Genomic DNA, 1153433 nt, shown 5'->3' with positions numbered 1-1153433 from the left:
ACACAACTATATCTACAACAACATACTACTACTATCAAAGTATAGTTAGTCTTGCTACATTACACTACAAGCAAAACGCACACTACCACTAAACAACCTTATCAAATAAAAGTAACACAATAACCCATACTAACTAGACCTACCCACATCCCTCCTATTCCCAAAACCTTAAATAAAAACTTTAAAAAAGGTTTTATTTTGTCCATTGAACAGCAACAGGTGACCACAAACAAAATCCACCTTAAAATGACACTTAAAATGACTCTAATAGATACAAGGCTAATAGAGTACAAAATGCAGGTTGCTGTAAACAAATGACTGCTAAATGACAATCAAAAATATTATTTTTCTATAGAAATCAATAGAAATGTTGGAGACGTTATTAAAAAGTGTAGGTAAATGTATGTTAATAATTGTTTAGATGTTGAAAAAATGTTAATGCATTGAATTAATACAAATGTATATGTAAAGTATACTTTAAATAGCATTATAAAAATATAGCACTGTATGAAATAATACTAATTATTTGTAACTCATTAAACAAATGAACAATACAAATTACTATGTTTAAAATATACATGTATGAAAAATAAATATGTAACATTTGTGTATAAATAATACAAATATACATGTATTTAAAGTGTGTTAAAAATACAGTATTTGTGATACTATATCTAAAAAAACAGTTGAACCAGGTGAACAAGTGAAAATGTTTTGTTTTTAAATATTAAAAATGTATATTAACTGAAATAAATCCCCAAATAGTAGGGAAAAAAATCTCCCAGGTTTCCAAGACTCTTGGTAGGCCTGGTGATGTTAGAATTCTACCTCTCGGCTTTTTCTTTTTCTGTAAACATTCTCAACAGCATATAGTTCAATCTTCGGCCCTTAAGCACTGTATATCTCAGGTGCCTCCATTGTTGTGTGTAAAACTGTTTCGAACCATTATCAGATCTAAATGGGCTGGATTGACAGTATATGGGTCCACAGAAGCTAGATTTAAGTGATAGGGAACTGAATGGGGGTCCCCTTACTAGTTCTGTTGCCCATTTTGCCACTACTTTTTACTCTCCTGTGCCCGTCTCTGATCCCGGCACCCTTAGCATCTCTCTGATGCGGCCAGGTATCTTTTCTAGTGGTAGGGCACAAAAAAGTGGGGAGCATATTAATAATCCTGGCGAGGATAGGCAGTTTTCTTTGTTAAGTTGGAATGTGGCTGGACTCAGAACTGAATTTTCAAATCCAGAATGGCTTTCCTTTATTGATAATTATGACTTTATCGGATTTCAGGAAGCCTGGGATGTCACATCAGTAGCCTGTAATGGTTTTGTTTGCTACTCCTGCCTAGCTGTTGCCTCCCTGTAAGGGAGAGCCAAGCGGAGGTCTTGCCACTTGGGTTAAGCTTAATCTTAGAATAACTGTTTCAGTTATAGACACGGGCAACCCCGCTTATCAGACCCTATTTATTCTGCATTGTAAGCGTTCTTTTAGTTTATATTTAGTAAATTTTAAAAATAATTATTATTCTAATACTTGCAGTAATCTTTTTGAGCAGTTATTCAGTGTTATTGCAGATCTAAAGACTCAAGGAAAGAGTACTACCTTACAACCAAGAATTTTAATTTGTGGATATTTAAATGCTAAAATGGGTATTGACAACATTGAATTCGGGTCAAGGAGTATGGCCACGGACGTAGTCCCCTGGGATCTTAAAGGAGTGCATTTGAAGGACCTAGTGGCACAGCTGGACTTGGTAGATGTAGTTAATGTTTTCTAGGGTTCCTGCCCAGATAAGCCAAAGTATAGAGGAGGGGGCAATAGTTCAATTATTGACTAATTATTTGCTCAAAAAACAGTCTGCAGTGGTGTACAAATAATGCAGTGATTGAAACCCAAAAGAGAGATCATAATGCCATCCGCCTCAAAGCTGCTCTCCCTCTGGATAGGGATAATAGACCAACAACGTGTGATAGCATTAGTAAACACACCAACACTGGTTTAAGGATAGTGTGGCCTCTAAAAATCCTATAGCAACCTTAAATGGCCTTCTTAAAGAAAATCTTTCGATTTTTTTGGACTGCCTCGAGGAAGGATCTGGAGATGAGTTGTTTTTGTGCTATCAGCGACTGTGTGAAGTTGTCAAGAATATTCTATTGAAACCCCTTAAACCCAAGTCAAATTGCGCACGCTGATTTGATGCAAAGTGCTCTGGTGCAAATCACTGCCTGAGAAAGGCATTAGTGGGGCCACCCAGGAATATAAAAGCAGTTCAGGAGGCCAGAAACCTGTGTAAAGCTGCCATCAAAGAAAGAAAGCACTCTTTGTTTTGCAAATACTGGAAAACGCTCGAATTAGCTGCTGCACAAAATAGTAGTAAGGTACTTTGGGGGACAGTTAATAGGCTACATCAGAGAGATGCCCCCCCCAATAAACCTACTAAGCAGTAGCATCTCAGATCAGGAATGGACAATACACTTTAAAGGTGTTTATCAGCAAAAACGGATAGAGAGTGCGACATCGCTTTGCAACAGGCACTTGACCGTGCAAGCTCACTGCAAGTTACTGTTCAGGAGGTCGAGGCGGCTATTATGGCTAGTGCTGGCAGGAAGGCGCCAGGCCCTGATGTGATCCCAATGGATCTATTTAGATGTTATCCGGATCAATGGGGACACCTTCTTACACATTTATTTAACAATTCCCTTTGTGACAGAATGCCTGAGTATTGGTCCCTAAGGAGACAGGGGGTCACCAAAATGTTACAGGCCAATATCCTTGGTTGATAGTTCAGTCAAAATAATAGGGAAGGTTATTTTTAACCATTTGCAATTATGGACTATAGAGAACAAAATATTATCCCCCTGCCAGTATGGCTTTCGTCCGGGGCTAGGTACAGTGGAGCAGTGCTTGAATTTACATCTTACTGTAAGCAAATATACAGTTGCTAAGTGCTGCCCACAGTACCTGGCCTTTATGGTCTACTGCTTTTGATAGTGTGAACAGAAGTAAGTTATGGCTGATGTTAATTAATTTAGGAGTGGATGTTGCCTTAGTTAATTTTTTGCATGGGCTCCATGAAAATGTGGGTGCGAGGGTACAATATGGTCAATATGGCGAATTGTCTGACACCTTGCTCTTAGCAAGTAGCATTCAGCAGGTGTGTGTTTTAGCACCCCTTCTCTTTGTTCTTTATATAAATGAGTTAAATGCCAGTCTTTCCAGCTCTACACGGGGTGTACTGATAATTGCTAATTCCCCCATTCCGTTTTTACTGTATGCTGATGATGCGGTTCTGCTGGCCAGAACCCCTCGCATCTTAAGGAACCTGATCGACGCCTTTGTTATCTTCATGCGTAAATTAGATATGAACACCAGTTTTGGTAAATCACATATTATGGCCTTCGGACGTGGTAGGAGAACAGTATCAGTCCTGAGAGTGAGCGAAAACTCACTTAGCGCTGTCAGAAATTTGTGTTACTTGGGTTTGGTTCTTTCCTTAAGTAACTCCTGGGTGACTCAGGTAACTATAGCCTGGCGGAAACTTGGCTGATCCGCAGGCTGCCTTTTAAACTTAGCAAGAAATTATGGCAGGTTCACAATCACCCCTTTTATAAAAGTATATAAAATATAATGTATTCCTACAGTGGCATATGGGGGTACCAAAATGCCTCAGCTGTACAGGCAGAAGAAAACAGAATTTGCCGATGGATGCTGACTCTTCCACCCATGAGCACTAATTTTATTTTACACTCTGAATTGAACCTAGAGTACATCTCAGATACGATAAGGCTGGCGCCATTCTTGCTCTGGGTGAGCGTGTGTTTTGCAATGAAGAGGCAAATCTTAACAGGGTCATAATTAGGGATTGTCTGAAATTAGACAAAGGGCCTACTATTCCTTGTTTGAAGTATATAGGTAATTCTTTGTCTAGTATTGGTCTCTCCGATTTGTTTAGCAACCCTGGTTCAATCACTGAATCTGATAAAAGGGCGGTGCGGCAGAGATTTGGTGAGTATACTGCTCTATGGAGGGTCTAGGACACCATCTGCAAACCAAATATCTGTTATTTCTATTCTACCCTGGCAGTTGGCATTACATCCCTGTATCTAACCCTCGAGCTAACAAGCTGGGAGAGATTGCTGCTCTTCAGATGTAGATCAGGGAGTCTATGGCGTCTTGCATGTTTTAATGATGGGAACAACCTGTGGCTTAGCACGTTGCCACTTTGTCCTTGTGATGGAAGGGCAGAACAATCTTTGTTGCATTTTATGTTTTTTGTGTTTTTTCTAGCAGGTTTTTTAAGACCTGTCTCAAGCCATCGAAAATGAGCCTCTTCTCTCAGTGCCAACCCACTGTCTTCTTTCTCTGAAAGCTGAAAACTCCAGAAGATAACTTTCCTACTATGACGAACCTGGCTCTTATAAATGGCCCACACTCCATCGTAGACAGCCTGAAAACTTACCTTAGTCCCCATCTAGTGTAAACACTTTCTCCCGGTTGCCAGTTTGTGCTTTTGGCACTATCTTTATTTAAAACTTTACAAATTCATATCTCCAAGTCCCCTTATTAGATTGTTGTCATTTTGATGTCATTCTGGTCATTAAAATATTCTCTATTGTTATAAATTGGAGAGGGATTTTATTGTGTTGTATTTTTGGCTTTTTAGCTGTCTTGGTACTTCTAAATGCTTTCCACATTTTCTTACATTAAGCCTGTCCGTTGAGCTCAGGTTTAAATCACTGACACCTTTCCTGGACCTAGCAAGAACAGTCCCCTCATTATATTTGTGATGGACTTCCATCCACCAAAACCAATTTTTAAATTAATGAAAGTTGGTTTAAAAAATATGAACTAGGTTCTGCATTGACCCAATGAATAAACTTGCAGTTCGGAGACCCGCTTATAAAGTTTAGTATTGTTCAAAATGTCTTGCCAATGGAGTTCGGGCAAATGACAACAACATAAAGAATGTCCACATTAAAAATACCTCATGTATCCCTTTCCAGTCAAAAAATGTTCACACATTCCTGAGAACTGTTCCATATTAGGTGTCAACCTTTAGCACATTTTTCTTACCCTGTCACAGATGATTTTAATTGCAGTAATGAGACGTTTACTGCCCAGAGTGTTTTCATTGTGTCTAACTGGTAACAATGCTTTAAGTCTTTCTGAATAAAATGTTTACTTGGGTTAATTGGATACTTTTTACCACTTAGGTGTGTTTAACACTCTAATCGCTTGACTTTTTCTGCAGAAGAAAATAACTCAGATACTGGCAGGTAAGACTTCAAACACACTTTACAATGCTAACATTTAACTGATTCTCATCTCATTGAGTGGGTGAGGATACTTGAGTAGGGCGTAAGCTGAGAACAATATGGAGGCCTGGGTGCAGGATCTGTGAGAGCGGACCTACAATAAGACAAAAATCAAAGGACAAGGGAAGACAACCTTTGCATGTAGTAAGTTTATGGATTCTTGTGATCAATTATTTGGTGAGAGATGTGAGATACAGAAGAGATATTTATCCCATGGCAGCTTGATCACTGGAGAAAATGAAGTATGAATTTAAGGCTTGGGTTTCTCATTTTCAAAACTTTGCTGCAATTTAGGGTTCCACGTAAGTCTCCCTGACTGCAGCCAGCAATGTGGTAGTCACTTCTTGGCTCTTAGTGGGCGATGTTGACTATTGAGATTGTTCCAATTGCTTGGATAAACACCTAGCAAAATGTTCTTTTAGCCCCTCCACAATTGCTTTACAGAAGTGCTCCACAGGGTTTATATCTGATGACATTTGACAGAAGAATTATACTGACTTCTCACCCATCCTATATTAAAACTAGCATTCCTCATCCGTAACAGTTGGGATTTGATTCTATTAGTTCACTATTGAATCACCTGGCGTGCATGCCCTATAGCTTGTTTGGAATGGAAAGGTTATTGCAATCAAAAAGCTGTTCTGCTTGCTAACTGGAGCTTTGTCATGTTCTGTAAGTTGCACCAAAATGTCAGTATGTTTTCTTTCACAGAAATACATTCTTGCAGCTAAAGTCGTAGATATAAAACATGATTTTTGGCTGTTGCATGGTTGTGGCTGTGGTTTTTTACGTGGCCCACCTTGTTCTGCTCCATTCTTTGGCAGCATCTGCAAGAAGATGGGCTTCGTATGAAGAAAACATGGTGGAAATTCTCTCTTCACAAGCTGAGACTGTGATGCACTCCGCTAACTGGAGAAACAGACTATGTTAGTGCTTGAACGTTTTCTCCAAGATTAAATTCCTTCAGGCTGAGCAGGTATACTTTGTGCAGTGCCCGATCTAACAATAAGGAAACATTTTACTATAAAAAAATAAGTTGGCGATCCAGTCCAAGTTTCTAGATTTGAAGATAACTTCAGACTATTATCCTTAATAAAACTCTAACCCCTTACCATATTCAATTCCCAACTTGGAATGATTTTTGTCCACATCACCTGGAAAGCATCAATTTTGACTGATGCACCTCACAAGCCATACGAGACCAACAGGAGCCTGAACTTCATGTACCAGCACCACATGCACCTGGAGGTGCTTTCTGCTTTTGCTGCCCACCCTGACAGCGTTTATTAGCGTGCTCTCCTACCGCAGCATGAGATGCACCTTACACTCCGTGCAGGACCAGCATGAGCCTAAACTTCATGTACCAGCATTACATGCACCTGGAGGTGCTTTCTTCCGTTGCTGCCCACCTTGCCAGCACATATTACCGTGCTCACCACCTGCAGAGCGGGACGCAGCTCACAAGGCTTGTGGGACCAGCAGGACCCTGAACTTTATGTACCAGCATCCCATCCGCCCGGAGGTGCTTTCTGCTTTTGGTGCCTGCCAGTACTCATTAGCGTGCTCACCTCCAGCAGCGCTGGACACATCTCACAAGCCGTGAGGGACCAGCAGAAGCCTGAACTTCATGTACCAGCATCACATGTGCCTGGAGGTGCTTTCTGCTTTTGATGCCTGCCTTGCCATCACTCATTAGCATTCTCACCTCCAGTAGTGCGGGATGCACCTCACGAGCCTTGCGGAACTGGTGGGTCCCTGAATTTCTTGTGCCAGTATCACATGCACCTGGAAGCATTTTCTGCTTTTGCCGCCCACCCTGCAGGTGCTTATTAGCATGCTCACCTCCTGCAGCTTGGGACACACCTCACAAGGTTTGCGGGACCAGCTGGAAACTGAACTTCATGTATCAGCATAACATAGGTCTGGAGGTGCTTTCTGCTTTTGCTGCCCTCCCTGCCAGCGCTTAATAGCGTGCTCACCTCTCGCAGTGCAGGACGCAACTGGGCATGTGCCCGGGCAAAGACCAGGCTAAGATGGGCCGGTCATTGTCAGTCATAGCCAGCAAGAGGCTGGGCTGGGCCACCCCTCTTGTTTCCATGGATTAAAGGTACAGTTGATTTTCCTCAAGCTCTAATTGGGAGTTTGCAGCATCCCTTGAGTGTCTGTTTGCTGTTGCTTCACACTAAATCCAAGTTGACTCTACTCCCAGCTCCACTACAAGAGGGGTAAAGGGTAACCTGGAGGTAGCATCTCTGTTCTGGCCCTCCCGTTAAGTGTACCTCCATAGACCTATGCTGGAGAGAGCTATGGGGGGTATTAACACTGAGAATGAGCTAACTAAGAGAAAGCTTTCATTAAATCGGAGTACCCCCTCACCTGATATGTTGCCACTGTTGAGTGAACAAGTATCTGCAGCATTAACGTCACACACTCATACACCCCCTTTTGAATCTACTGCCTCTACAAAGGTATAATCCTGCACCATTGCCAGTAGTCCCAGGGGTGATACTGTTAACATCAACCTTACAACGGCCAGGGTGATTTTGAGGGGAAACTGCAGTAAGCAAACTGGGAACATTTCCAAGCTAGTCAACGATACCCTATTGTTGGTGGCAGGGGTGCAGTCTCAAGAGCAACATAGGGCTGTTCTCAGTCGACGTGGGGAATTGGGGCCTCTTTTTCCAAATGTTCAAAGTCTGGATCGTTATATGAAGTGTTACCTTGAGAGGATGAGGAAGCTGTTGAAAGTTGAGCTCTCCCCCTATACTCTCATCTTGACACCACTGAAGTCCAACTTATGGCATCTATAAGGGCTGTTTTGCCCAATACTGCTGCTCACGTTGTTCAGACTGGAGAGAGTTTACAGAAGCCCGTCTTGCAACACTCCCAAATGTTAAATACGTCCTAAGAGGTTACTGATTGGCATGCCGACTCCAGCTCATGTCAGTCAGCTCACTTAGCTGAGAGGGCTCAACAAACAAGTAAGAGTAAAGAAATATATGTTGGCAATAGCAGACTCTCTTTTCCTGGAAGGTCCAGTACACTCTACCCCCAATTGCTACCAGAATGCATACCCTATATAATCATTCTAAAGGACGTTCCAGTGTTATCACCATATAAAGAGGAAGATCATGCAACTCTGAAAAATGAGTCTCTTTTCTGGCTGAAAACAAACTCAGGATGGTCACAGGACCTAGCGAAGGAGGTGCTCTTGGTGAGAAGGACTACTTGGCTGGGCATTCATCCCAAAGATTCCCCTGGGGACTGTGTCCCTAAAAACCCTCAAACTGTTGACATGCAACTTCAGTGCCTCTCTCAGAGTTTATTATCACAAAGTAATATCAAGGCGCTGCCTTCTGGGTATTTTTACAGATCTTGAAAGACAATAGAGGGCATCGGCACTGTGGCGGGGCTTGCTGTGTATCTGAGCCAGCAATGCTTTAATGTTCCTATTAAAAATTATTTTGCAGCTTTGTCATCATTTGATGATCGGGATTGACTGCCCTCAGTCCTTGTGGGTAAATATTGGGGGGTGGATGGGACATGTACTCAAGAATCTTGCTCAGGAGGTTTTGCCCACCCTTCCCCTAGATCATGCTCTGTAGTGGGGTACAAGAGAACAGATAATATTCCAAATATGGACTCTCAAGGGATATCTAGGGCCTCATTTACAAGGGCATTGTGCCACCGTTGCATCATTTTCTTTAATGCAGTGGTGGAGCAAACAGTGCACCAAGTATAATGTATGCAAGGAAGGTGTTCCCACAGGAAAAGCCATGCAGAACTGCAATTTAACTGCATCAGAAATTTACCGCCTGCTCAGAGCAGGCATAAAACTGACTCAGGGTTGTTCTCAATCAGGGCCTCCTGGTACTGCGGGAACAGGGTCATTTAATGACGCTAGTCCAGCAAAACATACGCCATGGAGCTTTGTATTGTTATATAGATCACGCTCCCTTCAATTTCAAAGATCAAAGGAAAAAACACATTACCCTTCTCGCATCCAACATAAGGAAAGCAGTGTCCATCTCTGAAGGACAAAGCATAGGAAGATCAATGCATTGATTAAAATGAAATGTTGACAACTTAATTGAAATAAAAACAGAGATTTGATATCTCAAAAAATTCCCTTGCACAAAAGAGCCCAGACACCTGGCCAAAGTGACAGCAATTATAAAGACTTGGCCCGAAACCATGTTTTGAGTGTTTTGAATAAATTAATACAGTGAAATCTCATATATTTGACGAAAAACAACTACTTCCCTAATTACATTTTGGACAATTGTGGCAAACAATATAGAAAACTATTTTTGCATTTTGTTTTTCATTAGTGCTTATTGGATGGCTCCCAATTTGATTGGACTCATTTGAACAAGCATATTCAGTTTGAAGACAGTGTCTTGAAATTAACCTGCTCCAAGAATGCAGTGGAAGGTGGATTCTGTGCCTTCAGACCAGAGCTATATCCAAAACAGATATGGAAGATTTAGGAGGTTATGGAAGCTCAAAATTATGAAGGAAGTTATCAGAATGTATCTATATCGGAAACCCATATATTAGATATTAGGTTAGAAACACTTATAGAGAGCATATACACTCTAGGGTTATTTTGGTGCTGTGACAGCCAAGATGGAAAGAAGAGAGGGCTCAGACTAATCAAAAGCTTGCTTAGGCAGCCAGGCCTTCAAAACCTTCCTGAACCTCATGGAGTTATGTTTCAGCCTGGCTGAAAAGGAAAGAGAGTTCCATAAGATGGCGCTAAGGACAGCAAAGCTCATGCCCCCTGCTCCCTGTTGATTGAACTGAGAGATCCTGAACTGGTTGGCAACAAAGGATCTGAGAGCGTGAGTAGGAACTTATCTATTAATTCTGCTTGCTTCAATGGCTGGACCCTGAACATGAATAGATTTGTAAATAAAACAAGCTTTTTAGAAAAAAGCTCTCTGTTTGATGGGGAGCCAGTGAAGGTTCATTAAGGCACTAACCTATTTTTCCTGTGATGTCCTAAGTCAGAGCCAATTAAGCAAATTCATTTTAGATTCATAAGTCAAACTAGATTGTCCCTCACAGGAAGCTCAAAATCTGTAGTGGATTATAATGAGGTACGGGAGGGGGTTTAAGGCCTTGTTTAAAACCAGAACTCCAAGCATAGTTGGGAAGAAATTACTAGTCAAATAAAGGTAGAAGATAACACAAGAACTCACATTTCCATTCCAATTTTTTACAACACTCAATCTCAGCTGTTTGTAAATGAACATTGGAATAACGCTCTCTAAATTTCCCTAGACTCTTTACAAAGGTTAAGGCTTATGACTGAATGAGAGGCTGTGATAAGAGTTAAGAATTTCAGCTCTCTCAGTAGATCTCTCTTGGTATCTAGACTCATTGAGAAAGCTTATGGGTTTGTAGAGCAGAAAAACCAGACGGGGGTCTCCTTGACAAACCCCTGGATTATTAGACAGGATGAGTAAGTCTGGGGACTGGACTGGGGGCTGCACATACCTGCCAGAGACCCCAGCAGTGTAATTTTAGGTTAGGCCACCAACTTCTGCTCTGAGAAGTGCCAGAGCATTTTAGGCGTGCTCTAAATGAGGTCAATTAATCTTTTTCTTCTAGCATAAGGGGTAAAAACGGTTAAGAATCAATAAACAGCAATTTAGAATTATAGTATGACTCATTTGGCCACACAAAGAAAACTCCAGTCTGGAATAAAGTTAAAGGTTTTATTACAGACTAATGGTCAGATTTATGCAAATGATTCTCAAAACAAGACTATAAGATATAGAAGCAGCATGGGTTGACCATGGGTTGAAAGAAGTTTTAGGCGAAATAACATCAAAAGGAATAAACACTCTATGATACCAATACAAAACAGCAACAAAATTATTTAGTGCTCAGTGAACAACCGCTGTCCAATTATTTTAAGCATGGAAACAATTTAACAATCATTTGAATTCTCTAACTAAGTGAAGGGACATAACTACAAATTGACAAGTCAAAAGTTTGCATGTGCCGGCCTAACACATGAGGGCAAAAAGGAGCAAGAGGACAAAAATAATTTGGAAAAATAACATCTGGGGGAAAAGGTGACTAACCAAGAATGGTAACAAGGTAAGGTGTCAGCATTTCAGAAGTTTGGTCAAGAGTCTTCTTCTTGGGTCAGTGGAAAAATGTCTAAGTCTCAGCAAAACATTGCAAGAGTGGCTACTAATCCAACTGGGAATGGTAAATCAAAGTTCACAATGATTGATGATTCATCCATCAGCAGTGTGACATAATTTAAAAGACTTCACTGTCCAATCAAACCCATCATGTGACAGAGATCTGCAACATAGGGACATATATCCAAGTCCATCTTGAGAAAGACATCTATATTAGCTCATTCATAGGAATTGAAACTAAATTGTAAGCTCAGGCAATTTTCACATCCTGTGGTCCTTTTATGTACTGTTCTCAAGAGTACTTCTCCGGCTCACTATAGATTAAACAATAGCACATTTATTTCAAAGCTAACATTTCAAGGGAACAAAGTCTGAAAAAAATGACAAGTTAACAAGAATGACTAAACAATTTATTTCCACACATTTTCGAAAACAGGGCTTTGCAGGCCTCACTTAGGCTAACTAAGATGAATTAAATGGCACAATCATTTATAGTAATGCCCATATAACATTTAAAAATATGAATTCACCATTAATAAATCTTTTCAGTGTTTATGTTACAGTATATTTAAAATGAAATAACTAATTCATTATGTTTTTAGTGAAAACTGTTATTTAACATGATGGGGGAAACAAATAAAATCAAAATAAATGATTAGAATTAAAGTTTTAGGGCTATACAGCATCATATTAAATTACTAGTCTACAGTGAATGCATCTCTATATAAGCTTTCAGTGCAACACTTTACAGTTTACTCGTTAGAGTTTCACGCATTACAATGCAAAGTTTGTCACGTATAAATCATCACTGTGATGTCAGAGGTAGCAATAACATTTATGCTACATCAGTTCTCCCTTTGATTGCGAATCAAGCCATCACATCAGATTGCAATGTCTCACTCCAATGAAACAGATCAAAATCTTTGAGGTGGATCCAGGAAAGGTCTTCTGGACTCCTCTAACTGCTTAAGGTCATTGTAATAGGTACTTTGGGCCTCATTACGAGTCTGTCGGTCAGACCGCCAGACCACCATGTTGGCAATCCAAAAAAGACTGACATGTTGGCGTTTTTTCAGACTGCCCTATTATGAATTATACAGGCAGGACCACAGACTGCCAACTTAAAAAAGCAGACTAGCAGCAGCGCAGAGGCCTGGAAATAGGCGGTCTGAACATCAACCCCATCAGCACCGTGACCAACCACTGACCATATTACAAGCACAGAGTCGCCACTGGCGGACCCCCATGGTGGTCAGCCAATAGGAGCCAGAATCACAGCAGTCCACAGACAGCAAAGTAATACACAACTGCACATTGGATGAACTTGAAAACAACAAAGCTACCACAAATTGCCACACTGGACAAACCTACAAAGGACACTATAAAACACATCCGCTCACAGACCACAATCCTCTGCATTTACACTGCAACACAAAGAAGACAAGGTGACATTTTTCCACACAGTACAGATACTAGGCCGTATTTCTTTCACCATCTCATTCCAACAACCTGCAGACACTTTTGTCCAGTCACACCCTTTTCAACTTCCCCTGTTGAGTAAGTCACTGTCATCAATTTTTTTTGTTTCACCATTGCACGTTTGAAAAAATCCCCATTTTTCAAATGATGAGTTATGAGTCATAGTGGATGAAATCTTAAGAGAAGAGCCACAATTGTTTGGAGCACAATTCCAGCATACTCCTCTCAGTAGGAAAATGAAAATGTGGGACAGGATCATCGACAGAGTCAATGCTATAGGCACCCCCAGCTCACAAGGAAGGGCATTAGGAAGAGGTGAAATGACCTCAGGGGCATGGTCCGTTCTCTGGTCTCCAGGCACCAGCTGCAGGCCAGGAAAACTGGTGGTGGCCCACTCAGTGCCCCATTACATCTCTTTCCCAGGGAGGAGAAGGTCTTGACCATCCTGCATCCTGAGTTCTTCATAGGAATATTTGGGGGAGTGGAGTCTGGTAAGTTACCACACAAAAACTGTCACCAAAATGCCATATCATGCATGCTCACAGCTCACCAATACCCACTTTTACTGTCACTCCACTCACCAGCCCAGTGTTTACCTGGCTAAAGACCTCTATTTGGCATCTCACAATTGAAGTGTACTCACTTAGGGAGATGACATTTGTATAGTGTGTGTAGTACAGGGACTGACTTCTAGCAGGCACTGTTCTATAACTCCAAACACCAGACCAGTGGTCACTTCTCCAAATACCCCTGTTTGGTACCTGTGGAGATAACATTTGTCAAGTGTGTGTAGTACAGACACTTACATGACTACAACTCCCAGCAGACACTATTCCTGTAGCTACAAACACTAGCACAGGGGTCACTGCTACAATACATCTGTTACTGAACTAGCAATTGAAATGTATTCCCCTGGGAAGGAGAACATTGGTCAAGCGTGTGTACTAGAGAGAGTGACCTGACTGCAACTCACAGGAGGCACTGTTTCAGCCACTCCAAACACCAGAATGGTGCTTACTTGTCTAAAGACCCCTGTCTGGCAACTCACAATTGAAGTTTATTCAGCTGGGAGGATAACATTTTTCAAATGTGGTAAGTAGAGGGAGTGACATGACTACTAAGGCCACGACGGCCCAGTGTCTGTAAAACCAACCACCAGCCCAGTGTTCTTTTGTCCAAGTACCATTGTATGTGATCTCTCAATTGAAGTGGAATCACCTGGGAGGATAACATTTGTATAGTGTGTGTAGTACGGGGAGTTACATGACTGCAACTCCCAGCAGCCCGTGTGTCTGTAACTCCAAACACCAGCACAGGGTTCACTTGCCCAAATACACCTGTTTGTAATCTCACTAATGCTCTTCACTAACCTAAGACTATACTGTGGCCGGGTGTTCCAGGCACAGAGGGCTACAAGTGACGTATCGGACGGTGCTGATACGTCTCTTCCGCGTCTCCCCAATGTCGGGGAAACGCGACGAGAGCGAGGCTGGCGGAATGCCGTTGCCAGGGAAACCAATATGGTTTCCCGGCACGGCAGAAGTGAAAAGGAAAACGCACCGCAACCGGAGGAGAGACCCGTGAGGAGAGAGGAGCGTAGGAGACCGGAGGAGACACCCAGAGAGGAGGAACACCTGGAAGAAAGACCGACGAGGACGGGAGGACAAGAGAATCCTGAAGACAACGAGGAACCCGAACTGGACAGCCCTGGACGGAGAGAGCAACAGGAGGACCGCCACAACGCCAGCCACGACCCTGGAGGGTCGTGGCTAACCAAGGTACGGTCCTTGTGGACTCAGAAAAGGGGCACAAATAAAAAAAGGGACAGGGGAGGGGATATAGAGGAGGGGTGAAAAGGGAGGAATAATAAGGGGCACCGCGACCAGCACATGTGAGGCACTTTTTCCCCACCAATCTTAGATTATGGTCACGTCATTCCCCAACTCCTCACTGGCACCAACCCCATCCTTGTGTTCTTACCTTTTCCCCAGTCAGTGATAGAGAGAGAGTGAAAACACTGTTATAGACCCCATACTTACCCTAGCGTTCTTTGTCCTTCTGTTTCCGGTGTCGTCCTGGATTCACCTGAGAGGGCAAGCCAGTATTCAACCTGAAAGAGACAACAAGAAAAATAGAAGAAATCACCAATCCAGGGAAGAAGACGAACAAGGCCACAAGACCGGGAAATCCAACCCCACCTTTGTTATAAACTCTTTTGTTTTCACCAATTAATTAGAATAAACCACTTACCTAATCAATACCACACCTCTCCGTTGCCTTTATACTGTTTGATCTGTCACAGTGGTGTCAGAAGTGGGATCTTTGTTTGGACCCCTCCCAGACAACCGAACAGTATACATAATGAGTCACACCCCCTCGTTGGAGGATATGATAAAACAATTGGCCGAAGGCCAGCGACACCTGCAGTTGGTGTGGGAGGCTCACCAGCGAGAAGCAAAGGAGGACAGGGAAGCCTTACAGTCGGCTTTGAAAAGTCAGGCAACAATCCTCGCAAATAATCAACTGGTCCACGAGACGGCCATGAAGAAATTAACCGAGACTATTGCTGTCAGTAAGGTTCACCCCAATGTCCCAAGTTCTGTGTTGCAGAAATATCAAGAAGGTGAAGACCCCGAATCCTTTTTTACTAATTTTGAGAGAGTGGCTTCATCAGCCCAATGGCCTGAGGATAGATGGGGTCAGTATGTCGCACCCCTACTTACGGGGATATTACAGGCAGCGTATCAAGCCGCAAACCCGGGGGGAACCACGCCATACCAAGAAATAAAGACTAGTATCTTAGAACGTGTGGGACATGACACGGAATACTATAGGGTCAAATTCCGGAGAATTAAATGGGGACCGAATGAGGACCCCCGAACTTTTTATTATCGTGTAAAGGATTTGGCTTTGAAATGGTTGGGTCCTTCCGGAAATAGTAGGGAGGAAGTGATCCAAACGATCGTTCTCGAACAATATCTAGATGCCTTGCCTACGGCTACAAAACACTGGATCCGTCAACACCCAAAGGTGAATACTGACATGGCGATCGATTTAGCATGTGCCTATCATCGCTCGGTGGATATAAGAAGTGTACCACCCCGACCCATTATAAAACCAGGGGTATCCAACCCTAAAAGCACTCCCAGAGCCCTTCCCGACGAACCCGTTCCCCGCAGACTAATCGACCATCCGCCAGTACCAGGACCCCAATGTTACAACTGTGGGGAATGGGGACACATCGCCCGCATGTGTCCGAGGAAACAGGATAGTAGTGAGCCAATGGAGATCGGAGTAACTCGGCGACGGGTACTGTGTACAGGCAGAGGTAACCTGAAGTTTAAACAGACCCTGAACATCAATGGACGAGCGGTATGGGCTCTTATTGATTCCGGGTGTAGCCAATCCATAGTAAGGAAAGATATAGTAAACGTAGCAGACAAGGAAGTAGAGCGATGGGTGAATATTTGCTGTATTCACGGAGACAAAGAGCAATACCCCTTACATAAACTAACAGTAGAGTGGGGAAATTACCGGGATGTCCTACCTATGGGAATAATGACAGAACTGATCGAGGAGTGTATCATCGGGACGGATTATGAACATTTCCAAGAGATCCTGGATCATGTTAGAAAACCCAAACTGACACCGGACTGGTGGGGGGAAGCTCCCTTTTCTGACAGTGATATTGAATGCCCCATAACTCGTAGGAAATTGTCACGTAGAGAGAAACGGGCAGAAAGAGCGAATCACCGGGGGAAAGAGGTACCAGGACAAAACCCAGGTCTTATTGCCGAAACACATGAGGTACCTGTCAGTTTTCCCCAGCGACAGAGAGAAGATCCTTCTCTCGCCCAAGCTTGGAAGTCAGCAAAATCAGAAGAAACCGAGGAGGTGGGTCCCTACTTCCTAATTAAGAAAAACCTCTTATACAGGATAACTACTACTCGTACAGGGGAACATAAACAACAATTATTGGTACCCGAGCATTATAGAGATCATGTCCTAACTTTGGCTCATTGTCAACCAGGTGGGGGTCATTATGGGAGGGAAAAAAACGAAGAGTACCTCCTTAGGCGGTTTTATTGGCCGGGGGTTTTCGCCCATATACGCAAATATTGTTCCCAATGTCCCAGGTGCCAACTTACTGAACCGGGTAGACCTAAGAAAGCCCCTCTAGTGCCCCTACCCATCATAGACATCCCTTTTAGTAGGATGGGGATGGACCTGATTGGTCCTGTAGTACCCTCAACGAAAGGTCACATGTATATCCTAGTTATGGTTGATTATGCCACCCGATACCCCGAGGCTGTTCCTCTAAAAAGTATGACAACCAAAACGGTGGCCCAAGCAATGATAAACGTCTTCTCTCGAGTTGGGTTTCCGCATGAAATACTCACCGACCAGGGAACCCCCTTTATGTCTACGCTCATGAAGCAGGTGTGTAAGACATTAGGTATTTCCCAAATTCGAACTTCGGTGTACCATCCACAGACGGATGGACTGGTGGAACGGTACAACCGAACAATAAAAACCCTACTGAGGAAAGTAGTAGAGGACTCAGGGAGAGACTGGGATCAGAAATTACCATTAGTGTTATACGCTATACGAACCCATGAACAGGCCTCAACAGGCCACAGCCCTTTTGAGCTCGTGTTCGGAAGACAGCCTCGTTCCCTTTTAGACATGGCCATTGAAACATGGGAAGAAGAGGCGGAAGAAGGGGGAAGACCCTTATTAGAATACGCCCACAACTTACGGTCTCAAATACAAGGTTTATGGGAAACAGTCAGAGTAAATATGGAACGAGCTCAACAAAACCAAAAACAGTATTATGACCGAGGGAGTAAGTTAAGGGTTTTACAACCAGGAGATCAGGTTCTAATAATGCGGCCCACGTCTGAACAAAAACTGGTTGCAAAATGGCAGGGTCCCTATAAGGTACTACGAGCCGTTTCTCCTTTCACCTACCTAGTTGAGATCTCGAACACTCCTCAGAAAACCCAGATTTATCATATAAATCTCTTTAAAAAATGGGAAGAACCAGACAACTCCGACACTTCCGGAGCAATGGGCCGATTCCTATGTCCTAGCAAAAACTTGCATATCGAGTTTTGTCCAACCGAACACAACGATGGGGAGAGGCTACCCGCAGTAAACGAAACATTAACGAGATCAGAGAAGGAACAGGTATATAGCTTACTAGAGCACTTCCGAAAGTTCTTTTCAGTAGTGCCAGGTAAAACCACCTTGATAACCCATAAAATAAGGACTACACCGGGTAAAATTGTTAGGTTACGGCCGTATCGTATCCCCGAGGCAAGGAAACAGATTATGGAGGACGAAATCCAGAAAATGCTAGAACTAGGAGTGATAGAGCCTTCGACTAGTCCCTGGTGCTCCCCAGTTGTCCTGGTGCCAAAACCTGACGGTACTATTAGATTCTGTATTGACTTCCGGAAGCTTAACGAAAATTCAATGTTTGACACATATCCAATACCTAGAGTGGATGACGTACTAGAAAAACTGGGAAAGGCAAAATATATGTCCACATTAGATTTGACTAAAGGGTATTGGCAGATTCCCTTAGCCCCAGAGGATAAAGAGAAAACGGCTTTTGCCACTCAGTCCGGTCTTTATCATTTCACCGTGCTACCGTTCGGACTTCATGGAGCACCAGCTACGTTCCAGCGGTTAATGGATAGACTCTTAAACCCATTTCAAACTTTTGCAGCAGCTTACCTAGATGACGTAGTTATCTTTAGTGAAACCTGGGATGATCATCTAATACATTTACAACAGATATTCCACACTCTCGCAAACGCTGGGTTAACTGCCAACCCAAAAAAGTGCGTTATAGGAAAACCCGATATATCATACTTAGGATACAAAATCAGTCAAGGGAGCCTACAACCTCAAACTAAGAAAGTAGACGCCATTCTAAATGCACCTAATCCTACCACCAAAAAAGATTTGCGCTCGTTCCTGGCGTTAGTAGGCTACTATCGAAGGTTCATACCCGAATATTCCACCCTTACCGCCCCCCTCACAGATCTTTTGTCTAAATCCCATCCTAATCGGTTAGCCCCTTTTTCGGATCAGCAGAAGGCTAGCTTTGAGCAACTGAAGTCCTATCTGACCAGAGACCCAATACTTCGGTGCCCGGATTTCTCGAAACCCTTCCATCTATACACAGATGCCTCTGATGTAGGTTTGGGGGGAGTACTGGCCCAACCCGACGGGGAAGGTAGGGATCACCCGGTAGTATATGTCAGTAGAAAGCTGTTTCCTCGGGAACGCCACTATCCTACCATCGAAAAGGAATGTTTGGCCATTAAATGGGCCGTGGACACTTTACAGTATTACCTTTTAGGTCGACCTTTTATACTTTTTACGGATCATGCTCCCCTCACTTGGTTATCCGCTCATAAGGATACAAATTCCCGGATTTTGAGATGGTTCCTTGAACTGCAACCATTTTCCTTTCAGGTCCGTCACATACCTGGACCCCAACATGCCCGGCGGATTTTCTGTCTCGGTTCCCGGACTCTGCTACGGTCCTCGAACAGGACCGTTCATGGGAAGAGGTGTGTGGCTGGGTGTTCCCGGCACAGAGGGCTACAAGTGACGTATCGGACGGTGCCGATACGTCACTTCCGCGTCTCCCCGTTGTCGGGGAAACGCGACGAGAGCGAGGCTGGCGGAATGCCGTTGCCAGGGAAACCAATATGGTTTCCCGGCACGGCAGAAGTGAAAAGGAAAACGCACCGCAACCGGAGGAGAGACCCGTGAGGAGAGAGGAGCGTAGGAGACCGGAGGAGACACCCAGAGAGGAGGAACACCTGGAAGAAAGACCGACGAGGACGGGAGGACGAGAGAATCCTGAAGACAACGAGGAACCCGAACTGGACAGCCCTGGACGGAGAGAGCAACAGGAGGACCGCCACAACGCCAGCCACGACCCTGGAGGGTCGTGGCTAACCAAGGTACGGTCCTTGTGGACTCAGAAAAGGGGCACAAATAAAAAAGGGACTGGGGAGGGGATATAGAGGAGGGGTGAAAAGGGAGGAATGATAAGGGGCACCGCGACCAGCACATGTGAGGCACTTTTTCCCCACCAATCTTAGATTATGGTCACGTCATTCCCCAACTCCTCACTGGCACCAACCCCATCCTTGTGTTCTTACCTTTTCCCCAGTCAGTGATAGAGAGAGAGTGAAAACACTGTTATAGACCCCATACTTACCCTAGCGTTCTTTGTCCTTCTGTTTCCGGTGTCGTCCTGGATTCACCTGAGAGGGCAAGCCAGTATTCAACCTGAAAGAGACAACAAGAAAAATAGAAGAAATCACCAATCCAGGGAAGAAGACGAACAAGGCCACAAGACCGGGAAATCCAACCCCACCTTTGTTATAAACTCTTTTGTTTTCACCAATTAATTAGAATAAACCACTTACCTAATCAATACCACACCTCTCCGTTGCCTTTATACTGTTTGATACATATACCATTTGTCAAGTTTTGAAAACTAAAGAGACTGAAATGCCTGTAACTCCCAGCAGGCCCTGTATCTGTAACTCCAAACACCAGACCAGTGTTCTCTTGTCCAAAGACACCTGTGTCTCATCCTGGGAGGATGATAGTTGTATTGTGTGTGTAGTACAGAGAGTTACATTACTGAAACTCATAGGAGGCTCTGTTAATGTCACTCCAAACACCAGTCCAGTGTGTTCTCCTCCATAGACTTCTGTTTGGTGACTCACACATGAGATGTACTTACCTTGGAAGATAACATTTGTATAGTGTATGCAGTACAGGGACTGACATGACTGCCAAGGCTAGGAGGCCCTGTTTCTCCAAAGACCCTTGTGTCTTAAGCCTCAATTGAAGTGTACTCACCTGGGGGATAACATTTGTATAGTGTGTGCATTAGAGAGAGGGACATGTCTGCAACTCCCAGCAGGCCTTCTTTCTGTAACTCCAAACACCAGTCCAGATTTATCTTGCCCATAGACCCCTGTTTGGCAACTCATTCCCAAATTAAGTTTACTCACCTAGGGGGATACCAATTGTCAAGGATTGGGGAGTAATGAGAGTGACCTGACCGCAACTTCTAGGAGGCACTGTTTCTGTAACTCCAACCACTAGCAAAGTGGTCACCTGCCCCAATACATATGTTGGTGAACTCTCAAATTATGTTTACTGACCTTGGGGGAGAATATTGGTCAAGTTTGTGTACTAGAGAGAGTGACACGACTGCAACTCCCAGCAGGCACTGTTTCTGTAACCCCAACCACCAGCCCAGTGTACTCTTGTCCAAAAGCCCCTGTGTCTTAACTGTCAATTGAAGTGTACTCACCTGTGAGGATGATATCTGTATAGTGTGTGTAGTTCAGGGAGTTACATGACTGCTAAGGCCAGGAGGCACTGTTTCACTAACTCAAAACACAGTCTAGTGTTCAGTTCTCCAAAAACCCTTCTTTCAAAACTCACAAATAAAGTCTACTCACCTGTAGGTATGACACTTATCTAGTGTATAAAGTAGAGGGAGTGATATGACTGCTAAGGCCAGGAGGCCCTGTCTCTCTGTCTCTCTAACTCCAAATACAAGCCCAGTATTATCATGCCCAAATACCCCTGTGTCTCAACACTCAAATTAAGTTTACTCATTTGGGAGGATAACATTTGTATGGTGGTAGGAAGTAGAGGGAGTGACCGGAATGCTAAGCCTAATAGGTCCTATGTCTCTAACTCCAACCACAAAAACAATGTTCACTTGCCCAAATATATCTATTTTTGAACTTTCAATTTAAGTTTACTCACCTGGGAGGATACCATTTATCAAGTGTGTGTAGTATAGAGAGTGACCTGACTGCAACTCTCAGGAGGCGCTGATTCAGTGACTCCAAAAACCAACCCAGAGGTCACTTGTCCAAACACCCTTGCCTGCTAACTCTCAATTGAAGTTTATTCAATTAGGAGTGACCAAGATACAGATCATGCTCAGCTCTGAGATCTATCAAGATACAGATCATGCTCAGCTCTGAGATGTATCTGGCCACCTAGCTCTATCTTGACCAGCTAAACCAAGATGAAACTATTGAGGACAGGAAGGACAGCTTACCCAATGTGCAAAACAATGATCCAAAAGGATTCAAGATGCATCACCAGAATGGTATTGGCAGCAGACACATTCACAATGCACTGACCACACGATGACTCCAGTCACATATAAAACAAGGTCCTGGGTCTGCCTTCATAAAAATCAACTAGGCCTCAAAATGGCCAAAGAAGTATCTTGCCGAGCCACTGTTTTCCCTGCACACTAGGCTGGATGGCATTCTTAGGCCATCCTTCCAAGTGCTAATGATCTGAACATTTTAGCAGCTGCTTGGCTTAGAGGGAATCGGCATGCTTCTCAAATGTCAGGTCAATACAACCATTATCATGGCTATATGCCACAATAAGATTAACTGCAAAATAACTTTGTACAATATCTATGCTTAATGCAACATGAAATTGTTGAAAGAAGATGTCACAATACAACCAGTAACATTATGGTGGTCATTACAACCCTGGCGGTCGGTGTTAAAGCGGTGGTAAGACCGCCAACAGGCCGGCAGAAAAAAAATGGAATCACAACACCATGGCGGAAACCGCCAACATAGACAGCCACTTTAACACTCCGACTGCCACGGCGGTACAAACAAACAGCATGGCGGTCACCGCCAACAGACAGACGGAGGACAATGTACCGCCCACAGTATCACAACCTACCAATCCGCCACCTTTTCCGGGGCAGATCCACCGTGAACAAAAACACAGCGGAAACAGGACTTCGAAGGGAAAACGCTCACCTCTACACATCGCACGAGTAATCCGGACATCATGGAACCCGAGCTCCAGATCCTGCCAGTCCTTATCTTCTTGCTCCTCTACCAGGAGCACGAACGCCGGCGGCGAAGACCACGGTGAGTACTGCACCTATGACACAGGGGAGGGGGAGAGAAAAAGCAGGGACACACACACGCAACACCCCTACCCCCACCCTCACCCACTACAACACACACACTAATACAGCATGATACATTACAGTTACACCCCCCAAAACCCCCAGAAGAATGCAAAGACAAAAGGAAATGAATGTAACCATTGTAATATATTAAAATCCAGTACGCAAAAATATATATACACTATAAACAAATATATACACCAAGAATAGTAGTCCAGGTAGTGCTCCATTGAAGTTCGTGGAACACTGGGCCCACACGGCATGGGCGAGGCTCACACTCAATCCCTGAAGATGACGGAGAGAACACTGCAGGGGCATGAGATAGCAATAAAACAGGCACCTCAGGGGGAAGGGAAAGGCGGGCACCTCAGCCGGTTGAGTGCACAACACCAAATCCACGAGAGGGCCACATGCCCACTGTTCAATCCTGGGGAGTGCAAAGCCACAGTCTCTCAAGTCTCTACAGTGGGTGGGTTGCCCACTGTTCCGTCCTGGGGAGTGTAAAGCCACAGTCTCTCAAGTCTCTACAGTGGGTGGGTTGCCCACTGTTCCGTCCTGGGGAGTGCAAAGCCACAGTCTCTCAAGTCTCTACAGTGGGTGGGTTGCCCACTGTTCAATCCTGGGGAGTGCAAAGCCACAGTCTCTCAAGTCTCTACAGTGGGTGGGTTGCCCACTGTTCCGTCCTGGGGAGTGTAAAGCCACAGTCTCTCAAGTCTCTACAGTGGGTGGGTTGCCCACTGTTCCGTCCTGGGGAGTGCAAAGCCACAGTCTCTCAAGTCTCTACAGTGGGTGGGTTGCCCACTGTTCCGTCCTGGGGAGTGCAAAGCCACAGTCTCTCAAGTCTCTACAGTGGGTGGGTTGCCCACTGTTCCCTCCTGGGGAGTGCAAAGCCACAGTCTCTCAAGTCTCTACAGTGGGTGGGTTGCCCACTGTTCCATCCTGGGGAGTGCAAAGCCACAGTCTCTCAAGTCTCTACAGTGGGTGGGTTGCCCACTGTTCCATCCTGGGGAGTGCAAAGCCACAGTCTCTCAAGTGGATAACAGTCTCCACTGGTTCTGGAGGGGGCCTTGTGCCCAGAGTGCCTCATCCTGCCAAGGACTGATGTAGTGGATGTGAATCTCCACTGGTTCTGGAGGGGGTCCTGTGTCCAGAGTGCTTCATCCTGCCAAGGACTGAGGTAGTGGATGCCTTACTCCACTGGTTCTGGAGGGGGCCTTGTGCCCAGAGTGCTTCATCCTGCCAAGGACTAAGGTAGTGGATGTGAATCTCCACTGGTTCTGAAGGGGGCCTTGTGCCTAAAGTGCTTCATCCTGTCAAGGACTGAGGTAGTGGATGCCTTACTCCACTGGTTCTGGAGGGGGCCTTGTGCCCAGAGTGCTTCATCCTGCCAAAGACTGAGGTAGTGGATGCCTTACTCCACTGGTTCTGGAGGGGGCCTTGTGTCCAGAGTGTTTCATCCTGCCAAGGACTGAGGTAGTGGATGTGAATCTCCACTGGTTCTGGAGGGGGCCTTGTGCCCAGAGTGCTTCATCCTGCCAAGGACTGAGGTAGTGGATGTATCTCTCCAATGGTTCTGGAGGGGGACTTGTGCCCAGAGTGCTTCATCCTGCCAAGGACTGAGGTAGTGGATGTGAATCTCCACTGGTTCTGGAGGGGGCCTTGTGCCCAGAGTGCTTCATCCTGCTCGTGACGGACTCAGTAGTGTCAGTGCCCTTGGCCCTCATGGGCCAGCGGTGCTTGTTGGGCCGGTGTCCTTGGCAGCGGTGCTTGTGGCGGCGATGTCCTTAGCAGCGGTGCTTGTGGCGGAGGTGTCCTGTTCGGCGGTGCTAGTGGCGGCGGTGTCCTTAGCAGTGGTGCTTGTGGTGACAGTGTCCTGTTCAGCGGTGCTTGTGGCTGCGGTGTCCTGTTCAGCGGTGCCTGTGGTGGCAGTGTCCTGTTCAGCGGTGGTTGTGACGGCAGTGTCCTGTTCAGCGGTGCTTGTGGCGGCGGGGTCCTTGGCAGTGACTCAGCTGCTGGCGGTCCTGTCTGGCCCAGCCGGGCTGGTGCTGGCGGTCCCTTATGGCCCAGCGGGGCTGGTGCTGGCGGTCCTGTCCTGGGCAGCTGGGCTGGTGCTGGCGGTCCTGTCCTGGGCAGCTGGGCTGGTGCTGGTGCTCCTGTCCTGGGCAGCTGGAATGGTGCTGGCGGTCCTGTCCTGGGCAGCAGAGCTGGTGCTGGCGGTGGCCTCCTGGGCAGCGGGGATGATGGTGGTGGTCTCCTGTGCAGCAGAGCTGGTGCTGGTGGTGGCCTCCTGGGCAGCAGGGCTGGTGCTGGCCTCCTGGGCAGCGGGGATGATGGCGGTGGCCTCCTGGGCAGCAGGGATGATGGCGGTCTTCTCCGCCGTGCTGCTCTTCCCAGACTTGCTGAGTTTCTTGTGCCCCTTCCCCACCTTGGAAGGTGTCGCAGCTGACTCCACACTCCCACCTGTACCCCTGGGAGCGGCTTTGATGGCTGGAGTCTTCCCCCTCTCCCGCCGGGCACTGGCCAACTTTTGATGCTTGACAGGTGGGGGACTGTCTGTGCTGTGGCTCCGTGACAGACTGGGTGCCCTACTGCCCGGTGCACTCCAGATTCCGGTGACTACAGGCACCACTGGTCCCGGAGATGTTGTGGCTAAGGTGCTAGGTTGGGACCTGGAGAGTTGGGCCCTAGGAGACTGACGGGGTGGGGGAGGTGAGGGAAAGAGGTCAAGGGTGGACAGGAAAAGTTTCTTGGGAACACTGGGACGGGTAGCTGGAGGGGGTTTGGGAGTGGAGGAAGAGGTTGTGGTTGTAGGAGGTGTTCGTTTGATGATTTTGAGTGAAGGTGCATGTGTAGGCTGTCGTGAGGTGGATGGCTGTTGGGTGGGTGTGTGGCTGCGTTTGTGTATCTTGGGAGGGGGCGTCACAGACACACTGGGAGAGGACACAGGGGACGTGTGAATGGTAGTGGGGGTGGTGACTGCACGTGAGCGGGGTGTGGTGGTGTGTGTGCTGGTGATGGAAGTAGTGGCTGTAGATGTAGTGCATGCAGGATTGAGTGGAGGCGAGACTGGGAGGGAGGAGGGAGACGAGGAGGAGGAGGACACAGTGGAGGCAGTGGATGTTGGTGTGTCTGCATGTGTGTGATTCTTGCGTGAGTGCCTGTGGGATGTGTGGTGCTTATGTTTGCCTGAGCTTCCCTTGTGTGTTGACGTGTGTGCATGCTGGTCTGAAGGTGTGCTTGGGATAGGCTGAGGTAGAGGGGATTGGGTCTGGGTGGAGGAGGTTGGAGGGGGGAGGCTAGAGACAGGGACAATAGCTGCCATCAGTGCTGAGGCCAGAGTCTGAAAAGCTCGCTGAAGGGCCGCCTGACCAGAAGGAATGCCCTCCAGGAATGCATTTGTTTGTTGCAACTGCCTTTCTACACCCTAGATGGCATTCAAAATGGTAGACTGCCCAACAGTGAGGGACCTGAGGAGGTCAATGGCCTCCTCACTGAGGGCAGCAGGGGTGACTGGGGCAGGGCCTGAGATGCCTGGGGCGAAGGTGAAGCCCACCCTCCTGGGTGAGCGGGCACGGGGCAAAGGCTGAGGGGCTGCTGGGAGGGCGGTGCTGGTAGGGGGGTGGCAGCTGTACCTGTAGATGAGGGGGTCACAGCTGTGGCCGCCACCACAAGGGAGCTCCCATCAGAGGACGAGTCTGTATCACTGGTGTCAGCTCCTGTCCCCGCCGTGGAGCTCCCTTCGCCCTCCGTCCCACTGGTGAATTCCAAGTCTGTAGTGTCACCCTCCAGGGCCATGTGGGATGCAGCTCCCTCTTGCTCCGGTGCCACTGCTCCTCCGCCTGATGATGCTAATGTACACAAGAAAAGGGAGACCACAAAAAGGGGGGGGGACAGAAGAAAGACATGTTGAGTGCATGCATTACCGCTACCGTTGGGAGACACCACAGACACAGAAGCCCCCTGCACTACACCGCGCACTTGGGGTCCACTGTTCAGTCCGTGGGACATGGCCTACAAGGCTATGGCCGACATCTGCACACATGGATGTCACAGGAGCCTGACTAGGTGTGCATGGCACTGTACACAGGTGGGGTGGGGTGCCACAGGGTCTGCCAGAACAAGGGGACCTAACTAGCACACTCGCCCTGGCCTAGGGAAACCCACAGCCCACCTCCCCCACCCAGACACCTCCACTGCACGCAAAACCAGCAGAATGAGAGTGTACTCACCCCCTTGTGGCTGCTGTAAAGCCCTCATGCCCCCATCCAACTCCGGGTCCGCCACCGCCAGGATCCTGAACATCAGGGGGGTCATGGTGCGACGGGCACCCTTCCCACGTTGGGAGGCCATCCTCAGCAGGGCCTCCGCCGTCTTCTTGCTCCAGCGGCGAATGTCCTCCCATCTCTTACGGCAGTGGGTGCTACGTCTGTGGTAGACCCCCAGGGTGCAGACATCCTTGGCGATAGCACGCCAAATATCCTTCTTCTAGTGGGTGCTGACCTACATAAATTGTACAGGGGAAAAACAAAAAATTATTATCAACTGCACCATCAACGTCATTGGCCCGCATCCCTACCCTTGCCATGTGGCATATGCACTCACTGTCGTTTCATGCACGCCTCAATCTCCCCCCCATCTTTCATCCACACCACTCCACACAGGCATAGCCCATACAGCATGCTCCCAGTGTACTTACCTGTTTGTTTGGAGCACCGTAGAGTAGCGTGTACTGGGGGAGGACCCCATCCACGAGTTTCTCCAACTCCTCCGATGTGAAGGCAGGGGCCCTTTCCCCAGACGCACAACCACTGTCTCTTCCAGACCGAGGTCACAGCAGCACTTGCAGTGTAGGTCCTCTCCTGTCGAAGATCAGGTATCGAGTGATTGAACAGATAGAAAATGGCGGTCACGTCCGCGACAGTGCGTACCGTCACCGCCGGCGTACATCGTCATTGGCCCCTGGGACCCATAGGGTCCAATGTTATTCAATGCAGAATTGCGCTGCTGTCTTCGACCGCCTACCGCGACGGTGTACAACGCCAGCGCAGTTACCTCACATCCCATTGTCCCACTTTACAGGTCAGGCAGCTGCCATTTCAGGGGCCCACATGGCTTAATTTTTAACTGTGTCACACATACCTAGGCCTTGCTTCAACACTCATACAGGCCAGATTTTGGATTATGATTTGTGTTCTGTGTAAGCTGTGGGTACGTACCTCTGAGTTGGTTGACTCTGTGCTCGCTGTTGTCCTTCATAGGCACCGTCCACTAGGACATGTGAGGAGATGGCAGTATCCTCCGGTGTACAGACCACTGGTGGACCTGCCAACAATGGAGGAAAGACATGTGATCATCACCTACAGGCTTGATCATGCCACAATCCTGGAAATGTGTGCCCAGCTGGAGCCAGACCTGATGTCAGCTATCCGCCATCCCACAGGAATCCCCCCTCTAGTGCAGGTCCTGTCAGTACTACAACAGTGGCCATAGCATCAGGGATGTCCCAGCCTATGTTTTCCAACGTGTTGTCCAGAGTGTTGTCTGCCCTGCTGAAACACATGCGGAGCTACATCGTTTTCCCTCAGGTGAAGGATTTGCCTACAGTGAAAGGTGACTTCTATGCCCTGGGACATATCCCCAACATCATAGGTGGTATTGATGGGACACATGTGGCTTTGGTACCCCACGCAGGAGTGAACAGGTGTACAGAAACCGGAAGAGTTATCATTCCATGAATGTGCAGATGGTGTATTTGGCAGACCAGTACATCTCCCATGTGAATGCCAAATTCCCTGGCTCAGTGCATGACGCTTACATCCTGTGGAACAGCAGCATCCCTTATGTGATGGGTCAACTCCAGAGGTACAGTGTGTAGCTATTAGGTGAGCACCTGGAAGCAAGTCAGTGGGAATGGTTGTCTGGGTATATCCCTACAGGTTAGTGTGTGTCTAACAGTTGCCCTCGCCATTTGCAGGTGACTCTGGTTACCCCAACCTGTCATGGCTACTGACCCCAGTGAGGAATCCCAGGACAAGGGCAGAGCAACGCTACAATGAGGCCCATAGGCAGACTCGGAGGATTATAGAGCGGACCTTCGGCCTCCTGAAGGCGAGGTTCAGGTGCCTCCATATGACAGGTGGATCCCTATTCTACTCACCAAAGAAGGTGTGCCAGATCATCGTGGCCTGCTGTATGCTTCACAACTTAGCTTTGCGACAACAGGTGCCTTTTCTGCAGGAGGATGGTCAAGATGGCGGTGTTGTGGCAGCTGTGGATCCTGTGGACAGTGAAGACGAGGAAGCAGAAGAAGAGGACATCGACAACAGGAACTCGGTTATCCTGCAATACTTCCAGTGAGACACAGGTAAGAATACAAACATGCTTACTACATGTACTTTAACACTACTGCCTCTCTACTGTCTGTTGTTTTCACCCAGTGTATGGTCACGTAGTTGTCACTTTCCCTTACGATTTCACAGATGTGGGTCCCACTGTGTGACATCTGCTTTGTTTCCTCATGGACTAGAGCTGTGTGACATAGGTATGTTGACATTACAATTGAAAGAGCATTTTGTCACTGTAATTGCTAATACACTATTTCGAAATCACAGACAGACTCCAGATTGTTTTGTGCATTGAGGGTGTTTATTTCAGTGCTCAATATTGGAGGGGGTTGTAAAATGGTGAGGGGTGATGGTGGAGGAATGTCCATGGCAGAGTCCAATCTATTAGTCTCACAGGTGCATTGCCCAAATGGGCATAGGAAGTGGAGCTGGGGCAGTTTGAGGATGGACAGGGTGACAAGGTGGGACAAAAGGATGACAATCAGAGTGGTCTTATTTTTTGGCGGGGGTCTTGGCATTGTTCTCTGTCTTTGTCCTGGATCACAGGGACTGTTTGCGGGGTGGTTCTCCCTCTGCAGGGGGTGCTGGTGTGGTGGTCCTATGGCGGTGCCTCCTGTCCACTAGCGCCGGCGGAGGTGGTGGGCAGTTCATCGTCCAGGCTAGTGTCAGGGGCCCCTTGTTGTGCCACAGTGTCCCTCCTGGTGTTGAGGACTTCCTTCAGCACCCCTACGATGGTGCCCAGGGTGGAATTGATGGATCTGAGTTCCTCCCTGAAGCCCAAATACTGTTCCTCCTGCAGCTGCTGGATCTCCTGAAACTTGGCCAGTACCGTTGCCATCGTCTCCTGGGAATGGTGGTAGGCTCCCATGATGTTGGAGAGGGCCTCCTGGAGAGTGGGTTCCCTGGGCCTGTCCTCCCCCTGTCGCACAGCAGCCCTCCCAGTTCCCCTGTGTTTCTGTGCCTCCGTCCCATGGACTGTGTGCCCACTGCCACTGCCCCCAGGTGCCTGTTGTTGTTGGGGTGGTGGGTTAGCCTGGGTTCCCTGTAGTCTTGGACACACTGCTGCTTGACGTGTCCTGGGGACAGAGGTATGGGCCCGCTGGGTGGGTGCTTTGCTGGTGTTTTTCAGAGGGGGGAAGCTCTGTGGTGGCCTGTGACTGTGTCAGGGGAACCGACTTTCCAGAGGTCCCAGATGGGCCAGTCTGATCATCTAGATCCAGTTGGACAGAGCTGCTGTCATCACTGTGGGCATCTTCTGTTGGTGGTGTGGACATGTGTTGACCCTCCTGTCCGGTGATGTTGGGTAGGGGTCCTGCAGGGGTATAAAAGGATGTTTATTACATCTGTGTGTGGCATGGTGTGCAATGGGTGGGTGACCCTGTACCCCAGTGCTTGCATTCCTGTGTCGGTCCAAGTGTGATGGTGGTTTAGGGGGGTGTATGGGTATGTGCAGTGGCCATGCTTTGGTGATGGGTGTCCATGCTTTGTTGTTGCATGCAGGGCTTGGTGTTAGGATGTGTGATTTGTGATGTTGGGACATTTGTGAGGTGTTGGAGTGATGGGGATGAGGGTGGGGGTATGTGATAGCATGCAAGTAGGGTGGGGGATGTAATAGTTAAGATTTGACTTACCAGAGTCCATTCCTCCATCTACTCCTGCGAGGCCCTCAGGATGCAGAATCGCCAAGACTTGCTCCTCCCATGTTGTTAGTTGTGGGGGAGGAGGTGGGTGTCCGCCGCCAGTCCTCTGTACCGCGATGTGGTGTCTTGAGACCATGGAACGCACCTTCCCCCGTAGGTCATTCCACCTCTTCCTGATGTCATCCCTATTTCCTGGGTGCTGTCCCACTGCGTTGACCCTGTCCACTATTCTGCGCCATAGCTCCATCTTCCTAGCTATGGAAGTGTGCTGCACCTGTGATCCGAATAGCTGTGGCTCTGCCCGGACGTTTTCCTCCACCATGACCCTGAGCTCCTCCTCAGAGAACCTGGGGTGTCTTTGCCGTGCCATGGGGTGGTGTGGGTGATGTGTGGGATGGTGTGTGCAGTGATAAGTGGGGTGATATTTAGTGGTGTGTTGTGTGAGGTGCGTGGAAGTTATGTGGGTGATGGTATTGTGTGCCTGTGGATGCTTGGTAGTTGTTGTAGTGTTTCTCTCTGGCCTTCTCTCAGTAATTTTGTCGTAGGGGTTTTAGGGTGATGTGGGTGTGTGTTTTATATTGTAATGGGTGTGTGGGAGTGGTGTGTGTATGTGTCTCTGGTGTGTGTATTTAGAATTGTCCAATGTGGTAGCGTTTTGTAAATGTGTGTGTATTTTGAGTGCTGCGGTGTGTACCGCCAATGGAATACCGCAGTTGAATGACTGCCGCGTGGATTCGTGTGTCGTGATAGTGTGGGAGTATTTCTGTTGGTGGAGGTTTTGTTTTCACCAGTTTATCACTGACCTTTGGTGTGGCGGACTTGTGTGGGTACCTGAATTTTGGTGGATTCCGAGCAGTGGGTCATAATGACCGTGGCGGAATTCCGCTGCTGCGGCGGTGTGTTGACGGTCTTCTGCACGGCGGTAAACGGCTTTTGCCACCAATGTTGTAATGAGGGCCTATATCTTTCACATCAACAGGTCATGTTCACTGGGCAAAAAGAGGCCACAGAAGAGACTGTCACTACCCCCTGGATGAAGCCCTCAGTGAAGAAGACACTCCTGGAGGTCTGGGCGTGGAGGACAGTTTTGGCCCATCTGGACAACCTGGTCAGACACCAACAGTGAGTCTCACTGTGGCCACATAAACAACTCCCAGCCCTGTTGCCTCAATATCACAGGGAACCATTCGTCCCCAAGCCTGTGTCTCTAGCACAGTGTCTTCCATTTGTGCCCCCCAGTCCTGGATCCCGAGTTGCAGGGCAACACTTCAGACAATGAGGGTCCAGGACTCAGTGGGAGAGGGCACCTGTGGCAAGGAAACAGGCCTGTGGAAGTAAGGTGCGTGTGAGGGATGCTGTGGACCAGTGGGGTGAGGCTACTGGGGCTGCTCCTGGCCAGGACACCATCAACCACGTCTTGGGGGTCTATCAGGAGTCCCAAGGCGTGATGGGCCAGGTCTCGATCAAACTCCAGGAAATCAAGCAGTTACAAACAGACATGCATAGGGATATGCGTGAACAGTGGGAAGCTCACAATACCAAAGTGACCTCCCTAACAGTGGTGATAAGGAACATTAACACCACCCTAAGCAGGACTCTACACCACTCTACCCCTTCCTTTGGCACATCAACATAAGGTCTATCTTCATCAGTATCAGCCACTGAAAGGGAGCTCCTGCCAGAGGAACAAACCCCAGACACCCCTGACTCTGTAGCAGCAGATCCCCCTCCCACCATGCAAGTGGGAACACCCAATGAATCATCCAGGAGGTGCTGATGGCAAGACACCCACCACTGCCAGCAAGAGGCCTCTTCCTAAAGGAACTCCTTTGTGTGCCACATATTCACTCTGTTGACTGGTCCTGAACTACCTACCAGTTCCAATGGGATGAGTACTCTGGACTTTAGACTTCCAATGTCGTGGCATCAACTCCAATGTTTTCATTCACCTTGATTGACACTTTCACTTTATTGTTTTTCTTCTTTTCTGTCAAAGCTTTTTTTTTACTGCACCAGCACTGTAATAAATACACCCATCAGAAACACATTGTCTACTTGCTTAATTTCAACATTTTGCTATGTAGAGATGAAAGACCATGTGAACCATATGATGAAGACTTAACTTATTTGTGCAAGGAGGGATATGTTACAGGTACACAGTGTCTTGCTCTGGATTACAACCATTATACACAAACACATACGTACAAGTGTCTGGTCACACCAAACATTTTACTCCAGTGTGCAGAACATAGGCTGTTCATATGTCTGGACCTTTTTGACATCAGAATGTGTGTCTCGTACTGAGCCTAGGTACATATTCCAGAGTACAGCCCCCCAGACCAAGGAAGGGAGGGATTTGTTAGACATTGTCCTGTAGAATAGACAAACATTAAAGTGGATGATGTCAGCAGCTTGAGCCTTATCACATCCAACATCACATCCTCCAAGGTACAGACAGATGGCAGTACAACAGTCCCTGATCACAGGCCCATCATAATCCAATAACCATGCATCTGGTAGTATGACACAAACAGATGTCAGTGTTGTGGCACTGTGGCCAACAATGATGAAACACATCTACAAGTACATAAAGTTCATACAAGATGAGTGTTTAGCCAATGTGATCGGTGAATGACTTGCTCAGAATCGATAATCTACATATTTCATGCCCACATGATGACACACATGATGCAATCGGCCCGACACAGCACACAAAACAAGTCCAATGTGCACTTCTGACCTTTCACCCAAACACTGTGCAAGTTGCCTTGGCACAGGTCTCATACACCCCAAATCTGTGACCTACATTACCTTGATTAAAATCATGTCCACTTTGTAAGTCAGAACAGCATCAGATACCTGCCAATGTCACAGCTCTGGAATGCCCACATGAGGATGTTATGGTGAAGGTACCTGTACAAATACAAAACAAGGAGCATAGGCTTGCAAACATACCTACTGCACAAAACACACAGCAAGTAACTGGAAATGCAACATCATTAAGGTGGGAATATGTCAAAGGGTAACTCTTCAAGCAGCATTTGGCTGAACATTGCAGATTATATATTAATATTATCAGCTGCTTAGTTGTTGCTAAAACACTCAACTCTCCACATTCTTATAACTACAGTTCATTGTACAGTCACAATAATTATATCACACGACATACACTCATAAAAAGTAGCTGTTGATGACATCTTCCCACAAGTCAGCTTCCTCTTCACCACTGCCATCCTCACTTGGCATTTCAGGATTCTCACCAGGTGGCACTGCAGGCTCCCCCTCCTCTTCCAGTGTGACATGAGTATTTTCATGTCACCTTCTCCAGGCTATTGTACTTTTGTCAGCAACATGGCAGGAGTTTGGAGCATCAATTCTTATTGTTGGGTCATCATGTATGTGACAAATAGATGTGTGCATGACATTGTGTGGGACCGGTGGGAATGCAGTTGGCATTGGCCTACTGTTGTATGACAACAGGTAACTGAGGTCTGCTCCATGGGGCAAAGCTTTGAGGGTGATGAGGTGTCCTACTAGTTCAATGGTTACTGTGATTGCACAACTTCAGCCATGCAATTTCAGTTGTCTAAGATCCTGATTTTCCTGTGGGCAACTGTTGACAGTTCAGATGGCAAGTATGCATACGGCAGCATGGCACATGTATGGGCCACTTACATTGAGTTTGTTGCTGGGGTCTGACATCATGGTAATGTTTGCTAATCAGAGCTGTTGTTCAAGTGTGATCATAGACATGTGATGACCCTATGTATCTTTGTATTTGCAGCATCAGCCCATGGAAGCAAAGGAGACAGGGCACAGCTGAGTGGGGAGGATGCATCTGGCCCCGAGACTTCGGGTCATGAGACCACGGACACAGAGGGACCCAGTGGCCCAGAGGGTGAGGGGAGTGGCATGGGGGAGACCATAACATCATCTTCATCATCATCAGCATCTTCCTCCAGTGGACACTCCCTAGTGGTGGAGGACCCATCAAGGCATACCCCTGTACTATCTTTGTCAGCCACCTCCATTCTATCACCATCCTCCTAGTTGCTCCCCACCAAGTTGGCTGTGCTCGGTCACCCAAGAGGGTGGGCATCTCCTTTGCCACAGGCACCTCAGACCCAGTCCCTGTTACCTGTGCTGCCCTCAGTGAGGAGGCTGTTGACCTCCAGAGGAGTATCTCTGTGGGTCCAACAGCCATTGCAAATGCCAACCAGGGATTGGCAGCCCAACTTCAGCAGACTAATGCTTTTCTGAAAGGCATCCATGGTGCAATGTTTGACCTACAGAGATCTTTTCAGGCTCTGGCCTCCACACTTACAGCAGCCAGTCGCCCCCACCTTCCGTTCCCCCTTCACCTCACTCTTCCAAATCCAAATCCCCCACTCCCCTACCTACGCCAAGCTCACAGACCAATCCGTACGCACCCACCTCAACACACAAAAGCAACACACACAGACACAAACACCATAAAAGACACTGGTGCACAAGCAAACAACAGACACCCACACACAGTACATCAGTCATCACTTCCACAGACACCACCTCCACAGGCCCACACACAACTTCAAGCACACCCACAGGCATCACCACAACAGTCAATGACACACCCACCACACCCAGCATACCCGCAGACACCACCCCAACAGACACACAGACATCCACTACAACTACCATACCTACAGACACAACCCAAACAGACATACACATATGCACCACTACAAGCATACCAGCAGACACCACCCCAACAGACACACACACATCCACCAATCCATCTCCCAACACCTCCACCTCCCCCGCCCCAAGCCAAACAAATGCACACACTCACCCACACAACAGACACCACCCAAACACAAGCATGCCTCCCACATGTACACACCCACATCATCCACACCGACACAGCAGGCAATCACCCCCTCCATCTCTAAATCCCCACCCCCTTCTGCTGACTGTCCCCATGTTCCTAAGAAAGTTTTTTTGTTTGACCTTGACCTTTCTCCTGTTCCCTCACCCCATCCCAAACCCAAGAGGCCCCAACCCATCCCTTCCACCTCTAAGTCCTCCCCTGTCACACCTGCCCCCTGCAAGCACCCATACCCCTCCCCCAAGAAGAAGCCTACCCCTCCTAAGAAGTAGTCCACTCCACCCAAACCCAAACCCACCCCTCCCAAATCTGCCCCCCACATCGATGATACCTGAGGTGCCTGCCTGCCCTCTTGATGTCCCTTCCTGTGGAGGTTCCCTGGAAGTTAGGAATCAAGGTGCAGCACGGTGATGTGCTTGTGTAGGGAAAAAAAGGACTGGTCAATGGCGTTTGACTTGTCAAGTTTGACTTTAAGAAACCCAAACAGTTGTTTTTGGGGGGTATACATTTGTCCTGCAATTCCTTTTCTACCTTTATGTTTTTTTCCAAATGACTTGTGTTTTCTGCCTACATTTGTGTGTGTTTCAGCCTGCTTGCTGATCCATTTGCTGTTGCTTGCAGTGTCTGACTTTGTGGGCAGTGCTGGTGTCCCCCAAGACAAGGGTATATGTTGACTGTATGCATATGTGGGTGTAAATGCAATGATGGTGTCTTGGCATTGTGTGCTATTTGGCATGGTAAGCATTTCATTGTGTGTTGTCCAATGTGATCACATATGGTGTTAAATTGTTCCCCTGATATGGAGTATGGATTCTTCTAATTTGTGGCAGCTTGAGTTTTGCTTGTACAGACATGGAGTGTGTTCCATTGTGCTAGTTTCCTTTACATTTGACTGTGCATGTGTCAATTTAGCTGTGTGTACCTTGCAGCTACTTCATGTAGAGGTATATCCCATGCAGTTAGAGTTGTATGTGCTTTGCTGACTTGCATTTCCACATTGTGCAGATAGGCTTGTCATTTGGGTCTAGTATTGTTTGTCCCTGAGATACATGTAGGGCCAGTTCCTGTGCAAATGTTGTTTAAGGGGCATGTGCAAAGTGATATGTGTCCCAGTGCAGCATTCTTCCCTGAGTGCTCCTGATGGCCAGATCCCTATTGTGCAGGTCTTGTTTACATAGTGATTTTGATTATCTGTCTCTCTGTCTATTGTGCATCCATTGTTCTTCCATTGTGTTGAAATGTGGGTGATGTGTATGTCCATTGCAGGGCTGTTTACTGGGAGTGGTGTTTGTGTTCCATGCCATATCCATACATATGTGTGTTGAATGTGGCGAACGTCCATGGCATGTGAGAAATGTGAGTGTGTGAGTTGTATTTGTAGATGTGATGTTGGTTTTGTGTGAGACAATGTTGTGTACACTTCACTGTCCCTGTGCCTGAGATGAGCAGATGCGTGTTTTTGTGTAGTGTTGCGGTGCAGTGTGAGTGACCTGCCCAAAGGGGACGTATTGTGACTATGAATGTACTCTTTTTTGTGTCTGATTCCAACGTGGGACACTATGACAAGTGTACTTGGTGTCCATAGTGTGCTCCCCATATGATGTGGCTGATGGCGCATGGATCTATTGTTGAGCATAATGACACAGGTAGGGGGTGTGTACTTATGGTCAGTTGCACCCACAGCGGCATGGATTTTGTGCTCCATCGATGATCATCATCAGCAGCAAGACGTGTGTGATAGGCTCCATGGCGGCACCGAACGTGTAAGGCTGCCTGCAAGTGAATAGCTCCCTTATACTCCCTGTATCCACCTGCTGAGACGTGGCGGTTAAACCGCCACAATCACATTGGCGTTGTGCAAAATCATAATGTGTCCAGCAGCAACACAGGTTCTGCCAGCCTGTTTGTGCTGCCTGGCGGTGCCGGAGGGAACATGGCGGTCTTTGCTCAGTATGTCCAACCGCCAACCTGATGGAGGTCAGACCATCAAACTCGTAATGAGGCCCTCTGTTTAGTCTCAAGCTCAAACTCCTCTTTTTTTCTCCCTTTCTCTACTCTCTTCAATGTCATCTTTGTGTATAATCTGTAGAGATTAAATGGAACTAAGCCACACAAAGCTATTAACAGTATAGGTCTGAGGATACTGCCAACAATTCCTTTCCCTAGACTTCCAAGCCACTTTCCAACCGCAGAGAGGACACTCCCTATTAATAATGCAAGTTGATTTTGCAAAACCATTGATCTTACAGCAACCATTTTGATGCTTACTTACAAGAAGGCACCTGCTGTGTCTGTGGATGGCTTATGTACAATTGTTGACAATATCCTTATCTTGTGATCAATCAGGATCACTCCCACAGATGAAATTATGGCACCAAAAATGTCTCCTACTATCTCTGAAGTAGTGGCACCTCTCTTACATAAGGAGTTCGTATTCTTATCCCACATAGGATCACTGAAATGCTCAACATGATAAATCTTTGGAAAGTCTACTCCTAGAAAACAAGTATCATACCATCTTTTAGGTAACCTATAATAAGCATTCCTTCCACAGAAGAAATAGACTGCTGGTACAGCAGGGTCTTATCCAGCTAACATGAATATCCAAACACTCTTAAACAAAAACACATCTACATTCACTAGTCCCTACCATTTTGTGTCAGTTTTTGATTTAGGTCTATATACACAAAATTCCCCACATGTTGCCAAACTAAGGCAAGGAATCCTTAATTCTCTGCTAGTGAATGGGCTTCTTCTTGTTTACCCCTATTATGTAGCACTACTCCTTTCTCTACCCTTGCTTTCATTGCTCTTCTTCTGTCTTCAACTTGTCCTACAAACTCATTTTCTACTAGGGGAAGAATAAAGGTCAGATTGTTTCTATGGGTATATGCTGTACCAAAAGTCAATGTAGGTTCAAAGAAACCTCACACTGAGTCAATGTTTTAGCTTTGGCAATGGTGTTCAAATGTTTCATGATAGGGACAATTGAGAAAACCAAATCATAGCTTGAATGATAATACTAGAATATTCTTGCTGATACAAAAGAGTTAGCTATAAACTACAGGAAATTCCAAAAGTCAAGGGAATACTGTAATACACTTGCTAACTGATGAAGGCAATTGGGTGTAGACATAGCAATTTTTAACGTCCATGGTTTCAACGTATTCATACAATAATTTATAATACATATTTGTAGATAGATCACCTCTGGAACCATCTGCATGTAAATCTTTCTTATTGAACAAGGATGCTTTATTTGCTAAAGGTCTTATAGAACTCGGGGCACTTGTGGACTTAACCTTTTCTGATTTCATAGGTGTAGGTAAACTCAATCCAATAAGCAAACAAATTATCATTACAACTGTCACAACTAACACTCCTACATATATGTATCTAAGATTACTACTCTTGTTTTTATTTGGCTCCAATTTCAGACCAAAAATCTAAAATAAAAAACTAAAATAAAAAATTCAAAAATGCAAATTGTGGCAGCAAAAATATCAACTGTCTCTTTCAATCCTTTTTATTTGTGAGCAAAGCAAATATCAGGAAAAATAAAACTTTTCAGGCATTAGATCTCACATAAGACTTCTTTATATTACTATAAGGTCCATCAAATGCCTCTAATAAAAGCTCAATTGTCTCTAATAAATGCACAGTTCGAAATCACTAATAATCACATCAAAGGTATAATGTCTTAGCCTATCAAGTGGCAATGAAATTTTAAAGTTCAGCTCCGCCACAAAAATGAATTCAAGGAGGTTACAAAAGTTTATAGTGTAGGGTTAAGAATTTTAGATTATATAAAGGACACTGAGGCGAGGATTATGCTTCTCAATTCTGTACTACTTCAAAACAGCAGCCAATAAAAACAGTAAACATTAAAGAGGCTTTGAACCCTGCCTCCCATGACCACCAATAGCAGACCAACATAGTCTATAAACAAGGGAGGCACCAACTGACATCCTCTTTCTTTGAGAAAATCAGAAAACCAAAAAGTGCTCAAATCCAACCAAAGTCTCTGGGATGAAGAACAATCCACCAAAATCCAGATCGCCAAGAACGACCAAACGACGGCTCCTCACAGATTCAACCTTGTTTGCCACCCGTGTCTGAAAGAAAAATCCATGTTAATACTCGAGAATAATACAATCAAAATTTCCAGGGCGGGAAACAAAAGCCTATAACACAATCATTGAAGAATATCATTCAATTCGAAATACATACTGGGTGGGATAATCCTCACCTCTGTGTCCTTAATAGAATCTAAAATTCTTAACGCTACATTAGAAAATGTTGCATTCTATGTCAGGACCGGAGGCTCCAAATATGCTGGTTCAAAGCTGATCCATCACCAAATTAGACACATGCACTATAGGTTTATAATAAAACATTTTAAAAATAGAATCACTAGACCAATCGGCCGCTCTAAGAACATCTTCTAATCTGGACCCCAAATAAAAGCTTTCGATGCCATGGCTCCCCTGGTAGAATGGGCCCCATATATAGACATATCAATACCTGCTTCAGACATCACCCAATGAACCCAGCATGCTAAAGTAGCCGCTGAAACAGGTTTGAAGGGTTTCTGGGTGGAAATAAGAAGAGAACCCAAAGGATCCACTCTGTAACTTGCAGTGCGTTCTTCATATACCTTTCAACATTTGACAACAAACAGATTGGCATTTTGTGGAAAAGCTGGATACTCAACAGAAGAAGACATACACTTGGGCCCATATTTATACTTTTTGATGCAAACCAGTGCTGCCGCTGGTTTGTGTAAAAAAAATGTTAACGCCGGCTAACGCCATTCCTACACGCCATGCGGGTGCCATATTTAAGGATAGACGTTAGCCGGCACTGCGGCCTGGTCCGAGTAAAAATAAAAAAGACTCAAAACAGGCAGCGCCGGCGTAGGGGAAAATGGAGGTTGTGAGTCAAAAAATGGTGCAAGTCAGGTTTGAGTCAAAAATCATGGCTCAAACCGGACTTGCGCCATTTTTTGATGCACAACCCCCATTGAAATGACTCCTTCTTCGCAAGGACAGGAGCAAAAACAACAGATGATGGACGGAATGCAGAACAAATCAAACATTCACCCCCAGTCACAGATCTGGGTTTAATCCATCAGTTTTTTTGCTTGCCATGCTGTTCCAGTTTGGACCCAGCCATATGCAAATCAGTCTTGACCCTATTCCCCATGGGAACAGTCCAGCCCGAACTGCCAGGCCAGGTCTTCCCTGGACCAGAAACAAGCATCCTGGGACCGGTTTCAGGGTATCACCCTTCATCAGCCAGGCTAGCTTGATTCTGGTGGCATAGCAAGCACGGGACCCAGTAGGGACTACTGTCCCCTGGGCATGGCCATTGGGCACAGTGTCATGTATGGGGGCCCAAATTAGGACCCCCTATGCAATAAAAAATAATAATAATAATACTTACCTGAACTTACCTGTACTTACCTGGGATGGGGTCCCCCCCATCCATGGGTGTCCTTCAGGGGTGGGCGAGGGTGGCAGGGGGTGTCCCTGGGGGCAGGGAAGGGCACCTTTGGACTGCTTCTATGGTCAGAGACCATGGAAGTGGGCCCACATGTCCCTTAACGCCTGCCCTCACCCAGGCATTAAAAAACGGCGCACATCAGGCTGTGCGCCGTTTTTTAAGGCCCGCCCCCTTCTGTGCATCAAAATGACGCAGGAGTATAAATAAGGCGCACAGGCCTTAAAGTCATTTTTTGAGTGGGAACGTCTACCGTGCATGTCATTAACGCAAGGCAGTTTCCTGCATCCCAAAAATTACGCACACAGAGGAATTTTGACGTCCGCGGGGCCGGGCCTCATAGTATAAATATGGTGCACGGTTTGCGCCAAAAGTATGAATATGCCCCTTAATATGCTTAGAAATTATAAAGAAAACCCCAGAAGGAGAAAACAACCTCCCTCCTAAATCAAGGGCTTTCACATCTGACACCCTACGACAAGAAATTAAACAGAGTAACATAGTTAAATTTGTGGATAATTGTTTCATAGAAAACAAATGATTCTCTGACCAATTAGACAAAAAAGATAAAACAACATTCACATCCCAATGCTGAGAATAGCGCGGGCTAGGTGGATTGGCCACTCTGATACCTTTTAGCAATTTACAAACGAAAGGGTGTTGTCCCGCTGGTTTTTTATTGATCCAAGAATGTCCGGCTGAAATAGCTGACCTAAAATTATTTACCGACATGTAACATAAACCAGAGTCTGCACACTAAGACAGGAAATTTATAATGTCCTTGACTTCGGATCTCATGGGATCCACATCTCCTCGCATGCACCAACCCACCCACTTCTTCCAAACCAGGGAATAACGTTTGTGGGTGGAAGGAGCCCAAGCTTGACGTATAAACGAGGAAGCTGAAGCCGAAAGGCTCTGTACTTGTGAATGTCTTCCGATATCTTCCAGGCCATGAGACACAGCTGACCTGATAGGAAAAGAGGATGCGGGTAACCCACTGGATCCAGAAGGGGGTGCGGAAACACCGGGAGCTGAAGAGGAAGGGCAATCGAGAGTTCAAGAAGGGATGGAAACCAAGGTTGTCTCTTCCAAAAGGGGGTAATGAGGACCACAGACGCTGCTTGCCATCGCAAGTACGTTGCTACTCAAGGAATCATGGCAAACGGAGGAAATGCATAATTCATCAGAGATGACCAATCCTGCAGAAACACATCCGTCGCCATGGCCAGGGGATCTGGCCTCCAACTGAAGAATTTTGGGACCTGAAAATTGAGGCAGGACGCAAACAGATCCACCTGGCAAGGACCCAATAACCCCATGACCCTCTGAAAAACAGAAGGTAAAAGTTTTCAGTCTCTGGCATCCCTCAGGAATCGAGAGTTCCAATCTGCCACTAGGTTGTCTATGCCTGGAAGGAATTCCACTATCACCATGATTTTTCGATCCAGACAAAGATGCCAGAATTCCCTGGCAATATTCACCTGGAGACGAGACCTCGTTCCCCCCAGACGGTTGATATACCGGACTGTGGACACATTGTCCATTTTCAGAAGAATACAACAATTGCTCCTGAGGGAGGACAGAGATCTGATGGCAAAAGAACCCGCTAGGAGTTTCAGACAATTGATGTGAAGATGCAATTCCTCTGAGGACCACCTCCCCCCTGTTGAGAAAGGAGCGCATCTCGCTTCCCAGCCCCTACGACTGGCATCTGATTCTATCACTACCTCTGGGATGTCCCCAAATATGGCCCTGCCGTTCCACGCCTCCATGTGAGAGAGCCACCACTGAAGCTCTTCCTGGTCTTCTAGAGATTTAGGAACCAGGTGTTCGTAAGAGAAACCCTGTTGAAGGCAATGGATCTTCAATCTCTGCAAGGCTCTGTAATGGAGAGGACCCGGAAAAACCGCTTGAATTGAAGAGGTCAAAATGCCCACAATCCGAGCTAGGGACCTCAAAGAAACCATCTGTTTCAATAACGCCAGCCTCAACTCTCTCTTGATCGATTTCATTTTCTGAGGAGGAAGAAGCAACTAGGCTTGCACAGAATCCACCTGAAACCCCAGGAACTTCAACCGCTGGGATGGAATCATGCAGGATTTCTTGTGATTGATCACAAACCCCAGATCCTGAAGAAGAGAACTCACCCAGAGCAGGTGTGTCATTAACAGAGATTGCTCTTGAGCCATGATAATCATGTCGTCTAGATAGATTATCAATTGAATGCCTCGCTCATGAAGGTTTTCCACTATTGGTTTCAAGAGTTTGGTGAACACCCACGGAGCTGAAGACAGCACAAAAGGGAGAGTCAGGTATTCGTACCAACTGTCTCTCCACCGACATTGAAGGAACAGTTGGTGAGAAGGCGCTTCTGGGGACTGATAAGTAAGCTTCCTTCAGATCTAGACGAACCATCCAATCTCCTTGCTGTAGAAGATCTCTTAACAGATGGATGCCTTCCATCTTGAAATGACGATATACCACAAAGGGGTTGAAATGCCTTAAATTGAGCACTAGTCTCTGACCACCTCCCTTCTTTTGCACCAGAAAAACATTGCTGCAGAAACCCTGTGGATGCCGGGAGGTTAAAGAAATGGCTTTCTTTGTTAACAATTCCTGAATTTCGCCATCTATAAAGGATTTGTCTAGTTGGGAAAAAAGGATAGGATGAGGTAATGCCTGTTGTTGAGGGACTGAAATCAGCTCTATGGAATACCCTTGAACAGCATCTAGAACCCATGCGTCTGAGGAGATGGAAGCCCTTTTTTTAAAGAAACATTTTAGTCTGCCTCCTAAGGAGACAGAAGGAAGAGGAAGATTCATTACCTGTGGGGGTGTTATCAATGGCTCTGTAACCTCTGTTCGCGCCTCGATTGCTGCGGTTGCACGCTCCTCTATAGCTGGAGGGATAGAAACCTGCTTGAGAAGGGTCTTGGGTGTAACCCCTGCATCTTAGATAATTACCTCTGGCAGGACCTTGTTGGAAGCCCCGGCCAGTCGAGCGTCCTCGAAATCGACCAGTACGTCCAAAAAGTGGGTTGAACATTCTTTTAAGGGAAGACTGTGATTTATCCAACGAGGTAAAAGTGTTAATGAATTTTGCAATGTCTTTAACAAACTTGTCCCTAAAAAGTTGTCCCTCAGCTAGAGGGCCTGCTTCTGCCGAAGCCAAATCTGCTGAGGGTCAAAATGTAGTAAGACGAATTTTCTTCATTCTGACGCTAAAGGGCAATTTGCATTGAACAGGAAACATATTGCACGTTGCGTCCACCCCGCCAGCACCTCCGGATGGATGGCCGCCCCGGTCTCCTGAGCCTGAAGAGCCAATTCGAGAATTTTTGCAAGGGGGCCAGATACGTCCAGCAATTTATCTTGACAAGCCTTGAGGGCCCTGTCAATTCCCTTCTTTGGATCCTTGTTATACTTTTTAAGGAATGTCACCATAGTGTTATCAATCTCAGGAGTGAGCGCTGTTTTATGAGGTAGATCTGGGCGCGGACACTCTGATCTCAATCTGGATCTGACTTCCTTCTCAAACCCTTTACGAATATGCAGATGCATATAATCCGCTACAGCCAGGGCAGGAGCCCAATCTGATGATTTGGGATGAATAATATCAGATGGCTCAAAGGAAAAAGGAGACGGGGAGAAAGAAGAGGAAAGTTTACGCTTCTTCGTGCGTTTCTTAGGCTGAGCGGAATCCTGGGAGGAAGCAGAATCAGAGTCAGAGGTGTAGTAGTAGGCAGAGTAAGAGGCGTGGAAGGATCTGAAGCGTAAGTATGTTCAGAGGTAGGCGGGAAAGGGAATATTGCCCAATTTACTCTTATGAGGCCACAGTTGCTCAGAAGAAGGAACAGACAGAGATGAGGTATCTCCAGAAGGAAGAGAAGGAGAAGGGCCGGCAAGGTCATCAAACATTTTGGATAAGGGTACAAGGGCCGTTGAAATTGCTTTATCCAGAGATTTTTTAATGGAAGAGTCAATAACCTGTTCAAAACAGGGATCAAAATATTAATCTTCATCTTCATAAGGGCCATACATCTCCAGGCCCTGCCCATAATATTCTTCATCAGACATGGTTATGTCACAGCGAAACTTCAAAGATTAAAGTGCTCAAAATTTCTGAAAAAGAAAGTTTTAAATTGTTACAACCCCAGCCAGCACAGGTCAAGGGCGTCAGGGCCCCACAATCAAGTGAGAAAATAATTATTATTATTAATATTTTGCACCAGGAGACGAGTGCCTGCACAAAAAAACAATAGCATACACTATTGACGAAACGAAGTTGAAAACGAGGCCCAGTAGAGAAAATGCTACATGAAAAGTCACTGCCCCTGTTGAAATCAGCCCGGGCCGGCGTCCGTGATCCAACGAGAGAGGGAAGTTGACACACGTAACTTCCCTCCCTCGTGGGGTGTATGCATGCGTAAATAGTCCAATTGGGCTATAAACGTGCACGTCTCATGGTGGGGAAAAAGGAACCCAGAAGTCAGGCAAGCCGTGCCTGACCTTCTGGTCGTAGCCTAAGTAATGTGGGGCTCCCACGCCAAGCACAAACAAAGCACAGCACAGTTTGCCTACTTGTCATTCTGTCTCAGGGTACAACTTTTTTGCAACAGCACTAGGTTCTTCGTCAGCCTCTGAGCTTTTGAAGCCAACTGTTTCTGTCTTGACCCTTCTGTACTAACCCTGCTGTTGATTCACTCAGACCCCCCTCAAACCGCAATTGTACCTTATCAGTTACTTGCGCATTCCCAACAGCTTGACTAACTTGTTACCTCCAATTCACTGTAACCAACTCTTTAGAGTCAGGTGCTGTATCAAGGGTACCTGGAACATTGCAGGAGACCAGAGCACTTCACAGCTGTCATTGTGACCAGTACCTCCTGGTGTGACCCCTTCCAACGTGGCTCTAAGGAGGACTTCCAGACATGTTTTTTCACCATGACATAGTCATCTGGATATAAGTCAGGCACAACTCCTACTGCAGTTGGACTGTAAGTTCTCTAACCTGGTGGGGCACAGAACGAACCATGTCTGTCAATTAGTCCTTTGCAATAATCCAGCACCACTACAATGTTCACAAGCTTATTTGCCGGTACAGCTGGCAATCTCATAGCGTGCCCCAAGATGATTTCATGTGAGGATAATCCTGTTTTCCTGCCTGGGATACTGTGCAAACTCATCAAAACAAGAGGCAATATGTAAGGTCATGTCATTTCAGTGAGATGGAAGCACAAACCTTTGTCAATCTGGACTTCAAAGTTCAGAGAACTTCCTTGACCAATTCAAAAGCTTCATGCCTGTAACTGTAATGGAGCCTTTGCTCAACTTGTAATGTTACACAGAATAATCTCAGGACTTCACTGTTGAAGTGTGTCCTTCGGTCTGATTCTAGAGAAGTCAGGAAACCAAACCTTAGAATTAACTCCCTACGTAACAGTTTTGCTACTGTAAGACTGTCATTTCTCCTAGTCGGATAAGCCTCAACCCAACCCTAGAAAACAAACACAATGACCAAGATGTACTTCAGTCCAAACCATGTGGGGAGCTCAATAAAATCGTGCTGCATTCTGTTGAAAGGTCCTCCTGATCTACCTTTGTGACTCAGTGTAACTGCTGTACGTTAGACTACATTCATCTGTTGACAGATGACACACCTGTGACAAAGAGCTTCTGCCATCAATCTAAATCTGATGTTGAACCAAGTCTGCTTAAACATCCTAACCATAGCATAACGACCAACATGAGCTGATCCGTGGCAATGCTTAGCCATGGGTGGTAACAAACTATTAGGCATCAAAATTTGTTCGTAACTTGAAACCCAAACATCACCTTCACCTCTTTTGACACAACCTGTTCTAACCCAACTCTGCTGTTCTTCCCCTGACAATTCTTCCTGCAATCTTTTAACTTCCTCCCATGTATCTGCAACAGGTAATAGAGTATTGTGAAATGTCTCATCATTTCCCTCATTACAGCACTCCCCATTAGTGTAATTGTTGCAGAGAGTTACATAATCAGTGGCTTGGTGGTGTGCAGAGAACTTCACAACCTCAGTTTGAGCAGGCAACTGTAATGCATCTAATAGATTGTACACTATTCGTGTCCATTTCGGATAGGCAATCCAAAAGAGGCCATAAAGCCTCTCTTGGACCACAACTGTCTGAAGTCATGAACGACACCAACGTCATACTGACTATCAGTGAAAATTGTCACCTTCAGCTGTCCAGAAACACAGTATGCTCTTGTACGAGCAACTAATTCTGAGATTTGGGCATAAAAGACTCCTTGAAGCCAGGAGGCTTCGACCACACCCGAGATTGTACAGTCTGCATAACCAGCTCTCAGGTTTCTATCATGGTCTCTCAAATGGGATCCATCAACCAACATCACATAATCAGATTTGGGAAGTGGAACATCTTGAATGTCAGGTCTTGGTTTGGTGCGGAGTTCAGTGACATCTAGGCAATCATGCTCAATTTCATCAGTACAATCATTTACATTTTTCTCATTTACAGGGAAGGGCAACAGATTTGCTGGGTTCAAAGCAGTAGAGCGCTTAAGAGTGACATTCTGTGCCACCAATATGACCCACTCAAGGTTTGTTAAATGAGCAGTAGTCATATCCTGTGTTTTGGTACAGGTTAACATAGAATGGGGCAGAAAAACATTCAAAGGATTCAGTACCACTTAAATGTTTAAAAACTTGTAAAAATCTCTCAAAAATCTCTCAAAATCTCTCAAAATAGGAATGTAGTGACTCCTGAGTCATTCTGTCAATCGTCAGACAATGAATGTCTTTAGGGGACACCTTGTCTTTCAAAAAGCCAATTAATTTATGATATTTTTTTATCTCCTCTTAAAACCGCACATTTGTCACAGGATCCCTTGGAGGTTCACTGTCAGGCCAAACCAATAACAACCTTACACTCAGTCCACAAATCACTCTGAACCACAGTCTCAAACTATGTATTCAACCCTTCCCACAGGCATTTTGAAAGTTTCACAAACCACTCCGTCTGCTTAAACCACTCCACTAGTTTCTCTCTCAATTTCAGGTAATCAATTGGAATGACAAAATATCGCTCCTACTCCAAGGTACATGAATACATCCTCGACTAGGAATTTCTCTCATAGGAAGCATCTTCACATTACAGTCAGCTTCACCGCAGTTCATCATTAGTGGAAACATATAATTGAACCTTGTGTAGAGTTCTCAATATTATCTCATTTAATTCTAATATTTTAATCTGTATAATTCTAATGTTGTCTCCCTCTCTGGGGTGTGTTCTCGCTTCCACTACAATTTGTTCCTCTTGTTGCACCTGCACGACTCAAATTAATCAGCCAATTATTTAATTTCTGGATAGTAAAGCCTTGCAAACTTATTGGCATATTCGGCAATGCTTCTGCTCCTGAAGGACCTCCAATTACTTGATTGGAGGTATTCACAATGGACATGTCTTCTGAAGTGTAAAAGGGTAATCTCCTATTTGGAGTACTGCAAACAATGTTCGGTGTCTGTTCTGGTCTGGGTAACAAAATATGGTGAGGATCTCTGAAGAAACCTTGTATCAGGAGTAAATCCTGTCTGACTTGACACTGAGGTTGGATCTGTGTAGAAGTCAATGTCTTGGAAAATAATTAATTCTTTCTATCTCTAAACCACTTGGGCTCACAAATCTCTGTGCACCTGCTGATGCAAAACCATTTGGAACAACTGGGTTTTTGGGACATTCGGAACATTCAGGACATTTATTGCAAGAGCATTATTCCCAGTCATAACTGGAGCATACAAAGGGTCAACTGGACCTATTGTCAGTGGAGCGGTCAGTGCATCTGGAATGTGGAACTGTCATTCATAAACCCTGTCCTGACAATTGCGTTTTGAAACCTTTTACTGTCTGATTTGTATTTAAATTCTGCATGGGCTGATTTGGACTGAAATTATGCACAGACTGATTCGAATTAAAACTCTGTGCTGGATGATTCATATATGAGCTCTGTACTGACTGATTTGTGTTAAAACTCTGGATTGGGTCATTTGTATAGGTGTGTGTCCTACTGAATTCATATTCGGATCTAGCACTATCTGATTAGGGTTCTGTTCAACAGGTGCAGTATGTACATCTAAGTCACGTTTCTTGGTGTCTCACTTGACACTCTTAACTGCTCAGAATTGTAAGGAGGTGGAAGACTTAACAATAACTCATTTATAAAATCATCTTCTGAGTTACTCTCATAAGTTTCAACTTTCTTCTCTGTTTCTGCTGTCTGTTCTGCTTTGTCTTTTTCTTAGTCTTCGGTTTAGTGCTTATTCCTTCCCCCTTTGTTATAACAGGATCAAATGTAGTTTGCTCCATAATACCTATGATATTTGCCACCCAAGCTCCTTGCTGATTATCCCATCTTGCCTCAGCAACTGTTCTTATTACCTTCTTTAGTCTGCCCTCATACTATCTCTCTGCTTCTGATGAGCCAGATGTTCCCAAGTATTCAATGCTTCAAATTGTGTAGATCTTGGAGGTGGTTTCATCTCATAAAGTACACACCTCAAATTCTCAATGATTCTTAAATTAAATGTTAAACAGCAGGGAATTACTAATGCACCTTCATTCTCCATAATGTTGTGCCATTGATCAAGCCACAAACATGCATAAAGACCTAGTTTGGACAATGCATAGTGACTTGGAGTACCTTTGATTGGGGTCTCTATTCACTTTCTAACTGGGATAAACTCATCTCTTTTCATCAGGCTTTAGTTCACAATTTACTTTTTGTTCACAACCAGAAAGTAACTCTGTACCCACAATTCTCTCTTTGATGTTCTCAACCAATAGCAGTGCGACACTCTGTGACGAAGTCCACCAATAGCAGTGTGGTTTCGCACTAACCCACCAATACCAGCATGACACAGTATGACACCAGTCTCACTCCTCGTATCAGTTTGCCCTTCCCTTAAAATTTCTCTCACAATCAATCCTCAAGCAAACCTAATGCAAAATATTACAAGAGAAAACCAACAACTGTCTGCTCACTACAGGATAGGGTAACTAAACACTTCAAAAGCAGTATGGAGGTCGACTTTCCATCTATGCTTTTACAATCGCACAACAAATGAAACTCGACCGGCGGATCACACTCTGGTTGATACAGTTCCTCCATGTGCACTCAAGTTTCACTAATACCAACCACCCACACACGAATCACTTTGACACTAACGACTACATCTCTCGAGAAGCACCTTACATTGCAAACAATAAATTAACCAAGGGCCTTCTACACTTATGTGTTATCCTGGTATGTATGACCATGAGGGACCCGATAACCAACACAACTTATTAGCAGAAAGCACCACATTCACACAACTTCGGAAACTCCGCAGCACACTTCACAACATTACATTTTACCTCAATCTTTAGCCAAAGAAAAGCAAGCGCAAACCCTATTAATACTCAATCATCCACTGCCAAGGAATGATGCTGGAACTCCTTTAATCTTCCAAACAAATCATGGGACCAGAAATTTCAGACTGGGCAAATCCCATGACAAACAATTCTAACTCCCTAACATTACGTGTAATTATTTCTCCCCACTCATAGGACAAACAGTCCTCTGCTACCAGGTTTGCTTAAGCATTTTAGGCACGCTCTTAACAAGGTCAATGAATCTTTCCTCCTAGCATAAGGGGTAGGAAGGTTAGGCACCAATACTCAAACAACAATTTAGGACTATAGGATGACCCATTTGGCCACACAAGGAAAAGTTCAGCCGGAAATAATCTTAAAGGGTTTTATTACAGACTAATGCTCAAATTTATGTAAATGATTCTCAAAACAAGACTATAAAGATGCAGAATCACCATGGGTTGACAGAGGCATCAAAAGAAGGAGACTAACATCAAATGAACTAAACACTCCATGATACCAATACAAAAGAACAACAAAACTATTTGATGCTAGGTGAACTATCGCAGTCCGATTCTTTTAAGCATGAAAACAATTTAAGAATCATCTATGCTCTCTAACTAAGGCAAGGGAAATCCCTACAAATTGGCAAGTCACAAATTTGCATGTGCTGGGCTAAGACACATAAGAGCAAAAAAGGAGAAAGGGCAAAAAGAATTTGGAAAAACAAAATCTTGGGTGAAAGGTGACTAATGAATGTTGGCAAAACTAAGTAAAAAGAAAGGCATCAGCGTTTTCAGAAGCTCAGTAAAGAGTCTTCTTCTTGGGTCAGTGGAAAAATATCTAAGTCTCAGCAAAGCATTGGAAATGTGTGGTAATGGCAAAGAGGCTTGTACCTATCCAAGTTCAAGCAAGAGCCAAGTGCTAGCATTACAAGTCGCAAGAAGAATGCAAGGAAAAAGAGTGACTACTGCTAATTCAACTGAGAATGGTAAATTAAAGTCCAAATGATTGATTATTCATCCATCAGCAGTGTGACATAAATTAAAAGACTCCACTGTCCAATCAAAGTCCATCATGAACCATAGGGACATATTCCCAAGTCATCCATCTTAGCTCATCTGTACGATTTGAAACAAAATTGTAAGTTCTGTCAGTTTTCACATTCTCTGGTTCCTGTATGTACCATCCTCAAGGTTACCTTATTAGGCTCACAACGGGTAAAACAAAAGGACATTGTTATGGCTCTCTAACATCAGTGCCATTTGTAGCACCATTCCTCTATCACCTGTTTGCGAGCAATAGATGACCCCCCCCACCCGTGATAATGCCGTAATGCAGTAATGTTCATTAATTATATTTACTCCCTGGTGGCATTGGTAGGATTTCATGTGTTAGCATACTCTGTACAGATCCATTATGCAAAATAGTCAAATACTATGTTTACACCACTTACTATGCACAAAACATGTGTAATTGTTCTTTACCTGTCAAATGCAACATGTGCTAACTCGTAACTGCTACATGCGGCGCGAGCAACAGCTGCTTACTTACCTATGTGCTCCGTACATGAGCCAACCACCGCTACACGTGCCAATGCACAACTGCTGCTAACAGTAGGTATAAAACCCCTCCTGCAAGAGCAGTCAGTGCTTAGCATCGTTTCCTGAAGCAACCATTCACATGTTTCCAGCAATTCCTCCTGGCTAGGCCTGTTCCCCCTCCCAGCTTGGCCTCTGCTCCCGAATAGGATTTCCTGGTTCCTGCGCTTCTGATGCATCCTGAAAGAAGAAGGAAACAACAGTGAAGAAGGACTGAACAAGTTCAGGTATTGGTCTCTGTGGAGTCCTTTAAACATTCCAGCAACCAAGGTAATTTCATGAATGCTTTAACAGACATAATTTTCGTTTTTCAAATATTTTGGGGCAGGAATTCAAGCATAAAGGCAAGAGGAAGAGATACTGAGTTCTTCTTATACTAACGATACAAAAGATAAGAATGGAAAAAATGTAATTGCTTGTTCTTGGTCTCTGAACCTTTGATCTTTGTGGGAACTTTCCTGCCTTTAATTTATATTTGAGAGCGATACTGATTTTAAAGACTTGGCTCTTCAGCTGTGATACCAATGCATGTTGGCAACATTCAATAATTGGACAGATTTATTGCTTTTTCAACCTTATGTGTAAAGAGCAACATTGATAGAAAAGGGTTTTATAATATGTGATTAAAGTCTTGCGCCCACAATCCATTAAGAGAGAAAGGCTTATTTACAAGATTCTGACTCATCACCATTGATGCATCAGATTTCTTGCATTGCCCTGCGCCCTCCTAACGACTTCATAGTTGCACTGCATTTACTGTACAGAGCTCTGCGGCGCACAGTGTCCACAGATGCGTCAGAAATTCTGATGCATCTGTGGTTCTAAAATAACGTATTGCTGGACTAGCGTTAAAAAATGAGGCTACTACAGCAATGCAGAAGGCCCCCATTCAACAAAGCCCTGCGTCTGTTTAACGCCTGCTTTGAGCAGGCATTAAAAAAGTGATGCTGTGAAGGCACAGAATGATACAGTCAAATCTTGCAGACTTCATTACATCAGTTCTGCGTGACTTCTAAAGGGGGAATGCCTACCTTGCATACATTATCCCTGGCACAAGTATGACGCAAGGGGCTTGTAAATAAGCCAAAAACTGTTCATCAATGCTAACTGTGACATGCCAAAAGGATGTTAAAGTGTATCAACGAGTGTTGTAAAGTAGTAACGTTCATATGTTTTCACTCTAACAGATTTAATATTATGTAGGGAGATAAAGCACAAGCAGTGGCGTAGCGGAGCAGAAGCCAAGTCAAATCCAGTACTCAGCCAGTCACGCAGTATAAGCAAGACATCAGTAAACCTAAGATGCAGTCCAGCACCTTGAAGCAACCAGTATTCTCTCTCTTTCTCTCTCGATTCCAAAACACCCCTCCCCTTTGGGGTCTTCTGTTATGGCTGTTAGTTAACTCAGATACTGTTACCCACAGCATACCTCAGAGGGAGCTGGGGACTTGTTGTCGCTCCAGAGGAACCACCTGGAAATCAAGTGAGTGGCTTGCACAGACATCTATTTCCAAGCTAACATTTCACAGGAACAAAGTCTGAAAGAAATGACAGGTTAGCAAGAATGACTGAACATTATTTTCCACACATTAGAGAAAACATGGCTTTATAGTACTCACCTGAGCTAAATAAAGTGAATTAAAATGGCACATTCATTTATGCTAAGTAATGCACATATTTAAAAATACTAATTCACCATTAATAGATATCATCAGTGTTCATGTTACAGTACATTTAAAATAAAATAACTCTGTTAATACATTTCAGTAAGCACAATACAAAACTACATTTTGGACAATAACATGACATTTAAAACATTCACTTTTAATAATCCATTATCCTTTTAGTGAAAACTATTAATCAACATTGTGGGGAAACACACTGAATGCACCTCAATATAGGCTTTCAGTTCACCAATTTACAGTCAACTTTTTATAGTTTCAGGCACTACAATGCAAGGTTTGTCACGTATAGATCATACACATTATTGTTGTGACGTCAAAGGTAGCAATAACATTTCTGCTACATCAGCAGTGAAGAACCTGACAATATGGTATCGCTAAATCTTTATTACACATCCTTCAAGTGCGGAAAATTGCAATAAGTTATTGCACTGATATGGCGAGGATACTGCAAGTGAATACCAAAAACAGAGAATACAAAGAAAAACAATAGGAAAATTCGGTAACAAGATCCCATCTTGTTTTCTCTTTGTGTGGAAATATAACCCCACTCCACATAGATTTTCCAATACCACATTTTGTAAGTGCAGCACTCATATTTGTTCCGAGTGCATGGCCAACAATTCTTGTTTTTTACAAAGCCAACCCAGCACGACGATACTCCTTTCAAACTAGAATCTAAAACGTGCTTTTGGACTGTACTTCGCTAAGAAAACGTGTTAAAAACAGAACAACCAAAAACGTGGATATCCTATGATGTTCATAAAAACACATTATAAGAATTATACAAGACTAAGACACAATGATAATAATTAAATTTTTTCTCATCCAGCCTATGTATACATTATTTTTAAACAAAACGTCAATAATGATATAAAAACTCTACAAATATAACAAAAACATCTTGAATCTTTACGCCTTCACATTACAAAGAAATGATCCTACAAAGTCATATGTCACAAACTCCTTATCTAAAATCGCAGTCTACATTGTATGATGAAATATGTACATGGAAATAAAATAGTGTTAAACCTTAGTACATATAATTAATCAATGTCCCACCATCCATCACGGTCTAGCGATGAACAACGGATGTAATGAAATAATGTAATGCATCTCAGTATGATATGCTTTCACAAGATAAGTAGTGGAACGCGATTATAGCCAATGAGACAAATCAAGAAGATAGGCAAATATCAATGGGCTCTGAAATAACATAAAACAATCTTTGGAGAGTATGCAAAAAAACAAAAGATGAATCTGCTGCACTGAAATAAGAATGCAAAATGGAAGGGAACGAAGACAGAAGAAACGGCTGAGATGAAGTTGTAGCATAGACCGCTTCCTAGGCATTTCAGCAGTAATGAGTCTTGATATTTGTAGGCTGACGTCCAGTTGCTTCCGGAAATAAGAAAGAGCAACCGGAGCACAGAGGCTCATAGTTTCGGAGATTGTGATAGACGCTCCAGAGGGGTGTCCTTAAAGGAAGACGCAGTTGCAACGCTGTCCACTGTCAGTGAGAGCAACATACTTCGAGAAGTGACAATCTCATACTGTTCCATGACACCACCAGACGGCTGAAAGAACCCACACACCATGGTGTATGACGAGTGATGCCACCAAGAGATGCTAGTGGACAGTCAATGTCACTCAGAGGAACATAAAGCAGAATTTGCAGCCATGGGTGGTGACAGATGAAGATGGGTGTGGTGCACTGACGCAATGGAGTGTGTGTAAGGTGTTTGAGGATGTATGTTAACAAATCCACTCCAGTGTAGTGGCCAGACATCAGCCGGTAGTGCCTCAGTGTTGGATATGAGGAACTATTTTTTGAGCAAAGAGAGCAAGAACCACACAAACAGAATTTTAATGCACGGGCAAGTCAAGTGCCAATTGATTTAAAAGGCAAAGCAAGACCTGTCGTATTTGATGCTCAAATAACAGTCAATAATATACTGGTAAAACTAGCCAGGTAGGCAGTGTTGAGAAGATCTGTCATTTTAGTCATTGTTTTTGCACCTTGCATAGAGAAAACAAATCTGCAGATAAAGTGAGCACATCTCATTTATGTAATAAAAATATTGTCAGTGTCTAAAAATATATAGGCACGAAACAAAAGGGAGGCCAACTGAGAAGAGAAAATACATTTTTGGTGGTGGTAAGTTAAACCCACAGGGGTAGGGTTGAAGAAACACATATAATGTATAATACTAAGTCTACATTAAAACTGGTTTACATGGAGAAGATCGCATCCGCTAGGCAAAAGAAAAGAGAATTGTTGAATCAAGACAGATGAAGTGGTCGTGAGCGGTTGTTGCACACCATGCTTGTGAAATTCGCAGTTAGAATGAACAGTGATTTCTTTACATATTAATGTCGGATTTTACAAATTGCTGTACTAATGACAATATGTTATGAAGAAAGCTCCAATCCTACATGGTCGAGCTCTGGGCGATAACTTCCCAGCCCACAGGAAGACTCTCCAACTCGAAATTCACTTGGCAACAAAAGTGGTGATAGAAACATGGAGGCTTGAACTAATCAGATATGATGGAAGGGGGAAACAATGAGCCAGACCCCATTGTAGATCGCTCCATCTTGTCATAAGGGGCAACCCTAGAGGGATTTGATGGTCATGACCGACTGGGGATCATGCTGTTGGGCGAAGTAGTCCATGATGGAAATCTGAAGTCTTTTTCATTAGAGAAGAGTTTGGTCTCCTCCATACACAAGTTCATGAATACCTTCTACTTAGATATGCCTTGACCCCATAGCTGGATAAACTTGAGGACCTATAACAGAACAACATATCCCACTTGACCTGTATTTCTCCTATTACAAATTTGATTCACTACAGTCTGACCCCAAAAAAATTCTGTTGATTGAATCAATTATTATCGCATACGTTTTACTTACTAATTATTAATCATTGAGTTATATATATGTTTCATTGGTTTTTCTCTCTCATTCTCAAAACACATCTTCATACATTCACACTAACACCACTCCCTCCATCCCCTCCCACAACCTACATACAAAAGAAATACAACGGGAAAAGATCGTATTTTTCCTCAGCCGTAGTAGTGTTGCGGGCTGGGGTCACACGTTAAAATAGTCAACACATGTTTCAGTTGGTAAAAAACACTCTGAATCCACCTTCTTCCGGACCAAACTTTGGTTAGAGTCATCTCTGGTCAACCAATGGGGGTTTATCTAAAAAATTATACATGAGTAATCAATACTAGTGGTCTTGACCAAATGTTCAATTCATACCTTTTAAAAAATGAATTCTTTGTAAGAGCCCTTGTACTTAAATAAAACATCCCTTTTTACCCAGCAGAAAGAAAATACATGCACAGCGTGTTCTAAAAAACGAGAATCACTCAAAACACCTTCATGCTACAAACCTTTCACTTTCTACTGTGTGCTTATATACCCTAAAATACCAGCAAAACGTACACCTGTGAAATGCATTCCTGTCCTTTCCTTGGGCTGGCACACGTTTGGCTTCCTAGCACCAATGCAGGCACCCTTTTACTGTGGTATAATTGTGTCTGTGTTGTAAGCAAGATTGTTTTTGTGCAGGAAGGGGTACCTTCCCGCACAAAGACTATCCTCAGAGGCATTCCCTCTGTCTATGTGCGCTGCAGAATGCAGCACACGTAGGAGGAGGAAAAAAACAAGAAGAAAATATATTTGTCCTTGTTATGCCCCTCTTGGTGATGGGTAGGATTTTGACGCATTCCTAGGTCTACCAGTAATGGGTCATCTGGGAATGCATGGGAATACACATGCTTCATCTATGTATTCCCTCCATGGGGAACAGTAACGCAATGCACTGCCTTGTGTTATTCCAGATTTATCAAGCCATGCAGGCTCATGCAAGGTGGCCTTACGTGACTTGATAAACCTTACTTAGGTTTTGTGTGGCAAACCTTAATAAAACTGGCCCCTGGCTTTTTTTTTACTGTAGCGCAGTCGTTAAATTCTCCGTGAAAATTCCATGGGGAAATTATATTTTTGTCCCTCACCTTTTTCTCTAGCCCTGCTTGACAGATCACCCCAACACTTTCCAGGAAGAGGCCGAGGTGGATGAACTGGGGTTTTTGGAAGGTTTCAAGAAATATTCATCAAACAGTGCCAATGTTATTTGCAAAACTAAAGCACATTTCCTCTGGTCTGACCTAATGACACCTACACAGTGGCAATCACCTGGGCCTACAGTTACAGAGTAGTTCAGCAGTAGTGCACCCTCAAGACTGGCAATCACCAATCAACACACAGAGTCTGAAAAACAGACTTAAAATTAAGATTTAGATGATGCAGCGGTGAGGTCAGGAGCATACACCATTGACCCTCATGTACACCAAGTCATGATGTACTGTGTAGGGTGATGCATGGTAGAACAAGCTTGGAGATCAGTCCTTGAGATGTGTGGGCAGCAAAACGAATACCAGGCAGGGAAAGTAGTGGATGATGAGCTGGCATTATTAGCCCAAAAATGTAGATGTCCGGGGCGCCGGGGTGGCAAACAGGGAACCCAAAGCAGCCGTGGCAGTTTTGTCAGACCACACCCCGGGTCGGGAGGAGAGGGAGGACGAAACACTGCTGCTTTTGTTCGTTAATGGGGGCCAATATTGCAGCACTGCTGCAAAATCGTCCCCCACCCTTCCAGCCCACTGGGAAAACTCGATTCCCTCTGCTGCGGCCAGTTCGGCACTGCTAGTGTGCATACCAGTGACACAAGGTGGAAACACACTAATTTCACACATTAAAAAATGCAAAACTTAGAGACACAATGGGAAAACGTTTTTTGAAATTGTTAACTTCCCATATTTCTGTCAGAAAACACTGTAATCAGTAATCAAGTTAACAGTGAGCTGAAATATAACCTGCAAATATGCATGTTGGAGCCGTGGATGTCCTTGAGCCTTTAAGAGGTGACAGTACACTTTTAACTATGTGGCACTGCGTACTGGTGAAAGCTTCATTTAATTGATTTTCTTTTATCAAGGAGACTAGAACGTCTTTGAGCACCCACGCTTCTCTGCATTCTTAAACTCACTTTGATATTCTAGTGGGTATTTCGATGCTGGTGTTTAATGTTATTGAAAGATTAATATACGTATTTTTTTATTTTTTTTAGCATTTGAGAGGTCTATTTCGCTCTGCAAAAAAAATAAATGTTCCGAGATCGCTTGCATAAACGAATTAACGAAGATTCTTAGACTGAACTATGTAAGACAGATAAGTGATCCGCTGGGGAAAATGTATGAGATGGAAAAGTCATCTGTAAGGTAATGGACATGTACCCTTGGACCTGAGTGCCCAACTGTCAGGGGCATGGCTTCAGGGAAGTGGTATTTGGGTGTTACACTCTCCTAATAAATGCATTTTCTGATAAATAGTGGGGTACAGCTGCTTTTGGTTGGGTATGGTGAGGTGTCTGTTGGAATTCACCAGGATTTTTACACACAGATAAAAACACACACACACTCCCTCTTTGTTTTTAATGAAGTCTTCAAAAATATTAGTTATTTTACAAAATATTGGGGGCCTCATTTACAAGCTTTTGGCGGAGGGCAGCGCCCCAAATCTTCTTGCAGCGCTGCCCTGTGTCAAAAGAAAAGGGCAGGAGTGCAGGTGCGTTCCTGTCCTCGTCCTCTGTGCTGGCACACAAATTGCTGCCGTGTGCCAACGCATGCACCCTTGCACCATGGTGCAAGGATGCCTGCGTTGCAGGGATGATTGTTTTTTTGCAGGAAGGGACACCTTCCGGAGAGGCATTTTTCTCCTTCTATAGAAAGAGAAAAAAACGGGGAGAATTAACGTTATTTCTCCCCGTTGTGGCACCCATACGCATCTCCTTGGGAGGTGTAGGCTTTTGACGCATTCCCAGGTTTACAAAACCTTGTAAATTTGGGAATGCGTCAGAATCCAGGGGTGTTTGCTTGGGAACACCCACTGCAACAGCTATGGAATGCCTCCTTGATGCTAAGTAAGGCAACGCAGTGACCTGCGCTACGTGGCCTTATTCCATATCAACAAGGCCATGTAAAGCCATGCATGGTAGCTTTGCATGGCCTTGTAGATATGGGTCAGCAGCCTGCGCCACTGGTGCGTGACAAAATGTGATGTATTGGCGGCGCAAAGGGCCTGTATGTAAGCCCCACAGTTATCTCTCACTTAGTAGCCCTGTCAATCTGTGTTCCTCTCCCTTTCTACTGCCCTTAAGCCCCCCCTCATGCGCTCTGTTTGTCATGTATTGTACTTTAAAATGTCAATGTAACTGTTTGAAATATAACACCCAACTCTTACTGACAAAGCTATGCCCCTGCCAATTGTATTGCTGTCTGAATCCCTAATGCTGCTTTTTTTGTCATAGGAAAACATGGATCATGCGTGGGTGCCAAGACATAAGCCTGTCTCTCAGATGGCAGTCTCATTGGATGGGGAGAGGCGCCCAAAACGCTACTCTCATTGTGATGGAAGGTTACTGCCTTCACCAGGAGTTAAGCAGCATGAGAGCAATGTAATAATCAGTACAAGTGAACAGGGCCTTTCTAACGTGTCACTGGAGTGACGCCAACAAGCTCACTCGCATTTTAAAGTTCAGCTGCTGTATGCTTAATTCGCTACGCAGTGCAGGACTGTTTGTGTGTGTGCATGGGAAGGTTTCAATACAGGTTAAAGCAGTACTGTGCAGTGCATGTACTGGGTACATTTGTAAGGGTGTAGTATTGTGCAGCCTGTTCATGGTGAATGTGAGTGCTGGCTGTATGAGTCCCTGAAAGTGGCACAATACATGGAGGTAACAGTGCTGGGTGGTGAGCTTGCTGTGTACATACACAGAGTGCAAGTGTGCCTGTAAATGGTTCATGACTTGGAGGACCCTGTGTTCCATTTTGGGAAGCCCAGGCCTTACTGGTTAAGCCAGAAGGAGGTACAGAAATCCACTCTGACAGATTTGTGTATTGTTTCATTCCTGTGAGCGAGATGGGACACACTGGAGAAGGGAGAGAGACTCCCCCCACCCACCCCCACACACTACAAAGAGTGCTCTTTGATTCATTTAGAGACCACAAGGAAGGGGCCTGGATATATTTTATGATGGAGATGGGCCTTATTAGGGTATCATAAAGATTAGTGCTGAGAGCCCGGGAAGAACCTTTTGATCCACATTTCACTGTTGCTGGGATCCAGGTGTGAACCCTAGTCACTCCCCGTTTTATTGGACTATCTAGTCACTCCCATGGCCTGTGTTGTGGTACAATCGGCTTCACAGTCTTTCCTGCTGCGGCAGACTACCTTTCAAGAGGAAGAGGGAAAAGAGAAGTATGTACTTTAAAAAAATTCAAAACCCAACACTAAACGTCAAAATCCCAGAACCCAAATCACATTTCGTGTCTGGAAATGAACTAAAGAAGGGGAGTTTAAGACCACCAAAATTATCATCTGCCAAGCAGGCACACAGACTATGGAGGAGGGACAGCTTTGCAAGTCTTCTGCCTGTGATCAGGACTGATGGCCAGTGCCTACTGTTCTCCCTGCTGGGTGAGGGGGCATCACCCAGGATATCCATGACCACCTGCTTTGGAGCTTGGAACACCAGTGCCTGCCTGCCTGCCAACGAGACCAGTGTTCTCTGTGAGGAATAGGAGAGTATTGGTGGGAGCGAAGTCCAGTGGGAAACCCTGTTGAGTGGACTCCCAGTGAGAGGTGTGAGGAGACAGCTGCGACATCGAGTCATTGCCCTTGTGTAGATTCAAGTCGGTGACCTTCGTGTGCTAGGAGAGGGCCGCCGTGAACATTACTGATACAAGTCTTGCGCTGAAAGGGTAAAGCCTGCATGGCACGTTTGCGGCATCCCGTAATCTGAGAGGGGCCACAGTGGAAGATCCTACCTGCTAAAGAAAGCCAAAGGTTGTGGGGGACTAGCAGTGACCGCACATGCCAAGAGGGGCTGCTGTGGTGCAGATTGTCATGCAGTAAGGGCCTGCACCTTGGATGACAGTGGTTTGGAAACCCCATATGCCAGGAGGGACTTCTGGAAACAATTGTGCCTTGCAAATCAGGTCAAACCTAGAGAATTTTGAACTATGGTGACCCTTGGATCAACAAGGGCTGCAACTGCCTGACCCCGTGGACAGACTGTGGACACATTGCTAGGATCGAGACCAGTAACATCAGAATCACCCCCTCCCTCCCACACTTCTGGGGAACACAGAAGCTTACCTTGCTGGAGGAGCATGGTAACACCTCAGAACCCTGCCAGAGTAGACTCTGGAAATTCAGAGGATAGTCTGTGCCTGCCGAGTGCTGCCGCATCTCCCATGTGCAGCTGACTTGCCAAGCAGTACTACAGCATTAAGACTGCCCTTGGATGAGGGTCCCTCAAAGACGTTCTACACTTCCTCTCTGCCAGGGCAGGTAAGACTGACCCGTGGTCTGGGTCCCAGGGGACTCGCTGCTAAGAGCGCTGCAGCACCAAGTTACTTTTGACTATTTGCTTAGATCAAAGTGGACTCTTGAGTTAAGGCCTGCTAGTGAGCATTGCCTGGATGTGGCCACCAGTAAATGGGGAATAACCCAGATCACATTATAAAGAGGAGGTGGAACAATAATTTGACATTGAAACACTAGAGCCCTCACCTCAAGAGGGAATATATTGTTGTCTATAAATGTAGTAACTGTCCTTTGCATGAGTAGAGTTAAAAATAAAATTCTTATTTTTCTTATAAAAATAAGTATCTGATTGGACACTGATGTATTGCTACCGCTGCGTGCTCTTTGAGTTACAAGTCATATTCACTAATCTGCTATTACTCACCTTAGCGTCATCTCTACCACTGAAAATCAAGTACAAAAGAGATACTTGGCCCGGTTGCTCAGAATCCGTAGTAAGCCATGCCCCAGAACATTAGGAGCAAAGGCCTCAACCTCCTTGATTGGGACCAGTAGCCCTTGTGTGCCAAGTGGCCGTCTAAAAGGGGGTTCTGAAGACTTGTCATTTATTCATTTCTAGATTGGCACACTGAACAAAGGGAAAGGCGATTCTTGTACTCCTAATGTGTGTAGCCCCCCTACCTAACTGAATGAGAAAGACCTGGACCAGAAAAAGGTTTTCTAAAAACAATGTTGTCACTTTAGGACCTACAGTCCTAAGTGAGGCACCCCCTTCCTTTCTCAGAAACCCTATTCAAGTACCTCTGACAGCCACATCCCTTTCCTAAATGTTTTTCAGCATTCTACATGAGGAGTAAGCTGAGTGAGTACTGTGGAGAGGGAATAGCATGAAATAATAGTGCTGAAATCGCCCTGCAGATTATGTTTCCCTAATTCTGTTGTATTTCTTTCCTACCTCCCAGAATGTTGGGAACTGGATTTCGCATCTTCAAATGCTCCACGGAAAAAATACGTGGAACCGAGCTTCAAATAAATTTGATTTTGAGAATGTTGTAGCTGTACACCATGTACTTAATAGTTGCAAAAAAACATCCAGAGTGGTTTAAGTGGCTGCCCTACAAATGTCTGCACGGAGAACATGTCTTCGGAATGCCAGTCACGCTGCGCTAGTCAAGCGGCCTTTGCTCTAGTGGAATGACCTTGACGTTTCTAATGAGCGTCACTTTAATGCATGTGATTTTGAAATACACATGGCTATCCACCAAGCATTATTGTCAAACCTTAAGCGTTCTAGCAAAATCTCGATTTGATTTGTTATGTTTCTTCTGCGAATTTGAGCTTGGGGTCTGGAGTGAGAAAGGTAAGCACAACCTTTTGATTTAAGATTAACTCTGTTAGGCATTTACCAAAGGGTATGAGTGTATGCTGAACCCAACGTATCCTGGAACACATTCTTCGTGAGCAATCATGCTCAACAAGCCAGACAACACTGCTATATATTGTTGGAGTGTAGTTATTATAATCAAAATTAACCTGAAATGTTTGCAAACTAATGCCTAATGATGTCGCATAGAAAATTGTATTAATGTGCTTTTAACATAGGCGCTTGAAAATGTGCCTTGACTAATAATGAATTATTGATGTACCAATGTGTGGTTTTATGTTAGCATTGAGAATGGCTTTGCTAAATTAATCCCTAGGCCTTAGTTAGCATGAGTCGGGGTCTAGCTGCTGGTCTCATTTTAAGTGTGTTTTTCGAACGTGCAATGTGCTGACTTGCTGAAGGACATGTAGCCATATTTTTCCAGAAACTAGAAGATGCGTGTAACCGTAGTAAATTCTTTCTCATGAGATTCGACTTGCTCAAGGAGACATTCTTGCTTAATGCAACAGTGTAAACTTGCAACAGGTACAAGGTTGCCTGAACTGGTAAAGACAATGGAACTACTGACTGAGCCTGAGAGAATAAAAATGTATACCTGACATTCTACCCTTTGGAGACGTCAATTACAGGAGCCAATAAAGTATGTGAGAACTTTTCTAAAGTGACAATTCTAATGAGGTGATTACCTGATTATTGGATGGAGATAACGATGCACCAAATTTTGCCCAATTGGAAATTAGGGGACTGTACAACAAGATTGATATAATCCTTTGACACAAGGGGAAATCAGCCATTACGTGCCTTTTGCTATTACCTAGACACTTTGTCACTCTGTCTTAAAGACTTTGCTGTTTAATTCTTCGAACCATCCTTATCTTTGTCCTGCCCGATTCATACTTTTCCTCCTTAAGAGGGAAGTGTCCTGTATTGCCTGTCTTTCTGAACTTTGCTGTGTTTCCTGGCTGATGGCGAATCGACTGGCTCTGCATGCTGACCCATTACGGAGGGTAACTATATGATAATGAAATTGTAATTGTCTGTTTGCCTTTCCTTTCTAGGTACCAACTGCTACCTTTTGATAGAGACCATAGTTAGATGTTTTCTAAATTTGTGTTGCTAAATTGTTTTGCATGAAGCCCAACATGCGAATGCTAATTCGAGGTTAGTTAAGGGATTCACTAAACGGACGCAAATAGACAAATGACTGAATCGATGCTTTGTTGAATAATGCGCTAATGATACTCTGCTAAAATTAATCCATGTTGACGTCGTGCTTTGTTCTGATGTTTATGATCTTTGCGTTAATGAAATCTTATTCTAGTTGCCATATTGTGACATTGCTGATGTGTTTTCTGGTTTTGAGACTAATAAACTTGCTAGTAGAGTGCAACCAATAGGGAATAAAATAACTTAAATCTTGATAGTTTTTGTGTGGTTATTCATGGTTGAAGGGTCAAGGTGTGATCAAACTTTATTAATGCATTTATCTAGATTGGTTTACTTTGACATATTGGATATTGAGAAAATTATTGACCTAGTGATTTATATGTTGATTAGTTGTCTCGTCCTAAAGTGTCTTCAATCAGGGTCAAAAGATTCATTGGCCTAAAACGAGTCCCAGAAAAGTAAATTATCTAAGACGGGACGCATTATCAATATAGAGCTGTGCCGTAGGGATTAGTCCTCAAGTGGATTATTTTTAATCATCTGCACGTTCCTCGCATCCTGTATCTTGCAAGTCCACATATTGGCAAACACTTGTACACACTCTACCCAAAAACTTACCTCAAAATAGATGAAGATGAATACAGAGTGGAAAAATGCTTGAATGGCATTTAACTGTGGATTGCGCTCAATTCACATTGCCCTAATAGCCTTAAGACAGAGATCCTGCAGCTGGTGTGACTCATTTAATAAAATTTCATTTAGATCAGTTGATTTTAGTCTTGATTCATGGTTCTTCGCTGATGAAGATGTTTCCTGATAGAATGCTGCATGTCCAAGAATGCTTAAAAACCTGGTGAGAACAATGTCTTTGATGTATTATGGTGACAATTCTCGATCACTTATCACAAAAGACATCACTCTCACGTTTTTATCATACCTCATCTGTTGACATCGAGGTTGTGCGATCCTAGAAAAAATCCTTGATATCAAAGGGCAAACCCATTACATTGCCCTGGATACCATTATGAAGTTAACAGGTATGCAACCATTTATGCCTTCACATGCAGACAAACCCATTCATAGATCCAGGTGTTCTGCAATTTTTACAACTCCACCTCCTTTCTCTCCGGCAGCCAGAAGAGATATTCTTCTACAGTAACCAATGGGAAAATCTGCAAACTTTTCTACCCTCACTAACATTTGCCACCAACTTTTCCACCCTCACTAATATTTTTAATAAGTATTAAATATAATGTAATGTTTTATTTAGTTCATTTAAATTATGTTTAATGTTTCTTTAAGAGCTTCTATTTTTACCTGTTATTTAATAATTATATATAATTTTCTAATGCTAAGGTAAATATAAACATACATTTTAAATATAGAAATACATTTAATATTTTAACATTAGTTACCAGTGCTATTTTATTTCTCTGCCTCCATTATTTTCTAAGGAAGTATGTTGTGGTAAAAGAGTGGTCATTTGACGTTCTGGGTAACAGTCCATTTATACCTGTTTTGATATCTTTATGTCTAGAGCAACTTTAAGAACTGCAGCTTGTGAGTAACAATGGTATTACTACTTTGTAGGTGGGTGTTTCTCTTAGCCTGCCCCCTCTAAAACACCCCTTCCAGTTCCATGAACCTCTCACATTTAGTAGTAAATATTATCAATTTTCCATGTTCAGTCATTCCCCCTTGTCCTTCATACATTCACAACTAAAAGGTATGATTACGTTTCCGAGGAGGTCCACTCAGAAAAGATAGGAGAGGTGGCTGTTTTCTCCCTAAGGTTGATGAACAGCATTTTGCACTACATGAGAAGTGCTGCTGTAGTCCCACAAAATGCAGATAAAAGAAGTGCCAGGACAGCAGCTACTGCTTTGTTGCCAGATTATCCATGCAATTAAAATGCACTTCTTCCTCCAATGACATTTGGAAAGCAGCAGCGCCTCTTCCTGTTGATCCTTAGCCGCCATTTTGCAGGTATTTTCACGTTTGCTAACTCCCATTACACTGATGGCAACCTCTTCTTCTTGACGGAGTAATCCAGCGCAAACTTGTATTCTATGTACTATTTCTGATCGGTTCCCTGCAGCATTTGCGAGCTATTTTGAGCTGTGAACTCACTTCTCAATGTGTCTTTTCCATGTATTGATTTCTATAGTTCTGGATTCCAACGTGACAGTATAATTCACTAAACTATTTCCATTGCTTACTTCACGGTACAACCTTTATTTTATGCACTGTACTGATATTCATTTCAATTTTATACTTCCTTTTGTTTCTGAAACTAACTTCAGCTTCAAGTTAACCTCTACCATCTATTAACTTTGCTTTCCAAATAGCAACGTACTCAAACTGTACTATTTTTAGCCTACCATCTCGACCACCAACCAATTTCTAATCTAGCAATACCAATCTTCTGCACAAATCTCTACAACGTGTGCCTAGAACCTGAGCAGCTCTCCCATCCCAATAATCCTTCATAATTCGTGTAACAAGAGCTTTCCCACCTAGACCCCGATTAAGGGTTCCATGGGTGTCGCAATCACCCGTTCTGGAACCACCAGTTACAGTATGTTATTACACCCTTGCCTTGTGCAATTCTGAGATTTTATCCCCAGACCGCAAATAACATGCAGACGCAGAACTACTTGTGTCCTTTTCCACAAGCAAATTCCCCATTCCACGGCCAATTCTGCTCCCATTTAACGCCTGTGCTGAGACTATGGTAAATGACAGGCACAGAGGAGACTTCCATGATCCCCTTTCTCCCAAAAAAAAAAAGAGGGGTAAGGGTGGTGACCATGCTACACTTGTGCTCCCTGTCCCGGCCCGACATTGGCTCAATTTTACAAGCTGGGTTTTAGGGCTTGTAAACATTGGACCTGATGATCCCACATCTGGTAAATCCCATAGCAGAAACACTGGGGGGGGCTTTAACCAGGCAAGGAAGTATCTCCTCGCTCATCCTGCATCCTAAGAATGCCTTAGACCAATGTTACTCATGTTCAGTACACAAATATTTCCCCATCGAACTAATGACGCTTTCTAGCATCGACTGCATGGATGCTGGGACACGTAAGGATCCATGCTGACATGGACTATCTCTTCACATGCATATCCTGGACCTGCTCAGCATCACTGATTGTTGGCAAAATGACATTCTTAATCAGTCATTGATGCCCTGGCTCCACGTGGTTTTGACATCCTACATGCTGATAGACTGATGGGTGGAGGAGCGGGCGTTGCCATCACTGAGTCTGAGTTTCATTTGTAAATTTTAAAAGTAAGTCATAGCAATAATACATCACAAACGCATACAATAGAGCAGGCTCAAACAGCTGAGGGCGGACATAAGACTTCTAATTACAAACTCTATTAACAGATCATATAGTACTGATCCTTAGTATACAAACAAAGGAACTCTGAAACCCTAAAATGACACACAATAAACAACCAATTGAAGGGAGAAAAGGGACATGGAACGCTACAGTGGAGGTTTCTAAAAACAGAGTCTGCACTAAAAGGGGTACTACCGATCATTGAGAGGTCTCTCACTGCAGTACAATACCGTAAATATAAAAAGGGGGTCTGCAGGATGAAACTGTTAAAAACAACTTAAAGAGCAACGAAGCGTAAGTGTTGCACAAACAAATATACATTACTATTCATATACAGGAGACTACGCCTTTGGGATGAAGGGCGATTTAAAGTGCTTTGAGTGCAGACCCTGTGCAAAGGAGGCAACTTACTGACAAAGTACAAAAATAAATGAACTTCAGTAGGAGGGGTCTGGTCCTGAAACTGGGACTCCCTGGATGGGAGCCAGATGTTTAAAGTGCCAACGAATGGTGTCATCTACTTTCAATCGTTCTCGCCCCGCTAGCAGCCCCTTGGAGTCTAATGTCAAATAAATATTGCCCTCAGCAGGAAGCCTCTGCCAGAGTGCTCCAGGGCCCTTATCTTTCTCCATATGCCCTGAAGTGCCCAGCTCTTCCACCCTATGACAGTCCTACACGGAGAATATCTAATCCAAACAAAATTACAAGGCTTCTCATGGACTCGGGTCCTCTGGGGCAGCCAAATGAGCTACTATAGCCATGTTTACACATTTCAGGAAACAGGCTGCTAGCTGGGTAGTTTATTCCCCCTCTCCCCCGCACCGCAAAGCAGCATTCGAGCCCCTCATTACAGGTGCGTATAGTCAGGAACCTGGAAATTCTGTGCAGACAAACTTTGCTTGGGTCACAAATAAAAAACACACAAATAAGCGATTATCTATGACAAAGACTGAACATGACAATGTCTGAACATATTGCCCAGGTCACTGCTGACTATAGGTTAACCGCCCAGCTTCCACAGAATGTCTCCCTCAGGACCTTCCTGTCGAGATCTACTGAGATGATTTTTGCTTGCTTTGATAGAAGTTTTGAGGTATGTTTAAACGGTAGACTAACTGATCATATAATGTTTAAAGGATCAGGCCGGACTCCTTTTCAATTTTGAAAAAAAGGTACTGGGGCACTCCAAAAAATAGTCCAAACAAATTGATCAAAAGGAAGAAGTCCGAAGTTCAATCTAGGTTGTTGTCCAGAGTAAGCTTTAATTCTTTGTGGGTAAACATTCCACAAGAAGTCATAAGTGTGTACAGTCCACAAACAGCCAACACATGTTTCATCCAAAGGACTTTTTCAAGGCTGCAAGATAGAAATCAAAACATTGCATATAGTGGTAAACAATGGAACTAAGTGATGAAGAGTAAGAGATACTCTACAAGTAGAAGATTAAAGCAGTGAGTATTAAGAGCAAATAGTGAGAGAAGGGAGTGATATGGGAAAGATAATTGAAAACAAGTGTGTGATGACCAGGGGCAGGTAGAAAAACATAATCTTAGAGTCCATCAGAGTAGCAGAATGTCAAATATTGTGGAAAAGGTAGAAAAGTGATAAGAGAACCCCGTACGTTAGAAAGTGCTCAGAGAAAATTACCTATATTTAACAAAATATCCAAGTAAAAACACAACCTTAATAAGGAGACTAAAAGAGTTGTGAATACTTAAAATTAAAAAGTTGTATAGACGGTAAGTAGTGCATGTCAGTATATCAAAGAACAGGATTATGGGTCTATTGTAATGATTTTAGGTGAAGAATAAACACATACCAAGTACGTGATGTAAGGATTTTACATGGAAAATGTAGAAAAAAGTTGATTAATCCAAAGGTATCCTGCAGTGGTCCAACATGGGGTGATCACATTGTTAGTGCAAAGCAGGGCCGTACTGAAGTAAGTATCCTTGAATCAGATAATGCAGCAAATGGCCATGATAAGCCCGTCAAACTAGAAAAATAGAAATTGAAAAATAAAGTAGAAATTGTAGGTTGACTGTGACTAAAGTATAAACATGAATGTTGAAATACGATGGAAGGAGGAAAAAGGGTCAAAATAACACTGTAAAAACGTGGGCAGAACAGAGTTAAAAATAATGAAGATCCATTGTTGTTATAATTATTGAAACATTTATAAGGCCGTAGTTCGTTTGGTAGATAACCGTTAAGATGCTCCACGGACGAGAAGTGTTGGTTTAAAGAATAAAATAGGACAATTTTAAGTAATGCTCGTAATCGAGCAAAAGCAGGGATATGGGTTATTAGTATTGTTTGTAAATGTAGATGAGAACCGTAAGGAGGTGTTTATGTGGGAACAAAATAAACATCAGAGAAATAAGGGTTCTAGGAACGCGGAAACAGCAATCCTCAAAGGAAAATAAAAACTAAAAGCCGAGCGGCTTGAGGATTGCGCGGTAAGCAGTTTGAAAACGAACGGGTGCTTGAGTATACAAGCGTACTATCGATCGTGTTATCGATCTTGTGGTGACCCCCTCTAGAAGCGACCTTACTTGAACATTCCAACATGCTGATGGACTTCATTTGTACAGTTTTGGATTACAACATTTTTCTCCATAATGGTAGTTGGTATTGCCAAATACAAGGAGTAGCCATGGGCGCCAAATTTTCTCCATCTTTTGCCAATCCATATATGGGGTACCTTGAGAAAACACATCTTTGGAAATACTGTCCACCTGAACTAACACAGTACATTTTGTATTGGGGAAGATATATCGATGACATCCTACTTTTCTGGTCTGGGGATAAACACTCTTTGGAACTTTTTTTCCAATATCTCAACTCCAACTCTTTCAACATTAATTTTACTTACGAGTCGAGTACATCAACCATTAACTTTCTTGACTTAACACTATATATCGAACACAACAAGATTTGTACCAAGCTCTTTAGAAAACCCACTGCTTGCAATGCAATTCTACATGCTACCAGCTCACATCCTAACTCACAGATTAAAGCGATTCCCTTTGGGGAAAGCACCAGGATTAGACAGAATTGCAGTGTAGATGCAGTGTTCTTAGAAGAACTTCAGGATATGGAACAACGCTTCATACAGAGAGGGTACCATCCCAACACCATCCAACAGGCAAAAAATAGGATCAAGAAAACCAAACGTGCGGACCTTCTCATTAGCCAAAAAAAAGAGAGGACCCATAACAAAATGTCTCTGATCATGACACACATTGCTCTGAGTACCCAGATTTTCAAAATCATACAGAGACACAGGCCTTTCCTTCTGGCTGACAATACCTTGCAGAGGGGTTTGACGGACAAACCTAGTATTACATTCAGGAGAGGACGAACACTACGTGACCATCTTTGTCACAGCTTCTGACCCCCTATAAACAATGACATGTGGTTACCCAAACCACCACACGGCTCATACAAGTGTGGACATTGCAATATCTGCTGTTACATTAAGGACAAACTACTTTGTTTCCAATACAATACACACATCACATACAAGATGTACCACTTCATTAACTGCAACACAAATGTTGTTGTATACTGCATAACATGCAACTGTGGTCTTATATTTGTGGGGAGTACGATCAGGCCTCTGAAAGAAAGGATACAAGAACATATCAGAGCCATTTGTTCATTTAACACGAACTACCCCTTTGCCACACATTACAATAATACTCACGGTCAAAGAGAAATCTTGGGCATCACAGTACATGGCGTTGACACAATAAGCAGGCCACCTAGGGGTGGCAATAGGACCGCGTCTCTCAGACGTCTTGAAAGTAGATGGATCATTAAGCTTAGGGCTGTGGAGAAGGGCCTTAACATTCAGAAGGACCTACATGTATTCTCATAAACCTTCACCTTATACTGACTCAACACAATACATTCTTTATGTCGAAAAGTTCCTTGACCACACATTTACGAAATCCTTGCTCATTTATTTGTTTGTATATGTGCACAAAATGTAACTTACTGAAGTCTGTGATGGTCATTTTTTTGTTTTTTTTTGTGTTTTTTTGTTTTTCCAGCTCAATTTGTCCTTTCCAGTGTCCCTTAAGTATATGTTTAAAATGTTTATTATTTACCATAACCTAATGTTCACATAAAGTTTACTGTTTCATCTCAACTTTTCCTTTCTTGTTCTATATACATGTTTCTTTTTTCGTTTTTCCTGCTTTCTCTGTGTTTTCAATTCTATTCTTTACACATATTTGTGCAATTTTATGCATCATAATAGCTTTTTCTGGTATATTGCCATTGACCATCCCAACATGGCCCCCGTTTTCCTTTCTTGACATTTGACTATTTTCAGTTTCATTCTTGTCCGTTTTTTATTTTTTTAGATTTACCTTTGTATGCATATCAACATTATCTTCTATCACTACCAGTGACCATTCCAACATGGCCCACGTTTCGCCTTTTTTGCATTTGTTCATCTTTCGTTTCAGTCTTGTCCATTTTCTATTTCTATTAAACTATTTATTAAGATGGCGGCTTTTACTTTAACTTACTCACATCTCCTGAAACGTCGCTACACGATACCGGTGCTGCTCACTTGGGTAAGCCCCGTCTATTTCTCAACAAAATTTTCTTTTACTTGTTTATAGCTCACGTAAGGATACAGTACGCTTGTATCCTCACGTACCCGTTCGTTTTCAAACTGCTTACCGTGTAATCCTCGTGCCGCTCGGCTTTTAGATTTTATTTTCCTTTGAGGATTGCCATTTCCGCGTTCCTAGAACCCTTATTTCTCAGACGTTTATTTTGTTCCCACATAAACACCTCCTTACGATTCTCAGCTACATTTACAAACAATACTAATAACCCATATCCCTGCTTTTGTTCGATTAAGAGCATTACATACAATTGTTCCATTTTATTCTTTAAACCGACACTTCTAGTCCGTGTAGCGTCTTAACGGTTATCTACCAAACAAACTATGGCCTTATAAATGTTTCAATAATTATAACAACAATGGATCTTCATTATTTCAACTCTGTTCTGCCCACGTTTTTACAGTGTTATTTTGACCCTTTTTTCCTCCTTCCACCGTATTTCAACATTCATGTTTATACTTTAGTCACAGTCAACCTACAATTTCTACTTTATATTTCAATTTCTATTTTTCTAGTTTGACGGGCTTATCATGGCCATTTGCTGCATTTTCTGATTCAAGGATACTTACTTCAGTGCGGCCCTGCTTTGCACTAACAATGTGAACACCCCATGTTGGACCACTGCAGGATACTTTAGGATTAATCAACTTTTTTCTACATTTTCCATGTAAAATCCTTACATCACGTACTTGGTATGTGTTTATTCTTCACCTAAAATTATTACAATAGACCCATAATCCTGTTCTTTGATATACTGACATGCATTACTTACCGTCTATACAACTTTTTAATTTTAAGTATTCACAACTCTTTTAGTCTACTTATTAAGGTTGTGTTTTTACTTGGATATTTTGTTAAATATAGGTAATTTTCTCTGAGCACTTTCTAACATACGGGGTTCTCTTATCACTTTTCTACCTTTTCCACAATATTTGACATTCTGCTACTCTGATGGACTCTAAGGGGCATATTTATACTCTGTCTGCGCCGGAATTGCGTCGTTTTTTTTGACGCAATTCCGACGCAAAACTAACTCCATATTTATACTTTGGCGTTAGACGCGTCTAGCGCCAAAGTCCATGGAGTTTGCGTCATTTTTTAGCGTGGACACCTACTTTGCGTTAATGATATGCAAGGTAGGCGTTCCCGTCTAAAAAATTGACTCCGAGGCATGTGCGCCGTATTTACACTCCCGGGCAAAATTCACGCCCGGGAGTGGGCGGGTCAAAAAAAATGACGTTCAGCCGCTTTTGCGCCGTTTTTTAGCGCCTGGTCAGGGCAGGCGTTAAGGGACCTGTGGGCTCGGAAGGAGCCCAGAGGTGCCCTCCCATGCCCCCAGGGACACCCCCTGCCACCCTTGCCCACCCCAGGAGGACACCCAAGGCTGGAGGGACCCATCCCAGGGACATTAAGGTAAGTTCAGGTAAGGATTTTTAATTTTTTTTGTGTGGTATAGGGGGGCCTGATTTGTGCCCCCCTACATGCCACTATGCCCAATGACCATGCCCAGGGGACAGAAGTCACCTGGGCATGGCCATTGGGCAAGGGGGCATGACTCCTGTCTTTGCTAAGACAGGAGTCATTTCAATGGGGGTTGGGAGTTGAAAAAAATGGCGCAAATCGGGTTGAGGCGAAAAATTTGCCTCAGCCTGACTTGCCCCATTTTTTGGCGCCCAAGCTCCATATTCCCCTACGCCGGCGCTGCCTGGTGTACGTCATTTTTTTTCACGCACACCAGGCAGCGCCGGCGGCTAACGCCGGCTAACGTCATTGAATAAATACGGTGCCCGCATGGTGCTTCAGAATGGCGTTAGCCGGCGCTAATTTTTTTGATGCAAAACTGCGTTACCTAAGATTATATTTTTCCACCTGCCCCTGGTCATCACACACTTTTTTTCAATTATCCTTCCCATATCTCTCCCTTCTTTTACTATTTTCTCTTTAATACTCACTGCTTTATTCTTCTACTTGTAGAGTACCTCTTACTCTTCATCACTTAATTCCATTGTTTACCACTATATGCAATGTTTTGATTTCTATCTTGCAGCCTTAAAAAAGTCCTTTGGACGAAACACGTGTTGGCTGTTTGTGGGCTGTACACACTTATGACTGCTTGTGGAATGTTTACCCACAAAGAATTAAAGCTTACTCTGTTTGGACAACAACCTTGATTGAACTTCGGACTTCTTCCTTTTGATCAATTTGTTTGGACTATTTTTTGGAGTGCCCCAGTACCTTTTTTCCTAAATACTTTCTAGCACAGTTAAAAAAACAATACCTTTTTTGATCAGTGCACTGAGTACCCGTGGTGGTTGGGTATTATTACCGGGTTCTGCACCCACGATAACTTCAACGTGTGTTTTGGACTTACTAATCACCTATCTCATGTACGGATGTGCGAATATTAGGCATTAACCACTGTTCTTGTTTCTTTACAATCCTTTTCAATTTTAGACAATAAGACAGAAACCTGATGTTAAGTAGTAAGTATTTCATTGTCAGATTAAATTCTAGCTTGGATTGGGCTTGGATGGAGCAGTCTGGTAAGAGAAAGGTTTTCTGAAACAAGTGAATTTGGGCTTTATCCAGCCAAGTGTCCAGCCTATTTTAAAAGTTGTCACACCATAGTCCAATGGAGGTATTAGCTTGCTGTTGATCACCTTAATTCGAGCTCTTAAGTCTAGGCAGATCAAGTTCTTACACAATTTGCAAAAAGCCCATCTCAAGAAGTTTTGTGGAGCTCTTTAGGGAGATAGTGCGTGATGTTATCCGGCCTCTCCCGTCAATCCATATTCCTAATTATTTATAAGTTGGCACTTTCTCAATCTTTCCATTATGCAAGGACCAAGAGCCACTTAATTTGTGGCAGAAGATTGTGACCTTGGTCTTGGATTGAAGGTGATACTTTTTAACTCACAGTAACGGTTTAGTGCATTGAGCAATCCTTACAGGCCAATAGGGGTGCAGTCAGTTATTACTGCATTATCTGTATATATTGCAGAATTTGAATTTCATATGCATATTTTGTAAAGTTGGGAATGTGTCAAAAGCCCAAAATTCCTTTCTTGTTGAGCTTGGATGAAGGTAGATGCATGCAATAATCAGAGTCTGAGGGGGTATCATTATTGCTTATGTTCATTGATGTAATTTTAACTAAGATGACATCTCCCTATCTTGAGGTAATTGTAGAGCCCAAAGCAAGCTTATTTTTAACACAGATTGATACACCCCCTTCTGATGTGTGAACCCCCCGGAACCATTGATTAGCAAGCGACTCAAAGACCTCAACTCCGGCCAAGGGATTGAGGCCAGCGCTTATGTTTCCTGAAAGAAAATTATCTCCATTTTGAGTAGATTTTAAATTCTCTATTTGTTTTTTTTACAACCAACAGTATCAGTCCCCTTATGCTCCATGAACATATTGTTATATAGTCAGTCCAATTCATAGGACGTACATTAAGACTCCCGGTAACCACGCCCAATCTGTTGTTTTTGCCTGGCTTTAAGTGCACCTTCTTTCAATCACTGGCAGGAGAGCCTTAGTTATCAATTTATCTGTGGCTGAAGGAGGCTTTTTAAAGGCACTTTGTGAGTTGAAAAGTACTACAGGACTCCTCTTTTCATTTTTATCCATGGAAAAGATGTCCAAGATGGGGATCCAGCACACTAGAGGCCAATCTTGAAGAATAATTGCTGGATATTTTGTTTCGATGGGTGACACCAATGTTATGCCTCACTGTACTAGTTGCATCTTATTTTCCTTCAAGAGTTGCACTATTTTCAGGTTAGTGAAATCACCTTCTGATAACTTCATTTACCACACACTGGCCCATGGATTAGATCCTCCCCTTGAGGAACTGGTGTCCTTGCCTGAAGAATTACTGGCATGAAATGTGCCTGTTGGAGACATATTTTGTGACAATGCATGAAAACCCTTTAGGCTGGCTTCATTCAACTTTGGGGAGATAGAAACAGCTGTGGGCTGATGCCATGGATAGATAAATCCTCTTGTGTTGTTACATCGTGGTAATCCTATAGACCCGACTCTTAACACTAAGTTACAAGTGGCACAGCTGGGTAGTTTGTGCCTCGTGAAAAAACCTGGACATCTGACTTGGTCTGCCCGAACTTTAGCTGCTTCACCTTTCTGGTCTTCAACCATCGTTGATAATATGTTGAAGAGAGAGAGATGCTAATTTTGCCAACATCTTCAAAACCACATTGAAATGTAACTTTATACACACCACCATCTCCACGTGTGAATGTATCAAACTTGCCATCTGTCAGCCTCCAACAAATGCCATCTACCTACATATCATATACCACCAAATCTTAAACCAAACTAAATAACTTACATTAAACCCAAATATGAGAAATTGGGTCGTTGGTTAATCCTGCTCAAGCAACAGCCATAATTCCTGCCATGATGAACACAAAAGTCAATAAATCAACATGTGTTTAACCCTTTGGTAGTTTGGCACAAAAGCAGTCAAGCTTCACATAGAGGCAATGTGTAAAGTATTTATGCAGCACACAATATAATAAAGTGAAATGCAAACAAGAAATATAGTACATTTTATTAAATTATTTGACACCAAAGTGACAAAAATACAAGCTGTAGAACCAGAGGTATGAATTTTTAAAGTTGGAGGTTAAAAATTAGCACCTAAAAGCTCAAACTGGCAATCGCAGATGTCTAGTCTCGCAAGACCAGGTCAAAGTAAAAAAAAAAATGGCCGACTGTCATGGAGCACAACTCGGATCCAAAACGTGGATTTGGCACTGCCAGCACTTACCTTTTGACTCTGAAGAAATTTGAAGAAAAAGTTTCTAAGAAGGTAGAGGTTTAGAGGGGTAAGGCTGCAAGCAGTGTCAGAGAAGGAGGTGTTGTCATCAGGGGGTCACTGGTAAAGTCACAGTGAATATTTCTAAGTTCGGACTTCTCATTTTTTCATGCAGTGCACCATAGAAGACCATGTTGCTGCGCTGTGTGAAAGGGCAGGAATGTACTGTATTAACCGTTATACAAAGCATTCCCTACAGCTGGCATATTTTTGGCTACCTAGCACTAATCCAGGCAACCTTGTGTCATGGTGCAAGAATACCCAAGTTGTAGGTAGGATTACTTTTTATGCAGGAAGGGACACCTTCCTACACAAAAACAATCTTGGGAGACATTTCCTCTTTATACGTGTGCTGCGAAATTCAGCAAACGTAGAAAGAGGAAAAAATTAAGACAAATAAAGTTACACCTCACTTGGGGTAGCATAGCTTTCTGATGCATTCCCAGATCCACCAACAATGGTAAATCTGGGAATGTGCCAAAATCCATTGGTGGATGCGTGGAAGCACCCAAGCTCCATGCATGGAATGCAAACCAGCTGCAGAGTAACGCAAGGCAGTGATATGACCTGACTTGCATTACACTAGATTTATATCAAGCCAAGCAGGGTCATCCAAGATGGCCTTGCGTGACTTGATAAATCTCACTTAGGTTAGACATCGTCCATGCACCCTGTTGTGTGCTGCAAGGGCAACGCAAAACCTTGATAAATCTTGCCTATAGTCTCTTTCTCAGAAGTGGAAAATCTCCAGCGGGACAAAGTTGGAGTCTTTAGCAGATGATAGTGCCACAAGGCTAGAACCCCCTTTGACTAAGGACCACTGAACAGGATTTGCTGCTGTGGAGAAGAACGTAGTGGTAGTTGCCACAAAGTGAGGCTGACCTGCGATGTTTCTTGGGTGGATAGAAGAGCAGTTTGGTCCCAGTCTCCTCTCAGTTCTCAGAGCACTTTTTAGCCAAAACATTAGTAAGTCCCAAGTTTTGATTTTGGCTTTCTTCTCACCCATATCATCACCAAGAGGCCAGGACTAGTGGAGCACTACTTGGGGGATTAAGACTCACCCAGAATTGGTCCTGGTGTGGGTTCAAGATGGTTGGAGACTTTTCTCTCCCTGGGCTCTGATCAAAATGTCAGCCAACTAGCCCTTGGAATCTTTCTGGTAGTCTTGGGTTCAAGAAGTGGAACAGGCTTAAACAGCAGGGATGGCCTCTCACGGTTCAAGTCAGGCTTCTGGCAGCAGAGTAGCCCTTCCAAGTACAGCAAACCAGTCCTCTTAAGCACACAGCAAGCCATAGCAGCAGGCCGTTCTCTGAAAGTCTTTCCACCAGTCCAGAAAGTGAACTGAAAACTGGGTCTAGAGGGTTCGATTGTTATACCTGATGACTTCTTTGAAGTAGGAGAAGTTTCTAGAGAATTCCCTTTGAAGTGCTTCAAGTTTCCTGCCTCCTCTGCCCTGGCTTTAAGCTGGCTGCATGAAAAATGCAGTAGTGACAAGTCCTTTGTGTGAAGGCAGGGCACAGCCTATTCAGTTGAAAATGAGGTTGTGCCCAGGTCCAACCCACCATACTGCCAAGGATGGGCCTTTCAGGCATACCTACTCCCTCCATTGTGTGGCTGTTTGGGAGGAAGAAAAATTGTGCTTGCCCACAATTGAAGTAAATTGTCCAACTACTTGCCCTATAGTTAAAAATGCCAACTACACAGCCATTCTTTTCCCATAACAACCACACAACAAAACTTGGATTAGCGCTTTGAGACATTTGATGTTGTTTGATCTTCAATCCCATGTTCCTGGTAGACCAAACCAACGTGACCCATTGTCCAATACTGACACTATTTCCCTACTATACCAAAAATGAAAATGGGTGAAAACAAGCCAGTATGGTTACATTAATCTCTCAAAAACACAAAAGAATTTCTGGAATCAATATTTCTAGAACTCTGTACCAAGCTAAAGGGCCTGATGAATAGATATAGCCAAGCCAATCTGTGTACCATAGTAAACTTTATTGAAGTCGAAATCACTGACTTTTCTATTCCACTTTATCCAAGCCAGTGGTAATACACTGCTGATACATCCAACAAAAATATAATGAATTTCTCTGTCAAAGACAAAAACTCTGTATTTGACCACCTATGAAACACTGCACCATCAACCAGGAAGGCCTATTGCTGCAGCTGCCACCCAAGGTGCACACCTGAAAAAAGCTGCCACATTGGTATGGAAGCTGCTATTCCTGTAGACAAGTGCCCGCCTGCATGGACTTGGAGACTGCAACTGCCAGGAGATGAGCACCCACCTACATCAGCACAGGGGCGACAGCTGTTAGAGATCAGAGTCCGCCTGCATAGGAATCAAGGGCTGTCAGCATGAACAGCCTGCTAAGCACCCTGCTTAGGGCTTGTGATCCTGAAAGGGCCAAGACTGCTGCCCAAGTCTCCCATCCTGGCACTACTGAGAAGGTAATAGAGCATGATGTCTCCACAAACTGAGAGACTGCCTAATACGAGCAGAGTGAAACTGTAGCTGATAACACTAAACTCTTTGAGCGCAACCTTGTTGAGCTAAAAGACTATTGAACAGGTGTAACAGGCGAGCCTTTTGAGTGATCACTAGCAATATGCAGCTGCGCCTGCTCCATGCCTGTTCACAATATCTGAATCACATGAAAGGGAGAAAGGGAAGGTAGTGGGCACCACAGAAACCATCTTAACCATCACATTTGGGGCCCAGTAGTCCCTGTCTGCCCTGAGTACCATTCCCCTACAACGTAACAAATGGTGTGCTATGACAATGACCTCTCACAACCAGGGAGGTTTTCCTGATTCACTAATAAAGTTGTGTCTAGAATTAACTGATTTGCTATATTTAAAAAGAACATCTCCACAATTCTTACCTGGGGGTTACATTCTGGTTGCAGCATGGAAACAGCCACTCAAAGTCCTAAATGTTCTTCACCACATATTTGATGACAGAGGCTTTTATCTTCTCATGAAACTCAGACTCTTGAGGCATTTGATATAGTTATCAATCCTAGAAAATCAGCTGGTCTAATCATGTCAGCGCCGGTCACCGCAAATCTCAAGGGGAGGGACGGGGAAATAAAAAATTAAGAATAAAAATAACACACCTTTTCCCATCGCTGCTGCCTCGCTCCTTTTCTTCTGTTGTCCCAGCATTCACTGTGACATCAGCACAGGCTCCCCAGCAATCATGGTGCTGCCTTCATGCTAAACCTAGCATAAAAGCACCTTCAGGATGGGTCCAAGCAGCTTGGACTGCCGCTCAGACACTGCCCTGGGGTCTGTGAAGTTTCTCCAGCCTGGTTGTTCAACACAGCCGGGTTGGAGAAACGTAACTGAGCATGTGTGTTTGGCCGTCTTAGGACACACATGCGCACTTAGGTGCGCTCTCTCCTCCTCCCCCCTCAAACCTCCCTTGGCCCAGCCAGCCACTCCCTTCAAATGCTGTTGGCTGAACCACCAGTTGAACGATAAAATGATAAAGAAATATTGTTTTATTTTTCAGTTCCTGGCTTAGCGAGGGGGGGGGGCGACGCTTCTTCGCCATTGTGAAGGAGCTGTCCCTGAATCATGTGCTAGTTCTCTTGGTTTGTGTCTAAACAATAGCAAGGGGTGAAAATAGAAGAACATTCCATTGGAAAATCACAATGTATTACAGAGTTTCACAAGGATAAATCTCAACTCCTACTTTATATCAATTGCATCTGGAATCACTGAATTTGTGTAAGGGATCAGAAATTTACATTAGCAAATACTCAGAAGACACATGGGCCCAGATTTACTAAAGACTTGTGTTGTCCTTGTGTCACGCAAGGTGTGGCAAGGACAACTCAAACCCTTATGTGAGATGAGCTGTGCAATGCACAGCCACCTAGTATAGCTCTGTGTGGTATAATAAATCTTGAGTAACACAAGGCAGTGCCCATGGATGGGGCATGGGTGTTCCCACGCATGGTTGTTGCCAGATTTACTAACAATAGTAATCCTGGAAATGCGTCAAAATTCTACACTTTTCCAGGGTAGGCGTAACAAGGAGAATTTTTTTTTTTCCTAGTTTATGTCTATTTACATGTTTGCTGCATTCTGCAGCACATATGGAAAGAGGCAAAAGGCTGAGAGGTTTGTTTTTGGGCAGGACGGTGTCCCTCCCTGCACAAAACAATACTGGTTGTAATGCAGGCACCCTTGCCCCATGGTGCAAGGGAACCCGCGTTGCCACTAGGCTGCACTCAGTGCACCAGTGCAGGCAGAGGGCCTGTCATGCAGCACAGCAAAACAACTTGCGTTGTGTGACTTTTTAGTAAATCTGCCCCCTAATTTTACCTAGTCATCATTCACTCACACAATTCAGACCTTGTGATCAATGTCTTATCAAACTCTATCAGTGGAGGCTAGATATTTTGTTTATACTGAACCCTCTGAGACTAAAGTTTCTCTTTGATACTCCCAAACACAAGAAATAATCTGGCCTGTTTGTTCTTAATGAGCTATAGGTGGAAGGTTACTCCCAGTCATTTTCATCCATAATTAAAACCTTAGTTTTACATTAGATTCTATCCTATCTCTCTTCACATACACCAACAAATTCATGCTTCAAAATGTTTCCTCCATTTCCTATATACACATTGGAAAAGCCATAGTTCTCAACTTTACAAGGAGATTGCTGAGCTATTGACTTTACCAATTGTTGTTCGCGTTGGGAAAAGCAAAACAAAAAGAATAAAATAAACATCATATTGGTTACTGGCGCATGATGACACATAGGCAGATTTAATGAGGTGAATATTCTTTATGATTGAAACCTTTTCAAGATGGCAGCTGATAAGCCACCGCTTACACATGGTTGGAATAGGTTATTCTCAAAGAAAACAAAGATGCCTGTTCATAGGTGAACATGTATCATGACACCTTAGCGGCCATTTCAGAATATTTTTTAAATTTAAAATTACAGCTATAAGTACTTTAAAAAAAATGATGTATTCACACAATGTAACACAAGGCAAAAGAAGAGAGTGGGCCAGTAACAGTAAAAGGTATTAAGTGGGGGAGGGGCAAGAGAGCTACAGACAAGCATGGGTGGTTTAGAGCAGAGCTGATGTGGTAGAGAGAATGAGGAAAGTCATGCACTCATGAGAAGAAGCAAAAGAAAAAAAATAAGGCCCATATTTATACTTTTTGACGCTAAACTGCGCTAACGCAGTTTAGCGTCAAAATATTTTGCGCCGTCTAACGCCATTCTGAAGCGCCATGCGGGCGCCGTATTTATGGAATGGCGTTAGACGGCGCAATCAGACCGGCGCTGCCTGGTGTGCGTGGAAAAAAACCACGTAGACCAGGCAGCGCCGGCGTTGGGAAAAAATGACGTTAGGGCGTCTTAAAATGGCGCAAGTCCGGTTGACGCTAAAAAATCGTCTTAACCCGACTTGCGCCATTTTTTTTCGACGCCCATCCCCCATCAACATGACTCCTATCATTGTAAAGATAGGAGTCATGCCCCCTTGCCCAATGGCCATGCCCAGGGGACTTATGTCCCCTGGGCATGGTCATTGGGCATAGTGGCATGTAGGGGGGCACAAATCAGGCCCCCCTATGCCACAAAAATAGAAAAAAAAAATACTTACCTGAACTTACCTTAATGTCCATGGGATGGGTCCCTCCGTCCTTGGGTGTCCTCCTGGGGTGGGCAAGGGTGGCAGGGGGGGTCCCTGGGGGCAGGGGAGGGCACTCTGGGCTCATTTTGAGCCCACTTGTCCCTTAACGCCATCCCTGACCCAGGCGTTAAAAAGCGGCGCAAATGCGCCGTTTTTGGCCACGCCCACTCCCGGGCGTCTCTTTTGCCCGGGAGTATAAATACCACGTAAAGGCCTGGGAGTCATTTTTTAAGACGGGAACGCCTCCCTTGCATATCATTAACGCAAGGAAGGGGTTCACGCTAAAAAATGACGCACACTCCGGGCACTTTGGCGCCCGAAGCGTCTAACGCCAGAGTATAAATATGGCGTTAGTTGGCGTTAGTTTAGCGTCGAATTTGCGTCGAAAAAAACGACGCAAATTCGGCGCAACCAGAGTATAAATACGGCCCTAAGTACTTCCCCATGTCATAGAATTTGTCCAATAAAAGGATGGTAAAGAAGCCAAGTTTCAAAGACGGGACAACAACAATAATAAGGAATTAAGAGCAGGGAAACAAAATGGACAAGAACGTTTTCCAAACACGAGCTAGAGGGTGGCCCAACACTCACTCTAAGTATTGTAATGCTCACGACAGGTTTACGACAACTGATGGCTAAAGGGGTATGTAGGGAATACTTCTTACAACTTGACTGAAAACTACAGTTCATGCTCTAGTAATCCTTACCTCTTCTTTAGCAATGCCTTACTCGCTCTCACTCCATTAAGGATTGTTTTTCATTGTACTGTCAGACTCATCTCCTCAACAGAAATGTAATTATTACTGTCCCAGCTGTAATGTTAGCTGTATTTAACCACTGGCTCCATCTTGCCCACTGTCTCCATTTTTTGCTTAGCTTAGCTGCAAATGTCATCACATTAGTGGCACAGGCATTTTTCCATGCACAGTTTGTGCAATATGTTTTTGCTCTTTCTCACCAAGGACGGGCACATAACATGGGGGAGTAGTAAAGATGAGATGTACTAGGCTGAGAATGTTTATGGTAAATCAAGGAACAGCTCAGTCTTGAAAGTGCACCTTGGAATTTGGCCAGTCTCTAAGCGTGCTCTCTCAACACTGACCTGGTACGGCCAGCATTTGAACAACAACTTACCTGATGGGAGGGTTATTCTAGAATCTTCCTCTTAAGGTTGTTTAAAGTATATAAGGTAGTTAACAACTGGGAAGAAGGAACTCATCTGATAGGGGGCACCTTGCTCAGAAAATAATCCCATTGCAGGTAGTCTTCCTTTGTCCGGGTTCCACGACCTGGAGTTGGCAGACAAAGGGATGATGTCCGTGTCGAGCACCATTGTGATGCATTTTAATTCTTATTTTTAGCTTTGCGTTGTGCATGCATAAATACGTAGTATATATATATATATATATATATATATATATATATATATATATATATATAATCTATTGTTGAAATATTGCCTCCTATCTGTTTCTGTGATCATTACTATTCTACTGCTGTAATAATTTTTAGAATTGCACGTGTGTTGCTGCATTTGAAATAAAAGCTCATGTTATTCTTTCTGTGTATAAACCTGGGAGTGCTGCATTCTTTGCATTCAATTCACTTCGTTCTCCTAACAGTGTGAAGTAGAGCAGAACAATTTGGCATAGTTGAGCAATACAAGGGGGGAAAGGTTGAAAAGTGTAAGATTTAAAAGTGAAATATGTTTGGCAAGAAGTAAAAAGCAGCTTCAGAAACCATTTCCCAGATTTCACGTGAGAGTTCAGGATGGATCAAAGAACCTTATAATGTCCTCGCGAACTAGTGTTCTTGAGGTTCGGGGTTTGAGAGTCCTGGGATGAAGGTCTTAGTGAAGCTGAGTTGAAAGATGTGCTCATATGTTTACAAAAAGTACTTCTTGAACAGGGTTGTAAGTTATCTATTTTAGGTCAGAGGGGATGGATTTTGCTTTCTGCTTATAGAAAAATGCATGAAAAATGTAAGCAGTTGGAACATGAAAACTGGCAATTAAAGAAGCAGCTAGTTGAAACTAGAAATACTGTAAACATGCTGTTTTGTCAGAATAAGCTATTGCAAGTGAAGGCCGATACCTATCAGTCTCTCACTGAAAAGGCAGCTGTCAAAGTTGCTCAAAACAGGTTTCAGAAATGCAGGGGTAAAATAAATCAAAAAGAAAGTTCATTTAGCATTTGCTAAAGCCGGGTTGGACTGGACTCCCAAAGAATGGGATATGAACATTTGGGAAAGTACTGATTTTTCAAATTCCAGTGATGAAGAGGTTAAAAAAAGGTGGGGGCCAGTTTGAAATGGACGACCCGAAAGTGGTTCACGCACAGCCAATATTTAGACGAAAAATACAGGGCGCTCCACAGAACCAGGGTGGAGTTGAAATGCATTCACTAGAAGATTGACAGGAGTGACATTAGATGCAGGAAATTGAAGGACGTTTTGTATTCTTAGCATTGACCCTATAGTGCAAGAACAATTTAGAAGTTATAGGAATAAAAGAGCGACTAATTTGTTCCAATTGACAGTTATGGGGTGGAATCAAAAATATCATACTGAATCAGTTTGGCCGCCAAATGATAAGCCTTGGTACATGTTGAGAGATGCTATGCAAAGAATTAAAGAAGAAAGTATGAAAAACTGCTATTCTATGAGATGAAGCTCAAAATTTGCTGAGGCTCCACTGACCATTTCAGTACAGAATAAAATAATTTGTCTTGCCCCTCCAGCTTACAAGCAAGTAATAATGACTCTCCTAATTAATCAGACAGGGCAGAGAATAAAAGAGGTGCTGGAGGCAGTTCGCGAGCTAGGAGAGCTTGGAGACTGGAGTAAGCCAGAGAGAGATTCGAGATCTGAGGGTCACACAGATAACAAGAGTATCTAGGAGAGATATGTTTATGGCATTACTGAAGGATGGTGTCAGCAAGGCGCAGATTGATGGGATAAATACTAAAAGCTTGTGGGAAATGTTCCATAAAAGAGGGTTGGACTGAAAGGAAGGTAGCAGAGAGGTTAACAAACATGATAGTAAATGTTTGAATCAGGGCCAGCCACAGATGCAGGAGGACGGAAAGAAAAGGGAGAAAAATGTTTCATCACGAGAGCAAGAGGAGAAAGATCTGGACAGTGAGTGGTTAACTGATAAGAGCAAGGAAGGAAGAGAACCTGCTTGCAGATATGAAAGCAAACATCCAGACCTGACTTGGGCAAAAGTTGACAGGTTTAAATTAGATTAGGAAACAGGCCAAACTCCAGTAAGGATGAGCTCATAAAGATAACAGACCCCATGTTGATTTAGAAATACACTGTAAACACAAAAATGTTCTGAAGGTCTGGGCATTATTTGACACCGGAGCGGAGGCCTCTTTAATTTGTGGAAATTCAAAAAAGTTTACCAGTCAGCATTACACCATCTCCGGGTTGGGTTGAAAACAAACCCCTGCTGTGCAGACTACTATTCAGATGAAAACAGCAAGAACACCAAAAAGAGAATATACTGCTTTGATTGTGCCCATTCTAGAATATATACTGGGAATTGTCATTCTAAAGAGGATGACTTTAAAGTGATACATTTTAGTGGCAGCCATGAGGGTAGGCCATCTGAAGATAACCCCAGGAAAGTGTCCCCGGCACCCAAGGTAATTTGCTTGAAGTAATACCGTATTCCAGGAGGGCATGAGGAAATACTTAAAACTATATAGGAATTGATTGAGGCTGGTGTGATAGCTCCAATCATCATTGAATGGAATAATCCTCTGTGGCCCATTCGTCGACCTTACGGGTGCTATAGAATGACACTTGATTACCGCAAGCTGAATAATTATAAACCCCTTTTGACAGCCGTGGTCCCTAACACCATCACTTTGATTGAAAGAATACAAAAACATAAAGGGGCATGGCATTCAACCATTGATATTGCTAATGCTTTCTTTTCAATTCCATTGACCCCTGAGTGTTAGGAACAATTTGCTTTCTCACATTCTGGCAGACAATTTAAGATGCAATCTTTGCCTATGGGGTATATACATAGCACCACCATCTGTTACCGGCTGGTGGCAGAGCACCTAGATAAAGTATCTGTCAGTCCAGGGGTGCAAAAGACCCATTACATTGATGTGATGATTCAAGGAGAGACACAAGAACAGGTGCAGACTCACAGGGTTGTGAAATTCTTGCTGAATAAAGGGTGGATGATTAATCCAGACAAGACAAAGGGACCCTCTCAGAACGTGAAGTTCCTAGGAATTAAGTGGAATCAGGGGCATAGTGAGGTTTTGCCACAGGCAAAACAAAAGATTTTAGAGTTTGCCACTCCCCGCACTAAGCAGGAGACACAGCGATTCATTGGGCTGTTTAGTTTTTGGAGACCGCATATTCTTCACTTGAGTCCGATTTTGGTCCCAATGTACAAAGTGACAAGAAAGAAGCATGAGTTTGAATCAGGAGAACAGCAGCAGTGTACATTTGATTTGGCAAAAGAGGCAATTCAACAGGCATTAGACTTATGGCCAGTACAGGAAGAAGACATTGAGTTGCATGTAACCGTTCAGGGGCAATATGCAAATTGGAGCATGTGGCAACAACAGGGAAGAACGAGGGTGCCCCTGCATTTCCAGACTAAGAAAGCTACCTGATGCTAGAGTACGATACACTCCTTTTGAGAAACAATACTTGCTTGTTACTGGGCTCTAATGGATACTGAGTAAATGGCTCTAGGTCATAATGTGATTCTGAAACCTGAGATTCCAATATTGCAGTGGGCGATGAGTTTTCCTAAAATTCACTGTATAGGACATGCACAAGAAGCTAGTATCATATTTTGGAAATGGTACCTGAGTGGAACCAGCAGGAACAGCCATTCTACATGAAAAGATGTCACAAGCCCCAGTGCAGGATGAGGAGAGGGTCCAGGAGGTACCACAAATAAAAGAGTCACCAGTGAGGTGGGGTGAGCCATTTGAATCCTTTTCCCCTGGGGATAGGAAGCATGTATGGTTTACCAATGGTACTGCCAAGTATGTGGATGCTAAAAGGCATTGAAAAGCAGTGTCATATAACTCAATCACCAAAAATTTGTTAACTACTACAGGAGAAGGGAAGAGTAGTCAGTATGCAGAATTGCACACTGTGTATCTAGCACTGAAACAAGAATTACCAGGGACTTGTTACATTTACACTGATTCTTGCTCTCCCGCCAATGGGTTAGCCACCTGGCTTCCTACATAGCATGCACATAACTGGCAAATACATTCTAAGGAGGTTTGGGGCAAAGAGTTGTGCAAGAAATTTGGGAAATGCTAGAGCAAAGTACTGTTACTGTGTATCATGTAGATGCCCACTGACCCACTGATTCACTAGAACGATGTTTCAATTTTCTTGCAGGCGACAAAACCAAAATCGCAGAGGTAGCAAAACCAGATTCTGACTTGGTGGGGATGGCTAAGTGGGTGCACCAGAAATGTGGACACCTGGGAAAGAAAGCCACTTACAGGCAGAAAGAGATTAGAGGGATGCACATTCCCCCAGACTTGACAAAAACTGTGCAATGTCCTATTTGTCAACATACACACCAGAGAACTGTCCCGCAAACAGTCAAAGGACAGTTGGGGAGAGTTAAATTACCAGGACAGATGTGGCAAATTAATTACACGGGGCCACTACCGATTAGTCACGGGTGTCAATACGCTTGCACAGTAGTGGACACTTATTCTGGTTACCTGATTGCTGTCCCTTGCAAAAGTGCCACTCAGTATAACACTGTCAAGACTCTGGACTTGTTAATGTTACATTATGGAGCCCCACTCCAAGTCCAGAGTGACAATGGGTCACATTTCAAAGGGAAATTGGTACAAGACTATTGTTTACAACACAATATTGAGTGGATTTATCACATTCCTTGCTATCCACAAGCTGCAGGACAGATTGAGAGAATGAACGGCTTGCTGAAAGCCCAATTACGAAAACTATCAGGTGGAACTTTGAAAAGAGAGAGCATTTAAATGAAGCCCTCACAATTTTGCACTACAGGCCACTGACAAATGCAGAGACTCCATTGATGAGAATGTTAACCCCAGAATTACAGATACTACCCCATGTGGTGACCAACACTATAATGTATTGGGAAATAAGACCTGGAGCCCTAGCTCCTTACTGAAATACACTTGATTCTGCAGGTCTTGATCTACAAGCTTTAAAAGCTTATACATTGAAACCAAGAGACATGGCACTCTGTGAAACAGGTGTCGGAATACAAATTCTCCTGGAGCATTTGGGATTGATAGCGCCCAGATGTGGGTTGGCACTCAAAGGTATTCAGGTCTTGGGAGGAGTAATCGATGCAGACTACCAAGGAGAAATTAAAAGTATTCTCCTCAATAGTGGAGACACTGACTTGATGAAACAATCTGGAGACAGAATTGCTCAGATTGTAATTATTCCAGTATATGGAGGAATAGTGAAAAAGGGGACTGCCCCGGCCCTTCTCACAGTATGCAGGGGGAGAGCTTTTGGTTCAACAGACAAAAACCCTGTTGCTAAGGTATGGGTAGAATCCCCAAATCATCCTCCAGAACCAGCAGAAATCATTGCCAAGGGCAAGGTAAGATCCTCTCAGTTATGAAGCCCGGAAAAGAGAAGTGGGAACATGTACTAGCTGACAAATGTTATTTATGAGAATTATCATATTTGTCTCTTTTACAGATCATACTACGAGGTGTCTGTGTGCCAGCTGTGCTACGTGGTCTCCTTACGGACATATACATGTCGTGTCAGGAGGGATCGAAAGCCCCCAGCTCTGAAATGATTAATCGACCACGTCAATTAACACCTTTACTACACTTATAAACTGAAAATGTTTGGATACATCTGGCACGAGTAGTACGCAACAGGTCGGACTTTTGCATGGGAGCTATGCAAAGTATGGTAGACGTCATATCCACTTGTCTGGGTACAATACCTACACCTGCGAAAATGTTGTTGAATATTTTTAATGAAACTAACAAGGATGGAGATGTCTAGGAGAGCGATGTGGTATCCCATTTTAGTCCCTACGAATACTGTAAGTTTTGCCAAGAAACAACTATGAAAAATGGGACAATTTGACCCAAGTGATTACTTGCAACATTACCCCCAGTGATGTATGTTTTGAGTTCACTTGTGATTCACATCAAATTGGAAAATGCACTCAAATGCACCTAGAGGCAACAACGGAGTCTTCTCAAGAGATACCGTGGGAACAACAAACTCTATGTCATTACAGAACCGATAAACATTGCAAAAGGATGACAAATTATGGGGGTGATTCTAACATTGGCGGGCGGCGGAGGCCGCCCGCCAATGTTCCCCCGATAAAATACCGCTCTGCGGTCACAAGACCGCTGAGGGTATTTTGAGATTTGCCCTGGGCTGGCGGGCGGCCGCCAAAAGGCCGCCCGCCAGCCCAGGGCAAATCTACCTTCCCACGAGGACGCATTCGGAGCCGGCGTAGTGGGAAGGTGCGACGGGTGCAGTTGCACCCATCGCGTATTTCAGTGTCTGCTTTGCAGACACTGAAATACTTTGTGGGGCCCTCTTACGGGGGCCCCTGCAGTGCCCATGCCATTGGCATGGGCACTGCAGGGGCCCCCAGGGGCCCCGCGGCACCCCCTACCGCCATCCTGTTCCTGGCGGGAGACCCGCCAGGAACAGGATGGCGGTAGGGGGTGTCAGAATCCCCATGGCGGCGGAGCGTGCTCCGCCGCCATGGAGGATTCTCCCGAGCAGCGGAAAGTCGGCGGGAGACCGCCGACTTTCCGTTTCTGACCGCGGCTGAACCGCCGCGGTCAGAATGCTCGACGGAGCACCGCCAGCCTGTTGGCGGTGCTCCCATGGTCGGTGACCCTGGCGGTCACCGACCGCCAGGGTCAGAATGACCCCCTATATGTTTTGTCTTCACATTGTGACTGTTGCTAAATCAAGCATGTCAAACTACCAGTACGATGGTTATTCTCTTGTGGAAATACCACCTTTATGTAGATTCCTGCTAATATAGCTAGTGGACTGTGTACCTTTACAAGATTAGGACTCATGATGTTTCCATTTCATTCGGTACATACTCGCTATCCAAGGGACACAGTTCAATTAAGTGAAGACTGTGACTCTGAAATTCAATTATTATCTAAATCAGAACATATAAGCTTTGGTTTCTCTATTGTAGGAGTCCCAGGATTAGCCATTTATAATACTCAACTTATTAACAAGTTAGCATGTTTAATGGCTAAGAACATCAATCATATGTCTATCGCGTAAGCTGAATTATTGCTAGACATACGAGGTACTAGAAAAGCTGCTTGCAAAACAGGGCTGCCATTGACTACTTATTGTTATAGCATGATCATGGTTGCTCAGAATTTGACGGTCTTTGTTGCTTCAGTATGTCAGACCACTCTAAATCGATCCAGTCCCATATTGACACTTTACATGAATTGGTGAAAGGAGTAAAACAAGATGTAGACAAAGGGTAGTGGGACTGGTTGCTCCAGTGGGTGCCCGATTTTGGGCAATTACACCATGCTTTAAGCAGCATACATGTAGTTATTTCCATCATAATAATGCTATGTTGCTGTGTACAATGCATACCTAACCTGCTTACAATGTTTAAACCTAAAAGAGTTAGGCCCATATTTATACTTTTTGACGCTAAACTGCGCTAACGCAGTTTAGCGTAAAAAATTTTTGCGCCGTCTAACGCCATTCTGAAGCGCCATGCGGGCGCCGTATTTATGGAATGGCGTTAGACGGCGCAATCAGACCGGCGCTGCCTGGTGTGCGTGGAAAAAAACCACGTACACCAGACAGCGCCGGCGTAGGGGGAAAATGGCGTATGGGCGTCTTAAAATGGGGCAAGTCAGGTTACGTCGAAAAAATCGTCGTAACCCGACTTGCGCCATTTTTTTTCGACGCCCATCCCCCATCAACATGACTCCTATCATTGTAAAGATAGGAGTCATGCCCCCTTGCCCAATGGCCATGCCCAGGGGACTTCTGTCCCCTGGGCATGGTCATTGGGCATAGTGGCATGTAGGGGGGCACAAATCAGGCCCCCCTATGCCACAAAAAAAAAAAAAAAAATACTTACCTGGACTTACCTTAATGTCCATGGGATGGGTCCCTCCGTCCTTGGGTGTCCTCCTGGGGTGGGCAAGGGTGGCAGGGGGGGTCCCTGGGGGCAGGGGAGGGCACCTCTGGGCTCATTTTGAGCCCACTTGTCCCTTAACGCCATGCCTGACCCAGGCGTTAAAAAGCGGCGCAAAAGCGCAGTTTTTGGCCACGCCCACTCCCGGGCGTCATTTTTGCCCGGGAGTATAAATACCACGTAAAGGCCTGGGAGTCATTTTTTAAGACGGGAACGCCTCCCTTGCATATCATTAACGCAAGGAAGGGGTTCACGCTAAAAAATGACGCCCACTCCGGGCACTTTGGCGCCCGAAGCGTCTAACGCCATAGTATAAATATGGCGTTAGTTGGCGTTAGTTTAGCGTCGAATTTGCGTCGAAAAAAACGACGCAAATTCGGCGCAACCAGAGTATAAATACGGCCCTTAATTTTAGACCAGTATGTTATGAGAGTCAGTGGTCGAAGGGGGAGTGTAATGCTATCTTTATTTAACCACCAGCTCCATCTTGACCACTGACTCCATTTTGTGCTTAGCTGCCAACGCCGTCACATTAGTGGTGCAGGTATTGTTTTTGCGCACAGGTTGTGCAACGTGTTTTTGCTCTTTCTCACCAAGGACAGGCACACAACATGGGGGAGTAGTAATGATAAGATGTACTAGGCTGAGTTGTTTATGGTAAAGCAGAGAACAGCTTAGGGGGTTATTCCAACTTTGGAGGAGGTGTTAATCCGTCCTAAAAGGGACGGTAAAGTGACGGATATACCACTAGCCGTATTACGAGTCCATTATATCCTATGGAACTCGTAATACGGCTGGTGGTATATCCGTCACTTTTAGGACGGATTAACACCTCCTCCAAAGTTGGAATAACCCCCTTAGTCTTGAAAGTGCACCTTGGGATTTGGCCAGTCTCTAAAAGTGCTCTTTCAACACTGACCTGATACGGCCAGCGTTTAAACAACAACAATTTACCAGATGGGAGGGTGGTTTCTAGAATCTTCCTCTTAAGGTTGTTTAAAGTACATAAGGTAGTGGAGGCTTGACAACTGGGAATAAGGAACTCGTCTGAGAGGGGACGCCTTGTTCAGAAAATAATCACATAGCGGGTAGTCTTCTTTGTTCTGGTTGTCCGGATTCCACGACCTGAACTTGGCAGACAAAGGGATGATGTGAGTGTCAAGCTCCATGGTGATGCATTTTAAATTCTTATTTTCAGCTTTGCATTGTGCATGCATAAATACATAGGGGGTCATTCCGACCCTGGCGGTTGCCTACCGCCAGGGCCGGGGACCGCGGATGCACCGCCAACAGGCTGGCGGTGCATCCATGGGCATTCTGACCGCGGCGGTACAGCCGCGGTCAGAAACGGGAAACCGGCGGTGTCCCGCCGGTTTCCCGCTGCCCAAGGGAATCCTCCATGGCGGCGCTGCAGGCAGCGCCGCCATGGGGATTCCGACCCCCTTACCGCCAGCCTGGTTCTGGCGATTTGACCGCTGGCGGTAACGGGTGTCGTGGGGCCCCTGGGGGCCCCTGCAGTGCCCATGCCAATGGCATGGGCACTGCAGGGGCCCCCTAACAGGCCCCCACCAAGATTTTCAGTGTCTGCCAAGCAGACACTGAAAATCGTGACGGGTGCAACTGCATCCGTCGCACCCCTTCCACTCCGCCGGCTCCATTCGGAGCCGGCATCCTCATGGAAGGGTGTTTCCCGCTGGGCTGGCGGGCGGCCTTCTGGCGGTCGCCCGCCAGCCCAGCGGGAAACTCAGAATTACCGCAGCGGTATTCTGACGGCGGGACTTTGGCGGGCGGCCTCCGCCGCCCGCCAAAATCAGAATGACCGCCATAGTCTCTCTCTCTCTCTCTCTCTCTATATATATATATATATATATATATATATATATATATATATATATATATATAATACCCATTGTTGAACTATTGCTTTGTTTCTGTGATCAGTATTACTCTACTGCTGTGATCATTTTTAGAATTGCACGTGTTGCTGCATTTGAAATAAAAGCTCACGTTATTCTTTCCGTGTATAAAACTTGGGAAGTGCTATAATAAAGTAATTACTCAGTCTAAGAGTGCCTCATTCTTTGCATTTCATTCACTTCGTTTTCCTCTCAGTCTGAAGTAGAGCAAAACACCAGCCTAAGAGGCCTTGACTGGTTGCCTTTGAAGTGAGGTAAGATTATTAATTTGGTGCTCAGCTAACAATATCCTTCACATTTGTGTCTAGCCAATTCACTCATCATATAAGGCGTATAAGATGGATTTGGGAGTAAGAAGTCCTTCTTACTGGAATCTCCGAAATTTACAACAGACCAGCTGCTTCTTTAGTCTTTAACGGCTCTGCAGCTGGCCTGTTGAATGCTACCAACTGACATAAGAACCCAATCCTTTCCTCTTTCTTTCAGGGAGCTCTTCAAGACGTACTTCTTCATTCTCTATTTGAACTAAGTCCGAAGACATTTGAAAGACTAAACATTTCTAATTAATATCTAATACTATGGGGGTCATTCTAACCCTGGCGGTCGGTGATAAAGCGGCGGCCAACCCGCCAACAGGCAGGCGGTCCAAAAAATGGAATTCTGACCCTGGCGGGAACCGCCAACACAGCCCACCACATTAACACTCCGACCGCCACAGCGGGACCGACAAACAGCGCGGCGGTCACCGCCAACAGGCAGGCGGCAGACAATGTACCGCCCACCCTATCACAACTCACCAATCCGCCACCTTTTCCGGGGCGGGAGCCCCCCGATAAAAACACGGCGGAAACAGACTACAAACGGGAAAACGCTCACCTATACACACTCCACGAGGAAGGAGGACAGCATAGAGCCCGAATTACACATCCTACCGGCTATTGACTACCTGCTCATCTACCAGGAGTACGAATGCCGGCGCAGACGATAACGGTGAGTACTGCACCTACGACACAGGGGAGGGGGGAGGAGGAAAGCTTACGGGCACACACATACGCAATACACCCACCCCCCCTCAACCCACCCCCCCAATACCTACACACCAATGCAGAGCAACAAGTCAGAGTGACACCCCCAAACCCCCAGGAAGAATGCAAAGACATAATTCAAATGAAGTTTAAAATTTATGTATAAAATAGGTTCATTTAAGTCATGGTAAATATGCCATATGAAATATACAAAAGAAATAATGAACATAGTGCAAAGTATAAACATAGTCAATAAGTCCTGCACAGTCTGTTCAATATCCATAGTCCGTGGGCCAATGTGTACAAACACATGGGCAAAGCCCACACAGGAGACCGGAAACCATTGGAGAGAACACTGCTGGGGCATCAGATGAGAAAACAACAGGCACCTCAGGGGGAAGGGAAAGGGGGGCACCTCAGCCACATGAGTCCACGACGCCAGATCCACGAGGGGCCTCCATGCCCACTGTACCATCCTGGGGAGTGCAAAGCCACAGTCCATCAGATGGATAACCGACTCCACTGGTATTGGAGGAGGCATGGTGCCCAGAGTGCTTCGTGAACACCTGCTCGACACAGAACCGGCACTGTCAATGGACCAGCGGTGCTTGAGACGGCGGTGCCCAGCGGAGCGGTGCTTGAGAGGAAGGCCCCAGCGGAGCGGTGCTTGAGACGGCGGTGCCCAGCGGAGCGGTGCTTGAGATGAAGGGCCCAGCGGAGCGGTGCTTGAGAGGAAGGCCCCAGCGGAGCGGTGCCTGAGACGGCGGTGCCCAGCGGAGCGGTGCTTGACAGGAAGGGCCCAGCGGAGCGGTGCTTGAGACGGCGGGGCCCAGCGGAGCGGTGCTTGACAGGAAGGGCCCAGCGGAGCGGTGCTTGAGACGGCGGTGCCCAGCGGAGCGGTTCTTGACAGGAAGGGCCCAGCGGAGCGGTGCTTGAGATGAAGGGCCCAGCGGAGCGGTGCTTGAGATGAAGGCCCCAGCGGAGCGGTGCTTGACAGGAAGGGCCCAGCGGAGCGGTGCTTGACAGGAAGGGCCCAGCGGAGCAGTGCTTGACAGGAAGGGCCCAGCGGAGCGGTGCTTGACAGGAAGGGCCCAGCGGAGCGGTGCTTGACAGGAAGGGCCCAGCGGAGCGGTGCTTGACAGGAAGGGCCCAGCGGAGCGGTGCCTGAGACGGCGGGGCCCAGCGGAGCGGTGCTTGACAGGAAGGGCCCAGAGGAGCGGTGCTTGACAGGAAGGGCCCAGCGGAGCGGTGCTTGACAGGAAGGGCCCAGCGGAGCGGTGCTTGACAGGAAGGGCCCAGCGGAGCGGTGCTTGACAGGAAGGGCCCAGCGGAGCGGTGCTTGAGAGGAAGGGCCCAGCGGAGCGGTGCTTGAGAGGAAGGGCCCAGCGGAGCGGTGCTCTTCACGGCGGGGCCCTGTTCAGCGGTGCTCTTCACGGCGGGGCCCTGTTCAGCGGTGCCTGTCTTGGCGGGCCCTCTTCAGCGGTGCTCCTCACGGCGGGGCCCTGTTCAGCGGTGCCTTTCTTGGCGGGGCCCTCTTCAGCGGTGCTCCTCACGGCGGGGCCCTGTTCAGCGGTGCCTGTCTTGGCGGGGCCCTCTTCAGCGGTGCTCCTCACGGCGGGGCCCTGTTCAGCGGTGCCTGTCTTGGCGGGGCCCTCTTCAGCGGTGCTTGTCCTGTCTTTCAAGGGAGCCAGACCTGGCCAAGACTCCCTGCTTAGTCGCCCTCCGACCTTGCGGTAGCGGGGCCCTTCTGTGATGGAGTCTTGTGCCCGTGGGTGTCGTCCGTCACACCCGGTATGGGGCTGGTGGGGCCCTCCTGGTGCGCTCGGCTGCTGCATGTCTTCTCCGCCCTGCTGCCCTTGCCCTCCTTCGCTGCAGCTCTCGGGCCCTTGCCTCCCTTAGATGATGTGGCAGGTGACGTGGCAAGGCCACTCTCCGTGGTGGCAGCCGTCTCAGGATTTTCGCGCCGGCCCTTAAGTTTTCTTGTCCTCTTCCCAGGGGGTGGGCTGGCTGTCCCCTTGCTGCTGGCCAATGTTCCTTCCCTAGGAGCTGGTGGACTCCAATAGCCCTGCACTATGGTGATACTAGATGTAGGGCTGGTGGTGGCTGAGGTGCTCTTTGGACTCTTACCAGATGGAGGGGGTGGGTCAGGTGATGCAAAGAGGTTAATTTTGGAGAGGAAAAGTTTTTTAGGAGCAATGGGAACGGTAGGTGCAGTGGGTATGGGAGTGGAGGAAGAGGATGTGGTTGTAGGAGAGTCAAGTGTGCTGTCTTTGGGTGCAGGTGCTTGGGCTGGAGGCTGTCGTGAGGTGGATGGCTGTTGGGTGGGTGGCTGCCTGCGTTTGTGTGGTTTGGAAGAGGGGGTGACAGACACAGTGGGAGAGGACACAGGGGACGTGTAAATGGCAGTGGGGGTGGTGACTGCACGTGTGCTGACTAATGGAGGGTGTGCTGGTGATGGAAGTACTGGCTGATGGTGGTGTGCATGCAGGTGTGAGTGGAGACGTCACAGGGAGGGAGGAGGGAGACGAGGAGGAGGGGGACACAGAGGTGGTAGTGACTATTGGCATGTCTGCATCTGGATGTTGTTTGTGTGAATGCTTGTGGGATCTGTGGTGCTTATGTCTGGCTGAGCTGCCCTTGGGTGTTGAGGTGTGTGCAGGCTGGTCTGATGGTGTGGATGGGATAGGCTGAGGAACAGGAGACTGGGACTGGGTGGAGGGAGTTAGAAGAGGGAGGCTGGAGACAGGGACAATGGCTGCCGTCAGTGCTGAGGCCAGAGCGTCGAACGATCGCTGATGGGCAGCCTGACCCCAATGAATGCCCTCCAGGTATGCATTGCTCAGATGCACCTCCCTTTCCACCCCCTGGATGGCATTCAAAAGGGTAGACTGCCCAACAATGATCGTCCGGAGGAGGTCAATGACCTCCTCACTGAGGGCAGCAGGGGTAACTGGGACAGGGCCTGAGGTGCCTGGGGCGAAGGAGATGCCCGCCTTGGTGTGCGAGCGGGCACGGGGCGAACACTGAGGGGCTGCTTGGACGGCGGAGCTGGTGCGCTGGGTGGCGGCTGTACCTGTACTTGCGGTGGGCACGGATGTTGCCGCCACCGCAAGGGAGCTCCCTTCCGAGGACGTGTCGGTGTCGCTGACGTCTCCACGGGTCCCCATTGTGGAGCTCCCCTCGCCCTCCGTCTCACTGCTGAACTCGGAGTCCGTTGCATGGCCCTCTGGGGCCATGTGAGATGCAGCTCCCTCGTGCCCCGATGCCACTTCTCCTCCGCCTGATGATGCTAATGCACACATGCATAGGAAGAAAAAGAAAATGGGTGGGGGGGAAAAATGAAGACAGGTTGAGTGCATGCATTGGCAACACCGTTGGCGGAGAGGACAGACACAGAAGCCCCCTGAACTACGCTGCGCAATCGGGGTACACTACTCAGTTCTTGTGACTAGGCCTACAGGTCTATGGACGACAAATGCACACATGGGTGATGCAGGACCATGGATAGCTGTACTTGGCACCCTACAGAGGTGGGGGGCGGGGGCACAGGGCCATGGCTAACGGAGGGGACTAGCCTACAGAAAGCGCCCTGGCCTTGAGTTACCCACAGCCCTCCTCCCCCACCCAGACACCTCCACTGCGTGCAAAGATAGCAGAATGTGCTGATACTCACCCCCTTGTGTCTGCTGTGATGTCCTCACGCGACCATCCAAATCGGGGTAGGCCACCGCCAGGATCCGGGACATCAGGGGGGTCAATTGGCGGCTGGCACCCCTCCTACGTTGGGAGGCCATCCCCAGCAGAGACTCGGCGGTCTTTCTGGTCCCGCGGCGGATGTCCTCCCACCTCTTTCGGCAGTGGGTGCCCCATCTGTTGTGGACCCCCAGGGCCCGGACGTCCTTGGCGATGGCACGCCAAATGGCGAGCTTCTGATGGGCGCTGACCTATTTGACATGTACAGGGTGGGAAAGGAAATATCATCACTTTTCAGCATGGTAGATGTGAGTGGCCCCCCCTCCCCAACCTTGCCATGTGGCACATGTTCCCATCTGTCGTGCGTTGCACTCCTCATTCGCTCCCCTCCTCACCATCTTACATACACCCCACTCAACACAGGCATAGCCCATTCAGCGTGCACCCTGTGTACTAACCTGTTGGTCTGGAGGACCGTAGAGTAGCGCATACTGGGGGAGGACCCCATCAACAAGTTTCTCCAATTCTTCGGAAGTGAAGGCAGGGGCCCTTTCCCCAGTCGCAGCAGCCATTGTATCTCCCAGACTGAGGTCACAGCAGCACTTGCAGTATAGGTTCTCTCCTGTGGATGATCAGGTCTCGAGTGGTTAATCAGATAGAAAATGGCGGTCATGCTCGCGCCAGTATGTACCGCGACCGCCGGCGCACATCGTCATTGGCTCCTGAGACCCATAGGGTTCAATGTTAACCAATGCTGCTTTGCGCCGCGGTCTTCGACCGCCTACCGCCACGGTGTGCCACGCCAGCGCAGTGACCTCACATCCCACTGTCACACTTCACAGGTCAGGCAGCCGCCATTTCAAGGGCCCACATGGCATGATTTCTACTGCGTCACACAGGCCTAGGCTTTGTATTGCCACTCATACAAGCCGTTCCATGCATTACGATTCGTGTACTGTGCAAGCTGTGTGAACGAACCTGTGGGTTGCTTGACTCTGTGCTCCATGTTGTCCTTCCTAGGCACCGTCCGCTGGGACTTGCGAGGAGAAGGATGAATCCTCCTGTGTACCGACAGCTGGTGGACCTGTCGACAATGGAAGAACGACATATCATACTTACATACCGGCTTGACAGAGCAACTATACATGAACTATGTGCCCAGCTGGAGCCAGACCTGATGTCCCCCATCCGCCAACCCACAGGGATTCCCCCTCTGGTGCAGGTTCTGTCAGTACTCCATTTTTTGGCAAGTGGCTCGTTTCAGACAACAGTGGCCATATAATCTGGGATGTCTCAGCCTATGTTTTCAAAGGTTTTGTCCAGAGTGTTGTCTGCCCTGATGAAATACATGCCGAGCTACATTATTTTCCCTGAGGTGGGCGAATTGGCTACAGTGAAGGGTGATTTCTATGCCCTTGGACATATCCCCAACATCATTGGGGCCATTGATGGGACCCATGTGGCTTTGGTTCCCCCCAAAGACAGTGAGCAGGTGTACCGAAACAGAAAAAGTTATCATTCGATGAATGTCCAGGTGGTCTGTTTGGCTGACCAGTACATCTCCCATGTAAATGCCAAGTTCCCTGGGTCAGTGCATGACGCGTATGTCATGCGAAATAGCAGCATCCCTTATGTGATGGAACAGCTACAGAGACACCGTGTGTGGCTAATTGGTGACTCTGGTTACCCCAACCTGTCGTGGCTACTGACCCCAGTGAGGAATCCCAGGACAAGGGCAGAGGAACGCTACAATGAGGCCCATGGGCGAACTAGGAGGATCATGGAAAGGACCTTCGGGGTCCTGAAGGCCAGGTTTAGGTGCCTGCATATGACAGGGGGATCCCTCATGTACTCACCAAAGAAGGTGTGCCAGATCATCGTGGCCTGCTGTATGCTTCACAATCTTGCATTGCGACGCCAGGTGCCTTTTCTGCAGGAGGATGGTCCAGATGGTGGTGTTGTTGCAGCTGTGGAGCCTGTGGAGAGTGAAGAAGAGGAAGACGACGGGGACGACACGGACAACAGGGATACAGTCATACAACAATACTTTCAGTAGCACACAGGTAAGAAACAGCCACCCCAATTTACATTTACTTGAGGCCTCATGCGTCTCCACTGTCTGTGTTTCCCCCCAGTTCCTATTAACTGATTTGTGACTTTCCCTTCCCTTTTCAGAGCTGTATGACCCACTGCCTGACTTCAGCTTTGTTTGCCCATGGACTAAAGCTTATTGAAATTGGTATGTTGTCATCACAAAGTAACTGGACATTATTGAACCGTTATGTGTAATACATTTGTTAAGAATACAAGCAGACTCCTGTTTATTTAAGTGGAATAAGTGATTTATTTAAAGTGCTAGATATAGGTAAATGATTGGGAAGCGGGGATGGGTGGGGGTGGAGTAATGTCCATGGCAGAGTCCAGTTCTCAGTCGCACAGGTGCAGTGTCCATATGCCTGTGGAAGGATGGAGCAGGGGCAGTTAAAGGTTGGGCAGGGTGACAATGTGGGACAGTGGGATGACATCAGGGGGTATCTTAGGCTGGCGGGGGTCTTGCAATCCTACTCTGTCTTCTTGTGAGATCTCAGGTTCCGCTTGCGGGGTGGTTCTTCTTCTGCAGGAGGTGGGGTTCTGGTGGCCTGTCGTTGTGTGGGGGCCTCCTGTCCACTGGTGCCGGCGGAGGTGGTAGGCTGTTCCTGGCCTGGGCTAGTGACAGGGGCCCTTTGGGGTGCCACATGGTCCCTCAATGTGGTGACGATCTGGGTAAGGGCCAGGACGATGGTCCCCATTGCGGAACCGATGTTCCTCAGTTCCTCCCTGAACTCCATGTACCGTTCCTCCTGCAGTTCCTGGATCTCCTGGAACCAGGCCAGTACCGTCGCCATCGTCTCCTGGGAGCGGTGGTATGCTCCCATGATGGTGGAGAGGGCCTCTTGGAGAGTGGGTTCCCCGGGCCTGTCCCCCCCCCTGTCGCACAGCAGCCCTCCCAGTTCCCCTGTGTTCCTGGGCCTCTGTCCCCTGGCCGGTGTGCCCACTACCACTGCCCCCAGGTCCCTGTTGTTGTTGGGGTGGTGGGTCAACCTGGGTGCCCTGTAGTGGTGGACACACTGCTGATTTACGTGCCCTGGAGACAGAGGCATGGGCCCGCTGGGTGGGAGCTCTGCTGGTGTTCCCAGAGGGGGTTGGGTCTGGTGTAGCCTGTGGCTGTCTGTGGGGAACCGACTGTCCAGAGGTCCCCGATGGGCCGGGCTGGTCGTCTGGCTCCAAGGAGACAGAGCTGCTGTCATCGCTAGGGGCCTCTTCTGGGGGTGGGATGGACATCTCTGGACCCTCCGTGGCGGTGTGGTGGCGTTCGGGTCCTGCAGGGGTATAAAGCAGTGGTTCCCAAACATTTTCGACCCACGGCTCCCTTGATCTATTGGCCACTGGCTGCGGCTCCCCATTATGTTACTTTTTGTTGGCGGGTGGGGGATGTAAGCCTGGCCTAGGGAGTAGATCCATTTTTCTCCCTGAAAAGAATTGGGATGACGCCAATGAAGGTATTGCAATTCTATATATAACTGTAAAAAATAAAAATGTAACAGTTGTTTAATTACAGCATGCATAGGGTTTTTTAGTAAGGGGAAAATATTGGTTGACGGTAACCCTAGTAAAATGGGCAGGTCTCATTTTTATGTAGTTATAACATAACTGTTTAAATATTGTGAAATGTAGAATCCCTTTAGTTGTGTTTAACCACCAGAGGGCGCTCAAGGACAAAAGTAAAAAAGAGCTGCTACAACTGAGTAGTTTTATTTTGTACGAACTGGCCCAAGGGCTATAAATAGCTCAGTGGTTCCCAAACTGTGTGCGGCGCCCCTGGCTAGTTTTGATGGCGCACCAGCGAGCCGCGGCGCACAGATTGGGAACCACTGGTATAAAGGTATGGTTATTGCTTCTGTGTGTGGCATTTCGTGTGATGGGTGGGTGTCCGTGTACCCATGTGCAGGCATTTCCTTGTGGGGGCTTTTGTGAGGGTGGCTTGTGGGGGTGATGTGTGTGTGCAGTGGGCATGCTTTGGTGATGGGTGATGGATGGCCATGTGCTTTGGGGTCGCATGCAGGGCTTGGTGTTGGGATGGGTGGGTTGTGATGGTGAGGCTTTTGCTAGGGGTTGCTGTGATGGGGGAGGGGGTGAGGGTGGGGGTATGATTTGGCATTCAGGTGGGGGGGTGGGAAGCAGTAGGGAAGATTTGCCTTACCAGAGTCCATTCCTCCGCCTACTCCAGCGAGGCCCTCAGGATGCAGGTCTTGCAAGACTTCCTCCTCCCACGCGGCAAATTCTGGGGGAGTAGGTGGGGGTCCGCCGCCAGTCTTCTGCACCGCTATGTTGTGCCTTGATACCATGGAACGCACCTTCCCCCGTAGGTCGTTCCATCTCTTCCTGATGTCCTCCCTGTCCACTATCCTTTGCCATAGCTCCATCTTCCTGGCAATTGTGGTGTGCTGCACCTGTGCCCCGAAGAGCTGGGGCTCTACACGGACTATTTCCTCCACCATGACCCTGAGTTCGGCGTCACTGAACCTGGGGTGTCTTTGGGGCGCCATGGGGTGGTGTGGTTGAGGTGTGGGGTGGCGTTTGTGGTGATGAGTGTGGTGGTGTGTGGTGTTTGGTGCGTGGATTCTGTGTGGGTGATGGTGTTGTGTGCCTCTGTGTTGTGGGATTCTCTATTCTGTGCTCTGTCTCTAGCCTTCGTCAATGATTTCGGGTGGTAGGGGCTTGTGGGTGATGTGGGTGTGTGTTTTATATTGTGTTGGGTGTGTGGGAGTGGTGTTAGTATGTGTATCAGGTGTGTGTATTTCAAACTGACCAATGTGGCTGAGTTTTCTATGGGTGTGTGTATTTTGACCGCGGCGATGTGTACCGCCAATGGAATACCGCGTTTGAAAGACCGCCGCGTGGATTTGTGGGTCGGAATGGTATGGGCGTATTTCTGTTGGCGTGACGGTGGAGGTTTGGTCAGCGCCATTTTTTCGCTGACCTTTGGTGTGGCGGATTATTGAGGATGTCGGGTTTTCGGCGGTTTGGCAGTTGCGGGTCAGAATGACCGTGGCGGTTTACCGCGGCCGCGGCGGTGTTATGGCGGTCTTCTGACCGGCGGTAAGCGCCTTTTACCGCCGAGGTCAGAATGACCCCCTATATGTTTTCCATATTAAATGGTACAAAATGCATATTTTACTGTTCTTTGTGAAGCACTCTCATACTGTTTGGTGCAGTTGCACTCTAGTAAATCTTTAAAAAAATATATATATAAGGTATGAAAGCTTTCATTAAAAATAAAATTCAATGTTCAACTAACCCAACTGAGTGAAGCTAAGCCTAATCAAAAATAGCAGCTTTTTCGAAATTGTGCATTTGTTTTAAACTCTGCATGACGTATGTTGCCTGACTTGCTAAACTGCTAACACTAACACATTCTTCAAAACTTAATAAATGTTTCTGTTCTAACCTTTGTATGGCCTATGCATGATGTAAAGCCTCTTCTTTTTATAACAAAGGAGGCTGTATTATATTTAACTTTATGCCTTACTGACCTACTTTGAAACACACCAATTTGCACAATTCATCTTTTAAATTATATCTTTCATGAATGGGTCTATAGTGAGAAAAATGTATGAAAGGGATATGATGATCGAAAGCTTACACATGTATCTTATTTTACAAAAGCAAGGAATGCATGAGAAAATTGGGTCATGTCGCTGCTTCCTTTTCTGAGATCAAGCTGATCTTTGTTTGAGACGTTCTGTTCTCAAGAGAATGTGCTACATTTTATGCAACAATGAATTGTACAATAAAAGTGTCTGAGGGAATGAGAGAGGGGGGAGAGATTAATCAATATAATGAGGGAGCCGTGCAGCAGCAGTCTATAGCCTTAGTAGTGTTAAAGAGGGAGAAAGAGCGTTAGTGGGTCTGACTGGGCTGAACTTAGTACCTGTGTTAGCAGGAAGTTTATTAGCTGATAGTTTGTGAGGCTGTGGGAGAGGAGAATAGCATAAAGAATTACTTTTGTGATTTGTTGGAGCAACAGCACTTATCAGACTTTCTTTAGCTGGCTAGACTAATTCTTACAAGATTGTTACTGTATTTCATATGAGTACAGAAATCCTTTGCTGACTAGACTGAAGCGATTAAAGACAGATTTTCAGAACACGCTTTATGCAAGGTTCTGTAAACTCATTGACTAATAAATCAGTATGATTATTTTTAATGAACAAGTTAAACTACTTTAAATTCTCATCATTGACTCTTACAGAATTAATGTATGTCTAAAAAATTTGTATTGCAGTCTTAGTTTTTCCTATTGACGACTCCCCAAAATTAATTCAACTAAAGGGCCCAAGGCAGCGTGAAGTATTTATGAATTTAATATTGTGGCGCTGCCTAAAATAAGTTGGTAGCAGAGTTAAGGTTACAGTGTTAAGAAAAATGAGCTGCAATAATTAAAAAGAGAATAGGGAGTTAGAAATAAAAAGGATTGAGTGCCCAAATACTCAGAACCTGTTTGCAAAGGCTGATGAGGTGTGGTTTCTGAAGTGAGTCATGGATTGCAGTTAGAGAGTTGGTGAAAAATACGAAGGGTGTGTGTATCAATAGGGTTGATGCGTCCAAAATACATATGGTGATATGTGATGCATTTTCAAATGGTTTATGTTGAATTGGATTGGAATTGTCATTTTATGTTATATGTATTGTGTGAACAGATAAAGAGATTATCAGACTGAGTAGTCTAAGATCCCAGGATGGATTAATAAGGACAAGATAGAGAAATACACACACACATATATATATATGTATATATATATATATATCAAACCAAGGCCCTTTCAGGGTTAGAGTGACACATAAAGATTTTGCTGTACAAATGGCAAAAGACCTTGGGGGTGATTCTAATTCTGGCGGGCGGCGGAGGCCGCCCGCCAGAATTCCGCCCCCATAATACCGCTCCGCGGTCAGAAGACCGCGGAGGGTATTATGAGTTTTTCCCTGGGCTGGCGGGCGGTCTCCAAAAGACCGCCCGCCAGCCCAGGGAAAAACTCCCTTCCCACGAGGATGCCGGCTCGTAATCGAGCCGGCGGAGTGGGAAGGTGCGACGGGTGCAGTAGCACCCGTCGCGTATTTCAGTGTCTGCAAGGCAGACACTGAAATACCTTGCGGGGCCCTCTTACAGGGGCCCCTGCCGTGCCCATGCCATTGGCATGGGCACGGCAGGGGCCCCCAGGGGCCCCGCGACCCCCCCTACCGCCATCCTGTTCATGGCGGCTTTCCCGCCATGAACAGGATGGCGGTAGGGGGGGTCAGAATCCCCCATGGCGGCGCAGCAAGCTGCGCCGCCATGGGGGATTCTGAGGGCAGCGGTAAACCGGCGGGAGACCGCCGGTTTACCCTTTCTGACCGCGGCCAAAGCGCTGCGGTCAGAATGCCCTGCGGGGCACCGCCGGCCTGTCGGCGGTGCTCCCGCCGACCCTCGCCCCGGCGGTCAAAGACCGCCGGGGTTAGAATCAGGGCCTTTGTCACTATCCAGCTCTGCGAGGATAGCACTGCTAATCCTATGCTTAAAAACTTTGCTAGATAAGCAGACATTTGAGGTGAGCAAATTTAGAGTGTCGCTGGTGTTGCAGGGTGCTCCTTACTAGAGCAGCTCTCCACCTAAAATTGGGAACTCCCAGAGTTCTCCTTTGTTTTTTGCATATATATATATATATATATATATATATATATATATATATATATATAAAGAGATTGTGGGGGTCATTACAACATTGGCGGTAAAAGTCGCTTGCCGCCGTGCAGAAGACCGCCAATATACCGCCACGGCCGCGGAATTCCGCCACAGCTATTATGACACACATCTCGGAATCCGCCGAAACTCAGACACCCACACAAGTCCGCCACACCAAAGGTCAGTGTTAAACTGTCGAAAACAAAACCTCCACCTCCACGCCAACAGAAACACGCCCATGCTATTACGACACACGAAACCATGCGGCGGTCTTTCAACCGCGGTATTCCATTGGCGGTACACACGGCCGCGCTCAAAATACACACACATCTCCAAAACACCGCCACATTGGACATTTCGAAATACACACAACTGATACACATACAAACAACACTCCCACACACCCAACACAATATAAAACACACACCCACATCACCCACAAACCCCTACGACCAAAAATACAGAAAGAAGGCCAGAGAGAGAGCACAGAATAGACAATACCACCACACAGAGGCACACAACACCATCACCCACACAACATCCACGCACAAAACACCACACACCACTACACATCACTACACTCATCACCACATACACCACCTCACACATCACACACACCACCACATGTCACGCCAAAGACACCCCCGCTTTTCCGAGGAGGAGCTCAGGGTCATGGTGGAGGAAATCCTACGGGTAGAGCCACAGCTATTTGGCTCACAGGTGCAGCACACCTCCATAGCCAGGAAGATGGAGCTATGGCGCAGAATAGTCGACAGGGTCAATGCAGTGGGACAACACCCAAGAAATCGGGAGGACATCAGGAAGAGGTGGAACGACCTACGGGGGAAGGTGCATTCAGCGGTCTCCAGGCACAACATCGCGGTACAGCGGACTGGCGGCGGACCACCACTGCCTCCCCCACAACTAACAACATGGGAGGAGCAAGTCTTGACCATCATGCATCCAGAGGGCCTCGGAGGAGGAATGGACACTGGTAAGTCAAATCTTAACTATCAGATCCCCCACCCTACCTGCATGCTATCACACACCCCCACCCTCACACCCTCCCCTATCACTCCAACTCCGCACTAATGTACTAAGAACACAAACCACACATCCCAACAACAAGCCCTGCATGACACAACTAAGCATGGTCACCCCTCACCAAAGCATGCTCACTGCACATACCCAGAACAACCCCCTAACCATCATCACTCAAGCCCCCACACAGGAATGCTAGCACTGGGGTACACGCTCACACACCCATTGCACACCATGACACACACACATGCAATAATCATGACATCTCCACTCCACCCACAGAAGAGGCCCACAGTGACGATAGCAGCTCTGCCCTACTGGAGCCTGATGACCAGCCTGGACCATCGTGGGCCTCAGGACAGTCAGTTCCCCTTGCACAGGCACAGCCCAACACTGACCTTCCACCCTCTGGTAACACCAGCACAGCACCCACCCAGCGGGCCCAAACCTCTGTACCCAGAACAGGTCAATCAGCTGTGTGTCCACCACTACAGGGAACCCAGGATAACCCACCACCCCAACAACAACAGGGACCTGGGGGCAGTGGTAGTGGGCACACAGTCCAGGGGACGGAGGCACAGGAACACAGGGGAACTGGGAGGGCTGCCGTGCGACAGGGGGCAGACAGGCCAAGGGAACCCACTCTCCACGAGGCCCTATCCTCCGTCATGGGAGCATACCACCACTCCCAGGAGACGATGGCGACGGTCCTGTTCAAGTTTCAGGAGACCCAGCGCCTGCAGGAGGAACAGTATTTGGGGTTCAGGGAGGAGCTCAGGACCATCAGCTCCGCCTTGGGCACCATCGTAGGGGTGCTGAAGGACATACAGCAGACCTTGAGGGACACCGTGGCACTCCAAGGGGCCCCTGACACTAGCATGGACGATGAACTGCCCACCACCTCCGCCGGCGCTAGTGGACAGGACGACCCGCCACAGGACCACCACACCAGCACCCCACCCCCTGCAGACGGACAACCACCACGCAAGCGGTCCCTGAGATCCAGGAACAGGACTGAGCAAGATGGCAAGACACCCGCCAGCAAATGAGACCACCCTGATTGTCCCCCCACCGTCCCACTTTGTTACCCTGTCCATACCTTAACTGCCTCAGCTCCACTTCCTATGCCCAGATGGGCAGTGCACCTGTGAGACTAATAGACTGGACTCTGCCATGGACATTCCTCCACCATCACCCATCACCATTTTACAACCCCCCTCCATTTTTGAGCACTTAAATAAACACCCTTGAACCACAAAACATTCTGGAGTCAGTCCATGATTTTGTAAAATGTATGATCAATGACAGTGTCAAAATGCTTTTTTAGTTGTTAAGGCAACATACCAATGTCACACATCACAAGTCCTTGAAGGATGCATGCAGATGACACACGTTGGTAACCACACCTGTGAAACCGTAATGGAAAGGAACAACTCAGTTACCAAATAATCCCATTCAATTACACACTGGATAGAGTAAGACGTGTGACAGTGAATGTAATGTTAAAAAAGAAAATGTTCTCACCTGTGTGTCACTGGAAATATTGCTGTATGACTGACTCCCTGTTGTCGTCGTCTTCTTCCTCAGCTTCCTCCTCATCACTGTCCACAGGCTCCACAGGCTCCACAGCTGGCACAACACCGTCATCTGGACCATCCGCCTGCAGAAAAGGCACCTGGCGTCGCAAAGCAAGATTGTGAAGCATCGAGCAGGCGATGATGATCTGGCACACCTTCTTCGGTGAGTAGAATAGGGAACCACCTGTCATATGGAGGCACCTGAACCTGGCCTTCAGGAGGCCGAAGGTGCGTTCGATCACCCTCCTAGCCCGCCCATGGGCCTCATTGTAGCGTTCCTCTGCCCTGGTCCTGGGATTCCTCACTGGGGTCAATAGCCAGGAAAGGTTGGGGTAACCAGAGTCCCCTAATAGCCACACACGGTGCCTCTGGAGTTGACCCATCACATCAGGGGTGCTGCTATTCCGCAGGATGTATGCATCATGCACTGAGCCAGGGAACATTGCATTTACCTGCGAGATGTACTGGTCTGCCAAACAGACCATCTGTACATTCATGGAATGATAACTCTTCCGGTTCCTGTACACCTGTTCACATTCTGTGGGGGGGGACCAAAGCCACATGGGTCCCATCAATAGCACCTATGACGTTGGGGATATGTCCAAGGGCATAGAAGTCACCTTTCACTGTAGCCAAATCTTCCACCTCAGGGAATATGATGTATCTCCTTACGTGTTTCAGCAGGGCAGACAACACTCTGGACAGCACGTTGGAAAACAGAGGCTGGGACATCCCTGATGCCATGGCCACTGTTGTCTGAAAAGACCCACTTGCAAGGAAATGGAGCACTGACAGCACCTGCACGTCAGGGGGGATTCCAGTGGGATGGCGGATTGGTGACATCAGGTCTGGCTCCAACTGGGTACATAGTTCCTGGATAGTGGCACGGTCAAACCTGTAGGTGACTATTAAATGTCGCTCCTCCATTGTCAACAGGTCCACCAGCGGTCGGTACACCGCAGGATTCCGCCATCTTCTCAATTGTCCCAGCTGACGGCGCCTAGGAAGGACAACAGCGAGGATCGAGTCAACTTTTTTCCAGGTATGTACCCACAGTTACACAGAACACGACACCAAACACAAAACCCTTCCTGTATGTGTGAGTGTAGGCCTAGCTATGTGTGACGCAGAAGTAAATGGAGCCATGTGGGCCCCTGAAATGGCGGCTGCCTGACCTCTAAACTGGGATAATGGGATTGTGGGGTAACAGCGTTGGCGTTGCACACCGTCGCGGTAGGCGTTGCACACCGTCGCGGTAGGCGTTCGTAGACGGCGGCGCAATGCTGCATTGGTTAACATTAGACCCTATGGGTCCCAGGAGTCAATGAGGAAGTGCGCCGGAGGTGATGATACGCACCGCCGCGGAAGTCACCGCCGCGGACGTCACCGCCATTTTCTATCTGTTCAATCACTAGATACCTGATCTTCAACAGGAGAGGACCTGCACTGCAAGTGCTGCTGTGACCTCGGTCTGGAAGCGACGATGGCTGCTGCGTCTGGGGAAAGGGCCCCTGCCTTCACTGCTCAGGAGTTGGAGAAACTGGTAGACGGGGTCCTCCCCCAGTACACGCTACTCTACGGTCCTCCAGACCAACAGGTAAGTACACTGGGAGCACGTTGTACGGGCTAGGCCTGGGTGGAGAGGGCTGGTTGGAAGAGGGAAGGGGGCAGAGTTCAGGGAACATTAATGCATGTGAATGAATGTGCCACATGGCTAGGGTAGGGAGGGGGGCCACGCACATTGACGGTGCGGTTGTTAATGACTTCTCTTCTTCCCTTGTGCATGCCATGTAGGTCAGCGCCCACCAGAAGAAGGACATCTGGCGTGCCATCGCCAAGGACGTCCGGACCCTGGGGGTCCACCAGAGATGGGGCACCTACTGCCGTAAACGATGGGAGGACATTCGCCGCTGGAGCAAGAAGACCGCGGAGGCTCAGCTGGGGATGGCCTCCCAACGTGGGAGGGGTGCCCGTCGCCCCATGACCCCCCTGATGTTCCGGATCCTGGCGGTGGCCTACCCTGAGTTGGATGGGCGCTTGAGGGCATCACAGCAGACACAAGGGGGTGAATACAACATCATTCTGCAGACTTTGCGCACAGTGGAGGGGTCTGGGTGGGGGAGGAGTCCTGTGGGTGTACCTAGGCCACGCAGACATAGGTAGACTAGGCCCCTCCGTAATGCAGGCCATGTGTCTCCCTACCTGTGGTACTGAAAATTCTGGACCTGTGTTATAAACATCGTCGTATCACAACGATTTTGGTATCAGCAGACCGAGAATGATTAGAATAGTATGCACAAGCATTGTATTCATATTCGGGTAACAAAATCACCCGAATATTAGAGTTTCCGTCCTGAACCCTCGTGTTCCATTTAAACTACAGCCATATTGTGATTGCCCTCACATAGGCCAATGACTAAATGCCGAAAACGAGTCTGAATGACACGTACATCTTTGCTGACTCCTCTGTGACCTGGGCAAGCTGACTCCACTGCCTGAAGCCAAACCTGTTCGGCCAGTTTCTTTCCCAGTGGCCGAATGAGATTAGTATCAAGGCACAACACATCATAAAACCTTTCATCACACACAAACCATGCCCAATCTTACACACACCTGTCCCTGTTTCTTTCTTTATGACTTGCTTTACAAGGAGGAGGTGCCTGTTTATATTGGGGGTCCGTTGATATCTGATGAAAGTACTGAGCCTTGCCGGGTAATTGATTGAGGGCTGGACAAACTGAAATATGGGCTTGTCATCATAACCCTGCTATTTCTTTGTAGTGAAAATATGTGAATGGTCAAGTGTAAAATAAGGAATGTTTGCCCAAAGCATAATATTTTGTATAAAAGAGAAGGTTAGCTTTGCAAGAGGAGCAGTCTCCTGAGAATATACACCGTGTTGTACTTCTAGGATACCTGTTACTGGCTGCAGCCAATAAACAAGATCTTTGACTTCACCAAGAAGACTCTGTGTTTCTGTAGTCTGAAACAGGAAGGACTCGAAGTCTTAGGGTGTGTTCCCTGGCACCGCTGGGTTCTGAAAAACCCAGTACTTCATACCCCGCCGCAGTAGAGTGCCAAGTACAGGTATAGATGCCCCTGTGGCATCCATGTGTGCAGAGGTCCACCATAGCCATGTAGGCCAGATCCCAGGAATTTAATCTGTAGAGCCCAGGAGCACGGCGTAGTGCAGGGGGCTGCTGTGTCTGTAGTGTCCGCCAGCGGTCGCGGTATGCCATGCACTCAACCTGTCTTTCTTCTGTCTCCCCCCCCCCCTTTTTGTGCTCTCCATGTTCTTATGTGCATCAGCATCATCAGGCGGAGGTACAGTGGCACCGGAGCACGAGGGAGCTGCATCCCACATGGCCTTGGAGGGCCAGACCACGGACTCTGAATGTACCAGTGGGACAGAGGGAGAGGGGAGCTTCACGTCGGCCACCGGATCACCAACCAGCGACACGGACTCGTCCGACGATGGGAGCTCCCTTGTGGTGGCGGCACCATCTGTGCGCCCCACTTCTACAGGTACAGCTGCCACCTCCCCTACCAGCACCGCACTCCCAGCAGCCCCTCAGCGTTCGCCCCGTGCCCGCTCACCCAGGAGGGTGGGCATCACCTTCGCCCCAGGCACCTCAGGCCCTGCCTCAGTCACCCCTGCTGCCCTCAGTGAGGAGGCCATTGACCTCCTCAGGTCACTCACTGTTGGGCAGTCTACCATTGTGAATGCCATCCAGGGTGTAGAAAGGGAGTTGCAACACGGTAATGCATTCCTGGAGGGCATTCATTCTGGTCAGGCTGCCCTTCAGCGAACCCTGCAATCTCTGGCCTCAGCACTGATGGCAGCCATTGTCCCTGTGTCTAGCCTGCCCCCTCCAACCTCTTCCACCCAGACTCAATCCCCTGTACCCCAGCCTATCCCAAGCACACCATCAGACCAGCATGCACACACCCCTACACACAAAAGTAGCTCAGGCAAACATAGGCACCACACAACCCACAGGCACACACGCAAGCATCACCCACGTGCAGACACAGCAACATCCACTGCCTCCACTGTGTCCCCCTCCTCGTCGTCTCCCTCCTACCTCCCAGTCTCGTCTACACTCAACACCTGCATGCACTACATCTAAAGGCACCAGGACTCGCACCAGAACACCCAGCACCCCACCACACCCCGCTCACCTGCACTCACCACCTCCACTCCCATTTACACGTCCCCTGTGTCCTCTCCCAGTGTGTCTGTGACGCCCCCTCCCAAAGTACACAAACGCGGGCACCCACACACCCAACATCCATCCACCTCACGACAGCCTCCAGTACCTGCACCTGCACCCAAAACACCTAAAGTGACACCTCCTACAACCACCTCCTCTTCCTCCACTCCCAGACCCCCTCCAACTACCCATCCCAGTGTTCGTCAGAAACTGTCCCTGTGTAAAGTTGACCTTTTTGCCCCCCCCCTCCAATTCATCAGTCCCATCGTAGCGCCTCAGCCAAAAAGCCTCCAATACCAGTGGTGCCTGTTCAAGGTGTGTGGAGTGCACCGGCCACCAGGACTGGCAGTGTGACCCGGAGCCAAGGCACTGGCAGCCCACCCCCTGTAAAGGCTCTGAAATTGGAAAGTGGCCGACAGGACCCTGTGAAGACTCCTGGTGGCAAAACAACTCACAGGGATTCCAGGGGGATGGCAGAGTCAGCTGTGACTCCTCCAAAGGTGGGGAAGGGCCAGAGGAAGTCTGCACAGCCTAGTGTGAGCAGCACGGCGGAGAAGGGCGGCATCCTTCATGGCGGTCGGGACGCCACCGCCAGCACCGTCGTCACTGGTCAGGAGACCACCGCCAGAGTCAGTACCCAAGAGGCCCCAAGTATCGTCACTGGTCAGGAGACCACCGCCAGAGTCATTGCCCAGGAGGGCCCAAGTATCGTCACTGATCAGGAGACCATCGCCACCGCCAGAGTCAGTGCCCAGGAGGGCCCAAGTATCGTCACTGGTCAGGAGACCACCGCCGGAGTCAGTGCCCAGAAGGGCCCAAGTATCGTCACTGGTCAGGAGACCACCGCCAGAGTCAGTGCCCAGGAGGACCCAAGTATCGTCACTGGTCAGGAGACCACCACCACTGCCGGAGTCAGTGCCCAGGAGGGCCCAAGTATCGTCACTGGTCAGGAGACCACCGCCAGAGTCAGTGCCCAGGAGGGCCCAAGTATTGTCACTGGTCAGGAGACCACCGCCATGGCATAGCACCGCTGAACAGTCCAGAACCGGCATGTTAAAACACCGCTGAACAGTCCAGAACCGCTATGGCAAAGCACCGCTGAACAGGGAATGCACCGCCATGTTAAAGCACCGCTGAACAGTCCAGAACCGGCATGTTAAAGCACCGCTGAACAGTCCAGAACCACCATGGCAAAGCACCGCTGAACAGGGCATGCACCGCCATGGCAAAGCACCGCTGAACAGTCCAGAACCGCCATGGCAAAGCACCGCTGAACAGGGCATGCACCGGGGAAGAATGAAATGTCCGCCACATCAAGCATCATTATCCCATATGCGAGTGGGACAGGGACGGTACAGGAACTTCCACGGGGAGACTAATCCAGTCTGGGCACCAGTCCCCCTCCAGAACCAGTGGAGGCTGTTATCTACTTTGGAAACTGTGGCTTTGCACTCCCCAGGATGGTACAGTGGGCAAGCCACCCACTGTAGAGACTTGAGAGACTGTGGCTTTGCACTCCCCAGGATGGTACAGTGGGCAAGCCACCCACTGTAGAGACTTGAGAGACTGTGGCTTTGCACTCCCCAGGATGTTACAGTGGGCAAGCCACCCACTGTAGAGACTTGAGAGACTGTGGCTTTGCACTCCCCAGGATGGAACAGTGGGCATGGAGCCCCATCGTGGATCTGGCATTGCACTCCTCCGGCTCAGGTGCCCCCCTTCCCTTCCCCCTGAGGTGCCTGTAGTATTTCTATCTGATGCCCCGGCAGTGTTCTCTCCGTGTGTGGACAGGTATCTTTTGTGGGCCTCGCCCATGCATTTTTGGACTAGTGGTGCACGGACATTTATATGTGCATATCTGCACTACTTCTCGGAATGTATACACTTTTGTATGGTTAGCTAATATATCTGTATATTTTTGAGACATGTATATTGATACATTACAAGGTTTTGACTGATTTCGTTTTGTCTTTGCTTTCTTCCGGGGGGGTTGTGGGTTGTTGATGTGATTTTTGTGAATGCTTTGGTGTGTGTGTTGTAATATGCGAGGGTGGGGTGGGGGTGGGGGTGTTCCCCTAACTTTTGCCTCCCCTATGTCATAGGTGCAGTACTCACCGTTGTCATCGCCGGCGCTGGCGTTGGTCTTCGTAGATGAGTAGGAATACAAGGGCCGGTAGGATTTGGAGTTCAGGCTCCATGGAGTCCTCCTTCCTCGTGGGATGTGTCCAGGTGAGCGTTTTCCCATTGCAGAAACTGTTTCCGCCGTGTTTTTATCCACGGAGAATCCACCCCGGAAAAGGTGGCGGATTGGCGGGTTGTGATACTATGGGCGGTACATTGTCTTCCGCCTGTCTGTTGGCGGTGACCGCCGCGCTGCTTGTCTGTACCGCCGTGGCGGTACGGAGTGTTAAAGTGGCTGTCTTTGTTGGCGGTTTCCACCACGGTCATAATTCCAAAATGTTTACCGCTGGACTGTTTGCGGTCTTACCGCCGATTTAACACCGTCCGCCAGGGTTGTAATGACCCCCTTTGTCTTCTAGGAGAAGTGTAATTCGTGAGACGTCGTCGACTTTGCACAAAAGATAGGGACATAATAAATAGTGTTGGGGATCCTGATGTGCAAAGGTGACAACACTGATTAGGTGATTTCCCACTGGTAGAGAACTCATCATTGTGAAAAGTGATTTCCTTATGGTTGAGAACAGGAAGAGAGTTAAAAAACCTAGTTCAAATTACTAAGATTGTAATTTTATTTCTTTGGAAGAAGCAGACAAAGATTTTATGTATTTTTGTGTTGTTTAATTGGTGAGATTTCAAAAGTTAATTTGTACAGGAGTGTGAACTGCTGCACGGACCGTGTTGTGACGTAATAGTGTGCCGGGCTGGTATTGGTTAGTGTGAGGTTGCCTTGTGATAGGCTGAACATCTGCAAAGCACTCACGGTTACTGGTTCACTGTGTTTCCAAGCTGCATTGTGATTTGACAAAAGGGCGTTTGAGCCCTGATGTGTACGAAACAGATTCCAAACACTTAGACAATGTTATTTTGACATTAGATTTGAGACATTCTAATTTACAACTATAACGTTTTTAAAGGTGGTAAGGCGCTTAATGAGAGGTGATGTAGTGATTCTGGTTAGAGAAGGTGAAGGGACATCTCCGGAGGGTACACAAGCATATCATATGATGGTTGAAAAAGGATTACATACATGTCCATGGCTTTGTCAATGGTGTACGATCACTGAAAAGGAAGAGACATTAAGGCCCATATTTATACTTTTTTTAGCGCAGCATTTGCGTCGTTTTTTGACGCAAAATCGGCGCAAACTTACAAAATATAATGGTATTTTGTCAGTTTGCGCTGATGTTGTGTCAAAAAACAACGCAAATGCGGCGCTAAAAAGGTATAAATATGGGCCTAAGCTTCCTAGATGAGGGACATTTCATTTAGGAATTCTTGGAAAACTGAGGGATGTTTTACATTAAATGAAGTCACCTCCTAGACCTACACAGTTTGAGGCACTAAGTGAATGGGAAAGGAATGGCATTGAAACAAGATAAAGAAAGATTTGAAAGAAGGACTAGAAGAGCAGTGAGAAATTATGTGGATACAATTTGGGATAGTAGGGCACAGGTATTGAGGAAAGGCATTGCTGAAGGTACTAGAGTATACCCTTTACATACAGGAGAATACACCATTAGATCTAAAGATTCGGAAATGCCCATACGGAAGAAATTTAAAAGTAAAAAGGAAACAAAGTTTGAATTAAAAATTGACTCAGAATCTGGAGGTGATATATTGGAGGACATGTTATTAAAATGTCCTCTACCATATATGGAACCCACGACAGCTGATGGAAATCCGTCAATAAGTTATATTGTCACTGCTATAGTTCCGATAGACTGATATTTCTCACAATACTAGCCAGATGCAAACAGTAATGCCAGTAAAAGTTTAAACGATGTTGGCTCAGCTGATTTCACCACAGCCAGTTGTAGCTCAACCAATTGCTGCACAGCCTTTAACACAGAGAGTAATTGCTAGTGCACAAACAAATATAGCCCAGACAATAACTCAAGCAAATGTTCCAGTTAATATGGTCACAACTGCACAGGTGACTGGATTGGTTACTCAGCAGACAGTACCTGCACCGGTTACTCCAACTACAGTTGTTCAACCACCAACTGGGGGTACTGCAGTAAATAGATTCATCCTGACTTCACAAAGCTCACAAATTGTTGTGCGGACTCCACCTCAGACCATTCAGGCATTAGAGGAAGGAAGGCAATTTGTCTTTACGACACAAACAGTATCAGGCAAAGGAAATATAGACTGATGTTTACTTCTTCCATGGTTTGAAGATGTTGTCCAAAACTGTACAAAAGTTGAGGATCCAGAAAAACTAAGCACTAGTACAAGTGCAGAGATTAACCCAGTTTCTCAGGGTGAAATACCAATAAATGTGCATTGAATCGGAAGAAATTGTAAGAGTATATTTAAACCTTGAGTACATAGAACAATACCAGGAAAAACAATTATTTACTTGTGTAAAGAGATTACAAGAAAGGGTGCCACAGTACACAACAAATTAAATGAATTGGCAAATAAATATGATGGGGATATTTCTAAAAGTGTGCCACTGCAGAGAAGCTTCAAGGTGCATTTAGATAAAAAATCTATTGAGAACATGCGTTCTCTCAGATTATTAATTCATCTCACAGAATTAATAAAATGTGTATCTAAACGGAGTGAGATCGATAAATATAAAACGAAATGGGCACTAAAACAAGACAAGAAAAAGAAACAAGCTGAGGAGAAAGGAAAGCAGAAAGAACATGCAGTTTCTTCATGTCCTTTAAGGGAAACACCAGGTGGCGGGTATGTACATGCCCCTTGGAGTAGGAGAGATCTTACATAATTTTCGAACAACTTTCCAAAGTTTAAAGAAAACCCGATGCAGTGGTATACACAGGTTGAGAGATCTGTAAAGTTGTCAAAGGTGGTGTGGATTGATTTGAATGTTTTTTTGATTTTGGGGTTCAGAGTATAAATCACAATTCAGATACAGAACGACCAAGAGATCCTGTTAGCAATCCACCTTCGCCTGTGGTAATGACTACTTATAATGATGCGATAATGTTCCCCAAAGGCAGAATTCCACTGAAAAACTGACTATTTGAAGTTAATTCACTGTGTATTAATGTTATGGAAAGTTTATGAAAACTTTTCAACAGCATACAGGACTAACACATTTGGACCCATCAGACATGTGATTTTTCATTACACAGTTTGTGCTTGGTTTGATGCCTGCAATTTGGCAGACTATACACCAGAATGTGATTTGTTGGCAAAGTTAACAGATGAGATTTAGAAGTATGCACAATAATATAGTGATGAGCAAGAGTAGAAACAGCAGAAAATCAAATGAAAATGTATGTTAGCTCACACCATATTTGCGCCACGAGGACTGCAGAATCAGTCGAGTGTTGAGAACTGTGGTGTAGCACAAGGTGTAAGGGGCATGCAAACAAATAGATTTCAAGCAGGTATGCAGGGAGTGCACAAATTAATGATGTTGCTCCTGGAAGAGGATGGGGTCCCTGTGTAGATCCAAGTACAGGTGTTGATGTTGCAATGCTGAAGATGACAACTAGTCACATGTATACAAAGGTGGGGCACTGAAAGTGACACTGTAGATTTAATCCAGATAGAAACGCAAATAACCAGATGCAGGGAGTGAATCAAGTGACAATGTCAAATGTTCCAATGTTACAAGTGCAAGTACCTGCACACAATCAAAGTCAAGTCTTACCCATGCCACAAGCCTCTATGGTTCAACCTACTATGAATAGTGTAAAGTTTAATCAAAATCAGTTACCTAAAATGAATGGAAATATGATGCAGTTTCAATTTCAAACTAAGATTCAACAATTCCCATTCAATAACAGTGAAATTCTAGACTCTGGCATGTCACAATGACGGTGCCTGAGAAGGGAGGCAGATAGCATGTTTGGTGCAGTCATAGAGGTAGACCAGAGTGGACCATATTTAGATGGAAAAGTGAATGACCACCAAGTGTCATTTCTGATTGATACAGTGTGAACAGTGGAACAGTGTGAACAGTGGAACAGTGGAAGTACCAGACCTACCCCTCTCAGGAAGGGAAATCCAAGTTTTGGGAGTTACCAATCAACAAGTAACCCGATTGCAAAAGAAATACCTGTAAAAATAGGTTCATTTAAGGAAAATCATCAACTTGAAGTGTATGATTCGAGTCCTGTTTTGTTAGTAAGAGATTTACTGTGCAAATTAAATTGCACTATTAGTTGCAAACCAACTGGGAATTAATTTCAAAAACATGATGAGGATGCTGAGTTTAAGTTTATTCAGCAGGAAACAGCAGAATTTTATTCTATGTTAGTGATAAATAAATTACCTACAGAATCAATTGAGAAAGTTAAAACAGAAGTGTGGACTTTCAAAGGAACATATGCTGGATAAATGAAGGTAGTTGAGCCAGTCAGAATAACCATAACATCTAATATAGTTTCTCCAAGAACATCATCATATCAATTGGCTCCAGAAGTAATTGAAGGAATTATGCCTTTGATCAACGACATGTTGAAAAAAAGGCAATTTAAAAGAAATAATTGGGTGTCCAGGGGGCGTGGCAAAGATGGCGGCGTAGGAGGATGCGTTTTGCCAGAGCTCCGTCGCCCAGGCCTATAATGGCGGCACAGCGGTCCCGGGCCCCCTTCCATTGAGTAGCCCCTGGAGATTCTGGGTCTGGGGGGCTCTGTGGCCGGGCGGGGTGCTCTGGGGCCAGCCGCAGGTGGCCCTGTGGCCGGGCTGCAGTGGCGCCAGGGCCGCGTGGGGCTGGCGTTGCGAGCCGGGCCACGCCTCCGGCCCTGAGGGCCCCAGATGACGCAGGCGGCTCGGCCTGAGCCTGCCGGAAGAGGCGGCGGCTGCGCTCAATGGCAGAGTGGGCGGCGAGGACGGAGCCGCGCAGGTAACGGGTCAGGGGGCGGTGGGAGGAGCGCGTGGCACCGGTGAGTGCTCTGAGCCCCGCGGCCCACAGAGAGAGCCTAGAGATTGCTGACGGCGGCCCTGCGAGGCCCGGGGTGGCCCCACGAGACCTGGGGTGGCCACTTCTGAGTGTCAGGCCTCCCTGGGGTCTACTGGAGCGGTGGGTTTGAGGGCTCTGGAGCTCTTCCGGAGCAGGGGCAAGGAGGGACACGGCGGGACTGATCGTCCCGCAGTGCTACTGTGTGCTGGCGGGAGGCGGCGCAGAATGGCTGGGGCTCGCCGAGCCTGGGGGCCTACGAGTCCAGACTTGGCTGATATGTCCCAAGGAGCTGGGACGTGGTGATTGTTCTCCCTGGTAGTGTCTATGTCGGTGAGAGGCGGCCCCGGGGCTGGAGTGAGGGGCTCGGCTGGACTAGTCGGCCCGCGGCGGGGGTCAGGAGCACTCGTGGAGTGTGGTCAGCTGTGGTGGACGGAGCGTAGGTTTTATAGCGGTTTGAGAGCAACGATGACATCCACCAAACCTAAAAGGGAACAGTCCGTAAGGGAGATGCTGAAGAGATCGCACCCGTCGCAGAGCAAGCAGGCTGAGGCCACAGCCCCGGCTTGTGGGGCCGAGGGCCAGGGAGAGGCAGAGGCCGATGGAGAGTTTCCGGTGACAAAAGGCTTTCTTACCTCCTTGTTCAATTCGCTGAGGGTGGATCTGCAGGAACTTCGTAGAGACATCTCTCAGGAGATGCGGGAGTTGTGGACTGATATTACCTCCTTGGGGGAATGGGTGTCCAGCATGGAGAACAATGAGATTGCCAAAGGTGAGGAGGTCGAGCAGCTTCAACAGGAACTTCTCTGATTGTGTGAACAGCAGGAGCAGCTGCAGATTGCGACCGAGGACTTGGGGAACCGGTCAGGGCGCCATAATATACGCATTAGAGGGGTGCAACATGGGGCAGAAGGAGAGGGTATTAGAGAGTTTGTCACAGCCTTGTTTCGCTCCCTCTTGGGCTCTGAGGACACGCACGAGAATACATTGCATCGGGTCCACAAGGTGGGCCGGGCGGGGGGAGCGGGAGCGTGCCCACCGGATATTTTAGCGTGCGTACACAACTTCATGGCTAAAGAAGCTATTCTCCAGCGTGACCGGAATCTTCCTCAGATCCATTTCCAGGGGCACAGTCTGCAGCTCTATCAAGACCTCTCCGTGCTGAGGCTGCAGAGGCACAGACAGCTCAAGCCCATCACGGATCACCTCCAAGCCAACTCCACGTATTACACATGGGGCCATCTTTTTAGACTTGTCTTCCGATGGGGAGATCAGATGAGGTGAAGTCTTTGCAAGAGGCCCGCCGGGTTCTGGGTCTGGGGGAGTCGGAACAGTGGGCGGGGTCCCCCGGAGGGGGCCCTGTTGCCCGTCAGTCGGGATGGCGGAGGAAAGAAAGGAGGCGGAGGACGTCCGGCCCCTCGTCGAGGGAGCAGGCTCGGGAGAGCCAGGCCGTCCTGACTAGTGTCACTGCCGGCACCTGCCCATAGATATTGCTCCTGGCTGGTAGCCAGTGGGAGAGCCCGTGGACCGTCCTGCAGAACTGATGTGCACAGGACTTAAACTGGGCCTGGGGGGCGGGGCTTCTGGATACTAGGAGTGGGCCACATGAATGTTTCGGACCTTAGTCGGGAGCAATACTTCGCAATGGACCTTCTGTAAAGGACTTGAATGTTTATTAATATGCACCTGTTATGCCTTCTTGTTTAGTTCTACTTTACTCCCCCTGCTAGCACCTCGCTCCCCCCTGAAGCCCGCAATGGTACCCTGCGCTTGCCCTACCCAGGATGGTTCCCAAATCCGACACCACCGAGGAGGTCAGCTGTCATGGCTGTTTGCTTTTTTCTTCGCACCTGAATTTTAAGTGTAAACGGCTCAATGTCAGGGGTCTGAATAATCCTTTGAATAGGCTAGCAGTCCTGTCCTTCTTAGAGCGCTCGGGGTGCCAAGTTTATCTGTTACAAGAAACTCATTTGCTGGCTACTGATGTGTATCGCATGCGCTCTAGATGGTTCCCCCTGCAGTACTGGTCCTCTGCTCCCACTAAGCATGGTGGGGTGGTGATTCTGTTTTCGAGGTCCTTCCCTGGGGAAGTCATTGCTAAGATTCATGAGGTTAAGGGCAGGTTCCTGGCTCTGAGAGTCTGTATTGACTCTTTCCATTTCACAATTGCAACCATATACGCGCCAAACACTCAACAAGAAAGTTTTATGAAACAGGCCTTGTCTCCGACACTCACGACCCCGGACAGGGCGCTGCTTGTGGGAGGGGTTTTTAATATTGTCATGGACAATGATTTGGACAGATCTGGGCAGCGTTATGCCTAGTCTGGGGCCCTGACACCGGCTGGGTTGCAGTGGCTGGCGGACTGTGATCTGGAAGATATTTGGCGGACAGCTCACCCGGGCTTCCGCGATTATTCATTTTATCCAGCTGCCGCGAAAATTTACGCACGCTTAGATTATTTTTTTAGCTTCCTCAGAGTTCCGTTCTAGGGTGCAGGGGACTTCAATAGAGCCAAGGGCTCTGGCGGATTACGCTCCTGTTTCTGTGACGGTTCACCTGGGTCTTGACCGTGCACGGGGACCGGGTTGGCGCTTCCGAGATTCGATTTTACAATCCCCCGATATGGTAGATGCTGTGAGACGAGCGATTAGAGACTATCTTGCGCGGAATGACAATGGACTAACGAGCTTAGAGACCCTCTGGGAGGCGCTTAAAGTGGTTATACTGGGGGAGGTGATATCCTTTTCGGCTAAAGAAAATAAGGCTCGCAGGGACCGGAGGGAGGTTCTGGAGAGGCGAGTGGCCACCCTGGAGTGCTCTCATAAGCACACGGGAGCTCCCAGAGTCTGGTAAGAGTTAGAGAAGGAGCGCATGCAGTTGAAGAGGTTGGACTGGGACAGAGCGGAATATGCGCTAGCGCGACTTAAATACAAATATTACATGGGGGGGCGATAGATGTGGGAAACGCCTGGCTCAGAAGCTAAGGGCTCAGAGGCATGCCTCTGCTATAAAGATGTTGCATTCCCCCTCTCAGGGAAAGTCGCACACTGATGCGCATATCACGGAAGCCTTTTCCGGGTTTTACAGGGTGTTGTATGCGGAGGACACGACCATTGCTCTCGACCCCTCCTCCTACCTGTCTGACTGCGAAGTTAGGCCACTCAGGGAGCAGGATGCAGATCTCCTTGGCCAGCCTAAATCCAGCCACCTTATTTTACCAAATTCCACGTACAGCAGAATGATTAACTGTGATTGATCTTTGCAGGCTTTCTTTTCATCTTCTTCTTCATGTTCTGAGAGAAAGTATTAACATGGTACCGTGTCCCACAGGTGCACACAGAGAGCCCATAAATTTTTAATCAGATACTGAAAAAGAATCTGGAAACTTTGAAATTGCCCAGAGGTTCAGTTCTGATCCAGTACACTGATGACCTATTGGTTGCATCAAGTACTAGAGAATCTTGCTAGATTGATTCAATAGCATTGCTAAATTATTTAGCAGAGAATGGACAAAAGGTGTCCCTAGACATTATACAAAATAGTCAATTCTGTTCTGCAGTGAGAGGGATGGTTGAGCTCTCTCAATGCTAACCCAAATTAACGGAGATTCGAAAAAGCCCATTGCATATTTCTCGGTGACTCTTGATCCTGTAGCCGCAGCTTAGCTGGTATGTCTAAGAGAGCTGCAGAGAGCATGAGTCTGGAGAAATGTGAAAACATTGTAAAGGGATTTTGTTTGACAATCATGGTCCCTCATTCTGTTGAGGTGTAACTAACAGACTAAAACACAGCACCTCACAAATTGGAGACTGGATATGAACAGAACATTTTGACAGGAAGTAATGTTGTGTTGTGTTGTGTTGAAAAGATGTCAAGTACTTAATCCTAGCACACTGTTACCCATACCCGAAGAAACTGAATCTGATCACTTTGAACACGGTTGCCTTGATGTCAACCATACCTAGACCAGACATAAAAGATGAGCCTTTAAATAAGGCCAGATTATGGTCTATTTGTGGATGGCACATGTTTAAGAACAAATCAAGGATGTTTAAGAGCAGAATATGCAGTATGCACAATCCACAAAATAGTCAAAGCTTCATGGCTTCAAGGTATTTCCTCAGCACAAGTTGCAGTGCTTGCACATTGACAACCAAAATGAAAGTGACTATTTACAGACAGCCAATATGGGTTCGGTGTTGTCCATAACTATGGGCAATTGTGGTCACAACAAAGTTTTGTGACCTCCGCAGGTACACCCATTAGAAATGGGCAACATGTTACAAATTTATTGGAAGCTTTGGAACTACCCAATGAAATTACAATTGTAAAATGTGTGGCGCATAGGAGTGACAATGGCTATGTCATAATTGGAAACAGGTACACCGATGAATTGGCACCCTGTTGCGCAACTATGTCATGCACTTACAATGGGTCATTTATGAATGGGAATCAAGAGAGAACCATTCTTGCCCTGGTAATGAGAACAGCTGACAACCAGGATGAGTTGAGACAAATGCAAGAATGTACCTGAGAAAGAAAAATATGGTGTACTCAGAGCCGGTTGTGGGATTGATGAGAACAATGTTTTGGTACTGATGGATGGAGGACCAATATTGCCAGCCTGTTTAGTTATTCCCATGACTATCATGACAAGACACTTTCATGGACAGGCTCATCTAGGTAGAGATGTGATGATCAGGACTTTTAGACAGTTTATGTTTAGTCCCAAGTTCAGAGCTCAAATAGAAGAGTTAAGTCACTGATGCGTGACATGTTAACAAATTAATATAGGCAAAAGAACACACGTCACATTGAGTTATGTAGGAAGATAAGAAAGACCTGTCAACAGGATGCAAATGGATTTAATTTAAATGCACATTTGCAGTAGTTTGAAGTATGTTTTCATAATTGTTTGCCTATTCTCCCAATGGGTGGAAGTCTATCCAACAAGAAGAAGTGATAGTCTCACTGTACCAAAGTTATTGCTAAGGGAGTTAGTACCTAAGTACGGTATACCTGTCTCTCTAGCGTCAGATCGAGGTACTCACTTTAACTTTGTATGGCCTATGCATGATACAAAACAACTTCTTTGTATAACAAAGAAGGTTGTATTATATTATACTTTTTGCCTTGCTCACCAGCTTTGAACGCACCAATTTCCACAACTTATCTTTTAAGTTTTTATCTTTCATAAATGTGTTTACAGTGAGAAAGATGTAAGAAAGGTATGTGACGATAGAAAGCTTAAACATGTATTTCATTTTACAGAAGCAAGACATGCATGAGTAAATTGGGTCATGTTGCTGCTTCCTTTTCTGAGTTCGATCTGTTCTTTGTTTGAGACGTTCTGTTCTCAAGAGAATGTGCTACAGTTTATGCAACAATTAATTGTATTATAAAAGTGTCTGAGGGAAAGAGAGATTAATCAATAGAACGAGGGATCAGTGATGTAGCTGTCTTTAGCCTTAGTGGAGTTAGATAGGGGAGAAGGAGCATTAGTGGGTCTGACTGGACTGAACTTAGCAGCTGTGATAGTCGGAGGTGTATGAGATAATAGTGTATGAGGCTGTGGGAGAGGAAGATAGCATAATGAATTATTTTTGTGATTTGTTTGAGCAACAGCACTTCTTAGACTTTCTTTAGCTGGCTAGAATAATTCTTGATTAATAAATAAATGATTAGAGTAGGGACATATTTTCAATACACGCTTTATGTAATGGTCTGTAAACACATTGACTAATAAATCCTTGCAATTATTTTGAATAAACAATTTAAACTACTTCAAATGTTCATCATTGACTCTTATAGAACAAATGTATGTCAAATAAAGTTTGTATTGCAGTCTTAGTTTTTCCTATTGACCGGTCCCAAGATTCAATCGTCTAAAAGGCCCAAGGCAGAGTACATTTATGAATTTAATATTGTTGTGCTGCACATAGGCAAAACGGATGCTTAAGATACAACAATAACTGTGTTGTGTTACACAGTATATGTCAGGCCTGATGCGTGAACATTTGCTAAAACACAGGTGAACCTTAAATAAAGTTGGTGGAAGTGAAAGGTGAAGTACCTGGCCCACATCTAGAGAAGGGTCCAAATCAATATGTGCTTAGCAGTTATTCCAGTCACATAGAAGATAAGCAGAATTGATCAAAATCATCTTTGGAGTCTGAACTACTTATGGACATCGATTCAGCCTCTACCAAATGTTAAAAAATAATGTCCAGCACTGGTGAAACTTCAGATTGCATGTACAGTGCACTGTGAGATTATAATATCTGGAAGGATTTTTTTCTTACCCGTACTTATATTTCTGCACAATTGTATCTTCATCTTTCTATGGCTACTAAAATATCAAGCAGTATCTCAGCAAGGTAGAAGGGATAAAGAAAGGTACAAAGGGATTTAGGAAATTGGTAGTGGCCACCTTGCCTACCTAAGAATCATTTTGAGCATTAGAGTCAATACACTACTATTCAGTGAAAGTAGGAACTATGCTCAATGTAACACCATAGGACATCTTGGTAATGGCAATGCTGTCTAATAAAGCTGTTGTTATAGCCATTGTGAAAGAAAATGAGCCCTAGGCTCCCCGGGTATTGTTTCCTTACATCGTGATAACACAAAAGTATGCACTAGCTTATCATTGATTGTAAAGCATGAACCCACACAACACGAATAGCATAAGAAACAAAAAGCCAATTATAACTGCTTATACCTTTAGATTGATCTGTTGAACCTCACAGCCAGTGTATCATCTGATGTATGAAAAGGTTCAACTGGAGCAATAAGAAGATCAACAAATAAAGGTTAATTTAAATGAAGTAAGACTCTTCACTACCCTATCCCTCCTCTGTGTTATTCATCCAACTCACAAGTCTACCACTCACAGCAACACTTCACATTTCACCCTAATAAGTAATCTTCAGGTTTTGGAATAGTGTGCTTTTCACCATCATAGAAAAGGGCTTCAAGGCCTCATCAGGTGTAGTAAGCACTATATAATTACAAAACAACTAGATCCACCCCTAAGAAAGACTTGAGACCGATCACCTTGGGTCTGAGTGCTCTGATATACAAAGAGAATCCTCAGACCTGAAAAACCCATTCACTGTGGACAACACCCTTGAAGTCAGTGTCGAAACAGGCACTAAAAGATGCAAAGGCATCAAACATGTACACAGTTTTGTCCTGGATATGGCAAAAAAAGGCATGTCGTCGTCATCTTGTTGGCCAAAGTGAAGAATCTGAGGGGGTGCTAACCGAAAGGAAGCAGAACTAAGAGACATCTCTCATTTTCTTTGCCTCTGGCTATTCTTTAGGCCTACTTCTTCCTCTCTCCTTTTTGCAGACAGGACTGCAGACCTTGTAGAAGTGACAGGCAATGTCAGTGCTGTCGCTCAGAGTTTTCAATATAATTGCCTCACAATGCATGGAACGGCAAATATCATTGTGGTTAGTTTACCAAAAAAAAGAAACCTGGTAAAACCCTCTTCCTTGCTTGTCTAACGCCCATTTTTGATAGACTTTTCAAAGAATGCTGGCATCAAAAACATTTTTTAAGCAAAATAAACAAAGGGGAAAATTAACAGAACTAATAAACAGTTGTGGAGTAATCTGGGATTACTGGACTCAGTTTGAATGAATCAAGCTGTTTGCCACTGGAGTTCCAGGGCTTGGCATATTATTGGGCCCACAACTGTTCACCAAGTACAGCCCTTTAGTTCTTGATTCACAGGTTAGCGAAGTTGAGTAGTCTATGACTTTCTCTAGGAGGTGGGGTGGGGTTAAACAAAACCCTCAGCACTCAATAAGCATCACACAGAAGTCAATAAACTGCTGTCCAGCCAGTACCATGAAAGAAAGTACTGTATTACAATGCACACAACTAGAAATACTGAGCATTGTCAAGAGAGGGCATTTGTTATAAGCATTAATGAGAGTAGTACTCAAAGTATTCTTTGGTACAGTCTATGATAGTAAAATTAATTGGCCTGTAGCTCAATTTGCTCACATCCACTCAATAGTTCCAGTCCATCACTCATGCCACTATGTTCAAGGACAAAGTACCTGTCTGTCCAGTGAGGTTAGTGTCGTTATTTGTGAGCAGGACATGCAGCTCCCACATCCCCGGTAACCTATTTTTTTTATATAATGAGTGGTAGTGGGTGTAGTCCAACAGACTGAGACATGGCTCCATGAGATGGAAAAGAGAAAGGCCTTCACAGAATAAAGAACTGCGGGCAGCTGAAGCACATTAGTGTACAGATGCTCTTCCAAAACAGACGAAAGGCCCTGTCTCATCATGTCACGCAGATGAGCAGCTCAATGAGGAGAACCCTTGAAGCTCAGACACCACTTTGAGCAGGGGTCTCTATGAGAAGGCCACTGTCAAGTATGAGTTGTACAGTAGCGGTTCCAAGATGTTGTGGCTGCCATGCGAGGACTTGCATCAGGTGATGTGTGTTGCAACGGTGGTTCTTATGCAGCTATGAGAAGGTGCAAATTCCTGTGTTAGTTCTGCTCACAGGACCACAGCTGGACTAGTAAAGCACCTTCAGGCACTCCAACTAGCCCTTGGAGGCACTCTATCAGTACTGCGTTCAAGATTCAGGTCCAGTCCTTTTCACACAGGCAGCAGAGTAGCAGTACTTCTTGCAGAGCAACACATCAGTCCTTCTGAGTCTTCCACAGGTCCAGAGGTATACTGAAGAGTTGGCTTTGATAGTCCATTATTTATACCTAGTGCCCACTTTGAAGTAGGAGAAGGTTCTGGAGGGTTCCACCCCCAGAGGTGTTTGGAGTTTTCTTCCTCGCTGCTCTGGCCCTACTTGTTTGTAAACACAAGACTAGTGTCAAACCCTTTGTGAGGTGCAAATGCTACTCCTCTCATCAAGTCAGAGATGGTTCATCTTGCAAACACCTATTTCCCCCTTTGTCGCTCTAAGGGCAATACATGAAGACCAACTGCCAGCTACACCTAGTCATAAGACCAAGGACACAGGCTGCAAGCACCAAATGGTTAGGACAAGAAAATGCCACTTTTAGAAGGTTGGCATTTTCAGAATTGTGACTTAAGATCTGACTTTATAATTAAATAGATTGTTAAATTGAAAAATAACTTTCAATTGGGCTTAGATCCAAATTCAGTTTATCAGTTATTAAATGTAATAAGGTAACCCAATGTTATCCTATGGGATAGGTAGGCCTTCCAGTAGTGAAAAACAAATTTAAGAGTTTTTCACTACCAGGATATGTAAAATTTAAAACTACATATCCAACTTTTTAAAATACACTGCACTCTGCCCTATGGGTTGTTTTGGGGCCTACCCTAGGGGTGACATGCGTATTACAAAATAAAGGTTTAGGCATTGCAAAAGGGTTAAAACTGCACACATGCTGCAACTGCAAGCCTGAGACATGTTTAAAGACTACCTAAGTGGGTGGTACAAGCAGTGCTACAGTACCAATATTAGCATTTGATTTACAGGCCAACTATACATGTAGTACCACTTTCCTTTACTAGGAACTTACAATTGGGTGTAAGCCAATATTACCATGTTTAGAATGGAAAGCACAAGCACTTTAGTACTGGTTAGCAGTGGTAAAGTGTACAGACTCCTAAAAGGCAACAAAAGTGGGTTCAGAAAACAGGACAGTGAAGGCAAAACGTGTGGGGATGACATTGCAGAAAGGGTCTAGTCCAACAAGTTAATGAGGCCTATCAGGCACAAGGCTTAGGATCTGGCTTGAGTCAGAAATCACCAGCTGAATATCTACTATAGGAAGCTGGCTCTGTATATACTATACCAAAATGAGGTATAGTGTGCACAGAGTCCAGGGGTTCCCCAGAGGCTTAACAGAGGCTAAAGTAGATAATACTAATGCTCACTTTTGTGGTTTTGTAATCAAGCAGTTAGGCTTATCAGAGGGCAGTGCAAAGCATTTGTTGTACACACACAGTCAAAATATGAGGCACACACTCAATGACTAACTCTAATCCTCAATGACATACTCTAGGCCAATTGTCTTTGTATAGCAAAATATATTTTGTTACTTTATTACTAGATCCAAAAGATCTTTGTTGCAGGTAAGTACAACTGTAAGTAGGTATCAAGCATATGTATCAAATGTACGTTGGTTTTTGCAGATAAAGCAGTTTACAAGTAAGTAACACTTTTCAATTTCAAAAGTTGACACTGCAGTTTTTCATAGTAGTCAATAGAGTCTTGGGGGCGAGGAGGACCCTAAAAGAGCACCACCAGCAACACAGGGCCTGCTGGGTGCAGAAGTCAAAGTTGGCGTCAGGTTTACAATTGAATCCTATAAGGACTGTGGGTGATTCCGGAGAAAGCAGATTGCAGGTAAATACCTGCGGTCCCAGGACACGGGCCTGGGGTGTTTAGGTCAGCACCAGGGGCCACAGGATGAAACCAAACATGTCTCAGAGGCACAGGTATGGCCGGGTGCAGGGTGCTAACACAGAGCTGGGCACCCAATGCTTTTCAATGGGTGAACCCCAGGAGTCACAAAAGATCCAGGGGGTCTGTTCTGGGAAACCAAAGGCTGGACAGGCAGAAGAGGTGCCTGTTGTACGTTGCTGGACTGTCAGTCAGATTCCCCAAGACCAGGGAACTGCAGGTGCAGGGGTCTCTGAGCATCAGGAATCTTTGTCGGATACGGTCGTGGTCGGGGGGGGGGGGTCCTCCGGATTCAGGTTGCAGGCATTGTGTTGGCCAGGAAAGGTCCACCCAGGGTGGACTCGAGGTCAGAATCGCCTGGGAACCTTCACTGGACCGGCGGCGTCAGGTGAAGAGTGGACAGGGCTCGTGGATTTGGGGTGGCTCGGGAGTATTTTGGGGAGGTTTCTTCCTCTGGCCGCTATACTCGTGAGTTCTTGGTCCTCAGCTGAGCAGGCAGTCATCTGGGGGTTTGTAGAGGGTGCTTGTCCTGCAGGATGCATCGCCTTCTTGGAGCAGGGATCTTTGAAGCTGCAGACAGGCCGGTCGGGCTGGGCCCAAGTCCATTGTCGTCTGGATTCTTTACTGCCGGGGTTGGCTTAGCAGTCCTTCTTTCTTCATCTTCTTCTTGAGGTCGCCAGGAATCTGGTAAGGTTAAGGGATGCCCCTAAAGAACAAGTTACTTACCTTTGGTAACAAACTATCTGGTAGAGACTCTATCTAACTGCAGATTCCTCACCTTAGAATTCCCTGGCATCCGCTTCGAAACCAAAAAAATTCTGCTGTGCAGTACCTTGAGTGTGCCATCGGGTAGTGTCATTCGGATGGACATGCATCGCCTGGCTCCGCGTAGCTTCATCAGAATCATTGGAGCCGTCTGTGACGTCACGGTCTTCTATATAGGCACCACCCCGGCGTGCGTATGTCAGTTATTTTCCACAACTTCGCACGCCAGAAGCACAAACATTTTCGTTTTATGCTTGATTGTTTGAAGAAAAAAACATGCCCTTAAGAAAGGCAAAAATACAAAAACATGTTGCATATATATATATATATATATATATATATAGGCAAAGCGTGGAGGCCTGGGTGGGTGTAAGCTAGTTAGAGTCTTTACCAGATAATTGGTACCTAAGGTAAGTAACTTGTTCATCTGATAGAAGAACCAACAAACATTTTCGTTTTATACTTGATTGTTTGAAGAAAAAGACATGCCCTTAAGAAAGGAAAAAATACAAAAACATGTTGCATACGGCAAAACGTGGAGGCCTTGGTGGGTGTAAGGAATCCGCAGCTAGATAGAGTCTCTACCAGATAATTGGTACCTAAGGTAAGTAACTTGTTCATCTGATAGAGACTTCTAGCTGCAGATTCCTTACCTTAGAATAGATACCCAAGCAATAACTCCTGGTGGTGGATCGCAAGGATATATCTCACACCAGGAAGTCCTGCAGGACCGAGCGGGCAAATGCCCCTCTCTCCTCACCTGGCTGTCCAGGCAGTAGTGCCTTGCAAACGTGTGCAAGGAAGCCCATGTTGCCGCTTGGCAGATGTCAAGTACCGGCACACCAAGAGCTAACACAGTGGTAGCAGCTTTTTCTCTGGTAGAGTGAGCCCTCAAGCCCTCTGGAGGCTGCTTCTTGGCCATAGCATAGCAAATCTTTACACAGAGAATGACTCAGCGTGAAATGGACTGTTTCTGTACTGTCCGATCCTTCTTTGCACCAAAGTATCCCACAAAGAGTTGGTCGTCCACCCAGAACTCTTTTGTGCGGCCAAGGTAGAATAATGCTCTTTTTGGGTCCAGCCGATGGAGACGCTCCTCTTCCTTAGAGGGATGCGGTGGCGCAAAGAAGGTGGGCAGGGTGATATTTCGACCCAGATGGAAAGGGTTCACCACCTTAGGGAGAAAAGAGGCACGAGTTCTGAGGACTACTTTATCAGGATATATTGTGAGATATGGCAGTTTCGATGAAAAAGCCTGCAGCTCATTCTCCTGGCAGATGTAATTGCCACCAAAAAGTCTTGATAGTGAGCAGCTGGAGAGGACAGTTATGTAAAGGCTCAAAAGGAGCACATATTAGAAAAGGAAGTATTAAATTAAGATCCCACTGGGGCATGACAAAAGGCACAGGTGGAAACATATGTCCGAGCCCTTTTAAGAATCTCTGTACAACGGGAGACTTGAACAAATATCGTTGGTCGGGCAAGCGTAGAAAAGACGATAAGGCAGCAAGATAGCCCTTAAGAATCCCTAAGGAGCAACCCTGTTGGGCGAGTGAAAGAATAACAAAATGACATTAGACAGAGAAAAAGAAAGAGGATCACTAGACCTCTCTGTACAATATAAAACAAAACTTTTCCACTGGCAGGCATAAATCAACTTAGTAGAGGGACGCTTGGCTGCCAGAATGAAATCACAGACTTCGGGAGGGAGGTCATAAACCATCAACTGTCGCCACTCAACCTCCACGCATGAAGCCACAAAGTTGACAGGTTCGGGTGGAGAACCTTCCCCTGCTGCTACAACAGAAGATCCTACCGAAGAGGCAACCTGATTGGAGGACTCATGCTCAAATTGAGAAGCTCTGGATACCAGACTCTCCATGCCCAATCCGGAGTCACTAGGATTACTTGGGCCCGGTCGTTCTTGATTTTCTTGAGAACTCTGGGCAGAAGTGGTATGGGCGGAAAGGCGTACAGGAGGCCTGAACTCCACTTGCGACGAAAAGCGTCACCTAGCGATAGCCCCCTTGGAAACTCCAACACGCAAAACTGCTGGCATTGCTCGTTCTCTACTGAGGCAAACAGATCTAGCCAAGGCTCTCCCCACTGCTGAAAAAGTCCTTGCTCCACCTCCGGATGGAGATACCATTTATGATCCGCTAAGCATCGCCGGCTGAGTTTGTCCGCCCTGTCATTCAGAGAACCTGCCAGGTGTTGAACCACCAGGGATATGCCCTGCTGTTCCAGCCATGTCCAGAGACGCAAGGCCTCTTGACAAGGGGTTCACGACCCCACACCGCCAAGCTTGTTGCAGTACCACATTGCGGTAGTGTTGTCCGTGAACACCTGCACTACCTTCCATATCACAACAGGAAGAAATGCTTTTAATGCTAGCTGGATCGCCCGAAGCTCCAACAAGTTGATATGGAGCCCGATTCCACCGGAGACCAGCGACTACTGAGCTCCACCTCTCTCAGATGGCCGCCCCATCCCAGAAATGACGCATCTGTCATTACTGAGAGATCTGGTTGGGGAAGGGAGAGGAGTCTGCCTTTGACCCAATCGCAGTTCACTAACCACCATTGCAGATCCTTTTGGAGTTCCCTCTGAGATCTGAACCACGTCGGTAAGAGTCCCCTGATGCTGTGCCCATTGGAACTTCAGGTCCCACTGAAGAGCCCTCATATGTCATCTGGCATGCTTGACCAATGGGATGCAGGAAGCCATGAGTCCCAACAGCTTCAGAGTCTGTCTCACCGAAATCCAGGATAGAGGGCGAAACATCGGTATCATAACATGAATATCCTGGACTCGGTGCTCGGGAGGATAGGCCTGATACTGCAGTGTCCAGAACAGCTCCAATGAAAGTGAGCTTCTGACAGGTGTGACTTCAGCACATTTATAGTGAACCCCATCGAATGCAGGAGGTCTGACGTCGTCTGGAGATGGGTGACGAGAGCCTGGGGCATCGGACCATTCAACAGCCAATCGTCTATGTAGGGAAAGACTGAAATCCCTAACCTGCGCCGATGAGCTGCCACCACCGCCATCACTTTGGTGAACACCAGAGGGGCACTGGTGAGACCAAAGGGGAGCACAGTAAACTGTAAGTGCTCGTGGCCCACCTTGAACCGTAAGTAACACCTGTGGGGAGGCAGGATGGGGATGTGAAAATACGCATCCTGCAAGTCCAACACTACCATCCAGTCTCCTTGGTCTAGGGCAGACAAGTCCTGAGCAAGAGTGAGTATCTTGAATTTCTCCTTCTTGAGGAAGGAAGGGACTGATGTCCCTTAAATCCAGTATAGGGCGAAGGCCCTTGTTCTTTTTGGGAATCAGAAAGTAGCGGGAATATCAACCACTGCCTACTTCTGACATCAAGACCCTTTCTATAGCTCCCTTGGCCAAGAGAGCCATAATTTCCTCGCAGAGCAAAACCAGATGGTCCTCCATCGGCCGTTCTTTTGTCAGAGGGATAGAAGGAGGGAAAGACTGGAAGGGGAGGGAATAGTCCTTCCGTATGATCTGCAAGACCCATTAGTCTGTTGTGATGGAATGCCAGGGAGGCAGATGAATCTAAATCCTCCCTCCAACTGGATGGACATGGTCCTGCAGAACCACACTAGGAGGGCTTGGGCGCAGTGGAGGGGGCTGTCTGGTGGCCGACCGCTGGCCAGACCCTCTGGGTCTGACGGTACCACGACCACGTCCTCTCCTGGGATGGTGTGAAGCCTGAGGATGGTGGCTGAGTTGTGGCTGGTGTGGTACCGTGCTCCTTCCGAAGTCTCAAAAGGGATGGAAGACAGACTGCTGACGAGCTGGTGCAGAGAGGCCCAAAGCTGGCCATAGCTCGAGAATCCCTGAACCGCTCAAGCACAGTCTGCCTTCTCACCAAAAAGGCGAGAGCCATCAAAGGGCATGTCCATCAAACTAGACTGGACATCCCCTGAAAAGCCAGTCGAACGTAGCCAGGCATGGTGACGTAGGGCTACTGTTGACGCAATAGCTCTACCCAGCGAGTTGGTCCTGTCCAATCCACACCTGATTGTAAACGTGGCTGCATCTCTCCCATCCTTGACAGCCTGGGTGAGTCTGTCCCGTACACCCTCCGGGACCTGAGGTAGCACCTGTGCCACCGTATCCCATAAAGTATGAGAAAAACAGCCCAATAGGCAAGAGGTGTTTACTGACCTCAATGCCAGGCTGGAGGAAGAAAACATTTTCTTTCCAAGCTGATCCAGCCTCTTGGATTCCCTCTCCGGGGGACCGGAAGGGAAGGCACTTCGGAAAGGGGAGGCTTGGACCACTAAGCTCTCCGGGGTGGGGTATTGGGTAAGGAAACTAGGGTCGTTTGGAGCAGGTCTATGGCAGCGGCCTATCGTCCTATTCACAGGACCCCCTGTGCTGGGTTTGGACCATGTTCCCAGAAGGACGTCAGTTAGGGCCTCATTGGAGGGCAACATCGGCTCTGATGTTGTCACCCCGGCTGAAGCACCTCTGTCAGAAGATTCGTCCTGACTGGCACCGTGGGCAAGTCTAGGTCCAAGACCTCAGCTGCCCTAGGCACCACCATAGCATAAGAAGCTCCCTCCTCCGTAGCCACATTAGGAGGAGAGAGCATGCCAATATCTGGAGACGTGTCCAGTCCACTGGCTTCCCCAGATCCTCATACCAGTCCTGCTCTTGCTCCAATTCACACTCCAAAGGCTCCTCAGACCCCTCCCACTCCTCTCCTGTGGCTGGCTGTTCAAAATAAGGCTCAGGCAACGATCTGGGCCTAACCGGCGCCATTGAAGTCGGAGTCGGCGTCGTACGACATCACTTCGGCTCCGGATCATCCGGAATGAGGATGGAGCTACCACCAGTGGCCGCTGGTGGTGGAGGAAGTGTTGACGTTGGACCCGGCGCCGGAGAAGGTCAACTGTGTGGGACAGGAGCCGGTCTGGATCCGCTATCAGATCCTGGGTGCCCCAACGGCACTGAGGCTGAAGCCGCCCACGTCGAACCCTATGGGGCCCGTGATGACCCCACGGGGCCCAAAGACCCACCCGAGGGTGCAGCCCGCTCATAAATAAGACGCATGGCCTCATAAAAATCCTTTATTTGAGAGGGGGTTGCTCCGGTCCCTGGAAAAGGGGGAAGACGCGAAGTCGGCCCTGGCAACGGCTCCGCAGAACCGTGCTCGGAACGTCAAGGTTTCCTAGACACCTCAACGGGCGTGAAGAAGTTGAAGCCTGCTTGGACTTCTCCTTTTTCTTGTGCCTCTAACCTGAATGATCAGATGACCTTGAATGCGAGGAAGAGGACTTGGGGATCCGGGAGTGGTGCCACGACCTCCTCCTACTGCAGGACTGCGACCTCCTCGGAGTCGCGCCAACCGAAGACGGCTGTCGGGCCGCATGAAGTTTGAGGGATCTCTCCATCAAGGCCTTCGGAGCGATGGCCCGACAGTTGGAACATGAAGTTGAGTCGTGATCCTTTTCCAAACACCAGAGACACACTCTTTGTGGATCCGTGACCGATATGGTGCGATGACATGCACCACACGGTTTGAACCCATTTTTTCAAGAAGACATGTTCAAACAATCAAGCTGAAAAACGTTGACGAACGTCGAAGAAAAAGGTTAGCTCTTTCCGGATCTGTGCTTAACCGGCACAGAAGGAAAATAACTGACATATGCGCGCTGGGGTGGTGCCTATTTAGAAGACTGTGACGTAACAGACGGCTGCAACGACGCTGACGATGCCACGCGGAGCTGGGCAACGCATGGGGATCCGAATGACACCACCCGACGGTGCACGCGGGTACTGCTCAGCAGAAAATTCCAGATTCGAAGTGGACACCAGGGAATTCTAAGGTAAGCAATCTGCAGCTAGAAGTCTCTATAAGATTGCTAGATAGAGGGGCATTACAGGTGTCAGAGGGTAGTAGCCAATGGCTACTGTCCCTGAGGGTGGCTACATTCTTTCTGTGTCCACTCCCTTTATGGAGGGGGGCACATTCCTAACCCCTATTGGTCCCTAGCCTCCAAAACAAGATGGAGGATTCTGAAAGGAGGGGGTCACTTCAGCCCCTGACACCTTAGGGGTGGTCCTAGCTGAAGTGATCACTCCTCCCTGACAAAAGTGGTGCTTGGTCCGGGGCAGGCATCTCCACTAGCTGGAGTGCCCTGGGGCACTGTAACAGGAGGTCTGAGCCTTTGAGGCTCACTGCCAAGAGTTACAGTTCCTGCAGGGGGGGAGGTGTGAAGCACCTCCCCTCGGAGCAGACTTTGTTTATGACCCCAAAGAGCAGAAAGGCTCTCATGCCATGGGGTCAGAAACGTATCTGTTAGTGGCAGGCTGGCACAGACTGGTCAGTCCTGCACTAAAGGGTTGGATAAAATATAGGGGACATCTCTAAGGTGCCCTCTGTGTGCAGTTTTGCAGTAAATCAAATACTGGCATCAGTGTGGGTTTATTGTGCTGAGAAGTTTGATACCAAACATCCTAGTCTTCAGTGAAGCCAGCATGGAGCTGGGGAGTTCATAATGGCAACTCCCTGTCCATGTACTTAATATGGCCACACTGCACTTATAATGTCTAAGAATGGTCTTAGACGCTGTAGGGTATATTGTTCATGCAGCTATTCCCCCACCTATGGTATAGTGCACCCTGCCTTAGGGCTGTAAGGCCTGCTAGAGGGGTGACTTACCTATGCCACAGGCAGTAGTTTATGGGGATGGCACCCAAAGGGGGATTTCATGTTGACTTTACCCTTTTCTCTCCACCAACATATATACTCTGCAATTGTAGTGTGCATGTGTTTGGGGAGGGCCCCTTAGGATGGCACAATACATGCTGCAGCCCTTAGGAACCCTCCCTGGTCACAGAACCGTTGGTACTAATGGTAACTTTTACGAGGGACTTAGCTGTGTGCCAGGGGTGTGCCAATTGTCAAAACAATGGTACAGTTTAAGGAACTAACACTGGTGCTGGGGCCTGGTTAGCAGGATCCCAGCACACACTCAGTCAAGTTAGCATCGGGTAGCAGGCAAAAAGCAGGAGAATACTGCAAACAAGGGGCCAGTTTCCTACATCCACAATCTGAAGAGGAGGGAAAGCCCTCATAAGTCTTGTTTGGAGCTCTGCTCCTATATATGATAGCCTTTGTGAGTGCGAGAAGTGTAATTTTTAAATTCTGATGGTGAAGCCCTGGTCATGGAGGAAAGTCATTGTCCGCTAGAACTAGTATCAGGGAATCCACCTTTACTAAGCAGACACTGAAGTATGGAAATACATGGACTCACAACCTCTACAGCAAAGCTACTACAACTGCTGAAAAGTTGCAAGTGGCTATCATCAGCCTAAACTGGAGGATCACAAACTGGAAATGTTGAGATTCCTCATAAAACCTCGATTAATGCCTTTTGGGTGGTGAGGACTTGAATATTAAAATAAGTGACCTGAACATCTAGGGACACCAACCAATCATTTGTGTTCAAGGTGACGAGGATCTAGCTCCCCTTAGCACACTGAATATGAATATTTTGAGAAGGTGGGAACTCCAGAATAGGACCTCCATTCTAATTGGGGACCAGGAAGCTAAAGGAATAAAATTCAATGTGCCACTTCTATGGCCCTTTCTTCCAGTACGGCAAGGCCTTCTACCTCCAAGAAAGAGGCACGAGTCAGCAAACATGCATTGAAGGAAGTGAGGTGGCCTAGCATGGAAGGGTGCACCCCAGCATATCAGCTGATTGACCCAGATTTCAATTATGATCGCTTTCGGATTTCTGACAAAATGGGAGACCCTTCTCCGACTGGATGATGGTGTTATGAGGGAGAGAAATCAGAGGGCTTTTGAGGCAGTAAAACCTGCAAAGGACAGTGGGGACTGGATCTAGTGTTGATGCCCTCTAGATCCATCGTTCTTCAAAAAATTGATGCATTTGCTGAGGAGCCTGATTAGGCTGAGACTGTTGTTGACAGGACTGTACGACCCTAATGTAACCACAGAACCACAGATATTGATAGTCTAATTGCTGTGCACACACACAAGGCAATGGTGTCCTCTGAGTCAAAGGCACATTTCAGGATCTATTTTGACACATCCAGGCCATCACTCACCAGATCACAGAATGGCCTCTTCATATGCCCGGCAAGCTGACAGTTGTCAATTTTGCTAGTTATGGTAGACATATCACCATAAAAGGCGGTGGCACTAGCTCAGACTACAGCCAAGCTGTCAGAGACAAAATATGTGTGACCGATCACTTCAAGTTTCTTTGACTCTCGGTCCTGTGGGGCCATGGGAAGGCTTTTGGGTTCTGTTTTGAAGACTGCATCTAAACCACCAGACTTCATTGACAAGTGAAAGGACAAATAGTGCGGGTCACTTCGAGCCGACCTATGGCGTATGGCAATCTGCCTAAAGAATGCTTGGCCCAAAAAAAGGATTTCCCCCTTGGAGTCATAATAGAGCCCAAGACAGCCTCTTTAAATGAGAACAAGTGCTGCACAGAAAGTGTGGAAGGTTGAAATGTTTCCGTCAGAATGTTAGACTTCACTTTCACAGATGGAAAAGTAAATTCCAATGTCCCTGTCACTTTCCAGACAACAGTGTGAAGGACAAGACTTCCTCCATAGCAGGACCAAAGGGAAAGGAAAGGTTCCCTTTTATTGTAGTAGATAGGTCACTGGCATTTTGTAAGACTAAATAAATGCAGGCATCAGCAGTATAAGGAGATAAAAGTGTAGGAGGCTGGCCTGGCTTATAGTGGGTACCTTATGGTACTTACACCTTGAGCCAGGTCCTTGGGCCTGGCTTATAGTGGGTACCTTGTGGTACTTACACCTTGTGCCATGTCCAGTTATCCCTTATTAGTAGATTAGTAGTGTTCTAGCAGCTTAGGCTGATAGAGGTAGCTATGGCAGAGCAGCTTAGGCTGAACTAGGAGACATGCAAAGCTCCTACTATACCACTTATATCATTTAGCACTATATCATAAGAAAACACAATACTCAGAGTTACTAAAAATAAAGGTACTTTATTTTAGTAACAATATGCCAAAAGTATCTCAGAGGATATACTCCCTTAGGAGGTAAGTAAAATACACAAAATATACACACAAACCAAAATCAGATAAGTAGACAGTTAGAAAAGTAGTGCAAACGCTGTAGAACACAATAGGAGACAACAGGCCTAGGGGCAACACAAACCATATACCCAAAAGTGGAGTGCGAACCACGAATGGACCCCAGGCCTAGTGTACTGTGTAGAGGGACGCTGGGAGTGTAAGAAAACACTAAGGGTGTCCAAGATACCCCTCCCCAAGACCCTGAAAAGTAGGAGTAAAGTTACCCCACTACCCCAGAAAGACAGTAAAGTTGAGATAGGGGATTCTGCAAAGGCAACAACTGACTGCAAAGCACTGAAGACGGATTCCTGGACCTGAGGACCTGCAAAGAAAGAGGACCAAGTCCAAGAGTCACGCAAGTGTCCGGGGGGGCAGGAGCCCACTAAACCCCGGATGAAGGTGCAAAAGGGCTGCCTGCAGTTGGAAGAAGCTGAAGATTCTGCAACAACGGAAGGTGCCAGGATATTCTCCTTTGGTCGGAAGATGTCCCACAGAGTGCTGGAGGATGCAAAGTTGTTTCCACACAGAAAGACTGCAAACAAACCTTGCTTGCTGCAAGAGTCTCAGTTGAAGATAATGGGTGCTGCCCGAGCCCAGGAAGGACCAGGAGGTCGCCCCTTGGAGGAGAAGACAGAGGTGGTGCTCAGCAACAGAGAGAGCCCAAGCAAAAGCAGACAGCACCCGCAGAAGCACTTGAGCAGGCATTCAAGAAATCTGAGCACGGCGGTCGTCTCAACACAACAAAAGAGGGTCCCACGAAGCCGGTGGTCAACTCAGCGAGTTGAGTAATGCAGTACAGAGTGCTAGGGACCTGGGCTGTGCTGTGCACGAAGGAATCCTTCCAAAAGGGCACAGAAGCCCTAGCAGCTTCAGATGACGCAGCACACATGATTACTGTCTGGTGTGGAGAGGCAAGGACTTACCTCCACCAAATTTGGACAGAAGGACCACTGGACTGTAGGGGTCACTTGGATCCAGCTCCTGTGTTCCAGGGACCACGCTTGTCAAGATGAGAGGGGACCCAGGGGACCAGTGATGCAGAAGTGTGGTGCCTGCGTTAGCAGGGGGAAGATTCTGTCGACCCACAGGAGATTTCTTCTTGGATTCCAGTGCAGGGGGAAGGCACACAGCCCTCAGAGCATGCACCACCACATGGAGAAAGGCGGCAGGATTAGGAGCTACAATATTGCTGGTAGTTGTCTTGCTACTTTGTTGCGGTTTTGCAGGCGTCCTGGAGCAGTCAGCGGTCGATCCTTGGCAGAAGTCGAAGAGGGAGATGCAGAGGATATCTAGTGAGCTCTTGCATTCATTATCTCAAGAGAAACCCACAGGAGAAACCCTAAATAGCCCTCAGAGGAGGATTGGCCACCTAACTAGGTAAGCACCTATCAGGAGGGGTCTCTGACGTCACCTGCTGGCACTGGCCACTCAGAGGCCTCCACTGTGCCCTCACACCTCTGCATTCAAGATGGCAGGGGTCTGGGACACACTGTAGGAGCTCTGGGCACCACCCCTGGGGTGGTGATGGACAGGGGAGTGGTCACTCCCCTTTCCTTTGTCCAGTTTCCCACCAGAGCAGGGGCTTGGGGATCCCTAAACCGGTGTAGACTGGCTTTTGCAAGGAGGGCACCATCTGTGCCCTTCAAAGCATTTCCAGAGGCTGGGGGAGGCTACTCCTCCCCAGCCCTTAACACCTATTTCCAAAGGGAGAGGGTGTAACACACTCTCTCAGAGGAAATCCTTTGTTCTGCCTTCCTGGGACTGGGCTGGGATCTAGTTTGGCAGTACCCAGGGTCCATGCTGGAGCCCCAGGGATGCATAGGATTGGCACCCCAATACCAGATTTGGCATGGGGGGACAATTCCATGATCTTAGACTTGTTACATGGCCATATTCAGAGTTACCATTGTGAAGCTCCATATAGGTATTGACCTAAATGTAGTTTACGCGTGTAATGGTGTCCCCGCACTCACAAAGTCCGGGGAAATTGCCCTGAACAATGTGGGGGCACCTTGGCTAGTACCAGGTCACCCTCACACTTGGTAACTTTGCACCTAACCTTCACTAAGTGAGGTTTAGACATATAGGTGACTTATAAGTAACTTAAGTGCAGTGTAAAATGGCGGTGAGATAACCTGGACGTTATTTCACTCAGGCTGCAGTAGCAGTCCTGTGTAATATTGCTCTGAGCTCCCTATGGCAAAGGAAATGCTGCAGTCCATAGGGATCTCCTGGAACCCCAATACCCTGGGTACCTAGGTACCATATACTAGGGAATTATGAGGGTGTTCCACTGTGCCAATCAGAATTGGTAAAAATGGTCACTAGCCTGCAGTGACAATTTTAAAAGCAGAGAGAGCATAAACACTGAGGTTCTGGTTAGCAGAGCCTCAGTGATAGTTAGGCACCACACAGGGAACACACATAGGCCACAAACTATGAGCACTGGGGTCCTGGCGAGTAGGGCCCCAGTGACACATATCAAATACACTGACATATAGGGTTTCCACTATGACCACTGGGGCCCTGGCTAGCAGGATCCCAATGAGACAGTAAAAACACCCTAACATATACTCACAAACAGTCCAAAAGTGGGGGTAACAAGGCTAGAAAGAGGCTACCTTTCTACAAGAAGGATTTAAGCTTCTGAGTCCTGTTTGTTGATGTCCCCAGTTTGGACCTGGGAAGGTACTCACATTACGGTTTATTGTTAAAATGAACCCAAACTTTCTCCTTTGCCACTAGGATTATATGTTCTCCTATCCTGTGGAGGCACAATGTTGGAGCCACCAAAACAGCAGAAAAGGAACCCCTCTACCACCACTTCGGGAAGTGACCCAAAGCAGGGCCAGCCCTGACCCTGAGATTTAACAGCCCTTTTTGGAAAGATCTAGCATTGCCAGCCTGAAGGCCTGCACAGAGTGACCTGAAGGTCTGGTAAACTTTGGTCTCAACTTTTTGGGTACTGGGGGTTTGCCAGATGTCGAGGAAGAGTCCAGCACTGCAACCAGTGTCACAACTCGAATGGTCCCAGAACACTTCCTTGAGGTAGAAGAAGATATGATCCTGTGACACTGTTTTTGTGGGGAGATTTCTTAGGACAACGTTCCACTGCATGAGAGTACCTTTGGCAGAGAGAGTCCACTTGGAGATTATCCTGAGAATCTTAGTAAAAAATAACTTGGACTAATGCTATCTGAAGGCCTTCTGGTGTATGGAAGTGCAAGAGTTGCACGCCACAGTTTTGCATCCAGACACCATACACAGTTGTTGTGGGCATCCAAAGAGGCACCTTGTGCACCATCTGAAAAGCTTGCGCATGAGAGCATTTGAGGAGATGCATAACTGAGCTGCTGCCAAAAGTGAAGAACTTTGTCAGTGAGACACCAAGAAAGTGCACAGAGACTGTTGATGAGGTGTAGAAAAACAGGACAGGCATCCAGATGTCTGCATGCCAGTTGGCACATGATGTGCTCCACTAACCATGTCAAGTAGTCGAGTCAAGTCTGTTTTGTGTCACAAAATGGCAGCACTGGGGAAGTCAGATGTGGGACCAGTTTGAAGTGTAGAAGGAGTATTCATGAGGTGAAATGTCTAAGGCAGGATATATCCATCAGAATGCCATCACTTGTGTATTCTTTCCATTTATGCTCCCTTTATTGTCACACTTATGTTTTGTTTTCATCAGCAGATAAAGAGCTGCTTAGCTGGAGAACACGAATAGCTGGACTTAGGTTTGAGTATCGAAAAGGACAAAAATTAGGATCTGGGCAACTTCTTCTCAGGATGTGGTTTTGAAAATGTGTGTGTAGAATCTCCATTCCAGGAATCTCTGGTACAAATAATCAGGTACCGGGACGCTGAAAGAGAGATTCACCAAAGAGAGGGATTCGGCCAAAGGTCTGTTGACCTATTTGGCTTGAGAACTCTGATCTACCCCGAATGCTCCCATGCTGTAAGGTACCTTTCCAACAGGACACAGTGTGAAGAGTTGTCCATTTGCACTGATTCAGTCTTTTGACTGGGTGCATTCACCCAGTCAGCAAATTGCAAATAGGTGTGTTTAGAGGTTCTCTCTTCTAAAAGATAGTAGAAGGCCCCCAGGGCGGTGATACTATACTCTTTCAGTACCAAAAGCAGTGGCAAACAGGTTGACCATGGCCAAATCCTCTTACTCAGAAATTACAAAATCTATGTTACTACGAAATCCAGGGTCTATTTCAGAAATGATACTTCCTAGACTTCCATAAAAGATGACTGTTAAACCAGCCTTGGATGAAACAGAGTACATGAAACACAGGAATTAATGATGCAGGTTCCCTGAACAGATTTTGCACGGATCAACCACCTTGTAATTGTTACCATAACCTATGCACTACTTGTAGCCACTGGTGAATGGCAAGAGTAGCAGAGGAGGCACATACTTTTTTTCTTTTTACCCAATGTGTTTTTTATATACAATTCTTCTATGCTTTAAAGATTTTAGATGAGCTTTCTTTGGTACTAATGAAATCACATGTAAAAGAGCGACAGTAGTATGACAAACTACATAGAAGACACCATAGAGCACACAATATTCTGGAACCAAGTGTATGTCTTGGAACATGCTGTAAAGTAGAAACTTGCCTCAAGGCCAGTACAGTCTCAAGAGGAGTGAAGGCCATGCCCATGAGGTATTCAAGAACAGCTCAAATATTTTCTAACATTTTAAAAACAACTAGTTTGGACTTGATCTGAATATATATATCTGAATTCATAACTGAAAAGAGGAATTGTAAACTTCGTATCTCCAAGATGCCCTGATGAACAAGTTACTTACCTTCGGTAATGCCTTGTCTGGCAGTGACCCTATTAAACTGAAGATTCTTTACCTTAGAATATCCCAAGGCGTTAGACAGGATCCAGAAGATTTTCAAACAGTACCCCTGTGCGTCCAAAGGAGGCATCATCCGGCTCTGCATTGGCTGCGCTGGAAGTGACACGCACAGTACCTATTTAGGCACCACCTAGGCATGCTGATGTCAGTTACTTTCGTGACTTTCCACTCCAGGAACACACATCCATAATGAGAATTGACCACTGGTGTGGAAAAGCTAAGGCCCTAAAAAGGGTGTCCATTACAACTTAACTGGTTCACAGTGTGGTTAGAATGGGAATGTTAAGGAATATGTGGTTAGCTAAAGTCTCTACCAGATAAGGTGTTACCAAAGGTAAGTAACTTGTTCATTGCAGGAAGCTGTCCTGGTGTGTGGTGGGTACTTATGGTACTTACACCTTATACCAGGTCCAGGTATCCCCTCTCAGTGAAGTATAGTCAGTGTCTAGAAGACAGGCCCTCTAGAGGTAGCTGTGCATGAGTAGCCAAGGCTTACCTAGGAGACATGCAAAGCTCGTGCAATACCACTACAGTCACACAGTACTTAGACACAAGAAAGGAAACACTTGGTTGTACAAAAATAAAGGTACTTTATTTTTGGAACACAGCATCAGAAAATACGGCAGCCCTCCAATAGGAGGTATATATACTCTAATAAACAGTAAGAGGCATAAACAAATTAGAAAACTGTAAAATAGCAATAAGCAATAGCAGCCCTAGGGTGAGCCCAAATCAGATAGTAAGAAAGTGGAATGCGAACACAGGGCCCCCACCTAGGTAAGTAAATTGTGTAGAGGGGAGCTGGGAGTACTAGGAAACCACATAGGTAAGTAATGTAGTACCCCCCAGCGACCAGGAGTGCAGGAGTAAAACACAAGATTTCCCCAAAACCACCCCAAAGGATGAAAAGAGGAAAAAGAAGACACAGAATAGCCTGCAAGGAACCAGCAGCGGAATACCGAAGATGGACACCTGTGGAGAGAGGGGCCAAGTCCAGAATTGTCTGTAGAGTCCAGGGAGAGTATGAGATCCTACCCACCCAGAGGTACCTTTTGGAGTTGGTCGACGAAAAAGGAAGACAGGTCAGCACTGCAGCACAAAAGCTGGATGCAAAAGGTATCCCCTGCTGGAAGCTGGATTGCAGATGGGTGTCGGTGAAGGATTCCACCAACAATCCTTGGCAAAGGCAAACTCGCAATTGAAGAAAAAGGGGTTCTGCCGGGGACCAGCAAGGTCCAGGAGGACTCTACCGAGGAGGACGACTCAAAGGAGCAGAGGTACTACAGGTGTCCCACAGGACAGGGACACAGAAGTCGCTGAAGCAGCCCAAGGAGCACCACAGAAGTTGACCTCATGTCAATGGAGGACCACGCAGAGGCCCAGGAGTTGCAGGAGGGAGTGCTGGGGGCTGAAGCTACATGTCTCCTGAAGTTCCCCTTGGAGGTGAAGCAAACAAGCCTTGGCAGCTGCAAAGGACGAGGTGCACGGGGGATACTGCCTTGCATGGAGTGGAAAGGACTTACTACCACCAAAGTGCAACTGCTGGTAGAGAGGACCAAGGCAGACTCTCCGGACCACCACCCCTGATGCAGGACCCACACCACTCAGGATGAGGGGAGATCCACGCAGCCAGTCGTCGCTGCACCCCAAGGGAGATTCCTTCTTCTTCTTGGTGTGCAGGTTGAAGAGTTACAATCTTCTGAGGTTGCATGGCTGGGGAAATGTTGTAAAGCTGGCATGAATTCTGGATACAATGTTGCAGATGAGTCTTCCTCATGGATCTGCAGCTTGTAGGTTCCTGGAGGGTCCAGTCGCAGTTCTGGAGATCAGAAGTCAAAGCAGAGGTTGCAGAGGAGTCCTTCTGGAATCTTGCAAGCCGAATCTGAGGACCACCCAAGGAAGACCCTCTATAGCCCAAAGGTGGGGCTTGGTCACCTAACCAGGTAACTACCTATCAGAGGGTGCCTCTGACGTCACCTGCCTCGCCACTCAGATGCTCCCAGTGTTCCCTGCCAACCTTGGAATCAATATGGCAGAACCTAGGGATCCTCTGGAGGAGATCTGGGTACCACCCCTGGGGTGGTGATGGACAGGGGAATCACTCCCCTTTCCATTGTCCAGTTTCACGCCAGAGCAGGGACTGGGGGTCCCTCAACCGGTGTGGACAGGTTTATGCAGATAGGGTACCAAATGTGCCCTTCAAAGCAAAACCAGTGGCTTGGGGAGGGTACCCCCTCCCAAAGCAGTCACACCTATTTTAAAATGGAGAGGGTGTTATCTCCCTCTCCCAAAGGAAATCCTTTGTTCTGTCTTCCTTGGCATGATCAGAAAAGCAGCAGGAGGGCAGAAACTTGTGTGAGGGGTGGCAGCAGCTGGGCTGCCCAGAAAACCCTGAAAGACTGGTGGTAGCAATTCTAGGGGTCCTCTAAGGAGCCTCTAGAGTGCATGAAATCATATTTAAAATACTTGCAACAGTATTGGGGTATGGTTTTGACATGTTTGATACCAAACATGCCCAGGTTGGGAGTTACCACTATGTAGCTGGACATATATAGTGACCTATGTCTGCTGCGCATATAAAATGGCATCCCCGCACTCACGAAGTACAGTAAAATGGGGCTGGAGTTTGTGGGGGCACCTCACACACAGGTTCCTACACCATGCCCTCTCTGCTGAGAGGATCTACCATAGGGGTGACTTACAGTGACTTGGTGCAGTGACCTGTAGAGAACAGGGGTTTGTGCACCCGGTTCATGCAGACTGCAATGGCAGGTCTGCAGAACCCTTTGCATGGGCTCTCTATGGGTGACAGAATAACTGCTGCAGCTCATAGGGATCCCCTGGAACTCCAATGCCCTGGGTACCTATGTACCATATACTAGGGACTTACATGGGGGCTCCAGAATGCCAATGGTGGGGAGAAAAGGTTAGTAGCAACCAAATTTAGAGGAGAGAGCATTATCACTGGGGTCCTGGTTAACAGGATCCCAGTGAACACACTCAAACACACTGGCAACAGGCAGAAAATGGGGGTAACCATACCAAAAAAGAGGGCACTTTCATACACACACCTAATACAGACTTTTAGCTGCAGACTCCTTACCTTAGGATGGATACTCAAGCAATTCCTCCCTGGAGGAGGGTCTGCAAGCTCAATTTGATCATAAAATTCTGTAGGACCGAACAGGCGAAGTGCCCGTCATGACAGACCTGACTCTCCAAGTGTTAAGGTTTTGTGAACCTGTGCAGAGATGCCCCTGTTGCTGCCTGAAAGATGTCCAGGAGAGGAATGTCGCACGCTAATGCAGTGGTCTCATCTTGGGCTCTGGTGAAGTAAGCCCACAAGCCCTCAGGGGGCTGTTTCTTGGCCAATGCATACCAGACCTTAATGCACAGGGTGATCTATTGCGAGACGGTCCTCGTCTGCACAGCCTTGCAGCCTAACCATTTTTGGCTCCAACATAGCCCACAAACAGTTGATCACTCACCTCGAAGTCTTTAGTGTGATTAACATAGAACACCAAGGCTCTTTTTGTTTAGAGACGGTAGGCTCTCCTACTCTTTGAAGAAATGAGGAGGAGCAAAGAAGGTAGGCAGGGTAATGCTACGGCCTACATGGAAGGGAGAGACAGTCGTCAGAAGGAAGGAGGCAAGTGTTTGGAGGACCAGTTTGTCTGAGTTAAAGGAGGTGTAGGACAGATGCACAGAGAGGGCCTGCAATTCACTGACTCGCCTGGCTGATGTAATGGCCACTAAAAAGGCAGTTTTAATGGTCAACAGACAAAGAGGGCAGTTTTGCAAAGGCTCAAATGGCACACATCAGGAAAGTGAGAACAAGATTGAGGTCCCATTGAGGAATGATGAATGGCGTAGGGAGGAAAGATGTGCTGCAGACTTTTAAGGAATCTGGCTACAACAGGGGATTTGAAAAGAGAAGGTTGATCCGGCAACCGCAGGAATGGAGAGGTTACAGAAAGATACTCATTTACAGAACCAATAGCAGAGGTCTGCTAGGCCAAAGACAGGGCAACAAAAGAACACTGGAAAAAGGTGCAGAAAGGGGTTTGCAGTTGTGGGAAGCACATCATTCAGAAAAGTATCCCAATGGCAGGCATAAACCGGCTTGGTGGAGGAATGCCTGGCTGCCAGAGTAACATCCAAGTTTTAGGGTGGAAGGTTGAAAGCTGTCAACTGTCGCTGATCAATCTTGACAAATGCAGGTGGAGGGTGTGTAGGTTCGGGAGGACAACCCTCCCCTGTTGCTACAACAGAAGATCCTCCTAAAGGGGCAGCCTCACTGGAGGACTGATGATCATGCTCAACAGCTCGGGATACCAGACTCTCCGTGCCCAATTCGGAGTCACAAGAATGGCTGATCTTTTTGAGAACTATGGGCAGGACTGGTATCAGTGCAATGGCATACAGGAGGCCGGAGCTCCTCTCGAGACAAAAAGTGTCTCCAATCAAGAATCCCCCTGGAAACTCCAGAGCCCAAAACTGCTGACACTGCATGTTCTCTGAGGTGGCGAACAGATCTAACCAAGGGTCTACTCACTGCTGAAAGACTTTGCAACACCTCTGGATGGAGCCGCAAGGCATCTTCAGCTGAGTTTGTCCACCAGGGAAATGCTTTGATGTTCTAAGCATGTCCAGAGGTGCAGACCTCTTGACACAAAGGGCCTACAACTCCACCCTACCCTGTTTGGTGCAGTACCACATGGTGGTGGTACTGTCTGAACATCTGCACCAGCCTCCCCTTGATTGAAGGAAGAAAGGCTTTTAATGTCAATCAAATTCCCTGAAGCTCCAAGTGGTGTATGGGGAGCTTGGACTTCGCCAGATACCAGAGTCCCCTGATCTCCACCTCTCCCAGGTGGCTGCCCCAGCTCAGGAGTGACAAATCTGTCACTACTGTTAGAGCTGATTGGGGAGTTGAGAGGGGTCCGCCCCTGACCCAATCGTGGTTCGTTAGCTACCACTGAAAGTCTTTTGCAGTTCCCTCTGAGATCTGGATCATGTCCGAGATTCCCCTTATGCTGCATCCACTAGGCCTTCAGGTTCCACTGCAGAGCCCGCATATACCAACGGGCATGTGTCACCAGCAGGCTGCAGGACATGAGCCCCAACAGCTTCAGAGTCAGTCTCACCGAAATCCTCGATAGAGGCTAAAACATCAGCATGACAGCCAGAATATCTTGGACTCGCCACTTGGGAAGATAGTTTCGAAACTGCACCATGTCGAGAACAGCATTGAAAGGTAGCATCTAAGAGGGAGTCAGGTACGACTTCAGCATATCGATAGAGAACCCAAGCGAGTGCAGGAGGTTCACTGTAGTCTGAAGGTGTGTGACAACTGCCTGGGGTGAGGTCACCTTCAACAACCAGTCGTCGAGGTAGGGTGAAGACTAAAATCCCTGACCTCCGCTGATGAGCTGCAAACTCCTCCATCACCTTGGTGAACACCCAATAGGCTCTGGTACAGCCGAAAAGTAGCACAGTAAACTAAAAATTCACTTGGCCCATTGTGAATCGCAGATAGCGTATGTGGGCTGGCAGGATGGGGATGTGAAAATATGCGTCATGCAAGTCTAACACTACTATCCAGTCTCCCAGGTCTGTGGCAGACAAAACTTGGGCGAACATGAGCATTTTGAACTTCTCCTTTTTCAAGAAGAGGTTAAGAAGGAGCAGATGTAGGATAGGACAGTCTTGCGTCACTATTTGGGACCAGAAAGTAGCCTGAACAACAACGACAACCTACTTCTAATGCAGGCACCCTATCAATGGCGTGCTTGGCCAAGAGATAGTACATTTCTTGATGGATCAAGGAGAGGTCATCTCCTGTCAGCCAATCGTAAGTGGGTGTCATGGGTGATTAGGTTGTTACAAAGGGGAGGAAGTAGCCCCCTTTGGACTACCTGGAGTACACAACAGTCTGATGTTACTGACCACTGGTGGGAGAAGGTAATGGCATATTCTGCCTCTCAATGGATGCCCATAATGGTCTGAGGGCAGACTAAAAAGGCTTGGAGGCAGTGGCTGCTGAGGGGGGGTGGACTGACCCAGCTGCTGGCCATCTGTCCCACATGGTCTATGAGGCCCGTGTTCTCCACCACGAAAAAGATGGAAAGCCTGCTGGCTGTAGTAGCTGAGAGGTTATGGGCACAGTTGGAGAAGATGGATTGGGGTTGATGAGGAGCCACTGACAAGCCCAAGGACCTAGCCATAGCCTTGCTGTCCTTGAATCGCTCCAGTCTCCAAAAAATGTGAGAGCCATCAAAGGGCATGTCCATGAGGGAAGCTTAGACATCCCCTGAAAAGCCAGATGTTCCAAGTCAGCTGTGATGCCGCAAGGCCACAGACGACAAAATTGCTCTGCCCAGCGAGTCAGTTGTGTCAGTTGTGTCAAGTTCACATTGGATAGTGAACTCAGCTGCATCCCTCTCAACCGCAACAGCCTTAGAGAATATGGCCGGGCCTCCTCTGGGACCAGAGGCAGCACTTGTGCAACTGAATCCCATATTATATGGGAATAACAACCCAATAGGCATGCAGTGTTCACTGACTGCAGTGCCCGGCTGGTAGAATAGAACATTTGCTTACTGAAGGTGTCCAGCCTTTTTGATTCCCTATCCGCTGGAGTGGTAGGGAACGTGTCAGGGTGGATACGGGACCACCAAGCTCTCTGGGGTGGGGTGCTGGGTAAGTAAACTGGGATCCCCAGGAGCAAGGCAATGGTAGCAGGCAATCATTCAGGCAATCGAAAAAAGTTACTTACCTTCGGTAACAAATTATCTGGTAGAGACATATTCTAGTTGCAGATTCCTTACCTTAGAATTTCTCCCAGGCATCAGACTGGATCTGGAGGCTTTTCTTCAAACAGTACTCTTGTGCACCGTTAGGTGGCGTTGGTCGACTCAGCGCCTGTCGTTGGCGTCACCGTGATGACATGGGGGTCAAATATAAGTGCCACCTCGGCGATGTCAGTTTCTTTTCACGACTTAACATGCCAAAGCGCGAGCCATGAAGAACACTGAAGTGGTGCGCCCGAGCTAAGGCCCTAAAAGGGGAATCCCTGTCCCTAGAAATAAGTTCCCAAGTGGGGAGGATGGGTGGGTCACTTAGGAATCTGCAACTAGAATATGTCTCTACCAGATAATCAGTTACCAAAGGTAAGTAACTTGTTCATCTGATAGACTTCTAGTTGCAGATTCCTTAGCTTACAATAGATACCCAAGCGATACCATCCTTGGAGGAGGGCTGCAAATCAAATCAGACTAAAAAGTCCTGCAGGACTGAATGACCAAGGTAGCCATTCCTGTGGGCCTGACTGTCCAGGCAGTAATGTTTAGTAAACATGTGCAAGGACGTCCACGTTGCTGCCTGAGATGTCCAGGACAGGAGCTCTGTGTGCTAATGTTGTAGTAGCAGCGGTTGCTCTGGTTGAGTGAGCATGTAAACCCTCTGGAGGTTGCTTCTTTGCCAAAGCGTAGCACATTTTGATGCAGTGAAGCACCCATCATGAGATGGTACACTTCTGCACCGCCTTCCTTTCTTCGCACCCACATACCCAACGAAGAGTTGATCGTCTACTCGGAAATCTTTAGTGCAATTAAGATAGAATGCCAACGCTCTTTCTGGATATGGGGATGCGTAAAACGTAGGCAAAGTGATGGGTTCACTCATATTAAAAGGTGCGACAACCTTGGGAAGGAAGGAGGCCCTCGCGCACAGCACTACTTTGTCAGGATGTACAGACAAAAATGGAGGCTATGAAGAAAGAACCTGGAGCTTGCTCACTCACTCAGCGAGCAGAGGTGATAGCCACCAGCAAGACAGTCCTGAGGGTAAGGAGCTGCAAAGGACAATTGTGTAACGGCTCAAATGTAGCACACATCAAGTAAGTGAGGACAAGATTAAGGTCCCACTGAGGCATAATAAATGGAGTGGGAAGATACAAATGGGTGAGACCTTTGAGGAATCTCCCCACAATAGGGTACTGGAAAAGAGAAGGTTGATCTGGCAATCTAAGAATAGCAGAGATAGCCAAAAAGTAGCCTTTTTAGAACCCTGACGGGCTAAGGAAAGAATGAACAAAAGAACCTCAGAAAGAGGGGCAGAGCGAGGATCAACTGACTTGTCCATGCACCATGCCACAAATGTATGCCTATGACAGGTGTATAATGTTTTGGTGGAGGGATGCCTGGCTGCCAAGATAACATTGCAATCTTCGGGCAGAAAATCAAAAGCCGTCAACACTTGCGGCTCAATCTCTACGCCAGAAGGTGGAGACTGGACAGGTTCGGGTGAAGAACTGCACCCTGCTGCTGCGACAGAAGATCCTCCCGAAGGGGCAGTCTGATCGGAGGTTCCGTGGCCATGCTCAGTAGCTCTGGATACCATACTCTTCATGCCCAGTACGGAGCCACAACAATGACTTGGGCCCAGCCATTCTTGATCTTCTTTAGAACTCTGGGAAGAAGTGGTATTGGTGGAAAGACATAAAGGAGGCCTGAGCTCCACTCGAGACAAAAAGCGACGCCGAGCGAGAATCACCCTGGAAACTCAAACACGCAAAACTGCAGACATTGCACGTGCTCTGCGGAGGCAAACAGATCTAACCAAGGCTCTCCCCACCGCTGAAAGAGGCCTTGCGCCACATCCGGATGGAGATGTGGTACATTTGTAGTGAAAGAACACTGGTGCTGGGGCTCGGTTAGCAGGGTCCCAGCACACTTCTCATTCAAGTCAGCATCAATATCAGGCAAAAAGTGGGGGGGGGGTAACTGCAACTCAGAGTGACATGCCCACCTCACACTGCCTGTGGCATAGGTAAGTCACCCCTCTAGCAGGCCTTACAGCCCTAAGGCGGGTGCACTATACCACAGGTGAGGGCGTATGTGCATGAGCACTATGCCCCTACAGTGTCTAAGCAAAATCTTAGACATTGTAAGTGCAGGGCAGCCAAAAAGAGTATATGGTCTGGGGGTTTGTCAAACACGAACTCCACAGTTCCATAATGGCTACACTGAAATCTGGGAGACACCCACCAGTCAGGACAGCCCCTAAGGTGCCCTGAGCTGAGGTGACCCCTGCCTTTAGAAATCCTCCATCTTGGTTTTGGAGGATTCCCCCAATAGGATTAGGAATGTGCCCCTCTCCCCTCAGGGAGGAGGCACAAATAGAGTGTAGCCACCCTCCAGGACAGTAGCCATTGGCTGCTGCTCTCCTGACCTAAACACACCCCGAGATCTAGTATTTAGGGGCGACCCAGAACCCAGGAAATCGGATTCCTGCAACCTACAACAAGAAGAAGGACTGCTCACCTGAAAGCCCTGCAGAGACGACAGAGATAACAACTGACTTGGCCCCAGCCTTACCGGCCTGTCTCCAGACTCAAAGAACCTGCACTCCGACACATCCAAAAGGGACCAGCGACCTCTGAAGCCTCAGAGGACTGCCCTGAACCGTAGGACCAAGAAACTCCCAAGAACAGCGGCACTGTTCAAAAACAGCAACAACTTTGCAACTTTCTTGCAATTTTTAAAGACTTCTCTCTTCCCGTTGGAAGCGTGAGACTTCACATTCTGCACCCGACGCCCCCGCCTCTAGCTCCAGAGAACCAACCCAGGCAACTACGACCTCGTGAGTAACCTGAGACGACCCCCTGGACCCACACAGCGACACATGCAGAGAGGATCCAGAGCCTCCCCCTGACCGTGACTGCATGGAACAAAGAACCTGATGCCTGGACCAAGCACTGCACCCGCAGCCCCCAGGACCAGAAGGAACCAAACTCCAGTGCAGGAGTGACCATCAGGTGACCCTCTGCCTAGCCCAGTCGGTGGCTGGCCTGAGAAGCCCCCTGGTGCCCTGCCTGCCCCACTAGAGTGATCCTCGGGTCCCTCCATTGATTTCTATTGAAAACCCGACGCCTGTTAAGCACACTGCACCCAGCCGCCCCTGTGCCGCTGAAGGTGTGTTTTATGTGCCTACTTGTCCCCCCCGTGCTCTACAAAACCCCCTGATCTACCCTCCGAAGACGCAGGTACTTACCTGTTGGCAGACTGGAACCGGAGCACCCCTGTTCTCCATAGGCGCCTATGTTGGTTGGGCCCTCCTTTGACCTCTGCACCTGACCGGCCCTGTGTTGCTGGTGCAGTGACTTTGGGGTTGCCTTGAACCCCTAACGGTGGGCTGCCTATGCCCAGGAGACTGAACTTGTAAGTGTTTTACTTACCTGAGAAACTAACCAATACTAACCAGGAACTGTTGATTTTTGCACTTTTAAAATAACTTATTGCCATTTTAACCAAAACTGTGTGTACTACTGTTTTAAATCAAAGTTCTATACTTAATAGTGTGAAGTACCTTACAATTTATGTACTTACCTAAAATTTGAATCTTGTGGTTCTAAAATAAATTAAGAAAAGAATATCTTTGTATATAAAAACCTATTGGCCTGGAGTTAAGTCTGAGTATGTGTTCTCATTTATTGCCTGTGTGTGTACAACAAATGCTTAACACTACCCTCTGATAAGCCTACTGCTCGACCACACTACCACAAAATTGAGCATTAGTATTATCTAATGTTGCCACTATCAAACTGTAAGGGGAACCCTTGGACTCTGTGCACACCAACTCTCACTTTGAGAGAGTATACAGAGCCAACTTCCTACATCCAATCTTCATGATTCCCTATCAGGAGGAGCGGAAGGGAATGTGCCAGATGACCAAGATGCCTGAATGATCAAGTTTTCAGGTGTGAGGTGCTCGGTAAGGAAATTAGGGTCATTCGGGGCAGGCAGATGGCGGCGAGTGATTGCCTTATTCACAGGAGCCCCTGTGCTGGGTTTGGACCAGATACCCAGAAGGAAATCGGTAAAGGCTTCATTGATTGGAAGGAGAGGCTCTGAAGCAGACACTCCGGGCTGAAGCACCTCAGTCAGGAGATTAGTCCTGAATGCAACAGTAGGCATTTCAAGGCAAAGGACCTCTGCTGCCCTACTGACCCCCATGGAGTAGGAAGCTCCCTCCACCATAGCCACGGTAGGAAGAGACAGCATGCAGTGTTTGGGGAGGTATCAAGACCATTGGCCTTGCCCAATTGCTGAACCCAGTCCATGTTTGGGTCTTCTTGCTGGTATTCATGAGTACAGTGACCCCTTCAACCCTTTCTCACATTCATATCCTTAGTAAAAAGGGTCTGAATCTACCCTGGGGCGGCTAAGCCCCATCGAAGTCGGAAGCGGTGTCGGCCAATGTCGTTCTGGCCCTGGGTGGTCGAGGATCGGGTCGACATCGATTGTGGGCCCAAACAATGTCGGAATCATTGCAGGCACCGGAGAAGGTACAGTGGTGCCTCTGACCTCCTAAGCGCCAAAGACGCTGCAGGGGGATAGGACTGCCCAAAAATGAGGTGCATGGCCTCATAAAATTCCTTTAGTTGGGCAGGGGACGCTCCGGCTTCCCGGAAAGTCGCTGAGGCGAGGAACGGACCCAGTAGGAGGCTCAACAGACGGAGGCCTGGAGCATCGACGCTCTTCCCACGTCACATCGTCCGAGCGACGGGGTGAAGTCAAAGAATGCCTGGTCTTTTCGACAACCTTTTTTTCTTACCCGAATGTCCAGATGACTTTGAGGATGACAAGTGGTAGTGACTCCGCGGCCGGCCTTGACACCTTGCTCTCGAATGAGACTAGGAGCGATGCAGAGCTGAGTGCCATGTGGCCATTAGCTTTAAGGACCGCTCCTTGAAATACTGTGAGTGAATGGCCTGGCACAGCACCTAGAGCACGACTTCGGGTCGTGATCACACTCCAGACACCACAAACAGACCCACTGCAGATACGTCACCGACATCATTTGGTGAAGATCCTCGTAAAGCTTAGACCCGGTCTTTGGGGACATCCTTAGATGCACCAACAGTCACCATAAAATTTGACAAAAGTGTCAAGGCTGGTCAAAAAGTGACCAGGGTAGCTCTATCCGTATCAGCATATGGTGCGGAAAGAAAAGAACTGACGTCACCACGATGAAGCGGCACCTATATTTGACCCCCATGTCATCACAGTAACCATGACGCCAACGACAGAAGCGGAGTCGACCGATGCCACTAACAGTGCGCAAAGGTACTGCTCAAAGAAAAGTCTCCATATCCAGTCTGACTCTTGGGGAAATTCTAAGGTAAGGAATCTGTAACTATAAGTCTCTATCAGATATCCTAATCATAGAAGCCCCTGTGCAGAGCTTGGACCAGGCCCAAAAGGAAGATGTCCGTAAGGGCTCCACAGAATGGGAGGAAAGGTTCTGATGGGGTGAGTGCCCAGCTGAAGCACCTCCGTCAAGATATTAGTGTTGACTACCACTGAGAGTAGGTTAAGATCCAGGTCCTCAGCCACCCTGCACACCACCACCGCAAATGAAGGTCCTTCCTCTGTAGCCACAGTAGGAAGGGAAACCAGGCTAGTGTCAGGTGAGGTGTTCAGCCTACTGGTCTTACCATGTTCCTCATATCAGTTGTCCTGTTCCTCAGCTGGGTCATCTCCATCATGACTCATAGACCCCTCCCAAAAGTCTCTCTCATCAGGCCTATCCATCAAATAAGGCACTGGGGCTCCACTCCAGAAAGAATGTCCTTGGTCGGTGCCGGACTCAGTGTCAGGATGATCCCTATCTAGCTCCACGTACGAGTTAGGATTGATGGGGTGGTGCCACCCAGGGGCATCAGCGGCGCCAGACATGGAGCAGGCACCGAGGTATGTCTCAGTCTTGCAGGTGGCTCAGTTCTGGATCCAGCAAAGGATCCCGGAGGCCCAAAATGGCACTAAGGGAGAACCCACTAGCGTGGTAACAGCAGGGGCCAAAGGTGCTCTAGAACGGCCGGGGATGCCCAAAGATGAGGTGCATGTCCTAAAAGTTCTTTTAGTTGGATAGGAGTCACTCTGACAAAATCGGGGAAGCATGGAGCAGATCCATGATCAGGCCCCTCCAACTCGTGGGGGCCTGGAGTACCGACATTCCCTCATTTCGTCGGATGTATTTGACAGGAGTGGTGAAGCTGTGTTTGGACTTCTTCAACTTCTTGTGTTTTGGGACTTACCAGCCATCTCCAAAGCCTTTGAAAGCAATGATTAACGTTGAAAGGGGCTCTGCAAATGGTCCTGGGACCTCCCATGTGAATTGGACCAAGCGTCATGGAATCAACGACGATCACTCCCTCAGCGCCTTGCGGGGTAAATGTGCGGCAGTCCTCACACACCTTGGAGTTGAATCCTGGATCCAGGCACCACAAACATAACGAGTGAGGGTCTTTCACCGATACTCACCTAAGACAGGCCCACCATGAATTGAAACCGGCTGGTTTCTTTGATGACATCCTCACACCAGGAGATTAAAACCTTGAAAAGAGTTGATCAAAAGACAAAAAAGACAAGTAAAAAAAACAACTCTGGTAGTTCAGACTAGATCAGCACTATCGGGCGTGGAAGGGAAAGAACTAATTAGATCCTGTGCGTGTCCCTTCCGGTGGGTCAATGCCGACGTGGAGCTGAAGGATGCCACCTACAGACACATAGAGGTACTGCTCAAAAATCTTCCAGATCCAGTCTGACACCTGGGAATATTCAAAGACAAGGAATCTGAGGCTTCAAGTCTCTATCAGATAAGCCAATTATTAAGTTACGGGAATAAATTAAAAACTAGTACTGAGTACCTTCGTGCAAATATGAGCAATGATTTTACGCTGTATAGGAAACAGATGTAATACTATTCCACACTAACAAACTAGAGAATCTATGTGGTCCTAGTTAGAGAGAATGTAGAAAGAAATTTCAAACAAATTTCACTGCCTCTTCCCACAAAGCTTAGGCTCTGCCATTCAATATGGTTACAGGATTTAAAAAATGTTCAACTCATAAGACTTGATATTTTTATCATGTCAGCCTTCTTTTGAGAGGGAAATAGCATGAGCAAAACGACAGTAGCCACTGATATTACAAAATAAGATAGCTGCATATTTCGATATTGTCAGATGTAACTTTCTTGAAAGGAGATGACAAACACAATGTCAAAAGGTTGAAGAATGAAGGAACGCTTCACTTTACTAATTAATGTTCAACGCCCAGTGGTACGTGATAAGTGCTTACTATTTCTTTATTATTAACGATCAAGCTTTCTACAGCTCTTACAAAAACACTTTGATAGCTGGAGTTTAGTCCAACTTCAACAATTGCCCTTACATTGGCGTCCAATAAAAAGTTTGAAAGGTTTCAGATTGGTCTACTCCTTTTTCATGGTTATGGCTGTTGGAATTTTAAAAAATGGTAATGATCCCAAGCTTTTTAACACCATTTCGCCAAACTTAGAACTCCTTAGAAAATGTTGGGGAAATGCTTGACAAACTGATAGGTGACGGTATCTGTTTTGCCATTGGGGGCCCCCCTATAATTTGCAACTTCCCCCAGATCAGGGTGGCCTCGGTGGCCCTGACTTTGAATATTACTATTGAGCCTCACAGCTATAGTGGCTGTCCCGCTGGCTAGTGGCGCTCTCACTTAAGAAAACCAGCGTTCTCCAAACTCCTCTGGAGCAAGAAGCGATCCTGACCCTTAAAGCCCCAGGCTCTCGCCCTGCCGGCGCTGTTCCTTATCTACGAGAAGCCTTAATTTACTTCAACAAGGGCATAGATGCCACTAAGAACGTACCCGCTTATGCTCAGTCTACCCCACTCTAGGGTGTCCCCAGACACATTTCCAGCCATAAATTGCGAGTCAAGGACTAGGTCAGCATTTCTATCCTCGGTGATCTCTCCAAGACTTTCTAACCCTACATGCGCAGTTTGCCCTCCATGCATGGCGGTTCCTCACTTATGTAGCTCTCCGTTGCACCTTTAGAGTCAGGAGTGTGGGGTTTTCCAAACCTATCATTCACTAAATATTCACATCTTTCATACAATGAAAGGAGGCGCAAACATATAACCTGGTTTTCCAGGTTCTTGGTCACTCAGAGACCTCCGAGAAAGATTTCAATAGGCTGCTGTGGGGGAAGGCTATGGAATATCCCTGAAAGATTTCCTGGGATGCCTGATTTGAATGAATCCAATTTTTTGACCTGTATAGAGAGCATAACCCACCCCTCCCCCAAAAACGTTTACACAAAACATTTTCTGTGGCTTCATCCGAGATCCGTCTCATAGGCAGCTGAACTCAAAAAAATGGTGTGGAACTGTTCCTATTTGGGGTCGTGCTGGGCAGAAGTGCCACAGATGACCGTGCCAGTCACTAACTTGCCAAAATCAAATCAAATCAAATCATTAGCATTTATAAAGCGCGCTACTTACCCGTGCGGGTCTCAAGGCGCTAGGGACAAAGGGGGTGGTTATCGCTGCTCGAACAGCCAGGTCTTTAGGAGTCTCCGGAAAGCGGAGTGGTCCTGGGTGGTCCTGAGGCTGGTGGGGAGGGAGTTCCAGGTCTTGGCCGCCAGGAAGGAGAAAGATCTCCCACCCGCCGTGGAGCGTCGGATGCGAGGGACGGCGGCGAGTGCGAGGCCAGAGGAGCGGAGGGGGCGGGTGGGGACGTAGAAGTTGAGCCGTCTGTTGAGGTATTCCGGTCCCTTGTCGTGGAGGGCTTTGTGTGCCAAGGGTGATACATGGGAAATATGGTGCTGGCTATTTCTAAATGATCTAAAAAGCTGAAGGTGTCACTCGACTTTATGATCTAGCCCTTATCATTGTAAAGTGCAGTAGCAGAATGAATTGGAAAAGTCCCCAACCTCCTTCCCGCATTGCCTGGCATCACTCCCTGAATGCCTGGGCCAAAGCAGAATCTGTGACGCTCCACAGGGAAGCAGCTAGGAGTGTGCAGTGGCATCCGATTGCTCATGCATGGGATGGCCTCGCCAAATTCATGGCAGCTCAGCCGGACAGTGACATGCCCCATGAATATGCTCTACAACAGGGGATGTTCTTCTGTCAATGATCAAGAGTTACCCTTCTCCACTCCACCTATGCCCTGCATTGTCCATTTTGACACTGGCTCCTGCTGGATAGATCTCTCATTACCCCTAACTTCTTCTGTACGACTAAGGGACATATTCACTCTATTCTTCTGGGTTTTTCACCACAAATATTCCTTACCCAGCCTCACCACCAGTTCCATACTTCTAGCTCTCTGGAAACTCATACACTAATATAAGCATCTCACTAGGCTCCCTTACCCTTCATCATCTCGACCTACCCCACCTAGTTTGCCATGTTCAAGGTTTTTACCTGTCCACTAGCTTGGTACAAGGCTTTTGCTCATGTTTTCTTTTCCTACTAATTGAATTCTGTAAGATCTCGTCGTTGCCATTTCAAAGTTTTGTATACATGTTTTCTTGCATAAAACCAATCAGAATATTTGCAAAAAACATGGGTGTTGGCACTAAAAATAAGAGGATAACTATGGGGTAGGGTAGAAGGCCACGTGACTGCTGAACAAGTTACTTACCTTTGGTAACGCCTTATCTATATAGGGAAGGCATTTGAGCCGGAGGGCACCACTAGTGCTGCACCGATGCCATCCGGCATCTGTGCATTGCTGTCTCGGCATCGGAGAGGGTGATGGGCGTCAACCAGCACCACCGTCGGCTGACTGAACTCCACTGTTGCAGGTGGGAGCCCCGAAGGGCTGTGCATGAGGGCCAGTACATATCCGAGTATTGATCCAAAGGGCCCATCTGATGCCGATTGCGAACCTGCCAGCATGGACTCAGGTAGGATACCTAACCTCTTTGGGGCTCGAAAGCGCACCAGAGGGAGGTAGGGGCCCAAAGAAGACATGGAGAGAATATTAGTCCCGCATCTGGGCCAAAGTCATCCCGGCTCCAGGGAAATGCAGGGTAGACTCATGCGCCGACTCCTCAGCTGTAGACTGGGAGAGGGCATCCGGAACGCAGTACTTACTTGACGTTGGTTGATGCTGTGACTTAGACAACCTGCATTTTGAAGTCTTCTCCTTTGATGTTGAGTGTGATATACGCTTGCAGGAGAGGCGCGTGGGACAGACTCACAATCGCTCCTGGGACCTAGAATAAGACTGCTGATGATGCAGGGCCTACGCCAGACACACCACCAGGATCTTCATACGCTGTTCCAGCAGTGCCTTGAGGCAAAGGCACAAGCTGCACTCCTCAGCGATATGGTGTTCCCCAAGGCACCACATACAGACAGTAGGCGAGTCTGTGGCCGACATCTGCCTGTCACAGGACCCACAGTGTTTGAACCTCGAGGACATGAGAATAAAGGGCTCACACTGTTCCTTTGACAAGAAATTGTCATGGAAGACCAAAACAACCTAAGAAAAGAAGGAACTGAATCAGCACGTGGCAGAGGGATTATTTGGACTCAGTCGATGTCACATCCGGTGGACGATGTCGCTACGGAGTTGCACGACGATCTTTTCCGACGTGCAGAGGTACTGCTAGGAAGAATTTCCTGGGCCAGTCTGGAGCCTGCTGGAGAATTCTAAAGTAAGGGATCTGTGGCTAGAAGTCTCAATCAGATATTGTCGATCACATTGTCTAATCTAAAAGTGAGCTGCATCTTGTTCAGTGAAAGCTGCAGTATGCCATGATGCTGTGTGCACGGTTTCAACCCAGAAGTGTTTTATTTTTATCTTACCTATCTCATGTTTTGTTGGCAGATGAGTTCTGAAGCTTAATTGAAAACCACTTTGTTGTGTACAGCCTCCATTTGATTTATTTGTGAGATTGAGACACAGAACTCCTAATGGGTCTGACCTTGTGATAATAGCATTTGAAATTTGGTTAAAGGAAGGAATGGACGTTTGTTGTCCTGAAAGATTTTGCCAGTTGAAACTGATGATCTTTCTATACAAAATGGTAACGAGGCATAAATACTGTAAGCACATGGCACAGAAAAGTTTGGCTCCCCCAGGCCAAAAGGTGCATTGTGCAGACACATGTTCTAAAGAAAGGTTTTAAAGAACCTTAGGCTTTTATATATAAAAAAAAAAGATGAATCCTAGTATTTTCTCAAATTGTATAACACATCACCCTTTACTTTTATCTTCCTCTTAATTTCATTTTTCACTCTGCCTGTTCAGTGCATATTATCTGTTAAATACTATGATTGAGGCAGTCAGTTACATTAACGGTTGTTTAGTTAATCCTAATGCACAGTCTACATCATAACATTGTAGGTATAACTTTCACTTAATGGTAGGACTGGATACTGCTTCTGTAGCAATTTCACTTCAGAGCTTTGTACTCCAGTACAGCTCATGTATGTCTATGAGGACCCCACGTTCCACCTTCTGCATAAGAATGTACTCTCCTGGTATTTTCATTTTCAAAAATGGAAAAATGTTGCAAGTTGTCCACAGAGCCACCTGAATCATAGTCTGATAAGCAAATGCCTGGATAACACCACAGACGCTGTCTTAATTGTGGTCAAATGCATCCGGACACCAAATGAAGGCTGAACTCGTACATTTGGAGAAGGAGCCCCAAGGTAGGCACCCCCATTTTGTATCCTCAGCTTCTGTGAGCCCCAAACAGCCGAGGGAGTAATGGAAATGTGTTAATAGCAGACACTTTATGCTGTGTAATTACACTTGAAATCTGCTGTTTTTCTCTAAATATATGTTTATTTTTTTTTCTTGTTTTCCTTAAAGTGTAGTAAGGTTACTAGAGGCCAAGCCCTCCCAAAATACAATAAAAAAGCCAATAAATACCCCTAACCTGAGTGCGTACAGACTGCTTAATCAGTTTTTTGTGGTTTAAATTGAGTTTGGAAGCGTGCGTTGCACTTGCTTTTTGGCTGGTAAAACAAGGTTTTTCAAGTGTGCAAAAAGCGTTATTTACGACCTTACCTGGAGGGTTGAACAGGAACTGCAAAGTGTGTATTGGGCCAGTCTGTATCCAAGGAGTTTGTGAGCTGAAGCACATTTTCCTCTTGTTCTGTACATACATTTCTGGCTAAACCATTGGGCCACAGTAACCTGAGTAGACCTTCCCTTCGCCTCACACCTTGCACAGCCCCGTAAGTTTAAGGTCACATGCTTTTAGAATACCAGCGTTCTGTGTGGTTCCTTGGGTTGGGATTTCTGTTGCACCTAAGGCCTAGAGTTTGAGTTCTGATTGATTGATAAGACTAGGGTTCAGATTGGTGGATAGGGCTCCCATTGGCTGTAGAGATGTGGGCTAGGGATCGGATTGGCCCAAGGTCACAATATCAATAGGGCTATTTAACCAAGGGCACAGGGTGTCCAAGTAAAGGGTGACAGGCTAAGGGTGTTGCCTGTTAGGGCTAGATATGCTGTACGTTTCACAATCTACAACCACTCACCAAGACACAAACACAGACATGCACACTAGCTAACAAACACACCATTCTCTACCATACCAAAAAATAAGTCTTTGTCCACCATTCACAACCCACTAAATACTCAGATGTGTAACACACTGCTACATACCCTTGTACTCCTACACCACACACTTCGACACAAGCCACAACTACAAAACAACCAAACACACATTTTGCTTCCATATCAATAAAACACAACACACACAATTAATCTGAAAAAGTCCCACCCTCTTTAAACAATCCCTTTCAATACCCTCTACCTTTGCCCTTGCCACCCCTCTCTTATCCCTTTCTGCAACCATCTATCATACCACACCACCACACAACCAGCCTCTTCACGCACACACCAAATTACACTCTTTCAACATGCTCACCCATTAATAAGTCACATTCATCCCACTAACCAATCCCCAAAATGCAATTACCTCTCAAAACAATTTCCCACTCTCCCACAACACAGACTCTACTCAAATACAATCCCACTCCTTCGACATACATAACTCACCAAATAATGACACTCAAATCCTTCATCTCAAGTCACTACCAAAATACCAGATAGTACTACCCCCACAAAAACAAAAAAACACATTCCAAAGCTCCCCAACATACCTACACATATCCACTCTTCTCTGAATAGCAGCACAAATACCATGTTTAAATCCATCTTTACCTCACACTCTTTACAACTAAACACCAATCGATCAACAACCACACTAAAACTCACTCACACATCCATCATCCATTGCTCAAGCCATACCACATGACCCTTATACCCCACCACCACCCCTCACCCATACATATTCCACAAGCACAAAAGAATGAACTCCATAACCCTATTCATAACAGTGCTTCCCCTTGCCTTTGAAAAAACAAACCTACCTTACACACACAACTCTCCAGCTCAACTCCTCGGCTTCAAGTAGACTCACTCACTACCACCCACACAACTAGACCCAAGAAATGTCTAAGTCTTCTGGAGCAAGTTAATGATAAACAACGCTATCTCTGCCCTCCAACAGTTAACATCACCAACAAGAGTATACCACCTACAACTTCAAAGGACAATACTCACCCTCCAGCAGCACCAACTCCAACAAATATTTTAGACTACCTACAAATAAATGCTAATTCCATTAAAAAAACACAAGTATAACATATCTGGCCTAGTGATAGATACAGAACAAGACTTAATTTTTATAACTGAATCATGACCGAGGAATAATATGGCTCCAGAAGTGCATGAAGCTGTCCCACCAGGATATCAAACTAACAAAAAATTGCATAGGCAGAAAAGGTGACGGCTTAGTCATCATATTTCAAGGGATGACAAATACCACCAAAGTAGAGGATGTTTCTTTACAAGGTTGTGAGGCCCTCCTTGTCAGATGTAACTCTACCCAAACCTTTTGATACTTTGTCCTCCTCTAGAGACCACAAGCTAGCAATGCAGCATTCCCAGACAAGTTGCTAGATCAATCGCTAACCTTTTTACAATATATACAAACATATGCATCCTTGGTGACCTCAGCATATGGTTTGACAAACCTAATATGCCACACCCCAGAACCAACCTAACTGGCCTAAGCACACAACCTACAGAAGCTCATTCCTAATCCCACATGCCTCACTGAAAAAACAATAGATGTCAGCTTCGCCAACCCAGACCTAGTCATGTTCTAAAGAATTACACTAGTCATACTGTCTGGCAACCATCTTGTGGCTTTCCAACACAAGACATCAAAACTCACTTCAAACAAAATCATCTTGCCCTCAACCACTTATTGACCTTGGAACAAGCTGAAATTGGAGGAACTAAAAAAACGTTCTTACATGATATGGTCTCAAATTCTGTACAAACCCTGTGTGGATGGCTCCAGAAAGTTTTGATCCTCAAATTCCGCTGAAAACATTGACGCAAAACAAAAGAAAACACAGACAAATATATGTCTACCCAGACACACTAGCGTATACAAGTCAACAATCAAAAAAATTGTACTATTCCAACCAAATCCACAATGCAAAGTGGGCTAACTAAATGTTATTAAATATTCAAAGAATTTTGTAAGCCAAAATGCACAGATATACCTACCCCATTTCTCAAGAACTTTGTAACAAACTGGCAAACGATTACACAACTAAATCAAACATGTTGGGTTCCTATTCCTATAGGTTATACTCCTTCAAAGAAGTGTCATCAATCTAATTTCTGGATGTTGTCAAAGCAAGCAAGCTAGAAGCTGCCCCTTTGAACCTTCTCCACCTCAAAGCATTAAAAACATTCTACAATCAACTTTTGCAGCCATCCCTGTCAGAACTCAACAACTCATGAACAGGGGTTTTCCTCAGAAGATTAAAAACTGGCATACATACACCAGTTAGCAAACAAAATAAAACCTAACTTGGATGTTCAAGACCCCGGGGCAAACTTCTAGAAAGATCAGCTTTCGCCCTGATGTCACAATTCATTGAAGACAATGCAACACTTTACAACTTCCAAACTGGATTCCTTCTGGGAAGAGACATAGAATTAGCACTAATCTCTATCTGTGATGACTTTAAAACACAGTATACCAGAATGGGGTTTCTGCTCTTTTTCTCTTGGCCCTTTAGAGGCCTTTGCCTCAGTAGAACATGACATACGAATTCAAAGACTTGAGGAAGCTGCTATAGAGGACACAGCTCTCTTTTGGATCACATTGTACCTAAAAAATAAAACAAATATGTTAAAACTACACAGATACTTCTGAAATTGGAAAATCCAAAAGATATTGGAACATCTAAAACCTTCAGTTTCCTCTGGGCTGCTGACCAATGGATGACATGGACCCACTTCAAAATGAATGTCTTCAAAACCAACAAATACTCACCTGTGGTGACTGGAAAACCAATAAGCCTCTCTGCACCTGGCCCGTGGAGCTAGAACTACCGCCAAAATACGTAAAGCAGTAAGAATCCTCAGAAATATCATCGACGCCAAACTGTCAATGAACGCATATGTGGACAAGAGAGCCAAATAAAACGTTCTCACAATGAAAACACGGCAATGCATCTTCCCTCACAAGGTTCAAGTTATCACCTGTCTTGTCCTAGATAAACTAGATTATGCATATAGTCTGGATTACTGATTCCCTTTGTCAACTATGAGATGATTACAGAGAATTCAGAATGCTGCAGCTAAATGACCCCATGTAAAGCCACAAGCACACATCTCCCCTGGCTTGATGGCACAACACTGGGTACCAGTTGCCATAAGATCCACCTTTAAGCTCCTTTGTATCACATACAAAGCAATACATGGCAAAGGACCACTTCCATCGGAAAGCAAATCAACAAATACAAAGGAATCTACACTTGAGAATGATTCCTCACCTAAACACTCCTACGTACGCAAATAAAACTAGGAGTGGAACATCTTTCCCTGTTCAAGCAGCCACAAGATCAATCCACTGGCAACCATCTTAACTTTAGAAGATTAGTAAAGTGCTGACTCTACGCCACATGATAACTGAACTCAGCACAACAGTGTACCACAATAGTTTTCACAGACATGACAGACTATGCTTCTCATTTTATAGAGGTAATGTTGTTATACATCTGCATTATACATTGAACTATTTCTGTAGTAAGCATTTATATAAGGTAAAATGTGTACTACAACACAAGATACATGAGTACATAAGGCAATGTCACATTTGCTGCCTCTGTGTACATATAGGTGCACATATAGAGGAGTTTATGCCTGCTACCAAAACTTTAAGAAATGCAATGAAAAAAAAAGCATACTTTACCAAAAGATAAATGTGCTCATAAGACTAAGTAAATATTGCTGTGTCTATGCACACAAGGACATTTAAATACAGGGGGGTTTCTCCAGGCCATACCCTACCAAGTGTCATATTCTCTGCAATAAAAAAAATCCCCTATTAGCCTTTGTCCCATCCCTCCTCCTACTCATCCTAAACATTCCTGACTTCTATAAACCCCCAATTTACTTCTCAAATCTGCACCTGTTTTTAGCGATGTCACTCACAAAACACACACAACGACTACTTACAAAAACAACTTACAACCTTTCCTTTCAAATCCATTCCCATCATCCAATCCATGCTCCAAATTCTACTAAACACACAAGAAATCAAGAGCACAAAGCTAACTCAACTAATGTAAAAAAATATATATATATTTCTAATCTACTATTAACTTCTAATCTACTAACTATTAACCTCTAATCTTGGTTCCGGAGTAGCACGCTACTCATCACAAAGTACTTCACCGCCTCAATGGGAGGGGTAGTAAGCACTATGTAAATACCATTTACAATTATAAAAGGATTTCAATGGGTAATGCACAATGCGGTCTACCAATAGTGCCCATAGCAGGCGCCTGACCACCATCATTGCACTGAGTCACAATAAAGTGATTTGACAAATGCACATTCCTGCTTCATTAAAGATAAAAGTGCATGGCGTGACTCTAGTACAAGTTATGCAGGAATTCCTTTGCATATGGGGCCAGGTCAAGTGAGAAGAAGGTCGATATATGGAAAATGTCACTTACCCAGTGTACATCTGTTTGTGGCATGTTCCGCTGCAGATTCACATGCTATGCACAGATCCTGCCATCTAGTGTTGGGCTCGGAGCGTTACAAGTTGTTTTTCTTTGAATAAGTCTTTTCGAGTCACGGGATTGAGTGACTCCTCCTTTTCGGCTCCATTGCGCATGGGCATCAACTCCATCTTAGATTGTTTTCCCGCAGAGGGTAAGGTAGGAGTGATAGAGTGAGAATAGAAAGACGTCCATGCAATGGAATAGAGATGTACGTGCAACGTTTAAATAAAGGAATGTTTATATACATATGTAAAAAGAATTATTATAACGTAAATGGCTACAGGCTCCCGGGGAGGAGGGAGGGCGCATGTGGATCTGCAGCGGAACATGCCACGAACAGATGCACACTGGGTAAGTGACATTTTCCGTTCGGTGGCATGTGTAGCTGCTGATACACATGCTATGCATAGACTACAAAGCAGTAATCCTCCCCAAAGCGGTGGTCAGCCTGTAGGAGTTGAAGTTGTCTGAAATAATGTTCTTAGTACAGCCTGTCCTACTGTGGCTTGTTGTGTTGCTAACACATCTACACAGTAATGCTTGGTAAAAGTATGAGGTGTGGACCAAGTGGCTGCCTTACAGATCTCTGTCATTGGTATGTTTCCCAGAAAGGCCATTGTTGCTCCTTTCTTTCTAGTGGAGTGTGCATTTGGTGTAATGAGTAGTTGTCTTATAGCATTCAGGTAACAAGTTTGTATATATTTCACTATCAATCTGGCTATGCCTCGTTTGGATATAGGGTTACCAGTAAGGGGTTTTTGGAATGCGACGAACAACTGTTTAGTTTTACGAAATGCTTTTGTTCTGTCGATGTAATACATTCAAGCTCTTTTTATATGTAATGTATGCAGTACTCTATCTGCCGCTGAGTCTGGCTGTGGGAAGAAGACTGGGAGTTCCACTGTTTGGTTTAAATGCAACGGTGAGATGACTTTTGGTAGAAAGTTTGGATTTGTGCGTAGTACAACTTTATGTTTGTGTACTTGTATAAAGGGTTCTTGAATAGTGAAAGCTTGTATTTCACTAACTCTTCATAATGAAGTGATTGCCACTAGAAATGCTACTTTCCAAGTTAAGAATTGGATCTGACAAGAGTGCATGGGTTTAAATGGTGGGCCCATGAGTCGTGTAAGTACAATATTAAGATTCCACGAGGGTACTGGTGGAGTTCTTGGAGGTATGATTCGTTTTAGGCCTTCCATGAATGCTTTAATGACTGGTATCCTAAATAGGGATTTTGTCTGTTTATTTTGCAAATAAGCAGAAATTGCAGAGAGATGTATTTTGATGGATGAAAAAGCTAGATTTGCTTTTTGTAGGTGGAGTGAATAACCTAATATGTCTTGTATGGACGCATCCAAAGGTGTTATGTGTTTTGCTTGGTAATAGAAAACAAATCTTTTCCATTTGTTAGCATAACACTGCCTGGTGGTAGGTTTTCCTGCTTGTTTAATGACTTCCATACACTCATTTGGAAGATTCAGATAGCCAAACTCTAGGATTTCAGGAGCCAGAATGCTAGATTGAGCATCGCTGGATTGGGGTGTCTGATCTGCTGTTTGTGTTAACAGATCTGGCCTGTTTGGGAGCTTGACGTGTGGTACTATTGAGAGGTCCAACAGTGTGGTGTACCATGGTTGGCGTGCCCATGTTGGTGCTATAAGTATTAGTTTGAGTTTGTTGACTAGAAATGGAATGAGTGGGAGAGGGGGAAAAGTGTAAGAAAATATCCCTGACCAGTTGATCAACAGAGCATTGCCCTTGGACTGAGGGTGTGGGTACCTGGACGCGAAGTTTTGGCATTTTGCGTTTTGGTTTGTGGCGAACAGATCTATGTCGTGTGTCTCCCACTGACGAAAGTATTTGTGTAGTACTTGGGTATGTATTTCCCACTCGTGAGTTTGCTGGTGATCTCGACTAAGGTTGTCTGCTAATTGATTGTGAATGTATTGAGCTATCAGGTGAATGTTGTTGTGAACTGCCCAATGCCAAATCTTTTGTGCTAGGAGGCAAAGTTGCGATGAGTGTGTTCCCCCCTGTTTAAGTAGTACATTGTTGTCATATTGTCTGTTCTGACAAGAATGTGTTTGTGAGCCAGAAGAGGTTGAAAGGCTCTTAGTGCTAGAGAGACTGCTAGCAGCTCTAAGTGATTTATGTGTAGCTGCTTTTTCTTGCTGCCCCACTGTCCCGGAATACTGTGATTGTTGAGGTGTGCTCCCCACCCAATCATTGATGCATCTGTTGTGAGAATGGTGTGAGGCACAGGGTCTTGAAAAGGCTGTCCTTTGTTTAAATTTGTGGGATTCCACCACTGAAGCGAATAGTGTGTTTGGCGGTCTATCAACACTAGATCTTGGAGATGACCCTGTGCCTGCGACCATTGTTTTACAAGGTACTGTTGAAAGGGCTGCACGTGTAATGGTGCATTTGGGACAATTGCGATGCATGATGCCATCATGCCTAGCAGTTTCATCACAAAACGGACTGTGTAGTGATGATTTGGCTGTATTTTTGGCAACATGGTGTGGAATGATTGCACCATTTGTGGGCTTGGACTTGCAAGCGCCTTTTGAGTGTAGCTCCCAAGTACTGCTGAATTTGGGATGGTTGCAGGTGTGATTTCTGATAATTTATCGAAAACCCTAGTGTGTGTAGGGTATCTATTACATAACGTGTGTGATGTTGACACTGTTTTTGAGTGTTGGCTTTTATTAGCCAATCGTCGAGATATGGGAATACATGCATATGTTGTCTCATTATGTATGCTGCTACTACGGCAAGGCATTTTGTAAAGACTCTGGGGGCTGTTGTTATCCCGAAGGGTAATACCTTGAATTGGTAATGTTTTCCTTGTATAACAAACCTGAAGTATTTTCTGTGAGCTGGATGGATTGGTATGTGAAAATATGCATCTTTTAAATCCAGTGTTGATATGTATTCTCCCTGTTGCAGTATTGGGACTACATCTTGTACTGTCACCATGTGGAAGTTTTCTGATCGAATGTAGAGGTTGAGAGTCCTGAGATCTAACATTGGCCTTAGAGTTTGTCTTTTTGGGGAATGAGGAAGTACAGGGAATAGACCCCTGTTCCTTTTTGATGATGAGGCACTAGTTCTATGGCTTGTTTGATTAACAGTGCCTGCACCTGTTTGTAACATTGCAAGATGTTGCGATGAAAGTTTGTGCGCTTTTGGGGGAATGTCTGGAGGAAAATGTGTGAATTCTATGCAGTAACCATGCTGGATAATTGATAGTACCCATGTGTCTGTTGTGACGTTTAACCTTTGGTCGTGGAACATTTTCAGTCTTCCTCCCACACGGGATGTGTGTTGGGGGAAGGTGATGACAAAGTCACTGTTTGTTGTTAGTGGCTTTCTTCGTGGATTGGAGTTTTCCCCTGGATTTGGGAAATTGCCCTCTGTAAGACCCTCAAAATCCCCCTCTTTGATATTGTGTTTGGTATGAGGGCTTTGTTTGTGAGGCAGATGGCTCGGAGGGCTGTGGCCTGAAGCCTCCCCTATACTGAGGCTTCCGAAATGTCCCTCTGTATTGGGATCAATAAAGCGCTCCCATCGCTTTAGCAGTGTCGGCATCTTTTTTAATTTTATCTATGGCTGTGCCCACTTGTGTGCCGAATAATTGCTGTTGGTTGAAGGGCATGTTGAGGACAGCCTGTTGGATTTCAGGTTTAAAACCTGATGATCTGAGCCATGCATGGCACCTAATGGTAACTGCCGTATTTATGGTTCTTGTGGCTGTATCAGCTGAGTCTAGCGCTGATCTTATCTGGTTATTTGTTATTGCCTGTCCCTCCTCTACTACCTGCTGAGCTTTCTTTTGGTGTTCCTTGGGGAGATGTTGAATAATGTCCTTCATCTCATCCCAATGAGCCCTGTCATATCTAGCGAGGAGGGCCTGTGCGTTTGCTATGCGCCACTGATTGGCTGCTTGTGACGCTACCCTTTTTCCTGCCGCATCAAACTTTATAATTTCCTTATCTGGAGGGGGTGCATCTCCAGAGAACTGCGAGTTAGCTCTTTTCCTCGCCGCGCTGACCACTACCGAATCTGGGGGCAGCTGTTGCGTGATATACACTTGGTCTGAAGGTGGTGGTTTATACTTGTTTTCTACCCTTGGGGTTATAGCCCTTCCCTTAACCGACTCCTGGAATATCTGTTGGGCATGTTTGAGCATACCCAGGAGCATGGGTAGACTTTGGTATGTTGCGCGTGTTGAGGACAATGTATTGAATAGAAAGTCGTTCTCGAGTGGTTCCGTGTGCATGCTTACATTGTGGAAAGCTGCTGCCCTAGCCAAAACATGTGTGTAGGAGGTGCTATCTTCAGGTGGAGAGGGCTTAGATGGATAGCACTCTGGGCTGTTGTCTGACACAGGGTCATCATAAAGATCCCATGGATCTGTGTCTAGATGTGACTGCATAGTGTGTGTAGGAGACTATGCAGTGGGTGTAGCAGGTGGAGAGACAGTTCGTTGAGGAGAATGAGGAGGAGACTGGGCAGGAGAAAACTGGCGAGGCGGAGATTTCTCTCTTGGCACTTTAGCCTTTGGCTGATCAGTGTCCATACGTCCATGGAATGTCAGCTTTCTTTTAATTTTGAGGGGAGGTGCTGTGAGGATCTTGACAGTATCCTTGTGGATCTGTATCCTGGCTTGTCTGTCATCAAAATCCTCCATTTGTTGTAGCTCTTCCTCAAATCTATGGCTTTCTTTAAGCTGTTTTGAAAGTCCATGTTCCTCTGTGTACGACTGTCTTTTCAGTTCCGAAGCCGGTTTCTTCGGCACCGAAATGCCCGGGGTGGTAGTAGGCCTCAGTTCTGAAAGGGACTTTCGGGGTCTCGACTCGATAGGTCGGTGCCGTATGTTTTCGGAGCCCGTGTCTCGACTCGAGTCCGAAGACTTTGATGCGGTGTGGCCCTTTTCAGTGCCGAAGGTGTTACTTGGTCACTGCTTCACTTTTTTCCGGGTGGAGCCATGGCCTTCCGGCAGTGGCGTCCCCGAGGCCTTATGTTTGGTCTTAGTCTGGGTCAGGGCAAGCGTACTCACATGCTGGCCCGCTGTCGGTGGTTGGTCGACGTCGGATTCGGATCCTTTAACGGAGATGGCAGTGTGGATCATCTCTTCTTCTTCCGCGTCGAGGCGTTCGGTGCTCTTGGACGCCATCTGTAGCCTTCTCGCCCTTCCGTCTCTCAAGGTCTTTTTGGAACGGAAGGATCTGCAGTCCTCACAAATATCCTCTCGGTGATCTGGTGACAAACACAGATTACAGACCCGATGTTGATCTGTGCAGGGATACTTGGCGTGGCACCGAGGGCAGAATCGGAACGGGGTCCGGTCCATGAGGCTTCGATGCTTCTTGCGGTCGGGCCGACCAGGCCCAAGTTGGGCGTGGGTGTCCTGAAGGGCAACCTAAGGTGTGTCCCTGCCGCCACCGAGGTGCCGATGCAAGATGGGGCACGAACGAGAACAATACAGAGTTGTTTTTCTTCGAAGAAGTCTTTTCGAGTCACGAGACCGAGTGACTCCTCCCTTTCGGCTCCATTGCGCATGGGCGTCGACTCCATCTTAGATTATTTTCCCCGCAGAGGGTGAGGTAGGAGTTGTGAGTATACTAGAGGTGCCCATGCAATGGAGTAGGTTTGTATGTGCTTGATGTGTATCAAAAGATTATTTACAAATTTACAATTTTCATTCAACTAAGAACGGCTACCGGGGAGGTGGGAGGGCGCATGTGAATCTGCAGCGTCTCATGCCACGAACAGATGTACACTGGGTAAGTGACATTTTCCGTTCGGTGGCATGTGTAGCTGCAGATACACATGCTGTGCATAGACTAACAAGCAGTAATCTCCCCAAAAAGCAGTGGTTTAGCCTGTAGGAGTTGAAGTTGTCTGAAATAATGTTCTTAATAGAGCCTGTCCTACTCTGGCTTGTTGCGTTGCTAACACATCTACACAGTAATGCTTAGTGAATGTATGAGGCGTAGACCAGGTGGCTGCCTTACACATTTCTGTCAAAGGTATATTCCCAAGAAAAGCCATAGTGGCGCCTTTTTTCCTAGTGGAATGTGCTCTTGGTGCAATAGGTAATTCTCTTTTTGCTTTAATATTGCAAGTTTGAATACATTTAACTATCCATCTGGCGATGCCTTGTTTGGATATAGGATTACCTGCATGAGGTTTTCGGAAGGCTACAAACAATTGTTTTGTTTTAGGAAATTGTTTTGTTCTGTCAATGTAATACATTAGTGCTCTTTCGGCCACTGAGTCTGGTTGCGGAAAGAAGACTACAGTTTGTTCCACAGTTTGGTTTAAATGGAATGGTGATATGACCTTTGGTAAGAATTTTGGATTTGTTCGGAGAACCAATTCATGTTTATGTATTTGTATAAAGGGTTCTTGAATAGTAAATGCTTGTATCTCACTTACTCTTCTAAGTGATGTGATAACTATTAGGAAGGCTACTTTCCAAGTCAGATATTGCATTTCACAAGAATGCATGGGTTCGAATGGTGGGCCCATGAGTTGTGTTAATACAATATTAAGGTTCCACGAAGGTACTGGTGGTGTCCTTGGGGGTATGATTCTTTTTAGTCCCTCCATAAATGCTCTAATGACTGGGATTCTAAAAAGCGATGTTGTATGTGTAATCTGCAGATAGGCAGATATTGCAGTGAGATGTATTTTAATGGAAGAGAATGCTAGCTTAGACTTTTGTAAGTGTAATAAGTAGCTTACGATGTCCTTTGTGGAGGAATGTAGTGGTTGAATCTGATTAGTGTGGCAGTAGCAAACACATCTTTTCCATTTGTTTGCGTAACAATGTCTTGTTGTTGCTTTTCTCGCTTGTTTAATGACCTCCATACACTCTTGTGTAAGATTTAAATGTCAGAATTCTAAGACTTCAGGAGCCAGATTGCTAGATTGAGCGATGCTGGATTCAGGTGTCTGATCTGTTGTTTGTGTTGTGTTAACAGATCTGGTATGTTTGGTAATTTGATGTAGGGTACTACTGATAAGTCCAACAGTGTTGTGTACCACGGTTGGAGAGCCCAGATTGGTGCTATGAGTATTAGTTTGAGTTTGTTTTGACTTAGTTTGTTGACCAGATAAGGAATGAGTTGAGTAGGAGAGGGGTAAAAGCGTAAGCAAATATCCCTGACCAACTGATCCATAGTGCATTGCCTTGGATTGAGGGTGCGGGTACCTGGACGCAAAGTTTTGGCATTTTGCGTTTTCTTTTGTTGCAAATAGGTCTATGTTTGGTGTTCCCCAGTGGAGGAAGTGATCCTGTAGGATCTGGGGATGAATTTCCCATTCGTGAGTTTGCTGGTGATCTCGACTGAGATTGTCGGCTAACTGATTCTGAATGCCTGGTGTGTATTGTGCTATCAGGCGAATGTGAATTGCCCAATGCCAAATCCTTTGTGCTAAGAGACCCAGTTGTGACGAGTGTGTCCCCCCTTGTTTGTTGAGATAATACATTGTTGTCATGTTGTCAGTTTTGACAAGGATGTGTTTGGGGGCTACCAGTGGTTGAAATGCTTTTAATGCTAGAAACACCGCTAGCAGTTCCAAATGATTTATGTGAAGTTGTTTTTGCTGATTGTCCCATTGACCCTGTATGCTGTGCTTGTTGAGGTGTGCTCCCCACCCCATCATGGAAGCATCTGTTGTGAGAACAGCTTGAGGCACTGGGTCATGGAATGGCCGCCCTCTGTTTAAATTTATAGGGTTCCACCATTGAAGCGAGAAGTGTGTTTGGCGGTCTATCAACACTAGATCTTGAAGTTGACCCTGTGCTTGTGTCCATTGTTTTGCTAGGCACTGTTGTAAGGGCCTCATGTGTAATCTTGCATTTGGGACAATGGCTATGCATGAAGACGACATGCCTAGAAGTTTCATTACAAACCTTACTGGGTAGTGTTGGTTTGACTGTATGCTTGATGTTATATTTTGGAACGCTTGGACCCTTTGTGGACTATGAGTGGCAATTGCTCTTTGTGTGTTGAGTGTTGCTCCCAAGTATTGTTGTATTTGGGATGGTTGCAGATTTGATTTCTGGTAATTTATAGAGAACCCTAGTTTGTGTAGTTTCTATGACGTATTGCGTGTGAAGAAGACACTGTTGTTGAGTGTTGGTTTTTATTTGCCAGTCGTCTAAATATGGGAATACGTGCATGTGCTGTCTTCTTTTGCGAGCGGCTACTACTGCTAGGCATTTTGTGAATACCCTTGCGGCCGTTGTTATCCCGAACGGTAGCACTTTGAATTCATAGTGTACGCCGTGCATTACAAACCTTAAGTATTTTCTGTGAGAAGGATGGATGGGTATGTGGAAATACGCATCCTTGAGATCTAATGTTGACATGTATTCCTCCTTTTTTAGTAAGGGAACCACGTCTTGAAGTGTTACCATGTGGAAGTGGTCTGATTTGATGAAGAGATTCAGTGTTCTGAGATCTAAGATAGGTCTTAACGTTTTGTCCTTTTTTGGAATTAGGAAATGTAGTGAGTAGACGCCTGTTCCTTTCTGATGACTGGGTACTAGCTCTATTGCTTGTTTTTGTAATAGTGCTTGGACCTCTATTTGTAATAGGTCTAAGTGTTGTTTGGACTGATTGTCTGTTCTTGGTGGCACATCTGGTGGGAATTTTGTGAATTCTATGCAATAACCATGTTGGATAATTGATAGGACCCATGCGTCTGTGGTAATGTGTGTCCAGTTTTGATAATATGCGGTTAGCCTCCCCCCCCCACTGGTGATAAGTGTTGGGGTTTTGTTACATTGAAGTCACTGTTTGGTCTGGCTTGGTTTGGTTGCCTGGAACTTTCCCCTTCCTCTTGGGAATTGTCCTCTATAGGAACCATGAAACCCTCCCCTTTGATATTGTGCCTGATAGGTGGGTCTAGTTTGAGAGGTGGAAGGCTCTGGTGTTTGCTGTCGAAAACCTCCTCTGAATTGTGGTTTCCTAAAGGTGCCTCTGACTTGTGGGGAATAGAGCGCGACCATGGCTTTGGCCGTGTCCGTGTCTTTTTTTAACTTTTCAATTGCTGTGTCAACTTCCGGCCCAAACAACTTTTCCTGATTAAATGGCATGTTCAACACCGCTTGTTGGATCTCAGGCTTGAATCCAGAACTTCTTAACCATGCATGCCTGCGAATGGTTACCGCCGTGTTGACCGTTCGTGCTGCCGTGTCTGCCGAGTCTAGTGCGCACCTTATCTGGTTGTTAGATATGGCCTGTCCTTCTTTCACAACCTGTTGAGCACGTTTCTGATGTTCCTTGGGCAAGGGCTGTATGATGTGTTGCATCTCGTCCCAGTGTGCTCTGTCGTAGCGAGCAAGTAGGGCTTGCGAATTAGCAATCTGCCATTGATTGGCTGCTTGTGCTGCCACTCGTTTGCCTGCTGCGTCAAACTTTCTGCTCTCTTTGTCAGGCGGTGGAGCGTCTCCTGACCATTGAGAGTTTGCTCTCTGTCTTGCTGCTCCTACAACCACTGAGTCCGGTGTAAGTTGTTGTGTTATGAACACAGGATCTGTTGGGGGAGGTTTGTACTTCTTCTCAACCCTAGGCGTGATAGCCCTTCCTTTAACTGGCTCCTGGAAGACTTGTTTTGCGTGTTTGAGCATACCCGGGAGCATTGGCAGACTCTGATTGGAAGCGTGGGTGGATGCCAAGGTGTTAAACAGGAAATCATCCTCTATTGGCTCTGGGTGCATTGCTACGTTGTGGAACGTAGCTGCCCTGGATAGTACCTGCGTATATGCAGTTCTGTCTTCTGGAGGTGACGGCTTTGTTGGATAACAATCCGGACTGTTATCCGATACTGGTGCATCATATAAGTCCCATGCATCAGCATCATCCTGTGTCATCCCTGTATGTGTGGGTGACTGCATTGGAGGTGTTCCCACTGGTGACAGTTATGATGAGTGCGGTGGGGACGGTTGTGGTGATACCCTTGGTGGTGGGGATTTGTCTCTAACCACCTTTGCCTTAGGCTGCATTTCTGTCTCCTGAAATGCAAGTTTCCTTTTAGATTTGATTGGCGGTAAAGTTTGTATTTTTCCAGTTTCTTTTTGGATATGTAACCTCCTTTGTGTATGGTCCGGTTCTTCCATACTTAATTCCTGCTCAAATCTATGTCTTTTCTTCATTTGGCTGGAAAGTCCTTGCTCTTCTCTATAAGAGCTTCTTTTTGGCTCCGAAGCCGCTTTTTTCGGTACCGAGGTTTCAGATATAGTCTTTTTCGGTTCCGAAGATATTTTTCTCACTTTGGGTGAGTCGAACTCTCGGTGTCGAGATCGTTTGGTGCCGGAATCTCGATCGGAGTCGGAAGTCTTCGGCAAATCCCTGGCCTTTTTCGGTGCAGATGTTTGGTCACCTTCCTTTCGGTGTGTTAAGCCATGGCCTGTTGGCGGTGGCGTCCCCATGGTCTTAAATATCTTTGTGTGAGTTTTGGACGGGGCAGGTTTACTCACTGTTCGCTGCACCGTCTAGGTTCGGTCACTTTCGGATTTGTCAGAGTCCATCCCCTGGATGGAAATGCTTTCCTCCTCTCCGACGTTGAGTTGCTCTTTCGGTGTCGACGCCATTTGCAGTCTTCTTGCTCGTCGATCTCTTAGGGTCTTTTTCGATCAAAATGCTCGACAAGCCTCGCAAGTATCCTCCCTGTGTTCAGGTGATAAACACAGATTACAGACCTGGTGCTGGTCTGTATAAGGATACTTCGAATGACACTTAGGACAGAAGCGGAAGGGGGTCCGGTCAATTAGTCTGGGACGACGGGTGTAGTCGGGCCGACCAGGCCTCGGTGAAGAACAGAAGCCCCGAAGGGCCGCCGGAGCGCTCTTGATGTTGGTGCCGATACACTAACACTAACCCGGTAACAAACGATAACAATACGTCAAATTTTCGATAATTTCGCTAACTTTCCCGGTTCGAAATACAGAGCGAAGAGGAACACGCCCGAACCCGATGGCGGAAAGTAAACAATCTAAGATGGAGTAGACGCCCATGCGCAATGGAGCCGAAAGGGAGGAGTCACTGTCTCGTGACTCGAAAAGACTTCTTCGAAGAAAAACAACTTGTAACACTCCGAGCCCAACACTAGATGGCAGGATAATGCACAGCATGTGTATCTGCAGCTACACATGCCACCGAACATATATATATATATATATATATATATATATATATGGAAAATGTCACTTAACCAGCGTACATCTGTTCGTGGCATTAGTCGCTGCAGATTCACATGCTGTGCACATCCCGCCATCTGGTGTTGGGCTCGGAGTGTTACAAGTTGTTTTTCTTCGAAGAAGTCTTTTCGAGTCACGAGACCGAGGGACTCCTCCCATTTCGACTCCATTGCGCATGGGCGTCGACTCCATCTTAGATTGTTTTCCCGCAGAGGGTGAGGTAGGAGTTGTGTATGCTAGTAATAGTGCCCATGCAATGGAGAGAATGCGTCTGTACATAATGAAGTTTAAAGTAATATATTTACAAATGTACAAATGTTTAAGATCTACTTCTGAACAGCTACAGGCTCCCGGGGAGGCGGGTGGGCGCATGTGAATCTGCAGCGACTAATGCCACGAACAGATGTACACTGGATAAGTGACATTTTCCGTTCGATGGCATGTGTAGCTGCAGATACACATGCTGTGCATAGACTAATAAGCAGTTATCTCCCCAAAAGCGGTGGTTCAGCCTGTAGGAGTTGAAGTAGTTTGAAATAATGTTCTTAGTACAGCTTGACCTACTGTTGCTTGTTGTGCAGTTAACACATCTACACAGTAGTGCTTGGTAAATGTATGAGGCGTAGACCATGTTGCTGCCTTACATATTTCGTTCATTGGAATATTTCCTAGAAAGGCCATGGTAGCACCTTTCTTTCTGGTTGAGTGTGCCTTTGGTGTAATAGGCAGTTCTCTTTTAGCTTTAAGATAGCATGTTTGAATGCACTTAACTATCCATCTAGCAATGCCTTGTTTAGAAATTGGATTTCCTGTATGAGGTTTTTGAAAGGCGATAAATAGTTGTTTTGTCTTTCGAATTAGTTTTGTTCTGTCAATGTAGTACATTAGTGCTCTTTTGATGTCTAATGTATGTAGTGCTCTTTCAGCTACAGAATCTGGCTGTGGGAAGAACACTGGTAATTCTACCGTTTGATTCAAGTGGAACGGTGAGATTACTTTTGGTAAAAATTTAGGATTGGTCCGTAGAACAACTTTATTTTTGTGTATTTGAATAAATGGTTCTTGAATGGTAAATGCTTGAATTTCACTCACTCTTCTTAGAGATATGATGGCAATTAAAAATGCAACTTTCCACGTTAAGTATTGCATTTCACAAGAGTGCATGGGCTCAAAAGGTAGACCCATGAGTCGTGTTAAGACAATGTTGAGGTTCCATGAAGGAACCGGTGGTGTTCTTGGTGGTATAATTCTCTTTAGGCCTTCCATAAACGCTTTTATGACTGGTATCCTAAATAATGAAGTTGAGTGCGTAATTTGCAGGTAAGCTGAAATTGCCGTAAGATGTATTTTAATGGAAGAGAAAGCTAGTTTAGATTTCTGCAAATGTAGTAAGTATCCTACTATCTCTTTTGCAGATGCGTGTAAAGGTTGAATTTGATTATTATGGCAGTAATAAACAAATCTTTTCCACTTATTTGCATAACAGTGTCTAGTGGTAGGTTTTCTAGCCTGTTTTATGACCTCCATACATTCCTGTGTGAGGTCGAAGTGCCCGAATTCTAGGATTTCAGGAGCCAAATTGCTAGATTCAGCGATGCTGGATTTGGATGTCTGATCTGTTGTTTGTGTTGTGTTAACAGATCTGGTCTGTTTGGCAGTTTGATATGAGGTACTACTGAAAGGTCTAGTAGTGTTGTGTACCAAGGTTGCCTTGCCCATGTTGGTGCTATTAGTATGAGTTTGTTTTGACTCAACTTGTTTACTAGATATGGAAGAAGTGGGAGAGGGGGAAAAGCGTACGCAAATATCCCTGACCAGTTCATCCATAGTGCATTGCCCTGAGACTGATGTTGTGGGTACCTGGATGCGAAGTTTTGGCATTTTGAGTTTTCTTTTGTTGCAAATAGATCTATTTGTGGCGTTCCCCACATTCTGAAGTAAGTGTTCAGTATTTGGGGGTGAATTTCCCATTCGTGGATCTGTTGGTGATCCCGAGAGAGATTGTCTGCTAACTGCTTCTGAATCCCTGGAATAAATTGTGCTATTAGGCAAATGTGGTTGTGAATCGCCCAATGCCATATTTTTTGTGTTAGGAGACACAACTGGGTCGAGTGTGTTCCCCCCTGTTTGTTTAGGTAATACATTGTTGTCATGTTGTCTGTTTTGACAAGAGTGTATTTGTGGGTTATTATGGGTTGAAATGCTTTCAGAGCTAGAAATACCGCTAACAGTTCTAAGTGGTTTATATGAAACTGTTTTTACTGAATGTCCCATTGTCCTTGGATGCTGTGCTGATTGAGGTGTGCTCCCCACCGTGTCACGGATGCATCTGTCGTTATTACGTATTGTGGCACTGGGTCTTGAAAAGGCCGCCCTTGGTTTAAATTTATACTGTTCCACCATTGAAGCGAGATGTATGTTTGGCGGTCTATCAACACCAGATCTAGAAGTTGACCTTGTGCTTGTGACCACTGTGATGCTAGGCACTGTTGTAAGGGCCGCATGTGCAACCTTGCGTTTGGGACAATGGCTATGCATGAGGACATCATGCCTAGGAGTTTCATTACTAATTTGACCTGTATCTTTTGGTTTGGATACATGGCTTGTATGACATTTTGGAATGTTTGGACTCTTTGTGGACTTGGAGTGGCAATTCCTTTTACTGTGTTGATTGTTGCTCCTAGGTATTGCTGTGTTTGACACGGCAGAAGGTGTGACTTTGAGTAATTGATTGAGAAACCTAGTTTGTTTAGGGTTTCTATGACGTAATTTGTGTGTTGTGAACACTGTTTTTGCATGTTGGTTTTGATTAACCAATCGTCTAGGTACGGGAACACATGTACTTGCTGCCTTCTGATATGTGCAGCTACTACTGCTAGTCATTTTGTAAAAACTCTTGCCGCAGTTGTTATTCCGAATGGCAACACTTTGAATTGGTAATGTATCCCTTGGAATACAAACCTTAGGTACTTCCTGTGTGAAGGATGTATTGGTATATGGAAATATGCATCCTTTAGATCCAGTGTTGTCATGTAGTCTTGTTGTTTGAGCAGTGGGATTACTTCTTGTAATGTAACCATGTGAAACTGGTCTGATTTGATGTATGTATTTAATATTCTGAGATCTAGTATAGGTCTTAGAGTTTTGTCTTTTTTGGGTATCAGAAAGTACAGTGAGTAAACTCCTGTGTTTAGTTCTTGTTTTGGTACTAATTCTATTGCTTCTTTTTGGAGCAATGCTTGAACTTCTAATCCTAGAAGATTTATATGTTGTTTCGACATACTGTGTGTTTTCGGTGGGACTGTTCGCGAAATTCTATGCAATAACCATGCTGGATAATTGCTAGTACCCAAGTATCTGTTATCTCCTCCCAATGTTTGTAAAATTGGCTTAATCTTCCCCCCACAGGTGTTATGTGATGGGGATGTGTGACTTGTGAGTCACTGCTTATTTTGAGGACTTTTGGGGCTTTGGAATTTTCCTCTACTTCTTTGGAATTGTCCCCCTCTATATTGCCCCCGAAAACTTCCCCGCTGATATTGGCTTTGGTAAGTGGGCCTTGTTTGTGATGTTGTGGTTTCTGTAGGTTGTCCTCGAAACCCTCCCCTAAAAGGTGTTTTGCGAAAGGTGCCTCTGCTCTGCGGGGGGTAGAGTGCGCCCATGGCTTTTGCCGTATCAGTGTCTTTCTTGAGTTTCTCAATAGCAGTGTCGACTTCCGGCCCAAACAACTGCTGTTCATTAAATGGCATATTTAGCACGGCTTGTTGAATTTCCGGCTTGAAACCTGACGTGCGGAGCCATGCGTGCCTTCTTATTGTTAATGCAGTATTTACTGTCCTTGCAGCCGTATCTGCTGCATCCATTGAAGACCGTATCTGATTATTAGAGATACTTTGTCCTTCTTCCACCACTTGTTGTGCTTTTTTTTGGAACTCCTTGGGTAAGTGTTGTATCAAATGTTGCATCTCATCCCAGTGAGCTCTGTCATATCTTGCCAAAAGCGCTTGTGAATTGGCAATGCGCCATTGGTTTGCTGCTTGTGCTGCAACCCTTTTGCCCGCAGCATCAAATTTGCGACTCTTTTTGTCTGGAGGTGGTGCGTCTCCTGAGGTATGAGAGTTTGCTCTCTTACGAGCTGCCTCGACAACTACTGAGTCTGGAGTTAACTGCGTTGTAATATAACCAGGATCTGTTGGCGGTGGCTTGTACTTTTTCTCCACCCTTGGAGTTATGGCTCGGCCTTTAACAGGATCCTGAAAGATTTGTTTTGAATGTTTTAGCATTCCTGGGAGCATAGGTAGTCTTTGGTACTGGCTATGAGTGGAGGTTAGCGTGTTAAACAAGTCATCATCTTCAATTGGTTCTGAATGCAAGGTGACGTTATGGAAAGCAGCTGCCCTTGCGATCACCTGTGTGTAAGATGTACTGTCCTCAGGAGGGGACGGCCTGGTAGGGTACGAGTCTGGGCTGTTGTCCGATACTGGAGCATCGTAAAGGTCCCATGCATCGGGATCATCTTGACTCATGGCAGTATGAGTCGGGGAGTGCATCAGTGGAGGAGTTGCTACTGGTGATGTGTGCACTGATGGTGGTGGAGAAGGTGGTGGAGTTGTTTTCTTTGCCACCTTTGCCTGTGGCTCCTTGTCCTTTTCGTGAAAGGCAAGTTTTCTTTTTGTTTTAATTGGAGGAAGAGTGGTTATCTTCCCTGTGTCTTGATGAATGTGGAGCCTCCTTTGAGTATAGTCTGGCTCTACAGCTTGAAGTTCCTCTCCAAATCTATGTTTTTTCATTTGTGAGGCTAATCCTTGTTCCTCTGTATAGGAACCTGTTCTCGGCTCCGAGGCTGGATGTTTCGGAACCAAAACTTTTTCGGAGGTCTTTTTAGGCTCCGAAGAAACCTTTGTAATTTTCGGCGTGGTGGTGTCTCGGTGCCGAATTTATTCTGTGCCGCTGTCACGGTGCCGAAATTTCTCAGAGCCGATGTCTCGGGTCCGAGATTGCTGTGTGGCGGTATCTCGATCGGAGTCGGATGACTTCGACACCAGCGTGCCCTTTTTCGGTGCCTTGGCTCGGTCACCGCTTTTTTGGGTTAAGCCATGGCCTGTTGGCGGTGGCGTCCCCTGGGCTCTTGTTGACTTCTCGTGAGTCTTATGTTTCGACGTCTTACTCACGGTTTCGGAGTTTCTTCGGCCTCGAGCTCTTCCGAGTCCGATTCTTGGATAGAGAAAGCTTCCTCTTCTTCCTCGAAACGCTCTTGTTCTATCGGCGTCGACGCCATCTGCAGTCTTCTGGCTCTTCGGTCTCTTAACGTCTTTCTGGACCGAAACGCTCGACAGGCCTCACAAGTATCTTCCTTGTGCTCTGGGGACAAGCACAAGTTACAGACCAGATGCTGATCCGTATACGGATACTTGTTATGGCATTTTGGACAGAAGCGGAATGGGGTCCGTTCCATCAGCCTTGAATTCACACGTGGCCGGGCCGACAAGTCCCCGACGGGGGATCGAAAAAATCCCGAAGGGCTACCGGAACTCTTCTAAATTCAGTGTTGATCTGTTGTAACTAACCCAATACCGAACGCAAACAATACCGACGTTTTTTCCGAGATTCTAACTAACTTTCCGACCCGAAACACGGAGCGAAAAGGAACACGTCCGAACCCGATGGCGGAAAAAAAAAAACAATCTAAGATGGAGTCGACGCCCATGCGCAATGGAGTCGAAATGGGAGGAGTCCCTCGGTCTCGTGACGCGAAAAGACTTCTTCGAAGAAAAACAACTTGTAACACTCCGAGCCCAACACCAGATGGCGGGATGTGCACAGCATGTGTATCTGCAGCTCCACATGCCATCGAACATATATATATATATATATATATATATATATATACACACATACATATATCCTTGTTTATTTGGAAACAAGATGGAAAACCCTTTCTATAATTTGAATGGTTTCCCAGATGGGGAAAATGGAATCAGTTATGGGGGTATGTGGTTCAGTCGTAGCACATTTCAAACATTTTTGGTCGTCTACACTTTTACAGTTTCATTGATCATGGAGGATTCTCCAGACCTGAACCTGTAGGCTTGCATGCAGTCACTAAAATCCCCGTCTCAACATGTGGAGGTGAAAAAGGAAACTTCATCAATTGAACATGAGTTCACATTGATGCTTTTTTCGTAGGCCTAGGAGCATAATGATGGCCATTTTCTCAGTACTGGGTCTCAACAGGTTTTTTCTGGCAGGCAACAGTAGATTTAGGTTCTCCAATGAGAGGCCTGGGGTTTGAAAGCAAACAGCAAAATTACTGAAAGAATGCCTGAATTAATTTTAGCCACTAGCAACTGCTGGTGAGCCACATTCCAATTAATCGTTTTTCAACACCTACGCCACTCCAGCCACGGACCAACCATATGCAGATCAGTCTTGATCATGCTCCAATTGGTGCAGCAAGGCCAATCCTCGGAATCCAGGAGGTCAATCTAAGTGATGTTGGTAAACAGTGACGCACCCTCTTTTCTTTCCTGAATGGACAGGAGGTGCTACCTCTGGGTAAGGCAAACATGCACACTGCAGACGTAGCAGCTCTGGGAGCCAAATCTGGCAAGGCCAGGCTAGAAATCCAAGATCACTGTGTACAACATGTTATCCATCTTCAAGAATCTTGTACACAGAAGAGCTGGAGGAGGGGTGGGAAAGCAAAGAGAAACAACACAATCCAGTCCATCACCAGGACAGTTCACAGGCAACCGTTTCCTACCAATTCATGGAGTATTCTTTTTGTACTTGTAATTATGAGAGGTCAATGATGAGCCTATAAAAGGTCGACTTGGAGGATCTCGCTCTTGGAGGGCATACTTAAGCTGTTCCCTTCAGTGATGCTGATTCTTACAGTAGGAGGAATTTTCCCTATGGAAGTGCCTACTCTGACATTCAGATAAGGAGGCAAAGTGACAGAATGGGGCCCAATTGCTTCCTGATGTTAAAGAGGGTGATGATGTGCTCTCTCTGGACCATCACCATCCTGGACCTCAATAACGGTATGAAAGCCCCCAGCACCAGAAAGTCTGCCTTCAGCTCTCACTTTCATATACAGGGACATCTTATTCTTGTCTACCTAGGCACTGATTGAGTTCACCACAGTGTGGCCAACCATACTCCCAAAGAGGAGTTGACTACAGGCTAAGGTTGGGGCAGGCAACAGGTTGCGAGAATGTTCACACCTTTCCTTGGTTAGAATTAAGAATGGTTCACCAGGATGTTTGACTGTTGTTCTCAAACCTAGTGCCAGTGCTCAATTGGGTGGCATTTCAAGGGGTGCAAGAATGCCTGAAGTCCCAGACTGACACAATCTTGTGGTCCAAGAAATGACCAACAGTCTGAATGATGGCTTTTATCTTCTCTAGAGTAGGGAATGCATTTGTCAGGATGGAGACCAGAACTGCCCCAGTGAAGTAAGAACAAGTAAGCATTTGGGCATTTCCCAACCCAGGTTTGCAGAGGGTCCAAGCTGAATCAAAAGTTTTAAATTACCACCTTGTAATTTTCTTGAAAAATACATTTTGTCTTCAGAACATCTTTTCATTTTTAGGAAGCTCATTTTCCCCAAGCAGCTACCTATTAATTTCTGAAAATACACTAATAGTTTTCACAAATAGCAACTTTGTCCGTAAATCACATTCAGTTATATCTAAACACGACATGCTGGTCAATGCCACTACACCCCAATCATTCACCCTATCATATGCTTATTCGTACAATCATGTGCCCAGATTAATAAGACTGAGTGTGATAGAAAGCCTATGCCCACCAAAAGTAGCCTAAAATTGTAGACCAGGCTGTACAGCAAAGACAATACACTCTAGGTTGCAGGTCTATACACCAAACAGTATATCTACTTTTAGATCACATATATTTAAATTAGTTTTACAAAATGCTATGGGTCGACTTTTTGCCTACTAGCAAGTGCTGTGAAGTAACAAAGTCTGCGTGTGACAGATGTGGAAGGCAGACTCCAGTTAAGAGCTAGAAGTACCCTATGATTGAAATACTTCACTCCTGCTCTTTGTGGAAATTAGGGAAAAAACAGTTTATACACTCTGTTTTTCATAACATTTCTTGTAGGGCATATAATTGTGCTGTGCTCAATGTGCAGAGTTCAAGAAGTTAAAGAGTTTTAAGTGCTTGACCTGCAGGTACCTGCCTCTACTTTAGGCTTTTGTCAGTCACCTGGTTCATCATGTGTGCAGTTATTGATGGCATATTACTAGATGATACAGTGGATTGCATGTTCTTGTCCTTCTCCTCAAATCTTACTCAAGTATGGTTTGTGCTAGTGCGGTCCTCTTTAATTTTGATCCAGTCATCCACTCGGAGTTAGAAGTGAGTTTTTTGGGCTATTTTTATTTCTTCATGCTTTTGAAGCTCAATGCTTCATTCTAGCCACACGAGTTTGTACTCTTTGCAGCCTATTGATTAGTTTCTTCTTTAGGACTGAGTGGGCAAAAAGTCCTTACCGGCGAACCTGACCGTTCAGATAATAGTGCTTTGTGACTGTATAGAGGGATGCCCACATAGCCACCTGTCAGGTGTCTAGAAAAGGGACTCCGCAAGCTAAGGCAGTGATAGCTGCTTTTACCATGGTAGAATGAGCATGCATCTCTTCTGGAGGCTCCTTTTTGGCCAGTGTGTAGATCTTAAAGCAGAGCACGATCCAGCAGAGAACGGTTCTCTTTTGTACTGCCTTGCATTTTTTCAGTCCAGCAAACACAAAGAGCTAATCCTCCATCCAGTGATCCTTGGTATGATCAATGTAGAAGCTCAGTGCTCTTACGGTCCAAGTAATTAAGTCTCTCCTTCTTCTTAAAGGGGTGCGGCAGAGCGGAGAAAACCACAAGGAGATATTTTGACTGACATGGAATGGTGTTACAACCCGAGGCAAAAAAAGATGCATGTTCGCAAAACCAGATGGAAGTGGTGTATGATGGGGTAACGTAGAGCTTAAAGTTCACTCACTTACTGAAATGATGTTATGGTGATGAGGAACAGTCTTGAGGGTGAGGAGGTGTAAACAACAGCTATGAAGCAGCTCAAATGAAGTGCACATCAGGAAAGTGAAAAACAAGTTAAAGGTCCAACTGTAGCATGACCAAGGGGAAAGGAGGAAGCAAATACTGCAATCCTTTAAAAAAATGGTTCACAACTAGAGGCTTAAACAAAATAGGCTTAATCAAGCCACTGCAAAAAAAGCCAAAAGAGCTAAAAGATACTCTGTGCCCAGATTAAGGAAAGCGTCAATGTGGCATGTGCCACACCAAATAAATTTGCCCCGATGACAAGCATATACAGGTTTTGTTGAAAGACCCCTGGCTGCCAAAATGACATCAACCACCTCCAGAGAAAGGTCAAAGGTGCTCAGTTGTCACCACTCAGTTTCCATGCATGAAGATGGCAAAGGCCTGGGTGCAGAACCCAGCACAGGTGCAGTGAAAGCAGATCCTCCCGGAGGGGCAGCCCGATCAGAGAACAGATGCTCAGGCCTAGGAGTTCTGGGTACCATACTCTGAGCTTAACTGGGTGCTACTAGGATGACTTGGGCTCATCGATGTAGATCTTCTGGGGAACTTGGGAAAGGAGCAGTATCGGCAGAAAGGCATACAGGAGTCGAGAGTGCCACTGGAGGCAGAACACATCTCCGAACGAGATACGCCTTAGAAACTGCAACACTGAGAAGTGCTGCCATTGCATGTTCTTTGTGGTGACAAACAGATTGAGACAAGGTTCTTCTCATTCACGGAAGTAACCTTGCTCCACCTCCTGGTGTAATTGCCACTCATGATACACAAACCACTGAAGGCAGAGTTCAGCCCCTCCCCGGGATTCAACATTCCTGCCAGATGACTAACCACCAGATAGATTCCTTGGAGGACCAGCCACTTTATTAGGTGCAAGACCTGCTGGAACTGGGTTCATGACACCAAAGCCCTGTTGGTTGCACTATCACATGACGGTGGTGTTGCGCGTGAGCACCTGTACCAACCTCGCTTTGATAGACGAAAGGAAGGCTTTCAGCGCCAAGCAGACTGATATGGAGCTGGGACTCTGACCTCCACCTCGCCAAGGTGGCCACTCAAACCCAGAAGTAATGTTTCAGTCACCACTGTCAGGGAGATCTGCCGCTGACCCAATCGTGCTCTAGTAACCACAACTGCAAGTCTTTTGCAGTCTCTTCTGAAATCTGGATGTAGTCAGAGAGGACTCCATGTTGGGCTCACTCAGATTTTGGGGCTTACTGCAGAGCCAACGTATGCCACCTCATGTGCTCGACCAGCAGGATGCCATCAATCCCAGCAGCCTCATAGTCGGCCACACTGAGATCTAGGTCCGAGGCTGAAAGATCAGAGCCTGAACTCTCTCCCGGGGAATGGTATGAAACCGATCCAGGTCAAGAATGGCTCTAGTGAAGGGGAGAGTCTAAGAAGGAGTCAGGTGCGACTTCGTCATTTTGATAGTGAATGCGAAAAATGAGGAGGTTTGCTGTAGTTTGGAGGTGGCTGACGACTAACTAGGGAAAGCCTGCCTTCAACAGCCAGTCATCGAGGTAGGAGAAGGGTAACAGGCCTTAAAATGTGCAACATGTAACAGCACGGCACTACAGAACCAGATGAACTGAACTCAGTTCATGCCAGTAGCTTAGTTCCTTCCACTTAGAGAGATGCTTTACATATGTGGAGAGACTGGGGATGCATTCCGCAGCAGCCATTCTCTGGCTGCACAGTGTTCTTGTAAAAGCAATAGGAAGGGCTGGGACGGAGATGTACATGGTACTGAAGACCCCTTGCCATAAGCAGGAGGAGGAGAAGGAGCTGGGTGGGCAGTCACGACCACAATTGACCTTACCTGCCTTTGCCGCCTCTTTCCCCCGTCCCTTGCCCTGCTGCATCTCTTACTCGAGGGCCCCAGTAGTCCATGTTAATCATCTGAAGAGTGAAAGATGCTAGTAGCAAGAGAGGAAAGCTGTGGGGAGTGGAAGAAGAGTAATGGTGTTCATCGTGGTACTGGTTGCAATACAGAAAAATAACAGGCACATTCTGGAAATGATTGACAATGGAGAGATCTGGTCATGTCAAGGCATGGACTTGCATGTGGAGATAAGGGCATCATGGCATTGATAGGCAGAGGCATACTGACTGGCAAGTTGGGAACAAGGGGCCATATGTACGAACACATTTTCCCATAGACACAGAATGGGCAAAACGGATTGCTACATCTGGCCCAAAGAGCTTATAATTGCATTGCCCGACAAAGGGCTACGTCATGGCACTGACTGGCATATTTAGGTGCAGTGTGCCATATACTATCATATGTGATAACCTGGATACATACTGTACATCGTAGTCACTGGCATGTGGCAAACAACCGGGGCACATCATGGTACTGACGTGTTTAGCAAAGGGAGGCACATCATGGATTTGTCAGGTGTATTTGGATAACTGCGGCAAAGTAAAGACTGACGTGATGGCAATGAGTTTTAGGAATCACAGAAACATTCCAAGTATAAACAGACTGTATCCACATAGTTTATTTGTCACAGTTCTCCTGACGTTTTAACATTATTTAGGAACATACTGTATACACAGATTAGAAGAAACCAAAAACATACAAAATGTTTTAAATGATCCACAACAAAATCCAGCAGTATAAAAGAATGCATGTGAATCATTGCTCACTGCACAGACTAAATGTAATCACTTGTTTAAATATTAATAAAAATACAATCTTCCGTGGATCTTGTGCAGACTACAAAAGGGGGAAATTATCACCATATGTATGAATCATATTACGCATATTTCTTTGATGAGCTGCTCTGACAACTGAAACGCAGAGGTAAACGGCTGTGTATTTTATTTTGTGGGCATTAAATGTCGAGTATTTGAGACTTTACACAGTTACTACCACTGGCACTTTACCGTATTTTGTACACATCACATGATCATTTTTTATTTAACATTACGATTAAAAAATATATCGGAGTGACAATTTCTGAACATTCATACAGCAAAAGCTGGTAAAGAAGCAATACCGGGGTTGCCACCTGTAGTGCTTCACTGTTTAGGAACAATTTCTGATGGTAAAAGGATAAAAAATAATGGCATCTAAGCAGCTCAAACTTTAGGACAGCCGGCAATGAACCATTCCGGAATCGGAACGTTCTTTTATACAGTATATCCTATAAGCAAACAGTGTCATCCTTTTAAAACCTTGTCTAAATAAATCAGTTTCTGTGCAAAAAAACTATTTCACAACAAACTGCAAGCTACTAAACTGGTTTATTATAAATATTCTGTTTATCTCTATCATATGACTTAAATTGAAAGCCTTTGGAATTGACTGTGCTCATTGTCGGTCTCCCCGCTGCTCGTCATTCATCACCTGCCAGTGCTGCGGAGAAAGCTGAACCTCCCAGCGAAGCCTTCTGCACACTCGGAATGTTCAGCTGCTTTTCTGGGACCTAGAACTAGGGCAGCACAGTGCTGGAGGTTGAGAAGTGTACCCAGGAACCTGGCATGCTGCGAGCGACGACTCTGGAAAAGACTAAACTCTCGTCGGACTGTACGGGGGATTAGCAACGATGCCAATGTTTTCAAGAGGATGTCATCCAAGCTGTCCACTCGAGTCCCACGTCATCTGTTTGCTGGGAAGTAGTTTGGGTCAAGGTAATTGTAACTCGTGCCTTGGGACATGCAATAGTCTCTGTCTAAGAAGGTCTCTGCTCTGTAAACGGGTTCCAAGTGGTGATCTTCCTTGTGAGTTCCTGTTTCGTACAGGCTGAAAAGGAATCAAAGATACAAATATAATTTTACAAATATATTAACATATTTGAAGTAATCAGAACACACATTCTTACAATGCTTCTTACGCACAGCCTCCGAGTTCTGAAATGCAAAGCGTTCAACTTTTTTGCAGTCCAAACATTTAAGAGCATGCGACCAAGGTTTTTTTTTTTTTTATTTGCTACATTGGTTTAAAGAATTTAGGCAGAACGGTCTTCCTTGTAGGCCAGGTGAGTTCAACTATCGCTTTTCAAAAACTATTAGGAAATCAGAATAACTTTCAGTCATTTCAACATTAGCAAATCATTTTTGTATGCTTGAGGAATGCCAACTAAGTGCCCCTTAACCCAAACAGCCGTGTCAGCCGAAGCAGAATCTATGCATATTTACCAATATGCCCATATATCCAAGCAATTCTAAATGTCTCACTTCATTTGATCTCCAAGTTTCTTTTGTCTGACACGTAACTGTTGCTTACTCTGATAAATTACACTTCTATAACTCGCTAAACATATTCTGCTTTAGAGGCCATCATTTCACGTTCCGACAGGCATGCTCGATACAGTGTATGATGTTTTTTAATCATCTTCAAACCCAGGCTTGCATACTCGTTGCTGCTCGTTTAACAACAAAGTCCTGAAAATTAAGTAGAAAGAAACCTGTTGTTCGAGCAAATTTGTCACTTCAAAGCCATCAAGAGAATAGTCCTCCAGTGTAATACCCCCGTTTAAGGGTCAGGTAGAACAATGGAAGATGAGCTCGAAATACCTCCAATGTTCGTTTGAACCTGCAAGTCGTTTCCATCATATGAGGGTACAATACGTGTAAACTGTTCTGTCGATCTCTCTACTGTAACACATTAAAATCTACAGCACAAGCAAAAATTACTTACTTGCAATCTTACTTCTGCATTTCAGGAATCTTCATTTAGATATTAAATATGGCAGCGAGTGCACGGATTCTAGAAAACTTTGTACCATACATGAACAAATTCCCACTGGACAAATTGAAGGATTCTTTAAAGGGCTGATGGTGCATATGTGTTTGAATAATCCAAAATTCCAAGGTTTTCATATCCAAGAAAAGACAATAAGTTACGTGAAAACCCTATATTGCTGCATAAGACGATGCTGCATAAGACGACAAATAAAACATGCAGCAGTGAAGGAAAATGCAGCCAGATGTACAGCAGCCATAAGAAAGTAAAAGCATACACCACTCGTTAAAAGAAGGCAGCAACTTCTATATCCTACTAAGTCTTTTAATTGCAGTTTCTACACAGCCTGAATTTTTTTTAAGGGATTTCAATGTATAACATTTTACCATATCAACGCTGATGTGCAAGTGGGGGCTGGAGTCTTTAGGACTTCAATGAAGATTGAAGATTCTTACGATAAAAAATAAAACATTTCCTAGCTATCGTGAAAGCAAATTTAAATTCTATTAAGGACTCGGAGGTGAGGACTATGCTCTACGCTTTGTTCACTTTATTAAAGCAGCAATTAAATGTATCTCCAACAAACGACATTTCCCATGATACACTGGGAATTGGTAAAACCAAACAACGGACAACGCAGTCCCATAAGTGGACAACTGGCCAATCCTGAGGCAGTATCCTCCCCATAGTCCTTCCTCTGTCCTTAATACCTCTTTTGTTGAACATGTCACGCCACAGCCCTTTTCTCATGAATACTGTTTCCATCTCATCCAGGCCGACCAGTATTGCTTGATGGCGCCCACTGACCAGTCCTTAGACAGGAGGTCCTCAGTCTGTGTCGAAAGGTGGAGGGAACCCACGAGAACCATCTGTGCGGAATCTGACCCGGATTGCAAAGGATAGAGGGAAATAGGGAGAGAGAGGGATTGGAAAATCCCAAGAAATTTCTAGAACTACTTCTGCCCTCTGGCGTCTGACTTGGACAGACACCCGACTAATCATTGAGAAAAGGGGAAAAGCATACGCTGTCTCCTGTTCCCAATCCTGCAGGAATGCATTAGTGGCTGCCGCCAGGGGATCCGGCCTCCAATTTAAGAATTTGGAAGCTGGTGATCCAATCTGACCCCAATTAGTTTGCAGGCTGGCAGAGACGTCCGGGCTCAGTTTCCAAAGGCTGGAGTCACAGAAGTGGAGATTGCCAATCCGTTACCTGTTTTTCCTGACCGGGAAGGCATTCTGCTGTGACCGATATCTGATGGGCTGGTCAGAAATGCCAAATATTGGTTGCTAGGTCAGAGAGAACATTGGAACAGGTGTCCCCTACGTGATTTACATATCTGACGGCCGAAATGTTGTCCATCAGCAGAAGGACGCACAGTTGAATCTTGTCCCTGGTCCAGCAGTGGACCGCAAAGGACCTGGTCAGAAGTCTCAAACAGTTGTTGTGTAATCTCTATTCCTGAGGAGACCACAACCCACCTGTGGAAAACTTGCACCAACGAGCTCCCCAGCCTAACCTGCAGGCGCCTGACTCTATAAGGAGGTCTGTAGCTGACCCAAAATCGCTCTCCAGTTCCATGCTTCCATGTGTGAAAACCACCAACGGATCTCCTCCTGCGCATCTTCAGAAAGTGTGACCAGTAGGGAATAAGAGAGACCTTTTTGCAGATGTGCTGCTTTTAATTGCTGAATGGCCCTGTAGTGAAGGGGTCCTGGAAAAATGGCCTGGATGGATAACGATAATAGACCTACCAGGCAGGCAAGCTATTCCAAGGACACCCTTTGCCGAGCTAACGTCCTCCGAAGCTCGTGTCGAATCTTGGTCCCCTTCCTGGAGGGGGTACTCTGTGTAGCCTCCATTGAGTCTATGACAAAGCCCAGAAAAAACACTTTTTGTGCAGGAATCAACAGTGACTTCTTTTAGTTTATGATAAAGCCGAGGCTCTGGAGTAGATTAACAGCTAGTTGTAGCTGGTCCGACAACTGTTGAGGATTCTGGGCCAGAAGAAGCATGTCGTTGAGATAAACCAGTAGGCAGATCCCCTGTTCCTGTAAGTGTTCCACCACTGGTTTGAGAACTTTCGTGAAGCATCAATGGGCGAAGGAGAGTCAGAAGGATAGGTCTGAAACCTGAAACGCCTGATGCCACCAGATGAACTGGAGGAAAAACTGAGGCGGAAAGACGGAAATGGTCAAATATGCATCCTTCAGGTCCAGTTGGACTATTCAGGCTGCTGGTCATAAAACACTTAAAAGGAGCTGGATCCCTATCATTTTGAAGTGGCAGTACACCAGCCACTTGTTGAACTTGCGTACGTTTATTACCGGTCTCCACCCCTCCCATCGGCCTTGTCCACAAGGAAAAGATTGCTTATGGAGGCCTGCAGGTTTGGGGTAGCAGGACAGATGGCCCATTTCTCGAGCAGAGCAGTAACTTCTGCATCCACCAAATTTGCCTCGTGCAGTGAGATCTGAAGTGGTCTGGGGCATGCCACTTGCGACTGGGGCGGGTAGAATTCTCTGTAGAAACCTTGAACTGTCTGAAGGTCTCACATATCACTTGGGATCGGTTGTCCGCACTTGGAAAAAGTCTGTCAGACGGGCCCCTACTTTTGCAAGGGAAGAAGGGTGAACACTCACCGGAAGTGGAGGTATCTTTGAAACTTTTATGTTCTCTTCCTCTGAAGCACCGGCTGCGGGTAGAAGTTTCCAAAATGGGTTCGAACCTGTTATTGGCCTCACCTGGAACCTTGCCCTCTAGGGTGTTAGTAGTATTACAGGCCAGCCAAGCATTCCCTGCCTCGGCCGGCCCCACGGACGCCCCAGTAGGGGAAAACCCTTTTTAAAGAGGAGCGGGCCTTGTCTAGCAATGTGAAGGTATTAACAAATTTTCCCAGCTCCTTTGGAAAGGGCTCACCAAAAAGTTCCCCTTGCGCCACTGCTCTTGTTTTGGAGTCTGCCAGGTCTCCCAGATTAGAGTCCACCTTTATAAGAAAGGACAGTCTCTGCTCTGTGGAGATTGCACAATTTGCGTTGCCCATGAAGGAAATTGTGCGCTGTGCCCACGATAGAACCTCCGGGACAATGAGAGACCTTGACACTTTGGCATCTTCAGCCACATCTAGGATCTTGGTCAATGGTCCAAGGACGTCCAGGAGTATATACCCTATTGGGGTCTTTCACGAATTTGGCTGGGATCCAATTCAGGTGTCAAGGCTACCTTGACCTCCAATGATGGGCGAGGGCACTCGGCCTTGAGGCAATGTCAACATCTTTCCACACTGGAGCTCTAATTCTGCCAGCCACTTAATTTGACACCTTTGTAGAGGGAGCCCACTCGTACGGACGAGGATGGAGGAGCTTCTCTGGGTCAAGCATGTCCAACCCGTCGTCAGGGGCACTTGGGTTCGTGGTGAGGAGAGAGAAGCCATGGCTGGGAAGGGCCTGCTTCATCACCCACGTCCCTTTAGGCATCATCATCTGGAGGAGGGAGGGAGACGGTCAGGTCAGTAGGCCCATCGGCCGGGATTAGGATTCCCCAGTCATAGGAGAAGGTTGGGCTTGAACTAGAAATGCGTGTCTAAGGAGTGCAAAGGTGTCATGATCAACCCCTGACTCACAAGGCCATTTAACTGGGACTGGGTCAGCCTCTGCAGGTTGGGCATCAGGGGTAGTGTGGCCCTGAAGTTTGGACATCTTTGCACATTTGCGTGCAATCTGCTGCGACAGGTGTAGCTCCATAGGGGTCATGACCTCCTCCACGATCCGGTATATGGACGCATCCACTGTGTCATAAAATTCCTCATCCCACTGGAGGAAAGGAAGGGGGCCCTTCATATTGGACATCACTGTCCTCTTCCATGGCCTGTGGTAGAAGCACCACCAATCCCAGACAAAGGGGTGTTAAATGCTTGTTTGCCAATTTGCAGTGCCGCTTGGGACAGTGCTTGAAATATGGTCAGTGCAGATCGTTGCAGTCTTTTTTCACGCTCCGGGTCCAGAAATCAATAATGTGTCAAGCCACTAGTCAGTAGGGGTCCCAGCTCCAGAGACACCACCTAGTGGTGTCAAATTTAGCAATTATGGGGTGAAAACTAGACTCCTGGAAGCATATCCCCCTCTAGGCTGGTGCAGTACCAGCAATACTACAGACTCTGTGGGCGTTATTTTGAAGCACTCACTACCGACCCTTCAGGGCGTCACAGAATAATTCTTTCAGGCTGATATGCCTGTACAAACCCCTATAGAAGAGGCGTCTCTCTCCAGGGGCAGCAGAGGCATCTCTCTCCAGAGGCAGCAGAGGCTCGGGCAGGGGACGAACAATTCCGGCTCCTGTTTTCTGACAGTAATTCTACAATTGTGCGAAGCCAACCATAGAAAAACTGCGCCACCTAGTATAGGGAGGACCCCTCTGCACTTGGCAGTCACCAGGCTATTGTATATGGTCACGTAGGAGGGCAAAAGCAGACCCGCGACCCACACTAAACACTCACACAGTATGAAAAAACACTGAGTATCACACAAAAATAGCAGAAGAAGAATAATGTGACTTATCTGCTGTGAGCAGCGAAGAAGGATAAGTTACTTACCTGTAAATCCTAGTTCTCTTCCAGGGGTATCCTCATCAAAGTCATAAACATTGAATATTCCCGCCCTTGTGCGGGGACCCCGGAGCATATATAAAATACACACATATTATACATGTGTAAAAACAGCAATGCAGGCTATAATGTTAAAACAGGCTAAAATGCTTTATTTCTATGAAGTTTTTTTTTGTTTTTTTTGTTTATATATTATAAAACTACAATAGAGAATAAATATCTACCTAAGCCCCCAAAACTGGGCTTAGGGAAGTAAGCAGCAGTAAACTCTAGAGAAAAAGAGAAAAAACTACATTGAAAAACGATGGAGCATTCTTAGCAAATAGGCTGCATGCAGGTTAACACAGGAGAACCATAAAAACTTTGGCACCGTGCCTTTAAGACCCTGAGCACCTCCAGTATCCCACCATGCCTCAGGGGTGAAGGAAAGGTGACAGTTGGTTCACAGTTAGGTCAGTACTTTTTTACGGTGACAATCTGTGTAACTGATTCGAAAAACAGTCTGTCCTGCACTTCTAGGAGACGTGAGTCCGGGGAGGAGGGTGGGTTGTTTATGACTTTGATGAGGATACCCCTGGAAGAGAACTAGGATTTACAGGTAAGTAACTTATCCTTCTCTTCCAGGGGATCCTCATCAATAGTCATAAACATTGAATAGATTAGCAAGCCCATCCCTAAACTCTGCGGACTGTCTAATAGAAGTGCAGGAATAGATACATGTTATGCAAATAAATTTCTCAGAGAGGCCTGCCCCACTTGGGCATCCGCTCTTGCATCTGAGTCCAAACAGTAATGTCTAGTAAACGTATGTACAGACTTCCATGTAGCAGCCTTACAAATCTCAGATATTGGAACATTGTTAAGGAGGGCAGCAGTAGCCGCTTTTCCCCTTGTGGAATGCCCTTTAGGTCTAGATAGTAATTGTTTATTAGCCAGCTGGTAAGTATTAACAATACAAGAAACTATCCATCTTGATATAGTTCGTTTAGATGCTGCCTCTCCTGTCCTCAAATGACCATAATTTACAAACAATCGGTTGGAATGTCTAATCGGTTTTGTTTTATCCAAATAAAATTTTAGCACTCTCTTCAAGTCTAATGAGTGCAATGCTTTCTCTGCCGGAGTCTCCGGATTGGGAAAGAAAGTTGGTAAAGATATAGTCTGATTGATATGGAATTCTGACACCACTTTCGGAAGGAAAGATGGGTGAGTTCGCAGACAAAGCCTGAATTTCGCTGACCCTCCTCGCCGAAGTAATGGCCACAAAAAAGCTGTCTTCCACGTAAGGTGTTGTAAAGAGGCCTTGTGTATAGGCTCAAAAGGAGGGCCCATAAGTTTTGACAAAACTATGTTCAGTTCCCATGGAGGAGATGGTCTCCGAATGGGCGGAAAAACTTTTTTCAAACCTTCTAAGAAATCCTTGACTACAGGTTTCGTAAAGAAGGATTCATGAGAAGGTGACTTACGATAGGCTGTAATAGCAGACAAATGTACCTTAATGGATGATACCTGCAGACCGGACTTTGCCAGATGAAGTAAATAGGACAGTATGACATCCTCCTGAGCCCGTATGGGGTTCTGGCCTTGTTGACAGCACCATATGTAGAATCTTTTCCACTTAAAAGCGTAAGAACGCCGCGTGGAAGGTCGTTTGGACTCTTTCAAGATGTTCAAACACTCCTGTGAGAGCCCTAGGTGCCCATACTGCAGGAATTCAGGAGCCATTCTGTTAAGCTCAGAGAGGGTAGGTTGGGATGCAGAATCCTGCCCTCCATTCTGCTCAGAAGATCCGGTCTGCACGGCAGCCTCCTGTGAGGTTTTTCGGATAGGTTGAGGAGATCTGTGTACCAGAATTGACGGGGCCATTGTGGCGCTATGAGAATCATTCTGGTTCTGGATCTGTAAAGTTTGTTGATCACTGCCGGTATGAGGGGAATCGGTGGAAAGGCGTAGAGAAATATCCCTGACCAGTCTATCAACAGGGCATTCCCTCGAGATCCCGGACGGTAGAACCTGGATGCGAAGTCTGGGCATTTCTTGTTTACTTCGTCTGCGAAGAGATCCAATTGAGGTCGACCCCATTGAGCGAAGATGTATTCGACGACTTCGCCGTGTAGGACCCAATCGTGTGCGTCCTCTAGGTGTCTGCTGAAGAAATCTGCTTCCACGTTTTGTTGTCCTGGCAGGTGAACCGCTGTAAGTGACACTCCTCTGACCAGGAGCCAATGCCATATCGTTTGGGACTCTCGAGATAGGGGTAGGGATCTCGTTCCCCCCTGTTTGTTCAAATAATACATCGTGGTTGTATTGTCCGTTTGTATTAGGAGAGTTTTCCCCTGAATCAATGGTGTGAAAGACTTGAAAGCCAGATGGACCGCTCTGAGTTCCAGCAGATTGATGTGGTACTGCTTTTCCTTGTCTGACCACAGGCCTTGAGCTTGAAGGGGACCCAGATGAGCCCCCCATCCCTGAAGAGACGCATCCGTTACAAGAGTGTCGGATGGAACTACCTGGTGAAACGGAGCACCTATTGACAGATGAGGTCTGTGCATCCACCATTTCAATGACTGAAGTGCCGCTGCCGGTAGTCGCACTCTGTCCTCCCAGCGACCTGTCCTTTGGCTCCAGTTGCTCTCCAATGCCTCTTGGAGAGGCCTCATGTGCAGTCTGGCATTTGGGACAATGAAGATGCATGATGCCATGGAGCCCAGCAGCGATGTCACCTGACGTGCCGTAGGTGCGTTGGCTTTCAACAGGTCCTGACACTTCCTGTCTATTGAGGATAGACGTTCCTCCGAAGGATACACTCTTTGGAGTTCTGTGTTTATTATAGCTCCCAGGTAGTGAAGGTTCTGTGTTGGAATCAATGTTGACTTTTGGGAATTGACCTGAAGACCTAGAGACTCGCAAACCCTGAGCACAATGTCCCGATGGCTTCTCGCCTGCTCCGGAGAAGAAGCCTTCAGTAACCAGTCGTCTAGGTATGGGTAGATGAATATCTTTTGTTTTCGAAGATGTGCCGCTACCACCGCCATACATTTCGAGAAGTCACGTGGGGCAGATTTCAGGCCAAATGGTAGAACTCTGAACTGGTAATGCTGTGACGCTACTTGGAATCTCAAGAATTTCCGATGCTTGGGAGCTATTGGGATGTGAAAATATGCATCCTGCAGGTCGATGGAGCACATCCAGTCTCCCTGATGTAGTTGAGGGAAAATCTGGTGAAGCGCTAGCATCCTGAACTTCTGTTTTCTTATGTATTTGTTCAGCAGCCGTAAGTCCAGAATTGGTCTGAAGATGCCCTCTCGGCCCTTTTTCGCCACCAGAAAATAACGGGAGTAAACCCCCTTTCCTCTGTGCGCAGGTGGAACCCTTTCTATGGCATTCTTTAGTAAGAGGGCGAGAGCCTCTTTGCGCAGTAGGCTGAGATGAGATGGATTGTATTTGGCTGGTGGCAAGTGTGGTGGAGGCTGTTTGAAAAGAAGAGTAGCCATTTTCGACAATATTGAGCACCTATTTGTCTCTTGTGATAGAGTGCCACTCGTGAAGATAACCTGCAATACTTCCCCCCCACCGGAGTGGTGTACAGTGTCGAGGGAAGCGAGATCTCATTGTTTGGCCGGCGCTTTTGGTGTGGACTGCTGAGGTCTACTTGACCCTCGCTCCCTTGTGTTCCTTCGCTGAAAAAGAGGGCGTCCCTGCCGCTGTTGTGGCCTCTGGGACCAGTGAGGGGATTGAACCCTCTGCTGGAAAGGGCGCCTGTCATAAGGCCTATACCTTCTCCTGAAATCTTTCTTCCTTTCCAGGCCTACGGCCCTCATGGTGTCCACCTCGGTCTTCATGCGGGCCATTTCCTCATCTGCATGGGTACCGAACAGCGAGTTCCCGGCGAATGGGAGATTCAGGATGCGCAGTTGTGCTTCTTGTTTTAACCCAGTCAGCCTCAACCAGGAAGACCTTCTTGCACAGATTCCATGTGCATACCCATGTGCAGCTAGATCTGCCCCATCTGCCGCCGCGCTGATAACCTGGTTGGATACCAGGCATCCCTCCTGCAAGATCTCTTGAAAATCTTGTCTGTCTTCTCTGGGCAATTTCTCTGTGAATCTATTGAGGGAGTCCCACAGAGAACAGTCATACCTGCCCAGGAGTGCAGAAGCACTGGAGACTTTCATTGCCGAAGCTGCCGTACCGCACATCTTTCTCCCCAGAGAGTCTAGATGCCTGCTCTCTTTATCCGGGGGGACCGTGGAGGATGATGCCACCGAGTGGGTTTTTCGGGCTGCGGCCAATATCACAGAGTCCGGTGGCGGATCCTTTCTTAGGAACAGAGGGTCCTGTTCGGGAGCCTTATATTTTTTCAGAATCCTAGCCGGGGCAGATTTGAGCGTAGCTGGGGCCAGAAAAGTGTCCATGGTTGGCTGCAACAAACCAGGCACTAGAGGGAGTAGCTTTTTTGACGCAGATCTATGCTGCAGAGTCTCGAAGATGACTGACGAGGAGGTAGATGGCTCTGGAAAATCTATGTTTAATTTCTGAGCTCCCCTTAACAGCACCTCGTTAAACGTCGTAATGTCATCCACCGGTGAGACCCTAGCAGGTGGAGAATCTGTTAGGGTGGGGGAGTATTGCCCGACAGATGATCCTGAAGACGACCAAGAGGGTGATCATCTTCGTGAACGAGACCTGGATCGCCGTTGAGAACGAGACCTGTTGAGAGACGCTGTAGCAGTGCGCCCAGGTCTCACGGTCGGTTGACGAGGAACAGAACGAGCCCATCCTGCCCTTGCTGTCGGTGATGGCGTTCTTGGAAGGGAGGCAGTAGGCGAGTACATTCGCGAATACTGCGAATCCGGGGAGGCCGCTGGTCTGTTAAGGCTCTCTGCCATCTTGGAGATAGGTTGATGGGCGAAACATGCCCAGATGATGCCGCTCTTGACCGAGATGAGTCGCTCGGTATGGCGACCACAGGAGATGGTGCGGCCTTGTCTGTTGGCGAAGGGCGATGTTCTACTCCCGGCGGGACAGGTAAAACCTGTGTCGACGTCGACGGCTGTGTCGACGTCGAAGGGCGCCCCATCGGATGCTCTTGCCTCGACGTTGAGTGCCTCAACGTTGAGTGCCTCGACGTCGAACGGCGATCTTTGGACCTCGACCTACTCGCCGTCGTGTGCCTCGACGTGGAGCGGTGGGAGGTCGACGGCGGATGTCTCTCATGCCGTCGTGGCGATTTCGACGTCGCGTCTCTTGACGTCGGGGGCGTACGTCCTTTGGCGGGCTGCCGTCGACGGAGATCTGCCCCCTTGATGATGTTCCTTCAACGCCGTATCCTTCGACGTCGGGTCTTTCGCCGTCGACGGCGATCTATGCCGGTGAGTCGGTGGCAGCGTCGACGTCGACGGGAAACAAACAGGTACTTTCCTACCTGCTGACGTCGACCTAGCCATTCTCTCCTGAGAATGGCCTGCTGGTTGCCTGGGAAGAGAGGAGGACGATGTTTTCTGCCTCTCATGAAGCCCATGTAGCCTGATCTTCTCTCTGTCCTTCAGAGTCCTCTTTGACATATTCTTGCAGTGTTTGCAAGTGTCAGGGCAGTGACTCTGAGGCAGGCACACAATACAAAGAGAGTGTGGGTCTGACTGGGCCTTCTTCTTCCCACAAGAAGGGCATTTGACAAAAAGTGAAGGCATTTTTCTGTCAGGAAAAAACTGCCAAACACAGACAAAAATGTTATCTGTCGAATGAAAAAGGAAAAAACGCTTTTTAAAGGATTTTTCGGAGAAAAAACTCAGAAAAACTGAGAGCTCAATGCTCCAGGATCCTCTCAGAAGAAGCCGGAAAAAAGAACTGACCTAACTGTGAACCAACTGTCACCTTTCCTTCACCCCTGAGGCATGGTGGGATACTGGAGGTGCTCAGGGTCTTAAAGGCACAGTGCCAAAGTTTTTATGGTTCTCCTGTGTAAACATGCATGCAGCCTATTGGCTAAGAATGTTCCATTGTTTTTCAATGTAGTTTTTTCTCTTTTTCTCTAGAGTTTACTGCTGCTTACTTCCCCAAGCCCAGTTTTGGGGGCTTAGGTAGATATTTATTCTCTATTGTAGTTTTATAATATATAAAAAAAAAAAAAAAACAAAAAAAAAACACTTCATAGAAATAAAGCATTTTAGCCTGTTTTAACATTATAGCCTGCATTGCAGTTTTTACACATGTATAATATGTGTGTATCTTATCTATGCTCTGGGGTCCCCGCACAAGGGCGGGAATATTCAATGTTTATGACTATTGATGAGGATCCCCTGGAAGAGAAGTAGGCATTAAGGACAGAGAAGTAGGACTATGGAGAGGATGCTGCATCAGGATTGGCCTTTTGTCCACTGATGGAACCGCATTGTCCATTGTTTGTTTTTACCAGTTCCCAGTGTTTAATGGGAAATGTGGCTTGTTGGAGATTCATTTAATGGCTGCTGTAATAAAGTGAAGAAAGCGTGAAGCATAATCCTCGCCTCTGGTTCTGCACATAGAATTAGGATTACAAGTAAGTAACTTTTCTTTCATCATCGTTAAGATCTTCCTTGATACTCTTAAGGTGAAGGAAAGAATAGCAAGCAAATCTCTGTCACACCGCAGACTCATCACAGAGGTGTAATGAAAGCGGAACGGAGAGAAGATCAATAACCAAACAAATTCTTAAGGGCTGGTTTGAACAACAATTATTTTTGCTTTAGCATCAGTCTATACAGTAGTCCTTTGTGTTAGCGACAATACAGGAAACAATCCATTTGGATACATTCTCTGGGGGTAGGAATACTGTTCAGATCTGGTCACATTTAAAGAATTAGTTAGACATCCTAAAAACTAACCATATCCAAGTCAAACCACTGAACCTTCCTCACATCTAATGTGTGGAGCGATCTCTCTGTTTATGTATTTGTTTGCTAAAGAATATTAGTAAAGAAATAGTCTGATTTTCATGAAAATGAATCTACATCAAGTAGAAAAGAGGGATGACTTCTCATAACTCTCTCTTCATGGAAAACTGAGCAGATCTCGTTGTTAAGGACACTGGAAGTGTAACTTTACATGCTGATGTAATGACCACTAATAATGCTGTTTTGTCTCAAGAAATGCTGCCAAAAAAAGGATTTTCCACATTTTTTTAGCAGCGACTGTCAACCGCACTAGAAAGACTTGATCCAGAAGATTCAAAGCAACTACCCAATAAACCGGTAGGTGGTGTTGTGTGGCTCCGCCTCTGGGTCATCCCACCCTGGACATAATGTTGAGACCAATACATCCGTTCCACCTCCGCACAATGACCTTGTCAGGCACAGAGCCCATAGAAATAGAATCAGTGATGAGTCTGCAGAACGTGGCCCTCATTATAACCCTGGCGGTAAATGCCGCCTACCGCCATGCTGACGGCCGCCAACATACCGTGACGGTATTCCGCTACGGGTATTAACAACCCACACTGATAATCCACCTCTATACAGACACCCACACAAGTCCGCCACACTAAAGGTCAGTGATAAACTGGCGATGGCAAAACCCACACCGTTATGCCAACAGGAATACGCCCAATGTATCACGGTCCACTAATCAACTGCGGTAAACCATTGGCGGTACACACCGCCGCGCTCACAATACACATACAAAACTACACCACACTGGAAAATTCAAACTACACACACCTGACACACATACACACCACACCCACAACACTATAAAAAAAAAACCCACATTACCCACAACCCCTTACAGCAAAAAAAAAAAAAAAAAAAAAAAAGATAGCCAACAGAGAGAGACAAGCCAGGAGCACCCAATCAATCAGAGGCACAATACATCTTCACCTATACACCATCCACGAACCTCACAACACAACACCCCACACATCCCACTCACACCACATCCATGGCACCTCAAAGACACCCCAGGTTTGCAGAGGAGGAGCTAAGGGTCACGGTGGATGAAATCACTCTGGTAGAGCCACATCTATTCGGATCACAGGTGCAGCAGACCTCCATTGCTAGGACGATGGAGCTATGGCGGAGAATCGTCGACAGGGTCAATGCCGTGGGACAGCACCCCAGAACAAGGGATGACATCAGGAAGAGGTGGAACGACCTAAGGGGGAAGGTGCATTCCGTGGTTGTAAGACACCAGGTAGCCGTACAGAAGACTGGCGGTGGACCCCCTCACCTCCTCCACCACGACTAACAACAACATGGGAGGAGCAAGTCTTGGCAATAATGCATCCTAAGGGCCTTGCAGGAGTAGCAGTAGGACTGGACTCTGGCAAGTCAAATCATTATATCCCCCACCCTATCTGCATGCCATCAGCCTTCATCACTCCACCACCTCACATGTACCCCACTATCACAACCCACCCATCCCAAAACCAAGTCCTGCATGTAACACCAATCCATGGACCCCCATCACAGACTTGCATGGACACCCATCACCACAGCATGCCCATTAGAGAGAATCACCTAGCCCACAAAATCACCACGCACACAAGGCAAAGCTGACAAGGCAATCACAACCATGCAAGGAACACTCCCATGCACAAGATGGCACACGCACATACAATAACACTGCATTTGATCCCCACAGGACCCCTACTCAACGTCACGGGAGAGGAAGTGCCAGCAACATCCAGTCCCCCTCTCCGCCCCCGAAGAGGACCACAGTGATGAAAGCAGCTCTGCACGCCTGGATCACGATGACCAACCTGGCCCATCAGGGACCTCTGGACAGTCGATTACCTTGCCACACCCCCATACCACCACAGAGCCTCCCCCCTCAGGAAACACCAGCACAGCACCGACCCAGCGGGCCCATGCCATTGTCCCCAGGACACATCAATCAGCAGTGTGTCCACCACTACAGGGACCCCAGGCAAACCCACAAACACAGGACAATCAGGGACCTGGGGTCAGTGGTAGTGGGCATACGGTTCAGGGGACAGAGGCACAGGACAACAGGGAAACTGGGAGGACTGCTGTGTGACAAGGGGAGGACAGGCCCGGGGAACCAACTCTCCACGAGGCACTCAACAACATCCTGGGAGCATACCACCATTCCCAGGAGACCATGGGCCACATACTGTACAAGTTGTAGGAAACCCAGCGGCTGCAGGAGGGACAGTACCTGGGGATCAGGGAGGACCTCAAAAACATCTACACCATCCTGGTCACCACTGCAGGGGTGCTGGCTGACATGGGCAAGACCATGAGGGAGGCAGTGGCACACCAACGGGCCCCTGACACTAGCCACACTGAAGAACAGACCTCCACCTCCGCTAGTGGACAGGAGGCCCCGCCACAGAAACAGGCCACCAGCACCCCACCCCCTGCAGAAGGAGAACCACCCCGCAAACGGTCCCTGCGATCCAGGCAGAAGCCAGAGAACATTGCCAAGACCCGTGCCATGAAATAGGACTCTCCTGATTGTCACCCTTCTGTCCCACTCTGTCACCCTGTCCACCTTGAACTGCCATTACTCCCCTTCCTATGCCCCATTAGACAATGCACCTGTGATACCAAGAGACTCTACCCTGGACTTTCCTCCACCATCACCCCAGCCCAATGCACATTCCCCTCTATTTATGAGCACTTAAATAAATACCCTTAGTTCAACATTATCAAAGCATTGCAAGTCATATGTACAGTTAAATACACTTTGTAATGACCTTTGGTGGGCAGCAGTACACATAGCAGGAAGCAGAATGGGACACAGATATCTGAAAATAGAGATGCCAAAGGGCACAGTAAGTGGCCGTAGACATAGGGAAATCAGGCTGCCATGTACAATGTCCAACAGCACACTGAAATGTTAAGTGAAGTTACAGTGTCTTCCCTGTGTGTCACTGGAAGTACTGCTGAACTATATTACTTCTGTTGTCAACATCTTCTTTCTCTGCCTCACTGTCCACAGGCTCCACCGCTGCCACAAGACCATCTCCAGGCTCATCTTCCTGCAGAAAAGGCACCTGGCGTCTCAAGGCCAGGTTGTGCAACATGCAACGATGATCTGGCACACATTCTTGGGTGAGTAGTACAGGGATCCACATGTCAGATGGAGGCACCAGAACCTGGCCTTCAGGAGGCCGAAGGTCCTTTCAATAATCCTCCTTGTACGCCCATGTGCCTTATTGTAATGTTCCTCTACCCTTGCCTGGCATTCCTCATTGGGGTCAGTAGCCATGAGAGGTTGGGGTAACCTGAGTCACCTGCAAATATTCGAGGGACAACTGTTAGACACACACTAACCCTTAGGGACAACCCCATACCCAGACACTTACTTATACTGTGTGGGGACCTTGGGCTCACCTATTAGCCACACCCGGTGCCTCTGGAGTTAGTCCATCACATATGGGATGCTGCTATTCCTCAAGATAAAGGTGTCATGCACAGAGCCACGATATTTGGCATTCACATGGGAGATGTACTGGTCCGCCAAAAACACCATCTGCACATTCATAGAGTGATAGCTTTTTCTTTTCCAGAACACTTGTTCATTTCTCTTGGGGGGGGGAGGGGGGGCGGGGGCAAATGCCACATGTGTACCATCAATGGCACCAATGATGTTGGGGATATGTCCCAGGGCATAAAAGTCACCTTTCACTGTGGCCAAATCCTCCACCTGGGGGTATACGATGTAGCTGCGCATGTGTTTCAGCAGGGCAGACAACACTCTGGTCAACACGTTGGAGAACATTGGCTGAGACATCCCTGATGCCATGGCCACTGTTGTTTGGAAGGAACCACTTGCCAGGAATTGGAGCACTGACAGGACCTGCACAGGGCTGGCAGATAGCGGACATCAGGTGTGGCTCCAATTCGGCACACAGTTCTAGGATTGTGGCATGATCAAGTCTGTATGTAATCGTAATGTGTCTGTCCTCCATTGTCGCAAGGTCCACCAGGGGTCAGTACACCGGAGGATGTCGCCATCTCATATTTCAGCCTCAGCGGTTGAAGCCTACGGAAGAAAACGGTGAGCAGAGGGTCATATTCACACATCTATTGCACTAATGACGATTTTTGTTCCTTAACAGAACCAGTATGTGAATCAGATAGTCATTCGCTGCGCGAGTGTCTGCTGTGACGCAGTTAGGTGCCATGCCTTGTGCCCCCCTGAAATAGCGGCTGCCTGACCTGTGAGGAGGGACAAGTGGAAATGAGGTACTTTCGCTGGCATTGTGCGCCATCGCAGTAGGCGGTCGAAGAAGACTGCCGCGCAACTTCGCATTGGTTATCATTGGGCCCTATGATTTCCAGGAGCCAATGGCGATGTACGCCAGCGGGAACGGTACACACTGCCGCGGACGTGACCGCCATTTTCTATCTGTTCACTTACTTGCTACCTGACCTTCAACAGGAGAGGACCTACACTGCAAGTGCTGCTGTGACCTGTGCCTGGAAGCGACAATGGCTCATGTGTCTGGGGGAATGGGCCCCTGCCTTCACTGCGGAGGAGTTGGAGAAACTAGTGGATGGGGTCCTACCCCAGTACATGTTGCTCTACCGTCCTCCAGACAAACTGATGAGTACACTGTGAGCATGATGTGTGGGCCATGAATGTATGGAGTGCTGTGTGTGTTAGCCACATGTGTTGGGGGGGGGGGGGGGGGGAGAAGAGGAGTGCTGCATGTATGGTGCTCAATGTATGTGCGTAAGGGGATAGGAGGGATATGGTGGGCTATGAGTATGACAGTCCGGACGGCATGACTAATCCTTTTTCTGCTGTCTTTTCCCTGCAGGTCAGCGCTCACCAGAAAAAGGGTATTTGGCGTGCCATCGGCAAGGAGGTGCAGATCTTGGGAGTCTTTGACAGGCAGAGCACCCACTGCTGCAAAAGGTGGGAGGACCTGCACCACTGGGCAAAGAAGACAGCGGAGGCTGGCCTCCCAACAAGGAAGGGGTGCCAGTTGCACCATGACCTCCCTGATGTTCGGCATCCTGGCGGTGGCCTATCCGGAGTTGGATGGGCGCATCAGCACTAAAAACAATAAGTGCATTAATGCTTGCATACATATGAATTAAGCTGGGTCATTCTGTATGCATGGGTGGTGACGTGCATGCCTGCGTCAACACATCTGTGAGTGCCTAAGGAGTCAAACAGGTCCCATTTTATTTATTTATTTTACTATGCCAAGATAGAAGCCTCTTGAAAAAGTAAAAAAAAAAAAAAAAAAAGTTACTTTGGAAAAACCTGAAAAAACAAGCATTAGTAAAGCCAAGAGGTCTTGCCTATGCAAGAGTTATTGTCTTTGACAGTGTGTTTCAGCCATGCTTTTCACCAGCGCGGCTAGTGTTCAGCTTGCCTACAAGTTAGTGACATTGAGGAGAGTGGTGTCGAGTATCGTAGAGTGGAATGGCAAAGAGTGGAGTAGAGTTTCAAAGAATTGCGTATTGAAGTGATATAGTGTGGAGTCGCATACACTGGAGTGGCACAGAGTAGAGTGGATTACTGTATACTGCATTTGCGTAGAATGTTGCAGAGTATAGTGATGTAGAGTTCAGTGACATGGAATGCAGTGGCACTGAATTCAGTATGGTAGAATACAGTGTCATAGATTAAAGTGGTGAATAGTGGAGAGAAGTGGAGTGGTGCAAAGTATAGTCAAATATACAGAGTTCAGGGGTGTGAAGTAGAGCATAGTGCCAAGAGTGCAGTGGCACAGAGTGGAGTGGTGCATAGTAGAATTTGGTGTCTGAGAGAGCAGTGTTGTGGAGTAGCGGCGCAGACAGCAGTTGTGCTGATTCCAGTGATGCAGAGTACATTGCAGTGGCATAAAGTGCAATGGTGTAGAGAGCAGTGGTGCATAGTAGATTAGAGTGACGTACAGTGGATTGGCGTTGAGTGCAAGAGCATAGAGTTGAGAGTTACAGAGTAAAGAGTGTATTGGCATAGAATGCAGTGGCATAAAGTGCAGTGGTGCAGAGTGATGTAGAGTACAGTGGCGTCGAGAGGAGTTGTACAGAGTAAATTGGTGTGGCCTAGACTGGAGTGGTGTAGAGTGGTATAGGGTAGAGTAGAAAAGCCAGTGGTAATCAACGAGCGTGATGCATTCCAAGGTCAACTTTCTGACAGTCACGAAGATGTCTAGCAAACCAGACAGATTCGCTGTCTGGTAGGCTGCAACCTAAAATAGGAGTGGCACAGTATCAAATCACAATTTAAGGTCTGCAAGATTTGGGGAGAGAAATAGGCGGAAAGAGGACAGTGGCTGAGCAACAGAGGAAGGGGGCGGGTGGGTGACGGAAGAGTGACAGAGGAAGGGGGCGGGTGGGTGACGGAAGAGCGACAGAGGAAGGGGGCGGGTGGGTGACAGAAGAGCGACAGAGGAAGGGGGCGGGTGGGTGACAGAAGAGCGACAGAGGAAGGGGGCGGGTGGGTGACAGAAGAGCGACAGAGGAAGGGGGCGGGTGGGTGACGGAAGAGCGACAGAGGAAGGGGGCGGGTGGGTGACGGAAGAGCGACAGAGGAAGGGGGCGGGTGGGTGACGGAAGAGGGACAGAGGAAGGGGGCGGGTGGGTGACGGAAGAGGGACAGAGGAAGGGGGCGGGTGGGTGACGGAAGAGCGACAGAGGAAGGGGGCGGGTGGGTGACGGAAGAGCGACAGAGGAAGGGGGCGGGTGGGTGACGGAAGAGCGACAGAGGAAGGGGGCGGGTGGGTGACAGAAGAGCGACAGAGGAAGGGGGGGGGGTGGGTGACAGAAGAGCGACAGAGGAAGGGAGCGGGAGGGTGACGGAAGAGCGACAGAGGAAGGGAGCGGGAGGGTGACGGGAGACCGACAGAGGAGGGGGCGGGAGGGTGGGGGGAGACCGACAGAGGAGGGGGCGGGAGGGTGGGGAGGAACAACAGAGGAAGGGGCGGGAGGAACAACAGAGGAAGGGGCGGGAGGGTGGGGAGGAACAACAGAGGGTGGGGAGGAACAACAGAGGAAGGGGCGGGAGGGTGGGGAGGAACAACAGAGGAAGGGGCGGGAGGGTGGGGAGGAACAACAGAGGAAGGGGCGGGAGGGTGGGGAGGAACAACAGAGGAAGGGGCGGGAGGGTGGGGAGGAACAACACAGGAAGGGGCGGGAGGGTGGGGAGGAACAACACAGGAAGGGGCGGGAGGGTGGGGAGGAACAACAGAGGAAGGGGCGGGAGGGTGGGGAGGAACAACAGAGGAAGGGGCGGGAGGAACAACAGAGGAAGCGGCGGGAGGGTGGGGAGGAACAACAGAGGAAGCGGCGGGAGGGTGGGGAGGAACAACAGAGGACTGGGGGGCGGGAGGCTGTATAGGAGGGGTGGGGAGGCACAACAGAGGGATGAGGGGTGGGAGGCACAACAGAGGGATGAGGAGCAGGAGGGTGGGGGAGGAACAACAGAGGAATGAGGGGCGGGAGCGTGGGGCAGGAACAACAGAGGAATGAGGGGCGGGAGGGTGGGGCAGGAACAACAGAGGAATGAGGGGCGGGAGGGTGGGGGAGGAACAACAGAGGAATGAGGGGCGGGAGGGTGGGGGAGGAACAACAGAGGAATGAGGGGCGGGAGGGTGGGGGAGGAACAACAGAGGAATGAGGGGCGGGAGGGTGGGGGAAGAACAACAGAGGAATGAGGGGCGGGAGGGTGGGGGAGGAACAACAGAGGAATGAGGGGCGGGAGGAACAATAGAGGAATGAGGGGCGGGAGGGAGGTCAGAGGAACAACAGAGGAATGAGGGGCGGGAGGGTGGGGAAGAACAACAGAGGAATGAGGGGCGGGAGGGTGGGGAGGAACAACAGAGGAATGAGGGGCGGGAGGGTGGGGAGGAACAACAGAGGAATGAGGGGCGGGAGGAACAACAGAGGAATGAGGGGCGGGAGGAACAACAGAGGAATGAGGGGCGGGAGGAACAACAGAGGAATGAGGGGCGGGAGGGAGGTCAGAGGAACAACAGAGGAATGAGGGGCGGGAGAATGGTCAGAGGAACAACAGAGGAATGAGGGGCGGGAGGGTGGTCAGAGGAACAACAGAGGAATGAGGGGCGGGAGGGTGGTCAGAGGAACAACAGAGGAATGAGGGGCGGAGGAGGAACAACAGAGGAATGAGGGGTGGAGGAGGAACAACAGAGGAATGAGGGGCGGGAGGGTGGTCAGATGAACAACAGAGGAATGAGGGGCGGGAGGGTGGTCAGATGAACAACAGAGGAATGAGGGGCGGAGGAGGAACAACAGAGGAATGAGGGGCGGGAGGGTGGTCAGAGGAACAACCGAGGAATGGGGGCGGGAGGGTGGGAGAGGAACAACCGAGAAATGGGGGCGGGAGGGTGGAGGAGGAACAACCGAGGAATGGGGGCGGGAGGGTGGGGGAGGAACAACCGAGGAATGGGGGCGGGAGGGTGGGGGAGGAACAACCGAGGAATGGGGGCGGGAGGGTGGGGGAGGAACAACCGAGGAATGGGGGCGGGAGGGTGGGAGAGGAACAACCGAGGAATGGGGGCGGGAGGGTGGGGGAGGAACAACCGAGGAATGGGGGCGGGAGGGTGGGGGAGGAACAACCGAGGAATGGGGGCGGGAGGGTGGGGGAGGAACAACCGAGGAATGGGGGCGGGAGGGTGTGGGAGGAACAACCGAGGAATGGGGGCGGGAGGGTGGGGGAGCAACAACCGAGGAATGGGGGCGGGAGGGTGGTTGAGCAACAACCGAGGAATGAGTGGCGGGAGGGTGGGGAGGAACGAGTGGCGGGAGAGGCGGGAGGGTGGGGAGGAACGAGTAGCGAGAGGGTGGGGAGAAACGAGTGGCGGGCCGGGAGGGGCGGGAAGGAACGAGGGGCAGGAGGGGCGGGGAGGAACGAGGGGCGGGAGGGTGGGGAGGAACACAAGGGGCGGGAGGGTGGGGAGGAACACAAGGGGCGGGAGGGTGGGGAGGAACGAGTGGCGGGAGGGTGAGGAGGAACGAGTGACGGAGGGGCGGGAGAGTGAGGAGGAACGAGTGACGGAGGGGCAGGAGAGTGAGGAGGAACGAGTGGCGGGCGGGAGGAAGAACAGAGGAAGGGGCGGGAGGGTGGGGAGGAAGAACAGAGGAAGGGGCGGGAGGGTGGGGAGGAAGAACAGAGGAAGGGGCGGGAGGGTGGGGAGGAAGAACAGAGGAAGGGGCGGGAGGGTGGGGAGGAAGAACAGAGGAAGGGGCGGGAGGGTGGGGGGGAAGAACAGAGGAAGGGGCGGGAGGGTGGGGGGGAACGAGTGGCGGGAGGGGCGGGAGGGTGGGGAGGAACGAGTGGCGGGAGGGGCGGGAGGAACGAGTGGCGGGAGGAACGAGTGGCGGGAGGATGGGGAGGAACGAGTGGCGGGAGGAACGAGTGGCGGGAGGGTGGGGAGGAACAAGTGGCGGGAGGGGCGGGAGGGTGGGGAGGAACAAGTGGCGGGAGGGGCGGGAGGGTGGGGAGGAACAAGTGGCGGGAGGGTGGGGAGGAACAAGTGGCGGGAGGGGCGGGAGGGTGGGGAGGAACAAGTGGCGGGAGGGGCGGGAGGGTGGGGAGGAACAAGTGGCGGGAGGGTGGGGAAGAACAAGTGGCGGGAGGGGCGGGAGGAACGAGTGGCGGGAGAGGCTGGAGGGTGGGGAGGAACGAGTAGCGAGAGGGTGGGGAGAAACGAGTGGCGGGCGGGGAGGCGGGAGGGGCGGGAAGGAACGAGTGGCGGGAGGGTGGGAAGGAACGAGTGTCGGGAGGGGCGGGAAGGAACGAGGGACGGGAGGGTGGGGAGGAACGAGTGGCGGGAGGGTGAGGAGGAACGAGTGACGGAGGGGCGGGAGGGTGAGGAGGAACGAGTGACGGAGGGGCGGGAGGGTGGGGAGGAACGAGTGGCGGGAGGGTGGGGGAGGAACAACAGAGGAAGGGGCGGGAGGGTGGGGGAGGAACAACAGAGGAAGGGGCGGGAGGGTGGGGGAGGAACAACAGAGGAAGGGGCGGGAGGGTGGGGGAGGAACAACAGAGGAAGGGGCGGGAGAGTGGGGGAGGAACAACAGAGGAAGGGGCGGGAGGGTGGGGGAGGAACAACAGAGGAAGGGGCGTGGAGGAACAACAGAGGAAGGGGCGGGAGGGTGGGGAGGAACGAGTGGCGGGAGGGTGGGGAGGAACGAGTGACAGGAGGGGCGGGAGGGTGGGGAGGAACGAGTGACAGGAGGGGCGGGAGGGTGGGGAGGAACGAGTGACAGGAGGGGCGGGAGGGTGGGGGAGGAACGAGTGACAGGAGGGGCGGGAGGGTGGGGGAGGAACGAGTGACAGGAGGGTGGGAGAGGAAAAACCGAGGAATGGGGGCGGGAGGGTGGGGGAGGAACAACCGAGGAATGGGGGCGGGAGGGTGGGGGAGGAACAACCGAGGAATGGGGGCGGGAGGGTGGGGGAGGAACAACCGAGGAATGGGGGGGCGGGAGGGTGGGGGTGGAAAAACAGAGGAATGGGGGGCGGGAGGGTGGGGGTGGAACAACAGAGGAATGGGGGGCGGGAGGGTGGGGAGGAACAACAGAGGAATGGGGGCCGGGAGGGTGGGGAGGAACAACAGAGGAATGGGGGGCGGGAGGGTGGGGAGGAACAACAGAGGAATGGGGGGCGGGAGGGTGGGGAGAAACAACAGAGGAATGGGGGGCGGGAGGAACAACAGAGGAATGGGGGGCGGGAGGAACGAGTGGCGGGCGGGAGGAACGAGTGGCGGGCGGAAGGAACGAGTGGCGGGCAGGCGGGAGGGTGGGGGAGGAACGAGTGGCGGGCGGGAGGGTGGGGAGGAACGAGTGGCGGGAGGGGAGGGAGGAACGAGTGGAGGGTGGGGAGGAACGAGTGGCGGGAGGGGCGGGAGGGTGGGGAGGAACGAGTGGCGGGAGGGGCGGGAGGGTGGGGAGGAACGAGTAGCGAGAGGGTGGGGAGGAACGAGTGGCGGGCGGGGAGGCGGGAGGGGCGGGAAGGAACGAGGGGCGGAAGGGTGGGAAGGAACGAGGGGCGGGAGGGTGGGAAGGAACGAGTGGCGGGAGGGTGAGGAGGAACGAGGGGCGGGAGGGTGAGGAGGAACGAGTGACGGAGGGGCGGGAGGGTGAGGAGGAACGAGTGCCGGAGGGGCGGGAGGGTGAGGAGGAACGAGTGGCGGGCGGGGTGGGAAGGAAGAACAGAGGAAGGGGCGGGAGGGTGGGGAGGAACGAGTGGCGGGAGGGAACAACAGAGGGAGGGGTGGGAGGGTGGGGAGGAACAACAGAGGGAGGGGTGGGAGGGTGGGGAGGAACAACAGAGGGAGGGGTGGGAGGGTGGGGAGGAACAACAGAGGGAGGGGCGGGAGGGTGGGGAGGAACAACAGAGGGAGGGGCGGGAGGAACAACAGAGGGAGGGGAGGGAGGGGCGGGAGGAACAACAGAGGGAGGGGCGGGAGGAACAACAGAGAGAGGGGCGGGAGGGTGGGGAGGAACAACAGAGAGAGGGGCGGGAGGGTGGGGAGGAACAACAGAGGGAGGGGCGGGAGGGTGGGGAGGAACAACAGAGGGAGGGGCGGGAGGAACAACAGAGGGAGGGGCGGGAGGGTGGGGAGGAACAACAGAGGGAGGGGCGGGAGGGTGGGGAGGAACAACAGAGGGAGGGGTGGAACAACAGAGTAAGGGGCGGGAGGGTGGGGGAGGAACAACAGAGGAAGGGGAGGAACAACAGAGGAAGGGGAGGAACAACAGAGGAAGGGGCGGGAGGGTGGGGAGGAACAACAGAGGAAGGGGCGGGAGGGTGGGGAGGAACAACAGAGGAAGGGGCGTGAGGGTGGGGAGGAACGAGTGGCGGGCAGGAGGAACGAGTGGCGGGCGGGATGGGTGGGGAGGAACGAGTGGCGGGCGGGATGGGTGGGGAGGAACGAGTGGCGGGAGGAACGAGTGGCGGGATGGGCGGGATGGTGGGGAGGAAGGAGTGGCGGGATGGGCGGGAGGGTGGGGAGGAAGGAGTGGCGGGATGGGCGGGAGGGTGGGGAGGAACGAGTGGCGGGATGGGCGGGAGGAACGAGTGGCGGGAGGAACAGGAGGGTGGGGAGGAACGAGTGGCGGCGGGAGGGTGGGGAGGAACGAGTAGCAGGAGGGTGGGAAGGAACAAGTGGCAGGAGGGGCAGGAGGATCGAGGGGCGGGAGGGTGGGGAGGAACGAGTGGCAGGAGGGGCGGGAGGAACGGGTGGCAGGAGGGGCGGGAGGAACGGGTGGCAGGAGGGGCGGGAGGAACGGGTGGCAGGAGGGGCGGGAGGGTGGGGAGGAACGAGAGGCGGGAGGGGCGGGAGTGTGGGGAGGAACGAGAGGCGGGAGGGTGGGGAGGAACGAAAGGCGGGAGGGTGGGGAAGAACGAGAGGCGGGAGGGTGGGGAGGAACGAGGGGCGGGAGGAACGAGAGGCGGGAGGAACGAGAGGGTGGGGAGGAACGAGAGGGTGGGGAGGAACGAGAGGCGGGAGGGGTGGGAGGAACGAGAGGCGGGAGGGGCGGGAGGGTGGAGAGGAACGAGAGGCGGGAGGGTGGGGAGGCGGGAGGGTGGGGAGGAACGAGAGGCGGGAGGGGCGGGAGGGTGGTGAGGAACGAGAGGCGGGAGGGTGGTGAGGGTGGGGAGGTACGAGAGGCGGGAGGTACGAGAGGCGGGAGGTACGAGAGGCGGGAGGTACGAGGGGCGGGAGGGAGGGTGGGGAGGAACGAGAGGCGGGCGGGAGGGTGGGGAGGAACGAGAGGCGGGAGGGGCGGGAGGGTGGGGAGGAACGAGAGGCGGGAGGGGCGGGAGGGTGGGGAGGAACGAGAGGCGGGAGGGGCGGGAGGAACGAGAGGCGGGAGGGTGGGGAGGAACGAGATGCGGGAGGGTGGGGAGGAACGAGAGGGTGGGGAGGAACGAGAGGCGGGAGGAACGAGAGGCGGGAGGGTGGAGAGGAACGAGAGGCGGGAGGGTGTGGAGGCGGGAGGGGCGGGAGGGTGGGGAGGAACGAGAGGCGGGAGGGTGGTGAGGGTGGGGAGGTACGAGAGGCGGGAGGTACGAGAGGCGGGAGGTACGAGGGGCGGGAGGGTGGGGAGGAACGAGAGGCGGGCGGGAGGGTGGGGAGGAACGAGAGGCGGGCGGGAGGGTGGGGAGGAACGAGAGGCAGGAGGGGCGGGAGGAACGAGAGGCGGGAGGGTGGGGAGGAACGAGAGGCGGGAAGGAACGAGAGGCGGGAGGGGCGGGAGGGGCGGGAGGGTGGGGAGGAACGAGGGGCGGGAGGGTGGTGAGGAACGAGAGGCGGGAGGGTGGTGAGGAACGAGAGGCGGGAGGGTGGGAGAGGAACAACCGAGGAATGGGGGCGGGAGGGTGGGGAGGAACAACAGAGGAAGGGGCGGGAGGGTGGGGAGGAACAACAGAGGAAGGGGCGGGAGGGTGGGGAGGAACAACAGAGGATGGGGCGGGAGGGTGGGGAGGAACAACAGAGGATGGGGAGGAACAACAGAGGATGGGGCGGGAGGGTGGGGAGGAACAACAGAGGATGGGGCGGGAGGGAGGGGAGGAACAACAGAGGAAGGGGCGGGACAACAGAGGAAGGGGTGGGAGGGTGGGGGAGGAACAACAGAGGAAGGGGAGGAACAACAGAGGAAGGGGCGGGATGAACAACAGAGGAAGGGGCGGGAGGGTAGGGATGAACAACAGAGGAAGGGGCGGGAGGGTGGGGATGAACAACAGAGGAAGGGGCGGGAGGGTGGGGATGAACAACAGAGGAAGGGGCGGGAGGGTGGGGATGAACAACAGAGGAAGGGGCGGGAGGGTGGGAGGAACAACAGAGGAAGGGGCGGGAGGGTGGGGAGAAACGAGTGGCGGGCGGGAGGGGTGGGGAGGAACGAGTGGCAGGAGGGGCGGGAGGGTGGGGAGGAACGAGTGGCGGGAGGGGCGGGAGGGTGGGGAGGTACGAGAGGCGGGAGGGGCGGGAGGGTGGGGAGGTACGAGAGGCGGGAGGGGTGGGAGGGTGGGGAGGTACGAGAGGCGGGAGGGGTGGGAGGATGGGGAGGGAGGGGTGGTACGAGAGGCGGGAGGGGTGGGAGGGTGGGGAGGTACGAGAGGCGGGAGGGGTGGGAGGGTGGGGAGGTACGAGAGGCGGGAGGGGTGGGAGGGTGGGGAGGTACGGGAGGTGGGAGGGTGGGGAGGTACGGGAGGCGGGAGGGGTGGGGAGGAACGAGAGGCGGGAGAAGCGGGAGGGTGGGGAGGAACGAGTGGCGGGAGGGTGGGGAGGAACGAGTGGCGGGAGGGTGGGGAGGAACGAGGGACGGGAGGAACGAGTGGCGGGATGGACGGGAGGAACGAGTGGCGGGATGGACGGGAGGAACGAGTGGCGGGAGGGTGGGGAGGAACGAGTGGCGGGAGAGGCGGGAGGGTGGGGAGGAACGAGTGGCGGGAGAGGCGGGAGGGTGGGGAGGAACGAGTGGCGGGAGGGTGGTGAGGAACGAGTGGCGGGAGGGGCGGGAGGGTGGGGAGGAACGAGTGGCGGGAGGGGCGGGAGGGTGGGGAGGAACGAGTGGCGGGAGGGTGGGGAGGAACAAGTGGCGGGAAGGGCGGGAGGGTGGGGAGGAACAAGTGGAGGGAGGGGAGGAACGAGTGGAGGGAGGAACGAGTGGAGGGAGGGGCAGGAGGGTGGGGAGGAACGAGTGGAGGGAGGGGCAGGAGGGTGGGGAGGAACGAGGGGCGGGAGGGTGGGGAGGAACGAGGGGCGGGAGGGTGGGGAGGAACGAGTGGAGGGAGGGGCGGGAGGGTGGGGAGGAACGAGTGGAGGGAGGGGCGGGAGGGACGAGTGGCGGGAGGGGGAGAGGAACGAGTGGCGGGAGGGGGGAGAGGGACGAGTGGCGGGAGGGTGGTCAGAGGAACGAGTGGCGGGAGGGTGGTCAGAGGAACGAGTGGCGGGAGGGTGGTCAGAGGAACGAGTGGCGGGAGGGTGGTCAGAGGAACGAGTGGCGGGAGGGTGGTCAGAGGAACAACAGAGGAACAAGAGGCGGGAGGGTTGGGGCGGAATGAGGGGAGGGAGGGTTGGGGAGGAATGAGGGGAGGGAGGAGTGGGGATGAACGAGGGGAGGGAGGAGTGGGGATGAACGAGGGGAGGGAGGAGTGGGGATGAACGAGGGGAGGGAGGAGTGGGGATGAACGAGGGGAGGGAGGGATGGGGAAGAACAAGTGGCGGGAGGGTGGGGAGGAACGAGTGGCGGGAGGAACGAGTGGCGGGAGGGTGGGGAGGAACGAGTGGCGGGAGGGGCAGGAGGGTGGGGAGGAACGAGGGGCGGGAGGGGTGGAGAGGAACGAGTGGCGGGAGGGTGGAGAGGAACAAGGGGCGGGAGGGTGGAGAGGAACGAGGGGCGGGAGGGGCGGGGAGGAACGAGTGGCGGGAGGAACGAGTGGCGGGAGGGTGGGGAGGAACGAGTGGAGGGAGGGGCGGGAGGGTGGAGAGGAACGAGTGGAGGGAGGGGCAGGAGGGTGGGGAGGAACGAGTGGAGGGAGGGGCGGGAGGAACGAGTGGAGGGAGGGTGGGGAGGAACGAGTGGAGGGAGGGTGGGGAGGAACGAGTGGAGGGAGGGTGGGGAGGAACGAGTGGCGGGAGGGTGGGGAGGAACGAGTGGCGGGAGGGGCGGGAGGGTGGGGAGGAACGAGTGGCGGGTGGGGAGGAACGAGTGGCGGGAGGGGCGGGAGGGTGGGGAGGAACGAGTGGCGTGAGGGTGGGGAGGAACAACACAGGAAGGGGCGGGAGGGTGGGGAGGAACAACACAGGAAGGGGCGGGAGGGTGGGGAGGAACAACAGAGGAAGGGGCGGGAGGGTGGGGAGAAACGAGTGGCGGGAGGGGTGGGGAGGAACGAGTGGCGGGAGGGGCGGGAGGGTGGGGAGGTACGAGAGGCGGGAGGGGCGGGAGGGTGGGGAGGTACGAGAGGCGGGAGGGGCGGGAGGGTGGGGAGGTACGAGAGGCGGGAGGGGCGGGAGGGTGGGGAGGTACGAGAGGCGGGAGGGTGGGGAGGTACGAGAGGCGGGAGGGGTGGGGAGGAACGAGAGGCGGGAGAAGCGGGAGGGTGGGGAGGAACGAGTGGCGGAAGGGTGGGGAGGAACGAGTGGCGGGAGGAACGAGTGGTGGGAGGGTGGGGAGGAACGAGGGGCGGGAGGGTGGGGAGGAACGAGTGGAGGGAGGGGCGGGAGGGTGGGGAGGAACGAGTGGAGGGAGGGGCGGGAGGGTGGGGAGGGACGAGTGGAGGGAGGGGCGGGAGGGACGAGTGGCGGGAGGGGGGAGAGGAACGAGTGGCGGGAGGGGGGAGAGGAACGAGTGGCGGGAGGGGGAGAGGAACGAGTGGCGGGAGGGGGGAGAGGAACGAGTGGTGGGAGGGTGGTCAGAGGAACGAGTGGCGGGAGGGTGGTCAGAGGAACGAGTGGCGGGAGGGTGGTCAGAGGAACGAGTGGCGGGAGGGTGGTCAGAGGAACGAGTGGCGGGAGGGTGGTCAGAGGAACAACAGAGGAACAAGAGGCGGGAGGGTTGGGGAGGAACGAGGGGCGGGAGGAACGAGGGGCGGGAGGGTGGGGAGGAACGAGTGGAGGGAGGGGCGGGAGGGTGGGGAGGAACGAGTGGAGGGAGGGGCGGGAGGGACGAGTGGCGGGAGGGGGAGAGGAACGAGTGGCGGGAGGGGGGAGAGGAACGAGTGGCGCGAGGGGGGAGAGGAACGAGTGGCGGGAGGGTGGTCAGAGGAACGAGTGGCGGGAGGGTGGTCAGAGGAACAACAGAGGAACAAGAGGCGGGAGGGTTGGGGCGGAATGAGGGGAGGGAGGGTTGGGGAGGAATGAGGGGAGGGAGGAGTGGGGATGAACGAGGGGAGGGAGGAGTGGGGATGAACGAGGGGAGGGAGGAGTGGGGATGAACGAGGGGAGGGAGGGATGGGGAAGAACAAGGGGCGGGAGGGTGGGGAGGAACGAGTGGCGGGAGGAACGAGTGGCGGGAGGGTGGGGAGGAACGAGTGGCGGGAGGGGCAGGAGGGTGGGGAGGAACGAGGGGCGGGAGGGGTGGAGAGGAACGAGTGGCGGGAGGGTGGAGAGGAACAAGGGGCGGGAGGGTGGAGAGGAACGAGGGGCGGGGAGGAACGAGTGGCGGGAGGAACGAGTGGCGGGAGGGTGGGGAGGAACGAGTGGAGGGAGGGGCGGGAGGGTGGAGAGGAACGAGTGGAGGGAGGGGCAGGAGGGTGGGGAGGAACGAGTGGAGGGAGGGGCGGGAGGAACGAGTGGAGGGAGGGTGGAGAGGAACGAGTGGAGGAGGGTGGGGAGGAACGATTGGCGGGAGGGTGGGGAGGAACGAGTGGCGGGAGGGTGGGGAGGAACGAGTGGCGGGAGGGTGGGGAGGAACGAGTGGCGGGAGGGGCGGGAGGGTGGGGAGGAACGAGTGGCGGGAGGGGCGGGAGGGTGGGGAGGGTGGGGAGGAACGAGTGGCGGGAGGGGCGGGAGGGTGGGGAGGAACGAGTGGCGGGAGGGGTGGGAGGGTGGGGAGGAACGAGTGGCGGGAGGGGCGGGAGGGTGGGGAGGAACGAGTGGCGGGAGGGGCGGGAGGGTGGGGAGGAACGAGTGGCGGGAGGGGCGGGAGGGTGGGGAGGAACGAGTGGCGTGAGGGTGGGGAGGAACAACACAGGAAGGGGCGGGAGGGTGGGGAGGAACAACAGAGGAAGGGGCGGGAGGGTGGGGAGGAACGAGTGGCGGGCGGGAGGGGTGGGGAGGAACGAGTGGCGGGAGGGGCGGAGGTACGAGAGGCGGGAGGGGTGGGAGGGTGGGGAGGTACGAGAGGCGGGAGGGGTGGGAGGGTGGGGAGGTACGAGAGGCGAGAGGGTGGGGAGGTACGAGAGGCGGGAGGGGTGGGGAGGAACGAGAGGCGGGAGAAGCGGGAGGGTGGGGAGGAACGAGTGGCGGGAGGGTGGGGAGGAACGAGGGACAGGAGGAACGAGTGGCGGGAGGGACGGGAGGAACGAGTGGCAGGAGGGTGGGGAGGAACGAGGGGCGGGAGGGTGGGGAGGAACGTGGGGCGGGAGGGTGGGGAGGAACGTGGGGCGGGAGGGTGGGGAGGAACGAGTGGCGGGAGGGGCGGGAGGGTGGGGAGGAACAAGTGGCGGGAGGGGCGGGAGGGAGGGGAGGAACAAGTGGCGGGAGGGGCGGGAGGGAGGGGAGGAACGAGTGGCGGGAGGGGCGGGAGGGTGGGGAGGAACGAGTGGAGGGAGGGGCGGGATGGTGGGGAGGAACGAGGGGCGGGAGGGTGGGGAGGAATAAGTGGAGGGAGGGGCGGGAGGAACGAGGGGCGGGAGGGTGGGGAGGAACGAGTGGAACGAGGGGCGGGAGGGTGGGGAGGAACGAGTGGAGGGAGGGGCGGGAGGGTGGGGAGGGACGAGTGGAGGGAGGGGCGGGAGGGACGAGTGGCGGGAGGGGGGAGAGGAACGAGTGGCGGGAGGGGGGAGAGGAACGAGTGGCGGGAGGGGGGAGAGGAACGAGTGGCGGGAGGGGGGAGAGGAACGAGTGGCGGGAGGGGGGAGAGGAACGAGTGGCGGGAGGGGGGAGAGGAACGAGTGGCGGGAGGGTGGTCAGAGGAACGAGTGGCGGGAGGGTGGTCAGAGGAACAACAGAGGAACAAGAGGCGGGAGGGTTGGGGCGGAATGAGGGGAGGGAGGGTTGGGGAGGAATGAGGGGAGGGAGGAGTGGGGATGAACGAGGGGAGGGAGGAGTGGGGATGAACGAGGGGAGGGATGGGGAAGAACAAGGGGCGGGAGGGTGGGGAGGAACGAGTGGCGGGAGGGTGGGGAGGAACGAGTGGCGGGAGGGGCAGGAGGGTGGGGAGGAACGAGGGGCGGGAGGGGTGGAGAGGAACGAGTGCCGGGAGGGAGGAGAGGAACAAGGGGCGGGAGGGTGGAGAGGAACAAGGGGCGGGAGGGTGGAGAGGAACAAGGGGCGGGAGGGGCGGGGAGGAACGAGTGGCGGGAGGGGCGGGAGGAACGAGAGGCGGGAGGGGTGGGAGGAACGAGAGGCGGGAGGGTGTGGAGGCGGGAGGGGCGGGAGGGTGGGGAGGAACGAGAGGCGGGAGGGTGGTGAGGAACGAGAGGCGGGAGGGTGGTGAGGGTGGGGAGGTACGAGAGGCGGGAGGTACGAGAGGCGGGAGGTACGAGGGGCGGGAGGGTGGGGAGGAACGAGAGGCGGGCGGGAGGGTGGGGAGGAACGAGAGGCGGGCGGGAGGGTGGGGAGGAACGAGAGGCGGGAGGGGCGGGAGGAACGAGAGGCGGGAGGGTGGGGAGGAACGAGAGGCGGGAGGGTGGGGAGGAACGAGAGGCGGGAGGGTGGGGAGGAACGAGAGGCGGGAGGGGCGGGAGGGTGGGGAGGAACGAGGGGCGGGAGGGTGGGGAGGAACGAGAGGCGGGAGGGTGGGAGAGGAACAACCGAGGAATGGGGGCGGGAGGGTGGGGAGGAACAACCGAGGAAGGGGTGGGAGGGTGGGGAGGAACAACAGAGGAAGGGGTGGGAGGGTGGGGAGGAACAACAGAGGAAGGGGCGGGAGGGTGGGGAGGAACAACAGAGGAAGGGGCGGGAGGGTGGGGAGGAACAACAGAGGAAGGGGCGGGAGGGTGGGGAGGAACAACAGAGGAAGGGGCGGGAGGGTGGGGAGGAACAACAGAGGAAGGGGCGGGAGGGTGGGGAGGAACAACAGAGGAAGGGGCGGGAGGGTGGGGAGGAACAACAGGATGGGGCGGGAGGGTGGGGAGGAACAACAGAGGATGGGGAGGAACAACAGAGGATGGGGCGGGAGGGTGGGGAGGAACAACAGAGGATGGGGCGGGAGGGTGGGGAGGAACAACAGAGGATGGGGCGGAACAACAGAGTAAGGGGCGGGAGGGTGGGGAGGAACAACAGAGGAAGGGGCGGGAGGGTGGGGATGAACAACAGAGGAAGGGGCGGGAGGGTGGGGATGAACAACAGAGGAAGGGGCGGGAGGGTGGGGATGAACAACAGAGGAAGGGGCGGGAGGGTGGGGAGGAACAACAGAGGAAGGGGCGGGAGGGTGGGGAGGAACAACAGAGGAAGGGGCGGGAGGGTGGGGAGGAACAACAGAGGAAGGGGCGGGAGGGTGGGGAGAAACGAGTGGCGGGCGGGAGGGGTGGGGAGGAACGAGTGGCAGGAGGGTGGGGAGGAACGAGTGGCAGGAGGGGCGGGAGGGTGGGGAGGAACGAGTGGCAGGAGGGGCGGGAGGGTGGGGAGGAACGAGTGGCAGGAGGGGCGGGAGGGTGGGGAGGTACGAGAGGCGGGAGGGGCGGGAGGGTGGGGAGGTACGAGAGGCGGGAGGGGTGGGAGGGTGGGGAGGTACGAGAGGCGGGAGGGGTGGGAGGGTGGGGAGGTACGAGAGGCGGGAGGGGTGGGAGGGTGGGGAGGGAGGGGTGGTACGAGAGGCGGGAGGGGTGGGAGGGTGGGGAGGTACGAGAGGCGGGAGGGGTGGGAGGGTGGGGAGGTACGGGAGGTGGGAGGGTGGGGAGGTACGAGAGGCGGGAGGGGTGGGGAGGAACGAGAGGCGGGAGAAGCGGGAGGGTGGGGAGGAACGAGTGGCGGGAGGGTGGGGAGGAACGAGGGACGGGAGGAACGAGTGGCGGGAGGAACGAGTGGCGGGATGGACGGGAGGAACGAGTGGCGGGATGGACGGGAGGAACGAGTGGCGGGAGGGTGGGGAGGAACGAGTGGCGGGAGAGGCGGGAGGGTGGGGAGGAACGAGTGGCGGGAGGGTGGTGAGGAACGAGTGGCGGGAGGGGCGGGAGGGTGGGGAGGAACGAGTGGCGGGAGGGGCGGGAGGGTGGGGAGGAACAAGTGGCGGGAGGGGCGGGAGGAACAAGTGGCGGGAAGGGCGGGAGGGTGGGGAGGAACAAGTGGAGGGAGGGGAGGAACGAGTGGAGGGAGGAACGAGTGGAGGGAGGGGCAGGAGGGTGGGGAGGAACGAGTGGAGGGAGGGGCAGGAGGGTGGGGAGGAACGAGGGGCGGGAGGGTGGGGAGGAACGAGGGGCGGGAGGAACGAGGGGCGGGAGGGTGGGGAGGAACGAGTGGAGGGAGGGGCGGGAGGGTGGGGAGGAACGAGTGGAGGGAGGGGCGGGAGGGACGAGTGGCGGGAGGGGGAGAGGAACGAGTGGCGGGAGGGGGGAGAGGAACGAATGGCGCGAGGGGGGAGAGGGACGAGTGGCGGGAGGGTGGTCAGAGGAACGAGTGGCGGGAGGGTGGTCAGAGGAACAACAGAGGAACAAGAGGCGGGAGGGTTGGGGCGGAATGAGGGAAGGGAGGGTTGGGGAGGAATGAGGGGAGGGAGGAGTGGGGATGAACGAGGGGAGGGAGGAGTGGGGATGAACGAGGGGAGGGAGGGATGGGGAAGAACAAGGGGCGGGAGGGTGGGGAGGAACGAGTGGCGGGAGGAACGAGTGGCGGGAGGGTGGGGAGGAATGAGTGGCGGGAGGGGCAGGAGGGTGGGGAGGAACGAGGGGCGGGAGGGGTGGAGAGGAACGAGTGGCGGGAGGGTGGAGAGGAACAAGGGGCGGGAGGGTGGAGAGGAACGAGGGGCGGGAGGGGCGGGGAGGAACGAGTGGCGGGAGGAACGAGTGGCGGGAGGAACGAGTGGTGGGAGGAACGAGTGGTGGGAGGGTGGGGAGGAACGAGTGGAGGGAGGGGCGGGAGGGTGGAGAGGAACGAGTGGAGGGAGGGGCAGGAGGGTGGGGAGGAACGAGTGGAGGGAGGGGCAGGAGGAACGAGTGGAGGGAGGGTGGGGAGGAACGAGTGGCGGGAGGGTGGGGAGGAACGAGTGGCGGGAGGGTGGGGAGGAACGAGTGGCGGGAGGGTGGGGAGGAACGAGGGGCGGGAGGGTGGGGAGGAACGAGTGGAGGGAGGGGCGGGAGGGTGGGGAGGAACGAGTGGCGGGAGGGGCGGGAGGGTGGGGAGGAACGAGTGGCGGGAGGGTGGGGAGGAACGAGTGGCGGGAGGGGCAGGAGGGTGGGGAGGAACGAGGGGCGGGAGGGTGGGGAGGAACGAGGGGCGGGAGGAACGAGGGGCGGGAGGGTGGGGAGGAACGAGTGGAGGGAGGGGCGGGAGGGTGGGGAGGAACGAGTGGAGGGAGGGGCGGGAGGGACGAGTGGCGGGAGGGGGAGAGGAACGAGTGGCGGGAGGGGGGAGAGGAACGAATGGCGCGAGGGGGGAGAGGGACGAGTGGCGGGAGGGTGGTCAGAGGAACGAGTGGCGGGAGGGTGGTCAGAGGAACAACAGAGGAACAAGAGGCGGGAGGGTTGGGGCGGAATGAGGGAAGGGAGGGTTGGGGAGGAATGAGGGGAGGGAGGAGTGGGGATGAACGAGGGGAGGGAGGAGTGGGGATGAACGAGGGGAGGGAGGGATGGGGAAGAACAAGGGGCGGGAGGGTGGGGAGGAACGAGTGGCGGGAGGAACGAGTGGCGGGAGGGTGGGGAGGAATGAGTGGCGGGAGGGGCAGGAGGGTGGAGAGGAACGAGTGGCGGGAGGGTGGAGAGGAACAAGGGGCGGGAGGGTGGAGAGGAACGAGGGGCGGGAGGGGCGGGGAGGAACGAGTGGCGGGAGGAACGAGTGGCGGGAGGAACGAGTGGCGGGAGGGTGGGGAGGAACGAGTGGAGGGAGGGGCGGGAGGGTGGAGAGGAACGAGTGGAGGGAGGGGCAGGAGGGTGGGGAGGAACGAGTGGAGGGAGGGGCAGGAGGAACGAGTGGAGGGAGGGTGGGGAGGAACGAGTGGAGGGAGGGTGGGGAGGAACGAGTGGAGGGAGGGTGGGGAGGAACGAGTGGCGGGAGGGTGGGGAGGAACGAGTGGCGGGAGGGTGGGGAGGAACGAGTGGCGGGAGGGGCGGGAGGGTGGGGAGGAACGAGTGGCGAGAGGGGCGGGAGGGTGGGGAGGAACGAGTGGCGGAAGGGGCGGGAGGGTGGGGAGGAACGAGTGGCGGAAGGGGCGGGAGGGTGGGGAGGAACGAGTGGCGGGAGGGTGGGGAGGAACGAGTGGCGGGAGGGGCGGGAGGGTGGGGAGGAACGAGTGGCGGGAGGGTGGGGAGGAACGAGTGGCGGGTGGGGAGGAACAACACAGGAAGGGGCGGGAGGGTGGGGAGGAACAACACAGGAAGGGGCGGGAGGGTGGGGAGGAACAACAGAGGAAGGGGCGGGAGGGTGGGGAGAAACGAGTGGCGGGCGGGAGGGGTGGGGAGGAACGAGTGGCGGGAGGGGCGGGAGGGTGGTCAGAGGAACAACAGAGGAACAAGAGGCGGGAGGGTTGAGGCGGGAGGGTTGGGGCGGAATGAGGGGAGGGAGGGTTGGGGAGGGAGGAGTGGGGATGAACGAGGGGAGGGAGGGATGGGGAAGAACAAGGGGCGGGAGGGTGGGGAGGAACGAGTGGCGGGAGGGGCAGGAGGGTGGGGAGGAACGAGGGGCGGGAGGGGTGGAGAGGAACGAGTGGCGGGAGGGAGGAGAGGAACAAGGGGCGGGAGGGTGGAGAGGAACAAGGGGCGGGAGGGTGGAGAGGAACAAGGGGCGGGAGGGGCGGGGAGGAACGAGTGGCGGGAGGGGCGGGGAGGAACGAGTGGCGGGAGGGTGGGGAGGAACGAGTGGCGGGAGGGTGGGGAGGAACGAGTGGCGGGAGGGGCGGGAGGGTGGGGAGGAACGAGTGGCGGGAGGGGCGGGAGGGTGGGGAGGAACGTGTGGCGGGAGGGGCGGGAGGGTGGGGAGGAACGTGTGGCGGGAGGGGCGGGAGGGTGGGGAGGAACGAGTGGCGGGAGGGGCGGGAGGGTGGGGAGGAACGAGTGGCGGGAGGGGCGGGAGGGTGGGGAGGAACGAGTGGCGGGAGGGGCGGGAGGGTGGGGAGGAACGAGTGGCGGGAGGGGTGGGAGGGTGGGGAGGAAGGAACGAGTGGCGGGAGGGGCGGTGAGGAACGAGTGGCGGGAGGGTGGGGAGGTACGAGAGGCGGGAGGGGCGAGAGGGTGGGGAGGTACGAGAGGCGGGAGGGTGGGGAGGAACGAGAGGCGGGAGGGTAGGGAGGTACGAGAGGCGGGAGGGGCGGGAGGAACGAGTGGCGGGAGAGGCGGGGAGGAACGAGGGGCGGGAGAGGCGGGGAGGAACGAGGGGCGGGAGGGGCGGGAGGGTGGGGAGGAACGAGGGGCGGGAGGGTGGGGAGGTACGAGAGGCGGGAGGGTAGGGAGGTACGAGAGGCGGGAGGGTAGGGAGGAACGAGTGGCGGGAGAGGCGGGAGGGTGGGGAGGAACGAGGGGCGGGAGGGTGGGGAGGAACGAGGGGCGGGAGGGTGGGGAGGAACGAGGGGCGGGAGGGTGCGGAGGAACGAGTGGCGGGAGGGGCGGGAGGAACGAGTGGCAGGAGGGTGGGGAGGAACGAGAGGCGGGAAGGGCGGGAAGGAACGAGAGGCGGGAAGGGCGGGAGGGTGGGGAGGAACGAGAGGCGGGAAAGGCGGGAGGGTGGGGAGGAACGAGAGACGGGAGGAACGAGAGGCGGGCGGGAGGGTGGGGAGGAACGAGAGGCGGGAGGGTGGGGAGGAACGAGTGGCGGGAGGGGCGGGAGGGTGGGGAGGAACGAGTGGCGGGAGGGTGGGGAGGGTGGGGAGGAACGAGTGGCGGGAGGGGCGGGAGGGTGGGGAGGAACGAGTGGCGTGAGGGTGGGGAGGAACAACACAGGAAGGGGCGGGAGGGTGGGGAGGAACAACAGAGGAAGGGGCGGGAGGGTGGGGAGGAACGAGTGGCGGGAGGGGCGGGAGGGTGGGGAGGAACGAGTGGCGGGAGGGGCGGGAGGGTGGGGAGGAACGAGTGGCGGGAGGGGCGGGAGGGTGGGGAGGAACGAGTGGCGTGAGGGTGGGGAGGAACAACACAGGAAGGGGCGGGAGGGTGGGGAGGAACAACAGAGGAAGGGGCGGGAGGGTGGGGAGGAACGAGTGGCGGGCGGGAGGGGTGGGGAGGAACGAGTGGCGGGAGGGGCGGAGGTACGAGAGGCGGGAGGGGTGGGAGGGTGGGGAGGTACGAGAGGCGGGAGGGGTGGGAGGGTGGGGAGGTACGAGAGGCGAGAGGGTGGGGAGGTACGAGAGGCGGGAGGGGTGGGGAGGAACGAGAGGCGGGAGAAGCGGGAGGGTGGGGAGGAACGAGTGGCGGGAGGGTGGGGAGGAACGAGGGACAGGAGGAACGAGTGGCGGGAGGGACGGGAGGAACGAGTGGCAGGAGGGTGGGGAGGAACGAGGGGCGGGAGGGTGGGGAGGAACGTGGGGCGGGAGGGTGGGGAGGAACGAGTGGCGGGAGGGGCGGGAGGGTGGGGAGGAACAAGTGGCGGGAGGGGCGGGAGGGAGGGGAGGAACAAGTGGCGGGAGGGGCGGGAGGGAGGGGAGGAACGAGTGGCGGGAGGGGCGGGAGGGTGGGGAGGAACGAGTGGAGGGAGGGGCGGGATGGTGGGGAGGAACGAGGGGCGGGAGGGTGGGGAGGAATAAGTGGAGGGAGGGGCGGGAGGAACGAGGGGCGGGAGGGTGGGGAGGAACGAGTGGAACGAGGGGCGGGAGGGTGGGGAGGAACGAGTGGAGGGAGGGGCGGGAGGGTGGGGAGGGACGAGTGGAGGGAGGGGCGGGAGGGGGGAGAGGAACGAGTGGCGGGAGGGGGGAGAGGAACGAGTGGCGGGAGGGGGGAGAGGAACGAGTGGCGGGAGGGGGGAGAGGAACGAGTGGCGGGAGGGGGGAGAGGAACGAGTGGCGGGAGGGGGGAGAGGAACGAGTGGCGGGAGGGTGGTCAGAGGAACGAGTGGCGGGAGGGTGGTCAGAGGAACAACAGAGGAACAAGAGGCGGGAGGGTTGGGGCGGAATGAGGGGAGGGAGGGTTGGGGAGGAATGAGGGGAGGGAGGAGTGGGGATGAACGAGGGGAGGGAGGAGTGGGGATGAACGAGGGGAGGGATGGGGAAGAACAAGGGGCGGGAGGGTGGGGAGGAACGAGTGGCGGGAGGGTGGGGAGGAACGAGTGGCGGGAGGGGCAGGAGGGTGGGGAGGAACGAGGGGCGGGAGGGGTGGAGAGGAACGAGTGCCGGGAGGGAGGAGAGGAACAAGGGGCGGGAGGGTGGAGAGGAACAAGGGGCGGGAGGGTGGAGAGGAACAAGGGGCGGGAGGGGCGGGGAGGAACGAGTGGCGGGAGGGGCGGGAGGAACGAGAGGCGGGAGGGGTGGGAGGAACGAGAGGCGGGAGGGTGTGGAGGCGGGAGGGGCGGGAGGGTGGGGAGGAACGAGAGGCGGGAGGGTGGTGAGGAACGAGAGGCGGGAGGGTGGTGAGGGTGGGGAGGTACGAGAGGCGGGAGGTACGAGAGGCGGGAGGTACGAGGGGCGGGAGGGTGGGGAGGAACGAGAGGCGGGCGGGAGGGTGGGGAGGAACGAGAGGCGGGCGGGAGGGTGGGGAGGAACGAGAGGCGGGAGGGGCGGGAGGAACGAGAGGCGGGAGGGTGGGGAGGAACGAGAGGCGGGAGGGTGGGGAGGAACGAGAGGCGGGAGGGTGGGGAGGAACGAGAGGCGGGAGGGGCGGGAGGGTGGGGAGGAACGAGGGGCGGGAGGGTGGGGAGGAACGAGAGGCGGGAGGGTGGGAGAGGAACAACCGAGGAATGGGGGCGGGAGGGTGGGGAGGAACAACCGAGGAAGGGGTGGGAGGGTGGGGAGGAACAACAGAGGAAGGGGTGGGAGGGTGGGGAGGAACAACAGAGGAAGGGGCGGGAGGGTGGGGAGGAACAACAGAGGAAGGGGCGGGAGGGTGGGGAGGAACAACAGAGGAAGGGGCGGGAGGGTGGGGAGGAACAACAGAGGAAGGGGCGGGAGGGTGGGGAGGAACAACAGAGGAAGGGGCGGGAGGGTGGGGAGGAACAACAGAGGAAGGGGCGGGAGGGTGGGGAGGAACAACAGGATGGGGCGGGAGGGTGGGGAGGAACAACAGAGGATGGGGAGGAACAACAGAGGATGGGGCGGGAGGGTGGGGAGGAACAACAGAGGATGGGGCGGGAGGGTGGGGAGGAACAACAGAGGATGGGGCGGGAGGGTGGGGAGGAACAACAGAGGATGGGGCGGAACAACAGAGTAAGGGGCGGGAGGGTGGGGAGGAACAACAGAGGAAGGGGCGGGAGGGTGGGGATGAACAACAGAGGAAGGGGCGGGAGGGTGGGGATGAACAACAGAGGAAGGGGCGGGAGGGTGGGGATGAACAACAGAGGAAGGGGCGGGAGGGTGGGGAGGAACAACAGAGGAAGGGGCGGGAGGGTGGGGAGGAACAACAGAGGAAGGGGCGGGAGGGTGGGGAGGAACAACAGAGGAAGGGGCGGGAGGGTGGGGAGAAACGAGTGGCGGGCGGGAGGGGTGGGGAGGAACGAGTGGCAGGAGGGTGGGGAGGAACGAGTGGCAGGAGGGGCGGGAGGGTGGGGAGGAACGAGTGGCAGGAGGGGCGGGAGGGTGGGGAGGAACGAGTGGCAGGAGGGGCGGGAGGGTGGGGAGGTACGAGAGGCGGGAGGGGCGGGAGGGTGGGGAGGTACGAGAGGCGGGAGGGGTGGGAGGGTGGGGAGGTACGAGAGGCGGGAGGGGTGGGAGGGTGGGGAGGTACGAGAGGCGGGAGGGGTGGGAGGGTGGGGAGGGAGGGGTGGTACGAGAGGCGGGAGGGGTGGGAGGGTGGGGAGGTACGAGAGGCGGGAGGGGTGGGAGGGTGGGGAGGTACGGGAGGTGGGAGGGTGGGGAGGTACGAGAGGCGGGAGGGGTGGGGAGGAACGAGAGGCGGGAGAAGCGGGAGGGTGGGGAGGAACGAGTGGCGGGAGGGTGGGGAGGAACGAGGGACGGGAGGAACGAGTGGCGGGAGGAACGAGTGGCGGGATGGACGGGAGGAACGAGTGGCGGGATGGACGGGAGGAACGAGTGGCGGGAGGGTGGGGAGGAACGAGTGGCGGGAGAGGCGGGAGGGTGGGGAGGAACGAGTGGCGGGAGGGTGGTGAGGAACGAGTGGCGGGAGGGGCGGGAGGGTGGGGAGGAACGAGTGGCGGGAGGGGCGGGAGGGTGGGGAGGAACGAGTGGCGGGAGGGGCGGGAGGGTGGGGAGGAACAAGTGGCGGGAGGGGCGGGAGGAACAAGTGGCGGGAAGGGCGGGAGGGTGGGGAGGAACAAGTGGAGGGAGGGGAGGAACGAGTGGAGGGAGGAACGAGTGGAGGGAGGGGCAGGAGGGTGGGGAGGAACGAGTGGAGGGAGGGGCAGGAGGGTGGGGAGGAACGAGGGGCGGGAGGGTGGGGAGGAACGAGGGGCGGGAGGAACGAGGGGCGGGAGGGTGGGGAGGAACGAGTGGAGGGAGGGGCGGGAGGGTGGGGAGGAACGAGTGGAGGGAGGGGCGGGAGGGACGAGTGGCGGGAGGGGGAGAGGAACGAGTGGCGGGAGGGGGGAGAGGAACGAATGGCGCGAGGGGGGAGAGGGACGAGTGGCGGGAGGGTGGTCAGAGGAACGAGTGGCGGGAGGGTGGTCAGAGGAACAACAGAGGAACAAGAGGCGGGAGGGTTGGGGCGGAATGAGGGAAGGGAGGGTTGGGGAGGAATGAGGGGAGGGAGGAGTGGGGATGAACGAGGGGAGGGAGGAGTGGGGATGAACGAGGGGAGGGAGGGATGGGGAAGAACAAGGGGCGGGAGGGTGGGGAGGAACGAGTGGCGGGAGGAACGAGTGGCGGGAGGGTGGGGAGGAATGAGTGGCGGGAGGGGCAGGAGGGTGGGGAGGAACGAGGGGCGGGAGGGGTGGAGAGGAACGAGTGGCGGGAGGGTGGAGAGGAACAAGGGGCGGGAGGGTGGAGAGGAACGAGGGGCGGGAGGGGCGGGGAGGAACGAGTGGCGGGAGGAACGAGTGGCGGGAGGAACGAGTGGTGGGAGGAACGAGTGGTGGGAGGGTGGGGAGGAACGAGTGGAGGGAGGGGCGGGAGGGTGGAGAGGAACGAGTGGAGGGAGGGGCAGGAGGGTGGGGAGGAACGAGTGGAGGGAGGGGCAGGAGGAACGAGTGGAGGGAGGGTGGGGAGGAACGAGTGGCGGGAGGGTGGGGAGGAACGAGTGGCGGGAGGGTGGGGAGGAACGAGTGGCGGGAGGGTGGGGAGGAACGAGGGGCGGGAGGGTGGGGAGGAACGAGTGGAGGGAGGGGCGGGAGGGTGGGGAGGAACGAGTGGCGGGAGGGGCGGGAGGGTGGGGAGGAACGAGTGGCGGGAGGGTGGGGAGGAACGAGTGGCGGGAGGGGCAGGAGGGTGGGGAGGAACGAGGGGCGGGAGGGTGGGGAGGAACGAGGGGCGGGAGGAACGAGGGGCGGGAGGGTGGGGAGGAACGAGTGGAGGGAGGGGCGGGAGGGTGGGGAGGAACGAGTGGAGGGAGGGGCGGGAGGGACGAGTGGCGGGAGGGGGAGAGGAACGAGTGGCGGGAGGGGGGAGAGGAACGAATGGCGCGAGGGGGGAGAGGGACGAGTGGCGGGAGGGTGGTCAGAGGAACGAGTGGCGGGAGGGTGGTCAGAGGAACAACAGAGGAACAAGAGGCGGGAGGGTTGGGGCGGAATGAGGGAAGGGAGGGTTGGGGAGGAATGAGGGGAGGGAGGAGTGGGGATGAACGAGGGGAGGGAGGAGTGGGGATGAACGAGGGGAGGGAGGGATGGGGAAGAACAAGGGGCGGGAGGGTGGGGAGGAACGAGTGGCGGGAGGAACGAGTGGCGGGAGGGTGGGGAGGAATGAGTGGCGGGAGGGGCAGGAGGGTGGAGAGGAACGAGTGGCGGGAGGGTGGAGAGGAACAAGGGGCGGGAGGGTGGAGAGGAACGAGGGGCGGGAGGGGCGGGGAGGAACGAGTGGCGGGAGGAACGAGTGGCGGGAGGAACGAGTGGCGGGAGGGTGGGGAGGAACGAGTGGAGGGAGGGGCGGGAGGGTGGAGAGGAACGAGTGGAGGGAGGGGCAGGAGGGTGGGGAGGAACGAGTGGAGGGAGGGGCAGGAGGAACGAGTGGAGGGAGGGTGGGGAGGAACGAGTGGAGGGAGGGTGGGGAGGAACGAGTGGAGGGAGGGTGGGGAGGAACGAGTGGCGGGAGGGTGGGGAGGAACGAGTGGCGGGAGGGTGGGGAGGAACGAGTGGCGGGAGGGGCGGGAGGGTGGGGAGGAACGAGTGGCGAGAGGGGCGGGAGGGTGGGGAGGAACGAGTGGCGGAAGGGGCGGGAGGGTGGGGAGGAACGAGTGGCGGAAGGGGCGGGAGGGTGGGGAGGAACGAGTGGCGGGAGGGTGGGGAGGAACGAGTGGCGGGAGGGGCGGGAGGGTGGGGAGGAACGAGTGGCGGGAGGGTGGGGAGGAACGAGTGGCGGGTGGGGAGGAACAACACAGGAAGGGGCGGGAGGGTGGGGAGGAACAACACAGGAAGGGGCGGGAGGGTGGGGAGGAACAACAGAGGAAGGGGCGGGAGGGTGGGGAGAAACGAGTGGCGGGCGGGAGGGGTGGGGAGGAACGAGTGGCGGGAGGGGCGGGAGGGTGGTCAGAGGAACAACAGAGGAACAAGAGGCGGGAGGGTTGAGGCGGGAGGGTTGGGGCGGAATGAGGGGAGGGAGGGTTGGGGAGGGAGGAGTGGGGATGAACGAGGGGAGGGAGGGATGGGGAAGAACAAGGGGCGGGAGGGTGGGGAGGAACGAGTGGCGGGAGGGGCAGGAGGGTGGGGAGGAACGAGGGGCGGGAGGGGTGGAGAGGAACGAGTGGCGGGAGGGAGGAGAGGAACAAGGGGCGGGAGGGTGGAGAGGAACAAGGGGCGGGAGGGTGGAGAGGAACAAGGGGCGGGAGGGGCGGGGAGGAACGAGTGGCGGGAGGGGCGGGGAGGAACGAGTGGCGGGAGGGTGGGGAGGAACGAGTGGCGGGAGGGTGGGGAGGAACGAGTGGCGGGAGGGGCGGGAGGGTGGGGAGGAACGAGTGGCGGGAGGGGCGGGAGGGTGGGGAGGAACGTGTGGCGGGAGGGGCGGGAGGGTGGGGAGGAACGTGTGGCGGGAGGGGCGGGAGGGTGGGGAGGAACGAGTGGCGGGAGGGGCGGGAGGGTGGGGAGGAACGAGTGGCGGGAGGGGCGGGAGGGTGGGGAGGAACGAGTGGCGGGAGGGGCGGGAGGGTGGGGAGGAACGAGTGGCGGGAGGGGTGGGAGGGTGGGGAGGAAGGAACGAGTGGCGGGAGGGGCGGTGAGGAACGAGTGGCGGGAGGGTGGGGAGGTACGAGAGGCGGGAGGGGCGAGAGGGTGGGGAGGTACGAGAGGCGGGAGGGTGGGGAGGAACGAGAGGCGGGAGGGTAGGGAGGTACGAGAGGCGGGAGGGGCGGGAGGAACGAGTGGCGGGAGAGGCGGGGAGGAACGAGGGGCGGGAGAGGCGGGGAGGAACGAGGGGCGGGAGGGGCGGGAGGGTGGGGAGGAACGAGGGGCGGGAGGGTGGGGAGGTACGAGAGGCGGGAGGGTAGGGAGGTACGAGAGGCGGGAGGGTAGGGAGGAACGAGTGGCGGGAGAGGCGGGAGGGTGGGGAGGAACGAGGGGCGGGAGGGTGGGGAGGAACGAGGGGCGGGAGGGTGGGGAGGAACGAGGGGCGGGAGGGTGCGGAGGAACGAGTGGCGGGAGGGGCGGGAGGAACGAGTGGCAGGAGGGTGGGGAGGAACGAGAGGCGGGAAGGGCGGGAAGGAACGAGAGGCGGGAAGGGCGGGAGGGTGGGGAGGAACGAGAGGCGGGAAAGGCGGGAGGGTGGGGAGGAACGAGAGACGGGAGGAACGAGAGGCGGGCGGGAGGGTGGGGAGGAACGAGAGGCGGGAGGGTGGGGAGGAACGAGTGGCGGGAGGGGCGGGAGGGTGGGGAGGAACGAGTGGCGGGAGGGTGGGGAGGTACGAGAGGCGGGAGGGGCGAGAGGGTGGGGAGGTACGAGAGGCGGGAGGGGCGAGAGGGTGGGGAGGAACAAGAGGCGGGAGGGTGGGGAGGTACGAGAGGCGGGAGGGGCGGGAGGGTGGGGAGGAAAGAGTGGCAGGAGGGTGGGGAGGAAAGAGTGGCGGGAGGGGCGGGAGGGTGGGGAGGAAAGAGTGGCGGGAGGGGCGGGAGGAACGAGTGGCGGGAGGGGCGGGAGGGGGGGAGGAACGAGTGGCGGGAGGGGCGGGAGGAACGAGGGGCAGGAGGGTGTGGAGGAACGAGGGGCGGGAGGGTGTGGAGGAACGAGGGGCGGGAGGGTGTGGAGGAACGAGGGGCGGGAGGGTGTGGAGGAACGAGGGGCGGGAGGGTGTGGAGGAACGAGGGGCGGGAGGGTGTGGAGGAACGAGGGGCGGGAGGGTGGGGAGGAACGAGGGGCGGGAGGGTGGGGAGGAACGAGGGGAGGGTGGGGAGGAACGAGTGGCGGGAGGGGCGGGAGGGTGGGGAGGAACGAGTGGCGGGAGGGGCGGGAGGGTGGGGAGGAACGAGTGGCGGGAGGGGCGGGAGGGTGGGGAGGAACGAGTGGCGGGAGGGTGGGGAGGAACGAGGGGCGGGAGGGTGGGGAGGAACGAGAGGCGGGAGGGGCGGGGAGGAACGAGAGGAAGGAGGGGCGGGGAAGAACGAGGGGAAGGAGGGGCGGGGAAGAACGAGGGGAAGGAGGGGTGGGGAAGAACGAGGGGAAGGAGGGGTGGGGAGGAATGAGGGGTGGGAAGGTGGGGAGGAATGAGGGGTGGGAAGGTGGGGAGGAATGAGGGGCGGGAAGGTGGGGAGGAACAACAGAGGAATGAGGGGCGGGAGGGTGGGGAGGAACAGAGGAATGAGGGGCGGGAGGGTGGGGAGGAACAACAGAGGAATGGGGCGGGAGGGTGGGGGAGGAACAACAGAGGAATGGGGCGGGAGGGTGGGGGAGGAACAACAGAGGAATGGGGCGGGAGGGTGGGGGAGGAACAACAGAGGAATGGGGCGGGAGGGTGGGGGAGGAACAACAGAGGAATGGGGCGGGAGGGTGGGGGAGGAACAACAGAGGAATGGGGCGGGAGGGTGGGGGAAGAACAACAGAGGAATGGGGCGGGAGGGTGGGGGAAGAACAACAGAGGAATGGGGCGGGAGGGTGGGGGAAGAACAACAGAGGAATGGGGCGGGAGGGTGGGGGAAGAACAACAGAGGAATGGGGCGGGAGGGTGGGGGAAGAACAACAGAGGAATGGGGCGGGAGGGTGGGGGAAGAACAACAGAGGAATGGGGCGGGAGGGTGGGGGAAGAACAACAGAGGAATGGGGCGGGAGGGTGGGGGATGAACAACAGAGGAATGGGGCGGGAGGGTGGGGGATGAACAACAGAGGAATGGGGCGGGAGGGTGGGGGATGAACAACAGAGGAATGGGGCGGGAGGGTGGGGGATGAACAACAGAGGAATGGGGCGGGAGGGTGGGGGATGAACAACAGAGGAATGGGGCGGGAGGGTGGGGGATGAACAACAGAGGAATGGGGCGGGAGGGTGGGGGATGAACAACAGAGGAATGGGGCGGGAGGGTGGGGGATGAACAACAGAGGAATGGGGCGGGAGGGTGGGGGATGAACAACAGAGGAATGGGGCGGGAGGGTGGGGGAAGAACAACAGAGGAATGGGGCGGGAGGGTGGGGGAAGAACAACAGAGGAATGGGGCGGGAGGGTGGGGGAAGAACAACAGAGGAATGGGGCGGGAGGGTGGGGGAAGAACAACAGAGGAATGGGGCGGGAGGGTGGGGGAAGAACAACAGAGGAATGGGGCGGGAGGGTGGGGGAAGAACAACAGAGGAATGGGGGCGGGAGGGTGGGGGAAGAACAACAGAGGAATGGGGGCGGGAGGGTGGGGGAAGAACAACAGAGGAATGGGGGCGGGAGGGTGGTTGAAGAACAACAGAGGAATGGGGGCGGGAGGGTGGGGGAAGAACAACAGAGGAATGGGGGCGGGAGGGTGGGGGAAGAACAACAGAGGTATGAGGAGCAACAGAGGATGGGCAGGATGGTGGGGAGGTGCAACAGAGGAAAGGCAGGAGGAGCAACAGGAGCAGGTGGCAGCAAGGGAAGAGCAGGTTGGAAGGTAAAGGGGAGCAACAGAGGAGCAGGTGGGAAGACAAGGGAAACAAAAGAGGATAGGGCGGGAGGGTAGTGTAGGGGGACACAATAGAGGAGAGGTGAGAGAACAGAAGGGAGGAACAACTGAGGAGAGAGAAAGAGAAAACATATCGATCAAGTATGAGGCCAGGCATGGGAATAAATAAAAATTGCAAAAATAGTTGACATGGTAGCAACATGGAGTGCATGTGATGAGGGAAGCAGCTCAAGAGGGGAGAGTCGGGGGGGATGCAGTGGATGAGCTGTGGTTGGGTATAAGGGAGTGGAAGCAATAGAAGAACCTAGGTCATTCAATCAGAACAATGGTAAATAAGCTATGCTACAGGGGCAGGTCAAACACTAAAGGTAGAGAAGCTATGAAACAAGAAGCAATCAAAGAAGAGTGACAATAGAGCCATACAATGGGCTGGCCCAGAGTATGTTTTTTGAATTGTCTCCTAGAGTGAAAATATATCAGTCAGACGGGGCACTTGAGCCTTAACAGAACCATTTATTCTTCCAGAAGTCTCAAGCCAAAAATGTATATGGATTCTTGCTTCTAATGCAATTTAAATCCAGAGTACTAAAAGTGGCAGGAAAGCTTCTAGGAAATATAGTTTTAGAAATGTTCTTAATCAATCTTCTTGATAGCGAGAAACTGCATGTGGTATCCTGTCAGTGACTGGCAAAGTTTTACCCTTACAGATAAGACTGCCAGAAGGATACTTGTTATAATGAAACTGAAAATCCAGGTGTTCATTTCTAGAATGCGAATGATAGAAAAACCGGTCGTCTCTCCAGTATTAAACCTTAGTGAGACCATCATACGTGTAGAAATCTGGCTATTTATGTAGTGTACCAAATGTATGGGTACACTAAGCAAATACTACAAACAACCCTTACTGGTTTACAGGGGCAAAAGTGACAATCCCAAATTCTCTCTTTTGTTTTAGCGCGAGCAAGCAGTTAAGCTTATCAGAGGGTTGTAGTAAGCATATGTGGAACACACACAATCAATAAACGAGTCACAAACTCAAGAAGGAAATCAAGACCAATGTTTAGAAAAATTGTTACTTCGTTTTTATTATGTTTCAACACCAGAATACTTTCAAGAAGATAAATACTGTTGCAATTTGAATCAACTTAGAAAGTAAGTAACACTTTTACTCAAATGCGCTTTTATGCGGTGAATGATTCAAAGTACTTTTACTGCAAAGGGGTCCTTTCAGACATGTCTCAGGGCCCCCTATGGATTGTACGATGCTAGGTGTGTAAGATTCGGCCACAGTGGCGCTAGTCGAGTGTCTTGCGCACCACACAGTTGGTGACGAGGGGGCCCACCTAGAAAGACTGCTTGGGGGCAAGTCCAGGAGCTCCCAATGGGGGGCTCAGTCAGTGGGGACTGTGGGAGCAAGATAACACCCTAGGATGTCATGAACAGGGAGCTTGGTGCAGCAGGTCTTTGTCATTGTTGCTCCTGCATCAAGGCGAACACTGTTCTTTGGGGGACCTGCAAAAAGAGGGACAAAACAGTGTAGCTGTATGGCTCTGGAAGATGTCCTCTGCAATGCTGACGTCCCTTGATGGCTGGACTTCAGATGAGACGTTGGAATCTGGGTTGCAAGCCTTAGTAGTTGCAAGGGGTCTGGTACCCCAGGTATTGCTGCAGCTCGGCTCTGACTGATCCTGATGCCGTCTCACTTGGAGGGGAGACAGGTCTGGCTGGCCTCTTAGAGCACAGTGACCTCATCGAAGGCAGGTGCTGCGTTTGTGATCCCGGTTGTCAGCAGGGTGGTGAGTGCCTTCGGGAAGCAGGGAAGTGGCACCTCCACTCCAAGTGAGATGCTGATGGGCTGGAGAACCTCCAAGGCTTTTGAAGTCCCCACAGCTGCAGGACGCGTTGGGATGTCACAATTGTTGGGACAGGAGCAGGTAAGGCAGGCAGGGTTTTGTGCCAAAAGTCCACCAGTCGTCCACAGTTCTCGCTCCTTCGACTCTTCTTTGTCCTCCTCTTCTTGGGTCAGACGAATCTGTTCTTCTGGTGTCAGGGAGTCACCTAAATACTAAATTTAGGGACGTTTTAGGGGAGTGTAGAGTAGTAGCCAAAAGATACTTACACTTGGGGTGACTACACACTCTTTATGAACACTTCCTTTGGGAAGTGGGCATAACAGTGTCCCAGAATTCCTTGTTCTACCAAAAACAAATGGTGGAATCCTTCCTCGAGTGTCAACTTAAGGTTGCCCACCATAGGTGTGTGGCTAACCCAAAGGTGGAACATGCCTATTGCCTAACTAATTTTAGCAGCTGCCTGGTGCCAAGTGGGCCTCATCGGGGGGAGGGGGGCACTACTCCCATGTCTGGGGAAACCAGGGTCGCATACCAAAGGCTGCAGGGTGATTGAAGTCCACAGCCTTGGTATGCAGATTTGCTAGCCATCCTGCTGGAATAGGTAATAACACCTTCCTCTGGAGCAGGCTTTGTTTCTAACCTCAGAGAGTGGGCTCTCACCTCCAAGGGGCCTGAAAAATGTCTGTGGTGGCAGGCTGTTATGGTTTCAGGGAGAACCTGTAAGGTGCCCTCTCAGTGGATGTCATAATAAATCCAAGGCTGCCATCAGCCTGGATTCATTAAGACGAGGTGTTTGATACCAAATACCATAGCTTTCAGTGAAGCCGTTATGTAGCTGGGGAACTCACAATGACATGTGACTAGTACATACCTTAAGATGACTTCCCTGTTCACTTGCAGTATCCAGCAATTGAACTAGACATCACAGAGGTATACCTGTGTATGCATATAGGTCCTCACATCAAATATAATGTAGCCTGCCTCAAGCTTTTAAGGTCTGCTCTAGGGGTGACTTACATATATTTAGATGTAGGGAGTGGGGCATGGCACAGAATGGGTGTGCCACATTGTGTTTTCGCGAGGCTTGCACCAAGACACGCAGTCTGCAATGGCAGCTGTGTGCAACTTGCAGGGGGGGGGGGGGGGGGGTGCAGGGCCAGAAAGAGAGACGTTCTGAAATTAGACAGCTGACTGTTTGCTTTAGGTTTCCTCGTGCCTTACTAGAGTACATTGACATAATATGAGGCAGTTCAGTCAAGTTAGGCAACAGCTGTTTTAGATTTGTAGAAAACATAGGATTTTAAGCTTACCAATCTGAGCATGAATCGCAGAAATCCACTGCCCTGTCTGGAGGGCAATCCTGGCAATGCCACCGGATTCCTTGAATTGGCTCTGTGCCACAGTTATCACACTAGGGAAAATATTAAAAGTGAATTAATAGTGGACAATACACTTTGATCTGTAATAAAATACAATGTGCAAACATCGGTTTACCCCCAGTGCTGGCAACTAGTACTGATTTCTATTTGTAAAATAACACATGCACCCTTGCTGACCACATTGTTCCTGTTCTGTGTAAAAATGCAGTTTCTACATAACCCCCTCATTAGGTTCTAAAACATTGCAGTATCACTTGGTTTGTTGAGGTATACTGCATTAGAACGAGAAATCAGGCATTTCCTCAGAACCTATTTCCTACAAGCAGTGTTAAACATAACCTAATTCAGCTGGAATTCGGACAGTCAAATAAGGTGCTCTTTCCCAGTGAAACGGCCTTGGGCAAAAAAAACATGTCTTGAAAAAATGACAACATGCCTGACCACAACAAAGAATACCGGAAATCGAATACACAAGTTTCCTAAGTGGGAAACCTTTCAGACTAGGTTCTCTCACAATCAAAATAATCTTACATTGATGTGTCTCATATTGACGATGTACCCTTCATGTGCATGGTGCAGAAATGGCAAAACCTGTGCCCGACGTTGGGCTCCTGCTCAGGGGCGGCTCCTTCGCTGTGGCAAAAGAGCTTAACCCCCCCCCCCCTACTAGCCAGCAGTGCAGGGAAGGGCGGGGCTGGGCCACCAGAAGGAGGAGAGTGCATTTAATTGGGCATGTGTTTGGCCAGTCGTCTGAGGACGGCCAAACCCACATGCGCACTTAGGTTTCTCAAGCTTGGCTGTATTGAGTGGCAGTCACAGCCACTGAGACCAATCCTGGTGCTGCTTTCATGCTAAATTTTGCATGAAAGCAGCACCAGGATTTCTGGGAAGCCTGTGCTGGTGTCCCAGCAGTGAATACTGGGACACCAGAAGAAGAGGAGCGCGAGGCGGCAGGGACGGAGGCAAGGTAAGTGCTTTTTATTTATTTATTTTTACTTTGTCAAACTACCCAATCTCCCCTCCCCACGCTCCTCCTATTGAGTTATGCGGCAGCCACCGACACTCCTGCTTGGGCTCTTTGAAAAATTCAACGGAAGGCAAAGAAGTCACACTGCTTTCTCTGAAGGAGGAAGCAATTGTGAAGCCCTAAAACAAAAGACTTCTTCAAGCTTAAAGCCAGCACATACAGTGAATGGCACTATGGCAAGATCGCACAATGATGTGGGCGGTCCCTCTACATCCCCTAGCTCCTCCTAGCGTCTAAGTGAATTTACCCCAGTAGGTTCCGTATGAACTGCATCAGAATCTTCCGTGGCTGTTGAGTCCCAGTCATCCGTTCCCTCACTTGCAGTCCTTCCTGGACGCAGACACCTTTCTAGGATCACTCCCCATTGTCCTGCCACTGTGTCTACATAAACCACGGGCATCTTCTCTAATTAGAGCCCTTTCCTCCACCCGTGCCCACACAGTGGCTTCCCACCTGCGGGGGGAGCAGTCCCAGACATCCATAGGAGGGGTGCACACGTCTTTGCTGAAACCCACCAAACGGACTCCCGACCCCCCATGCTTTGTAAACATGTTATGCTTAGCTCCAGCAACTGCAAGCCAGTTGCGACTGTCCAGTGACTATACTAACAGTACGACCTGCCAATATAGTAATGAATTCCTTTTAAGCTATCAGTTTTCAGGTAGTCAGCAATGAAAGCCTGGCAGCTCTTGTTGCAATCCCCATTTCTCTGTAAATAAAAGGTTACCTCACTATTAATTTGGATATAGAGTAAGGTAATTAAACCACAGGACATTGTGTGTATAATCCAATTGTAGTGACTTAACGAAGTGCATACTTGAGCTCAGGGATTTTTATTTTTTTTTCCACTTCAAAAGGGTGCGCCGTTTAATAACACTCCCAATCAATGACAGGCACCCTGAAAGACATCTGTGCAACGCCTCTAAGGCAACATGTAATCGCAGGAAGGAGGAGAACGGACACTAGAGCTTAAAAAAAACAGTCCCCAGATGTGGAATTTGGACCAGTGATTGCAGGGAAACACTGCCTGGTGGAAGAAGCCTGCTACTCCGAAGCTGCAAAGGTTCCTGACTCAGACACAGATGCTGACCACCAAAAGTCTGAACGTGGGTGATAAAATGTGTGTCCTAAAAACCTGTAAGTTTGCGCTGAAGGGCCCACGGATGTAAGCGTGATGCTATTCTGGAAAACAAATCCTGTTCAGAAGGAAAGGTGCTGGGAAGGACAGAGCAGACTAGTTTGGCTGCTTAAGTCGTATTCTCCCCCCAAAATGCTACACACGGTGCATCATATCCATGTAAATGCAAGACAAACACAATAACACCCCCAAACCGATTTAGACAAAAACAAGAACATTTGACAGCCAAAATAACACTAAAATGATTTAAAAGAGCTTTACACTTAAATAGTAGAATGTGCAAACCTAAATCAATATTAAAGGTAGACTGAGAAAATGGTGACATTTCAGAAGGGTAAACTAAGATGCAGACGTTGGTAGAGTTCCTTCAAAGTCAGGTACATCAATGTTGGGGTACCAGTGAAGCCTTCTGTTTTGGCACCAAAACCTTTACAGGACACAAAGCTATTTTTGCAGTTGCAGAGGTCATTTTTTTCCTGCTGGAATAAATACTTCGCCTTGCCTGGTGTCATGTGTAGGAGTGCCGCTTTTTGCATGGTTATCTCACCCCCGTCTTTTTACCTGATATCTGATGCTAACTTTACAGTGTGCGCGGACCTTGCTAACCAGGCCCCAGCCTGTTGTTCTTTCCCTAAAACTGTACGATTGCTGCCACAATTGGCACACCCTTGGCACCCAGCTAAGTCTCTTGTAAAAGGTACCAGTGGTACCCAGGGCTCTGTGACCAGGAAAGGTCCCTATGGGATGGAGCATGTATTGTGCCACCCTAAGGGACCTCTCACCAAGCACATGCACACTACCATTGCAGCCTGTGTGCAGGTAGGGAGAAAAAGGTAAAGCCGACATTCCGCCCACCTCTGGGTGCCATGCCCACACACAACTGCCTGTGGCATAGGTAAGTCACTCCTCTAGCAGGCCTTAAAGCCCTAAGGCGGGGTGCACTACACCACAGGTGAGGGCATAGCTGCATGAGCAATATGCCCCTACAGTGACTAAGTCCATTCTTAGACCCTGTAAGTGCAGTGCAGCCATACCGAGTACATGGGCTGGGAGTTTGTCATGGCTTCCCTGAAGCCTGGGAAGTTTGATAGCAAACTTCTCAGCTCAATAAACCCACACTGATGCCAGTGTTGGATTAACTAAAGAAAATGCACACAGAGGGCATCTTAGAGATACCCCCTGCATTTTATCCAACCCTTTAGTGTCAGGCTGGCCAGTCTGCCACTAATAGACAAGTTTCTGACCCCATGGGGTGAGAGCCTTTGTGCTCTCTGAGGTCAGGGACAAAGTCTGCTCTGGGTGGTGGTGCTTCACACCTACCCCCTGCAGGAACTGAAACACTTGGCGGTGAGCCTCAAAGGCTCAGACTTCCTGTTACACAGCCCCAGGACACTCCAGCTAGTGGAGATGCTCGTCCCCCCGGACCAAGCCCCACTTTTGGCGGCAAGACCAGCGAGATAATTACAACAAGGAGGAGTGACCACTTCAGCTAGGACACCCCTAGGGTGCTCAGGGCTGAAGTGACCCCCTCCTTGCAGAATCCTCAATGTTGCTTCAGATGAGAGTAGCCGATAGGAAGTGCCCCCCTCCCCAAAGGGAGTGGGCACAAGAAGGGTGTAGCTACCCTGCGGGACAGCAGCCATTGGCTACTGCCCTCTGACCCCTGTAACACGCCTAAATCTAGTATTTAGGGGAACCTCTGAACCTTGCTCCTCAGATTCCTGACGATCTCAAGAAGAAGGACTGGAGAGCCGCTCCAGAGTAAAAACTCTAGAGGACAACTGACTTGGCCCCCACCACTACCGGCCTCTCTGCAGCTTCAAGACTTCTGCTACAAAAAGAAAACGCATTCTGCAGGATCAGTGACCTCTACAAACCCCCAGAGAACTGCATGCCTACCAGAAGATCAAGAACTCGGAGGACAGCTGCCCTGCCCACAAGAAAGCTCCAACAAGGACTCCAGAGCCTCCCTGGATCTGCGAGTCCTGCCCACTCTGCACCAGACGCCTACAGCCGGTGTCCAGGTGGCCCACTGGTCCTTGAGAAGATCCCCACGCGCTCCCGCCTGCAAGTCCACCATGGGTTGACCCCTCCTGGCAAACACGATGATGCCAGCAGCCAAATCCGGAGGACACCCTTGGCTTCTACCGGATCCAAAGATTCCAGACACCTAAAGATACCCCTGCACCTGCAGGTCCCTGGCCCTGAGGAGGCTGACTGACGGTCCAGCAACATCCAGCAGGCTCCTGTCCAGCCTTTGGTTTTCTGCCACCGACTCCCTGGGCCCAACCTGCAGCATCTTTGTGACTCCCAGGGCTCACGCATTGAAAAGCATTGGGCGCCCGACGCTGGGACTGCACCCTGCACCCGGCTGCCCCTGTACCACTGAAGGTGTGTGTTTGGTGCTGACCTGTGGCCCCTCCGGTGCTCATCTAAACCCCTTCGGGTCTGCGCCCTGAAGTTGCAGGTACTTACTTGCAACCTGTTTGAGTGTCCCCAGTCTCCATAGGATTCCATTAAGAACCAGACACCAACTTCGACATCTGCACCCGGCCGACCCTGTGTTGCTACGCTTTTGGGTTCCACTTGAACACTGACCTGTGGACATCCTGACCCCTGAAGACTGGGCTCGTAAGTCAAGTACTCACCTGTAAACTGAATTAACACTTTTACTCCCCTAGGACTACATTACTTCCTATGAGAAATTGCACTATTTTCTTAAATTGAAAAGTACTTACATGTAAACTTATCTAGAAAACCTAAAGGAAGTACATTTGACATAGAATATTGATACAAACTTACAACTGTACTTACCTGCAACAAAGACCCTTATGGTTCTAGAAATAAAGTAACAAGGTATATTTTTGTTATATAAAAAAAATGTGGTCTGGAGTTAGTCATTGGGAGTGTGCCTCATTTCTTGACTGTGTGTGTACAACAAATGCTTTGCACTACCCTGTGATAAGCCTAACTGCTCAACCACACTATCACAAAAGAAAGCATTAGTATTATCTACTTCAGCCTCTGTTAAGCCTCTGGACTGTGCACACTATACCTCATTTTGGTATAATGAGGTATACACCAGTGTATACAGAGCCAACTTCCGACAGTGCTTGTGCAGTCTTGGCCAAGGTTTCAACCAGAAAGTCTTGGTACTGATTGACCCTCTGAATTACTGTAGGGTATGCAAAGAGTAATCTGTCAGGATGGCTTGACAAGGTATGGGTCTAGGTCTGGGTCATCCTGTAAGTCTACGGCACAAGCTCCCCATAGATCACCGAGGATCTCGATCTCCGCCTCAAGTTTGAAGCCCTAATCTGACAAGCCTAACTGCTCGACCACACTACCACAAAAGAGAGCATTAATATTATCTACTTTAGCCTCTGGAAAAGCTCTGGAGATCCACTGGACTCTGTGCACACTATATCTTACTTTGGTATAGTATATACAGAGCCAGCTTCCTAGATCACGTACTAACTTTGAATTTGGTCACTTGCTTGTTTTTTGTTTTCCTTTTGTTTGGCAAGGTAAGTCTAACTGTAGAGGACACTACAGGGTCTGTAACTGTTCTGTGGCTGTCCAGTAGTAGTCTTGAATGAGGGATAAAAAGCTCTAAGTGAGACATACGTACAATATGTAGCCTATGACGGTGCACACTTCTTGGGGAGCTTTGGGGCCTTGTCTCAGTCCACCACATGTCAAATAATAAAGACTAAGCCTAATATTTATATTAGCTGGGAAAGTTGCTCCTGGTCTATTCTACGGCCCAAAGCTTTCATGGTAGGCTTTGAGGCTCTAGTTTTTTTCATGTAACAATGTAACAACAGTTAAACAGTTCTGATGACAAAATAAACCTTCACAGGACAACAGCAGTAAAATACAGTACTCAATATCCGTGACCGACCTGTGATCTCAATGATGTTTGTTTTGTTTGAGGGGGGAATCATGGGATCCCTCCGTGCATACTGAGGACCCACATTTCTCAAATCAATATTTCCCATGGTACTAATGTTCAGATAATCTTTTCCATATCCTGCTTCCGCTCCCCCCATAGCCATACAGTCAGCGTGGGTCCACACATTCAGTTCCCAACTCACTTAAAGTCCCCAATATAGTGGCTCAACAGGGATGTTTATAAGGGTCTCAGATATTCCTGGAGCGTCGAGTCGGGGATTTGATGGAATAATAGCGCTCAAGCTGCTACAAATTGACATATCCTGCAGTCAATCTCATATCCCAAGGCCAGTGGACAACTCCCTATACACAGGATAGATGCAGTTTAGCGCTGGACAGGACGTGGCACCTCTCTCAGGTATCCAAAGAGTGAAACCCCTGGGGTCAGTTCTAGTTCTTCTGCGGTCATGTTTGACAATACTCGGCCAACTCTGCTCCAGTATCTAGCCACCATTGGGCACTGACATGCTAGAAGCATGAAATCCTCTAACGTCATGCCATAGCAGGAGCAACAGGAGTGTTCCCACAACCCTCATAAGGAGTGTTTCACGTGGGTGTGGTAAGCTTGATGAATATTTTTCAAATGTATGAGCCGCACTCGCACATTGGGGGATAGCTCCCCTATTTGGCCACAGCAGTAGAACCATTCCTTGTCTGTTAAGGTGTCTGAGGTCTGTATCCCTTTGTGTTTTAGCGCTAAGAGGCAATGAAGGAGTATTGGATTGTATAGAAGAGTAGAGATTGGTCACCAGGCATATGTTCACAGGAGTCGTCAGAAGCAGTGTCAATGCGTGCACTTGAGGGAAGGGAGAATAGTTTTATTTGCATATCTTTTAAAATTAATAAGTGAATATGTTTAATGGAGAGGTTGTGTTACCATCCACATCAATTAGGCAAGTCAGGAATCCGTCTGAGAGGGAACAGCTTGCCTAAGGTGTGTACCCTCCCTTTGGTCATACTTTTTAAAAGAGACATATTGCAGGTGAGCACTGTTAAGGGGAAATGAGTCCGAGATTGTTTGGGAGAATAAAGTATTAGACAGCTGCTGCGCTTACGTATCATGACCAACACCATTTGTGTACTGGGTATTGTATCTAGGTCTGCGCTGTTGCAGAGAGGGTGTGCTTCAACGTGGTCTCCATAACAGTTAGGTATGGTCGTATTCTATCACTAGGTGTGCCATGAAAGGGGGTGGGTGTCTAAGTATGCAAAATGTGCCTGAGCACACTGGAAGCAGAGCTCAAAATCTGGGCCCACCAGGCCACCTTGCTCATATGGCACTGTTAATGTTTCCCACTTTGCCCAAGACTGTCCACCTACCTGGACTAGTGTGATCAGGGCTGGGTCAGACAGGAACATGTAACACAAGGCCTTATTACGACCTTGATGGAGGAGTTTCCTCCATCACAAACGTGACGGATATCCCTTCAGTTGTATTACCACCCTCACTGAATATAATGGGCTCATAATACGGCGGACAAGATATCTGCCACATTTATGATGGAGGAAACCCCTCCGTCAAGGTCGTAATAAGGCCCATAGTCTGCATATAAAGACACTATCAAATTTCGTGGAGAAACCACACGACCTCTTCTCCCATCTAACTAGTGAACTGCACACACCAGTGGTTGCATGATGAGAGCGCATAGTACTGGGGACAAGGGGCATCCCTTTCTGGTACCCTGCCCTGCCCAGAACGGCTCAGACAGGAGACTTCCCATTCTTACCCAGGATGTGGGAGAAGTGCATAGAAGTTGCAACCAGCTGACAATGTTCTTTGTTATTCCAAAGGGCATCGGGACTGCAACACGTAGTTCCATTCAATAGAACTGAAGGTTTTAGCAGCATCTAGGAATACAACCATCACCTCTTACCCAGGGGTCCATTTGGTGGACAAGGGCAAATCTCAAATTTTAATTATGTTGAGACACATATTGATTTATTCAAACTTGTCAAAAAAACGAAGTAAAAGAAGTGGCACAGTTTGAAAGAAAGGAGGAACGTCCTAGGAAACAGGACCAGAACACCCAACAATAAAGACACTTCTAATCTAACGATTGGGGATATAGACAGGCCTGCATAAAATAGAGAGAAAGAATGTGCGTGTGAGATGGAGGTAGAAGCCCTGTTAGATACATTCGGTATTATTTACAATTGTTCATGTCCTAGCAATTTCCAACCTCGATCCACTTTTCTTCCACAGATGCCCCAGTATGCTATTGATACCTTCCATGTTAAACTGATCAGAGATATAAAAGGAATGAGAACAAAAATATATTGATATATTGAAAATATATTGAGAAATGGAACCTAACTTAGGAACAAAGAGCAGCTATTGACTCTCTAGCTAAGGACCCTGCGGATAAACGAAGAACACTGTGATAATATTGTGATATTACCTAGGGAGATGTATATACAGGATGCAATGAGGCAACTCAATGATGTGCCATATTATGAAAATCATTGACAAGGAAAAATAACAATAATGTGAAAGAATTATGGGATAGATTAAAGACATGGAAGGACAAATGACTCTTGGGATGGGAGGAATATTGTTTCCTTAAGAAAAAGTTCCCATGTTCACCTGTGTTTATTTGTTTCTTAAGGTACACAAAAATAGATATGACCCACAGGATAGGGCTAATATATCCCCAACAGGTAGTGCGCATTGGAGAATTTTTGACCAGTGTCCCATTGTAGGTTTGAGATACTAACGATTTCCTTTGAAGATTAGAGGGTCTTCCGTGAGAGGATGACATTACTTTTGAGACTGGATGTATGCTCTTTGCATATGATCATTGAGCATGCAAGCAGGCATTGAGGCCTGTAAGCATTTCTTGAGAGACAGGCCCATACGACACTTAGTCCACACAGAATCAGGTATGCCTTAAAAACATATTCCTTTTTAATGGCACCTTTTACAAGCAGCTCCTCAGGACTGCAATGGACACCTGCTTCGGTCCCAACTTTGCAAATATCTTCCTGGGGTGTTGGGAGGAGCAGATGCCCATGTACACATAGGAGGCTGGCTAGGTTTATGATGTACGTCTATGGTGTGGCACCCTATACGGAGTCCAGGTAACCCTTAGTGATAGTGTTTTGGTGCCTAGATCGCCAAAGCTCTCTAGGGGTAGCTGGGGAGAGCAGCTCAGGCTTATCTGGGAGAAGTGTAAAACACTTACAATACCACAATAGTCATTCAGTGATGTTCACCCAAGAAAGAACCACAACAAGTGTTACAAAAATAAAGTATTCTTTATTTGAACACTCGTACTATCTTAACGTTGGTATATCTCCACTTGGAGATATCTACACACAGAAAATATACATAGAAATGGACAGGAAAAGCACAGAAATACATGGAACCCTATGGGAGGGGATGTGCGCAAACCATATATTAAGAAAGTGGTACAAGAATGGAGGTGCCCAAACAAGGTAAGTGTGTTAGGGTCCTATGGGCTGGGGAAGTACAAAATCACCCAAGGTAAGTGACAGAAATCCCCCAGGCGCCTGTGTGCAGAGGTATTATCTAGCCCGGCATCCTTTAAGCTAACACAGGACCAACGTGGTTGGAATTTTCAGGATCCTTCCCAGAGGAAACAAGCTGGAACAAGGAAGGTTCGATAGTGCCTCCACCCGTGGATACCCAGAAGAGTGGAGTACCTACACCAGGGAGCCCAGGTGCATAGGGGTGAAGTGAAGTCGGAAACCTTTTTTGGAGTCAACGGGAGCCTTGTTTGTCCAGCTGCTGTCGCGACCTGTGGACAAGGTCAGTCGAACCCAGACAAGAAGAACCTGAAAAAGAAGGGGAAAGAGTCCAGACCACTCGATGTCCAGGTGGTGAAGGTAGGCAATGCACCCTTCTTGGGGCGAGTTCCTGCAGGTTGGTGAAGGAACAAATCCATCTGCGGAGTCCAGATGATTCAGGAAGATCCTTGGAGTCACCCATGAGCTGTCCCATAGCGGTCACCAGATTGCAGAGGGGTCAGTGGTCAGCAGGACCACCAATAAGGACTGGCAAATACAAGAAGAAGTTGCACAGAAGTTTGCAGGATTTGGAGGACCTGCAAGGTCCTAGAACTCAATCCTTGGAGGGGAATCAGGGTTGGCCCTCAGCAAGCAAGAGAGCCAGCAGGAATCATTGGAGCCCCTATGAGGGCCCACTGGCAGCAGGCACAGAGTCGCAGGGAGGCCTCAGCAGCACAGCAAAGGAGTCGTCCCACATCACAGGATGGATGCTGTTCTTGGCGGCTGAGGCTGGGGCTTCTGGGAGCTTGAAGATCTTCTGGATTCAACAAGCCTTGGTAAAAGCAACAGACACAGTGTCCAGGGGTTCCGAACCAGTGGCCACAGCAAAGGCTCACTCTCTCCGAATTTGAATAGAAGACTAGTTAGTCCTGGAGGGCACCTCAGAACCACCACATGTGTTGGACATCCTTCTTATAGTCTGTTGGACAACAGGATCCACTAGTCAGTTTTTGAGGTGCCTGTGGATGCAGGGGATTGACTCCTTCACTCCAAGCCAAGGTAGATTCCATCTTGCTTCCTGATGCTCACCGAGTCCTAGTGACCCTGGAGGATGCACAGCCACGGTTGTTGCAGAATTCTTGCAGGAGCCGTCAAAACAATGCTGCAATGGAAACCCTTCCAACTGGGTACAGTCTTTCAGTTCCTAAGGCAGACCAGCAGCGGTTCCGGACTAGGCCAGGTTGTGGAAGTGACTTGCAGAGGGTTCCTTGAAGAGACTTGCATGAGGAATCGGAGGTCCCACCCTCAGGGGAGCCCTTAAGTAACTGTCTGTTACTATGTGTTAATATAGCCCTTAAGGACACTATCTGCAGTGACCCACCTATCAGAGGGGGTCAGGAACATCACCCACCTGGCCTAACCAGTCAGATGCTCCCATGGGCCTCTGCACATCTAGTTTCCAAGATGGCAGAATCAAGTGGCCACCTTGCAGAGCTCTGTGAACCTCCCTAGGAGGTGGTCACTCCCCTGTGTGGTTTTGTGCCAGATTGGGAACCAGGGGTTCCTGCACTGGTGCAAACTGTTTTATGCAAGTAGGGCACCAAATCTGCCCTTCAACTCAGTTCAGTGGCGCTCAGAGGCCACCCCAGCCCAGAGAAGCCAATCTCAAAGGGAAAGCGGGGGATGTCACACCTCTTCCCTACAGGAAATTCTTTGTTCTGTCTTCCCCTGCTTAAGTTAGGCTCATCAGCAGGAGAGCAGAACAGTGTCTGGGGTCAGCAGCATCGCGGGCTGGCATGCAGACCCTGCAAGGCTGTACAGGCAGATCTGGGGATCCTCTAAGGAACCCCCAGAGTACATGGTATCATACAACTAACACTGGAATCAGTGTAGTTGCCCGATTCCACTTGTTTGATACCAAACATGCCTAGGTACGATGAAGCCATTTTGTAGTTGGACTACTTGTGTTGACCAGTGTCCACTACATACCTTAAAATGGCTTACCACACTTACAAAGCCCATGGAATGGAGTCTGGGGAAGTCTGAGGTTTGTAGGGGCACCTCTGCTCATGCAGGGGTGCCCTCACACTCGAGACCATGCACCCTGCCCTTGGGTTGAAGGGCCTACCATCGGGGTGACTCACAGAGTCCAAGTGCAGTAACAGCAATATTAGGCAAGCCTTATATCTAAAGTGAAAGGTGCATGCACCATTTCACGCAGGCTGCAATGGCAGGCCTGCAGACACAGTTTGCATGTGCTTCCATGGGTAGCATAATACATGCTGCAGTTCGTGGGAGACCATGGGTGTATCAATGTCCTGGGTACCTGACTACTATATATTAAGGACTTACATAAGTGCACCAGTATGCCAATTGTGGGGTGTAAAGGTACCATGTAACCAAATTTAGAGGGGAGAGCACCAACACTATGGTCCTGGTTAGCAGGACCTCAGTGTACTGCAGTCTAAAGACACTGACAGCAGGCAAAAAGTGGGGGGTAACTATGCTGGAAAGATAATACTTTCCTACATACATAACCACTGCTGAGGCTATGAAGAAGGCTGTCCTCGGGCTAAGGTATACTGATGACTTGTTTATAATCTGGAAAGAGTCAGAGAAAATTTGCTGTGAGGGATGTGGAAAAATTAAGGCCTGATTTAGATATTGGCAGGTGGTTTACGCCGTCACGTGACGGATATCCCATCTGCCATGTAATTTAATGAGATTTAGATTTCGGCAGAAGAGATATCCGTCACTGTTGTGACAGAGTAACCCCTCTGCCAATATCTAAATCAGGCCCTTGGTCTTTACATACACCATGAGCAAAGAGAAGATTGAGTGTCTAGATGTGCAGGTAAAAATAAGGGACAATAAGATCCAGACTAGCCTATTTAGAAAACCCTCAGCAGGGGACAGCCTCCCACATGTCCTCAGCGGTTATACAGATAATCTCAAATGAAGCATTCTGTTGGGGAGATACTGAGGGTGAAGAGGAAATGCAATACAGTTGAGGCGTACTTGAAGGAAGAAAAGCTGATGGTGTCCACATTGAGGGTATGGGGCTATCCACAATGGGTCCTGAATTTTAGAGGATCATGGAGATGGATCGTAATTATAAAATCTTATTTGACAACAAAAGAAATGGAAGCCACTAGCATGATTACAACATACATCAGTGGTTCTAAAGCAGTCCATATTGTGATTTGAAAAATTGGTACATTCTGAAATGTGACCCCACCATAGATAATCTGATCAGAGACAAGATTCGTGGGCAGCACCATTCATGCAGTAAAAAATGTATTTGAACACATGAGGGCAACTGATAATCGTGACCCCACCAATACCCTGTGGTAAGACATTTTAAAGAAATACATTTTGGAGAAAGATCCAAATTGACATTTTGCTACAGAACAGATGATATATAATATGAGAGGAGGTAATAGAATACTAAAGCTTAGAAGGAAAGAATTTAGACATAATAGATCTTGAGACTAAAAGTATCAGAGGTTTAACTACAGTGGATGAATTAAAAGTACACTTAGAGAAGGATTAATTGCCCAGTTTTCTAAAAAAAAAATATTTCCCCTCTGATATATGCTGTGAGTTTATTCCTGTTATTTTCTTTTTCAACTGGTACATGTGTTTATTTTATTTTAGGAAAAAAGGAAGGGGATCCCAACATGCTGCAGTGAGTCTTTAGACCAGGAATCCACTATCCTTTTCTTCCAGGACATACGTGGGTGTTTCACACAAGTCACAGATAAGATATTTTGGGGTGTTATGATTTTGCTTAGTTGGTTAAAAACTTGTCCTAGATACAGGTGACAACACATTCTTCATTTATAAAATGTGACAAATTCTGGTGGAGATTTTTTTTCTATAATATTGCCACTTGGGCTGAAGCCTTTTCTTTTTGTATATTCATTCGGTTAGTTGAGATATATTATAAGAGTTATTGCTGAACATCCCTCCGCCCTACATACTGATGAACAGTTCAATAGATTTTTAGAGGCCACCATGTCAGGACTTTTGATTTATGTACTTATGAGATTACAGCATTTATGATGTGTTTAGTTCATATGTCTCCACATTGCTATAATGATCATTTTTTTGAATTTTTATGTAGTTTTATTTTGTACACATGAAGACACAATTCTAAGATGAAAATGGCACCTGTTCATCATGTAATAAACCTTCAACAAGTCCGATTTTTATAGTTTGATGTGTTATGGGTTTGTGTAATTCTGTCATATGATCAAGGCAGATTGACTGCCGAAACAAGTGCGAGTTGCTTGCTCATTACACTTTTACTCTGCAAGATTCCAGCCCTGAGTGAGTATGTTTTTCTGTTTGGGTTTGTACTGCCGGTGTGCTCCGCAGGCTTTACACTCCCCCTACCTTTTCACTAGTTCACCTGGAGCAACGTGTGAGATAGATATACATATACAGACAGATATACACATTTATATTTACTAAGTCCCTCCACCATGATACACAGAAGGGAGCCGCACCACCAGGATATCAGTTCAACAAATTTTATTCTGTGGTACCTCTTGACACGTTTTGTCTGTTTCAGTAAATATATATATGTATGTATAAATAACACACACACAAAATATATATATATATATATATATATATATATATATATATATATATGGAAAATGTCACTTACCCAGTGTACATCTGTTCGTGGCATTAGTCGCTGCAGATTCACATGCTGTGCACATCCCGCCATCTAGTGTTGGTCTCGGAGTGTTACAAGTTGTTTTTCTTCGAAGAAGTCTTTTCGAGTCACGTGATCGAGGGACTCCTCCCATTTCGGCTCCATTGCGCATGGTCGTCGACTCCATCTTAGATTGTTTTCCCCGCAGAGGGTGAGGTAGGAGTTGTGTATGCTAGTAATAGTGCCCATGCAATGGAGTGAATACGTATGTACATAATGTAGTTTAAAGTAATATATTTACAAATTTACAAATGTTCAAGATCAACTTCTAAACGGCTACAGGCTCCCGGGGAGGCGGGTGGGCGCATGTGAATCTGCAGCGACTAATGCCACGAACAGATGTACACTGGGTAAGTGACATTTTCCGTTCGATGGCATGTGTAGCTGCAGATACACATGCTGTGCATAGACTAGTAAGCAGTTATCTCCCCAAAAGCGGTGGTTCAGCCTGTAGGAGTTGAAGTTGTTTGAAACAATGTTCGTAGTACTGCTTGACCTACTGTGGCTTGTTGTGCCGTTAACACATCTACACAGTAGTGTTTGGTAAATGTATGAGGCGTAGACCATGTAGCTGCCTTACATATTTCGGTCATTGGAATATTTCCTAGAAAGGCCATGGTAGCACCTTTCTTTCTAGTTGAGTGTGCCTTTGGTGTAATAGGCAGTTCTCTTTTTGCTTTAAGATAACAGGTTTGAATGCACTTAACTATCCATCTAGCAATGCCTTGTTTAGAAATTGGATTTCCTGTATGAGGTTTTTGGAAAGCAAATAAATAATTGTTTTATTTTTCGAATTAGTTTTGTTCTGTCAATGTAGTACATTAACGCTCTTTTGATGTCTAATGTATGTAGTGCTCTTTCAGCTACAGAATCTGGCTGTGGAAAGAACACTGGTAGTTCTACTGTTTGGTTCAAGTGGAACGGTGATATGACTTTTGGTAAGAATTTAGGATTTGTTCGTAAGACTACTTTATGCCTGTGTATCTGAATAAATGGTTCTTGTATGGTAAATGCTTGTATCTCACTTACTCTTCTTAGAGATGTGATAGCAATTAGGAATGCAACCTTCCATGTTAAGTATTGCATTTCACCTGAGTGCATAGGTTCGAAGGGTGGACCCATGAGGCGAGTTAAGACAATGTTGAGGTTCCACAAAGGAACTGGTGGTGTTCTTGGTGGTATAATTCTCTTTAGGCCTTCCATAAATGCTTTAATGACTGGTATCCTAAATAATGAAGTTGAGTGTGTAATTTGCAGATAAGCTGAAATTGCGGTAAGATGTATTTTAATGGATGAAAAAGCTAGCTTTGACTTTTGCAAATGTAGTAAGTAGCTTACAATGTCTTTAGCAGATGCGTGTAATGGCTGGATTTGATTATTGTGGCAATAATAAACAAATCTTTTCCACTTATTTGCATAGCAATGTCTAGTGGTTGGTTTCCTAGCTTGTTTTATGATCGCCATACATTCCTGTGTAATGTCTAAGTGTCCGAATTCTAAGATTTCAGGAGCCAAATTGCTAGATTCAGCGATGCTGGATTTGGGTGTCTGATCTGTTTGTGTTGAGTTAACAGATCTGGTTTGTTTGGTAGTTTGACATGAGGCACTACTGAGAGGTCTAGTAGTGTTGTGTACCAAGGTTGTCTTGCCCTAGTTGGTGCTATTAGTATGAGTTTGAGTTTGTTTTGACTCAATTTGTTTACTAGATATGGAAGGAGTGGGAGAGGGGGAAAAGCGTATGCAAATATCCCTGACCAACTCATCCATAACGCATTGCCCTGAGACTGATCTTGTGGGTATCTGGATGCGAAGTTTTGGCATTTAGCATTTTCTTTTGTTGCAAATAGGTCTATTTGTGGTGTTCCCCATCTTTGGAAGTAAGTGTTTAGTATTTCGGGGTGAATCTCCCATTCGTGGATCTGTTGATGATCCCGAGAAAGATGGTCTGCTAACTGATTCTGAATCCCTGGAATAAACTGTGCTATTAGGCGAATGTGGTTGTGAATCGCCCAATACCATATTTTTTGTGCTAGAAGACACAACTGAGTTGAGTGTGTTCCTCCTTGTTTGTTTAGATAATACATCGTTGTCCTGTTGTCTGTTTTGACAAGGATGTGTTTTTGGCTTATTATGGGTTGAAATGCTTTTAGCGCTAGAAATACTGCCAGTAGTTCTAAATGATTTATGTGAAGTTGTCTTTGCTGAGTGTCCCATTGTCCCTGGATGCTGTGTTGATTGAGATGAGCTCCCCATCCTATCATGGAGTCATCCGTAGTTATTACGTATTGAGGCACTGGGTCTTGGAAAGGCCGCCCTTGGTTTAAGTTTATGTTGCTCCACCATAGAAGCGAGGTGTATGTTTGGCGGTCTATCAACACTAGATCTAGAAGTTGACCCTGTGCCTGTGACCATTGTGCTGCTAGGCACTGTTGTAAGGGCCGCATGTACAATCTGGCGTTTGGGACAATGGCTATGCATGAGGACATCATGCCTAGTAGTTTCATTACCATCTTGACCTGTATTTTTTGTTCTGGATACATGACCTGTATTACCTTGTGAAAAGCTTGTACCCTTTGTGGACTTGGAGTAGCAACCCCTTTTGTTGTGTCGATTGTCGCCCCTAAGTATTGCTGTGTTTGGCACGGCTGAATGTGCGACTTTGTGTAGTTGATTGAGAAACCTAGTTTGTGGAGTGTGTCGATAACATACTTTGTGTGTTGTGAACACCTTTTTTGCGTGTTGGTTTTGATTAGCCAATCGTCTAGGTATGGGAACACGTGTATTTGCTGTCTTCTGATATGCGCAGCTACCACTGCCAGGGATTTTGTAAAAACTCTTGGCGCAGTTGTTATCCCAAATGGCAACACCTTGAATTGGTAATGTACCCCTTGGAATACAAACCTTAGGTACTTTCTGTGTGAAGGATGTATCGGTATATGGAAGTATGCATCCTTTAGGTCTAGTGTTGTCATGTAGTCTTGCTGTTTGAGCAATGGGATTACGTCCTGTAATGTCACCATGTGAAAGTGATCTGATTTGATGTAGGTGTTTAACGTTCTGAGATCTAATAAAGGTCTTAGAGTTTTGTCCTTTTTGGGTATGAGAAAATACAGAGAGTAAACTCCTGTTCCTTTCTGATGAACTGGTACTAATTCTATTGCTTCTTTTTCTAACAACGCTTGTACTTCCAATTGTAGAAGGTCCATGTGTTGTTTTGACATATTGTGTGTTTTCGGTGGGACATTTGGAGGGAAATTGAGAAATTCTATGCAATAACAATGCTGGATAATTGCTAATACCCAAGTATCTGTTGTTATTTCCTCCCACTGTTTGTAAAACTTGGTTAGTCTCCCCCCACAGGTGTTACGTGTTGGGGATTTGTGACGTGTAAGTCACTGTTTGTTTTGTGGAGTTTTGGGACTTTGGAACTTCCCTCTACTTTTTTGGAACTGTCCCCCTCTATATTGTCCCCGAAAACTTCCCCGCAGATATTGGCGTTGATAAGTGGGCCTTGTTTGTGAGGTTGTGGGTTCTGTGCTTTGCCCTCGAAACCGTGTTTTTCGAAATGTGCCTCTGCTCTGTGGGGAGTAGAGTGCGCCCATGGCTTTGGCCGTATCAGTGTCTTTCTTAAGTTTTTCGATAGCAGTGTCCACCTCCGGCCCAAACAACTGCTGTCCGTTAAATGGCATATTCAGCACAGCTTGCTGTATTTCTGGTTTAAATCCTGATGTACGCAGCCATGCATGTCTCCTTATTGTCACTGCTGTGTTGACAGTTCTAGCAGCTGTGCCTGCTGCATCCATTGCTGACCGTATCTAATTGTTGGAGATACTCTGTCCTTCTTCTACTACTTGCTGTGCTCTCTTCTGGAACTCCTTGGGCAAATGTTCTATAAAGTGTTGCATTTCGTCCCAATGAGCCCTATCGTATCTGGCCAACAAAGCCTGTGAGTTTGCAATACGCCACTGGTTTGCTGCCTGTGCCGCCACCCTTTTCCCTGCTGCGTAGAATTTTCGACTTTCTTTATCTGGAGGTGGTGCATCTCCTGAAGTATGTGAGTTCGCTCTCTTGCGAGCTGCCCCTACTACAACTGAGTCCGGTGTTAGCTGTTGTGTGATGTACACGGGGTCTGTTGGGGGCGGTTTATATTTTTTCTCCACTCTTGAAGTAATGGCCCTTCCTTTTACAGGCTCCTCAAACACTTGTTTGGAGTGTTTTAGCATTCCAGGTAGCATGGGGAGACTCTGGTACTGGCTGTGTGTGGACAACAGTGTATTAAATAGAAAGTCGTCTTCAATGGGCTCTGCATGCAGGCTGACATTATGAAATGCCGCTGCCCTCGACACCACCTGTGCGTAGGCTGTACTATCTTCTGGTGGCGACAGTCTAGCTGGATAACAGTCAGGACTATTATCTGACACTGGCGCATCATAAAGATCCCACGCGTCAGGGTCATCTTGACTCATCCCTGTATGAGTCGGGGATTGCATCATATGTGGAGTGGCTACCAGTGATGGTTGCGGCGAGCGTTGTGGAGACGGTGGCGGGCTTACTTGTTTAGCCACCTTTGCCTGTGGCTGCTGGTCTTTCTCCTGGAAGGCAAGTTTGCGTTTCATTCTAATAGGAGGGAGAGTGCTGATCTTCCCCGTTTCATTTGGATGTGGAGCCTTCTTTGGGTGTAGTCTGGCTCCATTGTCTCCAATTCCTGTCCAAATCTATGTATTTTCATTTGTGAGGACAGTCCTTGTTCCTCTGTGTAGGAACTTGATTTCGGTTCCGAGGCCGGGTGTTTCGGTATCGAAACCTTTTCTGCTACTTTTTTCGGTTCCGACGAAACCTTTTTTATTTTCGGCGTCGTTGTCTCTCGGTTCCGACTCATTTCGGTGCCGAACTTGCTCGGAGCCGATATCTCGGGCCCGAGATTGCTGTGTGGCGGTATCTCGACCGGAGTCGGATGACTTCGACACCAGCGTCCCCTTTTTAGGTGCCGATGTTCGATCACCTATTTTTCGGGTTAAGCCATGGCCTGTTGGCGGTGGCGTCCCCTGGGCTTTTGTGGTCTTCTCGTGAGTTTTATGTTTCAACGTCTTACGCACGGTTTTCGGCATTTCTTCGGGCTCGAGCTCGTCCGAGTCCGATTCCTGGATGGAGAAGGTTTCTTCTTCCTCCTCGAAACACCCTTGTCCGGTCGGCGCCGACGCCATCTGCAGTCTTCTTGCTCTTCGGTCTCTTAGTGTCTTCCTGGACCGAAACGTTCGACAGGCTTCACAAGTATCTTCCTTGTGTTCTGGCGACAAACACAAGTTACAGACCAGATGCTGATCTGTATATGGATACTTGTTATGGCATTTTGGGCAGAAGCGGATGGGGTCCGTTCCATCAGCCTTGAAGAGACACGTGGCCGGGCCGACCAGGCCCCGACGGGGGATCGAAAAAACCCCGAAGGGCCACCGGAGCTCTTCAAAAGTCGGTGTCGATCTGTTATAACTAACCCGATACCGAACACAAACAATACCGACGATTTTTCCGAGATTCTAACTAACTTTCCGACCCGAAACCCGGAGCGAAAAGGAACACGTCCGAACCCGATGGCGGAAAAAAAACAATCTAAGATGGAGTCGACGCCCATGCGCAATGGAGCCGAAATGGGAGGAGTCCCTCGATCTCGTGACTCGAAAAGACTTCTTCGAAGAAAAACAACTTGTAACACTCCGAGCCCAACACTAGATGGCGGGATGTGCACAGCATGTGTATCTGCAGCAAAAGAAAAGCAGAAAGTTCAGCTAACAAAGGATAGTTTTTCAGGCCTCATACCCCTTTCCAGAAGTACGTCTGACTGCAAGGATGACATTAACCACCTCTGTTGGCAAGTCAAAAGCATTCACCTGCCACAGCTCAATTCCTGCGCATGGAGTTGTAGGTTGTGAAGACTCACAGGAAGGCCTCGGCCCTGATGCCGTGACAGGAGGTACTCCTGAAGTGGCAGCCTCAGGGTTAATGCTCATTAGCTCTGGATATCACACCCTCCTTGCCAAGTCTGGGGTGATTAAGATGACGAGTGTCAAGTCTGTCCAAATCTTTCTCTGAACTTGAGGAAAGATGAGTATAGTGGAGGAAACATGTACTAGGCAAACAGATTTAGAAAGGGAGAATCCCACTTGACAAAGAGGACCTGCACCACTTTGGATGGAAATGCCACTTGTGAGCCACCAGACAACATCTGCTCAGTTCATCTGTTCTGGCACTGAGGAACCTCATTAGGTGACTGGCTATCAGGAAGATGTTTAGCTAGTTCACTCCCTTCCAGAGGTATGCAGAATCCTGACAAAGGACCCAGGATCCCACTCTGCTCCTGCATGTTTCAGGACTGCAGGGCAGACGTTTTGTCTGTGATAATCTGCACCAGTCTCCCTTTGATGAACAGCAGGAAGGTTCTTAAGGCCAGGCTGGTCACCCAAAGCTCCAGAAGACTGATATGAGCTGGCCCTCTGCTGACCTCCATCTCTGCCAAGTACCCCTCCTCCCCCTAGCTGTGACATCTGTCACCCCATGAAATCTAGCAGAAGAAGGGACAGTGGTCTGCTACGAGTCAGACTGTTGGTGGTCTGCCACCGCAGAATACAAGGCACATCCTATGCGATGTGTATTTTTAGAAAGACAGCCCTGACCATGGGTTCTGTGAAGCCAGAGATTCCAGTGCAGGGACCACAGATGGCATTCAGTTTTCAGACTGAGAAGGGTGCACAAGGCTAGGAAACCACAGAACCATCCTCACTAACGCCAGTGTCCATGACCACAACAATGAAGTGTATCAACTGTGTAGGGCACTGGTGGGGCTTCAGCTTACCGATGTAAACCCCAATATCAGCAATTCTTGTGTTGTTGGGAAGTGGCCCACAACTAGCTACAAAAAGATTGCCTTTAGAAGACAGTCATTGAGATCTGGAAATGTTCTCGACTTGGAAAGATGGGTAGCATCACTCCCTTCAGTTTAGTAAATACCAGAGATGTAATGCAGAAAGGGAACACATTTCATAAAAACATTCCTGGCCCACTTTAAACTGCAGATAATGGCAGTGGGACAGCAGGATGAATGTAAGAAAATTAATTATTAATTGGGGTGAATGGTAGCCCATCATGAGTAATAAAATCAATAGCCTCTTAGGTCCAGGCAAAGGTTTCAATAATGTAGGCCAGAGCACAGCCCTTGGAAGCTATGACACATGGGGTTTCAGGTGGTTCATGTGGATTTGTTGGGATCTGCCAAGGCCCACCAAGTAGGTAACCTCACTCATCTTCTCCAGCACTGTGTCGACCCCAGCCGCACACTCTGGAGGGCAGTGGGAGCCACTGGCTCGACATCCCACATCTTCTGGTCAAGCTGGTATTCCACCAGCATTAACCTTTAATCTTAATAGTGCCCAATCAGCTCCTGGGCGGCCTTCAATTTTTTTGTTAGCGCTCTTCATATACTCAGCCATTCAGGATCGCAGGTATGCACAGAGTCCACTATGTCCTGTCTGGGGTCCTTGAGAGGTTTCTCCCACACGTATTGGACCAGACTTTAGGGATCTCTGACAGGGTGTCTCTGAGGGGCTGAAGTACACTCCTGTCTGCGACAGCTCTCTAAAGGCAAGTAAAAGACAGGATAGCATGACATCCCACTTCTGTTACAAGTTTTTTTCACAGCCTCATAATCATGCCGTTCAGGGTCTTGTTGAATTGCTCCACAAGTCAATTGCTTTGAGAGTGTTAAAAATGTGGTTAACTTGTAAGTCACCTCACACTCGCTCATACCACATAGTAGAAATGAAGTCTGTTCCCCTAACAGAGATTACTAGAGTATGCTTCCCCAAAGAGATAAAGATACCAAGCTGGTCCCTGGCAAACACGAGTGCAATCACAATCCTCAGAATTACTGCTTCAGGGTACCTACTGGCATGGTCCACCACCAAAAAAGCCAGAGGCAGGGTTTGGGACTATGGACCCAAAAATACATCCCCATGGCTGATAGTTGGATCAGGGGAGCCTTGGACTGTCCTCTGTCTTGCCACTAGCTTGATAGGTTGCGCAGGAGTAACAGAACCTCCTCACATTCTCAAACATAAGGGACCAGTAACAGTGGTTGACACCAACCTGTGCCAGGTTTGGTACACTCAAAATTTCCAGCTAAGAGGATGTCATCAGCTAGGTCCAGCAGGAATGCCATGTAATGTTGAGGAACTATGAATCTCTTGCATCCCCCAGGTTTTGAGTCCCTAGCTTTGATGTACAGGAGACCCTCTTTCTATAAGACCCTGCATTTTCCACAGGAATAATTTTCCCTGGACGTAGTGGTGATTCTGCAAAGGACATCTGAGATAATTTTCTCTGGTGAAACCAGTGACTACAGCTCAGTGGATATTACATATTTTTATGAAGCATTAATTGTGTATGTTTTTAGTAATTAATCAATGCTGTTTTGTGTTCTTAGTAACAAAAGGAAGGCATCAGTGCAAAACTTATATCTGTGAAACTTTATAATGGAACTAAGTTATGTACTTCTATAGGATGTTGTTGTGCAAATAAAGTATTTAATCATCAATAATAACTATAGCACAGTGGTAGTGCTAGACCATGCGTCTCTCAGAGCCTCTACTTTGGTTCTGTTGATTGTTGGCCACTGAATGTATTCCACCTTGCTGGAAGGCTGGCTAGGCCATCATGATTTGAACATTCACCACACTGAAAGAGACTACAGTAGCTTCAGTCACACCTTTGGTTAATCCTGTCCACCACAATGCCTACACTATCACCACTCTTGGGAGTTCCCACATGTGGAGGGCTCTTTAGATAGAGTCTCCCTTCTTGTGCCCATGCTTGTGGCAGTTCAGGCAAACTCAAGCTTTATTGGTAAAGGGTTTCTTCCCCTTGTACATACAACACGTGGATTTAGAAGAGGTAGGACACTCACCCACTGGTACACTTGTGAGAACTCAACCTTGATGCTCCCCTCTTCCCGTGCTCTGGACCCCCTATCATAGGATCACCAAAGTGGGACATTTTTGACACCAGAGTCCACACCCACACTTCAGCTCCCTTTCATCAAGCTGTCTGGGGTCAGTCAGCTTGAAATTCTCTAGATGCTGGCCCAAGTCGGAAGGAAAATCCTGCAGGATGTGATTTCACATTATCAAATTATACAGCCCATATAGGTACCCACTTCAATGCCCTTCATCCAACTCTCCAGTGCTTTTAATGGAGTATCTACAAAATCTAACCATGTTGGATGTGCCTGTCTATATCCCAGACTTTTTTCCAGTACTTTTCAAGTGTAAACCCACACTTCTGCACTATGGCATCCTTCATGTGTGAGTCACCTACCTCATTCTCTACAATAAGGAGTGTATCTCCCCCCCCAGTGTAGGTACCAACCCCCACATCAATGTTCCCCAGTGCTGCTTATCCACCCTATGCATCATCAATGCCCTCTCAAAGGAGATGAACCATTTACCTACATTATCCACCAAAACAAAGCAAGGCACTACATCTTTTGGAAACGAGTGGTGTATAGTCCCCTTCATGTAGACATCTCCCCACCGCTGGCACCATCATCAAGGGACTGGACAGGTCCTGGTCCCGGCTCGCTTCCCTAGCGCTAGCCTTTTCTACTACAGTGCACAAGTGGATTGTTTCTCTTCCAGGTCCAGGGTAGCAAGCTGCAGCTTCAGCTCACTTCAATCTCAGCCTTCCCATCTGCAAACTTCAGCTTGTGAGCTTCCAGTTTTGATGGAAACATGGTGCAAGAGGACACTGCTCCCAGACCTGTTGTAAGCTGTAGTTGACCTACCTGAGAGTCTTCTCATCTGCCATCCTGACATTCAAGCCCATCTTCATCTTATTTGCCTTGCAAGACTACCCAGGGTAGCCCAATCCATATACATGTTCCCAAAAAGACAAAGTGCCAAAATGTAACTCTAATAGAATAAAAAATAAATAAAAAAAGTGCCAAAACTGAACTCAAATAGAAAAAAAAAAAAAAAGAGTCAAATATGACCCAAAGACGTTATGTCAGTTTAAACTCCATAATCATTGTTTGCTTTCAATTAAATTTAAGGATTTATAATTTCCAGCTCTAAAAACTAAGTACCAGTGCTAAACACAAGCTTTGAACCCCACTGCTGAACAGCAATTTAAGAAAGTGAGTTATTGGGGGGATAGTAGTCCACCACAAATAATAACATCAATTAATCTTTAGGTTCAGGCAAAGGTTTCAATACTTTAAACCAGACGTGAGCCACTTGTAGCTATGGCACACAGCAGACAGGCTTAACCCAGAGAAATATTAGAAAACATTTAGGAGAAGCAAAACAGTTACAAAGTCGAGAAACACAATACAATTTCCACTCCAATTCATAAAAACAGAGAATATTTTCTGTTAAACAAAAGGACACCAAAATGTCAAAAATAAGGGGAACCGGAGGTAGGAATTTTAAAATAATGCAAAACAAAAAGCACCCAGAAAAAGTAAAGTGCCAATCAGCAGTCACTGTTCATAGCGAATGGGATCAATGGGAGATTTCAAGGCCAACTGTGAAGGAGCATGGGTAGGATATGCCAAGCTGGTTTGTCCCAGTCAAAGAAATTTCCTCAGGACATATGTTGCAGAGGATATCAAAGGAAATCATCTCAAAATGGGATAGCTGTTGGATGAGGTCTGCTTTAGCAGTTTGTTTTGACGGGAAAAGCTCTATGAAGAAAACTCAAATTTCACACCCAGGTAAGTCTTCTCATTATCCAGATACTTTTTACGCCTTCACATGGTCAAGATGTCTACATTCGGACTTGGTGGTTTATTTTTTGGTGCTCTGAATACCCCTGCAATACCCCTGCAAGGATGGAGGCTATATCCTATAATGAGCTCAATGAGGCCAGATACCTTCTCGTTGAGGGCATTTGGAAGTCAAAATGTTTCCAATTCCCACATCAGAGATTGTAGGAGAAGTCCAGTTAGACACATCCAAGGGCTCCAAGATACCTAGGACATCACTCAGGGTCTGGGATCTACTCCAGCAGAATCCACAAGCAACGGGTCAAGTGGACACTTTAGGTACATTTTTTCTTGCTGCTTGTTGTGCCCCTGTAGCAATACAGAAGATCAGCTAACTGACTAAAATTGACTCTTGGATTTCACTTCTTTGTCCTAGATAAAGGTTCAGCTCTCCTTACAAGTCTCAAACAGCAGGCGTAATCCTGCTTCTGTTCTTCTACAGGTCCAGAGAGTGCTCTGAAGAGGAAGCCTTAGGATGCCATGGTTACAGCTGGTACTGGCCAAGTGGGTGGGTGTGACCCCTGGTTCCGCCATAACAGATGGGGTGAACGTTCCCAGGGAAGACCCACCAACTTTTTCAGCAAGTCCTGTCTGCCCTACTGCAAACAATCTGACAGTGCACTTTACTCCTAATCCAAGATGGCGTGACAATTGCTGGACTGGCAAACACAGCCCCAAAGACGTACCTGTGGTACACCATTCTTTAAATAGTTTAAAAATCAAATCAGCCTTTTCACTGAATAGCCTCAAGCCATCCAAGGGCATGTCCATTAAAGATGCTTTGACGTCCACTGAAAACCCAGCTGATCTCATTCAGGCATGCTGCCTTAGCATAAAACTGGTGCCAATAGCTCTGCCCATGCAATCAGCAGTGTCCAGGCTAATTGTAAGCACATACCTCGCAGCATCATGACCCACATGTACCATTAGAGCTAAAGAAGCAAGATTTTGCTGGGCAAATCCCACAGTGCATGGGTGCTCCCTCCCAAGAGACAAACTGTGCTAATGGATCTGAAAGCTGAACTAGTTGAAGTAAACATTCTCTGTCTGAGAGGTATCAATTCTTTTTGATTCTATGCCCTAAGGATTAGATGGAAAAAAATCAGATTGGCCCTACTTTTCAACATATGAACAATCCAGCAGTTCGGTCACTGGCAGCTATTCTGTGTTGCTTAGCCACAAGCTCCCTGACTGGACAGCATGAGCAGGGCTTGGCCCAAGTCATCATAAGGGTATCAAAGGCTTCACTGAAAGGCAGCTATGGCGCACAAGAAGTTGGCCCTTGTTGAAGAACCTCAATCAGCACATTTGTCACTGTTTCAAAAGCAAGCAAGCGCAAACTCAGAGCTCCTGCTGCCCTCCAAATCACCTCTGCAAATTGAGGACTTTCTTTCCTTGGAAAGTCTAGCACTGTTTCAAAAGACACCTCTAGCCCACTTGCATTTTGGAGGTCTAGATGAAAAAGTTACATTAGGTAACTCTTTATCTGGTAAAGACAATATCTAGCTCCACATTCCCACTGGGTCTTCTTGTGCTTATGTATACACTACTACTTGCCAGAAGATGTTGACAGGATCTTTCATGGAGTGTCTTAAAGACCAGAATTGCAACTAATCCCACCATTCTGAGCAGGAGAGGGATCTATACCAACCATCTCTTCTTATGTTCAGCAGTGTAGAGTTCCTGAATTGCCTTGTGGGAGCGTTAGGGCATACCTGTCGCATGAAGAAGTCATGGCCTGACCCCAAGCACCATAAACATACTTGATGTAGATATGTGTCCAACATCTCTGTCTTGAAGTCTCTGCACTGTTCAAATCCAGTTATTGGTGGTGACTGTGTTCCCTACTAAACTGTCCTAGAAATTTAGGAGTTGTTGGAAGACCGATAAAGTTGGGTGCAGAGCTCTGGATCCACATCAAAGAGCATGGAAAGAAAGAAACTAATGTCAGTGGGCAGGGCTGGTACTTATATGAGGATCCACTCAGTCACTTCCAAGGTGTTGAGAATAACTGCAGAGCCACACAACGCCACCTAGTGGTGAGCAGGAGAGCTGTTACAAAAATCTCTGGATCCAATCAGGTGCCTGGGTATAGTCCAGAGGTATGGAATCTGCAGTTAAAAGTAGTCATCAGAAATATATTTTCTCCATTTCAATAACATTTTTGATAACAAGTAGAAAATAATTTTTAAGGATCATTCTTTCATTATGAAAACAGACTGCTAGTCACAATTAGGCCTGTGCAGCGGAAAATGTAACTTTGCCCACACAGCAACAAACTGTTTCTGGCAAATTTGGACTGTGTGAATATACTTTCACATATGTATTTTGTTATTTTTCTATATTAAGCATCAAGCTCTGTGAGCTAACAAGGAACACTAAAGGTGTGACTTACCTTATGTATAAAAGTTAGATTTCTTAAATTTAAAGCACTTTCCCTAGCATATATTGCTGCAGTAGTTTAAAACTGCAGACAGCCAGGACACAATGGTGCCTTAAAGAACCATATATTTTAGTTATGCATGTGGGTGGTGTACCTACACAGCGGCTCACATCCACGTCACCAGTGCATTTCTTGCACAACCCTACTATGGCCTTACCGAAAAGTTAAATAAGCATATTGGGCGTGAGCAATTTGGATCAGGTCACTAAGGAAAATGCACAATACGAGCAAAACCACCCTGAAAATGAGGAGGGGTGGGGTAGGGTGAGAAACATGATGATTTAGTTCTATCAATGTAATACCTTATGGCTCTTTTAATGTCTAATGTATGCAGCACTCTTTCTGCTACAGAGTCTGGCTGTGGGAAGAAGAGTGGGAGTTCCACTGTTTGATATGAAACGGTGAAATCACCTTAGGTAGAAATTTTGGGTTTGTCCGAAGTACTACTTTATGTTTGTGTACTTGTATGAAGGGTTGCTCAATAGTGAAAGCTTGTATTTAACTAACTCTCCTTAATGAAGTATTTGCAACTAGGAATGCTACTTTCCATGTTAGGTTTTGAATTTGACATGAATGCATAGGCTCAAATGGTGGACCCCATGAGTCGTGTGAGTACAATATTTAGATTCCATGAAGACACTGGGGGTGTTCTTGGTGGTATGATATGTTGAGGGGTATGTTGTATATTTTGCAAATACGCTGAAATAGCAGTGAGCTGTATTTTGATGGACGAAAAGGCTAAATTTGCTTTTGGAGATGAAGCAAGTAACCTACAATGTCTTGTATTGATGCTGAAGGAGGGGAAATCTGTTTGGATTGACAGTAAAACACAAACCTTTTCCATTTGTTTGCATAACACTGCCTGGTAGTGGGTTTTCTAGCTTGTTTAATTACTTCCATACATTCTGTTGGAAGATGTAGATATCCAAACTTTAAGACTTCAGGAGCCAAATCGCTAGATTGAGTATTGCTGGATTTGGATGCCTGATCAGTTGTCTGTTTTGTGTTAACAGATCTGGTCTGTTGGGCAGTTTGATGTGTGGTACTACTGACAGATCTAACAGTGTTGTGTACCATGGTTGACGTGCCCACATGGGTGCTATGAGTTTGAGCTTGTTTTGACACAGTTTGTTGACTAGAAATGGAATGAGCAGGAGAGGGGGAAAAGCGTAAGCAAATATCACTGACCAGTTGATCCATAGGACATTACCCTTGTATAAAGGGTGTGGGAACCTGGATGCGAAGTTTTGGAATTTTGCATTTTCGCTGGTGGCGAACAGGTCTATGTCTGGTGTTCCCCAGTGATGAAAGTATGTTTGAAGCACGTGTGGATGAATTTCCCACTCGTGTGTTTGTTGATGATCTCGGCTGAGAACATCTGCCAATTGGTTGTGTATCCCTGGAATGTACTGTTCTGGAAGGTGAATGTTGTTGTGTATTGCCCAATTCCAAATCTTTTGTGCTAAAAGGGACAATTGCGAAGAGTGGGTCCCTCCTTGTTTGTTTAGGTAATACATTGTAGTCATGTTGTCTGTTTTGATGAGAATGTGTTTGTGAACGAGAAGAGGTTGAAAGGCTTTGAGTGCTAGGAATACGGCTAGCAATTCTAGGTGATTTATGTGAATTTGTTTGTGTTTGTTGTCCCATTGTCCTTGAATGTTGTGATTGTTGAGGTGTGCTCCCCATCCAATCATTGATGCATCTGTTGTAAGTGTGGTTTGAGGCACAGGGTCCTGAAATGGCCGCCCTTTGTTTAAATTTGTGGAATTCCATCACTGAAGCGATATGCGTGTTTGGCGGTCTCTCAACACTAGATATTGAAGTTGACCGTGTGCTTGTGACCATTGTTTTGCAAGGCACTGTTGTAAGGGCTGTATGTTTAATCTTTCATTTGGGACAATGGCGATGCATGATGCCATCGTGCCCAACAGTTTCATGACAAATTTGACTGTGTACTGTTGTTTTGACTGAATTTGTGCCAATACATTGTGGAATGTTTGTATCCTTTGTGGACTTGGGCTTGCAAGTACTGTTTGCGTATTTAGTGTGGCTCCTAAATACTGTTGAATTTGCGCCTGGTGCAAGTGGGATTTTTTGTAGTTTATAGAGAACCCTAGAGTGTGTAGGGTTTGTATTACATAATGCGTATGGTTTTGACAATGTGTATGACTGTTCGATTTTATTAGCCAGTCATCGAGATATGGAAAGACATGGATGTGTTGCCTTCTTAGGTAGGCTGCAACTACCGCAAGGCATTTTGTAAATACTCTGGGAGCTGTTGTTATCCTGAAGGGTAACACTTTGAACTGGTAATGTTTTCCTTGTATTACAAACCTGAGATATTTTCTGTGCGCTGGATGGATGGGTATGTGAAAATACGCATCCTTGAGGTCTAATGTTGCCATGAAATCTTGTTGTTGTTGCAGTGGGACTACATCCTGTAGTGTTACCATGTGAAAGTGTTCTGATAGGATGTAAAGATTGAGAGTTCTGAGATCTAGTATTGGTCTCAAGTTTCCATCTTTTTTTGGGAATAAGTAGGTACAGGGAGTAAACACCTGTTCCTATTTGATGTTGTGGTACAAGCTCTATGGCTTGTTTGAGTAATAGTGACTGTACTTCTTGTAACATGGAGATGTGTTGGGAGGAGAGTTTGTGTGGTTTTCTGGAGGAATTTGTGCTGATTTTATGCAGTAACCTTGCGGATAATGGATAGTACCCAACTGTCTGTTGTAATGGGTAACCAATTTTTGTGGAACGTTTGCAGTCTTCTTCCCACAGGTGAAGTGTGATGAGGGAAGATGTGGAGCGAGTCACTGTTTTGTGTGTGAGGTTCGTTTTGTTGGCTGATATTTTCCCCTACCTCTGGGGAATTGGCCTTTATAAAAGTTCCTCTAAACCCACCTCGTTGGTACTGAGGCTGGTAAGATGGTTTGGATTGTGAGGTGGATGCCTCAGATGTTTGTGCTCTAAAACCACCCCTGTATTGAGGCTTTCAAAATGAACCTCTGTATTGTGTAGTACACAGAGCACCCATGGCTTTAGCGGTGTCTGAGTCTTTCTTAATTTTTTTCAATGGCCGTATCAACTTCAGGGCCAAAAAGCTGTTTTTCATTGAATGGCATGTTAAGGACAGCCTGCTGGATTTCTGGTTTAAACCCCGACGACCGAAGCCATGCGTGTCTCCGAATGGTAACAGCAGTATCGATTGTCTCAGCTGCAGTGTATGCCGAGTGTAGAGCTGGCCTAATCTGGTTGTTATTAATAGCCTGCCCTTCCTCAACTATTTGCTGTGCCCTCTTTTGTTGATCTTTGGGGAGATGCTGGATGATATCTTTCATCTCGTCCCAGTGGCCCTATCATACATAGCCAGTAGTGCTTGGGAGTTGGCTATTCTCCATTGATTAGCTGCTTGTGATGCTACTCTTTTACCATCAGCATTGCATTTCCTGCTCTCCTTGTCTGGTGGTGGTGCATCACCAGATGACTGGGAGTTGGCCCTTTTCCTTGCCGCACTGACAACTACAGAATCAGGATGTAGTTGTTGGGTAATGAATGCCAGGTCAGAGGGAGGTGGTTTATATTTTTTCTCCACTCTGGAAGTGATGATCCTAGCTTTGACTGGCTCTTGAAAAATTTGATGTGCATGTTTAAACATGCCTGGAAGCATGGGAAGGGACTGTTAAGTAGTGTGAGTGGAGGATAATGTATTAAAGAGAAAATCATCCTCAAAAGGCTTGCTGTGCATGGCTACGTTGTGGTATGATGCCGCCCCAGCCAGAACCTGAGTGTATGCAGTGCTATCTTCTGGTGGTGATGGTCTGGAAGGATAGCAGTCTGGGCTATTATCAGAAATGGGATCTGGATCGTAGAGATCCCATGGGTCGACATTGTCGGGTTGTCAATCTGCAGAGTGTACTGGAGACTGTGCAGGTGTAGGAGTAGTAGGTGGAGAGACAGTCAGGTGAGGAGAATGAGGAGGAGACTGATGAGGTGAAAATTGTGGAGGCAGAGTTTTTGCTTAGGCCTTGACACTTTAGCTGGTGGCTGATCAGTGTCCAATTGTCCTTGAAAGGCTAGCTTCCTCTTAATCTTCAGAGGAGATGCAGTTAGAATCTTGCAAGTGTCTTTATGAATATGAATTCTGGCCTGCCTTTCATCATTTTCCTCCATTTGTGTGAGTTCCTCCGAAGATGTATGGCTTTCTTTAAGTTGTTTTGAAAGTCCATGCTCCTCTGTGTAGATGGGTCTTTTCGGCTCCGAAGCCAGTTTTCTTGGGATCGAAAGGCCGGGAGGGGATGTTGGCCTCAGCTCAAAAAGGGATTTTCGAGGCTTCGACTCGATGGGTCAGTGTTTGCCTGTTTCGGAGCCTGTGCTTCGGCTCGAGTCCGAGGCTTCGGTGGCGTGGCCTTTCTTGGTGCCGAAGTTGTTGCTTGGTCACCAGAAGTCTTTTTGCGGGTGGAGCCATGGCCTTCTGGCAGTGGCGTTCCCGAGGCCTTGTGTTAGGGCTTGGATTGGACAGGGGCAGGCATACTCACGTGCTGTCCTGCCGTGACCGGTCTGTCCTCCTCGGACTCCTGCTTGGAATCGGACCCTCGGACGGAGACTGCGGTGTGCATAATCTCCTCTTCTTTCACGTCGAGACGTTCAGTGCTTCTCAATGCCATTTCTAACCTTTGCGCTCTTTTGTCTCGTAGTCTTCTTCGAGCGGAAGGATCTGCAGACCTCACAAGTATCCTCTCGATGGTCTGGAGATAGACAAAGTTTACAGACGAGATGTTGTTCTGTATATGGGAACTTGACGTGGCACTAGGACAAAAGCGAAATGGGGTCCGGTCCATGAGGCTTCCAAGCGGTCGGCCGGACCAGGCTCGAGTTGGGCACGGGTGCCCCGAAGGGCGAGTAAAGAAGTTGGATCCGCCAGTACCGAAGTGTCGATGAGAGATGATACCCGATCGAAACAATACAGACGAATTAGAGAGTTTTTTGGGACTTTTCCGGCTCGAACTACCGGAGCGATAAGAAACACATCCGAACCCGATGGCGGAAAGAAAACAATCTAAGATGGAGTCTCTGCCCATGCGCAATAGAGCCGAAGAGGAGGAGTCACTCGATCCCGGGACTCGAAAAGACTTCTTTGAAGAAAAACAACTTGTAACACTCCGAAGCGAGAGTTTTGACTCAGTCTGTTGACCAGGAAAGGAATGAGCAGGAGAGGGGGAAAAGCGTAAGCAAATATCCCTGACCAGCTGATTTATAGAGCATTGCCCTTGGACTGAGGGTGTGGGTACCTGGATGCGAAGTTTTGGCATTTTGCGTTTTGTTTTGTTGCAAACAGATCTATGTCTGGTGTTCCCCCAGTGGTAGAAGTAATCTTGTAGAATCTGGGGATGTATTTCCCACTCGTGAGTTTGCTGGTGATCTTGACTGAGATTGTCGGCTAACTGATTGTGAATGCCTGTTATATATTATGCTATCAGGCAAATGTTGTGAATTGCCCAATGCCAAACTTTTTGTGCTAGGAGACACAGTTGTGACGAGCGTGACACGTCGGACAGAAACGGAAGGGGGTCCGGTCCATGAGTCTTCGACGACGGGTGTGGTCAGGCCGACTGGGCCTTGGTTAAGTGTGGAAGCCCCGAAGGGCCACTGAAGCGGTCTTGTTGTCGGTGCCGATGTGTTTATACTAAACCGGTCCCGAACGCAAACAATACCGACGGATTTCGATGATTTTGTAAGTTTTCCCGATTCGAATTACGGATCGAAGAGGAACACGTCCGAACCCGATGGCGGAGAGAAAACAATCTAAGATGGAGTCAACGCCAATGCGCAATGGAGCCGAAAGGGAGGAGTCACTCTGTCCCGTGACTCGAAAAGACTTCTTCAAAGAAAAACAACTCGGAGCACAACACTAGATGGCAGGAACAGTGCACAGCATGTGTATCTGCAGCTACAAATGCCATCAAACATATATATATCTTACACAGTGGTGGTCGGGGTTATTGTGCTGTGCAGCCACAGCATTATTATACATGCTGTGGCTGCCATTACAAGGTTTTGGGACATAGACCCCAATGAAATGCATTGTTGTGAATGGCAAGTCTTGAGAGTCACAAAAAGGACCATGTATAAAGGGTGACAACAGATTTTAGTTACAATATAAATCAGTTGCTGGTGGTACCATACTAATTTTAGGAAGTGTGCGTGGTGTGTTCATATGTGATTTTATTTTTGAAAAATGCTGACTGCCTGGCTTGGATTTCATGAATTATTGGACAATGGAGGGCAAGGAGGAGAGGGACATGGGTGCAAGCTTGATGAGGGCAGCACAATGCCAACCCAGACCCTGTGTCCAGACCTCCCCCCCCACATGCAGTGCATTACGGTGGCCATCTTACTTTACGCTGAAAACCCCCTGGAAATTCATTGAGAAAAAAAGTTAAAGTGAAGTTATAGTCAGGAAGTGTATGAATATTTAACTTTACAATAAAAAAAAAACCTTAGACATTGACTCAAAAGGCAAAGGTTAAAGGGATGTTATAATTAGGTGTCAATGTAATGTAAAACATTCCATATGAAAGTAACAAAATTCTCAAGTTATAGCTATCTCAATTAACAATTACTCATACCCTAAAGGAACTATGACTTGCGTCCTCGCCATGGAAACCGTACCTGTAGATTCCTCGTTTTGTGAAATTACCCAGGCACCTGACTGCATCTGGAAAAATTCAAAATATTCCTCCAGCAGTGGTGCAGTGAGACTCTGCATCAATGCTGTTCAGGAAGTAGTGAACGGCGCCCAAACCGTGCATGTCAATTTCTTTCATGAAATTTTCCATACCCTGAAATGGAGTCCACTGTCAAATTAAACAACGCAGTGTGCACATTCCTAGATTGGAATCTTTTTAGATGGAAAATACCATACCACATGAAGGTGAGGGATAAGTGTGGTGAGGAATCTGCGTTGTATACAGTATTCACAGAGAAAGTGTTACCAAAAGTATGTTACTCCTCTGATGGGTACTTCTAACTGCAGAGTCCTCACCTTGTGACTAGATACCAAAGCAGTACCTCCCAAGGTGGTGGGTCTCTGGAATGGCTCAGACTAAAGTCCTGCAGGACAGAATGGACAAAATGCCTATCTTGATGGACTGGACCGTTGCGGCAGCAGTGCTTCGTTAACTTATGTACTGCTGCCTGAAAAATAAAAAGGACAGGCACTCTGCCTGCCAATGCAGTTGCAACAGCCTTGGATCTGGTGGAGTTTGTTTTAGGCCCTGTGGAAACTGCTGCTTAACCAATGCGTAGCAGATCTTTCAGCACTGCCTTGCCCTTGTTCATCCCAGAGCCCGTTTGCCATTGTTTACCCCAGCGACCTCCCACAAAGAGCTGTTCATCTACCTAATATTCTTTGGTTTGATTCATTTACAACAGACTCCATAGTTCAAGTCCCAAAAAAGCACTCTTTTCCTCTTTTGAGCGATGAGGTGGAGCAAAGAAGGTCAGAATCATAATAGCTTGTCTAACATGAAAAGGAGTTACTACCTTTGGTAGGAATGCATCTCTAGTCCTTAACACCCGTTTGTCTTGAAAAAAGGTGGGACAGTGAGGATGGACCAAAAGGACCTCAAGTTCGTCCACCCAGTAGGCAGATGTTAGCACAACCAGGAAGCCTATTTTTAGAGTCAGTAGTCCCCAGTGGACAACTTAGAAACGTGGCAATCAGATTTAAGGCTCGCTGTGGCATCATGAAGGGCTCAGGTAGAAACGTGCTGAAAACCTTCAAACAAACATCACCACTGGTGATTTGAATAAGGATAGTTGGTCTGTTAAACATAAAAAAGGCTGAAAGGTAACCTACTGTGCCCAGAGCAAGACGGTGCTGGTCCAAAAACAAAACAAACATATTTCATAGTTTTGCCTGCAACAGGTCCAATTGGCAGGTACTGCACCACTGTCGGAAGATGCCCTGTGCTACTGCCTGGTGTAACTACCATTCGTGGTCTACTAGGTACCGCCAGCAGAGTTGTTCCGCCCTGACGTTTAAAGGTACAGCCAGATGGTGCATCACCAGGGATATCCCCGGATGATTCCACCATTTCCAGAGTCATAAAACCATAAGACCATGTACCCCACCCCACACTTTTTGTTACAGTACCACATGGCTGTGGGGTTGTCCATTTAAATCTACACTAGCTCTCTCTTAATGGAGGGCAGCAAGCCCTTCAGGACCAAGTGAATCATCCACAACTCCAGCTAACTGATGTGGAGGCAGGTATGTGCTGGAGACCAGAATCCTCTGATCTACACCTCTCCCAGATGACCCTCCCAACCAAGTAGTAAAGCTTCAGTCACCTCCCTCAAATATGGGTTAGGCAGTGAGAGGGGTCTGCCGCTGCTCCGGTTGCAGTTGAGCAGTCACCACTGCAGGTCTTTTGCAGTCTCCTCTGATACTGGGTTTGAATCAGACCGGTTCCCTTGGTGCTGGGTCCACTGTGATTTCAGAACCCACTGCAAAGCTTATGTGCCATCTGGAACTTTCTACAAACCGGATGCAGGAGGTTAGTAGTCCAAGAAGCCTCAGAGCCATTCTCCTTGAGACCCAGACCAAATGCTGAAACATTAGGACATAGCCCAAATGTCAGAGGCTTATTGGTCTGGGGGAAATGCTTGAAAGTGCACCAATCGCTGGGAAGTCTTCAGGTAGCTACGCCCTTTATCAATCCGTATAGTATACTAGTATAGCATATTCAAGATGATGTAGGGCATCTGCAAAGGTGTCAAGCGTGACTTTGGCAGGTTGAATGAGAACCGCAATGAGGACACTATCTTCGCTGTTGTCTTGAGGTGGTCCATGACTAATAATGGCAAGCCAAGTGTCAAAAGTCAATCATCGAGAAAGTCTCGTACCTTGAACTCCAAAGATGGGCAGCGACTACCGCCATCACCTTCCAAACACCATACTGGCACAGGTTAACCTAAAGAAGAGCACAGCAAACTGAAAATGCTTGTGGTCTATCTTGAACACAGCCAGCGTTTGTGGGCCGGCTAGACCACGATATGAAAATAAGCATCCTGCAGGTCAAACATCCAGCCTCTGATATTCAGAGCAGAGAGCACTTCAGCCAGGGTGAACATTCTGAATTTGTCATTACGCAGAAAGGTGTTGAGAGGGTGCAGATGTAAGATAGGATGAAGCACAAGATCATCACTCACTCTTTGGCTCCTTTGGCCAAAAAAGCCTGCATTTCTTGACATAAGACCAACATGAGGTCCTCTGAAAAGTAGTCTGCTGGAGTTGGCAGAAGCAGTGGCTCAAAAAGGAACTGCAGGGTGTAGCCCTGTTGGACAAGCTGCAGGCCTATTTGTTGAATGTAATATGTTGCCAACCCACTGCCCTGATGGCTGTGCGCCTGTAAGTGTGCACTAAAGGAGCCAGGAGATAGATGCCAGAGGTGTGGAAGATTGAGAGGAGTACTGCCCCTGGTAGGCAGGTTGCTGTCTGTTGGGACCATCAGCCCAACCTCAAAAGGGGAAGGCGGCCTCTTGTGAGGATGGAAGAAGCCAGAAGTTGTCAAAAGACCAAGCCCCTGGCATAGCACCAAAAGGGAAGAAATTGTTGGAGGGTATTGCCTGATGGGGAGCTGGATGGGCCAAGGAGCATGTTGTGGCTCTCCTTAGAACGCTCTAGGGCTGATTCTGCCTTCTCACCAAACAGGCAGATGCTACTGAATAGCATGTCCAACAATGACACCTGGATGTTTCTAGAGAAGCCAGTGGACCGCACCCAGGTGTGGCATCGGAGCACCACGTGGGACCACAGCCCTAAGCAGACAATCCATCCAGATGACTAATGTGGCCACATACCAGCTATTTTGAACGGTTCAGGCACAAGAAGTCCATAAGTCTTCTAGGACCGCATGCAAGATCTCACCCAGCATGGCCCTTAAGCGACCTAGTAAACAGCTTGCACTGACGAACTCAAGACGGGGCTGGCTGAGGAAAACATAACACCTGCCAAATGTATCTACTTTTGACTCCCTGTCAGGGAGGGTGTAGTTGGAAAGGTGTTAGGGTTATCTCTACTGGAGTATGCCTGTACCACCTGACCATCTGACTTTCAGAGGTTGGATTCCGTGCTAAGGGTCTCCTGAAGCAGGACTATGGAGGTGTGACCTCAGCTATTGGCTATCACAGCATAGTTTCACCCAAGTGCCCAGAAGTATGTCAGCAAGGGCTTCATTAAAGAGCAAGAGAGGTTTGGTCAATGTCTGCCAGGCTGCAGGAATCAATCAATATATTTGTTTTCACCCCTATAGTGGAGAGGTGGAGGTCAAGGACCTCATAAGCCCTCCTAATCACAGTAGCAAATGAAGTTTTCTCTATTAGTGGTCCAGAGGGTGAAACCAAGGCAGAATCCAGTGATGTGCCCAGCCCCCTGGCATCCTGTAGAGCCATGTACCAGTTACCATGTGGTGAGGCAAAGTCTTCCTCAGCCCCACTTTTGTCATCTCTACAAGGCTGACCACCTTCTCTTAGTCCAATCCAAAAAGTTGATTTAATGTTAGTGCATAACTGAGTTGCAGTGGGATTGTGTCGGAGTCAAATGGTTTGAAGGGGGCCCAGATGGTGCCAAGGATTAACCAGTCAGTGATAACCCGACTGGGAGTCCCTGGCCCGAAGGCATGCCTGAGGAAGCTACTACTGTGTCAAAGATTCCAGCATAACCTGTTGCAACATCCTCAATGAACCCATGAATTCGAGATACATTAGGATCAGGATGATATTGGCTCCTCAGTAGAGGGGTACCAAGACCTGAAGGCACTGTGATGTCCTCTGGAGACTAGTAGGAAGTGGCAGAGTCCACTTGGACTTATGTATCTTCTTCGGCTTAGCAGGGCTGTTATGGAGCTTTCCAGTATTTCACCATGTAGAGATTCGCATCACACTTACGGATGGCTTTAGCATTCATCCGGGTGCAGACGTCACAAGGCTTGGAGTCATGAGATGAACCCAACCACCAGAGGCCCAGCTAATAGGGATCCCTCAGAAATCTATTTGTTAGAGTCCCTATAAAGCTTAAATTCTTCAACTTAAGTGGGAGACATCCCTTGCACACTAGAAAATTGTTTGGAGAAATTTCCTCACAGTGTGAAGGAAGGAAGGAAGGAACGAAGCTCCGTACCCTGTACACCGGATGGGATGTCGACAGAGTCCATATAATCCCCCTTCTGATGTGCTGACCTCATTTTCATCTGTGACTATTTTCTATGCCAAAAATATACAGCCACTTATAGAAACTGCCTATGGGAACAGTGTGCCAAAAAAAGACATCTTTTTGTCAATTATAAACTCCCAATGAAGGTATCTTAATGCCAAGAAAGGATCTTTGACATCAAAAGAGAAAACAGTTCATAGAACGGGGAGGGTCAGTAAGGAATCTTCGGCTAGAACCTGTCTCTACCAGATAAGACTTTACTGAAAGTAAGTAACTTGTTTACCTGATAGAGACATCTAGCTTCAGAATCCTTACCAGTGAATTAGATACCAAAGTAATACCATCCCCGGAGGAGGGTTTGTGAACTGATCCTACTAAAAGTCCCCAACTAGAACAAGCTGGTCTAGAATAAGAGAAGAGACCAAATGCTCTTATGAATTTAGGCGATTAAGAACATATGCTATACAATATGAACTATGGAAAGGACCACAGGCAAGTAAAATCATAAAGGTATTGAAAAGCATGGAAAAAGCAATATCCATGGCTGTGGAAACAAATGTATCGGAAGACAACAGATAGTATGAACATAAAAATTACTTGCTCCCATGGTGGGATCTGAACCCATGTTCTGCTGGTACTTGGGGCGGCCAGAGTCAATAGGCAATGCCACTGAGCTATAGGTCTTTGTCGTAGAAATCCATTATTTTAGCCAAACCTGCTCTGTAAAAGCACAGAGAAAAGGGGGATTCCAAGAACCCATCTTTATGGAGAAAGAATTTAACAATGCTTTAATAAAAATATGTTGAAGACACCAACAGAAACTATTGGTATAGAAATAACTGTTGTCCCAAGAAAAAACTGCCAGAGATGATGTTAACACCTCTGGAATCATCTATAATGTATAACAAACTTAGGAAGAAAAGAAATATAATTGCCTATGTAACGACAAAAGGAAATATACATGTAATCTATATATATATATGGAACATTTCACTTACCCAGTGTACATCTGTTCGTGGCATGAGTCGCTGCAGATTCACATGCTGTGCATTATCCTGCCATCTAGTGTTGGGCTCGGAGTGTTACAAGTTGTTTTTCTTCTAAGAAGTCTTTTCGAGTCACAAGACCGAGGGACTCCTCCCTTTCGGCTCCATTGCGCCTGGGCATCGACTACATCTTAGATTGTTTTCCCCGCAGAGGGTGAGTTGTGTATATAGTAAAAGTGCCCATGCAATGGAGTGAGTATGTATGTACATAATGTGTATAAAAAATATTATATATTTACAAATTTATAAATGTACAAGTATCATCAACTTATAACGGCTACTGGCTTTCAGGGAGGTGGGAGGGCGCATGTGAATCTGCAGCGACTCATGCCACGAACAGATGTACACTGGGTAAGTGATATTTTCCGTTTGATGGCATGTGTAGCTGCAGATACACAGCTGTGCATAGACTAGTAAGCAGTTCTCTCCCCAAAAGTGGTGGTTTAGCCTGTAGGAGTTGAAGTTGTTTGAAATAATGTTCGTAATACAGCCTGTCCTACTGTGGCTTGTTGTGTTGTTAACACATCTACACAGTAATGTTTTGTGAATGTATGAGGCGTAGACCATGTGGCTGCCTTACAGATTTCTGTCATAGGTATATTTCCTAGAAAGGCCATTGTGGAGCATGACTTCCTAGTGGAGTGCGCCTTTGGCGTAATAGGCAAATCTCTTTTTGCTTTAATATAGCAGGTCTGAATACATTTTACTATCCATCTGGCAATGCCTTGTTTGGATATTGGATTTCCTGCATGAGGTTTTTGAAAGGCTACAATTGTTTTGTTTTGCAAAATTGTTTTGTTCTATCAATGTAATACATTAATGCTCTTTTGATGTCTAGCGTATGTAAGGCTCTTTCGGCTACTGAGTCTGGTTGTGGAAAAAAGACTGGGAGTTCCACTGTTTGGTTTAGGTGAAACGGTGATATCACTTTTGGTAAGAACTTTGGATTTGTCCGGAGAACCACTTTATGTTTATGTATTTGTATAAAGGGTTCTTGTATATTGAATGCTTGAATTTCACTTACCCTTCTAAGAGATGTGATAGCTATTAGGAAGGCTACTTTCCAGGTTAAGCATTGCATTTCACAAGAGTGCATGGGTTCAAATGGTGGACCCATGAGTTGTGTTAATACAATATTGGGATTCCACGAGGGAACTGGTGGTGTTCTTGGGGGTATGATTCTCTTTAGACCCTCCATAAATGCATTGATGACTGGGATTCTAAAGAGTGATGTTGAATGTGTAATCTGCAGATAGGCAGATATTGCTGTGAGATGTATTTTGATAGAAGAAAAGGCTAGGTTTGATTTTTGTAAGTGCAACAAATAGCTTACGATGTTTTTTGCAGAAGCGTGTAGTGGTTGGATTTGATTATGATGACAATAATAAACAAATCTTTTCCATTTGTTTGCGTAACAATGTCTTGTAGTAGGTTTTCTAGCTTGCTTAATGACCTCCATACATTCTTGTGTAAGGTCTAAATGTCCAAACTCTAAGACTTCAGGAGCCAGATTGCTAGATTGAGCGATGCTGGATTCGGGTGTCTGATCTGTTGCTTGTGTTGAGTTAACAGATCTGGTCTGTTTGGTAGTTTGATATGAGGTACTACTGACAGGTCTAGTAGTGTTGTGTACCATGGTTGGCGAGCCCAGGTTGGTGCTATCAGTATTAGTTTGAGTCTGTTTTGACTCAATTTGTTTACAAGATAAGGAAGGAGTGGGAGAGGGGGAAAAGCGTAGGCAAATATCCCTGACCAACTCATCCATAACGCATTGCCCTTGGACTGAGGGTGTGGATACCTGGACGTGAAGTTTTGGCATTTTGCGTTTTCTTTTGTTGCGAATAGGTCTATTTCTGGTATTCCCTAGTGTAGAAAGTAAGTTTGTAGTATCTACGATGAATTTCCCATTCGTGTGTTTGTTGGTGATCTCGACTGAGATTGTCGGCTAATTGGTTTTGAATCCCTGGGATGTACTGTGCTATTAGGCGAATGTGATTGTGAATCGCCCAATGCCAAATCTTTTGTGCTAAGAGACACAGTTGTGATGAGTGTGTCCCTCCCTGTTTATTTAGGTAATACATTGTTGTCATGTTGTCTGTCTTGACAAGAATGTGTTTGTGGGCTATTAGCGGTTGAAATGTTTTCAATGCTAGAAACACTGCTAAGAGCTCTAGATGATTTATATGCAGTTGCCTTTGTTGAACATCCCATTGTCCCTGTATACTGTGCTGGTTGAGGTGTGCTCCCCACCCTATCATGGAAGCATCTGTTGTGATCACGTATTGAGGCACTGGGTCTTGGAATGGCCGCCCTTGGTTTAAATTTATAGGATTCCACCATTGAAGCGAGGAGTGTGTTTGGCGGTCTATCAACACTAGATCTTGAAGTTGACCTTGTGCTTGTGTCCATTGTGTTGCTAGACATTGTTGTAAGGGACGCATGTGTAGTCTTGCGTTTGGGACAATGGCTATGCATGAAGACATCATGCATAGGAGTTTCATTACAAACCTCACTTGATAGTGTTGGTTTGGGTGCATGTTTAGTATTACATTTTGGAAGCCTTGTACCCTTTGTGGACTTGGAGTGGCAATCCCTTTTTGTGCGTTGATTGTTGCTCCTAAGTACTGTTGTATTTGACACGGTTGTAGATGTGATTTTTGGTAGTTTATAGAGAACCCTAGTTTGTGAAGGGTTTGTATGAAGTATTTTGTGTGTAGAAGACACTGTTGCTGAGTGCTGGTTTTTATTAACCAATCGTCTAAGTAAGGAAATACGTGCATGTGCTGCCTCCTGATGTGAGCAGTTACTACTCCAAGGCATTTTGTGAATACTCTTGGGGCTGTTGTTATGCCGAACGGTAACACTTTGAATTGGTAATGCACGCCTTGGATTACAAACCTTAAGTATTTCCTGTGGGACGGATGTATGGGTATGTGGAAATAAGCATCCTTGAGATCTAATGTTGACATGTGGTCCTGTTTTTTGAGCAAAGGAATCACGTCTTGAAGTGTCACCATGTGAAAGTGATCTGATTTGATGTAAAGATTTAGTGTTCTGAGGTCTAACATGGGTCTCAGTGTTTTGTCCTTTTTTGGAATTAGGAAATACAGGGAGTAAACACCTGTTCCTTTTTGATGGTTGGGTACTAGTTCTATTGCTTCTTTTTGTAACAATGCTTGGACTTCTAGTTGTAACAGATCTAAGGGGGTTATTACAACTTTGGAGGAAGTGTTAATCCGTCCCAAAAGTGACGGATATACCACCAGCCGTATTACGAGTTCCATAGGATATAATGGACTCGTAATACGGCTGGTGGTATATCTGTCACTTTACCGTCACTTTTGGGACGGATTAACACCTCCTCCAAAGTTGTAATAACCCCCATAGTGTTGTTTGGACATGTGTGCTCTTGGAGGCACATCTGGTGGCAAATGTAGGAATTCTATGCAATAACCATGTTGGATAATGGCTAGGACCCACGCGTCTGTAGTTATGTGTTCCCAGTTGTGGTAATAATCTGTGAGTCTCCCCCCCACTGGTGTTGTGTGGTGGGGGTTTGTGGGCTCTGGAATTTCCCTCTTGTTTTAGGGAACTGTCCACCCCTATATTGTCCTCGAAAACCTCCTCTCTGTTATTGGCCCTGATATGTGGGTCTGACTTGTGAGGTGGAAGGCTCTGTGGTCTGGGCCCGAAACCCCCCTCTAAAGTGTGGCTTCCTAAAAGTGCCACTGCTCTGTGGGGAGTAGAGCATGCCCATGGCTTTGGCCGTGTCAGTGTCTTTCTTCAGTTTGTCTATCGCTGTATCCACCTCCGGCCCAAATAGTTGTTGTTCATTGAATGGCATATTTAGCACTGCTTGCTGAATTTCGGGCTTAAATCCGGAGGTTCGTAGCCATGCGTGTCTCCGAATGGTTACCGCCGTGTTTACTGTTCTGGCCGCCGTGTCTGCTGAGTCCATGGCCGACCTTATTTGGTTGTTGGAGATACTTTTGTCCTCCTCGACAACCTGTTGGGCACGTTTTTGGAACTCTTTGGGAAGGTGGTGAATGAGATGTTGCATTTCATACCAATGTGCCCTGTTGTATCTTGCTAGAAGAGCCTGAGAATTGGCAATTCGCCATTGATTGGCTGCCTGTGCTGCCACCCTTTTGCCTGCTGCATCGAATTTCCGACTTTCTTTGTCAGGCGGTGGTGCGTCTCCAGAAGTTTGCGAGTTCGCCCTTTTTCGGGCTGCTCCTACTACCACTGAATCTGGAGTTAACTGTTGTGTGATGTACACAGGGTCAGTAGGGGGAGGTTTATATTTCTTCTCCACCCTAGGCGTGATGGCTCTGCCTTTGACTGGGTCTTGAAACACCTGTTTAGCGTGTTTTAACATGCCTGGCAGCATTGGCAAGCTTTGGTATTGACTGTGCGTAGATGACACTGTGTTGAACAAGAAGTCATATTCTATGGGCTCTGCATGTAATGCTACATTATGAAATGTAGCTGCCCTGGAAACCACTTGCATGTAAGCAGTACTGTCTTCAGGTGGTGAAGGTCTTGCCGGGTAGCATTCGGGACTATTGTCAGGGACCAGTGCGTCATACAAATCCCATGCGTCCGGGTCATCTTGACTCATCCGTGTGTGCGTTGGTGACTGCATCACTGGGGGTGTTGCTACCGGGGACAGATGTGGCAAATGTATTGGTGATTGTTGTGGCGAAAATTGTGGTGGAATTTTTCTCTTTTGCCACGGCTGCATTGCCACCTCTTGGAATGCGAGCTTCCGCTTCATTTTGATTGGAGGAAGAGTTCTTATTTTCCCCGTGTCCTTTTGGATATGGAGCCTTCTTTGGGTGTGGTCAGGCTCTCCCATGCCCAGCTCTTGTTCAAATCTGTGGCCTTGTAAGTGTGTGTGTGGAAAGGCCTTGTTCCTCTGTATAGGATGTTTGTTTCGGCTCCGAGGAAGAATGTTTCAGTACCAAAATGTTTTCTACAGTTTTTTTTTCGGCTCCGAGGAAACCTTTTTGACTTTCGGTGTGCCGAACTCTTGGTGCCATGTCTGTTTGGAGCCGGAATCTCGGTGCCGAGTCTGTTCGGAGCCGGTATCTCGACCGGAGTCGGATGTCTCCGGCTGCTGGGAGGCCTTTTTCGGTTCCGATGTTTGGTCACCGTGTTTTTGGGTAAAGCCATGGCCTGTTGGCGGTGGCGTCCCCTGGGCCTTCATGTCTTCGAGTGAGTTTTTGCCGGGGCTGGTTTACTCACGGTTTGCTGCGTCTTCGGCTGCTCACTCTCTGACTCGTACGAATCTCTAATGGAGAATGTCTCCTTTTCTTCGACATTGGTGTGTCCGGCAGGTGTCGACGCCATCTGGAGTCTTCGAGCTCTAAGATCCTGCAGTGTCTTTTTGGATCGAAATGCCCGACAGGCCTCGCAAGTATCCTCTTTGTGTTCGGGGACAAACACAGATAACAGACCAAGTGTTGGTCTGTATAAGGATACTTTGCATGGCAGTTGGGGCAGAAGAGGAAAGGGGTCCGGTTCCATGAGCGTTGAAGATGGACGTGGTCGGGCCGACCAGGCCCCGCCGAGTCGTGGGAACCCCGAAGGGCTGCCGGAACTTTTCTCTCTCCGGTGTTGATGTGCTAGCATTAACTCGGTACAGAGCGCAAACAATACCGTAGAATTTTCCGATGGATAACTATCTTTTCCAAACCGAAACACGGAGCATAGAGGAACACGTCCAAACCCGATGCGGAAAGAAAACAATCTAAGATGGAGTCGACACCCATGCGCAATGGAGCCGAAAGGGAGGAGTCCCTCGGTCTCATGACTCGAAAAGACTTCTTTGAAGAAAAACAACTTGTAACACTCCGAGCCCAACACTAGATGGCAGGATAACGCACAGCATGTGTATCTGCAGCTACACATGCCATCGAACATATATATATATAATATTTATTTTTTTCCCTTAAAAAAACAGAGGTTACAGGCAGTGCTTTAAATGGGCCGGTACTCTCCGGTACTGAGTACCGGCACTTTTTTATTTTGAGAGGGAGAGTACCGGCATATCTCAAGAAAAACGAAATACTTTTAATTGGAGAGTACCGGCACTTCTCAAAAACAAGCAGGTACTCTGGTACAGAGTACCTGCACTTCTATTTTTCCATTTCAAGCACTGGTTACAGGGATGTTATAGTTCACCAGTTATAGTTATAGCTATTTCAAGTAACTATAACTTGTACCTCTCAGGTAATTTTACAACAAATGTCAGTGATAGTATCAATGATGTTATAAAGGATGTAGTGAGTTCTGTAATATATAGGGCAATTAGCAGTGCATGGTGAGGGCAAGAGTTACAGTTACTTTGGGGTACAAGTTATATTTACTTGAAAAAATGAACTATAACTGATAATGGTATTTTTATTCCTAACTATAACGTCCTACCAACATGCGCACTCGAAAATAGCATTATGTTTGGGAGTCAGGGGACCACACAACAGCCTGTCTGAACTGTTTTGGAGCACTCTGTTCCCCTACACTAACCAGTCACTGGTTTGCTCTCATGCAGGTTTAAGTATAAAAAGCATGAGAGCAAAGCATGGATTGGTTTGGGAAGAGTAGTCTGTACTTGAGGGCCGACACTTTCAAGGAGGCACACGGACAGGATGACTAAGGGCATAACCAATCACTCTGTGGCTTTTTTTCAGAGTCACACAGTGACTGATCATGTTTTGTTTTTTAATGGTGACGGAATAGCACTGCTTGTGACCATTGCCACCAGTTTACAGCATTCTCCATGATCCAGTGAGGCTTGATAATATTCAGGTAACTTCTTTTAATTTATGTGTCTCTATGGATGTGCTCTGTCACCTCGCAGAACATATCGATTTTGCTGCACCAGTTTTCAATCACACATTGCATTATTCTTTTGCACACTGCCAACTCACAAGGCTTCCGTGGTGCCCTTCTGTCACTGAAGCTTTTGTACTTTTTCCTGTCATCAGTGGTGACCACTATGGCCTGGTATCTGCTTACTGAATTATGGATGCATGTGTGTATGTATGAATGTATGTGTATTTGCTTGTGTTTTCTGTGAATAGAGGTGTACGTGTGTATGTCTGTATGTGCTTGTGAAGGGTGTGTGTGTGTGTGCTTGTGAATGGATGAGTGCGAGTGAGTGTGCATTGGATCGGTGTAAGTGAGTATGTGTGTGCTCTTTTGAGCGGATGAGCGGAAAGGAGTGTGAGCATGTATGCTTGCCCCACTGCTGATCCATATTACGGGCCACCTCTGCCTAGAACAGGTATTTAGCATTAACACCAAACGGTAAGTGATATCAGACAGAAGAGGACCTGGCTGAAGTATGGAGCGAAAGGTAAAATACATAGTCCTCTAGGAAAAAAAAAACACAGAGAGCAAGTCCAGAAATTGAAAACAACATAGTAAAAGCTGAATCAAGGGAAGGAGTTGCAACCTACAGAACAGCAACAGTTGTAGATTATATGAAAGAATGTCCCAACAGAAAATAGGTGGCATTAAAATCACCAGAAGGATTAAGACATAGCACGCCTACTGCCTTCATTATACTAATGTATATGGACATTGTCCCAAGGAAGTGAGGTACACAGCAAGAGGGGGATATTCCCTTATGAAGCAAAGAAGCCTACCAATAATGCAGAACTGTTATAACAACCCCTGGAGGGCTAGAAACATTATGACACCCTGTAGAATAGAGTGAAAGAAACTGACCAGGAAGCCTGTGTCCGAAGGAAGTAACCAATTCCCATTATGAACTAATTCCAAGAAAGACTGAATCATAATGTTCAAGGAACATGGGCAAACAACCTGGTATCCAGCATAAGATGGAAGATAGCCGTCAACACAGACGATGGCTATTTGGCAGTGTCTTTAGACTAAATATGTAGACATCTTGAGGCCTTGGGTGGTGTGTGAACTCTTTCATGAGAGGTACTTGTAGCAGCAAAGGTACAGGAACTTGCCTCTAAGGGATAAGTAAGTAAGACACATCTCCTTGCGGTGAAGTGTCAATGTAATGATAACAAGAACGGTGGCACAAGAGAAGAGTGCCATGAGCACAAATTAGGAATGCAGGCAGGATGCCACAAACAAAGAAGACCAGCAGGGTACAAGAATGAAGGAAAAATCCCATTCTATAGAGAACACAAGAAGAAATTTGAACATGTGTACCACCGGTGCCGGAGAGACTAGCAGCAAGAGCCCCTGCTGCTGAGGTATAGCGAAAGAAGTGAGAGGATGCACAGATGTGGCATGCATTCCCACTTGCCCCACTGCTCTGTATGGGAAATTAAGAGTCTCTCAGGAGAAGAACGACCCTAGAAAGAGAAGCATAAGTAATACTACAACGATTAAAGCAAGGAGAAATGAGTCACCATGAATATGCTCTTGTGCAAAGCGGTGAATCATGTACAAAGACTCCCAGGTAGTGAAAATGTCACTTACCCAGTGTACATCTGTTCGTGGCATTAGTCGCTGCAGATTCACATGTTGTGCATAGCCCGCCATCTGGTGTTGGGTCGGAGTGTTACAAGTTGTTTTTCTTCGAAGAAGTCTTTCGAGTCACGAGACCGAGGGACTCCTCCTCTTTTGCTTCCATTGCGCATGGGCGTCGACTCCATCTTCGATTGTTTTCCCCGCAGAGGGTGAGGTAGGAGTTGTGTGTGTTAGTAATAGTGCCCATGCAATGGAGTGAATAAGTATGTACCAATTAAGGTATAAGTAATATATTTACAAATGTACAAAGTTGAAGATAACTTCCAAACTGCTACATGCTCCCGGGGAGGCGGGTGGGCACATGTGAATCTGCAGCGACTAATGCCACAAACAGATGTACACTGGGTAAGTGACATTTTCAGTTCGATGGCATGTGTAGTTGCAGATACACATGTTGTGCATAGACTAGTAAGCAGTTATCTCCCCAAAAGCGGTGGCTCAGCCTGTAGGAGTGGAAGTAGTCTGAAATAGAGTTCTTAGTACGGCTTGACCTACTGTGGCTTGTTGTGCGGATAGCACGTCTACACAGTAGTGCTTAGTAAATGTGTGAGGCGTAGACCATGTGGCTGCCTTACATATCTCGTGCATTGGAATATTCCCTAGGAAGGCCATGCTAGCGCCTTTCTTTCGGGTTGAGTGTGCCCTTGGTGTAATGGGCAGCTCCCTTTTTGCTTTAAGGTAGCAGATTTGGATGCATTTAACTATCCATCTGGCTATACCCTGTTTTGATATTGGGTTTCCTGTATGAGGTTTTTGGAATGCAATAAACAGTTGTTTTGTTTTTCTGATTTCTTTTGTTCTGTCAATGTAGTACATTAGTGCTCTTCTGATGTCTAATGTATGTAGTGCCCTTTCAGCTACCGAGTCTGGCTGTGGGAAGAACACTGGTAGTTCTACTGTTTGATTTAAGTGGAACGGTGAAAAAACCTTTGGTAGAAATTTAGGATTGGTTCTTAGGACTACCTTATTTTTGTGTATTTGGATATAAGGTTCTTGTATTGTAAACGCCTGAATTTCACTTACTCTTCTTAGAGATGTGATGGCGATGAGAAATGCAACTTTCCAGGTTAGGAATTGTATTTCGCAAGAATGCATGGGTTCAAAAGGTGGACCCATGAGTCTTGTTAAGACGATGTTGAGGTTCCATGAAGGAACGGGTGGTGTCCTTGGTGGTATAAATCTTTTGAGGCCTTCCATAAACGCTTTAATGACAGGTATCCTAAATAGTGAAGTTGAATGGGTAATCTGCAGGTATGCAGATATTGCTGCGAGGTGTATTTTAATGGAAGAGAAGGCCAGGTTCGATTTTTGTAAGTGTAGTAAGTAACCCACTACATCCTTTGGAGATGCGTGTAATGGTTGAATTTGATTATTATGGCAGTAGCAAACAAACTTTTTCCATTTGCTTGCATAGCAGTGTCTAGTGGATGGTCTTCTAGCTTGCTTTATGACTTCCATACATTCTTGGGTGAGGTTTAAGTGTCCGAATTCTAGGATTTCAGGAGCCAGATTGCTAGATTCAGCGGTGCTGGGTTTGGATGCCTTATCTGTTGTTTGTGTTGTGTTAACAGATCTGGCCTGTTGGGTAACTTGACGTGGGGTACTACTGATAGGTCTAGCAGTGTTGTGTACCAAGGTTGCCTTGCCCATGTTGGTGCTATCAGTATGAGTTTGAGTTTGTTTTGACTCAATTTGTTTACTAGATATGGAAGGAGAGGGAGAGGGGGAAAAGCGCACGCAAATATCCCTGACCAGTTCATCCATAGGGCATTGCCTTGGGACTGCCTGTGTGGGTATCTGGATGCAAAGTTTTTGCATTTTGCGTTCTCCTTTGTTGCAAATAAGTCTATTTGAGGTGTTCCCCAAATTTTGAAGTAAGTGTTTAGAATTTGGGGGTGAATTTCCCATTCGTGGACCTGTTGGTGATCTCAAGAGAGATTGTCTGCAAGTTGATTCTGGATCCCTGGAATAAACTGTGCTATTAGGCGAATGTGGTTGTGAATTGCCCATTGCCATATTTTTTGTGCCAGGAGGCACAGCTGTGTCGAGTGTGTCCCCCCCTGTTTGTTTAGATAATACATTGTTGTCATGTTGTCTGTTTTGACAAGAATGTACTTGTCGGTTATGATGGGTTGGAATGCTTTTAACGCTAGGAAAACTGCTAGCAGTTCGAGGTGATTTATATGCAGCTTTGTTTGATGTACGTCCCTTTTGTCCTTGGATGCTGTGTTGATTGAGGTGTGCTCCCCACCCTGTCATGAAAGTATCTGTTGTTATCACGTATTGTGGCACTGGGTCTTGGAAAGGCCGCCCTTTGTTTAAATTTATACTGTTCCACCATAGAAGCGAGATGTATGTTTGGCGGTCTATCAACACCAGATCTAGAAGGTGACCCTGTGCTTGTGACCATTGTGATGCTAGGCACTGTTGTAAGGGCCTCATGTGCAGTCTTGCGTTCGGGACAATGGCTATGCATGAGGACATCATGCCTAGGAGTTGTAATACCATCTTTGCCTGTATTTTTTGTGTTGGATACATGGTTTGTATAACTTTTTGGAAATTTTGAACCCTTTGTGGACTTGGAGTGGCTATTCCCCTTGTTGTGTCTATTGTTGCTCCTAGGTATTGCTGTAATTTGCACGGCAGAATGTGTGATTTTGCATAGTTGACGGAGAAACCGAGTTTGTAGAGGGTTTGTATGACCTGATCTGTGTGGTGTGAACACTTTGTCAGTGAGTTGGTCTTGACTAGCCAATCGTCTAGATACGGGAATACGTGTATTTGCTGCCTTCTGATGTGTGCAGCTACTACTGCTAGGCATTTTGTAAAGACTCTTGGTGCGGTTGTTATACCGAACGGCAATACTTTGAATTGGTAATGTATTCCTTTGAATACGAACCTTAGGTATTTCCTGTGCGAGGGATGTACCGGTATGTGGAAATATGCGTCTTTGAGATCTAAGGTTGTCATGTAGTCTTGTTGCTTTAGCAATGGTAACACTTCTTGTAGCGTGACCATGTGAAAGTGTTCTGATTTGATGTAGGTGTTTAGTGTTCTGAGATCTAGGATTGGTCTCAGTGTTTTGTCCTTTTTTGGTATTAGAAAGTACAGTGAGTAAACTCCTGTGTTTATTTGTGTACCTGGTACCAGTTCTATTGCGTTCTTTTGCAGTAATGCTTGAACTTCTATTTCCAGAAGGTCTGAATGCTGTTTTGATATATTCTGTGTTTTTGGTGGTATATTTGGAGGGATTTGGAGAAATTCTATGCAATAACCATGTTGGATAATTGCTAAGACCCAAGTGTCTGTTGTTATTTCCTCCCAAGATTGGTAATACTGACTTATTCTTCCCCCCACTGGTGTTGTGTGGAGGGGATGAGTGACCTGTGAGTCACTGTTTGGTTGCAGGTGTTTTTGGGCTTTGAAATTTTCCCCCGTTTCTAGGGAATTGTCCTCCTCTGTACTGGCCCCGAAAGCCTCCCCTTTGGTACTGTCCCTGGTAGGTAGACGGTGTTGAATGTGAGGTACTGGCTTGTGTGGCCTTGACCCCGAAACCCCCCTCTGAAGGTTGTTTTGCGGAAGGTGCCGAAAGTGCCTCTGCCCTGCGGGGAATAGAGTGCGCCCATGGCCTTGGCAGTGTCAGTGTCCTTTTTTAGCTTCTCAATTGCCGTGTCCACTTCAGGTCCGAACAATTGTTGCTCATTGAATGGCATATTGAGCACCGCTTGCTGTATGTCCGGTTTAAAGCCAGATGTTCGTAACCACGCGTGCCTTCTTATGGTTACTGCTGTGTTAATTGTTCTTGCAGCTGTGTCAGCTGCATCCATAGAGGAGCGTATTTGGTTATTGGAGATGTTTTGTCCCTCCTCAACCACCTGTTTCGCCCTTTTTTGTAAATCCTTGGGTAGATGCTCGATGAGGTGCTGCATCTCGTCCCAATGGGCTCTATCATATCGCGCTAGGAGCGCTTGAGAGTTAGCGATGCGCCACTGGTTTGCAGCTTGAACTGCGACCCTTTTTCCGGCTGCGTCGAACTTGCGGCTTTCTTTATCTGGAGGTGGTGCATCGCCTGATGTGTGAGAGTTGGCTCTCTTGCGAGCTGCCCCTACTACAACCGAATCTGGTGGGAGTTGTGAGGTGATGAAAGCAGGGTCTGTGGGCGGTGCTTTATATTTCTTTTCCACCCTTGGTGTTATTGCTCTACTCTTGACAGGCTCTTTGAAGATTTGCTTTGCGTGCCTTAGCATTCCTGGGAGCATAGGCAGGCTCTGGTAGGTGCTATGGGTGGAGGAGAGGGTGTTGAAAAGGAAGTCATCCTCGACAGGTTCCGAGTGTAGCGACACGTTATGGAACTCTGCTGCCCTAGCTACCACCTGTGAATACGCTGTGCTGTCCTCTGGTGGTGAGGGCTTGGTAGGATACGCCTCCGGACTGTTGTCGGACACTGGGGCGTCGTATAGGTCCCAAGCGTCCTGGTCATCTTGGCTCATGGTGGTGTGAGCCGGTGAGTGTGACGGAGTCTGTGCCGGTGATATGTAAGTTACAGGTGGAGGAGAGGGTGGCGGAGTTACCTTATTCACCACTTTTGTTTGTGGTGCTTGTTCCTGTATTTGGAACTCAAGTCTCCTTTTTCTCCTAATAGGGGGAAGGGTGCTGATCTTCCCTGTTCCACTCTGTATGAAGATCCGCTTTTGAGTGTGGTCTACTTCAGTGGACTGCAACTCTTCCTCGAATCTATGTTTGCGCAATTGAGAGGACAGTGATTGCTCCTCTGAATATGAGCTGGTAGTTGGCTCGGTTGCCGGTCGTTTCGGCACCGAAACTATGTCCTTACTCGTTTTCGGCTCCGAGGCGACTTTTCTCTTTTTTGGAGTCGAAACTTCTCGGCGTCGATCCTCCTCGGTGCCGCTGTCTCTGCGTCGAGCAGCTTCGGCTCCGACGTCTCGGCGTCGATCTTTGTCGGCAGCACTTTCTCGGTCCCGAGATTGCTGCGTGCCTGTGTCTCGACCAGAGTCGGACGATCTCGGCACTAGTTCGGCCTTTTTCGGTGCCGATGGGCGGTCACCGACTTTATGGGTTGAGCCATGGCCTGTTGGCAGTGGCGTCCCCTGGGCCTTGTCTGTTTTCTTGTGTGCTGGCTTCGACGTCTTACTCACTGTTTCGTGGACGTCGAATTCCTCCGAGTCCGATTCATGGATAGAGAAGGCTTCCTCTTCTTCTCCTTGTTCCTCGAACTCTCGGTGTCCTGTCGGCGTGGACGCCATCTGTAATCTTCTGGCTCGCCGGTCACGGAGCGTTTTTCGGGATCGAAACGCACGACAGGCCTCACAAGTTTCTTTCTTGTGCTCGGGCGACAGGCACAGGTTACAGACCAAATGTTGGTCTGTATATGGGTATTTGTTGTGGCATTTAGGGCAGAATCGGAACGGGGTCCGTTCCTTCAGCCTCGATGTTACACGCGGTCGGGCCGACCAGGCCCCGACGGGGGATCGAAATTACCCTGAAGGGCTACCGGAGCTCTTCACGATTCGATGTCGATTCTATCTAACCCGATCCCGAACGCAACAATACCGACGTAATTTTCTGAATTTCTAACTATCTTTCCGTTCCGAACCCGGACCGAAAAGGAACACGTCCGAACCCGATGGCGGAAAGAAAACAATCGAAGATGGAGTCGACGCCCATGCGCAATGGAAGCAAAAGAGGAGGAGTCCCTCGGTCTCGTGACTCGAAAGACTTCTTCGAAGAAAAACAACTTGTAACACTCCGACCCAACACCAGATGGCGGGCTATGCAAAACATGTGTATCTGCAGCTACACATGCCATCGAACTTATAGTTATAAGCTCCCTGTAAGGGATACTAAAAGTACCACAAATATACCTAGTAATGCCTATAAAACACAGACTCTTCACAGAGCAGGGAACATACCATACAGGTAACTATCGCTTGTGCATGACGCTTGTCTTCAGAGACAAAGAAAAAACCCTGTTCCATTGGGTATTAAACCCACTTAGGGCCACAAAGAAAATACCCTCCCGGATAGCGGGAGAAAAACTGTCATTAACTGGCCTTACAAAATAATAGCAATACCTGCACAACGCAGGAACACCACCCACACACTGGGTGCCACCAGAAGGTGCAATGGTTCAAATGAAGTGAAAAAAAGGGGAGAAGGCTTAATAAGAAATATAGGATTTCACTCGGTTATGGAAGAAGAATCAAAGATGAAGCACTTTTATCAAGGGGTCAGTGGCAACCTTCACAAAGGGAAGCTGCAAGTCTAGGACCGCAGCTGACCTCTTCAGCACCTCAACATGTCTGTAGTAAAGCTCTCTGTCGGTTGGTCAGGACTCAAGGTCGCTAGCCTCACCCAGCTCCGTCAGCCAACTACCCTATAGAGGGAGTTGAACAGTCTTGTCCATGGGGTTCCTAAACACCAGCTCCTGTCCTTCACCTCCAAAAGCCTGTTCCCCCATAGAAAAAACAGCATGGGACGGTTTAGAAGGAGGAGGGAAGGTGTCCGAGCCAGACTGCACCACTGTAGTGAGGTGGCGTCTCAGCGTCAGAGAAGGTGACCGGCTCAGCGTCAATCAACACCCCCTACCTCGCTGTCAGCACTGGCAGATCAATCTCAGGAGTTGCAGGTGGGAACCCGGAAGGGCTGTGCACTGGAGCTGGCACGTAGCCATAGGACATACCTGACGCCAAGGGTAAACCCGCCAGTGTGAATTCAGGTAGGACACCTCTCAACTCCTTAGGGTTCAAAAGCACACCAGAGAGAGGTAGGGGCCCACAGATGACATGGAGGGAATTATAGTAATCCCGCATCTGGGCCAGAGTTGTCCAGCTCCAGTGGAAGCAGGGAGGCACGAGGTGAACTCTTGTGCCGACTCCTCACCCGAAGGCTGCGAGGGGGCGTTGAAAACACAGAACCTACATGGTAATCTGGGGGGTGGTGCTGCAACTTTGACCGCTTGTGTTTCGATATCTTATCCTTCAACACTGAGGGTGATGGATACTCGGGGGAACAGCTCCTGGATCAGTCTCACGATCGCTCCCGGAACCTTGAACAACACCGATGACTATGGAACACCGCGCCAGTCACTCCGCCAGGATCTTCATGCACCGTTCTCACAACACCTTCAGGTGAACGCATGAGCCACAGTCCTCGGAGTCGTGGTGTGCCCGAGGCATCACATACAAATAGTATCAGGGTCTGTGGCCAACCACTGTCTGCCACAGGTCCCATAAGGTTTGAGCCTCAAGGACATGAGAAAAAAGGAGCACACTGTTCCTTCAACAGAAAAATATTGGGAAAAAAAAACGGCCTAAGGAACTGCTCTGGATCCGCATTTGAAGGGCAGAAAAGAAGGAACATTAGTTTATATGGACTCTGTTGATGTCACATCTGGTGGGTGACGTCACTACGAAGTCACACAACACCCTCTTCAGACACACAGAGGTACTGCTGAAAAAAATTCTGCCACCTGGGAGGAAATTCAAACGTAAGAAATCTGCTGCTACATGTCTCTATCAGACGCATGGCACTTTGAACACTCTTGGAGCTCTAGTGACTCCAAAGGGTAACACCTTGAACTGGTAGCATTGTCCACTTACCACGAACAGAAGGTGCATGGATGCATCGGGATAAGCATCTATCTTCTTGGACTCCTTCTCAGACATTGAGACACTCCTGTGACCTGTTGTGAGGCCCTCTTAAGGACAGCATGCACCACCAAGAAGTCTGGATCTCACCAACCCTAATATAAGCCAGGTCATAGGGGGCAAGTAGACAGACAGCTAGACAGAGGTAGAGAAATGGATTTGGTGACTTCTGCATCCCCTTACGCATTAGAAGGTAATTTAGTGAGTGTACGAAAATGCCCCTTTTTCGCATGTTTACCCCCTACTTTTTGCCTGGTATTGATGCCAACTTGACAGAGTGTGTGCTGGAATCCTGCTAACCAGGCCCCAGCACCAGTCTTCTTTCCCTAAACTGTACCATTGTTCCCACAATTGGCACACCACTGACACATTGCTAAGTCCCTTGTAAAAGGTACCAGTGGTACCAAGGCCTCTGTGACCAGGGAATGTCTCTAAGGGCTGCAGCATGTATTGTGTCACCCTAAGGGACCCCTCACCAAGCACATGCACACTGCAGAATGTGTGTGCAGGTGGGGAGAAAAAGGTAAAGTCGACATGGCACGCCTTCCAGGTGGCCATGCCCACAGACCACTGCCTGTGGCATAGGTAAGTCACCCCTTTAGCAGGTCTTACAGCCTAAGGCAGGGTGCTCTATACCACAGGTGACAGCATGGCTGCATGAGCAATATGCCCCTACAGTGTCTAAGTCCATTCTTAGACATTGTAAGTGCAGTGTGGCCAAATTAAGTACATGGGCTGGGAGTTTGTCATTATAAACTCCACATCTCCATGATGGCTTCACTAAAGGCTGGGAAGTTTGGTATCAAACTTCGCAGCACAATAAACCCACACTAATGCCAGTGACAGGGCACCTTGTATTTTTCCCAACCCTTTATTGTAAGGCTGACAGTCTGTCCCACCTGCCACTAACAGATGAGTTTCTGACCCCATGGGGTGAGAGCCTTTGTGCTCTCTGGGATCAGAAACAAAGCCTGCTCTGGGTGGAGGTGCTTCACACCTCACACCTGCAAGAACTATATCCCTTGGAGGTGAGCCTCAAGGGTTCAGGCTTCCTGTTACAGTGCCCCAGAGCACTCCAGCTATTGGAGATGCCCATCCCCAGATCAAGCCCCACTTTTGGAGTCAGGTCCGGTAGGAAAATTAGCGAAAACAAGGAGGAGTGTCCACTTCAGCTGGTACCGCCCCTAGGGTGGCTCAGAGCTGAAGTGACCCCTCCTTGCAGATTCCTCTATCTTGCTTTGGTTGAGAGTAGCCAAAAGGGATATGAATGTGCCCCCCCACCCCAAAGTGAGTGGGCACAAGAAAGATGTAGCCACCCTCAGGGACAGTAGCCATTGGCCACTTCACCTGGGACCACCCGTAAGGTGTCCAGAGCTGAAGTGATCCACTCCTTGCAGAATCCCCCATCTTGGCTTGGAGGAGAGTGACCAACAGGGATAGGAATGTACCCTCTCCCCAAAGGGAGTGGGCACAGGAAGGGTGTAGAAACCCTCAGGGACAGTAGCCATTGGCTACTGCCCACTGACCCCCGAAATGCCTCTAAATCTAGTATTTAGGGGCACCCTTGAACGTTACTCAATAGATTACTGGTGACCTCAAGAAGAAAGAAGTACTGTCAAGCCAACCCCAGCAGTGAAGACTCCAAACAACAACTGACTTAGCCCCAGCCCTACCGGCCTCTCTGTAGCTTCAAGTCTTCTGCTCCAAAAAGGTGACATCCTACAGGACCAGCAACCTCTACAAACCCTCAGAGGACTGCCTGTCCAGCAGAGGACCAAGAACTCCTGAGGACAGCGACCCTGCCCAGAAGAAACCCTCCAAAAGGACTCCAGAACCACCTGGATCCGCGAGTTCTGCCCACTCTGTATCAGACCCCCATGGCCTGTGTCCACGTGGCCCACCGGTCCAGAGAAGGTCCCCAGGTGATTCTGACCTAGAGTTCACCCTGGGTTGACCTCTCCTGGCCAACACAACAATGCCTGCAGTCTGAATCCAGAGGACCCCCTTCACCGCAACTGGACCCAACGAAGATACCCAATGCCCAAGGGGACCCCAGCACCCGCAGCCCCTTGGCTTTGGGGTATCTGACCGACGGTCCAGCAACATCCAGCGGGTGCTTTCTCTACCTGTCCAGCCTTTGGTTTCCTGGAACTGACCACTTGGACCCAGCCTGCAGCATCTTTTGTGACCCCCGGAGTCCCCATATTGAAAGACATTGGGTGCCCAGCTCTGTGTTTGCACCCTGCACCTGGAAGCCCCCAAGTCGCTAAGGGTTTGTGTACCTATGACCCTCCTGGTGCAGACCTAAACTTCCCAGGCCTGTGTCCTAGAACCGAAAGTACTTACCTGCAATCTGCTTTCTACTGAGCACTCCCACTCCTCATAGGATTCCACTGTAAACAAGATGCCAACTTTGACCTTTGCACCCAGCTGGCCCAGTCTTGTTGATGGTGCATTTTTGGGGTCAGCCTAAAGTTTGATCTGTGGACATCCTAACCCCTGAAAGACTGGAATCGTAAGCTGTGTACTTACCAGTTAGCCGTGCTAACCCCCCTCCCCAGGAAACTGCTTTACCTGCAAAAACCAAACAAAGTACATTTGATACATATTCTTGATACCTATTGACAAATGTACTGACCTGAAACAAAGACCTTCTGGTTCTAGAAATAAAGTAACAAAATATATTTTGCTATATAAAACAATTGGGCTGGAGTTAATCATCGAGTGTGTCTCATTTCTTGACCGTGTGTGTACAATAAATGCTTTGCACTACACTCTGATAAGCCCAACTGCTCAACCACACTATCACAAAAGAAAGCATTGGTATTATCTACTTCAGCCTCTGTTAAACCTCTGGACTCTGTGCACACTATACCTCATTTTGGTATAGTCTCCACAGAGCCAGCTTCCTACAGTGCTTGTTCAGTTTTGGCCAAGGTTTCAACCAGAAAGTCTTGGTATTGATTGATCCTCTGAATTACTGTAGGGTATGCAAAGAGTAATCTGTCGGGATGGCTTGACAAGGTATGGCTCTAGGTCTGGGTCATCCTATAAGTCTACAGCACAATCACCCCATAGATCTCCCGAGGATCTCTATCTCCTCCTCAAGGTTGAAGCCCTAACAGTACAGTGTCATTGGATCCCTCAGGATTTTAGCTACTGCAATGTCAGTAAAGGCTGACTTCTTCCTCTTGAGTGCTTAGCATACCTCCGGTGCAAAAAAGGTCAGGTGCCCCGGACAGCACTTGGCTCTGCATCTTGTGTGTGTCCACCTTCTCTCCCTCCAATACCAAAGAGTCTTTTTACAACAGAACTCGAGGCAGGCTTCACAGGATGTCTCAAGGTGTTCTGGGGAAACGGAGGTTGCAGACATCTTGGTAATCAGTCCAGGGGTATTTCATGTTACATTTACTACAGAAGCAGAATAGAAAGTGGTCCGTTATGGTGTCCTAGGTGCATTCTCAACGGTAACTCTGTAGATTCTCGAGCAGACGGTGACTTGAGGGCACAGTGCACTGAGGTGACACGGACTAAGTGTTCTCAAGCACCTCTGTTGGGAACAGAATCTTTCCTAAACAGAAAAGCTGTTTTCAGCATAGGGCTGGAAGAGGGAGCTGCTGGACCCGAAACAGCGCAGAGAAAGAACCGAAGCCAGTGTGTATAAACATGACAACATCAGAGCAATGTTCCTGAAAGTCTAAGCCAGATAGCGGAAGAAAAAATATGAGGTAGAACCAGTGAGATGGTGCATTGAGGTCAAAGGGCTAACAGGAGTCATGACTCTTGTTCAGTTTCAAACAGACAGGGGTGAAGTATGTAGACCATGTGTAGCTACAGCCACATATGCTGTGAACATATATTATTCTCTACATATATGGAGTGTGATTATTTAAATCAGCTGAAATCGATTCATAATCTTTGATAAATGGAGGATGCTTAATGAATCATTTACTGGATCCTCCACTGTGAAGCTTACAATACCTGCCTGTTGTGTTTTTGGGAGTGCTGTTGGGAGATTAATGAAGCTCATGCCTTCAGACATACTTGTAACGCAGTAGGGAGATAGTTTAAGGAAATAAACTGTATAAAATATATGTATATAATACAGATTAAGAGTGAAGCCATGACAATATAAATATTTATTTAAAAAACATCTGCGTTATTAAGGGAAGGGTGGCTACAAATGCTGCGATTAAATGCATTGATATGAAAGGGAACTTTATAAAGATAATAAATTGAAGAGAGTGGGCAAAGTGTAAGCACTACAGTGTGGGGGTGGAACGCAGTTCTGCACCAAATACTCCTCCCGTCAAAAAAGATTGATAAAATCTTCCTTCCATCTCTGCTAACTTGAAAGTGCTAAACGGGAGGGAACAAGACACTTATTCACAAATCCATATACTCTAGTTCGTATGCCATAACAACTCTCTTAATAGTGGTGGATGATGAAGTAAAATTGCATCCTTTTTTTTTTTTTACTCAAGGTAAAATGTCACAAGAACTTGATTAGCTAGTGATTTTAAAATGATGTTCCAATTCATACAGTAAGTATGACATTTCAAAGCTTGCTGCTAACCATTAAAGCCATTTGTTGACATGTTAGATTACTGTTTGAGTCTATTAAGCTTTCCATAGTGCAAGTGAAAACCTGCGGACATCCTCTGCACAGCCTTCATATTGTGGAGCAGGTCAACAAGTCTTCCAGAAAAGGGTGAGGTTTTCAGAGAAACCAACGGACTCGCTCCCAAATAAAACTTACAGGGGCAGAGACTGAACTGCTTCTGTGTCAGCCCCTATACTCCCCCGCTCATCAGTGACGTCAGTACACATGATGGCACATTGACATTGCATCCGTTGACGTTGATTCCCACCAGGAGGGCACGAGGAGCAGCAGGTGAGTTAGATCTGCGCACAACCAGTGAGGATTGCTTCCCTGCTGGCAGCATCCTCAAGTTTGAGTGATGCATCGCTAGAAAGGGGAGAGTCTCCCGTTTTCAACAATGCATCTCTCAAACTGATTCCTGTTTGTGGATTGCGGATGCACCACTCTCCACGAACAGGAATGTTATTAGACGTTAGGGATTTGTCTTTTTATACGTGGTGAAGGGTGTTGTAATTGGTTGGCTTCACCTTTAGGGAATAATTAACCATTTGGAGAATTTTTCTTCCCTGGGGGTGGGGCGTCAAGAGGGACCCCATGATGAGTCGATTGCCATTACAGTACTTCAAGGATGTCTCATCACCTCATTAAACAAGCATTTACAATGCAACGGGTCTCGCGTTTGCTCATGTTAGAGCTGATCGCGTTGTAAACTCGTAACCCGACTTTTCACCTATCGGGCAAAAGTGCATTTGTGTACACAACCCGAAAAAGTTAAATTAACTATGTAAAGCGCTCGACTTCTGCCAAGCGAGATCGCGCTTGTAAATTAGAGAAAAAGAAGTCCACGAGCCTGATGGAAAACAGCGAGCCTCGCATGTTTTCTGTACTTGGTCGCTGCGCTCGAGGAGGGCTAGCCACCGGAAAAGGAATGACTATGCTTGCCTTCGACTAATGAAAGCAAGCAGATTTTATTAGGCAAGCCCACGAACCAATAAAAAACAGTGACGTGAAGTTGACAGGGCTCCGAGCCCTTTTCTAAATACAAAAGCATCTCGCTGCGATACGCACGCGCGAGTGCATGCAACGCAGGCTCGACCCTAAAAAACACATGAAGGGAATTCTTGGGGCTATGTTTATTTTTGCCACTGCTGCCCATGGCCTTAGACCCAACTAAAAATGATGAATGGGGCTCTCCAAATGTCCCATGTTGCGAATGTTGGAAGCAAAATGTGAACAGCACAATAGCCCATCAGTGTTTCAAGTGGGCTGAAACACTGCTGTACATTGTGGTGGGCGGAAGGAGAGTAGCACATGGTGTACCTGGCTAAGGTCATTGAAAGTCAGCCGCATTCTGTTGTTTCACAAGAATTCCATCCTCAAACATGTTCCTTTAAGTGCTAGGAATGACTATGGCAATATGTACTTTTGCCTTATCATAAGTGTAAATAATTTTTTTCTATTTTATTTTAGCTTCTTCAGAGAGCTTGTTTCCATCGCAGCGTGTAGACTTAAGTATTTTTCCTTTACACACACACACTCCCCCTCCCCCCACCATTTCTACATGTAGCTCTGAATACCACATGGAACATCATATAGGAGGAGGAAAGTTTTAGATAGTTAAGAGATGGTGTCTCATTGCAGGACTGTTGCCAAAGTCCTAACTAGGTACTAGGTGGGGGCCCCGTGGAGTTGTCAGATGCACTCAGATCACCACAATTATGTGTCCTTAACTCTCCCCCACGACACAGTGGCAAATCATCGTCATGATATTTAGACAAATGTATTCTTTGATTCGCCCCCCTGACCTCCATCTTACTGAACTTTATAATTGACTCTCCCCCTACCTTAAGTTCTCAATGCAGAGTGAGTTCATGTACATCTATGGAAATCTGGAACTGTTTAGGACAGTGATATTCTATGCATATATTCGTGTATCTGTGCTTTAAAATGGAAAGTACAGTGTTTAAAAAAAATCTGAGGAATGGTCTGATATACTGAAGCAGTATCTTATGGAAAGGGTCATGACAGAATCTTGAAATAATTTTTCAGTCGGAGGAGTTCAATCTGATAAGGACTCGTATTCCAGGTGTTGTGAGAAGCATGCTCTTGGCAGTTTGGAGGTCCCTTTCAGAGTGCAGGCAGGTACCACTCCGAGCACAGGGAGTGTGCTCACTTGGCAGCCCCCCATTTGGTTCACACAAATTCGCCCATTCATTGCAGATGCTAGATGTAAAGTCAATAATGCATTTTCTTGCCTACTGACTACCTCCATCTTTCCCTAGATGAAGACTGCCTGGATGAAGGAATTTGTGCATCCAACAAATTTCAATGTAGAACAGTTTGAGCGAGCATAGAGGAACTCTGGGGACATTCCAGTAAAGAAGAGTAGGCTCCCACTTGAACTGGAAAGATAAAAAACATTTCTGGGCCTTATACTCATTGTAATAGTGAACTAACCAATCACGAAGTCTCACTGGTATTCTCATATAGATTTGGGCAACACACAGCACGACGATGATCATGAGCTGCGACCCATTTCTGATTCAGCAGAGTATGCTGCATTTCAGTAATAATTCTGCAGTACTGCCCCAAGACCATACAGACCATGGCAGGTTGTTTAAAATAAGTACTGCTGTGCAACATTTGTATGCTGAGTTTGCAGAATGTTCTACTCCTTGGAAGTAACAGTCAACGAGTTGTTGTACACAAAGGGCAGCTGTTGTTCAGGTATTAAATACCAAGCAAAAGAGATTGATTTGATATCAATATATATATGCTGCGCAAGAGTGCCACTGGTTATGTATATACCCGAGAGCATACACAAGGAAGACGTCTATAAGTAAATTCTGCAGTCTGCCCTTCTGCATTAGGAATTCGTGAGAAAACTGAGGGAGCTTGTGCAATCACTCCTTCATAATAGTTAGAACTTTTCTGTGGAAAACTCCTCTACAGAAGTTTTGCTGTTAAGCACGCTATATAAAGCTGGCACCGTGGCTTACGGTACAAGTTGTAGGCACCACAAAGGAATCCCTCACAAGCGCATTTCAAGAAGCTCTAAAAAAAAGTCACAACAGTGTGTTCCATAGCAACAAACTACCCGCTGTCAAATTCTCAGACTGGTGGGAAGTATATGTACTCATTACACTTTACGATGAGAGAAGTTCTCCAGTCACAGTCTGGAGTCAGTTGGCATTAATGCACAAGCCTAACTGTACACTTGATTGCAACACATACATAAGTACAGTGGATAAAAATGAATAGGTAAAACAGCCATTTATAATGAAAGTTGTAAAACTTGCACATGGTAGAAATTGGCAACATAAAATGCATTTGATGTGTACTGTCATACTACCATGGGAAGACCTATATCCTTCCCTTACTTTGAGTTATCTGGTACTGGAAGTCTTACAGCAGTGGAAGCAGTAGCCTCTACCTCATCAGTTGTGAAGGATATTGCAAGTTTAAAGCATCGACATTCATCCAGCCACATGCATGCAACAGAGCAAAAGTAAGTCATATCGCGGATGCAGTTTGCGCTCAGCAAAAGAGAGGATAGGGGAGTAGACACTACTGTTCCCAGTGCCCATCTCAGGCTGGCCTGTTTTCCAACTTGCTGCACTTTGGACCTCAAATAAGTGAAATTCTGGAATACTGAATGAGGTGGAGTGCAGATTAAAAGTTCATATTTGCCTTTAAATAGCTGCACATGGATACATACCTTCAATGGCTCATTATCTGATTAGCTGTATAGTCCTTCAAAATGTTCCATCAAATTTGAACAGAAGAACCATAATGCTAGACATTTTCTTCCTAAATCAGGTCTGAGCCATCTTGTCTTTACTGACTCCCGTAAATAGGTACACACTGGTCATCTTCATTGAATGTTTTGACTGAGTACTGTGTGTGCCACATGCTGGTCCATGGTCTTTCAGGAAGTCCTTTTGCCGCAGCCTGTTTACCCCTGTGTAGATATGGTCACACTGGCCGAACAATGGACCACAAGTGCATCATCAGGCATCCACAACTTACTTCCACACTCTGGAAGGAGTTGGATTTAGTGCAGTGAATGCTCAAAAGACAAATGAAAGACCAGGGTTCCTGAGCCAAAGGAGGCTACTACAGGGAGGCGCACCTGCACTATATTACTCAAGAATAAGTGTGATCAGAGACATTAACCGATATTGCCTAAACTAAGCTTGTTTTAATAGCACTCCTGTGTAGGTAGACATCAGATGGCCAAAATAGGAGACACACACAGATGACCACATCAACAACCAAAATTAACTGGCTGTATGTGTGTGTAATAGTGATGTTGCAGCTGCTGGATGGTGGTATGTGTAGTGGTAAGATGAGTACTGGTTGGGTGAGCTTTGTGACTGATGTTTCAGCCCTGTGGGCACATGAATATGATGGGACCTTGAATGGCTGTGGAATATGGTGTTGGGCCTGGAGCTGGCAATGTGAATAGCTTTGTGTGTAGCATAGAAAATGTGTGCTAATGGACAGTAAAGTTGTTGGTTCCTTGGCATAGCTTTACTACTGACAACCAGTATGCCCTGAGTTCAATATTCTGTATCTGTTATTGGTATTTGCTCTTTAAATCTATCATGACTGGTTGTGCCAGACTAAAAAGTATGAGTCTGCACTTCAGCAGGGGATGGGCTTCACAGGAACAATAACAACCTTCAACAATCTTTAAAACTGAGCACCTAGTGGAGTCCAGGATTGTGCGTCTTGCATGGACCGTTCTCTTTTCTTACTCACAATGCCCTGCAAACCTCAAACGTTGGGTAAAAACAAATTTTCCTCACATTTCTGTGGGGGAAAGCGCCAGAATCAGTGGGGAGCCACAAAATAACTTTCTCTCTGCATTCCAGTATATTACTGGATAAAAAAAACGTACCTCACTTGTGTTGTTGAGTCTATCACTTCCACAAGTATAGTTGAAGTCCCATGTAGTCTTTGTGTGGTCCCTGGTTTTGGCTGTTCCTCTAACAGGCGCTAGGCCCAGCCATATATGTGGAGTACTATTTTTACCACAAAAGGTGTGGGAATGCCGGGTGGTAGAAATGTTATGGATCCCCAAAGATTCCAGGACTTTCCCTCACAGGAATTTGAGGAATATTGTGATTTCAGCCAAAGTTTAAGGTTTACAGGGGACTGTCTGTAAGAAAAGAATGTAATCTGAAACAGTCACACCACCCTAGACTCTCCTGGGTGTATAGTTTTCAAAAAGTTTCGAGTTTGGTAGTTTGCTTCGATGTCCGCTAAGCCCAGCTCTAAATTCCACAGCTACCCATACCACCAAAACAGTTGGTTTTTCCATACTAAAAATGTATCTGTACGTTGCATTTTGGGGTCTTCTCTGTTCCGGGTACAAGGTCCAGCAACACAAGTGGGGTACCTTACCTTTTTTTTTTTTTTTTTTACTTTTAATCTGAATTGTGTTGACACAGAATAGTAGAAATTTCTTTATTACCATTAATATTTCTCTAAATTTTTGGCTTTCAAATATAAGCCAGTGTGCAAGAAACACCTTTTGCAAATGTCCCTTGAATCACACAATAGAATGGGTAACCCCAAATTCAGAAGTCCACAAATATCCACTATTCCTGAAATTCGTATTTTGTGCAGAATTCTAAAATACATAGGTTTCTTTTGTGTGCATTTTTAATTCAATAGATTTTAACATGAATTGCAGCATGATTGGTTTGCAATAAAAATCATAAGGCGCAGATCAATTGTTGTGAGTTTTTGGACAATAAACTAACAATATATCTCAGCGACCAGAAGGGTCTACCAGATTTAACAGATCGTTACTTTTGTAAATTAGTTGCTGGGTCGGGGGCAGGAGTGGGAGAGGAAAAAGACAGTTGAAAAATGCCTCCATTAGCTATTTTTTCATATTATTTTCATTATTTTTATTTCTACTTATTTTCATTGTTTTTTATATAAATTATTACTTTAAACCTACCAGCAGTATACATAAATAATCCTTTGTGGAGTCTGTATAGTTTTCTGAAGTGTATAAAACTTTCCTGGTAAATCCATTGGTTTCACATCCGTTTGCACCACTAACTGTACGTAAACAAACTTATAAAAAAAAAAAAACAAGTGGCTTACTTTTAGGAATGTCTTATCTGGTAGAAACTATCTAGCTGGGGTTTACTTACCTTATAATATCCCCAGACTGGCTCTGGAAAATTACTGAGCTGTAACCCTGCGTGCTAGCACGTGGCATAGTTTGGCTTTGTACTGTCTGCGCCGGGAAGTGATGTGCAAGGTACCTATATCAGGGTCACCCTGGAGCACTGATGTCAGTTACTATTTGAACTTTCCAAGCCAGGAGTGTGGAAGCATGATGAGAACCGACCAATGGTGTGGAAAAATGAGGTCCCTGAGAAGGATGTCCCTTATACTACAACTGGCTTGCAGAGCATGAAGGATGGGAGGGCTGGTATGGAATCTTTGACAAGAGAAAATCTACCGAAGGTAAGTAACTTGTTCATCTGATGGAGGTTTCCAGTTGCAAAATCCTTCCCTTAGAATAGGTACCCAAGTAATGCATTCCCCAGAGGTAGGTCGGCATAGCAAATTGGAAATTAAACTAATCCCGTAGGACTGAACAGCTAGGCATCTGTCGCAACAGATCTAAATGTCCAAAGAGTAATGTTTGTTAAACGTGTGCAAGGAGGTCCACGTTGCTACCTGACGGATAGCTACAACAGGAACTCCGCGAGCTAATGGAGTGGGCGCAGCTTTAGCCATGGTCTCCGGAGGAATGCGCACACAAACACTCGGAGTTGCTTCTTGGCCAATGTGTAGGAGATCTTGATACAGAGCACTATCCAACTTGAGTTGGCCAGTTTCTCCACAGTCTTCCCTTTATTAGCTCCTATGTGCTCCATGAAGAGTTGATTGTCCACCTGGAAGTCTTTTGTACTGCTTAGATAGAATTACAATGCTTTATTTGGCATTAGCCAACTCTTCTTTGGAGGGATAAGGCAGAGCAAAGAAGGCAGGCAGAGCAATGTTTTGACCTACATAGGCAGGAGTCACAAACTTTGGAATGAAAGAGGCACATGTCCGGAGAACCAATTTGTCTGGGTAGGTGTTGTAGGGAGAGCGAGGCAAGAGTGTCTAATTTGCTGACCCTCCTAGCACGTTATTGCCACTAGAAGGAAAATGTTACTTACCCAGTACGCATCCGATTGTGGCATGCAGTGCTGCAGATTCACATGCGCTGCATACTCCTGCCATCTAGTGTTGGAAGTTGTTTTCCTTTGAAGAAGCATTTTAAATTCACATGATCGAGTGACTCCTTCTCTGTGATAATGCACATATGCACTGACTCCTTTTTTAGATTGTTTTCCCGCAGGCGGGTGAGAAAAAGAGTGTAGAGGAAGTATAGAGAAAAATGCCCATGCAAATGTAACTACATATGTGCAAGTATATACAAATATAAAGTAACTAGAATGGCCACAGGCTGCTGGGGAAGAGGGAGGGTGCATGTGAATCTACAGCACTACATGCCACAGATGCATACTAGGTAAGTAACATTTTCTGTTCAATGGCATGTGTGGCTGTAGATACACATGATCTGCATAGACTGTAAAGCAGTCCCTCCATAGAAGCAGTGGCTAGCCTGTGGGAGTTGTAGTTGACTGGAAAAGCAGTCGTCGCACAGCTTGATCTACATTGGCTTGCTGACGTGCTAGTGCATCCACACAACAATGCTTTGTAAATGTATGTGGTGTAGACCATGTAGCTGCCTAACAAATGTCAGCAATAGGTATGTTTCCAAGGAAAGCCATAGCCACTCCTTTTTTCCTAGTAGAATGGGCTCTAGGAGTAACAGGTCTCCTTGCTTTAGCACAGCACATCTGTATACACTTTACTACCCATCTAGCTATGCTGATATTGGAATGCCTTTGTGAGGTATTGAACAAGATACAAAGAGCTGTTTAGTGTTCCTAAAGGCATTGGTTATGTCAACATAAAACATAAGTGCTTGTTTAACATCTAGATAGTGGAGAGCTCTTTATGTAACTGAGTCAGGCTGCAGAAAGAAAACTGGTAGCTCAATGGATAGGTTGATATGGAATTGGAAAACCACTTTAGGAAGGAACTTCGGGTTTGTGTAAAGGACCACCTTGTCCCTATGAATTTGGAAGAAAGGTTCTTCCAAGGTTAGGGACTGAAGCTCACTAACATGTCTGAATGATGTGATAGCAACTAAGAACGCTATTTCCCAAGAAAAGTACTGAAGAGGACAAAAACGAAGTGTCTCATGAGCCTGGTAAGCACAAAATTGAGGTTCCAGGATGGTGCAGGAGGCACTCTGTGTGGAATAACCATTTAAAGACCTTCCATGAAAGCTTTGATGACTGGGTTTCTGAATGAGGAAGTGTAAGGAAATGCCTCCTTGGCATGGTTACCCCCTGACTTTTTGCCTTTTGTTGATGCCAGTTATGATTGAAAGTGTGCTGGGATCCTGCTAACCAGGCCCCAGCACCAGTGTTCTTTCCCAAAACTGTACCTTTGTTCCCACAATTGGCACAGCCCGGGCACCCAGATAGGTCCCTTGTAAATGGTACCCCTGGTACCAATGGCCCTGATGCCAGGGAAGGTCTCTAAGGGCTGCAGCATGTACTATGCCACCCTGGGGACCCCTCACTCAGCACATGCACACTGCATCACAGCTTGTGTGTGCTGGAGGGGGTGGCGGGGGGAGGGGAGGGGAGAAAATGACTAAATCGACATGGCACTCCCCTCAGAGTGCCATGCCAACCTCACATTGCCTGTGGCATAGGTAAGTCACCTCTCTAGCAGGCCTTACAGCCCTAAGGCAGGGTGCACTATACCACAGGTGAGGGCATATGTGCATGAGCACTATGCCCCTACAGTGTCTGATGAAACCTTAGACATTGTAAGTGCAGGGTAGCCATAAAGAGTATATGGTCTGAGAGTTTGTCAAACACGAACTCCCCAGTTCCATAATGGCCACACTGAAATCTGGGAAGTTTGATATCAAACTACTCAGCACAATAAATGCACACTGATGCAGTGTGTAATTTATTGTAAAATGCACCCAGAGGGCATCTTAGAGATGTCCCCTGAATACCAGTCCGACTCCTAGTGCTAGGCTGATCAGTTTCTGCCAGCCTGCCACAACCAGATGAGTTGCTGGCCACATGGGGAGAGTGCCTTTGTCACTCTGTGGCCAGGAACAAAGCCTGTACTGGGTGGAGATGCTTCTCACTTCCCCCTGCAGGGAACTGTAACACCTGGCGGTGAGCCTCAAAGGCTCATGCCTTTTGTTACAGCACCCCAGGGCATCCCAGCTATTGGAGAAGCCCGCCCCTCCGGCCACTGCCCCCACTTTTGGCGGCAAGGCTGGAGTAGATAATTAGAAAAACAAGGAGTCACCCACCAGTCAGGACAGCCCCTAGGGTGTCCTGAACTGAGGTGACCAATGCCTTTAGAAATCCTCCATCTTGAGATTGGAGGATTCCCCCAATAGGATTAGGGATGTGCCCCCCTCCCCTCAGGGAGGAGAGACAAAGAGGGTGTAGTCACCCTCCAGGACAGTAGCCATCGGCTACTGCCCTCCTGACCTAAACATACCCCTAAATTTAGTATTTAGGGGCACCCCTGACGCCAGGAATCAGATTCCTGCAACCTACACAAAGAAGGAGGACTGCTGACCTGAAAGCCCTGCAGAGTCGACAACTGCTTTGGCCCCAGCCCTACCGGCCTGTCTCCAGACTCAAAGAAAACTGCACAGCGACGCATCAGACAGGGATTAGCAACCTCCGAAGCCTCAGAGGACTGCAATGAAATCCGAAGGACCAAGAAAATCCCGAGAACAGCGGCACTGTTTACCCACAGCAACATTTTTGCAACTTTGAAGCAACTTTTAAAGAACTCACCCTTCCCGTCGGAAGCGTGATACTTCACCCTCTGCACCAAACGCCCACGGCTGGAGCTCCAGAGAACCAACACTACAGGGAGGACTCCCAGGTGACTGCGACCTCCTGAGTAACCCGAGACGACCCTCCTGGACCCCCACAGCGATGCATGCAGAGAGAATGCAGAGAAAATGCAGAGGCTCCCCCTGACCGCGACTGCCTGTAACAAGGAACCCGATGCCTGGACCAAGCACTGCACCGCAGCCCCCAGGACCAGAAGGAACCGAACTCCAGTGCAGGAATGACCCCCAGGCGACCCTCCGCCTCGCCCAGTTGGTGGCTGGCCGGAGAAGCCCCCCTGTGCCCTGCCTCACCGCTAGTGACCCCCTGGTCCCTCCATTGATTCCTATTAAAAACCCGAAGCCTGCTTTGCACACTGCACCCTGCCGCCCCTGTGCCGCTGAGGGTGTGTTTTGTTTGCCTACTTGTGTCCCCCCGTGCTCTACAAAACCCCGCTGGTCTGCCCTCCGAAGACGCAGGTATTACCTGTTGGCAGACTGGAACCGGAGCACACCTGTTCTCCATAGGTGCCTATGTGTTTTGGGTCGTCCTCTGACCTCTGCACCTGACCGGCCCTGTGTTGCTGGTGCAGTGACTTTGGGGTTGCCTTGAACCCCCAACGGTGGGCTGTCAATGCCCAGGAACTTGAACTTGTAAGTGCCTTACTTACCTGAAAAACTAACCAATACTTACCTCCCGGGAACTGTTGATTTTTGCACTGTGTCCACTTTTAAAGTAGCTTATTGCCATTTTAACTAAAACTGTGTACGTTACTGTCTAATTCAAAGTTCCTTACTTACCTGTGTGGAGTATCTTGCATTTTATGTATTTACTTCAAATCTTGTAGTTTGAAACTAAATTAAGAAAATATTTTTTTCTATATAAAACCTATTGGCCTGGAGTAAGTCTGAGTGTGTGTTCCTCATTTATTGCCTGTGTGTGTACAACAAATGCTTAACACTACCCTCTGATAAGCCTACTGCTCGACCACATCACCGCAAAATAGAGCATTAGAATTATCTAATTTTGCCACTATCTTACCTCCAAGGGGAACCCTTAGACTCTGTGCACACTATCTCTTACTTTGAGATAGTATACACAGAGCCAACTTCCTACAGGAAGTATGATGTCTGTTCTGTAGATATGCAGCTACAGCTGTGAGATGTAAGCGAATGAAAGTTTAAACTAGATTTGCTTTCTGTAAATAGAGAAAATAACAAAAGACGTCTTGGACAGTAGCTTTAATGGGATTAATATGTTTGAGTTGGCAGTAGCATGCAAAACGTTTCCATTTTGCAGCTTAGCATGCGCTGGTTGTGGGTCTACGAGCTTCCCTGAGAAGGTCCATACATTCTGCAGGCAATCCCAAGTAACCAAACTCTAGGACTTCAGGAGCCAGGTTGAGTGACTGTGTCTGGATGTCTGAGCTGTCCTTGATTTTGAGTGAGAAGGTCCGGGCTTTTCGTGGGGAACTACTGAGTGTCCCAGAAGTGTGATGAACCATGGCTGACGCGCCCAAGTGGGAGCTATAAGGATCATGGTGAGGGATGTCTGCCTGATCCTCCGAACCAGAAATAGAATGAGAGGGAGAGGTGGAAACGCTTAAGAAAATATTCCTGACCAGTTCATCCATAGAGTGTTGCCCTTGAAGAGAGGGTGTGGGTACCTGGAGGCAAAGCTTGGTCATTTTGCGCTTTCTGCTGTAGCAAAAAGTTCTATCTGAGGAGTTCTCCACTTTAGGAAGTATTCTTAAAGGATTTGCAGGTGGAGTTCCCATTTGTAGACTTGTTGCTGCATACTGCTGAGCAGGTCTACAAAGTTGTGTCCGTTCCTGGGAGATACTCTGCCACCAGGTAAATGTGGTGGTGAAAAGCCCACTTTCAGATTGTATGACAGAGTTATGATAAGTGGGACGGACGTGTCCCCACCTGGCTTCTGTAGTTAATACATGGCTATCATGTTGTCCGTGCGGACTAAGACAACCTTGTGAGAGAGGTGATGAAGAAATGCTTTCAGGGGTAGAAATACTGCCTGAAGCTTGGGGTGATTAATGTGTAGGGATTGGTGCCTGAGATAAATACTGCCTGAAGCTTGGGGTGATTAATGTGTAGGGACTGGTGCCTGAGATCCCAAAGGCCCTGTACTGTGAGGTCTTGAAGGGGAGCATCCCCACCCGGTCAGTGATGCACCTGTGGTCAGAATAACCTGCGGAATAGGGTCCACAAAATGCCGGACTTTCAACAGGTTGGTGGTGTTATACCACTGCAGAGAGCGGTGAGTATGGCAGTCTAACAACCCTAGATCTTCCAGGTGACCCTGTGACTGAGACCACCGACGAGAAAGACATTGCTGTGGGGGACGCATGTGGAGTCTGGCATGGAGCACGATGGCAATGCAGGAGACCATCATCCCTAACAGGCGCATCATAGTCCTGACTGTGTACGTACGATTCTCCTGGAACTGGGGGAGAAGAGACTGAAAACTGTGCACCTGAGACAGATTGGGGTGCTGCTAGTCCAAACTGTGCATTAAGAATAGCTCCTAGATAGGGCTGTATCTGAAGAGGTTAGAAATTGGATTTGACAAATTGATTGTTAATCCCAGCGTGTGAAGCAGGTCCACTGTCATCGGAGTGTGATATTGGCACTGTGAGCCAGTCGTCTAGGTAAGGGATCATGTGTATGTTTTGTCCTCTGAGGTGTGTGACAACTACTGCTAAGCACTTTTTGAAGACTCCTGGAGCAGTTGCAACTCTGAAATGCAGGACTTCGAACTGATAATGTTTGCCTGGGTATTTTCGGTGCGCAGGGTGGATGGGAATATGGAAGTAGGCGTCCTTTAGATCTAGGGCCATCATAAAGTCGCTTTGTTGTACTAGTGGAATAATGTCTTGAAGAGTAACCATATGAAAGTGTTCTGAGAGAATGTAGTGGTTTAATGGTCTGAGGACCAGAGTAGACCTGAGAGAGTTGTCTTTTTTGGGAATGAAGAAGTAAGGAGGGTTTACCGCCTGATCCCTGGTGATGTAAGGGAAGAGGCTTGATGGCCCCTTTGAGAAGAAATAACTGAACTTCCTGCTTGAGAAGGGCAAGGTGCTTGTGGGATAGTCCGTGTGAGCGAGGGGGAATGTTTGGAAAAAGGGTAATGAGCTCCAGACAACCACGTTGGATAAAAGAAAGGACCCAGTGGTCTGTGGGGATGTTGACCCATTCTGAATGAAAATTATGAAGTTGTCCCCCAACAGTGAGCAGGGGGAAAGGCAGAGGTAGTCACTGGTTTGCAGTGGAGGTAGAGTCTTGTGAGGCAGTGCTCCTACCTCTGCCAATGTTGTTATTGCCTCTGATGGACCCCCCCAAAGAAACCCCTAGAATAGGAGGGTGAAGGCTCTGGGTTGTTGAGGTGGACGCCTCTAAGGATGTGGATCTGTAACCACCTCTGAAGATGGGGTGATGAAAATTGCCCCTTCATGTGAGGGGACTGTAGAGTACCCATAGCTTTAGCTGTGCCCATGTCTTTTTTCAGCTTGTCGAGGGTAGAATCCACTTGAGGGCCAAAAAGATGCTCCTTGCTGGTCCCCTGGTTTGAAATCAGAGCATCAAAGCTGCATGCCTCCTTATCAAGACACTGGTATTAATGCAACGTGCAGCTGTATCTGCAGCGTCTAGGGCACAGCGTATGGAGTTATTGTAGTTTGTCCCTTAGGAATAATTTGCTGCCCTCTTTTGGGGTACTCTTCTGGGAGAAACTGGAGGAACTCCTCCATTTCATCCCAGTGAGCCTGGTCATACCTGGCTAGTAAAGCCTGTGAATTGGTGATACGCCAATGATTAGCTGCCTGTGCAGCCACCCTTTCCAGGGAGCATCTAACTTCTTACTCTCCTTGTCAGGAGAAGGAGAGTCCCCTGTGGCCTGGCTATTGGCAAGTTTTTGTGCAGTGGTGACTAAGGAGTCCAGAGGGAAATGTGACCTAATATATACCAGATCTGAGGGAGCAGGCTTGTATTTTTTATCTACTCTAGGTTTAATCACCCAAGAGCGGACAGGTTCTTCGAAACTTTCATCACTGTGTGAAAAAACAAGCCAGGGAGCACAGCGAGAAAGAAAACAGGTTACTCATACCTAAGGTGCCTTCATCTTTTCACCTAAACAAACCAGTGATATTGAGAACCTTCTTCCCGAATCCATCAACTGTGGCCGAAAGGACTCTCCACACACTGGATATCAAGTGATGCTTGAAGATCTACCTTCAGTGTACTAAACCACTCCGGAACACAGACCAGCTACTAGTCTCATATGGCCAAGGTCATCGTGGTACAGGAGTTACAAAAGCAATGATAGCTCTTTGGATTGCATCCACCATTGCGTTTTGCCATATGAAGGCTGGGAAACCACTAACCAGCCGGCCTAAGGCACACTCTACAAAAGCAATTTCGACATCAGTTGCTCTATTTCAAGGGATCGCCTTGGACAACATATGTCAAGCTGCACCGTGGAAGACTACACATTCTTTCATGCAGCATTACTGTTTGGAATCAAAACAAAGAACTGGACAGGCGGTCCTGCATTATCTTTTTCATTAAGGTGAGCCCTTTTCTTGAATGTGCATGTTTAGTTCGATATGCAATGGCTTCTCACTCCAGCGCAGTTATTGCTTCTTATGTATTAATGGATATTTGAAGAAATGTATATATATATATATAGAAAATGTCACTTACCCAGTGTACATCTGTTCGTGGCATTAGTCGCTGCAGATTCACATGCTGTGCACATCCCGCCATCTGGTGTTGGGCTCGGAGTGTTACAAGTTGTTTTTCTTCGAAGAAGTCTTTTCGAGTCACGAGACCGAGGGACTCCTCCCATTTCGGCTCCATTGCGCATGGGCGTCGACTCCATCTTAGATTGTTTTCCCCCGCAGAGGGTGAGGTAGGAGTTGTGTATGCTAGTAATAGTGCCCATGCAATGGGGTAATGTACATAATGTAGTTTAAAGTAATATATTTTCAAATTTACAAATGTTCAAGATCAACTTCTTAACGGCTACAGGCTTCCGGGGAGGCGGGTGGGCGCATGTGAATCTGCAGCGACTAATGCCACGAACAGATGTACACTGGGTAAGTGACATTTTCCGTTTGATGGCATGTGTAGCTGCAGATACACATGCTGTGCATAGATTAGTAAGCAGTTATCTCCCCAAAAGCGGTGGTTCAGCCTGTAGGAGTTGAAGTTGTTTGAAACAATGTTCGTAGTACTGCTTGACCTATTGTGGCTTGTTGTGCCGTTAACACATCTACACAGTAGTGTTTGGTAAATGTATGAGGCGTAGACCATGTAGCTGCCTTATATATTTCAGTCATTGGAATGTTTCCTAGAAAGGCCATGGTAGCACCTTTCTTTCTGGTTGAGTGTGCCTTTGGTGTAATAGGCAGTTCTCTCTTTGCTTTAAGATAGCAGGTTTGAATACACTTAACTATCCATCTAGCAATGCCTGGTTTAGAAATTGGATTACCTGTATGAGGTTTTTGGAAAGCAAAAAATAATTGTTTTGTTTTTCGAATTAGTTTTGTTCTGTCAATGTAGTACATTAACGCTCTTTTGATGTCTAATGTATGTAGTGCTCTTTCAGCTACAGAATCTGGCTGTGGGAAGAACACTGGTAATTCTACTGTTTGATTCAAGTGGAACGGCGATATGACTTTTGGTAAAAAAATTGGATTTGTCCGTAGAACTACTTTATGCTTGTGTATTTGAATAAATGGTTCTTGTATGGTAAATGCTTGAATTTCACTCACTCTTCTTAGAGATGTGATGGCAATTAAAAATGCAACTTTCCATGTTAAGTATTGCATTTCACAAGAGTGCATGGGCTCAAAAGGTGGACCCATGAGTCGTGTTAAGACAATGTTGAGGTTCCATGAAGGAACTGGTGGTGTTCTTGGTGGTATAATTCTCTTTAGTCCTTCCATAAACGCTTTTATGACTGGTATCCTAAATAGTGAGGTTGAGTGCGTAATTTGCAGGTAAGCTGAAATTGCGGTAAGATGTATCTTTATGGAAGAGAAAGCTAGCTTTGACTTTTGCAAATGTAGTAAGTATCTTACGATGTCTTTGGCAGATGCGTGTAAGGGTTGAATTTGATTATTATGGCCGTAATAAACACATCTTTTCCACTTTTTGAATAGCAATGTCTAGTGGTAGGTTTTCTAGCTTGTTTTATGACCTCCATACATTCCTGTGTAAGGTCTAAGTGTCCGAATTCTAGGACTTCAGGAGCCAAATTGCTAGATTCAGTGATGCTGGATTTGGATGTCTGATCTGTTGTTTGTGTTGTGTTAACAGATCTGGTCTGTTTGGTAGTTTGACATGAGGCACTACAGAGAGGTCTAGTAGTGTTGTGTACCAAGGTTGTCTTGCCCATGTTGGCGCTATTAGTATGAGTTTGAGTTTGTTTTGACTCAATTTGTTTCCTAGATATGGAAGGAGTGGGAGAGGGGGAAAAGCGTAAGCAAATATCCCTGACCAGCTCATCCATAACGCATTGCCCTGAGACTGATCTTGTGGGTACCTGGATGCGAAGTTTCGGCATTTTGCGTTTTCCTTTGTTGCAAATAGATCTATTTGTGGTGTTCCCCAATTCTGGAAGTATTTGTTTAGTATTTGGGGGTGAATCTCCCATTCGTGGATCTGTTGGTGATCCCGAGAGAGATTGTCTGCTAACTGGTTCTGAATTCCTGGAATAAATTGTGCTATTAGGCGAATGTGGTTGTAAATCGCCCAATGCCATATTTTTTGTGCCAGGAGACACAACTGTGTTGAGTGTGTCCCTCCCTGTTTGTTTAGGTAATACATTGTTGTCATGTTGTCTGTTTTGACAAGAATGTGTTTGTGGCTTATTATGGGTTGAAATGCTTTTAGCGCTAGAAATACTGCCAATAGTTCTAAGTGATTTATGTGAAACTGTTTTTGCTGAGTGTCCCATTGTCCTTGTATTCTGTGTTGATTGAGGTGTGCTCCCCACCCTATCATGGAGGCATCTGTTGTTATTACATATTGTGGCACTGGGTCTTGGAAAGGCCGCCCTTGGTTTAAATTTATACTGTTCCACCATTGAAGCGAGGTGTATGTTTGGCGGTCTATCAACACCAGATCTAGAAGTTGACCCTGTGCTTGTGACCATTGTGATGATAGGCACTGTTGTAAGGGCCGCATGTGCAACCTTGAGTTCGGGACAATGGCTATGCATGAGGACATCATGCCTAGTAGTTTCATCACCATTTTGACTTGTATCTTTTGTTTTGGATACATGGTCTTTATTACATTGTGAAATGCTTGAACCCTTTGTGGGCTTGGAGTGGCAATCCCTTTTGCTGTGTTGATTGTCGCCCCTAAGTATTGCTGTGTTTGGCACGGCAGAAGGTGTGACTTTGTGTAGTTGATTGAGAAACCTAGATTGTGGAGGATTTCTATGACGTACTTCGTGTGTTGTGAACACCGTTTTAGCGTGTTGGTTTTGATTAACCAATCGTCTAGGTACGGGAACACATGTATTTGCTGCCTTCTGATATGTGCAGCTACTACTGCTAGGCATTTTGTAAAAACTCTTGGCGCAGTTGTTATTCCGAATGGCAACACCTTGAACTGGTAATGTACCCCTTGGAATACAAACCTTAGGTACTTTCTGTGTGAAGGATGTATCGGTATATGGAAATATGCATCCTTTAGGTCTAGTGTTGTCATGTAGTCTTGTTGTTTGAGCAGTGGGATTACGTCCTGTAATGTCACCATGTGAAAGTGATCTGATTTGATGTATGTATTTAATGTTCTGAGATCTAGTATAGGTCTCAGACTCTTGTCTTTTTTGGGTATGAGAAAGTACAGAGAGTAAACTCATGTCCCTTTCTGTTGGTTTGGTACTAATTCTATTGCTTCTTTTTGTTGCAATGTCTGAACTTCTAGTCCTAGAAGATCTATATGTTGTTTTGACATATTGTGTGTTTTCGGTGGGACGTTTGGAGGGAATTTGAGAAATTCTATGCAATAACCATGCTGGATAATTGCTAGGACCCAAGTGTCTGTTGTTATTTCCTCCCAATGTTTGTAAAACTTGGTTAGTCTCCCCCCCACAGATGTTATGTGTTGGGGATTTGTGACTTGGAAGTCACTGCTTGTTTTGAGGAGTTTTGGGACTTTGGAACTTCCCTCTATTCATTTGGAATTGTCCCCCTTTATATTGTCCCCGAAAACTTCCCCGCTGATACTGGCTCTGGTAAGTGGGTCTTGTTTGTGAGGTTGTGGGTTCTGTGCTTTGTCCTTGAAACCCCCCTCTAAACTGTGTTTTTCGAAATGTGCCTCTGCTCTGTGGGGAGTGGGGAGCCCATGGCTTTGGCCGTGTTAGTGTCTTTCTTAAGTTTTTCGATCGCAGTGTCCACCTCCGGCCCAAACAACTGCTGTCCGTTGAATGGCATATTCAGCACAGCTTGCTGTATTTCTGGATTAAATCCTGATGTACGCAGCCATGCATGTCTCCTTATTGTTACTGCTGGGTTGACAGTTCTAGCAGCTGTGTCTGCAGCATCCATTGCTGACCGTATCTGATTGTTGGAGATACTCTGTCCTACTACCTGCTGCGCTCTCTTTTGGAACTCCTTGGGCAAATGTTCTATAAAGTGTTGCATTTCGTCCCAATGGGCCCTATCGTATCTGGCCAACAAAGCCTGTGAATTGGCAATACGCCACTGGTTTGCTGCCTGTGCCGCCACCCTCTTGCCTGCTGCGTCGAATTTTCGACTTTCTTTATCTGGAGGTGGTGCATTTCCTGAAGTATGTGAGTTTGCTCTTTTGCGCGCTGCCCCTACTACAACTGAGTCCGGTGTTAGCTGTTGTGTGATGTACACGGGGTCTGTTGGTGGCGGTTTATATTTCTTCTTCACTGTTGGAGTAATGGCCCTTCCTTTTACAGGCTCTTCAAACACTTGTTTGGATTGTTTTAGCATTCCGGGTAGCATAGGAAGACTTTGATACTGGCTGTGTGTGGACGACAGTGTGTTAAAAAGAAAGTAGTCTTCAATGGGCTCAGCATGCAGGGTGACATTATGAAATGCCGCTGCTCTCGACACCACCTGTGCGTAGGCTGTACTATCCTCTGGTGGCGACGGTCTAGCTGGATAACATTCAGGACTATTATCTGACACTGGTGCGTCATAAAGGTCCCATGCGTCAGGGTCATCTTGACTCATTCCTGTATGAGTTGGGGATTACATCATTGGTGGAGTGGCTACCGGTGATGGTTGCGGAGAGCATTGTGGAGATGGTGGCGGGGTTACTTGTTTAGCCACCTTTGCCTGTGGCTGCTTGTCTTTTTCTTGGAAGGCAAGTTTGCGTTTCATTTTAATCGGAGGGAGAGTACTGATCTTCCCTGTTTCTTTTTGGATATGGAGCCTTCTTTGTGTATAGCCTGGCTCTATTGTTTCCAATTCCTGTCCAAATCTATGTGTATTCATTTGTGTGGACAGTCCTTGTTCCTCAGTGCAGGAACTTGTTTTCGGTTCCGAGGCCGGATGTTTCGGTATCGAAACCTTTTCGGCTGCTTTTTTCGGTTCCGACGAAACCTTCTTTACTTTCGGCGTCGTGGTCTCTCGGTGCCGACCCATTTCGGTGCCACTATCTCGGTGCCGAACCTGCTCGGAGCCACTATCTCGGGCCCGAGATTGCTGTGTGGCGGTATCTCGACCGGAGTCGGATGACTTCGCCACCAGCGTGTCCTTTTTCGGTGCCGATGATCGGTCACCTATTTTTCGGGTTAAGCCATGGCCTGTTGGCGGTGGCGTCCCCTGGGCTTTAGTGTTTTTTTCGTGAGTTTTGTGTTTTGATGTCTTACTCACGGTTTTCGGCGTTTCTTCGGGATCGATCTCATCCGAGTCCGATTCCTGGATGGAGAATGTTTCTTCCTCCTCCTGGAAATGCTCTTGTCCTGTCGGCGCCGACGCCATTTGCAGTCTCCTTGCTCTTCGTCTCTTAGTGTCTTCCTGGACCGAAACGCTCGACAGGCTTCACAAGTATCTTCCTTGTGTTCCGGCGACAAACACAAGTTACAGACCAGATGCTGATCTGAATATGGATACTTGTTATGGCATTTTGGGCAGAAGCGGAATGGGGTCTGTTCCAACCAGGCCCCGACGGGGGATCGAAAAAACCCCAAAGGGCCACCGGAGCTCTTCAAAAGTCAGTGTTGATCTGTTGTAACTAACCTGATACCGAACGCAAACAATACCGACGATTTTTCCGAGATTCTAACTAACTTTCCGACCCGAAACACAGAGCGAAAAGGAACACGTCCGAACCCGATGGCGGGAAAAAAACAATCTAAGATGGAGTCGACGCCCATGCGCAATGGAGCCAAAATGGGAGGAGTCCCTCAGTCTTGTGACTCGAAAAGACTTCTTCGAAGTAAAACAACTTGTAACACTCCGAGCCCAACACCAGATGGCGGGATGTGCACAGCATGTGTATCTGCAGCTACACATGCCATTGAATATATATATATATATATATATATATATATATATATATATATATATATATATATATATATATATATATATATATATATATATATATATATATATATATATATATATACATACATACATACACACACACACCATAATATTTCATGGACAACCAATCCAGTTCTGAATGAGTTTTCAAATGTTTGGTCATGGCATACGTAGTGTCCTCATTTTACACCGCCCTTATGTGTTCTAAAATACACTTTTTCAAGGAGCATATAGTACTACCTATGTACCTAAGACCACATCGACATTCCAAAACATATACCACAAAAGATGTTTCACATGTGATTCTTTCTCTGATCACAATTTCTCTTCCTCTGAAATCTGTTATAGCATTTTTGTTACATCTAATTTTACATGCTTTGCATTTTCTACAGCAAAAGAAACCCTTATTACCCTCCGATAACCAATTAGGAGTTTTTGGCATCTCTAAGTGACTTTTAACTAATGTATCTTTCAAGGATGGTACTTTTCGATATGTAATTGAGGGGTGAGTGCCCACTCTTTGTCCAATTATCACTATCTTTTTGAATCAGGTGCCAATATTTGTTCAATATTTTCACAATTTGTTGGTTCTCTTTACTATAATCCAAGATTAATCTAATCTCATTCTTTTCCATCATTGACTGCTCAATACCCAGTGTAGCCAGTATACTGAAACACAAATACTGGCTACACTGGGTATTGAGATAGATCAGAAGGTAATAACGAAATTCAAACCCAAATCCAAGTTTTGCCCATATCTCTCCCCAGGAAATAAAATCAACATATTCCACGATCTTGTTGTGAGCGATCTAGAAAAATTACAGCCCTCTCAGAAACAAGAGAAAGAGAATCTGACGAAAGATCAATGGGAAGCATTCAAGGGTTTGATGGTTAACCAGTCAATAGTGCTTAAACCTGCGGACAAAGGAGGTAATATTGTAATTTGGAACAAGGATGACTACATAGAGGAAGTTTATAGACAATTAAATATGAGTGTGAATTACTGCAAACTGACGGTGAACCCTATCAATTACCTAATATGGGACTTAAATGAAAGATTAGAAAAGTGGTATTTAGAAGTATTGATTAGCTGTGATGAAAAACTATTTATGATGAATGACAATCCAATTATGCCAATGATATATTTCTTGCTGAAGATCCACAAAACCTTAGAGAAACCTCCAGGCAGGCAGATAATATCAAGCTGTGGTTCATCATCTGAAGGTGTTTCGAATTATGTAGATCACTATTTGGCCCCAATGGTAAAAGATCTGAATTCATATATACAAGATGCGGGAGATTTTCTAAGATCATTAGATGGTGTAGTGTGGCAGTCTGATTACTTGTTGGTAACGATAGATGTTGTCTCACTATACACCTCAATTTCACATCAAGTGGGGATGAACGCAGTGAAATTCTTTTTGTGGCAAAAAAGCATTAACTTTTTAAAACATTCTGAGATGCTATTGGAGATGATAGAACTGTGTCTCAATAATAATGTTTTTTTGTTTAACCACCAGATATATAAACAAATTTGTGGAACAGCGATGTGAGTATCCTTTTCTCCAAGCTATGCGAATCTCACGATGGGGTGGTGGGAGAGATGCATAGCTTGGAGTCAAGAGAATGACAGACACATGGATAAAGTGATTATGTGGTTACGATACATAGATGACTTGTTCTTGATTTGGCATGGAACTGTGGAAGAATTTGAGGAATTCTTTGATATATTGAGTAAAAATGATGTTGGATCACAATTTACCTATCAGACAAGTAAAAGTTCAATTTAATTTTTAGATGTATTAGTGTATATTGCAGCAGGAGAATTACAGACTACATTACATAGGAAACCAACAGCAACCAATAGTATCCTACATGGAACTAGTTTTCACCCCAGATCACTGATTAAAAGTATTCCTTATGGGGAGTTTATTCGCATCAAAAGAAATTGTTCAAATGAACAAGATATGAATGAGAACTTTGATGAGACCAGACAGAGATTCATGAATAGGGGATACTCATTGAAATCAATAAAACATGGAGAGATGAAGGCAAGGAATAAGACCCGAGAGCATGTGTTGGTGAAGAATAGAAATGTATTAGAGCAGTCAATGATGGAAAAGAATGAGATTAGATTAATCTTGGATTATAGTAAAGAGAACCAACAAATTGTGAAAATATTGAACAAATATTGGCACCTGATTCAAAAAGATAGTGATATTGGCAAAGAGTGGGCACTCACCCCTCAATTACATATCGAAAAGTACCATCCTTGAAGGATATGTTAGTTAAAAGTCACTTAGAGATGCCAAAAACTCCTAATTGGTTATCAGAGGGTAATAAGGGTTTCTTTTGTTGTAGAAAATGCAAAGCATGTCAAATTGGATGTAACAAAAAGGCTATAACAGATTTCAGAGGAAGAGAAATTGTGATCAGAGAAAGAATCACATGTGAAACATCTTTTGTGGTATATGTTTTGGAATGTCGATGTGGTCTTAGGTACGTAGGTAGTACTATATGCCCCTTGAAAAAGCGTACTTTAGAACACATAAGGGCGGTGCAAAATGAGGACACTACATATGCCATGACCAAACATTTCAAAACTAATTCAGAACTGGATTGGTTGTTCATGAAATATTATGGTATTGCAACAATACAAAAAAATGAACGGGTAGGTGATAGGGTTCAGAGAATAAGATGTTTGGAGTCCAGATATATTATTAGATTGAAAGCCAAGATGCCATTTGGGATTAACTATGACGAAGAATTATATTGTCATCTTTAAGCTTGGTTACATAATATGGATTAGATTTCACTGTCAATGTAAAAACCAATGTAGTATATTAATTGAAGTAAATGTAATAGTTATGATTAAGAACAATTGGGATATGTATCCCTACAGACAAATGATGAAATACAAGTTGAAATATTGTTTTAAGAAATTGGAAAAATGGAAATGGATACTTTTGAGGTGGGAATGTAAATAATGAGGACAGTGGAATATGATAACAAACTGTAATGATGAGTAGAGTAACTGTTGTTGTGTTCGTGGGATTTTGTTTTATTATTGTCTGTATGCACAAGGTTTTTCTTTTTTAGTCTCTTTTTTGTGTCAGTAGGATACACTGGGGTTAAGAAGGCTATTGGGGTGATTTGTATAATAGCATATACTATAAAGACTACATTTCCCAGAATGCCACATAAGGGCATGGCTTAGAGGATAAGCATAAATAGTGCATGTAATGGATTGAATAATTACCGTGATCAAGACCGGGAAGGTCGAAACACGTTGGTGTTAGTTTGTTTGGGGTCTTTTCATGAAATAAAAGGAGTTTGATGAAATCCTGTGAGTGCCGCATCCTTGACTTAATTGTCAAACTGGTGTGAAGATTAATGAAGGGAGTAGGTCCTTCCCTGGTGCAGGCACCGACATGAAATGAGCGCGCCTTTTTGGACCTGTTGGAGTTGTTATGATATATATATATATATCTTTTTTAAAGAAAAAAATTACAATGTAAGCACCCACCATCCACTGCGGGCATAACGGTTATTATGAGTACTACTGGCTATTCAGATTGAAGTATGTGAATTTATGAAAGATCCAGTACTGGCTAAGAAAACAAGTTACTTACCTGTAACTACAGTTATCCAGTATTGGTATCTCATAAATTCACATGCAACCCAACCTAATCCCCTTTGAGGCTCACTTTTCCTTTCCATTACATACTCTCCACTCCAGCGCTAGAAAATCTGAGGGAATGAGCCTCTTTGAAGAATAGTCTAGAGGGTGCTGGCGACTGATTGGTCATAAGTAATTTTTTTTTTTTTACAAAAGGACATGGATAGGATATATGTTTGAGTTTGCTAGCATTATAGCCTATGACATTTTTTTAATTACTGCTTTTTAGCATATTGTGGGACTCCCACTTCGACGGCGATGATTCAAGCATGTGAATTTATGAAAGATCCAATACTGGATAATTAAATATCCTAATGGGTAGATGTAAGGGTATCTGTAGGAGGCCGGCTCAGCTTATGATATGCACCAATAGGTGAGGCACCCTGTATTGAGTCCAGGCAATCCTTAGTGACAGTGTAAGTGGTTCTAGATAACCAGAACTCCCCTTTGGGAGAGCAACTAATGCTTATTCAGGAGGGTGCAAAGCAATTGCAAATGCCACATAGATCAGTCAGTGATATACACACACAAAAGAGCCACACCAGTGTTAGAAAAGAATGTGTAATTTATTCAAACACAGGCACTAAACTAACATTGGTATACCTCCTAACCAGGGGTATATACACTCAAAAATATACTTAGAAACAGGTACATAAAAGCATAAAATAACATTGGGCCCTATGGGGGAGGCAAACCATATACTAAAAAATGGTATGTGAAAGTCACTACTAACCAAGAGTACCACCCAAGGGCCCTTAGGACTGGGGAAGCATTAAACACAAAAGGTAAGTAGCTAGGATTCCCCAGGTGCTTGTGTGCAGAATAGTAATTCCAGATCAGTGTCCATAGGGGTAACATGGGGAAGTCGAGGTTAGAGTTTTCGTGTTCTAGGACCCTTCCCTGAGGAAACCTGATGAGACAAGGGAGGTTCAAGAGTGCCCCCACCTGTGGATACTCAAGAGAAGCAGAGTACCTACACCAAGGAGCCCAGGTGCATAGGGCTGAAGTTATGTCAGAACCTCCTGTTGAAGTCAATGGGGATCTTGGTTGTCCAGCTGTTGTTGTGACCTGTGGACCAGGTCGGTGGAAGACAGCCAAGGATTGCTGATGAAGTGGACCAAAGGAAAAAGGGGACAGAGTCCAGACGACCCAGAGATGCCTGGGTTTGCAGGAGGGCAATACCCACCCTTCTTGGAGATGCTCTCATGAAGAACGGTTGTTGTGGAAATCCAGCTGTGGTGTACAGGCGATACAGGAAGATACCAGGAGTTGTCCACACAATGTCCTAGACCAGTCCTCAAACTGTAGAGGGGCACTGGTCAGCAGGACCACCGACACGCCTTGGCAAATGCAAGAAAGCGCTACACAGAGTGTTGCATGATTTGGGGACCAGCAAGCTCCAAGGGACTCAACCTTTGTAGGTAAGTTGGGGCCAGCCCTCAGCAAACAGGAGAGCCAGCTGGAATCACTGGAGACCCCAGGAGGACCCACTGGCAGCAGGTGTAGGAAGTTGGCTCTGTATGTGCTATTTCAAAGTAAGGAATAGCATGCACAGAGTCCAAGGGTTCCCCTTAGAGGTAAAATAGTGGTAAAAATAGATAATACTAATGCTCTATTTTGTGGTAGTGTGGTCGAGCAGTAGGCTTATCCAAGGAGTAGTGTTAAGCATTTGTTGTACATACACATAGACAATAAATGAGGTACTCACACTCAGAGACAAATCCAGCCAATAGGTTTTGTATAGAAAAATATCTTTTCTTAGTTTATTTTAAGAACCACAGGTTCAAATTTAACATGTAATATCTTGTTTGAAAGGTATTGCAGGTAAGTACATTAGGAACTTTGAATCATTTCAATTGCATGTATACTTTTCAAGTTATTCACAAATAGCTATTTTAAAAGTGGACACTTAGTGCAATTTTCACAGTTCCTGGGGGAGGTAAGTTTTTGTTAGTTTTACCAGGTAAGTAAGACACTTGCAGGGTTCAGTTCTTGGTCCAAGGTAGCCCACCGTTGGGGGTTCAGAGCAACCCCCAATGTTACCACACCAGCAGCTCAGGGCCGGTCAGGTGCAGAGTTCAAAGTGGTGCCCAAAACGCATAGGCTATAATGGAGAGAAGGGGGTGCCCCGGTTCCGGTCTGCTTGCAGGTAAGTACCCGCGTCTTCGGAGGGCAGACCAGGGGGGTTTTGTAGGGCACCGGGGGGGACACAAGCCCACACAGAAATTTCACCCTCAGCGGCGCGGGGGCGGCCGGGTGCAGTGTTAGAACAAGCGTCGGGTTCGCAATGTAAGTCAATGAGAGATCAAGGGATCTCTTCAGCGCTGCAGGCAGGCAAGGGGGGGCTTCCTCGGGGAAACCTCCACTTGGGCAAGGGAGAGGGACTCCTGGGGGTCACTTCTGCAGTGAAAGTCCGGTCCTTCAGGTCCTGGGAGCTGCGGGTGCAGGGTCTTTTCCAGGCGTCGGGACTTAGGTTTCAGAGAGTCGCGGTCAGGGGAAGCCTCGGGATTCCCTCTGCAGGCGGCGCTGTGGGGGCTCAGGGGGGACAGGTTTTGGTACTCACAGTCGTAGAGTAGTCCGGGGGTCCTCCCTGAGGTGTTGCTTCTCCACCAGCCGAGTCGGGGTCGCCGGGTGCAGTGTTGCAAGTCTCACGCTTCTTGCGGGGAGTTGCAGGGTTCTTTAAAGCTGCTTCTTGAAACAAAGTTGCAGTCTTTTTGGAGCAGGTCCGCTGTCCTCGGGAGTTTCTTGTCGTCGTCGAAGCAGGGCAGTCCTCAGAGGATTCAGAGGTAGCTGGTCCCTTTGGAAGGCGTCGCTGGAGCAGAGTTCTGTGGAAGGCAGGAGACAGGCCGGTGAGTTTCTGGAGCCAAGGCAGTTGTTGTCTTCTGGTCTTCCTCTGCAGGGGTTTTCAGCTGGGCAGTCCTTCTTCTTGTTGTTGCAGGAATCTAATTTTCTAGGGTTCAGGGTAGCCCTTAAATACTAAATTTAAGGGCGTGTTTAGGTCTGGGGGGTTAGTAGCCAATGGCTACTAGCCCTGAGGGTGGGTACACCCTCTTTGTGCCTCCTCCCAAGGGGAGGGGGTCACAATCCTAACCCTATTGGGGGAATCCTCCATCTGCAAGATGGAGGATTGCTAAAAGTTAGAGTCACCTTAGCTCAGGACACCTTAGGGGCTGTCCTGACTGGCCAGTGACTCCTCCTTGTTGCTTTCTTTGTTCCCTCCAGCCTTGCCGCCAAAAGTGGGGGCCGTGGCCGGAGGGGGCGGGCAACTCCACTAAGCTGGAGTGCCCTGCTGGGCTGTGACAAAGGGGTGAGCCTTTGAGGCTCACTGCCAGGTGTTACAGCTCCTGCCTGGGGGAGGTGTTAGCATCTCCACCCAGTGCAGGCTTTGTTACTGGCCTCAGAGTGACAAAGGCACTCTCCCCATGGGGCCAGCAACATGTCTCTAGTGTGGCAGGCTGCTGGAACTAGTCAGCCTACACAGACAGTCGGTTAAGTTTCAGTGGGCACCTCTAAGGTGCCCTCTGGGGTGTATTTTGCAATAAAATGTACACTGGCATCAGTGTGCATTTATTGTGCTGAGAAGTTTGATACCAAACTTCCCAGTTTTCCGTGTAGCCATTATGGTGCTGTGGAGTTCGTGTTTGACAAACTCCCAGACCATATACTCTTATGGCTACCCTGCACTTACAATGTCTAAGGTTTTGTTTAGACACTGTAGGGGTACCATGCTCATGCACTGGTACCCTCACCTATGGTATAGTGCACCCTGCCTTAGGGCTGTAAGGCCTGCTAGAGGGGTGACTGACCTATACTTGCATAGGCAGTGAGAGGCTGGCATGGCACCCTGAGGGGAGTGCCATGTCGACTTACTCGTTTTGTTCTCACCAGCACACACAAGCTGGCAAGCAGTGTGTCTGTGCTGGGTGAGAGGTCTCCAGGGTGGCATAAGACATGCTGCAGCCCTTAGAGACCTTCCTTGGCATCAGGGCCCTTGGTACTAGAAGTACCAGTTACAAGGGACTTATCTGGATGCCAGGGTCTGCCAATTGTGGATACAAAAGTACAGGTTAGGGAAAGAACACTGGTGCTGGGGCCTGGTTAGCAGGCCTCATCACACTTTCAATTGTAAACATAGCATCAGCAAAGGCAAAAAGTCAGGGGGCAACCATGCCAAGGAGGCATTTCCTTACAGCAGGCACCAGGGAGGCCTTAGCAGAACAAGGATGGATGCCAATGTCGCAGAGGTTGCAGGGAGGATGCCGTTCTTGTAGTGGGGTGATGCTGGGGCTTCTTGGAGCCAGGAAGTCTTTGGACTAGAGAGCCAACAAGTTTTGGCAACGGCAAACTGATGTGGTGCACAGGTGTTCCAGCCAAGCAGCTCCAACGAGGGACTGTAGACTTCTCAGTAAAGAAGAGAGGTCAGACCTCTGGAGAGCCACTGAACCACCACCTGTGTAGAGGAGTCAGTGGGACAGCAAGATCCATAAACCAGACAGTGAGGTGCCTGCAGATGCAGGAAGTGACTCTTTCAATTCGAGGGAGATTCCTTCTTGCTGTCCTAAGGGCAGGCAGAGTCCTTGTTAGTCTGGAGGGTACACAGCCACTGAGGTGGCAGAGTGTTTTCAATGCATGGGAACAAAGTTGCAGTAGGAGCCCTTCTACCAGTCACAGTCTTTGTCTTGGTTTCTGGCAAAGTCCAGAAGTGGTTCCAGTGTCCAGTTGCAGAAGTGTCTTGCAGAAGAGTCTTGTAGACAACTCTTGCAGAGGGATCTAGGGTTCCAGCTTAAGGGGAGCCCTTAAGTAACCCAGGAACAGGGTTGGACAGCTTCTGCAGTGACCCAACTATCAGGTCGGGAGGGTCAGAGACGCTGATATGGTGGACTGACCAGTCAGCATTTACTCATCTTATTTCCAAGACAGCAGAATCAAGTGACCATCTGGTAGAGATCTGGGCACCTCCCTAGGGGATGAGCTGGAAAGGGGGGTGGTCACTCCTCTATCCTTTGTGTGGTTTTGCACCAAAGTGGGAGACTGGAGCTCCTGCTCTGGAGTAAACTGGTTTATGCAAGAAGGACACCAAATGTGCCCTTCAAAGCAGTCTGGTTACACCTCTCCTCTGCAGGAACTTCTTTGTTCTGCCATCCCCTGTCTGAGTTAAGTTCCGCAGCAGGAGGGCAGAACAGTGTCTGAGGTTAGCGTTAGCACTGGCTTGCACGCAGACCCTGTAGGGCTGCACAGGCATATATTGGGTGGGGGGGGGGGGGGAGGAATCTTCTAAGGCACCCCACAGAACATGGTATCTTGCAACTAATACTGGAATCAGTGTAGTTTCATGATTCCAACATGTTTGATACCAAACATGACTTGGTTTGATGAAGCCATTATGTAGTTGGGCATCTTGTGTTGATCAGTGCCCACTACATACCTTGAGATGGCTTTCCCGTACTTGCAGAGCCCAGAAAAAGGGATCAGAGTGTGAACGAGTGCCTCTGCACACTCACATTTAGAACCACGCACCCTGCCTTTGGGCTGTAGGGCCGACTTATAGAGTCAGAATGCAGTGACCACGATTTAAGAACCTTACATCTAGGGTGAATTGTGCATGCACCATTTCACACATGCTGCAATGGCAGGCCTGTAGTGTGTTTGCATGGGCTCTTATGGATGGCATAATACAGGCTTCAACCCATGGGGGACCCCTGGTGTACCAATGCCCTGGGTACCCAAGTATCATATAGCAGGGACACACCAGTATGCCACCAGTGAGGTGTAAAAGCTGTTTACCAACTACATTTAGGGAAAAGAACACCAACACTGGGGTCCTGGTTAGCAGGATCCCAGTGCACTACAGTCAAAATACACTAACATCAGGCAGAAAGTCGGGGTAACTATGTCGGAAAGATCCTACTTTCTTACAGTACTAAACAGGAACTCCTGTTCGCATGCAGCGCTACATTGTGAAAAGTGGCTGTTCTTGCCACTACCAGCGGGTAGGATGTACTATCCTCTGGTGGTGAGGGCCATGTGGGGTACAGATCTGGGTTATTACTCAATATGGGGTTAGGGTCATATGTGTCCATGGATCTGGGTCCTGCTATGTCCCACCCAAATCTTCACCAGCATATAAAAGGGATCCCTGCGGTGTAAAGTCTACTGCAGTAGGTGAGGCAGGTGATTGAGGAGGAAAGGGAGGCACAGGAGAAGAATGAGGTGGAGGAAAAGAATGGGGTGAAGGTGGATCACTAGGAGGTGGAAAAGGCTTGTGAGATGTGCTGGTAACCTTTTCTTTGGTAATCTTCTTTGGTGGTGGAGAAGTGTTCAAAGGCTCTTGGAAAGATAATTTCCTCTTCAAAAATGCAGGGGGAGCCACAATGAAGAACCCTTTACCTTTCTGGGTATGGAGGCAGGGCTGACTAGCATCCACCATCTCCAAAATGGGTCCACAGGCGAAGGTGTAACTGAAAACGGACTGCAGTCCTTATGGCTTCAATATTCTCGCTTCTGTGGTTTTCAGCATCAAATTGTTTGGTTGGTGTGAGTGATTTCGTCAACACTGAAGCGGAAGTGGTAGCTGGTCTGCTCGGAGTCCAAGCCGAAGTTCAGACCGAGAAGGCAACGATGTCTTGGACCGAGGTGCCAGAGGTCGAAGCCAAGGATGTTTTTGACTTGGCTATTTTCCGAGTCGGATGGCGGGGCAGCCAAAACAGTTTTTTGGATCTGGCCATGGCCTGGTGGCAGTGGGGGTCCAGAGACCGCTGCAAGGGACTTTTTAACAGTCTTAGGGTGGGCAGAAGGGGCCACAGTAACCGCAGGTTGTGTGGATGTTATCTCATGGCTTTAGATATCAGACTAGACGTCAGAGCCCTGGATCAAGGAGGCCTCCTCTTGTTGCAAAACCTCTTGGGCGTGTTCCTCCCTAAAGATGTCCGGGATATCGTTTGGAGATGGGTGCGCCATCTCCAAATGGTCCGATGTTACTGACCACCAGTGCTGCAGGTGATGGGTGTATAATGCCTCCCATTATGGTCGGAAGGAAAATTAAAGAGGTTCAGAGGCTGTGGCTGCTAGGGAGGGGGGTGGACTGTGGACTGACCAAACCTTTGGCTAGCTGTCCCACAGGTCAGTCGTGTCAAGTCATCATCATATGGTGAACTTTGCTTTTGGATTCCCTATCTGGTGAAGTGCTAGCAAATGCGCCTGGGCTGATCCTAGAAGTGGTGGCTAACAACACCAAGTGTTTAGGGGTGGGGTGCTGTGTAAGGAACCTAGGGTTCCCTGGGAGCAGCGTGATGGCAGTTGGCAATCGTCCTATGGATTGGACCAGGCCCAGAGAACGTGACTCCTGGCTGAAGCACCTCTGTCAAGACGTTTGTCTTGACTGCCTCAGAGGATAGCTGCAGGTTCAAGACCTCAGTCCTCCTACAAAGCCAGAGTAGGAGGAGAGACCAAACCAGTGTCAGGCAATGTGTCTAGCACACTGGACTACACCAGTTCCCCATACCAGTTGCCCTCCTCATCTAAGGGATGCTGGTAACCATAAGGGTCCACAGACCCATTCCACTCATTTCCCTCTTCAGGTCTATCAAGAGTAAAAGGCACTGGATCTGCTTCAGAGAGCATGGTCCCAGGCAACGCCCACCTGGCTCCGTGTCATAGTCAGGAAGGAGGATGGGGATGGTGCTGCAGGGGGTGTCGGGACTGGAGTAGGCGCCGAGGAAGCTCTCTGTCACGTCAGCAGATCCAGCAAAGGATCCAGGGGGCCCAACTAGCGCCGAGTGTGAAACTGCTGGCAGGGATTCAGTGGAAGCCCCTCCCAAACCTGTGGGGCCTGAAGGTGATCCAGAGGTGCTGGGCCTTATACAATATTTTGTGTTGGGCAGGGGTCGGTCCGGCTCCAGGAAAGCTTGCAGCGGAACATGACTGAAAGGTGCGGAAAAGTCAGAGACCTCTTCAACTTCTTTGTGTTTGTGGGACTTACCCAGTGTCCCAGACAAATTGGAGTGTGACAATGATCCCCAGATGTGGCTCCAAAAACATTCCAGGGACCGGGATCTTAAGCGTCACGGAGTTGTCCGATGTTAGGGCAGCAAGGAGCTTGAAGGATCGCTCTCTCACTGCTTTTGAATGCACGGTGCAACAGTCCTCACAGGTTTAGGCATTGTGGTCACAATCCAAGCACCACAAACATATCAAGTGGCACGGAAGGGAAAGAACTGATGTCCTGAGTGCTGGGGTTGGTTCCTCTATAGGGTCCAGGCATGTCGCTTTCAGGAAGGATGAAGCTGAGCCAAACACTACCAAATGGTGTGCAAAGGTACTGCTCAAAAATCCTGCGGATCCAGGCTGACAATCAGGGATATTCTGAGGTAAGTAATCTGCGGCTAGAAGTGCCTATCAAACATATAAAACAATTGACTACTAACAAATGCAAAACTGTGGTAAAGTGGCTTTCTTTTACAACTTTGCAGGTTTCTGAAAGCTGGAAAAATGATGATCTCAGTACAGCAAACATTTTGTTGATGTCATTGTTAGGGGGAAAAAAGAAGAGAAAAAAATATGTTTTCTTGCATTTTGCGCTTCTAAATAAATAAATAACTAAATAAATTGAATAATTGCTATATTTGGCTTATTTTCTCAGTCCCCCCCCAAGAAACACAATAAATCCTGGGTACATTTTGAATCAACAAGATGGTGGGAACAAAGGAGGCAAATCTGGCCTGGATACCCTTTGTTGAAAACAAATGTTAAGGCTTAACCACAAAGTGCCCAAAATTTGTAAAAAAAAACAGGGCTCAGCATCTAAGGGGCTAAATAATGGCCAGATGTATTTATACAGTGATGTTTTTTATGTGTTTTAATACAAATGCCTCAAAAGAAAAGTCTAAATTTACAGTTTTTGTTATATGCAAGCCAAATAATCAACATTAAATAAGCGATCACCGAAAAAGATATTTACCTTGAACCCAACGTGATGCACAAATCCACCTTCTGCATTGAACTGTAGGAGCTTCTTCTTCCTAAGCCTCTTCAGCTCAAGAAGTTCTTTGTATTCTGCCGATTCTCGACAAGCAAGTGGTATATTTTCTTCATCCTGCTCAAAAAATTCAAATTAGATTTGTCCATCAGGAACAAGTAAATCTAAGAATTTAATATAAATATGGCCAAGGAATATTTTATTCATGACTACAAATTAATAAATGATTATTATTTTGTTTTAAATGCGAATAAAAAATAAAAAAAACTACTTGTTGAAGGTCGGTCTGTACTTAAGACTGCAGATCTCTTCTAACAAAATTAACAGAACATGTCTTTATTGCTACTCAATCGGCAACATTACTCAAACTATAATACAGAGATGATGACATCATAAGAATATCTCGTTTAATAAGCTTGGGTAGGCTCGATTTTGCATTCTTGTTGTTTACATGTGGCATCCTCAATGTTTTGTATCTTATTATGTGCATTTTTTTCCAACTTCACTCTTTTTGGAATTCCTTACTTTACCTCTCCTCGAGGCACATCCTCTGTCCTATAACCTTTACTAAAATACTCATTCATACCTTATCTTTTACTTTTGGCTTTCCACCTCAGGCAGTCCTACCACTGCCCCTTGCATCTGTGGTACTACCCAGCCAGCCTGTGCCTTTCTAGCAGCTTTAAGTAGCCTTTCTCCCTCCTTCACCTAAGAAGCTACAAGCGTGTATCTTGCTAACCTAGCAGCAAGAAATAATGCAGGATGCAGTTTTTTTAAAATACATTTGGTAAGTATGTCGTCAAAGTATAACATTCCTTGTGTTGAGCTGTCAAACGAGAAGGAATAAGGACATATTGCAGAACATTAGCCTTCATGTCATGAAGTAAAATTTCTAACGCTGCCACTGTCCAAGATAGCTCCAAGTACTTTACAAAAAAGTTAATTAGATAACGCCTTCAAACACAGAGACTGGATGCATACGTCCAGGACCAGTCATTTCATGCCACAGTTGAGACCTTATTTCAGAAAAAAGCAGTAGTCCTACATGCAAAACTGTGTTGGAATTTATTTTTTGAATACTACTCACTTTAGGATTTATTGCTGTTTTATTGAGCTGGGATGAAATATGGGTATGGCAAGTGGCGGGTTGCATTTCACAATCTGCTGCTGTTACAGCTAAACTTCCAAAAGCCGTGTGGATATACTGTTACTTCTATTCAGTTAATTCGCTCCTTACGACAGGCAGAGCACTGCAGGTGGCAACGACCTTGACATGTCTCACGAGTTTGCCCTTCACATTGGTTCTGCACGGTTCTTTCCTGCTACTCCTTCTATTTTACCCATGTTAGATGGCTGAACATCTCATGGCATGCTTTACTGTGAATAAGCAACAGGAACGTCATCTTCATAGTTTTACGAGTATCCTAAGTTGTTCTTTTGCTTTGCGGCCTAGACTGTGAATACGGTTCATTGACCCGGGGCTTGGTTCTATGGTGTGAAGGGGTTGAACAAATATGTTTAAGATCAACGGACTACTGTGTCTCCAGACACAATCATTAAGTGGTGGTGGCAGCATTTTGTTTTTCTGATCTGTTGTGCAGGATGGAAAAGTTACTTACCTATAATCCTTGCCTTTAAGGCCTCAGAGACCCTCCAGTATCTCACCATGCCTTAGAGGTCAGAGAAAGGTGACAGTTAGGTCAGTACCTTTATGTGGTGAAGTGAAGAATGAAAAACTACACTAAACATGAACTGCTGTAAGTGAGGTTCGTCCGGAGAGGTGGGAGGGTTCGCTTATAACTTTGATAGGATTCATCGGGAAGAGAACTAGGATTACAGGCAAGTAACTTATTCTTCTCTTCCAGGGGATCCTCATCAATAGTCGCAAGCATTGAATAGAGTAACAAGTAGTGCCTTGTGAAAGTATGTACCGATCTCCACGTCGCTGCTTTGCAAGTTTCAGAGATGGGTACATTTTTCAGAAGAGTTGTTGTTGTTGCCTTGCCTCTGGTAGAATGGGCTTTAGGTCTGGCGGTCAAAAGCTTATTAGCCAACTAGTAAGTAAACATAATGCAGGAAACTATCCATCTAGAGACAGTTTGCTTGGAAGCAGTCATGCCTTTTCTCATTGGACCATAGCTCACAAATAAATGATCTGAGTGTCTAATGTCTTTCGTTGTATCCAAATAGAACTCCAGAACTCTTTTCAGATCTAAAGAGTAGAGCTTTTTCTGCTGGTGTGGATGGTTTGGGGATAAACAAAGGGATAAAATAGTCTGGTTAATATGGAAATCAGAAAACCCAGGTGGCAGGAAACTAGGATGGGTTCTCATAACTAACCTATTGTCATGGAACATTGTGTAAGGCTCTCTTGCACACAGAGCCTGAAGTTAGCTTTTTCTGCGAGATACAAGAAACTCTGTTTTCCATGTCATATGCTGTACAGAGGACTTATGTATGGGCTCAAAGGGTGGATCCATCAGTTTTGAAAGTACCACATTTAGCTCCTAAGGAGTAGAAGGTAAATGTACAGGGGGGGAAATCTTTTCTTAAAACCTCTAAAAAATCTTTAACAGGCATTCGAGAAAAGGATGTCTGAGAAGGCGATTTTCTATAAGCAGTAATAGCTGCATGATGTTCCTTTTTTGATGAAAACCGCAAACCTGATTTTGCCAAACAGAGAAGGGAAGGTAAACTGACATCCTCCTGCCCCAGAACCAAAGGAAAATTATTCTGGGTGCACCACATAAAAAATCTTTTCCATTTAAACGCATATGAAGGTCTTGTTGATGTTCTTTTGGATGCCTTGAGAATGTCCAAGCATTCCTGTGAAATACCTAGATGACCATATTGAAGGAATCCATTAGCAATGCGGTCAAGATGAACGAAGGAAGGCTGGGATGGAGTATCTTCCCCTCGAGTTTGCGAAGGAGATCCGGTCTGCACAGCAATCTCATGTGTGGTTTCTCTGACAGATGTTCCACCACTGGAGAGGCCATGAAGGGGCAATCAGGATCATTCTGGTCCTGGCTCTGTAGAGCTTGCTGATGACCTTCGGAATTAGAGGAATGGGAGGAAATGCATACAGAAAACTTTCTGATCAATTCATCAAAAGGGCATTCCCCTCTGTCCCTGGTCGGTAAAACCTGGATGCAAAGCTTGGGCTTTTTTTGTTTGCTTCGCATGCAAATAGGTCTATTTGCAGTTGCCTCCATTCCCGAAAATAGTTTGAAAAACTTCACCGTTTAGAACCCAGTTGTGATCTTCTGCATACTTGCGGCTCAGAAATTCTGCTCGAGTGTTGAAGGATTCTGGTAGGTGAACCGCCGATATTGTCAAGTTTCTGGCTAGTTTGCCACTTCCAGATAGCTTGTGCTTCCAACGACAGGAGCCGTGATCGGGTCCCTCCTTGCTTGTTCAGATAATGCTTTGTGGTATTGTCCGTTTGAACAAGCAGAGAGTTCGTCTGAATGAAAGGATAGAGGGATTTCAATGCTAGATGGACAGCTCTGAGTTCCAACATGTTGATGTGATAAAGTTGTTCTTTGTCGGACCACAGGCCCTGAAATTGTAAGGGACCCATGTGAGCCCCCTCAACCCTGAGAGGAAGTGTCTGATCAAAGTTTGTGTAGGAAGCTCAGGGTGAAAAGGAACTCCTATCCATAAATTCTGTGCCTGCATCCACCATTGAAGTGGTTTTTTGACTTCCCTTGTGAGAAGTAGTATTTTGTCATCCCTCGTTTCCTTTTCAGATGTGCATCAACTACTGCCATGCATTTCGAGAATGTTTGCGGGCTGATTTTAGGCCGAAGGGTAAGACTTTGTGCTTGGATGCTACTCTAAAGCACAGATACTGTCGTTTTGTTGCGACTGGAATATGGAAGTAGGCATCCTGAAAGTCTATAGAGCAAATCCAGTCCCCCTGATGGAGTTGGGGGTAGATCCGAGGAAGTGCAAGCGTTCTGACTTTTTCTTTTTGGATGAACTTGTTCAGGAGCTGCAGGTCTAAGATCGGTCTGTAGTCTTGAGTCGGGTCTTTTTTTCTGGATGAGGAAATAACACGCGCAAGCTCCTGTACCCCCATTGTGAGAGTGGAACTTCGTCTAAGCCTCTTTCTGAAGTAACATGTCTACTTCCTTTCGCAACAAGCTCTATTGATGGCGGAATGTTGCTTTCGGTGGTACTTCCGGTGGAAGAGATTTGATCTTGAGTAGGTAACCATTTTGAACAATGTTCAAAACCCATATGTCGTTTGTTATATCATGCCACTCTTAAATGCTTGGCAATGCTTCCCCCCCCGGAGCAGGAGACCGAGAACAGGGAAGCTGTGACTCACTGTTTTGACTGTCCTTTGGATGAGGAAGAATGGGGAGCATTTTTTCCTCTTCCTGGGCGTCGAGGATAGTGATGCGACCGACTATGTTGTTGGGGCACCCAGTGAGGGGTTTGAACCCTCTGCTGTATATGACATTGGTCATAAGGCCTGAATCTTTGTCTGAAATCTTTTCATTTCTCAAGCCCCACTGCCTTGAGATTGTCTGCCTCCGCTTTCATGGCCATTTCCTCATGGTGTGTGTCAAAAAAAAAAAAAAAAAGACAATCCAGTGAAAAATGAGATTTAATATTCTCTGCTGTGCTTCAGGCTTTAACCCTGTAAGTCTTAGCCATGACAAATGCCTTGTAGTGATGCCGTGAGAATAACCATGAGTGGAGAGATCGTAGACATCAGCTTCCGCGCTGATGGCCTGGTTTGCCACTAGACCGCCTCTTCAAAGATTTCCTGAAAATCCTGGCTGTCTTCCTTAGGTAGTTTTTCTATAAACCTAGAAAGAGTCCCACAAAGACCTATTGTACCTGTCAAGCAATGCTGTTGCACTGGATACCTTACTGTATGATGCAGAGGTATTACACATTTTCTTCCCCATCAAGTCAAATTACTTACTGTCTTTATCCGGTGGTGCCGGTGTGGATGAAGCAGGGACATGGTTTTTATTTGCAGCTGCCACAATCACCGAATCTGGGAGAGGATCTGATCGGAGGAACAAAGGGTCTTGATCATGTGCCTTATATTTTTTCTCGAGCCTCGATGGTACAGCTCGAACAGATGCTGGAGTAAGAAAAGTGTGCATGGCAGGTTCAAGAAGGTCGGGTACTAAAGGCAGTAGTGGTCTGGAGGAAGACCTGTGATGGAGTGTTTAAACAAATCACTGACATCGTAGACAAAAGTGTTGCAATGTCTATGTTTAGCTTTGTTGCTCCTCTGATGAGGACATAATTGATGTACCAAGTCGTCCACAGGAGAGATTCTAGCTGGAGGGGAGTCAGACAGTGGTGGTGAATAGTCCGTTTTGGAGGAACGAGAAGTCGAAGACCAAGAAGATAATCTATGCCTTCTTCGAGATCTGGAACAGTAATGGTAACATGATCTGGACCGAGATCTGGTATGCGTAGATGTAGACCGAGATCTGGGAGATCGTGGTTCTTTACTTGGTGTTCCCCATCTGAGTGGCCTCCTAGATCTGCCTGACAACCTTGATGGCATAGGTGTATGTCTGGATGGAGAATAGGTTCTTGATTAGTCTGAACCTAGAGTCAGATGTGATTGAGGGAGATGTGGAGATTGTAGTGAGGACTTACCTGGCCCGGGTGCCGTCTCTTCATTAATGAATCTGGAGATCTACTTCTCGACATCGAGAATCTTGGCTGCAAAGTTGATCTGGGCCTGTCTAGCTGTTGTCGTATCTGACGTTGATAGTGCTTGAAGTAGAGTGTCTCCCGACATCAATATTGTACCCTCCCATAGGTGGTGTTGATGTCGCGTGATGGGAGTTAGGCCTTGATGTTGAATCCTGTGCGTCTATATCTCTTGTGGCGTCGGAATAGTAGACGGTAAACATGCCGCCAATGATGCAGCTTGCCTTGATGACAAATGACCATGTCTCAACGGCGACTTCTGACGTCGGTCATGTCGACCGGACTGGAGCTCTTGACGTCGATTGACCATACCTCACCGGTGACTTCTCAGACGTCTGGCGTGTCGACAGCGGTCAGCCTGGCATTCTTGACATCGATCCCTATGAGGGAACAGATAGGTTCTACTTTCCACCTATCTGATGACTATGGTGATGAACGACATTTTTCCATTCACCTTCCTCGATGTCCCAGACAGGAGGGCTCTGTAAAGGTTTTTGACCCCACAAGGCCACTTGAAGGTCTCACCTTTCCTCTTTCTTAAAGTGCATGGTCTGCTCTTCTCTCTGTCTCGGAGAGTCCTTTTTGACAGGGTTTTACAGTGTTAACGTGTCTCCGGATTATGAGAAGCTGGTAAACAAGCAATGCAGACGAGGGTTAGAAATTCCCAGCTTCCTCCTACAGGAGGGACATTTGTTAAAAAGAGATGCCATTTTGACTGATAAAACTACACTTTTCAGTCAGAAAAATGTTTCAAAATACTTAAAAACGTGAAATGAAGTCAAATTCTTTTAAATTTATGAGAGAAATGTAACTTTTTATTCACAAAGACTCAGGAGCAAGTGCTCTGGGATCCTTTCTGAAGGAGCCAGAAAAACAGAACTTGCCTGCCACCTTTCTCTGACCTCAGAGCAATGAAGGTTACTGGAGGTCTCAGAGGCCTTAAAGACACAGTGCCATTTTTTTGATTTACCATGTTGAGCTGAATGCAGCCTATTGGCTAAAAATGTCTGTGCTTTTCATTGCAGTTTTCTCTTCAATAAAACACAGTATTGTTATTATCAATGCCTCCTTTTTTTCTGAGTTTCAGAAATTCTGGATTTTGATATTTATTAAAGAAAAAATTAACAAAAATTAGACATGTTTTTATCTTTATAATATATATATATATATATATATATATATTTCGTAACCAAGTCCCGGAATGCAGGTGCTCCACACAGCGGTCCTGGATGGGTTCCGAGAGACCCTAATATAACCTTAGACACTCCTTCCAATATCAGGAGAACCAGGACACCTCCAATATGAAAATTCAGTTTATTTCAGCACAAAATCCAACGCGTTTCGGCAACAGCCTTACTCATGGACACCACATAAATAAAGTGCTTCACATATATACAGCCCAAGTTGGTCATAGAAATAAAAATAAGAGTGAAAATAAAAATAATAATAAAAATAAAAAACAGACAAATCCTAATACACCCACAGAAGAACACGTATTTGTGGTGGCCATCTTTAAAGTGCACATTCAATCTTAATACACTGTAATAAATGTTAAATAGTTTTAAAATAGTTTTTAAATCACACTGATATCCCTCATAAGGTTTACATTATCAAAAGACTTGTTCAAAGTTACTTCTCATGATGTTACTCTTCAAACAGATGGTAGAAAATATAATAAATAAATATTTGATACACTATTGCAAATTTATAAAATAATTCAATTATTAAATATCTCAAATAAATATTACAATTACATATTTCATTTCCATGACGTTTGAGTAAAAATATCTATATATATTTTATCAAGTTAAAATCCAATATATTTTATAAAATATTTCATATAAGTATTTAATACTCAAACCCATATCTCAATTACTACCATTGTATCTTGTACTGCCCAAGTGGGCATATACATTCGCAAGTAACTGTCCTGGAGGATAACATATCATTTCTGATGTTATACATAAACGACCTCGTTCTACTAGTGCATCATGACTTATTAACCCAAATGGGTGGACATACAAATTTCATTCATAATAAAAAATTAACACCTCTCCATATCTTAATATACATTGAAATAACACCAACACTACAAAATACTATTGTGGTAAAAAATGCTCATTGTACTACAAATCTCCGAATATCCTCAAAATATATTAATTACTCTAGATGGATACTCAGTTCCTCACTCGAATTCAGCCCTACAGGTTCCAATGTCTCAAACTCAATTATGTATTTAGACTCCAAAGTACGTAACGTCCTTACTCTATTACCGCACCTTTTGTTGATCTTGACTTGATCAATGACCACAAATTTCAATAAATTCTCATTACCAAAATGTTGCTTAAAGAAGTGCCTCGCTACCGGATAGTTTTTATCATAATTCTTGATAGCTCGTCTGTGTTCCAGAACTCTTTTCTTTGCACTATGTATCGTGCTCCCCACGTACAATTTGTCACATGGACATATCAGACAATAAACACAATAAGTTGTGTTACAATTAAAGTTCCCCCTAATTGTAAAACTGTCTGACATCCCTGGAACATTTAGTGTTCTACAATTGTTACTAGTTCTGCAAGCTTTGCATTTCATACAACAAGCAAAACCTGCCACTTTAGTATTCTCCATATATCCCTTCAATGTTACATCATTGCGACATAAATTGTCTTTCAAAGATCTATTTCTCCTGAAGGTTATTTGAGGATTGTCACCAATCCAATTGTTTATAGTGGAGTCAGTCTGTAGAATGTGCCAGCTTTTGCTAAGAATAGACTGTATTTTATAAGACTGGTTGTATGTCGTAATGAATCTGATTGGGTCATTGTCCTTCACCTGACTCTCATTAGTCCTATACAAAACATCATCTCTCTTCAAGGACTCTACTTTCCGTCTAGCTTGATTAATAACTTTAACCCCATAGCCTCTACTTCTAAATCTTTCACACATTACTTCACATTCCTGTTGGAAATCTGCTGTCTCACTACAGTTCCTCCGGGCTCTCAGCAATTCCCCATATGGGATGCGCAAGCTGTTACCAGCTGTCGCTTTCCTAAACAATTTGGTCACCAATCTGTTATCTCTTACATAGACTTCCACATCAAGGAACTCAATACAATTTGGATTCAAATGTTCAGTAAATCTCAAATTGTAATCATTATTGTTCAAGTCTTGTACAAATTGTCTAGCTCCTTTCTCATCACCCTTCCAGATTACAAAAATGTCGTCAATAAAACGGCACCATAGGACCACATTGACATCAAATTGAGTGATCACTTCAGACACCTGTTCCTCCCACCAGCCCATGAACAAATTGGCATAGCTGGGGGCGAAGCAGGTGCCCATAGCTGTCCCTTGCAACTGTTTGTACAGATGATCATCAAAAATAAATAAATTATTCTTAAGACAGAACTCAATCATAGTACATAACATTTCTGAGTGAAAAAGGAAAGACAAAGATTTCGCTCTAAGAAAATGTCTAATAGCTCTTACCCCTAAGTCATGATCTATACTTGTATACAAGCTGGTCACATCTAGGGTCAATAATAAAAAGTCATCATCCCATTGAATGTCCTCAATGATTTTTAGAAAGTGTGTAGTGTCTCTCACATAGGAGGGTATTGACTCAACAAAGGGGCGTAGAAAATAATCGATATATTTAGATGTATTTTCCAAAAGAGAATCCATAGCCGAAACTATAGGTCTCCCCGGTGGACTAACCATATCTTTGTGAATCTTCGGAAGGAGATATAGCACTGGGATCTTCGGATGATCACACTTAAGAAACAGGAACTCGTCCCATTCTATCATACCCTGATCTTTCCAATCTATAAGCATGGCATGATATTTCTCATTCATTAATCTCACAACACCCCAGCTCACTTCCTCATAACATTGGACATTACTGAGCTGTCTCACTCCCTCTGCCACATATTTAATGGTATCCTGAATAACCACATTGCCCCCCTTGTCAGATTGTCTAATGACAATAGTGAGATCTTTTTTCAGTTCTTGGAGAGCTTGCCACTGCTCACCCGATAGATTGCTATTTTTCACATTCAATACACCATATTTCAACTTTTTCAGTTGTTTAGTCATTTCTCTTTCAAAAACATCCAGAGCATCACAATGGATGGCAGGAAGAAAGGTCGATTTCGGTTTAAAATTGCTAGGACATGTACTGTCTAAGGCGATATCTAATCCCATCAAATTTAGAATAGGATCCTCATGAGCATCCACCCCCTCACACAAATCCATTGCTGTGTGAAGTACATCAATATCCGAAATGCATAGTTTACTCTCATTATCTCTTACCACCACTTTCTCATCACTTTTAACTTTAGTGTGGTACCACTTTTTTAATTTCAATTTTCTGATGAATTTGAAGGTGTCAATCCTAGTTTGAGTATATTTGAAACCACCAGTTGGGCAAAAGGATAAGCCAAGAGAAAGGAGATCCTCTTCAACAGCAGACAATACTCTGCTGGAGAGATTAACGACATTCATAGTTTTTACTTGCGTGCACGAGTTACCACTCCCAAGGGCCTTGCGTCTTCTCCTGCGCCCCCTCTCCTTGGCTGGTCTGTTCCTCTTCCTCTGACTCCTCGTCCTCTGCCCCTCTGGGGATGAATTCCTTTGTGTTGTTCCAACCTTCCCTGATTCAACAGTCTGAATTGCTTTAAAAAATTCGATCTATCCTTTTCTTTGTCTGATGTCAAAGCCCCAGACAAAACCGTGTCAGGCACATCCGAGAGGTTCCCATCCGAAATGTCACTTTCTTCTTGTTCCTCAACTAGCTGACTTACTCGTTCAGTATTCCTTACCTCAACATCAGTGCTACTCTCATACATATGGTCGTATTTTCGTTGAAAGGTTAAGATTCGACCAGCCTGATAATCTTTAAAGTCTCGTATATATTTTCTTTGCTTCTTGCCAGTGATCTCTTCCTCTAGTTTGTACAATTTCTTCTCTAAACCCTTCATATACTCATAAAACATTTCTTGCGTAGCCAATGACAGTAATTCTAGTCTCACTTTCTCCATCTCCTCCAGAAGTTTACTTCTATCCTTTATTGCATACTTGATCAATATACGCATCATGTTGAGTGAGCTCTGTTTCGAATTTTCAGCCCACTCCTCCAACATTTCTGGGTCGGGATCCTCATACGTTGGTATAGTATAAATTCTCAAACCTCTGGGGACACGCCCTACATCAATATACCTTTGTAATGATTCCACCTCCCACCATTTAGATAATTCCTTTATGTGCAATTTTTCCATTTTGTCATATAGGGTTTGCAACTTCACTTCTACCTTCATATTACAACCACCCAGCTGAGCATTGGATCCATCCTCCATCTGAGCAAAAAATAATTTATCCGATTTCTCCTTTCGTCGTGCTTCCAATCCGGAAGCCATACTTGCTGAGACAAATTGAATAATTTCCTCAAAACAAATAAACGCTTATATCTCTGTTGTTATTCTGGATGTGGACAATACAACTTCAAATCTGATGCATTGGCCACTCTGTTCCTGTAATCTGCTACAATTAGGTACTGATTCACATCAAGGATGTTTAAAAACACCCCCAAACATTCATGATACGGCCGAGAGTAAGCCAATTGTAACTGATGATTAGGTGGTAAAGAGTGTGCCCTCTCCAGAAAAGATTCCCACCTTCATTCACTGCTTACGTCTTTAGACTAACACAGTTAGCTTCTCCAGATTGTATATACCTCACATTAACGGATTAATGGCAATCTTTTTCTGATCATCCAATTTTCCACTGGTATGTCGATAAATATTATTATTGTACATTCACAGCCGCGAAACCACCTTCGTTCACTTACCACAGCAAATGAACACCTCACTATGATTAAGTCCTTCAATCGCTCTTCAAACAGCGAACGCCTTCACTAGTGACGTTTCTCTTGTAACAACGCTCATCTGCAGCATTGGTACAGGGCTGCGCGACTACTTCCAGAGTCCCGAATCAATAATATACTGCTCCACAGTGCCGTTTTGATTTCCTCCTTCCGCAAATGGTGAGTTTTAATTCCAGATACACAGGGGAGAAACACAAACGTTTGCCCATTAACAACCCGCGATATACACTGAAAGCGTAGCACGCGCCCCTCCGATGTTCATGAACGGTGGATGCCGTCGCCCATGGGTTTCCGCTCCTTGGTCTGTTTGCTTTGAAAATACTTCGGGGTGTAGACGTGCTAACGAGCACTTCCACCCCACAGAGCACAGTAGAATGTGCCGCGCAACCACGCCACACCCTCCGGCTCCGAAAGCAAAAGGCAAAACCTCACTTGTAAAATTTCTCCGACACCACACCGGTGCAGTCGTCTCACACCGTCCCGCGTAGCCTCTCAACGATGTCTCTTCTAAAGCATATATAATTCAAATTGGCACTCACTCCGTAATTTACACGACCTCACATGTGCAATCAAATCTCCTGTTGCAGTTCCAATACAGGGGCTCCCGCATTTGCAAAAAATAATTCGTAACCAAGTCCCGGAATGCAGGTGCTCCACACAGCGGTCCTGGATGGGTTCCGAGAGACCCTAATATAACCTTAGACACTCCTTCCAATATCAGGAGAACCAGGACACCTCCAATATGAAAATTCAGTTTATTTCAGCACAAAATCCAACGCGTTTCGGCAACAGCCTTACTCATGGACACCACATAAATAAAGTGCTTCACATATATACAGCCCAAGTTGGTCATAGAAATAAAAATAAGAGTGAAAATAAAAATAATAATAAAAATAAAAAACAGACAAATCCTAATACACCCACAGAAGAACACGTATTTGTGGTGGCCATCTTTAAAGTGCACATTCAATCTTAATACACTGTAATAAATGTTAAATAGTTTTTAAATAGTTTTTAAATCACACTGATATCCCTCATAAGGTTTACATTATCAAAAGACTTGTTCAAAGTTACTTCTCATGATGTTACTCTTCAAACAGATGGTAGAAAATATAATAAATAAATATTTGATACACTATTGCAAATTTATAAAATAATTCAATTATTAAATATCTCAAATAAATATTACAATTACATATTTCATTTCCATGACGTTTGAGTAAAAATATCTATATATATTTTATCAAGTTAAAATCCAATATATTTTATAAAATATTTCATATAAGTATTTAATACTCAAACCCATATCTCAATTACTACCATTGTATCTTGTACTGCCCAAGTGGGCATATACATTCGCAAGTAAATTCGCTATTAACTATAAATATGTATATGTGTTATGTACTCCGGGATGAGGGCGGGAATAATTCAATGTATTATGACTACTGATGAGGATCCCCTGGAAGAGAAAATGGTTTCCTTTTCTTAGTGAGAATCCTATCGGCTTCACTCCAGTAAATTTACACTACCATGATATGTAGGAACCCTGCAATGACCTTTCCAACCGAGTGATGAGTGTACTGAAGTATATACAGTGATTGGTAGCACGACTCCATGTTGAATGTTTGTGTGCCAGTGGGATACATTTTGAAATCAAAATCAAAGCATGACATGATGAAGGCTGAGGGACAGCTTCCATAGTCTGGCAAAATGTATTGCTGGCATTCCTGACCTTTAGATTTGGTATCAAAGAGTGTGTAAGATAATGTGCGTGAGGATGGAACTGGGCTGCTTTATTTATATAGGAGTGACCTTTTAGCAGAGGTCTGCTGATTGTCTCTTTGTTGCCACCACCATTCTGCTTGGTGGAGGGCATCAAGAGGTGGACTTGGATATCTGTTGTGCTGAACAAGTCATCATGGATGGTCTGCTCCTTTGTCTCTCCCATCGGTGGTGCCCCCAAAAGCTGACGGCTGCTGGGTGCAAGGTTTTAATATGTGACTGTGCTAGTTTTCAGTGCTCTAGTGTAAGAAAATGTCTCTTTTTGTATGGTCACCCCCAAGTTTTCTACTGATGCTGCTGGTTTTTCAACTCTAAGTGCAGCAGAACGGTGTCCCAGAGCCCTAACTTTTTTCTGTTTGTTCGCTTTTGTGCAATAAAGTAGTAGGAGGTCCTGAAACCTTAAGGTATAAGTTCACAACATCTGCGGAGATAGTCTACTCTGCAAACATATGTTTTACTTTTAGTTTTGATTTGCTTTGAAACGTAAAAAAATGCTATTGCTCTTGAAGCAACCCAAAATTCCCGATTCAAGCACCAGCTTCAATCGCATTATCAGTTCAAAGACAAAGATCTGAAGAATAGAATTTTGAAAAGGGCATAACATGACGTCTTGACTGACTAAAGAATGTCAAGAGAAGCAGCAACATTGCTAAAAGACTACTTTGGCCTACACCTGCACTAGCAGGTGTAGACTGACTTTCACAGTACCCTTAGCCTGCAGAACTCGTAAACAATAATCAAGTGACTTTAGGTAGGAAAGTCATTATTAGCCACTACCTTATATATATGGAAAATGTCACTTCCCCAGTGGACACCTGTTTGTGGTTTGTAGTGCTGCAGATTCACATGCTATGCATATCTCTTCCGACATCTAGTGTTGGGCTTGGAGTATTACAAGTTGTTTTTCTTCTAAGAAGTCTTTTTGGAGTCACAGGATCAAGTGACTCCTCCTCTCGGTTACAGTGCGCATGGGCATCAACTTCATTGTTAGATTGTTTTCCCACAAAGGGTGAAGGAAAGAGTGATAGAGTATAAGAATATAAGGAGATGTTCATGCAAATGTAAATGTATCTACAAATGATAAACTTAAACGACTATAGGTTTCCGGGGAGGAGGGAGGGTCCGTGTGAATCTGCAGCAGTACATGCCACGAACAGATGTACACTAGGTAAGTGACATTTTCCGTTCAATGGCATGTGTAGCTGCAGATACACATGTTATGCATAAACTACAAAGCAGTTAATCCTCCCAAAAATAAGCAGTGGTTGCCTGTAGAAGTTGAAGTTGTTTGAAATAGTGTTCGTAAGACAGCTTGGCCTACATTGGTCAGTTGCTTTGAAGATACATCTACACAGTAATGTTTTGTAAATGTATGAGAAGCAGACCATGTGGCAGCTTTACATATATCAGCCATTGGTATGTTTCCTAATAATCCCATAGACGCACCTTTCTTGCTTGTAGAATGTGCTCTAGGTGTGATCAAAAGTTGTCTTTTTGCCTTAATGTAACATGTTCTATGCATCTAACAATCCATCTTGCTAACCCTTGTTTAGAGATAGGATTGCCTTTATGTGGATGCTGAAATGCAACGAAAAGTTGTTTTGTTTTCCTCAAATCTATCTATATAGTACATAAGAGCTCTTGAGTATGAAGGGCTCTTTCCGCAACTGAGTCAGGCTGTGGAAAGAAGACTGGCAATTCCACTGTTTGGTTGATGCGAAAAGGAAATACGACTTTTGGGAGAAATTTAAGTACAACTTTACGTTTGCGTACTTGGAAAAAAGGTTCCTCAAGAGTGAATGCTTGTATTTCACTAACTCTTCGTAATGAAGTGATAGCTACGAGGAAGGAAATCTTCCATGTCAAAAATTGAATTTGACAAGAATGCATGGGTTCAAAAGGTGGGCCCATGAGTCTGGTGAGTACGATATTTAGATTCCAAGAAGGGACAGGTGGTGTTCTAGGTGGAATCATGCATTTTAATCTTCCCATGAAGGCTTTTATAACAGGAACTCTGAATAGAGAAGTGTGCTGAATAATCTGTAAGTATGAAGATATTGCAGTAAGGTGAATTTTAATAGATGAAAAAGTCAAATTAGATTTTTGCAAATGTAGTAGGCAGCATACAATATCTTGTATTGATGCTGTAAGTGGATCAGTGTTTTTGGATTGACAGTAGTAAACAAATCTTTTCCTTATGTTAGCATAACACTGTCTAGTAGTAGGTTTACGTGCCTGTTTAAGCACTTCCATACATTCCAATGGAAGTTTTAGGTATCCAAATTCTATGACTTCAGGAGCCAAATCGCTAAATTGAGAGCACTGGGATTTGGGTGCCTGATTTGACCTTTGTTTTGTTTTAACAAATCTGGTCTGTATGGGAGTTTGGAATAAAGTACTACAGGCGAGTCTAGGAGTGTTGTGTACCAATGTTGTCGTGCCCACGTTGGGGCTATCAGTAGCATGGTGAGAGAAGTCTGACGTAGCCTGTTGACCTGAAAGAGAAGGCGTGGGAGAGGGGGAAAAGCGCAAGTCAAATATCCCTGACCAATTGACCCATAGAGTATTGCCCTTGGATAGGGGATGTGGGTGTCTGGATGTGAAGTCTTGGCATTTTGTGTTTTAGCTTGTTGCGAATAGGTCTATTTCTGGTGTTCCCCATTTTCAACGTACTTTTGAGGTACCTGGAAGTGAATCTCCTATTTGTGTGTTTGTTGGTGATTTCCGCTTAGGAGATCCGCCAGCTGATTGTGTATTCCTGGAATGTATTCTGCTAACAGATGAATGTGATTGTGAAATGCCCATTTCCATATTGTCTGGGCTAATAGGGACATTTGAGATGAATGTGTCCCGCCTTGTTTTCTGAGGTAACACATGGTCGTCATTTTCTCTGTTTTTATCAGAACAATCTTGTGTTTGAGAAGGGGTTGAAATGCTTTTAGGGCACGAAACACAGCTAATAATTCTAAATGGTTTATGTGAAATTCCTTCTGATTGGAATCCCATTCCTCTTGAATGGTAGGTTGTCGAGATGGGCTCCCCAACCTGTCATTGGTGCGTCTGTTATTGTGGTCAGAGGCACAGGGTCTTGAAATGACTGTCGCTTCATTAGATTGCTGAGATAACACCACTGAAGGGACGTGTGCGTTTGGTCTATCAACACTAGAGCTTGCAATTGACAGTGTGCTTGAGACCATTGTTGCGAGAGGCATTGTTGTAGAGGCCTCATTTTGAGTCTTGCATGTGGTACTATTGCTATGCAAGATGCCATCATTCCTAGAACCTTCCTGATAAATCTTACAGTGTATTGTTGATTTGGCTGTATGGGTGGTATGAGATTTTGGAAAGCCTGTGTCCTTTGTGTATGTGGATATGCTATGACTTTTTGAGTATTTAGAATAGCACCTAGGTAAGGTTGTACTTATGCTGGTTGAAAATGAGAATTCTGGTAATTTAGAGTGAACCCTAGTGTATGCAAGGTTTCTATTACGTACTGAGTGTGTTGTTGGCATTGTGTAAAATTGCTTGATTTCATTAGCCAATCGTTTAGATATGGAAAGACGTGAATGTGTTGCCTTCTTAAAAAGGCTGCTACTACTGATATACATTTTGTGAACAATCTTGGAGCTGTTATGCCGAATGGCAGAACTTTGAATTGGTAAGGCTTTCCTGCTATGACAAGCCTGAGGTATTTTCTGTCGGCTGGATGGATGGGTATATGGAAGTACGCATCTTTGAGGTTTAAAGCAGTCATGTAATCTTGTTTCTGTAGTAGTGGAATTACATCCTGCAGAGTTACCATGTGAAAATGTTCTGACAGGATGTATAGATTGAGAGGCCTGAGGTCTAGGATAGGCCCTAGAGTGCCATCTTTTTGGGGAATAAGGTAGTATAGTGAATATACTCCTGTTCCTTGTTGAGAATGTGGGATAAATTCTATTGCTTGTTTTAGTAGTAGAGATTGTGCATCCTGTTGCAACAGAACGTTGTGTTCTGGGGACAATTTGTGGTAACGTGGTGGAATGTTTGGAGGGGTGGAGATTAATTCTAGGCAATAGCCAGTGCAGATAATTGATACCACCCAACTGTCTGTGGTGATATTTTGCCAATGAGAGTGGAATTTCTGTAGTCTTTCTCCCACAGGAGATGTGTGGGGTGGAGGGGTAGGAAAGAAGTCCCTGTTTGGATGGTGTAGTGGCTTGTTTTGAGGCTTGGAACTTGCCTATGTTTCTAAAATATTGTCCTCTATAGGACCCTCTAAACCCCCCTCTCTGATTTTGTTGCTGCTGTTGTCCCTGCTTTGCCTGGGAAGAAGAAGCTTCAGAGGATTGTGGTTTGAATCCTCTCCTAAACTGTGGCCTGCGAAAGGAGCTTCTATATGGTGTTGAGCATAATGCTCCCATTGCTTTGGCAGTATCGGAGTCTTTCCTCAGCTTTTCTATGGTCGTATCGACCTCAGGCCCAAATAAGTGTTTCTTATCAAAAGGCATGTCAAGTACTGCCTGTTGGATTTCTGGTTTAAAGCCAGAAGATGGTAACCATGCATGCCTTCTTATTGTAATGGCAGTATTTACACTCCTTGCGGCTGTATCGGCAGCATTGAGGGTAGACCTAATCTGGTTGTTACTTATGGCCTCTCCCTCTTCTACGATCTGTTGTGCTCTCTTTTGGTGCTCTTTTGGGAGGTGCTGTATGAGTTCTTGCATCTCATCCCAGTGGGCTCTATTGTATCTGGCAAGAAGTGCTTGCTAATTTGCAATTCGCCATTGGTTGGCCGCTTGCGTGGCCACTCTTTTGCCAGCGGCATCAAACTTCCTACTCTCCTTATCAGGTGGAGGAACATCCCCCGAGGACTGGCTATTAGTCCTTTTTCTAGCTGCACTCACCACCACTGAATCTGGAGGAACTTGGTGTGTGATGTAGTCTGGGTGTGTAGGAGCAGGTTTGTACTTTTTGTCAATTCACTGAGTAATTACTCTAGCTTTGACAGGCTCACTAAAAATTTGGTCTGCATATATGAACATTCCAGGCAACATGGGAAGGCACTGATATCTAGAGTGAGTGGAAGATAGAGTGTTGAACAAGAACTCCTCCTCTAGGGGCTCAGTATGCATAAGCACCCCATGATAAGCAGCTGCCCTGGAAACAACCTACATGTATGCAGTAGTGTCCTCTGGTGGAGAAGGCTTGGAGGGGTGTAAGTCAGGATCATTATCTGGAATAGGATACGGGTCACATAGATCCCAAATGTAAGGAAATGGCTCCCTGTTGCAGTTACCTCCCACTTTTTGCCTGATACTGATGCTGACTTGACTGAGAAGTGTGCTGGGACCCAGCTAACCAGGCCCCAGCACCAGTGTTCTTTCACCTAAAATGTACCATTGTTTCCACAATTGGCACACCCCTGGCACACAGATAAGTCCCTTGTAAAAGGTACCAGTGGTACCAAGGGCCCTGTGACCAGGGAAGGCCCCTAAGGGCTGCAGCATATGTTGTGCCACCTTAAGGGACCCATTACCTAACACAAGCACACTGCCATTGCAGATTGTGTGTGTTGGTGGGGAGAAAAAGGCAAAGTCGGCATGGCATCCCCCTCAGGATGCCATGCACACAAAATACTGCCTGTGGCATAGGTAAGTCACCCCTCTAGCAGGCTTTACAGCCCTAAGGCAGGGTGCACTATACCACAGGTGAGGGCATATGTGCATGAGCACTATGCCCCTACAGTGTCTAAGCAAAACCTAAGACATTGTAAGTGCAGGGTAGCCATAAAGAGAATATGGTCTGGGAGTTTGTCAGACACAAACTCCACAGTTCCATAATGGCTACACTGAAATCTGGGAAGTTTGTTATCAAACTTCTCAGCACAATAAATGCACACTGATGCCAGTGTGGGATTTATTGTAGAATGCACCAAGAGGGCATCTTAGAAACGCTCCCTGAATACCAGTCCGACTCCTAGTGCTAGGCTGACCAGTTTCTGCCAGCCTGCCACAACCAGGCTACATGGGGAGAGTGCCTTTGTCACTGTGGCCAGGAACAAAGCCTTTACTAGGTGGAGGTGCTTCTCACCTCCCCCTTCAGGAATGTAACACCTGGCGGTGAGCCTCAAAGGCTCATGCCTTTTGTTACAGCACCCCAGGGCATCCCAGCTAATGGAGATGCCCACCCCTCAGGCTACTGCCCCCACTTTTGGCAGCAAGGCAGGAGAGGATAATGAGAAAAACAAGGAGGAGCCACCCACCAGTCAGGACAGCCCCTAAGGTGTCCTGAGCTGAGGTGACCCCTGCCTTTAGAAATCCTCCATCTTGAGATTGGAGGATTCCCCCAATAGGATTAGGGATGTGCCCCCCTCCCCTCAGGGAGGAGGCACAAAGAGGGTGTAGCCACCCTCCAGGACAGTAGCCCTTGGCTACTGCCCTCCTGACCTAAACACACCCCTATATCTAGTATTTAGAAGCGACCCAGAACCCAGGAAATCAGATTCCTGCAACCTACATCAAGAAGGACTGCTGACCTGAAAGCCCTGCAGAGACGACGGAGATGACAACTGACTTGGCCCCAGCCCTACCGGCCTGTCTCCAGACTCAAAGAATCTGTACAACAACGCATCCGACAGGGACCAGCGACCTCTGAAGCCTCAGAGGACTGCCCTGAACCGAAGGACCAAGAAACTCCTGAGAACAGCGGCACCGCTCAAAAACAGCAACAACTTTGCAACTTTTTTGCAACTTTTAAAGAACTCACTCTTCCCGCCGGAAGCGTGAGACTTCACACTCTGCATCGGACGACCCCGGGTCGAACTCCAGAGAACCAACACTGCAGAGAGGGCTCCCAGGCGACTGCGACCTTGTGAGTAACCCGAGACGACTCCCCTGTACCCCACAGGGACGCATGCAGAGAGGATCCAGAGGCTCCCACTGACAGCAAATGCCTGGAACAAAGAACCCGACACCTGGACCAAGCACTGCACCGGCCGCCCCCAGGACCAGAAGGAACCGAACTCCAGTGCAGAAGTGACCATCAGGCAACCCTCTGCCTAGCCCAGTCGGGGGCTGGCCTGAGAAGCCCCCCTGTGCCCTGCCTGCACCGCTAGAGTGACCCCAGGTCCCTCCATTGATTCCTATAGAAAAACCCGATGCCTGCTAAGCACAGTGCACCCGGCCACCCCTGTGTCTCTGAGGGTGAGTTTTGTGTGCCTAATTGTGTCCCCCCCCTAGTGCTCTACAAAACTCCACCTGGTCTGCTCCCTGAAGACGCAGGTACTTACCTGTTGACAGACTGGAAACGGAGCACCCCTGTTCTCCATAGGCACCTGTGTGTTTTGGGCCCTCCTTTGACCTCTGCACCTGACTGGCCCTGTGTTGCTGGTGTAGTGACTTTGGGGTTGTCTTGAACCCCCAACGGTGGGTTACCGATGCCCAGAAAACTGAACTTTTAAGTGCCTTACTTACCTGAAAAAACTAACCAATACCTACCTCCCCCAGGAACTGCTGATTTTTGCACAGTGTCCACTTTTAAAATAGCTTATTGCCATTTTAACTAAAACTGTGTATGTTACTGCTCTAATTCAAAGTTCCTTACTTACCTGTGTGGAGTACCTTGCATTTTAATATTTACTTCAAATCTTGAATTTTGTGGTTCTAAAATAAATTAAGAAACTATATTTTTCTATATAAAAACTATTGGCCTTGAGTTAAGTATTTGAGTGTGTGTTCCTCATTTATTACCTGTGTGTGTACAACAAATGCTTAACACTGCCCTCTGATATGCCTACTGCTCGACCACACTACCACAAAATAGAGCATTGGAATTATCAAATTTTGACACTATCAACCTCTAAGGGGAACCAGTGGACTCTGGGCACACTATCGCTCACTTATTTACTAATATACAGAGCCAACTTCCTACACTAAGGGCGGAAGGTAAAAAGCTGTCAACTGCCGCCACTCAATCGTCACGCAAGAAAGAGACTGGACCGGTTCAGGTTCACCCCTAAATTGAGTATTGAGGGCATCCCTGGACCCCAGAACTCAGATTCCTGACTGTAGGAAGGTGCCATCTTTCTAGTATAGTTATCCCCACTTTTTGCCTGATGTCAGTGTGTTTAGACTGTAGTGCACTTGGATCCTGCTAATCAGGACCCCAGTGACTGAGCTCTCTCCTCTAAATTTGGTTGCTGGTAAACATTTTACACCCACAATTGGCATACTGGTGCACCCATGTAAGTATCTAGTACATGGCACTTAAGTACCCAGGACATCGGTACACCAGGAGTCTTCCATGGGCTGCAGCATATATTGTGCCACCCACGGGAGCCCATGCAAACTGCGTCTGCAGGACTTCCATTGTAACCTGCATGAAATGGTATGTGCACCCTTTTACCACCGAACCTGGTCACTAAACTGAAACATTATAAGTCACCCCTCTGGCAGGCCCTACGGCCCAGGGACAGGATGCATGTCTCCAAGTGTGAGGGTACCCTTGCATTAGCAGGGTGCCCCTACAGACCCCAGGCCCATTCCTGGACTGTAAGTGCAGGTAAGTCATCTTTAGGTATGGCGTGGACACGGGTCAACACGAGTAGTGCATCTACATAATGGCTTCTCCGAACCTAGGTATGTTTGGTATCAAACATGTTGGAATCTTGCAACTACACAGATTCCAGTGTTAGTTGCATGACACCATGTTGTAAGGAAATGCCTCCTTGGCATCGTTACCCCCTGACTTTTTGCATTTGCTGATGCTATGTTTTGAATTGAAAGTGTGCTGAGGCCTGCTAACCAGGCCCCAGCACCAGTGTTCTTTCCCTAACCTGTACTTTTGATTCCACAATTGGCACACCCTGGCATCCAGGTAAGTCCCTTGAAAACTGGTACCCCTGGTACCAAGGGCCCTGATGCCAGGGAATGTCTCTAAGGGCTGCAGCATATCTTATGCCACCCTAGGGACCCCTCACTCAGCACAGACACACTGCTTGCCAGCTTGTGTGTGCTGGTGAGAACAAAACGAGTAAGTCGACATGGCACTCCCCTCAGGGTGCCATGCCAACCTCACACTGCCTATGCAGTATAGATAAGTCACCCCTCTAGTAGGCCTTACAGCCCTAAGGCAGGGTGCACTATACCATAGGTGAGGGCACCAGTGCATGAGCACTGTGCCCCTACAGTGTCTAAGCCAAACCTTAGACATTGTAAGTGCAGGGTAGCCATAAGAGTATATGGTCTGGGAGTCTGTCAAACACGGACTCCACAGCACCATAATGGCTACACTGAAAACTGGGAAGTTTGGTATCAAACTTCTCAGCACAATAAATGCACACTGATGCCAGTGTACACTTTATTGTAAAATACACCCCAGAGGGCACCTTAGAGGTGCCCCCTGAAACCTAATCCAACTACCCGTGTAGGCTGACTGGTTCTAGCAGCCTGCCACACTCGAGACATGTTGCTGGCCACATGGGGAGAGTGCCTTTGTCACTCTGTGGCCTGTAACAAAGCCTGCACTGGGTGGAGATGCTATCACCTCCCCCAGGCAGGAGCTGTAACACCTGGTGGTGAGCCTCAAAGGCTTACCCCCTTTGTTCCAGCCCCACAGGGCACTCCAGCTAGTGGAGTTGCCCGCCCCCTCCGGTCACGGCCCCACTTTTGGCGGCAAGGCCGGAGGAGATAATGAGAATAACAAGGAGGAGTCACTGGCCAGTCAGGACAGCCCCTAAGGTGTCCTGAGCTGAGGTGACTCTGACTTTTAGAAATCCTCCATCTTGTAGAAGGAGGATTCCCCCAATAGGGATAGGAATGTGACCCCGTCGCCTTGGGAGGAGGCACAAAGAGGGTGTACCCACCCTCAGGGCTAGTAGCCACTGGCCACTAACCCCCCAGACCTAAACACGCACTTAAATTTAGTATTTAAGGGCTTCCCTGAACCTAAGAATTTAGATTCCTGCAACTTACCGAAGAAGGAGACTGCTGAGCTGAAAACCCCTGCAGAAGAAGAAAGAAGACACCAACTGCTTTGGCCCCAGTCCTACCGGCCTGTCTCCTGCTGTAGGAAGTTGGCTCTGTATGCACTATTTCAAAGTAAGGAATAGTATGCACAGAGTCCAAGGGTTCCCCTTAGAGGTAAGATAGTGGCAAAAAGAGATAAGTGGGGGTCGTGGCCGGAGGGGGCGGGCAACTCCACTAGCTGGAGTGTCCTGCGGTGCTGGAACAAAGGGGTGAGCCTTTGAGGCTCACCGCCAGGTGTTACAGCTCCTGCCTGGGGGAGGTGTTAGCATCTCCACCCAGTGCAGGCTTTGTTACTGGCCTCAGAGTGACAAAGGCACTCTCCCCATGGGGCCAGCAACATGTCTCGGTTGTGGCAGGCTGCTGGAACCAGTCAGCCTACACAGATAGTCGGTTAAGGTTTCAGGGGGCACCTCTAAGGTGCCCTCTGGGGTGTATTTTACAATAAAATGTACACTGGCATCAGTGTACATTTATTGTGCTGAGAAGTTTGATACCAAACTTCCCAGTTTTCAGTGTAGCCATTATGGTGCTGTGGAGTCCGTGTTTGACAGACTCCCAGACCATATACTCTTAGGGCTACCCTGCACTTACAATGTCTAAGGTTTGGCTTAGACACTGTAGGGGCACAGTACTCATGCACTGGTGCCCTCACCTATGGTATAGTGCACCCTGCCTTAGGGCTGTAAGGCCTACTAGAAGGGTGACTTACCTATACTGCATAGGCAGTGTGAGGTTGGCATGGCACCCTGAGGGGAGTACCATGTCGACTTACTCGTTTTGTTCTCACCAGCACACACAAGCTGGCAAGCAGTGTGTCTGTGCTGAGTGAGGGGTCCCCAGGGTGGCATAAGATATGCTGCAGCCCTTAGAGACCTTCCCTGGCATCAGGGCCCTTGGTACCAGGGGTACCAGTTAAAAGGGACTTACCTGGATGCCAGGGTGTGCCAATTGTGGAATCAAAAGTACAGGTTAGGGAAAGAACACTGGTGCTGGGGCCTGGTTAGCAGGCCTCAGCACACTTTCAATTCAAAACATAGCATCAGCAAAGGCAAAAAGTCAGGGGGTAACCATGCCAAGGAGGCATTTCCTTACACCTGCTGTAGGAAGTTGGCTCTGTATGTGCTATTTCAAAGTAAGGAATAGCATGCACAGAGTCCAAGGGTTCCCCTTAGAGGTAAAATAGTGGTAAAAATAGATAATACTAATGCTCTATTTTGTGGTAGTGTGGTCGAGCAGTAGGCTTATCCAAGGAGTAGTGTTAAGCATTTGTTGTACATACACATAGGCAATAAATGAGGTACACACACTCAGAGACAAATCCAGCCAATAGGTTTTTATATAGAAAAATATCTTTCCTTAGTTTATTTTAAGAACCACAGGTTCAAATTCTACATGTAATATCTCATTCGAAAGGTATTGCAGGTAAGTACTTTAGGAACTTCAAATCATCAAAATTGCATGTATACTTTTCAAGTTATTCACAAATAGCTGTTTTAAAAGTGGACACTTAGTGCAATTTTCACAGTTCCTAGGGGAGGTAAGTATTTGTTAGGTTAACCAGGTAAGTAAGACACTTACAGGGCTTAGTTCTTGGTCCAAGGTAGCCCACCGTTGGGGGTTCAGAGCAACCCCAAAGTCACCACACCAGCAGCTCAGGGCCGGTCAGGTGCAGAGTTCAAAGTGGTGCCCAAAACACATAGGCTAGAATGGAGAGAAGGGGGTGCCCCGGTTCCGGTCTGCTTGCAGGTAAGTACCCGCGTCTTCGGAGGGCAGACCAGGGGGGTTTTGTAGGGCACCGGGGGGGACACAAGCCCACACAGAAATTTCACCCTCAGCAGCGCGGGGGCGGCCGGGTGCAGTGTAGAAACAAGCGTCGGGTTTGTAATGGAAGTCAATGGGAGATCTAGGGATCTCTTCAGCGCTGCAGGCAGGCAAGGGGGGGGTTCCTCGGGGAAACCTCCACTTGGGCAAGGGAGAGGGACTCCTGGGGGTCACTCCTCCAGTGAAAGTCCGGTCCTTCAGGTCCTGGGGGCTGCGGGTGCAGGGTCTCTCCCAGGTGTCGGGACTTAGGATTCAAAGAGTCGCGGTCAGGGGAAGCCTCGGGATTCCCTCTGCAGGCGGCGCTGTGGGGGCTCAGGGGGGACAGGTTTTTGTACTCACAGTCTTAGAGTAGTCCTGGGGTCCCTCCTGAGGTGTTGGATCGCCACCAGCCGAGTCGGGGTCGCCGGGTGCAGTGTTGCAAGTCTCACGCTTCTTGCGGGGAGCTTGCAGGGTTCTTTAAAGCTGCTGGAAACAAAGTTGCAGCTTTTCTTGGAGCAGGTCCGCTGTCCTCGGGAGTTTCTTGTCTTTTTGAAGCAGGGGCAGTCCTCAGAGGATGTCGAGGTCGCTGGTCCCTTTGGAAGGCGTCGCTGGAGCAGGATCTTTGGAAGGCAGGAGACAGGCCGGTGAGTTTCTGGAGCCAAGGCAGTTGTCGTCTTCTGGTCTTCCTCTGCAGGGGTTTTTCAGCTAGGCAGTCCTTCTTCTTGTAGTTGCAGGAATCTAATTTTCTAGGGTTCAGGGTAGCCCTTAAATACTAAATTTAAGGGCGTGTTTAGGTCTAGGGGGTTAGTAGCCAATGGCTACTAGCCCTGAGGGTGGGTACACCCTCTTTGTGCCTCCTCCCAAGGGGAGGGGGTCACAATCCTAACCCTATTGGGGGAATCCTCCATCTGCAAGATGGAGGATTTCTAAAAGTTAGAGTCACTTCAGCTCAGGACACCTTAGGGGCTGTCCTGACTGGCCAGTGACTCCTCCTTGTTTTTCTCATTATTTTCTCCGGCCTTGCCGCCAAAAGTGGGGCCTGGCCGGAGGGGGCGGGCAACTCCACTAGCTGGAGTGTCCTGCTGGGTTGGCACAAAGGAGGTGAGCCTTTGAGGCTCACCGCCAGGTGTGACAATTCCTGCCTGGGGGAGGTGTTAGCATCTCCACCCAGTGCAGGCTTTGTTACTGGCCTCAGAGTGACAAAGGCACTCTCCCCATGGGGCCAGCAACATGTCTCGGTTTGTGGCAGGCTGCTAAAACTAGTCAGCCTACACAGATAGTCGGTTAAGTTTCAGGGGGCACCTCTAAGGTGCCCTCTGGGGTGTATTTTACAATAAAATGTACACTGGCATCAGTGTGCATTTATTGTGCTGAGAAGTTTGATACCAAACTTCCCAGTTTTCAGTGTAGCCATTATGGTGCTGTGGAGTTCGTGTTTGACAAACTCCCAGACCATATACTCTTATGGCTACCCTGCACTTACAATGTCTAAGGTTTTGTTTAGACACTGTAGGGGTACCATGCTCATGCACTGGTACCCTCACCTATGGTATAGTGCACCCTGCCTTAGGGCTGTAAGGCCTGCTAGAGGGGTGTCTTACCTATACCGCATAGGCAGTGAGAGGCTGGCATGGCACCCTGAGGGGAGTGCCATGTCGACTTACTCGTTTTGTCCTCACTAGCACACACAAGCTGGCAAGCAGGGTGTCTGTGCTGAGTGAGAGGTCTCCAGGGTGGCATAAGACATGCTGCTGCCCTTAGAGACCTTCCTTGGCATCAGGGCCCTTGGTACTAGAAGTACCAGTTACAAGGGACTTATCTGGATGCCAGGGTCTGCCAATTGTGGATACAAAAGTACAGGTTAGGGAAAGAACACTGGTGCTGGGGCCTGGTTAGCAGGCCTCAGCACACTTTCAATTGTAAACATAGCATCAGCAAAGGCAAAAAGTCAGGGGGCAACCATGCCAAGGAGGCATTTCCTTACACAACCCCCCCCCAAACGAAAGAGGATGAGACTAACCTTTCCCAAGAGAGTCTTCATTTTCTAAGTGGAAGAACCTGGAAAGGCCATCTGCATTGGCATGGGCAGTCCCAGGTCTGTGTTCCACTATAAAGTCCATTCCCTGTAGGGAGATGGACCACCTCAACAGTTTAGGATTTTCACCTTTCATTTGCATCAGCCATTTGAGAGGTCTGTGGTCAGTTTGAACTAGGAAGTGAGTCCCAAAGAGGTATGGTCTCAGCTTCTTCAGGGACCAAACCACAGCAAAGGCCTCCCTCTCAATGGCACTCCAACGCTGCTCCCTGGGGAGTAACCTCCTGCTAATGAAAGCAACAGGCTGGTCAAGGCCATCATCATTTGTTTGGGACAAAACTGCCCCTATCCCATGTTCAGAGGCATCAGTCTGCACAATGAACTGCTTAGAATAATCTGGAGCTTTTAGAACTGGTGCTGAGCACATTGCTTGTTTCAGGGTGTCAAAGGCCTGTTGGCATTCCACAGTCCAGTTCACTTTCTTGGGCATTTTCTTGGAGGTGAGTTCAGTGAGGGCTGTCACAATGGATCCATATCCCTTCACAAACCTCCTATAGTACCCAGTCAAGCCAAGGAATGCCCTGACTTGAGTCTGGGTTTTTGGAGCTACCCAGTCCAGAATAGTCTGGATCTTGGGTTGGAGTGGCTGAACTTGGCCTCCACCTACAAGGTGGCCCAAGTAAACCACTGTTCCCTGCCCTATCTGGCATTTGGATGCCTTGATAGAGAGGCCTGCAGATTGCAGAGCCTTCAAAACCTTCTTCAGGTGGACCAGGTGATCCTGCCAGGTGGAGCTAAAGACAGCAATATCATCAAGATAAGCTGTGCTAAAGGACTCCAAGCCAGCAAGGACTTGATTCACCAACCTTTGGAAGGTGGCAGGGGCATTCTTTAAACCAAAGGGCATAACAGTAAACTGATAATGCCCATCAGGTGTGGAGAATGCTGTTTTCTCTTTTGCTCCAGGTGCCATTTTTATTTGCCAGTACCCTGCTGTCAAGTCAAAGGTACTTAAGAATTTGGCAGCACCTAGTTTGTCTATGAGCTCATCAGCTCTTGGAATTGGGTGAGCATCTGTCTTGGTGACAGAATTGAGCCCTCTGTAGTCCACACAAAACCTCATCTCTTTCTTTCCATCTTTGGTGTGAGGTTTGGGGACTAAGACCACTGGGCTAGCCCAGGGGCTGTCAGAGCGCTCAATTACTCCCAATTCCAGCATCTTGTGGACTTCTACCTTGATGCTTTCTTTAACATGGTCAGATTGTCTAAAGATTTTGTTCTTGACAGGCATGCTGTCTCCTGTGTCCACATCATGGGTACACAGGTGTGTCTGACCAGGGGTTAAGGAGAAGAGTTCAGAAAACTGTTGTAGGACTCTCCTACAATCAGCTTGCTGTTGGCCAGAGAGGGTGTCTGAGTAGATCACTCCATCGACTGTGCCATCTTTTGGGTCTGATGACAGAAGATCAGGGAGAGGTTCACTCTCTGCCTCCTGATCCTCATCTGTTACCATCAACAGATTCACATCAGCCCTGTCATGGAAGAGCTTAAGGCGGTTCACATGGATCACCCTCTTGGGGCTCCTGCTTGTGCCCAGGTCCACCAGGTAGGTGACCTGACTCTTCCTTTCTAGCACTGGGTAAGGGCCACTCCATTTGTCCTGGAGTGCCCTGGAGCCACAGGCTCCAGAACCCAGACTTTCTGCCCTGGTTGGAACTCAACCAGTGCAGCCTTTTGGTCATACCAAAACTTCTGGAGCTGTTGGCTGGCCTCAAGGTTTTTGGTTGCCTTTTCCATGTACTCTGCCATTCTAGAGCGAAGGCCAAGTACATAGTCCACTATGTCCTGTTTAGGCTCATGGAGAGGTCTCTCCCAGCCTTCTTTAACAAGGGCAAGTGGTCCCCTTACAGGATGACCAAACAGAAGTTCAAAGGGTGAGAATCCTACTCCCTTCTGTGGCACCTCTCTGTAAGCGAAAAGCAGACATGGCAAGAGGACATCCCATCTCCTTTTGAGTTTTTCTGGGAGCCCCATGATCATGCCTTTTAATGTCTTGTTGAATCTCTCAACCAAGCCATTAGTTTGTGGATGGTATGGTGTAGTGAATTTATAAGTCACTCCACACTCATTCCACATGTGCTTTAGGTATGCTGACATGAAGTTGGTACCTCTGTCAGACACCACCTCCTTAGGGAAACCCACTCTGGTAAAGATACCAATGAGGGCCTTGGCTACTGCAGGGGCAGTAGTCGACCTAAGGGGAATAGCTTCAGGATACCTGGTAGCATGATCCACTACTACCAGGATATACATATTTCCTGAGGCTGTGGGAGGTTCCAGTGGACCAACTATGTCCACACCCACTCTTTCAAAGGGGACCCCCACCACTAGAAGTGGAATGAGGGGGGCCTTTGGATGTCCACCTGTCTTACCACTGGCTTGACAGGTGGGGCAGGAGAGGCAAAACTCCTTAACCATGTTGGACATATTGGGCCAGTAGAAGTGGTTGACTAACCTCTCCCACGTCTTGGTTTGTCCCAAATGTCCAGCAAGGGGAATGTCATGGGCCAATGTTAGGATGAACTTCCTGAACAGCTGAGGCACTACCACTCTCCTAGTGGCACCAGGTTTGGGGTCTCTGGCCTCAGTGTACAGGAGTCCATCTTCCCAATAGACCCTATGCGTTCCATTTTTCTTGCCTTTGGACTCTTCAGCAGCTTGCTGCCTAAGGCCTTCAAGAGAGGGACAGGTTTCTTGTCCCTTACACAGCTCCTCCCTTGAGGATCCCCCTGGGCCTAAGAGCTCAACCTGATAAGGTTCAAGCTCCAAAGGCTCAGTTCCCTCAGAGGGCAGAACTTCTTCCTGAGAAGAGAGGTTCCCTTTCTTTTGCTGTGTGGTAGTTGGTTTCCCAGCTGACTTTCCTGTTCTCTTGGTAGGCTGGGCCATTCTTCCAGACTCCAGCTCTACTTGTTCACCCTGTGCCTTGCACTGTGCTCTTGTTTTCACACACACCAGTTCAGGGATACCCAGCATTGCTGCATGGGTTTTTAGTTCTACCTCAGCCCATGCTGAGGACTCCAGGTCATTTCCAAGCAGACAGTCCACTGGGATATTTGAGGAGACCACCACCTGTTTCAGGCCATTGACCCCTCCCCATTCTAAAGTAACCATTGCCATGGGATGTACTTTTCTCTGATTGTCAGCGTTGGTGACTGTGTAAGTTTTTCCAGTCAGGTATTGGCCAGGGGAAACCAGTTTCTCTGTCACCATGGTGACACTGGCACCTGTATCCCTCAGGCCCTCTATTCTAGTCCCATTAATTAAGAGTTGCTGTCTGTATTTTTGCATGTTAGGCAGCCAGACAGCTAGTGTGGCTAAATCCACCCCACCCTCAGAAACTAGAATAGCTTCAGTGTGGACCCTGATTTGCTCTGGGCACACTGTTGATCCCACTTGGAGACTAGCCATACCAGTGTTACCTGGATGGGAGTTTGGAGTGGAACCTTTCTTGGGACAGGCCTTGTCTCCAGTTTGGTGTCCATGCTGTTTACAGCTATGACACCAGGCCTTTTTGGGATCAAAGTTTTTACCCTTGTACCCATTGTTTTGTGAAGAGGCTCTGGGCCCACCCTCCTGTGCAGGTTTTTGGGGGCCTGTAGAAGACTCTTTACTATTTTTAGTTTTGGTTGTCTCATCACCCTTCCCCTGGGGAGTCTTTGTGACCCCTTTCTTTTGGTCACCCCCTGTTGAAGTCTTGGACACCCTTGTCTTGACCCAATGGTCCGCCTTCTTTCCCAATTCTTGGGGAGAAATTGGTCCTAGGTCTACCAGATGCTGATGCAGTTTATCATTGAAACAATTACTTAACAGGTGTTCTTTCACAAATAAATTGTACAGCCCATCATAATTACTTACACCACTGCCTTGAATCCAACCATCTAGTGTTTCACTGAGTAGTCAACAAAGTCAACCCAGGTCTGGCTCGAGGATTTTTGAGCCCCCCTGAACCTAATCCTGTACTCCTCAGTGGAGAATCCAAAGCCCTCAATCAGGGTACCCTTCATGAGGTCATAAGATTCTGCATCTTTTCCAGAGAGTGTGAGGAGTCTATCCCTACACTTTCCAGTGAACATTTCCCAAAGGAGAGCACCCCAGTGAGATCTGTTCACTTTTCTGGTTACACAAGCCCTCTCAAAAGCTGTGAACCACTTGGTGATGTCATCACCATCTTCAAATTTTGTCACAATCCCTTTGGGGATTTTTAACATGTCAGGAGAATCTCTGACCCTATTTATATTGCTGCCACCATTGATGGGTCCTAGGCCCATCTCTTGTCTTTCCCTTTCTATGGCTAGGAGCTGTCTCTCTAAAGCCAATCTTTTGGCCATCCTGGCTAACAGGAGGTCATCTTCACTGAGAGCATCCTCAGTGATTTCAGAAATGTGGGACCCTCCTGTGAGGGACTCACTATTTCTGACTAACACAGTTGGAGACAGGACTTGAGGGGTCCTGTTCTCCCTATTTAGGACTGGAGGAGGGACATTGGCCTCCAAGTCACTAATTTCTTCCTCTGTGATGTCATCATCAGAGGGGTTGGCTTTTTCAAACTCTGCCAACAGCTCCTGGAGCTGAATTTTGGTAGGTCTGGAGCCAATGGTTATTTTCTTTATATTACAGAGAGACCTTAGCTCCCTCATCTTAAGATGGAAGTAAGGTGTGGTGTCGAGTTCCACCACCTGCATCTCTGTATCAGACATTATTCTGCTAAGAGTTGGAATACTTTTTTTAAGAATCTAAAACTGTTTCTAGAGTCTAATTCAAACTTTTAACAAACTTTTTAAACTCTAAAAGACAATGCTAAACAGGGACTTAACACACAAGGCCCTAGCAGGACTTTTAAGAATTTAGAAAACTTTCAAATTGCAAAAAATGAATTTCTAATGACAATTTTGGAATTTGTCGTGTGATCAGGTATTGGCCGAGTAGTCCAGCAAATGCAAAGTCTTGTACCCCACCGCTGATCCACCAATGTAGGAAGTTGGCTCTGTATGTGCTATTTCAAAGTAAGGAATAGCATGCACAGAGTCCAAGGGTTCCCCTTACAGGTAAAATAGTGGTAAAAATAGATAATACTAATGCTCTATTTTGTGGTAGTGTGGTCGAGCAGTAGGCTTATCCAAGGAGTAGTGTTAAGCATTTGTTGTACATACACATAGGCAATAAATGAGGTACACACACTCAGAGACAAATCCAGCCAATAGGTTTTTATATAGAAAAATATCTTTCCTTAGTTTATTTTAAGAACCACAGGTTCAAATTCTACATGTAATATCTCATTCGAAAGGTATTGCAGGTAAGTACTTTAGGAACTTCAAATCATCAAAATTGCATGTATACTTTTCAAGTTATTCACAAATAGCTGTTTTAAAAGTGGACACTTAGTGCAATTTTCACAGTTCCTAGGGGAGGTAAGTATTTGTTAGGTTAACCAGGTAAGTAAGACACTTACAGGGCTTAGTTCTTGGTCCAAGGTAGCCCACCGTTGGGGGTTCAGAGCAACCCCAAAGTCACCACACCAGCAGCTCAGGGCCGGTCAGGTGCAGAGTTCAAAGTGGTGCCCAAAACACATAGGCTAGAATGGAGAGAAGGGGGTGCCCCGGTTCCGGTCTGCTTGCAGGTAAGTACCCGCGTCTTCGGAGGGCAGACCAGGGGGGTTTTGTAGGGCACCGGGGGGGACACAAGCCCACACAGAAATTTCACCCTCAGCAGCGCGGGGGCGGCCGGGTGCAGTGTAGAAACAAGCGTCGGGTTTGTAATGGAAGTCAATGGGAGATCTAGGGATCTCTTCAGCGCTGCAGGCAGGCAAGGGGGGGGTTCCTCGGGGAAACCTCCACTTGGGCAAGGGAGAGGGACTCCTGGGGGTCACTCCTCCAGTGAAAGTCCGGTCCTTCAGGTCCTGGGGGCTGCGGGTGCAGGGTCTCTCCCAGGTGTCGGGACTTAGGATTCAAAGAGTCGCGGTCAGGGGAAGCCTCGGGATTCCCTCTGCAGGCGGCGCTGTGGGGGCTCAGGGGGGACAGGTTTTTGTACTCACAGTCTTAGAGTAGTCCTGGGGTCCCTCCTGAGGTGTTGGATCGCCACCAGCCGAGTCGGGGTCGCCGGGTGCAGTGTTGCAAGTCTCACACTTCTTGCGGGGAGCTTGCAGGGTTCTTTAAAGCTGCTGGAAACAAAGTTGCAGCTTTTCTTGGAGCAGGTCCGCTGTCCTCGGGAGTTTCTTGTCTTTTTGAAGCAGGGGCAGTCCTCAGAGGATGTCGAGGTCGCTGGTCCCTTTGGAAGGCGTCGCTGGAGCAGGATCTTTGGAAGGCAGGAGACAGGCCGGTGAGTTTCTGGAGCCAAGGCAGTTGTCGTCTTCTGGTCTTCCTCTGCAGGGGTTTTTCAGCTAGGCAGTCCTTCTTCTTGTAGTTGCAGGAATCTAATTTTCTAGGGTTCAGGGTAGCCCTTAAATACTAAATTTAAGGGCGTGTTTAGGTCTGGGGGGTTAGTAGCCAATGGCTACTAGCCCTGAGGGTGGGTACACCCTCTTTGTGCCTCCTCCCAAGGGGAGGGGGTCACAATCCTAACCCTATTGGGGGAATCCTCCATCTGCAAGATTGAGGATTTCTAAAAGTTAGAGTCACTTCAGCTCAGGACACCTTAGGGGCTGTCCTGACTGGCCAGTGACTCCTCCTTGTTTTTCTCATTATTTTCTCCGGCCTTGCCGCCAAAAGTGGGGCCTGGCCGGAGGGGGCGGGCAACTCCACTAGCTGGAGTGTCCTGCTGGGTTGGCACAAAGGAGGTGAGCCTTTGAGGCTCACCGCCAGGTGTGACAATTCCTGCCTGGGGGAGGTGTTAGCATCTCCACCCAGTGCAGGCTTTGTTACTGGCCTCAGAGTGACAAAGGCACTCTCCCCATGGGGCCAGCAACATGTCTCGGTTTGTGGCAGGCTGCTAAAACTAGTCAGCCTACACAGATAGTCGGTTAAGTTTCAGGGGGCACCTCTAAGGTGCCCTCTGGGGTGTATTTTACAATAAAATGTACACTGGCATCAGTGTGCATTTATTGTGCTGAGAAGTTTGATACCAAACTTCCCAGTTTTCAGTGTAGCCATTATGGTGCTGTGGAGTTCGTGTTTGACAAACTCCCAGACCATATACTCTTATGGCTACCCTGCACTTACAATGTCTAAGGTTTTGTTTAGACACTGTAGGGGTACCATGCTCATGCACTGGTACCCTCACCTATGGTATAGTGCACCCTGCCTTAGGGCTGTAAGGCCTGCTAGAGGGGTGTCTTACCTATACCGCATAGGCAGTGAGAGGCTGGCATGGCACCCTGAGGGGAGTGCCATGTCGACTTACTCGTTTTGTCCTCACTAGCACACACAAGCTGGCAAGCAGGGTGTCTGTGCTGAGTGAGAGGTCTCCAGGGTGGCATAAGACATGCTGCTGCCCTTAGAGACCTTCCTTGGCATCAGGGCCCTTGGTACTAGAAGTACCAGTTACAAGGGACTTATCTGGATGCCAGGGTCTGCCAATTGTGGATACAAAAGTACAGGTTAGGGAAAGAACACTGGTGCTGGGGCCTGGTTAGCAGGCCTCAGCACACTTTCAATTGTAAACATAGCATCAGCAAAGGCAAAAAGTCAGGGGGCAACCATGCCAAGGAGGCATTTCCTTACACCTGCCTTCTAAAGAAACCTGCTCCAGCGACACTTTCTCCAGGACCAGCGACCTCTGAATCCTCAGAGGACTGCCCTGCTTCAAGAGGAACAAGAAACTCCTGAGGACAGCGGCCCTGTTCCAAAAAGACTGCAACTTTGTTTCAGAGGAGCATATTTAAAGACCCCTGCAATCCCCGCAAGAAGCGTGAGACTTGCAACACTGCACCCGGCGACCCCGACTCGACTGGTGGAGAACCAACACCTCAGGGAGGACCCTCCGGCGACTCCGAGTAACCAAAGTTGTCCCCCCTGAGCCCCCACAGCGACGCCTGCAGAGGGAATCCCCAGGCTCCCCCTGACCGCGACTGCCTGACTAAAATCCCGACGGCTGGAAAAGACCCTGCACCCGCAGCCCCCAGCACCTGAAGGATCGGAACTTCAGTGCAGGAGTGACCCCCAGGAGGGCCTCTCCCTTGCCCAGGTGGTGGCTACCCCGAGGAGCCCCCCCCCCCCCTTGCCTGCCTGCATCGCTGAAGAGACCCCTTGGTCTCCCATTGATTTACATTGGAAACTCGACGCTTGTTTCTACACTGCACCCGGCCGCCCAAGTGCCGCTGAGGGTGTACTTTTTTGTGTGAACTTGTGTCCCCCCCAGTGCCCTACAAAACCCCCCTGGTCTGCCCTCAGAAGACGCGGGTACTTACCTGCTGGCAGACTGGAACCGGGGCACCCCCTTCTCTCCATTGAAGCCTATGTGTTTTGGGCACCACTTTGAACTCTGCACCTGACCGGCCCTGAGCTGCTGGTGTGGTGACTTTGGGGTTGCTCTGAACCCCCAACGGTGGGCTACTTTGGACCCAAATCTGAACCCTGTAGGTGGGTTACTTACCTGCAAAAACTAACAATACTTTACCTCCACCAGGAACTGTGAAAATTGCACTAAGTGTCCACTTTTAAAACAGCTATTGTGTTTTATGTGAAAAGTATATATTCCACTGTAATTATTCAAAGTTCCTAAAGTACTTACCTGCAATACCTTTCAAATGAGATATTACATGTAGAATTTGAAACCGTGGTTCTTAAAATAAACTAGGAAAAGATATTTTTCTATAACAAAACCTATTGGCTGGATTTGTCTCGGAGTGTGTGTTCCTCATTTATTGCCTGTGTGTATGTACAACAAATGCTTAACACTACTCCTTTGATAAGCCTACTGCTCGACCACACTACCACAAAAAAGAGCATTAGTATTATCTCTTTTTTGCCACTATCTTACCTCTAAGGGGAACCCTTGGACTCTGTGCATACTATTCCTTACTTTGAAATAGTGCATACAGAGCCAACTTCCTACACATGTACTCTGGGGGTTCCTTAGAGGATCCCGCCAGATCTGCCTGTACAGCCTTTCAGAGTCTGCCTGCCAGCCTGCACCGCTGGCGACCCCAGACACTGTTCTGCCCTCCCGCTGGTCAGCCAGGCTCAGGCCGGAGAGGCAGAACAAAGGATTTCCTTCAAAGGAAAGCTGTGACCACCTCACCCTGTGTATTAGGTGTCTAAGGGCTGGGGTGGGGTGGCCTCTGAGCGCCACCAGACTGCTTTGAAGGGCACATTTGTTGCCCTCCTTGCATAATCCGGTTTGTACCACTTCAGGAACCCCTGGTTCCCACTCTGATGCAAAAATACACAAAGGACATGAGAGTAACCAACCCGCTGTCCGGCTTCTCCCCTAGGGAGGTGCATAGAGTTCTGCAAAGTGACCACTTGATTCTGCCATCTTGGACACAAGATGGGCAGAGGACCCTGGGAGCATCTGACTGGTTAGGTCAGGTAAATGATGTCTCTGACCTCCTCCGATAGGTGGGTCACTTCAGAGAGTGACTAACCCCCTTTTAGGGCTACTTAAGGGCTCACCCGTGGATGGGTCCTCAGATTTGTCATGCTAGACTCTCCAACGAACTCTTTGCAAGACATCTTCTGATCCTGGCCTCTGGAACCGCTGCTGGTCTGCTTTGGAACTGAATGAAAATGTCACTTACCCAGTGTACATCTGTTCGTGGCATCAGTCGCAGTAGATTCGCATGTTTTGCAATAGCTCGCCATCTGGTGTTGGGCCGGAGTGTTACAAGTTGTTTTTCTTCGAAGAAGTCTTTCGAGTCACGGGACCGAGTGACTCCTCCTTTTGTCTCCATTGCGCATGGGCGTCGACTCCATCTTCAATTGTTTTTCCCCGCAGAGGGTGAGGTAGGAGTTGAATTGTAGTAATAGTGCCCATGCAATGGAGTGACTAAGTATGCACCTATTTAAGGTTGAGATGATACATATACAAATAGTTGAAGGTAACTTCCAAACTGCTACAGGCTCCCGGGGAGGCGGGTGGGCACATGCGAATCTACTGCGACTGATGCCACGAACAGATGTACACTGGGTAAGTGACATTTTTAGTTCGATGGCATCTGTCGCTGTAGATACGCATGTTTTGCATAGACTAGTAAGCAGTTATCTCCCCAAAAGCGGTGGATCAGCCTGTAGGAGTGGAAGTAGTCTGAAATAATGTTCTTAATACGGCTTGACCTACTGTGGCTTGTTGTGCGGATAACACGTCTACACAGTAGTGCTTGGTGAATGTGTGAGGCGTAGACCATGTGGCTGCCTTACATATTTCTTGCATTGGGATGTTTCCTAGAAAGGACATGGTAGCACCTTTCTTTCTGGTTGAGTGTGCCCTTGGTGTAATGGGCAGCTGTCGTTTCGCTTTAAGGTAGCAGATTTGGATGCATTTAACTATCCATCTGGCTATACCTTGTTTTGATATTGGGTTTCCTGCATGAGGTTTTTGAAATGCAATAAATAGTTGTTTAGTCTTTCTGATGTTCTTTGTTCTGTCAATGTAATACATCAATGCTCTTTTGACATCTAATGTATGTAGTGCCCTTTCAGCTACGGTATCTGGCTGTGGAAAGAACACTGGAAGTTCCACTGTTTGATTTAGATGGAATGGTGAAATAACCTTTGGCAAAAATTTAGGATTGGTCCTTAGGACGACCTTATTCTTGTGTAGTTGTATAAAAGGTTCCTGTATTGTAAACGCCTGAATCTCGCTTACTCTTCTTAGGGAAGTAATGGCGATGAGAAATGCCACCTTCCAGGTTAGGAACTGTATTTCGCAGGAGTGCATGGGTTCAAAAGGTGGACCCATAAGTCTAGTTAGGACAACATTTAGGTTCCATGAAGGAACAGGTGGTGTTCTTGGTGGTATAATTCTCCTAAGGCCCTCCATGAATGCTTTAATGACTGGTATCTTATATAGGGAAGTTGAATAGGTAGTCTGCAGGTATGCAGATATTGCTGCAAGGTGTATTTTAATGGAAGAGAAAGCCAGGTTAGATTTTTGTAAGTGAAGCAAGTAACCCACTACATGTTCTGGAGTTGTGTGTAATGGTTGTATTTGATTAATATGGCAGTAGCAAACAAACCTCTTCCATTTACTTGCATAGCAGTGCCTGGTGGATGGCCTTCTGGCTTGTTTTATGACTTCCATACATTCTTGGGTAAGTTGTAAGTGCCCGAATTCTAGGATTTCAGGATTTCAGGAGCCAGATTGCTAGATTCAGCGATGCTGGATCTGGGTGTCTTATCTTTTGGTTGTGTTGTGTCAACAGATCTGGCCTGTTGGGCAATTTGATGCAGAGTACTACTGATAGGTCTAGCAGCGTTGTGTACCAGGGTTGCCTTGCCCAAGTTGGTGCTATTAATATGAGTTTGAGTTTGTTTTGACTGAGTTTGTTTACCAGGTAAGGAAGGAGAGGGAGAGGAGGAAAAGCGTAAGCAAATATCCCTGACCAGTTCATCCATAGGGCATTGCCTTGGGACTGTTTGTGTGGGTATCTGGATGCGAAGTTTTGGCATTTTGCGTTCTCCTTTGTCGCAAACAAGTCTATCTGAGGTGTTCCCCAGAGTTTGAAATAAGTGTTCAGAATTTGGGGGTGAATTTCCCATTCGTGGACCTGTTGGTGATCTCGAGAGAGATTGTCTGCGAGTTGATTTTGGATCCCTGGTATAAATTGTGCTATTAGGCGAATTTGGTTGTGAATTGCCCAACGCCAAATCTTTTGTGCTAGCAGGCTTAACTGCGTGGAGTGCGTCCCCCCTTGCTTGTTTAGATAATACATTGTTGTCATGTTGTCTGTTTTGATGAGAATGTATTTGTGAACTATTATTGGTTGGAAAGCTTTTAGTGCTTGAAAAACTGCTAGAAGTTCTAGGTGATTTATATGCAGTTTTGTTTGATGTACGTTCCATTGTCCTTGTATGCTGTGTTGATCGAGGTGTGCTCCCCACCCTGTCATGGAAGCATCTGTTGTTATTACGTATTGTGGCACTGGGTGTTGGAAAGGCCGCCCTTTGTTTAAATTAATGTTGTTCCACCACAGAAGCGAGAGGTAAGTTTGGCGGTCTATTAACACCAGATCTAGAAGGTGACCCTGTGCTTGTGACCATTGTGATGCTAGGCACTGTTGTAAGGGCCTCATGTGCAGTCTTGCGTTTGGGACAATGGCTATGCATGAAGACATCATGCCTAGGAGTTGTAGTACCATCTTTGCTTGTATCCTTTGTGTTGGATACATGCGTTGTATGATGGTGTTGAAATTTTGAATTCTTTGTGGACTTGGAGTGGCTACTCCTTTTGATGTGTCTATTATGGCTCCTAGGTATTGTTGTACCTTGCGCGGCACAATTTTGGATTTTGTGAAGTTGACGGTGAACCCTAGTTTGAAGAGGGTTTGTATGATATGATTTGTGTGATTTGAGCACTCTATTAACGAATGGGCCTTGATTAGCCAGTCGTCTAGATATGGGAACACATGTATTTGCTGCCTTCTTATGTGTGCAGCGACTACCGCTAGACATTTGGTAAAGACTCTTGGTGCGGTTGTTAATCCGAAAGGCAGTACCTTGAATTGGTAATGTATTCCCTTGAATACAAACCTTAGGTATTTCCTGTGCGATGGGTGTATTGGTATATGGAAATAAGCATCCTTGAGGTCTAAAGTTGCCATGTAGTCGTGTAGTTTTAGCAATGGCAATACTTCTTGTAGTGTGACCATGTGAAAGTGGTCTGATTTGATGAAAGTGTTGACTACTCTGAGGTCTAGGATTGGTCTCAGCGTTTTGTCCTTCTTTGGTATCAGAAAGTACAGTGAGTAAACTCCTGTGTTTATTTGTGTGTTTGGCACTAATTCGATTGCATTCTTTTGCAATAGTGCCTGCACTTCTATCTCCAGGAGATTGGAATGATGTTTTGTCAAATTTTGTGCTTTTGGTGGTATGTTTGGAGGGAATTGTAGAAATTCTATGCAATAACCATGTTGGATAATTGCTAGAACCCAAGTGTCTGTAGTGATTTCCTCCCATGCTTTGTAACAATGACTTATTCTTCCCCCCACTGGTGTTGTGTGGAGGGGGTGAGTGACATGTGAGTCACTGTTTAGTAGTAGGGGTTTTGGGGCTCTGAAATCTTCCTCTATTCCTAGGGAATTGCCCTCTCTATATTGTCCCCGAAAACCTCCTCTATACTGTCCCTGGTAACTGGACGGTGTTGCTTGTGAGGTGCTGGCTTGTGTGCTCTGACCCCGAAACCCCCCTCTAAAGGGTGTTTTACGGAATGTGCTGCAATTCCCTCTGCTCTGCGGGGAGTAGAGTGCGCCCATGGCTTTGGCAGTGTCCGTATCTTTTTTGAGTTTCTCAATCGCTGTGTCCACTTCTGGACCGAACAGTTCTTTTTCGTTAAAAGGCATATTGAGAACTGCTTGTTGAATCTCTGGTTTAAATCCAGACGTTCGGAGCCATGCATGCCTTCTGATAGTTACAGATGTATTAATTGTCCGTGCAGCTGTATCTGCAGCGTCCATGGAGGAGCGGATCTGGTTGTTGGAAATGGTCTGTCCCTCCTCAACCACTTGTTTTGCCCTATTTTGTAAGTCCTTGGGCAGATGTTCAATGAGATGTTGCATCTCGTCCCAATGGGCTCTGTCATAGCGCGCAAGTAGTGCCTGGGAGTTCGCGATGCGCCACTGGTTTGCAGCTTGTGCTGCGACTCTCTTACCAGCTGCATCGAACTTGCGGCTTTCTTTATCTGGGGGTGGTGCATCTCCAGATGTGTGGGAGTTGGCCCTTTTCCTAGCTGCTCCTACAACGACAGAGTCTGGTGGCAGCTGTGTAGTGATGAAAACCGGGTCTGTAGGAGGCGCCTTATACTTTTTTTCCACCCTTGGTGTGATTGCCCTACTTTTGACCGGCTCCTTAAAGATTTCTTTTGCGTGCCGGAGCATACCAGGGAGCATAGGCAGGCTTTGGTATGAGCTGTGGGTGGAGGAGAGTGTGTTGAATAAAAAATCATCCTCGACCTGTTCTGAGTGGAGGCTTACGTTGTGAAATTGTGCTGCTCTAGCCACCACTTGAGAATACGCGGTGCTGTCCTCTGGTGGAGATGGCTTCGTAGGGTAGGCCTCCGGACTGTTATCTGACACTGGGGCGTCGTATAGGTCCCATGCTTCTTGATCTTGGTCACCCTGGCTTATGGTGGTGTGAGCTGGGGAGTGATGGAGTTTGTGCTGGTGAGACGTTAATCACGGGCGGAGGAGAGGGTGGTGGAGTAACTCTTTTCACCACTTTTGGTTGTGGTGTCTGTTCAGTTTGGAACTCCAACCTTCTCTTTCTTCTAATAGGGGGAAGGGTGCTTATTTTTCCTGTCCCCTGCTGTATGAAAATACGCTTTTGCGTATGGTCCACATCAGTTGATTGTAGCTCTTCCTCAAACCTATGCTTTTGCATTTGGGAGGTTAGCGAGTGCTCTTCTGTATAAGAGTCTGAAGCTGGGTCGGTTGCAGTTTGTTTCGGGACCGAAACCCTGTCTGCGTCCTTTTTCGGCTCCGAGGTGACTTTTTTCATTTTCGGGGCCGAAACCTGTCGGCGCCGATCTTCTTCGGGGCCGCTGTCTCTGCGTCGCGCCGTGTCTTCACCGGCATCTCGGTGTCGAGGCTTGTCTCCAGCACTTTCTCGGTCCAGAGAAGGCTGCGTGCCGGTGTCTCGACCGGAGTCGGACGATCTCGGCACTGTTTGGGCCTTTTTCGGTGCCGACGGTCGGTCACCGAATTTATGGGTGGAGCCATGGCCTGGTGGCAGTGGCGTCCCCTGGGCCTTGTAAATCTTCCTCTGAGTGGTTTTCGACGTCTTACTCACGGTTTGTGTATCGTCGAATCCTTCGGAGTCTGAGTCTTGGATCGAGAAGGTACCTTCCTCTTCTTGTTCCTCGAAGTCTCGGTGGGCTGTCGGCGCGGACGCCATCTGAAGTCTTCTGGCTCGACGGTCTCGGAGTGTTTTTCGGGACCGGAACACACGACAGGCCTCGCAGGTGTCTTCACTGTGCTCAGGTGACAGGCACAGGTTACAGACCAAGTGTTGGTCTGTATAGGGGTATTTATTGTGGCATTGGGGCAGAAACGGAACGGGGTCCGTTCCATCGGCGTTCTTCAGCACGCGGTCGGGCCGACCAGGCCCCGACGGGGGATCGAAAAAACTACCCCCGAAGGGCACCGGAGCTCTTTGATCCTTCGACGCGGTGTTGAATCTAACTACGCCGATCCCGAACGCAACAATACCGACAAAAATCTTCCGAAATTAGCTATCTTTCCGTTCCGAAACTCGGAGCGACAGGAACACGTCCGAACCCGATGGCGGAAAAAAAACAATCGAAGATGGAGTCGACGCCCATGCGCAATGGAGACAAAAGGAGGAGTCACTCGGTCCCGTGACTCGAAAGACTTCTTCGAAGAAAAACAACTTGTAACACTCCGGCCCAACACCAGATGGCGAGCTATTGCAAAACATGCGTATCTACAGCGACAGATGCCATCGAACATATGTGTTCTTAAGGTGAGAAGGCTACCATTGCAACATTGTTTCTCCGGTTCCTGCAAGAATGCTGCAAAATCCAAGGCTGTGCATCTTTCAGAGTCACAAGGACTCATTTGTAACTGGGAGCACAAAGGAATTTCCCTTGGAGTCACTCCCGTACATCCGCATGCAGCTCAAGACAACGCTGATTGGCTTGTGGGGCTGGTAGGGTCTGCTGTCCCATGGACATCTGAAGACTCTGCTTCACAGGTGGTATTTCTGTGGCCTCCTCTGGGTCCTGATTGTCTTCTAACCAACTTGGGAGACTGAGGGCTCCTGCTCCTGTCACTAGACTGGAATCCCTTGTGCATTGCGACTGTTGCACTTGCCAAGGCTTGTTGACTATCCATCCAGAAGATCTTCAGGCGCCAAGAAGCACCGACCTCCAGCACTCTGCAACTCAAAGATCAGCCATGTCCTGCAACTCCTTCGACATGGGACCTCTGTTTTGTCGTGCTTGTAAGGCTGTGTGTCCATCGCCTGTGCGCCACTTGTGGCGGCTCCATCGATTTCTGCTGGCCTTTCTGCGTGCTAAGGGTCAGCCTTCACTATCCCCTCAAGGGTAGAGTCTCCTGGACCTTACTAGTCCCCAAAACTTTACAGATACTTCTTCAGCTCCTGCTTGCATTTGCCAGTGCTTGTTGGTGACCTGGCTGATCACTGACCCTCCTGCATCGTCGGCGAATCCTGGGATATTTCCCCACGGCTGGACTACTTTTTTCACTAAGTTGCAGGAGCTTCACCTCCCGGAGTGTGGGCATTGCCACCTGCACCGCTTGGGCACTTCTAAGGGTGTAGGACTCTGTCCCCTTCCTTCGCAGGTCCTCCACATCCGGATTTCGTCCCTGGGTTCCACCGGCCTGGTCCACGGTTATGACAGCAGCTGGACATTCTGAGGCATCCACTGACTTCAGAGACAGTCCCTTCTCTCCTCGGCAACTAGGTCTCTGGTGTAGGTACTCCCGACTTCTGGTTATCTCTTGTCTGCTGGTTTCCTCAGGATCCACTGGAAAGGGTCCTGAATCTCTCAAACTCCAACCACAACTCTCCATGTTAGCTTATGAGATGACTGGGTAGGTAACTGCCTTGCACTAGGTCGCCGGGGACACTTACATCTGGTGTTTCTATTTAACCCCAGCTCCTAGCTAACTACCACACTTACCTTGGTTGGGTTCAAAATTTCACATTCCACTTTTTCAGTACATGGTTTGGCCCCCCACAGGGCCCTGTATATATTTATGTTATATCTGTTGGTTATTTTGTGTGTACATTGTGTGTACATATCTCCAAAAGGAGATACACCAAAGCTGGTTTAGTAGTAGTGCTGTGTAAGGAAATGCCTCCTTGGCATGGTTGCCCCCTGACTTTTTGCCTTTGCTGATGCTATGTTTACAATTGAAAGTGTGCTGGGGCCTGCTAACCAGGCCCCAGCACCAGTGTTCTTTCCCTAACCTGTACTTTTGTATCCACAATTGGCAGACCCTGGCATCCAGGTAAGTCCCTTGTAACTGGTACTTCTAGTACCAAGGGCCCTGATGCCAAGGAAGGTCTCTAAGGGCTGCAGCATGTCTTATGCCACCCTGGAGACCTCTCACTCAGCACCGACACACTGCTTGCCAGCTTGTGTGTGCTAGTGAGGACAAAACGAGTAAGTCGACATGGCACTCCCCTCAGGGTGCCATGCCAGCCTCTCACTGCCTATGCAGTATAGGTAAGACACCCCTCTAGCAGGCCTTACAGCCCTAAGGCAGGGTGCACTATACCATAGGTGAGGGTACCAGTGCATGAGCATGGTACCCCTACAGTGTCTAAACAAAACCTTAGACATTGTAAGTGCAGGGTAGCCATAAGAGTATATGGTCTGGGAGTCTGTCAAACACGAACTCCACAGCACCATAATGGCTACACTGAAAACTGGGAAGTTTGGTATCAAACTTCTCAGCACAATAAATGCACACTGATGCCAGTGTACATTTTATTGCAAAATACACCCCATAGGGCACCTTAGAGGTGCCCCCTGAAACTTAACCGACTGTCTGTGTAGGCTGACTAGTTCCAGCAGCCTGCCACACTAAAGACATGTTGCTGGCCCCATGGGGAGAGTGCCTTTGTCACTCTGAGGCCAGTAACAAAGCCTGCACTGGGTGGAGATGCTAACACCTCCCCCAGGCAGGAGCTGTAACACCTGGCGGTGAGCCTCAAAGGCTCACCCCTTTGTCACAGCCCAGCAGGGCACTCCAGCTTAGTGGAGTTGCCCGCCCCCTCCGGCCACGGCCCCCACTTTTGGCGGCAAGGCTGGAGGGAACAAAGAAAGCAACAAGGAGGAGTCACTGGCCAGTCAGGACAGCCCCTAAGGTGTCCTGAGCTGAGGTGACTCTGACTTTTAGAAATCCTCCATCTTGCAGATGGAGGATTCCCCCAATAGGGTTAGGCTTGTGACCCCCTCCCCTTGGGAGGAGGCACAAAGAGGGTGTACCCACCCTCAGGGCTAGTAGCCATTGGCTACTAACCCCCCAGACCTAAACACGCCCTTAAATTTAGTATTTAAGGGCTACCCTGAACCCTAGAAAATTAGATTCCTGCAACTACAAGAAGAAGGACTGCCTAGCTGAAAACCCCTGCAGAGGAAGACCAGAAGACCAGAAGACGACAACTGCCTTGGCTCCAGAAACTCACCGGCCTGTCTCCTGCCTTCCAAAGATCCTGCTCCAGCGACGCCTTCCAAAGGGACCAGCGACCTCGACATCCTCTGAGGACTGCCCCTGCTTCGAAAAGACAAGAAACTCCCGAGGACAGCGGACCTGCTCCAAGAAAGGCTGCAACTTTGTTTCCTGCAGCTTTGAAAGAACCCTGCAAGCTCCCCGCAAGAAGCGTGAGACTTGCAACACTGCACCCGGCGACCCCGACTCGGCTGGTGGAGATCCAACACCTCAGGAGGGACCCCAGGACTACTCTGATACTGTGAGTACCAAAACCTGTCCCCCCTGAGCCCCCACAGCGCCGCCTGCAGAGGGAATCCCGAGGCTTCCCCTGACCGCGACTCTTTGAATCCTAAGTCCAGACGCCTGGGAGAGACCCTGCACCCGCAGCCCCCAGGACCTGAAGGACCGGACTTTCACTGGAGAAGTGACCCCCAGGAGTCCCTCTCCCTTGCCCAAGTGGAGGTTTCCCCGAGGAACCCCCCCTTGCCTGCCTGCAGCGCTGAAGAGATCCCGAGATCTCCCATAGACTAACACTACAAACCCGACGCTTGTTTCTACACTGCACCCGGCCGCCCCCGCGCTGCTGAGGGTGAAATTTCTGTGTGGGCTTGTGTCCCCCCCGGTGCCCTACAAAACCCCCCTGGTCTGCCCTCCGAGGACGCGGGTACTTACCTGCTGGCAGACTGGAACCGGGGCACCCCCTTCTCCATTGAAGCCTATGTGTTTTGGGCACCACTTTGAACTCTGCACCTGACCGGCCCTGAGCTGCTGGTGTGGTAACTTTGGGGTTGCTCTGAACCCCCAACGGTGGGCTACTTTGGACCAAGAACTAAGCCCTGTAAGTGTCCTACTTACCTGGTTAACCTAACAAATACTTACCTCCCCTAGGAACTGTGAAAATTGCACTAAGTGTCCACTTTTGAAACAGCTATTTGTCAATAACTTGAAAAGTATACATGCAATTTTTATGATTTAAAGTTCCTAAAGTACTTACCTGCAATACCTTTCGAATGAGATATTACATGTAGAATTTGAACCTGTGGTTCTTAAAATAAACTAAGAAAAGATATTTTTCTATAACAAAACCTATTGGCTGGATTTGTCTCTGAGTGTGTGTACCTCATTTATTGTCTATGTGTATGTACAACAAATGCTTAACACTACTCCTTGGATAAGCCTACTGCTCGACCACACTACCACAAAATAGAGCATTAGTATTATCTATTTTTACCACTATTTTACCTCTAAGGGGAACCCTTGGACTCTGTGCATGCTATTCCTTACTTTGAAATAGCACATACAGAGCCAACTTCCTACATGCTGTAATAAAGTATCCTTTAATTTTGCAACACGTGTGTGTTTCTTTCTTGTGAGTGAGTTACTGTCTGACTACTGTGGTATTTCAAGTGCCTTACATTCCTCCTGGATAAGCTTCAGCTGCTCCCCTCAGCTATTACTAAGGGTTGCCTGGACTCAGTACATGGTGCCACACCATAGGTGTACACCATAAACTGAACCATCCTCCTACACTGATAACCTAAGAAGATCCAGACAATACAGAGTCGCACCAGCAGAAAAGACTGCAGACACCAAATGATTTGACCCCAGCCCCACCGACTGGTCTGCAGCCCCCGATGATCCCGTTCCAAAAGGCAACCCGTTCTACTGCCCAACGACCTCCAAAGCCTTGTGAGGACTGCCTACTTTCAATAAAGATCAAGATCTCCCGAGAACAGTGGATCTGTTCAAGAAATAACCAGCTTAAAAGACAAAGAACTCTGCCCTGAAGAACTGCAAAATCACCCCTGGATCCACCTCTGCCCCAGACGCTGATGGCCCGAGTCCAAGTGGCTCACAGGTCCTGTGAAGGTTCCCAGCGATTCTGAGTCAGAGTCAACCATGGGCTGACCCCTGCCGGACTCTGCTTCAAAGCCTGCAGCCTCAAATAAAAGACTACCCCTGATTGCAACCTGTCTGGTAAGCTGTTTCAGATGCCAAAGTACACCCCTGTTCCTAGAGCTTCTGTGTCTCTATGTCCCCAAAAATCTAACTTACCTGGGCAGCTTTGTGTTTTCTTCATTCAGCCTCCTGGTCCAAGCCTGCAGGGTTTTTCCAAAACTGATCTCCCCCTGTTGACTTACATGAGGTGCCAGACGCTGTGTTGGCACTCTGCACCCGACTGCCTCCATGCCGCTGAAGGTGTAAGTTTGGTGCTGCCCTGTGGCCCCCCGTCCTTACCTCAACCCCAGGAGATTTACCCCTGACACTGCTTTACTCACATGTGAGCAGCACATCTTTTGTTACCCCCAGGCTCCATTGGTTAACATTGGGCACCCAACACTGTGCTGGCATTCTGCACTTTGTGGCTTCCCTTGTACTTACCTCAACCACAGGAGATCGACCCCTGACAACCCTTTACTCATCCATGAGCAGTACATCTTCGTGCACCCGCAGTCTTTATTGGTTAACATTGAGCACCCAACTCTAAATTCAACCTCTTCTGCTGGCCGCTCCTGTGGGTGCACTCTTGCTACGGATTTGAACCTTGCCTGGTGTATACCTAAAATCCAGAAGACTAGATTTGAAAGTTGTGTACTTACCTGCAAAACTGCATTCCTGTTTTCTTCCCATAGTGCAATTTGTCTGTTAAGCAATGTTAACCTAAGTGTTGATTTTTGAAACTGCAAAGTATTTATGCTTGAACATCTACTTACCTGATTAAGAAGTTCTTGGGTTTGAAACATATATAAGAAAAAACATTATTTTTCTAAATTGGTCTCGGATTTATTCTTTGAGTGTGTGTCTCATTTATTGCCTCTGTGATTACAAGTGCTTAACAATACCCTCTGATAAGCCTAACTGCTCTCCCACACTACCACAGAGCATTAGTTCTATCTAATTTAGGCTCTGCAATACCAATTGGGATCCACTGCATTCTCTGCACAATGTACTTCATTTTAGTGCACTATATCCTTTACCCTCTTCTCGTAGGCCAATGTATGGGGTGAAGTCAAAGAAGGCTTGTTCTTCTTCAACTTCTATATGGGACTCGACTTACCTGACCGTCGTGAGGACTTTGAGTGGGACGATGATGAATGGGGGCTCCATTTCCTCAAAAATCGTCGACAAACAGTTGAAAAAGACCAGTCAAAGAGTGACTAAGGGGTATCTCTTCTTCAGATCAGCACTGGCTGGCACGGAAGGAAAAGAACTGACGTCTGCGTGCTAGGGTGGCTGCAACATCATATCCGGTGAAATTATAAGGTAGGGAATCTGCAACTAGAAGTCTCTATCAGATAGTATGGTTTGCTCACTGCTTCAAACACACAGACAGGGGTTTGCAAGATACTTACTCTCTGACCACCTCAGGCCGCTTACCACTTGTTTCATTACCCACATGTGGCATAATTCATTGTCTTTAATGTAGTAAGGGATCGCTACACTGCACTGCTATGTTGTACTTGCTGCAATATTCTCCCATATGATGGGGCCATTGTCTGTTTTACTTTGAATACCTTGTTAAAAGGATAACTAAAGTTAAAAAAAAGTTTAAGGGTACAGGCACTGTTTAGTTATCAACATTCTTGCACATTGTCAGAATGGAGTTGGATTGAAAAATCGAAGGAGCTAAGCTCTGCATCAAAAGACATTTAGACATGCAGACAAACAAGCGACTTACCCTCTTGTAATGCTCATTCTGGTGGATACGCCATCTCACCATAGATTCCTCACCATGCGAATATTCCCTCAGGCGTCCGATTACATCTAGAAACATTTAGAGCTGTACTCCAGCGTGCCGTGCCAGTAAGAGACATTGTGTTGATGTTGTTCCGGATTGGAAGTGACAAGCGGAGCTGCATATAAGCCCTGCCCATATACACTGGCGTCACATGCTTTCTTAGGCTGTCTGTGCCCTCAGATGCAGATACCATCAGCAGATTTGCATGACTAGTTAGCAGATCTGTAGACTGGGATTTCTTTTAGATGGAAAATAGTCCAGTTCACAGAACAGAGAGATGGAAGGGTCGGTGAGGAATCTCCGTTTACAGTATCCGCAAAAAAGCGCATTAACAAAGGTAGGTAACTTGTTTTCTAATGTATACTTTTAACCACTAATATTTCACCTTGTGAACAGATACCATAGAGGGACCTCTCCATGTGGTGGGTCTGGGATAAGGAGATGTAATGGACAACTGTGCATTTTCTCAAAGAGATTGGACATTAAATGAAATAAGGACTGCGTTTAGATCCCACTGATGCATCACAAAGCTTAGGTGGCGAAAAATGCTGAAAACGTTTCAGAAATCACATAACGACATGTGACAAACAATGAAGGCTATCCAACAATCTAAAAAAACTGACAAAACCAACAAGTAGCCTTTAACAGTGCCAAAAGCAAATCCTTGCTGTGCCACAGACAGAAACCTCTGATGAACAGGAGCATTTTCAAAGGAGTCAGGGGTGGCTGACATGTTGATAGTGATCCCAGGCAATGTTAGGAGATTCGCAGTCGTCTGGAAATTGCTGACTACTGCCTGGGACGAGCCCACCTTCACTAGCCAGTCATCAAGTTTGGGGTATACTGGTACCCTGACAAGCGAAGGTGTGTTGCGACCAATGCTGTGCTTTCATGGACGCCCAAGGAGCACTGGTGATGCCAAAAGAGAGCACTGCAAACTGAAAATGTTCCTGGCCACTGTGAACTGCAGGTAACACCTGTAGGCTTTCAGGACGAAGATTTGGGAAATAGGCATCCTGCAAGCCAGATACTACCATTCGGGGTCTAGGACAGAAAGAACCTAGGCTAGCATGAGCATTATGAATTTGTCCTTCTGCCAGATGGTGTTGAGAGGGCTAAGATATAAAATGGAAAGAAATCCTCCATCCTTCAGCACAACGAAGTAGCAGGAGTAACACCCGGTTCCTAACTTAGAGCCCGGGACCCTCTCTATGGCTCCTTGGGCCAATAAGGCCAGCACTTTGCTGCAAGATGGACAGGTGCGCCTGAGGCAACCGCTCTAATGGTGGTAGAAGGTGTGGTGGCTAAAGAGAAATGAAGGGTACAGCCCTGATATACAGTGAAGGGTATATCCCTGATATACAATCTTGGTGATCCACTTGTCTGAAGTGACGGCTTGCCACTCTGAGGAAATACTAGAACCTGCCTCCGACAGGGTGGCTGTATACCTGTCATTTTACAGCTGCGGATACAGTAGCAGCAGAGGACTGAGCTGCTCTTTGTCCCTGCGGTTCTGGGCAATGTCATTTAGAACTGCTGCCATAGTGAGTAAGAGGCAGAAAGACATGCTGGGGTGGTGGAGGGACAGAACACTGGTGAAACTGAATATCCATGCAATAGCCACAAAAGCGACAAAATGGTCTGGTGGAGCAGAAAGGCTTAAGAAACGTGCTGTGGCCCTGCTTTCCTTAAACTGTGCCATGGCAGTATCTGCCTTGTTACCAAAAAGGAGTGAGCCATTGAATGGCATGTCCATCTAAGATACCTGGACATCCCAAGAAACGTTTGCAGACCTCATCTAGGTGTGGAGCCAAAGTGCCACCCTCCTACCCATTGCTCGAAACAAAGGAGTCTGTCACGTCCCGACCAAATTAGAAGCTTTGCTGCAGCATGGCCATCCTTGATAGCTTTGGTAGGGGACGTCATGCAGTTGCCCGGAAATGCAGGCAATGCTTGAGTCACTGTTGTACACAACATGGGGTTAACTGCCTAGAAGGCAGGTGGCATTCAGAGAACGCACAGCAAGGCTCATGGAAGAAAAAATACACTTGTCAAACGTTTCTATAGGTTAAGACTCGCAATCAAGTGAGGGTGGTGGGGATTTATCTAAAAGGTGGATGTCTGCACCAAACATTCTGGTGTCGGATGCTGAGTAAGAGAAGTAAGGTTACCTGGATCTCAGGGATGGTGACGAGCGATCTGCCTGTTCACAGGTGGTCTGGAACATGGTTTCACCAAAGTGCTAGAAAGGGTACCTGCAAGGGCTTCATTAAACATCAATAAATGTTCTGTAGGTGCACGACCAGGCTGAAGCAACTATCAAAACAGTGGTCTTCATCTCCATAGTGGTAAGTTGTAGGTCCAGTACTTCTGCTGCTCTTTGCATAATGGCAAAGGAGGCACTTAGCTCAGTGGCAGGGCTTGGAGGCAAAAGAAAGCCAGTGTTTGGAGAAGGATTCAGGCCACTGGCATCTTGGATTTTTTCATTCAAATTTTCTTCATCATATTGTGGGACAAAATCACCCCCTTCATCAAACTTGTCAATGTGTGAATCAATGTTTAAAAGATTATACAGAGCCTGAGCCCTGATGTATGGTCAGGGTCAGAATCAAAGGAATGCCTGGTGGCTGCATCTGGTAGGAATTGGGTGCTGCCTCAGAGGAGGTCATGGTCAACTCTGCATTGACGCCAGAAGAGGATTTAAAGCCCATTGTGCTTTTCAGCTCTGAGCACAGGGGACTGGAGCATTGGGTTGCTCTAGAAGCTGAGTTTAGGCAGAACCTGATGTGGATTCAAGGAGCAAAGACTGTGCCGAGAGGTGACCTGCAGGCAGAAGCACAACTGGAGGCCCCTGCAGATCCTTGGGACCTGAAGGTGCGCCAGAGGAAACTGGTAAAGTACAGAAAATGTGTAGAACTGCCTCCCTAGAGACCCCCACTTGCAGAAACATCGCCAACAGACCTGGAAATAAGAAGCGCATCAGAACTGGATTTGGAATCTGGTCTGATTGAAATCTGGAGCATGACTGAGGCACACCGATGCCCTGGAGCCTTCTCTGGAGTTCGAGAGTTGTGGGAAGGGGGTAGATTGCAGATTCAATTTCTTATGCTTCTTTCTAGACTTAACCAAAGACCGAATGCAACGATGATCTGACACAGTACTTTGGACTTTGACCACTCACAGCATAGAGTCTTCTGACATTTGGCAACATACTTCACCTTGAGGTGCCGTATGACCTTCAGATTCATCTGAGCACAGCTGCTGCAGGCCCTGGAATCATGCTCTGCACACAGGCACTTGTTTGCGACAGTCTCTACAAGGCTTGGACCTACCTTTTTCAGGGGGTGACATTTTCCCCTGCACACACTCTAGAAATGTCGAAAAAAGGGGTCTAAAGCACAATGAAGCAAACTCTGGATCAATGTCCAAGGGCCGCTGACTAAATGGACGAGAGACCAGCATCCACCGGTGGCGCTTATATGAAGCTCCACTGGTTGCTTACAGAGTGGAATGTCATTGGTGTGGTGCTGCACAACACCACCTGCTGGTGTTCAAGAGTACTACTTTCCAGATACAGTCTGATGCTTGGAGGAATACTCACAAGGTGAGGAATCTGCAGTTAAAAGTATATTTCTGAAGTGTATTTGCATATGGGTAGCACACTGATCTGTGGGCATACTATAGATAGATAACGGTGTGTGTATGCCACTGCTATTCCTGATACCATGAGCAATACCATAAGCGTACCAAAACTGTACGCGCTCAAGTAGAAGCTCCCCACGTGCTGCCCAATCGCTCATTATAAGAATTTGTATTCAACTCACGGCTGGGGGTACCTGCCGCCTGTGTTGTCTGACATCTCCGTGCTTGCAGTCATCCAAGACTCACCTGGAGGACAGGCATGAAGGGCAACAGAAGCACTGAATTCAGTTCTGGGTAAAGGATGGAAAACTTGGGCTTCTTCATTTTCCAAGCAAAAGCCTCAATTTCGGGATAGGGGGGCGGACATATCTTGTAAATTGCCTACTGCATGACGGCGGTCTGATCTTCCCAAAACCAGACGAAGTCGTCTCTGTTCTAGAGATGTCAGTTTCTCTTTAATTGACATATGGGTGTAGGAAGCTGACCTGCTGTGTGGTGAGTACCTAATGTATTATGATCTTTATACCAGATCCTAGTATCCCCTATTAGTGAGGGTAGCTGTGGATGAGCAGCCAAGACCTATCTAGCAGACGTGCAAAACCACTGTAGTCACACAGCACTTACACACATGCAAGAACCACAAAGTGTTACCAAAATAAAGGTACTTTACTTTAGAGACAAAAACACACTAAAATACAATTTAGGCAATACCCCAACTGAAGGTAAGTAAAACACACTGTTACATGTACATTAGAAGACAGGAATTAGCATAGAATGCAATAGAAAACAATGAATGCAACAGAAAATACTGAATGTGTGTGTGCGCGTTGGGGGTGAACCAAACCATTTTGTAAGAAAGTGGAATGCAGACGTCAGGATCCCACCCCAGGAATTGGAATCGGTAGAGGGGAGCTGAAGGAACTAGGAAACCCACATGGTAAGTACCAGAGTGCCCCCAGTGACCAGGAGAAGAGAGGTCAGTACCTGGTTGTCCCCAAACCCACCAAGAGGACTTCAGAGAAGGATATTGCAAGACCCAGACAGGACTGGAAGAAAACAAAAGGTGGGTCCTGGAAGAGGGAGACCTGGAAAGAAGGGGACCAAGTCCAGTTCACCTTGGACTGTGGTGGTGGCAGGAGCCACTACCCACCGGTCTGTGGATGCAGGACCAGGTCGACGGTGAACAAAGCCTGTCTGTAATGCAGCACTGGAGCAGCTGAAGAGTGATGCAGTCAGTGTGTGACGTCAGAAGGAGGATTGCAGTCGGTCAGTGGTTTGGAAAAACCACCAACAAGTCTTGGCAAAGACAAATGTTGTGAATGAAGAAAAGCAGAGCTGCCGGGGACAAGCAATGTTCAGGGGGACTCAACGCACGGAGGGGAGTCCCGGGTGACCCTCTGCAGTGAGGAGAGTCACAGGAAGAGGAAGCAGCCCGGCACAGGCAGCAAGCACAGGAGTCAAGGTAAGGCCCACGCAGCACACTTTGGAAGGAGTCCCACGTCGCAGGAGAAGCACACAGAGGGTAGTGCATTGCAGAGAAGAGTGCTGGGGCTACACAAATCCTGAAGATTCTTTGGAGGAGATCCCAACAACCCCTGGTAGCTGCAAGAGAAGCAGTGTACTGGGGTATTGTCCTGCGTGGAGGGGAAAAGGCTTCCTGTCTCCTAAGTTGGACAGCTGGTAGAAGACAAAGGGGACCACTCTAGACCACCACCACCACCACCACCACCACCTGTAATGAGGATCCACAACTCTGGAGGAGGGGAGATCCACACAGTTGGTTGTGATTGTAGTTGGTGCCTGCAGATCGGGTGACTCCTTCACTCTTGCTTCTTGGTGCAGACTGAAGAATTGCCGCCCTCAGAGCATGCACAGCTGGGCAAATGTTACAGTAGCTCAAGGAGCGGAGAAACAATGCTGCAGAGCAGAATTGTCGTTGCAGACTGTAGGTTCCTGTGAAGTCCAGTGCAGACTGGTTTATGCAAGGAGAGCACCAAATGTGCCCTGCAAAACATACCAGTGGACTGGGGAGGCTACCCCTCCCAAGCGATGTAACACCTATTTCCAAAGGAAATACTTTGTTCTGCTTTCCTGGGCTTGAGCTGGTCAAGCAGCAGGAGGGTAGAAGCCTGTGAGGGGTGGCAGCAGTGTGGGCTGCCCGGAAAACCCCAGAAAGTCGGTATGAGCAATGCTGGGGGTTCTCTAAGGAGCCTCCAGAGTACATGGAATCATACAACCAATACTGGCAACAGTATTGGGGTGGGATTCGGACATGTTTGATACCAAACATGCCCAGGTGCGGAGTTACCATTATTTAGCTGGACATAGGTAGTGACATATGTCCAGTACAAGGGTAAAATGGTTTCCCCGCACTCACAAAGTCCAGGAAAACAGAACTGAGTCCAGAGGGGTGGGGAGGGTATGGGGGGGAATGGGGTGGGGTCACCTCTGCTCATGCAGGGGGACCTTCACACACACAGGTACCTGCCCCCTGCCCTTTGGGCTAGGCGGGCCTACCATAGGGGTGACTTAGAGTGACCTGGTGCAATGACCTGAAGTGAAAGGATGTATGCACCTTTTCACACAGGCTTCAATGGCAGGCCTGCAGACACATTTTACATGGGCTCCATGGGTGACATAATACAGGCTGCAGCCCATGGGGAACCCCTGGTGCCCCAATTTCCTGGGTACCATATACTAGGGACTTATAAGGAGGCACCAGTATGTCAAATGTCGGGTGCGTGTGGTCCAAGCAACCAAATTTAAAGGGAGAGAGCATAGTCACTGGGGTCCTAGTTAGTAGGATCCCAGTGCACACAGTCAAAACATACTGACAACAGGCAAAAAGTGGGGGTAACCATGCCAAAATGAGGGTACTTTGCTACAATGGGGAGGGATTTACAAGTAATTTATTAATCCCAAAACATTTGTTCCCTTATATTTTGTTCCATTCTTAGTCCCTTAGCTACTACTTTTGTCCACGTTTTTCCTTTCAAGCAGTTGAAACTTACTAATGGACTGTGTTCTCGATATCACATCTTTTCTTTTCCCTGATGCCAAGGGGTCCCTGGTGCCTGGCTGGTCATTTCAGTATTATCTTTCACTCAACCAATAGCTTCTTTGTTTTTCCCCTCCTACCTTGGACACTCTAAAGATATACTTCACACCGCACACCTGTAATATTATGTGTAGAGTGACACCTGTGCTGTAAGCAACTTCCCGCCAGGCAATCAGCAACAAGACTCAGACCTTTTCAGCATCCTTGAGCCTCATGAGGCCTGTATGGGTAGTATTTTGAGGCCATGCTCCTATCATTTTATCGCTGTGGCAGTACGCAATTTTGAAAAGTGTGACATGGGGGCTAACTATTAGCATGCTAATAAGGGTGCAAAAAGTGTGGCCTATGTATTAAATGTTTTGGTGGGTGCTGTGCATATATGGTACACTGCTCAAAGTGTGTGATAACGCCAATGCATTGTTGAAAGAAGATGTTTGAAAACCAATAAAGCTGCACATGTGAATACCTATCATCTACGGAAGGGTCTGAATTCTAATATTTGAATTACACTGATGTGGGATTAGGGAGATGTCCAGAGGGAAGGGGCGCTACCCTTGGGGCCCAGTCTTGCATCAACCATGGCATACCCTCTTCAGTTCCCAAAGGAGTGGAAAAAGAGCAACCAAACGCAATGGCCATGGATACTGGAACTATACAACCAGGAGTACTATCTTGCTTTGAGGAATCCACCAGTTAGACCTGACACCGCTCGCACATTATCACCCCCACAGACTTTTTGCCATCACTGCCTGATTTTTGCAGAACATATTTTTTTGGGCAATCAGAATCTTTGCACTTTCCTCCTGCTGATCAGTGGCAATGTGCTTGTGCTTGCTCCTCTAAGCATGGTAAAACTGGCATGCACAACTTCATTTAAATCCCTAATAAATGGTACTACTTGTATTTAGGGCCTGTAAACTAAATGTCTGCCATTAACCATCAATTGTGAACTTGTTTTTCAAGAAAATTACGACTTTTTCCTTCATATCATATTCTGAGACCTGTCAACTCGGCCATGGTTTCCCCTGTTGTTTTGGCTTTGGACCTCCTGTTTTGATCCTGTGCTGAATTTAGTTTCTGCTGGCTTTAGGACTCTGGGCACTTTACCACTGCTTACCACTGCTGACCACTGCTAAAGTGAAAGTGCTCCCTATCTAAAACGGTATTGGTCTGTACAAGATTGGTATATTTGATTTATTAGTAAGTCCCTAGTAATGTGTACTACGTGTACCCAGGGCCTGCAAATCAAATGCTACCAGTGGGTGTGCAGCACTGATTGTGCCACCTACAACAGTAGCCCTGTAAACATGTCTCAGACCTGCCACTGCAGTGTCTGTGTGTGCAGTGTTTACTGCCAGTTCAACATGGCAGGTGCACCCACTTGCCAGCCCCAAACCATCCCTTTTCCTACATATAAGGCACCCCGAAGGTAGGCCCAAGGCAGCCCCATGGGCAGGGTGCAGTGCATTTAAAAGGTAGGAGATGTACTGGTGTGTTTAATATATCCTGATAGCGAAATACTGCTAAACCTCTCTGGCACTATTGCAAAGCCTACCTCTCCCATAGGGTAACATGTGGATGGTGAAATATCTTTTAAGTGTAATTCCCCATTGGGAGCAGATAGAGATATGGAGTTTGGGGGTCTCTGAACTCAATTTAAAATGAAAATGTCACTTACCCAGTGTACATCTGTTCGTGGCATCAGTCGCTGAGATTCACATGGTATGCATGAGCTCGCCATCTGGTGTTGGGTCGGAGTGTTACAAGTTGTTTTTCTTCGAAGAAGTGTTTTCGAGTCACGGGACCGAGTGACTCCTCCTTCTGTGCTCATTGCGCATGGGCGTCGACTCCATCTTCGATTGTTTTCCCCGCAGAGGGTGAGGTAGGAGTTGTACTATAGTAATAGTGCCCGCGCAATGAAAAATGTAAGTATGTACCTATTAAAGGATTAAATAATATATATACAAATGTACAAAATTGAAGGTAACTTCTGAACTGCTACAGGCTTCCGGGGAGGTGGGTGGGTCCATGTGAATCTCAGCGACTGATGCCACGAACAGATGTACACTGGGTAAGTGACATTTTCAGTTCGATGGCATCTGTCGCTGTAGATACACATGGTATGCATAGACTAGTAAGCAGTTAGTTCCCCATAAGCGGTGGTTTAGCCTGTAGGAGTAGAAGTTGTCTGAAATAGAGTTCTTAATACAGCTCAACCTACTGTAGCTTGTTGTGCGGATAGCACATCTATACAGTAGTGTTTGGTGAATGTGTGAGGCGTAGACCAAGTGGCTGCCTTACATATTTCCTGCATTGGGATGTTTCCTAAAAAGGCCATTGAAGCACCTTTTTTCCTTGTTGAATGTGCCCTGGGAGTAATGGGCAGTTGTCTTTTTGCTTTAAGGTAGCAGATTTGGATGCATTTAACTATCCATCTGGCTATACCTTGTTTTGATATTGGGTTACCTGCATGAGGTTTTTGGAATGCAATAAATAGCTGTTTAGTTTTTCTGATGTTTTTTGTTCTGTCAATGTAGTACATTAATGCTCTTTTGACATCTAATGTATGTAGTGCTCTTTCAGCCACAGAATCTGGCTGTGGGAAAAAAACTGGTAGTTCTACCGTTTGATTTAGATGGAATGGTGAAATAACTTTGGGTAAAAATTTTGGATTAGGTCGTAGGACGACCTTATTTTTATGTATTTGTATAAAAGGCTCTTGTGTTGTGAACGCTTGAATTTCACTTACTCTTCTTAGAGATGTAATGGCGATGAGAAAGGCAACTTTCCAGGTTAGGAATTGTATTCCGCAAGAGTGCATGGGTTCGAAACGTGGGCCCATGAGTCTTGTTAGAACCACGTTTAGGTTCCATGAAGGAACAGGTGGTGTTCTTGGTGGTATAATTCTTTTAAGCCCTTCTATGAATGCTTTGATAACTGGTATCCTATACAAGGAAGTTGAATATGTAGTTTGCATGTATGCAGATATTGCTGCAAGGTGTATTTTAATAGAAGAGAAGGCTAGCTTTGCTTTTTGTAAATGGAGCAAGTAATTTACTATATGTTTTGGAGTTGCGTCTAGTGGTTGTATCTGATTATGATGGCAGTACCAAACAAATCTTTTCCACTTACTTGCGTAGCAGTGTCTAGTGGATGGCCTTCTGGCCTGCTTTATGACTTCCATACACTCTTGGCTAAGTTGTAAGTGTCCGAATTCTAGGATTTCAGGAGCCAGATTGCTAGATTCAGCGATGCTGGGTCTGGGTGTCTGATCTGTTGGTTGTGTTGCGTTAACAGATCTGGTTTGTTGGGCAGTTTGATGTGTGGTACTACAGACAGATCTAGCAGTGTTGTGTACCAGGGTTGTCTTGCCCACGTTGGTGCTATTAAAATGAGTTTGAGTTTGTTTTGACTCAATTTGTTTACTAGGTAAGGAAGGAGAGGGAGAGGAGGAAAAGCGTAAGCAAATATTCCTGACCAGTTCATCCATAGGGCATTGCCTTGGGATTGCTTGTGTGGGTATCTGGACGCGAAGTTTTAGCATTTTGCGTTCTCTTTTGTTGCAAATAAGTCTATTTGTGGTGTTCCCCAGAGTGTGAAGTAGGTGTTTAGAATCTGTGGGTGGATTTCCCATTCGTGGACTTGCTGGTGATCTCGAGAGAGATTGTCTGCCAGCTGATTCTGGATCCCCGGAATAAACTGTGCTATTAGACCAATTTGATGGTGGATTGCCCACTTCCATATTTTTTGAGCTAACAAGCTTAACTGCGTTGAATGTGTTCCTCCTTGTTTGTTTAGATAATACATCGTTGTCATGTTGTCTGTTTTGACAAGGATGTATTTGTGGGTTATGATTGGTTGGAAAGCTTTTAGTGCTTGAAAAACTGCTAATAATTCTAGATGATTTATATGCAGTTTTGTTTGATGTATGTTCCATTGTCCTCTTATGTTGTGTTGATTGAGATGTGCTCCCCACCCTGTCATGGAAGCATCTGTTGTTATTACGTACTGTGGCACTGGGTCTTGGAAAGGCCGCCCTATGTTTAAATTTATACTGTTCCACCATAGAAGCGAGAGGTAAGTTTGGCGGTCTAGCAACACCAGATCTAGAAGGTGACCCTGTGCTTGAGACCACTGTGAGGCTAGGCACTGTTGTAAGGGCCTCATGTGCAGTCTTGCGTTTGGGACAATGGCTATGCATGAGGACATCATGCCTAGGAGCTGTAGTATTGTTCTTGCTTGTATTGTTTGGTTTGGAGACATGTGTTGAATGACCCTGTTGAAATTGTGGATCCTTTGTGGAGTTGGCGTTGCTACTCCTTTTGTCGTGTCTATTATGGCTCCTAGATATTGCTGTACTTTTCTTGGCAGAATGTTTGATTTTGCAAAGTTGACGGTGAACCCTAGTTTGTAGAGGGTTTGTATGACTTGATTTGTGTGGTTTGAGCATTGTGTGAGCGAACTGGTTTTGATTAGCCAGTCGTCTAGATACGGGAACACATGTATTTGCTGCCTTCTGATGTGTGCAGCGACTACTGCTAGGCATTTTGTGAATACTCTTGGAGCGGTTGTTAAACCAAAAGGCAATACTTTGAATTGGTAATGTATTCCTTTGAATACAAACCTTAGATATTTCCTGTGTGATTGATGTATTGGTATATGGAAATATGCGTCCTTGAGGTCTAGGGTTGTCATGTAGTCGTGTTTTTTGAGCAATGGTAACACTTCTTGTAGTGTGACCATGTGAAAGTGGTCTGATTTGATGAATGTGTTTACTACTCTGAGGTCTAGAATTGGTCTCAGTGTTTCGTCCTTTTTTGGTATCAAGAAGTACAGTGAATAAACTCCTGTGTTTATTTGTGTGCTTGGTACTAATTCTATTGCATTTTTTTGCAGTAGTGCTTGAACTTCTATCTCTAGAAGCTGTGAATGGTATTTTGATAAATTTTGTGATTTTGGTGGTATGTCTGGAGGGAATTGCATGAATTCTATGCAATAACCATGTTGGATAATTGCTAGGACCCATGTGTCTGTAGTTATTTTGTCCCATGCTTCGTAATATTGACGTATCCTCCCCCCCACTGGTGTTGTGTGGGAGGGGTGAGTGACGTGTGAGTCACTGCTTGTTGGTAGTGGTTTTGGGGCTTTGAAATCTTCCTCTATTCCTAGGGAATTGCCCCCCTCTATACTGGCCCCGAAAACCTCCCCTGTACTGTCCCTGGTAGGTGGGCGGTGCGGACTGTGAGGTGCTAGCTTGTGTGGCCTGACCCCGAAACCCTCCTCTAAAAGGTGTTTTGCGGAAGGTGTTATAAGATCCTCTGCTCTGCGGGGAGTAGAGTGCGCCCATGGCCTTGGCAGTGTCAGTGTCCTTCTTGAGCTTTTCTATGGCTGTGTCGACCTCCGGACCGAACAGAAGTTTTTCGTTTACTGGCATGTTAAGCACTGCCTGCTGAATTTCTGGCTTGAATCCAGACGTTCTGAGCCATGCGTGCCTACGGATGGTAACCGACGTATTAATGGTCCTTGCGGCCGTGTCTGCTGCATCCATGGAGGAGCGTATTTGATTGTTGGAAATGTTTTGACCCTCCTCAACAACCTGTTTTGCTCTTTTTTGCAGATCTTTTGGGAGATGTTCAATGAGATGCTGCATCTCATCCCAGTGGGCTCTGTCGTATCGCGCTAGCAGCGCTTGTGAATTTGCGATGCGCCACTGGTTTGCTGCTTGGACAGCAACCCTCTTCCCGGCTGCATCGAACTTCCTGCTTTCTTTATCTGGGGGAGGTGCATCCCCAGAAGTGTGTGAATTTGCCCGTTTTCTGGCAGCCCCTACCACCACAGAATCTGGTGGCAGCTGAGAGGTGATGAATACAGGGTCCGTAGGAGGCGCCTTATACTTTTTGTCCACCCTAGGCGTCACTGCCCTACTTTTAACTGGCTCCTTGAAAATGTCCTTTGCATGGCGTAGCATGCCTGGGAGCATCGGCAGGCTTTGGTAGGAGCTGTGGGTTGAAGAGAGGGTGTTAAATAAAAAATCATCCTCTACTTGTTCCGAGTGTAGTTCCACATTATGGAATAGTGCTGCTCTAGCCACCACTTGTGAGTAGGCTGTGCTGTCTTCCGGTGGTGATGGCCTAGTTGGGTATGTGTCTGGGCTGTTATCAGACACTGGTGCGTCGTACAAGTCCCACGCATCCTGATCTTGGTCATCGTGGCTCATGGCGGTGTGAGCTGGCGAATGTGACGGGGTGTAAGTTGGCGAAGCCGGAGTTACAGTTGGAGGCGAGGGAGGAGGTGTTACCTTTTGTGCTGTTTGTTGCTGAGGAGTAAACTGAAGCGTTCTCTTTCGTTTGACAGGTGGAAGGGTACTGATCTTCCCAGTCCCCTGCTGAATAAAGATACGCTTTTGCGTGTGATCCACGTCAGTGGATTGCAGTTCTTGTTCAAATCTATGTTTCTTCATTTGTGAAGACATAGAATGCTCTTCAGTATAAGAGCCTAAAACAGGGTCTGATGTCGCTTTTTTCGGCTCCGAAAACCCTGTTGATTGTTTTTTCGGCTCCGAGGTAACCTTCCTTTTTTTCTGTGCCGAAAATTCTTGGCCTCTATGGTCTTCGGCGCCACTGTCTCGGCGTCGATCCGTGTCGACACCGATCTCTCGGTGTCGATGCTTCTGTTTAGCACTCTCTCGGTCTCGAGGAGGCTGCGTGCCGGTGTCTCGACCGAAGTCGGACGATCTCGACACTGAATGGGCCTTTTTCGGTGCCGATTGTTGGTCACCGAGAATTTGGGTGGAGCCATGGCCGGCTGGCAGTGGCGTCCCCTGGGCCTTCTTTCTTTTTTAAGTTCTGATCTCGACGTCTTACTCACAGTTTTTGTAGAGTCTAGCTCGTCGGAGTCTGAATCCTGGATGGAAAAGGATTCCTCCTGTTCCTCTTCTGTCTCGAACTGTCGACGCTCCTTTGGCGTGGACGCCATCTGCAGTCTTCTCGCTCGACGGTCGCGCAGAGTTTTTCGGGACCGGAACGCCCGACAGGCCTCACAGGATTCTTCGCTGTGCTCGGGTGACAGGCACAGGTTACAGACCGAGTGTAGGTCCGTATAAGGATATTTGTTGTGGCATTCGGGGCCGAATCGAAACGGGGTCCGTTCCATCGGCGTTGTTCTCCACGCGGTCGGGCCGACTAGGCCCCGACGGGGTGCCGAAATCTACCCCGAAGGGCACCGAAGCGCTTCGATGTTCCACGCATCGTCGTATGTGTCTATCTCGAACCGGATCGCAACGATACCGTCGAAAATCTTCTGGTTTCAGCTATCTTTCCGTTCCGAAACTCGGAGCGACAGGAACACGTCCGAACCAGATGGCGGAAAGAAAACAATCGAAGATGGAGTCGACGCCCATGCGCAATGAGCACAGAAGGAGGAGTCACTCGGTCCCGTGACTCGAAAACACTTCTTCGAAGAAAAACAACTTGTAACACTCCGACCCAACACCAGATGGCGAGCTCATGCATACCATGTGTATCTACAGCGACAGATGCCATCGAACATACATCTTTTGCTTAAGTTGCTTTTTAAAGCGTAAGTTTGAAAAGGTCACTTTTAAAAAGTGGGCATTTTCCTGCTTACCCATTCTGTCTCTTTACTTGGCTGTGGAATACACATCAGGATGACAGTTGGGCTGCTTGTAAATTCACTCTAGACAGTCACACAAAGGGAGTTGAGGTGTGCCCTGCATATCCTGATTATCCTGATTGGTCTTCCTGGGCTAGAGTGTTGGGAGTTGCTGATACCTGCACCTGAATAGGGGTGTGCCTGTCCGTACACAGAGCAGTCTCCATCTCCCAGGAGTGTGCCTGGGGTCAGGGCACGAAAGGTAGGGTCTTGTGCACTACAAAGACTTTCCTTTGAAGTTTGTCTACTTCACAAGCAGAGATGAGTATAAGTATTGGACTTCTGAGATCACAACTTCAGGACACTTCTGGACTGAGGACATTCTCCCAGGAAGAAGAGCTAGATGCTGGCTGAAGGACTGCCAATCTCCACCTGTTGCTTTGCTGTGCAGGCCTGCTGCATGCTGCTTCTGTCCTGCGAGTGAAAGAACTGGACTTTGCTTTCTACATCCACCTTCCAAAGGTTCTCCAAAGGCTTGGACTGAGCTTGCCTCCCATTAGAAGTCTCAGGGACATCAAAGACTTCATCTGCCAGCACCTTAGCTCTCTTGCTGAGAGTCCTGGCTTGCCAAGTGGTGCCATATATAGCTCCTGGGCCCTTGGGAGTGAGTTCTGGTGTTTTCAAGAAGAAACCAAGTACACTGACTCCAGAGTGACTTCGGAATCAACTCCGCTGTCCAACTCAGTGCTGCTGCCTGAACCGGAGCCATGGTCCCCGCTGAGTGCAACGACCGCTACTGACGCCGCAGGTCCATCACTTCAGTGCCTCTAAAATTCCGCCACAGCGCGAGGCTTAAGTGCCATGTCTCTGATGTCCGGGACACCCAACTCTGCCGCAGCACCGGTGGCCCTGATCGAGCCGGTGGTGTGATCGAGACACCACGAAGTTGACATCTTCCGTCTTGACCTGCTGGATTCATCGACCACGCCAGATCATAAGGAACCAATGGCGCATCACCTCCCCTGCCCAGCAGCAAGGAACCAATATTTAGAAAACAAATAAGAAAGCATTACGAGCATAAACACTTGATTGGTGAATTAGCCATGTGAATCATTAAAAGGTTCACGCTGCAAACTGTTGTTTAAGGCCACAAGATGCATAGGCACTCCACTAGGCTTTGAGGGGTTTGTCGCACACTCACATGTCAAGCTCAGGAACATGCCTCTAGGTTTTCTTAATGGCGAAATGAAATCTAACATTTCCATTCGCCAGAAATGACATACATGTTGTGTGTGTGTGAGATGCAAACTGCTTGAGAAACAAGACCAATGGCTTAAACCCAGAGGCCAGAAACAAGAAGGAAAAAAGTTAAGAAAAAAAAAAAAAAAGCTATTATAAATGAGGCAGGGCATACATATACACAATGGGAACGCAGTGACCACATGACAAGCATGTTCCAGTCGAAACAGATTGTGAAAAGGAACTTCAAGTGGACACTTGGTGTCCGCACAAGCATGCATGCAACAAGTTATGCATGACATGACCAACTTTGTGAAGTAATTTCGAGTCTGTAAACTGTGCGGAAGGGCACACACACTGGTTGATAAGAAGGCCGAGCTGGGACACAGGCATTTCTATCAGTTTTCCATAAATTATGTTCCAAAAAAAACTAAAAACTTGCTACACAGCAGATGCACAGTTTGACTAATTAAGCAGAAAAATGTAACATACCGACACATCATCTTCAGCAGCAGCATCCATATCCCTGCTTTGAAAACTTGATTGGCTATCTTCGTCCATGTACACCGGAGGCTCGTGTGAGGTCATAAAAGTGGAAGGTCTGAAGAGGTGTTTGTTAAGGGGGTGCTGTCGTTTGCTGGAGGACTGAATGTTGACAAGACATTTAAAACTCTTGCTCTAAATGGTTTTATATTTAACAATAACTGTATAAGTAACATAATGCAAAAAACGCTATAAAGCAATGCAAATTAAACACAATTTTAAAAAGACCAATGTTTGAGCCAAACCACCACCAGACTTCATATATTAGCTTCGTTAGCGATATTTTTTTCATGTACGTTAAACAACTTTCTTTGGAATATCACTTTTGCATTCAGTAATGGACGAAGAGAAGAACACAAAGTACTTCCAGTTCATCAATCTGCTGCTATGTTTTTGACTGCACACAAATACGAAAACACTACTGAACAGGAAATTACACTTGTGAGCGATCAAGGTTCGCACCCACTGCTACAGATTAACTTGTAAATATCACGAGGACCTAAAAAGCTGTTGCCGTGTACTCCCTGACCTTTAGCCTGAGAAATATTTGGCTATTTATAAACCGTGGTCTCCATCGATTCACTTTCTTGAAAGTTCTGTTCTGCTGTAGTAAGAACCAAGGACCTTCAGAAAAAACTAAAATAAATAAGAAAAGCAGCACAGCTGTTGGCTTTAATTATGATGCTCAGATATTTTCCGCCAGTAAAAATTCAGGTGAAGAACAAATGCTTCAAATCAACGCAGAAATGCTCCGATGTAACATTTTTATTAGATGAAAGTAAACCCCGAACATCTGTTTAGTCTTCCAATAGCTTTAGACAGTGGGACTGTCCAATATGCTGCCGACTATCGAACACAAGTAGTTTTTCAGATGTAAAACAACTTTGAAAATTCTCTTATTTCAGTCATATTTTTCAAAAATCTAACAGGAGTAAGAATATATGCTGAGCTATTCAACTGGTTATGTTCCACAGAATACACCAATGGTAAAAACTCTTTTTTGATCTTTATCTGCGAAGGATCGATTTACAAACAGTCCGATTCGTCTGTATTTCCCTAAAATAATTAAAAAATGTTAGACTGCTGGCTCACAAAATCTGAAAAGTGCTAAGGAGAAATAATGAATCTTTTATTTAAATGCCCTTATAGACAGGGTTCCTCATGATTTTTGACACCGCTGTTCTATATTACCTTGAAGAGTGAATTGGACTCTTGTAACCATCAAACCTATTAACAAGCATTCTAGGGAATCAATGTAAAAAAATGATCAGCAGCCCAAAACGTACAGTAATGAAAAAAATCATCCATTTAACCCAAGAGCTTCTTAGAATTGTAAGTTGATGTTCTAAAATTCCTTCAAACTACTTCTGTGTAATGTAACGTTATAGTTTCTTGTTGCTGCCAAAGGGGCACTGGAATGTGAACTGAGAGTCACATTAGAAGGCATACAACACCTCAGAACCGCTCATGTATTTAAAAACATGATCCACCAACTGTGCTGCCTGACCCTTAACAATGAAACCTTGTTCCTATGAAGCTTCATTTGCTCGAAGGAGAACCTAAAAGCACGTCGGCAAGCAATTCACCACCAGGTCACTAGAGACAAGAATACACAAAATCCTCCAAACTCAGAAGGACAAGGAGTATAAAATTTACATTTCGCCCCCTAACAACCTTCCAAGGAACATAGATGATGAAGATTATTAAAGAACAAGTTACTTGCCTTCATTAATGCCATATCTAGCAGACACTACATCCAGCGTCAGATTCCTTACCTTTGAATTCTCCCCAGGCATCAGACTGGATCCAGAAGACTTTTGTGAGCTGTACCTCTGCGTGCTGGTAGGTGGCATAGATCGGCTCAGAGTCCATCGTCTGTGCCCGAAATGACATCTTGAGTCCTATAAACGCACCACCCAGGTGCGTCGCCAGTTTCTTTTCACAACTTAACATGCCAGAAAGGCAGAGCCATGAAGAACACAGACCACTGGCTGTCAAAACTAGGGCCCTGAAAGGGAAGTCCTTGCCTTTAGAAATCGGTTCGTAGAGTGGGGAGAATGGGTGGGTCAGTAAGGAATCTGCAGGTAGAGATGGTCTCTACCAGATAAGTTGTTACCAAAGTAAGTAACTTGTCCATCTGCTAGAGACTTCAGCTGCAGATTCCTTAGCTTTGATTAGATACCCCAACCAATACACATCCCCTGAGGTGGGTCTAAAGACCAAACTGTCCTGGCCTTAGTATTTGGTAAACATGTGCGGAGATGTCCACGTTGCTGTCCGAGATATGTCCAGGTCCGGAACACCACATGCTAATGCAGTGGTCACAGCTTTAGTTCAGGTATAATGAGCACACAAACCCTGGGGGGGCTGCTTTTTGGCCACTGCATAGCAGATCTTAATGCATTAATGCAGAGGACAACCAATCTGGAGATGGTCTGCTTCTGCACTGCCTGACCTTTCTTCACACCCACATACCCTACAAAGAGTTTGTCATCCACATGGAACTCTCTTGTACCATCAAGGAAGAACACCAACATGCTTTTTGGGTCCAGGCAGGGGAGTCTCTCCTCTTAAATATAAGGATGTGGGGGTGGGTAAAAAGTAAGCAAGATGATGGATTGGCCTACATGAAAAGCCATAACCACTTCTGGCAGAAAAGAGGCCCTAGTGCAAAGCACCACATTTTCAGGATAGATAGAAAGGTAGGGCAACTTAGAGAATAAGGCCTGCAGCTCACTTACTCTGCAGGGAGATTTAATTGCCACAAAGAAGGGTGTTTTCAAAGTGATACGCCCGAGAGGGCAATTGTGAAGAGGCTCGAAAAGAGTGCACATCAAAAAAGTCAGAACCAAATTAAGATCACATTGGGGCATAATGAATGGGGATGGAGGAAAGAGATCATTCAAACCTTTGCTATTATTAAATTAATTTTATATTGCTCAAAAATCACCCCAACCGAGGTATCTCGGCTCATGGTCAACCAGAAGCAAATAAACACAGATTGTAAAACAGTGCAGTTTTTGCAGTTTCCTAAATTTGCTGTAGTCAGGGCAGGTTCAGAGAGAAAGGCAATCTGTTCCAGAAGGTGGGAGCCAAGTAAGAGAAGGTTCTAGCACCAAACTTTCTCTGTATGCATGGAACCAACATTCATTCTTTATTAATAGAGCACAAGTCTCTAGTGGGGAAGTAGTGCATGTTCTTCTGACAAAGGTACTTGAGGACTTTCCCTAGGAGGGTTTTATAAGTTAAACAGCTCATGTATTTAAAATCAAGATCCACCCACTGTGCTGCCAGACCCTTAACAATAAAACCTTCTTCCTATGCAGCTTCCTTTGCTCGAAGGGGAACCTAAAAGCATGTCTGCATCACACACAAGATCCTACAAGTCATCACAAGGTCACTAGAGACAAGCGTACACAAAATTCTCCAAACTCAGAAGCACAATGAATGTAAAATTTACATCTCGTCTCCAAAGAACCTTCCAAGTAACAGATGATGAAGATGCCTAAAGGACAAGTAACATCGTATAGCCAGAGCAATATGGCTAGCCAATAAGACTGCAATCCTAGCTGGACGGGGATCTGTAGGGGAATCAGAGTTCACTCTTTTCAAAACCTATTGTATTAGTTCCAGAGAGAAGGTTTGAAACTTTTCCAGCCTATTACATCTGGAACTAGGGGAGGGGCTGCCAATTTCCTCAAAACAAGATTGGGATGACCGACTAGCAAAGTTTTAATAAATTAGATTAATTGTAGGAAAATGGCTCCCGGTTCCAGTTAACCCACTTTTTGCCTGATATGGATGCTGACTTGACTGAGAAGTGTGCTGGGAACCTGATAACCAGGCCCCAGCACCAGTGTTCTTTCACTAAAAGTGTACCATTGTTTCTACAATTGGCACACCCCTGGCACACTGCTAAGTCCGTTGTAAAAGGTACCAGTGGTACCAAGGGCCCTGTGACCAGGGAAGGTCCCTAAGGGCTGCAGCATGTGTTGTGCCACCCAAAGGGACCCCTCACCTAACACAAGCACACTGCCATTGCAGATTGTGTGTGTTGGTGGGGAGAAAAAGGCAAAGTCGAAATGGCATCCCCCTAAGGATGGCATGCACACAAAATAGTGCCTGTGGCATAGGTAAGTCACCCCTCTAGCAGGCCTTTACAGCCCTAAGGCAGGGTGCACTATACCACAGGACAGGGCACAGCTGTATCAGCAATATGCCCCTACAGTGTCTAAGTCTATTCTTAGGCATTCTAAGCACAGTGTGGCCATATTAAGTATATGGTCTGGGAGTTTGTCAAAACGAACTCCACAGCTCCATAATGGCTAAACTGAATACTGGGAAATTAGGTATCAAACATCTCAGAATAATAAACTCACACTGATGCCAGTGCTGGATTTATTTAAAAGATGCACACAGAGGGCATCAAGATGCCCCCTGTATGTTGCCCAATCCTTCAGTGCAGGACTGATTGGTCTGTGCCAGCTTGCCACTGAGACGTGTTTCTGACCCCCTGGGGTGAGAGCCTTTGTGTTCTCTAGTGTTCTCAAACCAGTACATCCCAGGTGAGACTGCCAAAGCAAGAGTTAGTCCAGACAAGGTCACTGATAGGCCTGTGGCTTTTGTGCCCCTAGAAGTGGGTGGGACTTTTAACAGGAGAAGGGTGGTAGTCAGTACAGACCTCCCCCTTGATTGTCTCCTTGGAAGTGATTACCCAGAGGTTAGTCCGAGCCCAAGAGAGAACTGGTCCAGTGCCAGTCCTCTCCCAAGGATTCTAGAGGTGCTGCCCCGGCAGTAACTGCAAGTAGGCCCCAAAAGAAAAAAAAAGAATACAGTGCAGGAAAGGTGGACAAGCCTTAACCAAGGTTCTAGCAAGTCCAGGAGATTCTGCTGCAGTAGGGGATAACTCCCAAAGTGGCCCCGGTAAAGTCCAACCTGACCCACAAGAAGTCCTGGCTAGTCAGACAACTGTTAAGCCTGAGTGGGTGGCTCCTCAGATAATAGAAGAGTGGAAGAAGGGTGTTTACTACAAGAAGTATTAACCCCCCACTCCAACACAGCAGACAGGCACCCTGAACCCAAAGAAGCCTGTAACGTAGCCCCTCCCCTTGTAGGTGAAGAGCTAAAGGTGTGGTTCTGGGCACTGACAGCTGTCAGTGGCCTCTGTTGGGTGTTAGCCTTTATGACTGCACTATCCTTGGCATGGTGGTCTGACCCCATGAGAAACAGCAAGTTAGGCCCCCTGACCCTGTTGGTCATGGTGGGGTTACTCCAGCTCTGGGTAACCTCTTTGGGTAAGCTAGGGGTGACCCTTGCTAAGATAAGATTAGCAGAGGTGAATACCTCTAACCCCAAAACAGAAAGAAGGGGTGAAGACATTAAAAACACAGACAAGAGGCAAATCAGAATAGGTCCTATCACTGTGGAAATAGGTCAGTTCCCCAGAGGGAATGACCTGAACAGGAGGATGTAAGGCAGAGTAGGCCCTGCAACAAACCAGCCTGTTTTCCCTACTCTTCCTCGCCTGACAGACTAGAAAGAGTCTCCCAGCTTTGGCTGAGTCTCCTGGCCTGTGGGCTTCGGCAGAGAGGGGGGGAACGGACTTGTTTACGAAAATGGCTCCCTGTTGTAGTTACCCCCCACTTTTTGCCTGATATTGATGCTGACTTTACTGAGAAGTGTGCTGGGACCCTGCTAACCAGGACCCAGCACCAGTGTTCTTTCACTAAATAAGTACCATTGTTTCCACAATTGGCACACAGATAAGTCCCTTGTAAAAGGTACCAGTGGTACCAAGGGCCCTGTGACCAGGGAAAGTCCCTAAGGGCTGCAGCATGTGTTGTGCCACCCTAAGGGACCCCTCACCTAACACATGCACACTGCCATTGCAGATTGTGTGTGTTGGTGGGGAGAAAAAGGCAAAGTCGACATGGCATCCCCCTCAGGATGCCATGCACACAAAAAACTGCCTGTGGCACAGGTAAGTCACCCCTCTAGCAGGCCTTACAGCCCTAAGGCAGGGTGCACTATGCCACAGGTGAGGGCATAGCTGCATGAGCAATATGCCCCTATGGTGTCTGTCTATTCTTAGGCATTGTAAGCACAGTGTGGCCATGTTAGAAATGGGGTTTTTGGTTGGCAGTCAGGTTACCCCCTGTCCAAGCAAAAGCCCTCATTGTAGTCAGGGTAAGTCACACACAATCCAAGATTATCATGTGCCCACCCTCTGGTAGCTTGGCACGAGCAGTCAGGCTTAACTTAGAAGGCAATGTGTAAAGTATTTGTGCAATAAATCATACAATACCACCATATAGCGCCACAAAAATACACCACACAGTGTTTAGAAAAATATATAATATTTATCAGGATAATTGTAGGTCAAAACGAATAAAGTTGTAATGTGAATTTGTAGAGATATCACTGAAAAGTGATATGAAGTGTCTTAAGTCTTTAAAAAGCAAACAAAGTCTCTTTCAAGCACAAAGTACCTGGTTTGGAGTGGAAAATCTCAGAGGGCCACAGAAGAAGAGATACGTGGAAAAAGGGTGTGTGCGTCGATTTCTCCCCAGCACACACGGACTCGCGTCGTTATTTTTCACGCGGGGAAGTCGTGCGTCGTTTTCCAGCGCGCGGACAGTCTCTTTCTGTGGATCGCGGGGATTACCAGATGTCCCAGGTCTGTGCGTGGATTTTCCTGCTTGTTTTCTGGCTGCGCGTTGTTCTGCGGGGCTGCGCGACGAAATTTCGATCTCACGGCAGGCGTCGCGCCGATTTCTCCTCTGGAGGTCAGGCGCCGTTGTCCTTGCGAAGCCGTGCATCGACGTTCCGGTCGTCCCGAAGGCGTCGCGTCGATCAGCGTCTGTGTGCGGCATTTTTCTCGCTGCGGAACAAGCTGTGCGTCGAAAGTTTCGGCGCACGGAGCGGCCAAGTGAAAACGAGAAGTCTTTTTGGTCCTGAGACTTCAGGGAACAGGAGGCAAGCTCTATCCAAGCCCTTGGAGAGCACTTTCACAGCCAGACAAGAGTTCAGCAAGGCAGCAGGCCAACAGCAAGGCAGCAGTCCTTTGTAGAAAGCAGACAGGTGAGTCCTTTGAGCAGCCAGGCAGTTCTTCTTGGCAGGATGTAGTTTCTGGTTCAGGTTTCTTCTCCAGCAAGTGTCTGATGAGGTAGGGCAGAGGCCCTGTTTTATACCCAAATGTGCCTTTGAAGTGGGGGAGACTTCAAAGAGTGGCTAAGAAGTGCACCAGGTCCCCTTTCAGTTCAATCCTGTCTGCCAGGGTCCCAGTAGGGGGTGTGGCAGTCCTTTGTGTGAGAGCAGGCCCTCCACCCTCCCAGCCCAGGAAGACCCATTCAAAATGCAGATGTATGCAAGTGAGGCTGAGTACCCTGTGTTTGGGGTGTGTCTGAGTGAATGCACAAGGAGCTGTCAACTAAGCCCAGCCAGACGTGGATTGTAAGGCACAGAAAGATTTAAGTGCAAAGAAATGCTCACTTTCTAAAAGTGGCATTTCTAGAATAGTAATATTAAATCCAACTTCACCAGTCAGCAGGACTTTATATTACCATTCTGGCCATACTAAATATGACCTTCCTACTCCTTTCAGATCAGCAGCTACCACTTCAATACTGTATGAGGGCAGCCCCAATGTTAGCCTATGAAGGGAGCAGGCCTCACAGTAGTGCAAAAACGAATTTAGGAGTTTTACACTACCAGGACATGTAAACTACACAGGTACATGTCCTGCCTTTCACCCACACAGCACCCTGCTCTAGGGATTACCTAGGGCACACATTAGAGGTGACTTACATGTGGAGAAAGGGGAGGTTTAGGCTTGGCAAGTACTTTTAAATGCCAAGTCAAGGTGACAGTGAAACTGCACACACAGGCCTTGCAGTGGCAGGCCTGAGACAAGGAAAAAGGGGCTACTTAAGTGGTTGGCACAACCAGTGCTGCAGGCCCACTAGTAGCATTTAATCTACAGGCCCTAGGCACAGAGAGTGCCCATTACTAGGGACTTATAAGTAAATTAAATAGTCCAATCAGGTATGATTCAAGGTTACCATGTTTTAAGGGAGAGAGCATATGCACTTTAGCACTGGTCAGCAGTGGTAAAGTGCGCAGAGTCTAAAAGCCAGCAAAAACAGTGTCCAAAAACTGGAGGGAGGCAGGCAAAAAGTTAGGGGTGACCACCCTAAGGCTGTCAGGTCTAACAGGCCATATTAAGTATAAGGTCTGGGAGTTTGAAATGAACTCCACTACTCCATAATGGCTACACTAAATACTGGTAAGTTTGGTATCAAACGTCTCAGAATAATAAACCCACATTGATGCCAGTGCTGGATTTATTAAAAAATGTACACAGAGGGCATCAAGATGCCCCCTGTATTTTACCCAATCCTTCAGTGCAGGACTGACTGGTCTGTACCTGACTGCCACTGAGACGAGTTTCTGACCCCCTGGGGTGAGAGTCTTTGTGCTCTCTGAGGCCAGAAACAAAGCCTGCACTGGCTGGAGGTGCTTAACACCTCCCCCCTGCAGGAACTGTAACACCTAGCATTGAACCTCAAAGGCTCAGGCTTCGTGTTACAATGCCCCAGGGCACTCCAGCTAGTGGAGATGCCCGCCCCCTGGACACAGCTCCCACTTTTGGCAGCAAGCCCAAAGGAGATAATGAGAAAAACAAGTCATCATCTACCAGGCAGGACAGTCCCTAAGGTGCCCTGAGCTGAGGTGACCCCCCCTGCCTTTAGAAATTCTCCATCTTGAGTTTGGAGGCTTCCCCCAATAGGAATAGGGATGTGCCCCCCCCCCCCAATCCTCTCTGGGAGGAGGCACAAGTAGAGTGTAGCCACCCTCAAGGACAATACTGCCCCCCTGACCTAAACACACCCCTAAATTTAGTATTTAGGGGTGACCCTGAACCCAGGAAATCAGATTCCTGCAACCTACAAAAAAAAGAAGGACTGCTGACCAGAAAGCCCCGCAGAGACGATGGAGACGACAACTGAGTTGGCCCCAGCCCTACCGGCCTGTCTCCAGATTCAAAGAACCTGCACAGCGACCTCTGAGGACTCAGAGGACTGCCCTGAACCCGAAGGACCAAGAAACTCCAGAGAGCAGCGGCACTGTTAAAAAACTGCTACAACTTTGCAACTTTAAAGCAACTTTTAAAGATCTCTCTTTTCCTGACGGAAACGTGAGACTTCACACTCTGCGCCTGACGCCCCCGGCTCAAGATCCAGAGAACCAACACCGCAGAGAGGACTCCCAGGTGACTATGATGACGTGAGTACCCCGAGCCGACCCCCCTGCACACCTACAGCAACGCCTGCAGAGAGGATCCAGAGGCTCCCCCTGACCGTGACTGTCTGATAACAAGGAACCAAACGCCTGGACCAAGCACTGCACCCGCAGCCCCCAGGACCCAGAGGAACCACCTACCAGTGCAGGAGTGACCAGCAGGTGGCAGTCATCCTAGCCCAGTCGGTGGCTAGCCCGAGAAGCCTCCCTGTGCCCTGCCTGCATCACCTAAGTGACACCCGGGTCCCTCCATTGCTTTCTAAAGCAAACCCGATGCCTACTTTGCACACTGCACCCAGCCGCCCCGTTGCCGCTGAGGGTGTGTTTTGTGTCCCTGTTTGTCTCCCCCCCCAGTGCTCTACACCCCCGTGGTCTGCTTCCCAAGGACGCAGGTACTTACCTGCTAGCAGACTGGAACCGGAGCACCCCTGTTCTTCATAGGCACCTATTTGTTTTGGGTCCTCCTTTGACCTCTGCACCTGACCGCCCTGTATTGCTGGTGCAGTGGTTTTGGGGTTGCCTTAAACCCCAAACGGTGGGTTGCCTATGCAGAGGAGAATGACTGTGTAAGTGCTTTACTTACCTGAGAAACCTAACCAAACTTACCTCCCCCAGAAACTGTTGATTTTTGCTCTGTCTACTTTTAAAATAGCTTATTGCCATTTTTACTAAAACTGTGTACACTACCGTTTTAAATCAAAGTTCTATAGTTACCTGTGTGACGTACCTTGCATTTTATGTATTTACCTCATATCTTGAATCTTGTGGTTCTAAAAAAAGGAAAATATATTTTTCTATATAAAACCTATTGGCCTGGAGTTAAGTCTGAGTGTGTGTTCCTCATTTATTGCCTGTGTGTGTGTGTGTGTACAACAAATGCTTAACACTACCCTCTGATAAGCCTACTGCTCGACCACACTACCACACAACAGAGCATTAGAATTATCTAATTTTGCCACTATCAACCTCTAAGGGGAACCCTTGGACTCTGTGCACACTATCTCTCACTTTGAGATAGAATATAAAGACCCAACTTCCTACATTCATGTTTTCCTCAAAAAACTCAGTGGGGAAATCACATAATTCCGGAGTATCCTGGAGTGGTTGGATGCAGGAGGGAGGATGGATAAAATACTTAAGAGTCTTAAACAGTTCTCTACAGGAATTGCTCGTCTGTTAATTTTCTTACTATTATACCTTTGCATGCCCTTTCGAGATTCTCAAGATTCTTATGATAGACAGAGAGGGTCTTCATGAATGTGACCATCATCAGGAGCATACGACAACAGCCATCACATGGTTCTAACTTCTTAAAGAGCGATTTTTCAACTTTGAGCTCTGTTGTATACCAGGATGCAAAAGGTCTATGTGGAGTATTTGCCTGAATTCCTAAAGAAGCAATACTATCAAAGGCAAGGTTTAAGTCAGACTGGAAATCTGTCAACATAAGATTTAGATCTACATCCTGTCTAGCTGTGAAAAAGTCAGACTGCAGAAAATGAATGTGGAGAAACACGATGCCACTGTTTCGTCACACCTTTGCTGGAGGGTAATCTCAGATTTGGTTATCCCCTCCTGGAAGTGTATCAGAGAATGGTCAGTCAATGTCAAAGGCAAATATAGTTCACAATGCAGAAATTTGGAACATGTAAAAATCATTTCCAAAGTATGGCCAGCCAAACGAGTAGGAATCAGAATTGTTTGGTATAATCCCAAAGCCTCTAAATCAGCTAAAAGCTGAGATGTGTCTGTATCAGAGGGGTCATATCAAAGTGATAATTAAAATCTCCCAGTAATAAAAAAAAATGCGCAGACAGCATGAGTGGCAATGCTCTCAATATCAAGATGGTTAAAGTCTTTTTTTGTCCCCAGGGTGAGGTAGAGCAAAGAGTATGCAAAGATCCCAGACCATCGCATCGAAAGAGCATTTCCCCACGACCCTGGTAATGGGTATCGACTGGCGTAAAATTGGCATTTGGTGTTCTGATCGGTGGCAAATAGATCCAAGGTTGGCCGTCCCCAGCATTGAAAGATCCTGTCCAGTTCCATTTGATTGAGTTCCCATTCGTGGCAGTTGTATCCGTCCTGCTGAGAGAGTCTGCCAGTGCGTTGTTGATACTTGGAAGGGGTTCCACTCTCAGAGAAACCTTGTGAAGAGTGAGCTATTCCCAGAGAGACTGTGCTTCTCTTGAAAGGGAAAGAGATTGTGTTCCTCCCTGCTTGTTGACGTAGAACATGCTTGTTGTATTGTCTGTACGGACCAACACAGATGATCCCGAAATCCACGAGAGGAATGCCTTGAGCGTAGAAAATATCGCCTTTAACCCTAGCAGATTTATGTGCAGTCTCTTCTATGAACTTGACCATTTTCCCGGAATGCACATGTCTTGCAAATGATGTCCCCAGCCGTCCAATGAAGCGTCCGTTGTGATAATGAAATCGGTCATTGGGGTTAGGAAAGTCAGTCCCGGAGGGATATGGCTGGTTTGGGACCTCCACTGCAGGGTCTCCACCATCCTTGGTGTAAAACTGATTAAATCCTCAAAGGATCCTTGAGATTGGGTCCATTGCAGTTGCAATTCCTCCTGCAATGGTCTCATTTAAAACCTTGCAAGGTGGCCTAATGTGATTAATGAGGAAATCATTCCTAGGAGTGACCTGAACATTTGCACTCAAACGGGCTTTCTTTTTGAGACCGTGGCAGCCATGTTGGCTAGCCTCTGTTGCTGTGCCCTTGAAAGATAAGGCTTAATCTTGACGGTGTCGAGTGTCGCACTCAAAAAGAATATCTTGCGTGTCGGAAGAATAAATGATTTTTGAAGTTTACTGTTAAGACTAGGTTGTGAAATAATGCTAGGCAGGCGTTGGTGGCTTTGGATGTCAGCTGCGACGTTGGAGCCTGTATCAGCCAGTCGTCCAAATACGGGAAGACTTGACAATCCTTGTTGCGAAGGGAAGCCGCTATAGAGCGAGACATTTTGTGAAGATTCTTGGCGCTGAATTTAATCCGAATGGGAGAACTCTGAATTGGTAATGGGCACCAGCCATGGTGAAGCGGAGATATTTGCAATGCCTTGCATGTATAGGGATGTGGAAATAGGCATCCTGGAGATCCAACGATGTCATGTAATCTCTTGTGTTGAGAAGGTGCAGGATATGCGACAGTGTGATCATACGAAAGGATTGTTTCCTTAGAAACTTGTTCAATTGTCTGAGGTCAAGTACTGGTTTCCACTCACCTGACTTTTTCTTTCTAAGAAAGAACCGGGAATAGAACACAAGGCCCCTCGGAGGTGCAGGGACCTCTTCTATCACACCCTTGGATAGCATTAGGAGTGCTTCTTGCTGAAGCGAGTGAAGGTGAAGTGGATGCAATTTCCCAGGAGGGTGGTGTGGTGGGTTTTGTACAGTTTCCAGCGTATAATCTTGAGCCACTATATCCAGCACCCATTTGTCCGATGTTATGGTTTCCAAATTCAGTAGATAGTTTGTGATGTTTTCTCTGACTTGATGGAATTGTGGGAAACATGGAAGCGTAGTGGGTGCCCGAAGAGGATTATTGCGTACGAGGTTGATTCCGGGATTGTGAGTTCTGTTTCCGTCTTCCACCCAGTCTGATGTAGGTGGTCATACATGGTCTATAAGAATGTTGATAGGCCCGTCTGTAGTGTGGCTGTTGGTACTGCCTATGGTAGGAACCACTAAACGAAGAGAAACCCCCTACCTCTGGCTCCCCGAAAGGGCTGCTTCTTGTACCTTAGGGTACCTAGGGAACGAGCAGTGTCCGTGTCTGTATTGATGGCCTGTAAGGCGTCATCTATATGCTTGTCGAAGAGAGTTTCGCCACCATAGGGAATATCCTGGACTGGACCTCAGGCCTGAAAGAGGTTGCTTTTAACCATCCTTGGCGGCGCAATACCGCTGCTCTCGCGAGCTTCCAGAAACCCGTGGAGGCTATATCTAATGCACAGTCCATCTCTTCTGACGTACATTCTTCCTCCTGCAGTATTTTACGTGCCTCAGGTTGTTTGTTTTCCGGAATAAGCTCTATGAAGGCATTCATGTCAAACCACATCTGACGGTCATAGCGACCTAAAATCGCCAGAGAGTTGGCTGCACGGACAGTAATAGCTGACATGGACGAGAAACTCTTGCCCACGTTGTCCAGGCGTCTGCCTTCCTTATCTGGTGAAGTAGATATAGGCGTCAACGGATTCTTGGAACGTCTTTTGGCAACCTGTGAAAATACAGAATCTGGTTTTGGGTACCCTGTCAAACATGCTGGAGAGTCCTGTGTAGCCTTGTATTTTTATCCAGCTTCTGTGGGACTGTAGCTGGATTCTCCATAATTTAAATACCTTCACTCCAAATAGAGTCTATGATTATATTTGCCCTCACCAACTTTCTTGCCTGTTCTTTAAAGTCATGGAGGAAGCATTCTGATTATGAGACAGATGTCGGTAAATGAAACAGTGTGGCAGCTCTGTCCATTAAGTTATGAAAACCTTCTATATCCTCCGGTGGAGAATCTGATGGATGAGGAGGTGGTGGCGATGGTGTAGGAGCTAAATATTCATCCAATTCATCGTTAGGATGTTGGGGAGTTGAAATGTCTCCTCTTTCATCCTCTGAAGAGGAAACGTCCTCTCTGGGAGGGGTGGCTATTTGTGACTTCGGTGTAAGCCTGGGAGTTGCTGGAGGCGTAGGTATACTCCTTGGTGTAGCAGGAGAGGAAGGTAAAGGTGGCTGCGTCACAGCTGCAGTTAGAAACCTCCTCTTATAATCCTGTAACATAGATTGCAAGTCTTGAATTAAGGAGGCAGGCATTTGTACAGTGTCTCTCGGCTGATGTAATGGCTCATAATAACGGCTTTGATGTGTATTATAAGACTGATACTAATGCTTGTATTCATCCTCATCATCATCATCATCCTCCTGATATTTGACATACAATTGGGATGGGCTGTGTGCATCACCAAACGGCCCTTCATCCTCCGACTCCTCCCAGTGGAGCAAGTGACTAGGAAGTAAGGTTGTTATCTTACTAGGTGATGTATCTGCAGGGTGAACTGTAGATCTAGACAGTGTTGTAATCTTCACTGTAGCTTGAAAGTCAGGAGATCCCTAAGAAATGTGAATCACGCTGTCTTGACTGACAGGAACTAGTGGTATTGTCAATGATGGTAAGTATTGTCGATGATGATGATGTTATGAATGGAGTCGACGACGATGGCCTCATCGACTGTGTAATCGGCGGTTTTGTCGCCGACGGTCTCACAGACGGTGGTGTTGTTGACGGTGCACTCGGCAACGATGGTGCCAACGACAGTGCCCTTGCCGTCGGCCCTCATCAATTAACCCCTCAACGACGAAGTCTTTTCTGGAGCAGATTTCGTCGGCGGCTCCGATGACAAGGACTGAAGGAATTGGAGCTTTTAAAACAGACATAGTAGCGGGCGGTCTCGTCGACGAGACGGTGCAGACGGTAGCTGTGGTAACCTTCGTCATCAACTTGACTTTGAGTGAAACCTTTCTAGAAGTGGAGGGTTTAGATGATAGAGAACGGTGGCGGGATTCCTTACTGCGATGAGGAGAGGATGGTTCGGAGGAAGTTGAACCTTGCAAGGTCTTGGCACCTTCTTTATGGTACGTATTGTTGTGTTTCCTGCCTTTATCAGCCTGCCCCAGGTCAGCAGATCTGGACCTTTTATGAGGCTTTCCTAGATCACTCTCCTCGCCAGAAGTACAGGATTTAGCCTGTAACCAAATCAACAGTCTTCCTTCTCTGTCTCTAAGAGTCTTAGCAGAGAAGGTGCAGCATATCTTGCAGTCTTTTACCTGATGTACAGGGTGCAGACAAAATACACAGTCTTGATGTGGATCATCCACATGTAGCCTCTTCTTGCCACAGGTCCTACAAGGACATCTGAGGAAATTAGCATCTTTGGGGAATATTCTAGAGGGTGCCGTCGCCTGATAGTTCTGAAGTCAAGTTTGGTTTTTTTTGTGTTTTTTTTAACAAAAAGACATGGATAGGCTATATGTTTGAGTTTGCTAGCATTATAGCCTATGGAAACGTTTTTACTTATTGCTTTTTAGGATACCGTGGGACTCCCACTTAGACGACGGGGATGATTCAAGCATGAGAATTTATGAAAGATCCAATACTGGATAAACAGATCTAACCAAGTTTCTCCCCACTGCTGAAAGAGACCTTGAGCTACCTCCGGATGGAGATGTCATTCATGATCCACTAGGCATTTTCTGCTGAGTTTGTCTGCTCTGGTGTTCAGAGAACCTTGTCCTTTATAGAGACCAGAAAGCAGAGGGAACAGCAACCACAGCCTACTTCAGGCACTGGAACCCTCTCTATGGCTCCCTTGAATAAGAGCCGCAACTTCCTCGCAGAGAAAGGACAAATGAACCTCTGTCATCTGATCATGAGATGGTGGCATGGAGGAAGGGGTAGTCTTGAGGGGAGGGAGTAGCTCCTCCAGACTGTCTGCAAAACCCACCTGTCTGAAGTGATGGATTGCCAGTGGGACAGGTGATGGCGAATCCTGAGGCCAACTGGTCCTTGGTGAGGGGGAGGCAGACTAAGAGTTTGAAGGCTTCTGCAAAGGGGAGGCGGGGAGTGGATTGACGGGACCACTGGCCACCTACCCCACGAGGTCAGTGGGTCCCGCGCCCTCAGCCACACAGAGGCTGGGCAGCATGTGTGGCATGGTGGCTGGACCGGAATTGGCTCTGTTGGCAACACCTTCCGTAGCTACAAACGGTGCAAAATGTCAAGCGGGGGAGGGGAGGAATGGGCTGCTGCAAGGCCAGAGGACCTGGTCGTAGCACAAGAATCCTTGAAGTGCTCAAGCACCGTGTCTGCCCTGTTTCCAAAGAGACGGATGCCATCGAAGGGCATGTCCATCAAAAAAGCCTGGATATCCTCCAAAAAGCCAGACGTTCTCAGCCTGGCATGGCGCCTTAGGGCCACTGCTGTGGAAACTTCTCTTTCTAGTATGTTTGTTACATCCAGTTCGCAACATATTTTCAACTTTGCGGTCTTTCTCCCATCAGCAACAGCCTGAGTACAGCCCGGGCCTCCTCAGTGACCCGTGGAAGCACTTGCACAACCATATCCTACAGCGTGCAGGAGTAATGGCCCAAAAGGCATGCGGTGTTCACTGACCGCAAGGCTGGCGGAACAAAACATCTTCTTTCCAAATGAATCCAACCTTTTGGATTCGCTAGCCACAGGTGCAGCATGGAATGAGTCTTGGGAGACAGAGGCTTTGACCACCAAGCTCTATGGGCAATGGCGGAAGGCAACCGTCCTGTTCACAGGAGCCCCTGTGCTGCGTTTGGACCAAGTAACTGGTAGGCTGCCAATGAGGACATCATTAAATGGGAGCAGGGGTTCAGAGGTGGAATCTCCCAATTGCAGCACCTCTTTCAAGAGATTAGTCGTGACGGCCACTGAGGGCAGTTGAAGGTCCAGGAACCTCAGCCACCCTCCTCACTACCATAGCATAAGAAGCTCCTTCCTCTGTAGCCACAGTAGGGGGAGAAAGAATGCCAGTATCAGGAGAAGTGTCCAGTCCGCTGGCTTCACCAAAGTCCTCACGTCAGCCCATTTTAGATTTGTAACGCTGGTATTTTAAAGGGTCCAGCAACCCCCCACCCCATGCATCACCAAGGCCTAGAAAGCACAATTGGTGGGCATCCAGGACTGGATCTCTTGGAGGCACTAGGCATCGGGTTGGAGCTACCAGTGCAGAACCCGAAGGGGCCCCCTCCAGAGCCCTAAGGCACTCCAAGAGGGTCGGGCTGCACAAAAATGAGGCTCATGGCCTCATAGAACTGCTTGAGTTGGGCATGGGTTGCCCCTGCTCCCGGAAGTTTTGGGGAGATGCAGCACCACCCAGGCACAGGTTCTGCAGAACAAGGACCATAGCGTTGGTGCTCCCTCATGCAGCCATCAGATGAGGAGAAGTCAAAGAGCACTGAGTTATTTTATTTTTTCTCGTGCCAATTGCCCAAAGGATTTCGCATTGGACGACAACTTCAGACTCAGTGTCTGGTCCCCAGACCTTCCTCTCAACAGAGACCTCGTCCTGCGCAGAGTTGTGTGTGGTGACACCATGAGCTTTATGGCCTGCTCCCTCAAAGTCTTTGGATGCATGGCCCGGCACTCTGAGCATGATTTCAGGTCATGGTTGTGCTCAAAACACCACAAAAACATGCGCTGTGGATCAGTCACAGACATCGCCTGATGACTGGATCCTCAGGGCTTGAAAGCTATCTTCCTAGAAGACATCCCTCAAGACACAAGAAAATTCACAAAAAAAAGCATGCCAAAAAGTTAAAAAACGACCAGTCAAAAATGGAAAGAGGTAGCTCTCTTCAAATCAGTGCTGGCTTGCATGGAAATAAAAGAACTGATACTGCCGCGCCTAGTGGCACCTATATACGACTCTCAACATCAATTCTGGCATAGACAATGCCGGACGTGGAGCAGTTCAACAACACCTACTGGCGCGCAGGGGTACTGCTCACAGAAATCTTCAGGATCCAGTCTGAAGCCTGTGGCGAATTTAATGATAAGGAAGCTGCTGCTAGGAGTCTCTACCAGATCATATGTTTTATGGAGTTTGATAAAGGTTTTGCAAGGCACATTTCACTATTCTCTCAAGTGTTCAATTTTGTCCTCTGTGCCAGACTCAAACAATCTTCTCCAAATTATTTTCAAGAAATCTGGGCCTGATGTGCTAATCCATCAAACATTCATGCTGAAAAACACAGAATGCCCAGCATAAAATGTTTAAAAGTATTATGATGGAATGCTCACATAGTAATACATTTCCAAATATGGTCTTTTATAATAGATTACTTTTTTGCCATGGCATAAACATATCATGGTTTTAACAATTAAAGGGCTGTTGGAGAAGGGGGAGGGGCATAAACTGAGCCATTAAGAGAACTTGTAAGGTAAGCCAGTCAATGTGGGAGACCCGTTTGCAAATGTTGTCTGTACCAGAAGCTCTCCATAGAAGTAATCTTAGGTTCGTCAGCAACTAAGTCATCCAGTGTCTGATTTTTTTTTGTCACATGTGAGTCAGTTCCCGGTTTGACTTGAGTGCATATCATGAACACAGTATATGTATAAGCCCAGTCAGAGGCTGGCTGGGTTTGGTAAAAAAAAAAAAAAAAAAAAAAATGTATGCTCTAGAACATATTACTAGCAATAATCCAGGACAATCAAGGTGTACTGTCAATGAACAAAAATGAGATAGTTATTGGGGACACTCATAACTATTGATGTAGAAAAGGCATTGATCATCAAAGATGAGAAGGCGTGGAGGTTAGCAATTTCTTGCAAGTTGAACTTTGCAAACTATTCAATTTGCCATTTAAGAAAAAAAAATATACAGTGTATATAGCGAAAGACCACCTGCACCACATTTAGTCTATAAATAATTTACAAGAGAATAAATATAAAGAAAAAGTGTAGCAACATTCATTTTCATGGAGGAATAGTCATAGAAGATCATGCATGCTCAATTATTGATTTGTGTTCTCACAACATTTTACAAATAACAAAAAACGTAACAAAACTATCAGGAGACTCCAGAATGAATAATACCTAGAGACAACTTTTTCACATTTACAAATGTATTTCACTGAACAAAGACCAGTTTATGCCCAATTCCTAAGTATATTAACATTTCAACAACCAGCAACATATGTTCATCACATGTCCAACAGTAGAACCTCAGATATTAAGATATAAGCCTTCAACTAACAATGAACCCTATGTCAAATGTAATGGTCTGTTTTCTTACCTTTTTGGAATATAAATACAAGTTTGGAGTTCGGCCAGGTACAGGAATTCCCGCTTTCGTCAACTTTATAAAATATTTTTGAACCCTGCTTGCAACCTAGAAATAAAGAGCGACAGTTATGTAAAATTACAAAACCTTTTGCACATTCAACATCGCTAGCTATTGGTTGCTGTCAGTATGCTTTACATATGCCTCAGAGAAAAACACATATGATGTTTTTAAAAAACATTTATACAGGAATAATATTTGTAAAGAACAAGTTACTTACCTTCAGTAATGATGTACAAGTTACTTACCTTCAGTAACAATATATCTGGTAGAGACATATTATAGATGCAGATTCCTTACCTTAGAATTCCCCCCAGGCGCAGACTGGATTGGGAGATTTTTCTTCAAGCAGTACCCCTGTGCACCGTCAGGTGGCATCGGTCGAATCTGCAGGTGTCGTTGGCGTTGTGGTCGCCATGATGGCATTGTGGTCGTATATAGGCGCCACCCCAGCACGCTGACGTCAGATCTTTTCTTTCCGCGCCAGCCTATGCGCAAATCCGTATGAGAGCTACCCAAGTAATTTTTTGGACTTTTGTCTAGTACTTTTGTCAGGTTTTGGATGCGTCGAGAGATGTCCCGGAAGACATGTTTTAAACCCTGTGACTCCTGTCACCAATGATGTCAGTGGTGGATCCATATCTCGTCTGCCTTTGGTGTCTGGAGCGTGACCACGACCATTACCCAAAGTCGTGCTCCGAGAGTCGGGCCATGAACCTGAAGGCTTTGAGGGAGCAGTCTCTGAAGCTCATGGCGGCCCGACACTTGACTCCATGTCGCTCCTGGTCTTGTTCGGGACATACTCCATGGTGGTGAGAAGGGCTGCTGAGGTTTTTGACCTCGAGCTTCCTTCTGTGGAGGTCAGGACTAACCTCCTGATTGAGGTGCTTCAGAATTTCCCCAGGCGGCAGTCTGGATCCAGAGATTTATTTTCTTCGAGCAGTACCCCTGCGCAACATTAGGTGGCGCCGGTCGACTCTGAGTCCGCCATTAGAGTCGTCAGATATGACATCACAGGTCATACATAAGTGCCACCCTGGCGTGCTGACATCAGTTTCTTTTCACGACTTTCCACGCCAGAAGCACTGAGCCATTCAGACTAGAAGTCCTGCAGGACCTAACGGCAAAGTAGTCGTCCCTGTGAACCAGACTGTCCTGACAGTAGTGTTTAGTGAATGTGTGCAAGGAAGCCCACGTTGCTGCCTGGCAGATAGCCAGGACTGGAGCTCTGCATGCTAATACGGTGGTGGGAGTTGTTGCCCTGGTAGAGTGGGCATGCAAACCCTCATGGGGTTGCTTCTTAACCAAAGCGTGCCACATTTTAATGCAGAGAACAACCTATCTCTAGATGGTTCTTTTCTGCACTGCCGGACCTTTCTACGCACCCACATAGTCCACAAAAAGTTAATCATCCTCCAGAAACTCTGGACTACGACTGAGGTAGAACGCTAATGCTCTTTTTGGGTCCAGGCGGTGGAGTTTCTCCTCTTCCTGTAGGTGATGGATTGCTTTACATGAAAGGGTGCGACAACTTTAGAAAAGAACCCCTAGTACGAAGCACCACCTTGTCTGGGGGATGGAAAGGAAATGTGGCTTAATAGATAGAGCCTGCCACTCACTAACTCTGCGGGCAGAGGTGATAGCCACCAGCAAGGGTGTTTTCAGAGTAAGCAGGCAAAGTGGACAATTGTGAAGTTGCTGAAAGGCAGCGCACATCAGTTAAACCAGAACGAAGTTCAGATCCCACTGGGGCATTTTGAATGGGGAAGGAGGAATGAGATGGGTAAGACCCTAAAGAAATCTTCCCACAATGGGAGATTTAAACAAGGACGGTTGGTCAGGCAAGCAGAGGAAAGACGAGATGGCAGACAAATAACCCTTGATGTTGGCCAGAGCAAAGCCCTGCTGGGCCAAATAAGGAACAGAAGAACCTCAGAAAGAGGGGCAGAGAGAGGGTCAACAGACTTGTCCATACACCATGGTACAAATTTGTTCTAACAACAGGCAAATACGGTTTTGATGGAGGGACGCCTGGCTCCTAAGATAACATCAGAGACTTTGGGCGGTAGGTCAAAACCTGTCAACTTCTTCCGCTCAGTCTCCACACAAGAAGGAAAAGACTGGAGAGGTTCACGTGGAGAACCGTCCCCTGCTGCTGAGACAAAAGATCCACGAGAAGGGGCAGTCTGATCGGAGGATTGATGGCTATGCTCAAGAGCTCGGGATACCAGACTCTTATTGCCCATTCTGGGACCACAAGAATGCAGTAGCAGCTGCTACAAGGAGGGGGCAGTGCACAGACCATTTTAAAAAAAAAAAAAAAAAAAAAAAAAGTACCTGCCGCCTTAGTGTTCCACCACTCACACCATCTCGATTCTTCTCGTCTCGATTCTTCTTCTCTTCTTTCTCCCTGCCCTACTCAATGCCGATGCTTCTCTCATGCTGCTAGGTACATGAGAGAAGTGCCGGGATTGGCTTGAGCGGGCAGAAATTGAGCTCAGGGAGGGAGTGGGAGCCTGTGCTTGGTCTCCACCCGGCTGTGCAACACAGCCAGGTGGAGAGTTCTAAGTGCGCTTGTCAGTATGGCCGGCCAAACTGACATGCGCACTTAGATGTGCCCATACCACTCCTCCTCCCTGGTGGCGTGGGGGTGGCTGTCCTGCCCCAGCCTTACCATGAAGAAAAATAAACTGATAATAAAATACCTTTATCATCACTTTATTTTTATACTTTCAGCAACAAGGCAATGTGTCTACGCCATAGAAGAGGGATCGCCTCTGCAAGAATGACTTGGGCCCGGTCGTTCTTGATCTTCTTGAGAACTCTGGGCAGAAGGGGTATTGGCAGAAAGTAGGCCTGAGTTCCACTTGAGACGAAAAGCGTCATGGTGCGAGTGCCGCCTTGGAAACTCCAATGCGCAAAACAGCTGACATTGCGTGTTCTCGGCGGGGACGAACAGATCTAACCAAGGCCCTCCCTATTGACAAAAGAGACAATGCACCACCTCTGGATGGAGATACCATTTGTTATCTGCCAGGCATCGACATCCAAGTTTGTCTGCTCTGGCGTTCAGAAAGTCTGCCAGATGTTGAACCATCAGGGATATTCCCCGCTGTTCCAGCCATGACCAGAGGCTGGCAAAGGGTCCATGACCAGAGGCTGGCAAAGGGTCCATGACCCCACTCCACCATCCTTGTTGAGGTACCACATGGTGGTTGTGTTGTCCGTGAGCACCTGCACCACTTTCCCTTTGAGAGAGGGAAGGAATGCTTTCAGTGCCAGTCGAATCGTCCTGAGTTCCAGAAGGTTGATATGGAACTATGACTCCGCCAGAGACCAGAGACCTCTGATCTCTGCCTCGCTCATGTGGCTGCCCCATTGCAGGAGTGAAGCGTCTGTCACTACTGTCAGATCTGGTTGGGGAAGGGAGAGGGCTCAGCCCTTGACCCAATTGCGATTCAAAAGCCACCACTGCAGATCATGCAGTACCCTCTGAGATCTGGACCATTTCAGGGACATGACCCTGAAGCTGCGCACACTGGAACTTTGGGTCCCACTGCAAAGCCTGCATATTCCATCTGGCATGAACCACAAGCAGGATGCAGGAGGCCACGAGGCCCAACTACCTTAGTCATTCTCACTGAAATCCAGGATAAAGGCTGAAACATCAGTATCACAGCCTGAATATCCCGGACTCTCCGCTCGGGAGGATAGGCCCGAAACTGCACTGTGTCCAGAACAGCTCTGCTGAAGGGAAGTGTCTCAGAGGGAGTCAAGTGTGACTTCTGTAGGAACGTAGCACCTTTCTGACATGGTTACGCCCCACTTTTTTGCCTGGTGTCTGTGTGTTTAGACTGTAGTACAAAGGGATCATGCTAATCAGGACCCCAGGGTCTGTGCTCTCTCCTCTAAATTTGGTTGTTGGTGCACTTTTACACCCAAAAATTGGCATACTGGTGCAACAATATAAGTCCCTAGTAAATAGCACTTGCACCTAGTAAATGGCAATGCCTTATATCGTGGTCACTGCACATGGACACTGTAAGTCAGCCCTCTGGTAGGCCCAAGGGCAGGGTGCATGTTCATAAATATGAGGGTACCCCTGCCTGAGCAGAGGTACCCCTAGAAATCTCAGACTCCAATTCCTGGGCTTTGTAAGTGCGGGAAAGCCATCTTAAGGTATGTTGTGGACAGTGGTCAACATGAGTGATCCAATTACATAATGGCTTCTCTGAACTTAGGCATGTTTGGTATCAAATATGTTGGAATCATGCAACTATATTGAATCCAGTACTAGTCCCATGATACCATGTATTCTGGGGGTTCCTTAGAGGATCCCCCCCCAGTTCGCCTGCACAGCCTTGCAGAGTCTACCTGCCAGCCCAAGCTGCTGCAGACGCAGTTCTGCCCTCCTGCTGCTGAGACTAACAAAGGGTTTCGCGTAGGAGGGATGTGTGACCTCCTTTAGGGCTAGATGTCTCTGGGCTGAGGTGGGGTGACCTCACAGCGCCACCAGCCTGCTTTGAAGGGCACATTCGGTGCACTCCTTGAATAACCCAGTTGGCACTAGTGCTGGAACCCCCAAGCTCCTGGGCACGAAACCACACAAAGAACAAGGGAGTGATCTATCCAGCTCCTCTCCTAAGGAGGTGGCCGGTTGAATCTGCCATTTTGGAAACAAGGTAGGCAGAGGCACCTGGGAGCGTCTGACAGGTCAGGTCAGGTAGATTACGTCCCTGCCCCTCTCTGATAGGTGGGTCACTACAGAGAGTGGCCAGAACCTTTTTAGAGTTACTTAAGGTCTCCTCCGAGGGTGGGCCCCTCAAATTCATCAAGCAAGACTCCACAAGGAACTCTCTGCAAGATATCTTATGCCTCCGGAACCATTGCTGGTCTGCTTTTGGAACTGAAACAAGACTGTATCCATTGGGAGGGCTCTCACTACAACTTCGTTTCTCCAGCTCCTGCAAGAGTTCTGCAACATCCGTGGCTGTGCACCATCCAGGGTACAAGGACTCTTGGATGTTTGCATCTAAGAAGAAAGAAGGAATCTCCATTGGAGTGACGGTGTCACTCCCCTGCATCCGCAGATACCTCAATATGACAACGACTGACTGGTGGATCCTCCTGTCCTACAGACATTGAAAGGCTTTGCAACACAGGTGGTGGTTCTGTGGTCCTCTACGTGTCCCACTTCTCTTCTGACCACCTTGGGAGATGGTGGGCTCTTGCTGCAACCACTGGAATGGAACTCCTGTGTATCGTGACTATTGCCTTGCCAAGGCTTGTTGACTCTTTCTCCAGGAGATCTTCAGGCTCCAAGAAGCCCCAGCCTCCAGTACTCTTCAACTCAAAGTTCAGCTTCCACTCTGCAGCTCCTGCAACATGGGACTGCTGTTTCTTTGGTGCTGCTGAGGCCTCCATGTGACTCCCTGTGCCTGTTGCCAGTGGGTCAGTCGTGAGGGCTCCTCCAGTTCCGGCTAGTTTTCCTTCCTGCTGAAGGCCTGCCCTGACTCCCCTCCAGGGGTCGAGTCACTAGGACCTTGTTGGTCCCCAAAAACCTGCAACCTTCCTCGCAACAGCTACTATCATGTGCCAAGGCTTGTTGATGGCCCTGCTGGCCACTGGCCTTTCTGCAATCCAGCAACCGACGTGGGACAGCTCCTGGGTGACTCAAAGGATCCCCTGCATCCCCAAACTCTGCAACTGGACTTCTTCCTTCACCGTCATGCAGGAACTTCGCCTCCAAGTGTATGGGAATTACCTATCTGCACCACCTGGACATCTCCAAGTGGTCTGGACACTGTCCCCTTCTTCTTCAGGTTCTTCATGTCCGGAATTCACCCTTGGGATACACGACCTGGTCCACGTGTCGTGACAGCAGCTAGACAATTGAGGCTTCTATTGACTCCAAAGAAGGTTTCCAATGTCACTTTAACCCTATGCACCTTGGCTCCCTGGTGTAGGTACTCCAGTCTTCTGGGTATCCATGGGTGGGGGTACTATCCAACCTTCTTTGTGTCAACTGACTTCCTCTGGGTCCACTGGGAAGGGCCCTGAATCCATAAAACTCTAACAGTGATGGTCCTGTGTTAGCCTGTGGGGAACCCGGCTCGATAACAACCCTGAACACAGGCACCTGTGGGATTTCTGGTACTTCCTCTGGTAATTTCTTAATCCCCCAGCCCCTGGGATTCTAACATACCTACCTTGGTTTGGCACCTCCCTTCTCATACCACTTTCGTAGTATATGGTTTTGCTCCTCCCCCCCAAATAGGGATCCATGTATTTCTATGGTTGTCATGCCTGTTACTAAGTGTATATTTTGTATGTAGTTTAGGAGTTTCTAAAGCGCATGGCTACCTGAAGGCCTCCCAGTGCTAGAGTGGAAGCAGAATGACAAGGAGGCAACTTATGCTGTGAACAGAAGGGTCTTCAAATTAGTACGAAAGGAATTTGACTATCCTGGCAGAGCTCCAAGGGAAGGAAATTCCAGAGATTTGAGGCTCTAAATATTAAAGATCGACCTCCCCATCTTGCTTTCTTAATACGTGGAAAGTTAATTAGGGATGCCGTCGAGGATCTAAGAGCCCTTTAAAGGCTAATGGGCTTTGCAAGGAAGCCCTATGTGGAGCTCTGTGCAGAGCGCCTTGAAGTTGATCCGTTGTTCCACAGGCAGCCAGTGAAGGGAAACTAAAGCAGGTTTTGTGGATAGGTGTCTAGGAATCTTCATAATTAGGCGTGCTGTGGCGTTCTGCACCACCTGAAGCCTTTTTAGTACATATCAAGGTGAACTCAGATAGATGATATTTCCATAGTCCAGATGTGAAATTATGAGTGCCTGAGTGATTAGTCTTTTGGCTTGAAAAGGAAGTATCTTAAAGACTTTTCTAAGAAGTTTTAATAGACTAAAACAGGTGGCTGCCAGCTTTTTAGATTGATAGTCCATAGTCAGGTGGGAGTCCAGCCAAAAACCCAAGGACTTTATGTTGTCTCTTGGTGGAGGCAGGCCTTCCAACCCATCAGGGAGCAGAGAAGGGGATCTGAGTGTGCCATAATTATCCACCAGCATGACTTCTGTTTTTTCTTCATTCAGCTTAAGTTAACAGCTGGCCATCCATCTAGCTACTGCTTGAAGACAGGGTGTCAGGTTGGACTGACTGGTCTTAGAGATGGTTGAGAATGGGAAGACCAGCTGTGTATCGTCAGCATAGGAAACGAGCGACAAGCTGTAAGGTTCCACAATCTCATCCAGAGGGGCGTATAGATATTAAACAATGTAGGGCTGAGAGAGGAGCCCTGGGGTATGCCACAGCTGAGGGGAAGGCTGTTGGGAAAAAAGGAATGATCAAGAACTTGAAAGGTTCTATCCCACAAAAAGGAGGAGACCCATTTCAAAGCACGCCCCTTGATACCTGGAAAATTCTACGAAGCAGAATGATATGATCTTTGATGTCAAAAGCAGCACTTAGGTCTAATAGAATGATGGTGGCAGCGCCCCCTAGATCCAGTCGTCGTTGAACATCTTTGACTACTGCCAGAAGGGCAGTCTCTGTACCATGTTGGGGTCTGAAGCCCATTTGACTATGATGAAGGATTCTGTGTTCAAGAAAACCTGACAGATGTCTACTGACATGTTTTTCAATCAGTTTAGCTGCTATAAGCAAGATAGATATTGGTCTATAGTTACTCAATAGGGTTGTATCTAGATTAGTTTATTTTTTTTTTTAAAGTAAAGGTTTAATGATAGCATGTTTCCAATGTGACGGAATAAGGCCTTTTATTAAAGACTTGTTGAGGGCCTTACTCAGAGAAGGGGCACTCATGTCTGAACCTAATGCCAAAATGTGAGAAGGGGCAGGGTCCAGTGGAGATCCTGATTTTATGTTGTGCAACAAGTTTGTTAATGATTTCTCTGTAAGAGACGGAAAATCTAATAGAGGATCACTGGAGTTTAGAACCTAAGCCTGGCCTGCAAGGTCATAATTCTGGGTGGTCATATGTAGTGATATTGGTGTTTTGACCACTGACTTGGCGTCGCACCACTTTGCACGAGCAGCTTCAATGACCACTCCCTTGGTGCCTTCAGGTTCATGGCCTGGCAGTCGGAGCTCAACTTTGGGGTGTGGTCGTGCTCCAAGCACCACAAACAAAGCAAGTGTAGATCCGTCACCAACAATTTGCGGTGGCAGGAGTCGCAGGGCTTGAAGCAGGTTTTCTTGGACACCCACTACCCACCAGGGAAGTCTAAACAAACGTATTCAAAAAGTTGAAAATACAGTCAAAAGGCAAAGGAGTGCAGCTCTTCTCCAGATCTGCGCATGTGCTGGCGCAGAAAGAAAAGAACTGATGTCAGCACGCTGGGGTGGTGCTTATGTAGACCCGCCACATTAAACCCGGCCACCACGATGCCAACAACAGACGTGGAGTCGTCCGACGCCAACTAATGGCACGCAGGGATATTGCTAGAAGAAAATAATCTCCAGATCGAGACTGACACCTGGGGAAATTCTAAGGTAAGGGATCTGCAACTAGAAGTCTCTATTAGATAGATGTACCATGGCTTTTCAATTATTTGAAGATGAAAAAGAAAGCTTTTGAACAAATGCAGAAGTGCTAATTTTAAGATAAATACGGCCATTTTCAACTGAGGTAATCCTCATCACGGCCACGGGAATTGGTGGACAAGCATTCAATGACAAGTGCAAGTGGTAAAGATGGGTACAGAGCTCAGCCCATATTTACATGCCATTAGTTTCATGTGAACTCCCAGTATTCCTTGTGCCTCAACTTTTTCAGTATGTTTTTCGCACTACATTTTGTGGTATATGCAATGCCAGGAAAAAATGTCCAAAGCATTTGGCAATGCATGTTTTTTTTCATGTTTCATAGTCCATCCACAATTTCTATGTGCTGCAAATAACGGCTCTTGGATGTAATGAAATTTAATAGTTCACAAACCACTACAGATTGGGTTTTTAAAATAAAAAAATAAAAAAACATACACAAAAAAAAACACAGTGGAGTCACACAGGCGTATGAGGTACTAGCAATCCGCACTCGCTGGGTTCCCTTCAGCGAATGAAAGGCTGGAGGTCGTCATGGGAAGATTGCACTATTTGGACACAAAATGCCTTGATACAGAGGATGTGCAGCTCAGAAACGTGTTGCCGTAAACTTCCATTCCCAGTAGGATGCAAATTCTTACATCTCAGAAAGACAGTGGCCACTTTCAATTATCAGGGAGAACTCTCTTTATAGCTCACAGCATCCTTTGCTAGGCAGTCAAGCTACAATGCTGCTACAGCTAGGAGCTCGCTACATGGATTCTGAAATTTGTCCTTTTGGATTGTACTGAATGGACAACTGGAGTATTCTCAAGTTGTGTTGTTAATAAAAACACTTTTGAACATTTATCTGAAATGCTAGTTCTAGGGTTGTGTTCTAAGGTTACCCTGTGAAGAAATAGGTTGGGTTACTGCACATATTTACAAATGTCATGTATAAGTTATTTTGCATTTTAGTAGCGTATAGAGGGACTAGTGCTAAGGAAAAGAATGTTCACAGTCCTTTTTTTTTTTTTTTTTTGCAGCTGAACGGAAGTCAGGTTTCTATACTTTATTATATAGTGACACAGCTCAAAGTCATCCAGCACTTAAGGAGAAATACTAGTGCACAACTTTAGTGAAGTAACTTTTTTTGCATGGTTATCCCCATTTTTTGCCTGCTATCAGTCTGCTTTGACTGTTTTCACTGGGACTCTGCTAACCAGGACTCCAGTGATTGTGCACTCCCTCTAAATTTGGTTGCATAGGACTTTGTACACCCCACAACTGGGATACTGGTGCCCCCGTACAAGTCCCTAGTATATGGTGCTTAGGCACCCAGGGCAGTGGGGCACCAGGGGTTCACCATGGGCTGCAGCATGTATTGTGCCACCCATGGGAGCCCAAGCAAAGTGTGTCTGTAGGCCTGCCACTGCAGCCTGCGTGAAAAGGTTCAAGCACCCTTTCACTACAGGTCCCTGTAAGTCACCCCTATGGTACGCCCTCCTAGCCCAGAGGGCAGGGTGAGGGCACCCCTACATGGGCAGACGTGCCCCTACGACTTCCAGCTTCATTACACTGGACTTCGTAAGTGCAGAGAAGCCATTTTACCCCTGTACTAGACACCTACATAATGTTAACTCCGAACCTGGGTATGTTTGGTATCAAACATGTCAGAATCATACCACAATACTGTTACCAGTATTGGTTGTATGATTCCATGCACTCTGGGGGCTCCTTAGAGGACCCCCAGCATTGCTCCTAGCAGTCTTCTAGGGTTTTTCAGACAGCCCACGTTGCTGCCACCCCTCAGGCAGGTTTCTGCCCTCCTGCTGCTTGACCAGCTCAGGCAGAACAAAGGATTTCCTGTGGGAGAGGGAGGTAACATCCTCTCCCTTGGACATAGGTGTTACATGGCTTGGGAGGGGATGCCTCCCTAAGCCACCGCTATGCTTTGGAGGGCACATTTGGTGCCCTTGCATAAACCATTTTGCATCAGTCCAGGGTCCAGAGGTCCCTGCTCTGGCACAAAACTGGACAAAGGAAAGGTGAGTGACCACTCCTGTCCATCACAACCCTAGGGGAGATGGCCAGAGCTCCTCCAGGTGGCCACTGGATTCTGCCATATTGAATCCGAGATGGGCAGAGGCCCCTTGGAGCATCTGAGTGGCCAGGTCAGGTAGGTAACGTCACAGCCCCCTCCTGATATATGGTCACCCTGCTAGGTGTCCAATTCCCCCCCTTCGTGGGCTATTTTGCGTCTCCCTCTTGGGTGGGTCCTCAGATTTGATGTGCAAGATTCCAGCAGGACTCCTGTGCATCGTTTACTTCATCTTCTGACCAGTGGGACTGCAACTGGACCCTCCAGGAACCGACAATCTGCAACTACAGCGATAGTTCCGCTCTGCAACGCTGTTTTGCCAGCTCCTTCCAGCAACTGCAACATTTCCCCAGCTATGCATCCTCTGAGGGTGGCGAGTCTTCAGTCTGCACAAGAAGAAGGAATCTACCTGGCATCTGCAGGCACCAACTGCAACGACGACCGCCTGCACAGATGTGCTCTCCTCCAGAATCGCTTGGATCCTGAATCACAGCTGGTAGTCTGGAGTGGTCCCCTTGGTCCTCTCTATTAGCTATCTATCTTGGGAGATGGTAAGGCCCTTGCCTCTCCTTGCAGCAAAGTACCCCTGTGCACTGTGACTCTTTCAGCTACCAATGCCGGTTTGCTCCTCCTCCAATGGATCTTCAGGCTCAATGTAGCCCTGGCCTCCAGCACTCCTCCCTGCAAAACAGTCTCCTGCCTGCTGTGCCAGCGACGTGAGACCCCTCTTCAGGTGTGCTGAGTGGGCCTCACTAGAACTCCTCTGCCTGCTGCCAGTCGGTTGCCTGTGGGGGCTGCCTCCTCTTCTTGTGACTCTCTTAGCTGCTGATGTCACCCCAGACTCCCCTCTTTGGGTCGAATATCCTGGACCTTGCTGGTCCTCTTCAGCCTTGCAAACCTTCTTCTCCATCTCTATCATTTGCCAAGGCTTGTTGGTGGTTTTCCAGCACCACTAACCGACTGCATCTCAACCACTGACGTGGGACATCACTTGCATCATTTCTGGTTCTTCGCTTCATCTCCTGTGCTGCACTGCTGACTTTCTTCTTCCACCGTTGATCTGGTCCTGCATCCACAGAAGGATGGGTAGTGGCTCCTGCCACAACTGGACACTCCATCAGGAACTGGACTTGGTCCCTTCCTTAGAAGGTCCTCTTCTGTCAGGATAAGCCTTTGGGGTCTTCCAGTCTTGGTTGGGTCTTGCTTCATCCCTTTCCAAAGTCTTCCTGTTGGTTTTGGGAAAAACCAGGTACTCACCACTTGGGGTTCCTAGTTCCTCCAGCTCACTCCCTTCTACTGAGTCCACTTCCTTGGGTAGGGGACTGCCCTTCACATTCCACTTTTTTAGTATATGATTTGGCCCTCCCTATTTGCTATTGCTTTTACCAGTGCTTATTACTTTCAATGCTATTTACTGATTGCAAATGAGTATATAATAGTGTGTTTACTTACCTCCAGTTGGGGGATTGCCTATTCATTATTCCAGTATTTGTGTTACCATAATAAAGTACCTTTATTTTTATGACACTGTAGTTCTTTCGTGTGTGAGAGTGATGTGTGACTATAGTGGTACTGCATAGCGTTGCATGTCTCCTAGGTAAGTCTTGGCTGCTCATCCACAGCTATCTCTAGAGAGCCCTGGCTTCCTAGGCATTGCCTACAATTCACTAATAGGGGATACCTGGAATAAGGTGATAACATCACAGGTGCTCACCACATACCAGGCCAGCTTCCTACAATAAGTATATTTGAGAACGTTTCTCTTAGTAGCGTTACTTTTCTGGAATTACTGATTACATGTATAAGTGCAGAATTGTGGTTACACAGAGATGGGGCTCAGCTATATCCATTCACAATTGCAGTTACATTCAGTTCTTTCAAAATGACAAGATACACAAGACATCTTGTCCTGTAGGGATTCACTACACTCTGCAAATCTCACTGATCCACACGAGTGAGGAGACATAAGTAGTACATGTTTGCTACTTTTACCAGATTCACCTTTACTGCTTCTTCCACGGTATCTCATTCTTGTACACAGGATCACTGGTTGTGATGAGATGGAAAAGAACATTACTCCCATTAGACCCTGTGCGTAATCTGATAGAACAGATACAGAACCTTTTTCTTTCGTTAATGCACATCCCTGGAACATATGGTTCTAATAGATGCAAATGGATTTGGATTACTGTATCCTAAAGACAATTGCACACCGAGAACAATGAATGAAAGAAAAGCATTGACAAAAATCAAGTTTTGGCCCTGATGCCCTAGCACTTAAGATCGTCACTCGCCGCAGAAGTTAGTTAAAAGCTGAAGTGGGCTGACCAGCTGTCCATGCTGTATGCCCTTGTGGGCAGACAAATATGAATAACAGACCAATGGCTATAGAAGACGGGCACAAAACTCCTAAATGCATGTAAATGAGTATGTATTTTTCTTATTACATGGGGGCTGTAGAAACCGCTAAAGCTTTCTTGAGGCCAGTCGCAAAATAATACTTTGAGAATCACCATCATATCCAAAAGCTGGTAAACAGAAGGGTAACACATTAGTTTGCCTGCACCAGGATAAACGTACCATTTATAGGTGAAAGGAGAACGGAGGTGTTTCAACATGATTGTGTGCACTTAGGATTTTACTTTGCTCCTCAGTTTAGAATTCAGTTTCTTTGGTGCTAATGAGGGCAGGTCAGGATGACTGATAAACATTCTATTTTCACCCAAGTAATGTGAAGATTAAATTAAGTGAAATGATAACTTCATCTAGGGATGTTCTGGTCATGGGTCATTCCTGAAAATTGGGCGTCACCAAACAATAAGTTCCCCGATCAGTGGCGTAACGAAACTGGAGGGGCTACCCTCTGGACGCACACAGGCCAGGTGCTGTGCTGAGGCCCCCTCCCCCTCCGGAGCTCTCACCTCCAGCGCAGAGGGGGCCTTTGTTACACTCCTGCCCCTGATTAATTCATGCAATTAATGTATATCAATCGTTGCGCTGCAGACAATGTCTGTGAATAAGACCGAACAAAGTTATGATTCATAATGTGTGTGACACACATACAAAACAAAACAGACTGAGCAAGAACTGGTCATATAAACTACCTGCTTTGCAGTTCGGTTGCCTAAACAGTCAGCAATCTTCTGCCAGCGTCGAGATTCAACTTCTTCCGGAGGGAACTTTAAAAGTAATTGTTCAAGCCTTTTCTAGATTGAGGAAAAAAAAAAAAAGACAAAAATCGGGGAATGTTCGCCTTTAATTAATGAAGAAACCATTTCAAGTGCTACACTGTAAAATACACGCTGCAAATGACTACCTTGAATTTAAATACCAAAAAGTGAAACTTGCTTACAATTAATTATTGAAGGAATGCCCATGACCAGCAGTCTTCAATACCCAGATAGCGGCGCTGATTAGCACACAAGTTGTCTAGTACTAACATTTGCTATACTGTATTTTAATGACCGAAGGCATGGATGCACACTTCATGCTATAGCTACCCCAATTCCTCAACCAAAGCTGACTGCCCATCAAACCAATAACCAGACATATAAACATCTAGGAGACCAGAGTGCTAATAAAATAAGAGCAAGAAGATCGACTACTGTAATTTCTAGAGTATGAATACCTTCATTAACATGTCTTACCACTAGTGGTAGCAGATCAATGAACAAACACTATGGGGTGGTGGGCAGAACAAACACTATGGGGTTGAGTCAGCACCAACACAATCAAGGGAAAGTCAACATTGGCCATTCTGTTAACCTGCTATTGACCACACATTCACAGTGGCAAGATCTCATGCACTATTGTCTTAATAGAAGCATATAAGGCCTGTAAAACCTTTAGCAACAAGCAAAGTAAACCATAAGAGATGTTAACTCAATATCAATGTTTGACTAAAGGAGGACTTTCGCATCTATGTGTTGCCTACGCTCATGCCTATGCAAACAGCTAAGTATTAATATAACAATTGTTCCATGCGACTAATTCAAAAGTGGTACCTTCATATGTGTTTTAACAGGAACTCAGTAACTTGGACCTATTTATCTGACCAAAATTATTTACAAAGACAAAACACAGGCCTGATATAGTTTGCATCTTGTATTGTTTTCACTCCAATCAAGTGTAACAATCAACAAAATAAGTGATCATGGTGCAGACCAAGCAGTGCTTCAACGGTGAGTATATTTACAAGAACACAGATAAAAGACATTGCACAGTTACCAAAGGTTGTATACATTGATTAATAACATTGATAACAGGGTTATCATATGTCAGTGTGGAATCCCATGAAGTTAAATTGCACGCAACAACCAAGAGGGAGGGTCTACAGGTGTCTCAAGCCCATATGACTGTTAGGATCTCTTCAGGACGTTGTCCTCTGACTATTAGAAACAGAAATTTAAAAACAAACATTTTTAAGTCATGTGCTTCTACATACTAAAAACGTCTATTAAGCAATCAACAAGTAACTCACCACCTAACAGTGAGTTCACCTGTGTAACAGAAAGAACTACCAGGTATTCAAGCTATATAAAATAAAAGGCAATGAAAATCATCATCCAAAATCATCACAAATCCTATACATTGATGGTTTATGAGTAAATGAAAAGACTGTGAACCAGCACTGTGTAAACAAGATAACACTCAAAAAGGGTGAGACGATGGGACTGAGTTATGAAGGTGCAGCATTGTGCAACAATACACTGTTAACCTTCTCCTTTTATTTGTGAATACGGTTACTCGTACCATTGGTGAGAGGTCTAACAGCTCATTATACGCTTGTACGTTATAAAGAGCGCAACAACCAGTGGAACATCACCAGTGTGTCTACTGAACGAATCATGCCTAGTATATGAAACAGAGACTTGATAAGATGGTAAGGCATCATATGTTCTAATATAGTGAAAATCACCCTCTTTCTGAAACAACTGTCTGGCAGAAATGGAGTCATAGCCCACCATAATCTGCGACAAGCGAAGTCAATCATGCTCCACACACACAACCATGTTAGAAAAGTGAAGTTAAAACATCATACCTATTCGGGTCAAACGTTTCAGTGCAAGGGCATTTTTCCAAGAACCAACACAAATCCTTCATCATCAAAATGGTCTCAAGATGTATATCGTACCAATGCTGATACCAAATATTTAAGCATGATGAACACGTTACTTGCCTTCGTTAATGCATTATCTGGAAGAGACTATATCTATCTGCAGATTTCTTACCGTTGCACCTATATAGGCGCCATCCAGGCACCCTGACATCAGTTTCTTTTCACGACTTTCCACCCTAGAAGCACAGAGACCTGAACAGCACTGACCACTGGTGTGGATAACTAGGGCCCTGAAAAAGATGCAGTCCTATTCCGAGAAATCCGTTCGCTGAGCAGGGAGGATGGGTGGGTCAGTAAGAAATCTGCAGCTACATATTGTCTATACCAGATAAGACATTACCAAAGATAAGTAACTTGTTCATATGATAGACTTCCAGCTACAGATTCCTTAGCTTAGAATAGATACCCAAGCAATACCATCCCCGGAGATCAAAGTCCTGCAGGACCGAACGGGCAAAATGTCTGTCACGACGGACCTGACTGTTCCGGCAGTAATGTTAAGTAAACTTGTGCAGTGTGGCCCACATTGGTGCCTGGCAGTTATCCAGGACTGGAACTCCGCATGCTAAAGCAGTGATCGCAGTTTCAGCTCTGGTGGAATGAGTGTGCATGTCCTCGAGGGTTTCTTTTTGGCTAAAGCGTGGCAGATTTTAATGCAGCGCACAACCCATCTAGCTCCGAGATACCCCACCAAGAATTGATCATACAGCAGGAATGCCCGTGTGTGGTCACAGTAGAACAGCAACGCTTGTTTGGGGGCCAGCTGATGGAGACGCTCCTCGACCTTGGAAGGGTGAGGTGAAGCGTAGAAAGTAGATAAGGTGATGGACTGACCTACAAGAAAGGCTGTGACCACCTTCAGAAGGAAGTAAGCCCATGTGCGAAGCACCACTTTGTCGGGATGAATAGATAAATTAGGCAGTTAAGATGACAAGGCCTGTAGCTCACTAACCCATCAGGCAGATGTTACAGCCACAAGGAAAGTCGTTTTGATGGTGAGCAACCGTGGGGGGCAATTGTGCAGAGGCTCAAAGGGAGCGCACACCAAGAATGTGAGAACCAGATTCAAGTCCCACTGAGGCATGATAAAAGGAGAAAGAGGGTAAAGATGAACTAAACGTTTCAACAACCGATGTACAAAAGGAGACTTGAGAAGAAAAGGTTGGTCAAGTAACCTGAGAAACGCAGAGAGAGCAGAAAGATAACATTTAATAGTGGCCAGAGCAGAGCCCTGCCGGGCAAGAGATAGGATTAAGGAAGAACTTGAGAAAGGAGGACAGAAAGGGAATCAACATTTATGTCAGAACACCGGGCCACAAAACAGCAGGCATATGTAGTCTTGGAGGAATGCCTGGCTGCCAAGATGACATTATAGACTTCAGGGGAAGGTCAAAGGCTTTCAACTGCCGCAGCTCAATTTGCATCAAAATAGGAGACTGAACAGGTTTAAGTGTAGAACCCTCCCCTGCTGCTGCGATAATTTTCTCCTGAAGTGGCAGCCTGATCAGAAGATCAATTGCCGTGTTCATAGGTTGGGACACCTGTAAAGAAATGGCTCCCTGTTGCAGTTACCCCCCACTTTTTGCCTGATACTGATGCTGACTTGACTGAGAAGTGTGCTGGGACCCTGCTAACCAGGCCCCAGCACCAGTGTTCTTTCACCTAAAATGTACCATTGTTTCCACAATTGGCACAACCCTGGCACCTAGGTAAGTCCCTTGTAACTGGTACCCCTGGTACCAAGGGCCCTGATGCCAGGGAAGGTCTCTAAGGGCTGCAGCATGTCTTATGCCACCCTAGGGACCCCTCACTCAGCACAGACACACTGCTTGCCAGCTTGTGTGTGCTGATGGGGAGAAAATGACTAAGTCGACATGGCACTCCCCTCAGGGTGCCATGCCAACCTCCCCCTGCCTGTGGCATAGGTAAGTCACCCCTCTAGTAGGCCTTACAGCCCTAAGGCAGGGTGCACTATACCACAGGTGAGGGCATATGTGCATGAGCACTATGCCCCTACAGTGTCTAAGCAAAACCTTAGACATTGTAAGTGCAGGGTAGCCATAAGAGTATATGGGCTGGGAGTCTGTCAAAAACGAACTCCACAGCTCCATAATGGCTACACTGAATACTGGGAAGTTTAGTATCAAACTTCTCAGAATAATAAACCCACACTGATGCCAGTGTTGGATTTATTAAAAAATGCACACAGAGGGCATCTTAGAGATACCCCCTGTATTTTACCCAATTGTTCAGTGCAGGACTGACTGGTCTGTGCCAGCCTGCTGCTGAGAGACGAGTGTCTGACCTCATGCGGTGAGAGCCTTTGTGCTCTCTGAGGACAGAAACAAAGCCTGCTCTGGGTGGAGGTGCTTCACACCTCCCCCCTGCAGGAACTGTAACACCTAGCAGTGAGCTTCAAAGGCTCAAGCTTTGTGTTACAATGCCCCAGGGCACTCCAGCTAGTGGAGATGCCCGCCTCCTGGACCCAGCCCCCACTTTTGGCGGCAAGTCCAGGAGAGATAATGAGAAAAACAAGGAGGAGTCACTGGCCAGTCAGGACAGCCCCTAAGGTGTCCTGAGCTGAGGTGCCTCTGACTTTTAGAAATCCTCCATCTTGAAGAAGGAGGATTCCCCCAATAGGATTAGGGATGTGACCCCCTCCCCTTGGGAGGAGGCACAAAGAGGGTGTACTCACCCTCAGGGCTAGTAGCCATTGGCTACTAACCCACCAGACCTAAACACGCCCTTAAATTTAGTATTTAAGGGCTCTCCCTGAACCTAGAAATTAGATTCCTGCAACAACAAGAAGGACTGCCTAGCTGAAAACCCCTGCAGAGGAAGACCAGAAGACAACAACTGCCTTGGCTCCAGAAACTCACCGGCCTGTCTCCTGCCTTCCAAAGAACTCTGCTCCAGCGACGCCTTCCAAAGAGACCAGCGACCTCTGAATCCTCTGAGGACTGCCCTGCTTCGACGACGACAAGAAACTCCCGAGGACAGCGGACCTGCTCCAAAAAGACTGCAACTTTATCCAAAGGAGCAGCTTTAAAGAACCCTGCAATCTCCCCGCAAGAAGCGTGAGACTTGCAACACTGCACCCGGCGACCCCGACTCGGCTGGTGGAGAACCAACACCTCAGGGAGGACCCCTGGACTACTCTACGACTGTGAGTACCAAAACCTGTCCCCCCTGAGTCCCCACAGCGCCGCCTGCAGAGGGAATCCCGAGGCTTCCCCTGACCGCGACTCTCTGAAACCTAAGTCCCGACGCCTGGAAAAGACCCTGCACCCGCAGCCCCCAGGACCTGAAGGACCGGACTTTCACTGCAGAAGTGACCCCCAGGAGTCCCTCTCCCTTGCCCAAGTGGAGGTTTCCCCGAGGAAGCCCCCCCCTGCCTGCCTGCAGCGCTGAAGAGATCCCTTGATCTCATTGACTTCCATTGCGAACCCGACGCTTGTTCTAACACTGCACCCGGCCGCCCCCGCGCCGCTGAGGGTGAAATTTCTGTGTGGGCTTGTGTCCCCCCGGTGCCCTACAAAACCCCCCTGGTCTACCCTCCGAAGACGCGGGTACTTACCTGCTGGCAGACTGGAACCGGGGCACCCCCTTCTCTCCATTGAAGCCTATGCGTTTTGGGCACCACTTTGAACTCTGCACCTGACCGGCCCTGAGCTGCTGGTGTGGTAACTTTGGGGTTGCTCTGAACCCCCAACGGTGGGCTACCTTGGACCAAGAACTGAACCCTGTAAGTGTCGTACTTACCTGGTAAAACTAACAAAAACTTACCTCCCCCAGGAACTGTGAAAATTGCACTAAGTGTCCACTTTTAAAATAGCTATTTGTGAATAACTTGAAAAGTATACATGCAATTGAAATAATTCAAAGTTCCTAATGTACTTACCTGCAATACCTTTCAAACAAGATATTACATGTTAAATTTGAACCTGTGGTTCTTAAAATAAACTAAGAAAAGATATTTTTCTATACAATACCTATTGGCTGGATTTGTCTCTGAGTGTGTGTACCTCATTTATTGTCTAGGTGTATGTACAACAAATGCTTAACACTACTCCTTGGATAAGCCTACTGCTCGACCACACTACCACAAAATAGAGCATTAGTATTATCTCTTTTTACCACTATTTTACCTCTAAGGGGAACCCTTGGACTCTGTGCATGCTATTCCTTACTTTGAAATAGCACATACAGATCCAACTTCCTACATTGGTGGATCAGCGGTGGGGTACAAGACTTTGCATTTGCTGGACTACTCAGCCAATACCTGATCACACGACAAATTCCAAAATTGTCATTAGAAATTGATTTTTGCAATTTGAAAAGTTTTCTAAATTCTTTAAAGTCCTGCTAGGGCCTTGTGTTAGTCCCTGTTAGCATTTCTTTCAGAGTTTAAAAGTTTGTAAAAGTTTGAATTAGATTCTAGAACCAGTTTTAGTTTCTTAAAAAGTATTCCAACATTTAGAAGCATAATGTCTAGCACAGATGTGAATGTGGTGGAACTCGACACCACACCTTACCTCCATCTCCAGATGAGAGAGCTAAGGTCACTCTGTAACATAAGAAAAATAACAATGGGCTCCAGACCTACCAAAGCACAGCTCCAGGAGCTGTTGGCAGAGTATGATAGAGCCAACCCCTCTGTGGATAACACAGAGGAAGATGATAGTGAACTGGAGGAAGAATCCCCTCCACCAGTCCTATCTAGGGAGAACAGGGCTTCTCAAGCCCTGACTCCAAAAATAATAGTCAGAGATGCTGGCTCCCTCACAGGAGGGTCCAACCTCTCTGAAATCACTGAGGATAACTCCAGTGAAGAGGACATCCAGTTAGCCAGGATGGCCAAAAGATTGGCTTTGGAAAAACAGATCCTAGCCATAGAAAGGGAAAGACAAGAGATGGGCCTAGGACCCATCAATGGTGGCAGCAACATAAATAGGGTCAGAGATTCTCCTGACATGTTGAAAATCCCCAAAGGGATTGTAACTAAATATGAAGATGGTGATGACATCACCAAATGGTTCACAGCTTTTGAGAGGGCTTGTGAAACCAGAAAAGTGAACAAATCTCACTGGGGTGCTCTCCTTTGGGAAATGTTCACAGGAAAGTGTAGGGATAGACTCCTCACACTCTCTAAAAAAGATGCAGAATCTTATGACCTCATGAAGGGTACCCTGATTGAGGGCTTTGGATTCTCCACTGAGGAGTATAGAATTAGATTCAGGGGGGCTCAAAAATCCTCGAGCCAGACCTGGGTTGATTATGTTGACTACTCAGTGAAAACACTGGATGGTTGGGTAACTGGAAATGAAGTGTATGACTATGTTGGGCTTTATAATTTGTTTATGAAAGAACACATTTTAAGTAACTGCTTCAATGAAAAGTTGCATCAGTATCTGGTAGACCTAGGTCCAATTTCTCCCCAAGAATTGGGAAAGAAGGCAGACCACTGGGTCAAGACTAGGGTAACCAAAACTTCCACTGGGGGTGACCAAAAGAAAGGGGTTACAAAGCCTCCCCAGGAGAAAGTGGGTGACACTAGAAACAAAGAAAAAGAGTCCCCTGTAGGCCCCCAAAAACCAGACCAGGTGGGTGGGCCCAGAGACACAACCCAAAACAAAGGTGGGTACCAGGGTAAGAGCTGGGATGCCACTAAGGCATGGTGCCATAACTGTAAACAGACAGGGCACCACACCAAGGACACTTCTTGTCCCAAAAACAAACCCCCTAGCAAAATCCCAGGGGTGACCAGTGTAGCCATTGGGGATGACTCCTCAGATGAGGAGGTCTTCATAGCCTTCAACTGGAAAAAGGGCCCAACAGGTGAGTTGGAGATTCCAGAGGGAAGTAGACACTTCCACCACCTACTGGTGAATGGAATCCCAGCCACTGCCCTGAGAGACACTTGTGCCAGTCACACTATTGTGCATGACAGGCTGGTGTTCTCAAACCAGTACATCCCAGGTGAGATGGCCAGAGTAAGAGTTAGCCCAGACAGGGTCACTGATAGGCCTGTGGCTTTTGTGCCCATAGAAGTGGGTGGGACTTTTAGCTGGAGAAGGGTGGTAGTCAGTACAGACCTCCCCCTTGATTGTCTCCTTGGAAATGACTACACAGAGGCTAGTCAGAGCCCAAGAGAGGAACTGGTCCAGTGCCAGTCCTCTCCCAAGGATTCTGGAGTGCCTGCCTCTGCAGTAAATGCAAGTAGGCCCCAGAAGAAAAAGAAAAGGAAACAGAGTAGGAAAGGTGGACAACCTTTAGCCAAGGTTCCAGCAAGCCAAGGAGATTCTGCTCCAGTAGGGGAGAACTCCAAAAGTGGCTCTGATAAAGTCCAACCTGACCCACAAGAAGTCCTGGCTAGTCAGGCAACTGTTAAGCCTGAGTGGGTGGCTCCTCAGCTAACAGAAGAAAGAGTGGAAGAAGGGTGTTTATTACAAGATGTGGTAACCCCCCACTCTAATACAGCAGACAGGCACCCTGAACCCAAAGAAGCCTGTAACTTAGCCCCTTCCCTTGTAGGTGAAGAGCTAAAGGTGTGGTTCTGGGCACTAATAGCTGTCAGTGGCCTCTGCTGGGTGTTAGCCTTTATGGCTGCACTATCCTTGGCATGGTGGTCTGACCCCATGCCAAATAGCAAGTTAGGCCCCCTGACCCTGTTGGTCATGGTGGGGTTACTCCAGCTCTGGGTAACCTCTTTGGGTAAGCTAGGGGTGACCCTGGCTAAGATAAGATTAGCAGAGGTGGATACCTCTAACCCCAAAATAGAGAGAATGGGTGAAGACATAAAAAGCACAGACAAGAGGCAGTTCAGACTAGGTCCTATCACTGTGGAAGTGGGTCAGTTCCCCAGAGGGAATGACCTGAACAGGAGGATGTAAGGCAGAGTAGGCCCTGCAACAAACCAGCCTATTTCCTCTACTCTTCCTCGCCTGACAGACTAGGAAGACTCTCCCAGCTTTGGCTGAGTCTCCTGGCCTGTGGGCTGGGGGGGGCTTGTGTAAAGAAATGGCTCCCTGTTGCAGTTACCCCCCACTTTTTGCCTGATACTGATGCTGACTTGACTGAGAAGTGTGCTGGGACCCTGCTAACCAGGCCCCAGCACCAGTGTTCTTTCACCTAAAATGTACCATTGTTTCCACAATTGGCACAACCCTGGCACCTAGGTAAGTCCCTTGTAACTGGTACCCCTGGTACCAAGGGCCCTGATGCCAGGGAAGGTATCTAAGGGCTGCAGCATGTCTTATGCCACCCTAGGGACCCCTCACTCAGCACAGACACACTGCTTGCCAGCTTGTGTGTGCTGATGGGGAGAAAATGACTAAGTCGACATGGCACTCCCCTCAGGGTGCCATGCCAACCTCCCCCTGCCTGTGGCATAGGTAAATCACCCCTCTAGTAGGCCTTACAGCCCTAAGGCAGGGTGCACTATACCACAGGTGAGGGCAAATGTGCATGAGCACTATGCCCCTACAGTGTCTAAGCAAAACCTTAGACATTGTAAGTGCAGGGTAGCCATAAGAGTATATGGGCTGGGAGTCTGTCAAAAACGAACTCCACAGCTCCATAATGGCTACACTGAATACTGGGAAGTTTAGTATCAAACTTCTCAGAATAATAAACCCACACTGATGCCAGTGTTGGATTTATTAAAAAATGCACACAGAGGGCATCTTAGAGATACCCCCTGTATTTTACCCAATTGTTCAGTGCAGGACTGACTGGTCTGTGCCAGCCTGCTGCTGAGAGACGAGTGTCTGACCTCATGCGGTGAGAGCCTTTGTGCTCTCTGAGGACAGAAACAAAGCCTGCTCTGGGTGGAGGTGCTTCACACCTCCCCCCTGCAGGAACTGTAACACCTAGCAGTGAGCTTCAAAGGCTCAAGCTTTGTGTTACAATGCCCCAGGGCACTCCAGCTAGTGGAGATGCCCGCCTCCTGGACCCAGCCCCCACTTTTGGCGGCAAGTCCAGGAGAGATAATGAGAAAAACAAGGAGGAGTCACTGGCCAGTCAGGACAGCCCCTAAGGTGTCCTGAGCTGAGGTGCCTCTGACTTTTAGAAATCCTCCATCTTGAAGAAGGAGGATTCCCCCAATAGGATTAGGGATGTGACCCCCCTCCCCTTGGGAGGAGGCACAAAGAGGGTGTACTCACCCTCAGGGCTAGTAGCCATTGGCTACTAACCCCCCAGACCTAAACACGCCCTTAAATTTAGTATTTAAGGGCTCTCCCTGAACCTAGAAATTAGATTCCTGCAACAACAAGAAGAAGGACTGCCTAGCTGAAAACCCCTGCAGAGGAAGACCAGAAGACAACAACTGCCTTGGCTCCAGAAACTCACCGGCCTGTCTCCTGCCTTCCAAAGAACTCTGCTCCAGCGACACCTTCCAAAGGGACCAGCGACCTCTGAATCCTCTGAGGACTGCCCTGCTTCGACGACGACAAGAAACTCCCGAGGACAGCGGACCTGCTCCAAAAAGACTGCAACTTTATCCAAAGGAGCAGCTTTAAAGAACCCTGCAATCTCCCCGCAAGAAGCGTGAGACTTGCAACACTGCACCCGGCGACCCCGACTCGGCTGGTGGAGAACCAACACCTCAGGGAGGACCCCCGGACTACTCTACGACTGTGAGTACCAAAACCTGTCCCCCCTGAGTCCCCACAGCGCCGCCTGCAGAGGGAATCCCGAGGCTTCCCCTGACCGCGACTCTCTGAAACCTAAGTCCCGACGCCTGGAAAAGACCCTGCACCCGCAGCCCCCAGGACCTGAAGGACCGGACTTTCACTGCAGAAGTGACCCCCAGGAGTCCCTCTCCCTTGCCCAAGTGGAGGTTTCCCCGAGGAAGCCCCCCCCTGCCTGCCTGCAGCGCTGAAGAGATCCCTTGATCTCTCATTGACTTCCATTGCGAACCCGACGCTTGTTCTAACACTGCACCCGGCCGCCACCGCGCCGCTGAGGGTGAAATTTCTGTGTGGGCTTGTGTCCCCCCCGGTGCCCTACAAAACCCCCCTGGTCTGCCCTCCGAAGACGCGGGTACTTACCTGCTGGCAGACTGGAACCGGGGCACCCCCTTCTCTCCATTGAAGCCTATGCGTTTTGGGCACCACTTTGAACTCTGCACCTGACCGGCCCTGAGCTGCTGGTGTGGTAACTTTGGGGTTGCTCTGAACCCCCAATGGTCGGCTACCTTGGACTAAGAACTGAACCCTGTAAGTGTCGTACTTACCTGGTAAAACTAACAAAAACTTACCTCCCCCAGGAACTGTGAAAATTGCACTAAGTGTCCACTTTTAAAATAGCTATTTGTGAATAACTTGAAAAGTATACATGCAATTGAAATGATTCAAAGTTCCTAATGTACTTACCTGCAATACCTTTCAAACAAGATATTACATGTTAAATTTGAACCTGTGGTTCTTAAAATAAACTAAGAAAAGATATTTTTCTATACAAAACCTATTGGCTGGATTTGTCTCGGAGTGTGTGTACCTCATTTATTGTCTAGGTGTATGTACAACAAATGCTTAACACTACTCCTTGGATAAGCCTACTGCTCGACCACACTACCACAAAATATAGCATTAGTATTATCTCTTTTTACCACTATTTTACCTCTAAGGGGAACCCTTGGACTCTGTGCATGCTATTCCTTACTTTGAAATAGCACATACAGAGCCAACTTCCTACAACACCCGTTTCTCTGTGCCCAGTCTGGAGCCTGGATGACTTGGACCCGGTCGTTCTTGATCTTCTTGAGAACTCTGGGCAGAAATGGAACATTAGGAAATGGAACGTTAGGAAAAGCAAACAGGCCTAAGCTCCACTCGACACGTAAAGAGTATCTGAGCGACAGCCGCATTAGAAACTCCGGCATGCAAAACTGCTAAAATTGCACATTCTCTGTGGTGGCAAACAGATCTAACCAAGGTTCTCCCCACTGCTGAAAGAGACCTTGTTCCACCTCCAGATGGAGATGCCATTTGTGATCCGCTAGGCATCTTTGGCTAAGTTCGTCCGCCCTGGCACTTGTAGAACCTGCCAGGTGTTGAACCACTAGGGATATGCCATCATGTTCCAACAATGTCCAGAGACTCTCAGCCTCTTGACAAAGCGTTGTTGAGCCCACCCCACCTAGTTTGTTCTAATACCACATGGTGGTGGTGTTGCCTGTGAACACCTGAAAAAGCCTTTCCTTGATGGAGGGTAAAAAAGCTTTTAAAGCCAGTCGGATCACTTTGAGCTCCAGCAAGTTGATGTTGAGTCTGGATTCAGCCGTAGACAAGTCCTCTGATCTCCACTTCTTCCAGATGTTCCCCCATCCCGGATGTGACATCTGTCACTACTGTGAGATCTCGGTGGGAAAGGGACAGCAACCTGCCCCTCAGTCATGGTTTGTTAGCTACTACAGCAGATCTTTCACAATTGACTCCAAGATCTGGACCATGTCTGAGAGATTACCTGATGCTGCGACCATTGAAACTTAAGGTCCACTGTAGAGCCCGCATATGCCAACGTGCATTCATCACAAGCAGGATACAGGAGGCCACGAGTCCCAACAGCTTTAGAGATTCTCACCAGAACCCAGGATAGAGGCTGAAATATCGGTATCGTAGCCTGAATATCCTGGACTCGCCACTCAGGACGATAAGCCTGAAAGTGCACTGTGTCCAGGACAACTCAGATGGAATAGAGCATCTGAGAGGGGGTCAGGTGGGACTTCCTCTTGTTTATAGTGCACCCCAGTGTGTGCAGGAGGCCTGTCGTACTCTGGAGGTAGGAGACGACTGCCTGGGACGAGCCTGCCTTCTACAGCCAGTCGCTGAGATAGGTGAAGACTGCCACCCCTGATTTTCACAGATGAGCTGCTACCACCACCATCAACACCCGAAGGGTGCTGGTCCGATAAAAAGAGAGCATGGAAAACTGGAACTGCTCATGGCTGACCGTGAACCACAGGTAAGGCCTGTGAGCAGGCAAGACGGAATATGAAAATATGCATCCTGCAAGTCCAATGCTACCATTCAGTCTCCGGGGTCCAGGGCAGATAGAACCCAAGCGAAGGTAAGCATCTTGAATTTCTCCATCTAGAGAAAATAGTTGAGGGGCCACATGTCTGGGATAGGACAAAGGTCATCATCCTTAGGCACTAGAAAGTAGCAGGAATAGCCACCACAACCAACTTCTAGCGTCAGGACACTCTCTACGGCTCATGTGGCCAACAGAGCCGCAACTCCCTTGCAGAGACGAAAAAGATGATCCTTCATCAGCCTGTCTTGAGATGGTGGCATAAGGGGCGGGGTAGATAGGTAGGGGAGGGAGCAGTCCTTTCGAATTATCTGCAAATGTCACCTGTACAATGTTATGGACTAGCAGTGAGGCAGGTAATGACTTATTCCTCCACCAACTGGATGCCTGTGATAGCAGAAGGGCAGATTAGGAGGGTTTGGATGCTGCAACTCTGGGGGGTGGGAGGGTGTGGACTGACTCAACCTTTGGCTGCCTGATCCATGAGGTTTGTGGATACCACTCCCTCAGCTACGCAAGGGCTGAGAAGCATGCATGGGATGATGACTAGGTGGAAACTGGCGCGGTTGGTAGCCTCTTCTTTAGCCTTGAAAGAGGCTGAAAGCAGACAGGGGATGGCGTGAGGCTGAGGATAAGCCAAAGGACCAGGACGTAGCCCAACTTTCCTTAAATCTCTAAGGTACCAAAGAGCATTTCCATCAAAGAAGACATGACATGACATCCCCCTAAAAGTAAGTAGTTTGTAGGTAGGTGTGGTGCCTAAGGATCAATGTCAACAACACCAATTTGCCTAGCGAGTCGGTCGTATTGAGTCCATAGCAATAGTGAACCTAGGTGCATCTCTTGTGTCTGCTACCACTTGAGAGACATGGTCCGGACCTCCTCTGGGACCGTAGGCAGCAATTGCTCAACCATGACCCACAGAGCATGGGAGTAACAACCAAAAAGTTATGCAGTATTTAAGCCTGCAGTGTCATGCTAGCCAAAGAAAACTTCTTCCTAAGTGTCTCCAGCCTCTTGAATTCCCTGTCCAGGGTTGTGGTATGGAATGCGCCAGGGTTGACATGTGAAGTGGGAGCCTGGACCACCGAACTCTCAGGGGTATGATGCTGTATAAGGAAAGTTGTGTCCCCCGGGGCGAGGCGCTAAAGACAGGCGATTGTCCTATCCACAAGAGCCCCGGTGTTGGGTTTGGACCAGCTATCTAAAAGGTCATCTGTTAGGGCCTCATTAAATGGGAGGAACGGTTCATATGGGGAGACTCCCGGCTGAAGCACCTCTGTCAAGATATTGGTCTTGACCACCACAGAGGGCATCTGACAGTCGAGGATCTCTGCTACACCATCCCAAAAGATGCTCCCTCCTCCATAGCCATGGTAGGGAGAGAAAGCATGCCAGCATCTGGGGAAGTATCCAGGCCACTAGCTTCAGGCAGTGCCTCACACCAGTTCAATTCTTGCGCATGAGGCTGGAGTCTTCGGGATCCAGAGACCCCTGCCATTCCTCCACTGTAGCAAGCCCATAAACATAGGGCTCAGGATCTGAACTAGGAAGAAAGGCTCCCAAATGGCACCAATACGGTATTGAGCAAACCCCTTCAGCTCTGTGTCGGAAAATGTAAGGGGGGGGGGGGGGGTAGCATTATACATTTAATAAGATTATGATCCTGTACTATAACACACTAATGAAAATCCAAATGAGGTGAGGGTTAAGTATTATCGCTCGTTAGGCTTGCAAACATCCTTGAGATTAGATGAAGTCATGTAATATAAAACTATGACCCATTTCATGTTATAAACCACGCTGGCTTTAATTACCAGGATGTGAATATAATATAGATACAGTTGCAGTTGGTTCGCGTCCCAACAGGAAAAGAATGAACTATGTAAATTATAGAAAACTCTGGGACAGTAATGAAAGTTATGTTCATTACACTCCATTCAACAATGGCCACCAATATCGAGGCACCTTACCACTGGATACCGAGTTGATGAATGTAAAATGGGGCGGTTACCATAGTGATCATGTCAGGATTAAAGATCAACACTGCGTCGGCTACATAGAAATTCACATAGACGCCAAGAGTAGCAGCATGACATGAAGTAATGGAGCAACAACGGTGTTTACTGATGAATAGATATGAAAGATAATATGTAACAACTACTCCTCAACCCAATGACGACCATCCACATTCATTTTTGTAACAGCTTAGGAATGGTGACGCCACCCTGAGATGATATATGCAATGTCGAACAAGCAATAGAGTTGGAAATGGCTGCGCAGATAAGTACATACCCCGATCTTCCATAATAGTATCAGGGTTGAACATAACACCACAAATTCGTAAGGTCAGTGCCAGCCAGTATATGAAACACCTAAGGGCAAAAGGGTTTGATTTAACCACACAATTGGTTTAATTTATGTGGTATTAGACTTTAGGGAAGTGACCCCATGGAGTGTATTTGTTATGCAATAGCACCTTAATAGTTTCTTAGAGTGCATGACGGTTTACGTAGAGATAATGTTAAATACAGTGATGATTTCACAGGATGCTGTAACTGAATAAATGTACTTATGCATAATGGTGAACAGGCTGATATGTGACCCTGGTGGGAATGCCACCTATTGACCACAGAAATACACAAGTGTAATTTTATACCTAGGTATCGCATGTCTTCCTATGTCCTGATGAGGTTTTGAAGCAACAAAGGCCGGAACGCATCGCCAAAAATAGTTAAGGAGTATTGAAAATGTATTAATCTAATAGAAGAAATGCCTAGACCACATAATTGTGTCACAATAGTGTAATTGCCAACTGCTGTAGACATTTCATTTTACTATCTCAAATTAGAGGACTGTCTTTTCGAATGTAAAATTACAGCCCGGTTTGAATAATTGGGAAGCATAACATCATGAAACATGTACATATTGTGTTGTTTGTGAATGTAGAATGATGCGTTTTGTTTTGTGATTTTATGCTGCGTCAAGTATAGATGAGGCACTAGGTGTACATAAGAATTTTAATATGATTAATATAGAGATGTTAGAATAAAAGGTTGGAAAACGGGCAATTGAAATAAGAGAAAAATATTATAATAAATACTGTGTAAAGAAATCTGGTTGGTTTCCGGTGAACAATTAAGATGTCACTGTGCAAGTAAGTGATGTATATTTAGTCCCACTACGTACTTGATATGATGATGATTTGATATCCAGTCCGAATATAATGGGGTTATAAGGACTGGACCCTTTAATTTTTCTGTGTAGTGGCACCAGAAGCGTCAGGACCGGGGCCAGGGGAGGTTGAGGTGGCACGTCCAGCGCCGGTCTGGATCTAGAAGTGGATCCCTGGGTCCCCAGTGGTGCCAGGCCTGGGGCTGCCGGTGCGGAAACAGCAGGGGCCCCTTCTGACCCCACATGTCCTGAAGGTGTGCTGGAGGGGTCGCCCCGCCGAAACAGGGCACACATGGGGTCATAGAATCCCTTTAATGGGGCAGGGGTCACTGTGGCTCCTGGAAACTCAAGGGAAACGCAGAGTCGCTTGCAGCACAGGCTCAACCACGGATCAGAGCCTAGAATGCGGATGCTCCTGCTTCTCGTCAACCGGCTTTGACTTTTTCTCTCTTTTGTGTCTAGACTTAACTGAATGTCGCAAAGATTTTGTATGGGACGATGACCTCTGAGTACACAAATGATTCCAGGACCCCCTTCTAGAACGAGACCTTGGCCAGAGGCGAGCACTCCCGCAAAGCCTTGGGGTTCATGGTGCGGCAGTCGGGGAACAATGCTGAGCCACGCTCGAGGCACCACAGGTAAATAAGGTGCAGATCCATCACAGACATCAGTCGGTGACAGGCGATGCAGTGCTTGAAACACGCCTTCTTGGATGACATCTCTCCACAGCAGGAGGTAAAACCTCGAAAAAGTCTTGAAAGAATGTTCCCAGATCTGCACTGCCTGGCACGGAAAGAAAAGCACTGACGTCAGCGCACCTGGGTGGCACCTATATAGGTGCCGCCTCCATCACATCCATCCCAGATGACGTCAATAATGCAAACAATGCACGTGGGGCCGAACAACGCCACCTACCAGTGTGGAAGTACTGCTCACGAAAAATCTTTCGGATCCAGTACGACACCTGGGATTATTTTAAGGTAAGGAATCTGCAGCTATAAGTCTCCATCAGATAGTGAACATAACCAGAATGTTATACACTGTGACTCAACATTATTGCACTCTCGAGGATACAAGCATGAATGTACAACACCCAAAGCATAATGATATATGATATGATATAAGGTGGCCTTAATACAAGAATGTCAATTGATTCAATATTGTCTTACTCCTAATTTCCACATGTCATAGATCTAATTTAGACCACTCAAAGTACTGTCCAGATTGTCCATCCATTTGCATTCCTTCCAATCCAGAAGTGCTGAGATGTTGCCCCCTCTGCTGTCCAGGGTTATGACCTTCACCACCTGTCAGTAGATTTGATCTTCGGTGTGCCCACATTCCTCAAAAAGTCGTACCACAGAAGCTCCTTCTACTTTGCATTTGATCAATCTTCTGTGTTGGGCTATATGAAGTTTCACCATTTGAGTTGACTGTCCCACAGATATTCTCATACAAGGGCATATAAAGACATATATAACATTATGAGTACTGCAGCTTGAACAAGATTGTGCATTAAAAAATCTTTTCTTGATTGAAAGAGTCTTAGTGTCAGAAGTAATTAATAGCAGTCTCAGACATCCAGTAATCTCCATAGTGCTCCAATGTCACTTTTCATGATAGTTATCATTTAGGCCCTTACAACAGTCCCTAACATTTTTATTCCACTAAAAGGCAAAGAAGGTAAGTTCTTTGCCGGCTTCTTTAATTAAAGGCCAAAGTTTCCTAATGATCTTCTGGATTTCATTACTAACGGGATAGAATGTGCTCACCATTGCCACTCTCTTTAGATTCCTCTCTCTGTCTAGGGGTCTAACAAACTTACCCTGGGATAAAACCAAGCCATCTCTTCATGGCTCTGGATATGATTTTCCTCAGATACCCCGTTCTAGAGGTTTTGATCCACATAATTCTACCTCTTTGAAGTAGTCTTCCTTGAGATGACAACTGGACATTTGGTAAATTATCTCTCAAGGCCCAGCCATGATGACTATTATACGGCAACAGGGAACTTGTGACTGTCAGCTTTCTGTATAGAGCAGTGAACAGAACTACAGTTTGTCTTACCATGAGATTCAAAAAGTTCTATAGTGCTGCTCCCTTTCTTTATGAACTAGGTTAAAACTAGGGGTGGGCGAAAAATTATATTGTGCTGACGGAGTTTGCAGAGTTTTACCCACTCTCCGCTCCAGGTTCAGGCAACACTCTGCCAACCAGTGCTTGTAAGAGTTTCTTCCTCACACGCAGTTCACCAAGGTTATGTTTGCAAGCACAAGTGAGAATTTGTGTCCCCTAGCATGATTTTTGGGCGCTACCACGCCTATCGCAGAGATTTTTCAATGCAGGCAGTCGCCCCAGGTCGCAACCGTTGGTGTTGAGACAGCTGCCGCCCGAGTGGAAAACCAGAGGGCCCCTCTCAGCACATCACCTGGCCTGAGTACAAAGGGGGCCCTCGCCATGTTCTTTGCAGTGGGACTCCTTCAGCTTTGTTACGCCACTTTGTGTGGTATCGTTTGTGCTGATTTTCGGAACTAGTTTTTATGTAACTCTGGGGAGTGAAACTCCAAGAGCTCTGCCCACGCCTAGTTGAAACTAGTTGGCTCTGGGTGGCAGACCTACTTCTCCTACATTGTCAGAAGGGCTTGAGGGTGGCAGCTTCATAACTGGCCCCATCTAAGACTACAGTAGGTCACCAAACTCTGCCTTTCTATCACACTGTGATGTCAATAAGATCAAAGTCATTGGTGAATGCTTGCACTTCACAAAAGTACCACAAATGTTAGAGTTATTATGGAAAAAACATATGCAAACTTCCCTGATCAGTCTATTGTTAGGGCATTCTTCTGAGACAAGTGGTGAAGGTACCTTGAGGTGAAGTGTTCGCATTTTGCTTTTTCTTGTGTTGCTAACAGGTCTCTGGTGTACCAAATCTGCGAAAAACTCATTGCAGTATGTGCTATTTCAATTCCATTCGTTCACAACATTTTTTTATGCCTGCTTAGTCCGTCTGCCTTTATGTTTTGTTCACCTGGCAGATGTACAGCTATCAGTGATTTGTGTCTCTGTACAGTCCAAATTCAGGTGTCCCGGAACTATTTGACAGCACATACAATGTTGTCCCTCCCTGCTTGTTGAGGTAGTACATTGTATTTGAGTTGTTTGCCAAGATCTGAATACTTTTAACCTTTACTTGTCATGAAACGATTTTAGTGCCAAGACATCAGTCTTACGTTCCAACAGTTAAGTGATTAGCATCAGGCTCCACAGACCTCCCCACCCCCCGATGCTCATGTTTCTCCACATGTGCTTCCCTCACAGCGTAGCATGCCTCCGTAAAATGCTCACTAATGGAGTTGTCAATTTGAAGGGCCAGACTATGGTAATGTTTTTGGTGTTCCACCAATATTTCACCTTCTGCAGCCCCTGTAGAACAATCACTGGACCCTGCCAACTCCCATTGTCCTGTGACCATTTGTTCTGTAACCTTTCTTGGATCAGGCACATGTGTCATCTAATATGTGAAACAAGCATTATACAGGATGCCATTTCACTCAGCAATTTTATTACTCTTTTCACTGTCCACGATTGTTCCTTCTGGTAAAGGTGAGTTTGCTCTCTCAATTTCAAGGCCTTCTTGGAATTGTCAATGCTTTTGCCTCTTGAGCTTAGTGTTGCTCATAGGAATATTTTCTTGTACTCCAGTACTGCGGATGACCTTTCTAGATTTATGGTGAACCCCCGTTTGTGAAGTAATGCCATCACTTTCTGAATGTTCTTCTGGCACTGGGACGCAGAAAGGCTACTTCTGATCTAACATCCTGCTGTGATCATCAGACTGCACAAACAGATCCAACTTGAACAGAACTGGTGAAGGGATCGAGAGGTCATACATATCTGTGAACCACAACTGTCTGTTCAATGTATGGAGGAGCAAGCATGTTGACAAAGCACTACTGTTTTGACGTGAATGCAGAAGTATTGGTACAGGCAGTCCTCTGAAACCTAGTTCAGTAAAGGGGAGGCTGCTTCCTTAAATGTATTATGATTGCATTGTACTACTTGCTATTATTGTAATTGTAATAGTATTTATATAGCGCTTACTACCCCTGACGAGCCGGCAAATCGCTTTTCGGCGAGTAGCACGCTACTCTGGAACCCAACAGGAATTAGTGATGGATTAGTATTGGGAAATAGGAGTACAGTTTTAATATTATTAGGAGTTCATTTGAGCCCCGGATATGAGAGTTTGTTAGTTAGATTGACTGGAGTAATGAAGGGGTGGAGGAGGAAAGAAATCTAGAAGTGTTAATTGGGAGAATAGCCCTCATTTACTCATCCCAATGGCTTGGGATGAGTAAAGGGGGATGGAGGAGGGAAGAGTCTGTGGAAGGGTTAGGGAGATCATAGTAGCAGGGTGAGATAAATGAGGGCAAATTTAGTAGAGTTGTTTGGGAGGTCATGGTAGTAGAGTGAGGTTTGGTGAGTTAGATGTGGAAGCGGAGGGAAGAGCTTAGGCAGAGTTATTTAGGAGATGAAAGTAGTAGAATGGATTTGGGATGAGTCAAAGTGGGAATGGAGGATAGATTGATAGAGACATGACATATGATGATGGGTAGGTAAGTGTGATAAGATGAGAGCAGGGATTCATAGATATCTAGTATAACAACCCACCCAGGAGCCATGCAATGACCAACGAACATGCCAAGCACAGTACACACACACACACACACACACACACACATATATATACACACACACACACACACACAAATACACATATATGTACATACAATACATAATTAGAACCATGGGTAAATATACTTAGTCAAACAGGTCTAAAGAGTGTGTGCGTATTTTATAGCTATGACATAGTAGTTATACATATTTTCTAAAGAACCATACATAACCAGAAATATACACATAATCAGAAAAAACATCTATCAGCATAGGCATATGCAGGCCATAGTTGTTTGAATATGGTGGTTATGAAGAAAAGAGCCAACTCTTGAGTAGTTTTCTGAAGACAAGAAAAGAAAGTTATCCGTGGCTCCCACAGTTAGGGGCAATGAATTCCATAGCCCGGCTGCCCGAACGGAGAAGGATGCACCACCTATAGTCTTTTTCCTGCATAGTGGTGTTCCAAGGCGGGGTATATATTCACCACCAGTTCTCTTGCAGTTGCCGCTTGTGTCTTGAAACTCATCAGTTGAAGGATGTGCATTGCTTTTAACTGTAGCTTTTAGGCAGCAATAAAAAAGTCAAATAACTCTTGTGATTATGTTTCTGCTACAAAAGCATCTGACATTTGTCTAGTGGCAGTTTTGATGCCATAAATTAGAGCAGAAGGTTTATATGCCTACTGCAAAGATTAAATCTGTATTTTATGTAAACAGATGAGTACATTAGTAAAGTTAGCCATTACCTACGCTGTAATACAAATGAAATATATGTGCAAGGGGGATGCGGAGAGATGAAGGGCACTTTTGCTGGGTGGTAGTGAGGGAATCCGTGGAGGAGGTCATGGGAGCACCAATGATTGTTGGACTGGGTGCCAGAGGCGCTAAAAATTGACGATTGGTATGCGACAATGTGAAGTAATAATGTGTCTTTTTGTTTTTTTGAGTGTCTTGGGTGAACGTGCTGATTGAGGAAAGAAGCAAAGGTAAGGTGACTGACCTTTACTGTTGCACGCATCTCACACACACCCATCAGCAATTTTGTGACTGTCTACATAGGCTAGTGTTTTAGAGCGACAATTTAGCTAGTAGCAGAGATGGCGTCTCCTTGGATGAGTGCTGCTCAAGCCCTAACTCAGGTTATAGAGAGGACAGTACTGACGTAGGATCAGAGACTGAGACAGCATCTGAGGGATAGGACAATGGCGACAATGTTTTTCCGACAACTCCTCTTCCAGTGATTCTGAGGGAGGTGATGAGGACAGTCCTGCTGTCCCTTCGCAAGAACAGTCTGTACAGCAGGACAATAGCAGGTTAGCCCAACCCAGAGAGCAGGTGCATTTGGTGGCAAGCACAGAGTGTGCTCTCTTGGGAGCTCCCCAATTCAGTTCAGCCCCAATTTCCACCGCCCAAATCGTACTGTAGAGACATCAAAATTATCTATCACAAAACAACCTGGTTTTGTAAGGCAGGCACCTGCATTTTTGGTCCTGGGCTCGGCGGTCATATAGGGAAACCTATCCAAACCCAGACACTTCTGGAAACTAGACACCAGGGGTAGTCCGCAGAGGCGTGACCTGTGTGGATTCCACAAAATTTTTCTTATCAGAATACCCTGCAATGGTGAAATGTTAAATAAAAACTATTTTTTCTTGCATTTCTGTCACACAAACTACAGGAATATGCTGGGATCCACACAATTCCTACCACCCAGTGTTTCCCCACCTGTCCTGACAAAAATGTCACCCCACCTGAGTGCCTGTACGTCGTGCCTGCGTCAGGAACGGATCACCCCAGGGCCAACAGTTGTCCTCATGTAAAGATTAACATCGACCACTGTGTGATCCATCCCCGACACGGGCAGTAGGCCTACCCATACAACTGAGGCTCCATTCCTATCTGGAGACTCGGGAGAATGCTGGGTGGAGGGACTTTGCAGCAAAACAAATCTGAGGGAAAGGTGTTTTTTGGCCAGATTTTGAGGTTTCCAAAGGATTCTGGGTAACAGAACCTAGCGAGAGCCCCACAAGTCACCCCATCCTGGACTCCCCCAGTTGTCTAGTCCTCAAAAATGCACAGGTTTGGCAGGTCTCCCCCAGGCGCCACCCACACTAGCGGCCAAAATCCACAGCCAGGCACCCCCCAAAACACACCCCAGATTTCAATGCAAAAACGCGACGCGTCCATGCCGCGCCCCTGCCTCAGGCACCAGGCCCACCCATACAAGTGAGGCACAATTTCCATCTGGAGACTTGGGGGAACACAGCCCCACACCCCCTTCCCTCCAAATGTACGACAGTGTGTAAAAAAGAAGTCTACCTGTGAAATGCCCCACAACTCAGACGCCAGCACGGGGACCCCAGAACACAGAGACGAGCAAACAACCACTGCCTCTCAACACCCCATCCTGAGCCCACCCTGGAAACAGAAAGGTCTCCCTGACACCCACCCTTGACTCTGCATATACTTCACCAAATGAACCGCTGTACACCCAGCAAACAATGAACACCCACTGAAAGGTGCAGCTCATCTACAGGAACTGGGCACCCAGAGCCCCTGACTAACCCACAAAGCCCACACACCCCGCAACCAGAAGAGTCCAGCAGACATAATATACGGATTTTAAAAAGCTGGAACAAGGTCCAGAAGAAAACGTGGATAAAATGGCTGCCCCGCTCACCTCCACCTCAAAACTCTTTTTCCATTTCAGCCGCCACCCTCTGCAGGAAAAGCCTATAGGATCCACACAAATGACCCCCTCCCGAACTCAGAACCCTGTCCACGTCTCAGAAATGCTTAGGCCTCCAGGGTCCAGCATTGGTTCCGCACCCACCTCTGCCACCAACTGGAAGGAGGCCAAAAGAACAAAAAACAGCAAAAATTGAGTATATCCCAGCAAAATGCCAAAACCGTGTTGAAAAATGTGCCCCCCCCCCCCGATTCAAGTCTGCCCGCTCCCGAAAGCCGGGAAGTTGGCAACCCTAGCACCGCAAAGCCTCTGATGATGTAATTTTCAGGGAAAACGAAAAATAAATTTAAAAAACGCTTTCCTCTGCAGCCGTTTTTTCCCAATCTTCTGCAAAAAACTATTTTTTTTGCTGTATTTTGGCTAATCTCCCGGTCTCCTCCAGGGGAACCAACAAACCCTGGGCACCTCGAGAAGGTGACAGTATTGCTTCTGAACCCTACGCTGACAACACTGCAGGTCTGCACCTTAAGGGTGAAGGGACATGCACAGTACGCAGCTATCTTCTGCGACACAGTGGTGTCCACTGTAGGGTCACAGGGCTGTGACCTCGCCAAATTACAGGGAGGTCCATGAGAGTTGAAGGCGGCTCTTTTACATAGTCATTGTCTAGAATAATGTTATATGGATTCAGCTTCTGGATCTATGTTGGACACTGTACCCGTAATGTATATAATATTCATTGAGTAATTGCAGTGAGGCAGGTGCCTGTCACACAACTAGACAAAGAAGGCTTTTTTGTGCATTTAAAGTTGGTTTTGGATGAGTTATATTTGCTCATTTGTTTGGCGCATAATCAATGTGAGTGATATATTTTTTAATGCTTTAGTGTTTTGGGAATTTAATATGTTTTAGTTTAACATAACTATGTTATATGTTATGTCTCTCAAACTTTTTTTGTTCATTATTGCGTATGAAAGCACTTCCAGATATATAAGTTCAGACTACCAGTTGTACAAAATAAAACTCTAATAAGTACTTTTCAATGCAGTGCTATAATGTGTTTATTAGTGTCAAAGTATCTATTTTTAAACAAATAGACATTTTTGAATGTTGAAGAAACTATCATATTTTCATGAAATAGCACGTAAGCCCATCCTTGGGTGTGTGTGGCCGTTCACCATTGGCATGTGAAGTAACAGTAGATGTTGTAGCACCCAGGATAATGTGTTGCATGGCTATCACTCATAAGGTGGTACCAAAAGAGGGACCTACTGGCTATGCCAATGGCTTGTTTACCCTTTCTTAGGCTGCAGTTATGGAGATAGATACATGCACACACACATATATATATATATATATATATATATATATATACACACACACACACTTATGGTATGTACTACGTTCTTTTCTACACATATATTAAATAAAAAGTGCTCCAGGGTCCCCGCACATCGGCAGGACTATTTGGTGCTTATGACTTTGATGAGGATCCCCTGGAACAGAAAGGAATGGCTACACTGTAAGCAATAATGATCTTTGTCACCTCACTGACGAGGAAGAGCCTCCAACTTAAAAAAATACTTGAGAAACCTTGGAGCTATTTAAATAAAGATTCTCAAACATCAAGACTATGGTGTGGTCTATACAGTCAAAAAGGAATTTGGCCTTATGGTTCAAATAAAAGTAAATCTTTAGGCAAAAAGTGCATGTTTTTAGGATTATAATATAAAACTTCATATCTGAAAAAGCCTTTACCTTAGTAACCCTTCAAATAACCACAAAAAAAAACAAATCACAAAAAATAAAGGGAAAAAAGTGCTTGACAGTCAATCCGAAGGGCGGGGTTTTTAGAGATGGGTGCTAGTATACAACGGTACTCTGGCCCCTTCCTCTCTGGCTCCTCTGAGCTGCAAACACTATCCCATTAGCATGAAGAACAGTAAATAAAGCATTTGAAAATGTGGAGAAAACAACCAATAGTCCAATCTGCTGCTGTTAACAAGCAAACTACCTTTCTTCTTCTCTGCGATTCATCAAGTAGCTTCTGAGTAGCTGGATACATTCTGCCCGGTTTATAAAATAGATGAGGTTTTGTCTTGGTCCATATGTATTTAATTATTTTAGAGTTGTGTTCATTCCATTCTTCTTGCAAATGTGCAAGAATGTGAGTATAGGAAAGATCCAATGTTTTATTAGTTACCCTGTTCTCCAGCATTGATATATTTCATATATCCACAGGTGACCGTCCATTATGTACAATTACAACATACGTTTAGCACATACGCAGGATTTTTGGAGGATGTGGAATGCTGCGCCGCCTGACTAGGGTGTTATCACTTCCAGCCCCTCCCACCTCACCCACCAGCAGCAGGCGCAATGGGCAGCACTGCAGATGGGTGAAGCAGGCGTAATCTAAACTGTGCACCATCATGGATCGTCAAGCAGCAGTATTCAATATCCAGGGGCTGAGAGGAGGTCTGCAATATGCTGGCAGCGGATGCCTGCTTCCCCCATCAGAAACGAGGATATAATGCTTCGCCGCGACTCACAAGGTGAACCCATATTGGACTGACTTAGCTGTGTGATTCAAGCTGAACTGTTATTTAGTGTCTGCGATACTGGCCGCGCTGCAGAGGAAGAGGGAAGACTAATGCTGGATATGTGGTGTCTATTAGTGTCTTAAAATCTCTCTGGGGTCTCGAAACGCACAAATCACTATGACATGGATAAACTCACAAGTCAACACTAAACTTCTGTTAAATAAGCACAGTAAGATTTAGTTAAAGCTTTTAGGGCGAGTGAATCTACGAGATCATTACTCAGCTCAGCCACACCCCGCTAGAGGCTCTGGTTTGCTTACGCCACCAAAGAAGCTAAAAAACAAAATAAGAAGCATGAAGAATGGGAAACAGCAGCAGGTGGCTGCCTCCAAGTCCGCCTCAAACTTCATCTCAAGCAAGCTGTTTTTGAGAGGGAACTTTGGGAGAGTCGCTCACCCATTAGATATTTGTTCTTCTGGGCAAGGTTTGGACTTGGCTTCATAGCTACACTGAACGCTGAACAAATGGTCCCTGTGATTACTATAATAAGGAAGAAGGTGACAAATGCATCTCCAGAGCAGAGGTTGATGACGAAGACATTGAGGAGACAGATGTTAACCTGTCCGCTCAGGAGATGGAGGAGTCTGACAGCTTGCAGGTCCCTGGAGAGAATCAGTCTCGGTGCTCCTGCTCCAGCACGGCAGTGCATGGCACCAACAGCAGCAAGAACCACAAGGATCCTTGTATTAGTACTGTGGCTTAATAAGTAAGTGTTGAGAGCAATTCAGCCAGTCTCAAAGTCAGTGCAGAGGGACAATCAACTATAATCTGAGCAGATGCTAACCAGGGCCAGGCTGGAACCACAGAGAGGGGCAAATTGGTTGCTAAATCTACTATGGAATGTGGTGGTTTTGGCGCTGTGCAGGGAGGGGAGGTAGAGGATTAACTCAGACTGATATCCGAGATGTTTGTCTGCAGTGGTTGCAGTTTCTATGTCTATATAAGTTATTGAGATTAGCTGGGCAGGGGGAGAATCCTAAGAGAGGGAGTTGTGTGTGTTTGGGTCACAGTGAGCAACAGACAGTTATGATGTTGGCTGCCTTTAGGCTGGGGAAGGAGAGCCGGGAGGAAGGGAGGGTGGGACTCCCGCTGTGGCTGGAGGGGGTGGGGGGAGGTGAAGGGGTAAAAGGATGGGCATATTGGGGTTGTGGGACTGTAATACGAAAAAGAAGGTTCCGTGTCAAGGCTTTTTCCAGATTTTGCTATAATACATCGAAGAGGATGTATTTGTAGTGATTTGAAGGTAGACAGGAAAATGCTGGCCAGGTGATGGCACCGGGAGGAAAAGAGGTCAGTTAGAGCCTTATAAGCTGGTAAAGGTTGTACACTTTAAGGCACTTGAATGCGGAATTAATAAGGCCATTTAATAAGAGTGTTTTAATTAACTTTCTTGTTAAGATATTACGTGCTTTTTATGTATGCTATAAAGTTGCTGGGGAGTTTTATAGCTTTTTATTTTGAACTTTGCGCTTAGCACGTTTTGTGTATGATAGAAGGTAATCCCGTTGTTTTATGACATGTACCTTGTCAGAAAAACAGCAGGCCGTGTATTTGTGAAGAGCTATGTCAAGTTTTGGATGCCCGTTTTTACTGAGCAGCAATGGTGAAGGTATTTTCACTTAATAATGTGAATGGGTTGACAAGGTTAGGAAAAAATACACTTGATGGCAATTTGGATAAAAAGTCATAAGTGCTTTTTTGTGGGTTTTTTAGGAGATTCTCTTAGCGGAATATTGAATTTTGACATGTCTGACAACGTGGGCTGGCTTTAAATGTTTGTGTTCTGTGGATACTGCCCCCAGAGTGGTAGCTATTTTTAATGGTAAGCAGGTTCAGCTGTGGATCCACAGGAGGCAGACGGAAACAGAAGGACAGTGGTTAATCAAGCACGGGTAACACCGGTTAATACGAATGCTGTGTTTGAGGATGAACCTGTCCCATTTTAGAAACTAATTTTATTATTAGTAAGTGCTGAGGGAGGACTAATTATTGGAGGAGATTTAAATTTTCTACAAAAACCAGACCTCAAGTTCTCCTTCAGTGAAAAGATGCAACCGAAGTCTAACACTGCGAAAATCCTGGGGATATCCCAGAGAACACTGGAGTTGAAGAATCCAAGGAGTGTAGCCAATTCTTTCAAAAGGAAAGAGACATAAAACAGCAGCCTGCTTAGACTACTTTTTAATGTCATTAAATCCGTATTTATTGGAGGCTTTAATTTTATTTTTAAGGTTGGCTTGTCCCCTCCCATCCGTTAAGCTAGGGAATATAGTCAGTTTCCTTAAAAAGGGCAAGGACTCAGCTGATCGCCCAATTACCCTTTTAAACACAGATTATTAATCCTATTTTCCACCAGTTTCAGTACAATTTTATAAGGTTGCTCCTTATTTATTACTTAACGATCAGCATGGTTTTATAGCTGGGCGGCAATTGAGTACTAGCACTAATTATTTAACAGAGGCATGGATATGTTCACGGTTAATAAGACTCCAGCGGCAATCTTGGTTGGACGCAGAAAAGGAGTTCAACTGGTAGTCTGGAAGATGGAAGATGGAACCGATGTCTACTGGGTAAGTAACATTTTTCGTTCGATGGCATGTGTAGCTGCAGATACACATGCTTTGCATAGACTGAAAAGCAGTCCCCTCCCAAAATAAGCGGTGGCTAGCCTGTAGGAGTTAGAGTAGTTTGAAATTGTGTTTTAAGCACTGCTTGACCAACATTGGCTTCGCAGTAGTGTTTAGTAAATGTGTGTGGTGTGGACCATGTAGCTTTCTTTCTAGTAGAATGTTCTTTAGGAGGTACTAATGGCTGTCTTTTAGCTTTAAGATAGCAAGTTTAAATATACTTTACTATCCATCTGGCTAATCCTTGTTTTGAAATAGGATTATCCTTATGAGGTTGTTGGAAAAGCCACAAAACGTTGCTTAGATTTTCTGAAATCTCTGGTTCTATCAATATAATACATGAGCGCTCTTTTAACATCAAGAGTGTGAAGAGCTCTATCAAAAACTGAATCTGGCTGTGGAAAGAAGAGGGTGTGGGTACCTCGATGCGAAGTTTGGGTATTTTGCATTTTCACTTGTTGCAAAGAGGTCTATGTCCGGAGTTCCCCACTTGTGGACGTATTGTTGAATCACTTGTGGGTGAATCTCCCATTAGTGTATTTGTTGCTGCGTCCTGCTTAAGAGGTCCGCTCGTTGGTTGTGTATCCCTGCTAGTAGTTGAATGGGATTGTGAATTGCCCATTTCCAAATTGTCTGTGCTGGAAGGGACAATTGAGAGGAGTGTGTCTCCCCTGTTTTTGCAGATAATACATTGTGGTCATGTTGTCTGTCATCACCACTGTTTTGTGGATAATCTGTGGTTGGGAAGCTTTGAGTGCTAGGAACACTGCTAGCAATTCAAAATGGTTTATGTGATAAGTTTGTTGAACTGAGTCTCATTCCTTTTGTATAGTAAGGTTGTAGAGATGGGCTCTCCAACATATCATTGATGCACCAGTTGAGATTATGGTCTGTAGTACAGGGTCCTGAAATTGCTTCCCTTTTGATAAGCTGGTATGATTCCACCATTGCAGAGAGTTGTAAGTTTGGCAGTCCAACAAGTCTAGATCGTGAAGTTGATTCTGTGTCTGAGACCATTGTTGTGAGAGACACTGTTGAAGGGGTCTCATGTTTAAACATGCATTGGGGTACTATTGCTATGCACAATGCCATCATTCCCAAAACTTTATTGATAAACCTTAGTGCGTAAGTGTGACTGTATTGTAGATGAGATATGAGATTGTGGAACGCTTGAATTCTCAGTGGGTTTGGATAGGCTAATGCTGAATGAGTGTTCAGAATGGCTCCCAGATACAGTTGTATTTGGGTTGGTTATAGATGAGATTTCTGGTAATTGATTGTAAACCCTAGATTGTGTAGAGTATTGACTGTGTACTGCATGTGCTGTTGACAGGTTTGAATGGTGCAGGCTTTTATGAGCCAGTCGTCCAGATAAGGAAAGACATGTATATGTTGCATTCTAAGGTACGCTGCAATGACTGTGAGGCATTTGGTGAATACCCTAGGTGATGTCGTTACTCCAAAGGGTAGTACTTTGAACTGGAAGCGCTTACCTGATATGAGAAATCTTAAACATTTTCGATGTGCTGGATGTATGGGAATGTGGAAGTAAGCATAGTTTAGATTTAATGCCGTCATTTAAACCGGTTTTTGTAGCAGACGAATGATGTCCTGAAGAGTGACCATGTGGAAATGCTCTGACAGGATGTACTGAATGAGGGGCCTGAGATCCAGGATTGGTCTGAGAGTACCATCCTTTTTTGGTATGAGGAAATATAGAGAATGTGCTTCTGTCCCTTGTTGAATATAGGTACCACTTCTATTACACCCTTTAGTAGAAGTAATTGTACCTCCTGTTTTAATAAATGTAGGTGCTCCAGAGAAAGCCTGTGCAAACAAGGGGGAATGTTTGGTGGAGTAGAAATGAGTTCTAGGCAATAACCATTGTGGATAATTGACAGCATCCATTGATCTGTTGTAATGTTGTGCCATCGTTGGTACAAATATGCCAATCTTCCTCCCACAGGAGGTGTATGCTGTGTGGGGCTGTACAGAAAGTCACTGCTTGGGCGAGGTGGAGGAACCTCTTGTGGTGGTGGATTTACTCCTACCTCAAACTCATTTCTTTGTAAGAGCCTCTATTGGAAAATTGTTGTCCTTGTTTGTGTTGTGATTTGGACGGTTCGGAGATTGAGGATTTAAAACCACCTCTGAACCGGGGCCTATGAAAAGTTCCCAGAGTAGAGGAAGTCTAAAGGGCCCCATAGCCTTAGCTGTATTGGACTCTTTCTTTTGTTTCTCTATGGTGGTATCTACTTCTGGGCCAAGTAAGTGTTGCTTATCAAAAGGAATATTGAGTACTGTTCGGTTTGAACCCTGAAGTTCTTAACCATGCGTGCCTTCGAATAACCACACTGGTATCGATACCCCTTGCTGCGGTGTCTGCTGCATCTAAGGCAGATGTAATTTGATTTTTAGAGATAGTTACTGAGGGTCAGGCTATCTACTGTGCCCTTTTCTGGTGTTCTGGTGGAAGGTATCATAAGAACTCCTCCATTTCATCCCAGTGAGTTCTATCTTATCTTGCTAACAGGGCTTAAGAATTTGTGATGCTCCAATGATTAGCACCTTCAGTTGCTACTCTTTTCCTGCTGCATCAAAATTGCAACTCTCCTTATCTTGGGGAGGAGCATCCCCTGTAGATTGGCTATTTGCCCTTTTCCGTGCTGCACTGAAAACTAAAGAGTCAGGTGGCAATTGGTGTGTAATGAAAAGTGGATCTGAAGGTGCAGGTTTGTACTTTTTGTCTACACTCAGTGAGTTAACTCTAGCCTTCACTGGCTCCTTGAGGATGTTGTCTGCATGTTTAAGTATACCTGGGAGCATGGGCAGACATTGATACTCTTTGTGATTGGATGTCAATGTGTTGAATAAAAAAATCATCCTCAATGGGATCTGTATGCAGCTGCACGTTGTGGAATGCATCTGCCCTAGCTATGACCTGATTGTATGCAGTGGTGTCTTCAGGTGGCGATGGCCTAGGCGGGTATGAATCAGGATCATTGGAAGTATGGGATCTGAATCATATACATCCCATGGATCTATGTTGTAATGGGTATTGCCTAAATCATTCCCATGTGTAGTGGTAGGGGATTGAGAGGAAAATTATGTAGGTGAAGGTGGTAGTGGTGGAGTGTCTGGTGGGGAGAAGAAGGAAGTAAAGGTAATGTGGTGGTGAAGGATGTTGTAATGCCTTTGGTTTCTCCCTAATCTTAAATATCTTAGCAGGTGGAGGTTTAGCTTTTAGAGTCTCTTGGAAAGATTGCTTCTCCTCCTCCTACAACAAAGAGAAAGTTATCATTTTTCCAGTGTCTTTATGTATCTAGGTTTTGCGCTGTTTAGCGTCCATTACTCCTAGTATGTGCCTTATTTCCAAAGACTTCTCTGTAATTGGAGCATATTTTCTACCTACAGGTTTGAGCTCCGAACGTTTGGAGGCCAAATGTTTTAGTTGAGCTGAGAATGTCGACTCCAAAATTGGCAGTTTTTTCAGCTCCAAGGTGGAAGGCCCTGTTTTTCGGCTTGATCCCGAAGTAGTTGTGGCACGCTGTTCGGTCATGCTGAATGCACTTTGGTCTTCATTTTCAGAGCCCAACCCGAAGTTTGGTCATCCGCATGTGTTTTTTGGGTCCGACCATGGCCAGCAAGCAGTGGTGGACCCAAGCCTACTGCTGAAGTCTTTTTGGTTGCCTTTGGGTGATGGGAAGGAGCGGATGTACTCACGTACTGCGCCGCTGGAAGCAACTTGCTTGTCTGCATCCGAATCTCTTCCAGAATCCGAGTCTGCGGTGGAAACTGCAGACTGAGCGTGCTCTTCTCTGAAAATGTTGAGCGTTTGTTCCGATGACCTGGACGCCATTGCCAACCGACGTGCTCTTTGATCCCTAAGACTTTTCGTCAAGCGGAAGGATTGGCACACTTCACATCTTTCTTCTCTATGATCCGGAGAAAGAGAGATTGCAGACGGAGTGTTGGTCGGTGTATGGGAACTTGGCGTGACAATGAGGGCAAAAGCGAAACGGAGTCCGTTCCATCAGACTGACATCGTTCGACAACCACAAGTGGAAGTAGGCCCAAGAAGGGCACGGTCGCCCAAAAAGGGAGTTAATCGACCCTGACATTTACAATCGTATAGAATGTAAGATAGAAAACGCAATTGAGAACTATACCGATGTCTTTATAGAAGAGAAGAGAGAAGTTCAGATAGTACCGTAACGAGATCTACAGGAGCGAGAGGAAACCCATCCGAACCCGACGGCGGAAAAATAAATCTAATAAAAGAAATCAATGCCCATGCATCACTATCACTGAGAGGAGGAGCTGCTTGATCTCGAGACTCGGAAAAGCTTCCTCGAGGAAAAACAACTTGTAACACTCCAAGCCCAACACTAGATAGCAGACTTATGCAAAGCATGTGTATCTGCAGCTACACATGCCATTGAACAACATATATATATATATATACATATATATATATATATATATATATATATATATATATATATATATATACACACACACATATATATATATGGAAAATGTCACTTACCCAGTGTACATCTGTTCGTGGCATTAGTCGCTGCAGATTCACATGCTGTGCACAGTCCGCCATCTGGTGTTGGGCTCGGAGTGTTACAAGTTGTTTTTCTTCGAAGAAGTCTTTTCGAATCACAAGACCGAGGGACTCCTCCCATTTCGACTCCATTGCGCATGGGCGTCGACTCCATCTTAGATTGTTTTCCCCGCAGAGGGTGAGGTAGGAGTTGTGTATATAGTAGAAGTCCCCATGCAATGGAGTGAGTATGTATGTACATAATGTGTATAAAAAGTATTATATATTTACAAATGTACAAGTTTCATCAACTTATAACGGCTACAGGCTCCCAGGGAGGCGGGAGGACGCATGTGAATCTGCAGCGTCTCATGCCACGAACAGAAGTACACTGGGTAAGTGACATTTTCCGTTCGATGGCATGTGTAGCTGCAGATACACATGCTGTGCATAGACTAGTAAGCAGTTATCTCCCCAAAAGCGGTGGCTTAGCCTGTAGGAGTCGAAGTTGTTTGAAATAATGTTAGTAATACAGCCTGTCCTACTGTGGCTTGTTGTGTTGTTAACACATCTACACAGTAATGTTTTGTGAATGTATCAGGAGTAGACCATGTGGCTGCCTTACAGATTTCTGTCATAGGTATATTTTCTAGAAAGGCCATTGTGGTGCCTTTTTTCCTAGTGGAGTGCGCCTTTGGCGTAATAGGCAGATCTCTTTTTGCTTTAATATAGCAGGTCTGAATACATTTCACTATCCATCTGGCAATGCCTTGTTTGGATATTGGATTTCCTGCATGAGGTTTTTGAAAGGCTATAAACAATTGTTTTGTTTTGCGAAATTGTTTTGTTCTATCAATGTAATACATTAATGCTCTTTTGATGTCTAACGTATGTAAGGCTCTTTCTGCTACTGAGTCTGGTTGTGGAAAAAAAGACTGGGAGTTCCACTGTTTGGTTTAGGTGGAACGGTGATATAACTTTTGGTAAGAACTTTGGATTTGTACGGAGAACCACTTTATGTTTATGTATTTGTATAAAGGGTTCTTGTATAGTGAATGCTTGAATTTCACTTACTCTTCTAAGAGATGTGATAGCTATTAGGAAGGCTACTTTCCAGGTTAAGTATTGCATCTCACAAGAGTGCATGGGTTCAAATGGTGGACCCATGAGTCGTGTTAATACAATATTGAGGTTCCACGAGGGAACTGGTGGTGTTCTTGGGGGTATGATTCTCTTTAGACCCTCCATAAATGCTTTGATGACTGGGATTCTAAAGAGTGATGTTTAATGTGTAATCTGCAGATAGGCAGATATTGCTGTGAGATGTATTTTGATAGAAAAGGCGAGGTTTGATTTTTGTAAGTGTAATAAATAGCTTACGATGTTTTTTGCAGAATCGTGTACTGGTTGAATTTGATTATTATGGCAGTAATAAACAAATATTTTCCACTTGTTTGCGTAACAATGTCTTGTAGTAGGTTTTCTAGCTTGTTTAATGACCTCCATACATTCTTGTGTAAGGTCTAAATGTCCAAATTCTAAGACTTCAGGAGCCAGATTGCTAGATTGAGCGATGCTGGATTCGGGTGTCTGATCTGTTGTGTTAACAGATCTGGTCTGTTTGGTAGTTTGATATGAGGTACTACCGACAGGTCCAGTAGTGTTGTATACCATGGCTGACGGGCCCAGGTTGGTGCTATTAATATTAGTTTGAGTTTGTTGTGACTCAATTTGTTTATTAGATAAGGAAGGAGTGGGAGAGGGGGAAAAGCGTAAGCAAATATCCCTGACCAATTGATCCATAGAGCATTGCCTTTGGATTGGGGATGAGGGCGTCTGGATGCAAAGTTTTGGCATTTTGCGTTTTCGCTTGTTGTGAATAGATCTATGTCTGGTGTTCCCCATTTTTTAAAATACTTTTGAAGTACTTGTAAATGAACACTCCCATTCGTGCATTTGTTGGTGATTTCTGCTGAGGCGATCTGCCAACTGATTGTCTTTTCCTGGAATGTATTGTGCTAGTAGATGAATTTGATTGGGAATTGGCCATTTCCAAATTGTTTGGGCTAGAAGAGGCAGCTGAGATGAATGTGGCCCCCCTCTGTTTGTTGAGATAATACATGGTTGTCATGTTGTCTGTCTTTATGAGAACACTCTTCTGTTTGAGAAGAGGTTTAAATGCTTTTAGGGCAAGGAACACAGATAACAATTCTAACTGTTTTATGTGTAGCTGTTTGTGTTTGACATCCCATTGACCTTGAATGATGGGATTGTGCAGGTGAGCTCCCCAACCAATCATTGATGCATCTGTTGTAATTATGGTCTGAGGCACAGGAACTTGAAACGACTGCTCTTCATTACATTGCTGCGATTCCATCATTGAAGGGAAATATGTGTTTGGCGGTCCCTCAACACTAGATCTTGAAGTTGACCGTGTGCTTGTGACCATTGTTGTGCTAGGCACTGTTGTAAAGGCCTTATGTTTAATCTTGCACGTGGGACTATTGCTATGCAAGATGCCATCATTCCTAGAATCTTCATGATAAATTTTTGTGTATTGTTGATTTGGCTGTATGAGTGGTATTAAGTTTTGGAAAGCTTGTATTATTTGTATATTTGGGTACGCTAGAGCTAGTTGAGTATTTAGGATAGCACCTAGATACGGTTTTAGTTGAGCTGGTTGAAGGTGTGACTTTCGGTAGTTTATAGAAAACCCTAGTGTGTGCAGAGTTTCTATCACATAACGAGTATGGTTTTTGCATTGTGTAAGATTGCTTGATTTTATAAGCCAATTGCCTAGATATGGAAAGACATGGATGTGCTGTCTTCTTAAGTATGCTGCTACTACTGCTAGACATTTTGTGAACACCCTTGGAGCTGTTGTTATGCCAAATAGTAACACTCTGAACTGGCAGTGTTTACCTGCTATGACAAACCTTAGGTATTTTTTGTGTGCTGGGTGGATGGGTATGTAAAAGTACGCATCTTCATAAAATCTTGTTTTTGCAGTAGTGGAATAACATCTTGCAGAGTTACCATGTGAAAATGCTCTGACAAGATGTATATATTGAGGGCCCTGAGGTCTAATATGGGCCTGAGGGTGCCATTTTTGGGGGGAATTAGGAAGTATAGTGAATATACTCCTGTTCCTTGTTGGGACTGTGGAACTAATTCTAATGCTTGTTTGAGTAGTAGAGATTGAACCTCTTGTTGTAACAGAACTGTATGTTCTGGGAACAAACTTGTGATATCTTGGTGGTATGTTTGGAGGGGTGGTTATCAATTCTAGGCAATAGCCGTTGCGGATAGTTGATAATACCCAGTTGTCTGTGGTGGTATTTTGCCAATGAGAGTACAACTGCTGTAGTCTTTCCCCCACAGGAGATGTGTGGAGTGGGAGGGAAGGAAGTCACTGCTTAGGTTGTGATGTTGTTTGTTTAGAGGTTTGGTATTTACCTCTATTTCTTAAGTATTGACCTCTATATGTTCCTCTAAACCCACCTCGTTGATACTGGGTTTGTTGTGGTTGCTTTGTTTGTGAGGTGGAAGCCTCTGAGGATTGTGCTTTAAAACCTCCTCAAAACTGTGGCCTGCGAAATGAAACTCTATATGGAGTGGTCAATCAATCAGTGTATTTTATAGAGCGCACAACCACCCGTGTGGGTCTCAAGGCGCTGAGAGAGGGATGGGGACTGTTGCTACTGCTCAAATAGCCAGGTTTTGAGCCACTTCCTGAAAGTCATCAGGTCTTCGGTCTGTTGTAGGGGGAAGGGAAGGGTGTTCCAGGTCTTGCCGGCGAGGTGAGAGAAGGAACTGCCTCCGGTAGTCACTCTTCTGATGCGGGGGGGGGGGGGGGCGGAAGGGCTGTGGCGAGGGCGGTTGAGCGGAGTTGGCGGGGGGGCGGGGGGGGTGTAAAAGGTGAGTCGTCTGTTGAGGTAGGCTGGACCGGTGTTGTGGAGCGCCTTGTGTGCGTGTGTGAGGAGCTTGAAGGTTATCCTTTTGTTGACAGGGAGCCAGTGGAGGTCTCTCAGAAGGGGAGTGATGTGGCTGTGAGCATCGAGGATCAGGCGTGCGGAGGCGTTTTGTATGCATTGCAGTCGTTTGATGAGTTTGGCCGGGGCTCCTGTGTAGAGGGCGTTTCCGTGGTCAAGTTTGCTGCGGACAAAGGCTTGGGTGACTGTTCTTCTTGTATATGTGGGGATCCATCTGTAGATCTTGCGGAGCATGCGGAGGGTGTTGAAGCAGGATGAGGAGCCGGCGCTGACTTGCTTGGTCATGGAGAGTGTTGAGTCGAGGATGATGCCCTGGTTGCGTGCATGGTTGGTGACCTCATTGAGTCTTGGTCACCTAAACATACAGCTTGGTGGTGCAGAATAATGCACTTAAATGCTGACTGTACCTCAGGTCAACTTCATCATCAACATGTTCTTTCTGCATCTCTCCACCACCTTTTATTAAGTTGCTCAACAAGTCTATCATACAATTTATTTGGCTTGTTAAAAGGCCCAGAATCTCCACCAAGGTTCTCTCACTGGACAAAGAGAAAGGAGGGGTTGGACTTCCCAACTTAAGCAATCTCCCACTCACTTTTATACTCAATCTATTCATTGGTTTCAACTAAATCAGATATGCTCTCCTCAAGTCTGGACAGATATCGAGAAACAACTCTTCTTCCCCTTCATCCTCATAGCTGCCATCTCCATGAAAAACTTCAAACCCCTACATTTCTCAAATAGAATCAGAGATATGCTAATGGCAGTTAAACACTTAGATAACAAATGTATAGTCAAAATCAAGCACTCTTCCTACACCTCTCTATGGCAAAACCCACTAATAACAAGCATTTGCAATTGAATAGGGTCTCGCATTTCTCGGAGTTACAGCTATTAGCAGTTGTAAACTCCCAACCGGACTTTTCTTGCCACATTAAATAGAAAAAAACAGAGTGATCGCGCTGCTACAGTTCACTCGTAGTGAAACCTATTGGCAAAAGTGCAATTATGTACATAACCGGCAAAAGTGCAAATAACTATGTAACAGGGTCGATGTCATGCAAAGCGCTGGACTTCTGCCAAGCGAGATCACGCTGCGAAAAAATTATAAAAAGTAGTCCATACCTGACGGGAAACAGCGAGCCTCCCATGTTTTCAGTACTTGGTCGCTGTGCTCGAGGAGGGCTAACCACCGGAAAAGGAATGACGTATGCGTGCCTTCCACTAATGAAAGCAAGCAGATTTTGAAAGGCAAGCCCACGAACCAATGAAAGACACTAACTAACATGGACAGGGCTCCGAGCCCTTTTGTATCTACTAAAGCGTCTCGCAAGCGAAAGGCATGTGCAAGCGCATGCGACACAGGCTCGAGCCTAAAAACTGACTGTAGAACTCTCCACTGGCATACCTGGACATCGCATAACATCCTGTACATTAAGGATGCTGTCAACAGGACCAATCCGATCCCTTTTTCTTACTTACAAAAGTGCTCTAACATTCCAGACAACTAGTTTGACAACTTCCTCAAACTCAAATTTGCAATTAGTCTTAACCAAGCTTTCCTGACCCCGCAAACCCCAAACATTCGAGAAGAAGCCACAATCCCATCTCAAGGCTCTAAATCATATAGAATCCTTCTGGCGCACACTCACAATACCATACAAAAATCTCAGCACAAGAGGTCCACACCTACTGCCTCAAAGGATACAACCTCCCAGATGAGAAAAACTTGTCCCTTACATGGAAACATGTAACTAAGCTGAAAATCTCTCCCATCATCTCACAGTGTAAATACTGGCTACTACCCAGATCCTTCAGGACCCCGGACAAACTCGTCAAACTAGGATTAGTAAACCCATCCCAATGCTGGAACTTGCTTATCCGCAACAGGAGACCTTGAACACGTCCTTCCCTTTTTTCTATGCTCCACTCATATTGGAACGAAATTATTAAAATCATCAACAACATTTAAATGGGATTCAAGACCCTGTCCTCATGCTTAGGCCCTTGGATTATTCGCAATTCTCCCTCACTAAACAGAACTCCTGTTACTTACATTATCTGTCAAAACGATTCTTTGCGATTCGAAAGAGTTTAAATCAATTTTCCATGACACTTGCTGGGCTTGAGTATGGTTCCTCACAAGCTCAAACCATAATATTTTCAACCAAAACTATAACCGTACCAGATCCCGACAACTCCTCTAGATGCTTATTTACATAACAATGCACCTCCTGACCCAAACCTAGAGCTGAACACTACCTAACTACCCCCTACTTTCTGCCAGGATCCTGGGCTACCACCTCCCCCAATCTACTTTGCCTTTTGCTATTCCTTCCTCTAGCTTACACTTTCTCCTTTGCTCTTGTTCTCCAACACACTATTGGTACACCACCAAAGGTACAAAAGCTAAACATGGCATCTCTACTGACCAATGAATTTCATGGGTTCAATCATCGATGCCTCCACACGGTTATGTATTTGATCAACAATTGTTTTCATTGGCTTCTCATGTATCATACTGAACACCACTTTGTTTTTACTTCTTGTGCTTATTTCTTACTGCATTTCAGTAATGAGTTCTTATTGAAAATGTTCAAAGAAATGTTAAATAAAAAATCTTATTGCATATTTTGTTGTTTTGGAGTTATTGTTCATTAGGGTATGCACTATTTTTATAAAGAACATCACACAAATAATGACATTCAGGGAAAAAGTTAAAACATAAGAACTTTAAACATTTTCATAAAAAAAAAAAAAAGAAATCACAAAATTCAAGAATGCACCAAAATACCCAAACTGCTGGAACATGGATACAAAAACAGGTCATTTTCAAATACAACATGCACGTTCTAAAGTTAAATTAGAAAAGGATTTAATTAGATTGTGAAAATGAATATTTCAATCATGTATTTACCTGTTCTTCCACTGACCACAGCTGGTTAAATGTTTCTGGTTTGGACTCATCACAAGGTCTTCCTCTTATCAACTATTTAACAGGATGTACAAGACAGAATTTACTTTTCAATAAAGGATAGGTCACCTTGTACTTTCTTCGTCATTAAACATCTAGAAAGCATTGATGCTAGGACTCATTCTCCAATTAGTTCAACCTCCTTAAATTGTAACCTAATATTTTGTCTTGCCTTGAGCAAATTTGAACTGTAACCTAACTCTTACTACTCATCGATCCATTTTCCTCCATTCCACTCCTTTTCAATTTACCAATATTAACAAACATCTCTGCTTATGGAATAACATTTCATTTCATAAATAGAGAAACAGGAAAGTACAAGTCCTCAGTTAATGTGGTTCAAAGCATGTGTTTACTCAAGGAACACTTGCCATCAACAGTTGGATCGGTGAAAATTATGTAAAACTAAATCTTTAAAAACTATGCCAGTGATAGACAACTATATATCCTCGGAACCTGTACACTGGATTAAACTCCTAGCCTGCTAACCTGCTGCAGAACGGGAATACTCCCAGACTCTAATCTCACCATGGCGTTTTAAGAAGTAGTCAAAAAACAAAAGAAGGGCTTATATAGTGGGAGATTTTAAAGAAAGAAAAAGTGGTCCTGTGCATAATACTCCCATATAGATCACAAAACGCAGAATGCACAGTTCCACTGGGGGATGTAAATCCTAATCCCAAACCAAAAAAGGAATAGGAGGTCCCTGTGAGTATCCTGAAACTAGATTTGGATTTCCATATTCGGGGCAACATAACTGCAATACCTGTATGTATCGTGGGTCAGGTACATCTGGATTCGCATTGAATACACTGTCTTGTGCGCAAGTAGATGGCACTGCATTATTAAGTATGAGGCTTAAGACATGACCTGACATGACACTTCTTAATCTATGCTCGTTACATTAACTGACTTCTTTATATTCCTGTTAATTTAAAGGAACTGTCTATTGAGATATCCTGTAATTATTTCTCTGCACTCATGTACATATAGATATCCATATTGGACTGGACCACTGAAGCTCGTAGCTATCCCTATGGGGCCCATCCTTTAATACGAGAGGGTAAGGATGGTATTTTCTTAACTAAGAGGACTGACCATTCACTTATATTCACAACTATTTATGCACATCACAAGGGGGACTACTCACAAGTGTGTTTTGAGCCTCCCTTCTTTTTCACAGTGCACTCAGTATTGTGTTTTGCACTGTGTTTTATGCTCTGCTTCTCTTTCTTTAGGTTCCTGTGAGACACCCGGATTGTAGTCCCCTAGAAGAGTGAGGATTAGGTAGTTTTTTTTGGTCCTGACTAATGTTGTTGACTATAGAAGCGAGAAACATGTTGACCTATTTTGAGGCAGTATAGGGACTTCCAATCCTGCGCTTACCACATCCCCAGACTATAGGGTTTGTGATCAGCAGACATTTTACTTGGTTAGGGCAAAATAAACCTTAATATTTTTTCCCCCCTACATTTTGGTTTTAATCATGCCAGAGGTTTAATTTTTCAATAAACGTTTTCATTGCCATTTCTTCCTCTAGTCATTTTTAACACAATTTTTTGTACCAATACCACATAACGGCATTCACCCACCGGCGAATATTCTTAATAAAAGATCTCCGGAAATAGACCCCCTGCAGGGCACGTCAGGCACGGCAGTGCCGGCCTGACGAGGAACAGAGCCCGATGATGAAGCATGTCACCATATGGTGAGTGAGGGCTCTTGTTTCTGTTTCAGGATACTCACAGGGACCTCCTTTTCCGGTTTGGGATTAGGATTTACATCCCCCAGTGGAACTGTGCATTCTGCGTTTTGTGTTTTAAGAAGTAACCATGGTAAAGAGTGGCACTTTCCATATTAACTCTTTAAGGAATATCACTGCCAACTGTAAGCAGCCTCAGAAAGCTCAGTCCCCAAAATGTACTCATCAGATCTAGGCTAGAATACACAGACATTTACTTTGGACTCTCAGATAATGTGCTTTCGGCTATTGCAGAATTCTGCAGCAAAAGTGGTTTCACGTGCACCCCTACAAGCTCAGTTCACTTAGTGTTAAAAAGGTATGGACTGGCTTTTGTTGACAAAACAAGTGTATCACATGTAAGATCTTAGCTATGTCCCTACATGGCTGTCCTGCCTTTCTAAGGAGAAATGTACATGCTTTCCAATCTTCCAGATTTGTATGTAACTGTGATAGACAATCACAACTCCCTACTGTTACGAGGCTGAAAGGATGAATGAATGAATGAACGTGGCACTTGAAAGCACAGAAACCATCTCAAGAGGCACCTTGGTGCAAAAAACACTGAAAGAAAATAAATAAACTTGTCACTCCAGAAAATAAGCACTTAAGATTGAGTGAACAGCCATTTTTTCAAAAGCTTTTTGAAAGTACGGTTGGCAGCTTTCTTAAGAGTGAGCAGAAGACTTTGCTTTTGTCTATGGGGGAAGTGGTTCTGAAACTTTAATTTTCCCCAGAAAATATAGACATTTATATTGAATAAAAATCATTATGACATGATTATTAGAAAAAGAGGCTCTTTTAATATGCTTTCATCACAGTGTTTTTTTCATTCAGTAATTAAATGCATGCACTTCTATGTATTTAAAATGATCGGAGAAAGAAACAGCCACAGTATAATCAACTTCTTAAGACCTAGAAAAAACAACTTCTCAGCCAATAGTTTATAAAAGTGAGGCTCTCAGAATATACTCCTTTGAAATATGGTGCAACTATTTCAGTCAAATTTGTTTATTTGTCTTGGTTTAAGTGTATCCCTGTATTGCAATTGCATGTTTCGAGTGCTCAAATAGCCATTCTTTTATTTTAGGTATGTTTTAACTTTTCAGTAGGAGCAAACTCAAAAAAACATTACACAACTGTGAGGCACATACAGGGTTAAAAAAAAAACTGCTCAGTACAGTTGCAAGATGGTGCATGATGAAAATTAAAGCAGAAGATTGCAAATTGATTTTCTGATAATTTATTCAACAACCTTATTCATGAAATCCCCAGCACTGGAGAAACAGATCAATACGTAAGTGAGCAAAGGTTGCAAATGATCTGCGTGTTATCATGTGCCACTGTATCTGAACAGAAGGTTAGTGAAAATCAGGTTCTGTGCATTTGTGAAACGGGTGATATGCATGAAACTACTACGTTTCACACAATAGACTTTATTGCCACTCAAAGTCAAACAGTAAAGGTTACAGAACTTTTTCTGGTCTTGCAGGCTATAAAACGCGCTAACGTACACACCGTATGGGAATGTTTTTTCTTAAAGCAGTTCCGTTCAAGGACGTGTTAACTAATGGATGATAACTGCCATCTGAACATCTAAGGTATTTAACATTTGAAATATAGTGTTACTGAAACTTTAACCAAGACAATATGGAAGACAGTGAAGTGCATTGGGCTGTGTCATGCTGCATATCTTGCAGAGTAGAAGATGATCTCCAGGAACTCTATAGCAAGAACTGAAGTCACAATGAATCCATATATGAACTGGTAAATGAACTGCTAATATTTCAAACTCTGCATTTACCTGAGTCTGACTGCTAGTCGAACCTTCTGGACCATCGCTTACAGGCAAAACAGAGTAAGCCGGAGAGTCCCGATCCTTCACTAGTTCCACTGGACTTTTTGGTCTTACAGGTAAGCCTATGACGGTCAAACAATACATGTTACAAAAGGACCTTGAGTCCCACTGAGCTGTTGCGAACATAAATTCATACACTTTCATTTACCTTTGTCAAAGGTCAATTTCACTTTCCTCGTCGGGCGTTTTGGGTTTCGAAATTCTCTTTCAAAGTTTCCAAGACTGGTGGTATACTGGTCCCAAGTTATGTCAGGTAACTGTACAACTCTTTGTGGACAGGGAAGTCCTAGGTCAACCTAGAGAAATACATCAGATGCCACGCACAATAAATCACCAACTTATTTTTACAATATAATTTTGCATTAACATAAACAATTGATTGCAGACAAACCTTCAAAATATCACTGAACCTACAAAAGTGGACTACTACAGTGTCTTTTTCTGAAACCCACAAATAAATGTCCCCACAGCATTACAGCAGCAAGCAAAATCCAGTTCAATAAAGGTACCCACCATAACTGTCTCACTTAACACGACTATTGTCAAAAGGAAATTAGACAACATGGGCAGAAGTTGTGGACATGAGTGTAGTCTCGAATTGGCTAGGCACTGGGAGAACGAGTTGCTAAAGCCTATGAATGTGCAGCTGGAGACTCATACTATCATTTTTCCCAGCAGAGCCTGGGTAAGCTCTGTAGAAAAGGTGGCTTCTGTGCTGTCATCGATAGAGCGAGGTAAATAACAAGTTACAGATCTTCAGTAACGCATTATCTGGCTGCAGATTCCTTACCTTTGAATAGTCCCCAGGCACCAGACTGGATCCAGATTTTGTTTTATGAGCAGTAGCCCTGAATTACGGTAAGTGGCATAGTTATGCTCTGTGTGGCATAGTCCCCGCCAAAAGTGAAGTAAGCAGTGCATATATAGGTGCCTTCCTGGTGCACTGACATCAGTTCATTATTTGCAGCTTTCCACACCAGAAGCGCAGAGCCACAAATAACACTGACCACTGGAGTGTCAAATGAAAGCCCTTGAAAGGGGCAATCCCTTGATTCATAATCTGTTTGCAGAAAGGGGACGATGAGTGGGTTGGTAAGGTATCTGCAGCTAGAGACTCTACAAGATAAGGTCTCACAGAAGGTAAATAACTTGTTCATCATATAGAGACTTCTACTGCAGATTCCTTATCTTAGAATAGTTACCCAAGCAACACCCCCCCCCCCCCAAGAGGTGGGGCTGCGATGCAGATTACACTAGAAGGACCGGTAGGACCAAACACGGAAAACACTTGTCTAGCCAGACCCCACTGATAAGGCAGTATTGCTTCATAAATGTGTGCAGAGAAGACTAAGTTGCTGCCTGACTGATATACAGGACGGGTACTCCAGTAGTTGCAGCTTTGGCTCCAGAAGAATGAGCTTGCAAACCTTCAGGTGTCTTTTAGGCCACTGCGTAGCACATTTAGATGAAGAGCACTACCCATTGTGGTATAATCCATTTCTGCACTGCCTTTCCTTTTTTGGCTCCGGCATGCTCCACTAAAAGTTGATCCTCCACCCAGAACTCTTTTGTACCATAAAGGTAGAACAATGCTCATTTTGTGTCCAGCCGATGGAGCCTCTCCTCTTCTAGTGGGTGAGGTAGAGCGGAAGGGTGATGGACTGACCTACATGAAAGTGGGTGACCACTTTGGTAGTAAGAAGGTGCTTGTTCAAAGAACCATCTTGTCTAGGTAGATGGTAAGGTACAGAGGCTGAGATGACAAAGCCTTTAGCTCCCCGACCCTTCAGGCAGATTTTATTATCACTAGAAAGGCTGTTTTAATAGAAAGTAGCCAAAAATGGCAGTTGTGTAATGGCTCGAAAGGAACCCACATCAGGAACGTTAGGACTAAATTGACGTCCCACTGAGGCATGCTAAAGGGAAAAGATGGGAACATGTGTTGGAAGGCCTTTCAAAAACCTATGAACAATAGGTAACTTGAACAGGGATGGTCGATCTGGCTATCGCAGAAACACTGGGATGGAAGAAAGATGGACTTAAGATCACCAAAGCAGAGTCCTCTTGGGCCAGACTGAGAATAGATAGAAGGACTTGGGGAAAGGGTGCAGATAAGGGATCAGTTTGCTTATTTATACACCATGCAACAAACTTGCTCCAATGTCAGGCGTATATCGTCTTGGAGAGACGCCTGGCTGCCAAGAGAACATTGCAGACTTCAGGCCGAAGGTTGAAAGCTGCCACTGTCGCTGCTCAATCTCCACGCATGAAGATGGAGCATTCTCGGGTTCAGGTGCAGAACCCAGACCTGTTGTTGCAACAGAAGATCCTCCCGAAGAGCCAGCTTGATCGTAGGACCCATGCTCAACAGCTCGGGATACCATAATCTCCGTGCTCAAAGCGGAGCCCCAAGAATGACTTAGGCCCTGGTCATTCCTGATCTTCTTGAGAACTCTGGGCAGGAGTGACATTGGCAAAACCTGAGCCCCACTCGAGACAAAGATTCTCCGGGCGAGAGCCGCCTTGGACATCTCCAACGCGCAAAACTGCTGACACTGTACGTTTGACAGAGACAAACAGATCCAACTATGGATCTGTCTATTTTTTTTTAAAGAGACATTGCGCCATCTCCAGATGGAGACGCCATTCGTGATCTGCTAGGCATTGATGACTGAGTTTGTCAGCCCTGGCTTTCTAAAAGCCCGCCGGGGGCTGAGCAGTAGGGATATGCCCTGAGGTTCCAGCCATGTCCAGAGGTGCAGAGCCTCTTGAAGAACAGTCCATGACCCCACCCCACCATGTTTGTTGCAGTACCACATAGTGTTGTCTGTGAATACCTGAACCAGCCTGCCTACTGACTGAAAGAAAGCCTTTACTCAGAGCAACAATAGGTTACTGTCTTCTGATCTCCACCTCTCCCAGATGGTCGCCCTAACCCAGAAATTATGCATCTATCACCACAGTCAGCTCTGGGTGGGGAAAGAAGAGGGGTCTACCATTAACCCAATTGTAGGTTGTTAGCCACCACTGCAAGTCTTTTGCAGTTCCCTCGAGACCTGGCCCATGTGGGGGAGATTCCACTGATGCTGTACCCACTGGAAATTCAGGTCCCACTTCAGAGCCCTCATATGTCAGCAGGCATGTGTCACATGTAGAATGAAGGACGCCATGAGGCCCAACAGCTTCAGAGTCAGTCTCACTGAAATCCAAGATAGAAGCTGAAACATCATTATCATAGCCTGAATATGTTCAAGTCGATGTTCAGGAGGATAGGCCCGAAACTGTACTGCATCCAGAACAGCTCGGATGAAAGGGAACATCTGGGAAGGAGTCAGTTGTGAATTAGCCACTTTGATAGTGAATCTCAAGGAGTGCAGAAGATTCACAGTAGTCTGGAGGTGGGAGACGATTGTGAGGCGAGCCCGCCTTCAACAGCCAATCATTGAGGTAGGGAAAGACTGGAATACCTGACCTCTGCAGATGAGTTGCAACCACCACCATTATTTTCATAAACACATGAGGGGCACTGGTAAGGCCAAAGTGGAGCACAGCAAACTGAAAGTGCTCTTGTACTACCGTAAGCCACAGGTAGCGCCGGAGGACAGGTAGGATGCAAATGTGAAAATAAGCATCCTGCAAGTCCAGCGATATGATCCAGTCTCCTGGGTCTAGGGCAGATAGGACTTGTGAAAGCGTGAGCATTTCTAATGTACCCTTTTTTATGAAGAGATTGAGAAGACGCAAGTCTAAAATAGGACAAAGTCATCCGCCCTCTTTGGGCTCCAAAAAGTAACAAGAATTACAACCACGACCTACTTCTGATGCCAGCATCTTCTCTACAGCTCTCTTAGCCAATAGAGCTAACACCGCCTGATGAAGCATGGACAGGTGGTCCTCCGTCACCTTGTTGTAAGTATGTGGCATGGGTTTTGGGGAGAGGGGGTGGGGGTAGGGTTGTTCACAAAGGGGACGAAGTAGCCCCTTTGGATAAGCTGCAAAGCCCAACAGTCTGATATTATTGACCAGTGGTGCAGGTGATGGCAAACCCTGCCATCCATTGAATGACCATTATGGACACAGGGCAAACGAAGAGGGTTTGGAGGCTGCTTCTGCCAATGGAGTGAGTAGAGGACTGGCTCGACTTCTGGCTCCCTGACCCACGTGGTCTGTGGGGACCACATCGTCTGCCACAACACGATTGTGGAAATTGCTAGCTGGGTGGCAAGGTGCGTACGATTTGGTTGGAAGCTTTCTCACCAAACAAACAAGAGTCATCAAAGGGCATGTCCATGAGCAAGGCCTGGCCATCCCTCGAAAAGCCAGTGGTTCTTAGGCAGGGGTGGCTCCTAAGAACCACAGACAGTGAAATTGCTTTGCTCAGAGAGTCAGTCGGATCCAGCCCACATCTTATGTTGAACGTGGCTGTGTCCCTCCCATCAGCAATGGTTTGGGAGAATATGGCTTAGGCCTGCTCAAAGACCACAACCAGCACTTGAGCAACCGAGTCTCAGATAAAATGAGATTATTGTCCCAAGAGGCACACGGTGTTCAGCAACCACAATGCCCAGACGGTAGAAGAGAACATTTCCCGAAAGTATCCAGCATTTTGGATTCCCCGTCCAATGGGGTGGAAGGGAATGCATTGGGTGAAATTTGGAGGTGGAGGCCAAGGTCTCCAGGGTGGGATCCTGGGGGAAGAAAATTGAGGTCCCCTGGGGTGGGGCAATGATGGAAGGCAATTGTCCTATGCACAGGCGCTCCTCTGTATGGCTTGGACAAGGATCGGAGTAGGACATCCGTAAGGGTTTCAATAAAAAGGACTATTGTTTCTGCGAGGTCTACGCCTGGTTGAAGCACCTCCATGAAGGCATTCATCATGACTGTCACTGAGGGCAGCGTAAGGTCCAGGCGCTCAGCTGCCCTTCCCAGCACCACGGGGAAAGAGACACCATCCTCAGCTGCCAATGTAAGGAAGAGGAGGGGGAGGGGGGGTGGAAGGAAGGGGGCTAAGAGAATCTGGGTTTGCCGAGGTGTCCAGTCCACTGACATCCACCATATCCTCATACCAGTTGCCCCCTGTCCCCTCTACCTGGTGAACATAAGGGTCCTCTGACTCCTCCTATTTGTCCCCCAATCCAGACCTATCATATGAATAAGGCACTGGCTCCGTCAGGAGGAGTGTGCCCGCCTCTCCACCCCATTTCCCACCGGAACCAGCGATGAACAACACCCGTCTGCCTCTGTGTCGGAGTCAGGGATGACAATGGTAATGGTGCCACTCTGGGCTGTTGCCACTGGAGCAGGTGCCAGGGAAGGGCAACATGGCTCAACCAGCGCCACTCCAAATCCATTAATGGATCCAAGGGCCTGAATGGCACCAGGGTGAACCTGCCAGCAGAAGACTAGTAGGGTTCTTCACCAAGCCCGCAGGGCCTCCAGCAGAGATGGGCCACCCACATGATACTGGGCGAGGTTGCTCTGGCTCCCAGAAACTCAAGGAGGTGCATAGACAGCCAAGGCGCAGGCTCCACCACACAGTGTTAAGCCTCGAGTGCAGATGCCCACTTTTCTTGTCTGATCACTTCGACAGACATGGAAAAGTCGAAGATTTCTTCTTACTCTTGTGTTGGTGGGACTTACCAGAGACCAGGAACATTGCGGTGTTGCACGTCAAGCAGCAAGGAGATTGAGGGACCGCTCCCTCAAGGCCTAGGGATTCATGACACAGCAATCAACAAAGGTTTTGGCATCATGGTCGCTCTACAAGCACCAGAGGCACACCAAATGTGGATCTGTCACAGACATTTCTCTGCAATCAGCACCACAGGGCTTGAAACCAGCTTTCCTAGCAGACATCTCAACTTACCAGGACACAGTCTTGGAAAAGAAAACTTGACAAAATGGCAAAAAAGGTCAGTCAAAAAAGACTAAGGGTAGCTTTCCTCCAGATCTGCGTTAAAAGAACTAACGTCAGCAATGGGGTTGGGCCTATACAGGCACTGCCCACATCACTTCCGGTGCAGATGACGCCACATGGAGCCAAATGACACTAGCTACCGGAGTGCAGTGGTACTGCTCAGGAAAAATTACTGTATCCAGATCAGACCGGGGGAATATTATAGCCTTAGAACCCGCCGTAGCGGGCTCTACCGGCTATTAAAGGCCCGCTCCCCGCGTTAAATGCCCGAGCCGAAGGCGAGGGCATTTAACAAGGGAGAGGGACTTTAATAGCCGGTAGAGCCCGCTACGGCGGGTTCTAAGGCTATTAGAACATTCTGCCACACAGGGCAGAATGTTCTATAAAAAAAAAAAATGTTCACGGAGCCCGAGGGGATTTAAATCCCCTTGGGCTCCATGAGGCTTTGTTCACAGCTGTTGCTGTGAACAAAGCGAACATTGGAATGTTGGCGCTGCGGGCTTTTACCGGCCTGTAAAAGCCCGCAGCAGTCCATTGTCTTCAATGGACATGACAACATTCCAATGTTCTAATCTAAGGTAATGAATCAGTGGCTAGATGTCCTTATCAGATAAGCAGAACACTAACACAGATTTTTTGGGGAGGCTAGATGGTGCAGGCAGTGGCTGAAAGAATGGAAGCTAATGATAAGAAGTCTGAGGTAAGAAGAAATGAGAAAGGCAAATTAAAATCTATGTAGCAGAAATCAATGGATTAAGACAACACAAAAGATCGAAGATAAAAGCATAGAGAAATGTGGAAACAAAGTTAAAAAAAAAAAGGAGGAATAAAAAAAAATTATGGAAACAATGTAAAGATAAATAGAAGAATCATGAATAAACATAAACCCATACCTAAAAAATAAAAAAATAAAATAAAAAAAGGAATTGGGGGGAGGACAAAGATATTGTATAATTTGACTACAAGAAAACAGTAATTTCACTTTTGTCAAAGGGTAAAATACTTAGGAACATTTAAACATTTTTTTCGACTGCCTAAAGAACGAGTTACTTACCTTCGGTAACGACTTTTCTGGTGGATACATTAGCTACCTGTGGATTCCTCACCTAATGAATACTCCCATGGCGCCAGCATTCGACGGAAATCTTCTTACTAGTCTCTGCACGTCGACGAGGACGTCACTCTAGCCCACGCGACGCCGTCTGACGTCATACAGGCAATAAGAGGTCCTCGACGACGTGCGGATGTCAGTACCAATCATTTTTTACGTGCATGAGAAAAACCAGACAATGCAATGAAAGAGCAAGGCAACATCCCATTACATTGTAAAAATACACAACATTGCATGAATAACTGTAAATCTTTTATATATATATAACTCTCTCTTTTTAAAATATATATACACATCAAGTATATACACAAAGATATATACATATATACATATATAAATATAATATATACAACATCTATTGCACCCTCAAAGACCAAGAGGAGCATACTCAAGGATTACTTGGTAAGACCAGAAAGGCAAGGGGGAGGCGGGTGGGACCGTGAGGAATCCACAGGTAGCTAATGTATCCACCAGAAAAGTCGTTACCGAAGGTAAGTAACTCGTTCTTCTGATGGATACAACTACCTGTGGATTCCTCACCTAATGAATAGAGTCCCAAAGCAGTACCACGCCCGGCGGTGGGTGCCTAAATGGTCAAACCAAGAAATCCTGCAGCACTGACCGTGCAAAATGGCCGTCCCTTCTAACCTCAAAATCCAAACAGTAATGTTTTGCAAAAGTGTGAAGGGACGACCAAGTTGCGGCCTTGCAGATGTCGACCACAGGAACACCCCTGGCCAAGGCCGAAGTGGCCGACTTAGCTCTGGTGGAATGAGCTCTAATGCCCTCAGGAGGATCCTTCTTTGCCAAAGAGTAACAGATTTTAATGCAAAGAACAACCCACCTGGATAGTGTTCTCTTGTGGACTGCCTTTCCTCTCCTCTTGCCCACGTATCCAATAAACAGCTGATCCTCCAGCCTGAAATCCTTTGTTCTATCAATAAAGAAGCTCAACGCTCTCTTTGGGTCCAGACGGTGCAGTCTTTCTTCCTCTTTGGAAGGATGAGGCGGAGGATAGAACGTGGACAAAGTAATTGCCTGAGCCAAATGGAAGGGTGAAACAGCCTTCGGGAGGAAAGCAGCCTTGGTCCTCAACACCACCTTATCCCCATAAAAAGTTGTATAAGGGGGCTTTACTGATAAGGCCTGCAACTCACTCACTCTCCTTGCTGATGTTATAGCTATCAGGAAGACTGTTTTTAAAACCAAATACCTTAAGGGGCAAGAATGCATAGGTTCAAAAGGGGACCCCATAAGGAAAGTCAGGACCAAGGACAAATCCCATTGCGGCATAACGAATGGCTTTGGAGGATATTTATTTAGAAGACCTTTCAAGAATCTAATAACAATAGGGGATTTAAATAAAGATGGTTGGTCTGGAAGACATATGAAGGCTGACAAGGCCGATAAATAACCCTTAATGGTAGTCACTGCACAACCTTTCTGCGCTAGAGACAGAGCAAAAGACAAAACGTCCGATAGATGAGCATGCAAAGGATCAATCTGCCTCTCTCCACACCACGCAACAAATTTAGACCATCTATTAGCGTAGATAGATTTAGTGGAGTGTCGCCTGGCCGCTAATATAACATCCACTACCTCAGGCGGGAGAGAGAAGGAACTCAGGTTGCCCCGTTCAATCTCCAGGCATGTAGGTGCAGACTCTGGAGGTTGGGGTGTAGAACCTGCCCCTGCGACTGCGAGAGGAGGTCTGCCCTGAAAGGGAGACGGAGCGGAGGGCACATTGAGAGTTGGAGAAGGTCGGAGTACCATACCCTCCTTGGCCAATCCGGAGCTATTAGGATGACTAGAGCCCGGTCCTGGCGAATCTTCCTCAATACTCGAGGAATCAAGGGTATGGGAGGAAACGTGTAAAGCAACTGGCCGCACCAGGTTATTTGAAACGCGTCCCCCAACGCTCCCTGCATCGGATACTGGAGGCTGCAGAATAACGGACAATGCGCGTTCTCTCGAGTGGCAAACAGATCTATCCGAGGAAACCCCCACCTCTGGAAGATTAAACGGACTTGATCTGGATGGAGACGCCACTCGTGGTCTGCCGAGAAATGGCGACTGAGACTGTCCGCACGCACGTTCAAGACTCCGGCCAGATGGTTTGCTATCAAGCAAATCTGATGGTCCTTTGCCCAGGACCATAGTCGAAGAGCTTCTCTGCAGAGAAGGTACAACCCCACTCCTCCCTGCTTGTTTATGTACCACATCGTGGTAGTATTGTCCGTTAGGACCTGTACCGACTGACCACGAAGGGAAGGGAGGAAGGCCTTGAGAGCCAGACGTACAGCCCGTAACTCTAACAGATTGATGTGAAACATCTGTTCCTCTGGAGACCAAAGACCTTTGATCTCCAGATCCCCCAGATGAGCTCCCCACCCTAGAGTGGAAGCATCCGTTATGACTGTGGCCACTGGTGGCGTCTGCTGGAACGGCTTTCCTTGTGAAAGATTGTTGCTTGCAATCCACCACTTCAAATCCACAGCAGCATCTCTGGAGATCTTGACAGTACCCTCTAGATCCCCTTTGTGTTGAGACCACTGCCTTCGGAGGCACCACTGAAGAGCCCTCATGTGCCAGCGAGCATGCGTGACCAACAGAATGCAGGAGGCAAACAGACCGAGCAGACGAAGGACCTTGAGGACTGGAACTACCGCTCCATTTCGAAACATTGGAACCAAATCCTGAATATCATGAATCCGCTGAGGCGGAGGAAAGGCCCGACCCAATGTTGTATCCAGTACTGCCCCTATGAACAGGAGGCGCTGAGAGGGCTCTAGGTGAGATTTGGGCTCGTTCACCGAAAAACCCAGGTCGAACAACAACTGGGTTGTTGACTGCAGATGATGCGACACAAGCTCCGGGGACTTGGCTTTGATCAACAAGTCGTCCAAGTAAGGGAATACTGCTATCCCCTTCCTTCTGAGTTCTGCCGCAACCACCGACATCACCTTCGTGAAGACTCGAGGTGCTGAAGTAAGACCAAACGGAAGGACCGCAAACTGATAGTGCTGCGATCCCACCACAAACCGGAGATACTTCCTGTGTGACTTGAGAATCGGGATATGAAAGTAAGCATCCTGCAAGTCGACAGACACCATCCAGTCTTCCTTGTTCAACGCCAAAAGCACCTGTGCTAGGGTCAGCATCTTGAACTTTTCCTGCTTGAGGAACCAATTCAAGATCCTCAGGTCCAGAATTGGTCTCAAACGACCATCCTTCTTGGGTATCAGGAAATACCTTGAGTAACATCCTCGACCCCTTTCCTGCTCTGGGACCAACTCCACTCCGCCCTTTGAAAGGAGGACTTGTACCTCCTGTTCTAGCAACAGGAGGTGTTCTTCTGAACAATAAGAAGGGCGGGGCGGGATGAGGGGCGGGAACTCCCGAAAGGGAAGGGTGTAGCCTTTTCCCACAATACTGAGAACCCACGTGTCCGTTGTAACAGTCTTCCATTTTGTGAGAAAATGCTGTAATCTTCCCCCTACAGGAGAGGAGTGAGTGGGAAATGGCAGAAGCCTAAGGCTGCTTCCCCTGCTGCACCCCGCCAGAGGATGAGGAAGAGGCAGAGTGCTGCTGAGAGGCTCCTCTGGTGCGGACCCTACCTCTCCCCCTAAAAGATCTATAGGGATGGGAAGAGGCAGGTTGCTGATATCTTCCCCGAAAGGAAGAGGAGGAAGAGCCACGCCCAAATCCACGAAACCTCCTGAAAAATCTGGAAGAGGCCGTGGCAGAAGGAGCTTGGAGCCCTAACGACTTAGCCGTGGCCCTGCTTTCCTTAAAACGTTCCAAGGCCGAATCAGCCTTGGCCCCAAACAGTTTGTCCCCATCAAACGGGAGATCCAACAATGTGGACTGTACATCCGCAGAAAAGCCCGAGTTACGGAGCCAGGCCTGTCTCCTTGCCACCACAGTTGTGCCCATTGCTCTGGCTACCGAGTCAGTGGTATCCAGTCCCGTCTGGATAATCTGGGTCGCAGCAGCCTGGGCATTTGAAGCAAGATCCAAAAGACCCTGGGGAAGTTCTGTAAACGATGAGGAAATGTCATCCATCAGAGCATGAATATACCTCCCCAGGATACAGGTTGCATTAGTGGCTTTTAACACCAGACTGCAGGACGAAAAAATCTTCTTGGACTGCACCTCTAGTTTCTTAGAATCTCTGTCCCCAGGCACCGTCGGGAAAGAACCAGGCGCTGACTTGGATGAACAGGAGGCCTGCACCACCAAGCTCTCCGGCGTAGGGTGCCTAGATAGAAAACCAGGGTCAGTCGGAGCCGCCCGATACCTCCTGGCCACGGCTCTGTGAACTGCTGGGGAAGATGCCGGCCTCTTCCACACCTCTAACACCGGATCCAGCAGAGCGTCATTAAATGGCAAAAGAGGCTCCGCCGCAGCTGAGGCCGGATGTAACACCTCTGTTAAAAGGTTTTGTTTAGCCTCCACCACCGGCAAAGGCAGGTCCAAAAAACTAGCTGCCTTCCGTACCACTGCATGAAAGGAAGCAGCCTCCTCAGTATATTCTCCCGGGGACGAAAGATCCCACTCAGGGGAAGTGTCCAGCCCACTGGCCGACTCCAGACCACGCAGCCCATCACCCGAGTCCTCTAGCTCTCCTTCCTCCAGGGCTCGTTGGTACTCCTGCTCCTCTAATACACAGAGAGCACGTCTCCTCGAATGAAGTCGTTGTTCAATACGCGGAGTCGACAATGCCTCCGCCGAAGTCGAAGATCGGCGCCGATCTTCAGAAGCCACCGACGCCGCGTCCGGCGCCACAGGTAACTTCGGCGCCGACGAAAGAGCAGCTGAAGCAGATGGACCCACCGGAGTCACAGGCCGAAATCCCGACGTCGACGGGATGGAAATCCCCGGGGCCAATCCTTCTGAAGCCACCGGAGCGGCCACCGGCGCCGACACTGGCGCCGAGCCCACGTTCCCAAAAGGGAGAAAGGGCATAAAGGGTGCCGGCCGAAGAGGCGCAGGATCACCCAAAGAAAAGGCCAAAGGCCCAGCCGGAGCACCCCCTGGAGCCATCTGTTGGAAGATGGCATACATCGCATTTAAGAATGCGGAACTATCGGCTCCAGGGGTGGGAAAAGCCGGATACTGAGGTGCCTGTCTCGGAGGCGACCCCGACCTCGGCGTCTGCGCCGGAGAAAACACCTGAGGCTCCAATACCTCAATCACCGACGCCTGTCCAGGTGAAGTTGGAGACGTCGGAGAGGGCAACGGCGTCGAAGGATGCGGCATAACCGTGGGACTAATCTCCCATGTCCTTCGGCGCCGATCCGAAGACCTGGAACGAGTCTCCTTCGAATGACGCCGAGATTCTCTACGGCGCCGGGAGTCTCGATGACGCCGATGTCTTGGAGAAGAAGACTTCTTGTGATGCTTCTCCTTCGATTTTGCCATAAACAGCTTCGCCTCACGTTCTTTGAGGGCCTTCGGATTCATGTGCTGGCATGAATCACAAGTCGAGACGTCGTGGTCGGAGCTCAAACACCAAAGGCAATCGGAATGAGGATCCGTCACCGACATCTTGCCTCCACACTCACGACAAGGCTTGAATCCAGACTTTCTCTGCGACATTATTACCACAGCGAAAGGCTACGCAGCAAAAATACACTGTAACCACAAAAGTAACAGTTGCTCCATCGAAGATAACCGTTTCGAATGCACGGAAAAAAGGGAACTGACATCCGCACGTCGTCGAGGACCTCTTATTGCCTGTATGACGTCAGACGGCGTCGCGTGGGCTAGAGTGACGTCCTCGTCGACGTGCAGAGACTAGTAAGAAGATTTCCGTCGAATGCTGGCGCCATGGGAGTATTCATTAGGTGAGGAATCCACAGGTAGTTGTATCCATCAGAAAGTAAGCCACTCATTAAGTATTAGTATTGAAATCAAGAAGTACGTTTTCTCTGTTGATCGCTGATAAACATTGAGCTTTTGTAATTCATGTATAATACTGAGGGTCAAAAACTGTAATCTAGCCTCCAGCAAACCCTAGATGTCATCACAAGATATGTCACATTTGAAGAAGTAAACAGTTTAATTTGCCCCAGAGCCGATGGACACAACTCTACTTGAGCTAACTGCCGTTCCTCTCACTAGCTGTGTACAAAGAAATGGGTGACAGTTACTTTTTCTTCTGTGAAATCAGTTTACACAAGGGCTCTTTCATAGTCTTAAGCTCCCAAGTAAATATTCGAATGATTGACTATGAATGGCTACGTGTTGCATTCTTTGCAATATCCTTTACAGAAGAAATTTTAGGATCAATTTTGTTAGCGAAACATGGATGGCGAACGGGCATACCTTCTCCTGTAGTCTTTCAACAAATGCGATGGGATCCTTCAGCGCTTCAATCTGATGTCTGCTCAAACTTTCGAGATCCTGAACAGCTTGAATCCGTTGTGACTCTAGCACAGCAATCGTTTGTAACAGTTTCTGATAACTGAAAATACATTGTAGAAATCAATTGAACCCTTGCTGAGGCAGCAGGAAGTATCCACAAAATAACTATAAACAAGAGCACTGTAAAACGATACACTGCCAACCATCATCAGTAAAATTAGGCTTGTGTGAATTTGTCATGCTGGAATAGTACAACTTAATTCTCAAATTTTGCACTACACTAAATGTGCAATATTTAGTGAGATTTTAGCCCATGGAAGATTGGTTCGACTACCAAATGGTGCACTGAGAGTGAGACATTTTCTGCTCAAAACAGTCTTCTGTTGGCAACTCGTGTGGCTTTCTTGTGAGTGGTACGATTTTACTGGATTTTCACTTAGATTTTCGAGGTTAGACAATAAGGAGTTTAAAGAAACCATCACCTTCAGAAAAGCTTTTTGAGGTACGAACTGTAGAGGAATGAAATTGACAGACTGAGGATGTACCTGCTTGAACTAAATAATGCTGGTGTTTTCAACAACGTGTTCGGTGTTAAACAAAACACCCATATTCCTTACCTAATCCACCAATAAAAGTTACTCTCTCGCATTTTGGAAAGGAAGCGGGCAAGATGGTTATTGTAGTCCATGGCCATTATTAATATTGTTCTCTTACATAGCGGTAAACGACATAGTAAACTCAGGTGCACTTCAATTTCTTTACTAGTTCAAACACAAAACTTAAAGATCCCAGTATTAAAGAATTATGGTTTACGTAATAAAAGGGAAAACAATCTAATAAAGGGGATAATATGTTTCCCCAATTAGTCATGTTACTTTGCTAGAATAAATACACCACATCATCGAACATACAATATGAATAGAGAGCTAGTTTCCTTGATCATAAACTGCAGAGATGTTGTCATACCGACAAAAAGGATAACAATTCAATAATAGGAAATGCAATCAAAGCCTGCCCATTCTGACGGGTCATCAGTTCTTCTTAAATGCTATCAAGGTTGAGGAAGACTTCAACTTCTCATAATCAAATGCCCCTTTCAAATCAGAACTGCCAAGACCGAAATATAGACATCAAAAATACTAAATTCTTCTAACGTTCAATTATCCACAAGTCAAAAAGTACAAATAAGCTATTCTATAGACTCAGTGCAGGTCTGTTTCCATTACAAAGGAGCATGCATGCTATCTGTACCACTCATCATCGTTTCCTCACCCCGCCCGCCCCAATCATAGATAGAGTAGTGGGTTTGTTTGGAGGGTGGATGACAACAGTCTTCAACAGCATACACCATACAAAAGCACAACATTGTAATCGAGTAGTGGGTTTGTTTGGAGGGTGGATGACAACAGTCTTCAACAGCATACACCATACAAAAGCACAACATTGTAATTGCTGAGGACCAAAGTATTTAAAAAACACAAAACGCTAGCAATAAATAGGATACAATCATTGTCACATTACTTGGTAAACAGCCAAGAAGTTATATATACACAGTTAGAGACAAAGCTGGGAAAAAAATTCAAAAAGGAAAAACTCCCAGCAACTCCATTACTACTTGGTTAACAGTTACAATTGTGTTTTCTCTGTAGTTTACCTCTACTACACACTGCTTGCAAATTAGCCTGTGTCAAAAACTACCAGATCTGTAAAAGCAACTAAAACAAAAGTAATTCACAGCACTACTTGAAACCAGCTAAAAATCTCAAAGGAAGCTGTACCTTTTTCTTGAAATCTGAAGATGCTTTACTGGTCTTACAGACCTTCCTAATCTCAAACAAAAAATAACATTGTCCTGAATGGTAACTTACTTAATGCACATTTGAAACCTGGGCAATTCTATTTTGAGAGCGAATGAGAGATGCCCATTCTATTTCACCTTCCTTGGCAAAAAAATTAAAAATCTGTCTTTGTACTGGACTTGCAGAGCCAGACGTGCAAGAGCCACTGGTGAATCATAGGCAAACACACATGACATACTTTCACCTACATTTTTGTATCAAAAATGCATTGTACGTGTGAGGAGAGAGACACACTTGATACTATTCCATCATTTTCTTCACCTTCTTTCCTGCCAACCACTTGGTGGCCTCCGCTTCAGTCCCCTGTATACCCTAACATTTAATTTTCTTCTGTTCTCTTTACATTCTACCCAGTACCAATCCCATGTTCCATAATTACTCAAAACTTTATATACCACCCCTCACTGCACTGTTGCTGTATGCCCTGTCACCCTACTTTGTTGCTGTTGTATGCCCCACTCCTCCTGCCTCCTTCCTGAGTTGCTGATTATGTCCAGTCTATCACGCCCCACACTGCTGTTGACCGCTCAGTGCCCCCTCTGGTATTGTGGTTGCTTCTACTGCACCCCCGTGCTGTGCTGTTGCTTTCCCTGCACCAGTCAGAACAACAGAAGAAAACAAAAAGCACTATGATGTGGCCAGCGCTGGACATGTCAGTGCTTTTTTCCTTAACCTTTAGACATGCTGCACAGCAATGGTGCTGATGTACAACAAGGTTAAAAGGTAATTGACTAAGGCAACTGCTCTTCTACAAGCGAGACCTACTAGCTCTGCTGCTGCTCATTTTTGCTGCAAATATATATATTCCATTTAACAAAGGTGTCCTTTTGTTTGACATTGATACCAGGGATCGGATACTAGGCACAACAGTTTTGTTTTCATATATTTTCTCCCTTTTATTATTTTCTGACAACTATTTGCCATCATAATGGTCTTTTGATGAAAAGCCTTTACAATATGGGGTTTGTCTGACAGGTATTCTAGTTGCATATTTGTCAATACAACATACTTGCAGCTGCTGGGGGAGCACATCTAGAAGACGTTTTCTTAATTACAATGCGACATCCAAGATTTAATTTTATTACCCTTAGAAAGCATCAAACTTTGTAAAAGCTTCCAAAGTGCCAAGAGGAGAGAATGGTGAACAAACAAGTCATAGAAAGTCTCTCAAATTTTTCATTTCCACTCAACAGCCCACTTGCTCCGAAATGTAGAGCCACAGGACAGTTGCGGAGGTGAAGGACCGATTGGCTGACTTCCACATGACAAAAAAAAATCATAATAATACAGAATGTAGATCTGACTGAGCCTTACTTTTCCCCACAAGAAGGCCACTTTACAAAATGTGAAGGCATGTTGAGAAGAAAATATTTTATTTTCTGTAAAAAAAAAAAAAAAAAAAAAAGGTGCAACTACACTCTAAGGGCCTCATTACGAGTCTGGCGGTCCAAGGACGGTTAGACTCGCAGTGACGGTCGGGGCCACGTCACTCCAGGTGGTCCGAACGTCACATTAAGACCCTGGTGTCAGACCGCCAGAGGGCCGCCATCCCCATCAGAAACATGGTTCCCGGCAGCATGACCGCCGCCATGCTCATGGTCAGACATACTGCCACGCTGAACACGAGTCCTGTTTCTGCCAGCCTTTCCATGGCAGGGACCCCTGCATGGAAAGGCTGGTGGAAACAGTGCAGGGGCCCTCTGCTGTGCAGACAGTGCATATTCAGAGGGTGGCTGAGGCCCCTCCTGTGCGACGGCACTGGCCTCGGCTCCATATGGCCAAAGCCGCTGCATAGTTTCCGCAAGCTGACATGCAGAAACCTTGATTTCAGAGGCTTCCGCTAGTCAGGCCAGTGGAAACTTCATAATATATCAAATACTTTTTCAGTGTTCAACCATAAAAGATATGTATTTGGCTTCTTTCTTAAAATGAAAATTACATTTAGCCATTTTTAGCCTTGCTTTTTAGGCTGCAAACACATAGGTACTTTGGTATAAAGTTAGATATACATATATGTATAATAAAGTTTAAAAGTGTTCAGAGATACACACGAGTGGGTGGGGTCATTCAGCGCTTATGACTTTGATCGGGATTCTCCTGGAACAGAACTTTACTAACATTTCAACATAGTTTTCTTTAGGTCTGCATACATTACTTTTAACTAGTCTAAACAAAGAAAATAAATTGGAAAAAAGTAAAACATCTATTGAGCATTCATCCCTACTCTCTCACTGCATGCTAAGTCGGTCTTTATGTTTCCAATCCCACACATCTCATGCCCTCTCTCTACCTTTGCTTAATCCAGTTGTAAACAAGTGCAATACAGAGGTCTTTCAAATGTGGAGCAGTAATCAATGGCTCACAATTCCTCTAGCCCTTTATGTTGTTCACTCTCACCTCTATCCATAGAGGGGCACTAATTGATTTGGGCCTGGAGAATGGTAGAGGTGAGTGCATTATGAGAAGAATCTCTGTTAAATTTTGCAAGGCTGCTGCCTCTCCATCACAAATTCTGCAATATTCAGGTGGTAAATGCAGCTCCTCCTTCTCTCACGTATATCGGTTTAATTTTATGTTTCATGAAAATAGTGTCCAAAGCAAACTGTAATTCCTTCATCTGTGTACATGTAGTGTCTATTAGCCATCCTGTGAAAGTTTCTTAATTTTAAATGAGCAGAAATACAAGCACATGATGTGAATATTTGACATAGTCCATTACATTTATCTTCTGCAAACATTTTACATATGAACACATTTACCTTAGAAGAAAATCTACTCTTGGCAGCGCAAACAGTCCCAGATAAATTGAAGAGAAGGGTGCAGCATTGGTACCTTTCTGGTAATATGCAAGTTGGTAATCCTTTTACAATCTTTATAAAACTTCCCACATTCAATTTTCAGTAGCTTACCCTCAGCATTTTGTGTAGCAGAACGGGATTCTTTGTATCACAAATTCTCTTTCAGGTTCTTAACCACAATATACAGAATTATAGATGGCAAATGAATAACAGGGATGAGGTTCACAAAAGGGTTTTGAATGACCTCAAATAGAAAACAAGAGAAAAGCTTGAATTTCCTAGGTCTTCATTTAGAAATGTCCCAATTACTGACAATTACTTATTTTTAATGTTGTTATATATGACAATCTCCCTTGCAATCCTCCATCAGTTGCACAGGCGTGGAGGAGTCATGGGCAATCGTGCACAACATAGCCTCACCTGTGTTCATCCTGTACCGCATATTAACTCTACAGTCTTGCTACCCCTCTCACCACCCAAACTAATGAAAAGCAATAACCGGAATCCTGCCACCTTTGGCATTACCTTTCCAGCCAAAATGTTTAAAACATCCCTGTCTTCCTACTGCCCACCTCAGCACCATCTGCATTTACTTTCTAGCCTGCCAACCAAACTGAACAAGCAACGGCAAAGCGAATGCCTCTGCATTGGTCTCCGGGCTTTTATTATTTGCCAATGCTTGTTTTATCATGTTTTATGTTGGGGAAGTTGCAGGATTCAATTTAATAATAAAAAAAAAAAAGAAAAAGCAAAAGCATAATAGTCCCAAGCAGTTAAGAAAACCACCTTGTGTATGATTGTTCTGCTATCGAAGGGGCAAAATGCCATCACTCACAGTGAAGTTAGTCAATGGCTAAAGAAGGTCGACAAACTGTTCCGTGCTGTTTGTAGTGGGACGGAAAAAAATATATTATTGACACAACAGACAAATGGGTGAAAAGGGCTAGCTGCAAGCCCCTACAAATGTATTATGTAGTAAAATCATATGGTCTTGGCTAACACCAGATCTAAACACACCATGTATTTTGCCATCACCCTCAAGGCATTCCCTTCACTCCCCAACAAAGTGGGGAATCTCTGCAATCCATGAAATATGGAATATTAAAAATATGTAGCAGGTGTCCTGCTACTAACCCTCACCACCATCTGCATTTGCCACTCACCACCAAAATTTAAGAGAAAACAAAATATGCACAGCTGTCCAGTCATTCAGCTACATCACCCCCCGAAATCTTGAAATACTTGCACTCCAGCCATCCAGCTCTATCACTTTCTTTGCCTACTCTTCCCTGTCCTAACCTGAGCTGTATTCTCTATTGACCTGGAGACCCATGGCCAGACTTGCAGGCTCTTTGAAAGCCACGTCAGCCTCACCCAGATTTTTGTTGTTTCTTAGTGTTGCTAGATCACAGCAGTAAATAACCAGAATTTTAGATTAGTAACTAAATGGTGGGGGGTGTCTTTCACTAGGGGCTTCTGAGTGTCACCAAATAAAGTAGAATGAACTCAATTTTTTTTTTTTACTGAGAAACTAATATGTGAAAAACATCCCTGCTATGCACATTACAGCTATCCATATTTTGTTATGTAAGCCCACATCCTCAAAACATCTGTCCGCTTCCGACAGATCAAGGAGCAGAAGAGTAAAGGGGAGCCATAAAATGCCCTGCCCTCCAAATGTTAACAAAAATGTGAATTTATAGTTGGGACCTCCATACCATAGAAAACCGAGTTTTTGGTTTGCTAATAACATTGGCGCCACTTCATGAATATTCACAAAACTTTCCAACATAGAGCTCATGCACTGCCATGCCTTCTTTGAAGTTTTAAAGTGATTTGTCAAGGAGGGGGAAAAAGGGCAACTTACCTATGCAATTTGCAAAAGGAATTTCAGATAACCCTCGAGCCAAAATGGCTGAAAGGAATTATCCCAAATTAGGCAGAAAGACAGATCTGTACCCAGAAAGTATGCTTTTTGTGATTTGGTGTAAATCCGCTCAGTAGGTTTTAAGAAATGACGGGTCAAAATGTATAGCTATCTGGACTGTTGGGTTTGCAGGATTCTCATGGGAGTGCCACAAGCATGCAACTTCAAATAGAACAATCTGATTGATTGGCCGAGGCGGCTTAAACCCTTGGAGTCAGCTGCCTTTCTCCCACAGGGGCAAAAAAGGTATCACAAGTCCCTCAGGGGCTAGTGCTGTGATTGGCTCAACACTATTACAGGACATGGGGACTCGATGGTTAGACACCCATAGAGGGCAGGTGAAGGACCCAGCCACAGTCCTTAGATGGGCCTAGTTACATATTGTAATAAAAGCGTATGTCAAAAAATAGGAAAAAGAAAAACAAAAAGTCTTTGGTGGAAAAAAAAAAATATCAAGGATTAAACTGATGTTCTAATCAGGTAAAAATGTGAGTGTTAAAGTAACACGTTAAACTAAAACATAAGAAACATATAATACCATGAGATACCAGTGATAGTTAACTGAAGTAACTAACTCGTGCCATTGCAGGCACTACTTATGATGTCACGTTACCTCGATCATTACATGCTTTATGACATATGCAATATCACTAATGACACCTAAAATGACATTCAAAGATGACATTACTTTGAATGGAGGGGGGGGGGGGGCGAGTGTTCTACTTACTTCAGTTAACAAGAACTGGTGAATTTCAGTTTTATTTATTTTCAGTTTAAAAGGTACATTTAACCTGAGATTGTCAAATTAACTATATATATATATATATATATATATATATATATATATATATATATATATCTATCCTGTTGGCAGACGCCAGTTGGTAATTATAGTCAGCATGTTTCCACAGAAAAAGGGTTTTCTGACTTCTCTATATTTTTTGTGCCGTTCGATGAATCTTCATGAGAATTTCCAAATAAACGGTGCCAGTGATTCTTGTTATGCATGGAAAGTTTCAAAGTAATCCACAAAACTGGGGCTGAGAAAAAGGGGGGCACCAAAAAAGAAAGCGTTTCGCATGTTAATTCCCACAGGAGTTTTTAACACAACCATAGCAAAAACCGCCTGATGGAATTACACCAACTTTGGCAGAAAAGTAGCTTTCAGTGCGCAGATTATGCTTTTGGCTATTTAGTGTAAATCCATTCAGTAGTTAATGAGAAATTTAGGAAAATCCAAATTTGAATATCCCTGGACTCAAATAAACGGCGAATATGCAAGCACATATAAGCGCCGAATAGAAAGTTGCGGCTGCCATTTTATGTTATTGGAGAGGGCCTCCAGGACTGAAAAGAGAAATAATAAGTGGTGTAATGGGTCAGGGAGGAGGCAACCTGACCCCAGGGGTGTGATATAGGGGTGTTTGGGGTCAAATATGTTTTAAATGATTTTTCTTCACCATGCACAGTATTCACGACTATTCGAGGATAGTCAAGAATATGCAAAAAATAAAATAAGATTATAATAATAAATAATAATTCTGACTCATTCATAAACAAAATCATTCACTCATACATGCACTCAGACTCATGCGCTCAATTACACACCCGATCATGCACGCACTGAAACACACACCCCCCACTTTCAGACCCACTCACAGATCCACTGACAGAGACAGGCCCTACGACCAACCCACGCTGAGCACACCCAAAGGCTATGCGTGGCAGTGGTTGGATTAATGTAAAGTAATGAAAATGTCACTTACCCAGTGTACATCTGTTCGTGGCATCAGTCGCTGTAGATTCGCATGTTTTGCATAGCTCACCATCTGGTGTTGGGCCGGAGTGTTACAAGTTGTTTTTCTTCGAAGAAGTCTTTCGAGTCACGGGACCGAGTGACTCCTCCTTTTGTCTCCATTGCGCATGGGCGTCGACTCCATCTTCGATTGTTTTTCCCCGCAGAGGGTGAGGTAGGAGTTGAATTGTAGTAATAGTGCCCATGCAATGGAGTGACTAAGTATGTACCTATTTAAGGTTGAGATGATACATATACAAATAGTTGAAGGTAACTTCCAAACTGCTACAGGCTCCCGGGGAGGCGGGTGGGCACATGCGAATCTACAGCGACTGATGCCACGAACAGATGTACACTGGGTAAGTGACATTTTCAGTTCGATGGCATCTGTCGCTGTAGATACGCATGTTTTGCATAGACTAGTAAGCAGTTATCTCCCCAAAAGCGGTGGCTCAGCCTGTAGGAGTGGAAGTAGTTTTAAATAATGTTCTTAATACGGCTTGACCTACTGTGGCTTGTTGTGCGGATAACACGTCTACACAGTAGTGCTTGGTGAATGTGTGAGGCGTAGACCATGTGGCTGCCTTACATATTTCTTGCATTGGGATGTTTCCTAGAAAGGCCATGGTAGCACCTTTCTTTCTGGTTGAGTGTGCCCTTGGTGTAATGGGCAGCTGTCGTTTAGCTTTAAGGTAGCAGATTTGGATGCATTTAACTATCCATCTGGCTATACCTTGTTTTGATATTGGGTTTCCTGCATGAGGTTTTTGAAATGCAATAAATAGTTGTTTAGTCTTTCTGATGTTCTTTGTTCTGTCAATGTAATACATTAATGCTCTTTTGACATCTAATGTATGTAGTGCCCTTTCAGCTATGGTATCTGGCTGTGGAAAGAACACTGGAAGTTCCACTGTTTGATTTAGATGGAACGGTGAAATAACTTTTGGCAAAAATTTAGGATTAGTCCTTAGGACGACCTTATTCTTGTGTAGTTGTATAAAAGGTTCTTGTATTGTAAACGCCTGAATCTCGCTTACTCTTCTTAGGGAAGTAATGGCGATGAGAAATGCAACCTTCCAGGTTAGGAACTGTATTTCGCAGGAGTGCATGGGTTCAAAAGGTGGACCCATAAGTCTAGTTAGGACAACATTTAGGTTCCATGAAGGAACAGGTGGTGTTCTTGGTGGTATAATTCTCCTAAGGCCCTCCATGAATGCTTTAATGACTGGTATCTTATATAGGGAAGTTGAATAGGTAGTCTGCAGGTATGCAGATATTGCTGCAAGGTGTATTTTAATGGAAGAGAAAGCCAGGTTAGATTTTTGTAAGTGAAGCAAGTAACCCACTACATGTTCTGGAGTTGTGTGTAATGGTTGTATTTGATTAATATGGCAGTAGCAAACAAACCTCTTCCATTTACTTGCATAGCAGTGCCTGGTGGATGGCCTTCTGGCTTGCTTTATGACTTCCATACATTCTTGGGTAAGTTGTAAGTGCCCGAATTCTAGGATTTCAGGAGCCAGATTGCTAGATTCAGCGATGCTGGATCTGGGTGTCTGATCTTTTGGTTGTGTTGCGTCAACAGATCTGGCCTGTTGGGCAATTTGATGTAGGGTACTACTGATAGGTCTAGCAGCGTTGTGTACCAGGGTTGCCTTGCCCAAGTTGGTGCTATTAATATGAGTTTGAGTTTGTTTTGACTGAGTTTGTTTACCAGGTAAGGAAGGAGAGGGAGAGGAGGAAAAGCGTAAGCAAATATCCCTGACCAGTTCATCCATAGGGCATTGCCTTGGGACTGTTTGTGTGGGTATCTGGATGCGAAGTTTTGGCATTTTGCGTTCTCCTTCGTCGCAAACAAGTCTATCTGAGGTGTTCCCCAGAGTTTGAAATAGGTGTTCAGAATTTGGGGTGAATTTCCCATTCGTGGACCTGTTGGTGATCTCGAGAGAGATTGTCTGCGAGTTGATTTTGGATCCCTGGTCTAAATTGTGCTATTAGGCGAATTTGGTTGTGAATTGCCCAACGCCAAATTTTTTGTGCTAGCAGGCTTAACTGCGTGGAGTGCGTCCCCCCTTGCTTGTTTAGATAATACATTGTTGTCATGTTGTCTGTCTTGACGAGAATGTATTTGTGAACATTTGTGTATTTGTGTATTGGTTGGAAAGCTTTTAGTGCTTGAAAAACTGCTAGAAGTTCTAGGTGATTTATATGCAGTTTTGTTTGATGTACGTTCCATTGTCCTTGTATGCTGTGTTGATCGAGGTGTGCTCCCCACCCTGTCATGGAAGCATCTGTTGTTATTACGTATTGTGGCACTGGGTCTTGGAAAGGCCGCCCTTTGTTTAAATTTATGTTGTTCCACCACAGAAGCGAGAGGTAAGTTTGGCGGTCTATTAACACCAGATCTAGAAGATGACCCTGTGCTTGAGACCACTGTGATGCTAGGCACTGTTGTAAGGGCCTCATGTGCAGTCTTGCGTTTGGGACAATGGCTATGCATGAAGACATCATGCCTAGGAGTTGTAATATCATCTTTGCTTGTATCTTTTGTGTTGGATACATGCGTTGTATGATGGTGTTGAAATTTTGAATTCTTTGGGGACTTGGAGTGGCTACTCCTTTTGTTGTGTCTATTATGGCTCCTAGGTATTGTTGTACCTTGCACGGCAGAATGTTGGATTTCGTGAAGTTGACGGTGAACCCTAGTTTGAAGAGGGTTTGTATGATCTGTTTTGTGTGATTTGAGCACTCTATTAACGAATGGGCCTTGATTAGCCAGTCGTCTAGATATGGGAACACATGTATTTGCTGCCTTCTGATGTGTGCAGCGACTACCGCTAGACATTTGGTAAAGACTCTTGGTGCGGTTGTTAATCCGAAAGGCAGTACCTTGAATTGGTAATGTATTCCTTTGAATACAAACCTTAGGTATTTCCTGTGCGATGGGTGTATTGGTATATGGAAATACGCGTCCTTGAGGTCTAAAGTTGCCATGTAGTCGTGTAGTTTTAGCAATGGTAATACTTCTTGTAGTGTGACCATGTGAAAGTGGTCTGATTTGATGAATGTGTTCACTATTCTGAGGTCTAGGATTGGTCTCAGCGTTTTGGCCTTCTTTGGTATCAGAAAGTACAGTGAGTAAACTCCTGTGTTTATTTGTGTGTTTGGCACTAATTCGATTGCATTCTTTTGCAATAATGCCTGCACTTCTATCTCCAGGAGATTGGAATGATGTTTTGTCAAATTTTGTGCTTTTGGTGGTATGTTTGGAGGGAATTGTAGAAATTCTATGCAATAACCATGTTGGATAATTGCTAGAACCCAAGTGTCTGTAGTGATTTCCTCCCATGCTTTGTAATAATGACTTATTCTTCCCCCCACTGGTGTTGTGTGGAGGGGGTGAGTGACATGTGAGTCACTGCTTAGTAGTAGGGGTTTTGGGGCTTTTAAATTTTCCTCTATTCCTAGGGAATTGCCCTCCTCTATATTGTCCCCGAAAACCTCCTCTGTACTGTCCCTGGTAACTGGACGGTGTTGCCTGTGAGGTGCTGGCTTGTGTGCTCTGACCCCGAAACCCCCCTCTAAAGGGTGTTTTACGGAATGTGCTGTAATTCCCTCTGCTCTGCGGGGAGTAGAGTGCGCCCATGGCTTTAGCAGTGTCCGTGTCTTTTTTGAGTTTCTCAATCGCTGTGTCCACTTCTGGACCGAACAGTTCTTTTTCGTTAAAAGGCATATTGAGAACTGCTTGCTGAATCTCTGGTTTAAATCCAGACGTTCGGAGCCATGCATGCCTTCTGATAGTTACAGATGTATTAATTGTCCGTGCAGCTGTATCTGCAGCGTCCATGGAGGAGCGGATTTGGTTGCTGGAAATGGTCTGTCCCTCCTCAACCACTTGTTTTGCCCTATTTTGTAGGTCCTTGGGCAGATGGTCAATGAGATGTTGCATCTCATCCCAATGGGCTCTGTCATAGCGCGCAAGTAGTGCCTGGGAGTTAGCGATGCGCCACTGGTTTGCAGCTTGTGCTGCGACTCTCTTACCAGCTGCATCGAACTTGCGGCTTTCTTTATCTGGGGGTGGTGCATCTCCAGATGTGTGGGAGTTGGCCCTTTTCCTAGCTGCTCCTACAACGACAGAGTCTGGTGGCAGCTGTGTAGTGATGAAAGCCGGGTCTGTAGGAGGCGCCTTATACTTTTTTTCCACTCTTGGTGTGATTGCCCTACTTTTGACCGGCTCCTTAAAGATTTCTTTTGCGTGCCGGAGCATACCAGGGAGCATAGGCAGGCTTTGGTAGGAGCTGTGGGTGGAGGAGAGTGTGTTGAATAAAAAGTCATCCTCGACCTGTTCTGAGTGGAGGCTTACATTGTGAAATTGTGCTGCTCTAGCCACCACTTGAGAATACGCAGTGCTGTCCTCTGGTGGAGATGGCTTCGTAGGGTATGCCTCCGGACTGTTATCTGACACTGGGGCGTCGTATAAGTCCCATGCGTCTTGATCTTGGTCACCCTGGCTCATGGTGGTGTGAGCTGGGGAATGTGATGGAGTTTGTGCTGGTGAGACGTTAATCACAGGTGGAGGAGAGGGTGGTGGGGTAACTTTTTTCACCTCTTTTGTTTGTGGTGTTTGTTCAGTTTGGAACTCCAATCTTCTCTTTCTTCTATTAGGGGGAAGGGTGCTTATTTTTCCTGTCCCCTGCTGTATGAAAATACGCTTTTGCGTATGGTCTACATCAGTTGAGTGTAGCTCTTCCTCAAACCTATGCTTTTGCATTTGGGAGGTTAGCGAGTGCTCTTCTGTATAAGAGCCTGAAACTGGGCCGGTTGCAGTTTGTTTTGGCACCGAAACCCTGTCTGCATCTTTTTTCGGCTCCGAGGTGACTTTTTTCTTTTTCGGGGCCGAAACCTCTCGGCGTCGATCTTCTTCGGTGCCGCTGTCTCGGCGTCGAGCCGTGTCTACACCGGTATCGATGCTTGTCTCCAGCACTTTCTCGGTCCCGAGAAGGCTGCGTGCCGGTGTCTCGACCGGAGTCGGACGATCTCGGCACTGTTTGGGCCTTTTTCGGTGCCGACGGTCGGTCACCGAATTTATGGGTCGAGCCATGGCCTGGTGGCAGTGGCGTCCCCTGGGCCTTGTAAATCTTCTTCTGAGTGGTTTTCGACGTCTTACTCACGGCTTGTGTATCGTCAAATCCTTCGGAGTCCGATTCTTGGATCGAAAAGGTTCCCTCCTCTTCTTGTTCCTCGAACTCCCGGTGGGCTGTCGGCGCGGACGCCATCTGAAGTCTTCTGGCTCGACGGTCTCGGAGTGTTTTTCGGGACCGGAACGCACGACAGGCCTCGCAGGTGTCTTCACTGTGCTCAGGTGACAGGCACAGGTTGCAGACCAAGTGTTGGTCTGTATAGGGGTATTTATTGTGGCATTTGGGACAGAAACGAAACGGGGTCCGTTCCATCGGCGTTCTTCTGCACGCGGTCGGGCCGACCAGGCCCCGACGGGGGATCGAAAAAATTACCCCGAAGGGCACCGGAGCTCTTCGATCTTAGACGCGGTGTTGAATCTAACTACGCCGATCCCGAACGCAACAATACAGACGAAAATCTTCCGAAATTAGCTATCTTTCCGTTCCGAAAATCGGAGCGACAGGAACACGTCCGAACCCGATGGCGGAAAAAAAAAACAATCGAAGATGGAGTCGACGCCCATGCGCAATGGAGACAAAAGGAGGAGTCACTCGGTCCCGTGACTCGAAAGACTTCTTCGAAGAAAAACAACTTGTAACACTCCGGCCCAACACCAGATGGCGAGCTATGCAAAACATGCGTATCTACAGCGACAGATGCCATCGAACTTTTAATTACTATACACTAAAAAACATAGAAATTCACTGAAAAAACAAAAGTTACAGGGATGTTATAATTATGTTTTGAAATTAATTATTCTAGTATACTATCTATATGAATACTAGTATATCATTTAACTATATCTCCACATATTATATCAGTGATGACATCTTCTATGGCAACTTTGATATCAGCACTGCAACATTTGCAATAAAATTAGTGATAAGAAAACTGTGCATGGTGAGGGAGCGAGTTATAGCTACCTTAGAGCACGAGTTATAATTACTTGAAATAACTAACTGCTGAACATCTATAGTTGTGTACGAGTAAATTCAGAACCTACCTATAACGTCCCTGCAACCTCTGTTTTTTTTTCAGAGAATTTGTCTCTTATGGATGTTCTAATATTTCACATTCAAGTCATGAATCCTGAGAGCACTATTTATTGAGTGCATGACGGAGACAAAGTTGGCTTCCTTGAACATTACTGTAGGCTACACAAACCTTTAAATGCATTCATAGGTAAGAACAGTGCAGCATAGGCATATTCTAGTGAAGATCCCAAGTGTTGACTACTTTCTCCAAACTACTGATAATGTAAACTGGCGTATAGAACAACTTCTTCCTGCAGTTTTTGACTTTTGTGCGAATTAAAAGAGCAACTGTCGCTTTTGCCAAGTTTAATCTTACTCAGTTTATTAACCTCATACCGGTTTTCTTGGCCTTTCGGGGATATGGACCAGTTACCAATGGGTCACAGACATCTCAGCAGTGTCCACCTGGCTGAGTTAGCCATTTTCTGATAATTTTTGCTTGGTATGTGCTCTCTCTAGTGGCAATGTTATTTCCAAAAACGTTCAAAGCACAGTGTCGTATTTGTGGCAGACTGTTTTTTTTTCTGTTTGGTTTTCAACAAAAGTACTCTTCCCCCTATCCACTACTCCAAGACGGCAATAATTAGGGGGAGTAACTCATGAACACTATCTACATTTTCAGTCACTTGAAAGAAGTATATAACTTAGTGGGTGGAAGCAGAATGTTAACACAACAGACCAACGGGTAAAGAGAGGTGGATGAAGGGCCCTATATGTAAGTGCATCATACATTTCTTTAGTAAGATCAAAAGGTCTTGTCTAACAACAGACTTAAACAAAAATAAATAAATAAATTAAAAAAAAAAAAAAAAAAAACCTCGTCTAAAACCTACTTTATTCTGCTCAGAATTAGGACATTTGGTAGTCTTGATGTCACACATATTTATACACTTGGGACCAACCCCATTTTCAGACGTAGCTGGGAAACTACTCTCTATTGTAAGGACCATCTAAACTGTGGTAATGGACTACACGGAGTACAACCACTAGGCCTACACATTTTAGTCCGATTAGCTAGGCTCCTGTCCTCCTTTAGTGCCTGTCAAAACCGGAACATTCATTGTTCACCAATAAACTGTGATCCTGGTGAAGTCCATGGCAAATTAATCTTTCTTTTAATTGACAGCTTTAAGGGTTTAACTTGTCTAAGTCTCTCTCATAGTTCACTTCGGCCCTGGTCCCGTTCAGTTTGAACAGCCTGTATGTTGTGAAGTTTGCTTTATTCATTCGCAAGCCCATTTAAAAAGCAAAAGTTAAGTAGTGAGTACTAAAAAGTGCAATTACATCTCATCGGTGCTGGCAGAACTAATGGGGCTCTAAGGTAGGCCACGAGCACATTTAGAGAATTTTTTGCTTGCCACAATGAGTTATAAGGGAAGATCTTAACAAGTGGCTACATTCTGCCACTACATTTCTTCGGACTGTTTAGTATGAGTGATAAGCTACTTATTACGTCTCACTTAAGCAAGCATGAATTTTGTATAGAGTTTGCCCAAATGTGGAACTCATCCCTTTTCCATTCCGGCCACTGTAAATAAACCTGCCTTTGGAAAGCCTTTAACCCCTTAGCTGATGCTAGGCAAACTCAGTTTTCCAGAATGACTGTTTATTAGCAATACGAGAATATTACAGAAAAGAGAATTCTGTACGTCAATTATTTAGTAAGGCTACAGATGACTGGAGATCCACAGAAAAACATGAAGGTAATGGAAAGAAACTACTCTGGGAAGCCTGCCAATATTCTTGGTACACACACACACACACATCAAAGCCCATATTGTAGTTCAGAAGATATTTAGCAAAAAAACTACAGCATAACTGTATTTTTCATGACAGACTGAGGATAGACATCTACTTAGCAATATTATAACATAAAACAATGTAATAGCAATGTAGAAATGGTATTCATGCTATAGCTATACTTTTAGGTCATTCATATCAATAACAAAAAGAGGAATTTCAAACTGGCTCGAAAACATAATCGTTTTTTTACACTTTCAACAGTAACTGCCGGAGTGACTGAGCATCCCTGGACCACAGTTTAAAAAACAAGCATTTGAAATGCAATCGCTCTCACATTTGCTTGAGTTAGCATTATAAATTCACAACTGGACTTTTCTTGCCACACGAACTGGTCAATCCTGCTTCCTAATTTTGACTTTTCCAGCCATATAATTCCAGTGGCCCTACATATAAATAAAGCACTTCAATTTACCCTTCTTACTCTATCTGCAGCTAAAAATGCAAATGTTGCCATTTAGCATCGTATTTTAAATCTGCCATGCTAATTCCAATAGAATACCACTTTCACCACCCCACCATCAGAGTTGCTGGCTCTCACACAATAAAAAAAAGAAGAAAAAAAAGGCACAAGACAGGCACAGAGGAGAAATAAACTAGAAGGGTCACCCAAACATATTAAGAGTGTTAAATCAGTCATTGTGTAATAAGGATGTTACATAGGCCTGAATCATGGTCATAATTGTAACATACAACTATTATATAAAGCTTTATCAGAAGCAAACTTTTGATATTAGAGTGTAATGCTCAAAACAGCCACTAGACCATAACCAAAATATCATTTTTAAGAAACATGGTAATGTAACCATTTTGTTAGCCCCCAGAGGGCATACCCCCATGAAAAAACAGGAGAAAGTAATGCAGTGTAACCATATACTTAGCTATTAGAGAGCTTTGTTACGGCTAGTAGGACTAATGCAATGATATTACAAACAAGACCTTTAAAATAAAACTTCTCCTAGCTGTAAAACAAAATTTCTAGCCAGGAGAAAGCTTAAAAGACACTGAATGTTGGGAAGGATTATTATTTTGGGGTCCCCTTTCACGTAGTTTGGGGAACCCGGGAAGATGTGGACAGAAAGAGCATTTTGAAGGTGGTCCAATTGTCCTAGGACCACTACAGACTGAGTCATGAGCAAAAATGTTTTATAAAAGTAATACCCTGCAAAGCATTATGGGGTGAGTTTTTGTGCTGCAAATATTATAGTATGTTGATTCCAATGCTGAGAACAACCCCGAGAGGACACCACAATAAAAATAACACTTGGAAGAAACATGGTCTTGTAACCATACAGTCAAACCTTAGAAAGCATAACCACATGAAAAAAGATTGGGAGAAAGTAATGCAGTTTAACCAAATATGTAGCCCCTAGACAGCATAACATGACACATTGTCAAGGCTAGCAGGTCTATTGCAATGGCATTACAAGCAAGGCCCATAAAACATATCTTCTCTCAACTGTAAAACAAAAGTTCCAGCCATGAGACCGCTTGAAAAGATAATGAATGATTATGGTTATTTTTTTGGGGTCCTCGTTAACATTGTGTGGGGACCCAGGGATGATGTAGGCTGAAAGAGCACATTATGGCCAATGTTGTGAAGAAGGCCCCATTGTCCTAGGACCACCACAAGCTGTTATGAGCAAAATGTTTTGTAAAAGCAATGCCCTGTAAAACATTTTGAGGCAAGTTTCCGTGCCACTAATAATTTAGTATGTTGATATGACAGTAATGCTTAGAACAGGCCCTAAAAGACCACAATGAAAACAGCATCTGTAAGAAACATGGTAATGTAACTATAAAGTTAGCCCATAGAAGGCATATCCACACAAAGAAAATGGCAGAATGTAATGCACTGTAACCATATATTTGGCCCAGAGATAACATAGTGCATTATACCTTTTCAGGGTTGGCAGGCCTACTGCAACAATATTACAAACAAGGTCCTTTAAATATTAACTACTCTCAGCTGTAAAACAAAAGTTCCAGCCATGAGAGCTTAAAAATGCCCTGACTGGTGGGAGGGAACCCTAACCTAGTGTGAGAACCCATATATGACCTAGACAGAGTGTGTTGTGCTGAATGGTTTGGTGGTGGTCCCAATGTCCTAGGACAGCCACAGGCTTTACGGGGTGATTTTCCTGAATGCAGTGAAAATTGTAGTCTGCTGTGTCGGAAGAGCCGCTTTCCCTTTGAAGACTTCTGTTTTATGTAAAGCATTTACCAATTTTAAGTGTTTTAAGAAGAAAGCCACAAGAAATGACTCTGATTAGGTAGCTGTGAACAATGTGACTAGAGCTCTAATACCACAGATCGAGTTCACACTGTTGTGCCTGTTCGGGGAGAGACAGAACAGAGCCTCAAGGCAGGAAAACGAAAAGCTTTTACCAATGACATCAAGTGATTTTTGGAAGGCAAGCCCAGGAACAAATGAAAGTGATGGGTGTGAGATGGGCGTAGTTAAAATCCCACAATACTTACAATAGGTCAAAGTGCTTTAACACGCAACCTAAAAACACACAAATAAATAAGCAAATAAATGGCCATTAGGTTCCTGAACCATAGGTACCTCCTGTAGTCTCTTGGGCCCCGACAGAAACTATGTTTTGTTTGGCACATTCATTCAAGGCAAAGTATTGAAGCAAACCCCACATCAACATCTCAGTGCAGACTGGAAGTGAGCATCAGGCCACATTATTAAAAAGGTTGACACTGCCCAAAAGACATCAGCAAACTTTAAATTAAATTAAGTGGATGATTATCAGATGCTACTCCAGCCTGTTACTTCAAAACATCTACAAAACCAGTTTAGGAACATCATACGTTTTCTCTGTAGCTGGAGGAGACAAATCACCTTAAACTAAATGCAGAACATTTTTAATTATGGTGCTAGGCAAAACTCCTGCGCTGTGGACTAATATCTTCTGGCCTCCTGACATGGAAATGCTTTTGGAAACTAAACCTGTGCAAAGAGCCTTGGGATCAGTATTGACCAAGATTTGTCATTTAGGTCACAGTGACTTCTAAATGTGTTCCTATTAAGAACAATCAGAAAGATTCAAACTTATCTGATTCCGAAAACTGTTAGGTCTGTTAAGGCAGCTATTATTGGAGCCAGGCTAGACTATGCAAATAGCATATATCTTGGCCCCCCTCATAGTGAATTAAAGAGGATACAGAGGATTCACAATGTGGCAACCAGATTGATTTTTAGATTACTCTGCAGAGCACCTATCACCTTCAACCTTAAGACTCTTTATTGGTTGCCTATTAAGCAGTGTGTTACATGTAATGTCTGCTCCTTAGTTTTTAAGTCCCTAACAGGAGTGGCCCCCCATTTTGTCAAAGACAGATTGCTTATGTAGAAATGTTTTGTCATTTATTAATATGAATTAATGTGAATACTAATGCAATTGAAATTAAATGATTATTAGGTTTAAATTTGAATTAAAATTGTTTTATTAAATATAGGCCTACATGAAGATGTCTAAAGCTAATTTTACGTTTAAAGGCCTGTGCAATGTCTCGGTTTCAGCAATTCCTAGAAACTCAGTGTTCATTGTTCATTTGTTTGCGGGCCTTTCATAAAAGTCTCAAATGTGTAAGGCAGATAGATTTTCAATATCCTGTGTAACTTGCCAATTGTGGAAAGTTATGTTCTTCTTTTGTAACATTTGTTTCTCTTCCTGGGATGAGATAAGGTGTACCCAGGAACAACAGTCTTCAGTGCTCATGTATAACCTGCAACATTTGTATTCTTTTGCAGAAACTGGTGACTAGAAGCAAGATAAGATAGTCCTATCATGAATGCAGAAACTGAAGGAAAGATACTTCTGAAATGTAGAGTAAAGCTTATTGGTTATGATCTAAACCTCCCCATAGACTGTCCAATGGCATTCTAGTTAGTTGCTTTCTACGGTTTTAATATAGCAATGTTTAAATGATGTAAGTTCAGTTGTTATTCTGTTGTTTTCTCAGACATTCAGACTATCAGAGATTTTCTTTTTATTCTGCTAGTGAGATCATGTGTTGTGTCCTTAGCTTTCGGTCATTGACGGTTTAGATATAATAAGGCCAAACATTACTGAACTGTGTCCCCTGTTCATGCCCTGTTGAATGAAGACTGAAGATGCTCTACTGATGAAGACTTCACTACTTGCTGATCCAATCCCCTAAAGAGAGGTATAACCAAATGTGAATTTGTTCTTTTTGCAGGCTTTTATGTTTCCTCTCCATTTAGAGATCGAGCCACATTTGGGCTAGCACCCTAACTAGATGATTTCCAAATTAATTTTTGTCATGTTTTTTTTTTTTGCATGTATGTCCCAACATGCACTTTTAATTAGTGTGATAGTCAAGGATGTGATATTCAAACTTCGATCTAATGAAATGAATTGTTATTGATTAATCTGTTATGTAAATGTTTTCTGTTTTCATGTATCATATTCTCTTATTGTTATTTAGTGTTGTTACCCTTGAATGCTTGTTGATATATTTTCTAGATACATTAAGGTTCTTTCGACGTTTTGGTCAGCTTGTGTTGTTTCTGTATTTGTATCACTTGGTTCTTCATATGATTTACAAGACCTTAGAGTTGCTAATTTAGGGAAATAAATGTTCTGAACTTTACTACACTGGTGCGGTGATTCATGGCCACGTAGGACATGGTGCGTTAAATTTAATGTCTCCATAATTAAATGCTTTTGTTTTTAAATTGTATTAAATTGGTGTTTAATGTTGTTCAGGACATCATCACACTCCTGGGTCCAAAGGTCCAGGTCGACCTCTAAGGGTATATGATGGCTACCCTATACGTGACACATTATAAATAATACTATAAAAGAAATATAAGGCTAGTCACGCCCACACATGTGACCCAGGTCATGTGACTGTTGGAATCTAGGAAGCTCCAATACAAATCTAGGGGGCCACTGGGTAACTGTTATAGGTTAAGTGACTTTTCCATCTGACACCAGATCACTAGTACATGATGCATTTATGGGATATGGTGTGTATAAGATGATCATGTTTTCCCCCAGATAAAAGGGTATTTGATGGACTGCAAAACATCCTCTTTATGTAGTGCTATTTGGTGGGAGAAAAGGGAAATTATCAAGTATATGGCAGAATTGAGATAAAATTTAGATACAGCTTTCAGAAGAGAAAGTCGACTTCTTAACATTATCTCATCTCTGTAGAACACAGTAACTGTTTACACTTATGAGGGAGCCACCTTTTTAAATAATTCAATGGCTAAAGCGAAAGCAAAAAAAAAAAAAAAAACGGACAAATTTCATAGTAATCGTTTTGCAGATTCAGTTGTTTGCTTTTAAGCAGATATTACACAGAATTTGCAGCTCAGAACAAAGACTTTATTAAATAATATATATAATACTCTACAAGACATGAGAGCTTGAGTTTATTGTTGGATTAAGAGCACAAACACATTGAGCAATGTACTGGTTCAGTACTGGGCCTGCCTTTTCACTAAGACAGATGGGGGAAGGCAGGGTTATGGGCCAATGTCTTTAATACTAGTGAACTATGAGGGAAAGTCTTAAAATGGACTAGAGAGTCGAACAAACCTGGCAAAATGGGAGGGTGATAGGCAAGTGTAAGAAAATGCACCTTTTTAACATTTCTCCCTGTTTTTTCTTTTTAGCGCTGCACATCTGATGTTTTTTTACCTTGTCATTGGCCTATTCAAATGGTTTATTTGAAAGGGCACCTTTCTTTTTTACATGGTAATACTAGCCACTCTAGAAAGAAAGCTGTCTGTGCACAGAACCCCTGCACCAAGTATGTATCTAGGGAGTGATAAAGATGCATTTGCCCACCTTCTAAACGTATCATATTATATTACATTACATGTTGGTAGCTGCCAGGTATAGGACCTGTTCCTACTCTACAAAAAGGTTTTTTTTTTATTTGAATCTGCAACATCAGGTAGGACGCACTATCAAAACCAATTTCTTAACCTAGGAGTAATGTGAGCCTTAAGACATGTTATACAGTTATATACATATTAGCCATTACTCATATGTCACTTTGGAAATATGAATTATATTGTGAATGCCTGCTGTCAGCTAACATGCATTGGCCTTTAAGAATTGGGTTGCTAGCTGCTACTTAAAATGCTGGCCACAATGCACAGAAGATAAACCCTCATCCATGTTTCAAATCTTCTGTGGCCCTTTCCAGAAGGTTAAGAAGAGTGCCTCGAGATTAAGTGGGAACAGGAATTATAATGTGCCTAGACCCTGCATTAGTTTAAGGGAACCAATGTCTCTTTTTTTCAACAGTCAGGTGAAATTGGTGGATTGGAGCTGGAGTTGGGAGGGAGGGGAGAGCTCCGCTACATAGCTAAAACAAAGAATTGCCATTAGGGATATGGGGCCCAAGGAATTCAGCGACAAGTTTTTAGCACAAAACATTTCCCTACGAACTGAAGTGCTTCACTCAAACACTGGGAGTGGAAAATTTTAGATTTTCTTGTGAATGGCTTGGATATCTTCACGACTGATTGACTGATGTATCCTTTAAAATACTCTGATTGACCCTTGCAATTAAATAATCCACCCGGAGCTAAAGTAAAACACTTCACTTGCTGCAGACTTTCAGACTGCCTAATGAATGCTACGTGCTTGATCACAAACACTTCCCTTCAGCACTCATTTTCAGAACTGCCATGGATCCAAAGGGAGATTTGCATCAATCTTATTAATCTGCTGAGAATGGTCTACTTGTTGGAGGAACATTTTTCAAGATGCTCAAGTGTCACAGGTACTCTGGGGTGTGGATCTTGTGCTTGCTGTACCACAGAACTTGTGTCATAACTCATTGATAATACCAAAGTAGGCCAAAATCAGTTTGCATTTGTTTGACTTCCTATCTGAGGGGCCCTTTCCTAGCATTTACGAATGGACAGATCCTGGAGCTGCAGGATCAAAATAATTTGCATGGAGAAGGTCTGGGTATTCAGTGGAACAGTGGGAAAATAGATGGGACTGCTATGCAGCCCTAAACAATTGCCAGTGGCTGAGATTAAAGCATTCATTCCATTAATTTGTTAGGTGCCTAGAGGAACCAGTCTGCAGGCGGCTGGTACTTTGGGAAGAATTTGCCCTCAATAGTAGAGTGCTGAGTGGGTGGCAATTGAAGAGAAACAAACACATAAATGTGCTTAAAAAGCACAGTTGAAGCCTTCAATGTAAAATGCAGCCACTAAAGATTGTTTGAAGTCTTTTTTTAATAATGTGGCACTTTAAGGGCAATGTGTAAGTGCATAAATTAAGTAAACTGACTTCCCTACTAACCAGGAACAAAAACGTTAAAAGAATTACCTAGATTCACAGTAAATTATACTTGCATATTTCATGGTTTTCAATCAAGTACCAAGACCAAAGATGAACAAACAGCAATAAACACACAAACATATAAAATTGTTTAGTGTGCAACATAATATACAGTAAAATCACATTCCTTGGGAATAAGTCATTGCTACTGAAAAGGTGTAATCCAGACCATGTGTTTTACTCTGCGAACTGCTGATCTTTAAAAATATTTTGATACCAAAAATAGAATATTTCTTTTACAAAAACAAGGAAATGTTATGGAATACAGAGGAAATTATATGAAACAACACTTATCTTAAAATGGTTTAAGTGCAGCCACTTGTATGTTACTCTATAAACATTCATTAACTGCATCATGGGTCATTTTTTCAGAGGCACTATATCCCTGACAAAGTAAGCCTACCATTACATTAATTACCACTACAACAACCCTAGCCTAAATGTATATAACCTTTTTTTTTTTTTTTTCCATTTCACAAAGCTTGATTGTTTTTTTTAAAAGAACGAGATGGAATGAAAATCATAAAAGCCCCAAATAATCATACAGCACAGTTTTAGCGAGAACTACATTCAGCTCGGCGACATGACAAAGTGATAGAGCATAGTTTTATCCATTATAGTTCACTACAGGTGAGAGTCAAAACAACTTATTTGTTATCCAGGAGGTTAAAGTAAAAGAGGACACAGAACGGAAACAATAGTCTGCTAGCTTCTAAAATTGAAGAACGTAGATACGAGAGGTAAATTCTGTGAGGTATATAACAATGTATAACCCAAAAAACCTCAATAGGTGGAGAAGCCTGGCTGAAGGAGGACATAAAAAGATAGTCTTAGTGTACAGCCGACCACTTCAGGGGGTTTAACTTTCTCAAAGTAACTAATTTTCACCAAATTGACCAACCAAAAGTTAATTACACAAACTGCTGTGAAGTTATATTATGTGCACTCCCACTAAAGGTTCGCCATTACCACAAACTGTTGGCTGAAATTGTATTTTTAGATTTCCATTTACAAAAGAAGTACTGTCTGAGAAGCCTAAAGCTTATTTATTTTTAAGACACCCATTCTGAATCTCATTTTTGATTGTGTAATCGTAAGTAGTTATGTTGTAGTTGGCCGGAGTGTTTGGTAGATATTTGAGAATGTGTCAATTTCTACACAGTGTAGAGACGTGGTTGGGATGGGACGGTTCAATTTTCAAGTTTTTTTGTTAGGATAGTTACAATTAGTTTCAGGAAATTATAAATTCAGACTGAATTAATTTGCAAATCTGTTGGAGCTTAGTAAAGGAGCACAGGTCCATTTACATTCCTAGACCTTTAACCCAATGAGTAGCTTTTGCACCAAGAACTCACATAGGACCTAGGTACCTCAACTTAGATTTTTTGTTTGAATTCAGCCAGAGAGATACAAGGTTAGGGTAGGGTAGAATTTCTGAAACGAGAGAAGGAAGATTAGCAGCAAATTTCCTTAAAAAGAGCCCTTTTGACTTTCAACCAATGTGGTTGGTCAGGTTTATTTTAGGAAAACCACAGTGCTCCCTCTATGAAAATGTTGGGCACTTTTAAAAATCTGCTAGATTGGCACCTCGGACCTTTGGCAAGGCTAGTTTCTTCCACGTTAAGAAGTTTAAAAAAATGTCTAACATTGTGGAAGGACTGGTTATTTCTTAATCTCCCACCGTCACAAGAATTTCGGAGACCAGACATTGAGAAGGGCTGGTTTCTTCTAAAGTTTTTTGTTTGTTGTGTTTCACAGACTCCATTAGGTCTTCAGTAATTTCTATGGCCAAACATTTTAGGAATTCTGTTTGCCATTATAATCTGTGTTACCTACTGTAGGACTTCCAGTGAGTACTCCAGTGTCTAACTTCTCAATTGTTTTTCAAGGAGTAGCCATAGACAGCACAATATTGCTCAGTTGTGTCAATTATAGCTGGGGTGGGGTGTTTTAGGATTTTCTGTGAAGATTAGAAAGGAGCCATCTTAAGATACAGCTCTGGATGTTACTTTGTTAAGGGATACCCAGTTATGTTAGAATTGGCTTTAACAGATAAAAAAAAAAAAATCCTATATTTAAAAAGAACCACGCTGCAGACAGTGGATAGCCCTATTTTGCTCTTTGTTCGAGTGATAATGTTTGTGAAATGGCTCTGCCAATTTAGATCTTGCCCACAGGATTAGTATATACAGTCACGGCCATTCTGGAAAAGTTCTTACCCAGGTAGAATTTATGAAGGACGCCTCTGAAAAACAGTTATGAAACCATGTCAGTGGCCTGATCCATATCCAGGGTTATGGCAGCAGTTGCAGTATAGGCTTGTTTTGCTCTCTCTAGGATATGACACAAGAGCTTTATATTGTTGCTTCAGGCAGGAACTATTCTTCAAACAGCCCTTTCCAGCTGAGTCTCAACTATCTGTCTTAGTTTGTTCGTTGTGACGCAGTATATTTTGAAGTCCAGGCTTACAAGGGGAAATAGGTCTGTAGTTTTCTGCTTGGGTTGAATCTTTGCCTTCCTTTGGGATCACAACAATCATAGCTTCTGCTGTGAACCTCTAGCCTTTCTTTTTTATTTCAAATTAGTTTTTATTCCAAATTAGTGGAACAGGACAAGGAGTTCAAAATTTATAGAACTGGGCTACAAGTTGTCAGGTGTGACTTTGCCACTTTGATAGTATATCTCAGCATGTGCAGCAGGTTCGCTGTAGTCTGAGGTGGGAGACGACTGTCTGGGTCGAGTCCGCCTTCAACAGCCAGTCATAGAGGTAGAGGGAAGACTGAAATCCCCAACCTGCGCAGATTTGCTGCAACCACCGCCATCACTTTCATGAACACCCGAGGGGCGCTGGTAAGCCGAAGGGGAGCACGGTAAATTGAAAATGCTTGTGACCTACCACGAATCGTAGGTAACATCTGTGGGTAGGCAGGATGGGAATGTGGAAATAAGCGTCCTGCAAGTCCAACGCAACCATCCAGTCTCCTGGGTCCAAAGTAGAGAGGAACTTAGCCAGGGCAAGCATTTTGAATTTCTCCTTCCTGAGGAAGTAATTGAGGTGCCAAAGGTCTAGGACATGGCGTAAGCACTTGTCCTTTTAAGGCCCCAGAAACTAGTGGGAATAACAACCATGACCTACTTCTGGCACAAGGACCTTCTCTATGGCTCCCTTGGCCAACAAGCGCCAACTTCCTGGTGGAGAAGTGCCAAACCATCCTCCGGAAGATGGCTGACAGAGAGGCATGGTTGGTGAGGCAGAGTCGAAGGGGAAGGAGTAGCCCCTTTGAACAATCTGCAAACCCCACCTCTCCGTAGTACGGGCCTCCTCCTGTATCTGCGTCAGAACTTGGGCGACCGTATCCCACAGAGAGTGGGTAGAACGGGCCAAAAGGCATGCAGTGTTCACAGACCGCAGCATGAGACTGGAGGAAGAGAAAAATCTTCCCAAGTCATTCAAGCCTTTTTGATTCCCTATGTGCGGGTGCGGAAGGGAATGCGCCCGAGGAAGAGGAAGCCTGGATGAGAAGCCTCTCAGGCGTGGGGTGTTGGGACAGGAAGTTCGGGTCGCATTGGGAGGGACGATGGTGGCGTGCGATAGTCCTGTTGACAGGAGCCCCTGTGTTGGGTCTGGACCAAGTACCCAATAGGACATCGGTGAGGGCTTCATTGAATGTTAGAAGGGGCTCAGATGTGGAAGCCCCTGGCTGAAGCACCTCGATCAGGAGATTTGACCTGACCTTAACAGTAGGCAGCTGAAGGCCAAGGACCTCAGTCACCCTAATGACCACCATAGAATAAGTCACTCCCTCCCCCGTAGCCAAGGTCAGAGGGGACAGCATGCCAACGTCTGGAGAAGAGTCTAGGCCACAGGCCTCGCCCAACTCCTGTGCCCAGTCCAAATCAGGGTCATCCTGGTATTCATAAGGGTCCAGGGACCTCTCCAATCCTTCCCCAAATTCATACCCATAACAAAAAGGGTCAGAATCCAACCTGGGCTGAATAAACCCCCTCGAAGACAGGGATGGCGTCGGCCGACGCCATTCTGACTCAGAGTCCTCAGGGATGAGGATTTGGTCGACGTCAATGGTGGGCACCACCGACATCGGGAGTGTTGACAACCGAACTGGCACCAGGGAAGGTCTCAATGGTACAACTGGTGTGGCTCAGCGGGGGGGGGGCCTCGGTGGCCGGAGTCAAAGCCACCAGTGCAGAACCCGAAGGCCCCTCCCCCGACCGAATCCCTTGGGCCCGAAGGCACCGTATAGGGGTCCGCCTGCCCAAAAATGAGGCACATGGCCTCATAAAACGCTTTTGATTGGGCAGGGGTCGCTCTGGTTCCCGGAAACTCTGGTAAGCGTGGAGCGGACCTAGAAGCAGGCTCTGAAGACTGAGGCCTTGCGTATTGACACTCCTCCCACGTCGCATCAGCCGAGCGACAGGGTGAAGTCGAAGGGTGACAGGACCTCTTCAACTTCTTTTTCTGACCATGGCCTGAAGACTTCAAGGAAGAAGAATGGTGGTGGCTCCCCGAGCGATAAAGACCTCCCCCTTGAGCTAGACAGGGACCTATGAGTCGAGCGCCGGGTTGCCATGAGGCTGACAGACCGCTCCCTCAAGGACTTTCGGTGCATAGCCTGTCACTTGGAGCACGCCTTCGGGTCGTGGCTGCGCTCCAGGCACCACAAACAGACCTGATGCGGATCCTCCACCATGCAGTGACAGTCCTCGCACGGCTTGAAACCGGTCTTTGGGGACATGCTCGACGCACCAAAAACTCACGGAAAAAACTCGACAAAAGGGTCGAAATCAGTCAAAAAGAGACTAGGGTAGCTCTCTCCGGATCAGCACGTGATGCAGAAAGAAAATAACTGACGTCACTGCGCTGAGGCAGCGCTTATGTACTGCTCCTGAGGTCATCGCGGCGACTATGACGCCAACTACGCCCACGGATTTGACCGATGCCAACTACTGACCCCCAAGGGTATTGCTTGAAGAAAAAAAATCTTCAGATCCAGTCTGATGCCTGGGGGAATATTCGAAGGTAAGGAATCTGCAACTATAAGTCTCTATCAGATACAACCATATTACAGCAGTGCTGGGAGACCAGAAGAATCGGACGAGGTCCCTGCACTGAACGTGCTGGAAGTGTGTGGGGCAGGGGGCTGCAAGGGCAGCTTGTGAAGAGTGTGACTGGGACAGTCGCTGCCTGAGTTGGGCTCAATGAACTTAGGCAGCAGACAGCTGATAACCTAGGGGGGCTTGGTGTGGCCAGTGCATGTGCAGACAACTGGGCTCTTCTGTAGCAGAGTGCGCCTTGGCCCCCTTACCGACTGGGGGTGAGCGGCTGCCGACTGGAACCTCACTGAGGATGGGCCAATCTGTGGCTTGTACACTTCTAGCAAATAATGAGGCACAGCAGGTCAGCCAGTGTGCCAATGGTGGTGCCCCAGGAGCAAGAACCTCTGCACCAGGACGAATCTGGATACCACTGTCTGGTGAAACTGGGTTGCTGCTCCTGGGTGCATAACCAGCACAGGGAACCCCGCCTGCGATGAACTGTTAGCTGCAATACAAGGCTCTCAAACATAAAATAGAGACTATGTCCATTGATGTTAATCTGCCACGTGCAGACCTGAGGAAGGTTGCAGGTAGAGTCACGACCGCTGAATGCAACATTGAGGAACTGCCAGGGAAGGTCGCTGCTCTTAAGTGTCAGATGGCCCAAATGTATACGGTCACAGGGGAACTGGAGCAGAGTCGATGATGCAGAGGGCTGGTCTTGCTGCATTTAACATATGCGTCCTGGGGTTCCCAGTGAGAGTGGGGGGGGGGCCCTCCACTGATAATTTCCTGTAGGACTGGGTTAAAGCCAGGAGGACTGATTTTTTTTGTGGTGGAGCGGGCACATAGGGCTCCGGTTCCTCCCCTGCCGCCAGGGGTTCTTCCCACAGCAATCACTGCCAAACTCCTACTTTTTTGTGACAAACAGTATACTTCAAGCAGCCTGGGAACGGGGTTTCATCTCTGAGAGCAGCAATATAGCCATTTACCTGGACGACACAAAAGTGCAGGAGCAGCAAAAATCCTTCTCAATTGTAAAGCAAAAACTGAGAGAGCTACAACTCCAATATATGCTTCTGTATCCAGCGAGATTGTAGGTCACTTTGCAAGGGAAGGCCCACTTCTTCGACCACCCGGATGAGATGTGGGAATGTCTAAAACTGTGGGACAAAGTGGCGGTGCTCTGCCCGAGGCTGGAAGTCAGAGGCAAAACCAGGAATTGACGCCCCGCTGGGGTTCCTGGTGCAATTGCCCTGCCAAAGATAATTCCAACGCTCTTCCCTTGGGTTCACCGCAAGTGACAATACAGGAAGACTAAAATATGCAGTTATATGGTTCAGAAATACAGGAGTCTGAGTGGACTAGCGGGACTCAACCCCTTGAGCCCGGAGCAGAGACTGGGGCGACTTTGTCCCGACACTACGATTGTCCTGAGAGGTGGATACAGGGGTTGCCCAAGGTTGATCGCCTGCTCTGGAAATACTGCTGTGGGGCTTGTAAGGCAAATGCCTGGGGAAACTGGATGTTGCTGGAAGTTAAGACTTCACGACACAGATAAGTGACAACTGGCAACAGCGAACCGGGGTTGCAGAGATGTAACAAGAAGGGAACCTTCCTTGGACATTCTTTTTATGGCTAGAAGACTTCACCTGTGTGCTGGATGGCAACTTAGATAGACTACTATCCAGGGTGGGTACAAAACCTTACGTGACTGCCACCCTTACTGGGGTGGTGGACATCTGGCACGCTAGCCATCCCATACAAAAGGCATACACGGATCATTCCCCGACTCACAACCCCTTCAGCAGACTGAATAGGATTCAGGTGACTGGGATTTAACGGACATAAAACAGAGTTGACACACCTCCCTATCTGACTACACCCTGGTCTGCTGCGCATTGCGATGGGGGAGCTCGACATGGAATGAGATGCCATGGAGGATGCTGGTAGATATCCTCAGGGATCCGATAGGGAACGAGGTGCTCTCACAAACACTAACAGAGTATATGAATGCCAACTGGGGTTCCACAGCGAATAGAGCAACAGAATGGGAGGCTCTCGAGGCAGTGCTCTGAGGAACCTGTCTGGGGTGATCTGCAAACTGCAACAACAGCTTCAGGTCGAAACTAGGGAGGGAGTAGGTAAGGTTACAATAAAGGCAGGGCATCAGTTTCTGCCCGACATACGCAGGAGAGAACAGCGGACAACAGCGGGTGTGCAGACAGACAGAAGACATTTGGGCCCATCAAGATAAATTCATACTAAAACTATACGGAAAGTGACTGCACAGGGAGGGTGATAAATCAGGTAGACTCTTGGCCTGGATTCTGTGCATGGAACCCTCACCACCATGGACAACACACTTGATGATGCCGGAGGGAAATAATGTCACCACTAAGGCAGGCATGGTGACTGTGTTTCGGGAATATCTGCAACAACTGTATACATAGACAGACACAGACCCAGATAAGACCTTCTTGGAGAGCCTGAGGCTATCCAGACACTGGGCCGAGGCAGCAGAAGCCTTATACAAACCCAGAGAACTGGAGGAACTGTGGACAGCACTACACATACTGCCATGGCCAAGGCATGCAGTGGGGATGGTTTCCCCGTTGAGTGTTATCAGACATTCTCTCCAATGATCACACATGACCTACTTGAGGAATTCCACGAGGCTCATGAAAAAAAAAAAGGACACTACCCCACCAACTATGAAAGAAGGTGAAATTTATGTGTTCTTGAGGTGACATATCCGACCCTACAGCGTGTACAGGCCGCTTACCAAGATAAACTCAGACATGAAGGTCCTGTATAAGGTGCTGGCCAACAGTTTGAGCCCCCACATGACTAACAATCTGTGAAGATCAATGCAGGATTATACCGGTTTGGACTACCAGGATGAATCTTCAGCACTTCTCGTGTACTGCATGATGTTGAGCATTGCGAGGATGAAATGGTCGTGGTTTCTATTGATCTAGAGAAGGCCTTTACAGGATGGACTGGGGGTATCTACTTGAGGTCCTCAGGGTCATGGATTTCAGACCCAACTTCAAAGAATGAATCCGGTTACTGTACTCTGCACCTTGTGTGAGAGTGCGTGTGTGTGAGAGTGCGTGTGTGTGAGAGTGCGTGTGTGTGAGAGTGCGTGTGTGTGTGAGAGTGCGTGTGTGTGTGAGAGTGCGTGTGTGTGTGAGAGTGCGTGTGTGTGTGAGAGTGCGTGTGTGTGTGAGAGTGCGTGTGTGTGTGAGAGTGCGTGTGTGTGTGAGAGTGCGTGTGTGTGAGAGAGTGCGTCTGTCTGTCTGTCTGTCTGTCTGTCTGGGGAGGTCATTCAGAAAAGTAGGAGTTGGGTCACAGGACGCGTCAGGGCTGTCCCCTCTCTCACCACTCCTGTTTATTCTTGAGATGGAGCCCCTAGCAGTCTGAGTGCACCTGGAGCTGTGGCATTGGGGCATACCCCTGGGGAATGTGCAGCACATCCTCTTGATGTGTGCAAACACCCTATTTTACCTTTCCTTCCCCCATGTCTCACTGGTGATCTAGTTGCGTTTTAGACTACTTGAGGTCCCTCTAGGGCAGTGGTCTTCAAACTTTTTAACGCCGCGCCCCCCCCCAGTTGAAAAAAAAAAATCATTGGGCCACCCTTCAGAATTTTTCACAATTATTTTAGAAAGATGGCAATGTTTAAATATGTCTAAACCTATTTAAACATTGCAGTCAAGTACTGTTACCTTTTTAAAACTGTAATAACATGCTTCTGCTTAAAACAAAGGCATGTTATCTGTATAATATTTCTTTTAGCCAGAGTTTGGCGCCCCCCCTTGGGATTACTTGAGGCCCCACTAGGGGGGCCCGCCCCTCAGTTTGAAGACCTCTGCTTTAGGGGCTCCATCTCAATCGCACTACATCTTTGCTGTTTCCACTTGTGCCGCTGGTGGGCCCACAAGTGGCACACTTTCCGGACATTGAATTGAGATGGGAGTTGGCACACTTAAGATACATTGAATAGCGGTGGTGCATACTAGGTCACAACAGCAGCACCTCGATATGGGCAGGGTCCTAGTCTAGTTTAGTGACATCAGCAGCGTTCTGAAAGACACTCTCTCTGTCATTAATGGGCATATTTGCCATCTCTAAAATGGTACTCCTGCTGCACTGCTTATAAGGCCTTGAAAATTATTTGCCATATGTCAGCGAGGGTATTCAGATAACTGGACTCCATACTCATTTCCCTATTGTGGGCGTGCAGAGGAAGTAGGGTAGCCTTGGCCATGCTGACCAAACAATATGAGGCTGGACTGGAGGTGCCAAGGCTGGGCTTATACTACCACGCTGCACATTTACAGCATGCAGTGAGATGGCTGGAGGATAGTGACAGCTGGGAGAAGCGTTTACTGGCAGGGTCAAGGCAGGCAGGTTACCTGAGCGGGGGTCTCGGGCGGTGTGCCATTTATGGTCCAACAGACCACGAAAATATGGCAACGATTTGTAACAGCAGTGTTGAGATGTGCCCCATTTTACCAGGAGCTAGCAGTATATATACTGGTACCGATTTGGTAAATGGCAGCTAATGTCCTTCCAAGCATGGAATGGGAGGATGGGTCCAACTAGGCGATCTCTGCCTTAGTAAACACATCATCACCTTCGAGGAGGCAGGCACGGAGTTCGCAATGGGCCTGGGGCACATCTTGCACCATGCTGGTCTAGCAGAGATGGCCAGACAGACCTGGTCCTCCTTCCCCAAGGCGCCTGGAGTAACACACGCCATAACGATTTTACTGTCCTGGGGAGCGGGTAGGCATTTGATTTCCCTGTTGTACAAAGCAATGATAGCTGACACACGGCCTGGGATGTCAATTCAGGGATCCCTTTGAAAGATTAAGACGAGGTACAAACTGTGATCTTACCCAGTTAGACTCCAGCAAAGCTTACTTTAAAAATTAAAAATAAACAGTAGATTACAATTTCCTGCACCGCCCCTATCTGAACCCCTAGGGCTCTCCATCGTACGACACTAAATCGGCCGGATGGTTGCCCCCATTGTGATACACAGGGGAAGGAGGGCCAGATTTATTCATCTGGTTTGGGACTGCAGGAGCTACTGGATACGGGTGGTGGATGAATTAGCGTAGGCTAGGCAACTGAGAACGAAGGGGCACCCCACGGTTGCTTGCTGGAAAACATAAAAAGGCCAAGGGATAAAAAAAAATGATATACACATTTTTACATATGGTGTTGGCACAGGCACAGGGTTGCCACAATTTGAATGGGACTGAGGCCCCTGAGATAGAACTCTGGCACAGGGACATACCAGGTTGGTCCCTGACCAAGGAGGTCCATATGAAGCTCAACAGACATGATTAGGTGAGAGAGGAACACCAGGTCTGGTGTGGTCTGTGTGGCTGATTTCTTGATCCTGACACTGCTTCGACAACTGAGGAAAATGAAAGTACTGACAAGGATGAGGAGTCTGGCAATGAACCTATGAAGGGAACAAACTCCCCCTCTCTCCTAGCGAATGGCGGGACTATCAGCTACAGAATGACAATCTTTGTGCACTAATGAAACTGCAAGTGAATGTTGGATGTGATAAAGTGTGTTTTTCCATGTATTACTCACTGTGAACTGTAAGACACGTTTTCACCACTGCTGTTTTGTGTTATATAAAACTGAAAAATAAAGGTTTGTTAAAGAAACAATTGTCATTCTCTTAGATGTTTTCCAATACATTTTCCCCCATGATTGGAGCATACTTGTCAAGGGGTATCCAAAATTATTGGGCATACAAGAATCAGATTTCCTTTAAATGAAAAAGTGTTAACCTTAACGATAGACTAACGGCTCGACCCCTGTAATGTTTTATGCATTAGCAATAGCTCAGTTTCCATAGGAAGAGCAATCTTTGTTTTGCTATTAACTTTGGTGCAGTTCGATGCAAAAAAAATAAAAAAATACATAAAAATCCTTTCACCTCAGCTCCTTCATCGAAAGCTGCAGTGTGACCCATCAAAGTGTCGGGACAAAACATGGATTTGCAATGTTGATTCCTATAGGACGTTTTAATACAGAAATAAACAGCTGAATGAAATTACACCAAATTTTTAAACAGTGATGAACTTTACTCCCAAAGCGTGCTTTCTGTGCAGTGGTGTAAATCCGTTCCATTAGAAAAACTGGCTTTTAAAAAAGGAGCCTTTGGTGATCATGAAGGTATTAAAAATATGAATATCAGGACTTCTGGTGTCCAGATACGATTTGCTTGGCTACTTTAAATGGGGCTAGTCAATCTTGATTCACTGGCCACAACATGAACAATATGACATGGCCCTTGTGTCCTGAAGTTGAATGAAAAGTGCGTTAGGGTGCATCGTGCATACGCCCTGATCCCCCTGGGACATGTGAGGGGTCCCAAAGGAATCCCACCTTGATTGGCTGGCCACGATAAAGACAAGTTGCCACAACCATTACAGGACTCTGGGTCATGCTCTTCACTGAAATGCATTGTGGTGAATGCTATGTTTAGAGGGTCACAAAAAGGGCATATACAAAGGGTGAGAACAGATTTTAGTCATAAAACATTTATGTAAACCAAAGCTTAAAGTGACATTACAATTAGGTGCCAAGACCTTAAGTTAGGTATTTAAATAAGATAAATAAAAAGTTAAAGTGGTAAGCTTGTGTCTCATTCCAACACCTATCACTGAAAAACACTGAAATACGGCAGTTATAGTTTAACAAACTATTTACACCCTCATCATGCACTGCTTATGACTTCACATATTACATCACTCAAGACATGTAACTGACATCACTCATGTCACTCATCACATCTCAGCCTCAGCCTCAGGCCAGATCCAAAACCAAATATTATCAGTACTCGGACTCAGTGCCTAAACTCCAGCCCAGCACCAAACTCTGAGCAAGTACCAAATCTCAACTACACTTGATCTCTAGCCATACATAGGGCGGGTTTGACAAAAGGATTAACCTGTGCCCAGGGTCTGCACCCACCTCTCTCCAAGCAGTCACCCTAGAATAAACACAGACTTTGGACATGCACAGTGGAGTTTGCCTGCAAGGCATGGTGTTACAACAGACCCAGCATCCGACATGCAATAAGGGGCTGGGCGATGTGTTTGCCCTATGAATAGACCCTGCACCCTGTCCTCCGCATGTGGCCAATGCCCGCTGTGCCTGCATTCATCCCTCCATGAACATCTAACACCCTACTTGCTCAGCCTTAAGGTCTTCACAGAAATGGCCGTTTAAAGGTTCTAATGTTCAAAGATGTTCAGCGGCCAGCAATTCACAAATGACCCACGCCACTGAATCCCATCTTTTCGATGAAAAAGTAAAAAGACAATGACATCCATTAAAAGTGCTTTATCGTTGTAAAGTTTACAGACAAGCTTATAAGACTCCAACTATAGATTTAGGTTTTAGTTTGCTCCTTATTCAACAAGTCTACAGCATACGGTCTGAATCATTGGATGATTTCATTTGGGATTTCAACACTATTTAAATATTATCAGTGATGATATCAACAATGTCATTTAACATGTCAACGGTAATGTGAGATCGTGAGGAGTGCGTGGCAGGGGTGAGTATAGTCAGCTCAGTACAATAACTGATGAATTTCAATGGTATTTTTTTTTTTTGTAGACATTAGTTTTCAGCACCTAACTATTAACGTCACTGAAGCATAGAGGGTCCCTGGTGCTCTCCTGACAAATCAGGGAGCATATCAGCACTTGGACAAGGAGGAGAGAAGAGGAGCGGAAGTTGCCAAGTGCACAGATCCCCGGGATGCAGAAGGGAGGTCCCAGGGTGTTCCTGGCCCCTGGGGCACTTCTGAGGCTGTGATCATGGAACAAGGACACTGGACGAAGAGACCGGAGTTGCACTGAGGGCCTAGTCCTGGTAGAGTGAATTGTGCGTAGCGCTCTGGAGTGGGAAGAGTAGATCTGCAGTAGCAGGGCTGGGATTACATTAGACTCACCTGGACCATGCTGGAAGACCCACTGAGCCGACCGGCACCTCCTAAGGTCACGGTGAGTGATTGGTCATAAGCGTGGGTGGGACCTTGAGCGATCATTCTAAGGGGCCTAGGCCACCACCGGGTCGGGGTGGGACAAAGGAAACAGACCGCAGGCCCTACTAAGGTTTGCACAATGCACTGAGACTAATATACCTCTGGAAAGTGTCAGCGTAATAAAAAAAAAAGGAGGTGAGGGGAGAGACATGCCAACCCCAAGGACTTTGTGATCCCTGAAGGGATTGGTGGAAAGCCTGGGAGATATACAGTGGACCGGGAGAGGGGGTGCTCAGACATTGTAGCCTCTGAGTAGATATCCTCCTCCCACCCCCTTTCTGGCAGCAGAAGATAAGGCTGCAAAGGCATAGAGAGACCAGAAGAAGTAGACTGCTAGATCCTTCTCTGGATCCTGGGTGAGAAGAGAGGCCTGGTTTGAGAGGACTGCCTCCCACGAGTGCAGAACCAGAGGATTGTGTAGAGCACCAGAGAAGAAATATATATCACCCGGGGTACCTCAGGGGGTCTGGTAATGCACACACATGCCTCCCATGGGAGTAGGTGGGTGTGTGCGCTGGGACCCTGAAAAGAGCTAAAAGACAGATAGACATCGACCTGGAACAGAGGCGCCCACTAGAGCTGGGTAGCCGTTGCTTGCTAAGGCCTGGGATTGAAGGCGACTCTGGGAGAATTGGGACTGGGATGTCTTTGTAATGAACTATTCAATTATATAAAGGAGCTTTCCCTTGATGACCTATAAAATCATGAGGGCCTGTTGAATTTGTAGACCAGGCTGAGAGAGACAGAGGGGGAAAGAGTCTTCTCTCACTGCTGCACCACAACAGAATAGAAGAGGTCCACTAACAAGATTATAGTTAAGTCCCCCTGAACTGACTACCCTCAGTTGAGAGCTGCAGTGGGCTTGGTCAGGGGAAACAAACACCCCAACATCCACTGGTGTCATGGCTAAAGACAAGGACCCCCAAGCAACCCCGCAAGGGAAAGGTAGATAGGATCAATCATCTCACCTTTGCTTTTCAACATCTACATGATATCATTACCAGAACTGATCAGTGATTTTCACCTCACATGCTACAACTATGCAGATGACACACAAATACTACTTAAATTAGAATGCCCCAAAAACATTGAAAACTCAGAAATCTTCAGTTGCCTCAGAGCCGTTGATCAGTGGATGACCTGGAGCCATCTCAAACTAAATTACTCCAAAACAGAAATACTCATATGTGGTGACTGGAAAAGTTATGACCCACTGTGCGCCTGTCCTGACGATCTCTGACCACCGCCTCAAATATCCAAGGAACTTAAAAACCTTGGAATCACCATGGACTCCAAGTTAACTATGAATGCCAAAGTTGCTTTGTATCACCCACAAAGCTATACATGGAACAGGACCGCTTTTTATCAGAAACAAGATAATCAAATACATTCAACAAAGAAACCTCCGCTCAAGATTGGCACCCCGCTTTAGAACACCACCATACAAGAAAAAGACTATAGGTGGTACATCCTTCTCCGTTCAAACAGCCAAACTATGGAATTCATTACACCCAACTATCAGAGCCATAGATAACTATATTGTCTTCAAAAAACTACTCAAGAGTTGGCTCTTTCCTTCATAACCACCATATTCAAACAGCTATGGACTGCATATGCCTATGTTGAAAAATATTTTTTTCTGATTATGTGTATATTCTAATTATATATAGTTCTTTAGAAAATATGTATCACTACTATGTCATAACAATAAACTACACACACACTTTAAACCTGTTTAACTAATGTACATTTACTCATGATTTAAATATGTATATGCATGTTCACATGTGTGCATATCTGTGTGTATTCATGTGTGTGTGTATATATATATAAATATACATATATATACACACACACACACACACGTGTGTATGTTATTCTATGCTTAACTTGTTCATAGGTCATTGTATAACTCCTAGATAAGTTGTTATACTAGATACTTATGAAACCCTGCTCTCATCTTATATCACACTCATCTACCAATCACCATATGTCATGTCTCAAACAATCTATCCTCCATTCCCACTTTGACTCATCCCAAATCCATTCTACTATTTTCATCTCCTAAATAACTCTCCCTAAGCTCTTCCCTCCTCTTCCACATCTAATTGACCCAAACCTCACTTTACTACCATTATCTCCCAAACAACCCTAATATATTCTCCCTCATTAATCTCACCCTGCTACTATGATCTCCATAACCCTTTCCACAGCCTCTTCCCTCCTCCATCCCCCCTTTGCTCATTCCAAGCCTAAATCCTATTACCATAAACTCCCAATTAACACTTCTGGATACTTCCCTCCTCCACCCCTCCATTACTCCAGTCAATCCAACTAACAAACTCACATATCCGCAGCTCAAATTAACTCATAATCATACTAAAACTGTACTCATATTTCCCTATACTAATCCACTACTAATTCCTTTTGGGTTCCGGAGTAGCGTGCTACTCGCCGAAAAGCGCTTTGGCGCCTCGTCAGGGGTAGTAAGCGCTATATAAATAGCATTACAACACCACAACAGTGGAAACTTCCCAGATGACAGGGGACCTTCACTACCTGACAATGCAGCTCTTTTGGCGGTGATTCAGCAATCTAGGACAGCCCTGAAATCCAAAATTGAGGAGCTAGTCATGGAGTTCTCCCTACTGAGGCAAGACTTTCAGAACATTGCAGACAGGGTGACTGCAACAGAAGATAGACTCTCAGAACTAGAAGATGCGACTCACTCCGAGGGAAAAAAACTGACTATTATAAGATCAATCACTAAAGGCCTACTCTTGAGACTTGATGAAAAAAAAAAAAAAGATACAATAACCTCAGATTTGTGGGATTCCCGAAGGGGCAGAGGAGTCCAGCGAACCAGAATACCTGGAGAACTGGTTGCACACCACCTTGATGGCAAACACGTTTTTCTACCTGTTTTGTGATTTAATGTGTCCACAGGGCACTGGATGCTAAACCACCACAGGCACCCCTCTGAGAGCCCTCATTCCACATTTATTCAATTTCCATAATCACAACGTGATACTTAAAGAGGCATAGCAGCTTGGAATGATCGAATACGACTCCTCTACTATTATACTCTTTCCTTACTACTCCAGTAAGGTGCAGAAACTGGTGTTCATTCGACACAGTTAAGGAAAAACTCTGCATCTCCAGCATATGCTTCTTTTTCCTGGTAGTTAAAGGAGATTTTCCAGGATAAAACCCATTTTTTGAAACAACAGAGGAGGCATGAAGATGACTGTAAGGAAGACCCCCCTCCCCAGACCCATGCAAGACCACCCGCCAGCAAAATCTGGGGGGTGAGAGGACTGGGGTCCAGACCCAAAATCTTGTCCTTAAAACACAAAAACGGAGCCCACACTGATTGGGAGGTTTAGGAGGATATAAGAACATGACAAGTCATTGAAGAGACCGTATAGAGAGAAAGCACCCAGAGAACACACTTCAGAGTCTGAACCCGGACAGTCGCGACCAAGGAAACCTCCCCTGGGGATACCGAAGGGGCAACTCAACCAGCATCTGAAAAGGAGCAAGTGTCTTGTTCAAGAGAGGCTAGCCCAATCTCTGAGATGAGACGGCCTGAACAGACTGGTCTACAGACTATTGATCTAAATAGGGGGACTGCTGGGGATATGTAATTTTAACATTTGGGGGGGGGGGGGTGGGGAGGATTTCTTTCCATAGGGCCCTCAGGTTGCTTGATAGGGGACACGGATGTGGCCTGTGAGAGTGATTGCTACTAATTTTCTTTCTTCCCCTTCCCAATTTAATTACTTTTTCTTTTCTTGGTTCTAAGTGAGTGAATGGTGTGTCAAGAGTGTGTGCGGGTGAATAGAATATCTTAGATGAGGGTGGGACCAGATTATGGTGTGAGTGATCAAGTGTGGATTGGTGGTCTCCCTTTCGCTCCGAGATACAAGTTACGGGTAACTGTGCGAGTGAATTTCTAGTTTCAAAAAAGTATTTAGGGTTACAAGCTGCTAACTTGGGGTAGCATGGGCTACAGATCTTCCAGGCCTGGTCCTGCGACGTAGTTACCTTTGTAACTTATGAGGGTGAATACGTGCAGGGGAAGGAAGAGGGGAGTGGGATTGGAGTTTTTCTGTTATAATAGTTATGTTGTATAATGTTTTCTATTTGTTTGAAAAGTGGGATGGATCATTGTATACAAAGGGTGCCTATCCAATGACTTGAGGGGAATTATATGCAACTGGGTAGACATAATGCACACTACAGATTTAGATCCTGGGGGTCGACCCATTCTTTAATGGAATGTCAATGGGCTTGGTAACAAAATTAAGAGGGGGCTTGTAACAGCCTATATCAGGCACTTGAAACCAGATGTGGTCCTCCTACAAGAGACCTACCTGAAGGGGACCCAATGCTACTTCCATGCTCGAGGAACATAAACTATGCATACATGCATGCTGGATTCACCTTGGGATTCAGGGGAATGGCAATTCTGATTCAGAAGTCACCCCCTTTCAAAATACAGAGATCATGGATAGACCCAAACGGGACTATGTTGAGGTTCAGGGCCTTTGGGGAAGAAAGGCTGTCATTATTATTAGTGTTTATGGCCCCGTGACTTCAACAATCCACCTTAAACAAAGTCACCAAAATCTTGTTGGCACCAGAGTGTTTCCTACACATTATTGGAGGAGACTTGAATGATCTAATCTAGACAGATTTGTTATGGTATCTACTACAGCTAGAAACACTAGTGGCCCATTTCGTGGACACATTGTGGCTAACAAATCTTTGGGCCATCACCCAAGGGTAAAAGGCTACTCCTATTATTCGGGGATGCACAAAGTATTTTACAGATTAGATTATATCTTCACACCGGCAGAAGTAAGGGGGGGGTAATCCAAAGGGCCTACTACCTAGCTAGGGAACAATCTAATCACTCCCCACTCTGGATCTCCATGAGACAGAAGCCTCGTGAGACCAGAAGGGGGTAGAGACTGAACACTTGGGTGCTAAGAGATGAGGCTGTATTGCAGGAACTCCGAGTAGAAATCAAACTTAATTTTCTAGAAAATAAAGACTCTCTAAATTCAGTGGTAGTTTTGTGGGAGCCCTAAAAGACAGTGATGCAGGACAGGGAACAAATCATTATTGTTTTCAAAAAGAAGAAATCTCTCAAGGCGATGGAAGAACTGGAATTGCGACTGACAAGCAGAGGCTGCAAATGTGGCCTCGCCGAACCCTTAGACTGTGAGGAAGATGGAGGTCTTCCGAGCTGAAAATATAATGCTGGCAACCAATGAAGCTCGTAATCAAATCTTGGCCACACAGCACCATCTCTATGACATAGGGGTCAAGGCTGGGAAGCTGTTGGCATGGCCGGGCCAATGTGAAACAGAGACTCAACTGATATGCCAAATAGACGGTATGGAGAGCAAAATTTGCACAACGGACAGAGACAGCAGGCAAACTTGCATAATACTATGAGGACCTTTACAAAGATCGCACCCTAGTTGAACAACGCCAAATCAAGGAATATTTGACCACAGTGGAAGCACCAATCCTCCCCCCACTGAGGACCACACGACTTTGGAAGAGGAGATTTCATTCACCGAAGTACAGGAAGCTGACGATAAGATAAATTCAGGCAAAACTCCAGGACGCAATGGTCTCCCGGCAGAATTTTTTTTTTTTTTAAACAGGTAGATATTTTGGCTCATTATTTGCTTAAATTGTATATGGAAGCCCAAGAAGAGAGAACCCTCCCACGTCACTAGAGCAAAGCCACAATAGCGGGGATAAAAAAAGCAGGAAAACCATGCACCAATTGCAGATCTTAACGTCCCATCTTGTTACTCAATATAGATACTAAGATTCTGGCCACTAGGTTCATAGGTGTTATCTCTCCCCTAGTCTATAAAGACCAGTCCAGTTTTAGGCATAGGCTTTCTACCAGAGGTATGAATGGCAGAGGTCCAGTCTCGTCAAGACCCCATGTATTAGTTTCCCTAGATGCTGAAAAGGTCTTTGATGCGGTTTATCGGCCTTTTATGATACAAACTGAGAAGCAAGAGAAATTAATTTTGGCTCCCTGATATTCAGGGACTAGTTCTCTCCACTAATAAAGAGATTCCACTTCTGTTGATAAACTTTTATAGCAGAAGTGTGGGAATGAGCAGAGACTCAGAAACTTTTGGTATGTTAGACAACTTGTTGGCTGGGTGTGAAAGAGATTACCATGTTCTGATAGCAGGGGATTTTAATACTAACTCTGAACCTTATTCAGCAGCCTGGGAACTTTTCAGGGAGAAGAATCAACTAAGGGGAATCCCACAAATGGCTGTGCTAAATAAGTGCAGGTTGACTCGAGCTGCGTTACAGGTTGTTGACATTACGTTGTCACATGGACTTCTGGCATGTCATGGCTGCTTTCATTCAGACGCCAACCCAGCCCTAACATTTAGACGTGGGATGTAAAGGAGCTGTAATGATTATTTGCTTCTAGACATCAATCTGTGTGGTCATATGGTTGACATGGAGGTGTTGGAACATGAAGACAGTGACCATGATCCACTGATACGATCGGTCAGGAACTTGTTCCCATGTTTAGATGACCTTGTTTGGGGTGTTCTTGGGCAACAACTTAAAGTGACTAACAACAAGTGTAACGTTAAGAGGGAAACACTTAAGACCTTTGATTGCCTCCCTGCATAAAATGCTGCCTAATCACATGGAAACTATGCTCTTACTTGGCCCTGATTAAGGGAAGATACAAGAAGTGCATTTGAACCTTTACAATTCCCTTAAAGGGCTATTTGTTAAAGAACTAGCAGGTAAGGTGGGGTCCAGGCGAAGCAACAGGTGGTATACTAAAACATGCAGAGAAGCCAGAAAAGGGTTACTTAAGCCACTCAAAGGTAAGGCTAGAGATTTAAGCCAAATTGGGGCAAGATATTGGACGGAGTTAATTCAGGCCAGAAGACAATGGGAGGTGAAACATAGGGAAAATCTCTTGTGAGCTGCTAGGAGCAATGATCAAAGATGATTCTGAAAATTGATAGCATATGACAGTGGGGGCCCCCCAAGTCTCCGATGGGGTCGTCAATTTAATCAGACAAATGGGTCTTTAATTTCAGAGCACTCTGCTCTTAAAAATCTAATTAAATGGAAGATTGTGGATATAGGTGGGGGGAAACTATATGTTGCTTTCACTGATCTTTGGGCAGCCTTCGACCTAGTTTCTAGAGGAAAGTTGTAAGGCACATTTCAGAAGATGGGTGTTCCGTATGATCTTTTAAATTTAATTACCCGTACGAAGATACTTTTGCACAAATTAGAAGCTGCAATAAACGAGAATAAACAGACCCAGTTAAGGTTGAGAGGGGGGTGCAGCAGGGCTGTGTTTTGGTAACCACTCTCTTTCTTCTATACATTAAAAATGTTATCAAGTATTTGAACGACTGTGTGAACGACTCCCCCAGTTTGGCAGGTCAGAAATAACTGGGGTTGTTTTCTGCAGATGATATCCTTATACTGGCAAAAACCAAGACCTAGTCAACAATTTGTGTGTGTTCTATAAAGACTTTGGGCTAGAAGTGAATGCAGCAAAAACTAAGCTGATGGTATGCTGTTCTGGGAAAAGGTGAAAGCCAGGGTGACCATGAATTCTCCAAGTTTGGAGAGAGTCTCTGTGTTCTATCTAGGTGTCAGATTAACTGATTCAGGCAACTGGGTGCCCACATAATGAAATGCTCCCACATAGTAAGTTATAGAGTGTAGCCTTAGGGTGGAGGGCTAGAGCTACCCAGAGTACACCAATTAAGCATGCAATGTAAATATATAAAATCCAGGTAAGGGGCGCAGCTCTGTATGGGGCCAAGTTGTGAGGTTTCAGTAATTTCAACACCCTTGCAGTAAGAGAAAATAATTTCATTAGGAATTTTACGGGGATGGGAAAGGGCACCCCACTGGTGCCTCTCAAACTAGACCTTGAGTTGCATTCAATCTTAGACCTGGCGATTTGAAAGCCTTTACTATATTGGACATGCATCTGGAGGACGGAGGAACTGGAGCCTTATAGGGAAGGGTTAAGGTATATATAGTGGGGCAAACCAAGGTTCTGGAAAAAGTAAGATGGTTTAGGAAGCTATCATGGCCAGAACTTGGCTTCCCCATTACTGGGATAATCCTGAAGCGATGCCATCAAATGCTGCCTCCTTAGTCAAACAGAAATATTGTGAGAGAGTATTTGTTCGGTCTATTCAAATGGTGGATCTCGCCGCCTGACCAGTGAATTTTTACAAGTCAAGCAGGATCCAGAAGCGGAGCAGTTCATGGACTTGATTAGACAAGCTTGTGTTAGGTCTTTGTATTTACAGTTCAGATATGATACTTGGGAGCGCTGAAATTAACAATAATAATTAAAGCATATATTTTAACATAGAAAATCTATTAGCATAGAAAAATAACGTGCGGCTCATAATATGCCTACTTGATTGGCCAGCATCATATACGAGGTTATGTATTAAGAGTTTGAAAATGCATTTCTCTGTCATACTGACAGCTAAATATTATGAACTTTACTTGTGATAACTAAAAGGCATCAAGTTAGCAAGGCCACAACTAAAACTATATTTCTGCCAATTTCTGAAAGTTGCAACGTTAGTAGAATTATCTTATGTCGTCTGTGTAACAAATTCTTTGTTTGAATCTCAAACTAGTTCAAAACTTGTATTAATGAAATATATGATTCGAAACGGGTTTGAAATGCAATGAACAATGGACCCACAGAGAACGAATGGAAGGTTCCACAAGTTGATTCTTATTGTATCGACTGGATGTACGCAAATGGAGAGGAACCAAACGTTGACAAGTGAACATCTTTCTAGTATCTCTTTGATGTGTAGTAAACTTATAATTGGACGATCTTTCATTGCAAGATGACTCTCACCAATAACAACGTGGGACAACTAACTTAACCGCACTGCTCTTGGAGTTTTTCAGCATTATTTTGTTACTTTTATTGTTTTTTAGTTTTTTCTTATGCTCCATGCAATGATGCTGGTGCTTACTTTAGCACTTGATGCTTCGAGACTAAAGGGCTTTCCTGCCTGCCTTAGGAATTATTCTGATGGTTCAGAGATCTTAGAGCCCCGAATTCTGAACCGTCTCCCTTTCCCTCTCCTGTCTTGATGCTGATTTCTCCCTGACGAATACTGCACCCCTTGCTGATTCTTAGAGACAGGTATAGCATTGCAATGTTCATTGATGATGTGTCTTTGTTTTCCAGGTATCAACTGCTGCTTTGATAGAGCCCTAGCTAGATGTTTTTTTTCTAAATTCATGTTACTAAACATTTGCGTGAAGCCCAACATGCTAATGCTAATCTGGAGTTAGTGAGATGTTTCCTCTATTCATGTGTCTTTTGAGAATGAACTGATAACATTCAATTGCTGATCAAATGTACGTTATTACCCTTGCTCAATTATTATTACTATTGATTTGTATTGTTGCTATTGAAGGCATAGTTAATGTAGCTTTGATAAAATTAAGATTCTTTAGGCGTTCTGTCAACCTGTGTTTCTGTATTTTTATCATATGGTGTTGAGACTAATTTAAGTGATCCTAGCATTGTTAATATAGGGAAATAAACATTTTAAGTGATACTAAAAGGTGTAGTTATTTGTGGCCAAATGGGTCATGGTGTGTGCAATTACGGACACTAATGAATTTAATTTTTTTTACTTCTGGTGATATTTTTGTGATATGGTGGTGTGATCATCTTAAGAGTCAAAAGGTTCATTGTCTAAGGAGGAGTCTCCTTACTAGTTATTATAACTAAACTATTAAGGCTTGAAGCGCTCACAAGACCATTACTGGGAAAATCCCGAAGCGATACCATAAAATGCTGCCTCCTTAGTCAAACAGAAATATTGGGAGACAGCATTTGTTTGGTCCATTCAAATGGAAGATCTGGCTGCCTGACCAGTGAATTTCTGCAAGTCAAGCAGGATAAAGAATCTTTTATGGACTTGATTAGACAAGCTTGTGTTAAGTCTTTGTTTTTACCGGTCAGATATGATACTCTACCAGCGGCTGCTTTGATCGCCTGGTGGTCTTCCATGGGGCATGGCAACAGTAAGTGCAAACTGTGCTGGGGGGGGGGGGGGGGGGGGGGGTGTGGAGGAGGGGTGATGAAACTGACAAACATTTCCTCTTCTTCTGTCCGAGACATGCAGCCCCGAGGAGAAAATGGATTGTTCTACTATGCAAAATGTTAACACTTTCTAATTGTGCAAACGACTATGGAATATGTAAAAGCGATTTATCACTACTAGTAGTAACAGCGGTTTTTAAATTCATATTTGTGGCTTGATCCATAAGACAAAAAGAACTTATGGCTCCTGGGTAAGTTGCCCAAAGCCTTTTAGATTTAATAGAATTACAATTCTGTGGTAATCAGCTAAAGAATGGAATTCACTGTATTAGTCTATTTAAGCCTCATGTTTGTAAATTGATTTTAATGATCCGAATAGCGGTGCACCATTTCTGATTTTATCTATATGTGTGTGTATATATATATATATATATATATATATATATATATATATATATATATATATATATATCTTGTTCTGCTTTTAATTAGTTTTACGAATTGTTGTTCTTGGCGATGAGAGAAATTATTTCGATATGTCAATAAACAGAGAGAAGGATGGCCTTATGACATCAATTTCTGAGTGGGCAGAAATGTGTCGGTAAGGGTTAATGGAGTATTGTCAGCGGAGTTCCTCATTAAGAGAAGGACCTGTCAGGGCTGCTCCTTAGCCCCCTCCCGTTTTCCCTCATATAGGAGCCACTAATATTTTTAGTTCGTCAACACCCAAACATTAAAGGCTTTAGGGCAGCTGGATCCTGGATTAGCAAGGAAAACAACTCTTGCTATTTGCAGACGATATCCTCTTATATTTTACTTAACCGGAAGAGTCGATTCCCACAGTGTTTCAGGTCTTTGAAAGATATGATGCCCACTGTGGATACATTATAAATTGGGATAAATCCGTTTTCTTCCCTGCTGGTGGTCACCACGAGCTAGTAGATATCCCTGGGAGGATACGAGTTAAAATACTTAGGAAACAATGTCACACTGGATCATGAAAGGTTCATAGATCATTAAGTAAGGAGGGCATTGGGGCGAGCAGCCAGGTTTAAAATGGTCACCCTTTCTTACTTTTTTACGCTCTGCAAAACACCTACTATAGAATCCCCAATGATGTGTTTGTCAAAATTAATGAGGAACTCTGGAAGCTGCCTGTGACGCTCGAAGCATGGTAGAAGACAAACAGTTGTCCAGGGTGTGCACAGAAAATCACTCTGGAAACCCTACTATGGGAGATTAAAAGAACTTGGAAAGTAGAAAGGTTTTGGTACCTGAGCTCGTACTGGTATCTCTAAAGTGGGTGTCCTACTTGAAGGGAGTGCTCTTATATGCTTTTCATCCCTCCAGCGCGAGTACCAACTCCATGACATGTAACACTTCAAATATCTACAGGTTAATCATGCATGGGGAGCAGAAGGTATTGCCACAGATTTCCTAGAGCATGCACTCCTGGATAGTAGGCTCTTGATAGGGGAAATAATGGAGAAGGCGGTTTCCTTCGTGAATAAAACCATTAACAACAATATGTCCGACACCCTAATGAAACTTAGAAACAAATGGGCAAATGAGATGGGGGAAATGGACAATTTGGACTGGGAGGCTGCACTAATGTTCCCAAGACCAGTATCAACTAAATACAGGTAGAAACGAGGGAGTGGCCAAGGTGGCAGCCAAGACGGATGCAACCTACTGAGCTCCAGGCCAGCCTGCCAAATATAGTGCATAATCCAGCCGTGATCACGTAGCCGGCATTCCTGAACAAGTAGCAGGACACTGCCTGGCACGACAGGGGCGCTGTTGATGGCCCCACGCTCGCCGGCATCGCCCCGAGGAATCAAGGACACTGGAGAGCTTCCTGAGGCATGGAACTCAGCAGTGAGTGCTGTGGGAGTGGATCGAGTACTGGCACCGCGTGCTTCCATTACGGCAGATCCATTGATCTCAGTGGTGCGGTGGCGGCCTGCGGAGGCAGTGAAGAGAATTGCACAGCAGCCCGCAGCAGGGCAGGGCCTGGCTGGTGCGAACTGGATGCAGCCCGAATGAAAAAAGGCCGGGCATGCTTTCACTGGCATGCCTGAGGTGGAGGCCCTCCAGTGGCCCCAGAGTTCAGGTGAGAGTGCGGGAGGTCCCGGCAGATAGCAAACCATTGGTCTTCTACAAAAGGTTAATGGCCAGGAGTGAGCGCGCTGGAGGTAAGCGCTAGGACAGCGTGCAGGACGCCCGGTGACTGTACGAGGGGCCTGAGCTGCGGCAAGTGAAGAGACGTGGGAGTGAGGCATAGTGGCTCGGTGACCTGAAACGGGCCTTCTTTAAATATGAAGGACTAGAGGTGGCTGACTTTTGAACGGAGGATGAGGGTGGGAGCCTTTGAATGACTCCATGGACGCAGTCCCATTACTTCCTGGGAGAAACCCTTAACGGCGCTACCACTTTGGTCTTTTTGCTCTCTGGACTCCACTGCCTCCACTGTGAATTAAGGGGAGATCCTTTGCGGAAGAACCCAGTGCACCAGAGATACTGAATTGGGTGAGACAATAGCAGCATCGGGATACACACACCCAGAGATGGCAACACACGCTGGTTCCATGCTGGCAGAGGCATCTCGGGTTGCCTAACAGGCACGGATGCTATGCTAGCGCCCCATCCCGTAGCCGTGAGGTTTACTGTGGGCCCTCTTGCGGAGTCTGAAATGTTGCCCCGTGACGGTTTTAATTGCAGTCTAGTAGCGCACTCCGTAACACGCAAGGTTGTGTGCCCAGGCTCCAGCACTGATCCGACCATCAACACTGAGAACTAACAAACAGAAAGCGCATTGATTAGGAATCACCATACTAACCGTTTGGAACTGCTGGACAGGACATTTGTACCATCAGACCAATCAAGTCCTCCAAACCCACTGGGCAAGTTGTCTTAAGCACCGCAAACCAAGCATCCCATGCAGTTAGGCTCGATGCTCCCCTCCATAGGCATTATGCGCAGTTTGATAAAATCTGGCGGGCAATAGCTGACTCTAAGACCACGTTGGAGGCCAAGATCGACAAAGTCCCAGTAGAAGTCAACTTACTTAGAGCAGATCATTGAAAAGTAACGGAAAGAGTAGATGAAACGAAGTCAATGCTCACTGGCATGAGACCTACCCTCCAGGGCCTGCAGACATGTGTAAGACCTACAGATGAAAGTTCGGCCCTTCATTGGCCAGTGGAGGCTCACTCATGCGCAATAATATTCAGTGCCTTGGTATTCCGGAACGCAGGGAGGGCCCCAACGTCGAACTGTTCTTGGAGAACTTGGAGACCACACCCAGTGATGGCCCACTTTCTTAATTACCAAGACCATGACTTGATCTTACAATTATTTTGCTTGAAAGGTCCCTTGCACTACGGGAATGTCAGTATTATGGCCTTCATCGACTTCATTGCTGAGGTGCAATGGCGGTGAAACTCTTATGCTGCCATGAAACAAAAACTTTGAGAGCTCTCCTTGAAGTACGCCTTACTATTCCGGGCCAAGCGGAACGTCATTTACGAGGGGCTACTAACTTTTTTTCCTTGCAGGGAGACACTGGACTTGGCTTCATGCAAAGGGACTGGCAGAGGCGGCGGACCTGGAACACACCACAGGGGAGTGGTAGACACCTCGCCGCAAGCGCTGTGGGAAGACCACGCAAGGGCCTGATCGTACACAGACAGTAAGGGAACAAGCAAAAGCGCTGTAAGAGGTGGCGCAACTTAGCACAAACTTGTTTGCGATACTAGACCATTGTCACTCATCGAATGCCAACTCAGTGGCTTGCAATTTGGAGGCGCAATTTGGAGGCATTATAGAGGACCATGAATCGCGGACCAGAGATGACACCAAGGCTGGCAGACGACCTACTGTAACAACCAGACGACTTCTTCAGTATTGTTAGGCACCTTTGACTGTGATCCTGGCCTGCTGGACGATAGGGCCCGTCAAAATAGCGACAGAGGTGGTTGAATACACGGCACCAGCACAACTGTCCTGATCAACAGTGGGCGGACAAGCGGAATTGCACTCCCAAGAAAGTGCCACGCCTCCGGAGGAAAAATGTATTGGAAGAGGTTTATGTTAGAGAACGATCAGTTTTATTTTACTGTTGATGTTTGCATGGGTAGATTAGGCTAGAGACTCGTTTTTTTCCGGTGGGGGTTTGAGGGGAGTTAAGTTTATCATGTTTGCCTTCTTTAACCTCTCTTATCTGCACACCATATCTCCCTCAATGCAATATGATATGTGGGGCTGACGACGCACGTTGGGGATAACGATTGGGGGGGTGCAAGACAGTAGCCACAGAACCACGAGGTTTCCAATCTCGAGGTGTGACTGCAGGTCAACAGGCTTCTTATCCTTTGGAAGGGTGGAGGAGAGGGTACAGCACACCCACACAGTAACCGAAGGATGAACGACAGACTACCTCCACCCCTCAATATACGTTACTGACGTGGAACGTCTGAGGTGTGGTCAAAACCCCAAAGTGCTGTAAAATACAAGCATATCTCGAGCACTGCTACAGACGTGGGGATTTTTTAAGAAATGCACATCACTCAATCCACACTTAATGAGATGAGAACTAGATGGAGGGGTCAGGTTTATGGTACCATACGTAGTGGAGTCGCATAAAACGGTCATGGAAGGCCGATATTTGATACTAGAGGGACATCATGATTGCCTCCCACTGGTGATTGTGGGGATATATGCTCCAAATTGCGGTCAACCGCTTTTCTCAATACCCTTAGCCCTGCAAACCTGCATTACCCTCAGTCCCCAGGAATCTGTGGTGGTGGTGATCACTGTGTGCTTGATATACACATAGACAGATCGACCCCTACAATGCAGGGCGCAGCATGCATCTGAGCGGCACACCGCTTGCAGGAGTGGATAAGCAAACATAGCTTGTGCGATATCTGTTGTCCACACAACCCTATAGCAAGGGAAGACTCTTATTACTCACCAGTTCACAATAGGCACATGAGGCTAAACTTATATCTATGCAGCGAATCTCTGGGCGGGTGGGCCGGGGGAATTGAATATCTGGCGTCTACGCTCTCAGACCATTCCCCATTATTATTCACACTAACATGGGGCAGAGTGCGGTCTGTGATACCCATATGGCTGCTCCAACCAACTGGAGAAGGAGATGAGAGCCCTAGAAAAGGAGGTAGCACGCTCCCATGCCAAAGTGGAGCAACTGAGCACCCTTTTTTTTTGGGAGGGGGGTAAATATAGGGGCACGGAAACACGACTAGGGAGACAGTTAGCCACGATACACGCTGAAGGAGACCGATTAGGCAGACTACTAGCATGGCTAGTTAAGGAAGACATATATAGAAAGCCAATAGGAGCTATACACCTGCCTGGCGGCAAGAAAGTGAATACACAGAGGGCCATAAAAACTCTGCTCTCAGGGACTACTACCAATCATTGTATCGGGCTATACCTCTGCCCCCAACAGACTGTGTGCATACCTACCTAAACGGCCTGGCACCACCCACGCTCTTGCCGAAACATAGGGAGGGCTTAGAGGCATCACTACAGTTAACTGAAATCAAATTAGCCATAAACGATTGCTTGGAAAATGACACCAGGCACTGATGGCCTCCCCAGTGAACACTACATACAATATACAGCCACACTAGCACCCAAATTATTGGAGGTATTCAATGAAGCCCCACAAGTGGGTCAACTGCCCCAAACACTTAGAGAGGCACGGATAGTGATATTACTTAAACCGGATTAGGATCCATTAGATGTCCATTCACATCGACCATTGACCCTATTAAACGTGGACTGTAAAGGACTGGGGAAAATACTGGCCATTATTTTACTCCCCGTTATTAATAATCTGGTGCACTCAGATCAATCTGGCTTTATCTCTGGCCGCAATACCTTCATTAATAATTGGCGTTTGCTAAGTCTTATTGATATGGCCCAGATCATGACAAAGGAATCTGTGCAGTATCACTGGATACAGAAAAGGCTTTAGACACTAAGATGGGGATTCCTTGTAGCTACACTCACAAACATGGGCTTTGGCCCTGTTTTTGTGGGCTGGATTAAGATACTATACAGAAGCCCGATGGCGAGGGTGCGCACAGGCATTGCCATCTCAGATGCCTTTGCTATTCACAGAGTTACCAGTCAAGCGTGTCCGCTATCCCCTCTATTATTTGCCCTGGCCAAGGAGGCCTTGGCATGTGAACCCACGACTTCAGGCGAGACAATGCGGCATCCCGGTTTATGAGGAGCATCATGGGATCTTCCTATATGCAGATGAGGCGTTGGAGTTCCTAAGAGACGCCCCTCCACACTCACATTTAATGACCCTGATGGATAACTTTAGTGAGATGTCCAGCTATCGAGTCAACTGGGACAAATTGTGTATATATCCACTGGCACCAGTACCGGTGTTGGAAAGGGGTCTCCTTCCTGACTGCTGATAAAAGTGGTGCCACGATACTTTAAATCATCAGGATTATGATAAATCTGAATTCCTAAGTATTTAAAAGATGTTATGTTATGTTATATGGATTTGTATAGCACATGGCTACCCGTAGGCCTCCCAGCGCTTATGGCTAAAGTAGTAGCGAGAAAAGTGAAAGAGCAGGGGTTACAACTTAAATAGCCAAGTCTTCAGTGCCTTGCGAAAATTACGTTCATGGCTGACTTCTCGTAGTTCATGAGGTAAGGAGTTCCACAGCTTTGCCCCGGATATGCCAAAGATCTTCCTCCCCATCTAGCTTTCCTTACTTTTGGAATCACTGCCAAGTAGGCAGATAAAGATCTAAGAGATCTATAAGATACATAGATGGAGGCTAGAGTCCTCAGCATTACTGGGCCTTTATTATGTAGTGCTCTATGAATATGGCACAATGTCTTAAATTGTATCCACTTCTCCACGGGTAGCCAATGAAGTGAGGCAATTCCTGTTTTTATAGATTAGTGTTTGGGGATTTTCAGCAGCAAATGCGCAAAGGCATTCTGAACGGTCTGTAGTCTTTTAATTACATATTCTGGTGCACCAAGAAACTGTGCATTTCCATAGTCCAGACCTGAACTAATCAGTGCCTGTATAATAATTATTTTCGCTTTTAAAGGGTAGAATTGTGAAGACCCTCCTTAAACGCTTAAGGATACCAAAGGAAGTTGCAGCTATTTTGTTGGCTTGATGAGCCATTGATAATTGGGGATCAAGCCATACACCCAGACTTTTAATCAATCATTTGGGGGAGGGGGCGGGGACTAAGGATCCCAGGCCTTTCCTAATTGATGGATTAGGGATTTGCTTTGTGTGTTGTCCGAGTATCATCACCTCTGTTTTTTCATCATTAAGTTTCAACTTACTTCTGGCCATCCATGCTGCTACGGCTTGGAGACAGGGGACAACTGATGTACTTGAACTACAGGAGTCATCAGATAGAGAAACGAGTAGCTGTGTGTCATCTGCATATGACACTAAGGTTAGTCCAAAAGGTTTATCTATTTCTGCCAGGTATCGCATATAAATGTTCAACAAAATGGGGCTAAGTGAGGAAACCTGTGGGACTCCATAGCTATTATTAGCGCATTCTGAAAAATAGGATCTATCTAGAACTTGAAATGTTCTATTCTTGATAAAAGAAGTGATCCAGTCTAGAAACCGCCCAGAAATTCAAATTTTCTGTAGCCTGTCAATTAAAATATTAAGATAACTGTATCAGGTATGGGAGGATAATAGCTGTTTCCAAACCATGGTCTAGGCGTCTTCTAGCCTCTTCTGTAACCGCAATTAGTGCAGTCTCAGTACCATGTAATGGTCTAAAACTCATTTGAGTGGAGTGTAGAATGTTGTTATCCTCAGTGAAACTGGGCAATTGGGTATTGACATGTTTTTCGAAAATTTTGGACATAACAGGTAATAGTGAGATAGGCCTATAATTGCTAAGCAGTACCGGATCAAGATTAGGTTTCTTTAGGGGTGTTTTAACAATTGCATGTTTCCACTGGTCTGGCACTACTCCAGAGGACAATGAAAGATTAATAAGATCAGTGATGATAGGAACAGTCATTGGCGCACCCAGTGACAGTACTTGAGGAGGGGCTGGATCTAAAGGAGATCCTGATTTAATGATCAACAGATATCTCCTGACATCTTCTTCCAATATCACAGAGAAATCTGATAAAATCACGGGGGTTATATAATCCTGTTCTAGTGTCTCCTGAGTATAGTCAATAACAGGAGGGAAGGTCGAGTAGATATCCAATACGTTTTGTTGGAAATAGGAATCAAGGTTATTAACATGTTCCTGCGATGCTTCCAAAGACCTAGATTCCTCCTGATTCGGAGTAATCTCGTTAAGAACCCAAAAAATCTATTTAGAAGAGTTTGCTGCCCGCTCTATTCTTGAGGAATAATATATTGTTTGGGCTATTTTTATCTCAGTATATGATTCGATTGAATCGCTTTCCTATAATCTTGTTTTATTGCCACATCATATGACTTTCGCCATTTCCTTTCCCACTTTCTACATTCTCGCTTGAGATGTAAAAGATGGGCAGTAAACCAGGGGAGGTCTGCTTATGTCGTCCCTTCCCTTTAGAAGAGAATGGTAAGAGAACATCTAGGCTACCGGTAATCCAATTGTTAAAGGACTCTGATAGGTCCGTAACATTGTTCTGGCTGGGTGGTCTAGACTTTTCTAAAGTGTAGATCCCGTCATCAGCTTTTAAATTATGACGTCTGGAAGGTGGGATGGTGTTGTGGATCAGTTTCCTGTGCCTCAATATGTCTAATTTAAGTGTTATCAGAAAGTGATCCGACCATGCTAATTGGCGTGTTAGCAAAGGTTTTAGTTCTTTAACATTCGAGAAAACTAGATCATATCCGAGAGCAGAAATTTAGTCGCTGCATTGTCCATATCCTCTGCTTGAATATTAAAGTCACCTAATACAGAGAAATTACGTTTAGAGCAAACTAGCTTGGCAATATTCTCTATTAATGACTGCCAAAAAATTCCAGAGGGACCCGGAGGTCAATAGATCAAACCAGCTGTAAAAGTAAATTGGGGATTCAACATGATGGAAAAAAGTATACTTTTGCATCCTATAATCTGTAGTGGGTGTGAATTAACCGTAAGGTTATTCCTATAAATTAAGGCAATGCTTCCTCCTCTAGCAGAGGTTCTATCGAGCCTATTTATTCGATATCCATCAGGTTTTGCTAGGGCGACATCTAGACCCAAGCCCTCATGTAGCCAGGTCTCGGTTAATCAGAGCATCAAAGGATTTGTCTGTTCTATTATTAGTAGATATATGTCCAATTTATGTGCTGCTAATGATCTACAATTACCCAAAAGAGTCAGGTTTTTGTTATCTTCCTGGACTAAGAACTCTTGGTTGTACCAAGCAGGTTGCGGGGACCACTGACATACAGAGAATTGAAGCCCAGAATTCACCAGATTTAAGCTATGTATGCAGTTACTCTGCATATTGGGCCTCAGGGCATGGAGGGCATCCGGGGTATACTTAATTTTTACCTCTTTGCTAGGCATATGGGCAAAGGGACTGGGCCCTGGACCCGTGCTGGTGCAGATGGGTGCAGACAGGCTTGCCATTGGTGCGCCTGCTACACTTCGCTTGCATCTGGGCTAAAAATAGCCCGGATGCCTGAATCAAGAACAAAGACTGCACCGCCAACCCACCCAAGATGGCGGCTTGTACTGGCACTTAAGAAAGAGTAATGGAAATCTAAACAGGGCGTTGGGGGGTCCACGGGTCTATCCCTTTTTGGAGATCTCTCCCAGTGGGACGAGTTGCAATAGCAACGATTCTAATGCTGCCTCGGCTATATTACTTTGCGCTCTTCTGTTATACCTACCTATGTCCTTCTTCAATAAAGTGCACAACTTACTGACAGAACTAATTTAGAGCGAGGGTAGAAGATGGGTGACCTAACAGATGTTACAGCAACCAAAATTTTAAGGTCGACTGGGTGCACCCAGTTATGAATGGTACCATGTGGCGGCCCAATTCCAGTGGCCAATGTGGTTGCTTGGTTCAGGCGATTGCCCGAGAGAATATAGATCCAGTGGCTGCTCAATGGAGTCCCATTATACACATGGTTGGCGTCACCGAGACTCTGGCATATTGCGGAGAGCAGACAGATGAAGGTGGCCCGTCTGTGTTGGGCGAGATACGTACTGGGACACAACGGTTGTTCTACCTACTCTCCCCAATACTGCAAACTCCAGATCTGTCTACTATAGCCACCGAGCTTGGAAAACCGCAGGCCTTCTGACCCTGGGTGATCTACACAGGAAGGGTGTACTTCTGTCAATCTAGGAACTCCTGCAGGGATTCAAACTTCCTGTGGGTCACTTCCTCATGTATTATGGCTACAGCAGCAGGACCACATGGGGGTTGGGGAGGGAGTCTCCCTACTCCCAGATACTACATACTTTGTTTACACATGAGAACACTTGATATGGATGCGAGCTGGAACTGATTACTACTTGAAAATAAAACAGCAAGGTATACCAATTAACGGAGGGGACTCTGGTGAAAGAGGAATAAAAAAAACTATGAACTTCCCCCCCGGACTCAAGATTTTGGGATGTGGAGACTTAATGTTTCAGTGATAGACATAGGTTTCAGCAGAGTTCAGGAAGGCACTGTGGTATGTGGCACAACTACACAATCTGAGAAAAGTGATTAACAATGGAATATCTCATCACACTGCAGCTACAGATATACTTAATGTCATAATTCCCTAACATGTTAGACTAACGTGCGTCACCGATGGCTATGTTAAATGCTATCAATATTGATAGTACAGTTTTATGCAGCATTATGGAGAACGTTCTTTTTCCTCTATCTTCTCCTTTTTTCTCACCCTCTCTCTTTGTTCTTTTTATCTTCTTCATCACTGGGGTCCAACATCCTCGTACTCAATATTAAAAAACGTTACATTAGTCATGCCACATGTTGCCCTCTGAGATGCTCCTACAACCCATAATATGTAAAGTTTATGAAAAATCAATGAACATATATAAAAAATACAGGGTGAGACTCATTCAGTTAGGTGACATAGGACTGATACTAGATTATTCTGTTCACCATGGAATCATGAACCCTTGCATTAATTCCAGGAATGTGTCACTTGAGTACGAGGCCACATTTTTCTTCATTTTACTAACCAAGTAATCTTAACCCAGCTGCCTAATGTCCCCATAAAAGTTTTCAAATGGAGTGGGGGGGATATGGGAAAGTACGACAATGCAGGATTTACGAACAAGAAAGCATTGGAAAAATTCAGTATCAAATTAGTAAAATGAACGTTTATGTTTTAAATCAGGTCAAACAAAATCATAAGTCATGGTTACCATGGTTACACATACTCTTTGTTGTGTTTCAAAGCCACATGGTCGGACTCAAAGTAATACACATCAGGTTCTTCGTCCTCCTCTTCCGCAGATTGCAGGCTTCCACTCTCTATGGCAGTGGGGGCACATCCAGTCACCAGCATTGCCTCCACAGGAGGCTTAGTAAGTCCACTACCTGCACTCTCTGCAGGTTCACAGTTATCCGTTTTGTCTGTCTCAGTGACAGCTGAGTTCACCGAAGAATCGAGGTCACAAATATTTTCCACTACATTAGTTTCCGAGTCTACGGCTTTGCTTTTCTTAAACTCCCCATTTTCCCAACAAGGTGAGGTACCACTTTGTGGGCTTCCTCTCTGCGGAATGGCCCTGCCTGGTGAAGCTCTTCTGGTGTACCCATGTTCTTCATGTTCCACAAAACAGGTTATTTTGGCTGAAACATCCTGACCTGGAGGTGTGATTTCTGTTTCCCCTGAGATAGGAGCCCCACAATGATCTTTATTTAAACTGTTTTTTGCAGTACAACGTTCCTTCGAGGCACTGTTATCACCCACAACATCCACCTCCTCTTCAGAATCCCTTACCAATGGCTGAGTGTCTGAGGTGGGCACGGTTGCTAGCTCGTTTGCCTGAGTGACATGTTCACAAGGCGGGTAGTCATTTGCTAGTTTATGGTCCTCCAATACTACCCGCTCTTGTGAATTTGTGCAAGGCACATTATGATCTGAATCTGGGCCCTCTTTGTCAATGTTGTGCAATGGTGAAGAACGATCACACAAATTTCCATTTTCTGTTAATGTATGTTCATTAGATAAGCAGGGGCCCGTATTAGTGTCCAGAATAGTGTTAAGTTCAGACTGACAATTATCACAACTTGAAGCAAACACCTCCTCCTCAACTATCCCATTTACTGTTTCATAGTGAACAACCTCTTTGCTTTCCACTAAAGCAGAGTCGTCACTCCCTTCTTCACAGGTATTTACCATTTTGATTTCCCTTTCGTCACAGTCATCCAATAAAAGACATCGGCGAGCTTGCTTAGTCTCGGGAGAGTCTGCATCATGGTCAGACACCGAGCTCTTTCTTTCAGATAGTTCGAGGATAGCATTGATCGTTGAATCTTCCTCTGAGATGTTCAAGGGGTCTGACCGTAAACTCCGCTTGACACGCTTCAAAACAGGTGACTCAGTTTCATCGTGCTTTAACTCACAGTTATCCACAGTGTCTTTATCAGCGATGTCCCTTTCTGAAGCAGACAACCCTCTTTTCCGAGGGCTTGCACAAGAATCACAATGACTTTGCTGTTTTAGGTCTGCACTTCTTGCACCGTTTGCTCCCTTTGGTGGCAGCACAGGTTCTGGTCTTTTCTTTGGTGATTTGGACCGCACAAGAGGATGGGCTGGTACTTCTTCTTGATGTACAATGCTTCGATTCCTTAAGGTTCGGCCACAAAAGCTTTCATCCAAGCCATTCAACCCAACTGTTGATCTTGTGACACGACTAGATCGAGAAGCAGCCATACTATGGCAAATTGCTAATGTGGGTTCTGCATGATTCACTCATCAGGAAACCCTGTAAGCAATAAGAATATATATTTTTTAGAAGTTTTAAGAAGAAAAACAAAAAAAACTACTTTGAGATACCCTCTCTATACTTTCAGTGAAGATTGTTCAAGAGTTACATACGTTCACTAAACTATCAACATTTTAAAAGTCTATCACAATATAGATAGAAAAACTGAATTTATAGATATTTGTTAAAATAAAACAATTAAAAGAATTTATCCTAGGTTTACATGGTATTCCATCACAAAATCAACATCCACATCTTATTTCACCCTTATATCATTCTCTTTGACCCACACCAAAAGGGCTATATATCTTTAAAGCACTGAATACAAACCACATACAATTCCAAAAAGTATTATTTAATTCATACAAATCCTCTAAACTCATTTTAGACAAGAAAATAAAATCACATAAACAGTCTGAAATATTAAAATGCAAGCTTTAGTTGCGCTTTTGAAAATGTACATAGCAAACATATGTCACTCTGCAATCATAATCGGATTAAATCATATACCGTTCTTGTAAGGAAATGCCTCCTTGGCATGGTTACCCCCTAACTTTTTGCCTTTGCTGATGCTAAGTTATGATTTTAAAGTGTGCTGGGACCCTGCTAACCAGGCCCCACCACCAGTGTTATTTCCCTAAACTGTACCTTTGTCTCCACAATTGGCACAACCCTGGCACTCAGGTAAGTACCTTGTAACTGGTAGCCTTGGTACCAGGGAAGGTCTCTAATGGCTGCAGCATGTCTTATGCCTCCCTAGGGACCCCTCACTCCGCACATGCACACTGCCTTACAGCTTGTGTGTGATGGTGGGGAGAAAATTACTAAGTCGACATGGCACTCCCCTCAGAGTGCCATGCCAACCTCACACTGCCTGTGGCATAGGTAAGTCACCCCTCTAGCAGGCCTTACAGCCCTAAGGCAGGGTGCACTATACCACAGGTGAGGGCATATGTGCATGAGCACTATGCCCCTACAGCGTCTAAGCAAAACCTTAGACATTGTAAGTGCAGGGTAGCCATAAGAGTATATGGACTGGGAGTTTGTCAAACACGAACTCCACAGTTCCATAATGGTTACACTGAAAACTGGGAAGTTTGGTATCAAACTTCTCAGCACAATAAATGCACACTGATGCCAGTGTGCAATTTATTGTAACATACACCCAGAGGGGATCTTAGAGATGCCCCCTGAATACCTACCCAACTTCTAGTATAGGCTGACCAGTTTCTCCCACCCTGACACACACCAGACATGTTGCTGGCCAAATGGGGAGAGTGCCTTTGTCACTCTGTGGCCAGGAACAAAGCCTGTACTGGGTGGAGGTGCTTCTCACTGCCCCTGCAGGAACTGTAACACCTGTCAGTGAGCCTCAAAGGCTCACGCATTTTGTTACAGCACCCCAGGGCATCCCAGCTAGTGGAGATGCCCATCCCTCCGGCCACTGCCCTCACTTTTGACGGCAAGGCTGGAGGAGATAATGAGAAAAACAAGGAGGACTCACCCACCAGTCAGGACAGCCCGTAAGGTGTCCTGCGCTTATGTGACCCCTGCCTTGAGAAATCCTCCATCTTGAGTTTGGAGGATCCCCCCAATAGAATTAGGGATGTGCCCCCCTCCCCACAGGGAGGAGGCACAAAGAGGGTGTAGCCATTGGCTACTGCCCTCCCACACCTAAACACACCCCTAAATTCAGTATTTAGGGGCTCCCCAGATCCCAGGAAATCAGATTCCTGCAACCTGAAGAAAGAAGAAGGACTTCTGACCTACAAGCCTGCAGAGAAGGAGGAAGACTACAACTGCTTTGGCCCCAGCCCTACCGGCCTGTCTCCAACTTCGAAAACCCGCACCAGTGACGCATCCGACAGGGACCAGCGACATCTGAAGTCTCAGAGGACTGCCCTGGACTAAAGGACCAAGAAACTCCTGTGAACAGTGGCCCTGTTCAAAACCAGCTACTTCTTTGCAAGAAAGAAGCAACTTCCAAAGAATGCACGTTTCCCGCCGGAAGCTTAAAGACTTCTCACTCTGCACCAGACGCCCCTGGCTCGAGATTCAGAGAACCAACACCTCAGAGAGGACTCCCCGGCGACTGCGAGCCCGTGAGTAACCAGAGACGACCCCCCTGAGCCACCCACAGCGATGCCTGCAGAGAGAATCCATAGGCTCCCCCTGACCGCGACTGCCTGTAACAAGGAACCCAACGCCTGGAACCAGCACTGCACCCGCAGCCCCCAGGACCTGAAGGAACCGAACCTCAGCAAAGGAGTGACCCCCCCCAGGAGACCCTCTGCCTTGCCCAGGTGGTGGATGTCCCAAGAAGCCCCCTCTGTGCCTGCACAGCTAGAGTGATCCCCAGGTCCCTCCATTGTTTCCTACCTGAAACCCGATGCCTGCTTTGCACACTACACCGGGCCGCCCCTGTGCCGCTGAGGGTGTACTTTGTGGGCCTACTTTTGTCCCCCCCCCCCAGTGCTCTACAAAACACCCCTGGTCAGCCCCCCCGAGGACGCAGGTACTTACCTGCTGGCAGACTGGAACCGGAGCACCCCTGTCCTCCATAGACGCCTATGTGTTTTGGGCAACTCTTTGACCTCTGCACCTGACCAGCCCTGAGCTGCTGGTGTGGTAACTTTGGGGTTGCCTTGAACCCCCAACTGTGGACTGCCTAAGCCCCAGAACTGAGACGTGTAAGTGTTTTACTTACCTCCTAATCTAACCTTTACTTACCTCCCCCAGGAACTGTTGATTTTTGCACTGTGTCCACTTTGAAAATAGCTTATTGCCATTTTTACAAAAGACTGTACATGATATTGTTTTCATCAAAAGTTCCTAAAGTATCTAAGTGAAGTACCTTACATTTAAAGTGTTTAATGTAAATCTTGAACCTGTGGTTCTTAAAATAAACTAAGAAAATATATTTTTCAAAATAAAAACCTATTGGCCTGGAGTAAATCTTTGAGTGTGTGTTCATTTATTGCCTGTGTGTGTACAGCAAATGCTTAACACTACCCTCTGATAATCCTACTGCTCGACCACACTACCACAAAATAGAGCTTTAAAAATATCTACTTTTGCTACTATCTTACCTCTAAGGGGAACCCTTGGACTCTGTGCACACTATTTCTTACTTTGAAATAGTATATACAGAGCCAACTTCCTACAGTTGTGCAATGCTGATGGTTTGGTTTCTAATTGTCAACGCATTTCAGTGGCCCAAGCTTTATTTTGTTTAAGCAACCTAGTTCAGGACATAACAAATTTATATTTTTCCCTCATCAATATTGTTTAAAAAACATATCATGATCAAAATTGCAAATTCTACAGAAAACACATAAATAAAAAATACGGAGTTAATATTGAGCTTTTTATTAAAAAATACATTCCTATACAACAAAGAAAGTCACAGTTCACAATATCAACTCTATAGTAGATAGAATATATAGCTCTGTCAGTGTGCCAAAAAAAAAAGAGAATTAATATTATGTAAGAGTGAAGTAAGGTACGGATGTTGACTGAATACTATCTAAACCTGGGGAAAGTTGCTTTATTTCTACTTTAAGAAAACCCTGTCCACGTTGGTTTCTTGAGGTTTTATTCTCATTGATTACCTAACAAAACAAGACCGTTTCAGGCAGCACTTAGAAGCCATGGACAAAAGCAAGTGGAATAGAATAAATTAAGGTTATATAAACGTTTCAACGGGTATATAAGCATAACAAGTAGAGGGTTCAGAGGTCATTGCTAAAGAATGCAAAGCACGCTCTAATAAGGTAAATGAGCACAATACTGTAGAAATGGTTCACACCACATAGCAACGAAATCGTCATAATGGTTCAGTGAGATCTCTGTACTATGTTTCTATTTCCCAACCAATTATATTCAGACAAGCATGCATTCTCCTTTAACACAAAGTGAGCTTGAGTTTTTAGAGAAGCACTTGAAAAAAAAGCAGAGCTACTGCTTTCCTAAGGGCTTGGTATCTGGGCCCCATAAAAACCTACAAACGGAGTGGGAATTACATTTTCATAATTAGTGTAAGCTAAAACTGGACAGATGCCACAGAATGTACGCAACATTCAACAAAGCAAAACGGAGTTATGCTATAGAACTAAAATTACAATGGTGACGTGCATGGTAGCATACTGCATGTTGCAGGGCTATCATTCAGACCTTAGGAAGTAGTAGGTGTTGCATGTTACCCCCACAAATCCTATTTATCCGTCACAGGCCTGAGATATCTGCTGGATCCCATCATGGGACAGAACAGAGGTAGTAGGTCTTGCTCTCCATCTGGTAGTGCATCAACTAACCAAGACTGATCGTGACTGAACTATTAAGGCCACTTCACAGTTTTTACTCAGCTGCACCAGACAATCGGAGAAAGAGAGGAGTACCTGGAAGATGAGGTTTTTAAAATACACTTTTCACTGAACTGGACTTCAAGCTAACCGTCTAGGGCGGCGAGCTTTAACCTTTTAACTTCTGTGGACTCCCACTTAATCATTACTGTTCCCGTGAGGGGCCCCAATCGAGTCATTACTGGACTCCGGGGACCCCCACTGAGTCATTACTGGAAGCTGGGGACCCTGGGTTAAACAATTTCAAAGATTTGAACCACAAAATAAAGCGGCATTCATCACAAATTAGTTAATGATTTAATGCAATTCACAAATACTAAAATAATAAAAACAATAATTTAAATAGACAGTTGGAGCTTTTCTAAATTCAATTAAAGGCAACCACTGCCAATACTATATTCTGTTTGTTGCACATGCACTGCTCCCACAAACCAACCTGTGGCTGCCAACTTAATTTCTAGCCTCCAATTTTAAATTCCTTCATATTTACAAAACATTTTACATTTTTAAATTTAGTTTATTTATATACTTTTGAATCTGTTATTATTTAATTTCTAAGTAGTCGCGGACCCCGCACCACACATTAAGAACCGCTGCTCTACTCCCATCTAGTACTGAATTATCTATCATCTTGCTGCTTTCAGTAACCATTCTCACTTAACCAGGAGATTTTCTCTTTTCCTTTTATTTATTTATTTTTTTAAAGACGAAATCCCTGCACTTCAGAAAAAAACGCATTCCCCCGTTAGCCAACATTGAGACGTGATCTCTGCGTTATTTCTAGAGCCAGTCTCAGTAACTGGATACCACATTACTGGCTTGCTCAGCAGAATCCGCGGACCTCAATGCAGCACTTAAAGCTCGGCTCTTGGCTGCGTTCCCTGAACAGTATTCCAGGAATTGTAGTTGCATGTTTCATTTAACAGTGGAAACTAATGGAATGCCACAACCCGCCTCCTGCACCTCCCCCAGTGCTATGTTTTTATTAACATACTTTATCAGATGCGGCCTTTCAAGTTATTTATGGATTTTCGAGAACGTGTTGCACAGAGCGGGCCGCACCCTGAACTAGACATCAACGTTGATAGTTGAGGAATAAAATAATAATGAACACAAAAAATAAAATACAGCAGCCGTGCCAAAGCTAGCAATGACCCCAAAACATAATAATACATAGTAGTCACAAAATGACATTTAAGCATCAGTAAACTCACGGCAACACAGTATACAAGGCACCTGAATGCAGGAAGACCAATATTGAACTTGGGAATACTTCAGAGCGCTCAAGTTTCCAAACTGGATGTATGAGTAGCTCACCCATTCAAGATTTTAGCTTGGAATTCTGGCACTATTAGTACTATATGTAGTTTTCTTCATCTCATTATACTAGACCCAGGGTTAAAAAGAAAAGAACAAGAAAAGAAAAAAAAAAAAAAAAAAAAAAAAAGCCGTATAGGTGCGGAATAGACCGAAAGGGTGACAGTACTTCTTGCACAAGAAGTTTCATAGAAATACTAGACAAGAGATATGATGCATTATTTTAGAAACTCAAGCAGTAAAATTATATAAGATTTATAGCATGACTAAAAGCTAGAGCCCAATAATGTGGACGGAAGCCTTCCGTCGATACAATAAGGACTAATTAGAAAAATTATTTATAGTACACCTTTAGTATTAGACTAAGCTAAATAAAAGAGACAAGGTTCTTTTATGTTTCGTAATGACGTTCAAATATCAACTCTTTTCGGTAATAGGATAAGATTGCTCTAATGTCTGCAGGAATAGAAGTAAGACTTAATGTATTTCCTTTATTAAATCAAGGTGTTTCGAAGACGAGAATACCTTTGTTCTGGGGGGGGGGAGGGCTAGGGTGGATTGGAGAACAGGTGTGTGTGTGATGCAGGTAAGTTTAACAAATGTCCTTGCTTTCTAGAGGACGTTATTTGCTTATTTGGAATTACGAAAATGGAGCACTCTATCCTGTTCATACAAATTACCAATTCGAAAGCACTGTCCAAAACTATAGGTAGTTTTCATCTGAATAACTATTTCAGTGGTTTATATTATATAAACATATATACACACATGTATATAGAGCTATATATGTATCCACATACCGCCACAGCGGTGGTTGTCAATGGGTAGGACAGCATTTACATGGGAAATGCCTTTTTGGTCGGCTAAAAACTTTGGTCCCGTTTGACGAATCTTCCCAAAACTTTCCAGAAAGGTACTACATTTTTTTTAGACTAGTTCGCGGATGGAATTTGTAACGTGATTAGTCAAGCAGGGGCTGTGGTGTGGTGTGTGGGTGTCTGTGTCCGAAATTCCCCATGCACTTTCCATAGAGTACTTTAGGCACCGCTGTCACAAAAACTGAACAGATATACAGCAAAATTGGCAGGAAGCTACATCCTAGTTCGCAGATTGCGCTTCTTCTGACATAGCACCCTCCCAAATCCCATTTTTGGGGCCTTGGACCAGGTATATTATTAAAGTGGGGCACACATTCTCCACCCGATCCATTTTGAGCCCAGAGGAAACCATCCCCTGGGGCCTCATTTTTTTTTAACTTTAAGGCGCAAAGGCTGTGTGCCCCCACCCTCCAGAGATCTGGGATGTACCATCCCCCATGGACCATATTAAAAAATAAAGGGGAGGAGGCACGTGTCCCCCTCTACAATCCTTAAAAGGCCCCAGGGTCGTCACTTAAAAGAAAAATGGAGGGGGACAGCTGTCACCTTCCTGAGCCAGGCCGTCTCACTTACCGTGTCTCAGGGAGCCCACCCCCAGCAAACACTAGTTTCCCTACCCACCCTAGCACAGGCAGAGAAACATGCATTTGCTTCCGTCTGCCGGGAGCATATTTAAAAGTCCTTCCAAACGGGAGCAAACACTAAGTTTGCCCCAGCCAGAGGGAGATTTAAAAACACTCCTGCTGCCTAGGAGCAGTCCTGTGCTCTGTATACTTGCCCTCACTGACGCGGGCAGGGAACCAGAACACATATTGCTCCTGCTTAGAGGGAACATCATAGTTATCTGCTTCACCCCGGCAGGAGCCTACCAGGTTGTGCACCTTGTGGGGAGCCGGTTGCAGGAGTACCCAAGCTTCCCCCGCAGCCCAAACGTGTGCTCGCCTGGTGGATGTCAGATCTATTCATAAAGCAGGCCCTGAGAAACTGGGTACCCCGGGGCCAAAACAGGATTGGGCTGCACAGCCCCCCTCTTTTTTATTTTATTTGGCCACAGGGAATGGGGTCCCTGGGGCCTCTTAAGGCATGAAGAGGGGAGTTGCATACCCACCTCCAGTGCTTAATTTGTAAATAAAAACGTGTGCTCATCTTAAACACACTGCTGCTGCAATTAAATGTGCAAGCATGGAATACTGAGGCAACGTAATCCTGAAGCCATTTTGAGACTCATTAATCCATTCACAGCTATTCCCTGCCCCTTTACTTCAATCTTGCATCTTCCTGCTTTTCCCCTTTGATGCTTTTTCGTTTCTCTCCCTCAGTTGTTCCCATATGTGTCTTTTGTTCGCAGTAAATTCTTGAAGCAGAAAAATAATTGCCGCCACTCAAAAATAAGTGCCATAGCTCTGCACCGGAAACAACAAGCACAAATTAAGCACTGCCCACCTCCCCTTAATATACATCATTTGGTGCAGGGGAATGGGGTCCCCAGGGCCCAGGTGTTAACCGTACACTACAATGCCATAGGCTGTGCACACTCTGGGTTTGGCAGCCTGCTGGGGTTCTGGCCAAAGGGCCTGGCAGCAGGCCAAACCGTGTGGCCAGCCCTGTGAGATTGGCTGACTGTGACCAGCCTCATACCATGCACAACCAAATGCTGTGCATGGTTTGAAGCTGCCAACTATTTGCCAAAGGCTGTACGTAGCATTGGGTTGGCTGCCTGTGGAGGTTTGGCCGCAGGCCAGGCACTGTGACCAACCCCATGCTGTGCATGGCTGAAGACAGTGCACAGCAAGGGTTGGCTTTAACTACTGTAATAAAATATGACTTTGTGTTTTTCCAGTGAATTTTCTAAACACGTGTTATCAGCTGTAGTTAGCAGCGCCCACTATAACTTGCACCATCACTCATGATGTTCTATGACATCACTGATAGCATCATCTAAGCTTCTTTTGCGCACATTGCTCTATAAACAAGTATGGCATATGAAGTCTGAAAGTAAGTACAAAAGAAATCATAACAAAGCATCATTAATGCCATCATACACACTACTCCCTTTGATGAACCAAACTTGTGTTATGTAAAACACTGACCAAACCATGTACTCACTGCATGGGGAGCCAAGTTCATGCTATCAACACAGTACTCAATCTGTATACAACTGTTCAGAGAAAACCAAGTTACTCCAGATATTCAACTTCTGTTACATAACTAATGTCCTACTATGGACAGCCTTGATCTTCACCAAACCTTCATTGAGAGATGAAGTTGATATGACTAGAAAAGCATAAACAGTGTTCAGTCAATGGAGAGAAGTACGCCACTGAGTATTAAAGAGTATCTGCTAAGAACAATGTTCACTCTATGCACAACTTGTCCAAAGAGACTATTCACTTAAAATAACCAAGATCTGAAGGGGCTAAAGATAATACTAACTTCAGCCTTCATATTGTGGGAAAACATTTACAGACAGGCAATCTTCAGAAGCAAATCAAGCACATTTACATAGGTTAGTACCTGGTGCACAGTTGTAATGCTATTTGTATTAAACTACCAGCTCCATCTTGACTACTGACTCCATTTTGTGCTTAGCTTCACACACCGTCACATTGGTGGCGCAGGTATTTGTCCTGCGCACACCTTGTGCAACGTGTTTTCGCTTGTTCTCACTGAAGGATGGACACATAACATGGGGGCGTAAGGATGATACCATCTACCAGGCTGGGAATGTTTATGGTAAAGCAGGGAACAGCTCAGCCTTGGAAAAACACTGAGAGTTAGCCAGTCTCCAGCGTGTTATTTTCAACACTGACCTGGTACAGCCCGCATTTGAACAACTGATGGGAGAGGGGCGTTTCTTCTTTTCTATGCAATGTAAACCAGACATTACATATTATACCAGACTTGTGTTCTAATAGAATTGACTGTGTGCGGTGTTCTAACCTTGCTTATAATACTCAGACAGTTCAACTAGGGCAAAAAGCGTTCAAGCATATCCCTAACGAAATAACAGCTGGGGCAGGAGTTATAGTTACCTTAAGGCAATAGTTAAAGTGATTTGAAACAAATAATTACAACTGCTGAATTTCTATGGTTTTGTGCAAGTAAATTCAGAACATAACTATAACACCCCTGTAACCTTTGTTTTCTTAAGTGATATATACACACAACCACACGCACACAAACACACACACTTTTCCCCTTTCTACCTCAGCGTGGATAGCACTATGCTTTAAAAAAAAGGCATTGAATTGAGCAAATTTAGAGTGTTGCTGGTGTCAAAGGGTGCTCTTTATAGGAGTTGCTCTCAGTCTAATCTTGTGAACTAGCTAGAGCCCTCTGCTTCCTTTTTTCATGATTTATACAGCACTCAAAGCCTGAAAGGGTATTGTTTTGTGTGTGTGTGTGTGTGTGTGTGTGTGTGTATATATATATATATATATATATATATATATATATATATATATATAAATAAATAAATACACACACACACACAATAAATAAATCATTTACGGCTCCCATCACAAGGTTCAGAAATTCCACTTATTAAGGAGTAGCTATTTAAGACCTAAAAATGGCTGTTTCTAATGTATTTTCTATTCTTTGCGCCTTTTAACCCATCATATCCAAAATGTTTTGGTGGGATGTCGAAACCAGCTGGGTAAGGCACATGTATTAGGCGGCGTCTACTTTTTGCAAAACATGGCCACACTGTCTACAAGTTCAAGCATGTAAACAGAGGTTCGCTTTGGGTTATCCCTCTACAGATTTCCATGTTATCTTACAGTAATGTTGCGACTTGAATAAAAGAGGTCAAAATGGTTTAATATCATGCAGAGATCTTTTCCAAGGACAGGATGAAACTAATTGTTTTAAATGCATAACTATAAATAATTCATATAAAAAGAAGCTTCGTGCTCACGCAGTGCAAGATAAGTGACAAGAAATAAACGTATATATAGAACAAGGCAAGGACCATTGTCAGTTAATAATGTTGATAAAACATGTCTTGTATTAAAAAAAAATATATATATATATACACACACATACATACATACACACACAAAGTCTACTTGCCCACAATGTTCATGTTTCAACCCTGTATTAGTGGCAAAGTCATCAGGACAAAGTTGATAAAAGCCCCCAACCCACTCCCACCCCCCCAAAAAAACATAAGGTCCAGGGAAAGTTGTATCCCAAATAAATGCTATTTGACGACAGCCTGCGGTTGTGTTTACATTGTATCCATCGCTAAAGACTGTTGTGGTGAGGTGGGTACAATGACGGAAGTATGTCAAGCACCACAATGTAACCAACTCAAGTAGGTCATTCCATCTCGCCCAATTCTTCAAATGCATAACAGTTTTAACCCCTCCTATGCGGGGGATGAGCTGGTCTCGTCCAGGCACATGGTTGCCGTGTGCCCTTGACAAGACCAGCACGCACTCCCTCCCTGGGCCTCCCACCCACACCCCCCAGTCGAGGATGGAAGGCGATATCTCGGCATTCTGATGACGTCAGCACGTTCACAGCGCGTCAACGTCATCAGAAGCTGCCGAGGACGCGCTGGAAGCCATTTGCTTCCAGCGAGAGTGGAGAGAGGACGCAGCAGAGGTGAGTCCTTCTCCTGGGGGGGCGGTTGGGGGTGGAAAACGGACACAGGGGAAAAGGAAAGAGTTTTTCCTTTCCCCCCTGTGCCTGTTTTCCCGTGGATTCCTGCTCCACGATCGAGGGTGGTGCCCGCGATCGTGGAGCAGGAATCACCGCTAGGCACCAGGGATTTTCTTTTCGTCTTATTTCGGGGAGCCACCCCTTGGGCAAGGGTCCCTCCCCTGGGTGGTAATTTCAAATCCTGTTTCGCCTCCCCTTGGGGGCAGATCGGCCAGTTTTTAGGCCGATCTGCCGTGGGGGGTGGCGAAAACCACTAGACTACCAGGGATTGTATTTTCCTTATGTTTTTGGGCAGCAAACCCTTAGACAAGGGTCGCTGCCCTGGGGGCAATATTTTTTTTTTTATTGTTTTGGCCCTGTTTTTGTCTGATCTCGCCCCGGGGGGGGGGGGGGGGGGGAAAGAGTCAAAACCCACTAGGCACCAGGGATTGTGTGATGTATGTGTTTTGCGCATTTGGGGGCAACCCTCAGGCAAGGCTCGCCCCCCCAAAGAGGAAAATTAATATTGGCCATTTCTACCTCCCTTGGGGGCAGATGGGCCTATTTTCTTTTAGGCCCATCTGCCCCCCAAGGGTAGAAACCACCAATCTGCCAGGGATTCTTTTTCCCCTTTTTTTGTTTTGTGCTGGGGTGCCCCCTTTGGCAAGGGTCGCCCCCTAAAGGGGGCACAGAGCTGTTGGCCATTTTTGCCATCTTGGGGGCAGATCAGCCAATTTTTTTTTTTAGGCCCATCTCCCCCCCCCAGGGGGGGCAGAAACCACCAATACGCTAGGGATTTTTTTTTTGTTCCCCCTTTTTTATTTTTTTTTGTGCTGTGGGTGCCCCCTTTTGTAAGGGTCTCCCCCCCAAAGAGGGCACAGAGCTGTTGGCTGGATTGGGCAATTTTTTTTTTAGGCTCATCTGCCCCCAAGGGTGGCAGTATCAACTTAGGCACCAGGGATCTTGTGTGTGTGTTTTGTGTGGGGGGCGGCCCCTCTGGCAAGCGTCACTCCCCAAATGAGGGCACATTACTGATTGCCATTTCTGCTCCCCTTGGGGGCAGATCGGGCTATTTTTTTTAGGCCTATCTGCCCCCAAGGGAGCAGAAGCCACCAAGACGTGCGGGAATTTATTTATTTTGTTCCCCTTAGGTTTTTTTTTGTGCTTGGGGTGCCCCCTTTTGCCCCCTTTGGCAATGGTCGCCCCCCAAACAGGGTACAGAGCTGTTGGCCATTTCTGCCTCCCTTGGGGGCAGATCGGCCTATTTTTTTTTAGGCCCATCTGCCCCCAAGGCGGGGAGAAGCCACTTAGGCATCAGGGACAATCTCTCCTTTCTTTGTTGCAGGGTTTTTGTCAACGTGCGAAGTATTTGTATTTGTGATTACAACAGTTTATTTCTTCTTTTTGTTCTAGTACAAAGCTTTTGCTTCCTTTGCTGTGGATCCTTGCGGTTTTGGCAGCAGTTCTCCTGCGGTTTGCATAGTTGCATGTTTTAGGTAAGTAAAAGCAATTTACTCCAAAGGAGTATTGTTGATATGCATGAACAACATATTTGTATGAGGTGTACTAAATGCGGGATTGTGTGTGAAATTCTCCTTAGATTTGAGCACAATGATATTTGTGTTCTCATATGTCCAATTTGCTTTTTTCTTTTTAGTGGGATATCATTGGTGATTGCTGTGCCTGTGCAGAGTAGTTGCTGGTGAGTAGCTTTTTCAGGAAAGTGAGTGGTATAGTTTTTTAGTACATAACTCTGTGATAAAGCTACACATTGTTTATTACTTATTTTAGTGCTGGTTGTTGTTGGCAATCCATTTGTTGTTAGAAAGGATCATGGCTAGCCGCAGAGTGACCGCTCAGCAGGTTGTTGGCATGGTTTTTGAGTCGTCTTCAGACCTTAATTATGAGACTGACTCTGCATCTGAGGTAGAGGAGGAAGTGAGAGATTCTGGCAGTGAGTTTTCTGTCCGAGTGAAGGACCTGTTTTAGAGGAGGACATTGATGTGCCAAGAGTGCAGCAGCCTGGGGCTGAAGGGTTTCCCATTAGAAGACCTGACACCTGGATTGCCCCAAACATGGAGTAGCCACAGTTACCTGTATTTACTGGTCTCCCAGGGTGTAGAGTCAATACGGAAAACTTTTTGCCTGTCAATTTCTTTCACTTGTTTATGGACGATGCACTTTTGGAAGAGATTGTGGAGCAGACTAATTTGTATGCGGAGCAATATTTGAGGGACAACGCTACCCGACTTAGGTCTCAGTGTAGAGCTACTCAGTGGGTTCCCACATATTTGGAAGAGATTAAAACGTTTTTAGGTTTTACTTTTTTGATGGGGTTGATAAGGAAGCCGTCACTGACTTCTTATTGGTCTACTAGTTCCTTGATGGCAATGGCTATATTTCCTGCAACTATGACAGGTAATCGCTATTTGCTTCTTCTTCTTATGCTGCATTTTGTAGACAATGCTTTAGCCTTGCTATGAGATTACCCTGATTGTGACCGTCTTTTTAAGATTAGGCCTGTCCTTGATCATTTTGTAGATCGTTTTTTTGAGAGGTCTATGTTCCATGCAAAGAGATAAGTGTGGATGAGTCTTTGGTCCTTTTCAAGGGGCGTTTAGTTTTTAAGCAGTACATTCCTAGTAACAGGGCACGGTATGGAATTAAATTGTATATGCTGTCAGAAAGAAGTACAGGATACGTGTATAATTTCTGGATCTACACTGGTAGGGATTCCAGTATTGACCCTCCTGGTTGTCCGCCCACTTTTGGAGTTAACAAAAAGATTGTGTGGGAACTTGGTAGACAACTGTTTAACTAAGGTCACCATTTGTACGTAGATAATATCTACACTGGACTGCAGTTGTTCAAGGTGGTGTTTAGAGTGGACACTGTTGCTTGTGGCACAGTCCTTTCTAACCGGAAAGGCTATCCAGGGGAGCTTGTCTGTAAAAAACTTGAGGGGAAAGTGCACTGCCTTGCGGAATAATAAGCTGCTAGCTCTGAAATTTTCAGACAGGAGGGATGTGTACATGCGATCTACCATCCATGATGAGAGTACTTCCCCTGTGACTGTTTGGGGTCAGGTTGCCGAAGTGCGCAAACCTGTGTGCATTTTGGACTACAATAGGCACATGGGTGGTGTGGATAGTGTAGATCCGAGTTTGAAACCTTAAAATGCTCTTCGTAAGTTTTACTTGTGGTATAAAAAGTTGTCCCTACATTTATTTCATTTGGCAACTTTTAATGCTTTTATTGTGTTCAAGGATTGTTCACCTGAGTCTAGGATGAAAGTTGTTAAATTTCTTGAGTCAGTGATAGAGAGCCTTATTGTGGTGGAACTGGCAAGAGTTCCTAGAGTAGCAGTGGTGGGAGGATGTGGCTAGACTGAAAGATCGCCACTTTCCAGATCACATTCCTCCCACTCCCAAAAAAGACTTACCCACTAAGAAATGTAGAGTATGTGCCCGAAGAGGTATACAGAGGGAGAGCCGGATGTACTGCCCCGATTGCTCTTCAAAGCCTAGGCTGTGTTCTTTAGTGCCCATATAAAATGCATAAGCTACAAATGCCTTCTCAACACAACCGCCATCTTTTTTTCTTTCTGATTGCTAAGTTACTGAATCCTATTCTTGCTCCTTCTACTAATATTGTAGCTATACTGCTGGATACAGCTTGTTTCCTTCTCCAACGTGCTGTATTTGCACATGACAAAAACCATAAAAACCCAATAAAAATTGTTTAAAAAAAAAAAACAAGAAAGGTTCAGCTTCTCCGAGAATGCCTGCAAAATAACATACCAAGTTGTGCTCTGTTTGGTACTGTATTTTGCCCACTACCTGTTCTGCAAACCATTTAAATTTTGTATTCTCCTCATTTCAGTGAGAGAAGATTCCAGGATCTGGGAAGTCCACAAAGTTTCTCCCACCCAACACTTTCACACTTTTCCCGATAGAAATAGTATCCCCCGCTTGTGAATTTTGGCCTGGCATGTGTGAAGGGAACAGATAAAATCTGAACATATAAAGTAAATATAGTCTTTGCATGGTCGAGGTTTGGTTAGCTCCCGTTGCTGGCCAGCCCACACAAGCCGAGTACCGTTGTTATGGAGAGAAGTGTGGGGCATATTGCGGTGGGATGGGGAGTGGGGGAGGAGAAGGGGTTATAAATTTAAGCAAGTGTGCAAGAAACAACGCGTTTTGCAAGCTGCCCTCAGAATCACAAGCTAGGATGGATAACCCCAAATTCAGAGCTGAATAAATACCGACTATTCCTAAAGTCAGTATCTTACACACATTTTAAAAAAACATAGGTGTCCTTCAAGCCCATTTTCAAGGTGTTAGATTTTACTATACAAGATTACTTAACTGGTTCTGTGCCGCTGACATAATGGTTACATCCTGCGGCACAGTGCTCGTGTGCCCAGGATGTAACCATTACATCCCGGGCACAGAACTCAGAGGGAGCGCTCCCTCTGTGGTCTTCCCTCCCACTCCCCAAAGGCAGGGATGGAAGGGGAAGCCCTTCCCCTTCAACTCCCGACCTCCCCCCGTGACGTCTGATGACATCAGCGCACATTTGCACTCTGACCTCAGAGGCCACTTCCCCATCTGAGCTTCCAGCGCAATCGGAAGAGAAATGCAAAGCATGTGATGGGGGCCTGAGAGGCTTCAGAGAATTTCAAAAGCCGGGTTGTAAAGCAATCCGGCTTTTGAAATGCCCACTAGACACCAGGGATTTATTTTTAGATGAAACTGGCATGAGGGGAGCGACCCCTTGGGCAAGGGTTGCTCCCCAAGTGGGCAATATTTTTCAAGGCCTTTTCTTCCCTCCACTGGGGGCAGGGGCAAGAATCCACTAGGCGCCAGGGATCATTTTTATTTTTTTTAGTTGGGGAGCGACCCCTTAGGCAAGGGTCGCTCCCTAGGGAGAAAATTATATTTAGGCCATTTCTGCCCCCCCGGGGGCAGATCAGCCTATTGTTATTAGGCCGATCTGCCCCCAAGGGGGGGCAGAAGCCTCTAGGCACCAGGGATAAAAAAAAAATTTGTTTTTCTTTTTGTTTTTTAGAGGTGGGAAGCGACCCCTTAGCCAAGGGTCGGTCCCCTGGGGGACACAATGTATTTAGACTATTTCTGCCCCCCTTGGGGGCAGATCGGCTGATTTTTGTTAGGTCAATCAGCCCCCAAGGGGGGCAGAAACCACTAGGGATTTTTTTTTGCACCAATGTCACACAATTGTTTTTAGGCCATTTCTGCCCCCCCCCCCACCCCCGGGGCAGATCGGCCTATTGGTATTAGGCCGATCTGCCCCCAGGTGTGGCAGAAACCTCTAGGCGCCAGGGATAAAAAAAAAGATTTTTTGTTTTTATAGAGGTGGGGAGCGACCTCTAAGTCAAAGGTCGCTCCCCTGGGGGGCAAATTGTATTTAGACCATTTCTGCCCCCCTTGGGGCAGATCGCCCGATTTTTGTTAGGCCAATCTGCCCCCATGGGGGCAGAAGCCACTTAGGCATCAGGGATTGGTGTGGGTGTATGAGTGTGTTTTCTTTAGGGGGCAGCCCCTTGGGTAAGGGTCGCTCCCCGTGGGGGCACGTTACTGTTGGCCATATCTGCCCCCCATTTTTGGCCATACCCCCTCCCCGGGGGGGGGGGTCAGAAAGTCTACTAGATGCCAGGGAATTAAAAAAAAATATTGGGGTGGTGGCTACCAACCAGTAAGGTTCCCCACCTCAACTGAAGGGAGTACCAGTCTTTCAGCTCTCCCCTGCACTCTAAAACATCTTATCCCACAGCAAGCAAGAAGACATTTGATTATTTTGGGTTTTAGTTTTACATTTGGGCCATGAGAGCTTAGCTTACTCTCAACATCGTCCCACTTCGAAAGGTGAGGGCTGTACTTTATGGACGCTGCCATGTAGAAAAATCCACAAGACCTAGGCACATCTGAAAACGAAACATCTGGGTGATTCCAGGGTGGTGTGTTTCACATGCACCCTGCACCATTTTTGTACCCACAATCCCCTGCAAACCTCCAACTTTGCTGGAAATCACTAATTTTTCCCACATTTTTGTGATGGAACCTTCCAGAATCTGCAGGAATCCACAAAATTCCTACCACCCAGCATTGTCTCATCTATACCGATAAAAATTCTGCTGCACTGGTCAGCCTAAACATTTTTTTTTTTTTGCAAACTGCCCTTTTTGGACCCCTTTTAATTCCCCCTCAATATCAACAGGTTTTGGCTCTTCCCTTTCACAAGCACATGGCCCACCTACACAAATGAGGTATTATTTTTACCGGGGGACTGAGGGGAACACTGGGTGGTATGAAATGTGTCCCAGTGCAGTGATCCCACACAGAAATGTGGGAAAATGTGATTTTTTTTGCTAAATTTGAGGTTTGCTGAGGATTCTGGGTAAGAAAACATTGGGGGATCCACGCAAGTCACACCTCACTGGACTCCCTCGGGTGTCTAGTTTTCAGAAATGCCTGGGTTTGGTAGGTTTCCCTAGAAGGCTGCTGAGCACAGGACCAAAAACGCAGGTGCCCCCCGCAAAAACAGGTAGTTTTGTATTTGATAATTTTGATGTGTCCAAATAGTGTTTTGGGGCATTTCCTTTTGCGGGCAGTAGGCCCACCCACAAAAGAGGTACAGTTTTTAATGGGAGACTTGGGGGGAACGCTGGGTGGAAGGAAATTTGTGCTGCTCTCTGATGCCCGAACTTTCTGTCACTGAAATGAGAGGAAAGGGTGTTTTTTCTGCCAAATTTTGAGGTTTGCAAAGGATTCTGGGTAACAGAACCTGGTCGGAGCCCCATAAGTCGCCCCATCTTGGATTCCCCTAGGTGTCTACTTTTCAAAAATGCGCTGGTTTGCTAGTTTTCCCTAGGTGCCAGCTGAGCTAGAGGCCAAAATCCACAGGTAGGCACTTTGCAAAAAACAGCTTTGTTTTCTTTGTGAAAATGTGATGTGTCCACGTTGTGTTTTGGGGCATTTCCTGTTGTGGGTGCTAGACCTATCCACGCAAGTGAGGTATCATTTTTATCGGGAGACGTGTGGGAACACAGAATAGCAAAACAAGAGTTATTGTCCCTTGTCTTTCTCTACATTTTTTCCTTCCAAATGTAAGACCGTGTGTAAACAAAGACGTCTATTTGAGAAATTCCCTGTAATTCACATGCTAATATGGGCACCCCGGAATTCAGAGATGTGCAAATAACCACTGCTTCTCACCACCTTATCTTGTGGGCATTTTGGAAATACAAAGGTTTTCTTGATACCTATTTTTCACTCTTTATATTTCAGCAAATGAATTGCTGTATACCCGGTATAGAATAAAAACCCATTGCAAGGTGCAGCTCATTTATTGGCTCTGGGTACCTAGGGTTCTTGATGAACATACAAGCCCTATATATCCCCGCAACCAGAAGAGTCCAGCTGACGTAACTGTATATTGCTTTCAAAAATCTGACATCGCAGGGAAAAGTTACAGAGTAAAACGTAGAGAAAATGGCTGTTTTCACCTCAATTTCAATATTTTTGTATTTCAGCTGTTATTTTCTGTAGGAAATACTTGTAGGATCTACACAAATGACCCCTTGCTGAACTCTGAATTTTGACTACTTTTCAGAAATGTTTAGCTTTCTGGGATCCAGCATTGGTTTCTCACCCATTTCGGTCACTAACTGGAAGGAGGCTGAAAGCACAATTTTTTTTTTTAAATGGGGTATGTCCCAGTAAAATGTCAAAATTGTATTGAAAAACAGGGTTTTCTCATTCAAGTCTGCCTGTTCCTGAAAGCTGGGAAGACGGTGATCTTGCCACCGCAAACCCTTTGTTGATGCCATTTTCAGGGAAAAAAATAAAATAAAAAATCACGAGCTGCCTTCTGCAGCCCTTTTTTCCCATTTTTTGGGAAAAACTAAATTTTCACTATATTTTGGCTAATTTCTTGCTCTCCTTCAGGGGAACCCACAAAGTCTGGGTACCTCTAGAATCCCTAGGATGTTGGAAAAAAAGGACGCTAATTTAGTGTGGGTAGGTTATGTGAACAAATAGTTACAAGGGCCTAAGCGCGAACTGCCCCAAATAGCCAAAAAAAGGCTCGGCACAGGAGAGGAAAAGGCCTGGCAGCAAATGGGTTAATATTGGTATTCAATGAAAAATAATTATCAGCTGCAGCAAAGTGGCCGGTTCTAGATATTGTTTTTCTTTGACAACAGACACTATATTTTCCTTGGGTTTCGCAAACAGCATGCTGCAACCTTAGTTAATAATCTAGATGACTCAACAGTAGGAGGTAGTGTCCCGTCTTTTGTGAGAAAACACCATCAACCTGTCTGCTTCAAGTCCCTTGTGGAATTGAAAAAAAATGACCTAAAGCTTGCTATTGCTCTGGAGATGGTTATCAACCAAACTGGTGGGCAGCACGGAAATTATTGTGTGGTTATCAAGGAAGAGTGTATGGTTTTTAATCAAACCTTTAATGGGAAATAATGGGCTCAAAGGGGACAATTGTTAAAAATCGCTACTTACTGGATATGGCACAAACTGCACCCATCATATTACCTAGTAGAAATGTTCTCAATGTATTGGAGCTTGAATTCCAAAGCTGTATGGAGACTATGTCTTCCAAAGTATGCTTTGAAAATACTCTATATGGTCTCTCAGAATTACTTTTAGCCATTGTAGATTTCACTTAATTTCCAGTTAACATTTAGAATACCAACACAGCAAACCGACAAGGCCTTTATATTCCATGCTCTTCTAAACACTATGTAAATATCTGGTATCCTTGAAAACACTGGTTAACTCTGCTTTCATTTTGACCACACAACATAGTACATAAAATATATATAAATGTCTAAGCTTGAAGCTTACGTGCCCAGGAAAGTGAAGATGACGTTGTTAAAGGCGGCCATCCTTTTCTCATGGTATTTTGTGAAAAGCTTAGTATTGCGCAATTTTTTATTTCAGGAGTCACTGTGAAAACAGCCAAAAGCAAAGGACACAGTGGTCCACTGTATTGCAATTTTAAAAATGAATATCTTATCAAAGCAGCTTAGTCGATGCTGAATTTGCTCTTTAAAAGGGTATACCACTGCAGTAAATACGGCAGCAGGCGAAAAAAAAAAATGTGTCAGCTTGACCATGCAGTGTGATAGCATGAAGACGTGGACAACACTGAACGCAAAAAGGTTACTAACTAAGCAAATGCAGACTCTGGACTAAGGGAGGTATATGTGAACAATATCTGCATTCGGAAGCAGATTAAAGGAGTACTCTAGCTTGGAAAGCCATCTATAACAAGGATTAACTCTTCCACAGTGAGGAAACACGAACTAGTTAACATTTCAAATTAGATTATTAGTGTAGGAGAATGATCCCAGCCATCCTCCTCGCAGCTGGTCCAGTCCTTCACCAAATTTCTACTTTAGAAGCAGCTCTCCAACACATTCTGAATGCATCACAATATTCTGATTACAGTCTTAGTTACCACACACTTTTTTTATTATGTTATTTTTTTTAAACAACCACAAAGCCACTCTACCCACTAAATATAATAAAGTATTATTAAGAGCACTTTCACAAACAAACACAACGCTGAAAATGACAGGCAGGGAAAATGCAGAATAAATAACAAGAAGAAAACAAGTATGCTATATGTTGGTATGAACAAGGAAACAAACTATAAATATCTTCATGTGACATTAAAAAACGTATCAATACACTCTACTGTACACTTCAAAGTGCTTTGGTGCCTATACAACTCTGATTTTTTTCTCACCTCTCATCGACCTCCTTTTCCATCACTTATCTTCTCATCATCCTCGTCACCCAGGTTTCCATTCTTCCATCACCTCCTACAACCACGAGTCTATTAATGTTCCAAGCATGACAATCTGTTGACTTGACTGCACCGGTAACCAATTTGACCACTCTTAAGGGACTTGAGAAGTTTTCACCTTGACCAATTCCAGGATTCCGGATTCTCACCCAATCTCCCACTCTTACATTGGTCACCTTCACCATTCTATCATCAAACCATGTCTTCCTAGCTTTCATTTTCCTCACACCAATTCTCATCACCACCCTTACTTTCACATTTGGGATTTACCCCACAAGAGAGAAACTAGGCTTCCTTCCCTCGAATAGCGTCTTCAACTAATACAAAACTAGGCGGCTAGACTTTATATCAACGACCTCAGCAATGTCATATTCCTCCCTTAATGCGGGATCTACACTGGCTCCCTATTGAACAACACAGTCTATAAAGTATGTTGTACTGTCTTCAAATCCTTACAGAATCTAAGCCCAGCTTTCATTTACAAATAAATACCGGGTCACAATCTACAATCCTCCCATTTAAATCTCCGTTCTATTCCCCCTTTCAAAAAGAAGAAACAGAGGTTGGGTGGGTGGGTCAGGTTTCTCACACCCTTTATCTGGAACTCTCTGCCTCTTGAGTTTAGGTCCTCGCATTGCAATCTTAAATTTAAGAATCTTCTGAAGACCTCACTTTTAGATTGGCCTATAATTAATTCCAAGAGTATATCCAGAAGTTTTGTTTCAGCAGCTTCTGCAACATGAGACCAACTGGTGAACGTGTGCTTTTTAAGTCCAGATAACCTAACATAACTTGTTACAGAGGCCAACCATTGCTTAGGTTTCGGAATGATTTAGAGCATACTTCTTGTGTTCTATACCAATTTCTCTCAGAAAACTCTCCATTTCGTTGGAGACCAACTGGACTCCATTGTCAATCAGTAAAACATCTGGTATGCCCTTTTTCCCAGTAAGACTCTTAGTAAAAAGAACTTGCTTTGTTTCAATCCCACAGGTGAAGGTTATACAACCACCTCCAAACCTCGTCCATCAGAACCAACACATTTTGCTCCACTCAGACGGTATGAGACCCAATATATCCAAAGCCACCTCCTTTCACAGGCCATTCGGTAACTTCCTAACCACCATGGGTTAAATCTGAGGTTTCAGAACCTTTTCACTCAACACACTGCATGCAACCCTTTAAAAACCTCTCCACATCTATTCCTGGCCACCAGTACACCATCCTCAAGCTTTCCTTAGTTTTTGATATCCCCTAGATGCCCCTCAAGAGCCCTAATTAATAATTCACCTTTCAGAGGCACCAATCTCGTCCCTCTGTGTAATGTTAATCTTCAAAAGGTGCGCCTATCACAGTGTTTTAACACTGCTATTTTTCATCTCTGTTCAAAACTAGTGGATACACTCTTTAAATGCAGCATGACATCCCAACACTTCCACAAAGGCCGAAATCAACCTCTCATTTCTTTCAAAGACGTTCCAGCTCGTTTTAACCACTAAACTGCCCCATAATTAGCCCAATGCTCCAAGGTAGTGGAGGACCAGCGATGCATTTTTTCTTCAGGTAATACCGCTTGTTTGCTCAGCATGATATTGGTGCGGTGAACCAAGCAGCAGTGTACGCAGAATGTGCACACGAGGGAGCACAACATTGAATGATCATCCCCGAACAGCAGAGCGAGGTATGGTGAATAGTAGTACAACCGTGAATAAAAGCTTATTTCTTTCTCTTCCCTCACCCCCCCCCCCCAATCCCATTTGGGCCCCATTGTGCACAGTGCAGCTAGCTAATGCTTAAACTGACACCCAGTATTCCCAACAGCCACCTGACCTTGATGTTGGGGTGAAAATTCTCCAAAGAAATTCTTATTTTCTTTGTGGCCAGCAATACAACAATTAACTCCACAATAAAAAAAAAAGTACAGACTAGTTAACATTTCCAATGAGTTTATTAGGTTAGAAGAACAATCCCAGCCAACCTTCTCACAGCTGCTCCAGTGCTCCCTTTTCAACAACATTTTACATTAGAGCAGCTCTCCTCAACGCACTCTAAAGGCATCACTACATTCCAATTATAACTTAGCTACCACACCAAACAAGAGCCGCTGAGATAGACTGCTCTCTGGAGGAAAAGCACAATTAAGGGGTGGGCATTTCATAGCGAGCAACCCCTATACACAAACTTTAAATACAGACACTAAATTACAAGTGTGCTTAGAAATGGATTATAAAAGTAGTAGCTTGAGATTCTCAGACTGTCAAACTGAAACTGTACATCAGCATGAAGCAGCTCAGCCTGCTGTGACTAGGACTGGGGACTAAGGGTCTGCCATTTTCCCATGTTAGGCGAGGGGACATCACCGATGTGGACCATGAGCACACTCCTGGAGCACCAGCTTCTGCCTGTCTCAAACCAGCAGGCACTGGGAGGTTAAGGAGATTGCTGGAGGAAACAGGGTCGAGTAAGGGTGAGGGGGTGTCCTACCAATAGGATCGCAGAGGTTGAGATTCTGGTGTGTTGAGAACAGCATGCCCGCTGTGCTATGTTAGGATTGGGGGAGAGGGGTGCACAGATGATAGGACCACCACACTGATCAAGCTGGGCCACTAGCCTGTGTGTGTTGCGTAACCCCTTGAAGCAAGGAGGGAGCCAATGCTGAGAGAAAGGGTCACCGCTCAGATGCCGTACAACTAAATGGAGGGCCGATGTCCTTGGTGGTGCTGGGACCAGAAGAAGGTAGTCACATTATCAATGCTGCTAAGAAATCCCTGCATGCCAGAAGATTAAGGGACATCACACTGCGTGCACTGTGAAGAAAACTCCCTGCACGTCCAACAGATATGTGGGTGGGAGCAGGGTGACCCTCTTTGGGGTGGCCGCTGCTTTGCTTGCCTGTGCAGCCTGCTGCAAGCAATAGTGAGTATCTCCTGGAAACCCGCTAGACTAGAACAGACTTATTTGGAGCCTCTTTGTACAGCCGATGGGGACTTGCTTATTTGGACAGGGTGAGTAGCCATTTGCCAGAGAGCAATGTTACTGCAGGCTGTGGTGTAGAGGCCAACCCAGGTGATGTAGAAGACTGCTGGATTTGCAGTGGTCGCCAAGAAGGGTGCTATGGAGAGACACCTACTGTGACACTGTGGACTACTGCAGCAATTTTGGAAATTTACAAAAACGCATGTAGTAGGAAAGTAGTTATGAAATATTGATAACTATTAAATGGACTATCAATGGGTTTAGAACTACGAATGTTCTAAGATGCAACGCAACGTGATTTACTAGTAAATGGTAACTTTCACTAATGACTGCCTAAAGTGTAACCGCACAGCTGAGAAAACCAGCTAATCCTACTGAAAAACTGGAGGGCATATTACCCTAACTGATCAAATCAGCGTGGAAGACTGTCAATACTGTTTAAAAAAAAAAAAGCTACAATTAACTATGGCTTAAAAGAACATACATTATCAGACGTATTGAAATGGATGCCGAATACTCCTAGGAAACAAAAGGCGAAACAGCAGCACAGGCTATAGCTTTGTATCAGACGGTTGATACACCAGCTATCGACCCCATAATGAATCGAATTCAAATCCCTCCAAACCAGCCTTAAGTTCCACCATCCTCAGGCACACAAAACAAGGCAATATTTAAATTAATTTAGCAATAAATGTGTGTATGATTCTAAATCGATACCAACCTATTTGAAAAGCATAGAACAAAAAAATATTTGAAAAGCATAGAACAAAAAAACATGGTTATTACCAGGACTTTGTGGACCAAACGTATGGGAGTCAGAACAGTTAGGGTTTGAGGGGATAGATAAAACCCATAAAGGCACTTTGCATACTCCCCCGGCACATCATAGCAGTTGTCAGTGTCTTTTATTTCTTTTAACTCATTTTATTATTATGAGTCAGATATGATCATAGAAAAAAATGATTCAACAAACCAACGATTACATATAGTAAGCTAGGGAGTGACCAAAGCTAAAACAAAAAAACAAAAAAACACAGTCCTGATCATTACATCACATACACCGAATCGTAGAGGGAAGGTACACACAAATAGTAGCTAATAATAACATGTCAGATCTGCTATAACAATAGCTAAAGCTCAGAAAAGCATATAGGTATGCCAGCATAGCAGATAGACCCAAGCTATTTTGGCCTAAAGATCTTCACAAGTTAATTTCCAACAGTAAATAACATTGGAATATGGATCCCAACTAACCACAGTCCAAATAAGATCCAATCACTTGAGAGAACGACCCCCACCCCCGCTGGATTTAGCCAGTGCCAGTATACAATTGCTGGGTAGCAGCACACCACTCTGCAATCCTTGGGGAGGGGTAATGAAGAAACCCAAGCTCTAGTAATACAAAGTTTGATCGAAACTATTATTATAGATAGCAGCTTTGTCAGACCGCTATCAAAATCTATTCTGTAGCCTAGCATAATCTCCTTGGAATTAAACTGTACATTGTGTATCCAAGACAAGATGATGACACTCGAGTCACACCTGACCAAAATTCCTGCAAGACAAGGCACTTGACAACCATATGCAAAATATTAGCTGGAAATGGCCATATTTAGGACACTTACTCTTCTCTCCCCCAAGATTCCCACCCCACTCTTTTTTATTCTATCAGGCGTACTGCATACAGATAGTCTTAAAATTGCTGCAGTTTGAAATTAGAGTGTGCTGAACCATCAAGGGTCACTAGAGAGTTGGGTATCTCTGAGAGTATGATTTCATATGACAACACCTTACTCCTCTTAGCCGAAAGAGCAGGGCTATTGTCGACCCAGTACTGGTAGATCCTTTGATGAATTGTGCTGATAAGCAATTTCTTTGGTGCACTGTGTAGACAAGAAAGTAGATCTGAACCTACCACGGCGGTAGCGTCCTTCATTTCACGTTAGAAAAACTTCATGGTGGGTTTGGTAGACTGACACACGTGGAATACTAAAGGGAGATGGTCTACAAACGGGTCACAAGAAGAACTACAGGAGAGTTACTTCTGGGTTAGTTAGTAAATGTAGTCCAAGTAAGATAATAGCTTGAAAATTTGACTTTCCCTTGCATCGGTTTGCGGTTTTGCTCTGGCTGCTTGATCCTTGCTCCAGTTTGCACATGGCTTTTCTGAAACCTTGCTGTTATTTTCATCCTGCGCTCAGCTAGAGTGCCTCAACTAATCTATTTCTGCTGCTGATTAGATGCTTATCGCTCTACTACTTGCAGGACTCTTGCTAATTTCAATTCAATTGGTCTTGGCCTTCACTCAGAATGATAGGGCGTAGTAAAGAAGAGTCAAATGAACGCTTTAATTTTTTTATCCACCATCTGCAAGCTACGTGATGCAGTATGCAAATGAAAGTAGAAACTGGATTAGGGATTTTTTCAGTGTAGCTATTGACAAATTAGCGGAACTGCCAGAAGAATAAGAAAACTGATATATAGTAATATCAATACCAGCAGTGCACTAAAACTTCAATTCGATTAAAATTTCCTAGCAAACTTTTCGCTGTATGCACGAAGAGATAATACTGAATTATTATAAGAAGCACTGAAGGTTTAAATTCCCTTCCTCGCCACCTATTCATACCAAAACAAATACTTCTCATCCCTCATCTATGTAAAATACATACTCCACTAAAGAAAAGTAGAATCGGAGTTCAGAGATCAACTTTGAAAAATAAAACCACACATTATAAAGCTGGTCACAGAGATGCGGCACAACCCTCGCGTTCAAACTCCAATTTCGGTTTATTTTTCCTTCGTGAATGATTTAAAATATTTTGTGGTTTATTTGTTTGATGTCTATTTGTTGGCAGATTTTCTCTGTATTGTTTTGAAAGTCAAATCAAAGAAATGTCCTTCCAAAGAGCGATTCAGTGGGGGTCCGCAAAAGTCAAAATATAAAAATCTACTTATATAAAGAGTTTGCGTGTGTGCGCGCGCACACACACACACACGGCAAAACGTTACATATTATTATAGTACATAGACCTGATTTAGTAATATTGCAATATAAATTTGGCTTACAGCTTAACACTCCAGATAAAATCTACAGTTTCGTTTTGTTGCCACAGAAGTTCCAAAAACACTTAACCCTCAACAGAGCTGGAATCATGGATGTTTCGGATTACACTGGACCCCATGCATAACCTACACTTAAGCAGCTTGGAACGGTAGACATTACATTTCCACAAATGCCCAAACATTTCTACAGGGCAAATCTGAACTCTGTTAAGTCCGGGCGGCGTATTGTGGATCCGCATCCAGTAAGTGGGAATGTATGAGGTTCTCCATGGAGTACTTGAAAGCACCAACTTCAGAAGCGTAACTAATGCCCTGCTCCAGCACGATGCTTAACCAAGATACCGCAGAGCCTCCGTTGAACGCGCATGTAAGAGTAACATAAAACTTGCTCTTTAAATTCCGATTTTCAATAAACTGGTTCAGGTGTTCACATGAGTGTTTTGCTCGAATAACAGGTTAAATAACCTGGAAAAAACGGAACACGCCCTCCTCTTTTAGAATCCCGTAGAGAATATGGCTGTGTGCAGGTATGCAGTGTTATGAAAAAGATGCAATAGCTCAGTTTGAAGAATCAAAAAAAAAAATAGCCCAGAAGGATACTGTCGAACCTACGTGGACCAGAGATCTGCTAACAGAAAGAAAACACAAACATTACCTAAGGTGGTAAAGGTGCAGTAACCACAAGTCCGCTACTTATAGGGACCGTCCGTGAATTCCGCCTCATGTCCGTCGTCCGTTGCTGATCTTTTAACGGATGTCATTTGTCCGTAATGTTAGCACTTCCGGGCAACATAACAACGAATCCCACGGCTCAACATATTCTAGGAGAATTTTAGGATTGGGCAGCAGCGCTAATGTATAAGGTGGCCAAAGATTGGAGCAAAAGGGAAAGCACCCCAGCCAATCCTAGTACGCTATACCGAATTTCTAAGTGCTGATTGGCTGTGGTGTCCGCACGTGTCTTTGTCAGAGTCAGATCCGTCGTCTTTGAAGTTTGTAGGCTAGTGCAGCGGCCACAGGTGTAATTTTGTCCGATGCGCTTTAGTTAGGAACTGAGCTGCTGCTTGTTGTTCGGGACAGGAAGGCGGAATCAGCAGAGTAGGACCCCAGTTGATGGGACTGAGCGATAGATAGTACGACTCGCTCGCGGTCTATTTGGGACTAATAGCCACGTGGGTCCTTCTGACCATTAGCAGGCATAACAGCTATACCTAGCACGAGATCGGATTGGGAAGTCGGGCTTGCGGCAGGTGCCGATGTGGGCCTTTTTTCCTGTTCTTTTGCCAGGTTTGGGGTCCCTTTCACGCTGCTTCGCTAACTTAGAAAGGTAGCAGCAGCCCTTGCCCAACAGGCACAGACTGCCAGATGGCCCTCTAGTAGAGAGAGCATGGGATGCGCCTCCTCCAGTCCCACCCAGCCTAAGGGCATCGTCGGAGGGAGGTCTCGCCACCGACGACCCTTCTTTGAGCGGTAGCTGTCATACTTTCCTCACGGTAGAGGCAACTGAGATGGTTCTGCGTTTGTCACGAGACCCATTTATTACTAGCGTAGCCTGTGTAGTTGAACAGTGGCGGAGAGAGCGCAAACCCCATCACCCAAAGACTACTATTACTTTGCAGCCACTGCGTAAACTCTCTTAAACTAGGGTGGCATGATTTTGAGAAGTAAAAACCGGGCCAGGCATAGGAGGATTACAGACTGACTGTATTCAGAGTATATATTCGTCCCAGTGTTTTGTTTTTGTGTGTGTGTGTGTGTGTGTGTGTGTGTGTGTGTATATATATATATATATATTTTTTTTTTTTTAACAGCTTAGGCAGGACCAAACCCTGTGCCAGTCGTGGCTCGCTGCACTGTAAAGGGGCAGGGTGGGGGGGCCAGAGGATAAATATTAAACTATATTAAGAAACAAATAAAACTTACCACCCTCTCTTCTTGCTGCCGCTCCTCCTTCCCCACGGGAGGCACAGGCTTCAAGACTGCCCTGTGGCCAATTCTGACGCTGCTCAGAATAGCTGGAACGACCTCCATGCCCCCAGAGAATATTCTAAGCGTTGACTTCAATTTGAAAGCTAGGAGTCTGTACTTATAATAGGTTTGGCCCACCACAAGTATTAGGAACTTCCCGTTAAGGTTGGTTATTTGGATGCAGAAGTAAACCTCATCTAAATCCACTACTTGCATCTAGTCTCCTTTCACAATTATGAAATATCTGCTGGAGTAACAACATTCAAAATTTCTTATCCTATTATTGACTTGCCTTAGGGCTACTATCTATAGTTATTCTTTGGACATTTTCTTTGTACCACAAAATATCTTGAACATATTTTCCTTTTTTAGTGGCATTAAAGGAGAGGGTGCTTTGTATCAGTATTAACCATGTTGCACAATATTCAACACTGTTGTATAGCTGTCTGTGGTGTTCAGTATTCGTCAAGATAATTGGCAGTAGTGCCTCTACCTCCACCCTAATGGCAAAGGGGGAGGGGGGTGGGGAGGAGGAATCATTAATGAGAGTTGATATAGGACTCCGATTGGTGCTGGTGTTGTGCGCTGCAACACATAGAGGAACAACATGCCCGATTAAGGCCGATTGTTGCCATTAAGGCTGTGTTGATGCTGCTGTTGGTCAAAAGTGGTTTGAATCATCCTCTGTGTTTTTTAGTGGTGGAGCTATCTATCTTTGTAGTGTCTTGAAACATGTATTCTCTTCTAGCCTCAGTGCCTTTAATGTTTTAGCTTCTCACCACATCCTCTGCATACCCCTAAGACTGCAATGGTGGCTTTAGTATTGATACATCTTATAAAAGCCGCCTTCATCCACCTGGACTTGGCATCCACTAAGACTCCTGCATACCTCTCATGTTCAGGGGGGCACATAAGTGGCCCTATAAAATGGAAACATACTTTTCTCCCACAAAATATCCACCTAAATTACATGCTCACCTCCCTTTCTCCCCCAGGCCAATTCCTAACCTCTTTTTAGAATTCTTGCACACATCACATTTTTCAATCCACTGTTTCTAATGTCTATACATCATTGGCCACTAGAATTTCTCAGAGAGAGTGAGTCACCCATGCCCCTTGTGGGCTAACTGTATTAGTTTCTCTCTGAAAGCAGACAGCACAAACGTTTCATTCCTCATCACCAGCCTATTTCCCACCAAGGACAATTCTCCCATCACCTTGTGGAATGGTGGCTTAACTGCATCAGGAACAGTTCTCTCCCTTCTCATCACCCCCCAGCAGTCAGTTCCCTCACGGCTTTAAGGACCAAATTGCTGTCCATGGCACACATACCTGCAATCCTGTGGCATCAATGCGAGCCGCCACCACCTTCTCAGATTCAAAACTACACTCTTCAGCAGTCTTGTCTGGCAGTCTTGACAAACAGTCCACCACTTTGTTCTTCCACCCTAGCACGTACTCCAGATCACGATTCTAGACCTGTAGTTTAACAGCCAGTCCTGCTAAAAGTCCAGAACAATTGTTTGTGGCATTGTGACCCAGTACTTTTAGCAGCTGCTTATGATCAACCCAGAGTGTAAATCTGCAACCCTAAATAAAAACATGGAAATAATGAATTGCCCAAGCAGCAGCTAACACCTCTTGCTCAATGACAGAATAGTTTTTTTCCGTGTCTGACAATGAGCGAGAAACAAAGGCTACAGTTTCCTCCATTTTCCCACATATTTTTGCAAGCACAGCTCCAATTCCATCTACAGTGAGAACTGTTTTCACGCCAAATTGAAACTGAACCAAAATTCCAGCATGCAAAATGTCAAGCTTGAGCTGATCGAAGTTCACTTGTTCAGTGTCTCCCCACTCAAACTTCTTTCATTTTTTCAATAATTACCTCAGTGGATTTACTTGTATGCAAAATCCTTCACAAACTTCGCATAGTACTCCTCAAGGCTGACAAATTATCTCAGCTTGTCGGTGTCATCAGGAACTTGTGCATTCATTATCGCACTGACCAAATTCACTGTGGGCCTATAATGGGAACCCTAGGTACTCAGATTTGTCCACCGGGAGTTTGCATTTTTCTTTGCATACAGTTATCCTAGCTTAAGCAATTCAGGACGGGACTTCTTGCAGTGCAGTGGTATGGTCAGAAACATTTTTCCCGAAGACCAGTATGTCATCCTGAAAGACAACCTAATTCTTAACACCACTTAACTTAGCCATCAGCCTCTGAAATACACTGTCCACTGATGAGAGCCCAAATTGCAATATGTTGAATTGTGAGACACCTCCCACCTCAGTGAATGCCGTTAAATGTTTAGAGTCCTGATGCAATTCCAGCTGGTTATAGGCACTCCTACGATCCAACTTTGAAAAGTATTTACATTCTGACAATTGAAAAAAACAATTTGTCGATGTTCGGCAATTGAAAGAAATCTATAACCAGTCTGATTAAGGTTACATAAGTCTACACAAAATCACAGGGAGCCATCTGATATCTTAGTCACTGCAACTGGGGACAACCATTGCGTCACTTCAACTGGCTAATCGCCTTGTCTTTTATCATTTATCTAGTATGGTTTTAACCTAAGCACGCACCACCAATAGCACCTTTCTCGCTGAATGTCTCACAGGTAAAGCATCTTTCCTTATAAATATTTTGTGCTTATGATACTTTGCTCCCCCTAATCTGTCTTCAAAAACTGTTTTGAAGTCTTTGAGCAAAATGTCCAACTCCTCCTCAACTACCATTACCTGCTTGGTCCCCCAAGGATTCACCACTATGTTTAGATCATATTGGTGCAACCAACCCAATATTGGTGGGCCATCAGCAGCCACATACAGCTTTCCATTCATAGCTCAACCCACAAAGTAATTTTTTTCTGAGAGATACTCCAACATCAGCTCCTAAATACCCTTTCAGGATAACATCTGACGCTTCCTGGGAGGATGTAATAGTCTCTCAAAGTCGCCACCTCCGCTCAAGTGTTTCATCACAGAAGTCCGATCTCACAAAGAACTTCATCCTGCAAGCTTTAACGTGGCTTTTGCAGACGTGCTGGCTGAAATATTAATTGTCTCAGGGGAAAGTTACCCACCTTAATCAGAATGGCCCGTAGATACTGTGCAGCCCTGCCTTTAATTAGTTTAAGGAAGGGAAACCTCTGAGCTCACTAAATCTGGCAATCCATGCCCCAGCCACTAAACTGCTGAATTGCTTGTCTAAATAGATCAACAATGTAGCCTCTGGGGTTGCCCTTCTCATTTTCTTCCGGAATCCTGAAAACCCAGATGTATTTCCTCCACAGACGATTTTCCGAGTCTTCCATCTTGAGTGACAAATCCGGAATTCTCCCATCACGCTGGGGCACCTGATATTAAGTGCTTTAGGCAGATTCAGTGAGGCTGGCAAATTGTAATTCAATACTGTTCAGTTGACCATGCCTGATGTCCATATTGTTTTTGTTTATCAGAATCTGACCTAACCTGGGTCCCATTCTCAAAAAAGACAGACAAGGAAAAAAAGCTTCAAGGGCTTCTTGATTCTCATGTGAGTACACACAGCAGCCCCTTCTCCAGTTCCATCCCAAGCTCCATCCGCACTAGCTGGATCCGTCTGACTTGTTCAGGATCCCACCAGCAGAGCACTTAATTCCAGCACCTGGGGTCCCAGAATCATCCATGAGCACTGCAAGTTCAGCAGGCTTTATGTGCAGATTGGGCTCTTTGGGTTCCTTCTTTGTACCTTGGGACCTAATTGAACCGCTCTCCCTTGAGGCCCCATAGCGTTTTGGTAGCTGAAAGAGTTGGCGTAGCGCAGAGTTCACAGACTTCCAGGGCACGCTATGGCACTGTCCCACCTGCTGTGTGAGTCCTGCAGCCCCCGCCACCACAATCATATCAGCTGGACCTACTAATTGCACAAAACCAAATCCAGCAAGGGGCTGGGTCCAGTCCCCCTTTGTAGCCCCCTCCAAATCCCAAGTGAGGCACAGAAGTAAAAAAAAAACAGACCCCAGGCACCGCAGCATGACTGCTGAGATCCCAACAGCGACCAGCAACAGTTATATGTAGAGCACAGGGCCCGCGAGCCAATGCAGAGAAGAGTAGGAGTTGTGAGGTGCACCCGGGCCACCTTCTACCAGAACTCCTTCCCAAACTGAATGTCGCCATGCAGCCCGAGACTCCAGTGTCAAGGCTGCGTCAGGCAGAAGCACCAGTAGGGGAGACTTTCATCCCCGTGCCGTCATGTCAATTGCCTACTTCCCCACAAGTGTAGAAGTTTAATTTCAAATCATTTTCAAGTGAGACTTTTGGATTGTTGATTAACTTGGTAAAGAAGGTGAAACTCCATAAAAGAAGTCTTTAAGGCCACATAGGTAAATAGCAGGGTAGGAGTGGAAATGGACATTGGAATGACACACAAAACATATAAAGTGAGAGGATTTGGTTATTTTAAAGTTCACAAACTATCTGTAGCTATTAGAATGAATAGAAGCAAGTATTGGCAAAGTCAACAGATCTGTTTTTAACGTGCTAACACATGTAAAGAGAGACTTTCACAAGTGCTGTTTACATCCGTCGTACATACAAATGGTGTTTATCAGATTAAAGCCTGCACTATTGGACTGCCCTATGCTGTGAGGAAAAAGTAGCAAAAACTGATTGCTTTCTAGTATTGAATGCTTATTTGAGATAAGGAACTGAATGCAACCAATAGGATGATGACTCACTACTTTTCAGATGTAAAAGAGTTCCTGGAAGGCAAAATGATACACCAAACAGCCAATTGGATGAGCTGAGAAGGCAATACTCCTCAGGGTGGAATCAAAGCCTAAATAGGTCGTGCAGACAGCTGTGTTGTCACATCAAACCCAAACATTTCCAAATGAACAAGTTACTGCATGGTTCCATGGTGCTTCTGTACCAACCCAGAAGTGATAGAGTGGAGCCTTATACAAGCTCACCCCCTGCATGCTGTCAGTTTCCTTTATCTTTCTCCTTCAAACAAAGAGTAAGAGAAGTATTGATCTCCTACCTTGAACGTTTGAGATGACTCCACTGCAAGGGGAGGTGGGAGGGCAGTGAGGAACCAGTTCTATGGACGATCCCCTTGAAAGAGTGTTACCGAAGGTAAGTAGCATGTTCTTCTATATACTGCTCACTGCAGATTCCACACTTTTACATCAGCTCTCATAGCAGTACTTTCCAAAGGTGAAGGCTCTAGTTAGAGGGCTCAACCCAAAAAGTCTTGTATAACTGTGCAGGCAAAATCCAGATTTGGCTGTCAAGGTGCTTGTCCTTTGTGTACGTATGCACCAATGCCCATGTTACAGTCTAAGAAATGTCTAGAACAAGCACCCCTCACACCAGTGGCACTGTAGCAGCCATGGCACCCTGTAGAATGAGCCTGCAGACCTCCAGGGTGATGCTTCTTGGCTAGTGTGTAATTGATTTTGCTACAGAGGACTATCCACCTTCTGCACCGTTTTGCCTGTCTTTGCCCCAAAGAATCTCATAAAGAGCTGATCATCCATGCAATTGATGTAAAAGCTTAATGCTGCCCTCGGATCAAGAACATGGAGCCTCTTTTCCTCTTTTGAGAGGTGAGGTGGGGCAGAGAATGCTAGCAGAGTGACAGATTGACCAACATGGAAAGGAGACAAACATTGGCAAGAAGGCATTCCAGGTCCTTACCACTAGTTTGTCCTGCAAAGAAAGTGGTGGTAGGGCATTTGCACTGAAAGTGCCTTCAGCTCACTCACATGTCGTGCTGATGTGATTAAATGCATAAGAGAAATGTCAACACCAAGTTTAGGTCCAACTGAGGCATAACACATACTTTGGGAGGAAACATAAGATTTAAACATTTTATAAACCGCATCACATCAAGTGGCTTAAACAAAGACGATTGGTCATGCGAACAGAGTACCCCAAAGGAGCAACAAATACCCTCTCACCGTGCCCTCCAAGACCTTGCTGGGCTAACAAAAGAACAACATGTTTCTGCCCTCTCCTATAGCCGAAAACAGTCTGAGGCATTCATCAGGGTCTAGGATCCCTAATGTATATGGGGCTGGCTGAATATGCTAGGTCGTGAGCATATGCATTAAAGTGCACACAGGACCTACCTGATTGAAGTATCTGAGGGAGGCCCTGTGGAATAGAGGCTATCTGCCTCAAATCTGGGAATGCCGGATGACTTCGAGGCAAGATAGGTAGGGTTTGGAATAGATACAGGAGTCCTTCCTTCCATCCCAGCTGAACATATATCCTAACAAATGCTTTAAAGGAATCTCCAGCTCACTGAATTGCTGATAATGCGTGTTCTCTACGTTGGCAAATAGATCTAGCCAGGGTGTAGACAATTTGCCCAAAGATTCACTGTGCCACTTCGTGATGAAGATGCCCCTGATAGTCTGCCTGAGACAATTGCTCAGTTCATCCGCTCTGGCATTCAGAGACCCCGGCAGATGGTTGGTGACCAGGGAGATGTTCTGCTGGACCAACCAACTCCTGAGGTGTAGCGCCTCCTGGAACAGGATCCAGGATCAAACTGCACCCTACTCGTTTCAGTACCACCTGGTGGCTGTGTTTCTATGAGGACCCTCACTAGCCTCCCTTCTGACTAACAGCAGGAAGGCTTTTTAGGGCCAGAAGGATCAGCCGAATGATTAATATGAAGCGGACTCTCTCCTGGAAACCGGAGGCTTCTAAATTCCACCTCTTCCTGTTGGCCCTACCCATGCGTGACACATCTGTCACCACTGTGAACCTTGGGAAGGGGAGTGAGGCTGGGGCTGCTGCATGTTAAATTGACATTTGCCAGCCACTTCTACAGATCCTGTGCTATTTTCCTAGATAGGTGGATGGAGTAAGAGAGGCATCTCTAATGCAGAGCTGGGCCTGAAAAGAAGCCTCAGAGCCATTGTCACTTTAGCCCAAGATAGTTCCTGAATCATCACAATCATATCCTGAATGACTTAGACAGGCTGTGGCACAGGAAAGACCTTGAACTCTACCCTGTACAGAATTGCTCCAATGAATGGAAGCCAATGCAAGGATCACCTGGAATGACTGCTCATTAATAGTGAAATCCAAGGATGGCAGGTGTTCAGCCATCATCCAGAGGTGGTCTAAAAACTGACTATGGCACACATGGCTTTAGCAGCCAGTCACTGAGGTATGGGAATAAGGGAACTTCAAAACTGGGCATCAACCACCGCCATCACATTCGTGAACACCTGAGGTAAGGCCAAAGCAGAGCACACTAAATTGAAAGTGTTTCTGGGCCCTTTTTAACTTTAGGTAACACCTGTGGAATTTCAAGACCTGTGTATGGTAATACTTGCCCTGCATATCCAAGGATGCTGTCTAGTCTGCTGGTTCCAAAACGGGCAGGATCTGAGCAAGAGGGAGCATTTTGAACCTCTCCTTCCTCAGAAAAGTTTCAAACTTAGATGCAAAATAAGCCAGAGGTGTCTACACCCTTCGGGACAAGGAAGTAACAATAATAACATCCATCTTCTTCTCTAATTCTGGTACCCACTCCAGGGTACTCTTGGACAACAGAAGGTGGACCTCCTGCATCAGGATTGTGGAAAGTTATTCTGAAAGTGTCTGTGGTATGTAAGGATGGTGGGAAGGAAGCAAACGGCAAGGTGTAGCCTTTTTGTGTAATCTGTAACATCCATCTGTCTGATGGGATAGATCTCCAACTGGACAGGAAATGTTGTACTTTGTCCAATACACTTCAAACATGAGCCCGAGAGGCCAAATTAAAGCAGCTTGATAGCATCTGTAGCAAAGGAAGAAGAATTGGAGCTGTCCCAGGTAGCTGGAGTGTTTTTTGCTGGTGCCGCAGATGTGAAAGGATTATGTTGGATACTGCACTATACGTTGAGAAGGCTGGCAATATCTTTAACATAAACCCCTGGAATAAACTCTTAATTTTCAATATTGGTGAGGAAATTGTTTAGCTGATGTCAATAGCCCCAAAGACTGAGCTCTGGCGCTATTGTCCTTGAAATGTTCTAAAGCAGAACCAGCCTTTTCTCTAACCAGTCTGAAGCCCTGGAAGGGCATGTCCATTAAAGACTCTTGTATGAGACTATAAAATCAGGTTGATTGTATCCAGGCCTGCTTTTTGAGCACAGTGGTGTTACCCTTCCCAATTAAGTCCCTAATGGCCAGTTCAACTCAGAGCAAAAACTTGGCTGCATCCAGGCTATCCTGTGTTGTCTGGGCTAAACAGGCCATAAAGTGTTCTGGGATGGTTGGCAAGATGTTGCTGGCCATGTCCTGTAGTGCATGAGTGTGCCTCCCCAGAAGGCAAAGTTCTTTAATGAATGCGAGAGCCACACTGGCTGAAGAAACATTCTCTTTCTGAAGGGATCCATTCTTTTCAAATCACTGTCCCGACGACTTTTAACAAAGGTATTTAGATTAGCCGTACCTTTTGAGGCTTGAATAAATAGATTTCCGGTGTGGGGCGCTTGGTGATTAAATCCATGTCAGAGGGAGCCAGTGTGTCTCATTTAGCCACCGGTCAACTAACTGCCAGACATGAACACAGCTTAGACGATCTAACCAGAAGGGCATACGTAAGAGATTTGTTAAATGATAGTAAGAACTAAGAGTAAGCTGACATTAGTAGAAGTATCTCAGTCAATACACTTATTCTCATCTCAGTAGTTGGCAACTGCAACGCTAGTGCCTCAGCTGCTCTCTTTTGTACAACTCTGAATGAAGCGCTTTCTCCCATATTTTGGGGGGGGGGGCAGGGGAGGGGGAAGACACAGGAGGCAAGTACTGCTCTGTTTAAGGAGGCAACTTCTAGGTCGACTTATAATGAATTGTCAGTGTAATGAGAGGGGAGGAATCTGTCTCCAGTCCTGAGGGACATAGGACGTTTCTTGAACTGGCTCAGAATCAGAGCCAAACATAGTATGAATCCTCTGATGGTACAGATGTCAGGGCAGAGGAATTGGATCTGAATCTAGTATAATGACTACTGGTTGCGCTTTTGTAATTTCATAGAGGAAAATATGCTTGAATCGGGGTGATGTCTTTTTGGTATCAGAGATTAGTATCTGGGCCTGGTCATCGACATCGCCTGGTGCCGGGGAGTCACTCAATAAGGAAGGAGCCACCATGTACCTGAATCTTGAGGTTCTGTGGGGCCTGAAGAAACACCAGTAAGAGCCAGTATTGCAAAACCGATCTGCAGCATAGCCTCTTTGAAGGCTTCTATTTGCTGTGGATTTGACAATGGCTTAGTTTTCTTGTGCTTGGGTTTAGGCTTACCAGACAACTTTGACCAGGAAGTATGTTTTCTGTGGGAGCGGCCTTATGACCGGCACTGCAATGAGGCAAGCAGCTTGGAGCAACCCCAAGACCTGTGCTTCAATCACAACCTTGTCTCCTGTTGCGCGATGTACAGTTTTGTTTCCCAGTCCCAAATTTCCTTTTCCTTTGGGTGCCTAGGGCACACCTGTCACATGACTTGAGGTTCATAACCAGAATAAAAAAAAACAAAAAACAAAAACATACCTATCCTCAATTTGGGTTTGTGACTATCTGTTTACTGCAATCTCTCCATGGCTTGAATCCCGTCCTTTTCGGTGGGGACAGTTTCCCAGTACACTGTGAAACGTTTTTTGGAAGAACTGATGTCAGAGCACACAGGTGGTGCTTCTATGTGTCTCCGCTATGTCACATCCACAGTGACAGCACAGTCACACGGCACTACCACACCCACATGCAAAACCATTGCTTAATACTCATTTGGATCCAGTATAGCACCTGGGGACATTCGAAATGGTAGGAATATGCGGTTAGAAGGATCCATCAGAAAAGAATATATATTGGAAGGTAAATTTAAATGGCCAGTGTAATATAATAAGCAAATTATTTTAGAGTTTATTCAAGTTCCATTTAACCCATTCAGTGGAAAAATATCACCCAACGATTGGGTTAAAAACTCTTAACATAGGTTTCAAACTTAAAGTAAAAGTATTAGCTAAATGAAACATAAGCAATGTGTTTAAAATTGTATCAAGCCAATTTATTGTTCTTCAATGCGGCTTAGCAGACAGCAGTACTAATCTTGCAAACACAAACAGAAATAAGTGCCATGGACATTCAAAGGTGAATAACCTAACAAGGCTTATCTGTCGTATGATCAATCCCATCCAAATTCTGCAATAAGCATCCCAACGTATTTTAAGACTTTAAACTAGAATGACCTTGCATTTACATACATCAGTTGGAGCCCAGTCTCCAAGATAACGTTTTCTCTCATTAACATTTTACCAGCATGCTTTTAAAAGAAAAGTATCCAATATACAAAACTATATATATATACATATATTAATTTGATAATATTAAACATGCCATTCTTGTTTCTATTCACAGCATTTTCTTTATAGCAAATAAATTAGACATCTGTGGCGGACAGTATCCAAGTAATCATACTACATTCTATGAGAAGGCTTTGGAAGTTTTATTAAGCTGTTTCACACACTGCAGTGCAACAAATGAAAATCATTAAAAATAATTCCTGAGTCTGGTTGGAAATGTCTGTGAATTGGAACATCATTACATTAATTTATTATGCAGCCTACCAAAACATTTAAAGTAAAACCGACTACACAGAATTCAAGAGGTGAAAATAACTGTACGACAAGACGATGCTCTAAAGAATAATACTTTAAGTAAACATTAAAATAACCTATAAATTCACAGCAATGTCTAAAACCATTTCTTCATTCATTCTATTTGTCATGATTTTAAAGTTCAGTTGCAATAAAAAGTTCACATTTTATTCACTGGCGGCAATAATTCATAACTTGCATTCTTTTAAAAATCATCATTAATGTACTGCAGTGGTAAGGCTCCCTTGTAACTTATATAAAGTCTTTAATAAAATACATGGATATATTTATAAAATTCAACTCAATCTCTCACAGACATAATAATGCCCAATAGTCATCTCTGTGCTGGTCAACAAAAACAAGGAGGACAGAACCACTCCTGAGAAAGACATTGAGTCTGCTTTAGATCTTGGCAGAGGGGTTACTCAGTCGCAACAGTGATGGAAATCCTATCTACCGAAATGTAAATACCATTGTTTTCTGTGGTATTTAAATTTTGGGGGAGCGGATATCTGTCACCATTGCGACAAAGTAACTCCTCCGCCGAGATCTAAATAAGGCCCATTGTCTTCATACTTTTTCCTTCATTCATATGCCAGAAGTTACATATTTCGAATTTCTACATCAATCTTCTCTTCTGTTTGCACCACATCTGGATCCACATTTGCAATAGTTGGTCGCAATATGATCTCTGGACCTCCGCCATAGATAGTCTGGAGAAAATTCCAAGTTTCTTGTGAGATTTGGCCTGAATCGGCCCCTGAAGCAACAATGTAGCAGAAAAAAAAAATTAAATCAAAGCTAACAAGCACAACTTCCTTTACAAAAGTGGCAGCATTCCATGATTTAGCTACTGGTTAATAGAGCATATATTATGGAGGATTTTCCGAATAAGGTAGCACAGGATCCCTTGAATACGATGTGTTAATATTATGCTTTTAATAGTACAAGCCCTCTAATTTAAACATGGATTGATATATTCTGAATTATACATTTCATATGAGGTAAGTGTGAAAATACAGTGGCGCAAAAAGGGTGCAAGGCTCAAGAACCACTAAGGCCGATTCACAAATTGCCTAAATGTTTTGGGAGAGGACTCAAAATATGTTCACTAACAGGATAATGATTTATGAACCAAAATTCATACTGGAGCTGCAGAGTTCAGCAGATGGTTCTAGAGCTTCCACTTAGTTCACAAAGTTAAAACAGTAAACAACAAACTTTAGCAAAGCAATTAGGTCTAGCACTGACTGCCAGTATTTTGGCTTTGGCTATCTGTGCTTTACTTTGTCCACCAAGTTACTTACGTTCGTTAACGGCAAAACTCTAACCGCAGATTCCTTACTGATCCACCCAGCCTCCCTGCTCTGTGAAGAGATTTCAGAGTGAAGGGCTGTTTGGGATGAACATGGCAGCACCCGGTAACAAAGGCTTGTCTTTTTGAACAGCCTACCGGTCGGCTCGAATATTCAAAGCTGCACCTGCGCGGCAGACAAAAAAGCTAAGTTGCATCTTCCCTAGAAAATAAAATGGTGCTGGGGGTGGGGGTGGGAGGGAGGGAGAGTTCTTGGGATCCTGACTGGAGCTCCGGTAAGGGTAGGATGTCCTCCGCAGCCCCCTACGATCAAGGAACCAGTTTGGTACACCTAGCTGGCTACACCCCGCTGGTCACAGCAGTAATCCTATCATCCAGACCACGACCCAAACAGCTGGCCACAGCGATACCGACAGCCTCTTCTGGCAAACGGGTTGCTGTGTGGCTCACAATCGGGTGCAGACTCTTCAGTGGGATCGCCCTACACTTGGCAGACAAAAGTCTCATGCTCCAGGCCAATTCATTCACCGGTGGCCCCCTCTGGCATACAGGATCACCGCATTGATGCTGTGTGAGCTCTGTGCCTTCCACACAGAATAAATTATGATGGCCCTCTCCTGGCATACAGAGGTCACCAAAAACAGTTTTGCACATGAGCTATGGCCTGATCGTGCACACCTGAATCCTCGCACCACAAGTCCTCATAGTAGGGCTCCTAACCAAACTTGGCTCCTTCTAATGCTCTCATCGTCCTCATAAAGCACACTGGTCTTGGCAAGCAGGCAGGTGCTCAACAGCAGGTAGTCTTGGTTTCCCTGGCGATGTCCCCTTACCCAGCAGGGAGACTAGCAAGCCTCGGCAACCAGTCCTGGTCACGGGCAGAAATCTTACAGAGCTTCTTCCCCTTCCCACACAGCCCGTCTGGAAGCTTGGCAGATGACAAATCTTTGGGGACTGAACCTCTCCTTTTTATAGCCCTTTTCAAGACACGGAATGTAATTTAGAGTTTGGTTCTTTGAAGTTTTATATTGCGGTTCTGCTTCTTTTGAAGTGGGCACCTTTCATCTTCTTTCATGAAAGAAGTCTGCTACAGCAGGCACGACTCCAAAGCAGACTGTCCACAACATAATTCATGGGAGTGACCAGAAGGTACACTTGGATCTCAGCTACAGTGATGTGAGCATCAAAGGGTTAATCTCAGAAACCAAGTACTACTCTTTATGATCCTTTTAATACATTTATACAATCCTTGATCATCTAAATCCACCAGAGGGTTCTGGAGATCTGAATTTTTAAAGCATTTAAAAACTTTTAATGCAACAGCAAACAGCAATGGTCAACAAATAGTTTATCTGAAAAGTTTAGAAGAGTTTGTTCTGCAACTCTGACCTGAGTTGGGTGACCAATTCTGACAGGACAGAGGTCTAGGAGGCCAGTAAGGATACTCTGGATAGTTACCTGCCCACCAGAAGGTTTTTAGGTCCATTTCCAAACTTTACAGGACGACCGCCATAGACGTCAATGGAGTAGTCCTGATGTGCAGGATACAGGATGTAAAGATGCTCAAGGGTGCTCCAGCTGAGATGCGGTCGACGGGGTTGCCTTTGTAGTGAGTTCTTAGTCCACGAGTGAAGTGGGGCGCTTTTGGCCAGAGAGGTCGGGGTCCCACAAAGGCCTCTTTGATGCAGTAGGTGGCCAGTTGATGCTGGGACACTGGTCTTCTTGCACTGCGGTAAAGGCGAAATCCTTTGGTGGGGACTAGTGTCCCTACTGGACCAGGAATCCGGTCTTTGATGACTCCCTGGTGCAACTTTTGGCTGTCTAGGATTGGTCACTTTGGGTGCCTGGTGGCAGGTAGCAAAAACATTTCTGCAATGACTACCAACTTTACGGTTTGCACTTCTTCCAGCTTTGATATCCCTGGTGCTGTTCCAGGGGGCCAGCCAACTGACCGCTGGAGTCGATCTGTGGCCAGGAACTAAGTTTTAACTGAGTCAGACGCCACGGACACTGTCCAAACTTCACCAGCCTAAAGTGCAGCCTCTCTTTGTGCACTTTCAACTGCAGCAGGATGGTCCCACTTCAGTCCTTTCTCTAAATCCCACGTGTACAGAGGTCCAGGGTGCCAGGACTGCCCATTATATTCCAGGAAAGTGCCAGAGGGGACAACAGGATCACTAGTCAATGGGTGAGTAGGTCCCCTCCTCTTTGGTGACAAAGTTCCCGTGAAGTGTGGCATTTGGCAATCCCAGCATGCAATATTCTTGCCACTCTCAAAATGTCAAGTCACTTCCTCAACTGAGAGGAGCTTGAGCTTGGTAGCCCACCACAGAAGTGTGGCTACCTAAGGCTTATAAGCCCACAGGAAAAATAATTTGTGTAAAGGTTTCCTTTCTCTGATCCTGTCCACAGCTAGTCTGTGTGAACAAAAGTCAACTTCTCGGGAGTGTCATGACCATTTGCCCTTGAAAGGTGGCTTCCCTTTGAAGCTCACCTTTTTGGGCTAACACCCTGAGTGGCTTTCCTGAGAGGGAGGGTAACACCTTGCCCTTGCGCAACTACCCTTGTTCTTAAGCCTGGGAGTACTTCACACATCTCCCCAGGCAGGCAGAAAGCTCTCTGTTGGCCATGGCCTGGGTGAGGCCACTGGACCAGCTGGATCACAGAGTGGCAACTTTCTGAAAGTTGTTTAGCTTTAAAAGTGACATTAATTTCGACTTAGCTATCAGGACACATTTAATGCAATGGTTAATCTGATACAGTACCCAGTTAGCTAGTCTCTTCAGCCATTATCCAGGCTGGGATGCTAGCCGGTAACCCTGTGTTAGCCTATGGGGCTACTAACTTTCCCCAGGAAAAAAACTTCAAGGGTTTTGCTGCTGAGGCATAGATAAAAATCGATATATTGCTAAATACTATACAACTCCCTGCCATAGGGCTCTATAGGCCTTCCTTAGTGGAGACATATATTATTAAGGGACTTGGGGACTTTGCCATTAATGGTAATGGCAAAGTCGAACTTGCAGGGTGACCAAGTCTTTCCAGTCTGCAGTGACAGGCTGGAGCCATGTTTGTACTTTGTCACACACAGTATGGCACAATCAGTGCTGCAGCCCTGGGTGGACACTCTACCTTACATGCCCTTGGTACCCTGCGTACGATATACTAGAGACTTAGAAGTAAGCCAGTACTTGCCAATTGGGACTACCCAATTCAATATATACTTTGTAATTGGTCAGAACAATCACACTGAGATCTGTGTGGCAGACCTCAGTGCACTCGGTTTCCTTACATGATCCTAGCCTCACCACAACCCCCTCCCCCCCCCACATACCCTGCTAATACACCTGGGAGACCTCAACCACACACTTAGAGTCTCCAAGACCATTCAGCAAGGAAGGATGTAGGAAACCTGCAAAAGCCTATTTCTATACAGCTGCAATACGTGTGTGTGTGTGTCACACTCACTATGTGCGCAGTGCACAACACTTCACCCTTCATGTATTGTACTTTACACAAGCACACATACAGCCAGCACATGCTGTCCCTGAGCACGCACTGCACAGCACTATCTTTCATGCACTGTATTCCTCCGAGGCATACATACACCCAGCCATGTTCTGCATAGTACTGCTCCACCCTGGTACTTTACCCTTCCCAGGCAATCATACAACTAACACAGCCAACACTCCTGTGCTATGCAGCATTCTACATCTACCTAATTTACGCAAAGAGTGAGTTAGGCACACAGCAGCAGAACTTTAAAAAAGGTGAGTGAGCCTGTAGGCCTCATTCCAGTGACATGGGTTAAAAAGGTTCTGTTCACTACTACCAATCACTACATAGTATGCTACCACAACTGTGCTTGTGCTGCTTAACTCCTGGTGAAGGAGGTAGCCTTCCACTACTGGGAGGAATGAGGGAAGAGCTTTGGCACCTCTCATGGTCCAAGACCGTAGTACATGAGGTATGCCTATGTCATGGCGCACACGCATAACCCATGTTCGCGTATAGCAAAAAAATATGCATTAGGGAGCCAGACAACAGTAGAGTTGGGCACTAATGGAAGAGGTACGTCTCTTACCAAGAAGAGGACTTTTTGAGTCTCAACAGGGAGGAAACATGTCGCAAACTGGGGAAACTCCTTTTCAACCAAAGCATGTCTCCCAAGGCTCCATGCAAAGGATAATGGAGGGCACAAAACGTTGGGCAGCATTTGCTCTCTCAAAATTATCCATCTGAACAGTCCTGTACAGAGCAAAATTTTATTTTCAGAACCACTTCTGGGTTAAAGTACTACATGTGATTGACATGATGATGCTGAATGAGACTTGAGACCTTGGTATTTGGACAGCCAGTCAGATAGTTGGCAACTAGTCAGATCCCATTTTGGTGTGCCCACACCTCGCATCTTATTAAAACATCACATTACGGTGTCTGGCAAGAGCTAGACAGATGGATCGCGACAGGAAGGAGGAATACCTTCATGGCTAGGCAGATTGTCTTAAGTTTGAATGGTTTATATGGAACACCTGTTCTCCTGGTGACATTTGATCTCCAGCCACTTTAGATATGCACCCAACCTCACGGTTGGGGGTGGGGGGAGGGTCTGTCAAAATCGTGGTCATTGCTGGAGAAAGGTGAAAGGGCATTCTTTGTAACAAGTGCTCCTCTATGGGGCATCAGTCCAGGTCAGCTACAGCATCCTGGGAAATGGTGATATTAACAAACCTCTCTTCATGTTGGAACCACTGACAACAAAGGCACCTGGAGAGCCCTTGTTTAGGCTTGTGTTTACGACAAGGAGGATGCAGGAAGTCAGCAGCCCTATCAGGAAAAAAACATTAGGACTGGAACTCAAGCTCCCTCCCCAAACATCTGAATAATTCCAAATGTCCCAGAAGCCTCAGAGAGGAAGGAAGGCTCTCAAACATGTTGTGTCCAGTTCTGCCTCTATAAACAGGATGCACTGGCAGAGCTTGAGATTTGACTCGCTGATGGACAAACCCAATTTGAACAGCACTTAACCCTTTGCCTGGAGGTGACTTGACACCATCTGTGGTGAGCTGGCTTTGAGCAGCCATCATCTTGGTTCAAGAAAATGGAGAACCCCATACCTTCTCAGATGAGTTGCAACACCTGCCATTGCCTTTGTGAAGGCTAGAGGTGCCGGTTTAAGAACAAAAGCAAGGACAATAACTGATAGTGAGTGGTCCCAATCACGAAATGCAGGTACCCTTGTGCTACTGGTAAGTAGAAATATGTATCCTGCAAGTAAAGAGACAGCATCCAGTCTTCTGCTATGAGCACCAACAGAACCTGAGCTTTGGACAACATCTTGAACTTATTACGCAGGAACAAATTCAAGACCCTGAAGTCTAGGATCGGACTACGACAGCTGTTGTGTTTGGAACTAGGAAGTACCAGGAGTAGCACACCCCTTCCAAATCTCCTGCTTTAGGACCAACTTCATTGCTCATTTCTCCAGCACATTGTTACCTCCTGCTGCATCACATGGATACTATCTTCTGACTAAGGTGGGAGAACCTGGAGCGGAGCTTGTTGGAAGGGAAGGGCATAGCCCCTTTCTACAATTTGCAAGACCCATTGCACCACTATTATGGCCTTCTAGGCCTGTAGAAATTAGCATACCTGTCCTCCAATTGACCATTTATTCCAAAACAGCATCACAGCTGGTGATTTAAACAACCAAGGCTTATCAGACAAACATAGGAAGGCCCAAAGAGCCCATTAATAGCCCCTTAACAGTGCCAAAGACAAGTCCTTGCTGTGCCAATGATGGAATAAACAACTAAACTTCAGACAACTTTGCCTGTAAAACGTCAATTTGTCGGGTGTCGCTGTGACAAATAGATTTAACCCAAAAGCTGGCAAACACTGATGTTGTGGAGGGAAGCCTTGCTGCCAAGAAGACATTAATAAACTCAGGATACAGGTCAAAGGAGGTTAGCTGTCGCCGCTCAATATCCAAGCATAAAGATGCAAAAATTTGCAGGCCAGGGTGCAAGACCATGCCTTGCTGCAGAGACAGAAGATACTCCTAAAGCAGCAGCTTAATGGAAGGACAGATGCCAATGCCCAGCAGTTCTGGATACCACACTCGCCATGTCTAGTCGGATGCCAATAGGATATTTTATACCGAAACACATTGGGGGAAGCTGTGTGCCAAATAAACATCACTTTTGAGCATTACAGGAATGTTTGGGCTTATCGTTCCTGGAATTTGTGAAGATACTCGTTGGATTTTGTGAGGTGGTCGCAGTCTCGCCCAGAACACCATGCTTTGAGTATTTCAGACTCTGGTACTTGCACTGTAGGATGCTTTGTACCCTTTTTTCCTGATCTTCAGAACTCAGGGCAAGAGAGGTAATGGTGGGAAGGCATAAATGAGTGCTCAGCTCCACTCTGGATGGAAGGAGTCTCCGAGTGAGAGCTGCTTTTATAACTCTAATGCGCAGGAGTTCTGACATTGGTGATGAAAAGATGCAGCTGAGTCTGTCTAGGCTGGCACTGAACCATCCTGCCAGGTGGTTAACCACTAGAGAAATCCCTGGCCTGTCCAATTACTTGCAAAGGCATAGAGCGTCCTGGGACAGCGTCTAGGACCTCACTCTGCAAAGCTTGTTGCAGTACTGCATGGCAGTGGTATTGTCTATGAGCACTTACACCAGCTTTCCTTTAATGATGGGCAGGAAAGCGTCCAGCACCAAGCGAATCGCCCTCAACTCCAACAAGCTGATGTGGATCTGTGTCTGAAACCACAAAAAGAGGGGCACTAAAGTTAGCTTGCATGTTGGTACTTATATGTAGCTTCTCTCATCACTTTCAAAGTAGAGAGATGCCCATGCAGAGCTGCATTAGAAGTGGTCTGAAAGTTTCTGGATCCAGTCTAATGTCTGAGAATTATTCACCAGATGAATCTGTGGTTAGAAGTATCCATCAGAAAGCATTCTTACCAATCGCCTCCAGTTTTTTTTTTTTTACTCCCTATTTGGTGGGGCTTTAGAGAAAGTAACCGGATTCTGCTTCACGTAGGACAACGCATAGATCATCAGGCTTTCTGATGAGGGGTGGGATGAAAGGAAAGTATGGTCCCCTTTTACAGGCCTGTACCTTCTGACAAAACGCCCTGCTGACAACTGGGGCCAAGATGAATTTGTCTCATGACACCTTGTTTTCAAGCAGGGCATCGTTAAATAACAGCTGGGGCCCTGATGCTACTGACACCAGTTTCAGCATCTGTTTAAATTTTTGTCTTAGTGTAGGAAACTGGCTCTGTATATACTATATCAAAATGAGATATAGTGTGCTCAGAGTCCAGGGGTTACCCAGAGGCTTAACAGAGGCTAAAGTAGATAATGCTAATGCTCTATTTGTGGTAGTGTGGTTGAGCAGTAAAGCTAATCAGAGGGTAGTGCAAAGCATTTGTTGTCCCCACACAGACAATAAGAGAAGCACACACTTTATGACTAACTCCAGCCCAATGGTTTTTATATAGCAAAAATACATTTTGTTACTTTTAATTTGCAGGTAAGTACATTTACAACTAAGTATCCAACATATGTATCAATACCACTTCATTTCAATTTGGCAAGTTATACAGTTTTTGAATAAGTAGCCATAATCTGTTTTAAAAGTTGACAGTGCAATTTTCAGATACAGTTCCAGGGGGGAAGAAAACTTAGCACAGTTTTGAGGTAAGTACAAGACTTACAGTTCCAGTGTCCGGGTGTTAGGATGTCCACAGTTTGGGGTTCAAGTTAACCCCAAACACCCACCACCAGCAACACGGGCCGGGCAGGTGCAGAGGTCAAAGTTGAGGTAGATTTAACATGGGCTCCTATGGAGACTGGGGGGGGAAGTATCTGCGTCTTCGGAGGGCAGACCTGGGGGTTTAAAGGAGCACAGGGGATGGTGGGGTATGGTTTGAGGTGGGAGCACAGGTCAGCAGCAAACACACCCTCAGCGCTGCAAGGGCGGCCGGGTGCAGGGTGCAAACACAGCGTTGGGTTCCCAATGCTTTCCTATAGAGGGAACCCGGGGGTCACAAAGATGCTGCAGGTGAAGTCCAGAGGGGCGGTTCCGGGGAACTAGAGACTAGAAAAGGAAGAGGGTCACCTGCTGGATGTACCTGCACTGATGGTCGAATTCCCCAAGGCCAGGGGTCTGCGGGTGCACGTGTACCTTAAGGTGTTGGGAATCTTCGTCTGGTTCGGTTGTGGTGAGGGGGGTCCTCCAGATATAGGATGCAGGCGTCGTCGTGATGGACAAGAGGGGACAACCCACGGTGGGCACTTGCTCAGAATCGCCTGGGCACTAGCTCTAGTCGGTTGGGCCACCTAGACACGGGCAGTGGTCAGGACTCGCGGATCCTGGGCGGTTCTGGAGTCCTTGGATGGAGTTTCTTCTTGGACAGAGCCGCTGTCCACTGGAGTTCTTGGTCCTCTGGGGTGCAAGCTGTCCTCTTGAGGCTTTGCAGGAGTCGCTGGTCCTACAGGATGCTTGGCCTTCTTTTAGCAGGGCTTTACAAGCTGGAGACAGACCAGTAGGGCAGGGACCAAGTCAGTTTGTGGCTTCAGTTTTCTCTCAAGGGAGCCCTTAAATCCTGGATTTAGGGGCATTACAGGCATCAGAGGGCAGCAGCCAATGGTTACCGTCCCTGAGGGTGGCTACACCTTCCTGTGTCCACTCCCTTCGGGGAGGGGGACAGAGACCTAACTCTATTGGTCCCTCTCCTCCAAACCAAGATGAAGGATTTTGCAAGAATGAGGGGGTGGGGGAGGGGTCACCTCAGCTCTGGACAAGTTAGTGGTGGTCCCAGCTGAGGTGGTCACTCCTATATGTTTTCCCCAATTTCCCTGCAAGACTTGCTGCCAAAAGTGGGGCTTTGTCCAGAGGGCGGGCATCTCCACTAGCTGGTGTGACTTGGGGCACTGTAACATGAGGCCTGAGCCTTTGAGGCTCACTGCCAGGTGTTATAGTCCCTGTAGAGGGGAGGTGTGAAGCAACTCCACCCAGTGCTGACTTTGTTTCAGGCAACAGAGAGCACAAAAGCTCTCAACCCATGTGGTCAGAAACTGGTCTGAAAGAGGCAGGCTGGCACAGACTGGTCAGTCCTGCCCTAGCAGCTTGGCTAACATACAGGGGGCATGTCTAAGATGCCGTCTGGGTACATTTTTCAAAAAATCTAACACTGGCATCAGTGTGGGTTTATTGTGGCGAGTTGTTTGATACCAAACTTCCCAGTATTCAGTGAAGCCATTATGGAGCTGTGGAGTTCGTAATGACAAACTCCCAGCCCATGTACTCAATATGGACACACTGCACTAATGTCTAAGAATGGACTTAGACACTGAAGAGGCACATTGCTCATGCAGCTATGCCCTCACCTATGGTATAGTGCACCCTGCCTTAGACCAGCAAGGCCTGCAAGGGGGGTACTTACCTATGTCACAGGCAGTGGTTTATGGGCATGGCACGCTGGGAGGTGTGCAATGTCGACTTTGTCTTTTTCTCCCCACCAGCACACACAAGCTGCAATGACAGTGTGCATGTGCTTGGTGAGGGGTCCTACAGGGTGGTATAATACATGCTGCTGCCTTTGGGGACCTTCCTGGCCACAGGGCCCTTAGTAACATGGGTACCTTTTACTAGGGACTTAACTGTGTGCCAAGGGTGTGCCAATTGCGGGAACCATGGTACAATTTGTGGGAAAGAACACTGGTACTGGGGCCTGGTTAGCAGGATTCCAGCACACTCAGTCAAGTTGGCATCAATTTCAGGCAAAAAGTGTGTGTGTGTGTGTGTGTTGGGGGGTTGATGATAACCATGCCAACAAGGCCACTTTTCTGCACTTAGGGCCAGATGTAGGAACATTCTGAATTGCGACCCGCGAGTCGCAATTCAGAATGTTGGATGGTGTCCCTGACACCATCTGCAATTCGCAGGGGGGTCGCAAAGGCCCACCTCATGATTATTCATGTGGTGGGTCGCAATTTGGACCCCCTTGCGAATGGCGGCCCTCACAGGGATGGTGGCCTGCTGCGGATAGCAGACCACCATGTCTGTGACTGCTTTTTAAAGGAAAACGAGATGCATTACAAAAGTGAAAAATTAATGTTTTCGTTTCATTTTTCCATAGGACCACTGCCTGCTCTAAAACAATGTTTGCAGTGCCATTCTCAATGGGGAAGGGATACCATGGTGACCCCTTCCCTTTTGCAAATGGGTTACCACCCATTACAAAAAGGTGCAAACTGCGATTGGTTTGCAATCGCGTTCACAAAGCAATCCTGCATTGCACTGCAACTCGCAATTAGGAAGGGAACACCCCTTCCTAATTACCACTCGCAAACCCTTTTTTTGCGATTCGGTAACCAGGTTACCGAATCGCAAAACGGGGTCTGTGCATTGCAAAGTGGATTTTGCACATCGCGGTTTGCGACGTGCAAACTGCTTAGTACATCTGGCACCAAGTTCTTACTGTGGGCAATGAAGTTTTGAAACCACTGATGCTTTTATCAATATTGCTTAAAAAGATGTAATGTCTGTGGAAGGAGGGCCAATGGGACACTTCATTTCAGTCTCTTTTAAAGAGTCTCCAGCCCAGTAGTATTTTGAAGGGCAGTAAATTCTCCACCTCACTGCTGTCATAGTCCTCATGTTCTGAAAGGGACTGCATGTGTATCTGACAAAAAATAGCTACTCCATAGTTTGCCAGTACTGTTAGCGTGGCACTAGCTTAGGCTGTGGAAGTTCCTTGCGCTTGGCCTCCTTAGCCACCCTGTGGGCTCCCCTTCTGAATCTGTGGGGATAAGATTTGGCCTTCGAGAGCTCCTGTTGAGGAGCTGATGCTAGTGATGGCACTGGTACTGGGAAAAGCATCAATATCGGAACCATTGGGTGCGTTACCGGTGAAGAGCAGTATAAAACAGTCATGCACCGGAAGCATTCTATGACGTGGACACCCTGGGTATTATGGCACTGAAGGCAGACTCCCCCAGTGGAAAATCTGTATGGAGGCTCAGGACACGCAACAGGAGATCCTGCCGCCTACCTACAGAGTGCCATTATGAAGTAGAGCAATTAAAAAAACAGCTGAATCAGTTTGTGGCACTCGAACTTGTGGTTATGCTGGTGCTACGACTAGTAAAGGTGGCAAATGGCCTGGAATAGGACCCGAGTTGGGCACCAGAGATGAGGGTACCATTGGAGTAGGCTCCTCGGGTGGGTGACATTTATGAGCTCCTGCTCTGATAAGGGATCTGCAGGAGGCGGAATACGTCGAGGTGGCATACCTCTTGACTTTGATCTGCATTAACCTCTTGGGTGCGATGGGGGTAATGGTTACGTCCTCAGCTGTGGCGCTCATCTTGGACGTAACCATTACGTCCAGGCACCCACCCATGGGGGAAGCACTGGTACTTCCTCCCGTGGTCCGCTAATTAAGTGTGTGGAACTGGAATTCAGCTGACACTCTGTGTGTACTTGGTTGGGGGGGGGGGTGGAATGTCGTTTAGCTGACTGTGGCTGGCATCTGAATGATGACTGGCAGACTTCATAGTGTTTTATAATGTTAAATGTTTTATTTGTTTGTCATTTGCAATCGTAATGTTTTATGCCTACTTTTTATTCAAGTGCAAAGCTTTTGTTTCCCTTTGGTACGACTCGTGTTTGGTAAGAAAGCGTTTTTTGCACCGTTTAATCCAAATGAGTATCAATGATCTGCAGGAATGTGTTATTTGGAAATGTTGCAAAAATACCAGCATATTTAGAATATGTTTCAATGTGTGCAAAATGTTCCTAGTATTTGTGCACAATGTGTATTGTGTTGTCTTGTGTGTAATTTTGTTTTGTTTTTCCTTTATAGTGGGATGTCGTTGGTGCTTGCTGTGTCTGTGCAGAGTAGGTACTGGTGAGTCTAGCTGTCTATGGCAAGTGAGTGGTATTTACAGTGTATAGGTCTTTGTGTGCTTTGATTTGATTGACTTTACCTTGCAATTGCTATATGTCAGTAGTTTTACTTTTTGTTTGATCAAGCCTCAGTTTGTTTATTACTTATTTCACACAGTGTTTGGTATTGTTGACTTGTTTGTCAAGTTACTTGTTTTAGTAAGCATTATGGCTAGCCACACGATGACTGCTCAGAAGGTTGTTGGTATGCTTTTCAAGTCTTCCCCTGACCATGATTATGAGACTGACTGTGCATCTGCAGAAGATGAGGAAGGCCAGGATTCTGGCAGTGAATTTTCTGTCAGAGAGGAATCATCTGATGATGAAGCCACTCTCAGTGTAGATGAAATGCTGCTTTTAGAGGAAGACACTGATGTGCTAATAGTGCAGCAAGAGGCATATGGATTGCAGCCTGGGACTGAAAGGGTTCCCATTGGAAGAGCTGAACTCTGGGTTGCCCCAGACATGCTGCAGCCGGTGATGACTGCCTTTAGTGGTGTTGCAGAGTGTAGAGTAAATACTGAAAACCTTTTGCCTATACATTTCTTTCAGTTGTTTATGGACGATGTATTTTTGGATGAGATTGTTGAGCAGACTAATTTGTATGCGGAACAGTATTTGAGTGACACCAGTGCCAGACTTAAGCCCCAATATAGAGCTTCCCGGTGGAATCCCACAAATCTGGATGGGTCGAGGAAGTACGTGGGTTTAACTTTTTTGATGGGCCTCAGAAGGAAGCCGTCCCTGTCTTCATATTGGTTTACTAGTCCTTTAATGGCAACGGCTATATTTCCTGCAACCATGAGTCTTAATAGGTATTTGCTTCTTCTTCAGATGCTGCATTTTGCTGAGAATGCTTTAGCGTTGCTACAAGATCACCCTGATTGTGACCGTCTTTTGAAGGTTCGGCATGTTCTTGATCACTTTGTAGATCGATTTTCACAGATCTATGTTCCAGGGACAGAAATAGCTTTGGATGGGGCTTTGGTCCTGTTCAAGGGCCAATTGTTTTTAGGCAGTACATTCCTAGCAAGGGGACACGTTATAGAATTAAGATTTATATGCTGTCTGAGAGCACTATTGGATATGCCTATAATTTCAGGGTATACACTGGTAGGGATTCCAGTATTGACCCCGTGTTGCCAGTCCACTTTTGGAGTTACTGAGAAAATTGTTTGGGAACTTGGTAGAGGACTTTTTAACAACAATCACAATTTATACTTAGATAACTATTACACTGGTGTGCAATTGTTCAGGAAATTGTTCAAAGTGGACACTGTTGCTTGTGGCACAATCCACTCTAACCATAAAGGTTACCAAAAATAACTTAATTGTAAAAAAAAAGAAAAAACATAATAAAAAAACTCAAGCGAGGACAGTGCATTTTAGACTACAATAAGCACATGGGTGGTGTAGATAAGAGTATATCAGAGGTTAGAACCTTACACTGCTGTTCATAAGGTGTGCGTTGGGTGTAAGAAGTTGGTTATCCATCTGTTCCATTTAGCAACGTTCAATGCTTTTGTTGTATTCAAGGGCTGTTCTCCAGAGTCAAAGATGACATTTGTTAAGTTTCAGGAGTCTGTGATAGGCAGCCTTGTTGTAGTTGAACAGGCAAAAGTTCCTAGAGAAGCAGTGGTGGAGGATGTGGCTAGATTGAAAGATCGCCACTTTTGATGATCACATTCCACATACAGTCAAACAGAAACTTTCCTGCTAAGAAATGTAGAGTCTGTGTCTGAAGAGGTATTCGGAAGGAGAACTGTATGTACTGTCCCGATTGTCCTAAGTCTGGGCTGTGTGTGCCCACATGTTTTATATTGTACCACATGCAACAGAGTTTTTGGTTGCAAACATGAGCGTAAAAGTAAAGTGACTGGTCTGAATCATTTTATATGGTTTGTTCAGATTTCATGGTTGGCCTTAGTGTAATGTGTTTAGTTAGAGCTGTTGTGTTTGTAGTTATAGTTTTGTATCTATTACCAATTGGTTTGTGTTTTATTTTTTGTATAAAAAAATGTGACAGCGGTATGCCTGGACTGGTGCTTGGCTAGTGGTGTGCGTGGATTGGCGCTTGGCTGGCAGTGTGCGTGGACTGGCGCTTGACTGGCGATGTTTGTGGACTGGCACTTGGCTGGCAGTGTGCGTGGAGTGGTGCTTGGCTGGTGTGCGTGGAGTGGCGCTTGGCTGGTGTGCGTGGAGTGGCGCTTGGCTGGTGTGCGTGGAGTGGCGCTTGGCTGGTGTGCGTGGAGTGGCGCTTGGCTGGCGGTGTGCATGGACTGGCATTTGGCTGGCGGTGTGTGAGTAGTGATTTGTTGCTGGTCACTACACACACTGCTAACCACACGCCACTGCACACACTCCGTAAACTGCCAGCCGGTGTGATTGCTGTGTCAGTCATGTGGGTGTATGAAAGTGATGGGCCCTTGAATTGGCGCTGTCTGTTGATGTGAGTGTTGTAATGTGCTGAGCCAGCGGCTGGTGGTGTGAATGGTTTTGTGTGTGTGTCACATATGAAAGGTGTGTCAGTGGTCTGTAAATAGGTTGGTGCCTTTCCACAGCTTTACACCTCACAAGCTGTGAGTCACTGTTTCAGGGTTTTAACCTTTTAATTATTAACAGTGCATTTCATGTTTGTGAAATCTCTTGTTAATAACATTTTACACTCTGAACCTTCACTCACCCTCGTGCCAAATCCAACCAGTATATTTGTGTACTTGAGGAATAGTTGGTTGTGAAGTAATATTTGTCTTTTCTGACTTTCTCTGCCAGGGTGTACATTGTATGATAATGTGAGCGTTGTAATGTGCTGGCCCCGCAACTGGCGGCATGAATGGTCTTTGTATGTGTTGTGTATGAATGGTGTGTGAATGGTGTGTGAATGTCTTGTAAAGAGGTTGGTGCCTTGCCGAGGCTTTACAGCTCACGAGCTGGGAGTCACTGGTTCAGGTTTTTAACCTTTTAATTGTTAACAGTGCATTTACATTTTGTGAAATCTCTTGTTAATAAAATTTTACGCTCTGAACCTTCTTTCACCCTTGTGCCAAATCCAACCAGTATGTGTGTGTACTTGAGGAATAGAAGGATGGGCAGTGATATTTGTCTTTTCTGTCTTTCTCTGCCAAGGTGTACATCGTCTCTAGGTAAAATTTACCAATTCTAGATATCTTTGTGAACTAAAAACCCAGGGGAGTACGGGGTGGTGTGTCTCTTGTGGATCCCAACAAGTTTCCTTACACACAATGCCTAGCAAATTTCAAAATGTGACTAAAGTCACACATGTTCGTTGCATTACTGTGCCACATTCTTCCAAAATCTGAAAGAAACCACAAATTTCCTACCACCAAGTTTTCCCCCAGGTCTCCCAATAAAAATGTTACCTCACTTGTGTGGGTGTGCCAAGTGTCCGCAACAGGGCAGAACCCAAAATGTATTGTGAAGACAAAAATGATCTATCACAAAACGACCTGGTTATGCAAGGGCGGCATCTGTGTTTTTAGTTCTGGGCTCAGCTGCCACCTAGGGAAACCTACCAAATCCAGACATTTCTGACAAATAGACACCCAGGGGAGTCCAGCCATGGTTGGCTTGCTCGGATCCCCAAATTTTTCTTAACAGAATCCCATGCAAACCCTAATATTTAGCTTTAAAAAAAAATCAAATTTTCCTCACATTTCTGTGTGGGATTACTGCACCAGTACAAATTTCCTACCACAAAGCGTCCCCCTTGGTCTCCTGAGTAAAATGATACCTCATGTGTATGGGTGGACCAAATGCCTGTGACAGGGAAGGGCCAAAAATGTGTACAAATTTCCTACCACAAAGCGTCCCCATTGGTCTCCTGAATAAAATGATACCTCACGTGTATGGGTGGACCAAATGCCTGTGACAGGGAACGGCCAAAAATGTGTTCAAATTTCCTACCACAAAGCGACCCCCTTGGTCTCCTGAGTAAAATGATACCTTACGTGTATGGGTGGACCAAATGCCTGTGACAGGAAAGGGCCAAAAATGTGTAAAGATTGAGGGGAGATCACAGCGAGTTGATAGGCAATTTTTTTTAAATACGTTTTTAGGCTGACTGCTTTGGGCACTCACACAAGTGAGGTATCATTTTACTCAGGAGACCGAGGGGAATGCTGGGTGGTAGGAAATGTGTGCCGGCGCGAGGATCCAAAGCTAGGCACTTTGCAAAAAAGGAGTCAGATTTCAGTGTAAAAATGTGATGTATCCACATTGCATTTTAAGGCGTTTCCCGTCACGAGCACTAGGCTTACCCACACAAGTGAGGTACCATTTCTATCGGGAGACTTGGGGGAATGCTGGGTGGAAGAAAGTTTGCGGCTCCCCTCAGATTCCAGAACTTTGCATCACCGAAATGTGTGGAAAATGTGATTTTCTTAACTCTAATTTTGAGGTTTGCAAAGGATTCTAGGTGACAGAACCTAGTGTCCACGTTGCAAGTGAGGTACCATTTTTAATCAGGAGACTTGGGGGAACACAGAATAACAGAACAAGTGTTTTTACCAATTGTCTTTCTCTACATTTGTGCCTTCCAAATGTAAGACAAAGTGTTGCAAAGAAGTCATTGTGAGAAATGCCCTGTAATTCACATGTTAGTATAGGTACCCCCAAATTCAGAGATGTGCAAATAACCACTGCTTCCAAACTCCATATCTTGTTCCCATTTCAGCAATACATAGGTTTCCTTCATACCTAGTCTTCACTCTTTATATTCTACCAAATGAATGGTACACAATGAAAACCTATTGCAATGTGCAGCTCATATTTTTGGCTCTGGGTACCTTGGGTTCTTGGTGTACCTACAAGCCCTACAAATCCCGGCAACCAGAAGTGTCTAGCAGACGTAACAGTACATTGCTTTCATAAATCTGCCATCGATGGAAAAAGTTACAGATGAAAACGTAGCCAGAAATGGCTGTTTTTTTTTTTTTTTTGTAACTCAATTTCAATATTTTTTTTAATGCAACTGTTATTTTCTATAGGGAAACCTTGAAGGATCTATACGAATGATCCCTGCTGAATTCAGAATTTTGTCTACTCTTAAGAAATGTGTAGTATTATGGGGCCCGCCATTGTTTTCCCACCCATATCTATCACTAACTGGATGAAGGTTCAACGCTCCTCTTTTTGTGCCTCCTTTTCTTTTACCAGGAGAACCTCAACAAGGGAGATAAGCACAACTTTGAGGAAGACCTCAACTTTAAAGGAGTGTGGATTGGCATGGGCCATGAAAAGTTTGGCCTCATGATCTTGAGGGTGCATGAAGTCTGCATTTGTCATGTCATGCATCTATGCCAAACACTATAAAGAGACCTCATGGGGATTTGAGATGAACTTCTGGCCTTTGCAAATGCAACAGCGTTTAAAGCCTGATTTACTAGGAGAAATGCTGTGGCACTGCACTGATAACAATTCATCAGTACATTCTTTGAAAAAAAAACCTGTTGAGAAATATAAAAGCATAGAGAACAGCTCCAGATCTGCATCAAAGGGCGTGAAAAAATGGAACTGGTGTCAGTGTGCCAGGGTGGGTGCTATGTGACACCAGTGATGTCATCCTGGAATCCCTGAGAGGAGGCATTCATCCCCTGCTGGTTAAAAAGAGTTGTGAAGTTTCTGGATCCTGTCTGGAACCTGGGGATATTGAACAGGTGGGTAAACGGCAGGTTAACGTATCTATCAGAAATGCCCTGCAAGAGTCTCTGGCAGGATCCGACATAACTGCTATACTAATTACCACTGTGAACTATTTAATATTGTGAGTTACGTCTATAATAACATTGGTGATACCCAAGTCCGATTTTACTGCTATGCAGATCCTTTAGCTGGTCACACAGGATCTGAGGAATAAAGAAAATTAACCTATGAAGTGGTGGAGGGGATAGGTTTATTTGGACTCACTGCACATCACTAATAGACAGAGATACAGAGGACCTCAATTTTCTATAGGCAATGCATTCCCATCAAAATAATGCCTACCAGTGTGTTACTTGGTAATAACTGAACGTCCAGTACAGTTGTTGATTTAAAAATCATAGGAAAGGTTACCACTATTGAAACATGTGAACAAGTATTTCAAAATAGCTTGAGTTTCAATGTGGATCTGCTCAGATCTACATCTTTTCTCGAATGAATCAGCACTATGTCACGCCTGAAAGCTTTGTCCTTGTAAAGTCACGATTAGCCACCATTGTCCATGGCCACCATTATATTAAGACTGCACTATGCAAATTCCATCTATTTAGGTCTCCCAAATAACACCACACTTAAACTGCAAGTGGTCCAAAATGAGGCTGCTCGCCTCATTTTAAACTACATAGAAATTCCATACTGAAACAAATAGTGGTTGGCTGTAAATCAGAGGGTACAGTTTAATATCTACTGTACCATCTTTAAAACTAAAGGTTTAGCCCCTCGTTTTCTGATCAGAAAAATAAAGAAACACATCCCTCCACACACCTGGAGATCTTCTAGGTTACATTTGTTTTAACGATCTCTAGATATTTATATAAGTGGTGCACTGGTGGTCGGAGCTTCTCTGTCAAGGCACCTATGTTACATAACTCCCCACCAGACCTCTTGTATATGTAAAATAAACTTTTAGGTTAAAAACGTGGCTGTTTAAACACGGCTGCACAGGCCCACTTTTGCTTGCTGCCTACATCCTCTCTTTTACATTAGCACCAATAAACCATTGGTGAATATGCCCTTAATAAAGTACCTCTAACATAACATAAAAAAATAATCACCTATATGTCACATCTGAAATCTTTATTCTGTCCTTGTAGAAGAACCAGTAAACATTGCACAAAAGAGCAAGTTCCTTACCTTACATAATGCTTTGTCTGGTGGATACTGAGTATTTAACTGCAGATTCTTCACTCATGTTAATTTCCCAAAATTCCTGCAATAGCCCATCAGCCTCTGTCCTGTCAGACATAACGCAAAGCCACCCCGGCACCCTGACATTAGTTGAGCTACTTTCTTTTCTGCACCCACGGATGTGGCTTGAATCTGAGAAATTGTACTGAACTGGTAGTGTGCAAGTCTAACAACTCATTCACATGACACAGTCTTCAAAGTCAATAACTGTAAAGTACAGTTGTGAAGGGGCTTGAAAGAAGCACCTATGAGAACAGTTCCAACCACATTAACATCCCACTGTGGCATAACAACGTGAGCTGGGGAAACCTATTTGAGAGCCTTCTCAAAAGAAAACATCACAACAGGTGTTTTGAACACTGAGGGCTGTTCATACAAACAAAGGAAAGTCAAGACGTCCAAACAGTAACTTTTAACAGTGCATTCAGCAATCCCTTCTTGGGACAAAATAGATAGCAAAACATAAGAAAGTTGTACATGTGGCAGGTTTACTTGCCCCTCCTGACACCAGCCCAATGGAATGAATGAATGGACTTGGTGGAAGCCCGGTGTGCAGCCAGAATGACATCTACTATTAACGACTGGAAGATCAAAACCGCAAAGTTTGCTCCACCCAGTCTCCACTCATGAAGTAGTAGATTGTGGAGTTTTGGATGGAGCACCTTGCCCAGCTTTTGGGTCTTTAAATCCTCCCGAAGAGGAATTCAAAGTGGAAGGCAGATGCTCAAAGTCAGCAGTCCAGAGTACCAGACACTTAATCCAATCTGTGGCTACCGACAAGAGCTGCACCAAGACCTGCCGAATCAGCAGAAGATTCTTGAGTTCCATAGAAGGGAGAACACATCAAAAGACTTTTGTGTTTTCAGAAGAAGCTAGGAAGTCTACTACGTTTGTGCCCCACCGTTCAAAGATGCCCTGTGCAACTTCTGGGTATGTCACTCATCAGCAATGCAACATTTGCTCAGTTTGTGTGTCGTAATGTTGAGAGCTCCTTCCAGGTGATTAACCAGCAAGAAGATTATGTGAAGCCTTAGCCTTGCCATAGTCTGCGAACCTCCACAAGGAGGGCAAAAGACCCCACTTCACTCTGCTTGTGGCAGGACCACTTGGCAGTCTTACGGTCTGTCAAAATCTGCACTGACCTGCCACTGGGGTAAGGCAAAAAGGCCTTGAGGGCTAGATGGATGACGTACAGCTTCATAAGGCTGATGTGATGGGGCTGCTCCATTGGAGAACAGAGCCCCCTGATCTCCTCTTCCTTTAGATCACCTTCCCAATCAAGACTAGACAAATTTGCAACTTCTGAGGCCTCTAGGAGAAAAGAGAGGACTGTCACACATCAGGTTGGCACCTGTCATCTAACTCCTAAGGTCCTAGCCACCTTGAAAGAAATGCGAAAACTGTCTGCAAGGGATCCCCAAAGTTGAGCTCACTGCAGTTGTAGGTTCAACTGAGGGGCACACATGTACCACTGAGTGCAAAGTAAAAACAAGATGCAACCCACTCGAAGACCAAGCAGTCTCAGAACTGTCAAGGCTGGGATAGCAGCTCTCACATAGCCTGAATAGTCAAGACCCCTGCAATGGTGAAAAGGCCTGCACTACAAATGTATCTAGAAAAGCCCCAGTGAAGAAGTTACTTACCGTTGGTAACACTTTTTTCTGGTAGCGGTTTCTAACCGTGGATTCCTGACCATGAAATATTCCTCAAGTGTCAATCTGGATCCAGAAATCTGGAGCAGTATCTCTTCTCACCAGAAGGTGGCGTTGTTTGGCTCTGTGTCGGTTACACAGGTATCACCTGGACGTGCTGACAACAGTCTTTTGTGGCTAGTTCCAAAAAGACAGAGCCATGTAAAAAAAACAAAAAAAAAAAAAAAAACATGTTAGGGTTTGATTAGTGCAGTATCTAATGAGATATTTTGGGAAAAAGCCCAGCTCAAAGAGTGGGAAGGATGGGAGAGTCATTGAGGAATCTGTGTTAGATAGAGTCTCTACTGGAAAAAGGTGTTACTGAAGGTAAAACACTTGTTGTTCTGATAGAGACTTCTAACTGCAGATTCCTCATCTCTGAATAAATAACCAAGTAATACCTTCACAGAGGCGGGTCTGCAGACTGGATTGGTTAAAAAGTCCTGGTGGATTGAACAGGCAAAAATGCCCAAGACAACAGACCTGACTGTCCAAGCATTATTGCTTTGTGAAGGTAAGCAGGACGTCCAGTTTTATAGCTTGACAGGAACTTGGGTTTGCTAATGTAGTAGTGACAGCTCTGGATCCAGTGGAGTGAGCCTGGAAGCCCTCTGAGGGCTGCTTCTTCGCCAGTATGTAACAGATCTTTGTGTAGAGTTCAAGCCACCAGGAGTTGGTCCGCTTGCCTTTCTTTGATCCTGTAAACCCAATAAAGAGCTGACCATCCACCCTGTGGTCCTTGATGCAATCAATCTAGAATGATAGTGTTCTTCTAGTGTCCAAACGATGGAGTGTCTGCTCCTCCTTAGACAGAACAAGGTGGATTGTAAAAGGCAAGCAAAATGATACTCTGGCAAATGTGAAACTACTTTTGGAAGGAAAGATGCAAGCATATAAACAACCAGCTTGTCAGGAAAGAGGTTGGCGTATGAAGGCTGGACCAACAGAGCTGAAGTTCACTGATCTACCTGGCTGATGTAATGGCCATGAGAAATGCTATTTTCAAGGTCAAAATCCGCAGAGGTAGGGTTGCAAGGGCTCAATGGGAGAACACAGAAGAAAAGTAAGGACCAAATGAAGGTCCCATTGGGGCATCACAAAAGCTGTAGGTGGAAGTAAATGTTGCAAACCCTTCAAAATAGTCAACAAGTGACTTAAAGTGGGAGGGTTGATTGAGCAACCACAAAAAAGCTGAGATGGCTGACAAGTAACATTTAACCTTGCCCAGGAAAAGGCCTTGCCAAGCCAAATAAATAAACAAAACCTCAGCAACAGCTACCGAAAGTGCATACACATCGAATGAGGAACACCAAGCCACAAACTTATCCCAACGGCAGGAGCAGACTGTTTTAGCAGAAGGGCATCTGGCTGCTAGTATGACATCACAAACTTCGGGAGGGAGTTTAAAAAGCCTTGACAGTCAACATTTATTTTCCATGCATGAAGGTAGATTGTGTGCAGATTTGAGTGCAGGACCATGCCCTGCTGTTTCCACAGAAGGTCCTCCAAAAGAGGCAGCCTGACCGGAGGATAGATGCTCACCCTCAAGAATTCTGGATACCAGATTCTCTGTGCCCATTCATGATTCACAAGGCATCGATAGCAGAGTTTGCCGGCCCTGGCATTCAGAGATCCCACCAGGTGTTATACGACCAGGAAAATGCCCTGATGTTCCAGTCATGTCCAGAGGAGCAGAGCCTCCTGGCACAGGGTCCATGACCCCACCCAAACCTGTTTGTTGCAGTACCAGCTGGCAATGGTGGTGTTGCTGAACCAGCCTTTCTTACATGGAGGGAAGGAAGCCCTTGAACGCTAAGGAAATAGCCCTCAACTTCCACGCATTGATGTAGAGCTGAGACTCTGCTGGAGACTGGAGTCCTCTGATCTCCACCTCTCCCAGATGCCACCCCAATCCAGGAGTGACATCTGTCACCGCTGTGAACTCGGAGTGTGGAGGGGAAAGGGGTCTGCTGCTAGCCCAATTTGGGTTTGTTAGCCACAACTGCAGATCCTTTGCGGTCGTAACAAATATATGGAACAAGTCAAAGAGGTTCCCCTGACTGGAACTTCGGACACCACAGATCCTGCATATGCCAGCAGCATGCTTCACCAGTAGGATGCAGGAGGCAATGAGACCCAGCAGCGTCAGAGTCCGTCTCACTGAAATCTAGGACAGAGGCTTAAAACATCAGAATCCTATGTCATCGACAGGTCATCTAGACATTCTTGCAGTGTTCTCATGTGAAGTCTGTCACTGAGTGTTGTGGAGAACCCAAAGGCACCAGGGATTTTGTCATGTCTTGTGTTCAAACTTAGATACTGAATCTTTTGTGTGGAATTGACATGTATTTTTTATTGTCTACTCAGAGACCAGTCTTTCATCATGTACTCGGCAGTTAGAGGATTTAAGTGCCTCCTCTTATGATTTGAGCTTAAATTAACAATATTCCAGCCAAAGTGCAGAGCTACAACTGCCATGATTCCTTTTGCCAAACTGCATCACCTTCAAATAAAGCTGAATCATCAACAAAAGCATCAGAACAGGCACCCCTGGTTATCTGTCTGACAAGCTAGAGCTCTGGGCAGACTCACAGCCAGGGCACCATCAGACTGGAGACAAAGAAGTGCAAAAATGAAATCAATAAGGCGATCTGATTGTACGCATCCAGCATCTGGAACGATATTCCAATATTGATAAGGCAGTCCCAACCTTGCTTCAAGTTAGTAAAGAGCTGAAGGCACACCTCTTTAAAGAACACAACATCATAGTCCACGCTTCCTTTTGCAAACCACCTACAAATCCAAATACATGCTCACTGTATGTTTGCCTTTGACTGTACAGAGCTCTCTACATAATTTTGGCTAGCTTTGCAATATACAAGCTCCACATACATTTACTTGCAGAACACCATTAGTTCTGATCTAAGATGAAGTGTAACATCAAAAAGTCAGTAATGCTGATAGGTGGTAGTTTTGGAAGCTAATGTTTCTGACGAATGCTCTAACCTTCTAGGCAGTAATGTAGCGATGGCCGCACTGGACGACTTATTCAATATTATGCCCTCCACGCCAAAGAGGCTGGGGGACCTCTAATGCTGACTTAGTAGCACCAACAGATAGTAGTGTTCACACATAACACTGGGTCACTCCGTTGACATCTACTCAACAAAAGTCCCCTATATTAGTCTGGTTTATTCCATACCCCTGAAACTTCCAGCAACTTTGCGGTCATCTTTGCCACAATACCCAGGGGATTAGTACGAGTTCTCTTCATTGCATTTCTTAGCGGACCACATAAACATTCAGGTGGCTTTACATGAACAAGTCACCTCTTTACTGGGGTTTCTGTCTGCGTTAGTGGTTCATTGAAACTGTGTTCTTATCTCTATAAGAAAATCTGAAAATGATGGATCCCTTGAAAATATGTTTTTTAAGTATTGTCTAAGATGGTGAATCTTTTTTTGGCAGTAACTATCAAGTGGTCTCAAACAAGTAAATGTGTCCGATAAGTGTACAAAGTTAACGGTTGCAGGTCCCTTGAGAAATGGCAGCTGGAGTACTGTGGCTGGAGCATTTCAGTTTTAAAAAACTGACACGAAGAATGTGGCCATGAATCAACTCTAAATTGGTCAGCCATATAGTAATTACTTTACGTGATTGGCGTATCTTCTTGGCAGTGGCCATAACACGTGCAGTTTAAGTTAATGGTGAGGGGGAGCAGGTAAAATGGGGCGGTGCCAGTGCATTGAAATACAGGCTGCATCAGGCACTGATCTTTTCTGCCTTAAGGCCGATTATGCATGTCATCTCTCCAACTCGTAGAGGTTGATACTGGGTCAGCGACAACCCCCTCACTTGAATAATCGGGTAAATGTGCCCCTTGTTTATTAGGCGCATTTGTATGTGTAACTGTAACAAGGGTTGTCACACGAAGTTGGCTGCTCACTGGACAGTAGTATAATTCCTGCCTAGAGCAGTCATGTCGGATGGTACCTTATGCATCTTTCTCCAGTCCAGATTGCAGCTGACGCATGCCCTCTTCTAGTACCCATTGCCACTGCCACACCTCTCCATATTCTGGAAGAGACAGCTGCTGCGCCCTGAAAGAATACTGAAGTCAGAGCCAAGGGCAGTATGGTCCAAATGTTACTTGCTCCAGCAGCATCCAAGGGGAGGCTTTGCTACCTGGCATCCAATCATAGAATGGCAGCGCCTGTTTATATGAGGCTTGCTATTGGCAGAAGAGGATACACCTGGTATAAATATGGGTCAAATAGGAGCTACAAGATCATCTATGCCTTAAGGAGACTGTTTACAGGTATAGAAGTTTGAAGATGAGCATAACACAATGGTTTCTGTACATATGAGACTATGTGTGGGCATATGGGGCTCTTATATGAGGCCTTAATGTAAAAACATGCACCTGGTAGAAGAGGCTACTCATGGGGTATGTAGCGTAGGAGGCTGCTCGTGTGACTATGGAGCTGCAAATAGGCATTTGAGGAAGTACCCACGCATATGAAGATATTCAGGAGAATATCAGTCTTTTCATGGGAACCCATGGCATTAACTGAGTATCAGAAGAGGTTATCTGGACACATATCAGGACTGGGTATTATTCTCTGGCTATCTGTAGCCTTATGGTACTGGCAGGAATAATTGCAGTGTGCTACTGTGCTGAAACACTTTTCAACTCATCCAGCCCTTCTTTTGTTCATTGTAACCAACACAGTGCGGGGGGTTGCTTAGGTCCCTTTTTGCCCTATTGCTATTTTAAGTTGTTTTCTGTTTATTTCTTTTCATTTCCATGTAATATAGGGGAACTGCCTAGACATCCATTTTGATTTTTAGATTGTGGTTTTATTTATTCATTTTTAGGCAGTTTTTTGTAGTTTAAGTTCACCATTTTTCTGCCTCACCTTCTTTGACGTCAACATTGCTTAACCGTTTTCCAACTGAGCCAGCTTACAACAGGCCACAAAATTGTGGCTGATGCCCAGGCACACCTAAAACAATCCCCTTTGTGTCCATTCGTGACCACCTGGTATGGGGATAGACACGCTGGCCGGCAAAACATCTGTTTTTATGCATCATATGATCTAAATAATTAAGCTACTTAAGGACTCGGGCCCAGAAATACAATTTATACCATCCAAATTCCAAGTGTTTTTTTTTTTTTTTTTAAACTTTATGTGTGCAACTGCAGACAAATACAATCCGAAATGACACGGAGTGTCCTCCGAAAGATAGACATCACTCACCAGGACAGTTCAATGCAGAAACCGGTGTCTATATATGCTGATAACAGGCAAGCCTTACGTTTACATACATCAATAACCATGTTTAGTATATCATTCAGGTTCCCCGCCCTCCGGCTCACCCGGCTCCTTTCCAATAAGATATCGCTTGTATACATCACAAAATTTTGCGGGTCTATTTGTAGGGGGAAGCAGCTCACAATAATTGTCTGTTTGTGTGTTACAATACACCATATCTCTGTGCCATTCCTCCATTGTTGGGACCGGTCCACGGTCCCACCGCATGGAAACCCGACGTTTAGCCAGCAACAACCCAATTGCCACCAATCTCCGAATCGCTACCAGCAAATGTCTGTCCCACCCACGAGCGCCATAAATGGTCCAGCATCTATCGGTTTCCCAACTATAGACTCCAATTCGCCAATAACTGCCTTCCAGAAGCGCTGCACTCTCTCACAGGTCCAGCCCATATGCAGGAAACCAGCCTGCTCCGCCTCACATCTGGGGCAGTTCACACTGTCACGTAGCCCATATCTATGGAGTCGAAGTGGGGTGTAATATATTCAGTTAAGGAATTTGAAATGAATAAGTCGGTGCCTACCATTCAGAGAAATGGAGCGTGTCCTAGCACAACAATAACGCCACTGCATATCTGAAATTTGCACACCTAGATCCCTCTGCCACTCTTATCGGGCTTTCGATAACTCGCAGGCCCGCGACTCCTGAATCTGTGCATAGAGGCAGGAAACCAGACGCCGAGGATAACTCCTTTGCAGCACCACAGAGAGTGACAGAACCTCGGGGGGTTCCTGCATGTCTTCACCCAAAAGCTGTGCCAACGCATGCCGTACCCTATAATATTGAAATCGATGCAGAGGGGTAGGCCCAACAGCACCAGCTCCCAGTGTTTCATCGAATAAATCCCCCATAGTGTTAATGCCCAGTTCGTCCAGAGAACGTATCAATTTACGATCACACCAAAGCGGAAACCAGGTGCAACAACTCAACGGCACGTGTGGGGAGTATAACAAAGCCAATCCCTGTCTATGCACGAGCTCATGCCAAGCTCTCACCACCGAATCCAGGGAGGCAAATTCTTTATAGCGCCTACTCGGAGCGTGATACAGTTTACACTGCAATGGGACCGGCGAGGCCAGTTCGCTCTCAATTTTAAGGAACGGGACGTCATCTGGCCCATGAAGGCAAGCCTGTGCCACTGCAGCTCGAGCCACCACACTGTAGATCTCCAGATCTGGGGCCCCCAGTCCACCCAGCTCATGCAGCAGTGTCAGTGTATGCCACTGCACCCGGGGTTGCTGCCCACCCAGGCCAATCTTGTAAGTAATGATCTCAAAGAGCTGTAATAGCTTCTGGGCAGCACCAACGGAATATTCTGGAAGAGGAACAGGAAGCGTGGCAATACCACCATTTTCATCCAGGCTAATCGACCGAGCAAGGACAAAGGGAGCTTTATCCACCTCTCCACATCAGCTGCCAATCTCGCCATCGCCGTGTCATAATTGTCGGCCACTACGATCTTAGGATCAGTCTGTACTTTAATCCCCAGATACCTAACCGACTTAGTCTCCCATCTAAGCGGAAAACCCACATCTGCCTGCTTTGTAACAGGGGTCAGTGGGAACATCATAGACTTCCCCCAGTTAACTCTAAGGCCGGACAGAGCGCCATATTAAACTATTTCTTGGGGCAGCGTTTCGCCTCGGGTCTTTGATATACAATAAAGTGTCATCAGCGTATGCCGAGACCACAAGCGTATAATTTTGAAATTTGAGCCCATGGTGTCCATGATATTCCCTCAAGGCACAAGACAAAGGTTCCGCCACCAGAGCATATAATAGGGGGGACACCGGGCATCCCTGTCTGGTGCCCCTGGTGATATCAAATGCCTCCGTTACTATGCCGTTAATGCAGACCCTGGGGCCCCCATACAGAGTGGAAATCAAGCGTAAAAACGTGTCCCCCACACCGAACCGTCGCAGCGCAGCCCTTAGGAAACCCCACTCTACCGAGTCGAACGTCTTTTCTACATCTAAAAAGACTGCCTGTAAATCGGGGTTGATGTTTTGTATAGTGCCAAACAAGGTGTGAAGGTTCATAGTTAAATTACGGCTGGGGACAAACCCCGCTTGCTCCGGTTTGATCAGAAGAGGCAACACCCTAGCCAGTCGGTCCGCTAAAATTCTAGCATATATTGTGACATCTACGTTCAACAGCGATAGCTGTCTATAGGAGAAGCATTGTTCAGGGGGCTTCCCTGGTTTAAGCAGTGTGATTATCACGGCCTACCGCATTGATGGAGGCATGCGCCCATCCACTACCATTTCCTCAAACATCTCTTGAAGTTGTGGGAGTAACAAAGGTTGATCTGCTTTATAGAAATATACAGTCAGACCATCGGGGCCAGGAGCCTTACCACCAGCAATTCCCCCCCAAAGCCTTCGCTATTTTGCTTGGAGTAAATGGTGCCCCCAAGGCCTCTCTATCGGCTTCCGAAAGCCTCTGTAACATAATATGGGTGAGATGGTCCCACAGAGCACTAGGATCCAGGTCACCCCTAGTAGTGTATAAGGTCTGATAATATTTGCGGAATCTGGCAGCTATAGATTCGGGGTCACTAATCACGCTGCCATCTGCAGCTACGGTGGTACTAATTAAATTGGCATTGCGACTGGGACGGATTAGGTTCGCCAGGACTCTGCCAGGTCTGTCACCTTCCCCATATACTCTGGCGGTAGCATATATCCCCAAGTGGCGAATCTCAGAGAGGGCCGTCTCTTGAAACACCTGCAACTTGGCGTGGATATGACCTAATGTGTGTACGTCCGAAGTATCACAATGCATTTGCTCTAATTGTGATAGCTCTCCTTCTAATAGATGCAACCGCCTCCGTATCGACCGAAGTTCCCCCCATGCTTAGACATGGTGATCCCTCTAAGATACACCTTAAACGTTTCCCAGACTGTACTTATTTGGGCCACTGAACCCTTACTGAACTGAAAAAACTCACTGATTGCATTGGCCAACCCCTCCCTGAATACAGAGTCAATCAGTGAATACGGAGGGAACCTCCACGAAAACAGCGGACGCGGGACAGGGCCCACCATCAGCAGAATTGGAACTGGAGAATGGTTTGAATAGGTTCTAGGCCAAGGGGCTTCGGATGTCACTATGTAGCAAGCTGTGGGAGACCAACCATAAATCTATACATGTGTAGAAATTGTGAGCAGCCGAATAATGAGTATAGCCTCATCTCTCTGGGTGCCTATCTCTCCAAACATCCACCAGCCCCATATTAGCAGCTATGTCCAGTATTGCACGTGCAGCGGCAGCTGGGCCTCGGGCCCTATCACCTGATCTATCCAGTGCGGAAGTCAGTGTGCAGTTAAAATCCACGCACCAGAGCTGCGGGCGGTCCCCCCACAGTTCCGCTCGCGCTGCCAGGTCTCGATAGAACTGAGGGTCATCATAATTCGGACCATATATTCCTATTAGTAAAAAAGGATAATGCTGTCCCACTACACTGTGCCGCCACATATCGTCCCCCAGGGTCAGTGTCCACCTTCTTAAAGTCAATAGCAGATGCACGAGAGGCCCACAACAGGACTCCCCTGGAATGTGAGGTATAACCAGCAGCCAAAAACTGTCCCTGCATTCTACGAGGAGTAAGCATAGGGCTATCCAGGGCCAAGTGTGTCTCCTGCAAAACAGCGACGTCCACCTTGTGTCTGAGCAGGTATGCAACAACTCTGCGGATCTTACGTGCATCGTTGAGACCCCGCACATTCCAGAGAACCAGTCTAAGCCTATGGGGACAGTTCTGTGAATCAGTAGCTGAATAGATAGGAGTCATCTAATACTACTGAGCTGCAATTCTGGATCCGTCTGTATTTTAGCACCCGTCTGCAATCTAACTGCTTCGCAATATACAAAAATACAAACATTACTGTCCCAACAACTTCCCAAACGCCCCCCCCCCCCCACAATAGGCCATTCCCCAACCTGTCCATCTAGTTAGTCCCCCAGAAATCCACCCACCACCCCCCCAATTAGAACAATCCCCAGTAGAACTATAAGTGGAACACACATGTAGGCGGATGTTGCCTCGCCTTGTCAAATGATTCTGATGTGCCGGCTACCTATACATGCAACCAACAGACCACTGCTATTCCGTGGATCATGGGAAACCGAAAAAGTAGAGCATATGTGGCAGACTGCTGCCCATAAAAGGCACCAAAACTATTATAATAACTAAGATCCCAATACAAAAGGAGTATGACAGTGGTTAACCCACATTTCACCAAATTAGTGTCCTAAGCAGATCTCAACAGCAATAATCGTCTATTCAACCCCTCAACACGGACTACTTCATCAGCGGCATCAGCTACTGGAACGTTCCTCTTATCTGCCAGCTTACGATTCACAAACTGTTCCAGTTTTTTGTGGTCAGTGAAAAATATTGTGCTTCCACCAACGTCCACTCTCAATTTGGCTGGGTATAGCATTCTGTAGTCTAGATGTAGAGTCCTCAGTTGCTTTTTTCCTGCTAGGAATTGCTTTCTCGCCTCTTGTACCTGCAGCGTGAAGTCCGGGTACAGTGAGAGGGTCATCCCCTCATATTGCAGAGTTTTTAGCTCCCGGGCCCGGCACAGAGCGGCGTCACGATCCCTATAGTTCAGCAGTCTCACTATCACTGGACGAGGCGGGGCCCCCGGAGGCAGGCGGGTTGCCAGCGATCTGTGTGCACGCTCCACTACAAATATTGCTGAGAAAGTATTGCGACCCAGTAGCTGCACTAGCAGGTTTTCAATGAAACTTTCCATATTTGCAATCGATGTGGATTCCGCTATTCCCACGATGCCAAGGTTATTCCTCCGGGAGCGGGATTCTAAGTCGTCCATCTTGTGTCGGACCCAGCTCTGTATTAAGCTTTAGTTGTTCAGCAGCAAGTGCTGTCTGTCCATCTTCCACAGTAGACACTCTCCTTTCCGTTGATCCGTTTGATCCAAACGCTCCACCTGCTTATCCAGGCGCTCCGACATTCTATCCATTTGATACGAGAGAGAATCAATTTTACCGTCTATCTGAGTTAAGCTGTGAGTTAAGCTGTGTTGCATAGCTGCTAAAATATGCCGCAAGTCTTGATCCTCAGTAATAGGGACTTCTGGGGTCTTCTCTGACTCAGTCTCTGTGCCATCCCCCGCAGGGCTGTTCGTTTTACGTTGTTCAAAATGCAATTTAGCCTGGGCTTTATCAGACTTCCCCATGGCGCAGCCTGCCAGTCTCACCCTTATGCAGCAAGTTCACTAATCACTGCAAACCCAGTAAAAGGGTTATATCAGTGCTGCGAACACGCAACCACACCGCAGCTGAGGGTGACCCTGCGGAGTCCCAACCCGCCAAATAGGGCGCCCAGATCAAACCGAGCCCAAGCGAATCCGAGTGACAATATAACGGGCACTACCACCACCCCCCCCCCCCCCCACAACGCGCTAGTGCGTCTCAGCACCAATGAGTTCTACCCAGGCTGGCCCTGCCTGGCTTCGCGCATCCAGCGATCTTGCTCGCCTCCGACAAACCTCTCGGGCCGCCGTTTAAAGCGCCCAACGGACGCAAGCACTCCTCCAACCTTTCAGGCGCGGATGTTACCAGGAGATACCCGTGATATCAAGTGTATTCTGTAGGATTTTGGGGGGATCGTGCGGTAGCCGGCGGAGCTTCACTACAGTGCAGCCATCTTGCAGCTGGGCAAGCTCCGCCCCCATTCAAAGTGCTTTGTAAAAAATATTTCTTCTAATTTTATGCAGCAGCTTTCCCAAAGACACATTAGGCCAAGCAGGAAGGTGTTATTTGAAGAGAGTACACAAAGTTTAGGTATTAATGAATCACAGTGAGCCAATGATTGTGTACCCATCAAGGAAGAACTTGTCTGCCTATTTGTAGCTCCAGTGGAAAAATTGTCACATAAGGAAAAAAACAACTCTAAAATAAAGAGATATTGTTTTGCATGCCTGATTAAGAAATGATAAATTGTCTACTTACACTGGTCATGATCATAAAAACTACATTTTCCTCCCAAAAAACAAACAAATATAAATATAAATTAAGAAGCCTCTTACCTTGTCTAAGTGTAATCTGACCATTTTTGGAGACTCCAATCTTTGTATTGTCAATTGAGCCTGGGGGTTCTGAACAGAGAATACGATATTAAGTCCATATTATGCTTGCAAATAATTTAACATGTCAGTATGTTAAACACAGGCACCTCTTTTTAAAGGAATCAATTTTCTGCAGTGTGACAAGTTCTTATACTGCCCACTCACTTTCATTGGAACTGAGCACTAGCAGCAGTGGCGTGAAGTACAAATGCACAAAGTGACAAACATTTCTCATGTTCTGACTATGCAGAAATGAGTGCTCACACTCTAATACATTATTCCATTCTGTATGTTAATCATTATAAGTATCTAATCCAGTTTTATGCCAAAATGCTTCATCTTGTTAAAACTGGCGCTCACCCCGACCCCAAACAAAAATGGGCATTAGTTTACTCTACTCCTCATTGCGAGAAGTAGTGCAAGCATAGATCATAAGAACATAACAAGTACAAGATGGACAGCAGCAGTGAAAGCTTCATGGACATGCCCTCCTTCCCATCCTAAAGGAGAGCAGGTAAGGACTGCACACTAAGTCAAAATTGATTTAAGGTCCTCTAATCAGCAAAAAAGTCTGCTGGAAGGCCATGCTTGTCAGACACTTTAGATATTTGTTATACATTTATGGTACCACAGAGGTGGAAGGAAAAATATCCATTGATGAGAAACTACCTTTGCTTTTTAGGAATACCATTTAAGTTAATATTTAATGACAATCAAGAAAGTAAAACGTTCCCCATGGAAAACAACATAGTTGTAGCAATTTACCATGGCACACTGATGGATGTACTTACCACTATCTTTGGCCTTGACAAAACCTTCCCATTCTCTAAACCATTGCATGCTGATGCAGTAAATGACTGCAGGGGACTCCTCCTCTTGGAATGCTTTGTTTAGCTAAAAACAACAACGAAGAACTAGATTAAAGTTTAACAATAAACCACTGCAAAGCTTTCATCCATTTGTACATTTTCAACTGATAAACCTGGCTTTCATGATGGGAAAAAATAAGCAAAAATATTTGCCATATTCTTACTAGTATTCAAATATAGACATGTGATGGATCGTACTAAAAAAGCATGATGGATGAATTTCAACTTAGCCGGAGAACAAGAATGATCGTACGGAAACAGATTTCAAAATGTGTATATTTTTATGTGTACTGCATAACATTGTTTCCCTTATTCCTACATGTTAGTAGTGACCTCAGTATTTTTTGTTTTTTTAAAATATTTTGAAAATTTACCACTCTAACAAGCTGGGACACACAATACCTCATGGACTCAAAAATCCTTTGTATATTGGTACAGCGCCTTACACTTCTGGATGTTTGCCCCTCTCCCTCACCGATCACTCCCACATGATTTGGTATAAAATACACTAACGAAAATCTTTTGATCAAATTTTCATCAAAACATCTGTCTTTGGTAACATCCCTCCTGAACCTTTGGAATGTCAAACCATTGCTTCACTTTATGAGGCCCAGTATATTGTTAGTGCCTGCAGTATTTTGGGGTGTTTAAGAGATGGGGTTCTGTGCTGTAGGTAGTCTATGAGGGGTTTCCAAGCTTTGCAAAATTGATCCCTCATTGTTTTTCAAAGCAAACGATAAGGTATCTATTGGCATTGCTTTCTGTAGTCTCCTCATCTAGTTTATTTCTGTGGACTGACGTATTTTTTTCTAGCTAACTGCAATAGCTTGTGTTGTTGTTAACAGCGCATTAGTCACACGCTTCCAATCATTCTTACTTGTATCCTCTATATTATTAAAGGTTTTAGTCCATGAATTGTAATTGAGGAGTCATTTTGAATTAGATAGCCAAATGTGCCTTTAATGTGAATCTGTACCTCCTTTCAAAAAATTTGTGATCTAGGACAAGGCCAGGCACCATGCCACATTCTGTCCAGCGTTTATTATCTCCATTCAAAAACATTTATTTATCTAATCTTGTCCATGGTTCTATACCAATTTTAAATAATCACAATGTTGCACACTGCATGTTGTTTGTGGTATAGCTATGCCCTTAAGTGGCTTATAGATCAGAAATCATTTTTCAACAGGAGTCAATTGCCTTAATCCGGCTTCTATATTAATTACAAACATGCTCCAAATGCTGAAATTGTGCGCATATCAAATTCTCTCTGATTCATCTACAAGGAATTACTTTCTGCAAATGTTAATACTCTTTCTGTTGGCGAGGTGGAAGAGATCTCCTCAAGTTAAAATATCTCTGTCTTTCCATTTCGGACTGGACTGAAGTCTAGATTGCAGTGTACCAGCAGAAAGAGGAAAGGCGAGGTGCTGCATCTAGCTTTTCTTGATCATTAGTCCTCTACTTCAACGAGATGTCATAAAATCGCTGATGCATAGGCAACTTCTGGTCCGTATTGTTTAGGAAGCCAAAGAGGATCTCATACAGATCTTCCCAATATGGTATATATCCCAAACGGGGGCCATGTGGCATTTACTTATTTCCATCTTTTATTTCCTATGTTAAACCCTAATTGTGATGCTACGGTGGGCAGTTGGAGCTGATCCTCTGGACCTTTACTCAAAGATGTAAGAACAGCAGGTACCAAGTGTTTAAACAAAGGAAGCTCTGCTGATGGTGAAATATTTACTACAGTTTTGACGACGATCTGAGGAGCATCATATTTACAAGCCATGGATCAGCCACCAGGTACTGTAGTGTTGGTACACTGCATTTAAGGGCCCGGAGATCATCAAAACGTCAAAGTGAAGTCTTTGAGGCATTTCGGTTCATATCTGACAGACTGTTTGATCTGTGCTGAGTTTCTTTTTTTAATCACGCTTTGTTTGTTTTTTTGCCCTTGGTATATATTTTTTTGTCTTTAGCTTATGTGAAGGTTAATTGCTTTGTTCGGCACAACACGTCTCCCACGAGGCTGCAGTGCATCAGAAGCCTGACTTATACCACGCGACACCACTGTAGTGTACATGCTCTGTTTTCACCACGTGGTGCATCTCCACAGCAGTGGAGAGGGTGCATGACATTATGGCGTGAGTGCATGTAGCAACGCTTACCCGCTAATGTTCATACGGGATTCTTTCAAGCTTCCATTTTCACCCATGAGGCAGTGGTGAAGACCATTTTTGTCAATTTCAGGCCAGTTATATCTGTGGAGATTTATTGCTGACACAATCAGTAATCATTACGACTTCCTGTTTCATGTAATTTTATAACAACTGCAGTCACTGGGGGAACAGCACCATCTTGTATTATTATTGTTCATCACATATGCCTGTTGTGAAGTTTTCAGTATTTGGCGTACATTCTGACAATATGTCAACAGCAATTAGCACGCATATGCACGGAAGGTGGAGGTACCAAGACTGACCAGCACTTAAAAAAAACAAAAGAAAAGCAACAAATATGCTACTGCCACATTTAATAAAGCATCAGATGTTTTTTTAGCAACTGTAGTTGTTACTTTTCTGCTTTATTACTAGCACCATTAAGTTCTGTTGACAAATTGTTTATTACTTTTGTTTCTAGGAGCAAGTGGGTCAGTTGTCTTGGATCATTGTGCAGGCTGTAACTCCACGAATTCCTTTTCTTCAAAATCCAGGAGATCCACCATTACGATGGAGTTCCTAGGTTTGGTCATTCACTTATTTGAGTATGTATGTGACCAGCATGCTGAGTATCTGACAGCAATTAAACAACTTGAGACATTTTGTGGGAAGTGTGAAGTTCGTTCTGCAGCTCCACATTATTTTTTGTGACACACGTGCAGCCTTCTTATGTGTCGCTTGATTCATTTATCACAGCTTTAAAGATGTTAGAAGTGTATTGTAAATCTGAGGGTTTTACATGTGATCAGACTGTTTCCAGGTGCCACTCTAAAAAGATACAACAGAGACATTTAGCTAGTAAAAATCCATCTTTGGATAAAGCCATTGATATTGCTAGAAGTACAGAAAGTTCGCAAGAGGATGCTAAGCAATTAGAAGCAGGTTGATCAGATACATGTGCTGCTAAAGTCAATATTAAGAGAAAATCTTTATACTCTTATACTTGTTCACAGCACTCTTCACAAAATACGTGTTTTCAAAGAGGTAGAATGGTGTGCGCTGTTAACTAAGTCCATGTGTTTTAGGTGTGGTTCAGCTTCTCATCTTCTAATTTCAAGAGTTGCACAGCTGTCACACAAACATGTTGGAAATGCAATGAGGTGGGACATTTTGGGAAGGTGGGTAGAGGTGGTAGACTTGTGAGTTTAAGGAGTGTTCAAGATCAGGCCTTCTGTGACATGAGTAGTAATATGGATGATATTCATGTCAAAGTAAATGACCTACCGTTACCAATTGAGTGTGTAGATGTAGGAATCATGCACGATGAATAGAACAGTGATCTTCATGTACCTATAATGATTGATCATATTACCATTCACTTACTCATAGATTCAGGTGCTAGAGTAATTATCATTTCACCTGAGAAACACAATGAGTGTTGGTCTGCGAATGGGTTCTTATTTCCAAATGTTATTACAACTGCTTTTGAAGGTAGCAGAATTGAACTAGGAGGATATTTTTGGGCAGATATTGGGGTTTCAGCATAAAATTATCAGAAGGAAGGCGTATGCGGCCTATAAAGGCATTCATGTGTTTGCTTGGTGGCAAGCATAAGTTTTTTTAATGGTCATTAGAACTGGTCAAAAAAAGGCATGTTTCTCCGATCAGTACTGTTACAGATAAGAATTGAAAAGATAGATTTCAAATGGTGCTTCAGAATAAGGTGGGGAGAATCAAGAATTTCATTCATACCATTAATGTTAAGGAAGGTGTGATTCCTGTTAAGCATGGACTGTGTAATGTTCCACAAAGTGTTAGAAATGAATTGTCACTAATTTTGAAAAAAGATGCAAGATGATTGAATTAATGAACTGGTCAATGCCAAATTATGCCTTTCTCTTGTGATTTAGGCTAAGAGGCTGGTGAGGTGCGTGTGTGTATTGATATTAGATGCCTTAATAATGCTATTTAGTTGGAGAACTTTCTTCTTGCAAGTACTGAAGACTTAATAATGGCTGAAGGACAGCCCAAGTGGTGTTCAAAACTGGGTCTTCGTGCAGCGTACCATTAGGTTGTATTGAATGAAACTACTTGCATGATAAAGCATTTGTTACATTAGATGGTATATTTCAGCTTTGTTGCATGCCATTTGAACTGGCCTCAACAACATTACATATTTCAGAAACACCTGACTACAATGTTGAGAATGGTTCCAGTGTAGTGATATTTCACAACAACATTTTGGTGTTTGCTGGACAAAAGTGTTGCATAACAGCACAGTTGAGAAAGTAATGGAGATTCTGCAAGAAAACGGTGTCACTATCAGGGATGGTACATTTGGTGCGAGTGAAACAGAATATATGGGTCACGTTCTTGCAAGTGAGGAAATTAACCCCAAAACAATTATCACTGATGGCATTGCCAGGGCACCACATCCTCTTTCTAGAGATCAATGATGCTCATTTCTGGGACTGTGTGAATTTTATTCAAAATGCATAATGAAAATGTCACTTACCCAGTGTACATCTGTTCGTGGCATCAGTCGCAGTAGATTCGCATGTTCTGCAATAGCTCGCCATCTGGTGTTGGGCCGGAGTGTTACAAGTTGTTTTTCTTTGAAGAAGTCTTTCGAGTCACGAGACCGAGTGACTCCTCCTTTTGTTTTCATTGCGCATGGGCGTCGACTCCATCTTCGATTGTTTTTCCCCGCAGAGGGTGAGGTAGGAGTTGAATTGTAGTAATAGTGCCCATGCAATGGAGTGACTAAGTATGCACCTATTTAAGGTTGAGATGATACATATATAAATAATTGAAGGTAACTTCCAAACTGCTACAGGCTCCCGGGGAGGCGGGTGGGCACATGCGAATCTACTGCGACTGATGCCACGAACAGATGTACACTGGGTAAGTGACATTTTCAGTTCGATGGCATCTGTCGCTGTAGATACGCATGTTCTGCATAGACTAGTAAGCAGTTATTTCCCCAAAAGCGGTGGATCAGCCTGTAGGAGTGGAAGTAGTCTGAAATAATGTCCTTAATACAGCTTGACCTACTGTGGCTTGTTGTGCGGATAACACGTCTACACAGTAGTGCTTGGTGAATGTGTGAGGCGTAGACCATGTGGCTGCCTTACATATTTCTTGCATTGGGATGTTTCCTAGAAAGGCCATGGTAGCACCTTTCTTTCTGGTTGAGTGTGCCCTTGGTGTAATGGGCAGCTGTCGTTTAGCTTTAAGGTAGCAGATTTGGATGCATTTAACTATCCATCTGGCTATACCTTGTTTTGAAATTGGGTTTCCTGCATGAGGTTTTTGAAATGCAATAAAGAGTTGTTTAGTCTTTCTGATGTTCTTTGTTCTGTCAATGTAATACATTAATGCTCTTTTGACATCTAATGTATGTAGTGCCCTTTCAGCTACGGTATCTGGCTGTGGAAAGAACACTGGAAGTTCCACTGTTTGATTTAGATGGAACGGTGAAATAACCTTTGGCAAAAATTTAGGATTGGTCCTTAGGACGACTTTATTTTTGTGTAGTTGTATAAAAGGTTCCTGTATAGTAAACGCCTGAATCTCGCTTACTCTTCTCAGGGAAGTAATGGCGATGAGAAATGCCACCTTCCAGGTTAGGAACTGTATGTCGCAGGAGTGCATGGGTTCAAAAGGTGGACCCATAAGTCTAGTTAGGACAACATTTAGGTTCCATGAAGGAACAGGTAGTGTTCTTGGTGGTATAATTCTCCTAAGGCCCTCCATGAATGCTTTAATGACTGGTATTTTATATAGGGAAGTTGAATAGGTAGTCTGCAGGTATGCAGATATTGCTGCAAGGTGAATCTTAATGGAAGAGAAAGCTAGGTTAGATTTTTGTAAGTGAAGCAAGTAACCCACTACATGTTCTGGAGTTGTGTGTAATGGTTGTATTTGATTAATATGGCAGTAGCAAACAAACCTCTTCCATTTACTTGCATAGCAGTGCCTGGTGGATGGCCTTCTTGCTTGTTTTATGACTTCCATACATTCTTGGGTAAGTTGTAAGTGCCCGAATTCTAGGATTTCAGGAGCCAGATTGCTAGATTCAGCGATGCTGGATCTGGGTGTCTGATCTTTTGGTTGTGCTGTGTCAACAGATCTGGCCTGTTGGGCAATTTGATGCAGGGTACCACTGATAGGTCTAGCAGCGTTGTGTACCAGGGTTGCCTTGCCCAAGTTGGTGCTATCAATATGAGTTTGAGTTTGCTTTGACTGAGTTTGTTTACCAGGTAAGGAAGGAGAGGGAGAGGAGGAAAAGCGTAAGCAAATATCCCTGACCAGTTCATCCATAGGGCATTGCCTTGGGATTGTTTGTGTGGGTATCTGGATGCGAAGTTTTGGCATTTTGCGTTCTCCCTTGTCGCAAACAAGTCTATCTGAGGTGTTCCCCAGAGTTTGAAATAAGTGTTCAGTATTTGGGGGTGAATTTCCCATTCGTGGACCTGTTGGTGATCTCGAGAGAGATTGTCTGCGAGTTGATTTTGTATCCCTGGTATAAACTGTGCAATTAGGCGAATTTGGTTGTGAATTGCCCAATGCCAAATTTTTTGTGCTAGCAGGCTTAACTGCGTGGAGTGCGTCCCTCCCTGCTTGTTTAGATAATACATTGTTGTCATGTTGTCTGTTTTGACGAGAATGTATTTGTGAACTATTATTGGTTGGAAAGCTTTTAGTGCTTGAAAAACTGCTAGAAGTTCTAGGTGATTGATATGCAGTTTTGTTTGATGTACGTTCCATTGTCCTTGTATGCTGTGTTGATTGAGGTGTGCTCCCCACCCTGTCATGGAAGCATCTGTTGTTATTACGTATTGTGGCACTGGGTCTTGGAAAGGCCGCCCCTTGTTTAAATTTATGTTGTTCCACCACAGAAGCGAGAGGTAAGTTTGGCGGTCTATTAACACCAGATCTAGAAGGTGACCCTGTGCTTGAGACCACTGTGATGCTAGGCATTGTTGTAAGGGCCTCATGTGCAGTCTTGCGTTTGGGACAATGGCTATGCATGATGACATCATGCCTAGGAGTTGTAATACCATCTTTGCCTGTATCTTTTGTGTTGGATACATGCGTTGTATGATGGTGTTGAAATTTTGAATTCTTTGTGGACTTGGAGTGGCTACTCCTTTTGATGTGTCTATTATGGCTCCCAGGTATTGTTGTACCTTGCGTGGCAGAATTTTGGATTTTGTGAAATTGACGGTGAACCCTAGTTTGAAGAGGGTTTGTATGATATGATTTGTGTGATTTGAGCACTCTACTAACGAATGGGCCTTGATTAGCCAGTCGTCTAGATATGGGAACACATGTATTTGCTGCCTTCTTATGTGTGCTGCGACTACTGCTAGACATTTGGTAAAGACTCTTGGTGCGGTTGTTAATCCGAAAGGCAGTACCTTGAATTGGTAATGTATTCCTTTGAATACAAACCTTAGGTATTTCCTGTGCGATGGGTGTATTGGTATATGGAAATAAGCATCCTTGAGGTCTAAAGTTGCCATGTAGTCGTGCAGTTTTAGCAATGGCAATACTTCTTGTAGTGTGACCATGTGGAAGTGGTCTGATTTGATGAAAGTGTTCACTACTCTGAGGTCTAGGATTGGTCTCAGCGTTTTGTCCTTCTTTGGTATCAGAAAGTACAGTGAGTAAACTCCTGTGTTTATTTGTGTGTTTGGCACTAATTCGATTGCATTCTTTTGCAATAGTGCCTGCACTTCTATCTCCAGGAGATTGGAATGGTGTGTTGTTAAATTTTGTGCTTTTGGTGGTATGTTTGGAGGGAATTGTAGAAATTCTATGCAATAACCATGTTGGATAATTGCTAGAACCCAAGTGTCTGTAGTGATTTCCTCCCATGCTTTGTAATAATGACCTATTCTTCCCCCCACTGGTGTTGTGTGGAGGGGGTGAGTGACATGTGAGTCATTGTTTAGTAGTAGGGGTTTTGGGGCTTTGAAATCTCCCTCTATTTCTAGGGAATTGCCCTCCTCTATATTGTCCCCGAAAACCTCCTCTATACTGTCCCTGGTAAGTGGACGGTGTTGCTTGTGAGGTGCTGGCTTGTGTGCTTTGACCCCGAAACCCCCCTCGTAAGGGCGTTTTACGGAATGTGCTGTAATTCCCTCTGCTCTGCGGGGAGTAGAGTGCGCCCATGGCTTTGGCAGTGTCCGTATCTTTTTTGAGTTTCTCAATCGCTGTGTCCACTTCTGGACCGAACAGTTCTTTTTCATTAAAAGGCATATTGAGAACTGCTTGTTGAATCTCTGGTTTAAATCCAGACGTTCGGAGCCATGCATGCCTTCTGATAGTTACAGATGTATTAATTGTCCGTGCAGCTGTATCTGCAGCGTCCATGGAGGAACGTATCTGGTTGTTGGAGATGGTCTGTCCCTCCTCAACCACTTGTTTTGCCCTATTTTGGAAGTCTTTGGGCAGATGTTCAATGAGATGTTGCATCTCGTCCCAGTGGGCTCTGTCATAGCGCGCAAGTAGTGCCTGGGAGTTCGCGATGCGCCACTGGTTTGCAGCTTGTGCTGCGACTCTCTTACCAGCTGCATCGAACTTGCGGCTTTCTTTATCTGGGGGTGGTGCATCTCCAGATGTGTGAGAGTTGGCCCTTTTCCTAGCTGCTCCTACAACAACAGAGTCTGGTGGCAGCTGTGTAGTGATGAAAACCGGGTCCGTAGGAGGCGGCTTATACTTTTTTCCACCCTTGGTGTGATTGCCCTACTTTTGACCGGGTCCTTAAATATGTCTTTTGCGTGCCGGAGCATACCAGGGAGCATAGGCAGGCTTTGGTAGGAGCTGTGGGTGGAGGAGAGTGTGTTGAACAAGAAATCATCCTCGACCTGTTCTGAGTGGAGGCTTACGTTGTGAAATTGTGCTGCTCTAGCCACCACCTGAGAGTACGCGGTGCTGTCTTCTGGTGGAGATGGTTTTGTAGGGTATGCCTCCGGGCTGTTATCTGACACTGGGGCGTCGTATAGGTCCCATGCGTCCTGATCTTGGTCACCCTGGCTCATGGTGGTGTGAGCTGGGGAGTGTGATGGCGTTTGTGCTGGTGAAACGTTAATCACGGGCGGAGGAGAGGGTGGTGGTGTAACTCTTTTCACCACTTTTGGTTGTGGTGCTTGTTCCGTCTGGAACTCCAACCTTCTCTTTCTCCTAATGGGGGGAAGGGTGCTTATTTTTCCTGTCCCCTGCTGAATGAAGATACGCTTTTGCGTATGATCCACATTAGTTGCTTGTAGCTCTTCCTCAAACCTATGCTTTTGCATTTGGGAGGTTAGCGAGTGCTCTTCTGTATAAGAGCCTGAAGCTGGGTCGCTTGCAGTTTGTTTCGGCATCGAAACTTTGTCTGCGTGTTTTTTCGGCTCCGAGGTGACTTTTTTCCTTTTCGGGGCCGAAACCTCTCGGCGTTGATCTGTTTCGGTGCCGCTGTCTCGGCGTCGAGCCGTGTCCACACCGGCATCTCGGTGTCGAGGCTTGTCTCCAGCACTTTCTCGGTCCCGAGAAGGCTGCGTGCCGGTGTCTCGACCGGAGTCGGACGATCTCGGCACTGTTTGGGCCTTTTTCGGTGCCGACGGTCGGTCACCGAATTTATGGGTCGAGCCATGGCCTGGTGGCAGTGGCGTCCCCTGGGCCTTGTAAATGTTTCTTTGTGTGGTTTTCGACGTCTTACTCACGGTTTGTGTATCGTCGAATCCTTCGGAGTCTGAGTCTTGGATCGAGAAGGTACCTTCTTCTTCCTGTTCCTCGAACTCCTGTTGGGCTGTCGGTGCGGACGCCATTTGAAGTCTTCTGGCTCGACGGTCTCGGAGTGTTTTTCGGGACCGGAACGCACGACAGGCCTCGCAGGTGTCTTCGCTGTGCTCAGGTGACAGGCACAGGTTGCAGACCAAGTGTTGGTCTGTGTAGGGGTATTTATTGTGGCATTTGGGGCAGAAACGGAACGGGGTCCGTTCCATCGGCGTTCTTCAGCACGCGGTCGGGCCGACCAGGCCCCGACGGAGGATCGAAAAACTACCCCGAAGGGCACCGGAGCTCTTCGATCTTCGATGCGGTGTGGAATCTAAGTACGCCGATCCCGAACGCAACAATACCGACGAAAATCTTCCGAAATTAACTATTTTTTCCGTTCCGAAACTCGGAGCGACAGGAACACGTCCGAACCCGATGGCGGAAAAAAAACAATCGAAGATGGAGTCGACGCCCATGCGCAATGGAAACAAAAGGAGGAGTCACTCGGTCCCGTGACTCGAAAGACTTCTTCAAAGAAAAACAACTTGTAACACTCCGGCCCAACACCAGATGGCGAGCTATTGCAGAACATGCGTATCTACAGCGACAGATGCCATCGAACATAATGTTTCTAGTACGAAGGAAGGTTTCAGATAACTGTTGAAAAAGGGAACAGAGTTTGCATGGTCATATGTGTGCCAACAACATTTTGATTTGATTAAACAGAGTATTGTTTCTGCTTCTGCATTTCAACTATATGTGGAGGGGTCTGAAACGTCCGTGACAGTTGATGACTATGCTTATGGCATGGGTGTGTTTTATCACAACTAGATGGTGGCAAATAAATCGCTATTGGATTTTCATCTAGAAGGATGAGAGAAGTGGAAATCAGGTACTCTAAGAGAGAAAGAAATGATGGCTTGTGCGGGAGGTACTGAGAAATGTAAACCTCATATTTACAGAAGGAAATTTTGTTTTGAGAACTGATCACAGACCCCTAGTAGATATTTTGTCTGTTAACAAAATAAAAAAAGAGCAACAGCCAAATTGGCAAGGTTGGCTATCAAACTACTTGAGTTCAATTTTACTGTGATACATATATATTGCAGGGTGGGAAATATAAGGGCAGATTTTTTTTCAAGGTTACCTGGGGATGATGATTCTGATGCAGAAAATGTGGATGAGGAGACTGAAAAATGCAGTATAGCTCAAGTGGAGGATTCTGAGATTTGTTTGGATATGGAAGTATAATGCAGTAGTTTAAAAGAGGATGTTAACCTAGATCAAGTCCTGAGCTTTGTAAAGGGAGGTTGACCAAAGGCAAACTCTATGGCTGCAGCACTAGAATTTTATTGTAAAGTTGCAGATAAGGTGTCACTAGAAAATAAGTTATTGGTTAGAGGTGACAAGTTAGTTCCTCTGATGTGTTTGAGGCATGGAATTTTGGAACGTGCACATGTAGGTCACTTGGGTCTGGGTGCTACCAAGTGTAGGAATAGAAATGATTTCTGGTGGCCAGGAGTGATTCTCAGTTAGAAAGGTAGGTACAAGAATGTGTGCAATGTTCCAGTAGTGACTAACGTTTGGTTTTGTCCGTGCCTATCCCTGTGCCTATGATGTGTCTGGACAAGATATGGCAACAAGTAGCTGTTGACTTTCTGGGACGTTTCCAGGTTTCACTTTGCAATATGAGATATTTCATTGTGTTAGTGGACCATCTTTCTACTGATTCTGTTATTTGTTTTTTTCAAGAGATGTTTGCTAAAGAAGTGTTAGAAATGGGTTTGGCAGTGGTTTGCAACCTGTCCAAGTAGGGACCCTCACTCTAGTCAGGGAAAGTGAGTCACACATTTAAAACAACCCCTGCTCACCGCCTTGGCAAGAGCAATCAGGCTTATCTCAGAGGCAGTGTGTATTTGTACACACTAACAGTGAAAACACCACAAAATGACTCCACACCAATTTAGAAAAATAGCCAGTATTTGAGTAAAACAAGACCAAAACGACAAAAATCCAACATACACAAGTAAAGAAATGAATTTTCAAAGATGAAATCTTAGTAAATCGCTTAGAAACACAATATCTCCAACTGGGGCTATCATGGCATCTTGACGGAGTCGTTTTCAACAGTCCAACGCCACTTGCAAGGGAGAGTGGGCCGGTCACAGAGCCACACGGACCCCAGGTACAGAAATGTGGAAAACTATGAGACAACAAAGACGTTGCATGGAGTCGGAGAGGTGAGGTGTCGCTGGAGCGAGTGCAGCATCGGTTCCTTACTGCTACTGGGGAGGTGCGGCGTCCATTCCTTACTGCTAGGCAGAGGAGGTGAGGCGCCAGTTCCTTATGACAAGATAGGGATTGATTAATCCAGCAAGACAAGATGCAAGGCTTCAACTATGTGGTGTTGCAAACAGAAGGAAGCTCTGATGGCAGTATTTTGTCTTTTTTACTTCAATCTCCCCTTTTGTGGTCAATGTGTTGAGACTTTGAGGACCCTTCCACGCATGTTCCAGCACTATAGGCTAGGCAATTTTAGAGGTCAAAGATTTTTATTTGTATGGATCTTTCCTGATGAAGGCACCTGTAGTATTTTATCAAGACTGGTCTTTGAGAGTGTTGATTCTATTTTGATCTGCACCCTGAAGTTTAAAGTCCTTGCAATGAGATTTCTCCAGTTTTCTAGGTTAAATTTCAGTGCCATTATTCAAGCCTTTTGTAGACGTTATTACTACTATGCATGCTGTAAGTTTAAATTCGATGGTGTGGAAGCAGTGGTCTTGTATGTGTGTTAAATGCAATTGCTGTTCTAGCCAATGAAGCTGTCTCAAATATTAGAGGAGAACATTTTCCAGAATGCTTCATTTACTCTCATTCTCTTCATTCACATAAATTACACTGAATGGTTAATTTTGCAAAATAACACCACCCCCCTTCAGCGATCTCCTTGAATTACTCTGAAGATTCCTTCTGACGACTCAGTAGAGTCTCTTGACGCCCACCAGTTCTCGTACAGCCATACTCATAAGAGCAGGGGACTCAGACTGAAAAGATAATCAGATTTATTTATTTATTTTAAATGTACTAGCATCTCAAGAACTCTACTCCACAATAGCTTGAAATTGAGTTTCTGGAAATGGAATGTAAAATGGCCACCTCCACACAACCACATACACAATCTGAAAATTCAAACAGTGAACTTGGGAGGAGCAGGAGGAGACTAGCTTCTGCCTATGATGCCTATGATGACTTACCCGGTACAAAGTTAAAAAGTACACACCAGATTTCAGTAAAGGGCACCCTACAGGGGGGGTGGGGGCAGGGCAGAAATTGAGCATAGAAGAAAATAAAGAGCCCTTACTGTTTGCTACGTTATCTGCTGCTGTGAAGGACAGGAGACATATCAATTAGAGCAAAAGGCAGGATCAGATGGACTGGTAGATGTCTCGGACGGCAGCTTCACCTCTATCTGGTGAGCAGTTTCCCACGGGCGTAACAGTGAGATCTGTCACACTTCTACTTCTAAATGATAGCGTGAACCTGTAAGGCTGTATGACGGAACCACGAGTGCAATTACCACGACTGCTTGTACAACGTGGTAATTGCAATGCATCCGCCATTACAACAAATGCACTTACTATGAAAGATTTTTACAACGAAAATGCCTTTACCATGAAAAGTTTGTGGTAAAGGCGTGGTTGGTAAAGACATATGTATGGTAGAAAATAAAATGGTATAACTATATAACCTAAACCCTAAAAAAAAAAAAAAACTTACCACCCTAAATGAAATACCCACCCTAAAACCTAAAAATGTCCTTACCACTCCAAAACCCATACCAACCCTAAAACCTAAAATGCCCTTACCACCCTAAATCAAATACCCACCCTAAAGCCTTAAAATGCCCTTACTACCCCAACACCTATCCTAAAACCTAAAAATGCCATTACCACCTCAAAACCCAGAACCCCCCTGAAATCTAAAAACACCCTTATCATATATATATATATGGAAAATGTCACTTACCCAGTGTACATCTGTTCATGGCATGTTGCGCTGCAGATTCACATGCTGTGCACTGTTCCTGCCATCTAGTGTTGGGCTCGGAGTGTTAAAAGTTGTTTTTCTTCGAAGAAGTCTTTTCAAGTCACGGGACTGAGTGACTCCTCCCTTTCGGCTCCATTGCGCATGGGCGTCGACTCCATCTTAGATTGTTTTCCCCGCAGAGGGTGAGGTAGGAGTTGTTAAAGTAAGGCTACTAGAGGTGCCCATGCAATGGAGTAAATGTGTATGTACATAGAGTATTAAATCAAAATTATTTACATATATACCATTTCAATTCAACTAAAACGTCTACAGGCTCCCGGGGAGGTGGGAGGGCGCATGTGAATCTGCAGCGCAACATGCCACAAACAAATGTACACTGGGTAAGTGACATTTTCCGTTCAATGGCATGTGTAGCTGCAGATACACATGTTGTGCATAGACTACGCAGCAGTAATTTCCCCAAAAGCGGTGGTTAGCCTGTAGGAGTTGAAGTTGTCTGAAATAATGTTCTTAGTACTGCCTGTCCTACTGTGGCTTGTTGTGCTGCCAACTCATCTACACAGTAATGCTTAGTAAATGTATGAGGCGTAGACCAAGTGGCTGTCTTACAAATTTCTGTCATTTGTATATTACCAAGAAAAGCCACTGTGGCGCCTTTCTTTCTAGTGGAGTGTGCCCTTGGAGTAATGGGTAATTCTCTTTTAGCTTTTAGGTAACAGGCTTGTATGCATTTGACAATCCATCTGGCAATGCCCTATTTGGATATGGGGTTACCTGCATGTGGTTTTTGGAAAGCTACGAACAATTGTTTTGTTTTTCGAAATTGTTTTGTTCTGTCAATATAATATATTAGCGCTCTCTTTATGTCTAACATATGTAATGCCCTTTCTGCTACTGAGTCTGGCTGTGGCAAGAAGACTGGGAGTTCTACCGTTTGATTTAGATGAAACGGTGATATGACTTTTGGTAAGAATTGTGGATTTGAACCACCTTATGTTTATGTATTTGTATAGAAGGTTCTTGAATAGTAAACACCTGTATTTAGCTAACTCTTCTAAGTGAAGTGATGGCTATTAGAAAGGCTACTTTCCAAGTAAAAAATTGGATTTGACAAGAATGCATGGGTTCAAATGGTGGGCCCATGAGTCGTGTTAACACAATATTAAGATTCCACAAAGGCACTGGTGGTGTCCTTGGGGGTATGATTCTTTTTAGTCCTTCCATAAAGGCTTTAATAACTGGGATTCTAAAAAGCGATGTTGTATGTTTAATCTGCAGATAAGCAGATATTGCAGTGAGATGTATTTTAATGGAAGAGAAGGCTAGATTGGATTTTTGTAAGTGTAATAAATAACTTACAATGTTTTGTGTGGAGGCGTCTAGTGGCGTAATCTGATTAGCATGGCAGTAACAAACAAATCTTTTCCATTTGTTAGGGTAACAATGTCTGGTTGTGGGTTTTCTTGCTTGTTTAATGACCTCCATACATTCTTTAGAAAGTTTTAGATATCCAATTTCTAAGATTTCAGGAGCCAGATTGCTAGGTTGAGCGATGCTGGATCCGGGTGTCTGATCTGTTCATTGTGTTGTGTTAACAGATCTGGTCTGTTTGGTACTTTGATGTGGGGTACCACAGATAGGTACAACAGTGTGGTGTACCACGGTTGGCGAGCCCACGTTGGTGCTATAAGTATTAGTTTGAGTTTGTTGACCAGATAAGGAATGAGCGGGAGAGGGGAAAAAGCGTAAGCAAATATCCCTGACCAGCTGATCCATAGAGCATTGCCCTTGGACTGAGGGTGTGGGTACCTGGACGAGAAGTTATGGCATTTTGTATTTTCTTTTGTTGCAAATAGATCTATGTTTGGTGTCCCCCAGCGGTAGAAGGGGTCTTGTAGAATCTGGGGATGTATTTCCCATTCGTGAGTTTGCTGTTGATCTCGACTGAGATTGTCGGCCAACTGATTTTGAATGCCTGGTATGCATTGTGCTATCAGGCAAATGTTGTTGTGAATTGCCCAATGCCAAATGTTTTGTGCTAAGAGACACAGCTGTGACGAGTGTGTGTCCCCCTGTTTGTTTAGATAATACATTGTTGTCATATTGTCTGCTTTGACAAGAATGTCTTTGTGGGCTAGAAGTGGCTGAAACGCTTTTAATGCTAGAAATACCGCTAGCAGTTCCAAGTGATTTATGTGAAGTAGTTTTTGTTGATTGTCCCATTGACCTTGTATGCTGTGATTGTTGAGGTGTGCTCCCCACCCAATCATGGAAGTGTCTGTTGTGATAATGACGTGAGGCACTGGGTCTTGAAAAGGCCGCCCTTTGTTTAAATTTACAGGGTTCCACCATTGAAGCGAAGAGTGTGTTTGGCGGTCTATCAACACTACATCTTGGAGTTGACCCTGTGCCTGCGTCCATTGTTTTGCTAGGCACTGCTGTAAGGGCCGCATGTGTAGTCTTGCGTTTGGGACAATAGCTATGCATGAGGACATCATGCCTAGTAGTTTCATCACAAACCTTACTGTGTATTGTTGGTTTGGTTGCATGCTTGATCTTACATTTTGGAACGACTGAACTCTTTGTGGACTTGGAGTGGCAATTGCTTTTGTGTGTGTTGAGTGTTGCTCCCAAGTGTTTTTGTATTTGGAATGGCTGTAGATGTGATTTTTGGTAATTTATAGAAAACCCTAGTTTGTGTAGAGTATCTATGACGTATTGCGTTTGAAATTGACAATGTTGCTGAGTGTTGGCTTTTATTAGCCAATCGTCCAAATATGGGAATACGTGCATGTGCTGTCTCCTTATATGAGCTGCTACTACGGCTAGGCATTTTGTAAATACTCTGGGGGCTGTTGTTATTCCGAACGGTAGCACTTTGAATTGATAATGTTTGCCGTGTATTACAAACCTGAGGTATTTCCTGTGAGATGGATGGATGGGTATGGGGAAATACGCATTCTTGAGATCCAGTGTTGTCATTTATTCCCCCTTTTTTTTTTTAGTAAGGGAACTATGTCCTGAAGAGTTACCATGTGGAAATGATCTGATTTGATGAAGAGATTCAGGCGGTCATTCTGACCGCGGCGGGCGGCGGTCGCCGCCCGCCATGCGGTTACCACCGAATGTCCGCTCCGCGGTCAGGAGACTGCGGCAGCCATTCTGGCTTTCCCGCTGGGCCGGCGGGCGACCGCCAAAAGCCCGCCCGCCGGCCCAGCGGGAAAGCCCCGGTGTGACGGGGTCTTTTATCCCGAGTCGAGGGGATATTGGAAGAAGGTGACAGACGCGGCACTTAAGGGTGTAGTACGTTTATTTTCTTGTTCGTTGGGATTGTAGCACTAGCTTTTCCGCCAAACTGTTATATTCCAAGTCCAAAACTAATACAAATCCCTTTTCTTTTCAGGGTTCCTTGGTGTTCCCGGGACGGCCTGGTCCGGTTCGGAGGGAGAGGTCTTGTTCACCCGGCTCTCATGGCCCCAGGATTTCCCAAAACAAAGAAGGAGAAAGGAACAGGTAAGTGGGGAAAATTATTTATATACGGTTAATTGGGGTTAGTAAGGAGTGAGAGGGGGGGGGTTCTGTGGAGGTGAAGGAATGTGGGGTTACTTTTCTCTTGTGACTTCCTTTCGTTGTGCCCTTTCTGTGACCCCCTTACAGTTTTATTCACTGGTCTGGGTACGGTCCTTGTGTGGTTATTCTTCAGTTAACTGTGGTCCTGTTCAAATTGGCTCCCCTTCCCTACACGACCTCAGCCCTCCCTTCTTAGCCCCCTTAAACCCAGCCAACCACCCAGAACCCCAGTCCCAGCCCCGGTACGCTCGTACCTGACTTGGCCACGCCCCTCCAGGGACGCGGCCGGCTTGTAGGGGATCTCCCGACTTCGTCTCGGCAGGGGCGGGAGGCGCCCAAGGGTTTCCGCTCTCCGTCCGTTGTTCCTCGTCCACGGCGGGGTTTCCCTTCTCTCTTGGCGGTCCGTGGCGTTCGTCTCTCCGGCTCTCCCTGACGTCGGCGTCTCTCTCTGGGTCGCGCAGCGCTTCTCCTCCGTCGGCCGTCCTTCCTGTTTTTGTCTGACGGATGACGTTGGACGTCATCACGTCAGGAATCCCTCGGGTGCCCCCGGGGTATCCCCCGGCGGTCGTTCGCTCCGACAAAGAACCGGCGTCCGGAGGCGCCCGGTTACACCCGGCAACAAGGATGCCGGCTCCGAATGGAGCCGGCGGAGTTGCAGGGGTGCGACGGGTGCAGTGGCACCCATCGCGATTTTCACTGTCTGCTAAGCAGACAGTGAAAATCTTTGTGGGGCCCTGTTAGGGGGCCCCTGCACTGCCCATGCCAGTGGCATGGGCAGTGCAGGGCCCCCCAGCGGCCCCACGACACCCGTTCCCGCCATCCTGTTCATGGCGGTAAGAACCGCCAGAAACAGGGTGGCGGGAAGGGGGTCAAGCAGCGCCGCCATGGTGGATTCCCTGGGCCAGGGGAAAACCGGCGGGAAACCGCCGGTTCCCCTTTTCTGACCGCGGCTTTACCGCCGCGGTCAGAATAGCCCAGGAAGCACCGCCAGCCTGTTGGCGGTGCTTCCGCGGTCCCCGCCAGGGTCGGAATGACCCCCTCAGTGTTCTGAGATCTAAGATTGGCCTTAATGTTTTGTCCTTTTTTGGAATAAGGAAATACAGGGAGTAAACGCCTGTTCCCTTCTGGTGATAGGGTTCTAGCTCTATGGCTTGTTTTTGTAGCAGTGCTTGGACCTCTATATGTAATAGGTCTAAGTGTTGTGGAGACAATCTGTGTGGTTTTGGTGGAACATCTGGAGGGAATGTTGTGAATTCTATGCAATAACCATGTTGGATAATTGATAGGACCCACATGTCTGTGGTAATGTGTGTCCAATTGTAGTAGTATTTGGTTAGCCTCCCCCCCACTGGTGACAAGTGTTGGGGTAGTGTGACATTGAAGTCACTGTTTGCTAGGGCTTGGTTTGGCGGGCTGGAATTTCCCTCTTCCTCTTGGGAACTGTCCTCTATAGGATCCATGAAACCCCCCTCTTTGGTATTGTGACTGGTAGGTGGGTTTTGTTTGGGAGATGGATGGTTCAGATGTCTGTTGTCGAAACCCCCCTCTAAATTGAGGTTTCCTAAAAGTGCCTCTGCATTGTGGGGAGTATAGCGCGCCCATGGCTTTGGCTGTGTCTGTGTCTTTTTTCATCTTCTCGATGGCGGTATCGACTTACGGCCCAAACAATTGATGTTGGTTAAACAGCATATTTAGTACCGCCTGTTGTATTTCTGGTTTGAATCCAGAACTTCGCAGCCATGCATGCCTTCGAATCGTTACAGCCGTGTTGACAGTCCGTGCTGCTGTATCTGCAGAGTCTAATGCAGACCGTATTTGATTGTTTGATATGGCCTGTCCCTCTTCAACTACTTGTTGGGCACGTTTTTGGTGTTCCTTGGGCAAATGCTGGATGATGTCTTGCATTTCGTCCCAGTGTGCCCTGTCGTAGCGTGCAAGTAGGGCTTGCGAATTTGCAATTCGCCATTGATTGGCTGCTTGTGATGCCACTCTCTTGCCCGCTGCATCGAACTTTCGACTCTTTATCAGGTGGTGGGGCATCCCCTGATGATTGTGAGTTCGCCCTTTTTCTTGCATCCCCCACAACCACTGATTCCGGAGTGAGTTGTTGCGTTATAAACAGTGGGTCTGACGGGGGTGGTTTATATTTCTTTTCGACCCTCAGCGTGATAGCTCTCCCCTTTACAGGATCTTGGAAGACCTGTTGTGCGTGCTTGAGCATGCCCAGTAGCATTGGCAGGCTTTGATAGGATGCGTGAGTGGATGCCAGAGTGTTGAAAAGGAAGTCATCCTCTACTGGTTCAGAGTGCATTGTTACGTTGTGGAACGTAGCTGCCCTGGCTAGTACTTGCGTATATGCTGTACTGTCCTCTGGTGGTGAAGGCTTGGTTGGATAACACTCTGGGCTGTTGTCCGATATAGGTGGATCGTATAGATCCCAGGCATCAGCATCATCTTGGGTCATCCCAGTATGTGTGGGTGACTGCGTTATCGGTGTACCCACTGGTGACAAGTGTGGTGAATGCAGTGGGGATGGTTGTGGTGAGACCTGTGGTGGTGGTGACTTGTCTCTAACCACTTTGGCTTTCGGTTGCATTTCTGATTCTTGAAATGCTAGTTTTCTTTTAGATTTGAGTGGAGGGATGGCCTGTATCTTCCCTGTATCCTTCCTGATTTGTAACCTTTGTTGCGTTTGGTCAGGTTCTTCTACATCCAGATCTTGCTCAAATCTGTGCCTTTCTTTGAGCTGCATCGAAAACCCTTGCTCCTCAGTGTATGGTGATCTTTTCGGCTCCGAAGCCGGTTTTTTCGGTACCGAAATTCCTAATGTTATTGTCTTTTTCGGTTCCGAGGAGCTTTTTCGAGGCTTGCTTGACTCGACAACTCGATGCCGACATTTTTCGGTGTCGGAATCTCGACCGGAGTCGGAAGTCTTCGGCAAATCTTTGGCCTTTTTCGGTGCCGATGTTATTTGGTCAACTTCCTTTCTGTGGGTTGAGCCATGGCATGCTGGCGGTGGCGTCCCCATGGCCTTGAATTTTTTGGTATGACCCTGGGTTTGGGACGGGGCAGGTTTACTCAGTTTGTTGCACCGTTGAGGGTCGTTCACCATCGGATTCATCCAAGTCCGTTTCTTGGATGGAAATTCTTTCTTCCTCTTGTTTCGGCTTCAATGCCATTTGTAGTCTTCTTGCGCATCGATCTCTCAAGGTTTTCTTTGATCGAAACGCTCGGCAAGATTCACAAGTATCCTCTCTGTGTTCGGGCGCCAAACACAGGTTACAGACCCGGTGCTGGTCTGTATAAGGTTACTTGGCGTGACACTTAGGACAGAAACGGAAGGGGGTCCGGTCCATTAGTCTTGGACGACGGGTGTGGTCGGGCTGACCAGGCCTCGATGAAGAGTGGAAGCCCCGAAGGGCCGCCGAATCGGTCTTGATGTCGGTGCCAATATACTAACACTAAACCAGTACCGAACAATAACAATACAGATTTTTTTTTTATACTTAGGTAACTTTCCCGATTCGAAATACGGAGCGAAGAGGAACGCGTCCAAACCCGGTGGCGGAAAGAAAGCAATCTAAATGGAGTCGACGCCCATGCGCAATGGAGCCGAAAGGGAGGAGTCACTCGGTCCAGTGACTCGAAAAGACTTCTTCAAAGAAAAACAACTTGTAACACTCCGAGCCCAACACTAGATGGCAGGAACAGTGCACAGCATGTGTATCTGCAGCTACACATGCCATCAAACATATATATGGAAAATGTCACTTACCCAGTGTACATCTGTTCGTGGCATTAGTCGCTGCAGATTCACATGCTGTGCACATCCCGCCATCTGGTGTTGGGCTCGGAGTGTTACAAGTTGTTTTTCTTCGAAGAAGTCTTTTCGAGTCACGAGATCGAGGGCCTCCTCCCATTTCGGCTCCATTGCGCATGGGCGTCGACTCCATCTTAGATTGTTTTCCCCGCAGAGGGTGAGGTAGGAGTTGTGTATGCTAGTAATAGTGCCCATGCAATGGAGTGAATACGTATGTACATAATGTAGTTTAAAGTAATATATTTACAAATTTACAAATGTTCAAGATCAACTTCTAAACGGCTACAGGCTCCCGGGGAGGCGGGTGGGCGCATGTGAATCTGCAGCGACTAATGCCACGAACAGATGTACACTGGGTAAGTGACATTTTCCGTTCAATGGCATGTGTAGCTGCAGATACACATGCTGTGCATAGACTAGTAAGCAGTTATCTCCCCAAAAGCGGTGGTTCAGCCTGTAGGAATTGAAGTTGTTTGAAACAATGTTCGTAGTACTGCTTGACCTACTGTGGCTTGTTGTGCCGTTAACACATCTACACAGTAGTGTTTGGTAAATGTATGAGGCGTAGACCATGTAGCTGCCTTACATATTTCGGTCATCGGAATATTTCCTAGAAAGGCCATGGTAGCACCTTTCTTTCTAGTTGAGTGTGCCTTTGGTGTAATAGGCAGTTCTCTTTTTGCTTTAAGATAACAGGTTTGAATGCACTTAACTATCCATCTAGCAATACCTTGTTTAGAAATTGGATTTCCTGTATGAGGTTTTTGGAAAGCAATAAATAATTGATTTGTTTTTCGAATGAGTTTTGTTCTGTCAATGTAGTACATTAACGCTCTTTTGATGTCTAATGTATGTAGTGCTCTTTCAGCTACAGAGTCTGGCTGTGGGAAGAACACTGGTAATTCTACTGTTTGATTTAAGTGGAACGGTGATATGACTTTTGGTAAAAATTTAGGATTTGTTCGTAGAACTACTTTATGCTTGTGTATCTGAATAAATGGTTCTTGTATGGTAAATGCTTGAATCTCACTTACTCTTCTTAAAGATGTGATGGCAATTAAAAATGCAACTTTTCATGTTAAGTATTGCATTTCACAAGAGTGCATGGGCTCAAAAGGTGGACCCATGAGTCGTGTTAAGACAATGTTGAGGTTCCATGAAGGAACTGGTGGTGTTCTTGGTGGTATAATTCTCTTTAGACCTTCCATAAATGCTTTTATGACTGGTATTCTAAATAGAGAAGTTGAGTGCGTAATTTGTAGGTAAGCTGAAATTGCTGTAAGATGTATTTTAATGGAAGAAAAAGCTAGCTTAGATTTTTGCAAATGTAGTAAGTATCCTACGATGTCTTTGGCAGATGCGTGTAAGGGTTGAATTTGATTATTGTGGCAGTAATAAACAAATCTTTTCCACTTATTTGCATAGCAATGTCTAGTGGTAGGTTTCCTAGCTTGTTTTATGACCTCCATACATTCTTGTGTAAGGTCTAAATGTCCGAACTCTAGGACTTCAGGAGCCAGATTGCTAGATTCAGCGATGCTGGATTTGGGTGTCTGATCTGTTGTTTGTGTTGCGTTAACAGATCTGGTATGTTTGGTAGTTTGACATGAGGCACTACTGAGAGGTCTAGTAGTGTTGTGTACCAAGGTTGCCTTGCCCATGTCGGTGCTATTAGTATGAGTTTGAGTTTGTTTTGACTCAGCTTGTTTACTAGATATGGAAGGAGTGGGAGAGGGGGAAAAGCGTAAGCAAATATCCCTGACCAACTCATGCATAACGCATTGCCCTGAGACTGATCTTGTGAGTACCTGGATGCGAAGTTTTGGCATTTTGCGTTTTCCTTTGTTGCAAATAGATCTATTTGTGGCGTTCCCCAACTCTGGAAGTAAGTATTCAGTATTTGGGGGTGAATCTCCCATTCGTGGATCTGTTGGTAATCCCGAGAAAGATTGTCCGCTAGCTGGTTCTGAATTCCTGGAATAAATTGTGCTATTAGGCGAATGTGGTTGTGAATCGCCCAATGCCATATTTTCTGTGCCAGGAGACACAACTGTGTTGAGTGTGTGCCTCCCTGTTTGTTTAGGTAATACATCGTTGTCATGTTTTCTGTTTTGACAAGAATGTGTTTGTAGCTTATTATTGGTTGAAATGCTTTCAGCGCTAGAAATACTGCCAATAGTTCTAAGTGATTTATGTGAAACTGTTTTTGGTGAGTGTCCCATTGTCCTTGGATGCTGTATTGATTGAGGTGTGCTCCCCACCCTATCATGGAGGCATCTGTTGTTATTATGTATTGTGGCACTGGGTCTTGGAAAGGCCGCCCTTGGTTTAAATTTATATTGTTCCACCATTGAAGCGAGGTGTATGTTTGGCGGTCTACTAACACCAGATCTAGAATTTGACCCTGTGCCTGTGACCACTGTGATGCTAGGCACTGTTGTAAGGGCCGCATGTGCAACCTTGCGTTTGGGACAATGGCTATGCATGAGGACATCATGCCTAGGAGTTTCATCACCTTTTTGACTTGTATTTTTTGATTTGGATACATGGCCTGTATTACATTGTGAAATGCCTGAACCCTTTGTGGACTTGGAGTGGCAATCCCTTTTACTGTGTTGATTGTCGCCCCTAAGTATTCCTGTGTTTGACACGGCAGAAGGTGTGACTTTGTGTAGTTGATTGAGAAACCTAGTTTGTGTAGGGTTTCTATGACATACTTTGTGTGTTGTGAACACCTTTCTAGAGTGTTGGTTTTGATTAACCAATCGTCTAGGTACGGGAACACATGTATTTGCTGCCTTCTGATATGTGCAGCTATGACTGCTAGGCACTTTGTAAAAACTCTTGGCGCAGTTGTTATTCCGAATGGCAACACCTTGAATTGGTAATGTGTTCCTTGGAATACAAACCTTAAGTACTTTCTGTGTGAAGGATGTATCGGTATATGGAAATATGCATCCTTTAGGTCTAGTGTTGTCATGTAGTCTTGTTGTTTGAGTAGTGGGATTACGTCTTCTAATGTCACCATGTGAAAGTGATCTGATTTGATGTAGGTATTTAATGTTCGGAGATCTAATATAGGTCTCAGAGTCTTGTCTTTTTTGGGTATGAGAAAGTACAGAGAGTAAACTCCTGTTCCTTTCTGGTGTTCTGGTACTAATTCTATTGCTTCTTTTAGTAGTAATGCCTGCACTTCTAGTCCTAGAAGATCTATATGTTGTTTTGACATATTGTGTGTTTTTCGGTGGCACGTTTGGAGGGAATTTGAGAAATTCAATGCAATAACCATGCTGGATAATTGCCAGTACCCAAGTGTCTGTTGTTATCTCCTCCCAATGTTTGTAAAATTGTCTTAGTCTCCCCCCCACAGGTGTTATGTGTTGGGGATGTGTGACTTGGAAGTCACTGTTTGTTTTGAGGGGTTTTGGGGCTTTGGAACTTCCCTCTATTTTTTGGGAATTGTGCCCCTCTATATTGCCCCCGAAAACTTCCCCGCTGGTATTGGCTTTGATAAGTGGGCCTTGCTTGTGAGGTTGTGGCCTCTCTAGGTTGACCTCGAAACCCTCCCCTAAATGGTGTTTTGCGAAATGTGCCTCTGCTTTGTGGGGAGTAGAGTGCGCCCATGGCTTTTGCGGTATCAGTATCTTTTTTGAGTTTTTCAATAGCAGTGTCGACTTCCGGCCCAAACAACTGCTGTTCATTAAAGGGCATATTCAGCACGGCTTGTTGTATTTCCGGCTTGAATCCTGACGTACGCAACCATGCGTGTCTCCTTATTGTTATTGCAGTATTTACTGTCCTTGCAGCTGTATCTGCTGCGTCCATTGATGACCGTATCTGATTATTGGAGATACTTTGTCCTTCTTCTACCACTTGTTGTGCCCTTTTCTGGAACTCTTTGGGTAAGTGTTCTATAAAATGCTGCATTTCGTCCCAATGAGCTCTATCGTATCTTGCCAAAAGTGCTTGTGAATTGGCAATACGCCATTGGTTTGCTGCTTGTGCTGCAACTCTTTTACCCGCAGCATCAAATTTGCGACTCTCCTTGTCTGGAGGTGGTGCATCTCCCGAGGTATGAGAGTTTGCTCTCTTGCGAGCTGCCCCAACAACCACAGAATCTGGTGTTAATTGCTGCGTAATATAAACAGGGTCTGTTGGTGGTGGCTTATACTTTTTTTCCACCCTTGGAGTTATGGCTCTGCCTTTAACAGGCTCCTGAAATATTTGTTTTGAATGTTTTAGCATTCCTGGGAGCATAGGTAAGCTTTGGTATAGGCTATGAGTGGAGGAGAGTGTATTAAATAAAAAGTCATCCTCAATTGGTTCTGAATGCAAGGTGACGTTTTGAAACGCAGCTGCCCTTGAGACCACCTGCGTGTAGGATGTACGGTCTTCAGGTGGCGACGGCCTTGTAGGGTAACAGTCTGGGCTGTTGTCTGATACAGGAGCATCATAAAGGTCCCATGCATCAGGATCATCTTGGCTCATTGCAGTATGAGTCGGAGATTGCATCAGTGGTGGAGTGGCTACCGGTGATGTGTGCATTGATGGTGGTGGAGATGGTGGTGGAGTTGTTTGTCTTGCCACCTTTGCCTGTGGCTGCTTGTCCTTTTCTTGAAAGGCAAGTCTTCTTTTCATCTTAATTGGGGGAAGAGTGCTTATCTTCCCTGTGTCTTTTTGAATGTGGAGCCTTCTTTGAGTGTAGTCTGGCTCAACAGATTGAAGTTCCTCTCCGAACTTATGTCCTTGCATCTGGGAGGACAATCCCTGTTCCTCTGTGTAGGAACCTGTTTTCGGTTCCGAGGCTGGATGTTTCGGAATCGAAATCTTTTCGGTCACCTTTTTGGGCTCCGAGGCAACCTTCTTTATTTTCGGCGTCGTGGTTTCTCGGTGCCGAACCATTTCGGTGCCACTGTCTCGGTGCCGAATCTGTTTGGGGCCGGTGTCTCGGGCCCGAGATTGCTGTATCTCGACCGGAGTCGGATGACTTCGCCACATGCATGCCCTTTTTCGGTGCCGATGATCGGTCACCTATCTTTCGGGTTAAGCCATGGCCTGTTGGCGGTGGCGTCCCCTGGGCTTTTGTTGTCTTCTCGTGAGTTTTATGTTTCGATGTCTTACTCACGGTTTTCGGCGTTTCTTCAGGATCGAGCTCGTCCGAGTCATGGATGGAGAAGCTTTCTTCTTCCTCCTCAAACGCCCTTGTCCTGTCGGCGCCGACACCATCTGCAGTCTTCTTGCTCTTCGGTCTCTTAATGTCTTCCTCGACCGAAACGCTCGACAGGCTTCACAGGTATCCTCCTTGTGCTCTGGAGACGGACACAAGTTACAGACCAGATGCTGATCTGTATATGGATACTTGTTATGGCATTTTGGGCAGAAGCGGAATGGGGTCCGTTCCATCAGCCTTGAAGAGACAAGTGGCCGGGCCGACCAGGCCCCGACGGGGGGATTGAAAAAAACCCAAGGGCCACCGGAGCTCTTCAAAAGTCAGTGTCTATCTGTTATAACTAACCCGATACCGAACGCAAACAATACCGACAATTTTTCCGAGATTCTAACTAATTTTCCGACCCGAAACACGGAGCGAAAAGGAACACGTCCGAACCCGATGGCGGAAAAAAAACAATCTAAGATGGAGTCGACGCCCATGCGCAATGGAGCCGAAATGGGAGGAGTCCCTCGATCTCGTGACTCGAAAAGACTTCTTTGAAGAAAAACAACTTGTAACACTCCGAGCCCAACACCAGATGGCGGGATGTGCACAGCATGTGTATCTGCAGCTACACATGCCACCGAACATATATATATATATATATATATATATATATATATATATATATATATACACATACATATACACACACACACATACATTTAAACCACTTAACACTTACCTGTACTTACCTGCAAAACCTTTACCATTAATGCCTTAACAAAATAAAAAAAATACTTACCTTTAAAACATTTACCACGCATATACCTTTACCATTCATGCCTTTAGAACGTAATTCTTTACAAAGGCATGCATGGTAAAAGTATATTCGTATTAAAGGCATGCAGTGTAAAGGCATGTGTGGTAAAGGCATATTCATGGTAAAGGCATCATTGTAAATGCATAACGTGGTAAGTGCATTGTTGTAAATGATGTTTCCCATCTGTAAAGGGCCGAGTACTAAGAGCAGCCATGCAATACCGTATCACCAACACCTCCTGGCAGAAAGAATGGCACACAAACAAGAAGATGTTGATAACTCTGGAGAAAGCCTTCTTAAGATCCCTACAGAGTGAGGAGGGAGAAAGCACAGGGCCTTGTCAAAGGAATTTCATGTTAGCACTCATCTGCTGCAGGGGGAGTGAAGTTCTACTTGTGGGAGCAGGAGCACTGAAAAGCATTTACAGGAATTTAGCCAAGCATTACATTTGTGCATCCAGTGGATGCACAAATAGGGTTTACATGGGGTATGCCTAAGATGAGTCTTCAGGAGACCTACTCAGTCTACCCATATTTAAAAGAGGCCTGCTGCCAGCACAGCCTAGGCCAATCACTAAGGTACTGTGTCGCATTTGGTCACCAGACTATCAAACTGGAGTAAGCTCACAATGAGAAAGCTTTTGTGCGTTTGAAGTAAAATATGCATTAACACTTTACAACTTAATTCAAATGTATATACTGACATGGAGCTGTTGCAATTGAAACAAAATAAATATGATGCATTAAGTATATTTTTGTGGATTAGATTTAACTAGGCATCAGTTGGACCTTGAAGCGGTCTTGCTTAAAATTGATGCTGAATCACAATGTTCATTCTGTTTGTATTTCTTGCTTGACACAACATGCAGCAAGATGTGAATTGTTTATTTCTGTATGACACTCTTCTCTTAGCACGTGCCAGAGGTAGCGTATTGTAACATTCACAAGGTTCTTCCTGCTAATACAGTATATTACTTTCATTCACAATGGTCCTCTGTCGATCATAGAACTAGTTTGTTTCAATACCTCTGGATGACATTAGGTCAAAAGGGGCAACCAATGTTCATATAGTGGACTAGTGCTTAGGTGATAGGGTTATGAGACGTTTTGTAATGGGAAAAAAGGATTTGTTAGAGTAATGATCATACCATGCTGACTTTGCTGTTTTTGTAATTTTCTTTTACCGTTTTCTGATTTTGCCTAATAATTTGTACTAATTCTCTTACTTAGAGCCTCCATGGGAAATTAATCTTTGTACTTTAATGAGACTACTACTGCATTTACATTTTTCATATTTTCTGTATTGCACTTGAACTTTAAATAAACCTTAAAAAACCTCCATATTCTGTCTACAATTTCTTATTGTCTGTATTTTTAAATGCTGTTTTGTATCTAGTCTCTCTGATCAACCCGACAATTGGGTGAGCCAGATTCATGCAGATTTTCTAGGCAGCACACCCACAAAAGCTTGGGTGCCCATAGTGGAGTCTAAACATACAAATCAGGGCAGGAGTGCGGACCTGCAAGGAGGGTAGTTGCTACGTGCCTCGCTCACTTTGGTACCTACACACTGGTTTAGGTGTCTCATCATAGAAGAGCGATAACACTAGAATGCTGGGTGGAGAACTTAAATTTCTGTTTTTGCAAAAGAAAAAAAGGAGGAAAGAAAAAAGGTTGCAGAGTCTGATTCCAAGCGCCAATCCTTAGGGCTTACTTTCAATTACTTGCAGGTTGTGTTGCGCCCTCAATGGCAAACCAATTAACACAGTGTAGGAGGACTAAAGTCTAGTGAGAATGAAGGGCAATAAAAAAAGTATTTAATCTAGAGGAAAGGAAAAACATGTTTTTGGAAACTTGAGGATGTTATATTAGTTCTTCATAACTTACAAATTCAGAAATAACATGCACAAAAAGAGGGCCATTATATTACGAAGCACAGGGAATCAGATTAGTTGAAGGAGATTTCAAAGGAGAGGATAAGAGGTTCTCTGTTGAGTGCTTATTTAAACACCAGGCAATTGTTACTCATTCAACATTCAATATCTCCCTTCCGAATCTGGCATTAGTAGAGCCATAGGAGGCATCTTTCATGACTATCAATGAAAATCCTAAGTTGAAGTCAGAGAAGAGTGGGGGGGTTACTTTACTGTTCGAAAATCTCCTAAAGGGGAATGGTGTAGTAACAATTAACCAGAAAAAGGTGAGTCACTCTAGGCCTATACCCTCCAGTTCAATATTTACTCTAGTACCAGTTATCTCCTGAGACCTTCTTTGCATACATAAAGTTTCATCCAGTGTTTTGACCCGTCTATATAGTGTCTTTCAACAGAGATTTGTTTGAATGCAACAGAAGGCAGGATGGCTTGTAACACCAGTAGGAGAAAACCCGTCCTACGAAAGGTGAAATTGCACCTTGTGGCGGCATACATATAGAACTCTAAACTGTGACTTACTTTGGAGGGGTCACAACTGAGGACAGTGTGTAAGCGACAAAGGTGTGGAGGCGGAAGGAAGCTCCCTCTCACACTAACTGACAAGTGATATGCACTCGAAAACATTCAGATTATAAAAGAAAATAAGGAGTGGGCTGAAGGGTAAAGTCAAAACCCACCAGACGACTCAATGGTGGTGGTGGTGGGGGGGATGGTAGGATACCCACCACTGCCAACATTGAAAACCAACTCAAAGCATATTTAGTGGCAATCTTAGACTGGCAGAGCACTAGTAGGAAAACACAGAATGTAATAATATCAACATTAGGAACAATGGAGTTTTGCCAGTGACCACAATGCCGTATCCTCCCAAATTGGTGCACAATCTCACTAACGCATTAAATCATTCTATTTTTTCAAATTAAAAACACTAAATTACTCAGTATGGGGCACTACTGGCACTAGTGCAGCATCTACTATAAATGTACTCTTACATGATATTCTCTTATTGATAATTCTTTTCTTTCCCATTCTCCATCTCATATTCAGTAGTAGACAGCAATACGATAAATGTAACAATATTGGCATTCAAAAAAAAAATGCCTGTGAGTTACACCACACTTGTTCTTTTGTTCTCTTAAAATGACTATGTACTAATATGTCCTTGATTCTATTGGCTTGTTTTACGTTATTGTTGGTACCGGTCCTAATATTCTACTTAAAGCAGAATACATTTTTTAAAATTCTCCAATTTTTTCTCAAGATTTGTTCTATCCAAGGAGATTCATTACTTATTGTCAAAATCACCCTGATGGCTTTTAATGTATCATTCTTGGCTTGAACTTTTTATTTCGTTGTAACCAGTAAGTCTTTTTTATTATGTATTGATGCCCTTTCGGCTTACTTCTTAATTACTGTCTTTGAACAACCTCCCATGTGAAAGCTATTCGTAATTAAATGATTCCACTTGTCCAATTCTTTCTTTGTAGAATAGGTTCTTTTTCCTCTAAAAAATTCACCATACAAAATACTTTTTTCAAGCACGGATAATGGACATTTTCAGCATGTAAAATACTGTTTATGGCTATTGGGCGAGATAAATGATGAGGGGGCTCACACACAGGAACTTGCCCAGCACAGAAAAAGGGTGGATGAATGTACTCTTGTGGAATAACATATTAAGTACTGATAGATCTTAATACCATATATGCTCATGTAATCACAATTTTATGAGTTTGAATTAAAAAAAATAAAAAATAAAAAATATTTGGGATTCTGCCCTGGGGAGAATAGCAGATTGTGATTCATTAACTATCATTACTGTTTGGAATAGGCATTTCATATGTTGTGTATATGCTGACCGTGGTGACTGAATGTAGGCCTAAATGACAGGTGGATTATTTTATTTAAGTTCTGCGTTTATCAATACAATAGTATAAATTAACATAAACGGAATACATCAACAGGCAATGAAATATTATGCACACCTTGGGATGAAAATGTGATATTTGTATGTAAATTAATAATGTTTGGGTTATATCACGGTTTTAATCACTAGTGTTATCCTTTTGATACGTACTGACTACATCTCCCATCATTTACTGCAATGAAGGTCAATGTAAACATAAAAGGTGCACTTAACTATAAGTATTCATCCTGAACAAGATGAGCAATGGTCGAAATGCGTTGGTGTTTGTGTGCTTTGATGGAGAAATAAAAGGTCAAATTACACCCTGGCACGAGTGCGCCGTGTGGTCCTTGATTTGCGACAACCTTTGATATGTAACTAACATTCGGTCACTGGTACGGACTGCACCGCAAAAGAAAGATTTGGCTTGAACGCAAGTAAAGGAAGCAGACCCCCTCCTTTGTTTTTCATGCGTCCCCAAGATATTGTCTGGGCCTTCCAGACCTTGCAAAACACTGATAACTGCCCCCAGCTGGTCTACTGCCGTTTAGGCAGTCTCAAGATCCTCCAATGATAAAGGGTAGTTTTAGGGGTTGGTGTATTCACAACTTAATAGAATAGCATATCTCATAACTATATAGAATAGCAAACATCACATTTCCACTGGATGCCACGAGTAGATGTATATTACGAGACTATAACATGGGTCAAATGCATAAATGACCATGATAGCCTAACAGTAGATCATCAATGTGTGTTTTCTACGTGCAAAATTGACTCATGAACCTACATTCCAACAAAACACTTAAGGTGGGCTCTCTTAATGTAAATTGGTTGGCACTTTAAAAAGCATAAGAACCAAACTACACCAATATCTTCACAAAAAAGAGGTGTGACTACGGCAGATTCATTTTCGTTAAAATGCTCATACAATGTGCTTACCTTATAATAGGATCCATTATGCCCCAGGAGCGACAAAAGACTATCCCTCCTGCTCTCGTCCTTTAAAAAAGCCAGAGTTATCATGGAAAGCAACTGGAATTTTGTATCGGATCCCATTCTGGACAATTCAGTGACCCTCGGACGTGAGGCATTACAGAGACAGATGCATTCTCCGAGATTCCATCTGACAATGCTCTGGTGGAATCCTGAACATTATTTTATCCACAGGAATGCGATTATATATTTATGTCCTGCTCACAAAAAATACGTAGATGAACAGATTTCTTATCATCACACACCCAGACTAGAGTTTTAACAGGGGCCGCTAAAACCTCGAGGTGTTTCTCATTGCAATGTAAATGACTTAAAATTAGGAGCCCCATCCCGAGGCCAGTAGCGCATGAATACTTCTAAATATAAAGCCCATCAAGATGAGGCCTGAATAAGCACACACATACAAAGCTTCTTGCATTACAACAAAGGCTCAGAAGAATCGTCAAACGCTATGGGGGCAGGGAAGGCATGCATCTGACGGGGAATAATGCTAGATGATGCCATTTCAAAGATGGTGGTGCGATCCACCAAGCTCAACATATAGTCTAAATTTAGCATCCTCAGCTTGCAATATGCAGCAATACCCACCCAAGAAAATGTAAGGAGCAGATCAGAACAAAACATATTATATACCACACGAGCGCCAAAGGCATTATGAAAGAGGAGAAAAGGCATCAAGACTCCTAGCGCCACAACTCAGACAGATGGGGTTGTCTAGAGGAATCCCAGCTATATGATCCAAGAAAGCAGAATTAATGACCAACGCACAATACAATGTGACTGAATTCCTCACTTATTAAACGCTGATGATGTCATCACATGATATACTGGCTCAGGAAAACAACATTGTAAAAGATCTCAACATCCCCAAATGGACCACAGAACAGGCTGAATTGCTAGACCCAGATATTTTGGAAGACGAAGTGACGAAAGCCATTGATGACAAGAACACTAGTAGGGCCACATGGAAAGATGGATTACCCGTGGAGTTCTAAAAAATAATTAGAATAGTAGTCCTGTTACTAATATCGGTTTATCGGCAACCCCTGAGGGAAAAAGCCTCTTACCAACAGACTTCAACAGAACTATGACATTGCTTCTACCCAAGCTAGACCAAGTCCAGTTAGACTGTTCAAATTACAGACCCATATCGTTTATCAACGTGGATATCAAAATATTATTACGAAATAATAGCGACCCATCTAAATAAATATATTATTCCACTTCAGATACATCCTAATTTAGTAGGTTGTGTCCAAGGCTCATCATCATCATCAAATCCTTTACGATCGATATTGCATATGATATGGCAGGTGAAAGACAATGTTATTGCCATTAGATGCCGAAAAGCCGTTCACCTGAGTAGAACGGGAATATCTGTTTAAAACCACAGGAAAAAGAATGAGTATAGGTCATAATTTTAGGTCATAGTTTAAAAGCATGTACTGCAATCCTATTGCATTGGTCACTTGTGGGGGATTTAACCCACATTTGTTTCAAATACACAGAGGCACTAGACAGGGATACCCATTATCTCTTTTTTTATTTCTCCTCGCAATGGAAAATTGGCCATTGTGATACAAAACGTAGACAAGATGGTAGAAGCAAATACAGCAGTAGAGGAACTAAAAGCACTCAACTATGCCAATGATACACTGATTTTGTTATCCCATCCCCAAAGTTCAGCATCTGGTCTAATAGATCTGACAGTCATTCTCAAAATGTTCCCGATACAAAATATAGTGATCTAAATGCGAGGCTTGGCCACTGACCACAAACACAACGTAAACTTTGAGGCCCATTGCTATTTAGATGGAAAACCTCTCAAATGAAATAACTATGAATACTTATTATTCACTAATTAAAACACGATCCACAAGCACTAATTAAAACATGATCCAGGATAGCCTCTTCCCGTTAATGATTAAGATCAAAATGGACGATGGTCACATCTGAATTTTTCTTTTTGGGGAGGAGGCAAATAATTAATACGAATATTGCCCAATGATACAATTATGTCTTCGGAATGCTTTCTCTGAAGATACCTAAATACCTCTTACATGAGCTAGAAGATTATATTAGGGAGTAGAATGCAACCCACAGTTAGGCAGCCATAAGCTACATACTCCCCCAGAGGCTGATGGCCTTTGGTTACCGCACTTGAAATGTTACTTGGTTAGCCCATCAATTTGCCCATTCTAGCTACTTGATCAAATATACAGAGAAATTCCCTTGTGGGTGCACAATGGCATTTCAACTGAATACATCAGGCAAATTATTAATATATAATATCCACCACCCTCACCCAACAGTAAAATATGACTCCATCATAGAATCCTCCCAATATGTCCGGCATCGGGCCCACAAATTAATAGACACCTGACCTCCTACAGTACTCACAGCACCGATCATATTTAACAGGCCGCCATTATTGCTGCCATCGTGCTGTCTTCCTCTGGCGAACCATGCCCCTTGCAACTGCCTGGAAGGCTACATTTTGAAATATAAGCAGTTCTTGTTGAGAGAGCCTGAGTGTTACTCTAAGAAACCGCTCCCTTCAAGATTTACTATACTGGATATTAATCTAAATGGCACAATTGGACAGTACCTCAATCAGACGGTTTCCCTTTACTCAGAACGCACTGTGACAACATTAATTGGAGAGTCAAGGCCCCTTGTGAGTACGGTTTCCACTAAACACTAAGTGGTGATTTCACATAAGTGTTGCTCCTTTTTCCATCAGGTGTCCTTACTATATGTTAGTCCCGATGAGACCCCCTCATCCCTTAGAGGGTCTAAACATCATTGCGTGTAATTAGGTGAACGTAACAATGTAATCCTTTGTAATTAATTGGAGTATTTATATGGACAATTGGTTAATTTTGGTCACTTATGTTCAAAATATAGGAAACCCAGATTTGAAATGTGGTGAATGTTTTTGATTCTGAACTATCATTTTCTGGGTTGCAGTTTGTTTTGGATACCTTTCTTTACCTTTTCGCACTTTGATGTTTTGATGCTTTTGAATTTTGTCATACGAATAGAATTCTTACTGAATTGTCAAAGGAGTTGCGTTTTGTTACTCAAAAGAGTGGTTTCTTTTCAGTCGTCCTATAAACACACCATTAATGTGATTGGGCTATTTTTATCAGGTATACATATATTGTTTGACAAGAACCACTGTTCAAGATAAATATTCCTACAGTCTAAGTCACCAATATGGAGAAACACAGCTATCAGAATACAATATGGGGAGGACATTAGTTGGCCCCAGTGGAAAAGACAAAATATATGATTGTTCGATGACCTGCTCAACACAGGGTTGGTAACACTTCCCCCTCCCCGAGCTAGGAAAGAAATTTAAGTTACCAAGATTACAATACTGTAAATAGCCAAATAATACATATAATGAAATCCAAACTAGGCACTCCCCATAAACAACGACGAAGGCCTCCCTTCTCCAGTGCATATATACAATAAAGAATTTGGGTGTGCAATTTCTGGGATCTACTTGTCCTTATCAATTAAGATTTTCTCACAGGGAAATTCCAGCACTTACAACATTGGCGGGAGGCTCAGTGCAAGTACTAGTCTCAGAGGAAGACCAGGCATCATTGATGGAAAAACATGACAGAGGGCTGAGAGCAGCATGCTTAAACTACAGTTACTTTTAATGTACTTAGTTTTACACCAATGGCACTGGACAGCTGCCCAACAACCTAACAACTTAAAGAAAAATTCACACCATACTCACAATGTTAGTAATGTTGTGCAGGAGGTATCCGTATTGTTCATATTCTATTGGTGTGTTAATAATTACAGGTCTATTACCACTAAACCTGTCACAATATGAAAGGGGTACTGGACATGACAGTAAACCTTACAGCACAAATGCTGCTTTTATATGATATTTCGGGCATACCTTTAGCAAATCACACAACGCGGTGGTTTGCCACAATGCTAGCAGTCATTAAGATATTGGAGTACCGTTACCATTCCCAACTTTAAAAACAGGTTGGTGGATATACATGAAATATCTACCTATGAGAGGTTTATAATACGGGTGAGTGGTGAACTCCGCTCGCAGAGTTTGCAGAGTTTTTCCCATTCCGCTTACAGCACGGAGTTAAAAAAAACAACAAAAAAACTCTGTGTAGTGGAGCTGAGTTTTTTTCTCGCTCACGCTCGTCAACTGTGAGTTGGCGAGCAGGAGCAAGGGAAATCCTACTCAAGACCATGTCCCACTGAGATTTCTCAACACGGGCGATTGCAGATGGCTGTGACCACTCGCATTGAGAAACCTTCCATTCACGTTGAGGTAGTTGCCACTCGAGTAGAAAATTAAATCGAGCAGGAGAAAAGAAGCAGTGCCCTCTTGCGCTGCGCAGGGAGCCATTTGCACCGATTTTTCAATGCAGGACATATACCTGGTACTAAAAATCAGTCCGAATGGTGCAACCTAACGCACTCCGCCACTTGCAGAGCACAGTGCCTAGTTTATATACAGACTAAATCTAAGGGTTGTCGCAATTCAAAATAGCATGGGGTGGTTTTCTGAAAGAGGGTGGAGGGGCAAGCCTAGACCATAATGCAGGGGAACAGAAGACCATACAGTAAAGTTAAATAGTTAATGGCATAATGAAAACAACTGACAAGCAATGATATAGTCTTCATAGACACTATATACACACTATACAGCTTACTAGGCCTCATTGCTCCAACTGGGGTTGAAGGGCATCATGTATATCATGACAACAAGTGCAAAAAGAACAAGTGATGGACGGAATGCTGAACAATGTCAAACATTCACCCCCAGTACAGAGATCTGGGCCTAAATCCATCGTTTTTGCCACCCATGCCTTTCCAGTTTGGACCCAGCCATATGCGAATCAGTCTTGACCCTGTGAGTGTTTGTATTGCTCAGCATTCCGTCCATCATCCTTTTGTATCATGACAACAAGTACAGTCTTTAGTGAGAGTTGGTAAGGGGAGGGAATGAGAGTCTAACTGACTCATTATGAATATGAACACTTAATGCTCTGAAGGTACAGTGTTCTCTATTCAGATATAATGGGCCACAGGGACACCATGCTTGCGGGTGGATGTTGGCTCATCTAAATTGATATATGTATATATGTTATTATTTAGTTTACTAGTTCTTCCCTCAAGGAAGAACTGCAAATTGACATGATTTGTGTATATGTTCATTTCCAGGTTTAATTCTCAAGGACTTATATATTATAGGAGTATGAGTGTAAAATACTTATGTATTAATGTTGTTAATAATTCAATAAGAAACTGAACTGCTCTTCATGTGTGAACTGCTCTGCCCATGCAGTAGGTCGTGTCTAGTCCAGAACTGATAATATATTTTTCGGCATGCTGACAATCCTGGCTGGCTCACCACATAAATCCTGGTGCTATCTAACCAGCAAACCATTGGCACTTACCGACCGGATGGCTAGACTTGCCAAGGAAAACATCTTCCCAAAAGACTTGATTCATCTGGACTCTGCTGGTGGAAGTCACAGGAAATTAACTAGGTTTGTCTCTCTTCTTGAAAGCCTGAACCCCCAAATGATCTACTGTAGGAGGCTGCTTGAAAACATTAGGGTTGTCTGACATGTGCCTGTGGTGCCTAGCAAGCCTGCCTTTGCACAATAACGAGACTTAGAACAGCTGCCCAAAACAAAAAAAGGGTGTCATTCAAGGCTTTGTTAAGTGGAAATAACGGTTCAGGTGAACTGTGTTCATGTTGCAAAACGCCTATCATTAAATTAGTTTTGACTTCCATAGTTGGCAGTTGCAAGTCCAATACCTTCAATGCTTGGCTCATTACCATGGAAAAGAAAGCACTCTCTTCCCTTGATGTGCCACGGTGGGAACTCAACCCAGTGTCTGGAGAAGCATCCAACCCACTGGTTTCCTGCATGTCATGTATAAATTGTCATCATCATCATCATAGTGTCAGGAAAATAATACTCTCTTCTCCATTGTCATCTTCAAAGGTTGGTTGCCCCAGATGAGAGTCCAAACCAAATAGTTGGAGCACTAGGATGTGGCTTCCGAGCCAAATTTATGGTTCTGCCAGAACTGGATTAGACTGGCACCAAGTGCATTGATACTATTTCGGAACACAATTTTGGTTGAGTCTGAAACAAAACACAAAGGACTACTGAAGCAGGATCATCATCCAGCATCAATGCTAAATGGACTAGCCTGGATTTTGGTGTTGGATTAGAAGTCTGTCTGCAGTGTCAGAGCAGACCCTGAGACTGGTTAGGAGGCACCGGTGGTAAGAAGGGCACACCATCCAGCAGTAACCAGATGGGAGACCTCAGTAGACCCTTGAGCCCGAAGGAGGGCCACAGGGAGCCACAAGAGTGTCAATGATGTGTAGCACAACCTCTTTAAAGAGCTCAATCTGTTGCGTCATAGCTGAAGGCCCCATAAACTCAGGGGGCATCAGGATCAGCTGCAGAATCTGCTCCTTTTTAGGGGAATTAGAAATGAGATGAAGCGGCACCCTAGGATTCTCACCACCTCTCTGGTGGGACTGGGGCGAATCCCATTTAGTCTCTTGTGCTTCCGCTTCTAGCTAATGGAAGTCTTAGACCGCTACAAAAACCTGTAATGGTAATGGGTCCGTGCCTTCGACTTCGAGCAGGAGAAAGATTACATGTCTTCTTTTGATGTTCGGTGAAGTACAGCTTTGCTTCACATTCCCAAATTTACTTCAGGTTCATAAGGGTACACTTCTTGCAGGACTTGGAGTCAAGGTCTGAACCCAAACACATCACCAACACACTTCATGGGGATCTGTCATAGACATCTGTTTGTGACAGTCCTGACAAGGCTTAAACCTTGTAGTTTTAGGAGAGGACATGATTCCCATGCAGACTGGATAAAAAGAGAATTTTTAGAAAAACTTTTGTGAGTGGGCTTCGACGTGGAAAGAAATTAACTGAAGTCAGACAGGGGTGATGCCTATATGAGACTCAATAGCCAGTTTGGGGTGGAATAAAGTCAATGCAACCTACTGTCACACACAAGCAATGCCGTTTAAATCTTCTGGATCGAGTCTGGTACCTAGGGATATTGTTAAGGTGAGGAAAATTCAGTCAGAAGTATCCATCACAACATTTTGCACAGTGAGCAACATGCAATATTTACAGTTGGGTTGCTGAGAAATGATCATGAATTGTCTTCACTAGTTTGCTAAGAGGAAACTGGTAATTTGCAGAGGTCAAGGCCTCATTAAAGGTTGGTAGGAACAGGGTGAAGGTAAATGCTATTACACTAGGAAGACATATTGATTATGTGTAAAATAACTACTAATCAGAGTTTGCAACTTTGAAATGAGACATGACATGCAGAGTCAATATCCAATTCTGCATGTTTTGCCTTTTTCACCGCCCTATTATCTTGATACATTTTGGCAGGTTTGACCCACTGGAATCTCTCAGGGGAAAACTGCAAGGATTTGTTATCACAAGTCGTGTTCCTGAATGATTGGAAATCAGTCCTTGCCTTGTACGGAGGTCTGAAACAGTCTAAAGAATTATGTTTTTGCCGTGACATTCATGTTTACATTCTTTGTCCAAATGGAAAAACGGTGTGTATTTATATTTCTACTGCACATCCCTAGATCAGTCGCAACAGACATACGTACATAGAAATTAGAGGTTGTAGATCAGTATGGAAAGTAGCCACTACCATCCTCGCGATCCTTCCTTGACATATCCCAGAACTCCTCCCATATTTCACCCCACCCTCATTTTCCCTGCTCCCCTTTGGATACCTCTTTTTTGCAAACAATTTTACACCATTCCCACTGATCTTACTTGTAGGTCTGTGATGAACGGTGCACTCCATCAGGTGAAACAAAGGGAGGTAACAAAGACATGCAGGAAGGGTTGTGTTCTGGAAACGAGAATGTATTGGCTCTGCACCCTTCTACAGAATGTCTCATTGAATCGACTTCCTTCGATTCCCCCTCACCCATTTTTTTTCTTCTTTTTTTTTTTTTTTTTAAATAGGGGTGCTCAGGTCCCATACACCCGCTTCTCATATAAAAACAAATGCCATGGAACCCACAGTACCTCAAAGGTTATTCAATTTTCGAAAATGTATTTATTTCTTCTCTCAACCACTTTTTTGTTTTTCACAGCCTGCACCTGCTGCAGTGTATATTCCCACAGTATGAGATGCAGGGTAATGGCCAGTGGGCAATTTGTGGCATCAGGGTGCCTAGATATCAAATTGGGAGACCTTGGAAACTATGTTGGGGAAGATAAGGAACGATGAGCGCCAGACAAGAGAAGATTGTTAATGATGTGCTCCTTGAAGAGAGTTGTCTTTATCACATTTCTAACATGCAGGAAGGATGGTGCAAGCCTAATGTGTGGAGTAATGTTATTCCAGTTCATAGGCACATAAACTGAGAAGGCTGAACCACTGCTACTCTCTTACTGGCACTTTATTTTGAGCTACAGAATAATTCAAACTCTTAGGTTATGCAGGCCACCTGAATAGGTTAACGTTTAAGGTATATATGGTGCTGCACCAGTTTATAAGTGGTACAGTAGATTTTTATGATATAAAAAGCTGTAGGCTGAGGGTGAAGGTGGTCGAGCAGCCACACAGGACCACTACGGTGGGAGTGAAGTGGTCACATTTTTTTTTCTTTAAAAGGGGTCAATATGGAGATAAGGATGCGAGTGAGAATAGGTTTGCAATATTCAGGTAAAAGTGGATGAGAGCATGGGTACTTCTGATGTGTGCTTCAGGGAGATAGGATGTTAAATTTCACTATAGCAAAAGGTAGCACCAATCTGACTGAAGATTCTTTTCAATGTGTGTTTTGAATAAGAAATCTTTGTCAAAATGTATTCCAGGTTATTTGTTATTTTGGCAATCTGAACTGTGAATCACCCAACTTGATGGGTTTGAAGAGGGCTCTACTTTTTTGGATGCGAAAATGGTGGCTAATTTGCAACAGTCTGCTAAAGCTCTGGTGGTAATGTGTCTGCAAACTGAGTGGTCTTACTTTAGTGTTGTAATGCGTCTAAGCAAGTCCTTTTAAGTTTGGCAGCTGTATAGCATTCACCAAGTAAGTCGGTGCACCGGGCACCAAATCTGCAGTTCTCCTGCATCATTTAGGGGTTAAGGAGCAGCGGGATTTCTACTAGCCTGGCAGCTCTTAGTCAACAGGGTTAACTGGATTTCATGAGACCGTCATGTGAGCCATGACATTCCACTGAGCCACAGGACAAAAATCAGTCAATGGCCCTGATGCACAAGGTGTGTTATGATTCTCAATTTATTCATTCTGAAACAAACTCCCACTTTGTAAACGAAACACAAATACTGCAGCTTTATGTCGACTTTCCTTGTGGGGTAAATTGTGATTTCAAGGGTAATAAGGTTTTGCAGGAAAGAATCTGCATGGAACTGTAAATTCTGGAGTCTTCCGGAGAGAAATACAGATAGTGACAAAATAGGTCAGTTCACTGGTATCCGAGAGAGGCACTTGATTTTTGCCAAGGCAGAGATGACTGCTTCAAAGTTGTTGCCTATAAAATTAGGGTCAATTTGGTAATGTATTGTGTGGTTTTCAAGGTAGAGGTTAAGAAAGGATTTCTTTATTTTCTTTGAGACTCCATCCCCTGGACAGTATGATTCAATGAGGAAGGTTAACGTAGCAATAATGAATGAATATGATAGCAATGAGTTATGTGTTTGCTATGAAAACTTTGTTGGCTCATTGGAGTGAATTAAATGAAAATGAACATTACTATTTGTGAAGGCAAAGACAGAAAAACGTGGGTGAAGCTGTCCAATGATCAGAGGATTGCACATTGTTGAAAGATGCAGGGCCAGGAGGACCTCTGGATTACGGTGATGGATCCTCCTCATTTATGCATGCAGGCAGTGAGTTGTACTTTGTAACTTGTGGGAACACAACTGTTTTTAAATCAAGACGCCATCCAAAATTACAAAAGGCAGATAACACCTTAATCACATTCTTTACACAACTATCTCTAAAGCTTAACATTTTTAAGACTGTCCCCTGTCAATTTATCAAACCTACCATAAATCATTCTCAATTTTCTACATGCTCCATTATGCAGTGCAAAGAAGTAATCATATTTTTTAACTTACTCCATGTTATTGTGCATGCAGCAAATTTTGGTGGAAGCGGGGCGTTCACAAATGGGTAATTTAGGACCAGATTCTATCCGGTTCAAAGTATAAATGAATCTACATATAGCTTTTATCATGCCTACTTTATGGGAGATGCCCCCAACACACTAATCATATATTTGAAAATATGTACACAGGTTAATATGCTTTAGCGTTTTTGTCCAAAAGGCCAATAGTTCAGGAGAGTTTCACATCCCAGACCACCAGTCGCCATTACGCTCATCTGGACATTGAATGAAAAGCTGTGAATACTGGGATGTAATACTTTTCATGTAAAAATTTATTCTACATAGATTAGTTATTGGCTGGTTAGCAGGTAGGGGTTGAAGTAGCACTTGACAATTACCATAAAAGCATTTCATCTGCCCTTTGAAGTTGACATTATTAACTAATAGAGCGTTAGTTCAAGTATGGCATGATCATGTATAAAACAGCCATTTCCCACAGCAGTAATATGTGTGTTAAGAACTAGGCATTGAGTGAAAGGAATAAAACATTTGTAGATTGCTACAAAAGTGCAACAAAAGAATCTCTCTGAAGGAGCAGCTTGGAACGCCAGATATTTTAACAATGTTAATTGGATTAATATGATCTATGGTTTGATAGTTCTTCCAAAAAGCATCCACCATGAAAACTGAAAGAATGAGATAACATTCCCAGTGTTGAGAGAAATCACCAAGGGCACTAATATATTGTAAATTGTGAACAGTCTCAAAAGCTGCACCAAAGAGAAGATCCAAAGTCAGGAAACACCATATAGCATCCTAATAGTATGTAACACAATAGACTGGATCTCATCTCTTAAAATCTCGTTCTTGATACTGAATGTGAAATTCTTAAGTGGCTACACACATCTTGGGCTGCACAAACAGTTCTGGGTTTGGGAAGAGCATCACCTCCATACACATGTTGCATGCAGACCCTCAAGTTGTCCCAAACATTTCAATGTCTACTACTACTAAAGATCATATTCATGTAACTGATTCATGAAGGACATGAATATGATTCAAGGGTGGCCCAAGGAGCCGAAACAGTCATAATGGCTAGACTCATGATGGTGCCTGTGATCCAACCTGAGTGAAAGAAGTGTCAAGAGTGGGAACATGGCACAATTATGTTTTCCATCAAGAAGCACCCATATCCAGTGTGGAGTTTGTAAATCCAGACCACTGACTCCAGCTGCATATGGAAAAATTTCAATAGTGTCTCCATCACACATGGTACTGTTGGGTTTCAACAAGGCACGGGTGGTGGGGATCTAAATCATTTATAATCTTTTCTTTTGTCTAAGGATTGGCACTGCTTGAAGGATAGAAACCCCTCGCTCAAGTAAGACCTTTTGCTTGTTTGGTGACAATATAATTATCTCATTAGCACTGTTGTTAGAAAACTGAGAGATGTCCAATTCTTGGTTGATTTCCTTTTGTCAGGGGGCAACACCAGGGCACCAAAAAAAACACAAAGATCATTCCCATGTGGAAATGTCAGGCTTTTCAAGGCAGTGCACAGTATGAAAACAGGTATTGTATTTTTTGTCAAACAATACTACAATGTATATGAGTGTCAATCATGATAATGTTTATCATGATAGTCCAAGTTCTAAGCTATTTTTGCTGACAAAGTTAAATCGAACCAAGACAAAAAATTTCAATTTCATAGCACAAAAAAAACTGGTCAGCACCAATAGAGACCCTCGAAGTCTATCACAATAGCAGAGGTTATCTTGGACAAGGGACACAATCCTTTTGGGGTTGCTATCAGCTACTGATGAGAATTTCAGCTCAAGTTGCACTGGTAGGCTGATGTGAAAAGGACCCCATTCCCTTCCTTGCAGGTTCAAGCAAATTGAGTAGGCTGGGCATGCATCCCCTATTCACTGCTCATCTCACTAATTCTGCTTGAGATCTTTCCTACACTACAGTGCAGGACAATGATTTAAAGTGGTGCTGTTTCTGGGCGTATGGTGCTTAAGGGCAGGGTGAGACTGAACAGCATGGTTGATCTCTGTAGGGGTTCGATGACTGCTCACAGAAAGGTAATAAGGAATGAGGAACGCTTGGAGGAAAGGCTTGATATGCTGATATAGGGCAAGTCAGTGGCAGTCGACCTTCATGACTCTGGAGGGGAGACTGAGCTCTTTCAAAAGGATAGTACAATATTTCATACACTTTGCTGTAACCGGTCCAGTAGTTCATAGAGGGAAGAATGGAGGCAGCAAGTTATTAAGGGTTTGTGAGCCTTGCTACACATTTATGGGCTCTGGAGGTTATTTTACTGTTTATTATTTCAGTATTGACTGTAAACTTTTCAGTAATGATATGAAGGTTCTGTCAGTCCTTAAAAGAATTGGTGGACCACTAGGACACTGAGTAGAGTTAAAATCGGCTACTGTGGATGATCATAACGACATTTTGAAGTATATGGTGCAGAAAACAGAGCTGAGGAAGAAGGCACAGTAGCACAATAACAAAGCAATTATGCTGTAAAATTTGAAAAGTGCTGCAAGTAGCACCACCATGCCTATGTTTCCTTAGCATCTCACAGTGCCACAAGAAGGAATTCCAAGCATACCTGTCAGGGAGACGTGAAAGATAAATTAACTTGCTTAGAAAACATATGCACTAGAATCTATAATTACAATTTGCTAAATTATCATCAAAGGGTGGTCAAAGTAAAAAAGATTTACCCGAATGAACATTTCCAATTCATGTTTTCTTCTTTTTTCAATCTTCTCAACCTCATTTTGGCAGGTATGGCAAACATACAGGTGATTCACAGCTGGCCCTCCTCCATACCTAGATTACAGTACAAAGTAAAAAAGATAGTTACTGACCTGTAGCTCCAGCTCACCAACATTGGTGTCTTTCAGAGGCTCACATGCTTGAATCATTACCTGTCATCCGGCTAGAAATTCCAGGTAACTTTAACCATCAGTAAACGTGGCTAAACTGCCTTAGGACCTCCAACAATGTTTGTTTAGTAGCACATCCACCTTCTTTGAAACAACCTACACTTCAACAAATGAAGTAGAAGTGTTGAGCTCTCTACTCGCACTAGAGTCACCAGAGCCCACATTTCAAGGCACAAGTGTAGAGGATATACAAAAAAGATGGAAAGCCTCTGACTCCACAGGACGGAGGATTGCATGTCAGTCTATGAATGATACCAACACAGGAACAACTCGCATTATGTACTATTAAACTGAGCTATGGTGGCCTCTCAGGGAGTAAAGAGTTAGCACTTCCATCTAAGTAGTTGAAGTTTGGGTTGTTTAAAAAAAAGTTGATGTGGTACGAAATAAACCATGTTGTTGGATATACTGCCAGGTGAACACTGCTTACTGCTATCTAAAGTTACTGGAGATTCCCAGGATGACAGGGAATGCCTCGAGAATGGTAATCTGTGAAAGATCGAATTCTGGAGAAGCAGATGTCGGTTTGAAGTTAGGAACTCAAAGAAGGCACATTAAATGATTTTCGTAAGGTAGGGGAGTTAAGACTCTGTACAAGTATAAATCTGTTGCTAATGAAAACTACTTCAAAATAATTCACATAGGCCCTCATTACGAGGGGCCCAATTAAGTACTGTCTCTGCGCAAACACCTATTTGTTTTGCTGCAATTAGTGCATTTTTCCCCAGGTAAATTTCAGCAGGCCAAACCTGTCAAATCTACCTGGGGAAAAAGTCTATTAAAGTCTGAGAAATGTGAAACTTGGTGTGAAAAGCACACTATCTGCATGCCTATACCCAGTTTTAGAGAAGTCATCCTTAATTAAAAATAATAATGCACCTGGTAAATTCAGAACCCTATAGGAATGGATTTCACCCGCTGCGACAACTGCTTCACCCTTACCTGGGCCATTTCACAATGATGATACAAGCTTCTAAAATAATCAGATGAGAATCCTGAAAAACGTTGTATTCACATGACACTTGTACACATGGTTACTTTATGATTATTTATTTTAAAGCACTACAATTACTAAATTTACAGAGTAAATATACCGTTCCTCAAGACCTGCGCAATTTTATCCAACAGTTTAAAATGTAACTATCTACTATATATTCCCCTGGAGACTCTTATCCCATTACCTTTTTTAACACTGTATGTTGCAAATCAGGACATGATTTAGCAATACAAAAACTGTGCTGGAAAGAAAATAAGAATATTGAAAGTACTTGCTCAACCAGGCTGGGAGCCATGCACTTTAGTCTAGAAACTATTTCTGAAAGTGATCTTGAGTGATTGTGAGAAGCCAATAGTGTTTTATTTGCTCAACTTTTTAATATTTTAAAGATGAGCCTCGTGTTTAAATGTAAAGTACCTAACATTTACAACTAACAAAATAGCAAATTCATGTCCTGTTTTTGAATGCTCATACCTGCTGTACAAATAGTCCCATATGTTTTGTGGCAGCATAACAACCAGATCTTCCACAAAACCACTCTTTTGAGGAGGAACACCTGCAAGAAAAGAAAAAAGAACTTACCCTGTAAACCTCCAACACTATATATTTGTAGGGTAAATGGTGGCATTTGATACATATTGAAGAAACATCATTTTATACCCACAGAGGTTTACAACTCACATCCATAATTTATTTTCCTTACCATAGTGTCTAGATAAAAAAAAGACAAGTGTTGACAAAGCCAATCTGTCTCACTTTAGACTTTGCCAATAGCTGTTTGTAAAGCACAGTTTAAAAGATAAAAGTAAAAAATGTAGAATACTGAAGGAACCTCCTCTGCCCTCACCAGATACACTGGTGGTGGTGGTGGGGGTGGGGGGGAATTGAGAATCAGAATGGAATGGAAAGGTGTTTACATTCATCAACAGAAGGTACAGACTCAAAATAATTTGTCTGTCAGTGAAAAACATATGTTTTACGTCACTCAGCAGTATGTGATATCCCTTCATACACAGAAAGCTTGTCTGAGGGAAAATTCCTTCCTCCCCCCAAAACCCCCACTCGGAATCAGAAAGATGACAGTAATGTACAAACATAAAATTGTTAGCTGCTAGGTAAATTGAGATCAACATGCTTGGACTAAGTAATAGTAATGTTGGAATGTACACTAGGCTCTGTACCCCTATTGTATTTAGGTCCATATATACCTTTGATCCAGTTGCATGTTCTGGCAGCAGTAAAGCAACATTGGACCCTGCAGTCGAGTGAATCTCTTTCTACAGGACAAAAGAGAAGATTTGCAACCTCCTCAAAAAGTGAGTGCCGTACCGCCTATAGAAATGGCGGGCAGCAGCTGCTACTGGCGACTGACTGCGTTCAGAGGGCCTGGTAAGCCGATCAATGGGACAACAGGTTGGCTAATTGTTCAATTGACGTGCACCCACTGGAGGGTTTAAATTTACATTAGTAATGATTATTGTGACCAGTTTAAACATATTCCAATTGGGCTGTGCACTGGAGTGCAATGAGACATTATCAGTAACTACTAGGACAGAATAAATCACGTTTGGTCCTGATCGGTATGGCACACTGGAGGGCCACTGGTATAAATTTTCTGCCAATTGTCAAACAAGTTTTATTGACTGCCAATTGTACCCATGATTAAATTTAGGGGAGACCGAAAAGCGTAGGGGAGGGCATACACAGTTGCATGTTCTGGTAGCAATAAAGCAACACTGGAGCCCAGTCAAGTGTGCCTCTCTTTCTCCAGGGCAAAAGAGAAGATTTGAAATATATTATTTTCATTCTTTTTAAACAGTAGGGTTTATTTAAATATCACACTGGAAACTCCTAAAAGAATTTAATAAGCCTGTTGTCCATGGCCCAGCTTAAAAGTAACAGTACTTAACAGAACATAACAGCTGCATGAGGAAATGTGAGAATTTTAAGGAAAATGCTTGCCCACATACAAGACTCTGATCAGGATTTAATGTTCAGGCCATGTGGTCTCCACACAAGCCCAAGAAGCAGATTAATGGACCTACGGCAGAAGAGACATCTTCTACCAAGTCACTCTAAGTAAACCTACCTCGGATGCAGGCTGAGTGAATGCTGCATCCCATCTCTCCCCAGCACCAAAAAAAAGCTGCCTCTGTGTACAAATGGAAGGCAAAAATAGGAAAACCAACCTGATATGTGTCTACCATCCACACCTGTAAAATATACATGCTGCTGTGCTTGACCCGAGAGGGGTGGGGTGCAACGAAGGAGAAGAGAGCAAGGTTGCAAGGAGGAAGCAGCACAAGGGGTACAGAGCAAAAACAATGTGAGCTTTGGAAGGATACAAGTCATCCAGTCAAAAGGATGGAAAAGAAGCTATTGTCTAGGTTAGTGGCACACAAGAACAGGAATGGAAGCTACTGAATACATAACAAGCAATACTTAACCTGGTACCATTCCTTTGTAGTGTGTATTGTTGTTGTGTAGTGTTGTTGATTCACATGCTCCACACATGTTTTTGTTCAAACATGTTTGAGCCACAAGATCTGTGCTGACTCCACATTTGGTCCAGAATGCACCAGCACAATGGCTCCACCTCATATTAACTTGGCTCAATAGGGGGGACAAAGGCTGGAACCTAATTTTGAGCAGAGCCAGAGAAATATCAAATACTGAAGTCTCATAAGCTGGGGGTGTGGGTTGTGGGGAATTACAAGTCAGAGTGTATGTTTTACCTCAGTTTGGTACCTTGCTGGACCCTGCAGAGAAACTATTCTTTAGGGCAGATTTTAGCTACATGTATAATACAGTGAAAACACCACAGATCTCCCAGTAAGTACTACAGACATACATTTTGAATGTCCTCCTCATATTATAAGGCCTACCCCAGACCAGCCCCAATCCTTGCAGAGTCCCGTCTGTGCTAAGATACCTGTGTGCAAATATCAGGCTGCATAGGAGTAGTCTCAAATGTTCAGCCGGCCCATGTGTGTTAACGTGTAACCAGCCTAGTGCCTCTTCCCCTATCTGTGCAGCAATGGCCTTATTTTAAAAGACAGACACCGCTGGTAAACACACTCAGTCCAATTACTGTGAATTTTCCTGAAAGAGATTCAAATAGTTAGACTCACTCACGGTAAAAGTCCAAAAACGGGGTAGTCATATCAAAAAATCTTGGTAGTCTTATTGGGAGGAAACTCATTTGCTACAATTAGGTCCTAGAGCATGGCCCAATGATGAAGCGTGATACCTTGGTGGGTGAGGATCTGTGCATCCTAAGAAGGATTATTCATAAGACCTCATGAATTCAATATAAATAAAGGATCATCTGTGGACCTTTAAAAGGCTAGCTTCACAGTACATCAACACACTTTTTGTTTATACTTGTACTACAAAGTCGTCCTCCACTCCTGGCAAATGCTTCATCAAATCGGTAAATATTTTTGTGGTGTGCCCCGTGCAACATCTCCGGAGCTAGCACAGAAAGATGAGTTAGGCTTACGCTTGATGAAGCAGCAACAGGACATCTAGAAGAGTGCACCTATGAAAGTGTCCAGAGAAACAAAGATCGGCCTGAGGGAGCGGTCATTTTTGGGAATGAAAAAGTATAGGGAATTCACCTTGAGCCACATTGGTGAGCATGTACTGGATCTACTGCTCCCTTTTGTTAAAGTGCCTGAACGTCTTCCTCCAGAAAGTGAAAGTTATCTGAATTCAGTTCATGACAGTGGTGTCGGATTTTGGGAGAGTTTCTGTGAAAGTTGAGGCAGCAAACTTCCAGCACAATGCAGAGGACCCCTTCATCAGAGGTGATGTATTACTACTGCGCTAAAAAGTACCTCAACCATCCCGAAGGCTGGGGGAACTGACTAGAGTGATATACACTCCTCTTCCGTAATGTGGCCCTGAGGGTCGCACAGCGAGATCTGATCTGAAGGTGGGGTTTTCCTCTGGTCCTGACAGTGTATGAGTGGGAGTCTGGTACAGACTGATGTATGAGGGCCGAAAAACTGGTGTATCAAGCATGGTGGTGCTTTAAAAAAATTCGAGAAAATGTGGGGCTCTGGGAGGACTGCTAAAGATGTAGATACAGGACACCTATTAGATGACCCACCCACCCCTCATGTGGAGCAGCAGTAAAGGGATCCCAGGAACAGTACAGAGAATTGGTATTTATAATGATGGTTCCTACAGGGGCACATGCCGGATGATATGTATGTATGCTCTATGGCCAGAAGGTGATGTATTGATGATTGAACTAGTAAGCCTTGAACAGTTGATATATGTTACTTGTTGCTGTGAATTATTGTGGTATTTGCCTCTCAAGTCTGGGTGTTTTGGCTCGAGTGGACCCCGAAGGTTGGTGGAATTTCTGGGTTGACTCAGGGCTCAATGTTAAACTCCCACAGGAGCGGTGTTTTGCCTCCATGTATATATGGTTTGGAGCTTGGGGCTGATTATGAGACATTGCAGATAAGTATGGCATTGACTTTGTCTTTGGACAAAGGCTGGCATGAGCTGCAATGCTAGTTTGAGGAATTCACCCTCTTCCTCGACAACAAAGCCCTCTGAGATAATGGCTTCTGGCCTTCGTTCTCCTTGACCTGCCAGAATGCCAGACGGACCATCTTCTTCCTCAGTGCCTGGTATGGCTGCACCTTCTTTCCTTCCTCCACTGTATTTATATGTAGCAATCGTCACAAGTTTGCTCCAGTTCTGGGAAGAGGCAGAGGCTCCACACCTTGTTATAAACAATGTCATTTTAAATGTCATGACATTCATGATGCAGTATGTGAGGTAATAAGCAGTCTATGGCGAGTGCACAAGTTATAGTTGGTTCAGTAAACTATAGCTGGTGAATTTCAGAGGTTGTTTTTGGTTTGAAATGTTAGTTAAGACCTTCTTTCAACACCTAACTACATCACTTTAACCTTTGGTGGTTTTTTTGTGATTTCCTAGAGCTTTTTTAATGTTACCTAATAAGATCTTATTAGAATACCTAGCTATAACGTCACTTTATCTTTTGTTTTTTACAATGAATATACATATTTATCTACCAAAATGTTAACATTTTAAAATTAGGGTGCTGTTAAGTGACGGACAAGATGGGTAGGCTGAGTAATCAGAAGTGGAAAGGACATGCTGTACTTTCCTTTTTCAAATTATTTTAGCCTCTTTTAAAAAAAGAAATATGCCTCAAGTTACTAGAACCGGACATCTCCACCCACATTTTAGCCCTCTGATTTCATACCTGCATTACCATCTCAGTGCCCACTTCCCTAAGCGTGCTCTTTAACAAAATGGAGGTCAGAATTCCTCATTTTTGTCTTGAAATGATAGCGCTCTAGTTGTTCATTAGAACTCGGAGATGCTGCTGCAATTGATTTTTAGGTAGTAAACTGAGACTGCTGCTGGAAATAAACGTTTCAGCCTGCACGTCAGAATGTTTAACTGAGATGGCGGAGTCAGAGATCTAGAGATTAAAGATCTGATTCCTCCAAGATGGCTTCAGATGTGTCCCTTTTTACATACAATACAAAACAGCAGTGCTCCAGTTGCTCATTATAACACTGAGTTGAGTGACCGACTGTTGCTGCTGTTAAAAGTACACGTTTCAAGTCTGCATTTCATTGTGTTTTACTGTCATGGATGAGAACATTTTAAAAGAAATCATAGTAAATGTTTCCTTTTTCTAACTTTTTAGAGCACTAACCATTGTTTCTATAACAAAATTAACCCCCTGGTTTTGTTAATTTCTAAATAAAATCCTTTTAAAGTTTTGTAGCTTCAATTCCATCTTGATGGCTTCGGGTGTGACACATTTGTCATCAACAGAGAATGCTAGTTGTACAATGGATCACTTCGGGGAGCTGTAGTAGAAAACTGTGGAATCAACTGACCGGTTGTTGCTACTGTTGAAAGTACATTGTTTATCAGAATATCAAACTTAAGCCCTGGTTTATAGTTTGACAGATGGGTTACTCTGTCACAAACGTGACCGTTATTCTGTCCGCCGTATAACAATTTCCATAGGATATAATGGAACTGTAATACGGCGGACCGGATATCCATCCCGTTTGTGACAGAGTAACCCCCTCTGTCAATCTCTAAATGAGGCTCTTCATTTTTACATGGTTGAAGAAGATGGTGTGGACTTACAGAAAATGTGCTGTCATTTTAGCTTCTGAAGCACCTTCCATAATCTCTAGGAGAAGATCATGAGAGAAAACAGTTTCTCTCAAACATTGTACCTTAATTCTGTAGAGGATCATCATTTTTCACAGGTTAAAATCGCCTTAGAAAACTTCAGTTTCTAAAATTTGTCAACAAATGAACAGATTTAAACCAAATAATAAAAAGCATGCTCTCTGTTTAAAGTTGTATTTTTTATGCCCCCACCCCAACACTCCCTTTTTCATGTTTCTTGGCCACCACTTGAAAGATCGGCACAGAATTTAGCAGGAAGGAGCCGGGGTAATGAACATAGCTTCTAAAAAGTTTAATGAATTTTTATCAAACAACACCACAATTAGTCAAACAAAAACACTCTTACTATGTAAACTCTGACTGAACTATAACTACACAGTGACAACCAATACTGTCTGAGAGAGAGAGAGAGAGAGAGACAGACAGAGACAGAGAGGTAATCTTGATCTGACATACAATAGCTCCTTAAAGGCTTGGGGTGGTGATTTACACAGCAGTGTCAAGGTTCTTTCATTTGTTTTTTACTTGCTTTGCTGACAAGACATGTAGTGAGGGATGAATCCTTATTCCATCTCATACATTTGTATCTCCAGTTCCTTGCTGACAATGTTCAATTTCCTGACCCTCCTTCCATGTCAGCAAAGGTCATACAGCTATGCACACCTGTTTTGCATGCAATGCCAAATATAGCCTTTGTTGTCACTTTAAAGCATAAGTGATTGTGTGGGTAATAGTCTACAGATTTCTGTTACTTTCAGTATTCCAATTCAAATTGGTCTGACGGTGGGGCGAAAACAGTAAACCTGTATTTCTTTTTCATTTGCACCAATATACTTGCAAGGTTATGGTTGAACTCTAAAAACAGACCATTTACAAACAAACACAAATGATATTTTTATCAACTTATTTTATGCACATCATTTACGTTCAGCTCTATATGGGCCCAATTATTAATGGATCTGTTTAGAGTAGGCAAAAGCACCCTCGCAAATACAGCTAATCTACTCTTGTCTCAGTTTAAAAGGTTCACCATATACATTCTTTATATATAGTTGGCCACTCACAGCTGGTGGTCGATCAGTCAATGTACATCTGTCCCTTGAGGGGAGCTAGGGGGTGTAAATCCACTCACTAATGAGGTTGTTCACTTTGGACACATCTCTTACCCAGGCTCCCAAACTGCCAGCATCTCTGCCTCCAACCTCTAGTGTTACAACCACTAATTATAAACATCATCAAGTATGTGTGCTCCCTTGGTAACTATAAGGAACTTGTGGCCTGACAAGGTCTGAAGCAGCAGACAGGCAAACAAACAAAAGGTGATGGGAGGAATGCTTGAAATAAATATAACCACTGGTAATAACTCTGGGTAGCATTCCAACCAAATAGTCTTTTGCCCACTATGCTGCCTCAGTATGGACCCTGCTATAGGCAAATCAGCCTTGACACTTCTCCATTAGGAACAGTCCAGACTGAGCTACCAGACCAGGTTCCTCCATGCAGACATGTGGAAAATAGGTCTTGGTGATGCATCTAGATGTTAAAGATGCAATGATGAAGATGGCTGTCTAACTCAAGTGCCTCCCAGTTGCCAAGCCCTAGAGACTTTCTGGATATGGGTGTGTACTGAGATCAACACTCTCGGCCAAGCCACTATTGTTCCATCTGGTCTGACTAGGTTTTAAGTTTTTTTGTTTTAAAGTGAACGGAAATAAGAACTATTTTCATTGTTTAACAAATGTTCAAACATATTTTGGCAAATAATGACCTTCCCAGAACCCATCCAAAGTGAATAATTTTTTTAGGCAGTAGTTAATAGTTATGTATACTGGATAAAATCTTCTTTGACATAAGCGAGGGGAGCAACATTGGTCAACGATTCAATACCTTATTTAATAAATGATTATTGCCTTGCCAATGTTACAGTACCCTTGAATACAACAGATGTTTCATTTACACATGCGTTATGTTTTTCTTTTTGAATGGATGACTCCAATACAAATATAAAGGTTGAATTTTTGCCTTGCCAATGTTACAGTACCCTTGAATACAACAGATGTTTCATTTACACATGCGTTATGTTTTTCTTTTTGAATGGATGACTCCAATACAAATATAAAGGTTGAATTTTTAGCTTAGCTTATTGCTGTAATGTTGTCCGGTCTCTCTTCTTTGAGCAACAAGATACATTATAAGACAGGTAGTCATAAGTCATAGGTCCTCATTACGAATCTAGAGGTCCATGGACCGCCAGATTTGCGGTGGCGGTCCCACCGCCGCAGGACTGGCGGTGAAGACCACTATATTATGACCACATCGGTTTGACCACTGCCAGCCCGGCGGGAGTTGAATATCGGCAGAGGTTATTTCGACTCGGGACACCACCAGCATTGTCCTGGCCGTCTCACCGCCATGAAAATGCTCGTGAAAAGTTATCCCGACCACAGGAACTTATGTTCCTGTTGCCGGGATAACACCCCCCCTCCCCCCAAACACCTGTGCGCGCACACACACAATCACACAGACACATCCCCACTCACACACGCACTCACAACATTCACCCCATCGACACACATACATACCCATACACATCACATATGCACACATACACTCTCCATCCCCCACCCCCTCCCTTCAACTACATACACACACAAACCCCAGCCTCAATCATCTCCACACCTCGCCTCCAACCCCCAAACGTACCTCACCGCACACATACACATAGACAAACACACATGCACCTGCAAGCACACACAAACACCCATTCACACCCCCGCCACCCCGTTCCCCTTGCAGACGACACTTACTTCGTTCAACGAGGTGTTCCTCCATGAGGGGACGGGACCCGGCACTTCCACCACCGACAGCGCTCCGCCACCTGAAGACCGCCACACAGAATTACAGGTCGTAATTCAGTGGGCGGTCTATTTCTGGCATGGCGGTGCCAGTGGTGGAATCGCCTAAGTGCCGCTGACTGCCGTCACGAATGCCGCTGGATATCCAACCACTGGTGGTGCGGATATCCTGTGGCAGTCGTATTACGGTGGTTGGAAAACCGCCAGCACTGGCCTTTGAGGCTCACCGCCAGGTGTTACAGTTCAGGCAGGGGGAGGTGAGAAGCACCTCCACCCAGTACAGGCTTTGTTCCTGGCCACAGAGTGACAAAGGCACTCTCCCCATGTGGCCAGCAACTTGTCTGGTTGTGGCAGGCTGGCAGAAACTGGTCAGCTCAACACTAGAAGTCGGATTGGTATTCAGGGGGCATCTCTAAGATGCCTTCTGGGTGCATTTTACAATAAATTCCACACTGGCATCAGTGTGCATTTATTGTGCTGAGAAGTTTGATACCAAACTTCCCAGTTTTCAGAGTAGCCATTATGGAACTGTGGAGTTCGTGTTTGACAAACTCCCAGACCATATACTCTTATGGCTACCCTGCACTTACAATGTCTAAGGTTTTGCTTAGACACTGTAGGGGCATAGTGCTCTTGCACATATGCCCTCACCTGTGGTATAGTGCACCCTGTCTTAGGGCTGTAAGGCCTGCTAGAGGGGTGACTTACCTATGCCACAGGCAGTGTGAGGTTGGCATGGCACTCTGAGGGGAGTGCCATGTCGACTTAGTCATTTTCTCCCCACCAGCACACACAAGCTGTAATGCAGTGTGCATGTGCTGGGTGAGGGGTCCCTAGGGTGGCATAAGACATGCTGCAGCCCTTAGAGACCTTCCCTGGCATCAGGGCCCTTGGTACCAGGGGTACCATTTACAAGAGACTTATCTGAGTGCCAGGGCTGTGCCAATTGTGGAAGTAAAGGTACAGTTTAGGGAAAGAACACTGGAGGTAGGGGCCTGGTTAGCAGGGTCCCAGCACACTTTCAATCATAATTTGGCATCAGCAAAAGGCAAAAGGTCAGGGGGTAACCATGCCAAGGAGGCATTTCCTTACACTATCCATCTATTATTTGTATGCTTATTGTCCGATCATAGTTTGTCTGCTCGTATACAGCATTCTGCCATCAGACTCAACTCACAGTTTCTTCTGTGATCTGGCATTGGTAATTTTTGCTTTGGTTCCTTCTTTTCATGTAATCATCCAATCTCTTACTTTTACGGCTTTTCTTATTTACGTTCTCACATAGAAGAAAAAAAGTTAGCATGGATTGTGTGATATCCTCTTCATGTGAGGAATACATATGCTTTTATCTTGGTGAATGTTGTTAGGTTGTCTGTCTTAACTCTTGCTCTGAGCAACAGATGCAGTGTTATACTTGGATGATGTGTAGAGAAAGCTTCATTCCAACAATGAACAGCTAGGCTGTCCTAGCAATGCAACAGAGAAACTGCAAGCGAGGTGGATATGGTTTGCAGAAGGCTCTCCCACTCACATGCACCTGAACCTTAACAACCAAATCAGGCTCATTAGGATCTTTTCTGAGAGAGTGAGAGACTGAAAGAGAGTGAGAAGAACAAGTTACTTACCTTCAATAACGCATTATCTGGTAGAGACTATCTAGCTGTATATTCCTTACCTTAAACTAGGTGCAGCTTCTTTACCAAAGAACTTTCTGGTGTCAGCTTGGAATCCAGTACTTTTGCTGAGCAATACCCTTGCCTGAGCAGTCGGGTGGCATCGTTCGGATCCGCTTGGTGTCGTCGGCATCGCAGGTGCCATCTGACACATCACGGTCACCTAGAAAGGCACCACCAAGGCGTGTGTACATCAGTTCCTTTTCCACTAACTTCCACGCCAGAAACGCAGAGCCATGGAAAGAACTTGTCTGTGCAAAAAACGTAGGACACTGAAAAGGGACATCCCCTGACCCTATTAGATGCATCCACAGAGTGGGAAAGTATGGGTGGGTGTAAGGAATCTTCAGCTAGATAGTCTCTACCAGATAATGTGTAACTTCTTCATCTGATAAAGACATCCAGCTGCAGAGTCCTTCCCCTTGTTATAGACACCCAAGTCATAACCTCCTGGCCGTGGACTGCTTACAGACCTCCTTACACTAGAAAGTCCTGTAGGACCGAACTGGCAAAGTGCCCGTCTCTACGGACCTGATTGTCCAGGCGGTGATGTCTTGCGAATGTGTGCAAGGACACCCATGTCGCTGCCTGACAAATATCCAGGACTGGAACACCTCGTGCTAGTGCAGTGGTAGCAGCCTTGCCCCTGGTGGAATGAGCTCTCAAGCCCTCAGGATGCTGCTTCTTGGCCAGTGCATAGCAGATCATAATGTAGAGAACAACCCAGCGCAAAATGGTTTGTTTCTGCGCTGCCAGACCTCTCCTCTTTGCTCCCATGTACCCCACAAAGAGTTGGTTGTCCACCATGAACTCTTGGGTGCGGTCAAGGTAGAACGGCAATGCTCTTTTTGGGTCAAGTCGGTGGAGTTGCTCCTCTTCTTTTGAGGGATGCAGTGGAGCAAAGAAAATGGGCAGGGTGAAGTTCTGACCCAGGTGAAATGGGGTCACGATCTTCGGGAGGAAAGAGGCATGAGTTCTAAGTACCACTTTGTCCGGGAACATGGTGAGATACAGCTTAGATAAAAGAGTCTGTATCTCACTCACCCTCCTTGAAGATGTTATCGCCACTAAGAAGGCCGTCTTGATGATGAGCATTCAGGGGGGACAGTTGTGCAGTGGCTCAAAGGGAGCACGCATAAGAAATGTGTAAACCAGATTCAAGTCCCACCGAGCTATAACAAAGTGGGTAGGGGAAAACATATGTACAAGCCCTTTGAAAAATCTATGTACAATAGGTGATTTGAATAACGAAGGCTGATCAGGCAGCTGAAGGAACATCAATAAGGCAGAAAGATAGCCTTTAAGAGTGCCCAAGGCAAAGCTCTGCTGGGCAAGGGATACGACAAAGAGAAGAATGCCAGAGAGGGAAACAGAAAAAGAATCAATAGATCTTTCTGTACAATAATTTACAAAACTATTCCAACAGCAGAAATATACCGTCTTAGTGGAGGGATGCCTGGCTACTAGAATAACTTTACAGACTTAGGGAGAATGGTCTAAGGCTGTCAACTGTCGCCGCTCAATCTCCATGCACAAAGCCGTAGAATTGACAGGTTCAGATGGAGAACCTTTCCCTGCTGCTGCGACAGAAGATCTTCCCAAAGGGGCAGTGTAGGAATTTGGCTCTGTATATACTATTTCAAAGTGAGAAATAGTGTGCACAGAGTCCAAGGGTTTCCCTTAGAGGTAAGATAGTGGCAAAAGTAGATAATTCTAATGCTCTATTTTGAGGTAGTGTGGTCGAGCAGTAGGCTTATCAGAGGGCAGTGTTAAGCATTTGTTGTACACACACAGGCAATAAATGAGGAACACACACTCAAAGACTTACTCCAGGCCAATAGGTTTTTATATTGAAAAATATATTTTCTTTGTTTATTTTAAGAACCACAGGTTCGAGATTTACATCAAACACTTTAAATGTAAGGTATGTCACTTAGATACTTTAGGAACTTTGAATGAAAACAATATCATGTACAGACTTTGTAAAAATGGCAATGGCTACTGTCCTTGAGGGTGGCTACACCCTCTTTGTGCCTCCTCCCTGTGGGGAGGGGGGCACATCCCTAATCCTATTGGGGGAATCCTCCAAAATCAAGATGAAGGATTTCTAAAGGCAGGGGTCACCTCGGCTCAGGACACCTTAGGGGCTGTCCTGACTAGTGGATGACTCCTCCTTGTTTTTCTCATTATCTCCCCTGGACTTGCCGCCAAAAGTGGGGGCTGTGTCCAGGGGGCGGGCATATCCACTAGCTGGAGTGCCCTGGGGCATTGTAACACGGAGCTTGAGCCTTTGAGGCTCACTGCTAGGTGTTACAGTTCCTGCAGGGGGGAGATGTTAAGCATATCCACCCAGTGCAGGCTTTGTTTCTGGCCTCAGAGAGCACAAAGGCTCTCACCCCAGGAGGTCAGAAACTCATCTCTCAGCAGCAGGCTGGCATAGACCAGTCAGTCCTGCACTGAAGGATTGGGTAAAATACAGGGGGCATCTCTAAGATGCCCTCGGTATGCATTTTTTAATAAATCCAACACTGGCATCAATGTGGGTTTATTATTCTGAGAAGTTTGATACCAAACTTCCCAGTATTCAGTGTAGCCATTATGGAGCTGTGGAGTTCGTTTTGACAAACTCCCAAACCATAAACTTAATATGCCCACACTGTACTTACAATGTCTAAGAATAGACAGCCACTGTAGGGGTATATTGCTCATGCAGCTATGCCCTCACCTGTGGTATAGTGCACCCTGCCTTAGGGCTGTAAGGCCTGCTAGAGGGGTGACTTACCTATGCCACAGGCACCATTTTGTGTGCATGGCACCCTGAGGGGGATGCCATGTCGACTTTGCCTTTTTCTCCCCACCAACACACACAATCTGCAATGGCAGTGTGCATGTGTTAGGTGAGGGGTCCTTAAGGGTGGCACAACACATGCTGCAGCTCTTAAAGACCTTCCCTGGTCACAGGGCCCTTGGTACCACTGGTACCTTTTACAAGGGACTTATCTGTGTGCCATGGGTGTGCCAATTGTGGAAACAATGGTACATTTTAGGTGAAAGAACACTGCTGCTGGGGCCTGGTTAGCAGGGTCCCAGCACACTTCTAAGTCAAGTCAGCATCAGTATCAGTATCAGGAAAAAAGTGTGTGGGCGGGGGGAGTAACTGCAACAGGGAGCCATTTTCCTACAGGCAGCCTAATCGGAGGATCAATGCTCATTTTTAGAAGCTCGGGATACCAGAATCTCCTTGCCCAGTCTAAAGCCCCCAGGATCACTTGGGCCCGGTCGTTCTTGATCTTTTGAGAAGTCTGAGCAGAAGTGGTATGGGCAGAAAGGCATTAGCTCCACTCGCAATGAAAAGCCTCTTTGAACGAGTGCCACCTTGGAAGTGCTAATGCGCAATACTGCTGATATTGCGCAATTGTGCATTCTCTGCGAAGACGAACAGATCTTCCCAAGGCTCTCCCCACCACTGAAAGAGTCCTTGTGCCACTCCCGGATTGAGACACCACTCGCTAGGCATCAACGGCTGAGTTTGTCTGCCCTAGCGTTCAGAGAACCTGCCACGTGTTTTTTTCACCAGGGTTATACCATGCTGTTCCAGCCATGTCCAGAGACGCAGGACCTCTTGACAAAGGGTCCATGACCCAACACAGCCCTGCCTGTTGTAGTACCACATTGTGGTGGTGTGGTCCGTGAACACCTGCACCATCTTCCCTTTTACAACATGAAGAAATGCTTTAAATGCCAGTCGGATTGCCCGAAGCTACAGTAAGTTGATATTGAGTCCGGATTCCACAGGAGACCAAATGCCTTTGATCTCCACCTCTCCTAGATGGCCTTTCCATTCCAGAAGTGACACATCTGTCACTACTGTAAACTCTGGTTGGGGAAGGGAGAGGAGTCTGCTTCGGACCCAATCGTAGTTCATTAACCACCACTGCAGATCTTATGCAGTTCCCTCCGAGATCTGAACTGTATCGGTGCAATTTCCCTGATGATGTGCCCATTGGAACTTCATATCCCATTGCAGAGTCCTCATATGCCATCTGGCAGATCTGACTAACAGGATGCAGGCGACCATGAGGCCCAACAGACTCAGAGTCTGTCTCACTGAAATCCAGGATAGAAGCCGAAACAGCGGAATCATAACCTTAATATCCTGAAATCTCTGCTCTGGAGGTTAGGTCCGAAACTACACTGTGTCCAAAACAGCTCTGATGAAAGGGAGCCTCTGAGAGAGAGTCAGGTGTTACTTCTGCACATTTATAGCAAACCCCAGCAAATGCAGGAGGTTTGCCGTAATCTGAAGGTGGGTGACGGCAGCCTGGGGCGAAGGAACCTTCAACAGTCAGTCGTCGAGATATGGAAAGACTGAAACCCCTAACCTGCGCAGATGAGCTGCTGCCACCGCCATCACTTTCGTGACCATCTGAGGGGCACTGGTTAGACCAAAGGGGAGCACGGTGATCTTAAAGCGCTCGTGGCCCACCTTGAACTGAAGGCATGCCTGTGTGCAGGCAGGATAGGAATATGGAAATACACATCCTGCAAGCCCAACAATACCATCCAGTCTCCTTGGTCGAGGGCAGACAAGACCTGAGCCAGAGTGAGCATTTTGAATCTCTCCTTTTTGAGGAAGACTGACGTCCCGCAAATCCAGAATAGGGCGAAGACCCTTGTTCTTTTTGGGTATCAAAAAGTAGAGGGAATAACAACCACTGCCTACTTCTGATATCGGACCCTTTCTATGGCTCCCTTGGCCAAGAGACCCTTAACTTCCTCACAAAGCAAAACTAAGTGATCCTCCATCAGCCGTTCTTTTGACCGAGGCCTAGGGAGAGGGAGAGAGAGTGGAAGGGGAAGGAATAGCCATTCTGTATGATCTGCAAGACCCATTTGTCCGATGTTATGGACCATCAGTGAAGCAGATGAAAGTGAATCCTCCCTCCAACTAGACGCACATGATCTTGCAGAATCACACTAGGAGGGCTTGTACATTTTGGAGTTGGGGGCTTGGTGGTGGACGACTTCTGACCAGACCCTCTGGATCTGAAGGCACCACAACACATCCTAGTGCAAGATGTTGGCTGGTTTGTGGATGTCGTGGTACCCCCACTTCCAAAGCCTCAAAAGGGGCGATAGACAGACTGTTGGCAAAGTGACACAGAGAGGCCCAAGGACATGGGCATAGCCCAGGAGTCCTTGAAGCACTCCAGTGCAGAGTCTGCCTTTTCGCCAAATATGCGGACCCACTGAAGGGCATGTCCATGAGGTTTGCATGGACATCCCCTGAAAAGTCAGATGTATGAAGCCAGGCGTGGCTTCAAAAGGGAACAGTTGATGGAATCGCTCTACCCAGAGAGTCAGTCGTGATAGTAAACTTGGCTGCATCTCTCCCATCCTTGACTGCTTGTGAGAGAGTGGCCCGCACGTCCTCTGGGACCTGAGGCAGCACCTGCGCAACCGTATCCCATAAAGTATGGGAAAGCAGGCCAATAGGCATGAGGTGTTTACCGACCTCAATGCCAGGCTGGAGGAAGAAAACATCTTCCAAGCTAGTCCAGCCTCTTGGATTCCCTATCCAGGGGAGCGGAAGGGAAGGCGTCATGGGAAGTGCAGGCTTGGACTACCAAGCTCTCAGGGGTGGGGAGTTGCGAGAGGAAGCTAGGATCACCTGGAGCTGGGCGATGGCCAACTGTCCTATTTAGAGGAACCCCTGTGCTGGGTTTCGACCACATCCCTAGCAGGGCATACATGAGGGATTCATTAAAGGGTAACATCGGTTCCGATGTGGAAACCCACGGCTAAAGCACCTCAGTCAGGAGGTTAGTCCTGACCGGCACCGTAGGCAGATCTAGGTCCAAGACATCAGCTGCCCTACGCAACACCGCAGCATCTGTTGTAGGTGAGAGCATACCAGTATCTGGAGAGGTATTCATTCCATCGTCCTCTCTTAAATCCTCATGCCAGTCCATTTGCTCCAATTGGGACTCCAGAGGGCCCTGAAGCACCCTACCTTTCCTCACCAGGGCCTGGCTGATCACAGAAGGGCTCAGGCAAGGATCTGGCACCTCTTGGTGCTGGAATAGTTCTGTCTCCGGATCATTGGTTATTAGAGTGGGGCTCGCACAGCCGGTGGGTGCCGGTGGCGCTGGGAGCGTCCACATCAGGAGCGACACCAGAGGAGGCTGACTATGTGGACTCTGCGTCATTCTGGGTCAGATATCGGATCCAAGAGACCCATCGGTGCTGAGGCTGAAGCCGCCAGCGTCGAACCTCCGGGGCCTCTGTTGACCCTGCAGGGCCTGAAGACGTGCCGACAGGGCCAGCCCGCTCAAATATGAGACGTATGACCTCGTAAAACTCTGAGTTGAGCAGGGGTTGCTAAGGCTACCGGAAAGGGGGAGGGAGGGCTCAGAATCGGCCATTGCAACGGTTCCATGGAACCATGCCTACAAAGTGAACATTCCCGACTAGCCTCATTAGTTGACAGTGAGGCTAAGTCGAATTACGTTTCGACTTCTTCTTGTGCATCATCACAGAGTGCCCCGGAGGACCTCTAGTGGGACAAAGAGGACTTGGAAATCCAGGAGCGGTCATGCGACCTCCTCCTCGACCGAGACCTCCGAGGAGTCGCACCCTCTATGACATCACCCAACAGGCTGTCATGAGCTTCAGGGACTGATCCCTCAAAGCTTTTGGAGCCATAGCCTGGCAGTCTGAACACAACTTCGGGTGGTGGTCTCGGTCTAAGCACCAGAGACATACCTTGTGGGGGTCTGTCACCGACAGGGTGAGGCGGCAGGCATTGCATGGCTGGAACCCAGTCTTTCTAGATGTCATCCTCACACAGACAACAAAAATTATTTCGACAAAAGGGTTGAAAAAAGGCCCGTCAAAAAAGATAGAGGATAGCTTGATTCCGGATCTGCGCTTTAACAGGCGTAGAAGGAAAAGAACTGATGTACGCGCACCTGGGTGGTGCCTTTATAAGTGACCATGATGTCACAGACGACTCTAACAACACCACGCAGATCCAAATGACGCCCCCCGAGGGTGCGTGCAAGGACATTGCCAGGAAATGCAAAGTTAAGGAACCTGCACTTAGTTTAAGGTAAGGAATCTGCAGCTAGAAGTCTCCATCAGGTATTTATATATATATATATATTTCTTTATATATATATATATATATATATATATGGAAAATGTCACTTACCCAGTGTACATCTGTTCGTGGCATTAGTCGCTGCAGATTCACATGCTGTGCACATCCCGCCATCTGGTGTTGGGCTCGGAGTGTTACAAGTTGTTTTTCTTCGAAGAAGTCTTTTCGAGTCACGAGACCGAGGGACTCCTCCCATTTCGACTCCATTGCGCATGGGCGTCGACTCCATCTTAGATTGTTTTGCCCGCAGAGCGTGAGGTAGGAGTTGTGTATGCTAGTAATAGTGCCCATGCAATGGCGTGAATGCGTATGTACATAATAAAGTTTTAAGTAATATATTTACAAATGTACAAATGTTTAAGATCTACTTCTAAACGGCTACAGGCTCCCGGGGAGGCTGGTGGGCGCATGTGAATCTGCAGCGACTAATGCCACGAACAGATGTACACTGGGTAAGTGACATTTTCTGTTCGATGGCATGTGTAGCTGCAGATACACATGCTGTGCATAGATTAGTAAGCAGTTATCTCCCCAAAAGCGGTGGTTCAGCCTGTAGGAGTTGAAGTAGTTTGAAATAATGTTCTTAGTACAGCTTTACCTACTGTTGCTTGTTGTGCAGTTAGCACATCTACACAGTAGTGCTTGGTAAATGTATGAGGCGTAGACCATGTTGCTGCCTTACATATTTCGTTCATTGGAATATTTCCTAGAAAGGCCATGGTAGCACCTTTCTTTCTGGTTGAGTGTGCCTTTGGTGTAATAGGCAGTTCTCTTTTAGCTTTAAGATAGCAGGTTTGAATGCACTTAACTATCCATCTAGCAATGCCTTGTTTTGAAATTGGATTTCCTGTATGAGGTTTTTGAAAGGCGATAAAAAGTTGTTTTCTCTTTCGAATTAGTTTTGTTCTGTCAATGTAGTACATTAGTGCTCTTTTGATGTCTAATGTATGTAGTGCTCTTTCAGCTACAGAATCTGGCTGTGGGAAGAACACTGGTAATTCTACCGTTTGATTCAAGTGGAACGGTGAGATTACTTTTGGTAAAGATTTAGGATTGGTCCGTAGAACAACTTTATTTTTGTGTATTTGAATAAATGGTCCTTGAATGGTAAATGCTTGAATTTCACTCACTCTTCTTAGAGATGTGATGGCAACTAAAAATGCAACTTTCCACGTTAAGTATTGCATTTCACAAGAGTGCATGGGCTCAAAAGGTGGACCCATGAGTCGTGTTAGGACGATGTTGAGGTTCCATGAAGGAACTGGTGGTGTTCTTGGTGGTATAATTCTCTTTAGGCCTTCCATAAACGCTTTTATGACTGGTATCCTAAACAATGAAATTGAGTGCGTAATTTGTAGGTAAGCTGAAATGGCCGTAAGATGTATTTTAATGGAAGAGAAAGCTAGGTTAGATTTTTGCAAATGTAGTAAGTATCCTACTATTTCTTTTGCAGATGCGTGTAAAGGTTGAATTTGATTATTATGGCAGTAATAAACAAATCTTTTCCACTTATTTGCATAGCAGTGTCTAGTGGTAGGTTTTCTAGCTTGTTTTATGACCTCCATACATTCCTGTGTGAGGTCTAAGTGCCCGAATTCTAGGATTTCAGGAGCCAAATTGCTAGATTCAACGATGCTGGATTTGGATGTCTGATCTGTTGTTTGTGTTGTGTTAACAGATCTGGCCTGTTTGGCAGTTTGACATGAGGTACTACTGAAAGGTCTAGTAGTGTTGTGTACCAAGGTTGCCTTGCCCATGTTGGTGCTATTAGTATGAGTTTGAGTTTGAGTTTGTTTTGACTCAACTTGTTTACTAGATATGGAAGAAGTGGGAGAGGGGGAAAAGCGTACGCAAATATCCCTGACCAGTTCATCCATAGTGCATTGCCCTGAGACTGATGTTGTGGGTACCTGGATGCAAAGTTTTGGCATTTTGAGTTTTCTTTTGTTTCAAATAGATCTATTTGTGGCGTTCCCCACATTCTGAAGTAAGTGTTCAGTATTTGGGGGTGAATTTCCCATTCGTGGACCTGTTGGTGATCCCGAGAGAGATTGTCTGCTAACTGATTCTGAATCCCTGGAATAAATTGTGCTATTAGGCGAATGTGGTTGTGAATCGCCCAATGCCATATTTTTTGTGTTAGGAGAGACAACTGTGTCGAGTGTGTTCCTCCCTGTTTGTTTAGGTAATACATTGTTGTCATGTTGTCTGTTTTGACAAGAGTGTATTTGTGGGTTATTATGGGTTGAAATGCTTTCAGCGCTAGAAACACAGCTAACAGTTCTAAGTGGTTTATATGAAACTGTCTTTGCTGAATGTTCCATTGTCCTTGGATGCTGTGCTGATTGAGGTGTGCTCCCCACCCTGTCATGGATGCATCTGTTGTTATTACGTATTGTGGTACTGGGTCTTGAAAAGGCCGCGCTTGGTTTAAATTTATACTGTTCCACCATTGAAGCGAGATGTATGTTTGGCGGTCTATCAACACCAGATCTAGAAGTTGACCCTGTGCCTGAGACCACTGTGATGCTAGGCACTGTTGTAAGGGCCGCGTGTGCAACCTTGCGTTTGGGGCAATGGCTATGCAAGAGGACATCATGCCTAGGAGTTTCATTACTAATTTGACCTGTATCTTTTGGTTTGGATACATGGCTTGTATTACATTGTGGAATGTTTGGACTCTTTGTGGACTTGGAGTGGCAATTCCTTTTACTGTGTTGATTGTTGCTCCTAGGTATTGCTGTGTTTGACACGGCAGAAGGTGTGACTTTGAGTAATTGATTGAGAAACCTAGTTTGTGTAGGGTTTCTATGACATAATTTGTGTGTTGTGAACACTGTATTTGCGTGTTGGTTTTGATTAACCAATCGTCTAGGTACGGGAACACATGTATTTGCTGCCTTCTGATATGTGCAGCTACTACTGCTAGACATTTTGTAAAAGCTCTTGGCGCAGTCGTTATTCCGAATGGCAACACTTTGAATTGGTAATGTATCCCTTGGAATACAAACCTTAGATACTTTCTGTGTGAAGGATGTATTGGTATATGGAAATATGCATCCTTTAGATCCAGTGTTGTCATGTAGTCTTGTTGTTTGAGCAGTGGGATTACTTCTTGTAATGTAACCATGTGAAAGTGGTCTGATTTGATGTATGTATTTAATATTCTGAGATCTAGTATAGGTCTTAGAGTTTTGTCTTTTTTGGGTATCAGAAAGTACAGTGAGTAAACTCCTGTGTTTAGTTCTTGTTTTGGTACTAATTCTATTGCTTCTTTTTGGAGCAATGCTTGAACTTCTAATCCTAGAAGATTTATATGTTGTTTTGACATACTGTGTGTTTTCGGTGGGACTGTTGGAGGGAATTCGTGAAATTCTATGCAATAACCATGCTGGATAATTGCTAGTACCCAAGTATCTGTTGTTATCTCCTCCCAATGTTTGTAAAATTGGCTTAGTCTTCCCCCCACAGGTGTTATGTGATGGGGATGTGTGACTTGTAAGTCACTGCTTATTTTGAGGACTTTTGGGGCTTTGGAATTTTCCTCTATTTTTTTGGAATTGTCCCCCTCTATATTGCCCCCGAAAACTTCCCCGCTGATATTGGCTTTGGTAAGTGGGCCTTGTTTGAGATGTTGTGGTTTCTGTAGGTTGTCCTCGAAACCCTCCCCTAAAAGGTGTTTTGCGAAATGTGCCTCTGCTCTGTGGGGAGTAGATTGCGCCCATGGCTTTTGCCGTATCAGTGTCTTTCTTGAGTTTATCAATAGCAGTGTCGACTTCCGGCCCAAACAACTGCTGTTCATTAAATGGCATATTTAGCACAGCTTGTTGAATTTCCGGCTTGAAACCTGACGTGCGCAGCCATGCGTGCCTTCTTATTGTTATTGCAGTATTTACTGTCCTTGCAGCCGTATCTGCTGCATCCATTGAAGACCGTATCTGATTATTAGAGATACTTTGTCCTTCTTCCACCACTTGTTGTGCTCTTTTTTGGAACTCCTTGGGTAAGTGTTCTATCAAATGTTGCATCTCATCCCAATGAGCTCTATCATATCTTGCCAAAAGTGCTTGTGAATTGGCAATGCGCCATTGGTTTGCTGCTTGTGCTGCAACCCTTTTGCCCGCAGCATCAAATTTGCGACTCTCTGTCTGGAGGTGGTGCGTCCCCCTAAGTATGAGAGTTTGCTCTCTTACGAGCTGCCCCGACAACTACTGAGTCCGGTGTTAAATGGGTTGTAACAAAAACAGGATCTGTTGGCGGTGGCTTGTACTTTTTCTCCACCCTTGGAGTTATGGCTCAGCCTTTAACAGGATCCTGAAAGATTTGTTTTGAATGTTTTAGCATTCCTGGGAGCACAGGTAGTCTTTGGTATTGGCTATGAGTGGAGGATAGCGTGTTAAACAAAAAGTCATCCTCAATTGGTTCGGAATGCAGGGTGACGTTATGGAAAGCAGCTGCCCTTGCAATGACCTGTGTGTAAGATGTACTGTCCTCAGGAGGGGACGGCCTGGCAGGGTACGAGTCCGATACTGGAGCATCGTAAAGGTCCCATGCATCGGGATCATCTTGACTCATGGTAGTATGAGTCGGGGAGTGCATCAGTGGTGGAGTTGCTACTGGTGATGTGTGCACTGATGGTGGTGGAGACGGTGGTGGAGTTGTTTTCTTCGCCACCTTTGCCTGTGGCTCCTTGTCCTTTTTTTGAAAGGCAAGTTTTCTTTTTATTTTAATTGGGGGAAGAGTGGTTATCTTCCCTGTGTCTTGATGAATGTGGAGCCTTCTTTGAGTATAGTCTGGCTCTACAGCTTGAAGTTCCTCTCCAAATCTATGTTTTTGCATTTGGGAGGACAATCCTTGTTCCTCTGTATAGGAACCTGTTTTCGGCTCCGAGGCTGGATGTTTCGGAACCGAAATTCTTTTGGATGTCTTTTTAGGCTCTGAAGAAACCTTTGTAATTTTCGGCGTGGAGGTTTCTCGGTGCCGAATTTGTTTGGTGCCGCTGTCACGGTGCTGAAATTTCACTGAGCCGATGTCTCGGGTCCGAGATTGCTGTGTGGCGGTATCTCGACCGACCGGAGTCGGATGACTTCGACACCAGCGTGCCCTTTTTCGGTGCCTTGGCCCGGTCACCTATTTTTTGGGTTAAGCCATGGCCTATTGGCGGTGGCGTCCCCTGGGCTTTTGTTGACTTTTCATGAGTTATGTTTCGACGTCTTACTCACGGTTTTCTGCATTTCTTGGGCCTCGAGCTCTTCCGAGTCCGACTCGTGGATAGAGAAAGCTTCCTCTTCCTCTTCCTCTTCGAAAACCTCTTGTCCTGTCGGCGTCGACGCCATCTGCAGTCTTCTGGCTCTTCGGTCTCTTAACGTCTTTCTGGACCGAAACGCTCGACAGGCCTCACAAGTATCTTCCTTGTGCTCTGGGGACAAGCACAAGTTACAGACCAGATGCTGATCCGTATACGGATACTTGTTATGGCATTTTGGACAGAAGCGGAATGGTGTCCATTCCATCAGCCTTGAAGTCGCACGTGGCCGGGCCGACCAGGCCCCGACGGGGGATCGAAAAAACCCCGAAGGGCCACCGGAGCTCTTCAAAATTCAGTGTCGATCTGTTGTAGCTAACCCGATACCGAACGCAAACAATACCGACGTTTTTCCCGAGATTCTAACTAACTTTCTGACCCGAAACACGGAGCGAAAAGGAACACGTCCGAACCCGATGGCGGAAAAAAAACAATCTAAGATGGAGTCGACGCCCATGCGCAATGGAGTCGAAATGGGAGGAGTCCCTCGGTCTCGTGACTCGAAAAGACTTCTTCGAAGAAAAACAACTTGTAACACTACGAGCCCAACACCAGATGGCGGGATGTGCACAGCATGTGTATCTGCAGCTACACATGCCATCGAACATATATATATATATATATATATATATATATATATATATGGAAAATGACACTTACCCAGTGTACATCTGTTCGTGGCATGTTCTGCTGCAGATTCAAATGCTGTGCATTACTTCTGCCATCTAGTGTTGGGCTCGGAGAGTTACAAGTTGTTTTTCTTTGAAGAAGTGTTTTCGAGTCACAAGATTGAGTGACTCTTCCTCTTCAGTTCCGTTGCGCACAGGTATTGACTCCAGTGTTAGATTGCTTTCTCACAGAGGGTAAGGTAGGAGTGATAGAGTATATAGGTAAAAGAAAAGAGATGTCCATGCTAATGCAAAAATATATATAGAAATGTTTGTAACTTAAACGACTACAGGCTCCAGGGGAGGTGAGAGGGTGCATGTGAATCTGCATCAGTACATGCCACGAACAGATGTACACTGGGTAAGTGACATTTTCCGTTCAATGGCATGTGTAGCTGCAGATACACATGCTGTGCATAGACTACAAAGCAGTTTGTCCTCCCATAAAAGCGGTGGTCAGCCTGTAGGAGTTGAAGTTGTTTGAAATAATGTTCTGAGTACAGGTTGATTTACTGTGGCTTATTGTGTTGCTAAAACATCCACACAGTAGTGTTTAGTGAATATATGTGGTGTTGACCAAGTGCTGCTTTACATATTTCAGCCATTGGTATATTTCCGAAAAAAAAAGCCATTCCAGCACCTTTTTTCCTTATAGAATGTGCTTTAGGAGAAACTAAGTGTAGGAAGTTGGCTCTGTATGTGCTATTTCAAAGTAAGGAATAGCATGCACAGAGTCCAAGGGTTCCCCTTAGAGGTAAAATAGTGGTAAAAATAGATAATACTAATGCTCTATTTTGTGGTAGTGTGGTCGAGCAGTAGGCTTATCCAAGGAGTAGTGTTAAGCACTTGTTGTACATACACATAGACAATAAATGAGGTACACACACTCAGAGACAAATCCAGCCAATAGGTTTTGTTATAGAAAAATATCTTTTCTTAGTTTATTTTAAGAACCACAGGTTCAAATTTAACATGTAATATCTTGTTCGAAAGGTATTGCAGGTAAGTACTTTAGGAACTTCAAATCATAAAAATTGCATGTATACTTTTCAAGTTATTGACAAATAGCTGTTTTAAAAGTGGACACTTAGTGCAATTTTCACAGTTCCTGGGGGAGGTAAGTTTTTGTTAGTTTTACCAGGTAAGTAAGACACTTACAGGGCTTAGTTCTTGGTCCAAGGTAGCCCACCGTTGGGGGTTCAGAGCAACCCCAAAGTCACCACACCAGCAGCTCAGGGCCGGTCAGGTGCAGAGTTCAAAGTGGTGCCCAAAACACATAGGCTAGAGTGGAGAGAAGGGGGTGCCCCGGTTCCGGTCTGCTTGCAGGTAAGTACCCGCGTCTTCGGAGGGCAGACCAGGGGGGTTTTGTAGGGCACCGGGGGGGACACAAGTCCACACAGAAGTTTCACCCTCAGCGGCGCGGGGGCGGCCGGGTGCAGTGTAGAAACAAGCGTCGGGTTTTCAATGTTAGTCTATGAGAGATCTCGGGATCTCTTCAGCGCTGCAGGCAGGCAAGGGGGGGATTCCTCGGGGAAACCTCCACTTGGGCAAGGGAGAGGGACTCCTGGGGGTCACTTCTCCAGTGAAAGTCCGGTCCTTCAGGTCCTGGGGGCTGCGGGTGCAGGGTCTCTCCCAGGCGTCGGGACTTTAGGTTCAAAGAGTCGCGGTCAGGGGAAGCCTCGGGATTCCCTCTGCAGGCGGCGCTGTGGGGGCTCAGGGGGGACAGGTTTTGGTACTCACAGTATCAGAGTAGTCCTGGGGTCCCTCCTGAGGTGTTGGATCTCCACCAGCCGAGTCGGGGTCGCCGGGTGCAGTGTTGCAAGTCTCACGCTTCTTGCGGGGAGCTTGCAGGGTTCTTTAAAGCTGCTGGAAACAAAGTTGCAGCTTTTCTTGGAGCAGGTCCGCTGTCCTCGGGAGTTTCTTGTCTTTTCGAAGCAGGGGCAGTCCTCAGAGGATGTCGAGGTCGCTGGTCCCTTTGGAAAGCGTCGCTGGAGCAGGATCTTTGGAAGGCAGGAGACAGGCCGGTGAGTTTCTGGAGCCAAGGCAGTTGTCGTCTTCTGGTCTTCCTCTGCAGGGGTTTTCAGCTAGGCAGTCCTTCTTCTTGTAGTTGCAGGAATCTAATTTTCTAGGGTTCAGGGTAGCCCTTAAATACTAAATTTAAGGGCGTGTTTAGGTCTGGGGGGTTAGTAGCCAATGGCTACTAGCCCTGAGGGTGGGTACACCCTCTTTGTGCCTCCTCCCAAGGGGAGGGGGTCACAATCCTAACCCTATTGGGGGAATCCTCCATCTGCAAGATGGAGGATTTCTAAAAGTTAGTGTCACTTCAGCTCAGGACACCTTAGGGGCTGTCCTGACTGGCCAGTGACTCCTCCTTGTTTTTCTCATTATTTTCTCCGGCCTTGCCGCCAAAAGTGGGGCCTGGCCGGAGGGGGCGGGCAACTCCACTAGCTGGAGTGTCCTGCTGGGTTGGCACAAAGGAGGTGAGCCTTTGAGGCTCACCGCCAGGTGTGACAATTCCTGCCTGGGGGAGGTGTTAGCATCTCCACCCAGTGCAGGCTTTGTTACTGGCCTCAGAGTGACAAAGGCACTCTCCCCATGGGGCCAGCAACATGTCTCGGTTTGTGGCAGGCTGCTAAAACTAGTCAGCCTACACAGATAGTCGGTTAAGTTTCAGGGGGCACCTCTAAGGTGCACTCTGTGGTGTATTTTACAATAAAATGTACACTGGCATCAGTGTGCATTTATTGTGCTGAGAAGTTTGATACCAAACTTCCCAGTTTTCAGTGTAGCCATTATGGTGCTGTGGAGTTCGTGTAAAACAGACTCCCAGACCATATACTCTTATGGCTACTCTGCACTTACAATGTCTAAGGTTTTGTTTAGACACTGTAGGGGCACAGTGCTCATGCACTGGTACCCTCACCTATGGTATAGTGCACCCTGCCTTAGGGCTGTAAGGCCTGCTAGAGGGGTGTCTTACCTATACTGCATAGGCAGTGAGAGGCTGGCATGGCACCCTGAGGGGAGTGCCATGTCGTCTTACTCATTTTGTTCTCACTAGCACACACAGGCTTGTAAGCAGTGTGTCTGTGCTGAGTGAGGGGTCTCTAGGGTGGCATAAGACATGCTGCAACCCTTAGAGACCTTTCTTGGCATCAGGGCCCTTGGTACTAGAAGTACCAGTTACAAGGGACTTATCTGAATGCCAGGGTGTGCCAATTGTGGATACAATGGTACATTTTAGGTGAAGGAACACTGGTGCTGGGGCCTGGTTAGCAGGGTCCCAGCACACTTCTCAGTCAAGTCAGCATCAGTATCAGGCAAAAAGTGGGGGGTAACTGCAACAGGGAGCCATTTCTTTACACAAGCCCCCCCCAGCCCACAGGCCAGGAGACTCAGCCCAAGCTGGGAGAGTCTTCCTAGTCTGTCAGGCGAGGAAGAGTAGGAGAAATAGGCTGGTTAGTTGCAGGGCCTACTCTGCCTTACATCCTTCTGTTCAGGTCATTCCCTTTGGGGAACTGACCCACTTCCACAGTGATAGGACCTAGTCTGAATTGCCTCTTGTCTGCCTCTTCAATGTCTCCACCCATTCTTTCTATTTTGGTCTTAGAGGTGTCCACCTCTGCTAACCTTATCTTGGCCAGGGTCACCCCTAGCTTACCCAGAGAGGTTACCCAGAGCTGGAGTAACCCCACCATGACCAATAGGGTCAGGGGGCCTAACTTGCTATTTGGCATGGGGTCAGACCACCATGCTAAGGATAGTGCAGCCATAAAGGCTAACACCCAGCAGAGGCCACTGACAGCTGTCAGTGCCCAGAACCACACCTTTAGCTCTTCACCTAAAAGGGAAGGGGCTAAGTTACAGGCTTCTTTGGGTTCAGGTTGCCTGTCTGCTGTATTAGAGTGGGGGGTTACCACATCTTGTAGTAAACACCCTTCTTCCACTCTTTCTTCTGTTAGCTGAGGAGCCACCCACTCAGGTTTAACAGTTGCCTGACTAGCCAGGACTTCTTGTGGGTCAGGTTGGACTTTATCAGGGCCATTTTTGGAGTTCTCCCCTACTGGAGCAGAATCTCCTTGGCTTGCTGTAACCTTGGCTAAAGGTTGTCCACCCTTCCTACTCTGTTTTCTTTTCTTCTTCTTCTGGGGCCTGCTTGCATTTACTGCAGAGGCAGGACTTCCAGGATCCTTGGGAGAGGACTGGCACTGGACCAGTTCCTCTCTTGGGCTCTGACTAACCTCTGGGTAGTCATTTCCAAGGAGACAATCAAGGGGGAGGTCTGTACTGACTACTACCCTTCTCCAGCTAAGAGTGCCACCCACTTCTATGGGCACTAAAGCCACAGGCCTCTTAGTGACCCTGTCTAGGCTAACTCTTACCCTGGCAGTCTCACCTGGGATGTACTGGTTTGAGAGCACCAGCCTGTCATGCACAATAGTGTGACTGGCACAAGTGTCTCTAAGGGCAGTGGTTGGGATTCCATTCACCAGTAGGTGGTGGAAGTGTCTACTTCCCTCTGGAATCTCCAACTCACCTGTTGGGCCCTGTTTCCAGTTGAAGGCTAGGAAGACCTCCTCCTCTGAGGAGTCATCTCCCATGGCTACACTGGTTACCCCAGGAATTTTGTTCTGGGGTTTGTTTTTGGGACAAGAAGTGTCCTTGGTGTGGTGCCCAGACTGTTTACAGTTGTGGCACCATGCCTTAGTGGCATCCCAGTTCTTACCCTGGTACCCACCTTTGTTTTGGGTTGTGTCCTGGGGCCCACCCACCTGTTCTGGTTTTTGGGGGCCTACAGAGGACTCTTTTTCTTTGTTTCTAGTGTTACCCACTTTCTCCTGGGGAGTTTTTGTAACCCCTTTCTTTTGGTCACCCCCAGTGGAAGTTTTGGTTACCCTAGTCTTGACCCAGTGGTCTGCCTTCTTTCCCAATTCTTGGGGAGAAATTGGACCTAGGTCTACCAGATACTGATGCAACTTTTCATTGAAGCAGTTACTTAAAATGTGTTCTTTCATAAACAAATTATAAAGCCCAACATAGTCACACACTTCATTTCCAGTTAACCAACCATCTAGTGTTTTTACTGAGTAGTCTACAAAATCAACCCAGGTCTGGCTCGAGGATTTTTGAGCCCCCCTGAATCTAATTCTATACTCCTCAGTGGAGAATCCAAAGCCCTCAATCAGGGTACCCTTCATGAGGTCATAAGATTCTGCATCTTTTCCAGAGAGTGTGAGGAGTCTATCCCTACACTTTCCAGTGAACATTTCCCAAAGGAGAGCACCCCAGTGAGATCTGTTTACTTTTCTGGTTACACAAGCCCTCTCAAAAGCTGTGAACCATTTGGTGATGTCATCACCATCTTCATATTTTGTTACAATCCCTTTGGGGATTTTTAGGATGTCAGGAGAATCTCTGACCCTATTTAAGTTGCTGCCACCATCGATGGGACCTAGGCCCATCTCTTGTCTTTCCCTCTCTATGGCTAGGATCTGTCTTTCCAAAGCCAATCTTTTGGCCATCCTGGCTAACTGGATGTCCTCTTCACTGGGGCTATCCTCAGTGATTTCAGAGGTGTTGGTCTCTCCTGTGAGGGAACCAGCATCTCTGACTATTATTTTTGGAGTCAGGGTTTGAGGGACCCTGTTCTCCTTAGATAGGACTGGTAGGGGGGAATTGTCCTCCAAGTCACTATCCTCTTCCTCTGAGTTGCCACCCTCAGAGGGGTTGGCCTTTTCAAACTCTGCCAAAAGCTCCTGGAGCTGTATTTTGGTAGGTTTGGGGCCCATTGTTATTTTCTTTATTTTACAGAGTGACCTTAGCTCCCTCATCTTAAGATGGAGGTAAGGTGTGGTGTCGAGTTCCACCACAGTCACATCTGTGCTAGACATTTTGCTTCTAAAAGTTGGAATACTTTTTAAGAATCTACAACTGGTTCTAGAATCTAATTCAAACTTTTACAAACTTTTAAACTCTAAAAGAAATGCTAAACAGGATCTAACACAAGGCCCTAGCAGGTCTTTTAAGAATTTAGAAAACTTTTCAAATTGCAAAAATCAATTTCTAATGACAATTTTGGAATTTGTCGTGTGATCAGGTATTGGCTGAGTAGTCCAGCAAATGCAAAGTCTTGTACCCCACCGCTGATCCACCAATGTAGGAAGTTGGCTCTGTATGTGCTATTTCAAAGTAAGGAATAGCATGCACAGAGTCCAAGGGTTCCCCTTAGAGGTAAAATAGTGGTAAAAATAGATAATACTAATGCTCTATTTTGTGGTAGTGTGGTCGAGCAGTAGGCTTATCCAAGGAGTAGTGTTAAGCACTTGTTGTACATACACATAGACAATAAATGAGGTACACACACTCAGAGACAAATCCAGCCAATAGGTTTTGTTATAGAAAAATATCTTTTCTTAGTTTATTTTAAGAACCACAGGTTCAAATTTAACATGTAATATCTTGTTCGAAAGGTATTGCAGGTAAGTACTTTAGGAACTTCAAATCATAAAAATTGCATGTATACTTTTCAAGTTATTGACAAATAGCTGTTTTAAAAGTGGACACTTAGTGCAATTTTCACAGTTCCTGGGGGAGGTAAGTTTTTGTTAGTTTTACCAGGTAAGTAAGACACTTACAGGGCTTAGTTCTTGGTCCAAGGTAGCCCACCGTTGGGGGTTCAGAGCAACCCCAAAGTCACCACACCAGCAGCTCAGGGCCGGTCAGGTGCAGAGTTCAAAGTGGTGCCCAAAACACATAGGCTAGAGTGGAGAGAAGGGGGTGCCCCGGTTCCGGTCTGCTTGCAGGTAAGTACCCGCGTCTTCGGAGGGCAGACCAGGGGGGTTTTGTAGGGCACCGGGGGGGACACAAGTCCACACAGAAGTTTCACCCTCAGCGGCGCGGGGGCGGCCGGGTGCAGTGTAGAAACAAGCGTCGGGTTTTCAATGTTAGTCTATGAGAGATCTCGGGATCTCTTCAGCGCTGCAGGCAGGCAAGGGGGGGATTCCTCGGGGAAACCTCCACTTGGGCAAGGGAGAGGGACTCCTGGGGGTCACTTCTCCAGTGAAAGTCCGGTCCTTCAGGTCCTGGGGGCTGCGGGTGCAGGGTCTCTCCCAGGCGTCGGGACTTTAGGTTCAAAGAGTCGCGGTCAGGGGAAGCCTCGGGATTCCCTCTGCAGGCGGCGCTGTGGGGGCTCAGGGGGGACAGGTTTTGGTACTCACAGTATCAGAGTAGTCCTGGGGTCCCTCCTGAGGTGTTGGATCTCCACCAGCCGAGTCGGGGTCGCCGGGTGCAGTGTTGCAAGTCTCACGCTTCTTGCGGGGAGCTTGCAGGGTTCTTTAAAGCTGCTGGAAACAAAGTTGCAGCTTTTCTTGGAGCAGGTCCGCTGTCCTCGGGAGTTTCTTGTCTTTTCGAAGCAGGGGCAGTCCTCAGAGGATGTCGAGGTCGCTGGTCCCTTTGGAAAGCGTCGCTGGAGCAGGATCTTTGGAAGGCAGGAGACAGGCCGGTGAGTTTCTGGAGCCAAGGCAGTTGTCGTCTTCTGGTCTTCCTCTGCAGGGGTTTTCAGCTAGGCAGTCCTTCTTCTTGTAGTTGCAGGAATCTAATTTTCTAGGGTTCAGGGTAGCCCTTAAATACTAAATTTAAGGGCGTGTTTAGGTCTGGGGGGTTAGTAGCCAATGGCTACTAGCCCTGAGGGTGGGTACACCCTCTTTGTGCCTCCTCCCAAGGGGAGGGGGTCACAATCCTAACCCTATTGGGGGAATCCTCCATCTGCAAGATGGAGGATTTCTAAAAGTTAGTGTCACTTCAGCTCAGGACACCTTAGGGGCTGTCCTGACTGGCCAGTGACTCCTCCTTGTTTTTCTCATTATTTTCTCCGGCCTTGCCGCCAAAAGTGGGGCCTGGCCGGAGGGGGCGGGCAACTCCACTAGCTGGAGTGTCCTGCTGGGTTGGCACAAAGGAGGTGAGCCTTTGAGGCTCACCGCCAGGTGTGACAATTCCTGCCTGGGGGAGGTGTTAGCATCTCCACCCAGTGCAGGCTTTGTTACTGGCCTCAGAGTGACAAAGGCACTCTCCCCATGGGGCCAGCAACATGTCTCGGTTTGTGGCAGGCTGCTAAAACTAGTCAGCCTACACAGATAGTCGGTTAAGTTTCAGGGGGCACCTCTAAGGTGCCCTCTGTGGTGTATTTTACAATAAAATGTACACTGGCATCAGTGTGCATTTATTGTGCTGAGAAGTTTGATACCAAACTTCCCAGTTTTCAGTGTAGCCATTATGGTGCTGTGGAGTTCGTGTAAAACAGACTCCCAGACCATATACTCTTATGGCTACTCTGCACTTACAATGTCTAAGGTTTTGTTTAGACACTGTAGGGGCACAGTGCTCATGCACTGGTACCCTCACCTATGGTATAGTGCACCCTGCCTTAGGGCTGTAAGGCCTGCTAGAGGGGTGTCTTACCTATACTGCATAGGCAGTGAGAGGCTGGCATGGCACCCTGAGGGGAGTGCCATGTCGTCTTACTCATTTTGTTCTCACTAGCACACACAGGCTTGTAAGCAGTGTGTCTGTGCTGAGTGAGGGGTCTCTAGGGTGGCATAAGACATGCTGCGACCCTTAGAGACCTTTCTTGGCATCAGGGCCCTTGGTACTAGAAGTACCAGTTACAAGGGACTTATCTGAATGCCAGGGTGTGCCAATTGTGGATACAATGGTACATTTTAGGTGAAGGAACACTGGTGCTGGGGCCTGGTTAGCAGGGTCCCAGCACACTTCTCAGTCAAGTCAGCATCAGTATCAGGCAAAAAGTGGGGGGTAACTGCAACAGGGAGCCATTTCTTTACACTAAGAGTTCTCTTTTGGCTTTAATGTAGCAGGTTTGGATGCATCTTACAATCCATCTTGCTAATCCTTGTTTTGACATGGGGTTACCTGTATGAGGTTTTTGAAAAGCTACAAACGGTTGTTTAGTTTTTCTGAATGGTTTTGTTCTGTCTATATAGTACATTAGAGCTCTTTTAATGTCTAATGTATGTAGGGCTCTTTCTGCCACAGAATCTGGCTGTGGGAAGAAGACCGGTAGCTCCACTGTTTGAATTATAGGAAAAGGCGAGACGACTTTTGGCAAAAATTTGGGATTTGTTCTTCGTACAACTTTATGTTTGTGTACTTGTATGAACGGTTGTTCAATAGTGAAGGGTTGAATTTCACTGACTCTTCGCAAAGACGTAATTGTGACTAGGAAGGCAACCTTCCATTTTAAGAATTGCATTTGACATGAGTGCATGGGTTCAAATGATGGGCCTATAAGTCCCGTAAGCACTATTTTTAAATTCCAAGAGGGAACTGGAGGTGTCCTCTGTGGAATGATGCATTTTAAGCCTTCCATGAAAGCTTTATAACAGGGACTCTAAATAAGGAGCTGTGCTGTGTATTTTGTAAATATGCTGAAATTGCAGTAAGATGTATTTTTATGGAAGAGGATGCTAAATTAGATTTTTGTAAATGAAGTAAATAGCATACAATATCCTGTATTGATGCTGTAAGAGGGGCAATCTGTTTAGACTGACAGTAATATACAAATCTTTTCTATTTGTTAGCTTAGCACTGACTAGTAGTGGGTTTTCTTGCTTGTTTAATAACTTCCATACATTCTGATGGTAGTTGTAAATATCCAAACTATGACCTCAGGAGTCAAATCGCTAGATTGAGTGTTTTGGGATTTGGGTGCCTGATTTGTCCTTTGTTTTGTGTCAACAGGTGTGGTCTGTCTGGGAGTTTGGAGCGTGGTACTACTGACAGGTCTAACAATGTTGTGTACCACACCTGACGGGCCCACGTTGGTGCTATGAGCATCATATTTAGTGAGCTTTGATGCAATTTGTTGACCAGCAACGGAATAAGTGGGAGAGGGGGAAAAGCGTAAGCAAACATCCTTGACCAACTGATCCATAGAGCATTGCCATTGGATAGGGGGATATGGGTGTCTGGATGGCAAGTTTTGGCATTTTGCGTTTTCGATGTGGCGAACAGATCTATGTTTGGTGTTCCCCATTGTTGAAAGTATTTTTGAAGTACTTGAGGGTGAATCTCCCACTCGTGTGTTTGTTGGTGATTTCTACTGAGAACATCTGCCAATTGGTTGTGTATCCCTGGAATGTATTGTGCTAACAGGTGAATTTGGTTGTGGATTGCCCATTTCCACATTTTCTGGGCTAGAAGGGAGAGTTGGGACGAATGTGTCCCTCTTTGTTTGTTTATGTAATACATGGTTGTCATGTTGTCTGTTTTGATAAGTGCATTTTTCTGTGTGAGAAAAGCCTGAAAAGCGTTGAGTGCTCGGAAGCTCGCTAACAACTCTAAGTGATTTATGTGTAGCTGTTTGTGTTTGGCATCCCATTGTCCTTGAATGTTGTGACTGTTGAGGTGAGCTCCCCAACCAATCATTGATGCATCTGTTGTAATTGTGGTCTGAGGCACAGGGTCTTGAAATGGCCACCCTTTGTTTATATTTGTGGAGTTCCACCACTGAAGGGACATGCATGTTTGGCGGTCTATCAACACTAGATCTTGAAGTTAACCATGTGCCTGTGACCATTGTTGTGCAAGGCACTGTTATAAGGGCCGCATGTTTAGTCTTGCGTGTGGAACAATTGCAATACATGATGCCATCATTCCTAAAATCTTCATGACAAATCGGACGGTGTCCCGTTGATTTGTCTATATCTGTGTGATTATATTTTGGAATGCTTGTATTCTTTCCATATTTGGACATGCTAGCTCTTTTTGAGTATTTAGTATTGCACCCAAATACTGTTGTATTTGTGCAGGATGTAGATGCGACTTTTAGTAATTTATTGAGAATCCTAGCGTGTGCAGGGTTTGTATTACATAATGAGTATGGTTTTGGGACTGCGTATGATTGTTTGATTTTATTAGCCAATCGTCTACAGATGGAAAGTCATGTTTATGTTGTCTTCTTAGATAGGCTGTGACTACCGCTAGGCACTTTGTGAATACCCTTGGAACTGCTGTTATCCCGAAGGGTAACACTTTGAACTGATAGGGCTTTCCTTGAATGACAAACCAGAGATATTTTCTGTGTGCAGGATGGATGGGTATATGAAAATATGCATCCTTGAGGTCTAATGTTGCCATGAAGTCGTGTTTTTGGAGTAGTGGGACAACATATTGAAGAGTTACCATGTGAAAATGTTCTGACAGGATGTAAAGATTGAGGGTTCTGAGATCAAATATTGGTCTGAGGGTGCCATCTTTTTGGGAATCAGGAAATATAGTGAATAAACTCCTGTCCCTGTTTGAGCTTGTGGCACGAGTTCTATTGCTTGTTTGAGTAATAGAGATTTGACTTCTTCCTGTAACAGATTGATGTGTTCTGTGGATAGTTTGTGTGACTTTGGTGGAATAATTGGGGGAGTTTTTATCAATTCTAGGCAATAGCCATTGTGGATAATTGATAGTACCCAATTGTCTGTGGTAATGTTTTGCCAATTTGTGTGGAACTGTTGTAGTCTTCCCCCACAGGAGAGGTGTGGAGTGGAAGGGGATAAGACAAGTCACTGCTTAGGGTGCTGTGGAGTTTGTTTAGAGGTTTGAAATTTCCCTCTATTTCTGGGATACTGCCCCCATATGTGCCCCTAAACCCACCTTGTTGGTATTGTGGTTGGTAGGCTGGTTTTGCCTGCGATGTGGATGCCTCTGCTGTTTGTGTTCTAAATCCACCTCTAAACTGAGGTTTCCGAAAAAATCTCCTGTATAGTGCGGAGTATAGTGCACCCATTGCTTTTGCGGTGTCTGAATCTTTGCGCAATTTCTCAATTCTCGGTCCAATTCCTCCTAAAAGGCTAGCTTTATCTTAGGTTTCAAAGTAGGTGCTGTTAGGATTCTGCCTGTTTCTTTGTGTATATGAATCCTGGCTTGCCTTTCGTCCAATTACTTAAAGTATTGGCTGTACTTGAGACTCCTCTTCAGAGGTTTTGTGGCTTTCTTTTAGTTTCTTTGAAAGTCCATGCTCCTCTGTGTACCCTGCCCTTTTCGGCTCTGAAGCCGGATTTTTCGGTATCGAAAAAGATGGTGCAGTGGATGTTCTCGGCTCCGAAAGGGATTTCCGAATTTGACTCCAAAAGATGGTGTTTGCTCGAGTCGGACACAGAGCTTTTTATTGCCTCCGATGGTTTTGGTGGAGTGGCCTTTTTCGGCGCCGAACTGGTAGTATGGTCACTGGTAGTCTTTTTTCGGGCCGAGCCATGGCCTTCCGGCAGTAGCGTACCCAAGACCTTATGTTTCTGTCTTTGTGATGGTACAGGTGCAGGCGTACTCACATGTTGTCCTGCCGTGACCGGTCTGTCTTCCTCAGATTCCTGTTCGGAGTAGGAACCTCGAACGCAGACTGCTGTCTGTATGATTTCTTCCTCCTCCACGTCGAGATGTTCGGAGCTTCTGGAAGCCATCTCGAGTCTTCGTGCCCTCCTGTCTGGAAGAGTCATTTTGAAACGGAAGGATCGGCAGGCCTCACAATTTTCTTCCCGATGATCTGGGGAAAGGCAAAGATTACAGATGAGATGTTGGTCTGTATAAGGATATTTTGCGTGGCACTGAGGACAGAACCGGAATGGAGTCCGATCCATGAGGCTTCCACGCGGGCGGCCCGAGTTGGGGGCGCGCGCCCCAAAGGACGACTAGAGTTGTCTTCTCCGACGGTACCGATGTGTCGATGGAAGATGTAAACCCGATGATACAATACAGATGAAAATAAAGCGTTTAAAAAAATTTCCGGATCAAACTTTCGGGTCGAAAGGAAACGCGGCCGAACCTGACGGCAGAAAGAAAACAATCTAACATGGAGTCGATGCCCAGGTGCAATGGAACCGAAGAGGAGGAGTCACTCGATCTCATGACTCGAAAACACTTCTGGAAGAAAAACAACTTGTAACACTCCGAGCCCAACACTAGATGGCAGAAGTATAATGCAAAGCATGTGTATCTGCAGCTACACATGCCATCGATCATACATATTTACATGATTAAGTACTACACAGAAGGGAGGAGTGAGGGCGCATGTGAATCTGTAGCACCACATGCCACAAACAGATGTACACTGGGTAAGTGACATTTTCCATTCAATGGCATGTGTAGCTGCAGATACACATGCTGTGCATAGACTGAAAAGCAGTTCTCCTCCCAAGTAAGCGGTGGTTAGCCCGTAGGAGTTGAAGCAGTTTGAAATAGTGTTTTTTGTACTGCATGACCAACATTCGCTTGTTGTTGAGATAACACATCCACACAGTGATGTTTAGTGAACGTGTGTGGTGTGGACCATGTGGCTGCTTTGAATATGTCTGCCATTGGTATATTCCCTAAGAATGCCATAGAGGCACCCTTTTTTCTAGTGGAATGTGCTTTTGTAGTTACTAATAGATGCCGGTTTGCCTTGAGATAGCAGCTTTGAATACACTTTACAATCCATCTAGCTAATCCTTGTTTTGAAATAGGATTACCTTTATAAGGTTGTTGGAAAGCAACATAAAGGTGTATATTTTTTTTTTAAGTCTTTCGTTCTGTCTACATAATACACTGGAGCTCTTTTGAGATCAAGAGTGTGGAGAGCTCTTTCAGCAGTAGAATATGGCTGTGGAAAGAAGACTGGCAATTCGACTGACTGATTAATATGAAAAAGTGAAACAACTTTAGGTAAAAACTACTTTGTGTTTGTGTACTTGGAAGAAAGGTTCTTCTAAAGTAAATGCTTGAGTTTCACTTAGTCTTCTTAAGGAAGTAACTGCTACCAAAAAAGAAACCTAGAAACTGAATAGCGCAAGAGTGAAGGGTTGTGAGCACAATATTAGGATTCCATGCAGGAGCTGGTGGAACTCTAGATGGAATAATTTGTTTAATCCCTTCCATGAATGTTTTAATGACAGGAACTCTCAACAGAGAGGTGTGTGGTCTGTTTTGTAGATAGGCTGATATTGCTATTAAATTAATTTTAATAGACGAATAGGCAAGATTTGCTTTTTGTAAATAAAGCAAATAACACACAAAATCCTGCACTGATGCTTTAAGTGGATCAATGGCAGTAACAAAAAAACTTTTCCATTTATTTGCGTAGCACTGCCTGGTTGCCGGTTTACATGCTTGTTTTAGAATATCCATACATTCTAATGGAAGCTGTAGATATCCAAATTCTATGACCTCAGGAGCCAAATCACGAAGTTGAGCACACTGAGATTGCGATACCTGATTTGACCTCTGTTTTGAGTTAACAAATCTGGCCTGTTTGGAAGCTTTTGATGTGGTACTACTGAGGGATCCAACAGTGTTGTGTACCAGTGTTGACATGCCCACCTGGGCATCATATTGAGGGAAGTGTGATGCATCTTTTTGACCAGAAATGGAATGAACAGGAAGGGGGGGGGGGGGGGGGAGTGTAAGCAAATATCCCTGACCAGCTGATCCATAGAGCACTGCCCTTGGATTGAGAGTGTGGGTCTCTGGATGCGAAATTTTGGTATTTTGCGTTTTCAATTGTTGCAAAAAGGTCTATGTTTGGTGTTCCCCACATTTTAACATAATGTTGAATTACTTGTTGGTGAATCTACCATTTGTGTATTTGTTGCTGTGTCCTGCTTAGAAGGTCTGCTAGCTGGTTGTGTATCCCTGGGATGTATTCGGCTAGCAGGTGAATGTGATTGTGAATTGCCCACTTCCATATTGTTGGTGCCAGAAGAGACAATTGGGATGAGTGCCCCCCACCCCCGTTTTTTCAGATAATAGATAGTTGTCATGTTGTCTGTCCTTATTTAAGACTATTTTGTGTATGATCTGTGGATGGAATGCTTTGATGGCTAAGAACACTGCTAGAAATTCCAAGTGACTTATGTGGTAAGTTTGCTGTATTGAGTCCCATTCCCCTTGTATTGTCAGATTGTTGAGATGAGCTCCCCAACCTGTCATTGACGCATCTGTTGTGATTATGGTCTGTGGCTCATGGTCCTGAAATGGCTTCCCTTTTCCTAAGTTGTTGTGATTCCACCATTGCAGAGAATTGTAAGTTTGGCAGTCGAACAACACTAGATAGTGTGGGTGACCCAGTGCCTGAGACCATTGTTGTGAGAGACACTGTTGCAGTGGTCTCATGTTTAGACGTGCATTTGGCACTATTGCTATACATGATGTCATCATTCCCAATAGTTTCCTGACAAATCTTACTCTGTACATTTGATTGGCCTGTGATAGAGGTCGGGATCGTTAGATGGGATAGGATCCGAATCATACATGTCCCATGGGTCTACAACTGTAACTGGAATCACCCCTTTCTTCTTCTTGTGAGTAAGTGTGAGAGTGTGATGATGAAGGTGGTGGTGTAGTGAGACATTGTGGTGAAAAAGAAAGTTGAGGTGAATGTGGTGGAGAAAGCTCAAGATGTTTAGGCTTTTCCTTCTGTTTGTAAATTTTTGCCGGTGGTGGGGCAGTACCAAGCGTCTCCTGAAATGCTAACTTTCTTTTAGTCTGGGTAGGTGGAGAAGTAATACTTTTTCCAGTCTCTTTCTGGATTTGGATTCTCCTTTGCTTGCTGTCCATAACCTCCAAAATGGGTTGAATGTCAGATTCCTCCATTTGATGTTCAAAGGTATGTTTTATGCCCTTAAAGGAATGTTCAGTAAATGTTTTGGGCACATCCCTCATTTGAGCCGAAAGTCTTGTCTTCTCTGTATACAATACTTTTTTCGGCTCCGAAGATAGACCAAGATGTTTTGGGTCCAAAGCTGTTAGCTGAGGTTTTGGCTCCAAAGCAGAGCGTACTCTTTTCGGATCCGATGATATTGGGCGTTGACTCGGTTCGGAGGTTGAGTCTTGTATTTTTCGGCTCGACCCAGACACCGAAACAGGCGTAGTAACCTGTTGATGGAGTATTTTCGCTTTTTTCGGCACCGAACCCAAGGTTCGGCCAACGATTAATTGATTTTCAGGTGGAATCATGGCTTGACAGCAGTGATGCACCCAAGGCCTTGCCTGGTTTCCTAAAAGCAAGTGTTGGGCAGGTGTAAGCATGTACTGCGCTGCTGCTATTGGCTGGCTGTCATCATTGTCTGAACCATGCTCAGAGTCAGCGATCGAAACTGCCGTTTGTGCCTGCTCCTCTTTGAGGGTGTCAGTGGTGGACTCTGTGACTTTAGACGCCACCTCCAGTCTTCTTGCCCTTCGATCGCGTAACGTTTTCTTCGATCGAAATTTGGCCTGCCACCGAGGACAGAATCGGAATGGAGTCCGATCCATTAGTTTATGGCGCAGTAGGGCAAACCAGGCCCAAACAGGGTGCGAGCGCCCGAAAGGGCGTTTCCCTGATCTCAACGGTACTATTGGATCGAGTGCAGAAAGAAACCACATTTAAAACAATACCAACGGTATGAGAAAAGTTTGAGAGATCAGAGAATTTCCAAATCAAAAGCCCCGGAGCCAGAGGGAACCCGTCCAAACCCAATGGTGGGAAGAAAACAATCCAGAGACAACAAGGGAGTCGATGCCCATGCGCACTGTAAGAAAATGCCTCCTTGGCATGGTTACCCCCTAACTTTTTGCCTTTGCTGATGCTAAGTTATGATTTGAAAGTGTGCTGGGACCCTGCTAACCAGGCCCCAGCACCAGTGTTCTTTCCCTAAACTGTACTTTTGTCTCCACAACTGGCACAACCCTGGCACTCAGGTAAGTCCCTTGTAACTAGTACCCCTGGTGCCAAGGGCCCTGATGCCAGGGAAGGTCTCTAAGGGCTGCAGCATGTCTTATGCCACCCTAGGGACCCCTCACTCAGCACATGCACATTGCTTCACAGCTTGTGTGTACTGGTGGGGAGAAAATGACTAAGTCGACATGGCACTCCCCCTCAGAGTGCCATGCCAACCTAACACTTCCTGTGGCATAGGTAAGACACCCCTCTAGCAGGCCTTACAGCCCTAAGGCAGTGTGCACTATACCACAGGTGAGGGCATATGTGCATGAGCACTATGCCCCTACAGTGTCTAAGCAAAACCTTAGACACTGTAAGTACAGGGTAGCCATAAGAGTATATGGTCTGGAGGTTTGTCAAACACAAACTCCACAGTTCCATAATGGCTACACTGAAAACTGGGAAGTTTGGTTTCAAACTTCTCAGCACAATAAATGCACTCTGAGCCAGTGTGCAAGTTATTGTAAAATACACACAGAGGGCATCTTAGAGATGCCCCCTGAAAACATACCCAAATTCTAGTGTAGGCTGACCAGTTCCTGCCAGCCTGCCACACACCAGACATGTTTCTGGCCACCTGGGGAGAGTGCCTTTGTCACTCTGTGGCCAGGAACAAAGCCTGTACTGGGTGGAGGTGCTTCTCACCTCCCCCTGCAGGAACTGTAACACCTGGCATTGAGCCTCAAAGGCTCACCTCTTTTGTTACAGCACCCCAGGGCATCCCAGCTAGTGGGGATGCCCTCCCCTCGGCCCACTGCCCCCACTTTTGGCAGCAAGGCTGGAGGAGATAATGAGAAAAACAAGAAGGAGTCACCCACCAGTCAGGACAGCCCCTAAGGTGTCCTGAGCTGAGGGGACCCCTGCCTTGAGAAATCCTCCATCTTGAATTTGGAGGATTCCCCCAACAGGATTAGGGATGTGCCCCCCACTCCACTGGGAGGAGGCACAAAGAGGGTGTAGCCACCCTCAAGGACAGTAGCCATTGGCTACTGCCCTCCCCGACCTAAACACCCCCCTAAATTCAGTATTTAGGGGCTCCCCAGATCCAAGGAAATCAGATTCCTGCAACCTGAAGAAAGAAGGAGGACTGCTGACCTACAAGCCTGCAGAGAAGGAGGAAGACGACAACTGATTTGGCCCCAGCCCTACCGGCCTGTCTCCAACTTCGAAAACCTGCTCCAGCGACGCATCCGACAGGGACCAGCGACCTCTGAAGCCTCAGATGACTGCCCTGGACTACAGGAACAAGAAACTCCCGTGAACAGAGGCCCCTGTTCAAAACCTGCAACTTCTTTGCAACAAAGAAGCAACTTTCAGAGACTACACGTTTCCCGCCGGAAGCGTGAGACTTCACACTCGGCACCCAACGCCCCCAGCTCGACCTGCAGAAAACAAACACCTCAGGGAGGACTCCCAGGTGACTGCGAGCCCGTGAGTAACCAGAGATGACCCCCTTGAGCCCCCACAGCGACACCTGCAGAGAGAATCCAGAGGCTCTCCCTGACCACGACTGCCTGTAACAAGGGACCAGACGACTGGAACCAACCCCGCACCCGCAGCCCCCTGGACCTGAAGGAACCGAACCTCAGTGCAAATGCGACCCCCAGGCGACCCTCTAGCAGGCCCAGATGGTGGCTGTCCCGAGAAACCCCCGTGCCTGTCTGCAACGCTAGAGTGAACCCCGGGTCCCTCCATTGTGTTCAATCCAAAACCCGACGCCTGCTTTGCTCACTGCACTCAGCCGCCCCTGTGCCGCTGAGGGTGTACTTTGTGTGCCTTCTCGTGTGTCCCCCCGGTGCTCTACAAAACCCCCCTGGTCTGCCCCCCGAGGACGCAAGTACTTACCTGCTGGCAGACTGGAACCGGAGCACCCCTGTTCCCCATAGGCGCCTATGTGTTTTGGGCACCTCTTTGACCTCTGCACTTGACCGGGCCTGAGCTGCTAGTGTGGTAACTTTGGGGTTACCTTGAACCCCTAATTGTGGGCTGCCTATGCCCCAAACCTGAGACTTGTAAGTGTTTTACTTACCTTCAAAACTAACCTTTACTTATCTCCCCCAGGAACTGTTGATTTTTGCACAGTGTCCACTTTAAAATAGCTTATTGCCATTTTTACAAAGACTGTACAAGATATTGTTTTCATTCAAAGTTCCTAAAGTATCTAAGTGAAGTACCTTACATTTAAAGTATTAAATGTAAATCTTGAACCTGTGGTTCTTAAAATAAACTAAGAAAATATATTTTTCTATATAAAACCCTATTGGCCTGGAGTAGGTCTTTGAGTGTGTGTTCCTCATTTATTGCCTGAGTGTGTACAACAAATGCTTAACACTACCATGATAAGCCTACTGCTCGTCCACACTACCACAAATTAGAGCATTAGAATTATCTAATTTTGCCACTATCTTACCTCTAAGGGGAACCCTTGGACTCTGTGCACACTATTTCTTACTTTGAAATAGTATATACAGAGACAACTTCCTACATCGGGGTTCTATCATTTATCTGGCAAATCCCGGTCCCACCTTCTTCCTTACAATGGGTTCGGGGTTATTCCCCATTCACTGGTGGCCTCATAGAGGGAATGCCCACTAATAGTCCTTACTTAAGAGTCCCCTTCGACTCTTTAGAAAATAGTCAGAAGTGTCTATGGTGCTGGAGCACCTTCAGCAGCGAGCTCACCAGGGCCAGAAAGGCCCATTTGAAGTCTTAGCTGCTCCAGTGTTCAGCATTTTAGTGGGTGCCCTGCCGCGGACACTTGCAAGCTCTGGCCTTATTCTGAGAAGTCAGGCTGCTTGCACTATATGTAGCCGCACCAAACAGGTGCAGGCTAGCCTGAGCATGACTGCCAGCCTCAACAACAATCGGAGGTACTCTCAGCCTCTGTCGGTGCAGTAAGTTCAGTTCTCAACCACAAAGAGGGTGGTTGGAGGCTGATGTATGTGCTTCCAACCAGAGTCCACTGATGAAGGGAAATCCTCATGGTGTTCTCCTGAGTCCACGAGGTCGGTCAGGGGGCACATCTCGATGCACAATTTCAGCCTGCATGTTCCAGCTTCAACTTTCCCAGGCGACAGTCTGAACTTGGCAAAACTATGTACCAGAAACCCCTCCCTGGCATACACGGTTGCTGTGGTACTTGCTGGCATGTCGCAGACGTCTCCTGTGCTATCACTGACACCATGATGGCCCCTTCTGGCAAACGAAATTGCCGCTATGGCTCACACACGTCTTGGCGCTCTGTTGGCAGAGTCACTTCTACACTGGCCCCCTCCCGGCAGGACACTCAATGCAGAGCTCAGTCCACTGTGGCACTCTCCTAGCATGGGAGGTGGGGTGGGGTAGGGGTTGTCGGGCGGATCACTCCTGCACACGGGCAACAACCCGATCGGTGCACAGATGCCTCCTACACCCTGTGCAGGGATTCCTTTTGGTGGTGCTCCCTACTGGAACTTGCTGCCTCCAACGATCTGCTCTTCTTCACAGGGCACACTGGTTTTGGCAAGCGGGCACTGGTACTCCAGCAGGGAAACTAACAGGGCCTGGTCCCAAGTTGGTGTCACAGACAGAAATTTTCCAGAGCTTACCCTTCTAAAACAGCCCATGTGGCTGCTTGGCAGATGATAAATTTTAGGGTCCAAATCTATGTGATTTTATAGAGTCTGGTCTTTGAAGTTTTATGTTGCTGGTTCTGCTTCTTTGTAGTGTACACTTTTCTCCCTCTTCTTCTTATTGAAAAGGGGTCTGTTAGAGTGGGAGGGATTCTGAAGCTGACAGTCCCATAACACAGGCCATGGGAGTGGCTAGAGTCCACACCTTGATGTCAGCCACAGTGATATGTGCTTCAGAAGATTCATCCCAGGCTCCCATCCCTACTCTTTACAATCAGTGAATCCAAGAACACCCTTTTGAAGTGTACAAGGGAAGTCTCTCTTTCTCTTACTCTAGTGTGTCCCACCCAGCTCAAGGAATGGAGTAATATACACATCTGTATTGGGGAGGGGAATTCCTCTACTTGTTATTTCTTGTGGAGTGCAAAATAATCACCTCTGAACTATTACTGACATGCTAGAAATTGGAGAAAACAATGGCACAGGTAGAGTACAACTAGATGCAAGGAAAGGACTACTACTCAGTTTTCTTCATTCTGCCTTCTTAGACAAGATGTTGATTCAAATGTCAGCCGGTGCAGTTCTGTTTTCTTTGGTTCCTCAAGGAACTCGTGTACAGGCTTTAACCATTTGAACTGTTGTTTAAAAAGATTTACAGTAGTGGAATGAAGGGCTCAGAGAGGGGTGTAGTGCTCTCCCAAGTTTTGCAAGTAGCCTAGGCCATTACTCCTATAAAACCTGTAAGAACGTGGCCCTTTTTGGCATGGTACCCCCCACTTTTTGCCTGATATAGTTGCTGACTTGACAGAGTGGGCTGTGATACTGCTAGCCAGGCTCCAGCACCAGTGTTCTTTCTCTACAAATGTACTATTGTTTCCACAATAGCCACACCCCTGACACACAGACCCTTGGAAAAGGCACCATTGGTTCCAAGGGCCCTGTGACCAGGGAGGGTCCCTAAGGGCTGCAGCATGTATTGTGTCACCCTAAGGGAACCCTCACCAAACACATGCACACTGACATTGCAGCTTGTGTGTGTTGGTGGTGAGAAAAACTTAAAGTCAACACGACATCCCTCCCAGGGTTTCACACCTCCCACCTACAGGAACTGTAATAATTGGGAGTCTCAAAGGCTCAGGCCTTCTGTTACAGTGCCCCAGGGCACTCCAGCTAGTGGAGAATGCCCACACCCCGGACAAAGTCCAGAACCCGCCCCCCCCCCCCACTCCCCTTTTGGCAGCAAGTCCGCCAGTAAAATGATGTAAAACAGGGAGTAGTGACCACCCCTAAGGTGTCCAGAGATGAAGTGACACACTCACAGCGGAATCCTCTGTCTTGGTTTGGAGGACAGGGACCAATAGGGTTAAGGGTGTGTCCCTCTCCCCAAAGGGAGTGGGCACAGGAAGGGTGTAGCCACCCTGAGAGATAGAAGCCATTGGCCTCAGCACCCTGACCCCTGTAACACCCCTAAGCCTAGGATTTAAGAGCTCCCCTGAACCTAGCTCATTAGGCTCCTGGCTACCTAAACAAGAAGAAACAAGAAGAAAGAATAACAACTGACTTGGCCCCAGCCCTACTGGCCTGTCTGCAGCTTCAAAGACCCCTGCTCCAAGAAGGCGACACATGCTGCAGGACCAGCAACCTCTCCAAACCCCCAGAGGTCTGCCCACCCACCAGAGGACCAAGAACTCCAGAGGACAGTGCCATTGTTCACAAGAAACTTAAAGGACTCCAGAACCACCCCGGATCCGCGAGTTCAGCCCACTCTGACCCCACTCCCACAGCCCGAGCCCAGGTGGCCTAGCTGTCCAGAGCTGGTCCCCAGGCGACTCTGACCTTGTTTTCACCCTCCTGGTCAACACAACGATGACTGCAGACTAAATCTAGAGGGAACCCCCCCGAGACCACAAGAGAAACAAACGACGATACCCGACGCCTGCAGTCCCCGAGCTTTGGGGAATTTGACCAATGGTCCAGTAATGCTTAGCAGGCGGCCCTCCTCCTTGTCCAGCCTGTGGTTTCCCGGAACCGACCCCTCTGGACCCAGCCTGCAGCACCTTTGTGACCCCTGTGGTCCCCCTACTGAAAAGGAATGGGAGCCCGAGGCAGTGTTTGCACCTGGCCGCCCCTGTGCCGCTGAGGGTGTGTGTTTGGTGCTAACCTGAACACCCTACAGCCCCCAGGTGTTCATCTAAACCCCCCAGGTCTGCCCTCTGAAGTCGCTGGTACTTACCTGCCAGCAGATCTGTTTCCGAGTGCCCCTAGTCTCCTTAGGATCCCATTATAAATCCCGCACGACTTTGACCTCTGCACCCGATCGGCCCCATGTTGCTGGTGGTGTATGTTTGGGGTCATTCTGAACCCCAAAGAGTGGACATTTTAACCCCCAGAGACTGGAAATGTAAGTCGAGTACCTACCTCAAAACTACACTAACACTTTTCTCATCATAGGACTGTTCTGAAAATTGAACTGTCAACTTTTGAAAGTGAGAAGCGTTACTTGCCTGTAAACTGTTTTATTTGCCAAATCTAAACAAAGTGTCTTTGATGCGTATGCTTGATACTTACTTGCAAATGACCTGCAACAAGATTCTTTTGGTTCTAGAAATAAAGTAACAAATTACATTTTTTCAAAATAAATAAATATAGGCCTGGAGTTAGTCATTGAGAGTGTGCCTCACTTCTTGACTGTGTGTGTACAACAAATGCTTTGCAATACCCTCTGATAAGCCTTACTGCTCAACCACACTACAGAGAATTAGTATTATCTACTTTAGTCTCTGGGGAACCTCTTTTTGGTATACAATATACAGAGCCAGCTTCCTACAAAACCTAAGTAAAATGCAATGAATCTCAAATGTAATACTCTATTCAGACCTGAGCCAGTCAGCTTCTGAAATTTCGTCTTCATATCAAAGAACCTCAATCAACAACAGACTGGGGAAAATATCAGAAGGGTATACATGCCAGGATACCACAATGTTTGCCGTCATCAGGATCCAAGTGGACAATGTATGTACATATGTCTACAAACAACACCCGGAAACAATTCCAAAACTGTCATGAGTACAGACGAACAAAAAGGTACATGTAGATAAACACATTTTCAAACTCTAAAAAACACAAAAACATTATTAATAAGAAACCTCACCCTCACTCACCACTTTCCTAAAAACAAATCAACAACCACTCAATAATATTAGGGAAGGGGTACTCACCGCCATGCATGCACAGAAAGTCATTGTTTGAAATGGGACCTGGCTCTGCGAAAGTCTTAAACTTATTCAGCCATTCTCGAGAAATGTAAAATTGCAGGAGGCTTGGCTCCATCATGGTCAGGAGACTGGAAACTCTTCGCCTCTCCTTTTGAGCATCTTCACTGCTCTTTCTGAGAAACAAGCAAAAGTCAAAAGTAATTCTTAATGTAAAATAAGAAGCAACATCACCTGCTAGCTATAAATACAAAGTCCAAACAAAATAATTTGCTTACTGTTTTGTGCACTTAGTATACAACATCCTTGAAAGGAGTTTTAGCTTGATATCAGACACATGAGACTTCAGTGTATTACTGTCCATGGAGGGGCTTTATGCTGAGCACTACAAACGCATCTGAAATTATCTTAAGTGTACTGGATAGGTATGTTTACCCAGGCAGCCCCCCTCCAAACAAACACACACAGACATCCCTGTGTAGCGTGTCTACAAAGGAAATGCCAATCCACTCTATTATATTGTACTACACTGAGCTGTGATGGCTCTTCACCGGGTGACATGTGAAGATAGCTGATACTATTTGACACATGATGACACAGTGCGAGTTGTCAGGATTGCATGCATACATTCTATGAGTCACCATCAGTTGAAGCTTTGTTGCAGCACAGAAGCCAGTAATCTGTACTGACATAATAACATTGTTATCTCTATACACTCAACTCCCCCATTACCTTTCTCCTCTGGAAGCTGTTTTTGATCAGGTGCAGTTGCCTAATACCGGATCCATCCATAAATTCTCTCCATATTCTTGCAAATGCCCCACCTCTTTCATACCTTCCATGCCATTGAACCACAAAATGGCTTCTTTACAAGAGCCTTCAATCATTTCCATTTATATTTTGATAGCTGATCATTTGGATGCTTCCTTGGTAACCAGAGACACCCACTTACAAAAACGAGTTCTGACGTGGTGCAGGGTGGTCCAATGTCAGTCCAGAAAAGCCAAAATCCAAGGAAATTTTCCATGCTCACCACAATGTAAATAAGTTAAAGTTAGAATGAATCTGAGGCTATTCTGAAAAATTCTGATCCTAGAGAAATGTCTATTTGGCTGTGATAAATATATGTAGCTAGGTTCAAGCTTTATCTAATATAATAGAAACATTTCAAATTGTGAAATGCATGCTGGATGGTCAGGTGAGACAGCAGCCTCATTAAAGAACCTTTGTGATGGTGTTGCTTTGCCATATGCTACAGCAAATGCAAATCGATTATTCTCGTAAACCTGGCTAACAGATACAAGCAAAACGAATATTTCAGGAATTAACCTTCCCTTCAAAATATGGGGAAAGATATCAAGTACTTCCCTTAGGAGAACTAAAGGTAAACCAAGCATTTCAGGCATTTCAATGGCGTTTCACACATTCAAAAAGTGCTGTACAGTTGTGTCTGAGCACTGAAGATGGGGCACACAGTATATATTCTGCCTGGAAAGAAGGACAAGCCCATGATAAGAGAATGGAAATCCCTGCAGCAACTCTCATCGATGTGGATACTCCTACTCAACTAGCAACACCACTGAACACCAGTGAAGATGAGTCCAATGATTCAAACAAACCTATGACATCCTATAAACAGAATCCCACTATTTAAAGGAGTCAATGAGACCCAGGTCCATTGGAGTGAAGGCAGATGAGCACATCAAATTTCGACCAGCCAAGGTCAGAACAATAGTGGTACCTGAATGGCATGATCTTTCTGGCATAGAAAGAGGTTTTCCTATATTCGCTTCTCAAGATCTTGAAGAATCCACAGCAGGCCCTGAGCTTTGTTATAAACTGTGACATTTCTGGCATGGTTGTAAAGCAGGGGATGAGTCTCTAGGTTTCTCAGTGGATTCCTTACCAATGCTACTAAGAGACAAGGTTTGATGCATCAGGAAGAGGAACACACACTCAAAGACTTACTCCAGGCCAATAGGTTTTTATATTGAAAAATATATTTTCTTAGTTTATTTTAAGAACCACAGGTTCAAGATTTGCAGTAAACACTTTAAATGCAAGGTACTTCACTTAGATACTTTAGGAACATTGAATGAAAACAATATCATGTACAGTCTTTGTAAAAATGGCAATAAGCTATTTTCAAAGTGGACACAGTGCAAACATCAACAGTTCCTGGGGGAGGTAAGTAAAAGTGTGATTAGTCTCAGACCTGGGGTATAGGCAGCCCACCGTTGGGGGTTCAAGGCAACCCCAAAGTTAACACACCAGCAACTCAGGGCGGGTCAGGTGCAGAGGTCAAAGAGGTGCCCAAAACACATAGGCGCCTATGGAGAACAGGGGTGCTCCAATTCCAGACTGCCAGCAGGTAAGTACCTGTGTCCTCGGGGGGCAGACCAGGGAGGTTTTGTAGAGCACTGGGGGGACACAAGTAGGCACACAAAACACACCCTCAGCGGCACAGGGGCTGCCGGGTGCAATGTGCAAAGCAGGTGTCGGGTTTTGTATAGGTTTAAATGGAGGGACCTGGGGGTCACTCTAGCGGTGCAGGCAGGCACAGGGGGGGCTTCTCGGGACAGCCACCACCTAGGCAGGGCAGAGGGTCGCTCCTGCGTCAAATTTCGGTTCCTTCAGGTTCTGGGGGCTGCGGGTGCAGTGTTGGTTCCAGTCGCGGTCAGGGGGAGCCTCTGGATTCTCTCTGTAGGCATCGCTGTGGGGGCTCAGAGGGGTTGTCTCTGGTCACTCACGGGCTCGCAGTCGCCGGGGAGTCCTCCCTGAGGTGTTGGTTTTCTGCAAGTCGAGACGGGGGCACCGGGTGCAGAGTGTAGAGTCTTGCGCTTCCGGCGGGAAACGTGAAGTCTTTGGAAGTTCAAAGTAGCTGGTTTTGAAAAGGGCCGCTGTTCAGGGGAGTTTCTTGGTCCTGTCGGATGCGTTGCTGGAGCAGGTTTTCGAAGTTGGAGACAGCCTGGTAGGGCTGGGGCCAAATCAGTTGTTGTCTTCCTCCTTCTCTGCGGGCTTGTAGGTCAGCAGTCCTTCTTTCTTCAGGTTGCAGGAATCTGATTTCCTGGGATCTGGGGAGCGCCTAAATACAGAATTTAGGGGTGTGTATAGGTCTGGGAGGGTAGTAGCCAATGGCTACTGTCCTTGAGGGTGGCTACCACCTCTTTGTGCCTCCTCCCTGTGGGGATGGGGGCACATCCCTAATCCTATTGGGGGAATCCTCCAAACTCAAGAAGGAGGATTTCTCAAGCAGGGGTCGTCTCAGCTCAGGACACCTTAGGGGCTGTCCTAACTGGTGGGTGACTCCTCCTTGTTTTTCTCATTATCTCCTCCAGCCTTGCCGCCAAAAGTGGGGGCAGTGGCCGGAGTGGCGGGCATCTCCACTAGCTGGGATGCCCTGGGGCGCTGTAATAAAGGGGTGAGCCTTTGAGGCTCACCACCAGGTGTTACAGTTCCTGTAGGGGGTGGGGGCTGAGAAGCACCTCCACCCAGTACAGGCTTTGTTCCTGGTCATAGAGTGACAAAGGCACTCTCCCCATGTGGCCAGCAACATGTCTGGTGTGTGGCAGGCTGGCAGAAACTGGTCAGCCTACACTAGAAGTCGGGTAGGTATTCAGGGGGCATCTCCAAGATGCCCTCTGGGTGTATGTTGCAATAAATTGTACACTGGCATCAGTGTGCATTTATTGTGCTGAGAAGTCTGATATCAAACTTCCCAGTTTTCAGTGTAGCCATTATGGAACTGTGGAGTTCGTGTTTGACAAACTCCCAGACCAGGGTTGTGCCAATTGTGGAGACAAAGGTACAGTTTGGGGAAAGAACACTGGTGCTGGGGCCTGGTTAGCAAGGTCCCAGCACACTTTCAAATCATAACTTAGCATCAGCAAAGGCAAAACGTTAAGGGGTAACCATGCCAAGGAGGTATTTCCTTACACATATCATTTGGCCTCTTATACACAAGCTAATTTTCCAGAACCCCTTTATTACAACCCTGCAATTTCTGGTGTTCCTACATTTTCAAACAAATCCCCAATTTAATTATAGAATCAGAAATTAGCATGATAGGCTGGGGTGCTATTTGAGGTGACATCACAACTGGTGCAAAACGTATCCTCAAATCTAGTCCACAGAGAAAGATTTCCTTGTTCTCTAGAAGGACCATTTCTATTCTGTTAAGGAAAAGGCAACCATGATCATACCACCTAAAGGGGAAAGGCTACTTTTTTGTTATACCAATGTTGCCCTGACTGCATGAACCATCATGTACTAAAGTTTAATCTTTTCTCACCCCCACCCAATTTGCCATTTATGAGATAGTCTGGTTGCTGAGTAGATAGTTTTTGACCTTTAAGCATGTCTCTATACAGCGTGTTGCAGGTGTTAAATCAGGTATTAAATCTAAGCAAATGAGTGGTAGTCAATGCTTCACAAACAAGGTGATGTATAATTGTCTTTGTACTGGTGGAGCAAATAAAGAGGCTACATCTCGACCAGGTCTGATTATTAAACAAGAAAGGATTGAATTTGAAGGATACTACAAATGAGATGCAGTTATTTTCAAAGATTGTCTGAGACCAACAAAGTGTTTGTTAATATTTATAGTAAATGGTTGTATTTTATTGTATTTACATACATCAATTAAAAAAGTACAGAATAAAAATTTATTCATAGTTCTCTTCCAATCAACCAGTGCAACAATAAAACCAGTGCAACAGCAGCCTGAACTGAATTATCTGATCTTTTTAGCAAACTCCAAGCCTGAGCAGAGGTACAACTGTTTTAAAACATGCAAAACATGCAGCCACTCCAAGATTAAGTATGTTTATAATCATAAAGTGTCCTTATGTCTTTCTTCAGACTAGAGTACTTCACAGAGGTTCTTATTAAACGATTGCAACTTTATTTTGGAAGGCTTGTTAAGTCAGCTAGAGAAGGGTTTTTTAGCTGGTAAGGCTTTTCTCAATCCTGCAAGGATTGAGGGACAAGTATTCTGGAGCGGTAGCAATTAAGTTCTCGTAGATCCACTTTAAGGCCTCATCTTGTGCCCTCCAAACTTCACAGGGAAAATGGAGTGGGCAGGTGTGTTCAGGTTGCTAACTGACTTAAGTTTCAATTCTAAATGAAAAAATGCTTGTGGGATTGAAGACCTCAAGTAAAGTGGATGTCTGATATTTTGGATATAGATATTTATTTAGCTTGTTGATCTCTTTGTCTTGAAATACCACTGAGTAGTATAAAAGAAGAATGAGTAAATTGGCATTCACGGCCAAAAGAAGGAGTAATTGCTTGTCTGCCGTAAGGGTTTGAATATCATGGCGCTTCTTTGGTTACCATTGAGGCTTTCTTTTTTAGTTCAACGATATGCTCTGACACTCTTAGTTTTGAATTATTAGTGACTCCCTAGTATTCGTATTTGCAGATAAGATCTACATGTTGTGAACCAATCTGCCATGCAGATGTTTCCCTTTTTTCCAGAAAGCCATATTTTTTGTTTTTGAGGCATTCACAATTAGACTGGTAGCAAGACCAAAGTGATTCAGGTTTGATATTTGAGCCTTTAGTCCAGAGTGTGTTACAGAAAGAATACCAAGTCATTGTTCATGGCCTAAGTAACTGATGGGTCAACCACCCAATTTTGGAGGGGGTGGGTGGGGTTATAATTGAACATGTTTGGAGAGAAAATGTGTGTTATTACTGACAGCCCCAGTTTGTGAGTGTCTATCAAAATAATGTGTCTGCAAATGGCCCAGTTCCAAAGCTGTCTCACTAACACAAACGCATACATACATACATACACACAGCCACACCCACAGCTGAAGACTGCTGTTAAGAGACAATATCCCATTTGAGTTGGCAGCAGAGACCATGCCTCTGTTCTCCTTCTGAGAGTGGAAATTAACAGTTCCAGGCCAAGACGACGCTCATGCTTTCTGTCCTCCAAAGACTACATATTGTGAATCCACAGGGACACAGAATGGAAAAATAGGACTGTAAAGTTATCTTCTAACAACTCCCATCCCAGGTATTTGTTTTCCACCAAGTCAGAATGAAACCCATCAGGCCTGAGAAAGTGATTCCTACACCCAATGTGCAAATTTATTTAAGATGATCAAATGTATGCTGGAGGCCAAATGTAGAAGCCCCCTTAAGAACAACACGATTTTGAGTTGTTATCATGGCCCAGGAAGAAAGTTTCTATACTGCCAAAATTGGTTTCTGATGGGGAGAGAACATTCACAACCACAGTGTACAGCAGAACGTGGGGGAGTAAAGAATTAAAGAAGAAATGAGGAAAGACATTTCTGTGTTCACAGAGAAATCTGAATTGTACAGAAGAGAGATGTCCAAGTAGGGAGATTGCCAGGAGACTCTAGACAAGAGCAGCTTGTAATCTAGGTAAGGCATATGTGTATATCCTTGACTTGAGGAACAATGGTACCATTTCAAGCACATTGAGGAAAACTACGTGGGCTGATCTGACAAGCAGAGCTACACTCGTACCTACGAGCCTGACAAGTAGGTTTTTAATCCCAGTTAAACTGACAGTAGTGTCTTTAGCTTTAGATGGAGGAACAAAAAAGGTCCTTCTTTAAATATTTTATATGTGTTTATAAGCGTGACGCGCTGATCTGTGACACTTTATTAAAAAAAGACTCTGGAGCAAAACATGGTAATTTCTGATTGGCAATAAAAAGTAAAAGAGGCAAAACGCAAATAATACTCAGATTCCACTTCAATAGGCCTTTGGACGGTTTCATTTTTCCAAATTTAATGCACTCTCTTTACTTTACAACAAACACACAAACTGTCTGAAGTCAAAACAGGAATAACTTTATTATTATTACTGTAGACAGTTGGTTACCATCAAATCACTTGTTCAACAACCTGTGGTTTAAACTGGCCATCATTGGTGGATAACTCTGATCTAAATATATGCACTAATACAGTAAGCTAGCCCAGCATGAGACAACTTTACCAATCACAGACACAAGCAGCGCAGTAATTGGGAATGTTCATACCAAATGATGACAGAAGCCATGATGTCAATATTTCTGGTGTTAGCGTACTACTGTTAATAATTTCACTGTGTCTGGTGTTCTCTTGGCTTGTGTTGGTGTCTAAACCCTCTGTTCCCTTGGTCTGACCACCATCTCACCTTAAAGATGTCTGCTGTGTTTGTTTAATGGTTGGTGCTGCTGCATCAGAGGCTGCACTAGATTGAGGGCTAAGTGCAGTCACTAAATTATCTGAATCTAAAGACTCTGAAAAAAATAAAAAATTTGTATGAAGCACACATTGCAGCCTGGCAGATATTCAGGACAGGAACACCCCTTAAACTCTGAATAAGCAGTCTGCACCATAGTGGAATGAGTCCTGATGTTCTCAGGGGGCACTTTATTGGCAAGAACGTAGGGCATCTTTATACATCAAATGATCCAGTGGGACATGTTCTACTTCTGAGTAGCCTAGTCTTTCTTGGAACCAGCATAGTCACGGAAAAGCTGTTTATCAATCCGGTACTTGTGGGTCCTGTCAATTTAAACAAGTATTTGCAATGCACTAGGGTCTCGCATTTGTCAGAGTTACAGCTATTACTAGTTGTAAACTCCCAACCAGATTTTTCTTGCCATGTTAAAAGAAAAAAGCAGCGCAATCATGCTGCTACAGTTCACTCGTAATGAAACCTATCGGAAAAAGTGCAATTATGTACGTAACCGGCAAAAGTGCAATTAACTGTGTAACAGGGTCGAAATTATGCAAAGCGCGAGACTTCTGCCAAGCGAGATCAAGCTGCGGAAATAGACAAAAAGTAGTCCACAAACCTGACGGGAAACAGTGAGCCTCACATGTTTTCTGTACTTGGTCGCTGCGCTCGAGGAGGGTTAACCACCGGAAAAGGCATGATGTATGGTTGCCTGCCACTAATGAAAGCAAGCAGATTCTGACTGGCAAGCCCACAAACCAATGAAAGATACAGACACGACTTGGACGGGGCTCCGAGCCCTTTTCTAGTTACTAAAGCATCTTGCTAGCGATACGCATGCGCAAGCCCATGCGATGCAGGCTCGCCCCTAAAAATGAGGGCCCTGAGCAAATCTCACGCAGCGCAGTCTCTCCACTTCCTTTATGGTATTAAGAGATGGGAAGAATGTCAGTAAATTGATGTACTACCTCACATGAAATGGGGTGACTGCCTTCAGGAAGAAAGAAGACAAACGGCCTGATTACGACTTCGGCGGAGAGGGTTAATCTGTCCCAAATGTGACGGATATCCCACCCGCTGAATTACGAGTCCATTGTATCGTATGGAACTCGTAATAGGGCGGGCGGAATATCCGTCACATTTGGGATGGATTAACCCTCTCCGCCGAAGTCGTAATCAGGCCGTTTGTCTTCTTTCTTCCTGAAGGCAGTCTAGGACTATAAGTATCATTTTATTCAGACAAATGATGGTGAAAAGAAGACAAACAGACAAAGCTTACAGCATGCTTATATGCCACGCTGAAAGGTACGGCCAACAAGAACACAGTCTCTAAAGGAAGCAGACCCAACGGACAATAGTCCTGGCCCCTTGATATACCTCTGTAAAAACAGTTTTCCAGAGATTTTCATTATGACTTGTGTTTTTGTATCAATTGAGCAATAATTCAGCTTGGGTAGAGATTGGGTCGGCCTGATTTTTTCTGGCCGACAGTTTTAAAAATGGCGGATGTGTTGCAGTGATGATGTATTATTTCAGGTATCATAAGACCTATATACTTCATTTTGGTGTCAAAATATAGATATTGGGAGTCAAGTAGTCTTACAGAGGCAGAAAATAACTCCTCAGAGTAACCTTTCTGCCATTTCCCAAAATGGTGGCTCTATAACGATGTGTTTTAGCCATCATATAGGTAATTTCTCTTAATATTGTTTCTGTTTCAAGTTTTCTGTTCATTCAAACTCGTAAACATGAGCGAAGCAGTTGGTAGCAGAGGATCTTTACCTCCTGACAGAGTGTTGCTAACTACAAAATCTGAGGACTTCTTCAACAAAGTAAAATGTGTCATATGCTAAACTAATCAGAAGGAAAAGCTAACATCAACTACAGATGGAGAGAAGAAAGTTTGAGATGCTGCAGAAATACAGCAAGACTAAGTTCACAAAAGATTGAAACTGATGGGTGAAGAGGATCAAATATTTTATCATTGTAACAACAAGTGCTACAAGTAGAATACAATGGAAAAAACCTGGAAACAATTGTCAGAAAATGGCAGAAACCAGTGAATCACAACAAGAATCAGAGACTTCTGAAAAAAACAACAACCACCAAACCCAATGCACATCCACTTAGAAGATCGATGGCTACGCCTGGCCCACTTCCAACAACTGTTCAGAAAGCAGAGGATCTTCAATGTGTTATCTGTTGTTTAGCCAGAAAGAACAAAATACAGACTATACGAGTCCGAAGGGGCAAACATGCTTTTATCTGCAGCTAATTTCTTCCAAGATGATGTTTTCAGCATAGTAGATGATCTTAACAGCAAGGTGAATGTATCTGCTGCGGATTTGTATGCCCACCGGAACAGCACGAGTGCATACATTCAGCAATCTAACCACCAGCCTTCAGTTAAGTTTGCACTCTTTGAAAAAGAAAATTAGGTTTTAAAGCCACTCTTGAGGGCTGGCTATGAGTTCACACTCAGTGAGATCAGAGAAATAATGGTCAACATTGTAAAACTGTATTGATCCATAATAATGAAATTAAGATTTTTGTGGTGAGAACGTACAATGACAGAATTCGTTTTTGTCAGTCTAATAAAAAAAATGAGCCACTTACGGAGTTCTCAGCTGATTTGACTACTTAAGTTCTTGCTGCCAAAATAAGACCACAGGATGCAGTAAAATCTGCAAGAACCATTTTAAGAAAATAGTCCTGAAAGGTTTAGATGTCCCAGAGCTCCACAAATTATGGGAGTCAGCAAGAATGCCTGATGTTGTCCCAACATTTTTTACATCATGGTGTAATATCAGCAAAGCAAAACTGTTACAAACTAAAGTTCTTGAGTTTGGAACCGAAGCCAACAACATTGATGATGGTTTTGAAGATCTAAGTGAAGAAGAGGAAGGCAATCCCATAAAGCTACAGGCTTATTCTGTGCAAAGGTACGGTCTTTTAAAAATCATGTTTCATGAATTACATTACGGCAAAAAGAAAACTCCGCTACACATGATGACTGCCCACGCAATCTATAACAAGAGCAAACACAGAAAGCTAATCACTTCAATGATTAAGATTGGTGTACCAACAAGTTATAATGACACAGTAAGTAACAGGAACTTGTTAGCAGCTCATGCTGTAAAATCTTGTAAACACCACTTCCAAGTCACATTACCAGGACAGAATTTACAATTGTTGCTCTTCGTAATTTTGAAGACAGTTCTTCTTTGTTTGGCACATCCAGTACACACGATACTGCCATGGCGCTTTTTCAAGACTTTACCGATCAAGTAGCTGCTGGAAAACAAGCCCTGTCAGGTGTAGGCCCAAACAAACAAAGCTGCAAACTTACAACCCAACTGCCTTGCCAACATGTATAAAATCACCACAAGCCATCAACACATCCCAGTCTACCAGAAGGTTTCAAAGTGGCTGAGGACACTGATCTTCTACCTGATGCTGCAGTCCTCAAAGCTGATTTAACGGAATTGATCATATTGCTTATTCAGTCCAGACTGAAGGATGAAGAAAAGCCAGTTCCTCAGAGGAATAGAATTCATTTTCTGACCCCCAGAATACAATCCCACTGAAGATTGGGTTTTTACCAGTAATACCATCTCCAGTCACAAACTAAGCAACAGTATACACAGTTTGAAAACATTTCTAAAATGTGCAGACTAATCTTGAAGACCAGCCTATCCTGTCAATTTTCTGCGATGAATAGGTTTCTGTATTGCAGCTGACATTTTTATTAGCAATCCAGTAAAATTTGATGATCTTTATCCAAGGATGGGCATTTTCCACATGACAAGAGTTGTGTTGCGGTGTGCAGGAAGTTTTCGGTGGATGTGGCAGAGACTATGCAATTATTGAGGCTGACATCTTTGCAAGCAAAACTGTCCAGTCAGTATTGAGTGGAACTCACTATGTTTGTTTATTACAAGGTATACTCATCATATCTGAGGCACATTGTGTTTAGGTTTTCCATATCTTATCTCGGAAGTGAACAAGGCTCAGGGCGCACTTCATTCAAAACACATGATGCAAAGCCAGACAGTGTTCAATACACTCAGTTCAAAATCAGAAAACCAAGTTTGTAAAGTTTGTCAAAGAATGTGAAGAAAAATCTGAACTTTCCAAGTACTGGGGAAATGTTTTACACATGATAGCTCTAGTGAAAAACTTGATACACGCTGATCAAGAAGGTGACTGGGAGCTGCACGTGAAGATTGTGGAGTTACTGATTACTTTGTTTTGCAAATTTGATTGCATAAACCACACGAGATATGGGGCCTGGTATATGGAAAGAGTGAAGAAGCTAGAAGGGGAAAAACCATACCTCTTCAGAAAATTAATCCAAAGACATTTTGTGGTGGAAGACAGAGAGGGTATTTTCAATGCTGTGGCTCCAGATATGAAACTGGAAGAGACGATCCAGAGATCACAGAAAAGCGAAGGTAATTGTTGGTCAGACATGGCAAAGTGAATATGCTGCTCAATGGTAGCTAGTTTACCATGTAGTCCTTTCTATCTGAAATGTTTTCAGAGAGATTCAAAATTAATGGACCATCGTGAAACTGTTCCTCACCACAAACTTTTGGGAAAGAGAAGAGAACGTTTTAATAAACATGTTGACAGCCTTCTAAATTTCATGCAGCAGCAGGGAAACCCCTTTGAAATGACTGAGCCTGTGCATCTACACAACTTTGTGACTAAACAATATGTGTATAATTATATAAAGACACGTCTACTAAATGTCCTGGAACATGGATCAAAGCTATACGCAGAACAAAAGCAGGAGAGATTCGTATTGGAAGAGAAAAAGCTGTTTGACATAATCACTAAAGTTAAAATTCCACGCTTTAATTGTCATAGTAGGAGTTTCGTGCATCTAGCTACTACAAAAAACAACTTTTGCAAGCACATAGAGTAATGGATGTGGCAAAAGCAAATGGCGAGTTTATCAAGGACATTCAGTCGCATGATCTTCTTCCAACAAACACATTATTTGATGGAGATGCTGCAACCAAACCAGTGAAGTACAAACTCGTACAAAAGCTCGAAAAAAACTTTCACCTAAAGAATTTAAATTCGAAAAAGTGTCCTCATTGAGAACTGCTTTTGTTGTGGCCTATATGTCACAACTGCAAATGGTTCAGATTTAATCCATGCACAACTTCTGAGAGGTAGTTCAGACTGCTCTACAGATATTTCACAGTCAGCGTGCACCTTGCAAGAACTGCACATCGTCTTTGACAGTTATCTTGAGGTATCTACCAAAGAACAAGAGAGAATCAGGCAAATGTCTGCAAGATAACAATTGGCCTTGCCTGCATCAAAAATGCAACACCTATACCTGTGCAATTATGGTCATCAACATCGAACAAGATGAACTTTGAGATGTTTAGTTGCCAAAACATTGCTGATGCTTCAGTGAACACTGAATTTCCAATTATTGCAAGTGGGGTGATTGTCAATGAGGAATTGGTGACTGCGGAGATGTATTCAAAAGGTACAGGCCATACTGTTCAAGAACTTAACAGCAAACTGGAGGAAGCTGACCTTCGTGTTGTGCCACATGTTGAGTAGGCTGTTCAAAATAGTTCCAATCAAGTCATTCTACATTCAAATGACACAGATGCTATTATTGTGTGCTTTAGGTTTGTTGCAATGTTCCCAAGTTAAGGACTGTCAGAGTTATGGATATGTTATGGAAAAGATGAGAAAAGACACAAACGGCCTGATTATGACCTTGGCGGAGGGGATTACTCTGTCACAAACGTAATGAAAATCTTGTCCGCCGTATTACAAGTTCCATTATATCCTATGGAACTTGTAAAATGGCGAGTGGAAAATCCATCACATTTGTGATGTGTAATCCCCTCCGGCAAGGTCATAGTCAGGCCCTTAATCCCGCTTCATATTCTGTGCAAGAAACGTGACCCAGAGATGCCCAGCGTCCTTATAAAGGCAATATTCTTACGTGTGATAACACTGAGCAAAACTGGAACAAAGCTTGGGCTTTAACTGCTGAACCTGTGAAGTTTCTAAAAGAATTTGCTGAGACAAAAGAAGACTGTGACTGTAAAGACAGAGAAATACCTTGTGCATGTTTGGGAAACGATTTCTGACTGCCACACAATTGATGATCTTCGGTACAGTGAGTTCAAGAGATCAGTCCTGCAAAGTGAACTTCCACCAACGTCATAGTCTGTGAGCGAACACTTTAAAAGAGCATTTGTCTTGATCAGATGTGTAAATGTTTTGGATCATGCATATGTAGTGAAAGATCTGTGTGAATTTGGTTGAGAAGATATTGATACGGTGCTATAACCTAGGAAATTTCTTGAGCCTCTACCCATAGAACGTACATGTACATATACTTGCAAAACCTGTGCTACAAAAAGATGTCCCTGTCGATATGTTCTTCTCAAATGTTCAACATTCTGCAAATGTACCAGGAGCGATTGCAGAAACAAAGTAAACTATGAAAATGTGTTAATTTTTTTAAAATATTCAGATCATAAACATTGTTTTGGTATATATAAAAGGATTAAAACCATTATTTGTTTCATGTCTATATATGTCTCTTCTTCCTCTATTATAACCGTCATTTTTGGAAATGGCAGAAAGGTTGCTCTAAGGAGTAATATTCTATAAGACTACTAGACCCCCAAAACCTATGTTTTGACACAAAAATGAAGTATTTAGTTATCATGGTTCCTAAAATATTACATCATGACTGCAACACATCCCCCATTTTTTAAAATATCATCCAGCGAAAGTCCACCCAGATTAGCAATGTTTTACGAGGCATTTCAAGGGGCCAGGATTGCAACTGTGCATAGGCTCAAAGGGTGACCCCCATCAAGAAGGTGAGCACCCCGTTAATGTCCCACTGAGGCATATCAAAAAGAGAAGAGGGTGGGGGGATAAATGGGTGAAGGCCCTGCAGAAAACCCGTAACTAAAGGAGACAAAAGAAAGCAGAAAGGGCAGACAAATGGCCCTTGACAGAGCCCACAGCAAAACCATGTGCGGCCAATTAAAGCACAAAATGCAACACACCAGTTAACACCTGCTTTAGTGCAAAGAGACATAATGAAACCAATCCCTGGAATAAACAGATTTGGCAGAGTGGCAACAAGTGAACAAAATCACATCCACTACCTTAAAAAGATAAAATTAATTCAGATTGCCATGCTCCATTATCAGGCATGAAGGTGGAAGTTCGGAGTATTGCATGCCAAAATACCCCTCGAAATGCCCGAGGAGTACAAAGTGAGCAAAAGGAGAAGAATGGAGCACAAGAAAAGGTGAAGCAAATCTGAGAAACACACCTTCCACTGCCAGTCCTGCGCAATCAAAATCATCTGCACAAGCTCCTGGTACAGCTTCTTCAGGATTCAGAGGAATGGAAGGAAATGTGGTGGAAATGGAAGACCCACGTGAAACAGAATGCATTTCACAGATCTACTTGTAGTGAAAACTGTAGGGCACAGAATTGCAGGTAGTGCTGGTTTTCGTGAGTGATAAAAACGTCAACTGAAGGAATGACCCAGAGGAAAAAAATGGATTGGACTGTCTCTGCAGGGAGATACCTCTAATGACAGTCAAAATGTCCCAGGCTGCAATACTTAGCCCGCAATTTCAGCAGCCCTACAACCAGTCAGACATCATGAGCCTGAGCCCAAGGTGATAACCTCAGCACCCCCAGACACCGAGGACATGAGCCCGTGCCACCCTGACAGTTGGTTTACAACATAACACTTGTCTTGTCAGTTAGGAGCTGAAACGTCCAACTGCGGAGGGAGGACAGAATGCCTTGCATGTCATGTGGCGCACACAAACTTTCAGCAGCTTGACATGAGACTTATGCCCTAATGGAAAACAAAAACCTCTAATGTCAAACACTGAGGTGAACACCCGACCGAGTTAAGAGACGTTACATCAAAGACAGCATCTTAAAGTTCTCCTAGACGTAAAATGTATTCTGTTCGCAAGGTTGAGAATGGTGCAGAGATCCCGAACTTTCTCGGGAACAAGAAAACAATGAGAATAGTATCCCTACACAATTTTAATGTTTGGAACCAACGCCATAGCCGCTTTGCTCACAAAATCCAGAACCTCCCTGCTGCAAAATGTGAACATGGTTGTCCGAGGTGACTGAAGGGGCAGGGGTCTCTGAAGGGTCCTGGAAGATAAGGACACAACTTTGCCCAACAATGTGCAGAACCCAGCGGTCTGACTTGAAGGACTTCCAGTAGGCCAAGTGATGGTACAGCCTTCCCTTCCATATGTTGCACAGGTGCCATCAAGGGCAAACTACAGTGTCTTTGCTGGAGGAGGGTTGGAGGGGTGGGAGAAAGGTACAATGGCTGCTATCCATAACGATTCCTGAACCGCCACATACGAAAGAGCTCACTGGGCTGCTGCACACTGCGAACAATCATACTGCAGAAAGTGTAGACAACGGTAATAGTCCCCTAACTTGTGCTAATGCTGGTGGAACCAGCAGGCAGGGGAGGATAGTCCAGAGGACTGGGTTGCAGCCCGTCCCTGCTTGCATCGTTCCAGGGCAGAGTATGACAAGTAGCTTAAAAAGCAAGTCCAGCAGAGGACATGTCTAACCCTTGCTTGGTTATCACCTGAGAACTGTGAGGATGGCATGCACGCGATGAAGTAGCCTATGGACCACGTCACTGAATCCATTGTCCAATCCACAGCGTACTTTTTGTTTCAGTGCACCTTTCTCATTTAGCATAACCTTTGCAAAATTAGTCACAAAGCTGACTGGGAATATTCAGTATGAAGATCTGTTTCAATTCTCATATGGCATGGGAGTAGCGGCTGAGGCGGCAAGCTACAGTTCTTGGATAAAAGGGCAAGGATCTCCAAAGAAAAACTTTCTTCCTATGGCTTTAATTTTCTTTGACTTCCCATTGGGAGAGGTAATAGGGAAAGAGTCAGCGTTCTATTTGGAGGAAGAGGATGCTTGAGTCACAAGGGTCTTTGAAGAGAATAGAGCTGTCACAAGAAATATCTACCTACCTGGGGTAACAATCTTTTTGGTGGATACTCTACCTACCTGTGGAACAATCCCAGGCGTCAGACTAGATCCAGAAAACTTCAAAGTCATGATCCTGCCAGTAGGGTTGCTGTACTCGGTCGGCGACAGAAGTGACATCAGGCAACGTCACTGAGTCGATAATACACCCATTCTAACACATCTACCTCAATTTCTCCCCCTTATTATCAAGCCTTCAAGGCGAGCTGGAGTGAAAAATCATGAGATTGCAGTACCAATATATTTACAATATGGAATCGTTTTACTTTCCCTATGATTCACCCATCAAAAACGGGGAGGCGGACAGGTCAGTGAGGAATCTGCAGGTAGAGTATCCATCAGAAAGATTGTTACAGCAGGTAAGTAACTTTTTCTTCTGATGGATACTTCTACTTCCAGATTCTTCAAATGCAGAACAGATTTCACAGCAATACCCTGCCCAGTAGGAGGGTAGATGGATGATGCAGACCAAGAAATCCTGCAAGACTGATTTAGAGACGTTCCCATTCCTGCGCACCTCTGCATCAAGGCAGTAATGCTTTGCAAAGGTGAGCAAGGAATCCCACATCGCTGCCTTATAGATCTCTGCAATCAGGCCACCCCAAGCAAGTTCAGAAGTATTGGACTTAGCCCTGATGGGATGGGCCCTGATTCCTTCAAGCAGCTCCTTCTTGGCAAGGGTATAGCATAGTGGTTCCCAAACTGTGCACCACAGCGCCCAGGTGCGCCATCAAAACAAGACAGGGGCACCATGAGCTGCATCATTACCGATAGCAGTGACCTAATTCTGCAGCTGCATATTAGAACTTAGATAATCCACTCCATTAAAAAAAGTCAGAAGCCGTTTTCCTTGTTTAGAGTGCACAGCTCGTGATTGTGGAATTTCGAAGTGAGAAATTGAAATACAGCAAGGAAGGGCCTTGAAGTTTAATCCTCAAACACAATCTAGTGGTAGTAATTATAGTACACACTAGTTCTATTCACAAAAACCTGCAGGCTCAAGTTTACTAAGATTTAACACAATGTGATGAAACTTCAAATTTTGCTGTGCATTGTTGCATTATAGAGAAAACAGAGTGCAGCACCATATATGCAAAACTTTGCATGCTGCTGGTGTCACTCCCAGATCTAGCACACAAATAGGCTGCTTTGTGCGACGCACAGTCAAACACCAGAGTGCAGAGGAGAGCATATGCTGTCTAGCATAGGATTAGTACTGGAGACATTCCCCTCAGTACAGATTTCTAAGCATAGTTTATATTGTTTCTGACTTAGCCAATTATATATTTTTTTAATTAAACAATTTTTAATTAAACAACTGTTATATTTTTATGTTGTTACATCTATGATTATAATACCTTCATTGGCTTTATCCCAATTATTTTCAGCGTGAAAAATGTAAGTACTCCTGAGGCCCGGCTCACATCCCCCCCACCCGCCCCAAAAAAAAACAAATAGCATAATGGGGAGCCGCAGCCAATAGCCAATAGGTCAAGGGAGGCGCGGGTCAAAAAAGTTTGGGAACCACTGGTATAGCAGGTTTTAATGCAGCGGATGATCCAAAGGGATAGCGTCCTCATCTTAACCGTCTTTCCTTTCCTGGCTCCACAATAGCTGGTCATCTAAGTGGTATTCCTTGGTGCGGTCCAGGTAGTAATTAGCTGCCCACCTTGGATCCAACTGATGCAACCGTTCTTCCTCCTTCGAAGGATGAGGTGAAAGATAGAAGGGTAGAAGGGTAAAAGAATTTGGCGAGATGGAAAGGAGTGATCACCTCGCAAAGGAAAACCGCCCTCGTTAGCAAGATCAACTTGTCTGGAAAGACTATAGTGAACTTTGGATGGCAGCTAAGGGCCTACACCTTATTGACCTATTTAGCAGATGTGATAGCTACCAAAAATACCATCTTGAGAGTCAACAGGCAGAGAGTATAAATATGTAGGGGTTTAAATTCAAATGGAGAACACAACAAAAATATAACAACCACATTCAAGTCCTACAGAGGAATGACAAATGGAGTGGGAGGAAAAACGTTTGTCAGACAACATGAGACAATTGAGATTGGGATGGCTGATCCCGCAGACAAAGAAAAGACACCATCCTCTGCACCACTGCTACAGACGACACCATCCCAATCATGGAGCATATAAACTTTCAACTCCACACTTACAGCAAACCACCATCAGAGGAACCTTGCCTACAAATCACCTGGACCACGCTCCAGCTTCTGCGATGCCATTCACTGCCACGCTCGCCATTGAATCCAAGACTACATTTTACGCAACAGTCTCAAATTTCTCCTCGATTTCCCCAATGACACCAACAAAGCCAACCTCATTGAAAGAATGAGCAACATCGGCCTCACTCAGCTTGTCACCAACCCCATCCACACCGGAGGACTGAGCTGACCTGGAGCGACAAGGTCATCGTGCACTTCACCATTGCACAATCCCCCCCCACCCCCGGCACCACCACTAAGCCATCCAGAACCATCCACTAGAATTGGAGAAAAGTATCAGAGAGCCAGTAGTCCAACACCGCCCGCCCCTGCATCACAACCAACCTTTAACAGGCAGTCAAGAAATTCTCTTCATGGATCACAGATTGCACAGACAGATCAGCCCTCATCCAACCCATCAAACCCAGGAGATCTTCCAAAAAGGTCAGCTTGTAGAACCGAGAACCACCAAAAAAAACCTGCAAGCAACTCAAAACGAAATGGCGCACACCAACAAAGAGCCCCAAGACCGTGCCTCTTTCAAGACCTCCCTAAACCGATATCACCAATTCCTGAAAGAGACCAAGGAGAGCCCTCACTGACTGCATCAAAACTCTTCAAGGTTGTCCGAGAATTCTCCAACGGTTCGGCCACCAACATCATCATCCCCTCCCAAGAAGCCTGCGATACCCTTGTGGACTTCTTCCACAACAAGATCATCTCCATCTACAAATGCATCACACTCCAACACCAACTATTGCCAAAACCCTCAGCTTCCTTGCTCCGACAGACAAAAAACCCCAACCTTATGCTCACCACCTGGAATCAGCCTGCCACTGACAACGCCACTGCTATCATGAGTTCCGTCCACTCAGGATCACCTATGGACCCCTGTCCCCACCACATCTACAACCTTGGGAGCAACAAACTCACCACCATCCTCAATGCATCCAACACCATGGACACCTTCCCTGAGGAATGAAAACACACAGCAGGAAAAACCTCTGAAACCTTTCACTGACCCCAGCAAACTCAAAACTATTGTCTAATCTCCCTGCTCCCCTTCCCCGAAAAGGTCATCAACCATCAACTTATGGAACTCCTGACACCTCTCAATCTGGGTATCGCTCGAACCACAGCACTGAAACCACTCTGATTGCAGCCCCCGACAACCTTGGAGCCCTTCTTGACTGAATAGACACAGTGTCCCTGATTCTCCTTGACCTATCACCAGCCTTCAACACTGTATCCCATCACACCCTTATCAAGAGACTTCACCATATCAGAATCCAAGGAGATGCCCTCAAATGGATCGCCTCCTTCCTCACCGGCAGAACCCAGAGTATTCACCTACCTCCTTTCACCCTAAAAACTTAGAAAATCATCTGCGGCACCCCTCAAGGCTCATCCTTTAGCCCTACTCTGTTCAACACCTACATGACCCCCCCCCCTTCCTTTCTATCCCCCCCAGCCATCAATGCCAGAAACCACGGACTGAAGATCATATCCTAACACAGATGACACTTAGCTAATATTTTCTCTCTACTTCTCCCTCTCCCTCAGAGAAGACAGAAAATCTGATCTTCAGAATCACCACCTCCCCATGGAGTGAGTTCTGGTGGCCTTCAGAACTTGGACCCTCTTCCATGCAGACAAACCACACCGGCAACCTCAGCATTATCCTCAACAGCAAACTCGCCATGCCTGCTTCTTCACCCTCCACATATTCTGTAAGATCTTCCAACAGCTCCTTGTCGACACCTAGCGGACTGTCACACAAGCCCTGGTAACCAGATGGACAGACTACAGTAATGCCCTCTAACTAGGAATCACCTCTCACTTCCTGAAAAGACTACGGACAATACAGAATGTAGCGGCTAGACTCATCTTCAACCTCCCCAAGCGGACCCACATCACCCTTCACCTCAAGAAGCTCCACTGGCACCCTATCCAGAAGATGTGTCAATTCAAGATGTTGACCCAAGCCTACAAGGACTTTCACAACCAGGGACCAGCCTACATCGACCAACGCCTGAACTTCCACCAACCCTCCAGATACCTACTCTCTGCCTCCCTTTCCCCCACTCACTCCTCCTGTATCCACCATAGCAACTGCGGAGGATGCTTCTTCGCCTACCTCATTGTGAAATCCTGGAATTAACTCCCACCCATCCAGTACAGACAGCACCCTTGCTCCCTGAATTCAGGAAAGGACTTAAGGCCTGGCTGTTCAACTGAATACCCTCAAAGGTGACAAGTCGTGCTCTGCAAGTATTGTTTGATTGAAAGCCGACAAGGTGGCTAAATAGCCCTTCGCAGTGTGTATGGCACACCCCTTCTGAACTAGGAAAAGTGCAAACTGAAGCAGTTAGGATAACTTGACCTGCAAGGATTCTCGCCGAATTGTTAACACACCATGCAACAAAGTTGCCAGAGTATGCCGACTTAATGGAGCAGTGACGCTCTGTCAAAATGACTTCTACCACCTCTAGTGACAGCTGAAAAGAACTCAGTTGTCCCCGCTCAATCGCCAGGCATGAAGGTGAATGCCTCAGAGTTTGGAGTGCAGAACCATTCCCCACAACTGGGAGAGAAGGTTCACCCTGAATGGAAAGCACAGCCGAGGCCATGTACGAGAAGCATAGGAGGTCTCTGTACAATACCCTTCTCGGCCAACCGGGAGCTATGAGAAAGACTTTGGAACGGGTCTTGGCGAAATTTCTTCAGAACATGAGGAATCAAGGGTATTTGAGACGGGGGATGGGTGACGTGCTGAAAGCTCCACTAACTGAAAAGCGTTCCCTAAGGACCCCTTGACAGATATTAGAGGGTGCAGAATCGCTGACACTCAGCATTTTCCAAGGAAGCGATGAAGTCTACCTGAAGAGTATCCCACTGGGTGAAGATGTCCTGGACTTCCTCCGGTAGAAGATGTCACAAATAATTAGCAAGATAACACCAGCTCAGGCTGTTGGTTCTGACATTCAGAGACCCTGCTAGATGACTGGCAGCGAGACAGATCCCTTGGTGGTGTGACAATTACTAATGTCTCAAAACCTCCATACAAAGGAGGTGAGACCCACACCCCTTGCTTGTTCGCATACCACGTATAAGGGAAGGTGCGAACAATGTGGCTTACAGTATGAACCCCATGAACTAGAGCCACTGGGGGGCTGCAAGTGAGATTTGGGCTTGTTGGTTGAGAACGCCAGGTCGAAAACAAGGGCGTCAATGATCACAGGTGGCGAAACTGGCTTTGAGGAACCAGTCATCCAGGTACCATCTGAGATGGGCTGGAACCACTGCCATCACCTTGGTGAAGACTTGAGGGGCCGATGTCAAACCAACAGTTAATACTACAAACTGGCAGTGCATAGAACTCACCACAAATCGCAAGTACTTTCAATAGGATGGCAGGATAGGGATGTGGAAGTACGCATCCTGTGGGTTCAGTGACATCATCCAGTCTCCAAACTCCAATGGCAGTAGAAATTGAGTTAGGGTCAATATTTTGAACATCTCCTTCTTGAAGAAGCAGTTCAGGCTCCTGAAATCTAGAATGGGACACAGACTGCTGTCCTTCTTTGAAACCAGGAAGTAGCGTGGCTGATTTTGCCTGGAACGGAGACGGAACCTCTCCGAAAGCCACCAAAAGGGCAAAAGACCTTTGTTGGTGGTGGAACTGAAGTTTCAGTGAATATGCTGTGGCCCTTGATGTTTTGAATCTCTCAGCATCAAATCCGTCTCATCAACAATGAGGTGCACTGTGTCAAAGGGAAGATCCATCAAATTGGACTGGAAGTCAGAAAAGAAGTTAGCTGTCCGGAGCCAAGCATAGCAATGAATTGCGATGGAGGTCCCCAAGGCCCAGGCAACGGAGTTAGCCGTGTCAAGACCAGATATACAAAATGTTTCTTGCTACATTATTAAAACGGCAATGACTTCCCGAAAATGGTCTCTAATGTCTGTAGAGATGTGCTGTAGCATCATTTGGGCCATGTCCCACAATGCATGGAAATACCTGGCAAAAAGATAGTTGGCATTTAACAATTTCAAGGCCACACTTCTGGCCGAAGAGGCTTTCTCGCCCCAAGCCTCTAGTCTTTTGAATTCTCTGTCCGATGGTACCATGGGGAAGGTTCCACCCAGCTGCATACTTGAGCAGGGTGCCTCTATAACTAGGAGCTGAGCTGTAGTATCCGACCACAAGCCTGTTGATGGCTACTCCCAAGCTGCCATAACTGGTGCTAGAAACACTTGATTAAAAGGCAACAAGGGATCCGATGTGGCCAAGGAGAGCAATAAGACCTCTGTGAGAACACTGGTTTTAATTTCTGATGATGGCAACTCAGATGTGGGAGGTCAAGCTGGGAACTCAATGACCTATTCAGGCGCGCCATCTAGGCCACAAGCTGATGATGGGCCCTGAAAACCTTTCAGGGGGTCCTGCACTTGTTCTCCACAGAGTAGACCCTCCATCAGGTCCAAGTCCATACCAAAGATTTCATGAAGGAGTGCCCATTAGGCCCCCTCTTCAAGCAGCCAGAAAGAAACGGAGAACAGCAGTGAAGCAGGTGGTAAAACATTGGTCTGTAGGTCCGGCGGCTCTGTATCTGGAGCCGTTGGTGGAGGTAGTGGCACTGTCAACAAAGATAGTTGCGGTACTGAGAAACCAAGCATTGTGACAACACAGGGAGGGCACCAGATCCAAAAATGTGGCACAGAACGGCATCTGTTGAAACATCAGGAGCTGTGCTGGACCTGTTGAATCAGAGGGGGCTCCCTACGGAGTTGACACTTTTGCAAAGATGCTGTACGTGGCGTTAAGGAACACTGCTGGATAGTTTGTGGAACTGCTTCGACTTGATATTCTCAGCCAGCATTTTTGCCCTTTTCCTTGTTGTCCTGCCCTATTCTAGGCCTGCTCTCAGTTAAGTTACTCCCACTTCTGGTTTTGCCTTCCTCGATCCCAACTGCATTTGGAGATTTCTTGCCCATGGGCTTTGTTGTCCTCTTTTAATGTTAGGATTCCTTGAAAGGGGGGAGGGAAGTGAGGGAGATTGGGTTGGCACTTTCCTGTTCGGATATTCTCAACATCAGAAGCAACATGGCTATTTGAAGGGGTTGCCCTTACCTCTGGCAGACCAGAACAGCCAAGATACAGAGTTCTCCCTCAATTAAAAAGTGGGGACCCACAAGAAGACCTCTATTTCCTGACAGACTTACCTTTAGAGTGCTTCTTTGACGTTAGATGGTATTTCCTGCACTTAGTTGACGGAGAAAAAGGAGAACTGGAAATAACATTTCTACCACTGATAGTCGACCTTGGCCGTAGCCATAAACAGCTTGGCCACAGGCTCTCTGATGGCCTTTGGGTTCATCTTGAGGCAGGAAGTACAAGTTTCGGTGTTGTGGTCACAGTCCAAGCACCATAAACAAATTGAATGGAGGTCAGTGAAACAAATCTTTCCCTCACAATACCGGCATGATTTAAAGCCAAACCCAATTTCTTTGAAGGAGACATTGTATTGCTTTTCTTAGCATCTTTTTTTGAGGATAACTCATCCAAGATCGAAGCTTTGGATCTCCATTGAAGGTGTGGAAAAAAAGAGCTGCTGTTGATGCACTGAGGCAGTCGCTATATGGACTCGGGGTCGCTATTTCACCTGGCATTACTTCTGGTGCAGACTGAGGCCAGCATCCCACTACTGGCGGCATTGCAGCATTGAGGTTTTCCAGATCCAGCCTAATGTCGGAGGATTGTTCTACAGGTGAGGAATCTGCAGGTAAAAACCATTTTGGGGTCCCAGATACCATGCTCCCCACCACGGCAGAAGCCGGCTTATGCCATGCTGCTAAATTTGTATCCATTAATTCCACAATGAAGTGGAGCAACAGCCTGACCCCAATGAAGAGGCAGACTGAAAAAAATATATATGGTAGTAAGTTGGCCTTGTCATCTTCCACAGTAGCTTTTGGCTCTCTGCAGCCTTTTGGCAGGACTATCATGAACAAATCAACTTCCTTAGTTGGCAAGCTCTGAAGTGCTGTACAGGACCACCTCCTAAGAGGTGCCCAGGCCATTTTGCATTCAGCAGTGCCAAACAATTGCTATCATCTGTGCTGCTGGAGGGAAGATGCCCTGTCTCACTGCTGTTATAGTCAGTCTGATAGATCTGTGCAGCATCTAAAAGGCATTCAATAAGAGCCAAGAAGAGACCGAAGCCTGCCAATCACTTGCTATGAGGCAAACTACTTTAAGGAGCTTTCTCCAATAACTGTTGTGTCCTTCACCTAGGCTGGGTGCAAGAACTGGAGCTGCCAGCTGTTGCCTTGTTGAGGGTCTTGGAAGACACCCTGGATGTTTCAGAAGGGACCAGGATGGAGTTCCTTCAAAAGAAAGCCATCATCACCTCGTGAAGGCAGCAATCTGTGTGGGTGAGTGCGGGAAGCTGGAAAATGCAGCACTGGATTAGAAGACTCCATCTTTGGAGGAGGACCCAAATACCCCACTGATACCACCACGTCTGGCTCTGAAGTCAATGTCTGAGACGCTCAGCAAAGTGGTGGTCTATGAGCTACCCCAGAAGCAGGAACAATATCAAGCAGGCAGAGGACTCTTCCTGTGCCTTTTGTGGACCCTCAGAGAAATCATCTCTCTGCTACTGGAAGAGGCCTGCTTCGAGCTTTGCTGTCGTAGGGGAACGAGGGCGGAGCATGGCACAGGAGCTGGAGCAGTGTCACTTACCCCAGTGTTCATCCTGGACCCACGCCATGAGAATTTAGCCTACCACTTCTTGATGGCCTTGGCATGCATGCAGCCACACTTCTCGCATGACTCGGAGTCATGCTTGGGGTCCAGAACAATAAACCAACGTTGCGTAGGTCTGAGAGTAAAGAATGGCTTTGTTTGAAGCACAACTGCTTTACAGGAGACAGGCCTTCCTATTTAACACTGCGAAAATATATGTTCTAAAAGACTTTCCTAGGAGAACAACTCTGAAGCCATGCCAAAGGGTGTTGGAAAAAGAAAAATAGACTTGTGTGCACTGGGGTGGCACTTTGTACGATTCTGCAACATCATGTCCAGGGTGGTTTCTGGAGCCAATGTGGAGTCACGGCCCCAGCTGCCAGTGCAGGAGAACTATTGCAGAGTTTCTGGATTCAGTTCGACACCTGGAAGGATTCAAGAAGTGAGGGATCTTCAAGTAGAAAAATCATTCACAACAAGTATACAATCAGAACAACGCTTTTTCAGATTTGATACATGCATGGCAACAATATATAAATTATCTGAGCAGGTAAGAGGCCTTGTTAAACTTTTAGGATGAATAACCTTAGCCCCTGTCGAGGTTTCCTATGTCATGATTATGCATATATGATTATTTTTCCCCTCATCTTATCTCTGTGTGTGCCAAGATTTGCTGATCTGGATTTTGATTTTGAGTGCTGATCTCAAGGTTCACTAATGTTGCTTCAGTATCAAGTTTCTCAGAGCCAAAGCTAGAGTCGACACCAAACTGTCTTTCACAGGAACAGTTTGCCTGCAAAAATCAAGTACTCTGGCACTAAAAAAATCTTGGACTGATAATGATACTTTTAAAACAAAACAAAAAAATGTTTAAGAAGGAACCCTAAGGGTGCTCAAGTGTGTCCCATTTAATATGGAGACAGAGGATTTCCTTCCCTTGGGCATTACACTTCCCCACATGATCCAGATTATCTGGCAGGCAAACTCCATCTCAATCCTGTCTTGCAACATCCTGCATAGGGACTGTTAACACTTGGCCCACTTCACAACAGTGTGATGGTCTGAAAGACATGGTGTGAATCTTTGCAAGATTTCAGTCCAACACAGTAAGGAAGCTTACTGATGACAGACAGTGTGCTGTGTTACTGAGCTGATTTGAAGAGATCCTAATCTGTAAAAGGAGAATGCATTCTCAACCCCTGTAAAAAAAGAGTGAATTAAATGGTAGACACCGCAAGTGATACAAAATAACCCTTCCAAAACTATTTGAGTGTAAACATGATTCTTATACAGCAGTGATTTGCCGAGTAGAAAAAAATAAAGTTCCTCATAAGGTAAGATAGTGAAGTTCCTGGATTAATTAATGGAGCAGTGTCAAAATTCCAAAAATAATAGGCGATAAGCTGATAACCTATTCCCTTGCCTTCTTTTGGGAAAAAGAATTCAAAGTGCTTTTTGTTCAGCCAAATTAATTTTATTGGTTAAGCTGCAATTCCAATTGAGCTTTCTTTAAGAAGCAAAGACAGAAAATATGGCCTCCTAAAAGTGGTTTGTTTCATAGGATCATCTTCATAAATGAAACATGCATTTACAGAAATGTGTTCTAGGTTCCTGCACATAGACAGAGCTATTTGATACCAACTAATATGAAATAAGGACCCATGAATAAACATATGAGTGTTCACAGTCTGTTAAATTGTTGATAGTGAGTACAAGTCGTATGCCAGCTGTCAAGGAGTAGATAACTAAGTCACACCAGACGGAAAAATCATGGGTGAAAAATTTCAGAAAGTTCTAAAAGTATCAAAAAGTAAGTTGATGAAGGGTGTTTGCAGATCATAGTCACCTGGAAATTGGAACCCATCACCATGATTAAAGCACTTCTATGTGCTGTCTCTAAAACACAAGCTAAGGAAACAATGCAATTCATCTTGGTTTGCATATACATTTCTATTGCTGTACTTACTTGTAAAAAAGGACATAGGCTTCTGCATTCTGCACAACTGATTCCGACACCTCGGTGACACTCTGATCATCAAACTCGTACCACTGATTATTTATATTGTTCCGGCAATAAGCTATGTAATGTCCACCTTAAATTAACAAGATAGTTAAAGTTAATGGCACAGCTACTACTGACCTCATTAACAATGGAAAAACTTGTATAGCCATGTAAAGTATTGCAAATACATTTTGACAGACATTGGTATACATATTGACCGACATATTGCTATAGACTTATTGAGTTTCACGATTAACTTTTGAAACAGTTTTATCAAACCACAGCTATTTCCTTCAGTACAGTTGAAATTCAATTTTCAAAAACACACGTTTATCCCCATGTATGACTAACTGCAGATCAAAATCGCAAGCCAAAATGCATTTTCTGCTGAAGAATAAATCTATGACCTCATAATGCCAAACACAGAATTATTGTGACATTGAGGGCCTGATTAAGAGTTTGGCAGATAGTGGTTACCGCGCCACAACCACGACAAATGTCCCGTCTGCCGTATTATGATCCCATTATATACTATGGGAATCTGAATACGGCAGACGGGATATCCGTCATGTTTGTGACAGAGTAACCTGTCGGCCAAACTCTAAATCAGGCCCCAAGTATTCAAACTGTCCCTTACGACTTGCAGCAAAAATTTACAGGAATGACCAAATAATTGTATATGTGCAAGCATAAGGTGTGTATTCACAGATGTGAATGGAAAAACTGTGCAAAACTACAAACCCACCAAGGATGTTAGCACTTCATGGCCAGCTGATTTATAGGGATGTGACTCACTTGAGCTGAATCTGGATTCACACAGAAGTGGCACACAACGTTGCCTTGTTTCATACCTTCACTTAAAGTTGATGATGTCTGAATGCTGTTCTGCACTCACAGTGAAGTTGTGCCATTGACCAGCAAGAGCCCAGCTGCCAATATGTCATTTTACACCTTTTAAATGGATAGAAAATATTTTAAAAGGCCTTTGAAATTGATGCGACCGGGCATTTTCAGTCATGTCTTGCAGAGCTTGACATCGGCAAGAAAAATCTGATGCTTCTAATCAGGCCTATGTGTCACAGAGAACTACATGAGCTGGTGGCACCAAGTACTTATCTATTTATTGGAAGGCTAGCACTGCACCCTTCACTCTGGAAGCAGACAAAAGTTACTTACATTTTGTAACTATAATTCTTCCCTCTGATTCCTCTCCTTATGAGTATATTCTCCAGGTACCAGGCTGGCTCTGGGAGCTTCTTGCCAAGCAATAGTGCTTCAGCATCACTAGCTGGCACCTCATGTTCCGGCCAAGATTTCAACCACCCAAGATGTGAGAACAGTGGGTCATAAGGAGATGGCTAGCATACTGCTATCAATTCCTAGTATTTTTTCCATGCCTAATTGAGGCATGGGGAGGAACTGAACGAGCATAAACAACACTGACAGTTCAGCAGAGAATACATTTGCAAACTTTGGAATCTTACTATAAAAGGCACTGACTCAAAGGAGGAAAAACTGAGTAATCTGGAAAAAGAATAGTAGCTACCAGATATACTGTTACAAAAGGCAAGTAACATTCTTCTGACAGATTCTTCATCTGATGAATGACCCCTGCAGGAGATGAGACTGAGTAGGGTCAACTAATCAAGAAATTCACACCACAGAGGTTTGGTAATTTATCCATCAATGTATGTCAGAAATATGAGGCATATAATATTCTCCAAACATATGCTAGAAGGAGCAAGTCGCTACGTGACAGATACCAGCCACGGGTACCTGCCACTGGTGATAACAATGTGAGTGGCCACTGTGGAATGAATGGTAATGCCAGTCTAAGGTCTTTCTTGTCCAAGGCATAGCAGAGTGCAACCCAATACAACATTGCATGTTTAGTTACCAGTATGACCTTTTGTTGCCCTAAAACAGCCCCCAAAGAGCTGATCATCAACTCTGTTCTGTTGTGCGCAGACGATGCAGTAAGAGACCACACACCTGGGAAACATTCAATGCCATCTCTCCTCCTCCTTGGTGGGAGAGAAAGGAGGGAAGAAGAATTGAAGATAATTACCATGTTGGTTAGAAATGACCAGCAGGTATGAAAAAAACAATTTATCTGGGTAAAACAATGAGAAAGGAAGCCAGATTGAGAGCCTAAAGTTCACTGACCAGGCAGGCCAAAATGATTGCCATAAGGAAAACTTGAATTGAATGTCGCTCCCCAAGATGGACGCGAGGTAGCCCTACAGCCAAGTTGGACTTCCTATAGCTCAAATTTATTTATGTGCAGGCTCTGTTCAGAAATGGACAACAGGCCACAATATAGTGAGGTTGCCCAGGTGAGTGCTGCACTCAGTAAGAAGGTGTCCATAACCACACTAGCTTGTGACTGTGGAGAACTAAAGGGATAACCCATGAAAAGACTGAAGGGGCACGTCACCAGTCACCACTGCAGCTCTGAGAGAACCAAACTGTAAATCGGTACGCAAGCCACAATGATAGTGGATCCACTGATTCCTAAGGAGCCACTGACGGGCCATCATCCATATTGCCTGGTACGTGGCAGCAGGAGGATGCAAGACAGCATCAGGCAAAAAGTTGTAGGACCTGCGAAAATGAGATTGGTGCCAAGTCAGAATCATCAGATAGATTTATTTACCCCCCAAAAAACCTGCAATCCTGAGGAGAGAAAGTCCTCATACAGTTCATGTCCAGCATCGCCCATAAGAAGGTCAACCACTGTGTGGGAATGGGTAGAAGGGTTATGGTGCACTGACAATGTTCCATGACTACTACAAGGAGCCCTGCAGTGTTTTTGTCCAACCAAATGAGCACACAAACTAATAGTACTGAGACCCAACGGTGAACCACAGCTAACACGTGTGAGAGGGTGACCTGGAGTTCTAGGGAGACCACCAATCTCCAACATTGTGGACAAAAATAACCTTGCTCAGGAGCAACAATCTGAACTCGTCCTGCCAAATGAACAGATTCGTCCTTCTCAGGGGATCAAAAAGTAAAGGCAGTAGAATTTCCCACCCCATTCTTCCAAGGACACCACTTCTATGGTTGAGCAAGAACAATCACCTTCACGATCAAGGCCTGTTCAGCTAGTACATCATGGTGGAAGGAGGGCGATCTGGGGGGGGGGGGGGGGCATAGCCTGAGCAGATGACCTGGATCACCCAGAAATCTGCTGTGATCATCTTCCCACTGATGAGCAAACTGTAGATGGTCCCCCAACAGAAGCTGGTGGTGTAAGAGGGAGGGCAAGGGCATAAGAGAATTGGATGAAAGTGAGCCAGAAGAAGATGGCAAGGACTGGAGTAGCAATAGATCTGTTGGAGGTGGGGGGGTCAGCTGTAAAGCTTTTAATTCATGGGACTGTTATGCCCTAGAATATCCCTGAATCTCTTGGTAATTGTGATGAAACCACTCTGCCAAGAAGGCCGGGCTCAGGGAGAGGTGTGGGGCAGCTACTTCTGAATCCCTAAAGGAGAAGTTAGCTTTTCCTATGGAGAGCCACTAGCTGTCATAAGTTTTGTCCATTAGGGACATTTGTCCATCTCCCAAGCGGCCAGTGGCGAGCATCCAAGTATGGCAGTACATGGTCATAACTGGAACCATTGATGAAGCCACCATATCAGTAGAATTTAAGTAACACTGAGATGTCCAGATAATCATGGATGCAGATCAAAACAAGTGTAGCAGAACTAAGGGGGCTAACTCTCCTTCCGCTGGACCTGGCAGTGCTTCATGAACATATGCACAGATGTTATGTCAAGGACAGGCACCCACATCCCCACCCCCCTCCCCCACTCCCGGCAAACACAGTTGTAGTGGCGATAAGCCTGGTGGAATGGGTCCTCAGACATCCTGTGGGATGCTCCCTCGCTAATAAGTTGCATAACTTAGTGCAGATCTTTATTCACCTTAACAAGGTCCTCTTTTGCACAGCCTTCATTCCCATTGTTTGCTCCAGACAAACTCAGAAAAACATTTGGCTACTCAATGGTCCATTATATGACCTATGTAAAGGCTTAAAGGCATTTTGGGATTCAACTGATGGACCCATTCCTCCTCTTTCAAGGGGTGAAGGGCAGTAAAGAATGCAGCAGAGCTATGGACTGCTCAAAGTGGAAAGGAGTCAAGACTTTTGGTAAGAAGGCTGTCCCAGTTCTCGGCACCAATTAATCCTGGAAGAATGTGGTGTAGGGTTTTTGCCCTGACAATGAATGCAACAAGCTGACAATCACAATGAAGAAAACAGCCATCAAAGTGAGGAGATGCAGCAAGCAGCTATGCATACTCCCTGTAGAAACACAAATGATTGGCAAGTGTAGATGTGTCAAACCTTAAATAAACCACATGACAAGTGATTTTCAACAAGAACAATTGATCCGGCAAATGCAGAAAGCCCGAAAGAGATAACAATCTTGCACAGTGCCTACAGAAAGACCTAGCTAGGATAAACAAACAAAAAGATATTCGCCTGAATGGGGTTTGTGTTTTGGGCAACACGGGCGTCTGGCGGTGAGGATCACATCTACCACCTCAAGCAGGTTGAAGGCAGTTAACATCCACCGCACAATCTTCATGCACGGAGGTTTAAGTTGGGCAGGTTCGCATGCAGCACATTATCCATACAATACAATTTCCTCGACTGCTTGGGTCTTCTGAAATAGTATTATATTGTGTTCCCATATATAATTCTCTTAGACTTCACAACCTTGTTTACTGGCCAAACCTACTATGTTCCAAAAAAGAAGATTTACACCAGTTTATTGGTTCCCGGGGCAACTGCGTTGAAATACGCTGCATTTGTGATCCCCTGGGTAATATGGCGGGAACAGGGGTAACTGAAGGGAGGGATATTTTGGGAGGGGGGGGTCCACAACAAGGGGAGGTGCAGGAGCATTATAGTTGCTAAGTCAATCAATATCAGATAGACCATCTAAGGGAAGAAAAACGACTGGAGATAGGCACAACAAAATAGGAAGATGACACACCGGCATCAAGGAATAATTTCCAGACAAAGTCCAATAAAAATAACCCTAGGAGTAAAATCTTGATGTTGCCCAACAGATGGATAGAATGCCCTGCGTACCCCAACTGTTACCTGACCAACCTGGGGTTCCTTAAGGCGATGATTATGCAGACTCCCTCCTGTTCCTTACGCATTTTTTCAACCCAGACCACTCTCCTGGCCATTAGAATATCCAACAGTAGACTACCTTACATTGTGGTGTTTACCCTAAGCCAATGGGCCACCTTGTTAATCAATTCCAAGGTGGTGTCTTTCTCATTTTGGGACAGTCTGGGGCATCTGCTAAAATGGCCACAAAAGGACAGGCAGGTGCGGTCACATCTGGAAGGTCCACTCTGGGGTGATAGAAAGTTCCACTTTGGGTATGAAGGTTTTTCACTTGAGTGAGGACCTTGGGTAGGCACACACTAACCATGTTTGTTCACTAGTTTGGCTGTCATTAAATCTTTTTTTTTTGTGGGGGACGGGGTGAATTGGTCTGAGGTGAGAACCTTACTGGATACTTAAGATGGAGACTGAACCCTCTCTTCCTGGGTGGAATGAATAGATTGCAAAGGCACTTCTCAATTTGAAAAATGTCCTTGTCCAGTGCACCCACAGCCTTCTTAGTGTAGCCATCCAGTGTGCCCGATCTTTTGGTAGCCATAGCCCCCTCCATACTCAATTTGCCACTGTAGAGAGGAGGAAGAAAGAGAGGAGGAGCCCACGCTACTTCCGAGAGCAGCTCCTAGACGCACAACACCTCAGTTAGAAAGCCCCGGGGAGCAGTAGGTAACCCGATTCCGGCAGGAGAGGATTTGAGACAAACCCCATGTCATGCGCTCCGTTGGTGGGGCTTCCCATAATATCAAAATTACACCATTTTCACTGGCAGGGGAGATGCTGACTAGGCCTAAAAAAATTTAAAAAAAGAAATACGGGGAATGGCCCGTCTGCAATACCTTAAGTCCTGCCCACTCCCAGCACATGTTAACCAGTGACCAAGGGAACCTCTGCGTTGCGTGAAGGTAGGGGAGCCTGATAATCTCATCGATATCAGCTTGGTGGAAAAGATTGCAACAATATATGTGGAGAAAGAAAGGTCTTACTTCAGTGACCATAGATCCTTCTTGGCCTAATCTCCGGGATCCCAATTGTTCTAGTACTCTTACAACCGAATTCCCCCACACCCAGGGGTGCTACGTACCATCGGTGTCACACCAAGCGGTCCCAGCAAAGCACACCTCTCACTTCTGAATACCACCAGTGTTAAGACACCAATGGCACTGAGAAAACCAGGATGGTCTAATAAGATCAAGATGTGGGTCCTATATCTACTATCCACTATGTGTACCGACTGTATCACGCCCAGTGGTCCAAGAGAAGGTACCTCTTACAACAGAGAGCTGGCCCTATGTCATACCCAGAGCCTTATGCGTACCATCTGTGTCATGCCCAGAGGACCAACTGGCCAGTAACCAAAAAAAATAATTGTATTACACCAAGGGCTCAAGCGTACCAGCTGTGTTACGTCCAGCAGTCGAAGAGATCACCCTTCCCAATGCGGACAATCAAGAAAGTGACTTCCACAGATTATGATTTTTCCTAGTTTGCCACATGCCAACTGCTATGACTAAGGCTCTGATGTAGACTCTAACCCTTGTGATGGGTGCTTCACGAAGGACCTCCGATCTGCAGAACTTTAAACCAATTGCGGCTTCTGCTCACCTTTCTAATTTGCACAAATGTGAATTTGTCTGGGAGGGGTCTCCTTCCTTTGGTCGAGGTCAAGTTTGAAAACCAAACTGCTCCTGGCTGGTTCACCAAAATGTTGCTCTGTTGAGATTTTACCATACAAATCAAAAGGCAAGAGGAGTCAGGTAAAACAGGAAACAGGTTGTTTATTTTAACATTAAGGCCGGAAGAGCAGGTACAGCGTTGGGGTTTGAGGACTGTCTCTCATAGCAAATTGAAACAAACTACGTTTTATGAATGTGTCTGGGAGCAATCAACATATAAAACATTCTTTCCTTAGTGAAATATGTAAATAATTTGACAGAGTCATAGATACAATTTTCAGATAGGGAATATAGGAGGGCTTGGCGTGGACACGGATGTCTGGCCTGAGGGGTGGGTGGTCGCTGCATGTGCTGTGTCCTGATTGGCTAAGTGTACCAAGCTACATGTGGCATTTAACTTCATAGTGTTTTGGGAATGCATGCGTCCCTCTGGCCATTTGTACTTTATTGGGACCAATCTCTGGGGAATATTGTAGTTTTGCTGCCTTTCTGTGGGATCTGATCCACACTTGTGTGTTTGGCTGCCGGCTAAGTGTTACCCCACCTGTGACATGTGAGTCATTAACCATCAGGCTTGGGCTGCAGAGCCTGCCTGACCACATACCTATATTCTGGGGTTGACGAAGAGTTAATTACGGGGGGAATCCAACAGGGGTGATATGACTTAGTGTATGAAAATGTATCATTCATGTATAAAGGTGTCTTGTTGTGCGCATTGATTGATTCAATATTAACACTGGGATGCAGGTGCCACTCATGAGCTGCTCAAATCTTCCACTTTGGCATTCAGGGACTGTGGCAGGTTGGTCATGACCAGAAAGATGACCCGGTGCTCTATTCGCCACCAGGAGTGAAAAGTTCCAGGCACAGTACCAAAGACCCTACTTCCCCCTGCTTGTTGCTGTACCACATGGTGGAGGTGGTATTTGTAAGAACCTGAACCAGCCTCCCCTTGACGGACGACAGCAAGGCCGTCAGGGCAAAATTAATGGCCTGCAGCTCCAGTAGGTTGATGTGGAGTTCACCCTCCACTGTAGAACAAAGCCTTCTTATCTCTACCTCTCACAGGTGACACCCATAACCCACCAGTGATGTGTGTCACCACTGTTAACATTAGCTGGGGAAGAAAAAGAGGATTCATGCAATACAAGGTGTGATTGGTCAGCCGCACTGCAGACCTTGAGCAGTTGTCCCCAAGAGCTGGATTGTGTAGGAAAGGTGGCCTTAATGCTGAGCCCACTGGGATTTCAGGGCTCACATGTGCCACATGGTGCGGATGACAAAAAGGAGGCACGGAGTTAAAAGACCATGCCTGTTCACAGGTAGGCAAAGAACATTGCTTCGATTAGAAAGTCACAAGAGTATCTGTGGGGGTATCATTAAAAGGATTAAGGGCTCAACGTTACGAGCCCGGAATGTAGTATTTCAGTTAAAACATTTATCTTAATCTCACTGAAGGGCAACTGCAATTCCAGTACTTCAGCTGCCCTTTGAAACACCGCTGCCAAAGAGATGCTTTCTAGGAGGACCATGTGGCAGGTCAAGCTCTGTCTAAGGGGAGCTATCAAGCCCCTGACATTTTGTAAATCAAAGGGCATCATCAGTGTAATGAGGGGGGAAGTAATCCATCCTCCCTTCCATTACCTTCCTCATTTTGGGCTGTAGCTTGCTATAGCAGGGTCAGAATCGGAGCCAAAAAGACAATGTAGTCCATCCTGAAAGCATGGTAGAGGCACATGGTTACAGTGAGGGTGAAGAACAACAGGTTGTGGTTTTATAGTCTAGTAGTGTAACATCGGCCCAGCTCAACCAGACATCTGTTCAAGATCCGACATGGGTGTCGGGACAGGGTCATTTAACGGCGCCAATGGTGTAGGCACTGGCGTCAGGGTGGCAGAAATCAGCCTGGACCAAAGGGCTGGAGTGGAGATCAATACCAGAGTTGGTACAGGCTTGGTAAAAGACAGTGGGGAGGGACCTGCCACCAGAAACCTGACGGCCTCTGCGGTTCCGTGGGACCTGAACATGCACCAGGAGGAGCTGGAAGCACACAGAACATTTGCAACATGGCTTTTCAGAAGGCCTTCATCTGCAGTGGGGGTCGACCAGGGCCTGGGAAACACAGGTGCTCGATATCAACTGAGAGATAGGCCCTGTGGCCAGTGACCTCAATAGAGTGCAACTAACATCTTGATACCCTTGTGTCTTCTTTTTAGAGCAGGAGTGCTGGAGTCAAGCCTTGCTTCAATTATTTTATGCCTTTGTTTAGACTTGGACTTTACTTACCTGAGAACTTTGAGTTGGAAATGGAGTGGTCACAGTAGTGGTCTAGTGTTCAGGACAGAGATCAGGCCTATGACTTGGAGTGAGATGTACTTAAGCTGCCACTTTTTGTGTTTGGTTACATAAATTGCTCCTCCCGATCTCTAATAGCCTTTCGGTGCATCACAACCCACTTATTACATGACTGAGTTGTGCCGTGACCGAAACACCAAAGGCTACCTCATGCAAGCCCATGGCAACATCTGCATTGCACAGCTGTGGCACAGTTGGAATCCTGTTTTAGTACGGGGACATCATTCCGTAACATACTGTGAAATTTCTTTGGAGTGGTCAGAAAACTGACAAAGTTGGAAGAGGATCTCTAGCTCTGTATTTGAAGGCAAAGAAACTGACGTCAGTGCTCAGGGTTAGTATTTAAACATGCAGCTCTGCTCCGTCAGTTCCAGGTGGTATGAAGCCAGCACAAAGCCACACACCACTTCTAGAAGTGTGATGGAAAACTGTTTCGAAAAATCTCCAAATCCGGTCTGGAGATTTCAGATGGTGAGGAATCACAATTAGAAGTATTCATCAGAAAGATAAGACTCTTAGCCTTTCTGTTTGGAGGAGCATTCAAAACCTTTTTGGTTAATTTCAGTAGAAGAGACTTAAACCACTTTGCTCTCTGGAAAAGGGGCATTAACGAGAACTCTGGATCAGAAGATGAAGGCTTGTGCCAGTGAAATTTGTCAGTGGACTGCAAGAGCTGAGTAGAGTTTCTTCAAGGCCTCAAACACTGGCTCCCAACACATCTCATTAATTGACTGAAAAGGGTCTGACACTGCTGAGGGTGGCTGCAGTATTTCTGGCTACATCCCAGGGGCGGGCAAGTTCAACTACAATGTCTGCTGCTTTTTGTACCACTGAAGTGACCGAAGAGTCCTCCTCTGATGGGAGAATAAGGGGGCAAAAGATGCACCTTCTGGGGAAAAGTCGAGGCCACTAGCCTTTCATAAGGTCAGATAAAGCTGAGCATCTGGATTGTAACAGAGGATGTGGTGGCAACACCCAAATTTATAAATGTGTGCAGCAACGGTCTTTGTCAGGCATTATGGAAATTTCAGTTTGCCAGATAATGTCAGCCAACTTCAATGTTGGGAGCAGCATAGTAATAGGCTCAGGGGACAGAGTCGAAGGCAGTGACAGGTGCCTGGGGTTCAGTGTTTTGGAAGGCATGGGCTTCCTCAATTCTTTTGAAGGGGCATTAAGGCTGCAGCATCAATGAGAGTGGTGCCAGTATCTGACCAGCTCGAGAGACCCAGAAGGCAGGGGGGCTTCCTGGAAATATCCAACAAGGTCTGTGGAAATGTTCCAACCTAGGCAGGGACTAGAGATAGCGATAGCGATAGCGATAGCGATAGCGATAGCGATAGAGATAGAGATAGAGATAGCGATAGCGATAGCGATAGCGATAGCGATAGCGATAGAGATAGAGATAGAGATAGAGATAGAGATAGAGATAGAGATAGAGATAGAGATAGAGATAGAGAGAGAGAGAGATAAGCATCTGCAGACCACACCAAGGTCCAAAAGGTCATATGAAAGAAGAGGTAATCTCTCTTCAACTGCTTTTTTGTTTCTTGAGAGAAGACCTCTTTGGAGATCCTCCCTGACTGAAGGCTTGCTTGAAGAAGAAAAGGTCTGCTCTGAAGGGTCGCCAAGTGTGTTGGCTAAAACAAACAATGTAACTCAAAGGCACTAGTTATCAGTCTCTTGGTCTTTATGACATTGGGGTAGATTGAGGAACAAAAAAATCACAAGTTGGGGGATCCTGTTTCAGATCCAAGGCACGATATACAGGTGTCACTTGGATCTGATATTTAACTCTTTTTACAGATTGTACGGCAAGGTTTAAACAAACTAAGTAGTCATTTGATCTAACTGCTATTGATAGCATAGGAATTTTGTCAGTGTAGCATGGAGGAGCGCTGAACACCGTTGATAAAGAAAGTAAATGGAAAGAGGCACCCCTGGACAATGGAGTACCTATTATGACCCAAATTTGGAACATTGTGGGATGACTAAGCTGCGGCTGGAGCTATGAGGTGCCACTTGATGACTCTACAGAACTACTGCTGGGAAAAAAGATTTGAAATACACCTGCCATCTGGAGGATATTTATAAGGTGAGGTATTTGCAGTAAGTAGTATCTATCTGAAAACTCCCAAATGGGTGACAACCCTGTTTGACTTGGGGAGGGGAGAAATGCATATTCATTAAGTTCCACTAAAAGCCATATTTCATAGTGCTAGGTTTCCAACATCTTTTTTCATTTTCAAACTCCCCAGTAATACATAGAATAATTTACTTTGATACTGCACAGACTCACAAAAAGTCAATACATCCATTTAAAGTATAGTGAATGACCATGCCTCGCATTTTGCTTAGCAGACGATACATTACTGTTTAGTAACAAAATCAGGTTTTGTCACTGAAGAAATACCTTTGAAAGTGTCTTAAATTTAGGGGGTAATTGAGAGTTAACATATACTAGCCAAGTACAGCAAAATTTGGGAAACTCAACTTATCCTTCTTACTCTGCTAATACCATGATACATAGGGAACCAGACATTCCATCCCAGTGTACGTAAACTTGACTGTAAACACACTTTTTTAGCGCTCTGCAGCCTCATACCTAGGTTTGTGCTAGGGAAACACCAATACAGTGTCACTGGAGGGTACTACTGATTCTAAACTCAAAGAACAAGACAATAAAACTATCTTGATTTAAAGAACTTTCTTCATTTCTGCTCTAAAACCACAAATGCCAAGGAGCCTGGCTTTGTATAACGCTAGATTGTACTTGTGACACTTCCTAATCCCACCAACAACACAACCCTAAAGAATACACCAATTCCTTGCCAAATGGATATGAGAAATTAAGCATCTTGTAACACTAATGAAAAAAGCAGATTCTTCTTGTGGATGTCAGTAAATGTCAATTTGCCTTAAAAAGTATAGTTTGTTGCTTCATGCCGAAGGAACAGATTCTACTTTCAAACTTCAAGTGTAGCTCTCAAACCTCCTCAACCCAAGACTGAGACAAAACTCAAAACAGAATTGAAGGACTGGGAAAGATACAGAAAGAACGGACATGGAGGGGAGAGTAAAGTTAGAGAGCATTAAATGTCTGTGGTGTTAAATGTGACAGGCTAAAAAGTCAACCACATGAAAGTAGAGGTCCATATTATTCTTCCAATTTAAACAGTGAAATCCTTCGTTCTTGTGTGCACACAAAGGTCCTCCTCCTAGCCCAGGTTCTGCCCAGATAATCCTTCCAACTTCAAGTTTAGGCTATAAAACACAAATCACCTACCACCACAAGCCACCCTGATCTGATTAATAACCTCTTAATTTGCGTGTGTTGCAATGTAGACACCATTATAACCCACTCCTATACCACTGTGAAGGCCTCCACATCAGTTCAAATTCACAATTCACCATAAGGAGCCCCACTGTCCATAATGCATGGTTTTGGAAGATGCATTTTTAAGAATGTGTTCAAACAAAAAAATATTTCTTTTAGTCAGGCTTACAGCACCAACTCCTATCCCAAAGGATGGATTTCCACAGTTATATCTAGAATGCGACTATGATGAAAAAAATCTATTATCTATACTTTTCTTTGATCAATTAGCCCTTTATGATGATGCAAATATCATCTTTAAATACAAATATGCATAAAAACCCATAATATGCATCAATAATTGTTAAAAATAATGTTCACTCCAACACTGGAGGCTGCAAAGCAATTTCGAAATTGTACTCTGCTCACAATCATATTATAAAATCTCTATTATTTTCAGTTACAACTTTCATTCTGCTTTCTCTACAGTGTGCCACAAATCAACAGCAGAGTAACTAACTCAAAGACCATAGTTTTAAGTACAACATAAACTATCCATGGTTTCACGCTTTAGTTGCGTACTTTTTCAGCAACTCATAATAGGCAGTCCTGTATCTGAGCTTAACAACAAAAATCGTAAAGAAACAACAGCAAAATGAAATACAAGGATTACATCAACATAGTAGTGTACTAAATGATGAAGCAAAAATAAAAAGTACTTACTGCTAGCAGTACCATGATGGCAAATTGCAGACAATAGATCATAAGTTACAATCTGGCCCGGACTCTCCTTAGCAAGAAAAGGCTGGAGATCTAACCCTTCCAATGGGAAAGATACATGGGTACAGATTTTTGTGGAGAACATAAGTTCATGTCTAAATCTCTTTAAATGAATACACAGTATCTGCAACAGAAATGAAGAGAAGCATTGACACACAGTTGTCTTACAAATGTATTCAAACAGGGGAAATTGATTCCAAAGCATTCTAAAGTACCTTAGTGTTTTATTCTACTATGCAAACATCAGTAGTTTTTATCAAAAGATAACTAGTGCCTTTGAGTTACATTGTTGATATTTTCAAATCATATGGAAAAAATGAGTAATGGAAAACTGTATAAATACCTCTGGAAATTTTTGAACTTTGCAGAATTTTACACCGTTCCTTAACCTATGTGAAGAGAAACGACATCAAAACCACAATTAGTCCATAAAATATATATTTTAGGTGCCCTAGGGATAACTTCCGTTGTTCTGTAATTATCATTTAGAGCCAGGCTATAAGTTATGTTTCCCAATAGAGCCAAAGAAACCAAGAGAGGGTGTTATTTAAGCATTACCTCATGCAAGCTACCAATAATTGCTGGCAAAACAAACATTCTGCTGTCTCTACACTAGTGGGCTGTAGCTTTTAATTTGATTTCAAAGCAACATCTTACTAAGACATAACAATAATCTGCCAGGAGGCAAGCAGTCCAAAATATGATGAGAACTACTTTAGAAATTAAGATATTCTGGTATAGGAAAAGTACAGTTTAAGGCAACTTTCTTGAAACTTCCCATAGATTTGCAAACTATTCTGGAACAATACTTTCTGCAAAAAAAAAAAAAAGACAATCAACAATGCATATTTCTTGGGGAGACTAGGGAAATCTTCCTACATTTTTGGACTATTAGATTATGTTATGTTAGAGCGAAACACTCACCATTACCCTTGGCAAATATGGTGAATGCTAAACTGTTGGACTGAAGGGACTGTCTTGAACTTCATTGTGTTATAGATGCATTTACAAAGCACTTCATACCCAAGATGCAGCTCCAACACTTTGAAGAATCAGAGTCTGCTACTCTGAAGGGTGTGCTTGATTGCACAAAAGACGAGTGGTGCTCTTATTTTGTGCGAGGAGCAAAGGAGAGTGAGCAATAAAATGCATCAGATTAATATTATTGTGTCTAGTTGGAAGTGGACATTTTGAATGAGGCCTATATGGGAATTCTGGTTTTGTGCACAATGAGTTGAAGCTTCCCGTTCTTATGTCACAGCAATCCTGTAGCCACATCTAGTCAACGATTGGAGGGAAAAAGATGGAACATATTTGCCCAAGTGATCAAACCTACCATCTTGGTGGGGTAGCTTTGGCTCGGCTTCTCTGTGTTTTAACCAAACACACCTGATTCAGTGGCCACGGGGAGCAAGGAGGAATATTTCCCCACTGAGAATAACACTGCTGCTGCTGACTGGATTGCTCACTTCTCCAGTTTGTATTCTGTGACTGGGGAAGTTGGTTTTGCTTCAGCTGTTGGGGTGTGTTCCACCACAGTAGGACTGAGAGCTGTGACTGGATGTGAGGAGTTTCCTACAATTACAAGCTCGGCAATCAAGAAGATTGTCCCTAATAAAGCACAAGGGACAGATAAAATCTTGTAAGATTTGTTGCTAGGTGAGATTTATATCTGGATCCCCTATTCTGTGTCCCATAATCCCATAATTTAAGGGACACCTATACCCACATTCAGTTCACCGCTTTACCAACCAACTATAGGCCCATAAGCCTAGTTGATAGCACACAAAAGTTGTTTAGCAGAATCATCTTAGTGAGGCTTCAGGACTGGATGGCATTCAACAAGATACTAATTCCTCTAAAAGCCAGTTTTCAGGATTGAACCTCCATTGTAGACCAGGTATTTCGGCTACAACCAATATTTAGGAAAACTGTGGTGTTGGGGGGTGGCCGAATGTGTGGTGTTTGTGGACCTATGTTCCGCATTTGATCTGGTCTCCGGGCCTATGTAGCGGCAGGTGTTAGCCGACATGGGGGTCCCCGACTATGTATTGGTAATTATTGTTAAGCTCCACAATCAGAATTTTTCCCAGATCTGATGTGGTCGGATGGGTGAAGTGACTGAGACATTTTCTGCTAAGAGGATGATGGGCAGGGCTGTGTCCTTGCCCCAACCCTCTTTACACTATACGTTAACGATTTGGCAACCATCCAAACCAATGCGAGTGTGATGCCCTTATGTTGGCAACCATTAAGTTTCCCGCAGTAGTGTCTGCATCCTCCATGGGGCTCCAAAAAGCCTTAGACAATTTTGATAGATTTTGCAGAAAGAGGGGTTTAGAAATAAATAAAAACAAAAACAAAAATATAGTGTTAAATACATGCCACACCACTAGAGCCAACCCCACACTGAAAGGGACCCTGGTTGAACGGGTTCACACTTTTGATTATCTTTGGCTCACCCTCATAGAATAACTGGAATAGCAAACCCACATTACAAGGCGCAGGCTCAAACCTGAACAACATATTGAGAGGTTGATGGAAGTCCATCGAGGCATACTTGTTTCCTAAATTTCACATGTGGTCCAACTTTACACCCACCAGGCTCAGGGAGCTGCTCTTTACTGCACAGAATTATAGGGGGACAGGGATATTAATGCTCTGGTGTTATCTGAGATTCGATTGTTGCAGCAGTTGACAGGACTTCCTGTTAGCACTCACTGGTCCCTCTTAGGTTGAATAAGGGCCCCAACCACATCTCCGATGGGGCTGGTGTGGAATCTGCTCCTACCGTGAGGGGTTTGAGAAGGGGCTTAGTATTTTGGAGCCAAGAGATCTCCCTTGGCTCAAGTATGTTAGGGGCACCTTAAGTAAGGTGGGGAATGCAAGATTGTGGGAGGACCCGAGAGTGGCATCATCCATTCCCAAATCGCACCTCAAGAGAAAGAGACATTATGGCCAATCTAAATTGCACTCTCTCCTGACTCGGACCTCTTTCCGGTCATTGAGAGATACTTTTCTCCTGATGAAGGTTGAATACAAAACAGAGCAGTTTCTAGATGAGGCTGAACCCACACTGGCCAGAAAACTTTATATCGAATTCAGATATGGGTCTTCGCCACTTCTCTCACTCACCACCAAGTGGGCCCATACTCCCAGAACACTACGGTAGGCGTGTCAGTCTTCTGGAGCCACACAAGAAAACTGTGGAACATGCCCTCTTTGTCTGCCCAGCATACAGGAATGTCAGAAAAATTGGCTAATCCCAGTTTGATGGAATTTAGGCACAAGGCTGTATAAGGAGGTCCAAACACTGCACTTTATCTGGTTTGGGGGGGGCGGGGGCTGCGGGAAATCAGCTGCACTGCTTACCCTGTTGTTGATTGCAGCTTCCCAGATGTACGAGGGTCTTAAATTATAGAATGCACTTTTTGGATTGGAGTACTAAATGTGAAGTATACCGATTTTTATTTATTTTATTTTTTTATAAATAATATCCGCTTTCAGATTAGGACTGTATTTAATTATGTGTTATCACTGCTTTTATTTGCTCTTTTAAGGTGGTATGACGAAATAAAGACCACTGACTCCTGCACATTAGGGAGATTAACAACGGTCATCAAGAACTCTTGTTGCTAAAGAAACATAACAAACCAACCTATGATTTACCAAGTAGAATCGCTGATTGCCCAAGGCCTAATTGTGAGTTTGCACCAGTCCATGATTCATGCCTATGATATTTTCACTGATACTATATCTCAGTGAGTTGAGATCTTTAGAGCTGGGCTATGATTCTGTATCCGTACACTATAGAACATAGTAGCTGAAACGCCATTATTGAAGTATTTTGTCTTGCTGTGTTGTTAAAGTGCTTTTCTATTTACTGAAACAAGCCCAGGGCTAGAGAGCAAGTTACTGTGTCCACTGTTTGACGTTTGAATTCTAAATCTCTCCCGCCGCTCAGTGCTTTGTTTGTAACAAAACAAACAAAAAACCTAATTGCCGGGGATCTTCTCTGGAGGCCACAGAAGCCTACACCACCCACTGCTGCTGCCAGTGTTGCCAAGACAGTTCCAATATAACTAATAAGAATCACACTGCAACACGTGTGACTATCCGGACTGCTATAGACCACCCAAAGCTATAAGAATCGCATGGGTGGAAGGTATTATTCATTTTTATGTATACTGAATTCTTTAACACAACTGTTGTGCTCACCTCAAAATTAGACAAACCGCTCCACCACGTGGTGGGCTGTTGTTAGTGCTGTTGTTGAGAATAAAGGGCCAGTGCTGAGCACCAGAAAACGACTGGCTCAAATTAAGCACTGCCGCCACCCCAAACTACCTCACTGAGAAGAATTTTCCCCTCAGTACCTTGAGAGTCAAGTGTGGAAGTTGCGCACTTAGTCCAATTTGCAGAGAGGCAATAGGATGGACTACATAACACCAGAAGCAAAAGGCCCTAACCGCAATGGTTGTGGCTCAGTGGTCCCTGCCTGCTGAATGATCTCCCACATTCTCCCAAATGGAAAAAAATTCCAGTGGTGTTAAAATGTAAGTATCTCATTTTAAAGGTATGTCCATGTGTAGGCGGGTAAAGCACCAGCAGATGAAGTGGCCCTCTGCCAACTTGAAAGCGCCCGAGAACAGTATATTCTCTAAAAAAATCTGACAAAGTCAGGGTAAATGCTGAAATAGCTGGCAAGAGAGCAGTGAGAGGAATCTGTAAGGGTTAAGTTAAGGTGTCTCCTCCAATAGAGCGGTGAGATACCTCTGTTTCTTGGGACTTCCACCACCAGGGAATCAAAACACAGCTGGGCTAGTAAGAAGAATAGATGTTTTTGTTTCCCTGGGGCAGGGCTGAGGCTTTGGACCGTGCTGTCGCTTGTATACAAGATTTGGAATAGTTTCTCAACGGTCAGACCAGCTGGGCTCCAGTAACAGAAAGCAAAAAGGCAAAGAAGAGTATCTTTGTAAAAGATTAAAGTGACCAGGTGCGAGTGGAGTTAAGTTGGACCCTAGCTGAAGAGAGTGACTGAGACTTCCTCCCACTGCTGCCTGAGTAATGGGTACTCTAAGCTGTCCATACCAGCTTTCTCAGAGTTACCAGGAGAAAACATTCTTGAGAAGTTTAGATTTAGATTATTAAAATTTTAGGATCAGTACAAGGAGCCAAGGGAATCAACTAAGACATTACCAAAGATTTGCTCATTTGTCTCGCGCTGGGCTTTTGTTAGTGAACTATGAGGTTCTAGAGGAACAGTCGAAATCTGGCACCGACCTTGTGGAGGTCAACCCAGTTTTGTCTAACAGTCTGAACACTGAGAGCAAGGGAAGGCGAAGACAACAGAAACTACTATGTTGGTGTAGGGAAATGCCTCCCTTGGCATGGTTACCCCCTAACGTTTTGCCTTTTGTTGAGGCCAGTTATGATTGAAAGTGTGCTGGGACCCTGTTAAACCAGGCCCCAGCACCAGCGTTCTTTCCCTAAGAATGTACCTTTGTTCCCACAATTGGCATAGCCCTGGCACACAGTTAAGTCCCTTGTAAATGGTACCCCTGTTACCAAGGGGCCTGGTGGCCAGGGAAGGTCTCTAAGGGCTGCAGCATGCATTATGCCACCCTGGGGACCCCTCAACTCAGCACATGCACACTGCCTCACAGCTTGTGTGTGCTGGTAGGGAGAAAATGACTAAGTCGACATGGCACTCCCCTCAGGGTGCCGTGCCCACATCCCACTGCCTGTGGCATGATGTCACCCCTCTAGCAGGCCTTACAGCCCTAAGGCAGGGTGCACTATACCACAGGTGAGGGCATAGTTGCATGAGGACTATGCCCCTGCAGTGTCTAAGCCAAACCTTAGACATTGTAAGTGCAGGGTAGCCATCAAGAGTATATGGTCTGGGAGTTTGTCAATTACTCCACAGTTCCATAATGGCTACATTGAAAGCTGGGAAGTTTGGTATCAAACTTCTCAGCACAATAAATCCATACTGATGCCAGTGTGGGATTTATTGAAAAATACACACAGAGGGCATCTTAGAGTCCAGATACCAGTCTGACTACTAGTACTAGGCTGACCAGTTTCTGCCAGCCTGCCACACCCAGGCGAGTTCCTGGCCACATGGGGTGAGTGCCTTTGTCACTCTGTGGCCAGGAACAAAGCCTGCACTTGGTGGAGGTGCTTCTCACCTCCCCTGCAGGAACTGTAACACCTGGCTGTGAGCCTCAAAGGCTCCTGCCTGTTGTTATAGCCCCCCAGGACATCCCAGCTAGTGGAGATGCCCACCCCTCCAAACACAGCCCCCACTTTTGGTGGCAAGTCCAGAGGAGATAATGAGAAAAACAAGGAGTCAGGACAGCTCCTAAGGTGCCCTGAGGTGAGGTGACCCCTGCCTCCATCTTGGTTTTGGAGGATTCACCCAATAGGAATAGGGATGTGCCCCCCTCCCCTCTGGAAGGAGGCACAAGGAGGGTGTAGCGACCCTCAAGGACAGTAGCCATTGGCTACTGCCCCCCTGACCTAAACACCCCCCCTAAATTCAGTATTTAGGGGCGGCCCTGAACCCAGGAGATCAGATTCCTGCAACCTGAAGATACAAGGACTGCTGACCTGAAAGCCCCACAGAGATGACAGAGACGACAACTGACTTGGCCCCAGCCCTACCGGTCTGTCTCCAGACTCAAAGAACCTGCACAGCGACGCATCCAGCGGGACCAGCGACCTCTGAGGACTCAGAGGACTGCCCTGCACCCAAAGGACCAAGAACGTCCCGAGAACAGCAGCACTGTTCAGAAACTGCAAAAAACATGCAACTTTGAAACAACTTTAAAGAGACTCTCACTTCCTGCCAGAAGCGTAAGTCTTCACACTCTGCACCCGACGCCCCCGGCTCGAGTCCAGGACAACCAACACCGCAGTGAGGACTCCCAGGCGACTCCAACGATGTGGACACCCTGAATCGACCTCCCTGCACCCCCATGGCGAAGCCTGCATTGAGGATCCAGATGCTCCCCTGACCGCGACTGCCTGGTAACAAAGGAACTTGACGCCTGGACCAAGCACTGCACCCGCAGCCCCCCGGACCGAGAGGAACCACCTACCAGTGCAGGAGTGACCAGCAGGTGTCAAGGCGTCGACCTTTTGATGATTAACTGAAAAGCTAAGATGTAAACCTGAAACTCTCCTCAATGCAAAACGTAGGTGAAAACCTGAAACTCTCCTCAATGCAAAACGTAGGTGAAAACCTGAAACTCTCCTCAGGTAGTCCAGTAACCTCACTAAAAACATATGGTGAGACAGCATGGAAAGGCCAACAAGCAGCCAGTAACAAGGAGATTTTGGCAGCCTAACATTTGTGGGCCATTTGACGAACCAGTACTGCATCTGGTATGTCTCTGGCTTTAATTCTGAACACTCTATCCCAATGCCACAGCCTTTAGCACAAATTGGTCACAGACAGAATAAAGTTAATTAAAAGGTACAAGAAATGGAAGCAAGGGTCAACTTTAACTATCAACGCAGCAACTCTCCAGCTGTGGTTAAGTCACAAAATAAAAAAATTAAAATGGTCTGCTAACTGGTGCAATTTGACAGATTACAAATGAATTCAGCTTGGTTTCCTCAACTAAGGATCTTAGTTTCATTTTTCTTGCAGATTGGTGACAATTGAGAAGGCAAAGTTACTGAAGTGATTCAAAAGCAGCATCTACCATACCCAACACAGGTTTTTTGTTAGTTTAAATATCATGCACGCCGGATTCCTCAGTAGGAGTCTTGAGCTCAAGGTCAGACTGTGGTGCTTGCACCCAGAATCCATTGGGCACAGCCAAAGAGTCTTTTTTAATCTTTTTATTATTATTCAAAGTACAGAGTTCACACTGTTGTACCCAATTGGGCACAGAGGGTGTACTCTTTATTTGATCATATAAAAATAGATCATAAAAGAATCACATTACAATACATTATATAAAAAATATATATATACAAAAACACATTTTTCATAAAAATCTATGTAAAATCCCACTAAGAACAGAACAATTCATCTTATTATTAAAAAATAAAAAAAACAGCAACATCTTACGCCAGGCCACTGCTCCTTTTAAGAAATGACCAACAGAACTACATACATCATGATCATTCAACTGACGAAGGAAGAGCAAAGCTGCTCTACGATTAGTAAAATTCGTCTGTCGTAGCAGTGGTACCAGATACAGTTTTTTTCCATTTAAAAAGGCTCATAAAATTAGCAAAAAAAAAAACACAAAGTGCAGCAGTGTTTGTTCATCACAGGGGGAAATACAAACATAACTAGAGGAAAACTGTCCTTTGGGAAAGGACAGCATCCAGTACATATTTAATAATCCAAAACATTTTGTATAATGGCAAGCAACACGCCAACGAAGCCTGTATGGCACCTTTACAGCCATTACCCCCTTGAGAGAAACTCCTCCCAACCCTTAGTCTCCATTCCCAGGACTCCCCTGAAGATCCACCTCACCTCTTGTACCTTGGACAGGTGCCCAATCTCCCTATACCTTTCACCCACTTTTTGGGACATCCCCTTCCTTAATATATCGCTTTCTTGGCCCTCTGACACCAATCCAGGTCGAGCTGCCAGTCCATCAGTCAAGGGGTGGCAGCGCTGCCCCAGGCTCTCGCTATATTGCATTTGGCTACTCCCACTCCCACTCCCAGCCTCAGCCAGATTCCCTGGTATCTGGTCCATGTGTGTTCTCCTGAGATTCCCAGGAGGAGCCATTTAGGATCCAGTGGTATCTCTAGTGTGGTGATCTGGGACATCTCCCGGGCTATGCTGGACCCTTATCAAGGGACACCCCCCAGAGTGTATGTAGGAATGTGCCACATTCATTGCAGCCCCAACAGGCATAGATTTGCCACCCTGCCAATTTTGTGTAGAAGCGTACTTGAGTAGTACGACCTATGCAGGATCTTCAACTGGGCTAGGCTGAATCTGGCTCTGATGGCTATTTCCCTGGGGCCTCCAAGAGTTTCCCACTATTCGTCATCTCCTAATGTTCCTAGGTCGGACTCCCATGCCTCCCTCAATTTACTCAGTAAGTTTGGTGAGTTATTGATTAGTTTCCTGTAAATCACAGAGATTCCATTTTTTGAAATCGGTTCTGCCAGGATCCCGTCTTTTCTGGGGGGGGACGCTTCTGGCAGCTGTTCCCCTACGGAATGTGCCACCTCAGGTCTTTTCCCAACTGTAAGTATCGGTAGTGTTCAGTATTGGCTATGCTGTATTCTTCCCTGAGGGTTTCAAAACTAATAAAGGCCTGCCCCCGCCACACGTCACCCAAGTGTTCTATGCCTATCAATTCCCACTTCTGAAAGCCCTGCAACTCTTGCACCTCTGCCAGTCGGTTGCTGTACCAGAGTGGGGAGAGGCCGGTGAGTTTCCCCTCCCACCCCAGATACTTTTTTGCCTGCTTTCAGGCCTTGACTACTACCAGCATGTGTTGTGGCAAGGTTGTTTTCACGCCTGGTGTTGTGCAGTAAGGATTTGAGGCCTCCCCTACCCATCATATGCCTGTCAAGACTATAGGCTGGAGCCTATTGGTTTTCGAATACCCATTCAGTATCTATGAGGAGGTGGGACTCCCAGTAATATTTGTTGATGTCCGGAATTGCCAGCCCCCCCGTCGTAGACCTCCTTTTGCAGTTTAGTCAAGGCAATCCTAGGTGCCCTCTAGCTCCACAGGAGCCTGCATAACTCTGAGTCTATTTTCCTAAAAATGCCTTGTGGGAAGGTGTGTTCTGCAGGACAGGTTATGAGTTGCGGCAGGCTCATCAGTTTATAGAGTGCTGTCTTATCCATCAGGTGGAGTGGAAGGCTATGCCAGTGGGTGACATCCCCTTTGAGTCTCTCCAGGTGAGGAGTTAAGTTTCTATTCACAAATTCCTGGGGGTTCCTAGTTACATAGATGCCCAAATAGCTGAAGCCCATGGTAACTACCGCAGCCTCACAATCCTTGGGAGGTGAGATCTCTCACCCGAGAGGGAAAAGACAACCGACCTCGACCAGTTTATGGTATACCCAGAGAGGTCTCCAAAACTTTTGAATATTTTCCTGAGCCTGCCAATGGTAAGGGAGACATATAGTAGAATATAAACGGCATGCAATGAAATACGGTCTTCCCATCCCCCTGGAGTGTGTACCACCTTAACGAGTGGATCCTGGCAGATCCATGATGCCAGTGATTCTAGCACCAGGACACAAAGCATTTGGGATAAGGGGCAACTCTGGCATGTACCCCTCCATAGTTTTAACTCCCTGTATACCACCCCATTTGCCTTCACTTGTGTCGTAGGGGAGGCGTACAGCAATTTAACCCAGATGCAGAACTGCAGCCCAAATTCAAGTCTCTCAACAACAGGAAACATTTACTTCCACTCCAGGGAATCAAACGCCATTTTGGCGTCCAGCGCCATCAGGACCGCTCGCTCTGCCTGGGGGTCAGCAGTCAGATGGAGCAAACAAACAGCCAAAGACAAAGGTTTAGCTGGGTACTCCTGTCCGGCATAAACCCCGATTGGTTCAGGTGCACAAGTGACCCGATGAGCCCCCCTGAGGTTGTTCGCCAAGACCTTAGCCAAAACTCTGGTCTCCATATTTAATAATGATATAGAACTATAAGAACTGCAGGCTCTCTGGGGCTTGCCCTCCTTATGTATGACAGTTAGACAGTTATCGTTGCGGCCATCCGATCTGCAGATAAGTAACCTCTTTCGCCGGCTTCTCTGAACATCGCCAGCAGTGGGCCGGCAATAATGCTGGTCAGACCTTTGTACAGGTCGATTGGAAGCCCATCGGGTCCTAGGGCCTTTTCTAATTGCAAATCTCTCAGGGCGCAGGCTACCTCTTCCTCCATCACATCGACCTCCTAAGCATCCCTGTCTTCCCCTTGGAGCACCTGCAGGCAAATATCGTTAAGGAAATCAGTGCAGTCCGCTGGGGACATGGATGTCATAGTGGCATAGAGGTCCTCATAGTATTCTGCAAAGGCCTCTGCAATGGTTGTGCCAGTTGTTTGTGGAAGGCTTTCTGCGCTGTCTATCTTGAGTACCCACAAGCGCTCCCTGTCTCTTTGCTCTAGCCAGGAAAATAATTTGCCGGCTTTGTCAACATCATACAGTTGGTGTTAGACTGCGGTTGTGTGTTGCCTTGCATGACTTTCCAACTGGGACCTCAAATCCTGCTGTCTTAACTTCAATTTACTTCCGTACTCAGGGGTTCCCAAGGCGAGGGCTGCCTCCTCCAGCCGAGCAACATCTCCCTCTATGGCTGCACATTCCAGTCTTGTCTCTTTCTTTGTGACCCCAATTAGGGTCTGGGCCTGCCAATAGCGTGCATGCTGTTGATACGGAGCCCCAATTTTCTTTGAAGTAAAGGTCAGTCCCCTCTTTTACCTTGTCTCAGGTATTCTTATCCCACACACTCCAGGCATCTAGGCAGTTCGGCAATGAGAATTCTCACATGGAGATCATCCATGTGACCCCGTACTGGGTAATGATCAGAGATCCCCTTTGCATATATAACAGCGTCCCTGAACCGGGAGGCATGGACGTTCTATGTAAAAATATAACTGAGCCAGAAGAAACTCCCATGGGCAGCGGAAAAGTGTGTGTATTGTCTCGTCTGGGGGTTGCTGTCCCTCCACAAGTCAATCATACACAGTGCCCTCACAAAGTGTGAAAGCAGACTGACTTCCCACCCCGACTTCTGTTGTTTGGTCCCCCCGACGTGTCCACCCTCACTTCCATAAGTTTAGGTCATCCCCTGAAATCAGGATTCCCAAAGGCAATCCCAATACCAAGTCACCGACCTCAGGGAGAGTCACCTCTTGTAAGTGAGGGAGTAGATACAAAGAGCAAATGTTCAGAGTGGTCCCCTCCCAGGTTCCAGGGAGCGCCACATACCGCCAATTATTACTGTACCATACTCGATGCGGGATGAGGGCTACTGATTTTTTTTATTTTTATTATCCGTACGCCCCTAGAATCAGTGGAATAACTAGCATGCACCCAGAGCATGTAGCCAAATCTGCAGAGTGCCTTGTAAAAGTTCCTGTTGCAGGATAATATCTGGTGCATGGCGCATTATGTGTTGCAAGACCAGTGTACGCTTGATCCTGCTGCCTAGACCATTGACATTCCAGGGCCATATGGAAAACTTCTGTACTAGACCTGCTATACTCTGGTACTATTGAAGTGCTGGGGCCATATATCCTCTCTAAGTGGTAATTCACCCCTTCCCCTTTCAAGGCTCCCCCTCTGACCCCCGCCCCCATCGCATTTACAACAAAGCCAGCCCAACCATCACCCCCATGCTTCGCGACATAATCAACAGCTCTTTCGACACCGCCACCTTCCGAGACCCATGGAAGCACGCAGAAGTCACTGCACTCCTTAAAAAAAGCCCAAAGCGGACCCGGACGACCTCACCAACTACCGCCCTAACTCTCTCCTCCCTTTCCCCACCAAGGTCGTTGAGAAACTAGTGAACACCGGCCTGTCCCACTTCCTTGAGGAAAACAACACACTCAACTCCTCCCAGTCTGGGTTCCGCAATAACCACAGCACTGAAGCCGCCCATATCGTATGTACTGACGACATCAGAACCAGAGTCGACAAGGGCAAGACTGTCGCACTTATCCTCCTGGACCTCTCCGCTGCCTTGGACACTGCCTGCCATCATACACTCCGCACACGCCTACACAACACAGGGATTCGTCACAAAGCCCTAGACTGGCTCACCTCCTTCCTCACCGATAGAACCCAAAAAGTCTACCTCCCTCCCTTCCACTCCACAGCCACCAAACTCATCTGCGGAGTCCCCCAAGGGTTCTCCCTCAGCCCTACCCTTTTCAACATTTACATGACCCTGCTCGCCAACATCCTCCAACCACAAGGAATCACCATCATATCCTACGCAGACGACACCCAACTCATCATCTCCCTCACCCGTAACCCTACCACCTCCAAAACCAACCTCCACGCTGCACTCCTTGACACCGCCACATGGATGACAACAAACCACCTCAAGCTCAACTCCAACAAAACCGAAATAATCATTTTCAGCCCCAACAAAACCGTATGGGACGACTCCTGGTGGCCCTCCGCCCTTGGCCCCGCACCTACCCCCGCAAACCACACATGCAACCTCGGCATCATCCTTGACCCCTCCCTCTCCATGAGCCAGCAAATCAACGCCGTCACCTCCTCCTGTTTCAACACACTCTGCATGCTGCGAAAAACCTTCAAATGGATTCCCAGAAAGACCAGAAAGACTGTCACCCATGCACTCATCAGCAGCAGGCTGCACTACGGAAACGCCCTCTATGCCGGCACCACACTCAAACTCAAACGCAAACTCCAGAGAATCCAGAACACAACTGCTCGCCTCATCCTGGACCTCCCTCGTCATGAACACATCTTGCCTCACCTCAAATCTCTTCACTGGCTCCCCATAGACAAGAGGATCACCTTCAAAATCCTCATCCATGCACACAAATCCCTCCAGAACACCGTCCCAACCTACCTCAATGAAAGAGTGAACTTCCACACTCCCACTCGCCACCTCCGCTCCGCTGACCTCGCACTCGCCACAGTCCCCCGCATCCAACGCGCCACCACAGGAGGCAGATCCTACCTCGCCCCCAAGGCCTGGAACTCCCTCCCCACCAACCTCCGCAAGACCCAGGACCTCCTGCTCTTCAGAAAAAGCCTCAAGACGTGGCTGTTCGAACACTAACCATCCCCACCCCCCCCACCCCCACAGCGCCTTGAGACCCACACGGGTGAGTAGCGCGCTCTATAAAATTTTTTTATTGATTGAAGGATCGACCTCACTCCCAACAGTGCTTTTCCAACCTTAAATTCCCATGAACTAGGCTCACAACACAGAACTGTCATCAAGAACAAAACCAGTAAAACTTGTTCTCTCAACTCCACCCTCCCAGCAACCTTGCAGTGTGCGTTCCATTTTACCCACGACCCCAACTTACAAAGCCCCTGTCGCCCTAAGTAAACCATTTATCAGTAGGGAGGGGGGTGGGGTGCCACCACCTGTGCGGTGTTAATAAACAGATTCCACTTGTCTAAATGTCTAATTTACACCCCCCCCCCCACATGCAGAGAAGTTATCTTGCCCTTGGTCGCTATGCAGCAGAACTGTTAACGGGCTCCCCCAGTCAGTCTACCCCACTAAGCGGAGGGATTCTCAAGCAGTCGGACCCCCACAGAGGCCATATACTTCTGGGGTTGGTGTCTAGCCCCTGTTAAGTATCTCTCACCCCCTCACCTGTTGGGTAGCCATTTTAGTTATAGCTCCATGCATGTTATTTTAGCATACTAGGCCTGCCGCTGTGCACTTTAACCTGGATATACTTTATTCAGCTTTGTTTATTATTTTAACAGTAGACACTTTTGCGGTCTTGTTTTATTTCTATCTAGCTGTTTTTGCTGAGGCCAGCACTACGTTCTCAAACAAGACATTCTTGTTCACTCCGTGCTTCTTTCAAGGCTGCAGTAAGATAAGTTGCCGTGAACGTGGTAACAGTTTTGTCTCTGGTATTCATAGAAAAACACACATCCTTACATAGGGCTATTTTCTCAGAACATCATATAAACACTTCCCCGTCCCTTACACATTAGAGGGAGATTCCAGCCAGAGGACCATGACTGTATGCTGATTGCTGAACACTTACCTTCAGCTGCTTATGCAGACTTCAGGCCTTAGCTCAGATATGGGGGATGATGTCTTCCAGGGGAACCTGAAGGGCAGAATTAGAGCTTAACATGTGCTCTATTATGGCCTAGGTAGGAATTAGTCTATTGACTCCAGTGACAATATGGTAGCGCTATTTCTATGCTTCACTCTCCTTGTCACAATTCTAATCTTGTCATGCTGATTCATCCTGGTTATTGCAGTACATGCTTTGATATCTAAGATGCAGTTGTTTCATTAAAACCTTATTAAAACATATACTGCCTCTGTTTGTCATTGAATATGTGAGACTAATTTAACTGAGATTTCCCTGAGAAATCAATTGTGCCATGCGCTTGGCTGCCCAGTCATCCCTGCTCTTGGGTAGAGATGAGGCACTGCTAGTTACCCCGAGACAAACCCGGATTCGGGCGAATGGTGTCACCTGAGGTGGGTTAGGACTCAGTCTCCCACAGGCGATTCTGCCACTCAAATCCAGTAGTCTCATTAGAATAATGACAGCCTAAGCGACATACCAAAGGGTCATCAGAGAGGAGTGCCGTCCAGGCCAAAAAGGCTGCCTCACAGCTCCTCAGTCAAAGCACAAGGGGAGAATCGTGCCCCTCCCACCACCCCAGCACTTGTGCGACAGGACTCCCGGCACCTCGGCCACCTCCAGTACTCCCCAGACACAACGCTGCTCTCCTGGGCCCCTCTGCATCACGGTCCGATGCACCCTGGGCTGCCAAGGCATCAGCAGTCCTCAGTTCACAGGGTGAAAACTCACCGCTGCATCCGACCGGGTGGTAGCCTTCAACCCCGCCGGTTGCGGCCCCGTCCAACTCATGTTCCCCGCCGGCTGCCGCCTCACCAGGGCTCCCAGGGGCCGTCTGCCATCTTAATGCAAGCCGCACAGGAAGGTCAGATCCGCAGTCGTCTTCGTCGGCTTGCAGCCCGCCCCGCTGTTGATTGCCCTAAGCCAGGAGTGAAGGACTAACGCTGGAATCTGATTTCGTCTAGGCTTGCTGCAGGATTGGGGGGTTATTCAGGCAGCAAGATAGCTCTCAGCTTGCGGCTATTTTCGCCAGCAGCAAGCTCTGCCCCCAGTCAAAGATTCTTGAGTTTGGACCTAGCAAAAGGTAAGGTCATACCCCCTAAGCCTCCTGGCCAAGGTTAAAGGTAATGCTTACTCGGCCTTGTGTGTATGGTTCCTAAATGCAGCACCCAAGTTGATGACTTGCATCTACAATATACTAGGCACTGCCTTAGACCATGCCCAGTTGGGTATGGCTGTTAAGTGCAGTGTCTTACAAAAGACAAATAAGTCCCTGTGCTCGAAGCCCATGCACCATGCCAACTGGGCTCAGCGCAAATTTGTATTCAGACGTGGGTTTTTGCTGAACACTACTACCTGACAAAGTCAACAATGAGGAGATATTATATATTGTCTCCGGTTAGGTCACTGATGATAATATTGGCAATTTCAAGTGTATGTGTGAAGTCATGAGCAGTTCATTAAGGGAGTTATGGTTGTGTAATCCAACATACCTATCTAATATGAGTAAATGTAAGGATTAGCATAAGAGTTGGATATAGGAGTAAGGGAAGTGATGAGGTAGGGAAAGTGACTGGTATAAGGACAAACTTAGGATTGTGGTTTAAGAGTATTAGTCTGGAGTACTGGTTAGTTATATACTTTTCTTGCTGACACAGTAGTAGGTTGGTGTATGGGTTAGAAGTACTGGTTCTCAATGCAATAACATACAATTACCTATTTGGTAGTATGCCTATATGAAAGCCTCTGGATGTGGACATTAGATGATGACTGTGTAGCTCTTCTTCGACGAGTGTGATTTTGCATCCCTGGGCAAGAGTATATGAGTGAAAAAGTATGAACTAGAGAGAGTATGAAAGAAAGAGTATGAGTGAGAAAGAGAATGAATTTGTGTGCAATTGCCGCTCATTGTGCAAGCTGGCTGTTATTAGCCAGAGACCTACATTAATAGCGCAGACTGGGACTTGAGGAAAAATTCATTAGAATGTGTGCTTTCTGGGAAAAAGTGAAAATTGGCATGAAATGTGTGTTTTTCATACTGAGGAAATGTCAAACCTGGCAAGAAAATGCACACTTTTCAGAACTTAGCACAAAAGTGTGTGCTATGCAAATGGATGCAGTGTGAGTTTCATACTGGGTCACTATGGAAAGTGTGATGCTGATGTATAATTTTATGTCATCTGTTGATTTACATACTTGGCAATGCGGACATTGGCATCATGGCAGTGTCTGTAACCTGCAGAGTAATTCTAGCCTGTAATGTTAGAAACCAGAAAAAAAAAACTGCCCCAGCACTAAAAGCCAGACCAGACAGTAAGCAGCCAGTGTCCACTGTGAGATACACGCCTTCAATGTGTACCACTAGTCTGTTAAGCACCCTTGGCATATTTATGAAGGACTGATTACCTCTAGAAGACTTGCACATTGAGTTAATGCTGAAATATCTTGCCCGCTTCATCTTATTAGCACTCTAATATATATATTTAGGGACACACTATGCTATTTCAGGAACAGCCAGACAAACATATCTTAATGTGCGAAAGTAGCAACATATGTACTAGCAAACGACCACTGATGAAAGAAAAATTATTAGCCCCATATGCCATTTAAAAAATGGTACGACTTTGCCTGGTATAGTTATTTTTAAGGACATATTTTACAGTGGAGCATAGCACATCAACTAGGCACAGCTAATTGTGGGGCACAAATATCTGCTTGCAGTGAATTAATACTACTGTACCTTGCACACATTTTTCAGTTGTGCAAATGAAAGAATTACTACTCCGGGGGAATAATTCCTTGTGGGTCTGAGGAAAATCATGAAGTATTGGAATGCTGGAATATTTTATTAGTTGCTTTGCTAATTCTGCCTGTTAAATCAGTAATTTCAGTTAATACATTTTGAACACTGTGGTGTAATCTTCACGATTGGGTCCTATTTCCTCAAAACATTTAGAGAGCCTCATGCCCACACACCTACACTGCCCTGTAGAAGGTAGGATCCTCCTGCCATGTCCATTGCCAAATGGGGAGGGGACTAAAACCTTTTCCATGACTACTTTTTACTCCTCATTCAGGCGGTGCAAGGTCCCAGGCAAATCGTTAAACATGATAAGATTACTATGACTGTAGAATATTCTTGAAAAGCGTGGTGCTTTGGCTGACATTATAACATAATGTCACATTAACAGCTACAGAGCCTTTGTATTATCCCACTGTTCTGAGCTTTTGCCTTCCATGACTGAAAATAGATTAGTAAGCATTCATTACTAAACATTTCCTTAACAAATTCTGCTTGTGCACTGATCTCCGAGAAAGTCCACCTATAAGTGGCTGCGTGAGATATAAATGTAATGTTCAGAAAATCACAGAAAATACTTGTTTGCAATTGCACCTTGAACACATTTACAATGGTTTTTCTTTTTACAGAAAATTCTAAGCAAATTGTAACCAAATCACTCAAGTAGGATATGCTGGCAGAACTTACTTTTTGCATTTTTCACAGCTGTACATATTATCACCTGGATACATAAAAGAAAGGAGCAAAACAAGTCATGATTAATCATTAACATGGTTTTATTTTAACAATCAAGTGTAAGAGACAAACTTAGAAAAAATCACTTCTCATGAGACCCGGACAAAGGGCTCTATTCCAAAGATTATATGCAAGCTAGTAGTACTTGTACATGTAACTAGAAGATGATTTTCTTACCTACCATGAAATATAGTAACAAATCCAGGTGTATAGGACTTGTTCCCTCGTTTCCCTCTCTGGGCTAGCAGGCAGGCACGATTTTGGCTAAATTCTCCTTACCCAAGGCATAGTCTACTTGAGCAGTAAACGTGGTGAACATCCACGAGAACCCTTGAAAATCAAACCTTTGTCATCCTTGTATTACCTTCAATAAGGATAAAATCTACAACTTGTATCAATGGGCTAAGATCTCTGAAAACTAGAACAACAAGTTACTTACCTTCAGTAACGATTTATCTGGTAGAGACATATTCAAGTTGCAGATTCCTTGCCTTAGAATTTCTCTCTGGCCTCAGACTGGATCCGGAGACTTTTCTTCTAGCAGTACCCGTGCACCCCGTTAGATGGCGTTGGTCGACTCTGCGTCCGTCGTTGGCATCGTTGTCGCCTTGATGACATCGGGATCGAATATAGGCGCCGCCTTGGTGCAGTGACGTCAGTTTCTTTTCATGACTTTCCACGCCACAGCACAGAGCCATGAAGAACACTTACGTGGTGCCCCATAGCTAAGGCCCTAAAATGGTAATCCCTGTCCCTAGAAATCAGTTTGAAAGCGGGGAGGATGGGTGGATTGGTAAGGAATCTGCAAATAGACTATGTCTCTACCAGACAAATCATTATCGAAGGTAAGTAACTAGTTCATCTGACTGAGACTAGATGCCGATTTATTTCCTTATAATATATACCCAAGCAATACCATCCTCGGAGGACTGTTGCAATCTAGAAATCATACTAGAAAGTCCTGCATGGCCAAACAACCAAAGTAGCCGTATCTGTGGACCTGACTTTCCAGGCAGTAATGTTTAGTATCCGTGTACAGGGACGCTCACGTTGCTGCCTGAGAAATGTCCAGGACAGGAGCCCCCGTGCTAACACTGTGCTAGCAGCAGTTGCTCTGGTTGAGTGAGCACACAAACACCCTGGAGGTTGCTTCTTTGCCAAAGCGTAGCACATTTTGATGCAGAGAAGCACCCATCGTGATAGGGTACGCTTCTGCACCGCCTTACCTTTCTTCGCACCCACATACCCAAAGAGTTGGACATCCACATGGAAATCTTTAGTGCGATTAAGATAGAACGCCAATGCTCTTTTTGGATCCAGGGGGTGGAGTCTCTACTCCTCCTGAGAAGGATGTGGGGGTGCTTAAAAAGTAGGCAAATGGATGGACCCATGTGAAAAGGTGTGACAACCTTGGGAAGGAAGGAGGCCCTACTTTGTTAGGAGGTTCAGACGAAAACGGAGGGTTTGAAGACAGAACCTGAAGCTCACTCACTCTGCAAGCAGTGGCGATAGCCAGGAGAGAGAGTCTTGAGGGTAAGGAGTCGCAGAGGACAATTGTGTAACGATTCAAATGGAGCACACATTAGTTAAGTAAGGACAAGATTGAGGTCCCACTGAGGCATAATAAATAGAGTGGGAGGATACAGATGATTAAGACCTTTGAGGAATCTCCTCACAATAGGGGATTTAAAAAGAGAAGGTTGATCTGGCAATCTAAGAAAAGCTAAGATAGCCAATAAGTAGCTTTTAAGAGTTCCCAAGGCAGAACCCTGACGGGCTAAGAAAAGAATGAACAAAAGGCCCTCAGAAAGACGGGCGAGATCTGGACCATGTCAGAGAAATTCCCATGATGCTGTGCCCACTGAAACCTCAGTTCCCACTGCATAGCCTACATATGCCATCTGGCATGCATCACTAGCAGGATGCAGGAGGCCATGAGACCCAGCAGCCTCAGAGTCATTCTCACCGAAACCCAGGGTAGAGGCTGAAACATCTGAATCATAGCTTGAATATCCCTGACTCGTGGATTGGGAGGATAGTCCTGAAACTGCGCTGTGCCCAGAACAGCTCTGATGAAAGAGCGTCTGAGAGGGGGTCAGGTGTGACTTCGGCATGTTTGTAGTGAACCCCAGCGTATGCAGGCGGTTCACTGTAGTCTGAAGGTGGGAGATGATTTTTGGGGGCTTAACCACCTTCAACAGCCAGTAGTAGAGGTAGGGGAAGACTGAAATCCTCAACCTGCGCAGAAGAGCTGCAACCTCTGCTATCACTTTCATGAACACCGGAGGGGAGCTGGTAAGGCCGAAGGGGAGCATGGTAAACTGAAAGTTCTCGTGACCTACCATGAATCGTAGGTAAAGCCTGTAGGCATGCAAGACCGGAATATGAAAATTCCGTCTTGCAAATCCAACGCCACCATCCAGTCTCCTTGGTCCAGGGCTGAAGAGACCTGAGCCAAGGTGAGCATTTTGCACTTCTCCTTCCTGAGGAAGAGATTGAGGGTCCTGAGGTAGAGGATAGGACGTTAAGTCATTGTCCTTTTTGGGCACCAGAAAGTAGCGGGAATAACAACCACAGCCTACTTCTGGGGCAGGAACCCTCTCTACGGCCCCTTGGCCAAGAGAGCTGCAACTTCCTCGCAGAGAAGTGCCAAGTGATCCTCCATTAATTCACCAAAAGATGGAGGCATGGCTGGAGGGGAAGTCTAGAATGGGGGGCAGTAGCCCCTTTGGATGATCTGCAAAACCCACCTGTCCATCATGATGGCTTCTTAATGGGGCAGTTGATGGGATATCCTTCCACCAACTGGGCAGAGGTTGGGGGACTGACTAGGAAGGTTTGGAGGCTGCAGTGGGGGTGCACTGGGTAAACCTCTGGTTCCCTGTCCCACGAGCCCGTGGGATTCCACGTCCCAGGCCATGCAGAGACTGAACAGCGTGAGTGACACAGTGGCTGGGAAAGGGACGTGGCAGGGAGCCCCTCCCGTGGCCATGACAGGGGCGAAAGACGGACTGTTGTAGACGAGGGGCAGTGGAAAGTTCAAGGGACCGAGCCGTAGCCTGGGAGTCCTTAAATCTCTCCAGCACGAGTCAGCCTTATTCCAGACGAGATGAGAGCCATCCAAGGGCATGTCCATGAGGGTCTGCTGGACATCCCTCGAAAAACCAGAAGATCTCAGCCAAGTGGGGCTGTCGACGCAACCAAGCTACATAGAGGGTCGGTAGTGTTCAGCCCGAATGGTGAACTTGGCCACATCTATCCCGTCAGCAACAGCCTAAGAGATGATTGCACGGGCCTCCTGTGGGATCTGCAGCAGAACTTGTGCATCCCAAGATGGTCCAGTCATTTTTATTCCCTATCCGTAAGCAGAAGGGAATGCACCAGTTGACGAAGATGCCTTAATGACCAAGGTTTAGGCGCGGAGTGTTCGGTCAGGAATGTAGGGTTTTTCGGAGCGGGCAGATGACCGCGTACGATTGTCCTATTCACAGGAGCCCCTATGCTGGGTTTGGACCAGGTACCCAGAAGGACATCGATGAGGGCTTTGTTGAATCGAAGGAGAGGCTCTGAAGCAGACGCCCGGGGCTGAAGCACCTCCGTCGGAAGATTAGTCCTGATCGCAACAGTAGGCAGTTCAAGACCAAGGACCTCTGCTGCACTACTGACCACCATGGAGTAAGACACTCCCTCTGCCGTAGCCACGGTAGGAGGAGACAGCATGCCAGTGTCTGAGGAGGTATCAAGACCACTGGCCTCGCCCAATTCCTGATCCCAGTCCATGTTTGGCTCGTCTTGCTGGTATTCATAAGGGTCCAGCGACCCCTCCAGCCTTTCCTCGCATTCATACCCATAGAAACATATCCAACCTGGGACGGCTAGGCCCCATCGAAGTCGGAAGCGGTGTCGGCCGACACCCAACGAGTATCAGGTTGACTTCGATTGTGGGCCCATCCGATGTCAGGTGCGTCGACTACTTGGCCTGCACCAGGGAAGGTCTCAGTGGTGCATCCGACGCGGATCCGCGCAGGCTCTCGGTGGCCGGAGCTGCCAGCACGGAACACAAAAGGGCATCCCCCTCTGACTTCCCAGGCCCTGTAGGTGCCCCGGGTGGGCGAGGAGGATAGACTGCCAAAAAATTAGGCACATGGCCTCATAAAATTATTTTAATTGGTGTCGCTCTGGCTCCCGAAAAGTCAGGGAGACGCAGAGCAGACCCAGTAGTAGGCTTCACGGACATAGGCCTAGAGCGTCAACAGTCTTCCCGTGTTGCATCGTCTGATGGGGTGAAGTCGAAGAATGCTTGGCTTTCTTCAACTTGTTCTATTTCTTACCCAAATGTCCCAATGACTTCGAGGATGACGAGTGGCGGTGACTCCTTGGCCAGTCTCGAGACCTTTCGAGAGAGAGAGAGAGAGAACGGGAGGGATGCAGAGTCAAGCGCCAGGCCGCTATTAGCTATAGGGGCTGCTCCCTCAAAGCCTTAGGATGCATGGCCTGGCACTCTGAGCAGGACTTCAGGTTGTGCTCCAGACACCACAAACAGACCTGATGCGAATCAGTCACCGACATCATTCGGTGACAATCCTCGCAAGGCTTAAACTTGGTCTTCGGGGACATCCTTAGATACACCAACAGTTACCACAAAATTTGACAAAAGTGTTGAGGCCGGTCAAAAAGTGACCAGGATAGCTCTTCTCCAAATCAGCACATGGCGCGGAAAGAAAAGAACTGCCGTCACTTCGCCGAGGTGGCGCCTATATTCGACCCTGATGTCCAATGCCATCTAACGGCGCGCCAGGGTACTGCTTGAAGAAAAGTCTCCGGATCCAGTCTGACACCTGGGGGAAATTCTAAGGTAAGGAATCTGCAAGTAGAAGTCTCTATCACACCAATTTACAAAAATAACAGGTATCTTTATAAATATTTTCGCACCACAATCGATTCAATCAGGTATGTTTTGCAAGAACAATCTTCCCAGTTTTGAAAAGTCGATACAATTTTTAGAAGCTGCAACGTTATCCTGTGGAGGAAAGACAAAGATGGCAAACGACCATCTACAGCGACTTAAGGGACCAATCTCCTGGATTTAAGGTAAGTATTGGGCAAGGGTCAGGACAACACCAACAAGTCACACCCGGTGACTCTTGGGCGGCTGGGTGCAAAGATGTAGTCCAGCGTCGGGTGCCCAATGTTAGTTAATGGGGATGGGTCAGGATGAAAAGAGGCTGCAAGTGAGGGCTGGGGGTCCAGTCCAGTTGAGGAGAAAACAACAGGTAGGTTCAACTCTTGAGATGATCAGGGGCCTGGTGGCACCTTGGATCCTCTTCTCCATGGGCCAGAGGCAATAGGTGCAGAGGTGCCTTGAGGCGTTGGGTTTTCTCCCCCAGAGCACTAGTGCTTGAGGGGGGCTTCATGCAGAGGCTGCAGGCGGCATCAGTGAGTCCACAGTGCACAAGTCTAAGGTGGCCTTTGTCTCTGGAGGACCGAGGGACCATGTTGGCACTCTTAGTCCACTTCAACTCGGGCTGGGTTGCACGTGGGCAGTGATTTTTTCAGGTGTGTTTTGCAGCAGTCTGGAGCCCTCGCAGTTCTTCTTGGGGTGCCTGCAAGATGTAGGGAAGCCACTCTGCTGCTTCACAGGGGTTCCTGGGTCTTTAGTTAAGGCAGACAGTACTCCCAAGCTTTTGGAGGCACAAAAGCTGCAGGACAAGATGACTTTGGAGCAATTCAGCAGGCGCAGCAGAAAGGCTGGCAGGGCTGGGCCCACTTAGGTGCTCCTTCCTTTGCTTTCGCGGCTCTTGAGTGTCCTTCAGAGGTCTTGATTCCCTGGTGCCAGGGGCTCCCCTAAATACTGAATATAGGAGTGTTTCAGGAAGTGTATGGTAGAAGCCAATAGACTACTTATCCCTGGGGTCACTACATCCCCTATTTGACCATTTCCTAAGGGAAGTGGGCATAACCCTGTCCCAGAGTTCCTAAATCTGCCAAAATGGCATATTTCTAAATGTTGTGCCCATATCAGGCAGTACACCTTAAAGGTTGGGCTGACCTGAGAGGTAGACACACCTCTCTGAATACTAACATTTCTGCCCGGCCAGGTGCCAAAAGGACCCAGGGGCAGTGGGGGTCTCTCCTTTGAGTGAAGTCAGATCTGCATACCAAGGGAGATAAGCTTCTCTGAAGTCCCCTACCGTGGAATGCAGATTCGCAGGTCATCCTGTTGGGTGGGGTGTGTAAACATCTCTCCCAGAGCAGGCTTTGTTTCTGACCTTGCAAGAGTAAAGGCTGTCACCCTTGGGTGGCTAGAATCATGTCTGGTGTTGGCAGGCTGGCTGAAACTAATCAGTCCGCACACTGGTAGTTGGTAGGTTTTCAGGGGGCACCTCTAAGGTGCCCTCTGGTTCATGTAGTAATCTATCACTGGCATCACTGAGGGTTTATTAATACGAGATGTTTGATACCAAACATCCATGTTTTCAGTGAAGCCATCATAAACTAGAAGGGTCACCCACCCATACCAAGATGGTTAAAACAGTCGCAGTGTAATAAGGATTTGAAGTTGACCTGAATCATGGTCATAACTACAATAAGGCGAGATTAATAAAACATATACAATTATCATATAAGCCCAATAAAAACCTTTATCAAAAGTAAATATTTGGCATGAGACTGTAATGCTCAGAACAGCCTCTAGAGGACACCAAAATGAAAATAGCATTTGTAAGAAACATGGTCATGTTACCACATAGTTAGCCCCTAAGGACATAACCACATGAAAAGAAAATGACTGAAAGTATTGCCGTATAGCCATATATGTAGCCTCTACAGGGCATAGTGCATTACACATTTTCAGGGTTAGCAAGCCTACTGCAATGATAATACAAACAAGACCCCTAAAACACAAAATACTCTCAGCTGTAAAACAAATGTTCCAACCATGAGAGAGGTTAAAAAGACACTGAATGGAGGGAGGGGTTATTATTTTGGGGTCCCGGTTAGGGACCCAGATATTGTCTAGACAGAAAGGGCACGTTGTGGTGAAGGTTTTAAAGGTGGTCCCATTATCATAGGACCACCACAGGCTGAGTTATGAGCAAAAATGTTATGTAAAAGAATGCCTGCAAAGAGTCATGTAACCATATAATTAGCCCGTTGAGGGCACAACCCCTTGAAAATAGAATGGCACAAAGTAATGTAGTGCAACCATATATTCAGCCCCCAAAACGCACAAGGGGTTATTACAACTTTGGAGGAGGTGTTAATCTGTCCCAAAAGTGACGGTAAAGTAACAGATATACCACCAGCCGTATTACGAGTTCCATAGGATATAATGGACTCGTAATACGGCTGGTGGTATATCCGTCACTTTACCGTCACTTTTGGGACGGATTAACACCTCCTCCAAAGTTGTAATAACCCCCATAGTGCCTTACACATTTTCAGACCTAGGAGGCCTACTGCAATACTAAGGCCTTTGAAAAAACAAACAACTTTAAGCGGTAGAAGAAAAGTTCCAGCCATAAGAGAGGTTAAAAAGAGAAGGAACGGAGAGAGGGGGTTATTATTTTGGGGTCCCCACTAACCTGGTGTGGCGACCCAGAGATGATCTAAACAGAAAGAGTGAAAGTTTTTGGCGGTGGTCCCTTTGTCCTAGGACAACCTCAGGCTGAGTTACGGGCAAAAATGTTTTTAAAAAAGAATACTTTATGGTGCAACTTTTCTCGAGTGCAGTGAATATTGTAGTATCGGCTCTCCTGTTGTGCCGGGAGAGCCCTGATGCAGATTTTTTTTTTTTTTGTAAAGCATTTATCAATTATAAGTATTTTTCGGAAAGCTATGGCATGTGAAAGGGACAGCCAACAGAAATGACTCATTATGTGTCAGTCTGAACAATGTGACCAGTGCTCCAATACCGCCGGTGGAGTTTGCGCTGTTGGTTCTGTGAGCACTGTGGGGGCTATGGCTGCCATGGAGCACGAAGGGGGAGAAACAAAAGAAAAAATATTTCACCCATGCTAAAGTATATCGGCAATCGTGCAATTATCCATGTAACAGGGTCAGTCTGCAAGGCGGTAACAAAAACGCCCCAAGTTGGGGCAAACGTAAAGCAATTACCAATGACATCAAGGGATTTTTGAAAGGCAAGTCCACGAATGAGTGAAAGTGATGGACATGAGGTGAGCATGGTTAAAAGCCAACAATACTTGCAACAGGTCAAAGTGCTTGCACGCTTAACCTATCTATAAAGGGCACTTTCCTGCATGTGGTATAACATTGGTTGGTGTAGAAGATTGGTTTCTGGGCATTAGAGAATACTTGGTAGCTTAGAATGGATAATGGCACAGTAACGAAAGCTTTGGGGAAGGCTTTCTTATTATTATCCATCTCCCAATAGTTCTTGGGAACCTGAGCTTTAAAAAATAGAATGTTTTTGAGGCACCATTAGGCATGTCCCTTACTTTATAAGAAAGCTTGGTCAGATGCTCAATGCATTATCCTCATGGCCCAATAACTCGTGGTTGTATAAACACACTCTAGGTGAGAGTAATCCTCAGAGGTGCTCCTCTGTTTGAATTCCACAAAAGCTTTTTAGCCCTTCAGTTTCTTAATGAACAACAATGAAACCTCTCTTCCCAACATAGACTAGCATTACATAAATGCTAGTATTAAACCTATAGCCAGCTCGTATATAGATGTACAAGTGCTTAATAGTTTTTTTTTAACTCCCCTACTCAAGCAATAACAGTCTGATGGAATGGTGCCTAGGGGAGGGTTTGTTGTAGGACCACGCTGGCATTTGTGAGAGTGAGTTCAAATCACTCTAAAAATAACACTCTAGTGTGATTTTAATTTAAAGATTAAAAAAATTCCATATTTTTCAAACCAAAAGATTCCCTGTCAGACGTAGGGGGTATATTCAGATAACATGGATATTATGCTAATCTAATTACAGTGAACAACATTCTAGAATATATGCTGAATAAACAGGGTCAAGATGTGTGTGTATTAAAAAAAAAAAAAGGAAAAATGCACATTAGCTTGTGTGTCTCAAAGCACCTAACTAATATCGTGTTAAAGCAGTCAAAATCCCAGGCCCAATATAATGGAATAGCCATGACAATATACAACCAATAAAAAGGAAATACTGAAGCTACATCAAAGTGAACTACCATGTCTATCACTTTAAGACTGTTTATCGAGTACCTTCCGTTTTTCCACTTACGTTAAATTTCTGGTAGTCATTTCTAGCCTGATTTTAGCCATCACAATAAATTACCTTCTCTCCAAAATACATGCTCTTGGGTTTGTTGACATTTCTAATGTGTGGTTCCTGATCTCGAAGTGACTGGTCACCCTAGCCTAACATTAACGTATTCCTGTAACCTCCTAGGGAACCAGGTTTGGTCCTTCCTGGTTATGTAAGTAGACAAATGAATATGTGTGTGCCACATTGGTAGATGTACCTAAAGTTAAAAAAGGAGAGATAGAAAGTGATGGAGAAGGAGAAGAGAAGAAAGAAGGAAGAGAGGTAGGTATATAGAAAGTGAAGGAAGACAGAATAAGAAAGGAAGAAGAGCAGTGTGTGGAAACAATGAAAAGGAAGAGAGGGAAGAGACCAAAAGAGGGGAAAGAGCAAGAGGGTAGAAAGAGAGTTACAAAAAAAAAAAAAAAGGAGAGAGGGAGAGGTAAAAGGAGGAGGGGATGAAGGAGGAGAGAGCAGAGGGAGAAAGAGAGGTGCCCTAGATGGCCATAAAATAGACTCTTGTAATATAAACACGTGTAAAATTGTTAGCTTCCAGGAAACAGTCTATGTTTACAAGAACTGAATTAACTAACAACACACAAGGGTCAATGTAAAAACGTTTCGGTTAACACAATTATGTCTTGTAATAAGGTTTCCAATAGAGCACACTTAACAGTAAAGATAATGGCTAGTTTTTCTGCTTACCTTTAAGTTCATCTCTTGTGAAAAAGGCGGCAAGACAATCCTGCAATGTGACAACAGGGCCCCAAAACCAGCTGAAAATGGATAAAACAATCACTGTAAGTCATCAGTGAGAGTTGGTGCAAAGTGCATTAGAGTTCCACGTACATGAAATACCTTTTAAAATACTCCATAAAAAATGCAATCCAGCCTTGTGGGGCATATGCTTCTCCACAAGACCCAGCTTTGACCAGAGAAGATTGATGGCTAGAAGAATGCAGCTTTGCGAGGTCTTCTTTTCCAGGAATAGGCAGAGACAGATCCTGGAATGTTTCCAGTGTTACAGATATCTGAATTGGAGACAAGCAGCAGTTATGTACAGGAGGTGTATATTGAAACAGAAGTTTATATATTCAAGATTCAGAACCTCAAAATATATTACTGAAAAAGACCCTTTATAAAACCCTTTCAAATGAATGGGGTGCATTTGGCAGGGACCTACACCTTTGTAAACAAGAGCATGCTATAAGGAGATGGAACACAGTATCACTAAACTGACCCAAAGGAAACATTAGTAACTTGAGATAGCATGAAAATAAATGCTTAATTTGGACAAAGATAAAAAAAATAAAAAGGATTATTGATTTGCTAGAAGACAACAGACACAGAAACAAATGCAAACAGACTGATTGGCTAAGAAAGTAATTACCTATAAAATATGGTCCCAGGATGAATTTATACCCATGGGGAACAATATGTCACGACGGACAGCAGCCATTGGAAATAAAAAGCATCACAAATTCTATGCCAGACCAGTTTCTAGACAAATAAAATCATACCAGAGAACACAGCACATCTCTTCAGTGTTTTTATATTACATGTAATGTTTCACCTTCACGCAAAACCAGCAACTATCGATCCTATCTAAGGTGCACGAGGTTTATTCCCAGAAGCTAAAACTCCCACATAAAAGCCAGATGTTTGTATCCTTTCCATTAAAGTAACACAGCTACCACTGAAGTGAAAAGCATTATATTTCCAAGGAACCCGAGTTACAGTAGCTTTCACCTATTTATCGCCTAATTATTTATGACCGTGACACAAGGACTGGATGAGAACAACTGAAGTCCCTGGAGGTACTACATGACGGTGCAGCTTGTTCAGCATAGGTACACAGAATAAAGATAGCTTGCAGAAAAAACATAGTGTAGTTGGCACAAAAAAGGGAGTGAGTTAGAGCCATCTAAATCACCGGCCTGAGGGCTCTTCCAAATGCTGCTTCTCCATAGCAATTGACAAACACATAATTCAATTTCTGGAGCCGATAAAAACACTCACTTAAAACTGTACATTCAAGTCTAATCATTTACATTGAATGCTCACCCAGAAGATGAAGCCTAATGCAATAATGAGTATTTCGAAAGGCATATTAGACTGTTCAGGAAGACATTCACAGGAAATTAAGCAAACCTTTTTTACTTCTGTTGAAGATCAGTTTGGTGGTGGGCTAGAAACCGCTGACCAGTCTTCACACAGTGAAGTGACAAAACAAGCTCCTGGCTACTTACAACTCCTTGCAACTTATTCTACAGAATGGAAAATAGCAGTACTGTCAAAAGGTGCACAAAGCTTTTTGCCAGCAACTGACTTTACCTTGGTGAGAGGGAGTATTTCATTCTGTACTGTATGGCATGATTAAGATAGCAACTTTAGGGCACAATCATTTGCTCCATGAGAGGGTAATGCATTGGCCCTCTAGGCACAAATAGGATGTTTGTAATTTGGTAATCTGAGAAGGAGGTCGGTGGGTGAGGGCAATGTCCTCAGATTGCTGGTCATTATTGATGGAGAGCAGGTCTACACCAGTTGCCTGAGGGAATGTGATGTGACAGGAAGCTGTAATGCTATGTGTATATAACCACCAACTCCATCTTGACTATTGACTCCATTTTGTGATGTGCTTCAGTTGCTGTCACAGCAGCGCAGGGTTTTTCTACACAAAAGTTGTTTTCCACACGTAAAGAGTTTTTGCTTTTCTCACCAGAACAGGGTCATACCATGCTGGAACCTAGAGGATGCAGATGAGATACGAGTGCACACGGCCAATAATGTTTTCATCAGAGGAAGGTGCAGCTCTGTCCCCGAAATGCGCACTGGGGCCTGGCCAGTTCTTTTGTGCGTTTTCGACACAGACAAAGTACAGCCAATGTTTGATTGCACAACAGAGGGGAGGGTGCTCTAGAATGCTCTCCTAGCTTGTTTAAGGTATAAAAGACAGGGAGACTTTGCACTAAGACAGGAACTCACTTGTGGAACGGATGCACTGCCCGGAATATTTTGATCCCATGTGGTCCCCTGCCTTGGCGTATGAGGGTTCCCCGGTTTGCTGTGCTGGGAGGATAGATATTGAAAATGTCACTTACCCAGTGTACATCTGTTCGTGGCATGTTCTGCTGCAGCTTCACATGCTATGCATACTTCTGCCATCTAGTGTTGGGCTCGGAGTGTTACAAGTTGTTTTTCTTCGAAGAAGTGTTTTCGAGTCAGGGGATCGAGCGACTCCTCCTCTTCGGCTCCATTGCGCATGGGCATCGACTCCATGTTAGATTGTTTTACCGCAGAGGGTAAAGTAAGAGTGATAAGAGTATAAAGAAAAGAGATGTCCATGCTAATGGAATGTTAAATATATCTATATATATATGTATACTCATGTGTACAAGTGTTGCTTAACTTAAACGACTACAGGCTTCCGGGGAGGTGGTAGGGTGCATGTCAATCTGCAGCGGAACATGCCACGAACAGATGAACACTGGGTAAGTGACATTTTCCGTTCAATGACCTGTGTAGCTGCAGATAAACATGCTATGCATAGACTACAAAGCAGTTAGTCCTCCCATAAAAGAGGTGGTTAGCCTGTAGGAGTTGAAGTTGTTTGAAATAATGTTCTTAGTACAGCTTGACCTACTGTGGCTTGCTGTGCTGCTAAAACATCTACACAATAGTGTTTAGTAAATGTATGTGATGTTGACCAAGTAGCTGCCTTACATATTTCAGTCATTGGTATGTTTCCTGAGAAGGCCATTGTAGCACCCTTCTTCCTTGTGGAATGTGCCTTAGGAGCAACTAAGAGTTGTCTTTTAGCTTTAAGGTAACATGTTTGGATGCATCCTACTATCCATTTTGCTAAAACCTGTTTTGAAATGGGGTTACCAGTATGAGGTTTTTGAAAAGCTACAAATAGCTGTTCAGTTTTCCTGAATGGTTTTGTTCTATCTATGTAGTACATTAGAGCTCTTTTAATGTCTAATGTATGTAGAGCTCTTTCGGCCACAAAATCCGACTGTGGGAAGAAGACTGGTAGTTCCACTGTTTTATTGATATGAAAAGGAGATACTACTTTAGGAAGAAATTTAGGGTTAGTTCGTAGCACGAATTTATGCTTGTGTACTTGTATGAACGGTTCCTCAATAGTGAAAGCTTGAATTTCACTAACTCTTCGCAATGATGTAATTGCGACTAGGAAGGCAACCATCCATGTTAAGAACTGTATTTGACATGAGTGCATAGGTTCAACTGGTGGGCCCATAAGTTGCGTAAGCACTATGTTTAAATTCCACAAAGGAACTGGAGGTGTCCTGGGTGGAATGATGCATTTGAAGCCTTCCATGAAGGCTGTGATAACAGGTACTCTAAATAAAGAGCTGTGCTATATATTTTGCAAATATGCGGAAATTGCAGTGAGATGTATTTTTATGGAAGAGAATGCCAAATTTGATTTTTGTAACCGAAGTAAATAGCATACAAGATCTTGTATTGATGCTGAAAGAAGGGCAATTTGTTTAGATTGACAGTAATATACAAATCTTTTCCATTTGTTCGCATAGCACTGTCTAGTACTGGGTTTTCATGCTTGCTTAATTACTTCCATTCATTATGTTGGTAGCTGTAAATACACAACTTCTATGACCTCAGGAGCCAAATCACCAGATTTAGTGTGTTGAGATTTGGGTGCCTGATCTGCCCTTTGTTTTGTGTTAACAGGTGTGGTGTGTTTGGGAGATTGGGAATGTGGTACGACTGACAGGTCTAATAGTGTTGTGTACCACGGCTGACGTGCCCACTTTGGCGCTATGAATATCAGATTGAGCGTGTTTTGACGCTATTTGTTGACTAGAAATGGAATGAGTGGGAGAGGGGAAAAAGTGTAAGCAAATATCCCTGAACAATTGATCCATAGAGCATTGCTCTTGGATAAGGGATGTGGGTATCTGGATGCGAAGTTTTGGCATTTTGCGTTTTCGCTGGTGGCGAACAGATCTAGGTCTGGTGTTCCCCATTGTTGAAAGTATTTTTGAAGTACTTGAGGGTGAATCTCCCAATCGTGTGTCTGTTGATGATTTCTGCTGAGAACATCTGCTAATTGGTTGTGTATACCTGGAATGTATTGTGCTACCAGGTGAATTTGGTTGTGTATTGCCCATTTCCCAATTTTTTGAGTTAGGAGGGAGAGTTGGGACGAATGTGTCCCTCCCTATTTGTTTAGGTAAAACATGGTGGTCATGTTGTCTGTTTTGATCAGGACATTCTTGTGAATGAGGAGAGGCTGAAAAGCTTGCTTTGAGTGCTAGGAAGGCAGCTAACAACTCTAAGTGATTTATTTGTAGCTGTTTGTGTTGGGCATCCCATTGTCCTTGGATGTTGTGATTGCTGAGGTGAGCTCCCCAACCAATCATTGATGCATCTGTTGTAATTATGGTCGGAGGCACAGGGTCTTGAAATGACCACCCTTTGTTTAGATTTGTGGAATTCCACCACTGAAGGGACATGCATGTTTGGCGGTCTATCAACACTAGATCTTGAAGTTGACCCTGTGCTTGTGACCATTGTTGTGCAAGGCACTGTTGCAAGGGCCACATGTTTAGTCTTGCATGTGGAACAATTGCAATATATGATGCCATCATCCCTAATATTTTCATGACCAATTTGACAGTGTACTGTTGACCTGTCTGTATTTGTGCTATTGTATTCTGGAATGCTTGTATTCTCTGCGTATTTGGACTTGCAAGCACTTTTTGAGTATTTAGTATTACCCCTAAATACTGTTGTATTTGCGCAGGCGGTAGTTGTGACTTTTGGTAATTTATTGAGAACCCTAGCGTGTGCAGGGTTTGTATTACATAATGTGCATGGTTTTGACACTTCGTATGACTGTTTGATTTTATCAGCCAATCGTCTAGATATGGAAAGACATGTATGTTTTGTCTTCTTAGGTAGGCTGCGACTACCGCTAGGCACTTTGTGAATACCCTTGGAGCTGTTGTTATTCCAAAGGGTAACACCTTGAACTGATAGTGCTTTCCTTGAATGACAAACATGAGATATTTTTTGTGCGCAGGATGGATGGGTATATGAAAATACTCATCTTTGAGGTCTAATGTTGCCATGAAATCGTGTTTTTGAAGTAGTGGGATAACCTCCTGTAGGGTTACCATATGAAAGTGTTCTGACAGGATGTAAAGATTGAGGGTCCTGAGATCTAATATTGGCCTTAGGGTGCCATCCTTTTTGGGAATGAGGAAATACAGTGAGTAAACTACCGCCCCCACTTGATTTTGTGGCACGGCTTCTATTGCTTGTTTGAGTAATAGAGTTTTGACTTCTTCCTGTAACAGAGCGATATGGTCTGTGGATAGTTTGTGTGGTTTGGGTGGAATGTTTGGTGGAGTTTGTATCAATTCTAGGCAATAGCCATTGCGGATAACTGATAATACCCAGTTGTGGCACAAGTCACTGTTTACTTTGTTGTGAGGCTTGTTTTGGTGTTTGATATTTTCACCTGCCTCTGGGGTACTGGCCTCTATATGTGGTTTTAAAACCACCTCGTTGGTATTGAGGTTGGTAGGCCGGCTTTGGCTGTGATGTGGATGCCTCTGCAGTTTGAGCTCTAAATCCACCTCTAAACTGGGGTTTGCGAAAGGATCCCCTGTATTGTGTGGTGTGTTGTGCACCCATGGCTTTTGCGGTGTCTGAATCCTTAGGCATTTTTTTTTATAGCAGTGTCGACCTCTGGGCCGAAAAGCTGTTTCTTGTTGAATGGCATATTCAATACTGCCTGTTGTATTTCAGGTTTGAATCCTGAGGATTTAAGCCATGCATGCCTCCTTATGGTTACAGCAGTGTTGACGCTTCTGGCCGCTTTATCTGCTGAGTCTAGGGCAGACCTAATCTGATTGTTGGTGATGGCTTGCTCTTCCTCCACTATCTGCTGTGCCCTCTTTTGCTGTCCTTCGGGGGAGATGCTGGATTATATCTTTCATCTCGTCCTAATGAGCCCTGTCATATCTAGCCAACAACGCCGGTGAGTTGGCTATTCTCCACTGGTTGGCTGCCTGAGATGCCACCCTCTTCCCTGCAGCGTCAAACTTCCTACTCTCTTTGTCTGGTGGGGGTGCATCACCTGACGCCTGCAAGTTTGCCCTCTTCCTGGCAGCGCTTACCACTACTGAGTCTGGAGGTAGTTGCTGAGTAATATAGAAAGGATCGGAAGGAGGTGGCTTATATTTCTTTTCTACTCTAGGAGTAATTATTCTTGCTTTTATAGGCTCGCTAAATATTTGGTCAGCATGTTTTAGCATGCCGGGGAGCATAGGGAGCGACTGATATGTTGCACGTGTGGAGGAGAGAGTATCAAACACAAAATCATCCTCTAATGGTTCAGTGTGCATGGTGACATTATGATATGCTGCCGCCCTAGCTATCACTTGATTGTAGCCTCGGGTGATGAAGTCTTAGGGGGATAGCAATCTGGGTTATTTTCCAGAATGGGGTCTGGGTCATTAAGATCCCATGGATCCACATTGTCCTGCTGCAAATCAAATGTGTGATGGTGACTGTATAGGTGTAGGACTGGTAGGAGGAGAGATATGTAGGTGTTGAGAGTGAGGATGAGACTGAGGATGGGAAAATTGAGGAGGTGGAGGCCTCTCCTTTGTTTTTGGCACTTTAGCTGGCGGCTGTGTAGTGTCCAATTTCTCCTAAAAGGCTAATTTCCTCTTTGGTTTTTGGAGGAAGTGCAGTTAAAATTCTGCCAGTTTCTTTATGGATATGAATCCTGGCTTGCCTTTAATCCATTACTTCCATGATTGGTTGAATTTGTGAGTCCTCCTCAGTATAACCAGGTCTTTTCGGCTCCGAAGCTGGCTTTTTCAGTATCGAACAAAATGGGGTTTAGGATGGGCTCCGAAAATAATTTTCGAGATTTGGACTCAGAAGAGTGCTGTTTGCTCGGTTCAGAGACGGAGCTTCATCTCGACTCCGATGGCTTCGGAGGAGTGGCCTTTTTTGGTGCCGAACTGGTGGGTTGGTCACCGAGCGTCTTCTTTCGGGTCGAGCCATGGCCTTTCGGCAGTGGCGTCCCCAAGGCCTTATGTTTCGGCTTAGATGGTACAGGGGCAGGCGTACTCACGTGTTGTCCTGCCGTGACCAGTCTGTCCTCCTCGGAATCCTGGTCGGAGTCGGGATCCTCGAACGGAGACTGCGGTGTGCATGATCTCTTCCTCTTCGATGTTGAGATGTTCGGAGCTCCTCTTAGCCATCTCGAACCTTCGTGCTCTTCTGTCCCGAAGTGTCTTTTTTGACCGGAAGGATCTGCAGGCCTCGCAATTTTCTTCCCGATGGTCCGGGGAAAGGCAAAGATTACAGACGAGGTGTTGGTCTGTGTAAGGGAAGTTAGCGTGGCACCGAGGACAGAATCAGAATGGAGTCCGATCCATGAGGCCTTTCACACGGTCGGCCCGACCAGGCCCAAGTTGGGCGCGCGCACCCCGAAGGGCGAGTAGAGATGTTTGTTCTGACGGTACCGAAGTGTCGATAGAAGGTGTAACACGATCGAAACAATATAGATGAGAAATGAAGCGTTTTCAAGGTTTTCCGAATCGAACTATCGGAGCGAAAGGAAACATGTCCGAACCTGATGGCGGAAAGAAAACAATCTAACATGGAGTCGATGCCCATGCGCAATGGAGCCGAAGAGGAGGAGTCACTCGATCCAGTGACTCGAAAACACCTCTTCGGAGAAAAATAACTTGTAACACTTCGAGCCCAACACTAGATGGCAGAAGTATGCATAGCATGTGTATCTGCAGCTACACATGCCGTCGATTCTTCTTTTTCACTGTTGATGCATTGTACATTTCTGTCTGATTATTTAACTGCAATGGCTATTCTTGTATTTACACATGTTTTATGTCATTTGAGTTAAATGCATATTTTCATATATTCGTGTGCTTTTATTTGATATCTGGGAAGTTCTTTAATAAATTCATTACGCAGACTAAGAGTGATGCATTCTTTGGCATTGTTTCCTCTTAATTTACGCAAGAGCAGTACAGAAGCCCAATCAATCATAGGTTAATGGGTGATAATTTGAGATATCCTGTTAAGCAAGTGTCTGAGATCCATAGTGTGTGGCATTCTGTAGTGCAGGGTCTCATCCCACATCAGCCCATGCCTGATGAGTTCAGGACAAGCTGTGGGTTCTGGTGTCATTTCTCCGTGTCTAAAGCCATGTTCTGGATGCAGTCCTGTTTTGTCAGTGCTGTGCATAGCTGTCGAACGACCTTTCTACATGTTCTCCAGGAAAAGGGTAGCTGCTGCACAGCTCCTTCATTCTCAGGAGCAGAACATCAGCAGTCAGCACAAAATTGCCTGGACCTGGGGCACCAGATACCATTGTTCATCTTAAAGAACTGCACTGGCTCCTTATTGAGACGTTTATCAGTTTTAAAACACTGACAATGTATTTCTGCCCATTTAATGGGGTGGCTACTAAGTACATTGTTAGAGGCTTTGTCCATATGTTCCCACGCATTCCTGCATATAAAAGGAGACACAAGTGCTGAAAACCCCTAGATTTCGACGAAAGTACAGGAGTGTCCAGTCTTTCACATATCTCATGGAATAGTGCGGTGCCTCCCTTCTTTGTATAATGTGTAAAGTTACTGAGATTTCCGAAGCACACATCCACCAAACGTATCTCTTGGTGCTAGGTAACAGTTTCAGCACAAATTGTACTACTAATTTGTTAGGCTTGTTTAAAAAGCCAGGTCTTCAACATCTGTCTAACCTTTCCATAGTTAGAGATGGTCCTAAGTTCCAAAGGTCGGGAGTTCCAGACACAGAGAGCAGTGACTGAGAATGTGACTCCACCAATCCTATTCCCCTTAAATTGAGGAACTACCAAACAATGTAAATGAGTAGATCTAAGATCCCTAGTGGGTGGAGTACTTATGGAAGGTAGATTTGATAAAAGCTGGCCTAGTCATGTGCAGAAACTTGAAGATAGTACAAGCAGCTTTTTTTTTTTTTTTTTTTTTTTTTTTTTTAAGTTTCAAAAGTTTTATTAAGAATATATAAGGCGGTACATACAGCATATAAACAAACTGTTTAGCTTTCAAAACATTGTTTTTGTTCGTTTACCACAATTATTTCCATTGTAAGCATATATACATGTACTTTCAGGTAAGTAAAAATTCCCAGTTGCATAGTTGAGTTGTGTACCCTTATTTTGAAGAAGAGTGGAAAACAGGTGGGGGGGTGGTAAGGGGAGGGGGAGCGAGGATAGGGTTGTGTAGGAGGGGTTGGTCTTGGTATAGGGGAGAGACAAAATAGTCATATGAAATGGGGAGGGGGAGAGAAGGGAAAGAAAGAGGGAGAAAGAGGAAGGGTAATCGCGGAGGAATGTAGAATGAAGAGACTCAAGGTAGGCAGGGGGTCTTTGTATCCTGAGACTAGCTTGTTCAGGCCTAAGAGTAGATCGTTCTGTACTTCTCCGTCTGTAGCAAGTTATTATCTAGGGGTAGATAATATGTATGATAGATATGGTAAGGTCGGTTAGAGAGTGTCTACGTCTTATATGAGTTGATTTCTCAGTCCTTGTTTGTGTTAGGAAGCGACTTGTATTACTATGTTGGGTAGTTCAGGGTCTCGGGCATGTGACAAAATTAGAGGCCTGTGGATTGATAGAGAGAGAGAAAAGAGAGAGAGAGAGAGAAGAGAGGATAGCGTAGCTAGGGAGAGAGAGAGGGGGCGGTAGGAGGTTAAATGCGTTTCCGGAGTCTAGGATTCTCAGAGGGTGATTGGTAATTAATATTCCCTAATCATTGATCATTGAACATTGATCATCCGTTGGTCATCCACCAGCCGCTTCATGGTCTCTTCAAGAATGGGCGCCAGACCTCCTCAAATTGTTCTGCTTGGTCCTGTAGGTTATAAATCACTCGTTCATGGGTAGCCGTTTGATACATGGCCGTCATCCATTCCATGGGTGTGGGGGCAATGCTAGATCTCCAGTGCCGGAGTATGCATATTTTGGCCGTGGCTAGCGCCGTGTGGATTAATCGTTTATGTGCCCGCGATAGGGAGGGATACGGGCGAATGTCACGTAGAATGATAAATGCTGGTGGGGTCGGTTTTGGTATCTGTATGAAGTCCGATAAGGCGAGGCGTACCGCGTCCCATAGTGACTGTACCGTGGGGCAGTGGCATAAAATATGAAGTTGGTCGCAATATGGCTCTGTGCATCTCCAACAGTTCGCGTGAGGTATCAACCCTGCCCTGAAGAGTTTAACGGGGGTCCAGTACCATCCTTGAAGGATTTTAAATAGGCAAAATTTCAGGCGTGCTTCACGTACGCCCCTGTCGAGGGCTTCTAGTATGTCTGGCCATTCTTCGTCCGTGTAGGTTATCTCTAGTATGTCCTGCCACTTTAAGCGTAGTCGTTCAAGTAAAGGCTGAGAGTAAAGGTGGTTAGTTAATTCGGCATAGAGGCCAGCCAAGACGCCTTTTTGTCGGCCCCATTTCTGAAGATAGGTGACGATGGGTGAGGTTTTGAGCAGCCACGGGGGGGTTCCTAATGTTCTCCGCATACAGTGTTTGAGCTGTAGATATCGCCACTCCTGGTTACTTTGGATACCGAATTCTTCCTGGAGGGAGGCGAATGTGCGGAAGCTATCTCCATCTATTATGTGAGATATATTGTGGATACCTGCCTCGGACCATTGGGGCCATCTGAGAATAGTCCCTCCAATTTTAATGCTTTTATTCCCTGCTATGGGAGCCGGAGTATGCAGGGAGGGGTGTACTCCTAGTAGTCGATGGGCTCTGCACCACGCTGTGTTTGTAGCCTTGAGGATGGGGTTAGTTAAGGGAACGTGGTCGGCGTATGTTCCTCCCATCTCCGTATACTGTCCATATAGGAGTTTCTCTGTGATCACCCATTGCGGTGGATCGGCTATATCCGGAAGCGTATATATTAGCTGTGAGAGTTGTAGGGCCAGAGAGTATTGTTCTACCGAGGGTAGTCCTAATCCTCCGTAGAGCCGTCATGCCAGTATTATTGCAGGTTTCAGTCTTGGGCGTGAGGAGCCCCAGACGAAGGCCCTTATGGATGCGTCTATTAATCGGAGTGAGGAAAGAGGTATCTGTAGGGGAAGCATGCCTAACACGTATGTGAAGCGTGGTAAGGTGACCATTCTGACCGCCTGTGTCCTGCCCCACATGGACAGGCCTAGTAGGGACCATTTGGCAAAGTCTTGTTTCATTTTAGATATAAGGGGGTCTATGTTGTTCCTGACCATATGTTCTAGACCTCTGTTAATAAAAGTTCCTAAATATTTAAGGCGGGTCGGGGTCCATTTGAATTGAAGGCCATGTATCGCTGCCCTCGTCGTTATGCGGGATAATGGTAGTGCCTCACTTTTATCCCAGTTTACCCGATATCCGGAGAGGGATGCAAAGTCTTCTATAGTGGAAAGTAGTGCTGGGAGCGAGGTTTCTAGATCGGACATTGTTAACAGAATGTCGTCTGCGTAGAGATATATTTTGGATATGCCCCCGGTGATATGGATCCCTTTTATTTGGTGAGAATTTTGTATGGTGGCAGCTAGGGGTTCCATGGCCAATAAAAATAGAAGTGGCGACAAGGGGCATCCCTGGCGTGTGCCCCTTCCGATAGGGAATGGGTCTGACATGATGCCCCCACAGTTAACCTGTGCTGTGGGGTGGTCATATAATAAACGTACTTTAGAGATAAATTGTTCCCCCAGGCCAAAATGCTTCATGGTTGTGAATAGGTAGGGCCACTCAATGCGGTCGAATGCTTTCTCCGCGTCTAGGGACAGGGCTAGGGCTTCGTCAGGTAATTGTATGGATTCTAACAGTGTATGGCAAAGAGTTCGCATATGATTTCTGGAGTTACGGCCTGGTACAAATCCTACTTGGGTATTGTGAATCAATGATGGTATCACCTTGCGGAGCCGCGCTGCTAGAACACTGGCTAGGAGTTTGACATCCCCATTCAAAAGGGAGATAGGACGGTAACTGCCGCAAAGAAGGGGGTCTCTCCCTGGCTTAGGCAAGATGACAATCGTGGCTTTATTGGATAGAGCGCCCAGGGAGCCTTCTTGACATGCTTCCGTCAGTGCTTCATGTACTGCGGTTATTGCCTCCTCCCCAGCCCATTTATAGAATTCCGCAGGGAATCCGTCCTCTCCTGGTGATTTATGGTAGGGGAGGCTTGTTATAACTTGGGTTATCTCTTCTTTGCTTATGTTACCGTCCAAGAGGGCCCTGCCTGCCTCAGACAGACGGGGTAGATTGGCCGCGGCAAGGAATGTCTCCATTTGTGTTTGATCTGTCGTTGTTTCAGGAGTGTACAAATGTCAGTAGTACTTGGCGAACTCGTTTACAATGTCTTGTGGGCGAGTTAGCACTGCTCCTGAAGAAGATGTTATGGCCGCAATGGCAGAGGCTGCCTCTCTTTGTCGGAGCTGCGCCGCTAGGAGGCGACCTGCTTTTTCCCCTTGTTCGTAATGGCGGCCTCGCAATTTTTGCAGTGCGTATTCCGCCTGAGATGTATAGAGTTCATTGTGTGCCATGCGGGCCTGTTCTAAGGCGTGTCGCAGCCTAGGGGATGGTTGGGCGGTATATTGTTTAGTGAGGTCCTGTATCGTGGTCTCTAAGGTGGTTTGGCGGGCTATTCTGTCTTTGTTGGCCAGTGCTGCATCTCGCATCATATTCCCTCTTAGGGTTGCTTTTGCTGCCGCCCATAGGATCCTTTTTGAGGATACAGTGCCTGAAATCTCGGCCATGTATGTGGTTACATGAGCTTTTAATTGTTCCTTCCCTTGTGGAGAGCGATATCTGTGTACAGCCAATCGCCATGGTTTACGACCAGAGAAGGAGAGTCCCACCTGGATCCGGATTAGTATTGGGGAGTGATCTGAGAGCCCGCTGTCTAGGATACAGGTGTCTTGTATATGAGGGATTACAGTGTGTGATACTAAGAAATAATCCAGACGCGATTGGGTGCCATGGACGGTGGATAAGAAAGTATATTCCTTATCTTTCGGGTGTTGTATTCTCCAGCAGTCCACCAGACCGACGTCAGTGGTCAGGTCTGTCAGAAGCGCTCTGTCGTGATTGTTACATACATCGACAGGGCCTGTCCTATCCATTATGGCGTCTTGGACGAGATTCCAGTCTCCCCCGATTATGTATCGAGTAGTTCCGATTTCTGTCAGGAGGCGATTTAGCTGTAGAAGGAATGGGCGTTTTGGGCCGGTTGGTGCGTAAACGGATCCCACGCATAAAACAGTGTCCCCTAGTTTTAATTTAGCAAATATATACCTTCCTTCCGTATCATTCCAGGTTTTAATGATAGTGACCGGGAGGGATTTACGCACTAGTATCGCCACTCCACATTTGCGGAGTCCGTTACTTCCAGATTCCTGACTCGTTGGACGGCAGCTGAAGGCAACCCTCCCTACCCAATCCCGTTTAAGTTTACTGGATTCCAGAGTGTCAAGGTGAGTCTCTTGAATCAGAGCTATATCTGTTTTTTTGGATTGAAGATAGGACAGTATCTTTTTCCGCTTAACATAGCTCGTCATGCCGTGTACATTCCAAGAGAGTATGCGTAATGGTCGCATCGCTTGAGGGTGGGGCTTCGACATATTGGATAATTGTGAGTAAGTAAGCACCCTCGATCCGGGGTTGGTGTTGGTGGGGGGGGGGGGGGGAGGGTGGGAGATATTGACTTAGTAGTTAGAGTGGGAGTTGTGTTTCGATATGATACGGTGTTTTATTTTATTTTATTTTATACGGGGGTTAGTAGCTGGTGGAGGCCAAGGGAATCCTCTGGAGAAAAAAGAGAAGAGAGAGGAGAGGGTGAAGGAAGAGAGGTAATATAAGTAGGACGAGAGCCAGATGGAGGGGAAATATGAGGGAAAAAGAAGGCAAGGAGAAATGAGAGGGAGAAGAAAAGAGGGAGAAGGGGGGGGAAGGGATGGATGCGTGTGCTGAAGTTGAGATTGAGAGTATAGCAAGAGAGCGTGCAATTTGGGGGAAGAAGTGGAGAAGGGTAGGGATGAGGGAGGTTAGGAGTCCAACCTCCTTCGTTCGTTAGGTCTGTAAACGGCAGGACCGATTTCTCTCGGAGCTCTCGTGCCGTCAGGCGGTCTCGATCGGGGGGGCAAAGGGGGGAAACAGCAGACAGCCAGTTATCGATATGTCGGTGATAAGGAGGGGTGGGGGGGGGGGCACACAGCAGTGCTTATGTTTATGTATCGGGAAGTGGGTCTGTTCATCGGTGGTTAGTGGCTAGTGTATTAGTTATATAACTAAAGTGTATATTGGCAGAAGTAGTGATCGGTTAATAACTATAGTACCTGAGCGGCGCTGGAGAGGAGGGGGAGGGTGTCGGGTGTTGATGGGGTATGGTGTTTAGGATGTTGTGCCTAGTACTTGATGTTGTATGGTATCGTAGGGTGTTTAGGAGTTCATAGGATAGGGTCGTAAATTAAAGTAGGGACTGGGCAGACAGAAAGACCGAGACCGGCTGGCGAGGGGAGGGGGGGGGCAGGGCAGAGGAGGGGGGGAGAGAGCTCAAACAGAGTATTATAGTTCTCGCGTATGCATGGGTACATAAAGATACCAATATACAGTATAATATAATACTTCCTGAGCATTTCTTTTCAACTATAACACTGCCTCGTCTCGTCTCGCCTTACAACTGTTCAATGACATATTAGGTTGATCAACATAACATATCCTGGCATCTTATCACATTATCATGTTAGGAGCCATTATGCCAAACGTCTCTCTATTAATCGTAGGATAGGTAATGAGTGTAGCTGAGCCCCGGGTTACGCGAGGATAGTGCGTATCTCATCCTATTACTAACTCCTTGCCGTGTATTATTACATCATAATACTGACCTACTAAGGTCTTACTTGGTATGTGCCACCATCATAGTCGTTCTGTTGTTGATGATAGTTTAAGATAGTAATAATGATTAGGATGGGGGTAGGTACGAACATCTGGGGAAAAGAATAGCTAATAGTTTATAATTTACATTGTGATGTTATAATGTGGTGTGGAGTGGCAGTGTAGAATGTCATAATATTTCGCTTTGTTATGCGGTATTATGTTGTATTATGTCCTCGTGTTCTATTTTTTTTTTTTTTCCAGTTTCTTATTGTAGAATAAGGTAAAGTCAAGTAGTCGGAGCTTTGATATGTTTCAGGTTATATCGTATTGTGTGTCCCTGTATTGGAATTAATTTGTCTTTACGTGGTCTAGTCCCATCCCTTGGGGTGATAATGGGGGCTAAACGGTTCTAATGTCGGCGCTGGTCGAGTGTGGTGTGTATTAGGAAAGTTTCACATACTTTGTTGTTTACTACCATGAGATACTTTGTAGTGTGTGGAATGTAAGGTAAGTTCCATGATAGTTAATTAGTGTTTATTTTTTGTTATCTGTTTAATGCCCCTGTTACCTTGTTACCTTGTTATAGGGTTATAGGGTCGGGACCGGGCCCTTATTCAACATACAGTGAGTTGGTGGGGTCTGATCCCTGTTCTAGTAATCATCATCTGTTGTGTACTGAGGGCAAATAACGATTTACTGGTAGTTTCCATTATAGGGCCTCGGCTCTAGTCATAAAGAGCATAGATTTTTCATGTATCTGGTTTTAACATTGATACTAGCAGTCTTAGACAATTACAATAGTAATACACATATGATCTGGAAAGGTACTCATCCTTCCGCGGAGTCTATAGTTGTTATTTTCGACTCTCTGGCGATAGTCCCATAAGTCGTCTTGTCGCGTTACCTTCTCAAGAAGACCCAGTTGTAGGCTTTAAAGGGGAGCGGGATTTGTCTCTTTCCGATAATTGGGTGTGGGTTACTACTGCGTGTAAAATCTGACCCCTGTCATCATATGATCTAGTTAGTCTCTCCATGTCTCTACCTCTATGACTGGCTCCGGTGTCGTGTAAAGCCGTCTTCACCTTTTCTATTCCCGAGTGGGGGGTTTCGGCCCTATCACTGCCTCCTACAATGTCATGCTCACTGTCTGTGTTGTAAGAGTCCATAGGCTGGGATTGGAAAGAGTCAAGGAAGAGTCTCAATTCGTCGGGGTTATAAAAGTCCTTGGATACTCCATTTTTTGTAACCCACATTCTTGCAGGGTCAAAGAGACCGTATTTCATCTCTAGTTTGCGAAGCCGGGGTCGTAGGGCTAGGAAAGCCTTTCTACGTTCGTTGGTTTCCTTGGAGTAATCGGCGGTTATTCGGATCTCGTGCTGGTCTATTCGGAAAGGGCCGTGGTTGCGTGGTACTTGGAGTATTTGTCGGGTTTGATTATGCCGCAGCAAGCATGCGATGATTGGACGGGGCCTTGAGGAGTTGTCAGAGCGTTTTGGGCCTATCCTGTGTGCCCCTTGGAATTCTAGCGGCGGGTCAAAGTCCAATGAAATCATTTTTGGAAGAGTGGAGGTCAGAAAAGTCTGCATATCCGAGCCTTCTTCGTTTTCCGGGATCCCAAGTATGCGGATATTGTCTCTCCGGCTCCTGCCCTCCATGTCCGTTAGTTTGCTCCTGAGGTAGATGAAGTCTTGTTCTCGCACCTGAGACGTGTTGATCTGCGTCTCTAGTGATCCCATGCGTTGTTCTAGCCCTGTCACTCTAGATTGAAAGCCGGCAATGTCAGATCGCATGGATTTGGTTTCTAGTGTCAATGAAGTTATAGAGGCGTCCATCCCCTCTATGCGGCGGCTGACGGTGGTGATCTCTTTTAGTATCCTGTCCATATTCGTGGATTGATCTTTATCAGGCATCGTGGTGGACTCGTTTAAAGGTGGCGATGTTTGAGGGTTTATCTTCGTGGGGGTTAGGCGTTTGTGTTGTAGCGCTTCTGAGAATAATAGTTGTCGTGCAGGCTTGCTGACAGGTTTATGGTTCGGTTTGTTGCCGGGCATCGCCTCAATTGTCTACAGAGTCTGACCACGTGGGGCCCGAGATTCCCTCCGTAGATTCCGATAAGGATATAGATGTTCGGTGGCTTACACTGGTGTCAGTCCACTCCCTTCTCCTGTATCTCTGTTCTCTTGGCTCCCTCTGGCTCTCCTCATCTCCGGTGCCCCTCCAGTCGCTCACCCCTCTCGTCCCCTCGCCTCCACGTGCCTCCCGTCGTGCCCCTCTGCCCTCCTCAGTATTAGTTGTCTGGAGGGGGGGGGGAGAAAGTTTATTATCTCAGCGGGAGGGTTTTTGTTGTCCCTCTGTGATGGAAAAGAGGGGAGAAGTCGTGCCTCTGCCTCCGGCGATGCCGTTCTTATTTTGAAGAGATTCGATCCTACCTCTCTTTGGGTTTCTCTCCCGGCTGTCGAAGGGGCCGCACCCCTTTGCTGCGTCTTCCCGTCTCCCTGTGGGGGGGGGGGGGGAAGGTCCACGGGTGTTTGTTGGCGTTGTAGGGAGATGGATGCGGGTCATCACGGCTCCCGCAGTCCCCGCGGCCTGTTCAGCTTGCTCCTTGCCGCTACGGGCACGCCGTCCCCGGTCTTCCGAAGACGCGACTCTGCCCCTTTTTCCAGGCCTTATCGGCCTGGGGCGAGTCGCGAGTTTCCTGCCTTGCGTCCCGCTCCTACCGGGTCCCCGGACATGGTTCCGTGTCGCCGCTGTTGTAGGGGTGGAGGGGCACCGAACCCGGTGTGTTGTCCGGCTGTCTTCTCGCCCCCGTCGCCCCTCCGGGAGCGCCTCGGCGCAGAGCTCTCGCTCTAAGCAGCCATCTTGTTTCGTGGCCCGGCCACGCCCCCAGTACAAGCAGCTTTATGCGTAGATCTCTTTGCCACAGCGAGCTAGTGAAACTCTCTTGTCACTTGAGATATATTACATTATTTATTTAGGAAGTTGACAGATTAGCCAAGCGGAGCCTGCATGTAAGATATTTAGGAACACTTGGGTAAAGGGAATTGGCATAGTCAATTCTTGACATGACTAGTGCAATTACGACTTGGACCAAGGCCTCAGTTGCAAGAAATAGCTTTAACTTCTTGATTCTGTGGAGTTGAAGAAAACGAGATGAAATCACAGAACCAATCTGCTTTTTTTTCAAGACAGTTCCTTGTCAACGATAACGGCAAGACATTTTACCAACTTCTTATCTCAACTGAAGTTAAGTTCAGGAAAGAACTTAAGACTTGGTTTTGCTGCCAGTGAGTGCTAGTGCATCTGTTCCTGCTTGTAGCACCAGGATGCTTGCATTTTGGGAGATGTTCTCTTTAGAAGTGGTATTTATTGTATTATGGATAAGCATGAAAGAGGTCCGCATGTTACACATTATGCTAAGGGACAGCTAGCCTCTTGCCACCTTTTGAGGAACAAACACATCAGCACTCCTTTTAATTGGGAATAGTCCCTGGATTTGAAGCACATGCACATCACCATTAGTTCATCGATCGGTAATCCGAAGAATTTAACTTAGGTCACTGGTTGCCCTCCATTCACCTGCATCGGCCGCAGTAGTAGGTCAGAGATGGAAAGGATAGGACTGGGTGTGGAAAATAAGATATAAGTAGTTGTGGATGTAGTAAGGAGTAATAGCAAAAGTTGGAAACCTAGTCATTGGGAGACGCTACTGGAACAACCGGAAATAAACTGATGCCATAGCCATTGGCTCATACGGCACATTCAGCCCCTTATGACATATGGGGGGTGAAGGCCGGTGTCGGCGGGAGCACCGCCAACAGGCTGGCGGTGCTCCGCAGGGCATTCTGACTGCGGCGGTATGGCCGCGGTCAGAACAGGAAAACCGGCGGTGTCCCGCCGGTTTTCCGCTGCCCTGCTGAATCCTCCATGCGCCGCCATGGGGATTCCGACCCCCTCACCGCCATCCTGTTCCTGGCGGTTTCGACCGCCAGGAACAGGATGGCAGTGAGGGGGGTCGTGGGGCCCCCATAAGAGGGCCCCACTTTGAATTTCAGTGTCTGCTTAGCAGACACTGAAATTCGCGACGGGTGCTACTGCACCCGTCGCACCCTTCCCACTCCGCCGGCTCCATTCGGAGCCGGCTTCCTCGTGGGAAGGGGTTTCCCGCTGGGCTGGCGGGCGGCATTCTGGCGGTCGCCCGCCAGCCCAGCGGGAAACACAGAATAACCGCGGTGGTCTTCTGACCGCGTAGCGGTATTCTGTTGGGGGAACTTTGGCGGGCGGCCTCCGCCGCCCGTCAAAGTTGGAATGACCCCCATGGTGTCATGACACTGTTGAGTGTTTCAACCATATAAGCCTTACTCAATGGAACAAAATGTCAAAGTGCAGATTAAGTGGAACATGCTCCTCAGATGAACACAGGCATGCATCCTATGGTACTGGAAAGGATACTGTCTTTTTTCACCCAGGTGTCAACAATACAAAAATGTTTTACCCGAAGGAAACTTGCACCTAAAGACAATCAGGCTGCCAGTATACATGCTTGGAAATGTGTGTTTGGGCAATTCATGTTGGACTTTACAAGTTTTCCCTGTGACTGTGGATAATGTAAGCCTTACATTATTAATTTTGAGGCGTTGTAGACTAGTTCACCCCGAAGGACATAACTGCAGTCCTTGTTGGTGCCTCAACCATATGATTCACTAAGGAACCCAGAGTAGGACAAACAGAAATGCAAGTCAGAATATGAAAAGGAAGATGAAATATAGTGTGTACTACGCATCATTCCCAATGATGAAGACAACTCAGAAAACCAACATAGGGAATTTTCTGTTTAATTATGGAATATTCTCTGGATAAAGTATACAGAAAAGTGATATGTGGAATGCTTGAATTAATCACCACTGGTAATTACTCCAGGTCGCATCCTAGTCCACTGTTACTGTGAAAACCATGCCACCCCAGCCTGTACCCAGCCATTTGCAAACCAGTCTTGACCTTGCCCCAAGCCAAGTCCCCCCTGAACCAGAACGCAAACAACCCAGGACCGGTTTCTTCCTAGTTAGGGCTCATCAGCCAGGTAGACTGTTTCCAGTGACAGTGTGCACAGGTCTCATGTCTGGGCATGCCCATCCCACTTAGGGCAACACACTGAAGTATATAAAAAAGGTGATAGACGAATGCTTGAATTAATCTCAGTCTCTATTAATTACTCCAGGCTACATTCCAGTCCATTGTAATTTTGCACACCATGCCACCTCAGTTTGGACCCAGCCATACACAAATTAGTCTTGGCACTGCTCCTCATGGGAACACTCCAGCCTTTACTGCCAGGCCAGGTCCTCCACGAAACAGAACGCAAGCAACCCAGCTTGCAGTGTCTGGTGGGGGAGACCTAAAAAACACAATTATACTTTAGATGAGAAAAGGTAGAATGCACTTTTAAAATTGTACTTAGTCCCACACCTCTCTGCCCCCACAACCTATAAGGGAAAAAAATAATTGGTTAACTAAATAGGTGAACTTTAGCTCACACAATTCTCTAGGATGACTGGGGAAGGATTCCATGAAAGAGTATGGAAACATGATGGGCCATTGGTAGTCAATGTGAAAATAGAAGCAAATAGATGAAAAGAAATACTGGAGAAAAGGTAATTTGTTAAGTAACCAAATGGTGATCTAGACAGGCATTGCAGAAGAAATGGGTAGTATGCAGATGCAAGGTAAAGGTTGCATGGACCCATTTTATATGAGCTTGGCATGGAGATCATGACAGAGCCACTAGTTTACACTTCATTCTGGCCTCCTCATATATGCCTGAGGTAATCATTAAGATACTGGAAGCCAACTGTTTTACACAAGATAACAGGATTCCAAACCATTAGTCTCAGGATGACGTCCACTTCAGCAGTCCATGCTTTATTCTGGCTTGGTCTAGCCAGATAAAGCTTCACAATCATTTGCACCTCTGCAAAGGAGAGAGCATATCATTCAGCCTAGACATAGTCTTTCCTCAAAGGCCCAGCTCCAAATAAAACAGAACTTAAACAGATGCTGTCTCCAAAACAAAACTTTCTCCCTCCAAACTATGTGTCTACTTTCCGGCTAATTTAAAAATAAGTAAGATCGCCTTGTCTTCTGCATGGCAGTCAAGAGACACAGCTGCTCATATAAGCAATATTTAACTATCACTGAAAGCTGAACTGAATGTTGTTACCTTCTGCACACCTGGCCATTGCGATTCTTCCCTCTCACCCAGCACAATGTGCACCTCTCAGCATGTATTTCCAATCACTCATGGATACTTTGTTAAACCAAGGCTGATGCCTCAAGACTGGAGGACCACTCCTGTTGTCACTGAATTCCAACATTTTCAAACAGCTTACACCAACCAACACTGTTTCCAGTCATACACATATACATCTACTTATCGCCCATTGGCAAACTAGCAATGCTTTGAATGGCAGCATTGTGCAATATAAGATTAAAATTACATTCAACAGGCAATTGAAATCTCGCCCTGCGCTAACGTCTAAGATAACTGGTTAGCTTCCAGTGGCTAGGCTTCATGTACCCTACAACAAGATATAACTGATTATCTGAGAGGCAATATAAAATCTTTTATCTGAATATTTCATAGAACTTTCTTTTTATTGTCACAGGTGAATGTTCAATTTGAGAAATGTCTTTCATTGCCTCTCACATAATCAGTTACATCTTGTTGGTTACACTATAAGGATAATGAAAATAAAATCAGCATTTTAATCTGCTGAATAACTCAAGCTCTAAAAGTAATACTACTTCAATTGCACACAGTATAAAGGAGACGCTCGGAAATACAATGACTAGTGAATAAAAATGATATGTAAAAGATGGAGGAACGTCATCTGAAATAGTATTTCACAAAGATGTGGTAAATGTTTACTGATGCAAAATAATGACAGTATCAAAATCCAGGACTATGGTCAGCAGACCAGTGGCTAATCACCTGCAACTGTCTGATCTGATTCAGATAGTTTATTATCCCTTTGCCTTTACAGCATCCCCATTTCCTAATCACAATCGTAAGTGAGAGTGCGCTTTATTCCTGATACTAGGTACAGAGCATGACTGCAGTGTTTATTAAGTAGTCCATGTAGGTTACGGTTTTCCCGGAAAGTGGTGAAAGTACTTCTCCAACAATGGCTTGATCCAACATCTATGCTAGAGAATGCACACTTAATTTCCTCACCAAGCAATCTCAGCTCCCTGTGCATAAACTCAGTTGTTAGCACCTTCATTTTCAAAACTTCAGTTGTATGCTTTGATTAACCCTCAACAAATATAGCTTATTCTGTACACCTTCATTTATGCATCTGACTTGTTTCCTTACATTCCACTGTAAACATCACTGTGTTTCAGAAGCACTCAAAATTCCGTCTGTTTCCTATTCTGTTTTCCTTGAAGGTTGCTCTTATACTAATCTCTCCCAAAGCTTCTACATTCTGTACCCTGGTTTTCCCTTAGAACTTCATTCTGACTTGGCCAGTTATCCAGTTTGAGGCACAAACAGTACTGAAACACTGAATCACACACTATCAGTATTTTTGCTGGCGATATTACTGTACTAAATATCAGCTTAATAAAATTGTGTGCCTTAATCTGTCGGAGATTGTTTCGGTTCTCCCTCTCCAATCAGGTTTCTCGTTGTGTTGGCATATTAGTAGTTTGGTGCTACATTCTATTCTAGTTCTTGAACTGCTGGTAACTGATCATGCCCCCACGGTGAGCTCTAGTTGCAGCAGTAATTAGTCCTGTTTCCAAGTATATTCAGTTGCTTTCTGTATGATTTTGTTTGTGCATTAATCTGGCACACTGTGGGTTCATCTAACCACGTATGTGGCAATGAATGGTAGACACTGTGGTTACATACTTGCCACTATGTGGTGCTTAGTTACTCACAAAGACCGAACAAACCCAGCCTTCCTAGCCATTTTCTTCCTGTTCAATACTACAGTTATGTGAAGTAGGTCAGCAGATTATATTTATATCAGTTTTGCTTTCTCTGAGTTGTTTCTCAACATACTCCCTAAAAAATCAGACTTCCAACAATTTTGCACTTGGGAATCTGACATTTTGAAAAGTAATAATAAATGAAAGTATAATTAAATTTAACTCCAGATTTCAGGAACACCACTTGAAAAGTATGCAATTGTGCACGACCTCTTCTGAACTCACTGTTATTAGTCTGAAGGACAAACCAATGAATTCTAGGTATAACCAACCAGCAACAGACTTCACTACAATAATAATACTGGCTTTGGAATTTCAAAAGCATAATATCAAAATATGACTGATTTACTGATGACTTTTGATGTTAAAACCCAGTTGTACAATCTTGAATTTTCCTTTATCTGACGTAAAATAATGAACTCTTTGCCACTGCATGCCAAGGGCTCTTCAACAATTCAGATGGCAATGTAAAGTATTGCCAGTAGACCGTTCATCAAAGGGCAGTTAAGTAAAATGGGATGCTTTCTGTGAAGTTTTTGGTAACACTCACCCGATCACAGGTTAGGCACTGCACCGAGCTTATGATCGTGCCATCAAATATGTCAGATATGACACTCCTATATCTCTTTTGTTTCTTCTTTTTCGGTGGTGCAGTTGGTAGCCCTAAAAGGCAAGGACAAAAGTTCAAGTATTTCAAATGAATGCAATATTGCAAGCCTTAGCTCTTGCAGAGGCACTGTATACGTTAAGTAAATCGTTTAAGCAGAAAAACAACAAGAAGACACAAAATGGCTGAAATAATTCATACAAGTAAAAAAAAACAAATGAAAGCAAACAGGATGTAGACAACCTTTTATAACCAAGGTAATGAAATAAGCATTACAAAATTATACACACATACACCAACAAATCCGGTGTAAAAGGTTTAGTAAACTGTGGTGTAAAAGCACAGTGGTTACATTGTGTTAAGTATACATTATGGCATGCACACACCAACACATACTGCAGTGTAGCATGGGCAAAAGTAAAGAGTAACTTTGGTGATTAAAAAAAATACCTTTTCTTTGTGTAGGTGTCAATCCAGACCAAATGGAGCCCGATTTTGGAGGACTACTCGATAAACGGGCACTCACGCCTTCATTTGACGAAGGGCTTTTTGGTGAAGATCGGTCTTTGACTTGGGCTTCAATGATGTAGTCTACAATATACATTTTTATTACTGCATACACAACTTCACAATCTGTTGTTTGTTTGAACTACTTGCACTATCCGTCAAACATTTAAAAGTCAAGACAGCGTAACAATGTTAATAAATATTACAGTTAGATGTGAGATACTGCTGTCATTGAATTGACTGTGTTTGAGGTTTACCCAGATATTTTTGTCTCAAAAGAAATCTCTGAAGTAGCTGCAAGCACAATCCATTCTAAATTAAATTCCACCAAAACAGCTGGAAAAAACAAGAATGGAATTTTTGCCAGCCATAATCACCCAAATTGTTTGTCGTAAATTTCTACTCCTCTGCCCAACACTTACTTGTTCTTTAAAAACTAAAGATGCCTTCTTTCATAACTTTCTGGGGCCTTTTATTGGTTTTAACTGTGTATGTATTTCATTTTCAAGATTTCCTAGGCACTGGGTATACCTTAATTCTAATTAAAGTATTTGGCAATTGTACTGACCTGTCTCTGTGAGTCTCTGTCTTTGTCCTTTCACTTTATAGTGACTAACTATATTTTACTCTGTTTATTTGCTGTTCTTCCTTTTTGGCTACAATCTAGTTTGGCCAGTGCTACAGATATCAGCATTTAACCTACTGTTTGTGTTAGCTTAGTGATAGGTTCTACAAGTTAAGAGCAAGTCGGCTCCTAACTTGTGTACGCAGGATGTGCAGTTCAGCTTTCTCTTTACATCTTTTCTTCAAATATAGTGTTTTTATCTGGCAGTTGCAAAGCAACCCTCACTTTTTGCTGGGGCCTACTTTACCTGATCTGCCAATGTTGATTTTGTTTACCCACTGTCCTTATACAGAACTATAAATTGACTAAGATGTATTGCACTAGATACATGCTTATACAATAACTCCATATAGTTTCTGAAATCTTTGATGCACTGTATACATTGACTTTACACAACAGCATTTGGGTGTAGAGAACAGTCAAAATCAATGTTAGGCTTTATGTGCCATATGAAATTCATTTTGAGACATCTGAGTCCAGACCTGATCTCCACAGTGAGAAGGAATGTTGATTCAGCTAATAGCATCTAAAAAACTAAAAGTAGTTTCAAAACTGAATGAAAGCTTTACTCACTAATCCAAACCCATGTGCTTGCCTTCTCTGAACACCAACACCATAGTTGCAACTCTGGTAATGTAGACCACAGATGGTGGTAAATTACCACTCAAAAGACCCACCAGTCTCGAGGTGGGAGACGTGTGAGAAAGGTCACACACAACTATTTGTGCCCAGTCATTTGTAATGTAAGTGGATGGCGGCGAGTAGGATTACTTTTTTAAACTGGGTTCCAATTTTGTACATTAACTGTGGTTTGGAAACTTTACATAAAAATAGTAAAAATAACAGGGGATTGCAGACTTCAATCACAAGTAAATAAATCTCTATCTTCAAACATAATGCAAGACAACACAGGATTCCAAGGTGCTTGTCTTAAATAAACCAGAACACAATACTGGACAATCACTCAGGCTCCACATCCAACCCATTACATTCAGCAGTGTTTTTGGAAACCCTGGGTAAGCAACTCATAGAACACACAGAGGTGGAAGTGGCCAAGTGTTTAACTGAAGAAGTGACCTCACTGCCCGCTTGATTCAAACATTTCACTCTTTCTTAAAATAAAAGTTTACAAAAAGACATAACTGTAAAGACATCAACACCTTTTCATACTCTAGAGAAGTCAATCTTCCTCCTTTACTCCCAACAAATATTTGTCATCATTCCAGATATAGGATTGTTCAGAAACTATTCCATTCCAGCAGAGTGAAATTTTGGATTTTGATCTAGAAGCCTATTGTGCTCCAAAGCTCACAAACTAGAGACAGATTTATGATGAAGGAGCTCAGATTAGCAACGAAATATCCAAGAGTATCATTAGCAGTCTTTGCCATAATGGTGGACATTAGCCATCCAATATTCGAACATTTACTGAGAAATAAGCATTGAGCTCTTCGTGGACAAATTCCAGTTTAAAGAGAAAATAAACATACTTTGAGCAGTTTCCACTGAATGAAAATGTAAGAGAGGAATTTCAAAGGCAGACCACCCTGTGCTTCCCCACCACCAGACCAGTCTTATTCCCATCATCGGATACATAAAACACGAGCCCAGGAGGCCTTTGAGACTATCTCAACTAGCAGCAATAATCTACAATAGTATGTTAACTATTTACTCTTCTTGCAGGTTCCATTTCAATAAATGTCAAGGCCAAGAAAAACAATGAACGTGCCCTCCATTCAAATTAGTTCAATGGCTAGAAATGTATTTTATCATTTTATTAGGAATGCAATATACAATGTGTACCCTTACGTAATTACTTCTTGGCTGCTATGAGATTTCATCTTGTAACCCCCTGGAGACAATATCAGGAAGATTTAGCAACAGATGTATTTCTAAAGGAGCATGAATAATGAATTTCCGTGGATCGTTGAGATTTGTAGGGTTACAGCAACACAGTATTTGCCTTACTAATACATATGGCTAGAAGGAAAGGAATCTGACTCTCTTATCCACAGATAATGCACAAAGACAAATCTAATAAGCGAACACTGTTACACACTGTAATGCCTTAAGACTAACATTTGTCCTACCAGATATACAGCAGCATAAGTATTGTTGGTGGTTGCCGAACTGTGGTGAAGACTGCAAAAATGCAAGGTTGATCTGGGCAGGACACAAATGGATGAGAGATGAAGCTGAGTCGGTCATGCTGTCAAGAATGAATTCAAGAAAGCCAAAGGCTTTGGCAAGTGGGAACAATGGAGATTTCAGGATATATGTATCTGTATTCTTCACCACCTCACTCTACTAATGAGTTACAATGTTAAAAGAGGCCCACTAGAAGATACTTGATCAAGAACAACTGGGAGACAATGAAAATCGGTTATTTACCCTTTCTTTCCTAACCTCCTTTTCTTCACATTTTAATTTTTTGAAAACTCTGTACACCGTTCTAAACAGCTTCATTAAATGTTAAGGGGGAGAGCACAGAGTACTTTTCTGTAATAGCACCATACATGTTTTTTTCTTATTTTTTTTTAATGCTTTATTTTTCATTTTACAAAGAAACAAACCACTGCAAGTAGCAAAAGGTGGAACAGTTGCCCACGCCATGACAAGAAGATGGAACCTGCAGTTGAGACAGAGCTTTAGGCATACAGTATAAGGTAGCCTTATTTCTGTGCACATTCTTGTATGTAACCAACATCCACACCGAGGAATGCTGGTCAAATTGTGACATCTGAGTTCCCTTTTCCTTAACCAAGACCTCCCAACCTCCCACCCCCAAGTTTGGCGCAGTACATGTCTGTGCCCTCCCAGTAACTTGTCCAGACGGGAGTTGTGCTGCAGTTGTTACAGAAGTCAGGCCATGCATCTTTGCCCACAAGTGCACATCACTCCCAAGGGGTCTGGGCCTCTCTATCCACACTCACTGCGGCTGCATTGCATCCAGCGCTAACGCCACCCAACTCAAAATGCCGTCCCGTTCCTGATAAGCATCCTCTAGCTATTCATCCATGTGAAGCTCCCTCATATGCCTCAATTCTGCCCAGGACTATTTAGTCAGATCCCTGGATCATGCCACTGTTGTGGTTCCATGTGCAGATAGCCACCAGATGATGACCCTGCTTTTGGCTAACAGGAGTCCTAACTGTGCAAATTTATAGCATATCTTCCCACCCAGGGGACTCGAGATGAGGCCAAGCAGGCAGTGTTTAGTTGTTTGGTGTAGGCAGTATACCACCTTCTGCCAATACTGATTTAACTTACCACAGCCCCAGAACAAGTGGGTTAATCCTACTCCACCCGCCCTACATCTCAGACATTCATCCATGGGAGTCAGATATATACTGCTAAGCCTCCTGGGGGCCAAGTACGCTCTGTGGAGAACGTAGAAATGGGCCAATTTAAAGTGTGCGTTGCAAGCACCTCCTTATCAAGGACACAAGTTTTAATCCATTCTACGTCCTACCCACCTCATGCTGGGAAGGATACCTGTGGTCAGTCACCTCTGAGTAGGATGAACACTAATCATCTGGATAATTTCATGTTCAGTAATATGTGCAGGGTACAATTCTCTTTAAGGGTGGCCGGGAAGTGTTACACCGTTCATGCCACCTGATCAGTGCGGCAAATTGCAGAAACTGTCCTGGGCCTACCCCCAAATCTGCGCATCTTGGCAAAAGTGATGTTTTTGTCAGCACAGTAGAGGTCACTGAGCGTTTCATGACCCCACTTCTCTCCTCCCGGCCAGGGGCATCTTGCAACCAAGCTTTACAAACAGATGTAGCCACCATTTCAGGAGGCTTTTGGAGAATGGCGTTGAGCGTATCACTCTCCTGGTGATGCCATGCCATGCCCGGATGACCTGCCAAACTCTAAAGGTGTGGAGCACAATGTGTTGAGGCCCCAACATCAGAATTATCAGCAGGTTCTCCACACCCGGGACCCCTGCTGGAAGGTGTTTTTCCGCAGTTGCCCACATCTGTGCACCACTGAGCCTTGTGCTGATGCTGTGGTGCCAGACAGTAGACTTCTAAGCCCAGTAGCCCCACACCCTACCATATCAGATGTTCAGTTTAAAGATTTTCAGTCCCACCCTGCTTCACTTGCCCCCTTCAAAATTAGTGCCACCAGCAAACTGCCCTGGGGTTTTTATTTGTTTAGGAGGAGATGTGGCATAAATTTGGGCCCCCTCATCCCCCGTTGGCACTATGATGAAAATCATGGTATTCTGGAAAAGGCACTTAAGCTCCCCATTTCCAAAATATAAATGTGTGAAAGGCAAATGTAAATCTGTGATGACAAAATGATATACAGTGCAACATGGGTATTGCGAAAGGCCTGCCTCTGTTACTCAGTACTGAATTTTCCAAGAAGAATTTTCCAAGAAGTACTGAAAGTAGCTTTATTTACCCTTCTATACTTCAACTGGAAACTACATTCTGATTATAAATACATTTGTTCTGCCAAAAATGAAAATCTTCGTTTTCCCTGACAGCCCAGGTCCCCATGATTTCTTACTCTCCACTTTGTCATACTCACTTCTAACTTTTACCTTCTTAGTCCTTTGAAAGGACTGGGCAAAAGAAATTCAATTTGGCACAACTGACCTCAGATAAGAATACAGTAATCCATTTTATCACACCAAATATTTTGTTAGTCAGTGTATCCCAATCAATATATTTAATGTACGTAAGCCAAACTCTAATGGGTGAGAACATAAACTTATGGTGTCATAATTTGGGAGTTCTTTCCAACTACCAACTTTTGCAGATGCTACATTGTAGATCAACATTTAAAAAGCTGGGTTCCCTCTTATGCAACCTGACACAGTCACCATCTGTTTAGATGGCCATACCCTGAATGCCTCGTCCACATTTCCAACAAACCATTAAGTAGTTATCTATCTAAATAACTGACACACAGAAAGAACCTAGCAGAGGACAGAGACAGAGGAGGTACATGATAAAAGATCCATTAACCTAAAACAAAAGAGTAACTATAGTGAAGAGATAATATTACACTTGTCAATATTGCTTTCCAGGCTGAAGTAGGACTTTTGCACATTTAAAAAATGTGTAACTACTAAATAAAATAACTCTAGAAAGTCCTACTTTCATCTTGGGTTTTACCTTAACTACCCTCAAAAGCCTTATGTTTTCACATTTTTAACTCCTCCAACAGGCCCAGTGATCGTGATTCCCCTTTCTCAGGTCTCAAATCACTTTCTTATAAATCCTACAAGACAGTGCAATGATTTAGGTCCAGGCAACTAGCAAACCCAAACAAGCAGTTTCATGGCCTCCTTAGGTAGAGAAAACGAAGCCTGATTCAGGATGTTGAGGGGTCCTGCCTCTGGAATGAGCTCCCTCCCCATCAAAGGTTGGAGGCAAACTTACTTATGTCCTAGAGGCTGAAAAAGCACCTCCTTGGGCTAATCAATGTCCTACAAACACTGTCATTTATTTAGGTCACCTTGATGTCATTTCATTCCTTCATGTGATGCCTCCCTCCAAAAGCTTATTATAATCCTGCCAGATAGATTTGTCGGACCTGCACTCACCATCAGCCAACATCACAGTACATCTTTGGGACTCCACACCCTAAGATCAAGATATTCTGAGGATTTCTCAAGCAAACAGAAGCATTATGTGAGAGCAGAAACCAACTCAATGTCCCAGTCAGTCTATGTTGGACTACTTATAAACATATAAAATTAGCCCCTTTGGTTATCCCTTTTGTCCGTAGCCCTTTTGCCTAAACGTTTGTAAGTGGATGAAATGTAGTTTTCAGCACTTAAATGTAACCAGACTACTATAAAAGCTGGGCTAGATGAAGCAGGTTAAACAATCTTACATATGCAAGCTCTTTAATTTCTAAGTAAGCCATTTGTAAATCTGAATTTTTTTAGCAAACACCTGAAACAATCCCCTCACAAAATAGGCTTTTAGTCATTCATGTAACATTTTCAATTCCAATTTAGAGAATCTTTGCCAAACCAACGTTCAGATCTTAACAGATTTATTTTAAACACATTTTGATAAACAATACCTTCAAATTTACTGCATCATTGTCATAATTACCTGCTAGCCTATTGTGCATGTGAGATTTTACAGTTCCTAGATTATTCAACAGTTCAGTTGTTTCCATTCCCATGTCTGCATCTTTGAGTCCATCTTTAATGAAGTTCTCTTGATTACGTTTATGAACCATTATTTTTTCTTTTTTAGAGACTTTGTCTGCTTCAGTGTCGTGTTCCTCTTCCTGGATTAACATGGAAGACTCAATATGGTCATCTGCTAGATTTCTGGGAATAATCTCATTCTCGGTTTTATCGCTACTGGAACAGGATTCACATGACTGGAACTCATTATCTGATTGGCTCTGATCCTCTTCCATGCTGTCTTCTAAATGTCTGCTAGTTGTATCATTATCCACCTCATGAATTTGTACCTTCAGCTCCTCATGAAGGAGATCCATTAAACAACGTAAAAATTCTTGTGCATCCTGTAAATTCAAGTGTAGAGAAAACATATAACTCCATGTGGAGAAACAAACAAACAATAAAACAAGTCTTACTGTGCCAGGTTGTGGATAAACATTCATTACACTTTTAAGGATCCGTTATCGTACAACAACAGAGTAAAGATATCACAAGGTGATGTCTTATCATTTGCCATGCAGGTATGGCTTTTCAGACAGATTTATATTTAATGCTTTCATATTCCCAGTAACACTGTTTTGTCAAGTCAGAGGGAGTGCCACGTGACCCCATGAAGCATTGGTGGCTTAGTAATAGAACTCAAGTCCTGTTAGAAGTATTAAAGGGTGTGGGTGTAAATGGATGAAAAAGGGGTTGACTGATGTCACCATAAGAGCCTTAGACCAAAACTGAATTCTCCAATATTTGGGCTGAAGCAGACCCTCAAATCTCCTGCTTTCTTACCTATTTGGCAGTTTTGTCTGTGGAGTTCATTTCTTCGGTCATATTGCTTTTGTTGCAAAACTGGCTCCTAAGCTCAAGTGAGCTCAGTCCTCAGCTGTAAAGGTCCTCTTTCATCATCCTCAATCAACTTCACATGTCCAGCTACACCTTGCATTCAATTTGCCCTGCCAACTTCTGAAATTGATGGCACTTCTTGGTCACTCTGGTGCATTCCAAAGGTGCACCAGCAGGCCCAGAAAGCCTTTCTGTGGTAACCATTGACCTTTCAAGTGAATGCCTCCTTTCTGTGGTCTGCCCACTAGAGAGGAGTATTATCAACACTGAATTTGCACAAGGAGGGTGGCTTCCGGAGAGTCTGCACATATCTTTAAGGTAGCTTCCAACAGAGCACTAAAGGCACTTTCACATGTCTTCAACATGGAATTATTTAGTGGAAAGAAGGGTGCTACATACTATCACTATCACTAGGAATAGTGATATTCCTCACGCACCTTAACACGCCTTTTTAAGAACCAATTATTAACAGTCACATTAAAATAACGTTTAACTACACTTTATGTTGCTGCAGGCTCTGCCACCATCATATGGTGAATTCATTTATTGTGCATTTGTACTTGCCTTAAACAGGCTAGGAAAAAGTTGCTGAAACCGTTGCTAAAAAAAACACAATGTTACAATGTGCATGATATAGCTTTGAATAACCAAATCACTAAAATGTTGTTCATTCCTGCTTTGTCAATAGAGCCAAGTTACTATGAAAGTGCAGAGCTTGTCTAGGTAAATTTCCTCGAGAGTTGTGAACCGAAATCAATTTGCACTGGCCAAGGCTATCACAATAACTTGTAAATTAGTTCATAATGGATATCAATTTGTAGACCAAGAAAGAGGGACAAAAAAACAGGCCAGAAGCTTATCCCACACTGATGACTTGCTAAAGCTGCGGGTCATCCAGCTCCCATTTGCAGACAGTTCTTTAGTCCTGAATGAGTAAATTCTAGGTAGTTGGGTAGACAAACTAGATGTTCCCTAGTTCTTTGATGGAAATACTGTGCTATTCCACCAAGTGTCAAACTCTACATGCCTTGCTGGACAGAATACAGGAGTGTATGCCCATTTCTATAAAAATATATAAATGCAGTCATTTTGACTATACAGATCTTTAACTTGGAATGTCATATTTAGTGCAGAAAGATCTTCAGTGCTAGTCAAACAGACCTCAGTTCCAAGATATTAATTTCTATTTGTTTTCTTGGCTTGGCTCCTTGACCACGAGTTGAGGATTTTGCAGGTGTATGTTCCAATTCCAAAGGGATACATCATAGTATCAACAAAGTGAGAGTCTGGCTCCCAGAAAGTAATCCCAATCTCTATGTTTCAAGGATTCAGCCACCAGGCGAGGGCAATATGTTATCCTCGCTTGTTCATGTCAATGACTATCTATGTGGCCTCACTTGAGAGCTCAATGGTCCCTGTATTCTTCTCATCTAGAGTCTTGAATGCAAAATCAGCAATATTTATGACAACTTTGCTCCTAGAAATGAAACCTAGCAAAACATGGAATATGATCTTTTATGATGGTACTTGCTAGGCTCATTTGCTTTTCATTCTTCTCATGCTGGTTAACTGTGGAATTATATTAGGTTAGGGTGCACACTCCTAAATATACCATGTCTTTAGAAGGGTCTAGGCAGGACCTTTTTATTTATCATCAACCAAGGCACTGATGCAGGCTACGTAACAGCAGTATGCTTTCATGCCTGCTGTGAGGTACAGAGTTGCGACCAATGCCCCAAAAACCATAAACCAGTCTCCTAGCCTGAGCTGTAGCATTCAATCTGTAGCCTTCATAATCCATTATGGTGCTGGAAAATTGGCTCTTGAAGGCAGAAGCGGCAGGACAAGGATCTGCATGGAAGATAGGTTTTCCACTGTACTGATGGCTTGGGTTCTAAAAACATCCTTGTGAGCTATGGCGCCCAGAGACAAAGGACACAGCTGTCATGCAGAAAGTGCATGAGTGTGGAATGATTATGTCAGGCATTATTACTATGCACACCCAGACCCAAAACCTTCACAGCAAGCTAGCATGTCCCCCTTTTCCTTGATAAAAGACGAGCTAACACACAAGAGACAATTCACATCTGCATTAGTACAAACCTTGCTATAATGTCTTTTCAGTGATTCCTGTTTCTTATCACCTTCAGTTCTGCTTTTCCACATTGACACAGTGTAATTGATTTATCACCAGCCTGCAGTTTTCTACCTTTTCACCATTCCCCTTGCTTATGGACTTCCCCCATAACTCTGGGTTATTCTACCACTGGGCACCCTTTCTTTCTGTAAAGTACCCATGCTGATATTTCTTATACTGTCACCCATGAGCACTTCAACATATCAGAATCCTCCATCTGAACTACAGTCTCTAAACAGTGTATACCATTTCACCTCTATTATCCAAGGCACCACCATCAGATATCTAGGAGATGACCTGAGGCTCCACTTGCCCATTGGCCTCATCCATTACCTTCATACCAGTGGCATGCTGTACTGAAAGTTGGCACTAGCCACGCTTCTCACATCTATTGTATCCTACCCAAAACTCTGCTGGAGTTGATTTGAGCAGACGAATGCCCAGACACGGCAAACCTAACATAGAAGCAATGCAGATTGTAAAACTCCTCTGAGCTTTCTCGTAGTTAGATGGTAGCACCCAGAGCAGACAGAGCTGGCAATTTCTCACCAAAGTGTGCCTTCTTGTAGTAAAGGCACAAGAAATGGAAGCCCAGTTCTTAAACCTCTCTGACACCTTAACCTGGCTCTCAACCTGAATATTCTTTTGATCGGGGAATACATGCAGTGCATTTTGCTACTGTCTCTTTCAAGAACATGCATATAACCTTTTTTCCCAATAATATAACAATCAAGTGCTTCTTGTATGAGTGGGCTCTCAAATGGTTAACAATCTTGCAAAATGGATTTGGATCACTCTTCTTTTGGCATAAGTCGCAAGAATCTGAAGATGTCAATACATATTTGAAAACCGAATCGGACTAGCATCTCAAGACTGCTGAAGACCCCGACAGGTGTTGCTGCGAATGCAGGAGTTTTCACAGACGCATATAAACATTTGTACTCCATGCCTGGGGCTAATGAACAATGTATGAATGGGTCATTAGACCACAGGTGGTTCTGAACGCACACATTGGATTTCTTCACCCTCATTAGACATCTTCTGTTGGAGGCTCCTCTTTCTTTAGGAAGCACGCTGAGATTTATTTCTCGAACGCGGGCTCTGTGGGGTGTGGACTCAGTGGCAGCAGTTACCTTGCGGTGGCATTGTGGGCTAGTGAGCTTGGTGGAGGGGCTGCTGTTGGGTACCCAATGCGCCATGGCTTCCTGGCTGTGTTTCTACAGGCTCCAGGGGTGACAGGTGCCATCATGGATTCTTATAATGCTTCTCTATCCAAGATGGTAGCCCCTCAATTCTGTTTTCCCTTGTTTCCCAAACCAAGATGGTTGTTACTTCTTCCTGAGGCCATCCTTTCCCTTAAAAGGCACATTACCATATGTAAGGGCGGAACAGACCAGCTGAAGACACATTATAAACATTCTTGTTTCCAGCGCACTCTCCTATTTAGTGTTGTTACTTCCACTGTTCAATTAGTTGTTCCGTTCTACTCTTCCTACCAAGCTTCTTGGATCCTCTCTGCTGAGACAAGCCCTTCTGAAATTCCATCTGAAAGTTTGTGGTGCCACCCACTTCCACTCACTTTTCCTCTTTTCCTAGGCATCCTCTGACTGGCGAAAATTCTCAGTCGGAAAGGTAGCTAAGAGAACGGATTGGCCTTTCTTCTGAATCAAGAACTCCTGAAATGAAACAAACAGCTTCAACATCTTCCTCTTCAAAGTTTAACTGAATATCTGGCTTCTTTTGTGGGTCACCTGGGTGAAAACCTTCATGCTCTGCTTAATCATCCACCAAAATTTGCTCAGAGACTCTGAAGGCACCTTCACCCCAGGCACTCACTGCATCAGTCATATTGATGAAGTTATATTATTCAGGCTTGGTGCTGAATACGTAAAGTAAAAACAGCAGATGACGGACGGAAAGTGGAAAAAATTAAATATTCAGCCCCTGTCACAGATCTGGGTTTAATCCATCAGTTTTTTTGCTCGCCTTTCCATTCCACTTTGAATTCTCTGAAGGGGGAACTCCAAAGGGAAAGCATAAGGGATCATCACTATTACTGGACCATTTACCCTTTTTCTATTTTTTGTTTAGAGTATCAAAATGGGCAACTGAGACAGTTTATTCCCTAGAAGATAGTAATGCATCTTTTAATGTACAAAAAAGTATTCATCTTTCTTAATCTCTACTAAAAAAACAAACAAAAAAAAAACCTGGCAAATGCCAGGGTTGAGAAATACGTTTAGAATATTAAGTGTATTCCTTATGTGGGCTATAACCGGAAATCGTTTTCAGACCATGGGGTTTGCAGGAGCTAAAATGCTCTTTTTGCCCCAATGCTGACAAGTAAACCATAAAGCTAAAATACTCTGTAAAAAGGTGAGAGGTCAGAAGTGAGTGCACAGAGGGATTAAGAGTTATAAGCGGATAAGGAAGGATTATATTTAAATGATGTGTAGTATAGCATCTAGGCTTCCAGAAACGAACACTGAGGTGTACATTCTAATTACTGCTACTGGATTTTTTTTTTTTTAAATACTGACATAAAATACAATTTACTGTGAATTCCCAGCCGGGCAACAAGACATATATTGAATATTTGCAATCATGAAAGATTGAGCCCTGTAGAAGCCATAAATGCCTGCCAAAAAAAGTACACATAAGACTCACTTTTAATGCCACGGAAAAGGTCATATATTGAGACCCGGCATTAACGGAATAAGTAAATCGCTTTTTCATCTGTCAGTAAACTAAATGGCATCTGGGGCTACTACCTTCAAAACTGACGAACATTCATATACAGAGGAGGCGGGGGCAGATTTTAGGGGACTAGCTGTGACACTACACGCATCACAGTATTTTAGTCCCAGTAGTGCTATAGCCATTAATCCACTTTTTAAGTGACATGAATATAAAAGTGGGTATGCAGAAAGGAGCTTGGAAGCCTGAAATGTACTATCCCATTTCAGAAAGCTAAAGGGACTTGCCACGTAAAAAGAGCCTGCAGAAATTTGGGGGATGATATGTGGCACTGGTGTAAATACAATCAAAATGCATATTTACTACTTCTTTTAAAATGATGGGTGTTATAGGTCTATATATGTTACCGGAAAATGTTTATTATGTAAAAAGTGTGTGCTAAACTGTGGAGAAATAGCATTAGCATTTACAATGTTAAACATTGCACATATTTTACAACCACTGTCCCTTAGAACTGTATCTGTCAGTGTACTAAAATGATCATACAACATTTTTTTTTTTTTTAGATCAGGAGTTATACTTTTTAGTGCTTTAAAGCCAGATGAAGATGTTTTCCCTAAATTCTGTTATTTTAGTTTGTGACAGTGTTTGATTTGGAATGTAAAAAGGGGAACAAATTAATTTCTGATTTGTTTAGTTTGTAACATCAAAATGGTTTTAAAAAAAAAAAAGGATATAAAAAGATAGACTGAAAAGAAAGACTATCACATACCTGTTGGGAATACCCACGAAACATTGGATTTACAGACTTAATCCCTTGGAACAAATGTGTAGGAACAACTGAACCAGGTCTAAAAAGGAATAATAATTTAAATTAGCAGCAATAGGTTTTCTAATGTTTGTGTTAATCTAGTTGAATATGGTCAGGTTAGATATAAGAATATTGCAACTGCATTAAAAAAATTATAAACGCAATATTAAAAGCAATAATGCACTTACTTAACAGTAGGATGCTACAATCCTGACTCACAACATGAAGTAGTAATTTGGAACTTCCAGATCGGACAAAAGACATACATTGTTAGCAGCATATGCCTATATAATTGGTATAATCACAGGTATTAATTTTCCCTGATATTAGTTAACAATATAACATGAGGGGATAAAATTAAGCAGCTTAAAAGATACCTTGTGTCTTTTGACTTTCACGATTTATTCTTCTCTCAAGAGGTGGTAGTGCTTTGGCGGACAAGAGAAAAAAAAAATACACAAATACTGACCGCTCTTAGTCTTTCACTAAGGGCCGGATGTATCAAACATTTTTGCGATCTTGGGCCGTCTGCAATGGCAAAAATGCATTTTGGTATGTAACAAGTCCAATTTGTGACTCGGTTACTTGTTACCGGATCACAAATTGGAGTTGCGTCAAGGTCGTCTCTCCCAAAACTGAATCGCAGAGGTATGTACGATTGTTTTGTGACTGTGAATGCGGTCGCAAAACAATTGCAGTTACCACCAATTTCAAATTGGTGGTAATAACGAGACCTGCTGGTCTTGGTATCTCTGCCCTTTGAGTACTCTGGGGCATTTATCAGGAGCCGCAGTGTGTCTGTCACCTCAGCAGACAGAGTAACAGAATGGCCATGCTCAGAAGAAAGCCACTACGGAAGAGAAGAAACAAGGGCAGCAAGAGTTTTCAAGTCAGGGCCTCAGGTTTAGAACAAGGCGATAAGGAGCTGGGGACATGTTTCCCAGATGACAGTGATTTAGGTAAAAGATGAAAGACTGTTGCAATAGACAATGAACACTATTCATGCAGATGTGATGCATAAAAAGCCAATACCAAAGAGGCAGTAAAACCAACAGAGGGCCAATGGCATCCTTCAGCAGGAGATGTAGATAGCGGATTCTGCTAAGTACAAACTGTAGAATTTTAAGAGCAAAAACAAAAGGAACATTCTGGATGTCCTGCATACATTTTGAAATTGAGGCACAAAAACCACTAAAACTGACTCAAAACTAGAGGTTTTGGACAACTCATGGAGGAGCACATAATTGAGGATTGTGGGTATCCTGCCTTCTTTCAAAGGAGGTGAAAAGGTCCCTCTCCCTGCTGCACAAGCTATGCACATAAGTATGACATCTTGCATAAGCAAGAGTGAGCAAAGCATCTCTCAGTGTTTAAAGTTTGTGAATATAGCTGAGGCAGTGCTGAATTAGGATGACTGATTGCAGTGCCTAGAACTGGCATGGATGAAAGTAGACAGGGAATGGTAGAGCAAGTTAAGGCAAAGCAGGATGGGCCACTGCACAAATGGGTGTGAATAGGGCACTGCTGGGAATATGCAGGTTACTGCAACATACACAGGACATTTCTGAAATTATATTATAAATATTACTGTTTGTTGGTGGACCACTATCGTCTTCCTTTGATCCTAGATGGAGCAGTTTAATTTTAAATGCATTCTTACACAACAGTGTCCTCTTTCTCGACCCACTTGTGCTTGTGTAAGAGCTTTGTAAACATAAGGGATGGGGGCATGGCTGCCAGGGCCAACATGGCAGACGCGTAATTCAATGCTCTGCACTGGCCCGCTTTATTTCTCCTGATTACAGCAGCAGCGGCTGGTGGTCTGGGTCTACGAGGTCAAAGGTGCCCAAGAATCGGTGGCGCAGAAGAGGGACTGTGAGGTCCCAGGGCGATTTCTCCCCCCCGACCCAGCGCAGCAGAGTTATCCCCGTTGGGAGACAGGTGCACGGTCCTGTTCCCAAAGAGACATCTGAGGAGCCTGGAGAAGAAAGACACGCACTGGCTCTGGTGCCTGGAGGAGAGGTGAGGGGCCGTTCGCGCTGAGTTGACTGAAGACCTACAACTGTCCCTGCGGGGGTACGGGGCTGAGCTTGCTGGACCTGATGGCCAGCCCGGTTGCATGGGGCACCGGTGGAGTGTGCGGACTCATAAGTTTGGGAGCATTGGAGCCCCCAACATGAGGAATGCTGAGGGGGCTGTGCGGCTGGGCCGTGTGGCCTGCTGGAGAGATGGTGATAACAGACCTGGACCGGCTGGGTTGGCAGAAAGGCGAAGGGCGCAGCGATGGAATGGGAAAACCCACTCAGCCCTACTCCAGAGTATGAAACCTGCTGGGGACTAACGGGGTCCGGAGCCAGAGGTAGGACCTGCTTGACTGCGTGGGGCTGTGTTGGAACTGCGGTGCTTCAACCCTCCGGTGTGGGGCAGCAGCTGGATGGGACTTGTGAACCTCTCAAGGGGGTCTTTGTGGTGGCCACTGGTGTAGAAAACCCGTGGGGGAGGACCGGAACATAGGAACTATGAACACTGCTGGTGTCTGCCATGGGGAAATCGAAACCCAAGACGCAGGGCCACCTAGGACCAACTTCTGTTGATCTGCAAGATGACCGGGCTCTGGGGAAAGCTGTGCCTCCCATGCCCAAAGGGATGATTGACACACTAAATAAAATACTGGGGGCTACTGAAGACTCTAAACTTACCCTGCAGCGAGATATTAGCAAGGTCGCTGCTGAACTTGATTTGTTACATACAGACCATCAGAAACTATTGGATAAAGTGTGAGATGTGGAAACTACAATCACAAGTCTAGAACCATCACATCCGGTGTTGAGGCTCCAAGTGTCTCACTTAGCGGACAGAGTGGACCGCCTGGAACTAAGGGCGGAAGATGCAGAAGGGCGCAGTTGTTGCAACAGCGTCTGTATTACTGGCCTGCCGGAGGTAGCGGAGGGGAAGAACATGGTGGAATTCCAGGAGCCTTGGACAAGGACAGCCTCACTCCCTTTTTTTGCTATTGAGAGGGCGCACTGCATCCTACCGCAAAGACCTCCACCTGGTCGGCCACCTACGCCCGTTGTGGCTAAACTTCTTCATTACCATGATCGAGATCTATTACTGCAGAGGGTTCGCACGGCTGGACCCTTTAGGGTGGAAGAAGACCAGGCTAGTCTGTTTCCAGACTTTACACCAGCTGTACAGGCCAAGTGGGCCACCTTTTTGCGGTGAAAAGGGCAGTCAGAGAAGAAGGGATATCCTATGCCCTACTCTTTCCATCTCGGCTTAAACTGATGGTGGATGGAACCGCGCACTTCTGCCAAGACCCTGAGGAAGTATGGCCGTGGCTGGAACAATACAGGTCGGGCACAGTTGGGTCCCAAAAAGAGGATGCTCAGACTGGCCAACACCGTAAGAGGAGGAGAAGATCTTCGAGTCGTACCCGCCGACCTTGGCTCACCAAGCCCACGCCAACACAGTCGGAGGAGGGGAAACAGCTGGCAATTCGAGCTGCAGCTTCACTAACGGAGGCTGAAATGTCAGACGGGGATGGCTCTACACCGTTTATCGAGCGTTCACGAGACGTATGCTGTAGCCCTTGAGAAACTTAGATGTCATGGTCATGCAAGGTATATGCGCAGGGTACATGTGGAGGAAGGTAGGGCAGGACGGTTATTGGCCTGGCTGGTTCGCCCTCACTCAGTGGGAACGCCGATCACTGGGATCGCACTGACTGACGGCTCTTTGATACACACACTCCTAAGTATAAATGCAGCGTTTTGTGACTATTACCTGCCACTGTATGCCCCTCCTCCCACAAGACGTCATTGCTGGATACGTTGAGCGAAGTGTTGGCTGGGGTGCGACTGAGGGTCCTCCCAGAGGAGGTCCATGCCCCATTAGGCGCAGAGGTGACGGAGGGTGAAGTTAATCTGGCTATCAAAGACTTAGCGACTGGTAAGATCCCCAGGAGGTTTATAAGTTGACGGTAGACATATTAGCTCGAAGGCTGGTTGAAATGTATAAAGAAGCATACGAGCGGGGGCTTCTCCCTGTGACAGTTAGAGAGGCCCTGATGGTTCCCCTCCCTAAGACCACGGACCGTAATGCGGTGGTGAAAGATTTCCGACCCATTTCTATGCTCAATACGGACTTTAAAATCTTGAGTAAGGTCCTGGCTAACAGGCTATTACCTCATATGCAGACCCTGATCTATGATGACCAGTGCGGATTCATAACTACCCAGAGCACCTCACAGAATCTCTGCAGACTGTACATTGTACTGTACGGCCATCCCCACCGGACAGATTCAAGCTTAGTAGTAGTGTCGGTAGACCTCGAGAAGCCTTTTGACACAGTGAGCTGGGATTATTTGGAAGTTACTATGCGTCGATTTGGACTAGGAGAAGCATGGCTTAAATTGTTTATATTACTATATGCTTCCCCAACAGCAAGAGCCAAGACTGGTTGACAGATTTCTGGCAACAACAACATATACAGGGGAACCAGGCAAGGGTGTCCGCTCTCCCCCTTGCTCTTTGCCATAGCAATGGAACCACTAGCAGAGTGGTTCAGGATGGAAGGTTATGGTAAGTGGATATGTAGAGGCGGTACAGAACATATTATATCGTTGTAGGCAGACGACCTGTTGATTTATTTAAGGGATGGGGAACAGGGGCTACCCTGGGCGCTTACGGTGCTGGAATACATTGGGAAATACTCAGGACTACTCCTTAACATGCGTGTTCCCGGTAGTTGCGGGCAGTATCCCGCCCTCCACCTGCCCAGCGGATGTTAAGTGGGAACCCAGTACATTTCAATATCTTGACATTCAAATTTACCATGACAAGGCGGTTCTCAGGGAGGGCAACCTGGGCAAAACTCTCAGGTCCCTTCGGGCCACTGTAGGTTTTTGGCGCTCCCTTAACTTGCCTTTTATGGAGCGAGTTTTACTGTCCAAGATGATTATGCTCCAGAGACTCCTATATTTCTTCGTTAACTTACCAGTAACTATCCTGGAGCAATGGTTCAGGTCCTGAGATACCATTCTCAGAGAACTAATATGGAACAGTGGATGCCACTGGGTTGCACTGGCTACTCTCTGTCTCCCCCCGGTGGTGGGAGGGTTGGGAGTCCCAGATTTTGAACTCTATTACATAGCAGCACAGCTGCAATGGCTGGCGCGATGGCTGAATAATCATGGGCTGACAGAACTGGACTGGGACGGTGCTGGACAGTAAATGGACAAGTTGGTGGGTGGATTGTTTCGACCGAGACTCCTGTCTTCATAGTTCTCTTGAGTGTGGCCTTCACGGCCTGGTGTAGAGCGCTTAGGTGAACAGGGGTCCTAACCCCCTATGCCCCTGAGATCCCATTGGTGGGGTTCCTGCTTGGTGAACCCCCCGCTGCTTTACACAGCGAAAAATGCTTCCCTGGACAGAGATGTGGTTGACCTCTGTGGGTGACTTTTATGCACAGGGCAAGTGGTCATCTTTTGCAGAGCTGTTAAAGCAGGCTGACCTCCCCAGGGGGTCAGTTTTTGAGATACAAAGCACTGGCTCATGCTGAGCAGGACCTGTGGGGGGGAGGGAATAGAGAAATCCCCCACCGATGCTGTGCTCCAGACAATGCTTCGGATGGGTGGAGGATCCCACTTAGTGAGATGGTTATACAAGGCGTTAAATGAAATGATGGATGGGCCACTACATTCCCTGAAGGCTCGTTGGGAGGCGGACGTGGGCAGGAAGCTAACGGAGATCGAATGGGAACGGGTAATGGCGTATGCTTCCCGTGTCTCTCAGAGTACACGCCTTAAACTGATTCAGTTTGATCTCATGCACAGGATGTATCTCACCCCAATAGACTTCAGACCATATATGGAGAAGAGCCTCAGTCCTGCCCTCGATGCTGAGCCCCAGATACCTATTTTGGACATTTGGTTTGGGGATGTCCCACCCAAATGTTCTATTGGGCTGCAGTTATTGCATGCTTTAATCTATCAGTGGATAGGTCCCTGCCCGTTACTCTGGAAGTCTGCTTACTGGGCCTGTTGGTTAGAACACCCTCTAAAATGGTAGGGATAGGGAACAGATTCATAGACTTGGCTCTGGTATTAGTGAGGCGCAGGATAGCGGTGTGTTGGAAAGCCCCTGAGGAATCCCGGCTACCTACATGGATACAAGAAGTCACATGCTGGGTTACGCGTGATTCAAAACGATACTGTAGAGCAGTGAAGAGCATAGTGCAGTTTTTCAATGGGATTAGCTTATTAGAGGCAAGGGCTAACAAACGCATTAAAAATACTAACAATACCAAAGAAATATGCAACGAATCACAAGTAATGCATACCACAAATGCGGATTGTTTAATGGCCATATATAACGAGTGCAAGATGTTAATTTGAACAGACATACAAATGTAAAGCAACAAAATGTTAATAAAATATATATTTTTTTTTTTTAAAGTCACATGCTGGGCAGGAGTGGAGGAGCGGGCATTAAAGAGAGGAGAATCCAAGGGGCTCAGACGTCAGAATATAGCACACCTCTGGGCTGAAATAGCAGATGAATGGGAGTTTATTGATTTTACTGGTGATGACCACACAGAGGCCAGAATTGAGGGGGGAGCTCAGAAGGAATCTACCCTTGTGGCTGGGGTTTCTCTCCTGGACAGCACTCATGCTCACTTATTGAAGCCTGTATCTGCCAGCTCAGAGAGGCCTGTTGAAAAGTTGTTGCTAATGTATGAGCACAGAGACACTAGAGATCACAAGTTACAGGGACATGGTTAATTAGTTTGTAGAGTTGCAACTTAGTATTATAGATACTATTTTAATATCTGCTTAGATATGGCATGGTTGTGCTCTAGATGGCAGATGGCCCCCACCTAAGGGCATGAATCCAAGCAACTAGAATCCTTTGTGGAGCTTTCAAATATCACAGTTGAACATAATAGCCACGGACTGCCAATGAGAACCATATATGTTTGAAAAGAGCAACGTTTCACGTATGTGCAAAACTGACACAACAAACTGTTATATGTGCTCACAATGGTACAGATGTACCAACGTGAAATGTAATAACATCTGTTAAATCTCTTTAAAATGCCATTAAAAATATATTTAAAAAAATTAAAATAATAAACATAAGAGATTCAAGGTCACTCCCTTCACAGAAACCCACATGTTCTTTGACAATATGAACTATATTATTTTGTGCCATGATTTGTGCATTGTGAAATGAGAAATGGCAACACTAACAACGAAAAAGCTATTAAGCTTGGCACAAGCAAACGCAAAAAGAAATTTCTAAACACACATAAGGAATGTAAATCCTTTCAAAAAGTATGTACCAGGTCAGAACTCAAGAGAGTCATGCAGAAAAAGACATCTCAAAACACATGAGAAATATAAATCTCTACACAATGTATATGCCAAGACAGAACTCAAGAAAATCATGCGGAGTAAAAGAGTGCGCAACAGGAGGAGGAGGTTGAATTGTATGGAAAATTACAGAATGTATTGATCACAGTGAGGTATCTCAAAAGACGGTTGTATGTAAAAAGTTAATAGGGAAATGCAGAGCAACAATACATTATCATTACTGCCATGTACCTTGCAACCAATTCCAGCTTAAATAGAGGCATCATATCTTCCCGCTCAGCCCAGAAGCCTCCATGCTTGAGCACATTTGTCAAGCAACAAAGTCTATCAAGTGAAAACAATACCACAAGCCTAAGAACCAGGAGGCTGATCTTGCAAGCAAAATTGCAAAGCACTCAAGATTGGCCCAACCATTGCATATTTTGAATTAAAACACTCTCCCAAACTACAATATATTTTCAAAGAAGATGACTGTTATGCTTGGAGTTAAGAAACCAGGTTCCCTCGTGATAGTGCTACCACCCTCAACACCCTCCGGCCATCACACTTCAAAATTCTAACAAGAGCAAGATCCCTTGAATGAGGAGGAGGAGGTGTGGTTCTTGTTCATCTTGAGTGACACAAGTGTTATGTTGAACATACAACAGTGTGTGTTTCCCCAGACTCCTCTGACTCCATGCCTTCTTTGAAATACTGAAAGTTGGGATATAATCCCTCGTATTCAGAGGAAATAGTGTGTTTGACACTGTTGAACTAGGTCTTTCATATTGAGGTATGCTCTTGGATGATTCCAACTGCTAGGTAGACTTTGTGAGCAACTAATAGGCCACTGAATCAGTAGAGAACACAGAGGCACTGGATTGGCCCCACTGATTTTAGCACCCAATCAATCAACAAAAACTACTCCGGAATTTGATTTCATTAGCAGAATTAACACCTCAGATCCATATATTAATCTCAAATGCCAGACATCTACTTCCTGACCACATTCTCCCACTATTCCAGAGGTTCTTCTTGAAATTCTCCATAACAAAAACAAGAACTCTAGGCATTGTGGCTCTGCTGAAGAATAAAAAGACAAAATAAAATCTTTGGCAAATACAGTTAACAAGTAGGGCAACTCATAGCTATGAAGTGGCACTCACCAAAAACTAGCATGTTGCCAAGCACTGAAATGAAATAACAATGGCTATGGCAAAAACCCCTTTAACGTGGCAAAAGTTCCTTTCAATTTAATTGTCAGAAGAAAACCTCGATTCTAGTTAATAAGGCAGTAAAAGATGAGGAAATTCTATCTTTTCTGTGAGGTCTCCCTACATTTGTCACCCTTTTATTACTGGTTTTTGCTGACATGATAACTCTGTGAACCGCGAAAATGTCATACAGGAGCATCACCACACTATTGTTCCCAACACAGCATCCCCTCCCGTATCCAGCGCCGCCAATGATCCAGTGGGCTCTTACTCCATTAATGGGATCCTGGGCATCCTGCGGTCCAACGGCAAGAAGAGGAAACGCAACGAAGGTAGGGCAGAAGAGCGAACCTCACCCTTCCCTTTTTTTTTTTTTATCCTTTGTCACCTGTGAACAGGCTCTGATTTCAAGCTCCGGCATTCCAGCTGCTCAGAGGCCAGATCACCCTGGTCCCTAAAAAGCAGGATGGACTCAAACATCTTCCAGGAAGCACTTTGGATAACATTCTAATTCTGACCGGAATGTAAATATTAAAAATACCTTATGGTTACCAAGGTTTCCCTTTATTTTGGGTTCCACTGGTATGATTGAAATATGGGTTAATTAAGAGGAGGGTTACTACCCCTATACCCTCGTATTAAGTCAATATGTTTCAGCCCTTATTTACGGCCAATGTAGGGTCTGGGGCTTTCATCAGGACTAATGGTGAATCCCTCTTCCTTCTCCAATGTCAATGTTTCAGTCTGTGATGTCAGGTCTGTCACGTGTCAGGACCACAATAACGGACATAAGACAAACATTAAGAGGTGAGGCTGGCCTACTAGCCTGAGCATCTCGTGGAGAGGCATAGGCTTCTGCCTTGGTGCAAAATCATAATGGAGCAAAAGAACAGGAAAATAAATAAATAAGAAAAGCATAAATAAATATTAATATAAATACAAGACTAAAGTGGAGACTCAACTCAGATTGTTCTGAGTGAGTGTGACATGCATACACAGACATGCATGTTCCTTGCATATCCAAATGTCGTAGGACTCCTACCTAACCCCTAACTTCCAGCGGGAGCATTAGCGGTGATAGCCCAATCTCTCTCTACTTAGTCCATGAGAGGCACACTCACCCCCATTACCTGAGAACAAGGGTCTGCCTGCCATCTCCTTGGCTGATTGTAGAGACAAGGCTGAGGTCAGCAATAAAATGGCATACAAAGTGGACGGGTATACTTGCCAGAACGACCATCCTGCTTTTCCTTGGCCTGTACAATATTTTTTTTAAAAAATGTTTCTGTTCCATGAAATAGGCCTGACCTGGGCATGTGCGAAAGTATTGAACTGTTCACGTACTCTTCTGGCGACAATACTAAATAGGTTATCATGTACTGTTCTTGTCAGCCTTGGGCAGAGATACATTGTGAAATGTTGTGCACAGAAATAGTAACGCTTTCGCAGAATCACAGCTGATTAGGGAAAAATATAACATCCCGCCAAAAAGCAGGCTGACTAAAATGAATAAATGAAATTAGAGCACATATTTAGATAAAAGGGCACAATTTGCAGGTATAAGCTAAGCTAAAATATGTGTGCTCAAACAAGGTGCAAAATGAACCCACGACAAAACCATATTCCAAGAGCGCCCTCAATTTCATAATTGATCGGGGACAATTTTTGCAAAGCGTGTACACTCATGCTTAACATAACATAAAATTGTGGCAAGTGACCCAATATCACAGACTAAAACAGTGTCAGAGAAGAAACCGGGATTCACCATTAGTCCTGATGAAAGCCTGGGGCCCCACAAGGGCTGTGGTGAAGGGCTTAGATATTTTGACTTAGTAGAAGGGTTAAAGGGTAGTAAGTCTCCCCACAATTAACCTGAATTTTAATTGTAATTTAATCACACCAGTGGCATCCAAAATAATGGGAAATTGGGGTGGCCACAAGGTATTTTTAATATCTACACTCTCCGTCAGCAATAGAGCATTATCCGAAGTGCTCCCTGGAAGCTAGTTGAGCCCACCCTGCTTTTAAGAAGCAGGCTGCGACCCAATGATGAAACATAATACCAACAGAGTGTGTGAGGGCCCATAATAAAAATACGAAATATTCCTGTAGGAGCAACAGGTCGCGGGAAATATTTTATAAGTGAGTACAAGGTGATATGATTGTTTTGCAAAACTGGTTCTAGGTAGGGAGACAGTATCCTACGGTCCCCAAAACACAATATTCTTTTTTTCCTCTTCCTGTCCCACAAGTCAGTGAGATTTTGTGATTGGAAGCTTTCTAGTGCACTGGATAAACATGGCCCTTAACCACCTGGTTATTAACACTCCTAGGCTTGAAGAACGCATAAGGGCCAATAGCGAAGAAGCCTGAGGTTGTTCCTGCTCTCCAGTTGGCTGGACTCAAAATGCTGAAGAAGGGCTCCTTCTAATGTGGGAGAACCAGCTAAACCATTGAGAGCATACTGCTCTGAAAACTCTGGAAACATTGGCTGAAGAGAGACCTAAACCCTAGGAACCTTCCACTCAAGACCAGAAGCTGTGGGAAAGACCAGGTTGGACTTTTCCAGAATATTCACAACGTGGTGAGTGATAATTCACTTTCAGGTTTTTTCTACTAACTTTGGGACTACTGCAGGACAATGGAAAAAAATTACTCAACATTGTTAAGCCCTCATCAGCTACACCCTCCAACACAGGCCTACTGGAGATTTATGTGAATTTGAAAATTGGACTTGTGATTGCAGCGAGGTGACAAATTCATTCCAGGGTAAAGCAACCTCATAAGTTACAAAATTCAGGTTTGTATCACTCAGAACCTTTGGTACCAAAATTGAAGGCTTCAACAGGAACCAAGACTATGAATAACTATACCGTTGGAGGAGCCTGAATTCCAGAGTTCCAACTTAAAATAGTTGACCAAAGTGACCCGCAAGGATTACTCAACCTATGTTCCATCACAATTAGAAAAATTGTGCCAAGGTCCCAGTCAACCATGAGCATTGCTGATTGTGCCACTTTTTACCCTCAAACGTTGTAAAGAAAAATCTAATATCAAGCCCCCTCATTCTGTTTCTAACCACTGGTGTCATTTTGCTTATTATTTGTTTTTTTTTTATCATTATATACTGGTTTGGGAATTTCAATGTGTTAATATAACTGAGACTGCAACATCCCATCACACATCTGTGGTTGTGCAGTTCCTCCTATTTGAACCACAGCTATCAAAGGCTGGGTGTAGTTTTTTTCTGTAAACAAAATGTTGTAACCTACCAAGACAGTGTCTTACAACGTGGTCGATGTCACCTGCTCCCACAATAATATGCCACTTTCTAACACCATAGGTGCACAGTGTGGCTTGTATTGAGGTAAGCTTTCTGTAAGGAGTTATCTTCAATGATACATAAATTATTTAGCCCCAAGGCATAGCGCAAATTGTTGGTGGTCCTAATGCCTATGCCAAAATGATAGCATTCAGCAGGAGAGAGGAGGAGCAGGAGCAGGAGAGAGGAGGACATGTTTTTCTGTGAAAAACAAGCAGATGAATGTTATTTTCTTTCTAGGAGGTTTGGTATAACCTTCAACAAGCAAGCAGTCCTGGGTTGGCTGTATTACGGGCAGAGACCACGTTAGACAAATAACAATGTGCTTTTAAGGTTTCTGCATGTCTGCCCTTAAAGTTTATCAATTGATAAAAAAGTTTGTCGTCAGAGTTTTATGGGAAGGAAGATGCAGTATACCGAATTGTTAGAAACATTGTCAAACAACAAATCTTAAGAAATTACTGTCTGGTTTCACCAAAACATGAAAATAAGCATGGCATATTACAGGGCAAAGGAATAAAACTAGTTTCTGTGGCTTAGCATAGTGTAGGTTACAACCAAACTGACCATCTGTATTACTCCCTTTTCCAACAGTCTGGTCAAAATGAATCAAAACGTTCCATTCTTCTTCGGATGAAGGATTTAGACTGTGCTCTACCCTCTCTTACTCTTGCAAAATTATAGTCTGATTTGCTTTGTTAAAATAAAGTTCAGATTAACACTGTGCTCTAAAAAGAGTAGAAGGTGAAAATGAGATTTGCACAGAGTACAAAATGTGCACCAAAGGGGTGACAGAAGCTTGAAATACTGCCTGGCCAACATGGGTTGCAAAATTAGGGCTGTTCGGACCTAAGAGGAGACAATGGTCCCTGTACTAGACAGGTGTCCTTTGCCTGAAAATGTAAAGAAGACATTAGAACCCCAGGGACAGATTGGTAAACATGTGAAAGACATACTCAAAAATATATCTTCTGAGTTTTTTGGGAAGAAAAAGAGAATTCATTTAACAAGGAAAATCATTCATTTGCATAAAGAAAAAAAACACACCTGCTTTTGTGCCAAAGCTCAGTCATCAACTTCTGATAACTTTTAGAAAGTGCCGGTTTTTTATCTGTACGGGCCAGTCCTCCACAGTCCAGAAAGAAATGAGTTAAAGGTGGGCTAGAAAACATTAAACGATACAGAATAAACAATATGTATAGTTCCATTCCAAAGTACTATCATGTGACGCTACACAAGTAAAAAAAAAAAAAAACAGACCATATAAAGAATAGGTAAAACAGCTGCCACAGCCATACACACAATTTGTATTATTGGACTTGCTACATGTAGGAGTTTATCTTGGGATGAGCACTAGTAGAAGTCAGTGGTTTTTCGTGGTTACGTGCATAATTGGCAAGGAAATTGGTCATCCTGGCATCTAGCTTTGGGGAGAGTGCAACTCTGAGCCCCAGTGTGGGCCGGGAACACTCAGCAGAGGCGATCTGCAACACAGACAGCTACTTTTTCCCAAGGGGTGCATTCAGAGGGTCAGTGATGCAGAATGTCTTTGGGACCCAACGTGTTAAATATTGCCGAATTATCGTTTCCCTCATTAGGGTCTTTAGATTGTGGTGAGGGGTCAGGTGATGCACAACATAACCTAGAATGGCCCAAATCACCAAAGTTTCCATATTAGTCGTCCCGTATCAAGGAGTCTTGACTCTGGGGGTTCTTCTAGTACATGGGGAGAAGCCCCAATAGGGTGTCCCTCCGGGTGACTATCAGGAAAGGAGTCCCCTTCATGGGTTATCTCATGGCATAGAAAGGCTCTTTTAAGCCTGGTGAAAGCATAAAGGTTCAGTTCTTGTCCATGTTTGTACTTTTGCTTCGGTTTAGAGGATATGCAGCCTCCTAGTCCTTGAAGCTGTGAGACCTTTGATGATCAACGAGTCCCTATGCCCCACAAGAGCAGTTTGGGGAACTACATGCCAAAGCTAATATTTGCTTCTCAAGGGAGGTTTCAGGTGCAGTGACTGCTCTGTGGTTGGAGAAGCCTGCACCCTCAGTAAATTCCTCATCCCAAGGTAGGTTTTCAAAAGACTCTTCCTCTGTGAAGAAAGTTTCAGACTGGTGCATGTTTCAGAGTATTTAATGGCGGAATGGCCATAAGATGTGGTGAGACAAAAGGCTCAACTTGTGGGTCAAATCCCTAGGACATCCAAACTCACTCAGTTTTGCAGAGAGCATAATGCCTGGTTCTGTGTCCCAAATGTGTTCCAGTCATCTGTATAACAGTATATATGGACCCCAGACTGGGAAGTTAGACTCCAGGTAGAGCGGCGTTGGAAATTACTCTCCTGGTCGAACACACAGCCTAAAACGGCAAATCTGTAGCACTTCTGTTAGAAATGGGGATCCTGGTTGGCTAGAGTAAGCTCCTCAGCCAGGCAGGGACTACCACTCTAGTCAGGGCAAGAGAGCTACACACCCAAGATAGCCTCTGCTCACCCCCTAGGTGGCTTGGCACAAACAGTCTGGATTATCTTAGAGGTAATTTGTAGAGCATTTGCACAACCCACGTGACACAATAACTACACCACAAAGAAAACTCCATAACAAGTTATATAAAAATAAACTGTATTGCACAAAACATCATTAGACCAAAAACGACATGTATGAATAATACCATGCTACACAAGAGTTGTCAGAACATCACACAGGTTTCTAGTACTCTGCAAAAGCAAGCAGTAGTCAGGTAAACACAGTTACTAGAAGTCTGCAACACCAGCAGTAAGCAGTAGTCAGGTCATCATTATCATCAAAAATCCACATGTCACAATAAACAAATTATCATGAATGCCAAAACATCCTCATCCTTTGCATATGTCGTAAACACACACCCTCCCCATGCATGTACGGAAAATCCTGGTGTACATTTGTTATCCCTACAGGGCAAAAACGATACAGCTCATAACATCAGGTCGAGCGATTCAGTGGTTAGGAAAGGGAGGAAAATACATGAATTACGAAACATCACTAGGTACCTCTTGGCACCTATTATCTCACCCTAACTCTCACCAGTCACCACATAATGCATAACAGCACTTGCCAGCTGATCAGGGAAATTATGTAAGTTCCTGGGACTGGCACAAATACTGGGACCGCTAAAGTCCATTGATGAAGTAAGAAAGCCTCTCAAGGGGCTCCTCCACAGCTACTACTGTTAGGGCCGTAGCTCTCTTGGGATCCACAAAGCCTCTGTCAGGGTCTCTTGCCCCCCCCCACCACTCCCCCCCCCTCCCCTACACTGTAGGACTACCCCCGAGCAAGTACCACCGGGTATGTTACTGTGGCAAAGGCGGCACGCAATCATCAGGAAATGACAGGGCCGCCCTCATGGGGCCCCCGCACACAAAATACAACCAGAGACGGGTCGCTGCCCCCACGGCCACCTGGTACCTCATCTGGTCCCAGCGGGTGAAGCAGCCTCAGACTTTTGCCCACTAACTCAGTGGTGCAGCCACGGCCGTTTGCTCTTCGGCACCAAGGAATGCAGGGAAGGGAAGAGGGTGTACTTGAAGACTCGAGGGGCAGCCCCTGTCCTCATTCCGGCTGTCAATTTACCTCGGTAGGGAGCGGGTGTCCTAGCAGCACCTCGCTCCTCTGGCATTGTCACAGACCCCCCTCGGCTGGGGGGGCCACCTTGTTCACAAGTGGATTACCAAACAGAGAGCACTCACCCCACGCTTAAGAGGGCAAGCAGGGAGCGATGTTCCCCCTGTTTTCACTAGGAGTTCAAGGGTACTTGTTCAGCCCTAATTCTTCTTTGCACAGGTAGCACACAGCGCTCAGCTTGTGCTACAAGCTAGTTCTGGACAAGGTCAAGGAGCAGGCAAAACAGCGCTCTTCAAGACACTTTTCATGCACTCTACAAGAGTAAGCGGCACTCCACTCATGCCCTGCAGAAGAAAACGGCACCAAAGCAGCACACAGGCAGGGGAGACAGGGGCAATACACCCAGTCCCTGGAGTACACTGGGGGCACCCAAGCAGGGTTCAGGCAAGCCAGCACAAAGGTCCTGAGCACAAGGTGGCAGTCCTTTTTGTGACCTAGAAGGCCACAGGTCAGCACAACATCAGGGTGTTTCCAATGGAGGTTCCTGGCAAGTCCTTGCAGCAGCCTCTAGGGCCCAGCCCTCATAGTGTCTCTTCTTTGTCCAAAAATGTGGGGGACAACCCCCTGTACTTATACTTCAGTCTGCATTGTTTCCACAAAGATGGAGAGGGGGTTCCAACCAGTTCCAGGAACGTCCCCTTCTTCTCCACCACCTCTAAATATCCATTAGTTTTCCTGAACATTCTGGCATGGGTCTGGCACTCCAGAACATATGGTGGATCTCTCACTTCTTCAAATACCAGAACCAAATTGGTATAATGGGATAAAGTAAAAAATGTCCCAAGTACTTTAAAAAAATAAAAAAAGGGTATAAACGTGTGATTTTGTACTGCCCAGAAGTTCTGCCCTAAAGGTTCTGCTCAATACAAAAAGCTAAGAATATCTGTTAAGCTTGAGCTGATTAGCCACCTACGTCAATCAAAAAAGGAGAAGCACTACTAAAGGTGATTTCTATACACAGAGACCCTGTAATCTAACAGCAGTAATGAGTCAGTTTGTGCTATGGCAGGAGGTAACCATAGGGTCATAGGTGATCCACAATCTGTGACAGATGGCTAAATTATTTTATCAGTACTAATCAGAAAATAATCAGGTATTGATAACATTTCCAAAACATAAGCTGGTTGACTTTGGGGGTATGAGATTGGGGGAAGGAGGTATTAAAGTGGGGGAAGAGGAGGTCGAGGTATGTGTGTTTTTTTTATTTTTGCAATTTAAATCTTTATTAGAATGAATGCTCTTTTTGGTGGATACACCATTAAACTGCAGATTTCTCACCTTGAGACTTTTCACAGGTGCCTGACTACATTTGGTAATTGTTTTCAGCAATGCTCACCACACACTAGAATGTGATGCCATAAGGCTGTGCAGTGACTACACCTCCCCTAGGAGTGACTGAGAAGAGCTGCCTATAAGTGCAACCCCTGTGCAAGGAAAACAGTTTTATCTTTCTCCTGCCCGCCCTCACTTACAGAGCACTTCTTACAACTGCAGCTCACAATGTGCTGAAATCTAAATTGGGTCCTAATTATGATAATGAAAATGTCACTTACCCAGTGTACATCTGTTCGTGGCATCAGTCGCAGTAGATTCGCATGTTTTGCAATAGCTCGCCAGCTCGCCATCTGGTGTTGGGCCGGAGTGTTACAAGTTGTTTTTCTTCGAAGAAGTCTTTCGAGTCACGGGACCGAGTGACTCCTCCTTTTGTCTCCATTGCGCATGGGCGTCGACTCCATCTTCGATTGTTTTTCCCCGCAGAGGGTGAGGTAGGAGTTGAATTGTAGTAATAGTGCCCATGCAATGGAGTGACTAAGTATGCACCTATTTAAGGTTGAGATGATACATATATAAATAGTTGAAGGTAACTTCCAAACTGCTACAGGCTCCCGGGGAGGCGGGTGGGCACATGCGAATCTACTGCGACTGATGCCACGAACAGATGTACACTGGGTAAGTGACATTTTCAGTTCGATGGCATCTGTCGCTGTAGATACGCATGTTTTGCATAGACTAGTAAGCAGTTATCTCCCCAAAAGCGGTGGATCAGCCTGTAGGAGTGGAAGTAGTCTGAAATAATGTTCTTAATACGGCTTGACCTACTGTGGCTTGTTGTGCGGATAACACGTCTACACAGTAGTGCTTGGTGAATGTGTGAGGCGTAGACCATGTGGCTGCCTTACATATTTCTTGCATTGGGATGTTTCCTAGAAAGGCCATGGTAGCACCTTTCTTTCTGGTTGAGTGTGCCCTTGGTGTAATGGGCAGCTGTCGTTTAGCTTTAAGGTAGCAGATTTGGATGCATTTAACTATCCATCTGGCTATACCTTGTTTTGATATTGGGTTTCCTGCATGAGGTTTTTGAAATGCAATAAACAGTTGTTTAGTCTTTCTGATGTTTTTTGTTCTGTCAATGTAATACATCAATGCTCTTTTGACATCTAATGTATGTAGTGCCCTTTCAGCTACGGTATCTGGCTGTGGAAAGAACACTGGAAGTTCCACTGTTTGATTTAGATGGAACGGTGAAATAACCTTTGGCAAAAATTTAGGATTGGTCCTTAGGACGACCTTATTCTTGTGTAGTTGTATAAAAGGTTCCTGTATTGTAAACGCCTGAATCTCGCTTACTCTTCTTAGGGAAGTAATGGTGATGAGAAATGCCACCTTCCAGGTTAGGAACTGTATTTCGCAGGAGTGCATGGGTTCAAAAGGTGGACCCATAAGTCTAGTTAGGACAACATTTAGGTTCCATGAAGGAACAGGTGGTGTTCTTGGTGGTATAATTCTCCTAAGGCCCTCCATGAATGCTTTAATGGCTGGTATCTTATATAGGGAAGTTGAATAGGTAGTCTGCAGGTATGCAGATATTGCTGCAAGGTGTATTTTAATGGAAGAGAAAGCCAGGTTAGATTTTTGTAAGTGAAGCAAGTAACCCACTACATGTTCTGGAGTTGTGTGTAATGGTTGTATTTGATTAATATGGCAGTAGCAAACAAACCTCTTCCATTTACTTGCATAGCAGTGCCTGGTGGATGGCCTTCTGGCTTGTTTTATGACTTCCATACATTCTTGGGTAAGTTGTAAGAGCCCGAATTCTAGGATTTCAGGAGCCAGATTGCTAGATTCAGCGATGCTGGATCTGGGTGTCTGATCTTTTGGTTGTGTTGTGTCAACAGATCTGGCCTGTTGGGCAATTTTTACTGCAGGGTACTACTGATAGGTCTAGCAGCGTTGTGTACCAGGGTTGCCTTGCCCAAGTTGGTGCTATTAATATGAGTTTGAGTTTGTTTTGACTGAGTTTGTTTACCAGGTAAGGAAGGAGAGGGAGAGGAGGAAAAGCGTAAGCAAATATCCCTGACCAGTTCATCCATAGGGCATTGCCTTGGGACTGTTTGTGTGGGTATTTGGATGCGAAGTTTTGGCATTTTGCGTTCTCCTTTGTAGCAAACAAGTCTATCTGAGGTGTTCCCCAGAGTTTGAAATAAGTGTTCAGAATTTGGGGGTGAATTTCCCATTCGTGGACCTGTTGGTGATCTCGAGAGAGATTGTCTGCGAGTTGATTTTGGATCCCTGGTATAAATTGTGCTATTAGGCGAATTTGGTTGTGAATTGCCCAACGCCAAATCTTTTGTGCTAGCAGGCTTAACTGCGTGGAGTGCGTCCCCCCTTGCTTGTTTAGATAATACATTGTTGTCATGTTGTCTGTTTTGACGTGAATGTATTTGTGAACTATTATTGGTTGGAAAGCTTTTAGTGCTTGAAAAACTGCTAGAAGTTCTAGGTGATTTATATGCAGTTTTGTTTGATGAACGTTCCATTGTCCTTGTATGCTGTGTTGATCGAGGTGTGCTCCCCACCCTGTCATGGAAGCATCTGTTGTTATTACGTATTGTGGCACTGGGTCTTGGAAAGGCCGCCCTTTGTTTAAATTTATGTTGTTCCACCACAGAAGCGAGAGGTAAGTTTGGCGGTCTATTAACACCAGATCTAGAAGGTGACCCTGTGCTTGTGACCATTGTGATGCTAGGCACTGTTGTAAGGGCCTCATGTGCAGTCTTGCGTTTGGGACAATGGCTATGCATGAAGACATCATGCCTAGGAGTTGTAATATCATCTTTGCTTGTATTCTTTGTGTTGGATACATGCGTTGTATGATGGTGTTTAAATTTTGAATTCTTTGTGGACTTGGAGTGGCTACTCCTTTTGATGTGTCTATTATGGCTCCCAGGTATTGTTGTACCTTGCGCAGCAGAATTTTGGATTTTGTGAAATTGACGGTGAACCCTAGTTTGAAGAGGGTTTGTATGATATGATTTGTGTGATTTGAGCACTCTATTAACGAATGGGCCTTGATAAGCCAGTCGTCTAGATATGGGAACACATGTATTTGCTGCCTTCTTATGTGTGCAGCGACTACCGCTAGACATTTGGTAAAGACTCTTGGTGCGGTTGTTAATCCGAAAGGCAGTACCTTGAATTGGTAATGTATTCCCTTGAATACAAACCTTAGGTATTTCGTGTGCGATGGGTGTATTGGTATATGGAAATAAGCATCCTTGAGGTCTAAAGTTGCCATGTAGTCGTGTAGTTTTAGCAATGGCAATACTTCTTGTAGTGTGACCATGTGAAAGTGGTCTGATTTGATGAAAGTGTTCACTACTCTGAGGTCTAGGATTGGTCTCAGCGTTTTGTCCTTCTTTGGTATCAGAAAGTACAGTGAGTAAACTCCTGTGTTTATTTGTGTGTTTGGCACTAATTCGATTGCATTCTTTTGCAATAGTGCCTGCACTTCTATCTCCAGGAGATTGGAATGGTGTGTTGTCAAATTTTGTGCTTTTGGTGGTATGTTTGGAGGGAATTGTAGAAATTCTATGCAATAACCATGTTGGATAATTGCTAGAACCCAAGTGTCTGTAGTGATTTCCTCCCATGCTTTGTAATAATGACTTATTCTTCCCCCCACTGGTGTTGTGTGGAGGGGGTAAGTGACATGTGAGTCACTGTTTAGTAGTAGGGGTTTTGGGGCTCTGAAATCTTCCTCTATTCCTAGGGAATTGCCCTCCTCTATATTGTCCCCGAAAACCTCCTCTATACTGTCCCTGGTAACTGGACGGTGTTGCTTGTGAGGTGCTGGCTTGTGTGCTCTGACCCCGAAACCCCCCTCGAAAGGGTGTTTTACGGAATGTGCTGTAATTCCCTCTGCTCTGCGGGGAGTAGAGTGCGCCCATGGCTTTGGCAGTGTCCGTATCTTTTTTGAGTTTCTCAATCGCTGTGTCCACTTCTGGACCGAACAGTTCTTTTTCGTTAAAAGGCATATTGAGAACTGCTTGTTGAATCTCTGGTTTAAATCCAGACGTTCGGAGCCATGCATGCCTTCTGATAGTTACAGATGTATTAATTGTCCGTGCAGCTGTATCTGCAGCGTCCATGGAGGAGCGGATCTGGTTGTTGGAAATGGTCTGTCCCTCCTCAACCACTTGTTTTGCCCTATTTTGTAAGTCCTTGGGCAGATGTTCAATGAGATGTTGCATCTCGTCCCAGTGGGCTCTGTCATAGCGCGCAAGTAGTGCCTGGGAGTTCGCGATGCGCCACTGGTTTGCAGCTTGTGCTGCAACTCTCTTACCAGCTGCATCGAACTTGCGGCTTTCTTTATCTGGGGGTGGTGCATCTCCAGATGTGTGGGAGTTGGCCCTTTTCCTAGCTGCTCCTACAACGACAGAGTCTGGTGGCAGCTGTGTAGTGATGAAAACCGGGTCTGTAGGAGGCGCCTTATACTTTTTTTCCACCCTTGGTGTGATTGCCCTACTTTTGACCGGCTCCTTAAAGATTTCTTTTGCGTGCCGGAGCATACCAGGGAGCATAGGCAGGCTTTGGTATGAGCTGTGGGTGGAGGAGAGTGTGTTGAATAAAAAATCATCCTCGACCTGTTCTGAGTGGAGGCTTACGTTGTGAAATTGTGCTGCTCTAGCCACCACTTCAGAATAAGCGGTGCTGTCCTCTGGTGGAGATGGCTTCGTAGGGTATGCCTCCGGACTGTTATCCGACACTGGGGCGTCGTATAGGTCCCATGCGTCTTGATCTTGGTCACCCTGGCTTATGGTGGTGTGAGCTGGGGAGTGTGATGGAGTTTGTGCTGGTGAGACGTTAATCACGGGCGGAGGAGAGGGTGGTGGGGTAACTCTTTTCACCACTTTTGGTTGTGGTGTCTGTTCAGTTTGGAACTCCAACCTTCTCTTTCTTCTAATGGGGGGAAGGGTGCTTATTTTTCCTGTCCCCTGCTGTATGAAAATACGCTTTTGCGTATGGTCCACATCAGTTGATTGTAGCTCTTCCTCAAACCTATGCTTTTGCATTTGGGAGGTTAGCGAGTGCTCTTCTGTATAAGAGCCTGAAGCTGGGTCGCTTGCAGTTTGTTTCGGCACCGAAACCCTGTCTGCGTGTTTTTTCGGCTCCGAGGTGACTTTTTTCTTTTTCGGGGCCGAAACCTCTCGGCGTCGATCTTCTTCGGTGCCGCTGTCTCGGCGTCGAGCCGTGTCCACACCGGCATCTCGGTGTCGAGGCTTGTCTCCAGCACTTTCTCAGTCCCGAGAAGGCTGCGTGCCGGTGTCTCGACCGGAGTCGGACGATCTCGGCACTGTTTGGGCCTTTTTCGGTGCCGACGGTCGGTCACCGAATTTATGGGTGGAGCCATGGCCTGATGGCAGTGGCGTCCCCTGGGCCTTGTAAATCTTCCTCTGTGTGGTTTTCGACGTCTTACTCACGGTTTGTGTATCGTCGAATCCTTCGGAGTCTGAGTCTTGGATCGAGAAGGTACCTTCCTCTCCTTGTTCCTCGAACTCTCGGTGGGCTGTCGGCGCGGACGCCATCTGAAGTCTTCTGGCTCGACGGTCTCGGAGTGTTTTTCGGGACCGGAACGCACGACAGGCCTCACAGGTGTCTTCACTGTGCTCAGGTGACAGGCACAGGTTACAGACCAAGTGTTGGTCTGTATAGGGGTATTTATTGTGGCATTTGGGGCAGAAACGGAACGGGGTCCATTCCATCGGCGTTCTTCAGCACGCGGTCGGGCCGACCAGGCCCCGACGGGGGATCGAAAAACTACCCCGAAGGGCACCGGAGCTCTTCGATCTTCGATGCGGTGTTGAATCTAACTACGCCGATCCCGAACGCAACAATACCGACGAAAATCTTCCGAAATTAGCTATCTTTCCGTTACGAAACTCGGAGCGACAGGAACACGTCCGAACCCGATGGCGGAAAAAAAACAATTGAAGATGGAGTCGACGCCCATGCGCAATGGAGACAAAAGGAGGAGTCACTCGGTCCCGTGACTCGAAAGATTTCTTCGAAGAAAAACAACTTGTAACACTCCGGCCCAACACCAGATGGCGAGCTATTGCAAAACATGCGTATCTACAGCGACAGATGCCATCGAACTTAGGTCTTTTAGAATAGATACCACAGCAGTACTTCCCAAAGGATGGTCTTAGGAGGTGACAACTATTAGGACATCTTGCAGTACTGCTTGGGCAAAAATGACCATCATATCAGACTTGGTGGTCAAGGCAGTAGTGTTTCGTAAACGTGTGCACTAACGCCAGAACTAGATTAAGGTCCCAGTGAGGCATGACAAATGTTTTTGGAGAGAACATATGCACGAGGCCCTTCAAAGAAGGGATCACAACTGGTATCTAAACAAGAAATGGTTGATCAGGCAAAGAAAAAAAAGGTTGAAAGTACAGATAGGTAACCCCTAACTGTTCCCACTGCAAGGTCATACTGGACCAACAATAAAACAAACAACAATGCATCAGAGTGTGGCCTGCAGAGGATCTAGATGACAATACCCCGTACCAGGCCACAAACATTTCTCAGGGCCTAGCAGAGAAGGACTTTGTGGATGCAAGAACGACATCTACTACTTCAGGCTCAAAGTCAAAATAATTTGGCTGACACCAATCGAAGGTGTAGGGTGCAGAGATTTGGTCACATGTTGCTGAAGCAGGGGAGCTTCTTCAATGGATAACAAGGTCAGAGGGTAACTGCTCAAGAGCTCTGGGCACCACACTCTTCTGGCCAAGCCCGGAGCTACTAAGGTGATTGGGCCTAGTCTGTCTTGTCTTTTCTCAGAACTGAAGAAAATGGCAGGAACACATCTAGGAGACAAGAGTCTCATAGCAAATAGAACGCATCCCCGAAAACATTTTTGGAGGAAACTCTGGTGCACAGAAGCTTTGGCATTGCATGTTTGACGGGAGCAAACAGACCTAACAAAGTCACACCCTGTAGGAAAGTACCATCTTGCCTGGCATGTTACCCCCATTTTTACTGTATGTATGTTTGTTTTTGCCTATGTGTCACTGGGATCCTGCTAGTCAGGACCCCGTGCTCAAAGTATGCCCTGTATGAGTTCCCTGTGTGGTGCCTAAATGTATCACTGAGGCTCTGCTAACCAGAACCTCAGTGTTTATGCTCTCTCTGATTTTAAAATTGTCACTGCAGGCTAGTGACCAATTTTACCAATTCTGATTGGCACACTGGAACACCCTTATAATTCCCTAGTATATGGTACCTAGGTACCCAGGGTATTGGGGTTCCAGGAGATCCCTATGGGCTGCAGCATTTCGTTTGCCACTCATAGGGAGCTCAGACACTTCTTACACAGGACTGCCACTGCAGCCTGAGTAAAAATATCGTCCACGTTATTTCACAGCCATTTTACACTGCACTTAAGTAACTTATAAGTCACCTATATGTCTAACCCTCACTTAGTGAAGGTTAGGTGCAAAGTTATTTAGTGTGTGTGCACCCTGGCACTAGCTAAAGTGCCCCCACATTGTTCAGGGCGAATTCCCCGGACTTTGTGAGTGCGGGGACACCATTACACGCGTGCACTACATATAGGTCAATACCTATATGTAGGACACAATGGTAACTCCGAACATGGCCATGTAACATGACTAGGATCGTGGAATTGTCACCCCAATACCATTCTGGTATTGAGGGGACAATTCCATGTATCCCCGGGTCTCCAGCATAGAGCCCGGGTACTACCAAACTAACTTTCCGGGGTTTCCTCTGCAGCTACCGCTGCTGCCAACCCCTCAAACAGGTTTCTGCCCCCCTGGGGCCTGGGCAGCCTGGTCCCAGGAAGGCAGAACAAAGGATTTCCTCTGAGAGAGGGTGTTACACCCTCTCCCTTTGGAAATAGGTGTGAAGGGCCTGGGAGGAGTAGCCTCCCCTGGCCTCTGGAAATGCTTTGAAGGGCACAGATGGTGCCCTCCTTGCATAAGCCAGTCTACACCGGTTCAGGGATCCCCCCACCCCTGCTCTGGTGCGCAACTGGTCAAAGGAAAAGGGAGTGACCACTTCCCTGACCAGCACCTCCCAGGGGAGGTGCCCAGAGCTCCTCCAGTGTGTCCCAGACCTCTGCCATCTTGGATGCAGAGATGTGAGGGCACAAGGGACAGCTCTGAGTGGCCAGTGCCAGTAGGTGACGTCAGTGACCCCTCCTGATAGGTGCTTACCTTTCTCTGTAGCCAATCCTCCTCTGAGGGCTATTTAGGGTCTCTCCTGTGGGTATCTCATGAGATAACGAATGCAAGAGCTCATCAGAGTTCCTTTGCACTTCCCTCTTCGACTTCTGCCAAGGATCGACTGCTGACTGCTCCAGGATGCCTGCAAAACCGCAAAAAAGTAGCAAGAAGACTACCAGCAACATTGTAGCGCCTCATCCTGCCGGCTTTCTCGACTGTTTCCTGATGGTGCATGCTCTGAGGGCTGTCCGCCTTTACCCTGCACTGGAAGCCAAGAAGAAATCTCCCGTGGGTCATTGGAATCTTTACCCTGCCAACGCAGGCACCAAAATTCTGCATCACCGGTCCTCTGGGTCCCCTCTCATCCTGACGATCGTGGTCCCTGGAGCTGGGTCCAAGTGTCTTCGACAGTCCAGTGGCCCTTCTGTCCAAATTTAGTGGAGGTAGGTCCTTGCCTCCCCACGCCAGACAATAATCCTGTGTACCGCATGAACTGCAGCTGCTCGGGCTTCCGTGCACTTTTCAAGACTTCCTTTGTGCACAGCCTAGCCCAGGTCCCCAGCACTCCGTCCTGCATTGCCCAACTCGCGGAGTTGGACTCCGACGTTGTGGAACCCTCTTTTGTTGCTCTGAGCCGACCGTCGTCCTCAAATCTTCTAAGTGTCTGTTCAGGTGTTTGTGCGGGTGCTGCCTGCTTCTGCGTGGGCTTTCTGTGTTGCTGAGCGCCCCCTCTGTCTCCTCCTCCAAGGGGCGACCTCCTGGTCCTTCCTGGGCCCTAGAACTACCCAAAATCCTCAACCATGACTCTTGCAGCTAGCAAGGCTGGTTTGCGGTCTTTCTGTGTGGAAACAACTCTGCGTCCTTCAGCATGCCGTGGGACATCTTCTTACCAAAGGAGAAGTTCCTGCCACCTTCCGTTGTTGCAGAATCTATGGCTTCTTCCACCCGGAGGCATCCCTTTTGCACCTTCATCCGGGGTTTAGTGGGCTCCTGCCCCCCCTGGACACTTGCGTGACTCTTGGACTTGGTCCCCTTCCTTTACAGGTCCTCAGGTCCAGGAATCCGTCTTCAGTGCTTTGCAGTCAGTTGTTGTCCTTGCAGAATCCCCTATCTTGACTTTACTGTCTTTCTGGGGTAGTAGGATAACTTTACTCCTACTTTTCAGGGTCTTGGGGTGGGGTATCTTGGACACCCTTAGTGTTTTCTTACACTCCCAGCGACCCTCTACACACTGCACTAGGCCTGGGGTCCATTTGTGGTTCGCATTCCACTTTTGGAGTATACGGTTTGTGTTGCCTCTAGGCCTATTTCTCCCTATTGCATTCTATTGAGTTCTACAGTGTTTGCACTACTTTTCTAACTATTTACTTACCTGATTTGGTTTGTGCATGTATATTTTGTGTATTTTACTTACCTCCTAAGGGAGTATATCCTCTGAGATACTTTTGGCATATTGTCACTAAAATAAAGTACCTTTATTTTTAGTAACTCTGAGTATTGTGCTTTCTTATGATATAGTACTAAGTGATACAAGTGGTATAGTAGGAGCTTTGCAAGTCTCCTAGTTCAGCCTAAGCTGCTCTGCTATAGCTACCTCTATCAGCCTACGCTGCTAGAACATCACTAATCTACTAGTGAGGGATAACTGGACCTGGCACAAGGTGTAAGTACCACAAGGTACCCACTATAAGCCAGGCCAGCCTCCTACACACCCCACTGACCGAAGAAGCCATGCCACCTCTGGAAAAAAACTGCACTCAATGGCCAGCTGTCGTCTGCCCAGCTCATCTGCCCTTGTGTTCATGGACCTCGGTGCTGGTCCAGCTACCGCCAGAGATGCAGAGCTCATGAAACAGTGTGCAGGACCCCACCCCACAGCATCACATGCTAATTGTGTTGTCCCTGAGAACCTTCTCCAGCCTCCCCTCGGTGGTAGGAAGGGTTTCAGGGCCAAAGTGATTGCCCAAACCTCCAACAGGTTGATGTGAAGCTGGCTCACCACTAAAGACCAGAGGATTCGGAGCTCCATCTCTCCCAGTTGACCACTCCAGCAGTGATGCATCTGTCACAACTGCCTAGGTGGGGCAGGAAGAGTGGCCTGCCGGAAGTCCTGCTGCCGCTTGCCTGTACCACAAGCAGTCCCGAGTCACTTCTTGTGAGATCTGGACAGCTTCAGAGAGGCAACTCTGGTCCCAAGCCCACTTAAACCTCAGATTACATTGCATGGATCGCATGTGTTGTACTGGAGAGATGCATTAGGCCAGGAGCTAAAGAAGCCTAAGGACCATAGTCATGGATGCAGAAACATCAGGATCCTATCCTGAATGTTCCAAACTCGCTGTGACAGTGGAAAGGCTTTCAACGCTACTGTGTCCAGAATGGCATCAATGAAGAAAATTCTCTGCCTAGGGCTAAGGAGGGGCTTCCGCTCAATGACAGAAAGGCCCAAGGAAATCAAGGGGTCAGCTATTGTTCAGAGGCAGTCTGCAACTAACTGCGATGAACCAGCCTTGAGCGCTAGTTGTCTAGGGACAGGAATACATGCATCTCTGCCCTTTGGAGATATGTGCCACATCCACCACCATCACTTTAATAAACATATTAGTGGCCAAGGTATGGCGGATGCGCAGCAGGGCAAATCGGAAATTATCCTACCCTAATGCTAAACGCAGGTAATGCCTGAGGAACTGAACAATGGATACAGGAAAATATATGTCCCCACTAGTCCATGTACACTGGACACCTATCTTTCTCCTCTAGATCCTGGGGACTGGACAGAGTGAGCATTTTTGTCCTTCTGACATCAAAGGCAAAATGTCCTGTATAAGCCTGTGTCCTCCCTACTTCCACAGCATTCCTCCTCCCGCTCTGTCTAGAACCATTTGATGGAGCTTTTGGCCAGCAAGAGACTGTCACCTAGTATCAAGATTGCGGTATGACGGGGGCGTTGCTAGGCGACTAGCCAAGATGGCCTACTGTCGCGTGGGCTCTCATTATCCTAAATGAGACTACTGGATTTCGAGGCAGCAGGATCGAAAACGGTGTGGGGGACTGAGTCTGGCCCACGTGTAAAGAACTCTGTCACCCTAAATCCGGTTTTTGCTCCGGCTAACTAGCAGTGCCTCATTTCTCCCATGGGGAAGAGATGATTGGGCAGCCAAGCGCATGACATCTTTGGAACTTCTCAGGGAAGTCGTGGTCACTCAGATCCAAACCAACTCTCTCATTTACAATATGGTCTCAACTCTCTCATTTACAATATGGTCTCATATACAAATGACAAAGACAGTATAAGTTTTATATAATGTTTTAATAAAACAACTGTATTTTAGATATTAAGGTGTGAGCCGCAATAACCAGAACAATACAACATAGTAGGATTGAAATAGTCACCAGGAGAGTAAAACATAAGAACAAAGCTATCATATTGCCTATCAGTTTCTACTCTCCCTCTGCTTGTTCTATTTAGAGCACAGCATGTTAAGCTTCTAGCTTGCCTTTCCGAGTCAAAGGGGAGACATAAGCCCTCATACCTGAGCAAAGGCCTGTGATCTGGTTCAGCATCTGCAACGAGGCAGTCAGCGTCTAGTTGTGGTTCCCTGGTCGGAATCTCCCTCTTGCATGTATTGGGACAAGGAAGTTATTTTATAACTAGCATGTCATCGTGATCACAAAATGTCCCTACGCAGGAATGCCAAATCTAAACTCCTACCAAGTCTATCGGCAATGTACCATACTGTATCCTTGACGAAAGCACAGAGTGAATATGTTATGAAGAACTCCAATGCTGAAGTAGGCAAAACAGTGTGATAGGAATAAAAAACAACACCGTAGAACTGTCCATTTTATAAAATAACAGTACGAAGCCTAATAAAAAGCATCTAGAGCAAAGTGCACAGAAGCTCTAAGCTATCAGCAAATGAATAAAATACATTCAGGGCAAAATGCAGAAAGGCCTAAAGCCTGTAGCTAATGCGCAAAATATACGTAAAACCAACCACACTACACCCTCCCCTTGTCGGTAGCAAGTGGTTCCAATAACATAAAACATGCCCCAAAATATAAACCATATATATATATTTCGACAAGGTAAGAAGACAACAAAGTCATAAATTTAGAAAACATGTGACGGTAAATCCAAATTCAATATAGTGTCAATTTAGCCGAAGGAAAAATAAAATAAAAAATCCAATTGTCAGACAGAAGCAATCGATCGTAGGAGCTCCTCCACTTCGATATATGTTAATATCGGAAGATCCACGCCACAAAGTACCATGGAGCAGGTGTGTTCCAAAGCCCCAAAACCATCCAGGGCGGCACCCCGTGCAGGGCCAATAAAAGAGACAATACCATCTTCCTCCAGGAAGGGAAGCAAAAGCAATCGTAGCGCACAAGTCTGGGAATGAGCCCTAATCGGGAACATCAACAGATCAGGATCGACCACTGGAGAGCGCTGCAGTGAGAGACAGAAAGCCAGTGCATGTTCAAACGAGCACCAAAGGCACCGAAACACAGGTTGTACACAATCCAAAACCTGTCTGAATGATAGAGACCAGTCACACTCCAAATGACCCAGGAGTGTAGCTCCAAAACGCTGCATCATGCGTTCACGACACAGCTGCGCTGACGGGAGCAGCAATATAGGATCTCGTCGTGGCGGGACAGCCATTGCGAAAAAATAGCAACAATAGCAAGACTCTAGCCAATAAAGCCAAAGTAATTGGGAAACCCCCAAAAATGCTTCCGAAAATAGAGTGTATAGCCGAAGGTATCAAACCGAATATGGAAGAGAAGGTGTGAGCGAAACCAACACCAACGGCTTTGAAAAAATGAGCAATACCAGCAGTGCTGGATGCATTAAATATACGTCCCACAAGTTCACCGAAGTGACTTGAAAAGTTAGTATTCAAAAGGGACTGTATCTCCGCCGATGACCTCGCCACTTGAAGCGCGTAGGTCTCGCTAGCAGATGTAAGGGCCACATGCTTTTGAAACAATAAAGCTTTCGGCCGACTCAACTTGTCGAAATCAACCTTGGAAGTAGCAATATGAGGCCAGATGTCCGCTACCTCCCTAAATTGAGTTCCCGCAGCACGTAACGCCTTGTTGTCAACGACAACGTAAACTATTCCTGCATGCATGCCACAGCAGCGTTCGCTGTTAAGAACAATGTAACTGCTGTTAGAAAGCACCTGGAAAGTGTTTTTAATTACCGGGACTGGAACTCCCTTCAGATAACAAGCTAAGTTAGCAATCGAAGCGTTACACGCTCCGTGCAAGGACAGCTGTTTACAAACCATGGAATGGCTGACAGAAGCTTCGCATTCGCTACCGCTAAGAAAAACCTCCCTCAAACCATTAACACATCTGTATTGAAAGGGAAGCTCCCACACCTCGTGTATGTAACTGTCTCCCAATAGTTCAGATCTACCCACCGGAATGTGCTTCAAACAAGAAGTAAATTGCAGAGGTGAGATAGGCAAATTAATAACCCCATGAATCAACCATTCAGCTGACGGAATCTCAGCCACCGTAAAAGGCAGTTTCTCCAATTTCTCAATACTCAACATACCATATGTCGCTTCCTTTTTAGCCATCAACTGTTGTTGATGAGTTAAATTAAAGGAGAGAAAGATCTCCTTGGCACGAATGTGCTGCCATGGAACGCGACCCGCCTTCAAGGTCTGAAGAGTCCAACCCAGCTGCATGATGGACCGTGTCTGACTCTGCCCATGATATAAAGAAGACATGTCTGATTTAATAATGTCAATAGCAGAAGAAACAATGCTGTCAATCGTGTAAACACGGTCAGAAAGGGTATGCATGCCATTATCAACAACAGACAAAGCATGTAGCAGATTATCTTGATCAATCTGCCTCAATCGGGCAGCAGCCTCCTGTTGTGAAAGTTTCCAAATCTCATTATATACTTCGTATAAGAACCTTTTCCTCCGTGGCACCTTGGGACCCGACAAAAAATCTTGTAAATCAGTACCATTAGACAGTAACTTGAGATGTGACTTAACTGCATCCAGCGTGGAGTACTTCAACCATTGTTGACAAAGCTTCCCCACGCTGTACGTAGTTATAATATCAGCATGTTCTGGTGAAATGTAACGAGGGTCTGCCCTACTAGTCCTGAACCCCCCTGAAGAGGTGACAAAACGTTGATGACACTGATTAGTGTCTACAGGCCACAAGAACCACCCGCCCGGATGTAACGATGAAGTGTTAAGCGTACCATTCTGGACCCAATGCGTAAATTCACTAAAAGTAGCATTCACATAGTGCTGCCAATTGTTTAATTTGGAAGGGACAGGGATACTAGGTAAATTCAACTCTCTAATCGTCGCCAAGCCTAAACAGCTAGTCTGTTGCACCGTGTCATTGAGGAAAATCATCGGTACAGGGATAAGACATGCTCTAAATAATGTATCCCTGCCTCGCATTTGCCAATGTTTCGTACCCCAAACACTTTTCAAGTCAACAGTTTTAAACCAGTATTCATACCCCTCGACCAAAAGTTTAGATACAAACAAATTTGAATACAATACTTTAGTGTCGGTCAATAACAGTTGCTTATTAGAATACGGTGTAACTTTAAAATAGTAAGACTTAGCATCCCGTTGATTATGCCCAGAAAAATATGCAAATTTATCATAATACGTTTTCGAACTCCCTTGTGGGGGAGTCGAGCAATGTTCCCATTGCACATAATTAAATATGGACTTAGGGCTACTAGCTTTATGAATAAAATGGTGTCCATAATAGTTGTAGCAAAACATGTCACCATTATTATCTCTAAATTGGTAAGCATCTTCATCGTCATAGATAGTATAATATTGCAAATCCGTTAGCATAGAATCCACAGTCTTCACATCCCAATCATCAGAAACAATGCCAGGTATAACAATATCATTCATTGATAACTTGAGGACATACGGTATTTGAATCAATTCAGTGGGACCATATATATCAAACATTACTTTATCCCACACAATCTCATCCGGAATTGGTATTGCAGAAATGTTCACATTGGACAAGTCTCGTCGAACCATATGAGACGAAAAATATGGTCTCAACACAGTCTCCACGTGCTCAATGTCTGATTGATCAGGAAGAAAATGACCATGTATTACTAGAAAAAAAGTAACCACAAATCCTAACCACAGAAAAATAGTCATAAAAGCCATAAAAAGCCACAAATAGTTCCAAGGAAAAACAAAATATGTACGTTTAAGCCAACTCAGCAGCTTACGTGGAACTCGGACAGAAGACATCGATGACGAAGAGCCGGACACCGCTTCATCAGCGTCGTTGAACCAGCCAGAGGCAGTTCTCGCAAAAGGTGCAATTGTGAACAAAGAAGCAGATGGAGGCTCTCTCCTAGGCACGCTATAAACCACATGTTCAGAAACATCAGTAGAACGTACAGCAACTTGATCAAAAGATTCCATATTAATCGTTGTCTGTGGAACAATCGCAAGATCATCTTCCACCCTCCCCAAGCTCAGAGAGGAAACAGCGTCGGTGTAAATCACCTGCAGCGGGACTTCTTCCCCAGTAGTGAGAGGGGATGCCGGAACTACTGGGTGTCCCTCTTGGTCTGCTGTGCAGAATCAGCCACATGTTGTAACTTGACATTATCAATGGAGACAAAGCGATTTTCATTGGCCCCTTGCAGCGGCGGTAAAATCACAGTTCTAGTGCCGCTCACCCCTAACACAGGGACAGGTGCTCGATAAGAAGGACCAAATTCTTTCTTCACTGCGACCTTTTCACGCACTAGATCCCCAATCCTGGGTATCCAACCAGTAGGTGTTACTGGCTCATCCTTAATTCCTGAGGAGGCAGCACTTGCAGAAGAGTTATCTTCACGGAATTGTTGTAAATCCTGCAAAACAGTGACACAATCATTTATGTCAAAGGGCGTATCTGCCGCCTCCACACCAGGACCATCTAGATCAGGAACATACATTCGTGTTCCAAACAGGCACTCATATGAAGTACGACCCCCCAGTGACCGTCTAGGCAAGTTATTAAGTTCTCTCTGTACTCTATACAGGTGGGCTAGCCAACTACGACCCGTACCTATAACCCTGCCCGTTAAGTATTGCTTTAAATCACGATTTAAACGTTCCACGACAGAATTTCCCTCGGGATGAAATGGAGACGAGAATTGGAGCTGGACCCCCAACGAAGCCATGGTGTCCCTGAATGCCTTAGAGGCAAAAGCAGGGCCCTGGTCCAAATGAAAAGCCGCAACTGCAAATGTATCGACAAAGATACGCAAATCTTTAAAAACAGTCCGAGCGTCAGCCGAGCGTTGTGGCCAGACCCACACAAATCTGGAGCACGAATCTCCAGCAACCAATATGTATTTGTATGCACTTTCTGGTGTCAGTGGACCACAATGGTCCAAGTACACACACTGTAATGGTTTGTTTGAAATCAGAAGGGGCGTCTGCTGCGGGCGTCTAGCCGACGACGCTTTAATTTGTTGACAGACGTCACAACAAAGGACATACTGCTTTGTCTCTTTATAGAGACCAGGCCACCAGTAACGGGCCTGTAAAAGTGAAATCGTGGCAGCCACACCAGCATGTGCAGATGCCACCCCTTCATGTGCTGCAGAAATTAATCGAGGTCTCTCAATTTTATTTGGTAATTCACGTACACCAATGCCTGGAATATTAACAACAGCATTTAGCGCACCACTCAAGCAGTAACTATATTTAGAAGGAAATCCTTTAGGAAATGGCGTGCCATCAGCCGCAGCTTTTATGGCAGCCGAAATCTCTGTGTCTGGTTTGGAACTCGAACGAGTCACTGCGGCTACAGTGGCGACAGCCACTGCCGACTTTGCAGCTTCATCAGCCAAAGTATTCCCAGTAACGTGTATTCCAACGTGCTGGTGTCCAAGTGTATGCACAACATGGACCTTAGGAAGCGTTTCTTTCAGATCCGCAACCTTACCCCACAACAATTTATGTTTAATGGTGTTGCCTTTAGAATCTCTGAACCCATTCAACTTCCAATAGTGCAGATATTCATTGAAAGACTGAACACAGTAGTAGGAGTCACAGACCAGCAAGGTCAAAATCGCCGGATCTGCGTGCTCCAACGCTAACAAAAGAGCTTTGAGCTCAGCCAGCTGTGCCGTGCAATCTCCCAAGGTTTTAGTATAAGTATGTCGGGGGCAGAACACTTCCCCCTCCATAGTGCTGCTCACTACCGCACATGCAGCAGAATACTGTTGTTTAGTCCCAACCGCTGGTTGCGCAGAGCCATCGGTATACATGACCACTTGATATTGGTCAATAGGCAATGTGCCAGCAGGAACTGGGTACTCTATTTCATATTGAAGAAATTCTTGAGTCTGCAGTTTAGAGTCAAATATGTAATCTACATCAGTGGCTGTCAAAGACGTAGCACATTGTATCCATCGTGGGTGTAAAGCTTTCGAATTAGGAACACTCGCTTTTGTAACAGCCTCCAAGGCCGGAATCGGGGAAACGACAATGATGCGTTGGCCCTGGGCAAGCAGTCTTTCTTTGATCACAGCCATCTGTACTGCAGTGAGTATTTTCTCAGTCTGCGCAAAACGGTGTTCTGCAGCAGAATACAAGTGGGACTTGTATGCTATCGGGACTGTCTCACCCTCATTAAAGGTGACATACGTAAACCCAACAGCCCCAGGTATCACCCTGATGACTAAATGTGTCTTATTGTCCCGTGTGTGTAAGTGTTTAACTGCTAAGAGATCATTCTGTAACTCTCGCAGTATGTGTGTATGCTCAATCGTCCAAAATCTACTCGAAAAATTCGGGCGAATCAGTTCGTATAATGGTTTTATACACGTAGCATAATCAGGAATGTAAGTTCTGCCAAAATTCAGAAACCCCAACAATGACTGAAGCTTCCGAACCGTATTAGGAGGCTGCAACAAAGCACATTTCTCCAGAAAATGTGGTGCTAGGCTCTTGCCCTCACTCGACAACTCATATCCCAGGAAAATGACGCTGAGGAAGGCAATCTTTGATTTCTTAAAATTAAACTTATAGCCAATATCAGCAAATCCCACAACAATGCGCGATACGCGCCTTAGATGTTGCAGAATCTCATTGTCTGTCAAATATATGTCATCAACATATGACAATGCTTCAGGGTCCAACTCGTGTAGCATTTCAGTCACACAAGCCGAACACAGTCCTGGGCTATTCTTATACCCCTGAGGCAAACAACAAAAAAAATTCTGAGAGCCAAACGCACTGAAACTGGTATAGTCCCGACTTTCGGGCGCTATATTCTGGCAGAAAAATCCATTTGAGATATCCAACGTTGTTTTGTATTTTTTACGCACTATATTATTCATAAGTGCTGCGCTATGTGAATTCTGTATTGCATATGTGCGTGTATGACTATTCAAATGTCTGTAATCCACCACTATCCTATATGAATGGTCCGGTTTAGCAACCGGAAATAAGGGATTATTCATCGGCGAGACACAGGGCTCAATGACACCCTGGTACTCCAATTGTGTAAGAATTTTCCTAACCGATGCCCTTGCCTCAAATTTAATAGGATACTGCGGCTGTGGCTGAGGTTCGCCCTTTATCGGAATGACATGATAAGGTGATCGTTTATCCCACCCCACATTATTTCTATATAGGGCGGGTGCTTGTGCTAGAGCCCATGATTTACTATAGGACTCTGCTAGTTCTTTCAGAACAAGTGGTGAGAAGGAAGGTGTAATTACCTCCTCCCCAACCGGACAGTCGCGAACAAAGTCAGGTGGCCAATCTTGTTCAGCCAATAGAACATCATATGATTTTACCACATGGTCCCAAAAGATGGCGTGTACAATGCGGTCAATGTCCCCTTCTAACCGTAGAGTCACTAGATATACTCGATCAGGATCAGAGACCCGCATATCCGCCGTTTCGACTTGTATGAAGTCATCAGTTGCTTTCACCTCCAGATGCTCTAGAAGACTCCGGCGAACGTTCGTCAAGAGAACTCTCTTCTTGAGCGGCATGTCTAACAGAGTCTGCTGCCACTTTTTTCTTTTTAAACTGTTGTTTTTGTTGCAGCGGTTTCTCTTCTTGTTTAACAGAAACCTCCGCTGAGCGTTGTGAATCCTGTCTCAGTTTCACGTACTCCGTCCTCCGCTCTGACCGCACACCTCTCTCACTTCTCTTCTCAGAGGAGTCCTGAAAGGAACGAGATTGGCGTGTATCAGTATATTGATATCGATCAGGCGTCTTCAAATTATCCCTATTTCTGAGATTATACCTATTCTGCGGGGTCTCCGGTTGCGGAGACTGTCCCCCATCTTTTTTAGGTGTCTGCTGTTTCTTATCCCAGCGCTTTTTTGCACCCTCAGGTTGCTGTTGCATAGCATTGTCTTTATTATTTTTACCCTGCAATTGTGGTTTCTGCGGTCTAGCCCCTAGGCTATCACGACCAATACTAGAATATGTTTCTGCTATTATTCTCGGAAGTTCCCGCTCCTGATTAATCTGCGGAACGTCCCAAAGACGCATTCGCACAGCTAGTGCTACAGCCTCCCCCTTGAGATTACTCAAAATAATAGAAGAAACCGTGTCAAAATTGCCCATCAATTGCATGCCCAAATCTAAGGCAGGGGCAGCCCCGTATTCATCTTGAATTTGTTTAAGCACTTCCGGCAAATTAGCCAAAGTCGGTGTACCGTGTGCTGTAGTGTAGAGCGCGGCAAACACCGTGCCCCAAGTATTACAAAGGTCCACCGGAGGAACCATCCCATACGGCAAACACATTGTCAAAATTCTATGTTTATCCTGAGGTCCCGTATGGGGAAATACTGCTTCCAGCGTATTAATCTTTTGCGCCAGCCAAAATGGAGTCTCCTCCTGTTTAGCCGGTACCTTGCCCATAACTGAGTGTACAGTGGCCGGATTGATTCCCGGTACCACTGCTTGTGGGTGCGCTGGAGCAGCACGCGCTGCATTAGTATTTAATGTCTGCATCACAAACTGAAGTAGTCGTCTGTATGTTGTAGTCAATTCCATATATAAACGACGCACTTCAGCCACTGCCAAATTTGCAACTCCAGGATATGGTGTGTAAGTAGCCAATAAAGGCCAGGTCGGACCATCATTATTCAACGGACCTAACTGTACTTGTGTTACTGTGTGTTGGAGGGCGCCATCAAGCCAATTATGGTGTTCTTGATAAGATAAAGGTATTTCTAAGTATGCATAAGCCCTGTATTGTCCAGGGACATTCGCAACAGTATATTCGTGAAAATTATTTGTAACCCCATCTACTGCTGGAAATACGACCCAAGAATAAAAAAGTTCTGTTCTATAAGCTGCATGGGCGTCCACCACAAAAGTGACCGGACCCCCCTGGACTGTCAGTCCATGTGCTATCAGGTGACCTGTGAGCGGATGTCGCATATTAAGCGCTATATTCACTACTACTGGATTCGCCATTTGTTTAAAAAAATAAAATAACCCTAGATCAGAGAAGGCACACCAATATCAGGGTTTTTTCCTTTCAAAGTTCAAGCTTGAACAACCAACCACTAAGCAATAGGACGTACCTATCCCGTGGTGGCGGAAACCCTCAGCCCCACGGACGTCTCCGCATACGGAACCGAGGAGTCAAAATATATATGAGACCGAGAGAGTCAGTCGGACCTAAACATTAGAGCCAGACCAAACATTGGCGGCGCCATGTCGCGTGGGCTCTCATTATCCTAAATGAGACTACTGGATTTCGAGGCAGCAGGATCGATAACGGTGTGGGGGAATGAGTCTGGCCCACGTGTAAAGAACTCTGTCACCCTAAATGCGGTTTTTGCTCCGGCTAACTAGCAGTGCCTCATTTCTCCCATGGGGAAGAGATGATTGGGCAGCCGAGCGCATGACATCTTTGGAACTTCTCAGGGAAGTCGTGGTCACTCAGATCCAAACCAACTCTCTCATTTACAATATGGTCTCATATACAAATGACAAAGACAGTATAAGTTTTATATAATGTTTTAATAAAACAACTGTATTTTAGATATTAAGGCGTGAGCCGCAATAACCAGAACAATACAACATAGTAGGATTGAAATAGTCACCAGGAGAGTAAAACATAAAAACAAAGCTATCATATTGCCTATCAGTTTCTACTCTCCCTCTGCTTGTTCTATTTAGAGCACAGCATGTTAAGCTTCTAGCTTGCCTTTCCGAGTCAAAGGGGAGACATAAGCCCTCATACCTGAGCAAAGGCCTGTGATCTGGTTCAGCATCTGCAACGAGGCAGTCAGCGTCTAGTTGTGGTTCCCTGGTCGGAATCTCCCTCTTGCATGTATTGGGACAAGGAAGTTATTTTATAACTAACATGTCATCGTGATCACAAAATGTCCCTACGCAGGAATGCCAAATCTAAACTCCTACCACGTCTATCGGCAATGTACCAGACTGTATCCTTGACGAAAGCACAGAGTGAATATGTTATAAAGAACTCCAGTGCTGAAGTAGGCAAAACAGTGTGATAGGAATAAAAAACAACACCGTAGAACTGGCCATTTTATAAAACAGTAGTACGAAGCCTAATAAAAAGCATCTAGAGCAAAGTGCACAGAAGCTCTAAGCTATCAGCAAATAAATAAAATACATTCAGGGCAAAATGCAGAAAGGCCTAAAGCCTGTAGCTAATGCGCAAAATATATACGTAAAACCAACCACACTACACTACATTTAGCAGAGCTCCGATCTCCGCTTTCAAATCCCACACACATCCTTCCTCCCGCCAGCAGCTGTGGTCCGGGTGCAGCCGGAATAGCAGGGCAACTGTTTGGGGGCTGTCGGCCCGTGTGCTCCTGCAGTGAGAGCGTGTGCGCCCTAGAGGAAGTAGCGTGGCCGCGTGGAGCCATCCGCCGGGACAAGGAGCGCTGGGCCAGCGGAACTGAATTTTCCGGTGGTGAAGAGAAGGCGGCGAGCGGGGCTGGGCACCCGATCCAGGGACCTGTGAGTGCTGGGCCCGTTTGGAGGTTGCCGCAGCCAGCGGGACCACAGCTGGAGACGCTTGGTGCCTCTCTCCCCTTCCCCCCCACTGCCATAGGGGATCGGAGTGACATCGGGGGCCAGAGGCCCCGGAGGCAGGTGGCAGGGAGAGATGGTGGCGCGAGGCAGAGAAGCCTGAAGAGGCGAGCGGACGCGTGACGGGCCTGTTCCCGCCCATAGCCAGATCGCGTACGTGGCACTTAGGTACGGGCGGGGTGTGGCGCAACACGGGCGGTGGCCCTGGTTCAGCAGCCTGCTTGGGGGGGGGGGGTGAGGATGCCTGCCGGCTGGACCTGTGTGGAGGGGAGCAGCGGACGGTCAGCTCCCCCCCCAATCGACGACACGGCTGATGTGTCTGGTGATCGCGGACCCCCCCTCTTGTGAGGCGCGATCAGCAAGGCTGTAGTCTCGGTGTGGAACGGCATGGTGCGGGTGAGGGCACTGCATACTGGAGAAGGGAACTGCCCAGCTTGCTGGACTTCGGCCTGGGGATATCTGAGGCCTGCGACAGAGTGAAGCATTGGCTGAGGGGGGGGGTTGCCGACGAGCCTCCTCGGCGTGAACATCCTTCCAGCATGGTCAAGAACAAGGGGCACCCCCCGCAAACGAGGAATAAAATGGATAAATATGCAGTGCCGAGACAGACGTGGGGGCCAATGGTGCCAGACAATGTCGAGTGGGGACAGGAGAAGGACCGGGCCCTTCGGGCAAACACTTTCTGGGCGCAATATTGGCGGCCTTAGAGGATTGCTGGAACCCAAACCAGACGCAGTGACAGTGGATGTAACCCTTCTCCAAGCTGATCTTAAGAAAGTCGCTGAGAAGGTTATCAACGCAGAAATGGATATTGCCCGGTTACAGTCTACATGTAAGAGGCTTGAGTATCAGGTACAATTTCTCACAGTGGAACACGAGAAAATAGTGGCACTCCTGGAGGATCAGGATGGGAGGGCCCGGAGAAACAATATTAGAGTGGTTGGGGTGCCAAAGGGCATCAAGGGCCTGAGTGTCAAGCTTTTTATGGAGACCCTGATCACAGACTCCCTGCGCCCTAAGCGGCTCTCTATGTTCTTCAGGTCGAGCGGGCACACAGGGTTCCGGTCCTGCCCCCGCAGCCGGGTGCCCATCAGAGGACCATCATAACACAAATATTTTACTTGTGGGACGGGGATGCCATCCTTCAGACCACCAGATCTCACAGCCATCTTCAGTATGAAAATGCTACTGTACGTTTATTTCCAGATTTTATGCAGAGGGTCGCCAAAGCTTTCAGGAGGTCAAAAAAAGCATTGCAGGACTGTGAACTCAAATACATGATGCTCTTCCCGGCAAGACAGAGTAATCACAGAAGAGAAAACATTGCATTTCGACAATTCGGAGGGGGGTCCCTGTCGGAGGACCGTGTGGATCGCCAGGGTCCCGGAGGAAGACACAGTAAAAGGATGAGGATGCCCCCCCACTCTCACAGCGACAGGAACAAGCAGTGGAGGTAGCAAGATCACAGACATAATGACTGGTGGCTTTGGCCTAGACACGCTATGGAGATTACAGAGCCCAACAGTGGTGGTCCCTGGCCCGACTGGGGACCCAGCAGGCTCAGCACTTCAACAGAACTGGTGGGAGGCACACAGCCAGTAATGCTTATTGGGGGATTGTTTTGAATTAAATCTTGGCATTGCTATTGATGGCGGCATGGATCGGTGGCACTAGCCCACCTACGCAGGAGTTTAAGATGTTTTAAGCGACAGGCGCTCCCCTGATTTTGTGGAGGGTGGGGGGAGGGGTCCGTTCTAAGCCTGCTAAGTGGGGTAGCAGGGTGGGGGGAGTTTCCGGTTGGGGACTCTTGATCTACTGTTTATGGTTTTACACTGGTGATTAGTGCAGTGACCCTCACACACAGCAGGACTGACTGTTTGCACCCTTAAGGTCATGACATGGAATGTGAATGGTCTGGGCAGCTGCGTTAAATGTAACATAGTCCTTCAGTACCTACGCAGACACGGCCCAACCTGGACCTCCTACAAGAAACGCATCTAAAAGGGAATCATTACAAGGCGTTAGACAGGTTTGGGTACCAGTTGGTAGCTCACGTGGTTTACACAGATTCTAGGGGGGTGGGTATCCTTCTCAAAAAATCTGTACCATTTAGCTTGTCACACACCTGGTCGGACACACTGGGGCAGTATGTGGCTATCTCTGGAGTGTGGGAAGGGCACGTCCTTAATATGTGTTCGGTGTATGTTCCTCTGAGACTGCAGGGATCTACTCTGAAGGACCTTGGTGCCCTGCTGCTAGATCTCCCTCCAGGACTCCTGATTCTGGGTGGCGACATGAATCTTGCGTCTGACCCTGGGCTAGACAGAATCTCACGTCCAAGGGAGTCCGTTGCCTCAACGGCGTTGCGGTCCTTTATGGACTCCTTTGGCCTGGCGGACCTGTGGAGGGAACAGAATCCGGGGATGAGGCAATACATTTACTCCTCAGTTCCCCATAACAGCTCGTCTAGGCTGGACTATCTATTAACGACAGGGGCTCATGTGGGTAGGTTCCTGGAGGCAACGCACTACTCGAGAGGGATCTCAGACCATTCCCCTTTGGGGGTCACCCTGCTGGGCCCTTCACGGTCCTACTCTCTGCTGCCTCAAATTGACCCTTGGCAACTGAGAGACAAATCCTTCGTCGACAAAATGAGGGAGAGGGCCACCCAATATTTCAAGGAAAATCTAGGATCTGTGGACTCAGTATGTACCCTGTGGGAAGCCTTCAAAATTGTACTTGGGGGCCACGCTCAAGATATGATTGGTGGCAAGAAAAAGGAACGTAATATGTAAGCCGCAAACCTTGAGCGGAAAATCGTAGCTCTTGAGGCCTGCTGTGAGGCAGACAGAGGGTAGCCTTCAGCACAAGTTACGACTTACGCGTTATGAGCTGCACACCTTAGCCGAACAGCATGCTAAGGCATATGCGCTGGCAACTCAGCATTGACTATATGATGTGAGTGACAAAGCCAATAAAGTGCTGGCTTGGTTGGAGAAGCAGGTCCGAGAACGATCAGGAGTCACGGAGCAGAGTCTAAGGATGGTGGCCTATGTGGGACCAACAAATCCATAGCGGAGTCCTTCGCCGCATACTATGAGGAGGTTCATACCTCGGTGACTCAGATGACTGAGGAGGACTGTGTGGGCCTTCTGCGGGACATCCCGCTTCGGGAGCTCACGAGGGAGGAGAGAGACGAGTTGGACGATGAGCTGTCCAAAGAGAAGGTTACCGCAGCATTGCGGGGGCTTCAGTCGGGTAAAGCGGTGGGACCAAATGGACTCCAGATGGAGTTGTTTAAGTGTCTGGGGAGCAAGGTAGCAAAACATATGTTAGCCATGTTTCTATAGACATATATATATATATATATATACACACACAAACATATATATACATACATACATACATATACATATATATATACATACCTACATACATATATATATACCTATATATACATATACATATATATACACACATATATACCTATATATATATATATATACACACACATATATATACACACACATATATATACACACACACATATATATACACACACACACATATATATATATATATATATATATATATATACACACACACACATATACACATATATCTCTGAGGCCCTCTACAAGATGATGACTCTGCCCCGCCTTTTATATGTTTTTTAGGACGCCCCCTACAATATTCTGGCGGAGGTGTTTCACCAATTGAATCGGACATCAGTCTACTGCTCTGGGACAGTGGCTGTTCCTGTGTGACATTGCTGAAATTGAAACTCAGGTGTATGAGGGTGGACTGGCTATTCCGGACCCTCTTCATTACTACTGGGCGACACAACTGGTGACCGTTAACAACTGGACCTTTGCTGACCAGGAGAACCTGGCGTTCCGGGATGAACAGACAGACGATGGGTTTGGGGGGAGGGGGGATATGAGCAGTCCCTCAACGTCTCTGCATGTGTACGAGTGCTGCCTGTGCACACTGAGATGGTGGTGAGGGTGTGGTGTGATGCCACCTGCTTGCTTGGTTGGGGAAGTACCTTAGCGGCTCGGACCCCTGTGGTGTAGTGATTTATTGGGGTACCTGAAGACCCTGGGCGGTTTTCACTGGTGGTCTCTTCTGGGGATTGAGCACCTGGGGGACATCTAGAGAGGTCAGGCAACTGCAACGTTTGAAGTCCTTCAGTAAGAATATGCTATGGCAGGAACAGAGCGGTTTAGAAACCTGCAGCTGTGGCACGTGCTGGGTCGCTATGTCCCGGAGCACGAGTGTAGGAAGTTGGCTCTCTATATACTATCTCAAAGTGAGAGATTGTGTGCACAGAGTCCAAGGGTTCCCCTTAGAAGTTGATAGTGGCAAAATTAGATAATGATAATTCTACTGCTCTATTTTGTGTTAGTGTGGTCAAGCAGTAGGCTTATCAGAGGGTAGTGTTAAGCATTTGTTGTACACACACAGGCAATAAATGAGGAACACACACTCAAGGACAACTCCAGGCCAATAGTTTTTATACAGAAAAACATATTTTCTTATTTATGTTAGAACCACAAGATTCAAGATTTGAGGTAAGTACATAAAATGCAAGGTACTTCACACAGGTAAGTATAGAACTTTGATTTAAAACAGTAGTACACACAGTTTTGGTTAAAATGGCAATAAGCTATTTTAAAAGTGGACACAGTGCAAAAATCAATAGTTCCTAGGGGAGGTACCTTTGGTTAGGCTTCTCAGGTAAGTAAAGCACTTACACAGTCAGTCTCCTGGGCATAGACAGCCCACCGTTGGGGGTTCAAGGCTGGTCAGGTGCAGAGTTCAAAGGAGGGCCCAAAACACAAAGAAGCCTATGGAGAACAGGGGGTTTTGTAGAGCACTGGGAGGGGTGGTGGGACACAAACAGGCACACAAAACACACCCTCAGCGGCACAGGGGCGGCTGGGTGCAGTTTGCTAAGTAGGAGTCAGGTTTGCTATTGAAAGCAATGGAGGGATCCGGGGATCACTTAGGCGATGCAGGCAGGGCACAGGGGGGCTTCTCGGGCCAGCCACCGACTGGGCTAGGAAGAGGGCCGCCTGCTGGTCACTCCTGCACTGGAAGGTGGTTCCTCTTGGTCCTGGGGGTTGCGGGTGCAGTGCTTGGTCCAGGCGTTGGGTTCCTTGTCACCAGGCAGTCACGGTCAGGAGGAGGCTCTGGATCCTCTCTGCAGGCGTCGCTGTGGGGTGCAGGGGGGTCGATTCAGGGTACTCACGTCATCATAGTCACCTGGGAGTCCTCTCTGTGGTTTACGTTCTCTGGAGCTCGAGCCAGGGGCGTCAGGTGCAGAGTGAGAAGTCTCAAGCTTACGGCGGGAAGAGAGAGTTCTTTGAAAGTTGCATTAAAGTTGCAAAGCTGTTGCTGTTTTTGAACAGTGCCGCTGTTCTCAGGAGTTTCTTGGTCCTTCGGGTTCAAGGAAGTCCTCTAAGTCCTCAGAGGTCGCTGGTCCCTGTCGGATGCGTCGCTGTGCAGGTTCTTTGAGTCTGGAGACAGGCCGGTAGGGCTGGGGCCAAGTCAGTTTTCGTCTCCGTTGTCTCTGCAAGGCTTTCAGGTCAGCAGTCATTCTTGTTGTACCTTGCAGGAATCTGACTTCCTGGATTCAGGGTCGCACCTAAATACATTTAGGGGTGTGTTTAGGTCTGGGGGCAGTAGTCAATGGCTACTGTCCTGGAGGGTGGCTACACCCTCTTTGTGCCTCCTCCCTGAGGGGAGGGGGCACATCCCTATTCCTATTGGGGGAATCGTCCAATCTCAAGATCGAGGGTTTCTTAAGGCAGGAGTCACCTCAGCTCAGGGGCCATTGGGGGTTGTCCTGACTGGTGGATGACTCCTCCTTGTATTCCTCATTATCTCCTCCAGCCTTGCCACCAATAGTGGGGGCAGTGACCGGAGGGGCGGGCATCTCTACTAGCTGGGATGCCCTGGGGTGCTGCAACAAAAGGCAGGAGACTTTGAGGCTCACCGCCAGGTGTTACAGTTCCTGCAGGGGGAGGTGAGAAGCACCTCCACCCAGTAAAGGCTTTGTTCCTGGCCACAGAGTGACAAAGGCACTCTTCCCAGGTGGCCAAAAACTCGTCTGGTTGTGGGAGGCTGGCAGAAACTGGTCAGCTTAGCACTAGGAGTTGGACTGGTATTCAGGGGTCATCTCTAAGATGCCACCTGGGTGTATTTTACAATAAATCCCACACTGGCATCAGTGTGCATTTATTGTGCTGAGAAGTTGGATACCAAACTTCCCAGATTTCAGTGTAACTGACAGACTCCCAGACCATATACTCTTTATGGCTACCCTGCACTTACAATGTCTAAGGTTTTGCTTAGACACTGTTGGGGTATAGTGCCCATGCACCTATGCCCTCACCTGTGGTATAGTGCACCCTGCCTTAGGCCTGCTAGATAGGTGGCTTACCTATGCCACAGGCAGTGAGAGGTGGGCATGGCATTCTGAGGGGAGTGCCATGTCGACTTAGTAATTTTCTCCCCACCAGCACACACAAGCTGTGAGGCAGTGTGCATGTGCTGAGTGAGGTGTCCCCAGGGTGGCATAAGACATGCTGCAGCCCTTAGAGACCTTCGCTGGCAACAGGGCCCTTGGTACCAGGGGTACCATTTACAAGGGACTTAACTGTGTGCCAGGGCTGTGCCAACTATGGGAACAAAGGTACAGTTTAGGGAAAGAACACTGGTGCTGGGGCCTGGTTAGCAGGATCCCAGCACACTTTCAATCATAACTGGCATCAACAAAAGGCAAAAAGTCATGGGGTATCCATGCCAAGGAAGCATTTCCTTACAATGACCAATAGGCAGCCCCCCTGGAGGACCGCCTCTTGACGGAACCTCTGGTGGCAAGGGCCATATCCTACTGTACAAGAAATTAAAGAATAATTCTCTGGACCCGATGACTGCCCTGTGCACCAAACGTGAGGCAGACCTGGGAGCATTGAACGACGAGGACTGGGGAAGGGAGAGACAGCGTCCTAGGGTTGTGGCGATTAAAGCACGATTCAGACTGATCCAGTTGAGGATTCTGCACACGGCATACTATTCCAGGGTGGTATTGCACAAGATGGGCAGACACAGACCTTACAGTGATCGCAGCGATGCGGGTTGGAGGGCACCTTCGATCATATTCTATGAACCTGCCCTGTGATAAAGACCTATTTGGAGGGGGTTGCTGGGGTGGTGGCCCGGGTGTTGGGGAGATGGGGTCCCATTACACACCTAGCTGCTTCTACTTAATGTGGCAAGGGAGGAACACTGGCCAAAACAGCAAGCATTGTGGTTGGCCATAGCAGCAATAGCAGCCAAACGCAATATAGCGTGAGAGTGGAGTACTAGGCCTCTGCCAAGTATACCCAAGTGGGAGACAGACCTGGACTGGTGCCGCAGCGCAGAAAAGGTATTTTACGAGAGCAGGGGCAGCTCCAGGCAGTGGGAGAAAATCTGGGGAGGGTGGGGGGGCCTACAGGTGTACGGAATGACCTTTGATGGGCTGTGTGTGGGAGGGGGGGGCCTGGAATCGGACTGTACCTGACTATGCGACAAGGGGGTTGCTTGATTGACATGTTCTACCCTTGAAATTCGATATTTGCTGTGATTGGACTTTGAGTAGTAGATAAATGATGGGACTTTTATTGCCATCTGCTGTATTTTACAATGGCTGTTTCATTGTTTAATAATAAGATATGCAAAAAAAAAAAAAAAATTGCAGTATGCCCTGCCGAAAATCACTAGTATGGGGAAAATTTTAGATGGGGGACCATATAAAATGGTCAGCGTAGCTCTTTTCAACAATTTTTTGAAGCAACTGGCCTGACAAGATGTGGCTCCAGTCGACAAGGAAATTTCATATCCTGTCTCCAACCAGGTAGTCATGGGTCTGGGAGGGCAAATTAAATTAAGCGACTTCTGGGCTTCTGAAGCAAGAGGGCCTAGGAGTTGAAGGACCACTGTCACTCCTGGCATGAACAGTCTCAGCTGCCACCACACCCTCTGCCCTGAAAGAGCTGCAGCTCCTTCTGTACCAGTTGAGAAAGTTGGCACTGCCGGTAAGGCCGACCCAGGGCTAGCTCCTACACTTTTTGTACTGCTGCTGAATGTCTGGTTGATGACAACAACTTCAAGGCCCCGGTGTAAATATCTCTGAATCACTCAAGCAGCAAGTAGGCTTTCTTTTTGAAGAGCCTAGATCCATCAAATTGCATGTTCATTAGGGACACTTGGGCATCCCCCGAAAATCCGGTTGATAGTATCCAGGAGTGCCTTCCAAGAACTACATTGGTGCTAAAAGTATGGCCTATAAAGTTGGTAATGTTCACCCTGCATTCAACACATACTCTGCTGCGTCCTATTCTATTGTGCATCCCCTGGACAAGTGGAATGACCACAAGATCTAGCTTATCATGTCCCATAAGGCATGGATTTACCCGCTCAGAAGGCCCACTACATTTAAACAGCATAAAATCAGGCTAGCAAAGAAAAGTGTTTTCTTTACAAAGGCATCAATATGTGCTGACTCAGAATCAAAATGGTTTGAAGGAAAAACATCTGGACTGAACATACCTATGGATGTCTGCACCAAAATGCTTTCAGGCTTCTGGCACTTTGTCAAAAAGTCCTGGTAACCAGTGGCTAGTTTGTGCCGTTTAGCCATAGGTCAGTTGACAGAAAGGTTTGAATATGTCTTAGACAGGTAGGCACTGAAAGTGAAGTTGGATCTGGCTGAAGAATTTTAATCAATACAAAGCCTTTGGTTTCCATTGAAGGCAACAACAAATCCAGCACTGCTCTTCGCACTACTACAATAATAGATGTACTTTCTTTCATTTATGAACCAGGTGGTGAGGTAATCTATGCCTATGATGAGTTATTTAGTCTAAATATAGTACTCCAATAATGTAATGAGGAGAAAGCAGGTTGTCAGCATCGTCGTCATCATCATCCTCAGTGTTTTGAGGTACATTTAGTATGCCCTTGACAACATGCCATGATCTGAGTCAAAAAGGTTCTCTATTCTCCAATAGTACTAACATAGAGGGATAGGCTGAGGCTGAAAGACTGGCTGCATATTCACTAGTTGCACCTTAGTAAACTTATAGCACAACATAGCTCTGGAGGAATTTTCTTGGGTTCAGAAACCAACTTCAGTGTTACCAACGATACTGGCACAGAAGGAACTAGAGTGAAGGTAAAGACCAGCTTTGATACAGACCCACGTTATTTCTTGGGGACTGAAAATGCCCCAGAGGGAGACGGTAGAGTCTTGTATATTTGCAGCCTGGCCTCCTTGAAGAAGATTATCTGCTGGAGGGTCGACAACGGCTTAACAATTTCGGTGCCCATCTGGACCAAATGCAGGTCTGACTGACTCAGAAGATGACATACCCTTCGAGTAACATCCTAACAACTTTTCATCAGCCTCTGGCAATTGGGACAGGACAAATCTCTAAAGACTTTCTTGCACTAATAGTGCATTTTTGACTTAAACTTACCAGAAAACCTCTAGAGGGGAATGGCTTTTGACAGCGATCAAGAATGGCTCATTTTTTAACTCCACTGCGTCTTTTGTTTGGCAGTATAAAGCTTCACATCCCCCCGATTAACTAAGAGTTCATGAAGGCACACTTACTGCAAGACTTTGAACCATGGCCGTAGCCATCATAGGTGCCTACATTGTGGGTCCATGACCAACATCAATATTCTGCAGTAACTGCACGGCTTGAATCCCATTATTTTCAGGGGAGACATCTTACCTAGCACACATTCTTCGAAAAAAAATTGGATTTGACAGAAAACGGACAAAGTTAGGAGCGGAGCTCTGGATCCACTTTCAAAGGGGCAGAATGTAAAGAACTGACGAGGGTGCCTCAGCTTGGTCACTTATAAAGCGGTGTGAAAAAAACTGAATTCAGTGTGGCACTGGATAATATTCTAAAGGTGAGGAATATTATTAGCCATCAGAATAATACTTTGTTAAAAAAAGGATGAATGATTAAAAATATGGAATAGTTTCTTGCCTGTAACTCCAGTTCTTTCTTAGGGCTATTTCCATGATAGTCATAAGTGCTGAATAATTCCGCCCGCTTGCTGGGACCCAGGAGCACTGTTCTAAAATTTTCTTCTTAACTGTAGATGTTTGCCTTTCTTCCGGAAGGTCTGCAAAGTCACTTAAAAATGTCAATATGCAGCCTAAAGGGGAGGCCACAAAGGCCAAATTCTTCATCCTACTTAGTTGAAAAAGGGGTACTTTAAAATAGGCATGCATTAAAATGCATGGATATTCTAAGGATTTCACAGAAAAATCTTTCACAAACCTTTTTGCAATGTTACATAAGGGTGAAGGAATGCAGGGCAGTGTAGCCCATAGGCTGCCATTATACAGAATGAAAATGAAGCTGTGTCTTTAAAAGCAGATGGTCCACCCATATCTCATCATGCTTAGCAAGAGGCAGTTGCCTCGGGTCTTTTTGCAGGCGTTGCTAGCTGAGATGAAGGAGTCTGTAAATTATTAATCTTTATTAATATTATTATTATGTCTAGTCCACCAGGGAGGAGGGAGGATCGCTTATGACTATCATGGAAATACCCCTACGAGAGAACTGGAGTTACAGGTAAGAAACTATTCCTTCTCTCGTAGGGGATTTCTATGTATAGTCATAAGCTCTGAATAGATTAGCAAGCCCATTCGCCTGACAGCGGTGGGGTAGACAGAACAATAGAGTGATATTAAGTCATGCAAAGAGATTTCTAAGAGAAGCCTGTCCTACTTGAGCATCTGTCCTAGCATCAGTATCAAGACAGTAGTGCTTAGTAAAGGTGTGGACAGACCTCCATGTAGCCGCTTTACAAATATCTGCTAACTGAATGTTTTTTCATTAATGCAGCCGTGGCTGCCTTGCCTCTAATGGAATGTGCCTTAGGTCTGCCATCAAGGGACTTATTAGCTAGCTGGTAAAAGAGTAAAATACATGAAACAATCCATCTGGACAAGGATTGCTTGGAGGTGGCCAGGCCAGTTCGAACTGGGCCATAGTTAATGAACACCTGTTGGGACTTGCGAAAGCATTTAGTTTTGCCTAGATAACATTTTTAGAACCCTCTTTACATCCAGTGAGTGAAGCGTTGTCTCAGCAGGAGTAGATGGGTTTTGAAAGAAAGTTGGTAAAGAGATAGTCTGGTTTACATGAAAAAGTCAGAAATAACTTTGGGTAGGAATTTTGGATGCGTTCTCCCCTTTGGAGGAATGGAAAAATGTATATGGGTCTGGAGCGCAAAGGGCCTGGATCTCACTAACCCTGCGAGCGGACATAATTGCTACAAGGAAGGCAGTTTTCCAAGTAACATGTTGGAGATATGCCTTGTGTATGGGCTCAAAGGGATGTTGCATCAGACGTGAAAGGACTATATTAAGCTCCCATGGAGGAGGAGGACATCTAGTAGCAGAAAACATCTTTTTAACCCCTCTGGAAGTCTTTAATGACTGGAATTTTAAAGAAAGAGGTTTGTGAAGGAGTCAGAGCTGCCAGGTGTGCTTTGATGGATGAGAACTCTAAACCAGGTTTCACTAGCTGCAATAGATATGGAAGAATAACATCTTCTCCGCATGTTGTTGGATCTATGCTCTTGTCCAGACACCACATGCAGAACCTTTTCTACTTTAAGGCATATGCCGATCTGGTAGAAGGTCGTTTTGCCTCTCTTAACACATCCATGCAGTCTTGAGGAAGGTTAAGGTGACCATACTGCACTAGCTCAGGAGCCATGCTGTCAAATTCAACGACAAGAGGTTGGGATGTCTCATCTGACCTCCAAATTTCATGAGAAGGTCTGGGCGGCATGGCAGTCTGAGTTGTGGATGGAGTGACCGGTGAAGAAGGTCCAGAAATCACCACTGCCATGGCCACTCCGGAGCGATGAGTATCATCTTGGTTTTGGAGTGGGACAGTTTGATGAGGACTGCCGTGATCAGGGGAAGTGGCGGAAAAGCGTAAAGAAATTTTCCTGACCAGTCTATCCATAGGGCATTCCCCAATATCCGTGGATGGTAATACCTGGAGGCGAAGTCTAGGCATATTTTGTTTTCTGGTGTTGTGAATAGATCTATAGAAGGGGTACCCCACATGGAGAAGATGTAGTGGATGACGGTGTTGTGTAGAACCCACTGGTTTTCGTCTATCGCTCTGCTGAGAGCGTCTGCCTGAAAATGTTCTATGCCACGGAGGTGAGTTGCTGTTATTGTTATTTTCCTGGCCAGAAGCCAGTGCCAGATTGTTTGAGCCCCCGAGATACAGTCCTGGATCTGATGCCCCCCTGCTTGTTCAAGTAATACATGGTGGCCGTATTGTCTGTTTGAAGAAGCTGAGCATTCGTGGTGAATGCAGGAAGGAAGGCTTTGAGATCGAGATGGACTGCACGTGGCTCTAGGAGATTGATGTGTCCTTCCGAGAACAGAAGCCTTGAATCTGTAGATGATCCATACGGGCACCCCATCCGACTAACGATGCATCCGTGACTATCGTCTGTTTAGGAACCTGTTGGTGAAATGGCATCCCTGTCAGGAGAATGCTTGGAGAACCCCAAAACTTGAGGGATTGTATTGCACGTGGAGAGAGAATAATCCTGTCCTCCCAATTGCCCATCAGCTGATTCCATTGGTATTCCAGGCACTCCTGCAAAGGCCTCATGTGGGTGCGATCATTTGGAGTGAGGTTGATGCAAGACGCCATCAACCCCAGGAGAGATGAGACTATTCTTGCTGTGGACTGAGGAGCTCTCTCTCTCGAGAACGTGACATTTCCGGAGGATCGACGAACGTCGCTCCTTTGAAGGAAACACCTTTGCTTGAATGGTGTCGATGGTGGCGCCGAAGTAGTGCAACCTCTGGACCGGTTGATGGCGTCGACTTGGTGAGGTTGACCTGAAGGACCAGTCATTGGAGTAGTTGGTAGGTCCAACTGAAATGCAGTTAGGCCTCTTTAGATGTGGATGCCTTTATCAGCCAATCATCTAGGTAGTGACAGACAAAGACTCAATGTTTTCTTAGATGGGCTGCCACCACCGCATTTGGAGAATATCCTGTGTGCTGAGTTGAGACCGAAAGATAGAACTGCATATTGACCGACAAGAAATCTTAGGAACTTCTGATATTTTCTGGCAACGGGAATGTGGAAGTAAGCATCGTGAAGATCTATGGGAAAAAGCCAATCTCCCTGGTGAAGCTAGGGGTAGATCTGATGCAAAGATAGCATTCTGGATTTTTCCTTCCAAAGCCATTTGTTGGCTATTCTTAGATCGAGAATGGGTCTGAACTTGTGCTTGTCCTTTTTTGACACAAGGAAGTGCTGTGAGTAGATTCCTTTTCCCCGCTGATCTGTGGGAACTGGTTCTATCGCCTTCTTTTGCAACAGGATTTTGACCTCTACCTTGAGAGTGTTGAGGTGGAATCTGGAAGGCTTCGGTAGAATAGAAGGCAGAAGATTGGTGAACTTGAGACAATAGCCATTCTGCACAATATTCAAAACCCAGGCGTCTGATGTTATGCGTTGCCACTCTTCCAGGTAATGAGAAATATTTCCCACTACTGGAGTGGGTAATGGAAGAGGGGGAAGTGAGGATTCAGGGTTTAGACGCAGATGTTTGACGTCCTCCTTGGGCAGTTTGTGGAGTGGACCGACCCTGTGTCTGTTTGCGTTGAGTTGGAAACAGTCTCTGGTGCTGTTGGTGCTGAGATCTAGGTGGCATCCATTGCTGAGTTTGGAGTCTTTGCAAGAAAAACCTGCGGTGGTAAGGACGGAAAGACTTCCACTGCTCTCTCGGTTTTTCAATGCCTACAGCATTAAGAGTGTGTAGTTCTGCTTCATCTGTGTGAGACCCAAACAGAGTAGAACCTGTAAATGGGAGGTTCTGTATTCTTTGCTGCGCTTCTGGTTTGAGAGAAGTAAGACATAACCACAAATGCCTTCTCAGGGATATCCCATGACAATATCCATGCGCCGCTAAAATGGAAGAATCCGCTGCTGCGCTTATAATGTGGTAAGAGATCAAGGCACCTTTGTTAATAATTTCAAGGAAATCTTCCTTCTTATCCTTGAGAAGGTGATCAGGGAATTGAATGATGGAGTCCCAAAGTGCGCAATCATATGTGCTCAAAAGGGCCGTGGCACTAGCGGTCTTAATGGAAATGGCAGATGCTGAACAAACTTTGCGGCCTGCTGCATCCATCTTTCTACTCTCCTTGTCTGGTGGAAAGGAGGATGAAGGAGAAGTCGAATGTAGCTTCTTGGCAGCGACAATAACTACTGAATCTGGTGTTGGGTCTGCCCTTAGGAATTAAGGAACCTGTTCTGGAGGGTGATATTTCTTCTGGAGTCTAGAAGGTGCAGTTTTGGCCGTGGCTGGTGTCAAGAAAAAGTCAATCACCGGTTCAAGCAGACCCAGGACCAGCGGAAGCAAGGGTCTTGCAGAAGACTGTTGGTGTAGGGTTTCAAAGATAACTGATGTTGTAGGTGTAGGTACTGCCATAGGGATGTTAAGTTTGGTAGCACCCCGGACAAGGACCTCCTGAAAAGTGTTTACGTCGTCAATCGGTGAGATTCATGGCGAAGGAGAGTGGGCCGGAGTTGGAGAATAGTCTCTGGTAGACGATGAGGAATGCCTACGATGGGAGCGAGATGTTGACCTGTTAACAGTCATGACTATGGCGGTGTCTAGATGTAGAGGAGCGTCTCGAAGACTGATGATGCGAATGTCTTGAGGATCCTGCAGGAGTCGTAAGGGCAGTTTCCGAAGGCGGTATCGGAGGAGGCGCCACAGGAGCCATTGGAGCTGGTGGAGGTGGAGAAAGCAGCGAAGGCATTGTCGTATGTGGAGGAGGAGATGGCTGAGGAGAAGATGGTATCACGAGAGAGGAAGATGATTCAGATGTGGAGTAAACCCTCCTTCTCTTCCTTGGAGACCTTTTCGACGACGACAAACTGCTAGACGTCGATGTAAGACGTCGACGTGTTCCTCTCGACATCGATCCTTCATGATGTCGGGTATCCCTTGACGGTGATCCCTTGTGACGTCGGATGGCCGACGTCGATAGTCTATGACGTCAGGTGTCCCTCGACGTAGATCTTTCATGCCATGTTGACGGCGACCTCAAGAGAGAGGTACTGCTCGACATCGGATGTCCATGTTGTCTCGATGGTGTGTAAACTCCTGACATCGACGAGCGACGCGATGGCGAGCGGTGTCGCTTTTTCGCCGGCGAGCTTGTTCTTGACAGCGAACATGTCGGCGCTGTTACTTGCCTCAACGTCGATGTTCTTGATGTCGACCGGGACCTGCGTCATTGTTGACCAGAGCTGCGTTTAGAAGCTGCCAGGGATAATGAAGTAAGAGCCCTGGTGGAAGACTGACCTCCCCCTCGCACTAAAGTCCTACTGGTAGGCTGCTTTCTCCATCTGCTGTCCTCTTTGGCCTAGAGGCTAATTTTCTCCCTGTAACGCAGGGTGCGTCTGGATACGTTTTTGCATATTTCACAGGCATCTGGTATATGTGAAGCTGGAAGGCAGATAATACAGACATTGTGTGGGTCTGTTTTGGACTTCTTTCTGCCACAGGGAGTGCACTTGCCAAAAAGTTAAGGCATTTTTGATGGAAAAAAGGCCTAAATTTCTGTCAGAATTTTACAAAAAAAAAAAAGACAGAAAATACTCAAGCAAGTTGAAAAATGTAAAGTGTAATCAAAATGATTTGATCAGAAAGTTTTGTGAAAAAACTATAAATAGGTGGAGGCCAATGATTCAGGTCAGAAGGAGCAGGAAAAAAACTGAGGCAACTGCCTCTTGCTAAGCATGATGGGATATGAGAGGACCATCTGCTCTTAAAGGCACAGCTCATTTTCATTCTGTATAATGGCAGCCTGTGGGCTACACTGCCCTGCATTCCTTCATCCTTATGAAACATTGTAAAAAGGTTTGTGAAAGAATTTTCTGTGAAATCTTTACAATATCCATGTATTTTAATGTTACAATACCCCTTTTTCAACTAAGTAGGATGACGAAATTGGCCTTTGTAGCCTCCCCTTTAGGCTGCATATTGACATTCTTAAGTGACTTTGCAGGCCTTCCTGAAGAAAGGCAAACATCTACACTTAGGACAATTTCAGAAAAGTACTCCGGGGTCCCAGCAAGCGGGCGGAACTATTCAGCGCTTAGGACTATACATGGAAATCCCCTACAAGAGAAGTTGCCATTACAAAATAATTAATTCTTACAACTGAAGAGAGTAGTTCTGTGAAAATTCTGTTCCAAGACAGAGCACACAGGCAAAACTATTCAGTGTTATAGAGTATAATTGAATGGAGAACACATTCATGTCACATTTTGAAAGGAAAGATGCCTCCCCTTTACTGGATAAGTGCAGAAATGATGTACAGAGTGTTTGAAGATTATAGCATATCTATTGAAATATACTGTTTCCCAAAATGTTCATGCCTTAGCCAACCTTTACATTTAATATGTTCCTCCTTAAGGAGAATGTCATCAGGTCACACATTTTCAGGTCAGATCTGTCATTGCCTAAACCAAAGTAGTAGGATACTTTAGTTTCACATGATCAACTAAGGTTAAGCAGTACTACAACTTCAGGAACAAATTATGCAATGGTGGTATTTGAATGCTAAGAGGGTTGTAGTCGCACTAACTAACTGTCACTAGGTTGAGCGCTGATGGGGCTGCATATTGAGAGAGAATTAAGGGATTAAATAAACTCAGCCAAAAAAAGTCAATCCCTCAAACACTGCTCTTATAAAACAAACCAGAGGATTATTTTTACTGCCCGTAACTGGACACCAAGAACACCAAAAAGCAATGAATGGGAGGCTTTGCTTTTCATTTTTTAAATGAACACACTATATTTATATTTCATGGTAGAATATTTTCACTCAAGCAGATGCTTGTTTCAACTATCTTGCACTGTAAAGATGCTGACCACATCTGATAAAATCAAAGTGAACCATGCTTTGCTTACCAGTTAGACAGAGCTTGTAAAGCAGCATTCATGTAACAAGTGTTTCCAATGTTTTTAAGTCCTGTAAGACCTGCAAGGAAAGAGGTAATAAAATCAACCTTCTCAACAACTACCCCACATGATAGACTTCGACATAGATATTTCTAATTTATAAACAACATTTGTGAAGAAAATTTCAACAACAACGAAAGAATGCATGTAGGTACAAATGCATATGTAAGCCAAAAGGACAAAAATAGATTTAAAATGCATCCAAGTACAAATGGTGCAAAACAAATCAGGCTACTTTACCCGCAACTACAATGATCTGAATAAGTCAAAATAAATTTTAGTATTTGTGGACGTTGGAGGCAGACAGAAATAAATACTTTGGGAGGAATCTTTGACATATCCGTAACTAATAATGTTCAACCTTTAAGATGCAGGCAGCTTCCTAATCTTTGAGTCATCCACCTATCAACTATTAGCTCCAAAGCCAAATGTTACTCTTTTATAGGGAACAGAGTGGCTGGCTGCAATGCTAAACTGAAAGACTACCGTTTGCATATCTGTTGATTTAATATTCTACTACTTGTCTTCAGTCTACAGTGATCCTTACCTGCGCAATTCGTCAGAAGTGGAAAAACCAAACATAGTAATCTAAGTTGCAAATGGGCAAAGTGCACTCACTCGGTTCAGAAAAGGAAGTTTATGTTACTGACCATAACATTTCTATACAGAAACTACAGTAACTGCTCTTGAAAGCATAATTCAACAGAAATTGGTAGATTTCAAATGGAGAAAGATGTGTGCACTGTAATCAACCCATGTATGAACTGAGAGTGGAGAGCATAAAATGCAAGTTAATTTCAGGAGCCAATCGGTTAAAGGACCTACTACAACCAACATTACAGGGCAGGTTAATTAACACGTAACGGTGTCAAGGGCAGGTCCCGAACAACGTAGTCTGTTCAGTGACAATTCAAACAACTAGATGGCTTCCTAGATTACTGTTCCATACACTGCAAGGGATGAAATGACAATAATTATACAGTTTACTCTGTAAAGCACAGCATTTTAATCAGAAGACAGGACAGAGATTTAATTTGTATTTTAATATAAATCGGTTAGAGACATTAACAACTGTCAAGCATTCTCTTGTGCTAAGTACCAATTAGCACTATTAACCTTTCAAACTATGACGACTGAATGTCAGCAGGAACATAAGTCAGGGTTTCCTCACAAGAAAGGAGCCGCTTATTTTTCATTTACACTTGAATCACATTTGTCTTGTCAAACATTAAAACATTCAAACGAGAATTTGTATTTTCCCACCTATGTTATATGTTTAAACCCTTTACATAAATCTTCACACTCAACCACTCTATCTTGCTAAAACAGTTGTGAATGTCAATTCAGATTTAATCAGCTTTGTGCTGCTAACTAAATTGTGATATAGCTTTAAAGACCAAAGAAGTGCTCTCCAAGTTCTTCCCTTTGAGTATAAAATACCAAATAACATCAGCATTTCAATCAATTACTATTGACAGGGCCCAACATACTTTAAAGGCCACTAATGCAGCACTCCATAAAACCAGTGGGGTGGCCGCAACACCGTTTCAAGGCATGTCTATTAGCTGCAAAGTGCCAGCTAAAACCCCCAATATAATCATTTTTTAAAAAGTGTTCAAGCACGGACACCAAATTAAGCAAATATGAGATATTGCATTTGCAACTGATTAAAAGGAAGGTTTTTGAGTATGTATGTAGAAGGTACAAATGGTTCATTTTGGTAAAAATGGTCATTAAGGTGAAAACATTTTATAACAGCCACAACTCAATATTCTCGTAATATTATGGCAATTTACTGTTTTCACAGCGAAAATGAATCAAGCACAAAATACAATGGCTTTAAGAGTATATCTAAAAAAATCTGCTGCATTAGTATATTCAAACAAATGTTTTGGAAGATTCATTTTAGTTTGAAGTTACCAGTATTTAAAAAAAAAAAAAAAAAAAAAAAGTTGTTCATCAGACCTTGTACCTGGTTTTAAAACCCACAATTTATTTAGTCGCTCTGTTTCAACTTTAGATATTCTTTTACTTCCTCATCTGTAGCTGGTGGCTCATATTTGTCAATTGGTGATTATGCCAAAGTTATGAAGCACAGAAAATTATTTAATATGGAGAGTAATAATAAAGTGTTTCATTCTATTACTTTTGCAACAATCAATTTACATTAAACCATTTTACTGTTTGATTTGGGTTCACAAAGTCTGTTGTTGCACGATGAGCACCCTGAAAATCATTCCTTCCTAAAAATCAGAAGGGGACTCAAGTGCATTGCTATTCTGAACTTTTATCTGCTTTTACTGGGTCCGAATGAGATCCAAGTAATTTCTCTCGCTGCTAAGTAAGCAACATTTATATATATATTTTTGTGATTTTTCATAACTTGTACCAAGCCCTTGGGTTCAGAACACTTCACACAGATGTAGAATCATGAATATGAACTACTTGTAAAATTAAATTGTTTTTAATTTTTGCACATAATAGAGATAAAGGAGAGAGCATTCAAAGTACAATTAAATATTTTATAAGAATGCATAACTAAGACTTGAGTAGGAGCCTCATAAGAGATGCCCAAACACTTGGTGAGCTTCAGTGATCCTCTTTCTGGCATAAGGGAAGTTTAACAGTTGAGATGTTGCAAAAGGTGAGTCTGAATATGCCCCAAAATGTTCAAACACCTTTTTGATCCAGTTTTTAGCTGGTGTGTCTGAAGTCAGGAAAGAGGAGTCAAATTTCTCTAGAGAGTCTTTAGCTTTAAGTAGTGAAAATACATCTAGGACTAGATCTCACTGAGGGTATGTAGTGTAGCTGTTTAACAACTTGTAGAGGGGATATTTTAATACACAGTTGCATGTCATTGGTGTAGGAATTGACTAGTGTGCTGAGAAGATTGAGCCTTGTGGTACACCTCGATTAGGCTTTGTTGTGCTGGGTATCAAGTTTGACCATTTGACACACTGAACACAATTTTCAAGAACTACATGAATCATTTTAGTACTGTTCTGTGTAAGCCCATTCTTCTTAGAGTGTGCTCAGGAATAAGGAATGGTTCACCTTGTTGAACGCCGCTGGAAAGTCGAACAGGAAGAGGAGGCAAGAGTTACCCTTGACCAGGATGTGAAGGGCATCATATATTAATTATAGAATGACAGTTTCTGTACTGCAAACTGCAGTGAAACTAGATTGCAGAACGTCTAATAGATGACAATCTTTTAGGATTTTGAGATGCGAGTCCAAGCAGCTTTCTAACACTTTGGTGTGGAATAGCAGACCTGTGACTGAATTTTTTTAGATCTGGTTGTGACATTGCCTATTTTCAGGCACTCTGGGATTTCCCATGGAAATAGGGAGGAGTCTATGAGATTCAGCTAGAATGACAACATCGCCTCCTACATCTTTCAAACTAGATGGTGGTATGGGATCGGCATAATGTGCCAAGAGTTTGGTTTTCACAATGATTTTAGTTAAATATTCCTGTGAGACGTTTACTAATGATGACCAAGACTCTGATTTTTAGGTGATGAATCTGTACTTGTAGTCTTTCTGATATTGGTAGCGAGAGTTGCATTTTTAAATTTTTAAAATAATGTTTTTATTTCTGTTTTTCAAGGGGTTTGTTTCAGTCATTTGCTTTGGAGTTGGGCTTGTATTACAAGTTAGAACAGTTAAGGGGAGTTCTGATTTGGTCTACTTTCGCTTTGAGGAATTATTTTCGGCCTCCACCACCTGTTTCTTGTATGCATTCCTTTTTTTACCACAATAGTGTCTGATTCTTCATGAACTGCGTCTGGTGCCAGAAGTGTTCCATATTTAGTAAAGCTCTTTTGCCTTCACTTATGTCTCTTAAGAACCAAATCATAGAGAAAACACAAAAGGGTAGTAAGGGTGAAAGGCGCCGCACATCTGAGCAGTAAAACAATAGTATTAAGACAGGTAACAAAGTGAGAGCAGGGTCTAGTGCAACCTGGCCCAGTGCCTTACTACCCGGTATCAAAGTACCCAAAGACAAACTTAAACAGGATGGCCACAGCACACAGAATATATAGTCCAATAGTGTGACAGGGATAAAAATCCCTGATAGTATATTGTTTAAGTGAAAAGTAGACTGGAGTCCCAGGTCTTGTTTTGCAGATGTTGTCTTTATTTGTAGATGCTAGATATCATTGTGTCATCCTCGAGATACAGCCTATCTGTTTAAGTTTCTCTTAAGAACCATTCAGCTGATTGTGGGTCCTTTCACATCCTGTTTTTCATTTTTTGACTAGGAGCTTGTCTCTGATGCTATTTTTTTTTTTGTAGTGTAAACTTGGCCCAAGGGCATCAGAGCGCTTTAAAACAAATCCAGAGTACATTATACATTATTTTTGAGTGGGGAAACAGGCAGACTGAGTGATTTACTCAACATGATAGGGCTTCGACCCAGGTCTCGATTCAAACTTGTTTCCTCATCTTTCAAAGTTAGAAGGTCTAGACGTTGGGCCCATCTCCTCCTGCTTAGGTGACTGTAAATCTCCTCCTCCTGCTTAAGGGACTCGAGAAACTTACAGTCAACACTTGTAACAGTCTCCCTTAACTCGCATCCTAATACTCACTTTTGAAGTTACCTAGAAGCAGAACACTTTAGGTTTCGCTAGGAAGAGGGAATACCACTCTAAACAAAGTCTTTGGAACGAAGTTGTATACTTGCAAAAAAAACTGATGTAGAGTAAAAGATCTGAGAGGGTATATGGAATTGCCCTTATTGAAGTAATTTCCTACAAAGTAATTCTGAAATTACATTACAGCATTGCATTCTGAGCATTTGCTGTAAATGTGTACAAAATAAAATGCCAAGGTTCCCCACTACCAAAGCCATACACAAACTTTTAGATTGTGCTTTCTCAGTTTTTTTTGGGGGGGGTTGCAGGTGAAAGCCCTCAAAATAATGCTGCAATGTTTGTACTGTGTACTATCATTTCTTAAATTACTTAAATAAATTAATCCCATTAGAAGTCGGAAAATCGACAGAACCGTGCCTGTAATTAACTTACTGATTTGTTGGCAGAAGGCTTGAAATCAAGAGACAGTCTCTAATTTGAAAATCTAGAGTATACAATTGTTCATTTACCTCTTGTACGAAGCTCATCTTCTTCATCCACCTCTGTATCTAGATCATCGAGTACTGCAGCTGGTGGATTTTTCAGGGTGAGGCCAGTAGGCATTTTACAATCCTTAATAAAGAGATAACATGGCTTAGGCAACATTTGAATTTGTTCTATAAATATATATTTCACTCATTTATCCCCAGTTTCACAAATGCATCCGCACCCTTCTTATCATCATCATCATCATCCTAGTCCTGAAAAAGTGCAACAGCCTTTACCCCATGAAAATGTGAGAAGGTCACCGACTTTAAAACCTGTTCTCTGTTCAGCCTTCCAATTGCCACTCTCGCTGCTTCTTTAGGTCACTGGGCTGGTTAGCGCTTTCAATAGAAAATAGAGCAATATACAAACTCCTCATAGAGATCTTCAAATCGTTCTATCGTCTGGTACCTGCGTCTCACTGAGATCATCCCCATATCAACCCAGAGAAAACCAATCAGCTCACCAAACTGCAAATGCGTGGCTGAAAATCAAATCTTTTGCCACTACAAATCCCTTTAAATTTAAATTCTAGTCCTTAGATGTGTGTAGATTAGATATCCTTTCCTGTACACCTGTTGGCTTTGAATATCTATATTTTGCACTATATTATATATATATATATATATATATATATATATATATATATATATATATATATACACACACACACACACACATATACACACACCCTGAAGGAAAAAATGGTGCCTGTGTATGTTATTGGAAGCCCTCTTTGTGATACAGTGACGAAGCAGCACAGTGGGAATGGCTGTTTATCTTTGGTGTCTTAAGCACTATTTCATTCCAACTGACTAGCCAAGTTATTTTCAGCCACTTACCATTAAATTTACTTTGTTTTACGCGTATAGGGCTACAACGAAAATTAAATTATAAAATGCCCTAAATTCCTACTGTCTTGAAAACAAAATAACGATAAATTTTGACAAGACAAAAACCCTATTCTTTGCTAGCAAGAAAAATAAATTTGCTTGGTTTTGGGGAAAGTATCTGGGCAATACTTTGTCAAAGGATCCGAGGGGGGATACAAATATGGCCTCTCAGAGACTAGCACTGACAGCAGAGGTGAATGGCCTAAAAATGTTTGATTATAAATATGTCAGCTACACCTCTGACACGTTAAGTAGAGTTATACAGGGAAAATTGATTCCCCAGGCTCTTTGTGGAGCAGAGATGCTGGCAATGGATAGACTGGTTTCATGGGAGGGCCTAGAAGGTAGTGTCTAGAAGCAGCTTCTTGATTTACCTAAAGGCGTAATGATCCAACCTGCAATGCGGAAGTTAAGAGTTGTCGCATGGAGTGCACTTGTTGATGCCAGAGCCCTGCATTTTTATTTTCAGATCAAGAATGGAGGCTCTGGCGATAAACTGTCAGTAACAATTTTACCTTAGATTTTGTCACCTCTCCCAGCACAATTTTAAAGCGCTTGGGAGTTCCCGATATGCATCAGGAAGGAGGTGAGGGGTCCAAGTTAGTCAAATAAAGAATACCCTTAGGCAATGGGCTATTGAAACTAGCTGGATGGAGGATCTTTAGTACCTCAAGGGTAAAAGTTCAGCTGCCCCTCTTAGTTTCGCAGGAGAGTATGTTTTTTTCCTCCATATTTACATGAAATCCCTGATAAGCTTCTATGGAGTGAAATCCTGCAGTTGTGTGTGGGAACTGACCCAGGTTGGCAAATACCAGTTTTAAAGTCCAAAATAGCGGAGAAAGATGGTCAATGCCTCGGTAAGGGGGTTAGCGAATTCTCAGTGAGCCACTTGTTGATAAGATGTGTTCTCTTCCTGGAGGAAAGGAAGAAGATTCTCTGGCCTATCTTCAAAAGTATGGGATACTGTAGAGAGATATGGGACTAAACTTAATATGCTGCCTCAGACATCAACTTGCGGCCATTGCCATAGGTCTATACCTGGGTAAAATCATAATATCCCAAGTCAATCCCTTGAACTGGGTAATGTGCAATATTTGTGTAAAAATGTATTTTCTTAGAAATAAAATATTCTGACTACTTTGTCAACTTTTTTAATGCTTATGGCCAAGAACAAAGGTGCTTTACTGACTTAATTAAAATACCACGCTGTTTTTAAAAAAAACTAACATTTGCTTTACCCGGCAAGACTCTATTTATCAATATGTGAAGTGCCTGATTTTATTTTACATGTATTAGGCTGTGCCCTTAGTTACAAAATATGCTCCCCTTTCTTAGAGACATTTTGTGGGACTCGCAGACTGGAGGTAATTGCTTTGGACTATTACTTACAAACTACCTTACAGAGCTTTTTAATTCAGTTTTTAACTGTGTCCCCCCATTCTTCTTCTGGTCCAAGCTGCAGTGCAAAGTTGTTTTTCAACTACTTTAATACTACTTAGAACGGCCAACTTGCGCTAGTAGTGCCATTCTTTTTATCCGTTTGGCCTAGGAACTTTTATTTTAACCACTCGCACATTACAACCACTATTTTTTATTCCTGTATTTTGTGCAGACACGATCCGCCATTTTGGGCTGCATTAGTTGCATCGCCTGCTGCTTCTCTGACCCCACATAAGGGTCACTATGCAGCAGATGTGCCTCTGGCTTGCTAAAGGCAAGCCCATCTGCGCCTGGCCGGGACTAGGGGCCAGAGATGCTGCTCATCCCAGCCCAGATAAGATATCATTCTCAGCTAGTTGACTCCTTGCCCTTAGAAATTCTATCTCAGACCACTGCTGGCACTCCTTCAATCCTTGCCTTCTGCACTGGGTCTATAATAACTGCTCATGGAATCATTAGCGTTGACCCTTGCAGCCTCGAAGGAAGCATAATGGGCTAACCGGCAAGTTCTTGCTAGTTAACTGTGGGTCCCTACCCACCCACCCACAAAATATTCATTTATCGCTGAACGACTTTGCCCCAGAGGCTTTATTCTTGACAGAAAACTGGCTTTGCCAGGAATCCTTCCTGGACATTACTCTGGCCCTGCCTCATGGTTAGCTAATAAACCGGTTAGATAGGTCACACACTAGGGGTGGGGGGATTGCCATTATCTATAAGGACTCCATTAAATGTCTCTCAACCTCTACCAGTTCCTGACTGTGAAAGCATGTCTTTTTCCCTAGCATTGAACCCTATGTTCACGCATTCTGGAGTGCTGGTCTACCGCCCGGCCCTCATGACATGCTCATTTGAGCTCTCCCGGAACTGGTTACTGATCTAGTTTGCAGTAAACCCAACTTCTACATTTTCGGGGACTTCAATATTCATGTGGATGAGGCGGAACAATGCCTCTGCCAAAACTCTGCTTACAGAACTCGCGGCGCTAGACCTTTCAGCTGGTTAGCGTCCTGACACATACTAAGGGTCATACCTTTGATCTTGTGTTTAGCAACATTTCAGATCTATCAGCTCAGACACCCCTCACTCTGTTATGGTCCGACCATTTCTTAATCATGCTCACACTTCCTAATTCCTCTGCTTCTAAACGCTTGCAGTCGAATAGGCTAACCGGTCATCACTGGCCGAAGCTGAATCACAATGAATGGATCTTCAACCTCGAAAACACTAGATTTTACCTCTATAATCCCACCCTAAACTTGGCGGATAAATTTAATGACTGGGTCTCCACTTCTCTAGACATCATATTATCAATAAAAACTATCATCAGAGGTGCACGTCAGAAAAATACTCATGGTTCACTCCTCAGCTGCTGCTGAAAAAGGAGTGTAAACGGCTCAAAAGAAAGTGGTAATTCCTCTAAACTCGAATATAGGAAAGCAATCAGAATTTTCCAAGCAGAAATTAAAGCCACGCAGGCATCATATTGTGCTTCCAAAATAGAACAGCTCTACAACCCTCCTGGAGACATTTTTTCCATACTTAAAGAGAGATTATCCAGGCGCCTTCTCAGATCGATCCCACTGAAGCCTCTAAGAAACATAGCAATAACTTGACATTTACTCAGCCTTCACGGACAAGCCCGCTCAGAAAGGCAACTGTTGGTCAGGCTCAGGCCTTAAATTCCAGAGCTTTACTATCAGACTACCCACCTCTCACAGAGGACTCGGTAATCAGCCTCTTACACGCCATAAAATCTGGATCACTGTTGGACCCTGCCCTTCCCACATTTTGGTTTTGGGCTCAGATATCACAGCCCGTTTTGACCAATGTTCTTAATGAGTCTTTAACAACAGGTCAGATTATGTTACACTGGAACCATGCTATAGTCAAGCCTTTACTTAAAAAGCCTCATCTCGATGCAGCTCTATTGAATAATTATAGTCCGATCTCTTTTCTTCCTATAGCATCGAAACTTGAAAACATGTCAATAGACATTTGTGAGGTTTTCTTGAAGACCACAAGATCATTCATCATACTCAAAAGGGATTTAGTCCCCAACACAGCAACAAGACCACCATTCTGGCAGTGGCGGAAGACGTAGGACGATGGCTGGATTCAGTGGGATCTGCTGATATTTTATTTGATTTAAGCGTTGCATTTGACACCATAGACCACACCACTCTGCTTCAAATAATCTCTTATGCAGGCATCAAGGGGCTCGCCTTGAAATGAATCGCCTCCTTTCTAGGGGATAGGACCTTTCAAGTCCCTGACCGTCCCTTTTTTCCAACAGCGTCCGTCTCAGCTTTGGGGTTCCCCAGGGATCTTCTCTGAGCCCTACCATGTTCAATATCTAAATGTCTCCATTAGCTGAGATTGTAGAACCTTATGGTTCGTCACTGGCGTCCTATGCCGATGACATGCAGCTGGTCTTTTCATTTTTAACCTCGCCTCCAAGCAGTAGCGAGATGGATGGCCGTCTGTAAATTCAAATTAAACAAAGATAAAACAGAAGTAACGCTTGTGGGTAACTATGTCCTCCATAGTTCCCCTTAAGACATGCCTATGCCAAAAAAGACTATAAAGAGCTTAGGATTTTGGCTGGCCTCCAGTCTTACCATGGACTACCAATCTAAAAAGTTGGCGGCCACTTGCTTCAGTCTATTAACACTTCTTAGGAAAGTTTTCAAGACACTTCCATTTCCAGCCAAAAGACTAATTACCCAGGCTGTTATCACTTCATGCATGGATTACGGGAATGTCCTTTATCCGAACTCGCCTCAATATATACTAAAGAGACTGCAGGAGGTGCAGAACACCACTATGCGCCCACTTACGAATATTCAGAGACACCTGTCTGCAAAATCCACCTCAGTCTCTCTCTACTGGCTCCCTGTAGAACAACGGAGCAACTTCAAAGCCCTCTGTACTTTGCACACAGCCCAGCACAATAAGGGCCCGGCCTTTCTTAGGCAGATTGCAATGACTTATATCCCTCACAGGTCTCTCAGATCCTCGATGGCTTCCCTAATTAATATTCCACGGATCAAGACAGCAAGATGGGAGGAAGATTCTTGGCATATAGAGCTTCAAATTTTTGGAACTCCCTTCCCTTGGAGCTCTGTGAAGATCACCAAGAACACTCTTTTCGCAGGAATCTGAAGACTCTACTGTTCACAGTATAAGCCTCCTCCTTGCAGTCTGTTTTGTCTCCGCTCTAGTGCTGGGAGGCCTTCGGGTAGCCATGCGCTTTATAAATCCTTAAAACTAAACTAAACGATTTGCTCTCCATACTAATTTTAGGGCCAGTCACGTTTTTCATCTAACTTAAAGCACAATGTCTATCTATATCTCTCTTACCCAGTGTACATCTGTTCGTGGCATGTTCTGCTGCCGATTCACATGCTAAAGGATTGCTAAAAGACCTAGGTAAGGAGCCCCCAGACTTTTCTGGGTAAATAGTATTATTTGTTCACAAGTGTTTTTACAGCTACCCGTGCCTGTTTTACTGTGGACTCTCTGCGTTTCAAGCAGCTTGACCTTTTAAATTGGTGTGTTTTTTTTATCTTTTTTTTTTTTTTTGCCGTGACTGTGTGAATTATCTTTCTAGTTTGTGGCACATGACTTCATAACACCCCCACCCCCTTTTCTAAGTAAAAAGGCTACATACATCTTGCAGAGTGTGTTTTAGGAGACTGTTTAATCTGTTTCTGTGATTTAAATTGTGTTTAGAAACTGTATGCTCCCCCTGTTTTTTGCCTTAAAAAGCCACATTTCAGAGTGCACGACAAGCAGTATTCCAGTGTTTTTTTGTTTTTTTTAAACAATCTCTCCCTTACCTGGATAGTAGACTCTGCTAGCTTGGAAGTGTGGATTCAGCCTGTCTGTATCCAAGGAGATTCTGAATAGAGCAGCAGCTGCCTCCTCCCTGGCCACAGGGACTGTACTTCAGTTCACTTGCTCCTATTATATAAGTTCCTATTGGTTGTTGCATATGTTGTTGTGATAGGATGTTGGGGGCTGGTCTTTCCATTGGTTGCTGGTTCTAGGGCTGGGGCTGTGACTGGTGGACGGGCTGAGATTCTGATTGGTTGCTGGTTCTAAGGCTGTGATTGGTGGACAGGGCTGAGATTCTGATTGGTTGCTGGTTCTAGGGCTGTGATTGGTGGACAGGGCTGAGATTCTGATTGGTTGCTGGTTCTAGGGCTGTGATTGGTGGATAGGGCTGAGATCCTGATTGGTTGTTGGTTCTAGGGCTAGAACCAACAACCAATCAGAATCTCAGCCCTATCCACCAATCACAGCCCTAGAACCAGCAACCAATCAGAATCTCAGCCTTTTCCACCAATATTAGGACCAACAGGATTAGGGGTATGAATGGTGATTAGGGCATTGTCTCCCATTAGTTGTTTGAATCAGGGTTACAAATCGGATTGGTTAGGGTTAGGACCAGTAGGGCTATTTAAGCCTAGAACTCAGGGCGTCTCAGCCCGGGCGTCGGGGCAAAAGGCAGAGAGGACAAGGGCAGTTGCCTGTTTTGGCCTGTAGGGACTAGGGCCAGAAATGCTGCCCAATTCTCAAATGACCAGGAATGATTTCAGTCCCTAAACATGCGTCAACATGCAAACACATGATCTGCAAAGACATCCAACTCATGCATCCCAAACTGACCGCAGATAGTTTGCAATGTTCCATCACCCAACACAATACCCATTATACAACACATATACACATATCCTCCACAACTACAACAGTCAAACACCTGCACTCTCACAACAAAGACTTCTCTGTCCACTCCCACTAACACAACCTGCCATCTCCCACACAACACTAAACCACACTATACATTTCTCTTAGCTTTCCAGATACACACTCCCTGTTCATACTAAACAACAACACTATCCTCTGTTTGCCCCACACAGACCACCTTTCATCATAACAATGCCCAAACCCAGCCTTCTAACACACCTTCTACAAACATCCTTCCCCACTCTTCACCAATTACACACAACCATACAATCCCCACACTTCACCACACATTACCTCTTCCAGTCATCACAACTAACACTAACTCTCGACACACACCCATCCCCTCTTACACACCTCATACATTTATCTCCAAAACACATCTACACCCCCTCTAACACTCTAATTACACTCAACAGCACTAACTCACATACAAATCCCTCACCAAAAACAACTACATCAATATACCCTCTCACTAGTCCACAAAAACAATACAGACCACACACATCAGCACATCAAATCAACACAAACTTTCATTATACTTATCGTCACACCAACTCCCACCCTCAGGACTACACAAAGGATACAAGTCCCATCCTATCTTTACCCCTACTTTCTCACTCTTCACAAACACCTACCACAAGCACCCCAACCCATCAACTTCCATTCACTCGCCTCTCCTCCATTGCACAATTTAGAGCCTGACATCATGATCCACATGCTCCCCCACCACCCCTAACCCATACTCCATCCACACTAAACAGACAAAAACAAAATAAACAACATGCCACTTTTAACAACCTCGCATCCCCTTGTCTATTACATAATAAGACTACGCTACAAAAAACAGTACACTCATCATGTCTTTCTCAGCCACCAAGTCCATCACCCACACACACACAGACAGACCCAACAAAATGCCTCCTTAACCTACTGTAAGAGGAACACTATATTGAAAAGCAAGACTATTGTGAGCCTCACACAGTTATCACAACTAACAACACTCCTGCTTCAAGCTCATATTATACTACTTACCCTTCTCCTAAACAAAACAACACTACCACTAGCACACCTTTTCTAAAAACCAGCTCATAAATGCTCAATCACTCTCTAAAAACAAGCACCACATCTACGACCTGCTCACAGAAACACAACCTGACTTATTATACATAACAGAATCTTGGTTGGGAGATGACATGGCCCCAGTGCTGCACGAAGCCCTTCCTATGGGCTATCAAACCATCACACAAAACCGTATAGGCAAGAGAGGAGGTTGACTAGCTATTATATTCAAACCTCAGTAAAACAGACAGCATTTCCATACAAGGTTGTGAAGCCCTCCTCATCAGATGCCACCCAACTCCAACTTCCTCCTGTAACTTTCTCCTCCTTTACAGACCTCCACCTAACAACTCGACATTCCCAGATACTTTTCTACATACAGACTTAAACCTTATTACACTATACTCCAACCTATGCATTCTTGGGGATCTAAACATTTGGTTTGACAAACCCAATATGTCCCATCCAAAAGCAATCACCACTGGCCTAGTTGCATTGAACCTATATCAGATTGTACACAATCCCACACACATCGCTGGACACATCCTAGATGTCATTTTTGCTAAGCCTGAACTGGTTACCGTTCATAGCATCACGCCAATCACATGGTCAGACCACCATTTGATAATTTTCTCACATAAAACTCCACAAATCAACGGACCCGTGGCCGAGGAACATGACGGCCGCGTAGCTCCGCGGTCGGGAGCTTCGTGTTTCCGGTCGGCGCGTGCGCTGAGAAGGATACGCTAGCGCTACATCTGAACGCTGCGAAGCCCTGCCGGCTGATGAGCCTTCCTCGTGGTCCTAGCCCCCGGTGCGTTGCAGGGCGGTGCGTGGAGGTGAATTAGCGAGTTTCGGCGCCTCGAATATCAAGCCTTGGGCAGAGGCTGACTGGGTTCTGCACCAGGGGAGACATGGCCTTGCTCTTTGCCGCTTCCGGGGACCACACATTGCGACGGTTCTCTGTGCTTCGACAAGTGAGGTGGGACAGAGACCCCAGCCCTGCAGCAAGGCTTACCCGGCCATCACGGTAGGAGACAAGCTGTCTATGATGCCAGTGAAGCTAAGGGCCCGGGGAGCTAGCAAAGGCCCACCACCGAGGTGGAAGCAGCAGCATCATTCTACTGGGGAAGGCAGTGTGCCCCCTCGTGAGGGTGCTATTGGAGGCTCAGCTGCACTTGGTCAAGAGGGGGTCTGCAAAATAAAAAGACAAGGGAAGGGGGCTATAAAAACTAAAAAAGGGAGTTCCTTGGTACCCCCGCAGTTAGATGCCAAATTACTGAGCAGGCACAGCAATAAACTGGGTAATCCTTGTAAGGCTTCTAGCGCTCAAGTTCACTTATCAGGAGCGGGTAGCTTGGTGTCCCCCCTTAAGCCCTTTCTAAGAAGAATCACTTGCAGTTCCGAGATGCAGTCTTTACAAAGTTTTGAGATTTCTCCTCCCTCCCCGGTCTCCTTGGTTCCCCCCTTTGGGGAGTTGGTTGGTGATAAAGAGGCAGCGCAAACTTTACCTGCAGAACACGGTGCAGTACAGGGACCCATAATGATGAAGGTAGTACGGCCGGGTCCATCCCCTCAGGATTCCGCCGTGCAGAACCTTCTAATATCACTATCAGGGGGTATTAGGGGTAAATTTGAGGTATCTGAACATAACCAAGCAAAAATTAGAAAATCTTGCTGCATTGGAATGTAAACAATGCGCAGGCAGAGAGGATGAGTAAGTTGGAGACGGTTGCCTCAGAGCAAGAGGCCAGAGTGCTATCCAACTCCCAAGACATCTCTCAGTTGACGCGTAAAGGTGAGGTGCTTCAGGAGAAGCTGGAATCTTTGGAGAAAAGTCTACGGAGGAATAATCTTAGGATACTGAATGTCCCCGAAGGCCTGGAAGGGGATTACATTAAGGTTTATGTAATGACACTATTTAAGAAATTTTTCCCCTCTTTGGATCATTTAAAGTTGGAAGAAGATATCCAGAGAATCCACCGTGAACCTTTTAGGAGAAAGCCCGATAGGAAGACTCCCAGGAAAATTGTTAATTCTGGTACTTATACTATTAAAGAGAAAATTTTACCAGAGGCCCTAAAGGCGGGCAGTTTCTCAATCGCTTAGGATACATTCAGACCTTTCTAAAATAATGCTTGACAGGCAGTGGGAGTTGGGGAAGTACATGCCTGAGCTCAGGTCTCTTGGTGCCACGGTTCGTAAGAGATTTCCTGCATTTCTGAAGATTATGTGGAATAACACTATGTTTAATATCAGAGATCCCGCTGATGTTCAGGCTTTACTTGAAAAGATTAAGTCTTCTCGTTGATGGCTTATTCTTTTGGTTTGCTTTATTGATAAGTCGTCCGGAAACCAAGCTCATATGGGTGGTTGTAGTCACCTAATCAAAAGGCAAGGGAGGGTTCCCGTGGGTGGTGGGTGGATGGGGTTAACTGTTTTTGTAGCCTGGTGGGTTTTTTACACTAGGAATGTGTTATGGGGGAGGGGGGAGGAATGGGGAAATATGCATTTGTTTGAAAAAGTCCTCAAGAGTGTGGTGTGCGGTTATGTGAGGGAGATTTGGTATTTTTTATGCTCATGGTCTTTTTTTTATCTGGCCCCTTTTTGGTTAATGGCTAGTCGAAACAAGGTGTTGATGACATGTTTATCTTGGAACGTTAACAGCCTGTGGGTTCCTGGAAGGAAGAGGAGAATTTTTGAGTCTTTGAAAGGGATAGAAGAGGAGGTCATTATTTTACAGGAAACTAACTTATTAGAATCAGAATGGAAAGAGTACCTTAAACAATTGAAATGGGTGGGTTTCTGTGCATGCACTAATCAATCTTGTGTTGTGAAGGGGGTGGCAATTCTCATTAAGAAGTTGGTTACTATGAAAGTTGCAAATGTTAAAAGGATCCTAAAGGCAGGTGGGTGATTGTGGAGGCCACCCTATATGGAGTTTGGTTTACCACTGCTGGTAACTTTGGGCCTCATATTCATGACCCCTCACCTTTTCAAGATCTTTACAGCCATCTTTTGGCTGCTAAGTATCCAATTCTAGTTGGTGGGGACTTTAATATTTTATTAGACCCGATTTTAGATAAGTCTACGATAAGACCTACGGTGAATTCACCCAAAACTCGGTCGTGTATAAAACAACGAATGTGAGATCTTGGTTTGATAGACATCTGGCATCAGAAGGGTGGGGTAGGTCTGCGGTTTACATTCAACAATAAAAAGTATGGTCATCGTTCCCTTATTGATTTCTTTTTATTACAGCAACAGTTGAGGGATATGGTGAGATCAGTAAGCCATGCTCTGGCACATCTCTCTGATCTTTTAGCTGTAAGAATGCAGGTTTCCCTTAATATTTTACCATCTATTCCTAGGTGGACAGTTAATCATCTTCTCTTTTTGGACGCACAGATTGTGGAGGGTCTGAGGAGGGACACTAGAATTTTTTTTTAACTACTTAATTATCGATCCACTGCACTGCAGATAGAATGGGATGCTTATAAAGCATTTATTAGAGGCAGGCTTGTGGTTTCGGCCACCTGTCATTATAGGGAAGACAAGAATCAGCTTAAGCAACTTGAGCTTTCGGTCGCCTCCTTGCAGGAGGCCACCCTAAGAGTTGAAGAGAGCCAGTTGGGCTCTTTGAATGCTCAGTTGGAGTTGACCAGAACAGAATTGGGGCTATATCTTAAGAAGAAAATCAGAAGGACATGGGATTGTAGTAAGTTTGCCCACTATGAGTATGCAGAAGGTTGTGGGAAGCTCTTAGCTTGGAAGACCAAAACAGATCGCTCTAGGAATCTTGTCTCTTCCATTAGATCAGAGACTACTCGAGCCCTATCCACAACTGAAGTTGAGATAGAGGAGGCTTTTACAGGTTTCTTCCATAATCTCTATACTGAAGATCTTCACTTTTCTGAATCGTCGGCAAGAGCTTATTCGGATGTCCTTCATCTCCCTCAGTTAACAGATGAGGATCAGAAACAACTGGTTAGGGAGACAGATTGTGAGGAGGTGCAGGCAGCAATTCAGAATTTAAAGAAGGGGAAGGCCCCAGGCCCTGATGGCCTGCCTAATAAATTATATGGCAACTTATGTGAGGAGTTAATGCCAATCTTGACAGACTTGTTTAATCTTCTTTTACAGGAAGGGGCTGTTATGCCCAAATATTTGGATGAGGCAGTTATTAGTTTCCTTCTGAAGTCAGGGAAAGATTCAGCCTCCTGTAGCTCGTATAGGCCAATATCCTTGCTGAACTCGGACTATAAGCTTTACACCTATATTCTGTCTAAAAGGCTTCAAGACGTGATTAGCAAGTTGATACATGTGGATCAGAAAGGATTTGTTAGAGGTAGACAACTGCATGAGCTAACTCATGATTTGTTGGGTGCGGCGGACTTGGCGGTCTCTGAAAAGGTTCCTTTATCGGTCCTCACCTTTGACGCGGCCAAAGCCTTTGATCGTGTTAATTGGCGCTTTCTGCAATGCGTTATGGAGGGTTTTAAGTTGGGTTCAAATTTTATTGGGGCTATTCAGGCCATATATAAGGATCCGTTAGCTGGTATCTTGATAAATGACAGGATTTCCTCTAGATTTAGGATTGAGAGAGGGACGCGTCCGGGCTGCCCCATGTCTCCCCTTCTTTTTGACTTATATATCGAGCCTTTGGCTGCGAAAATTAGTGCAGATAGTGATATTCCCCCTTTTAAGTGTTTGGGTTGGGAAAAAAAAGTTGCCTTGTATGCGGACGACCTTATGATTTACACTGATCACATGTTTTTCCCAGAATTTTACAATGTTTGAAGGAGTTTGGTGAGTTGTCGGGCTATTCTGTTATTCCTGAGAAAACCGAAATAATGTGCTGCAATACCACTTATAATAGCCCTCTGGTCAAGCAGCAGATTAGGTATTTGGGGGTTCAAGTCATTCCCGACCTGAACGATTTAGCGAGGCTTAATTTTGAAAAGCTTTGTACGGAGACTCGTGCTTTGCTTAAGATCTGGGCAGGGCTTCCTCTATCTTTTATAGGAAGAGTTAATGTCCTTAAAATGATCATTCATCCCAAATTTACCTTCCTGTTTAATGCTATCCATCTGGAATTTAAGAAGAGTTGGCTTAAAAAGATGCAAGCAGACCTAACTTCGTTTGTATGGTCCTCCAGAGGGGTCAGGATTGCTTGGCAAAAGTTGTGTAGGCCTAAGGGAAAAGCAGGGATTGCTGCTCCAGACTTTTACAAATATTATCTGGCTTTTCATCTGAAGAATGTTCGGATTTTGCTTCGTGACAGTTCTGAATACACTTTTTTGTGGGGCGCAATGACTCAAGAGTTTCCAGCAGCCGGTAGTATTTTCTTGTACAAGTTTGGTCATCCTAAATTTTTTTTCAAAAATCGTTTGAAGCTTCTTAAGGATGCTGCTAGAGTCTGGTGGCTGGCACGGCAAGTACTAGGTATTAATTACTATAGTTTCTGGGCCCCAATCTGGGAGTCTCCTGGTACTCCTGAGCTTCTTTTAGATAAATTAGCTCTTCCATTGAAGGGTGTGACGAGATGGGGACAAATTCTGGGAGGAGTCCAGGTTGGTGTCCTGCTTTAGGCTCTGGGAGCTAACAGACTATAGGCTTTCCAAGTTTAAATACCTGCAGTTATTGATTTGGGTGGCTTCCCTTCAAGAGAAGGGGGTCTTAAGGCGTACTGAGAGGAGAGACTATCATCGGGTCTGGTTCGTAAAGAAATTTCTGTTTGGTATCAGGCGTTACTTGAAGCCTCAGATTCAGAGGTCTCCCTTCCCGAGAAGAAATGGGGAAGTGTCCTGCCAGCCCTAGACAGACCGCATACTTGGGAGTCTTCACTTACTATGCTTTGGTCGGTAACTAGATCAGTTTTCTTAAACTGTTACCCCAGATACATAGTCCAATGATTATTACCACCTCCTTTCTGTCCTCTCCTCCTCCCCCCACACTTTGGGCTGGCTGGTGGTTGGGACTGCCAAGGCCATGAGTACTGGTTCTGTCCGGGAGAGGTGAATAGTTGCGTCTGTCCAGGTTTGATCAGTTTATATTGGATCACCTTCACTAGACGCAGGTTGATGACCCTCACGTAGCGAGGTGGGATTTTTGTTTTCTATGAGGACGGGAAAAAAAAAAACTCCACAAATCAACACACCACACAACTACTTACATACATGCACCTATCGACCATGGAGCAAACTCAATTTGGATGACTTGGAAACACAACTAACAGCCAACACAGATCTAGATACAATTAATTCTGTTCCAAAACGGGTGGCTACAGGAAGCTTTTGATATCCTAATACCACTCAGAAAAACTAAACACAACAAAAGAAAACCAACACCTTGGAGAAACACATAACTTAAAAAGATAAAGCAACAAATCAGAAAGTTTCAGCGGACTTGGCTCAAAACAAACAACAGTCAAGACAAACTGCAGCTACACAAACTTAACAGAATATACAAATCAATCAATCAAAAAAGCTAAAAAAGGTACTACTCAGACAGAATTCAAAATGCTACATCTACAACCAAGAAATTTTATAAAATTCTCAATGAATTTCAAAAACCTACATGCATGGAAGGGAGTCATTCCACTACTCAAGATTTCACAAACAAATTGGTAACTCATTACACAACCAAGGCAGACACATTGGACTCCTATTTAAAACAGAAAAAAACCATCAGCAACAACCCCTTTCCTAAAATACCCTCTAAGAATAAACCAACCTAGCCTCTACAGTCCTTCCAACAAATATCCCAAGGTGAATTTATGGATGTGGTCAAAACAAGCAGGCCTTCCGGTTGCCCTTCTGACCCTTGTCCACCACAAATCTTCAAGAACATTATTTTATCTACTTCTGCTGCCATACCTGTAAGAAGAATCATCAACAACTCTTTAACTACAGGAACTTTTCGTGTGGACCTGAAAAAGGCATACATACGATCGTTATTAAAGAAAACAAACCTAGACCCGCAGGATCCCAACAACTACAGACCAATCAAAAATGGACCTTTCCTGGGCAAACTGATAGAAAGAGCAGCATTCACCCAGATGTCACAAATCATTGAAGCCAATTCTATACTTTCAGACTTCCAAACTGGATTCCGCCCAGGAAGAGGCACTGAATCGGCACTCCTAGCAATCTGGGATGATCTTAAAAACACAGTCGACCACAATGGAGTTGCTGCACTACTTCTCTTGGACCTCTCGGCTGCCTTTGATACAGTTAACCATGACACCCTAATTCAAAGTCTCCACGAAGCCGGCATACAAGGGACTGCTCTAGACTGGATTACTTCCTATCTTCAAAAAAGATCTAATACCATCTACACGCCCCCACTTCTCGTCCAAACCCTACCTCACAAAAGCAGGGGTCCCCCAAGGATCAATCATCTCACCTTTTGCTTTTCAACAGCTACATGATATCATTACCAGAACTGATCAATGATTTTCATCTCACATGCTACAACTATGCAGTTGACACACAAATACTACTTAAATTAGAATGCCCCAAAAACATTGAAAACTCAGAAATTTTCAGTTGCCTCAGAGCCATTGAGTAGTGGATGACCTGGAGCCCTCGCAAACTAAATACCTCCAAAACAGAAATACTCATATGTGGAGACTGGAAAAGTTATGACCCTCTGTGTGTCTGGCCTGACGATCTCAGACCACCTCCTCAATTATCCAAGGAAGTTAAAAACCTTGGAATCACCATGGACTCAAAGTTAACTATGAATGCCCAACCGGACAAATTAGCACGCACAAGCTTCATCAACTTGAAGACTCTACGACCCATTTTCCCCCACCTCAGATTTCCACACAAGGTGCAAGCTACTATCTCACTTGTACTATCCAAACTGGATTATGCCAATGGCCTCTACCATGGATCATCTTTATCTATTCTGAAAAACTACAACGTATTCAGAACTCCGCAGCCAGGCTACTATTACACGTAAAGCTGCAAGCCCATATCTCCCCTGCCTTGAGAGCACTACACTGGTTACCCATTGCCAGAAGATGCACTTTCAAGCTGCTTTGTATCACCCACAAAGCTATACATGGAACAGGACCGCTTTTTATCAGAAACAAAATAACCAAGTACATCCAACAAAGAAACCTCCGCTCAAGATTGCCACCCACCTTAGAACTCCACCATACAAGAAAAAGACTACAGGTGGAACATCCTTCTCCGTTCAAGCAGCCAAACTATGAATTCATTACCCCCAACTATAAGAGCCACAGATAACTTTGTCTTCAGAAAACTACTCAAGAATTGGCTCTTTCCTTCATAACCACCACATTCAAACAACTATGAACTGCATATGCCTATGTTGATAAATATTTTTTCTGGTTATGTGTATTTTTCTAGTTTTTCTAGCATGTTTAGCTGCAGATACACATGCTTTGCACATCCCGCCATCTAGTGTTGGGCTCGGAGTGTTACAAGTTGTTTTTCTTCGAAGAAGTCTTTCGAGTCACGAGATTGAGGGACTCCTCCCCTTTAGGCTCCATTGCGCATGGGCGTCGACTCCATCTTAAATTGTTTTTTTTCCGCCATCGGGTTCGGACGTGTTCCTTTTCGCTCCGTGTTTCGGTTCGGAAAGTTAGTTATAATCTCGGAAAATTTGACGGTATTGTTTGCGTTCGGTATCGGGTTAGTTACTACAGATCGACACTGACTTTTGAAGAGATCCGGTGGCCCTTTGGGGTTTTTTCGATCCCCCGTCGGGGCCTGGTCGGCCCGGCCACGTGTCTCTTCAAGGCTGATGGAACTGACCCCATTCCGCTTCTGCCCAAAATGTCACAACAAGTATCCGTATACAGATCAGCACCTGGTCTGTAACTTGTGTTTGTCTCCAGAACACAAAGAAGATACTTGTGAAGCCTGTCGAGCGTTTCGGTCGAGGAAGACATTAAGAGACCGAAGAGCGAGAAGACTGCAAATGGCGTAGGCGCCGACAGGACAAAGGCATTTGGAGGAGGAAGAGGAAAGCTTCTCCATCCAGGAGTCAGACTCGGACGAGCTCGATCCCGAAGAAACGCCTAAAACCGTGAATAAGACGTCAAAACATAAAACTCACGAGAAGGCCACAAAAGCCCAGGGGATGCCACCGCCAACAGGCCATGGCTTAACCTGTAAAATAGGTGACCAATCATCGGCACCGAAAAAGGGCATGCTTGTGTCGAAGTCATCCGACTCCGGTCGAGATACTGGCACACAGCAATATCGAGCCCGATATAGCGGCTCCGAGCAAGTTCGGCACCGAAATGGGTCGGCACCGAGAGATCACGATGCCGAAAAATAAAGAAAGTGTCGTCGGAGCCGAAAAAGCTACCGAAAAGGTTTCCATTCCGAAACATCCAGCCTCAGAACCAAAATCAGGTTCCTACACAGAGGAACAGGGATTGTCCGCCCAAATGCAAGGACATAAGTTCGGACAAGAACTAGAATCAATGGAGCCAGACTACACTCAAAGGAGGCTCCACATTCAAAAGGACACAGGGAAGATAAGCACTCTTCCCCCAATTAAGATGAAAAGAAGACTTGCCTTTCAAGAAAAGAACAAGCACCCACAGGCAAAGGTGGCAAGACAGACAACTCCGCCACCATCTCCACCACCATCAATGCACACGTCACCGGTAGTCACTCCACCACTGATGCAATCCCCAACGCATACTGCAATGAGTCAGGACGATCCCGACGCATGGGACCTTTATGATGCGCCAGTATCGGATAACAGCCCAGACTGTTACCCAGCAAGACCGTCCCCACCTGAGGACAGTACATCCTACACGCAGGTGGTCTCAAGGGCAGCAGCTTTTCATAATGTCACCTTGCATGCAGAACCGAGTGAGGATGACTTTTTGTTTAATACACTATCCTCCACTCGTAGCCAATACCAGGGCTTACCTATGCTACCTGGAATGCTAAAACACTCCAAACAGGTGTTTCAGGAGCCTGTGAAGGGCAGGGCCATAACTCCAAGGGTGGAGAAAAAGTACAAGCCACCGCCTACTGATCCTGTGTATATCACGCAGCAATTAACACCAGACTCTGTAGTAGTAGGGGCAGCTCGCAAGAGAGCAAACTCTCACACCTCGGGAGACGCACCACCTCCAGACAAGGAGAGTCGCAAATTTGACGCTGCAGGGAAAAGGGTTGCAGCACAAGCAGCAAACCAATGGCGCATTGCCAACTCACAAGCACTTCTGGCAAGATATGATAGGGCTCATTTGGACGAAATGCAGCATTTCATAGAACACTTACCCAAAGAGTTCCAAAAAAGGGCACAACAAGTGGTGGAGGAAGGACAAAGTATCTCAAATAATCAGATACGGTCCGCAATGGATGCAGCAGATACAGCTGCAAGGACAGTAAATACTGCAGTAACAATAAGGAGACACGCATGGTTGCGTACGTCAGGATTCAAGCCGGAAATACAACAAGCCGTGCTGAATATGCCTTTTAATGGACAGCAGTTGTTTGGGCCGGAGGTGGACACTGCTATAGAAAAACTTAAAAAAGACACTGATACGGTCAAAGCCATGGGCGCACTCTACTCCCCACAGAGCAAAGGCACATTTCGCAAAACACAGTTTTTAGAGGGGGGGGGTTTCGAGGACAAGCTACAGAACCCACAACCTCACAAACAAGGCCCACTTATCAAAGTCAATATCAGCAGGGAAGTTTTTGGGGACAATATAGACGGGGCAATTCCAAAAGAATAGAGGAAAGTTCCAAAGCTCCTTAAAACAAGCAGTGACTTCCAAATCACAAATCCCCAACACATAACACCTGTGGGGGAGAGACTAAGCAATTTTTACAAACATTGGGAGGAGATAACAACAGGCACTTGGGTTCTGGCAATTATCCAGCATGGTTATTGCATAGAATTTCTCAGATTCCCTCCAAACATTCCACCGAAAACACACAATATGTCAAAACAACACATGGATCTTCTAGGACTAGAGGTCCAGGCATTGCTACAAAAAGAAGCAATAGAATTAGCACCAATTCAACAGAAAGGAACAGGAGTTTACTCTCTGTACTTTCTCATACCCAAAAAGGACAAAACACTGAGACCTATATTAGATCTCAGAACATTAAATACCTACATCAAATCAGACCACTTTCACATGGTGACATTACAAGACGTAATCCCACTGCTCAAACAACAAGACTACATGACAACACTAGATCTAAAGGATGCATATTTCCATATACCAATACATCCTTCACACAGAAAGTACCTAAGATTTGTATTCCAAAGGGTACATTACCAATTCAAGGTGTTGCCATTCGGAATAACAACTGCAACAAGAGTTTTTACAAAATGCCCGGCAGTGGTAGCTGCGCATATCAGAAGGCAGCAAATACATGTGTTCCCGTACCTAGACGATTGGTTAATCAAAACCAACACACTAGAGCGGTGTTTACAACACACAAAGTACGTCATAGAAACCCTACACAAACTAGGTTTCTCAATCAACTACACAAAGTCACACCTTCAGCCGTGTCAAACACAGCAATACTTAAGGGCAACAATCAACACAGCAAAAGCAATTGCAACTCCAAGTCCACAAAGAGTCCAAGCATTTCAAAATGTAATACAGGTCATGTATCCAAACCAAAGAATACAAGTCAAAATAGTAATGAAACTCCTAGGCATGATGTCCTCATGCATAGCCATTGTCCCAAACGCAAGATTGCACATGCGGCCCTTACAACAGTGCCTAGCATCACAATGGTCACAAGCACAGGGTCAACTTCTAGATCTAGTATTGATAGACCGCCAAACATACACCTCGCTTCAATGGTGGAACAATATAAATTTAAACCAAGGGTGGCCTTTTCAAGACCCAGTGCCTCAATATGTAATAACTACAGATGCCTCCATGATAGGGTGGGGAGCACACCTCAATCAACACAGCATTCAGGGACAATGGGACTCTCGGCAAAAACAGTTTCACATAAATCACTTCGAACTATTGCAATATTTCTAGCGTTAAAAGCATTTAAACCAATAATAAGCCACAAACACATTCTTGTCAAAACAGACAACATGACAACAATGTATTACCTAAACAAACAGGGAAGAACACACTCAACACAGTTGTGTCTCCTGACACAGAAAATATGGCTTTGGGTGATACACAACCACATTCGCCTCATAGCACAGTTCATTCCAGGGATACAGAATCAATTAGCAGACAATCTCTCTCGGGATCACCACAGATCCACGAATGGGAAATTCATTCCCAAGTACTACACACTTACTTCCAAAATTGGGGAACACCACAAATAGACCTGTTTGCAACAAAACAAAACGCAAAATGCCAAAACTTCGCATCCAGGTACCCACAAGATCAGTCTCTGGGCAATGCGTTATGGATGAGTTGGTCAGGGATATTTGCATACGCTTTTCCCCCTCTCCCACTCCTTCCATATCTAGTAAACAAGTTGAGTCAAAACAAACTCAAACTCATACTCATAGTACAAACTTGGGCAAGACAACCTTGGTATACAACACTACTAGACCTCTCAGTAGTGCCTCATATCAAACTACCAAACAGACCAGATTTGTTAACTCAACACAATCAACAGATCAGACACCCCAATCCAGCATCGCTGAATCTAGCAAATTGGCTCCTGAAGTCTTAGAGTTCGGACACTTAGACCTTACACAAGAATGTATGGAAGTCATAAAACAAGCTAGAAAACCAACCACTAGACATTGCTATGCAAATAAGTGGAAAAGGTTTGTTTATTATTGCCATAATAATCAAATTCAACCCTTACACGCATCTGCTAAAGACATCGTAAGCTACTTGCTACATTTGCAAAAGTCAAAACTAGCCTTTTCATCCATTAAGATACATCTTACCGCAATTTCATCTTACCTGCAAATTACCCACTCATCTTCACTGTTTAGGAAGGCCTAAAAAGAATTATACCACCAAGAACACCACCAATTCCTTCATGGAACCTCAACATTGTCTTAACACGACTCATGGGGCCACCTTTTGAGCCCATGCACTCATGTGAAATGCAATATTTAACATGGAAGGTTGCATTTCTAATTGCCATCACATCTCTAAGAAGAGTCAGTAAAATCCAAGCATTTACCATACAAGAACCATTTATTCAAATATACAAGCATAAAGTAGTTCTACGGACAAATCCAAATTTTTTACCAAAAGTCATATCACCGTTCCACTTGAATCACACAGTAGAACTACCAGTGTTCTTCCCACAGCCAGATTCTGTAGCTGAGAGAGCACTACATACATTAGACATCAAAAGGGCGTTAATGTACTACATTGACAGAACAAAACAAATTCGGAAAACAAAATAATTATTTGTTGCTTTCCAAAAAACTCATACAGGAAATCCAATTTCCAAACAAGGCATTGCTAGGTGGATAGATAAATGCATTCAAACCTGTTATCTCAAAGCAAAAAGAGAACTGCCTATTACACCGAGGGCACACTCAACTAGAAAGAAAGGTGCTACCATGGCCTTTCTAGGAAACATTCCAATGACTGAAATATGTAAGGCAGCCACATGGTCTACGCCTCACACGTTTACCAAGCACTGCTGCGTGGATGTGTTAACAGCACAACAAGCAACAGTAGGACAAGCAGTACTACGAACTTTGTTTCAAACAACTTCAACTCCTACAGGCTGAGCCACCGCTTTTGGGGAGATAACTGCTTACTAGTCTATGCAAAGCATGTGTATTTGCAGCTACACATGCCATCGAACAGAAAATGTCACTTACCAAGTGTACATCTGTTCGTGGCATGAGACGCTGCAGATTCACATGCGCCCACCCGCCTCCCCGGGAGCCTGTAGCCGTTTCGAAGTTGATCTTGAACATTTGTAAATTTGTAAATATAGCACTTTAAACTACATTATGTACATACATGTTTACTCCATTGCATGGACACTATTACTATAATACACAACTCCTCCCTCACCCTCTGCTGGGAAAACAATCTAAGATGGAGTAGACGCCCATGCGCAATGGAGCCGAAAGGGGAGGAGTCCCTCGATCTCGTGACTCGAAAGACTTCTTCGAAGAAAGACAACTTGTAACACTCCGAGCCCAACACTAGATGGCGGGATGTGCAAAGCATGTGTATCTGCAGCTAAACATGCCACTGAACAGTTCTTTAGAAAATATGTATTGCTAGTATGTCATAACAATAAAATACACACACACTCTTTAAACCTGTTTAACTAAGTATATTTACCTGTGGTTCTAAATATGTATTGTATGTACATATATGTGTGCATATGTGTGTGTGTATGTGGGTGTGTATATATATATATATTTATATATATGTATGTATGTATGTGTGTGTGTGTGTGTGTATGTTGTTCTGTGCTTGGCATGTTCGTGGGTCATTGCATGGCTCATGGGTGGGTTGTTATACCCTGCTCTCATCTTATATCACTCTTATGTACCCATCATCATATGTCATGTCTCTATCAATCTATCCTCCATTCCCACTCTGATTCATCCCAAAACCACTCTACTACTTTCATCTCCTAAATAACTCGGCCTTGGCTCTTCCCTCTGCTTCCACATCTAACTCACCAAACCTCACTTTACTACCATGAACTCCCAAACAACCCTACTAAATTCACCATCATTTATCTCACCCTGCTACTATGATCTCCCTAACCCCTTTCACAGACTCTTCCCTCCTCCATCCCAGTTTACTCATCCCAAGCTTAAATCCTATTACCATATACTCCCAATTAACACTTCTGGAATCTTTCCTCCGCCACCCCTCCATTACTCCAGTCAATATAACTAACAAACTCTCATATCTCATAACTCATAATAATACTAAAACTGTACTCATATTTCCCAATACTAATCCATCACTAATTCTTGTTGGGTTCCGAAGTAGCGTGCTACTCGCAGAAAAGCGCTTTGACGCCTCGTCAGGGGTAGTAAGCGCTATATAAATACTATTAAAATTATAATTACAATTACATGCTGTGCATTAGTCCACCATCTAGTGGTGGGCTCGGAGTATTACAAGTTGTTTTTCTTCGAAGAAGGGTTTTTCAAGTCACAGGATCGAGTGACTCCTCTTCAGTTCCATTGCGCATGGGCATCGACTCCATTGTTAGATTGTTTTCCCGCAGAGGGTAAAGGAAGGAGCCATAGAGTATATAGGTATAAAGTAAGAGATGTCCATGCAAATGTATATACATATGTAACAAACGTTGGTAACAAACGACTACAGGCTTCCGAGGAGGTGGGAGGGTGCATGTGAATCTGCAGCAGAACATGCCACGAACAGATGTACACTGGGTAAGTGACATTTTCCGTTCGATGGCATGTGTAGCTGCAGATACACATGTTGTGCATAGACTACAAAGCAGTTTGTCCTCCCATAAATTAGCGGTAGTCAGCCTGTAGGAGTTGAAGTTGTTTGAAATAATGTTCTTAGAACAGCTTGACCTACTGTGGCTTGTTGTCATAATAATACGTCTACACAGTAGTGTTTTGTGAATGTATGTGGTGTTGACCATGTAGCTGCTTTACATGGTTCAGCTATTGGTATATTCCCTAAAAAAAAGACATTGTTGCACTTTTTTTTCGCGTAGAATGTGCTTTGGGAGGAACTAAAAGCTGTCTTTTCGCTTTGATATAGCATGTTTGGATGCACCTTACAATCCATCTTGCTAACCCTTGTTTTGAGATAGAATTGCCTGTATGTGGTTTCTGGAAAGCTACAAATAGTTGTTTAGTCTTTCTGAATGGTTTTGTCCTGTCTACACAGTACATTAAAACTCTCCTGATGACTAATGTATGTAGAGCTCTTTCTGCCTTATAATCTGGCTGTGGGAAGAAGGCTGGCAGTACCACTGTTTGATGTATATGAAATGGTGATAAAACTTTTGGTAGAAATTTTGGATTAGTTCTTAGTACAACGTTATGTTTGTGTACTTGGAAGAAAGGTTCCTCAAGAGTAAAAGCTTGGATTTCAGGTACTCTTCGTAAAGAAGTAATTGCCACTAGGAAAGAAACTTTCCATGTCAGAAACTGAATTTGATAAGTGCATAGGTTCAAATGGTCGTCCCATAAGTCTTGTATTTAGATTCTAAGAAGGAACTGGTGGTGTTCTGGGTGGAATGATGTGTTTTAAGCCTTCCATGAAAGCTTTAATGACAAGAACTCTAAATGAAGAGCTATGCTGTACTTTTTGTAAATATGCTGAAATTGCAGTAAGATGTATTTTTATTGAAGAGAATGCTAAATTTGATGTTCGTAAATGAAGTAAATAACATACAATATCTTGTATTGATGCTGTAAGGGGGTCTATATGTTTAGATTGACAGTAACATACAAATCTTTTCCATTTGTTTGCATAGCACTGTATGTCTAGTAGTGGGTTTTCTTGCTTGCTTAATAACTTCCTGTAGGAAGTTGGCTCTGTATATATTATTTCAAAGTAAGAAATAGTGTGCACAGAGTCCAAGGGTTCCCCTTAGAGGTAAGATAGTGATAAAAGTAGATAATTTCAATGCTATGTTTTGTGGTAGTGTGGTCGAGCAGTAGGCTTATCAGAGGGTAGTGTTAAGCATATGTTGTACACACACAGGCAATAAATGAGGAACACACACTCAAAGACTTACTCCAGGCCAATAGGTTTTTATATTGAGAAATATATTTTCTTAGTTCGTTTTAAGAACCACAGGTTCAACATTTACAGAAAACACTTTAAATGTGAGGTACTTCACTTAGATACTTTAGGAACTTTGAATGAAAACAATATCATGTATAGCCTTTGTAAAAATGGCAATAAGCTATTTTCAAAGTGGACACTTAGTGCAAAAATCAACAGTTCCTGGGAATCCACAGTTCCTGGTGGAGGTAAGTAAAGGTTAGATTAGCAGGTAAGTAAAACACTTACAAGTCTCAGTTCTGGGGCATAGGCAGCCCACCGTTGGGGGTTCAAGGCAACCCCACAGTTACCACACCAGCAGCTCAGGGCTGGTCAGGTGCAGAGGTCAAAGAGGTGCCCAAAACACATAGGCGCATATGGAGAACAGGGGTGCTCCGGTTCCAGTCTGGCAGCAGGTAAGTACCTGCGTCCTCAGGGACCAGACCAGGATGGTTTTGTAAAGCACTGGGGGGGAGACACACAAGTAGGCACACAAAACACACCCTCAGCGGCACAGGGGCGGCCGGGTGCAGTGTGCAAAGCAGGCATCGGGTTTTGTATAGGCTTCAATGGAAATACCCGGGGGACACTAGCGGTGCAGACAGGCACGGGGGGCTTCTCGGGACAGCCACCACATGGGCAAGGCAGAGGGTCGCCTGAGGGTCACTCCTGCATCTAAGTTCGGTTCCTTCAGGTCCTGGGGGCTGCGGGTGCAGTGTTGGTTGCAGGCGTCGGGTCCCTTGTTACAGGCAGTCGTGGTCAGGGGGAGCCTCTGGATTCTCTCTGCAGGCGTCGCTGTGGTGGCTCAGGGGGGTTGTCTCTGGTTATTCACGGGCTCGCAGGCGCCAGGGAGTCCTCCCTGAGGTGTTGGTTTTCTGCAAGTCGAGCCGGGGGCATCGGGTGCAGAGTGTAGAGTCTCACGCTTCCGGCAAGAAACGTGAAGTCCTTGGAAGTTGCTTCTTTGTTGCAAAGAAGTAGCTGGTTTTGAACAGGGCTGCTGTTCACTGGAGTTTCTTTGTCCTATAGTCCAGGGCAGTCCTCTGAGGCTTCAGAGGTTGCTGGTCCCTGTCGGATGCGTCGCTGGAGCAGGTTTTCGAAGTTGGAGACAGGCCGGTAGGGCTGGGGCCAAATCAGTTGTCGTCTTCCTCCTTCTCTGCAGGCTTGTAGGTCAGCAGTCCTTCTTTCTTCAGGTTGCAGGAATCTGATTTCCTGGGATCTGGGGAACCCCTAAATACTGAATTTAGGGGTGTGTTTAGGTCTAGGAGGGCAGTAGATCATGGCTACTGTCCTTGAGGGTGCCTACACCCTCTTTGTGCCTCCTTCCTGTGGGGAGGGGAGCACATCCCTAATCCTATTGGGCGATTCCTCCAAACTCAAGATGAAGGATTTCTCAAGGCATGGGTCACCTCAGCTCAGGACAACTTAGGGGCTGTCCTGCCTGGTGGGTGACGACTCCTTGTTTTTCTCATTATCTCCTCCAGCCTTGCCGCCAAAAGTGGGGGCAGTGGCCGGAGGGGCGGGCATCTCCACTAGCTGGAATGCCTGGGGCGCTGTAACAAAAGGGGTGACCCTTTGAGGCTCACCACCAGGTGTTACAGTTCCTGCAGGGGGAGGTGAGAAGCACCTCCACCCTCTACAGGCTTTGTTCCTGGCCACAAAGTGACAAAGGCACTCTCACATGTGGCCAGCAACATGTTTGGTGTGTAGCAGGCTGGCAGGAACTGGTCAGCCTACACTAGAAGTCGGGTATGTATTCAGGGGGCATCTCTAAGATGCCTTCTGGGTGTATTTTACAATAAATTGCACACTGATATCAGTGTGCATTTATTGTGCTGAGAAGTTTGATACCAAACTTCCCAGTTTTCAGAGTAGCCATTATGGAACTGTGGAGTTCGTGTTTGACAAACTCCCAGATCATATATTCTTATGGCTACCCTGCACTTACAATGTCTAAGGTTTTGCTTAGACACTGTAGGGGCATAGTGCTCTTGCACATATGCCTTCACCTGTGGTATAGTTCACCCTGCCTTAGGGCTGTAAGGCTGCTAGAGGGGTGACTTACCTTTGCCACAGGCAGTGTGAGGCGGGCATGGCACTCTGAGGGGAGTGCCATGTCGACTTAGTCATTTTCTCCCCAACAGCACACACAAGCTGTGAAGCAGTGTGCATGTGCTGAGTGAGGGGTCCCTAGGGTGGCATAAGGCATGCTGCAGCCCATAGAGACCTTCCCTGGCATCAGGGCCCTTGGTACCAGGGGTACCAGTTACAAGGGACTTCCCTGAGTGCCAGGGTTGTGCCAATTGTGGAGACAAAGGTACAGTTTAGGGAAAGAACACTGGTGCTGGGGCCTGGTTAGCAGGGTCCCAACACACTTTCAAATCATAACTTAGCATCAGCAAAGGCAAAAAGTTAGGGGGTAACCATGAAAAGGAGGTATTTCCTTACACTTCCATACATTCTGATGGGAGTTGTAAAAAACCAAACTCTATGACCTCAGGAGCCAAATTGCTAGATCGAGTGTCTTGGGATTTGGATGCCTGATTTGACCTCTGTTTTGAAGTACTTGAGGATGAATCTCCCATTCGTGAGTTTGTTGGTGATTTCTGCTGAGGATATCTGCCAACTGATTGTCTATCTCTGGAATGTATTGTGCTAATAGATTAATTTGGTTGTGGATTGCCCATTTCCAAATTTTTGGGGCTAGATGGGACAGTTGGGTTGAATGTGTCCCTCCCTGTTTGTTGAGATAATACATGGTTGGCATGTTGTCTGTTTTGATAAGAACATTCTTCTGTGTGAGAAGAGGTTGAAAAGCTTTGAGTGCTAGAAAAACAGCAAATAACTCCAAGTGGTTTATGTGTAGCTGTTTGTGTTTGACATCCCATTGCCCTTGAATGTTGTGATTGTTTAGGAGAGCTGCCCAACCAATCATTGATGCATCTATTGTAATTGTGGTCTGAGGCACAGGGTCTTGAAATGGCCGCCCTTTGTTTAGATTTGTGGAATTCCACACTAGATCTTGGAGTTGGCCATGTGCCTGTGACCACTGTTGTGCAAGGCACTGTTTAGTCATGTGTGGAACAATTGCAATACATGATGCTAGAATTTTCATGACAAATCTGACAGTGTATTGTTGATTTGCTTGTATGTGTGTGATTGGATTTTGGAAAGCTTGTATCCTTTGTGTATTTGGATATGCTAGAGCTTGTTGAGTATTTGGTATTGCACCCCAATACGGTTGTATTTGTGCTGGCTGAAGATGTGATTTTTGGTAGTTTATTGAGAAGCCTAGTGTGTGTAAGGTTTGTATTACATAATGCGTATGATTTTGGCATTGCCTATGACTGCTTGATTTTATTAGTCAATCGTCTAGATATGTAAAGACATGTATATAAGATATCTTAATAACTTTGGCGCCGTTTGATGAACTTACACGAGATTTTGAACAGTGATAGCTCCTGAACCACTGGAAAGAATTACACTAAATTTGGCACAAAGGTAGCTTGTGGTCTAGCAAGAGGCCTTTTTGTTAGTTGGTATAAATCTGTATAGTTTTAGAGAAATAAAAGAAAATCCAAATTTGCATATAAAGGGATGCCAAGGCTCCACAACCCTCCTGATCTCGTGCTGAGATCTGACTGGCTGTCAACAGATCAACAAGGAAGCGTTGGCAGCCATCTTGGGACTCCGCTTCAGCTGAGTCCCAGGAAAAAAACAACAAACAAAAATAAAATGGGCCAGGGTAGGGACACCCTGACCCCTTAGCTCTGGTGCTGGGGTCCCAGAGGTACTTCACCAGAGCCAAAGAGCATTTTATCATTTGTTATTCATTTATTTTTGTTGCTGAGGGTCTGGTAAAATAAATAAATAAAAAAAAATTAAAAAAAATACATAATTGCGGGCTCCCGTGCTTATTTTATATACAGCCCCCATGTAGGCTCTGTTCTGGGGCCATTATCTTTTTTAATATGGGCGCCTCCTGGTCTCTCTGCTGCCCCGGGGACCACCACCTCATTGGGGCTTTAAAGTAATATGATGCAGGGCGGGCATGTGCCCAACCGCAGTCCCAGAAACCACCACCTCTCTGGGGCTATAATAAAAAGAATACAGGGTGTCTGTTTCGGACTCTCCAAGCTGAGGGGATGACCTTGTTCTCTCTCTCGTTCTCTTGTTCTCTCGCTCTCGTTCGTTCCCTCTCTCTCTATCCATCCATCCATCCCATAATGTGATGGAAGAGAGAGAGAGAGGGAGACTCTAATTGCAATGGTCTCTCCATGCAATGCTTTTAAAGTGTCATACTGGGAAGATGTTTGGTACAAATGTTTCACTTCTGGCCTAATGGTCAAGATCTTGTGCCGTCACTCAGTAGGCTGAAGGTTCAAATCCTAGTACTGCTTGTCAGTGTGTTAGTTTATTTACTAGTGTTTTAACTGTTAAACCTTCCTGGTAATGGAACATTAATGTTTCTTTCCAAACACATATGTGTGTTGACTGTCATAGGTATATCTGGAAGCATCACAGTAAGGAGTCACTTATGGTCTAAAGGTTAAGGTCACAGACCCTCCCACTGAAAGTTAAGGGTTCTACTCCAAGTGTGTTTTTGGTCATTTTCCTTCTTTAATGCCTTTTAAACTTCAAAAGTTAAAGGTTCATACTGAAAGGTGATCTCACCCTTTTTAATTGACAAATACATTTTTCTTTCCAATATGTCCAGAAATATCTCATTCTAAGTATACCATTCACCCAAGCCTAAAAAAACTCTCTCGCCCTCACTCTTCTCTTTCGCTCTCTCTTTTCCCCCACTCACACCCTTATGCACCCACTCAATGGCCCACTAAGACTTTCACACACCCAGGCACAGACCCACTGAAACCCTCACACACCCACTCACAGACCCACACAGAAACAGATGCACCCACCCTCGCACCCAGGCAGACATTCTCACAGCCACTCAAACCCCCCAGATATACCCTCTCACCCCAACTGTCACACCCAGAGAGACAGGACACGGACAACACCTGCCTCGCACAGCCAAAGGACCGTGCGCAGCGTGGAGTTGGGAAGTTAGGGGGTTTGGCCGCAGATTCTGGCCACAGACTAGGCCCTGCAGGCAACCGCTGCAGCACATTGCCTTTGGTTGGATAAACATACAGTAATGAAAATTACTTTAAGTTTAAAAAAAAAAATATAGAAATTCACAAAAAAAAACAAAGGTTACAGGGACATTATAGTTAGGAAACAGAATTTACAATTTTCTTTTTTTTTAAACAACAAAGAAATTCACTTAAAAAAAGGTTACCAAAGGTTACAGGGATGTTATATTTAGGCTCACATTTGAAACGTATCAAACCACAGAAATTCAACTGTTAGAGTTATTACAAGTAACTATAACTCGTGCCCTAAGGTAGCTATAACTCCTGCCCTTGGTATGCACTGCTAATTACCCCATAAATTACGGCACTCATGGCATCTTCAATAACATCATTGATAATATCAATGTAATATCTGCAGTAGCATTTGACAAAAAAAGACTGTGCATGACTCCAACTATAACAGGAGAATTTATATGGTTTTGCACGTTTAAAATGTAAGCCTAACTATAACGTCCCTGTCACTTTTGTTTCTTTAAGTGAATAGGTCACTGAAAAAACAAAGGTTTGAGTGACATAATAAAAGTAATCAATGGTTTAGTTGAACATGTCATGAGTAAAGGCATATGTGAGGTCATAAGCAGCGCATGGAGGGCCGTAAGTTATAGTTAGCTCAATAAACTGTAACTGGTGAATATGGTTTAAAACGGTATCTTTTTTACTGACATTTTCACCCAATTATAATGTCACTTTAACCTTTGTTTATTTCAGGGAATTGTTACTTTTTCTCTGTAAAATTAGATATCACCACAAATAACAGTACTTTAACCCTTAGTTCTTTATGTGAAACTATACATATTACCTAGTGGTGGTTGCCACTAAGTAGTTATAGTTAGGTCTGCTGTTCCTCAGGAAAAGCGTTTTTTGTGTTGCTAATAACTTTGGCACAGTTTGACAAGTCTTCACAAAGCTCTCCAAAAAGGTACTATTTTTTTTACTAGTTTGTGCATGGAAAGTTTCGGGGTGATCCATCAAGCAGGGGCAGAGAAAAAAGGGAGGTGCCAAAACGTAAAATCCCCATGCATTTTCCATAGACTTCCTTAAGGCAAGCTACAGCAAAAACTGCTGAAAGGAATGAAGCTAGATCCTGGGCCGCAGATTGTGCTTTTTTGCTATTTGGTGTAAATCCGTTAAGCAGTTTTTGAGAAATTAAGGGTAAAAAAAATAGATATCTGGACGGTTCGATCAGTTACAGTCTTGCAAGACTCTCACAGGAGTGACAATTTAAAAATGGAGCACTCTAATTGGCCCGGGAGCTTTACTTGGGCCATCTCGCTTTCATGGGAGTCAGACTTCCACAAGAGCAAGCGCTCCAATTGTCTGCCAACAACATGAGGACAATGTTGCTGCCAGTTGCCATAAGAATCGGGACTTAGTCCCCTGTGCTAAACAAGTTAAAAAAAAATATATATATATATATATATATAAAAAAACACACTACTAATGTTTAAAAAAAAAAAATGGTCTCCCACCATGAACTATTTATGATATCACATATTACAAATGACATCATCAAGGACACCAATGTATGTGATGTCATGACTGCGGTCACATGCACTTTGGAGGGGCTGGGATGGAGTCCCTAGCACCTCCCATATCAATCCAAGGACTGAGCCGTGGGCAGAGCTATAGTGGCAGCTAAAGCCAGTTATTACCACCCCTGCTGCTCCCTACTATTTTCTGAAAACAGGAGAAATGGCAAGTGGTGCAGCACAGCTTCAAACGACCCATGCCAACCAGGGAACAGAAGAAATTACCCAGGAGATGCAGACTGGAAATGAGGGAGTACGTGTTTCCCTATTCCCTTCCACTCTCCACTTCGGAGTTCACTTCATACAGCTCTATCTTAGAACTGGTTCATTACAAGCATTCTGAGAGAAAGGAGTTGTGTGCCAGTACCACAGCACAGAGCCATACTTTCTGGAACTTTTTTTTCTCCAAAGAAAAAATACAACCAAGGGCTAGTTCCTTACTGGGACACAGACATGAGTGTCAGAATCCCAGAAAAGGATAACTAAGTCCAAACAGTGTTGCCCCACCTAACAAAAAAATCTAAACAGCTTCCGATTCCTTGTAGGGGAAATAGAAGAAATTGTGTGTCTGTTCCCAGCAAGATGTCAAACAAGGATTTGAATTTTTTTAAAGTCTGAAAAAAAAGGCATTTCCTATTTTTGCTCTTTATTACTACATGTGGGGGGGAAACAGATGTGAAATCCTGGGTGATTCCAGAAAATTGTAGATTGCTGAAATGTAGAGCAAATTCATTATTCTGCAAGGGGTCATTCCATGTACATGGTCAAAAGATGTCCTTAAAAAGAAATTGATGCGAAAAATTGGTAACAAGGTGCTCAACTGTAAAAAAAATTGTACAGAAGGTCAACCCACAAAACTAATACACCATCAACTTCAACAGACTCTTTTGGTCGAAGACTTGTATACTGTCCACGATAGCCAGAGCAATAACATAGCAGAGCTTTTTTTCTGTATAATCAACATGCATCGCTTGATAATGAAAACTCACAAATATGGAAAGTAAAAAAGTGACGTAGTATTGGGTCCTGCCATGTTGCCTTTTGGAATGGTACAGGAAATGTTCCTGGTGGGTAGAATCCTCAGACTACGTTAAGTTACAATGTTGTTGTGTCATATTGTGTCTAGCTGTTGGAGAGGACACTTGCTTCCTAGTGGCTGGGGTGTTGTTGGAAGGGTTAAGCCTAACTTTTCTAAGCTTCTGACAGTCATTACATTGTTTGACAATGCTGACTGATGACATTAGCATCCGGAACTTGAGTAGCGAGGTGAAGGTAAATGGACAGAGTTCTGGTGGGCGTGTGGAAAAGAGTGAATAAAGAAGGGGACATGGAAGTGTTAAGAAGACAGTAGGATTAAACAGAGGCCACTCTGCTTTATGGACTAAAGATTATGTACCCCTGTAACTTGTAGGGGTTAATCATATTGTCACTATCCTTCAATTATGATTTTACTTTTTGTCTCACTTGTAACGTTGTACATATTTGTTTTCAGTTTCCATTTCGTTTTTTGTACTTCACTTATTTGTGTTTGAGGAGAGAGGTGTGTTGTTTCAGATTCTGCCATGTTGCTCTTAGGAATGCCATAGGAAATGCTGCTGATAGGTGGAATGATCAATGTAAGACTTTATGTAGAATAGACATTTTGGCGTCAAATACTGTACATGACAAAACTTAAGCACTTCAGCCTCTAGTGGTCTACAGATTATTCCTTTATTACAATTATGTATTCTATGCTAGTGAATCTCAGATTAGGGACAGCGCATCATTGGAACCACTCTGAATACTGGACTACCCACAAATCCAAGTAACTCAAAGGAAGTATTTTTGCAGACAATTTCTTAAAACTGGAAGCCAATGTTATAGGGAAATACAGTAAATATTACTGAATAAAACACCATTCTGTGACCTCACACTCCTCCCAATTTACACAGTACCCCACTAGGTTGGGTGAGCCCACCATCCAGGACAGGAAAGGCACAAGAACTACACCATGACAAGCACAAAAAAGAAGCACTTCTAAAATCTACAAGGCTGGGAAATCTCTGTGCTGGGTGTCTCTTGTTTTTGTGGATACCACCACTTTTACCTTGCCCAAAATGCCCTGTAAATGCCAAAATCTCTCACATTTCTGTGATGGAAAATTCTGAAACTTGCAGGGAACAGCAAAAGTCCCACCACTCAGCATTCTCATACTTCGATCGATAAAAACAGTATCTCTAATTTTTTAGATGCTCCGGTGGTGATATTCAGTGCGCGACATTTACAAGCCGGTGCTAAGCCAATTTTGTGGCTTAACGCCACCTTTTAAATATGGGCACCTTCGGCTGAGTTTTCTGCGTCAGAGGGGCGTGCAATAGATGTTGCTGTGGGCATTCCTGTACAACACCCATTGCTTTTGACGCAGCTCCAGATTTACACAAAGTCTGAAATCTGTGGCAGCGGCAAAATCTCACACCACCGTAGGTCGAGCGTTAGCATGGCACAACAAGGAGGAATACTTGTATTCCTCCTTGTTTTTGCTTTTCCCATGTACACACAGAGAGAGCAAGAGGCCATGAATGATTGTTTATGTATAGGAAGGTGTCCCTTCCAGCACATAAACAATCATTCAAAAATTATGATTTTGTACTTCTATGTGTGCTGCACAAAGCAGCACACACAGAAGTGCCAAATAGCCACCGTAGATTGTCTATGTGCAGGAAGGGACACCTTCCTGCACATGAACATGAACAATCAATACACTCAATGGAGACACCCTTGCACCACGGTGCAAGGATGCCTACGTTGGCAGCTAAATTTAGCTGCCGGAGAAGGGGGAACCACAGGGGTATACTGTATTTGAGTAAATACAGCACATCCCTGCATTTCTAAACTGACACAGCGTGTGGATGCACAGCACCACACCACTTTAGTAAATCTGGCCCAAAGTCTTTGTAAAATCATCAAGGTCTTCCCGCAGTCAATGTTTTGGCTTATTTCTGTCTTGTGCAACAGGTCCATCCACATCAGGATGAGTTTGGAAAAGATGGATGACTGAACTTTACAAAAGTTCAAGTCTTCTCTCCCAGAAAAGTGAAGAAATTGTGTTTTCTTTTGCCAAAACCGACATTTACAGGGCAATCAGGATAATCAAATGTGCTCTGATTCCTACAAGCCACATCACACTGGCTTCCCTAGAGTGTCTACTTTATAGAAACATCCAGGGCTGGTAGATTTTCCTGGGGTGCCGGTCAACCCATGCTCAAATACTGCAGATATCCCATATTGATGATCATCTCATCAAAAAAAAAAAAATTGTCCAGTGTGTGAATCCCTGCTCAAAAACCAGTGGAAACCCAACACTCCGCAAAGTAGCAGGAAGAGAGACATGGGTCTGGTCTTGGCAGGGATACGTTACTGAGCGAGGAAGACAGAAGGAAATTACCCGGTTTTGAGAGAAAAACTGAAAGTCTGACAAATATCAAGTTTAATGTGTTTGTTCTATCCAGTCAGGTCAAGGAAGGTGTGGTCCTCAGGGAAAGAAAACTCATAATGTGTAGATGTTAAAAAAAAAGTATGGTTGTGGTATGTTTCCATAAAGGCCAGGGGTTATAAATGCAACCAAAGTTCTGGTACGCTAATCTAGCATTCCGCCAAATCTCACGAACACACTGCACCCAATTTATCACCTGTGGTATTGAATTAAGTTAGTGTTGTAGGACATATTGAAATGAAGTATTCTTCAGGAGAACTGTCTAACTGATACACGTCAATGGCATGAGTACCAACAGCAACCGTTTGTCTTGAATGTCAATCAGGTGTTACAAATTGTCAATACGATATCAAAACTGTTTAGTATTTACATCTGTTCCAGTGAATATTTTCTATTTACTGATCTAAAAAATGATCCCCACACTAGGTTGGACCTGTGTTTCACCTACCCCCCCCCCTCAAACCATTGGAAATTATCTTCTTGAACCTTTACAACATACTTGAACTCCGAAAGACGAACCGCATGCTGGCTGACTCGATTATCTTATAGCTGAGATTCAGGAAACAGTGGTCAAGAAATTCATGCATTTATGTCTTAACAATGACTACTAGACTGTGCACAACTATTTATCTTTGTATTTTGTTACTTCGCTTTTTGGATATGCCATGTATGTACAAACCAGTTCATAAGATCTGGCATTCTTGCTTTTAGTCATGAATCCGAATGCTCAAAACACTGGCCACTCAACTTGCTCTCCAGGGCAGCAGGGAGAAAGTATAGTAGAGTGCTTAATACACAATGAAACACAGGGCCCTAAATATATCATATTGGAGGTGCAACTGTTTTCTGTGGCTACCATTGTAATAGTTAACTTGGTTAGTGTCTTGTTGAAGAACACGCAACAACCAGCACCAATGAATACTAGAAAAGACTGCTTCACCTCTCTAGTCCCGTATCTGGTTTACTAACTTTTCCACAGATGGGAGGCTCGGTACATTGCATATTCGTCCGAGGGATAAAGCAATGCTTGAAGACTTTTCAGCTAAGGGTTTATAAGAACTTTGAAAAGGAGGCCTAAAAGTCAAATCTCCATATGAAGGGTTATCATAAAGTGAAATGCCATTTGTGCCTTACGACCACGTATTGGTTTAGTTCATTATATTTTGATGTCTTATACTCATTCTCCTATGTTTCATCCTCTGTAATGCATTGTGATGCTTCAATAAATAAAGAACGGCAAAACAAAAAAGTGAAATGCCATGTGTCTATAGCTGACCTTTCATCAAGTCAGCAATGTTCAAAGAAAATATGACATCAATTTGGCAACATAAACTGAAATACCCCAACTTCTCTCTCTGTTCCGGCCCGTCTCTCTCTCCATTCTGGTCTGTCTGTCTGTCTCTCGCGCTCTCTCTCTCTCTCCCCGTTCCAGCCAGTCAGACTGTCTGTCTGTCTGTCTGTCTGTCTGTCTCTTGCTATCTCTCGCTCCTCGTTCCAGCCAGCCAGTCAGTCAGTCTCTCTTTCTTTCGCGCTCTCTCTTTCTCTCCGTTCAGGCCAGCCAGTCTGTCTCTCGCTTTCTTTTCCTGTCTGTCTCTCTCTCTCTTTTCTGTCTGTCCGTCTCTCGGTCTCTCTCTCTCTCTCTCTCTCTCTCTGTTCCTGTCTGTCCATCTTTCTCTCTCTCTCTCTCTTCCAGTCTGTCCCTCTCTCTCTCTCTCTCCGTTCCTGTCTGTCCGTCTGTCTCTCTGTTCCTGTCCGTCTCTCCGTGTCTCATCGTGTCTGTCCATCCGTCTCACTTTCTCCTTGTCTCTGCCCGTCTCTCCGTGTCACTGCCCGTCTCTCTGTGCCTCTATCCGTCTCTCCGTGTCCGTCCGTCTCATCGTGTTCGTCCGTCTCACCGTGTCTGTTCGTCTCGGTCTCTCCGTGTCTTTGTCTCTCCGTCTCTCTGTGTCTGTCCGTCTCTCTGTGTCTGTCCGTCTCTCTGTGTCTGTGTCTGTCTCTCCGTCCATCCGTCTCTCTGTCCAGGCTCATTAGCCTCTTCATTCCGGCCCGTCTGTCCATATATCTGTCTCTTTGTTCCGCCTGTCTGTTCTGATCCGTCTGTCCGTCAGTCAGTTCTCACTGGTCTGGCTGTCTGGTCCCTCCGTCTGGTCAGCCTGTTCTCCTTTGTCCAATCTGTTCTCTTTTGTCCAGCCTGTTAATCGGTTCTGTTGGTTTGTCTTGTGGTTCGCTGTGCTTGCTGGTTTGTTGTGCTTGCTGGTTTGATTTGTCTATTGGTTTGTTCTGTCTGTTGGTTCGTTCCATCTGGAGGGCTCAGGTAACAAATCCCTCCAAGTGGGATTTCAGTTTATGAAAGAAAGAGCAAAAATGTGCCGAATATTTTGTCATAACCTTGGATCATGACAGAATATAGTATCAAAGAAACTCACTGTGAAGGACTTATCATACACAAAACTTTGGGCTATGCCAATTCTTAGACTTCTCAGAATAAAAAGGTAAATCGGTTTATAATTCAGTCTGATATTAAACCCTGGGAATTTCCAGATTGTAGAACTGGGTTGTAAAAACAATGCATCCTCTAGATCCACAGATTACAGACACTTTCATAATACAAGAGATGAAATAATAATTTGTAAGGGATCATTTTAAGCTTCTCGTTTTTCAGGATTTTTGACAAGGTGCATGCCTGGCCTTTTCTTTTACACAAAAAAGCATGTTATCTACATTGTCCTGGCTTCTATTGAAGCTTTCTGCAAGGGGTCCTTGAGCAATAAGGGTTGAATCTCTCACAATAATCCATAGTGGTGTGCCAACATGTTATCACTTTGAGTGAATTTGTAATTTTGATGAGCTGCAGACTGGATTCTTTTCAGATGTCTCACATCCACATACCGAAAATGATGGCGTACTGTTAGACACACAAACCAGTAGCAATAAATTGCCAAATTGGAAATCTTTGCTGTGCAGTTTCACCTGATAAGAAACCAAGACAGTCCTGTTAATAACTTCTTGGCAGAGTAGCCTTCAATCCTCAGGTAGATCATCAGCCAATATTGAAATAGTCTGGCAGAGGAAAATGTGGCTAACAGCCAATTAACATCATAGCACTAACTGTCTTTACGTTTTGGTAGATATGTCACAGACTTTTCAATCCACGAGGTTTAATATTCTGCTGTCTTTATCTGGAAGGACTGACTGTCCGAAGGGATGGATGATGATGGAAATGAACAGTATCTCTTTTTCACTATTTCTACAATGACATAACCTGATTAAGGTTTTTCTTCCCTCAACAAAAATAGATCCTGTTGTAAAGGCTTGCACTTCATCACCAGGAGAGGCGTTGCCATCTTAACAGTGGTAGATGTCCGGAGGGTTTCCATCGGTTGTTAAACAAGGCTGGGAACAAACAACAGCCATTGTTAGGACACAGAGCAATGCTGAAGAGTTTTTAAACGACCTGGTATTGTAGTGCAAATAATCTACAACAGTATATTTGCCTGGACGACAGGTGTCAGGCGTTGTTGTCAAATAGATAAATCAACTAGTGCTATACTGACACTTGTCCCGATTCTGAATGCAGGAAACAATTCTGTTTTCAGCTGCAGTAACATTTGTCAGACTTCCTTAAGGTAGTCTTGAAAATGGATAGCAAGCTCCAAGATGGAAGGATCGCCTCCGTTATGCGACTTGGAATTATTTTATTCTGACCCTGCCTCTAGTTCATCGAATCTTCAAGAATATTGAAGGTTGCCTTGCTACCTAACTCTTTTAAAGTGCATACTTTAGCACTTCTTCATTGTACACTAGTCAAGAAGACACGAGACACTTCCTATCACAACGGTGATGCTTCACAAACTGTGATATCATGGTGCCTGTGTTTACAGACATGTAAGACAAAACGTAATCATAGGAGGAAAAATTGCACTTCAATACTAGAATAGTCACTAAACACTACAAGATACTGAGTAAAAAAGAATCTTTAGAAGATGTTTGAACGTTGGAGATCCCGCTTACAGTAGCTGGCACAATACAGACATCAACGTTGCCGCCGCTAAGCAATGCAGTTCCTTCTCAGCTTTATTAAGACTGTCAACTATCCGACTGCATTCTCTTCTACTTTTTCTGTCCTTTGAAATGGAAATTAGAAAAAATGAGAATACATGGCCATATACCAGGTGCAATCTAGAGGGCCATTATTTGAGGGATGGCCTAAAGATTTAACGGAATGGCTTCTGGCTGAAGAAATGCCTATGCAAAGTGTCAGCACAATGAAGAGATGAAAGATCTCAGTGATTGGAGGAACAATTATGTTTTGCAGAAGGTGAGTCGAATGCAAAATCATTAAAAATGGCCCAAGGCCAGTTATGACATATATAGTAAGGGCGGGAGGGATGTTTAGACCAAAGATCAATATGATACTTAAGTTACATCAGAGTTGTATTGGACTGTAATGATGTATTGTACCTGAACTGTTTATCAGGCCATAACATAAATACTACTTTGGTTTAATACCCAACCATAAGTGTATGCTTTAAAAAAAAAGGTAATCAATTTAGGTTAATATCACCTGCACGTAGGCATATTAAGAATGTTTTAAAAAGAGGCGTTATCTATGGTTCATCACCATATTCACTCATGCTCCAGAAACTCTGCCTGAACACGAATACTCAGTTTGTATACTATTGGTGACGTGCCATGAAAGATAAAATAATGTACCCTTTTAGTTGCCCTTTTGTGCTGCAATAGCTAAAGACAGTCATGTTATAAAGACTAAAACATAAAAGCTGAAGAGTTTCAAACCTTCAACTGGAAATAACATAACATACCTGTACATACATTTCCTTCATTTGATTATGTCTTATAACTTCAGATGGCGATCCCAGTTTTCTTTCTAAAAACACTTCTTTGCTGCATGCATAGCACCATACTCGTAAGGTAGTAAGATTCACAGTTAGACTGTGCTTTGTGTCCTTTAAAAAGAAATGAAATGTAATCATTAGCAAAGACATTACTTTGGGTAAAATAAAACCAGGCTGTAAAGCTCGTTTGTTAACATGCGTCAAGTGCATACTGAATATTTTGGAAACGATCTTCAGAAAGCTTTACCTTAAGATAGCAAGGAAACAGTTACCCGTTTCATCTGGAAATTATTGCTGAGAGAACCAACTATTGCATGTCACATTTAAATCGACAAAGAGAATAAGTGAGGGCCATAGCAAAATAAACTGAATCTACCCAGACTGTTTTAATAATATTTTAACTGTATTTGGTCTGAACTCCAAAAATAATAAAGCAGTAAAGGCTATGCCCATTAAACTAGAAGGATTACCGCCCTGCGGCGTTTTAATTAATAACTAATGTAAACCGTATTCCCATATAACAACCACCATGCTTCCGTTTTTACAAACACCAGTTATAAAAATTAAAAAAAACGTAGGGTGAACTGGAGACTGTTTTACTGCCAGAGCACCATCAGAAAACGTTTGCAAGCTCATTTGAATAGTTTCCAAACAACATTAAAAAAAGAATCATAGGGCCTGATTATGACTTCGGCGGAGGGAATTACTCAGTCCCAAATGTCACAGATATCCCGTCCGCCGAATTACGAGTCCATTATGTCCTATGGAACTCCTAATAAGGCGAGCGGGATATCCGTCACTTTTGGGACAGAGTAATCCCCTCCGCCAAAGTTGTAATCAGGCCCACAGTGTCCAAAATGCCCCAAACTCAGCAATGCACCTGCTCCGAGAGCTTTTTTTTATTTTTATTTTATTTTAATTTATCAAGTGTGCAATTGCCCATCGGGTGTTCTTGCACGAGAGAGACACAATTTACAAAAGGAACAAATGTTATTTAGTAATTAGTGAAATTTCCAGAAATTTGGTTCTGCACAAATGACTAATAGGGGGTCATTTCTAGCTGTGAAGTAAAAACAAAAAAGCACCGACCACCTGTGAGCAGAAAAACTGAGCTTTAAAGATACAGGGCTTTCACATAGGTAGCCAATTATCTGAGGAGAGGAGGTAAGAGAAACTAGTGTTCCTACTCATAGCGGCCAAGGTTTCAGATTGCTATGTGTGACATTTTCATAATTTCAGTGTAATTATAAGTGAGATTTCAACAACTATGAGTGACACTTTCTCGCAAACAAAAATCAAGCAATGAAGAGAAGGGGACCATATAAATATCTTAGTATATCGAGAATCCTATATCACCCGTTGAACACCAGCTCCACCTTGTGGCCATTGATAAACACTACTCGGAGCTTGAGAAACTGGAACAAAAGGTTTTACCGCACTTCAGGACACAGTATTTTTGCAATACATTCTCAGACATTGCGGTAATGCGGGAAAATGTCCAGAAATGCGTTATTTTAAACGCGAGATGCCTGACACTTGGCAGGGCTGCCTACAGAGACCCAAGATGAAATTGGTGGCCTCAATCTATAAAAACTGCAATTTATGTAAAAATAAGGAAGGAAAACCTACGACGAAGGAATTGCAGAAGTGCAGCCTAGCAATGTTAAGAGCCTGAACTAGTGTTTCCTTATAAGAGCTAGGCAGTTGGGAATGATTTTCTAATGCCTTCTTCATGAAGAAGCATGTAGCAGTTAGTTTATTAACGTGAGCTTCTAAGGACAACTTAGTGTCAAAAATCACCCCTACATTGAGTGCATAAAAGAGGATAGCAGGCAGTTCTAACCAAAACTGGCTCACACTAGGTCTAATGGACGTTGCTAGTTATTTTTATTCAATCATACCAAATATTTTGGTAAAAACGGACTAGGGCATGCAAAAGAAGATTATAGGCTATATGATTGCAGCGATAAGATGGGTAATAGAGCTGCACTGTTGCACCATGCTTTGTGGGATCTGCTGTTTTTACTGTGCTACTAAGTATGTGGTGTGACATATACCTTAGTATCTTTTTCCCCTTCATATCCTAGTACCTCTAATCTTGTCAATTCCCTAATAAATTAATCCCTACTTATGCCTTTATTTCCCAGTTTCAACCAATGCACCCACTATCTCTTCCTTTCCAACTTCTGCACGTATTTTGCGGTTTATGTGACATGTACAAAAGAGAATGATGAACGTGGAGAAGAGGTAATGGTTCTGGATTACCTTGGGCCCTGAAAGGGTAAAAGAAGAAGCATACACTTAAATACGAACGTAAGAGACTTTGCACAAATATGGAGAAGATTTCTTCCCCCTTGCTGTGAATGGAATTTGCAATATAACATTATAAATTGGAAACACGGTGAATAAAGAAACTACAAAATAAACATTGTACACTACAGTTTTTCGGTCAAGATGGCCCATGATCAAATATGGACCATGATCAAATAGAGTAATATGTTTGTACTGGATAACTGTAATTTATGAAATCTGCATGATCCTTCTGGGATGAAAAAAAAATATTAAAAAACAAATAAGGATGTTAAAAAACATGTAACAGTAACTATTTATCGCACTTTCCCAGTAATGCAATGTTAAAAATAAAGAACAGTGCTTGTTTGAAATTTCTTTTAAAAAAAAAGAAAAAGAAAAAAGAAAAGAAAGCGTTTGTTCATTTACGATCACAGTTCCAATAGCTTATTTGTATATAGGTTTTTTTCTTTGCATTTCTAGTACTTGTAGTCTTGATTTTTTAATAAAATAAATATGATTACAAATCCCAGAATGCAATGCAAAAAGCTGGACTTGTTGAACTACTGACGGATGAACATGGAAAACGTGGGCCCTACCCACAATGGACACATTAAAACATTAAAGCATGACGGGGAAAAACTAACATGTTTTAGGTGAAAATCTGACAATAACTGCAGAAAGAAATTAAGAATATTTAGTTAAGCAACGGAGCAGTCTGTAAGGACGCCAAAAAAGGAACTGTGAGCCGTCCTGCCAAGTATATTCTTGTCACAATTCCCAATATGTTAGGCCTCAAGATTAGGATATGGAACGCCAATGGGTTGACGTTCAATGTCTTACAAAGCAACAGGGCCTTGTCGTTCTTTTGCAGGAAACCCACTTGTTGGCCACTAAATGCCCACCCTTGGCCAGATAAGGGTATTATAGTATGTTCCATGCAGAATACTCTAATTCACAGGCGCTTGCCCTTGTTGTTATCCTGGACAGCATAGAACTCGCAGGGTAGATATGCAACGGTTGAGGGGGGCGATCGCAAGACAGGCCTATAATCTGGTAAGTGCTTTTGTGCTCCCACAACTGACAGGTGTGACTCTAGGTACACTAAAGCCTGTGATGCTGCAGCTCTTACACGATGTACGATTGTGGGGGCAATTTTAATATGGTGATGTTCCCCCATTGAGATTGTTGAAAGGCAATGAGGACTGCCCAGGGAGCAGAATCACATCTCGTAGCTTGGCATCTAGCATCAAGCTTTGTTATGTGCTGTGCACCTGGTTCCTGATGGCAACAGAATATATGCATACTTCCGCTGCTGATAAAACTAGCTCCTACATTGATCTACTTTTGTTACCAACCCCAAATTTGCTCCTTACGACAGGAGCATTTATCCTACCCTGGGAGATTTCGGACCTGTGCTGGTCCTAGTGGGGCAAGCCAGATTCAGACAATTTGGAGGCTAAGCAGTTGGCGTCTAGCAAACAGGGAAGTCACTTATCACCTGCCACACGACCTGGAAGCATTTCTGGAAGTGAATGTGGGGTCCATAGAAACCCAGTAGTATCCTCTGGGAAGACAGCAATTCTATATGCTGGGGTGGGAACGTCCCACTTCAAAGTGAAAGATCAACAAACTTCCTACTGATAACAGAGTTATAAGCATGCATGGGCTGCTCAAAGCGTAAGGGAAGTCAGGATGGAACTGAGGACCGCCAACAAGCGATTAACAGAGCGTCACTGTGACAGCTCTGCCTCAAAGAGATGCAACAATGCTGGATTGCAGCAAGTATCCGGATTTATGAATGAGTGTTAGACTTTTCATCCTTGGCGTGGTCTCCCTTAACTTTTTGCCTCTGTTCCCCAGGTTGTTGATGTGTGCTGGACTCTGATTTTGCTATTTGTTTTACTCTGGGCACTTTACCACTGCTAACCAGTGCTAAAGGGCAAGTGCTCCTTTACAAAATGTGTATGTGATTGGTTTATCCATGATTGGCATATTTGATTTACTAGTAAGTCCCCAGTAAAGTGCACTAGAGGTGCCAGGGCCTGTAAATCAAATGCTAATAGTGGGCCTTCGGCACTTGTTGTGCCACCCACATAAGTAGCTCTGTAATCATGACTCAGACCTGCCATTGCAGTATCTGTGTGTGCAGTTTTACCTGTAAATTCGACTTGGCAAGTGTACCCACTTGCCAGGCCTAAACCTTCCCTTTTCTTACATGTCAGACACCCCTAAGGTAGGCACTAGGTAGCCCCAAGGGCAGGGTGCAGTGTATGGTTAAGGTAGGACATATAGTAATGTGTTTTATATGTCCTGACAGTGAAATATTGCTGAATTTGTTTTTCACTGTTGCAAGGCCTGTCCCTCTCATATGCTAACATGGGGGCTACCTTTAAATCTGATTAAAATGTAGATTCCCTTCGGGAGCGGATGGAAATGTGGAGTTTGGGGTCTCTGAGCTCACAATTGTGCGCTTGAAAATGCCACTTTTAGAAAGTGAGCATTTTTTTGCTTACACCATTTCTGTGACTCTGCCTGTTTGTGGATTCCCTGTCTGGGTCAGTTTGACAGTTAGGCTGGTTGCACCTCACACTAGACAGTGACACAAAGGGAGCTAGGGTGTAGCCTGCATTTCCTGATGAGTCATCTGTGCTAGGAGGGAAGGGAGGAGTGGTCACTCGCACCTGAAAGGGCTGTGCCTGCCCTCACACAATGCAGTCTCCAACCCCCTGGGGAGTGTCTGGGGCCTGGCCTGGGCAAGGCAGGATTTCACATTCCAAAGAGACTTTACTTTGAAGTAGGCCTACTTCAAAGGAGAAACTGGGTATAAGAAGGGCACCCAAACCCAAAGACTTTAGAACACTTCTGGAAACAAGAGGAACCTCTGCCTGGAGAAGAACCGAAGAGCTGAGGAGAAGTGCTGCCCTGCCCTGCCCTGCCTGTGACTGTGCTTTGTGGAGTTACCCTGCAGTTGCTACTTCTGCCAGAGTAAGAGGGCAAAGACTGGACTTTGTGTGCCTTCCATCTTGCGAAGAAATCTCCAAGGGCTTGATTTAAAGCTTGCCTCCTGTTATTTGAAGTCTCAGGGACAGCAAAGACTTCTCTCTGCCAGCACCTGGAGTCTCTGGAGAGACTCCTGCTCTGACAAGTGGTGCCCTATCCAGTTCCAGGGCCCCTGGAAGGAAAGCTGGTGGAAATCCAAGAAAATCGACTTCGGACCGATGCTGCTGCTAAATCCGGTGACGCCGCCTGCACCCGACGCCGTGACCTTCGCTGGAACGCGACGATCTTCGCAGGCCCGACACCGCTGCAGCCCGCTGAAGTCCACGACTCCGTGGAATAGCTGCACCACGTCGTGACCGACGCCGCTCGAAGTGCGCGGATTCAACGTTTCGTACAGACCCTGCGATCCCCGACTTTGCTCATCGGCTTGTTTTCACTCTTCACTGAAGGTACTGTACTTGGGGGTCTACGCGACTCCGTGTCTGGCGCGGCTGATGTCGGCTTGTTGGGAACGACTCCGTCACGACGCAGTGTTAACACCTCATCGAAGCATTTTTTGTTTCTAAGCGCTATTTTTGAGTTTAAGCTGTAAAAAATTTAAAATTCATAACTTGACTTGTGTATGTTGGATTTTCATCGTTTTGGTCTTGTTTTGTTTAGATAAATATTTCCTATTTTTCTAAACCTGTGTTGTGTCATTTTGTAGTGTTTTCATTAAGTTACTGTGTGTGTTGGTACAAATACTTTACACCTAGCACTCTGAAGTTAAGCTTACTTCTCTGCCAAGCTACCAAGGCGGTAAGCAGGGGTTAGCTGAGGGTGATTCTTGACCTTTTAAAGCGTGGTAGCTTTCCTAGGCGGTGACAATATCGTCAACATGCTCTATGGTGCATCCATTTCTTGCTCATTATTGGAACTTTTCAGGGCGGTAAACCAAGTGCGGAGGTCGGCACTGCACTGGACTAGGTGGGACAAGAAGATTACACTGCAGACACCTCACTGGAGGGGTAGGTTGGTGGGAAGGATTACAAGACTGGAGGGTTTCACTAGGTGGGACCTTATTGGCATTTCTAGATTGGACACTGCATTGCAGGGTTCTCATATGTGGTCCTTTCAGGAACTGCAGGTAGATTTCAACCTTCAATGCTCCCAATTTTAGAAGTTCCTACAGCTTCACCATGATAATACGTACTGTGCACAATTGCTGATGGTACCACTGGAGCAGGAAGGTATTTCCTGCATATACAAATACTTAGTCGTTAATTCACCAGACCTATTCACCCCAGTGAGGGCCAAATGTGAATCTTAGATGGGCCCCCTAGAGGACAGCAAGTCGAAGGAAGCCCTAATGGCACAGAGAGAGCTGGCAATCTCCTCTAGGTTTCGCTTAATACAAATGAACTTCTTGTATATCACTTATCTGAACCTGCCGAGGATGTGCCCTAAAGTCGCCTCTTCCCTGCGTGTTTGCGGTGCAGGGTGGACGATGCAGACTTCTTCCTTGTGGTCTGGTCATGCCCGGTGATAGTACATTTCACAGATACTAGAGCGACCCACTGAATCGTCACCACAAGTCTCTCTCCTTGGATTAGTGGAGGATCTAGGTTGAGGGGCGAGGGGGTGCACCAAAAACATAAGAAAATCTGGGGCAAACAGTGGGGCTGATATGGGCCAGAATGAGTTGTATATGAATACCATGTGAATTGTGTACTTGTATATGTGTACTTAAAGAGTTATAGCTTTCTTTTTCAGAAAAAAAATAAATTATTTTAGACCACAGAGGCACATTAAATCATACCCTCAGCAACAGAACAAGCACGGTGGATTACTCCGAGACATCCCTAGCACTGCACTCAATTAAAATGTATAAGAGAACATCTACTTGGAAAATGCTAAACAAAGGAGCAAGTACTTCGGATCTGAGACAAACAGCGTGGAACAAGGCTAACTGACGTGTATGCCCTCGAGGGGGTTACTGATTGTGGCTCCACAGCTTTGTACTGACCCCGGAGACATCAAAGCTTCTTGGTCTAGTCTTGCAATATGACAACAAGGGATAGTCAACAGGTCAGGAATTTGCAGGAGGAAGTATTAATCCGAAATGTATACATTTATTTTAATTTAATACCAGGACCTGCAATAGGGAGTAAGCTAGACTGAAAAGTAGAGTTACCTCTGCTTCTTATTAATTTGAGAATACGTAACCATTTGAAAGTAGCAGTAGTACTCACATATCCTCTAGTTTGTTTACTCAGTTAACCACGATCACATTTTATGTCCCGAACAGAACAGGTTTTCAGAGGAGCACAGCAAACAATAGTCATTTGTGTTTAGTGGTTGTATTAACGTTTGTTAAAATGCCTCTGCTATGCTGCTGCCTCACAAATAGTCCAGCCTACAACAGGTGACCAATCACCATCAATGGGGCACCGGAAGAGCAGCATTACTCTTTCCCTCTACAATCCTAGCGTGTCCAGACTGCCAGAAATGAATTAACTGGATTACTTAAAATAAATACCCCAAGCCTGATCCAGTTTAAGCATTTTAACAGAGCTATTCAGGAAATTGATGGATACATTTGTGATAAAACGTCTGCACTTTTACCCAGATAAGCTTGCTTCAAAATAGTAACTACTGTCCTGTGAGCAGGTGTGTTATGGAACCGGCTGTTTTTTTTTTTCTTCTTTATCTTCTCATTGAGTAACAATCACAATAACAGGGAAACAAGTAGAGCCCAAAGCCATGCATTAATGTTACATGCGTTTCATGACCAGAGTTCTCTTAAGAGTTCATTATGCTAGAGTGTTAAAGCTTCGCTCATATTTCAGTGTATCATATAAAGTCTACAACTTATTGCGAACGTATCACTCTTTCGCCTCGTACCAGCCAGTCGCTCCGTCAAAACATTATTTAATGTGACTTCACCAAGCATTTTGTACCCAAGATCATCATCAGCTCTCCATGCTTCCGAACACAAGCTTATGTAGAATATGTCCACCCCATCCAGCCTCCTCAGATCCACTTTGCCTCTCTGTACCTCCCCTCCTTCTAAAGCAGCCTCACTTGCAAAGTATTTGAGTAGAGGGGCCAATATGTTTGTTTCTCAGCCACGATGTTGAGGCTAGAGTCACAGAATATGTTTCAGCATTCTGGTTACGGAATACCATGTCCTTCAACCAATCTTTTGGTCAAGGAGCTAAACCTCTTCCACTGTGTAGTGCCACTCCTCTTCTTGCTTATATACAAGGATACGGGACTGCTAATAGCGAAGGAAGAATGTCGCACTCTGCCATCTTGTTGAGATCACAAAATATGAGACCAATATAACTCAATCAATGAGCATCTCCAAGCGAGGTGTAACATATCCGCACATGGATGATGCACAATGCTTCGTATTCCCTCTCAGTGATATAAATACTGGGGTCTCAAAATCAAACAAAGAAGCCATGGCGTTCAAGCAAAGTGAAGCCCACAAAATGTTGGAGGAACCAGGAAGAATCCTGCATGCGATATGCTCCTTTGTGTACTCCTCACCACTGCAGCAACGCCTTACTCCACATGATGCTGGAAGGAGGACCGTCTATTGTTGAAGACAGCAGCCAGGCTGCTCATGTTCAAGAGAGTACATCAGCACTCCGGAAAGGGTGTGAGCCTACCGATGAATAAACTAAATAATTAATTAATCCATCATAGTCGAGTCAAAGGAGACAACTGCATTAGCTCCTTCCTCTTTCCTACAAATCGTATGTTCGTACACCGCAAACTTACATTTTTCTTATTTTGAGAGGCCTCTTTGACCACAGCACAACACACAATGTGAGAAAGCAAGTTTAAAATAGTAATACAAAAAAATAAACATTTGGGGTTTGATATTTTATTTTCACCGTAACTGCTAAAGAGTGTAAATAAACAGTCTTTATACAGCCCACAAACACCTAGCCTCGCTGGAGTCTATATGCAGTAGGTAGGTTCTTTAAAGGGCACTCACAGCAAAAAAACTAAGTTTGCTAAAATCCCTTTTACTGATCGGATGAGGTTTGCAGAGTGGATAATCTGAAGAGTGCCACTAAAACCAAAGACAAATCACACAGAAACAAACGGTCAATGATTTGCTGTCAACAATGAAAAGGTAAAACGAAAGTTACAAATATTTACCTGAGAATGTATGGTGCTGTGATCCACATGTGACTCCCCACAGCCAACATAGGAGCATCCTTTCTACACCAATGAAAGTAATACAATGTTAGGAGGCTGCATTACGTCAACAATATTAAGAGTAGGTCAACCTCTAGAAGCAAACACCACAGCCACATACAATGGTGAATACATTCTTAATGCATCTTACCTCTAGACATGCCCATAGATTTGGTCCACTGACTCTGCAGTCCCGACAAGTACCCTAACAAACAAAAAAGGGAATAAGAACTATTGATTTGAACTATAGTGGTCGCGCAGGCAAAGTTTAATTTACAAGCATACTCATATTTGTTTCTAAAACAAATGATCTTTTTTGAATTTTGAGAAAAAAACAGATAAGCAATAATATTGTTGCACATCAAGGTCCAAACACAGATGGAGTAAGCATTTCACCAATAAGATCATACAAACATAATTAACAGCCACCACCCACTTCTCTCCTGCTATTGTGTAATTATACAGGTACATTAATGTCTTACATGACCAAAAGGGTATGCAAGAAATTAAATAATAGCATGTCTACCCAATTTTCAATTGGGTCCTCCCTCAAGGGGCTTGTCTGTGGGGGACCTTTCAGGTCAGCAAGCATAGACGCCCAGGCTCTGAGGTTGTCTTCGAATTTATCATCAATGCGAACATTCTTCATAAGGACTTCTTCTGCTACAACCCATTCAGTGACTTCTCTGATCCAGTCTATAAATATTGGAGGGTCAACACTCAACCACTTCATTGCTATTCATAACAAACTTCCTGCTAAGATTTTTAGCAGAGGGGGACGGGATCAGACCCAATACCAAGTGCATTTCTAACAGTATCTGCCACCCAGAGGCCCTATTGATGTTTTCCAAGATCAACCGTCAATAATGCTGTGTAATCCAAGAATCATGTGTATACCTGGGCACGGGTCGGGATGCGTAGGGTAGATAATAAGTAAAGTCTTGGGCGAGAGGTAGGTTTGATGAATAAAGCTATATTGAATTAATTTAAATCTGGCATTGGAGCTTTCAGTGCGAAACCCTTCATGAATACAAATCCAATCCCTCCCTAATATTGGTTCCGCTATCATCCCTTCCTATTTGGCATGACCTTCGAGACTCCACCAGGAGTGCCTCGCATAGCGCTCTGTAAAGATGTGAAACTAAACTTCAGCCTCCAGCCATCTCTAGCAATGTGGTTAACGTCTTAGAAGAGGGTGGGACAATCGGAAAGGTGGCCTATGCCGCAGTAGAGTTTTATATATTGTAACAATTGACCCTTGCTGAGTGCAAAGGGTTCCACAGCCTTGGCCACTGGAATAAAACATCCCTCCAGGTAGAAGTCCCCCAGAGTGGTACAGCCTCCCATCCACCCATTTCTGAATCAACATAGATTCTGCTATCAGACGAAAAGGCTATAGAATTCAGAGAGTTAAATCCAGGGCAGAAGAAGCATGAAGCATAACCATTCTTCATGGGGCATGCTCAATTTTAGGTATGGCCAATAAACAGCTTTAGCCGTCTCTCAAGCAATATTTAATCAGACAAAAATGTAAATAAAAAATACATACACAGACACACACAGGACAAACACACACTTCGAGTCAGCCCTAACCATGCACTGGTCTGTTTAATGGTCATTCATATTGTCCTTCTACCCACCACATTTGACAACATAAGGCAATGGGCGAGCCCTCTTCAGCCACTGGCTGTTTTTCACTGTGAGTGACAGCACTTTTCCCAAAAACACATGCATATCTGCCTAAAAGGAAGTGCAGGGCCAGTGAGCCACTAATTTCCCAATGCATATAATTTCCATTCATCATCCTTTTTTATTATTTACATCAAACAGCATGGTCAACATTGTTGTTATGTTAAATCAGTAGACACTGATTTAAGAAGTCACGGTTCTCAGTGGGGAACACAGAGAATGGGAATAACGTGATCAAAGCGAGGAAATGATTTGCATTGAAGCAGCAATGATTCTGCACCTGCTGTGGTTGCTGAACCATTTTCAGTAATGTTAATAAGGGATAGAAGGAATCAAAAGGGATCACAATGGCAGAGTAGTCTTACCACTCCAGATCTCTGCCAATGCAGGAGAAATAGACCAATGTAACCATTACAAACAAGAGACAATCCCCATAGCAGGACTGGCTAAAATGATTGCCCAGAAACTGCTTCGGAAGCAGTAGAGTATGACTGGTGAAGTATACTAAAAGGATCAAAAAAGTCAAAATCAATACATTTTTGATTAACAATTTACTTGTGTTCAAAAAAGCATCAACTGACATTGAATTCTCCATCCGTCTATGAAAGAGGGGCTTCGGGAACCCTCACACCACTAGGGGAAACGGCTCAAAGGTGGACCTCAAACCAATGACCAAATACCCACCTTATACGAAAATGAATAGAAAACCCAGAATAAGACCCCAGGACAATGAAAATGGGGAAGGAGTTGGATGAAGTATTGTCTAATAAAGAGTGGGGGGAAACTCAGAGAAAGGGCGCACAAGTTTGCTACAGATGTCCACTTAACAGAAATCCTATATAAAGGTATTGGCCAATCAGTAAAGAACACCAGGAAAGCCTGGGAAGGTGAAAGGTTTCTAGGAGTGCATCTTGCTGGAGATGCTACAAGGTGGTGGGGAGCCTTCTCCACCTCTAAAAGTAAATGCCCCAATCTGGGAATATTCTGGGAAATGGTAAACAACTATGTGAATAGAGTTTTCCAGCCAGCTCCCCATGGACCATGGGTGGTCCTTTTGAGCAAGCCATTTCCTTCTTTAGATCAACAAAATTAGTCAGGGGGAAACAACAGGTGATGGCCCTTGTGACTGCTATGAAGGAAATATTGGCTCTCTGTGGGTAAGGTCAAGGCACCCACACATTCCACCTAGGTTGCAAACATTTGGAAGACCCTAGCCATGGAGAACCTAAAGCTTTCGGTAGACAACAGGCTCAAGGCCTACGACAGTACGTGGCAGCCATATTTAAAGTTGCTGCCATATGAATTCAGAGAACTTTGCAGCCCAAAGCACTTCAATGTGCTGCAAGAGTAGATGACATGCAGGAGGGAATAGACAACAGATACCTCACCACTCTAATCCTTATCAAGACATAGGTTGATTCAGACCTTTCAAATGAAGCGCAGTACAATTCACAATGCTGTTTGTTTTACAGTAAGCAACAGTTTCACTAAAAAAATAATTTGTTTAATTTCAAATGTTTTTTTTTTATTTGCAAAAGAATGCATTTTAAGGTATTATCTGCACACACAATACAAGATATATTTCAGTGACAATTCAGCACTGAAAATTAATAAGTAACTAAAAGTTAACAAGTCCAATATATGAAGAATACTAAGTTGTTTACTTTATATTGGACATGGAAGCACATTTTCTGTAATAGCCTGTTTTCCTATGCCCAATACCAGAGCTAGTAGTATGTTGTGCAAGCAAGGGACTAGTTACTTAAGCAAAAAAGACGAGAAAGAACTTGATATGTGTGATGTTAGTTTACAGCACCGACTGATATATCTGTCTAAAGAAACAAGATTTGAGAGCACACCTGTTTGGGTAAAAAGTTCATGTATAGCAGTCTGTGATATGAGTGGTCAGATTTAGTTACACACTGGGGTGCCGTTATGAAGGGTCAAATTCTGCAAATCTCCACTTAGTCTCATAGTTGGTTGGAGGAGGATGCTGTGCAATATCAAGTGGGTATATTATTTTGTCAGCTCTCATCGTGAAGCACAGATCCTGCCAGCATGTGAGACGGGAAATGAGTCTGAATACACCACATTTAAATGTATTAAACTATTTTCTAAAAAAAATATATATATTACTTTAACACCCATACTCCAGGATAAATCCAACAATCATAAGTCTGACTAGGCCAGGAAGGAGATGCATTATATACCTAAAAAAAAAAAAAAAATTATAGTGAAGTCTAGTTTAAATTGGACGCTCAGTATCTAGCACGTGTGATTGTAAGAAAGAGAAAAACAGCAAATGATGTAAGTAACTGTTTTCACCTGCACAGTACCCACACCACTTCCTGTCAAGTAAGATAAATTTGTATAGTCTGTTGGGAGTACAGCAGGCACTGTGGGTCATCTACACTAAGCCAGAGCAGGGGTGATATCGGACATGTGTGAGGAGTAACAAATGGAATACCACGGTTTATGAGAGATAGTGGGAAGATTATTGTGAGATCGGAATGCATCAGATCTTGTTTAAAGTCTATCATTTAGTTTAGATATGTTTAGGAATAGCAATTTGTACAATCTTGTCAATACGGCTCCTGGATTAGAGTTTTGATAATGTAGCAGAAAGATCAGGTCTGGATTTGTTCATTTTTAAGATTGCAGACTTTATTTTGAGAAATGTACATGTCTTATGGTGGATTAGTTCGGTAAATGTCTGGGGGAAAATTGAGTGCCAGACCCTGACACTAATGGGATCCTGATGGTGGCCCAATTCTCCAAAAAATTGTTTTATTTTGAGTTTGATGTTTTGGTTATGAAATAATGACATGGAGGTAGGTCAAGATAATGGTCTCCTACATCTCTTATCTAATTGTGTTAGGGGAAATAGCGTGCCCATAGCAATGATGGATGAGTGTTCAAGACTGACTTGATAGGTAGAGTAGATGGCAAGTGGAAAAGGGTAACAATGTCTTATTAAGGGTAGTCATATTGATGACTTATGGTTATCTGTAGCATACCCGCATGTATCCTGTTGTGTGAGGGATGATGCATTAGATCAATGAAAGTTGGGCATGTTGAGACATCCCATCGTTTTCAGTTAATACTTTTCGTTTCTATGATTTCTAGATTTCCAGAGAAACTGGAAAATATATTTGTCAATTAGTTTTAAAAATGCATTTGAAATTCCTATAGAAACCACACTAGTTAAAAAGTTCACGCAGCGGAATCCTTATTTTTATGATGCTATTTGGTCCCATCATGTTGTGAATTTTGGCTTTGTGCTGAGTAGATCTTTGATCTTATTTTAGTAGATGTAGGTTTTTTCATTATATGAATGGATTCATCTAGGCTCTTCCCAAACCATGGTTCTAGATACTTAATTATTTACTGCTGCCACTCTAGCCCAGGCTCGCAAATCAGGGTTAAGTCCAGCTGCTGAGAGGTAGCACTTCAGTTGTGTCCTGATCTAAGGAGTAGTCAGGGACCTTGGCATACAGGTTAATGTTATCAAACAAGGATTGTATCAATGTGTCAGTTTTCTGTGCAAAAACGTAGATATGGTCTACATATGCTGCATCGTTATTGGTATTGATTTGAACAGGATGCCACTTAAGTTGAGATACTTCTCTGTTGATTTAAGTAATGGTTCAATGGCCAACAGAAACAGTTAAGATGACAGAGGACCTCTGTGGTGTGTGCCTTGCTTCAGACGGTAGTAGTGGCACTATGAACCTTAACCTGTACAAAGTGAGAATTATTCTTACCTCACCCACTGAGAAATTAAGCAGTGCAGAGCACAGAAAGATACTTCGTCAAATACCTTTTCTGCATCAAATGCCACTGCAGGCTAAGGCAGAGTTTTATCTTTTTCTAGCGCAAGTCCCAATAGTCTTGCATTATCATTTGATAGTCTATTGTTTAGGAAGTCATGTTTGATGGCTTTATCATAGAGGGCAATGACTCTAGTCTTGTCACCAGTGCTTTTGCACTTGCAGTTGAGATGTGAGTAGCCTTCTAGCTGAAGGTTGTTTTATATGCATGCAGTAAAACAGGTGTGGTATAATAATGAAGATGCAAGGTCATAGCTTGTTTGTATAAATTATTAGCATAGTCCACAACAAATAATAAAGTCACTAACTTGTTAGATCCAGTCACAATTTCCAATAATGACAACTTGAGCTCACCCCTGGTAGCTGTGACACAGAGCAGACTGGCTTAATAAAAAAGTGTAATGCAATTAGAAGTTCAAAAGAGTCACAAAAAGCAACACAATAAAAAAATCCCACCACACTTTACAAAATAGAGAAAATGTAATAAGCAAGATAACACCAAAATGACAAAACAAAATCAACAAGGAAAACAAGATATAGAAACATATATGTGAAAATAGAACCAAAAAAGTGCAAACAACCAATGGCAGTCAATGGTCACAGTAAACTGGGACCAGGGTGTGATTTAAGGCTGACTGCGATGGAGCACTGGTCACATACAATAAGTAGATGTGCCCCTCCAGGTCTTGGAAGCAGAGAAGTTAAAAAAAAGTCTCAAAGTTCCAGACTGATACAGAAGATTGTCTTTTTTCTGAGTAAAAACTCTTCTCTGAATGGACAAACCTCAAATTAAAGTAAAATCAGTGGAACTTCCAGACTGGTACTTTTCGATTTCGGTCCCTTTAAAGCTCTGGATCAAGAATTTTGAAAAAATAAGTTCCCAAACTTCTTTTGATGCCCCCAAAAATGACAGAAGCACACTTCAAAGGCCCCCAGGACTTCACAGGGAGCACTCAGAGGGTCTCAGACTGTGAGGCAAAAGGCAACAGCAAAGTCCAGTCCAGGTCCAGTTGCCACTAGTCAGCTACGATTCTTCACAGGAATGTCCTCTTCTGCTTTGATAAGTTCCTGTAGCCACTGAGGGGTGGGGGTATCAGCCTTGTGATCATCGGAGATATTTCTTTCCTTTGATTTCAAGTATAAAGCACTGTAACCTCCTTGGGTCCTTCTCATAGGTCACAGATGCCAAGTGCAGCAGGTTCAGTCCAACTGCTTTCCTTTCGCAACTACAGCAGTGTTGTAATGAAGGTGCTTTGGGGTGCCACATTTTTGCTTGCCAACAGCTAGTGGGTGGGGTGACTCCTGGGGACCTCCTAACTAATGGGGAAAAGTTCCTGGGGGCTACCCTACCCATTTGTTCAGTAATTCCTTGTTGGAAAATGGGTTATTGGTAAGGGCAGGTAGGTACCTACACTTAGCAATAGGCCACTATCCTCCACTAAGGTCCAGTTAGATCTAAAGAATTAAACCCAGCTCAACCATTGGTAGCTTGGCAACGAGCGTCAAGGCTTAACTTAGGAGACAGAGTTTAAAGCATTCAAATATCACAAAACAGTAATTAAATAAAACACAGGAAACAGTTCAAAAATCCAAAACCAATTGATGAAAATAGATTATATTTTTATCTTTAAAATGACACAAAAACGAATAAAATCGGATAAGGGGAACCGGAGATATGAATTTTTTAAGAATTATTGTTTTTTTAGCACCTAGAAACAAAAGCGCCAATCGGGTCATCTGGTTGCACCTCGACCGGTGCAAAGTCAAAGTTTAAGACCGACCGCGATGGAGCCCTGCTCGGCTACAGGCCGCGGGAGGCCTCGGTTACAAGTTTACCTTCACACTTAGTCTCTTTTTCGAAGATTTTCTTCAGCGGGACGAACCTGCCAGTCCAATCCGACCTCCTGGAGCCCTTCTACGGATACGCGATGCGGGAATCCTCGGTGGAGATTTTTACCTTCGGACTTAGTCGTTTTTTCGAGGTGAAAATCCTTCAACCGGGGTAAACCTGGATCTTGATCCGACGTCCCTGGAGCCCTCATCGGATACGCTGGCTGGGAGGTCCCGGTCAACTTTTTACCTTCGGACTTAGTCTCTTTTCCGGAGATTTTCTTTACCGGGACGGACCAGCAAATCAGGCCGGGTCGCGGTTGAGGAAAGCTGGCTAGAGTTGCCGTGGCGGGTCGGTCCCTCTATGGAGCTTTTTTTTACAAAAGTTCTCCAAACTTCTCTAAACTTCTGGGGCTTCTCCCAGATGTCCTTTTAAGGTTCTTTTAAGGTCCACAGCTCACCCCAAGGGTCCAGAAGTTCTGAGATGGTCCTTGGGGGGTGCGGACTACAACTCCCAGAATGCACCTGGCGCAAACTCCTTTTTGGCCAGTGGCCAGCTGGCTGATTTCTTCAGGAGTTGGTGCAGGGGACTCTGGATAGCAATTTTTCACCTGTAGCAAACAGGGAGTCCCTCCTTGAACCAGTTGAAGCCAGGCAAAGTCCTTCTTGTGGTGAAGCCCAAGTGTGCAGCTGGTGCAGTCCTTCTGAGTGCAGGTTCCAGGTGCAGGCCAGGGGTCCAGCAGGTCAGTCCTTCTTCTCCTTTGGTTCTTCCTTGTTGGAATCTGATGGGGATCTGAGGTGTGGGTGCAGGTCTGCCAGTTTTATCCTTGCTCCTGGGTGAAAAGCAGGGGGGTCCTGATTCTCCAATCAGGTGCAGGATCCTTCCCCCTGTGATGACCACTTCCTGGGAAGTGTGGCAAAAATCAATCCCAGGAGGCAACACTCTCCAAAAATCCATCATGGCTGAATCTGATTTTTGGAGGTTACATCTGGCTGAGCTCACCCACTGGTGTGGCTAAAAGTCATAAACACACCCCTCTCCTGCCCTCTCCTAATCTAATACAGGGGGCACCTAGTTGACCGGGGTTGCAGAATGTGGGGGTGTTGCTGGTTGCTCGAAATGCCCTTCTCTGCCTTTGAAGACCAGTTTGGCAGCCCTCCCCCTTCCTGCCTCACCATCTGCTGAGGGGAGATTCCCTCCCACAGGCACATTCCTTTGTGTGAAGCCAGGCCACTTCACACCTCATCAAGGCAGCCTGGCCAGGCTGCTAGAGGCTGGCCAATCAGAGCACATCAGCAACAACAATGCAGGGCTGAAATTGGCAACTTTTCAGGTAAAGTTTAAAACTCTTTACCTGAACAAGTTATATTAAATCCCACAACTGGAAGTTGTGGGATTTATTACAACAATTAATTTGATATCAAACTCTTGGTATGCATCATTTAAGGAGACTTTAAAAATTAAAATAAAGTCTCCCCATTCTAGCCTATGAAGGCCATTTACTACAATGAGGGAAAAACGAATTTGGTTATTTTTACCTCACCAGGGCTTATAAAACTATTTTTATAAAGTCCCTGCTTATAGTTACATGGCACCCAGCCCTAGGGGCACATAGGGCACACCTTTGGGGTGACTTATATGTAAAAATAAGGTAGTTTGAGACTTTGGAACTACTTTTAATTCCAAAGTCGAATTTGCATATAAATTTAATTTAAAAGCAGCCAGCAAGGCAGGTCTGCCTTTAAAATGACACTGGGCACCTCAGCAGTGCACCTATGGGTGCACTATCTATGCTGTGGTCCCTAAACCTACATGCCCTACCATATACTAGGGACTTATAGGTAGGTTAACTTAGCCAATTATAATTAGCCTAATTTGCATATCAATTTTACACAGAGCACTGGCCCTGGGACTGGTAAGCAGTACCCAGGGCACATCCAAGAGTCAGTAACCACCAGTGCTTGTCCAAAAAGTGTGGGGGTGACCAGGGCAAAAATGAGGACTTTCCTACATACCTGTTTGCCTTGCTGCAAACAGACCCAAATTGCCATGTGCCTGGGCATTTTAAAGATGGCAAAAGTGTTTGGTCACATTAACCTGGGCTGGGGGACTGAGTGTGAGAATCATAGGGAAATTACCAGTATCCTCCCAAAACTTAGACTAAAATCCAGTTTGAAGCAGGCACTGTACACACAACAAAGCCAGAGACAGGCGTCTGGTAGGACCAAAGCAGGGTCCTTCAGCAACCTGGCAGAGGATACACAAGAACGTTCTAGGAATCCTGTTACCTCCCTTTTAAGTGTGCCCCTGTCAAGCAGAATTTGACAGCATGGTATCAACAGGATGACCACAGGCCCCAAACTAAATATTCTGTGGTGTTCAGAAGAGTCATCTCTGCCCATTCAGGTGAGCCTGTGGTTTTCTCCTGGTAGGAATTTTGCATCTCTTTCACACCTATTCTCAAGCTTGAGCAGTCTGGGAGCTAGCAGCGCCTTATGATAATTAGTCTTCTTATAGTTCAGGCAAGTAAAGGCAAAATTTCTACACAATCCTTATACTGAAAAAAGAAAAAGAAAAAAAAAAAAAAACACTTCGCCACTGAATTGGATTTTTAATAACTGTTAAAAATAACGGTTTAATTATTTATCTAGCAGTTCTCATTCTCGAGATACAGTATTAGCATTATTATCAATACTCTGATTTTCTACATAGGACAACTAGGCCTGCCACAGAGAAAATAGCTTATGGGCTATTGTCACTATAGGGGCGACTAGACAGACATACAAAATGGGTTTTTACCCGTCAATAATTTCTTTTTATTTTTGTTTTTTTGTTTTTTTTAACAGTTAGCACTGCAGGGTTTACAATGCAGCAGTCAGGCTACTACGGTAGATGTGAAGCCATGTTTCCCTTTGTCACACTAGTGGATAGCACAATATGTGCTGCAGTCTACAAGTGACATTTAACATTTCATGGTATGGGAGTATTTTCGCACCCCATACTGTAGCCTAACAAACAGAAAATTAGCCAATTAGGGATTAGTCAACTTCTACTTTTAGGAGTCAAAGCACATACAAACCACAACAATAAAACTGGGGGTGGGGAGCATGCAAAAAGGGCCATTTTTCTCACACTGCTCTACAAAGTCTCTAGAACCACAGATTACTGTAATATAACCTAAGTTAACACATCACAGCAGGCAAATCAAGCTTCATCAATACTATATAAATCAACTTGAACACATTTAAACAACAAAATACATTTAACCCATATTGAGTGTTTTTGGTAACACCTATGAAAAAGAGGTCCCATCTTGGCTCTTAGGTAATCATATTGCGCACCAACATATTTTACAGAAATGTCTCTAGGGCAGAAGGTTCTCGGGCACATGACTGTTTTCCCTGTGTAGGTTACTCTAAATATGGATAGACCAACAAAAGCTAAAGAGATGTTCGAATCTTTCATCTTTTTCATAAGTAGAAATCTTTTCCCCTACCGTGGCGTTCATAGTGTAATGTTGCGAGATCCCTATCTTGCAGTCATTCAATGTGTTCTTTGGGATTTATTTTAGGTGGGTTAGAATTTGTTTCACATATTAGGCTCTTGAATATTTCGAAATATTCAGATTTTGTGAGGCCAACTCGCTAAAGGTTTTTGTTGGATTGTTTCTGTATATTGGCCTCGTAATTTTCCAAATTGCCAATTCTTAATTGCACTTCTGTTATCCTACCATAAGATCTCTGAAGTCTTTCCTCATACATGTAATCTTGGCTTGCGTAAGGTCAGTGTTGGCCTTTGTTCCTTGTGCTAGTTCAAGAAGAGCATCAAGTCTTTGTAATATCAAATGCATTGTTTTAGGGTCTACTTTGCCTTCAATCAGCAAGCCTGAGATTAGGGGTTCTGGTTTTGTTCTCTTCTGATTTGCTTTCACATCCCTATCCTTTAATCGCACAATGGTGGAAGTGATGGCCTGAATGATTTTTTAAAGGGTTATTATGCACTGCAAAACTGTCTAACAGATGGGCAAAAGCTATGTGTGCTAACAGTGCACCCCGGAACTGTATTCTTCTACTTCACAGATACTATTCGGGCCATGCCTTGCTTCCTCTTACAATCTCTTGCAGGTGCTTGCATATTCCTAAAAGCTCCTATAAGCTCTCTCAGACAGGCAAGGTCATCTGGGATTTCCAAGTAACCACACGTCAGGATAATTTTCTATATGCATGCACATTACCATTCGTTACTATCAATCTCTGGTGGGAGATAACTGAAAAAACATTAGACCTGGTCTGTTTAACAGCTGCCATTTTCCTGGTGTGAGAGGAGGGGGGATGTCCCTCGTCCATAGCATTTAGACTTCGATTCAAAAGGTTGATCATATGTGCCAAGACAGAGGAATGAGGACGGTTCAATTTCCACTGAAGAGGAGATGTGATTCAACTACAGTACAAGTCAGGGTCTACAGCAAATGTACCACTGGTCGTGCAACCAGACATCTCAAAAATAGCTTTCAGAAGCCGAATAGCCTTAACAAGGGCAAGTCACTCACAGCACTGTGTTGTCCTGCATCACTTCCCCCATAATGGACAGCAAAACGAATAGGCATACCCAGTCTTCACAAAAGTGTCTATTTTCTTTAATAAACACTACTAAAAATCTGCACGGAAAAGTGTTTTGTTTAATCATTTTTTATTGGAATTACACATCAGAATGCACAGGACGCATTATACCTCTACATTATATATTATAAAGAGTGTTCGGGAAAAACTACAACTATACACTTATTGTGGGTCAGCCATACCTGCATACCAATTTTCTAGAAAGAACCTGGTGGCCATGGGCAGTACGGTGGAGGGAGGTTATCAGAAAATGAGAACATTATACATGCTGAACTTGTCTATGGTGAAGCACTGTCCAAAAAGGCCCTCAGACGTTTCAAAATACCAAAATATCTTTGGTCCATGCCTGTGATGTCCTTGAGCCAGTCTCTCGTGACAAGGAATCTCTCATGACAGGGGGAGGACCCTTCATCAAGCAAGCAAAAGACCTCTCTTCACCAGCAACATTAGAACAGCCATGAACTTGTCAATGGGCCTTGGGAGTAGTTTCACATAACCCAGTAACTTGAGGTTACAGGAGCATACAAGTGATGTCTCGGCGATCTTGCCAAAGGTTTTGGTAATCTCCACCCAGTGTGTTTTCACTGGTGGGCACTCCCTGGCCAAATGAAAGAAACCAACCAGATCGTTAGAGCAGAGAGCTGTAGTACATTGATCTATTGTGTGGAGAAATACAGGATGCAGTATGTCCCATTTATATGTTTGAAATGAACGAATTTGTGCATGTAATTGATTGAGACAAGCAGGTTTGTTTGCAGCATTACGTCATGATGGCGCCTTTGACTTCTTCACCGATAATCACACGCCATTTTCTGAGTGAATTGGAAATGGTTTTGGGAGGGAGTCTGTGTAGGGCCTCTATATTTTGGAGACCCAACCAAGAGCCGCTGGTGTTCAGAACAGGTATATCAGGGCAGAAACTCAGGGGACTCTGCCTGGAAGGTTGGCCACCGTTCAAAAATTGTGTTGCACACCCTGTTCTATGGACAATGGCGCACATGTGTGTGCGTGCACACACACACACAAGTTGGGAAGATGAGGGGAGAAATCGGTTGCCCATTCTGCGTCTAGGAAGACTGATACATCTGCTAATTCAGGGATGATTTCATTTATTAGGACAGGGGAAAGTCCTAGGATTGTTTGAGGTTGCCCTAACTAGAATGAAGCCTGACTGCTACGGGAGAACTATGTTTTTCATGATTGGGTTCAAACTGTTTGGTTTTATGTGGGTTAAAATTTTGGTGTTGTATTCAGAAGGGACAGAGGATGATAGGGCTTGCAGTCTTGCTCGACTTTACCCAGCTTTTGGAGGGCTTTATTATTGCTTCCCTGGGACTGGGGGGTAGTGTACCATTTTCTACTGCTTCTTGAAACATGTTAGCTAAGTATGGTTCCAATATTGATTAGTGGAACTCTGCAGTGAGTCCATCTCAGCCAGTGGCCCTGCCCCCGACCCCACTACAATGTCCTCTACTGCAATAATAGTCTCCTGTGCAATGATGTGGTCATGTAAATATGTGAAGATGTGGCCATTTACCTCCAGCATGGCGTACTGGCATTGATCGGATTTGCTCGTCTGAAACACTCACTGCTCTTTAGTGTTGGTTTATACTGAACCCAAAACATTCTTCTTTTCTCCAATAGGTCACACTTTCTTTTGAAATTACTTAACTACAATTACTTTGGAGATGATTGCCAGATGAAGTGGTGTGGTTTTTATTTTCCTCAATACCGAGGAGGAAACTTGTTGCTAATTCTTTTCGGACAACAACAGATCACCTATGGAACATTGTCCAGCGACACCGCTTACTGTACAGCTTTATATTCTACAATTTCAATTTGGCACAAGAAAATGTGGGCACAAAAAACACACATGTGGTTTATGAAGAAAATTTTGCAAGGAGCACCCTTGAAAGGAATGTGATAAATTGATCTTCTCCAATGCTTTCTTCCCAGTGATGTCTAAGATTGGAAAAGAAAGCAGGCAAAGATAAAGTAAAAGTAAAAGCTATTAAACCAGTTCTATGACATTTTACTAGAAAAACAAGATGATAACTAGTAGAAAAATGTAGTACCAAAACAAATAGCGAATTGTGGAAAGCAATCCAAACTACTAGCTCTAAAAAAAAAGCTACACTACCTCCAACAAAGTGCATGACTAGTGAAATAAAGGTATTGGGAGTAATATTTAGTTAAGGCACCAAAACTGAGGATTGCAGCTGTGATCTAATGCAGTTCGAAATAAGCCTTGGCAATACAATGAGGTACTGAAGCATATGGAAATAATGCTAGAACAAGCTTTCTTCACAGCAGCCCGTATTATTAACCAACAAAATGTATTACAATTTTTAAGGCTATTTTGTAGGGGATGCTTACAATCAACATTTAGTCAGTAATCTATATGATTTAATTTTGTTTACCAACCAACAACCCTACGATGCATATAGAGTATGAAAATGTCCGAGTAAATTAACAACATATATTTTTTTTTTTAACTGTGCTGGTGTGGTTCACAAGTTGCAAACATAACTATGTCACAGTTCACTTTGGTAAAAAACATTAGACAACGCTGTATTTTCAAAAGCTTAGAACTCTCATACAGGGATGTGGAATTCCTATCGCCCGACGCCCGGGACATCTTGGTTGGGGTCAAGGGCTACAAGTTTTTATGTTTACTTTGTCCTTGGGACAAGTAGGCCCAACCCCCTGCCCAACCCCCTGCAGCACAAACCCTTTGGCTGCCTGATTACAGAGAGTGGAACTCTCTGCAGTTGAGTTAATGTGTTTCCAAAAGATAATGCTGTTCGAACTTGTATTTATGGTTCATTATTTGAAAGTCTTCATTATTAGGGGGAGTGCTGTAAATAAATGTTTTAAGGTCACACTTCACTACTGACGTTGGTTCCAGTACAAAAAAAAAAAAAAAACGTGTATACACATGTTTGAAAAGTTTAGGCTATGAGGCTAAGTATAATGCTCCCAGAATGCTCTCTGATTATATGCAAATGAAGTGTCATTTAGTAAAATGTGTTGATGCATGCTAGTATTTCCCAAAAATATTTCTAATGGAAAATCAGTGTAACCATTTTCAACACGATTATGGGAAGCATGAAAATAAACAAACACTGACAAAGCCAACGGATCTGACATATTTTTATAAGTCTTTTAGTTTCATCAATGTGTGTCTTGTTTTGACATGGCTTTTGTAACACTTTATTGTTGTGGGAGCTACCAGGCCCTCAACATTGTAACAAACACTGGCAAACCCCCCCAAAAAAGTTTTTGAACTCTCTAAAAGCACACCAGCGGCATAACAAAGGCCCCGCAGCCGCCCTCCAGGGGGCCCCTTCAGCACAGCACCTGCCCTGAGTGAGTCTCGAGAGGGGGCTCCTCCATGTTCTTTACAAAGGGGCACCCTCCAGTTTAGTTACGTCACTGATTGCCACTGTAGTTCCTGACACTGAACAAAACTACTTTGTGTGGCAATATGCTCCTTGTGGAAGAGCAGAATGCGATCACTCACAGTAAAGCCGTCCGAAAGAGAGAGAAATAGAAGTTTAATAAAAACAAAATGTCTTTGTTAACACCAGACCTAATTAGGGACCAAGACCCACATGTAGGTAGCGAAAGTCGCTGTTTGCGACATGCAAAAAGCTGTTTGCGACATGCAAAAAGCACACTGCGATGCACAAACCCAGTTTTGCGATTCGGTAACCTGGTTACCGAATCGCAAAACAGGTTTGCGACTTGCAATTAGTAAGGGGTGTTTCCTTCCTAATTGCGACTCACAGTGCAATGTAGGATTGTTTTGTGACCGCGAATGCGGGTGCAAACCAATCGCAGTTTGCACCCATTTCAAATGGGTGCTAACACTTTCGCAAAAGGGAAGGGATCCACATGGGACCCCTTCCCCATTGTGAATGTCACTGTAAACATTTTTTCAGAGCAGGCAGTGGTCCTGTGGACCACTGCCTGCTCTGAAAAAATGAAACGAAAACGTTTCATTTTTGTTATGCATCTCGTTTTCCTTTTAGGAAAACGGGCTGCATTACAAAAAAAAAACTGCTTTATTGAAAAGCAGTCACAGACATGGTGGTCTGCTGTCTCCAGCAGGCCACCATCCCTGTGAGGGCCGCCATTCGCGAGGGGGTCGCAAATTGCGACCCACCTCATGATTATTCATGAGGTGGGCATTTGCGAAGCCCTTGCGAATCACAGATGGTGTCAGGGACACCATCCTACATTCGGATTTGCGACTCGCAATTTGCAGGTCGCAAATCTGAACCTACCTACATGTGGTCCCAAATTCTTAAAGAAAGTCACAAAAGTGCACCCATGGTATATGTTGTACCCTATAAAATATTTGTGAACTGTATTTTAGCATGGGTAAATACGATGTGTAGATTTGCTCATGTAAAAATCTTTTGAGCATTTGCAAGTTCATTTTCCCTCCAGCCACTTTCTTCCCAACCCTGGAAGAAGTTCTAATTCTGCCATTGTCAGGAGTAAATGTCCAACCTTTCTTATTATGGGAAAATTTTAGAGAGAAGCTGGTGAAAATCTTTAAAACATGCAGGTTAGTAAGTTTGCAGACTCAAAGGCATTCCAGCCCTAGAACTATTGCTTACTGCTTCCTCCAGCCCCAGTATGCAGATCTGCAGAAAGGTGGCAAAATAAGGAAATTGCTACAGTAGGGATTGAAACTGCAAGTATTCAAGCCCTACTATGGTAGTAGCCCTGGCATAATCAGAGAGGCTGTTATCAGAGCACTTACATAATGAGATTGCTGCCATAATTTGTCGCCACACTACATGGCACCAAAGGGACAAGTAGATCTTTTTACAGGACAAGTAGATTTGAGAAGCAACCTGTCCACTGGACAAGTAGATATTTTAATAAATTCCACACCCCTGCTCATAATCTTTAGACCCTACTAAGGTTCCTTCACCTCCCCCCTCATAGGGAAGGGGGTGACAATAATTCAGTAGCTGATTATAAATACTTCCAGGGGGGAGAGCCGGGATTTTTGCTGCTGCAGCTAACCCTGGTGCCCAAAACATGTTGTCTTCTTGATGGGAAGCGTATACAAGAGTGCTGAACCAAGCATAAGTATAGCCAATCACATGCAACCATTTCAAAGGTTTGAGCAGTGAGTGATCTGAATGATAAAGCAGTAATTTACCAATGCAAACTCAAGACAGCATAATAAGAGTTTTCACGTGGGTGGTTAGTTAGTATACACTACATTTGCATTTAGAATGCATAGAAAGTCTGTGCTGTATACAATTCCACAGTATTGTTCACAAAATAAATCCTCTCCGACCTACAGAAGAACTTACTGTTGCAACTGTCCAAATGGATATTTGGAGAGGTACTGAGGAGGACAAAACTTTTTTTCTAACATCAAAATGTATTGCTCTCATTCACATTACCTTCAAAAGTCTGTCATGTTTTCCAATTTTCCTTCCCCCTTTTTATTTTTTGATTTTTAGAAGTAAAAAAAAGAAGCCATTTCAAGAGGGTGGAAAACATAATCTGCACAGCATTACTGGAGCAACTTAAAGCGTAAATGATACAGAACCATATTTTATTGCTTTGAAAACATTTACATGCTTTTTAAATGGTGCAAAGAAGAGTTAGATTCTGCATATCTGACTGTAGCATTGCTGTACCAAATAATAAAAGAGCCCCACTATCTGGAATTTACTGTGGCCTATAAAAAAAATAGGCACATGGAGTGAAGCATGCACTAAGGGAAAGGAACAAAGATATGGTATGCAATGCTACATGGAGTGATCTATAATTACAGAATATTAAACGTCCACCTTTGTAATGGGCTTAAATCATACCATTCACTTGTACTTAAGCAGGATTTTTCTTTCTCAACAGATACTTGGAAAAACACTATTGAAAGCTAAATTGTGCTGGTCCCCAGAAACAGGTTTTCTCCTTGAAAAAAAGCATTGGTAAATCCCAAAAGACCCGGTTTAGCAAAATGGTACAATATTTTTTTTTTTCATGTGTGTGCCATAAAAAGAAAGAAAGGACTCCTAAACGCGGCAGCCAAATGCCTGCACTACAAAACAAAAACAAAAAACAAAGAACAAATAACCACTTTATATAATTTGATTGGAAATGTGTGAGTGCACAATATTAGGCAGATGTACTTTATCGTACAGACTCTTTTTATTGCGCAAAACATGTAATATGATTCTTATTAAAGAATGGAAAAAGAAAACGACCAAATGCAAAACAGGAAACGAAATAGTTAAACGTACACAATTGCCACACTACTGGATGAGAGAGGTGGGTTCGGCGTGTAATTTTGAGGGTTGTATGATGTGGGAATTGGGCCACTCTGTGCTTTGGGGATTAAGTTTACATCGACAAAGAATTGCAGGTGTGGGGGGGGGGGGTAAAAAAGGGGAAGAGGTGAATGTTTTATGTTTGAATTGCCAATAAACATATTTTGAAAAAAAATAGTACACAATTAAAAAGAAAACTATTGGCTCACAAGCCTTGCCACTGAATTGCAGTACTTCTTAGAAGAATGAGCATATGATCGTGCAAAATGCTGCGACTTGGGGGTTGAAGAAGGCCGACAGCTTAAGTGCACTGACCAACGGCCTCATCTCTGTTGTTGTGGGTAGAAGTAAAACGTGAATGTCAGCTGAACAAAAAAATGGATGAAGAGGGGTGACAGAAAGCCCCTCTATATATTTATTTCTGCATACATGAGACTTATTAGACGGCTAAAGCCTTCTCTAGGCCAGACATAACAAGAGTCTACTTGTTTCTTAAACAAAGATACTTATATATAAGCAATCCTCAAATGGTACGTTGTTGTTTTCAAATTAACTCAAAAACTATAATAACTGCAAGAAGAGCAAAATACACCCACGGCCAGACACGGCAACAATTCCAGGTATTGGGATCGATATTTAATAGAATGGAATCTGCAACTCACTAGGGATTTCTGTATCAAGTCTTCTTTTGTTACTTCTCCAATTGTTCCCAAATGTATACATTCGTTGCTCAAGGTTGGCATCTCGGTAGCAATAACTTTCTACGCCTTTAAGATCTGGGATAAAGTAGATTTCTGAAAAACAAATTATGACAAACAGTATTAATACATTTAACCTGAAGATACCTGAAATACAAAATGTATACACTGAACAGATGACTAACATGAAATACTGTAAAACACTAAAAGATTTTTTTTAAAAATCAGGAGGCAGGCTGGCAAGCAAACTGGGTCAGAAACTAGATGAGCGAATGGCATGAAAAGAGCTGCTAAATCAAGTCTAATCTGTAGAAAAATATTTGAAAATTGGGATACCACAAGGATCAGTCCTTGGTCCAGTGCTTTTAAAAAAAACAGTTATAAGTGAGACTGCAGAATACTTTGAATGTAAGGCGTGCCTATTATCACATGATAACACAACCAATCAGCATAAAACGGACTTTGAGGAAAAAAAAAAAAAAAAGACTGATTGACTGGGTTAGCAACAACATTTCTAAGCATTCACATGTAAAATATCACGCCCAAGGTGCAAAATTCCAGAGAATTACCAAATAGATGAAGAAATCTTAATGCATGCCTGGAGTGATCAAATCTGAAAATACAGGAGGAACAGGGAGAAGTTAAAGGCAAGATAAATGTTGGTCAAACAGAAAAGTTTAATTATATGTCTGGAGGGATTTAAGGGTCAGCTAACCCAATACTAACAAGTCAATGTTCAGTGGTTACAAATGCATGAAATGTGAAGTTTAGTCATAAGTGAGTGGAGTCTGCTGTTCCATCAGTGATTTTTAAGAGTCTGATTTTGGTCTTAAGATTTGTAGATGTGACTAGAATTTATGCAAGACATTCTTGCTAGATATGATTGACTAGTCTGCTTAATGTGCTAGTTGCATGGAGAAATACAATACTATTGACTGGTTAGAATGTCTTAGGAGTATAAATGCAACAATATGTTATGTTCTGAGTGAGTATGGGAGAAATAGTTAAAGAGAGTAGTTAGTCTGAAGGGGAAACAATACCCTTGACACGACTGCAGTGATGTTTGTAGAGTAAATCAATTGTATGAGATTTCTGGTTCAGGCTCCTCCTGTCTTGATCAGAGGAATCAGGGGCCATGCTAAAATTCTACTGGATACCGAAAACGGGCTATCTGAATCAAGCTAGAAGGTGACATTCGAAGCATTCATTTTTGCTCAACCCTTGAAAGCAAGTTTATCGTTCGGGCAGCACTAGGTATAAAGTAGGTGTATGTACACTGTCTGGTACGAAATTATCATTAGATTATCGGTTCTATGCAAAAGCAGACACCAAAATAAATTAATCCACCAACTGACTTATTCTGGCGTTCACCCACTTACCTATCCAGAATAAAATACACACAACTCAACAAGCACAGGAACAATAAATTAAAAGGAAAAGAAGTAGGAAAAACAACTATGTCATCACCTGACTGTGGGCAGGAAGCAGGCGGTTGTCTTGAATGGTATCGTACATAGTATAAATATTTTTTGAAGCTCTATGATAGTTGTAGTCATTTCGAAGCAACGCAATGGCTAGACTTGAGTGGTAAAACCATTATTATCTATGCACAATACCACTGCAAGATTGCTGCTAAGTAAACATTGCACAGAGTGGACTTTTACAATTACTGAAATGTATAGTGTACCACTGCTATGTTCATCCAAAGTGTTCTGCTTAACACTTCTGGCCACCTTGGAACGGTAAAACAATGATTCACTATGAACAATACTGTAGGGAAATGCCTCCTTTGACATGGTTACCCCCTAACTTTTTGCCTTTTGTTGATGTTAGTTATGATTGAAAGTGTGCTGGGATGCTGCTAACCAGGCCCCAGCACCAGTGTTCTTTCCCTAAACTGTACCTTTGTTCCCACAATTGGCACAGCCCTGGCACACAGATAAGCCCCTTGTAACTGGTACGCCTAGTACCAAGGGCCCTGTGGTCATGGAAGGTCTCTAAGGGCTGCAGCATGTATTATGCCACCCTGGGGCCCCTCACTCAGCACATGCACACTGCCTCACAGCTTGTGTGTGCTGGTGGGGAGAAAAAGAATAAGTCGACATGGCACTCCCCTCAGAGTGCCATGCCCGCAACCCACTGCCTGTGGCAAAAGTAAGTCACCCCTCTGGCAGGCCTTACAGCCCTAAGGCAGGGGGCACTATACCACAGATGAGAGCATAGTTGCACTATGCCCCTACAGTGTCTAAGCCAAATCTTAGACATTTTAAGTGTAGGGTGGCCATAAAGAGTATATGGTCTGGGAGTTTGTCAAACACAAACTCCACAGGTCCATAATGGCTACACCGAAATCTGGGAAGTTTGGTATACAACATCTCACCACAATAAAGCCACAATTATGCCAGTGTGGGATTTATTGAAAATGCACACAGAGGGCATCTTAGAGATGCCCCCTGTATACCAGTCCAAACATCAGTGTTAGGCTGACCAGTTGCTGCCAGCCTGCCACAACCAGATGGGTTTCTGGCCACATGGGGTGAATGCCTTTGTCACGCTGTGGCCAGGAACAAAGCCTGCACTGGGTGGAGGTGCTTCTCACCTCCTCCTGCAGGAACTGTAACACCTGGCGGTGAGCCTCAAAGGCTCATGCCCGTTGCAGCGCTCCAGGGCATCCCAGCTAGTAGAGATGCCCGCCCCTCCGGACACAGCCCCCACTTTTGGCAGCAAGTCTGGAGGAGATAATGAGAAAAACAAGGAGGAGTCACCCACCAGTCAGGACAGCCCCTAAGGTGTCCTGAGCTGAGGTGACCCCTGCCTTAAGAAATCCTCCTTCTCGGTTTTGGAGGATTCCCCCAATAAGAATAGGGATGGGCCCCACTCCCCTCAGGGAGGAGGCACAAAGAGGGTGTAGCCACCCTCAAGGACAGTAGCCACTGGCTACTGTCCCCCAGACCTAAACACCCCCCTAAATTCAGTATTTAGAGGTGACCCTGAACCCAGGAAATCAGATTCCTGCAACCTGAAGAAAGAAGAAGGACTGCTGCCTGACAGCCCAACAGAGACGACGGAGACAACAACTGACTTGGCACCAGCCCTACCTGACTGTCTCCAGACTCAAAGAACCTGAACAGCGGAGCATCCAGCAGGACCAGCGACCTCTGAGGACTCAGAGGACTGACCTTCACCTAAAGGACCAAGAACCTTCCGAGGACAGCGGCTCTGTCCAGAAACAGCAGCAAAGAAAGCAACTTTAAAGAGACTCAAACTTCCTGCCAGAAGCGTGAGTCTTCACACTCTGCACCCAACGCCCCCGGCTCTAGTTCAGGAGAACCAACACTGCAGAGAGGACTCCCAGGCGACTCCAACGATGTGGACACCCTGAGTCGACCTCTCTGCACCCCCACAGCGACACCAGCAGTGAGGATACAAAGGCTCCCCCCTCACCGCGACTGCCTGGTAACAAAGAAACCCGACGCCTGGACAAAGCACTGCACCTGCAGCCCCAGGACTGAGAGGAACCACCTACCAGTGCAGGGGTGACCAACAGGCAGCCCTCATCCTAGCCCAGTCGGTGGCTGGCCCGAGAAGCCCCCCTGTGCCCTGCCTGCATCGCCAGAGAGACTGTGACGCTGAGGGTGTGTTTTGTGTGCTTGTGTGTCCCCGTCCCCCCAGTGCTCTACAAACCCAACTGGTCTACTCCCCGAGGACGCAGGTACTTACCTGCTAGCAGACTGGAACAGGAGCGCCCCTGTTCTCCATAGGCACCTATGTTATTTGGGCCCTTCTTTGACCTCTGCACCTGACCAGCCTAGTGTTGCTGGTGCAGTGGCTTTGGGGTTGCCTTGAACCCCAAAGGGTGGGCTGCCTATGCCCAGGAGACTGAACTTGTAAGTGCTTTACTTATCTGAGAAACTAACCAATACTTGACTCCCCCAGGATTTTTTCAGTGTCCACTTTTAAAATAGCTATTTGCCATTTTTACCAAAACTGTGTGTACTACTGGTTTAAATAAAAGTTATATACTTACCTGTGTGAAGTACCTTACAATTTATGTACTTACCTAAAAATCTTAATCTTGTGGTTCTAAAATAAATTAAGAAAATAATATTTTTCTATATAAAAACCTATTGGCCTAACGTTGAGTCTTTGAGTGTGTGTTCTCATTTATTGCCTGTGTGTGTGTATACAACAAATGCTTAACACTACCCTCTGATAAGCCTACTGCTCGACCACACTATCACAAAATAGAGCATTAGTATTATCTACTTTTGCCACTATCAACCTCTTAGGGGAACCCTTTGACTCTGTGCACACTAGCCCTCACTTTGAGATAGTATATACAGAGCCAACTTCCTACAAATACCATTACTAGGTGGCCGTTCAGTTTAGAAATAGAAGCTGCACATAGAGGCAGCACACTGCATATAAAATGAGCATTAAGTGAGTATTCCAGTGTGACTCTCAGGGGTGTTGCAGGATGTTCAAAACAAGGAGGAGGAAAGAAATTGAAGGGGACCTATACAAAGAAACAAACGTGCAGATGTGCATGCACATGTAGTCAGGCATAAAAATGTTACTCACAGGGCAATGGAGCCAACTGCAGCAGACTAAATTATACTTGAACAGACAAACGAGGGCTGAATTGCAGACCTTTTTAGGTTGAGCACACAATCGCTTTGACTTGTTGTAATCTATCTGTGGGCTTTTAACCATGCCCACCTCATGCCCATCACTATCATTCGTTCATGGGCTTGCCTTTCAAAAATCCTTTGTTAGCATTGGTAAATGCTTTGTTTGTCCCTCCTTGGGGAGGTTTTGTTACCGCCTTGGAACCCGACCCTGTTACATGGATAATTGCTTGTTTGCCTGTTTTCCTTTTGTGTCTCTCCTATGCGCTCATGGTGGCCGTGGGGCTTTGAATTAGCTCGCTTAGGTCAACTGTTTTACTTTTCATCTTCAATTTATGCAGGAACAACAGTCCAGTTAGGAATTTACAACCCTAATAGCTCTAACATGAGCAAACGCGAGACCCATTGCATTGCAAATGCTTGTTTTATATATTTTTAACACCATGGGCCTGGCAAACAAATACATCCAAGAGGCCCTCTCAAGAAGCTCTAGCAAGGATTACCACAGTGTAAATCACCTACCACCAAGGTCCGTGGAACAATCAAGCCTATAGCCCTCAACACCAACTTGTCACCTTAACCAACTGATTGTTCGTGTTGCAGAGGCTGGCAACCATCTGACTCAGTCATAACATTCCAAATACATACAAATGTACAGTTCACAAACAAATATAAAAACCCCATACTGAAAAGCACCTTAGAAGGAATATCACATAGTAAATCTTCAACTCCAAATGTTTGTCAAAGGGGGTAACCAAAACCATAATCCTTGCCTACTATGGTAATCTGTGAGATTCTACGTAACTGAATATCCGTCTACAGCCTATACACAACACTGCATAAAGACAATTCTGCAATTTCTTTCACACCGGAAATCCTTAAGGCCAAAACTGAGAAAATTCTAAATATAAAACAAAGTTACTATGGTAATATAATATCCAACTGCGTCCAAAACGGCTAATAAGGGTAATCAATGTGCTCTGGAAGTGGCCCTCTCTCCTTCTGGGAATTATGTTGAGACCTCTGGACTCCATGTGAACCTACACAACTGGAATCTTGTAAATTGGCCCTTTTTTGGGAAACTGCATGGTCTAACCTATTTGGGTAAAAAGACCTTTCTGCTGTGTTCAGTTCTTGAAAAAAAAAAAAAATCTTTATTTACGCAACTATGGTGGATTGATGACTCTGGTATTTATGTTGAGAACTATCATAAAAAAACAATAAAACGAGAACAAAAACGTAAGGATTACGAAAGTGCAGAACTTCCACCCAGGGTTTCACTGAAGGGATAAGCAACACCAAAGTCGTTGCCTATTACTTTAATCAGTGAGAAGTATGTAATACAATACCTGTCAAAAGGCTTTAACGTGGTATTATAAGCGACGCTTAAAGACCTGTTGCTCTTAGAATGATTTTTACACGGCTACTGTTAGCTGTCGTCCAAGGTATATGCATCTTGTGTACATTCTAACGAGCAGCTGTACAAACTTCGTTACACGTGTGTGCACACAGACGATCACACACTGCATGTGGGGGGGTCATGAAACCTTCCTCCCACATCACCTCAACGTAGTGCAGCACAAACATACAGCCCACAACGTCTAAATGTATTTCCTGCTCTTGTGCCATGGTCCATATGTATTAAATTGGTCACCGTTGACGTAAACGTACGCTCGTAATGCAACACAGCATGAGAACCATTCATACGCAGACTGCAAGCTTTTATCTCATCGTGTGGTTTGCTGCCGCTCCGTCTCCATATCTATTCCAATTTCCTGTAAAGGATATTAATATTGTTATTTTTTTATAGTTTGTAACGATACCCCCGGTATGCTAATGGTACTGGTTGTCTCCAGAGAACAAATGTGTGTATGCACAGTACAGCATGTTTCTTTCTCATGAATAGTTTAGCGCCGTCTACATAATTCACATACTCTGACTTGGCACAGCTGCCTACTAAAGACGTAAGCAGTGACCCACTTCTATAAACGTTAGAAACCCACACGTTTATCACACAAACAAGACTTGTAAAATCGATACAGCGTATATGAAGTGTTCTGACATTGGCAGAAATAGAGATAAGACTTACAGATTCTTTGGAGTTGCAAAATGCTGGTTATATTTTAACATACACGCGGTACAAGCACAAAAGAATAGAAATAATGCATCATAAGCCTCACTAATTGATCTGTAGCACAGAGTGAACATTACATAGGAAACCGTAGCACCTCATCACTAATGATTCTAAAGAGTATAAAGTATAAGAAAAATGAGATGAGCAGGCATTTTAAATGAGACTATTACAGGGAGTGCAGAATTATTAGGCAAGTTGTATTTTTGAGGATTAATTTTATTATTGAACAACAACCATGTTCTCAATGAACCCAAAAAAACTCATTAATATCAAAGCTGAATATTTTTGGAAGTAGTTTTTAGTTTGTTTTTAGTTTTAGCTATGTTAGGGGGATATCTGTGTGTGCAGGTGACTATTACTGTGCATAATTATTAGGCAACTTAACAAAAAACAAATATATACCCATTTCAATTATTTATTATTACCAGTGAAACCAATATAACATCTCAACATTCACAAATATACATTTCTGACATTCAAAAACAAAACAAAATCAAATCAGTGACCAATATAGCCACCTTTCTTTGCAAGGACACTCAAAAGCCTGCCATCCATGGATTCTGTCAGTGTTTTGATCTGTTCACCATCAACATTGCGTGCAGCAGCAACCACAGCCTCCCAGACACTGTTCAGAGAGGTGTACTGTTTTCCCTCCTTGTAAATCTCACATTTGATGATGGACCACAGGTTCTCAATGGGGTTCAGATCAGGTGAACAAGGAGGCCATGTCATTAGATTTCCTTCTTTTATACCCTTTCTTGCCAGCCACGCTGTGGAGTACTTGGACGCGTGTGATGGAGCATTGTCCTGCATGAAAATCATGTTTTTCTTGAAGGATGCAGACTTCTTCCTGTACCACTGCTTGAAGAAGGTGTCTACCAGGAACTGGCAGTAGGACTGGGAGTTGAGCTTGACTCCATCCTCAACCCGAAAAGGCCCCACAAGCTCATCTTTGATGATACCAGCCCAAACCAGTACTCCACCTCCACCTTGCTGGCGTCTGAGTCGGACTGGTGCTCTCTGCCCTTTACCAATCCAGCCACGGGCCCATCCATCTGGCCCATCAAGACTCACTCTCATTTCATCAGTCCATAAAACCTTAGAAAATCAGTCTTGAGATATTTCTTGGCCCAGTCTTGACGTTTCAGCTTGTGTGTCTTGTTCAGTGGTGGTCGTCTTTCAGCCTTTCTTACCTTGGCCATGTCTCTGAGTATTGCACACCTTGTGCTTTTGGGCACTCCAGTGATGTTGCAGTTCTGAAATATGGCCAAACTGGTGGCAAGTGGCATCGTGGCAGCTGCACGCTTGACTTTTCTCAGTTCATGGGCAGTTATTTTGCGCCTTGGTTTTTCCACACGCTTCTTGCGACCCTGTTGACTATTTTGAATGAAACGCTTGATTGTTTGATGATCACGCTTCAGAAGCTTTGCAATTTTAAGAGTGCTGCATCCCTCTGCAAGATATCTCACTATTTTTGACTTTTCTGAGCCTGTCAAGTCCTTCTTTTGACCCATTTTGCCAAAGGAAAGGAAGTTGCCTAATAATTATGCACACCTGATATAGGGTGTTGATGTAATTAGACCACACCCCTTCTCATTACAGAGATGCACATCACCTAATATGCTTAATTGGTAGTAGGCTTTCGAGCCTATACAGCTTGGAGTAAGACAACATGCATAAAGAGGATGATGTGGTCAAAATACTCATTTGCCTAATAATTCTGCACTCCCTGTAAGTCCTTACTCTCTTACAAAATAAATTATTACACCAATCTTGGAGACCCATGGACTGCCCATCACGCAGGAAACGTAAAGGTGGACTCCACCAATGTCTACCTGTGCAAAATCTGTGGAGTACAGTGTGTAACATGCCTGAGGCGAATCTGCACGTCATGCAAGATTATGGTACAGTAGGCTGCTAGATGAGTAAGGGCCAGCATGCCAAAACTTTCTCCACTCTTTTGGGAATGGTCAGAGGAAGCCCAATGACACACATATTAATCGTAATCAAGGGATCAAAATTGGGCTTTTTCAATAGTGGGGTGACCGCAGTTCTCTATAAGGGACCTGGTACAAAGCTTCATGTATAGGAAGTGGGATGATATCAGTAACAGCCGGTACAACAGTTGTGGCAAAACACATAAAACAGTGATGCAGGAAATGGATATTCAGTAAGTCAAAGTAAACAAAGAAAGAATCTGGCTAAATGTGGCTTACAAAACAACTGAATGGGAAAGGACATTCAGTACAAAATCCTCGTGAAGTGACAGGTCAGTAGTAGGTTTAGAAAATCAACCATAAGCCTACGTGACCTGGTTTCTTAAACATTAAGTAGTAAGATTCTCGCAAATACACGGAAAAGGTTGCACCGTTGTTGTATTGCAGGGTGGCAAAAACGATCCGGACAACTAAGAATAATGTATGCCAAGAAATCATAGCAGAATCCATCTGCACAGAGAGAAGCACGTTAAGTACTGAACTGGCAGAAGATTTATTGCATGAGTTTGTGATGCATCCAAATAATCACAACTCAACTTCCTTTCAGCCTGCCATGTACCAGCATCTTCCACTTTTGTTTAGTTATATAATATTTGTTGGCAAAGCTATGTACTGAACTGTATCGATGGACAATACAAACTCACAATCAGCCAGAAATAATCCAAGCAATAAGCAGCAATGCCAGCATATTAGACCTTGCCTAAAAGCAACTAAAGAATGCACTTCTCTAAACTGAATGGCAAATCCACAAACAAGGACCCAATAGAGGAAACACACTGCCTTCTCAGTACTTACAGATGGTCCTAAGAACTGTCAAGAGAGAAAACCCAGTGGAATGCGAGGAGCGACTCCAGTAGTAATGTACAATCTCCCAGGAAAATAATACTAAGGTGAAGTGTCATGCAAACATTGGTGGATTAGAGTACGAATCTAAAACTTCATCCTTGCTGAAACTGGTATGGTTTATCTGAAGTGTGAAAGCCCACCGTGTTTCCATTACTCGAATATTAGCCAAACTGTGGCATTGGGGACATGTTGGAGCCTAGTCAGTTGGCAATCTGGGAACGTTGCCCCATGAAAGTGTTGGAGCGTAGCTCTTATAACCAAAATTAACATAAAAATGTTTGTGAGTTAATGCATATTAATGCTGCATAGAAAAATATTGCTGTGTTTTACTAAACGTGTGCTTGAAATGTGCCCACGGGGAGTGGCCGCCAATATATACGGTGACTAGTAAAATTGACTAATAATGAATTACTGATGTACCAATGTATGCTTTTGTATTGAGTATTAAGAATTATATGTTAAGGTTTTGCTAATTAATCACTAGGCCGTAGTTAGCATGAGTCGGGGCCTAGCTGCCCGGTTGCATATTAAATGTGATTTTCCAACGTGCAGTGTGCTGACTTGCTGAAGGACATGCAATCATATTTTTCCAGAAGCTAGAAGATGAGTGTAGCTGTAGTAGATCTGCTCTCATGAGACTCGACTTGCTCAAGGAAACATTCTTGCTGAATGCAACAGTGTAAACTTGCAACAGGTACAAGGTCGCCTAAACGATGGAACTACTGAATGGGGATGTGAGAGGACCACGAGAATATGAAATCATACCGGACATTCTACCCGTTGGAGACGTCAATCACAGGAGCCAATAAACTACGTGAGAACTGTTATGAGGTGACAATTTTGATGGGATGATCAGTAAACTATTGGACGGAGATAGTGGTGCGCCAAACTTGCCCATTTGGAAATTAGGGGACTGTACAACAGAAAAGGGATAAAAATCCTTTGACACGAGGAGCCAGGGGGATGCCATTGTGAGCCATTCTTGCTATTACCCAGCCACTTTGTCACTCTGCCTAAAGACTTTGCTGTTTGACCCTCCAACCCATCCTCATCCTTACCTTGCCCGTTCTATACTTCTCCTCCTTATGAGGAAAGTGTCCCCACTTACCCCGTCTTGCTGAACTTTGCCGTGAACTTTGCTGTGTTTCCTGGCTGATGGCGAATCAACTGATGTCCTGAGGATAAGATTGTATGCTGACCCATTACGGAGGGTAACTATATGATGATGAAATTGTAATTGTCTGTTTGCCTTTCCTTTCTAGGTTCCAACTGCTTCTTTTGACAGAGACCATAGATAGATGTTTTCTAAATTCGTGTTGCCAAAATTGTTTTGCTTGAAGCCCAACATGCCAATGCTAATTTGAGGTTAGTTAAGGGATTCATTAACGGACGCAAATAGACAAATGACTGAATCTATGCTTTGTTGAATAATGCTCTAATGATACTCTGCTAAAGTTAATCCATGTTTACGTCGTGCTATGTTCTAATATTCATAATCTTTGCTGTGATGAAATCTTATTCGAGTTGCCATATTATGACAATGTTGATGTGCTTCTTGGTTTTTGAGACTAATAAACTTGCTAATAGAGTGTAATCAATAGGGAAAAAACATCATATACTTGTTAAAACCTGGCGTGGTTATTCATGACTGAAAGGTTATGGTGGTGTTCGAGTCTTATTAATGTCGTTGATTAATTTGATTGAATTGCTACTGTGATTATTGATGAGGTTATTGATTATTAATTGACACGTTGACTAGTTATCTCGTCTTAAGGAGACTTCAGTCAGGGTCAAAAGATTCATCAGCCTAAAACGAGTCCCAGAGTGAATAAATTATCTAGAATGGGACACGTTAGCAAAAGCTTGTAATCAATGACAGCCCTAGTTCTCATCAGACAAACGTGACTTAAATGAAGGACTCAGAAAAATTGTCTTAGTCTTAAACAGGTTGTCCTACAAAAAGCCTGTGAGTGCTCCATCAACCTAGAAGTAACTCTCCAGTGTGGACCTCCGTCTACTAAATTAGAAGCTTTTGTTGAAATAACAGGTGTACCAAAAATGAAAACTGTGAATTTGAGACCAAAAAGTGTGTATTTTCAGAACTCGTAACTTCCAAACTATGTTTAAAGCAGATACAGAGTGATAAATCGGGAAGCACAGGGCTGGAGGGTACAGGGAAGGAAGACTTATTACTAATATTATTAACTTGGTGCCAGCAGTGTTGCAGCTATAGCTGCTAAGTATTACCCATGCAGAGGCATTCCAAATTGACAAAACCTTTTTCCACGTTACGCTTGCAACCCTGCACTCTGGTGATCATTACTCGTAATCTTACGAAGGGCAGCAATTTATATAATCTTGTCTGATGTGGTTGCTATTACAACGCTAATAACATTAGTAGTTTGGAATTAATTTAGTGGAAAATTAGTAGCTCTTACTCCTGACAAGGTTGGAGACCCATGACCAAATATCAATGTGTCCACTCACTGTCATATTAGCATTTCAGGGCACTCCAAGTTTTTTTCTTATATGGCTTCAAAAACTTGAATAGATCGCCTTAAAGGGCTGGTGGAGAGGGAACGCAGATTAAACAACAAAGGTGCTTAGGGGCCAGCAGCAATACTTTGGTTTTAATCTCATTCAATATTAAGCCATTAGACCCGAACAAGCATGCTATTTTGATGAAGCTAGAATCCAATTTAATCAATAAATAATTTTGTTGTGACACCTCCGGGCATATCTGGGTGTTGTAATTTTTTGAGTGAAATTGTAAATCTTAAACAGAACTTAAAAGGAACTTCAGCTTATAATAAATAGTAAAACATGTGGGGGGATGTGAAGGGGTAGAAATATGACAATGATCCTCCAAGGGAAAGCCACTGAGCAAGCTTTTAGGGAAGAAAAATAGGTCCCAATTTGTATGCACTGAGTAGATCTTTCAAGGAATCTTAACCTTAGAAGTGAACCAAAAAGTGTCTCTGAACCACCTTGCAACATACTTTACTTAAAGGAGTGTGGAACTGCATTGAGGAATTTGGAAGGCCTTTGAGGTTAGCAAGAAGAGTAGCTGAGTTAAGCCCTTCCGTGCCAGTTATGTCCACGGATACAGTTGCGCTGTGCTACAGGCGTAACAATTACATCCTGGAACCGACCCACGGGGTCATACGCCCATTCCCCACCCCTACCCCCATGCAAGGGTGGCAGTGGAAGTGCTTCCGCTGCCACCACGACCCCTCCCCCGGTGACATCTGATGATTTCAGCGTACACCGTGCCCTGAGTTCATAATAGGTCACCCCAACGCTCTGTAAGCTATGCTGCTAGCGTATCCACAAGAGAAACTGATTAGTTTCTACTCAGGAGAAGGCAGGTCGGAGAAGCATTGAATGAAAGGAATGGCTTTTCCTTTCCTTCACAGTCTCTTTGAGCATTCCTGCTGTATGATCACAATGCGATCGTGCAGCAGGAATGCCCAATAGACACCAGGTATTTTGTTTATTTTTTTTTAAATGTGTGATTATTTGGGGAGCGACCCATAGGGAATGGTCGCTCCCCTTTTGGGAGCTTTATGTAGGCCATTTCTGCCCCCCTTGGGCGCAGATAGGTCATGTTTTTACACCGAATTGCCCCCAAGGAAGGCAGAAACCTCTAGGCACAAGGGATTCATTTTATAAAGTTATTTTAGTGATTGGGGGACGGCCCCATGGGCAAGGGTTGATCCTCTTTGGGGGCAATATGTTTCAGCTGTTTCTGCCCCCCTTGAGGACAGATCAGCCATATTTTTAGGTCGATCTGCCCCAAAGGTGGGCAAAAACCCACTAGACACCAGGGATATTATTTTTGTTTATTATGCGTAAGGGGAGCAGCCCCTTCGGCAAAGTTTGCTCCCCATGGGGGCTTTATAACTTAGACCATCGGCCTATTTTTATTAGGCCCATCTACCCCCACATGGAGCAGAATGCACTTAGTCACTAGGGATTGCTGTGTGTGTGTGTTGTTGTGGAGGGGCAGCCTTTTGGACAAGGGTCACTCCCCATGAGGGCACATTACTGCTGTTGACCATTTCTGCCCCCCACCCCCTTGGCAGCAGATCGGCCTATTTTTATTGGCCTGGGCAGGAACCACTTAGGCACCAGGGATTGTTGTGTGTGTGTTTTGTTTGGGGTGGGGGGAAGGGGCGGCCCCTTGGGCAAGGGTCTCTCCCCACAAGAGCACATTACCTTGGGGACAGATCGGCCTATTTTTATTAGGCCCATCTGCACCTAAGGGGGGCAGAAACCACTTAGGCACCAGGGATCGTTGTCGGTGTGGGTGTTTTGTTTGGGGGGGCGGATCCTTGGGCAAGGATCGCTCCCTATGGGGGCACATTTCTGTTGACTATTTCTGCTCTCTTGTGGGCAGATCGGCCTATTTTTCTGAGGCCCATCTGCCCCCCCGGGAGGGCAGAAGGTCCACTAGACACCAGGGAAGATTTAAAAAAAAAACACAACGGAATGGGGGCATGGCCATACCCCCACCCCAAATAAATGGGGACAAAGTTGTTCTGCCCAACGGGGGTCAGATGGGGTCATTACCGCCAATCCGCCCCAGGGGGGACGGGATCTGAAAGCCCACTAGATGCCAGGGAATTAAAAAACAAAATAGAGGGGTGGGGGCTGCCAATCACTCTGAGCATGGTTATGCCCCCCCACCCTAACTGAAGGGGATAACAGTCTTTCAGCTCCCCCTGCAAACTAAATGATCTTATCCCAGTGACAAGCAAGAGGATATTTGACTCTTTTGGGTTTTGCCTTTACACATGGGCCCAAGGGCTTGTAGATTACCCTAGGTGTCTAGTTTCCAAAAATGTACACGTTTGTTAGTTTTCCCTAGGTGCCGACTGAGCTAGAGGCCAAAATCCACAGCTAGGCACTTTGCAAAAAACACACCCATTTTCATTGGATGTGTCCACTTTGCGTTTTGGGGCATTTCCTGTCGCGGGCACTAGGCCTACCCACACAAGTGAGGTACCATTTTTATTGTGAGACTTGGGGGAACACAGAATAGGAGAACTTGTTATAGCAAGTTGTCTTTGTCTTACATTTGGAAGGCAAAAATGTAGAGAGCGTGTAAGAAAGAAGTAATTTTGTAAAATGCCCTGTAATTCACATGCTAGTATGGAGGACCCCAGAATTCAGAGATGTGCAAATAACCACTGCTTCTAAACTCCATATCTTGTGCTCATTTCAGATACAAAGGCTTCCATGATACCTATTTTTAACTCTTCATAGTTTAGCAAATGAATTGCTGTATACCTAGTATACAGTGAAAACCCATTGCCAGGTGCAGCTCATTTATTGGCTCTGGGTACCTTGGGTTCTTGATGAACTTACAAGCCCTCTATATCCTCGCAACCAGAAGGGTCCAGCAGATATAACTGTATCTTGCTTTCAAAAAATCTAGCATAGTTGGAAAAAAGTTAAAGAAAAAAACAGACAGAAATGGCTGTTTTTTTCACCTCAATTTCAATCTTTTTTTATTTATTTCAGCTGTTATTTTCGGTAAGAAAACCTTGTACGATCTACACAAATTACACCTTACTGAATTCAGAATTTTGGGGGTGATTCTAACTTCGGCGGGCGGCAGAGGCCGCCCGCCGAAGTTTCCCACCAAAATACCGCTCCGCGGTCGAAAGACCGCTGAGGGTATTTTGGGATTTGCCCTGGGCTGGCGGGCGGCCGCCAAAAGGCCGCCCGCCAGCCCAGGGCAAATCAACCTTCCCACTAAGATGCCGGCTCAGAATTGAGCCGGCGGAGTGGGAAGGTGCGACGGGTGCAGTTGCACCCGTCGCGTATTTCAGTGTCTGCTAGGCAGACACTGAAATACTTTGTGGGGCCCTCTTACGGAGGCCCCTGCCGTGCCCATGCCATTGGCATGGGCACGGCAGGGGCCCCCAGGGGCCCCGCGGCACCCCCTACCGCCATCCTGTTCCTGGCGGGCGAACCGCCAGGAACAGGATGGCGGTAGGGGGTGTCAGAATCCCCCATGGCGGCGCAGCAAGCTGCGCCGCCATGGGGGATTCTAAGGGCAGCGGTAAACCGGCGGGAGACCGCCGGTTTACCCTTTCTGACCGCGGCCAAACCGCCGCGGTCAGAATGCCCTGCGGGGCACCGCCGGTCTGTCGGCGGTGCTCCCGCCGACCCTGGCCCCGGCGGTCTGAGACCGCCGGGGTTAGAATGAGGGCCTTTGTCTGCTTTTTAGAAATGTTTAGCTGTTCGGGATCCACCTTTGGTTTCACACCATTTATGTCACTAACTGGAAGGAGGCTGAAAGCACAAAAAAAAAAAAAAAGTAAAAAATGGGATATGTCCCAGTAAAATGCCGAAATGGTGTTGAAAAATATGGCTTTCTGGTTCAAGTCTTCCTGTTCCTGAAAGCTGGGAAGATATTGATTTTAGCATTGCAAACCCTTTGTTGATGCCATTTGCAGGGAAAATGAAAATGAAACATGCTTTCGTCTGAAGCATTTTTTTCCCATTTCCCCCCCCCCAAAAAAAATGTTAGCTTTATTTTGGCTAATTTCTTGGTCTCCCCCGGGGAACCCACAAACTCTGGGAACCTTCAAAATCCTCAGGATGTTGGGAAAAAAAGGCTTGGATAGCTTATGTGGACGAAAAGTTATGGTTGCCTAAGCGCAAATTACCCCAAATAGCCAAATAAAAGGCTTGGCACAGGAGGGAGAAAAGGCCTGGCAGCGAAGGGGTTAATTTAGCAGCAAAAAATAAACAATAGATATGATAATCTGAATGCATGCTAAAAACATTTAATGGAATAGTTTTTGAAAAGGTGCACTATGTCGGTAATCTGATATGAAAGGAACATGCAGTGTTTACGAGCTGTGTTCCTACAGAGAAAGAGTTAGTGGACAGAAAATAATGCATAGAATATAGGCTTAGTGTGTCCTGCATCTCAGCTGTCCCCCACATATCAAACCTTTGTGAAAATATCACTTCTACTCAGCACTGCGAAAGGCGCTAGCTGGAAGAGGAATGTGCTGTGTAACAAACCACAAGATGGTAACATTTCACCATTAAGGGCCCGAGGACTGCCACACTCCCATTAACGGTCTGACTGCTGCAACTTTGGTGGTCTGACCACCCTATTACAGCCCTGGAGGGCGGACCCGCCAGAAGACTGCCGCCCCTGCCGGTAACATGGTTCCGAACTGCATGACGAGGGTGGGGCTTGTAACCAGCTAGGGTGGCACTAAACTAAGCTCCACCTTGCTGATTACAACCCCTGTTTCCACCAACCTTTTCATGGCGGGGACACCACTGTGTAAAGGCTGACAGAAAGCCAGTGCTAAAGCCACAGGGGAGGACCCTGCCCAGCACAGTTGGACTGCTCACTGCAGACAGTGCGCATTCCGAGGGTGCTGGAATGTTAGGATTTTGGCCTCGGTTCTCTTAAAGGGGTTAAGACTAATATCCTAACACTGTTCCCGCCGGTCAACCCGGCGGGAAAGCGTATTACAATTTCCCCACTGGTCAGCCCGGCGGGAACATCATAATACGTCCTCGTGAGTTTGGCGGTCCGCGGTGGGACCACCAAATTCATAATGAGGCCCTAAATGTCAAAACCTCTATGAATACCCTGATCTCTTGAACCAAACTCCTAAGAACTTATATTCGGAAACGGATTCCTATTTGGTGGGCCATGTGAACATTACAGTTTTTTGTTTTTTTTGCCAAAGCTCAGTACCTTTGTCTTCTCCATGTTTACCACTAGCTTTTTATTGTTGCAGTATTGCATGAACAAATCCAACTTCCTTTGCAAAACTATCTCCGTTAGATCCAAAATCACAAGATCATCTACATACAGAAGGCATGCTATATGTTTCCCATTCATTTTGGGGCTAACGCCCCTGGCTGCAGCAAGTAAAGTTGGCAAGCCAGCTATAAATAGGGTGAAGAGTAAGGGGGCCAGGACACAGCCCTGCCTCAGCCCGTTGTCAACCGGAATTTTCTGGGTCAGAGTCCCGTCCGTGTCCATGATTATATGTCCCCAATTTTGCTTGTAACTCCTGAATTAAACCCGGGAGATTATTAGGAATGTTTTGTTTTAACAGGGTTCCCCACACACGGTTCCGGTCCACCCTATTGAATGCAGCCCAGAAGTCTATGAAGCAGCTGAATAAACTACCCCTTTGCTCCACTGCCTTCCACCCCAGCGACCGTAAAAAGTGGTCTATGGTAGAGTGGCCTTACTTAAACCCCTGTTCTGGGGGTACAATTTGATTCAATTAAGCCCATTCATTTAATATCCCCAATTAGATTTTTGCAAACAATTTTTCTTCCAAATTCAGCAGGTTAATAAACCTATAATTCTTTGGAGCCTGTATAGGTCTGATTATCGCACCTCTCAAATTACCATGGAAACAGCCTGTGCCTAATACAACATGAAATGTATGGTACAAGAATTCTGCCCAACAATCAGGACTAGTTTTTATAGTAACAGCTGGCAGGTTATCCGGTCCTGCAGCTCTAGTTAAGACCAGATTCGAGATGGTGCTCTTAATGTTGCCCAATGTTAACTGAGACCCGGTATCCTCATCCACCTCCATACATGGGAATGCACTCATGCACTCGGGCTCTAACCTTTCTCTGTATATTTCCTTTAAATACTCCACCCATGCATCTTATTCCACTACATAATCCATCCATAATTTTCCAGCACTTCTGCTTATGTGCTATCTTCCGATCTCCGATCAGCTTTTTATATACTTTTCTAGTGTTCCTAGGGCTATTAAATAACTCATCATCAAACTTAAGTTTAAGACTTTTTAAACCCTTGCAAATCTGAGCCTTTAATTTCCTGCACTCTCCATCAAACCATTCATTATCTTTCCTCAGGTTACCCCGGTTTGCATTTACCCCTTTCCTATTAACTTTCTAAGTCAACTCTAAGGCAATGGACCATCTGGTCGATTATGGTTTCATACCACGTTATACCATTTACGGGAGGATTGGTCATCTGTTGGTCCAGCTGGAAGTTAGCTATTTTTACCATACATTCCTCTGTAATTCTAGAGGTGAGTGGTTCAGGGTAGTCCATCTGCAGGGGAATTACCATTTCCCTCGCCCTCTTTTCTTACTGTTATTTCAAGTTTAAGGGGGTTATGGTTGCTCCGTTCTCCTTGCAATACCTGGAAGCTTCCAATGTTATTAAAATACCAGGCATGCATGTAAATGTAATCAATTGGGCAGGTCTGTGATCCATTCTTAAACGTCGGATGGGCAGAACGATCAGGATCGCACCGCCCATTGACACAGAATAAGCCCTTGGAGCGCAAATGTTTCCCAAATGCCACATCGTTCACTGCCAGCACAGAATCTGGGTGTAGTAGATCCTATTTGGTTTTATTGGGAAACTGGAAATAGCATAGACTTCTGGCTTGCAAACTTGTGCTCCCCTCAACTAGTGATTTTTAACCTACTTAGCCTGCTCTGTTTTACCGCATTTGTTTAATTATTTTTTCCAAGATAGCTGCTATGTTTATAGTTAGGAATACGTTTTGATTTCACGTTATCAGTGCCACTCTGTGAAGGCGTTACTATCAGTGGTAAAGGTGTAAGGTATTCACATCATGTTCCTTCCCACTTACGTGTAACAGGAACATAATAAACAATTACCTCCAAAAGTATATGTAATTACCGCCCCAAGCATGCCTTAACTATTGTTTGGGAACATACCTGTGTCAGGGGTCCTACAAGATCTGTATAAATACATCTCACTCAGACAAGGTTATCAGAGGGATTCCTACAAGATGCTATCAACGCTATATATGCTATATGTCGTCTTCATGCAGACCCAGCCTTCTTGTCCCTGCGGAGTTTGATCTAGAGACTTCATTCCAAGGTAATAAGGGTTTTGCAAGGGGGGGGGGGGGGCTCTTCTCATGGACATGGTACTGTGTAATGCTATTTGTATTTAACCACCAGGCCCATCTTGACCACGAACTCAATTTTGTGCTAAGCTTACACACTGTCTGGTATTTTTCTGTGCACAGCTTGTACATGTTTTCGCTCTTTCTCATTGAAGGATAGGTACATAACATGGAGGAGTGAAGAGCACTGATGATAAGATGTACCAGGCTGAGAATGTTTATGGTAAGGCAGGAAACAGCTCGGTCTTGGAAAAACACTGTGAGAGTTGGCCAGTCACATGCATGCTCCTTTCCAACACTGACCTGGTGCGGCCAGCGTTTGAACAACAACTTACAGTATGGGGGGGGGTGGGCTGGGGTTAGACAGAACTCAAGGGGATGCCTTTGCCCGGATTCCCAGTGAGGGTGGGTCTCTCTTTCTGCAGTAGTTTGGGTTCTTGACTTGAAGTTGGCAAACAGATGATGTCACTGTCAAGCCACATGGTATTGCAGTTTTAATTCTTATTTTTTGCTTTGCGTTGTGCATGAATATATAATCAATATATATATATATATATATATATATATATATATATATATAAAAAGGCCAGCGTAACTTGGAGCAAAGCAAGTTCCCATGGCAGTCCCTCGCAATTGACAATACACTTGCTGATCAAAGATAAGATTTATTTGATGTTTATATGTATTTATATTTTTTATTTCTTTTTGCTCTGGTCAAATTACAATATGTGTACATGGTCTATGACTTCTTTTGAAATGTGATATCCCTTATATATGGCGGATGTATTAGTAATAGGCTTGGTGGTTATATTAGATTATATAGTATTTGAACATGAAAATAGTAAGAGGTTTTGATAATGTAGTATACAGAACACACTTCAAAATGGCTGCCATATTTTTCAATAAGTGTCCTTGAGTCCTTTTTTGATGTTGTTCATTTAGTCTTTAAATGTTTGCATAATCCAGCAGGGGATATGACCAGTGAGCAAGGAGCTTTAGCTCCGAAACGCTTAAGGATTATTAAATAAAGCACGTTTTTCTGCTTGGAATCACGACAAGTTGTTCTTCATTGTGGGACTCTGGTTTCCGTGAGGATTTACAACGTCTGGATGTTTATATATTTATTATCCATGATTGAAGTAGTGTATGTTCATGGTTTGTTTCTATGATCATTATTATTCTAATGCTGTGATTATTTTCAGAAGTGTACTTGTGCTGCTTCGTTTGACCTACACGCTTTCCCTGTACAAACCTTGAGAAGTGCCTTAATATTTATTTTTTTACTGAGTCTAAGAGTGCTGCATTGTTGGCATTCCTTTCATTTTGTCTTTTCTCAGTCTGAAGTAGAGCAAAACATATTGGCAGATTAGGTTTATCACACCCAGCTCTCTTTAGGTTACAGATTAGGTTTATCATGCAAGGGTATTAGGGCCTATTTTACATCCATGTTATTGCAAGATGGTGGGGGTCTTTATATTCATGACTCTTGTTTTTACAATTCTGTTTCTTTAATTGTTCATTATCCTAATCATTGCAGCCCATGCATTTTACATTAGATTGCAGTCTTGTTAAAAACTATTGAAAACTTCACTGCATCTTCTTCATTGCCTGCATGTGACTGAGACTTGTTGCTCATGTCAGAAAAGGGTAATTTTCGTTTAACCACGACTCCCCCGATATGTCACACTCGAGTCCATGTTTAAAGGCTGCCAGAAATAACCTTTTTCTGTTTGGGTTTCTGGTGAGGTACTGCTTGTGAGCCGGGAGGTTTGGGCCAACAGTTGCGACTTGTAGGATTGGCATAGCCGCCTGCAAACATAAGTGTTGTCATCCCTAAACCAGCAGTCTTGCCTAGAGCAAGAGAGCAATTACGACACAGGAAACTCACAAAGTTTATATTAAAAGAAGTCAATATATTGTTACATCAGGGGGTCTGTCTTCCTTGGGTCTAACTTATGGTTGAAGTCTCCCAAAAGGATAAACATGTACTTGTGATAGTTTGCACATAAAGATTCCACATCCCATAAATATTCCCAATTTGAATCTACATTTCCCTCTCTCTCCCAGTTAATGTACACATTTATTATTAAAAAATTACATTTCTCTTCCATTGGTGATACCTTCATTGCTACTTTGGTGGAAATCAGACTTATTAAACCTCCAGAGGGACGCCCCTGCTGACTCCTCTTAGGGGACCTGTTTACCTGTACAAACCCATCAATCCTTGGGGTTTCGTCGCACAGCCACATTTCCTGCAAACAATCTCATATTGGTTTATTAGCTCTTTAAAACTTTCTAAGCGTGACATCTTCACAAACCCATTAATATTTCATGATAATACACTCAGGCTGCGTGGACCCCCACCCCCACCCCACCCATTATCCTAATCAATATCACCCAGCTAACCGTCTTCTTTGGGGCTTGCTGGGGAGAGGGCCACATATCTTTTCTCATAGCTCATATGCCCCCTGGTACCTTTTGTCTCATAATAAAGAACCTTTATTTCCAGGTCTTTTTTACCTTTGGCCCTGATCGAGCAGCCTAACTTGCCTTGGCCCCAGCCCAGCGTGGCGCCTCAGGAAGGGTTTTTTCATGTTGCCTTGTTCAGATATTTCCGATTCTAACTCTTTCCTTTCACTTTGACACAGTTTGAGAAAAACCCACAGCATACTCCCATCTCCACTCTTTATTATCATGGGTGTCTCATTACCTTCTCCCCTGCTAGCTTTCTCTCTCCCTTTCGTTGCCCTCCTTCCCCACCTTTGTTTCCCTGTAGCACATTTTTAGCTTCCTTCGGGACGATTACGGGGGAAAGATCCTTCACTTTTTGGCTGTGCTCTAAAGGTAACTCTGAGGCAGTTCCGACTTTCACTCCTCCGCCTCGCTGAGCATTTAGTCACTCTTCTTATACGGGGTATATACTGCCTATACCTATTGAGTTCTACCTGCTTCTTTACTAGCATTGGGCATTTGGATAGGTTGAAGCAAATATGCTAATTAGAAAATTATTAAAGATGTTTATGTGTTTTGAATAATGAAACATTGTAGAAAAATTAAACTTAGCAAAATAATGTGCAAATTTGAATAAGTGCCCTCTGGGTATGTCAGCCATTTATACGATATTGTACTAAAATAACTGAAATAGTGTGAAATAACAAAAATATATAAGAATAATATGTCATAATGAGATGTATAATCTATTTTTTACATTAACTCGCAGTGCTACCTTAGCTGAAATAAAGGCCTAGTCTTCCTAGGCCTTGCATAGCTAAACGACTGAACGCTTTGCAAGAAACTGGATGTATGACCCGTCCTTAGTCCACCCGATGTAAAAGTTGTTTAGCTAGAATTTTCTGCAATGTACCAGCAGATAGGAGATGATGAAGACAATTTGATACAATTTATGTAGAGTAGGCTAAATGTACTTTCCTAGGACTTGAACAATAGAGGCACTGACTGAAGAGGAACATGCAACAGTTTCGATACCTGAAGAGCCGGATGAGGATGATGACATTGTATGGCGAACCAATCCACACCTTGTGAAAGGACTAATATTGAAATTTGTAGATTTGGTAAACAAATGCTATAGGTTAAAGTCTTATCTGCTGACTGACTGACCAATGGGGAATTAAGGGGATGGACTTGGAGACCCTAATAAAAAGTCATGACAAGGGGCTAAGAATTCAGATTTTAGGCAGATGCGAGGGGAGAATTATTGACATCAGAAGACGCTGTTCGAGATTCTGTTGTTGGGCTCAAACTCCGAGCCTGATGCGTAGCTGATCAAATTGATGACCTGAAGACGAAGACTGACTTTGTTGCTGATCCATTCTGTGGGTAGGTAGCTATGAAAATGTGACTGACTAACGTGCCTTTTTTTTCTAGGTACAAACTGCGCTGTTCTATGGATTTTCACCTAGAAAGATGTTTTTCCAAATTTATGTTTTTCTATAAATTGTTTTGCATGAAGCCCCACATGCTGATGCTAATCTTGGTTAGGTAGGCTCTTTAAGGCTGACATTGACAGTGACAAATGACTGACAAGCTATTTGCTGAACTCTGCTATTGATGCTGGAATCTTTATTGGCTTTTATTCAAGCATATGTTTATCTTCAAGTTCTGACTGATTATGTCATTTGCGTTTTAATTAATAAATTAATAATTGAATTGATTGAATAAAGATTGAGCTAACAAATGAATGAGTATTGTAATCAACAGGGAAATAAAACTTGATAAACTCTTTACCATGTTGTGGTTATTCATGAGTAGATGTTTTTTTAGTTGTTTTTCCATAGAATGTTTCTTGATTATTGATTCAGTAGTCACTGCATGATTAGGATTCTCCATGCGATCCAAAAGATAAAATCGACCTATACGCGTCCCCTTGTAAGTTTACTTACTAAGGACCAGGCGTGCTAGCAGATACAATAACACAATGCGAGACAGCCTTCCGGACAGCACCCCCTTCCACCACCCTAAGGGCAGGGATCTGCATTCCTTGCTCAATTTTGTCAACAGGTCTTAGAAGTGTCAGCATGTGATCCTTTATTTGCTTTAGTTCCCCCGCGATAATTAGCAATTGGTCTTTCTGAAATTTTAGGATGTCATTGTTCAACACTGGCACCCCCAAAAGTCCTTGCAAGGTTTTTTGTAATATCAACATTATATCCAGCATAGAAGCCAAGTGTGTCCCCACTATCTCTAGGTTTAGGGCTGAATTTTGCACAGATCCTTGTGTGGTATAATTTCCTACAGTCACAAACTGCTCACATGGATCACTGCACTCCTTTCTGCAATCCTTGGGAGCCACATTATCTTCCCTCACATCTTGGTCGCTTTCACCCCCTTCCTTTTGCAGCCCGATATTATCTAATAGGAAGAAGTAGCGTGGAGAAGAGGACAGCCTTGGTTCCAAAGCAAATCCATTCTAATCCACCATATCTGGATTACCTCAGGAGGGAAAACATAGGTCAGAGAGTTGATAACTAACGTTCCCAGTTCCTTCTACTTGCCCTTGGCCAAATTCTCAGGGTTCAGAAAGGGGTTGCTTTCTCTTAAAGTGTTTACCCACAAAGTCCTTGACAGATTTGGTTACGGACACCCCCATCTCACCTATAGAGGGGCTTTTATGGTTGCGGTAGTTTTGTTTCTCTGCGTTGCCTAGCATAAGGCTTGATCCTACTTCTTTGTGAGTTACCTAGATCTAAAGACCGATTCCCTGCCGTATTAGCTAAATCCTTCTCCAAGTGAATGGTCAATCCCTTCCGGGTTTTACCTCTTGCCGGTGCCATTTTTTCATTATATTATTAATACAGACTTTTCTGGGGTCATTACTACTCCTGCTTAATATCTCAGGGCCACACTGCTTGCACTTCTCATAGAGGGGGTCCATATATATCCCCTTAATGATCTCAACACCACAATGAGGTGAAGTGGGGTACCTAGGCTCCTTTGCTGCCTGGTCACTTACCTCTATGTTCCTGCTGTAGCTTGATGCCTGGTCGCAAAGAAGCCAGACCGCTGCCACCACCCGACATGCTCCTTGATCAGTAGATTTATTGCTACATGTTTACTTTAGCCCGCAAGGTCCAAATTGCTGGTAGTGGCCTTATTTGCATGGTCCCATAGGTACTGCTAGAGGCCTATCTTTGGTCTCTCCTTGTCCAGTTATGGCGTGTTCAGAGAAAACACAGCTGCGCACCAGGCTCCTCACGGCTCCCTGTGGTGGGCTGGCACAGTTGCTACATGCTTTTCCCCGGAGGATTACTGTGGGCTCCCTTTGTAAATTTCAAGAACTTGGGGCTTTATGTGCTTAATGTACTGCAGCCCTCAAGCTCTAATTACATAGGCTGACATTCCTATTCTTGGCTAACTTGCTCCGAGGCTCTGCACAGTCTTCAGGAGCGTCTCCAAACGCGGAAGGGCTGGTTCGAGCATGGCAGCGTATGCTCACTAAAGCAACGACATCAGGAAGCAGAAGGATTCTCTCATTCTGTCAAATTGTGCAAAGCGCGGGGTTTGTAAAGGATGTGCTTAGTCTTTAAATAATCACCTTGATTACTTCCTTTTTTTACTTTAATCCTGAAAAGGGGGAGTAGTTGCTCAACATGGTGTACACTTAATCTCCATACAGACTAAGGGAGTAACACCCATCATGCCTTCAGGCATCAAACACAATCATATAAACTTACCCTTAAATGCTTGTCCTAGCAGGATAACAAAAGAACATGACTCCCATAAATGCATTGTATCTCATATAATTTAGCAAGAATATAATTAAAACAAATTGTTTCTCACATAACTGGGGTTACAAATGCATTACCACTGGTGGTTATATCTTTTGTTATTATTCCCTCCTTTCTGTTGGTTTGCAAAAGAAGATACCTCTAAGCCATAATCTTTCCCACATAACAAATCGCTAATTGAAACAGATCTAATAAAGAGGATTACCTTAAACCTTAGTTGAAAGATGGAACACAGGATTAATGCTGATTGTCATCCCGATACTCTCTCCCCCTTGAAAGAACTCTCCCAACAGTTTTATCAAAATATCCTGGAGTCAAATAACTCTATGTTCTTATATGTCAAAGCATTTAATTCCTAGGATAGTTCAGTTATACGGACTACTGACTGGAATATATCTACTGTTCAAATGATGCTGGACTTTCAGCCATCCTAGTTTCACTAGTTTTTCAGAGGCATTTGATATGAAAAACCACCTACTATTTCTACAAATACCAAAATCAGCATGAGGAGTAGAGAAAGTGTCACTTGAACAGTAGAACTCTTTTAGTACATATTATAATTCATCAATAGAATTGGAAACTTTCCTTTCACCTCTGACATTGACCACCTTGTCATGTGGAGTCCTGCAGGTTTCTTCATCACTATGTCTCTGCCACGTCTACAAAGGACTTCTGTTAGTTTTAACTCAACGGTATTGTCATATGCAGATAACACTCAGACCAATCACACCTGCTGCTGCTTCTAGGTCCAAGTTTATCAAACCTATGGAGGGTAGGGAAACTGTTTTGTGATGGGGTTAAAACCAAAGATGGGAAATGTTAGCAGTTCGGGTGAGTAGCAAATCAAACTATGAAGTGTGGGGGTGCCAATACTGATGATAATCATACTTCAAATTCGGCTGGTGGCAGTGAGCCTAGGCACGTGGTCTACAGGTCCAGGGGTCATGCCTCCGGATTCATGAAGGACTATATTATCAAATTATTGGGAACTTCATTAGCCCTTTTAAGATTGTAGTTCCTTGTTACCAAATGATATTGTAGCATGTTAAATCATGCCTTAGGCCTGCACTCCAGCCTGTAGTGCAGTTTTAAACTGCAATTTCGACCTGCCAAAATAAATCCTTTACCATGCCTAAACATTATCTTTTAAAACATACAAGCCATGCCCTAGGTAGGCCCTAAAGGCTCATAGGGCCAGGTGCATTGTATTTTAAAAGTAGGACATGTGGACTTAAGTCCTACATGTCCTTGTAGCAAAACACTTCCCAAGTCAGTTTTCAATGCTGTAAGGCATCTCTCCCACTGACGTACAGTGGGTCACCTTATTAAATTTAATAAGGTTAACTTTAGAATAGGAGCAGGTACAAATATGGCATTTACATTCAAATTAATTGTAATTTAAAACCCAGTTTAATGGTAAAGTCGGATCCTAAGTCACAACTCTGAAAATGCCAACTTTAAGAAAGTTAGCATTTCTTGTCCTAACTATTTGTGCCTTCTGCCAGTATCCTGTATCACAGAACTGTAAGCAGCTCTGCTGCTAAGAGTTTGTGTATTGCTGCCAAAACATTGGCACAAAAGAGGACTTTCTATAGGCATGATGGACCATAGTGACCGGATCGCTAGGGACAGAGTTGTGCTCTGCCCCACTTACATTTCAAAGGGCTTTGCTTCCAACACACACAAAAAAAAAAAGAATCTGACACTAGGCCTGCCCAGTCTTGTAACCCTAGACTTCTTGGGGCCTTGACAGGGTAAAGGGAGATAAGTCCAGAACCAGATGTAGGGTGGTATAAAGGAATCCCCTCCCCCTCAGTTTAATGGTTGGCACCAGATCTACAAATTAGACTTCCAGAGCCACTAATCAGTACACTCCTGGACGTGTAGCCATTACAGAGGGGCTCTGATTTTCTGAATTGGTTTAAGGTTCATCTTGTGTTGTGTTTTCACTTCATTAATATTTTGTGCTGCATAAATAATTTACACATTGCTTATAAGTAAAGCCTGACTGTTTTGTGCCAAGCTAAGCACAGGTTAATTAAGTAACTTTTGTGGTTCCCCCTGACAGGGATTGTGTTTGGGCTTCCACCCCAGAGTCCGAGAGGGGATTCCACCCTCCTCAACCAATAACCCAATTTCTTGCATTACCACACTTGATAAATCTATGTGAAAATAGCTGCGTTTGTGAGAAAAGACTGCACGACTTACGTCTGTGCAATACGGAAACCTGCATCACTGTTCCCAATGCTGTAGCTGACTTGTGACTGAGAAAGCCTCACCATCTTTCACTCTGGTGTACTGCTGTTACAGAGGAGTCCACACCCCATGTCCATTTAAATGCTGGTATCTTAACAGATGTTGTGTTACTCTACTAAAAGTAGTGCAGTCCTGGCAAGAAGTTCTAACTCAGTCTCATTAAGGCACTGTATCCCAGCCGCTGCTGCCCTTGAGGCCCGCCCTCTTTTTTTGTGCTGTTTTCTGCCCCGCTCCTGCCTCTCATGTGTCCTCTCCTCCCCCCTTCCCTACTTGATGGTGGCCACTGCGCAGTAGGATGAGCAAAATCACTGACCTAGTCAGTGAACTGCCCTGCCTCCTCGTAGCTCCACCGGCAAGTAGATACCATCGTTCCTCTGAACTCTGACCTTTGTCAGGAGTTCGAGGTCCTCCTCCACCCGGAGGCTTCTGCCTGCGCATCATCCCTGGTGTCTAATGGGAGAGCTCTGCTCTTCTACTAGGCTGCCCTCTGCCTCTTTTCTCATTTTTTCCTCTTTTGTCACTGTTTCACTCTTTGTGAGCTTTTCCTTCCGTGTTCTGTCCCTTTTCTGTTCCTTTTGTCTTTTGCTGTCTGAGTTTCATTCTCTCCTCCACTCACTTTCGCTCGCTCTCCCCCCCTCTTTCTCTCCACTGCTGCCACCCCTGCCCCCTCGTCTCTCTCGCGCTGTATCCCTGGTTCTCGCTCCCCCTGCCACTGCGATGCACGACGACACTACGATGCCAACACCCTCCATGTACTCAATGCCGGCCGCTCTTCCACCTGCCACCCGAGGCTCACCGGCTGACCCTTCACCTGCCGGAGCTGCACCTTCACCAGCCTCCATGCCAGCGACCTGCCTGCCAAGAGGCATCCTACTCAACATCCGCTCCGTCCACAAACATGCCATTGAACTCTGGAACCTACTCGACTCAACCTCCCTAGACGTCGCCTTCCTGACCGAGACTGGATGAACCCCTCCTCTGCGCCCGACATCACCGTAGCTATCCCCTATGGCTACAAGATCACCCGTAGGGACCGCACCAACAGACCAGGAGGAGGCATCGACATCATCCACAGGAATACCCTCAGAATCACAAACAGCACCGAAGACACCCTCAGCACCATTAAACACCTAACACTTCCAGATCCACACTGACCTAAACACCACCCTCGGATGGACTCTCGTCTACAGGCGGACCCTGACAGCAGTTCAGACTCCATCACCAATGTCGTCAGCAAGCACGCCCTCGCATCCACAGAATACATACTTCTAGGGGACCTGAACTTCCACCTCGAGACACCAACAACAACAACTCCACCAACCTGCTTGACAACCTCAGACTCAAGCAGCTCGCCACGACACCCACCCACTCCGCATGACACACGCTCAAACCCATCTTCTCCACCAGCAAACACGTCTCCTTCAGCCACACCACCGAACTCCACTAGACCGACCACAGCTTCATCCACTTACCCTTCGAGAAACCCACAATGCACCACCACCTGCAGCGGATTCCCCGCTAACAGCTGGAACAAGGTCACCCTCTCCCAGAATCCACAGATCGACACCACTGACACAGCTGCCCGCAACCTCATGCAATGGATCGACTGTGCCAATACTTTCGCCCCGATCGAGAAACCTTCAAACAGATGCACCGACAGAAAGGCCATCTGGTTCACCGCCGACCTCCAAGAATCCAAGCAAACATGCCTAAGACTCGAGTGGAAGTGGTGCCAAGAACAGACACCGGACAACCACACAGCCCTCAAGAACGCCATCCGCAGACACCACCAACTCATCTGTACCCCCAAAAGAACCTCCTTCAAAAGGACGCATCAACAAGAACTCACACCGCTATAAGGAACTCTCCAAACCAGATTCCAACGCCAATGACATCCCACCATCGCAAGACCTCTGCGACTCCCTAGCCACCTTCTGCTACCGCAAGATTGCAGACATTCATGACAGCTTCAATACACAGACCCCCATGTCAACCACTGACACCACAAACTCACTGACCCCCAGCCACACCAACCTCCTGCTCTCCTGGATCCACTTCAACAACACCATCAAAATCATGAACACCATCCACTCCGGCTAACCATCCGACTCCTGCCCTCACCACATCACGAACAACGTGAGCTCCGTCATCGCACCCCAACTCTGGAAGATCATCAACAGCTCCTTTGAAACCGCCACCTTCCCAGAGGGCTGGAAACACGCCGAGATCAACGCCCTCCTCAAGAAACCCAAGGCAGACCCAAAGGACCTCAAGAACTTCCAGCCATTCTCCCTTCTCCCCTTCCCGGCAAAAGTCATTGAGAAGATTGTCAACAGACAACTGACTTGCTTCCTCGAGAAGAACAACACTCTGGACTCGCCCCAATCTAGATTCTGCAGCAACCACAGCACCGAAACAGCCCTCATCTCTGCCACTGACGACATCAGGACCCTACTAGATAAACGGCGAAACCGTGGCCCTCATCCTCCTGGACCTCTCGGCCGCCTTCAACACCATATCCCACCACACCCTACGCACACGCCTCAACGACGCAGGGATCTACGACAGAGCCCTGAACTGGATCAGCTTCTTCCTCACCAGCAGAACCCAGAGAGTCCGCCTCCCTCCATTCTGCTCTGAAGTCACCAAGATCATCTGCAGCGTACCCCAAGGGTCATCCCTCAGCCCGACCCTATTTAACGTTTACATGACACCACTCGCAAACATCATCCGATCACACGACCTCAACATCATCTCATACGCAGATGACACTCAGCTGATCCTCTCCCTCACTAAGGACCCCGACACAGCAAAAAACAACCTTCACGAAGGAATGAGGGCCATCGCAAGGATGAGGAACAGTTGCCTGAAACTGAGCTCTGATAAGACCGAGGTCCTCATCCTCTGCTCCTACCCCTCTGCCTGGGACGAGTCCTGGTGGCCTGCCACATTGGGAACCGCACCGACACCCACCAACCACGCAAGCAACCTGGGGTTCATTGCTATCAATGACCCAACAAGTAAATGGCGTCTCTTCCTCCTGCGTCAACACCCTCCACATGCTTCAGAAGATCTACAGATGGATCCCCACCAGAAGGACGGTCACCCCAGCCCTCGTAAGTAGCAGACTGGACTACAGCAACGCCCTCTACGCAGGAACCACGGCCAAGCTCCAGGATAGACTAACGCATTCAGAACGCCTCCACATGCCTCACCCTGGACATCCCCCGCCACAGCCACATCACAGCCCACCTGGGAGACCTGCACTGGCTCCCTTCAACAAGAGAATCACGTTCAAGCTCTTCACCTACGCTCACAAAGCACTGCACAACACCGGACCAGAATACCTCAACAGATGACTCATCTTCTACACCCTGTCCCGCCAGCTTCACTCCGCTGACCTTGCCCTCGCCACCGTTCAAAACATCCATAGAACGACTGCCCATGGTAGATCACTCTCCCACCTCGCTGCCAAGATGTGGAACACCCTTCATATCCACCTGCGACAGACACAGGACCTTGTAACCTTCAGGAGACACCTCAAGACCTGGCTGTTCGAGCAGTAGCAACACCCCCCCCTCAGCACCTTGAGACCCTCACGGGTGAGCAGTGCGCTTTACAAATGCTATGACTGATTGATTGGAAAAGTTCTGGTACTCTTCTATCAAACATCTATCCTCTGGTAGACCATCTCTAGAAGGTTATCATCCATGTTGAGAAGATTTAATTCTGCCCAGTTAAAGGCATAGAAACCCTACGACCCAGCCAGCCATGGGTCTAGAAGACTGTGGGAATGCACCATCTTCGCCGAAATCAGGATAACAACTCGATCAGTACCTAGTAAGGCAACTAACTCAATGTAGTACAGTTGGCCCCTCAGTTACATAGAATTAACCGCTTCTTGTAACATGACAGGGTTCTTATCTTAATGCTTTGAAGGAAGTAGTGCTGTGACTTTTACTGAAGAAAAATGATGGGGTTTGATGCCACTGAGAAAGCAAATTATCATTGTCTCATCTCTTTACTCCTAGTGGTGAACATATGAAAAAAAAAAACAATGTTGCCAATCGGCTTCCTGTTTTTTTTTTTTTTTTTAGAAAACAATGTTGATGATGCCCAACTGGGTAGAAGGACAGTAATAGTGGCTGCCATGAACTACCTTCAAGTTGCTGCGGAGATCAGTGTCAATGCCCTCATGCTTTTACATTTGTTAGCACCACCTAACATTGGATATGAACCACCAGATTGCATGGGATGATATTAAAGACTCGATGTTTAACTGGTTTATCACTAAGGAGTATCCAGGAGCTCTGTGCTTTGAACACAGAAAAATAAACATTGAACACTATCTGTTTAATGTTTATTTTTCTACCTTAGCCGTCTTCACATCTCTCTAAACCTTCAATTTTTATTCCCATGCTGATACGCCGCAGCTTATTTTTCAAAGAGAACAATAGCTTATCATCTAGGAAACTACAACACAGTTTGTTGCACATTAGAGAGTGAATATGGAAATACTGTATTTAACTCAGTTATGAGAAGACAGAGGTACTGGTGCAAGCAAAGACCTTTGGGGTCCCACATTCTGATATTACGAGAAGATGGACATCTGCTCAAACCCAGTATCTGTAATCAAAACAGCTATTTTAAAAAGTGCAAAGACATTCAATTAAAAGCTCAAGCATCAGCAGTAGTTTTAGTGTGCTCGTTTCAACTCATGAGGCAGACGATCATTATTCCCTGTCGATCAAACTATGGCCGCTGCACAGTTGTGGGGGGGGTTATTTGGATCGCCCCTTAATTTTGACAATGCTGCGCATTTAGGATTGGAATGGGTGCATTCATTCAATGACTCACCAGAGGGCTTGAATAATCACAAAACAAAGAACGCTTGAGAACAACTGCCCTCCCATTAAAAGATGCACGTGCATGTCAGAATGCACTACGTTTGTTGTCTGATCGTTAAGACATTCCACTTCACTGGACTACGCAACAAGTCTGGTGTCTCACGCACTTCAAAGCGCAAATTTCTGGGCAGTCTGAGAATTCAAGACTGGCAAGCGACGCCCATACCATCAAGCTTTCGCTGCATATCAACCAAAACTCTGGAATGCCGTCCGTTTGCACCTGCTATGTTCTCCTTCAGTGATGCAATCCATGAAAGGGCTCAAAGCACACCTTTTCACACATTTCCTACCATCCTAGACTGCATACCTTCCCTCGACTGCAGCATCACACAGGGATTCTCTTTTTTCTGCATTTGCATTTGTTATGCGTTATGATTGTAAACACCCCTGCAGGTCGCTCTATCGTCAAGTATTGGCTACTTATCATGTTACTAGATAAACGTTTTACTGCCCCACACTTTGTAAATAGCCGCAATGAAATAAAAAAAGGTTATAAACATTATTAAAGGGTTGGAAAATGGTTCATGAGAATAATACAATGATATGCCACCGTGCAATAAGACATAGAATAGAATAAAAAGGCCCAATTGTTTTTGGAGGTTAAGTCCACTACATCCGTATCACATCCTTAAGAAACTATAAGAGTACTGAGATAAAGTGTTCACGAGGTGGAGATTCCAATTAGTGAGTGCTGGAGAGTCCAAATAAAGGGCGCATGCCATTCCCTGAAACGGTTATAGTCCTTTTGAGGACAAATAAACTTTTGTGAAAATCTGCTGCTCCTTTTCCCAACTACGTCTAATTTTACTAAGCATTTATCATAATTATCTTGTTATCATTAGCTTTCCTTTATGTTTCACATTCAAATCATAATGAACTCAAAAACATAACGAACATAAAAACATCCAAATTACGGACTCACTTTCCAATAGTCTTCATAAAATGTTATTACATACTGTTTGGTGTTATACTCAATCATATCATTTCATAATGTGGACCCCTATGCATTTTGAACCCGATGACCCTTAGGTCACAACCTTCAGAGTCAACAAAATGTAATACTGAGACACAGTGCTTTCGTACTTGAAATGCCAACTGAACAGCTGCGAATAGTTTTTGTTCGATCAAAGTAGCTGTAAACAGTTAATGAGATGATAAAAATCAAGTCAAATCGATGCAGGATGCATCTTGGAAATACTTCCTCTAAAAGCAGTGGTGTTGGGACAGGCGTTATATCTATGCTTAGGTTTAATAAATCTCGTCGCTTTGTGTGTAGGACACATACAGCCAATTGCTTAAAAACCGATGACCAAACGGATGCAAAAGAAACCATCCGATAATGGGCAACTGGGAATTCAACCTAGGGCAGAGAACATGCAGGACCTTTGCTATGGTCTTGTATTGGAATGGGACAGAAATTGGAAGATGTGTGCGTAGAGATGAAGGGACTAGGTACATGGATTCACGAAAACGACGGATGCTGAGGTGCAGATATTATGTACTGCCGAAATATGCCAATAAACGAGGGATGAGCCTGAAAAATGCTAGGGAGGCAAAATGTTAAATGCTCAGCAAAACGCGGATAGCGAGAAGATGCAAAGGCCGCAAGTTACAGAGACACGAAAGAGTTATGGGGGTGGGGCGCGTGCAAAAAACACCCAGGCTGTAGAAATGAGTGTAGAGGGAACCAGGGCTTGGAGGTAAGGCTGCATTTGACAGCCAAAGAGGAAGACGCAGGCTGCTCCACTGCTCACCTCTCAGGCTCCTGCTGTGGATGTTTGATGGGAGGCGCCGCTGCAGACAGCTTCAGCAGCCTGGACGTAGTTAGCAGGTGCCTCCCCAATACAGCGGCCGCTCTTCCGGTTTCCGGACTAATAAGTATCTAGTGCGCATGTGTAGCACACTGATCCTCAAGACATAAGCTGACTTGGCTCACGCCTGAGTCACAGTTACGCATGCGCGCGAGCGTCAGAACGAAAGTAATATACTTTTCCCTACCTTTCAGAAGCATTGAGAAAGCGCTATGGCAGGCAAAGAGAGCGTGATAAAAAATGTCCACTGGCCTGCAGGAGCATGTTATTGGCAGTGCATATTCCAAGTCACACAAGACCCGTCCCTGTTAGCTGAAGCCCACCGAGAAATCGGGCTTTTGCGTGCAGGAATCGGGAGGAGGGAGACTAGCATTGAAATTGGTAGTATCCCTCCTGAATAGGGATTGTTGCTTTCCATTTAAGCATTGCATGGAATATACCAAAGTTGCAATTGTATCTAAATGCATCATTGCTATGGAGAAGTGATGAAAGCGTATGCAATAAATAAGCACAGCCCGGAAGGTGGACATGAACATTGCCATTAATGGAAGCCACAAAAATCTGATCACCGGGAGACCTGCTGACAAGTTCGCAACACATAACAGTATCCAACCAGGAGACACAACCAGTCCATAACATAGATGCCTAGGTCTGTGGCAACTGCTACAGGATCAGCTCAAGAACACCAGCACTACAAAAAGCGTCTCACAATCAACTGTGATTAAGCAGGCCATGCAACAGAACTGGATAGCAGGCAATATGCCACATTGCACTAAAGCTTACATGCCTGATCATATGTGTACTAATCATAGAGCAAATTGGGGGAATGGACAAGTCTGTCACAGAAGCATAAAGTGAGCAAGAGTACAGGGTAGGCTAAAAGAAGTGGGGAAGAGAGGCCAGGGAGATGACGGGGAATTTGGCACATTTGTTCCTGAATCAATAGCTGATGATGAAACTAGAAGGATTCATGCTAGAAACAGAAAGTTGATACATAGTGATGACGCAGAAAAAGAGGGTCCAACATATATTCATATATCATGTAACCAAAATCGTATAATGTAGTGTGATTTTAGTAAAGAAAATAATGTACGAGGGAAATTGTGCCCTCGGGGTAGTTCGCCAATATTATAAACGAGCTTTATTAATCATGGAGAATTGAAAAATGTAGTAATCTGTCATAATTACAAATGTGTGCCATGATTTCTTGTTGAAACTGTTTATGCTTAGCTTAAATTTAGTAGAGGCTTTGGCCTAGTTGCTTGACCTCAAATTCAACTGTATGTTTTTTTTCTTGCTTTTAAAAGAACCTTATTCTGTATTTTTCCAGTAGAGATGACTAATGTACTTATCTCAAATGTTTCGTACTAGGCCGGTTTCATCCCCTCTGATCCAAGGTCAGCCTGCAGGTGCGGACAATGAGGGTACAGATACCAAAAATAATTGGCAAAACTTGTTACAACTTGTGTTCCAAGGACAATGTATGCATAAATGAGTACTAGTAGAAAGACATTTTTCATTGGCCAATTTGAAGCCATCCTATGAACCCTCCAATGGAAGACCCTGCAGAATTTGGAATGTTTCTTACTTAAACCCACTGGACAAAGAGAGTCAGCCATTTTCTACGATGCCATTTTGAAGTTTGATCCAAGACGCCATCTTAGACGACATCTTGATGCCCTTTTCTCTCTCGCAGAGAAAGAGACTTTAAAGAATTCTCACCCTAGAGACTTTAATTTAATTTGCCCCGTCTTGCCCATGCAGTGACTTTTCCCCTTTCTCCTTGCTGCTGCAAGGAAATCTGCCCTTTTAAATTCTGCCCCATGCAGATCGAACCAGTACCTGAAGGACGAAGACTTTCTTGAATGCTGACTGTAATTGGTAATTATGAAAGGATAATTGTATTATGCATTGTGTTTTTCCTTTTAGGTACCAACTGCTATTTTGATAGGGCCCAAGCTAGAAGTTTTCCAAATTTGTATTGACTAAATTCGTTTTGCATGAAGCCCCACATGCCAATGCTAATTAGAGGTTAGTCGAGGTATGCACTTGACGCACCATGTTGAATTGAAATCTTGTCATGCTGACCGATATATGCAATTAGTCAAATTCAATTACTCATATTAGTGATTTGTATTGCCATAACTGAATGTATCATAATTCAGATTTTGCGTAGATTGCGTTTCTTCCGCCGTCATGGACAGCTAGTAATGTTCGTATACATATATCATTTGGTTTTGAGACTTATTGACATTGTGCTAGCTTTGTTAATATAGGGAAATAAATTCACTAACTTGTAATAAACTGGTGTGGTTATTCATGACTGAAAGGTCATGGTGCGGCGAAAAATCGCGACGTCACTAGGAGCTGCGCTGGGATAGGTTGGTCGGTGAGAAGGGTCGCGCACGGATTGGATGCAGTCCGTGAAGCGCAATTGGCGGGGAAAGGCAAGCGAAGAGTATTCCGGGAATTAAAGTCAATTATTGATTACACATTTTAGAAAAATAGAAGATGAAAAGATGACATTTTTCAAAGCATTTAAGAGTGCCATGAGGGGAGATGTTTATATTAAAGCAAATGTAGGAGAAGAAACACCGCCTGAGGGTACACCAGCTTACATCGTGATCGAAGAAAAGGGTGTCGCACCATGTCTTTGGTTAAAGCAATGGTGTAAATTGACAGAGAAGCATGGAAGTGTAGCGTTCCCTATCCATGGGTCGTTTAACCTAAGGGTTTTGGAGAATCTAAGATTTGCGCTATACGACATGAAAGTACCTCCAAGACCGGCACAGTTTGAGGCACTAGCAATTTGGGAGCTAATAGCTAGAAACCAACAGCAAAAGAAATTTGAGACAAGAATAATAAAAGTAGAAAAGACACTAGCGGATGCTAGGTGGGATACCACACAAAAGGTTTGGAGATCAGACGTATTGCAGCAAGTTAAATTGTTCCCAGCAATTACTGATGAAGCAGAGACGGAAGGAAGGAAAGCTACCTATAAAACAAATAGGAGTCAGTCCAGACATAGAGAGAATAACAGAAATTCTAAAAGGTCAGACGAGTCAGACGATGAGGAGTTCATTATACAATTGCTAAATGATCGCCCGCCACCATATGTGGAAAGCGAAAAAGGCTCAAGCATTAGTACTGCCCCTACAGCACCAACACAGGGTAATGTAACACCGAATTTGAGAATATAACAAAGACAGAACGGTCCCAATATGCCTTTTTCACCACAGATACCACAAGTCCAGAGGATATATCCTGATGTGCCTAAATTGAAACTTGTCGATACTTATCAGCCGCAGCTTCAAAGGCACTGTTGTGATGAGCATAATTTGGGAATGACTTCTGACTCGATGGCCCAGGGAGGACAGAGTTATCAAAACCCGACGTTGATTCAAGCCGAATCAACACAATTTTTGATGCCTCAAAAGCAGGCACAAGAAGTGCTGAGGTACACTAGAGTAACAGAAAGCCAGTTGGGTATGCCAACAATGATGAACCATAATGTGGGGATCAACATGCCACAAAATTCAGGGAACAGACAGAATCCAGATGCAATATCTCTGCCTATCACTGTGGGTCCGCCAGTACCATTGTATATACGGGCAAACTCAAATGTATGCGACCAAGGGGTAATGACACAAAACGAGACAGGGGGAAGATCCATAGAAAATACTCCAGAAATGACTCCGATAGCAACACTGCCAAATGGATCTGGGTCTCTGTCGGAATTTAGTCCAATTCCAATTTGTGCTCCGTCGACTGTGGTAAGGTCAAATCCACCACTATTGGTACTGTTAACTTCGATAACTGAAACGTTACAGCAACAATCAGTAGCAGTTGATGTAAGTGCTACACTGATGGGACAGAATGCACAACAGCTAACACAATGGTTCAACAGTCTGAACTCGCCACAGAGTACATCTAGCGGGAAAGGAGAAGAATACCTGAATAAAATAAGATTGAGCATGGAAGCAGATGAACTAGTAGAGGGAACAATGGGTCTGAACAGGTTAGAATCATACACAGAAGAAGAGCTGAGATACATGTGCCCTAGGATCACAAGAGAAGTGAGTAGCATACATAAGAAGTTACAAGAAATTGCAGACAGAAACGAGATCGATATAAGTAAGACTAAACACTTGAGCAGAAGCTACAGGTTAGACTTCGAGACGAAAGATTTTGAACACATGAGATCGGCAGGGATGAAAACACACCTTAAAGAGATACTGCAGAGTGCGCAGGTCTGGAGATGTCTGGATAAATGGGAAAGTAGATGGGTTAAGAAAAAGGACAAAAAGAAAGACAGTACCCCAGATCGGAATGAAAAGGCACAACAGAATGACGACCTGATAACCATGTTGCCAATGAGAGAAACAGCAGGGGGAAAACTTGTACATGTACCGTGGCACAGGTGCGATATTCAATCCTTTACGGATGATTTCCCCAAGTTGAGAGAGAAACCGATTGAATGGTATCAACAGACAGATAGATTTGTGAAACTCGCAAAATGTCTCTGGGAAGACCTGAATACTTTATTTGAAATTGTGGTTCCGGCGGATTTATGGGAAGATTGCAAAAGGGCTGTAGGTTGGCCGACAAGTGAACGAGAAAGGGACAGGGACACAGGTGCACCATCACCTATGGTAATGAGTTTATACCATAAGGTGATTGAGCACTTGAAGACCAAGGTTGCGTCGAAAAATGTGGATTGGCAGAGGATTGACAGAACAGCACAGGAGGCTAAAGAGTCGATACATGCGTACTATGAAAGATAGTTGAAAGCGTTTAAAAATTACAGTGGTACGGAAACGATTGAGGCAAAGGACATGCTCCATTTCGTGTTCAGATTTGTGGAAGGGCTGAGACCCGAGGTCAGTCAGATGATTAAAATGCATTTGATTTGTTGGCAGTCAAAATCGATCGATGAAGTGTTGAACTATGCAAAATACTGCAGTGACGAGATCGAGACAAAACAGAAAAGGTTGAAAGAAAAGGTGATGGTGATGCAGCTTAGAGCAGCTCAGACAGGTTTGCAAGGTTTGCAAGGTTTTCAACAACAGATGCCGCAGCAGCAACAGCAGGGAAATGCTATGTTTCAGCCGCAGATGAGAGGTAGAGGTCGAGGAGGTTTTGTGAATAATGGTCCTGACATAAATACTGTTATGATTCCAAATGGTATACAGGCAATGAAGAAGGTGATGCCATGTCACACGTGCGGAATCGTCGGGCACTGGAAACAGGAGTGTCCAATGATGGTGCAGGAAGGTGTAGGTCAGCAAAACAGTGATGTCAATGCATTTCAGAATATGAGAGGACCGAAATTGAGAGGTCCAAATCCAAATTTTCAGACTAATGTAAATCAGATGCAGGGTTTACAACCCATACAACCGCAGCAGGTGCAAATGCCCCGTGCACAAATGGCGCAGTTACAGCCAATGCAACAGCAGTTTCCTATGGTACCTAATCAGCAAATGCAAATACCCTTAGCACCAATGAATCAGCAACAAGTAATGCTTCCTCCACAGGTCACGGGTCAAGGAATGAACCAAAATGGCACAGTACACCAATTCCCATTACACAGTGAAAATGGAATAAACGATGTATGGGAGAGTGAAAGTTCAGATGAGGAGGGAAATTGTATGCTTGCAGCATCTTTGGAAGTTGATCAAAAGGGTCCGTATGTGGAAGGAAGAGTTATGGGTCACCGCGTTTCATTCTTGGTTGATACTGGAGCTACACGCTCCACTGTTAGGAGCATCGAAGTACCAAATTTGCCACTTTCAGGTAGGACAGTTCAAGTAGTGGGAGTGGCAAATAGGTACCTGACAAACCCAATCACAGATCCAGTGCAAGTCAGAATTGGTAACTATCAAGGGTCACATAAATTTGTGGTGTGCGACTCAAGCCCGATTTCACTATTAGGGAGAGACTTATTGTGCAAATTGGGGTGTTCGATTATGTGTTCAAACGATGGAATTAAAATCCAGACAAACAGTGAAGGGGAAGAAAAGGACAGTGTAGGAGGGGACGAAGTGGAAACTGTCGATGAAGAGTATCCTCTGATTACTCTTTATCCAATGCTCACTGAAGCAGATATTCCTGCTGAGTTACAGGAAACAGTTGGAAAGGAGGTGTGGGATATGACAGGGAAAGAGGTAGGATTGGTCAAAGGAGTAGAACCAGTGAAAGTGACTGTAAAACCCAATGTAACCTTTCCCCAGACCCCACAATACCACATGGCACAAGACACCCTCATGAAAGTCGCCCAAATCATTGATGAGTTTGTAAAACAGGGAGTACTAAAAGAAGTGTTAAGCAGCCCATGTAATTCACCAATTATGGGACTGATAAAACCGAGTGGAAAAGTCCGGATTGTTCAGGATTTGAGGAAAATAAATGACATAATAGTCAAATGTTGTCCCGTAGTACCAAATCCAGCTGTGATAATGTTTCAAGTTCCCTGTGATGCTGAGTGGTTCTCAGTTATCGATTTGTCACAAGCATTCTTTTCTGTGCCACTTCATGAGGACAGCCAATTTCTCTTTTGTTTCAAATTCCTAGACAGGGTCTACAGTTGGTGTCGAAAACCTCAAGGGTTTTCGGAGTCACCATCAATTTTCAATCAGATTCTAAAGAAAGATTTGGAATCGTTGGAATTACCGTTCGAATCAACCTTGGTGCAATACATTGACGATCTGCTAATTGCATCCAAGACAGAAAGTGACTGTACAGCTGATACCATTGCCCTATTGAATAATTTGGGAAGGAATGGACACAAAGTGTCCCCTACAAAATTACAATTCTGCCAGAAGAAAGTGAAATATTTGGGTCACCAAATAGAGAAAGGGTCACAAAGAATTATGAAAGAAAGGATAACAAGTGTACTTCAGATGAGTCCACCGAAGATGAGAAGAGAAGTGAGAAAGTTTTGGGGAATGGTGAGCTATTGTCGCCAATGGATTCCCAATTTCTCAACTCTAGCAAAACCATTACTGAAACTGACCCAGTAAAGATGCGCTGGATGAAATAGAGTTGAAAGGAGATGAGATGGATGCTTTTATTAAATTAAAGGAATGCATGTGCAGGGCTTCAGCTTTAGGTATGCCTGATTACACAAAGCCATTCACATTGTTTTGTCATGAACGTGATGCATGTTCCTTGTCTGTCTTGAATCAAGCCCATGGTGGCGTTAACAGACCAGTAGCATATTTTTCAGCTACTTTGGATCCGGTCGCAGCAGCACTGCCCGGGTGCTTGCGTGCCGTAGCAGCAGTTGGTATAAGCTTAAGTCAGAGTGAAGGAATAGTGATGGGAAATCCTTTAACAGTCATGGTCCCTCACTCAGTCGAGATACTTTTGACACGTTCCCGAACACAGCACATGACTGGTGCTAGGCTTACAAGGTACGAGACAATAATTTTGGGTTCACCAAATGTGCAGCTGAAAAGGTGCACTACGTTGAATCCAGCAACCTTGTTTCCCAGTGAAAATGTCGAAATTGAGAACGCTGAAGACGTCGAGCACGACTGTCTTCAGGTGACTGAATTTTGTACAAAACCAAGACCTGATATCAAAGACACCCGATTGGAAGAAAATGATCAAGTCCTTTTTGTCGATGGTTCATGTTTAAGAGATGCACTGGGAATATTGAAAGCAGGATATGCTGTATGTACGATAACAGGTGTTCTGGAAGCATATTGGCTTCAAGGAGTTTACTCCGCACAAGTAGAGGAATTGGTAGCACTTACTAGAGCTTGCTAACTTTCCGCATTGATGAAAGTCACCATTTATACTGACAGTCAGTACGGATTTGGAATAGTGCATGACTTTGGACAGTTGTGGTCACAGAGAGGCTTCATGACCTCTTCAGGATCTCCAGTGAAAAATGGTGAAAGAATAAGAGAACTGTTACATGCCATTCAGTTACCTGGAGAAGTTGCGGTGGTAAAATGCAGTGCACACTCAAAATCACAAGACTATGGCCCTCATTCTGACCCTGGCGGTCGGCGGAGAGACGGCGGTCGGACCGCGAACAGACCGGCGGTATTAAAAATGGCATTCTGACCGCGGCGGTCCCCGCCGCGACCGACCGCTACTTCTCCACTCCGACCGCCACGGCGGTCATGACCACGGGGCTGGAGTTTGCGCACTCCGGCCCGGCGGTCGTCCCAAGACCGCCAAGGGTATTATGACCCTGCCTACCGCCGCGGTTTCTTGCGGGCGGGAACCGCCGTGCGAACCATGGCGGTAAGCACTATCGGGGCCAGGGAATTCCTTCCCTGGCACTGATAGGGGTCTCCCCCACCCCCCACTACCCACCCGAGTCCTCCCCCCACACCCTCCACCCCCCTGCCACCCCCCAGAGGTGGTACGAACCCCCTCCCCACCCCCACCCCGACATGCACATACATGTACCCCGACATGCACACACCCCCAACATGCACATATACACACCCCCTACACACACATACACAACGGGGACACATACCCGCACACATACATGCCGACATGCGCACCTGCCGAACAGCACACATTACCCATAGACACAGCAGCACCCCCCGCCCGCATACACGCACTCACACACCCCCTCTACACACTCACACGCACACCCCCATGCACGCCCACATCACACAACACCCCCCCACCCCCTCCCCTCACGGACGATCAACTTACCTTGTGCGTTGGTCCTCCGGGAGGCGACGGGAGCCATAGGGACGTGACCGCCAACAGAAGACCGCCAACAGAAGACCGCCACACGGAAATGTGGGTCGTAATTCTGTGGGCGGTGTTCTGCTGGCGTGGCGGTGGAGGTTGACCAGTCTCCACTTTCCCGCCGACCGCCAGTGTGGCTGCTGGCGGTTTTCCGGCGGAACGCTCCCAGCGGTCAGAATGCGCACAGCGGCACACCGCCGCGGTCGGCGGTCTTCACCGCGGCGGTAACTCAGCGGTCTTGCGAAAAGACCGCCAAGGTCAGAATGAGGGCCTATGTTTCTTTGGGAAACGGGTATGCAGATCAAGTCGCAAGGTTTTGCGCATTGAACTGTATATTGCTCAGAGATGAATGGAACTTGATAAATGAGCCAGAACTTGAACCAAGCGAAGCCTTTGCTCTAAAAGTTGTAGATACAATTGATGAATTGAAGTCTTTACAAAATGATGTTAGTGAGGATGAGAAACTCTCATGGAGCAAATTACAATGTGTAAAGAAACCAGATGATTTGTGGGTCTCAAGTGAAGGGAAATTGGTTCTGCCAAACAGTCTGTTGACGCAATTGGCCAGATTCTACCATGGACAGGCTCATCTTGAAAGGGACGCCATGGTCAGATCATTCAAAACTGATTGGTTTAACCCCGAATTCCGTCAAGTTGCTGAAGCAGTTTGCCACCGTTGCATTATTTGTCAACAAATGAACGCAGGGAAAGGAACAGTAGTAAATTTGAGCCACATTGGGAGAGCTGGAGGTCCATTCAGCAGGATGCAAATGGATTTTATTGAAATGCCTGTGCATGGAGGCTTGAAGTATGTGTTGGTGATTGTGTGTATTTTTAGTCACTGGATTGAAGCATACCCCACACGTAGAAATGACAGTCTCACAGTTGCCAAACTACTTTTGAGGAAACTAATACCATGTTTCGGATTCCCGATCTCCTTAGAATCAGATAGGGGAAGTCACTTCAATAACAAAGTAATAAAATTACTGTGTGCAGCGCTGAACATTGAGCAAAAGTTGCATTGTAGCAACCGCCCTGAAGCATCAGGTCTAGTGGAGCAAATGAATGGCACATTGAAATCGAGGATGGCGAAAATATGTGCATCAACAAACTTGAAATGGCCTGACTCATTGCCCTTGGTGTTAATGTCTATGAGAAACACCCCTGATAGGAAAACTGGACTGTCCCCGCACGAGATCCTCATGGGCATAGCCATGAGGCTTCCAGCAGTTCCTGCAAATGCTCTTTTGAATATTACAGATGATATGGTATTGGACTACTGCAAAGGTCTAGCTGATATGGTACGTTCTTTTTCTCACCAGGTGGAGGCAACCACCTTGCCACCGATTCAAGGTCCAGGACACGCCCTGAAAGCAGGTGACTGGGTCGTGATAAAGAAGCACGTGAGGAAGTCCTGCCTGGAACCCCATTGGAAAGGACCTTTCCAAGTGATTCTGATGACTACTACCGCTGTGAAGTGTGCGGGAGTTCCCAACTGGATTCACGCCAGTCACACGAAAAGGGTGACGTACCCCACAGAAGAGGAAGTTGAAGCGTTGAAATCACCAGTGACCGACAAGAAAGTACCAGGCACCGAGACAAAGCAACGAGAACCTGGAGGTGAACAAGCAGAATTAGAGGAGGGAGAGATACTCTCTGAGGAAGAAACAGCCGATCCATTTGAGGAGAACGAGGGAGAGACATCAGAAAGTGACGGAGACCCTGAGGGTGACAAAGAGCCTGCGACAAGTGAAGAAGCAGGAGAGCCTGATCAGAGGAGGGCTTTCCCAGAAGCAGACAATACAGGAAAAGAAAAGGAAAACCTGATCGACCTCCTGGAGGAAGAAAAAGAGGAGGGACAAAGTGAAATCGCTCAACCTCTTTCGGAACCGGTTGCAGGTCCCCCAGGTGAAAACAGTGCAAAACGGAGGCAAAGTATATCACCAGTGAAACCAAGGATTAAAGAAATATCAAATGAAAATGAAGAGCCAAAGTTGAAAGTGAAAAGGAAGGAAGTGTCTGTGGCAATAGCAACACCAAGTGAAGAGAAAGACCTGACCAAGGAAGAAAGTACCCGTGAGAGAGAATCAAAGGGAGATGCAAAATTGAAAAGAAAAAGAATACCGAGCAGAAGGTATTCTGGTCCGGAGTGGGCATACATAGCCGCTAATAATTGGTCAGACGAATTCCTTTCTCTCAGTCTTGAGAGCGAAGAGGCAGAACTTCATTTTGGCACTTGAAAAGTGAAGCCCCATGAACTTTACCGAATAAGACATTGAAAACCTGATTGACTTTTAAACCGGCTAAGACATTGCTAAACTTGATTGACTCTGAAACCGATTTTAAGACAAAGCTGCTAACCGATAAGAGACTAAGCTGCTAAAGAAAACCGTGTGAACATTGAACTCGTTCAGCTTGTATATACATCTGCAAATCCGATTTGATAAAGTGTCTTCAACTTTCTGATTCTATATAGATCATGACGTCCTACACTACACAGGGGCATAAAATGAAGTGTTGTAAATACATGTGTATAGGTCTAATAACTGCATGCGTACTAATCATTGTAGCAATAGTTCTAGGAATGCATGGGAAGGATGAGAAAGGGACGAATGATGCTTTTACTTCTAGACCTGCTACTACTACTGAACTAACAGCTTTAAAGAGACTCGAACAAGATGAAAGGCATCTGCATGATAAAAAGGAACTTTCGTCTAATGTTTTCTATCGCTTGCTGAGTGAGTATGTTGAGACCATGGATGCGAAAGATTGTTATGTATGCACACAAATACCTACCTCAGTAGTGGAAGGGGTGACATATTATAGCATGCCTCTTACGTACGGAATTACATGTAGTATAATAACGTCCAGATTTTATGGTCAGGAGTACATTCATTACTTTTATTCTAATTATGATGTTCCATTTGCATATGTCCCCATAATCGAGTACCTGAGTAAAATAGCTAGAGATTATTATATAAAATTGATGAGGGGCTTCTTTGAGCCGTTGTCACCTTTCCACACTGCTCACGCACATAGGGAGAACCTTACATGCTTGCTTTCACCGATGGAGATAACCTTTTTAGATAACACTGATGATAGGAGGAAAGAGATGAAGGAGGAATTAGAAAGGGAATTACACAAAAGGACATCTGTAGATAACTATGCTTTTGCTGCAATAAAGACACAAGGAAAAATAGCTTTAGATACATTACACGTAGGGAGGTTCTGTATACATAGACATAAATCATATTATGACACCGTTTTTGTGGGAACGAGTGAATGTAAACATACGTTTTTGTTTCAACCTAAATGGACGTTCATGCTGAATGGACAAGACCCAGTTATTCCAGGGGTATATTATATTTGTGGACTTAACGCCTATTATCGTCTTCCTAAAGGATGGTATGGGAGATGTTATTTGGGAATAGTGTTCCCAAAGATTTATCAACTAGACGACTTAAAGAAGTTTCCAAAGATGTCTGAATCACATCATGTTCAGAAGAGAGAGACAGCTTCTGGTGTGGTAGGAGATATATTTGGAGCTTTGATTCCTTCAGTGGGAGTCATTTTGAATTCAATTAAGATACGAAAGTTGTCTACCATTGTGGATAACATGTTGACAAAATTCTCAGGAGCTATAATCCTGATGGATGCTGAACTTGCTGCAGAAAGATCTATGACTCTTCAAAATCGGCTTGCTTTAGACATTCTTTTAGCAAAGGATGGCGGCGTTTGCAAAATGCTTGGTACACGTCACTGTTGTACATATATACCGGACAGCAGTGGACAAATTAGAAAAATGCTTACAAACTTAACTAACGAAAGTACAGATTTGAAGGAATTGAAAGAAGCAGGAGTATGGGAGAAGGTTGGAAAAGGATTTGCTTCAGTGGGAAATTGGCTCAGCAATGTTTGGAACGGATTGTTACTGAAAATAGTAAAAGGGATATTAATAATATTGATTTGTTTATTAGGCATTTGGGGAATGTGGAAAGCTATTAAAATATTGAAAACAAGGAACAAAAGGAAAAGAGAAGAGAAAATAGAAAACAAAATAGTAGAAATATACAGAGAAAAATCAAAGGGAACCAAAAGAAAGAGGGAATTGACTGAAGTACCAAATTACTAGGACAGAATTTTAATGGGATAAAATTTGTGGGTAGATTTGATGTGATGACATAATTAGTCATCAGAGGAGGGATTGATGACGCAGAAAAAGAGGGTCCGACATATAATCATATATCATGTAACCAAAATCGTATAATGTAGTGTGATTTTAGTAAAGAAAATAATGTACGAGGGAAATTGTGCCCTCGGGGTAGTTCGCCAATATTATAAACGAGCTTTATTAATCATGGAGAATTGAAAAATGTAGTAATCTGTCATAATTACAAATGTGTGCCATGATTTCTTGTTGAAACTGTTTATGCTTAGCTTAAATTTAGTAGAGGCTTTGGCCTAGTTGCTTGACCTCAAATTCAACTGTATGTTTTTTTTCTTGCTTTTAAAAGAACCTTATTCTGTATTTTTCCAGTAGAGATGACTAATGTACTTATCTCCAAGGTTTCGTACTAGGCCGGTTTCATCCCCTCTGATCCAAGGTCAGTCTGCAGGTGCGGACAATGAGGGTACAGATACCAAAAATAATTGGCAAACCTTGTTACAACTTGTGTTCCAAGGCTCCAAGGACAATGTATGCATAAATGAGTACTAGTAGAAAGACATTTTTCATTGGCCAATTTGAAGCCATCCTATGAACCCTCCAATGGAAGACCCTGCAGAATTTGGAATGTTTCTTACTTAAACCCACTGGACAAAGAGAAGTCAGCCATTTTCTACAATGCCATTTTGAAGTTTGATCCAAGACGCCATCTTAGACGACATCTTGATGCCCTTTTCTCTGTCGCAGAGAAAGAGACTTTAAAGAATTCTCACCCTAGAGACTTTAATTTAATTTGCCCCGTCTTGCCCATGCAGTGACTTTTCCCCTTTTTCCTTGCTGCTGCAAGGAAATCTGCCCTTTTAAATTCTGCCCCATGCCGATCGAACCGATACCTGAAGGACGAAGACTTTCTTGAATGCTGATTGTAATTGGTAATTATGAAAGGATAATTGTATTATGCATTGTGTTTTTCCTTTTAGGTACCAACTGCTATTTTGATAGGGCCCAAGCTAGAAGTTTTCCAAATTTGTATTGACTAAATTTGTTTTGCATGAAGCCCCACATGCCAATGCTAATTAGAGGTTAGTCGAGGTATGCACTTGACGCACCATGTTGAATTGAAATCTTGTCATGCTGACCGATGTATGCAATTAGTCAAATTCAATTACTCATATTAGTGATTTGTATTGCCATAACTGAATGTATCATAATTCAGATTTTGCGTAGATTGCGTTTCTTCTGCCGTTATGGACAGCTAGTAATGTTCGTATACATATATCATTTGGTTTTGAGACTTATATACATTGTGCTAGTTTTGTTAATATAGGGAAATACATTCACTAACTTTTAATAAACTGGTGTGGTTATTCATGACTGAAAGGTCATGGTGCGTCGAAAAATCAACTGTTATTGATTCCTAATGTGTTATATTGATCTATTAATTTGAGTATTGGGTACCGATTACAATAATTATTGATTATTGATATAAGCGACCCGACTATTCGAGGATGAGGAGAGCCCAACTCGGCTAAAAGGTTCACCGACATCCGACGTGTCCAGGTACAGGTAAATTATAAGGGCTGGACGCGTTATCAATAGCAAAATATGTCAAGCTAGAAACATATACTTCATAGCTTTTGGGAGTGAGAGCATATGTCAGTGCACATATCAGTGTGTAGAATAGAGTATTCATACTGCACGAGGTCACACGAATGAGAAAGTAATAAGCAGATTAATTCATAGGCGTCTCTAGTGTGTGCAGGGCTGTGCGGCGGCAGAATGATATTGTTTTGTTGCCCTAAGGACTATCAGTGGGTAGTAGAATGCTTTTTCTGCTTATTTGCAGACTTATCTTCTGCAAGCATGGAGAACAGACGAAGGATAGCAGCACTGAACGACAGTAGGCCTTTAAAATGACAATCGAGGTTTATATTATCCAGAACTGCATCACCCCTCTTGCCACTATGCATGACAATACCAAAGCCCATTCTATTGCTAGCATAGTTAAGTGCAGTAACATTGTGCCTCACTTCTTTGACCTGCGGTCGACACACTTATAGTTTTACCACTTCCACAAGACTCGTAACCCAGGTGTCTGTGACTATGAAGGTACGCCTCTCCCCAAAGGACACACTGAAACCACACGTCTCTAGCTCTCTGCAGAAAAGTCTCTTGAACTGTCTTTCCTTATAGTGTTTACACTTGCTATGAGTCAGCGTTAACTGTACCATTGTCACATAGGACATTTGTATCTGTAGTATGCCCCCTGAGGACTAATACTAAAAAGTGGCTTAGAGGCAAATATTTCTAATAGTGATTCACTGAATGAGAAAGTTAGGAGGCTGACACCGATGAAAGTACTTATTTAGAGCACGTGTTGTGAAGCCTGAGAAAGATGTTGGTGAGGGAGCGGGGACCTGAAATAAATAATGATCTCTGCTTGTTACTGGACGCTGAGGCAATGAACCTTGGAAACAAGTAAGAAGGGAAGAAGCTGCAAATCAAAGGATTTAAAGTACTCAAAACTTCAATAACATTTATTTAATAGAGTCAATGATGAGAGTTTGAATCAGTTTTAAGAGCTTTATTAATCATTTAGCTTATCAATATATTTATTAATATCAATAGCAATTTACAGAACAAAGCATACAAAAATGTCCCATATCTAGTCCCCATTCTAGCTTTTGTTTTGGGAAATATAATTAAGCAGAAAACCCATAAAGAGTTCTCAGCTCAGATGTAAAAACATAAAGACCAGCAGAATCTCTCAGTAACAGATGCAAGCAGCTTAGGCAGAATATAATGAATCAAAAAGTGTCAGAGAGCCCTCAAGGAGCACTCGTCTGGGCAGAATGGAAGTGTTAGAGTCTCAGCCTAGAATGGCATGATATGATGCGAAGCATACGCTCTCACTTTCTTGCGCTCTCACGCACTTGCTTTTCTTTCCCTGGGGCATTATTATATAGTTCTGACACTGAAACATTTTAGTACAGTCTTGCAGATAATATTTTATCTTGGCCAACAGGATTGCAAAGTCTTCTTGTGAACAGAACAGCTTCTGCCAAAATTGTGAGATTCAACAAAGAACATTCTAAATAAATGATACATTTAGCTACATTGTAAACAGCAATGCTACATAAGGTATCGTTCTCACTCATATGGATCTGTGAGCAAAGAACAGTTGTGGATACATCATAAAGTCAGGGTTAGGTTACTTCCATTCTCATAAGTCTCTCCAGCAAAAGTCTTTTAATAAAGAAACTATTTTTAAGATTAATCTAGCATAGCAGTAATTATTTTACAGGTCAAGCGGTTATAAGACAAAAGCACCAGTATTCTTCTTTTGTTAGCCTAGGGCATTTGCATCACAAAATGTTATACTTGTGGTCACGACAAAGGTCAAAATAAGCAAAGGAATGAATGAAAGACAGGAATTTCGTAGAATAAGCATTTTGTGTCATGTGCATGTCGCTGTGCAAGCTTTGAAAGGAAAAATCTAATTTATGTGTACTATTTGGTTAGACCTATAACTCTTTCATACAGGTGTTATGCCATTAATTGTGTTTGACCACTGACTTTGTGTTTCACCACTGCGCATATTAGTAGTTCAATGTTCACCAGTAGCACATTACATGTTGTATTCAGTTTAGCTGCTTATTGGCTTTAACGTGGCATTAGACATTACATTGTGTATTTAGGTTAGCTGCCTATGGGCTTTAACGTGGCATTAGACATTACATTTTTTATTCAGTTTAGCTGCCTATGGGCTTTATCATGGAGTTCGACATTGCAGTTGAGACATTGCAGATGAGCTGTGTTTTTCCACATGGTAGACCAAGCGTATTTTGTTCACACCGAACCCTATCGTGATAAGAGAGCGTATATTTTGTTTTTTGTTTCCTCTCTACTCAGACTTGGGAAGGAGCGAGGTTTAGGAGATCTGGACAATCTCCAATGGCTTGTTTCCTTCCCAACTCTGCATGTTTTGACTATTAGAGGAAAGGGCCTGTTAGCAGGCCTTTTCATTATAAAACGGTGTCCCTGGGCAGCAGCAAGGGGGAATTTTCCAAGACTTCAGTCAGGAGCGGACGTCAGCTGCCTGACCTCCCGTTTGGGTGGAAAATCTCTTTCTCGCAGTTGAACAGGAGTCATCAACTTGCAGGCATGAGAAAGATGACGAGCAGTGATAGGCCCTACGGTGATGAATTGTGACTTTTATTCTTTGCTTTGAAGTTATGCTATAACATAATTAAATGTATTTGCTGTGTACATTGCAATTGAGAAGTACTTTGATAGATTTTCCTTTCATTGCTGTGACCTCTTTTAAACGTGTGCTTACAACCTACTAATCTCGTCTCTCAGGAACCTCGTGGTGAAGTAGTAATAATTAATGTCTTCTTTAAACTAAGAAGTGCATTCCAGAGAAGTTTTGTCAGCTCGGTCATAAGATAAGGAAAGCAAAACATTTTGGCGTGAGTCGTCAGTCTGGGAGTCAAATTAGAGATTGGAGGTGCACGATTTAAAAGTGTAATTGTTTTTGTTGTTTAGAGAATTAAAGAAGCACGGCAGACCATGTTTGAAAATGCATGTGAAGTTAAACTGCCTTATGGTTCTGTGAGAAACATGTTTTCTTGTTTATCAGGACTTTGTGAGTTTTGGGATGAGTGCTTGGATAAAGCAAAAGTGTTTTCATATTTAGAAAATGTGCTTTTTGAAAGAAATGATGTCCCTTTTGTTCTTGACAGAAGGGTTTGGATACTTTTGTCTGCTTACAGAAAAATGCATGCGAGATGTAAGCAGTTAGAACATGAAAATAAGAATCTACGTGAGCATATTAGCCAGAACAAATTGTTGCAAAATAAAACTGAAATTTATAAAGCCGTTGCAGGAGAATCTGGCTTTTCCCATTCCAGTAATGAGGAGGTTAAAAAAGGTGGGGGCCAGTGTGAGCCTCTTGAGCAGAGCGCAGATCCCCGTGCGCAGAGCAGCCCACGGTTTTTGGCAGGAGTTCAAGTTAATTCCTTAAAAGATTACACTGAGCACAAAGTTGAGAATTTTATATTCAGACCGCTTTTGCAAAGTACGATGTGTAAAATTACTTCAGACAAGACAGAGGTACTGGCGCAAAATGTGCAGTTTGTGGGAATTCAGTGGAATCCAGAAAATAGACAGATGTTGTCACAGGTAAAACAAAAGATTTGAGAGTTTCCTACTATTTGCACTAAGCAAGAGACACCGGGTTTCACAAGCTTGTTTGATTTTTGGAAACAGTATAGCCCTTATCTGAGTAAAATCTTAACACTTTGGTACAAGGCAACTAGGAAAAAACATGAGTTTGAAAAGAGTGAGAAGCAGCTGCGTGCTTTTGATTTGGCAAATGAAATAATTCAACAGACTTTAGATTTGTGCGCAGTGCAAGAGGGAAACTTGATTTACATGTAAATCAGGAACAGGGGAGGACAAGGGTGCCCCTGGAACTTTGGATTAGAAAACGATCTGACTTTGTGGAGCGCTGTACTCCTTTTGAAAAACAGCTTTTGACTTGTTATTGGGATCTAGTGAATACTGAGCAAATGACATTAAATGATAATGTAATTCTGAAACCTGAACTATCAATCATGCAGTGGGTGATGAGTTCACCTAAATCTCACAGTATAGGGCAGGCACAGGAGGCTAGTATCATACACTGGATCTGGTACATACAAAACAGGTCTCAAGTAGGACCTACCAGCACTACAGCCCTACATGAACATGTGTCACAAGTCCCTTTACAGGATGAGGAGAGGGTGCAGAAGGTACCAAAGGCAAAAGAGTCACCAGTGAAATTGAGTGCACCATTTGAATTATTGTCCCCTGAGGATAGAAAGCGTGTTTGTTTGACTAGTGATTCATTGAAATGCATGAGTAGGAAAAGACAATGGAAAGCAGTGTCATACAATCCAGTTACTGAAAAGTTGAAAAGTTGTGGTCTACCACAGGAGAAGGAAAAAGTAACCAATATGCAGAGTTGTACAATGTGCATCAGACTTTAAAGCAAGAGCTGCTTGAGATGTGTCATTTTCACAATGATTCTTTGTTCACTGCCAGTGGATTAGCCGTTTGGTTTTCCACATGGCTCACACATAACTTGTTAATTAATTCAAAGGAGGTGACGAGCAAACAGTTGTGGCAGGAAATTTGGGAAATGTTAAAACAGACCATAGTCATAGATGCTTGTTGTCCCATTGACTCATTGGAGCGCTGGTTCAATTACCTTGCAGATGTTAAAGAGAAACGTGCAAAGACAGAAGTGTCAACCCAGAATTCTGACTTGATGGGGACGGCTAAGTGGGCGCACCAGAAATGTGGACATCTGGGAGAAAAAGCTACTTACAGGTGGGCAGAGATTAGAGAGATTCACATTCCCCTAGATTTGATAAAAACTGTGATTTTGCAATGTCCTATTTGTCCGCACACACAACAGAGATCTGTCCCACAAACAGTCAAAGATCAGTTGGGGGGAGGAAAGTTACCAGGACAGATATGGCAAATTGATCAGGTTTTAGGGGGAGTGATTGCTGCAGATTACCAAGTCGAAATCAAAGTTATTCTGATAACTAGAAGAGAATTGGATTCATTCATACAGATTGGAGACAGAATTGCCCACCTTGTCATAAGTGCAGTGAATGGAGGTTTGGTAAGGAAGTAGTCTGCCCCAGCCTTTCTGACAGTGCAAGGAAAGGTAAGCTGTGGTGCAGCAGATAAAAACCTCAGTGCTAAGGTGTGGGTGGAACCCCCAAATGACCTTCCAGAACCTGCAAAAATTATAGCAAAGGGTCCCAACAATGTTCAGTTGATCATAAACCAGGACAGGAAAAAATGGGAACATATTCCAGATGACAAATGTTATTTGCATGAAAAGTCATACTTTTTTCTTTTGCAGATCCTACTACGACTCGCCACTGACCATGAGTGTGCTGTGTGGTCTCCCTTTGGGTGTTTGCGTGTGGGGTCGGGGGAGGGTCCGTACCCCAAACCTGAACCTGATTGATTAAAGTACAAACCCCATGGATCCATTTTGCGCAAATGGGGCCTTCAGTTCAAGTTCTACATGGGATCAATATAAAGTTTGTCAACTTGTTTGATTACATTCTTCCACTGGAACTAAGCAACATTGCCAGTTAACTGTCAGTTTTTTTGTGTGGAAACCTGACTTCACTTACATTCCAGCAAACCTTTCAGGTGGACCGTGTACCTTTACATGAGTAGAACTCATGCTACATCAACTTGCTATTTTAGAGACACTATTCAATCAGTTATTATCCCAATCAGTGTATATAAGTTTCAGTCTTTTCATTGTAGGTGTATCTGATTTGAAAGGTTATGAAATCAATATGTTAATCCACTTCCATTGCTTTACAGTGATTGCTTTTATCATTAAAATCTGATTTGCTTATAATGTTTTTTTTTTTTAAATAAGAGGAATGTAAACAAAATTCATTGGTCATAGGGTGGATATGTTATGCCATTAATTGTGTTTGACCACTGACTTTGTGTTTCACCATTGCTCATATTAGTTGTTCAATGTTCACCAGTAGCACATTACATGTTGAATTCAGTTTAGCTGCCTATTGGCTTTAACGTGGCATTAGACATTACATTGTGTATTTAGGTTAGCTGCCTATTGGCTTTAACGTGGCATTAGACATTACATTTTGTATTCAGTTTAGCTGCCTATGAGCTTTATCATGGAGTTCGACATTGCAGTTGAGACATTGCAGATGAGCTGTGTTTTTCCACATGGTAGACCAAGCATATTTTGTTCACACCGAACCCTAGCGTGATAAGAGAGTGTATATTTTGTGTTTTCCTCCCTACTCAGCCTTGGGAAGGAGTGAGGTTTAGAAGATATGGCCAATCTCCAACGGCTTGTTTTCTTCCCAACTCTGCATGTTTTGACTATTAGAGGAGAGGGCCTATTAGCAGGCTTTTTCATTATAAAATGGTGTCCCTGGGCAGCAGCAAGGGGGAATTTTCCAAGACTTCAGTCAGGAGCGGACGTCAGCTGCCTGACCTCTCGTTTGGGTGGAAAATCTCTTTCTCGCAGTTGAACAGGAGTCATCAACTTGCAGACATGAGAAAGATGACGAGCAGTGATAGGCCCTACGGTGATGAATTTTGACTTTTATTCTTTGCTTTGAAGGTATGCTATAATATAATCACATGTATTTGCTGTGTACATTGCAATTGAGAAGTACTTTGATATATTTTCCTTTCATTGCTGTGACTACTTTTAAACGTGTGCTTCCAACCTACTAATCTCGTCCCTCAGGAACCTCGTGGTGAAGTAGTAATAATAAATGTCTTCTTTAAACTAAGAAGTGCATTCCAGAGAAGTTTTGTCAGCTCGGTCATAAGATAAGGAAAGCAAAACAAAAGGTTAATATATAATGCTTTTATTTTTACTAAAAACTCTATATCATTGGTAATAAAGAGATGAGTGTTTGAGGCCATCAAAAGGCCACACTTTAGCCCTTAAGTACTCAAGGAGAAGTTGTGGTTCAAACCTGTCATTAGATAGGCTCTCATGTGGTCCATGCATAGGGCATCTACGTTATTAGCTCTTGAGACTTAGAAAGGTACAGTACCTCTACTTTCCTATGCAATTAGCAAATTAAACAATAGTTCAATCCTTGTTATTTTAAGTGTATCATTATTTGTTTTATGTAGTAATAACATTTTTCTTTATTTATAAGTTATGATTTTTGTACGTCAGCTATATATACATAGGTGAGAAGTCTAATAAATGTTTTGACATATTCATGCATCTGTGTGTATATGTACGTACACAGACACACACAAACACATACTTAAATACATTTACTGAAAAGAACAAAGGTTATAGTGAAGCTATAGTTAGGTGTTGAAATAAGATAAAGGCTAGCGTTTAAAAAAATAAAATAAAATTCACCAGTTACAATAACACTATAGTCATATACAGCATAGAGTTACTGAGTGTACACGTGTGGGTCCTTAGCATAGAAATAGTGTAAGACCTGGAGGCAAGTGAGATTGTACATATTGAAATGTATTTATCAGATCTGTCAAATGTGTCAAGTCCTATTGCAAATTTTAGGACTGCTACTTTGATAATCCTGTTTTTCTCTCAGGAATTTGCATAGCGTACTGTGTTTAATATCCATCTCAAATTGATCTAGTCTCTTCTGCATGTTTTCTTAACATTTCAGAATCACCTCTTGTTCTTTATCATGTTCCTTTTGTGATTTTTCCTTTAAATCTTCAATATCTCTTGTAGCTTCCAACTAGATTTCCCATGCATGCTTAATCAGTATTTGCAACTATTGCACCTGCTAGTGCACTTAGGGGGTCATTCTGACCCCCGCGGGCGGCGGGAGCCGCCCGCCTGGAGGGAGCCGCCATATGGCCGCTCCGCGGTCAAAAGACCGCGGAGGCCATTCTGGCCAGCGGGAAACCCCTCCCCACGAGGAAGCCGGCTCCGAATGGAGCCGGTGGAGTGGGTATGTGCGACGGGTGCAGTGGCACCCGTCGCGTATTTCAGTGTCTGCAAAGCAGACACTGAAATACAAAGTGGGGCCCCAGGGGCCCCACAACACCCCATACCGCCATCCTGTTCCTGGCGGGCGACCCGCCAGGAACAGAATGGCGGTATGGGGTGTCAGAATCCCCATGGCGGCGCAGCAAGCTGCGCCGCCATGGAGGATTCTGCAGGACAGCGGAAAACCGGCGGGAGACCGCCGGTTTTCCTGTTCTGACCGCGGCTGAACCGCCGCGGTCAGAATGTCCTGAGGAGCACCGCCAGCCTGTTGGCGGTGCTCCCGCATCCCCGGCCCCGGCGGTCCCTGACCGCCGGGGTCGGAATGACCCCCTTAATCTTGGATCCCAGGCATCCCCTGTGGGGAAAACGTGGGAGAGGTGGTATCTCGCAGGAGTCCACCAACATTCAGGAAGTGTCCTTGGTGTTGGAAAGTTGAGCATTCCAACTCACCTCCACTGTTTGGTGGGTGGGCCTACTGTTCTCCTGGGTTCTGGTTTGATTTTCTGGCTGGCAAACTCAGGCCTGTGGCATTTTGCAACTGAGTGGAGAAGGGGTGTGGGTGCAAAAGACTGTCCATGGTGTGTGGCTGGCAGCCTGCTGTGGGTTTGGCCACAGGACCTGGCAGCAGGCCAAGCCATCTTGCCAGCTCCCCACTGCACACGGCCTAAGGCTGTGCGCAGCATGGAGTCAGCTGCCTGCCGAAAGTTGGAAACAGGGCCTGGCTGCAAGATTAACCCCACACACGACCAAAGGCTATGGGCCACATGGGGATGGCTGCTTCTTGGTGGCTGCCTACAGGGAGTCAGATACAGAGCCTAGCTTTAAGTCAGGCCCTTTTGACAAACCTGCACCACACGCGACGAAAGGCTGTGCCTGGCATGGAGCTGGCTGCCTGTTGGGGGAGGGGTTGGCTTCTGCCTGGTGGGTTACAGCCAGGCCTTGTTGCCAACTTCCAGCTGCACAAAGGCAAAGGCCGTGCACACCGGGGGTTTGGCTTTATATATGGTAATAAAATATTGCTTTATTAAAAAAAAAAACTTAGAAATTCACTGAAATTAACAAAAGTGAAAGTAACGTTAAAGTTAAGATTGATTAAAATATCATTTTTTTTTATTATTTTTTTTTAACTTAGAAATTCACTGAAAAAACAAAGGTTAAAGTAATGTTATAGTTACGTGAATATGTCAGAGACAGCATTAAAGTTTTGTACTAAAAAAATAAATACATTTATCATAGTTATAGTTATAAGAACTAACTATAACTTGCACCCCTGCCATGCGCTGTTTCTGACCTAACATATTACATCACTCATGACATGTTCTATGACATTACTGATGACATCTCAAATGACATCATTGATGGGATCATCCAATGAGTGTATTTTTTTGTTTTATAGTTTACAAAGTGGCAAAAAACTACCATATTACTTTTCTTCCTTATTTTGTACAGCCTGTGTCCAACTGAGTGTGTTTACAAAACGCATCTGCTCCTAATGCATCGATTTATGAAGCATTGATATGCATTTCATTCTTTTTCATCATGTTCACCGCCTACTTTTTACTATGTGTGTCCTTAGGTTTTGGTCTCATTTTAGTTGAATTCCTGCCAGAGTCTCTAGTTCTGGAGGACCTGTGTTGGGCTCTTCCTCAAACCTGGTTCATGGCTGTCTAGGTGCTTACTTCCCAATGCATTAATTAGTCAATTTTAAATAAGAACTACTAAGATTGTCAAGAAGGTTTTGTTCTGCCCTTTGTGGATTTTTCCTTCTACTAGAGCCCCTTTTAAGGAGACACATGACACCTTTGATATGTATATTAAGTTCAGAGCGGCACCGTGGCTACTGGCAGGAGACGACCTTTCCTTGGGGTATCAAGAAGTAAACTTGATAGGCCTTTACAGTGTCCAGTCCTTGACAATACAGAATTCTAAATAGAATGTAATATGTTATATGTGATTAAAATACAATTCTGGTCATATTTATTGCCTGAATTTGATATACTTTCAGCAGGGCATAACTGTCCCCCTCCTTTCTGAGACACAAAAGAAGTGATAATTGAGGCGTTCTCTCTAATAGTACTGATAGCGTAAGGGTAGGTTCTCGAATAATCTCCAGTGTTATATTAGAACTAAATGGGTAGGACTGGGATTCAGTTCTGTGTGTCATTCCTCCTGGAAAAATATAAAGGTTGACTCAATACCCCTCAAGCCAAATCAGAAACTTGCCTTCTTAACTAGTACCAAGGAGTGATAGTACTGTGTCATTTTAGGGTGAACATACCTTTCTCCTCTGGTGAAATCTGACAGGTCATACATGCTCATATTGGATATTAAAAATCTAATTTAACACACATGCACTCATGTCATGCAGGATGCACATAAAACTGAGCTTATGATGAATCTGTAACAAAAGATACTTCAAGTAACTCTAGCGTTGGTGAGCAGTTTCTTTAGCCTTCATCTTTATCATTCAGTAAGCCTGTTCTCAGATAAAATATTCATGCTCCTTCAGGAGCATCCACATGAGATTTCATATAGAGACAACATTTACTTTCTTGATGACAATCAAGGTGAAGACCTAAACAAGGTAGACAAAATAGTTAGTACCTTTTATAGAGAATGATAGGAAAAGAAAGTTATGAAGTCTTGTGTACTTGACATATTGGGACAAGTTAGTCTAGCATCTGTATGATTTAAGCGCACCCACCGTTTCAGAAAAGTATTTGATGGATGCCTATACTGCAGTTTTGCCTCGTCTGCACAGAGACTTGTTTGAACTGGAGTATTTACAGCCGAGAAATAACAAACCAGGTGTTGTCATTTGAATTGTTCTCAGCACGTAATGCTAAACTTCCATATAGTATGCCGAAAGACAGACTACTCTTAAGTTACAAACCACACTTCATTGTGGCTCATGAACAGAGATTTCCTTTAGAACAGTAAAGGTTGCCTGCAGTACAAATCACCATTATTAGAAAAGGTCTGCTGCACAAGGGTAAAATGTCATAGTAGTTTCACTCATACCAACACTGGGATCAACTATTAAAGTGAGCATTCCTATTTCTCCAGCCCCCCTTCCCATTTTGTACAATGGATGCAAGCATCCTATTAAGGACTGGACACAGCGTAGGTCTCTGTAGTGTCCTTTATGACTGCTTCTTTCGGTAACCATGGTGCCACCCTGTACTTACTACACATTTTTCAGCTGTATCCTTTTTTTTGTAAATGTATTTATTAAGAGTTTTGCAGAAATGCATTGACAGAAACATAACAATAACAACAATAAATACACAATTTACAGTGAGTGACATGTCATGGATTTGCCTTCACCAGAGGTACATGATAGAACCCTCAATATACATGAGAGGGGAGGAAGAAAGGTGGGTATTTTGTACAGGAAAAGAGAAGCATTAAGTAACAAAAAAAATAATAGAATTTTCACAGGAGGGAAAAGAGTAGTGCAGCACATAGATTAAGTGAAGTTGTGAAGAAGCCTGCATGTATATCATGTGGCAGGGTCTCCTGCATTTACACGAGGAGAGGAGCTATCATGTGTGGTAGAGGGTTATGCAGGGGATTGAGAAAGGAGGTAGCTGCAGAGTGGCTGCCTTATATCTTTGGGTCTGGATAATGGGGGTTGTAGGGATGCGTAAAGCTCATTAGTGGTGTCACAGTATGTGAGGTCCCGAAGCCAGAAAGCCGCTGGGGGACGAGTACAGCTTACCCAGTGCAGGGCAATCTGCCTCCTGGATACTAACAACACCAGTGCAGCAAAGCGGCATGTGCTGGGAGCCAGGGGCCTAACATACCCCAGCAAAGCTGTGAGAGGATCCTAGGCTAGCTCCGGTTCAACCATCTGAGATAGTATGGAAAAAGTAGTTGTCCAAAATGCAGATATGTCTGGGCAAGACCAGGATAGGTGCGCAAAGTCTTCCTGCTCCGCTGCACACTTTGGGCAGTGATGCGATTTCGTTGGGTCAAGTTTAGTGAGGGCCTGGGGGTAGTATAGGCGCAGTGTAGATATTTATAATGAGTGAGTTTATACAGGTAATTATTAGAGATCAGCTTTGTTTGTGCACAGCAGAAATACCACATCTGATCTGTGAGAGGATACCCTAGGTCCTTTTACCAGACAGCCCTTGAACGCTCTGCTCCACTAGGGCTTATTTGAAGTGAACAGTGGTACAGTCGGCAGATGAGATGGGTATTATCCTGGGTAGTTATCAGTAACATGAGGGGACAAATCTTTGGGTCCGGTTGAATAGGCAGGTAGAGTAGCATGTAAAGTGCTATAGAGATGGTGTAACAAGAACTGGTCCATGTGAGAGGTAGATCGGTCTGCCATTAAATCAGTCACCGTTCAATCCACGGAATTGGAGAACATGTCTCCCATGGTGTGGAGCATAAGGTTCGCTGCAGTTCTCTGTGTTAAGCGCACACAGGTCAGGGGTAGCAATGGGGTGTTGGGAAGAGGAATATGCGGGGAGTAGAGAGTGTCATAGCCCAAGTACCGTAGTAACTTGGTCCAGGCCCAGCATGTATTAGGAAGAGTCTGGATCTCTTTAAGGCTCCTGGGGAGGCCTCTTGGTAACACGGCAGGTGGGTGGGTGAAATTAGCGAGTGTTCCAGCTTAAGATATTGGATTCTTGCATCTTGATGGTACCAGAAGTACATGTAGTGGATCTGGGTGACCAAATAGTAGAGATAAAGGTCAGGAACTCCGTAACCACCTCAGTCGAACGGTAGTGTAATTGTATTCCAACTTGTATGGGATTGGCGTCCCGTCCATATCAAGCATGTGAGGAAGCTGGCGAGTGTATTAAAAAAGTTTTTAGTTAGCACGGGGATGTTCAGAAATAAGTACAGGAAGCTTGGAAGGACCACCATCTTGATGATGGCCACATGGCAGGCGATGGATAAAGGCTTAGAGATCCATCGTTCAATTTGAGTTGATAATTTGTCCACTGCCGGCCTATAATTGCATTGTATTACTTCAGCGCTGTCCCTATGTAAGTGTATGCCTAGATATTTAGTGGGTTCTTCGCAACAGAGCACAGGATAATCGAGCGTACAGGGTGTAGTAGCTACAGTGAGTGGGAAAATCTCAGATTTGCTCCAATTGATGGAAGGTGGGAGAATGAGCCAAAACGAGTCGCCTCCTCGATCAGTGGGGGTAGGTTAGCACCCAGGTCCCGAACAAACAGTAAAATGTTGTCTGCTAAAAAGTGAAACAAATAGCGGTCCTCTGGAAAAGCAGATAGCTCGGTGCATATGGCGCTTTGGGATGTGGAGTACGTGTGGATCAATGCAAATAACTAGCCATACTAGGGGGTTTGGTGTATAGTAACTTGATTAGGTCCCTGAAACCTCAAGGGATACTGAATTTTGTCAGAACAGTATGTAGAAAGGACCATTCCAAGGAATTGAACGCCTTCTCAGCGTCAGGGAACATCACAGCAGCAGGGATCTCAAGAGATATTATTGAGGACTGCAAATATCGTACGAAGATTAATGGATATAGAGCGATGTGGAACAAACCCAGTTTGCATAGGGGCGACTATGCTATCTGCCAGTAAAGATAGCCGAGTGGCAAGCACTTTCGCGAATATCTTATTATCATGATTCAAGAGCAAAAGAGGACTATGGCGGTCATTCTGACTGGCGGTAAAAACCGCCAGGGCCGTGGTCCGCGGGAGCACCGCCAACAGGCTGGCGGTGCTCCTTTGGGCATTCTGACCGCGGCGGTACAGCTGCGGCCAGAAACGGAAAGTCGGCGGTGTACCGCCAGCTTTCCGCTGCCCAGGGGAATCCTCCATGGCGGCGCAGCTTGCTGCGCCGCCATGGGGATTCCGACCCCCATACCGCCATCCTGTTCCTGGCGGTTTCGGCTGCCAGGAACAGGATGGCGGTATGGGGTGTCGTGGGGCCCCTAGGGGCCCCACTTAGAATTTCAGTGTCTGCTTAGCAATTCTGCTACTGCACCCGTCGCACCCCTTCCACTCCGCCGGCTCCATTCGGAGCCGGCTTCCTCGTGGAAGGGTGTTTCCCGCTGGGCTGGCGGGCGGCCTTTTGGCGGTCGCCCGCCAGCCCAGTGGGAAACCCAGAATGACCGCCGCGGTCTTTTGACCGCGGTACGGTCTTCTGGCGGTTCCCGCTTGGCGAGGGTCAGAGCAGCCCCACCAGGCTGCATCCTGGTCTCTCTACTTCGGCATAGCGCTGCTCGCATGCATATTTACAAAGAGAGATAATTTTGCGTTCAGCCATTTAGCGGAATTCTTGTAATAGGGCCATGTGAGTGGGAAGAGGAAGGGGAATAGCTAGTGCCTTGGCTTGACTTTCTATGTCTGACAGCTTTTTTTCTATACTTGCGAGGTTGCCTCTTATAGAGCGCAGGATGCCAGCATGCTTAGCAATGAATATTCCCCTGATGTGAGACTTAAAGACTTCCCACAGTGTTGTGTGATGTTCCACCATGCCTGTGTTCAGAGTTAAGTATTCTGTTATAGCTTCCTGGACTTCATTACGGAAAACAGTGTTGCGTAACGCTTTTTCTGGGAATCGCCATATGTGTAGAGGTGGTGCCTGGCATGGGATTTGAAATGAGATCACCACTGGAGAGAGGTCATAGCGTGCGTGTGTGACAAGTTACCACCGAGAGCCACAGAAGGAGTGTAGAGGATAGGTACCAGTGATTATTGTGGGACCAGATGTTGTGCGCACTGGAATAGAAGGTGTAACCTGGAATGGAGGGGTGGCAAGAGTGCCAGGCATCTGAAAGGTAAAAAGTATCCAAAAGTATTGATAAGGTCCGCAATGATTGTGGCTTAGTGATTCCAGTGGTGCCCGTATTGTGTAGCTAGTTACACCTGCCAGGTGGCCATACACCTGCCAGGCGGCCATATGTGTAGAGGTGGTGCCTGGCATGGCCATGCAGTAGTAAATAGCGGCCCTCCGTGTCAGAAAGCGTACTGTGGCAAACAAAAGGAAAGCTTTTATGTATAAGCGTACATACCCCGCGACAGTATGTACTGTAATGTGAAAAAAGGCAATTCACATCCTATGGAGTCGCAAAAGTGCAGTTGGTACGGGGCGCTAAGTGCGTTTCTTGCAAAAAGGCTAACTTAATACCGTGGCTGGGCAGGTAAGAAAGGACTTATTTCCCTTTCTTGGGATTGTTAGGTCCCTGTATGTTCCACATGGAACAGGAAACCCTGATAGCATGGGAGTTCGATGCTTGTGCAGTCATGTGGGATGGTTGAGGTGTTTATAGGGCAAATCGTAGGGTTTCAAGTAGGGGATAATAGGTGCAGTCATCCAAAACAGAACAAAACTATTTGAACATTGCCATACCCCCCCACCCACACCAGAGGACATGAACCTCGGTGAATCCCCACAAACCCAACATGAACAGAAGGAACAGAAACCTATGATGCTGTATACAGCTCGGAGATGTAGCAACACTCTCTTTAAATGGACCTCGCCAGTTGAGATGCTGGGCATGTAAGAAAAGTGGACCTATCAGTGTTCCTCGCCAAGAGGGAGGCGCCTGTAATAATGTCTCATCTCCATCGCGGCAGTTCAGAAGTTGATATCCATGCCTGTGGGGATGAAATATCCACCGTCAGGTGGAAAGGGCCTCTGAGTTGCGTAAGGTTTAGTGAGTTGCTGTGGGAGCGGTGGCCAGACCTATCAAAGCCCACTCCATTTTGTTTACAAAAATGTGCAGCTCTGTGGGAGAGTTAAAAATGTGAGTCTTTCCATTTATTTCAACCCTCAGACGTGCCGGATACAACATGCCATATCGAAGGCTGGTCCTCTACAGTTGCTGATTTACGTCCGTATGCTTGTGGCACGCCTTTTGTACCACGGGGTGAAATCAGGGAAGAGAAACAGAGTAATTTCCTGATGTTGTAGAGTGACCCTGTCACGGGCCTGGCGGAGCGCAGAATCACAGTCTTGAAAATTAAGTAACCTGGCTAGTATAGGATGTGGAGAGAAGCCAGGTACGGGCCGGGGGCCCAGGGACCAATGGGCTCTCTCAACAACAAAGGTATCTGTGAAAGCGTCTCTCCCAAAGAGGGCAGTCAGGAGTTGCTCCACAAAGGAGTCCCTTTGTCTGGTGTTGGTGGTTTCGGGTACTCCAGTGATGCAAATATTATTACGTTGAGAACATGCCTCCAAATCTTCGTTCTTCGTAGCAACTATTTTTAATAGGAGCTCTGTCTTATCACATGTTTGGTGAGGGCAACGTTGACATCCTCTGTGTCAGATATGCAACATTCTGTGCCTTCCAGCCTCTTGGAATATCTATCTAGGCACTTGTGCATATTGTGTAGGCTTGTTGTCAATGTATCGAAACAGGAGTCTATAGCCTTAAATTCTGCCTTGAGCTCTGACATTATTGCCGCAGCTCCATTAAGAGGTGCGGGAGAGGTGGAACCGCCAGATGCCTCGGAATCCATAGGATTATCCAGATTGCCCATTTGGGGTTTTTAGAGGCATCAAGACCCCCAAACAAACAGGCATCAAAAGACAATTGTCTCTGTTGGGGATCTCTGAGCCTCATGCCATCCTATGGAAACGCTCAGTATGGTTTGGGGTCCAAAACATGCAGACTCTATATGGCAGGGCTGCAGCGGCAATCCAGGTGGCCGAGGGCCGCATCTGGGGACAGAAGATATGATGACTATCACCAGCCCATGAAGTGGAGAGATATTAATGGACTTCATAAGATGAACTTCCTCTAACCCATTAGGAACTAATTACCTTTGAGCCCCATTAAGCCTTTTTAAAAAGGACTGAGCAAGTTTAACAACATATTGAAGGAAAGAAGTTGTAGGTTTATTGTAGGTAAGTGATGACTCTCGATAACAATGAGACAGGGCTTCAGCCAAAAGAGTCTTTGAACCAGGAATATACGGTATTGTGCAAAGAAAAATGCAAGTCTAACTTGACGATTGCTGTTACGATGAAGATTTCATAAACACTATAAGCTTCTATGATCAGTCTAGATCAGTGGTTTTTAACCCCTGGGGGTCCACAATTCCCACGCAGGGGGTTTACAAGTGATTAGAAAATTAAGTAATATTAACAGACTAATAAACTATATGACACAAAGTTGTTTTCTTCTTTATTGAAACCTTTTATTAGCATCCACCAACAAATGAGCCAGCACAACCAGTTCTTGCCTTCTTCTTTCTTCCCTCTCTCCAACCGTCACCCTCTGGAATCCTCACAATGCAGAATTACATTTTCAACATAACACTTAAAGAAACCTCTACTCACATATGATCATAACATCTGATCATAACACATCTTCACCCTTTATAAACAATATTAAAGAAGTTATAATAACAAAATAACATAAATATATACATATATAACAAAAACATCATGGCAAATATGTAAATATAATTACAAAAAAAAATCACTGGAAAATACTGCTACAGAATTTATACTAACATTAACCAAGTGCATAAGTATACAACATTTTATTGCCTAATTCACAAAGTCCTTAAGATGTTCAGGATAAGTTCTGTTCCTCACACTTCTCCCCAACCCTTCACTCTCACCCAAATTAGGCAAATTGTTTCTTTGTTCACCCTCACACTTAGTACATTTGGCTAGGCGAGACATACTCCACACTTCACCACCTTCAAGTACAACCCACATTATTCTTCACTTTCATAATCTTCCTCGGTCCTGTGTGTTTGAATTCTCCTTTGGGACATTACACTGGTTTGTTCACAAACACCAAATCTCCCTCACGCCATTTCTTCTGACACACTCAATGTCTTTCATCAAACCTCTTCTTATATTTAGCCTGATTAGCAATCACTCTGGCATGAACAATTTTAGAGTTGTCAGACACTGCATCATCTCGGGTTTTAAAATGTAACCACAAAGGATTCAATTTAGAACCTGCCTTTCAAAATACAGAAAGGAGACATCCCAGTAACAACATTGGGTGCATTCCTATGGGCCTCTAATTTCTCTCTCAGCACAACCCTCAAAGGCACTTTGTTCTCGAGAGCTATCTGAACATTCACTCTCACCAAATGATTCATTTTCTCAACCAAACCATTAGCCTGAGGAGCATATAGTGAAGTACGGTAATGGGAGATTGCTAGGTCTTTAAGGAAGCCCTTAATTTCTAATGAAGTGAATTGGACCCCATTATCAGTCATTAATACCTTTGGAATCCCCTCACAAGCAAAATACATCAGTCAAAAACTCTATTACGGTTTTAATGGTAATAGAATGTACGCAACATCAGTGACACACTTAGAAGTGTAATCAACCAAAAACAATCTCAAATCTTTTATTGAGTGTTAAGGTTTCAAATGGTCCAACCAAATCCAAACCCAATTTGACCCATGGTTCATCTGGAACAGAAACTGGGGACAAAGGAGCAGTCCATATAACCTCGGACTTGTCATTTCCGGCACATTGTATACAGTCCTTCACAATTGCCTCTACCTGTTTGTCTAGACCTGGCCACCAATAACATTCTCTGATACTGGCTTTGGTAAGGTTCCTACCCAAATGCCCCTTATGGGCCAAATTAATTAATTTCTCATATGAGTCTGTAGGCAGAACTAATCTGCTGTCCCTTTACAAATTGCCATCTATGATGCTTAATTCATCCGTAATGCTCCAAAATGCTCAAGTGCCTTTCTGACAGTTATTCAAACAAGGCCACCCTTGTACAACATAGTCCATAACAGTGTCCTTACCACATTCCTCATTTCATTCTACCTTGTCAAAAGCAGATTCTTTAACCCATAATACATGAACTCGCTCATCCAGACTGCAATCAATTAATGACGACCTAGAAAGGAAATCAGCAGGGATATTCTTCTTTCCAGGATAATATTTCACAAGGAAATTAAAATCCAATAAAATTTCTACCCATCGTTTCATTCATGGTGTAGTACTCTCAATATTACGACAGGAAAACATCTGCACCAGGGGCTTGTGATCACTCCTGAGTATAAATGGTAAACCCCACAGATAATATTTAAAATGATTTATGGCCCAGGTACAGGCTAGTGCCTCACGTTCTATCACTGAATATCATTCTTCCGGCCCCTTAAGAGAAAGCAAAGCAAAAGCTACCACCCTCTCCTCTATTGCACTAAGGCCCTATAGACTGCCATCAGTGGACAAGAATGTTTTACGTTTTACATCAAAACGGCCCAAAGTGGGCATTTTTCCGATGTCATCCTTCACTGCATTAAATGCTCCTTCACATTCCAGAGACCATTCAAACTTCACACCTTTCTTCAGAATCATTCTCAAAGGCTGAACTACACTCACAAAATTCTTAACAAATTTAGAGTGATACTCAGCAAGTCCAAGGAATGACCGTACTTGATCCTTGTCAACAGGTGTCGGTACCGGCATGATTGACTTAGCCAACTCCAATTTTGGCTTAATACCATCCCCAGAGACTGTGTGACCTAGAAAATGAAACAGTACCAACTCTAAACTTAATTTTTTCTCTCTTCAAGGTCAATCCATTTTCTCTCAATCTCTTAAGCACTGCTTTTAAGATCACATCATGCCTGTCAGTGTCCTCACCATAAACAAGAAAATCTTTGTGAAAAAATAACACAGAATCAAGACCCTTGAGCACCTCCCTCATTACCCTTTGGAAGTAGGCAGCAGCAGAAGCTAACCCAAAAGGCATCCTAACAAACCTGAATGCCCCCAAAGGAGTAACAAAAGAAGTAAGACATCTTGAATCTTCATGAAGTAGAATCTGATGGTATGCTGCTGATAAGTCCATAACACTGAAAACATTAGCTCCAGTCAGCATAGTCAGAGTGTCATTAATATTAGGTTTGTGTTTGAAATTTTTTAACAGTCCCAACTTATCACTAAAAACTTCCGGGAAATCATTTACAATCTCAGCATCATCACCCAAATTCGAAATAGAAAGAACTTGATCAGGAGCATCCGGGATCAAAATAATTCCCAAATCCCTCTGATGACGCCACCCCAGGAGATTATCACCACGTTTGGCTACATAAACTTTCCCCACTGTCTCACGCCCTTTAAACTTTATTGACATTACAGAGTAAACAAATAATTCAATCTTCTGCCCACCATATCCAACAGGATCAATATCAGGTGTAATTAAATTTTATCATCTGCAAAGATTTTTTCCCAGTTCTTCTCTCCAATTAATGTAAAAGGAGACCATGAGTCAGCAAGGACTGGAACAGTTTTTCCCCCAATCCCAATATCACATTTTGGCATGACTAATTTGTTCTCATTGAGTTGTCGGTTTCCAATGCTTGCACAATCAACATGTAATATCATCTGTTGATTACTTACTGACTCATCAACCATATTCACTTTAAAACTTTTGCAAACTTTTGTTAAATGCCCCTTCCTTCCACAATTCCTACAATTAACATTTCTGTCAAAACATTTAGGGTTGTTTGCAAGATGATGTTGCGCCACGGGCTGCTGCGTCGCGCTCTGAGGCTCCGAGTCGGTCGCGGCGGCTGCGGTTCAGCTTTTGGGCCACCAGTCGTTCCGCGCTCCCTTTCTGTGCACTCCTCACACGAGGCCCTGGGGTTTTCTCAGGCTTCGGCGTGTATGGATGCGGCACGGCCTGGAAGCTAGTGACAGGACCTTGCCCCCACATTAACACTTACCTGGTTTCTGTTTTCTTCTGTTCTTTTCTCTTCTGTTTTCTTTCCTTCTTTTATTTCCTGTCTCTTTCGGGTGGAGCCATGTTTTTATTCTGTTTTTTCCCAGCATGTCCTTCTCTTCCCTGCATGCATCAGGATCCCTATCTAACATGGTGAAATTTTCTATATCCCTATGGTAGTTTTTCCCAAACTAACATGGCGTCTTTCCTCTTCCTGAAGGTCACTTCCTGTTCTTGGGTATATAGGATCTCAGACACTTGATCTTCTTGTGCTGCAACACTTCCTTTGGTGGTGATCTCGCTCCATTTTTTCCAGGTTTTTGGTACCCTTTTTTCCAGCCCTTCCAGTGATATTTAGTTTTTGAAAACTTACCTTGCTTGTGCCTTTTTCGTTTTGTTGTTTTAGGGAGTTCCAGCCTTTGAGGTTTTTTCCTTCGGGTTTTTCCTCAAGGACTCCTTTTGGAAGGCACGGACTGCCCTGACGTCCACTTGTCAGCAGCACCGTGGCTACCAGAAAGGGTCGCCCATATCTCGGCCAAGGCAGGACCTACAAGCGGCAAGGCCATCCTGCAGATAAATCTGGTAAGCAACGAGTCAACCGTGACAGATGACCAATATTCCCACACTTGTAACATCTGATCTTGGATTCTTTCTGTGTATCACTACAGTTTTCATTTTACCAGTTACTTTCTTGAACACAGTCACAAATTTAAATCCTTGCTAGCATGGACGTGGAATCAGAATCCATATGGGTACCAGGATGGGACCCACACATTTTATTTCTTACGACCAAAAAATGGCATGTTCCATTCTTTCAACAATAATTATTGCTTTCTGTAAAGATGGATTCTTCGCTAATAATTTCTCTTGGACTCTTGGATTGTTGGTGCCACGTACAAGTTGGTCACGTATCAAAGACTCAGTTAGTTCAACAAAATCACATGTATGATCCAATGTCTTGAGTGATGCGATATATTTACCAACTCTCTCTTCTCTGCTTGTATTCTCATAAAAAAAGTATGTCTTTCCATAACAACATTTATGCGACCACCAAAATGTTTTTTAAGCATCATGAGTGACATCTCACAAACATCTCTAGGTTCGCCTTCAGCAGTACCAATGTCTATTAAGTCAAGGCTATTCTAAATGTTCCGCCCCTCAATCCCTAAATTGTGCAAGAGAATGCCTTGTTTCCTCGCAGGGGAGAATTACCACCAATACCAATTAAATAAGAATCAAACAAGTTTATCCATTTTTTCCAAGGCAATATCGGCTCACCTCGTTCAGATAGAAATTGTGGTGGTTGAGACATACTGAGGTGAGATTGATGAGACATCTTATGAATTCAGTATTATTTAAATGGCAACAAGAACTAAAACGTATAAATACACTTTGTAAATGTTAATATTTCTTCATAGTTGCTCTTCCTCTATTCTTTAGTGGAACAGTTTCCAATTCCTTATTCCTTATAAAACAATACTGGTTGACCAACGTGACGGAAGAAACAAAATCTAATCAACGCTTGAATCACAACATATTCTAAAGCAATGGTGCAGATCAATAACAAAGTCAGTTGCAATGAAGTAATCACATACATCGAATTCAGCAAGATAGCTCGTCAAACATTTGTCCCTACATTTGTGAGTCGTCGTGTGAATAGCCTCAACTAACCCAGATTAGCATCAGCATGTGGGTCTTCATGCAAAACAATTTAGATTTTTTTTTTAGGAAAACATCTAGCTTAGAAAAACTATTAAGGGAGCGCAGTTGGTACCTAGAAAGAAAAGGCATAAACTGCAATTCAGTCACATTGTACTATCTACCTATCCACAGTATGGGTCAGCAAGCAGAATCAGTCTTTGTCCTCAGGTTGAAGAACCGGGAAAGGCAGGCTCACCTCTCCCAGCGGTGGAGGGGACACCCTAAGCCTTCAGGGTCTCTTACCAGCAAAGAACACAACAGGCGGAGTCACGACTGATGAGGAAGAGAAAAGTTTTATTAGTAAAACAGATAATAGCTCGAGCTGAGCACAGTGTCCCAGGACAGTCTGAATGACTTTCCTACGGAGGCTGGCTGCTTCATTCTGCAGCGTACAATCTTATATAGTTAAGCTGCCCCCCTTTCAGTCAGGAAGCCACCCCTCCATATCTGGTGAACACAAAAGCTTCAAACAGTTCTCCTTTTAACCCAAGAGCATCCTGCTGACGTACATACATTTGATTAGTCTTTCCTGCCTGTACTCCCACTGTCTCTGGAGTATCCTGCTAATATACGGCAAAGTGACAGTTCATTTGTCAAACGTCAGTCTTATCACAGTTGGTTTGATAATTTACGAGGATATCCCTTGCAGGAGGCCCCTGGAATGCGGTGGGAAGAGGTACAGTTCTGTTCGTGCACAATGATAAGAAGGATGCAGCTGTGGCTCGGTATTCTGAAAGTCAGCTTGGTTAGATAAGTGGAGAGGCCCAGAGAAGGAAATGGTTTTAGACAAAAACTGAGTTCACAGGGAAGTCAACTTACACAGTTTAAATGAAGAGTCAGCTTTGTCGAGCACATGGCAATATTAATGGAATACGCAGAAATAAAGTCTGAAACAAATACATCTCGGATTATTATTTAACAAGGTCATCAGTCGATCAGCAAAGCATTAGGCTCTCAGTCAGAGAGTATGAGCCCAATGACAGAATCTCGAGTCTTTTCTTAAGTCAATATTGCATTTCATTAAGGGGTAAGATCTGAATAAGGTCTGCCCCTCAATAATAGTCTGCCTAAAATCAGAATAATTCTCCTCTGTCGCGGTGTTATATCAAAGTCCACCTAATCTATCCCCTAATTCCCTATTGGTCAATTAATCTTACGTTATTACTCTACCCAATAATTTTTCTATACCGAATCTATGAATTCTAATATTTCTCTCTTCACACAACATTGATTGTTCCGCTTTATGATGTCCTCATCTTCCAGGTCATCAGGTATCGAATTTGTTCCATCTTCATCTCCAGTCAGTATCTTCATTGTTCGCGTCCTGGGAAAGAACTTTTCACACATATTACACACAGCTTGTTACATTTTAAGGACACTGTCTCCTGTTAGTTGGTTCTCAAAGAAAGCTTCTGCTAAGCACTTTTGACAAGACAACGAACATTTCACAGTTAGTTCACTCTGTCAGCATTTTTATTAAACGCTAAGAAATACAGCTCTGCATGAGGCCTGGCAACTAGGCCAAGACACTCGCTAAGTTAAGGCCTACGATTAATAAGTTAGAACCTACGCCATAACCCTCAATATGACACATTACTACATTAATCTAGTACATTTTCAATATTGTCGTACATGTTAACCATCAATTAGCACATTTTGTGAACACTGGCGGCAATTCTTCGGGGTCACAATTTCAAACGTGTGCATCATTTTTCTACGTTATTTTATTTTCTACATAATTCAATTATTCAAATACATAAACATTCATGAATAATTTCTAATTAAGACACCCACTTCAGTAATCCCTCCTCTGATGACTAAATGTGTCATCAGACCAATTACCACCCACAAATTTATAATTCTATTTCTTCAAAATTTTGCCTTCTCCTTGAACTTTCCCCATAAATTCTTTCGCTTTTCCTTTCTTCCCTCCTCTGATTATTCTTAGACCTTTTCAATTGAATTCTTTTGCATAATTTGCATATTCCCCATGTTCCCAATAGACAACCCACAACAATTAGTATCCCCTGTATTATTTTCAATAGTACCCCATTCCAAATACTACTAAGCCAATTTACCACTGAAGCAAACCCCTTACCAACCTTTTCCCAAACAAATCACTACTTGCATTAGTCAGATTAGTAAGTCTCTTATCTCTTTACTATTGTTAGGAATGTATGAGCAACAATGCCTAGAGTTAATCATTTTACAGACTCCGCTATCCTTCACTAAAAGAATGTCTAGAGCAAGACGATTTTGAAGAGTTATAGCTCTATCCAAAGCTAATTCAGTATCTATCAGGAGTATAGCCCCTGAAAAATTTGTCAGCATGTTTTCCACAATAGTAGACAACTTTTGAATCTTGATCAAATTCATGATGACTCCCACTGAAGGAATCACTGCACCAAATATATCTCTCACTATCGCAGAAGAAGACTCCCTCCTCTGTCTCTTATGATGCAATTCAGTCACTTTCGGAAACTTTTTAAAATCCTCCATCTGGTAAATTTTTGGGAAACCTATTACCAAATAACACGTCTCATACCATCCTCTTGGAAGACGGTTATAAGCATTAAGTCCACAAATATAATATATCCCCGGAATCACAGGGTCCTGCCCATTCAACATAAATGTTCATTTATCCTGAAACAGAAACACATGCCTACATTCACTCGTACCCACAAATAAAGTGTCAGTGTGCGACTTTGGCCTATATATATAATATAAAGCTTTCCTACATGTAAAACATCTAAAACTAATTTCCCTTGCGTTTTAATTGCAGTGTAAGCATAATCATTCTTGTAAGTCCTTTTCCTAAGGTCTTTTCTAATTTCTCCTTCAGAGCCTTTCTTCTGTTCTCAATATGATCTAAGTAGCTCTTCTCTAAAGGTGTAAGCAAGCATGTCAAATTGTTTTTATGCGCATAAGCTATACCAAACGTTAATGTAGGTTCAAAGAATCCTCTAACTAATACTATGTCATTATCCTTAGCTACTCTACTCAAATACCTAATAATAGGAACAAATGAAAACACAACATCATGATTAGAGTAAAAATACTGAATATACTCCTAGTTATAGAACCTTGTTAGTAACAGACTACAACTTATTCCGTAGGTTATTGGAAGTCTATGATAGGTGACTCCTTCCTCGACTGATGAAGAAATCTGCGTACACACAAGACAATCCTTTGCATCCATCGTCTCAACATACTCACTCAATAAGTGATAGAAGACGTTAGAAGAAAGTTTTCCCTGCGCATTAGAATAATCATGCAAATACTTCTCATCTAACTTAAACCTCTCTACAGCTGTTAGTGTAGTAGTCTCAAAAGCAGAAGTATGGTTGGCTCTTCTTGCTTTAAGGCCAGACATACAAACAATCAATACTATAAATAATATTCTACACATAACTGCCAAACCAATACTCATATATTTACAGCGCCTAGCATCTCTAACTTGCTTATCAAAATCAGCCATGATCTGTAAAGAATCAGAAAGCAGAAGTAACTTATAAAACTTGCATCAAAAATCAAAAATAGACAACTCTTTTTTCAGCAGTTCAGTTTCACTTCCAGAAACCGTTATTTCTTGTCAAAATCAGTTAGCGGCTTGTCAAACTGAGGTTTCAAAAGTCAAATCAGGTTATCAAATGTCTTTCCTGGTTACTTTCAACAGTCTCTTTCTCACGCACCCGCCACACACACCTCCGACTCGACCAACGTAGACCCTCCACACCCCCCCAACCTACTAATCACCTGGACCCCTACAACCGACAAAGAAACTGAAAAAACTATGAATTCCATCCACTCAACCTCCCCCTCTGACCCCTGCCCCCATCGCATTTACAACAGACAGCCCAACCATCGCCCCCAAGCTTCGCGACATAATCAACAGTTCTTTCGACACTGCCACCTTCCCAGATCCCTGGAAGCACGCAGAAGTCACCGCACTCCTGAAAAAGCCCAAAGCTGACCCTGACGACCTCACCAACTATCGCCCTATCTCTCTCCTCCCCTTCCCCACCAAGGTCGCTGAGAAACTAGTGAACACCCACTTTTCCCACTTCCTTGAGGAAAACAACACACTCGACCCTTCCCAGTCTGGGTTCTGCAAGAACCACAGCACTGAGACCGCCCTCATCGCATGTACTGACGACATCAGAACCAGAGTCGACAAGGGCAAAACCGTCGCACTCATCCTCCTGGACCTCTCCGCTGCCTTTGACACTGTCTGCCATCATACACTGTGCACACGCCTCAAAAATGCAGGGATCCGACACAAAGCCCTAGACTGGCTCACCTCCTTCCTCACCGAAAGAACCCAAAAAGTCCGCCTCCCTCCCTTCCACTCCACAGCCACCAAAATTATCTGTGGAGTCCCCCAAGGGTCCTCCCTCAGCCCTACCCTTTTCAACATTTACATGACCCCGCTTGCCAACATCCTCCGACCACACGGATTCACCATCCTATCCTATGTAGACGACACCCAGCTCATCATCTCCCTCACCCGTAACCCTACCACCGCCAAAACCAACCTCCAAGCTGCACTCCTTGACACCGCCACATGGATGACAGCAAACCACCTCAAGCTCAACTCCAACACAACCAAAATCATCATTTTCAGCCCCAACAAAACCATATGGGACGACTCCTGGTGGCCCACCACCCTAGGCCCCCCACCTACCTCTGCAAACCACGCACGCAACCTTGGCATTATCCTGGACCCCTCCCTCTCCATGACCCAGCAAATTAACGCTGTCACCTCCTCCTGTTTCAACACACTCTGCATGCTGCGAAAAACCTTCAAATGGATGTCCAGAAAGACAGTCACCCACGCACTCATCAGCAGCAGGCTGGACTACGGGAACGCCCTCTACGCCGGCACCACACTCAAACTCAAGCGCAAACTCCAGAGAATCCAGAACGCAGCCGTCCGCCTCATCCTGGACCTCCCTCGCCATGAACACATCTTGTCACACCTCAGATCCCTTCACTGGCTTCCTATCGACAAGAGGATCACCTTCAAAATCCTCATCCACGCACACAGATCCCTCCAAAACACCGGCCCAACCTACCTCAAAGAAAGAGTGAACTTCCACACTTCCACTCGCCACCTCTGCTCCGCCGACCTCGCCACAGTCCCCCGCATCCAACGGCCACCACTGGAGGCAGATCCTTTTCCTACCTTGCCCCCAAGGCCTGGAACTCCCTCCTCACCACCCCCAACAAGACCCAGGACCTCCTTCTCTTCAGAAAAAACCTCAAGACGTGGCTGTTCAAACAGTAGCCCTCCTCCCCCCCCAGGGCCTTGAGACCCTCACAGGTGAGTAGCGCGCTCTATAAATATTTTTGATTGATTGATTGAAAATGATTTCTCAGATTGTTTCAACAGTTCGGTTCATCAATCTTCTTCACGTCACTTCAAAATATTGACTTGGAACTTCCCTATCAAAACAAAAAGACATGAACTCTTGTTGCCATTCATTTGTAGTTGCAGACCCCATTCAGGACCTGCATATCCTCGACTTGCTATTCTCTTCCTTTTCAACTTTCGATCACCATTCAACTCTTCTTCACTTAGTTCTTCTTTTCTGGTAGTATCTACTTCTTCCTCTATCATTTGTTCAACTATCACCTCTTTCCTTTTCTCCACTTGCGATTTCGGCCACTTATCTCCCTTCAATGAACCTTCTGTCAGTATTCTCTTCAAAATCAAACTAGAATCCTTTTCTTTTTCTGTGATGCTTTCTCTTGACGGACCTGCAACTGGTTCAGGAGGAGTCAGATCCCTTTGACTTTGATCCACCTCAACTCCTTCCCCTTCTGGGTCTAGCAATTGCTCTGTTTGTCTCTCAGCATCGTCTGCTTCTGGGGGAGCCCCCTCTACACTAGTCTGTCCTGCTGTTTCAGTTGAGATAGGTTCCCCAGCACCCTCTTGGAGGTCTCCACCATCGTCTCTCACAGTAATGATAGAACCGTCTTCAACGAGCTCGGGTTCAGCCTCAGTTCCTCCTTGCTCCTTCTCTGGTGCTGTAATTTGTCTCACTTTCGTTGGTACTCTCAACAATGCTTCTTCTTGATCCAGTGGGCATGCCACTTTCTTCGTATGACATGCTTGAATCCAGTTCGGGATCCCAGCACACTTCACAGCTGTCGTGGTCGTTAGGACCACCTGGTATGGTCCCTTCCAACGAGATACCAAACACGTCTTGCGCACATGCTTTCGGACAACAACCCAGTCACCGGCTCTCAGGTTGTGCCCTGGGTCATGGATCTGTGGCAGTGTGGTGGCCTCCACCTGCTGAGAGAAAGAGCGGACTACATCAGCCAGACCCTTGCAGTAATCCAACACTATATCATTTGTAATGTTGACATGTGGATCTGCTGGTACTGCTGGCAATATCATTGCTCTGCCCATGAGGATCTCGTGGGGCGACAATCCTGTCTTCCTATCAGGGGTGTTTCTCATCGACGTCAACACTAACGGCAATGCATCAGGCCATTTCAAATTCATAGCTGTACACATTTTTGCAGTTCTTGACTTCAAGGTACCATTCATCTGCTCCACTAGTCCTGAAGCTTCGGGCGGTACCTACAATGCAACTTCTGCTCAATGTTCAGTGCTGCACACAGTAGTTTAATCACCTCATTATTGATGTGAGTTCCCCTATCTGATTCTAAAGAGATCAGAAATCGGAAGCGTGGTATCAGTTCTCTAAGCAACAGTTTTGCTACTGTAAGACTATCATTTCTCCATGTAGGGTACGCTTCAATCCAGTGACTAAAGATGCAAACAATCACCAGCACATATCGCAGACCTCCACACACAGGCATCTCAATGAAATCCAATTGGATTCTGCTGAATGGACCTCCTGCTCTTCCAATGTGTCTCAAATTAACCACTGTCCATTTCCCCACATTTAATTGCTGACAAATGACACAGCAGTGGTACACTGCTTCAGCTGCTTGTCTAAACTTGGGGTTGAACAAGTCAGTTTTGAACAGACGTACCATGGCATCCCTCCCAATGTGTGCCTGATAATGATAATACTTTGCCATCTGGAACAACAGGCTGTTTGGCAAAACCAACTGACCCTCTTCTGAAACCCACAACACATTTCATTTTGCTCCATGAACGTTTCTCCTCTTTGTCAACATTACTCTGTAAAGATTTAAACTCTTCCAAAGTGTCAATTACTTTTAATGCAAAACTCATACATGTTGCATGTTCTTCAGGTAACAATTCGCACTTGTCTTTGAATGATATACAGTTCAATGAGCAAAACCTTGTGACTTGATCCGCATATCCATTTCCCAAGGACACTTAGTCCTGTGACTTTAGATGTTCACTGCATTTCACCACGGCAATTTCTTCAGGCAGTTGAATTGCAGTTAACAACTCCTTTATTCTCTCACCATTTCTCACTGGTGATCCCGTAGAGGTCAGAAAACTTCTCTGCGACCACAATTGCCCAAAATCATTAACTATTCCGAATCCGTATTGACCATCTGTGTAGATAGTGACTCTTAATCGAGCAGAAACATGGCACGCCCTAGTAAGAGCGACCAATTCCATTACCTGGGCAGAATACACTCCTCAAAGCCAGGAAGCTTCCAAGGTACCTGTAATTGTGCACACAGCATATCCTGCTCTCAATTCCCCTGTGTTGTCTCTCAAACAAGAACCATCACCAAAAACAATTTGGTCATTTTCTTCCAATCAAGTATCTCTACTGTCGGGTCTCGGTTTTGTGCACAACTCAGTTACTTTGAGACAATCATGTTCAACATCTTCCTCTTTCTCAATTTCAGTAGTATCACTTGGAAGTAAAGTTGCCGGGTTCAGCACTGTACATCTTTTCAGTGCCACGTTTGGTGCACCCACAATACTCGTCTCATACCTAGTCAACATAGCGCCAGTCAAATATTGGGTTTTTGTCCTTGTCAGCAAAATTTCAATTGAGTGAGGGACCATTAAAGTCAGGGGATATCCCATCACCACGCCTTCACACTGTGAAAGACTTTGACCAACTGCCGCCACTGCACGCAAACACCTGGTAAGGCTGCTGCAACTGGGTCCAATGTAGCTGAAAAATATGCTACTGGGTGATGAGCACCTCCATGGACCTGAGTCAAGGCAGATAATAAACATGCATCACACTCATGACAAAACAATGTGAAAGGTTTCATATAGTCAGGCATACCCAATGCTGGAGCTCTGCACAAACTCTCTCTCAACTCAGTGAAAAATTAGGGATCCATTAGGGACAATAGCCCATTATTCCCAGGAACATCCTAACATCTCTCTGTGTAGTCAGAGGAGTTATCTGCAGTATAATTGTAATTCTCTCCCTGCATATTTTCCTCAACCCTTTCTCAACTTGGTGACCCAAATATTTCACTACCTTCGGGCAGTACTGCAATTTCAGTGGTGACACTTTATGACCATATTTTCCCAAATTAATCAACAGGGCAATCAAGTCATACTTACACTCATTCCTTGTCTTGGATGTGATCAGTAGGTCATCAATGTACTGTACCAGAGTCGATGGAAAAGGTAACTCTAATGATGCCAAATTCTTTTTCAAAATCTGGTTGAACAAGGAAGGTGATTCTGTGTACCCTTGAGGAAGTCTACACTAGCAGTAGACTCGATCCAGGAATTTGAAACAAAAGAGAAATTGACTCTGTATAAAGAGGCACAGAAAAAGACACTTGTGACAAATCAATGACCGTAAACCACTCTGCATCACATGGAATCTGGAACATTATCACAGCTGGGTTGGGCACTACAGGACAACACTTGACCACAATCTCATTTACCTTTCTCAAATCCTGAACAATTCGAAGCTTCCCACATGGCTTCTTCAAACCCATTATTGGTGAATTAAATGGGCTGCTCAATACTTCTTTCAGAACTCCCTGTTTCACAAAATTTGCAATTATTTGGGACACTTTCGTCAGGACATCTTGTGTCATGTTGTACTGTGGAAGCTGAGGGAAAACTGCATTCGGCTTTTAGGTAATCTTAATCGGCTCTACTCCTTTGATCAAACCCACTTCTTTCCCTGTCAAATCACACATGTTCTCTTGTACTGTTCCCTGCAAATCAGAATGAAGTTCTTTCACTGTGATCATCAGGAAAAACTCAATAAAGGGATACTCCTCATTTGTAGTTTCACACTCTATTTCTGGGGCTGGGTCCTTCTCATCATCACTATTTGTCTGGATCTCAATTCCTTCATTTGAGCAAGTAATCAAACACTTTGTTTTACATAACAAGTCCCTTCCCAATAGGGATACTGGACCCGAATCGCAGACCACAAACTTATGTAGTCCCTGGAAATTGTCAATCTCAACTTGCACTGGGTCTGGGATCAGGTTTGTCAAATACTGGTTTGCTACTCCCACAACCTGAACTGTTCTCCCTGAAAGGAACAGATTCAGAGCTTCTGCACTTCTCACTGTAGAGCGTGTAGCTCCCGTGTCCACCAAACATGAGACTCTGTGGCCCATTACCTTCCCCCTCACATAGAGTCCCCTCTGAGCTACTTCTAAAGAAGTTGCAAGCACACATGGCTCCTCATCTGAACTGTCACTCATCCAGTCACCATTTATTTCATTCTCACTGTGTAACAGGAATTGGTGCACTGTGTTACTACTTCTGTCTTGCCTCTGACCTGTGACCTCTTGAGAAAGCATCTCAATCAGAGCTTGGGGTATCTGCATTTGTTGCGTAGGTACCATGGGAACCTGCTGCTGCATCTGCTGCAACTGTGACACTTGTGCACGGGGCAATTGCACCTATTGCATGGGCTGGACATTCTGCACTTGATTCACATTATTCTGAAAATTCGGATTAGGACCCTTAATTTCGGTCCTCTCACATTTTGAAATGAATTCATGTTATTACCTTGCTGAACAACACCCTCCTGCACCATCATTGGACTCTCCCGCTTCCAGTGTCCCATGGCTCCGCAAATGTGACACGACAATAGCTTCTTCATTCCCCGCACATCATTCTGTACCACAACAGTATTCAAATCCGGACCACAATTCATATTGCCTCCACGACCCCTACGTCTCATCTGAGGCTGAAACATGCCATTTCCATGCTGCTGCGGCATCTGCTGCACAAAATCCCCTTGCACTCCTCTTTGAGCTGCCTTAATCTGCTTCACCATCGCCTTCTCTTTCAACTTTTTCTGCTTCAACTCTATGTCATCACTACAGTATTTCGCATACTGCAATACCTCATCAATCAGCTTTGCTTGCCAGCAAATCAAATGATTCTTAATCATCTGACCTATCACAGGTCTCAATCCTTCCATAAACCTGAACACAAAATGCAGCATGTCTTTCGGCTCAATTGCTTCTTTGCCACTGTACTCCTTGAATGCCTTCAAAAATATTTCATAGTACGCATGTATCGATTCCTTTACTTCCTGCACTGTCCTATCAATCCTCTGCCAATCAATATTTTTGGGCGAAATCCTTGTCTTCAGGAATTCAATCACTTTATAGTAATATTTCATTACCTCAGGAGACGGTGCACCTATACTCTTATCTCTCTCCAGTTCACTTGCTGGCCAATCTACAGCTCTCTTACACTATACCCACAAATCAGCTGGAACCCACAATCTCCATTAAGGTGCTCAAGCCCTCCCACAAGCACTTTGCAAGCTTCACAAACCTGTCTGTTTGCTGATACCACTCTACTGGCTTCTCTCTCAATTTTGGGTAATTATTCGTAAATGACAAAATGTCACTCCTCCTCCAAGGAACATGATCAAAATTTCCCTCTGGAATCTCCCTCCTTGGTAAAATCTTCACTGGATCCTTGTCCTGTTGTACATTCTCAGTAAGCTCTAGAGAATCTCTTTTACTCTTGTCTCTTTTCTTTACCCATCTGCCTTCCCACTTCTCTAATGCTCCCCAAACCTGAGCACTCTGCAACAATTCTTTAAGGTGCTCCTTCATTCCGGCTGACCTCATGTGTTCAAAATCCTTTGCCACGAAACCTAATCTGTAACTTCTCTTCAAATGCTTTGTTTTCTCTATTTCTACACCATGTTTTTCTGCCAAATCTGCCAATCTCTGATGCACATTGCCCACCTCTCTTGTAATCCTTTGGCATACGTATCTCAACTATGCTTATGAGTAGGACTCTAATCTATTCACCCCCATTGTTCCCTTAACTAATTCACCCGCTTCCAAGCTTAATCTGACACAATTTATTTGCTCTTCTTCCTTAGAACCATTCTGTGGGGTATTCAGTTTATCTAACCATTCAGTTAACTGCTGAGCTGTCAGTCCCTGTAACGAAATGTTACTCGCTTGTACTGGTGGCCCCTGCTGTACCACTGCAGTATGAGTCTACGGTGTCAATAGTTTCAGACTTTGACCTGCATTTGGTCCATTCATAGCATCTGGTAGTGCGACAAGTGGACTAAGATCTAACAATGATCTCAATCCATCAAATGTCTGACCCACGGAAGAGACTACCTGCACTTGTTCACCTAATCCCCTCCTCATTAAACTCTGAGACATTGCTCCTTGTTCGTTCACAATCGTTTTTTTTGCGCAAATACTGGTACCGCTGCACCAACAGTAATCGGCAGCGATATTGCATCTGGGGCTGCTCTGGCACCTGTATTCTGTGGGAGAGTGACTCCCATACTTTGATTAATTACCGTAGTCAAGTCTGATTGTGTGCCTGTCATTGGCGTAATTCTCAGCAATACCTGTGGCTGCACTTGGGGCAACAAAATCAGAGTCGGACCGGTTTGGACCAACATTGGTCTCGGAACCACTTACTCTGTAGGCACCTCTAAGTTCGAAGTTGTCTCTAAAATGGGCACATCAGGATAAATTCTCTGCATCGGTGGTGGCTGCATCTGTGCCTGAACTACTGGAGTAGTCAGCGCATTAAGACTACCTTGCACCACACCCTGTGTCAGGATAGCATTAACCTGTACCGGACTCACTGTCCCCATCACCTGTGCTGGGGCTGATGGTTCAGCAACAGTACTCAGACCACTCTCATGCACTGCATATGGTGATGGTCAGTCTCTCAATATCTGTGTAACAAGATCCTCAGTATCTGATTCCTCCTCTACTATAGAAGACTTTCTTGCTTCCTCACTCTCGGACGGACCTTTATTAGTCTTTCTAGTTGCTTTCTTTCCTTCCGTCTAATCTCCCTGCGTAATTGCTGGAAACAATTTAACATCCTGCAATGTCACCGATCTCCATTTCTTCTGTTTCAAATCCCATCTTGCTTCTGCTAAAGTCTTTTCTACCCTTCTTTTTCTTTTCTTGAATTTCATCGGCTGTTGCTGTCTAGCTACCAGCTCCCAAGATGCTAATGCCTCAAACTGTGCTGGTCTTGGAAGGGGCTTCGATTCATATAGTGGCATCAGCAATTGCTCCAAAATTCTCAAATTAAACATCCGTTCTCAGGAAACGCTAAGCTCCCATTTTTCTCTGTCAACTTGCACAATTGTTTTAACCAAAGTCATGGAGCGACACCTCTCTCCTCCATTACAATGTAAGCTGGTGCATTTTCTGACGGGGAAGGCTCTCCTACACTCGCTTTAATGTATGTATCTCTCCATAGGGCACTTTTCAACGCCTTGAAAAACTTCATCTTTTCAACTTTTTGTTTATTCAAAATCAAATCTGGAAATTACTTTTACTCCCAAGATTCCCTTCATCCACGTTTCTCGACCAATTGCCTCTCACAAATGGCTGCCAATCCGTGTGTGACCCTTCTCACTAACCAACCTATCCCAGCGCGGCTCCAATGACATCACACTCACATGTACTGCGGCTGACAAAGTCTTGTGGCTCATCCTCCTAAACTCCAATCCACTCAAACGTAAATGCAAAATATTGCGAGCACTGATCAAAAGAACAAAAAACAAAACAAAAAAAAAACTGCTGGTTTACTACAGGAAGGAAACAAAATCGCTTCAGAAACGTACAGATTTTCACTGATGGCCCTTTCGCTCATGCAGCTATTCCTCTTTTTCGGTCTCCCAGATTCGCCAGCAAAATTCGACCCGCAGATTTTACTCTCAACTGATCAATGGGTCAGTCCTAGTGCACATAGGACTCGCCAAATGTCAGTTGAAATTTTCTCTTGCCCACTTTAACTCACACCCTGACTTGTTGACCACGCCCGATCAGCCTACTAAACCAGAGAGATTACAACATATAACCAAGTGTCTCATACACTTTTCTATATACTCCGGTGTCTTAAACCATGCAGGGTCCATACATCAACAACCAAGTGGAGAATTATTTAGCACAAAGCGCCACACACATGTGAAGTTTGACGACTTCCCTACTCTCTTACTGCAGAGTACACACACTCCTACTAAAACTTCATTTGGGGTACGCAAACTCCCCAAATTCTCACATATGTCACAATTCACCTGTGATTTACATAAGCTGTGCATGCGCAACCTCTCTCTCTCACTCTATCACTAGAATGCCAGGAACATACCCAACACTAGTAGCAGGATCCAGGATCTGGGAAAGTCATTTCTGGGCTTAAGGAAACATCATTTTCTCTACAAACGTCATCATGGAAAATCAATTCCAAATCTAAAAAATACTGAATCTTCAAAAAGACCAACTTCAAACTACTACCATAACCGTAACACCTATCACTCTGCTCCGGACACTTATGGCAAGCTCTTAAAGAGACTAACCATCAATCTGCTACCATAACTGTTAGCGCGTCGGTCCTTAATAAGTAAACTCACAAGGGGACGCGTATAGGTCGATTAACCTTTTGACTCGTTAAATATGTTCTTACCATGGCTCCAGAACGGAAACAATAATCAATACACAATAATCAATAATCATTAGTCAAATCAATAATCAATAGAGTCAGTAATTATCACACACCATGACCTTTCAGCCATGAATAACCACACCTTTAGCAAAAGTTTAGTAAGTTTATTTTCCTCATATTACCAATGCTAAAGTCATGCAGAGTAATCTCAAAATCAAATGAAACACATATAAAAACAATACTGGTTGACCAAAGCGACGGAAGAAGCGCAATTTAATCAAGGCTTGAATTACAACACATTCTAAATCAATGGTGCAGATCAATAACAAAGTCAGTTGCAATGAAGTAATCACATACATCGAATTCAGCAAGATAGCTCATCAAACATTTGTCCCTACATTTGTCAGTCATCGTGTGAATAGCCTCAGCTAACCCAGATTAGCATTGGCATGTGCGGCTTCTTGCCAAACAATTCAGAACAAATTTTTAGGAAAACATCTAGCTAGAAAAACTATTAAGAGAACGTAGTTGGTACCTAGAAAGAAAAAGCATGAAGTGCAATTCAGTCACATTGTCATATCTACCTATCCACGGTATGGGTCAGCAAGCAGAATCAGTCTTTGTCCTGAGGTCATCAGTCGATCAGCAAAGCATTGAGCCCAATGACAGAATCTTGAGTCTTTTCTTAAGTCAATATTGCATCTCATTAAGGGGTAAGATCTGAATAAGGTCTGCCCCTCAATAATAGATTTAAAGATAAAAACTTATTTTATGTTTTCTTTCTTTCTTTAGAACATGCATAATGTCAGTAGTTAAATCTTCAGAATCCTTAAAGAATTGTCAGGAAGCAAGGCAGATTACATTTTAAGACTCAGCGAATATCAAAGAGCTATACTGAAAACCCCTTTGAACAAAGGCCATCTCAGGAAAAATTGGGGCATGTTTTTTAGTTTTGCTCTGTATGAAATGAGCCCTGCAGAATACACTACGTAACAGCGCTCCGATGACCAACTACATTTCCCAGCAGGTCATAAACATGCCCATAGTTTGGAGATACAGCAGTCATCTTAGATACCTGGGAGTAACTTCTCTTGGGATCTATGGCATTTTTGCTATGCAATCGTAATACTATGTTGCTGCAGCAATGACCTTGATATACAGATCTAGGTTTTCTTATTTGAAGAACAGTTGCTTTCTTTGGAGTTGTTTGAAGGACATTGGGAATGCAGCAAAGTATTATGAAAGTCAATTTGTATATTTGGAAAATAAATTTGAACTATGGAAAATTCAATATGAACTTTTTTACAAAACTGTAGGATTTTCCATTTTACTGAAGATTATCTTGTGTTGAAACTGGAAAAGTTCTTAAGTCAGAACTGTGTTGCTCATCCTGTGTATATACATTAATATACAAGGTATTTGAGTTCTGGTAATGTTATAAGAGTTGCTAAGATAGACATTGCATAATATTAATGGTTGCTAATTACCATGCAGTGATCAAGAATCAATTAGAAATTATAATGCATCTTCCACAGACAATTGAGTCAAGGCTTGAGGTAGTTTTCATAGTCCAAGAGAGAAATGTTATTTAAGATAATCAACTCTTGTATGTTTAGTTTCAGGAATTACAAGAACCACAGCAAAGTACAGAGATTTGGTTAATCAGAGATACTGCTACGTTATATCCCTTCACTATTACAGTTAGATGCAGGAATTTTATTGCAAGCTATTGACAAGATATCTATTTGCCTAAGGCACTGTTGCACAGACAAAAGTGCTCAGCAGATGTCATAGTGGTAGAGATTGGTGTTTCTGTTTTCTTACTCATTCCTTTCTCCTTTCCTGGTTTCTACCACTGGCCCCCATATCATTATATTTGTGGTCATTAGTTGAGAGTCTGCATCGCTTCGATTTGGTCCAGTCCTCTCTAACATGAAAAATTTGCAAAACCAAGGAAACTTTGTGTTTCTTGAATACTAGTAGGAGAAGGTCATTCATGTATAACTGGAATTTACTTTGGGTCCATATACAGATAAGAAGCATTCACTCCATATCTATGGTACTCAATATCCTCTTTCTCAAATGAGTTTTGATAAAACATAATATTAATAAAATAAATCAGTACAAAATGATTTAAAACATCAGAAAAAATGAACAAATTAATTACTGAAAAATAGCTGGAGAATTGTGTAATGCAAACGAGGTGCAAAATGTTGTTTTCCTATCATCACCTTCTTTTATAAGCAGTATTTGGTAATTACTATCCATGTTAATATTAGTGAATATATGTGATCCTTGTATTGATTTCTGATGTATTTAATAAGAGGTAACCAATACTGATCCTTAACTGTATCTTGGTTTAATCATGCGTAAGGTAAAGCCTGTCAAAGATCTCTAATCTTCTTCTCGACAAATAACGCGGTGCTCTAGGTGAGAAGATGAAGGTACAATTAATCCATTTTGGGAATTATTCTGTAATGAGGTCTTAAGTATATCCTTCTCTTTTTTGTCAGCAAATAAATGTGAATAAATTGTACCACATCATTAGGTTTAATTGGTATGAATCAATCATAGTCTCTGAAAGGGGGAAGGGGGGAGATCTTAGTTCTAACAGCAACTGCAGCATATGATCAGTACTAAGGAGGCACAGATAAGGATTTAGCCATAGTTAGATTTGCAGTTGTAGTTGTAGTGGGGCTTACATTCCTTCAATCAGTTACCCTGAATTTCCAACGCCATATCACTGATCATGACAATGATCATGCCAAAACTGGAGGTGTTAAAAGATTTGCAGTGTCTTATAGCAATACAATGATTTAGAGTCAATCAGACATTGGTTCGCAGTTTGCTTCAAAAGATTTTGCTCATTCTATGTCTTATTTGGAAGTTCGCTTGCTGGTCTCGTATTTGTTCAACCCACAGTTCAGTGCAAACTGCATGCTTAAGCATGCCTTGAACACGAGGGTGTTGGGTATAGGATTGTGGTGACTTCACAGTATGTGGCAGGCAGAGAGTGCACTAAATAATGTGCTGAAAGATGTTCTGCTTGATCACACAGCTCATGAGGGTACAAATGTATACGTTTGATCTCCTTCTTCCTGGGAGGTGGAGCTGCAGCCTGACTTAAGGAGTGTTGATCTGTTGAGGACTCTTCAAGCAACATGATAGAAATTGTGCAGAACACCATTCCTCAAGATTCTGCCTCTCAGACCAATATCACTAGTGGTTGAATGCCAAAGCAGGCGACTCATTGCAAAAGAGGATCCTGGACAAAATACTGTTTTGATAATCCTTCAGTCCACGCTTGCCATAAATTGGGGTACTCCTACACCATTATATTGGCTTTGTTGCCTGGTGCAAAGAAGAATCAGTAAGTGTTAGTTAACTTTATGGACAAGCATAATGGGGTTGATCTTTTTCAATAATCCATTGCCTTGTCCTCTGTGCCTCCAGTTCAGTTCACAACAGACCTATTCTCTCTGTGAACTGCTATTACCACAAAAAAAGATTTATAAAGTAACTGTCATATCTCCCAGACAGACAACAGTTGATCTTACAACTATAGTGTCACCAGTTCCTAAGCCGTTCTTATCACCCAAAGAGCACTGGCTGTTAATGAGGAAGATGACCCAAATGAAGCAATTGCCACCTCCTCATACACTTGTCATGTGCACATCTATCGCTTGTGCAAGATTCACACAGACTGTCACAATGCAAAGACACAACAGGTATCTCCATATGCCTTCATCATAGTTTTGGGTTGCTATGTTAAGCACTTTGTTCCTTTTGTGAATTACAATGCTGATTATTCGTCTGAAGTTTGTAAGAAATTGTGTTAATGGTTGAGGGGGGTGAAACCCTTCTCAAGCAGCAATCACAATTCTTCTCCGGGTGAAGTCACAAGCCAACTATAAATTAACTTGGGCTCAACCCTCAGGTAACTTGGCACAGAGAAGTCAGGCTTAACTCAGAGTCAATGTGTAAAGTGTTTGTGCAAAAGAATCCCACACCAGATTAGACAAATAGTGAAATGTTTATTAAATAAAACAAGACCAAAATGAGAAACATCTGATCAGTAGAACCAGAGATATGCAGGTTTTAAGGTTTCATTGTAAATAGTGATAGTGGATATCTTGTCATGCCAGACCAGGACAAAGTCGCAAGTTTAGGCCTTCTGCAATGGAGCACGTGCCAGCTGCAGTGACGTCATAAAGCCCACTAAACAAAATAACTGAGGTCCTCGTTACAGATCGTTGGGAGATTTCGTGCTGAGGATGCGTCAGTTCCAAGGTGCTGCAATGCGAGGTACCACATTGTCGTTGATGCTCCTGTCGACGAGATCTTGTGATGCATAGTCTTGGGTCAGGGATACATCACACATTCGAGGAACTGTGAGGCTGTGAGGTGAGATCCTACATCACCAACGAGGGATACGAGGGCCTGTATCAGGAAAGCTTTGCACTGATGGGGCCATGGGGTTGATGCAGAATCTTTTGGTTTGGGCGAAACCTCGCAGCAGAGGCGGTGCGCCGGTTCTGCTAGGATTTTCACTGCAGACCCATGAAGATGTGCCACTTCTGCTGGATCCACAGATGGGATGGCTGAGCACCTTCAGGGCCATTTTCAAGGGTCCAGGACTGAGGTGGCACCACTTGGCACGGTAGTATTCACAGATGGCAAAGTTCAGGTGCTGGCTTCAAAGTCATTGGAGCCGCCTGTCCCTGAGGCTGTAGTCAGGAAGCCAGCCAACCAGACCTTATAGTCACTCTGGAGTCCTGGGTTCAACAGTGGCAGGTGCAGTCCTTCTCACCCAGGGAAGAGGGCAGCAGACAGGAGGTCAGCAGAGCAAGGCAGAAGAAGACAAAGCCCAACTGTCAGCTACACCCAGTAACATGACCCAGTGACAGGGGACAGGCTCTAAATGGCTAAGGCAAGAAAATGCAAACTTTGTAATTCTTACCAATTTACGACACTTTGAAGACTTAGGCCCTCATTACAACCATGGCGGTAAATGCCGCCTACCGTCGTGCTGACGGCTGCCAAGATACCGTGACCGTGGCGGTATTCCGCTACCGGTATTATGACCCACTCTGAGAAATCCGCCACAGTACAGACACCCACACAAGTCTGCCAGACCAAAGGTCAGTGATAAATTGGCGGTACCAAAACCCACACCGTTACGCCAACAGGAATATGCCCACAGTATCAGGACCAACGAATCAATGGGGCGGTATTTTAATTGGGGTAAACCATTGGCGGTACACACCACTGCGCTCAAAATACCCACACATTTACAAAACTACACCACATTGGACAATTCATACTACACACACCTGACACACATACACACACCACACCCACACACTTACCCACAACCCTTTCAATGAAAAAAAGATTGCCAACAGAGAGAGGCACAAGCCAGGAGTACCTACTCAATCTGAGCCACAGAACAGCATCACCCATATACCATCCACGCACCTCACAGCACACACCACAATACATAACCCCACACATCCTCACACATATCATTCACACCACATCCATGGCACCCCAAAGACACCCCAGGTTTTCAGAGGAGGAGCTAAGGGTCATGGTGGAGGAAATCATCCAGGTAGAGCAACAGCTATTTGGATCACAGGTGGAGCAGACGTCCATTGCAAGGAGGATGGAGCTATGGTGGAGGATCGTGGACAGGGTCAATTCCATGGGATAGCATCCAAGAACAAGGGATGACATCAGGAAGAGGTGGAACAACCTATGGGGGAAGGTGTGTTCCGTGGTTGCAAGTCACCAGGTAGCTGTACAGAGGACTGACGGTGAACCCGCACCTCCTCCCCCACAACTAACAACATGGGAGGAGCAAGTCTTGGCAATAATGCATCCTGAGGGCCTGGCAGGAGTAGCAGGAGCACTGGACTCTGGAAAGTTAAACCTTTACTACTATATCCCCCACCCTATCTGCATGTCATCACAAACTCCTACACCTACCATCACCCCCATCACTCCACCACCTCACTATCACAACCCACCCATCCCAAAACCAAGCCCTGCATGTAACACCAGTCCATGCACCACCATCACAGACCTGCATGGACACCCATCACTACAGCATGCCCATTACAGAGAATCACCTAGCCCACAAAATCACCATGCACACAAGCCTAAGCTGCCAGGGGTATCCCAAACATACAGGGAAAGAAACCCATGCACATGATGGCACACGCAGACACAATAACACTGCATTTTCATCCCCACAGGTCCCCTACTCAACGTCACCAGAGAGAAGTTGCCACCAACATCCAGTCCCCCCCCCAGAGGAGGACCACAGTGATGACAGCAGCTCTGCACGCCTGGATCACGATGACCAACCTGGCCCATCAGGGACCTCTGGAAAGTCAGTTACCCTGCCACAGTCCCAACCCACCACAGAGCCTCCCCCCTCAGGAAACACCAGCACAGCACCCACCCAGTGGGCCCATGACACTGTCCCCAGGACACGTCAATCAGCAGTGTGTCCACCACAACAGGGACCCCAGGAAACCCCACAAACACAGGACGATCAGGGACCTGGAGTCAGTGGGCATACGGTTCAGGGGACAGAGGCACAGGACAACAGGGAAGCTGAGAGGACTGCTGTGTGACAGGGGGAGGAAAGGCCCAGGGAACCGACTCTCCAGGAGGCACTCTCCAACATCCTGGGAGCATACCACCATTCCCAGGAGACCATGGGCCAGATACTGTACAAGCTGCAGGAGACCCAGCAGCTGCAGGAGGGACAGTACCTGGGGATTAGGGAGGACCTCAAAAATATCTACACCATCCTGGTCACCATTGCAGGGGTGCTGGCAGACATGGGCAAGACCATGAGGGAGGCAGTGGCACAACAATGGGCCCCTGACACTAGCCACACCAAGAACAGCCCTCATCTCTGCGGGACTAGTGGATAGGAGGCCCCGCCACAGGACCAACAGGCCCCCAGCACCCCACCCCCTGCAGAAGGAGAACCACCCTGCAAACGGTCCCTGCAATCCAAGCAGAAACCAGAGAACATTGCCAAGACCCCTGCCAGGAAATAAGACTCTCCTGATTGTCACCCTTGTGTCCCACTCTGTCACCCTGTCCACCTTGAACTGCCATAACTCCCCTTCCTATGCCCCAATGGACACTGCACCTGTGATACCAAGAGACTGGACTCTAACTGGACATTCCTCCACCATCACCCCCAGCCCATTGCACATCCCCCTCTATGTATGAGCACTTAAATAAACACCCTTGGAACAAATACAAATCTTGAGTCTGTCAAATGACTGAATTATGTATTAGTACAACATTCTGAAAATATTGCAAGTCATATATACAGTCATTTATACATTTGGTATGACCTTTAGTGGGCAGCAGTAAACATACCTGGAGGCAGAGTGGGCCACAGAGATCTGAAAATAGAGATGCCAAAGGGTACAATAAGTGGCTATAGACATAGGGAAATCAGGCTGCCATGTACAATGTCCAACACAAAACTGAAATGTAAAGTGAAGTTACAGTGTCTTACCTGTGTGTCACTGAAAGTACTGCTCTAATATATTTCTTCTGTTGTCCACATCTTCTTCCTCTGCCTCCTCTTCCTCACTGTCCACAGGCTCCACCGCTGCCACAAGACAATCTCCAGGCTCATCCTCCTGCAGAAAAGGCACCTGGTGTCTCAAGGCCAGGTTGTGCAACATGCAACATGCAACAATGATCTGGCACACCTTTTTGGGTGAGTAGTACAGGGATTCACCTGTCAGATGGAGGCACTGGAACCTGGCCTTCAGGCGGCCAAAGGTCCTTTCAATTATCCTCCTTGTTCGACCATGTGCCTCATTGTAACGTTCCTCTGCCCTTGTCCTGGGATTCCTCACTGGGGTCAGTAGCCATGAGAGGTTGGGGTAACCAGAGTCACCTGCAAATATCGAGGGATACCTGTTAAGCACACACTAACCTTTAGGGACAACCCCATACCCAGACACCAACTTATACTGGGTGGGGACCTTAGGCTCAACTATTAGCCACACCTGGTGCCTCTGGAGTTGGCCCATCACATATGGGATGCTGCTATTCCTCAAGATAAAGGTGTCATGCACAGAGCCAGGAAACTTGTCATTTACATGGGAGATGTACTGGTGCGCCAAACACAACATCTGCACATTCATAGAGTGATAGTTGTTTCTATTCCTGAACACTTGTTCATTTCTCCGGGGGGGGGGACAAATGCTACAAGTGTACAATCAATGGTACCAATGATGTTGGGGATATGTCCCAGAGAATAAAAGTCAGCTTTCACTGTGGCCAAATCCTCCACCTGGGGGAATGCGATGTAACTGTGCATGTGTTTCATCAGGGCTGACAACACTCTGGTCAACACGTTGGAGAACATTGGCTGAGACATCCCTGATGCCATGGCCACTGTTGTTTGGAAGGAACCACTTGCCAGGAAATGGAGCACTGACAGGACCTGCACTAGAGGTGAGATACCCTCTAGTATCCTCTGGGTTGGCGGCTAGCTGGCATCAGGTTTGGCTCCAATTGGGCACACTGTCCTTGGGTTGTGGCCCGATCAAGTCTGTTTGTTAGGAAAATGTGGCTGTCCTCCATAGTCGCAAGGTCCACCAGGGGTCTGTACACCAGAGGATTTCGCCATCTCATATTCATCCTCAGCGGGAAAGAAGCCTATGGGGGAAAATGTTGAGCAGAGGGTCATATTCACACATCAATTGAAATAATGATGCATCTTTTCCTTTACAGAACCTTTATGTGAATCTGAGAGTCATTTGCTGTGCCAATGTCTGCTGTGAAGCAGTTAGGTACCATGGACTGTGCCCCCCCTGAAATGGCGGTTGCCTGAACTGTGAGGAGGGACAAGTGGAAATTAAATAATTCCGCTGGCATTGTGCGCCGTTGCGGTAGGCGGTCGATGAGCGCTGCGCAACTTCACATTGGTTATCATTGGGCCCTATGGGTTCCAGGAGCCAATGGTGATGTACGCTGGCGGTGACGGTACGCCCCGCTGCGGACGTGACCGCCATTTTCTATCTGTGCACTCACTTGCTACCTGACCTTCAACAGGAGAGGACCTACACTGCAAGTGCTGCTGTGACCCGTGTCTGGAAGCGACAATGGCTCATGTGTCTGGGGAAAGGGCCCCTGCCTTCATTGTGGAGGAGTTGGAGAAACTGGTGGATGGCGTCCTATTTGGCGTGCGATCGTCAAGGAGGTGCAGAGTCTGGGGGTCTTTGACAGGCGGAGCACCCACTGCCGCAAACGGTGGGAGGACCTTGCGCCGCTGGGCAAGGAAGACGGCGGAGGCCCAGCTCGGTCTGGCCTCCCAACGAGGAAGGGGTGCCCATCGTACCCTGGCCCCCCTGATGTTCTGTATCCTGTTGGTGGCTTATCCGGAGTTGGATGGGCGCCTGAAGGCATCACAGCAGCCACAAGGGGGTGAGTACAGATTCAGATTCATGAGTGTGTGCGCGTTAAGGTTTACATGGGTGGGGGATGTGGGCTGTGGGTGCCGCCAGGCGAGGGCAAACATGGCAGGATAGGTCCCTTGTTGGGCAGGCTCCGAAGTACTCCACCCCCAATACTGTTAGTGGGTATCTACTACTGGGCAGGGTCCTGTGGGATTCAGCTGTGCAGCTAATGGCATTAGGCATTGTACTCCAGGGGCTGGTGACTATCTTAGTAACTGGTAGTGCATGGCCTAGTGCATAGGGCTGCTCCCTGTGAGTTGTCTACGCCAACGGTATTGTTGTTGCTGGCATTGACCAAGTGTATCCTCTGTCTCTCCCCCCCTTTTTGTTTTGTCACCCTGTCCTTGTGTGCATTAGTATCATCTGGTGGAGGAGCAGAGGCACCGGTGGTGGAGGGAGCTGCATCCCACATGGGCCTGGAGGCTAAATCCACCGAAGGTGAGGGCACCAGTGGGACGGAGGGCAAGGGGAGCACCACAACGGGGACAGGAGGGGACAGCACAGACAGTGACTCCTCCTCCGATGGAAGCTCCCGGGCGGTGGTGGACACCTATGTGCCCACCCCAACAACAGGTACAGCCGCCACCCCCCTTACCAACACCACCCTCCAGGCAGCCCCTCAGCGGGTTTCCCGTGCCCGGTCACCCAGGAGGGTGGGCATCTCCTTCGCCCCAGGCACCTCAGGCCCTGCCCCAGTCAGCCCTGCTGCCCTCAGTGAGGAGGCTATTGACCTCCTGAGATCCCTCAATGTTGGACAGTCAACCATTCTGAATGCCATCCAGGGTGTCTAGAGGCACTTGCAACAAACAAATGCATACCTGGAGGGTATTCACTCTGGCGTGGCGGCCCAACAAAGAGCAGTTCAAGCTCTGGTCTCAGCACTGATGGCAGCCATTGTCACTGTGTCTAGCCTCCCTCCTCCAACTTCCTCTACCCAGTCCCAATCCCCTCAACCTCAACCTATCCCAAGCACACCTTCAGACCAGCATTCACCCAAATCACCACACAAAAGTGGCTCAGGCAAACACAAGCACCACACTTCATCTCACAGGCACTCGCACAAGCACCATTCCCATGCAGACACATCAACATCCACTGCCTCCACTGTGTCCCCCTCCTCCTCCACCTCCCTCCCAGTAGCGTCTCCACTCACACCTGCATGCACTACATCCTCATCAACTACATCCATCACCAGCACGCCCATCACAACACACACCTCACTGGCAGTCACCACCCCCACATCCATGCACATGTACCCTGTGTCCTCTCCCAGAGTGTCTGTGACCCCTCCTCCCAAAGTACACAAATGCAAGCACCCACCCACCCAACAGCCATCCACCTCACGACAGCATCCAGCCCATGCACCTGCACCCAAACTCAGCAGACAGACACCTCCTACAACCACCCCCTCTTCTTCCACTCCCAAACCCTCTTCCCACCCCAGTGTCCCTACGAAGCTTTTCCTGGCCAACTTTGACCTCTTCCCTACCCCTCCCCCCGTCCTTCCCCTCGGGCCAGGGTGGCCAAAACCCAGTCCAACATCTCTGCCACCAAATCGTCGTCCTCTGTGGTTCCTGCAGCTATCAAAGACTCAAAGGGGGCACCCGTCAGCCCAGCCAGTGTGCCACCAACCCCTGCCAAGGCCAAAACCATTCCGCCACCTGGCAAGGTGAAGAGGGGGACAGGATCCAGCAAGGGGAAGGAGCCACAGCCACCCAGCAAGGCCACCTCAAAGACTCCAGCTGCCAGACCCAAGGTCACACCACTATCTGCCAAGGTGATGAAGGGGCAGAAAACACCAGCCAAGGCACTTCAGGCGTCCGAGGCTGCGGGTGAAGGCCTGGTGGGTACCAGCACAACTGCCAGCACCGCCACCTGCACCTTGGCCAGCACCGCCAGCAGCCCCGCGGCTAGCACCGCCGCAAGCCCTGCCACCTGCACCGCCGCAAGCACCACTACTGTCAGCAGCAGCAGCCCCAGTAGGCAGCCGTCCGAGACTGCAGGAGAAGGGCTGGAGTCTCCCGCCACCACTGGCAGCTCCGGCACCTGCACCGCGGCCAGCATCGCCACCTGCACTGCTGTTAGCACCACCGCAGGCCCCGCCGCAAGCACCGCCACCTGCAACGCTGACAGTAGCACCACTACCAGCAGCACCAGCCCCAGTGGGCAGCCGTCCGAAGCTGCAGGAGGAGGGCTGGAGCCTCCCTCTACCACTGGCAGCACCCCTACCAGCCCCGGCACTACCACCAGTTGACAGCCGTAGCCGTCGCCGGATGGAGTCTAGCCCTGCCTCAATGGACTATCATGCAACCTGTTCCCTGAAAATCTCGTGCCTCAGACACCCAGATGAGGGACTGTGAACTGCCACACCCCAAGTGTTGCATTACTGGGCACAAAGCCCTCTCCAGAACCAGTGGAGATATGCATCCACTCACCCTATCCTTGGCTGGATGAAGCACACTGGGCACAAAGCCCCCTCCAGAAACAGTGGAGATATGCATCACTCACCCATTCCTTGGCAGGATGAAGCACACTGGGCAGAAAGCCCCCACCAGAACCAGTAGAGATATGAATCCACTCACCCTATCCTTGGCAGGATGAAGCACATTGGGCAGAAAGCCCCCTCCAGAACCAGTGGAAGAAGGCATCCACTCATCCTATCCTTGGCAAGATGAAGCACACTGGGCACAAAGTCCCCTCCAGAACCAGTGGAGATATGCATCCACTCACCCAATCCTTGGCAGGATGAAGCACACTGGACACAAAGCCCCCTCCAGAACCAGTGGAGATATGCATCCACTCACCCTATCCTTGGCAGGATGAAGCACACTGGGCAGAAAGCCTCCTCCAGAACCAGTGGGAGAAGGCATCCACTCACCCTATCTTCGGCAGGATGAAGCACACTGGGCAGAAAGCCCCCTCCAGAACCAGTGAAAGAAGGCATCCACTCACCCTATCCTTGTCAGGATGAAGCACACTGGGCAGAAAGCCCCCTCCAGAACCAGTGGAGATATGCATCCACTCACCCAATCCTTGACAGGATGAAGCACACTGGGCAGAAAGCCCCCTCCCGAACCAGTGGAAGAAGGCATCCACTCACCCTATCCTTGGCAGGATGAAGCACACTGGGCAGAAAGCCCCATCCAGAACCAGTGGAGATGTGCATCCACTCACCCAATCCTTGGCAGGATGAAGAACACTGGGCAGAAAGCCCCCTCCAGAACCAGTGGAAGAAGGCATCCACTCACCCTATCCTTGGCAGGATGAAGCACACTGGGCACAAAGCCCCCTCCAGAACCAGTGGAGATATGCATCCACTCACCCAATCCTTGGCAGGATGAAGCACACTGGGCACAATGCCCCCTTCAGAACCAGTGGAAGAGGGCATCCACTCGAGAGACTGTGGCCTTGCACTCTCCAGGACCAAGCAGTGGGCAACCCACCCACTAGATAGACTGTGGCTTTGCACTCCCCAGGACCAGGACCAAGCAGTGAGCAACCCACCCACTTGAGAGACTGTGGCTTTGCACCCCAAGGACATCGCTGTGGGCAACCCACCCACTTGAGAGACTGTGGCCTTGTACTCCCCAGGACATCACTGTGGGCATGGAGCCCCCTCCAGGTGCAGTGGTGTTTTACCATCTTACAACTGAGGTGCACCCCCCTTCACCCTCCCCCTGAGGTGCCTGTGTGTTTTCGACCTGATGCCCCTGCAGTGTTCTCTCCGTATTGAGGCATGAGTCAAGTGTGGGCTTTGCCTATGAGTTTTGGCCCAGTGGCCCACGGACATTTTGTGTGGAAAATGTAACGCCTTATGTACATATTGTATATTTTTGTAAATACTGTTTTTAAAATTCTTAAGTATATCTGACTATTTCTACTATATCACTGTTTTGATTCTATTCCTTTTGTTCTTGCGTTCTTCCAGGGGCTTACAGGATGCAAATGTAATGTTGATGCATGTGTTTGTGTGTATGGTGTTGTGGGTGGGGGTGGGTGGGTGGCGTGTTGCATTTGTGTGTCACTCTCTTCCTCCCCCCTCTCCTGTGTACTAGGTGCAGTTCTCACCGTGGTCTTCACCGCTGCCGTTGGTACTCCTGGTAGATGAGGAGGTAGACCAGCAAGGAGAGGATCCTCATCTCGGGCTCCATGGCACCCTGGTTCTTCGTTGAGTGTCGAGAGGTGAGTGGTTCCCTTCCAAGTACTGTTTCCACAGGGCTTTTGATGGCGTTGGTACCGCCCTGGAAAAGATGGCGGATGGGCGGGTTGTGATGGGGTGGGCGGTACATTGACTTCCGCCTGTCTGTTGGCAGTTACCGCTGCGGTGTTTGTTGCTATCGCTGTGGCGGTCGGAGTGTTAAAGTGGCTGGATGTTTTGCCAGTTTCCGCTGTGGTCGTGATCCCATTTTTTTTACTGCTGGCCTGTTGGCGGTATTACCGCCGCTTTAACACCGACCGCCAGGGTTGTAATGAAGGCGTAAACCTCACCGAGAAACACCGAGATGAGAGATGAGATATATCTGTTACACATAATGATGGAATGTAATTCTCTCTCTCTCTCTCTGGACATATTTCTTCTCCAGGTTTTGGAATAAAAAATATAGATGATTGTACTCGTAATGTAGAGTAACGCATAAAACAGTGCCGTAGATTATTGCCTGGTACTCTCTGATAATGGAATCCTTTTGTACTGCAAGTGGCTAAATACTACCATGGATAATTTTAGCCCCTGGTATGATCTCCGTACGCAATCATGGAGTCAGGGAGACAATTGGTCTGCCCCTATTTTAATAATGACACCCTAAAATCCCTTAAATGCTTCAGCTACCGAAAGCTGATGGGACTTCTGTCGAACAGTAGAGCAGGCCAAAGAAAGGGCACAGTTCAGACCACCTTTTTGAAAGAATTTCTGAGACAACATGTGGAGTAAAAGGGGATAGTCTGGTCTTTCCAAGTAATTAAATGATTATTGCCCTTATGTATCAATGAATTTCCTCATAGGGCAGACTGGATAAAACTCTTTGATACTTCACACCCTATGTTTGTGAAGCCATGGAGTTCCCAAAGCAGGAGTATCTGTGTTGTTGTTATCTCTTTATGTCCATTACCTAAAGCAATTCCTAGACATAATTCGGGGCACGATATTTGTACAGCACAGCATACACTAGACGATGCTAATTGCAAACATCTGACCAGCCTAGTGTTTGCATGTTACTGGTTGAACCAATAGGTTTTAAGAAAATTTCTAAATGTATATTTTGAGACAGGGTCTAAAAAGTGACAGATCTGATTGACTTTGGAGGTCTAAAGGAAGAGCTTTCCAGGATTTTGTGGCTGCAATTAGAAATGGGCTGTGTCACCAAGTGTTGTGTGAGGTTTTGGAAAATACAACTGAAATTTTTGGTCTAACTTCAGATGTCTTGTGGGACTATAGCAGGTGTTTTTTTGCCATGAACTCTAGAGCATTGAAATAAATTGTTCTGTAGACAATTGTCATTGCAGTACAAATGATCCCTTTGGAAACAGGTCACCGTGAAGGTTCTTCGATGTTAGAGTGATGGAAGGCGTGCATCCAAGTTTTATGTTAAGTGGAGGTGAGAAATACGTTTTTGGGGCATCTAGAAAGAGATAATTTGTATAATCGATTCTACGTTGAATAAGACATTGACCACTGGTATTCTAAGATCTTTTCTAGAAAAGACAGGATAGTATTAACAATTCAAAGAAACAAGATGTGTTAACAAATGCTACCTGAGTCGTCGATCCTATGTTAGAGTTCATATGAATGTCTAAATTACGAATTCTGGCAGGAGATGGAGGAGGCAGTACTTCTGTGGGCTGGAGCACATGGAAGATGGTTTTGAAAGCCCAGGGCCACTGCTCTCGCCTGCCACTTTTCCCACCAACCCAAGGTTAATTGGAGCAGGCAGGGAGGCTTCTAGAGAGAGAAAAAGTCAGGGAGGGGGAAGTGAGAAAGTCTCAGAAAGGGAGAAGAGAGAGATGAGATAGAGAGAATGGAAGCCTGGAAAGGACCGAAACTGTGCAAGGAGACGAAGGGATCGGGTTTCATTTGTGCATTTTTGAGCAGGCTGCTTTTGGTTCCCTGTTCGGGCCTTCGAAGAAGAACCCATAATTAAAGGCCATTGGTTATCATCAATCTTTGTGTTGGTGATATCAGGAGCAACTCCATTTTTGGATTAAGCTTCGGATAGTTTCCTCACTTCCAGCATCTGTGGACTGACAGACTGTCCTCCGAAGGGAGTCAGTTTTAGCGACCAGACATGAGTGAGGTGACAGACCAAAACTACCTGCCTGTCCTCTGCTTACAAATTAATTTTGTTCCCATCTGCCGCAGGAGGTGTGGTAGAGAATGCATGTGTATGTTAACGAGTTGGGGGGAAGAATTCTTCCTAACATACTTCATGTTCTGTTGTACTCAGCTCAGAAGAAAAGGCGAAAGCAAAATTAGTGTTGGTGATCGTTCAAAGCAGTTTTCTTCCAAGTTAGCGCTGCACTTTTAATTCAAAATGCTGTTAGTCTGGTAATAAGAATGTTATGAGCAAATACTATCGAAGGCTGACATGAGTTCCTGGAGCACTAGAGCTCCCGAACCTCTGGCAGCCATCCATCTTTGCAAGTCATCTAGAACTTGACCACCATGAATTCTGTATTTCTGCCTGGTAGAAATCCTGATTGATGAGAGTTTTGTAATTTTGTAGAGAAAAACATTTTATCTTTGATAAATATGCGAGAAGTAATTGGACGTATGTTTTTGGGGTCAGGAGGGTCTAGAAATTGTTTATATTTTTTTTAGTAAAGACTTGACCGTTGCTTCCTTCCAAGTTTTAGGTACCAGTGTGTTTCAAAGGAATAAGTAAATATTAATTTCTTTAATTGGAACTAGTGATAGCTTTTGGTGTTTCCCAGCAGACAACTCCATACAGAAGGCATTATCATCAATGACAACAACCACAGGCGTTTTATTTCGTTGTTTAGGCAAATAATGTTGATTATGAAAGGTTAGATCCAGAAAATAGCATGAAGCCTCACAGTAAATTATTGCCAATATGCTTAAGGGTATTTGTAAGTTGATCTTATAGCTGGGAATGTTCCTTTCCATTGTCTCCAAAGATCACTGAATTTGTAGGGGACTTGACTATGATTCTTCATGGTTGAGTCCTGGCATTTCCCATCACCTGTGAACAATCTCTTAGGAAATGGATTGCCTTCCCAAAATAAAGGCACACATCCTTCATCTCCTATATTTTTCCTCAGTTGTTAAACTGGTACTCAAGGTCTCTTTAACTTATTCCATCTGGACCCTCAGTGAAGTTTGTTCTGGTGAGCGTCAGTATGTAGTGGTGGATCTATAAATGCTGTAGCTAGGGCGGGTATATCAACAACTAATTTTAACTGTTCTCTGAGTCCATGATAGATTGCTATCCCCTCATCAGGTTTGCCTCTTCTGCAAACAGCTGTTGATAATATTAGCATTTTAATCTTTAGGTCATTAGGTAAGTTAGCCCTAAAGACCAGCTTATCAGTTCTGTTTCTTGCCCTAAATAGCCATGAATTGCTTTGTGAAAGTAATATAATGAAAAATGTCCTAGCTATCATAATGGAAATTTGCAATCTGGAGGCGAGGGTTTTGCTAGTTCAAACATTATGTACTACCAACTAAACTGATCTGAAATAAAACCTTTTAAAAGTAGAATCCGAAGACTGCTGCTCTCATAATGTCCTCCAAACGGGAACCTAAGCTGAACGCCTTAGAAGCCATGGGTCCTTGTGTGGAATGTGCACAAAACATGGCATGTCGGTGCCAGCTTCCTGCATTACCCAGCGCACCCAACGAGCAATGGTAGGAGAAGATACTGCTTTATGTGGTTTGCACAGAGCAATTAGAAGTTGATTCTCACCTGGAGGTCGAAATTCTGAAGATATTTCCTCATATGTTTTGATGCATTGTACTACACATAACTTTGGTAAGTCTGGAAAGGCTGGATAAGAGATTACTCTAGTGTTGGACTATGTTCTTCTACTCACTGTGAAAGATACTCCAGAGGGGGGAAACGTCCTACCTGAACTATCTAAAGCTCGGACATCTGATACTCTTCGACAAGAAATCAGGCAAAGAAGCATAGTTAACTTGGCTGAAAGCTCTTTCCTGGACAAAAATGTATTTGGCTGCCAGGACAAAAATAAATCAAGTAGTTGCTTGACATACCAAAGAGCTGAACAACGAGCTTCTGGTGGAAGGAAAAGCCTGATTCCCTGAAGGAGACGACAAACAAACGGATGTTCACCCAATGGAGATTCCTAGAATGTCCCGCAGAGATTTCTGACCTGAAAGTATTGATTGAGTGATATGCAAGACCATCGGTCACCAGCCCAGCCACGAAATTAAGGATATGCACTACATCAGCATCCATGGGATCAAGACCCCGTCACAAATGACCAACGACTCCATCTATTCCAGGATGATCTGTAGAGTTTGGTTGTACTGGATGCCCAAGCTTAAGATAAGAAGTTCTGAGCTTGATACAATTGTCCCGGGACTGACCATTGTCTCCCGTAATCCGCCACACCATCAGTGAAAGCGAACCTTCTAGAATCATCTGATGAGGCCTGTGATCTGGATTGAGGGGAAGTGTGGGAAATAGGGAGAGATGGATTGGCGAATCCCAAAAAAGTTCCAGAAGAACTGGAAACCATACTTGAGATTTCTAAATTAGGGTTATCAACACTTGGTTGGCACCGGACCTAAGCGGATGCTTATCGCAAAAGGGGGAAAAGCGTAGGCTGTCCCTTGACTCCAGCCCTGAAGAAAAGCATCTGTGGCCCCTGCCAGGGGATCCGGTCTCCAACTGAGAAATCTGGGCAGTTGGTGATCCAAACTGGATGCAAAAAGGTCACGGAAAAGGGACCCCATAGATTATGAAGGGTCAAAAAAACTTCTGGTTGTAACTTCCACAAAGTGGAATCTTGGAAATGTCTGAATTGGAAACCTGCATCTTGGTTTTCGTGACCAGGGAGTTATTCTGCTGTGACTGATATCTGTCGGTCCAGGCAGTATTGCCAAAAGCTGGTTTTGAGATCGGAAAGAACTTTGGATCTGGTGCCCCCTAAATGATTGATATATATCAAACCGCAGATATGTTGTCCATCTTTAGAAGAACACAAGACTAAATTGTGTTCTTGGTCCAGCACCGAACAGCAAAAGAACCAGCTAAAAGTTCTAGACAATTTAAATGTAATTTCTGTTTGTCTGGAGACCTTAAGCCACTGGTGGAAAAATCTCCACACCACACGCCCCAACCTAATCTGCTGACGTCAGATTCGATAACAAGAGTAAGAGCCACTTTATCAAGAAGTGAAGGATGAGGACATTTAGACCTTAAACAATTATGGGATTTTTTTGCCGTTGGTTTCCGGATGCGGCCCGCTACATAGTTTGTCACCTCATCAGATGGGGCCCATTCTGAAGATGTAGGATGGACAATATCATCCGAATCAAGCATGTCGAACTCTTCAACGACAGTATCGGAAGGAGGAGGATAGGATGAAGGAAGCCAAGGTCTTGAGGGACCAGCATTGTCATCAGAGTCATTAATGGAGTCAGAAGTCTGACCATCAGGATACTCTGACAATAAGCCTGAAGGATCCCACATAGGAAAAAGATCTTCATGGGACTGAAAAGATTGTTTTATACGAGCAAAGGCTTCATAATCAACCCCTGCTTCACAGCGGCATTTCGTAGGGGTTGCGTCATCTGTAGGAGGCTGGCTATTATCTGGAGGATTTAACATAGGAGTTGGAGTAGGGTTGGATAATTTCACACATTCACACACAATTTGTTGAGAAAGTCGTTTTTCAAGTGAGCCCATGGCTTAGGCTACTGCTCGCTAAACAGATGCATCAACAGCGTCTAGGAATTCATCTTCCTCTGTAATTTTCACATTTACAATCACTTAAAATATTAGGAATACATGAGGAGAAGATATAAATATATTGAACAAGGACTATGCCTTTAATGTGGAAAGTTGGTTGTCAGCTTTTATATATATATATATATATATATATATATATATATATATATATATTTCACAATGCTTCTGGTACCATACAGAAGATTCCCGGACACCAAATGGAAGTCCAAAATGCTTTATTCACCAATGCTTCCTCCCAGTACAACGTGTTTCAGACGTAGCCTTGCTCACGCACATCTTGGAAGTATGTTGCACACAAACTATATACCACTACCTGCCTAAACACAAAGAAAGGACTACAAGGCAACGTGATTGCCTTGCACTGTGCAAATATAAGCGCCATCTTAAAATGTCCAAAATCCATATAAAATGCTAAAACGATCTTATAATCACAAATCCATCCACATTATTTGTTCTTTAGACATTAATTAAATATCATTATTCAACTAATTTAAATATTAAATAATGTTAATATCCCAAAAATCCATAATATAAAAGCATTGTACAAACTGGATTTCCTTATACTTAGGAACATTAGATGGGCATTGCCTTGTACATTTTCCTTAATACTGATGTGTTACTGCAGTAAAACTAAATGTGTATTGCTACCTACTAACATGTGAATACTCCCCAAACCTACCACATCTACCAAATAAGTGTACTAAAAAACCATCATTATACAATTAAAAAATGTGGTTAAATCCAAATCCAGCAATTTTAATGAACTTAAATGCACATTCATCTCCTCACTTGAATTAAGTCCCCCTGAGCTCAAGGAACTAAGCCTAATGATCATTTTGGATTCTAAGATCCTCATCTTTTTCTCTATTCCCTCCCCTCATGTTAGGCTTAATTTGATCTATGACTGCGAAACTCAACAGCCTCTCATCCCCATTGTGTTTTTCATGGAAATGCCTTGCCACCGGGTATGTTCGGTCACAGTTACGAATAGCTCGAATGTGTTCCAGAACCCTCTTTTTGGCCTTATGTATTGTGCTGCCTACATACAATTTTCCACACTGGCACATCAGGCAGTAAACACAGAAATCTGTATTGCAATTAAAATGTCCTCGGATTTGATGGATCCATTGTCCATTGTCCCCAAATACTTCAGAACAATTCCTACTATACTTGCATGCTTTACACTGTCTACAACAGAAAAAAACAACAGTATGGTCCAGAGACCTAGCTCTGACATTATCACCGGTTACTCTGCTGTGGCTTAGATCCTCTTTTAATGATCTACTTTTCCGAAAAGTGATCAAGGGCACTGTAGACGGGTCTCCTCGACCGCGTCTTATGACTCCAAGAGCTGGCGCCGTTCGCGCGCCTCGCTCAACCCACTTCTGCGTCCCCATGTTGCCATGGGAACGCCGTTGGACGCTTCAGAGACGGATTTCCGGATTCAGGAAAGAAAACCAACGACGGACTTCACAGAAGGAGAGCGTTGTACGGAGCCGAGGAAGATGGAGGAGAAAAGACCGCCAGACGCCGAGAGGGCGTTTCCCGGTCCTGCTCAGACGCCAGAAACCCGCGAGGCTGCTTCCACAGGAACTCGAGAGACAACGGTCTACAAACCCCGCCACAACCCTGGAGGGTCGTGGCTATACAAAGTACGGTCCTTCCTAAGACAGAAAACCCACAGAAAAGTTATAAGGGCACAGGGGAAGGGAACCGGGGAGGTGGGCCAGGGGAAAGGGAGCACCGGTGAAGCACTGGAGAGCACTTTGGCGCATAGCTCTGAACGATAAAGAAACAGAGTGTGCCAAAAGTACCTAAGCCCCCACATCCTCACAGCTGAGCACCCTCCACTTCCAAAACCCTAAGAAAACCTCCCTTCCTGCATGCCAGCCCCAAAAGAAACCCCCACAACACCCCACAACAAACTTACCGTTGGTATCTCCTATGTTTGTTTTCCGGTATCCGCGGGAGACAAGAGCAGCAGACGTCCGCCGAGCCTAAAGGAAGAGTAAAGACAAGACGGTTGAAAGATAACAGAAGAACCAACAAGACTTACGAACAGCACAATACCTGTACAGCACTCAAATTGCACTACATTAAAATTATAAATAAAAATAACATACACCCTAAGTCTCAGACCCCTCTGTGCCACCAGTAGCCTACTACAGTGGTGTCAGAAGTGGGATCATAACCTGAGAGGCTACTGGGTGGTACCCAAAATGGGTGAAAAACCTACACTAGAAGACATGATTAAACAACTGGCGGAGGGTCAACGTCACCTACAACTGGTCTGGGAGGCACACCAGCGTGAGGCAAAAGAAGACAGAGAAGCCCTACAAACAGCCCTAAAAAGCCAAGCTACGATCATGGCTAACAACCAGCTCGTACATGAGACTGCGCTGCAGAAATTAACTGACACCCTAGCAGCCAGCAAGGTACACCCTAATGTTCCGAGCTCTGTCTTACAAAAGTTCCAGGAAGGAGAAGATCCAGACTCCTTCTTCACAAACTTCGAACGTGTCGCCTCTTCGGCCCAATGGCCTGAAGAACGGTGGGGACAGTATATTGCACCACTCCTCACGGGAATTCTACAGACAGCCTACCAGGCTGCTAATCCAGGAGGCACCACACCATACAAGGATATCAAGAGGAGTATCCTAGAAAGAGTTGGTCATGACACAGAATACTACAGAATGAAGTTCAGAAAAGTGAAATGGGGACAGAGTGAAGACCCTCGCACTTTTTACTTTAGGGTTAAGGATTTGGGGTTAAAATGGTTGGGACCTCTAGGAACAACCAGAGAAGATGTAAAAAAACCATTATTCTGGAACAGTATCTAGACTCTCTTCCAAATAGCACCCGGAATTGGATAAGACAACATCCTAAGGTCGATACGGAGCTCGCCATAGACCTGGCCTGTGCCTATCACCGATCGGCGGATGTTAAACCCATAAACCCCAGAACCACCCTAAGACCAACCCTGACCCCCCCCTAAACATCCCCCACAACATCCATTGGAAGAAACCGGACCACACAAACATGGAGAGAGTAGCCCTATGCAACAACCCCAGTGTTTTAGTTGTGGGGAGTGGGGACATATTGCGAGGGTATGTCCCAGGAAAAACGAGGGGGTCGAACCCATGGAAATCGGGGTCACCCGACGTAGGGTATTATGTATGGGCAAGGGAAATTCTAAGTTCAAATAGGTCATCAAAATAAATGGAAACCCTATAGACGCCTTAATTGACTCGGGTTGTAGTCAATCCGTAATACGAAGAGACTTATTGGAACCTACAGATCCAACGCCAAACCAGTGGGTCACTATCTTCTGTATTCATGAGGACAAGAAACAATATCCACTGGGGTTGGTCAGGATAGAATGGGGCGAGTATCACGATTTTCTCCCAGTGGGGATTATGGGCAGGCTGATTGAAGACTGTATTATCGGGACAAGACTATATCCGGTTCTATGACCTCCTAGATCCAACCCGAGTGCCCCAACAATCCCCGTACTGGTGGACAGAAGCACCCTTTTCTAACAGCTTTATTGAGAGTCCTCCGAGTCGTATAAAACTAACCCGGAGGGAGAAAAGACAAGGGAAACTAAAATATCAGGAGACCAGAGGGGAGTCAAACCCCGACAAACTGGTAGCCGGAATCAGTGACACAACAGTCTCCTTTAGAACTAGTCAGAGGCAAGACCCTACTCTCTGTCACGCCTGGAACATGGCTAAAACAGAATCCACAAACGAGGTGGGTCCTTATTTTTTAATACAGAAGAATCTTCTGTATAGAATTACCACATCTGCAAAGGGAGAAAACAAAAAACAATTGGTTGTACCTGAATCTTATCGAAATCAGGTCCTGTTCTTAGCTCATAACCAGCCAGGGGGTGGCCACTACGGTAGAGAAAAAACTGAGGAGTATCTCTTACGGAGGTTCTATTGGCCAGGGGTCTATGCTCACATCAGGAGATACTGTTTACAATGCCCTAGGTGTCAATTGACAGAACCAAGAATTCCCAAGAAAGCTCCGTTACAACCCCTACCCATTATTGAGGTTCCTTTTAGTCGCGTAGGTATGGATTTAGTCGGACCCCTCCTTCCATCATCCAGGGGTCATACCTACATTCTGGTATTGGTAGACTATGTTACGAGATATCCAGAGGCGATTCCCTTATACAGCATGACTACGAAAACGGTGTCTCAAGCCATGATAACCTTTTTCTCAAGGATAGGATTTCCCCAAGAGATCCTCACTGATCAAGGTACTCCTTTTATGTCAAACCTTATGAAACAAATTTGCAAACTATTAGGGATCACTCAGATAAAAACATCTGTATACCACCCCCAAACGGACGGTTTAGTGGAACGCTACAACCGTACCAAAAAAACCCTATTGAGGAAAATAGTAGATGACTCTGGAAAGGACTGGGATCAGAAGTTACCCCTGGTCCTTTATGCCATCCGGACTCATGAACAATCCTCCACAGGACATAGTCCTTTTGAATTAGTCTTTGGAAGACAACCACGTAGTCTCCTACATATGGCTGCGGAAACCTGGGAAGAGGAAGGAGAGGAAGGGAAGCCCTTACTGGAATATGTCCATAACCTGAAAGCACATTTACAAACTATATGGGAGGATGTGCGAGGACATCTTGAGAAAGCACAAACAAATCAAAAGACATATTACGACCAGGGAACTAAATTACGATCTTTTCACCCTAATGACCGGGTTCTCATAATGCGACCAACATCTGAACATAAACTATTAGCTAAATGGCAAGGCCCCATAGAGTAATAAGAGCAGTGTCACCCGTCACCTACCTCATCGAACTGAGTTCACATCCAAAAAGAACCCAAATATACCATTTAATCTTACTAAAAAAATGGGAACAACCAGAGGATGTCACTAGCAGAGCAGCTGACGGGTTTTTTATCACACCATCCACAGGTCTAGGGATAGAGCTCTACCCCATTAGGAGCAAGAAAACGGAGGAAACTCCATGCATAAACAATTCTCTTACTGAAACTGAAAAGTCACAACTGTCCGCCCTCTTACAACACCACTCACATTTCTTTTCTGAGACACCAGGGAGAACCTCATTAATCTACCACAAAATCAAAACACCTGATGGTCAGACTATTCGTCTCCTCCCCTACCGCATACCGGAAGCCCGGAAACATATAATTCAAGAAGAAATAGATAAAATGCTAGCCCTGAGGGTGATTGAACCCTCTGTGAGCCCATGGTGTTCTCCGGTGGTTCTCGTTCCAAAACCCGATGGGTCTGTTCGATTTTGCATCGACTTCCGTAAACTAAATGACATATCACTCTTTGACACTATCCTATTCCTCGTGTCGATGATGTCTTAGAGAAGTTAGACTTAAACTATCCTCATCCATAGACTGCCCCATTACACTTTCCTCCTTATGAGGGAAGTGTCCCCTGTCCCTTAGACGAAATAGATTGACGGCGATCTAACTGATGTCCTGAAGACGAAGACTGATCCTGTATGTTGACTCAATCTGAGGAGGGTAATTATGACAATTGATACTGTGATTTGTCTACATGCTTTTCCTTTCTAGGTACCAACTGCTGTATTTTTGGATAGAGACCTTAGTTAGATGTTTCTAAATTGGTGTTCTAAATTGTTTTGCATGAAGTCCAACATGCTAATGCTAATTAGTGGTTAGATTAGGGGTTCACCTGACTGACGCGATGAACGTGACTGACATTGTGCTATGCTGAATGGAGACGTATATGATGTTCTATGTACTCTGATCTGTGTATATCACATATTGGTGTTTTTATGTTCATCATCTTCGCATTGTCAAAGTCTTATCACAGTTGCCATATCGTGACTATGTTCCTCTGCTTCTTGGTTTTGAGATTGATATTCTCGCTGCTAGATTGTAATCAATAGGGAATAAAATTCACAAAACTTCAATAAGGGTGTGGTTATTCATGACTGAAAGGTCATGGTTGCGCCGACAGTTTAACCAATGTCTAAAGTGAAGTATATTGTGGTGTTATACGTTGATAATATTATCGATATATTGCTTGACCTATTGATCAGTTATCTAGTTCTACGGTATCTCAGCACTTGGTCAAAAGATTCATCGGCCTAAAACGAGTCCTAATGCGTATAAATTAACATAGAGGGACGCGTTATCAGTTCTGGTAGCAGAGCGACGGTTTGGCCCCTGGGGGCCCTAGGACGGAGATTCATTGTTTAATTTGTTTTTCTGTGATAATGCAATTCGGAGGTATGATGGGTTTCTAAGTTTGCCATGGCTTTCCTGGGATCTCGGAGCCTGCCTAAATGAGTTGGGAATGTTCTCGGCGCCTTAATGTGTGTGGTTAGGGTCTTCGAGCTTGCTTAAGCTTATGCATCTTGCAGGTGATTGTGAAAATTTGGGTGTATTTAGGCCAAATTAAGTGTTGTTTAGCAGGAATGGGCGTGCTCCACAGTATGAGAGTAGGGAAGTCGGAGTACTTCATATGAATGTAGCGCTTGTTGCTCAAAATTATCCACGTGGTTGGTTGTTGTGTACAGACCTGTTGAGGTCTAAGACTCCGGAGTATGAAGATAAGTGTGGTCTATGTTGTAATCTGTGCAGTTTAATAGGTCAATCGGGCGTGGTTGACAAGTCGAGTTTGAGTTATAAGGTGTGTATGAAACCTTCGATGGAGATTTGACAAATTCTAAAGTGCACTAGAAGGAGTCATTGACAAGTCGAGAGTAGAATTTGCAGGTCGAATTCTGCTTGCGTATGCGGGAACTGATAAGGAGAGAGTAGCGGCTGAGGCTTCAAGTGAAATTTCTGTAAAGTTCTGAAGCAAATGTGTTACCCTTCCTGTAGTAAACCGACAGATTTGTGTTGTCATTTTAAGGTGCTTGCAATAATTTGCATTAGTTTGTGTGAATTGTAGGAGTCAGTGAGGAGCGGACAAGCTGCATGACTTTGTCAGCTGCAGTGTGTGTGAGTGTGATGTCAGAGGTGCCGCGCTGAGATAGGTCAGATGTCAAGAGGGGTCGCACACGGATTGGCTGCCGTCCGTGAGAGGCAATAGGTTGTGAAAGGGCGGGTGAAGAGTGTCCTGGGAAACAAGCCATTTTTGATTGAATACAAAATAAGAGAATCGCAAAAATGAATTTTGTCAAAGCATTTAAGAGCGCTCTAAAGGGAGATATATATATTGTCGCAACCGACGGGGAACCTACACCACCTGAGGGTACTCCAGCTTATACGGTTATGGAAGAAAAGGGTGTTGCACCTTGTTTATGGATGAAACAGTGGCGCAAATTGACAGAGAAAGAGGGGTGTCTAGCGTTCCCAGAACATGGGACATTTAATCCAAAGGTACTAGAAAATCTAAGGTGGATGTTAAGTACGCAGAAACCACCTCCAAGACCGGCACAATACGAGGCTTTGGCAATCTGGGACTTGATGGCTCTTAAACATAGACAAGAAAGGTTTCAGAGAAGACTGAGAAGGGCAGAGAAATCCTAAGCAGAGGCTAGATGGGACAATGAGAGCAAAATGTGGAGACGGGGAATTGTAGATGGGTTGAAGTTGTTCCCAGCAATAACACAGGGAGAAGAGACGCAGGGGAAGAAAGCCTCTTATAAAACCGACAAAGTCTCAGACAAATCTAAGGAAAATAAAAGATCTTGGGAAGAGGAAGATGATTCAGACGATGAGGAATTTATGGATAGATTACTACATGATCGTCCGCCACCATATGCGGTGAGCGACAGTGCTCCAAGTACTAGCTTGGACCCTGGGAACCAGACGCAGGAAAAGGGAGTTACTGATACAGTTGCACCAGACTTGCCGATACAGTTGCAGCCTCCACCGCAGATAAAGAGAATCTACCCTGATGTTCCAGTGCTTGAGACTACTACAAACTTGATAGTGCCGCCAGACCTGATGTACACAAAGCCAAAACTAATACAGATTGAATCAACTCCGAAATTAGTGTCCCAACCACCACCACAGCTGATACCAGGGTATAACCCTGTAGCCGGACCGCCATTAGTACCTGTTCCGGGTACATTGGAACAGACCTACGGTGTTGAGGCTCCAAGAGGTCTGGGTCCGGGTCAGACACCTGCCGCTATATCGTTACCCATTACTGTTGGTCCCCCCGTACCATTGTATGCACAAGGTAAAACAGGGGTGTGTGATCAGGAAGTGATGGCACAGGAAGCGATAAGAGGAGGGCCTACAGGAACTCCACAGATAATGGCCCCTGGAGAAAACGTAAATGAACCACCCAGATTCTTAATGGACCTTAGTCCGATAGGGGCAGCTCTCGAAGCAATGCGTCAAGCAGGGTTAGGAGTTTTAACTCCCCAAACCATGAGTACAAATACCTCACACTCTCCAATGATACATGCAGGGAATATTTCACTGCAGGGTTTTACAGTACAACAACTAAATGAATGGTTAGAGAAAACTTACACTTCACAAAAGACTGCAGTGGCTACAGTTGAACCTGAGAAAGAAAAACAAGATGAATACCTGAATTTTGTACAACTAGGGGCGGAAGCTGCCGAGTTAGTGGAAGGGACAATGGGAGTAAATAGATTGGAATCATACACTGAGGCAGAACTAAGATACTTGTGTCCCAAGATTACCAAAGAAGTAGGCAAAGTACATCAGAGATTAGCGAACTTAGCAGACAAATACAATATCGATATTGGGAACACTAAGCATCTGAAAAGGAGTTACAGACTAGATTTTGACTCAAAAGATTTTGAATATATGAGATCCGCAGGCATGAAGGCACATCTGAGAGAACTGTTGCAGAGTGCGCAGATTTGGGGTGCTTTGGAAAAGTGGGAAGGCCGATGGGCAAAGAAAAGGGATAAGGGAAAGGGTGATAGCCCAGGATCTAATCAAGCCAAGACCTCGCCTGATTTGGAATCGGTAAAAATATTGCCTATGAGAGAGACAGCTGGCGGTGTCTTAGTTCATGTACCATGGTCTAGAGGAGACATTCTATCCTTTACAAATGATTATCCTAGATTAAGAGAGAAGCCGATCGAGTGGTATCAACAAACGGAAAGTTTTGTGAAACTTGCAAAATGTCTCTGGGAAGACTTGAATACTTTGTTTGAGATCATTGTTCCGCCTGATTTGTGGCTCGAGTGCAAGAGAGGAGTAGATTGGCCGACAAAGGAGCCGGCGAGAGATAAGGTGACCGGAGCACCTTCAGAAGAGGTGATGAAATATTATCATAAAGTAATTGAGTTCTTGAAACAAAAGGTGTCGCCGAAGGTGACTTATTGGCAGAAAATCGACCGGACTTCTCAAGAGGTTAAGGAGTCAATACATGCTTATTATGAGTGGTTGACAGTGGTACTGAGACTATCGAACCGAAGGATATGAATCACCTTGTGTTTAGATTCCTCGAAGGCTTAAGACCAGAGGTTAGCCAAATGATTAAGAATCATTTGATTTGTTGGCAAGCTAAACCGATTGATGAGGTATTGCAGTATGCAAAGTACTGTAGTGATGAGATCGAGTTGAAGCAGAAAAAGTTAAAGGAAAAGGTGATGGTGATGCAGATAAGGGCTGCACAGGCTGGAATACAGGGAAATGGAGTTCAACAGATGATACAGCTTCAACCGCAAATGAATGGTGTGTTTCAGACTCAACCGAGAGGCCGAGGTCGAGGGTTTGTGAACTGTGGTTCGGACATGAATAATGTTGTTGTCCAAAATGATGTTCAAGGGGTGAAAAAGATGTCACCATGTCACGCATGCGGGGGCGTGGGGCACTGGAAAAGGGAGTGCCCGAATATGGTACAGGATGGTGCAGTTCAGCAGAGCACTAATGTTGGTACATTACAGAATTCACGAGGTCCGAAGGTGAGACATCAAAGCCCGAATTTTCAGAATAATTTGGTACAAATGCAAGGGGTACAGCCCATGCAACAGATGCAATTGCCGCGTTTCCAATCAATACCAATGCAACCAGTGCAACAGCAGATTCCTATGGTGCCTAGACAGCAAATGCAATTGCCAATGGCTCCGATGGGACAGCAACAGGTGATGCTTCCTCAGCAGGTCACAGATCAGGTAACAAATCAAAACAATACTGTGCAACAATTCCCATTACGAGGTGAAAATGGCATGAATGAGGATTGGTCAGATGATAGCTCAGACAGTGAGGAGTGCAGGCTTGCAGCATCCTTAGAAGTGGATCAGAGAGGCCCATATGTAGAAGGGAAGGTGATGGGCTATAAGGTTTCATTCCTGGTTGACACAGGAGCTACGCGCTCCACAGTTAGAAGTGCAGAAGTTCCAGGATTACCTCTCTCAGGGCGTACTATACGAGTGGTTGGAGTAGCAAATCAGTACCTGTCTAACCCGATTACAGATCCAGTACAAGTTGAAATTGGCAACTTACAAGGGCTACATAGATTTGTAGTATGTGATTCAAGTCCAGTATCCCTACTGGGAAGGGACTTACTCTGTAAGACAAAATGTTCAATTACCTGTTCCAACGATGGAATTGAAGTACAGACAAATAGCGACGATGAGGGAGATGAAAGCCAATTTATAGAGGAAGAAGCAGGGACAAATGAAGACTACCCTTTGATTACTTTATTCCCAATGCATACTTTGATTGACCTGCCTGTCGAATTGCAAGGGACAGTAACAGACAAAGTGTGGGATTTGACCGGGAAAGAAGTAGGATTGATAAAAGGAGTAGAACCAGTCAAAGTTCAGATAAAGCCGAATGCAGTGTTCCCGCAGGTGTCACAATATCACATGACCCAAGACGTCCTCATTGAGGTGTCACAAATAATTGCAGATTTTCTCAGACAGGGAGTCCTAAAAGAAGTCTTGAGCAGTCCGTGTAACTCTCCCATAATGGGTTTAAAGAAGCCCTGTGGGAAAGTTCGAATTGTGCAAGATTTGCGAAAAATACATGAAATCGTGATAAAATGCTGCCCTGTGGTACCTAACCCAGCAGTAATAATGTTCCAAGTTCCCTGTGATGCTGAATGGTTTACTGTAGTAGACCTATCACAAGCCTTCTTTTCAATACCTCTTCATGAGGACAGCCAATTTTTGTTCAGTTTCAAATTCTTGGACAAGGTGTACAGTTGGTGCAGAATTCCTCAAGGGTTCTCAGAGTCACCATCCATCTTCAATCAGATATTGAAAAAGGATTTGGAACCTCTTGTGCTGCCTTTTAATTAAACTCTTGTGCAGTACATCGATGATTTGCTAATTGCATCTAAAACCAGAGACAGTTGTAAATACGATACCATTGCATTACTAAATCATCTGGGAAAGAATGGACACAAGGTGTCCCCCAGAAAGTTACAATATTGTCAGAAGGAAGTAAAATACTTGGGACATTTGATTGAGAAAGGATCCAGAAGAATATCAAAAGAAAGGATAACAGCAGTTTTGCAAATGAATCCTCCAACAACAAAAAGAGATGTCAGGATGTTTTTGGGAATGGTGGGCTACTGTCACCAGTGGATACCTAACTTCTCAATCATCAAAAAGCCGTTAATAAAACTGACAGGAAAGGAAGTCAAGGATGAGCCATATACTATAACTTTGTCAAAAGAGGAGCTTGAGTCATTCTTAGAATTAAAGGAATGCATGTGCAGGGCACCAGCATTGGGAATGCCAGACTACGAGAAACCTTTTTTGTTGTTTTGTCATGAACGTGATGCTTGTTCTTTGTCTGTCTTAACACAGGTCCACGGAGATGCAACTCGCCCTGTAGCATATTTTTCAGCTACCTTGGACCCTGTCGCAGCAGCCTTACCGGGTTGTTTGCGTGCAGTTGCAGCAGTTGGTCAGAGCCTTTTACAATGTGAAGGCATAGTCATGGGATACCCTCTGACAGTAATGGTTCCACATTCAGTTGAAATTCTGTTGACACGAACTAAGACTCAGCACATGACAAATGCACGTCTCACTAGGTATGAGACGATCATACTGGGGTCGCCGAATGTCACACTTAAGAGATGCACTGTACTGAACCCGGCAACTTTGCTACCAAATGAAAATACTGAAATTAAAGATGGGGAAGAATTTGAACATGATTGTCTTGAGGTGACTGAGTTGTGCACCAATCCTCGTCCCGATATTCAGGACACTCAACTAAAAGAAAATGATTGCATCATGTTTGTTGATGGGTCCTGCCTAAGAGATTTTGCAGGAACACTGAGAGCTGGTTATGCGGTATGTACCATAACTGGCATTGTCGAAGCCTCCTGGCTCGAGAGAGTGTTTTCTGCACAAGTGGCAGAATTAATCGCCCTTACTAAGGCATGCCACGCAGCTGTAAATTTGAAAGTCACTATCTATACTGACAGCAGATACGGATTTGGAATTGTGCATGATTTTGGCCAACTCTGGTCACAGAGGGGTTTTATGACCTCCTCTGGTTCCCCTGTGAAAAACGGTGAACAAATAAGAGATTTGTTACATGCGATTCAGTTACCTCTCGAAATTGCCGTGGTGAAGTGCAGTGCTCACATCAGATCACAAGATTTTGTGTCTATGGGAAACGGCTATGCAGATCAAGTCGCAAGATTTTGTGCATTGAACTGTATATCGTTTAAAGAGCAATGGGAATTGTTACCACAAACTGAAAATGACACATGCTTAAATCTAGCATTACGTGTGGTCGATACCTTAGACGAACTAAAAACATTACAAGTTCGTGCTAGCAAGGAAGAGAAACGCTCTTGGCAAAGAATGCAATGTGTACAAAGAGATGATGATTTATGGGTTTCAGAGGAGGGAAAGTTGGTCTTGCCAAATAGCCTTTTGTCACAATTTGCCCGGCTCTATCATGGACAGGCAAATCTAGGAAGAGATGCCATGATCAGATCCTTTAAGATTGATTGGTTTAATCCAAAATTCGGACATGCCGCAGAAATCACTTGCCACAGGTGCGTCATCTGTCAACAGATGAATGCTGGAAAAGGAACTGTGGTAACTTTGAGCCACATTGGGAGAGCTGGAGGTCCATTCAACAAAATGCAAATGGATTTTATTGAAATGCCTGTTTGTGGAGGATTGAAGTACGTGTTGGTGATTGTGTGTGTTTTCAGTCATTGGATTGAGGCATATCCCACACGTAGGAATGACAGTCTTACAGTTGCAAAACTACTACTCAGGGAACTGATACCAAGATTCGGGTTTCCGGTTTCTATAGAATCAGATAGGGGTAGACACTTCGACAATGAGTTGATTAAACTCTTGTGTGCCGCACTCAACATTGAACAGAAGCTGCATTGTAGCTATCGTCCTGAAGCATCAGGATTGGTAGAGCAAATGAAGGGTACTTTGAAATCAAGGATGGCAAAAATGTGCGCAGCAACTAATATGAAGTGGCCAGATGCCTTACCTCTAGTGCTGATGTCAATGAGAAACACTCCAGATAAGAAAACAGGACTGTCCCCCCATGAAATCCTCATGGGCAGAGCTATGAGATTACCAGCAGTACCTGCAAATGCACTAGTGAATATTACAGATGATATGGTGTTGGATTACTGCAAAGGTTTGGCTGACTTGATTCGCTCTTTTTCTCACCAGGTGGAAGCTAATACGTTGCCACCGATTGGCGATCCAGGCCACTCTCTACAAGCGGGCGATTGGGTGGTTGTCAAGAAGCACGTGAGAAAATCGTGTCTAGAACCACGTTGGAAAGGGCCATATCAAGTAATATTGAAGACTACTACTGCTGTGAAGTGTGCTGGAGTTCCCAACTGGATACATGCCAGTCATACAAAAAGGGTAACGTGTCCTGTTGAAGAGGAACTTGAAGTTTCCGGCACAGTGAATTCAGGAAGAGAAGTCTCAGGGTCAGAAAACAGTCAAGAAGGAACTGAGACCACCGGAGAGCCCACTGAGAACAGCCTTGTCCCTCAAACTATCAATGAGTTCGAGAGAGGTGACAGCGTGCCTATCTCAGTAGAGGCAGCAGGAGAACTAAGCCAAGGAGAGGTTCTCCCAGAAGTAGACGAATACGGGTTAGAATCGGAACCCAACATAGAACCAGAAGAAGAAAGAGAAGGAGAGACCGTAAATACAAATCAAAACGTGTCAGAGTTTCCCGAACCAGTTGCAGGTCCGTCAAGAGAAAACACCATATCACAAGAGGAGGGTGCTGTCCAACGTCCTGAAGGAAAACATCGAACCAAGACACATAGAGGTGACAATTGGTCAGACAAACCACACCCTAAGATAAGAGAGGTATCAAATGACACAATAATAGAAGAGAGTGATACTTCACAAGCAGATGATCTGAGTGAGGGAGAACAACAGGGTGAACGAAGATTAAAAAGAAAAAGAATTACAAACAGAAGATATACAGGTCCCGAATGGGCATATGCTACAACCTCTGAATGGCAACAGGAATTCCTAGCATTCTGTTTTGATCGAGAAGTACCAGGCCAATACTACGGCACCTGAATGAGTCCAAGAAAATCTTTTTGGCTAAATTGAAAACTAGAAAGAAAGAGAGACTTAGAAACTACCGGAAGTGACACTAGAAAACCGAATTTGACTTTTAAAGAAACCCGATTACGACAAGCTGCTAACCTGAATTGACAAAAAGGGTCCTGGAGTGAGTGAAGACGCTGTAATATACGCAGAAAGAAAAAAAAAAAAGTTATCCTCGAGTTGATTGTTGATCTACTATTCTGATTCTATACAAACATGGCTTACAGTAGAAATAGTAGCAAAGGAAGTAAGGTGTGTGGTTGGTTAGGTCTTATAATAGGTGTTGTGTGTGCAGTGATGATAGTGGGAGTGATTGTGGGAATGCCATGGAGAGAGAAAGAAACTATTAATGCAACTTCAAAACCTGAAACTACTACTGCACTAACACCGTGGGAGAGATTTGAGCAGGATGCAAGACATATGCATGAAGGAACTAATGCAAAGGGAGAAATATCTACTAATGTCTTCTATCGCTTACTAAATGAGTATGTGGAAACAATGGATGCGAAAGATTGTTATGTATGTACTAAAATTCCTTCGTCTGTGCAGGAGGGAGTTACTTATCATAGTCTCCCTCTTACTTATGGAATTAGTTGCAGCTTACTACTAACAAGATTTTATAACCAAGAGCATGTGCAATACTTTTATTCGAACTTGGATGTTGTGTTTTCCTTTGTGCCTGTGATTGAATTCTTAAATAAATTAGCTAAAGAGCACGATATAAAAATAGTTAGAGGATTCTTTGAACCAAAACTTACATTTGGGACTGCTTATGCACATCGCAATAATTTGACTTGCTTACTGTCGCCTGTAGAGAAGAGCTTTTTAGATCACACAGATGATAGACGTAAAGTACTAAAAAAAAAGTTTAGAAAAAGGATTAGAGAAACGTACCTATGCAAATGATTATGCTTATACTGCAATCAAGACGCAAGGCAAATTAGCTATAGATGCATTACACGTAGGTAGGCTCTGTGTATATAGGCCAAAATCTGATCAAGACAATTTGTTTGTAGGCACGAGTGAGTGTAGGCATGTGTTTTTGTTTCAGAGTAAATGGACCTTTATGTTGAATGGACAAGATCCAGCGATTCCTGGAATCTATTACATCTGTGGGCTAAATGCTTATTACCGTCTCCCTAAGGGATGGTATGGGACATGTTATTTGGGGATAGTATTCCCAAAGATATACCAGATTGACGACTTAAAACAAATACCTAAAACGTCTGAATTACAACATCCTAGACAAAAACGAGAATCAGTGGTGGCTGTCATTGGTGATATATTTGGAGCCATAATCCCATCAGTAGGGGTTATCTTGAGTTCCATGAAAATTCAAAAGTTGTCTACTATAGTGGATAACATGTTGACAAATTTTACAGGAGCCATACTCCTGATGGATACTGAACTTGCTGCAGAAAGAGCTATGACTCTTCAAAATCGGCTTGCTTTAGACATTCTTTTAGCTAAGAGTGGAGGGGTCTGCAAAATGCTTAATGAGCGTCATTGTTGCTCATTTATACCTGATAACAGTAAGAAAATTAGAAGCATGCTTACTAACCTTACTAGAGATAGTATAGATTTGAAGGATCTGAAAGAACTTGGTGTTTGGGAGAAATTTGGAAAAGGAATTGCCCGAGTCGGAAGCTGGTTTACCAACATTTGGAATGGGGTACTTGCAAAAATTCTCATGGGTTTACTGATTGTTTTGGTTTGTCTTTTAGGACTATGGGGGGCATGTAAAATTAATGACAAAGTAAAAAGAAATTGGACCAAAAGAGCCAGAAGAAATGAAGAAAGTGAAAGAGAGAAAATGTTTAATGAGATATGGGAAAGCTCACATAAAGGGCAATATGTTGAAATGCGTATTATGCGCAAGGTGAAAAAATTAGGATCAAAGAGAAATTTGTGTGATTACGAGCGTCATCAGAGGAGGGACTGAGAGAGCGTAGTTTGAATATTACATATTAGATGTGAAATGCTTATACCTAACGATGCTGTATACAAAACGATCGCAAAATATTATTCGCTTGAATGTATTCTTAACGCAATTAAAAGTGTGAAGCTGCTATTGTACACATATACTAATGTCGATTATAAGAAATAATTGCTTGCATTATGATTAATTGACTATGTTAACACCTACGAGGATTACGTTTATTAGAATCCATAAGTCTTAAGTTAGCGTGAGTTGAAAACTTAGTCGCGTAGCTCTCATATTAAAGCATATTTTTCTGTTTCTTCAGTGTGCTGACTCGCAAAAGGCCATGACCCGGTATGTGTTCTTTTCTTTGTTTTATGTTGCAAGTCATGCTCCGTTCTCATCCGCATGCTAGCTGTTTTAGTATAAGTTTTGTACGTTTTGCAACAAATATGGAAACTTTCAAGGACAATCAACCATGGAAAAGAGAACTTTTGACCTGAAGAACGTGCCAGAAAATGAAATAACCCCGGATGTGCCACCTACGAAGACGTCAATTATGAGGACCAATCAAAGTGTTATAAATTATCGTGGAATGACAAGTGCATTACTTAATGTATAATTTGATAGGTTAAAGATAGTGGGGTATAGTGACTATCCAATATAATTTTGGGCGAATGGATTGCGAAAAGGGATAAAAACCCATGACACAGAAGACTGAGGAGAACTAGGTAGGGAATGATATCGAATGCATCCAGAAACTCTGTCAAACTGTTTGGTGATTTGAGACTTAAAACCATCCTCATCCATAGACTGCCCCATTACACTTTCCTCCTTATGAGGGAAGTGTCCCCTGTCCCTTAGACGAAATAGATTGACGGCGATCTAACTGATGTCCTGAAGACGAAGCCTGATCCTGTACGCTGACTCAATCTGAGGAGGGTAATTATGACAATTGCTACTGTTATTTGTCTACATGCTTTTCCTTTCTAGGTACCAACTGCTGTATTTTTGGATAGAGACCTTAGTTAGATGTTTCTAAATTGGTGTTCTAAATTGTTTTGCATGAAGTCCAACATGCTAATGCTAATTAGTGGTTAGATTAGGGGTTCACCTGACTGACCCGATGAACGTGACTGACATTGTGCTATGCTGAATGGAGACGTATATGATGTTCTATGTACTGTGATCTGTGTATATCACATATTGGTGTTTTTATGTTCATCATCTTCGCATTGTCAAAGTCTTATCACAGTTGCCATATCGTGACTATGTTCCTCTGCTTCTTGGTTTTGAGATTGATATTCTTGCTACTAGATTGTAATCAATAGGGAATAAAATTCACAAAACTTCAATAAGGGTGTGGTTATTCATGACTGAAAGGTCATGGTTGCGCCGACAGTTTAACCAATGTCTAAAGTGAAGTATATTGTGGTGTTATACGTTGATAATATTATCGATATATTGCTTGACATATTGATCAGTTATCTTGTTCTACGGTGTCTCACCACTGGGTCAAAAGATTCATCGGCCTAAAACGAGTCCTATTGTGTATAAATTAACATAGAGGGACGCGTTATCAAGGTCATTAACAAAGATCATTGCAGTGAAGGATCTACACTGGTCTTTTGATTTAAAAGTGACAAAGCACATTCCGTTTCCAAAGTCATTGTGCTATGTGGAAAATTACCAACAAATGGATGAAATTAGCTTGAGAGAACGTACATCTCCAGCTGAGTGAATTGCCAATCAGATTTTTTATGTTGCCAAGCTTAGGCTAATTTTTAAATACTTCCCATGTAAGTTAACCAAGTACCATTTGAGATTGGAATTCAGGATTCAATTTACCAGTCAGTCCTCTGTTTTCTTAGATAAGATATACTATCACCCGAGGTGAGTTTACATATTTTGGATGCTGATGTTGTCCACTACTATGGTACTGCTAGTAATCATACTGTTTTGAGAATTGTGTTAGTCTTATTTGAGGTCACTATTAGAGGCTTTAGAGTTTTCCTCAAAATAACATAGCTTCATTGCTCACAGTTGGGTAAATTATGAGGGCCTGATTTAGAGTTTTGCGGACAGGTTAGTCCGTCACAAACTAGGCTAGAATTGGATCATAATACGGTGGACGGGATATTCGTCATGTTTGTGACAGAGTAGCCCCATCTGCCAAATTCCAAATCAGGCCCCTAGTTTTCTATAAAGCAGTGAATGGTATGGCAGAATCATTGTTTACTACGTGTCTTATGATGTGTATAACGTTTTAAATCCACTCATGCCACTGTAATCACTTACCTTCAAAATTGTCCCAAATTGAAGATAAATTAGAAATCTCGAGTTTAGCTTAAGGTTTGCAGATACGTAATAGAATGTGGAGTGTATGGACTTAACTGTAACTATGACACATGGCTGAACTATGATCTTAGCTGTTATTAGTTATTTGTAAAAAGTAAGCACATGAGGCCTCTTTATAGGCACCTGGTTGGACAGATCTGAATTACTTGCATGTAGCTAGAAGATAGTTTTATCAAGAATAAATGCCACATGGTTTTACTGAAGTTCATGAAATGAAAATCATCCTTTGGAAATAGGAACTTTAAGGTTTCTGATGGAAAATATTGGTTTGCAGCTGGCACCCCTAGACAAATTCTCAGAAAGTCTGCTTTAGTAACATGTACAATGAATAGTTACAAGGCACACATAAGCACTAGTTTACTGAAACTAGTGATTTGTGATCAGTAGTGATGTGGAAACATTTTCCTTGCTGACAGCGATGGAAGTATCAACACTCCCAGTGTATGGCAACTGCCTCCTCCTTAGAGTGGAATTAACACTGCTTCACAGTTGAAAGCACAGACACAGACATCAGGAGGTCACACCATGGCTTGGTTAGAGAAGTGATATTGTGTATACATTTTCCAGTATTGGACCATGTCTCAGAAGCTGTGCACCTCTGAGATAGATGCTTGGGATGCAAGATCTTAAAATATACATAAAAGTTGATGGTTGGAATGCTTGAATTAATCTCAGCTGCAGTAATTACTCAGGCCGCATCCCAGTCCAGTGTTATTTTGCACACAATGTTTGAACCCAAGCATATGTAAATCACTAATGACCCTGCTCGAATGAGAACAGTCCATGCCAAACTGCCAGGCCAGGTCTTCCCTGAACTGGAACACACGCAACTCAGGACCAGTTTTGCCCTAGTTAGGGCTCATCAGCCAAGTATAGCTTGGTTCCAGTAGTACAGTTTGCATAGGACCCACATCTGGGAATACCCATCTCACTTAGGGCACTACACTAAAGTACACAAGAAAGTGATGGATTAAATGCTTGAAATAATCTCAGGCATTGGTAAGTATTCAGGTCGAATCCCAGTCCATCGTTATTTTGCACACCATGCCATCTGAGTTTAGACTCCTCCATATGCAAACCAATCTTGACCCTGCTCCAATCAGAACAGTCCAGACCGAACTGCCAGACTAGGTCCTCCGTGAACGGGAACACAAGCAACCCAGAACTGGTTTCACCCTAGTTAGTGCTCATCAGGCATAGATAGCTTGGTTCCAGTGACACAGTGTGCACAGAACCAACATCTGAGCACACCCATCCCACTTAGGCCAACACATTAAAGTGTACAAAAAGTGATTGGGGGAATGCTTGAACTATTCTCAGCCACTGGTAATTAGTCAGGCCGCATCCCAGTCCATTGTTATTTTGCACACAATGCCACCTCAGTTTGGACCCAGCCATATGGAAATCAGTCTTCACCCTGACCCATTGAGAACAGTCCAGCCTAAACTGCCAGGCTAGGGCCTCCCTGAACTGAAACACAAGCAACCCAGGACCAGTTTCACCCTAGTTAGGGTTCATTAGCTTGGGCCCAGTGACACAGGGAGCTTGAGTTCATCCTGTGCTCATAGAATGCATCCCTTCCTGCATTGCAATGCAAATTTGCCAGAGTTGGGCCAGGCATTGGGCACATATATGTTACTAGATACAGAGTGGATTAAAAGGAACATATGTTTGTGTGAGAAAGGGACGCTTTTTGACATGGCTAGCCCCGACTTGTTGCCTGGTGTATGATGTAGCCTAAATATTGTTAGTGCCCAGAGGCCCTGCTAACCAGGTTCCCTGGGTCAGGGCTCTTTCCCTAAACTGTTTTGCATTGGCACAATTGGAGACACCTTTAGCTGCCACTGTAAGTCCCTAGTAAAAGGTACTTAGGTACCCAGGACATGGTGCACTAAGGGTAGGCCCCAGAGGGCAGCAGCACTGGTTCTGCCACCCTCTAGGGCCAAGCACCCAGCTGCACCCAGTCCTACCATTGTAGGCTGAGTACTCTGGGGCAAACCTAAAACACAAACTCGACATGACGCACTGCCAGTGTGGCCTCTCCACTACACACTGCATGCACTATGAGTAAAAACCCCTCTGGCAGGCCTTCCAGCCCTAAGGCAGGGTGCAATAGAGTGTAGGTGAGGGCATGGATGCATGAGCAATATGCCCCTAGTGTGTCCTTGCCAAACCCGGGACATAATGAGTGAGCAGAGCAGCCATTTTAATGCATGTGCTGGACACTGGTCAATACGAGTTTCACAGCTACATGATGGACACTCTGGACCCTGGGTTGCTTCGTATCAAACAACTCAGAATGAGAAATCCAAACTGGTATCAGTAGTGCATTTAAATGTACTCAAGGATCACCTTAGAGGTGCCCCCTGCAAAAGCTAACTACCCTGGCATGGTTGCTGACTGGTTCTATCCAATCCAGCCCACTACCACCAGACAATCAATCTACAACCTTGGAGTGAGAAATCCTTCTCTCTGGGTTGCAGAACAATGCACTTCCTGGGTGGAGGTGCTTACACCCCTCCCTCAGGAATGTGCACTGCCCTGGCGGTGAGCTTCAAAGGGCTTATCCCCTTTGAAATTCGAACCCCAGGACTGCTGCTAGCAGCAGATGGCCTTCCCCTGTTGCAAACCCCCACTTTTAGCCAGAGTAATGGCAGGAAATTCAAACAAAGGATAGGAGGAGTGACCCCACCTGGCGTGCACCACCCCTAAGGTGCTGCATGCAAGGTGGACCCTCCATTTCATTTTCCTCCATCTTGGTTGGAACAAAAATATCCAATCAGGTGTAGGGAAGTTAGTGGGCATCCTCAGACCAAGAAATCAGATTCAACAGACAGAAGAAGACCAGCACCAAGAAGATCCGAAGCACAAGAACTGTGGACCTGCTGCACCAAAGAAAAGGCACCAAGCCATGCCTGCTGCACCCATGACCCAACAATCGACGCTGAGAAGCAGCTGGACAACTCTACAAAAACCCCAGAGGACCCCCAGGCTTCACAGATTGCCAGAGAACTCCCTCCAGAGTGGCAGTACCACTCTAAACCCACAAGAAACCAGCAAGCCAGTGAGAGTCACTTCACTGACCAGCTGCTAAATCAGAGCCGGATGCTGCAGCTGGACCATACTGCACCCAGATGACTGTGAGGACAAACCCTGCTGGTGTGCCAAGTTTGGTGGCACTGCGCCCACTAGCGGTGAAACTGTGCCTGTACCCTGGGTATTGGTCTGCCCACGTCAGACACCAAGAAAAACAGCCTGCCCAGGGCTGCAAAAGGACCAGGAGGAAGTCCCAGTCGAGGGACTTCAGAAGCATTCCGGACCTCCTGCCAGAGTACTCTTGTTTTCCTGTACCAACTTACCTCCTGCTCCTGAGGCCATCCTTGCGCACAGCTTCTGGCTCACTGATTCGCTCTGCACCCAGTCGTCCTGTGCCCTGCACTGAAGAACCAACTGTGCCCTAAGGGTCCCGCGCCCCTTGCAACCTCCACTGTCCATGGGGACCCCCAGGATTCACCGTTAAACTTACCTGTGCAGTGCTTTTCTAAGTGGTCCCTTGTAGTGGCCCTGCATCAACTCTAGAGTAATTTTCCCACCACTCCTGCCGGAACCGGGAGCCACCTGAACTTCTCCAGCTGACACAGCATGCCCACCGATTACATCAACCAACCTGCAAAAGAAAAACTTTGTAAACCCACTGTGTGATTTTATATGTATTTTGTAAAGGTGATCCACCATTGGTTCCTATGATGCGTAATTATCCACAAAAATACTATTTTTATTACATTTTAAAAATTCAGATCTCGAAAAGTACTTAACCAATTTTGATGATCTTGGTCTTAAAAATGTATATAACAATCTGAAGTATTTTTATAAATTGGTCTTGAGTTCCTCCTTTGAGTGTGTGAGTTGCAGGATTAATGCTGTGAGTATATCAAATGCTTTGCACTTCTCAGAGATTGGCCTAACTGCTCAACCAAGCTACCTTAAAAATTAGACCATTGGGTGATCTAGTTTTTATCCTTGTAGACCAACCTGTGGTTGCCTGGACCCCCTGCACAGTATGCCTAGCTTTGCACACTACATAGAGGGCCAGCCTTCTATAGTTCGTATTCATCAAACAATGCAGGTGTCACAGTGCCCTTTCCTTGGGATCTGCACGTTGCTGAACAAAAGGCCCACCTCCCGGCGTCACCAACTCAGAAAGCTATCAGAGCACAGAGTTATGATGAACCAGGTGGGGGAAGGGAATTAGGGTAGGGAACTGCTGGGAGAGAGATCTGAAAGGAAACGGTTAGAACAAATATGCATATACTCATTCATAACAGTATAAGCTCACCAATAGACTCTTGAATAAAGGCGTCTCCTTGGTATTAGATTGAGACCCTTCGTGAATTGGGCATAGCCCCTTCTTTGAATCATGGAACAAGAACAAACTGCAACCTCTGAACCTAGAGATGGCAAGAGCTTTGGACTATGGTCATACTCTGAATATTGATCCTGTAACAATTATACACAACGTTTGATCTCAGCCTAGAAATTCTCAAAGACTTAAATATGTATCTCACATATTATTCTTCCCAAAAAACAATTAAACTGTAATTTGCTTATCTTCAAAACGTTTTCACATTTACTACTAAGGCCTGAAAGTTTTACTCATTTAACTTGAAGCCCTTTGTTCGTTGGGCAGAAGTGCCTTGTTTATTGTTCATGAAGCGCTTTGATCATCCTACATGAAGCGCTTTGTTCATTATGCCAGAGAGCGCTTTTACTTGCTTTGTCTGAAGCTCGTTGTGCTAAGGGGCGCTTTACTCATGTGGCCTGAAGCGTTTTGATCCTCGTGCCAAGACTGCTTTACTCATGTGGCCTGAAACGCTTTGATTGTCGTGCCAAGGGTGCTTTACTCTTGTGACCTGAAGCGCTTTGCTCGTTGTGCTAAGGGGGTAATTTACTCATGTGGCATGAAGCGCTTTGACCGTTGTGCCAAGGTCGCTTTACTTGTGTGGACTGAAGCACTTTGATTATCTTGCCAAGGGCACTTTACACGTGTGGCCTGAAGCGGTTTGTTCGTTGTGCTAAGGGGCGCTTTACTCATGTGGTGTGAAGCGCTCTGATCGTCGCGCCAAGGCCGCTTTACTCGTGTGGACTGAAGCACTTTTATCGTCGTGCCAGGAGCGCTTTATTCTTTGAACTGAAAATGCTTTGCTCGTTGTGCTAAGGGGCGCTTTACTTTTGGAAGTAACAACTCCCTTCAAGATTGGGCTCATCAAGACCTTACAGGTATGAGTACGACCTACTTGTATCTGAATTCACCATGGAAACAAGGATGCCCGATCTGCTGTCATGCAGGAAATCTGCTCTTCTTCAAAGGAACCCCCACGAGGTCTGACTGCATCGAAGTCTTTAAAATAGTGAGGAATGTGCTTGGGTGTGGCTGGTCTTTATAGGCCTGCCACACCCCAAGATGGCCCCTACCTCTAGAAACCTGGGAATTGTAGTCCCTTCATAGAATAGCACTGATAAGTGCATCTTGTCCACCAATGTCCTGACCCTGCAGCTACATGAGCTTTACCACAGGGCAGGCAATGCTGATGACCACTTCTAGAACAAGAGGGGATGACAAGTGGTGCGCATGAAGCACCGCAAATACGCACACCGGAGTTTTGGCGGGACCTGGACCGCGCACAGCGTTATTCCTGACAGCAGGTCTGGCCAAGGGAGGGGGGAGGTTTGGGTATGGACTGCATTTTCTGTTTTCTCAATCTCCTTAGCAAGACCATGACATGTCTCAGAGAAGTTGGTTTAAAGACCCCCTCATCCTGTTCCTCACCTTTAGCTTTTTGCTTGGATCTGCATGTTTTAGAAAGTGAGAAGTAGCCACCATGCTTGTATCCAACTTCTCAGCACAATACACACACACTGATCCCAATGTTGGTTTTATTGCAAAATGCACACAGAGGGCATCTTAGAAATGCCCCATATATTTTACCTAACCTTTTAGTGCAAGGCTGACTAGTGTGTGCCAGCCTGCCACTAACAGACACGTTTCTGGCCCCATGGGGTGAGCGTCTTTGTGCTTTCTGGGGTGAGGGACAAAGCCTGCTCTGGGTGAAGGTGCTTCACACCTCCCACTGCATGAATGCAACACTTGCGGTCAGTCTCAAAGGCTCAGGCCTCCTGTTACAATACCCCAAGGCACTCCAGTTTGTGGAGATGCCGGCCCCTGGACCAAGCCCCACTTTTGGCAGCAGGTCCAGTGGGGAAATTAGGTAAAACAAGGAAGAGTCACCACGGCAGCTAGGACGACCCCTAAGGTGTCCGGAGCTGACATGACCTCCTCCTTGCAGAATCCTCTATATTGTTTTGGAGGAGCGGGACCAATAGGGATAGGAATGTGCCCCCTCTCCAAAGGGAGTGGGTACAGAAAGGGTGTAGCCAACCTCAGGTACAGTAGCCGTTGGCTACTGCACTCTGACCACTGTAACACCTTGCTCACCAGATTCCTGGCGACTTCAAGGAGAAAGTAGAGAGACTGCAAAGCTGACCCCAACAGTAAAGACCCCAGTCGACAACTGAATTGGCCCCACCATTATCGGCCTTTCTGCAGCGTCAAGTCTCCTGCTACAAAAAGGCAATGCATCCTGCAGGACCAGCAACCTCTACAAACTCCCAAGAGGAATGCCTGCCCAGCAGAGGACCAAATACTCCAGAGGACAGCGGCTCTGTCCAGAAGAAACCTCCTAAAAGGATTCCAGAACAGCCCCAGATCCGCAAGCCCTGCCCACTCTGCACACAACGCCCACAGCCCAGTCCAGAGAAAGTCCCCAGGAGATTCCAACCTCGAGTCCACCCTGGGTTGACCCCTCCTGACCAACACAATGACAACTGCAGCCTGAATCTGGAGGACCCCCTGACCGCGACTGGATCTGACAAAGATTCCCGACACCCAAGGAGACCCCTGCACCTGCAGCCCCCTCACCTTGAAGAATCTGACTGATGGTCCAGCAAAGTCCAGCGGGTGCCTCTCTTGCCTGTCCAGCCTTTAGTTTCCCGGAACCGACCCCCTAAACCCAGCCTGCAGCATCTTTTGTGATCCCCGGGTTCCCCCATTGAAAAGCATTGGGTGCCCAGCTCTGCGTTTGCACCGTGCACCGGGCTGCCCCTGTACCGCTGAGGGTGTGTGTCTGGTGTGAAACTGTGGCCCCCCCAGTGCTGACCTAAACCCCCAAAGCCTGTGTTCTGAAACTGCGGGTATTTACCTGCAATCTGCTTTCTACGGAACACCCTCAGTCCTCATAGCACTCCATTGCAGACCCGATGCCAACTTTGACCTATGCACCCAGCCGGCCCCGTGTTGCTGGTGGTACACTTTTGGGGTCAGCCTAAACTTTGACTGGAATTGTACGTTGTGTACTGACCTGTTAAATGTGCTAGCACTCCCTTCCCCCCTAGGATTACATTGACTCCATGGAAAATTGCAGTGTCAACTTTTGAAATTGAAAAGTGTTACTTACTTGTAAACTGCTTTATCTGCAAAAACCAAACAAAATACATTTGATACATATGCTTGATACTGATCTACAGCTGTACCTACCTGCAACAAAGATCTTCTGGTTCTAGAAATAAAGTAACAAAGTATATTTTTGCTATGTAAAAACAGTTGACCTGGAGTTAGTTTCTTGACTGTGTGTGTACAACAAATGCTTTGCACTACCCTCTGATAAGCCTAACTGCTTTACCACACAACCACAAGAGAGAGAGCATTAGTATTATCTACTTTAGCCTCTGTTAAGCCTCTGGGGAACCCCTTGACTCTGTGCACACTATACCTCATTTTGCTATAGTATATACAGAGCCAACGTCCTACATACGGGTCTCGGTAAGTCACATGAAACAATCTTACTTGTAAAGGACAATAGCCCTCAACCTCCATCATGGTGGCATGCTTCATCATAGGACTCCCTCCTCATACCTGGAGGCGTGGACTACAACACTGCTCAACAGGAAAGTTGTAGGATGTTTTGAGAAGTCCTAAACGGAATGGTCTTCTGAAGGGCCATTACAAGGATAAGATTATCCTAATGCAATGTATACATAGATAGGAAAATGGTTAAAAATACCTAATGGTGGACATGCCTTGCCTTTATTATTATTCCTGTGTGGGTATAATTAAAAATAACAAGGGGACTAATTTAACTCTCAACTAGGCCAATGTTTCAGCCCTCAAATGTGCCTTCAAAAAGAAGTGCTGGTGGGCTTTCTTCAGGACCAAAACAAGAAAATTATCTGTATATGTGAACCACAGTTGGTACGAATTGTATAAAAATCAGTTTGATTCTTGACCCAAAATTCTTGAGGCACTGCTGTCACCAAAGTTAATTATCAGGAATGACTGTAGGGTCTCAATAGGACTTACATTCTACAGGTCTGGACCTTCAGGGTGCTTGCTTCTCAGTCACCCACCAACTGATAGATCAGATCCAACAGGGATTTGATCTATCAGTTGGCAGATGACTGAGAGCATAATGGATCAGGGACATCTGCATTATGACAATATCAGGCATCTGAATGATACAGCATAGAGAGCAGGGTGCTTTTGAGGAAGAGCTGAAATTTCTTGAGAGATCGGAAGAGGACCAGCCTCCCTCAAGTGTGGGGTTGAAAGAGAAGTGGGCCAGGGCCTGTGCTAGGCATTGTCAGCATGGGCAGCTGCCAATGGCCCTGCGCTCAGCCCACCAACATGAGGCCTTGTACCAGTGTCTCCCCTATCCTGGGCATCACACTTATTTTCCAGCACTGTGAGGCCCAGGGGAGGGGCACCTCTCCCCCAGACCTCGCAGGCATGTGCTGTGCTGCCACAAATAAGGAAAGGGGCCCCTTTAGAAGGACAAGCAACTCTTTCTCTTTCAGTCCTTGATGAGCTGTGAAAGAGATGCTTGTCAATGTCTGGCAGGGGACGTTGCAGCACAGGAGCGGTCCTGCAGCATACAGGTTCAAGATCACCTTCAACTACTGAGATGCAAATAGGGTTGCCACCTTTCAAGAGAAAATGAGCAATCATGTATTGCTGTTTAAAGAGTCTGTAAAGGCTGGGACAGATACTAAATAGGACTTTAAAGAAAATATGTATTAATTTGTAGCACATTTTTTCAGCTTTTGTTTACTTTAATCATTTGTCAGGGATTGTTAAGCAGCTCTAGAACACATTTAAATGTGTTTACTGTTTATATTTACAGTTGACGTGTATACAGATAAGGGCTAACAATACAGGCTTTAGGTGATTTTGCTTTTTTGTACAGGCAGGGGCCTTAAAGTAGTGGTGTTGCTGAAGAAAAACGGGCAGGTGGCAATGCTAGATGCAAACATCTTTGAATGAGTGAAGGAAACGATTTTATGCAGTTTTATAAAGAGCAAACTCGACCTAAAGATATTTGAGTATTTCACATAAGCCCTGGTTACATTACACAAGGACAGATTTTTTTTTTTAAGCATGGGGAGATTAAGTGATTTGCCTAGAATCACAAGATGTTGAGCTGACACCAAGACAAGAACCTGTTTCCCTAGTTTCAAAGTTGGCAGCTCTAGCTATAACACCACATCCTGGTTAGTGGGAGGGTGGCAGGCAAAAGCCACATGAAAGCCCCGTTCATTAAGGAATCGAGCAGAGGCAGAGCCAGGAAGTACGCCCTTGCTTTCTGTTTCTCACATTAAGCCTGTTTCAAAGTGCCACCATATTGTCAGATCAGCGGATGAGGCACAGGCAGAGTATTATTTGCCCAGGATCAAACAGTTTGTTAAATTAGTAGAACCAGGAATGCAGTACACTTCTTCTTGATGCAAGGGCTATATATTTAATACTATACTACATCTAGGTGACTATATCATGTGACCATGAACCTCTCTCCTCTGTATTATTCAGTCCATTTTTTAAATAAGTTGACAAGCAGTTTCTACATTAAATCAAAATACTCCCAATCCTCCAAAAAGACAGCAGCAGAGGAATAAGCAGGGTAACTGGAATGATGGGACAGGGAAGGTCCAAATTATGTGGTAAATTATGCGGCAAGAAAAGCTGAATTATGCAGCGTAATACGGCACATTTTATGATAGTATTGCCTCACTATGTTGTCGTCTTTACACACATCCTGGGCAGTAGTTGCATCTCGTTAGTACCAGTTCAACATCCAAACGTAGAACTAAGCAACAGAAAAGTGACCAGTAAAGCTTTGCAAAGGGTCTTCACTCCTTGGCAACACTGGTGCCTTTTTTTAGTAACCTTTGAATCGTTCAAGCTAGAAACAATTTATTTCGTTAAAATCTGCAGGTTATGCAGCACATGATGGATTATGTGGCAAAGCTACAAATCTATAGTTATAAGAAAAATGCCACAGCTGCACAATCCCATTCAGTTCAGGAAAGTGATTTCCCAAGAGCACACAATTTTGCCAAATGGGAGGCAGGGATTAAAAACTGCTTCTCCTGGTTCCATATTTCCAACTAGTGCACTGGACCACAACTGGGGTGTCTGTGATACCGATGGCAAGGCAAAGGGGCTGCCCCTCTCAGGGAATGGTCACTCTGTTGTGTGCCTAGCCCAGCTTTAGAACGTGGTGTTTATTTCCATCGTAAAACTGAGATTAGATGCCAAATATCCTAATTCCATGGTTAAAACGTACCGGTTGGACCAGATCCTGTCACAGTGGGTACATACTGGACAGTATGTGTGGTAGATACCTATATTTATCACAGGTGTTTCAAAGCTTAATGATATTTCATGGTATTTGGATACCACCGTCCATTTTCTAAACTTACCGCTCAAAATTTACAATAGTGAGGAGCCAAGGCTTACTTCAGGCGGTGGTGAAGGGATTAGAACTCAAATATATTATGAATAATAATCACACACATAAAATAAAACTTCACCTGAGTTATCTTTTAACATGGCCATCATTATAGGGGTGGATTTCGAATGAAACCCCAAAATCTATGTGACTCATGGTTCTCCTACTCCCCAATAAACAGCTCCTGACGTTTCTGCACATGCATTGTGCCCCCACACGTGCAGTGTTTCTCCAAAGGCACAAATTGGCCTGTGAAGTGGTAGTGGAAAGGTGACCATCATACTTGGCTCTTGCAGCAGTGACTGGGGTTCGTGACTGCAAAGCCTAGGGAAGGCGACTACCCTCCCCTGGGAGTTGCAGCACCAGACCATGGATGTGAGGTTCAGGGCAGTGAGGGCCATATCCCATGGCCCTTGCAGCACTAGACCATAGCTGTGAGACTCAGGGGAAGGAACCAACCTCCAGTGTGCCTCAAATCTTTGGATGATGGTAGGGTGGTCCATAAGAGGAGCCACTGGCTTGCAATGCTACACCATTGTTGCAATGACCATAGTAGAGGGCTCTCCTATTCTGGGTCCACTCTCCTTGTCTTTGCTAGACTAGACCATGGTTGCAAGGCCTAGGGGAATGGAGGTCCCCACCCCTACGCCTCATAGCTGTGGTGTAGCATTGCAGGGTGTTGGGGAGGGCCTCACAACCTTGCTTATGTGCTGTGAGGCCCATGGGCGTCCTCCCTTAATCCTGTCAACGCTACACCATGTCGGACAGGCTCAGGAGAGGTGGACTTCTTGTGCGTGTGCCCCTCCCATTGGCCTAATTGAAACTATCTCATAGCTCTGTTCCATGGCTCTGTGCATGGGTCCATATCAGGGACATAGCTATCAGTAGTGCAGCAGGTGCTGTGGAACCGAGCCCTCTGCCATTAAGTGCCCAATTTTCCCAAATTATGGCTTGATTTTCCTGTGAAGCCAGTGGACAGGGTTGAGGGTACTGCTTTACTTTGCCCCAGGGCCCATGGCACCACTGCTGTGCTACTTGTCTCTCTTCCAAGGGACTCACAGCGATGTTCCAGAGCTGTGAGGCTTGGGAGAGGGATTATCTCCCCTGGGTGTCGCAGCCAGACGTGATTGAACATTCAGGGGAGGTGGCACCAGCCCATAAGCTTAGCAGCGCAGGAATATGGCTGTGAGGCTGATGATGGCCTCTCTCAAGGGTGTAGCTATCAGTAGTGCAGCAGGTGCAGTGGCACCAGTGCTTATGGATGTTAGGGCCAATGGACCTTGATTATGACTGTGTTGTACTGTTGGACATCATTTTCTTGCACCAGGGCCCATGGCTACATTATTATGCCCATGGTCTCTTCTCCCATGCACCGCACAGACATGATCCAGATCTGTGAATCCCAGCAAAGGGACCATTCTCCCCTAGACCTACAAGATGTGGTCCATTACTGAGAGGCACAAGGGAGTGAGTATGGTGCCTTGGGCCTTGCAACACTAGTCTATGGCTGCAATGCCCAGGGCTAGAGGCCACTTTGAAGGGTGTAGCTGTCATTAGGTCAGCAAGTACAGTGGGACCGAGGTCAAGGGTCCAGTCCATTGCACCAAAATTATGGCTGTATTGTACTGTCCACATAAACAGTATACAAAAAGTGATGGATAGAATGCTTGAATTAATCCCTGCAACTGGTAATTACTCGGGCCACAACAAAGTTCATTGTTATTTTGCACGCCATGCCACCTCAGTTTCGACTCAACCATATGCAAATCAGGTTTGACCCCTCTCCAGTGGGGACTGTCCAGATCAGTGGTACTCAAAGTACGGCCCGGGGGCCACTTGCGGCCCTCTTGACCTGTTCATGCACCCCCCTGGTGAACAGCAGCACGGGCTGCTGTTTACTTGCTGAGTATTAATATTCAGAACAACATGTTAAATACATGGGCAAGCATTTATTTGTAGGTTAACTGAAGTTCTGAAGTCACTAAGGAAGTGTCCTGCACCACTTAACTTTAGAAACACCTTAATTTTTTAATGACATCTTGCAACAAATGTTTAAAAAAAGGATTATGTTTCTTCAAAGGTCAAAAAAGTGTATTTCATTAACATTACGAAACGTTTTACCAAAACTTGCATTGAGAGGTATTTTTAACTGATAGTTTTCAAACGTGACGTGAATTTAGAAACATTTATGTTTCCCCACCCTGGCAACAATGGCAATTGTGAACTAAGAGGAACATCATTTGTTATGTGCACCCTCTGGGATCCTAAGTTGCTAATATGTGTGGACAATATTATAATCAAGCAACGGAGAAGGTGTTGTACAGCACACATTCTGAACTCATATATTTCAAGGACCTCTTAATTGCCCTAATGAATTAAAAGGAGACAAAGTGGAAAGAATTGTCTTGGATCACACAGTTTGGTCAAGGGGAAAGCCAGGATTTTACATTGTGAAATTCAGCAACTAGATGTATATGCTTTGCTTCCCCTATGACCACCTTATACAATTCCATACCCACTGAACCCCATACTGCCAACCCGCTGGCATCAGTGTGGCCCTCGGTCACAATACAGTTCTTACTTGGTGGCCCCTGGGCACATGTTTGCGAGTACCTATGGTCCAGACCAAAGTGGCAGGCCTGGACCTCAGTAAGCTGGACCACAAGCAACCCAGGACCAGTGTCACTGTAGTTAGGGCCCATCAGCCAGGGATATCTCGGTTCAGGTGACAGTGTGCAAGGGACCCGAGTCTGGGCATACCCAGCCCAATTAGGGCGACACACCAAAGTAATCAAAATAGTGATGGATGAAATACTTGAATTAATCTCAGCCACTGATGAAACTGTGCCCCCATGAGATCAATTGAGGTCTCACCCCAGTTTGAAGACCTCTTCTTACACCATTTGTCTTTTTATTTTGTGCACTTCCAATCTGAGAGATGTTTTATTTAGATAATGAAGCAAGGAATTTTTGTTCTATGTTAATATATCACAAGAAGTTCTGTTGAGATATTTTATTCCTTTGCTCTGGTTTAGACATGAAAATACTGTCCATGATGGCAAAATACTGACCAGACCCAACCCTAATGTCCTGGCTTCCCCCCTGGGCCTTGCAGCATAATCCAGCACTGTTGGGCTCAGGTAAATGGGGAGTTAGTGGGTCAGGCTCACAGCATTGTTTAATTGTATTTGAATGTGTGCTTTCTAGTTGTTATTCAAAACTGAGGGAAGTCAAATGGATTGAGATATATCTCAAATCTGCATCATGCTAATTTACAAAATGAAACGCGTTCTGGAACCATGTAAGTGTATATTACTAAATATTAGTATCAGAACATTTAAAGGATTCTGAGTACTTTGATAGAAGACATGGCTCACTGCAAATGATATTAAACCATTTTAGCACATATGATTGTATTCTGGTAGTTTCTAGTAATTTACAGTGACTTGGGTGATGCCTTTAATACAAGTCAAGCTGTTTTCAAACATTCTTTGCTTTCATAGCTTCTTGCACATACTCTATCTTGCACTGGGTACCTAGGAAGCCATCTTGGAAATTTAATTCACACTGCCCCCATTAAGGGCATTCTACATGCTGCAGCACACCTCACTAGGGCATGAAGGAATATGACCACATCATTCCACCATTAGGGATCTCCACAGTTTCCCTTGCAAGCCCCATAATCTTCAAACCCAGCTGCATCATCTGCAAAGCCATCACAATGCATTAACAATCAACAAACCAGCTACCTTTCCCATCACTCTTTGACTTTATGCTTTGCATTGACTCTGTACAGTGGTCCACTGCTTTTTGGCTGGGTTTTCGCGATATGACTGACACCCCTGCCTTTTTGGATGACAAACTCGCCATCTCCAGTTGTTCTTCACACACTTGCAGCAAGGACACCTTCATACAGAAGAAGGCGATGTGCTAAAAAGAGAAAAAACAAGCAAAAAATAAATAAATTCTCGTCTATGTATTGAGGATCTGTAATGATATCTCAATATCCTTCTGGGCAAAGACTGCCTGAACCTGGATCCAATTTAGAAAACAGCTGAATGCTCAACTTTGTTTTTTTTTTTTTTTTAAAGACATCATAATGCAGGCACAGTCCACAAACCACCTGTTCCTCCTATCACAGGTTGAGTATGTCTTTGGCTTTGACCCAATACAGCACTTCTCAGCCTTTCGGCTGGGTTTGCACTATATAAATAATGCACACATGCATGTGTATTTAATGCACTCATCTAGAAACAAATTGTTAGCTTTTGATTAAACTTATAAACTTTGGAACAATCAATGCCAAACCTTACCATCCAGTTTGACTAATGTAATTCCAGTTCATCGAAATGTAAAATATGTGTACTTATTTTATTAGTGTTAATATTTATGATTGTATTATTTTACTGATATCCAGCACCAAGACAGTTGCTTCTTGCAAAGTTGCTCAACAATAGCCAATTGATGGCACTTCCTGTGATGTCATTGTCTGTGATTTCACATTGTATGCAAATTATAGAGTTTTACACATTCCCTTTCTGCCTGGGGCCCATAAAAGTCCTAGAACCGACACTCAAGAGAGTTCTATATGCAAAGCTATTAAAGTTTATTTTGTTACTGAGAATATATTACAAGGCAACAGTTGACAGGCCTGGAATATTAGTTTAATCAATTACCAGTGGCAGTGCTTAATTTGTACATAAAAATGTGCCGGTGCCCAAAGCCCTCCTCTTAAACATGCGGCTGCTGCATTTAATTTGCGAGCACGGAATACTGAAGCAGCATAATCCTGAAGCCATCTCGGGCCTCTTGAATCCTTTTAATGCCACTCCCTGCCCCTTCAGCTCACTCTTTTAGTTTTCTGCTTTCTACCTTTGTAACACTTTTTCATTTTTCTCTTCCTCCGTCTTTCCCATATATGACTTTTGCTCGCAGCAAATGCTTGAGGCAGAAGAATAAGCGCTGGCGGTCAAAAATAAGTGCTGGTGCTCAGCACCGGAAACAATAAGCACAAATTAAGCACTGACCAGTGGTTCAGACAATTTACAATCATTCCTCCCATCACCTTCTGTGTGTTTGACACCTAGGAGTGGAGGCAAGGTGAATAGCTACTAGACTATAAGGTAGGGGCTCATGCAGTGCAATCACAGATGATGGCCTTACAAAGGAGAAAAGGGATAGCAAAGCATGTGGAAACTGACAGTAATAACATTTGTGTGGATTGCTATACCATGCTCTACTCACTCCCAGTTGCTCCGGCCAGTGCACCACAGGAAAACCTAGAGCACTGATGGCTTACGTAACGAATTTTAAAACACTTAAAAGCACCTTTCAGGAACAGCTGGTGCATGCATTGCTTGCTGTGTACTGCAAAGCAAGGATTGGGTGATTCTTTGCCTTCCTCCATTGTGGTGCTACTGAATCCTTGCCACAACCCTCTTGACTGCTCGTCCAATCATCCCCTGCCAATGCTTACTTTAGATTATAAGTGCCTGGGGAAAGTCATGACCAAACAACAAATGTCAGTGCTTCCAGGTTTGGTCCATCAGGACCACACCAGATTTGTTCCAGGCAGAAGTGTCTACCAAAAATACAGAGACCGTTACATATTCTTGATCAAATGTCTTAAGCTTCCCTTGAATTTGCATTGGTCTCCATTGACTTGGAGAAAGCCTTTGACATGAGCAGCTGGGAATGTAATTTGCATGTCTTGCAGCGAATGTACATTGGTGAGGGGTTCTTCATGTAGATTGTGCTACTGCACTGCAGTCCTACAGCTCATGTTTGGACTCGTGGTATTATCTTGGCTCACTGGCTGATGAAGGAAGAAACCTGCCAAGGGCTGTCTCCTACCTCATTTGTTATTTGCCTTTGAAACAGAACTCTTGACGTGTCATAAGAGGCAAATAAGTGAAATTTATGATGTACAATTTAAGGGTGACATGCATACCACCTCCCTGTAAGCCAGGGGTCTTCAAACTGGGGGGCGCCCCCCCCCCTAGGGAGGGCCTCAAGTGATCCCCAGGGGGGTTGAAGGGGGGCAGTCTCTGGCCAAAGTAAGCATTACACAGATAACAGTGTTTTGTTTTAAGCAGAAACATGTTATTGCATTTTTTTTTAAAGGCAACAGTATTTAATTGCAATGTTTAAATATGTCTAGACTTATTTAAACATTGGCATCTTTATAAAATAATTGTGAAAAATTCTGGGGGGGGGTCAATTATATTTATTTTTCACCTGGGGGGTGCAGCATTAAAAAGCTTGGAGAACACTGCTGTAGGCAGATGATGCCTTCTTATACATACATGACATTCACATTGACTTAAAATTGATGATATACTATATTTCTACCTTCCTCACAGCCTGTGGTCTTGATGTAAACTGCAAAAATTCCTGTCCAATTCCCCCACAATCACCATAGTGCAAAAGGTTGACATCTTTGACAACTTAAGATTCAGGGTAGGAACTTAGAAGTGTAAATGAATAGCCATCGTGTAGATGTCATTTCTTGGAATGTCCTTAAGGCAATTGGTGTGGCCCGAATGTCCACTGCTTTTTTGGAATAGTTTTCCACTGTCCACGATAGGCAGGGCGGCTTTCTCCAAAATGATCCTGGTCCTTCCACTGCTGTTCTACTTAATAACTATGCTGGTATTGTTTAGACTGTTGTGTTTCATGAACTGAACCTCTTGCTAGATGGTTTATACTGAGGTGGAGTCTCATTACACAACTTGCATCTACTGACCAGTCCGCAATGTGTGCAAGAATAAGTGATGGGGCCGAAGTTGTGCTCAAAAGCCCGCAACCGGTACTGTGGACTGTCAGGGCGCCGAATACCAGGGCCGCGTATACTTCATTCACCCTCATGCCCCTTTCATCCCTCACTAGACCCAGTCTGACTCTTCATCTAACTCACTCAAATTCTTTCTCACCACTGTTTCTCCGTCTTTCTCTTCCTCCTCCTTTCCATATTTGTTTTTTTTTTCTCTCTTGCTCTTGGTCGAAGTCTGATGAGGAAACGTAAGTGCCGGTCCCCACAACGAGCCGGCGCAGGATACAGACCGCTTTTGGTAGCAATGAGAGAGCTCGGTGCACTTCACTTTTGAACCTTACTGCCTGGCTGCTCAGCTATAATTGCCTGCAGGTTGGATACAGTTTGAAAGTCAGACCGGAACTTGATATGTGAGGAAAACTGTGGACTCGGGTGCAGTAATTGTTTCTGTATGTTTTGATGGTGAGATTCGTATCTACTGTTGTGGAGGCTGGAAAAAGACAGACTTAAAAAAAAACTATTGCCTTTGCCACGTCATGTTAGATTTGTCTGTCACCTGCATATTATAGACTCGAAAGTCAAAGGTTCAACTCAGCTCTTCATCTTTCCGAGGTTGATAAAAACAGACCACGCAGGTGGTTTAGGGTAAAAGACGTAACAGTAATGTTCCGTGCAAAACAAACAAACTTTTTTAGCAAGCGCTTAGTAAATACAAATTAAGATTAAAATTGAAACGGGATACGATTAAATTACAAGTGATACAAAACACCTTATATTGGGAATGTGGTGAGAACAACTTGCTGAGTTAATCGCAGCTGGTTTGACTATTTCTGGACTGTGCCTCGTACACTGCGCAGCAGCGGATGAACCGCTTCATCTCATGTGCGCCATTGATTCCACGGCAAACCCATTGCGTGTTACACAGATCATGAAAATGTTGAGCAATCAATGCCCTTGCCCGGCTCCTACTAGCATCGGCATCCGAGATGCGGGACCCAGCTGTGATTAGTGGGGGAGGCTGGAGCTCATTGGCCCCGAGTTGGAGCGCGTCCTCCTCCTCAGTGTCCCGGAAGCGATCCCCCGCCTCTCCTGGCAGCCGCTGCAGAAAGAGGCGACGGGAGCGGCTGACTGCACAGGCTACAGCGCAAAGCGCTCCATACCTTTTGCAAGCAGCCGCGCCCTCTCTTGCACGGGGCATGCTGGACGCGGAGGTAAGGGCAAGCGCTATGCTCCGCATGAATGTGAGGAGCCAGCGGTTCCAAAGCTCCAGGGCTGCTGTGCGGGGGTGAGGCGGGGTCCCCCTTATGTTCATTGTCAAGTGCAGTCTCCTAGTGCGACCGCACTTGCTACGCTCCGCACACACCTAGGCTGTGTCACTTGCTCTGCGGGAGCTGTCGCGGGTTAGCGCTGGGGTTGGGGTTCAATGGTTGCCGTAAGGGAGTAGTCGGACATTTTAAACATTCCCCCATATTAACCAGTGGCGTAACGCCAGATGATGCCCCCCTCATCCCCCTACTGAGATGTGAAGAGACCCACTTGGTCTTCGATGTCTCACAGGTATTCTTTGTTTTGTGCTGATTGGGGCTCCTTCAGGGGCTGGGGTCCCCTTAAAGGTTTGGTAGCATCCTGCGCTGCAGGGGCTTCGGTTACGCCCCTGCTATGAACCTTGACCATCATGGCCCAAATAGCGTGCCCGAGGCTCCCTAGAAGGATCCGCTTCACCAGCCCTTGCTTCTTTCCATTTACTTCGCACATAACTGAATCCATCATTCCCGCTTCCACCCATTCATTCACTTTTAAATCAGTTTTTCCTTTCACCTATCGATCTGTCCATCCTTTCACCCTTTTTGCATCCTTCTTTGCACCCTTCGTCCCAGTCTTCTTTCTTGCACCTTTACTATTCCTACTTGGCATCGCCACAGTTCCTTTGAATACTTTCACTAGCCCTTGTTGTCACTCCCCGTCCTCTTTCTCCCCCTTACCCATCTGACCCTTTTTACATTTCCTTTCTTACATCTTTCTCCTCTTCTATTAGCCCCTCCCTGTCTTTCGTCCCTTTCTCTCCCAGTGCCAACATTTCTCTTTCGTTTTCTTCTTCACCGTTCTAGGTTCAACTGGCAGTCCTCTACCCATACATACCCTTCGGGCGTGTCACGCTGGTCCTCAAAGCGATATTGTCGAGCTTTTGTCTGGGCGTGACACCGAAGCCCCAACAAGCACAAGCGGGGCGTAGGAGAGTCTTAAGGGACAGTGGAAAGGGAGCAGAATGCATCGTGGTAGGGATACTGAGTGAGAGAAAAGCAGATTATTGTGTGAGAGAACCAACATTTTTGAAGTCTTTCCAAACAGAGCGAGGAAGAGAATGTGTGCGCGTTTTTTGTCTGTGTTTAATTTAAAAAAAAAACGGTGAAATCCGACAGATCTCACCATACCCAACTGAAAGCACCTACGCCCATCTCTATTTATCACAAAATACATTTATTCGCCTGCCCCGAAGCTACGCCCCTGTACCATTTGGTGCAGTGGCACCGGGGCCATGAGCGGCTCATTGAACCCTGATAATTGCCGTATTGTACTACCTCCCCAGCAACTAAAGGGGCCCTTTTCCTTGCTTGCTCCAAGGCCCGTGGCTTCCTTGGTATACTACTAGATGTGGAGGGGACGAAGCGTTGTTGCTAGTTAAGGGAGCGGGTTAACAAGCAGGGTATGTAATGGAATTGCGTGTTTTCATATTCTCTCCTTATCTCCCCTCCTCCAGTAGGAGATCAGGATGGGGTTGGCTATAAGAGGATGCAGTCTCACATATCTGAGCTCCAAGTCTTTCTTCCACAAATTCACAAATAGTCCCACTCAACAAAGATTATCCAAAATCACGAGGGTATTTTTTTAACAGTTTATATAGCACTCGCCCATACTTGAGAAGGTAACCTTAGCGGTAACCAGCGTAGAACCTGGACAGCAGTAGAAGGTGTAATCTTTGGTGGCAGGGCTCGGTGACAGCAGCAGGACTGCTGAATATTGCAGCAGGAGTCACAGCAGTGACAGCAAGATGCTCGCTGCAGGACTTTGGGATATTACCAAAGCATCAGACACCCAGTGCGGGTGAAAGCAGGACTGAAAGAAGATGACAGCAGGTGTACTGACAGAATCACACCTAGATGGGGGTGGCAGCAACACTCATACATTTTGATCTATGCATCCATGCACTCCTCAGTGAATTTGCATAGGGATATATATCGTTAATCCACATCACTAACACCTTTGCTGCATATCTTCTGTGAACCTTGAGAGCTTTGTATTAAGGAAGTTTGCAGTGCTGCTGCCCATGCTGCCACAATGTTGCATTTTTTTTCCAAAAGTGTTTTATTGGGAATTTATACAATAGGAACATTGAATAACATAAATGAAAAGAAACAATACATTGTATTGTACCATCAAATTAAGCAGAAACAGTAGCTTAGGATATAACATGAGGAGTCAGTCCACATTTATGAAAGGCGAGGGTAGAGGTGAGTGCATTAGTTTGCAACGGTGAGGTGAGGTTAATCAGTGTATGTGTTATGATGGAACGTTTTTTGATATTGTGGTGAATGATTAAGATACCTCAATTGTAGGTGAATGAGACAGAGTAAGAGAGCAGAGACAAGAGAAAAAAAAGTTGATAGGGGTGAAAAGTAGGGAGTACATGGGGAAGAGCGGTAGGGAGGGAAGGGGGCGGGAGAGTGGGGAGAGGAGGAGAAGAATGGGAGAGTGCGTGAGTGAATGCACGAATTGTCGAGTGATGAGATTATCGTGGTTACATAGACGAGGGAGACAAAAAGTTGCCTAGTTTTCACCACAGTTTACCATTCTTCATAGGTGTTGTCTTCAAGTATAAGTTTAGTGAGTTACAGGCATTTCTGGTGAGTTGGACCCATTCCCACCATGTGTGTGGGGGATGGTTTGGATGTGTCTTTCCATTAATTGACTATAATTTTAAGGCCAGTTGTGACTCGAATGTCCCATGGGAGATTGTCCTTTTTGTTTAATGCCTGTTTAATGTCAGTGGGGAAGATGCCCAGTGTAATAAAGGCTAAAGTAGGTGTCAATTTTGTATGAAGTATTTGAGATATTGTGTTACTGATGTCCTGCTAGAACATTTTGGTGGCGGTGCACTCCATTAGCACATGTTTTAAGACTCCCGTTTCCTTCTCACAGCTCCAGCATGTGTTGGAGGATTGGAGACCTAGTTTTTAAAGTTTGGGCTCGAGTCCAGTGGGTTATATTGGTAATCCAGTATCTGCTTTGTGCTAGTGATGGGGTTATTATGTTGGGAGTGAGTTAGATGGCCAGTCTGGCGAGACCTTTGGAGTATTGTTGGAGTCTGATAGTAGTTTCCCACTTGTTTTGTGTTAGTTTATTTAGTGAGGTTTTTGTGGGGGATAGGAGGGATTACGGTTTGGAAGCTATGTGACTGCCTTTGGTACATTTTTTAATGCGTTGGGTAGGTCGGGGGCAGGTTGGAGGATTATGTTTGGCTATATGTGATTATATTTTAAGGAATTTGTAAAAGTCTAGGTCGTTTAGCACAATATTGTCTGTAATTTGAGAGAACTGTATGGGTTTTGAGGGAGTGCCAATATCTCTCACCAGGAGAATATTCTTTTCTGTCCATTTCTCTATATACATCGTTCTTCCTACTAGTTTTAAGTTTTCATTGTGCCATAGCGAGGCTAGACATGAGTGTTTCATTTTGTTGGGTTGTCTGTTCTCAATTTTTCTGAGTGCCTGTGCTAGATAGAATGTTTATAGGGTGGTGTGTTTTCATTTTTTTTGATGGTTAGAAACGAAGTGAGGGATAAGGGTTTAGCGAGGGCGTATTCAATAGCGAGCCATGGCTGCAAGGGGTTGGTGGTGGTTAGGAGCCAGTGGCTCCCCTGTTTTGCTACGAAGCCATGTTGGTATCTCCCGTAGTTGGGTGGGTTTAGGCCGCCAAGTTTTCTTTAGGAAGTCTTGGTTTCTTTAGGGCAGTTCTGTTTTTTTTTTTAGACTTCCAGAGGAATTCAGTAAGTAATGTGTCTATTTGAGTAAAAACGGGGTCTGAGAGGTATATGGTGGGCATGCTGATTAAAAAGTTAATGAGGGGGTAATCATCATCTTGATAGATTCTATTCTACCACACCAAGTAATGAACCTGGTTGACCATTTGTCTAAGCTATTTCTTATGTTATCTAGTGTCTTTTTGTCATTCAGATCAATGGAGTCTTTAAGGATACGGTGAACCATATACCCAGGTATTTTATCTTATCTGGGGCCCATTTGAGTCTATAGGGGCTGATGTATGAGCTGTTACAGTACACATTGAGAGGAAGAACCTCTGTCTTTTCCTTGTTGAGGCAGTTGCCTGACATCTTAGAGTAGTTGTTGATTGCGGATATGATGTGCTGCAAGGCTGAGTCTTCCTGGTTGGTAAAAAGGAGAAAGTCATCCATGTAGGTAGCTAGTTTTTGTGGGCCTGATGAGAAAGGGATACCAGGGATAAATGGATTTTCTCTGATCAATGCAAGAGGGGTTCTAGTGTTAGTAGAAATAGTAGGGGGAGTCAGGGCGTCCTTGTCTGGTTTCTTGTTGGAGGTAAAAGGGATTAGACAATTTTCCATTGATGTTTATTGTAGCTTTTAGTTGTTTAGAGCAAGGATAATTTTTGAGAGAGCAGGGCCAAAGTTGAAGGAGGTGAGTGAGGCTTGGAGGAGGGTCCACAATACCTTATCAAAGGCCTTTTCTGCATCTAATGCTATTGCGTAGGTTGGTTGGTGCAGGAGTTTGCCTATTTCAATCACATGGCTAAAGAGTCTGATATTATCTGTGCTGAATCTTCCTTTGATAAATCCCGATTGAGAAGGATGTATTATGTTTTTGAGAATGGGCTCTATTCTGAGGGCTAGGATCTTTGCATATATTTTGCAGTCTGTGTTTATGAGGGATATGGGTCAGTAGTTCTTGGGATTGGAGGGGTCTTTCCCTTCTATGGGTATAACAATAATGATTGCCTCTGCAGATGAGCCCTTAACAGAGCCAGTGGAGGAGATGTGGGCGTATAAGTCTTCCAAGGGAGTGATTAGGGAGGTACCCAAAGTTTGATAGAATGACGCCAGGAAGCCTCCTGGGCCCGAAGCCTTCCTGGCTTTCATTGTTTTGATCATGTTTATGATTTCTTTGCAAGAAATTGGTTGTTCTAGTGATTCTTTTGTTGATTCATCTGTCCTAGTTAAATTAATTTTTTTGAGGTAGCTTAAGCATATGTCATAAGATGTGTTATTACTTTTGGAGTATAGGGTATGGTAATATTTTTCGAAGGTATTTAGGACGTCCGTCTCGTTTGTCGATGTGACGCCACGTTCATTGGTTATAGAGGTTATTCTTGTCTTCTGATTGGTCTATTTTAAATAAGACACAAGTATTTTGACAGCTTTAGTACTCCCACAGAAGTTGATGCCTTTGTATTTTTGGACTATTAGGCAGGCTTTGTTACTCAGAATCTTGTTGTATTCATACTTGAGTTTAATTAGATTGCTTAGTTGAGTTTTGTCTTTTGGCGCATTTGACATCTTTCTCTAATAATGCCTTTATTTTTAGTTGGTCTAAGGAATTGTTGTCTTGATTGTTTTTCTTTGACATAAGTTCAATCATGTGCCTGCGGATGGTGTATTTCAGGTCGTCCCAGAAGATTTTTGCATTTGGACCAGAAGACCTATTGAGTTCGATGTATTCATTGATCTCTTTTTTTGATTATTTTCTCGGAGGAGGGTTCCTCCGTGGGGAAGGTAGTTCATTCTCCATGTTTTTGTTCCTGATGTATTGCAAGCGATATTGTAGAGCAATCAAATACAAGCCTGGTCTGAGACTAGGATTGGTTCAGCGGTTGAGGAAGAAGTGGCTGTGATGTGAGTTTCGTCAATTAAGATATAATCGATGCAAGAGAATGTATTGTGCGCATTGGGGACAAATGAGTAATCTTTCCCTGTGGGATTGAATAGTGTCCGTATGTCTTTAAGTTTAAAATAATTGCACATGTTTAGCATTTGTTTATGGGATTTGTTGGCTTTCAATTGACATGCAGAATTCCTGTCAAGAGTTGCGTCCCAGGCTGAATTGAAATCTCCTCCTAGAATCATTCTGCAATTGGGACGTAAAGTTGAGAGTTTTATGGAGATTAATCCAAAAGGTAGGGTTGTCGTTATTTGGGGCCATAGATGTTCATGACTATAATTTCAGTGTTGTGCCTCTATAATTTAGTAAGAAGCCATCTGCCTTTGGTGTCTGCTTGTGAGGACAGGATAGTGAGGCCAGAGACTTTCAAAATAAGGGTGATCAACCCATTATTTTTATTATTTTTTATTTTTTTAATTTTTTTGTGGCTGGGCTGCATGATAAGTCACTAACCATGATTTACTTAGGAGAATTGCCTCTTCCATGGCCAACTTGGTTTCTTGAAGGAGAATGAGGTCTCCCTTAAGTTTGTTTGTATAGTCTAGGATTTTCTGTAATTTGGTTGGGTGATTCAGACCCTTGACATTAAGGGAGAATATTTTTATAGTCTGCATTTTGTGGGAGGTGAGTCTTCTTGTCGATGAACCAGCTAAATGCGAGTTATTGTTTGCCGGTGGGCTGGGGGTGGGTGGGTTTGAAGGGACGGTATGGGTGAGGGGTAAACGGATTGGGTGAGAGAGGAAGGGGTGGTAGAGAGAAGGGAAACCGATAGTAGAGTAGCACAGGACAGGAGGAAAGATATGAAAGGTTAAAAAAAAAATGGAGAAGAAAATAATAGTATATTGATTGATTAAATATTTGTGATGAGAATGTAGATACCATGGAGAGGTATCTGGCAACATTTAACTGAGGAGACGCGATGGAGGCCATGAGTAGACAAGCCTAGGCCTGGAGTGCAGTCTTGCAGAGCTCTGAATAGAATGGGGTGTGTATTAAGAGTCCCAGCAGTGTCTAATTATGGTATGTTCACCTATAATTTATGGTGGCCGGAGTGACTGGCGTTGTTTCCATAGTGGTGCCTAGTGAGTTAGTTGCCATTTAGTGGGAGTGGACAATAATGTGTATTATGTTCTTCATATTAATGTATTTGCAGGTACAGTAGTAGTAGTAGTATATATAGAAAGTGTAATATTTGTAGTGAGTGAGGTGGCTATTTGTGGGATGGGTGTTAGATGGTGACGTGTCATTATTTCTGCTGAGTTAAGTTTTTGTGTCAACAGTTATGGTTGTGAAAAATGTTATCCGATGTATTTCATAAATATGAAGTACAATGCACAGTTTGCTGTCAATTTACCACTTACTGTCATTATAGTGCTAACATAATATCAACATAGTGTCAACGCAGAGCCAGCAGAGTTTCGATGAGTTATCAGTAAGGTGTCCCCCTAGAAACAACATATTATCAACCTAGTACCAGCATATTGTACACATAGTGCCAGCATATTCTCAACTTAGAATCAACAGATATCGAAGTGAGTTGGTCAAGTGACCCCAGGTTACTGTATTGCATGTAGTGCGGGCAAGCATTAGTGATTTTTGTATTGTCCAACCTGTGGGTCAAAACATAGTTTCAATAACAATTGGACTACAGTTAAGTACCCATTGGTTGGCACTAGATTTGTATGATATTATTATCAATGAGAGGCTGGTATCAATATTAATTTCAATATGACATTTGATAAATCTAAATGATGTTAAAATTGAGAAAATGAAACAATGCTATAAATCCGTCATCAGATTGAAGGCAATTATAAAACACCCAATTTAACCAGAGCAGGTTGAAGGTCGTGTATAGGGATGCAGTACCAGTCATTGAAGAAGAGAAATATTACCATTGTTTAGGGTTAACAGTAGGATATTAGGTTTATTGTTAGGGTATTAGTAGGTTAGCAGATGCTAGGTAGTTAGTTAAGGTTTTGTAGGTTTTTGATCACTTTATTTATTCTGTCTCAGTTTGAAGAAGCAGAAGCAACTCAAATATTTTGGCCTGTTAGAGGTAGAATTCTCTGTTATGGTAGAATGTGCATGTACGCCCCTGTGTCGATCCCATGGTTCGATGAAAGTTCTACAGCGTTATGGTAAGAACATGAATTGGGTTATTTTTCAGCTGTTTGTGGGCAGCCTTGAGTATCGTATGTTACTAAGTGAGTAGAAAGTTAGTGAACGTTAGTAGGAAGGATTCGTGTTAAGTGATGGCCATTCCTTCTGAGTTTTTAAGAAGTCGTTTTCAGGTTTGGGATTTCCGTCACGTAGGAGTCCAGTTCCTCAGGGTCTTCAAAAATGATTGTTTTGCCATTGTAAGTTGTTTTTATTCATGCAGGACCAATAAATGAAAATTGTATTGACAGATCTTTCACAGTTGTCCTTTGGGAAAGGAACGCATTTAGTTTCTTGACAGTGTCTTTAGAGTAATCATGAGAAATCCCAATGGAGGCACCTTGCCACTCAATTCTCTGTATTTTCTTCATCTGTGTGAGGATGGCTTCAGTATGTGAGTAGCAGAGGGGTCTGAAATTGAGGGGTCTTGATGCTTCATTGTTTGCGGGCTTATGTGTGGGCACTCTGTGCACTCGGGTTATTTCAAAGTCCTTGTCTAAGTTTATATTGAGTACTTGGGGGGGGGGGGGATACATTTTCAAATTAAGGTTGCACAGGAAAGCGCTTGGTTTTCACTACCTTCAGGAAGTCCAAAAGTGCACAAGTTGCCCCTTCTATTTCCATTTTCCTTGTGCAGTAGCCACGCCCCCAACAATGTTGCATGTTTGAGTAAAAATGGGAAGCATCACAGAAGACTGAGTCCTTTCTATGCATGAAAAAGGCTTCTTTATTGAAACGGGTGCACATCACAACAAATTTCCTAGGCATACCGCCTTACAAAACTAAAACCTCACTATACATTCAATCACCTACACTTCTTACCCCCACGCCGAAGTCCCACCCCCCACATATATAATCATAAAAAACTCTACATCATGATCTACTGCACTCTGTAATTGCATCACTTAAATCCTACCCTCCCGCTTAACAGTGAGTCTATTAACATCTAAAAAACCTAATCTTCAGGTGATGTAACCTTTAACTCCCTGCCACTTTCCGGTATGGACTTGTTCACACCTTCCTCTTGGCATTCTCTGTTGTACCGAGCTCTATTGCTGTATTTTTATCTCCTTCTGAGGAAGCAGATGATCCTTGTTTCTCCCAGCTTCTGCCCACACATTGCATCCACTCCTGTTGACACCATCGCAACTTGTGTGTTTGTTCTTGCGTTCTTGCCTGGGGTTAAGGTCAGTGCCTGCCACCTTGCTAGTGGAAGGTGCTTCCATATCCCCAAGATGTCAACAGACCGGGCCGGTGCATCATAGGGTGCCTGTAAGATATTACCGGACAATTGATTAAGCTGATCCTCTCCCCAGCCTGTCCCATGTCATCATGCCATCAACACTGTTCCAATTCACTCGGCAGCTCCTATTCCACAATCTCACCCTCCTTGATATCGTCCTCGTCATAATACAACTCAAATGTTCTTGCCATGCGGACCCTTAAGCACTGTAAAAAGCATCAGCCACACCCCGTTGCACCTTTCGCCGTACCTGCTCCTGGGGGGCCGTACCAAACCCTCTCAGAATGTCCAGTGAAGAAGGTTGCTGCGACCCATGTAGTCTCCCTTTCAATGACTTCCTGTATCTGTCTGTGATTCCCCCTTCCCCCTTGGTGAGGACCCCCCCGGTCCTTGGTGTGCCACGCCGTCTCTGAGCCACACTAAGGACTCCCGAGTCTGCTGTTTGCCATATGTTGGATTCCTGAAAAACAAACATAAGGTAAGTCTGGTGGGCAGTGCCCTGAAAAATGTACGCCTTGTATCTGCTCCTGAACCTCCAAGCCCTCCCTGCCTTTCAAAGGGGAGGACCCATGCCACCCTTAAACTGGAAGGTGGGGGCCTTGTTGTGCGGCTCCCCCACCCCAATTTATTTCCCTAGCATAAACCTTCTGTGGCCTGCTTGCTTGCTTGACCTTCTCCTGTGTCCTCATCGCTCCATTCTAACATGGTGGCCCCCCTGTGCTATGGGGTTTTGTGTGCTGGTATTCCCATATACTCCAGTTTAACAGATTATCCGGCCCAGCCTGCTCGCACCCCTGGGAAGCTTACCTTCACCATGCAAAATCCTTTGTTCCTGAAGATTAAAACCCCTCCTCCCTGCCTCAGCTTTGCCCTCGTTGGCTTGGGGGCTCCTTGCCCACTTGAAACAGACACTGTCTCCACCATCTGTTCCTGGCCTGGCTGAACATTCACCTGCTCAGGGTTTTAATCTTGCTGTCCGATCCACTGCCTGCATTTATCTAGTTTAAGGGGCTGGGACAAGGCTTGAGCTCCCTCACTCTCCTCCCCATGTTCAAAGACTGGGGATGACCTATGCAGGCCTCCTCTCTCCCACGCACCTGTTTATTTGGCCTCTCAGGCCTGCTTTAGTTTGCTCGCCTTTACGCCCCTTCCTCCCACATAACTGCTGCTTATACCCACAGCCCCTCCCCTCGCCTGCCCCACCACTTGGTAAATTAATGGCTGCTTCTCCTCTCGCGGCTTGATTGAGCCCACATGCCCTTGAAGCCCTCTCGTCTACAAAAGAACTGTTGCTTATATCCCTTGGCCCCTTTCCCAGCCTGCCCCGACCACTCAATTTAATGGGAGCCACTCTACGATCATGCGGGTGACCCTTAGAACCTACCTGGGTTTTTGCCACACTTGAGGCATGGTTGTGAGGCGGAGAGCAGGCCAGCACTGCAGAGGTGACCTCTCCCGCTGCATGCCTCACCGGCTTGATTGGCTGGGCAAGCATGGCGCCTCCTGCCAGAAGATCCAGACGCCTGGCCCCCCCACAAGAGTTGCAGCCCCTGCTTTATTTTTGCCTCTGACATGGTAAGTACGCTAATCTGCTACTGTTCAACAATGTGCTCACTAAGCTGGCCCTATGCTACCAGAAACACCAATATATAACAAAATTGACTTCTACGAGCTAATGGGCTCCAAAATGGCTCCATGTATATCCCTTGGGCTACTTCCTTTAATGGATGTAGCCCAAACAGCACACTCCTCTAGACCGCACTGGTTTCCCTGAGTGCCCCTGGTGGACAGACCTCCCTGCAGTCTGCTGTCCCACAAAACCCAATAGTGAAGCTTGGTGTAAATATATTTTCACCATAGAAAAGCCAAAAATGTTGCCTCTGTCAGTGCTGGCTTTAGTTCATGATGCGAAGGAAAGAGTCAGCTCACAAAATATGTGAACAGTTTACTTTTGAGTTTGCAGTGAACAAGCATTGAGTTTTTAAAATGGACTTGACCACTTTCTAAACTTGCATAACTATCAATTGATCCTGTCATGCGCCTTCCTCAGGCAGCCAAGGATTTTTAGCCAACATCACTGCATATTGAGATTTTTGATACCATAGTGGCAATGTTGGAAGCAAAACGGCAAGATCACAGTGCAACATTCTTTTGGCTGAAAAGGCAGTGCTGGGTGATCTATCAGACATGACCTTTAGCCACTTGGGAGCAATACATAAAGCTAAATAAAGTGCAGTTTGTGATTTGTCTGTGAGTTTTATCCCAGTAGAAATTTGTACGCTTCATTCGGCTGCAAAAGTGATTGGTTTTCATTGTGGTATGAAAAGGGTGCATTGTTTATGATGGCAACAACCATTAATCACCCCACAACAGGACCCTCCCCCTAGCTACTCTAAGTGTGCATCCTGGCCCTTCCTCCTACAACATGAAACAACTAACGCGACAATCGAGGATTAATCTTAAGTTGGAGAGAGGGATGTGACTTTTGAAATGCAGATGCCGGCATCTCACTGTTGTTCAGAAAACATTAACACTCCTCTAAAAATAAAACACTTATAGTAAAAAAATAAAAATAAAAAATAATACCCAGACTACTAAACCTTCTCAGAGTTTTGGTCCTGATATAGCACCACCCAAGCCCTTATGTCAGTCCGCTGTAGTAGCACAGGAGCTGAACGTGTTGGTAGAGATACGGAAAAAAAACTAATCAGTTGATAGGCTGACTCCATCATTATGGATGTTGTCAACAGTCCTGAACCTTTCGCGTACAAATCATTGATTTCAGGTGTGTTCATCTAATGCGTTCAGTGGAATCAAAATAAGACTACAACAACCAGAATGCATCAGGCTACCACACAGTCCACCTGTCCTGGTGGGGTGAGGGTTGGGGGGTGGTCACCCCGTCTGCTGACCCGTCTGTTCCAGAGACCAGCCTAGGCTGGCCTGCTTTCACATATAGCACCTCCATGACAGTCACTCTTCCTTGAAGAATTGCCACTCATATTGCAGCTGTGGCACCCCGAGAAACACCAGTAGACAACCAGTGAGGGCCGTACGGCTCATTTTTAATGTGTGTTTTTTTTGCTTTGTTGGTGTTGAGCTCAACGTTGCCAGGCTTTGACCAACTTGTACCACTGGTGCGCTCATGGATGACCAGCATCCTACATATGTCTGACTGCTGTGTCTCCCCCACCCCTCCTTTATGACATACACTCCCATTCTATACTGAGAATCTCTTGTGTCTTTCTGACTGATGTACCAATTTTGCCCCAGGACAGAAGCTCCAAAGACCAGAATCCCTCATGCCTCTGCCTGCCACATCCTCCTCAGCACCGAGGGTCCTACTGCAAGCACCTGGCGTCTTGTCCTTGCCTCCAACCCCCACCACTCCAGCACAAAGACTTGCTTACACAGTATTCTTTCATCCCTCTTTCTGAAGTTAATTCCCAGTGCAGGTACCTCTTACTAATATCTAAAATTGGATAATTTTGAAGAGTACTCACACACCTTATCTTCTTTGCACTGTGGTATTTATAAACTTGGGGGAAAAAAAACTATAAGCGCCAGAAGGCAAAGTGGAATCCACGACTGGATCAACCACTCACATCTAGCATGATATGGCCTTTGCTCTATGGAATTAGTGTAGGATCCATGTTCTTTTCTCCACATCACCCCTCCACTGCTGAAGAACAAAGGCTCCTCTACAATGCTAAGATGGCCAATACTGGGTATGATGAGTAAATCATCCATTCTCATTTTTCTTCCTAGTATCCTGGTTCTGAGAGTCTTATGTTTATTATGAATAAAACAGAGCATGTAATAATGTAATATGATTTGTTATATGGCGCCTAATCTTCACTATTGGTGATATACACGTGTAACAGACTTGACCACGGAACTCGACCGCTGGGTACCACAGGGCTACCTAAGTAAAACAATAGCCACTTATGATAATTAGCAGTATGCATGCATTTGTTCTAAGCCACATGAGGGTCAATTTGGGTTAATCATTAGGGATGTTAACTATCAATGATCCTAAAGCACACGTTAAGGTGTTTTTCGACAAAAAGAAATGTTCACGATGGGGTACTGTATAATGCTGGCAGTCAACAGCATTTGTCATATAGATTTCTTGACACTAGTGATGGTGACTATTACCATCAAACAAGGTAATAACGCCTGAGTTTCCTATAGTTTGCCTCTGTTTCCCCATAGATTTACTCGAAATAGAGGGAAGGCACAATTAAACCTATAAGAGACACATTGCAAATGTATTTGCATGCCTCAAGGTGCATGCCAGACTGACCCGTTGGGGCAACAAAGAGGATTTGGCTGAAGCATGTTGACTGATGAACACTGAGGATGTGAAAGGAGATTGATCCTTGTAGCACATCCACCATTGTTTCTAATTTTGTCAAAAGGGTGCCAATATTAAATACACCATATTGGTGGGCACCATGAAGGCAATTTTAATTCACTTCTTTCCTTGGTGATGATCCTTCACAAACCACTACCTGCTCTGCTGTAATGAGGTGTGGAAGTAAACCCCTTAGGCGCTAGGCATCACGGGTGGGACTCCCATGATGAAGCTTGCCACTAACTAGGTTTTTGTGAGAGGGGTCATTTACTAAGTTAAAGGTACTCACAGTATTGGGGACAGAATAGAAGAGTAGTAACTGTGTTACCACTGATTTGTGGTAGTGTACTCACTCTTTTTTTGTTTGAAGCTATATTTTAAGGGGGGGGAAGATGAGCAAGCTGATTTATCCCTCTCTGTTGTGGTGTGTAAAACAGAACTACAAGTACCAGACTGTGAAGGGGAAGCAGGGAACAAGGGAAAGCCCTGAGATACCATTCAGGATCATAGTCAAAGTAACAGAATGTTCATGAGTGTTAAATCCTGATGTTTGAAGATATAGTGCTCTCTGAAGATGTGGTTTCCTTAGATCCTTTCTAAGTAGCAGAATAGTTGAGGCAGTTCTCATATAGAGTGAGATGTTGCTCCAGATTCTGGGAGCATAGTTTGAGAAGACATGTTGTCTGTTTTTCTCATTTCACATTTTTTTGTTTCTAGTCTGGTGCTGTCCCTTGTTTCCTGATTTGTGCTACCCACCAGAGGTAGTTATTTCCTCTGCCAAGTGTTGAGGGGCGAAAAGCAGAGATTAATATTTGGTGCTAAAGACCGTACTGGGTAACGTTTAGTTCAGTTGTAACTGTTTGTTGTTCTTCTTTGTGTTTGAGACGATCTCAGCCTGCACTGCCAGACAGTGCACTGCTACAGGTTTATATGCTTATTTGGAACTACACCTTGTTCTTGCTTGATTTATTACGTAGCATGTGTCATGCAAGAATTGCTGGATTGTATTAAAATCCTATAAAGATAAAAAAAAAAAAAAAAAAATATTGCATGCGATGGTTTTGGTGGCCTCGTATCTGATGCTGCTTATCCTGAACACGAATGCTTGGAGGTGCAGCCAGTGTAGTTCCATTGGGAATAAAGTGATATGTTCTGTCTTCTTTATGACTTTGAAGATACATGGTACCCACATGTAAGACAAACAGATGTCAAGGCACTCGTTTCATAAACGTTTTAATCCCTCTCCTGAGAGTCCAACATTAGTTCAATCCCTGAAAAGCAGTCCAAGTTATCACGCATGTGCCCTTATCGGTGTGTGAACACATCTATCTTCGTGCAGTGAGGACTAAAGTACTTGTTTCTCATGGCGTTACACATTTCATAGCAACGCCACAAGAAACAAGAACTTTAGTCCTCTCTGCACTTTGCACGAAGATAGATGTGTTGGACTCTCAGGAGAGGGATTAAAACGTTTATGAAACCGTTCTCCTTGTTTATTTGGTGTAAAGCCCTGATGAAGTCTCTGAGAGCAACTCTCTCACAGGACGAAACACGTGTTGGCTGTTGTTGTAATGGACACTGCATTTCAAGAATAAATTGACAACTTTACTATTATCCTGGTCGGATTTATGTTTGATGATCGTGAGCAAGACACCAACACATGGATAACTGAGCTTGCAATTCACGAGTGCCTTGACATCTGTTTGTTGCTACTTTGTTTCTATTCAGAAACCTAGGAGTTGTGGGGGGGATCCTCCTGTCAGGAGCACTGTGTATATATTTACGTGTCATACTGCTATTTGGTGATTTACTGTGACCGCTGATTCCTATGACTATCCTACCCACATGTAAGATGTTTTTCAGGAGTGCCAGTGTGGTGTCGGGGAGACTACAGAGCAGGGTATGTCCTCCATATAGGTGTAAGAGTACTAAGGCTTCGACTATTGTATTTAAAATCTATTTCCAGGAGGTAGAGTTTCACTTTCTTTGTACAATGTTCTCTTGGGAATGTGTTATTCAAAGAAAAGGATTGTGTCAATCGTGAAAGAAGGCGATTTTTCTGTGTTAGATGAGAATTACACCAACCCAAGGTCAGTTTAGAGAGCCGATCTTAAATTAGTCATTGTTTGTTACTTTTGGTGAACAGGACTATTTCTGTATTGGTCCGGTTCTGTTTTTAAGTAGGCACCAGATGCCAATTTCTAAACGAGAATGGGTCGAGTTTTGTGTTAATGGATGTCGTGAGTGGTGGAGATATTCTAGTAGCATTGTGTATTGGGTTATTTAGGGATCTTTATACTTCTGTCAGTAAGTAGGTTTCTAATGGATTCCATGAAGAGGTCAAAGATGATGTGGACAGAAAGGAGCCTTGGGACCCTCTGTAAGAAAGAAGTAGTTACTTTGATCTGGGTTCCTTCTGGATGAGCTGGCAAGGTTAGAAATAAGCCATTACAGGGCTGTGCAAGAGAAGCCAATGTGTGTTTGCATCGTGTGGATTAATGCTTATTGGTGACTGTATCAAAGCCTGCAGAGAAGTCTGATAGACTCATGAGTCATTCTTGGTGATCAGGATACCACTTTCGACTATCCGAATGCTTGCAATATCTGCATTGCAATGAGTTATAACGCCAAATTGGTAGTTGTACAGGAATTTATTTTTGCTGATCGTGTAATTAGAGACTTCTGTCTTGCTGACTTTCCAGATGAAGGTTAGACAGGTAATAGGGTGAGAAATGGCTAGTTTAGCTGATTGGAGGGTAGGATTTTCAGAAGGGGAAGTACTGTAGATCAGTACTGGCCGTATGCCATTACTGGCACATATAAAGACTTCTCACAACCCACTCGTGTTTTAACATATGCTGTTTAGTTCATTCTTTTATTGATAGTATTTCGAGAGACCTAGCCACATAGGCAGCAAAGTGTCTACTAGAATATCAGAATTGAGTCCTCCCTTTCCCCAGGAGTCTTTGTATACATTTGTCACAAGACAGTCCAGTATGGAGCTGGTCCCTGTTTCTGATAATGTAATTAATGGAGTTAACAAATCTACTTCTTATGTTTACTCGTCTTGTTGGCTCCTAATTAGAAATCATTGAGGGGTCAACCCAGCTTTACAAGGTTGATACTTTAAGGAGTGGTGAGCATAGTGATAATTACACCTGCCTTTACATGCAGTGAAGTAATTCACTTACAATGTGTCATAAGAAGGATGTCTATTAAATTCATAAACACAAAATGTTTGTAGAAACTACTGTTACAAAGTGGTTAAAAGGGGTTTAAAAGTAATTAATATACATACAAATATTTAAATGTTTATTGTATGAAAAGGTTTAGAATAAACTAGTATTATCCGCGAGTTGAGCACATACCACAAAAAAACAGTGTAGTCTACTGTTTACATTTTCCAAGATCAACTAGATAGCTCAAGGAGTGAATATTCTGCTGCAAGGATCCTACTGCAGGGATCTATGTCTAACATGCAAGACTCAAGCCAGTTATATTGCTTGTTGGGTTAATGCATCGGGTGTAGAAATGAATAACCGCATTCTAGCTATTTTTATCTCTGTTAAGTTAGTATGTCAAATTAGTGCACATACTGCAGATATGTTTGCAGGTGTGTTTAACTTGTAGGTTGCTCTTACATATATCAGTGAAATAGGCTAATAGGGATTTGCACCTGCTGGTGGCATACCCTGTCCTTTAGGGGCCTACTTTGCCAGAGTTCGGTGTAAATATGAACTCGGGAGCGGGGAAAGAGCCCATCTCTGCTAGACCATAGACAACAAGCCATAAACCACTTTTACCACTGACGATCAAAATGTTGGTTTTCTCTACATTGAGCTTAAGCTTTTGGCTGTCCATCCTTTGCATAATAAATCTCGTAGTTTGAAAGGCCTGGAGGGAGAAGGGGCTGCCATCAAGGCGATCAATAGCTGTTTTCCATACATGTAAGTGCTTATGCCCAGTTGGACACAGGGCCAAACTGGGAACCCAAAGCAGCTCTGGCATTGTTGTTGGACCAGCCCCCGGGTGGGGAAGGCTTCTTTTATTACTGATGTCTGATATTGCAGCGCCACTGAAGAACCGGCCACCAGTGTCCAAACGGGCCCCAACCGCTGCAAAACCGGCCCCCAGCCTCCTGAGAGAAGGCTCATTGCCCGCTACGGCCAGTCCGGCCCTGGCTGAAAAAAGACCTTGCTAGTGTATTTCTTGTAAATGTTAAAAAGATTAAGAGAAAGGGAGCAGCCCTGTAGGACTACAAAACTGCCTGGGAGCTTGTGAGCCTTATAGGTTGAAAATGTATGTATGTGAGCTTAGTCACTGTGGAGCTGCACCATTGATGCCGGTGCCCTTGACATGGCCTTGAACAATGGCATGAGCCATGATCGACCGTGTTGAAAGCTGCAGACAGGTCTAGTAGAATCATAGTGGAAGATTGAACCCAGGGACCCGTGGGTGTTACTCCAGCTCCCTATCCTCCACTCCTCTACCCAACAACATAAATGTACCTTACAGTACTTGTCAGGGCAGATTTTAAAGAAATAGAATGCTTATGCATTTGCTAAACTCTACTCTGAAGTAGACGGTTCTCTTAAAGACTGACTGCTGAGGAGCATGAACAGATATATCGAGGGTTCTGTGTGCGTTGCTGAATTTCTCTAATGATAACCCCCTAGCATGCTACCAGAAAAAAAAGCAAGAGAAAGGAATATCCTCCATGTAGCATAAATACAACTTTTCTCAGAACAGAAAGATAACATCTTTCTAAACATCTGACGTGTTTCTCTACAGCATCAGTTACCGAGCCATCAGCAAGGCAAAAATTAAATAACGTGTTTATTGTTCCCTTTAATTTCCATCCCTCGCCTGTGCTGCAGGTGGGGGGTGGGGTGGGCGGGTGAAGTAATGGAATTGACAGCTGTTAGGACAGAAATACTTCAAATATGCTCCTGTCTGCGTTGAATGTCTCTGATTGTATCTGTCTGGTAAACAGTGGTGTCCCCGCTGAGGCAGGGCACACATCTGCGGGGAGCTGTCTCTGTGAACCTGTTAAGCGATGCGTCCTGAAGTGCTTTAAGGTGGATGAAAAAGTGCGTGCATGGAGTGGGTTCTCTAAAACGAATGCGGCTAAAGAAGTGCAACTGCGACTTCTTTACAAGAGGTATGACCTATGCCATTTTGGGCGTGGCCTAAAACATGACTAGAATTCTGTGTGTGTCAGCTGACCAGTTTTTTCCCTGTCATCAGTGCTTTAAATGAACGGGTGCTGGTCAGTACTGAGTGCCTGCTCTTCTTCAATTTGAAAGGGAGAGCACCTGCACTTCTCAGCACTGCTTCAATGCATTTAATGGAACAGTCCGGTGCTGCTCCTCCATAAGGGAGGAGGAGTGTTGGTCTTGTGCCAGCAGCGGCAGCTGCAACACTTTCCCCCAAAAAGTATAATAAACTATGTGTATTATAGTTTTGGGGGTAAAGTGGGGCACTCCCCCCTCACTGTGCATCTGTGCATGTTTGTTTGGCCAGCCGTCTCGAGCCAGCCAAACACACATGCACAGAAGGGGCTCTCCAGCCCAGCAACACGGCCTGGGAGCCTTTGCTGGAGCGAGACGGAAAAGCAGAGGAATGGTGCGGCACGTCGCGGAAGTGGAGGTAAGTTTTTTTTAAATTTTTTTTTATACAGTATATACTTTTTTAAATGTTACTGTCGTAGTCCCTTCTACCCCCCCTCACTTCTGCACTTCTCGGGAGCAAACAGGTACTCTAAATTGTGAGTACCTTCACTTCTATATATCCATTTACAGCACCACCTTTCAGTGCAACCAGATCTCGCACAACAACGAAAACTTAGAGTTAAAACACCCAGGCCTGTTGGCCTTGCCAATGCTTGTTGTTAGTGTTTTTTCAGTATCAGACTATTCTCCCTCTTTCTTTCATATAACTTTCTGCTGCAATAGCTCTCTGAGTTAGCTGTTTCTGCACCTCTTCTCTCATTCTTTTTTTCACTCTCCTCCTGCATGTACTTTTTTTCATCCTTTTTATGCCGCCTCTCATACAGACACGCACGCCCACACACTCTTTTTTTAATTATTATAATTATCATCCGCTGGCGCTATTTGACAGCTGTGTACTTTCTTAACATATGTATGCACAGAATCGTATTTATATTTGACACCTTTGTTACCATCGCTATGTGCACCCTGCAGAGAGCCCCACAATTGGATGAGCATGTAGTTTGAACACTTTTACGATTCAGTGACGGACACTTTGCGAAACTCCCAAAGCTTTCAGCCTCTGCTCCAAAGCGTGCTCAGTCATGAACACCCATCAGTGTCGGACTGGCCTTTAGGGCAGTTTGGCAGCGCCAGGAGGGCTGGTGTGATAGAGCAATTTGTGGGGTCGTTTTTTGGTTGTATGTGTGTCTGTTTATAGTCCGGCGAACCGTTTTTATTTACTGTTTATTTCCCTGATATTACCACAAACCTTGCTCTGCAGCAAGCACGAATGCATGCAGTGCCCCATACTCTGAAAAACACCTACACAGCGTGTCCTTTACAAGTTCAAAACGGCTTAGACTTGAAAAAGTGGGACCCTTTATACCTATCTGATTCTCTTATTGTGGCCAGTGTAATTTTAGTTCCCTGTGGAACCCTGAGTCCAGTGGACACGCTGAACTCCTCTAAACACCTGGAGGCAACTCGTTTTCTCTAAGCTCTGTCTAGACTCATGAATTGCAAGAAAAACAAAACTATACAATCACATACAGGAAAATGCAATAGTCCTAAGACATAGGAATACATACCTATCACACAACATAAAGTAAAACAGTTGAAACAAAACAGGACATACATCACTGACCTGGACTATTAAGGGTTACCGCACACATTGCAAAGAAAAAAGCCTTTATAAAGTTAAAGACATGGAAATAGTGCATTGTAGGCACTTGTTTCAGTGGATGTTTCTTATTACTGCATGTGCTGCACACAGGATCCGCTCCACTTATAGCTCTGGGTATTGCTACACTCTGTTGGCAAGTAGAAGTCCCTGCACTTGAAATGGATAGAGGGAAACCAACAAGGCCCACCCTCTGTACCTGAAAGGCCTCTTTATTGAACACTTTTACGCTCTGGTATTAAGCATAGAAATGATAATAGTACATTCTTTACATTTGTAACTGTTCACTTCCTGGAGTTGTTGGAGAAGTGTTTTTGGTCATGACTGATGATAAACAATTTTTCTACACCCTAAATTACTAGCTCAGTTGTTTATGATGGAACATGCCTTTATTATTATTATTAAAAAAAAAAAAAAATTGTGACAGACTAGACAGGTGGGAGGACTGATAATTGTTTGTATACCAGTTTAATTATTATTATGATTAAGCTCCTAACAAGAGGGAGATTGAGGATTTTTTGCTTGGTCTTGTCGCTATAAATAATATTAGTAAATACTTTTAACAATACTGATATTACACTCTTGGTTACTGTCCAGGGATGTGGAATTCCTATCGCCCGACGCCCGGGACATCTTGTTTGGGGTCAAGGGCAGCAAGTTTTTATGTTTACTTTGTCCTTGGGACAAGTAGGCCCAACCCTCTGCAGCACAAACCCTTTGGCTGCCTTTTTACAGAAAGTGGAACTCTCTGCAGTTGAGGTAATGTGTTTCCAAAAGATAATGCTGTTCGAACTTGTATTTATCGTTCATTATTTGAAAGCTTTCATTATTAGGGTGAGTGCTGTAAATAAATGTTTTAAGGTCACACTTCATTACTGACTTGGTTCCAGTACAAAAAAAAAACGTGTATACACATGTTTGAAAAGTTTAGGCTATGAGGCTAAGTATAATGTTCCCAGAATGCTCTCTGATTAGATGCAAATCAAGTGTCATTTAGTAAAATGTTTTGATGCATGCTAGTATTTACCAAAAATCTTTCTAATGGAAAATCAGTGTAACCATTTTCAACACGATTATGGGAAGCATGAAAATAAACAAACACTGACAAAGCCAACTGATCTGACATATTTTTATAAGTCTTTTAGTTTCATCAATGCATGACTTGTTTTGACATGGCTTTTGTAACACTTTATTGTTGTGGGAGCTACCAGGCCCTCAACATTGTAACAAACACTGGCAAAAAAAACCCAAAACGTCTTTGGACTCTAAAAGCACACGTTGCCACCAGTGGCATAACAAAGGCCCCGCAGCCGCCCTCCAGGGGGCCCCTTCAGCACAGCACCTGCCCTGGGTGAGTCTGGAGAGGGGGCTCCTCCATGTTCTTTGCAAAGGGGCACCCTCCAGTTTCCTTACGTCACTGATTGCCACTGTAGTTCCTGACACTGAACAAAACTACTTTGTGTGCCAATATGCTCCTTTTGGAAGAGCAGAATGCGATCACTCACAGTAAAGCCAGCCGAAAGAGAGAGAAATAGAAGTTTAATAAAAACAAAATGTCTTTGTTAACACCAGACCTAATTAGGGACCAAGACCCACATGTAGGTAGCTTTTTGCATGTCGCAGAAAGCACATTGCGATGCACAAACCCAGTTTTGCGATTCGGTAACCTGGTTACCGAATCGCAAAACGGGTTTGCGACTCGCAATTAGGACGGGGTGTTCCCTTCCTAATTGCGACTCGCAGTGCAATGTAGGATTGTTTTGCGAACGCGGGCGCAAACCAATCGCAGTTTGCACCCATTTCAAATGGGTGCTAACACTTTCGCCAAAGGGAAGGTGTCCCCATGGGACCCCTTCCCCATTATAAATGTCACTGTAAACATTTTTTCAGAGCTGGCAGTGGTCTGCATTACAAAAAAAAAAACTGCTTTATTGAAAAGCAGTCACAGACATGGTGGTCTGCTGTCTCCAGCAGGCCCCCATCCCTGTGAGGGCCACCATTCGCAAGGGGGTCGCAAATTGCGACCCACCTCATGATTATTCATGAGGTGGGCATTTGCGAAGCCCTTGCGAGTCACAGATGGGGTCAGGGACACCATCCTACATTCGGATTTGCGGGTCGCAAATCTGAACCTACCTACATGTGGCCCCAAATTCTTAAAGAAAGTCACAAAAGTGCACCCATGGTATATGTCGTACCCCTATAAAATATTTGTGAACTGTATTTTAGCATGGGTAAATACCATGTGTAGATTTGCTCATGTGAAAATCTATTGAGCATTTGCAAGTTCATTTTCCCTCCAGCCACTTTCTTCCCAACCCTGGAAGAAGTTCTAATTCTGCCATTGTCAGGAGTAAATGTCCAACCTTTCTTATTATGGGAAAATATTAGAGAGAAGCTGGTGAAAATCTTTAAAACATGCAGGTTAGTAGGTTTGCAGACTCAAAGGCATTCCAGCCCTGGAACTATTGCTTACTGCTTCCTCCAGCCCCAGTATGCAGATCTGCAGAAAGGTGGCAAAATAAGGAAATTGCTACAGTAGGGATTGAAACTGCAAGTATTCAAGCCCTACTATGGTAGTAGCCCTGGCATAATCAGAGAGGCTATTATCAGAGCTCTTACATAATGAGACTGCTGCCATAATTTGGCGCCACACTACATGGCACCAAAGGGACAAGTAGATCTTTTTACAGGACAAGTAGATTTGAGAAGCAACCTGTCCCCTGGACAAGTAGATATTTTAATAAATTCCACACCCCTGTTAATCGATATATTGCTTTTGGCGGTAGAGTTGTTAACATGTAAATGCAGAACATAATCCTAGCAGAGGTGCCTGCATGATTTGCAGCTGCAGAGAACTGCTCCTGGGTACCGGGCCAGGCTCTGAAGCACAGGAACATTTCACAGATTTCTTTTCAGGGCTTCATGAAAAATGTCTGCTGATTTTAGATAGCAACTTTTGAAAAATATACTTTAAAAACATTGTTTGGCTAGATTCAAAGGAAAAAAATGCTGCACAGGCACCCTGACCTCTCTGGTTGTTACTCTCCGGCACCCCTCCGATGCGTCTCCGTCCCCCATTGGTGCAATAGTATTTAATTGGCATGACTGGTATTATTACCTCAATCAATACCAGTAAAAAGTTCGGAAAAATCAGTACATTTGGAACATAGACGTAAAAAACAAAACAACAAGGCAAAATCACTTCAAGGGGTAATCTAAAGCTGTCCAAACTAGTCATAAATGACGTGTAAAGTTATCAACACAAGAATTGCTGTGGCAAAAAGAAAAACAGGATTTTATCCTCCATGTTACTGAGGGATCAGCCCTTGGACCTTCCAGAATGTGAACAAATAGCCGACATTTCTGTATGAGAAAGGTTGTAATCCTGCACGTGCAACCCTGGTTGTAGACAGGGGAGGCCTTCCAGGAGCAGCAGCATGTTTACGTGCTCGCCGCGTGCCGTCCCTGGGTGTTTCACGTTTAGGTCTAGTCTCCCGGGGAGACGGAGCACTACTGTGACTATCACAGCACCCAGAGGAGCGGTTCATTTGTTGTCTCTAAGTGACTCTGCAACGCACGGCAGCCGCTGTTTAAACAACGGTCTTGGCAGCTCTCTCTTGTAATAGGTTTGTTGTGATAGCACAGTTGTCTGCGGACCTATTGTTACCAGTTCTTTAAAAACGACATAGTGGGCTTTAGCTCCTCCTAGAGGAGTGTTTATCTGTCACCATATGCTACTGGCTGTTTGATGCATCATTCCACTTTCAAGGGAGAAATTGCAGTACAATATTAGAAAGTATTTTACATCTCAACAGTACACTGGATCATGACACATTATATTTTTAAGAGCATTTATAGTGAGTTTTAGCTCCGCCCTGAGGAGTGGTGCTCTCGCACCTCATGCTACCGGCTGTTTGATGTATCATTCCGCCTTCTATGGAAAGCTTGCATTACAATGCTCGAGGAACTGTTTTACATCTCAACCCTATGCTGGATCTTGGCACATTACATTTTTATCTCATAAGTGCATTGTATGCTGAAAGGGATTGTTCTTTGTTCTTTCACTTCGGGAAGCTTTAAAAAAATATTCTAGTTAGTACAAATATGTTAGCCAGATCTACTGGCTTTGCCAATACTTTTTCTCATTCTAATGTGCAGGGCTCATCTGTGACAATGGGCGGTGCATTCGTATAGCAGTACAATGGGAGGATGCAGACAATTGAGGCAGCAGAGGTCAGGAAGTGCATCTTAAATAGAAAAGATTTTCATTTCTGTGCTCTAAATATTTGAAGCTCTACAATTGTGTCTAACTCCGGTTTTATGTCTCTTACGACGTAAAGTTCATGTTTTCAAATAAGTTGTGTGCCACTTATTGTCTGAATATCAATTTCTTTTAAAAGTGTAATCTTGTTAGACCATTCTACAGGTAGATATGTTTCAATTCATTTGGTTTGCCTTTCTTGATCAGAAATAACCACACCATGTGTATATATGATCCTCACGTGTTATTTCAGAGTCTGGGCTAAGCCAAGTGGGTTTATGCAGTGTGGAGCCATACATTATGAAATATAATGTATTCATCCTGAATGTCATGTGTCAATGTTAATCTAGTAAATAACATATCATGTAATTCTCTTCTTAGTTCTTTGAATGACGTGACTAGGCTGGGCGGCGAAGAGTTTCTCTGGAATAAGGTCATGGCATAAACTATCATGTCAGATGACGCAGTTTCCGAGGCGCCGTCCTCTTTGAAAGTGGCGGTTTTGCGAGCCTGGGACGTCCCTCTTTCCTGGTATCACTCAGCTTGCCAGGTACACCTTATATGATTGACGTATCCTACTGTGGTAATTGATTTGAAAATGCCTTGTAGGTATTCAGCACCAACACACCTTCATCTGCAACACATAAAGGCAATTGATTTCGAAGAGGCACTTAACAAATGAACTACTTGCTCACTCGTTATGCAGTTGAATGGTGTCCGCATTTTATACCTAGTTCCTATCTGCCTACTTATTCATTGTGCAGTCGAGTACTGTCCATCCATGTGCGCACTCGCTCAATCATTATGAAATTGAGTCTTTCTCTCTGACTGTAGTTCCTGTGTACCCATCCGCTTATTCACTAAGTACTGAGTGCTGTCTACCCATAGTTGGCATGTACACGTTGCAGTCGACTGCTGTCTGTCTGAGGCTCCCATGAACCCGCTTTTCATTTTTCAACTGAATGCTGTCTACAGTCTATCTGTACTTCCCATGTACTCACTTTCTTATTCACTGTGAATTGAGTGCTGCCTATCCTTAGCTCTCTTGTATCCACCCTCACACTCATTATGCAACCTATTGCTGTCTATCCAAAGTTCCTGTGTACCCACTTGCTCATTCATTATGCAATTGTGTTGTGTACCTGTGGCTCCCATGTACCCATTCATTCACTGATTGTGCAATCGAGTGCTTTCTGTCTCATGTATAACTGACTTAATCCTTATGCAATTGAGTGCTGTCTGTTCGTAGTTCCCACGTACCCACTCAGTCATTCATTATCAAGTTGTGTGCTTTCTATTGGTTTAAACCCCCATGTAGCTAGACATTTATAATGCAATCAGGTGCTGTCTGCTGTCTTTCCTTAGGTTCGATGCACCCATACTCTCCAGGGGAGGGCCAATCCATGGATAAGTTAGGGGCCCACACACAACGCTTCGCAAGGGCGGGACGGAGGCCCAGTTGGGGCTCTAAGCCTGTGAAATGGGAATGTCTGGATTGGCCGGCATTATTTGAATCGGCCAATCTAGGTGCACCAAAGGGGTTAAATGAGGGGCTGCGAAGGGCACCCTTTGAATCAGGATACGGAATGCGAGTCTTGCCTACCCACCCACCCATGCCTTCAGAGCAGGGCGTTGCAGCTGGTAGACATATGGGAGGAGCAGAAGGGCTGAAGCAGATTTATAAACTCAGTTGGCCTGAAGCACAAAGCCTATAACAAGCCTGCTCCACCATGGTCCTTGGGATGCCGGGTTGGAACCAAGGGGAACGTGCAAGATCCTGGGGATGCCTCACGGCAGGGACAAAGAGAGCAGGCAAAAAAGAAGAGGCCTTAAGGGGTCAGCAGCGGGCGGCCATGGCACTTGTAGCCTGGTAGGGTCAGAGGGACCACTCGTCGGTAAAGAGTGGGGATTAGGGGGGGGGTAAGCCTAGGAGCCACCAAACGCTGGGTGACAGACCTCGAAGGTCATCATGAAAGGAGGCTGTGCTGGTAATGACAACATGGACAAAGTAACAGACAGACACAAGGTGTTTAATCAAAAGGGGAGATGCATGGGTGTTTGATGACCAAATATGCAATGTTGATTCACTGTGCAACTCTCTCCTGTTGTGTCAATAAACTGTGGCCATGGTTATCCCATAAACTGGTCTCTCTCGTATGTGTGAGTAAAGGCGAGCTGGGGGCAGTGCGAGTCACTGTGGGTGGGAGCCCCTGCCCAAATGGAGGGAGGGGGATACTCGTTATGCAATTTAGTGCTATCTATTTGTAGCTCTCCAGTACCCACTGACTTATTCATTATGCAATTAAGTGCTTTCTGTCTATCTGTACTTTCTATGCATCCACTCACTCAGTTATTATTCAGTGAAGGGCTCGTTGCTGTCTACTGCTCTTAAGAACCCACTCACTTATTTATTATGCGGTTGATGGCCCTCTATCTCTATCTCACTTGTACCCAGTTCTTTTTTGATTATGCATTTGTGTGCTCTGTCTATTTCTGTAGCTCCCATGTACTCATTTACTGATGCATTATTCAGTTGATTGCTTTCTGTCTATCAGTAGTTGCCTCATTCTCCCTCATTTATTATGCAATTGAGTGCTGGCTATCTGGAGTTCCCGTTTTAACCGGCCAGGGAATGTTACCAGGGTAATTGCAAGTAGTATTGGCTCCACAAGTGAAGAGAAAGTTTGATGTTCCATACCCATGGCTGGCTTACCCGTCCCACTCAAAGTATTTGCACCCTGCATCTACAGCATTTAACACCTGTGTTTACCTATATGGCTATATCTCGATAGCACTTTCAACATATTAATGTATACAAGATACCACATCACAATTGCTCTTAGTAGCATAATGATTGGACAGCAAATGTTTGTGCTGCCAGAGTGAATATTATATTTTATGATAGCCGTTATATTGGTAATAACAGCGTCTTTTATTAGAGAGTATAGCAACAATTCATTTTTAATGGCGTGCTGTCTCTGCATCTCTGGCCAGGCTAGTAGAGAGAGATGAAAGATGATGAAGATAGATGATGCGGTCCACACCGATCCTCAAATCAATCTACCTCCGAGTCCTACTAGGAATACTAAAGCCAAGCAGGCTCTGTACTGTCAGATACATTGACGTGTGTTTGTACAGGCCAAGATGTTCTCTGTGTATATTTAGACAGGATAGGCCGATTGCGCAAGTGCTGCAAGGCTGGCTGATCAGGCACTACTTCAGTGTCATAACAAAAATTGAGAGAGCCCCCCTGCAAAGTACTTGGAGGGGCTCCTCCTCCCCGACTCAGTCAGGAGCTCCCAGGCCAAGATATTGTGCTGAGGGAGACCCCTAGAAGCTTGGAACTCCCCCCCTCCCCCCCCCCCCTCGCCGGAGGCTAATGTTACACCACTGCACTCCTAGGCTGCTTTCACGTCTGCTGCTTGCAAAGCAGCATGTCAGAAAAAAGCATGGTATCTCAGAAGGCAGGTTTTATAGCATTCCCCCACCAGGTGGCGCTCTAGGAAATTGGCTTGCCTATTTGATAATATAGTGCTTGCCCTATATGTTACCTATCCTTGCATATGTTGCATTTTTGTTCATTTTGAGAAGTCTATTGTTTAGTATACCTGATCATACCTCGTGTCCTTGTTGGGCCTCATCTTTGCTGTGCAGTTTGAGTAACCACACACTTCACACACACTCTTGGGAAACATTCCAAATATAAGATCAGACGTGGCGTAGTTGTTCTGGCTGAACTGCCTCTTGTGGTGTAGGGATTGATTGATTTGCATAGCATTTCTGGTTTCTTGTAACCGAGTGCCGCTTAGGGGATTAAATGTAATTATCCAGTAGGTACAAGGTATAGCTGTCTGCTGCCTTTACCTTGGTTCACACTATACAAATACCACATAGATACACACATAGATACCTTTTTACTTTCCAGAGTTGGTGTTATGCACAAGATGAACAAAGGAAACAGAACCGACAGAGGACACTTCAGTGTCCAATACTTCTCAGGGCTTTTTCGCTTGAAGCTAAATGTGTGCCATCTTCATTAAACATTAACTTATATTTTATTCTGGTGTGAAAACTCTTCATGAAGAGGGAATTTATAGATTACATGGGGAGCTTTTTAAAATCTACTATAAAAAAAGGTGAATTATCGCTTTTTAAAATCACTTTACAGTTGTTGGTTTTACATCTGAGAGATAATAATATGAAAACTTTATTTTTATTCCACATAATGTTCAGTATCCTACAACAATTTTTGTGTTGTCTGTAGTTTACCATTAGCTAGGAGTGGTGTATTTACTGATTGGTTATTTGAAAAGTTAAAGTGTTCTAAAGTTTAAATCATTTGAATTAGTGCATAAAAGTAGGATTTCAAATATTCACAAACTTCATCATGTAAAGCATGCACTTTTTTTCCTTCCACTTTCCTCATATTAGCCCCGATACGCTTGCCTAACTGGCAGGGTGATATATCCTGCCTTTCTAGGAAATCTCTGCCCTTGAAAAGCACATTTTCAACTTTTTCTGCTAGAAAGCAAGCATTTGTTTCCAAAACCTTGATGGGAAACCCATTGCCCTCGTCAAACACTTGGGATATCACTGCACTGTTATTCCTTTACGTTTTTGTACAAGGACCAAATAAAGATTCACCTTTTATGTAGGGTTGTAGTTTTCACTGCTGAAGAGATTACAGTCGAGCTCTGCAGCTCAGTATACAATAACCAATCTCTATGACCTCAACTAACTGTGTAATTTCAGTTTCAGTGTGAGAAAGCCTTAACAGTTTACAAAGCACAAGCACGTCTTGCTTGATTACTTCACCACTGGATGCTCTTGCATAAAGTTGCTAAATCATCAATACTGGGCAACTGTGTTCAAGGTATTGGGGGTCGTGATCTTTCAAAGCGCCACCCTCCCACACCATGGTTTTGCATTAATTTTGCTGCCTACAGACGTTTGGGCCTGCATTGTTCCTGCAGTTGGTGTTAACCCCTCTACTGCCTTGATATTTGCTGATTTATTTATTTATTTTTTTCCCTTTTTTTTAAATATGCGTTTCACTGTATTTAACTGTGACTTTCAGGTTCGAAAGTGTTTATCTAGCTTCCTGACTGTAGATGATATTGATTGCATTGTCATAATAAATTGCTTGTTATTTGTCTAATTGCATAATTGAAAGTTATTGTCCTGATCTTGTGTCTATGTAACTACAGACATTTCGGTCCTTTTCTTACTTAGTTTTCAGTTTAATCTGCTTTATTAAAAAATGTATACATTCTAACAACCAGATTACTAGACTATATCAAAAAGAAATTAAACTGTTTAGTTGTTTTATAATGTGTGGGGAAAAGAAGGTAAGAACGGGGGGAGTAAGGAAGAAATTAATATTGAAGACTGAGTAATAACAATAAGTATGCAAATAAAAATACAAACGCTTAAATATATGGTTGATAAAGCCGAACTGAGAATATGTAGAGAGAGTAACAACTTATAGTGGCTTGAAATGTTCTGAATTTCTATAGTTTGTTGCTTAAGAGTATTTTCTAAAAACATTGTTAATGACAACCAGTACAAATCTCTGTTAACCTTTGGTAGAGGCAAAGTGGCAAAAGCTGCATCTAATCTATGATTATGACAAACGTTATACCACCAAGCCTTACTTGAAATATTAGAATAACCTTTCCAATTAATTGTACTTTGATGAAAGGCTAAGGCCAACATAAAATCGAAAATTGTATTAATATGAATATCTACTTTGGTGACATCTGAGAGATCTCCTAAAAAGGTGTAATAAATGAGAGATGGAGCATTATATATTAAAGATTATTGTCAGTTGAGACCAAACTTTCCCCAGAAGGATGCAGTGGGTGAGCATTGAGAAAGGAGGTGCGTCACATCCCTGTTGGGATGCCCGCACAACCAACGGGCAATGTCATTAGTCTTGGAGAATTTGGCTATAGAGATAGGAGTATGATACAGTCTGTGAAATAAAAAGAATAAAGATTGACTAGTGGTGGCTGCTCTGGAACCTTTTTTGAAGTCTATACCATATTTTATTCCAGAAGGAGATGGACAAAGCACATCCCAAATCTGCTTTCCAGCTAAGGGCCTGATTTAGAGTTTGGCGATGGGGGTTACTCTGTCACAAATGTGACCCATATCCTGTCCGCCGTTCTACAATTCTGTTACAGCCTATGGATCTTAGATTTGTGTGGAAAGGATATAATGGTCTACCAGCCACAAATGAAGAATATCCAAAAATATATTTATGAGAAGAGAAAATTTATATAAAAATGTACACAGACAATTAAATGATGCCTGGAATTGTGGAAAGGAGTTTGGAGTAATACCATCAAATAAGTTGTGAATCCATATTACACTTTTTTGCCTTCAAGACTCCATTAGAGGGACTTGTTAGTAATAGTAATAAGATGATTATTCCATAAGGGAGACTGTAAAAAAGAATCTTGAGATAGAGTTTGTGGCGTATAACAAGGCTTCAACCGGAAACAAGTATGTTTAAACAATGATTATGAGGTGATGGTGTTTTGTTTTAGGAAAAAGAGAGAACTTCTCTAGGAGAGAAAGGAGCAAGTAGGGATTTTTCAATATCCAGCCATAAGGGAGTAAATTAGAAAGGTAATGTGAGGAACCACCTAGAGGCTTGTCTCACACAGAAAGCTTTATGATAATTTTGAAAGTCCGTAAAATTAGTTCCACCCTCTGTCATAGCCTTCTTGATGTGAGTCCAATTTTTAAAAATATGATGGAGTTCTATACACTGGATCATAGATAAAATATAAAGCAGAATAAGTGAAATCATCATTTTGATGGAGTCGAAATGACCCTACCAAGGTAGAAACAATGGATTCCAAGAATATAGGGGCTTGTTTATTCTATTAAGTCCTTCCTTCAGGTTTATTGAAACTGATTCTTTAATAGAGTTGGTGAACCAAATAACCAAATATTTAATCTTAAAATTATTCCAGTGGAGTCAAAAGAATGTTTAAAACAAAAATTTGGTGTTAGATCAAATATTACTTTGGTCTGAATTAATCTTTTATATCATGACACAAGAGAGAAATCCGAAATTTCATGAAGCAAAGCTGGAACAGCAAGGTTGAGGTTAGAAAGAAAAAGAAGAACATTGTCCGCATATGTGGAGAGTTTCAAGTGTTTATCTCCATATTTGAAGCCTGTTTTGAGAGTGGTATTTTAAATTTGGGAGAGGAAGGGCTTGTGAACTAAAACAAATAAGCGGGAGATAAAGGACATCCTTGTCAACCTCCTTGTTGTAATTGAAAATATTGAGAAACTAGTCCACTAACTAAGAGAGAAGCCCCTGGAGAATTATAAAGACGAGAAATAAGCAAGTTAATATTGGGACAAAAGCCATGCCAAGTAAGGGATTCAGGTAAAAAGGTCCCATTGATCCTATCAAATGCCTTTTCTGCATCTATAGCAACAGCGGCCTAGGGATATGATAAAGAAGAAGCTTTGTTTAATACGTCACAGAATAATCTAGTTATCAGATGTAATCCTACACTTAACAAATCCAGAGTGTTCTTTACCTATCATTTTGGGTAAAAAATGGTATGAGTCACAGAGCCAGCAACTTGGCAAAGATTTTACAATCTACATTTACAAAAGAGATAGGCTGATAATCTTTCCACTGCTTGGGATCACAACCATCCTTATGAGTAAGACATATGGTTGCTTCTTGAAAAGTACCTCCAGCAGTACCAGTGGTATAGAAAAAGTTGCAAAAGTTAAGGGAGCAGTATATTAGAAAAATGGAACTAAATCTCCACTGTAAAATCACCAGGTCCTGGAGTTTTATCTTTTTTGAGAGATTGGAGAGCTCTGAAAAAGTCTGAAAGTGATATTTCATTCTAAAGGGAGGCAAAATTAAGATTCTTGTGAATGGGAGGAATGGTGGTGTCTTTAAATAATGCTCAATAAAAGCAGTGTTTGCTGGAGAGTCCAGAGTATATAGAGTTTGGTAGAACTTCATAAATTCCTCCAGAATATCTTGGTCTTTAAACACCTGTTTTCCTGTGGACGAGTCCGTAGACTCCATATTAGTATGTTGTTTCTGGACCTGCAAATAATTAGCTAGAAGCTTTCCCACTTTACTACTTCCTCCATAGTAGTGTTACATAGCAGTGCTATGGAGTAAAATGGATGTCGTTTTTGTCCATAGTTATTTTATTAAAATTAAATTTAGCCCAAATAATTTCTTGTAAATTAGTTCCAGAGGCCTAGGAATAAAATTGGTGTTCTATGCATTTTACAGTAGATAGTAATGATTTGTGATGTTGGGTAAAAAATTTTTTTTTTCAAATAAAGGCAATGATATGACCTCAAGCTGCAGCCGTAAGTGTTCTTTAATAATGGAGGAGATGCATCAGTCTGTGTGAAACACAAAAACTAATCGGTGAAAAAACCAAAGGATGAGGATAAAGGTTGATCAAGTAAAAGAGAATTGTTGAACTTCCTTCTGCTGGATTGGGATGTGCTGCAGGTTAATCTAGATCTGCAATAGCTGGAGCATGATCAGAAATCACAATAAGTTCAATAGTAGAATTATTAAAGTTCTGGGATAGTGGTTTGCTAACAAAGATATGATCAAGTCAAGTGAGGGAGTCCATGTGGTGGGGAATAAAAAGGTAACTCCCTAGTAGAAGGGTTACAGAGTCTCCATGAATCTACCAGGTGTCTTTGGAAAAAGCAGAATGGAATTGCTTATGGGTTTTATGGGGAATAAATCTAACCTGAGATTGACAGTCTATAAAAGAATCTATAATTTGATTACAATCTCCACCTAAAATGAAAGTCATCGCTATATTGAAGGCATTTCCTAGAGACTTTGGTTCAGAAAGAGTAGTCTGGTTGGGTGGGACCATAAACGTTAAATGAACATTCTTAATTAGAAGTTTAAATATAAGCCATTTACCTTCAGGATCCATTTTTTGAGTAACAGTTGTACATTTCAGTTGTTTGTGCATTAAGATAATTACTCCACTTTCTTATTAGACACTGGAGATACAAAACCTGAACCTTCCCCAACTGCATTTAAGCCTTAAGGTCTCCAGTCAATTCTGTGAGGTGAGTTTCTTGAAGTAGGACTAAGTCTAGATCGTAGTTGGCCAAACGAGATAAGTCTCTGCCTTTTTATAGGGTTAACATAACCTTGTACACTCCAAAAAAATAACCAAGAATGTTATTATGATAAATATACATATAACTATACAGTCTACAATAACAAAATGTGATTTGCAAAATATAGAGGGCAAGGGAGTATAGTAGGAGCATGAGTAAAAGGATGTAACATGGGAGCAGAAATTAGGGAAGAGAGGTAAAAGAAGGAAAATAGAAGATATACCAGTAGAAGACAGTACATGTCAGGAAGTGACTCCGAAAATGTACCTTTAATGTGTGACAAGAAGGATAATGGGGTAGTAGCAAAACAGGTGGAGATGGCACAACTAACAAGGGACAAGGTACCACATCTGAATGTAACATAAGAAGAATTAAAAGATTATTCGTTACCTGCAAGGGAAAACAAAAAAAAGAACAAATAAACAACAAAAACACGTTTGTAGCACAGGACAAAGATTGAGAAAGTCTTTCCGTCTATTAGCTGTACACATGGAAATATCCTGTGAGATAAAAATCTTTTTGCTAGACCACATAACTTATGTTTTGGATTTAACCACATTTAAGATTGTCAAAAGGTCTGTGAACTCAAGAAATAAACTCACTCTTTGAGACTTAGCAGGTGGGGCGGAAGAAGAGATGAGGACCCAGTCTTTGTGCGCAATAGATGGTTAGGTTCATAGACGGAGGTAAATCTATTCATTGTGGCAGAAACGAAGTGAAGAAGGTCACAGGACCCCCCCCCCCCCCCCCAACAAGAAGTCCATATATGCGTAGTTGTTGCTCCTATTTCTTTTCTCTAGGTCTTCTGAGTGTTTTTTCAACAATATATTTTTTTTCTAAAGCAGCAATTTTATGGATTTCGTCTTTGATATGAGTGACATACTGCTCTACCAAGTTCACTCTTGTCTATAATTGACCATTTATCATCAACATTTTGGATCAGCTTATTTGTTTCCTCAAAGTGTTGTATGGCTCAAATTTCCTCCAATAAAGTCTCTAAATAAATGGTAGAGGATGGTGAAGGAGAAGTAGGATCCTGCTTGAGCCTTTTATTGGTAGAAGATGTTGATTGCGTTTTCAATGAGGTAACTGCTATATTTGTAGAACAAGGAGTGACAGAATGCACCATGCCAACAGAGGTTAGTGATTCATCCATTAAAGGCTCCCCAGAGGACAGACTTGAATCTGTTATAGTAATAGGTTTCACCTTACTAATAAAGAGTGGCTTCTTTAGTCTGCCCGTATACCAATTGAAGTCCATGTCTCTCAGAATGAGTAACAGTAAATGAGGTAATTAGAAAAAAATGGGTTAAAATGACTTTGATATTGCTGACGACGCCTCCGGCTTCAAATAAGGAATATAAATGGCCCCAGTGTGTTTACCAATATGCAACACTTTTCTGTCTGGTGGCCTTTTGAAAAGGGTGGATGAGTGACTTATAATAGAAAGAAACTAACTAAAACTGCTCTATGAGGCGAGATCATGACGAATTACAGAAGAGGGTATCAAATTTGTAGTGAGAAAAGGCCATCTGTTGCATAAAAAATGCTTGTGTAACAGGACTAAATTAAGCATGCAGGGCTGACCTCGGCCAATGTAGTAAGTACCTAAGATGGTGGCCACCGATTCCTGAGCGGTGCCGTTGGCTTCTGTTAGACCTGGCATCCTTTGCTTGGTCTACCCTAACGTTTTGCCTCTACTTCTCAAGTTGTTGCTCTGTGCTGGAGTCTGTTTTTACTGTTTTATTACTATGTGCACTTTACCACTGCTGACCAGTGCTAAAGTGCCATCGCTCCCTATGTGAAATTGTATGTGTAATTGGCTTTCCCATAATTGGCATATTTGATTTACTAGTATGTCCCTAGTAAAGTGCACTAGAGGTGCTGAGGGCCTGTAAACCAAATGCTACTAGTAGGCGTGCAGCACTGATTGTGCCACCACATAAGTAGCCCTGTAAACATGGCTCAAGCCTGCCACTTCAGTGTCTGTGTGTGCAGTTTTAAACTGCCAATTCGACTTGGCAAGTGTACCTACTTGCTAAGCCTAAACCTTCCTTTGTCATACATGTAAGGCACCCCTAATGTAGGCCCTGGGTAGCCCCATGGGCAGGGTGCAGTGTCTGTTAAAAGTAGAACATGTAATGACGTGTTTTTACATGTTTTAACAGTGGAAATCTACAAAATTCGGTTTTCACTGTGGCAAGGCCTCTCTCTCATAGGTTAACCTGGGGGCTACCTTTATATATTCTTAAAGTGTAGTTCCCTTTGAGAGCAAATAGAAATTTGGAGTTTGAGGTCTCTGAACGCAGAATTTTTAAATATATATTTTAGTGAAGTTGGTTTTTAGATTGTTGTTAGTTTGAAAAATGCCACTTTTAGAAAGTAAGCATTTTCTTGCTTTAACCATTTTGTGACTCTGCCTATTTGTGGATTTCCTGTCTTGGTCAGACTGACAGTTGGGCTGTTTGTGCATCTCCTCTAGACAGTGACGCATAGGGAACTGAAGTGTAGCCTGATTATCCTGATGAGTCATCTGGGTTAGAGTAGAGGGAGGAGTTGTCACTTACACTTGAATGGGCTGTGCCTGCCCTCACACAATGCAGTCTCCAACCCCCTGGTGTGTGCCTGGGTACAGGCTTGGGCAAGGCAGGATCCTGTAAACAACAGACTTTTCATTGAAGTTGGGCAACTTCAAAGGCAGAAAGGGGTATAAGTATTGAATCCAAAACTCCTGACTTTAGATTTTTCAAGAACTGCTCTTGGAACCAAGAGGAACCTTTGCCATGGAAAAGAGCTGCCCCAGCCTGTGACTGTGCTTTGTCGGGCAATCCTGCAGTTGCTGCTTCTGCCTGTGAAAGGGCACAAAGACTGGACTTTGTGGTATATTCCTGCTTGAGAAGAATCTCCAAGGGCTTGGACTGAGCTTACCCTTTGTTCTGAAGTCTCAGGGCCTTCAAAGACTTCCTCTGCCAGCACCTGGACTCTCTGCTGAGACTCCTGCCCTGTCAAGCGGTGCCTAAGCCAGTTCTTAGGCCGTTGAAAGGATAAGCTGGTGGAAAACCAAGACGTTCCAAGGAAACTGACTTTTATCCCGTGATGACTTCTGCAACTGAAGCCTTGGTCCTCGCAGGAGTGCGACGTCCCTGCAGGTCAGACTCCGCTGCAGCCTCGCTGAAGTTTGCGACTCTGTGGAAGTCACTGCACTACATCGTGATTGCCGGATATTGACTCCCCTGGGAGTGCGCAGATCAAGCGCCTTGCACCGCCGCTGCCTCACCTCTACCGCTTCACAGCGAGGACCCACCACCTCTTTGCCGCCTCTGATCCAGCGACACCTCGATCCCTGACTCCGTCCACCAGCTTGTTTCCTCATTTTCACAAGGTACTGTAGCTGGGGGTCCATGTGACTCTGTGACCAGTGCCATTAGCATCAGATTGCTGGGAACGACTCCGTCATGATGCCGTGATATCACCAATTCGAAGCATTTGTGTTTCAAAGCACTATATTGAAGTTTAATCTTTTAAAAATTCATAACTTTGCATGGCTTTGTTGGATTTTTGTTGTTTTTGGTCTTGTTTTGCACAGATAAATATTGGCTATTTTTCTAACCTAGTGTTTAGTCATTGTGTAGTGTTTTCTCTGTATTACTGTGTGTGTTGGTACATATACTTTACACATTGTCTCTGGGTTAAGCCTTTCTGCTTGTGCCAAGCTACCAAGGGGGTGAGCAATGGTTACCCGGGTGTGTTTCTCTTTTGCCCTGACTAGAGTGAGGGTACTTGCTTGGACAGAGGGCAACCTGACTGCCAACCAAAGACCCCATTTCTAACAGCTTCAATAAAGGAATATGGGCGTCTTCAGATGTCAGTCAAGAGTCACGCTACTCTGTATAATGTCTGGTATGTGAGGGAGAAGCGTTCCCCAATTTAAAACATGCTAGTTTGGCATAATTGGTGATGCGTTTCCTGTGAGGCATGGAGCTTCCCGTCTAAGCAGCCATCTTGATTGTCATCAAAGCCACGCCCCATTTTCTTACTTATTTTAATAAGTACAAAAAGGATCGAAATATTTGTAAAGTTTTATAGACCCAGCACTAAAAGAGTATGAATAGATAAGCAAGTACAGTGATCTTTTCTGATTTAAAAGTTGGTACTCAGAACTGTAGGTTATTTGGGAACAATCTGAGGTTAGATAACATAAATCAGGAATGGTGGAACTGAGACCATACCAGCCTGCACTTGATTTAATCTGAAGGGTTTTTCTTCAAGTGCCAGAGAGGACATTACAGGTGTCCTGAGACTGAGGATAATTGGTTGGATTGTATTTTTAACAGAACTGTCTCCTATTAAGCAGAAATCAAAAATACACAAGGTGCCCATGCGAAACACTCTCTTGTCACTGAGTGCAAAATTTGAAAGTGGACCTTACTTTCTCCCTTTCACATACGTAAGACACATAATCCTGGGTGTTAAAGATGCTTTGGCTAACTGCACCTCAAGTGAATGTGATTGGGCACTTGGTAGGAGTCAGAATTGTTTTTGGGGAAAATGGGTTGTCTAATTGCTGTGAACTGATGTTTGGTTATAAAAAAGTTAATGCACTTCCTGCTAGAGTGATATATTTATTTGGAAAAGAGGTAATGCACTTGCTGCGACTGGTGTGCATGCTCAAGAGAGTAAGAAGCTTGCTACAAGTGTGATTTGTTTGAGGAATAATGGTAATGCCCTTGCAGACAGGTATGTGTTTGGTGAAGAGAGAAGTGCAAAGTGCATATATGCAGATACAGTAATATACAACCACACACACATACACCCCGCCCCCACCAAAATTGTAATGTTCATTGTACTTGATATCTTCAGTGAAGCGGGAGAAGATGCAAGCACAACAGATAGTTCAAAGTTGTAAGGAAATGTGGTGGTAGAACTGCTTTGGGGTAAGAAGGCTGTGAGCTGTGGTGGTATTAGTTCTTGTGATATGGGTAAGTGAAATGGTGCACATGTGGTAAGTTGTGGGGTGGGAGGTTGTGGTATGGGCATGAGTGTCTGTTTGGTAATAAATGGCTATTAGTGAGTAGTGCTTTAGGGTCTATTTGAGTAAAGATGTTTAAGTTTGTGTTGGCTGAGTCTTCGTTTGGATGGCTTTAATATTGTGAGTGACTGTGACTAGACAACCTGATTGGCAACTGGGTAACACGTGTAACAAGTATTGCCTTTTGGAACATCAGGCTGTAGATGCTCTCTAAATGTTGGGTAAGGATGCTCAGGCACAGATGAGTCTTGAATGGCATACAATAGTTATATGGTTCAAAGAGTGTTGTGAGTATAAAAAAAACGCTTTATTCACACACAAAGGTTCAGCAGCATAGTAAAATTATATTTCATCATAACCTTACTGCAATTTACTTCAACACTTTGAATGTGGACAGTCTAGCTTTTTCAGGTGAACAGTGAGGGCCTGTATGCATAGTCTTTTAATACAGAACAAAGGTGCCTTACCAACTTTTGGACTGATGTGAAAAGCCTGGGATTTCTGTGTGGACAATCACTATGAGTCTTACTGTACTTTTGGGTGTAAGTGGGGTGCACACCAAGTAATCTGATTGATTGTCTAGGCTTCAATTGCTCCAAGTTAATGCTAAATGTATGAGTATGTTTAAAAGTTCAATTTTTGTTATAATTTCTTTTTTTTAAATCTTTTTATTGTAATTCAAAATATAGGGTTCACACTGTTGTGTACACTGGAGCATAGAAGGTACATACGTAAAACTCCAACACCTTTTGCATAATACCAGAGAATGTCATTGATGGTGCTTTTACGGTCACTACACCTCTGAGAACCACAACCCCATCCTTAGTTTCCATTCTCCACTTCCCACTTTCCCCTCTCCTCCCCCCCCAAGAGGGTCCCCCTCAACTCCTCCACCTCGGACTGTCGCCCATCCCCCCCCCTCCATATTTTCTCCCCTTTCCTGGGGCAGTCCTGCTTTTGTATATAGCTTTCTCTGCTCTCTAGCACAAATCCAGGTCGAGCTGCTGATCTAGTAGTCGAGGGGTGGCTGTGGCCCTCCCCTTTCCCCCGGCTCTCGCTATATTACATTTGGCTACTCCCGCTGCCAGTCTCAGAAAAACTTCCTTGTATCTGGGCCATGTGTTTTCCCCCAAGACTCCCAGCAGGAGCCATTTAGGGTCCAGAGGTATTTCTAGTGCGGTGGTCCGGGACATCTCCCAGATTATGCTGGCCCAGTAATCTTGTATCAAGGGACATCCCCAGAGTATATGTATGAATGTGCCTTTTGCAGTGCAGCAAATGTGTTTCATCCCCCTCTCATTGAGCCTTCTTCTGGGCAAGAGAAGTGTGCCACCTTGTAAGAGTCCGAGAACTGTTGTGCAGAAGACATACCTTTGACAATATGTCAGGTGATCACCAGACGGTGAACTATTTACAGCCGGCAGAGTAGTAACCTGTTGACAGTCAAGTGTCAGTGTATGTGTGAGAGAGCTAGGAGAACAAAGACTATTCAAATACCCGAAAGGAGTCAAGAAGATGAAGGGAAAGTACTTGTTGAATATATGTATCAATAGCAATAACTGTGGGCATGTTTGTGGCCTTATTTGTAATACTGACAACAAATACAGCTCCGAAGGTGGAGTAAATGACCTAAAACCATAAAGGCACTTGACAACTCATGTCAGTCCTCGTTGATACTTCTTAGTCCTTTAAGCTTTCCATAGTTTGTCCCCTTTTTCAGTAGAGGAAAAGTGGAATCGGAGTGCCCAGTAGTAGTGCAGTAAGAACATTAATGTGGTAGGTGATTGCAAGAGCATGGTCATAGAACAGCCTTCTCTGTCCTCGAGTGACACCTTCTTCCGACAGGTCAAAATGCTGCATTGAAACATAACATAGAAATAGAAAGAAAAAATAAAACCACGGCAATATACAAGTACATAATCTAATTAGACCCCATCTATTGCTAAACAGATATTCTAAATATTAGATTGAAACCAGGGGCCATATTGCATAAAGTGCACTTGGTGTGCAGCACGGGTGTGCGCCCAGTTTCTTCACCTCCAGGACACTTTGCTTTTATTGAAGGTGCCACAGACGTTTGTGCAGACCCTACTGTAATAGAGATAGTGCTAGCACACGTGCAATGCTGCAGTATTCTAAAGGGGTGTTTCTTTATCTTCATGGAGGCGTGGCCTATACAGATGAGGCAATCACTTAGACTCTGTACATGCGCTATATTACAGGGATAGAGACCATCAAGGGCTGTATTACAAACGGTGCCCAGAGGGTACAACGGGCACGTGCTCCTGTTCTCTGCGCCTCTTTGACAGTGCAGTATTGCAGAAGAAGTTGAAGATGCCTGTGCACCCCCTTCTGTAATATAGATAGCACTGGTGCACATAGTGCCAGCATTGTCCTCCGGGTGTGTTCCCTCAGGGCGTTGCCTCTGCCCGTGCCTTATTATGGACATCGGCACAAAGGCAAGAGACCATCAGGAGGTGCTCTGATTCAGTGCGCTTCCTGAGTGTCACTCTTACAAGGTGAAAAAGAGTTTCCATGGACCCCCCCCCCATCCCCAAGACACCCCCCTGCAGGCACGTGCAGTCACTCACTGCACTCGCCTGCAGGGGGACCTCTGTTCCCTCTTTAAAGTGCAGGTGGGTGTCATCTACATAGCGAAAGCGGGAACGGCTGGTTCAAATAGCTCCTCCATATTTTAATAGTTTGCTGCCCCAAACACCACGAGTTCTCAGCTACCCTAGGAGCAGTCGATTAATGTAATAGGGTGCTCTGTCCTTTCCTGTTTACGGTGCGCCGTGGTGCAAACGGGGATAATAAGCTGCAACCATGCTATGGGCCCAGGTGTCGCACACTCAGTGCCCCCCCCCCCCCCCCCCCTCTCAGGGTGCCTCCTAGAGCACAAACCAGTTCCATCAGCCTCCTCAGACGTCCTTCTGCCTGCAGGTCGTCACTGTAACTGGCTGCAGGGGGATCTCTGTCCCCCTTGAAAGTACGGGCTGGGTGCCACCTGCACTGTGAAAGGCGCACCGGCTGCTTCAGTCAGTCTGTCTTTCACTAATGTGTTGCTCTCGGGGCAGTTCAAGTTCATGGCTGCCCTGGGGGTAGTACATTATCAGTAACAGGACACACTGTCCTTGTCTGTGCCTAGCCCACCTTGTTAAAAATGAACCCCAGCACGAGCACAGACAGTGCGCCCTTACTGCAATACAGCCCGGGGTGGAATGGGAGACGACGTGGAAGGAGGGAGTCTCGAAAAACCTAACGTAGAATATCGAGAGCTCACTAAACACAGCCAACATTAATCAGTAATCCGGTGTAAAAAGGGATGCCAGGGAAGGAAAGCCCATGGAACCAGTAGGGGTTGCATTGAGAAAACAACTGCACGGGAGTAGTAGCTTCAAAATGAGGAAGCCTGACAACTGTTTACTGCACAGGGAACCTGGAGTGTTTGGTGGCGAAAGCAGAATACAGTCAGCTGTATCGAGTCAACAGCGCCTTCGCACCTGTCTGGACAGGCAGCAATCCGACAACACACACTGCAGAAGAGAAGAAGGGAATTGTGTTTTGCCAATAAGGCCACGATTGATGTCTGAAATCTGAAGCTTTAAGTATTAACATTGGCTTTAAACGCTGCTTCTTTCTTCACGTACTCTTAATGAAGAAATTGAGAGCACCCATTTCAGGCCCGATGTCTGACTAAGTGCTGTGGAATGATAGCCCTTGTTTTTCTTTTTTTCATTTCTCCAAGTATTTTTGTATTGAATTTCAACAAGTAAGAAAAAGTAAACTCATAAGGCAAGAGCAGACACACTTACCAGGCTGCATCTGCTTATGTCTACAAAGTTTGTCAATAAATGTTACAAAAAAATACAGAAACCACAAATACAGAAAAACCACGTTCCTCTCCTCTAATATCCCCTTCCTTGCTTGTCATTTTAGATATCAATTTACTTCACTCCATGGTGCCAGGATCAAAAGAACAATCTCATTGCCCTCCCAGTACAGGAAGCAACTATCTTTGAGAGAACCCCTAACAAATAATCAAGCAGACGTCTACACTCCTCTTCAGACTGCAGATGAGCACCCATTAATATTGATAATCAACAGCTCCAGACCAGGCATACGCCTATGGTGCCATTGGGATTTTGAGAGTAGATTTGCTTTCTTCCAGCAATTCACAATGGCTGAATTTGCATCTACAGGGCACTGCCATAATAGGTGTTGATTAGCCCTGGTTATCTCATACCTGCCAACAGTTTAGCAGTGGAAAGGAGATTCTAAAAAAATAATCAGGAGAATGTATTTCTTCTATTGCCTTCTATTGAAGTAGAGGCAGTTTCAGGCTGGAGGCAGGTAACATTAAGCAATTATTTTACTTTAAAAAATCTGGAGTCTCCTGCCTGAATTGGGTCTGTTCACATGTATGCTCTCTTCCCACACCCAGTGAGTCTCAAGTCAAGAAGCAAGACCCCAGTCCAGGGCAATGAGGTATTTCATCACATCTTTTAAGGCTTTCGTAACACGCCCCTCGATATTTGAGGGTAATCCTACCATACATGCAGGTCTCTCTCCCCATGATTGCACGGCTTCTCCAAAAGTCTTGCCAAGCAGTAATGCACACAAAGTGCAGTCTCATGGGTATGAGATGCCAGTTGAATATAATCCTACGGTATATTTCTCGGGTCTGTATGCAGACTGAGCTTCTAGGTATATATCTTCACAGTTGTGACTGTCCCTATTGTGGGATTCCCCTATTCTGACCTGTTTATCTAAAGCTTTCTCCCAGAAGGATCTGTGTTTTCATGTTGTGCTCAATAAGAGATTTGTCAGCAATGTGTACAGTTTAGAAACGAGGCCTTTACTACCCACTTGTTTATGGATTAAGGGTTCGCTAGGAGTATTTTCTTTAGTGGCTGCCTCTTTCATTGATGCTTGAATGGCCCGATATCGTAACTAAACCAATTCTGATTCATCAAAAGAGAAATCTTACCCACTTAAATGAATTAATTGTTCACCCTTTAAATAAGTCAGTCACCTTCCAACATCCATGTCCTCTGCATCTGTAGAAGCGCCATAACTACCTTGCAGGGTTTACTTTGTCATTAAAATGTAAAATCATGTTTTGGAGATGGGAAAGTTATAAGACCCAGTCTCATCTTCAACCTAGTTCTCACATAGGGTGTAGCAGCTGCTGGAGTACCGAGGCACATACGTCTTCAGCCAAATTAAATCCCACAGTGGTCAACCAACTAAGGTGTGATAATTAGGGACCAAGATTTTGTCTTACTCAGTAGCTGACATGGAAAATATTGGTAGGGATAGTACCACCACCAGGCAGATCTCTTGCAACACATGTAAAAGGAAGTGATGTTAGGAGTCACCCAAAGCAAACTTTAAGTAGTTTGTATATTTTCTCCGAAAGCCTAACTTTATCTCTATTCAGGAGTGCCTGAATTGGGTGTAAGACTCCTGGAACGATGTTAATTTCAATGGTATTACACCCTCCCATTTACCAACTTTTGTTTGTTCTTTCAAGTGGGAAGTTGGCATGGACTGGTCCTCCACATGGTGTGTGATTGTAATACTCAGATATTCACAATATGAGTTTGCCCATGAATAATCTTTTTCTAAGACCTTTCTCTAGATCTGCTGTTTGGGACGGACTGAGAACCTCGGATATGTCCACATTAATTGTATACCCTACTAACTCTTAAAACTCTCATAGTAGTCTAACTACCACTGACGGGGATGGGATTGCCTTGGGTAAGGAGAATTTTGTCTGTGTATACAGTGAGTTTGTGCTCTTCTGACACAAATGAAATTCATCGGAAGTCTGAAGTGACAAATGCGTTGGTATACCCAAGACAAACAGCAGTGGGACAGTGGACCTCTCTACCTGGTGCCTCTATGTGTGCCAGATAGTGGAGAAACATGGCAGTTCTTCACAGTTCTATCAGTGGTATAAATTATATTTGTATTTTTTTGGACCAAAGCCAGGCCAGGCCATGACCGATGTTAAAAAATGCCAGTACACTCAGTCGAACACATTCTTCATGTACAGACACAGGCATGACTTGCACCTTTTATCGTCTGTGCTTTTTACATCAGGTCTACTGTACTTCTACTGTTGCCATGGAATTGACTGTGTCTGATGAATACACATTGGTCTCAATGTATTATTTGTGGTAGGATTGCCTCAAGCTTTAAGGCCACAATTTAAGTAAACAAGTACATTGGGTGAAGCAATTGGTCTAAATGAGGTACACAGACATGTATCTTTGTACAAAGCGGCATTGAAGTTCCTAAACTATTTTTGAGCTTTTTTTGTCTTAAATTGTTTCTCTGACATCTTCTTTAATCCTCTCGCCACAGAGCCGAACATGCCTTTCTTTTCCCCAATGACATACAACTACCGGTGCAAGTGAAAAAATGCTGGCTCTGCTTTATTTAAATATATGATCCTTAGATGTCCCCAATGTAAATTTGCCTACGAATACTTGAGGGATTTTCTGTACTACTGGTTGAGATCCATCAGTTCTACTTATAACCTATGGGTCTCCATAGACGCACGCCTGAGGAGGTGTGCCATAAGGGCAATACATTTACCCCATACTACTGGTTTAGTGCTTACCAGAACCAACCTGGAGCAGCTTCAAATCCCTTATTTAGGGCAAACGTTTCATCAGTCTATTTTCTAATTTCGTCTCTAAAGACTGGGTCTCTCATCATTGCTGGATGTAATCTCTATGATTGAGATTGAAACATGCCAAGTCCCATAATATGGCTTATTTATTTGGCCTATGGCAGAGGTTCCCATCACTCATATCTCTGCCTCCACAACCAAGTGTGCCAGGCCATTACTAACCGAAATATAGAATGAGAGATTGGATGGGCATGGGAGTATACACTTGAGTTTCTTCGAGAAGCATTTATGAGGTCCCTTTTTCCACTAGCCCTGTCCCACTGTCCGTCGCATTCTAACTTACGGATCCCTGTCAGAACAATGTCGCCAATTGTGACCTTGGCTGGAGTCATTTGAGGCTTTGAAAAAAAAAACACCTCCTGAGTCAAATTCGGGGAGTATATCATAGCTGTAATCATCGGGAGAAGAGCTAGTTATCCTCACCATATCAGAAATCTACGTTGCTTGTCTGATTTGGAACCGAACACCACTAAAAGGGGGGTGCCTTTTCAAAAAGATGGCTGCTCTTGTCCGGTTTGTACAGAGAATTAAAACGCCTCTGCCACTGCCTTATGTTCCATGTACCTTAGGTCACCCCTCTATAAATGTGTTTTTTGCAGAAATATGTTGATGTATTGATCACTAACAAGGACCTCCAAACAACACCCTTTTCATTGGTGCGTTCATCCCTTTGACATTCAGAGAGGGATTTTTTTTTTTTAACCACTGATTAGTCCAGACTGAACCCTTTTCAGCAGTAGCTCAGCCAGTGTATCTCCCCTCTGCAATAGTCCAGTGAGCTGATATCTCGTCTCAATCTCTCCTTGGTACCATCAGCCCTGCTTTGTGATCCAGAATGCTTATAAATACCCTCTACGCTAATCCCCAATCCAACATATAACTGGAACAGCAAAACTATGGGAATCCAAGTAGGATCAGTAAATTGGGGAGAGTATGTGTGAGCCTCTCTTCCCCTTTATGGTCTCCTAGCATCTTCCAGAGCATTTTGATCCGGGCACAGCGGCAACCAACTGTGGTCAGGCCGTGGCTGGAAATGGGGGGGTATCCCACCCACAACAAGGAGCAGAATGTAACACCCTAAGGGTCCAATAAACCTCTATAGTGAGACCCGAGGAATGTGCCCTCCAGCTAAAGCCTCTGGCATCTCTTTTGATCTAGTACTTTGGCTACTTTTGCTCCTCTCTGGGACTTCTGCTGCCTTCTTTGGAGTGATATGGTCACATATCCAGTTAAAAAGCTATTTTAAATGGATAGGTTCATCTGTGGTGGATGTTATCAGCCATAGGTTTTCGCATGAATGGACCTTTGCACTGCAGGCTGAATGTCTCTGTAATGTAGTTTGGCAAATGCCCTAAAGTAGGTTGCAAGAAAGGTTCTGTAAGGAAACCTGAACTTTACAACTTGTAGCACGCAACACAGCTTTTTTTCGGGGAGTGACAGTGTACTTTGGCAAGTATATCAAATGGTCTGTAAGTGTTTTGGGGTGTCTGAGGGCAACTTGCTGTACCCTGTCTATTCATATCTCTACGTGGCCATTCCCCTATAACAAAGAAAACCGACCTTCCACATGAGTGAGCAGGCTTGATTCTTGTGCTTCTTTTTCCAGACCTCCTAAAGATTAGGTTCTCCCTTAGGTTTCCAGTACAGAATCTTTTCTCAATACTTCCATCTTCGGAAGGCCACCTTCAGCCTGGCCTCCATTTCCATGAGGCTGTTCCCCGCTTGTATGTGGAAAGCATTTCTGCTCTGACCGTCAGGACCGTAGATCCCACAGAATCTACATCCCAGCTATGCTCTTCCATTTCAGAAGAGAAGATTGAGATGTGTTTCTATATGCTCCATGATCAGAAAGAGAGACAAAAGGCTGGCTTCTTTTGAAGGACCCTTCCCACTCTGAACAATGGATGGGAACTATAGTCTCACCCTACGCTAAAGGACTATGCTCAGAAAGACTATTCTGGTTTGGTTACCAACAATATAATCTCTGAAATACAGTATGCTGCCACCGCCACTCAACGTGCTAATAATAATGACAGGAACAGCAGTCGGTGATCATTAAAGGGAATATGATTGTGATCTAGTTTTTTTTTTTTAAAAAGGCAAGAACACTCTTTTCTGCTGTCCAGTCCTATCTATCAGCCTGTGTTTGGGTGTCTCCTTCAGTTCTCCCCCATCTCTTGTAGCCTTTCCCCTTTTTTGTTTTCCTTTCACTTTTTTCATTCTTCTTTTCCCTGACCTTTTTCTAATTTCCCCTTTTCCCTTACTCACTTTACCGTTCCCTAAGCGCCTTTCTTCTTTTACTTTCTTTTTACCTTTCTGTTTTACTTTTTATCGAATCCAGGGAGGTGGAAGCATGTACATGTCTTTGATAGTTGGGCGTCCATGCTGTTGTGAAATTATCGTGTCCATCTGATTGAAATGTTGGGTTTTGTCTTTCCTGGTATGGGAAACTATAGGGACCCAAGATACAGTTTGATAAAAGATGCTTCCAGGTATCCTGGGTTTCAGTCAATGAAGGCCTTGGGCAAAGAATACAACCAGGTTCTTTAAACACCCCATGTGTAAGAGCAAAAGGTAGTGTAGAAGGAACATGAAACCTTCATTAGGAAGGTGGGGGCAGCCTTCAGGGCTGGTGTTGGCCCCGCTGGTGCCCAGTGCAACAGTCTATGCTTGCACACACACCCCTGACGTCCTTCTCCACAAATTCCCTCACTACCACTCTACAGCAGTGCCCCTTATCTCTCCATAGCGCCTTTTTGACGTACATTTCATTTTTTTTTTGTGCAACACATAGTTCACTCACACTCATGTCTGTGATCTGCATGGCATACATGCTTTGCAGTAGGCACATTAACCCACTGGTTAGTCCCAACAGCCTTAGGGTGGTCTTCCTCCAGCTTTTTGCCTCCCTCTCTCCATTTTTCTGATCTTGTTATTCCTGGTTTTAGGACTCTGCACATTTTACCACTGTGACCAGTTATAAATTGCTTGTGCTCTCTCCTCTAAACATGGGAACATTGGTTCCTACCCAGTTGGCATATTTAATTTACCTAGAAGTCCCTAGTAAAGTGCACTAGATGTGTCCAGGGCCTGCACATTAAATGCTACTAGTGGCCCAGCGCGTTTTTGCTTTTCCAAGCAACGTCCCTGGGCATCAGATTATCCCCGCACCGCAGTAAGGAACCATGGCTGCTAACGTGGAAATCGACGCATCACCTTGCCCACAAGGAAAGCATCAATGCATCACCTCTCCCGCTCCGGAAAAACCAACACATCACTGTACTTTACAATGCATCACAACCTCTGTGGCCCTCTGCATCGTTATATTTGACACATCTCAGGTGCTGTGTGTTAAAAAGATACCGCCACCGATTCTTACGGATAAAGACCCATCTAAACCTTTAAAAAGTGATATCTTGACTTCTGCATATTGGATTTTTGTAATTTTGGTCTTATTTTATTCAGATAAATATCTGTTTTCCTAAACTGGTACAGAGTACGTTTTGTGGTGTTTTCTCTGTCACTGTATGTTTTGTTTTTAAGTTAAGCCGCCCCTGCTCCACGCCAAGCTACCGGATGGTGAGCACAGGATAATTTAGGCTCTGTTGTGACTTACACTGACTAGGATTGTGGTACCTACTTCGACAGGGTGCATACCTCTGCCAAATAGAGTCCCGATTTCTAACGTTGCTGCACTACTGTGTGACAGAACATTGTCTCCATTCCTCTTCCTGATGTTTTTAACCTTGACCGAGACATCTTATGATCAATACAATTTATAGTTTTTTTAGGTTCTCATGCCAATTTTTATTTTCCTCTTCCCCAGCTCCTCTCCTACTGTAGGTTCAAATTGACTCTTACATTTTCTCACCTCGGCACGCATCTCAAATTAAGATCTCCGGCAAAGAGCCCCCTTCTGAGGCCCGTCAGATATTGCAGCACCAGTCTGACGGGAAGCAAGCCCTATGATGAAGCATGACATCCAATGGTTATGTTAGGGCTCTTGCTTCTATTTTTAGGAGTGCCTAGTGCTTTTGCAACAGTGTACCTTTTTGGATTTCTATTACTATTAGGGAGGCTGTACACTGAATCGTGTAATCTCCCTCTCCCTCTTAGATATCTATCTATCTATCTATCTACCTATTGTATTGTATTGTATTGTAATCGTATTTATATAGTGCTTACTACCCCTGACGAGGCGTCGAAGCGCTTTTCGTCGAATCTATCTCCCAAGCAGCAATGTGTCACCATCAACAAAATGATGCACTCCCTGGGATGAAAGATCGACAAAAAGTTTATTCAAAAGGCTGACGCGTTTCGACTTCCGTCTTTGCCAAAGCCTAAACACAAACAAGGTCTTGTGTCCCAGTTACTTACAAAAAATATATGTTTTTTTTTTTAATTATCAGTGGTATAGGCAACACACTGGGACACCAAAGGGAAGCTGCTTTGTTCCAAGTTTTGCTGGTATCTTCATGGGCTGGTGGGAAGCACAATACATCTGGACTGAGACAAATGAGAAATGGGCACAGCATATAATACTATGGACACGTTATATTGACAACCTTTTCGTAATCTGGGATGGTCCATAGAACATTTTAAATGCCTTTTTGTAGGAAAGTACCATCTTGCCTGGCATGTTACCCCCATATTTCACTGTATATATGTTGTTTTGGTCTATGTGTCACTGGGACCATGCCAAGCAGGGCCCCAGTGCTCATAAGTATGTGCCCTGTATGTGTTCCCTGTGTGATGACTAACTGTCTCACTGAGGCTCTGCTAACCAGAACCTCAGTGGTTATGCTCTATCTGCTTTCCAAATTGTCACTAACAGGCTAGTGACCAATTTCACCATTTCACATTGGCATACTGGAACACCCTTATAATTCCCTAGTATATGGTACTTAGGTACCCAGGGTATTGGAGTTCCAGGAGATCCCTATGGGCTGCAGCATTTCTTTTGCCACCCATAGGGAGATCTGACTATTCTTACACAGGCCTGCCACTGCAGCCTGAGTGAAATAACGTCCACGTTATTTCACAGCCATTTACCACTGCACTTAAGTAACTTATAAGTCACCTATATGTCTAACCTTCACCTGGTGAAGGTTGGGTGCAAAGTTACTTAGTGTGTGAGCACCCTGGCACTAGCCAAGGTGCCCCCACATCGTTCAAGGCAAATTCCCTGGACTTTGTGAGTGCGGGGACACCATTACACGCGTACACTATGCATAGGTCACTACCTATATATAGCGCCACAATGGTAACTCCGAACATGGCCATGTAACATGTTTAAGATCATGGAATTGTCACCCCACTGCCATTTCTGTTTGCACTTTGACTTATGAGTCATGTTCATTGACCTGTACTTGCATCCTCTCCAAGGGAGCCTTGACCTCTTGACCACATCTACTAGAGAATGTTAAGTGCAGAAGAGGTACTTGGCCCATTTGAGCAGGATCCATAGTAGGTTGGGGCACCGGGACATCAGGAGTAAAAGGCCTCAACCACCCCTGAAAGGAGTCTGCCATACCCACTTCACGTTTCACCATGATAACTAGGAGAAATGTGATTAGTGGAAACGGCCTTGTGTTTGGTGACAACAGTGGGAACTTGGGTACAAATACTGATTTGTGCCATAATTCCACATTCCAAGGTTAACCTTTTGTGCTGGGTCGGTTATGAGGCCTAACATAATCAGTTTTGTTGTGGTCTAAGGGTAAGCCGATAAGACAAACCCCTAACTCATTGTATGTTCCAAATAGCCTTTGAACCCACTTGCAGTATTTTCAACGGTGGTGCAAATGTTCTTAGCCTGAAAGGAGCAAGTAAATATTTTTTACTTTACTTGTAACGATGTAATATATATATACACACACACCCTGGAATGCCGCTCTTAAAATTGTCGATTGTTAAAAAGATGTTATTTTTGCCTGGCATCTTTGATTTAAAAATGTGATCTAACCTTTTGGAGAAAAAAATAGCTTTGTTTATTTCTTTGAGACAAACAATTGAAGGTAAATATTTAAGAGTATTACGCTTACTTCCCGGTTATTTTAGGTAAAGTGGTCTCCCGGGTTGAAGAAACTGCTTGTGGTTTCAACAGTCAGCGCCGCGTCTCTCGTTGTGCTTGCGCATTTTTTTAAAAGAAGACGTGGAAAGAAGAAAAAGGTTTCCGCTTGGGAACCAGAACTTCTCCTTCTGGAAAATGTCAGAGCAGCCGCGTGGGAAAAAGGTATGTGGAATGGACCGTAGAAAGTCTATTTTGATGAGTCTACAAAGATGTTGTCCAATTACATTAAGGTTCCATGCAGTGTAATTAGTGCATGACTTCTAACAACAAAATATAAAACTCATTGGTTTTCGTCAGTGGTAATTAATATGTGGGTACCAGTGCTTTCAGAAAACGCAGGACCTCCTTAGAGGAGGTGGGAAATAGTGTTTGGAGCCCATGTAGGCGCTCCTTCCTAAACTCCTTTGAAGCCAATGACAGATAAAACCAAGCATTGGCAAAGCATGTCAGAATTCTCTCATAAAAAACACCTACATTGAATAAATAATGTGACGTGACAAGGCTAAATGGAAAACGAGAAATTTTGGGGGTACATGATAAGAGTTATAGCAGCAGAAGAAGATGGTTCTGTTACGGATTGAGAAATAGTAGAAGCAACTAAAGAAACTTTCAGTGCACACTTCGTGCAGTTAGGTTTTAACAGAAAAGAGGTCTCCCATTGAAATATATCCCTATTGGTGCAAAGCAATTGACGTACCCTATACACAACGGTGTTACACATATGTGACGTGATCCTAAAAATTAAATATACAATGCTCCTTTAAGAAAGTCATTATTACTCCTAGCCAATCCAGTAAGTTGAACAGATTCTAGTCAAAATTGTTCAAATTGGGTATTACTCCATTCATTTATCCGTAGCCATCTTCAATGGGTATGATACTCTTTCGGCTAAAACATGTTTACCTTAATGGAAAACTGACCCGAAGACTTCCTCAGGGATGTCATTACATGTAGGCCTTTTGAAATGGCATTCTTCCACTGCTCTGGTTTCTTACATATTAGTAGGGCAGGGATGCTCTTCTAAAGGGTCTTTTTGTAAAAACCACTGGTGTACATTCATATATAAGCGAGATGGATATTGTCATGTGCAATTGAAGCAAAGTAATATTGATCTGATTGAAGATTCTAAATCTTTTAGTAGAATCTATGTACAACATGTTATGAAAAAAGTGTGCTGCCCTAGAGAAACAGGGGCTTTAGGCACATAAGGTACGCAGACATCATGTCAGAAATGGAACTGACCGCTTTTGAAAGTTTAAAAAGAATGTGGTATCTCTTTGTGACATAACGTTTTTTTTCTGTTGGTAGTCAGAAATTGAACAGCAAACTGGGGACAGTCGTGGGGTTTTGATTTAGATAAGCAGATGGTCAAACCCAAATGTTAATGACTGAGCCTGTACATTGAGGGAGTGATTGTTTCTTCCCCAACCCAGTTTCCACTTTCTGCTTAGAGCCTTCACATACATCAAGCATTGTCAAAGCCACCCACTCTAGTAATAGTTCAGTTAGCAGGTCTTCACAAGATTATGTAAAATTCAACCAATATCTGTGCTTTATGATAACAGGAGTATTTTGTGAAAAGGGCTTTAGTTTGAGTAGAAACAAAGCGAGGGAGAATGCATACAGTGTTTGGGCCTCTGGTAACATAACCACAAGACTCTACCCAATCTAGGCGCTTATTATAAGTTTTGATATTTCACGCAAAGCGATAACACTAAATAACAGACCACAGTTTGTAAATTCAAGTAACCCTGGGCTGCAAACTACAGACCTGATCATTCTGGAGCCTTTCAGATGCTGTGGGCAGCAGCATCGCCCAGCCCTCACCCACCTCCTGCAGCAGTCTGCAGGGGGCAGATGGTTCTCTCGCCAGACATTTCCAAGCCTGCCTGGCACCATCTCAAACTTGACCACCGTTCACCCCATGCATGCCCCTCTACTGACAATTTCCATTTGCTCAAGATGTCAGTGATTTTCTCCAAGGAATTGGAGTAAACTATACAGTAAAGGACTAGGTATCATCTGGTCTCTGTGTTTATTCTCCATTCTGGAGAAAACACTCTTAATAGCGAGAATTTGGTGCAGGGACACTGCCTGGAAGTAGAGATCCAGGCCACCAGTATTCCCACAGAAAATTCTGACCAACTTGTTTTGAAAACCGTGATATCAGCACCATAATGTAACTTTTCGCTAAGCTATTAAAAAGTTTGAGAAGTTCTAGGCAGTTTATTTCCTGGTA

At 45.4% G+C, this 1153433-nt stretch overlaps 3 protein-coding genes across 6 annotated transcripts in view; 1 reads left to right on the top strand and 2 right to left on the bottom strand.

The window, feature by feature from the left end:
* Window positions 1–192897: 192897 nt before the first annotated feature.
* Window positions 192898–581279, bottom strand: ZZZ3 (zinc finger ZZ-type containing 3). The gene is made up of 12 exons (XM_069232251.1): window positions 581169–581279; window positions 551866–553419; window positions 493400–493538; window positions 480190–480337; window positions 479988–480103; window positions 476386–476457; window positions 436104–436205; window positions 422305–422400; window positions 403118–403270; window positions 337768–337902; window positions 243924–244024; window positions 192898–194170 (listed from the first exon to the last, which is right to left on the bottom strand). The coding sequence occupies exons 2-12, from the start codon at window positions 553365–553367 to the stop codon at window positions 194026–194028; spliced, it is 2709 nt and encodes a 902-aa protein (XP_069088352.1). The 5' UTR covers window positions 553368–553419; window positions 581169–581279; the 3' UTR covers window positions 192898–194025.
* An 11243-nt stretch (window positions 581280–592522) lies between these two features.
* Window positions 592523–991975, bottom strand: USP33 (ubiquitin specific peptidase 33). 3 transcript variants are annotated; one of them, XM_069232248.1, is made up of 24 exons: window positions 991846–991975; window positions 957120–957251; window positions 938335–938388; window positions 938145–938207; window positions 928665–928808; window positions 888826–888928; window positions 883668–883737; window positions 840389–840502; window positions 827413–827491; window positions 820890–821313; window positions 814122–814262; window positions 813615–813727; window positions 789986–790158; window positions 789833–789903; window positions 779836–779869; window positions 761903–761948; window positions 761503–761683; window positions 748254–748380; window positions 721055–721224; window positions 674089–674170; window positions 672393–672501; window positions 627244–627346; window positions 626414–626482; window positions 592523–593893 (listed from the first exon to the last, which is right to left on the bottom strand). In XM_069232248.1, exons 2-24 carry the CDS (start codon window positions 957198–957200, stop codon window positions 593736–593738), a joined length of 2709 nt encoding a protein of 902 aa, XP_069088349.1. In that variant the 5' UTR covers window positions 957201–957251; window positions 991846–991975; the 3' UTR covers window positions 592523–593735. The 3 variants fall into 3 exon arrangements, with proteins under 3 accessions (XP_069088349.1, XP_069088350.1, XP_069088351.1); XM_069232249.1 differs by lacking the exon at window positions 814122–814262 and having other exon boundaries at window positions 991846–991956; XM_069232250.1 differs by lacking the exons at window positions 928665–928808; window positions 938145–938207; window positions 938335–938388 and having other exon boundaries at window positions 991846–991956.
* Window positions 991976–1099244: 107269 nt separating this feature from the next.
* Window positions 1099245–1153433, top strand: part of MIGA1 (mitoguardin 1) — a 457181-nt gene continuing 402992 nt past the window's right edge. The window contains exons 1-3 of one of the 2 annotated variants that reach the window (XM_069232246.1): window positions 1099245–1099563; window positions 1124615–1124783; window positions 1151182–1151356. In XM_069232246.1, coding sequence (XP_069088347.1) covers window positions 1124685–1124783; window positions 1151182–1151356 — 274 coding nt within the window. In that variant the 5' untranslated portion in view covers window positions 1099245–1099563; window positions 1124615–1124684. The remainder of the gene's footprint in view (window positions 1099564–1124614; window positions 1124784–1151181; window positions 1151357–1153433) is intronic. The other variant, XM_069232247.1, reaches the window with a different exon arrangement.

Source organism: Pleurodeles waltl, chromosome 4_2 (assembly GCF_031143425.1).
Source record: "Pleurodeles waltl isolate 20211129_DDA chromosome 4_2, aPleWal1.hap1.20221129, whole genome shotgun sequence".
In the NCBI taxonomy this organism is placed as follows: domain Eukaryota; kingdom Metazoa; phylum Chordata; class Amphibia; order Caudata; family Salamandridae; genus Pleurodeles; species Pleurodeles waltl.
The sequence above is the reverse complement of the archived record's forward strand: the minus strand, read 5'-3'. Positions and strand labels throughout refer to the sequence as shown.

Coding starts and splice junctions, on each gene's coding strand:
- ZZZ3 (XM_069232251.1), bottom strand. CDS start 553,367: ATGGCTGCTTCTCGATCTAGTCGTGTCACAAGATCAACAGTTGGGTTG. Junction 493,539..551,865: donor GCTTTGAAACACAACAAAGA/GTATGTGTAACC, acceptor ATGTATTTTCAG/TTATCAGAAACTGTTACAAA. Junction 403,271..422,304: donor TGTATTTATATTCCAAAAAG/GTAAGAAAACAG, acceptor GTCAACATTCAG/TCCTCCAGCAAACGACAGCA.
- USP33 (XM_069232248.1), bottom strand. CDS start 957,200: ATGCCAACCTTGAGCAACGAATGTATACATTTGGGAACAATTGGAGAA. Junction 928,809..938,144: donor ACAGCACCATACATTCTCAG/GTAAATATTTGT, acceptor TTCTTTTTAAAG/GACACAAAGCACAGTCTAAC. Junction 761,684..761,902: donor AAGTTCAAAAATTTCCAGAG/GTATTTATACAG, acceptor TTTCTGTTGCAG/ATACTGTGTATTCATTTAAA.